This window comes from Tenrec ecaudatus, chromosome 3 (genome assembly GCF_050624435.1).
Source record: "Tenrec ecaudatus isolate mTenEca1 chromosome 3, mTenEca1.hap1, whole genome shotgun sequence".
NCBI classification, from domain to species: Eukaryota; Metazoa; Chordata; class Mammalia; order Afrosoricida; family Tenrecidae; genus Tenrec; species Tenrec ecaudatus.
This window is the reverse complement of record NC_134532.1, coordinates 173,922,255-175,075,687: the sequence shown is the minus strand read 5'-3', so window position 1 is coordinate 175,075,687 and position 1,153,433 is coordinate 173,922,255. Positions and strand designations below refer to the sequence as shown.

Sequence of the window (1,153,433 nt, the reverse complement as noted above, 5' to 3'; positions counted from 1 at the left end):
TTAATTGACCATTAATAAAAAATCAATAGTCATTTTACAAATGTAAATAGAAATGGATCCTCATTGATATAAGAAATGTTTGAAAAGCTCTGATAGAAACTGATGCCTACAATTCTCTAATGCATGCCTAAAGTTATACTAAAACGTATTACCTTGCATGCCTCACAGAGCTCTGGTGGTACAGTGGGTTACATGCTGGGGTGCTGACCTCAAGGTCACCAACTATAAACCTCCAGCCACTCTGAGGGAAGAGGATGAAGCTTTCAGCTTCCATAAAGACTTACCGTCTAAGAAATCCAGAGAGACAGTGCTACTCTGTGCTCTAGGATTGATATGCGTCATAACTGACTCAATGGCACTGAGTTTGATTTTTAGCTTGAGTATGCATTTCATAGCATCTGGGTAAAAGTCCGGATTTTCATTTCTGTCCAGTGCTTACTTTTCCAGAAAATATTTTATTTCCAAATTGATATATTTAAAACTGCATCATAATAGATACAAGTTAGCTCAAACCAACAAATTACAGGTCTATCCCAAAATTCACTTCTCAGGAATATTACAGAAGATATATAATTTGCCATTAAGTATTTTTTTGGTCTGGCGAGCTTCTATACTATATAGCTCCATTAACTTGTCCATTTTCTTTATATTTATCAACTCTAATGCAGACATTATGCTAATGATGTTTGACTTGTAGATATTGATATTTTCCCATTAAAATATTAAGATAGGTGGTTATTAATATTTCATAATAAGAAAGGTGGCATAGGAATGATCTCTAATTTTAGTGCAGAATAAAATAATTTTAGAAGGGCTGTTCTACTTAGGAAATATATTAGAAAATGGAAGTAATATTATCAAAGGCTTTTTTAGATACATTAAAAATTAAGTTGATGATTTAAGAATAATCTTGAAACATAGTCTAAATCTATTCTCTATGACCTTTGTATCTCAACATCATGTTTCTAATTCTAGAGAGACTGAGAAATGCACTGTGGTGTGTCCAAACAAAAACAAAATGAATAAAATTTTGATCATCTGATTTGATTGAATTATCCCATTTTAAATGAAATAAATGTAACTAATTTTTAATTAAAATTTTGAAGTAATCTCTCACCATCTCTATTCCAAATAATTATTAACTCAACAAACGACAGTTTTTTTTTCTCTACTACTCTGCTGAAATTAATCACAACATCACCAAGACACCAGTAATCTTCCAATGGTGAGTGCAATTTTCAGTGCCGGGTTCATTAATATGATTTCATCGGTTGTATAATAATTGGAACTGTACTTCACAGGTCTTATGTGCAAAATCATTTGCTAACACTTTGTAATGGTAATTCCTTCTTTTTGTCAATATGATAGATAAAACAAAATTGAATTCCTTGTAAATGTGCATAATGTTTTTAGGTTGACCAACCACACTAAATTTTCATCCTGGGAGATGCTTACTGATTTACATTACTTAAAGAGATGTGAACTCTCTGTCTTATTAATAAAATCATTGAATATTTTACAAGGCTTTTTCAATTATGTTGGAAGATTATATATTTTCTATCCATATGTATACGGATAGAAGAAATATTTATGTATATTCCATTGCTATCAAGATGATTCCAGCTCACAGCAATCATAGAGGGCAGAATGAAACTACTCACTAGGGTTCTGCGAAGCTGTACATCGACATGAAGGCAGGCTGCTACATCGTTCTTCTGCACAGGGATTGGGTGATTGGTGGCTTACAACCACTGACCTTGTGGTAAGCAGCTACGTGTTTTAGCCACTATGCCCCCAGGGTTTTTGTTTTGTTTGCATTTTTACAGAGAAATGTTAGGCAAGTGTTCACTACACAAGCAAAACCAGGACATCTTTGATTATATATGAGGGGATACCCCCCCCCCAAAAAAAACAAAACAAAATCTCCACTAGGCAGAGCTTTCAGAGTAAGCATTTTTCCTGCTAGGTAAGCATCATCCAACAGTTGCCTCTGAGATAGTGCACCCAGTGGCATCACCTGGGATGGTTCTCTCTGGTCATAGTGAATGTTTTCATAAAAGCAGCTTCACTTGAACCTCCTTTTTGAAAAATCATTTTATTGGGGGCTCATATAATTCTTATCACAATGCATACATCCATCCATTGGGTCAAGAACATTTGTACATTTGTTGCCATCATCATTCTCAAAACATTTTCTTTCTACTTGAGCCCTTGATATCAGCTCCTCATTTTCCTCCCTCCCTCCCCACTCCCCTCGCTCATGAACCCTTCATAATTCATAAATTATTATTTTGTCATATCTTACACTGTCTGACAGCTTCCCTCACCCACTTTTCTGTTGTTCATTGTCCAGGGAGGAGGTTATATGTAGATCCTTGTAATCTATTCCCTCTTTCTACCCAGCCTTCCCTCCACCCTTGAACCTCATTTATTTGTGATGGCCAATTTAACAGAACAGCATGCGATTGAGAAATTTTGTTTTCTGCTCTGGAAAAAATGCCACTGAAACTGTTGTGATGTTGAACACAACTTACAAGGACAGCACTATGGGACTCAAGTGTACAAGTGGTTTTCTCATTTCAAAAACTATGAAATGTCAGTTGATGACAAACCTTCTGGATATCCATCAACTTCCCAAATGAACAAATATGTTGACAAAATTCATCCACTTGTGCTCAAAGACCAATGATGGACCATTGAAGAGATGGGGACGTTTTCTGGATTATTTTGGAGCTCGGTTCAGCAGATGTTAACAGAAGATTTGGGAATGAGAAGGGCCACTGTGAAATGGGTGCTTTGAGTTCTGACTGATCAGGTAAAGAACCTCGAGTGGAAACATGCTGTGCTTTGACAGGACAGCTCCGAAGCTCGGAAAGACTTTTCCCCCAAGGTCACTGCTGGTGATGAGACTTGGTGGTATTCTTACAACCCTGAAAGCAAATATCAAGCCAGTAGCAGATGTTTTTGTTGCTTCATCCCCAAAAAACTTGTCAAGTAAAATCAAAGATGGAGACGATGCTCATTTTTTAAAATAATTAATTCATTTTATTGGGGGCTTGTACAACTCATCACAATTCACAAATACATCCGTTGTGTCAAGCACTTTGTATATTTGTTTCCCTCATCATTCTCAAAGCTTTCCTACTTGAGCCCTTGGTATCAGCTCCTCACTTTTCCCCATCTCTCCCCGCTCCCCCCTCCCCCATGAACCCTTGATCATTTATAAATTATTATTATTTTGTCATATCTTGCACCGTCTGACGTCTCCCATCACCCACTTCTCTGCTGTCCATCCCCAGAGAGAAGGTTATGTGTAGATCCTTGTCATCTCGCATTTGTTTTGTTTTTTATGCGAGTGGGGATAGTGCATTTGGAGTTTGTTCTACCAGGTCAGACAAGCTTTCTATTTAGACACTCTGAAAAGATTGCATAACAGTGTATAACCAAAAAAGCCTGATTTGTGGCAAACAGGGGACTGGTTTGCCACCATGACAATGCACCTGCTCATGCAGACATCTCAGTGCACCAGTTTCTGGCAAAAAACAGCCTGCTTTACTCACCTGACCTTTCTTCATGTGACTTATTTTTATTTCTGAGACTGCAGAGGGGCATGAAAGCTCAGCGATTTGATGATGGAGACGAGGTGAAGAAAAACATGTGGGAGCTGTGTCAGCCATCCAAACAGATGAGTTTGGAAATGGCTTCCAAGAATGGCAGTGCAGATTTGACAAGTTTATTAAGTGCAATGGAGAATGGAGAATTCTTCGAAGGTGATACGGTTTTTTGTTTTAAAAAATTACGTAGCTGTGAAAAAAATTACATTTTTAGTACTTTTGGTTACCCTCATATATACAAAAAGATAGGGTTTCATAGTGAGAAGGAATAAAGCAGCTGGTTAGTCTGCACAGCAGCACAGAGGGCTCAGTTCAATTCAGTTTGGTGGAACAGTCAATATGCTGAGGGTTCTTCAACTCACTAGGACTGTTAGACCAAGGTCAAGGAAGCAGACACAGAGTTGACCTCAGGCAAGTACAAGCAGGGTCGGGCAGCAATCAACCGCCGGAAACGAGAAGATGAGGCAGAGTGGAGAGCAGTAGTGGGAGCGTAGTGAGCAACTGATAGATCCTCAGGAAGCCTAGTGCAGCTGGTCTCCATGGAAACTCAAGCTAAGGTGATGCACACATGGCAAGGCAACAAGACCCAGGGGTGGACTCCACTCATAGATGAGGCAAAGGACTAGCTCAGGCAGAGTTCTGGTCCAATCAACAGGGTGAAGGAGGGAAGGGCGTGGCCTTGACAAGCCATTTATCTCCTCATTCTCCAATCAAGCTTTGACCTAATTAAACTCCACCCACAGGTTCCTTTGAAGGCCACATTGGCACATTGAACAATTATCCACCCCTTTTAAGTACAGTAGAACCCCGGTACTCGACCGCATCAGTACTCGACATAATCAGATGTTGATGGGAAATGTCGGGAATATTTTGCATTGGAGCTCAAACAAAACATCAGAATCTGACCTGACGCATGTGATTTTGGTAAACAAAAGCAGTTCGTGTTTCAGTCACTTGGTGCTAGTTGGCGTTGCTAGTACGTGGTATTTAAACTCGTTGCAGCTGTGTTCCAAGTGTTTTGCTATGGTTTTCTTAGTTTGTGTGGCTTTTTGGCTTTTTTTAGGTTAAAAAAACATGGGTCCTAAGTACTAGTTCTTTTTAAAAAAGAACAATCATGATAAGGAGCTGGTTAACTGTTATCAATATTGTTGATGATAATTTGGTAAACCCTTTTAGAAAACAGTTAAGAAACGCCAACAGCAGACCACATTAGACAGATGTTGTTTTTTTTTTTTTTAAAGAGAGAGCCAGCCAGGTCCTAGTGAAGAAATGCAAAGAAGGGAAAAAATCTCCTGAAAAGCAGCACATTGGGGGCCACAGATCCAGATCCTCATCTGTCTCAAGGTATGGACCACATTGTAGTTGTTAAAAAACTTTTTAGCCGTGTTTCTTATTTCAATTATATTATTTAAGGGTGGATGATACCTTCAGGACCAGGGGTGTGAGGGGCGATACTGGGAGAGTGGAGGGTGAGTGGGTTGGAAAGGGGGAACTGATTACAAGGATCCACATGTGACCTCCTCCCTGGGAGACAGATGGCAGAGAAGTGGGGAAAGGGAGACTCCGGATAGGGCAAGATATGACAAAATAGCAATCTATAAATTATTCAAGGACTCATGAGGGAGGGGGGGAATGGGGAGGGAGGGGAAACAAAAAGAGGACCTGATGCAAAGGGCTTAAGTGGAGAGCAAATGCTTTGAAAATGATTAGGGCAAAGAATGTACGGATGTGCTTTAGACAATTGATGTATGTATATGTATGGATTGTGATAAGAGTTGCATGAGTCCCTAATAAAATGTTAAAAAACAAAAATAAAAAATAAATTATATTATTTAACTCAACTTATTTACTTCAAAATTTCTGTGTAATGTTTTTTATTAAAAAGCAAGATTTTTTTTTTAAAAAAGCAAGATTAGGGTAAAAACTTGGTGGTCGAGAATGGATTAATCCATTTTCAGTTATTTCTTATGGGAAAAATTGATTCAGAACTCAACTGGATCGAATCTCGACACTCCTTCAAGAACAGATTAGCATTGAGGTCTGGGCTTCTATCATATATGGGAACATGCCTTAAACATTCTGAAGTATTTGCATATATCATGTACTATAGTTTTTAAAGACATTTACTTTATTATCAATAAACATCTAACCCATTATTATCATAGTATAGATATGTTTTATTTGGTAAAAATCTTTAATTCCTTGTTTGTTGCTTTTGCTGCTTTGATATTACAAATCATGCAGCATATTATTCTTAAAATGTGTGCATATATAGGAAATGGTAGTATATATGGATTAAATTACTGGGTCAAGGAATATATGCAAATTTAATTTTGATAGTTCTTAAAAAGTAGCTAATCAAAACAGAAGGTCGAATTTGTATTACATGAGCAGCACTGGACTTCTATGGTTTAATCAAGCATGTTAACTTTTGCTAACATGATAGACAAAAAAAATGTAATGCCATTGGAATTTTAATTTGCATACCTTTGATTCTGAGAGAAGTAGTCCATCTGTCATTTTTTTAAAAAAATTTTATTGGGGCTCATAAGGCTCTTATCACAATCTGTACATACAGCAATTGAGCAAAGCACCCTTATACATTTGTTGCACTAATCATTCTCATAATTCACCTTCCACTTGGGTTCCTGGAATCAGCTCGGTTTCCCTTTTTTTCCCCCGTCCCCCTCCCTCCCCATCTGTCATTGTTTAAAAACTAAAAGAGACCCATTTTATTGGGTCTCTTACAGCTCTTATGACAATCCATGCATCAATTGTATCAAGCATATTTATACTTGTTTACCATTATTTTCTAAACATCTACTTTCTATTTGAGCCCTTGGTATCAGCAACTCTTTTTTCCCTCCCTGGCCCCCTCCCATCCTCGTGACCCCTTGATAAATTATAAATGATTATTTTCTGTTGTTCATCACCCATGGTGGGGGGGGGTGTTGTTCTATGTCATTACTGTGATTGGTTGCCCCTTCTTCCCCTCCTCTTCCCACCTTCCCACTCCCCTCCTGGTATTACTACTCCCATTCCTGTTCCTGGATTCCACGTGTCATAAAGTGTGTGCACATCACCTCTGTTGGATTTATATGTATTTCTGCACATTTTCAGTTGTATCAACTTATGCACATTATCTTTCATGATTTTTACCCATTTGATCTTTATTGGTGTTATAAAAGTAAACAGATCAAGGGAAGAAAACAAAGAGACCAGAAATCAAATGAATTGCATATGAGATTTAGCAATTAGTTAAATGTAACATTGCACATCAGTGGGGAAGAGTTGGGATTTTTTTTCCTGGAAGTGGTTTCAAATAAATAAAGCTGGATGCCATCATCATTCTTTTTGTCACATTGTTTTAAACATATCAAAGAAGCAAAACATGTTTTTTTAGGGAATTAAAAAATTATAATTAAATTTAATAATTTTCTTGGGATTTTCTTGGTGAACTTTCTTCACCAGGCAGAGACCCCCAGAAACTCTAGAAACAATATGGTTAAAGTTGCCTGCTCATAAATTATTAAATGTTAATACAGAAAAAGAAACTATAAAATATAAAAGGCAATTTATTAGGTGAGAATAGGTTATGTTTCCTAAGATAGAAAGCAATTTTACATGAAAACAATAAGCCAACCACCCAATTTACCTTGAATAAATGCTATAGAGACATATTACCAATTTATAAATCTTTTATAATCAACTGAATAAGATTTAAGACAACAATTAGATCTTTTAACTTCTGGGGTGAAGAAGATGAAAATATTTATTCAGTGCAGTCAGACATTCTCATTCACTGGTGAGGGAAGCATAAATTGGTGCAATCTCTCTGGAGAATATTTTGGTAATACTAAAATTTTAAAAGGCACCTATTCCCTTGTTTAGAAATTTTAGTTCTTAGAATATATTCTGTGGACATACAAGTGCACACATATATATGCAGTAATATTAATATACAGAGTTGTCCTCTAGCTTATTGCTGAGTGAAGTAAAAGCATTGAAGTAAGGATCTGCCCCTGTGATAATATTTTTAACTCAGGACCCATACTGGGAGGGAGACTTCCTCACTGGGCATATGTAAAAAATGTTACCATTTAAATTTGATATCCTGTTAGTAGTGAAACAATAGTAAGAGTTTACCATCCTATATCACAGTGTTGAATATTTCCATGAAGTTTCACAAATGAATGGACTTTCTAGAAACACGAAACACCTAAATGTTAACTGGAAATTCTTCACCATTCTCATGGATTTATATATGATATTTAAAAAGTGATACTTTTCCATGAACAATCTTTGTCCCTAAACCTCAAAGTACATAAACCTTATAAGCTGAGATCTTTGAAAAGTGGCCTAACACCTTATCTGTTTTACTAAAACTCTCTTCTCCCAATGGATCTCTTCAAACAACATCAATTTTTCAATATTCCACCTTCTGGTTGCAAGGCAGGAAGAAGTAGAAGACAGGTAAAGAATGACGAAAAAAGGAGAGTGCAGGGGCGCTGAGACAAGCAAGTTACTGGACTGCAACAGTAGACAAAAGGTAAAAGAGGAACTACATTTTATTAAAAGATAATTTTACATCTTACAACTCCCCACCCACTCTTGTGACCCCTTGATAATTATAGATTAGTATTATTTTCATATCTTACATAGACCACGGTCCCTTCCCCCATGGTTTCTGTTGTCTGTTGTTTGTCCCCTGGAGGGGGGTGGGGTGGGGTGTGTGTGTGTGTGTGTGTGTGTGTGTGTGTGTGTGTGTGTGTTGATGTGTCGATCATTGTGGTGATTGGTTCCCCCTTTCTCCCTTCCTTTCCTTGCCTTCCCCCACCCTTCTGGTATTCCTACTCCCATTCCTGTTCCTGGATTCCGGGTGTCATGAGCTCTTAATTTTAGCTACTTAACCTCCAGATTAACTTCTCTCACAGGGCTGTTCAGTATCTGAGATTTGATCAAGCAGATTAGTTCTCTGTCTTTTAGGTGTGGGGACACAATTTAAATTCTTCCTTACCCTGTAGTTTTGCACCTTTGAGTTATAGTGACCGCATATGACAGATTACCACGGTCGGATTTAGTGGCTATGAGTTGAGCTGCTAACAGCAAGGTCAGCAGTTTGAAACCACCGGCCATTCTTAGGGAGCAAGACAAGACTCTACTTCCATATAGTGACAGGGTCAGAATGCCACTGGGGGGTTCTCGCCTCTGTCCTCCACAGGTGCCACGAGTCAGAATTGATTTGACTGCAGTGAACGAGGACTCTGGGTGAAGAGCCTGAAGGGACAGTGAGTTAAGTGTTGAGTCACTAACACAAAGTCAGTGTTCACAAAGGTCAGGTTCACCAACCACTCTGTCTGCATCAAGATTTAGGCTCAGAAAACTCTATGGAATATTTATACTGTGTCCAATAAAGTCCCCATGAGTCAGAATTGATTCTACAGCAGCTGGTAATTTCATGGGAGCAGATTGCCAGGGATTTTTCCTCCCATGGAGCCATTGGGCTGATTCAAACCACTAAACTTTCCTAAAATTTAGACAGCTGAGATTTCTCCTTCTATATTGTGAACTCAGGCCTAAATTTTGAGACTCAAACTTTGTTTCTATGAACCAAATCTCTAATTTTGAATACCCCACCATTATCTCAAAATTACTGTGCCCCCCAAACTGAATCTATAATTTTCTCCTCATCATGTTCTTGTTCCTCTTACAATCACTTTCTGATAACTGACTAGACCCTTTAGTTAAAAATGCTTGCGTCTTATGGAATAGTACTCTTGAACTTAGGCAAGAAGAACCAGTATACTGAGCCACACACTTTAAAGGACACACACTGAAGGAACGTGTGGACACTTCTGTCACTCTGGATCTAGAACTCAGCATTGACACAGAGTGAACCATGCTCCTGATAGCTTTACTCTATACTGGCGTCCATATAGTTTCATGAAAATGTTTCTCATATTTCTTGCCCTAGAGCCTTCACAAAAAGAGGAATTTTGAAGGATAGAATGGTGTAGAGATTGTCTCTACTGATTTTATAGACAACCCTTTAGAATATCATGAGGATTAAAACGTGGAAGTGCTCAGGTCAATGACAAGATACATTCATGAACATGCCGAATCCTTCTTATAGAATTAATACAATGGGTTCTTGCAGTAAGTATTTCCCTTGAGTACCAACCTTCCAGTTTTTTGTTCCAATTTGCCATTCTAGAGGTACTCAGGAATTCATATTGTATTCCCAATTGCTGCTCATAGAGACTGCAAACAGCAACAATAACAATTTATGTTACTCTTAAACTTTTATATATAAAGGCCAAGAGGAAACATGCATGGATTGGAATTACCAATTCTTTACCTTAAAATAAGCACTTTGAATACTTGCATAAAATTTAAAGTTCAGATTAAAAGCTCAGCTCTGCCATCAAGCTGATTCCCACTCATAGTAACACTCCAGGACAGGGTGGAACGGCCCCTGTGGGGTTCTGAGACTGTAATTCTTTATCATTCTTTATGGTTTCTGTTGGGTTTCCAAGTTTGCGAAGCACAGAAGGTGCAGATGCACAGAGACAATAACTGATGTCATGGTTTATGGGGAAGTGTAGTGGGGACTGAGGGACTTGGGGAGCAAGCAATGCATGGAGAATGGGAGGGAGCACTAGAACTGATTGTGATGGGGTATCTACAACTCATTTTAAAAGCAATTTAGCCATGGAAGTATATGCTATGGGAATACTATATTGAGACTGTAACTCTTTACAGGAGTGGAAAGCCTCATTTTTGTCTTCTCCTAAAGAGGGCTGGTAGTTTCAAACTGTTAACCTTACAGTTAGCAGCCCAACAGATACCTACTATGCCACCAAGGCTCCGCTTTAACTACAATAGATTGCATGGGTTGTTTATTGAGGAAAACTATAAAATTAGAAAGAAATGTTTTTCTAAATTACATGGTTGCCTTTTTGTTGTAAATATATTATACTATTTATACTTTGAATATAATCGTATTTCGGTTGTTAAACCTGTAAACTACTATTGTTAACAAACAGTGCTGCCATGAATACCCAAATATGTACAATCATCCAATTTAGTTGTTTTTTTTCTTTTGCCAACATTAAAACATTCGTCACCATCGTCATTTTCAAAACATTTTCTTTCTATTTGAGCCCTTGGTATCAGCTCCACAGTTTTTTCCCTCCCTCCCACCCGAACTCCTGATAATTTATAAATTTTTATTCTTTTTCATGTCTTACATTGACTGATGTCTCCCTTCACCCACCCCAAGGAGGGGCTTATATGTAGATCATTGTGATCGGTTCTCCCTTTCTCTCCCCACCTTCCCCTTCCCCTCTGGGTATCGGTACTCTCATTATCGGTCATGAGGGGTTTATCTGTCCTGGATTGTCTGTGTTTCTAGCTCTTGTCTGTACCCATGAGATAAGAGCTGTATGAGTCCCCAACGAAATGATTTTTTAAAATTTGTCATATGAAAACATGTTGTTGTTAAGTGCAATGAGTTGGATGTGACGGCTAGCTACCTTATGTGTAACAGAAGGAAGGACTGTCAGTCTTGCGACATTCTCACGATTGTTGTGTTTGAGTCAATTGCTGCAACCACTGGGTCAATCCATCCATTTAGAGGGGAGTTTTCTTTTTCACTGCTTGTCTTTACCAAGCATAGAGTTCTTCTTCATGGATTGTCTCCTTCCAATAGCATGTCCAAAGTAAAAGTAAGCCAGACGCATCCTCACCACACACACACACACACACACACACACACACACACACACTTCCTCTGGCAGACTGCACAGAACCATAATCCAAATGGGTTATTTTTCCTTTGGCCATAATTCCTTCTCTTCACATATGCATATTAACCTCCTGAAGAGATTAAGGAACCCATGAAATTCCAGCAATAAATGCCCTTCTTATAGGCAGCTAGGATTCTCTCCTTGTAGCCAGGAATCTCACATCTCTGAGATCCCTCTATCCACCACTGAGGGATGGAGGAGGTTGTTTACTGCATACAATGCATTGGAGAGACGAGCATAAATGACTATCTGACTTTAACAGTGAAAACTTTGTCAGTTGATCAACCCTCTGATGCATGCTTGAACTGATCAGGTTTTAAACATGTTCTGTATTTTTGTGTTCATTCATAGAAGGATGTATATCAGAGGTGTAATGTCATTGGAGGTAACTCACTAGAAGCCATGTTATATGTTTTTCTGGATATTAAACCCAGGATTGATGATGAACCTATGGGTACAGCAAGTAGAATAAGGGCTTTGAGGGAGGGGTAGGCAGTGATGGGGTGGGTGTATAAAAGAGAGACGTTGTCAAGGAGTCCAGGTAGAAAAAGAATGTTTGGAAACTGATTGAGGTAGCAATTATACAACTCTGCTTGATGCGATTGAATTATGGAGTCATATATGTATTAATTCTCAATTAATAATCTATTTTTAAGAAATATACAATTTTTTAAAAAAAGACAAAAAAGGAACTTTCCCAAACGAGGGAATACAAATGAGATAAAAAGTCATAGATAAACTCAATGCTATGGAACCTAATGTTCTTGTTGTGAGGTGCCACGGAGTCAATTTAGAGTCACAGTGAAAGACCCCCTATGGCCAAGAGGGGTACTGTCCCAGGGGGATACTAGGCAGCAGTAGCTCACCAGGTGTTTCTCCCACAGAACCACAGCCTAAGTTCAACCATCCACCTTTTAGTGCTCACTGTTGGGTCTCAAAAAATGTTTGTTTTCTTTCAGTTTTTCCTCATTCATAGCCTGCTATATAATAACTACATTATAACAAAATAATATTTAAATAGGTAGTTCAAACGAATTGCTCCTAACTTAATCCCCCCCCCTACTTTCTTTTGTGCCATTGGCTCAAATTCACTGGTAATTGACTTAGTCTCCTACCTAGTTTTGGCTGCCCACAATCGCCTCTCTCTCCATTAACAGTTGAGGAAACGTAATGTTAATTAACAGCAGCTGTGCCTTGCAACAAGCTGGTCTCCTTTTCTCTTCCCAAATTACCTTTAATGCGCTTCTTACATTGTTTTCACAATGAAAACTTGGAGAAGCAGAGAATTCTTTTCAAAGAGAGTAATTTTAAAACACTTTCAAGATATTGCTATAGAAACAACCAAACCCATCTGCTATTTAAAGAAACACTAATTTTTGCAATTGTATCTGTCTTGAATGTGAATTTAATAACCTTTCCACCATGTGTGATAACTTGATAAGAACTGCTTGTATTTGTCCTATTTTGAAGAGCTTAGGCCATTTTTGACAGTATCAACTAATTAATCCTGACAGCATCACCGTGAAGGAGTGTGGTAGATATGATTATTCTCCAAGATTCAGAAAAGAAAAAAAAAAAAGCAACAACCCGACAACAAAGGAAGAATTCCTGATCTGTCTTATTTACTTATCAGATCACAATACCGCCTGGAAGAAAGGCTGCATCTCATTTCCAGCACACTTTGCACTCCTCTGCTTGCTCATAGTTCTGCGACTCGTTCATGCACCAAATCATTATGGAGTGACAGCCCTGGGTCAAGTGCTGTGCTGGGCTCTGTGTCTCTTTGCCATTTTTGTTACTTTCCTTCCATCAGTTCTCTCCTAGGTTAAGAAGATAACCATGACAACAGCTGCCGCATTTCTCTTGTCTGGGCTGTTAGTGTGTCACTGTGAATGATGGCAGCAGGCCTACAGGAAACTCACAGGTGACTGGATGTCTCTTAGGTTATTTCCAATACAAAACTATTAGCGATTACACACATCTTCAGTCAAGAACAAATTCTGATATGTTACAAAGTCTTGAAATGTAGCCTTTAAGTATCATGCTCTCCCCAAATCAGCAAAGGATCCAAGCAGAAAATTCACAGAAGAAACCACAGCCAGTTGAAAATTGGCTGGAATCTCACTGATTATTAAAAAAAATTAATATATAAGTTTAACATTATAGAATTGGCAATTAAACAAAATTAATAGTACCACCTGCATTCTTTAGACAGTGTAGTCTTCTTACAGACTGTTGATTCTTTCCTAAGGCAATTTGATATATGACTCATGAGCTTTTAATATTTTTAGAGGCTTTGATACAGGCTTTGATAAAAGTTTTAAAAATAATAATCAGATAGGTGGTTGAAGATTTATGTAGATTAACCTCACTGTGGAATTGTTTATAATAGCAATAAAGAATGAAATAATTTTAAATTATAAAATGGAACCATGGTTCCTTTAAAGTTTATTTAATTCATTATTATTCACAGCTTCATGAGTTGGAACCTACTGGACAGTAATGGGTTTATTACTCATGTGAAAAATTTTCACCATACAATGTTCTGATCCAATCAGGACTCAAAATTCTACAAATATAACAAAATAAAAAGAGAGAGAGATCTCTCTGAAAGAAAATGAAGTAAAATTCCATTATTATCGATGATGAGACTGTATTTGATGGTTACTTTCTTCTCTTTAAATGAATTCTTCATTGTACATTAGGCTAGGAGTTTACATTTAGTTTGTATATTTCTCAATATTGCATTTTTTATGATCATAGACTTGATTTTAAAATGAGATAAAATCTTAAAGAAACATGTGCCACCTGGTTCATGGTAGCACACTGGATACAAGCATTGTTTTCTTCTTTTCTTACTTCAAAATAGCTTTGCAGGCACAATAATATAAGTATATATATATATATATATACACTTATATATATTATATATATAATAAGTGTGTATATATACACTTATATATATTATATATATAGATATATATATGGTAGAAATGATTACAGTAACCAGAGAGTGGAACTGCATGTTGAGGCAGAGCGAGCTTGATGCCAGAGGGTAAACAGTGGCGGAAAGCCCGTTCTTGAGTTTACTGAGGGGGCTGCAGACATGGTGGGGCTGGCTGTCCAGACACAAGCCTTGAGTTGATAAAGAAAAAGCGTCGTAAACAGTCTCTATCTGCTTCTATTCCTATGCAATGCAAGCCACAAAGATGGGGAGTGGATGAATTTATTTGTAATTAATTGTTGGCTGACATTAGGGAAAAAAGGGCCAGTTGGTATTTGCCCCCAAATTGAAATCTGGAAAATTCTATTTTATGAAAATGAAAAAAAGTCTTTGCTTACTTATTCTGAGTATAATCTGTCAGTTAGCAATTCTCATCCAGACACCTGACAAAACCCTCCATTCTCAATAGGAAAGTATAATCAAGGATTGCTAAAAGCCAAAGAAAAACATGTGCCATGAGAAAGCTCGAGATAAACACACTTGAAAAAGTTAGCACATTAACAATGCAATTATCTGGGAATTTAAAGAACTTTACAACAACGAAAAAGAATTTTGACTCAATATCACAGACCTTTAAAAAGATTTACATACCTAATGTCAGAACCAGGTGTACTGGAGAAAGAAGTGGTTGACTATCCATCTGGCATCAATACACATAACATTCATAGACATGGCTAAAATGGATCAATCAAGGTACTCTCTTTTAAGTTTGTGATGCAAATATGCAATCCATAAAAATAGGTAAACAACAAGCAGAGTGTAAAGTGATTCCAGGTAATGAGAGACTGAAGCTAGATGGAGGTAGAATGGGATACCACTGTTTTCATGTTAAGCCTTTCAACACTGTTGGGGCTTTCAAAATCTTGTCCTTGTATTACGTTATTATAAATCTAAAAGTGTTAAAAATAGCAGGAATAATGTGATTCAAACTGTTCCTTTTCAAAATAACAAGATTTCTAGACAAAAGTCAGATTTCTAAATTCTCCTTTGCTTTGACCTCATTCTCATTCTGAGCAGCGAGGGCAGAAATGGATGAAGTATTACCTGAAATGATTTGCCTTGTAGTTATGAAAATTTTGCAGTGAAATAAGTACTCCAGGTGAAGTGAAGATTGAGGAGAAACATGGTGATTTCAGTGGATTAGATAAACTCGTCTGTAAATGGAATTCTCCAAGTGGTGTGCTAAATATCTTCTATGTCACCATTCAGTTACCTAGTGCTGCTATGATATAAATACCACACAGAGATGACTTTAATAAACGTTTAGTTAGTCTCTCACAGTTAAGTAATCAATTAGTTAATACTCAGGGTCTTCTAGTTTCCTAAACTGTGAGAGAATACATTCTCTGGGGAAAGGTTTGCTCTCTCTTTCTGTTGGCTCTGGAGGAGACTCTTGGCTCCTTTCAACATCTTTGGAGCTGGCATTCCTTGAAGCTTCCCAGGTGTCTTGGAATCATTCTTCCCCTGGGAGGAAATGGGTCTCAGATCCCAAGGATGCTGTACTCTGCTCCCGGCCATTCTTCATTGGTGGTAGCTGAAGCTACCTTGGCTGTCACTCTGTTTTAAAATGAATCTTCCACTGGGTCTAGAAGGTCCAAGGGATATGTTCTGCTCCTGTTTCTTGTTTCTTGGTTAGCACTGAAGTCCCTCTGTTTCTGCTTCTTTCTCCTTCCCTGAATCTCTTACGAGGGGATAGGATTTGAACAGCTGTGGGGAGGTGAAAGGGAATATGCCCACAGTCGTATCTAGATTTGACAGAGAATATTTTGACTTATGTACGTGTTTGTGCTGGGACTATATCCACCTCAGACTGCGGAACACGTCTGCACTTGTCCAGCTTTGAACAGCCTTGCAAACAATCACCTACAGCCTGTTCACAGTGCCAGCTGGCAATGATCTTGGTAGGCAAGCAAAATGAAAGGAAATTAGCTGACTAGAACATTATGGATAAAGTTAGAAAGCAATGTCTCAAGATCGTATTGATGAAATGCACTACCCCAGCAAAAGAACAACAACAAAAACCTCCCTGGAAAAGGTCAAAGGAAATGAAGCCACTAAAAAGGAAAGCTACCTGTCAGAAACATCATGAACATATTTTAAAAGCAAGTAATAAAGTAAGAAAATATTGGCAGCATATGTGACAGGTAGAATTGGTTGAGTATATGAAGAAATCTCCCAATTTAAGATAAAAATGTCAGACAAGAGGACATTAAACAGAAACAATGGACATCACATACATATGTTCACATACACACACAATCTCCCATGCAATTAAGAATCAGAGAAATGAAAATCAGCATGCAAACATGGCTATTTTCACCACTCAAATCTCCATCTTTTGAAGAGTAACAACAGTATACTGAATCCATGGAATGCTGAAATTCTGACGGATAACTGATAAAAACTGGACGATTATTTTTTTAAAGTAGGTAGTTTATATCAAAAGTTTAAAAATGGTTATACTGAGCAATTTTTCTTATGGGACTGTACTTAGAAGTATCAAAATCACACATGCAAGATTTACGCAAAGGCTACTCATTTCTAACAGTAATTCTTATACTATTAATTGGATTAGGAATTAGTATATTTAGAATCGCTTATCGTCATCAAGTCTCCTGTGAGCCTGGAATGGCCTGTTTCCGGAGGTTGTACATCTTTACCGGAACCGATAGCCTTGTCTGTGTCCGGCGGAGCTGCCGTGGGTGTCAAGTGCGGACTTGGAGTTTGGAGTGCGATACGCATGCACTAGCACCACCAGAGGAACTCCGTTAGAATCCTAACAAGTGCAGTAAACAAGCGACATCCGCAAAGCAGGGGTGTCAACTAGTTCTACTTTTATTGTGGAAACTAAAAAATATGAGTTCGAACTTCAAAATATATTTCTAACGTGAAATATAAATGAACTGTACTCAGTACAAAATTTCAATACATTTCAATAATTTTTTTCATTCATGCCTTGTCTTCTCACACTGAATAGTTTTGAAGCATGTTATTTATGTGACTCAGTATGGATCACCAAGACAGAAATACTCTTTTTATTTTTAACCAAAGGATCATTACATCTAAAGAAAAATTAGAATCATAAAAATCATTTAATAGAGTCCCACTTGCAGTCAATATTCAAATTCCCTGTTAACTCATTTATCTTTTGTTTTCCTTTAGGATCCTAGGACAGTTCAAGTATAAAACGTCCTTTTCTTTGGTGTTTATGCGTGGGGAAACAAACAAACTGCGTATTTGTCCAAAATCATTTCCCACAGCCTGAATTTTGCTTGTTGAAACCACATGGTATTATCTAATAGGCTCCTACATCCTCCTTTCCTGTTCGGTAGTCAGATATAAATTCAATGTTGATTTCTTCTCAAGAATAGTGTACAGATGGCGCGTATCCTTCCATATGGTTGGTTGTGGTCCCCAAGAGCTGTGTCCTACTCATGGCGAAGCCGTGGGTCCAGGGCACAACTGCTCCCCGTGGCTTTCAAGGCGTGACTTTGTCGAAGCAGATTCCCAAGAGGTCTTCTGCGGAGCCTCTGGATGGGGTTGAACTACACCAGGAAGGCTAGCAGTTGAGCACAGGCAGTTGGTGCCACCCAGCGCCAGTTGGTAGTATCAGTAGTCACTAATTATTATTGCCTAGATTCATTCTATAATGTTTTTATTAACTACAATAGCTTACATTTTATCCACCATTTATTTATGTCCGCAAGAAGAGGGGGCAGAACAAATGCTTATTTTCTTTAGATTCCAATTTTCAACATAATGGGATGGTTTTTTAGTATTCTCCAAATAGAGTAGTTGATGCCACTTTGAAGGTTTTGTTTGTTTGAATTCTCCCAGCTGGGTCCTCCTCCTCCTGCTGCTTCTTTTTTGCTCCTGCAGCAAAAGCCAGCTTCATGCCCTTTCTTGGGGATGCGAATCCCAACTCTGCAGGACCCTCCTCCAAGCTCAGAGATGCTAGTACTGGCCAACCCCTTTCCTCGGAAGTTGGGTGCCCAACTCTGTGGACTTTTTTCATGTTCCCCACCTGTAACGATGCCATCTTCTCCTTTGTATTCGTGCACGCAGGGTACTTACTGTTTGCTGTAGCTACTACCTGTGTCACACATTGTTATTAAGTGCCATCAAGCCTGTTCCAACCCACAGTCACTCTATAGAAAATAGACTGAGACACTGCCTTGACCTGGACCTTCCTCACAATTGTTCCTATGCTGGAATCCACCTCGAGGGTCTTTGGGGCAGTTACAGAAGCTCCTGTTAACTTGAGAAAAGGGGTGGAGTCTAGCCTATCAATCAGGGCTAAGCTTGATGACTACATTTGATAACTACGGAGATTGTTCACTAGAGGCCAGACCCAGTCTCTCTGCCATCCCTTTCCTGCTATTAAGACACTCAGAAAACCGAAGGAGCCACGTGGAGACCCGCATCAGCGTTGAGATGTTTCCACTGCCACTTGAACCACTGGCCTGTGATCTTCCTGCATTCTGCATCACTGCATGTGTTGCGTGGACTAGTTGGACATATAGATTAATATCAGACGTAAAGCCTTGGTCTGGACTGGGATGTTTTCTATTGCTCTTTTATGTAAAGCTCTTCTTTTTTTAAAAATCATTTTATTAGGGGCTCATACAACTCTTATCACAATCCATACATACATCAATTGTGTAAAGCACATTTGTACATTCGTTGCCCTCATCATTCTCAAAGCATTTTCTCTTCAACTAAGCCCTTGGCATCAGCTCATTTTTCCCCTCTCCCACCACCCTCATGAACCCTTGATAATTTATAAATTATTATTTTGTCATGTCTTGCCCTGTCCAACATCTCCCTTCACCCACTTTCTGTTGTCCGTCCCCCAGCGAGGAGGTCACATGTAGATCCTTTTAATCGGTTCCTCCTTTCCAACCCACCCTCCCTCCACCCTCCCATTATCGCCACTGTCACCCCTGGTCCTGAAGGGATCATCCACCCTTTATTCCCTGTGTTTCCAGTTCCTATCTGTACCAGTGTACATCCTCTGGTCTAGCCAGACTTGCAAGGCAGAATTGGGATCATGATAGTGGAGGGGGGTGGGCAGGAAGCAAGCATTCAGGAACTAGAGGAAAGTTGTATTTTGCATCCTTGCTACACTGCATTCTGACTGTCTCGCCTCCTCCCCATGTAAAGCTCTTCCCATCCACATATCAGTGTCTATGAATCTGTTTCTCTATTCAACCTGGACAAACAGGCTCTTCCTCTTTTTACTGCCCTTTTACTTTATTATACTTTTGCCATGTTTTTGTCTTCCAGTTTTCCTTTTGTTGTATGATTTCAGATTTTAATATTCAAATCTCAGAACATTTGGAATTAATCCACCAATGGGATTAAATCTTACTAAAATTTTTCTACAGGATATCAGTTAGTCCAATAGTTTTCTCATTTAAAAGTCTAATTTTTTCCTGGATTTTGTTCTTCCCCCACAATTGTGCCTATATCATGATAAAGCATTTCGTGTACAACAGAGGCGTTTGATGAGAAATGGAGAATAAATGACTGATGCTCGGCTACAGGAGGGCTACTGCTTCGACACTCACATAGGCAGAAACACAGGAAGGACAGCATCTATTCTCTTCTTGAGAGGAGCATTTTCACTGCCCTGCCTCTTTTGACAGAGATGGAGAGGAGTCAGCTTGCAAAGAGATGTGCCATTTGCAGCCTGATCCCTGGTCAATTATAGAAGGGTAGGTTTTAAAGCTGAGAAACAGTTTCACACGTGGTTGTTTCCTCTGTAGCTATGACAAAAAAATGCTGCCGTGAACAGTATTTGGAATGTATTTTTCCATGCATTTGCCAGGAATTTTTGACACATTCCTAGAAATGAGATTGCTGAGTCAAAGGACAGATGTACATTGTCGCTTAATTCTCCTACCAAGAGAATTCATCGCATTCCCAACAGCAGAGTATGCTAGTGATTTTCTCTCAACATATGTTGTAAAACTGGGGCCTTTGCCAATCTGAATGGTGAAAAATTGTTTCATTTTAGTTCAATTAGTATTTCTCATATTATGAAAGGGCTGTGAATATTCCCATCTATTTAAATGTTGCTTGCTGTTTTTTCCCCGTGAGTTCATCTCTTTGGCAATTTCTATTGGCCATCTTTTAATTCTTTATTTTCAGAGGGTTTCTACATATAAGGGATGCTGACAACATAAATTTTCAAAAACTTTCCCAATTAGTCATTACTTTGAATTTTTCCTATTGCATTATTGTGCAATCCTGATTGTGGTGCGTGTGTGTGTTTACTATGGGTATATCGATCAATCTTTTTCCTTTTGGGATCTGAACTTTGAGCCATAATTAGAATACCCCCCTCACTCATAGAATTAAAAAGAACCATCCATATTTTCTTCTATTTTAGGACTTCATTCTTTGTATTTCTAACTTTTGAATAAAAATTTATCCTATGTACAGCATCACAATTGGAGACTATTTTCCATGTTGTTGTTGACCAACTCAATGTCAAATTATAGTGACCCCCATGTACAAAACACTGCCCAGTTATGCACCGATGCCAATCCATCTTGTCAAGAGTCTGTTTGCTGCTCTTCAACTTCTCCAAGCATGCGATGTCCTTTCCCAGGCACGCATTTCTCTTAATAATGTGGCCAAGTACAGGAGACAAATTCTCCCCATCCTCCCTTTGAAAGAGAATTCGAACTGTACTTCTGAGACAGATTTGTTTGTTTCCTGGTAACCTATGGCATTTTAAATATTTTTCACCCACACTCTTAGATATTTTATTCTGCTGTCTTCCTTATTTCTTGTCCAAAAATCACAAGGATTACAGATGACGAAAAACACCTTGGCGTGGATCCAACACACCTTAGTCTTTGTAGTGACATCCGGAATCTTCAACACCTTACAGAGTTCTTGTGCTACACATTTGCCCAATGCAGGCTGCTGTGTGACTTCTTGATGACTTCTTCCCTGAGTGTTGACTGTGGACCGTAATGGGATGAAATTCTGGACAATGTCTATCTTTTCTCCATTTACCATAATGTTGCTATTGTTCTGGGAGGGGTTTGGCTTTCTTTATACTGAGTTGTAATACACTGGGAAGGCTGCAGACACAGATCTTCATTGGCAAGTGCTTCGTGTCCCCACGGTGTTCAGAAACAAAGGGTGCCCTGCATATCGCCCGTTGTTAATAAGTCTTTCTTCAATCCGATGCTGTCTTCTCTTTCCTAGAGTCCAGGTTCTTGGATTATTTGCTCAGCATACAGATTGATTAGGTATACTGAAAGGATAAAACCTTGAGGGCCACACCTTTCCTGATTTGAAGCTATATCTTATTGTTCTGTTTTAATGGTTGCCTTTTAGTCTATGTACATGAGCACAAGAGTTTTGGAATTTCCTTTCTTCTCAAGGTTATCTATAGTTTGTTATGAGCCACACCGTTGAATGCCTTTGCATAGTCAACAAAACACAAGTAAACAACTTCCTGGTGTTCTCTGCTGTCAGCCAAACTCCATCTGACATCAACAGTGATATGTGTCATGCCACATACTCTCTGAAGCCAGCTTGAATTTCTGGTAATTCTATGTTGGTATACTGTCGAATCCATTGTTGGATTATCCTCACCAAAATTTTACTTTCATGATATTCATTATATTGTTCACTAATTCCTACACTCTGTTGGATCACCTTTCTCTGGACTGGTACAAATATGAACTTTTTCTAATTGGATGGCCAGGTAGCTATCATTCAAGTTTCTTGCTAAACTCTAGAGAAAATAGCTTGTATTTTTCTTGGATAAGCTTTAATGCTGTCAGCTCATGAAAGATGTAATTATCTACAACACTGATTCCATCCCAAGGATATGGTATGCAGTTCCTATATATATGCAACATCCTGTGTGTGTGTGTATACACATATTATGTGTGTGTATTAGAGGGCTTCAAAGTTTATTAGGAAAGTATAAGTGAAAAAATCATGGAAATTTCCATGATCTTTTTGAAGCCCCTTGTATATTTGCTGGAAATAAGTTTACATATAAGACATTTTCTCTTTTTCTACTTTTTTTCTTCGAAATGGAATTGGGTAATCCACAACTTGCTATTGAATCTTGGTTTCGTGATTTTATAATCTGATATAAGTAATTCTCTTTTTTGTGTTACATAAATGTAATATACAAATATTGTTTAGTTTTTCCTTTCTACTTCTGATGCCTGTGATTAGCTCTATCATAAGGTAACTTTACCAAGTGGTCATTTCTATGCATATAAAATTTGGTTAGTTTCATTTGAAATTAACCAATTCAAATTTTAGTATTTCTACTCTTTAACCCTCTTATATCCCTAGTCAGGAGATTGTTGCCAGGAGAGATCGGTGTCTGGAGAAGGGCATCACGCTTGGTAAAGTAGACTGTCAGGTAAAAAGAGGAAGACCTCATGCAAGATGAATTGACACAGTTCATATCTTGCTCACCCACAGGCTCAAGAATAAGAACAATTGTGAGGGAGGTACAGGTCTGCACAGTGTCTCATTGTTTTGTAAATAGGGTCACTATGAGTCAGAATGGATTTTATGGCATCTGACAACTCTCTTCAATATCCAAAATCTTGTTCTCCAACTTTTCACATTTATGACAACAGTAAAAGTGTACCGTCTGACCATTTTGTGCAGAACAACATATATATGGCAACAAGAACGCCTAGGTGCAAAGTGAGAGTACTGATAACTGTGATGGTTAAGGGTATGTGTCAACTGGCCTGGTCCAAGACACTCAATAGTTTGGCAATTATGTAGTAATCTAATTCGGCAGTTATATAATGCTAGATTTTTTATCTGTGTATATTGTGTTCTGATCTGTTCACATTTCATTTTTTTCATAATACCAATTTGCAATAACAAGTTCATCACTGAAACTTAAAATCTTGGTAAGTGAGGAGCCAGTTAATAATCTTGTACTCTGAATGGATTCCTACAACTCATATAATATTAATCTATGAAAAATAAAAAAACAAGACATCATATTCGATTTATAACTGTATAAATATGTAATCTATTTGAAAATAGATCAGGAGAAAATCTTGCTTTAAATGTTATAATTTCATCAAAAAAGGTGCTTCTAAATTTTATATATACACACATACACAATTGTGCTAGAAACTTCCTGTAAGATATTGCTAAGTCTAATTTTGTTTCTAGTTTAGTCTAGGGTTTCTAAATTTACTCATTCCTGGTGAAATAACTCAAGAATTGACTTTTGACAAGAGTTGCCTAACTTTGGATAAATAAAATTATTTTTGAAATTGGGTATATTCTCTCATTTTTGGTTTAATTAAAATGTTACTGTAATTTGTTCTACCAAGATCAAGTAAAATGCTTATTATTTACTCCTTTTACAGTCTGATTTTCATTTTCATCAAATATATACGTTTCCATAATAGAATACCACAACTATAGTTCAAAATGTCATTTTCTTTTCAGATATACTTTGAAATATAAAGACAAATAGAACTTTCATTCACACATGAGGAATGTGAGCTGTTTATACAAGCAATTAACTTATGAGTAACTTTTTAACAAAAAATGGATGTGAAGCCAGGATTCATCTCATTCCATTGGTATAGCAGACTTTAAAATTTACTCAGAACATTTGTGAGTAATTTATAAAGTCATTAGAGCTTCAAAATTATCTTGGTGCTAAATATCAGAAAACTTGCAATATAAGCATTTAGGCAAGGTAGTCTATAATCTTAAACACCATTGCCATATCAAATAGTTCACTTATTGAGAGTAGGCTATGACTTGCAGTAACAAAAGCCTACAAATATTGTCTTTGTAGCTAGAGAAGGTAAACAGATTGAGGGCGGTTACACTGAATGCAAGGCTCTTCCTTTGGACCTTAGATACTGCCTTTTGAATGTACTTCATTAAAGGGAAGTACAATGTGTGGGGCCCAATAAAATTTGCTATTTTCATGTGCCAGAACCACAAGCCATTTTACCTATATGCAATCACGTTTGAGGTAACTTTCTTAGTTATTTAAACATTAAGAATTATCTGGGAAATTCTATTCTCAGTGTGGTTATATATACAAAGAGGTTTCACAAAAGATCATGAAGTTTCTACAATGTTTTAAATATCAAGCTAAATATCCCTTGATGCATACTTAGGACTTTTTCTTCTGCAAATAAAATGTGTTCCTATTACTTTACTTTAAAATTCTGAATGCTGAGAATTTTGTTTTACTTACAAAAATAAGGGGAAATAGATCGATGTGCCTATATGTATAGGTTTAGTATTAAGGTGGCGGAAGGACCTTGGGCCTCTACTCAAGCACTCCCTCAATGCATGAATACTTTCTTCTACTAAATTGGCATTCTATGATGCCCACGCTCCTGACACAACCGCTGAAGCCAAAGTGGGTGAACAAGAAAATGTGAAGAAAGTTTATGGTGCCCAGCTATCAAAAGATATAGCATCTGGTGTCTTAAAGGCTTGAAGGTAAACAAGCAGCCATCTAGCTCAGAAGCAACAAAGCCCACATGGAAGAACACACCAGCCTGTGCGATCACGAGGTGTCAAAGGGATCAGGTATAAGGCATCATCAGAAAAAAAAAAATCTTACCATAGTGAATGAAGGGGGAAGTGCAGAGTGGAGACCCAAGGTTCATTTGTCAGCCACTGGAGATCCCCTTGCAGAGGGGTCTAAAGGAGATGAGTCAGTCAGGGTGCGATATAGCACTGATGAATAAAGCTTTCCTCCAGTTCCTAAATGCTTCCTCCCCACGCCACGCCCCCGCCTATCATGATCCGAATTCTACTTTGCAAGTCTGGATAGAGCAGAGGTTGTACACTGGTGCAGATAGGAGCTGGAGGCACAGGGAATCCAGGGCAGATGATACCTCCAGGACCAGAGGTATGAGGGGCTATACTGGGAGGGTAGAGGGTGAGTGGGTTAAAAAGAGGAAGGAGGGAACCAATTACAAGGATCTACATGTGACCTCCTCCCTGGAGGATGGACAACAGAAAAGGGGGTGAATGGAGACATCGGACAGCGAAAGATATGGCAAAATAATAATTTATAAATTATCAAGGGTTCATGAGGGAGGGGGGAAAAGAGGACCTGATGCAAAGGGCTTAAGTGGAGAGCAAATGCTTTGAAATTGATAAGGGCAAAGAATGTAAAAAAAGAGAGGGAGAAAAAAATATTTTAAAAATCATAATAGAGTAGGTAACGTTTGTGCAAACCCTTTCCTCTTCTAGGACGTCATACCTACAATCTGTTTGGTGGAGATCCCATGCTCTTCTGAGGTAGTTTTTCTTTATCCTGAACTCCTGTCCCTTACCTTTGTATCCTTGTGCTTAATGTCATCACTGTGAAGTATATTTTTTGTATATTAAGTTTAAAGTATATATTACATTCTCAAAAAATTGTGAATACATCCAAAAAAATGTCATATATTCATCTGTATTGCAGCACAAAAGGTTGTAAAGCTGTTTATTTTTAATATCATCCTTGGGAAAATAAGAGAAATTACATCATGTAAGCATTTAACGTAATCAAAAACAATTATATGAGTTTGGAGCCAGAGATACAGAAAGGAATAAGAAAAGCCAGAGAGAGGGATTGAAAGAGCTGAGCTATCAGACGTAAGTATAGAATGAAAGAGAAAAAAACCAAAACAGAAACAGGAAAAATGCACACAGTGCAAACAACTCCCATCACTCTCCTCAGTGAGTCTATAGGCTCCTGAATGTTATCTCATATTTGTTTCCTCTCGTGATACAAATATACCCTCCTATTCCACTCAAATCTGTTGTGCAATTATATTGGGTTTGGGCATGTCTTGGCAAATATATATTATGCATTCATTTTCCAGAAAGCTACATTAAAATACTGAATCATATGCATAATTTCAGTAATTTTGAAAATATTCTGTTACAGGCTTAGCGTCCAATCCTGTAGTATAAAACAGCTGTTTCCTAGACTATTCATATAAGCCTAGCTCCAAACAACAATCCTTAAAAATGAATTTATAGAGATTACCTGATTTTTTAGATTAGGATTGGCCTTTGCATTATCAAAGTTAAATCTGGTCAGCTTTCATATTGGAGAATGTGGTATTTGTATTTACTCTATATCATCTTAAATGGTATTAGCCCTTACCAACCATTCATTAAAAGGCTGGAGTAATTTTAATCATTCTCATCATCATTTATTCACTTTACATGATTAAAACTTTTGAATTGCTTCTTAGACATTTATCTTAATCCATTTAATCTTCAACCAAATTCTATAAATCAGGTAAAATTTCCCATAATTTCATAATAAGAAGACTTCAGAGTAAAATGGCTAAGAGGCAGAACTATGTATTTGTGAATCCTCAGTTTGTACTATTTTAGGAAGCTATATTTATTATCAAAAGCTAGAAAGAACAATAGTTAAAAGATTAACTGACAACTTTGATCTTAAAACTTACTTGCTGAAGTTCGTACATTTATCATGATAAATGTCCCCATATTTTATTAGTTTCAAAAATCTCCTGTATATACAAGTATTATCTAATAAAATACCCGTATAGTTCTTTCTTGTTGTTGTTATATTTGTCCGACACCCATCAGTTATGGTTGTGTGTCTGATTGGAAGATCTTTCATTTCAGGAAAATGTGAAATGTTTCCATGGAGATCAGCTTGAGATAGCCCTGTGACGAACTTCTTAGCTATAATTTTACATTGGTTTCTATGGTTTCCAGATAGGGGAAGAGAATGAAGTTGCAGATATTTTTATACAGATAATGTAATAACTTATTGAAAAATAAGATACAGTTCAAATTAATGTCATACTCCCACCCCCACCTACCGCCAGAATGACAAATGCTGTTACTAACACTAATATAACAAGATTTTACAATATGTGTTCTACAGCTATATAGTTTCTGTACTTCTTTCAAATGAGGCACTATCATATTTAAATAATTTCCAAAATTAGCATAAATATCTCACAAGGCATTTCATTGTGCAAATCTCTTTAAGCCAGGGTTACCGATGACTGGTGTACATTTTTCTTACATCACATCGTTAAAGCTGTCACAAAACAAAGCCTATTAAATCTGTTAATGACACTGGGGAAAACTCCATGATGCAGAAATATTTACTTTTCAGTCATGACTTGGATTTGAGATCAATATTTTGAATAGGTTGATAGAGGTACACTTGGTCCTTCTAATTGTTATGAACCTATTTTTAATAGTTCAACCCCAATCTCCAGGTGGAGCATGAAAGGAATTGCCTCCTGTGGGGAGATAGGCTAGAATAAGGAGGACGTGGATAATGAGCCTAACCCATCAAAAAAGAGCACTTCCTGGGCCCCCAAAGTTTCTGCCACTCATCTTATATCTCCTCACAGGACACAATGCCCCTGGTTACCTTCTGCTCTCCTAAAGCACCCTCACCCACCAGATCTTTGCCTCCAAAATCCTGGAGCCTCATCCACTTTGCCAAAGGTAGCAGGCTCAGCCCGACTTGAGACACGCCAGGAAAGGTTCAACTAGCCCACCTTCCACAATCCCTGTAATCTCAGAGGCCACTAGTGACAGCCCATGCCGTCCCAGGAGAGCTCCCCTCCCCACCCCACCACCCTGTCTGAGCCTCCCGGTCTACTCATTGCTTCCTAGGCCCCCAAGCAAAGGTGTAGGGTCTTGGGGTCATGATGTGGGACTGTCATTTTCCAGTAAGATGTGCAACTTGAGGAACTAGCTCAACAATCCAACAGCAGTGCTGCAGACTGCCCTTGGTCCAAGAGTTATTCTAAAGTACCTCAGACAGTGGCTCTAAGGAAGACAGAAACCATCATCTCTTTGTAGTCAAACGGCTCACCTGAAATCTTTCAAACAGTCCCAGATGGCAGAGTTGCTACTGTGTGAAAAGCCATCCTTCACAGGTCTCATCTGACGCAGGTCTCCAACCTGTCTGATGCAGACCAGCCCACAGGCCCCACCTTGTACGTACGTTAGAAGCTTCCCTGAAATGTGCCATTTCTAACCGTGTGAATCAATTGGATTGTACCATTTTTTCCAACTTGATTGCCACTTAAGCAGAAATTAAAAGGTTAAAAAAAGGAAAAACTTATAATATTGGAATTGGTGTTAAAATCCTTACAGTGGCTGCACATGAACTTTCTGTCTTCTTATTCTCCAGCCTGATTCTTTCACTTACCAATGAGACCAGTAAGTGGCAAGCAGCCCAATCTAACCACTTACCATCATCACTCGGGGTCAGATCAGCCATGCCTCTGCTCAGGCCGCATGTTAACACCCTGATAGAATGACAGGCCCTACTTGAAGACACATGATTCTAGGCCTTTCTGCAGCTTTAAGCGCTGTCATGTCATAACCAACTCATGGTAAATCTTAGAATAGCTTACCATTACAAAATTACACTATTTTTTAATCACATAATTCTTAACAACGCTAAGCATATATACTATTGTGTGCCAGTGAGTCAATGCTGACTCATGGCAACCCTATAGGATAGGGTAGAATTGCCTTATATGGTACCAATGATGAAAGTTTTACAGGACTAGATGTCCCTCAGAGAAGCTGGGGAGTTCTGAACCTCTGACGTTTTGGTTAGAGAAGTGCTTAACCATTGAGTCACCAGAGCTCATGACTCTATAAAGATTAATGATCTATTTTCCAGTTATTATGCAAATTTACCCTCAGTTAACTGACAAGTTAGTCACCATTTGTTTCCAATGAAGGGAAGAGCAATTTTTAAAAATGAAGCTCTATTCTAACAAATGTGCTCAATAACAAATACGAGGGGGTGTCCCCCAAGAGAATGTTTTTTCCAATGATATGTATATAAAGTGTTTTACAAAACCACCTTTCCACCATCAAAGTACCCTCCACTAAATGCATTTATCAAACCTGGGATTCCATCCTTGGATACATTTTCAAACTTCTGCTTGGATGTATGACAGCATCCCCCTTGTTTTTTTTCTTCACTTCCAGGTCAACAAATTGTTGTCCTTTTATGTCCCTCTTCATTCGCAGAAACAAAAAGTAGCACAGAACAAGACCAGGTGAGCAAGGTGCATAGCGCAAAGAGGCATGCCGTCTTTTGGCAAAACCTGGCTCGCTGAGATGGCTGCATGAGCAGGTGCACTCTCAGGGCGGCAAAACCAGTCCCTTCTGCCATAAATCAAGCCTTTTTTGTCACATTGTTACACAATCCTTTCAGAATGTCTAAATGGAAAGCTTGATGAACAGATCTGGAGAAGAAACTCCAAATGCTCTACCAGTTGACATTTTTGTCCATTTGGGAGGTTGACGGACACCCACAAGGTTTGTCATCAATTGCTACTACTTCACCTTTTGGAAACAAAAAACCCACTCGTACACTTTTCCCCACAATGCTGTCCTTCTCAGCTGTGTTCAACATCAGAGTAGCCGCTGCGGCATGTTTCCTGAGCAGGAAACAAAACTTTAAAGCTGCATGCTGGTCTCTTAAATCGGCCATCACATAAAACAAGGTTCAACTGAAATGACTTTTATAAAAAAATTCACCATGACCAGAGAGAACCTTCCCAGGCGACACCACTGGGGGCGCTCACTCAGCATTGCTCAATGCATATGATGAAAGCTCCGCCCAGTGGAGCATTTTTCTGTTTCCTTTTGGGTACCCATGTGAGATTTTTCTTATAATAATGTCGCTTTCCTGACTAGTGTTGTGATAAACTTATTCAAAAGTTAATTTTAAGATAGGTGTAGAAAAATGAACAATTTGCATTGATGTTTTATGTAGTTTGGATATAATTATCAGTGAGAAAGGTTGTTAGAAACAGTAAAATTTGATTACAAGAAAACAGTGATTAACAATTTTAATATCATAGTATTAAATAATTATTGTAAGCAGGAAAACAAATACAGATATCTTCCTTAGAACAATGGAGCAATTAAAATAAAAATTAAAGTATTAGTTCAAGAATTGCAACAAATATATCATACTAATGAAAAATATTAAAAGGGGAAATTGTGTGCAGATGGAGGCATATGGAAGAATCCCTGTAATTCCCATATAATTTTAATGCAAAGATGAAATTGTTTCAATAGCCTATTTTTTAAATTAAGAAAAATATATGTTTCTGTATAATCTCTATCCGTATATGCACAGGTATGCCAGCTGGTATTAGATAGGACTGCCTTAAGTTTTCTAGAACTTGAGTTTTCTGCCTTTGACAGGGTATAGCTTTAGCACTTTTTCTTCTCATTTATGTGGAAAATATTGAGTTTTCCATCTCTGATAAGTTTCTGTCTGGCAGCAGTTTCAGCTTTCACAGATCGTACAGTCGACACACATACACATGCATAAATACCAGAAACAAATCTTTTGTGACCAATTTTGGTTTATGGAGACCCCCATGTATTTTTTGGCTAATGCAAGTTTTCTTGGCTATAATCTTAATAGAAGTAGACCAGTACAACTTTCTAATGTGGATTGTTCTGTGGATTTGAACCTCCAACCTTTAGGTTAGAAGGGACCTCAGAAAGGAACCCGGATGGTTTAGTACATTATGAACTGGACAGCAATTCTAAACCACTTGCCACTGGAACGGAAAAAGATGAGGCTTTCTACTCCTGTAAAAAGTTCCGGAAGGGCGTTCCACCCTGACCTGTAGGGTTTCCGGGAATCACAGTCGACTGGACGACAGTGAGGGAGACCCCAGAATCCCTGCTAGTGCGGTGCTGCAGCAGTCTGGAGGGGTGTGAATTCACCAGTCGTTCCAAAGGAAAACAACGTGGCAGCCTGATGTGGAAAGGACAGTTCTATTCTCCCCCTATAGGATCAGAGTCAGAATTAACCTAAGAGCAGTGGATCTTCTTTCTTTCTTTTTACAAACCTCACAGAATACACACACACACACACACACATATTATATCTCTATATATACATGAATATACACATACATGCATAGATTCAACCTCTCATTTCAAAACTGAAACTATTCAGAATGATCAGGATGAAAGAATCACTTATACTCAGTACCTGTCACATGCACTGCCCTCTTTGATAGACTATTATATACCCCCACTCGCTCATTGATTAGCTCTCTCAGTGACCTGCTTTCATGCCCTTGAATTTTGCCAGCAGTTTATATTCCCTCTAGGTCTGGATTGGATCACTTGGCAGAACTGCTGACTTGTATAAATGGAAGTTATAGTTGCTACCAGTCTGTACACAGTGGGCTTTGGGAGGCAATACCGATCTCAAGTGACTCTCCAGTTTCATTGAGTTCTCTGAAAGGTTACCAGGCTTGAGAGGGGTCCAGGATGGCTCCCCAAAAGATCCAGCTGCCATACACGCTGCTCTGCTGAACAGGCCGTGCAACCCCAGAGACTCAGTGGTGTTTGAAGCATCTTTGTTACCTGGTACCTGCATCTCCGCTGACATGACACGCGGTCTCTGAGGCCACTGTGAAACCACAGGGTACATGAGCCAAGAGACTGACAGAAACTGTCATCCTGTTCGCTGGATCATTCAAACCCTCCACTTAAGTGCTCCTTTTTATTGTGAGCATTCATTTAGGGCAGGCATCTCGTGTCTGTACACAGACAGCAGTGAAAGTCACACTAGTAGAGCACATAGCACGTGTTCCATTATACAGAGTGGGGAATGTCACACTACAGTGGGAAAAAGAGACTGTGTGTCTTCGGGAAAGGGTTTTCTTTTCTGGGGTTTCCCCCCCCCTCCAGTATTCTGAAGGAATTTACACGATGTTACATATTATCACTACTGCTTTTATTTTCATTCACGGGAGAAAGATGAGGCTATCTGTCCCCATAATGATTTTCAGTCTTGGAAATGCTGTGTAGGCTATGAGCCAGTGTTAACTCAATGGAAATGGATCCTTTCGTTGCATTTGAAGTAGACCTGGTTCAATACTTGCTTGTTAAAACTCTGGGGGAGAACGATGTGGTGATCTTCTTCTGCGAACACTAGCCTTGAAACCCCCTGGAGTTTTATGGCTCTGTGAGCTGGAAGTCCCTTGACATCAATGGAGGATGGGCTCTTTTAAAACATAGGCAAAGTTACAGAGATGCTCAGTGATATCAAACTGACAAAGATTTATGGTGAATTTCTCTTGCACCAACATAATAAAGTGTGAGAGTTAGGCTTTGTGTCAACTTGGCTGGGCCAGAATTTTCAGTGGCTTGGCAGTTAACACCTAGTACCTCCCCAAGATGTGACCTAACCCAGTGAAATCATAGCCATAATAAGATGTTATTTATAAGCAGCCAGTCAGTTGAAAGCAGCTTAGAGTGGTAATGTAACACCCATACACAGATCCAAGCCCTGATGCAATCAGAAGAAAGAAAATTTCCTGTGGGGTGTGGCCAGCTTTCCATCTAAGTGAGCACTGTGGAAAAGCTCATTTGCTTTTTGCTGATGCTGGGTCCTGCATTGGGAACCCCGATAGCAGAATGTGTGAGTTGGGTGCTACCGGCACAGTCAGCAGTTCAACCTCCCCAGCATCTCGGCGGGAGAAAGAGGCCACATTCTGCCCTAGTGATGACTTGTGGCAGACACGCTCAGGTAGACACTACTCTGTCCTATCGGGTTGCTGAGTCTGCGTCAATTCAAAAGCAGTGAGGTTTTTTTTATTGGTTGAAATCCTTATCTGGCTCAGGAAACTCTGGTTTCTTGGACTCGAGCAAATGATCTGCCAGATTACCTGCTGATCCTGCATGTTGTCAGCAATCTGCTCTCTAACCTGCCAACCTTGCTCTCATTCACCTCTGCAATTACACGTCTGTCGTCTACCTGCAGGTCTGACAGTCCCTGCAGCTAGGCGAGTCAGGAAAAGCCTCCAACCTGAACATTTGACCCACGGACTTGGACCTTGCTCACTTCAACCATCATGTGAGCCATTGTATTTATATAAGCTCATCTCTCTCTATACATATATAACCTTCACTGGTTACTTTCCAGAGAATGCAGCATAAAGCAGTAAAAGTCAAATAATTTGTTCCCAGAAATCCCTTCCTTTTCTGGTTTCACCTTATCACGAGAAAAAAATGCATGCGACAGAAAAGGTGTGCATGAGGCAGAAACTACCATACACTTGGAAGGCTGGCATTGCTGCAGCACCAGACACTGTGACAACGTGTGTATATCCCAGCCTATCTTCTGGGTGTCACGTTGGCGTAGAATAGCACCTGGGTCTAACCCTACACAAACGCTCACCAGATGTTTTCCTTCAGCCTTTCTTGGTCCTGTGCCAGGTGAATATGCACTCTACAGAGGAAGGATCAACCTCTGCTACTGTCCGGGCACTTAGTCCTGTGCCAGGTGAATATGCACCCTACAGAGGAAGGATCAACCTCTGCTACTGTCCGGGCACTTAGTCCTGTGCCAGGTGAATATGCACTCTACAGAGGAAGGATCAACCTCTGCTACTGTCCGGGCATGCCATCTAAGCTAGACACCAGGAGAAATAGGCACAGGTCCCAGGGTGTCTTCATGACTCTATTTGGAACCCTAGATTCTGGTGTGTCTGTGCTCTTTCCTGTTTTAAACCCCATCGATTTCCGTTGTTGAGGAGCTCTGGATCACCAGGTGCAGGCCCACACCCTTTCAGAGCCTTCACCAACTCCTGCCACTGTTCTAAGGCCCTGCAATTAATCTCCAATTTTATGCTACTTATATTGGCTCTGCGTTATGATTAAGGCCTTATTGACACAATTAGCATGCAAAGTATACAAGAATTTATACAAATGAGTAAGCTAATAACTCAACAGGAAAATGGCTAAAGACACAAAGGGGAAGGGGAGAAAAAGTTAATACAGAATGTTCAACCTCATTAGTAATTAAGTAAGTACAAATTGAAATGTGAGCTACTATTTCATAATTATTGTTAGCAAATTTTAGAATACAGAACACTAAGTGTTAACCTGTATATGAGACAAGAGTAAATTTGTACCCATCCCTGATAAGACTGGAAACTATCTAATCATTTGAAGGAAATTTTAATAATAGTGAAGCTAGAAATGTGGACCTACAGGCAGATCAACACCTAGGAGGCAGCCTCGAGCAAATCTCAACACAGTAAGTAAGAGAGAAATGCCTACAATATCCTTTGTTGAAAGAACTGTGATATTAATGCTAAATGTTTAAGCATGATACACAGGACACTTACCTTAAGGTTGGTCATCTAAAGATGGATCAGGCTGTCCTCACTGCCAACCGTGATTGATATTTCTTGTGATTCCCCCAACACCACCCTCCATGTGACTGCCCGTGTTTGCTTGATTTAGCCATGTCGCTCGTGATAGAAGGAATAGGTAGTAAGCCACTTGTGAGATTAGTTAACAAAAATATGGTCTCTGTTACGTACCGTCACACTCTGAGGGACCTCAGCCATTGCTTGGGGGTTTTAAAACGCTCCTGGACAAATTCACCACCTCTTAATTCTAATTTCCCACACACGTGTTGACACATCCTGTGTACTGTGAGCAGTCCTGTGAGGACCCCAAGACGACAAGGAACTGCTAACCACGGAGAGCTTGAGTGCAGCTGATACTCAAGGGAGTGAGCTTGAAAATGGTCCTCTCCACTTGTCCTGTGACATCAATGTGGCTCTGGCCTACACTTTGCTTGTAGAACTGTGAGCTGCTAAGTAAGAGGCATACAGCTCAGACATACTTAGATTCTTTACCCAAAGAAACTTTAAGACAGACAGTGTCCGTGGGTTGTCTAAAGGCACTGAGCTTCCATGTGATCTGTGAAACAGCAATATATACACTAATAAACGATCCAGTAACTATTGCCGGCAAACAATGGTAAAAGGATCAATTGTTTTCAGATTAATAGGGACTCTGAATTACTTAGTCACCCATTCATTCATTAATTCGACAAGTAATCACTGAAGTTTGAATGTATTAGGAATTGTTCAGGGGTAAAGTAAATATAAACATAACAGTTAAAAAAATAAAAACACACAAAAAAAGAAAATAAACAAATAAAAACCCATGCTTCTATGAAATTTTGCATACAGCTCAGAATCAAGTTAGAGAGTAAGATTGTATTTTGTTATATTTAAATACTATGAATGAAATTTAGGCAAAGTAGTTGGCCAATGAAACCAGAGGAGTATAGGACTAGCAATTTTAAAAAGACCAGGTCAGAGACAGTCCTATTGACAATGTGGGGTGTGAACAAAACCTTAAAGCTTGCAGAAAGGAGCCCTGTGAATGTGGATCAAAGGAATGTCAAGGATAGACAGGAACAAAAGGACAAAAAAACTTGATGTGAGCATGAAACTGACCACTGTGACATCTAGGGAGCCTGCGTAGTGTCCTAAGGACTTTGTTTTTATCCCGAAGTGGTTACTTAAAAACATTTTTAAAAATATGTATAAAGTATCATTCTTACTATTGTGGTGAAGAAAGATCATGTATGTTTATTTCTGTGTTCAAGGAGCAGTCAAGGGCTGGAAGGACAAGTGTAAAAGCGGAGACATCAGCTGAATGTTTTAAAACAATCCCCGTGATCCTAGATGATTCAGAGCAGAAGAAAAAGACAAAGGGTATGAGAAATGGCCAGATTTTGACTTTTCTCTCCATAGGCTTAGTTGGATTTGCCCGTCAATTAAAGTGAATTCTTAGGAACATACGTGTGTATTATCTCCTGGACGATACTTAGGGCAAAATCATTAAACCAGAATAATATATGTTCTATTAATCCTACTTTCACACAGTCATTATTTACAATCCCCTGGTATAGATACTTGCTGCTGTTGCCTTGCTTCTACGTGCTACAGTTATGATTTGAAACGACCATTTTAAGGTTTTAACTATATTTTATTTCTTTAACAATGCCATATTTTAATAAGCAACATAGTGGTTAGAAAACAAGTTGTGAAACAATTTGTAATTACAACAGATATGAGAGCTAATCCTCTCTCCATTTCTTTGGAGTGACTCTGCCCACAGGGGACAGGTTCCATTCTATTCCAGTCTGTGTGCAAACAAACACCCATGAGACAAAACAGAAAGCCGCTCCACTGACTAAAATGCTATTACCATATTTATCATGAAAATCTGGTGAGTGTTTCCAGTGACGCTGTCTTGCGGTTATTTGCTGAATTCTCCTAATCTTGAGACCACGGAGTACATTTGTGCTCAGAGAAAACATCATGAAGGCTTGATGGATTGCAGTTGATTGTAGCTACTGGTCTAGTTTGGTGCAAAAACACCTATAAAAGAGAAGTGGGACAGTAGTATCTGGTCTACATTAAGGGCATGCGATATCACGGCATATACATTTTAATTAAGCTTTATTAAACCCTTTTTGGTTAAATTAAACACTAGGGACTAAAAACCAGATGACTTATGGAATGACATTGTGGACATTACTCAGTAAGAAAGAAAAAGGTCATTAAACCAGCAGGAAATAATCAAAAACCAAAATGGATTTCAAAAGAGATTCTGAAACTTTCTCTTGGGTATGAAATAGCAAAATAAATAAATAAAGTGATGAAGCCCAAAGCTGGGAGATTTCAAAAGGCAGATCAAGAAACTAAAGTAGGTTCCAGTTCAAGGTGGCCAACGGATCATATGGAGAGTGAATCCAAGAACCAGGAGAGACACATCAAGACAAAGAAAATGGGATGCAAGCAGCCATAGAGATAAACTATATATATATATGAGAATTCAGCAAATAATGGCAAGACAGAATCAGATTATATATATATAATACATAATATATATATTATATATTATATATAATATATCCAGAGTGTGTGTGTATCTATATATATAGCGCTTCAGAATGAATGTAAGAAAAAAATGGAACATAATCATAAGCATATAAGTCCCCAATGAAAGATCCCTGAAATAGATTAATCAAATACTCAATTGAAGAAAGCCCAGTTGAACAAAGTAGAAAACTCTGAAGGAAATACATCTAGCTACAGGCAACTTATCTTCAACAAAAGACCCAAAACTATCAAATGAGGATAGGGATAACCTCTTCAACAAATGGTGCTGGAAAAATTGGATCTCCATATGCAGAAGAATGAAATAGGATGCATAACCCTCCCCACGCACAAAAACAAATTCAAAATTGATTGAAGATACAAATGGAAACTCCAGAGCTCTAAGGATCATGAAGGAGAAAATTGGGATAAACTTAAGGGTTCTACTGCAGGGCCTAACTGGCTACCAAATATAACAAAGGAAGAAGCCACACAGAGAAAGACAAAATAGGTGGATGACATCAATGAAAACCAAAACATTGCGAAGAAAGCTGATGGTGCCTGACTGTCAAAAGATATAACGTCTGGGTTTTAAAGGCTTGAAGGTAAACAAGCGGCCATCTAGCTCAGAAGCAACAAAGCCCACATGGAAGAAGCACACCCGCCTGTGCGATCACAAGGTGTCGGAGGGATGAGATATCAGGCATCATGAGAACAAAAATCTTACCATAGTGAATCAGGGGGGGAGTGCAGAGTGGAGACCCAAAGCCCATTTGTAGGCCACTGGAGATCCCCTTGCAGAGGGGTCTCGGGGAGGAGACGAGCCAGTCAGGGTGCGGTGTAGCAACCATGAAATATACAGCTTTCCTTCAGTTCCTAAATGCTTTCTCCCGCCGCCGCCCTCCCCCCCCCCCACCTCCATCATGACCCAAATTCTACTTTTCAAGTCTGGATAGAGCAGAGGATGTACACTGGTGCAGATAGTAGCTGGAAGCACCGTGAATTCAGGGCGGATGATCCCTTCAGGACCAGGGGTGTGAGTTGCCATACTGGGAGGGTAGAGCGGGAGTGGTTTGGAAAGAGGGAAGGTTTACAAGGATCTACATGTGACCTCCTCCCTGGGGCACGGACAACAGAAAAGTGGGTGAATGGAGACTTCAGACAGCGCAAGATATGACAAAATAGTAATTTATAGATTATCAAGGGTTCATGAGGGAGGAGGGAACAGGGAAGGAGGGGAAAAACGAGGACCTGATGCCAGGAGCTTAAGTGGAGAGCAAATGTTTTGAGAATGATGAGAGCAACGAATGTTCGAATGTACTTTACACAATTGATGTATGTATGGATTGTGATAAGAGTTGTATGAGCCCCTAAGAAAATGATTTAAAAAATCCAAAACACTTAAGCACATCAAAAGAATCCATAAAGAGAATAGAATGAGAGCCCATCAAAACCAAAGCAAACATCAATTAAGACAAAGTAGCAACTCCAGACTACCACGTATGTGTTACTTTCATGCACTCTTTGCCTCTTGTGACATGAATATCCCAGTTATGTCTTTGTAAAAAAAATTATTGAAAGTTTTGCCCTATCTCCAAACCTCATTGTTAATGTAAATAATGTCAGCCATATAAATTGTTAATCTGTATAAATCAATAATATATGTGTTTTGATCTAAAACACTGTCCTATACATGTATACTTTCTCTTGACAGTGTTTTAAATTTTATACAATTGGCTAAATTAATGACAACATCAATAAAACTACGATATGTCCTATGGGGACAATTTATAATGTCCTTCAACAAAAATAATGATGGCTATAAGTGAACCAGGGGCATATATAAGCCATAGATACATTCATGGATTTTGAGTTCCCATTAAATCACAGCCCTAACCTAGGAACAATTACTTCTTATGACATGGTCCTGCTCAATACCCAAATCCATGAAGATGTGGGGGCCACAGAAAAATATGGTGAAGTAAATTATGTCCAACTCTCAGATAGAACAGTATCTGGGGTCTTAAAGGCTTGTCTTAAAACAAGCAGCTATCTAAGTGAGACACCAGCTAATCCCTCACAGAAGAAACACACCAACCTGTATGCTCCACAAAAGGTAAATAATACAATCCAAACCTGGAGAAGTGAATAATTATTAGAGTTTATATTCTGAACCACCAGTTTTCCAAAGGCTACAGATGACAGGGAAAGCCCCAAATCCATTTGCAAGGACTTCTACATTCAGATGACACCTTTGATAAATCCCCTCTGATTTAGCAGTTAGAGATGGGAAAGACCTTGCTATAGACAGAGTACTTTGTAGGCTAGGTTACCTCAGGTGCAGTTAGGTCAAAATGTGACACCCTGTCATGATCTCCCTTTTAATCCAATGCAATTTCAACATTTTGAATTATTTTCTGGTTTGGCTCTTACTGATTCATTCTGTCATTGTTGTTGAACTGTTTGTAGTTTGTCCCATTTGAAAAATGTTTTTCCACATATAAAACCCAGATCGGGTGAACCTATCGACACAGTAACTGAATGAGTAGATCCAAGGGACATGGTGGGGGAGAGTGGTGGGAAATGGGCAGCTAATAGTGTGCACACAGAAGAAGGAAATTCCTGGAACTGATGGCTGTGCTGGCTTCACAACTTGCTGAAAGTGATCTAAGTGTGGAAATGTACGACATGTACATTTTATGTCAGTGAAACTGTTAAAAAGAAACATACTGATTTTTTCAAATGGAAATTTAAAATGTCATAGAATCAACTAAGAATGGAAACACCACCGAATGAAACTGTTTGGACTCTGTAAAGCAGTAGTCAAGAGGTCATTTTATAGCAATAAAACCCTGTATCTAAAAGGAAGAAAAGTAAACCAAGCAAAGTATTATAATGAACCAAAAGCGAAGAGCACACTGGAACTTTTCAAGCAGCATTGAAATATTCTGGGAGAAAATACTGTATAACACAAAACAAGAAAAGAATAAATAAAATCATCATCAAAAATTGATTGATAAGCAATCATTTTAAGAAGTACCGTATAATCAAGAACACATGGTATTCATATGATCTAGCAATACCTCTACGGGACATACCAACCCCGACAGAATTAAGAAAAAAGATACAAAGCACTAACAGTCATGTGCACTCAATACAATTCACAGTTCACAATAGCAAGAAATCAGAAACAGCTCAAATGCCCATAAGTTGAAGCCTGGAAAAGAAACTCTGGAATATAGCCATAATAGAAAACAAAGATGAAACCATGAAACAACTCATGGCATGGATGTACCTGGAAACCATTACACTGAGCAGAGCTAGTCAATCACAAGAGGACAAATAATATCTGAGTCCACTACTGTCAGCACAAGAAACAAGACAAAGGTAGGTTTTCCCAGGCTACGTGTAGTCTTCTAATCCGGTCCCCCAAGCAATGAGAGGTAGTTAGTACCTGCCTGGTTCCCGTAAACTACATATATATTCATGACCATCAAACTAGATGATGACTCACAGTGACCCTGCAGGACAGTTTCTGAGAAAGCAATTATTTATGGGGCTACAAAACCCTGTCTTTCTCATGAGGAGCACCAGGTGGTTTCAAACTGCTTACCTCTTGGATTGTGGTCCAACATGTAATCCCTACGCTACCGGGCCTTCTCTCCTAACTGTGTAGCACAAACTGGGGTATCACTCCCTCGTTTGAACATCTTAAAAGCCACCTCAAGAAAGGTGGCCTCACTCCGCATGGCTTCGGTTTCCCAGGTTGTGGGCAGAGGGAGATCAGCTGCTGCGATTTCCGAGGGTTCTGTGGTCATCTCCAAAACAAAAACGCCTGCCAGAGCAATATCCGAACCTTACTAGGAAACTCAGATTTAGAGGACGGGGAGAGAAGATGAAGATGGCGTCAATTACACTTCTGATGGTGGGGGAACTGGGTGGGCGGGGGCCAACATTACTTATATATAAGCCAAGGGGAAAAGATCTCTAGTACCTGAGCATGTAGTTTCTAATCAGCCCCTGGTGATCCAGGCATCGTGGAACAAATAGATTCTACCTTTCCTTCATAGACCACAGTAAAAGAATCCAGATTGGCTGCGCCACTAAATGAACTGGACTGAACCTTACACTTGTACAAGATCTAAGTAACTGCAACATTCCTTTGAACTTAAAGCTGAAATGCCCTATTAGAGGAAGCAGCAGATGATCACTATATCAAGGAGAGGTAACTGATAATCTAGGACTTTGATTCAGTACACACCTACTGGTTTGAGGGCATCTGACGAATGACAACTCAGAACCAACATATATTTGCTATGTTCACGCACTCTATGCTTTATTTTGACACTCATTAGTCTAACAAGCAGAGTTCTGCCTTTGTAAAGAAGTGGTACTGAAAATATTGGCATTTCTCCAATCCTCACGGCTTCTGTAACCAGTGTCGAATCATCTAAGCTTCAGTGGTATACACATTAACAATTCATGTATTGTTGTCTAACCTACATACGAATAAATCTTTTTTCATAGCAGTTTTTTAAGTCCGATGAGGGGGTACCCCAAGAAAATCAGAATTTTTTTTAAGTTGTGTACTTAATTTTTTTTTAACAAAACAACCTCAAAGTATTCTCCATTGCACTTAATACACTTGCTAAATCTGCAATTCTATTCTTGGATACATATTTTTCAAACTCATCTGTATGGATGGCTGACAGCACCTTGTTTTTTTCTTCACCTCTTTTACATTGTCAAAGTGCTGTCCTTTCAGGACCCTCTTCATTCACAGAAACAAAAATAAGTCGCACAGAGCAAGGTCAGGTGAGTAAGGTGAATGGGGTAAGTGGGACATGCTGTTTTTACTAAAAATTGGTACACTGAGATGGCTGCATAAGCAGGTGCATTGTGATGGCAAAACCAGTCCCGCATCTGCCACAAATCAGGTGCCTTTCTTTTTGGTCTCACATTGTTAAGCAATTTTTTCAGAACCTCTACATAGAAAGCTTAACAGTCTGACCTGATGGAATGAAGTCCAAATGCACTGTCCCTGTTCACATCAAAAACCCAAATGAGCATTGTCTCAATCTGATTTCACTTGACGAGTTCTGGGGGGATGAGGTGATGATTCCATCTGTCCACTGGCTGGAGTGGCGTTTACTTTCAGGGTTGTAACAATAGCACCATGTCTTGATACCAGCAATGACCTTGGGGAACAAGAAGTCTGGGTAGCTTTGGAGCTGTTCTTTCAAAGCACACTATACTCTTATTTCCTGGTCAGTCAGAACACGAGGCACACCTTTCTCAGTGACCTTTCTCATTCCCAAATCTTCCATTGAAATTTGCTGCACCCAGCTCCAAGATAGTCCAGATAACTTCCCTATGTCTTCAATGATCCTTCTTCAGTCTTCAAGCCTAAGTGCATGAATTTTGTCAACATTTCATCTGTTTGGGAAGTTGACAGACATCCAGGATGAGGTTTGTCATTGATCGACAGTTTACCTCTTTTGAAATGAGAAAACCACTCATATACTTGAGTTTTTTCCATAGTGCTGTCCTTGTAAGCTGTGTTCAACATCAAAACAGTTTCTGCAGTATTTTTCCTGAGCAGGAAACAAAATTTCACAGCCACATGCTATTCTATTAAATTGGCCATCACAAAAAACAAGGTCCAAGTGAAACTGCTATTAAGAAAAAATTCACTGTGACCAGCGAGAACCTTGCCAGGGAACGCCACTGGGTGCACTAACTCAGAGCCAGTTGCTGGATGCTCCCCTAGCAGAAAAAATGTGTACTATGAGAGCTCCAGCCAACAGAGCTTTATTTCCCTGGTTTGGGGGGGTGGGGATACCCCTTTATATATCATTGACTAAAATAATGTTACTATAAAGAGAATTACCAGTATGCCCCATTGGGTGATTTATGATATAATCTCCCAAAATGTTAATGATGTCTTTAAAGTGAATCAGAAACATATGTAAACCATAGATACATGAACAGATTTGTGCTGTCACTTGATCGTGTCCCTAATATAAGAAACATTGGTTCCTGCGGCATGGCTCTGTTTAGCACTCATGCTCTTACAGTGATTACTGAAGACATAGGTGTTATAGCAAAATGTAAGGAAATCAGATGGTACCTGGCTATCAGAAAAAATAGCATCTAGGATCTTAAAGACTTGTCTCAAAACAAGCAACCATCTAAGGGAGGTGTCAGCTAAGGCCACACAGAAGCCTGCAAGCCTGTGTGTTCCAAGGATCATAAACATAAAATCCAAATCTGAAGGGCAGAACACCAGAGTCTCCATTCTAAACATCCACTTTGCAGCGTGCTATGAAGGATTGTGGGAGACCACATTTATTTTGCAGGTTCCCTCCATGAGTCTCCAGTGAATGATCACTGACTAGAGGCTGAGAATCTGAGTCTTGGTATCAAACAAAGCAAGATAGAGGAGATTTTTGCAACTGTAGTTGGCCTAGAATGTAACACCTTGTCATTAGATCTCCCTTTTGAACCCTTTTGAATTTATTTTTGTTTTTTTCTTTAATGTTCTGTTTTCTTTCTGACTTTGTTTTTTATGTTTTATTTAATAGTATATTTTTTCATTTTGTTTTTCTGCATAGAGAAGTCAAGATAGTGCACCTTTGAAGGCAGTAAGTGGATTAATAATTACCTGGAGGTGTAGAACAAAAGGTGGGAGGATCAGGGAATCCACAGCAATGGGCTCATCCCTCTTAAGAAACTTTTATGGCACCGTGGCTATTCATTGAGCTGCTCACCTCGTCTCCTAAGGAGGAAGATGCGACTATGCTCCAGTTGAGATTTGATGTCTTAGAAACCCAAAGGGGCAGTTGTCCTCTGTCCCATTACAGACAGAATTTGGGGGCCCCAAAGGAGTAGTTCAACTTTACCTTATAAATTGAAATCAAGTGCTTATGAATTAGAATTAATTGGAATTACTCCTCCTCTATTCCCTTTCTCTCCTCTATTATTCCTATCTTACTGCTTTCTACAGACAAATGTCTGCTTACCTTTTAAATTTCAGTTCAAAAGTCATGTATTTTGAAATCTTCACCAAAACTCCCTCCTCTCTGAGCTATCATATTTCTTAAAAATCAGTTTATTTGGGGCTCTTACAGATAATAACAATCCATAAATCAATTTTATCAAGTGAACTTGTACATATGTTGCCATCATTTTCAAAGCATTCTCTCTGCTTGAGCCTTTTGATATCAGCTCCTCTTTCCCTCCCCCCCCAAGAACCCTTAATAAATTAGATATACATATCTTACGCTATATGCTGTATGCCTTCAACCACATTTCCGTTATTTGTTCCCCTGCGGGTGGTTTATATATCCATAATTGCTATCAGTTTCCCCTTTCTTTCCTTCCCCCAGTACCCCTATACCTGTGCCCTCATGGTATCGCTACTCTCGTTACTGTTTCCGAGGGGTTTATCTGTCCTGGAATCCGTGTGTCAAAAGCACTTATCTGTAACAATGCCACGTTATTAGGACAAAGCGCTCTTATGTTGAGGGAAGACTTAAGTAGAGGTCCAGAGTACTTCTGCTATCTTAATACTTTTAACATATAAATATATGTACATAGACCAATACTCCTATCTTTATATATTAATATACTTACATATATAGATATCTATATATTTATACCTCTGTGTATAGCTTTTGCCTCCTACATCTTTCCTCTATTTCCTTTTACTTCTTATAGTCCTACTTTCATAGCAGTTACCATGGTGAATTATTACTATATTTTATAGGACTCCTCCACTGTACTTCAAGGTCTTCAAGAGCCAAGGTTGTAACTTGGAAAACAGTTGACACAAAAGCATAGAAAGAACACTGGAAGCAACCAGAAACATAACTGTCCTTAGAGGATGTTGAGCACCAAAAGAACACATAAAAAATTATGAAAACTGGCATGCATTTCAAAACAGCTCTAATTTTTTAATATTTTGAACACATAGCTATACTGTATAAGAAAATCTAGACACTGTGAATTGTTGAATTTTGCCAATTTCACTTAATTTTTGAAAACTAATAGTATTCAGTCTGTCAAAACACCAAATCCAGTTTTGCTGAACCAGTTCTAATAATACATAGCAATGCTATAGAGTAGAAGCACCCTTATGTTGAATTTCCAAGGCCGTAAATTTCCACAGAAGCAGAACACCACCTCTTTCTCTATCATTGAGTGGCTGGTGGTTTAAAACCACTGACCTTTGTAGTAACACAGAAGCACTCATGACAAATGGTATGTACTAATCATGGCCCATACACTGGTAACAGGAAAACAAAAGGGTCTGAGGTCAGTCTTGGTGAACTTATAACTCTTAACCAAAATTTGCCTAATCAAATTATTTTGATTTCTAACTTAAAAAACAATAGGATTATTTTATCAACTATTAATATCATGTTATCAGTTATTAATATCATGTGATTATTTTATTTGCTATTATAATATATAGTATCCCATATGTATGGATTGTGATAACAGTTGTTGGAGCCCCCAATAAAATGATTTTAAACAAGTATCTAGTATCCATCATTACTGTGATAAACAGGGTAACTTGAGACGTAATGTGCTTGTGCTTTGCGTTCCAAATATTTAGTCTTGCGTCCTGGTCATCATTAATCTCTCCATCCTAAGGTAGTACCAACGTGTCACCCTGAATTGAATTCAGAGCAGGCAAATGTGAAATAGGTCAGGGAGTGCCAGGTGCTGCCTTCGTCAAATACTGAAGCACTGCCCCACACATGCTTTCAATCTTTAGGAGGTGCAGAACCAGAAAATAATTTGTGTTGATAGGCTCTCCAGTGGGTCATTGGCTTTGCCTGCTGCTTTATGACAAATTGATTTCATTATTTCTATCCTCACCATGTTAAGCTAAAACGCAAATACTTTGTCTCTAGTGACGTTGATAGCATTCCCTGGCGGTTTATTTAATTCTTTAGCTAACGAAGCTATTCCCTGAGCTGTGAAACTTTTTACCTCCCCCAACTAACCTGGATTTTCTGGTACCAGTGAGTAAATGTTAATGGCTATGAATTGTCCTATAGGAATTCCTTCTGTATGTCGTGGTTGGCTTTTGCCTGACAACATACAAGGTGCAGTTCTTCCCTTCCCCTTTATCCTTGTCAGCATCACCTATGTTTGTGTCAGTTGCCTTCAGATCTACCTCCTATCTACTTCTACTTATAGAACAGTCCAAGCCCACAGACTGGAGGATGTTTCCATATTACTGAACTCCACAATACGCTTCTATGATGTGTTTGTTACCAGTGAATCTTTAGGTGTATTATCTCAAGAATCAAAGCTATAGTCTAATATGCTTACAAAAGTCTAATATCCTTCCAAAAGGAGGAAGGGAAATGTGACAATATAATGCACGCAAAGAAAATACTTTTCAAAGTAGATGCTTTCTGCTAACTACAGACTACAAAGAGACGAAATAAGACAGGCTTCTCGTGATAAGAACAAAGGAACTGTTGCTGCAAGGCTCTGGCAACAAAATGGAAGAAATACATTCTAAATAAACAGAAATCACTACAAGAAGGGGGCGGTTCCCTGACGATACAAAGGACACACTGATTATGTCACTTATTTTAGGGAATAATGTTAAAGACCAATTCAGGGAAAGGTCGTTAGTGCTGGATCTGAATCTAACCATGAGGAAGTATATCAATTTGAAGTTTCACTAATATTAACAATAATTTGAAATCACCAAAGGTCATAAAACGCTGTTCTGGGGCTGCAACAGTTAAGCACTATCTACTTATCAGCAGGTTCAAACTAACCAGTGATGATCTGATAGGAAGGCCTGGTGTTGAGCTTCAGTTATTATTATAGCCAAGAAAACCCCAAGGACAGTTCTGCTCTGACAGCATCTATTAACAACAACAACAGTCCATAAAAAGAAGTAAAATATGAACATAGGAAGAACGTGGGTCACCAAATCCTCTGATGAGAATATTTCCAGTATATTTTCAGTTACACCATGTTTTCTTCAAATACATTCAGCTGAATATTGTGGGTGGGAAGTGGGAGAGGGAGTAATTGTGAGAGATGAACCTTTACTTGACCATGGTTCACTTCAGCTTAGGGAATATATACTGAGTGCCTTCTGTGTGCCAGGGTTTGTGCTAGGCCTTGCGGAACCTCGTAGAACAATATAACGATACTGTTATTATTCCATTGGGTATGTTATTACACAATTCTTCTATCTTGTACATCCTGTTAATCACAATTCCATCACTAAACCCTTCCGCAAATAATAACCACAAGGCCCTTCCAGCTCAAACCAGGAGCAAGAGCCTGCTGTGTCTTCCAACTGACAGAAGACTCCAAAGTCCCTGAAAAGAAGTTCATTGTCTGACACATCTTCCTCCCTGGGCATATTTTGGATGAAAGGGATGCATCTAACGAACCTATAGGAGAGTATGGCTCAACAATGATATTTCCATTTCTGGACAGAAGTGGGTTAGAGGGCAGGGAAGGGGAAAAACAGGCAGAATTTCAAGAGAATAAAGGACCAAGGCTCTCCCAATTCAGGGAGCTCACAACAAAATACCATTCTGTCTCCATCCGCTTTGTTTCAGTTGACTAATAGAGCCAAACATATACCCAAAGGTTGTAAAGACAACACCAAAGGATAATGTCGAGTCTCAAGAAGTTTATGGTATAATCAGGAAATTAATGAAGTCATTATTCCAAAATAATGAAGTCATTATTCAAGGAAATTAGCTAGATAGGAGCAAAATATGGATGTAATGCAAGATAAGAGAAACACGTTAATTTGGGTTTCTAAAAATTGGTTTGGAAGAGATCATTCTTGATCTGTGTTATGAAGATTGATAAGAAATAGATGGGTGGGTATGTAAAAGAGAATTCTCGCATCGACAAAGTACCGAAAGCATAAGCATAAACCGAAACAACACAAACCTGTTGCTGTGCAAAGGATTTCAGCTCATAGCAATTCTCCAGGACAGAGTAGAAGCGCACCACAGGGTTTCAATGGCTGCACACATTTGTACTTTTCTCCTGCAGAGCAATCTGGTGGGTTCAATCCACCAACTTTTCAGTTAGGAACCAAGCTTACTGAAGGCGCATCAGGCCTGAAAGAATGCGTCAGCAAAAGCTGGTGACCTCGATAACACAAGGTCATACACATTCGTCATGGATTCAATTGTTCCCTCCAAAAATATGTATGAATTTGGCAGGGCAATGATTCGCGGTGCTCTTGCAGTTATGATTGTCCATGATATGAGCTGATGTAATAAACCAATAAAAGAATTATGGGTGGGATGTAAATCCCATCACAGAACTGATACAGATTATGGGGAGTTTTCCCTAGAGTATGGCCAGCAGCCCCTTTTCTCGCATAAGAGATAAAAGGAGAAAGAGAGAGAGAGAGAAAGAGAGAGAGAGAGAGAGAGAGAGAAGAAAGAAAAAAAAGGCAGAGATCAGAGGGATCTACTAGCATCAAGAAGGACGAGTTGGGAGTGGAGTGTGTCCTTTCGACATGGAGCACCTGTCCTGTTTAGTTTTGCATTTTGGATCCATTGGTGGATAGCATTTCTTCATCTTAGACTAATCTGAAAGAATTAGAGCAACTTTCATATCCAAATATGTTCAAGCCATGAGCAACACACAGAAGAATAATTAAGCCATGTCACAGCTAGTAGCAGCGAGAGCATGGACATATGAAATTAAAAGAACAATCTATCCTCACTTCAAGCAGTGGCATATCGTCATGACAGTTATTAACTTTATTGAGTAATAATTCATACTAATTTTAAGATTACTGCTATGAATATTAGTTATCTTCGGTGTATAGTTTTGATCATTTTTAATTTGAAAGCATGTCTTTATTTTACAATTTTGCTCTGCTTTCAACATAAATAGGGTAAACTTGGTTTAATCTTTCACAAAAAGGTGATTTTGTAATAAAACAATCAAATAATAATAATAACATGACATAATTTGTTTCCTTTTTTAAAAACTGTAATATGTCCGTGTTTGATAAACATCCCTATAGGTGAGAACAACTGAAAACATTAATTGGAAAAAGCAGGGTGGAGCAAAATCAGGGGGAAAACATAATAAGAAAGATAATTATCAGAGAAATGTAAGTGGAAAGATTATGAAATCTGAAATAAGAGGATGGTTGTTTACCACAGTGGTTCATGAAAGAGATGGTGAGGATCTCTTTCTGGATCAAGAACTAGGAGCAGGGATGTCACTAAGCAGCCCCGTGGTGGTGTTGGGAAAGCGTCACACTGCAATGTTGGTGGTTCAAATTCACAAGCTGCTCCACAGAGAAAGATGAGGCTGCCTGCTCCCGATTAGACTTACAAAGCCTAAGAAACCAGGCAAGGTTTGCTGTTAGAAACCATCAGGTACTGATATAATAACTTCAATTTGATTCCAGATGTGAGAGTTCAGGTGATCAGGCAGTTAGACAAAGCCAAAATATTATATATAAACATGCACTGAGGTAGGGTCAGCTCCTGAATAGAGGAGTAGAAGATTCTGAAGGGATTTTTATTGTATAACCCTGGGGTGGGGTGGGGGGAACGACAAAAAAACCCTCAACTGCATCTAGTCTAGATTTAGATTAACATTGATCAACAACTGGCCTGCTGAGCTTAGATATATGGCTCTCTCTCGAATACCAGGAAGAAAATAAGAATCAGTGTCTTCTTTTGCAAATGTTCCCAGATATTACTATTAAGTATCTCAAATAAATAAATAAATAAATAGATAGATAGATAGATAAATGCATGAGTGAGTAAATAAATAAATAAAACAGACAATGCTCAAGAAGCAACAAAGTATACACTATAGTTTCCCAATCTTGGTATTCCAGAAACTTTGATTCAAGTAATTCTTGGCTGTTGAGGGCATGTGGTCTTGCACCTTGTAGACTGATCAGCAGCACGCTTCCCTCTACCCACTATGCACTTGCAACTCCCCCTTCCCATCAGTGTGACAACAAAAGTATCTCCAAACATTGCTAAACATCACTTGGGACTAGGAGTGAGGACAGGGTGTCTTTCTCCCATTGTTCCTCACAATCTTCTAGATAATTCTGTCCTCGATACAGTGGGAAATCCATCGTCTAAGAAAATACATTTCCCTACTTCCTACCAAGGGATGAATAAATGTCTCCCATAAACATAATTTCCCCCCCCAAAATTAGTAATATTAAAATTGTACATGATTTAGCTACAGCACAGACATGTCACTTAATCTAGTTGAGCAAATATTTCTTCATCTATACAATAAAATATTTGAACTAATCGGATGCTTCCCAACCTTGTGAGACGAATAGCCATCTAGAATCCATGTTTAAAATGTAGATTCCATGTCAAACTTAACTGTAACAGTTTGTAGGAAATAAGTCTAAGAATCTGTATTTTTAAAATGAACTTTCAGAAGTCTAAGCATCAAATATGTTATGGAATACTGAATCAGATCATCTCTGGGGTTCTATCCAGCAATAACACTCTAGGCCTTTTCAAGGAGAAAAACATTTTAGGAAGGCCATTTATTCTTTTAGTCCACCAAAAGAGTACAGTGGTAATTGAATTCACCACATGGTCATTTAGCAAGCAGTACCTGAGTGAGCTAAAGGAGTTATAGGAACCCCCTGGGAATAAGTTAGTCAACAGAAACACTTGGCAGCGCTTAGAGTATTAAAAGTACTAGAATACTGGTGGTTTGCTGTATAATGATGTACTTTCAAACTAAGCCTCTGGACAGCATTTTTTTATTGTAATACCTTCAGTTCTACCTGTTTTTATTTCTACTTTTCTTTGTACACCTTCAAAATAATGACACAAAATGAGAAACAATAAAAAGGCAATTTTCTTGAAGTGAAAATGCACACGCCATACGGTGTCATCAGTTCATTTCTGTCCTTTTCATGAGAATGCTGCTCAGGAAGGGACTGAGTGTCTACAGTGGGAAGTGTTTCTGATCACGATCACTCAAATTTCAATGTTTTCATAACAAGAAATATGGCAAAGCTCAAAGACTACTGGTGGAAATGCTAAATGGCAGTTCTATTTGATATGCAAGGACATCATCTCGTGAGTCACAGAGTGATACATGTTCCATCCATTTTCTTAAGGCTATGTATTTAAGGTACAAAAATGGATGAGATCTAAGCAAATAGAAAGGCAGATCATGGCAATGAATTGTGGCAGGAGGAAGATATAAAAGATTGGACAAAGAATTTGTGAACTGACATCCCCCACTATCAAATATGACCCGAAGAATGAAGGGATACAAAGGATGTAACTCCGTCACCTTTTCCTCACAGAGTCTAAGTGAATAGACTGCTCCCTATCCCACACGGCTGGCTAAAACTATTCCATAAAGTCCACTCTGGGACGAATCCCAGTGTTCAGGAAAAAATCTTATTTTATAGACTTGATCAACTTAATATAACTCATTTGTTAAGTACTCATGTACTTTTGAAATCATAAAGTGCGTTAAACTGGATTCATTGTATTTTGTGGTGGTTGTGAGACGTCTGTGTGAGGAGCAGAGAGGTTAAAGGTATGCACAAGGTCACAAAGCAGGCCAGTGTTTTACTGTGCGATGGGTACGGTTTTGCTTCCTATTAAACTCAAAAAGCTCAACACATTTCCCACAAGTGACTGAGCACACTGGTTTTACACTACAATCCACAATCCCTTTCAGACAGCAGGGAAATGGGTCATCATGTTATTTCAGCCAATGTATTGATGTTATGGAATGGGTGCTACTGTTACTTTTAAAAGGCTTTCTATTAACTGCATTCCATGGCTAACGGATTACTGTAGACCTAGCTCTGCTTATTGTTGTTAGGTGTCATAGAGGAGGTTCCAACTCTTAGTGACTCTATGTACAAATGAAGATAAACCACATTCCAGTCCTGTACCATCCTCACAATTGTTCTTACAGTCAAGCCCACTGCTGCAGCCACTGTGTCAATGTATCTTGCTCTTTTATCTTACAAAGCACGATGTCCTTTTCCAGGGACTGGTCTTCCCTGGTAACATGTCCAAAGTGAGTTGAAGTCTGGTCATACTTGACTCTCAGGGAGCTTTGTGGTTATACTTTTTTCCAAAACAGATTTGTTTTTTTCTTTTGGAAGCCAAATGCACTTTTGATATTCTTTGTGAACACCACCATTCATATGCACTGATTCTTCTTTGGTCTTCCTTATTCAGTGTCCAACTTTCAAATGCTTGCAAGGCAATGGAAAATATGATGGCTTGGAGCAAGTACACCCTAGTCCTCCAAGTGACACCCTTCCTTTCAACAGCTGAAAAAGGGCTTGTGCAGGAGCCGTAATTTTTTGTTTGATCTCTTGACTGCTGCTTCCATAAGCATTGACTATAGATCCAAGCAAGAGACAAATCCTTGACAACTTCAAATTTTTCTCCATTTATCATGATGGTACAGTTTTGAAGGCTGCAATTCTTGATGTTTATCAGCAACTGCTTCAAGTCTACCTCACTTTTAGCAAGCTAGGTTTTGTCATTATCACAGGTTGTTAATAAGACTTCCTCCAGTCTTGACGCCACGTTTTTCTTCATATAATCCATTTTCTTTGCTTATGTGCTCGGCATACAGATTGAAAAGATACAACCCTGACACATACTTTTCCTGATTCTAAGCCATGCCGTATATTCCCTTGTTCCGTTTGCAGACCTGCCTCTCAATCCATGAACAGGTTCCACATGGTTCAGGGTTCTGACATTCCCATTCATCTCAAGGTTATCTATAGTTTGTTATGATCCACACAAATGCCATTGCATAATCCACGAAACGCAAGTCAACAGTTTTCTTGTATTCTCTGCTTTGAGATCCAAGGTCTGTATGACATCAGCAATGATATCTTGTTCAATATCCTCTCCTGAACCTGGCTTGCACATCTGCAAGCTCCCTGTGAATGGACTGCTGCAATCATTGTGAGATGATCGTCAGGAAAATTTACTTTCATGTGATTTTAATGATATTGTTCTACAATTTGAGCATTCTCCTGGGTCATCTTCCTTTGGTACAAATACGAATCTCATCGTGTAATTTAGCAAGGTTATCTGTCTTCCGCATTTCTTGCCATAGACGAGTAAGTGCTTCCAGTGTTTCACCAGCTTGTGGAAACATTACAATTGGTATTCCAACAATTCCTAGAGCCTTGATTTTTGGCTAAGCCCTTCAGGGCAGCTTAGATTTCTTTCAGCACGTTTGGTTCTTGCTTATATGTTACTTCTTGAAATGGCTGGATGTTTACTACTTTTTTTTGATACATTGACTGTGTTTTCTTTATACCTTATTTTGATGCTTCCTATATCACCTAATATTTTTCTCAGAGAATCATTCAATATTGCAATTAAAGACATTAATTTTTAAAAGTCCTTTTAGTTTAAAAATATATTGAGCATATTATTCCTTTTTGATTTTTTAACTATAGGTCTTTGCATTTTTTCTTTGTAATATTTTACTTTGTTTTTTCAAGTTTCTCTTGGAAATTTTCTATCACTTCTTTGACTTCATCATTTCTCCCATTTGCTTAGCTATACTAGTAGCTTAAAAACAAGCTTCCAAGACTCTTCTGACCTCCACTTAAGTCTTTTTTTCTTTCATATCTTTTAAATGCCCTTTTGCTTTCTTCGTGTTTGATGCTTTCGATATTATCCCACAGCTCCTCAGGTTGTTTTGTCATTCATGTTCAATGCAGCAAATCTGTTCAGAGGTTCATGAAATTCAGGTGTGATATACTCAAAGGTTGTATTTTGGCTTTCATAGACTTGTTTTAATTTTCTTCAACATCAACCTGAACTTACATAAGAACAACTGATGTTTTGCTCTACACTCAGCCCCTGGCCTAATTTTAGCTGTTAAAACTGAATGCCTCCATTTTCTTTTCCCACAGATGTAGTCAATTTTAATTGTGTTTATTCCATTTGGAGAAGGTCAACCTGTTCACCTTTTGTGTTATTGGAAAAACTAGTCATGGATATGGAGTCTTTGGTTCGACATCATGCTTTCTCCAACTGTGTTTCTACCACCAGGACCTTATGTTCCAACTATAGTTTTTTCCTCTGTTTCCAGCTTTTGTATTGCAGTTGCCAATAGCCATCAATACATGTTAACTGCATGTTTGATCCATTTTGGACTGAAGTGCTGGTAAAATTTTTCAGTTTCTGCATCACTACCTTAAGTGGTTGGGAGAAAGAGGAGGCTTTCTACTCCCTTAAAAAGTTAGTCTCAGAAACCCACAAGACAGTTCTACCCTACCGCATAGGGTCATTGAGCGGGACTTTGGTGAACTTTGGTGGCTGGTTCATACATTTGAGAAACAGTTGTGTTGACTTGACTTCGTGTGGGCATAGATATTATCCTATCATAGACAGCATTGCACTTTTTAAGATAAATCATGTAATACCCTTTTTAAAGACGAGCACAATGCCATTTCTCTTGAATCTGTCATTCTTAGCAGAGTAATGTATGATTTTTTTCGGATTCAAAATGGCCACTACCAGTCCATTTCAGGCTCACATGTCTAGAACAGCAGTTCTCAACCTGTGGGGGTCAAACGACCCTTTTACAGGGTTCACCTGATTCATAACAGTTGCAAAATGAGTGAAGTAGCACTGAAAATAATTTCATGGTTGGGAGTCACCACAACATGAACTGTATTAAAGGGCCATGGCATTGGGAAGATTGAGCACCACTGTATTAGAAGCATACATGTCACAGGAGTGGGGATGAGATAGGGTATCCATGCAATAGCTAGGGGAGGTGCTAGAGGCATACTTGTGAAAGGCAGATATATATTTGCGATGAGACGGGTGGGTTCTAGAGTCAGGATGTCAGCCTAACCTTGGTTGTTTCTGAGCTGGCTTGACCTTAGATGTCTTTGAGCTCCTCCAGGGGAATAATCTATTATCCTTGTCAGAAGAAGGAAGTGGTCCATACTTAGGGTTATTTGGCGTGATTGCTCTTGGAGGCAGATAACCTTAGGCAGATATCCTTCCAACGGTTGCCCTTCAACCATATAGGGAGAAACCATGTGTTTGTAAACAGCACCTTAAATTTGGCATTATTATGGGGGCATATTGAGGGGAATCACTTTGCATCTCCAACTTACAAAAGTGAAGATTCCCTTCCACGGGAGCCCTTTCCTCCCAGACTCCTTAACCAATGGTGCTGAGAGTTTGTCTACATACGTTCTCTTTCCAGTTTTGTTTCCTACATTGTAAGGAAGCACAGGCACCAGTGTCGTGGGGAGTGATGAAGTCAAGACTACAGACGAAGATGAAGAGCTGTGGTAATGCAGAGGTTAGTGGTGCCTTTCAGTAGTAGCTATTAGACACATCGCTATTGAAGGAATTCTTTGATGACCAGCATTGCATTCCAAAAGATCACTTACAGAACAAGAAGAAAATTACAATACAACTAGGTTGTCCTACAATAAGAACCTATTCCTTCTTCATAGTCTGTTCTTAGTCTGAAACTTTTGCTGAAATCTGTTCATTTGGGGTATTCTAGTTGAATTATCAGTTACCTAGCTTCCAGCATCACAGAAACATAAAGCCACCAGAGGACGACAAGACTGACAGAGAGGTAGTGGCGGCTCTGCTGGAAGAGTCCATTTCAATGGAATCAGTATCCATATATAAACTTGAATAATTGCATAAGATGTTTTCAATCTAATCTGAGAAAGACAATAGTTATGATAAATTCCAGAAACCTTAAAAGATTTTTATCCTGAAAACCTTGTCATTTAAAGGCATTACATATGGAAATTACATGTATTTACAGTGGAGAGAGGGAATTATGGAGGAATAAGACTGGAAGTTTATAGGAACTGGTTATAGGACTATTGCATAAATTTCAATAAGAAATGATAAGGACTTGAACTGTTCATCAATTTTAGCTCTCAAAGTGTACTATGCATTTTATATGGACATTATACGGCATGTCATCTTCAGTTTTGCAGGGACAGATCCCAATTCTGTATATACACCTAGAAACGACAACATCTGATGATATAGTGCGTGCTGAAATTCTTAGCTATTGGAGTACATAGACATTTCTTTTATTCACTTTAAGTGCAAGCTCTTCTAGTCTGATGACTGGAATGCATAATTCATCTCTTCTTTTTACTAGCTTGTCTCTGGTTCCAGTCAGAAAGTGGCCTTGTGATAACATTGCCCACAGGATGTGCCTATTTCACGGGGTGTGTTTGATGTTTGTGGGTGTTGCTTGAAAAGGGGTTACAAGGTCACTTGGGTTAAAGAAATACATATGCAGCTAGCAAATTTGATTTCTTTACTGAAGTATGTTTTCAACCTCTATTGTGCTAACGTACACAGTGATCCTCTAAGAGCGAGGCCATGTCATCACTCCCAGACTTACTTGAGTACAGCATACTTTATTCCCCTTGAAGTGTATCTCAATATATCTCAAAACACTTTGGGGAACATAAAAGAATGTTTCTGTGTTCTCAGCAATGTCATGTTATTGTCATTCACTTTCAATGGCTTAATGGTTCTGCAAGGTTCTTTTACAAACAAAATAAGTTCCTGCTGGGGACTTTTAACACATAATCCAAGGAGTGTAAGGGGTGTGCTAAACCTTGGGCACCATAACAACACTCAGACTCGCAATTAACTCTGGCCCCTTCACTATAGCAGTCTATCTGCTACACTTTTAGTATTTGTGCACGTGTCTCTCTACTCTCCCAATCCACGTTTACAAGCAGTTCCTGGGTTACCAACGTCTGACTTAAGGGCAACGGACTTAAGGACAATTCCTTCTTGCCATCCATTATATATTATGCAGATGTTACCTCGCTTAGAAACAAATGAACCAGTTCCTACTCAAAGTAAATTCTTCAATACAATTACCTTCAGGGCTACGCATAATGATTTTAAGTGGTTGAAAGGCTTCCAGGGTTTTATTCCATGAATCTAAGGCCTAATAAGAACCAAGTGCTATCTCTTGTGACTTACCTACCGATTTGGCTGAGAACCACACTCAGGACCAGCTGCTGTTTGTAACCTAGGGACCGTTTTCATTAAATGCTCTAAGAATAGAGAAATGCCAGAGTCCACATTACAGTCTCCATTATCTCCAGAGCAGCCACTATGGCTGTATCGATGGCCCTTAATTGTATCATCTGAAACTTTATTTAAATCTTGCGATAAAAATGCACATAGCACTATTAGCCGTAATCTAAGTAAATCATGGTTATTTTTGGTAAAGGTAAAGCAAACATTCAAATGTTTATTTTTTTTTTAGTTATTGAAGATATTTAGCTATAAAAACGTATCTACCAAGAATGTGCATTTCTTGTAAACCATGCTTTTAGTCTCTGGCTAGAACGTAGGCCGGGATGCATCTATTCCACATTATCATCAGGATCATATTCCAAATTCAGATGGTGCAAAGGAACCTTTGCCTCCACGTTTCTAAATTCTCCAGATTTAAAAACAAATTTCCAACCTGGACTATCTTTGTCCTCTACCCTCTGCTCAAAACTAACTTCTAAATTAAACCTTTGTGAATAAGGGTGTTGTTATTGTCATCACCTGAGCACCTTATCATTTGCAGAGAAATTCCACTCGATGACAAGAGCACTTCCCGGCCCCGCAGGAGTGACCGTGATCAGGGAACAGTTGCTGTACCAGGCTAGTCTTGGTCTTTAACTGGGATGTTTGTTCCCGTTTCTCCCCCCTCAAACTTCTGAAAACTTAAAAAAAAAAACTTTTAACAAGATGATGGCCTTTTACTTGTTTTCCATTTAGGATTCATTATTTGAAAGTGAGAAAGACTTTAGCCAGAGGGATTGACTTTGGTACACTGGTTTTTGGTGTGTGTTTTTTCCCCACTGGTTTTTGTTATTTTTCCCCCTTGAACATTCCTCAGAAAAACTGAGACGGATACAGTTTGCAAACCTTAGGGCCAGCATGCTTGATTTAATGAACTAGTATTTCATTTCAGCTTTTCAAGTTCCCGAGGGAAGGAACGAAGGAAGAAAGCAAGGCTGAAAGAGGGCATCCACGTAAAGCATAAAATAGCAACTCTGAATGCAGACTGATTCTTGGTTTTGAAATCCCAAATTTTCTAATTAGAATTATACTTTCAAATAGGTTGCTGGTTTGCACTTTCCTTTCATTAAACCTAACAGAGACTAAAACTTCACAGGCCAAAAGGGGCACCGTGAGTACTAACTGAGCATAATTTCACTATTTGAACATTTGTTCATTAGAAAAGTAAGATTTAGATACAAATAGGCAACAATTTATTTTTGTGAAGTATATACAAATTACACAGTTAAGTTACATTGCTAAAGATGGAATGTGAGTTTTTTAATATAGATAATGCACTGCATCACATTCATCACATCCAAGTCACCAGATCTGAAAACCCAGAGAGCACTTTAAATTGTCCTAAATGCTCATCTGAAAATTTTGGTCATTAGATTAGGAACAAAAAACTGTATCGATACGAACAAGGGTCCTTGCCGTGGGGACCCAGAGCCCATCTATAGACAACTGGGTATCCCCAAAGAAGCGTTAAAAGAAAGGGATCATTCAAACAAGGTGCAGTATAGCACTGACGAAACATACATCATTCCTCTAGTTCCTGACCACTTCCTTCCCCGACTACCAGGACCCACTTCTACCTTATAACTCTGGCTAGACTAGAGAACTAAGAACTCTCCACACATGGAATTCTGGGCAGACAAACTCTCAGGAACAGTAGTGGGACTAACGATATCATGAGAGTAGGGGGATGATCAGGGAGGAGAAAGGGAGAAAAGGGGGGAAGCCATCACAAGGTTGAATATATAGCCTCCCCCCCAAAGGGGATGAACAAAAAAAGGTGGGTAAAGGGAGAACAATGCAAAGTATGAGATGTAAAATAATAACAATATATTATTGATCAGGATTCATAAGGGTTGGAGGGTGGGGGAAGGAAAGGAAAAAGGAGCTTATAGTAAGGGCTCAAGTGGAAAATGCTTTGGAAATGATGATGGCAATGTATGTAAAACTATACTTGATAAAATTGATGTATGGAATGTGGTAAGAGCCCCAATAAAATTATTTTTTAAATATTGTCATTATCCATTCATGACTTAGTATGATAAGTGTATGTTCAAGAACAACGGTGGGAGGTTCAGAGGGTGAGTAAGAACCACTCTCATCCAGTTCATGTCAACTCACAACGACCCCCCAGGGGCAAGGAAATAAGTACAGCCCCACGGCCTCTCCCTGTGCACACATTCTAATTGAGGAGGTGCTGGAGCACCAAACTCGGACAGTTTTCTAATGCAACCCATAAAAAGGCACCACGATTTTTGTACGGCAAGTGATGAAAACAGGAGTTGCTGCTGCTTAGTCAGAAGGCAGCTTTGGGAAGAGAAGGCATGTGAGTAAAGGCCATTTCTTGGTAGGCCCTTCACTTTGGGAATGAATTTTAGAAACCCGCAGATTACACCTTACCCAATAGAAATACCAGTATGCCAGCGAGAGGTTTTCTCCCATGATTCTGAACAAATGTTTCTGAGGCTCTACATGGCCTGGCTTAGATCAGTTGGTGATGGTGGTGGCAGGTGCATTAACTGCTGCTTCATTGTTAAATCCTATCCCAACAGAAGGAAACACTGTCCAGTCCTGGGTCATCCTTACAATTATGCTTGTTTGAGCTCACTGTTGCAGCCAGTTTGTCACTCCATGTCCCCGAGGGCCTTCTTCTTTCTCCTCTACTTTACCAAGCCTGATGTCCTTCTCCAGGGCCTGGTCTCTCCTGACCACATGCACAAAATAAGTCTTGCCATTCTGGCCTCTGAGAAGCACTCTGGCCATATTTCATTTGAGAGAGTTTAGTTTGTCATTTTAGCCGACCGTGGAACTCTCAATCTTCTTTGGCGCCACAATTCAAATGCATACATTCCTCTTCAATCTTCTCTATTTAACGGCCAGCTTTCACATGCATTTGAGGCAATAGAAAAATAGTAAGGCTTGGGTAATGCACACCTTAGTTCTCAAAGTGCCATTCCTGCTTTTCAGTAGTCTAAAGTTGTCTTGTGCAACAGACTTACCCAAATGCAACTCACCCTTTGGTCTCCTGACTGCTGCTTCCATGAGCATTTACTGTGGATCAAAGCAAGACGAAATCCATAACAACTTCATCCTTTTCATCACTCATCATGATGTTACTCACTGCACCAGTTTTGAGGTAACTGGTCTTCTTTACATCCATACTAAAAGCTCCAATCTGACCTTCCTCCGCTAATGCTTCACAAAGCCCTCCTCACATTCAGCAAGCAAGGTCATCTGCATAGTGCAGGTTGCATAGTGCAGGTTGCATAGTGCAGGTTGTTAATAAGCCTGATTCCCATCCTGATGTTTCATTCTTTCTTATATAATCCATCTTCTCTGGTTATTTGCTCAGCAACCATTAAGGAAGTATCTGTGAGAATCATACCAGCCAGGTCTGAATCCTTGACCTCTCTCGTTAAATGTAACACTGACTGAGAATAGAAGAGGAGTGGATTTCTAGAGTAGCAAAGGGCTGTTAACAGAAGAAGGAGTGGATGCTGAAAGGTGTGTCCTCAAAGGAGATGCCTACCATACCAGAAGACAAATTGGTTCCAGCATAAATCGTTGATGGAATATAAACATCCATTAAGCAACAGGAAACTCATGAACTAGTTCTCTCTCTTAGTATTTTTCCTCCTATTTCTAACAAAAGTTAAAGTTTCAAACAGATGTCTTACACTGACCCTAAATATGTCAATGGAAAGGGAAATCAGGGTGTCGAAGGACAGGCCCTAGGCGCACACTTCTTTGTGTGTGCAGCGTAGTTCCCTGGTCCTTTCATGGTTGACACCATTAAAATATCCTCTAATAAAACACCAAGTACCAGTGGGATTTATTTTGTTGCATAAACATGAAACAATGAAGATCCTAGTATTACTCACTCCATGACTAACATATGAGTTAAACAAGTGGGTAAGAATGGCTCATTCTTACTAAGAAACTCAGTAAGTAGGAGAAACAGGTAAAGAAAATATTTCAGCCAATGAAAAAGGAGTTATAAAGGCCATGATCAGGATGTTATGCCCCCCAAAACAAGAACTACCTTTCCCATCCAAAGACGGTACCAGAAGTTTACTGGAGTAATTGAAGCATGAGATAAGTGCTCAAAGAGGCTCAGTCACATGAAAAGAAAATTGGGTGGAAGGTTTAGTGAGGGCTGTTCTCTATCTCTTTGAAATTTAGTTTTCAGACACTTCCCCTTTCAAAGTGTCCTTTAAACCCCAACAAACATAAATCAAGAGAGTACCCTTCAGTGTCAAATGCATGGCATATGTAATAGGGTACAGAAACATATGAGAATACTACTCCTGGCTTTTTGCCAAGGCTATTATACATTTTCATCTTGATTGAGCCTCGTATTATAAACACCGTAATATTTTGTTTTTAATGGTTTTATGAAATAATATCAGATAAGCCTCAGAGACTTCTCTGAGAACAAATGAAGGCAATTTGTGAGATTGGAGTAAGCACAAAATAATCAGTTAGCATAGTTAGGATCTAATTGTGTTCAGAATTGCTAATCTCTAAGTTGGGCTGGTTTCTTCATTTCTTTCAGAGTTTATGATATTGCCTAATGTAGTTTGCAGAGTTTACGATGTTGTCTCACCACATAAGACTTTATAGTTTACATTGGTGAGCTAGAAAGGATCAAACTAGAATAATCAATAGTAGTCTTTCTTAATAAGTACATCCTTCATAAAGATTTGTCTATAACTGAGTGAAAATGTGTCACATACATTGCAGAAGTTCAGCGCAGGGACCTCATGGTCCAAAGAGTATGGTCTGCTCTGTCTCTTCTTTATGGTCTGCAAATCCTTTTTAGTTTCCGAGATGGCTCATTTCAAATGCAGTGGAAAGGGAAAACTGATGATTTCCTGCATAAGAGGCCCATACACACGGTCACACTGAATCATTTGGTGGGAGTTAAAAAGACCATGTGTAGAAGAGTCAAAATTCACCATATTATTTAATGTCTTTTTGTAGTAAATTAAACCAAGTAATCATCTAACTGGTAATCTCTGCTTTCTGCCAAGATCCACCTGGCATCGATGATATTTCTTATTCCAAATCTTCTTCTGAATCTGGCTTGAATTTTTGGCAGTTCACTGTTGTTGTACAACTGCAACAGTTTTCTAATTATCTGCAGTAAAATTTTAGTTGCATATAATATTAATGGTGCTGTTCTAGAATTTCCAAGCCTAATAGGACATCTGTCTTTCAAAATGTGCACATGTATTGATCCCTTGCAGTCGGTTGCCCAGATCATTGTCTCCAAAAATTTCTGACACCGACAGTGAGTACCTGCAGTCTTGTGTTCATTTGTGGGAGAATTTCCTTTGATTTTCCCTTAATTTCTGCGCATCATGGTCTACACTCATGCCTCCCGTGCAACCAGCAATTCGCCCTTAAGTACCGCTGCTTTCTGATCATTTGCTATCTTTTGCAGTACTTGAATACTGACCGATTCTTTGGGGGAAAGTAACTAAGTGTATTTCTTTCATATTCTTTTGATGCTTCTTGAATAGTTCCATGTGTTGCCCACATGCTGTTATTAGGAGCGAGCCATTGGGTCCTAACATATCAACTTTCCTGTCCAATAGAACAGACTGCAACCCAGTCCTTTCTTACATTGTCGGCAAGACAACTGAGCTTCAAAATACTTGGGTATTAATAGTATAATACATATACTTGAGGATAAACTGACTTCTATCGACAGATGATGAATTGACAGTGTTTGTAGCATACCATTCAACAATTATGTTCTCCTGATCCCAGCCATGTGACAACATTTTGTGTCAACTTAACTGGACCCAGATTCTCAGTAGGTTGTCACTAACACCCTATAACCCACCATGATCTGACCTAACACAATGTAATCAAAGCCAATCAGTTGTAAGCTTCCATAATAGGATACAATTCGGGTAGTATGCAACACTCTTATTGAGAAAAACCCCTGATACAATTAAGATGAAACTTCCTCAGGGTTGTGGCATAATTCCTATATAAGATCATTGTAGAAAATCTTGCTTTCATTTTTGCCCATTCTGGATCCTGCATCTGGCTCACCAACGTCTGGTTCTTTGGACTTGAGTCAATGACATGCCATACTTCCAGCTGCTCCTGGATGTCATCAAAGGCCTACCCTCTCGCTTGCCAACCTTGGATTCATGTGAGTGAATGACCTTGGATTCATGTGGCTGAATGACCTTGGATTTATGCAACTCTACAGTTCCCCATCTCTTGTTTACCTTCTGATCTTGTCTGCCATCAGGCCCAGTGCCTCAAGAGTCAGGAGGTGTCTTCAGCTTAACATCTAACCCACAGACCTACCAAGACTTGGATTCACCTGCTTCGAAACTATGTGAGCTATTATATTCAACTTTTTATTTCCATATACGCATATATTAGGGGTCACAGGTTTTGCTTCTGGGAAGAATTCAGACTAAAGACATCATGATATTTTTAATGAATTAGGAAGACTACAGAAGAATTGGCACTGGTGAAGAATAGTGCATGCATTGTGGACTCTCAAGGACAAACATGTCTGTCTTGGGCGAAGGAAAGCCAGAATGCTCCTTAAGAAGGGAAGAAAGCGCTTGTGGGTAAACAAGCGGCCATCTAGCTCAGAAGCAACAAAGCCCACATGGAAGAACACACCAGCCTGTGTGATCACATGGTCCCGAAGGGGTCAGTTATCAGGCATCAAAGAACAAAAAAATCATATCACTGGCTGCACGCCTCCATGATACGATCGCTGAAGACAAACGGGTACATAAGCAAATGTGGCAAAGAAAGCTGATGGTGCCCGGCTATCAAAAGAGATATTGTCTGGGGTATTAAAGGCTTGAAGGTGAACAAGCATCCATCTAGCTCAGAAGCAACAAAGCCCACATGGAAGAAGCACAGCAGCCTGTGCGATCACGAGTTGCCAAAGGGACCAGCTATAAGGCATCATCCAAATATATTATATATATATATACCATAGTGAATGAAGGGGGAAGTACATTTGTCAGCCCATTTGTTGGCCAGTGGAGATCCCCATTTGTTGGCCACTGGAGATCCCCTCACAGAGGGGTTTAGGGGAGGAGATGGGTCAGTCAGGGTGCAAGGTAGTACCGATGAAGAATACAGCTTTCCCCCAGATCCTGGATGCTTCCTCCCCCCAACTACCATCATCCGAATTTTACCTTGCAAGACTGGATAGGGCAGAGATTGTACACTGGTGCATATGGGAGCTGGAGGCACAGGGAATCCAGGGTGGATAACTTCAGGACCAGAGGTGTGAGGGGTGATACTGGGAGAGTAGAGCATGAGTGGGTTGGAAAGGGGGAACCGTTTACAAGGATCCGCATGTGACCTCCTCCCTGGGAGACGGACGGCAGAGAAGGGGGGGAAGGGAGACTCCGGATAGGCCAAGATATGACAAAATAACAATCTATAAATTATCAAGGGCTCATGAGGGAGGGGGAGCAGGGAGGGAGGGGAAAAAATGAGGACCTGATGCAAAAGGCTTAAGTGGAGAGCAAATGCTTTGAAAATGATTAGGGCAAAGAATGTACGGATGTGCTTTATACAATTGATGTATGTATATGTATGGATTGTGATAAGAGTTGTATGAGCCCCTAATAAAATGTAAAGAAAAAGGGGGAAGAAAGCAAGACTTTGATACATTTTGGACATTTTATCAGAAGAGACTGGCCTCTGGAAAAGGACACCATGCTTCGTAGAGTAGAGGGTCAAGGAGATGAAAAATGGAAGCCCTTCAATGAGACTGATGGATGTAATAGCTTCCAACAATGGATTCAAGCGCAACAATAATTGTGAATTAGGCCAAATCCTGTTTTGTTCTGTTCTTTATAGGGTCGCTATCAGTCCCAACTAACTTGATGGCACTGAGTGCACACATATGATCAGTAAGTCACACTCAAATCATTTGTATGCACCTAACATATAATTAGAGAAATATAAGCCAGAAGGTTTCTTCATTCGTTTAAGATATGTTAGAAATAAATATATTTTTTCATTGTGAGATGATAGGTATTCACGCTATGTAGTGAATGTAATATAGAAAAATGACACACCAAGCAGCCTAATGGAGCCCTGGTAGCATAATGGGCTATGCAATGAGGTACACACTACAAGGTCAGTGGTTTGAACTCACCGGCCACTTTCCAGGAGAAAAGTGAGGCTTTCTCTTCTTGTGGAGATTGAAAGTCTCAGAAACCCAAAGGGGCAGTTCTATTTTGGCCTATCAAATCATTCTAAATTGGAATTAACTCTACGACAATGAAATTTTTTTTGTTTGCTTACTTTCTTGTTGTTTGAGCAGCCTAATGAACTTTGTACGTATGTAACATCCCATTAAACCCAAGTTTCTCTGTTATGCAAACAAATCTGTTATCTGAGCAACAAATCGATTGGATCTATTGAGAAGCCATTAGAAGCAGTATTATTGGTTTGTTTTATCAAAAAGAGTTTGTCTAAACACCTAGGCATGGAGAAAGGGAATTCCCTGAGCTTAAGTTATTTGATGACTTTCTGTTGAAGTTCACGATTTCAGACAAGAAACTTAGTAGCTCCTTTCATGTTAACAGCATCTGAGAGCAGAGTACATGTTCCACACCTATTGCCATCCAGCTAACTCAAACACACAGCAATTCTAGAAACTCCCCCCAAAGCTAGAAACTCCCCCCAGCCCAGGGTATTGACATTTATATGAGGTTCTGAAATATGCAAATACCGGACATTAATTCAGAATACAGAAATCTACAATGATTCCTAAAAATATGTAAGACAAAGTTCAAAATAAAATTCAAGCGAGCACTTTTCTCAGGTGATATGATTTAGGAGGAGCGCAGAATTAAGGTACCAGTTTCCCACTGGTGCGTTCCCGTCTTGTGCATTTTAAGCTTGAGTCGCAGCACTTACACATGGACTTTTTAAATACCGTGGATTATTTTTGTAATATCACACAATTATTTTCAAAGGGAGCCCGGCATGCAGCTCCAGGTGTTCTGTGCCTGCTGCACAGGTGCCAAGAGAGAGTGTGTCCAGCCCTCTAGCGAGGATGAGGACATACTTGATCTTAGGGATTGCTGAAGCAGGGAGAGCTGATACCCTGGTAATTAAAAATAAATATATGCTCTGACTTGAATTCCAACAGGAGGATGAAAGATGAGTCAGATCATTTGGATATGATTAAATTATGCTTAAATATTGGAATATTATGGACCAAATATAATAATAAAAGTAATAGTAATATTTTTAAAGTTTTATTGCTATATAACTCACATGCAATATAATTCACTGGTATAAATATGGTTTTTAAAGTTATGCATTTATCACCACAATCAATTTTAAAACTATCTTCATTCTTGCACTCAATATTGTTAGCTAACAATTCCACAATTCCCCTATCCTGAGCCTCCCCTACTATAAACCTCCAAAACTCATCGAGTTCCTGTCTCTATAGCTGTACCTATCATGAATCTTTCTGCGAGAGGAGAGCCTCACCTTTCTTCCATGGAGCAGCCAGTGTGTTTGGACTCCTTACGTTGAGGTTAGCAGTACAAGAGACAGAGGGTATGAATAGTTATCAAAAACCACATTAACTTCAGTCAGAGAACAGCATCATTTCATAGTGCCTCTTTCATTTAAGATAAAGACTTGCCTCATCTCTTGGGTGGCTTACATGGTTTCTTACTACTTCCTCGGAACCAAACCCCCCTTCCCCCCCAAAAAAAAGCCCAAACTCACTGCCATTGAGTTGATGCTTATTCAGAGCAACCCTATAGGACAGGGTAGAACTGCCCCTCTAGGTCTGTTACTATTTACAGAAGGAGAAAGCAGCTGGTGGCTTCCAACTGCTGCCCTTGCTGATCACAGACCCATTGATAACTGCACCACAAGGCCTCGGAGCGTCTTACTCACATGTCCTACTCACGCGCTGCATTTCATTTACATGTGACGTTCTTTCAGGTTCTGGAATGCCTATCTTTTTCCCCAAGGAGATTGGTTTCTTTCTGCTCTCATTTTATATAGTTTATTCCAAGTCATCTCTCTTTTTTAAACTCAATTTGTTTTCAAGGAGCTATTTATATTTTTCATGTATTGTTTCAATTTCTTAAAACCATCATTGGTAATTTGTATGAGGCATACAATATGAGTCTGTTCACTGCTGTTGGTGTTGTGCTAGTGCAAGTTATTTAAGTAAACGTTTTCATTCCACTTTAGGGTTATCTCTCACATCATCATTTAAAATTATTAATTTACATTAACATGGAAGTTAATCATTACATTTATTTATGACAGAGAAATGAGAAAACTTTATGTTGTTATTTGTTAATTTCATATTTATTGAAATAGGTGATAACAATAGGCACATCTCTGTCCTATGAAGCTTGGAGCTTAGTAGGGCAGCAAAGTGTTAAAAAACAGCAAATGTGTGTGAATATTATCACAGACTATCATACATTCTGAAAAGAAAAAGAAAAATAAGAGGAAAGGAATACTGTTATGAATGGTGTGGACTTGGATGAGCTCTCTGCAGAAAGGACACGTAAGGCGAGAGCAGGCAATGACTAGAAATGTTCAAATAGAAAGAGAGAACGTTCTAGCAACAAAGCTACGTATGAATGAAAGCCCTGAGGAACTGCACAAGCCCAGTTGAAGCAAAACCGGTATATGCACACCCATGCTTATAGCAGCAACTTCTATGATAGCAAAAATAGAGAAACCGTCAGAAACCAGCCGGGGAGAAACAGATAAACAGACTGGTCCATGCACACAGTGGGATATGCCGCCTCCCTGAAAACACGACGTCTAACACCTCATGGCACGCGCAAAGCTGGAGGACACGATGCTCATCAACGTTAGTCAGTCTCATCAATACTCCATGGCTTTGTTATACAGGGGGGTGGCTTTCACAGCAAAGGAAAAGACTTTTAAGACTTTAAGGGATCTGGTATCATATCATTGTAAACGTGGGGGAGTATACAGTGGAGACTCGAAGGCCATCTGCAGTCAACTGGACTCCCCCTTACTGAAGGGTTGTGGGGAGGAGAAGAGCCAGTCAGGGGGCAGGGTAGCAACGATAAAACATATAACTTTCCTCTAGTTCTTAAATGCTTCCTCTCCCCACTATCACGATCACAAATCTACCTTACAAATCTGGCTAAACCAGAGAATGTACATTGGTACAGATAGCAACTGGAAACACAGGGAATCCAGGACAGATGATCCCTTCAAGACCAGTGCTGAGAATGGCAATACCGGGAGGGTAGAGTGAGGGTGGGGTGGAAAGGGGGAATCGATGACAAGAATCTACATATAACCTCCTCCCTGGGGGAGGAACAGAAGAGAGGAGGGCATGGGGAGACATCGGACAGTGTAACTTATGACAAAATAATAATAATTTATGAATGATGAAGGGTTCATGAGGTAGGGGGTAGTAGGGAGGGAGGAGGAAAATGAGCAGCAGAAATTAAGGGCTCAGGTAGAAGGCAAATGTTTTGAGAATGATGATGGCGACAAATGTACATATGTGCTTGACACAATGGATGTGTGTACGGATTATGATAAGAATTGTATGAGCTCACAATAAAATTATTTTTTAAAGACTTTAAGTAGGCCAGGGGTGGTGGGGAAAGTGGAAAGAGGAGGGACAGGGAGGGTGGGTGGGAAAAGACAAAGGAGAAGCCACACACACATACACACATGCGCGCACGCGGGAAGGGGGCAGAGTTTATGGAATACTGTTTGGATGTGATGGGCTGTGCAGCACAAACAAAAGGGAATCATGAATGGAATAAAAATAAATTAAAACTGGGAGGGTTTGCAGGCTTAAAATTCCTCCAGATTCCTACCTGAACACTGGTATGGCACGTTATAAAATGAGGAAAAGTTGAACGGAAATTTATTTAAGTTCTTGGGTGACAAAAACAAACAAAATGGAGAGAGAGAGAGAGAGAGAGAGAGAGAGAGAGAGAGAGAGAGAGAGACCGACCAACTGTGCAGAAAACAAGTAAAAGCCTCAAACCTTGCGCGTGCCCCAAGTGTACTGGTTAAATAAAAGGGCTGAGATTGTGGAGGCACAGCTGGCCGTCACAGAGGTTAACTAGCTAACGTAGTAAAGTCTATAAAGTGAAAATATACAGAGATCCTAAACTGACAGAGAATAAACTACTTTCTCAGAGCTCAGAGGGGCCCATAATTAAAAATCTACGAGATTTTTTCTTTTCTTACTTTTGGCACAGTACTCAAATGCACAGTTAAAAAAGGCAACATGAGCCAGAGCCAGAGGAAACACCATGGAAATAAACTGACAAGACGTTACCTAATGCAATGATCAGAAATAGGTATAAAATAAATACTCCATCAGTATTTTTTAATTTTAAAATATGTTGTTAGTAAGACATTATAATGACTAAGCAGACCTGAAAAGGAGTCAAATAAAGTTCCCAAACATACAGTTTAAAACGTAGTGAAGAGGTTTCATAGATTAGTCGTTGCTAATGAGAGACTGGGTGGGTAAAAACATAATCCAAGGAAGCAAATCAAATGTCTGCATAAAGAATAAAAAATGTATCTAAATAATTTTTTGATGTGTTCCTGTACCCCGACTAGAGATCACTACCATATTGACGGGTGTACGTGCCTTCCGACAGTCTCCTTAAGATTCCCTTCTTTTAAGAAACAAACACCCTGGATTTTTTTAACTGCTCAGTCCCTTGATCTGGTCGCAAGTCAGACATAAAAAACCTTCTTGGAAGGCAGATGAGTTCCTCACATTGGACACTAACTGTTCTTGAGCAGGCCCTCCGTTCTTCTCTGATTAGAGCATTTTAATGGAGGGGAAGGAGCTTTCCAACAGAGGCTAGGCCATCATAAGCCAGCGCTCCGTGAAAAATCGTCCCTGCGTCTGTAGGTATAACCGGCTTGTCAGCAGAACCAGTGGCAGGGGGCCCCGAAGTGGTAGCATCTGGAGTGCAGTATTGTTTCCCGCTGTTTTCCTGGGGCCAAGGTATCCATTAAAGAGCTGGCACCGCTTCTAGAAGCACATTAGAAATGGTCTTTAATAAATACAGTCTCTTCTTCCGTCCACATATGGATTATGTTGCTGTAATTGGTCAATCATGCCTACTGTGTTCTCCGGGTCCCAAAGCTTGCAGAGAGCAAGTCTGTTCTTGCCTTTGCTGTAGTGAGGTTTTTCTTTGCTGAGATAGGATGGGGTAGAATTCAGACTGAGAATGCACTTCCAGAGGCTATTACTTCCCTTTGAGTTTTATGTTTGGAATCTGAATGTTTGGACTCAATATCCAAGCTGTTTGAAACTCAAGGGTTCATTGCTTGGCTCCAGGGAAATACGGGTCTCCGCTGGCCAGCAGGATGGATTACTTTTGCTCATGCCCTTCTCAGGCCTTTGGAAGTATTCGGGATTAAAAATCAAGAGCGCCCAGGAGAAAGCAGACATTCTAACTATAGGTTTGCAGTAGGTGAGAAGAATGAAGAAAGCAGAATAAAAGATTAAAACAAATCATCGTTCAGTAAGGCAGCTTCCTGATCTCTTTAATCATAGCTGTCATCTGACGGCCTATTGTCTATATATTTAACCCCCTGGGTAAAGCTGCAAACAATCCTGTGAACTTTATGATTCTGAGTATAGGATCGTACGTGTAATGTTTGTATGAATTCTGTGACCTTGGACAAGTTACAACTCCTCCTTGCTTCATTTTCTTCATGATAAATACAGATAATAATGCTGACAGTTTATGGAGCAAGCCTTGGTGGCATAGTGGTTACCCACTGGGCTGCAAACTGCATGTTCAGGAGTTCAAAACTACCAGATTAGCTTCTCCACGGTAGTTCAAAACTACCAGATTAGCTTCTCCATTTTCTACTTCCATAAAGAGTTTGTTTCAGAAACTCATGGGGCCGGGGTGGGGGCGGGGGGCAGGCAGTTCTAACCTGTTCTCTAGCATCACGATGAGTTGGCATCAACTCGATGGTAGTTTCTTTGCTACTTGTGGTAGCTCAAAGGGGAAAGACTTTAAAAGGTATCATGAGAGCAGGAGTGGGTGGTATGAAGTAAAAGGCACAACTGAGTGGATCAAGGGAACTGGGTCACCGCGTACACCGATCTGTAATTAAACATATATCCTGCTAAGTCTATTTTATTATAAACCTACTGAGAAAGAGGACTCTCTTTTTTATTTATAAATTCCCAGCATCTTTTAGTATTATCTGACATACAATAGGCCTTGTAGGCACGTGGTAAGAAGTCACGGAAATGAGAGATTAAGATGAGAACGTGAGCACCAATGTGTCCTTAGGTCTCTCGTTCAAAGGGGAAAGGCATGGCACTGTCTCATGCTCCACTGGATTCTGACAGAGTACACATCCTCTCACGTCTCCATCTTGTGTGCGTGTTTGTGATGTTCACTGGTCATAGAAGAGCGGCGTTTAGGACGCTGTGCCCATCCCTGATGCTTCCACTGGTTCAGATGGGCTCGAAACTTCGTTAGAAACAGTTCACAGCGAGTATGCACTTCAGTCAGCGTGCAAAGACGGGTTCCATTCCTGCACTTCCTCGTTTAGGTCACAGTCCACGAGTATGTGCACTGTGAAAAGACCTTTAGTCCTTATTCCACCAGCTGGCATGTGCTTACATAACTGCCTCCCACTCTTGTCAAATGAATTACATTAGTTGACATGTTTGAAAGACAAGATCAAGAGTATGACTACCATTTCAGCTATATGGATTAAAGATGAAACCACCAAAGAACCCAAGTTCTAATTATACTGAAGTTGCGCCCACATAAGCATGTATATAAATATAAATATATACACATGTTTAAACAAATATATTATGATTTTATCAACAAATTTATTTCCTACACAAGTTTTACTTAAGCTAACAATCTGTTCATGTACTCTGACTATAATTCAACGACACAGGAGGTGATTCAACTCATGCAGGAGGACACTGTTGGTGTTAGGTGCCATTGAGTTGGCTCTGCCTGGTCCTGAGTGGTCCTCACCATCGACCCCCGCCTGAGCCCATTGTAGCCACTGTGTCAATCCATCTCCTACAAGCTCTTCCTGTCCTTTGCTGTCCCCTTATTTATTCAACATGCTGCCTTTCTCCTGGGTTTGGTTTCGAATCCAGGACATTGGGCCAGATAAAAAAACAATTTGGATTAAAACTGTGGCCAAGGTTGAGCTCAGTCTTGCTTAGGGCATAGGCATCTATGTACATGTGTAATTTGAAGTGTCCTGAAAGATCAACTTTCTAAAAGTGCTTGCCCTCTAGAACTCACACTATGTCAGAATTCTTCAGCAAATTTGCTTCACCATTTAGGACCCTTAAATGTATATAGTATGGCTATGAATAATACCAAATTTTTTTCTGTGTTAAGAAACTATTCATTTAATAACAATTACAGATTTCTTAAAGACTTCACAATAAATGTAAGCATTAATTCTTGGGAAAATCTTGAAATGTTAACAATGCAAGAAGCTCAAAGCAACAAAGTACTTAATATTATTATTATTAAATGTTATTTAAAGAACTGTCCGGGAGCAGAGTGGCCAGTTACTGTGGAACGACAATCCTTAAGTGGAATGATGACAATCTAGCACTTGCTCCTCATCCTCACCCTCACAGAAAGTCACCTCACCCTAAACTGAGGCAGGACTGCTTAGGATTCCGATGATTAAACAGTATTAATCATATCCATAGTGTTCTACACCAGATTGATTTGTGCTCATGCCTATTAGGGCAACATAATTAATTATGGATTGTTGACTTCACAGAGTATAAACTTAAATGTTCACACCAGCAAGATATAGATAGATAGATAGATAGACAGACAGACAGACAGATACTCGTGTATAAGCTGAGTTTTTCAGCACATTTTTAATGCAGTTTTCTGGTAAAATTAGGTGCCTCGGCTGATATCCGTGTATATTCAGTGTGTGTGTGTCCGTGTGTGTGTGTGTCCGTGTGTGTGTGTGTGTGTGTGTGTCGCAAATGGGCAGGAGACTTTCATATAAGTGTGGTCGAATTTTTTGGTAAACAAAAATTAAGGGTAGAGCTAAAAGTCTATCTACAAAATCACAGAAACCTTTATTACGTTAAACTGTCCTTATGTGAAGCTATTGCTTCTTAACACACCCGCCATCTAATTCTAGACGTTCCTGAAGGTGCTGTTTCCAGGCTTCTCACCCTTCTCCCAAGAGTTCCACACTTTTTGATTCTTACCAGGTCAAAATGGAAGTTTAAGCATCTTCAAAAGTCTGAACAAAAGCCTGTTCCTTTAAAATGTTCTTTGAGTTTTAGGAACAAAGGGCAGCCTGAGCGGGCAGAGTCAGGGTTACGGTGTGGACAGAGGAAGGTTTCCTCTGAAGGTACAATCGGGCAGCCCCTGCTACCCGTGAGGAATGTGCAGGCACCTTGTTACGATGGAAAACAATTCATTGGTGCGACTTTCCAGCAGTTTTCCAGTTTTCTAAAATTTCTTCCTAATAGGTGCTCATGATCGTGTTGGATTTTTCCAGAAATTCTATCAAGATTGTCCCTTTGAGAGCTCATAAAAAAGATCTACGTAACTGAACTGATCTCTCTGCCTTGAGTTTAACTGGCCCAGCAGATCTCCTCAGCAGCCACTGTTTGAGCAGATTTACTTTATTACTTTTTTTTATTGATGCTCCTTAAGGAGTCTAAGTACATTACAGAGAAAATTTGTCTGCAGCCATCTACTGGCCAGAGAGACAGGCTGACATAATTTTTAAAAATAAACTGATGCATGTGAACTAGAATCCTATGAGCGAGAACCCTACTATTTTACTAATTCCATATATTTTTTCTTTCAGCTTCTGAAACACTGTATCATATAACATTTTTATAAACTTATTTCTCTATTATTAAAAAAAACATGGTACAAGCATGACAGAAATGAGAACTGAAACTGATTGCTTTCTTAGTGAATTTGAACCAGTTACCAGATCTAATTTTTCAAGAGAAGCTGGACAGTTGGACTTTTAATATTCTGATTTTTAAGTAGAGATATATTATTTTAAAATGCAGTATAGGGCAATCAAAGTAGATCTGGGACTATCATCAATCCATGAACTGCCTCTTTTAAGCTCTGATCTAGAGGGATGTTTTAGATCATTTGGACAAAGACTAAATCTAATTTCATGGCTCAGAGACAACTCTCCACCTCAACAGTGACTGGAAGAATGCACCCTTCTAATTCTCTCGTCCCGCGCTTCTCTTTAGGCTGACCTGGATTTCTGCTCTCTTTTTCGGGTTTTCCAGAATCCTGCAGAGTCCATTAACAATCTCCTTTAACACCGACAAGTACAAGAAAATTAGGTTACATTTTCCACGGTAACTTTTCCATCAAAAGGTTCCCCTTTATCATTTTGATACCTTTAATATATGTTATGCCATCTTAGAAGGTGTTCCAAATGTTTGCAAGTGATTATCCTTGAATATAGCACCCTTCTTACTTGCCTTGGTTGACTTCAAAAAGAAAACAACTTAAATGTATCAGAAATTGGACTATATGTGATGTTTACATTTCAGTATTTTAATTTATAACAAAAGTAATGCATTCACAAATCTAAGGTACTTGATAAGAACTGGGCCTATATATTCACTGACATAGAACACAAGTGTAGCATTTAGTTTTCAAGTCAATCATTGAAATTTCCATACAAGAAGGAACCCCAGTAGAGCGGTGGTTGAGCACCGTGTAACTGAAGGTCAGCATTTCAAAGCCAGCAGCATCTCCAAGGTAGAAAACACGACAGTCTGCTTCCTTAAGAATTACAGCGCAGAAAACCTACAGAGAGCAGTTCTGTCGGCATAGAAGACCACTATGAGTCAGAAGCGAGTAGGACAATGGATTTGACTTCCGTCTATCTTCATGAATTAACACTTTATTGCTGTGGCTTAACTGCCTTTGAGTTGGCTCCTAAATCATGGACACCCTGTGTACATGGGACTGAACCATAGTTATATGCAGGGTTTTAGTTGGCTGTCTTTCAAGAAGTAGGTCTTTCTTCATAGCCTTAGTCTAGACAGTCTACTGAAACCTGCTGAGCACCATTGCCCACCCCCCTACATACGTCTCCCCTAGTATGTGAGTGATGGCGACATATAAGGTGCAAGGATTAAACCGAGGTCATTAACCTAGGTTGACACATTAAACCAGGCTTCCTCAACCTACGGCCCGCTGAGGACATTTATCCAGCCCGCCAGGTGTTTTTGCCCTGTTTTGTTTTTTTAACTTCAAAAGAAGATATGTGCAGTGCGCATAGGAATTTGTTCATGGTTGTTGTTGTTTTTTTAACTATAGTCCGGTCCTCCCATCGGTCTGAGGGACAGTGAACTGGCCCCCCGTTTACAAAGTTTGAGGAGCCCTGAATTAAACCTTTCAAAGCGACCAGCAGCTCTAAGAAAGAAAACTCTAATAGTCTGCTTCTACAAAGATTACAGGGCTAGAAATCCTCTGGGTTAACGTGGATCTACCACTGAGTCAGCACTGCCTCAAGATACATTGCTGCTTTGTGCTGCCAAGTCAAACCCTACCTAGCCAGAACCTCCGCGGAGGGCAGACTAGGAAGCTCGGGGTTCCTAGCTAGAACTATGTGGGGGCAGACCACTAGGTCTTCTCTCCCCTGGAGTCCCTGGTGGGTTTGAACTGTAGACTTTCAGGTGAGCAGTCAGTCAATCACTTCCATCAAGGCTCTGCGAAATAACACCAGTTTTATAAATTTTACTGTTCTGATTTGTGGCCTCAACTATAAAACTACCTCTAATGTAGTCATTTGACATAATAATCCTTGATATTTGAAAATAGCATTCAACTGTACAAAGGTTGCTAGCCAAATATTTATCATTACTTAAGATAAAACACAGAAAAAAAGAAAAAGGTTATATTTTCTCTGGGAAAAAACAACACGACTTCCAAAATACTAGGAAAAACATGGAACTTTTGTAAAGCACAATATCAGGATCTAGGGAGCTAAAGCTTAGCATGATAGTCATATAGTGTTAAAAGAATCATCTCAATTCAATTTGTGTTCAAATAAAATTGCCCAATCCATGCAGAGATGACCACTGGGCCCGCCCCACCATGAGAGAGATGCCCCCTCACTGACTGTCCCACGGCACTGGAGACACAATGCGGAACTTGTGCCTGGTCTGACCCCCTCACACCAGCGCAAAACCCGAAGGGAGTGCAGCAGAGCAGCAAGGGGAGCAAAGAAATGAAGTTCCTGAGGAATCCCCAAAATAGACGTCACACTCTAGTCGCAGGGCTTGGCACCTCATCAGACCCGTGCGGAAAATACTCAAAGGGGTCAGCAGTAAGTCCTGGAACGATTTCCCCCCCATTTTCTTCTTCTTTTTATTATTATTGGGGTTTTTTTTTTTTTTTTGGTCTATGTCTATCCATATAAGTCAGGCAGGATAAATAATCCTGAGGAGAAAACAATGGGACCATCGGTTCCAGGGGACATAGGAGAGGAGGTGGTGGGGAAAGGGAGGGGATCCAAAAACTCAGGGACAATGGAACAACAAGAGATCTAAAATCAATGACAAGGAAGACATAGAATGCCTGGCTGGGTTGGAAAAGTGCAATGTAGCCAGGAGGAAGAACAGAGAGCTGAACGAAGGTTGAACATGACAGTGGGACAGGAGTAAAGAAAAAGGAAATAGAGGAAAGAATTAGGAGGCAAAAGATATTTATAGAGGTGTAAACATAGACATGTAAATATATTAATATATAATGATAGGGATATAGATCTATGCACGTGTACATGCTAAATATTAAGTCAGCAGATGGATAGTGGGCCTCTCCTCCAGCGAGAGCCGCGTGTTCTAATAACCTGGCATTCTGTGATGGTCACCTTCCTGACATGATTGCTGAAGACAAAGTGGGTGCATAAGGAAATGTGGTGAGGACAGCTGACGGTGCCAGCCATTACACGATATAGTGTCTGGGGTCTTAAAGTCTTGGAAGTTAAACAAGAAGCCACCTGGCAGGAAAGCAACAGAGCCCACATGGAAGAAGCACACTAGCCTTGTGATCATGAAGTGTCGATGGGATCAAAAAGCAGGCATCAGTAGACCAAAAATAAACTACCATATATTCTCATGGACAACCCGAGTTTTTCTGCACAAAAAATGTGCTGAAAAACTGGGGTTCGGCTTATACACGAGTCAGTGGTACCCCAGCAAGGTGTAACATCTCACTGCCCCCCCTCCTAGGTAACGGGATGAGCGCCCAGTATCTCGCAGGTGATTGCCATTTCTCTGCTGTTCATTCAAAGTCCCACTGACACTGCAGGGCTTTGAATGTTTGTTTACTTACATCTAACCAATCGGAGCCATCCTATGACGTGTATCTTTGAATAAGCCTTTTACAGACCATGTGCAAAGAATGTGGCATGAATGGATGTCATCTGGTCAAGCCCGACTAACAAAAGGAGGAAATCTCATGAAGCCTGACATAGAGTTAATAGCAAAGTGGGTTCGAGATGCATGGGAAGACATTCCAGAAGACATGGTGTGACGTGCCTTCCAGAAATGTAGTATTAGTCATGCTATGGATGGCAGTGAAAACTGCGCTTTGTATGAAAATGACAGCAGTGATGGTGATGATGGAGATATCTGGGAGGACAGCGTCTATGATGACCTCACACCAGCTGAAGTTCTGCATTGGGATACGGATGATGATGAGGAAGCCAGTTTTGAGGGATTTTAACTCTTTACATTTTAGCTTGGTTGCGGATTGAGCTCAGGGAATAGTACACTTAAGATATCATTGTTGATACCTTGTTTTTGTTGAACCAATTTTCCACTTACTTTGCTGGTTTACTAATGTTAAATGACTTGTTCTTTTATTTATGTTTTTTATTTAAAATAAATATTTAAATACATTATCCCACTGATGTCTCAATTTTTAGTAATTTTATTTTCATTTGTTTTGATTATTGAAACTCACCAATAGCTTCTACAGTTTCCACCCTAGGCTTATACTCGAGTCAATTGGTTTTTCTGGTTTCCCAGGTAATAATTAGGTACCTCGACTTATAATCGGTTTGGCTTATATTTGAGTATATACGGTATCATATCGATGTGAACAAGGATGGTTTAAGGGGAAAAAAGCACATCTGTAGATATTAGGACATTCCTTCACAGAAGGGTCACAAGGAAGGAACAAGTCAGCTAGGGTGCTGAAGTATAGCACTGATAAAACACACAATATTCCTCTAATGCTTTCTCCCATCCCCACCCCTCACCACTATCATGACCCATTCTACATTACAAATTTGGCTAGACCAGAGTATGTACAGTGGTACAGATAAGAGCTCTAGACACAGAATCCAGGACAGATAAATCCCTCAGGAACAATATGGAATAGCAATAACATGAATGTAGGGAGAAGGGGGGGGGGATGGAGAAGGAGAAAGGGGGAACTGATGGCAATGATCAACGAATCACCACCAGCCCACCACCCCACCAAGGGGGATGAATAATAGAAACGTGGGTAAAGTGGATAGAAGAAGGTTCTAGAAGTGAAAATAACAATGATTTATAATTTATCAAGCGTTCACACAGGTGGGAGGGTGGGAAAGGTAGGAAAAAAAGAGGAGCTGATACCAAGAGCTCAAGTAGAAAGAAAATGCTTTGGAAATGATGATGGTAACATATGCATGACTGTGATTGATACAATTTGTGTATGGATTGTTATGAGCTGTAAGAGTCCCCAATAAAATGATAAAAAAAGTAACCACCACCCCCAAAACAGTCAATCTTCATAATTACTTAAAAACCTTTCATCATGGAAAGCATGTCTACTTTTTAAAATATTACATTTCCCCAAAGTATATTACACATCGCCATGTACTAATTTCATTAACATGATTTTTCTCTATTCAGTGATAAATATGTTCTTTAAATGTTTTTGTCTAACTGGGTCATACTGCAATTAATGTAAATAATAATACATTATGTAAGGATATATAATGGGAATCTTCTGAAAAATGTCTTTTTCCCATGATTAAAACCTCTTATAGAAGCAAGAAACACAGACAGCCCAAAGCATTCATTATTTATGATGCTTGCAAGAACAGTACTTGGGGTTCAGTGGGGCAACCATATGACAAATTAGGACAGAACTTTAGTGGTAGATGTGGCTCAACATGAAGAAAATTATAAATATTAGAGTTAGCTAATAAGGAAACAGGCTTCCTTGGAAGGTAGTACGATCCCAGTCATGGAAGGCATTTGGAGACGTCTAGTGCTGACTTAAATACAAAATAGGAAATCAATCAAAAGAATTCCCAAGTCCCCATCTAAAACAAGATGTTAATATTGGGCAATTTTAGAAACGTTAATACAAGATTTACTTAACCTGCAGAAAAATTATATATATACATGTGTGTATATTAAGAGCTTTTGTATGCCCTGTAGGGAGCACTATTGACAGAGTGGATCTGAAATAGGGCTGCTAACCACAAGATCAGCAGTTCAAAAGCACCAGTTGCTCCACAGGAGAAAGGGAGGCTTTCTACTCCCATAAAGATTTACTGTCTCAGAAACCCACAGGAATGGTTCTCCTGTCCTACAGGCTCGCTGCAAGTCAGGACCCTCTCAATGGCATTGAGCTTGGTCATTAGTTTTGGAGGAGGGACAGAACACAAAGCTTACTTCCTGACCTCAAGGAGCTGCCTGGCCATTGGAGACGGCTGGCAAGTAACAATAGACAGATGGGAAACCCTGTGCGCTGGTTCCACAAGAAGGCTTCAACACGGTCTTGGAAAATTTTCATTACCTTTTTTAAAACATAACCTTTTAATTGCATTTAATTTTTAAGTCCCCTCATATAAGAGCGTGAGGCATGGCAGGATTGCTGCAGCCCCATATCCGCAGCATCAGGAGAGTGCAGAATGTCCTCCCGTCCATTTCCACCCCACATACAAAGGTGCAAGCTTCAAAGAAATTTGCACTGTGATATTTCTTAAGAGTATATAGTCATGTTGACAAAACCATAATTTTTTGCATTTATTTTACCGTTCCCAGTTGATTAACTCATAACAACTCTGTATAGATTAATAAGAACAGAAAATCCCAACTTTCTCTCACAGGGTGGCGGGCAGATTTAACTGATGACCTTGCAGTTAGCAGTCCAGTGGTTGCTGGATAAAACCATCTGAACTCCTCAGAAACAGAAATGGAAAAATTAATGTCCCTGAAAACCCCGCTTACTTTTTGTCATTCACTGTGATGGTTAAGTTTGTGTATCAATTTAACTAGGTTCTCATGCCCAAAAGGTGAGTCTGTTAGCACAGTGCCTAAGTATTAGGCTGCTGAGCAAAAGGTTAGCGGTTCGTTCAAATCTATCAGTGTTCCACAGGAGGAAGAAGTGACAGTGCGCTTCTGTAAGGATCACAGCCTTGGAAACACTGTGGGCCACTTCCACTCTGAGCAGGAATCCTCTCGGCTACAAGGCCAACGTTTTCTGAGGGTTTATGGTGTCCAAACAGTAGGTTTTAGTGTGAAGATATTTTAATAAACATAATCTATATAATAAATTAACTTTAAGTGAAGATTACACCCTAGATAATTTAAGTGGGCCTTATCCAATCCATTTTACAATGTTAAGGGCAAAACCAAAGGTGTCCCAGAGGAGAAATAACTTTGCCTCACTGTGATCAAGTGGAAAGGCTATTTAGAGTTTCTAGACTGCTTTCTGCACTACGGATTTCAGAGTTTCTAGTCCCCACACTCCTACGAGACAATTCCTTAAAGTAAATGTTTTTCTAAAAAACTCTGACTGGTACAGCGATTTTATTTCCAGCGCTGGACATAGGGCCATGAAATAAATTGAGTTTTGCCATAATCAAGAGGGACTCAGTAATGATAGTGAACCACACCCTAATTTAGCTCCTAAAATGGCAAGGTAGAATCTCCAAGAATCCTATCCATGTTTCTTTGAATTTTCTTCTGAAAACTACTCCGCAGTTAAGTGCCGCAGAATGTCTCCCACTTTTAAGCTACATGACGAAGCATGTAATCTGTCACTGCTAGCAATAAAGTCGCCTGGTCAACCATATTTCTCAGTCAACGTCCTAATTTCCTATTACCATTTGTTCTTTTCCATTGGATGCACAATCATATTCAACACTATGGAGCCAAATCGAGCTCACTGGCTGTACACCTGTATTGCAGCAGGCTGATGCATCTTTCCGAATCCAGGCAGTAGCTGCGGCTTCATATCACCGACCTTTTCCGTTAGCAGACTAGTGCTCAACTACTTCACCACCAGGAATCCTGTCTGCATTCGCATAATGAATAAACATGAAGATGGAGGCGATACTGTTAAATCTTTAAGAAACTATCTGCATAAAAGGTCTTTTTAAAGTTCATGGAAAATTATGGAAAAATTATACATGAATTAAAAAAATGTTTTGCACCAAAATAAACTAATATGAACTTAATATAGGAACCCTGGTGGCGCAGTGGGTTAAGTGCTGTGCTACCAAACACACCCACAGTCGGCTTCACTGAAGAAAGAGGAGCTTGATTTACACTCTCAGAAACCACAGGGGGCAGTTCTACTCTGTTCTTACACACGGAGAGTCTCAATGCACTCTATGGCAATGCATTTGGGGAACGGAGGGGATGGTACCAAACAGCATGTCTCAACAGGACCCATTTTGAGGCATAAAGAAAGAAGACACAAGCTTGCAAATATCCACTACCAGAGCAACATGAATTACCCTTCAATTGTAACAAGAACAAATACCAAACTTAAGGTGGAGCTTTAGTGGTTGTCAGAACTGAGACACATTTATAGGGGCAGCGCCCCAAAGGAACCAGCAGTTTACAAATGTGTGATCTATTTTTTTAAGAAAGGACAAAGTGACATTTACAATGAAGTTCTCCGTGGAAGTTCATTCACATCCATTTTCAAAGAAACATTCATCTTGATCATTCCCCAATTGGTGAAAACAATGATTAATAACAAAAATAAGAGCCAATACTAGGCATATGTCAGTTGGTTCAACTGGTGCAATTCTGACTGAAAAATATATGTTCAGTAAATAGCTGCTTTCTGGGGACCCATATGGTTGCAGCCAACTCGGCTGCAGATATGAGGGGAGATTTTCAACAATTTCCTAGAAAAATTGTAGAAGATGAAACATGGATTTATCAGTATAATACTGAAGACAAACCACAGTCAAAGCAAGGGCTACTATCACAGCTCAAGAGGACCGTCAAGAACAAAGGCCACAGCAAGCAATCAAGAGCAAAGTTTTGTGTGGGGATTCTCAATTTGGGAGGCCCAAATAAGGGTAACAACTGCTTTTTATGAGCATGTTTTGAGAAAATAAGCCAAAGCTTTAGTTGAAAAACATCCAGGAAACCTTTTTTATCATGACACTGTTCCTCCTTATTCCTCTCATCAAACAGGGTCAATTTTGCAGGGTTTTCATGGAAATCATTACACATCCTCTGATTTGGCTCCTGCGAACGTCTTTTTCTTTATGTGAAATAAACAAATAAGTATGTGGGGGGGGGGTGTAAAGGGCACTCATTTTCCTTTGTTAAAAATGTTTAAAAGATAAGGCTAAATTTTCAAAACTCCCAGTTCTTCAGAAATAGACTAAATGATCAGTTACCACTCTTTTTTGCTTTTAACATTTTATTAGGGGCTCATACAACTCTTATCACAATCCATACATATACATACATCAATTGTATAAAGCACATCCGTGCATTCTTTGCCCTAATCATTTTCAAAGCATTTGCTCTCCACTTAAGCCCTTTCCATCAGGTCCTCTTTTTTTCTCCTCCCTCCCCATTCACCCTCCCTCATGAGTCCTTCATATTTTATAGATTGTTATTTTGTCATATCTTGCCCTATCCGGAGTCTCCCTCCCCCCCTTCTCTGCCGTCCACTCCCCAGGGAGGAGATCACATGGTTACCACTCTTTACAGGAGTAGAACGCTCGGTCTTTCCCCTGAGGAGCAGCTGGTGGTTTCAAACGGCTAACTTTGTCACCAGGTGTCCGGGCTGACTTTGATGGATATTATATCGAGATATAATTTTATAATATTTAGTTTTATCCTTTTACTTCCATTTTTCAATGAACATTTTGAAGTCCCTCATATGTATATATCATAGAAAGATTCCCATATGGAATTTAGGATACTAACCTGTAGAATTCTTCATTTGAGGGGCAGGGTGCAAAGAGGCTTAAAGAATTATAGTTTGTATGCACTACAAGGACTCCATGGGAAGAAACTGTGAATCTTTAACCCAGTTTTCCTGTTATGATATGCTTAAAAATAGTCACAAGGTCTACCATCTGCTAGGCTAAAAGGCAAGGTTATGTAGTAATTTGCTTAATGTTTATGTGGTTGAAAAGAATTTCCAGAAACAGTTCATCTTGACAAAATTAATTAATTTATATATGATTGTTGAATGAGATTCGTCCTCAGGCCCTGGTCATAACAAAGTCTGGGAATGTACTCTGGCCATTTAGGAGAGCACAATTTCACTAGACTGTTTTAAATCTATATGAAGAAGCAACCTCAGATGACAGAGTATAGCTGCTCAGTGCAATCCTCTGTGCCATCTTTGGGAACACAAATTGCTACATATTTTTCCTGCAGAGTTACTAGATGGATTTGAATCACCAATTTTTCTGATATCAGCAGAACACTCAATAATACATAGTCAACCAACAAGAGATTCATATTAAAGCCCAAAGGAAAGGTGACCAATCGTAGCATTGAAAGAACTGAACAACATCGTTACTGTCACCCACAAATATAATTTTGATGAAGATAATTCAAAATTTATTACAGAAAAACATTGCCAGAAGCACTCGTTGGATTTAAAAGGGGATGTGAAATGAAGGCTCTCATTGATGACACCATATGGATCTGAACTGAGAGCAGAGAAGGCATCTAAGACAGAGACTTGTATTTTGTTGACTCTGCAAAAGCATTCAACTGTGTGGACTGTAACAAGTGCAAGGAATGGAAATTCCAGAAGGCGGAATTGCCCTCATAGAGAATCTAGGTTGAGAGGCTCAAAGAGAACAAAGGTATACTGCGTGGTTTAAAGAGTTCATCAGGGTTGTATTTTCTCTCCATACTTATGTTAATGTACATACTGAAAATAATACATGAAACTACACTACAGAACAAAAACGTGGCATCCAGATTAGATGAAGTATCATTAGCAACTGTCAACATTCAGATGATTTAGAGCACTTACTAGTGAAGATCAAAGACTACAGATTCAATATAAATGACTCAACATGAAGAAAACAAAAATTCTCACAACTGGGTCAATAAGGAATATCATGATTAACAGAAAAATAATTAATGTCAAGAATTTCATTTTACTTGGACACACAATCAAACCCATGTCTGCTGCATAAAGCTCATTAAAGTGTTAAAATACAAGGGTATCACTTGGAAGAATAAGGATCCAAGCCACAGTATTTTCAATTGCCTCATGTGCAAGTGAAAGCTAGATAGTGAATAAGGAAGGCTGAAGAATGGGTGTATTTGAATTGTGATGTTGGTGAAGGGCAGTAGATATACCATTGACTGGCAGAGAAATGAACAGATCTGATAGAAGTAGTCAGACGTGAGACTGGAGAGATTTGTTTCCCACACATGGAACACACTATCAGGAAGGCTCTGTTCATATCAAGTGCATCAAGCTTGATAACACGGAGGGTCAGCAAATATGAGGAAAACTCCAAATGGATGGACTCAAACAGCAATGTCTATGAGGATGTCCCAGACCAAGAAGGGCTTCCCCTCTGCGGTGGACAGGTCTGCTATGAGTCAGAATGGGCTTGCTGGCATCTAACAAAGATAGAGGGGCAATGCCTTGTTGAAGCAGCTTTAAAGAATGGAAGAAGGCAATGGACTACAGCCCATACAGATAATGCCTAAAGGATTCAGCTTTATTAAAGAATAAATAAATGGGCCAACTGGACTTGAAAGTGAGGAAAGAGCACGTATATGGCCGCATGCTGTAAATAACAGACAACTAACAGTATGCATTCCTACTGACCAGAGGAAGAAAAGGGGCCTATAGCTTCTCGGGCTCTTGGCCAAGCTCAAGTGTAGAAAAAGGGTCATTATCAAGGCAGGAAACAAAGAAAAGATCAAAGTAGGTATCAGAGGTGACTCTGAAATTTACATTCAATCATAGAGTAGCTAAGGCAAATATGAAGAAATGATGAAGTCCAAGAGCTGACCAAAACATTTCAAAGGGCAGCTGAAAAACACAAAATTAAGTATTATCGTGAAATGTGCAGAGACCTAAACATAGAAAAGCAGAAAGGAAGAACTTGCTCAGCAAATCTTAGACTGAAATAAATCCAAGCGGCAAAATCAAAAGATTCTATGTATAAAATATGGACTGATGCATAACGCATCAAAAATTATCTTGAAAGAATACACACTCATTGAACCCATTTCAAGAGGTAGTATACCATCAAGAACCAATGGTACTGAAGGAAGGCGTCCAAACTACACTGAAAGCATTAGCCAAAATCAAGGCTCTAGCAAATAATGGAATGACCAATCAAAATGTTGCAGCAATATACTAAAGCACTGGGAGCACCCCTTCCGGTTGGTGAAGAAATTTAGAAGTAGTTACTTGGCGAACAGCCTGGAAGAGATCAATATCTGTATCCTTTCCAAAGAAAGAAGACACCATAGATATTCAAAATATAGGAAAATATCATTAATAGCACATGCATGTAAAATTTTTCTGAAGATCATCAACCATGATTGCAGCAGTACACTGACAAAGAGCTGCCAGAGGGCCCAGCCGGATTCAGAAGACGGCTTGGAATAAGAGCTATCATGGCTCATATCAGACGGATCTCAGCTGAAAGCAGACAATACCAGGAAATGTTTTCTTATGTTTCAATGAGTATGCAAAGACCTGTTCAACTATTTCGCCTACATGGACCATAACGAACTGGATAGCCTGGGGGCTGGGCCCCGATCGTCTTAAGATGTCCCTTGGTCTGAAGGAATTCCTGGGCTTCTGAGTAACAGGATGCGTTCTTGGACAGGTTGAGCCCCACTTCCCTCTCCAAGTATTACAGGCCACCACCATAGTCCACAGTTCCAGTGGGGCCCATGGGAAAGAGCTAACCGTTCAGAACAGGTAGCTGAGTCACTGAAGGGCTGACTTTCAACTAGGACAAGGTGAACACTGTCCCCTGCTCTCTGGGAACGGGCAGAGCCACGGCACTCTGCAGGTGTTCCATTGTACCCTCTCCAGACCAGACCAATTGTCCAACGGTGCCCTTGCTTCTTTGCTTGCCTTCCAAAGAAATGGTCAACAAAGCCTTTGTGTGAGAACTTGTCCTGGAATGCTGGATACCTGACAAGAACTGTATACAAACCTGCCTTGAATAAAGATTTGGCGTGTCTATGCTTTTTGAGCTCCCTTAGCTCCAGTTGTATCTTATCTTTTGTCTTATCTATCTTCCTGGATCTCCACCGCGCCCCTCTTGATCCCCTGTTCCATTTGTGAGGAAGACTGGTCATCTCACACTTGGACAGAATGAAAATTCCGTAACACTACACTCGGGTGGCTCCTGTGCACGCACCAAGAGGTGGTTGTGTGAACAGAACTCAAGAATGCAGCAAAATTTATCATCAAGAATGGCATCTGTATCTCAGGGTTGCATTCTCCTACCAGACTTACACAATCTGTCTGCTGAACAAATAATAAGGATTAGAGGAAGAATTATTAACAACCTGAGATATGCAGACGACACAACCTTGCTTGCTGAAAGTGAGGAAGGCTTGGAGCACTTAATGATTTACTTTGGGTGAATCTTCTGCACCAGACTTATTTAAAGTATTGGAACGCAAGAATGTTATCTTAAGGACTAAGATGCACCTAACCCAAGCCGTGATATGTCAAATGTCTCATATGCATGTGAATGTTGTACACTGAATAAGGAAGGCCAGAGAAAAATTGAGGAACTTTGGAATTATGGTGCTGAATTAAATTGAATTAAAGTATCTGTTAAGTACTATGGATTGTCAAAATAATGAACAAATCAGTCTTGAAAGAAGTACAGCGAGAACGAGCCTTCCAGGTAAGGAGGAGTGGACTTCATCTCACTTACTTGGGACATGTCAGGAGAGACCAGTCCCTGAAAAAGGACATCGTGCTTGGTAAAACAGAAATGGCAATGCAAAAGAGGAAGGCCCTTAACCAGATGGATTAATAAGGTGGCTGCAACAATGGGCTCAAACATAAGAACAATCATGAGGATGACATGGGATTGGGCAGTGTTTCATTCGGTGATACATAGTGTAACTATGGGTCAAAATTGATGTGAGACTCCTAACAAAAACATCAACAACAGCCACAAGAACCACCATATTTGGCGGAAGGACCTTGGGCCTCTACTCAAGCACTCCCTCAATGCATGAATAATACTTTCTTCTATTAAATTGGCACTCTACGATGCTCACCCTCAAAACACAACTGCTGAAGCCAAAGCGGGTGAACAAGTAAATGTGATGAAGAAAGCTGATGGTTTCTGGCCATCAAAAGAGATAGTGTCTGGGGTCTTAAAGGCTTGAAGATAAACAAGCGGCCCTCTAGCTTAGAAGCAACAAAGCCCACATGGAAGGACACACCAGCCTGTGTGATCACGTGGTCCCAAAGGGATCAGTTATCAGGCATCAAAGAACAAAAAATCCTATCATTGGCCGCACACCTCCATGATACAATCGCCCAGGACAAACGGGTGCATAAGCAAATGTGGCGAAGAAAGCTGATGGTGACCGGCTATCAAAAGATAGTGTCTGGGGTCTTAAAGGCTTGAAGATGAACAAGCAGCCATCTAGCTCAGAAGCAACAAAGCCCACATGGAAGCACACCAGCCTGTGCGATCATGAGGTGCCAAAGGGATCAGGTATAAGGCATCATCAAAAAAAATCTTACCAAAGTGAATGAAGGGGGAAGTGCAGAATGGAGACCCAAAGCCCATTTGTCGGCCACTGGAGATCCCCTCACAGAGGGGTCTTAGGGAGGAGATGAGTCCGTCAGGGTGCGACGTAACAACGATGAAGAATACAGCTTTCCTTCAGTTCCTAAATGCTTCCTCCCCCGCCCCACCCCCGCCACTACCATGATCCGAATTCTACCTTGCAAGCCTGGATAGAGCAGAGGTTGTACACTGGTGCAGACAGAAGCTGGAGGCACAGGGAATCCAGGGTGGATGATCCCTTCAGAACCAGGGATGTGAGGGGCGATACTGGGAGAGTAGAGGATGAGTGGGTTGGAAAGGGGGAACTGATTACAAGGATCTGCATGTGACCTCCTCCCTGGGGGACGGACAACAGAAAAGGGGGTGAAGGGAGACGCCAGATAGGGCAAGATATGACAAACTAATAATTGATAAATTTATCAAGAGCTCATGAATGAGGGGGGAGCGGGGAGGGAGGGAGAAAAAAGAGGATTTGATGCAAACAGCTTTGAAAATGATTAGGGCAAAGAATGTACAGATGTGCTTTATACAATTGATGTATGTATATGTATGGATTGTGATAAGAGTTGTATGAGCCCCTAATAAAATGTTAAAAATTTTAAAAAAAGAATGAAGAAAATATTCTATATTGTGGTGACGATTGCACCGCTCTTTTTAATATGCCTACACTATTGAAATGTACACTATTGAAATGTATGGCATGTGAATTACTTGTCAATAAAACTGTAAAACAAAAATCGGGAAAAAAATTAAAAAGAACAACCATATTCCAGATAGATAATTCTGGGCAAACAAGTCCTTGACGCAAATCAAAATTAAGCTTCTTGATTTGGGTTTTGGAAGTTACAATGTATTTTTTGATATTATGAAATTACATATGATATTGTAAGTAACTTTCTATTACAGTCTCTGGTGTAACATTTTAAAATGAATTGGGAGCTAGTAATATTGGTTATTCAATAAATATTTGTTGAATTACTAATGATTTCTAAGGTACACCAGGTAAAAATCATACTTGGGGTCAAAATGATTTTATCAATGAATGCAAACATTTCTAATAACTGCATTGTATGAATAACATCTGATGTGTGCTTGCTGTTATATAATTTTGGAGGTATTAATTATAAAAACTGTTTTCTATTTTATTAGAATACATGATTACCTCATAAACCATTTGCAATGTTTAAAGAATAGGGACCTCAAATTGAATACACACATAAACAAAAAACCTTACTGCCATTGAGTCAATACCGAGTAATAGGGACTCTACAGGTCAGCATAGAACTTCCTCCGAGTGTAACTCTTTCTCAGCGTTAGAAAGCCTTGTCTCGCCTTCAGAGCAGGGGGTGGTTTCAAACATCTGACTTTGCTATCAGCAGCCCAATGAAGAACCACCACACCATCAAGGTTCCCTCCCATTGAATAAAGTGGACAAAGGGGTTTCTGACTTTATGTAGCCAAGTTGATGAGACATTAGCTGAATTATCAGATCCTACAAATACTACCAAATATTTTACTGCTCATGGAGCTAATTGATACAACTAATTATTCTGTGAATCATCAACTGATATGATCAAATATTCAAGATATAAGCTATATTTAAAAATGTCTACCAATGCAATATGCTTCATCTCATGCATTATCATCAGCTTATATATATTTGTAATTTGAGTGTAGCACTAGGAAACTGTTTAAGTAGGTCACTTATAATTGAATTTGATATACAGTGTTTATTTTTAATTTTTAGCTAGTCAACAAATAGCTTAGCTGAGTGGTCATAAAAATAATGAAACTTGAGTTTTGCACGAATCTACAGTTTTACTAGGAGAAAAACTAGATAATATAGGTAATTCAGAAAATAATCAGTTTGTCAGATAACCATTATTTTTATGATTATTTTGTATTAAGACAGGGAATTCGAGGGTAATGTATGTGTTCATAATATGAATTAGGTTAAATCCCTTGAGGAGAAATATAGACAGAATAAATACAGACATAGATGATAATGTTTTTGCTGGTTTGGGTTGCTGTCAGGGCCAATGTCTGTGAGACAAAATCTCTCCTTGACTGCTTCTGGAGAGCATTCTGGCCGTTTGTCAGGCTTGTTTGTTCTTCTGGCAGTCCTTGGGACTGTCAGTATTCCTCACTTGCACTAGAATCCAATCCCATTGATTCTTCTTTGGTTTTCTTAATCATGGTCCACATTTTGTATGCATATGAGACAACTGAAAATATCCTGGGTTTGATCAGGTGCATCTTAGTTCTCACCTAACGCACTTGCTTTCCAACGCTTTAAAGAGGCCTTGTGCAGATGACCTGCCAGTGCAGTACATGCTTCAATCTCCTAATGGCTGCTTCCAAGAACATTGATTATGGATCCAAGCAAAAAGAAATGTCTGGCAATTTCAATCTTTTGTTCATTTATCATGATGCTACCTATTGGTTCAGTTGTGAGGATCTTGGTTTTCTTGGTATTGAGTTGTAATCCCTATTGAAGGCTGTAATCCTTGATCTTCATCATCAAGTGCTTCAGGTTCTCTAAGTGACATCTTTGCTTTGCCATACTTTTAAGAGGTCTTGTGCAGCCAATTTACCCAATGGACATTTTCTTGGAACTCTTGACTGCTGCTTCCGTGAGCACGAATGTTGGATCCAAGCCAGATTAATTTCTTGACAACTTCCATCTCTTCTCCATTTATCTTGGTGTGACTTCGTAGTTCAGTTGTGAGGATTTGGGTTTTCTTTTCAATGAGTTGTAATCCATAGTGAAAGTGGTAATCCGTGACCTTCATCAGCCAGTACTTCAAGTCCTCCTCACTTTCAGCAAGCAAGGTTGTGTCATCTGCATACATCAGTTTGTTACCAAGCCTTTCTTCAATCCGACAGTCATGTTCCTGTTCATATACTAAAGCTTCTGATTACTTTCTCAGCATACAGACTGAGTAAGTATAGGAGAGGATTCAACCCTGACACATTACCTTCTTGATTTTAAGCCTTACAACATTCCCTCATTAATTTGACACAAATGCCCCTTAATCCATGCACAGCATCCTCATGAGCACAATTAAGTGTTCTGGAATTCCCGTTCTTCCACATGATAGATCTCATAATCAAGTTCAGGTATGACTTCTTCTACAGCCAGCCTTCTTTCTCTAACCACTGTGCTATCATGCTCCCTCTAGAGTAGAGGTAATAGGACACAGAAATACTGGATATACTTGAGTGTATCTGCCAAGGCACCCAATTCTACCACAAAAACTAAATGTGCTGAAAAACTTGGCTTATACGCAAATATATATTGTAAATGACAAAGCTCTTGCACATTTGATTGGAGAATATACACTAAAAATAAATTTTTTAATATATGATTTAAGAAGCATAGCATGATAATGACATCAGCATGCTAAATAAACATTTGGTTTCCAGTGAATTTCATACAAGAGTTCATGGAACATTCCACTATCTTTTAACTTTTTGAAGCCCACTTGTATATCAGATCTATGATTACCTACACGTAAAATATCAGATCTATGATTACCTACACGTGAATCTAATACTCCTGTGGCCTTTTAAATTTGCTTTTAGTTCCAAAAACACACATAAAGAATCACTGCCATAGAGTTGAGACTCATAGTAACCCTGTACTTCTATACCTCACACAAAGACTCTATTCCCATTTTCTTCATTTAAAAGTGACAAAATCTTTGTTACACATTATGATATAAGTAATAGCCACCCCTTGCTCTATACTCATAATCTTGTTAAAACTATGAAAGTTAGATCATGCACTACTGAGCACTGTCATTTTATGATACAGATGTCCCTATATATAATTTTCCAAAACTTTACATTTATTTTAAAGTACGGAAAGAACCTTCATTACAAATATCTTAGCAGAGGAATAGTTATAGTGGGTGAGGTTTTCATTGTGACCAAGAAAGAATGGCTGTTGTTATTTTGACGTTAGAAAAAGTCATTTAACTAGTGGCCACATGTGTACTAATCTTTGATCATATGTTCACTCATGTAGCTAATGGAAAATATTTAGTATCAGAAGGTGGTCAGTATGAGTGTGAGCAAGTAAAAGTACCGTATATACTCGAGTACTAGCCGAGATTTTTCAGCACATTTTTAATGCCGTTTTTGTGGTAAAATTGGGTGCCTTGGCGGATATTTGGGTTGGCTTATGCTTGAGATAGATGGTAGTATATACTATAGTCCATACTTTGCTATGCCTGACATTTCTATTTCATGTCATGTTCTTAATGGGCCCAACAGCCCATTACAGAAGTGGGCAACTGACAAACTAATTCAGTAATATTTTCTCTTCCATCGTTCTCAGTCTTGAGCACTTGTGACCAGAAACAAGGAGCAATGATCCACCTGACAGCAGGTGCCTTAGAGATTTCATCAGCACCACCCCATAGTACACACTGAGCTTCCCGGGTTCCTGTCCTTCTCAAGACTTCCCTTTCGATCCTTCTCTGTTTCTATTCTCTATTCGCTTTAGTTATGCTCTTACTACTAAAGTGGTCCAAAGTGGAAGTTGGTACATATGTATATGAATAGGCTAGGGAAATCATAGGCAGTGCTATAGTGTGTTGTTTTTTCTCCTGTGCAGTGAGTTAGGAGATGGAGAGACTGTTCATGTCAAATACTGTGACAGTGTTTACAGTATTCGGTAAATCCATAAAGATTGGCTCTGACAGAGGCATTATAGGCAAGAAAATAAAACCCATTCAAATATAGAATTCGGTCTAGTTGGCCTGACTAGGGGCACTGGCGGTCTTTGGACACGACTATTTCTCATCAGAAAAGCATTTCTTACTGGTGATTTCGGGAAATCAGGCACAATGTAGTATAGTAAGGTCAGGAATATTCAGAGAAATCCATATATTTGAAAACACGCATCACTTCCAAGATTTCTCGATTTTGCCACGTTGTTAAAAGCCTACTGGGTGAATGCTGGGAGGACTTAAGAAAAAGAATGCGTACATCTAAACAGTGAGCCAATCAAGCTCTCCATTTACTGAAAGCTTTTTGCAGCAGTATTGATCATGAAAACCCACATGAACTGGACCCATTTCATGGAGTCACTTTTATAGTTTAAGCAAACTCAAATTAGCTTAAACAAAACATTTAAATTGTAAAGTTAGAGGGTGTACCTTCATCAAAAACGAATAAATCAGACACCATTTTCAATACTGAACATTTAGCTTTACTTCTCCTTGTGGCTTCTTCAGTCTCTTTGTCATAAATTTCTGGCTTGTCTTAGGATGTGCTGGAGTTAGTTTATTGTGCCAACCTGGCCGATGAACACATGTGGGGTTAGTTGAAGGGCTGAGGGATAAATGGATCGGTGAGTCTAGCCTTTCTAGTTTTGGGGTCTCTCGCTTTGTGGTGGTCGCACCAGGATGCAGCTGCCTTAGCAATTCACTGCTTCAGCTTGCAAGGCTGACTTCCTGCAAGATATCCCCAAGGAGAAGCTACATGGACCTACCCCATGGCAGCCCAGGGTGCTGGAGCACCCATGTGGAGACCCCTGCCAGCGCTGAGATGTTTACACATTCACGGATTCAGCTTTCTTCCTGCAGTCAGTATCATTATGTCTGTTTTGTGAGATGGGGAGGACTTTGTGGATTGGTGTTGGACGTATGGGTTAATGTTGGACTTGTGGGCTTGGGCAGCACTGGGTTGGGATGTTTTCTTGATGCACACTTAACCTTTATATAAAACTCTCTCTTATACATGAGCTTCTGTAACCCTTGCCAAATCTTGGTTCGTAATAACACTGTTGCTTTTTCAAATAGCAATGAGAATTCTGTGGAATATGTTAGGGACACAGTACAAGGAAGAGGGTGATAGTAATGAGGGAGAAGGTCCGTGATAGACAAAATCATGAGCCACTGATTATAATAAAATTATTTTGTAAAATATGAAATACCATACAAATATTAGTCTTTGATATCAAGTGAATTACTTTTATCAAAGGCAAATAAACTTAAGTAGAATAATCAGGCCCCAGAATTATAATGATTATAAAAGGGTCAGTTCTACCATAGCAAGTTCTAACTCTAACTCTCAGGACTCGGTGAGGTCCTACCACTTCTGCTAACCATAGGAAGGGCTGCTTATACACAATGTGGTGTCTGTACAATACTTAATTATCATCAAATGTTTATCATCAAATGTTAGCTCCTTGATTCTGATAGAATTATCTCTTTTTTCACTACAAGATAATTTCTTTTGAAAAAAGATCATTTCTTTTAGCTTAAAGGATAATAAATAGTGAATAATTACATAACAATTACATCATAATATATTTAGGGTTAACTAAAAATAAATAAATAAGTAGATATATATATAAATAAGTCAGGCAATCTTTACAAATATAAAAAATTATAAAAATTTGTACAGTATCCCAATAAATTTTCAGTACTATTTTATTAATCTGAAGAATTAAAAATATATAAAACTCCATAATTCAGTAGCACTAAAAGTTAATATCAGTTAAGGCACATACTTTATTAGTTTATGTTATACCATCACTGATAAAGGACCAATCTTCAAAAGTTTAGACCTAATATAATGTTGCTATTTAAGAGATCTCTACTCTTTTTGAGAAATAACATATAGAAATTGATTCAGTGATTTGATGTCAGTGTGGAAATTCCTGAATAAATACCTTTTTAAAAAATCAGATCTACTCCTATCATCCCAAAACCCTTTAATGCTTTCCAAATACCTCCCTTCAAATGTTTATGCTTAGTTGATTCATTCACAATGTTATTTTTTTAAGCATCACTCTGACTACACCATTACATCACTAAGTTCCAAAAATGTTTCATACATTTTTAAACACACCAGTGACTCCCAACAAGTTAGCTTGAATTGGATTGTTCTCGGATGACCTTTCTCAAGGGCTCTTGCTGTCACAATCAATCTACCTTTCCAAAGCCAACTTACAGAACCTTATCAACCTCTCCAAGGGCTGGCTATGTTCTCACACGCCTCCCAGAACGCCCAGTGCCCAATTTCTACCTTGGTTTAGTGGGTCTCTGCGTTTTCTTTTGTTTATTAAAGACAGTCCATGTTTACTACAAATAGGTGTCCTCATAGTAAATATACTCACAATGTGTTCACTGATTATATTGGGGTTGGTTACTACTAAGTTGACGCGACTCATGACAACCCAGTGTGCACAGAGCAGAACTGCTTCACAGAGTCTTCAAGGCCTTTCAGGAGCAGATGAACAGCCTCAATTCAGAAACTATTCTGGATGGGTTTGAACCTCAATCTTTTGGTCAAGAGTCCAGCACTTAACCATTTATCCACATAATGAGGAGCCTTGGTGCCACAATGGTTACACATTGAGCCGCTCGAAGCCACAGGAGAAAGATGAGGCTTTCTACTCCCCTCAGGAGTTACAAACTCACAAACACACAGGGCCAGGCAGTGCGACCCTGTCCTATAAGTGGGAAATGACTCGACAATATGAAGTGTGTTTGGTTTTTTTGTTGTTTTTAATGACTCCTAGCTAGATGCATATTCAATGTCAGATAAAGTTGGTCCTGTCTCAGATATTACTTGGAAACCAAGCACTGATTTAGCAATTTCTCTCCACTAGTGTAACGGGGAGAGAGAGCGATGATACCACTTGTACACTGAAGTCAAAATTCAGAAGGAAAAGAATCAGAAGATAAAAAGGCCACATAGAGATGATCAAGAAGCATTTTTAAAATTAACATCATTAATCATCAGGGGAAAGCAGATCAAAACCACTAGGTAAAACCATTTCACATCCACTAGAATGAGACTTTAAAAACACAGAGCAATGTGGGCAAGGATGTGAAGAAAATAAATCGCTGGTGTACTAATGGCAGGAACTATATAATGGTAAAACTGCTATGGAAAATACTTTGCTGTTACACGAAAGTTAACATAGAATAACACATAGGTGCGCACTTCCATTCCTGCATCCATACCCCCGAGAACTGAAAGCAGAGACTCGAACATCGTAGACCACTGTTCACTGTTGCATCATTCACAATGACCAGAAACTGGCAACAGCCCAAGCGTTTGACAAGTGAATGAAAAACAAAATATGGTATAGAGATACAGAGGTTTTACTCGGCTAGTAAGAGAAGTGAAGCTATGAAACATGCTACTACATGGATGAACCTTGAGAATATTGTATTAAGTAAATCAGCTAAACACAAGCCTTGTGTGGTCTTACGTAAATAAAATATCTAGCATAGGTAATCCACTGAGACAGAAAGATTAAGAGTTACCATGGGATGGGAAAAGGGGAAATAAGAAGTTATAAAAGTTCATTGAAAATGGTGATCTCATACTATGGATATAACACTTCATTAAATGTTTAAAGAAATAACATATCAGTGGGGGTATTGCCCATCATAGTAACCTCATGGAAAGTGTGAGAAACATTTGCGCCAAAAAGGCTTCTCAAAGGAGATAAAAGGTCGGTTCCCTCCATATTAGACCATTTTTCCTCGGCATAATTGTCAGCTTGTTAGTCTAGGGGTGCTATTAGCACCTGTGTGAGAGCCTTTTTTAAAAGCTAAAGTAATCAGATAGCAATTATGCTTCTGGTTTTTCTATGAATTTTTTTCCTGGTATTTCTGATAAATGTCAGCCAAATATTGAATAAATCTTATGGCATTAAAAGATAAGCAGAAGCACTTAGAGCTTCTTTGAGACATTTATTTGGTCTAATTAAAGCTCCTAGATTGGGGGTGGGGGGTTGTGTAACAAAGTATTAGTAGTTCACTGTGGCAGAGAAAAAGGAGGAAGGAGTAGCTATCTATTTTTTTAATCTATTCATAGTTTATTGAATTTTAATCATTTCATATAAAAGTCATTCGTATTAGGAAAAGAGAGACTGAGAACACCCACAATGGGATGGGCTCTGGACTTTTTTCTAACGCCTGACCAAAGGCTGGACCCCAAAGGAGCTCGGGGATGACAGGAGGAGGAGGAGCCCGGATGCCCTAGTAGCTGCAATGTCAGCAATTGGAAAGCAAGGTCTCCCCCACAAGACAAAGACGGGACTTTCTATTTCCAGGCAGAAAAGAGTGATGGTCTCAAGGATTCCCAGGAGCAGTCCTACCCTAGGCTGGAGGTCACTATACATGGAGGGAGTTTATGAGAGAGGAGGAACTTCCTACCTCACAGCAATTCTGCCAGGAGGAAAACCAGGCCTTTCTACCTGCCCATCTGATTAGCATTCCTTCCTCTAGAAAACAGAGTTGGGAACAAAGACAATAGGAAAAAAAACTTGATCTTTCTATACTTATTTCTCAGGATCCATAAAAAATTAGTATCTGTAAAGTACCTACCTACACCAAAGTGACTGCGTACAAAAATACAATACAGAAGGAAGTTATTAAGAGCTTTGTTGGCCAGTTTTCTTTTCTTTTTTTTATTTAATCATTTTATTGGGGACTTGTACAACTCCATCACAATCGATACATACATCAATTGTATAAAGCGCATTTGTACCTTCGTTGCCATCATCATTCTCCAAACATTTCCTTTCTGCCTGAGCCCTTGGTATCAGCTCCTCTCAGTTTTATTTTCATGGGATAAAGAAATGCATGTCCTTTGGGAGGGCGAGGGCAGAGGGATACAATTGAACCAGGAAAGGAAGTCTGACAAACCTCGGGCTCGCATCAGCCAGAGTACTTAGTAAGGCCCGCCACGAAAATCTTGATTGTCTTGCTATAGGTTCCACATGACAGTGCTCATCTTGTGTTTTATTCACTTTTGTGCCTAAAAATCTATTAGGAATAGCTTCTCATGCCATAATCAGTATTTTAAGGTGCAAGCACCTAATGGTACTTCTTGATCATACAGGTGCACCAGACTTTATTTACCTACTACACGATTGTTGATTCCAAATTTTGCTTTAATAAGTGATGCTGTGATAAGTGTCAATGAAGCGAAATACTTATACACTGTTTGAGTTTGAGAAATTATGTTTCTAAGTTTAATTGGTGGCTATAATTGCAATTATTCTTCCCACATACAATAATCACTTGTGCAGTACCTGTTTTGACTGTCAAGTAAATATTTGAGAGATTAAGATAAATTTTCTCTGTTTCTCACTTACTAAGATGGTCCAGCTTTGTAATTCTTCCCCTCGGGGGTGTACAAAGTCTGGTAGGATGTGAAAATAGGCTGAGGATGATCATCCTTAATAAAAAACCTAAAGCTGAAAAATTACGTTAGATGTCTTAGAGTGGAAAGCATCAAAGTTGGAATACCTGCTTGCAGGAAGAGATGCCTGTCGATTCCTTCGGTATTACAGAGCACAGTTGATCCCCAAGGAGGTGACTGGACCTGACAAAGGTGGGTAGCACTTTTAAGAAACTTGAACTCCAGCAAAATACAGCTTGCACGTGACACAGACAAGAGAACTCCTGGACATCAAGGATGTCCGTGGGGCTCAAAAAAGATGACGACATCACTACCCATGAGAAACTGAACAAATGGGCCCTTCCATCAGAGCCCTGCAAAATCCCCTTGCATGATCTTACGAGGTAATGGAAGACCAATGACGACGGGGAGCTAATTGCCTAGCACTCCGTGGGCAGAGATGTGAAATACTATTTGGATTGATTTAAGAAATATTATAATTCACAATTCTTTCGCAACTTCTTTGGAAAAGTTAAGAGTCATAAGCTACAGCAGCTGTACGTAATACAAGTAAATGGAAATGTCTGTCTAGCTTTTAACAATTTTCAAGCCCCTAAGAGAATGACTGGAACATTTCCAGCACTCAATATTTATTGAACTGGATAAGAAAGTAAAAATAGAATAGCAATATTGACCAAGCATTAGAGCGCGTGTTAATTCTGGCTGGGGGTAATGAAAGGAGGGGAGTGTGAGGTAGCACCACCTGCCAGAGCCTGACTACACAGGACTCAGCGGCTGGCTAGCAGGGTTTCCCTGAGCTACTTAGGAAGGCTGGAAATGAACTCAGACCTTATCCTCATGCCCACTTTTGGCTGACGTACTGTGTTCTCCTTACTTCCTCTCCCAGCACTTCAGTTCCCTTTAGTTTTAGCTAGTGGGTTCCACTTCTCCAGGCCCTGATCACCTGTTAACCCACCATTTGAACTCTGCCTTTCCCTCCCTCAACTTGCTTCTCTTGGGTGACTTGCAGTTCAGATTTTTACGGCCTTTGATTCCCATGTCTCTCCATTTTCACATGTAGATGAGGACTTCAAGGGCCAAGGCTATCAACAAATTAATCTGGCTGCGTGGAACTGTAAATAGTATTTGTATACTGAGAAAATGGCATGAGCAAAAGTCCAGTCAGGGAAAGGACAATGATGTTTAATGGTCCTACACAACAGAGAAGGAGAAAGGAGAAAAATAAGCTGCTGTTGGGTCCATTCTACCATCTGGCAAGCTCATGTGTCAGAGCAGAGCTGTGCTCCACGGTGTTTTCAACGACTGGCTCTTCTGGACTACGGAGCAGTTCCACTGTCTCCTACGGAGTCTTCTGAATCAGAGTCGACAGAATGGGAGGGGATATAAATGGTCAGGCCTTTCCTCAAAAGCATCAGGCCCATTAACCATTTATACTAACCTAAACAATACTGGATATTAAACACCTTAAAATTTTAATTGAGGATGCATGTTTATTTCTATCACAGAAAATAAACATATAGCACATAACTAGAATCATGCAAAGCAAATGGTGCTTTTAAAAGTTTTCATGACAATAATTTATCATTCAAAGAGCTAGCTTGTTAATCATATGCTTTGGAGGTGTGGAGGAACCTAAAAAAAAAACACTAGAGTTTTTTAAATTGCAGTAAATATATAGTAACCAAAATATTTGATATTTCTATATAATCATCTTATATTTCACTCATCAGCATTCAACAGCTCCTCATTTTTTTCCATTATACTTAACAGAAGACTCTGTATCCTCTAATATGCTATATTTAACAGGTAGGTCATTTCTCAGTTAAGAAATCTATGCCCACACAAATGCTTGTAAAGATTTAGAAATTTATAGTAGGAAATTAGAAATTTAAATGAATTTATATTATGCATATTTTAATACAATTGGTGATTTTTAGAATCCTAAGAATCATAAATATAAATATTTTATTCTTACAATTTAAATTTTTTAAATATAAAGACACTTTCTTTACAAATGTGAAAAGACAAGCTACTGGGCAGGAAAATTTCTCCAGAAGTCATATCTCTGCTAAGAATTGAGTAACTGAAAATTATGTAAAAGTTAACTTAGTCCAAAATATAAATAACCCAATCATTAAATGGGCAAAAAATTGACTAGCTGTTTCACCAAACAGGGCACTCAAATTTCCACATGGAACACCATTCATGGGATGTTCAATATCATTAGCCATTAAAGAAAGATGCATATGTCAACACCACAATGAGAAATAACTTCACTCTTATTAGGATGACTAAGATTTGAATAAGAAAAAAAATCATAAATAATAAGTCATCAGGAAATCGAAACTATGATCTCTTGTGGTGGAAATGCAAACGGTGGAACAATTGTGGCAAACCTCACGGCAGTTCCTCAACTGAAACTAGAACTCCCGTGTTAGCCGGCAATTCCCCTCCTAGGTTTGTACCCCAAGACTTCAAAGGAGAGGTCAAACTCATACATCAATGCTGACTGGAGAGACTTGTTAACCAATGTTCATTGAATCACAATCACCAAAAACCAAAAATGACCTGAATGCCCATCAATGCATGAATGGATAGAAAAGAATGTGTGGTAAACTACAGATCAGGAAGCTTCAAAAAATTTGTAGAAATATTTCATTATATTTTAATTCTATTACTTTTTTAAACATTTTATTAGGGGCTCATACAACTCTTATCACAATCCACACATATACATACATCAATTGTATAAAGCACATCCGTACATTCTTTGCCCTAATCACTCTCAAAGCATTTGCTCTCCACTTAAGCCCTCTGCATCAGGTCCTCATTTTTCCCCTCCCTCCCCGCTCTCCCCTCCCTCAATTCTATTACTTTTACTAATGTTTTGAAGCCCCATTGTACCAGGGAATATTACATGGCCAACAGGGAAGACGGGAGTCTTGGGATATGTTACAATAGAGATGAAGCTTGAAGATAACGTTGAGTGAAATGAGTCAATCACAATTCGCAAAGAAACATTCTATGACCTAACATAAAAAACGATACGAACAGGAAAATGCCTAGAAATCAAAGTTTATTACTTGTGACCAGAAGTGCGAGGTAAAAGGAAAATGGTGGCTGCCACGTTTAGCAATCACCGTGCTGACTCAGCTAGTGTCCCCAATACCTACTGGCCCCATTTTGGAGTCTGGGGTCTAAGTCACCTCTGGTGTGTTCTAACTTAGTATTTGGTTTCCAAAGTTTATAAAGTTGGGCAAGGTTTTTACAAAGAAGCAAAATTAAGTTGAGGTGTAGTCAGGAAAACTTTACCAGATTCCATTTCACGGCCTGTGAATCCAATCAACACTCAGAAATTAGGAGGTTGCTCAGCTAGTGTATGGATTATCGAGGTCATTTACTTCTCTTCCTCCGGTTGCCTCTCCTTTGACGATTCAATTGTCTACAAGCATTTCTACTAGGCAATATACAAGTAAAGGAAAGTCCAAAATAAGCAAGTAAATAAGGCTGCGGAATCACTGTTAGGGGTCATTGAATTGGTTCCGACTCATAGCAACCCCATATACAACATAATTAAACACTGCCTGATCCTGTGCCAACCTCACAATTGTTTTTATGGAATCAAAGAATATACAACATCAATATTATTATTCCCTAACTTACTGTTTATTAGTGCAAGTTAAAAAGCCATCATACATACAAATGATATACAATAAAACAGAATATAAGTAGACAATAAGGTGTTGTCTGGAAATGCTGAGGAGAACACTGTGGTGGCACAGGATTCCAGCTGCCCACCCCCGGTCATGAGCCAAACCCTCCAGCAGCCATTCGAGAGAATGAAGATGGGTCGTCTGCTTTTGCAAAGACTTGAAAGCCTTGGAAATCCCGAGACAAGTTTCCTCTGTCCTACAGGATCCCTAAGAATCTGAGTTAATTCAACAACGAATTTCACTTTAATGAACTAGGAAATGTGGAAATTATTTATTGGGTAAAATATCTTTTCTGTTATTTGTTAATATCCTAGTGATTTATCATGATGATGCTTGAAAGCGCTATTTCTCATAAGCATATTTCTGTTTTGGGCATTAATAATGTAATGATGCTATACTAATGGACAAGTCTAGTTTAAATGAAAAAGACTACATACTTGATTCAAACTAAGAATTATCGATATACATCATCACCTAAAGAGTCCAGTCCAGCTTTATTAGTAAATTTACCCCCTAAATATTAAGTCGACTAAGAGAAGACTCATAGATTTTCAGCCTTTCTCTTTTTCCCTCTCTGTAAACTCTGATTGGGTTTCTATCAGCTGGTCAGAGGAACACTCTTTAGGGAGTTACTTCAATAGACCCAATTAAAGAGAATCCTACTAGTATTCTGAAAGTTAAATTTAGCCAAAGGTTCCAAGGTAGGTGTCACTTCCTGGAATATTAAAAACAAGATGAAAGTGAGCTCCTCTCTGGAATGTGCCCCGTAGGAACTAAAGAAAATCAAGGTCACTATACATCTTCTATCAAAACAACTATTTTGTGGGTTTGTGTAAGGAGGGTTAAGACAGAAAAAAATATTGGCTTTTATACAGTGAGACATCATAAAATCAACTGCATTTTCTGTTAAAAAGTATCGGGACTTAATTATGTGCCACTTATCATATAAGCACTTCCTTACAAGAAAGAACATAGCCACTTAAAAACAAGAAAATATGTAAATTTGAGAAAGGAATAGAGTGAGCAAATTATTTGTCTTAGGTAGGTTACTTACAAATCTATTAAGTTACTCAACAAATCGTTATTATGTTCCAGCCTACCAGTAGGCTGTACAGATGATTCCCTTGTGCAAGGACTTGAATTTAGAAAACTAAGAAGGAAGAACGTGCTCTGCATATCTGAAAGTGAAAGAATTCAAGAAAAATTAATGCCTGAAGTTGCAATACTGAAAGATTCTGTATGCAAAATACTGAATGATCTGAGCACCAAGAGAAGATGGAAATAATGCGCAGTCATTGTAGGAAAAGTCGACAGTCCACCATTTTCAAGAGGCAACATACGAGCAAGCACCAATTGTGCTCCAGGAGGAAGTCCAAGCAGTACTGAACGCATTAGGCAAAGCAGAGGCTCCAGGAATTGATGAAATACCCATCGCAATGTTTCGGAAAGCTGAAAAAGCACTCATTCATCTATGCCAGAAAATTTGGAAGAAAGCTACTTGGGTCAGCTGACTGGAAGGGATACCTATTTGTGCCCATTCCAAATAAAGGTGACCCAACAGAATGCTCAAACTATAGAACCATATCATTGATATCACACACTGAACATCATCCAACTGTTTAAGCAGTACCCTGATAGAAAACTGCCAGAAAGTCAGGCCACATTCGGAAGAGGATGTGGAACAAGGGCTATCATTGCTGATGTCCGATGGACCCCTCAAAGCATAGAACACCAGAAAGATGTTTACCTGTGTTTCATTGACTACGCAAATCCCAGAACACTCACAGTGCTCATAGGGCTTTTGTACAGAGATCAAGAAGCAATTGATCAAACAGAACAAAGGAATACTGCATGGTTTAAAGTCAGGAAAGGTGTGGTGTCATGATTATATCCTCTCCATACTTTTTCAATCTATATGCTGAGCTGCATTCTGAATCAGAGAAGCTGGATTATATGAAAAAGAATGTGGCTATCATAAGGATAGGAGGAAGCCTTATTAACAACCTGTGATGTACAGATGACACAACCTTGCTTGCTGAAAGTGAGGAGGAGTTGAAGCACCTGCTGCTGAGGCTAAAGAGTTGTAGCCTTTAGTATGGATGACAACTCAATATAAAGAAGACCAAAAATCCTCACAAGGGGACCCACAGGTGACATCGTGATAAACGGAGAAAGGGTTGAGGTTTCAAGGATTTTGTCTTGCTTGGATCCACAATCAATGGTCGTGGAAGGAGCAGTCAGGACACCCAAAGACAAGGCATTAAGTAAATCTGCAAAAGACCTCTTCAGAGTATTGAAGATTAAGACTGTTACTTTCAGTATTAAGGTTCACCTGACCCAAGCTATGGTATGGTATTCTCCCTTGCATCATATGCATGTGAAAACTGTATACTGAATAAGGAAGACCTTAGAAAAATGGATGATTTGAATTGTGGTGCTGGAGAATATTCAAAGTATTATGGACGGTTAAAAGGGCAAACCAATCTGTATTGGAATAAGTTAAGGTCAGAGCGCTCCTTAGAAGCAAGGATGGCAAGACCTCGTCTTACATACTTCGGATATGTTTGTCAGGAGCGACTAGTCCCTAGATACATCATGTTTGTAAAGTGGAAGGGCAGTGAAACAGAAGAAGACCCTTGAAGAAATTGATTGCTGCAGTGGCGGCGGCATCAATGAGCTTGGGCAGAGAAACAATCGTGAGGATGGCACAGGATGGTGCAGGTCTGTTCCATTGTGCAAAGGGTCACTGTGGGTTGGAGCTCACTCCATGGCACCTAACACTAACAACACTGAGGAGTCCCATTTTAACCACTAAAGTTGGTTATTTTTTAAATATCTAGGGGAGATAAATATATTGCCCATGAAGAGTCAAACTCTCTCTATAGAGTTTTTCATTCAAGCCCAAAAAGTACACAATGATACTCTCATATACAAATGATATTGGCAACATTTTGGACTAAAGTTTTGATCAGAAGATTTAGTCATTTCATTGTTAAAACTCAAATTTACTTACACAGGTAAAGTATTACTTTCTTATTAGGTTTGTCTTAGTATTGCTTTCTTCTTATCCTGTCACTGTGCCTGTTGAAGACATTGCTACCCAGACAATTCGCATTAGACAAGTAGAGTTGCTCCCCAAATTTTACTCCATAACTGTAGATAAATTCAACGTTACCCAGATTTGTAGAAAAGGTATGTGCTAATCTCCTCCAAAACCTTCCCCAATTCTCCTTTGAACAAGGAGATATGTTTTAAATAGATTTGTAGGTGATCTTGAGATGTCTACTTGTATTATTTCATTTTGCACAGACTGTGTGGTCATTGACCTTCTGGACTGCCTAGCTGTTAGTTAGCTGGATAAATTTCTCTCAGTCTGCCTAAAGGTAACTAGAAAGCCTCAAAATGTCGAACAACTAGTTTGCTGCTACTCAACTGAAGAGCTATGACCAACCGTCAGCTTAATCATTTATTTATTCCCCAGTGAAGCTACGCTCATACTTTCCTCCTTGTGAAAGATCAACAGGAGCTGGTTCCCCATTCCTGGAATTTAAGCCCAGGAAGCACACACTGTGCTCTCATTCAAGCATTTCTTCTTATGAACACTAAAAGAATGAGAAGGCTGGGTGAAGGCAGTAATGGGTTGTGAGTTCCGCCTGGCACCCAGTTATGTGTACCTGGTGTTCATCTAAGGCAGGGGTACTCAAACTACGGCCCGCGGGCCACATGCGGCCCGCTGAGGACACTTATCTGGCCTGCTGGGTGCTTTTGCTCCGTTTTGTTTTTAACTTCAAAATAAGGTATGTGCAATGTGCATAGGAATTTGTTCATAGTTGGTTTTTTTTTAATTACAGTCCGGCCCTCCAACAGGTCTGAGGGACAGTGAACTGGCCCCCTGTTTAAAAAGTTTGAGGACACTTAATAAGGTTTTGCTTCACACTGGAAGAGTAGATAACATTACAATTAAGACTTATTGTGAATCAGTCTTAGTATGTAGAGGTAAAGACTGAGATAAGTGTGTCCAAATAGATATAAAGCCAAAGAATATCTTGAAAACCCTTATTTTGTTTTTAATTTTATTGGGGGCTCTTATAGCTCTTATCATAATCCACACATATATCCCTTGTGTCAAACATCTCTGTACATAAGTTGTCATCATCTTTTTCAAACGTTTTCCTTCTACTTGAGCCCCTGGCATCAGCTCCTAATTTTTATGTCCCCTTAATAATTTACAAATTATTTTTTCATGTCTTACACCTACCTCAGTCTCATTTTACCCACTTTCCTACTGTCTAGTCCCTCTGGGAGGGGCGCCATACATCAGTCATTGGTTCCCCCTTATCCTCCTAGAATCAATGCTCCTCGTATTGGTCCTGAGGAGTTTATCTGCTCTGGATTCCCTGTGTTACAAGCTCTTGTCTGGACCAGCATACATGTCCTGCTCTAGCCAGATTTGTAAGATAGAATTGGGATCATGGTAGTGCGTGGGGAGGAAACATTAAAGAACTAGAGGAAGGTTGTGTTTTGTCGATGCTATACTGCATCCTGGCTGGTTCTTCTCTTCCTTGCGGCCTTTCTGACAAAGGCGTGTCCAATGGGATCAAGTATCAGGCATCGAAGACCCAAATCAAAACAAACAAAAAACCCTTATTATTATTAGTCATCATCAAAGCTCAGATTTAAATATCCTCATTAACTTGAAGAAGTGAGTGTCAACAAGTGTGAGCGCCATCTCCATGTGTCTTTTATAGATTGGGGGTTTACAAGATGGCAGGTGTTCTGCCTACAATCTTCCATACTGCATGAGATTTGGCATTCATACTGACACAAAGGAATACATGAGAACTTAGTGAAATAACGGCTCATTTGAGACAGGCATCCTTATAAGGTATTTTTAGGCCAATTATCCAAATTCCAAGGCCATTATGACTCATTGTCACTATTGCTATTAGATACAGTGGAGTTGGTCCTGACTCACAGCCACCCTATGATTAACAGACCCAAAAACTTCCCAGCCCTATGCCATCCTCACAGTGGTTCTTAAGTCTGAGAGCATAGAGGCGGCCACCGTGTCCGACCACCTTGTGGAAGGCCGTCCTTCTGTTATTGTCCTGCTACTTTGGCAAGCAAGATGTCCTTCTCCGTGACCTGATCTTTCCTAACAACATGTCCACAGGGTGTGAGACCAAGGCCATCCTTGCCTCTGCGGAACATCCTGGCTGTGCTTCCTCAAAGGCAGAACTCCTTCTTCTTCTGATACTCCACGGTACAGTCAATAGTCTTTGCTGGTACCCTAATTCAAATGAAACGGACTCTTCTGTCTTCCCTCTTCCATATACAATGTTCATGTTCATATGAGGCACCATTCACTTTCATATGAGGAAAATACTATGGCTTGGGTCTGGTACACCTTAGTCTTCAGAGTAACTTCCTTGCTTTTCAACATTTATAAAAAGTCTTGTGAAGCCAATTCACTCAATGTCATGTGCCATCTTAATGCAATACATTTTTAGATTGACTCTCAAATGTTTCTTCCATGAGCATTAACTGTGGATCCAAACAAGATGAATTCCTTCACAACTCCAATCTTTTCTCTGTTTACTGTGATGCTACCTACTATAAGGAGGTGTGAGTGTTGTGGTTTTCTCATCAGTGAGGTGTAATCCATACTGGAGCTTCAGTCCTTGAGCTTCATTAACAAGTGCTTCATTGGGTGCCGGCAATCGTCAGTCATGTCACAGAACTAAATTTGACATTGAGATTACCAATCCTGGTGTGAAATGTCTTCTAATATTAACTGTTCTGCATCATTTCTATGAGTTAGATTCACCTTCAATGGTTTGTTTAGTGAATTTACCAACCCTTGGCATTCAGCTACCATAGCAAAAGGAGACTCACTATGAGAAGGTGTAGGGACAATGCAGGCTTCAAATGACATACTGAGTACTCTTGATGCTCTGAATGCCGTCTACGTACTTGTTATGCCAAAGTACTAGAGTCAATATGGGTGGAAGGCGAGGCTTTCTACCCCTGCAGATTTAGTCTTGGAAACATAAAGGTTTCTACTTGGTTATTGGCTGCTATGGGTTAATATCAGCTCAATGATCATGAGTTTGGTTTGGTTATTAAGGCCAGTGAGAAAGAGACTAAAAAGGCTGGTAGACTCACTCTGGTAAACTGGGGTGCATGTAAGCACCACTTCTATTTTCTGCCTCTGGGGCTTCTTTTGCTGATGTATAGTTAAGTACACACTGGCATCCAGGCGGGGACTTATGTAACTGAAACGGAAGAAATATGATAGTTAACATATTGGTGTGCGGAGAGGTTACTGCATTACATAGTGCATGCTACAGGAGTGACAGCACGAGGCCTTTGTGTTTTGAGGCTTCTGTACAGAGAGAGAGAGGCTTCTGTACAGAGAGAGAGAGAGTTCTAAGTATATGCACTGTTCCTTGTGTGTTACTTAGGAAAGTTCAGTGTTTGGAATTAGATAATATTCAAGTGAATAGTTAATGTTTTTTCATGCATCAATCCACCTATGCTGACACCAGAGTCCATTGGGGCACAGGTACACCACCTACTATCCATACCTGACAAACTCTATCATGCCTGACAAAATTTTAAAGCACCCAAGGGCTTGCATGCATTTAATTAGCAAAAAAATGCATTACATCCATAAAATCTTATGAACAACAAACAATTCAATAATGAAAGGGTTTTACGTATCCTTTGCATGCATGACTTTAGGTCTTACAGAATATGTACTCACTCAGTAAAGTGAGCTCAAGACACTATGTCAATAGAATAAAAGTTACTTTGAGAAGATTCCTTGCTAGAGGACTTCTGGTGGCATAGTGGTTACATGTTGGGTTGTGACCCTCAAGGTCAGCAATTTGAAACCACCAGCCACCCAAAGGTAGAAAGATGAAGCTTTCTACTCCCATAAACAGTTAAGGTTTCTGAAACCCACAGGGAGCCTACCATGAGTTGGCATCAAGTGAATGGTGTTTAATAAACCAAAACCAAACCGAAACCTTAGTAGAAGGTTATCCCTGTAATCTGTGGTTTTTCCCCATTGTGATGAGAACAATTTAGATAAAGGGCTAAATATGAGCCCAATGGTTCTTAGGGCTTCCATAGGTAGTTTTTCTGCATTATTTCAAGTTCAGGTCTACTAATCTAAAGAGGTTATATGCAAGTGGAGTCAAGAAATTGATAGAATATGCTCAAAACACCAAAGGACTCTTCTCAAAATAACTGGACTTTGCTTAGGTAGCTAAGTTTTTCTTTTTGTTGTGGTTGATTTTATTAAAAAATCATTTTATTGGAGGGCTCGTAAACTCTTATCACAATGCATACATACATACATTGTATCCAGCACATATGTACATTTGTTGGCCTCATCATTCCCAAAACATTTGCTTTCTATTTGAGCCCTTGGTATCAGCTCATTTTCCCCTCCCACCCCAATCCCCCATCTCATGAACCCTTGATAATTTATAAATTATTGTTATTTTGTCATGTCTTACATTAACATCTCCCTTCACTCATTTTTCTGATGTCCATCCCCCAGGGAGGGGGTTCTATGTATATCCCTGTAATGGTTCCCCCTTTCTAGCCCACCTGCCCTCCAGTATGGCCACCTGCCCTCCTGGTATGGCCACTCCTACCACTGGTCCTGAAAGGATCATCTGTCCTGGATTCCCTGTGTTTTCGGTTCTTATCTGTACTAGTGTACATCCTCTGGTCTACCCAGATTTGTAAGGTAGAATTGGGATCATGATAGCAGGGGGCAAGGGAAAGCATTTAAAAACTAGAGGAAAGCTGTATGTTTCATCGTTGCTACACTGCACTCTGACGGGTTCATCTCCTCCCAGTGACCCTTCCGTAAGGAATGTCCAGTTGTCTACAGATGGGGTTTGCGTCCCAAATCTGTACTCGCCCTCATTCACAATGATATGTTTTTTTGTTCTTTAATGCCTGATACCTGCTCTCTTAGACACCTGGTGATCACAAAGGCTGGTGTGCTCCTTCCATGTGGGATTTGTTGCTTCTGAGCTAGATGGCCGCTGTTTACCTTCAAGCCCCCAGATGCTGTATCTTTTGATACCTGGGCACCATCAGCTTTCTTCACCACTTTTGCTTATTCACCTGCTTTGTCTTCAGCCATTGTGTCAGGAAGGTGAGCATCATAGAATGCCAATTTAATAGAAGAAAGTATTCATGCATTGAGGGATTACTTGAGTAGAGGCCCAATGTCCTTCCGCCACCTTAATACTAAACCTATAAATATATGCACATAGATCTATTTCCCCATCCTCACATATAAATATACTTACATGTGTACATGCCTGCATTTAGACCGCTATAAATGCCATTCACCTCCTGCTCTTTCCTCTATTTCCTTTGACTTTCCTCTTGTCCAACCATCATGCTCAGCCTTCATTTGGGTTTCAGTAATTTCAAGGAGTGTCAATGTTGGTTTCATCAAATGCTCATGTTGAGGAACTAGTGTTTGTGGTTTTAGAACAATACTTGCCCTCCTGCTCCACTTTTGCTTTGTTTCGTTCACAGCTCTAATTAGGTCACCACCTCTCAGGCAACATTACGATCATTCCATATAAGTTACTTAAACAAGGAATGAATGGCAGTACTGCCCTCTCTGTGAGGGATTCTGCTTCCAGTTGGTTCTCTAAAGGTTAACCACAGTTTCCAACCACAGGAGAGGCGGAAAAGGAGGTTGTCGCATTTGCAAAGTGTCCTATGCTTGAGTTCTTTTGTAAGGGAAGTAGTGGGAAGGGAGATTGGAGAGATGTGGGACTTGCTTAAATTATCCCCACAACCATCTGTAGTAAAGTTACTGGGGCTTCAGGGATTGATGAGCTGGGGGTGGGGGGGGAAACCACCCTCAATCCTATAAAACTGGAAAGGGAGCATATCTGAGAGCATTTCTGGAAGACTTTCTGAACTACACACAGGTACCTGGATAAGTGAAAGAATTCACTTTTAGATGGCATCAGTAGAGGTCCTAGATGATCTATGAAAATAGTAGGAGGTTCCATAAACCTTTTTAGCAATTAATATGTGACAAACAACTTTTATTCTGTTAAGTTCTTTCAAAAAGACCAAACCCCAGTCACTGCAATGAAGTGCATTCGACACACAGCACCCTGACAGGTCAGGGTAGAACTACTGTTGGGGGCTCTGAAACTAATTTACTAAAGTAGAAAGCCTCATCTGTCTCCTGATGATCTGTTTAGAGAAGCTAAATTCTGCATCTTGCTTTAAAACAGTGATGCCCAGGTTCCTTCTATCCACATTATTTTTTTATTCTAGCATTTGACAGTATTGGCAAAGGCTTTAAAGCCAGGTCTCTGTGGTGCTAGGTCCTGAGGGTTGCCTGTCTCTATCCTCTGTTCCTAGTACAGTCATCCCTCATCCTTTCCCCACCCTACACACACACACACACACACACACACACACAAACTCACCAGGCCCCCTGTGGAAAAAAGAAGTGGCCATCTGCCTCCTTAAAGATTAAACCCACAGTTATCAAGTCGATTCCGACTCACTGACTCTGCCCTTGTACATTTTTATAGGAGCAGACAACCTCATCTTTATCCCACATATCAGCTGGTGGGAGTGAACCTCAGACCTGGGAAGTTAGTGGCCCAAAGCTTGCCAGACAATGTAAACCTCTGAATATTGCGTTCCTATGAGTTGGAATCCTTTAAGCAAACAAATGAGCTTTTTAATCACTGTTAACAAATGTAGTCCCAAGTAGAGTGTGAGTCAAAGACATAGGAGACGTATCTCGTTTGACTGACAGCAGTAGGCAGGTGAACACTGTCAATAAGATTGTCTCCTTTAGGCAAGATTGAGCGTCAGTTTCAGGCTGCTGCAAGAGGCCCTAGGCCAGAAGGCACATGCCTGAGAAATGTCAACTCATGGTCAGCCTTGTAAGTGGCAGCATCACTCTGACATCACTCCCACTTCTTAGAACTGGGACCCTGGTGGAGCGGTCAGGGAAGCAACTGCAAGGTTGGTGGTTCATACCCACCGCACACTCTGACAGAGCAAGATTTACAAGGCCTCAGGCCCCCTACACAGAGTCACTAAGATTCAGAATTGACTCCATGGGTGGTAGGTTTGGTTTTTCCACTAAGTCACTTAACTGTGCCTCTTTCTAAAAAAGCTTGGAAACTTATTTATGTAACCACAAGATAAGAACATAAAGTTTAATAAGCAATCAGTAGTCTTTTAACAATATTGTTAGATGGATCAGGATTTTTATATCAATTTAATATTCTCTTTGATATATGACACATACATTTTTTAAAACCTATTAGTTTCATTATGTCATTGGATACCAAACTTAAAGCATTTGCAGATTTGAGGACTAGGTGTTCATGTCATCTCCAATTCAGTGGAGAAGCCATCTTATACTAGTGACATGATTCTTTCTTTTATAGATGTCCATAATCCACATCACTGTGTAAACCCATGTGGGTCTTCTTAATTAAGTATATCTTTCCTGGATGCAATCATCTCCTACCGAAATTACTAAATGTATAGTTGACCTGAGTACTGACTGGAAAAGACTAATAAAATAAAATGTTACCTTAGGAAATGAACTGTATCTATAGTGTAAAGACCCCTAAGAAAGCTTCCTTCTGTGATGATGTGCACACTCATCATAGACTCATGTCTACTGTAAAGTTATATGTGGCTTGACAACAAATAGTCTAACAGTCTATACTGCACAGAATTAGCACTTTTTATGTCAGTTTATTACTGAAGTCATGACTCTCATAGGTTATTTTTGTCAGAGATATATATGAACACTAGTAAGATCTCTTATAATAATTAGCTAATGTGTTAGAAACTAAAGAAACTGCATGTGTTTATGTGTGTATGTGTGTGTGTGTATATATATATATATATATATATATAACTTCCCATATGGTTTTAGCACACTCTAAAAATTAGATTTGGTTTAAGAAAAGTCACTCAGTAAACATGCAAAATACTCAGATGCAAATAAAAAGTATATCCAATTGAAGGTCAAGTTAGGTTATTCGTTTAAATAGTGAAGTTAGTATCAACTCCTCTTAGTAAGTATGAACAAACATGGCTCTATTCAATTCACATTCCATGGACTAGAGTTAGAACTACTTAGTCATCTATATCACTACTACATACTTTGTGATAATTAACAATTCTACATGAGTGAGAATTGAATTGATGGTAGTGAGACATAATAATAATTCTAATGGCGTCTTTCCATTCTGTTATTTTGAGCACCTTGTATCTGCCTTCCCCACTTCTAACAATGCTCACCCACTGCCATGGATTAAGATCTGACTCATGGTGACCATGTAGGACAGGGTGCCACTGTCTCTGTGGGTTTCTCATGCTGTGACTGTTCATACAAATAGAAAGCCTCATCTTTGCAGCTGGCGGATTTGAACTGCCGACCTTAAGGATGGCAGCCTGACACATAACCACTGCTCTGCCGGAGTTTGCCAGTACAATTCTAGCCGGTGACATTTCAGAGCTTCCCCCAATTACTGATGACTAATTGAGAAGAACATGATCCGCCTTCCCCTGCGGGTGTGGGTGCCATCCAGTCGAGTCCAACTCATCGCAACCTCTGCTGCGTAATAATGAAGCCAACAAAAAGGCGAAGGGGAGTCCTATGGAGCAGAATGTTGCATAGCTTAGTAGTTCATTTTCCCTGCAATCGTTGCTGCGTGGAAACTACAACTATACCTCAAGATAGAGAACAGTTGCTAGGTCATAAGAACTCATTAAGATCCTACTCTGAATGTCTTTGTAGCTTATTTGTGGAGAGTGAGGTCCCAGAGAGGTGAGGTGGGAGAAAGAACTAAATTCCCAAAGAACATTTTAGAGTGGGGATTAACGTCACACTGTTAGGTTTAGTGTATGAAGAAAGGGTGATTCCACTTCAGCTGTGTTTGAGGCAGCAGCTCTAGCTACACATCAAGGAGTTAAAAAAAGACAAGGAAGGGGATATAAGGAGATGATGGAGGAGAGTAAGTGAATCTGAATTATTCAATTATTATGCGTATTAAGTGGTTAACCGATGGCACATTACTGCTCTGTGCTGAAGTCTATTTCTTTTGACTTATGGTAGAGAATTCAAAAGGAACTAGCACATATTAAACACTTACCAAGAGCCAAGCACTTTGCTGAGTGATTTGCATAAATTATTTTGTGCTTTTAAAATAACACGTTGTGGCATAGGTAGAAGCAAGAAGTCCTTTCTACTGATGAGGAAATCGAGGTCTAGGGACTGAAGCACAGCCGCAAGATAAACAGCCAAGGAAAGGCCTACACATCAGTCCATCAGTCCCCCAAGTGTATGGCTTCTCGGCTATCTGGAAATCAACATTTTCACTGTATCTTTTTTTTTAATTCCCTCTGTCATTCTGTATTCAGGCAGACTTAATTCGTCATCTAACTATATGCTCCCAGCATTCTGAAAACTTACATCATTAAGCCGTAATCTTATGACACTGAGTAAACAGTACTTTCTACAGCTAAAGGATGGATAAGTATTAGGAAGTTAAAGTAGGAAGAGGTTTATCCTCTGGTTCCAGAGCTCGGCTGAAAGAAATTTAAAGAAAACCGGAGCTGGAGAGAGAGCCCCAAACGGAGGCAGTTGTAAGAAGCCCAGATTCTCTAATCATCTCAGCAGTGTAGAACTTGGCTATTGAAAAGTGTAGGAGGGGTACCCTATAGAGACCCTCTTCAAACACACTCTATTTGCCCCGTTTCAAAATGTGCTTTGTATAAGACATGTTTCAGTAACTCTTTGTACCTACGCATTGCTCAGCAGAACACAGAAAAAGGAACTTAAGAGAAATTTAAATTCCAGGAGCATTCAACATCATAAAGGATTTCTTCCCAAGACACAATGCAGAGGCTTCCAGTGGATTTTATCACATTTATTTTATATTTTTATTATATTTTATTATACAAAGCATCCACATGAGGATGAATCTCTTGTTTTTAACCATTCAAAAGGTTGGACAACTGAGAATGAAGAAGGAAAACTGGAAAACCACAAGTCAAGTCTCAATTATTCAATGTCCCCGCACGCAGCCAATGGCCTTCATTGAATAAGTCGTCTTATTAACCTTTTGCACACTCAGGAGAGCTAGAAAGGGCCACTTTGCCAGAGGCTTTCACTGGATAGTCACTATGTTCCGAGTACTGGCGTGAACTCTGTGAAGAATGCAAACGCCAGCATCGTTCAAGGTGACGGTAAAACACATAACTGCGCAGAGATGTGGCATTATGGTCAGTGTTCTGTGACAGGACACACCTGAGTTGTCATCTGCGTGGAAGGTACTGCAGATGACACATCAACCTTGCCCGTTCCCAAACACAGAGCTGTGTTCCATGCTATCCACTCCAGAAGGGCAAATGTTACTTACAGTGCGTGCTGCTTTAATTACTCATTTACGTGACCTTCTTCCCCAACACTGTAACCTTCCAGAGTGAGGGGCCGTTCTTTCTACTGATTACGGTGTATCTGGTGCTGTCCTCAATAAAAACACCCCACAACTATTTTGTAATTCGTGCATTAAAATGTTTTCATATTCGTTATGGGTTATTCACAATTTATCATGGGTTGATGTGTGCTACTTCAAAAGGATGTGTTCAAGTCCTAACTCCTGGTACTTGCAATTTGGCCTTATTTTAAAAGAGCAACAAATCCACATGGAAGAAGCACAGCGCTGGTGCCATCAGGAGGAGTCATAGGTACCGGATAATAGGCATCAGCAGACACATAACAAACAAAAACAGATTGTTGAGAACAAGGGCGGAGGGAGCAGAGATCCAAAGCCCATCTGTAGACAATGGAACAATCCCCCACAGAGGGGCCACAGGGAGGGGATGAGTCACCAGGGCACAGTAAAGCATCTATGAAAGACACTATATTCCTCTGGTTCCTTGAAGCCCCACTACCTTGACCCCAGTGCTGCTTCTCAATTCAGACTAGACCGGAACATGTACACACATAGATAAGAGATGGGAGTTCACAACACGCGGATTCCAGGAACAGGAGTGGGAATAGTGATCCCAGAAGGGTAGGGGAAGAGGGGGAGAAGAAGGGAGAAAGGGGAACCGACCACAATGATCGACACATAACCCTACACCCCTCTCCAGGGGGAAGAACAACAGAAACATGGAGACAGCAGTCGGCGTGAGAGATGAAAATAATAACAATGTACAATCAATCTATCAGGGTTATGGGTGGAGGATGGGGAGAGCTGATACCAAGGGCTCAGGAAATACAAAGTAAATGTCTAGAAAAAGAATGAAGGCAACATATGTACAAACATGCTTGATTCACTTGATATATGGATTGTGATAGGAGTTGTACGAGTCCCCAATAAAATGATTTTTTTAAAGTACCTTTGGCATCAGATGCCAAGGGCTCAAGTAGAAAGAAAGTGTTTTTCAAAAGACGATGACAACATATGTACAGATGTGTTTTACAAAATGGATGTAAGTATGGATTGTGATAAGAGCTGTAAGAGCTCCCCAATAAAATGATTTAAAAATCAAAAAGAGCATCTTTGCAGATATAGTTAGTTACCATGAGCTCATACTGGAGTGGGAAGGCCCCTGTGCCAGGCTGTAATAAGAGCAGATACTCACAGGTGCACAGAAGGAAAGTAGCTACTTAAAGACAGTTAAAAGATGGAGCTACAAGGCTACAAACCAAGGAAAGCCTGAAACCAACAGAAGCTACAAGATGTAAGGGAGGATTCATCCCTAGAAGACTTTAGAAAGAGGATGGTCTTGCCAATACCATGATGGTGGACTTCCAGCCTGCAAACCAGAAATTAATTTAAGCCAACCAAGTTTCTGGTAATTTGTTATAGCAATCCAAAGACATTAGTACAGCCATCATCCCAAATTGTATCTCTCTTAAAACTAAAAGCGTTATCTTTGAAATCTAAAGACTGACAAAAGGAATATAGAGAGTCACTTTCCCTAGGTCATCATGGATTAGCCTTCAACATAGATTAAAAACTTGCCATGTGGAAGCGGCACAGCATAGCTTACAGAAAGCCAGAAGGACCTGCAGCACTTGCTGATGAAAATCAGAGGCTAACAGCCTTCAGTGTGGATCACAACTCAATATAGACAAAACGAAAATCCTCACAACTTGACCAACACAACGTTACGATGGATTTCATTTTGCTTTAATCCACCACCAATGCTCTAGGAAGCAGCAGTCAAGAAACCAAACTACTCATTCCATTGGGCTAATCTGCTGCATAAGACTTTTTAAAATGTTGAAGTACAAAAATGTTTTGAAGGCAAAGGAATGCCTGATCCACACCATGGTAGTTCCAATGACCTTATATGTCACAGATGGGCAAAGAATGGGAAGAATAAAGAAGAATTGATACATTTGAATTCTCGTATTGGAAAAAAAAATATTCAAAGTGCCATGGCCTGCGAGAACAAAAAAACTCATCTTTCTTGAAATGCTCCTTAGAAATAAGGATGCTGAGTTCATCTTACAAACGGACAGTACGTAATCCGGAGAGACGAGTTCCTATTAGAGAATACCTCTGTGAAAACAGGGAGCCATAGCAGACATCCTCTGGCTTTTGCTATTGCTATGAAGGGTCACAGGCAGGCATGTCTTCATCCTCTATCCTTCTTGTTTCTTATTTCTACTCTGACACCAACCATTCATCCCACAGCACTCTACATCTGTGCTGGGTGCCCTAATCGCTTGCGATGGCCTCACAGAACTTGCAGCAATGATCACAGTTATGGGGGTTTATTAGGGAAATTAATAGATGACTACAAGACCCCTAAAGAGTAAGGCTAAAATGCCTCTCCCTCAGCCAGCAGCCAAGTCTTTCCCCAGTCTTCTGACTCTGCCACATTGTTTCTGGTGCTCTGCGGCCATGAACCAGGAAGCCCACTCAACACTTTTAACAGTCAAAAGTCTCAGCTCTGCTGCTCTGTTCAGTTTCATTGGTAATTAAACTAAAATCTTATTCACAGCAATATCTTCCCTTACAAAAATATCAAATAAAAAAATTTAAAGCAGATTTTTAACTGGGACTCACAGTCCATACATGCATCAATTGTGTAAAGCACACTTATACATCCGTTGCCCTCATCACTCTCAAAATTCGCTTTCCGCTTGGGTTCCTGGAATCAGCTCGTTTTCCTTTTTCCCTCCCCTCCCTCCCCGCTCCCCACTCCCTCATGAACCCTTAATAATTTCTAAATTATTGTTTTTTTATCTTATCTTATGCTGCCCGGCGTCCCTTCACCTACTTTTCTGTTGCCCACCCCCCAGAGAGGAGGTTATATGTAGATCCTTGTGATTGGATCCCCCTTTCCACCACCCCCCCTTCCCTCTCAGTATCGCCATTCTCACCACTGGTCCTGAGGGGTTCATCTGTCCTAGATTCCCTGTGTTTCCAGATCCCATCTGTACCGCTGTGCATCCTCTGGTCTAACCAGGTTTGCAAGGTAGAATTGGGATCTTGATAGTTGAGGGGAGGAAGCATTTAAGAACTAGAGGAAGGCTGTGAGTTTCAATGTTGCTACACTGAACCCTGAGTGACTCATCTCCTCCCCACGATGCCTCTGCAAGGGATGTCCAGTTGTCTACAGATGGGCATTGGGTCACCTCATTCACAATGATATGATTCCCCTTTCCCCCCCGCCTTTGGTGTTTGAAACCTGGTCCCCTCGGCCCTTTCTGATCACACAAGTTGGTGTGCTGCTTCCATGTCGGCTTTGTTGCTTCTGGGCTAGTTGGCCGCTTATTTACTTTCAAGCCTTTAAGACCCCAGACACTATACCTCTCCATAGCCAGGCACCATCAACCTTCTTGACCACACTTACTTATGCACGCATTCATCCTCAGTGTTTATGTGGGGAAAGTGATCACACAATGATGATTTTTGTTCTTTGGTGTCTGCTACCTGATCCCTTCAACACCTCATGTTCACACGGGCTTGTGTGCTTCTTCTCTGTGGGCTTTGTTGCTTCTGAGCTAGATGACTGCTTGTTTCCCTTCAAGACCCCAGACGCTATATCTTTTGATAGCCGGGCACCATCAGCTTTCTTTATCACATTTCCTATGCACACATCTGTCCTCAGCTATCATGTCAGGAAGGTGGGTATCATGAAATAGCCGTTTAGCTGAGCAAGGTGCTCTTGTATTAAGGGAGTGCACATGAGGAGGCCCAATGTCCACCTGCCACCCTACTACTAAACCTATAAATATATGCACATAGGTCTATTTCCTCCATAATGATAAATGTATTCACATATGTACATGTTTGTATTTAGGCTTCTATATATGCCCTTTGCCTCCTACTCCTTTCCTCTATTTTCTTACGTTAAAGCAGATTTTTTACAGTTTTATTAAACTTATAAAAAAAGAGTTAACATCTAATATAAATTCTTACATTAAAAAAATGATACTACCCAACTTATTTCATGAACCTTGTAAAACCCACATTCTAAAACATGATAAGGGCAGTGCTCATAAATACAGACATATTATTAGATAACAAAATACTCATATATTAAAAAATAATAATAGTATGAGGATGTGAAGGGCTGGAAAGAGCCTCATTCCTTACCTGATTTTTATTTTTAAATAATCTATTTCTTTATTAGAAAAGTACTGGGGGAGTGCAAATGCTTTGAGAATGATTGGGGCAGGGAATGTATGGATGTGCTTTATAAAATTGATGTATGTATATGTATGGATTGTGATAAGAGTTGTATGAGTTCCTAATAAAATGTAAAAAAAAGAAAAGAGGAGAAAAAAATGATTAGGGCAAAGAATGCACAGATGTGCTTTATACAATTGATGTATGTATATGTATGGACTGTGATGGGAGTTGTATGAGCCCCTAATAAATTGTTTAAAAAATAAATAAAAATAAACTAATGGCTCTCAAAAAAAAAGAGAAAAGTACTGGGATCTCATATATCAAAAGATCAAAACCATTATTTATTAAGAAATAAAAGACAGAGATACAATGATCTAAGGACACTTGGCTCCTTTCAACTTTAATGACAAAACAAGGATGATTTTTCTGGCCATGCACACACTATTTTAAGCAATGGCATTCTGGGGGTGCCTGAGACCAGACACACTGGCCTTCAACAATTCTTCAGATCATTTCATCGTCTCACCTTGAGCACATCATTTCCTGTATCATGAAGCCAGGCTCAGGTGTGCATTATTCTCCCAATTCCTTATCTCATGTCCATTAAAGATGCAGTTTTAGGTAGGTCCTCGGGATCTACTATGTCTGTATCAAAGGGTTGGGCTCACCCATTTACTTATCAGAAATATGGCTTGGTATGGGCTGAAGATCAAGTCTACCAGCCAGCCTCCAGGCATAACATTTTGAAGTCCCACATTTCATCCATAGACGACAACCTTGGAAGGATGCAAATTTATGGTAAAGAAATCCATAATATAAGCAGGTTGCTCTGAGGATGCATTTCACCTCTTTTCCCACCAAGACTTCAACAGCATTCAAACTTCCAACCATTTTGAGAACACAGTAAGGCAGCAGAGAAGCAGTGCGTATCTAAACAGACAAATAGCAAATTGGTAATATTCTGGAATCCGTTAGGGAACTGGGATCTCAATAGAAACAAATACTCTCATACCGGAAGGGGAGCAAAAGAAATAGACAGTAGTCAACCATCCTGTTTTCAGGGTCCACACCCCACCATGTGCTAGGTAAACTGCTGAGACGAAGCAGCTAGAAGTATTTAATAAATTCCTAAAGGCTGAGGGTACGCTGGTGTGAATTTATAAACTCTTGGACGTTTATAAATAGAGGGAATTTCATACACTTACAAAATTGTTTGTTTGTTTGTTTTTCTCTAGAAAACTCATTAGGAGGATCAAATGAATCTTAAGAGAAATTCCTCTATAGTGATCCCCAGGGAAAGTAAAAGTATTCATTTCAAAATTTTCCAAGCATATCACCACTATCTCCCTGACAAAAGACCCCTTAATCTACAGGAAGGACAGCAAACTAAAGCCTCAGTCACTGTTGGGAGAGACCATGAAAAGTTATGGAAGAAAAACAGAGAAAATATACAGGTTGACCTGTGGGATAGAGCAATAATATATATTATGCCCGGAATTATATCTGGAGGAGGGTCAGGAAGAATTGTGAAGGCCACACATGGAGAACTGGGCTCACATTTCATCCTAAACTCTTGAGATGTAATAAGGTCAATATCTTGAGCCTTAATCCAAAGCATTAGAAAATGACCTATGTCTCTAACCTCCAGTAAAATGCTAGCAAGCAGCGTACAGTAAAACAGGACAATCCCTGAGAGAGTCTCCCAGTTTCTCCTGGAGAAGCATGAAGGGAAGCAAATAAACCACGCAGCGAGCAGCTCCAATCCAGTGCCAACTCGGACTAAACTGAAACCAACACCACGCGACTAGAAGAACTAAAGGCGTGTAGTAATCTCTGGGCATAGAAATATTTGCTTTAATATACTAATGTCCTATATAGCAATAAATGACAAAGCAAATGAATAGGTGAAAAAGGGGGGGGCCCAAAGGGGAGTAATCAAATAGAAAAATAATCAGAACCAGAATGAAATATGAGAAACTATAATACAGGGAATTTATAATATGACTTAAATGTTAGACTATTCTGGAAAAGATAAAAAGCATAATAGGTAGGCTGTTTCCATTGAAAGAGAAAAAATATATAAAACAATCTAATGGAAATAGAGTCATACACTTAGTAAAGTGTTTGACTGCCTCATCCAAATAGACACAGGCAAAGGATGCATCAATGAGCTTGAAGATATGTTGATGTAAATTATCTAAACTAAACAAACAAACAAACCCAGGGCCATTTAGTTGATTCCATCTCAGCGATTCTATAGGACAGAGTATAACTGTCCTAGTCAGTTGTCAAAGTTTTGTATCTTTACAGTAGCAGGAAGTTTCACCTTTCCTCCAGAGATCAACACTCAACTTCACTGCCATCAAGTAATTCCAGCTCACAGCAACCCTCCAGGATAAAGCAGCCTTGCCCCTGTGGGTTTCTAAGGTTCTAATCTTTCCAGAACCAGAAAGTCTCTGCATTCTCCTGTGGAGCTGCCAGCAGTTTGGGAATGCTGATTTCGTGGCCAAGGGCCCAACACCACGAGCCCAGCACACCCCCAGTGCTCGCAACTTGAAGTAAAAGGCAGAAGCAGAAAAGAAAAATGAGGGGTACAACACAGACTATTTTAAGAGCTGTGACAAAAATATCAAATAAATGAGCACATATGTAATTGGAATCCTAGGACAAGAAAGTGAAAACGAGGGAGAAGAAATACTGGAAGAAATAATTACTTAAAATATTTCAAAATAATGAAATACACTAAAGTACAGTTCCCCAAATCTCAGAATCCAACCAAGATAAATAGCAACAATTAAAATGTTACATATGTATAGGGGGTACCAAAAATATCCCAAAAAAATTTACAAAGCTATGCATATAAATTTTTTTACAAAACAACCTTATCACCTTTCAAAATACTCTCCATTACACTTACTACATTTCTCAAATCTGTGATTCCATTTTTGGAAACACTTTCAAACTCATCTGCACTATCCCCCTCACATCAAAAAACAAATGAGCATCATCTCCATCTTCGATTTCACTTAACTAGCTCTTTGGGGCAAGGTGAAGATGGTGTCTTCCACTGCTTGATTGATGTTTGCTTTCAGGGTTGTAAGAATAGCACCATGTCTTGTCAGTAGTAATGACCTTGAAGGAAAAGTCTGTGTTGCTTAAGCGCTGTTCTTTCAAAGCCCAGCATGTTTCCACTCAACACACTTGTCAGTCAGAACCTGAGGCATAAATTTCACATCAACCCTTCTCATTCCCAAATCTTTCATTAAAATTTCTTAACATAGTTCCAAGATAGTCCAGGTAACTTCTCCATCTCTTCAATGGTCTGTCGTCAGTCTTTGAAAACAAGCACATGAATTCGTTGACATTTTCATCCATTAGGGAAGTTGAAGGACGTTCACAATGAGGTTTGTCATCAATAGACATTTTGAATCCAGCAAACCACTCATACACTTGAGCGTTTTCCCAGAGCACTGTCCTTGTAAGCTGTGCTCAACATCACAACCATTTCTGCAGCATTTTTCCTGAGCAGGAAACAAAATTTCACAGCCACACGCTGTTCTCTTAAATTGGCCATCACAAAAAACGAGGTTTGAGCAAAACTGCTTTTACAAAAAAAATCACTGTGACCAGAGAGAACCTTTCCAGGTGATGCCACAGAGTGCACTAACTCAGAGTGGCTCCATGCTTGCCTAAGGGGGAAAATGCTTCCTTCGGAGCTCTGCCCGGCACAGCTTTTATCCATTTCGTTTGTTTGTTTGGGGGAGGGGGTACCCCCTCATATAGTATGTTCAAAGTACTGACTTGTTTTTTAGGAAAAAGAAATCTAGGTAGCATCCAGAGAAATAAGATATTTACAGAATATCGTGGATAAGAATTACAGCGGGTTTCTTATCAGAAATGACGCCAACCAGAAGATCATGGAGTGAGATCTTGAAAATATTAAGTAAAAAAAAAAAACAGTTAACTCAGAATTTTATACCAAAGGGAAAACCAAAACCAACACAAACACACTCCCTGACATTGAGTTGATCCAGACTCCTAAGAACCTTATAGGACCCGGGAGAACTACCCTTGTGGGTTTCTAAGACTGTAACTGAGTAGAAAGCCTCATTTTTCTCCCTCACAGTGGCTGGTGGTTATGAACTGCTAACCTTGCATATCTGTATAACCAGTGCAGAACCACTCCGCCACTAGTGCTGGAAGCCCTCAAGAGTGAGAGTGGGGAGAGCAAAGAAGGTTGAGTGGAGGGGAGCAGAAGGGAAGAAAGGGATCTTTTTTAGGCAAAACCCAACAAACAAAATAGAATCAAGCAAACATTAAAAGATGTTCTGAAAGTCAAAGAATATAGTAAGACTGAAGAAGTTTTAAAAGAAAAACAATGGAGACATACAGACAAAACATTATATTTTGTAATGTTGTTTTAAATAAATATTTAAACAATAAAATTATCAATGTTATATGTTTCTAACGTATCCATAAGTAAAATATCTGATAACAATGACAGAAGGAATGAGGGAAGGAGCTAAGAGTTTCTTTTATTAGGTTCTTACAAAGCAGTACGTTTTATTTGAAGACATACATAAAAAGCATTATTTTAAACACTAGGTCAATTCCTAAAATGTGAAAAGGGGGGAAATGGGGTAATATGAAAAAAAGACAAATGTAAATAGAAAAGTGTCTATCAAATTGTGAGGTTTTAATCTAATTGTCAGAAGAACAAACATCTGTCTTGGAAGAAGTACAGTTAGAATATTCCTTAGAAGTGAGCTGGGTGAATTATGTTGCTGGCAAAGACACTAAATGGATCAGGCCAGAGTCATCACTGCCAGAAAACCAAAAAATAATCTATCTTGAAGAAAGAACTGCCAGAATATTCCCTAGGGCCAAGGATGGTGAAATATCTCATACACTCTGGATATACTGTCAGGAGAGAACAGTCCTTGGAGAAGGGCATCATGCTTTAAAGTAGAACTAGTGGAGGACCAGCAAGGAAACAGACTGACACAGTGACTGCAACAACGTGCTCAAACTTACCAAGTATTGGGGGCTGTTACAGGCACTGTTTTGTTCTAGTTGTGCAGAGTTGTGATGAGTTGAAACTGACGTGACAGTTGTAACACTATATTAAGAATGCAATCACTTTTGAAGGTTATTTCTACACGCTAAGAAGAGCTGACGCATCTGAACTTTGGCGAAGCCAGAACGTCCCTTAGAGGGAGGAGAATGGTGAGACTGCCATGCATACTCCGGACATACCATCAGTGGAATCCAGTAACGTAGAGGGTGCTTCCTTTTTTTTACTTGACCCTCTACTTTGCCAAGCATGATGTTCTATGATTATTATTATTATTTTTCAACATTTTATTAGGGACTCATACAACTCTTATCACAATCCATACATACATCAATTGTATAAAGCGCATTTGTACATTCTTTACCCTCATCATTTTCAAAGCATTTGCTCTCCACTTAAGCCCTTTGCATCAAGTCCTCTTTTTTCCCCTCCCGCCCCACTCGCCCCTCCCTCATGAGCCCTTGATAATTTATATCATACCTTTCACTGTCCGCCATCTCCCTTTACCCCTTTTCTATTGTCCGCCCCCCAGGGAGGAGGTCACATATAGATCCAGTAATCGGTTCCCTCTTTCCATCCCACTCACCCTCTGCATGATGTCCTTTACAAAACAATTTAAGAAAAGGTTTGACACATTCAGCAGTAATAACTGAAGACACGGAGAGTTGTAGAATAATCTCAAATGCATCATGAAGAAAATAAAAGGAAAATATCAAAACGGACTTGAGATGACTCTGAAACTTGCTCTTAAACACGTTTTCTAAAGAAAACGGAATGATAAGTAAATCTGCTAAAAATATTTCAGAGGGCACCTTAAGAAGATAAAGTACAATGATGAGATGTGCAACTAACTGGCATTAGAAAACCAATGGGGATAAAGAATGTCAGCACGTCTCAAAAAGAAAGAATTGAAAATTCAAGCCTCAAGTTACATCCTTGAAGGACTCTGTAAGCAAAATCCCAAATAACATAGGAAGCATAAAAAATAATAATAGAGTACCAAGTCACTATACAAAAAATAATTGACTTTTGAGGATGAGAGCAATGAATGTACAAATATGCTTTACACAATTGATGTATGTATGGATTGTAATAAGAGTTGTATGAGCCCCTAATAAAACAATTAATTTAAAAATTTTTAATTGATAAGTGCTCAATCACTTCAGGTGGCAGCATGAATTTCAAACGTTTCAGGTGGTGGCAAAGGATCAAGAATCTCTGATATTCAAGGAAGATTGCCAAGCTCTACTGAAGGCATTTTTGAAAACAAGCCTTGTGGAATTGAAGGCATACTAATTAAAATGATTCAACAAAGAAATGCAAAGCTCAAAGCTTTTACTTGCCTCTGCCTAGAAACCTGGTTGGCCAACCAACTGTCAAAGGTCCATATTTTTCCCATTCCAGAGAAATGTGATCAAATGAAAGGTGGGCATTATTGAAATATATCACTAGTATCACATGCTAGCCAAATCTTCCTAAAGATACTTAAATAATTACAGCGAACAGGCTATGGAACATCCTGCTGATGTCAGATGCATCGACAGTGCCTCTTATTTCATAACTGCGTGATGGCCATTGTTTTGGCCAATATTAGACTGCTTGTTCACCTGTAACTGAACATAATGTAGTACAACCTCCATGCTATGATTTCATATGTTCAGCCAACGAGTTGAAAGGGGAGTTTCCTTGGAGGCACAATGTGAGGGGCAGATTTTATGTCAACTTGATGGCACCTGTGTGGAGGTAGAGGTAGAATCCAATCTATCAATCCAGTTATAGCCTGGTGACGCCGTCGTGGAAAGATGGCTTTGTTACTAAGACCTGGGAAGTTCTCTGTCTCTTGCCCTCCCCTCCCTTTGAGCTTCCTGCTTGCATAGATTACAGGTCTGTCAATCCTGGGAGCTGTGGCACCCTGCCTTGTGCCTTAGGACCTTGGATCCCCCAGACTCTACAACCACTAGTTTGTGACCTCCAAGGGTCTGCTTGCCTTCCTGCTTCATTTACTGGCAGATGTATGAATCTGAAAAGGGACCCGGCTGGCATGGACTTGAGTTGGGATTGGCTTGGGCCATTTTTATACATCAAATCATTTCTTGATATAAAATCCGTTCTTATACATATATAAGTGTCACCGTTTGAGTTTCTCTAGAAAATGCAGGTTAACACAATTTGGGATGGAGAGAGAGGGAGTCTAGAAAACAAATCCTAAGGATGGAGCGTAGAGGCATATATGACTTCAGACGTAGGACCATCGGGTGGAAGTGGATTTGCCTTTTCCTTTGGATAGCTCAGTCAGCTATGTGGTTTTTGTTGGTAGGCACCAGGGAGTCGGTTCCAGCTCATGGTGACCCTATGTACAAGAGAATACGACACTGCCCGCCCAGTCCTGTGCCAGCCTCACAATTACTCTTCTATTTGAGCCCACTGTGACAGTCAAGTGACCTTATTGAGGGTCTTCCCCTTTCCAACTACCCTCTACCAAGTTCATGTCCTTCTCCAGGGACTGGTCTCTCCTGACAACATGCCCACCGTACACAAGGCAAAGCCTTGCCCTGGCCTTTAAGGAGCATTCTGGCTGCGTTCAAGAGATATGAAAACTTTTCTACAACTTTCTTTTTCAAAGCATTTTCACTCTACTTTTTAGTGCACCTGTTTTTATTCACATTTTCTGTGACTTTGCAACATCAAGCCTACAAGTTAAACTCTTAGTAAGTTACTAAAAGAAACTATAGAAAGCATTTAAAATAATGTCACTTATAAAGTCATTCATTTTACCAAAACCAGATTTAAACACACTCTCACACACACACCAATAAATAACAGTAGCCAACTCCACGTTAACAATATTAACAAACAAACTGAGAAAAATACTGGCATCTAATATCATAGACAATCAGCAAACCTCAAAATCATTCAAAAATATTTCCCTCAAAAGAAAAATAAAGTATATGGGCTGATAATATTTAATAATGGAACTGTGAAAAGTTCCTAAGTATGATGAGTCTAAGGACAACGCCAAGGAAATCCTTTCCAGTTCTATGCCAGCCTCACAACTGTTAGTTTTAAGCCCACTGTTGCAGCCACTGTGTCAATTCATCTGGTCAAGTGTCTTCTAATTGGCTGACCTTCTACTTTACCAAGTGTGAGGTCCTTTCACAGAGATTGGTCTCTCCTGATAACACATCCAAAGTATGTGAGGAAAAGTCTTGCCGTTCTCACTTCTAAGGATCATTCTGGTTGTACTTCTTCCGAGACCAATTTGTTTGTTCCTTTGGCAGTCCATGGTACTTTCAACATTCTTGAACAGAATCCTAATTCAATTGGATCCATTCTTCTTTGGTCTTATTTAGTCATTGCCCAACTATGAGATGACTAGGAAGCCAGTGAAAATACTATGGTTTGGGTCAAGAGCACCTTGGTTCTCAAAGTGACATCTTAGCTCTTTAAAGAGATTTTGTGCAGATTTGCCCAATGCAATTTGCTGGCAGAATCAAGCAAAAATCCTTGATGACTTCTTTTATCATGATGTTGTCTGTTGATCCAATTGTGAAGGTTTTGGTTTGCTTTGAGCTGTAATCTGTACTGAAGAGTGGATTCTTTGATTTTCATCAGCAAATAAATACTTGTCTTCCTCACTTTCAGCAAATAAGATTGTATCGTCTGTATATCACAAGTTGTTAATAATCCTTCCTCCTATCCTGATTCTGTGTTCCTCTTCATAATCTAGCTTCTTGGATTATTTACAGATTGAATAAATATGAAAAAGGATAAAACCCAAACATACACCTTATCTTATTTTAAAACCAAGCAGTATTCTTATTCTGTTCGTGTGATTGCGTCTTGGTATAGAACTCCTAGTCTTCCCAATGTTAACCCATAGTTTTTTATTAGTCACACAGTGAAATGTCATTTCACAGTCAATGAAACACAAGTATGCATCTTTTTAGCACTTCTAGAAAAATATTAAAATTAAAATGGAAGATGTGGTAACCTTCCAAAGAGAGAGGCCAGTTCAATCCTTATAAACAGCAGTGTAGCACTATCTATTGAGTGCTGAAATATGAGGCCCTCATATTAGAGAGCACTAAAAACGTAACTGGGGAAGAGTGGCCTGCTTAAAATAGAGTCAAATGTAATGACATGGATAGATAAAAGTGTTCGGGACCATCATTTGCGGTGTAGCAAAATCAAAAGGAAGGGAAACACACAAAACAAAAACATTTGCACTCATCATCAGAAAGAATAACACTTGGAGTCTTGAAGTTTGAATCAACCATTTAAATGAGGCATCAACTAAATCAACACAGAAGAAACACACCAGCCAGTATGTTCCAAGGATTATAAATACATAATTTTTCGTCAACTTGGAAGATATAAACTTGTTGAGGTAGAGTTTAGCCTGTCGATCAGGTCACAGACTGATGGTACATCATTGTGAGTGTGGCCTTCTCATAGGAGAATCCTGAGAACCTCCCCTCTCTCTCTCTGCCTTCACCTTCATGCAGGTGACCTGTGCCAGCCCTGTGATGCTTCCACCGCCATTGGATTCACAAGACTTTTCACCCACCAGCCTGTGATCTTCCTACATTTTGCATCACTGCATGTGGCTACCTGAGTGTGAAGAGGGATTGATGGACTAGTATTGGACTTATGGACTTGATCTAGCTCGGGTGGGATGTTTTCCTGGTATACAATTACTTCTTGATATAAAACTCTTTCTTATACATATATGCCTGTCTCTGGCCTCACAAAGGTAAGGAGGAAAATTGAAGTCCAAATGCATTTGCAGAGCCCCACATGGCTTAAGCTTCTGATCACAGTCCAGAGATGTTAACAGCTTTACTATCAGGAAGAAAGCAAACATAGATTAAGGCAGATGTAGTTAAAATTTAACATCGTATCACTTAATCTCCCTTTTGACCCATTTAAAATTTTATATCTTTTAGTACTTTATGCTTTCTTTTCAATTGAGGTTTTTCTGTTTTATTATTGTTGGTGGTTTTTAAATATGTTTCTCAATATATGAAATCCAAGGTAGGTGACTCTATGGAGTCAGTAACTGGACTAATTACCCAGGGGCATCACAGGGGAGGTTGAGGAAAATAGGGTAATAACACGAGGAGTACAAATAAAATGTTCTAAAACTGTCACGGAGATGATTGCACAGCTCTCTTAGTATAGCTGGATTATTAAGTTATATCATATGTGACTCATATGCCAATTGTGACAGGTAGGTTTATTGTTCCAACCTGTTCAAAAGGAACAAGTGGAATTAACTGGGGTGCAGTCTGATTGAAGGACAAATATATAATGGCTCTGGAAGGCCTGCCTCTCTCTCTCTTGCTCTTTGGTGATTGGATCAACAGACCCAGCTTGCAGCTGCTTAGCTAGTTCTCTGCCTCAACTTGTGAGCTACACTACCTGTGGGACAGCCAACCCATAGAACGTGTCTCTAGAGATTGAGGGTCCTTTGAGACCTGCTTCACCATGTTGCTGGTGTATACATTGCTTGAGCTTGAGGATGGAGAATCCTGTTTTCTTGCATTGCTTGAGTTCTATATGCCATCCAGGCCTGCTTTGCTAAGCTTCTGAGTTGAAGACTGTTGGTGATCCACTCTGCTGTTTGCTGCCTGTGGCCAGACTGCCTGCATTTCCCAGAGGAATATTCAGCTGCCTTGGATCCAGCAACCCTTGTGAGTTGAAGGGCTTCCAGCATATTAACTGTTCCATGGAAATGAGTTGAACTGAGCCCTCTGTACTATAGTGTGGAAAATCAGCTATTATTTTCCTTCATTTATCTATCTATCTACTATCTAGAAACAGAAGTGTCCTGGCTTTGTTTCTCTAGAGAACCCCTGTATAGCACACCAATAAAATTTAGATTTTAATTTTTCAAAATGAAAACAAAATAATTTGAATGGAACTTCTAGAACAAACAAATTGGTCTTGAAAGATGGATAGCCAGAATGCTCCTGGGAAGCGAAAATGCTGAGACTTCATCTTACTTACTTTACATGGGCTATGAAGACAGACCTGTCACTGCTAAAAAAAAAAAAAAATCATCCTTTGCAGAGTAGAGACCAGAACGCAGAACATCCTGCAGGATACAATGGTTGTAATAGTGGCTCCAGCATGACAACAATTGAGAGGATGGCACAGGCCTGGGCAGTGTGTTGTTCCATTGTGCAAAGGGTTACTATGAGTTGTAACAGACTCAATGGAATCTAACAGCAACAAAAGCAAAAGGGGCAAAATACTGAATTTCAAAGAAAGGATCAAAAGAAGATGGAAGAGACACACCGATCTACTGTACCAAGGAGAAGTCCAATACCATCAAGATACAATGTGTGGGAGGAAGTTCAAGTTTCACTGACGGCACTAATGAAAAACAAGGCTCCAGGAAGTGATGAACTATTAATTGAGATGCTTCAACAAATAAATGAAGCCCTGGAAATATTAAATTCTCTATGTCAAGAAATTTGAAAGAGAACAATCTGACTAGCCTACTGCAAAAAAAAAAAAAAAACAGGTTTATGTCTCTTACTAGCAAAGGTGACCCAACTACCAAATAATATTCCTATCATATGTAAAATTTTGCTAAGATTATCCAAGAATGGCTGCAGCAGTACATTAAAAGAGAACTGCCAGATATTCAGAATGGATTTGAAGATGACGTTGGAACCAGGTATATCATTGATGATGTCTGTAGGATCTTGGCTGGAAATACAGAATATCAGTGTGGCAGTTACACAATTTTATTTTAAAAGAATAAAGGGGTGGAGTCTAGCCTGTCAATCAGTTCACAGTCTGATTGATCCCTCGTGGGTGTGGCCTTCCCATGAGGATTCTGGGAACTTCTTCATCCTCCCTGGAGTTGGGGCACACTCTCATATTCATCTTCCTTCTAACAAACCACATGGAGCCACACTGATGGCAGCCAGAGCCCTGGGGCTGCTTCCACCACCAGTGGATCAACAAGACTTTCCACCCACTGGCCTGTGAGCTTCCTGCATTCGGCATCATTGCATGTGCTGCATGAATCTGAGGAGGAACTTTTTAAAATCATTTTATTAGGGGCTCATACAACTCATCACAATCAATACATCAATTGTGTAAAGCGCATTTGTACATTCTTTGCCCTCATCATTCGCAAAAACATTTGTTTTCCACGTAAGATCTGGCATCAGGTCCTCATTTTTCCCCTCCCTCCCTGCTCCCCTCTTCCTCATGAACCCTTGATAATTTATAAATTATTATTTTGTCATATCTTTCCCTGTCCAACGTTTCCCTTCACCCACTTTTCTGTTGCCCATCCCCCAGGGAGGAGGTCACATGTTTATCCTTGTAATTAGTTCTCCCTTTCCAACCCACCCTCCCTCTACCCTCCCAGTATTGCCACTCATACCAATGGTCCTGAAGGGATCATCCACCCTGGATTCCCTGTGTTTCCAGTTCCTATCTGTACCAATGTATACCCTGAAGAGGAATTTACAGACTAGTATTGGATATGTGGGTAATATCGGATTTATGGACTTGATCTGGACTGGGCTGATCTTTAATTTCACTTGACAAGCTTTTGGGGGGCAAGATGAGGATGGTGTCTTCCACTAGCTTGATTTTCAGAGCCTCTAAATAGAAAGCTTGATTAATGGTCTGACCTGGTAGAGTTAACTCCAAATACACTATCCTTCTCACATCAAAATAACACATCAAAATAACAAATGAGCATCATTTCCATCTTTGATTTCACTTGACTAGCTCTTTTTTGGCAAGGCCAAGATGGTGTCTTCCACTGGCCTGATTAATGTTTGCTTTCAGGGTTGTAAGAATAGCACCATGTCTTGTCACTAGTAATGACCTTGGACGAAAAAGTCTGTGTCGCTTTAGAGCTGTTCTTTCAAAGCCCAGCATGTTTCCACTAGAAGATCTTTATCCTGGCCAGTCAGAACTCAGGCACCAATTTCTCAGCGACCCTGCCCATTTTCAAATCTTCCATTAAAATTTGCTAAACTAAGCTCCAAGATAGTCCAGATATCCTCCCCATCTCTTCAATCAATGGTCTCTTTTCAGTCTTTGAGCACAAGTGCATGAATGTCATTGACATCTTCTTCCATTCAGAAAGTTGACATCCAGAAGGAAGTTCAGAAATTGACGTTTCACCTTCTTGAAACAAGAAAACCACCCATGCACTTGAGTTTCTCCTGTAGCGCTGTCCTTGTAAATTGTGTTCAACATCACAACAGCTTCAGTGGCATTTTTCCTGAGCAGAAAACAAAATTTCACAGCAGCACGCAGTTCTCTTAAATCAACCATCAAGAAAAATGAGGCTTAAATGAAACTGGTTTTACAAAAAATTTCACTGTGACCAGAGGGAACCTTCCCTGGTGATGCCACAGGGTGCACTAACTCAGAAAAAGTTGCTAGATGCTGGTCTAGTGGGAAAAATGCATACTAAGAGCTCCACCCAGTGGAATTTTTTCTAGTTTTGTGGGGTACCCCATTATACTATAAAATGAATTAATTACCAAGGAAAAGTTTTAAAAATTCAAAGGAAGATTCTATGGCAATTTTCATTGAGAAAGAAGATGATAGTATTAATGTAAAGTTATCAACAGTAGCTGAAGCACATAAGATTGCTTTAATAAACTTTTTATCAAAGTTTCAGTGAACTATTCTTTTGGTATTGAGCTTCCCAATTTTACCCCTATTAAATTATAGAAAATTTCTTCAATGTCATTTTCAAAACATTCTATTTTGTCACATAATTTTCATATATGCCCACTTATGGTTACCATTTTGAAAGACACATTCCTAGCAATCATCTCATTATAGCAATTGTCATTTTTTATCATTTACTGAGCAATTTAGAATGTTCTCAAATATTAGCATATATCAAACTCACCTGGGCAAGAGAGAGGAAAAAAATAGCTGAAACCCAACACAAAGCTACAAGTATATTTAGAGACAGATGTATTTTTAAAACATCTCTACCATTGAGTCAGTGTGTTGTGACTCTATTGGGCAGAGAAGAACTACCTCTTTGGGTTTCCAAAATTGTAACTTTACAGGAGCAGAAAGACCCATCTTCCTCCCATGGAGCAGCTGGCAGGTTCAAACTGTTTGCCTTTAAATTAGCACTCCAAGGTACAATCCACTACACCACCACGACTCTTAGAGCTATAAAGACAGAGCTATATCCATGAATGCTGAAAATATACCGCATATACTCGAATATAAGCCCACCCAAGTACAAGCCGAGGTACCTAACTATTGCCTGGGAAAGAAGAAAAACTGATTGACTCAAGTGTAAGCCTAAGGTGGAAAATGCAGAAGCTACTGGTGAGTTTCAATAATCAAAACAAATGAAAATAAAATTGAGACATCAGTGGGGTAATATATTTAAATATTTTTGAAAAAGACTTTGAAAAAGAACTTTCATGATAATACCCCTCCCCCATGTTTAGCTGGGAGGAGTGGGGGAGTCCGTGTGGGCGGGGGAAACAGGATGTGAATTAACACAGAGACCAGAGGGGAGAGACGGAGCACAGCCACAGACACATCCTAACCAGTTCAGCTGTAGACGTAAGTGAATCACTACAGGTGCTTCTGTGAATTGGAGCCGTCCACGTCATAGGACGGCTCTGATTGGTTAGGTGTGAGTAAACAAACATCCAAAGCCCTGCAGTGTCAGCTGGGCTTTGAATGAACGGCGGAGAAACAGTCATCACCCGTGAGATAACGGGTGCTCATCCTGTTACCTCAGGGGGTCCCCAGCAAGATGTTACACCTCGCTGGGGTACCACTAACCGGTGTATAAGCCAAACCTCAGCTTTTCAGCACATTTTTTGTGCTGAAAAACTCGGCTTATACACGAGTATATACGGTAAGTTGTTTTTCTAGAACAAAAGATATTATTTAAACAAACTTCCCTATTTAAATAGTATATAAGCCATGGGAATATTTATGTATTAACTTTTTTTAATTTTCATCACAAATTCTTGATTGTTATATGCTGCGCTATTGAATATCAAATTCAATCTTTTTCATCAATAGTAATGGTTTACTCTCATTCTAATCACTTAACTTGTTTATAGAAGTCAGGTATTGATTTTGGAATAGGATTCATCATTAAGATAAGGTGATACTCTATGGAAATTAAATACTCATGAATGGTGTGTTATGCAATTGATGTATATATGGATTGTGAGAAGAGTTGTACGAGTCCCCAATAAGGTGATGATAAAAAGGTGTGTTATAATATTCCAATTGTGTGTTCCCTTAATTCTCCATATTATTAATTGCCATAATTCTAAATTAACACAAAACAAAGTATGATGCAGAAAGGGAAATAATAATAATAATGAACCATCATAGGGTTTTCTTAGTAAAGAATTCCTTAATCTGAAATACTAAAGTTAAAATAACTGAAGCTATTGAAAAAGTAGAAAACATAGTTAAGGAGAGCATGGGTGATTTCCTGAATCCTGGGTTCTGGACAATGAACAGGGGCAAAGGGATAGTTTTGATAAAGAATATTGAATGCACCATGGACTACCAGAGAATGAACAAGACTGTCTTGGAGAAAACACAGAGTTCCTAGAAGTGAGAATGATACGATTTCATCTCATACTTTTGGCATGTTATCAGCAGGGACCATTCACAAAAGACATCATGGGTGAGAAGGCAGAAGGAAGGTCAATGAATCAAGGGGCAACTCAGGATGATAAGGACCAGCACAACAGCGAAAGAAATGGCCCTGAACTGTAGAGGCAACTGTGAGGATGGGGCAGGACTGGACAGTGTTAATCACTGTGTTTGCCATAAGATTGTTACGAGTCAGAACTGAATTGATGGAACCTCGCAACAGCAGATTCCTAGAACGTAAATCTCAAAAAGAATACATTACTATGTTCCCAGATGGAGCAACGTTGATCCCCCAACTGATCTGAGGTCCACCAACAAAAGTGTTTCAAGAAAAATATAAATGAATTATACATTATTGATCAGCATCAAGTTATGATGGAAACCTATAAGGTTATTTAGATTATATCTCTATAATTTGGTGTTTTAAAAAATCATGAGTAAACTAGCAATGTTAGAAATGTTTTACATTAGAAGTAAAATAAGTTATAATAATATATAACATTTCAAATATGAAAATGCAAATGTCTATACACAGGAATATTCAAAACCACTCTCATAAAACTCATTAACCGAGATACTGGCATTCTTAACTGAATGATGAGTGCAGGCACATGAACACAGAAGTTAGGATACTTCTTCTTTCTGTGTGTTAGTTGTTTTCTTATTCACACACACACACCCCGCTGCCCGGCCTGCCCCCTGCTCCCCAAAATGAGTTTATGCTAAAGAAGCATTTCTATAATGTTCTACCAACCCTGGAGCTCACACATTAAAGCATAACTTGGCCCATTACTCTTGGGTAGAGTAAAACTATGGAGCATTTTGTGATGAGACAAACATATTTCGATGCTTTACTGGCATTCATAGCTTCTCTCGAGGGTGTGATTTTAAGAAAGACTGGAGAGATGGTCAGTCCCTCTTGTTCAAACGTGGTTCCTTGGCAGCTTTCCTCTCATTTGTCTTCTGGGAAAACCCGATGTGTCAGTTAGAAGAAATGGTAATGTGCTCAAATTGCTTTCTGTAGCTTCTCCCAATACCTGAGAATTCTACATGGCATTTATAGCCCCTGGAATCTCCTTTCACATTGACTTTGCCTCTTCTAGCTGTCCTCCTTTAGAGTCGGGTTCTTTGAGCACTTAATGCCTTTTCAAAACATGGACAGAGTGATAATTTGTTGTGTTTTATTTTGAGATCCTTTTTTCATTTTAACTCCTTAGAGTTTCCCTGATTTTATAGTATCCTTATGGACAGCCTCTGGCTTTCCTGACAGATACTTTGCTGAGCGTCCTGAAACAGAGCAGCCTATTTTTGTGCTCTCTTGTGGAGCCTGCACCCTAGCCCTCCCTCCTGGTGTTTGTTCCAGGCTGTCGGCTGCCTGAGGGGTTGATGTCTCTCTCCATTAACTAACTCCTGCCTCTCAACCACTGAGCTCCAGTTTCTTGTTTACTGCCTTCCTTGTTACAAGTTCTTGGCTTATTGCTTCACTCTGCGTGTCAACAGGCTCCTTGGCAACTTCCTGTGTCTTCTAGTGCCCCTCCTTCTGCACACAATTCTTGTCACCAATTTGACTTTCCAAGGACTGATTGTCAGCAGCTCTCAATGCAGCTGGAAACTTGGATTTTACTTCTTGTCTTAGGGCTCATTTTAATTATTAAGAGTCAGCAAGGTTGACATAAGTAGGTGACCCCACTACACACAAAAAATACACAAAGCAGAAGTCTGTCCAGGGTACCAGAAATCCCAGATGAGATATTCATTTATCTGTATTACAAAGTTTTCATGTATTTTGGGCTCTCCTATATGTTCCCTTAACCCTTTCTGCATATGCCTACACTGGTGCAATCTGCATGGGATGGTGTTTCAATTGTTATACCTTCAAGTCTAGGTGGTGCTTAATGCATAATCACTGAAGTAACAAATAAAATATAGGTGGAGAGATAATAGACTTATCCTGGTAACATCTAAGGCATTCACCTGTAACACTAATTAACATGTTAGAAAATTTAGTTCACTTGATGTAAGAGAACACCAAAGTAAAAATAACTTAAATATGAGTTGTTCTCATGTAATGAAAGGTGCAGAGCAAGACAATTATGAATATCAAATTTGCACATTTAGGATGTCTGGGCTGAGGTCTCAATAACATGTTAGCATTTCTCTCCAGGTTTCCAGGTAGCAGTTCCAGTTCTAGTCATATACACATTCCAGAAATGAGAAATAAGAAGGGACCAGAAAGAAGAGAGGAGAAATCTGTATTAGGAAATCAGAGCTCTTCCAGAAATTCCACATTTGTTTATATCCACTGGCCAAACTTATAGCAGACCGTCTCCCATAGTAACAAGGAGACGGAAAAATGGGAGGGGGTGTGGAAAATCGGGAGGGGGTGTGGTGGTGGTATTTTTTCCTATGCAATAATCTTGGATCTAGGCTAGTAAAAAAGAGAGGAAACAAATATTGAGTAAGCCAAAAAATTTTCTGCCCCAGAGGGGAAGTGGGTGCATTGAGGGGAATAGCAGTGCAGGAAGCTCAGCAGCAATGAAGAAGACTGACAGCTGTCCACTATCCTGCTCAGGAATGGCTGATAGGAACTAGCTGTTTTGATTGATGTGTTTTGGGGTTATTAACCCAACATCTTTCCATTTTGCATTCATCTCTGTATGGACTTAATACAATTTCCCTGAACACCTGGTACTGGGATGCAGTGAGCAATACAACGGCAGTACCCCAGTTGCCTGCAATAGAGTGAACTTAGCAGTAGCGTAAGTAAGCTGAAGGAGTGTTTAACTCCAACTAGGAGTGCACCTGCTTGAGCTTTTCGTCGGGGAAGGGTGTGTCAGCAGGTGACAATGGAGTTGAGTTTTTAAAAAGAAGAACCAAAACAAGTACCACCTAGTCAATTTCAGATCAGTACCACCCTACAGAGAGATCTCGAGGCTCTGAATCGATCTGGGGGCAGAGTCATCCTGCTCCTGAGTAATGACTAACCAACCTTGAAGTTAGCAATAGTAATCTAGCAGTGAGCATTTGTCATTTTCGAGTTAGCCTTTAAACTCCAACCAAAATGGGTTTGGATGAGAGAAGGTGGGGAAAGATACTGACAGGATTCAGTTGTGCTTGTCAACAAAATGTATTGTGCTATAACCACTGGGTATAAAATGCTGGGTCAGCTCAGAAGCAGAGAGGGTACTTCTCACTACTAGCAAGAGACTAGGATAAGGTACATGTTCTGGACCCTAAGGTCTTTGCTCAGTGAGCTCCCTTGGTCCAGAAAGACATCTTTGATGCTGACGAAATAACAGGAACAGTAGCAGCAGAAGCAGGAATCAGAGCATGGGACAGAACAGTGGACTCTTCATAGCCCAGAGCAAGTATGCTGAGTGCTTTGGGGAAGGAGGATGGTTTGTGCAGTGGGGTGCATCGGGACACTTAATTTGGGGAAGTGGGCCCCCTGACCCATCCATAGGACTGAAGCTGGGTACCTTCAGATTAAGGCATACTAGGGTAGGATGCCTCTGGGCCTTTAATTCAGGGAGACCCGTTCTGACTCACAGAGCTGGAGCTAAGTGCCTCCTAATTGAGGTTTACAGCAGAGTGGCATGCTCTTTGGGCAATTATGAGAAGCTCTGAAAGAACTTTGTAATAGGTCCTAACTGAACAACTATATCCTGAGCATTTATCACCTAAATTCTAACCTATTAACTTTCATGAAAAACAACCACCACCACCACAATTGTGAGCATTGTCTGTGAGCTGTGTGTGGCCAATGCAATGGAGTAGAGAAGCTAGCTGCAAAGTAGAGAGCACTGTGAGAGACAGAGCTGGGAAAGCAGAGAGTGTTGTGTCAGGACAGGTCAAGCAGCAGCCAAGCCAATGCTATCCAAGAGGACGACCAGGATGAAAGTCTGTCAACCAACCCCATTTCCAGGGACTATATTCCAATACATCTGGACCCTATAGGATAGAATGGAACTTCCCCCTTTGGATTTCAGAGCTGTAAATCTTTCAACGAGTTCATGGGGAGAAAGCTTCATCTTTCCTTCTGAGAGCAGACTGGTACAGCTGAACACTGACCTTGCATTTCTATGCACAAAGAGCCACCAAATGAAGAACTCTGGAATAGTTTTCCTTGAATATTTAGTGAGTACAGGAACCAGAGGCGCAGGAAAAAAAGCAAAAATAACACTTTGATGTGCAATCTTTTTTAGTGGAGGAAAGCACAGAATTCAAGGGGTAAAGACATTGTTGTCACCATTGTTAGGTGCCAGTGAGTGGACTCCGGCTCACAGTGAACCTGTGAACCACATAAGGGAGCCCTGCCCGGTCCTGTCCCATGCTCACAATCGCTGCTATGCATGAGCCTGCTGGTGCAGTCACTGTATTGGGTTGCGGCTCTTCCTTTTCTGCTGACCCATTCTTTTGCCAAATATGACATCCTTAAACAATAATTAGTCTCTCAGCATGTCCAAAGCATGTAAGATGAAGTTTTGCCGTCCTCAGTCTAAGAGGTATCCTGGCTGTCTTTCCTCCAGGATATTTGTTCTTCTGCCATCCCATGGTACTTTCAGATCTTCGTCAGCAACATCATAATTCAAATGCAATCCTAATGTCTTCCTTAGTCAATGTCCAACTTTCACATGGGCGATGAGGCACTGAAAATAGCATGCCTTAGTTCAGGCACACCCTAGTCCTCGATGCGACCTCACCGTTCTTTCATGTTTTGTACAGCTCTCTTACAGCAGATCTGCCCAGTATAATACACTGTTTGATTTCCTGGCTGTTGCTTCCTTGAGTGTGGACTGTGGATCCAAATAAAATGAAACCCTTGGCAACTTCCAGCTTTTCTCCTTTCACCATGAAGTTGTCTCAATCCAGTTATGAGGACTTCTGTCTTCTTTACCTTGAGTTGTAATCCCTATTGAAGGCTGCATTGTTTAATCTTCATCCGTAAGTGCTTCACGTCCCTTGGCTGTCAGCAAGGTTGTGACATCTGTGTATCAGAGGATGTTAATGTGCCTTCCGCCAATCTTGATGCTGAATATGAACCGCTTGTGATGCAAGGCACTCAAAATACAACTAAGGAAGAGTTTACCTCTTCAAAGTACAGTCACCCTTAATGATGTGGATGAAGCACAGCTTTGAGGACGGTCACCTGCTGGTGGGACAGGACTCAAAATAAGCCACAGCTGCAAACAGGATGCATATTAAGTATGAACCTAGGAATATGGAAGTTGTCAAAAATGAATGAAAAGCATAAAGATCAATATACTAGGAATGCAAACCAAATTCATTCAGCGAGTCATTTTTGACTACAGGACACAGAAGAACTTCTCCCTGTAGGTTTCCAAATATTTACAGAAGCAGAAAGTCTCATCTTTCTCCCAAGGAGCAGCTGTGTTTTCTGAACTTCTGACCTGTGGGTCACCAGTGCAACATGTAACGAGAAGGCCACCAACACTCCTGCTAGGCATGTGTGCGTTAACAAAGCCTGGCAGTGGCCATTGATGATTCAGGCAGATGGTTTCCTTGAAGGGCACAAGTGAGACCCCAACTTAAGGATCGTTTAAGGACAGCCTTTAGGAAGTCTTAAATGGAACAAAGACCAATGCATCACTCAGATTGGAGGGACCATTAGCAAGAGGCCAAAATGGCATCTAAGGATCTATAAATAGGAAATTAGTGAAATAAGGCATAGAGCAAAGGAAACTGTCACAAATTCATGACTGGTGGCAGATCAATTACACTGAGTTACAGAAGTGGGAACAGAACCATGACGGGAAACATTCATGCCAAACAGCAGCGCTCACTAGACGGGTCAGCGCCTGCCACCCAAGGCAGCCAGAGCACAACGGATGAGGCATGCCGTGTGACTCTGCGACCCTCACTGCCCGGCGCAGACACACCCTAACAGGTCCCTCGGCCGCACTGCCAGTCACTGGGCTCACGGGAGAGCGTGCAGGTAACCCATATTTCTCAACAAGATTGTCCTCATCCCTGGTTAGTGCTCAGAAAAGATAGAGGTTTAGTCTATGGGAGAACTCTGAAAACTGATTTGGGGGTTTCACTGTCATCCATAGCCTTCTGCAATCGGGGTACACAGATTGAAGTTTTAATATACCTGGAATGACAAATTCTAGAGAAATGATGCCTCACTCATTGTCAAAAAAGTTTGAAGATGTATCCTAAAGCACAATGCTGTGTATGATAGGATAATATCTAGACGCCAACAAGTAAGAGCAGTTGATACAATTATTATACAAATCGACACATCAACCGCCAAACAGTGATGAAAAAATTAAATTCTACCAGCTTCTTCCGACTGAAGTTGATCAAATGGCAACTAATAGTTTATTGATAATTATTCCTTGGTAATTAGAATTCAAAAATTGGGAACAAAGTGGAAGGATGAGTGGTTGAAAAATACTTCCTTGGTCACAGAAATGAAGCTGGACATTTCAAGACAACTTTCTATGACACACATCTTCCTCATTGCAAAAGCCATTTTCAACAACATATATAGGGACTATACAAAGGGACCTCACCAGATGTAATTTTCAGGAATCAAATAGACTACATCTGTGAGGACAGATTATTGGAGATCTTAAAGGTGTGGATAAAATATATCAGGTTATGGGAATATTCAATTGGTCAAGTGAAAAATGAGAGCAAACATCAAAAAATTATCAAGATACTAACTCCCCAGATATTATCAAGTCAAATTTAAAAGATACACCACAAAATGCAGTACCCCTGTGTTTTATGTGATGAACAAGCAAGGGGGAATGGCTACGAAATAAGTCTAGAAAACAAAGAGAACTCCCATTCTTTATTCATATATTGATTATCATGGGTAAGCTAATTTTTCTAAAGGTTATGGATGTTTGGGTTGATGTACTACCTCACTCAGATATTGTAAGATGCACATCTGGTCTAATATCAGTACATCTGAACCAAGCATAGTATGAGGCAACCTAGGTAAGAAAACAATGACTACGTATGAAAATGATTGCTCCTCCATTGATAAACTTAACTAATGTGCTTGAATCCTGGTTGAACATCCTACTGCCTGAAACAAATCTCAAGGGCCAAGAGAATAATATAAAACACCAAACTGTACTCAACAAAAAATAGACCTGAATGGACCATGTTCCCATGGTAAACTACTTAGTGATATTCAATCCACTTACCAAAAAAATGATAACTTATTACACTGGCCTTGTAGCGATTAATAACAGTCCATTCTCCAAAATAAGAGCATAAAATTCTTAAAATAACAAGAAAATATTAGAAGGCTGCACAAAGCCAATCTAAGTACATGGTTACTTAGAGGGATGGTACAGCATAACAGTTATGGTCCCAAGTCCAAAAACACGTACAGAAGTGGCATTAAAAGTAAACAACAGTTTCTCAAATGAGCATTCTGTTAGCCTACTTTTATAGTATACATGCATAAAGGTGCCCTAAGGCTCGCTCATCCAATACTAGGAGTCCTGGTCTAAACCTCTGTTACTAGCGAGGCCATGTTAATAATACACTGTGTGGGTGAAAAGAATCATATACTAAAAACCCATGGACTCCTGGTCTGAGCCCAATAAAGACTTAGTCCTTCAAAAAAAAAAAAAGAAAGAAAAGAATCATATAAAAGAATACATGTCTACAATAACTATCAACTCCAGACAGGAGAATAACTATATTAAAAGTAGGATCCTATGCTTCCACCCACCCCCATTTTTAAGAGATTGGGTGGGGTTTTTTTGTTTTTGTTTTGATAATTTAAAAAAACCCAAAACAAAATCTACTACCATCGATGTCCTTCTGACTCACAGATGGCCTCTGCAGGGTTTCCAAGGCTGTGAGTCTTTACAGAAGCAGAGCATTTTCTGTCTCCTGAAAAGTGGCTGATGGGCTTGAACCACCAATCTTGAACTTACTCAAGTGCCACTAGGACTCACTGTTTTGCCCTCAGGGAAATGAAAGCAACTGACTGGCATAAACCAATGCATATGACTCCAACAAATACCTGCCATTATAGTTATGAACTCAGTCTAGCTGCAGAAAGGGTTTCCTTAGACGCTTGTCTTTACCACTTATTAGACTTCTAAGTTTCAGTTCCCTCCAGAGTGATAGCCATAGAGACGGGACTCACTCAGAAGGGTGTCGGGAGGAGTATGGCTTGTAAAGCCCTCCATGCAGAATCTAGCACATGTTCTTGTTGGGTGCCCTGGAGTCTCTTTGGGCTCACATCATCCTGTGAGTCACAGAACAAAACACTGCCTGGTCCCACACTGTCCTAGTATGGTAGTTATGTGCGAGCTCATTACTGCAGCCATTCATCTGGTTGAAGGCTTTCCTTTGTCCTTTTAGCAATGAATTTTTCCCTCTAGATAACCTGTCTAAAGTGTATGGGTCACACCATCCTCACGTCTAAGGACCTTGCTGGCTATGTTTCATATGTTTGAGTCTATTCCTGTAACTATCATGTGACACCAGGATCCCTGGTACTGTAGTGATCTGCAATATATGTGTGTACTTTCACACACACAGATATATATGTGTGTGTGTTCTCCTGCAGTTCCTGATATATCTAATATCCTTTGCCAATACCATAGCTCGATGTATCAGTTCTTCACCTATCTTCCATATTCTTTGTCCTGCTTTCTCAAACAAACGAAAATTGAAAATCCCATGACCTGGGTCAGGCACACCTCAATTCTAAAATGACATCTTGGTTTCTTAAAACTTTAAAGTATCACCACCACCATCACCACCACCACCAACCCCCCCACACCTCCACCACCACCACCACCACCCCCCAAAAAAAACAACAACTTTAAAGTGTTGAGTGGTGTTTTGCAGCAGATTTGCCCAATGTTATATAGCATTTGGTTTCTAGATTTCTGCTTGACACTATTAGTATTTAGGTGGATCGCATTTTTACCGCAGTCTATGAAGTAGTGATTTCTATGCCTTTTTTTGTTTGTTTACAGAAGAGAGTAAGACTCTTAAAAAGGTCAGTGAATGTGAAAGGTAGCTAGATTAGGGATAATATCCACCGAATGTCTACCTTAAATGAAAATTCGGTGTCTCTGTCACAATAAAAGGGGTTGGAAGGAAATCAGGCACGCGAGAATTAGACACCTGTGGGAAAACCCAAACAGGGCATGCACAGACCATGCCACCTAGGTCCAGACAGGAGGTCCACCTGGGCCCACAGACCAGCACCAGCTACATAACATCACACAGGTGCCCCTGAACTCAGCCAATAAGGTTGGTCAGTGCCCTCGGCCACGCCTCCACAGCCAGTGGGGGTAGGATGGGGATAAAAGCAGCCTGGGAAGGGCAAGCAGCCCTCTCTTGGACTGCTCTCTTGGAGGCCAGCGCACACATTCCCCCTGGGGGCTCAGCTTTCAGGTCTCAGCTACCGCTATCTCAGGCAACTAGCTCCCTTAAGTTTTCCTGCTCTTGGCTCCAGACTCTGGATTCTGTTCCAGTTCTGGTCTTCCTTCCACGTGTTGTTCTGTGCTCCCCTGACGGGGCTGCAGTGGCCACTTTCAGTTGTAAACTTTCCCACGGCCCCCGCTGTGCAGCCGTGCACACTTTCCAGGGATGGCATGTACTTTATGAGACTGTAGGACCTGAAACTTCCCTGTCCCTCATAAAAGTGACTTGGATTCACAGAAGTGCTTTTTCCACGTGAATTCTTTCAGCATTGAGCAGCAATGACCGAGGTAAACCACGACAGAAACCCAGCAAATTGTCCCAGGTTGTGAAGCTAACGGTGCCCTGGTGTGTCGTGGTTAGGCATTGGGCTATGATCCCAATTTTAAGCAGTTCCTGTGGGTCTATGAGACTGTAACTCCACAGCCCTGTTTTCCTTCCACAGCGGACAGGGGGTTTTGAACAGCTGACCTTTCAGATCACACCACCACCAGGGATCCTGGACTCACATTAATAGTTACAGCAACAGTCAAACATACCAATGATCATAAGATGACTCTGTGCGAGGGAACATTTCATTCAGAGCTGATTCAACGGCAACTAACAACAATTTCAAAAACAGCCTATTAATAAGCCAGGAAATAATGTAAATATTGTGTGAAATTTGGGTCTTCAAAATTCAATGACAGTATATAGAGAAAATGAAAACAAAAGCAGTCTATTGCCCACACCTCAATATTGCAATCCCGGAAATTATTGAGTTTAAAACACAGAGCCTATGAGAAACAGTTGAAATAATCAAGTTAGTTTAGTGTGGAGGAGAATAAAGGGAAATGTAATTGCAATCATCTAATTTACAGAAATGTGATTTAGACTATTATGAACATATTCCCTTTGAAAGTAAAGTTTAATTATTCCCAAAGGACTAACATTTAATGGAAGTAAAAAAAATAAGCTACAAAAAAGTTATGTCGCTGCCAATGTAAATTGAGAATTGATAGAGGTGGGTGTTTTCAGAGCATTTTTCCTGGGCTGGTGGCGGGTGGATGGGTGAGAGCCCTATTTTGGAGTCATTGCTATCCTGTATGCAAATACAGACTATTTGCAAATTCTGTAGCTAAAGGGGCAACTGGATTGCAAGAAAGTCTCAAAACTTGGATAGTTTTTCTATACTATGAATATTTCTAAAGCAGCCTGATTGTCCCTATTTAATTATTTTAATATTCATGAGTTTGCCACATAAACTATCCACAAAATTTTGCCAAATGACAAAGGGTTAACCGAAGATTTTAAGATTACCTTGGAAAATGCCATCTCATCATATGAATATACCCTTCCTAAGTGATACACTACTGGTCATTAGCTCAAACTGGGAAAGATCAGATATCAGATATTCCAAAATTCTACTTTTAAGCCGACCATTGACTCCAGATGTAACTGTGGGCCAGGGCAAGAAAAAAATTAAGTGTGTATTTCTTGAGAAATAATTGCACCCCATATCACCACGCTAGCCTAGCATTAAAAGGAAGCTCGTCTCCAGCGAATGACTGAACATTTCTTTTAAAAAATCGTTACACATAAATCCATAATTATGTAATCACACCAGGGGGCGCTCTAACACTGAAATGATGGGTGGCATATTTGAAAACACGTGGTGGTCCCCAACTGGCAACTGCAAGATTTTTCTAACGAGATAGTCCTTGCAGAAAGTACTTATCTTTTGAAAATGTTTGCTGGCAATGCACACATCTTATTTTGCATCCAACTGTGTGCTGTTGAGACTATCGAGTTAGTCTGTCAAGTAAAACATTTTCTGCTGATAGGGAAGATTTTATTTTGGAAACATTTGTCTATTTAGACTGGCATCTGTCTCCTACACGTTCCTGAAGTTGGGCTGATTCCCAATAGTAAGCAGAGTGTTAAAAGAGCACACAGGCAGGACGTGAGGTGCAGGGTTTCTCAGCTATTTAGAATTGACACTAATATTTAAACCCTAAGAGAGATAGAGTATGAGCCTTTTCCATATTATTTCCTTACCTGATGAAAAACTCTGAATGCAAACACTCTCTTCAGAAAGTTCAGGATTCGGCTTCCTAAAAATGTAATTAGAAAATCAGTGTGAGGTCTCAAAGGAAAAAGGGAAAGGTAAATAAATGTCTTGAAATTCACAACATACTAGTGTTCACTCGTAAATAATTTTACACCAATGACTCGGGTGAAAGTAAACTCGAAGAAACAAAGTTGGAATGAAAATCTCACAACCTGTATGGAAATGATGGGGGAATCGCTAGCTATTTGTAATCTCTTGAGGGCTTCAGAGACATTTGTCAAGCCATCTCACCGAGATCACTTCCCTTTCTCTCTCAGCTGCCTCCGTGGTCTCTGCCCAGATATGCACCCCAGCTCAAGTACGGAGAGACCTGGCCAAGGCTATTTAAATCCCTCTGGAGGGGAATCCGCTACCTCTCTGATGGGAGTTCAAGGAAAAAAGGTTTATGGACTTCTCTATTGTTTGTGCCCTAAGTCAAGTTCACCAGTATTTGAATACCTCAAATTTTGTTATTGGGAACTATTTGTCCATTCTACACCAAGAGGAAGAGATTGAAATGAAAATACGTATTTCTGGAGAAAATTAGGCAATTATTTCCTAGATACAGAGCAGAATGTACACGACAGTGAGGCCCTCCGTCCTGTAGCATGAGGAAGGAAGGGCTTGCCCACACGGCCACCTTATCAGTGACTCTCCTGTGTCTATTTCGAGTCTTCGGATAAAAGCCATTTCAGCTCACATATTGACTGCAACCCAAGTAAACTATGCCTCGATTCTGACCCATGGAACCAATGAGACATTAAATGCGCATGGCTTAAAGCCACAACGTTTGCGGTAAAATATCACATAGCAACAGACAACTAAGACTTTCTAAATGGCTCCAGAATTTAGAAGTCAGGAAGATGAAGCACTCATAGCAAACATTGCTGGCGGGATGAAAGGAGGGGGAAAAAATCAAAGCAAACATTATGAGGTGAAAAGGCCAAATGGGTAGTAGGAAAACAAAGCATTTATCAGCAAAGAGTATCACGAGCTTCCTCAGAAGATGGTACGTGGCTAGATTTAGGGACAGGGAGGTTGGTCCTCTCATGCCTTACAAAGGTCCTTGTGGAGGTTGGAGAGACATCAGGCAGCCATCAGACACCTATGGGAAGACCCCAAACGGAGCATGCACAGACATGAGCCCCCTAGGCCCGGGGAAAACCAGTAGCCTGGACACACCCACCACAGGTACATGCACAGGTGGGCCTAACTCAGCCAATGGGGTCAATCAACCAACACCATCAACCAGGCTCCCCAGCCAGAGGTTTGAACTCTCCTCGCTGTGGGAAGGCCATGCGCTCTCTCCTGCTCCTGGTCAGCAGCAGGTGGGGGGTGAGGGTCACCCTCCCTCACACGGGCACACATGTGCCCACTCGGGGCAACTCGGGGTCTACAGCCTCTTGGCCCACATGCTCTTAGCCTCTCTGGTTCTTGGGCTTCTGGCTTCCGAGGATACCCCCATACCCACACGTGGGTGCTCTTTTCCACATGGTTGTCCGTGTCCAGTTGTGAACCCCGTCGCAGCTCCACGCGGCTTGGCACACTTTCCAGAAATAGCTCGGAGGCTGTAAAGCCTGAAACTCATATGGTCCTTCATAAAACCCCCCTAGGATCACACTGGGTGCTTGGGCGTGAATGCTTTCAGCGCGCAAAGCCAAGAGCCAGGCTATAGCTCACTCCAGAAACCTAACACAAACCTCAAGAAGAAAGAAGAAGAAGGCGAGGAGGAGGAGGAGGAAGAAAAAAATTGAGTATGTTGACATACAAGAGGTTGATTGGTAGAGACTATTAAAAGCAGACTGGAGAGGTGAGGGCCAACCGCCTCCGCTTCAGGCTCAGGGTCCTCTACTCTGCTCCATTGGAGAAGGTGGTTAAGATAAGGTGACCAGATGTCCCGTCCTGCTTTCCAACAATGGGTCCCTCATCCTGTGGCGTTATTAAAAAGTCCTGATTTTTGGAAAGAATGCACAAGCTAGGGAACAGCGGGTGAAGAGGAAGGTGATAGATGGTTTTCGGCTGCCATCTTGGCAGGATATGAGTTTTATATTATTTTTGTTAATTCTATAATGTTAAACTTTAATAACATCAAATAATTGTTGAGAACTGATGATCGAAAACTGCTTATCAAAGTTCGCATTGCTAATCAATTGTTAGGATTCAACCACCATTGTTTGGACTTAATGAACATGGGCATCTTTTGGCATTGGCAATGACGAAAACGTTTTGCAACTGTCTCTCAGACGACACACATGGTACTGCGTGCTAGTGCTAGTTAAACAAATCAGCTATTCTGCTAATTTCTTTTCTTCATCTCCATAAGTTGTTTTCCGAAAAAATTCCTGTATTTTGGAGGAAGATGCAGCAGTATTGAATTATCTTTTATGTTTCTGTGTCTCCAAGTGCTCTGAAATACCACTCTTCCCACAGTGCAAAAATCATTTGATCATATTACTCAAAATTTCCCATATAGTAATATTTCCAAAAATGATATTTTAATGAAGTATTATTATTAAAAAACATATTGATAAGGAAAAGGTTAAATCTTGAGCATCAGCAAAAATCACAATAGTTAAAAAACAAATGGTTAGAAATATTTCATCATTTTGAAACAAACCATGTTCCATACAATAATGCACTAACATTGTGGAATACACGCTGTCCTTACCGGGAACTAATGCTGCGACTGAACATGGTTTTCCTACGGTAAATAAAGTGTGGAGAGCAGAAAAATCACAATTAAGTGTTGAGACTTTGAAAGTCATTTTATGTGTGAAATATAATGTAACAAATTCTTGTGAAAAGTTTCATGCCCTCTTAAACGACAGCAATCTACTAAAAAAGTTCACTCAAATGAGAAATATGCCAAAGAATAAAATAATACTATACATAATTTTAATGTATTATATTTGTATTGTACTTATGTTGAATTTTTTTAATACAATACTATTTTTGCGGTCTATGAACATTTTTGTTGCTCCATATAGACCACATTTTTAATCAAGAACATCCCCCCAGGTCCCCTAACCCCCACCCCACCATCAATAGTGCCCCGCTTTACCAATACCAAATTTTTAAGCAAAAACATCCCCCCAACCCCCTAACCCTTACTCTACCCCACCCCCATCAATGGTGTCCTGCTTTACCAATACCAAAATTTTCATCAAAAACATCCCAACCCCCCTAACCCCTACTCTACCCCACCCCCGTCAATGGTGCCCCGCTTTACCAATACCAAATTTTTAATCAAAAACATCCCCCCAACCCCCCTAACCCCCACCCCACCCCACCCCTGTCAATGGTGTCCCGCTTTACCAATGTTAAAATCTGGTCACCTTAGGTTAAGAGTCAAGAATCCCGCATAAAATTTGGTAGAGGCAGAAAGTTGAAGCATTTTCGGCTTTCACTTATTTCGGCATTCACTTATTACTTGTTTTTGCATTAAAAGGTTACAGTGGTTTTTCAGCATTAATACATTACTTTGCATATTTTGTTTTGGGTTAGGGGGTAGGAGGGTTCGGGTAATCTAGTTGCTGTTCACTTCTGGGTAAATGCCATTCAGTGTCATTAGGCTCCCAGCAGACCCAATTAGTACCAGAACTGTGCTACTTTACTGTCTATCAGGCTTTGAAAGTTGGTATTTCAAAATGGCTAGCACTTAGTACTAATCAAAGTCAGCTCATTTTAATTGCTAAATAGCTAACATAACCTATTTTAAACTTCTTATTATTATAAGACATGCTTAGATTGTCCCTTAATTTATTTTTCAAAAAAAATCAATATGACCAAATCTAATGAACATGTATTACTTACAAGGCCCGGAGTTAAGTGAGTGTAGTGGGGAGAGAGCCGTGGCCCTGCTGGTTTTTGTACTTCTGTAATTGTTACGCAAACTTATTCTGTTTACCAAGCACTGTCACACAAAGATTGTGTTGTGTCTTTATATGACTAGTACACAACTTTTACCTAGATTTATCAAGGGTGAGTATCCCCAATTTCCTATAATGCCTTGAAAGCCATTTTTCTGGGGTTTTTTTTGCACATGTGTTTAGTTGCATAGAGGAGCAATTAAATAAAAAAGACAAACATGCAAAAATGTCTATCCTATAACAATGATCTATCATAAATGTATTATTTTCCTGTTATGTCCTCAAAAGGTTTTATCAGGGACTTGAACCTCTGATTATCCTAACAATACAATTCTGCCCCTTGCACAGGGTTCCAGGCCTTTAGCATATGGACATTAAATCTAGTGAGTGAAATGGGAGGCATTATTAGGTAATTATAATATTGGTATGCTTAAACTGTGAAAGATGATTTGAGAGGAGTGGCTGGTGGTGACCCCCTTCCAGACTCACAGTGAAGGGCAGGCTTTCCCAGAGCACCCAAACTATGCTCTGAGGTCTGAAGGAAACGGAATTAGTCACGGGCAGGGACACAAAGGAATCAACCTGCAGTCCTGTGGAAGAAGTGGAATGATTACTTCAGCGGTGGGAAGAAACGAGATTGCAAACTGCTTCTGACAATAGAGATGGCCCTTACCAACTTTTTTTTTTTACTGCAATTGTCCCTCATTGTCTACCCAAGAAAGTACTATTGTATCACTGATATTTTGAGATATTGTAACATACTAACTCAATAAAATAGCATGTCAATTCCAGGACATTTTTCACTCATGAAAAAATGGGTTCTTTATTAAATAAAATTTAAACCAATAAAAACAATAAAGATGTGGAGATTGATTTAGAGCTTTTAAACTGCATCTTCAAGCTAAATGTGATTAAAATTACTTGGTTTGATGCAGGACTATTTAAGAATTCCCAGGTAGCAGAAGCTATTTCAAATAATGCACCTCATCGTCCCCCAATTCCTGAGATTCTGATAGGAGTATGTTTGTATCAGTGTCACGGAGTTATAAAGATGGAAAATCACAGCCTTAGCATTTGTAATTGATGTGCAAACACTTTACCCTTCAGGAATATGTGGAAATAAAACGGTTAAAAAGGCAATTAGTAATAGCAAGTGCTCACTAGTCCATGCCAAGAAATTTGGAAGACAGCTACCTGGTCAACCAAATGTAAGGGTTCTTTATTTGTGCCCATTCTAAATAAAGATGACCCAATAGAATTCAAACATTATCAAACATTATCATTAATATCATAAGCAAATAAAATTTTGCTCTACAGTGGTTACAGAGGTCAAAGGAGTTGCCAGAAATCCAAGCCCGATGCAGAAGATGTGTGACATAGGGATACCATTGCGGAGATCGGATGGGTATTCGCTAAAAACAGATAATACCAAAAAGGAGTTCATGTTTTATTGATGAGTTTTACTGATTCTGCGAAGTCCTTTGACTGTGCGGATCATAGCACACTATGGAGAGAAAAATGAGCAAAAATGAGAATTCTTAAAGATTTGACTGTGCTCACGTAGAACCAGTACAGACGTAGAGACAGTCAGTAATTAGAACAGAGAAATTAGATATTTCATGATTTAAAATCAGGAAAGGTGTGTGCCAGTTTTGTCTTTTCACCATCCTTATTCAGTCCCTGTTCTAAGCAAATAGGCCAATGAGCTGGACCATGTGAAAAGGACACAGCATCAAGGCTGAAGGAAGGTCCATTAACTACCTGCCATATGCAGAAGTCACAACCTGGACTGCTGAACGCAAGGAGGAGATGAAGCACTTGCTGGCAGAACTCAAAGAGTGTAGGCTTTAGGATGGGTGGGAACGCAATGTAAAGAAAACCCAAATGTTCACAAGTGGACCAAAAGACAACATTATGAAAAACAGGAAAGATTTAAGTTGTAAAGGATTTCGTTTTGCTTGGATTTACAATAAATGCTCACAAAAAGCAGCAGTCAAGAAGTCAAATGCTGCACCACTGCACTGGGTAACCCTGCTGCCCAGGAACCTGTTAAAGTATTCAAGAACAAAGACGCCACTTTGAGGAGTAAACGACACCTGACCCCAGCCATGGCATTTCTGATCTCCTCATAGGCGTGTGAAAGTTAGAAGACGACTACAGAAGAGCACAGAAGAACAGATGCATTTGATTCATGCTGCTGACGAGGAAGACTGAAAGTACCATGGAGTGCAGAAGAATAAAGATCTGTCTTAACCTTGGATGCAAGGATGACAACACGCCCGCCCTCCCCCACTGTGGGCATGCGCTCAGCAGAAACCAGTCCCAACCCAAGGGCGTCATGCTTGGTAAAGCACAAGGTCAAAAGGTGAGGAAGACCTTCAACTAGATGGATTGACACCGTGGTTGTCAACACCGGACTTACACACAGCAACACCTGCGGTGGTGGTTCAGGACGGGTCGATAATTTGTTCTGTTGTACAGCGTGTTGGAACTCATCAGAAGGCGCGTTACAAGAACAGGCTTCACTTAGAGGCCTGAAGCTTACCCTGTGTTAAATGATGACACTGTGGTGTTTTTATAATCTGTTATGCAGAACCACAAGAGTATAGACAGAGATCTTTAGTAATTATGGTTTTCTAACTCTTTATGACTTATTGTCCCTTTTAATTTTTTCATTTTTGCTTTATCTAGAGGGAATTTTGCAGTGTCCAGAGATTCCAAGCAACAATCGCTATAATTACAAGCAACAAAACTTGAAAGCATTTTAAACTTCATAGCAGGCTCCACATATTAGATTTTATCTGTTTCTTTCAACCAGAGGTAGGGCTGCTGAGTCATTTTGCCCAAGATCTTCTGGAGGCACCTCTGCCAGTTTACTTGTGTCCCCATCTCAGTGTGTCTTCAGCTACCCTGGGAAACGACTGATAAATAGCCCATCTTTCCAATACTCAAGAATATACTGCAATTCTAGACCCTCGACACTCTCAACTCGTTTTAGCTGCCTAAATGACGGCTATTTTGCCGCCTCTGATCCACAGACTCCACATTAAATTTCCTACAACAGCACTTGTATCATGCTACAATAATACTCAAACTTATATTGAAGTTCTAGGTCTGGGCTCCCATTGGGCTGCTAACCACAAGGTCAGTTTGAAACCCACAGCCCCTCCTAGGATGAAAGACCAGGCTTTCTACACCCATCCAAAAAAAGGAAAAAGAATGAAATGGGAGGCTTTGAGCAGGAGTGAGATATGCAAGAAAAGCAGTACTGTAAAATGAGTGAAAGTGGGAAAATAAGTAAGTAAGAGTTACAGTCTGGGGAACCCAGGGGGCAGTTCTACTGTCTCCTAAAGGGTCGCTCTGAGTCAGAATCAACTCTATGGCAATGAGTTTGAGTTAAGCATACAAAGGACGATGGAAGAGCCTTCGTTGCACAACCTCAGAGAGGAAGTTAGTGAGATATTAACTGGAAATTAAAATCAGCCTGGAGACTTCAATTCACTAGAAAAACTCAAAAGATAAACCATATACTCAAGAAGGTCGTTGCTAAATTGCATCAGGAAATTCATTTAACCTGGATTGATTTGACCTATTGCCCTCATCCAGGTCCACAGAGTCTCAGTGAAATGGCATATGGAAGTTTGCCTTCAAGCCTACTTTTACTTCCTCGGGGCTCACCAAGCAGAAAAAGTGGGTTCAATCACTACATCAGATAATCCAAAACATTAACCAATAGGCTTCTTTCTGAATGTCTTTCCCTACTAATACACCTTTCATAATAGGCGCTGCTCAGGAGACTAGGTACTTGTTGAGACCTGAAGAAAACAGCCCCTGGAGAGCGGTGTGCACGTAAGTGGACCAGTCCCTTTGAGGTTCTCCTTACCACTTACTCCTCAGTCAGGTGACCAGGAGTCACCCCCCCCCCCCACAAAGCACACCTGCCTGAAGAGCCACCCAGAAGAAGGATTTAGCACCCATCATTTTGACAACTGAGGCCCCAACCTATTTCTGTACCTTCATACAGGATCTCAAGTGTTAGTTTAGGAGGAATCAATGATAAGTGTAGGGAAAAAATGCCTGGTTTTATCTTTCTTTTCTCTTCTGATGGATTCCAACAAGTCCCCTCAATTTTACAAGCAATGGAGAGCCTCACTCTGAAGGTTGGAGACACCCTGGCATAGTGTCCAACACCGAACCAGCCGAGCTCATCATTTAGATTCTGCAGAGACCTGCTGGCCTCTAGAAGGTCGCTTATCATTTCAAGAGTACAGAACTCCCTCAGAGAATCACCACTATGGCTGATAATACTTGACCTGGGAACTGTGACATTTTAATCAGTGGATGACATTCTCTGATACAGAAACATACTTTAAAAAAAAATTAATTAAACAGCTTGAAAAAAGTTCATGGAATAGTGGAAATAAAAGATACCGGGATTTTTCCAAGAACTCTTGAAGCCTCTTGGTAATATTAACAACAAAAGCCAAAAGAGCCCAACCAATTGTTATTAAGTCAAATTCAACTCAAAGTAACCCTATACTTTTTAAAAATTTATTTCCGGGGAGAGCACGAACGCAGTCCCTATAGTTAAAAAAATGAAGATTTTAATATATAGACAATCATTTTCAAAAAGTACAAAAAAGTATTTGGTATTAGGAGTTCTTCCTTGGAAACCTTATGACCTTCTTAGAATATATCAATTGATTATTTAAAAGCCTCTCAAACTTTGAAAAAAAATTTACTTCTCTTTAAGTTCAATGTAGAAATAACATTAAAGCATCTAAGTCAAACTTAGGAATGTTTCCACAGTAAAAGGAAGCCTTGCTTCAGAAGTTTACATGAACCATTCTCCATCTGAATGACAGACCTCACCAACACCATCTAAAGCTGAAACGCAGATATGTCTCTCCAAGCAAAGAACAATCAGAGAACAAATGGCCTATCACAGAAAGGGGGATTGCTCCAGAAACTCATCTCCCCTAAGCCTTGTCTACAATGCAGCCCTTAACGTGCAGGTTTTGATGGGCAAGGTTCACTCTGTCTTCTTTGGGTACCTGTTGCTGTTAGGTGCTATTGAGCCTGCGCATAACAGAAGGAAACGCTGCTCAGTGCTGGGCCATCCCTCACCATGGTTCTTTGCTTAGGAGTCCATTGTTTCAGCCACCGAAGTGTCCTTGGGCCCTAGTATTCGATGACACCCCTGCTCTCCCTCGCAACCTGTCCCATGAATTGAGTTACTCTCAACAGGCCTCCTGAGTCACCTGAGGTGCATGAACATTTATGTAATGTTCCACCCATGGAACTATTGATACTTAGATCATAAGTTTCTTGATGGCAAAGTGTAAACCCTATGGTATTTTTTCTATTATGCATGCTTTGTTTAATCCAGGTGCTTTGTTTAATACAGGTATCCCATGCTTTTCAAATACTTACTTCATACCTGCTGGTGTTTAAGTAAGACTTGCTTGCCGTCCCCTCCATGAACCAAAAGAAATCTGGGAAGGATTTTTACGATCACAAAAGGGGGAACAGTGAAGCTACCACTCAGCGTCTGCTTCACAGCAAACTGTTAAAGAGAAAAGAGTGGCATTGCCGAGCGCCTTCCAGGGGCTCCACCCTGCATCTCTGCATCAAACCTCCACAGTTCTCAATGGCGCCTGTGAACACCGGGTGCTAGTGGCATTTGTGTGTGTGTGATTTGGTCTGATTTGGTGGGTTATTTGGTGGGTCTGAGAATGCTAAATATTTTTCCATATAAAATGCTGGCAATTGCTTCTTCACTTTATGTCATTTCAGCTTATGCTAAGATTCATAGTCACATTCTTCTTTTGGATAGTGGAGGAAACCTGTACAGGAACCACTAGATGTTTGTTCACATAAAGTAGATTTGATAAGATAATATATATTTTAAAATTTTACAATACACTATCTACTATTACCTAAGATACATATTAATGATTATCTCTATGTCCACCTATTTGTCCTACTGTGGTAGCTTGCATACTGCTCGCTGCTAGAAGCTATGTCAAGGTAAGTGAAGGCAAACAGTCTTAGCTGCGCCTCTAGACTAAAAACAGACAACAAAGAAGGAACAGACTCTCTAATTCTGAGGAATTAGCCACTGAAAACCTTAAGTGTAACAGGAGACTGTTTCAGATATAGTAAAATGTTATGATCAGCAGCACCACAGTGTCAGATACAGCGCATCAAGGTGAACCTCGCAGTCTGAGAGGTACTCAACATACAAAATGCAAATGGAAGCCTTCTCAAAAGAAAGTTGACCATAACGATTTGGATGAAGTAAAGCTTTAGAGATCTTCAATTCCTGATGGGGCACCATAGAGAACGTGAAGAAACAGCTATAACATCTACTAATAATCAGAACGTGGAATATACAAAATATAAACTAGGAAATTTGAAGTCATCAGAAGTGAAATGGTACAAAAACATGAAGTGGAATGAGTAAATATTTATGGCCTAGTCATTAGTGAGCTGTAGCAGTAGTCATCCTGATGGTTGACGCTACCAGGAATGGCAAATTCAAGCAGAATGTCATTGACAGGTGGACGGATCAGGGATAAAGGGGTTAGCGGGTGTTGTCTCCCCAAACACCTGCCTGAGCGGAAATCAATCGGCAGGGCCACAGTGAAGGGGTTGGGGAAAAAAATCAGACTCCCTAATTAAACACCTATGGGAAAATCCTACCTGGGCCCACACACAATGCTAGGCACCAGCAACATGACATCACTCAAGCCTGCGTAAACGCAGCCAATACCTTCAACAACGCCGCCCCAGGCAGGGGGGGATAAAAGCCAGCCTTGGCCAGGCCAAAAGCCCCTTTTCTCTCTTCTCTTGTTCAGGTGCACGCTGCCAGTGTCACCCTGTGGTGCCGGCCTGCTTGCCCTCTTGGCCTCTGGGGATTTCCCGCTCCTGGTTCTGCACTCCTGTTTCTGCACTCCGCGTCCTTGGTTCCATGTTCCTGTTGGGAATATTCTTTTCACGTGGTGTCTCACGCTTCTCCTGTGAAGTGGCCATCTTCAGTCGCCAGCTCACTGCCGTCCCCATGCGGCCTTGCACAGTTTCCAAAGAGCATGTACTTTTTGAGCCTGTAATACCTGGAACTTTCCTTTCCTCCCTCATAAAAGTCACATGGATTATAAGTGTTTGTGCCTCATGAATTCTTTCAGTGTGGAGAAGCAAGCACCTAGGTAAACCCTACAGAAACCTGACAGCATCAAATTCATAGTTAAAAAGAACATTTCAAGATCTTATCTACAGGCACAGTTCTATCTGTTTGGGATTTTTAAATACTTTTATTGGTGGCTCTTACATCACAGTGCATACATTCAACCAGTGTATCGAGCACATTTGCACATATGCCGCCATCAGTATTTTCAAAGCATTTTTGCCCAACTTGAGCCCTGATATCAGCTCCCCATTTCTTCCTCCTCCCTCCCCCGTCTACCCTTTCTCACAAACCCTAGATAAATTATAGATTATTTCCATATCTTATATCATCCTCTGTTGTCCAACACCCACTTTTTGGTTATTTGTCCCCCTGGGAGGGGGGTTTAGATTCATCCTTGTGATCAATTCCTCCTTTCTCCCTAATCCTACTGCTATCTCTACTCCCATTATTGGCCCTGAGGGGTTTATCTCTCCTGGATTCCCTGTTTGCAGGCTCTTATCTGTAGCAGTGTGAATGCTTTGGTCAAATCCGATTTGTTAAGGAAGTACTGAGGTCATGATAGTGGGGTAAAAGAAGCACCAAAGAACTAGAGGAAAGTTGTGTGTTTCATCGGTGCTATACTGCACCCTGACTGGCTCATCTCTTCCCTGTGACCCCTCTGTGAGGGGATGTACAAATGTCTGCCTATGGGTCTTGGGTCTCTACTCTATGCCCCTCCCTCACCCCATATGATTTTGTTCTGTCTCTTAGATGCCTGATACCTGATCCCTTTGACACCTCATGATCGCACAGGCTGGTGTGCTTCTTCCATGTGGGCTTTGTTGCTTCTGAGCTAGATGGCCGCTTGTTTAACTTCAAGTCTTTAAGACCCCAGACGCTATATCTTTTGATAGCCGGGCACCATCAGCTTTCTTCACATTTGCTTATGCACCCATTTTGTCTTCCGCAATCATGTCAGGAAGCTGAGCATCAGCGAATTCTGGATTGTTAGAACAAAGTGTTCTTGTGTTAATGGAGTACTTGAGTCCAGGCCCAATATCCATCTGCAACCTTAATTCTTAACATATAAACATGAGTATACAGTTCTATTCCCCTTTCATTATGCATGTATAGATATATATGCATGTGCCTGTATTTAGAGCTCTATAAATGCCCTTTGCCTCCTGGTTCTTTTCTAGATTTCATTTTACTTTCCTCTTGTCCCACAATCATGTTCGGCCTTCATAGGGGTTTAGTAATTCCTCGCTGCTACATTGCCCTTGATTGAGTCTCACTAGACATTATACGACCTTCCTTCCATTGATTATAGTTCACTTGTTGGTCCCTTGTCCCTCGGTTGGTTAATACACGCCCCCCCACCTTCCTTCTCCCACCTTCCCTTTTCCCCTGTGCTCCTGGAAACATTGGTCCCATTCTTTTCATCTCTGAATTATTTATCCCCCCCTATCTTATCTAGATAGACATGCAGATACATTAATAAGTGCCAAAACCTGGCAAAGCCAAATAAACAAAAATGGAAGTCAAAACCAACAAAACAAAAACAACCAAAAACCAAATAACAAAAAGAAATCCAGTGACAAAAATAGAAATGCCTATAAATAGGTCAACATGCGTGTTGGCCTTTACGGAGTGTTTTCCGGTCACGTCTGATGGGATTCCACACTTCTGTCCCCAAAGTCTGTTTTTGGTATCTGTGTAAGTACATATTATCTTAAGTATATAAAGAAAAATAGTAATACAACTATCACTATGATTTATGCAGCAGCTACTAAAGCGCTAGTGAATTCTACCAATTTCCTTAGTTTGAAATAAAATGCAGAGGCACTGTTAATTATTGGCTATGAAAATGCAAATGTTGGAAATGAAAGGAAGGAACAGTAGTAGAAAGATATGTCCTTGGTGATAGAAACAAAGCTGGAAAATCACATGATAGAATGTTCAAGACCATTATCTTCTTTATTGGAAATCATTTTATAACAACATAAATGATTATACATGTGGACTTTACCCAGAGGAATACACAAGAATCAAATCAACTACAGAAGAGAAGAGAGGAGAGACAATGGAAACGTTTAATACCAATAGCCAAAACAAGGCAAGAGGCTGACTGCAGAACAACCCCTCAGCTGCTCATATAAAGTAAAACAAGTCCAAGAGAGCCCAAATGTCACCCAGAGCACACTCCACTTGTATTCTGAGTGGCTCTCAAGAACAGATTGTGGCCATTGAAACCAATGACAAAAAACCTGAAGAGCTGTGGGATGACATCATAGACATCATACATGAGAAAGTAAGAAGCCATTAAAAAAACATGAAAGTAAGGAAAGATCAAAGAAGGCAATGATCCTGAAGAAAGCAGTCTAAGCTGCGCTGAAGGCATTAGTGAAATAGAGGGCACTTAGAATTGACACAGTTCCAACTGAAATGTCTCAATAAGCTGATGAAGCACAGGGCGCATTCACTGTCTACATCACGGAGTTTGGAAGGCAGCTACCTGGTCAAATGACTAGAAGAGATCCATTGTACCCACTCCAGAGCAAGGCTACCCAACAGAATACAAGAAGAATCAAATAATACCCTTAGGAGTGCACGCAAGTAAAATGTTGCCAAAGATGGTTTAATAATGGTTGCAGCGGTGCATTGATAGGATTGTTGTTGTTGTTAGGTGCCATCTAAGCAGTTCCAGTAATAGCGAGCCAATACCAAGGGATAACAAACAAAGCACTGTCTAGTCCTGCTCCATCCTCACAATTCTTCTTACATTTGCACCCCTTGTTGCAGCTACTGTGCTAATCCATCTCGAGGGACTCCCTTTTATTGACCCTCAACCAAACAAGATAGCCTTCTCCAAGGACACATCTCTCCTGATAACATGTCCAAAGAACCTGAGACAAAATATTGCCATCCTTGCCTCTAAGGAGCATTCGGACTCTAGTTCTCCCACAACCGATTTGTTTACCCTGTGGCATCTATAGTACCATAATTCAAGCTCGTGCATTCTTGTTGTCCTACTTTAAAGGCCGACTTTCATGTGCATAGGAGATATTTAAAATGACATTAACTTGGGGCAGGCTCACCTGAGTCCTCACAACATCATCCTTGTTTGAAGAGGCCTCGGCAGCAGATTCACCCAATGCACTGTGTGTCCTTTACTCTCTTGCCTGCTGCTTGCATGAGCATTGATTGTGGACCCTAGAGAGACAAAATCCTTGACAGCTTCCAACCTTTTCGCCACTTACCATGTTACCTATTGGTCCCATTGTGAGGATTTGTCTTTTCTTTACATTGAGTTGTAATCCACCCTGAAGGCCGTAATTCTTGACCGTCACCACAAGTGCTCCAAGCCCTCCTCACTTTCAGGAAGCAAGGTTCTGTCCTCTGCGTGTTTCAGGTTATTAATAAGCGCTCCTCCAATTCTGATGGTGAATTATTTTTCATGTAATAAAGTTCCTATAATCAAGTTATTTTATCACCATACGGATGGAATAAGCATGATGAGAAGATACAATCCTGGCGCACGCCTTTCCTGATTTTAAACCATGAGGTAGTCCCTAGTTCTGCTCCCGCAACTGCCTCTTGACCCATGTGTAAGTTTGGCATAAGCACAATAAACAAAGTGTTCTGGAATTCTCATTCTTCGCCAGGCTATCATAGTATGGTGGCTACATAATCTGGTGTCAGCGTTTGGGACTTGAGAAGATTAAGAGTTAAGGGATGGAATCTAGTCCGTCAATCACTGTATTGCCAATGAGGCCTCTGTGTAGGTATGGCCTTCTCCTGTGGAATCGGGAAATTCCTGTATTTTTCCTCCCTGGAGGCTGGAGACACACACTCCCTCTCTGTTCACTCCATGAGAGATGCCCAACTGACAAGACACATGGGACTACGCTGATAGACCCCGTTCCCTGGGAATTGGAGGAGCCATGTGGAGCCCCTGCTAGTGCTGATATGCTTCTAACATCACTGGATCCACAAGACTTCCCATCCACTGGCCTGTGATTTTCCTGCATTTGGCATCACGTGTTTTGTGAGTCTAAAGAGGACTTTAAAGACTGGTATTGGACATATGGGCTAATATCGGGCTTATGGACTTGATCTGGACTGGGCTGGGAGGTTTTCTTAATGTTCAATTGCTCTTGTATATGAAACTCTTTTCTTAGACACATATGAGCGTCTATGAATTTGTTTCTGTAGTCTACCCTGACTAACACGCATAGTTTTGTTATGATTCACAAAGCTGAATGCATTTGTATAGTCAACAAAATTGACAGAGAGCTGCCAGAAATTCAAGCAGGATGCAGAAGAGGGACATGAAACAAAAGAGTACCATTGCTTGTGTCAGATGGCTAATGGCTGAAAGCAGAGAACACCAGAAAGATGTATATTTGTGTTACAATGACTGTGCAAATGTATTTGTCTAAGAATCATAACAAACTATTAATAACCTTGAGAAGAACGAAAATTCCAGCACACTTTACTGTGCTCATATAAAACGTGTACAAGGACCTAGAGGCCGTCTTCCAACAATGTAAGGGAATACTGTGGGGCTTAAAATCAACAAGGGTGTGTGCAGAGTTGCATCCTTTCACCAAACTCATTCAGTCTGTACACGGAACAAGTAATCAGTTAAACTGGACTACATAAAGAAAAGCATAACATCAGGATTGGAGGTAGGCTTATTAACTACCCGTGATATGCAAATGATACACCTTGCTTACTGAAAGTGAAGAGGATTTAAAGCACTTGCTGAGGAAGATCAAAGACCACACCCTTCGGTATGGATCGCAACCCCAGAAAATCCTCACAACTGGACCAGTAGGTAACAATAGAAGCAGAGAAAATATTGACGTTGCCACAGATTTCAACATGGTTGGATCCACAATCAGTATTTATGGAAGCAACAGTTGAGAGTTAAGAGGGTGTACTGTCTTTGGGCGAATTTGCTCAACTAAACCTCTTTAAAGTGTTCAAGAGCAAGTATGTCACTCTGAGGACTACAGTGCTTGGCCCAAGTCATGGTACTTTCAGTGGCCTAATATGCATGGTAGTCAATGCGTGAGCACTGAATAAGGAAGATCTAAAAAGTGTTAGGGCCAGCTAGAGATTTGGTTGACCTGTACCAAATTGCTCCACGTGATCTATTCCACAGGTTATATGTCTGGATGACTAATCTTAACACAGAGAAGAATAGGGGCTGAGATAAACCAATGGGTCCCAGCACCCCACCACCATGAAATCCAATGTTGTACCCCTAAATGTCATGGGCTTCCTCAAATTATGAGGTGATCTTCTTCATCATTGAAGCATGCTTTGCTCAATGGATCTTTGCTTTGCTTATTGTCATGCAGTCTTGCCGCATGGTCTGGCTTTGAGCCCCTCTTTTGTAGTGGCAAACCATTCAGGAGGAACTTGCTCGCTTTCTCACAGGAAGAAAAGTCAGCCAACATAGGCGTTCGGCACTTAACAAAAAGAAATCATGCTTTCAAATTATGATGTTGGCAAAGAATATGGAAAATGTCACGGAAGAATAAGCACAACTGTCGTGGAAGAAGTATAGCCAGAATGATCCTTAGAAGTGATGAAGGTGGGTGCCGAGAGCTGCCTGTGTGCTCGCTTACTGCGGACCTGGTACCTCTTTTGTGAAGCGGGGCTGGGGAGACTTTGGCGCTCACCATGGCCAACAAGAAACCTAAGGCAGGAGTCAAGACTGGGAACAATGATCATGAATTTGAAGGTGGGGCAGGATGGTTCTGCAATGCAACTTAAGATTAAGAGTTCTACGCCACGTAATAAACGGATGAAAGCCTATTGCGAACGACAGGGTTTGTCAATGAGGCAAATCAGATTTGATGGACAGCCAATCAATGAAACAGACACACCTGCACAGTTGGACATGAAGGATGAAGATACAATGGATGTGTTCCAGCAGCAGACAGGAGGCATCTTCTAAAGGGAGCCTGCTCCTTTCCTCCAGAACTCTCTTCCTACCGACTGAGAAACCGTTCTCTATTAGAAAGCCACAATTTGGTTCCACCACCTCCTGACGACGACAGTATAGTTTTCTCTTTCTTTCATTTCCCCTTCCCCACACCTTTACTGTACATCAAGTAACTGGTGCGTGTGCACAAGCATACTGCACTTTTTCCTTTGTTTATTTTGTTTTGGGGTTTTTGTTTTTTTTTTACTATTGGCCAGTAGTATGTTTTGATCGACATCAAAACACGTCGATGGGATGGGGAAATGGAGATGGGAGGGGGAAACACTGGTTCTGTGAATGCACCCCCTTCTACATTAGGGGCATGATCACTCAGCAACTCTCTCCGTACTTCAGTAAAGTTATTTTTCTCTCAGATTAACAAAAACAAAACAACAACATTAAAAAAAACCTTGCCTACCTTGCTCAATTGGAGAACTGTCATGTTTTTCATCGTAAAGCTAGGGACAATTTTATGACTTTCTTGTACATAGCTCTTACATGTAGGGCAATCTGTCTTTAAGTAGGGGTAAATTACTCTCAAAGAAATGAAGTCTAGATAGTTTTCCCTTCAAGTCGAGCATCTTGTGGTTTAATAAAGTGACCAGACGTACCACTTTTGAACAATTTTTCCTGTGTCCCACGGTGTATTTAAAAAGTCCCAATTTTTTGAAAGAATCCACAACAAGCTAGGGTATATGGTTGTTGGCTGCCATGTGGCTATTTCGCCAGGATATGAGTTTTATCAATGGTGTCCCACTGGTATCCCACTTTACCAATGTTAAAATCTGATCACCTTAGGTTTAAATAAACTTTGAGGGAGCAGGCAGTCTTTCTTCTGTCACAGACAGGGTAGCTGTGAGCCTGAAACAATCCGAAGGCACCCAGCAAACACAACAGCTGTAAATGGGATATATTTATGGGCCGCGACAAAAGGGGACTATAGATAAAGTTTTCATGAACTAATAGGCTACATAACCATGTGCTGTTCAAAGGATTCTTTGAGACTTCTCTTAATAAAGGGATGAAGACATCCTGGTTTTCAATTTCTAACAGTGGTGTATGCTCTGTTTAAAAAAAACAGGGTATTTTTTCTAAAATAGGAATTGAAACACAGGGACGTCTGATCTATGACAAAACAAGAGAGTTAAGATGTAAGTCTGAGTGTCAAAATGTCCTCGAGTATTTCCTATTACACTGAAATCCTGTGAAACCTCATGAAGCACGAGCTTTTGCAAAGGGCTAGAATGACATGATATTTTCCTGTCAACAGCTCCTGCTGTAGTTTCCCCTCACCCATCCTCACCACCCACCAGCAAGAAAAGAAAAAACAAAATACCAATCTTTCCACTAATAAATCCCTCAATGAGTGTAGAAAAGAAACCTTGATATCCTTTTATCCTTACAATTTAAAATTGGGGGGCTACAATTTCAAAATTCTGCCTTAGTTTCAATAGGACAGATGGCAAAATGATCAGCAAACTCTTAAAAACAAGACAAATGCACTAAAATGGCAAGATGAATGTAGTGCATAATAGGGTGTTGGGTAGAGGACAAGGGTTGGAAAATGACTTAGAAGAAACACAGTCAAAGAAAAAAATACCATTTATATTTGTGAACTACTATACTAATAAGTAATAAATTAGTATTTTTACAGACTTTCTCAAAATCTTTAATATGCTAAGATTTTCTTTGGTGTGCAAATCTATAAAAGCCTGATACTATGCACAATATTTCCACATTTTTTCCAAAAGCAAAATCAATACATGTAATTAATATCTTAGAATTGGGAAACTACAGTAAGCCATTGTGTTGTAGTTGGATGGTTTTTTAAAAACATTTTATTAGGGACTCATACAACTCTTATCACAATCCATACATATATTCCTGACTAGGGGTAAAGTCAAATCTGTCAATCACCCTCCGTGGGTGTGTGGCCTTTTGTAGGAGAATGAGTGACTCTAGAACCTTCTCCTCTCTCTGCCACTTCACCTTCGTTCCCCCTGAGACTTATTGGGACTCTGCCCCCTGAGGGAAAGCCCCAGGTGGCCCTCCAACTTTGAGAGCTGTTGCTGCGCGGCCATGCCTTCCCCCATGGACCCACGTGACGCTGCACCCACTGACCTGTCAACTTCCTGCTCTTGTTTCACCTTCGACATCAACAGCCTGCAGCTACATGAGTCTGAAGACAGCCCTGCCCTAGCATCAGACTTATGGACTTAAGCTGGACTGGGATAGAAGCCTTCTTTATATATAATTATTTCTTGATATACTCTTTCTTATAAATATATAAGTATCACTGGATTTGTTTCTCTAGATGACTCAGCCTAACATACATTAATATTGAATACAACTTGACTGTAAGAGATGAGTAAGTGAAAGTGTATCACCCTCTTAAATACTTACATTTCTGCCTAAAGGTCTGCTATTCCTTAGAGATTTTAATTTCCATTATTAGTAACTATCGCTAATCACTCCCTTTTCCAAGCCATTTCACAAACAAGTGTTTTCACCTCCTCACTAACGCGCTCAATGAGTAACGATGAGGGAAGGAGAAAAAGGAACGACACAGAGAACCTTAGGCCCAGTTGCTGTGCAGTTGGAGGGCAGACAACCACGGGCTTCTCCTTGTCCACACAAACGAGAATTCATTGCTGGAATTCAAATTAGTGGCTCAGTAATACTAGAGTTAAAAAGCACTGGTTTTAATAACAAAGACAAAAGAGATCTATTGTGTGACTACCTAAAGATTCAGGATAACAACTGAACCGTGCATTTTAAAAAGAGATGGAATGATAGAAACATCAAGCATGGGGAAGCCTTCTCCCAATCATTCTAGCTCCTCTTCAGCCATCTACCTAAAGCAAGCAATCACACACACACACACACACACACACACACACACACACATCCTCCAAGCCAAACTAACCATCACCAGCAAGTTGGCTCTGCTTCGGAAGGACCGTTTAGGAAAGCGTGGAAAGGAAAATCTTCCCTGAAGCTTGCACACTGGCCCTCTGTGGCCCATGGGTGGATGGTAGTTTCCTCCGGTTAGAGGGCCCATGCTTAACCAGGGGGCCCACACAGCTCCTTGACGAGCTGACCCACCGAGGCTGGCCTCACTGCCACAGACGACTTAGCCAGTAATTTGGATTTTTCATGGAGCATACATTGAGGTACTATTCTAGATTATTCTTAGAATTTCGGACAAGAAATCCTACCATCTCTTAAACACTAAGTGTCTAAATGGCAGCCGTTTCGGAAAAGTTTTTAAAGTGTTGAGAGCTACAAAAAGCACAAATTTCAGAATGAAATAAAATATTTACCATAAGTACATGCTATTTACATATATTTCTTCACAAAAGCATCTATTAAACGTATATGAGATAAGAAATTCACTATTACTAATGAGGAAACTTGGTGTTACTTTTGTAAGCAACTGACCTGAGGTTGGATAGCCAAATTCAAAACCACCTGGCTCCAAAACTTATGCTTTCTTAATTATCAAGACATCTTGCAACAAAACATATTTTTCTGTTCTTCAGATTCTTTAACAATTCCCACTTTTCCTTGGGCAGCCAAAACCAGGACTGAGCCCGTGGTTGCTTCCAAAGGCTGGGGCAAGACAACAGTTGGGGGCTGAGCGGCACTGGGCAGTGTTTGGTTCTGCTGCCCAGTAGGTTGTAATGAGGTGGAACCGACTCGGAAACATCTGACAGCAATAACTTGCTAGTACAGGAAATAGAGCATTCCCTCATACACATGGCTGTCATGAGTCAGAGCCTGATGCTCGCGCAGCCGGCAACATTTATTGCATAGGGACCAAGGTGGCTGTAACAAAAAGACCCAGAAATACAGTTCATTTACCAGAACAAAAATATATTTCTCTGTCACATAACATAAAACAGCCCAGGGCTAATCCAGTGGATAAGTAGTGTCAAGAATTCAGCTTCGTACTACTGTAGTGTTTTTCCTTCCCCAATACAAGCTTTTACCTCGCGTCACGTGAGCATCCCTCCAAATGCGCTATCAACCCGGCATGCCAACACGTGGGTAAGGGAGGAGGGCAAAGAAGGGGGTGAGCTACTAGTGGCCCACGTCGCGTCTACTCATATTCTGCTAGCCAGAAGTGAAAGAGAGGAAATGTAGTCCAAATTGTGTTCAGGTAGACTGAAGACTCTATTAGTAAACAAGTCCAAGGCTAAACACAGCCATAAACACACTTCACAAAAGAGGGGGTAACACACACACACACACCACGGAAAAAGCAGCTCCACGGGAGGAGCTTTCATATACGGATTCCCTCCCACCCCACCCTGCTAGGCGAGCATCCAGCAATTTACTGTGAGATAGTGTACCTCCAGTGGCCTTGACTGGAAAGGTTCTCTCTGGTCACTGTGAATTTTTTCATAAAAGTAGTTTCACTCAAAGCTCATTTTTGTGATGGTCAAACCCAGCATGTGGTTGTGAAATTTTTTTTGGGGGGTGCCCCCTCATACACATCACCTGACCACTTTTCTCTGATTGGTTCTCAACTTCCTTTTAAGCTACAAGTATATTTAGAGTTTCTGAGTATAATGAATTAAAATGCCAATCACCCTCTCTCTGCTTGATCTTTCTAAATTGTGACCTGTTAGATTATGTTGCCATAAACATGATTTTTTTAGACATGCAAGTTTCCTTTTTATGAGTTTGCCAAAGAAAAAAGAAACAAAGGCAATTAGGAGATCTCATTTTGTATCACTGATGTCAGAGCGCTGTTCCTCTATTGCAGGATCTTATAATGACAGTAAGCCAGTGTAATTTTTTAAAGTGCCATTAATTAACTGCATCAATTGTCAGTGACTCTAAGGAAGGCAATTTACCAATAACATCTGAATTCATTGTAGAAATTAATGACACTTAACAATAGACTTTGGCCCTTCCTCTTTCAAGACACTTCAATCCTCAAACAAATAGGAATAGAGAGCAAACTAGACACCCCTGCCAACAGTGGTAAGGGTGCCATAGTAACTCGGAAAGGATGGACTATCTCCCCCAATACAAAATGCCAGAGAGCAAGGTCAGGGTCCTGACAAAGGGCAACATGCAATGAGATATGTGAGTGTGCCAGGGTTAAGGAGCGCATCTAAGCAGAAGGGCAGAGGGCAGCACATGACCACAAAACTAAGCAGGATAAGAAGATCCCTGTGAAAGGGCAGCCTGCAGGGGGCGTCAGCACTTGAGCAGGAGGAGCAAAGTATCCATGTATTGGAATGGCCTGGTGTGAGCACAGAGGGGAGGGGGTCCTTCGTGCATGAAGAGGGTGTTCTAACAGGGGGACATGAAGAACCCGGAGTGACAAGCCATGTGTAGATGATGGCAGCATGCACAGTGCGGGGTATCGCTGTCTAAACACAGTGGCCTCTGACAAGGAACAGTGGCAGTGGAGCAGACACCCCTGTAAGAGGCAGCAGAGCCAAAGCAGGGCTAGAAGTTGATCTGTGCAGGGAATAAAAGAAAATGAAGATGGCAAGATGGTATGGGAGAGTAACTAAAAAAGTAAATATATTAAGATAATGGGAGACAGGTTTCTTGGAATCAGAAATAAGTTAAAAACAAGAATAAAGGAGAATAAACCTAGTGGTCTGAGACCCTTATTAAGCACATTGATGAGCATGAATACTTAATATTTGTAAAAACCACTTCCAAAACTAATGGGAAAAGTTCCACTGACTTGTAATTCCATTTCCCTTGAGCTTTCTGAAGGCCATCACGCAGATCGTCACGGGTGGGAGGAAAGCCAGTTGCCATATGGTAAGCCCTGACTCATGACAACCCCAGTGTGTCAGAGTAAAGCAGGCTTCCTCGGGGTTTTCAGTGACTGATTTTTCAGAAGAGAATCACCACGCCTTTCCAGGCCTCTAGGTGGACTCACACCTCCAATCTTTTGGTTAGAACCTTGGGTACATTATCTGTTTATATCACCCAGGGACTCGGTCATATTTTCATAGATTCCCTAGGCATACCCACTGTGAAGCCTGGAGACAGTGCCAGTCCAAAAGGGACTGGCATGCCTAACTCTTGGATCTTAGCTTCGACCATTTTCCAGTAAAAGGAACTCAGTCTCTTCGGTGTCGGAATTGACCGGTTGCTTCTAAGTGGGTTCAAAGTGGGAAAGAACAGAAAAGCTACTTTAAACTGGCTACGAACAATTTAACCTTAAGAACAGCACAAAATTTTAGTTTCTGTAATTAATGACTTAGTTGAGAGACTGATGAAGAGCAAACTATGTACACGGTTTCAAGTATTTTCTCATAAACATACTAATTTCAATGTTATTGATCGTGGAGAAACCTACTAAACGCAATCTCAGTAAGGTAATCAGAGTGAATATTGCCAGTCCTAAGGCAAGCTGAAGCTGTGCACCGCCCCACCTAAAAGGATCAATTGACAAGACGAAAGCATGACTTCAATGGCTTCCTTCCAAAGATACCACCGTCTGAAGCACTCATGAGAAAATACCAGACAAGCCCAAACTGAAGGAATAGACTGCAAAATAACTGGACTGTCATCTTCAAAGGTTCCAAGAAAAGTCAAAGAAAACTTGTGGAGATGTCCCAGACTGAAGAAGTCATGAGACAAAGCAACTAATGGCAATACATAATTTTGAGTTGGATTCTTTTGCTGTAAAGAGCATTTTTGAGACAATTGGCTAAACTTAAAAGGAATCTGAGAATTACCTGCATGTATCAAAGTTAATTTATTAGCTTTGATGGTGCAATCATGGTCTTTTGGAAAATGTTCTTGTGTGGAGAGGATATAGACTAAAGTGTTTGGGATTGACAGGAGATAAAATAAGCAACTACATAATAGTTCAAAAAACAAAAGAATATTTTTTTTCACGGCTTCCAATTTTTTTTAGTAAATTTGGGATTGTTTCAAAAGTTTTAAGAGCAATAGTTTAGAAACCATTAAAAAGTGTTAAAATATTCCCTAGGACCAGTGGGAGATAGTCATAAAGGACAGCAGACAGACCCAGAATTATGTGTTTTTTCTCTTCTTTTTTCAATCTTTTGTTGGTTTGACTACTAATATAAGATAGGCATGGGAAGCAACCTCAAGGAGAAAGCAACTGACCAGCGGTCCCTGAGGGACTTGCAGGGAGAAGGTGGCGGGGAAAGGATTCGGTGAGCAAACAATGCCACAGACAGGGGAACAACTAGAGAAATAAAACCAACAAGGAGGACATTGAGATACTGGAAAGGAGGGGGGGGGTTGGAACAACAGCGACCTAGCTGAGAGCAATTACTAAAAGGCAGAAGTAGGGCGGCCATGAGGGTGGGGCAGGAGGAAGGTAAAGGAAACAGAGGAAAGCCATAGGAAGCAAAGCTAAGGACAGAGGTGTAAAAACAGGTGTGTACTCATGTAAATATATTAAATCATAAAAATAGAGGTATTGGTCTATGTACATATGTGGTAGTTACATAATCTAGTGCCAATTTGAGACTACTAAGAGTGAAAGGGTGGAGTTTAGGCCATCAATCAGGAAAGATCTAGGAAGCAAAGCTAGATAGAGGTATAAGCATAGGTGTGTATATATGTAAATACATTAATCCATAAATATAGAGGTACTGGCCTATATTTATGTACATATATTTATATGGCAACACACTGAGGCAGTGGACGGACTTCGCGCCTCTGCTCATACCCTCCTTTCAATGTAAGAACACTTTGTGCTAACAAACTGGCATTCTGGGATGCTCACCTTTCCGGCACAATCACTGAAGACAAAATGGGTATATAAATGTAGTGAAGAAAGCGGATGATGTCCAGCTATCAAAAGATATAGCTTCTTGTATCTTAAAGGCTTGAAGTTAAACACACGGCCATCTAACAGAGAAGCAACAAGCCCACAAGGAAGAAGCACACCAGCCTGTGCAATCATGAGGTGTCATCGGGACCAATAACAGGCATCAGTAAACCCACAACAAACAAAAACATATTGTCGAGAATGAGGGGGGTTGGAGCAGACTCAAAGCCCATATGTAGACAATGGGACATCCCCCCACAGAGGGGTCACAGGGAAGAGACGATTCAACCAGGGTGCAGTAAAGCATCGGTGAAACATAATATTCCTCTGGTTCCTTGAGGCTTCCTCACCCTCCACTATCTTGACCCCAGTGCTTCCCGTTACTCTGGACTATACCGGAGCATGTGCACAGGTACAGATAGAAACGAGAGCCCACAACACATGGAATTGAGGAACAGGACTGGGAATAGCTATACCAGAAGAGTACAGGGAAGGTGGGGAAAGGAAGTGGGGGAGGGGGAACCAATCACAATGATCAACACACAACCACACACACCCCTGCAAAAAGCATGAGGGCAGGGAGACAACAGTTGGTGTGAGATATGAAAATAATAATTTATAATCCATCATGAGGGTGGGGGGTGGCGAAGAGGAGCTGATACCAAGGGTTCAACAGAAAGTAAATGTCTAGAAAAGAATGAGGGCAACATATGTACAAAACCCTGATACAACTGATATATGGATAAGAGCCCCCAATAAAATTATCTTTTTTTTTAAAAAGTATTAAAATGTTCATGCAAGTAACATGAGCCAGAGTTGGCCAAAAAATACAAATACCAAAAAGTAGTGTGCTGCATTGTTTATGCAGAAAATATACCAGTTTATACAGTGTTCAATAAAGCTGAATTATTATTAGAATTTCAATCACCACCAAGCCAGTTTACCCAAGATCACCCTAGATAGGTGAAGTTCAAATATGTGGACTTATTATGTCCTTGATAACCAGAAAGGCCATGGTAATGTTCAAATAAAGGAAAACCTCACCATGAAATACACATCCTTGATCAAGCTCCAGCTCACTGGAGAAAGTTTCTCTGCTCTCATTCTAATCTCTTGGCCACTACTGATAGAAACCCAAACAAACTGAAGCACTCAAAGAAGGTGATAGATGCCATGGACTGAAACCAGAGAGGATATTTTGAATGCTCACATTAGAAAAGAAAAACTATTTGACAGTTCAAATATCCCACTTTCTAAACTCTGACACATAAATATCACCTAAGTACACAACTATCACTGAGACTTTCATCCAAAGTCTCTCTACAAAGATAGAAATTAGCTTACTGGGTTTTTATTCATCACGGTATTTAGAGACAAAAGAAACTACAGAATGACAAAGATTGATTTCTTTCTCAACTTCACCTGCATGTGGCCTATATGACACTATAAATGGTGCCAATAGATATATAAATCTGATAAATCACCCTGAACTGTAAACCATTTTAATGAGTCCAACAGAACTTAGGCTATAATTCAACTTTTGGTATTGGCCAACTTTTACATTAATATCTCAAGAGGAGTCCTGACAAAGATTGAGAGCCTGGGGCTTCTACTTTCTCAGCTTTTACAGTACAGCTTGAAAGAAACATTTTGAAAACTGTGGCCTTTCAGTGTAGTATGCATACCTACAAAAGCCCCCAAAATATAAAGAGCTTAAAACAAAGCTATGTTATTTAAAATAGCAGCAGTGATCTAACAACCATACAATAGACCCCTTGTCATTTACTGGAGATGTGCCTGACCCAAAGCAATTCTGATATAGCTGTGGTTCTTAGCCATTTTTCTACCTGAAATAGTGTCATCACTACTGCTTCCCTGTTCTAATCTCTCATTCCATTCTATGAATTTTACAGCAGTAATAAGACTTAATTTCTTATGTAATTTTGAAAATTTTTAAATTTATATACAAAAAATTGTAGTCAGTTCCCTAATGTTTGATAGAATGCTGTTGTTAGTTGCCAGCGAGTCAGCTCAAACTCAGTGGCGACCTTATATAGAAACAGAACAAAACATTTCCCAGCTCTGGGCCAATTTCATAATAAAACCTCTATGTTACCTTTTAGATGAAAAAAAGTACATCTTATTTTTATATTCGATACTTAATCCTGGGAAAGATTAGTACTGTCCTAAAAGGAGTTTCTTGGAAAAATGAAATTATGAAATAATGTGTTTTTTCCATGAAATTTTTGAAGTCCTCTAAGTACAATTAAATTGACATAATCAGGTTTCATTTTTTTAGCTATAAAAGGTAAAATATGACGATGTAATGACATTATAGATTATACTTCAATTGTTTTAACAATTCTGAATGTTTATTTTCCTCATGTTTTCAACAAATTAATTCATAAATTTGGCATGTTGATGTATGTCTTGCTCATTTGATGTAACTTCCATGCGCCACAACCTCTAATTTGACCCTTTCAGAGCCCCCTATTTTTCTGTATTTGTTGAATTTTTTTAACAAAAATTTCCCAAGACTATTTCTTATCTACTAATGAATCTGATATCAAGTATTCAATTACATTGCTTAAACATTAATCTCAAGTCCTGTATCGGACATACATTGCCTCAAGTATTAAATAATTCATTGTCAGAAAAAAAGTAACATTAGCTTTCTACCTTTCCCTCTATCATCTTAGGGTAAGAGAATAGAACTAATAGATAGTCTATTTCCTAGTCCTTAACATGCGATTTTTCAGTACATGAAATACAGAATGACAATTAATTTCAGTGTTATATAGTAGATTCAATAAGATCTGGGTTTTAACCTTCATATTCTATGCCATAAAATTGAAGAAGTTATATAGTATTTTGTCTTTAACTATTTTTTTCATTTTTTTTATTGGGGGCTCATACAACTCTTATCACAATCCATACATTCATCCATTGTGCCAAGCACATTTGTACATTTGTTGTCATCATCATTCTCAAAACATTTTCTTTCTACTTTCATTCTGAAAACATTTTCTATTTGAGCCCTTGGATCTTTAACTATTTCTAAGTATTGCTATTCTCTCTTTTGTTGTTAATGAAAATTTAAAAACTTCAACATGTTCAATAATTTGCCCAAGCTAAGCAATAAAAGACTCATGGCTCCAATTAATTTCTGCAAGTCCTAAAAAAATATGTAATATTCTTTTTTTAATTTTCTGGTGTTCTTAAATATTCTGCTTAATATAAACTTCCAACATGTCACCTCGAAATACAATCTTAAGTCTATTCCACCTGAATTTAAAGACTCTCTCAAGAACAGATTGACACACTAATGCCAGGAAGTCCTGATGAGCTTTGAGATGACATTAAGAACTTCAGACATGAACAGCACAAAAGGTCACTACAAAAGAGAGTAAGATCAAAATGGATGTTGGAAGAAAAAACTCGGAGCCTGGCTCTAACTCACAGAGTAGCTAAAGCAAATGGTAGAATTGACTAAGTAAAAGAGCTCAAAGAAAATATCGAAGGGCAGCTCCAGAAGACAAAGTAACATAATGAAATGTGCAAAGAGCTAGAGTTAGAAAACCAAAAAGGAAAGAACGTGTCCAGCACATCTTAAACGAAAAGAACCGGAGGGAAAGATGGTTAAAACTTTGACTGACAATATTGAAAGAAGTCACAGGCAAAAATTTACCAGAGCAGGAAGCGTCAAAAGACGATGGAAAGACCACAGACTCGCTGTGCCAAAAGAAGTAGTTGTACCTTTGACCATTCCAAGAGGTATCGATCATACGATCAAGAACCAATGACAGTAAAGAGAGAAAGCCAAGGTGCACTGAAGGCATTAGTGAAAAACGGGGCTCCAGGAATTGATGGATACCAACTAAAATGTTTGAACAAGTTGATGAAGCACCAAAAGTACTCATTCATCTATACCAAGAAACTTGGATGGCAGCTAGTTAGAAGAGATTCATACTTATACCCATTCCAAAGTAACTTGATTCTATAGAATGCTGAAGTTATATGACATCATCATTAATATCACATGCAAGCAATATTTGCTGTAGAGCAACAACGATTGCAGCCGTATATTGACAAGGAGCGGGAACAAATTCAAGCTGGACTCCAAGGAGGTCAGAGGACAAGGGATATTGCTGCTGGCATCACCTGGAAGTGGGTTCAAGGAGTGTATGCCAGAAAGATGTTACTTGTATTTTATTGATTATGCAAAAATATTAAGTGAATCAATTAATAAATAATGCAATTGAGTTGATTCCTTGGAGGTGAGGATGTTCATCAGCAGTGTTCAATGATCCAAAATACGGTGAAGATGGTCTGGGAATTCAGGTGGAATGTACTGAAGGTCTCATTTGAGCAAATGGACGCAGCCCTGGGGGCACTCATTAGTCTATACCAAGAAATCCGGAAGACAGGCCCCTGAAGAACGGGCTGTCGGAGATCTCTATTTCTGTACCAGTTCCAACAGTGTGTGAAAACTATCAAACATTATCATTAATAACAATGCAAGTAAAACTTTGCTAAAGATAATTCAAAAAGTAGTTCCAGGAATATAGCCACAGGTTACTGCCAAAAATTCAAGCTGGGCCCAGAAAGGATGTGGGAAATGGAATATTATTGCTGAACTCAGATCTTGGGCAGAAAGCACAGAATATAAAAAATATGTTTATGTGTGTTTTATTTACTAGGCACAGGTATTCAACTGCGTGGATCATAATAAACTATGGTTGACATCACTAAGAATGGAAAATCTAAGACATTTGATTATGCTCATGTGGAATATAGACATAGACCATGGGATGCGGCATAGTTTAGACGCAGGAAAGCTATGGGGCAGGGTGGTTTTCTTTCACCATATTTATTCAATCTGCAGGTTAAGGAAATAAATTGAGAAGCTGGACTATCTGGAGAAGAAAGCCTCAGGTTGGAGAATGACTCATTAACAACCTGTGAGACTCAGATGATACGATCTTTCTTGCTGAGAGCCAAGAGGACTTCAAGCACTTACTGATGAAGATGAAAGAATACAATCTTTAATATCAGCTACAACTCAATGTAAAGAAAACAAATCTCACAACTGGACCAACAATGTGAAAAAGGTGCACAGGCCGCCGCTGACCTCCTGACTACGTAAGGGAAAGGAAGACTCCATCTCGACATCTGCCCAAGGCAGAGGTCAGGCATGTCTCCATCCTTTCTTTACCTATTCTGACAACAATCATTCCTGCCATAATACCGAATTGTACTGCTGGTTTAAATAATGAATGCCAAGTAGAACTCACAGAAAAAAAATATGGGGTTTCTTAGGGAAGTTAATAGATGACTACAAGTCAGGATCAGTAAGTAGACAGTAAAACTACAGTCCTTAGGCCAGAGCAGTACCCAGAGTATGCACCAGCAGTCAGACCTCCATCTAGTCCTCACCCTCTCAGGCACATGGTCACTTGGCTCTGGCCTCTGTGTACCAGGAAGTCAGTCCATTGCTCTGTCTCAGAATCCCATAGTCTCAGAACTAGTCCTCTGTTCTGTCTCATGGTCTCCTTGCCTTGGCCTCTCGTTGCAGCCTGATTGCTTTGGTGTTTCATGGCCTCCATGCTGAAGTCTCTGGTGATTCTGATCTCGACCTCCTAGGGCTTCATACAACATGCTCTGTGGTAGACATACCTTCCCTGATCAGATGACTCAGTTTATAGCTTCTAACCAGGAGAGTGGCAACTAAAATTGACCCATCCCCTCTATTAAAGTGTTATACCCTGTTTGCCTAATCCCATACAATCAATTAGTGGGAATTACATAAGCCTGGCCAGAAGAGCCATATTCAAAAAGTTCACTTCACTGTGGGCATTATCATAATGAACAGGTAAAAGATTGACATTTTAAAGAATTTCTTTGTGCTTGGATCGATAAGCAATGCTCGTGGAAGTCAAGAGATCAAAGAATATACTGCATTGAGCAAATCTGCCCAAGGCTTCTGTAAAGTGTGGAAGAGCAAGTCCGTCACTCTGAGGACTGAGCTGCCTCTGACACAACCACAGTCTTTTCAGTCACCTCATATTCATGTAAAAGCCGGACAGCAAATAAGAAAGCCCGGAGAAGAATCGGTGCATTGGAATTCTCGTGTCAGCAATGACTAGCGAAAGGATCATGGACCGCCAGAACAAACCTGTCTGTCAAGGAAGAAGCCAAGCTGCGTGTCCCTTGAAGGCAAGAATGGCAAGGCTTCATCTCATGGATTGTGCATGCCAAGAGGAGAGACCTCTGCCAGGAAAAGGACATCATGCTAGGCAAAATCGAGGGGCGGCAAAATGGGTGGGTGATGAAAATACACAAAATGAAAAAGAAATGCTGATCTCCTTTTCCAGGGAAAATAGGTTTTACATAAAAAAAGAAAAAATATATATATAGTGAAGCACACAGGTAAGAATATTGAAAATTCTAAGCAAAATATACTTATCTATTCAATGATTTGATAGTTGTATTCTGGAAGTGAACTCTGTCTACTTATATCTCTTCAATGCCTCAAGGTTTCATATTTTCTGAATAGATCAACATATTCAGTTCTATCAAAGATGCCTTTGCTGTGCAACATTTATATGTAATTCAGGAGTCTGTTTAAGATATTAGGACATCTATCAGGATGAATAACAAATAAGCCTTTCCTTCAACCAGTGTCATGTGTGAACTAAAAGCATAAAAACTGGAGATGATCATAAGGGATATATTTATCTTCATTTTTTTTTATTTTAACAATTTATTGGGGCTCATACAACTCTTATCACAGTTCATACATATACATACATCAATTGTATAAAGCACAGCTGTACAGTCTTTGCCCTAATCATTTTTTTCTCTTTTCTTCTTTTACATTTTCTTAGGGACTCATACAACTCTTACCACAATCCATACATATACATACATCAATTGTATAAAGCACATCCATACATTCCCTGCCCCAATCATTCTCAAGGCATTTGCTCTCCACTTAAGCCCCTTGCATCAGGTCCTCTTTTTTTTTCCCCCCTCCCTCCCCATTTCCCCCTCCCTCATATGCCCTTGGTAATTTATACATCGTTATTTTGTCATATCTTGCCCTATCCGGAGTCTCCCTTCCCCACTTCTCTGCTGTCCCTCTCCCAGGGAAGAGGTCACATGTGGATCCTTGTAATCAGTTCCCCCTTTCCAACCCACTCACCCTCCACTCTCCCAGCATCGTCCCTCACACCCTTGGTCCTGAAGGTATCATCCACCCTGGATTCCCTATGCCTCCAACCCTCATATGCACCAGTGTACAGCCTCTGTCCTATCCAGCCCTGCAAGGTAGAATTCGGATCATGGTAGTTGGGGGGAGGAAGCATCCAGGATCTGGGGGAAAGCTGTGTTCTTCATCGATACTACCTCACACCCTAATTAACCCATCTCCTCTCCTAAACCCCTCTATGAGGGGATCTCCATTGGTCGACACTTGGGCCTTGGGTCTCCACTCTGCACTTCCCCCTTCATTTAATATGATATATATACATACATATATACACATACATATATACATATATACATACATACACACACATATATTTTTTTTTGCATGATGCCTTATACCTGGTCCCTTGGGCACGTCGTGATCGCACTGGCCGGTGTGCTTCTTCCATGTGGGCTTATTTGCTTCTGAGCTTGATGGCCGCTTGTTCACCTTCAAGCCTTTAAGACCCCAGACACTATCTCTTTTGATAGCCGGGCACCATCAGCTTTCTTCACCACATTTGCTTATGCACCCATTTGTCTTCAGCGATCCTATCATGGAGGTGTGCAGTCAATGATATGATTTTTTGTTCTTTGATGCCTGGTAACTGATCCCTTTGGGACCACTCGATCACACAGGCTGGTGTGTTCTTCCATGTGGACTTTGTTGCTTCTGAGGTAGATGGCCGCTTGTTTATCTTCAAGCCTTTAAGACCCCAGTCACTATCTCTTTTGATAGCCGGGCACCATCAGCTTTCTTCACCACATTTACTTGTTCACCCACGTCTTCCAGTGAAAATAGTACCTGCTACATGCTAAAAAATTTCACTAACATCAAATCCCTTCTGACTCATAATGATCCTAAAAGAGAGGGTTGAACTGCCACTCTGGGTTTCTGAGACTGTAATTCTTTACGAGAGTAGAAAACCTTGTCTTTCTCCCAGAGTGTCTGGTGGTTTCAAGCTGTTGATTGCAATGAGCAGCCCCACATTCAACTACTATGCCCCAGGACTCATCTGTAACATAAGGCAAGTAACGTGAGGAGCTTAGTTTTGGGTCGCAGGCTATCATCAGTCCATAAACAAGGAGATAGTCTGCAAAAGATTTTCTGTGATTGATTTGTGCTTCCAGTAAAACAGCCTTTTGTAAATGTTGGAATAAAACATGCAAAGGTCAACAGTTGGAATTTGCACCATGTAGACATGGTCATAGTGCCCCTGAGCCCATATGAGAAGATTTTCAATGGTTAGGGTTGAAGGACAGCCAAGGACCACAAGAATAAACAAATGTTTTGGAGGAAGTACAGCCAAAATTCTTCCTAGAAGGGAGGTTGGCAAAACCTGTCATACATACCATGAAGAGGAACATCATGCTTTCAAAAAAACAAAGTCAAGGAAAATGAGGAAGCCCATCAACAAAATGTGCAGACAGAGTGGTGCCAAAAAAGGTTAGAATAAAATGGCTGTGGGCATGGAGTAGGACCAGGCAGCATTTCAATGTGTTGTATACAGGGTCACTCGGAGTGATAACCAACTCGTTGGAATCTAGAATAGCAAAGAAAAGTAAGGGTTCAGAGAAAGAGAAACTGGTAAGACTCCCCCAATTGCCACAGAAAAGGGTAAAATAATTTGCCTGGGGAGGCTTCACATGAAACTGTAGTTATTAACTACTACAAATCACAGGTATAGGCTTGATAATGATTCCAAAATCCTTGTTAGATTTTTTAAAATCATTTTATTGGGGGATCGTACAACTAATCACAGTTGAACATGATAGTGGAACAAGAGGAAAGTAAAAGGAAAGAGGAAAAAACTAGGAGGCAAAGGGTACTGATGAAGCCTAAATCCAGGCATGTATATATGTAATTATATTTATCTATGAGGATGGGGAAAGAGATGTATGTGCATATATTTACAGGTTTAGTATTAAGGTAGCAGAGGGACATTGGACCTCCACTCAAGTACTTCCTCAATACAAGAGCAATTTGTTCTATTAAACTGACATGATGCTCACCTTCCCTACACGATAGCTGGAGGCAAATGTGTGCATAAGCAAATGTGGTGAAGAAAGCTGATGGTGCCCAGCTATCAAAAGATATAGTGCCTGGGGTCTTAAAGGCTTGAAGTTAAACAAGCAGCCATCTAGCTCAGAAGCAACAAAACCCACATGGAAGAAGCACACCAGCCTGTGCAATCACAAGACATCGAGGGATCAGGTATAAGAAATCAAAGAACAAAATATCCTATCATTGTGTGCTCACCTTCCCCATAGGAACACTTAAGAAAAATGTGTGCATAAGCAAATGTGGTGAAGAAGGCTGATGGTGCCCAGCTATCAAAAGACATAGCGTCAGGGGTCTTAAAGGCTTGAAGGGAAAAAAGCAGCCATCTAGCCTAGAAACAACAAAGCCCACATGGAAGAAGCACACCTACCTGCGTGATCACGAGGTGTCAAAGGGATCGGGTATCAGGCATTGAAGAACAAAACTCATCTAATTGTAAATAAGGGGGAGTGCAGACTGGTGACCCAAGGCTCTGTAGGCAACTGGACATCCTTTTGCAGTGGGGTCGTGGGGAGGAGACAAGCCAGTTAGGGTGCAGTGTAACATCGATGAAACTCACAACTTTCCTCTAGTTCCTAAATGCTTCCCGCCGTCCCCACTATCATGATTCCAATTCTAACTTACAAATCTGTCTATACCAGAGGATATGCACTGGTAGATAATAACTGGAAACATAGAGAATCCAAGACAGATGATCCCTTCAGGACCAGAGGTGAGAGTGGCAATACCGGGAGGGTGGAGGGAAGGTGGGTAAAAAGGGGGAACCGATTACAAGGATCTACATATAATCTCCTCCCTGGGGGATGGACAACAGAAAAGTGGGTGAAGGGAAATGTGAGGCAGTGCAAGCTATGATAAAATAATAATTCATAAATTATCTAGGGTTCATGAGGGAGGGGGAACGTGGAGGGAGGAGAAAAATGAGGAGCTGACACCAAGGTCTCAAGAAGAAAGTGAGTGGTAGCTTGCCAGTGTGCCTGCTGGTGGTGCCATGGCTGTTTCCGCTGCCCCGGGCTCAGCGGCTCCTGCTGCCGGCTCAGCCCCAGCTGCAGAGGAGAAGAAAGACAAGAAGAAGGAGGAATCTGAGGAGTCAGATGACGACATGGGCTTTGGCTTGTTTGACTAACCCTGCCTTGCAAATAAAGCCTTTTTATGTATCAAAAAAAAAAATGAGTGGTTTTGAGAATGATTAAGGCAACAAATGTGCAAATGTGCTTGACGCAATCGACGTATGTATGGATTGTGATAAGTGTTGTACGAGAGCCCCAGTAAAATGATTTAAATTCAAAAAATGAAGTTCACTGTGAGGGAATGGCTTTTCACATATTTAGAAAATGCTTGATTTAAAGAAAATCTCAATATGTGATTACAGAGTCCACCTGCTGGACAAAAATGTTCATTGGTGGAGTAAAATAACCAATAAATGCCAAATATTCTAGGGAAAGTCTTATTAACATGAAAATAAACTACTTAACAATTACCACTGCAAGTCTAACAGAAGCATGATGGGTTGTCTCACATCAGGCAGGCCGTGACAGAAGTCAAGGAACAGGGAAAATGGTGAGAATACAGTGAGAGGGGGAAGGAGAAAGGAGGAAGAGGAGGGAGGAGGAGAGAAGGTACGAATCAACTACAACGCTTCATAATCTTCTTCCATCAGAGGGGGCGTGTCTTCATGCAGTTTCCACTGGGGTGGGGAAGGCGGGGGAACCTATCCTCCCAGCTTAAGGATATGGGTAGAAAAGGCAAACATGCTGCTCTTTTAAAAAGCAAAATTCTAGTCAGCTGATTGGCCACGAGTGAGAAAGGGAGTGGGGGTCCCTCACTTCCCACATGTGCATACTACAAACCACCCAGACCTCAGTGGTTTCCTCTAAGATCATATGCATAAAATTACTTCAAAAATAAACATCCCACATACATACAAGATAATCAAGTCTTATTTGGAATTCACTCCAGTAGGCAAGCAGTGCTAAACTACCTGATTCTTTTCCAATTTCCACATCCCAGCAGTTTGTTTGGCTCAGCAGCCTGCAGGCAGCCTAGAGCAGGAAAAGCAGGAAAGGGCTTGTTCTGGTCCAGGGATCCCTTTCCCCCCTCCAGGACATCTCCCTCCTCTTTGGAGCTATTAATCAGACCAGGACCAACAGGGGGCCAACCCTGCTAGAGGCGCAGAAGCCCCAAACAGAGGCTGCTTGCTGCGCTGACACCACTGTTACGGACTCAAACATCTGGAAAACCACATTTCTCAGTGCCGATTAGGACTTGACTGATAAGCAGCAGCTCGCCTTCTTGTGCTATGCATTAGGAGCACAAAAGGACCAACCGAGTGGAGTCCTGTACCAAAAGCAGTGCTTTCCTTGAACGTAGCTTCATATCTCACCAGGGTGCTGTGGGGCAATAAATTTATCTAGTGTGGCTTTTCTTTTTTTATTATCATTTTATTAGGGCCTCATACAACTCTTATCACAATCCATACATACATCCATTGTGTCAAGCACACCTGTACACGTTGCCGTCATCATTCTCAAAACATCTGCTTTCCACTTGAGCCCTTGGTATCAGATCATTTTCCCCTCCTTCCTCACTCCCCCTGAACCCTTGATAATAAATAAAGTATTATTTTGTCATATCTTACACCAACCGATGTCTCCCCTCACCCACTTCTCCATTGTCCATCCGCCAGCGAGGTTATATGTAGACCTTGTAATCTGTTCCCCCTTTCTCCCTCGCCTTCCCTCCACCCTCCCGATATTGCCACTCTTACCATTGGTCCTGAGGGATTCATCTGTCCTGGATTCCCTGTATTTCCAGTTCCTATCTGTGCCAGTGTACATCTTCTGGTCCAGCTGGATATGTAAGGTAGAATTGGGATCATGATAGTTGGGGGGAGAAGCATTCAAGACCTAGAGGAAAATTGTGTATTTCATCGTTCTATACTGCACCCTAACTGGCTCATCTCCTCCCTGCAGCCCTTCTGCAAACGGATGCCCAATTTCCCAGATGGGCCCTGGGTCTTCCATCCACACTCCCCCTCATTCACAATGCTATTAATTTTTTTTTTTTTTTGGTCTTTGATGCCTGATAACTGATCCCTTTGACGCTTTGTGATCTCAGGCTGTTGTGCTTCTTCCATGTGGGCTTTGTTGTTTCTCAGTTAGATGGCCCCTTTTCTTCCAACTTATAGGACCCCAGATTCTATATCTTTTGACAGACAGGCACCGTCAACTTTTTTCACCACGTTTGCCTATGCACCCCGCCTTGTCTCTAGCATTCCTGTTGGGGTAGGCTGGTGTACTTCTTCCATGTGGGCTTTGTTTTTTCTTAGCTAGATGGCCACCTGATTGTATTCAAGCCTTTAAGATCCCAGACACTATGTCATTTGATTTGGTAGGCAGGCACCATCAGCTTTCTTCACCACTTTTGTTTATGCATCCACTTTGTCCTCAGCGATCGAGTAGGGACAGGCAGGTTTGCTTCTTCCATGTGGGTTTTGTTGTTTCTCAGCTAGATGGCTGCTTGTTTATCTTTGGGTCTTTAAGACTTTAGATGGTATATCTTTGCTAGCTGGGAACCATCAGCTTTCTTCACCACAGTTGCTTGTGCACCCATTGTCTTCAGTGATTGTGCCAGGAAGCTGAGCATCTCAGACTGCCAATTGTTAGAACAAAATGTTCTTGTGTTGAGGGAGTACTTGAGCAGGGGCCCACTGTCTGTTTTCTTAATACTCAACTATAAATATATGTACATATATTTATTTCCCTCTCATCATGTATAAATATAGTTACATCTTTATATGCCTGTATTTAAATCTCTATGAATACCCTTTGCCTCCTAATTCTTTCCTCTATTTCTTTGTACTTTCTTCTTGTCCCACTACCATGTTCAGCCTTCGTCTCAGTTTTAGGAGTTCCTCTGGGTTACATTTCCCTTGATACAGCCCTGCCAGACCTCTTACACCCTCCTTGCCACTGATTTTGGATCACTTGTTGCTTCCTTGTTCCTGGGTTTGTTAACACCCTCTTCCTTTCTCCCATCTCCCCTACTCCCATGTTCCTGAACTGTCATCCCATTGTTCTCTCTTCTGGCTTGAAGGGATGACTGAATACAATGAAATTAACAATAGATAGTAAAACCATAGCTACAACAACAACCAGAGAGAGAGCGAGAGCGAGAGAGAGAGAGAGAGAGAGAGAGAGAGAGAGAGAGAGAGACCGTATAAGTAGTTTGGGGTGTCTTTATTGTCCTTCACGAGTGCTTTCCAGTCGAGTCTGATGGGTGCCATGCCCTGGCACCGCCGCTATCCCTGGGGACTTCATTTCCCTGCTCCCCACCCCCCCTGTTGCTGCATACCCCCAGCGGCTGGCTTTACCATAGTGAGCTCATTGTGGGCACAATTCCCGCCATGTGTCTCTCTGGCGTTGTCCCAATGGTGCTATGGGTCAATGAGGAACGCTGTCCCCTGGTGAGGCTGGCCCTGTGGTTATCTCTGCATTGCTGTTCTGAGCAGAAAGATTGTCCTCAGGGCTTGGTGAGCCAGGATGTGCTTCACATTCTCCCCCCGCCCTTTTCCCCCTCATTGACTCCGGTGTGCTCTGACCATACCAGTCCCTCTTCTTGAGCTGTAGCTTCAGTGCCTTCCTCTGAAGTGAATTCTTCTGGGGGGCAGGGCAGTGTGGCTTTTCTTTATAGCTTCCATCAAATGGCTGGATGGAAGCCAGAAATAGGTATAAAAGACTCTACCTCAAGATTGATCGGTTTTGTCATTCTGCTGGGAATCGGGCCATTTAGAAGGGTGGAATTAGAAATTACACAACTGTCAGAAAAGAAGAGTCACTAGCAGAATTTTCAGGATCCCTGCCTGAAGCGGTGGAGGCAACCCCAACACTAGAAGCTGCATCACAGAGACCATGAGATAAAGCAGAGGGGCAGCACTGAGCCTGTGTGGTAGTATGGGTAGGCTTCCTGGCTCATGGGATGAGAACTAAGTGTCTCTGGGCAGGAAGCTAGCTTGAAAAGCAAGAGACCCTTTGAGTATCTATCAGCACTAGGAGTTCTGATGGTGTAATGGCTTCACACTGAGTCACAGTCCTCAAGGTTAGTAGCTCAAAACCACCAGCCACTCGCAGGAGAAAGATGGGAGTTTTTGTCTCCAGTAAAGACCCACAGTCCTGGAAACTCAAGAGGCAATTCTTCCCTGTCCTATAGACTCACTGGAAGTCAGCATCAACTCATTATTAGTGCTTTGAGTCCATGAGAAAGCAATATTCGCCCAGACAAAGCAGAAGTCGGAGACCACAGGGCTGAGAAGCCAGGGACCAGAGAGAGAAACATGCCTGCTAGCGTGACTGAAAAGAGGTGAAGTAGACAAAAGAACTATTTCCCTAATAAACCCTGTCAATGTGAGTTAAGTTCTATGTAGTCATTGCAAAGAATTATCAAATGGAGTCAAGAAGTAGTAGAATACAATGGTTGGTGAGAGAATACAATAAAGAAATGTGGAGGATAGAGACTGTCCAACCTCTGCCTCACAGGAATTATCTTTGGGCAGATGTGGAATTATTTTCTCCTCCTCCCTTGTATAGCTGGAAGATATCTGACATGGTCCAAAAGCCATTTCCTAAGGTGCCTTCAGATAAGACACTGCGTTCCATCAAAACGCCAATGGATTCAGTTAGGATTATAGGAAGTAAATCCAGTTTTAACCCTAGCCCTTCACACTTTCTATTTTTAACCTGTTAACGCCAATTTAACAACCTAAGCTTACTATTTAAAAAATTAGACGTGTTTACAAATCATAACAGGATAACAAATCAAATAATTTCTATGATTAGGGATATATTTCTGTACTTTGTCTTGAATGGTTTCTAGCACATTAATATTTTTCCTTTATTATTTTGTTAATATGCCCTCCGATTCCTAGCTCTATCTGTGCTCACCAATCAAAAAAATTCACTGCCATCGAGTCAATGCTGACTCACAGCAGCTCCCCCCTACATCCTTGTGGGTTTTTGTGATTGTAAGGGTTTATGAGAGTAGAAAGCCCAACATGTAACCACTATGCCACCAGCACTGTTTTTTTTAATTTCACTACTATCTGAATTCTGACTCATAGCAACTCTATATAGCTAGTGACAAAGATATGATTAAGGTAAGGGGGGTAGCCACTTACTTGCATTTGCTACTGTTCTATAGGACAACAGGCCTGATCAGGGGGCATAAAAAAAGAGGAAGGCCCTTGATGAGATGGATAGGACTTGGCTCAAGCGTGGTGACAGTTGTAAGAATGGTGCAGGACCTGGCAGTTTCCTTCTGCTGTGCATAGGGTCTCTATGGGCTGCGACCAACTGGACGGCACCCAACAACAATGTTCTATAATTGTTTTATTTGCATTAATTCATTAAACAGTCACAAGTACAAAGACCAATTTTAAACAGTGTGTTAAGCTAACAACGTAAATCTGACACATCAATCTCCCACTAAACTTATTTAGCTGCATTCTCTTTGGTCTGTGACTGGATAAACTCTGGGTATTTTTCTTCATATATTTGGCCTTGAATTTGAAAATGTGGTCTTATTTGAGATGTACCCTGCGTATTTCAGGTTGTTAATAAGTCTTCCTCCAAACTTGCCTGATGCCAAATTCTTCTTCATTTAAGAAAGTGCTCTGATTATTTGATCACCATAATGATTAAGTGTAATGAAATTGTATGGCCCTGATGCATACATTTCATGATTTTAAACCATGCAGTATCCTTGTTCTGTTCCCACGACTTTCTCTTGATCCATGTACAAGTTCCATATGAGCACAAGGAAATATTCGGAATTTCCATTATTCTCAGAGTATTCCATAGTTTAATATATGCCTAGACCAAGAAGCAATCTGAAGCCTTGGTTTTAGCTACTAATGTTATTGCAGCTTTGAATTTTTCCTTCACTGCCATTTGTTCTTGATCATAGGCTATTTCATGAAATGATTGAACGTCAACTACCGTATATACTCAAGTTCAACCGATCTCACTATCAGCTCAGGCACCTAATTTTACCACAAAAAAACATTTAAATCTGTGCAGAAAAATCTCGGCTTATCCATGCATACATACGGTAGCTCTTTTGGGCGCAGTGACTCTGTGGGTTCTTTCCATCTTCTTTTGATGCTTCCCATACCATTCAATATTTTTTCCGCAGAAGCGTACAGTCTTACAACTCAAGCCTTCAGTTTTCTTCAGTCCTTTCAGTTTAAAATATACTGAGCCTGCTTTTCCTTTTTTGGCCTTCTAGCCCGATTTCTCTGCATATTTGATTGTAATACAGTAATACCTGTTGTCTACCTCAGTTTATTCCTAATGCATGTTCACGCACTGAAAAGTTAGAAAACTACACATATTTCCCCTATAGAAACTAATGGAAAACCAAATGATTGGTTCTGACGCTCAAAAACTATACCAGGTATAAATTCATTGAAGAGACGCTTAGCCTTCTCGCCCATCACTGTCTTGGATCCTCTATCACCATAGAGCTGTTTTTGATTTATCCAAATTGAAAGAAATATTTCAACCTCTCTGAGGGTCTGGGTTATTTGTTTCATGATTAACGATTTCACACCTGTGGTTACATTAGCACATTTTTTGTTTTCAAAAATGTTGACAGTCAGCTATGTTGCATTCAGCCACCAAATTAGACAGTGATCTGATTCAAATTCTCTTTAATTATCATGGTTCTCAGAGTTTTCCTCTTACCTTTACTGCTGGCATCTGCAACGTACTTTGGAGCGACGGTTACAATATTTTACAAAAATAATGTGCAAAAAAAAAAGCACAATGGCTAGGGTGTTTTGGTTTGGTTTTGGTTTTTCACATTTTTATTGGAACCTAATCCACATATCACATAATTCACTAGTTCGATCATTCAGTCAATTATCAAGAACTGTGCAATCATTATCACAATAATTTTAGAATATTTTCCTATCCATGGTTAAATTGCCTTTAAAATGAGTTAAGTAGACCTGATGCAAAGGGCTTAAGTGGAGAGCAAATGCTTTGAGAATGATAGGGGCAGGGAATGTATGGATGTGCTTTATACAATTGATGTATGTATATGTATGGATTGTGATAAGAGTTGTATGAGCCCCTGATAAAATGTAAAAAAAGAAAAAAATTTAAACATAATAAAAAATGAGTTATGTAAGCACAATCAGTTCTAGTGCTCCATCTCTCCCCTCCTGCCTTAATTGTTTACTCCTGAAACTGACTCACCCTATCTTCTACCCGCCCACCCCTTCTTTGCCTATAATCCCTTGCACTGGTTATTACCTCTATGCATCCACTCCTCCTATGCTTCACAAACCGGGAAACCCAATGGAAACAATAAAATACAAAAACAAGGTAAGAATAAAATAATAATAATTTAAAGATAAAAATACAAATAATGGGTAAGAAAAGAAAAGACCACTCTCAGTATTGCAAAAGCCAGGGGAAAACATCTTGCCTTGGTACACACAAGAGAAACTTGCATCCAGAATAAACTCAGCGTGTGTCAATAGGGAGATCAACTGAGCAAGTATCAAGTTCAATCCAGCATAAACAAGATTACAAGGATCTCTGTCTTCAAGACCCTTGTGTGTATGACTGAAGTTTTAACTCACCAACACGTTATCTGCATGTTATCTCAGTGAGAGCAGTACTTAGACTGAAGCGTCACTTCTTTGTGTCTGCAGAGAGACTGGTGGAATGACACACTCTCAGCACGTACAAGCTTTCTCAAGTCAGATTTTCGGTTTGACTATTGAGGAAAGTTGGGAACACTGTGAAGAGTTTCGTTTTGAACTCTGATGTTCAAATAGTGGGAAGTTTTGAGTTTAGGGCCTGTGTTAGTCCAGTTTGACTAGAGAAACAAATCCAGACACACTCATGTATGTGTCAAGAGAGCTCTCTATCAAAGATTAATTGAAGATTGAGAAAACATCCCAGCCCCGTCCAGGTAAGTCCTTAAGTCTGATTTTAGCCCATATGTCCAATACTAGTCCATAACATCCTCTTTAGACTCACACAGCATGCACAATGATACTGGATGCAGGAAGATTACCGGCCAGTGGGTAGGTCTTGGGGATCCAGTTGGCAGTAGAAGCATCTCAGGTCTGGCGTGGGTGTCTCTACATGGCTCCTCCAGCACCAGGGCTCTGGCTCCATCAGTGTAGCTCCATGTGGCTTCTCAACAGGAATGTCAAGCAGGGAGTGTGTGTGTCCAGCCTCTAGGGAGGTAGACAGGAATTTCCAGAATCCTCAGGAGAGGATGGCCATTCCCACACAGAGACCTCATTGGCTATGACCTGACTGACAGGCTAAACCCCACCCCTTTGCTCAAGTAACTGCCATAGAGACATTCAACAAGTGAGGTATCTCTGTATTTTGTCTTCTTGAGCTACTTTTGAAATTTTCTGTTCAGCTCTTTGACTTTGTTTCTTCCTTTTGCCTAGCTACTCTATAATTAAGAGCAAGTTTCAGAATATCTTCTGACATCCATTTTGATCTTTTCTTTCTTTCCCATCTTCTTAATGTCCTTTTGCTTTCTTCTTGTATAATGTTCTTAACGTCATCCCATGGCTCATCAGGTCTTTTGACATTAGTGTTCAATACATCAAATCATTCTTGTGCTGCTCTTGAAATTCATGTGAGCTATAATCAAGGTTATATTTTGGTTCTCGTGGACTTCTTTTAATTTTATTTAGCTTCCAACTTAACATACACATAAGCAATTGATGGTCTGTTCCTCAGTCAGCATGGCCTGGTTTTACCTGCTCATATTGAACTTCTTCATTGTCTCTTTCCAGAAATATAGCCGATTTGATTTCTGTGTATTCCATCTAGAGAAGTCCATCTTTGTGTTGTAGAAAAGCATTGACATTGAAGAAGCCATTCATATCGCAAAATTCTATCCTGCAAATTCCATTTTTTGCTTGTCGCTTTGGCAGTCCGTATTACATTCATCTCTTAGTTTGTCGTACTCTGGTGGTTTGTGTGTTACTGCGATGCTGGAAGCTATTTCACTGGTATTGCAAATACCAGCAGGGTTCTCCAAAGTGGACAGGTTTTAGCAGGGCTTTTAGACTAAGAACAGAGTATGAAGCAGGAAGTCTGTCCACTTCAGAGAATTTGACATTGAAAATCATATGGACATCACCTAAATATTGTCAGAAACTGATGATCTAGTGAAACTCCTAAACCACTGATACTGACTTATGTATCCATTCCCCAAATAATCAAGGGCTGCCTACACTCTATTCCACATTTCAGGTATTCAAAGGAAAATTAAGCAGACAATATCTCATTCTTCACAGACCTTACAGAATATAGCACTTTAGTACTTACACTCTGCTGGTGAACATAGGCAATAAAGATAAAATCAGGTATCTTAGGTTATGTTCTCAAGAATCAAAACCAAATACGTGTATAGATAGTTGTATAGAGAGACATAAATTTATATTAGAAATGGATCACATAATGTTAGAAGCAGGCAAGTCCTTGTCTGCGCAGGTTGCAATTTTGTGGGTTAAGTACTAGTCGAGAGGCTTCTCCTGAGTTGCATAGCTGAGGGGGATGATGCACCTGACATCAGCAGGAAGATGAGAGGCTTCTGGAAATACAGGCAAATGAACCCAGCGTCAGCAGGTCAGGCTTGTGATTGCAGAGGCTAATTAATGGAATATCAACAGATGAGTTCAGATGTCAAGCAGATGATGATGGCTCTCAGATGAAGCACGCCACCAGCTCAAGCCCAGATAACCTGAGGTCAGTGAGTCAGATACAGGATCCAGACCCAGTAAAAAGCAAGCCAACTTTTCCATAGCTTCCACTTCTATTGGAAGCAGACCACAATTGCAAGGAAATGCCCTTTCTGTTAATTGCATCATGACTCCGCTCCAAAAAAGGATGTTGCATCCCACCCTAACCTTACCATTGTCCATAGCAGAACCTAAGTCAGGTGGTGATTACATTTTGTTAGAGAATTGCTAGATCTTAACTGCCAAACGACTGAGACTCCTGACTCATTCAGGCTAGCACAAACCCTAAATATCATGTAAGCTATGGGAACTACTTTCAGTAGGTGAGTTAGTAAAGATTTCTCTGACAAACTGACACTTAAACAGAAACTAGATGACATAAAGGAACAAATCACGTGGACATCCAGAGGAAGCACATTCCTGGCAGAGAAAACAGCAAGTGCAAAGACCTGCAGTGATATGGTTCTGGTGTTGCATAGACTGGCTGGAGAATAGGGTTGCTTTGAACAGAAACTGACTCAAGGGCCGAGTTTGAGATTTTTATTTACCTCCAGAGTAGCACTATGGGAGGCACTGATTTCATAGAGAAAAATCAAGATTTCAAAATAGGACATATTAGAATTAAATCTATAAGTGAAGAAGAACTTTAAGTTTAGGGAAAAGATCCATAGCAGAAATAGAATCTGAGGATCTTTACGATAGAAATTATCCACTGTGAATGAGTCAATTACAACTCATAATTAAACCAGCTAGTGTTTTTGAGGATTTAACTTTTTTAAGGAAGCCAATATCCTCATTGTTTCCCTGCAGAGTATCTGGTGGGTTTAAACAGCGAGGCCCTTGCAGTGAGCAGTGTAACACTTACCTGACAGCCACTGGGCTCTTGTTAAAAGTGCTTATTTTTATAATTTACTTGGGGAGCATGTAGCTAGCTACAAAAGAGAGTACACTCAGGGACATGGGGCTGACTACCTCTACTACAGAGGCTGCAATAAGGTAAGAGTTCCAGTAGAGGACAGGGAGCAGCCATGTGATAAGGAAGATTCAGTAGAGAGCTGTCCCCAAACCCAATGAACAAGGATTTGATAGAATGCAGTTTGAATAACACAGCAGTCAAAGGCTCCTTCTCATCTCTGACCTCAGTCCTGGGAGAAAGACACGGGACAGATCTAATCTATATTTTCCATATTGTTGGGAAAGAGAAGTATCAGGTAATGCTAACATAATTTCTTTAGAAAAATGAATATAAGACGTCCCAATGAGGTGGAGATTAGAGATTTACCAAGTATGTAACTTTTCCAAAAGACTATTCTGTTCCATTGTTGGGAATATAAACCACCGTGCCCCGCCCCCCCGCCCCCGTTAGCATATCCCATACATTCCCAGGGTTGTGCAATTCACCACAAGGTGCCATGGAACTCGTGACTCCTTACAGAAATGGCTCCTGTGGTTGTGGAGCCTGGTAAGCCCCAAATCCAAAGTTCAGACTTTTGTTTGGAGGATCTTGTCATTCACACCAAATTGAGTTGTTGACTCAACAAGTCTGCAGAAATCATTCAGGCAACTAGGTCGTTAGTTTTACTCCCAACAACTAGAAGCCAAGCCAGATGTAGGAGTCCAAGCAAGATAGTGAACTTTGCCAAAACTGCTCAGCAATGCCGCAGATGTATGTCACACCAGAAAATGAAAACAGTCTGACTCCTAAAGCCGGGCAAAGGAACACTCGGAGATTCACATCAAAAGGGCTACTGAAGTCCTGGGCCAAGTCTTTTTGTGCAGCACCTGGTGTCTGATTGGTGCTTATCATCAGAGACTCAGTGTCAATCTTCTGAACATGCTCAGTGGGAAGAAGTCACTAATACCGGAATTTACCAACAGCCAGGGTTTTGATGAATTTGTGATTTTTGCCTTCTGACCTCAAAAGTTTAGGTACAGGACACGCTGAACAATTTTATACATCGTGAATGGGCCAAGTCTAGGCTTAAGCAGTTCTATGACCCCACTCCCCTGCTTTTCTGTAGGCAGCTGGTGGTTAGCTTGTGAAGGGAATAGCTTAATATTAGGAGTTAGTTTTTATTTTAACAAAGATACAACCTCAGGTGCAGAAGGTAGGATTGACAATACATCATAGAATGGAGTACTGTGGTTGGAAGGACCATATTAGCATGACTATGTCACGGATGATAAATACCATGCCTTCACGTCATGGGTTAGCTTGCCGTGCCCCAACAAACTAACTTTGTCAAGCCCACTCTCTCGTCCTCCTCCTCCCCTCTATAGGTGGCATCTCTAAGGGAAATCAGTGGATTCAGTACAAGCTGAAGTGCCCAACAATTACGCAGAGTAAGCTATCCTGAGCTGAGCTTGGTTGTGAACATTGTAAATGCCAAATTAAATTGTAGGCATTGGACTATTCTGATGCAATGAAGAGGAAATGAGCCTCAGATCTAGGTAGGGTTCTTTTGTTCCAGCTCTGTGGAAAGAACATCTTAAGTAATCATTTATTTCTTTACTCTTTCACCCTATTCAGTAAAATTTATTCTTAGCTAATGTTGGTCATCCTTCAAGAGAGGAAAATACTAAGGACTATAATCAAGTAAAATTCCGTTTCCATAGAGCAACCTACTTAACACATCAATGTCAAAGCCAGGAGGTCACCTTTCTTCAGAGGAAATCCAGGACTCTTGTGTTACTGACGGCAACAGCCTGTGAGTCATCTGGACTTTGGCATTAACTGCAAGGATTACAGGTGTCACTGTCATAGTCCATAATATTGGTTAAAAAAGAAGAAAAACTTTATTACACTCGCTGTTTCTCTGGCCTCTGCTATTTTTAATAAAGTTGGCAGGACAAGTCATCAGCAATATCACGAGTTAACTCAGGTAGACACAGAGATGTATATCATCTTTTAAATCATCGGTATGTTTAATTATTTGCTCTCTCTAATGGTATTCATGAGACATTTGACAAGAAGTGTCTATTACCAGATCAAGATAAAGAGACAAAAGCACACAGACATGCATTTTTTGCATACATGTTACTCTGGGGTCACATCATCAGCTTAAATGTTGGGTACACTTAAAACATGTACTTCATCTGAAGTAATTGCTACCCACTACTTGTCTGTTCAGTTCTTGTATTTTGTTGGCTTACATATATATCATTGAAAGCCTGGAAATTATATCAGCAATGTTTCAAATCGGAGAAGGATCACTCATGGCGACCAGGTTTCAATAGAGCTTCCAGACAAAGAACAGACTAGGAACTAGAAGGAACAGACTATTCTTGAGGAAAACACAATAGAAACTTAATGAAAATTGTCAGATATAGTGCCACAAGATGCACCACTCAAGTTGGAAAACATTCAAAATACATCTATCAGAGAGTGACCTTGATGATGTAGGTGGAATAAAACTTTTAAGACCTTCGTGTAACAGTAGAACTTGGCTCACAAAGAAAGCTTCAAACATCCATTCATAAGCAGAACGTGGAAGGTACAAAGTATGTACTCGGGAAAACCGGAAGTCCTTCAAGAGGGTGGGAGGAGGGGGAGGGAGGGAGAAAAGAGGAGCTGATACCAAGGGCTCAAATAGAAAATATTTAGAAAATGATGATGGCAACTTATGTACAAATATGCTTGATACAATTAATGTATGGAATGTTATAAGAGCTGTAAAAGCCCCCAATAAAATGACTTTTTTTTAATTGGAAGTCCTTAAAAATTAAATGGAATGGATCTCACAAATATTGATATGCTAGGCATTAGACCTGAAATTGACAGCTATTAGTGATTTGAATAAGACCATTACGGTTTACCGTACCATAAATGAAAAGTTCAAGAGGAATGACATAGCAGTGATTGTCAAAAGGTGTATTTCAAAATCAATCTTGGAGTAAAATATTGGGTGTAATAGGATACTGTATGCCAACAAAGAAGTTCAGTTAATAAAACTATTATTCAAATACGCACAAGTAATCACTAAACCTAGTGTCAAAGAAATTAAAAATTCTACCTACTTCCTTAGCTTGAAATCAAGCAAAAATGCAATCAAGATACATTGATAATTATTGGCATTTGGAATGTAAAACTGATAAGCAAAAGAAAGGATCAGTAGTTTGAAAACAGAAGTTGTAAGGGAAACTTCTTCATTGCAACATCTTTTCCAACAACATCAAACAGTGACTACCAGATAGGAATCCCACCACGTATCTGTCAGGGTGTTGTACCGAGATAGCTTGCCTGTCACTGTGGTGCCGCAAGCTGTGCCAAGCGCTATTTCAAAGACCAGCAGGGCCGACCAAAGTGAACCAGTTGTGGCGGAGCTTCCAGACGAGAAGTCGATTACAAAGAAGGAATAGACTGTCCACTTCTGAGGAATTAATGCCTGAAAAACTTACAGATAGCAATAGAACACTAACGTACACCGAAAACCTCATGAATAGAAGCAGAAAACTGGCAGGTTCAGTGCCCAAAGTCCAGCCTCCGACGGAGGAAGAACCGCCTTCCCGACACAGGCAGCCACCATGACTTGGACAGTATAAAGCCCTCGGGGATAACGCCCACAGGATCTTCAACTGCTGGTGGAGCACAACCCAAAATGAGGAGAAACAGCTGCCAAAAGCTATTACTAATGGGAGCATGGAAGGTATGACGCTAGGAAAATTTGAAGTTGTCAACAATTAAGGAATGCATGAAGATGGATAGTTGAGGGACGAGCGAGCATGAATGGACTAAAGCAAGTCAGCAAATCATAAGGCTTACTCCGCCAGGAGCGGCACCCTCATGAGGAATGGAGTCACACTCATCTTCAAAAGGGACATGTCAAGATCACTCGTCAAGTGCAATGCTGTCTGTGATAGGAAAATGTGTGTCTCCTATGAATTTAACTGTTATTCAAATTGGTTCACCAACCCCTGAAACTGGTGATGTAGAAACTGAAGATTTTGCAGTCTTCCGTCTGAAATTGATCAACGTGCAGTCAAGATGCATTGATTATTACTGCCAATTAAAATACAAAAAGGTGCAAAGAAAAAGGAACCGTAGTTGGAAAATGAATTTTTTTAAGAGCAACATCTTGTTCATACCATATATTTTTTTTGTTTTTGTTTTTTAATGTTACCAGTTGTGTTGACATATAATTCACATACACAATGTAAGGGCTTACACATACTAAAATTAGTTATGCAAACATCACCACAATCAATTTTATTTTATTGGATTCATGCTTATTAGCTTCAGCATAGTTTTTCAGATACATCATTTTAATCTATTATTATAGTCTCTCAATACTCTAAAACACAGGCTGTTCCAATTTCTCACAGAGGATGAGAGGGGAAGCACCATGGGGGGCTTACCCCCTCTATAGATACTCTGATTGTAATTTGGGCTCCCACTGTCATCCACAGCCTTCTGAAAACCAGAATTTCACAATTTAACCTCTGATAGCTTCAGATCTGGGTTATATCTTATTTTTTTCAACAGTTTTATTGGCATATAATTCATGTACAGTTCAATTCAATGGCTCAATTCCATCAAGGAAAGTTGTACAATCATCACTACACTCAGTTTTAAAACATTTCCTTCATTCTTGTTATTCATTCTTATTAGCTTCCCAAACTTCCCCTGCCACACTTCCAAGGAACCATTAACTCAGTTACTATCTCTACAGATCTACCTACCTTGGATTTAAAATATAGAACATATTTAAAAACTAACTAAACTAACAGAATAACAAAGTAGAACAGATAAAACCTCATTCGAAAAAAAAGCAGAAAATATTAAAAACTAGAACAGATTTTAAAAGATCATAAGGGAGATCAATTAACAGGGTGTTAATTCTCACCTAACTGCATCTGCAACAATCCATCTTCCAAAGCATTCTGCATATAAAGAAGGTCATTCACATCCCTGACCTGTGGTGAGAGGGGCTCCAGAGGATATCTTTTCCATCCGGGGATCACAGATTTTGGTGTGTGCTTTTCTTCCATATGGGTTTAGTAGGTATCTCAGTTGGATGACTGCTTGTTTGAAAACAAACTTTTAATGCCCCAGTCACTATTCTTTCTGATAGTTGGGCACCATCCAATTTCTTCCACACACTTTGTTATAACACCTTCATAAAGGAGTGCATGGAGCAAGGATATGTCATAAGAACTCATTATTCTTACATTTGAGGTATGATTAAGTACAAGTCCAAAATCCATTCCTAAATCTGTTTTCTATCTGCCTCTGGATCACCTTAGAGACATCTTTGTTAGTTAGGGTAGAGAATCTATGGATCATCTCCCTAGAGATTAAGGTCCTTCTGTTTACAATTTCATCTCTTTAACCCATGGGAATGTATTGAAGACACAATTGAGAAAGGGAGATCAAACGAGTTTAGGCTAACTAGAAATCGTAATACATGTTGATTGCACAGATTAAGCACTTCCATAACTGGCCACTAGTTACACAAAGCTTATGCCAATATCCACTGACAATTTCAGACACAGGTCAGCCTTAATAATCCATATCCTAATAAATCAAGTAGGGCACTGAAGTAGTGAGTAAATGTTAGTCCACCAGCCAACACATCTATAGGCTTGGTATAGACAGCCTCTACTTCTTCCCACTCATTGTAATTTTGGCCTTAAATTTTCAGATTTCAGGTGTGTTTAAGATAGAGCCTAGTTCATACAATGGGGTTTCCACATCACAGACCCTCTGACTTTTGCACCTATGTGTGCAGATCAAAGATCAAGGGTTCAATGTTCCAGTATTCTACGGCTCGTAGCCTGGTTCCCCAGGGGGTGTACAGACACTCATACCAATGAGCCAAGTATCAGGCATACCTTCCCATTGGGGTCCATAAAGGAACTGTTAGTCATTTTTCCCCTCTAGGAGGTTGGTCCTCCCTTTTCTCCATCAATAGAAAGGCCCTGTCTTCTCCAAGATGTGTATGCTCCCGTTACCCTTCTTGACTTGATTTTGCAATCCATATCACTTATCACTCAATGGAATACTATGCATCCATAAAAAACAGTGATGAACCCATGGAACACCTCATGACAGGGAAGGATCTGGAAAGCAATTTTCGGAGTGAAGTTAGACAATCACGAAAAGACAAATATATGAGCTCACTGTGGTAAGGATAAGCACCCAGATGGAGGCAAATTCATGCTTTCAGGTCATGCAATCTGCTTACCAAGACTGCCAAGCAACACAGTAGAAAGCTGGACTGGTGCCCACGCACTACACACCATCCTCTCTATGTCTAAGTCCTCACTTCAGCTTGGATTAGGTTTCCAAAAGTGGGGGTGGGGAGGGGGGAGATGATAATTTAGTGGTTGTCATACAAAAATGTCACGAGGTTCCCCCAAACAGCGAATCTGTATTTTTTAAAAAACACGAAGTACACAGAAATCAAACTGACAACATCTCGGAGAAGAACTTACGGAGGAGCTCAATAGTAGCAGCTGCTACCAGATCTGGGTCTGGCTATGGAACACCCCGCCAACTGCTCATCTGTCAGTCCAGGTTGAACCTGAAGAAAATGAAAACAAGGCCATGAGAGCCAACATACAATCCTGAGTGTATCCGACCCAAATAACTTCAAGAACAGATTTGCTGCACTAATGTCAGAAGACCCGACAAGCTGAGATGACTTCAAGAACATCGCACAAGAAGAAAGCATGGTCAGGAAAGAAAGGATAGTTCAAAGTGATGTCCGAAGAGACTCTAAAACAGCTCAGTCACAAAGTATCGAAGGCAAATGGAATAAATGATGAAGTCAAAAAATGAACACAAAATTTCAAATGAAAACTCTAAGAAGCAAAGTAAAATATCATGATGAAATGTGAAAAGACCGAGTTAGGAAACCAAAAATGATGAACATGCTTAACACATTTAAATTGAAAGAAGTGAAGAAAAAAATTCAAGCCTCTAGTTTTAATATTGAAATATTCTATGAGCAATGTGTTAAATGATTCAGAAAGCATCAAAAGAATGTGAAAATATATTCACTGTGACCAAAACTAGTTGACATAGGACCATTTCAAGAGGTAGCATATATTCAAGAATCAATGGTACCAAAGGAATGTCCAAGCTTCTCTGAATGCATTAGCTGCTGAAAACAATTGATACCTATTGAAATGCTTCAACAACTTAAAAGTCTATAGCAACAAATGTGAAAGACAACTAGCTGCCCTGAAACTGACTGGAAGAGATCTATGTGTACCCATTTCAGTTAAAGGTGACCCAGCACAATAAGCAAATCACAGAACAACATTAAAATCCCATGAAAGTAAAACGTTACTGAAGATCATCCACCAATAGTCCCAGCAAATATTTTCACAGGGAACGGCCAAAGGGTCAGGCCAGATTCAAAAGAGGGTGTGGAACAAGGGCTATCACTGGTGACATGAAATAGCTCTTTGCTGACAGCAGAGAATACCAGAAAGATGTTCCCTTATGTTTTATCGACTTTGCCAAGGCATTCAACTATGTGGATCATAACAAACTATAGACAGCCTTGGGAAGAATGGGAATCCCCGAAAACTTCTTTGTATTCACTTGGAACTTGTACATGGATCAAAAGACAGTTGTGTGAACAGGAAAAGGGAATACTGACACAACCTTGCTTGCTGAGGTCTTGAAGCACACCTGAGAACTTATACCACTTGTTGATGAAGAGCTAGGGCGGCAGTCTTCAATATGGATTGCAAGTCAATGTGAAGACCAAAATCCTCCTAACTAGACCAATAGGTCGCATCATAATAAATGGAGAAAAGAATCAGCTTGTCAGGGTTTTATCCTGGGTGTATCCACAACAGATCTTCAAGGAAGCAACAATCAAGAGTTCAAAGGATACTTTGCCTTGGGTAAATAGGCTGTACAAGATCTAGAAGCAAATCTGTCATTTTGAGGACTAAAGTACACCTGCCCCAACTCGTGGTAGTTTCATTTGCCTCCTAAGAATGTGTAGGCTGGATTTTGAATAAGGAAGACCAAAATATAATGGATACATTTGAATTTTATAAGTGAAGAAGAATATTGAAAGTAGCAAGGGCTAACAAAAGAACCAACAAATCTATCTAGGTATAGTCACACTTCTCCTTAGAAGCAAGGATGGTGACACTTAATCACACTCATGTTAGACATGTTTATCAAGAGCCACCAGATGCTGGGAAAGAACATCCTATTTGGTACAGTAGGACAACAAAAAAGAGGAAAACCCAACTAGATGGACTGGCACAATGGCTCCAACAGTAGGGCAAACTAAACAACAATTTCAAGGATGGCATAGGACTGGTTCATATTTCAGTCTGTTGTATGTACACAGGTTTATGAATTGGAACCGGTTTGAAGGCACCCAACAACAAAGCTACCAGTTTTCTGTCCGTTTTTCATACTTTGCTAGCTTGTGTGGTGCTAGGATGCTGGAAGTAACACGTGGACTTCTCCAAAGAGAATACACAGAAATCAAATTGATTACATTGGAGAAGCTCAATAGCAACAGCAAACTAGGCTAAGGGGTGAATGTGGCACGGCACAGCTTATCAATTGCTCCTATGTTAAGTTCAGAATAAAGCTGAAGAAAATAAAAGCAAGTCCATGGGAGGCACAATAAGACCTTCAGTCTATCCCACCTAAATTTTGAGAACATCTCAAGAACATACATGATGCACTGAACCCTAATGAGGAGAGACCCGATGAGGTATGGGTGGGCATCAAGAACACCGCAGGAAGAAAACGAAGGTCATTAAAAGCCAGGAAAGAAATAAAATATCAAAGTGGATCTCAGAAGAGTGTCTGAAACTTGCCTGTAATAGTAGATTAGCTAAAGCAAATAGAAATGAAGTAAAAAAAAAAAAAACAGAAAAATCTTAAAGGGCACCTCCAGACGACAAAGCCAAATATGACACTGAAATGTACAAAGACCTCAACCTGGAGTACTAAAAGGGACGAGCATTTTCAGCACATCTGAAATGGAAAGAACTAAAGTACAGCAAATATTCAAGCCTCGAGTTGCAATCTTTTTTTGTCTTTTTATTTATTTAAAAAATTTTTTCAAGTTGCAATCTTTAAAGAATCTCTGGGGAAAATATTGAACGATACAGGAAGCATCAAGAAAAAATGTAAAGAGATCCTTGAACTAACCACACACAAAAAAAGAAAAAAATGTAAAGACTACACAGACTCATTGTACCAGAAAGAATTGGCCTACATTCCACCATTTCAAGAGGTAGCATATGAGCAATAACCAATGGTGCTGAAGGAAGAAGTTCAAGCTGCACTGAAAGTATTACTCCATAACAAGAATCCAGGACTTGATGCCATATCAACTGACAAGTATTGACATCTGATAATGTACAGTAAATGCTCATTCATCTATGCAAAGAAATTTGGAAGGCAGCCACTTGGTCAACTGACCCAAAGAGACCCTTATTTTTCCCATTCCACAGAAAGGTGATCCAGCAGATGCTCAAACTATAGAAGGACATCATTGATAATACACACAAGTAAAATTTTGCTTAAGGTGATGCAACAAGGTTTGCAGGTGTGAAATGGCAGGGAATTGCCATGACTTCTGGCCTGACTCAGAAGAGCATGTGGAGGAGCAAAGGATATTATTGCTGATGTCGTCAGGATCTTTGCTCAAAGCAGAGAATACCAAAAATATGTTTACTAGCATTTTATTGCCTATGTCAAGACATTCAACTGTGTAGATCATAACAAATTACAGATAACCTTGAAGTGAATAAGAATCCCAGAACACTTCATTGTACTACTGAGGAACTTGCACGTGGATCAAGAGGCAACTGTGCAAACAGAACAAGAGAATACCACATGGTTTAAAATCAGGAGCGATGCATGTCAGCGTTGCATCCTCTCACCATACTTATTCAATCTGTATGCTGAGAAAATAGTCAAAAAACTGAACTAAATGAAGCTAAACCTCGGTATCAGGATTGGAGGAAGGCTTATCAACCTGAGCTATGCTTGCTCAGAGTGAAGAGGACGTGAAGCACTTGCTGTAACCCTCAGTGTGGATTACAACTTAATGTAAAGAAGACCATTTTCCTCACAACTGGACCAATAGGTAACATCATGATAAATGGAGTAAAGACTGCAGTTGTCAAGGATCTTGCCTTGCCTGTATCCATAATTAATGCTCATGGAAGCATCAGTCAAGAGATCAAAAAACATATTTCATTGGGTAAATCTGCTGCCCAAGACCAACTTTAGAATGTTGAAAAGCAAGGAGGTTACTTGGAGGACTAAGGTGCGCCTGAGCCAAGCCATGGTGTTCTCCATTGCCACATATGCATGTGAAAGTTGCACTACTGAGGAAGGATTGATGCATTTAAATGACAGGGCTAGAGAAGAATATTGAAAATACCATGAACTACTGAAAGGACAAACTGATCTCTCTTGGAAGAAACAAAGGCAACAATGCTTCTTAGAGGCAGGGATGCTGAGATTTCATCTGACATACTTTGGTTATATTGTCAGGAGAAACCTGTCCCTGAAAAGGAACATCATGTTTGGTAAGTTCGAGAGACAGAGAAAAAGCAGCAGGCCCTCAAGAAGATTTGGATTAACCCAGTGGCTGCACCACTGGGCTCCAGCATAGGATCAAGTGGGAGGACAGTGTAGTAGGACCATGCAGTATTTCGTTCCACTACGCACAGGGGCACCATGGGTTAGGACTAACTTGTTTACACATAACAAAAACAACATAAACATTCACAAGCATCAAAGTGACTACATCTATGAGAGGAGATGACGAAGAAACTCAGTAACATCCACCAATTCCCAACAGTGAAACAAACCATCAGTTGCTCATCATTGTTCAGGCTCAAAATGCAGAAAATTAAAAAAGTTAACTTAATCATAGTTTGTTTAGAAAACAATTAAGAATGGATTTTTTTTCTAGCTAGGGTATCTGGTTTCAGAGTTTGTTCCATCGTCCCCTAACCACCTGCCTCAACAGCTGAATTTCAGTTCCTCTTGATAATAAACTTGAAGAAAATCAATGACATTTCCTAAGAGGATCCTATAAGGCACAAAAGAATAGTTGAGGATATTCTGACTTCACCATTTTAGCGAGGCTTGTGTAATCAGCCTCTTAATAAAGTACTGGCAATCAAGAATTATTTGCTGAGTATACTTGAGTCAAAAATTTTATTTTATCCTAACCTTCTAAATTCTAAAAACGTTAACTGTATTATTACAATCTACATGTCCATTGCACTATCTGACCTGAAATGCAAACTCTGCAGTATACCCTTTCCTTATGGAAACTCGACCTCAGAGGCCGAGGTGCCACCCTATTTTATTTCAGGATATCTGCTATGATTACGGTGCTTGCGCTATAGATAAGCAGTCCCTCTGAAAATTTTATGATATACCCAATAAAGACAATAAATAATATTTCAGTAAGCATGCTAATTTGGCTCTAAGAGTTTAATCTAAAACAATTATGTCAGTAATTAACAAAAAAAGGAGTTAAAACTGGCAAATAAGCAAACCAATCACACCTAATATTTGATCATTTTTCTAGATGCTACCTGGCTACTCTGCTTTAAGAGAAGGGAAAATAATTATCTGGGTTCACTTGGTCCCATTCTAGAATTAAATTTGTAAGGCTGTGCACGGCAGGAATAAATCTCAACACGTGTGATAGGGGGGCAATTAAAAATTGTTTTTGCCAATAGCAAGCAACAGGCAACCTTTGCTTTTATTAATGCAGTTTAGCTGATATGAGCAGACAGGATAGAAATAGAAGGGGAATATGCTTTATCATCTGTAGCCAAATTTCAATTTTTCTCTTTCAAATGCAGTTGAATGAATTTTCTTTGCAACCTAAAGACAGAAGATCTTGATTACTGTTGCAAGGGTAACCTGGCTTTGTGTGAAGAAGGTACAGAAAATAAATAGTGTCTCTGGATGATATGTCAGCTTGTGAATTTACGAAACAAGATATATTCTTGGAGGTTGGGAATTAAATTAAGGTGAAATGGTGGACCCAGTAAATTGACAATTGAAGGCTCATTTTGTGAGGGCATCGCTGGCTTCCCAATTGTCCTCTGTTCACAGCCTCGTCTCAGGGGTACAGACAACAGAAGCAGCAACAAACAGGGTCAGGACAGGGGCAACTGTCTGGGAATAGGGGTCACTTGGCTGTGGACCCTGTCATGAACTGCTAGCTCTTTTGTAAAATTAAGGTTCCAACTTCCTTTCCTCTGATCTTTTGACCCTCACTACCCCTTATTTCAGGTCTTAAAATCAAAAACGAGCTGGTATCTCTTCTGATTTCTTCTCTGTATCCATCAATCCACACACATCAATCCAACACCAGCTCAACCTAATTCTTTCTATTACAGGTTAATGCTAAACATGTGCCTTCCCAGAGACTGGAAAACACTGTATTTCTTTGTATCCTGTTTACTTTATTCCCATCTAATGGACAACAAAATTTGAGCTTCTGCTGAGAAACAGAGCAACCATCACTGCCTGTAAGACCAGAAGACACCACTGCAGAACACGGCAGGGACTTTCAGGCCACTGATGTGCACTCCTAGGGGTTCTACCTTCCACACGTAATGAGGGTAAATGTAACGGCTACTGGCTCTGCACTGCCCTCCCAACTCCGCTTCCTTCTCCAGCACATTCCAGTTTAGAAAGCCCATCCATAAGTCCTCTCACACATTGATCTGCCATAATGGATGGGAATAATGGATAACAGTGATTTAAAGTATATACTTACATGGAAACAGAATAGGACTGCTGCATTGCAAATGCCACTCCTATCCTGTTATTACTTTAAAGCAGAAAATTAGCATGAATTTCTCAGACCTCAACCGCATTAACTTAGTCTTGCCATTCCTTCAGCTTTCCAACGCGCTATCAGGGCCACGTTCTCTGAACTCAACTCACTGTTGTCAGCCTATTTCCTCCTGTTCCCTACTTGCAAATGAATTGATCACGGCGTACTGTAAACTTGCTAGAAACTCTTGAAAGCAGGGGCTATTCATCACTTGTTGCTCATCATTGTATCCCATTGATACTTGAAGCATTTAAGAAACAGGTGTTCAAGAAATGTAAGATGATCATGGGGGAAGCAGGGAGGGAGGGGGAAAAGAATGAGGAGCTGATGCCAAGGGCTCAAGTAGAAAGTGAATGTTTTGAGAAGGATGATGGCAACATATTGTACAAACGTGCTTGACACAATGGATGGATTGTGATGGGAGTTGTGCAAGCCCCCTTTAAAATGATTAAATGATTTATTTTAAAAAAGAAATGTAAGATGGTGTCAAAATTTTTATGTTTTCACCCCAAAACAAGGCACTCTACTCACAAGGGGGCTTCAAAAGTTAGTAGAAAATGGAATTAAAATATTATGGAGTTTTTCACAAACTTTTTTCAACAGATTTATGATGTGAAATTCACATATCATCCAACAGTTCAATCATATTAAATAGAGTTGTACAAGCATCACTAGATTCAGCTGTAGAACGTTTTCTTCATTCGTGTCCTCACCATTATTACCTCCCCATTTCCCCTAACCTCCCCTGCCATACCGCAAGGAACCATGATTCCAGTTAGTCTCTATAGATTTACCTATTCTGGATTTCATACACAGAAAAATATTGCAAAACAAGCAACATCAAAGAACAAGAATAACAAAGTAAAACAGATCCTCGACTGAAAAGCAGAAAAGATAAAAAACGAGAATATAAATGGATGAAAAAGAGCAAATGATAATTGTTCACAGGCTTTTTGAAGCTCCCTCATACATTATTTCTTCCACTGCATATCTCTAATTACCCCAACTTGCACTGATACTTTCTCTCTTTCTACTACTGTACTATAGCTTACATATCCAGTAGAGTATTCTGCAATAATAATTTCAATTCAGTTCAATTTTTTTAAGTCAGCTTATCTTTCCAGTTAGATTTTATAGTAGTACTATGTCTATTTGAATATATATATGGCATTGGGGGGGATAAAACTATCTAAAATGTAAAGATGGGTAAGAAAGGCAAGGTGAAAAGGTACACTGAGTTTACTAGAGAAAAGAAAGTCTCAAAACCTTGGTCAATCTAAAATCTACACTGGCAAAGCTCTCAAGAGAATGCAAACCTTCAAGGACACTTCAAGGAAGCATGTGCAAAAATTTGGTCAGATTTTCATGTGTGACAGTGTCTCATGTGCTTCTGTGCCTGTTTGTATGTGTGTGTGGAGGGGTGCCACCTGTGTATAAATAGGCATAGTATTTTCCTGCCTAGGTAGGAAAGAGAGTGAGTGTTATGCTAAAGAATAGTTATATATCAGAAGATGTAGACTGTTCTCGGTAGCCGTCAGGCTCATTACGGACATTTCGACCTAAATTTCAGAAACTACAAAGGGTAGAACCCAAATGTGTTATCCCAATGGGTCTTCCACAATAAAAATAAAAGCACTAGAAGTAGGAAGGAAACATTCCACAATTATTCACAAACACCAATAAACCCCAGCATTTTGTTCTCCAAAATCACCGAGCTTAGTCATTGAATACCTACTTAGCTAGTGGAGTAGCTCTGATTCAGAAACCTACACAGACATCCTGGATCCTACCTCTAGCTGCCTCTAGCCTTTGACTTGGGGTAGTTCTGGAACCACTATTGGCAGTTTACATTTTTGAAAACAGATTTCCTTCAAAATCAACACACCAAAATAATTAAATATATGATTATTCTATAGCCAATTCTGAAATTTTATTCTCAATCCTATTTCTAGTCCCAAATTATGACTAGCACATGGTCTAGCATAATCTGTAGAGATACTACAATATGATCAAGTAACAGTTTACGAAATAGTTATATAATTCTGTTATTTAAAACCCCTCAACTTTCATGATTAAACTTCCAAGAAGAAAATACAAAGATTAAATCACCCTGCAAATTCACAGGGGAAAGCAAACAAATATTAACATTCAAAGGAATTAAAGTCTATAATTTAATTGCCATGTACTTGCGAGTTACAGCTCAAAGATATTCAAATGAGAGTTCTAGGTAAAAGTACAGAAATCATCCTGGGAATTGCCTTCTGCTTGCTCTCAGTGGCACTCTGGATGCCTAGAACGGGTATAGTTCCTTCAGGTGTTCAGAAATTGTGTAAAGTAAAAGACACATTTTTACTAGCCACCTTTTAAAGAATCTAAAGAGAAGAAGTCTGGGGGGAAAATGGAATGGAAACTATATAATATTCTGTGACCCCAATACACATAATGCAGATCAAAGACTTAAATGTGAAAATTTTAAAAAATCATGATCATACTGAAAAAATCCAAAGTCTTTTATATTCCTAGAATGTGCAAGATATTCGTAATATGATACCAAATCTGGAATCCATAAAAGAAAAGAAATTCAACATTAGGATACTTTTTTAAAACGTCAAAAGACAATTAACATTCTCTTTTCCAGTTAATACAGCCACCTACCCAGAGATATCGCACAATCCCTCTACAACAAATATGGACAGAATCAACACCAAAGCAAACTCAGGTGCCCAGAATCTTCAAAGAAAAATATAAAAGCTAAGAGAACTGAAATAAGCAATCTGCAAATCCCACAGAAAACGAGACAGAACCAGCGGGCCCCACCCAGGAGGAGGTTCTAATGGGCGCAGAAGCGACCCTATCTCTGTAGGAGAGCAGGTACAGGTTCATACACTCAATGTGGGTTAGGGCTACAGAGATCACTGGGGCATTTTCTTCTTATGTTCTCCTTTGGCCCCTTTTAGTCCTCATTGACTCAGCGAGGCTACCCACCAGATCACTCCCTTCTTTGTCCATAACTGCTGTCTATGGCTACAGGCTAACAGAACTGCCATGAGATTTTTTAAAAATCTTTTTCTGTTTTTCAAACCTGCAGAGCTGTTTATTAGGGACACTGGCTACAAAATTTCCTGAAGTTCTCTGTGGCTGAGGAAAGAGTCCACTCCAATCCTGCACAAGAGACACCACTCACATATGCCCTGCTGTTATTCAGAGGCCCCCTAAACAGTGCTGTGTGAGAGGGGGTGGGACGATTCTTCTACAACTCTTTGCCCACATCCCTTGATGAAGTCTACTGTCCCCGCACAATTCAGTTGTTTTCTCACGCTTAACTGTTGCATCCTGATGTCATGGTGACGACATTTGACTTAAGTCCACACAAAGCAGCAGAAAGGCAGGCACGAATGACCAGTAAGGGGAGCCAAGGGAACGTCCGAGGAAGGAAATACACTGCAACGACCCATAAAAGAAAATTCAGAAGAACGATGTTCACATACTTTCAATGGCTAGAGAAAAAGACTGCGAGAGCATTAGGGGAAAAACAATTCTTACAATAACAACGAAACAATCCAATAGAAATCCAGAAAATTAATACGAAGATAACAGAATTAGAAAACACATTAAAAAGGCAAAAGAGTTGAATTGATAATAGAAAGCCAAAGATTAATCTCTTAAATCTAGTCTATGTGAAGAACAATCAGTAAAAAAGCCTAAAAAAAACTTAAAGAAATGTGTGGAACAACATTGAGAGAGCAATGGAGTAAAGGGGAAGACTTTCAGATCATGTGCTAAGTCGTCATAATTTCTTGGGACTACATTTCCCAGAACTCCTTCTGACCTCCATTGGAAATTCTCTAGCCAGTAGAGGTTACTGATAATCCTGTCATGCATAAACCCTTAAAAATTCCTAGTTTGTATGTAGGGGGCAAGAAATACCAAGGCATTCCTCTTAAGGGTGTCCCTATGTCTTCCCCCAAACAAATCTTTTTCTTGGTAAGACAGGACCTGAATTCCCATAAAAGATCTAGTGAGTCAGCCAGAAGAAATTGGGGTGCTAGATTAAAGAGGCACATTCTTCACCATGATGGGACTAAACCAGGGTTTTACTCAAACAAGATGTGTTGGGCTGGGTTGTCAAGAGAAATAAACCAGTGACACTCATCTGTGTACAAGAAAGAACTTTATCTTGAGAAGCAACTTTACAAATCAAGTCCATAGGGCCCTCTTCAGACTAACACAACTGCAGGCTGATGACATCAGAGTGAAGCAGAAGCTGGGAGATCACAAGCCAATGGTGTAGTCACAAGGATCCCAGATTGGTGTAAACATAGGAGGTAAGTGACGCTCATGGGGCCACACCTGGAGGCAAGCACATTGTCCGGACAAGCAAGCTGGCCAAGGGGCAGAGAGAAGTCGTTTCCACTGTCTCTCACTATTGGACAAAAGATTACCCCTCAAGGAGGTGTCATCAGGCTATCCCTTAATTGATAGGTTGGGCTCCCTCCTACAAGTTGACAAAATCTAACTGCCACAGACAATCAACAGAATCCCCTGCAATTCTAAATCTTCTCAGCCTCTGCCTAAGATTCCAGACAGGTCCCAGAGGTAATTAACCTGTCACTACAGAATTTTAAATTTCCTTAGGTTGGCATATTTGGGGCATTCTTAAAGTACTTTCTGTATGTTAGTAACTACTTAGAAAAGTTAAAGTGTGATCTATATTCAGGTCCGGTGCAAAGTTGTTCTCCCCAGAACACAGCAGAAATCTATCCATAGGACACTTGTCTCCTTAACATCTGCCATGAGTTACACTTTAGCCTGCTAACCACAAGGCCAGTAGTTCAGGACTACCAGTGGCTCCATGGGAGAAAGATGAGGCTTTCTTTCTGCCACCGTGGAGGATTTGCAGGTCTGCCTTGCTTTATGGTGTTGCCCGAAGTCAGAGAAGACTTGGTAGCACAACCCTGATGGCATTATGAAGGAGATGTGGGATTATACGTCAGGTCACTGACCTGTACCAGCTTTGGGACAGAGAGAGACAAAGTGTAGTTTTACTTGAGGGTCTTTTACAATCCTCAAATGATCACCTCTTCATGGCTGGGACTTTTTATAAATCCCAAAAGGCATGCAAGAAGCACAGGACGTCTTTTGATCCTACCATCTACCTTCACTGATTCCCAAACCTTCAAGGAATTTAGCAATATTCTAGAATTGGAAGAGGGAGGAAAAGTTACCCGGAGTTGGGGGGGAGGGAGGAATATACTGGTGAGGTTGGCTGGAAGTAGGGATGGTTAGGTCTCATCAGAAAGGGGTGACTTAAGGGAAGTTATCTAATAAGGATCAGTTAATTCTGGAAACCCAGGTTTGGAGAGAGATACCCTCTCTTCAAGCAGGTTTATAACGTGGTAGAGGAAAAGAGGGCCTCTAAGGGCACTGATGTGTAGCCATGCCCTCCTCTGCTCTTTCAGCTGGAGAACCAAGGTTTACTATGTCCAGACACAATCGTGGGATGCATCCGCAAAATCTGGGACAGGTTGAATCCTTGTGCCCTAAAGAAAAACTCATGTTCTTTATAATAAGTTAGGCAGTGGGGAAATTTATCTACATTATGATAGCAGACTAGCTTCTTCTATTAACTAAAGCTGTCAAACCAACCTTTACCTTTCTTTAAAGTCTTTCTCTTAAAAGTTACAAACAACTCTAAAAAAACCTAGTGATCTCAATCTAATGATCCCACAGGAAAAAAGTGTTGAGATAAATTTATAACTCCACTGCAGATTATAGACCTGCCCCCAGATATCAAAAAGAGATCACAAGAGTGGCAGATGTGTCCAGTAGCCCTATGCATCTCTAACACAGCCTTAAGAATCAGGGGGAATTGCCCACAAGAAAGAAGTTCATTAGAAGTTTGCCGGTTTGCCATGAAGCCAGGCCCTCCTAGATCAGGGTCCACTAACGGCAGCTCACACGTAGCGCTTTTGGTACATGCATATGGCTGCAAGTAAAAATGAAAATGAAATGATAAGTTTCACTTAAAAGATGCTATTCAGATAATGGTGATTTCATTTGCTTGTAAAATATATTTAGGCTTTTAAATAATTTTTAAATTACAGTGAGGGACAGGATTGGCTCTTCAGTCTCAAAAGTTTGCCCACCTGTTCTAGATTAAATGAGCTAAAATACTTCTTTATATTTTTTAAGCTGATATGCCAACTGCAGACAAAAACAAGAGTATTCCAAAATTTTCTCAATCTACACTCTGTAAATTTAGGTCTCACATACATTTGCTACCGATTATAATCCTTGTTTATCACTCTTTACCCTAGTGTTGGTGGTTATGTTTGGTTTCATGACTAAGTGGAAAAATTTAAATGCTGCAAAAATTAGCAGGCATAACATCTCTGGTACATCTTTATCAACTGAAGGCCAAGTTCCGAGCGCATGACCAAACTGGCCAGAGGACTAAACCTAGAATTCACATGCCCTCCTGAGCTAAACACCCAACAAGTCCCCTTTCTGTAGGGTGACTTACCTGCAAGTGCCATCTGATTACCCCCACATGTGCTACGTGTTATATCTTTTCATCTAAATTATGTTATTTACTTGTCTAGTTACCTTTTGTTTCTTCGGGGGCTAGACACTTGGATTAAGAATGCTTCTGTTGCACTGTCACAGTCCAGAGACAGTGGAGGGTCGGATCTGCCACCAGAACCTCTGTTTTAAACCATCATTTAATTCTGCCTCCTGCAAGCTTTGTATGCAAGGTTGTTCCTCATGCAATTAAGGTTAAATTATAGACTCCCCCTTCAGTTACCAGCTACCTCTAGTATCTCGTTTTCATCTCACTTGGAGTCTAGTTAAATAATTAGGTATGTGACACCCAGTTACTAAAACAATACCCTTGCTTGCTTTTCAGAGAAAATAGATGGTTTGTAGCTATGTACCAAGGCGTTCCTTGAGATTTAGGTGGGCGGTACAGAGAAAATCATGACGAATTATTTGGAATGGCAGCATGAGATGCTGCAAAATGAAGGAAAGAAGGCAAACCTCAGATCCGGTAGTCATTTCAAAAGCTTTAATTCCTAGCTATGTTATTGTAGTTGAATTAGAACAGCCTTTGAGGAATTTATCAATTACCATGGGGCAAATAGCAGACAAAGCTACTAAAGCTGAAAATCTTTGGCCAAAGTATCCCCAAACAGAAGCAGCTTTGGAATTTATTTTAAGAGCCCAACAAAGTAAAATTTGTGTGGAAGTCAATACTTCTTATGACAGACAGATAAATAGCGCAGGAAGGTAGAACAGGACACAATCAGACAATGTAGCACATAGCTATACACTGTAACAGTCCTACAGGTGCCAAACCTACTTGAGTGGCAACCATCAGGTACAGGCAGATGGGCTACGTCAGTTTTACAAGTGATCGTCATAATTTTTATCCGCAGTCCACTCATTTTCTTTCACTGCTGCCTCATATGTAGTAGAGGAAAATGAATGACTTGGGCTCAGGTGATGAACGTAGCCCCTGAAAGACATGGCAAGGTCTCCTGGTGAAGGCAGGTGCCCCGGGGAAAACCAGCACTGTGAGTTGAGAGAGCCTGCTGTGGTCACCACCTTAAGCCCAGCTAAAACCCAGGTTAATTATCAGTGCTACCTTCCCAATCTAATCAAGAGCAGGCAGTGTATCTGTGCCAGAAGCAGAGGAATGTGTTCTGCAAAAAGCCACCACCTGCACACAGAGCCCTGTTCTCCATCCTATCCTTTCAATCAGTCCGAAAGCCATCTTCAGTACTCTATCTACGCACATAATTCTAATCACTAAACTACAAAGGTGACCAGGAAAAGTCCCATAAAAAAATTAAAAACGAACAGGAAGAGGCACTTTCAGAGAGAGATGCAGAGAGACACACACACCCGTACACATACATACACAAGAAAACGGCCTAAGAGTATCAGCAGAGCCACAGCATGGAGGAGAAAAAAGGAATTCTCTTTCCTTGTCCTTTCATTTCAGACTGTTAGACCAACCAACCCTTCCCTGTTTCATAGCAAAATGTACATGGTGGTAGTTATATAATCTGATGTCAACCTGAGACTCTTACGAAGGGGTCACAGCTTGATGACCTACATCATTTAGAGGTGCTATGGAGATAAATAGCTCACTAGGTGTCAGACCCACTCTCTCTGTTGCACCTTCCTTTTGACAAGTCACACGAAGCTACATTGCTGAAGCCAGAGCCCTGGAACTGGAGGAGCCACATAGAGACCCACACCAGCATTGAGATGCCTCCACCACCACTGGATCCACAAGACTGTCCACCCACTGGCCTATGAGCTTTTCCTGCATTCAGCATTGTTGCATGGCTGCTGAGTCTAAAGAGGAATTTATGGACTAGTATTGATATATGAGGTAATATCAGACTTATGGACTTGATCTGGACTAGGCTGGAATTTTTTAATGTTCAATTGCTCTTTGATATACAATTATCTCTCACACACATGAGTGTCTCTGGATTTCTGTCTCTAGTCCACCCGGACTAACACATACATTAAGAATCTTGGAGAATAAAGTAGGGGAGGGACAAACATATATAGTACTGTGTGCTTTATTGTTCTTGAGTAAACATAGCACTGATGGGAAGTCAGTTTGCACCCCACCACTCTTTTCCTTTGCCCCATTATGACAGTGAGAATTTCCCCAGAGGCAACTTTTGTGTGTTGGTAGAAATATCTGAAACAACAGACCCACGTGATCCTGAGGAAGCCTAGACTGCAGACCCCAAACAGGCTATTTCTATGAGCCTCTTCATCTGAAAACAAGCTCAACATACCGCAAGCTGAAAGAACTAAAGAACAAATTCAAACCTGGAGTTGAAATAGTGAAGGATTCCACTGGCAAAATATTGAAAATACAGGATGTAACAAAAGCAGATGGAAGGAATATGCAGAGTCACTGTACCATAATGAACTGATCAGCATGCAACCATTTCAAGAGGTAGCATGTGATCAAACACCAGCGATAATGGAGAAGTCCCAGCTTCACTCACGTCACCAGGAAAAACAAAGCTCCAAGAGTCAACAGAATCCCAACTGAAGTGTTTCAAGAAGCTGGTGAAGCACTGGAAGCACCCCCTCATCGATGTCAAGAAATTCAGAAGAGACTTCCAAAACAAGGTAACACAACCTAATATGGGAATCATCAAAGAGTATCATTAATATCTACTGCGTGAATTTTGGCAAAATAATAATTTTTAAATGGTTTTGTAGACCAAAATTCATGTCTAATTCAAAAGAGGCCATCATATGAAGTATCATTATTCATGTCAGATGGATCTTGGTTGAAAACAGACAATGCCAGAAAGATATACTTGTGTTTAATTGACTATGCAAATGCATTCACCTGTGTGGATTAAATAAACTGTGATAACATTGCAACAAATACAAATTCCCAAACACATCATGGTGTTCCTACATAACCACTATATAATCCAAGAGGCAGTCATTTGAACAGAACAAGGGAACATTGCATTTTTAAATCATAATGGTTATACATCAAGACTGTATCTTTTAACCATATTTATTCAATCTGTATACTGAGCAAATAATCTTGAGAAGCTGAACTTTTCAAAGAAAGAAGCATCAGAATTGGAGACAGAATTACTTGCAACCTGTAATGCAGATGACACAGCCTTGATTTCTAAGAGCAAAGAGGGTTCGAAGCACTAGCTAATGTCAATCAAAGACCTTCAGAATGGGTTACACATTAAGGTGGGAAAAAGGCAAAAATCCACCGGACCATATAATGACGAACAGAGAAAAGATTGAAGTTCTCAAGGTTATTATGGTAATAATTTCTTAAAGAATAACAGACTAGTCACAAGAAGTTCAAAATTAAGATGTCCTAAATGTGCGTTTCTTCCAAGACGCTGTTCTGCTCCATTTTCCACCCTCTCCCCTTGAGTATGTTCATGTTCCTGGGTCCTAAGATGTCTCACTTTGTGGTGAATGCTGTTCATTCCCAAATCTGAAACTCATGCACAGGCAAGCCAAATGCAGGGTCCAGAGCCAGAAGCCTCAAATACCCAAAAGTCACAGGAAGTCTCCCTGCTTCTACCAAATCTTGGTCTAAGAACTGTACAGTGGTAGAAGTACATATACTCCATCTAACAAAATCTAATGATGATGTCTTAAATCACATCCTCTAGCAAGGTAACTTTAAAGTATTGCCAATGAAACAAAGGGTGTGATTTTCCCACCTCTGCTCAAGCAGAGCCTAAAGATGTCCCTAAGGAACAGGGTGTGATTTGGTTTACACTCTCGCCTAAAGTTAGGTCTTAATCCCACCCTAATCCCTAATCATTAGTAGATACTGCTCTCCAAAATGGAATTATAGCCTCATTCATAGAATCCAGAATTATAATACATCACAGAGGGAATTATGGCTAGAAGGATCATATTAAATGACTACCACTCAAAGGATTTCATTTCACTTGATATCATAATCAATGTTATGGAAGTAGCAGTCAAACAACCAACTATGAGGGGAATACAAGAATGAAGTAGGAGGCAAAAGCTAGTTACAGAGGTATGGCTGTAAGCATGCATATATGCAAATGTGGCTCCTTTATAATGGGGCCAATGTACTTATATAGTAAGATAGAAATCGGACTTTGGACCTCTACTCAAGGTCTCCCTCAGCACAAGAACCCTTTGTTCTAATAACTCTTTGACACTCAATTTCCAAACACGATCGCTGAAGACAATGGAGTGAAGAAAGCTAATGGTGCCTGGCTATCAAAGGATATAGCATCTGAGGTCGTAAAGGCTTAAAACAAGCAGCCATCTAGCTCAGAAGCAACAAAGCCCACATGGATGAGCACACCGGCCTGTGTGATGATGAGTGCCAAGAGGATCAGGTATCAGGCATTAGAAGACCCCAAACAAACAATCTTATCGATGTGAATGAGTGGGGCTGAGTGGAGACCCAAAGCCCATCTGTAGACAAATGGACATCCCCCACAAGTTACAAGGAAGGGATTATTCAATCAGGGTGCAGTTTAGCACCAACCAAACACATTATTCCTCTAGTTCCTGAATGTCTCCTCCCCTACCCACTACAGTGACCCAGTTCTACCTTACAAATCCAGCTAGACCAGATTATACATCGGAACAGATAAGAGTTCTAGACACATGGAATTCAGGACAAATAAAATCCTCAGAACAGTAGTGGGAGTAGCAATATCATGAGGATGGGGAGATGGTGGGGATAGTGGGAGGGGGGTGTAAAGAGGGAGAAAGGGAGAACCCATCACAGAGGGAGGAGTAACAGAAATGTGGGTGAAGGGAAAACAATGGACAGTTTAAGAAATAACAATAATATATATTTGATCAAGGATTCATGAAAATGGGTGAGTGGGGGAAGGAGGGAAGGTAGGGTAAAAAAGAGGAGCTGATATCAAGGCCTCAAGTAAAAAGAAAATGTTTTGGAAAAGTTGATGGTTTCATATGTACAAGTGTGCTTAATACAAGTGAATGGTAGATTGTTATAAGATTGATGAGAACCCCCCCAATAAAATAATTAATTAAAAAAAAGAAAAGAAACCAAACTTTGTATTGCACTGGGCAATTCTACTACACTCAGGCTAAAGTAGTAGCCTGCTAACCACAAGGTCAGCAGTTCAAATCCATCAGTCTCTCCGAGGAGATGAGGAGGCATTTTGCTCCTGTAAAGATTTACAGCCTAGGACAGACACAGGGACAATTTTGACCTGCACTGTAGGGTCTTGCTGAGTCAAAATCTGCTCAATTGCAGTGAGCTTTGAGTGTTGCCGGGCAAAGATGTCACGTTAGTACACCTGACACAGGGCATGTTTTCAATCACCTCGTATGCAGGTTAAAGCTGGACGGTGAATAAAGCTCACAGAAGAAAGGGCTCATTGGAATGACAGTGTTAGTAAGTGAAATTGAAATACGATGGACTGACAGAAAAGGAAACCAACCTGTCTTAAAGGAAGTACAGCAAGAATAAAAATACGGATGGTAAGATTTCCTCTCATATTTTATTATCAGGAGCTATCAGTCCCTGGAAAAGTACATCATGTTTAGTGAAGTAGCAGAGGGACCAAAGGGAGGAAGCCCCTTGACATGGTGGATGGACACACTGGCTGCAGCAGGGAACCCAAACATAGCAATGGTGTTACTGGTCCAGGACCAGGCAGTACTTTGTGCTGCTGTCCATACGTTCAGTAAGAGTAGGAACCTAGTTCTGGCCATTGGGCACTCCTGGAAGAGGAGTGGCAGATACCTAACAACAAAATTAGTTTGTGGATATATAAACAAGGGGCTAAATAAGTAAAACCCGTGGACAGACGCATGAACAGAAGAAGTAAGGTCTGTCAGTGTATGCCTTTATACTACCATATACACTCGAGTATAAGCCGACCCGAGTATCAGCCGAGGCACCTAATTTTACCACAAAAACTGCATGTAAAATGTGCTGAAAAACTCGGCTTATACGTGAGTGTATACGGTACTTCAGTTTTTGAACCATGTAGATGAGTGGTTCAAAAATAAGAAAAATTCATAAACAGCAATTTCCCCCAAATACATGGAATTTAATTATAAGCTACTTATATTTCAGCAGCAGCTAAAGAAGGGTTCATGAAAATATTCTTGGTTTCAATCTTTATAGATTAATTCTGATGCCATGGTTTGATTCTACCGAGGACAAAAAAGCTCTTATGCCACTGTTTCCTCACTCAGAGGATGACACCTGAAATATTCCTGCCTCACAGAAAAGGTGAAAATTTTACAACCAAGATGACCAGGTTTAGGGGGCTTTTTTCCCCCCCAGCAATACAATATGTTTTTGAAACCTCTTGATTCCCCTTCAATCCTGAGCTCCTGGTTTCTGGCCATTTGGTACTACTGGAAGCGGAGTCTGGCTTACAGAAAACCATTTACTATCTTCACTGAGCAGACATGTTCAATCCAATACCACAGAGACTCTCCGCTGCCTCTTGTTGTGGAATTGCCAAACTGGAGAAACCTGCCTCAAAGCCAGGGTTTCTCTCTTATCCCATTTGTTTCGGCTGGAAACTCACTCTGTTGCAATGGATGCTTGTGAAGCCTGTGCCTGCCTCTCGGCGCCTAAGGAGAACTCAGACCTCTTCCATGTGTCCTTTAGGCACTGTCTTTCATCACTGAACTGTTCAGACCTTGAATAGCATTCCCCCTCCCCCACCAGTCACAACTTTTTCTGCAGCAGGAAAAGATACATCTAGTTTTATATTCCTCTGTTCTTCCCTACACCATTCAGAAAATATTAGCTCCGTATTCAACTGTTGAATCTGCATAAGAAATTGAGTTTCTAACTGCTTATTAAACTTGGTATCTTTTTAAAAAATATGTAAAAATATGTTTTAGCAATGAATATTTTCTTCCTTCTTAATGCTTCTAGGCAATACTGTGTAGGTGTTGTCCTTTTCTAAATTTTGTCCTACCATACCCTAGAGTTTCCTCAAACAGTAGCAGTAAAATCACCAAACTCCCAAATTTACTAAGAGGATCGCTCCATGGCTAGCAGTAATCTTTCCCCTCCACCTCTCTAGGCTGGATAATTTCCATTTAGGAAGTATTCTGCCAGCCAACCAACATCTAATCCATCCAAGCTTGGATTTAATTTATCATCTTTCTGACCAGCTCTTTTAAACATGTCTCCTCTTTATTGCAGTTTGCTTTCTAAATCCCAATTCTCAGCTTCTCCCTTCAAGAAACAAAGGGGGAAAAAATTGGCTAAAGCTGAAGGAAAAGAAACTTTTTGGGATAAAATTGGAGAATTCAAGGGGCAAACTTGGTAAATAGCACATTAGCTGCAAATGTGAAATAAGGCCAATCCCGTAAATCAACCTATTTAAACATCTTGTCTCCTTCCCCCTTTGAACCTCTTTGTTCTTTGAAATGTCCCTGAGTCATACAGAATGCAGACGACTAAACCACATGCTGTCTGGAGCCCATTCTGATGCCAGCACGTGAAACTCCACACAAATGACTCTGCAACAAAGGATTCAGCCACTCCCCTTATTTCTGTTATTCTTTTACTCTGGACAAGGGCCCTGTGGAGGCCCCATTCGCTAACAACTCTCTTCCCGCCCTTTTATGTGATGCAACTGAGATGTAAAACAAAAAGTGCAAAGCAGCCGAAAATCCAAACTATTTCTTACTCCCCAGCTGGAGACAGGAAGGCCCTGGTGGCACAGCGGTTACACCTTGGGCTGAGACTTCAAGGTCAGCAGTTTGAAACCACCGGCCATTGGGCCAGAGAAAGACCCGACTTTCTACTCCCATAACGGTTCCTTCTCAGAAAGTCACAGGGGCGGTTGGACCCTGCGCTCCAGGGGCTCAGCGAGTGGGTGACCTCGAGTTGACATTGAAGATACAGACTTACAAAGACACCACGGGCTGGGTCCAACCGAAGGCAGCGGAGACGTCCACACCCAACCTTGGAGCGAGGAGGAAAGGACTGAGACGGTACTTCCGTTACCAGCTCCTCCCCAAGGTGCGCGCGCAACTCTTTCCGAACCGACCAATCACAGGACGGCTCCCCCTCCCCCCAAAGCCGTTAGAAATGCTCTTGTGGTGGACGTGCCTGCACGTGCCTGCACGTGCCTGCACAGCGAAGGACCGCTGCTCTGGGCTAACTGTTCCGGTGGTAAAATACTGCGCTCATGCCCAGTGAGGCAAAGGAGGGTTTTTCCCACACGCTTCTTAAATATGTGTTTCAATTCATGACTGATAGAAGTGAAAAAATGGACATAGTCACCCTACACTATAATTTTATAATATTTTCAAAAAGGAAAATTAACCTGGGAAATTTGGTAACACAAGATTTCTCATTTGTTTGTTTTTTCTTTTATTTTATGAGATATCTTTACATCTATATATTTTTCTAAACAACATGTATAAATTTCAGCCCAAATTTTTTTAGGACTGCCTCTATTGAAACTGCACGACTTAAAAAATCGATGAGACAATCTCAAGAATTATTTTTTTAATATTTTGGATTATCTTTTGAATGTCAAATTTAGTGGCTCCAAAGTAACGTCTTTCCAATTTTATTTTATTCCCCAAAAAACGTGCGTTTAAGTACGTTTTTAAAACTAAGTACTAAATAGGAGCTCCACCTAAAAATTGTTCACATTAGTTTAAATATTCCAAAGAATTGAAGTTGAATTTCATAAATTATTAAAGATTAATTGTCTTCTGTTTATGCCTTCGGTTTGCAGTTTTGATGTGTCACAAACTGTTTTTAATAATCAGAGTTTAAAGTCTTCAAAACATAGATGTTGTCACACCATTTGTTGAAATACTCAGTATAAGATATTCAAATTAAAACATTTTATAGGTGATGGATCTTATTTATGAGAGTAGATCAAACCAAAAACCCAAACCCACAGCCATCAAATTTGCACATTTATAGGACAAAGTATAACTGTCCCATAGGTTTCCAAGGTAGTAAACATTTAGGGAAGCAGATTGCTATATCTTTCCAAATACTGGTTCTCATTTTAAACATAGTAAAAGCAGGGCTCCTAAAAATAGGCCACTTAAATTTGTTTACAAAGTTGTGATCAAATATTTTTAAATTTATGTTTGGGAGCCAGAAATGGGAGCTTGGTCGATTATTTTTAAATCCTCTTCTTTGGGTTCTCTATTCTAATTTTACTGCAGTAAATTTTATAATTTGATTTATCTAATGGTTACAATTATAATTACAGCTTATGTTTCAATGGAAGCTTGTCTGTACACATTTAGAAATTATATCCAGATCACTGTCTATTCCAAAGATATCCCTGTTTTCTACAGATTCAATCAACAATCTAAGCTAATAATCAGAGAAATTTGGATTGTATGTGCCTTGACAGATGAAAGACCGCTGTAATACCATGAAGTCTAATTAGGAGTCTCATTAAGCTGGCAGTTGCCAGAGGAGCAGTGTCACAGGAAACCCAGAAACCTCAGATAGCAGTCAGGCAGGGTATATAAAGGCAAAAACCCTATCCTGTTTTTTCAAGCTGAAAAATACAAGGCTCCTGCTGCATCCTGTTTTTGTACTCAGATTAGCCTCGTTGATTACAGAAACTAAAAGAAGTGTTACTCTACAATAACGCCTGGAAACAGGGTGAGGATACATTTTAGTGCCTGGAACAGGGTAAAGAGTTATCTGAGGGCTACAAACATAAGCTGGAGAACTACCAGGACAGTCTGACATAGCAAACTACCTACAGGGCAGTGGGCTACAGGGGGCATGACCTAAAGGCAAGATGGTATTACCTATACTTCTTCTGGGGTAAGGGGTGGAGAGTGGGGGGCATTGGTCAGAATATTTGGGTAGTTTCAAACAGGATTATATAAAGATGGTGATAACAGGATTGGAGGATGGCTTATTATTGCGAGTTCAAATAAATAGCAGCCACTATAATGTCTTCGTAATTTAGAAGATTCTTTATTCGGTTATAACCAGAGTGCTAGAATCTAAAAACAATTCTTTGATTGCAGTACCAAGTGGACATTTCAGACCATCCTTAGAGGCAACAATTAACATTTGTCTAGGACTTAAGCAAGGGTGGACAGAAGCAGAGTGCAAAGTTAATGTTATTATTCTTTAGAGTTAGTGAGAGTGTTGCAGGGTAGCGCATTGATTATAACATCCCAGTTAATAAAACAAATACTAATACAACATCAAATGGAATAATATTATTCATTATTATGTTCTGATCTTGAGAACATGAGTACAGGAGCACTTGAAGCACTTGCTGATGAATGTCAAGGATGGCAGCCTTCTGTATGGATTACAACTCAATGTAAAGACAACCAAAATCCTCACAACAAGACCAATGGGTAATTGTGGGTGTCCAGTCTCCACAAAGAACTGGATCCAAGAGGTGGTTGTGTAATTGAAGAGTAAATTAAAGAAACACCAGAGAATACACGCAAGTGCTCCTAATTCCATGGCAGCAATAACCAGAGTGAGGAGGGAATGTATTGTCTCACAAATTTAATCTCAGGCATGCAAGCCATGTCACACACACATGGAACAGGAAGGAGTTGTATTCCAGATATACATGTAACAGTAAGAGGACATACTTGGGGCATAACACAACAGGAAACGAAGGTACTGTGGGCATACCATGACAAGAAGGCACATATGTAACAAGATGGGTGGTACTAGAGTTAAGACAGCAGCTTAACCTTGGTTGTCTCTGAGCTGGTTGACCGCAAGTGTCCCTGAGCTCTCCTCCAGGCGAACACTCTATGATCCTTGTCAGAAGAAAGTGGGCAGTACTTAGGGTGGGATAGACAATATAGTCCCATTGCTTTTGATGTCAGAAAACCTCCAGGCAGGTAACCTTCAAGCAGTTCGCCTTCAATAGTAAATGACCATGTGCTTGCAAGGAGCACCTTAAAATTGGCATTACTATGGGGGACATTGTGGAGAATATAGGAGAATGTGTCTGGGATCCATCCCCAACTAACGAAAATGAAGATCTCCCTCCACGAGTCTTGAGTCTCCCAGACTCCTTAAAATATGAGCACAGAGAGGTTGTCCGTATATGCTCTCTTCCCAGTTCTGTTCCCCACAGGTAACATTATGATAAAGAAAAAATATTGAAATCGTCAATGATTTCTACTTGCTTGGATTCACATCAACATGATGTCTCATCATACATGTGCTAGAATACTTGGGATTAAAAATGAGAAAAGAATAATTGATAAATAGTAATTTCATGTAAATAAAATTTTATTTTTCAGTGTTGTATATACTGTACCTTCTGCAGCCATGTGTTGTCTTCTAATACAAAACTGCATACTGCCACTGAATCATAATAACTCATAGAGCCTATATGGAATCTCCCAGACAGTAAATCTTCATCTACAGACTGCCTCATCTTTGTCCTAGAAGAGCTTGGTGGGTTCGAACCACCAACCTAGCAATTAGCAAGCCTGCATTTAACCCACTGAGCCAATAAGTCGCATTCTTTTCTAATACTTGTACAGTAATCTTTTCATTTTTTCTTGGGTTTTAGGCCTGATCCTAGCCTTATTTGTGAAAGTTCCATTGGATAGATAGCAACAGCTTATTTCTTATATGTGGTGTTCCACTATATTTTCGGTTATTAAGTTATACTAATACATTAACTTATCATCCTAGTTTTAAATTAGGGAGGGCTGGTGACATCATGAGTCACATGTTGGGATGCTAATTGCAAAGTCAGCAGTCAAAACCGCCAGCCACTCAGAGCACGAAAGACTGGGCTTCTACTTCTGTAAAGAGTTAAACAGTTCTGGAATCTCACAGGGACAGTTCAGCCTTGACTCTGGCAGTGAAAGTTCATTTTAATTACAAGAAGAATTTAGAGCCACAAATTACAAGATTAGAAAAAAAAAGGTAAGAAATGTTTGAAAAAGAATTAGGTATTAAGGAAAGCTGTATTTAGACCCATGGTGGCTAATTGGTTAAGCACGGAACTGAGAACCATAAGGTCAGTAATTTAAACCCGCTAGTCACTCTGCAGCCTTTACAAGATGAAAAGAGTTGTAAATTCAAAGTGTGGAGTTCTCCTCTGTCCTATCGAGCCACTGTGACTTAGAATCTATTAGACGGCACTGGGTTTTCCATTTTAGCGTGGGAGGCTGTGCAAGATATACAGAGACCACAACTTGTATACTGCAAAGGTAGAACACAGCTTGAGGAGAGTGGGAAATAAACAAGAAAAGGCACATATATGGAATGTGAGGGCAATGCAGTGTTGAAATGGAAGACTTCATAGCAATTTTCACAAATTTTTGATGATCTAAATTTTTCTTCTTCAGAGTATGCAGTAAACATTTTAGGGCATATTTTAATGTCCTAGAAATCATTGAATAAATCATGGTAAATGTTTCAGGGGTGAGGCTGATTCTAAGTGTTTTTGTAAGAAAAATTTTAACTTTTAAGAGTGTCTTTTCATAGGTAAATAAGTTGTACCATTTTGGAACAAGGCAAGAACATTGTAATTTTAATAAAGGAGTTTGCATTCTGACAGACAAATTTGGGGTTGCAGAATATTTGAATCTATTGTACCAAACTCACTACCAGTCATCTCTTATGATTCATAATGACCCTCCTTTTTCCTGTGGGATTCTGAGGCTGTATGTCTGGAAGAAAAAGACCCATTTTGATCTTACAGAGCAGCTGGTGGGCTCCAACAGCTGAACTTGTGGCTAGCAATTAAACATGCAACTCATTATGGCATCAGGGATCCTTATTTATTGTACAGTCCCCTATTAAGATAACAACTTGGAACTGCCTGATATTCAGTTTGGGTGTTTTTTTCATATATTTTTATTATTATTTGATATTCAGTTACTAATAATGGTGAAGTGATATTTGGGGAAAAATCCAAGTTTGTGTAATTGTCTTTGTTCCAATATATCTTTACATTTAGAGATACCATGTGAGGTGTAACTTGACCTAAATAATTAAAACAATTCAAATTAAATAAAGCCAGAATATACTTCCTATATCTCAGGTTAGTTAACATTACATTAAAATATCCTGATCTTTTTAAATCATTCTATTAGGGACTCAAAAAACTTTTCAAAATCCCTACGTACATCATTTGTGTCCAGCACATTCATACATATGTTGCCATCATCATTCTCAAAGCACCTGCTTTCTACTTGAGCCCTTGGTATCAGCTCCTCATTTTTCCCCTCCCTCCCTGCTCACCATTCCCCCTGTACCCTTGATAACTTATAAATCATTATTATTTTATCATATCTTACACCCTCTGTTGTCTCCCTCACCTAGTTCTCTGCTGTCTGTCCTCCAGGGAGGAGGTTATATGTAGACCTTGTAATCTGTTCCCCCTTTCACCACCCCCTGCCCCCACCATCCTGATATCACCACTCTCATCACTGATACTGAGGTGTTCACCTGTCCTGGATTCCCTGTATTCCCAGTTCCTATCTGTGCCAGTGTACATCCTCTGGTCCAGCCAGATATATAAGGTAGAATTGGGATCAAGATAGTGGGGGAGGAAGCATTTAAGAACTACAGGAAATTGTATGTTTCATCGTTGCTACACTGCACTCTGACTGGCTCGTCACCTCCCCATAGCCTTCTGTAAGGGGATGTCCAATTCCCCCCAGATAGGCCCTGGGTCCCCACTCTGCACTCCCCCTCATTCACAATGATATGATTTAAAAAAAAATTTTTTTAGTCTTTGATGCCTGATAGCTGATCTCTTCAACGACTTGTCATCTCACAGGCTGCTGTGCATTTTCCATGGGCTTTGTTGTTTCTCAGTTAGATGGCCCCTTATTTATCTTCCAGCCTATGGGACCCCAGATTCTATATATTTTGACAACTGGGCACCATCAGCTTTCTTCACCACGTTTGCCTATGCACCTGCTTTGTCTTCAGCGTTCATGTTGGGGTAGGCTGGTGTGCTTCTTCCATGTGGGCTTTGTCGTTTCTTAGCAAGATGGCCACCTGATTGTCTTCAAGTCTTTAAGACCCCAGGTGCTGTATCATTTGATAGCCAGGCACCATCAGCTTTCTTCACAACTTTTGCTTATGCACCCACTTTATCCTCAATGATCGAGTAGGGACAGGCCAGTGTGCTTCTTCCATGTGGGTTTTGTTGTCTCTCAGCTAGATGGCTGCTTGTTTATCTTTAGGTCTTTAAGACTTCAGGTGCTATATCTTTTGGTAGCTGGGCACTATCAGCTTTCTTCACCACATTTGCTTGTGCATCCATTGTCTTCAGCGAATTCAGGTGCTATATATTTTGGTAGCCGGGCACCATCAGTTTTCTTCACATTTGCTTGTGCACCCATTGTCATCAGCGATCTTGCCAGGCAGGTGAGCATCTCAGACTGCCAAATTGTTAGAACAAAGTGTTCTTGTGTTGAGGGAGTACTTGAGCAGGGGCCCACTGTCCATCTGTTTCCTTAATACTACATCTATAAATATATGTACATAGATCTATTTCCCCCTCATCGTATGTAAATATATTTACATCTTTATATGCCTGTATTGAAATCTCTATGACTACCCTTTGCCTTCTAGTTCTCGTTTCTGTTTCTTTGTACTTTCCTCTTGTCCCACTATCATGTTCAGCCTTCATTTGGGTTTTGGGACTTCCTCTCGGTTACATTGCCCTTGATCCAGCCCTGCCAGACCTCCCATGCTCTCCTTGAGACTGATTTTGGATCACTTGTTATTCCCTTGTCCCTGGGCTTATTAACACCCTCTTCCTTTCCCCTGCCTCCTCTACCCTCATGTCCCCCCCGCCCCCGGAACTGTCATCCTATTGTTCTCTCTTCTGGCTTGTTTATTCCGCCTATCCCTTCCAGGTTGACATGCTATGTACTATTACAAGGCTGAGTACCACGAAGCAACAACAGAAAGGGAAACAATAACTACAACAACAACAACACACATGCAAACACACATAAACGTATGAATAGTTCAGGGTCTGTTTGTTTTCCTTCATGGGTGCTTTCCAGTCAAGTCTGATGGAGTGTCATGCCCTGGCACTGCCTCTATCCTGGGACTTCATTGCTCTGCTTCCCCCGCTGATCTGCTGCATGCCCCCAGAGCCTGGCTTCGGCGTGGTGAGCTCATGGCAGGCATAATTCCTGCTGTATGTCTCTACTGTTGTCCCCAACGGTGCTATGGGTCAATGAGGAACGCTGTGTCCCATGGTGGGGCCCGTCCTGTGGTCATCTCTGGCATTGCTTTTCTAAGCACAAACATTGTCCTCAGGACTCGGTGAGCCAGGATGTGCTTCATTCTTTTCTTTTATTTTCCCCTATGCCCCCTCATTGGCTCCTGAGTGCTCTGACCAGAGCAGTCCCTCTTCCCCTCTTCTTGAGCTGTAGTGTCAGTGCTGTCCTCTGAAGTGAATTCTTCTTGTGGGGTGGGTGGTGCTGTCCACTTAGTTGGTAATGGGGCCAGCCCCTCAGGCCTCTCTATCGGTTCCCTGCTTCATGTCAGTGTGTTGTGTTCTTGTCTTGGAGCTCCGGGTTGAAGTCTGGTCTGTCCTTCCCTGTGAAAACACAATCAACACCCTCTCCCTGTGTGGCTTAGTGCCTTGTTCCCCTGGCTACACATACCTTTTTCCATCCTCCCTTTTAATGGGCTAGCATATGTTTCCGATATGTATCCCTGAGTTTAGTATGGCCCCTGCCATATTACCTGGACCTCACCCTAGGGACATATGTATACAGCATCTTCTTCCCAATGCCCCTTTTGAATTTTTATTTTTTGAACTTACCTCAGAGGTCTCATGTAGTACTTGTCTTTTGTACTTGACTTACTTCACTTAGCATAATTTTCTCAAGTTCTTCCAATGCGGCGATGTACTTCGTGCACTCATCATTGCTTTTTAATGATGTGTAATACTCCATTGTATGTATGTACCAGAGTTTTTTAATCCATTTGTCTGTTGATGGGAATTTGGGCTATTTCCAACTCCTTGCAATTGTGAACAGTGCCGCAATGAACATTGGGGCACAGATGTCTGGCCGTGGTTTCTTTTTTGTCTCTTCTGGGTGTATGCCCAGTAGGGGGATTGCTAGATCATAAAGTAGCTCAATTTCTGTTTTAGATATCGCCAAATTGATTTCTATAATGGTTGTACATACCTACAGGTCCACCAGCAGTGGACAAGAGTTCCTATCTCTCTGCATCCCCTCCAACACTTGTTACTTTCTGATTTCTTGAATTGGGCTATCTTTGAGGATGTTAGGTGGCATCTCATTGTTGTTTTAATTTGCATTTCTCTTATGGCTAGAGATCTGGAACATTTTTTCATATATTTATTGGCCATTTGGATTTCTGCCCTTGAGAAACTCCTGCTCAGGTCCTTTGACCACCTCCTGAGTAGACAATTGGTTTTCTCTTGTTGTAGTTTAGCAGTGTGTTGTAGATTTTAGTAATAAGGCCTTTGTCGGATGTGTCATTGCTAAAGATGTTTTCCCATTCTGTAGTCTCTCTTATTACTCTCTTGGTGAATTCTTTCGATGTACATAAGTGTTTTATGTTTTAGTATGTTCCATTGTTCAATTAGTGTCTCCTCTGTGTTGGTGTCCTTCCCGATTTCCGATCGCCTCTGTAATCCCTGTGCCAAGGTTCTCAGGTTTGTCCCAATTCCCTCATTGATGGCCCTAATAGTTTGGGGTTTTACCTCAAGGTCTGTGATCCACCTCGAGTTTATTCTTGTGGGTGGAGTGAGGTAAAGGTCTTGCTTCATTTTTCTGCAGCTACATATCTTTTTTTTTCCAGCAACATGAATTGAAGAAGGCATCCGCTTCCCATTTGATACTTTTGGGCCCCTTATCAAAAATCAGTTGTCTGTATGCTGATGATTTTATTTCTGAGTTTTCAATCCTTTTCCATTGGTCTAAGTATCTATCGTTATACCAGTACCACGTTGTTTTGACCAATGTGGCTGTCTAGTAGGTGCTAAAGTCGGGTAAAGCAAGTTTTCCGACTTTGTCCTTCTTCTTGAGGAGTTCTCTGCTAATTCTTGGTTTCTTTCCTCTCCATATGAAGTTGGTATTTTATTTTTCCAACTCTTTGAAGAAAGTTGCTGCAACTTGGATCGGGATAGCATTGAATTTATATACTGCCTTGGGTAGAATTGACAGCTTTATAATATTGAGTCTGCCAATCCACGAGCATGGGATCTCCTTCCATTTGTTGAGGTCATCCTTGGTTTCTTTTAATAGTGTTTTGTAGTTTTCCTCATAAAGAGCTTTTGTTTTTTGAGTCATGTATATCCCTAGATATTTCAATTTGTGTTTGTTATTGTGAGGGGTACCCCCTTTTTGATCCCCTCTTCTGTGTCCTTGTCTGATGTGTATAGTAGTGCAATACACTTCTGTTTGTTAATCTTGTATCCTGCTACTCTGCCATATTCCTCTATTGCTTCCAGTACTCCTCTTGTGGAACTTTTAGCATTTTCCATATATAAAATCATGTCATCTGCGAATAACGATAGTTTCACACTACTTTCCCCAGACGAATACCTTTGATATCCTTTCTTTGCCTTATATTGTTAACTAGGACCTCCAGCACGATGTTAAATAGGAGCAGGGAGAAGGGACATCCTTGTCTAATCCCCTTTTTCAGAAGAATTGATCTCGTCTTTTCTCCATTGACTACCACATTGGCTGTTGATTTTTCATATATAGCTTGTATTGTATTGAGGAATTTTCCTTCCATTCCTATCTTCTTGATTGTCTTACACATGAGTTGGTGATGGATTTTGTCAAATGCTTTTTCTGCATCTATTGATATGTTCATGTGGTTCTTATATTTCTTCGTTTCAATGTGACGAATAATACTAATGGTCTTTCATATGATGAACCATCCCTGCATCTCTAGTATAAATCCACTTGGTCATAGTGAATCATTTGTTTTATATATTTTTGTATTCTCTTGGCTAGTATTTTGTTAAGGAGTTTTGCATTGATATTCATTAGGGAAATTGGTCTAGAGTTCTCAATTCTTGTGGGATCCTTACCCGGTTTAGGTATCAGAGTTATACTAGCTTCATAGAAGGAATTTGGGAGTTTGCCATCTTTTTCTATGGTCTGGAAGAGTTTGTATAGGAATTATGTCAGTTCTTCCCTGAATGCTTGATAGAATTCAGCTGTGAATCCATCTGGTCCCAGTGTCTTCTTGGTTGGTAATTCTTTGATAGCCTTGTCTATTTCTTCTATTGATATGAGTCTGTTGAGGTTCTTGATGGCCATTGGGGATAATCTAGGGAGGGATTGTTTTTACAAGAATTCATCCATGTCATCCAAGTTTTTTAATTCATTGGAGTACAGTCCTTCATAGTACTGTGTAATTATCCTTTTGATTTCACTATGGTCTGTTGTAATATTCCCTCTTTCAATCTCATCCTTGCTATTAAAATGTGTTCCTTCCTTTCTTTGGTCAAATTCACGAGAGATTTGTCGACTCGATTTATCTGTTCGAAGAAACAACTTTTAGCAACATTGATTTTTTTTCCCACAATTTTCCTATTTTCTCTCTCCTGAATCTCAGATCTTATTCTTATTATTATCTTTTCTTTTTCTGGTAGTTTGATTTTCTTGCTGACTCTGCTCTAGTTGCTGTAAATTTTGTGCCAGTGTATCTCTCATAAGCCTCTCCTCCTTCTTTATGTGTGCATGTAATGCTGTGAGACTTCCTCTGATGACTGCCTTTGCTGTGTCCCATAAGCTGTGGTATGTCGTGTTTTCATTCTCATTGGTTTCTAGAAATTTCCTAATTTAATCTGTGATCTGAGCCAGTACGCTCTCCTTTGGCAATAGAGAGTTATTCATTCTCCAATGGTTTGCCCTTGATTTCTTTATCTTCCTTTTGTTTATTTCCAATCTTGTGGCACAGTGGTCTGAGAGAAAGAGGTCTGTATGATATCAATGTGCTTGAATTTATGTAGATTTGACTTATGCCCCAGCATGTGGTCTATTTTCATAAATGTACCATGTGCACTTGAATAGAATGAGAATTCTTTTTTGTTTGGGTGGAGAGTTCTGTAGATATCTATCAGGTCAAGTTGTCTAATTGTAGTGTTTAGATCTTTAGTCTCCTTGTTGAGTTTCTTTCTGAGTGATCTATCTTTCTCAGAGAGAGGTGTATTGAAGTCACCTACTATAATTGTTGAAGCTGTGATTTCATTTTTCATCCTTTGCAGTGTTTGTTTGACATATTCTGCTGGATGCTCATTCGGCGAGTAAATGTTTAGAATGCTTATTGGTTCTTTATATAATGCTCCCTTGAGCATTATATAGTGTCCATCCTTATCTCTTTTTATGGGTTGCACTTTGAGGTCAATTTTATCTGAGATTATGATTGCAGCACCCGCTCTTTTTGAATTTGAGTTTTCCTGGTATGATTGTCTCCAACCTTTGATTCTCAGCCTGTTTTTTTATCTGTAATGTTGAGATGGGTCTCCCGTAGGCAGCAGATTGAGGTTTTGTGTTTTCCAAGCCAGTTTATTAGCCTGTTTCCTAAGGCCAGAGGTCAAGACATTAATATTCAGGGTTATTACATCTATCCATGGGCCCTGTGATGTCATTTTATCTCGCTTGTGTTGGGTGTTTTCTTACTTCCCTTTCTTTTCTGTGGGTTGTGCATATGTTTGTTTGTGGTTAATTCTTGCCTTCTTTCCATCGTTGAGCCAGTTCTATCTTGGGGGATGTTTTCCCTTTGATGGTCTCTGTGTAGAGCTGTTCTGTGTGGGAGTCACTTGTATGTTCTTGGTGAGTGTTGTTCTTCTGCTCATACTGGGTCAGTGAGGATCTTTTGTGGTGCTGGGTTCCTTTTAGCATATTCTTTAAGACTTTCCTTGTCCGGGAAGAATCTTACTTCTCCATAAATTTTGATAGATAATTTGGCTAGATAGAGTATTCTTGGGTTTGCATTATTTTCCTTCAGTTTTCAGAATATGCTGCTTCCCTGTCTTCTCTTCTTCATAATGTCTGCTGACAGGTCTGAGCATATTCTTATCTGCTTGCCTTTATATGTGATTGCACGTTTTTCCCTGACTGCTCTCATAATTTTCTCCTATCAAAGTTGGATAGTTTAACTATATGTCTTGGTGACTTCTTTGGGGGATTCAGTCTGTCTGGTATTCTTTCGGCCTCCTGGATAGTTGCCTGGTTTTCATTCATTAAGTTAGGGAAGTTTTCCTCTAAGCATTCCATCACTATTTTGGATGCTGGTTTCCTAGATATTAATTCCTTTGGTGGGCCAATAATTCTGATGTTGTTCCTTCTCATATGTCAGACATAGCTCTGAGGTTTTCTTCAGCTTCTCTGATGGACTTGTTAAACTTTTTCTCACGTTTATTAATTTCTGCTTGCGAATCCTATAGGTCACTTGTGCGATTCTCTGCCTCCTCCATTCTTTGGGCAAAGTCCGTGAGTTTGATATTAGTTTTTGTTATCTCACCCTTTAATTCCTGTATTTCCCTTTGGTGCAGGGCCTTTATTTCTTCTATCATTTCATCGTTTTTCTGTAATCCTTCCCTCATGTCCTGTATGGCTCCAAGTAGTGTTCTGAAGATTTATTTCTGTAGGAGGTCAACCTCTGCCTTTTCTATGACTGCTGTTAGGTCCAGGTGGTCCTCTGGCATTGGATTTTGTTTCTCTTTTCTTGTTGATACTGTGGAAGCAGCTTGCTGTTTTTTGGTCGATTTGTTGGAAATTGGTGCCATTTTCCCTGGTGTCTCAGAGCCCTGGGCTCTCTTTTTGGGAGTTTAGTGTTGGTGTTTCAGCTGGTTGTCTTTAGCCAACTATCACATGGGGTTATGTTTCATACTTGTCTTGCTGGGAATTTCCTCTTGCCTAGGCCTATGGTTTGTTCTTCAGTCACCTTTAGGTCCCCTTAGGGGCTGTTTGCAGCTGTGCATGCCACGGTCTGATAGAAAGTATTGGCCCCAGTGCAGGGGAGCATATTTAAGGGATGGGTTGGGGATTGGGTGATCTGTTTCTGGCTAGGGGTACGTCCCTCAGGTAGGCAGGTTGGGGGAGGCTGCGACTGTTGTGAAGATGCAGTGCTTGGAACCCAAAGGATGGACAGAGGCAGCAGGGAAAAGGGAGAATGCACTGAGCAAGCCCCAATGGCTTGGGTTCCTTGCCTCAGCTGCAGAAAGTTCTGCCTGCCTGGCAGGCCTGAAGCGGTGTGGCATGATAGGAACTTCTGCGTACGTGCGTGTGTGTGTCCCCACGTAATCATGGGCATGCGCATGTATAGGGGGACGCGGGGCGGGGGGGCGGTGGTTAGGGAGAGGTCCAGGGAGGGGGCTGGCTGGCGGATCTGCAGGGAGCACAGTGATGGGGTGGGCACCTCTGGGCTGAGACCTCTGAGCGTGTGCCAGGTCTGATTGGCGGTTTGCGAGCAGCACTAAGACAGGACTGTAGCCTCTGCCTTCCACCTGGCTGTGGTGCGGGGCACGCCTCCTGGGATTAGGTGGGAGGGTATGGCCCACTGGACCGTGAGGGGTGCCTGGGTGGGGCTGAATCTGCAGGGGGTGGGGATTATGCTGGCTGGAGCCCATACGCGGACCCCAGACACCGTGGGAGTAGAAAGTTCCATCCTTCTCAGAGGAGCAACGGTGGTTTGGAACTGCCCACTTTGCAGTTAGCAGCCAAACAGGTGACCAAAGCATGCCAGTAGGACTCCCTTAAAACCAAACTGCCTGCCAGTGATTCAATGCCAACTCATAGTTGGGATTTGATCCACAAGATCCACAGTTCAAAACCCCCAGCTGCTCCTTGGAAGAAACATGGGCTTTCTACTCCCCTAAATAGTTATGCTCTCAGAAACTCACAGGTGCATTTCCATCCTACCCCATAAAGTCGTTGTGAGTCTACATCAACTCAATGTCAATGCACTCTTTTGAGAAACTATAGCTGGCCATTCACATAATTTTATTAGACATTTTACTTCATCCTCCCAGCCAAGTTTTTTCAACTAAGAATTTTCTAGTGGACATATCTGACATCTGACTTGTTTATATAGACCAGTGGCTCTCAACCTTCCTAATGCCATGACCCTTTACTACAGTTGATGTTGTGGTGACCCCCAAAACCATAAAATTTTTGTTGCTACGTCATAACTGTCATTTTGCTACTGTTGTGAATCAGGCCACCCCTTTGAAAGGGTCATTCAACACTCAAAGGGGTCCCGACCCACAGGTTGAGAATCACTGATATAGACTCTAAAATTGTGAAATTCCAACTCAAGACTAATTTCAAAGTTCAATTTACCCTCATTGACCCATAACTCTACAGAGGACAAAACCGGAGACACAGTACTGGAATTTCACCCTATCTGATCCCACCACACCGAGGCAAAACACTAACGGGGTGCAACAGAACAGCAAGGGAATGGAGTGGCAAAGTCCACAAGATGTGCTGAAGGTGGACTTTGGGGCCAGGACGTGGTACCCCAACAGACTGGACTGGAAAACACTCCTAAAGGTCAAAAAACAATCCTTGAATTAACTACAAGCTTTTCTTTCTTGTGTTTTATTTTGTGTTGTTTTGTTGTCATTGGTTTGTTTTTGTTGTTTTGTTGTGTATTGATGCATGGTTTTGCGCTCTCTTGTTTTTGTGTATGTTATTCTCTCCGCAGGTCAGTCGAAATAATATAGGGTGCATAAACAATCTGGAGGAGAAAACAACAGGATCGACAGTTCAGGGGGGAAATGGGAGAGGGGGAGATGGGGGGGGAAAGAAGTGGTGTTAACAAACCCAGGGACAAGGGAACAACAAGTGATCCAAATTGGTGATGAGGAGAGTGTGGGAGGCCTGGTAGGGCATGATCAAGGGTAATGTAAGCAAGAGGAATAACTCAAACCCTGGTGGGGACTGAGCATGATAAAGGGACAGGAGGGAAGTCAAGGAAAATAGAGGAAAGAGCTGAGAGGCAAAGGGCATTTATAGAGGTCTAAATAAAGACATGTATATATGCAAATATATTTATGTATGATGATGGGGAAATAGATCTATGTGCATATATTTATAGGTTTAGTATTAAGGTAGCAGAAGGACATTGGGCCGCGACTCAAGTACTCCCTCAATGCAAGAATACTTTTTTTCTATTAAATTGGCATTCTATGATGCTCACCTTCCCGACACAACCGCTGAAGACAAAGCGGGTGCATAAGCAAATATGGTGAAGAAAGCTGATGGTGCCTGGCTATCAAAAGATATAGCCTCTGGGGTCTTAACGACTTGAAGGTAAACAAGTGGCCATCTAGCTCAGAAGCAAAAAGCCCACATGGAAGAAGCACACCAGGCTGTGTGATCACGAGGTGCCAAAGGGATCAGTTATCAGGCATCAAAGAACAAAAAATCATATCATTGTGTGCTCACCTCCATGATCTGATCTCTGAAGACAAATGGGTGCATAAGCAAATGTGGCGAAGAAAGCTGATGGTGCCCAGCTATCAAAATATATAGCATCTGGGGTCTTAAAGGCTGTCTAGCTCAGAAGCAACAAAGCCCACATAGAAGTGGCACACCAGCCTGTGTGGTCACGAGGTTTCAAAGGGATGAGGTATCAGGCATCATTAGAACAAAAAAATCTTTCCATAGTGAATGGGGGGGAGGAAGTGCGGAGTAGAGACCCAAAGTCCATTTGTAGATTACTGGAGATCCCCTTGCAGAGGGGTCTCAGGGAGGAGATGAGCCAGACAGGGTGCGATGGAGCAATGATGAAAGACATAACTTTCCTCTAGTTCCTAAATGCTTCCTCCCTCCCCACCCCACCCTGCCCACTATCATAATCCCAATTCTACCTTGCAAGTCTGGCTAGACAAGAGGATGTACACTGGTACAGATAGGAACTGCAATCACAGGGAATCCAGGGCGGACGATCCTTTCAGGACCAATGGTGTGACTGGCAATACTGGGAACATAGAGGAAGGGTAGGTTGGAAAGGGGGAACCAATTACAAGAATCTACATGTGGTCTCCTCCCTGGGGGCTGAACAACAGAAAAGGGGGTGAAGGGAGACATCAGACAGTGAAAGATATGAAAAAATAATAATTTATATATTATCAAGGGTTCATGAGGGAGGGGGCATTGAGGAGGGAGGGGAAAAAATGAGGACCTGATGCCAGGGGCTTAAGTGGAGAGCAAATGTTTTGAGAATGATGAGGGCAATTAATGTACAAATGTGCTTTACATAATTGATGTATGCATAGATTTATGATAAGAGTTGCATGAGCCCCTAATAAAATGATTGAAAAATAAAATGATCTTTTTAAAAGTTCAACTTAATTGGCTCAGTCACCAGCCCTCCTAAGACTGGAATCAACTAGCTAATTAACGGACTGTAAGAGAATTGTATCAGCAATATCAGTGGGAAAATATAATATGTTCAGCTGTCACCATACCAAAGCTCACTCCCCATTATTTGTTTGCTTTTATTTTCAGTTAAGGTCTAGGAGGAAGCTCCTTTCTACCTTGGTAATTCTTTTCTTTTTTTGTTAGTTCTAGGAGCATTTTTGGGCCTTTAGGAGTGTTTTCCAGTGGCAATTCTTTTCATGGAACTGCAAATGACCTCTACTTTCATCACCCTGCTGAGAGAAACATATGTGACCCAATTCCCTCACAAACCTGTTGCACATTTTATAAATGTAAAGAAATGTAGCCTCTATAGTTTTTACAGAAGGAGAAAATACTTAATCTTCTCCTCTGGGTTTCTACGTGACTATTATCTAGTGGCAAGGATCCCTGGTGGTCACTGTGAACCAGAATAGACTTGACTGCACTCAACCACATGATGCAGTGGTGGTGTAAACAATAATGCGCCAAATGATACAAGCCCAAAGGGAAGAAAGGCGACCCAAGAAAATGCTGACACTCTAGAACAATATCATTGATATTACATGTAAGTAAAATTTTGCTTAGAATTATCCAACAGTTGTAGCAGAGCATTAATGGTGATCTATCAGAAGTTTAGGCCAGATTCAGAAAAGCATATGGAACAAGGAATATCATTGTTGTGTTAGTCTGGGTAGACTAGAGAAACAAATCCATGGACACACATATATGTATAAGAAAGAGATTTATATACAAGAGCAATTTAACATTGAGAAACATCCCAGTCCAATCCAGATAAAGTCTATAAGTCCAATATTAGCCCATGTGTCTGATACCAATCTATAATGACCTCTTCTGATTCACAAAACACACACAATGACACCAAATGTAGGCAATCACAGGCCAGGGTGTAGAAAGACTTTGGATCCAGTGGCATTGAAACATCTCAGAGCTGGCAGAGGTCTCTGCATTGGAAACATCTCAGCACCTGCAGGGGTCTCTGAATCTGGGTGGGTCCATATATCTTATCAGCTGCTATATCTCCCAGAGAGTGTCAGAGAGAGAAGTGTCTCCCATCTCCAAGGAGGAAATATTGGATTTCCCAGAATTCTCGGAAGGCCATTCCCACACAGAAGTCTCATTGGCTATCTCCAGATTGACAGGCTAGACTCCACCCCTACTTTTTTCATCCTCAAATTAACACCAGATTAGGTGACTACCACAGACCACCCCTTGTCAATTTGAGACTTTCCCAAAGCTCTTGTCATATATAATTTTCAAACAAACAATAATAAAATCATATCTGTACCTAACAGGATAAAACTAAAGCGCATACAAAAACAAAAAAACTAAAGTGCATACAATTCAATATATGCCACCCTCATTTAAACATAACATTTTATAAGTGAACAAAACAAAAATATCCCATGCCTAACAATTGCAGTTAAGTAACACCAACATCTTAATCCTATAATCCTATGAATATATTCCCCTACCTTTGAAAGTTTATAAGCCAACCACTTCATGCCTTTATCCCCCCAGTTTTGAGTATCCAATTTATATACTGTCCACTTACATCATCCCAGTGCTCTGAGGAAGAATCTTAAGACCCCAGACGCTACATTTTTTGATATCCTGGCACCATCAGCTTTCTTCACCACATTTGCTTGTGCACCCACTTTGTCTTCAGTGATTGTGTCAGGAAGGTAAGCATCATGGATTGCCAGTTTAATAGAACAAAGTATTCTTGCATTGAGGGAGTATTTGAATGGAGGCCCAATGTCCATCTACTACCTTAATACTAAATCTATACATATATGCACATAGATCTATTTCCACATCCTCATATATAAATATATTTACATATGTACATGCCTGTATTTAGACCTCTATAAATGCCCTTTAGCACTTTTCTCTATTTCCTTTTGTCCCACTATCATGTTCAGCCTTCATTAGAGTTTCAGCAATTCATTTTGGTTACATTACCCTTGATCATGCCCTACCAGGCCTCCTACATCCTCTTCACCATTGATTTGGATCACTTGTTGCTCCCTTGTCCCTGGGTTTGTTAACACCACTTCCTTTCCCCCCACCCCTCCTCTCACATTTCCCCCCAGAACTGTTGGTCCCGTTGTTTTCTCCTCCAGATTGTTCATCCAGCCTATCTTATTTAGACAGACCTGCGGAGATAATAACATGTACAAAAAAATAAGACAGAGCAAAACCAAGCAACAAAATAAAACAAAACAACAACAAGCCAATGACAAAAACACAACACAACAACAAGAAAGAAAAGCTTGTAGTTAGTTCAAGAACTGTTTGTTGGTCTTTAGGAGTGTTTTCTGATCAAATCTGATGGGGCACCAAGCCCTGGCCCCAAAGTCTATTTTTGTTTTTCTCTGGGGACTTCGTTGTTCTGTTCCCATTGCTGTTCTGTTCCACGCCCTTAGTGTTTTGCCTCAGTGTGGTGGGATCAGAACAGGCGGAATACCCACACTGTGTCTCCGGTTTTGTCTCCTGTAGAGCTATGGGTCAGTGAGGGATATTGTGTCTCATAGTGGGGCCAGCCATGTGGTCTTCTCTGTGAATTGGTTGCTCTGAGCAGGAATATCATCCTCAAGGCTTGGTGGACCAGGATGTGCTCCACTCTCTACTCCTTCCTCATCATTTGCTCCCATGTGCTCTGATCAGACATGTCCCTCTCCTGGAGCTGTAGATTCAGTGCTGTTCTCTGAAATAAATTCTTTTGTGGGGAGGGGAAGTGTCCACATATTTGGGATTGGGGTCGGCCCTTCAGACCTCTCCACTGGTCCCCTACTCCATGCTGGCATGTTGCATTCACAGCTTGGAGCACTTGGGTGAAGTCTGGTCGCTCTTTCCCTGTGGAGATATAAACAAGACCATCCCCTTGGTTAACATAAGCATTTGAAAATTTTTGAAAATAGAACCTAAGGAAAGAACCTTGGGCTTTGACCTTGTTGAAGTCAGTTGTCCCTCATTCCAATCAGCTCAATCTATCATTTAAGTTATCCAATCAACTAAATAAGTTACCAAACACTGTGCTAGTATCTTCAGCCTCCTTTCAAACAAATGAGAATTTAGATAGTTATTTTGTTAAACTTACAAGATAAAGCTATAAACACCCTGTGATCCAGTTGTGTATGCTAGCATTCTTTATCCAATTTCATAGCAGATGATCTTCAACACAGCAGCTAGGAACAGAGAAAAATGCCATGAATTAGTTCTACCATGGGGGAACAGAGGCAGCCTTGGCGATGGGGACATTTTTGGTATACAGTACAGAAATATTTCCAGCAAGACAAGAGCAGAGGAGAAGCAATCAGGAGAAAGGATTTAATTCGATGGAAGTAACAATGTATTCATAAAGTAGATGGAAGAAGAAAATGGGGGCTTCTTTAGGATTAACTAGCTTTGGGCCCTGTGAGCTCCAGTCAGGAATCCATAGAAGTGATAGAAAACCAACAGGAACTCTGTGCCAAGTGGAAAGTGATCAGAGGCATGCCTCACATGGACTGTGACATCAGCTGTCAGTGCAGACTGGATGGGGCTAAGGAGGGTAGAGATAAAAAAAATTGGTTCTAAGGCTGCCACGTGATCACAAATACATGGAATGGTTGTGTAATGGGAAATGGATTACAAAGCACTCAACCTTTGTAATGAATGCCAGCATTCTGGTTTTGCTCTTTGAGGGGCATATTTGAATAATTCATTTAGCACAGTCTCTAAAGGGCATTTTCAATCTTATGTATGGTTTATTCTTGGAGTGGCCAGAAGGTATTATTCAACTCACAATGCAATTTTTTCCAAAGTGAAAAAAAGAAGCAATAGCTTTCCTTTTTCTTTTTCTTTCATATTTGATTTTCTGCTAGAGGAAACATTAGACCTAGTCTTGCTTATGACAGAAGAACATACTGTTTCTATTTTATTCCATATTAGATGATGTATTCATTTGTTGAAAATATTGGCCTTGAAAATAGAAAAAAATGAAAAATATCTCTATTCTTTCATTATGCACACTAGATAGAAAGCAGCTTTGTTCTTTCCTCTCTTTAGTGTGGGAAACGAAAGTTACTCCCTACGATATCCCCCATAATATATGCTAAACCTAAGAGATTGACTATACACTTGGAGGTCAGCGGCTTAAAGGTTATCAGCCATCTAGAGCAATCAGTCTGTCCCACCCTAGTAGAGCCCACTCCCTTCTGATAAGGATAATAGATTGTTCCCCTAAAGGATAGCCCAAAAACACTAAGGTCAAGCCAATGCAGGAAGGACCAAAGTTAGGCTGCCATCTTGACTGTAGAGTCCACCCATCCATCTTGTCACATGTATGCCCCTACTGCCTCCGGTTCCTACTGCATGTATACCCTTAGCTTGTCCCCCTCCTGCTACACTTATGCCTATTGTGTGACCCCTTCCTGTTATGCATGTAGTTACCTGTAATTAAGGGCATTTGCTTGCCCCCTGAGAGGATATAAGCCTTGGTTGGAAAGATATTCTCTTTCTCGGCACAGACCTGGCTGCTGAAATCATGTCTGTCCTGGAGGTGAGCAATTGCATGCTTTACCTTGTTAAAGTTTCTTTCATTTTACTCCTCAATTACACAACAGCTCCCTTGGACCAGTTGAGTTGTAGAGGCTAGTACCCCACACGTTGGCATTAGTAGGACTACCATAAAGTACAAGGGCAGGAATTTGGGCACTATATTCCAATATGTTCATGCTCACAGGGTAGTAGACAAAAGGCTGAATAACAAAAGCAAAGAAAAATGGAAATGAATCCAACTATTTGACTAACAAGCCAATTGAGACATATCCCTTTGTTGAGAGTACCTACATCTCAGTCTGTATTTTGAATTGATAATGCCCATGTAGGGCATCTTGACAATATTATTATACAATGTGGTTAGATTTTATGTCAACTTGTTATGCCCTTCTGAAGGTAGCTGACACATTAACTCCGTTATCCTTGAATTTTCTCCAGCATCTCTCAACCTCCCAAAGTCAGTACACCCTGCAGACGCAGTGTTAATTAAATCTTTAATACCCAAACCTTTGGCACCCCGGTGGAAAGGTCCATACATTGTCATTCTTACCACTCCCTCGGCCATCATGGTAGTGGGCCTACACTCTTGGATACACCTGTCCAGAGTCAACCGGCAACCAAAACGAACCATGATCCCCAGTGGTCTGTTCAGTCTACTAGTCCTATGTCTCTCCACCTCACTTGCCTCACCAAACCAGCCAGCTAAGCCTAGCATAACTTCCCCTTTCGCCTGGATATTCTTTCTCACTGAAAATGTAACTAACTGCCAATATCGCCAGCATCACCTACTCACAGGAGAAAGTTATCTCCTAGCCACAGCCGATTGCCCGGTCACTGGTTATTCCAGTCCAGCCTACCTTAATTTCACCTTGTTCAAACACAGTTCCAATTCCCCGAATGCACACGTTCTCCCAAAACCAACTTCCCCCATCGTTTGTTTTTTTATATGACCAAACCTCTCACCCCACTTGTGAACAAAAATGGGTAGAAGAAAACATAGGGTGCCCTTGGAAGTCCTGCAATATTCACCATGCTCACCCATACCCTATAACCAAATCCCACCTGTTTTATTGGTCAGGAACACAGTTCACCTGAACCATCCCTGACCGGTGGAACAACAGGTAGACCAAACCAGTCAAGGGAAACTGGTATTTTAACTCCCACAGCACATACCCTAAAGCTAGACTGTTCATATGGAGGTCGATAGCCCAGGTCCAATCCACCATCCACCGTAATTTTCAGATCCCAAAACATGAACTCATTAACCAAATTTCTGAACCTTCTGAGTCTCCCTTCTCCTGGCTCACCCTGCTACAGCAAGAACTGGCCATCACCAACCTTGCTGGATTAGGCAACCTTTCCACTTGCCTCATGCGTGCAGCCCTGGAATGCCCTCCTCTAGCAGCAGTCCCAGTTCCCAGCTGGTCATCTGCACTTAAGGTCTCCACCATGCAACTCGTAACTATCCCCAATGTCGCTTTTTACTTCACACCAGGGTATGCACAGTGCCATTTTGTTACTCCAATGCATCCACTCAAATGTGCAACACCACAATGCCACCCTCCCAGCCAATAACAGCACCAGCAGTATTTTTCTTCTGATGTAATCATACACACCAAACATCTTAACATCAGTAGCATGTCTACCTTCTAGTGCCTACCTGTCGACTCTAGTTCCGCAGCTCACTGTCTACACCCCAGCTAATTCCAGACCAAATACACCCAGACGCATGGTCACCGCAGTAAAAGAGCAGTTTTTCTCCGGGTTGTTGTAGGCCTTTCCCTAGCTTTGTCAGCAGTCGCTGTGGGACTGAGTGGTGGCGCCCTGGGACACTCCATTACCACAACCAATCAGTTAGCCGAACGCTTCTAAATGGCACTCGATACCTCCGCAGAATCCTTAGCGTCCTTGCAAAGACAAATAACCTCTATTGCTCAAGTTACCTTACAGAACCGCCGCGCTCTAGACCTCATCACAGCGGAAAAGGGAGGAACCTGCCTCTTCCTCCAGGAGGAATGCTGTTATTACATCAATGAGTCAGGAGTTATGGAAACCAATATCCAGACCCTTAATAAACTAAGCTGTGACTTACAGAGCACCAGACCAAACACAGATGGGACTTCTTCTTGGTGGAACATTTCTCTGTACTCCTTTTTAGCCCCCATAATAAGACCCATAATTTAGTATAATTTTGCTTTTAATCGCTCCTTGTCTTATCCAGCTCCTCCAAGGCCAGCTCCGCGACATCACCCGAGCTGCAGTTCACCAAATGATGTTACAGCCATATGAACCCCAATATGAATCTCTCCGGGAACCTCTATATGAATTCCCCAGTCACATGCCGATCCCAGAATCCCAGTACTCTGCCTTACAATCCCCACCACACCCAACTCCTCTCCCTAATCATCATCCATGGCCTGTAGGAAGCAGTTACGGAAAAGATGACGTCGTCCATTTTCCTTGTAAGGTGGAGTCTGGGATGTATGGCCTTGGCAAAAGAAACTCCATTTTGAATTAGGCGCTTCCATATTAGTTCTTGAAACTCACCCCTCACCGATCTCCCCCTCCCTTTGGTAAGTCACAAATGTCCAAAAGTGCATGTTCTTACTAACAGGATGCTTGCTCAGCTAGTTTGCCCAACTCCACCCAATTCCCGGAAAATTTAACGACTGCTTCCCTTTTTTACAATCCTTTGTGTAGGCACATTCCTCCCTCCACCCACCCCCCACCCCCTGCCTGCCAGCAAGCGGGGTATAAAAACACAGCTAAAGTTTCCCTCTGCGCGGCTTCAATAACTCAATGCCCTGAGTCACTCATCACGCCCACCCGCAAACTTCTCAATAAAGCCTGCTTCTAAAACTTTGTTAATTAGACCTCTGGTTCTGTTTTGTGCCCCAATAAACCTTACATATCAATCAGCTCACAGCCTGATGATACCACCTTGGGGGTATGGACTGTCTATGAGAAGCTCTGTGGAGAATTTCTCTTTTTCTTGCCCCTCTTCACTTTCCTGTTTGTTTGGATTCAGCGTCTGGCTCTAGGGGTGGCCCATGTGGCCTGCTGTCACTGCTACTTGTTGGCACCCTGCCATGTTCCTACTGAACTTGAATCCATGAGACTGAATCCATTGGCCTGTGAGCTCCTTGCTTCCTATTTCCCTTCTTGATTCATTGGCCAGCAGCTCTGTGAGTCTGGATGGGGCTCCAGCCAGCATCTGTCCTACAAACTTCACTTCGACTACGGAGCTCCTTGATACAAATTTCTTTCTTGATATAAAGTTACTTTTTATACATACATGATTATACCTGGTTTAGTTTCTCTAGAAAACACAACCTAACATATATAAGTAGACATATGAGCCTTACTTAATAAATGATGTCACTGATTAGCATTTATCATAATGTGAAGGATACAGATTCAAGGACCTATTTTCCTTGAATGCTGAGTTGATGAATGATATTACTCTGAAGAATTCACAAATGAAAATATAATCCAAATCAATGTTAAATGGATGACACTTGAGAGGTTGGAGACAGAGATGCTGATCAGATAGAATTTAGCCAGGAATGTGAAGTTGAGAAAGATTTTATTGAGGCAGGGAAAGAACTCCCAGGAAGGAAGGGAGAGCAGAGAAAGGGACGGGGGCATCTTGAGACCCTGGGCAGGTTCCAAGACCCAAGGAGTTAGGTCAGGGAAATCGCACCTGGCAGTGAGGCAGTGGGACACATGTAGGACTTGAGCTAAGGACGTATGTACTGATGAGGGGAAGGAAAGCCTTCTGGTGCTGCAGTTGCAGGGTCTGAGTCAGGATGTGGTCTGTGAGTAAGGCATCCCGGAACACTGAGGGAAGGGGGCTGTACAGACCCGACTGGAGAGATAAGTTCCTTGGAATGCTAGAGGCAGGGACTGCACAGTCCAGCTCTGGCCTTGAGAGGTGGGGGAAGGGGCCTCACAGTCCAGCAGGCTATCTTTCAGGAGAGCTGGGGGAAGTGGCTGCATGGTCCAGACCTGACCCAAACAACACTATTTTACTTCTCTCGAGTGAAATGAATCAAATAAGATTTAAGAATTGACAGGATAGTTGCTCTTTAACATGAGCAAACCACACCAGAAATAATCTCAACAGTTTTATGTAATTTGTATGAGATTAATTCTCAGAAAACACAAAGACACACAGGCCAATACTACAAATTAGGTACCACTGTAACCAAGTTCACAATTACCAAACCACTGCAGGGTTTATTTTCATCACCAAGTGACCACCATGGAGCTTCTGCTTCCAATAGGCCAAAAAGAAAATGAAGCGGTTCAAGAAAATAAGTAAATGGGGTGAAACACAGCAGCAAGGGGAGCAAAGCAATGAAGTCCCCGGGAATACCAAAAATAGACTGTGTGGCACCCCATCAGACTTGACTGGAAAACACTCCTAAAAGTCAACAAACAGACCTGGACACTATTTTCAGGCTTTTCTTTTTTGGGTCATTGGCTCTGTTGTTTTTATTTTCTTTTGTTCTTACGTTTTGCCTGTCTCATTATTATTGTTTCTGCATGTCTGTCTATCTAGATAAGATAGGCAGGATCAACAATCCGGAGGAGAAAACAATGGGACCTACAGTTCTGGTTCTTGGGGGACACAGGAGAGGGGGCAGTGGGGGAAAATAAAAAGGAGTGTCAACAATTCCAGGGACAGTAATCTAAAATGAATGGCAAGGAGGGCATAGAATGCCTGGTGGGACTTTCTCAAAGGCAATATAGCCCAGAGGAATTACTGTAACCCAAATGAAGGCTGAACATAATAGTGGGACAAGAGGAAAGTAAAAGGAAATAGAGGAAAGAAGTGGGAGGCTAAGGACATTTATAGAGGTCTAAACACAGGCATTTACATATGTAAATATATTTATATATAATTATTGGGAAATAGATCCATGTACATATATTTATATATTAAGTATTAAAGTAGCAGATGGACATTGGGCCTCTACTCAAGTACTCCCTCAACACAAGAAAATTTTTTTCTAATAACCTGGCATTCTGTGATGCTCAGCTTCCTGACATGATCACTGAAGACAAAATGGGTGCATGAGCAAATGTGGTGAAGAAAGCTGATGGTGCCTGACTATCAAAAGATACAGTGTCTGGGGTCTTAAAGTCTTGAAAATAAACAAGCCGCCATCTAGATGACAAACAACAAAGCCCACATGGAAGAAGCACACCAGCCTGTGTATCATGGTATGTCAATGGGATCAGGTATCAGGTATCAAAGACTCAGAACAAAATATCATATGTGAAGGAGAGGGAGGGTGGAGTGGAAACCCAAAGCCCATCCATAGATAATTTGACATCCCCTTACAGAAAGATCACAAGGAATCAACAATCTAGTCAGGGTACAGTGTAGCACCGATGAAACATGCAACTTTCCTCTAGTTCTTTAATGCTTCCTCTCCCTACCCCCACCCCCACCGCCCACTATCATAGCTCCAATGCTACCTTACAAATCCAGCTAGACCAGAGCATGTACAGATCAGAGCTGTAAACACAGGGAATTCAGGACAGATAAACCCCTCAGGACCAATCATGAGAGTAGCAATACCAGGAGGGTAAGGGTAAGGTCGGAGAGAAATGGGGAACTGGTCACAATGATCTATATATAACCCCTTCCCAAGGGGATAGACAACAGAAAAGTGGGTGAAGGGAGACATCGATCAGTGTAAGCTAAAAAATAGAAAAATTACCAAGTGTTCATGAGGTAAGGTGGGGGAGGGGGTAAAATGACCTCATACCAAGGGCTCAAGTAGAAATAAAATGTTTTGAAAATGATGATGACAACATATGTACAAATATGCTTGACACAATGGGTGGATGTATGAATTGTGATAAGAGCTGGAAGAGCCCCCAATAAAATGATTTTTTAAAGGAAAGAAATGAAGTAACTCTGTAGAACTTATTTATAAAAGTTGAAACAAATGAAACTAGTACAGTTTAAACTAGTTCAAGGAATCTAGTTTGAAAAGTCACTAAACTTCCAAATCCTGCATTAACTTATTTTGGTTTTCCTCCCCGCATCTCTATTTATGTTTGTGCTTATGAATAGTCTCAGGGATTTGTTTGGATGATTTTGACTTTCACCATCTTCTAAATTTACTGTGATTCAGTGTGGCCAATATTGCAAATAAATAAGCAGGCATTTTCTTAAACTAGTTTTCAATGGCAAACAGGATCTGATAACCATAGATCTTCCAAAATAAAAAACAAACAAATCACTAGACAATAAGGATATGTACTTTAAATATTAAAATGTTAGCACATATGTTCTCCAAGCACAGAAAAGCATATTTAACTGAAAAATGCAATGGAATATAGAGGGGACTTAATATGGTATACAAGAAGTCAATAAAAGAATATTATATTTAATCAGTATTTACTCCTATAGGAGTGTGATTGTGTATTTATGTGTATGTGTTCCAAGTGTGCTGCAGTCATTTTTCCCCCAGGCACTTTGTCTTTTGTAGAAGATATACTAAAAGGCCTGATTTTTCTTCAAGAAGTAGTTGTCTAGTTGTCTCAGAAACAGGGGAGTTGCATACAGAATAATTCATGGAACTTTCTAAAATGTAAAGAACACAGCCCATTCAAAAACAAACCTTTCATGGAAGATTGTCATATTGCTCAAGGTGCAATGTCAAAAGAATTAATGAGCTACATTATGAACTACATATTAAAAAGAATAACCTCATACTTTACAAGCACCTTTGGTTTCTAAGAAATTTCCTTTGTGAGATATAATGAAATATCTCAATATGGCTCTTTTACCCAAGTCTCTCTGTAATTTGCACCAATAATAGGATGGGGCAATAACAGGGTGTGTGTAACCCTAAGAAAGGGGAGTGGTCTATTTTCACGACTATCCCGCTGGCTGTAAAGATGACCTAGCTTTGAAGCTGCAGTAGAGAGAGAGAAATCCCTGAGGACCTTGGGAGAGTACGTGTGAGATCTCTGTTTGAAGTGGTGGAGGCCCAGGAGACTAGAGACATCAGACACTGTGGGACGGAGACTCATAGGAGCAACGGTGAGACTATCAGATAGTTTCTTCTCCCCTGGCCTGACATTATAGAACTTTTTGCCTCAGAGTGACAAGCAAGCTGGTTTTCTGGCCCAAGGAGGCAAAGGTTAAGGAACCAAGTGATTGAAAGATTGAGGACCAGAGAGGGATTTCGCTGCCAGCGAAGGAGACCAAGGACTCTAGGCTTACTTTTTGCTGATCCTGACTTGTGGCAACCTATTGACTTCTCTAATAAGTCTTCTTAATTTTGAGTATTGTGTGTGAGTTTTTGTGGTCAAACCCAGCACTGACGTAGAGAAACAACTGGTGTCGGGATAGGTAAAGGAGGATGGAACATGGAGGCCTGTCTAACTGTGCCTCATGGCACCAGGGAAGCCAGAGGTGATCACATTCATGCCTCAGGTGTCATTTACTGCACTTTGATCTTCCCAGTTAGGATTCACGCCTAGTTTACTGTGTCCATTTTGGCTCTTTCCCTTGGGTTAACCCCATTAGAATGAAAAATGCACACATTTGATAGCCTGTTCGTTTTTATGAGTTTTTAATGAAAATTTGTTTTATTTGAAAAATTGTTGGGTTATTAGCTTACAACTGTCACCAAACCTGTAACTTTTTCTTCATCCATGTCACCAACAAATAATTTTCCCAGCAATGAAAAATTGACGAGAGAAAAAAAAAGAAAGATGGATGAATCTGAAATCTCAGTAGCTATATAGTGCAAAAATAAAACTATGAGCAATTTGTAAGCAGAGAAATAAAATGCTTAAGCCAAAGAATATTTCAAAGATATTTTTTATTGTTTTAAGTTTAAATATAAAATGTATTAGATATTTTGCATTTTGATGATTTCAGAGGTTAGTTCCAAAAATTTAACTTAAAATATAAGAACTTTGGATTACATTTTATGGAAAGACATAAAATTTTAAATTCTCATTCTCTAGTGGGCAATTGAGACTTGAATTGACCTATCATGCTCTGCTCATTTGCCAACAGGTATAAACTTTTTAAAAGCAAACAGGAAAATGTATTACAGTTGAGTATGGAGAAGCAATGGAAGTTCATTCAAGACATTAAAAAAACATTGCATTTCTTAGCAAATTAATTTAAGTTGGTAAATTCATCTTTGATAATGACCCCCTCTTCATAATAAATTTGCAAAAACAAAATCTTAATTATCATGTGCTCCTCATTCTTACATAGCATGGCGATGCTCTTATGTAGAATAAAAACAGCAGCTACCAGAGGATTGTAACTGTAACAAAAGTGTATTTTGTAGGAAGAGTTGAGTCTACACATAAAGTATTTTACCAAACTTTGAATTGTTTTAAATATGACATTTAATATTTACTATTCTTATAAAGCAAAAACTTAAAAAGAAATGATCATATTATACCAAAATTATTTTTATAATATACATTATTATTTTGCTTGACTTCCATAGTAAGGAGCATTTTCACTTGTAATCCTAAATAACCAACTTAAAATTATTTAGCGAATGGGGATGAACTTCATTTATATTTCTCCATTTTGTGCAATACTCGTTGAAACAAAGACAAGACTTTACTTCTTTTACGTGCTCAACATTTTCAATATGAAGTGAATTATGAGAGAACTTTCATCAACCAGAATAAAATAGTAGAAAATGTAGCCTTACATTTCAAACTATGTCTATTCAATGTCTTAGCACACAGATGGGTATGACTTTGTTCAAGGACTGAGTTTTCATTTATTTTTACAGTGAAACACCTTTAAAATCATAAAACCTTACTTTGTCAATCAACAGTAACTTAACTATCTCTGGAAAAATGAAATTTTTATTTTATTACATATTTGAAGTAGATACTACACATAATCAGTAAAATGACCAGCCATCCTGCTATGTCAGCACCATCTGTAAAGATGGAATTTCTACCATAATTCGCCAATACAAGAGACTGAAAAAAGGCATTCAATCAAAGGTTAACTGCAATAAAAGGTGTGTTTGGTTTTTTTTTTTTGGTCATGGGAGGATTTCTTTTCTTTTCCTCATAGAAAAAGGTTTTCATCCTACTCTGCAGTGATTTGTATGGATGGACACCAGGAAAAATCTAAAGTTGGCTTTTTCAACTGTCCTTTAAATAACTATTAAGTAATTGCTAAGATGGTTAGCTCTTGTGTTACCATAACCTTGGTAATATAATTTGGTGACATCACTTTTTTCCATATGCTGGCCAAGTTCTTTTAATTAACACTATAGCAAGAATAAAAAGGATGTATTTTTGAGAAGGCCATAAACAAATAGGTCTAGCAAGGTAATGTATTAAATAATGTGAATTTTGAAAATAATGAAAATTTTTGTATTTAACATTATTTGATATCACATAAAGTTTTGGGAGTAAATTTTTTAAATCAATACAAATTCATTTTATCCATCTATTTTATGTATTTTGCTGACACTAACCTTACACACACATACACACACAATATAGTGTGTTGCGGGGAGATATTTAAGTTATAGATTACAGCAACTATATTTACATAAAATACAAAGAAGTGATGAGCATTTTGATGAACTTTTTACAGCAAGAAAATTGAAGGTAATGAATCATTTTAAATACCAGAATTCAATGTTCAACAATTGTGTCACACAACTGGTACGAATTGAATTGTGTGACCTAAAAATATACGTTGGAATCCTAAATACTCTACTTGTGACTGTAATTCCATCTGGAAATAGTGTTTTCTTCACTTTGTATGTTGTGTTTTAAACATCCTCACTTTAGATATGTCAAAGAAGCAGACTGGGTACCTGAGAGGCAAGCAAAAGGAAAGGGGAAGATACAGGATCTATGGAGATGCCAAGGAATCAGGGAATGTCAAGTCTTTAGAAACTAAAGATGTCTCCGCCAAGAAACAATGGAGAAAGATTTGCTTTTCTCTAGAGCCAGTACCCTGAATTTGGACTTCTAACCTCCTCTCCAACTCTGTCAGGCGGAGGAGAGCTGCTCATGTGGTTGTCGGGGACTGCAGATCTTTACAGGACAGTCTCCTGCAGAACAGCTGGTGGATTCAAACTGCTAACCTTGCAGTTAGCAGCCCAACTTGTAACTCACCATGCACCACTGGAACTTCCACGTGGTGAGAGAATACATTTCTGTTACTGAAAGCCTCCCATCAGGAGGTTAGGCAACTCACACACGGAGGAACTTCAATATCTGGAGCAATTGGTGACATTTCCAGAAGACATGTGATTCTTCTCACTGAGGTAATATTTTCAATGAAATGAAAGGATTCATTAGGAAAATAGTACTTTGAATTTTTCATCAATTTCCTTTGGCCTATTTCTATCTCAAATGGAAATGGTTGACATCAGGCAGAGCATAAGGCATCATTTAAATTCAAACATTTTATTTCATAAAAGGTACTCCATAGTATTTTTTAAGGAGTCTTGCTGGCATAGTGATTATGCAGTTGGGCTGCTTACAGCAAGGTCAGCAGCTTGAAACTATCAGTTAGTTGTTTCTCAGGAAAACAAACAAACAAAAAAACTGGGCTTTCTAAGCCTGTAAACAGTTACAGTCTTGGCAACTCACAGGGGCAGCTCTACCCTGTCCTACAGGTGACTATGAGTGGGCATCACAACTTGATGGCACAGTATATGATTTTGAACAGAAAGTAAGTGGTAGAGAGTAAAGGTATCTAAAAAATGCATCAGTATTGTTTTAAAGTCCCATCAAATTGATTATTACTAAAACAAAGCACAAACACATTTATCCTTAAAATGAAAGTCGTATTCCACTAAATTGCTGATAAATTGAATGAGCATAAAAGTATAAGCAGTGCTTAGAAAATGAACACAGATAGAAAACTACCCGGCTAAGAAATAAATTCTGAAAATGAAAACACGAGGTGAAAAAAAGAAAGAGACGCAACCTCACAGGAATACACTGGAAAACTAAAAGAGGTGGGTGGGTGGGGGTGGATGGGAAGGGGTAGGTGGGTAGGTGGGTGGGGCTTAGGAGTTTTCTTGTGGGTAGGAGTTCTATCAATGCTCTAGTCCTTGCCAGTATGCTGCTGTGTCACATGACTGGTTTAATAGAGATGCCAGCCTCCAGTGGCACTAGATAAAGAGGGTAAAAACCGCTTACCTGGCAGAGCCATGGGACACTGACTGGTAAGTGGTGGGCTGTAATTTCAGGATCAGCTGTTGAAATCTGCCTGCCACTCGGAGGGAGGAAGACAAGGCTATCTGCGTCCCTAAAGGTTTACAGGCTCAGAAACCCTTTACAGGGTTATAATGAATCCATCAGAAGCACTGGTGGAGTAGTGAGTTGAGAGGAGAACTGGTAGCCATAGAGTTGGCAGTTCAAAACCACTAGTTGCTCCACGAGAGAAAGAGAAAACTTTCTGTTCTCATCGACATTTTCACTCTCAGGAACCCCTAGGGAAAGTTCTATCCTGTCATACTGGGTCACGAGGAGTCCAAATTTACTTGATGGCATTGAGTTTAATATTTTATCAGTTAGTCATTTCTGGTTTCCCTATCAGATTATCTGGTGACCACAAGCTCAAGGAAGTGCAAATGATAAATGGTGATAAGACCAAGTTAGAGATGGTGAACTGAAAACATTTACAGTTCAACCCTCTCCAATGAAATACCCCTAAAAGTCACAGAAATAGTGAACAAAATAGAATATAAAAAAACACAATCCTGTCAATAATTAGCAAACAATCAAACACAACTATGATAAAAAGCCTTAAAATTGGTGGGCGTTTGTTCTCCTAGGAGAAAGGAAAGTGACTGGCGCTGTCTTGGATATGACAGGGATTTCAGGAGAAGTAAGCGTGGCGGCCAGGCGCAGACCTCTGAAGACTACGCTCCATGGATGGATTGGATACTTCTAAGCAACACTGACAACTTTCACACAACTCCATTGGTACAAGGCTAAAAACTCCTGCTATTAATGTCACAGTTGAGAAATGTGTGGGTTTATTCCGTAGAAAGTGTGTTTGGGCGTGTCTGTGATGGGTGGATGAAGGTAGAGGTTATTTCAGTAAGACACTTATTTTAGTCTAGTTGGTGCCTTTGAATAAAGGCCCCCTGAAAACAATGGCTTGAGAGGGGATTTTTTTTTTTGGCTGGGCCAGTTAAATCCAAGGCAATGAGGTCAGTTCAGAAAATTCTGGAAACTGTTTTGGGGATTTCAAAAGAGTAATCTTGAGAAATTTTCTCAAAGGATACAAGATGACGCAGTGTGTTTATTAGGAAGAAGTTTAAGAACATGGTAAGAAAAAGGCCAGCAGCGTTGAGTCAAGGGATTTTTTATCCATCGCAACAATGCACTTGCTCCCTCTTCAAGTGGAGCAAGGGCTGTCTGGGAATTCCAGTGAAGAACCTTACCCTATCCACCCTACAGCCTGATCTTCAAAGAACAGAAAAGAAACACAATTTGAAAACTGTGAGGATGCCTAAACTACCATTTGATTGTGGTATAAATCAAAGAGAATATAATTCTTAGGGGAATGGGTAGAGAAATGGAAACAGTGCTTTCAGCATGTACAGACCTAAAGGGAGGATATGTCAAGAAGCATTAGCTTCACATTTTGTTTATATTTGTTTATACGACTTATGTCTCACCACTTTATTACTTATCCTCATATATTCCAAAATGACATGATAGGGAGACAGTGTGGGGACTGGACTGTTGATAGGCTATGTTTGAAGTTGTGGAACAGCCTTCTAAATAGCACAGAAAATGAAAGCTAAAATAAGGAAGAAGGTGGGAGCAATAATCACTATAGGAATAAACACAAACACTGAAAGAGTTTTATACCATGAACTATAAGGACCACCAGGATGTGAAAAATAGAGACAAATATGGCCTCAGAGAAGAAGATATAGCAACTTTGGGGAGGTGGTCTTAAAACATGAGACTCAAATAGCTTCTGTGGGCTGAGTTGACTCACCCTCCCACCACGCCCCACAGTACAGTTCTGAGTAGGTGGCTTTGTTCAATGATTAATAGAAATAAACCAACCTAGAACACAGGCAGTGGAAGCAAAAACACAACAAAAAAGCAGATAAAGGTCATAGCAGAAGAAAGAGAAATATGTCTCCATAGATATAGATATAGAGATGTGAGAATCATAAGGCCTTGGACACTGGTAAAGATGAACAGTCTTGGGAACCCACAGGGGCAGCTTTGCTTTATAGGATCATACAGGCAGTCTTGTCCTATAGGTTCTCTGGGTTGGAATTACCTTGATGGCAATCAGTATATATGTCTATGTGTATGCACACATATGCACACACAGACATATACCTATATACACATATAAAAGTATATATACATACATATGAAGAAAAGGTAATAGCAATAACTCTATAGTCTCACTAACACATTATAGATATGACCTCATTAACAAGCATGCCAATGCCTAGTGGCATAGATTTTAAGTGGGGCTGCTAACTTCAGAGTCAGTAGTTCAAAATCACCAGCTGCTGCAAGAGAGCAAGAGGAGGCTTTTCTGATCCCATAAGGATTCACAGCCTCGGAAATCCACTGGGACAGTTCCACTCTGTCTTTCAGGGTTGCCGTGACTCCGAATCAACTGGATGGCAGTGAGTGAGTGAGTGAGTGAGTGAGTGAGTGAGTGAGTGATCTCATTAATAGAGAGAGATGCTCAACAAAGATGTACCATTCATAAATAAAGAGATGAAAAGAAAAAGCAAACAAAGCTGAGATGAAAACTGAAATGGTAGAGACCAAAAAAGCAACATAAAAATGATATAAAACTATAATGGAGTTGAAAGTTGCAGCAAAGCCTCATCTTTCTCCCTTGGAGTGAGCAATTGGTGGATTTGAACTTATTTAAACATAAGAACTTGCTGTTCTTATGGTTAGCAGTCCCAAAGGTAACCTCCATCACCAGGATTCCTTGAAAATTACACTAGAAGTTGCAAAAGAATTAATAATAACACAACTGAAAACCCATTTGGATTATGGTTGACATAACTGAGTAAATCATACCAAAAAACTCTAAAGATACAAAAATTATTATAGGGAATGTTACAATATATAGAGTAAAAATAAATTGAACATAATTATCATTCTAGAAAAATTTATACACTTAGTCCAAGAAAAATCTCCTAAAATAAAGGTGGAAATCTCAGGAGGAAAAGGCAGAATCTCTTACATTTTTTTTGTCTTGAAAAAGCAGTATGTAAATTTCCACAATTTCTTCAGCTTAATTTTATATCTTTAATTCAGTTAAAAGTAAATTGAATGCTTTTTTTCTTTAACTTGGTAACAGTATATATGGTTCATATATTGTAAATGTCTGTATTAACTTATCAATTTACTCTTCCATATAAAAATATATACTAAGACATAGGGTACGTTATTAATTGAATATTAATTTATGCATGGTAGGGCTTAATTCTTTTTAGTTTTCATTATGCCTGTTTTTAACACTCACATATCACCTTTAGATACAAAGATAAAGTTGTCAATGTTAAAGAAAAGAAATGGAAGGCAAAATTCGACTATATTTATGGACCTTAAGTCAAGTGAGTGCTCTAAAACAGAAACCTGAGCGTGCTACTTCTCGAAACAGACACTACTCTAGAATTAAATCAAGTGCTTTGTTAATTTACCAAAAACTTTTCCCTAATGCAGCATTAGCTGGGATTTTTTTCCCCAACATTAGCTCTCTTTTCTCCAAACTCAACTTTCTTCCAAGTTACCTGAAATAGCCATAGTAAGTCCAGTTGATCATTCAAACTCTATCTCTATGCTTCTGGTGATGATGAAAATGCTCTTTAGTGTGATGAGGCAATCAGATGATGCCCAGCTATCAGAAAGAATAGGGTTTTGGATCTTAAAAGCTTGGAGTATAACAAGCAGTCATCTAAATGTTGTGTCAGCTAAGTCCACATGGAAAAGCCCGTGATCCAAGAATTATAAATAATAAAATCCAAGATTGAAAGTGAGAGCTGTATTAGAGCTTAAATTCTGAGTACCAGATTTGCAGAAGGCTAGGGAGCAATAAAAACCGAAAATGCATCTGTAGCATCCTCCAAGGGAATACACCTCTGATGAATCCTCCCTGACCATTGATTAAGGATGTGGATAACCTTGCCCCAAACAGAGTGCATCAGAAAGTAGATTCATGCAGATTTAATTAAATTAAAATTTAACATCTTGTCATCGGTTTTCCCTTTTGACCCACTTTAATTTTATTCTAGGTTTCATTACTTTCTGCGTTCTTTTGGATTGAGATTTTTCTGTGTTTTTATTGTGGTGGTAATTTTTGCTGTTCTGCGGGTTTTCTTCATATGACATCCAAGATAGGTAAATCTACAGAGACAGTAATTAGGTGAATAGTTTCTTAGGGTTGGGGCAGGGGAGTTTGGGGGGAATGAGGAGCCAATAATAATGAGCACAAGAATTAGGAAAATGTTCCAGCATTGATTGTGATTGCACATTCTTTTGAACACATTGAAGCCATTGTACTATATGTAAATTAGATGTTAAAAAATTAAAGCTCTTTAGTTTAGTTCTCTTGTTTTTATATTTTATTGGAGGAGAGCTAGACTACCACCAGTTGACCTGCCAAATGCAGTTCAGCGTTCTCCCTTCCGTAAAGTCTCCCTGCTGTTGGTTTCCTTCCACCTCCAGAGCCACATGGATGCCTGAAGCACAGGTCAGACCATTAAGATCCACCTCGCCTTGGTGCAGTCGTGGATGACACACTGCTGCTTGCCTTAAAGTCAGCAAGCAGCTCAGAATCCTCAGGAGACAGGTGAGGATTTCCACCACCCCCGCCACCAACCACCACCATGAAGATCTGCAGTTTCAGAAACCCCTGGGGGCAGCGACTCTGTCTTACAGGGTCGCTATGAGACAGAAATTGACCTGATGGCAGTCAGTTTACGTCACTATGGAAAACTGAAATACTTTATTCATCATGAATTTAAAAAAATTTTTTAAATACAGCATTAAAATATCATTTATCTTGATTGTTGAGTTTTTCAGCACTCGCTCATATTTTGTATCTCAGGCAAGTGACTACTCATATCATCCTAGTCCTGCTTTATATTATTGTGTCATTTGTTTACACCTCTTACATTGCTACCAGACTGTGATTGCCCCTGAGGAATGGAACGAATGGCATTTATCTTCGTGTATCTAGCAATCAGCACAATACTTGGCACTGGGTAGGTATTCAATTCATAGAAACGATTTGAATGCTAGAAGACAGAGACCTAACCAAAAGTCTTTAATTATTTGAGACTGAAATCTTCATGAGAAAGGAACTGTCTGATCTAAATGAAAAGACGCTCAAATAAAGGGGGAGGATAAATACCCTTAGTTAGGAGTCTCCGTAGTTGACACAGTTGGCAGCTAACTAAAAGGTTGAAAGTTCGAGCCCACCTTGGAAAAAGACCTAGTTATCTTCTCCCCAAACACCAGCTACTGAAATCTCTGTGGAGCATAGTTATACTCAGACACTATGGGGTTGCCAGGGTTCGGAATCAGCTTAACAATGATGTTAGCTGTTTTGTTTTATTACATTTTAACTATAGTTTCAAGTCAAAGTCTAAATGAATAAATAATGAAATATTATTGTTTTTTCATAGCATTTATATTTTGTGGCATAAAATTCCTGAGTGCAAGAATATGCTTGGAATTTGGTCTACCTTGAGAATCAGTGAGTATTAAAATTGAATTGAATCCTTAAGAGATTTTTAAATTCATTCCCTCTTTGTATAGACCGGTAAAGTGACTTCAAGAGTGTTAGACCTTGAAGCCAGATGGTGAGGTTCTCAACTCAAGTGCTTCCCTTTGCAGATTGGATCTAAGGAGGGGACCGTGGAAAACACTGGCTAGAGGAACAAGGAAGAGTTATCTCTCATAGGCGAGGCGGCAGAAGGACAAATCCATGAGCAGAATAAGCCACAAAACTTTCTCTTTGTCTTTTTGGTATATTGCCTGCAATAAGGTCACTGCTAAGGTAAGGTGACTGAAAAATGACCTTTCAAAAGCCATCCCAGCTTTATTCTTTATCTTTGTCACTAACCTCCCTGTGACTCATTTTCATCTCTGAGAGGGGGGTTACTCTGCTCTCTGCCTCCTCTAATTCAAGACTCATGAAGTCCAATTTAAAAGATACATTGTTCAAAGTACTATGTTAATGCACAAATGCAAGCCATTTTAACTATGAATTAATCATGTAAACATATTATTATACCTAGCAATGCCTGGAGGAAATTGAAAATAATTACATAGCGGGCAATGGACAGCTTGGACTAAAAGTTAGCATGTAGTCACTAGTCCAGAATTCCTTTTTTAAAAGAGAGAGACATATAATAGATCTAGTTAATATATTACCAAGACTTTGGACTGACTATTCTTGTGAGATCCTCTAAAGAAAAAAACTTGCTCTTCACAAAATTTATTTCATACAACGTACCTCTGTATTATCGGGAAGATGCAAATGATGGCCAGAATTAAGAATTTATCCTTGAAAGGCTTTGATTACCTTCATTTGGGGAAAACAAAGTAGACTTTAATATTACTAACACTGTATAAAGCAAATTTATTTTTCTCTTATTGATTAGACTTTCTGATCTGTTTTGTCTTCAAATTAACAATTAAGAATGGACAGTTAATCTTTTGAGTTTCATATGTATTTATTTTAATTTTTTTATTAATATACATACGAAACTCTCTTTTAACTGGCACTGAGTGAATGCTGACTCATACTGACCCTATAGGACAGGGTAGATCGTCCCTGTGAGAGTCTGAGATGGTAACTCTTCATGTGTGTAGAAAAGTATATATATAAAGGCCAGGAAAAAAGCATTCACCTGGACATCTGTTCTAAAAATCTAAATTCATTTAATTTTTGTAATAATTTATTTTTAATTGGGAGTTAATACAGACATCATATCATTCCATAGTTCAATCACATCAAGCAGTATTGTATAATTGCTACCACAATGAGACGCCTTGACATTGTCTCCCTTTAACCCACCCCCACCACCCTAAATACAGTTCTTTTTTTAACCCTTTAAAATCTATAACATGAAATTTAAAAAAAAGTAACCCCAAACCCAAACCACCGCTATAGTCACCCAAAACTCAACCAGCTGATTCACTGGCGTCTACAAATCAGAGGGGCCCTGCTCCTTCGTATTTCCGAGGCATGTGTTTTTAAGGATGTAGGTCACATCATCTTTCTCCCACTTAAAAATGAAGTTGATGAACTATCTCTCAGGAGCACATCAAGGGATAAGCAAGGTGTGAGGTTCTTCACCAAAGGAGTAACACCATTTCATCACTATCTGCTTCTGAAAGTGAGTCTAATGGGCGATGTGCTTATTGTTGTTCACTAAAACGAAGTTTGTAAAAACGAACCCGGCTTCTAGCCATTGTCCCCATGGTCAGAAATCTAGTCACATTAATGCAATAACTGATTACGATCATTTTTGTACAAGTACTCTTTATTAAATACATAAATATATGTAAATTCTTCTCTGCCTCAATTTGTAAATGAGAGATTTAACCTGGTGATTGTTCTAAAGTCACTTTTAGCCTTTAAAATGTGTTGATTCTATGAAATACTTAGAGATTGACAAGAAGGAATTCTCAGGTATGACCCACAATTAATACTTGAAATTCTCACGTTTTGCAAGTCTCATACACAACCATTCTGAAATAAGGTAACAATGGGAAATCAAAGTCTATAGTTAACACTATTTTTCTAGCAAAAATTATGAAATCTTCTTTGCAAGATAGTCATTCACTGAGAAAACATTCACTCACACCCCCCCAGGCCAGGTAGAAGGAAAAATAGATGAAAAATATAGAAACAGCCACAACATCAGACATGGATTGCACTTCATAAGACAGCTGCATGAAATGCAATTAAGTTGCTCAGCCTGCCTCAGGAAAAAGAAACGTCCCTACATGAAAACCCTTAGCAACTGTCTAACAGTCAGAGACCCCCTTGGCTGTGAAGTTTTCTTTACAGCATTTCTTTGCTACCCTTTTAATTTTACAATACTCTGCTTAATTATAAAATCTCACAACCCTCCCCCCAGAAAAAGAAATGCAACAACTGCCAGAGACACAACACAATGAAAACACCGGAAGATTAGCCTTTCACCGGCTTCTGCAGCTCTATGATGGGTTTGCTTCTAAAAGGTCTTGTCTCAGGTCCTGCTTTTGGTGCTTGCGAGTCAGTTCAGATTGGGAACAGGTCATCCAGGAAGATATACAGTAGCCGGATTTTTATGTTCGTGCACATGTTGCTAATCGTGTCCGTAACAACCTACAGTAGCACATTAGGTTCTGAAAGCCAGATACGGAAGTTGTAGGCGTGTTTTCAGTATGTGTTGAAAGCCAGTTTCAGACATTGTATGAATGTTTACTTACATCAGAGACGCCTATGGGATCAAGCACATTGGTTATCCTCCATCAGTACAGGAGACACAAAGATGTTGTCAGCAAAGAAAAGTTCGTTAAAAATACGATGTCCTCTCCTCGTTGGGGTCCTTAGCATGCATTAAGCGCTCGGATCTAAGGAACAGAGTAGGTGTAGGTGGAAGAATGACACCTAGAACATCATCAAGAACAGAACTTCCCCGTATGGTTGTCCTGTTTTTTTTTTTTTGGTTGTTTTTTGTTTACAGGATCGAATCACAAGCTCTTTCTGCCCTGGAGAAGCTGCTGGATTCTAAACACCAACCTTTCAGTCAGCGTCTGCGTACCTCATCATCAAGCCACCAGGGCTCCTGGGGTATTGAGTAAATACATAACCGAGTGAACTACTATCAAATATCATTCATACAATGAGTTAAACTGTGGTTCAGAACACACATTTTTGAGACAATTGTTCAGGACTATCTGACCAACGGCTGAGAGAAAGCACGCCTCCCCAGGGCCATAGGTTTGCTTTTTCTGACCCATCAGAACACTCAGCTTATCTTCAAGTGTTTGGATTTATTCCATTTTCTTTATATTCAAGATTTTACTGAACAAAAAAATATCCATTTCTTGTTGCTACCAAGAGGATCTCCAAAAATCACTGCATGTACAATCAGATAAGTGGCCCTTGTTAAGGACAGTGCCCCCGGAGATGTTAGGGCGGCTGGTGATCATTAATTTTGTGTACAGTGTACTTTTTAAAAAAACGACAAGTCTGTTTTCTCATTACAACACACAAATATGCACCACAGGTCTTTAATCGCCCTATTTCCCGTGCCCCTCCTTTCGAAGACGGGTATCCCTTCTGATTAGAATGCTGCATTGACTCCACTTTCTGAGAAGAAAGATGCTTTACTTGTGCTTCACTGTAGAATTGGATACTTCTCCCCATAGGTGGCTTGTATTTTTTAAATGGAAAAATTACATAGAGCTTTTATTTTAGAAAAGAATAAGTTTATCTTAAAAACAGTTAAAAAGACACCTGTGTTAAATGTATCATCTTTTAAGAAATTACTGTAACCATAAAACTACATTAGACTTTCTGATTTCTCCATAGTGTCCTTTGATAAATAAACAACCCAATAAACCATGTTAAACGCCCCAAAGGTGACCGGAAAGAGAATGCGGGCGTATTTGTCTATTTTACTCGTGCCAGACCCAGAAGGTGGTGGAGCAGAGGGTGGAGTGGTGGCTGACAGCTTTCCAGGAGCTCCCACTGCATTCACCGTGGTCTGAATCCTCTCCAGTCTGGATCCAAATACACGGTGGGTAGAAGCAGACCCAATGGATGCTCGCTGGGGCGCACGCCCAGTTCCAGCAGGAGTGGAGGGAGAGACGGGTGGACGTGCTCTCGCAGCAGAGATCGTTTCAGCTGCGTTTGCACTGCTGAATGGATTTGGACTGGAAGCTAGGTACGACTGTGATGTGCTTCCGGATGATCCCTGAACGACTGTGGACGACCTGCTCGAATGGTTTCCCACCTCAGTTCTGTTACCAACACCAGTTTCAGAGTGAACCAAGGCATTTGTCCTTTTCCGCATGTTCAAATTGGCATCCGTGCTCTGAAAAGTAATATTAAAATTATATTAATTATAGAGGCATTGTGTAGATTTGTACTATTTCAAATAAGAGAAATACCTAAGATTAGACAGTCACATAGCATATACCTTTATCAATATGCTAAAAATTCTCAGTGTGGCATAAACGTTTAAATTGTATTACTGACCTGAGAGATGTTGTGCATGCATTAGATATTGCGAGTCAAAAATCTTCTATTTCAAAACATCATCCATTCTCATAAATAATTAGAAAGAAGACTCTAGAGCTATGCCCTAAGGTTATACTTGATTTCATTTTGGCATTTCTTCATTATGACTCTAAAAGTTTTTGGTGAAATTTTATTATAACATATGTTCCTTAATATGTTACATAGAGTTCAATGATTTTTGACATGTTTGTGATCAGGAAGAACTGTGATTACTCTTTTCACAGAACTTCCAAAAATCCCTGGATTTTATTGTCATGAAAGAATCTTAGATGCATTCTTCAAAACCCTAAAAATCCTGAAAAAAATTCAATTTTCAACACAATAGTTATTATAAAGAAATATTAATTTGAAGTAGTTTATTAGACATAAATGGCATTACTACAACAATCCTACAGATAGCTGAATTCAAACCATTATCAAAGACAAATGCTTAAATTAAAATATAATTAACTATTTTCCATCAAATTCTTATATGTCTAGAACAAGATGATATTTGAGCAAAGCTGCATATTACACTGTGAAGATAAATTCCTACTAGAGTTTATGGGCATGGCAATGAAACAGTCAACTCTAATTACCCATACTCAATGAAGGAAAGCAACTGCTCAATGATTTCTAATAGTCTCACATGATTTTTGTAATAGATTTTCCTCCATTATCTTTATTCTATATTATGTAAAAGTTATGCTGTAATTATTTCTCTCGCCCTCTACTATTTTTTGAAAGGAATGGTAGAGTGGAGAAATGAAGCAGTGGACGGGAAGAGAAGAGAAGTTAAAAAATGGATGATTGGAAGGGACAATTCACATATAATACACCAGGTAGATAAATTACATACAATTAATTGACTTTACAAAGAAAAGTTTTTCCTATGCTTATGAACCTTTTCTAGGACTACATGAAATTTACACACTTATCAAGCATGCTGAAAAGTCTCCAATCCACATCTCACATTCTAGAAATATTACCTGGTGGCCACTACTAGAGATAGAAAAAGGCCTCACAAAATCCAGAAGCAAAGAAGCTTCTCAGAAGTTTAGGAACTATTCTTCATGTCAGCATAGAATATTTGACTAAGCACATTGAGGTTGAATTAAGGAGAAAGCATAGCCCAACATGTGGCATCTAATTCTGGTGGAAACAATGGAAACCAATAGTAATAATATAAACACTCAACACCCAAAACATAAACAAAACACAGCCCCATTGTTTGTCCTGATATTTTCCTATATAAAGCAATTGCAAGAAGCCACAGTGCTTTCTCCACTGGACCTGAAGTCAATTCCAGCTCCAGGTGACCCTGTGCGTTTTCCAGTAGAACTTCCAGTGCTGGCTTTTCCAAGTATGTCATGAGGTCTTTCTTCGAAGGTACTTCTGGGTGGATTCCAACCTCTGACCTTTTGGCTAGCTCCTGAACACATGAACTGTTTGCCATTGGTGATGAATTTTCAGGTTTTAACTCCACCCACCCCTGCTAGTTTTTAACCAAAACATGGATATAATTAATTGTCATTGATTTGAAATCAGAATCCAGTGGCTTTGATATATAATGAGGGAGATAGTAAAAGATAACGAGAAACATTTTTTGCAATGCCATATCTGATAAAAGACTAACTTCTAACACATATGAAAAACTTGAACATCTCACCCCTCAAAAGGTAAGTAATCCGATTAAAAAGTGGGCAGAGGAGATGAAAGAATACATTTAGACAGCCAACAATGAAGAAATGCTTGATATCATTAACCGTAAGAGATGCGCATTTAAAAAATGAAATATTATCTGACTCTATTATTAATGGCAAAGTTAAAAAAAGAAGAAGAAAACAGCATGCTTGAGATGGCGTAGGGAGACTGGAATGTTCGTATAACCTCATCCATTGAAGGCGCCGCACTACACTACAAAGAGCGCGACACAGAAGTGCCTAGTACAGCACTTCCTGGAAAAACAAGCTGGCAACAAAATGGCAGTATGATCCAGCAACCGCACTCACTCTCAAAACTCCCTGCCATGGAGTCGATTCTGACTCACAGCTCTCCTCTAGGACAGGGTCGAATTCCCTCGTGGGGGTTTCTGGGACTCTAACTGCTATGTGGGTAGAAAGCCTCGAGAGAAAGCTGAGGCACAACAGTCCACAAAGACTGTGATCTAGCCGCTCCTTTTATGACTAGCAACTGGGGTCTCCGGGTCTGTGATCAGCCATCGAAGACTCAGCTATTGGGTTCTATCCTCCTAGACCAGTGGTTCTTGACCTTCCTCACGCCACGACCCTTGAATGCAGCTCCTCATGTGGTGGTGACCCCAACCATAAATTATTTCATAGCTAGTTCATAACTGCAATTTTACTACTGTTATGAATGTAACATCTGGAATGTAAATATCTGATATGCAGGATGTATTTTCATTGTTACAAATTGAACATAGCTAAACATAATTAATGCATAGTGATTAGCCACAAAATAAAATGCAATTATATATTGTGAAATATTTATGTTTTCCGGTGGTCTTAGCCGACCCCTGCAAAAGGGTGTTTTGACTCCCAAATGGGTCACGACATACAGGTTGAGAATCGCTGTATTAGAGCAAAAATAGTTCAACCACAGCAACAAACAACCTCCAGGAAACAAATTTTTATAAAGGGCTAATGGGCCATCACATCCTTAGCCAGCCTAAAACCAGAACTAGATGCTAGTATCTGCCTGTCACTACTGATGGACTCACAGTAGGTAATCCAGGGCGAGAGGGAGAAAAACATTGTAGAACAAAATTCAGGATCATCCAAATGGACCAGATTTACTAGCCTGATAGGAACTGGGGGAACCCCCAAGAGTACGGTTCTTCCCACTCTTCAAACCTAGAATGGAACCTATTCCTGGTGATCATCTTGCAGCCAAACACTAAGTGAATGATCACCCTGTGAGAAAGGTACTCCCCAGAATAACAAATCACACAATACCAAAAGGGCAACATTTGTCCCAGACAAAGTCCAGAAAGCCACAAGGAGCAGGAAGGAAGGATGAATGAAAATGGAGAACCCAGGGCGGAAGTGGGAAGAGTGCTGTTACATGGAAGCATCCAATGATAGGGAAAGAACCACTTGGAGGGGTCAGGTGGAACAAACACCCCATGACCCAGTAACTGATTGCTCTCACACATCCGGGAAGAATGCTTGTCCCACGCACTAGACAGAAGACGCCTCATTATTCATCTCGCACTGGGTAGGAAGGATCCTCCTCAGTGCTCTGCCTCCAGAACCTAAAACAATCAGCCACTGCTGTAGTGCTGTCTAATGCATTATCAAAGCAAGATCCCAAAGGACCAATTCCAAGTTACTTAACTGTATCTCGACCCCAAACCCAACATTTACAGGAGTCTGTCTTTTTTCACTCTTCCTTCTAGATTAGTATCCTTCTTGAACTTAGCCTTCTTCTTGAGCATTCTGAAATCCCAGCTCTGAATCATATCATAGTTGGTACAGCTATTACACTGATGGTATCAGTTGACCATCCCTCTCTGGATCCATATCTTTTAAAATGATTTTGCAACTTCCCCCAACAAGAGGTAGAATCTATGTCCCGAACCTAAAGAAATCTGAGCCACAGTTTGTCTTTCCCAGGACAACCATGTGTGTTGGAAGTGACAGTGAATCAGTTTTAGGCCTCAGCTGCCACCACCACCACCACCACCACCACCACCACCACCACCACCACCACCACCACCACCAGTATGGACTAATGTGTTGAAAGATGCTAAGCCACTTGGAGTACTGCCAATAAGACCAGTGAACCCCTCCTAGATCACTACCAATAGCCATCCAATCGCCAGACTTGCGAGTCAGTCCAACCTAAGAAGAGTACATGAGCTCCATAGTCAAACTTGGCCAAGGTCATCAGCACTGTTCAGTTGACTCCTAGATTTGAGAGGAAGTGTGTTTATTTTATGTCATAAAGGATAAAGAAAGTTGCTGGCTTAACGAGCATACGAATAATATGCACACTGCCCTCAAATTTTCACCTAACTACTGTAGCAGATTGCTTTTCTGACCATGACGGCCTTGGTAGCAGCTCTATGCTATCCTATAGGGGTCACTATGAGTCTGAATCAACTCCAATGCAATGATCTTGCTCCTTGTCATGTGCCAAACTCTGGAGAGGTGTTTTTGTTTTGTTTTGTTTTTTTGTTTTTAGTTTTGTTATGACAGTAGGTAATTTATACAGACTAATTAAATAAAGGTTCCTAGAGAATTGCCAATCCTCTTAGGCGGGAAAAGTACCTTGGAGAACCTCTAGGGGACACTGTTTCCTAACCACAGATTAAAATGCCAAGGTTGGTTTCCTTTTATCATCCCAGTGTTTAAAAATCTCACTATTTTAAAATTGGGAAGAGTTTTGGTGATCAACATCTCAGTTCCTCACTCTACGGTAAGGAAAAGTGAGCGCAAAATGGTTGGGATTGGTTGGTAGTGATTACTAAATATACGAGTACATAAATCACACATACACAACCTTAGAGTCAATGTGGACTCCTAACTGCCCGATCACACAGGGTGTCCAGGGCTGTGAGTCTTCCTGGGTTGCAGAAAGCCCTCTCTTTCTCCAGAGGAGCGGCTGGTGGTTTCAAACTGCCGACCTTGTCCTCTCGGTCTCATTTTCCAGCTAGCATCTCTACTCACAAATGTGGAGGAAGCGTTTCTAAAAGTGCACTTATGTATTTGAACCAGTCACATATTTATGATAGTCTAGTGTATTTCTCAGGAATAATTATTCAAGAATTGGAAATCAAAAAAGAGTACAGGTCACTTTCATTTCATAATGAAGCATTGTTTAACAAATGCATCCAGAGAATATTTGATTCTGTATAAGATTTTCTTTTAGTTTGATTTTGCTATTTGATTGCTTTGTCACCCAAATATTGTGAAGGTTCATGTGACTTCTCAAGGAGAAAATTTATCCGTTAAATGATACGGTTATTAACCAACACTCTAGTGATTATGTTTTAGCTTTCTTCTTCCTCTTCTTTTTCTTTAAAAAACCTGTAAATAGTCATTCATCAAGAAGTATTTTTGAACTATCTTTATCATCTTAGTGGTCCTGACTTTAATTAAGAATTTGAATCAATCTTCCACGTGGTCCATTCCATTTTATATGAATCATATGTTTAGCATTTTAAGGATTATATCTTGACATGTACTATATGACAAGTTACAAATATCAGAGAAATATATACCTGAGAATTGAAGAATGTTTGGGACAAAAACGAAGAACCTAAGCAAAAGTGATTGAGAAAAGTAATCAATGGAAACAAGAGAAATAAGAAACCAACAAGTCAAAGTATGTACAGTGTCACTAGAATTACGTGCTGAAATTGAAGATCAAATTTTTTATGAATTTCTAGAGTACAAATTGTTACTAACCATTATACCCTAATGCATACAGCGGGTGCCCAATTTTCACTGACTAATTACATACAAATAGATTTAGTAAACAAGATTATTTTCACATTAAGAAAATATGCAAAACTTTCTCTCCAGGTAACTATTTCTTTGTATATGCAAATTAACAGAATATCGCAGGCAATGCCTGAGGCCTATAAACTATCTTGCCTCAATCTCCAAACTGTTTGAGATTGCTGAAGAAATCTCAAGTCTTTAAATCCTAATCTAAAATGTAAAGAAAAATTAGTGTGATTTCAGGCTGACAGCTTTTCTCTCTTCAAAGCAACCAAATCAATGCTCAAGTGATCTGGTACCGATGTCCTAAGGTCTACCATGAAAAGTCGGTGTTATTGTCCATGATGCTAAGCCACAAATGATAAAAGAAGATTCTGACTTACAGAGCACAGGAATAATACACACACAGACTTTACGTTCTGTAGCAACTACCAGGCGGTGTGCTATGGAAAGATTACGGTAGTGCTATGGGGCAGCTCTACTCTGTCCTGCAGGGCCTTGAGGAGTCAGCAGCATCAGCTCCAAAGCAATGAGCTTGCTGTTGGCAATGTGTCATAATTGCGCTAGGTTTTATATGAATATAAAACCATCAGTAGTTCCCTGAGTATTCGTCAGACACAGTGGTATCAAGCAGGAAAAGCACCTAAGCGTCATTTGAATTCTAAGAAATGATTTAGTTTGAAGTCATTTGTCATTAGTCACAATAGCCCGAGGCAAGGAAACTGGTGAGGAAAAGATATGAGATGGCAGATTCAAACATCACCAACAAATTAAAGCAACAACAGGCAAACAGGAGCAGATCCAAGCAATTCGTCAATCATGGCTGTGATCGGACATAATTTCTGCAGAAGTATTAGCAACTGCAAATATATACGTGTATATGCATCTCCATTTATTATTCTACCAACAAGCAGTGAGATAAAATGACTAAGACTAGGTTTGCAGAATGCACACAATTCTTGGAGTTATTAAAATCAAACAAGGCTGAAAATGAACAGGCTTATCTTATAGACTATCAATGAGTCACATTCTCAAAAAAAAAAATCCAATAACATAAAGGTATTTATTCACAGCCATTCTTACAGGGCTCCAGGGGTGAGCCACATGTCTTATTTAATAAGGGAATGAGGAAATAAGATAGAGCAGCTGAAACTAAACTCCAAGGTAATTGTTTATCGAGGACTATTAATAGTGTTTTCAAAAAGTGCTACCCCACAGAAATGGGAAAACATCACTTCCAAATAAACATGCTAAATATTTCATAAAGAGTCACCCGGGGACTTTATCATGCATGGAGCCGCAAACGGCAGAAATGAGAATGTGCAGTTCCCTGTTAATTATATTTCATTTTCCCTAAAGTTGGCATTTAATTCAAGGTCTATATTCATTCAAGTTATAGAAATATTGCTTGCAATATCAATCCCTGGGATGAGAAATTTCTATCTTTAGTTTGGAGTCCCTCGAAAATAACAAGATCTTTAATTCACTCATTTGGCCTTTATATATTTGCCAGTTGAGGCCTTTAAACATCAGGATGTCTCTACCTCTTCTAAATCTTTATAAAATGGCTTAGAAACGACTTACAAACATAAAGGCAGAAACCCCATTTACAGAAAGTGCTAATCGGTAATGATACTTGGGTGGTGGTCCATGGAGCAGAAGTTGAAACTATTGGCTAAGTATTAAAAGAGTAAGGATTGAGGGCTTGAAAATCAGACCTGAATTCAAATTCTGAGTTTGCCACTTACTAGGGGCAAGGTATTCATCAGGACATTTAACCTCCTGAGACCTCGAAGTTCCTCTTGCTAAACCAAGGTTAATCATGGTACCTTCTTCATAATGAATAAACAGAACCATGTATCTAAAGCACTTAGCACACTGCCTACTAAGTAGAAAGCATCAAATGGATTGTGTACAAAAAGCACAGCAGCTACTGTATATAATTCTGATCTCCCCCAAAATGGTGTCTCACTCTTGTAAATTTGGAACACATTTTCCATATGTCTATGAAATATGGTTAAGGTTTCGAAGCTTCAGGATGGCAGAGGATCCCTGGAATGAAGGATCATTTTAGAGAGAAGTCAGCAAAGCGGATTGCTGCCTAAAATGACGCTGAAGTGCTGGATATAGTAAAGGTGAGAATTAACAGTAGAGTAAACCCAGGAATTTATGTGAAAGACATATACTTTCTAAACTTCTGGTTAAAAAAAAAGATTTGCAATGTAACACTTTATTACGTGGTGCTTCTGTACCTATTTTTATACGAATGCACTTTTAAATAACTGCTGAAATCATATGCCATGTTCCATGTAGAAGGGGAAAAAAACCATTAGCTGCAAGTATCTCAGTGTCTGTGTGGAATGAATTCTTCCCTCAGAAAAATGGGTTGAAATTGTAAAACTTGACACCCATGAACTTGGAAGTAGCATTGGATAGGGTCTTTGAAGATATCTGCTGAGTTAACATGAGGTCATTCTGAAGTAGATCCACAGATCCATACATGAGAAGGGACAAGGGGAGGAAGGCAGAGGAAGGAATGCCGTGCGAAGATGTATCTACCAGACAAGAAAGGCGCTTTCTCTAGACTTTGAAGCAATGGCAACCAGCCGAGCCACTAATTTGACTTCAATTCTTCATAACTGTGGGGCATCGCATTTTTGTTTCTACAAGCTACTCAGTTGATGGTATTTTGTGATGGAAGCTCTAGGAGAGTAATAAAATATTTAAAAAGGATAGTGGGTTATTAGAGAGGGCCACCTCGGGCATTAATATACCAGATTACTCACATTTCTCTGAGTCTTTTCCAACCATCAATAAAGTCTAGAAACAGGATCATAGACAAACAGCACAAACTGGAGGCACTGTTTGAATCTCACTCTACTCACACACACGGATGCACACACACACACACACACACACACACCATGGAGACCCTTTGGGCTCATAGAGGACCTGGGGGGCAGCGCAGAATTGCTCCCTAAATTTTCTGAGGCCATAAATCTTTACAGAAGCAGACAGCCTTGTCTTTCTCCTGCAGAGGAGCTGGTAGATTTGAACCACCAAACTGGGATTAGTGTCTAACACCTACAAGGTGATAGAAACCTTCATTATTCTACGCAAAAACAGCCAGATCACAATTCCAACCTTGTCAACCCAGTTTGGCTGGCCCACTTTCTGAATATGAGTATAAAGGGTTATTAAAACATTTGTATCTGTAAATATATTGGTCTGGCACTATGGGGAGGGCTCCACTTTTTTCTTTACCGCTTATATATGGCAAACAGACAGACTTTCTTCATACAAACTGGGAATAGGACATGAGGCAGCGAAGGGCCAAGATGGAGAAAGGGAGCGAACAACAATTGTCACAGGAGTTAAAAGTTCAAATATTGAGAGGTTTTAACTTCCATAAAGTTCAATTCAATACACACACACATTTTAAATGTTTTTAAATAGTGAATGTTACACTAAGCTTTTCCTAAGAGAAAACATGAAAACCTAAACAACCTTGCAGTACTTTATTCTTTCAGATTTTTTCTTTGTTTCTCACCTCTTCTTTCCGTTCTTCTCTGAAGAATGCATACACCTTTCTGGTAACCCTACATCCTAGGTAGAGTCAAGACATAAGACACAAGGAGAAGCTGACATCGTGCTTTCAAGGATAAGCATTCATTTCTTTTTAATATTCTTAGCTGTGCTTGATAAAAAAAAAACTTTCATACCCACCAGGAAGGGTCTGTATCCTGACCCTAACATGTCGAAGTTGCTTACATGTAAGGTCCCTTGAGCATACATCTTGGAGTAGTTTTAGCACCCTTTCACCCAATTGAGAGGAATTCAGTTCCCTGGAATTTCTATTAATCATCTAGTTTGGATTTAGACCCAACTCTTCCTTCAACTATATAGTCTTTCCTTCTAAATATCATTTTCACATCTGCCTCCATTTAAACTTTTACATTTATGACTTTGCATATAGTTCATAGCGTGTGAGTGTGTGTGTGTGTGTGTGTGTGTGTGTGTGTGTGTGTGGTAGATCTCAGAGCATATGTTGGTTTCAATTTTGAGAAAATGTCATTGAGAATATCATTCATTGACTTTTTTCTTCATGATTTATATTACAAATATCCGTAAATGCTTTCAAAGTGGAGTTATTTTAACTTGTGGCTGTCGAGTTGATTCTGGCTCATGGTGAGCTCATGTGTTTGTCAGCTTTACGGAAACATATTACCCAGCCTTTCTTCTGTGATACTGGCTGGTTCAGTCAATCTTCAGGTCATAGAAGTAGTGTAAAGGCCTTTTGTGTCAACCATACACTTCCAAGTTAATAGGCACTGAACACCGAAAAAGAATCTTGGTAAGCTTTTCAAATCTTACCAGGCGGCCAGATGCGTTCACTTTTTATGCAGCAACATGATCCTATGATAGGATCAAAGTAGTCAGAAAATCACATGGAAAATAGAAAATATTTTGGATAATGCTTTATTCCTATTATAGACTTCATATGGTTTGATCATAATGAAATTTTGCTATGATTGCCACCCATAAAGAGTTAGGTCCATGCCATGCCCACAGGAGGCTGGCATACCACCTAGTTTGAGTAACAATTTTATTTGCACCAGCAAAGGCAGTAGGGGGTATTATTGAAAAATCAAGCATCTATCAAAACCAGATCCTCAGTATACTTCTGCTGGGTGAGGGGTGGGGTGAGGCAGGTGGAGTTAGCTCAAACATGACTCTACAGGTACCTTTGTTATATCAGAACAAAAAAGTCTATGATTATTGAAAACTTCCTCTATAGAAAGTTAAATTTCTATGGCGTATTAATGTTTGCCTACTAACTCTAGACATTTTTAACAACTTTAATATATATATTTAGAAAAACAAAACAAATGAGAGTTTCATGTCTCCTCTCTTGTTGAAAGTGCTATATGATTCACAATTAGGCCTATAAGCAATACATAATTTATATATATATATATATTAATTTATCAGTTTTTGAAAAGACATTAATTCCGTCTTTTTTTCCTCCCTCCCTCCCCCCCTTCCTCTAACAAATGTGTACTGAATGCCTAATCTTCTGATTAGAGTAAGAAATAAAAATTACAGTTCTCTCAGGAATGTTACATATAACCCTCTGCCATCAAGTCAATTTCAATTCATAGTTTCCCTATAGGACAGCGGTTGGGGGGTCAAACAATCCTTTCACAGGGGTCACCCGATTCATCACAGTAGCAAAATGACAGTGATGAAGTAGCAGTGAAAACAATTTTGATGGTTGGGGCAGGGGGGTGTGTCATCACCACATGAGGAACTGTCTGAAAGTATCGCAGCAGAGGAACGTTGAGAACCACTGCTCTCGGACAGGTAGAACTGCTCCTTATGATTTCCAAGACTAAATAGTACTGGAAGCTGACTGCCTCATCCTTCTCCTGTGGGGTAACTGCTGGGTTCTTGTGGTTATTCACCAATCTTGTTAGAAGCTCACTGCTTAGCCCAGTGTGCCATTGAGGGCCTTTTGTATAGAAAGATTATATTTTAGATATAATATTGTTTGATGCCATTGAGTCATTCCTGAATAATACTGACCCTATGTCCAGCAGAACAAGACTTCCCTATCTGTGCCATCCTCACAATCTTTGTGATAGCCGCGCATATTATTGCAGTTACTCTCAAGCCAGGATGAAGAGGGTCTTCTTGTTTGTTGATCCTGCACCATAGCAAGCACGATGGATGTTATTCTCCAGAGACTGACTGCTCTTGGTCAACATGTCCAAAGAACTAGAGACAAAGTCTTCAATACTCACTTTTAAGTTCATGGTATATCCAATATTGTTTGTAAACACCGTAATTCAAAATCCTCAAATTCTCTACAGTATCACTGACTCATGGTCCAGATTTCCCAAGCATAGGAGGCAATTGAAAAGTCCATCGCTTGGGACAGGCACACTGTAATCCTGAAAGGGGCATCTTTGATTTTGAACACTTTAAGGATATTTTGGGGCAGAGCGGCAATAAGTCATTTGTTTTCTCCAGTGCTACTTCCATAAACATCCATTGTAGATACAAATAAAAGGAAATCTGTGGCAATCCCAATATTTTCTCTAGCATGATGTTGCTTATTGGTCTAATTGTAAAAGTTTTGTTAACTCTATGTTGAGGTATAATCTATACTGACGGCGATAGTCTGTATTCTTTTTTTATTAGAAGATCATTTTATTCACGGTTCTTGCAACTCTTAAATCAATCCATATATCAATTGTATCAAGCATGTTTGTACATATGTTGTACATGTTTCACCATCATTCTTTTCTAGACATTTACTTTCCATTGAGCCCTTGGTATCAGGTCTTCTTTCCCTCCTCCCCCTACTCTTGTGACCCCTTGATAAATTATAAATTATTATTATTTTCATATCTTACACTGACTGGTCTCCCTTCTCCCATGGTTTCTGTTGTTCATCCCCCTGGAAGGGGGTGTGGTATGGCTATGTGTCCATCATTGCAATTGGCTCTCCTTCCTCCACTCCCCTTCCCTTCCTATTTTCTCCCAACACTTCTGGTATTGCCATTCCCATTCCTATTCCTGGATTCAGTGTGTTGTGAGCTCTTATCTGTATCTGTGCATATGCTCTGGTCTAGCCCACAGTGAAAGGCAGGACAAGGGTCATGATAGTGTGGGGTGAGGAAGCCTCAAGGAACCAGAGGAATATTGTGTGTTTCATCGGTGCTTTATCGCTCCCTGGTTGACTCATCCCTTCCCTGTGGCCCCTAGGGATGTACCATTGTCTATGCTTTGACCCTCCTTGTTCTCAAGAATGTTTTTTTGTTGTTTGTTTGTTTGTTATGGATCTTCTGATGCCTGTTACCCGGTCCCAATGACACCTCATGATCACACAAGCAGGTGTGCTTCTTCCATATGGGCTTGTTGCTTCTCTGCTAGATGGTCACTTGTTCAACTTCAAGTCTTTAAGACCCTAGACACTAAATCTTTTGATAGCCAGACACCATCCATTTTCTTCACCACATTTGCTTATGCACCTATTTTGTCTTCAGCGATTGTGCTGGGGGGTGGGTGAGCATCACAGAATGCCAGTTTGTTAGAACAAAGTATTCTTGCATTAAGGGAGGGTATAAGCAGAGGCCCAAAGTCCATCCACTACCTCATATAAATATATGTATATGGGCCAATACCTCTATTTTTATGAATTAATGTTTTACATATGTACACACCTATGTTTATACCTTCATCCATAGCTTTGCTTCCTAAATCGTTCCTGTTTCCTTTTACCTTCCTGCTGCCCGACCATCATGCTTGCCCTTCTTCTGCCTCTTGGTAATTCCTCTCAGCTAGATTGCTGTTGCTCCCCCACCCCAGGATCTCTACATCCTCCTTGTTGTTGATTTTAATTTCCTAGTTGTTACTCTGTCTATTGGGTTGTTTGCTCACCGCTCCCTTCCCCTGCCTCCTTCTCTCCCAAGTCCCTCTGGACTGTCGGTCCTGTTCCTTTCTCCTCCAGCTTGCTTCCCATGCCTATCTTATGTAAGCAGGCAACCCAACATGCTGCTTGGCCTTTTCACTTTCAGCACATCACGGCTTAGCAACACGTTTGTGGCAGCATTCTTCATGTAGGCCATTTCCTTGGGTTATTTGCTCAGCAAACTGATTAAATAAATGTGATGAATGATTAAAGACCTGGTGTGTAGTTCTTTTTAAACTTTAAACCATGCATCAAGGATTCGATTTTATTTGGATCCACAATCCTTGCTCATGAAAGTAATATTTAAGAAGTCAAAGACATATTGCATTGGGCAAAGTTGCAGCCAAATAGATCTTTAAAATGCTAAACAAAGACATTATGTTGAGGACTAAGATGTATCCTGACCCAAGCTATGGTATTTTGAATCACCTCTTATGCATGTGAAAAGTAGTCAATGAATGAGAAAGACTTGGAAAGAATCCATGTATTTGAATGATGGTGCCGGCAAAGAATTTTGAAGGCACCCTGGACTTCCTGAACAAATAAATCCATCTTGGAAGAAGTACAGCCAGAATGCTCCACAGAAGCTAAGATGTCAAACCTTTGTCTTAATTTGGACATGTTAGCAGGAAAGACCAGTCCCTGGGAAGGACATCATTCTTGGTAGAGGATCAGCAAACCCCACCCCCCTAAAAAACAAAGACCCTCATTGAGATGGACTGAAACAGTGGCTAAAATAGTGGGCTCAAAATGAAACTAGTGCAGTACAGAACAGTGTTACATTCTGTCATACATGCTGCTATCCGGTACTGGTCAGTCATTCAGACTCATAGTGACCCTATGACCAACAGCAGGAAACACCACCCTCACAGCTGTGGCTATCGTTCTGTCCACTGCTGTAGCCACTTTGCCACTCCATCTCTTCCAGGCTCTGTTGCTTCTTCAGTGCCCCTGCATATCAAGCATGGTGTCCTTCTCCAGGAACTTGTCTGGCCTGATAACAGGTCTAAAGTCCTGGAGGCTAATCTCACCATGCTTGCAGCTGTTTTGGGCTTTTCCCGCCTTTTTCTTTTGGCTGTCCTTGGTTCTTTCACAATTCTTCACCAACACCCTAGTTCAAATGCATCAACATTTCTTCAGTCTTCCTTATTCAATGTTCAACTTTCACATGCAGATGAGACTACTGAAAATACCATGGCTTGGGTCAGACATACATTTGTCCTCAAAACAATATCCTTGCTTTTTAACACCTTAAAGAGGTTTTGTGCAATAGATTTACCTAATAAAATGTTCCTTTTGCTCTCTTGACTGCTGCTTCCTTGAGCATTGATTGTGGATACAAACAAGATCAAAGCCTTGACAACTTTATATTTTTCTCCATTTATCATGATGTTACCAGTTTTGAGAATTTTTGTTTTCCTTACATTGAGTTTTAATCCATAAAGAAGATTGAAACATTTGATGTTCATCAGCAAGTGCTTCATGGCCTCTTTACTTTCATCAAGCAAAATTGTTTCATCTGCATATCACATGTGGTTAAGAAGCCTTCCTCCAATCCCGCTGTTGTATTCCTCTTCATATAATCCAGCATCTGTGATGACTGACTCAGCATACAGACTGAATAGATATGTCATAGGATACAACCTTCATGCACACCTTTCCTTATTTGAAACCATGAAGGATTCCCCTGTTCAGTTTACACAAATGCCTCTTGATCTCTGTATATGTTCCGCATGAGTACAATGAAATGTTCTGAAATTCACATTCTTCTCAAGTCCATCCATAGTTTGTTATGATCCACACAGTTGAATGTCTTGGAATAGTCAATGAAACACAAGCAGACATCTTTCTGGTAGTCTCCGCTTTTAATGATTTGTTGTACTTTATGGTCACTACAAGTTGGAGCTGTCTGGAAGGCACATACCAACAACAACAGCAACAAGATACATACATACACATATATGTGTATATGATGTACACATGATTAGAACAATAAATAAATACTATAAACTTAAATTATGATGAACTAGGAAATTCATGATCTACTATGAGAACTTGGAACCCCCTTTGTGAAAATGACAGATAAGCTGGGGCATGAGAATGATTAAGGCTTAACAAAGTGCAAGAGATTAGGAGAATAAGGAAAAGAAAAACAAGTACCAGAGAGCAATGGAAACAATTGTCACCAATTTCCCTCAGTGATTTCACTATAAAGAAAGCTGATAAACAACCTAATAAATTAACATTTGGGATCACTTGAGAATATTCTCAAATCTTCATGTTCTCTTCTTACTGGTATTTTCCTTCCAATTCAGGTATTGGTCCACAGTAATTAGTGTCTGGTAAAGACACCGTGAAGCTGAAGCCTTGAATCATTATCAGTATCTCTACAATCCAGTACATTTATGATGGAAGAAGCACTACACTAAGTGGTTTCACAAGGGATATTATGTATTTCCAGGATGTGATAGAGCCATGATTTGAATTTCAAGCCCACATTGTAACCACTTCAGAAAGAGTACTTCTGTGGTATTTATATAATTGTCAATTTGAGGATAAAGTGTGTAGGGGTGGAGTCTAGCCTGTCAATCAGGTCACAGTCAATGAGACTTCTGTGTGGGCATAGCTTTCCCCTAAGGATTCTGGGAATTCCAGTATTTTCTCCTTGGAGGTGGGAGACTCTCTGCACACATCCTAGGAGACATAGCAGCTGACAAGACACATGGACCCACCCTGATGCAGCCCTGGGTGCTGGAGAAGCCATGCAGAGACCCCCTGCCAGTGCTGAGATGTTTCCAATGCCATTGGATCCAAAGACTTTCTACCGACTGGCCTGTGATCTTCTACATTCAGCATCATTGCATGTTTTTTTGTTAATCTGAAGAGGACTTTATAGACTGGTATCAGACATATGGGAAAATATTAGACTTATGGACTTGATCTGGACTTGGCTGGGATGTTTTCTCAATGTTCAATTGCTCTTGTATACAAATCTCGTCCTTATACACATATGAATGTCCATGGATTTGTTTCTATATTCTACCCAGACTAACAAAACTTCTTATAATATACAATATATACCTATATTATGGGATTAAAAGAAAGTTGAAAAGAGTTTACATGAAATATTTCCACCATAAAGCAACACAGGTATATGGCATTTCAGAATGGATTAATTGACATTTAGTTCTGTGTTAGTCTGGGCAGACCAGAGAAACAAATTCAGGGAGACTCATATGTATGTAGGAAAGAATTTTATATAAAGAGTAATTGTACATTAAGAAAACATCCCAGCCAAGTCCAGATCAAGTCCATAAGTCTAATATTAGCCTTTATGCCCAGTACCCGTCTATAAATTCCTCTTCAGACTCATGCCACATATGCAATGATTCCAAGTGCAGAAAGATCACAGGTCAGTGCATGCAAAGTCTTGTGGATCCAGTGGTTATGGAAGCATCTTAGCGCTGGCGTGCGTCTCCATGTGGCTCCTCCAGCTCCAAAGCTTTGGCTGCCATCAGCATAGCTACATATGTCTTGTCAACAGGAATGTCCCAAAAGGAGTAAGGGAGTGTTCCACCTCCAGCAAGCTATTAATCTCCTTAGCAGCTCCTAATGAGGTCATCAAGATGTGACCTGACTGACAGGCTAAACTCCATCCCTTCACTCTTAAGTATCAAATTGACAACAGATTATGTAAGAACCACAAGTTCCTTTGACTCACCTTAAACCCCAAATCAAACCAGTTGCATCTCATGGATTTAGCTCATAGCAACCCCATGTTTGGAGAGTAAGGATTCAAGACAGTGACCTTTCTGATAGAGATCATTAAGCCATGTTTTTTTCTGGATGGGGTTGAACTGCCAATGTTTTGATTCATAGTGTAGAGTTTAACATTGTATGCTATCTAGTGACTCCTTGATTGTTATCCTACCAAAAAAATACTTTCCTGTTTAGAAAATCCTTCCTTTACAGTAGATATCATGCTGGTTCTCAGTTCTTGCTCCCATCAATAAGGGTCCTACTTAATGAGGGCTCTGTTGTCTTAAAGTGTTAATTGACATTACTTTGTATCAGAAATATTTTCAATATTTTAGCATCCATAATAATTCTGAGTAGGCCCTCATGGCTTAGCATGTTGTATATTGGACTGCCAACCACAAGGACATTAGTTCAAAATCCCCAGCTGTTCTGCAAGAGCAAGATGAAGCTTTTTTGCTCATGTAAAGATTTACAGTCTCCGAAACCCAAAGGTCCAGTTCGTTTTTGTCATATAGGATCTCTATGAGTTGGAATATACTTGACAGAAATGAGTTTTTGGTTTGGGGAGCTCATCTTAGATGATTAATTCTATCAAAAATTTATGTTAGCAGTCAAGGTAATATAGATTAGCAAAGTAGCTATTTTTTAATAAAAGAAACATTCTCTTTGATTTGTTTTAAAGTGAATTTAAAGACCATCAAAATCTATATCTTTGGTGTGATCAAAAATATTTTACCATGTTCTTCTAATAGAAGGAAGATAATCTTCGAATTTGTTCCACCACTACTCCCTTTAATATGAATATAACACTTTAAATAGCTGTTAGCTATTTAAGACACAGGATAAATCTAATAGAAAAATATTTCCTAGTGCACAGAACAGTGAAATTTCAACTCTAAATTTAGTCATGCCCCAAAGGGCACTAACTCTAGTTTCTGATTTGAGAATGATTCTTCAAACATGATTTTAAAAAACCAAATCAACATTAATGAAGCTCAGAAATGTATGTGTCAATTTATCTATAAAGCAGGTGAATGTATATATGTTTACGTAAGAGAAGACTACTCATTAAGCAACATATTATGTAAGCTCTTATATTTTTAGATCAACACCTCCCACCACCACCACCCTGGTCTTTGCAAATGGAAGCACAGTCAATTGATCAAGAAGCATTTGTGGAATTATGGTGTTAACACAATCCATTACAAATCTATTTCATCTACAGTAAAACAGAACATTACGTCAGCAGAACAAATTCAAATTTCAACACCATACCAGTTGGTAGTGCTTAAATTGTCAAACAAATAGATAACATCCTCTCCTGCACCCCCTGAGCTGAATCTATTTGGGTGTTTTCCAGGAAATAATTTGACTTGTCCTGAAGAGAAGCTCCATCTATCAGCTACAGTTTCCAATGGGACATTGTCAAAAACACTCAACATTTAATAAGGCTCTCGTGCTGAAGCAGCTGCTCATCCAAAATAAAAAGTTTTAGAACTTTCTCTGAGCCCAGCTAATCTTACTTGAGTTAGAAAATAAGGTATTAGACTATTTTGCATGTTCTCCCACTTTATGACAAGAAAGCCAATTTTGCACTTCAGTAAAGGCAGATTGCAAATTTAGCATGAATTGAACCAATAGCTGAGTTGCAATTTATGGCAAATGGCTCATCAGCACATTAATGTATATTGCCAATATAACCACCTCAACCAGGAAACAGGAAGCACAAGATTCGAATATATGTTAGTCAGTTACAGAAATGAGTCTTCCATAAACATCTGTGTAAACAAATCATAAAGCTAAAGTTACCTGGTCATTTTCTTCATGATATTGGAAATTCTTACATGACAGCATACATAATTAAAAATAGTTCCACCGATTCTATTTTAATTCCAAGAGACACTGTGTGTATCTGAATAAAACTGCACCCACAAGACTTCCAATGACCAATTTTTCCGAAGTGGATCCCCATGCCTTTCTTCTGAGGTCCTCAGGGGAGAATCAACTTTCAACCTCGTGTTTAACCGTGTAGTGCATCAATCATTTAAATAAAAACCCAAATCTGAGACCCAACTTCTGGAGTCAGGTAGATTCAAGTTTTAAACTCCTCAAAATAATACCAAGTAAAGTTATTTAAACTCCTTGTGCCTCATATTTATCCTGGAAAATATTGGGGCCTGGTTGTGTTGTGGGTTATGCATTCAGCTGTTAATCATGAACTTAGCACCAAAACCAGACCAAATTCATAGCCATTGAGATGATTTTGACTCCCTGTGACCCTGTATAATAGAGTAGAGCTGCCCCCTTTGAGTTTCTGAGGCTATAAATATTTATGGGAATAAAAAGTCTTATTTTTTCTGCCCTGGAGCAGCTGGTAGTTTTGAACTGATGCCCTAGCAGTTGGTAACCAAGTGCATAACCCACTATGCCATCAGGGCTCCTCAAGGTCAGCACAGGATCACTTATTTTCCCTAAGCCACAAACCTACAGCTATTCTTGCCTGCCCTTTCCTTATTCCCTATAAGTAGTCAGTTTTAGTCACCTAGTGCTGCTCCAACAGAAATACCATACATGGGAGGCTTTAAGAAGAAACGTGTTGTCTCACAATTCTGAATGCTCAAAGTCTGAACCATGTTAATTTCTTCTGTGAGCCTCTTTCCTGGTTCCTAGCTTCTTCTTGGGAGCCTTGGTCTGTACAATCTTCATATAACCTCTACCCTCCCCCATGCCACCCATGTTTATCTCTATGTCTATTCTGTCCTTACAACTCTAAACTTTAGTATCCACCCAACATTGGTAGGACCTCAACTGATTGATAGGATTATAGCTATGCACCTACTAAAAAAAACAACAAAACAATCCCAAACCAGATAGTAAGGCTACTGTTCAAACTTACGCAAGACCTTATGCCAAAGATGAAGAAATCGAAGATTTCTACCAACATGTGTGGTATGAAATTGATTACACATGCAATCAGGAAGAATTGATAATTACTGATCATTGGAATCCAAAAGTTGGAAACAAGGGTGATCAGTAGTTGGAAAATACAGCCCAGAAGATACAAGAGACCCTAAAAATCCCAAGATGGACTATTTCAAGATGAACGACTACTTCATTACAAAAATCTTACTTCAGCAGCATCAACTGCAGCTATACATGTAGATGGATCTCACTAAATGTACTTCTCAGAAATCAACCTGATTATATCTGGGGATAAGCTCAATATCAATAGTAAGGACAAGGGTTGATTGAGGAACATACCATCAGTTGTTCATCAGCAAATTCAACTTGAAACTTAAGAAAATAAAAGCAAGTCCACTGGAGCCAACATACAACGTTGCTTAGATTCCACCTCAATGTAGAGACCATCTCAAGAATAGGGTTGATTCACTGAACACTAATGATCAAAGTTCATGTTGGCTTATGCCAAAGACATCATACATAAAGAAACCAAAAAGTCATTAAAAAGGCAAAAATGACAACAACCACAACAAAAACCTTAAACGAATGACAGAAAAGTCTGTGAAACTTGTCCTTGAACATAGAGTAACTAAAGGAAAGGGAAGGAATAATGGTATAAAATAACTAAACAGGGAATTTCAAAAAGTGGTTTGTGAAAATAAGAGTGTGATAATGAAATGCGCAAAAACCAGGAATAAGAAAACCAAAAGGGAAGAGAATAGTATGCACTTCTCAAGTTGAAAGAATTGAAGGACAAAAGTCAAGCATAGAGTTACAATATTAAAATTATTTTTTTCAAATAATTTATTGGGGGCTCTTACAGCTCTTATAACAATCCATACATCCATTTATATATATAACACATTTATATATATATATTGCCATCATCCTTCTTAAAACATTTCTTTCTACTTGAGCCCTTGGTATCAGCTCCTCACCCCTTCCCCACCCTCATGAATCCTTCATAAATTATCAATCATTTTTATTTTCATATCTTACACCATCTGCTGTCTCCCTTCACCCATGTTTCTGTTGTTTGTCTCTCTGGGGTTGGGGGAGGGCATTATACATCTATCATTACAATCGGTTCCCCTTTTCTCCCCTCACCTTTCACTTACCCTCATGGTACTGCAATTGCCATTACTGTTCCTGAAGGGTTTATCTGTCCTAGATTCCGTGTGTCTAGAGCTCTTATTTATACTAGTGTAATTTTCTGGTCTAGCCAGATTTGTAAGGTAGAATTGGGGTCATGATAGTGGTGGGGAGGAAGCATTAAAAAACTAGAGGAAAGCTGCATGTTTCATCGGTGCTACACTGCACCCTGGCTGGCTCATCTCTTCCTTTAGACCCTTCTATGAGGGGATGTCCTGTTGTTTAGAAATGGGCTTTGGGTCTTCACTTTGTCCCCCTTGTTTGCATCGGTATGATTGTTGGTGTCTTCTGATGCCTGATACCTGGTCCTGTTGACACCTCATGATCACACAGGCTGGTGTGCTTCTTCCATGTGGGTATTTTTTGCTTCCCAGCTAGATGACTGCTTATTTATCTTCAAGCCTTTAAGACCCCAGAGGCTATATCATTTTTTAAAATCATTTTATTGGGGGCTTGTACAATTATCATCACAGTCCATACATACATCCACTGTGTCAAGCACATTTGTACATTTGTTGCCATCATCATTCTCAAAACATTTGCTTTTTACTTGAGCTTTTAATATCAACTCCTCATTTCCCCCACCCTCTCTGCTCCCCCCTCCCTCATGAATCCTTGATAATTTATAAATCATTATTATTATTTTGTCATATCTTACACTGTCTGACGTCTCCCTTCGCCCATTTTTCTGTTGTCCATCCCCCAGGGATGAGTTTATATGCAGACCCTTGTAATTGGTTCCCCCTTTCTAACCCACCTTCCCTCCACCCTCCAGGTATTGCCACACTCACCACTGGTCCTGAAGGGATCATCTGTTCTGGATTCCCTGTGTTTTCAGTTCCTATCTGTACCAATGTACATCCTCTGGTCTAAGCAGGTTTGTAAGGTAGAATTGGGATCATGATAGTGGGGGGAGGAAGCATTTAAGAACTAGAGGAAAGTTGTAGGCTTCATCGTTGCTACCCTGCACCCTGACTGGCTTGTCTTGGCACCATCAGCTTTCTTTACCACATTTGCTTATGCATCCGTTTTGTCTTCAGTGATGGTGTCAGGAAAGTTAGCAACACAGAATGCCAGGTTATTATAACAAAGTGTTCTTGCATTGAGGGAGGACTTGAGCAGAAGCCCAATGTCCATCTGCTACCTTAATACTAACTTATAAATATATGTACATAGATCTATTTCCCCATCTTCATATACAAATCTATTTTCATATGTATATGCTTGTGTTTAGACCTCTATAAATGTCCGTTGTCTCCTAGTTCTTTCCTCTATTTCCTTTTACTTTCCTTCTGTTCCATTATCACATTCAACCTTTATTTGGCTTTCAGCAATTCCTCTCAGCTACACTGCACTTGATTAAACCCCACCAGGCATTCTATACCGTCCTCGCCATTGATTTAAAATCACTTTTTGTTCCCTTGTCCCTGAGATTGTTGGCTCTCCCACTTTCTTTCCCCCACTTTCACCTCTCCCATGTCCCCCTGGAACCATCAGTCCCATTATTTTCTCCTCTGGTTGTTGGATTGTTTGTCCTGCTTATCTTATATAGACTGACATGAAAAAGAAAAAAAATCTTATAAATATTTCCAGGTCTGTCTGTTGATATTTATGAATACTTTCTGATAGAGTCTGATGAGGTGCCAAGGCCTGCCCCCAAAGTCTATTTTTGGTATTTCTCAGGGACTTCATTGCTTTGATCCCCTTGCTGTTCTGCCACACTTCCTTCATGTTATTCCCCGGTATGAGGGGGATCAGATCGGGCACAATTCCTGCACTGTGTCTCCAGTGCTATCCCCCATAGTGCTATAGGTCAGTGAGGAGATGCCATGCCTCGTGGTGGGGCTGGCCCTATGGTCCTGTGTGTGCATTGGTTGCTCTGTGCAGGGATACATTCCTCAGTCTTTGGTGGTCCAGGGTGTGGTTCTCTCTCTCTCTCTCTCTCTCTCTCTCTCTCTCTCTTTCCTTCCATCTTAGTTTGCTCCCATGTGCTCTGAGTAGACCTGCCCCTCTCCTCAAGCTGTATCTTCAATGCTCTTCTCTGTAGTTCATTCTGGGAAGGTAATATTAAAATTATATGGACAAGAAAGGAAGATGGAAGGAATTCAGAGGGTCACTGTACCCAAAAGAATTGACTGATGTTGAAACATTTCAGGAGGTACCATATGATCAAGAGCCAATGGAACTGAACAAAACCCAAGCTACACTGAGGTACTGGCTAAGAACCAAGGTTTCAGTGATCACAAATATACCTATTTAGAAGTTTCAGAATTGGATACAGTGTTGGAAGGGCTCACAGATGTCATCCAAGAGATTTAGAAGACATTTACCTGGTCGATTGACTGTAAGAGATACACATTTGTGTTGATTCCAACAGGTGAAAATTACTAAACAATATCATTAATATCACATAGAAGTAAGATTTTGCTGAAGATAATTTGACACTAGTAGCAGCAGATAATCAGCAAGGCATCTGCAGAAATTCTCGTTGGATTCAGAAGGCAGTATGTACTGTGGGCTATCACTGCTGATACACAATGGATCTTGGTTAGGAGTAAAGAATATCTGACAGATGTTTGCATATACATAATCTGTTGACCATGCAAATGCATTCAACTGAGTGGATTATAACAAATTTGACAATATTGCAAAGAATGAATATTCTAGAACACTTAAGTGTGCTTATGTGTTTCATATTTATAGAACAAGAGGCAATCATTTGAACAAAACAAGCGGATTCTAAAAGGTGCATGCCAGGGTTGTATTCTTTTCCTATACTTTCTCAATCTGAATACTAAGAAAATAATCTGAGAAGCTGAGTATATGAGGAATAATGCAGCATCAGGATTGGGGACTTATAACCACCTGTGATAAACAGATGACACTATCTTGCTGATGGAAGCAAAGAGAATTTGAGGCATTTACTGATGAAGACCAAACAGTATAGCTTTCAGTATGAAACATGCTTCCACATAAAGAAAGTAGAATCACTCACAACTGGACCGATAAGTAACCTCATGACAAATGGAGAAAGGATTGAAGCTGTCAGGACTTTATTTTACTTGGTTCCACAATTCACACCTATGGAAGCATCAGCCAGGAAATAAAACTGTGTAAGATGTGGAGGTGTCAAAAACCACTTTAATGTGTTAAAAGGTGATGATGTAACGTTGAGCACTAAGATGCACTAGACTCAAGCTATGGTATTTCCAATCACCTCATGTGCATATGCAAGCTAGTCAATGCAAAGGGAAGACCTCAAAAGATTTTGTGCAGGTGAATGATGGTGTTGGTGAAGAATATTGACTGGAACAGGGAATGTCAGAGGAGTGAAAAAGTCTGTCTTGGGAGAAGTAATGTCAGAATGTTTCTTAGAAGTGAGGATGGCAAAACTTGGTGTCACATACTTTGAACATATTATCAGAGAGGTCAGGCCCCTGGAAACATGGGAAAGGATATCATGCTTACTAAAGCAGACAGCAAACACCTGACCCTCAATTAGATGTATTGATAGATCCTGTGTCTGCCACCGTGGGTTCAAATGTAACAATAATGGTGAGGATGGTACAGAACTGGCAGTATGCCTATCTGTTGTACAATAAGTGGCTATGAAAATCAACTGAAGGCACCTAACAAGGAAGACATCCAACTAGGATAGTTACAAGTATCAAAATGTAGCTGATAAAAATAAGCTGAGTGAATAAATAGGATATAAATTATCAGTGAACTGAATTGAAATAAATCAACAACAACAACAAAACATTCTCTCCTGTACTTGCGACTCAGGAAAGTGAGTTTCCCACAACGCGTGTCTCCTGAGATAAATAGTTGGCGAAGCTATACAGCCAAAAGCATCACATTTAAATCCACTAGAAAACCAGACGACAGTCATTTGTCCTATGCAGAGTAGACTTCCGGGGCCACCACAGGAGCTAATGGACTGTTTAATGAGTCAATCCTGGGATAGTAAGTGATAACCAGAAGGAGATGCTTTTTCCGCCCCGTTTCATGCATCTATTTAAAAGTATGACTGAATGATCACTGTCTCGCAGAAGAGACTCAACTCCAGAATCAGATTCTATTTTCTTCTTGCCCTGAGAAATCATGTGGGGAAGGCATGAGACTCTTGGGCACCACTTTTTTGGGGGAGGGGGATATGTAAAAATTTATTAAAAATATGTTGAAATGATAAACATAAATTCAAGATGCTGAATGATTCTGAAGAGCAGGGAGATACAGGCAGATAGGGGTATACAGAAGATCAAAAATGTTATTGATAATATTATTTATTTATTTTTAATAAATCATTGTATTGGGGCTCACACAACTCTTATTGCAATCCATACAGACATCAATTGAGCAAAGCACCCTTATATATTTGTTGCCCTTATTCTCAAAATTTGCCTTCTACTTGGGTTCCTGGAATCAGCTCATTTTCCTTTTTTGCCTCCCCCTCCCTCCCCACCCCACCCACCCTTATGAACCCTTAATAATTTATAAATTATGATTTTATCTTATCTCACACTGCCCGGCTTCTCCCTTCACCCACTTTTTTGTGGCCCACCCCCCAGAGAGAAGGTTATATGTAGATCCCCAAGATTGGTTCCCCCTTTCTACAGTCCCTTCCCTCCCGGTGTTGCCACTCTCACCATTGGTCCTGAGGGGTTCATCCATCCTAGATTCCCTGCATTTCCAGATCTCTACTGCACCGCTGTGCATCCTCTGGTCTAACTAGGTTTGCAAGGTAGAATTGGGATCATGATAATTGGGGCGGGGGAGAGAAAGCGTTCAAGAACTAGAGGAAGGTTTTGAGGTTCATTGTTGCTATACTGAACCCTGAGTGACTCATCTCCTCCCCACTACCCCTCTGCAAGGGATGTCCAGTTGTCTACAGATGGGCATTGGGTCCCGATCACGTGCTCCCCTCATTCATGATGATATGATTTCCCACCCACCCTCGCCTTTGTTGCTTGAAACCTGGTTCCCTCGGCCCTTCATGGTCACACACGTTGGTGTGCTGCTTCCATGTGGGCTTTGTTGCTTCTGGACTAGATGGACACTTGTTTACTTTCAAGCCTTTAAGTCCCCAGACGCTATATCTCTCAATAGCCGGGCACCATCAGCCTTCTTCACCACACTTATTTATGCACACATTCGTCTTCAGTGTTTATGTGGGGAAGGTGATCACACAATGATGGTTTTTGTTCTTTGGTGTCTGCTACCTGATCCCTTCAACACCTCGTGATCACACAGGCTTGTGCACTAAGCAACGTGATGAGAAATTGAGCCTCTCGTTCCCAGTCTACTTGGAATATACAGCCATGGTTGAAATAGCTTGTTTAACAAGATCTGGATTTTTCCTCTCAATCATAGTTCTTCTAAAGCTATCAGTTATTGAAAAGCTGATTTTCAAAGCACAACTAGAGCAGCTTTTCTGTACAGCTGCAATGCTATTTAAGTCTTCCCTGAATATCACCACAAACCCAAGAAAATCCTAAGCTGAATTATTGCTCTTAGAGAGGACATAATCAAATGAGACCTTATGGGGAAAGAACCCAGGAAGTTAAACTCCGTTTCTAATTTTAATACCAAAATTATAATATCAGGCACATGGCATCTCCTACGACTCAGAGCTAGAAGAACACCTGAAATCACGATTTGGATGCTCAACCCAGAAGGCTCTTTGGTGAGACCCTTAAATAGACTTTTGTAGTCTGTCTCACATTGGTCCTTAATAGGCTTCCAAAATGTTAGCAAAAGCCTCAAGTTCTTCTATGATGAGGATGAAAGTAGATGAAGAGTGGGCAGCAAGACCAATGTTAGGACACACAAAGGTCAAGGTAAATCAATATTATCCTTGGGAGAAGCTGACTACAGGCATACCTTGGTGATATTGCGGATTCAGCTCCAGACCATTGCCACAAAATAAAGCTTGCAATAAAGCAATTCATATGAATTTTTGGTTTCAAAAACAAAACAAAACCTCCATTCAAACGGACTACCATAGAATGTGTTCAACAAACAGAGAAAAAGTAGAACTGCCTCTGGGTTTCCTCAGCTCTAAATCTTACGGGAGCAGAAAGCTTCCTCTGCTGCTCAGCTTTAGCTAACAGTCCTACAGGCAACCCACAACCCCTCCGGGGCTCCCCAGTGCATATGCATTAGGAGAAACACGAGGCTGTCTGCTCTTAGAAAAAGTCACAGCCTCAGAATCTCCAGGGAGAAGTTCGACTTTATCCTATGGGGTTGCTATGAGTTGAAATCAACTCAGTGGCAGATGGTTGTATAGTCTGTAACAATGCATTAGTTTATGGTAGTCTCTCATGGAGTCCCGATGGTGCGGTGAGTGGTTCAAACCCACCAGCTGCTCTGGAAGGAGGCGGAGGCTGTCTGCTCCTGCAGAAATGTACAGTCTCAAACCCCCCCCCCGCCCCGGGAGCAGTTCTACTCCATCCTTTAGGGTTGCTATGGTTTGGACCAACTTAATAACAGTTGGTTGGGTATTCAATTACAGAATTCTACTGGGCTGATAACTACAAAGTGGGTGGTTCCAGTCCACCAGCTGCTCTGGGAGAAGATGAAGCTGTCTGTTCCTAAATTGATTTACTATCTCAGAAACCCTCAGAACCAATTCACCTCTGTCCTACAGATTAGAGATGAGTCAGAATCAACTGGATGTCAGTGGTGGGTACACTATTGTGTGCAACAGCATTATAAAACAGTTTGGAATAATGTGAGAATTACCCAAAGGTGACACAGAGACACAAATTAAGTACATACAATTGGAAAAATGATGCCAATAGAATTGCTTGTCAAAGGGTTGCCACAAACCCTCAATTTGTTTTTAAAAAAGGGCAACCTCTGTGAAGCGCAGTAAAGTGAAGTACAATGAAACAAGGTATGCCTGTCTTGATTCCACATTTCTGCTCCACAGTAAACCTCAAATCCTGATCTCCAGCAGTATTCTGGGGGGAAAACCCTCCCTCGTGGGTGTTCCCAGCAACACTGATGCGATACTTTAATCTCATGTAACCAACTACATCACCCTCCAGCTGTGACCAAGCAATCCCAATGCAACCCTTTGGACTGCTTCTGCAGCATTTTATAAAGTTGATATTCCTTTGAATCTTACCAGAGCGGAAACTTTTAGACTTCAACCAGCTGTATTATAGCCTGAATTTCTCCCATTTAAGAGATCCAATTTCAGTCAAATGACCTACCACATGAAATTATATCAAAGGAAAATCACTATTATAAATATTATGAACTCTTTCACTTCGAAGTTGTTGATGAAAACACACTGACCATGAGTCTGATATCACTGACTGAAGTAAACTCATGATGAGCATGGTTTTGTGCCCCCTTGAATAGTGTGCCATGTTGCTATTCATTTCTGTCAACTCATAGCATCCATGTAAGAAACTCTGGGGGTTGGATTTAAAGAAATGCTTTTAAAATTATTGATTCACATCAGTAAAGGAAGGCCAACATAACCCTCAAGCCCCTGCCATTGAGTCGATGTTGACTTAGAGCAACCCTATCGGATGGAGCTGGACTGTGCCTCTGAGTTTCCAAGACTGTCACTCGTTATGGGGTAAAAAGCCCTGTCTTTTTTCCAGAGGAGCAGCTGGTGGTTTTGAACTGCTAACCTTGCAGTTAGTAGTCCAATGATTAACCATAAATATGAAAAACACACCGCCATCGCATTGATTCTGATTCATAGTGGCCCTATAAAGGGTCTTCGGGACGGAAAACCTTTATTGGACTAGATGACCTCATCTTTCTCCCTCTAAGCCACAGGTCAGTTTGAACCGCTGACCTCATGGTTAGCAACCCAACACTTAGGTGACAGCAAGCACCACAAGATCTCCTTTCGGTATGACAGAGCAATGATAAAACATAAGGCAGAGGGGTTGATCTACAAAGCCTCAGCATATTAGGCATTCAACTATGTGCTGAATGAATGTATACACGCATATCCTGAGACTCTGAGGTAAGTGGAAGACGTATAAAGCTTCTGTGCATGGAAGATTTCATACAAATGTATTGAGTCATTTTTTTAACCAGGAACCATGAATAAAAGCCTCCACAGGACCAAAGGAATAATCATTTAAAAACTGGAATTGGATCCATATTCTAAAGTGCTGTAGAATTAATAAAGGAAAATATAATGCTATTTTGAGTTCTAGACCTGCTGTACAAACCTGCTGGTGCCTCGATTTTAAAATACTTCCCCAGCATACTAAGATGAGAACCCTTCTCTCATGATGTTCTTTCCTTTGTTTCCGTAGGAAACAGTGACTTCCAGGCACCCAAGATGACACACCGTAGACTGCCAAATTGCACGCCACGCTGCCGTTGCCAAGGAGATAATGTATGTCATTCCTACAAATAACATGTTGCTCATGCCTTCATTTCCGTTATCTAGTTTTCAAGAGATTCTTTGCCTGAACTGAATTCAGATAATGCTTACCGTAAACGGAGAGAAATATTCTTTAAAAAAAATTGGGGGGGGGGTTGTTTGTTTACCCCATTTCCCCAAGGCACTTGATTGCATCACCCACACTGTGAAAGGTCTGAGCACATTTTCTGCTGATTTGGGTACTAGTGATTCAGCAGCTTTCACTGAAAAAAAAAATTATCCTGAATTCTCTCTGCCTGTGTTCTAAGTAAAGGTCCAATTAAATCCACACCTGGCACTAATACCAGTTTAAAAGGGCCTGCCACACAAGCAGCTGCATTCTGTTATATTTCCAAGGGAAGAAAGGTGGGGGAGAGCAAGCACACAAAAGGAAGGGAAGGAGGGTGGGTGCGAAGACGGAAAGTTAGCAAGGACACAGGGCGGGATAGAAGGGAAAGGAAGGTGGTGGATGCTGCTGTTGCCAGGGAGTGCATTCTGACTCACTTTGGCACCCTGATTAGTGCCGAACCGAACTGCTCTCGGGGTTTGCAGACTATGCCTTTTCGGAAGCAGCTTGTCTAGCCTGTCTTCCAAGGGTCCTCTAATTGCCAAACTCTGGCTAGTAGTTAAGGGTTAACCATTTGTGCCGCCAAGGGAATGGAAGAAGGGATGAGGAGACGAAGTAGAAAATAGGCAAGGATGGAGGGAAGAGAAAATTCAGGTAGGGAAACCTCCTATTTACTGAGTACCTGCAGCATTCCAGACAAACTCCCTAAAGATGAGCACCCTGAAACTCAGAACATTTGCATATCTTGGTTGTCATCATCCTCAAAGTAGGAGGCAGCACTTTGGTCCATTTGACTTGCAAGCATGGCTCTTTCCAAATATCTCCAACCAAACCAAATCATTGCCCTGAGTCAATTCTGACTCCCAGTCACCTCTAAGGCAGAGTAGAGCTGACCCCCTGTGGGTAATTGAGGTTGCAAATCCTCATGGGAGCAGAAAGCCGCCTCTTTCCCCGAGCAAGGGACTGGCAGGTTTGAACTGCTAACATTACGTTTAGTAGGCAATATGCAACCCATTATACCAACAGGGCTGCTTTCCAGGTATCTAGTGGTGCATAATAAGTGACTCCAAAATGAAGTGGTACCCCAAAATACAGCAATTATTTGAAGAGTCTCTTTCATAAAGTTGAGGGTTGTCTTAGTTCAGCTCCAGGTATTTCACGTGGTTATAGCTGGAAAGTGTCTAGGCCTGGAGTGACCTTGCAGCGTTTCTCACTCCCACGTCTGGCTGTTAGTTAAAGAGACCCATGCGTGACTTCTCTGGTGCCTGGGTTTCCTCTTAGCAAAAGGGAAAAGCTGGATCCCTTTGTATGAAGTCAAACATCAGGAGCATCACTTTCCCCATGGTCTCGGGCCCACCTGTTTGAAGTGGCGAAAATAGACCCCACTTCTCCACAGTAAGAGTGTTAGTGCCTCTATGTAAGAAGAGCACATGGGATATTGGGGGGGCGGGGGTTTGAGGATCTTGTTCAAGCTAGCTTGAAAAGTATAATGTGCCATACTGTGGTAGTTACATAATCTGTTGCCAATTTGAGACTTACGAGTGATGGGGCGGAGTTTAGCCTGTCAATCGGGTCGCAGCTTGATAACCTAATTCGGAGGCGCTAAGGAGATAAATAGCTCACAGGAGGCAGGACACATGCTCACTCCCTGGGAGACATTGCAGCCGACAAGACACATGGAGCAACACTAGCGTCCTAAGCTGGAGGAGCCATGTGGAGAGCCCTGCTAGTGCTGACATGCTTACAACCCACTGGAGCCACAAGATTTTCAACCCACTGGCCTGTGATCTTCCTGCATTCAGAGTCATTGCATGTGTTTCATGAGTCTGAAGAGGACTTTATAGATTGGTATTGGATATATGGGCTAATATCAGAATTATGGACTTGGTCTGTACTAGGCTGGGATGTTTTCTTACTGTACAATTACTCTTTATATTAAGTTCTTTCTTTTTCACATATGAGTGTCCCTGGATTTGTTTCTCTCGTCTACCCAGGCTAACACACACACACACACAAATTTTGCAAAATGATTTATTATATTTCCAAGGGTCTGAGGCCCAGACATCTCAGGCACTTTTCTACCGTGTTTCCCTGAAAGTAAGATATCTCCTGAAAATAAGATCTACTTACTCTTGCCTCTCGCTGAAATAGAAGGCACCCCTGAAAATAAGACCTCCCTTAAAATAAGGCCTCCCCAATAACAAGGTCCCCAAAGCTACCGTAACTCTGACCATAGTGGCAGGTGCCGCCGCACGGCTCACCGTTGCCGAAGCGCAGCCGGAGCAGACAGGAAGTGAAGGCCTCTTTTCATCAGAGAGCCTGCGCCAAGCTGCTCGCTCTGCCCTGACGGGGTCTGGCTGACTCATCATTAGACAGTGAGTCACGCGGGGCAGGAGTAACAAGAAATTCTTGATACTGTAGAATTCACAATTTGTCTGGTGATGCTGGTTTGTGGTGACAACTACTACCGTACCATATACAGGGAATAAATGACCTTTTTTTGTTGTTGTTCAACAATAAATGTGTACTGTATTCTTCTTCATGGAAAAATAAGGCATTCCCTGAAAATAAGACCCAGTGCATCTTTGGGAGCAAAAATTAATATAAGACACGGTCTTATTTTCGGGGAAACAGGGTAGTTGGCAGAGTAACTGAGGAGACAACAGCTCCGTAATCGGTGTGAAAAGAGGAATGGAGCAACCTTTAAAGCCAGCACGATACATTAAAAAAAAGCTGAACTTGAAATGGAACTTTGCAATGAATTTCTGGTGTGTGTGTGTGTGTGTGTGTGTGTGTGTGTGTGTATGCACGGGTGTGCTTAGGAGAATCTATTTCTAGTCATACGTTGTCAATTTCCAAAATATTGCGATAAACCATAAAAATGAACTTGGCAGTAAACATATATTATGGCAGAAGGAACAAAGAAAACAAGCCCACGGCCATCCAGTGGGGTCCAAGTCACAGTGATCCTGTGCATAGCGTTTCTGAGGCTGTAAACCTTTATGGAAACAGGCAGCCTCGTCTTTCTCCCTTGGAACAGCGGGCGGGCTTAAACTCCTGATCTATGCTTGCTTGCCCATCAGTGTGATGAGGGCTTCCTTTACTATGGCAAAGTCATATGAAAACTAGCCAGTGGCAGTCAATTCGGACTTCTAGCAGCCCCACGGGGGTCAGAGTAGAACTGTGTCCCAAAGGGAGCCCACTGACCGAGTTCACAGAAGAAGTGGTTTGCCAGGCCTTTCTTTCATCTCAGTGGACCTCAACTGTCCATTTGAAAATAAAATTATTTTCCTCCAATTTACCTTTTCCCCTTTGTCTATATAAGTGGGAATTGCTTATCAGGAATGGCTAATGGATAAGGCCGGCTACATCATCACCACCACCTAACATCATATGCCTCACCCAAAAGACGCAGTCCCAGCCATCACATTATGGGCGACTTAACTAAATGTTTGACCTGAGTGACCCATGAATGATGATATAAATATCCAAAGGCCTTGTACAGAAAAATAGTTCCCTACCCCTGCCTTAGATGAAGTATAGGCAGACTGGTACTGGGCTCACACAGATGAAAATGGTAGCAGCAAATGAGTCATTACTGGGCTTGCTTTTGGAAAACCTGTACGGTTCTACTCTATTCTACAGGGTCCCTATACATTGGAATGGACTCAATGGCGATGGGTTTTTGTTTAGGTTTTGCACCACTCACTTGGACCTGTGTTCTTATAATCCTAATAATAATCAGCCTATCATCAATGCATGAGATTTCTGACTAATGTCTTTATCTTCTCCGAATTCTTTTAAGGCATTCTAGTAATGGACTAAACTGGGCTTAGACCATAACCCCCCAACCATCAGGCCTCCATTATAACATCCAATTGATGCTCTAATCCTTAAAACAATCACACTTATTGATCTTTTGGGAAACTTCCATACTATTGGAGAACCAAAAATCAATCAGACAGAAAGTAGGATATCCGTGACAGAAAGAAATACCACTATGGAGTAGACACCATAATCAAATTACTATGAGCACTCAAACTCTGGAAGAACATTATGTTGGGCTAGAGCTGCCTATTGAAAAGGAAGAAACGAATTATGTTTTGAAACCCACCTTGTTGAGAGCATATGACTGCACTCCCTCTATTTTGCTGACATGTTGTCCTGGAATAAATATATGAAGTTGATATTGAATGCACCTTAGATTAGGTTGCATTGCTTAGCGAAAGATGAGCGCTGGTGGAACAGTGGGTTAAGTGGTAGGCTGCTACCCGCCAGATTGCATTTGTGATCTAGCACGGAATCATAACAAGGAAATAGCATTTTGTCGGTGTTAGGCTGTTAACTGCACAGGTGGCCATTTAGACTTCCCTGCCACCCCAAGGGAGAAATTGAGGCAGCTGACTTTTGTAAAGATTTACTGTCTCAAAAGTCCAAAGGAGCAGTTCTCCTAAGGCCTTTAGAGTGACGATGAGCTAAAATTGATCAGATGGCAGCGGGCTGGTTTTTGCGTGTATGTGTGTTTTCTTTTTTCACTCAGTGCCATGGATTATGCATTGCATTGGATAAATCTGCACAAAACTAACAAACAAACCAACTCAAAAAACAAACGGACTCACATTGATCATAGAGGATTGGGTGTAACTGTGACCATGAGTTTCTGAGGCTGTAAGTCTTCTACGGAGTAGAAAACCCCATCTTTCTCCTGAGCAGCAGCTTATGGTTTTGAACTGCTGACCTTGCTGTTAGCAGCCCAATGTGTAACCACTATGGCACCACTCTAAAGTGCTGAAAAGCAAGGATGTTACTTTGAGGACTAAGGTGCACTTGACCCATGCCATGATATTTCCCATTCGCCTCATCTGCAGGTGAGAGCTGGACCCTCAATGAGGAGGACTGAAGACAAATGGAAGCATTTGAATTATGGTGTCGACATCAAATATTGAAAGTACCATGGCTTTCTAAGGAACTAGCAAATCGGTCTTGGAAACGGTAGAAACAGAATGGTCTCTAGAAGCAATGATGGCAAGACTTCGCCTCATAGAATTTGGACGTGTTATCAGGAAAGATCAACCCCTGGAAAAGGACATCATCTTGGGTAAAGCACAAAGGCTGTGTCAAAGGAGAAGATCCTCGACAAGATTGATGGACACATTGGCTGAACAATTGCTCACACATTAGAGGCATTGTGAGGAGGGCGCAGGACCAGACAGTGGTTTGTTCTGATGTTCACAGGGTTGCTATGAGCCAGAACTCACTTGACGGCACCTAGCAACAACAAAGAGCCCTGGTGATGCAACAGTTAAGCACTTGACCACTAACTAAAAGATGAGCCATAAGAACCCATATCACCTCTGCAGGAGAACAGACCTGGTAATCTTAATTTTTATTGTAAAGATTGTAGCCTAGAATCTTGATGCCATTGATCCTAGGTTCAAAGGTGCCATTGAACTTTGTCATATAAGATCACTATGAACTAGAATCAACTCAATAGCACGTTATAACAACCGAAAAATAAAACCAAACTCACTGCCATTGAGTCAGTTATGACTCGTAGTGACCTGACAGTACAAACCAACACTGCTCCTTCAGGCTTTTGTGATGGTTCATCTTTATAGGCACACAATGCCTCATCTTTCTCTCAAGGAAACCTCTTGGTGGTTAGCACCCAACAAGGAACCACGCCAGCAGGGCTCCAATGACAACAAAGACGCACAGTGTGAGTGGAGGTCAGTCCAGCAGATGATCATCAAGCCAAGCACCACTCATGTCCCACCCAGAATGTTGCATTTGCATATGTACAGCAAGAGATTTGATGGCCCATGGTGGGCTAGGTTGAGAAGCACAACATTGGCTAGGGAAACACATTAACTACTTCTAGGAAGAAAGATGAAGCCGCTGCTCCCATCAAGATTCAGTCTTGGAGACACTATATCATGTTGTTGAATTGGAATCAGCTTGATGGAAGTGGGTTTGTTTTCCTTCCCAATAAAAGTCCATTTATTCTCCTGTGCACAGCCACACTCAGTCCAACATATATGTGCATAATGAGACCTGAGGCTGTCCACTATTGCCGTTTCACAAAATAGAACTGAAAAATGGAAGCACTCAGGCAATACACTAGGAAGCTTCAAAAGTTTGTAGGGAAAAAAATGCCATTATTTTTCATTCTATTTTTTTCCATGAACTTTTTGAAGCTTCCTTTTATGTGATATATCCCAGCAAGTGACATGGAAAAAATAGACAGCTTGCTCAGTATTTTTCTTCTCACTTCCACAATTCTAATTTTACTTTCATATTTTCAACATCTAAATTTATATATTTCCATTTTGTTTCCTCCTTAAATATTAAGGGAGTTGGATAACATTCATAGGAGTAAAGCAGTAGCATCTGTGTTGCCTTACCTTATAGCATGATTAATTATACTTCACTGAAGAAATGGCCCGGGGGGGGTCACATCTGAGCTTGCAAGGATGTCTACCAAAAAGTTGAGGTCAGACATGCCTCCATCCTCCATCCCTTTATCACTCTCTCTGACACCAGTCATCCTTTTCACAGCACTGGGTTTGATAATTCGTTGCAATGGACAGAGATAATTCACAGATGATACTCACAATTGTAGAGTTTATTAGGAAGTTATACAGTTTATTAGGAAGTTAACAAGTTACAATTCAGGCGAGAAACACCAAGAAAACAATCATATCATCAAGACAGCTTCTGCTGTGCCCACAGGCAGGCCTATCTCTGGCTCTAAGTCACTAGCCTGGTGTTTGCCTTGCTCAGGCAATGCCACAAAGGTCTTTTATAGATGCCAAAAAATGCACAAAGGGCATACCACTCTACCAAAAGCCTCAACTCAAAGGTACTCCAGCTTTGTAGGTCAGCAAACTAGTTTCTCAAATAAATGTCCAGAGTCACCCTACCCTACATAGCAGCCTCTTACCCCAAAGTGCCTAGCTTTATATCCTTTGTGGGCTGTGAAATCAACTGCTCTGTGTCATGCCCTGGCGCCTGGTTCTTCAGTAATGCTAATCATGCTGAAGCTTTTCCTCCCCGGATTGAGGAAGTTCAGTGTAGGACGATATTGGGGTCTAAAGGATGTGATCCATGCCTGGCTCCTTGTTCTGGCTGGTAGAAAGGGTCTCTTCTTTCTGATTCTAAATTAGCTGATTTTATACCCAGCAGGATGGCAATCCAATCACTTGTCACTCTGTCTGTCACACTGTGATGGCTTATGTGTTGTAGTGATGCTAGAAGGTTGTCACAAATATTTCAAATACCAGCAAGTTCACCTAAAATGAACAGGTTTAAGCAGAGCTTACCAACTAAGAACAGGCTAACAATAAGGGATAGGCTGTCCTCTTCAGAGAAAAGAGCCACTGAAACCTTAAGGGTAGTACTGAAACATTGCCAGACACTGAAAACCTCGTGAAAAGAAGCACAACATTGTCAACGATAGAGTTTCTCTAGTCAAAAGACATTCAAAATATGACTGAGGAAGTGCTGCTTTCTAAAAGTAGATTCAACCATAATGACACAGCTAAATTAAAACCTGTGGGAATACAGCCTTTAGGACCTTGATCTGATCAAGAAGGACTCAAAATTAGAAGAAACAGCTGCACATATTCAATAATAATTGGAACTTGGAATGTAAGAATCTAGGAAAATTGGAAGTGTGAAAAATGAAATGGAATGCATAAAGATCAACGTTCTAGGCATTAGTGACCTGAACTGGACTGCTATTGGCCATTTTGAATCAGAAAGTCATATGGTTTCCTATGTCAGGAAAGATAGATTCAAGAGGAATGGCGTCATCATTCATCCTCACAAAAGGACATTTCAAGCTGTATCTTGAAGGATATCTATTCACTTACAAGAAAATACAGTCAATGAAATATTATTCAAATCTGTGCACAACCACTAAAGCTAGTAGTGCAGAAATTGAAGAGGTCAGTCAGAAACTGATTAAACATGCAATCAAGATGCAATGATAATTTTTGGTGATTGAAAATTAAAAGTTGGAAACAAAAACTGAAGAGCAGTATTTGGAAAATATGGTCTTGGTGATAGAAATGAAGCTGGAGAGTGTTTGATAGAGTTTTGCAAAACTTGTTCATTGCAAATAACTTTTGCATGTGTACCTCTCCAGATGGAATACACAGAAGTAACATTAACTGTATCTATGGGAAGAGAAGATAGAGCAGCTCAATATCAGCAGCTAAATGCAGGCCAGGGTCCAACTGTGTAAAAGATTACCAATTATTCATTTATAATTTCAGGTTGAAGCTAAGGAAATTAAAATGATTCACCAAGAGCCAATATACAACATTGAATATATCCCATTTGAATTTCAATAAGACGTCAAGAACATATTTGATGCATTGAACACTAATGACAAAAGACCCGATGAACTGTGGAATGACATCAGTAACATCATACATGAAGAAAACAAAGGTCATTAAAAAGCCAGGAAAGTTGTATGGCCCTAATCCCAGGGGTATGGACACCAGAAAAGTGGATGAAATGAGACAGCGATTGGTATAAGACATGAAAAAAAAGGAATAATTTGTAAATTATGCAGGGGACATGGGGAAGGGAGGGGAGGGAAAGAGCAGGAAAATGGGGAGCTGATACCAGGGGCTCAAGTAGAAAAAAATGTTTTGAAAAAGATGATGACAACTTATGTACAGATGTGTTTGAACATTGGATATATGTTTGGATTGTGATAAGAGGTGTAAGAACCCCCAATAAAATTAAAACAATAAAAATACAGGAAAGAAAGAAGATATTAAAGTAGATGTCAGAAGAGACTCAAACTTTCTATTAATCTTAGAGTATCTAAGGAAAATGGAAGGACTGATGAAGTAAAAGAGCTGAACAGAAAATTGCAATGGGCAACTGACAAGACAAAGTAAAATATTATAATGAAATGTGCCAAGACTTAAAGTCAGAAAACCAAAAAGGAAGAAGACGCTCAGCATACCTTAAGCTAAAGAACTCAAGAAAAATTCAAGCCTGAAATTTAAAGATTGAAAGATTCTATGAACAAAATATTGAAAGATGCAGAAAGCAGCTAAAGATGGAAAGAATGCATAGAGTCACTGTACCTAAAAATACTAGTCAACATTCCACCATTTCAAGAAGCAGAATATGAGCAAGAATCAATGTTCCTAAAGGAAGAATTTCAAGGTGCATTGAGATCATTAGCCCAAAACAAGGCTCCAGGAAATCATGGAATAAGAATTGAAATGTTTCGACAAACTGATGGAGCCCTGGAAGCACTCACTTCTCTGTGCCAGGAAATTCAGGAGACAGTTTCTTGGCCAACTGACTGAAAGACATCCATGTTTGTATTCGTTCCAAAGAAGGTGACCTAACCGAATGCTCAAATTATAAAATAGTACCATTAATGTCACATGAAAATAAATCTTTTTGAGGATCAGCCAACAATGGTTGCAGTAGTAGTACGTGGACAGGGTCCAGAACCTCAGGCCAGATTCAGAAGAGGATGTGGAATAAGACATGTAATTGCTGATCTTAGATGGATCCTAGATGAAAGCAGAGAACACCAGAGAGATGATTACTTGTATTTTATTGATTATGACAAGGCATTCCACTCTGTGAATCATAACAAATTATGGAAAACTTTGAGAAGAATGAGGTTTCCAGAATGCTTCATTGTACTCGTGAATCTTGTACCTGTACAAGATCTTATGCATGGAACTTGTATATGAATCAAGAGGCAATTGTACAAACAGGCCAGGAGAACACTGCCTGGTTTAAAATAAGGACAGGTGTGTGACAGGGTTATGTCATCTCGCCATACTTGTTGAATCTGTATTTTGAGTACATCATTAGAAAAGTTGGATTTTTGAAGTTGAATGTGGCATCAGGATTGGAGGGAGGGGTATGAGCAACCTTCGATATGCAGATGACACAACCTTGCTTGCTGGAAGAGAAGAGGACTTGAACATTGGCTGATGAAGATCAATGTGGACGCCAACTCAATGTAAAGAAACCCCAAACCCTCACAACTGGACCAATAGGTAACATCATGATAAGTGGAGAAAAGATTGAAGTTGTCAGGATTTCATCTGATTTGGATCCACAATCAATGCCATGAAGTTATTCAAGAGATGAAACTATACACTACATTAGGTAAATCTGCTGCACAAGATCTCTTTAAAGTGTCGAAACCAAAGGAGGTTATTTTGAGCACTAAGATGTTCCTGAGCAAATCCATGGTATTTCCAGTCTCTTCCTATGAGCGTGAAAGTTGGACATGGAATAAGGAAGACCAAAGCAAAATGACTGCATTTGAATAACGGTGCTAGTGAAGAACATGGGATGTCCATGGACTGCCCAAAGCAAACAAATCTGTCTGGGAAAAAGAAGAGCTATATACAGTTATTTAGAGCTATGGAGTCTCTGCATTCTTTAGTTGCAAGTAGGGAGAGACCTTGGGCATGCACTAAGAAGAGGCCAGTCCTGGAAAAGGACACGCTGCTTGGTAACGTCGAGGGGCAGTGACAGGGGAAGAACCGTACAACAGGAATTGATACAATGGCTGCAGTAATGGGCTCAACCATAAGAACCATTGTGAGGCTGGTACCGGATGGGGTGGTGTTCGTTCTGTTCTGCATTGGGTCTCTACAAGTCAGGATGCACTCGAAGTCTCAAGCAAGAGAATGGCGACCGAGATGAACCCTGTTAACTGTTCCTGACTGCTGAATCATATAATCCATTCCATGTCCCCCTCACCTTCTTACCCGGACTGATCAGGAAAGCCAAGGCCATTTGGTGGGAGTCCAAAGGGCGATGGTTAGAAGAGCCGTCTTAAATCATTCCCGGCATGGCACTTGCTCAGACCATGCAGCACAATGAAGACAAACGATCCTGTGTCCTTCTGTGCTTTCTTCAATTTACTATCTTGGAACTGAGAAACTTCCTAATGTTATGATTTCTAATAACCTGGATAGCTAGTCCAATTTCGTGGCAACAAGATTACTCTTCAGTAATGAGGAAGTTAATTGTAACAAATAATCATCTCCCAAAGTCCCAGGAGATTTTGAAATCCCCTCCTGATTGTAATTTTAACCTTCAACCCTATTACAGCATGGCCATTATAGACACACACACACACACACACACACACACACACAGCTATTTGGAAACATTTAATTTAAACACTTTAGCAAATTTTCAGCATTAGGAGATTGCTTTAGACATTTGGTTCACCATTAGTGTGACTATTTATTGTTCATGTCCAAACAAATGCTAAACTGGTGAGGCCACATGGACAGAGGGACACATGCAGGTAGCTGCAGGCACATGAGGACACAGTCCACTTAGCCATTTTGCACTGAGAGAGGGGGAAATGGGTATTTCCAATTTGCTAGGAATCTGAAGATCATAGAAAAAATATTCATGTTTTAGCAAAAAGAGTTTAAAAATCTGATATGTTTTATCTCAAGGATGCAGCAAAATAGATCTGCAAAAAATGTTAATCATGAATTTGATAAAATTCATTTGGCACTTGGACAAGGAGCATTGCCCATTGCAGTGCAAAAATGAATAATTTGTTGAAAGATGATGGATGCCATTCATAAAAAAACACTGTGGGAAAGCACATATAAGAGCAAAATAAATTAAATATTGAAAGTTGCTAAAGGAGGGAGTCATTTTTTTAATTAACACAAAACAAGCAGGATTCACCATCTAAAACTCTCATTCTATTTTTATGAATTGCTAGGGGATACTAAAATAACTTTGTCGGCAGATCAGGTCCCTATCGACTGCAATCTATTTCAGTCCTGAAATATATTCTTGGCCTGTGGATAATAGGTAACCTCCTTGGTGCCATTTTTAGATTAGCCCGTTGGCAAACATTACGCAGAAGCCATGTTAACATTTTTCAGGATCAGCTAAGGCTTTAGCAAAGGCGGTGTCTCGCTTGCAGGAGCAGCGATCGTGAGACGCAAGCGAGGCAGAGTGTCTGTTGGAGCTCTGCATTCTACACAGGCCTCAACTGCTTCAAGTGAAGAAAGAAAATATAGTAAAGCAACGAACAAAACAACCCTGCTGAGAACATCAAGATGCCCACAGAGAATGAGCAGCCTGGTTGCCCCAAGCATTCACAGCATAGCTCTGAGATTCTGACATGGTCAGCGAAAATCTAAATAATCCCTTGGAGGACAAATAAATAAAATAATGAATTAAAATGTGGCCATCACGGGGATAATCTCTTGCCAATGAATTATTTTCTGTCAAAGAGAGGCAGCTGACAAAGGCAAAATATTCAGATCTAGGTCTCACCTTCAGTTCAGAAAGATCACCTTCAACTTTTTGAAAGTTGAAAATTGGCCCGCAAAGGTTGACTGATGCTTCGCACGCATCACTCCTGGACCGCGTTTCCAAGCTCTGCTCTATGGAAACAGCTATGGAGACACGGTGCAGGGTCTGTGCTCTGTCTCACTCGCCAGGGAAGCACATTTCAACCCCAAGACTAACTAGTTGCCCTTGGAGTCGACTCTGACTCATGGTGACCCTGCAAGTACGTCCAAGTAGAACTTTGCTCCATGGAGTTTTCAATGACTAATGGTTCATAAGTAGATTATCCGGTCTTTTTATGAGATACCTGAGCATATTAATCCTTTGGACCCAGGGACTGGTAGGCCCCAGAGAGAGCTGCTTCCCGCATCTTCCAATCAGGATGCGCTTAATAGAACTACCCCCATCCAAACCTATTCTTAATTGAAAATCAATTACACCTATTGCTTTGCACATATTAAAGAACACTTACTTGGATTCTAGGTAATCAGAGTTGAGCATAGTTTGCATCTCCCATTTAGCAGCCCGTCTAAATTGGGAGACTAGCACAGCCAATGACAGTATACAGAGAGTACTCTCTCCATATGGAAAGATTCCAATAATTTTAAGCCAAGAGAAGAGTTACATAGATTTCCTTCCATTATCCCAGAGCACTACGTGATCCTCAAAAAGCAAAATACAGTGCAGGGATGGGCTTATGAAGAGGTTTTCCAGGCCATTAATGTCATGTAAGACCTCACATTTCTCTGACTGTCATTATTTTCAGAAAATATATTAGATATAATCCATAGAAACAGTTAATAAATTTTAAATGACATTGAACAAATATCAGGTCTTGTATATGGCATTTTCTCAAAATTTGTATCATTCAAATAAAGACTTTTGTTGTTTTATCTTGACAACTAAAGTAATACCAAAAGTTCATCCTTTGCTCACAATTTATTAATCCAAAGATGACAATATGCTTATTTTGCTTATGAAAAGCTGATTTCCTGCATGTTAGATACAGAATCCTCACCAACCTTTGCTAAGCTCTCTTTGAAAATGCCAATCTTTAGCAGCCACAAACTTGGCCAAGGCAATTTTGTCAACTGGCCAATGATTATTATTGTTGTTAGATGATTGCATATTAGTCATGACTCAGAGTGACAATGGGATCACTATATCCACAGAACACAACAGTTCCAAGTCTTGTATCATCCTTACAATTTTTCGTGTTTGAGCCACTGCTGTAGCTACTGTGTCCATCTACCTCCTCCACGGTCTTCCTGTTTTTTCACTCATCCTCTAATTTACTAAGCATGATGTTCTTCTCTGAAATCTCTCTAACTGCCACCAAAACGATCTTTTGCTGCATGTGTCTGGGTAAGAAGGTGGGATATGATACTAATAAAATTCACCTGTGGGTAACTGACCAGGATTGATTGTGATTGCCATCCCGCTGGGTATAACATCTCACTGCCAGCAAGAGCCAGGAGTAGGGTTCATGCTCTGGACCCTGAGATCCCTGTGCAGTGAATCTCTGATCCAGAAGACAGTTGTGACGTCAGAGGAGCAGCAACAAAATCAGGAGTGAAAGACAGAAGAGTGGACTTTCTGGCCCTCTGACTTGCTGACCCTAGGAGGTGAAGTTGAATGCCTTCCGCTTGAGACTTCCACTTTCACTTCCTGGGTATTTATTAGCATTTCTCAAAGAATTTGGTAATAGGTCCTGACTGAACAATTCTATCCTGAGCATTTCTCACCTACATTACAACCTGTTAACTTTGTTAATATACCCTTCAATCAAGAATATTATGGGAAAGGGAACAGTCAAGTTTGGGGGGAACATAGGGTGCGAGTCTGTGGAGGGGAGGGGACAGAAGACTAACCTCCAGATCAGGGGAGGAGAGACTGAGGATGCTCTAGGGATCATTACGTGGGGAGAGTTTTGTGTGGCATGCCATGGGTGGGCAGAGCTGACCTAGGACATCGGGGGGTATCTGGGAACCCAGAGTGGGTGCCAGAAAGCACTAGGACACTGAACACTGCCCCTTTAGGGCACATGACATGCCACAGAAGCTGAATCAGTGAGACCCCATATGGAACCCATGAACTAACTGGATGCTAACACACACACACACACACACACACACTCTTGTAACCTGAGGACGGAAGCCAGGAAACACATGGGGTCTGTGTAAACAGAAGCCAGCTGTACCAAGAGTGCCGCACCCTTGGTTGGTGAACAAACAAGATCTTGCTACATCAACACCTTACATGCCCTATTAAGAGATGTTTTACTCCGGCAATCCTGTGAGAGCTATGCTGTTACTTTTTTTTTTATGGTTTTGTACATTAGGTGTATCTCACAGGTGCCCTGACATTGGGGTCACCCTCTGGAAGCTGGGTTGTTCCTCTGTTTTTCGGTAAATAAAACCCAGGGACATTGAGTCTCCAGGGAGAGAAAATATAATAAGGGCTTGGAGGCAGGGGTGATAAAGAGGGGTGGGGTAGACAAGAAAAAGATGATGTCAAGAAACCCAGGAAGGAAAAGTATGTCTGCAGATTTATCATGGAAGCAATTGTACAATTATGTTTGATGATTGAACTATGGAATGATATGACATGTATTAATTCCCAAGTTCCAGAAAATTAAAAAACAAAACAAGCATAGATCTAGCAATGAATTCTGGGGTCACACTGAATCCTAGCACTAACTTAAGAGCAATTAGTTCTTACATCATGACCAAGCTCAATACTCAAGAAATCATCACTGAAGATGAGGGTGAAGAAAGATGGTGCCCGGCTATCAATCAGAATAGTGTCTGCGGTCTTAAAGGCTTGTATTCAAATGAGCAGCCATCTAGTGAGGCGTCAGCTAAGTCCACACAGAAGAAGCACGTTCGCTTGTGTGATCCAACGATGACAATTACAAAATTCAAACATGGTGGAGAGAAAAGTAGCAGAGCTAAAGTTACGAGCACACAATTTGTACAAGACTATGGAGGAGAAGTGGGAACCCAAAACCCATCTGCAGAGTATCTAGTCAGGCCAAAATGCCAGAAAATCCACTCTAGTCACAGGCAAGAGTCTCTCTGTGCTCTTGATCATGCTGGATCAAACATGATGCACTGCCAGTTGACCTCTCTATAGACCTAAATATGTTCTGGGTGCAAGTATCTCTTAGATATTCCATGACAGAAATTTCTTCCTTGGCTTCATGCATGTTGATGGGGGTCTTTGCCCTCTCACGAATTATTTGTATTATTAGCTTTATACTAATGCGATTTTGTCCTACCACCTTCATGCAATTTGTTTTTCATTGTCTTCTGTTGGGTTTTTCAGCCGTGAAGCACAGGGAAAGCGGATGTACAATGGTAATAACTGTTACAAGGTGTTCGAGGCAATGTAGGGTGGGGATGGGTGGTAGGGAGGGAAAGGGGACTGTGTGTAAACAATGAAAGCCGGAGGCGGAAGAAGCACTAGAACTGATCGTGATGCGCGGGTCATTTTCAAGGTGGTTTAGCCATGGGGAGTGGGAGTGGAGCTGGGGAATGCTCTAAGATAGATGTGGTCATGATTGCACAATTCCCCTCGATATGATTGAATGATTGAACTATTTAATTGGAAGAAATGCAAATTGTGTGACAATAAATACTGTTGGGGCAAAAAGAATATTATGTCTGCATTTTGTATGGGCATAGCAATTAATTATAAAATCTAGATAGAAAAGTAAAGAGAACACAATGTTCAAAGTTCAGCAGAGCAGACAACATCTGGCCACCATGCTGCTCAGGAGCATTCTGGCTGTACTTTAGGTGGGGCCACTCTGCTGGCAGAGCACGTTATTTTCCATGTTCTTCACCAACACCATAAGCCATCCATTCTTGCTTGCTCTTCCTTCTCATGGGCCCACTTTCAAATGCACATGACTCCACTGAAGATGCCATATTCTCCAGGTGACATCTTTACTCATCAAACATTGGAAAGATCTTTGGAAGCAGATTTAGCCATTGCAATCTGACATGATTTATTGATTGCAACTCCCGTGGGGAAAATGAAAGGGCCCTTTGCCCCCATATTCCTCCTTTCTTTGCCTAATGTAATTTTACTTTTGAGGGGGCTTTTGATAACCTCCTTAATCTGACAAAGCCGAGAAAACCTCTTAGGAAGGCAAAACACAGAAAGTGCTCACCAATAAGTTATTTACCGCTCCTGTCCCCACATCTCTTCCTTGCCTTTGAATTCCCTACTAATTGTCCTGGTATGGGTTCAGGCTCATGGCAAACCTACAGTTTTCCCAAGGAGAATTGTGCTCCATAAGGTTTTCGGTGGCTGATTTGTCAGCAATTTCCAGGCATGTCTTCATAGGTACTCAGATATGCAGCCTTTCAGTTAAGCAGTGTGTTAGCTGTTCGTACCACTTGAAGATTTCCTGTGTCTCTGAAGGCCATCGTTGTCCATGATTATGGAGACTATAGCTATTTTTAATAAACAATTGCTTCAGCCAGTCAGCAAAGGAGAGAGATAGAGAGACAACACATGAGACCAGAGAGAAGAGAGAAGTTCCTATAACCCTCATCCATATGAAAACAAAACAATATGGGTTATAAAAATTGAAGTCGAATTTCAAGAAAGAAGATGTGAGAAAACACAGAGTGCTACAATATTACTATGCAGGAGGAAGGTCAAAATATAAGATCCCCAATTTTAAAAAAACACTCAAAAAGATATCGGCAAAACATGTGGTATGGGAGTCCAGGAACGAAGGTAGGTAGGGTGGAAACTGCAAATTACAAAAACCAGAAACTTGTAAGAAAAGTATTTTATTCCATCCACCCCTACCCCACCCTCACCCCATTATAATCTGAGTGAAAAGTACCCTTGTCTTAAAACTGTTAGGTAATTGACCAAAATATACAATAATTCTATTTCCGTAAAATGAAATGAAATAAGTCATTCCCAAACTGATGTTTCTCGAAACGTCTGCATCATCTGAGGCTGAATGAAAAGCTGGGATTTTAATGATGTATGTAATACTGTGTGAAAATTAGCCCCTCAAAATAGCAAAAGAGAAATCTGGCAGCTTAGCCAAATAAACCAGAAGGAATGAATAATCTTGTTCAGTAGCTCAAAGAACTTGCTGGAAAATGTAGCTAAATATTGGAGGAATTTATTTTAGTTGGCTGTGCATTTTTGAAGCTGGATATTTGTTTCTCTGTATAAAGAAGCCAGGGCACACTTGCGTAATGAACAAAAAGGGGCAAAGATCACTACATTAAAAAATGAAACACCACTAACCATGCATCATGATAAAATCTCCCCCATGCAAATGTACGGTACAGCCATATCAGTGATCTCTGGCAAGTGTGCTGAGATCTTTACTTGTATTTGGAATGAAATCAATCAGTACATTGATCTTAAGCAACTGTTATGTCCTTAGAAAATGTTTGTCAAATGCGCCAGAAAGGAGAATAAAATGTTTAATCATAAGGCACTAGTTTATTAATTATACGAAAATTCTTGGATGACCTGTAAGCTAGTCTATAAATCTCATAAGTCAACTGGTGCCATTTACTCTATCCTTCATTTGATAACAGCTATTGAAATATAGCTCCACTATCAGGATGGATACTTGTCCCCCCTAAAACTGAACATCCTTCTTTGCTTGTACACCCTAAAACTGAACATCCTTCTTTAAAAGGTCCTTTGCTCCCAGAAGAATTGTTACTCTTAATTATCTTACATTATTAAGTTATGACTCCTGGAAATATTATGAATTCAATTAGCAAAAAAACTCTCTTAAACTTCTTTAAAGTTTCCCCCATTATCTTCAAAATAGAATTCTCCTGAACATATATAGTAAATAACTACTCTTAATGGACAACATTGATGCATCCGTAGATTACTTTCAACTAAACATTCTTTTAATATTTAAATGACTTTTAAAAGGAATAATTATGGCTAGGTCATCTGTGGCTTGTTGCAAAGACTACATTAAATCCATTGGAAATGATCAGTCTTGACAAAATTCACAAATATTACATTCAAGGATAGAAATTTAAGAGAGCATTATTAAATTTCCATTACTTTGAAGTCTATGTAAATTAATCTACTAAGGTTTGTTTATGCACACTTAAAAGTATGTCTTACATTTTCAACAAGCTGAATATTAAAAGAACATTCAGGAAAATGGGGACTGACTGGCATCAGGAGAGCGTATGTGACAGTGGCCATCAAGGAAAGTCAGTAGTGATGATGATAGGCTGTACGTGAGAGACAAATCTGCGTCTGTTGACAGCATAGCCCGGACCCACACTCCCTGGTTCTGTTACTACCAACTGTGCGACTTTGGGTAAATCACTTTTACTTCATTGTTCCTCAGTTTCCTCATCTGTAAAACAGGATGACGACAGAGTAGGATTGCTATGCAAAACAGAATATCTACTAGGTGTGAAAGCCTTGAAATCGTCCCTGGGATGTGCTAAGTAAGCAATAAAGAACATGATGTCCTCATTGCTGTGGCAGTGTATGAGCTTTGCTATACAAGTACACTGCTGCCATTGACTCATCATGATTACACTGGACAGACTACCATCTGCCTCTCAGTTTCTGAGACTTAACAGGAGCAGACAACCTCACCTTCCTCCCACAGTGTGGCTGATGGGTTAAAATTGCTGACCCCGTGGTTAAAGGTCCAATGCATATTCACCATGTACCATTAGAAGGGCATATAAAACGATGTGATTCCTTAAAAGTCATCTTACTTACTAAGCACAGGACGAACCCTTCTCGGGCTCAGCAGCTTTGGATATGCCACGCGTGCTGAAGTGAGCACGTGGTCCAGAGTGTAACTAACGTGAATCCACGTGAGAGTGAGCAGAGAGTGCATGGGTTTATATTAATGCAGAATTTAAATTTGAAGAGTATTTAGAATTATCTTTCCTAACGTTGTCATCTAATAGGTGGAGATATGAAAACCTCAATATTAGGCTGTGTGATCAAAATTCCAGACTAGAACTGAGACTAGGGAGAAATCTTTTAATGTCCATCTTCAACCACTTTTGGTGAAATGGAGCCAAACAGGACTCAAAATCCAAGTTCTAGCATTTCCCCGACATGAGATATAGGCAACCAACTGAGCACCTCACTAAGCTTCTCAAGTATAAGATCATGTGTATGATAACAACTCATCGTGGAGATTAGGGACAGCACATGCAAAGCACATGGAGAGCACGCGGCAGATAGCTCTATAATCATGTCTATCTATGATGATGTAGCCTGCGACTTCTCCCAATTCGATTTTCTATTGAATTCTATTTGTACTTTTCACATGCTCTGCATTAAAATAGAAGAATACATTTATGACGGATGTATATATGTTATCACTGCTCATATAGGCCACCTCCCCACATCACATACTGATTTATACTAGGTTGGCAGGATGCCGGCTTCCTCCCTTGGTCACTCGCTTACCTGGGCAGCGTCTTGGTGCAGCGTCACAACTGTGGTCTGACCCTTCTGGCGGGAGAAAACGCCTGTCTAAGTGTTCAGTCTGATCCTACTGTTGACATTGTTCTCTCAACGTGATGGTGTCCCTATGATTTGCCAAAATGCATGCTTTATGGTTTGAATAAACTAATAAAATGGGCTTCCTCTCTTTTTTTCTGTAGCGTGATATTCATTAACTTGAAGTCTCAGTCTAACTCTCTGTTATAATTTATATACCTTCTATACTTATCCTTGACGGCACTTTGCACACCTACCGTTATTTAATTGTTCCCACTATCTTCATGACCACAGCAGTGGACTCAAACCTGATACAAATTGTGAGGCTGGCTCAGGAACAGTCATTGCGTCTTTCTGTTGCGCAAGTTGGCACTGGTGACAGTGTCTAACAGCAACACCTTCCTGTCTATGAAACCAGTGAGCGTAATATCTCTGGTCCTCTCCCACTGAATAGGCACGCCATAAAAATCACTGTGTCCATACATTTAACAGATAAAGAGTCATGTTGTACAACCGAGTATTAGATCTGTGTTTAAATAGAAAAGCTAGAGTGGTAGTAGAGATTTGAGACTACGTTTGTATGGCTAAATGTATACTTGAATTATTCCAAATCCAATAGTCAGACCACATTATTGTTAGGTTCTGTCACATCAGTTCCAACTCACAGCAACCCCATGTGCAACAGAACGAAACACATCCAACTGAACCAAATGCCTTCTTTTTGTCTTCTTCAGGCCCTTGCATGTTACCTGGTCTGTGGTAAGTACTAGCTGACTGACTAGCTGTGATTTGCTCTCATGTCTTAGCAATGTGAATCAGTGCATGAAGAGATACCGAAATGATCAGATAAACACATGGCTGAAGATGAAACATAATGTTGATGTTCTTGACACTTAAATCATACAGTTTAATAAGTGTGCAATTAAACACTCACTCGTTACCTAAAGAGCATGGCTAACTATGGAACATTCTGTGCTGAGAAAGGTAAGACTGTGGGGAAGTACTTATTTATGTAAGATGGGAAATATGCCATTAAACTTCTGTCAACAACATCCTGATAGGAAGTCAAATGAGAGCACGACTGCATGTCTTTTTTTCAATCTACCAGGGGAATAAATTTTCAACTAAGAAATGGAAAAAATAGGAACTTGTACAAAAATAAGGTTTTTGTATGTTAGCTTAAACTATTTAAAGAACAACAATTCTCTAAGAGGAGTTTTCACGATGATTGAAATGAACATCTGAACCTGACCTAGTTTTGTATACCCAGTAGGTACAGAATGCAACTTGATGTTACCAAGACCCGGGAAAGCATTGTGTTTAACACCAGAACCACTCACAGTCACTGATACCTTTGTTTGTAAAACATAGGGCTAAGATCTGCAAAGGACAACAAGCTACCAATTCCTCCCAAGGCACGAGTTGCACTTGCAGATTTGCTGTGGGCTTTGTACCACTTTGTTCTTTACAGAGTGCTCTGCTACTGCCCACTAGCTAATTCCAACCACTGACAAGCCTGTTTCAGGTTGAGAAAAACAAATGTCCGCTGTCCTTGTCTGTCCACAGGATAGCTCAATACTGAACAATTGAACTCAATACCGCCTGGTGCACACATTTACTTCTGGTAGGAAAGCATTCTCCATAAAAGAAAACTGGTTTTGAAAAATTATGATAAATATGTTGCTTTTCAGAGGCCCCAGATTCCCTATGTCTGAATCTTAGGGTTGGTACATTTTAATCCATCGATAAACAATTGCAGCAATTCAGCGCTGTGCTATATGGTATACGGGAACATAAAACGAAGCTGTGATTAATTGCATTGAGCTCAGTACAAATCATCTGAGTAAGTAAATATAGCAATCATAGAAACCAATTCAAACACATTGTCAGATATTATCAAGTGACAAATTAGGTGATGCAAAATTTTACATGTTGACTATACTTAAAGGTTTGGTGGTGGTGGTGGAGGAGGTACCCTTGAGTGGTATGACTCACAGGGCGCTGTGCACAGAATAGAGCACTGCCTGATCTTATGCAATCCTCACAATTGGTGACTATCTGAGTCCATGATAACTGCTGGGTCAATCCAACTAATTGGGGGCCTTCTTCGTTTCCTGTTGCCCCTCCATCTGATGCCCATCTAATATTTAATCACTATCCATTGGCTGCCAGGTTATTGTTAGTTCCGGTCAGGTCGATTCTGATTCAAAGCAATCATGATGAGATCGAGTCAACCTGCTCTTGAGGGCCCCCCAGGCTGAGACATTTCAGACGCAGGTCACTAGACCTGTCTTAGGCACCTCTGTGTGGGTCTGAACCACTCACCTTCTGATTAGTAGTTGAGAGCGTGACCATTGCCCTACCCATGAACCACTCCCTGGCTATAATAACTACACAGTTTTACTATAAATAAGCTATTGTTATTTATTGAACACAAAAATACAGAACTATAAATCCAAAAAGGAAAAGCACACTCAACACATTTTAAACTGAAAGAACTGGAGAAAAAAATCGAAGCCTCCAATTGCAATATTGAAATATTCTATGGGGAAAATATTGAATGATGCAGGAAGCATCAACAGAAGGTGGAAAGAATAGACAGAGTCACTGTCCCAAAATGAACTTGTAGACATTATAGGATTTCTAAAGAAGCGTATAAAGAAGAATGAATGGTACTGAAGGCAGAAGTTCAAGGTGTACTGAAAGCATTAACTCCCCCCCACCAAAAAAAGGCTCCGGGAATTGATGGAATACCAATTGAAAAGTTTCAACAGCTTGTGAACCACTGGAAGCACTCACCCGTCCATGTCAAGAAATGTGGAAGATAGCTATGTGGCCAACTGACTGGAAGTGATCCATATTGGCACCCACTCCTAAGAAAGGTGACCCCACAAACTGCTCAAATTATGAAACAATATCATTGGTAACACATGCAAGTGAAACGTTGCTGAAGATCACCCAACGATATGTGCAAGAGGACATTGGCATGAAGAGGTCATGGAAAAAGGGACATCATTGTTGATGTCAGATGGACCTTGGCTGGAAGCAGAGAATACCAGAAAGAGGCTAGCTTGCATTTTCTTGACTCTGCCAAGACATTTAACTGTGTGGATCATAACAAACTATGGATAACCTTGAGAGCACTTCATTGTGCACCTTTGGAATGTGTACTTGGATCAAGGGGATTTTGTGCAAACAGGACTGCTGCATGGTTTGAAATCAGGAATGGTATGCTATCCTCTCACTGTACTTGTTCCATCTGTATGCAGAGCAAATCCTCAGAGAAGCGGGATTACATGAAGAAGAATGCGTCACGAAGGTGGGAGGGAGGCTTTCAAACAACCTGCGATATGCTGGTGACACAAACTTGCTTGCTGAAAGAGCAAAGGACCTGACTACTTGCTGATGAAGATCAAGGACTGCAGTCTTCAGTGTGGATGGCCACTGCATGAAAAGAAGATCAAACTCCTCATAGCTGGACCAAGAGCGTCAGGATAAAAGGAAGTTGTGAAGTTGTCGAGGATTTTGTCTTGCTTGGATCCACAGTAAATGCTCATGAAAGTTACAGTCAAAAGATTAGAAGACAAGGTGCACAGGTAGGTGCACAGGTAACTGGTGCACAAGGCCTCTTCAGAGTCCTGAAAAGCAAGGATATTATTTTGAGGACCAAGGTGTGCCTGTCCCAAACCATAATATTTTTATGCCCTCCTATGCCTCAACTGTGAAAGATGGACATTGAATAAGGAAGGCTGGAAAAGAACAGATGGATTTGAATTGTGATGATGGGGAAGAATATTGAAAGTACTGTGCACTGCTGAAAGGACAAACACATCTATCTTGAAAGAAATATGGCCAGAATGTACCTTAGAAGCTAAAATAATGAGACTTTGGGCATATTGTCAGGAAAGACCAGCCCCTGGAGAAGGACATCATGTTTGGTAAAGTAGAGGAGCAGCGTAAAGAGGAAGGCCTTCAAGGAGATGGATTGACTCTGTGGCTGCAACCCTTGACTCACTGGTAAGAACAACTGTGAGGATGGCACAGGAGTGGGCAGAGTTTTGTTCTGTTGTTCCATCCGTCGCTATGAGATGGAACTGATTTGATGGCAGTTGGCACTAACATCCAAACATCTTCCCATCCCCAGACACATGCACACATGTGCACAAAGACACACATTCTAACGTCTAGGTTTTAGATGTTGTTATTGTGAGGTGTTATTGAGATGGTTCCCACCTATAATGACACTATGTACAATGGAAAGAAATTGCCTGGTCCTGTGACAGCCTCACAATTGTTCTTAAGTTTGAACCCATTTTTTTTTGCAGCGACTATATCAATCCATCTCATTGAGAGCCTTTCTATTTTTCATTGTTCCTCCATTTTGCCAAACACGTTGTCCTTCTTGAGAGACCAGTCTTTACTGATACCCAAGTTCAAATTCAAACTGCAAGAGTGTACATCTCCACTGCATGAGACGTCTCACCATGCTTGCTTCTAAGGAGCACTCTGGCTGTGCTTTTTCAAAGACAGATAGGTTTTATTCTTTTTGCAGTCCATGGTACCCTCAATATTCTTTGCTAGCACCTCAATTCAACGTCATCAGTTCTTCTTCACACTCTCTTATTCAACGTCCAACTCTCACAGGCATATGTGTCTACTGAAAACACCCTGGCTTTGAGTCAGGTGCTCCTTGGTCCTCAGTGATAGCCTTGTCCTTCAACACTTTTAAAGGGATCGTGTGCAGCAGATTTACCAATACAACAAGTCATTTGATCTCGTAACTTCTGCTTCCATGAGAATTTAATTGTGGATCGAAGCAAGATAAAATCCTTGGCAATTTACCCAGTATAGGACGGAGTTTCCAAGAACAAGCTCTCGACTGCGAAACTTCTGGATTGAGGACTAGACATGGGATTTTCTAGTTGTACTCTTGAACGTATTTATCCACTGAGAATCTCAATTTCTTCATCTATAAAGTAGTCATTATATTCTGAGATTGAAGTAATTCATGTAAAGTATATTGCACAGGACTGGATAGAAGAGTTCAATAAGTGTTAGTGATTACCCTTACACGGCATTGAGTTTGCTTTTGCTTACTTTTTGTTCTCACAAGATACAGCTCGCTTCCATCCAGTCAGTTCAGACTCACTGTGATCCTATACCACAGGGTAGACCGTACCTGGTGGTTTTCTGAGGTTGTAACTCTTTACATGAACAGAGAGCCTCATCTGTCACCCAAAGAGCACCTGGTGGATTTAAACTACTGACTTGTGGTTTTTGCCCCACACATAATCTACTATGCCACCAGAACTTCTTGCAAACACTGGAGCATATATTTCTAAGTGACATAAAAAATCATTATATTAGTCGACCTTTCCCTTTTATTCATTTTTATTCTATAATTATTTGTTTTCTTAGACCACTCTTCTAAATCTCCTTGCTCTGTGAATCTCGGAGTAAGGAAGGGAGTTCACCTAATATACTGGAAGGACAAAATCCGAGGCAGTATCAAGGCAATGAAGGAACGGGATGAGACAGCTGCGTTCCCTTCTACAATGCCCAAAGAGATACCACACTGGCGATAGCTGCTCTGAGAGTCTGCCAAGCAGCCTTTCTCCTGGCCTCTTGAATATTATATAAACTATAAGCTTTCTAATTCCCAAAGAATAACCATGGTCCCTACAAGACCGCCAGCTATTAGCAGTCCATATGTCACCTGTGGTGAAAATTAATCAAGCCATTAGTGAGCTTACCCAAAAGGCTATTACGCTACCAAACATCCTGTCATCTTTGAAGGCATTTCCAAATGAAGACTTCCAGACACATTTTAAGCGGAGCCCTTATTACGGGAAATGGTAAATAAATAGCCACACAAGATGTGAACAAACAAATTTAATCTTTCTGATTATAATCTCTCCTATAATTCCAAGCCTTATATGAATCAAAGAATATGTCTTTGAAGTAATATCTATATTTTAAATACTGCCCATAAGTGCTCTTCCTTCTTCTTTCACTTCTTCTGTTTCTGTCTCTCTCAATCTTCATTTGTTCTCAATGCTGAGCTTACACTGAAGCCATCCAATGACAACTGCCACTCTGCAGCCAGCTGCACTCTGGCGAGGGTCTGAAGTCAAGAAGGATGGGTGGACCAACCCGGTAATCACTGTCTTTGGAACACAGCTCTCTTTCAACGGCTGGGGCTCTAACTCATCACATATGCCTACACACATATGCTAGAGGACATGAAGCGTATGATGCGTATTCTGACTAGATTTACCTGAAAGTCCTTTCAACCCTAAATGCTATGATTTTATGCACTGTACAAGCACACTTCATCTTTCTAACTGTGGTTATGCTATTTGCACACGGCATGTGGCCTTTGCTGACAAGCGGAATTACTGAATCAGAGTGGGTTTAGCCAATTGGATGTGTTCAACCAAATGACAGCAATTGCTGTAGTCAAGAGCCCTGTTTCTGGAAGCAAATGAAAGATTATCCATTTGATTTCCACCTTTGGAGTCTACAAAATGGTGTGTTCTGATTAACTGGTAGTTTCAAGTGTTGGTAATATTCCATTACAACACTAGTTCAAAGTGACAGGAGATAGATCATTTTGCAAAAAGGAAAAGAGTTAAATCAAACTGTTACACACACAAGAGAATGTCTGTCTCCAAATCTGAACTCTGTGGGCTAAGATATCCTTGGGATGTACATATATATATTTGGTTAGAAAAACAAAATTAACCACTCGCAAAAGCATACAAACATGATCCACAGCTTCCAATGGATATGAGGAAAGAAAGGGTGAGGAAAACATTAGCAATACAAGATATGCTGGGAGAATTAGTACTAAAGAATTAAAATCAGACCAAATAGAATTCAAGAGAAAAATTATGTTTAAAAAATTATTTGTATAATGAAATATATAACCCAATGTGAAAATGCAACAGCTGCATCTTTAGAAGTACTAAGTAGTTAAAATGCAACCAAACAAAACAACAAATTTGTGGGGAAATTTTCAGGTCATTTTTGGATTTCTGAAAATCAAGGAGGTAAGAGGTGACTTATGAAAACACTGAGCTATTATTATACATAAAATTGACTTAAATCAAATTTAACTCATTTCAAATGATCACCAAACATTTACAAGCCTTTAACAACGCTCCGGGCAAAGTATGGCTATCAGTGTCAAGTAGAATTTTACAAGGAACATTTTTCTGACCCCAACACAGCTGAATGCTAAACACTAAGGAAGTAAAAACTAATAATACAAAGCTAACTTGAGAATTTTAATATGTGCCACATAATTCATAGAACACAGAGAAGAGGGTAACATAGTTATAAAAGATTTAGCAAATAATCATGGTTATGTTGTTACAGATAAAAGTTATGAGTTCTGGCCAAAACTTTAGGCAACAGACATCTCTTTGCAATAAAGTGCTTTATTATTAAGTTTTAAAAAGTTAAAACCAACCAATAGCAATTACACTTAGGAAGCTAAAAAAAAGGATAATAAAATGTATTCCCAGGAAACATATAAGCCAAAAGTCAAATACTGAAAACTAGAAACAGTAAATTTACTCAATCACTCACCGCAAGATGCAATTCTTAGTGGACCAGTGAAATAAACCACTTTTACCAAGACTTCAGCAGACACTAAATCAAACCAAACTCTCGGTGATTCCAACTCTTAGTGACCTAACAGAACAGGGTAGAACTGTCCCTGTGGATTCCTGAGACTATCACTCTTTACAGAGGCAGAAAGCCCCGTGGTTCTCCCGCTGAGTGGCCTGTGGTTTTGAACTGCTGACCGTGCACTCAGCACCTCACTTCATAAGCGCATGGCCACCATGGCTCTTTCTGCACACCAAGCAAAGAAAATAGACTGAAAGGCATAGGGGACAATAATTCACCCATGGAAATGCTAAAGGGTAACCTCTGTATATTTTATCAAACAGAAGAAAGTCTGTTCTAATAATTTCAACATCTTGTGAAATGGATGCTCTTATAGAAAAATATAAGCTATTCAAATATACTTGGTGAAAAACAATCATTTTCTACCAACTCACAAGCTTTTCTTAGACAGCCTGCCTCCAGAGGACTGTGGGAGAAGGTTTGTGAGCATCCATTATAACTCGGACCAGGACCACAACCCAGAGCCGGGGACTCTGCTGACAAGGCTAACGCGAATCCCATCCCTGTCACCCGTCCGGAAGCGCCTGTCCCCTTTTAGTTCCTTCCCACTGCCATCACACTATCTCGATCAACAAAACATATATCTTGACACTTATTTTATTGCCCACCTCTTACACATATGTATACACACACACACACACAATTAAATGCAAGTTCCGCTCAGCAGAGATATTTGTCTTTGGGGGGGGGGGGCGGGGGGCAGCGATGAAGTTAGAGGGTTAGGAGTGGGAGGAGGGGAGGACATACTATTTATTATATTTTTCATTCCCAGCCATTAAACAAGGTCCGGAATAGAGTTAGCATTAACTCCCTGTTTGTTAAATCAATGAATATGGGAGGAAATCAGGGTTCATGTACAGAGAGGTTGATTATTTCTTACGCCTGTTTCTGGACATAGACACCAGGGGTCTGAGTTTGTCATTTATGGCAGCAGCAATTGGTTTTGTATAAGTGACCGCAGATCCCTCTGCTGACTCAAGAAAGAAGTGTAATGGATTGAGACTGAGAAAGAGATGGAGAGGGTGGAGGGGAAAACGATAAGGAGACAGGGAGAAAAACTAGAAACCCAGAGTGAGATGGAGAGAGACTCCCTGTTTACATTTCCCTTCCTGATATTTTTCCTACAGTTGGCATCTATGAAGAAAGAGGCAACGTTAACATTTTGTTCTTGTGTTTAAATCACAATATGCAAATGTACCACTGACGTGGTGAATGTAAAAGACCAAAGGAAAACTCCTCAGACATCTAGTCAATTCTAATCATAACAACCCCATAGGACAGGGTAGAAATGCCCCTGTGTGTGTCTGCCGGGATGGTGCAGTGGCTATGAGTTGAGCCGTGAGCTGAAAGGCGGGCAGTTCAAAACCACCAGTGACTATGTGGGAGAATGAGGAGGCTCCTGTAAACATTTAGTCTCTGAAATGCTACAACTTTGTTCTATAGGGTCACTAGGAGTCAGCACGGATTTGATAGCAGTGAGTTTGATATTTTTTAGTTTAACACTTTCTGGGAGTAGGGCTTTCCCCTGCAGAGAGGCTGGCGGTTTCCAACAGCGAAGGTCACAGCCAGCAGCCCAGCACGTAACCCACGCCACCACCAGGACTCCTGATGTCAACAACAGTTGCTCTGATCTAGCTTTCTGCTTCTTCATGGCTCTGTCTCTTTTTGCTGAGGATTTTCAGTCCCTGCATATCTTCTATGGGCCTTCCTGTTCATTTATTTAGTTAGTAATATAAGGACAGAGGCCTCACTTGATCCACAGGATAGGTTAAAATCAACATTTCCTTTGTCCAATGAATACTACTAACATGTCTTTCCAACTACTCAAAGGCTCCTATCATCTCCTTTTAAAACTAAACAGAATATTTTGCCCATTTGGGGTAAACACTTTTAATTCTGAAAGGCACTTTCAGAGCGCTAGCTCCATTTACACTTATCTCATTCAGTGCTATTTAATTGTTAAGCCATTAATTACACCTGAAGACACCAGGAATCTGAATGGACCCAACAACAATCAGGAACAGAAATAATTACAATTTTGAGGTTTAGATACATAATTTTAAAAATATTTTCTCAGAATCTGAAATGACTTATTCCCTTGAAAAAGAAGCTGAACTATTAAACTGATAGAGATTTAATCAAATACCTGCAGAGGGGCTTCTGGATGCTTTCCTCTCAGTGCTGGAAGAGCTGCAATTTCCTGGAGAGGTTTCGATGTCTTCCTTTTGGCCTTCTCCATTTGAATGTTGGTAAAATAGTTGACAGCAGCAAACTCAATGAGGGCCGAAAATACAAAAGCAAAGCAAACAGCTATGAACCAATCCATGGCAGTAGCATAGGACACTTTGGGCAAAGAATGTCTTGCACTGATGCTCAGTGTTGTCATGGTGAGGACAGTGGTTATTCCTTCAAAGCAAAGAGACAAAACATTCTATCATTATTTCTACATAAAAACCAACCAAAGAAACACAAGTTTACATGTTAGGAGTCAACACAGTTTGCAATGGTTCCAAAAGTAAAGAGGAAATCTTGGATGGGAGGATGCACATCCTCCTGGTTCAGAGACATTAGCACATGCTTTAGAGTGACAAACAGATGTGGTTTCAGAGACAAGATCTTCAAATGATTGGCTCTATGTGACTAGGACTAACCAGGGAAAACTCCTTGGATAGATATTCATTTGGAGTCTACTATTGGACATGCTGCAGAAAGTGTGCCAGGAACCTGTTACATGGTGGGTGGATATTAGTATCTGAGCCAACACACCAGAGGAACTCATTATATGCAGCAAGCAGAAGTGACTTCATTGAAGCCACGATTCTCCACGAGGAGTGGAAGGGTGGGAGCGTGGGATCTCTGGACTAAGCCTAGCCTATCTGCTACTGAGAAGGATTGCCTGAAGAAGAGCACTTATAGACCGTTATAATTCTTTAATTGAACATATATGTTTCTACCCAGAAGGATTTTGCTTTATATTAAACAGCAAATGTGTATTCCCAGAGAAACTGATGTCTAGAATGATTTGTCTTTAAAAGGACTGTAGATCTATCATCCATCAGTTTATGACTGGCAGGAAACTATTAGCAGTAAGGACAGCTATTCCTCTTCCATCAATAGGCTTCTGAAGCATAGTCTTCTCCGTCTAGAAGATTAGTCTTTATTGTTAGTAGGAAAATTCTACTGCCACTGGAACTACAGAGAAAGGAACTGCTTGAAAATGCTAATATTTGTTGTCCCTGCCTATCTAATTAGTATTCTCTCATTAAGTTTGGGTGTTCAATGGGGATTCACAGCATTCATTTGAACACCTTTAACATAATGTCTAGTAAGGTTCCTAAAACTGACACACCCAGGTGCTTAGGGAAGATGACGGTGATGGTGGCGATGATGGCAATATCGATGACAACATCTAAATTGTGATTCCAATCCAAGTCAGTCCCCAGCTGAAAAGCAAATAACATATTTTCAACGGTAGCAATGACTCCCATGCAATAATGAAGGAGGAAAAAACATTGCATTCCTCAAGCCCACGTCATGAACCATTGATTGAAAAGAGCCTCCTCAGGGGCAGGTATGGGCATTGTATTCCTCTTCAGGGTTTACCATAAGATTTCATATCGTTCTGGGCACATGGAAAATACACTGGAAAGATAATTATATATTTGTATATTTTTTTCCTTTCAGTTCCTCACAAACTCATTTTCTCTGAAATCTAGTCCCCTTTTGAAATTTCAGTGTTTTAGAACATGAAACTTTGGGGCAATTGGACAGTCCCTGAACTATAGATTTTAAAAAATCATTTAATCATTAAACATGAACTATAGAGTATAAGGAAGTAGAGGATTTGATTATATTCATTTAAAAATTCACTTAAAATGTGATTTACTATTTTTTTAAACTATAGTTCAAAATGTGCTTATCCAGTTAAGTATTATCCTAGTTCTCTAGTGGTGCTATGACAGACCTGCCACCAATGGATGAATTTCACAAACAATTTATCCTCTCAGTTCAGGAAACTAAAGTCCAAATTCAAACGCTGGCCCCAGGGTAAGGCTATCTTTCTGCCTGTTCTGGGAAATTGGCCTGTCTCTAACCAGCATCTGTAGGCCCAGTGTCTCTTACACATCTTCATGTGTCTTGGCTTCAATCTTCTCCTTGTTCTAGGAATTTAACGATGATCCCCCAGGTCAAAAGAAGGTCCCCTTTCTTGGTACCAGTAGGCCCCTCTCTCTTGATTTACTTCTCTCTCCTTTTATGTAGTGTTTTCTCTAGGTAAATCTGCTGCACAAGATCGCTTCAGAGCATTGGAAAGCAAGGATGTCTCTTTGAAGACTAAGGTGCGCCTGACCCAAGCCATGGGATTTTCAATTGCCTCATTGGCATTTGAAAGTTGGACATGACATAAAGAAAACTGAACAGGAATCAAAGCATTTGCATTGTGATGCTGCAGAAGGACATTGAAAGTGCCGTGGACTGCTCTAAAGTCACACATCTTTCTTGGGAGAAGTAAGGCCTGGGTGCTCCTTGGAGGCAAGACTTCACCATCCACACTTTGGACACGTCTTCAGGAGAGGCTAGTCCCTGGAGAAGGACATCATACTTGTTAAAGTGGAGAGACAGCAGAAAAGAGGAAGGTCCTGGAGAGATAGATTGACACAGTGCTTAACAATGGGCTCGGGGGCGGGAATGATTGAGAGGACGGCACAGCACTGTGTGGTGGGTGGTTCTATTCTGCTGTGCTTAGGGTCCCTAAGGATCGGAATGGACTCAAGGACACTGAACAACAACAACAAAAACAACCTATTGTATCTTGTAAAATAAAAGAAATTGTGGGCCACACCTTAAGAAAACTACCATTACTCGGGATTAGGGCGGCATTGAGATTAGGGATTTTGCATCTATTCCTTAATCCTATTATTGGTCTCTCAAACAGATCCCATCATTTGACGACATCACCACTGATACAGTTAAAGTTTATTGGCCAATAAACACATGCGGGGTTAATTGAAGGGCAGAGGGATAAATGACTCAGTGAACTTTGCCTTTCGAATTCTTGGATCTCGTGCTTTCTGATGGTTGGACCAGGGTGAAGCTGCCTTAGCAGTTCCCTTCTGTAGCTTGCAAGGCTCACTTCCTGCAAGACATCATCTAGGAGAAGCCATATGGACCTACCCCGATGCAGCTCTGGGTGCTGGAGCAGCTATGTGGAAACCTCTGCCAGCGCGGCGATGCTTACACATTCACTGATTCGGCTTTCCTTTTGCAGTCTGCATCATTGTGTCTGTTTTGTGAGATGGAGGAGGGCTTTGTGGATTGGTGTCAGACAGTGATGAAACTGTGTTCTTGGACTGTAAATTTTTATGAGAGTAGGAAGCCTCATCTTTCTCCCTATGAGTGGCTGGTGGTTTTGAACTGCTGGCTTTGTGGTTAACAACCCAACAATTAACCCACTGTGCCACTAGAAAGATGAGGCAGTCTATGCTCATAAACATTCACAATCTTAGAGACCCAAAAGGGCAGTTCTACTCTGCTCTGTGAATGGGAATTGACTCGGTGGCAGTGAGTTGAGGCTGATTAAAGATTATTAAGACCTATAAAATTTTGCAACAATGTTCTTAGATCTAGAAGAAATGCAATTTTTCTAATATTATAGAAATCATTTTAAAGCATTTGAAAATAAAATATGGATCACTGCCACTAGTTTTGACCGAGTAGATTCCGATTCACAATTACAGAGTAGAACTACATGTTCTACAGTATTTTCAACAGGTATGCCCTTTCAGAAAAGGCTTGCTTAGCCTTCAGTAAAGTTGGGCATTTTATATTCTCTTTAGTAGAGAAGGGAATGTAAAACTTGAACAGAACAACCTCTGGAGTACTCATTGAGTGCTTGACTGTTTGTGCCATCCAGAGGATTCCAAGTGTGAAAAGCACCATTTAAATGGGAATGCTAAGCCTCTAGGAAGCAGCTTTGTCAGAGGGATGAGGCTTACTGCTGGGAGGGGCAGGGCAGGAAAAGGAAGAGCTAGGGGGATTAGTCAAGTTTAGGGGAGCACAGGTGCAGGTCTGTTGGTGGATGGGAGGGAGGGCTGACCTCCAGGTGTGGGGAGAGGGGACTGAGGATGCTTTGGAGGACACTAGGTGGGGAGTGTTGTTGGTGGTATCTCAGAGGTGCAATGACACTGGGGGTCACCCTCTTGAAGTGGGGTTATTTACTTTTCTGTTTTGGGTAAATGAAACCCAGGCTTGATGGGCCTCTAGGGGCAGCAAATAGAACAAGGGTTTCTTGAGGAAGGAAGCAGAGGGGAGGGGGGATAAAAGGGAGACATTGTCAAGCAATCCAGGAAGAAAAAGTATGATTGGAGACTAACTTTGGAAGCAACCATACAATTCTGCTTGATGTGATTAAGCTATGGAATGATAGTCCATATGTATTAACTTCCAAGTAACAGCAATTTTTTTTAAAAAAGCTAAAAAAAAAAAAATCATAGATCCAGAAATGGATTTGGGGCTTATACTAAATGCTAGCTCCAACTTAGGAACAATTCGTTCTTACAATATCAACCTGCCTGATACTGACCTGGAAGGGAACACAAAAGATACAGGTGCTTTAACAAAAGGTGGTGAAGCATTTAGAGGGTGCCCGGCTTTCAGATAAAATAACACCTTGGGTTAAAGGCTTGTCTCCAAATAAGCAGCCATCTAAGTGAGATGTCGACTAAGATGTCAACATGGAAGAAGCACACCACCATCATTCACCAAAAGACCGAAATCAATATAATCCGAAGTCAAAGGAGGGATTAGTATCAAAGTTTATGTGAGAATCTGAAGTGCAGTTTGTGATGGATGACAGCGGGAGCCCAAGATTTATTTGTGGAACTAAGTTGGAAATAAGAACCCCCTTCCCCACTATCTAAAATTGAGGCATGGGAGGAAAGTGACTGCTAAACAGAGTGCTTGGGAGAGAGGCGTGTAGAAGACTAAAGGCACACATCAGACATGAACGGTTAAAACATTGTCAGTAGATGCCCCCTAGGTTGCAGGCTGGACCTGATCTCGTTTACAAATGTTCTGTGTTTTGGGTTTGTATTGTTTGGTTTTTGTTTTTGTTTGTTCGTATATAGGGTACATCTCAGAGGTGTTCATCCTCCTGGTGTCGTGTCCTATCTATGCTTTTCTGTTTCTCGGTATATGAAACCCAGGATTGATGAACTCTTAGGGACAGCAAGTAGCATAGAGGTTTCGAGGAAGGGGTGCAGTGGTGGTGGGGAGGAAACGGGAGAGGATAACAAGGAGCCCATGTAGAAAAAGAATGTGTGCAAACTGATTGCGGTGACAATTGTACAATTCTACTTTATGTGAATGATATATGTGTATTAAATCCAATTAATAAAAAAGACTCAGAAAAGTCTAAAAAAGCCATAATATGATCCTTGAAAAGGAAACCAAAACACAGGTACAAACAACTTAGCGCACCTCGTGTTGGTTTGACATGGACTGTTTTCATAATAGAAAGCTTAACCTGAGCACCAGACGCCCTGACCTTCATCGTTTATTACACTAGGAAAACATTTCCTTAGTAACTCCATGTAAGCAGAAAAGCATTGTCATCATCGAGTCCAGAATCCAAAAATTATGTTCCGATGAAAACAGTGCAGGATATAAAGAGGAGTAAGAGACCAGGTTCACCGAGCCATCACCCACGTTCCAGGAAGTCCCTGGATATGGGCTACTCTCCATGCGTCCTTCATTGCTTTGCACCAGCTCGAATTTAAAGTCTGTAGAAAAGCCTTCCAGATATTATGGCTCCAGACAGCATGATGATGGTTGGAAAAACAGGAAAGTAGCTGGCATAAACAGCTGAGTGTGTGAACTCTGCCATCTTTTCTAAATATTGGAAAGCTCTCCTTGCTTTCTATTTAAACTTGAAGAAAATCACTAGCCTGATGGGGTAGGATCTTCATACATGGATTTCGGTAGAGTAGTCTGATGAGATGTACACCAACGGAACACCAAGTAGATGCCAAAAACTTGAGGCTAAGTAAGAATTCAGGCTTTCTCTATTTCTAGGAAGGCAGGACATCTGTTACAAATTCATAAATAGCTCTACTCTAAAACATTTCAATAACCATGAATCTTTTCCTTGTTTAAATATTAATCACAGTCGCTACATTTAGAAAGCTGAATATGTAGTCCACTGGCTGGCCAGGATCTGAAGAGAATGTGTAAGAATAGGCTAAGACTGTACACAAGAGTGAAATGTTGGCTGACCTATCGCGGAAAATGAAATAGCAATGACTTAGATCTGCCAGCTGGCATTTACTCACACTTAATGTTTTGCTTACTATAGTAATTAGGAGGCTTAAAGGCATATAGCTTCGGAAACAGAGGCCTTGAGAGAGCATTTAACCTACTCTTCGCTTTTCCTATGTTGTACATTAGTGATAACTCTTACCTAGCAAAATTCTCTCCTTAGAAGTGAAGAACTGAAAGCTAATGAGTGACGGGGAAAAAAAACCGACCAGAATTTAGTTTCATTTAAATTCCCTATGAAATAGATTGCTAGTACCCCCAATATATTAAAATTAAGGCAGCTCCTTCCTAGAGCTTCGAGTGTTTTCCAAGTACAGATGACCTCAAAAATTTCGTTACGACGAGGCCGACTTTCCTTGGTCAATCAAAGCCAATATTCTGGCTAAAGAGCATAAGACCAGGGAAGATGCCGTATCCAAATAGCAAAAGGTGTCCATCAAGTATCTTCCGCTCACATCCATACACTTGTACTTAGCAACTCTCAAATAGCCCACACGCCCCCATCCTCACGACCCCTGTGGGCACAGACGGGCAGAGTAGAGACGGTGCAGACCTCAAAGTCGGAGGTTGTCTCAGATCCATCACTAATAAGCATGAGACCGCTTACAAGTTTCTTTAGGATTTTGAGTCATTTTCTTTATCTATAGGAATGAAGAATGTCTAACTCAATGTGTTACCGCGGAAAGTAAGAGCGGGCCTAGTAAATTATGGCAAGTCTGTTTATTTTTGTATTGTATTACAAGTATTGCTAGTAGAGGGTACCAGAAAGATGTTTAGGAAGTCATTTGAACAAAACTAGGGAACAGCGAGTGACTTAAAATCAAGGGTGGACGCCGGCCTGCAGAACGCAGCGGCTCCAGCCCCAGGCAAACCTAAGAGTGACTGTGAGGCTGGTGCGGGAGCAGGCAGTGCTTCGTAGTGTTGTGCACAGTGTCACTGTGAGTTGGAACCAACTCGTCGGTCCCAAGCAGCAATGCACCAGTATTAGTACTACCTGCTGCCATCTTGGGGACCCCGGCTCGCGGTGACTCCGTGTGTGTCAAAGTAGGTCTCTGCTCCACAAGGCTTTCAATAATGGAGTTTTCAGAACTAGATGCTCCGTTCTTTCTTCTGAGAAGCCTCTGAAGGGACTGGAGCCTCCACCCTATTGGTTAGCAGCGGAGTGCATTAACCACTCACACTTCCCAGTCCTACTCCTTCATTACTCAATGCTACTGAATTTATTTTATTTTACTTGGATATGAAATGGAGGGGGCCAGGGCAGTTGTGATTAGAGCTACGACTCACCATACCATTAGAATTCATTACGTGAGGGACAATCATTCCTATTATTTGGATAGTGGCGGCCATTTGGGAAAGCAATCAGGAATACATTTTGAAGTTGCTAATAAAAACCATAAAACACACGAGACATTCACATTATAAGACCAAGCAGTGATTCTCAAATGGGATCATCTTTGTGGAATGCCGTGATAGCAAATAACACTTAAGTAGTATTTATTATGTGAGAGGCATTGCCTTAAGTGTCTAATCCAAATTAACCAATTTAATCCTCATAACCACGAGATAGTAGTACCACTATTCATTCTGTTTTCACAAATGAAAAAACGGAAGCAGAAGTAGCTCATTGTAGGTCAAACCTTGTAAGAGGTGATCCCTGGAAGGGGGGGAGTGAGGGGGGCAGGGTTAGAACCTGAGCTAGCTGGCTCCAGAATTGGCACTTAATCAGAGATGGGTTACAATTTGCTATCCTGGACAGTGTTCAGGACTATATCTATCAGAAGGATGATAATAGGAATACAAGAGAACTTTTTAAAGTATAAGCCTAATAGAAGAAATTAATAATAATTTATGAATTATGAAGAGTTCATGAGGGAGGGGGAAATGAGGAGTTGATATTAAAGGTTCAAGTAGAAAGCAAATGTTTTGAGAATGATGATGGCAACAAATGTACAAATGTGCTTGACACAATGGATGGATGGATGGATTGTGATGAGTTGTACGAGCCCCCAATAAAACGATTTAGAAAATAAAAAAAAGCCTAATAGAAACATAAATGGTTTTCTATGGTTCATGATAATGTTTTCTAAAACACTGCTATTATTTGTTGTACGGATAGTTAAGGAACCTTGATTTGATGTCGGTCCTCCACGCCCCCCTCCCCACTGACCCCAGTCAACTCACACTTAATATGTAGGAAAGACCTAAGGAATAGTGTAATCATTAAATTAGGTACCTGCGAAGCGAGGTTTCAGGGCTGTGTCTGGTAGTCAACATTAAAAAGACATATATGTCTGTTCTTAAAAATAAGAAACAAAGCATTAGCATAAATCTCCCTCTTGTGTGAGAAGTATGGGAGAAGGTAAGCCATGCCTAGAAAGTGCCCCATGGACCTTTTCACAAGTACTGATATGTAGGACACTCAGCATCTCTTCAAATTCTCTCTAGTCTCTGAAGCAGGGGCCCTGCTGCCACAGCGGTCCAGCACTCACTCGACTGCTAACACAAGGTCAGTCCTTTAACCTCACCAGCGGGTTCCTGAAAGAAGCAGCCTGCCATCTGCTCCTATAAAGAGTACAGCGTCACACTCAACTCCAAACTCACTGCCACCAAGTTGATTCCAACTCCAAGTGACCCCATAGCATGTAGTAGCACTGTCCCCAGGGGTCTTCAAGGTCACACAGAAAAAGGTGAGGCAATCTGCTTCTGTGAAGGTTACAGCCTCCGAAGCATTCGGAAAACAGTTCTACTCTGTCCTCTGGGGTCACTTTGAATTGCATTTTACTCAATAGCACACCAAGTCTATGATGCAGAGATTGAGCATCACAGTTTTATCAATGGAACAAAATAGACTGAGGTTTTAATACAAGCTTAGATTTGTTATACCTGATTCAGTATTTTTGATAGCTAAACTTTCCTAAACATTAGCAATGTACAGTTGTTCTTTGATTTCATCTTCACAAAGCAATACAATGGATGGTACTATTATAGTTTCTTACCACTTTACTAAGAATGACATCCTGCTTCCAACACTGAGCCTTCTTTGAGAGTTTTCACAGTGTGATTTGCATACCTTCTTGGGGCAGAGAGGGCTTCATGGAAGAAGTAGCCCCATACCCAGCTCTATTATGGGCACTAAGACACCACTGCATATGATTCGTTACTAACAGAGTGGGGAAGTAGGATTAGAAACACCAGAATTTGGGGAAAGTGTCCACTACCCCTTGTCCCTTCTCATCAGCATCACTTCAGTGGTGGTGTGGTAAGAAGCAGCATCGTAAGTCTTTGATCCAACTAAATAAAGAAACCAAGCCAGCAGTTCCCACCATTAGCCTTCTTAATCCACCACTGAACACTTTTGCCCCCATGATGACCTGAGGAGAGAATTCTGATATTAAATATGGTAACTCATTGCCCTATTGAAAAGTGCAATTGACATGGAAGATTTATAACCATTTAAAAAGTTTAGAACTCATGCGTTCCAGACTTCATATGGTTTAAAACACAATATGCAGGATGCCACTAAAAATAAAAAAGTATCTAGCATGTAGCACAAATAAACTAAGTCTACAATGCCATCCAATTCAATGCATTAAATCATTTGCATAAGTTCCTCTTTATTAAAAGCCAAATTATTCTGAGGCTTTCAGATTCATCCAGCCATGACTTTTATTTGTTTTATTTTAAGCTCCCAGTGCATTCCATTTTAACACCTAGCTATAATTTTAATTCAATTACACAGTATTAAGATAGGAGAACAAGAATATCACAAAAAGTGAAATTATCTCCAGAGTCACACCTTGTCCTCCTATGTCTGCTTGTCAACAGATTTGAAGGGGCCTCAAGAGAACGGGATGAACTCCCCATTTACTCTCAGACCTCATTACTTTGCAGCCACTAGACCAAAATGAAAGCTTCCATGATTCTGCGTGCAGGGTAGCCTGATAGATGACGACTTGAGGCTTTCTTAGAAACAAATTCTAAGAACAGTTGCCATGAATCATGATCAACATGGAATGTGGATGAAAACACCCCAGAAATGAATTGCAATTACCAAATACAGTCCTCGCTGGAACTGATTCCTTGTTTATCCAGAAGGAAACTTGAGAAAGAATCACTGTCATAATGCATGGAATGTACGTCTGAATCATAAAATAACCCATCTTCCGTCTGAGGTGGAAATATACCGTCATAACAATATATTCACCTACAAATAAAACACGAGGAAAATGTGTTATGGGCTCTGCAGGCAAACTTTCAAGAGCATCGTAATCATATATTACAGACTGAAAATCAGTATTCAGGGCAAGGAAATTATCTTTGGTACATAACAACTCAACACTGAGGAATGTGTAGTTTCCTAACTAGGAGGGAATGATATTGAACATCATTTGACCAAAAAACACTTTCTATGTAGTAACTTAGGCATTTAATAAACTGGGCTATCACTTAAAGAAATTCTTGTAATATTTTTTGTTTTCAAGTTCCATATTGCTGAAGCAATTAGCCTTCATTTATTTTTAACCATTTCTTGAGAGTAGATTTTAACCTTGAACCCAAGGAAGGATGTTATATATTTCTTTATGTGATACATGTCTGCTTATATTTTCCTCATCTATATAGACATTTAGAAATGTAACTCTTCTCCAAAGCCAACTCTCTCCTTAAGTCAGTGTGCACGTCAGTAGAACACATGCACACTAGCTTAAGGAGAGACTTGGCTTCAAAGATTTTTATTAGCATTTGAGCCAGATACATAAAATAAACTAAGGTGTGAAACAAACTATTAGAATTCTGGTTGAGAATAAATGTTTAAAGTTACATCCAAAGAGGACATATCAAGAAAGTTATTTAAGAAGGCATGATCATGTTCATGAGGAGCCGTAGAGGCATGGTGGTTATGCATTGGGCAGTACTATCCTGTGACTCGATAGCACTGAGAATGGTTTAGTTTGGGGTTAAACTTAATATGAGTACCAGGAGAGAAGAATAAACTACTATTATCAGTTTGCTCGATAGTAGTGAGTTTGGTTTGGGGAATTGAATCTTATTCAGACTGAAAGCAAGAATAGGTGATTTCAATCCTCCCAGGTCTGTTTTAAATCCATTTGAAATTTAAAGCATGAATGTCATTAATTAAAAAAATAGTTTTTCCCAGTTATATGTGCATATAATGGCTATACTGAGAACAAGCAATGCTTAACATTAATTAGCATTAACCATGATATAAAACTGTTTCTTTCCATTCACATCTCATTTACAAAAACAGAACAAGAAATCTCAAAAATAATTATCCATCACTCTGTGACAATTTTAAGGCATATCTTGATATATTTTATAATTAGCCTTTAGATTTTTTGCCTTTGCTCTTAAAAAATCCAGACAAGAACTATGAAATTAGGCAAGATTAAAAAAAAACTCTGAGGAAGCACACACACACACACACACACACAATTCAAAGATTAAAAAATAAACAACAAAAAACCAGTAGTGGAACTTCCTCCATCTTCATTTTTTTTTGTTCAAACTGTTTTAATATATTTGATTACTGACTTTTGTTCCTGCATAAGAAGAACAACTCACATTTCATTTTGAACTAAAATAAGATTATAATTATAAATAAATCTTGAATTGCGATGTATGCATCAACTCTATTTCTGAACATTTCTTGCGATTTCCCTGAAAACACTGGATATTTCAATGACAAAGTAGGATGAAGCTCTGTCAATAACATCAAGTAGGGGTTAAGCATCTCACCCGTAATTGATTTGATAGTTTCACTGGATACTGTTTGTCCTATCAAGTCATACTGAACCAAGCTGGAAGACTCCTTTGGAACTTCGACTGACTTCTCAGGCCCTTTTGTCCAGGTGTAGATCATCTCACTCTTTGGATATGCATCTGCAAGAGAGCACACAATAAGGTAATGTAGCCGCTCCCTTTTCATCAACATTTGAGAGTAGTCAACATGCTCACGAGAAGATGGGGTCCATGAAAACAATGATCATTGTGGTTTATGCAAACATGTTTTAGAAAATTCTGCCATGAAATAAATAGTCTCGCAGCTTGGAAATGTTCCTTTTTTATACCCAAGGATGGAAGGAGGGAAGACTACCAGCAAAGCAGCTAAAAGACTATCTATGTCTGCCTCCACCTGGAATCACCTTCAAACTAGTAGGGCATGGTGTTGAGAACCAGAACTACAACCCTTCCAAAAATACAGTCCAACTGCTACTTTTTTCCCATTCTAACGCAGTTCCAGGATCTGACCAATGATTTCTTCCATCCTAACGCAGCTCCACCATTTGGAACGCTACCAGATGCCGCCTGTGATAATCCAACAAACACGAAAACAAATCCTAGTGTTGGGAGAGCTCTCCAGAGGCCACCTCTCCCAGACGGTGCCTCTGGGCAGTGCCATGCTGTTTGGGAACCATTCAGCAGTGACAACTGGCTCTATGGTGTGTAAAGCCCTCCAGGGAATATAATCACGCAACCAGTTCCACTACCTTTAAACTCTTACAATCTTACAATCGGGACATTTCCCTTCCATCTTCAACAAATCCCTCCCGGCGGCAATTTAAGCCCATTTTCTATTATTCGCTCTTCAGTGGAAATGGAGACCAGCTGCTTGCCTCCCAAGTCTACCCAGAATAGATAGCTTGGCTCACACACAAATCAGTTCGAAATAACCAAAATGAACTGTGTGCCACCTCCTGCAAACTTTCCTAAAATGACTTAAGCACAGGGGGTCCTAGCGGACTTGTTTTATTCTACAAAAAGAGTCGACAGCTAGGAAGGCTTTCTTTTCAAGTGATCTTGCAGAAAAAATGAAAGAAACAAAAACCGTGAAGCTAGTGTTATTCAGCGATCCACAGTCCTGCGCAGTGTTTACCTGCAGAACTACACGAGGCAACTTCAGCATGCATTTCAAGTCACCACATGCCTGATCTTTTAAATCAGGTATCTCTCTCTTGACTAGAGTAGCCCTTTGCTTCTCCTGTTTGTTTGCTTATTTGTCTGGTTTTTTGTTTATTCCTCATTGCTCTGAATTGTAAACATAGCTAAATGGTGGGTTTCTCTTTCCAGAATAATTGGAATCCTTATATGCTGAGTACTATGTCCCCCTTTAAAGATTCCCAGTCCCCAAACATCAGCTTCCAAGGTGTGCTTTCTTTATTTCCTACGAATCCCCATTAAGCAACTACTGCGCTCTCACCCCACGATGAAGAACACAACATGGGAACATTGGATGGGGATGGGTGTGGGGCCAAATTCCTCTAGAGGAGGCTGCCTGGGGTAAAGCTAACTTTATTACACCAGAAATGGATTTTAATGAATTCCTAATGAACATCCTTTTGTCTGTGGGTCTTTCTGTTTTTAACTGCTCTCATAAATCACTTGTCATCAAGCAATGAATCATAGCTTCTAGTAAGCCCACTGACTAGAGGGCTAGAAGGGTTCGGAAAAGAACGATGACTGCCGATTCTCATGAAGTTAAGCAATGAGCAACAACGACAGCAGGCCGCAGTTTCAAAATCAGTGCAACTGGGAGTCTGAAGCAATAGTAAAAGCCACACTCTGTTCTCGGTAAAGTCTGATTGCAGTGCATTGAACGTCTGAGGCAGACATCAGAAGAGGCAATCACATTTTGCTGCCCTTTCAGAGGAAGGACCTGGGGTGGGGATGGGGGCTGGGGAGGTGTGCTGGTACCATGTTGTACCATCCATCCATTTCATCTTTTTGCCTTCCTCTCCAAAAAATATCCTAAATCCATCTATTTCATGTCATTTCCTCCACTATCATCCGCTTCTAAGTTACCATCTTCTCTTCCTAAAATAGTGCAACAGTCTCCACACTCGTCTCTGTATAATCCACTCTCCATTGAAAAGGCTGGAGTGATTCTGAAACATGCCAATCAAAGTACGCCACACGCCCCTTGTAAGCCTTCCAATGGCTTCCTATAGCACGAGAATAAAGCCCCAACCCCCTGACACACTCTCTAAGGCACCATATGATCTGGCCTGGCCCACAACTCCGCGATTTCCATGCTCCAGACCTTGTATACTAAAATGCTGCTTATGTTATTTATACCAATCTAGGTCATGTCAGCAAACCCTCAGCCTCCTTTGGCCTTTTTCAAGCCTATCATAGGTGTCTCTGCTTACAAGAGAAACAGTCATAAAACACAAAAAAAATCCATAATGTATGTTACAGCAAGCACTAGCACATCGTTTAGAGGTCCCTAAATTTTACTGCTGACCACCAATCTATTCATTACTGTGAATCCATCGATATAATAGGCGTAAAGAGGATTCACTTTGGGGGAGAAAGGCTCTGTTCTTACATCCATATCTTAAAATATTAGTCAACAATCAATCTTCTAACATTCAAACCATGGATAGTAGTTGTCAATTGATAATGATAAATTACTGACATATATGAATATAAGTGCGTATGAACTGGTCATAAATTCTGAAAGTATTTTTATTTTAACTCACAACTCCCAAATTTCAAAGGACATGCATGGCCATCCATGGGGAAATCCACCAGCTTCATTGGACACTCTGCGCTGATGGTGAGTCTACGACGAAAGAAGTCAGTAACACAAAATTAGTCTTCTTTCTTTCTTTCTACACATTTGAAATGAACTTGTATATCACTGAAGACAATCACTAAAGACTCCAAGTCCAATTCAGTGTTATTTTCTTCTTTTTTTAGCCACTTAGACCAATATTTAGGTCCCAGGTGGTAAGGAATCTGGAGGGCTGTTTCTTTCTTTCTTTCTTTCTGTCTGTCTGTCTTCCTTTCTTTTAAGGCTGTGAGCTTTCCATGTTTTTAAAGAAGCATGTTCTATGTAGTTACACAGCCCATTTCAACAAATAAAACAATAATATCCTACTTAAACCTCCTAAATGTGGTTCTCTTTCTTTTCTTCCCTGCCCCCCCTCCTTTGTCCTCCCTCTATAATTTCCTGCCCCCCCCCCCTTCCCACACTGCTGTTCCACTCCTGGCCTGGCCTCCTCCTCAGAGGCTTCAAAGTCTTATCTTTTCATGCAGCCTTTTGTAAAAAAGAGTTCTATAGATCCTTTAAAATGGAAAGAAAAGAAGAAAATGATTACCTCATTGTGTATAAAATAGTGCCATTCCTCATAATTCTGAAAAGCTTATTGGGAGCTGTCATATTATGTGAGACAGATTTCTTTCCATTCCTGAAGAAAGTATCAGGGGTCCATACTTTTGTTACCATCATATTGTTCAATCTCAAAATCTCAATGGGACCGTCATATTTCAGTCTTTTGTCAATCCATGTCTGTCTGAAGAAGACATCCATCGTGTATTCCTAGGAAGAGAGTTGGGAGTGGACTCAAAACACAGGTGACGTCACATCAATGTGCACAGAAAACCCATTACACTTTGCCTTCCTCTCCAGTCATTAATAGACTCCCTCAAATAAAAATAAAATTAATAGGGCATGAATTATTTTAAATCAATAGAGAAGCAAGATTCTCAGCAATTAAAGCATATTATGTCCGTCTTGATACCATAATCTACTACATTTTCCAGATAAATAAATTATCTTACATATCAGTCATTCAAGAATAATTACTATGATTTAATAAAATCACCAACAGCCAGTAATTATAGTTGTACTTTAATTTAGATTAGGTAGCGAGTTATAGCAAAATGAGTTAATGTGCAACAAGTATTATTGCATAATTAATCATAAAAGAGAAGGCATTTCTTTAAGACAAAATATAATCTATAAAAGACCAAAGGTTGTTGTTCACAAACTTCTCATATTAAATTTAGTCAAATAACCCAAGGATTTAAGTCACTAGAAGTTTAGAGTCAAAGGAAAATAAAACTGCCTATTTGTCATTTAAACTAAATATATTTAGAATAAGAAGGCAGAATTGAGTGAATAAATTCATGCTGACCTATTGGTTGGTATTCTAAGCTCAGTGAGCATCAAAAAAATGGAAGGCGCAAGAGACAGCGAAAGAGAGGGAGTCTGAAACTGGGTGAACATGCAGTGTTCACACACAAGTCTCCTGATGTTCGTTGGGCACTGTGGAGTTAGCTCTGACTCGGGCCGACCCTGTGTACAGCACAACAACACGTCGTGTGGTCCTAAGCCCTCCTCACAACGATTCTTGTCTGGGAAGAAGGACTGGATGGTCCACTTGAGAAGAACCCGCTCCTGAAAACTCTACGTGTAGCATCGGAACAAGTCTCCTAGAATTTAACGTCACACCCAAACCAATTAAAGTCTCTCATTTCCTCTACCGCATGGATTTCTCAAGAAAAACGAAAACAAACAAACAAAACCCATACTCACAATTGTGCCTTGGGGAATTAGTAATAAGAACATTCTTTTAATTATCGGGAGTGACACCAAACCAAGAAACATGCCAACACTGGAGCTGAAGCATAAATACAGGGTCTTACATTTTAGAAATCTTCTGAATTTAATTAGGCTATTTCCTGACTCCTTAGCTTTGTGGGAATGAAAACAAATAAATATGAATTGTTTTCTTTTCTGCATGTTTTCATCAAGCCTCGCAACTTGGGTTACATTTCCCAAATACCTACCATTTCAACATCAGAAACAGGTCCAAAGCTGGTAACGTATATGTCAGTTTTGACTTCTGTAACAGGACCTAGTAGGTGTGAAGTAAATAAGTGTGAAAAAATAATTACCAATTTTACAGGCTAGGTGGGTGAGATAATTAAAGAGTAAATACAGATGCGATATATTATGTTTTTATAAGCATCCTATCCTTCAGTGATATAACGCATCTCTACAAAAATAATGTAAACAAATAACAGCAAAACTAGGAAACATTGTTTACTTATAATCAAAAAGAAAGTCCAATTACTTACCAGGAACCTGGTTTCTTCAAATACAAATCATTCCTGGACACTGTTACCACAGACAGTGCCAAGGCACAAAAACTTTCCGCCTTTGAGGATTTGTATAGTTCATCATCAGATGGAATTGTAGTAAAGAGAGCTAATACAAGGAGGGAAGGTGAGCGGACTGCAAGGTCAGGTGGGGAAACATAATTCACAGAGATAATGTTCTACAGCCTACTTTGATAAGTAGCAACTTACCAAAAAAGTAAGTCTTCTGAATTATTTATCTAAGGTACAACTAACTACTGGCCTCTCCCAGTATGGAGGGAAGAAGAGTGTAGGAACCCAATAACACATGGGAATAATTAGTCCAATAGACTCATGGACAATAGGAACGTCAATCTCCATGACCCTGCGACCAGAAAAACTAGGTGTCCCTTAGAAGAACTCAGTCTCTTTTAGAAGAACTTGGAAAGAAATTGTATTAGAAGGTCCTGGACTGAGTGGGAGAAAAATGGGGAACAAAATTCAAAATCAGATAAAAGAACCAGACGGATTTGTCTCATAGAGACCTCTTGAGACAGTCCTTTTGAGTCTTCAGGTTGGGAAATGAATTATCGCAGGGTTCAATTTTCAGCCAAACAATTAATAAAAAAAAAACACACCAAACAACTCACTGTCACTGAGTGGTTGCTGACTCATCCTGACCCTGCAGTACAGGGTGGAATAAGCCCTGTGAGTTTTCAAGACTGCAACTGTTGGAGAGAGTGGAGAACTCTCCTCCTGGAGGCTTCAAGGCTTGCAGACCTCCTCCCAACTGCTAACCACTGTGCCACCAGGCCCCCTGCCAAACAATAACCCATATCTTAGAATACGCCACAATTTAGGGTACAACCTACTGTTTACTCAAGGACAGCGCTGAAGGGTCTAGGATAGAAAAACCTAGACATAGGGAGTAAGTGGAATTAGTTAAATTATATTGTGGGATTGTAATCAGCAGCATGAAACAAAATACGTATAAATTCCTAAATGGATAATTGATCTGCTCTGTACACTATCATCCAATATATATATATTTTAAGTTTAAAAAGAAGGAATGTGGCCAGAGGAATGGGAAGAAGAGAAAACACAATAGCTGTAAGGAATGCAGTTGAGGATGCAGGTAAATAATTTAAGCACAAAAATTATTCCTATCACCTTTATTATCTATTAATGATTGGGATAAAAAGCAAGCCCTTTTAAAATCAGATCAATCCATATTGTTCCAACTTATTAGTTGTACGATCCTGGGCAAGTTAACCTCTCAATAGAAGCAACAATACCTATTAGCAAGATAGTTGGTAGTATAATACCAAATCCTGAACACACATATGAATGATTCATTAAATGCTTGTTTTCTTCTGCTTCCAAAAACAGCCACTACTGAGATTCTCTCCATTGTCTAAATAAATCTGATTCATCCATAAACGCATGGCTATGTTTGGCAGAAGAAAAGGTAAGTGCATCACAGCAATGTCTGCTAGCATAAATGTCAGAAAAATGGAAATTTTATTTATTTATAAAAATAAATCAGAACATTTCTCACCGTTAAAGATAAAGGTTGAGCCACTCAAAGAAAGTTAAGGAAGAATGAGAATATGACTTCTTAAAATGTCTTTTGACCCGCCCCCCAGAAGAATTTATTTCAGAGGACAGCACTGACTCTGCAGCTCTGGGAGAGGACCATGTCTGATCAGAGCCACATAGGAGCAAATGAAAGGGGAGGAGGAGAGAGTGGAGCACATCCTGGCCCACCAAGCCTTGATGAGGATATTCCGGCTCAGAGCAGCCAATCCACAGAGAAGACCATATGGCCGGCCCCACTATGAGACATGACATCCCTCACTGACCTGTAGCCCTACAGGGGACAACACTGGAGACACAGTGTGGGTATTCCACCTGATCTGATCCCACCACACCCAGGCAAAACACTAAGGGTATGCAATGGAACAGCAAGGGAACAGAGCAACGAAGTCGCCAGGGAATACCAAAAACAGGCTTTGGGGCCAGGGCTTGGTGCCCTAACAGACTGGACTGGACAATACTCCTAAAGGGCAATAAACAGTCCTTGAATCAAAAAAAAAAAAAAGTCTTTAGGAAGAAGATCAAGATAAAAAGTATAGGTCAGATTACTAATGATGATTACTCTTTGGAAAAGAAAATAATTATAAGCAGTTTACTGAAATTTCATTTGCAAGAGAAATGAGAAGCAACAACAAAAAGTGATGGCTTTAATCTCTTAGAGTCTAATTGTTCCAGAAGTGATTAGGCAATCCAGGAATCAGATAGTGTGAGTTCCACCTAAGAAGATAGAGTTTTCCCCCAAATACTTAAAGATTGTTAAAGAACCTTGTGAAAGCATGGAAAGAAAACCTTATCAGATTAGAGGTCAGAACCAGGAAGAGAAGTTCCTCAGAGCAACTAGGGCTGGCATTTCCCGGTCACTGGAGCATTTCTGATCCTGACTTGTAAACCGAAAACTTTCCTAATAAGCCACATGATTGTGAGTGTATTTTGTGAGGCCTGTGAGATTATTGCAATGAATGATCAAAACCAGCTGAGAAGTAGGGGGGGACAAGTGGTGTCAGAATTGTTAAAGGAAATTGGAGGTTGGAGGGGTTTCTGAGCTTGGCTGATCCTGAGTTTATTTTTTCCCTTGTGAAGTCGGAGGGGGTTGGAGATCACCTCTGGGCTGTTTTTCACCCTGGGCTGTTTGAAAAGACGGTTCGATATTAAGATGTACTTTGAAGATCAACTTAGGGCAGTGGCTCACAAACTTAAGTTGCCTGCAAATCTTGAGGAGGACTTGTCAAAGGAGAGACACAGCACGTGCCCTGCCCCAGATTTGATGACTCAGAAGTCTGAAGTCTGAGTAGGAATAACCTCATGGTTGATAAGGTGGACAACTAATTTGCATTTCTAACAAAATCCTAATTTTGTTTATTTTTCTGTACCTAATAGGCAATATGTCTTATTCTACAAGTGTTTCTCAGAGTCCTACAAAATATTAATATCACAGATATGCTATTGTGGTGAAGAGAGTGTAGGGGAGGAAGGGCCTGGGCTAATAATGCTTTTCCTACAAATTTATTTTAAGGCATATGTACATGTATATCTAAATCATTATGTTATAAGATTCCATGATAATGAGCATTTTCCAGTTCTTTTATTAAAATTTTTTGTTTAAAAAAGACATTTTATTGGGAGTTAATACAAATATATCATTCCATCATTCAATTTCATCAAGCAGTATTATACCGTTGCTGCCACAATCAGTTTCAAAACATTTTCTCCTTCTTGGACATAACACCTTTACCAACAACCCCCCCACCGCCATCGCCATCATCACTGTACCCCCTAGAAATCATTATTCTACTTGCTGTCCCTAAAGGTTCATAAATCCTGGGTTTCATACTGTGGCAGTTACATAATCTCCTGTCAACTTGCGAAGGGATGGAGTCTAGCCTGTCAATCAGGTCAGAGCTAATTATGCCTCTGTGCGGGCATGGTCTTCCCCTGAGGATGCTGAGGACGCCTGTCTTCCTTCCTGGAGGCAGGACATACCTTCTCTCTGTGAGACATTCCTGTTGACAAGCCACAAGGAGCTACACTGATGGAGCCAAAGACCTGGAGCTGGAGGAGCCACGTGGAAACCCACATCAGTGCTATGATGCTTCCACCACCACAAGACTTTCCACCCACTGGCCTGTGGTCTTCCTGCATTCAGCGTCATTGCATGTATTGAGTGAGTCTGAAGAGGCATTTACAGACTGGCATTGAGTATATGGGCTAATATCGGACAACTTATGGACTTGATCTGGACTGGGCTGGGATGTTTTCTTAATAAATGATTGCTCTTCATATACAGCTCTTTCTTGTACACATACGAGTGTCTATGAATTTGTGTCTCTAGTCAACCCAGACTAACACACATATGCTGAGAAACATGTAACAAAAATTCAAGAGGGTGATACTATCTAACATGTTTTTCAATGATTATTGGAAATATTAATTTTTCAGAATGTCAATATTTGAGGTAGTCAATTAATAGGATTAGTAAATTAAATTGCTTAATCTCATTTAAAGAATGTAATCTTAAAAAAGTCATCCCTGTTGCTCAAATATCCATCACATTATTATAAGATGTACTAATTTTAAAACAGAAAATATTATGAAAACAAAAGACAATTTGAAGGTCAAGACCTAAAAGCAGGAATTGGAAACTGCAAATTTTCAAGAAAGGATAGGACTGACTCATGGGGCAAAGATCTGTGGACATTTGTGGATTTCCATAGAGCTTGTTCATGTGGAAGAGAAGGCTAAAGTTGCCTAGAGCTTCTGAAGAGCTGTGGATGTAACTTCTTGGTGGGCTTGCTGTGTGCTGCTGCTTCTGACTCATAGGACAGAGTAGAGCTACACCACACGGCTTGCATGGCTGTCATCTCTATGGGAGCAGATGCCCAGTGCTTTTCTCCTGTGGAGCCACTAGTGGGTCCCTAGTCCCTACTGCAGCCCTTTAGTTTAACTATTAAATATGTAATGACTGAGATATCAAGATTCCTTCAAAACCTCTCTACTGACCAGAAAACATGTACAGGTCATTCATAGAGTCTCCAAATAGAGCTAGTGTCAATATAGGAACCTATTCTTCCAATTATTATGTATACCTCAATTAATTGTCATACTAATTCATTGCCATTGAGTCAAGGCTGACTCACTGTGACTCTGTAGGGCAGCCTGTGGGTTTCTGAGACAGTAACTCTTCACAGGAATAGAAAGGCTTGTCTTTATTCCAAAGGGCGGGTGGTTTCAAGCTGCTAACCTTGTGGCCACACAGTTAGCAGCCCAACACGCAGCTACAGCCTGACCAGGGCTCCACTTTTCCATTACCTAGGAAGGAGAACTATCAGAAGAGTCACACAACAAAAATTCTCTATGTGAACTATGAGCCAGTATAGAAGTATCAGCCACGAGAATAACTAACCAACAGGATGTTTTGTGTCCATTTTTGGATGATGCTATTTTGATCTCAAGATAAAAATGAAGAGAAAAGAAGCAGCTGTGACAAATCAAAAGATCAGACATAAAAAACCCACATTTTTTTCATTAAGCATTTTATGCTTTATGCATCATACATGTAAGCTTTCAATATCACTTTGTCGTCTGTGCTCTTTGAGTAGGCTCTGCAGTCTGATCTACACTTTTTTCTCTTAGGCTTTTCAAAAGAAACTTCTTCAAAAAAATGCTCATCCAAATCTCCATTTGAGATTGAACTCCAGACAAAGGCAAACAGGATTTTCCAAAGCTGCTTCCATAATTATGGAGAAAGAAGACCAGGAAAATAAAGTATCATCTAGCTGGCTGAGAACTAAGCAGATATTCTACACAGACTGTATCCTATGAAGACAGAAATGATCAGTTGATAACCATGGAACGCTGAGCTTTGAAGGAGAGCCAACAGCAGCAAACAGACCTGTCAGACTTGTGCTCCCTGCAGCCTCACCAGCTGTGCCAAGAATTATCAACATACCATCATCCATTTTATATATAGACAAACACACATCATTTAACTTCACACAAAGAAACACAACCTAATGGCTTAACCAGGTGAACAAAACACAGAATCAGGAAATGTTTCTGAGAAAGAAATATTAAGGTAAAAACTAATAATGATTCAGAAGAACAGTATTTAGACATCAACAGATTTATACAGAGATTGATGAAACTTTGGAAAACACAGGAAAACACTAGAAGAGCTTGAGGGAACTACTACAAAAGCAAAATTAATATAAAATAGAAACAACAACAGCAAGAGAAATCCAGAAGATTACTACAATTCAGAAACACATAGTGCCTTGGCAGGACAAAGGAGTAGAATTCAGCCAATGGAAGACTGAATTGGTGAGCTTAAAGAAGACAAACATCTCATTACTGATCCGCCAGAGGAGCGATCGGGAAAAAGGACCAAAAAATTCTGAAGAAAGCCTGAGAATGATGTGGGAGACCATCAAGAGAAATACCTGACATGTGATCAGAATTCCAGAAGAGGAGGAGGGTCTGGTTTTTTGTTTTTTAATTTTAAATGGGGGAAAACAGAGAAAAAGTGTGTGGTCTTGTTTTAATGGAGAAAATTGTAGGAGCAATATTAAAAGAAAACGTCCATATCATGAAAAATGAGAATATATTATTCAAGAGGCTTAATGAACACTAAACAGGATAGAACACTGCTGGCCACACTGCTGTCATGGGGCTCTTTTAGTTAGTGTCTCTGTCACTCTCCCCAAGCAGCCATTTCCTAGGAGATATGAGAAAGAAAAGCGAGGGGCAAATACTGTTAGGAATCAGCTGTGAGTGCTTGTTACCAGGCTTCATCTTGATTTCCCACCTGCTGTGTATGAAATGAGCCCTCCTGGAAGCCACCAGAGGATCTTACTACAGCAAGAGCCAGGAGTGGAGCATGTCCTGCACAAAGACCCTCCTTGATCTAGAAGACACTGGGACACCAGGGGAATGGTGAAGGAGCATCAGCAGCAACAGGACCAGGAGCTAGAGCAAGAGACAGTCAGTAATAGACTTCTCGGACCACAGAGCAGGTCCAGCTGAGTGCCTCTGGCACTGAGATGCAGGAGATGCATTTGCTGACCTGTGGAGCTGGACCTTTTGCTGAAGCTGCAATTGAGCGCCTTCGGATTGAAGTGTTCGGCAGAGGGGAGTGGCTCCTGGACACTTAATCGAGGGAGCTAGCTTTGAGGCTCCCTGGGGTTGGAATTGTATACCATGTTTCGAATAAACAACTATGTTCTTGGCAGTTCTTACCTGCATTGTAACCTGTTAACTTCCCTCATAAACCCATAATTGTGACTATTCAAAGAAGAAAGAGAAAATTAAGTACACTGTATGTCCCTCTTAAAAATTATACACAATATTCATGTTTAAAGTTTTGTAATAAAGAAATCTTCATGTTGAACCTGAACTCGTAGTTGATTTCAGAAGCTTATTTTGGCATACCCCCCTTAACCTCTCGCAGAACTAGACTTGTGGAAACGTCCTTTGGAAGCATGATTAGCATAAAGGACACGCGTGTCAAGGGTCTTAGCATCACTGAGTGTGATCTTGGGTGGGGGAACAAGATGGGACTGATCCTCAAGTTCATCCCATTTCTAATTTTCTCTATGACTTCAGGACTTGACTAAAATACTTTTCAGCTTCTAAAGCACATGTTTGATATTTGAAGAGTTCTGTTCAGACTCCTAGCTAGGATCAACACATAAAAATGAATAAAAAGGCAATGTGTGTGTTTGTGTAGTCAGGGACCATGCCAGCACAACTGGCAGCAAATGGTATTAAACTAGTCAAGGAAAGTGCAGGTCACCCTAGTGTTCTCGGAGAACCCTAGGTGGTGGGTCACAAAACCCCACTCCACGCGCCAGCGGCTTTGTCGGGAGATCTCAGCATCCCATCTCTGTTTTGTTTAGACCTCAGCTGCTCTCATACTCCCTCTGGTCCCCAGCCACTTGGGACTGGGAGACGGAGTACCCGCCATACGTTCAGGGGTATTTGCCTCTCTACTTATGACCAGCTGAATCCTCTGAATCCTTCTCGTTCACTGGGTGCTGGGTTTGCAGACAACAGCTTCAAGCTTGGGAGTCAGCATGACTCCTGAGTCAGACTAGGCTGATAACCCAACTGTGTGGGGTTCAATAATTCAGCGTTCAAGGAAGCCCCCATTCTTGCAATCACAACTTTAATAGAGTAAAAAACAAATGAAGAGACCCTGTGATGGCTAGGGACTGTGCCAACTAGATATTCCTGGGGGAGCGTAGGAGTAGAGCCCAACTTCTCAATTGGTATCATAGACATCCTCTTTGTATAAGAGTGAGAGGACCCGAGAACTCTCTCTCTGCCCTTTCACCTTCAGGCTTCCTGGGATTCTGCCTGCCTCCAGAAGCAGCCCCAAATGGGTCACCGAGACCCTGAGAGCTGTCAGTGAGCACCACGTTTCCACCGACGTTGGATCCATTTGAATCTGCACTCAGCCCCTGTGACCTTCCTGCTCCTTGCTTCACCTGTCTGTGTCATCTCCCGATGGCTACAGGAGTCTGAAGAAGACCTAGGCTTATATTGGACTTATGGGCTTGAGTTGGACTGGGCTGGGATGCCTTTTGATATAAGATTACTTCTTGATATAAAACTCCTTCTTATACATACGGTGTTGCTGGATCTTTTTCTCCAGACAACCTGGCCTAACGCAAGCACAGAGGAGCCCGAGTTAGAAGGTCCCTGTCATTGGGGCATGTATTCTGTCTCCCAAGAGCAAATAGATGCTTTCTCTAACCCAGCAGCCCCACTAAGCTCCCCACCTTCTTATCTATCTACCGATCTAAAAAATCATTTTATTGGGGCCCTTACGACAGCCCATACCTCAACTGCATCAAGCATATTTGTCCGTATGTTGCCTCATCATGCGGTCCTGATCAATTACAGCAAGGCTCATGAATCTTACTGTTGGAGCCCATGCCATCATCTTTCAGGAGAGCCCAGAACAAAAGGCCAAAGGGTTTTCTGGACCTAACAAAACTGGTCTTGCATTTGGATCGGTGCAAATTTAATTTTGCCTTGAAAATGAATTGTAATCAATAAGTCTTTGTTCCCTATGGTCTTCATCTTCATTCTGTGACCAAAGGGGTTTATACTTATAACTTTCCATTGACTCAGACTTTACTAAAAACTAGCCAGAATGAGGCTTGCATACAGCTGATTGGAACTAGCTTACTCCCTGGTATGAGATATCTATTTCTCTGAGCCCCAGTGCTACAGTGCTTACCCGTTGGGTTGCTAACCGCAAGGTCAGCAGTTCCAAACTTCCAGCTGCTCCATGCAGCAAAACGGGGCTTTCTACTCCAGTCAAGAGTTACGGCCTCGGCAACTCACAGGGCAGGTCTACTCTGTCCTACAGGGTCGCTATGAGTTGCTATCAACTCAATGGCAATGAGTTTCAGGGGGGTTTTGGTTTGGTTTTACAAAAGTAGCTGGATCTGAAACAGCTTGACATTGCAAAAAAACAAACAAATAAAAAGCAAGTTATTCTTTTCTAACTAGGCAGTTAAAATAGAAAATATAAGGTATGTCTATGATAAGATAACTTTATTTCTGTATAAATGCTTGTGCTTTTCCAATTTCAAAGTGCCTTTATATAAACTCTTCATTTCAATCATTGTGATGACCCCCAAACTAAGCAGTGCTGTCCTGGTATTGCAAATTAGGAAATGGAGGTGCGGAGAACTTTCAGGGTAGCCTAGAAGTCACAAGGATAGCAAATAACAACTAAAGCTTTTCCCCACCTGTAAACTGAAACTAAAACCCATCTCCATGAAGTCATTTCTGGCACATATGACTAGAACAGCGCCATACCCTTTCCAAGACTAAATCATCATGGAAACAGACGGCCATGTCTTTCTCCCTGGTGGGTATGAACTGCTGACCAAGCACTTTACCCACTACGCTGCCAGGACTTCCTCTCCTATATATAAGTGGCTAAGGAGCCCTGGTGGCATAGTGGGCTATATATTAAACTGCTAAGCGAACGGTCAGCATTTGAATCCACCAGCTAGTTCATGGGAGCAAGCTGAGGCTTGCTGCTTCTGTAATGAAGTGCAGCCTCTGACCCCTTTGTCCTCAGGGTCACCGTTGACTTGAGGGCAGCGAGTTGGGTTTCTGAGTCCCCGTAAAGTTCTAAACAGCCAGTAGAGAAGATTTCTGTAAGCACTTTCCATTCCTCAGACAAAATTTTAAGTTACTCCCTTTCCTTTAGAACATGTTCATGGCTGGAAATTATGAAAGCAGACTCTCATTCATAGGTCTTCATCGACAATTAGGCAGAGGCTTATGCCTAGAGCCTTTGTGATAACTTTGTTCGTGTACACGAAACATTTATCCTCATCAAATATCATGTCTTGCACATGAACTAGTGATGTGAATCAGGCTGCTTATAATGGCTAAAATGATAGTCTTATAATGCCTTGCTTCACTGTTTTCTTTGTACAGTTTATATTTACCAGCAATTGCTTTTTCCTAAGCACAGGGTCAAATATATTCACCCCTACGTGTAGTTTTTGTTGCTGTCATCGTTGTTGCTATTGACAACTAGTTGATGAATTGGAGGGCTTTCTTGGTATTGGGCTTTGGACACATAAATAAATAATGATGGCCCTTGCACTTTAATTCTAATTCATAATTTTAGCCTAATTTTAGCTGGGCATAGATACAAAATGATTAACTTCCAAGTGATTTCTTATCACCAGAAATATCTAATTTGGATTACCTAACACGCAAGTTCTCAAAATCCCTAATTGACCAAAAGATTTTTCCCTCACTTTTTGCTATTATTAGTATTTTAACTGAAGCTTTTAATTAACACCTGAACTGTATTCTCCTTCACCCACTCCAAAAAGAGGTGAAAAAATGCCATTTTCCTGTAGCTTTAATAACCAATGTTTATTTTCTAATATCTACTGAGAATATTTGCTCATTAAATTCTGAATGGCACTTCTCACTCACTGACATACAGTCAACACCGACTCACAGCGACCCTCTAGGACAGGGAAGAACTGCCACTATATTTACACGAAAGGAAGAAGGAACCAGAAGGATGATACAGACTCCTCTTCAACTGCCCCTGGCAAGCTTCTGTGGTATTTGCAATGGCCATGTCAGCTGGATCAGAATTCATTTGATAGTAGTGAGTGGGGTAATTTTCTGTAATTAGTTGAGCATGAACTCAAGGCCACAAAGATGCCTTGTTGACATAGGGGAGCAGGGCACTAACCCACCCAAGGGGAGAGTATTGGTTATGTCTCCACAGAAATGGGAGTATGCATGCAGACCCCCATCACAGTGCACCAAACCTTAAGGACAATGTAACCATATGGAGCAACGCATGAGCAGAGTGGCCCCACCCAATCAGAGCCAAACTGACGCCCTCCCTCAAAGTGTGTGCTACAGAGAGCAACACAAACCTACAGGTTGGGGAGAGGGGTTGGCCTGCCACACCCACACAGAAGCAAACCAAGAAAGACCAAGAGAGAGGGATGGTCTATACCTGATATGAGCACACCAAGCCTGGAGGCCGATGTCCCTACATGGAGCCGCTAAGGCACAGAGAGGACTGTCGGGCTGACAACAGCTCAAGACAGGATGTCCCCTCACTGGAGCAATATGGGGACAGAGGACAATATGGGGACACACGGCGGGGAGTTATCCTGGTCTGAACACCCCACAAAGGGCGAACCAAGAAGAGAACATAACATATCAGCAATGGAAACAAAGCAAAGTCATAAAGTCTGGGGGGAGCCCCCAAAATAAACTTAGGGCTAGGAGGGGAAGCTCCTGGAAAGTCAGCAGACAGACCTGGAATTAAGTATGCTTTATTGTTTGTTTGTTGCTAGTTATTATCTTTTTTCCTTTTCTTTTCTCTTTTTATTCAATCTTTTCTTTTTGTTTGGTCTCTGTTATTGTTGGTTTGCCTACTTACATAAGATAGGCATAGGAAGCAAGCTCAAGGAGAAAGCAACAACCGACCCAATGTTTCCGGAGGGAATTCGGTGGAGGGGGGAAATGAAGAGGTGGGGGAAGGGAGTGGTGAGCAAACAACACCATAAACAGCAGAAAACTAGGGAATGAAAATCAACAACAAGGAGGATGTAGAGCTCCTGGGGGTGTTGGAGCAATAGCAATCTTGCTGAGAGGAATTACTGTGAGGTGGGAGAAGGGCAAGTGTGATGGTGGGGCAGGAGGAAGGTAAAAGGAAACCAGAAAGATCTAGGAAGCAAAGCTATGGATAGAGGTATAAGCATAGGTGTGTACATATGTAAATACATTAACTCATAATAATAGAGGTATTGGCCTAGGTACATATATTTATATGGCAATATACTGAGGTAGCAGACAGACTTTGGGCCTCTGCTCATGCCTTCCCTCAATGCAAGAACACTTTGTTCTAATAAACTGGCATTCTGTGATGCTCACCCTCCCAGCACAATTGTTGAAGACAAAATGGGTGCATAAGCAAATGTGATGAAGAAAGCTGATGGTGTCCTGCTATCAAAAGATATAGTGTCTGGGGCCTTAACAGCTTGAAGTTAAACAAGCAGTCATCTAGCAGAGAAGCAACAGCCCACATGGAAGAAAGTACACAAGTCTGTGTGATCATGAGGTATCAACGGGATCAGGTATCAGACATCAGAAGACCCAAAGCAAACAAAGAAACAAACAAAACCATATTGCTGAGAACTGGGTGGGGGTTGGGGGTGGGGGTCATAGCAGAGACCCGAAATCCCTCTGTAGACAATGGTACATCCCCTCACAGAAGGGTCACAAGAAACGGATGAGGCAACAAGGGCTCAGTATGAAACACACAAACTCCTCTGGTTCCTTGAGGCGTCCTCACCCCCCACTATCAGGACTCTAGTCCTGCCTTTCACTGTGGGTTAGGCCAGAGCATGTGCACAGATACATTTAGAAGTAGGGAATCCAGGAACAGGAGTGGGAGTCGCAATACCAGGAGGGTAGGGGGAAGGGGAGTCAAGGAGGGGAGGAAGAGGATTGTAATGATCCACTCATAACCACCCCCACCCTCCATCCACCTGGGGGATGAACAATAGAAGCCATGGGGGAAGGGAGACAGCAGTCAATGTAAGATATGAAAATAATAATTTATAATTTATCAAGTGGTCACGAGGGTAGTGGGGGAGGATGGGGGAAAAAAAGGAGCTGATACCCAGGGCTTCATAGAAAGTAAAGGTTTAGAAAATAGTGATGGCAACATAGGTATAAATATACTTGATAAAACTGATGTATGGATTGTTATAGGAGCTATAAGAGCCCACAATAAAATGCTCTTTTAATTAAAAAAAAAAGATGCCCGAGTTAAGCCCATCATCTGGTTAATCCCTGCCTGGTGTTCTCAGGTTTACTCAGGGTGGGGGTGGGAGTAGGGAGGAATAAAAAATTTGCAGATGTTTACATTGTCTTTTTCCCCCCACTAATTTAAATCATTTTATTGGGGACTCTTAAAGATATTATAGCAATCCATAAATCAAACTTGTACATATGTTGCCATCATCATTTTCAAAACATTATCTTTGTGCTTGAGCCCTTGGTATCAGCTCCTCTTTTTTCCCTCCCTCCCCAACTCTCCCTCCATTGGGAAACTTTGAGAAATTATATATATAATTTTATTCATCATTGCTATTGGTTCCCCCTTTTTCCTCCCTTCCCCCCTGTGGTAGTTATATATTCTGTTGTCAATTTGAGACTGAAGAGTGGATGGGGTGGAGTTTATCCTATCAATCAGTTCTCAGCTTGATGACTTCATTTGGAGGTGCTAAGGAAATAAACAGCTTGCTGGAGGGGGAACACAGGCTCATTCCCTGGGAAATACGCTTTCTGTCAAGACATAGGTAGCTATGGTAGAGCCCTGGAGCTGAAGGAACCACGTGGAGACCGCTGCCAGTGTTGAGATGCCTCCACCACCACTGGATCCACAAGACTTTCCACCCACTACGATTTTCCTGCATTTGGTGCCATTGCATGCATTTCATGAGTCTGAAGAGGAAATTATAGACTGGTATTAGACATATGGGCTAATATTGGATTCATGGACTTGATCTGGACTGGGCTAGGATGTTTTCTCAATATTCAATTGCTCTTGTTTATAAAACTCTTTCTCATACACATGAGTGTCTATGAATTTGTTTCTCTAGTCGACCCAGACAAACACAGCCCATTCCCCTGCCTCATGGTGTCACTGTTCCCATTACTGTTGCTGAGGGGTTATAGGTCCTGGCTTCTGTGGGGCCGAAGCTCTTATGCATACCAATGTACATGCTTTGTTCTAGCAGAATTTGTGAGGTAGAACTAGGGTCATGGTAGTGAGTTGCTGGGAGGAAACATTACAGAACCAAAGGAATGTTGTGTGTTTTGTCACTGCTACACTGCACCCTGGCTGATTGTCCCTTCACTGTGACTCTTCTGTCTTTTAACTCAATCTTTCCATGAACTTAAAAAAAAAACCCTTTATCCCTTGGAAACAAAATGCATAGTGTAATCCAAATCAAAGTTCAAGCCTCATATTTTATTGTTCTTTAAGGTTCCAACTCTACAGCCTGTGAATATATGAAGTTCCAATCTTTGGAAATACAATAATCAGCAATTTATTTCAGAAGAAACAACCTTGCCCCCTACACATCAGACTCTCCACAATGCTCATTACACTTTAAGCCGCAACAGTAGGACCTGACTAGATCACCATACCTTCCAACTACGAAGTCCCTAACCAAGAAATGATCCATCTGCAGTCTCCTCTTTCAGGTACCTTTAAACTGCAGAACAATTACCTTGAAATGAAAATGAGCTTCAGGGAAGAGAGCAGTGGTGTGATTTCCTTTACTCTCAGAGGGAAAAAGGAGAAGACAATGTCCCCTTAGGAAGATCCATGCAACCCAAAGGGAGATCAATTATGTACTTATCACTTTCTTTCTTCTAACTCTGCTTGATAAGACCATCCAGACAGTTTGGGAATGTCCAGCACTTAAAAACAGAGTATTCTGATTCTCTTGTCCTCCTCACCCTCTTCTAGAAAATTTACTTTGTTCCTTGGGTTTCCTAGTTACATTCAAAATTTCCAATGGTGGGAAAATATTTCTGTCATTTTATATCAGCAGTTTTTAATTAACAGGGAAATCTTACATTGACACTAAGTCAATCAGGATTTATTTACAAGAAATCAAATGCAAGTTTCTCAGAAAAAAATACTATCTAGAAGTTATATAAAGGAAACCATCAAGACATTGCATATAAAATATTGACTTGCACCATGCAAAAGCAAAGTAATCCTCTATTGTTCCGGGGCAGAAAGACTAGGCTTTCTACTCCCCTAAGAGTTACAGTCTTAGAAACACACAGGGACAGTGCTACCCTATCCCATCGGGTTGCTACAGGAAAGAACCAACTCGGTGAGGGTGAGTTTTTCATTATTCCATCTGCCACAAATATTTATAAAGTTGACGAAAAACAAATGCAGGTAGAATTAGCAATGCTAAGAATGACACTTAAAATGTGTAATGCCTTGAGAAATTGCTGTGGACAAATGTTCATTACTGAAAATGTTAAGTGCAATAAATTACTGTATATGGATATTGGATGTTCAGAGCAAACGGAAATAGTCAATTCCAAACTTATATAAGCTGTAGTAAACAAGGTTTTGTGTATAAATAAGTAAATATTTAATGGAAATATTCCAGTAAGTGAATGGACAGATGTGTTTCAAAGTTAAGTGCCAATTTCCAGTTTAGGTCAACTTCCATAATGTTTAATCCTCACCAAATTATTATGGAAAATTTTTCTCAACATTGAAAAGTACCCCCAGGAATAATATGCAGCTTGTTTTATTATGAGGCCTCTACCTAATCTCAAAATATGGTCTATTACAATTTTAATCCAAATGAACCAGAAAAGAAAGGAACACATTTTGTTGGGTATTTGGAACAATTGGACATTCATAGGTGAGAAGTCATATAAAATATTCTTTGAGATTGAATGAGATTCTAAAAACATGATTGGTAAAGACGTTATTTATTCATTCAACACACATTGACTGAGTGGCAGGTTCCCCACAAGCTTTGGCACAAGAATGGTAAATAAGACTCACAAGTTCCCTGCCTTTACGTGTTGGCACTCTCTCGGGGAATCAGACCACAAGTAGTGAAGAAAGGCAAAAAATGGCAGAGGGCTATCATTCCTAAGGAGGACAGGAACAGACTGGTAAGAGAATGAATACCTGGGAAGGCCACTCCTGGTGTGTGGTCAGAGCACTGAGACTATGATTTTTTTCATTGATTTTTGTTTTATTACGGTAAGTCTGTTTTGCGCATTTATTTCTATCGTGTTAACTAACTTCATCCTGTTGTACAATCATCATGGCCATCCATTCCCAAACGTCTGTTGGAGCAGTGACTTTTAAATGAAAACCAGGAGGAGGAGCAGGAGACATTAGAAAAGCCGGGATCACTGCAGTGCACCCAGGGAGACAGGCCAGCAGAAAGCCCCCAAAGCAGAAAAGAGCTCCGTGTGTTGAGCGCCTAGTACAGTGGGAAAGACATGGAAGTCCAGGGAAGGAGAGGGAAAAAATGAGGAGCTGATGCCAGGGGCTTACGTGGAGAGCAAATGTTCCAGAATGACGAGGGCAATGAAGGTACAAATGTGCTTTATACAATTGATGTGTGTGTGGACTGTAATACGAGTTGTATGAGTCCCCAATAAAATGATTTTAAAAAGAAAGAAAGAAATGAAAGTCACGAGTTAGAAAGAAAACCAAATTGGAGGATATAAAACACCCACCCCCTGAACTCATATTCTGAGAAGTGCCATCTTTCAGCAACACATTCAAAATATAAAGCAAGGTGACAGTTGTTAAAATGATGTGGAGAGTGTCTTGTGGAAATCGTGATGAAATAAAGGGCTTCATCAACTTCCCTGTGTTTCCATCCTCTGTATTTCGGCTAGCTCTCCCGCCGTTTACAGGTTATGCTGAGAAGACTGGCTTTTATGCCATGATCAAAGGGATATCATTGAGGGTTGAACTAAATGTTGGTTTTGATTTTTAATCACTCTGGTAGTTTTGTGGAGATAGAGTATCTGAGGCAAAAGTAGAAAAGGTGTTCCTATAAGAGGCTGTTGAATTAGTCTACAAGGAGCCGGGTGGCCCGGGGGAGTAAGTATGCCAACTGGAAGATCTGGGGTTTGAACCCACCCACAGTGGCGTGCACTTAACTAGGACTGACTGAGAGCCATATGCACTGATTCCGTCTGGCCTACAAATCCTTCGAGGCACAGTTAGGGATTGGTTTTCTTGATAACCTCAGGACTGCCTGCCTTCCAGAACCAGTATTCGAATCTTTTCATACTTCTTGCACTATTTTCTTTGGATGCATCATTATGAAAAACTGACGGCTAGAAAGGGATGCCATGTCGATGAAGCAGAAGGTCAATGCCACCAAGGAAGGGAAATTCTCAATGAAACGCATCGACGCAACAGCCACACAGTGGACTCAAAGTTATCAAGGATCATGACGCCGGCTCAGGCTGGGGCCATGTGTGGCGCTGTTATACAGGGCGCCCTAAGATGACGCCTACTCAGTGTCAACTAATAATTGCCCTTCAATCGTGTTCTAATTTTACTACCATTCTTTCTATCAAAATAATAAAGGACTAATCGCTTAATCAGATATGGGCTGTTAACTGTATAGAGTGTGCTATCGCTACATGTCCTATTTTGGCCATGATTACTTTCTAAACTAAGCTCTTTTCCTGCTTTTTCTCTGTGACAGCCTGTCTGGATCTGTCTTTCACCCCTTAACAACAAAGGTGAGATATTTATCCTCTTTGAAGAGGGTCGCTAAGAGTCAGCATAGGCTAAATGCCAATAGATTTGTTGGGTTGCTAACCACAGGTCAGCAGTTTGAAACCACCAGCTGCTCCAGGGCAGAAAGATGAGGCTTTCTATTCCCAGAGAGAATTACAGTGTTGGAAACTCACAGGGAACAGTTCTACTCTGTCCTCCATGGCTGTTCTGAGTCAGAATGGACTCAACAGCAGTGAGGGTTTGGTTTGTGCAAGAAAGAATAACTCTTAGAGATATTTCCTCTATTACTACTGTTAAAGATGTTCAAATCAACCTTCCTAAGAATTTCACTCCTCTTGAGAGGAACTGTCATGGAAATAATAATAAGTAACAGCATGGTTGAGGAGCCCGAGTTACACCGTGGTTACTTGTGCTGCCAAGTCCAAGGCAGCATCTTGTTCTCATCAGCTGCTGCAAGGGAGACAGATGAGACGTCCTGCTTCCATTTAGAGTGACAGGCTCAGAAACCCCCGGGGGCAGGACGACCCTGGCCTCGAAGGTCTGTATGATTTGGAGGCGACTTCATGGCAGTGAGCGAGTGAATGAAGAATAAGGTCAGCAGTTTGAATCCGCCAGCCACTCCTCAGGAGAAAGAGACAGCTTTCTACTCCTGGACACATTTATGCCTTGGAAACTCACCCTCGGCTACAGGGCCACCAGGAGTTAGAATCATCACAGCGGCAGTGTGTGAGGCTTTGAGGGCGTGTAATTACATAGAGACCAGGTACTGTTGAGCTTGGAGAGACTTCTTCTCACAATTTTTATATGCATTTTAATGATGCCAGAGCCAGCTTTAACTGTTTTTTTATTCCTCTGGTAACAAAAGAAATTTCTTGATCCCTGAAATAAGGTCAGACTCATTAAAGCAACCAAGGTGGTCTTCAGCAGTCTTTCAGAGAGAGCCCAGACCACCAAGAACGAATTCAAGGTAATTGCACTCTGCTAATTAATGAATCTAACTTGCTCAGAAAGTGGGAAGGCAATTAACAATGTATCAGATAACTCACCACGGTGTGCTTTACATTAGCAGTACAGAACTAATCAAAGGGCATCACTTTAAAGTGACTTCTGGAAGCACGATGTCTAATTTGCTGTCACACCAGGAGGAAGGCCTAAGTGAGTTTTGCTGATGCCACTTCTCGTTCTCTACATTAGCTCCTCAGCGCTGCACTTGAAACATTTCCAATTGCTCAGCCACCTGGATCTGTGCGTCCAGCTCTATCTTACGAAACATTGCTGCAGTGTCTTCAACAAGTCTTCAGTAACATATTTAAAGAAATCCCTAATCCTGTATGTCTCTATATTTACAGAATGGAGCAATCCCAGTCTTCCTCATATGAAACAGGACAGCAAATACCCACGGATATTTCTAAGGGAGCAGGAAACTCTAGAGAGCTCTACATCTTTCATTTGCTTAGATGACACGAGGCAAGTACTGTTTTCTGTTACACTTTACCAATCCAGGTCTACTTTGTAAACAATTTAAACCGCTGAATCCATAAGACAAGCATAACCAATCTAGTGAAAGATGGGCAAAAGCTGAAAACAGGCAATTCTAGAAGGAAAATTATCGTGGCTAAAGAAGATTTGAATAGAGAGTCAAACATTAACTATCAGAACACTCAAGTCATTTCACAGTGAAATACCATTGTCAGTATTTTAATGGTAGCATATAAAAATAATAACAATGTACCTATGCACAAGCGGGCTTCAAGACATTAATAGAAAAATGGGATTAAAAGATCATGGAATTTTTCCACATACTTTTGAAGACTACCCCCAGTCCTAAGTCTGGTGTGTGTGAGTGTGTCTGTGTGTGTGTGTGTGTGCGCGTGTGTATGTTGTAATAAAATATGTAATGGTATAAAGATCTCGGAATGTATATTCATTGTGGATGGCAATTTGTAAAACCACCATGCAAAGCAGCTTGGCATTCTCTCATCAAACTGAACGCCCACTTACAATAAACCCAGAGATCCATTTTAGGTTATATATGCAAAAGAAACTTTTGCACATTTCCAGCAGGAAATTTGAGCCAGGATATTCTCAGGAACACAGTCTTAGAAAAAAAGTAGAAAACTGCCTAGTGCCAACAGAGCAGATGAATAAACTGATTCCTATGCATATGGAAGCAATAATGAATGATCTGCAATATGTAAAATAAGAATGAATAGTAATAATATAAAATGAAGTGACAATATCAGAAGATTATACAGATAGCACGTAGAAGACAATTTAAAAATGTTAAGTGTACTTGAAAATGTCAGCAAATGCCGAAAGAAAATCAAGACAAGCACTTTTAAAGGATTCAGCATGGTAACTCTATTGTGGGTGTGGAAGAATGGAAACGGGATGGGGAGGAACCCTGTGTAACATAAGAGTTGCCAAAGTGCTAGGCATTGTGCTGGCTGATGGTCTAAATGATTTTTATTATAGGACATGAATAAACAGATTGGTGGATACATGGATAAAAAGCAGGCTTTGAATGGGCCAATAATGAGAGTGTGTTAGGAGCAATGGATTACTAGAATCCAGTTCTGTCACCTGAGGCTTATTAGAAAATAAATATATAAATAAGGCCTGGAGAATAAAGGAGCTCTTTGTTGAATTACCCACAAATGTCACTGGATGGATATTTTCATCCAAAAGAAATCTAATGAGCCAGTGATGAATTATCTAAGGATCCACAAAGTTACTCAGACCCTATATCTATTGTGGACCAGAGTCACTGTCTCGGAAGCCCAGAAGGGTGGCTCTGAGTTAGAATGGACCCAGTGAGTGTGAGTTTGGATTGTTTGCTTTCAAAAATGCCACATTGATTTTTGTAGATCTTGGCAAAAAAAATAAACAGATGATAACGCAAGTCTATCTTTTTTAGTTGTCAAATCAAGAGTGTAAAAATCAATGCATGTTCTGAATTCTATTCTCTCGTTTCCTCAAGGACTTCTCTTTTTCCTTTGCCTTTTCCTTCCACTCCTGTGTTTATTTAGCCTCTGTGCCCATCAGTACACAATCGAGTAATGGTATTTTTACCATCGATAAATAAACCAATCTTTCTCTTTGTGATCCTTAGAATAAAACTCCGAGGGGGAAACAACCTATAGCAGAGTCTGACAATTATTTTCCTTCCTGTTCACTCTGTCAAGGAGCCTAGCGCTGGGAGGGTTAAGCACTGCGGTGCTAACTGAGCGCCTGGCGATTCAGACCTTCTCTGGAGCTCTTCAGCAAACAGTCCTGGCAATCTGCTTCCATAAAACTTGTAGTCAATGAACCCTTATGGGCAATCCATGCTCTGTCACATGGGGTGTACTTGAAGACACCTCTCACTACAGCTCTCCCTTTTATCCAATATAATGTGGATTTTGTGCTGAGGGTTGAACAGAATTTCCATTGACTAATATGATCAGTTTTCTCTCTCCACAGCATTATTCTCTTCAGCTTAAAAATATGCTTAATGCCCTCATTTAAAGCAAACAAAAAAGCCTCTTGGTTTACTTATCTCTGCCTCTCCCACCTCATTTCTCTGTGCCTCTTTACATATGCCCAGAAAGAAACCCCTCCCATTCCCTCTTCAATTGGGGCCAAGCAGGTTTTCACCATCCCAATGAACAGAGTTGCTCTGTAAAAATCATGGTGCTGTTGTGAGATGCCACTGTCAGTTCTCATTCACAGAGACTCTGCGTAGAAAAGACCAGGACACTGCCTGTCCCAACACTCCTGAGCACTGCTGTGTTTGAGCCCTTTGCTGTTGTCATGGTCTGAATGCATCTCCTTGAAAATAGTCCTCTTCTTCACTGCGCCTCTTCCTTACCAAATGTGAAGTACTTCTCTAGAGTTGTCCCTCCGGATAACGTGTCCAACGTACATGAAACAAAGTCTAGCCAACTTCACACAAGTAAGGACCCTTCTGACTGTACTTCTGAGACTCGTGTATTTATTTTCTGACAGACCATGGTACAGGCTCTAATTTTCCCCAACACCATAATTCAAATGCATCAATTGTCCTTTAGTCCTCCCTATTCATTGTCCAGTGTTCCCACCCCAAACCCAAGCCCACTTTCACCAAGTCAGTTCTGACTCCCAGTGACCCTGTTAAGATAAAGTAGAACTGCCCGTTTGTGTTGCCAACACCTCACAGGCGCAGTCTCCTCTTTTTCCTAGGGGATTTGATCGTCTGACAATTGGTCAGCAGCCGTACGAGTAACTCATGACGACAGCAGTGAGGAGACGATGGAAACACCGTGTCATGGGTCACTTTTGTATTTTACACTTTAAAAGATCTTTTGAAGCCGATTAAGACAGACTAGGAAGAAGGATCTTCTAATCCACTTCAGAAAAAATTGGCCAGTCCAAACCCTATGGATAGCAGCAGAACGTCACCTCAGATAGGGCAGGAAGCTTAGCCCCTCAGATGGAAGGCATTCAAAGTACAGGGCAGAAGTAAAGTCAACCTTGATGATAAAGATGGAGTGCCATTGTAGGGACTTCCATTTGCTAGTGAGGCATGAATCAAAAGGAGAATAAACAAATTCAAGTTCCTATGAACAATCAGAACAGGAAACATATGTAATATGAATCAAGTGAAACTAGAAGTTGTCAGAAATTAAATAGAATACTTAAAGATTAATATTATAAACATTTGTGAAAGGAAGTAGACTGGTATTGGCCATTTTCAATTGAACCATGATAATGGTCTACAAGCCAGGAAGGATGAATTCAAGAGGAATGATCTCCTCTTCATAATCTAAAACAAAACATTATAAGGTATATTCTGATGTCAGTGATGGCATAATAGCCATATACTTATAAGGAAGACAAGATAATATAAGTAATATTACTCAAGCTAATACAACCTAATATTACTCAAATTTACGTACCAGCCACTAATGCCAAAATGAAAATAATTAAGATTTTTGCACCAACTTCTGTCATATGAAATTGATCAAACATGTGATTAAGATGCACTGATAATCACGACTGATTAGAATGTAAAAGTTAGAAGCACAGAGGAAGGATCAGCAATTGGAAAATACAGCCTTGGCGACAGAAATGACACCAGAAGTTGCAGATAAAATTCTCAAATTCAGTGACTCATTCATTGAAAATAACTTTTCCAACAAGGTACATTGCAAGAGTACATGTGGATCTCAAAGGATGCAATGCACAGGGACAAACTGACTCCATATGTGACTGCCATCCATCAGACCATCAAATAAATGTTCACATTAAAATCTAAGTTTAAGATAAGTTTAACGCATCAACAAGAGCCAAAGTATGGCTTCAATGGTATACCACCGAATTGAGAGACCATCTTAAAAATAGTTTCACTTAGCAAACCCTAGTGACCTGGGATTTTACACTGATATCATGTTGAAAAAGGCATTATATTGAAAATGTTGATAATACTAAATATAACGGTAGAATTTTAAATTTCTTATATAAGTTCATCTGTCAGCAGGGTGTGAAATGATCAAACTCAGCCTTGCTTTACAGAGGCTGTTCACAGTGCTTGCTTAGGGAACACAGTCTCTTGGTTTTCCTCCTCCATCTCGGCTCCTTCTCAGTCACCCTGGAACTGAGAACTCTCTTCCTCTCCCCTAACTCCTAACAATTGGGCCTTCCAGAGTACAAACATTGTACCTTTTCTCTGTCACTGTCAATACAATGCTGATCACTTTAAATTCCTTAGTTTTCGTAGTTTTTATGCAACTTTCCTTTCTGACTTCCAGACTCATCTCCACTTGATATCTAATAGTTGTTTTAAATTTAACAGGTGTATATACAATGATTTTTCTATGCACACGAGTCTGCTTCTGCCTGAATTTCAGTGTTGGTAATTTTATTCTTCTAGATGAGCAGGTAAACAAAACAAAAACCAACCACCTCTGTCACTGTGTTGGACACGCTCCTGTCAGCATTATCGCTATCTTCAGTCGACTCCGAATGCAAAGTACAGCCAGAAGCCAACCATTGCTCACATTTCTCTGTTATCGGTGTGGTTAAAGTGCCTATTATGTCTGTCTGGTTTCAGATGAACACCTGTCTCCATCTGCCTTGCCCCTGGCATAGCAGCCAGGTGATCATTTTAAAATAAGTCACCGTCGGTGCTGGTTTGATGACAGTCCTCCAAAGACGCAAGACTTCACTCAGTGGAAGCAAAATCTTTCCTCGTCTACAAATTTCTATTTAAAAGTCCTTTTTATCCTACTCACCATTTCACACTCCTTTGTTCCATTAAAATTCACGTGGTTCAGCGGGTTCGCGGTTGGACAGCTTTCCCGAATACACTGACCTACAGGAGTCAGTATGCTTCTTGGAAACCCGATGGACCAGATGAGCCCGCTCTACTGTGCTCTACAGCAGCGGCTCTCAACCTCTGGGTCGCGACCCCTTTGGAGGTCGACGGATCCTTTCACAGGGGTTTCCTGATTAATAACAGTAACAAAATTACCGTTTCTTGGGGTCACCACAACATGAGGAACTGTATGAAAGTGTCACGGCATTAGGAAGGTTGAGAACCACTGTTCTACAAGGTCATTATGAGTCAGAATCGACTCAAATTTAGGGGGGTTGCTTTGGTTTGGGGTAGCCACACTGACTTCTTCAATCAGTATGTTGGCACTTGCAATGCCTCCACACCAGCCTCCAAACACCTCCTTGGATCATTCCAGTGCTCCCCAGGGCATGGTATCATTGCTTTGGCAAACCCTCCCTTTTAAAAAAAATTAGCTGTTTCTGATAGTCTGTATGTTACTTGTTTCTCTTGATTATTTTCCACTTACTCCACTACCACTATACGCTCAAGAAAGCAGACATTTCTGTCACTATTATTCACATCTTCAGTGCCACCCTAGAACAATGTCTGGAACACAATAAATTACTGATGAGATTTTGATGAAGAGTAACTGGAATTAATCTATCTCCATTTCTTAATATCAAAGGAGTATTTGGCAGAGGCACCCGAGTCTTCTTTCCCAACACACTCTGTTTTCTTCACTTCTGTAACTTGGTACCCTCTTCGTTGCCCCACTAAAAGAAGAGGCAGACCTTCAATAGGATGGAAGACGCAGTGATGGGCCCAAACATAGCCACAATTGTAAGGAAGGTGCGGGGCGGCGCAGCGTTTGGTTCCGGGGCCCTGAGCGTCACTACGAGTTGGAACTGAGGCCATGAGTTCATAAAAACAACAGTTGCCCTACTTCATCACCGCCTCTTCTTTCTTGCTACCCTTTCATACTTCTGACTTGTCTGCCTTTCTTCAAATGTTGACATTCCGGGGGCTTTGTCTGGAGGGTTCTTGTCTCCACTCTACTCTCTCCATTCCTGCTCACAGCTTCCTACACTGCTGACTCTCTTGTGTACTACAAGATAAACTTTCGTCTGAGCAGTAAATAAACAACTACTGCTAGAAGGCAACAAATGCAGCATCCTGCGCCCAACATGTCCGTATAGGACCTGGTGACTCCCCTCACCCCTCCTTTGGTGCTCCTCAACTTTCACTGCCAACATTTTCTTTCCAGTTTCTCTTAAGTACCCATCTGTTATTTTTATTTCTCCCTTTGCTTTTCTACCCATATCCAACCCATTGCTAGTTCCTTGTTGAATTGTCACTCCAAAATATATCTCACTGTATGCAATTGTACCATCTTCACCATCCCTGCTGCCTAGTCAACCATGTCATCACTTAGGAGTTTCACTCAAAATTCACTGTCAGCAAGTCAATTTTGACCCATAGTGACCCTGTAGAACAAGGCAGAAGTACCCTGTTGGGTTTACAACAGTTTAAATCTCTATAGGAGCAGAAAATCTTGACTTTCTTCCACAGAGAAATTGATGGGTTCGAACTGCTGATCTTGCAATCAATGCATAGCCCACTTTGCTACCAGCATTCCCATAACTTCTAAATATCACCAATGAATTAAATGTCTTCCTTGCTTCCAATATGGCTTCACCTCATTTTCTAAGACTTTCTTCATGTAGCAGAGGAACTATATTGTAATTTATGTAGTAATGCTATCACTACTTAACATTCAATAGTTTCCAGTTTCACTAAGAGAATAAGCTAAGCTCCCTTACAGAATCTTCAAAAGCCTTCTTGTTCTGATCTCTGCCTACCTCCTCACCTTGTCCTATGAGATGCTTGCTCTTGCTTCCTGTAAGTCACACTAGATACTTTAATGTCTAAATATACTCATCCATTTTTTCGCCTTAAGATCTTTGCACTTCTTTCTGAGAATTATTCTACTTTTTCCTTGACTGGTACCTTTATGTTATTTGAAAATTCTTCCTGGAAAAAACTGGAATAGATCCCTCTTCCAACTTATTCTCTCTCTTAGTATCCTATTTGATTTCTCATTAAAGTTTTAATGTAATTAATCTGTTGTTTGAGATTGTTATGTCTCTACTACTAAATAAAAAGGCCCAAGAGACCTGACTCAGATTTACACATTCACAACCTAACATTACTCAATACTCATTAGTTCAACAAATCAGAAAAGAATAAAGCTGGAGTTTTCTGTTGCATTGCATATTTGAAACCTTCCTATTTGTCTGCTTAAAAACACATATTTTCTATTAACATTCAATAGTTAGCACCAAACCCAAAAAACCCCAAAACCATCCCAAACCTACTGCCATCAAGTCAATTCTGACCCAGATCAACCCTATAGAACAGAGTATAGCTGCTTCTCAGGGTTTGGAGACTGTGAATCTTTAGAGAAGCAGACAGCCTCCTCTTTCTTCTGAAGGGTTACTGATGGGTTTGAACTGCTAACCTTTCAGTTAGCAGTCTAATGCTTATTCCTTAATGTTAGTGTATGACACATTGAATTTTTAAAAAATCATTTTATTGGGGGATCGTACAACTCTTAGCACAATCCATCCATCCATCCATTGTGTCAAGCCCATTTGTACATTTGTTGCCATCATCATTCTCAAAACATTTCCTTTCTACTTGAGCTCTTAGTATCAGCTCTCCATTTTACCCTCCCTCCCCGCCCCCTCTCTCTCATGAACCCTTGATACTTTATAAATTATTTTTATGTTGTCATGTCTTACACTGTCCGATGTCTCCCTTCACCTACTTTTCTATAGTCCATCCCCTAGGGAGGGGTTCTATGTAGATCCTTGTAACCAGTGCCCCCTTTCTACCCCACCTTCCCTCATTGGTCCTGAGGGGTTCATCTGTCCTGGATTCCCTGTGTTTGACACATTGAACTTAAATGGGGATATAGACAGTTTGAAAACATTAAGAGGGTATTTAAATTTTGGAATGATATTCCAAGTATAATTAAATATATAACATTTCCCATATGTTCTTTTTAATTTACAGTGATAGTAGGGGTTTAAAATAAAAGTTCTCATTTCATTCCCTGATGGGAAATAGAGTGCGGTTGGGATAACATTGGACTTCTATCCACAGGGTTGGTGGTTCAAATACACCAGCTGCTCAACAGGAGAGAAACAAGGCCGTCTGTGCCCACAGAGAATCACAGAGCCTCGGAGAACCTATGTAGGGTGGTTATTAGTTGGGATTTAAATGATACATTCTGCTTTGCAATAGTAAGGAATACTGAAGAAAGTTGGGTGCTTGCTGATGCAAGAAAGACTTGTAAGTGGATGTAGTGATAACCAGTTGTCTCAGTAAGAGTTTGAAGGTTGGGATGTGAACGGCAGCTTTCCCCATAATTAGCTGTAGCAATCTTGGTCCATTCACTGCCTTTCTCAGTCCCTTCTCAGAGGAATGCTCACACCCTGCGTCTCTTGTGTTCTTGTGATAAATGTATTAGATCTTGCACATGAAACTGTCATCCAAATGAAGTGTTCATTCATGAGCACTGGGGCTGTGTTCATTCAGAGAGGTTGTGACAGGGGATCCAAGGCAAGCAACCATCAGTCCAGGTCCTGCAGCCTCAAAAGATGACTATGCATCCAAAAAGGCTGAGCAGATCTTCCTGACATAGAAAGTGGGTAAGGGCAAGCTTCCTGAGGCATCTCCTGGTGGGGCACACACCAGCTCTGCATTCTTAAAGTGGCAAGAATTGTGCAGGAAGTGGGTAAGGACACAGTGGGATGATTTTCTAGCTTCTTTGTGGAAGCGTTCACATAGGTGTCACTTCTAAGCAGGTGCAGCCTATTTCAGAACGATAGCAAGCTGATTGTCAGAGCCTGAAAGACCTTGTCCCTCCCACACCCTGTAGGAACCTCAATTCCACTCCTCTCATCTTGCCCCCTTCCTTCTCTTTCCTCCTCAAGAGGATAATATGGGAGACAAGGGAGAGGAGATCCTGAAGGGATGAAAGAAGCAAGCCATCTCAGTTGCTTTTATGTCCCCATTGCAGGCTGTACTGAGGAGTTTAAAAAGATGTTCTTTCGTTTCCAAAATCTATTTCAGCCCCTTCCTGGCCTACTGAGCGATCACAAGGTACCCAATTTCAGTTCAAATCTTTGCTTTTAGTTTTATTTTAAGTGGAATAGAGCAAAGTTGTATAAACAGATATGAAGGCAATGCTCCACAAAGACCATAAGTAGGATTAAAGGAACCAGGAAGTCGGTGTATATTTATTGCCTAATGGCCAGAATCAGAACCGTTCTCATTTTACTTCTCAAATGTCAAACTTTCCCCAAGTATAAATGCCAAAGACGAGATCACACACGTGGCATCTAAGAGTCTATGCTAATAAGGGTTCGGTGATGCACATTTGTAACATGGAAACAGATTGCACATTTTCTTTCTTTTTCAGGTGAGAATTACTATTCTCTTGTCACATTTGGAATACTACACCTTTACAGAGAATGACCCACTTCAAAAAATGAATCACACTTACCACAAATATTGATGAGAGAATAAAAACAAAACCAAACGCAATGTTATGTAGTACATTCTCAATGACTAATCCACTGCTAACACTTCAAGTCAGGTGAATTCCACTCCTTTCCATAATGCTAGAAAAGTATCTCTATGCACGCACTATCGATTGCTTGTCAATGACAAGCAAAATGACTAATAATGTCCTTGAGACATTTCGGCAATGTTGAAGTGAACCCAAATCTAGGAATTGCCTTTGGTATCTTCTTGTACTCATTGGACGAGCCATGCAACGGGATGGGAGAGGGTATTATTGCTGCTATCCAACTCACAGCCACTCGGTGGACAACACAATGAAACACTGCCTGGTCCTGCACCGGCCTCACAGTCATTGTTATACTGGAGCCGTGTGATAGCCACTGTGCCAGTCCATCTCACTGATGGTGTTTCTCTTTTTTGTTGACCCCCCTGCTTGACCAGACACGATGAAGTTTTCCTGACACCTTGCTTAAAGTCCACGAGATGAGATGGGAGAGGATGGATGGTAAAAAGCACCCATCTACAGTGAATCTCCCTTTGCTTCTGTATTGTTGCTTTTTTTAAATGAACTGGGAATTATACTATTTTCATCAGTTAATAATATAGTGACATTGTTTTAGTTACAACTCCATGTTCATTTATTCTCAGGTAAATCAACTCTCTAATGCATCTTTAAATTATAATTTGTTACTTCTGTCAATTCCTGTTCTTTCCTTGAAAGGTCAGGCTTAAAATCTTCCTAGGCAGATAAATCCTCTTTTATTGAGATAGCTTAGACTTACATGGTATCAAATCATCTGAAATATTTGCCATAAAACTATTTTTGATCTAATATGATAGTTTCCCACTCACTTCTGAAAGATCATGCACTGACAAATGATTCATTTCTCTGATGAAGTCTCTTTTCAGGTTTGCATGAATGCAAATGCAGTGCACAGCACCCGAACTCTGGGAAGGCAACAAAAAAAGAACCCAAATCTTTCCTCCTTCTCATCCCTCCTGACCACTGTCAGTGCATAAAGAAAGACTCAAGTAATAGACTCTATGGTGTCCCGTGCCCTTCCAGTCTAGAAACCAGAATTTGCTGTGTGTTCTTGCACATACCATTTTCCCCTTTTGGCCCTCAGTACCACCATCTATTACAGGAAAAGGAGACGAGATGGTCTCCAAAGTAGTATGGGACCTATTCTACATGACGTCCAAGGATGCTTTCTTTGAGACCCTACTGAAGGCCATTCCCTTCAGCCTATAGGGTCAGGTGTCTTTCACATTGTATCTAATGAGGTCCCCTGGTTGGAGAATGCTCTGCTCTCACTCTTATACTTCCTCCACTCTCCCATCTTTACGTGCCCTAAATAAAACCAAACCCATTACCTTTGAGTCAATTCTAGCACATGCCCTATTCGGGATTTACAACTCTAAATATTTAGGAGAACACCTAGCCATTAGCTTTGTCGCATGGAGCAGCTGGTGAGTTTGAACCACTCACCTTGCGATTATCAGCCCACTGCCAAACCCAAACCATCAACAGGGCTCCTACAAAACAAACAAAGAACAACTGACTGCCATTGAGTCCATTCTGACTCAGAGAGAGGGACCCTTCCAGCAGAGGAGACGTGAACTCAGGGGTTCCTTCTAAATCCACTGCTGTTGAGACAAGCCCAACTCCCAGCACCTCTGAAAAAGGCAGTCGGGCTGCCCCTGTGAGTTTCTGAGACTATACAAATGTACAGGATCAGAAAACTTCATCTTTCTCCCAAAGAGCGGGCTCCTTACACAACTAAAAAGACATTTAAAATTCCTCAGTGTCGAAACTTGGTGAAAGTCCTCAGTGTGACCCTCATCACCGAGGGTCTGATATCATACCCATTGTCAATGTATGGCTTTTCAATACACAGCCTGATCTTAATTCACACCCTGCCTCTTTGACCTTGGACTAATTATGTTGTTTTTGAGCCTCAATTTCTTCATCTGTGAAAGGGAAATTGAATAGTATTCTCTCAGGTTTGTTATGGGGATTAAACACACCTGTAAAATGACTGATGCACATGAAAATTAAAATACATAAATGCCTTTTAAATACTAGGGGTCATTGTTGTTGCTACTATTATGTAGAATAGAATAGACGCTCCCTTAATCTAGGGCCCGTGTTCCTGAATCTATTCTGACTCACAGTGACCACATGGGACACCACAGTTATCCCATGGAGTTTTCTAGGCTGTGTCAATTTGTCAGGTTTTTTCCTTCCTCAGAGGAGCTGGTGGTCTTAATTGCTGGGAGTGTATTCAAACTAGCAACCTTTCCATTAGCAGACAAGGACTCAACTACTGTGGCACCAGCAGGGGCATTCTGAGGGCAGGAAGGGTTACAGACCAGGTCAGGTCACACTTAGAGGAGGGGACACCATCATTACTGCCTCTACATTTCTGTGCAGTCTTTCAGCAGTTATGCATCCTTTTTACAAAAGCATTCCTGGTTTTAGTTGTAAATAACAAATACCTTTTTCACAAACCCAGCTTACATAGATCATTATACCCTACAAGGCTAAAATTTACTTTTTGAACCCTCTAATAAGCCCCTATCATCACTGTTATTACCATCCAATTAGACTGATGCTTCAAATCATGTGATTTTTGCCTAAACAATTTTTCATTGCTACCCATTACTTTTATAGTTACTGGCTCTGTCAAATTTTCTTGTGCTTTACCTATAATATTGTAATACTCCAATAACCCTTTTTTTAAAGAATAAAGCGCTGATTAAAGGAAGGGAAAAATCAAAGCAGGCTTCCACTGAAAACCAAAACCGTTCACTGCCATGAGTGGATGCCGCCTCATGGTGCCCCTTTAGGACAGGGTACAACTGCCCCTGTGAGTTTCCAAGACTCTCCTTACTGGAGGAGAAACCCCTCGGGTCTTTCTCCCGAGGACCAGTGGGTAGTTCCAAACTGCTGACCTTGAAGTTAGCAGCCAAACTCACAACCTCTAGGCCACCAGGGCTCCTTACAGTCAATTACTAATAATGTGGCAATTCATTGTAGAAAGATGAAAAACAAACAAAGATTGTTGGGAGTATTCAAAATATCTAAGAACTATTACATGGAAGCAATGTTCAAGCATAGCATATATTATTCTGTGCTTAATATTGACAATCAACATTACTAAAGATTCTTGGTGGTCTGTTATGAGGAGGCCCATGGGGGAGGAAAGGGTGACACTGATTCTAGAGATGTGACTGGTCCCCAGGGATCCGGTGTAACTAGTTCCCTGTAGTGCCAAGTACAGGGAGTTCATAGTCAGGAGGCCAGAGAGCACCTAGAGGGTTATCCTGGGTGTGTCTGTCCCCTCTCTGAACTGGACGGAGAGGGCATTCTAGGCCAAGAGTTAGCACTTAAGACTCTAGGAACTTGGTGCCTTGACGATAAGGTTGCCCCCTGGGTGGCCGTTACATAAGGGAAAGAAATATGACTACGGTAAAGAGCAATGGTACTGTTAGGGGATCATCTGATCATAACTCTTCATTGAAGGAGGGATACATCTTCATAGCTCTGACTCTGAAGTCTTCGGAGAGACTTCAAATGCCACCCCGCCAGAGAAAGTAAAGATCCATCTCTCTGTAGAAGAGCACAGGCAGGCACTAGGTTCTCTCTAGCAGAGCAGATAGCTTCGTGCCCCAGATTCATGTCCTAGGTAGAACACCAGGTCGACATTTTGGCAGAGGGACAGACACGTGGCAGGGCAAGGGACTTAGGATCAGCTGCCTCAGGTGCCAACTGCTGTGAGCCAAGTAGCCTAGGCCAGGCAAACTCCTCTCTCCATGAGCAGAACAGCTCCGCAGCTGAGCCCAGAGATCCTATTTTTGACTCTACCCCTCCAGCCTCCCCCACCCAGAAGCCAGGTCCCAGGAGGTAATTAGTGTGGGGGAGAGGCAAAGCCTCTGAGGGGGCAGGGAGATGAGAAAGTACGGTGGGGGCGGCCCTCCTTGTCATAGGTCTCACGAAGAGAGGAGAGGAGAGAAGAGCAAGTGAGTGAGAAAAAGGGAGATTTTTATTGATTTATATATATTTTTTAATTTTGCTTGTGAGGCATACCTAATGATATTCCCACAGACAGACAGACAGGCAAACGAAGAGAAGGACAGACAGGACACAACTTGCGCGTTTGGAATCGTTCATACCCCCAAATCCAGGACGCAGCCTGTTGTCATAACCATCCAGTAAACCGTCCAGGATGCGGGTAAAATTTTCCGGGCATAATTTCTCTTCCTTTTGGTTCTGTCCTGGGGATTCGTTTAAACTGAAAGTGGGAATAAATAAATAAATAAATAAATAAATAAATAAATAAATAAGTAAGTAAATAAGTAAATAAATAAATAAATAAATAGACACCATGGAGAACCAAAACAAAACAAAACAGAAACGGGGGCGGGCGGCATTATTTTAAGAATCTGCGCCAGAGAACAGGTGGTGACAGAAGGTTAATCTAGGGAAAGAGTCCCTGGCTTTGCCCCCAGCGATCCGGGCAGGGCTGCCGGAAGGAGGGGGCACGCAGCCAGGACCAGGGACAGCGCACCCCGCACGCACGCACTCGGGGAACCCACTCGCTCTCCGTCTCTACGTGGTCCCACGGCTGCCTGGTTGCCGATCCGGACCTGGCAGGGACGGCTGGAGGGTCGAGCTCGCCCCGCAAGCGTGGCGGCTGGCCGAAGGGGACCAGGGACGGGCCCCCCTCTCCCGCCTCCCACTGCCCCCGCAACCCGAGAACTCACTCACCAATCCGCCAGGCACAGGGAGTGCAGGAGGGCGAAACTGGCCACGGCGGACAACGCGATTGCGGGCACCTTCTTGGCAGAAACCATCTTTGCCACATGCCATACTTCAAGCCTGTTCCCGTTTCCAGGCTCCGGAGATGCCCCGCGCGGGCGGCGAGCGCAGAGGGCAGCGCGGCTCCTGGCGGCGTGCGCACCCTCGCGCTCCCTCTCCCTCTCCCTCTCCCCGTCGCCGGCGCCCGGCGCCCGGCGCCCGGTGCCCGCAGCCCGCGCCGCGGTGGGCGTGTGTGCGCACGCGGGCCGGGGAGGCGGACCCTGCCCGTCCTCGCCCCGCGCCGCGCGCCCAGCTGCCCGCGTGTCCCTGGAGCGCTGCCACCGCGCAACGCCCTGGCCCGAGCGCACCTGCCGATTCCGGGCGGCACTCGGGGCGCGCACGCCGGCTAGGCACCCCAGGGCGTCCAGACCGCTACCGCCCCGGAGGAAGGCGGGGGTCCCAGGCCCCTCCGCCGCAGCCGCCACCCCCCATGCCCAAGCTATATCCCCGCCCTCACGGAGGCACAGCCTCCTCTTCTCCCGCCCAGAGCCCTCCTGAGCGAAGGGATGGGGAGCGAACCAATCAAACGCGTCTCTCCTTAGGTTGGGTGAGCACCTGTTTGTGTGCTGTACCCATTTTCACGTCCTGAGGTGGAGAAAGAAAGGGCAGGGGGAAGGGATGACCGGCCGAGGGAGGGAGGTGGAAAGGGGAGGGGATCCAGTCTGGGCAAAAACAATCCAGGAGCGCCTCCTCTTTCGGAGTAGGAGGAGGGAAAAAAGAGTTGAAAAAGCTTCTCCTTGGTAGAAAGAGTGACGCTCTCTGGGCGGACTCTCGCCCAACTGTTAGGAAGTGGACTTGAACCTCCACGCGTTTGCCTTGCAACTACCGAGAAGACACCAAATCGCTTTACTTTGCCTGTCCCCACAGGGCACTGGGGGCTCCTTCATATTCTCTAGGTGAGGGAGCAGGTGAGACTGGCGACCGCTGGTCAAAATCACTTTCAATTCTTGTGACACTCATTCAAAAGACCTGACTTCCTTCCAGAGGTTGACCATTTCAGGAAAGGGCGGAGCTAAGGGTCTTCTTGGAGGGCAAACATAACAATTGTGCAGGTGGCCCAGGATCCTGGAGCAGTGTTTCCTTCTGTTGGATACGTGGGTGGCTATGGGTCGGAACCAACTGGAAGGCACCCACTACCACCACCACCACCACCAAACTCCAGGAGGGCAGAGATGGTGTGATTTTTGTTACCTACCTGTAGTATTATTATTTATTCACAGACTACAGCTTGAAAGAGGAGGCATAAGGAAAGAGAAATATATGGCATGATGTATGTGTGTGTATGTATGAGAGAAAGACCATAAATTAAAGCAGAAAAATGATTTTAGTTCGCTGATGTCTTGAAATACTAAGTATGGTGCCATCAATATTTTATTGAATAAAGATACAAATTTTCAATAGACATTTTAAAAACAGATATTATTTTCAAAGGGGGAGGTATCTCGCATATTAATAATAATGCGTGTAGGAATTTTCATAATAATGGAAAATTGCATAAATTTCCATTATGCTAACTAAACTCCTGCAACCTGTCATCCAATTATTATGTTCTACTGAGAAGGCTACGGTTTGTCCAAATTTTGGTGACTAGTGGGCTGGCTTGATATGCAAACACACTGGATCAGAGAGGACTTGCACTCTTTGATTATATGTTTTATTTTATTTCAATATCCTGCTTCAACTTTTCCGTGGAAGGGGAAGCCAGTCCTGGTTCTCAAAACTGCGTTCGGAGCTGTGTTGGTGTGGTTAGGTGCCATTAAGTTGACTCAGACCCTTAGAGACCCTAACCACGACCGAACAATATCCTGCCCAGCCCAGCACCATCCTCACAATCGTTCCTATGCTGGAGCCCATTGGGGCAGCCACAGCCACAGTGTAGATCCATCTCCTTGAGGACTTCCCGCTTTTGCACTGATCCTCTACTTTATAGGGTCGCGGGGAGATGAACCAGTCAGGGTGCAGTATAGCGCCAATGAAGCATACAACTTTCCTCTAGTTCTTGAATGCTTCCTTCCGCCCCCCCCCCCACTATCATGAGCCCAATTCTACCTTCCAAATCTTGTAGACTTGAGCATGTACACTGGTACAGATACGAGCTGGAAACACAGGGAATCCAGGACAGATGAACCCCTCAGGACCAGTGGTGAGAGTAGCAATACCAGGAGGGGAAGGGGCAGGTGGGGGAGAAAGGGGAAACCGATCACAAGAATCTAAATATAGGCCCCTCTCAGGGGAATGGACAGCAGAATATTGTGTGAAGGGAGACATCGGACAGTGTAAGACAGAAAAATTAATAATTTGTAAATTATCAAGGGCGAAGGAGGGAGGGAAGAGGGGAGAGAGGGGGGGAAAGTGAGGAGCTGATACCAAGGGCTCGAGTAGAAAGCAAATGTCTTGAGAATGATGATGGCAACAAATGTACAAATGTGCTTGACACAATGGATAGATGGATGGATAGTGATAAGAGCTGTACAGCCCCCAATAAAATTATTTTTAAAAGAACATGATGTCCTTCTCCAGAGATGGGTCTCTCCTGACAACATGTCCAAAGTCTCATCCTTCTTCTTTCTAGAGGGTATTCTGGCCATACTTCTTCCAAGACAGATCAGGTTGTCCTTATAGTAGATAGAGAGGTAGGGAGACCGATGATTCATTGTCTTGCTTCATTCATGGCTCTTATTAAAAGTGATCTTAATTCCATCTGTATCTTTCTCATTTTGTAGACAATACTCTCATGAGGTCTTCGCGTAGCTCAAGCAATTGTGAGCATGGCACAAGACCTCGAAGTGTTTCCTTCTGTGGTCTGTGTGGCGGCTGTGAGGAGGCACCGAACAACTGAAACAGCCCCCTGAGGGCAGGGATTGTGCCATTTTTGTTACCTCTATGTATTTTTTGTTGTGGTTCACAATCGCTATGTGTGGCACATAGCAGGAACACTACGTAATAATTATTTATTGAACTAACCAGTAAAAAATCAATTAATTGCTTACTCCTAAAGCCTCATTAAGTAATTTGGAAGAAATGAAGATGTTCGGTGAAACTCTGAAGTATTTTTGTAACTCTCGATTATTTAAAAACTAGTCTCTACTATCGCATATGTGACAACTAATAAAACTTATATATAATTCTATTGTTACACTTATTTTGATTGCTTCACTTATTTTGATTTCTAAAACCTAAATTCATTTCCATTGTCCTGCTTTGCTTGCTTCTTTTTAGTGTAAAAAGGTGCTGTTTTTGTTGTTGGTCGCCATCTCGTTGGTTTCGTTTGTTGCAACCCTTTGGAGAACAGAGCAAGACACTGCCAATCCTGTGCCAGGTTCCCAAGTGTTTTTAGGTTGGAGCCTCTGTTGTCGTCACTCTACCAACCCTCTCTTTGAGAGCCCTCCTCTTTTCTGTTAACCCTCCACTTTACCTCCCCCTCTTTAACACTTGTCCAAAGTAAGAGATGACGTCTCCCCACTGACACCTTTAAGAAGCATTTGGCTATACCTCTTCCAAGACAGATTGTTTGTTCTCCTGATAGCCCTTGGCCCTTTCAATATTCTTTGTCCACACCGTTATCCAATTGCATAAATTCTCTTCTCTTCCTTATTCATTTTCCAGCTTTCACATGCATGTGAGGCAATTAAAAATACCATGACTTGAGTTATACATATTTTAGTCCTCAAAGTGACGTCAGAGCTCTTTAACATCTTAAGGAGGTTTTATACAGTAGATTTGCCCAATGCAATACCCTAGATTCCTTCACTGCTGCTTCTAAGAATGCTTCTAAAAATGTAGATATAGGTTAAATGAAACCCTTGACAACTTCAATTTTTTTCTCCATTTTTTATGCTATTGTTTATTGTTCAGTTGTGAAGATTTTGGCTTCCTTACACCGAGTTTTAAAATCTGCACTGAGAGATGTATTCGTTGATCTCCATCAGTAAGTGTCTCAAGTTCTTTCTCTTTGCAGTAGCAGGAGCGCGTCATGGGCATATTGCAGACATATTAATAAGCTTTCCTCTGATTCTGATGCGATGTTCATCTTCATCTAGTCACGTGTCTTAGATTATGTGCTCACCATACAGATTGAATAAGTATGCTAAAATGATACAACCCTGATGCACTCCTTTTCTTATTTGAAAACAGTCAGCGCCCCCTTGTTTTATACTGAAGACTGCCTCTTGGGTTGTATACAGACTCTAGCTGGGCAAAATGAAGTGTTCTGGAATTCTGATTCTTCTCAATGTGATCTACAGTTTGTTATAATCCACCCAGTTGAATGTCTTTGCATGGTCATTAAAACACACGTAGATGTTTTCTGTTGTTCTCTGTCTTCAGCCAAGATGTCACCAATGCTCTTTGGTGCCATTGAGATGGCTCTCACTCAGAGTGACCCTATGCACAACAGACCAAACTCTACATGGTCCTGTGCCTTCCTCACCAATGTTCCTATGCCTGAACCAGTCGATGCAGCCTCGGTGTCAGTCCATCTTGTCTAGGGCCTTCCTCTTTTTCTCTGCCCCTACATTTTACCAAACATAATGTCCTTCTCTAAGGACCAGTTTCTCCTGGCAACATGTCCAAAGCATATAAGACGGAGTCTTGCCATCCTGGTCTCCAAGGAGCACTCTGGTCTTACTTCTTCCAAGACTATGGGTTTGTCCTTTCAGAAGTCCATGTACATTCACTATTCTCCTCCAGCACTCCACTTCAAATGCATCAATTCTCCTATGGTTTTTCTTAGTAAACCGATAGTATACCTTCACCAATACTATACTTTGTTCTATATAGTCTTCTGACTTTAGCTTGAATGTCCAGCAACTTTCTGCTTATGTACTGCTGCAACTGTTCTGAAAATTATGCTTGGTGTGATAATAATGATATTGTTCAATAATTCCTCTCTTTTGTTGTGTGTTACTCTGGGTATACTAGAGAAACAGATCCACAAAAACTCATATGTATAAGAGCGTTTTATATAAAGTGTAAGTGTGCATTAAAAAAGGATCAAAACCCAGTGCTGCCCAAGCCCATAAGTCCCACATTAGCCAATATGTCTGACACCAATCCACAAAGTCCTCCTCCCTCTCACAAAACACACGCAATGACACCGGCTGTAGGAGGAAAGCCGAATCAGTAAGCACATCTCCTTTGTCATCAGTATATATCACAATGCTTATGAAGCACCAGTCAAGAGATCAAAAAATGGGTTGCATTGGGTAAATATACTGCACAAGATCTCTTGAGAGTATTGGAAAGCAAGGATGTTTTTTTATAATGAATCTGATATTACTCCCCTTGAATTTGTCATTCCAAGCATAATAAACCATACTTTTAACTATTCAAAATGACCAGTACCAGTTTAGTTCAGCCCACCAATGCTTAGGATATAGATACTTATGCTTTATATTTTATTTCTGACCACTGATAATTTTCCTGCATTCGTGCTTTGTGCATTCCATGTTCAGATGATGAACGAATGTTTTCAGCTGTTTTGCATCATTTGAAGTCATGCCCCATAAGCAAATAAAGGTCCTGAAATCTTTGCTTCATGCACAACAGTGAGGTTGCCTCTACTCTGGGAAGGCAACTCTTCCCCAATCACATCTTTCTATTTTGAGATCCCCAATGGCAGGGAAGGCCTGGTGGTGCAGTAGTTATACATTGGGCTGCTTCTGCAAGAGCAGCAGCTCAAATCCACCAGCCAGCTCCATGGTAGAAAGAGGAGGCCGTCTACTCCCTGAAAGAGTGACCGTCTCAGAAACTCTCCGACTCAGGTCCACCCTGTCCCACAGGGTCGCCACGAGCCGTGCTTGACTCAATGGCCGTTGAGTTTGGAGTGCTGGATGGCATGGTGGGTTGCAAATTGGGCTACTAACGCCAAGGTCAACAATTTGAACTAGCCAACTGCTCCACGGGAGAAAGAGGAGGCTTTCTGCTTCTGAGAAAGATTCACAGCCTTGGACACTCACAAGAGCAGTTCTACTTGGTCCTATAGGGTCACTATGAGTCAAAATTCACTCTGTGGCAGTGAGTTGTGTTCCCCCCTCCACCACCTGAGGGGCTTTACATAATCTGAACATGTTTCATTGCTATCCATGATATTTCAAGTGGTTAAGTTTTCATAAGTGGACCACATAATCCTAGTCCTAGTCTATTCTTAGTCTGGGAACTCTACAGAAACCTGTTTATCTTATGTGAGAGCACTGGTATGCAATGTATCAGTGGCATAACTTTTAGCATCACAACAACAGGCAAACCACTACTGCATGACAAACTGACAGTTGAGTGGTAGATATATAAATAAGCATACTAACATCAAGTCAATTAACAACAATGGCTTTGGAAGAAGTTTCCTTTATAAAGATAAACCTAACATGTCATATAGTTTTAAATATGTTAAACTCATTCAATCAAAGAGATAAGAATATTTCTTTGTTCAGTTTATCTGCTTTTGCTCTTTATGGAGTCGATGGTCAGCTGAACACAATGGTAGGAGTCTGGGTGAATTATGTTTAAGGGCCTAACTACTTACATAAGGCAGTGACTTGAATTTATCAATGCCCCATAAGAGCAAGACGGGGAAATCTGCATCTTTCAAGAGTTCCTTCTAGCAAGTTGATGTCTGATACTATCAATCATTATAGGGCCAGACAGTCTCCTCTCTCTCCCATAAAGCCAGAGGTTGATTTGAACCTCTGATCTTGTGATTAAAGCCCAACACCAAACCTCCAGCAGCATCAAGACTCCTTTCCCTGGCGTGTCTAGGGAGTCTTTCTGTTCAGTCGTGCAGAGTCACTGTAAGTTGGAATAAACTAGATGGCAATGGGTTTGCTTTGGGGGTTTGAAGGCAATAATAAAGGCATTTATATTTAATTTCATTTTATTGTCTTTCATTTAGGCTGCACTTATTTAAAGAAACTGTGGTCTTGATATGATGGTCATGACTGCTAAAACCTTAATAAAACATATTTATTGTCAACTAGAGTTTTAAAACAAATTCAACATTCCAAGAAATTACAGTGTACCTTATCTACAAATATCATTAAATATGTAAGATGTTAAGTTGAAGTTTAATGTATCATTTGATACACTTTTCTTTTCTCTATAAGGACCTCCTCATTATGGCCCAGGTTTTATTGTCAGTGGATTCTTTACTGATTGCCAATTGTAACCATGCATAAATATGAGGGAGTTAAAACTATATAAATTCCTTCTTCAAAGTTTCATATCTGATATAGCTAAATGTGAATAACCATATCTCCCTAATGTGAAAGCCTAAATGGATTGAGAGGCCATAATGTTCATGTAGCACTCGGAGAACGGAAAACAAATTCTTGTCTTTTTGTTAGTATGTGCATTTTCTTGGGAAACTCTTCATAACGTTTCTCAGATTTTCATTACAGTATGGATCAATGTTTTAATGTGAAAGATTACACATTTAATAGAAAACTCAACCAAGTAGATGACCAATTTGTAATTAATACGTGAAAGAACATTTCTCTCCCATTATATAAGTTTATCCATCACCGGTATTTATAGACTATTATGAAGAACTGATCTCCATTGAGGATACTTAGTTTCATTCATTGTTAATTTACCAAATGTCCAGTTAGTTTGGAAAGCAAAAGATTGATTGAAAATGAACTGAATAATTTCAAAGGATTAAACGTCCTCCTCTATCTTTCCATTGTTTCTTTCTAATAATACAGGAAGGTATTGGTACGAGTGCTCCAGTTCGTACACACACAGGTTGATTCCAAACAAGACATTTTTAAACATAGTTGACAAGAGCTCTTAGTAATGCACTTGTGTTAAGACTTGTTAGACTGTTTTCCAAAGAGACCTAATCATCAAAAGATACAGCGTCTGGGGTCTTAAAGGCTTGAAGATAAACAAGCGGCCATCTAGCTAAGAATAAAAGCCCACATGGAAGAAGCACATCAGCCTGTCTCACCAAGAGGTGTAGGAGGGACCAGTTATCAGTTATCACCCAGTTATCAGTGGGTGCCCACCTTCCTGATACGATCAATGAAGACAAACTTGTGCATAAGCAAAGGTGGTGAAGAAAGCTGATGGTTCCCGGATATCAAAAGGTATAGTGTCTGGGGTCTTGGAGGCTAGAAGATAAACAAGTGGCTGTCTAGTTTAGAAGCAACAAAGCCCACATGGAAGAAACACACCAGCCTCTGTGACCACGAGGTGTAGAAGGGATCATGTATCAAGCATCAAGGAACAAAAAATCATATTATTGTAAATGTGTGAGTTCAGAGTGGAGACTCAAAGCCCATCTGCAGTCAACTGGACACCCCTTACTGAAGGGTTGTGGGGAGGAGATGAGCCCGGCAGGTTGCTGGGTAGCAATGAAAAAACATATAACTTCCCTCTAGTTCTTAAATACTTCCTCCCCCACCCCACTATCATCATCCCAATTCTACCTTACAAATTTGGCTAGACCAGAGGATGCACATTGGTACAGATAGCAACTGGAAACACAGGGAATCCAGGACAGATGACTCCTCCAGGACCAGTGGTGAGAGTGGCGATGCCTGGAGGGTAGAGAGAATGTGGGGTAGAAATCAAGAACTGATTACAGGAATGTACATATAGCCTCCTCCCTGGGGGATGGACAGCAGAGAAGAGGGCAGGGGGAGACGTTGGACAGTGTAACATATGACAAAATAATAACAATTTATGAATGATGAAGGGTTCATGAGGTAGGAGAGTGGGGAGGGAGGGGGAAAACGATCAGCAGATATTAAGGGCTCAAGTGGAAGGCAAATGTTTTGAGAATGATGATGGCAACAAATCTACATATGCACTTGACACAATGGATGTATGTATGGATAGTGATAAGAATTGTATGAGCCCCCAATAAAATGATTAAAAAAGAGAGGCCTAATTAAAAAAATGGCTTCCAAAGAGATCTGCTGGACCAGTTAAATTCAAGGTACAGAAGTTCCTTCAAAAAAGTATGGATTCAATGTAAGGCACACCTGCTGCCATCTCCTCATCCAGAGGAAATAGGAGTGGAAAAAGTAGAAAACACACGGAAACAATGCAAAGGACCAATGGCCCATACGAACAGCAGTCTCCACAATTTTCAACCAAACAATTGACACATCTCTTAGGGGAAACAAAAACACTAGGGAGGTATGCTTACAATAATCAATGATTTGAGATTTTCAAAAGGCAGCATTTTTAATCCAAGGGCAATATTCAGAAGGGTTAAGGAAGAATGCAAAATGGAAACAGGAAACTCAGGGAGAAAATGAGATACGTGGTGTTACATTGTCAGGACGGCAACCCATGACCAGAAACAAAAATGTGTATAGATTGTTGAATGTAAAAGTGCTCATAAATCTTCATCCGATGCACACTAAATAGTTTTAAAAAGTAAAATGAAAAAAGTTTATGGGCACTGTTTTGGGATTACCAAGGGGTAATCTTGATATTCTTCTCAAAGGCACATGATGATTCACTGACATGTTAGTGATATGTTGGCCTGTTTCCATTGTCTAGTGTTTAATTTTCATTCCATCCTATAGACAGCTTGAACAACGATGTGCCTATTGTGCCAATGGCTTCTATGTTATGAATATGCTCTGGAGTTTCTTTCCACTGCCATTGAATCAATTCAAATTCATAGTGAGCCTATAGGACAGGGTGAAAATGTCCATTTGAGTTTTTAAGACTGTATTTCTTTAAGGGAGTAGAAAGCCTTGTCTATCCCCTTGTGAGTGGCCAGTGATTCAGAACTTCTGATCTTACAGATTGCAATCCAACTGGTAACCAAGAGAACATTTTATTTGAATGAGCATTTCATAATATTAACTATCCTGTTCTGTAATGAGTCTTATTTTGCCAGATTGATCATGCAAATGTGGTGGTTTTTGATGGTTTTTTAAAAGAAAAAATAAAATCTTGGCAATATCTGTATTGTTTTCAGAATAATTCCTGTATCTGAAATTGGAAAATTGATTATTATAATCGTTGTTGTCCATTGTCATCAAGTTGATCTGACTCGTAACAAGTCCACGTGTGCAGAGCAGATCTGCTCTGTGGCCTTTCAAATAGATCGTCACGCCTGTTTCCTGAGGTGCCATCAGTGAGTCCTGTCAACCTTTTGACTAGTAGCTGAGTGCTTAAACATTTGTGCTCCCCAGGGACTCCTGACTATTTTACTAAGTATTTTAAAATGATTAGTCAAATGGTTTTTATAATTTCCTGTGATCTGGTTGAACATTGAATAAAGTATTATTCATATATAATCATCACCAAGATTTTGCATTAATATAAATTTAATAGGAAATTCTAATTCTCTGATACCGAGTTTTATTTTACTTGAAAGTCAAATGTGCTATAAAATGTAGAAAGAATGCCTCTAAAAGGTCTGCAGTCCAAGTAATGAATTTAATAAATACTTTGTAGGTTCATTTGCAATGAACTAATAATGCATGAAACATTGTTTTATTTGTTAGACCTTGAATTCTGGAATGAGTTCTTAGAGTAAATTTAGAAGTATTCTTTATAGCATACTCCAAAGAGCCATAATTGCTTTTGTGTGTGTGTGAATGTTCTATAATCTTTATAAAGAGTACTAATTATTAGAAGGAACTTTCCTTTTATTGTGTGAATGTGCATGTGTATTTTAAACAATACTGGGAAAAAATGCAATTTCCAAGTGATGCTTGCCCCCCTCCCCCAACTGATGGTGCTTTGTCTGAATCCCCTCTCCCCTCCAGAATCAAAACTATTACTCATTTCCCCTTAATACTTAATAAAATTGCTTGCAAGGACAATTTATACATTGCAAACAGTGCCCCAAATGAAACATATTTTTAAATCTGATGCTAAGTGTTCATTTAATACAATGTCATATCTTGTTTCAATAAAAAGTTTGGAAAATAGTTTAGCGATATGCTCTCATCAAATAGGTTCACACCCTGTGAGCAAACGAGTGCATGCCTTATTTTGCAGCCCACAGAAATGCTCATATATGAAGTGTGATACATGGGTTAGTGCAGTGGAAATTCTGAAATACGTGAACATCCCACTAACCGGGACATGAACATATTATACTCTGATAGAAATAGGAGTGTTGTTGCTAGGAGCTGTGTCGGAATAAGGGTTACACATTGGGCTGCTAACGTCAAGGTTAACAGTTCAAAATCACCTCCCTGCTCCCAAAAATGAAAAGAAAGATTATGCTTTCTACTCTCATAAGGATTTACAATCTTGGAAATCCACAGGAACAGTTCTGCCCTGTCCTATAGGGTTTCTACAAATCAGAGTTGGTCCCATGGCAGTGGGTCTGGCTTTTGGTGTGGTGGTTGTTGCTTATTGCTGGGGCTCTTTTACAGTCACAGTCACCCCACTTGTGGAGAGCAAAGTGTTCCGTAGAGTTTTCAAGAGTGTGACCGTTTAAAAGCAGATCACTAGGCCTGACACCCGAAGCACCTCTCAAAAATAATTCACTGCCCTTGAGTTGACCCCAACTCATACTGATCCTTTAGGACACAGTAGAATTCTACCTTTGAGTTTCCTAGGCGAATGGGTTACATGTTGCATTGTGTGTTAGTCTGGGTACTTTAGAGAAACAAATCCACAGAAACTCATATGTATAAGAGAGAGTTTTATATAAAGGGTAAGTGCACATCAAGAAAACATCCCAACCCAGTGCTGCCCAAGCCCATAAGTCCAATATTAACCCATATGTCTGACACCAACCCACAAAGTCCTCCTCCATCTCATAAAACATAAGTAATGATGCCGCCTGCACGAGGAAAGCCGAATCAGTGAATGTGCAAGCATCTCAGCACTGGCAGGGGTCTCCCCACGGCTGCTCCAGCACCCAGGGCTGAATCAGGGTAGGTCCATGTGGCTTTTCCTCAGGGATGTCTTTCAGGAAGTCAGCCTTGCCAGCTGAAGCAGGGAACTGTCTAAGGCAGCTGTACCCTGGTCTGACCATCAGAAAGCAAGAGACCTGAGAACAAGAAAGGAGAGTCTCACTGAGGACAGTTTGGCACAATTAACTACCTCACATTGCTAGCACAAGATCAGTAGTTCAAATGCACCAGACTCTCAGAGAAAAACATTAAGTTTTCTACTCTAGTAAAGATGTATAGTCTCAGAAAACCCACTGGCTCAGTTCTCCACTCTTCTATAGTGTTGGTATAAGTCAGAATTGACTTGTTGGGAGTGAGTTTGTTTGTTTTATTTTTTATTAGACGTCCTTATGGTAGCAGAAAGCCTCCTCTTTGTCCCATGGAGTGAATAATAGATTTGAACAGTTGACCTTATGGTTAGCAGCCTAAAGTGTAACCCAGTATGCCACAAGAACTCCTTAAATGGCCTCTAACTGGGTAAAAGCAGCCTGCTTTTAATTAGTAATTGAGTGATTTAATAGTATGTGCTGCCAGGGGTGATATGAATGAACTATATGTGTAAGAGTGTGGATATTTACTAAGCCATTTTGTCAGGTTGTATCCTCTCACTAAACTTACTCAATCTTTCTGCTGAGCAAATAATTAGAGAAGCTGGATGAAATGAAGAAGAGTGCAATTTAAGGATTAAAAAGAGGCTTATTAATAACTTGAGAAACGCAGATGACCCAAGCTTACTTGCTAAGACTGAACAGGACTTGAAGCACTTGCTGATGAAGATCAAGGATTGCAGCCTTCAGTGTGGATTACAACTCAATGTAAGAAAAACAAAATCCTCACAACTGGAGTAATAGGTGATAACATGATAAATGGAGAAAGGGTTGAAATTGTTTGTCTTACATGGATCAACGAAGCAACAGTCAAGAAATAAAATGGCACATTTCATTGGTTAACAAGCGGCATAAGATCTCTTTAAAGTGTTGAAAAGCAAAGATGTTACTTGGAGGACTAAGGTGCCTGACTCAAGTCATGGTATTTCCCTGTGAACTCATGCATGTGAAAGGTGGACATGGAATATGTAAGACCAAAGAAAAACCTATGCAGTTGAATTATGGTGCTGGCAAAGAATACTGAAATTACAATGAACTACAAAAAGAATAAACAAACCTGGCTTGGAAGAAGTATGCCAGAATGCTCCTTAGAGGCAAAGATGGTCCTATTCCATCTCACTTACTTTGGCCATGCTGTCAGGAGAGATCAGTCCCCGGAGAAGGACCTTGCACTTAGTAAAGAAGAGGGGCAGGGACAAAAGAGGAGGCATTCAACACGATGGACTGACTCAGTGGCTGCAACAATGGGCTCACACATAAGAACAATTGTGAGTGTGGCCTTGACCAGGTTCGGTTCTGTTATGCACTGAGTCACTATGAGTCAGAACCAATTCAACAGCACCAGCAAACCATTGCATGGCACTTTGCTATGGCAGCCACTGAAATCTAAGATATAAATATATTTATAAATCTGGGTAACTGCTAAGTACATAATAAAAATAAAATGCAAAATTTGGTACCTTTAAACAATTGACGATGATCTCTCATGTTTACCATGGTTCAACACACCTCGTCCAGCGTGTCTTGCTGGAAGTCTCTCATCTCTTCGTGACAGTTAGATGTTTGATGGGGCTGGAATGGTCCGGATATTTAAAGAGCGGGTCATCCCAGATGATGTATTGTCTTACATGACTGGAATTTCAGAAATGGAACGGCTGGAATCGGGCCGAATATATGTGTCTCAAATGTCTTCATAGCAGGGTAGCCACAGTCTAGATGTACTTATTAATTGTAATTAGTTTATCTCAGAACAAGTAGTTCATAAGTCAGGCTGGTGCCTTCTGCTTCCTCAAACCACGCCTTGTAAGTCACAGAACATGACCACTGCTGTATTCTATTGGTTAACTTGAGCTTTTACGTGGGTCTGAACCCAGCTCTGTGCCCAGAGGTGACCAAATGATGTTAAATCTTGATAGCATGTAACATTGAATGGTCATCTTTGATTACTAACTGTCTCATCTTTTTCTGTTCAGGTCTTTGGGTCTCAGGTTTCTCTGAGTTGCTTATTGAATAACATTTTATTAGAGTGATATGATGTTTTAAAGCTAAATATTTACTGAACCTTTTTTTTTTAATTTCAAGTAAAACAATGGCTGTTGCCATGCAACAACTTAATTTTTTTGACCTGGCAAGTGCCATTATATTGCTAAAAGCAACAACAACAACAACAACAAAAAACCCCGTTGTGAAATTCTAATAAAATGCCAAACTTTATCCCATAGCAAGTATTATTCCTCTTAGGATGGGCAGTTTTTGATGACAGTTAAGGACTCACGAGATATGAACATTTACAACTAAGTCCACATGGAAGAAGCACACGAATATCAGTGACAAGGCTTGTAAATCACATAATCCTAATTGTGAGAATCTGGTTTGCAGAAGGCGATGGATGACATGGAACCCAAGATGCATACATTTGTGGGATCTACATAGGAAGCAAGCCTCCAGTGATTTCCTTCTCTCTACAATGGAGGGGGAGGAGGAAAGTGGTTACCAACTAGAGGGCATTGCAGAGATGACTGTAGAGCATCAACATGATAAACCTGACTTGAATGGTTGCAACTTCATCGATGGATCCTCTCTCTGATGCATATTAGACCAGATCTGTTTTTCAACGTTTTCCGTGCTTTTGTTTTGTTTGTTCACATTGGGGTTTAAAGCATATGCAATATGTCTTTGAGGGTCTCTGTCTTGCATTTTTGTTATTCTATTTTTAGTATCTGAGACTCAGTATTGGCAGACCTATAGAGGCAGCAAGTACAATGAGGGTTTGGGGGGGAGGGGGTGCAAGGGGGGTGGGAAGGGAGTTGATGCCAGGAGTTTACAAAGAAGAAGAATGCTTTGAAAAGGGCTGGGGAGGCAGTTGTGCATGAGTGCTTGATGTGATTGAACTATGGAGTGATATGATATCTGTATTAATGCCCAATACAATGGCTTAGAAAAAACAAACAAACAAATAAATAAAAGTAGCTAACATTGCTTGACAGAATGAAAACAGAATCATATGAGCATTTATATTCTGCACGCAAAACATAGAAACCCTGGTGGTGTAGTGGTTACACATTAGTTGTTAACCTCGAGATCACAGTTCAAAATTCCCAGGCCCACATATGTGGTCCACAACTAAGATTCCAAGTGATTCATTGTATTTAAATTCTGTGTTTTGAATTTTTTACCAAATGAATAATGCTTGCTCACTAAATAAAATTTGGAGAATGGAAAGCATTAGTAAATGATAAACCACGTAAACTGCAAATATAAATGAAACACTTTGTTTTTGTTTCTGGCTAAAAGGTCTCAGTCTGTAGAAATTTCATTATTTACTTAATAAGCTTCTGGAAAAACAATAGCAACTATAATTGACAATTACATAACTAAAAAATTTAATTTATTTTATGCAATTTAATTGTGCATATTTAAATTTTATTTTTTATTTTTTTAATGCTTTGTACAGGTTATATAAAGAGATTACTAGTTGAAATGATTTCATAATAAAAAAAATAAATTAGCCTTAAAAAGAAGGAATATCACAGGGGATTTGACCTGTTGGGATTATGGTGCTGGTGAAGAATATTGAAAGTAGCAGTTGGTATGATTGTGAGGTGTCATTGAGACAAGGCAACAGGCATCAGAAGATTCACAACAAACAGTAAACAAACAAAAGTGCATTGGTGAGAATGGAGGTGGGGTTGGAGTGAAGCCCATCTGTGGACAATGGAACATCTCCCCACACAGGGATCGCAAGAGGGGGTGAATCAATCAGGGTGCAGTAGAGCACTAATGGATCATGCAATATACCTCTGATCCCTTGAGGCCTCTCACTGCCCACTCTCATGAACCCAGTGCCACTTCCCACTCTGGACTAGACCAGAGCATGTACACAGGTATAGGCAAGAGATAAAACTCACAACACATGGAACTCAACAACAGGAATGGGACTAGAGATACCAAAAGGGTAGGGGGAAGGGGGCTAGAGGTGGGGAGGGAGGAGGGCATCGATCACAATGAATGGCATATAATCATACACCCACATCCAGGGGGAAGAACAACATAAACCAGAGGATAAGGGAGACAGTGGTCAGTGTGAGATTTGACAATAATTTACAATCTATCAAGAGGCCATGAGGGTTGGGGGGGGGGGGGGGAGCGGATCCCAAGGGCTCAAAGGAAAGTAAATGTGTAGAAAAGAATGATGGAATATATGTACTCCCATATCAGATACAATTGATGTATGGGTTGTAACATGAGTTGTAAGAAGATAGATAGATAGATAGATAGATAGATAGATAGATAGATAGATAGATAGATAGATAGATAGATAGATAACCATGGACTGCCAGAAGAACAAACAAGTCTATCTTGGAAGGAATGCTGCCAGAATACTCCTTGGAAGCAAGGATGGCAAGGCGTTAGCTCATGTACTTTGGACAGGTTTGGGGAGGGATCAGTCCCTAGTAAAGGCCGGTGGGAAAGAGGAAGCTCCCCAGAGAGATGGACTGACATGATGATTGCTACAATGGGCTGAAGCATAACTAGTAGTGTTATGTCCTGTCGTACATAGGTTCGCTAGGAGTCAGAATCGACCCCACTGCACTTAACAATAACAATAAAATAGGTATTATGTTAAATAATAATTCTACATGCACATATGAGAGTAAGTATAGATGCATTGCTACTACAGTTTCAGTTCATATATGCCTGGATTTATTCCAAGGCATGTTTCTATGATCAGTGGATGGCTGCAGACAAATGTTCTCCTTTATAGTCATGTTGCTATGTTGCCTTTAAAATAAAAGGATACTTCTTTGTCTATTTTGAGTTCAATGCTATTATCAAAATTATACAAACCCAACTGGACATCTTGCCAAATCACTGAGACTTTGCAAAGCGTTTGTGGTAATACTGCTCTAAATGACACACTGTATTTTAGAGCAGCGGATCTCAAGCTGTGGATTGCAACCCCGTTGGGGGTTGAACGACCCTTTCACAGGGGTTGCCCAATTTGTAGCAGTAGCAAAATTATAGTTGTGAAGTAGCAACAAAAATAATTTTATGGTTGGGGGGTCACGACAACATGAGGAACTGTATTAAAGGGTCACGCATTAGGAAGATTGAGAACCACTGTTTTAGTTGATCAAGCATTATAAGGAAGGTCAAACTCAAACCAAATTCACTAACATCTAGTTGATCACAACTCATAGCAACCTTACAGGACTGGGTGGAATTACCCCAGTGGGTTTCCAAGACTGTAACTCTTCATAGGAGTAGAAAGCCACATCTTTCTCTCATTGAGTGGCTAGTGGGTTTGAACTTCTGACCTTGTGGTTAGAAGCCCAAAGAAAGTCAGGAAGACCTCAAAAATCATCCAAGTGTGTACAGACCATCAGCCTTGACCAATAAAGAAACGGAGTGAAGTTCCTAAACTGGCAGAAAAAGACTGCAAAATTATAATCGATGCAATATGTACTGAAGTTAGGATATTGCAGAGTTCAACAGTCTCAGCTGTAAGTGATTACCTTTGGTTTCAGCAAGAGTTTGATTTGATTGGTGCCCAACGTGCTGAGTAAGGATTACCTGACTCAAAGGGCTAATCTTTCCATTGGTCTTTTAATCAAGATCAAAGCTAATAGAGATGATGTTATGAAATGAATCATTACTTGGATGAACCCTAGGTTTACCAATTGATCCATAATTAGTACTGTTTAATCAGTTTAGGCTAATATCAATAGATCCTATGCATTCTAGAATGCTCACAATTGTTCAGTCGTATGCCATCTTAACAGTTATTTGAGCTCATTGTTGCAGCCACTGTGGCAATCTATCTTCTTCTTTTTAAAATCATTTTATTGGGGGCTTGTACAACTCTTTTGAGAAGCCATCCATCCATCCATTCTATCAGCACATTTGTACAATCATCATTCCCAAAACATTTATTTTCTACCTGAGTCCTTGGGTATCAGCTCCTCATTTTTCTCCTCCCTCCACGCTCCCCCCTCATTCAGGAACCCTTGATAATTTATTATTATTTTGTCATATCATACACTGTTTTACGTCTCCCTACACCCACTTTCCTGTTATCCATCCCCCAGGGAAGAGGTTATATGTATATCCTTGTAATCGGTTCCCCCTTCTAACCCACCTTCCCTCCACCCTCTTGGTATCTCCACTCTCACCACTGGTCCTGAAGGGATCATCTGTCCTGGATTCCCTGTGTTTCCAGTTCCTATCCGTAACAATGTACATCCACTGGTCTAGCCTGATTTGTAAGGTAGATTTGGGATCATGATGGTGGTGGTGGGGAGTAAGCATTTAAGAACTAGAGAAATATTGTATGATTCATCGTTGCTACACTGCACCCTGACTGGCTCGTCTCCTCCCCGAGACCCTTCTGAAAGGGATGCCTAGTTGCCTACGGATGGACTTTGGTTCCCAAATCTGCACTTCCCCTCATTCACAATTATATGATTTTTTTGTTCTTTGATGCCTGATACTTGATCTCAGGATCGCACAGACTGGTATATTTCTTCCATGTGGGCTTGGTTGCTTCTGAGCTAGATGGCCACTTGTTTATCTTCAAGCCTTTAAGACCCCAGATGCTATATCTTTTGATAGCCGAGCACCAACAGCTTTCTTCACCACATTTGCTTATTCACACATTTGTCTTCAGCAATCGTGTCAGGAAGGTGAGCATCATGGAATGCCAGTTTAATAGGACAAAGTGTTCTTGCATTGAGGAAGTACTTAAGTGGAGGCCCAATATCCATATGCTACCTTAATACTAAGCCTATAAATATGTGCACATAGATCTATTTCCCTATCCTAATATATAAATATATTTACATATGTACATGCCTGTATTTAGACCTCTATAAATGCCCTTTGCCTCCTAGCTATTTCATCTATTTCTTTTGACTTTCCTCTTGTCCCACTATCATGCTCAACCTTCATTTGGGTTTCAGTATTTCCTCTCTGTTACATTACCTTTGATCAAGCCCTACCAGGCCTCTTACACTCTCCTCACTACCGATTTTGGATCACTTGTTGTTCCCTTGTCCCTGGGTTTGTTAACACCACTTCCTTTCCCCCACCTCCCCTTCTCCCATGTCTCCCCGAGAACTGATGGTCCTATTGTTTTCTTCTCTAGAGTATTTATCTATCCAGCAATCAATCATCTTGAGAATTTTATTATTTTTTGCTGATCCTCTATTTCACCAGGTCTGATGTCCTTTTCCAGGGACTGGTTTCTTTTGACAATGTATCTAAAGCATTGAGACTAAGGTTTTCTGCCTTCTCTTCTATGGAGCATTCTGGCTGTCCTTCCAAGTCAGAGTTTTCTGTTGTCTTAATATTTTCAATATCCTTTGCCAACACCATGATTAAATTGCTTTGGTTCTCTTTAATCTTCCTTGTTAATAGTCCAATATGCACATGTATGTGAGATAGATATTTGAAATTATCATGGCTTAGACTATGGACCCTTTACTCCTCAAACTGGTGTATTTGCTCTTCAACACTTTCAAGGAGGGCTTGTGTGGAAGGTTCATCCAGCATCATATGGACTTTTATTTCTTGACTGTGCTTCTCTGAGTGCTGATTGTGGATCCAAGTAAAATAAAATCCTTGAAAAATCCATTCTTTTCTCTGTTTACTTTCATAGTGTGCATTGGACCAAGGTCCAATGGAAACAGTGCTGGACCATTTAAGTTCAAGGTCGAGAGGTCTGCACAGAAGCTTATAGTGGCTGCTTGGAGGCACTTCAAAGGGTGATCTTAATACATTACCTTGAAGGACAGAGAATGGCCAGGGGGTTTATGATGAAGTTCTTAAAAAGACTGAAACATGTGTTGGTAAGAAAAAGGCCAGAAAAATTGTGCCCAGAATTATTTGTTTTTCTCCATTAGGACAATTCACTTGCTCATTCAGTGAGACTATCAAAGGCTGTCCTATAGGAATTTTGTTCAGAAACCTTACTCCACCCACCCTACAGGCCCATCTCTGTCCCTTCAGACTCGTTTTTTGTTCTCAAAACTCAAAGAACACTTCAAAGTAATAACACTTGAGTCCCTTGAGGGCACCCAAACCACTGTTTTCATGTGGTGTAGATCAAAGAGTGCGGGTTCTCCTTCACTCTATCACTGCCAGCCAGGCAATTCCAAACAATCAGAGGCCCTGGAAGACAGAGTAGAATGCTGACACAGTCACTCTTCACAGGTGTAGAAAGCCTCATCTTTCTCCTGCAGTGGCCCCCGTTTTCAAACTGCTGCTGTTGCACTTAGCAGTCCACCTGGTCACCACCAAGCCACCAGGGGGCTCCTTCAAGGAAGGGCTAGAGAGAAAACAATACCTTCAACAAGGCATGACCTACATGGAAAATATATCAACAACATTCGTTTCACATTTTGATTTTTTTCTTTAATAAAGCTTTCTATGATTTTTTTATCAATACTTTTTATTTACCTTGGTATTCTCACTTTTCAGATCTTTAAATAACAAAAGCTTTTTAATAAAGTTACAATAAGACCCCCCCAAAAAAGCCCACTTCCATTGAGTGGATTCTCACTCACAGAGACCATCATGTGGTGATTGAGAGACTGTAGGTCTTGATAGGGGCTGACAGCCTCATCTTTCTCCCTTGTTCTGACTCCTGGGTTCGTATCACTGACTTGCAATTAGCATCCCAATACCGTCCCCACAATGTCACCCAGACTCCTAATGTTAGAGAAGACACTTCATAGTATTTTAAGAAGACTTTTCATAGTATTTTAAAGCCCTCAAGACAGAATGAATCATGAAAACTTAATGTGCACAAACTAAGTGATTAAATATTAAAGGTGTTCCCTAGCCTACCATCAAACCGATCCTGTTTGAGGAACTCTACAATTGAATCAAGAGCTGGTCCTCAAAGGCTCGGAAGCCAGGCTGCTCTTCATTACCATCTGGTGGCTATTGCATGGAGTGACATTAACTATGATTTCCACAGAGACTTCCAGGGACTGGATGCCAGACTGAGGAATGAGAGATGAACTGCAGCTTCACGAATCAGCATGAAAAATGCATAACGATAAGAAGCAAAAAGGATGGGGAACTTTTTTATCATAGAATATATATTATCAAAAGTTATTTATTGAAAGCAATTTCCATGGGCAGAAATTGAATGTCTGATGAGTAAGATTTACGAATAACAAAAGACTCCCAAACCAATTTGACTTGTAACACAGTTGAAAAGGGCAAGGATTTTATTGTATTTTGTAGTGATATTTTGTTTTTTCTAGGTTCATAAATATTTTTAGTCTCCTGTGTTTCTGCACCTGCCTTTTGCTTCAGAAATACTGTATTAGCTACCTAGAACATCTTTACATATCTTTTAAAATGTGGCTTTAATACCCCTCGTTTGAAATGCTTACCTGCTCCTCTCAACTAAAGGTTCTAAGTACCCTCAGTTAGAGAATGCTGCTGCATATTTATGGATTACTTAGGGAATTTTTCATAACTAGCCATGATTTTTATGAGTGAGAATGATGCCTTTTGTTTTAAAAAAAAAAGTGTTCCAAGACTTAAGTTCTAAGCATCTAATACTTGTTTACTTTAAGGAATGAATTCAGCAAATTTTAGGAAACTTAAATCAAAGAAAACGCATAGCATTTCACACTGGACAAATATAGAGACAAAGACAGAGAAAATAATAAAGGCTGACTTCTGATTATAAATGAGTTCTGCTTTCAAGTTGAATTTGTACAATTGTTCTTAAGTCACAAGGGCAGGTAGGTATGTTTAATATCTAATGTTAGTCAAATGTATGACTTAATATATAGTGTACCTTTATTTGCATAAAAAGCTAAAAACACTCAATATACTCAACATCTTTAACAAAATAATAAAGTAATAATAAGAGCATTTTAATCTTTAAAAATGACTTCATTTTATAATATTTTATAATGTTTTAATGAATGTGCATCTCAAAATAGCAAGTTTGTTAATATGAATTTTGAACACAATGCAATAAACGTTTAACTACAAGTTGTAAGTAAGTTGGACATTTAAGTAGATCTGCCAGTGTCCCTTGTGGGACCCCTGGTGGTGCGTGGTTAATAGTGTGGCTGCTCACCAGGTGCTTGGCAGTTAGAATCCTTCAGCCAGCTTCATAGGGGAAAGTTGTGGCGTCAGATTCTGTAACTATTTACAGCCTTAGAAATGCTATGAGCAGTTCCACTCTGTCCTTTAGGGTCACCATGAGTAGGAATTGATTTGACGACAATGAGTTTATTGACCTTTCAAATTTCTCCCTTCCACCTTAGAATCACAATGCTGAGGTGGAACCATAGAAATCATATAGTTCAGTCTCTTCCCTATTAAAAATAGGACTGATGCTTAGGAGACTACTTGGCTTCTCCAAATCCCCATAACTACTAGCTCATTGTGGTTAAATACTGCAGAGTTCATTCTGACTCATGGTGATTTCACATGTCACACGGAAGGGCATAAGGTGTTCTAGGCTGTAATGTGAATAAAACAGGTTGCCAGGACTTTTCTTCCACACTACCACATCATGGGATCCAAGCCCAAGCTTTAGATTAGCAGTCACGTGCAAAACATTTGCACCACCCAAGAACTGCAACTTTGTTGTTGCTCTTAAGTGTCGGCAAGCCAATTGAGATTCCCAGTAGCTCCACATGGCAGAGTAGCACTGTCGTGGAAGAGGTCCCAGCTGCGGTGATGCAGGCAATGGCCAAGTGCTTGGGTGCTAACCTACCAACGGCTTTGGGGGAGAAAAGACTTGACCATAAGTTCCCATAAGGATTTCAGCTGAGTAACTCTTTGTGGGCAGTTCTTGGTCCCGTTAAGTTTCCTTATAGGATCAGACTCTACTCAAGGATCTAAAGCCTCCATGGAGCAGATAAACTGTTTGTTTTTTCCTTCCCAGGAGCTGCTGGGTGAGTTCACTGACACACAAATCTTTCCATTAATTTTACTATGGTGCCACCAGAGTCCCAGATCCTCATTTGAATCCCTGTCTCTGACTTCATCTTGTGAGATTTTTATTCCGCTGGTTTAATCCCTGTCTTCCTTTAGATGAAACCTAATTCTAGGAAATTAACCTTGAGCTTCAAAATGAAATACTCTCTTAATAGTTTGAAATCTGTACTTGATCCATAGCTCTGCACACATCAGTTTACAGGCCATATTGTGGAAAAATTAATGATGTCAAAGGATGATATACTCACAAATTTCAACTTTTTAAAAGTGCTTGTATGTGGTACCAGTAGTTCCACTTAGAAAAATTGGTTTAAAAATATAAAAGAAAACATAACAATATTGGGAGTACAGTAAGCAACTCCCGATTCCATCAAATATTCCATATTGCTTGAATCCACAATCCATGCTCACTGAAGTAGCAGTCAAGAGATCAAATGATGCATTGCTTTGGGAAAATTCTGCTACACTGGACCTCTTTAAAGTGTTTAAAAGCAAGGATATTACTTTGAGGACTGATGTGCACTTGACCCAAGCCACGGTAGTCTCAATCACCTCATGTGCACATCCATCACTTCTTTGTCAGTTTAGGCACTGTGGTAGCTTATGTGTCCTCTGACACTGCAAGCTATGCCATTCATAGTATGAATACCGGACTCCCAGGAGGGTTATCCAAAGCGACCAAGTATCAGCAAAGCTTCTAGACGAAGAACAAACTGTGAAGAAGGAAATTACCACTGAAAACCTTTCGGATATAGCATTGAAATATTGTCAGAGACTGCAGGCCAACTGAATAGAAGTAGATCATTGTCGGAGATAGTGCCTGAGGATGAGCCCTTGACGTCAGAAGGTACTCAATATGGCTAAAAATGAGCTGCTTTCTCAAAGCAGAGTTGACCGCAGTGACATGTCATAGATGAGTAAAGCCTGTGTCAGTAAAGCCTTTGAGACCTTCATTTACTGATAGGCACAGCTCAAAGTGTCACAAAAGAACTGCAAAAATCTATTCATAATTGCAACTTGGAATGTATGAAATGTGAATCTAAGAAAATTGGAAGTTATTAAAAATGAATTAGAATGCTCAGAGATAGATTTGGTGGGCCCTAGGTAGCTAAAATAGAATAGTATTGGGAATTTTGAATCAGAAAATCTTGTGATTTACTGTGATGGGAACAACACAATCACAAAGAATGGTATTGCCTTCATAATCAAAAAGGACATTTCAAGATCTCTCTATAAGTACAATATAGTTTGTGATAGGATTATATCTCTGCCTAGGCAAGGAAATTCAATCAATACAACTATTAATCAAATTTATGCACCAACCTTTAAAGCAAATGCTAAAGGAATTGAATTCTATCGACTTCTTCAGCCTGAAATTGATCAAACATGTAATCAAAATGCATTGATAATTATCAGTGACGGGAATGTAAAAGTTGAAATGAAAAGGAATGCGCAGTAGTTGGAAAATACAGATGGGATGGAAATGAAGATGGAGATTGCCTGCTAAATTTTGGCAAGAGAAACAACTTGTTCATAACAAATACCTTTTCAACAATACAAATGGTGACCCTATGCATGGACTTCACATGGAGTACACATTAACTAAATTGACCGCATCTGTGGGATGAGACGGTGGAGAAGCTTAATAGGAGTAACTAAAACCAGCTCAGGGGCCAGCTCTGGATTAGATCATCAATTGCTCATATAGAAGTTCCGATTTATGCTGAAGAAAATTAAAACAAGTGCAAGAGTACCAAAATATGACCTGTGTTTACTCCACCTGAATTTAGAGAACAACTCATGAACATATTTGATGCATTGCACACTAATGACAGAAGACCCGAGGAGCATCATTCATGAAGAAAGAAAAGGTCATTAAAAAGAAACAAAAGAAAGCAAAGATCAAAGTGGATGTCAGAAGAGACTCTAAAACGTGCTCTTAATTGTAGTCACTAAAGCAAATGGAAGACATGATAAACTGAAAGAGCCGAAGAGAAAATTTTCAAAGGCAGTTCAAGAAGACAAAACCAAATAATGTAATGAAATGTGCAAAGGCCTACGATTAGAAAGCTGAAAGGTAAGAACACACTCAACATATCTTAAACCGAAAAAACCAAGAAAAACTCAAACCCTGAGTTGCAACATTGAAAGATTCTATGGGCAAATAACAACAAGAACACTAAAAATAATCCCATCACTATTAATATGTTATACATTTGAGAAGGATAACTCTCTGATACAATTTCAAGAACCTTTGCCTAGACAGGGTTATATTTTACAAGTGAGTGGAGCTTGGGAAATAGCCCTAGCGTTCTACTTCAAAGAAGTTTCAATCTTAAAAACTCAATGGAGGGTGCTTTGAGTTGGAGATGACTCAGGGCCATGATAACAATCAGTAGGCATATGAGATACTCAAAATCAACTGTGCTTTTTAATTGTCTGCTCCGCCTATACGTGACAGCACCGGTTAAGGCATTAGCATTATCTCTCTGCATCTGTTCTTATATAAGGTATATTGGTTAGATTCCAAAACATAGTTTTTTGTGTGTGTGAATGTATTTTATGATATATTATCTAGTTCTTTCAAATTTAGAAATTAAGCTCCTAAAAATTAAAAAAATAATTTTGGCATTTAACTTTTGTGGTTTTAATCATTGTGAAATTCCACCATAATGTCGTGGTACGTATTAATTTATTATATTGCCTAAGGATAAATATCAATAGTAAGTGCTGCGAGGAGCAGGCCCAGCTAGTCATTCTGTGGATACAGTCTAAGCCTGGACGAGGACCAGCCGAGAGTCCAGACACAGACTAACTTTGTGGATTTCAGGATGAATCTTCCATGTGCAGAAACTCTCCTGAAGTGACGGGTGGACTGACCAACTGACAGATGGTTTGGAGACAATAGAGGGGGAATACCCCCAGAAATGTGCTTCTTGGTGAAGAAGTGACCAGACAGAAGGCTGTTGTTGTTGTGGTCAGGTGCCATCCAGTCAGCTCTGACCCATGGTGAGCCGTGCACAGCAGAAGGAAGCACTGCCCGGTCCTGCTCCGTGCTCACCACTGTGCCTGAGCCTGAGCCCATTGGTGCAGCCACTGTGTCAGTCCATCTCATCGATGGCCTTCCTCTTTTCCTCTGTCCTCCACTTTACCAAACAGGATGTCCTTCTCCAAGGACTAGTCTCTCCTGACGATAGGTTCAAAGTATGTCAGATGCAGTCTTTCCATCTTTGCCTTTAAGGAGCAGTCTGGCCTTAATTCTTCTCATGTAAATTGAGTTGTCCTTTCCGAAGGCCATGGTATTTTCAACGTTCTTCTCCTGCATTGCTTATCTGTCAGATTGTCACAGATAGCACGGTGGCTTGTGGGTTGCTGTGAATCTGGAAGCTGATGTCCCTGGCATTTCGAAGGCCAGCAGGGTCACCCAAAGGGAGCAGGTTTCAGGGCAGCTTCCAGTCTAACAACAGCCATTGAAGATAATTGCATGAGCATAACAGACAAAGCAAGAGAGGAGTTTGAGTGAATGCTGAAAACTTAGCTAACATCTCTCCCCCACACATGTCTCTGTGTCAATTCCGGTTGTTTAATGACTCAGACATTATTAAGTTAAGACCCATCCTACTCTGGTATGTCTTCATTAACATAATGAAGGATTCCCCCAAACAGGGTCATATACGTAGACAGAGTTTAGGATTTCAACACATAATTTAGGGGGAGGGATATAAATCAATCTACAACAGAAGGCAAACTCAAATATGTAGAGTTTAGTCAAATAATGTCTTCCTCTTCAAAGTCCTCAACCCCAGTTTATTTACAACCAACGATCAGCATTTTAACCCTTTTCTATGATTATGGAGGTTTTCTGCTTTCCTCCATTCTTCCCGTTCATCCCATTTTTCTTTATTTACTTGAAAATTTGAAGAATATGCTTTGTAGAAACTTTTGTGTTTATGTTTTTCCCTAACCAATAAAGAGGCAATCACTTTGCTTTTCTCTTGTTGGATATCCTTTCTTTCTGACACTATTTTTTGAATGTTTTTTTTTTCTTCTCCAGCACTTGTCCGTCAGTTTGTCACACTGTGGTGCTTGAGTGTTGTGGTGATGCTGGAAACGACGTATTTCAGACACGAGCAGGGTCACCCAATGTGAACAGGTTTGGGGGAGGAAAGGGGCAGGGAAAGAGGAAGGCCCTCAGAGAGGTGAATTGACACCGTGGCTGCACAACGGGATCAGGAATGGGCACTACTGTGAGCATGGTGCAGGACCAGCCTTTGTCTCGTTGTGCATAAGGTAGCTATGGGTCAGAAATGACTCGATGGGACCTAACAACCACAACACATTTTTTTTTCCTGATTCATTTTGTTGTCCTTTAAGAATGGAATCCTATCCATTGGATTGTTTACAAAACAATTACGATGGAAAATGTGTTTTCCCTTGTCCGTCTCCTATCCAATTATTATCATTGATTTGGATTTGGGGTTGGGATTGGCTTTCAGAAATTTCCTAAGGATACCAAACTCTTAGAGACAGACTCCTCATTATATCACGCCAAGGTTCTGGCTCTTGACAAGCTATTTAACATATTATAATATTATTTCATTATTCTTGAATACATATTCCTGAGAGGTATCAGTGATCAAAGAAAAAAATGAAAAGAAAATGAAATAACAACAGGTTTAAAAATTGGTCTGTAAAGATCAGGAGGTACAACTAACTATTTTATGTGTTCTGGGGCTTCTATTACATTTGTATTGTGTTTTACATCATGAATACAAAATTGCTTTAAAACCAAATTATTTCACTTGTTTTTATTGCAATGGCTTGATTATGATAAAGTGTATATCCTGTAGGCAAACTATTTCTAAAACAGAGTATTATAGCACAATGCTTTGAAAAGCATTAGATCTGGTTTTATACATAAGGTTTCTTTTCTAACATATTGTTTTCAACATGTTTGTCTTTGCTTGTAACCTCAAAGAGGAACACAGGACGAGTTTCTATATAAATAAAAAGTGAAGTGAAATGATAGACAACAGAAATACTTCAAAAACTGCATTAAATATAAAAATAAATATTACAGTTAAAATTAGACTACAGATCTAGATGAATAATAAAACAGATCTAAAGTAGATGTCACTCACACAGCTTAAGTAAGGAAACTAATTTATATATGTTGTTACTAGCTACCATTAAGGCAATAACAACCCACAGCACCCTGTGTACAACCTGCCAGTTTCTTTTTTTTTAATCGTTTTATTGGGGCCTCATACAACTCTTATCACAATCCATACATACATCAATTGTGTAAAGCACATCTGTATATTGATTGCCCTCATCATTCTCAAAACAGTTGCTCTCCACTTAAACCCTTGGCATCAGGTCCTCATTTTCCCCCTCCCTTCCCACTCCCCAATCCCTCATGAACCCTTGATAATTTGTAAATTATTATTTTGTCATATCTTACCCTGTCTGACATCTCCCTTCACCCACTTTTCTGTTGTCCATCCCCCAGAGAGAAGGTCACATGTAGATCCTTGTAATCAGTTCCCTCTTTCCAACCCACTCTCCCTCTACCCTCCCAGTATCACCACTCACACCGCTGGTCCTGAAGGTGTCATCTGCCGTGGACTCTTTGTGTTTCCAGCTCCTATCTGTACGAGTGTACATCCTCTGGTCTAGCCAGACTTGCAAGGTAGAATTCAGATCATGATTGGGGGGGGGGGGGGGGGAGGAAGTATTTAGGACCTAGGGGAAAGTAGTATTTTTCATCATTGCTACATCACACGCTAACTGACTCATCTCCTCCCCTAGGCCCCTCTGCAAGGGGATCTCCAGTGGCCGACAAATGGGCTTTGAGTCTCCACTCTGCACTCCCCCCCTCATTCACTATGGTAAGATTTTTTTGTTCTGATGATGCCTGATACCTGATCCCTTACACCTCATGATTGCACTGGCTGGTGTGCTTCTTCCATGTGGGCTTTGTTGCTTCTGAGCTAGATGGCCACTTGTTTACCCTCAAGATTTTAAGACCCCAGACACTATTATCTTTTGATAGCCGGGCACCATCAGCTTTCTTCACCACATATGCTTATTCACTCGCCTTGCCTTTAGCTCTTGTTTAGGGAAAGTGAGCATCATAGAATGCTAATTTAATAGAAGAAAGTATTCTTGCATTGAGAGAGTACTTGAGTTGAGGCCCAATGTCCTTCTGTTATCTTAATACTAAATCTATAAATATAGGCATATAGATCTATTTCCCTATCCCAATATATAAGTATATTTGCATATAAACATGTCTTTATCTAGACCTCTATAAATGCCCTTTGCCTCCCAGCTCTTTCCTCTATTTCCCTTGACTTTCCTCCTGTCCCACTATCATGCTCAGTCCCCACCAGGGTATCAGAAATACCTCTTCATTACATTACCCTTGATCATGCCCTACTGGGCCTCCTACCCCGCCCCTCCCCCCACCACCAATTTGGATCCCTTGTTGTTCCCTTGTCCCTGGGTTTGTTAACACCACTTCCTTTCCCCCACTTCCCCCTATTCCCTGTCCTCCTGGAACTGTCGGTCCTGTTGTTTTCTCCTCCAGCTTGTTCATCCAGCCTATCTTCAACCTGCCAGTTTCAAGGCATCCTCACATAGGCTGTTATAGTGGAACCCACTTCTGCAGCTACAATGTCAATCGGTCTTTGAAGATCAAGTGTACCCACGATGTCACTATATTATTATGACATGATGTAAGCTTTCTCTGTAAGAAGCATTATTAGTGACATAAAGAGGAGCAGTTCCTATTCACAAAGAGGTAAATCATCAGAAGAATATAATTTGGAACTTGTTTTCACCTCAAGTTAGAACTCACAAGAAATGAAAAGAGAAGGTAACAAACATCATGCCAAAATTAAGATCTCAATCATAAAGGGACATTTTTAGAACGCTTCTTAGTAACTAATGGTGAAAATAGACCCAACATGTCAGTAAATGTGCCCTTAATTGTAACAGAACCATTCCCAAACATATTGTCTGTTGACAGAGAGGGAATTTTGCACCCAACACTTACTAAGTTCATATTCTTCTCCAATGAGATGAAACATGTACTTTGCATAATAAAGCACATTTCAAGGAATTGCAATCATGCCAAGTCTGTTCTCTAGCCATCGTCAAATTAAGCTACAAATCAATAAGAACAATGTATCCAGAAACTCTTTCTCGAGAATAAAGATGAGTTGGGAGATGGTCAGGAAGGGGAGGAGAAAAGATCGTAGAGGTAAATAGGATCTAGGTTATGGAGAGCTTTTACTGTGAACAGAGAAATTGTATCCTGTATCCTGTATCCTAGGACCACTGGAAACCATTGAAAGGACTTTATTGTTTAAAGATCATTTTATTGGGGTCTCTTACAGCTCTTATCCATACATCAATTGTATCAAGCATATTTGAACATATGCTGCCACCATTAATTTCTAAACATGTACTTTTTATTTGAGCCCTTGGTATCACATCCTCTTTTTACCCTCCTCCCCCTCATGACCCCTTGGTACATTATAAATTATTATTTTCTTATCTTACATTGACTGCTGTCTCTCTTCCCCCATGGGTTTGATCAGTGGTAAATGGTGGCCTGGTTGCCTCATCCCTTGCTTGAGCCCCTTCTGTGAGGGGATGTCCCATTGCCTACAGAAGGGTTTTGGGTCTCTGCTCCAACAATATGCTTTTTTTCCTTGTTTGTTTTGGGTCTTCTGATTACTGTTACCTGATCCCGTCAACACCTCCTGATCCTGATCACACAGGCTGGTGTGCTTCTTCCATGTGGGCTTGCTGCCTCTCTGCTAGATAGCCGCTTGTTTAACCTGACGCCTTTAAGATGGAAAGGACTTCCGTATGGAGATTGATATAATCATGGTTGCATTCTAGAAAGCTCACACTGGCTGTGGTGCCAGTGGTGGTTGAAACGGAAGGAAGAATGATTTATAGTGAGAAAAAAGCCTAGAAATAGGAACTCTAGTTAGGAGACACTGATAATTTCATAGGGGAGGGTGGCAATGGGAAGAGAAAAAAATTGGAAATATAAGAGAAATATTTAGTTGGCATATTAGTTATCTAGTACTAACATGACAGAAACACCACAGATGGACAGCTTAAACAGGAACTTGTTCTCTCACAATTTAAGACTCTGGAGTCCAAATTCCATGTGCCAGTTGTAGGGGAAGGCATCACCTCCTTGGCCTTGGTACCTGGCATGCCTCGGGGAGCTCCATGGGTCTGCAGAGCTTCCCCTGGGGCTAGCAGGGTTGCAGCACAGAGACCCTGGGTCCAGAGGATGAGTTCCACTCTTGACTGTGCTTTCTTGGTGGTGCTGAAGCCCTTTTGCTCTGCTCTCTTCTCTTCCCTTGTGTTACCCGGGGTTTTCTAGAGAAATAAATCAGTGACATACATATTAAGTATAGAAAGAATTTTAGATCAAGAAAGAAATTTATATTGAAGAAGCAGCACAGCTCAGTCCAACTCAAGCCCATGGGGCAGATGCTAGTAAAAGCATATTCCAGACTCACACAGCTGTCAGCCAGGGAAACAGGAAGGTAAAACGGGAAACTGGAGAGTCACGGGCTGGTGGGTACAGCCACATGGACTCAAGGCAGGGAAATGTGGCAGGACACGGACAGCTTCCAGGGTCAGCAGTCCACCTGACGGCTGCTATCCAGAGGCAGCAAGCAGGAAGGAGCAAAGGGTCAGAGGGGCTAAAGAAGACAGTCCCTACCAGGTTTCATATAAATTGGCTACATCCCCAAGAAAACATAATTAGATTGTGATTTGATTAATAAGTTGTACTCTACCCATATATTCTTAAAAATGCTACAAGTTAAAAAAAATCTAATCATCATGGCATGAAAAAGGAGGCAATCTGTCTCTGGAAAGATTTATGGACTTGAAACCTTATGAGGCAGTTCTACTCTGTCCGATAAGATCGTGATGAATTGGAATCTACTGAGTGACAGTGGTTTAGCTTGATTTTCATTTTAAGATAAAATAAGGGTAGTGCCCTGCGTCATGCTCTCCTGACTCTCTGTGACGTATGTAACCCACTGCAATCCTGCCCCAGAATCAAATCTTAATAGCTGTTAAGATTAAAACACAGCATTAAAAAAAGATTAAAACACGTATCACAAAATCAGTAATAGCATCAGTCATAAAATGGAGGATAATCACACAGGTTTTATAATTCAATTCACAACAAGTGGCAAAATGGGCAGAGCTGTTGTTTGTTGACAAGGAATGATTTCCAAACTTGCCTTTGTTACGTGCTGGTAGTTGTTGCCCTTCACTGAAATGGAACACAGGAAATTAGGGATGAGGAGCACTAGATAAAGAATTGAAGACTTCACGGGGTCTGTAGTCACTTTAATTTTTTAAAACAATGTTCTGAACTCATAATGTGTATTTGAAACTATAATCATCAAAGGCAAATAAAGAACTTAAGGGAAAATAGAGGCTGCAAATCTCAAATATAAATTATTAGCATGAGGTCCAAGGATTTATAGAAACTTGGTCCGAAACATGACATAGGAGAGCAAAGAAAACTGTCCCCAATGTATGATTGGCAGCAGATCAATAGTTAGAGTTGCAGGTTGAACTTCCGTAGAGACCCATGCATGGATATAGGGTTTCTATTATAAAATCTAGGCGCCTAGACACAAAGTGCTTAGAAATTTAAACTCTACTACAAAAGTCATGTAAGTGGGCAAGCTTCTACAAAGAAATAGAAACATTTTAACATCTGATATTACTTGATTTGAGGGGAAAAATTACCTTTGTAACAGGACTTTTAAGAATAGCTTTAATATAAAGTATTTACCCTGTAAGTTCATTCATAAGCATATTCAAAACTTAAAACTAATATATTCGACCTTATTAGTCAACATTATTTCAAAACAGCATTAATGTGATTTTAATGGACAAAAATAAGTAGAACATGAGAGCCAATGAGTACAATTATAAGAACATGGTTAAAATAGTGACAAAAGGCAGGTAAAATGGCTGGCCTTGAGTGTTGAGATTCTCCCACATACCAAATAGCAATAAACACCCGGAGCACCACAGGCACTTTTTAGTTAATTCTAGTGAATGAATTTTCAATGGCTGCTTATTTGGCAACACAACACTAAGCGCTTCTTTGCAAGTGTCTCTCAGTGAAGTTACCTTTTGGTTAAACTTTTGGTTAACCACTGGATGCCTAAACATTTGGATCACCCGGGGATTCTAATAGTAAGTATGTCAATCAATAGAATTATGTATTGTCTCCAGAAGAATGCTGGAATTTCCCCATCATTGTTGTTGGGTGCCATGGCATCAGTTTCAATGTGCAGCAATTCTGTACGCACATAATGAAGAACTTCCCAGTCCCGCACCAGCCTCACAATTTCTCCCTATTGTCAGCCCTTTTTGCAGCCATCGTGGCCTTCCTTGCTCCCACTGCCTCTACTCTTCCAAGCATGGCGTCCTGCTCCAGAGACTGGTCTCCTGCAACGAGCCCAATGTACTTCGGACAAAGTCTTTCCAACTTTGCCTGGAAGGAGCATTCTGGCCATACTTCTTCCAAGACAGAATTGCTGATCCTCTTGGCACACCTCTTGGTACTTTCCATTCACGTGCATCAATTGTGGAGTGGAGATTTGGCTGAGGCGATCTAAGTTGAAGGCTTTGAGGGTTAGCACATTGGCTAAACCATCACTTCTCTGTTATTTGACATACTGTTGTAGCATGTGTGTTGCTGTGACACTGGAAGCTTCGTTGATACTATTTTAACTACTAGCAGAGTAACCAAGGTGAATAGGTTTCAGCAGAGCTGCCAGCCTAAGGACAGACTATAAAGAAGGAACAGGCTGTCCATTTCATAGAAAATAGCCATAATAAGCAGTGAAATATTATCTCAGACTGAAAACCTGATGAATGAAAAGCAGGTGAGTATTGTCAAATCTAGTGCCAGAAGATGAGTCCCTGAGATCAGGAAGGCACTCAAAATATGAGAGAAGAAGAACTGCCTTCTCAAAGGAGAGCGAACCACATGGGGGTAAAGCTTGTGGGAGAAAAGCTTCAGGATCTCCTTTATTTACTGCTGAGGCAAAACTCAAAAGGAGCATAAATAACTATAAACATCTATTAGGAACTGGAACTTGGAATGTGTGAAATATGAATCTAAGAAAATTGGAAGTGGTCAGAAACAAAATGGAATCCATGAAGATCGATATCTTAGGCATTTGTGAGCTGAACTTGACTGGTATTGGCCATTTTGAAACAAATAGTCATATTTTACTATACCAAGAATGACAAACAAGAGGAAGTGTATTGAGTACATTTTCAAAAGGGACATTTCATTATCAATCTTGAAGCACATTTCTTCAATATATCCCCATACAATGAAATTCAGTCAATTATTCATTTATGTACCAACTGTAAATGAAGAATTTAAAGAATTTTACCAGTCTCCATTCTAAAATTGATCAAATGTGCATTAATAGTTATTACCAGTCTGAGCAAAAGTTGGAAACAAAGAAGAAGGAAAAATAGTTGGAAAATGAGACCTTGGTGATTGAAAGAAGCTGGAAATTGCATGATAAAATTTTGTAAGGTCAATGACTTCTTCATTGCAAACACCTTTTTTAACCACTCAAAACTTCATCTGTAGGAAGAGCTGGTGGAGAAGCTCAATGATGGCAGCTTAAATGAGGCCAGGGGCTGACCTTGGAACAGACCATCAATTGCTCATATGTAAGTTCAGGTTGAAGCTGAAAAGCAAATTCAAACCTATACACAAGAGCCAAACTTTTTCTATGCTTTGTTAATTTTTTTCTATGGGTTGTCCAATGATTGCTGTGTTTTATTTGTTCATTTGCTTCCTATTTTGTTTTGAATGATTTTCTGCATAGGAAATCCAATATGCGTATCTACAGAGACAGTGACTGGATTGGTGATCACCTAGGGGAATGGCAGGGAAGGATGGGGGAAATAGGGAGCGAACAACAGTAAGTACAAGAAGAAAATCTTCTGAAACTTATGGTGGTGATGGTTGCTCAATTGAGCATGGATGATTGCTCATCCATCCATCAATATGGATGAATCCTCAACAGAATTGAAAGAATAAAGTGTATGATATGTGAAGTGTATGCCAATAAAACTATTCAAAATTAAAAGAAACAAAATATGACCTTGAGCATATCACCTGAATTTCAATAACACACAATAATAGATTTGATGAATTGAACACTAATGACAAGATCTTATGAACTGTGGAATGACATCAAGAACATCATACATGAATAAACATCATTAAAAATTTAGATAAGAAAGAAAAGATCAAAATTTGATGCCGGAAGAGACTCTGAAACTTGCTTTTGGTCATAGAGTAGCTAAGGCAAATGGAAGATGATGAAATCAAAGGGCAGCTCAGGGAGACAATGTATTATAACTAAATGTTCAAAGACCTAGAGTTAGAAACCAAAGAGAAAGAACATATTCAGCATATCTTAAACTGAATGAACTAAAGAAAAGTTAAAGCTTGAGGTTGTTATATTGAAATATTCTATGGCCAAATTTTGAATGAAGCAGAACATATTAATAGAAGATGGGAAGAATACAAAATTTCACTGTACCAAACATAAGCAGCCCACGTCCAATCATTTCAAGAGGTAGCATATGATTAACAACCAATGGTACAGAGTAAAGATGCCCAAGGTGCACTGAAGATATAAGCCAAAAACAAAGTTCTAGGTATTGATGGAATGCCAATTGATGTTTCCACATGCTGATGCAAAAAATTTGGAAGACAGCTATCTGATCCATTGTCTTAGAAGAAGTACAGCCAGAATACTCCATAGAAGCAAGGATGTTAAGACTTCTCTCACATATTTTGGATATTTTATCTGGAGAGACGAGTCCCTCGAAAATGATAGCATGTGTGGTAGAGGGACAGTGGAGTAGAAGATCCACAATAAGATGGATTGACATAGTGGTTGCAGCACTGGGCTCAAACATAACAACAATTGTGAGAATGGTGCACGAACAGGCAGTCATTTGTTCCATTATACATAAGGTCACTAGACATCTGAGCCAACTGGATGGCAGCTCATAACAACAAAACATCAGAAAGCAAGTGCCTTGTTGGTGAATTGTTAATCCCTCAGGTGCTACACAAAATATTGGCAGTGAAGAGCTGATCCTATATAGATTATAACTAGATTCCCTGTAGAATACTTCTGTAATAAAGAGACTCTATAAGTTAAAAGGAGTTTGGGTGGCCAGTGCTAAGGGCTTGGCTGCTAACAATAATGTTGACAGTCTAAGCCCACCAGCAGCTTCAAGTGAGAAAGATAATGGCAGTCTGCTTCCAGAAAGATGTGTAGCCATAGGAACCCTGTGTGCCAGTGGTACTCTTTCCTGTAGAGTAACCCACCATCAACCACTACTATGAAGTCTATCACAACTCATAGCACCCTGTTGGGTTTTCTGAGCCCTTGTAAGTCTTTATGAGAGCAGAGGGCCTCATTCCCTCCTCCTCTGACTGAATGACTGGTAGGTTTGAACCTCCAACTTAGCAGTGACCATCCCAAAAGTCCTCCTGTAAGATAGCAATGGTTCATTGGGTTTAGTTCTTTTTGTTTTGCTTTTAGTTAGAATTAACTCCATAACAAAGGGCTTTGTTTTTGTTTATTAGCTACAATAAACTCCAAGGCGTAGAACAACAACATTGGATAAGGACAAAGGAGCCAAGAACACGTTGTAATGGCCAAAGAGTCATTGATCTCCCATGGGTTGTCAATAGGTGGAAATGGAAAGATTGCAAAACCAAGAAGATCAGAATAGCTCCCATTCAATAAACAACTGAAGATGTAGAACTATGGAATAATCTATCATTCATTCAGATTCAATATATTAAAGAAAAAATTAAAAAGGATATATATAGCTGGAAAATTAAGCAAAAAAACCCGAACAGGATTTGATAAGCTGTTCATACAACAGTGCATGTAGCCAAACTCACCAAACCCTTGGGCAAAATATAGGCATTTACTCAATTCAGGGAACATTTGGCTTCTTTGACCCAGATTCCCAGCAAATCTTAGTGTCAATTCACACTAAATGAAGCTTTCTGAATGATAGCTAACGTCATGACAATGCTTTGATGAGAAACAAGGCAATGTAACAAGACCGAATGAGGAAGCTCTGTTCTTTACATCCCATAAGCCATAGGTTCACATCTCTACATCTGTCTCTACGACTGAAATAAAACAACAACAACAACACAACTGTTTGTTTGTTTGTTATTATCTGTCACATTATGACATAGAAGAAAATGAACAGTTCGAGTCTGTAGGCCTTGAAGAGGTCACAAAGGCTCTAATTTCTAAAGACTACTTGAGGAAGAAGTCTTTGAAAGAGATCATAGGAACACTCTGAACCTACACTTCAACTTAATCTTGCATTGCCGTGATTCGGGACTTGCTCCCAATTCTATCTTCTATTGACTGAACGTCTCATTTGTAAATCAGATTCAAATTTGGGTCCTGTTCTTGTGCTACATACCTATTTTACACCCACATCATATCCTTGATAACCAACTCATTGCCCAGGGAATGGAATCCTCATCAGCCTAGCTTTCTGGGCTGTGGGTTAGACTTTCCTATCTATAGATTTCCCTGACACCATCTCTCCTTTTGTCCTTGACCACTTTGACTTTTGATTACTGCTTCCTCTTCAATTCACAATCATGTATCCTGAGCATCTGCCTAGACACATCACTTTGCTGAGACAAATTTGTTGCTTCCACTTTCTGGTGTTCATGCCCTCTTCTTATGAGCGTAACCGGGCGTTTTCTTTCCACGTCTGCCACAAAGTCCACTTTCACTCCCCAGTGTCTTCTGGTCTTTGTTATTTCATGATTACCAACTAAGCTATTATTAGTGTTTTCTTCTTCCCTCCAGCTGCCTCACATCCGAATAGCATAGCATTGTTTCAAGAACAGAATCTTCAATGAAGCCACAGCTAAAGGGGAGTGACTGGTCAACTGATACCAGGCCTCTTGAATCAGCTCACAGTCAGCTAAATAACTGTGGTCAAAATGATGGTGCTGAACATCAGACTTTGGGACCAAAGTTTTCCTTTCCATTCGCTCCTTTCTTTCTTTTTTGCTTTCTTTCTTTTAATTTAGGTGGGTTCAGATGATCATAAGCAATAAAAAAATAAAATGAAAAGTATCTTAAAATAGGGACAACAATGGTTCAAATCCTTTCCCAGACTAGCAGAGCAGAAAGAATCTTTGAGATTATGTACCTCAATTTCCAGACCCCAGCCCCATTTTATAGATTAGGAAATCAAAGACCTGTGTAGTGAAGTAATAAAGCGAAGAACACACCCACCATCAGTTACTGGAAGGAAAGAGACCTTATCTCTCTGACTCCCATGTTCTCTTAAGGATTGCCTAGAGTTGAGTGTGCTGACTATTAATACACTGATAAATATGATCATCACCCTCATCAGTGCCAAGCAAGTAGGTCCAATTAAAATGCTGGTACATGTTCCTGATACCATATTTTGTTGTGAAATTATTTTTCCATCAATATATGCACTTATTACGTTACACAGTTGCTGGGTCTTTTTCCTTAAAGCCGAATGGTTTTGTCTCTGATCTAGTCATACTTCCCCTTTTCCTTAGCTGCGTAATCTTGGGCACAGTGTCTGATCTCCCCAGGATTCACATTTCATTTGCAAAATGAAGACAATAATAGTGCCATTTCATAGGATTTTTACAAGGAGTAAATGTGTTAATACATGTTAAAACACTTTGGAGAGTGCTTGGGACATGGCAAGTACTAACAAAGTGTTAGTTATATTAATAACTAACACAATAGATTTTTTAAAACTCTGGCACTTTTTAAAAAAAATCATTGCCACTGATGGAGAGAAAAATTTTTGTCAGCTGGAGGTAAAAACTTAAAAGTGCTAAAAGAGTGAGGAGTCAACACATTGATGTGAATAAGTTTTAGTCAAAGTGAAAATGAAGGCATTAAACAGTTTGCAGTTGTAAGGGTGAAAGGAGTTCAAAGACCAGGTGTCTAAATATATGTCAAGAAAAGTAACTGGGTAACAGCAAAAAAGGGTGTAGGAGACCCAGCCATAATCTTCAAAGAATCTACACTTTTGTCTGAGGCCACACTTGATGTTGGTGCTCCAGGAATGAACCCAGAGCCATGAAGACACTTACCCAGCCTGGCCCTGTGATTCTGCCGTAGGGATAGATGGCGCTGAGATAGACATTAAGCCCAGCCGTAAGCTGACTTTCTACTGCCATAAACAGTTTTGTGTTGGTAAGCCACAGGGGTCGCTATGAGTCAGCATGGAGTAGATGGCAGTGAATGGGAGCTGCAAACTGACTAGGAGCCCTGGTGGCATAGTGATTGTTGTTAGGCTGCTGAGTACAAGGTCAGCAGTTTGAGACCACCAGCCATCTCTCAGAGGGAGAAAGACTGCACACTCTACTGTGAACAGTTAGTTTAGAAAATTCACAGGGTCAGTTTTACCCTGCCCTCTAGGGTAGCCATGAGTTAGAATTGACTCGATGGCAGTGAGTTTGGTGTATAAGTGGACTGGGCAGCAACCACTAAGAACTGGCAGCAAGCTGGCTTTGGGACTTAGCTAAGACCTCTGTGTTACTTGCTTGGGGCTAAAAACAAGATCTCGGAATGAGTGTGTGGGTGAAGGTCTTAGCAGGCCAAAAAGACATGCCGATTTTCAAGCAGAAGCATACCAGGCACATGGACAGAACACTATTCAAGGGAGATTAATTGCAGAAAGGCATATCTGCTCTCTATGGTGAGTAGGTTCTTTACCAAATTCATTTGGCCTACTGAACTCTTTACAGAAAAACTAAAATTCTCAGCGCCTAATGATACTCCCCAACTACGTCCGCTTCACACACAACCCCTGATGCCCCACAATTAAAAACTTGCTCCAGAGCTCATAATCCAGGATAAAGTGAGGCTATCTGCTTGTCTGGTTTCCCCGGATCATTCCAGCGACCTTCCCCCAGCCCCCATGAAGTGCTAATGCCTCTAGGAGAAATATATAACTAACTTTTAAGTACAATGCTTTTTTATTGTAAAAGGGAAAATACTTCCCTTTATCAAGTTCTAAGTTTTGCATCAAATCTAATAGCACAAGTTTGATATCTAAGTTTCATTTTTCTGCTAACTAGTCAAGATTTTATAGATTCAGTACAAACTTAAAACTTGAAAGTTAATTTTAAAATATTTCCAATACTGACAAAAATAACAGAGAAGTATATTAAAAACATCGACATTGGACTACATTTACTTCGAACATGTTTTTCAATATTAAGTCCACATTGAAAAACAAAACCAAACAACCACCAAACCATGAAACGTAATGGGGCACGTTAGAAAAGAGGCTGGATGATTCTTCCACCCCCACATTCCAAGTTCAGGTGATTGGGAGTACTTTACTCAGGTTTACATCTAGGGGCCCATTGTGCCCCACAGTCAGTTAACATTGAAGCGTGTGGCATATTAAACATAGTTTACCACATTTTCAATGTCATCCCCCTTGCAAGAATGATGTGCTATTTAGTTCCACTCCCTTGCTGTGCAGCATTCAGCATTTGGCCAGCTACTTGGCACAGTAGCAAGAGTAACCCCCGACACACCTGCGAACTGGAGTTGAACCCAAGACCAAAGAATATCTAGGCAGAGGAATCAGACCTGAGCTACTAAGTGCCAGTCCAGGCCCATAAGTACCATCACATAAAAAGTGCTAACCCAGAGACCTTTGCTACAGTCTCCTGTTTGAACATTTATTGCATGTGCACCAATTAGTTATGTAGACTTAATTCCCCCAAATTCTCCAGTTCTTTTACTGAATCAATAGAATGCACTGTTGCCTAAACTCCCGTTCAAACACCTCTCCTTTTCCCTTGTTCAGTGAGATGTGTCATTTGCCTTAGGGTCCTTCTTGTCTCCCTTTGTAAGATGCTTCTCCAAAAAAATCTTTTTCACATCTCCTCCTGTAAGGTACAATAAATCTCTCTCTATTAAATCATTTTGCTTGTATGGTAAGCCTGTCTCCCTACCTTGTTACTCTTAACTGGGTGAGGGAAAGAACCTCAACTATGGGGGATGCCTGCAACAGTAACAATCAAACTTTCCTAAGCACTCTGCCACACCCCTTTCCCATCTCTCAAACCAGTCATCATGTTGAATTTTGTAGCTATCTTTTCATGCCTATCTTACATATGTTCATGCATATTATTACAGAATAGTTATATGTATATGTGTGTGTGTGTGTGTGTGTGTAGTTGTCATCACAGGCTGCATATTAAGCTACTAAATTCAAACCCACCAGTCAGTGTATTGGGAAATCATGAGACTATAAAAAAATATATTTAAAAAAACCAACAAAACATGAGACTATTGCCCCTATAAAGATTTAAAGTCTTAGAAATCCAAAGGGACAATTCTATCTTGTCCTATACAGTTGCTATGGTTCAGAAATGAATCAATGGAAGTGAGTGATTTTGCACTTTCTCTCAGAGTAAGAGTGGATGTGTGTGTATACATATATGTGTATATACATGAAACATGAATATATGTACATACATATTCATAGCTCAAGAATGTCTAGAAAAATGGAATTAAATAGATTTTTCCATGAACTTTTAAATATATTTCAGCAGAGCTTCCAGACTAAGAACTAAGACGACGGAACAGGCAATCCAATCCTGAGATATCAACCATGGAAAAGCTTATGAATCGCCGTGGGACACGGCCAGAGATGGTGCCAGCAGATGAGGCCCTCAGGCTGGAAGGCACCAGACTATGACTGAGGAAGAGCTGCCTCCTCAAAGTAACCTAGACCATAATGATGTGGACGGAGCACACTTCCGGGGTTTTTCTTTGCTGATGGGGCATGGCCAAAATGAGAGGAAAGAGCTGCAAACATCCATTAATATTTGGGATGTGAAATGTACCAAGCATGAATCTAAGAAAATCGGAAGTTGTCAAAAATGAAGTGAAATGGAACACATAAAACCCATTTCCTTTTCTTAGTCTGTTCTTAGTTTAGCAGCTCTGATGAAATCTGTTCTCCAGGGCCACCTGCTGGTATCAAACAGAACAGTGGCATAGACTCCACCATCATGGCAACATGCATGTCGCCACAATATGACAAACATGCAGATTATTAGTGGCTAGCTGTTCCAAGAAACAACAAACAGTACAGTGAAATAAAAGCTGAGTGTTCTCCGGCTAATCTTTCTGACGTTGTTAGTTCAGATTTCCTCTGGGATGACTTGGCTATCTGAGTCTCCTCTGCCTTATGGGTAGACTATTTTAAAATTCTTTTCTTTTAACCTTCTGAATGAGGGAGAGGAAGGAAAAGAGACACACACTAAGCATTTAAGTGTCTTGGCCAAGAAGTAATCCAGATAACATTTATATTTACCTTCCATTGATTTGAACTTTGTATATGGTCAGCCTGATCGCAAGGTGATCAAAAATGTCAACAAGGCCATGGATATTGATCATGTAAAACACTGGGTATATGTGCCATTCATTCACTCGGTCATTCATTTTCTCCAGTATATTCATTCTCCTGCTCATGATCACATTGGAAAACCAATAAATGAAACCTGTTGTCATTGAGCCAATTTTAACTCACAGAAGTTCGAAGGGAAAAGTAGAATTCTCCATTAGTTTCCAACTTGTATTTCTTAGGAGAGCAGCCAGCCTCTATGGTTCTGACCCACAGCAGCGAGCCGATGTGGCACAGAACAAAACACCATGCTGCCCAGCACGTCCTCACAATGGTTGCTTCCTTTGCTTGAGTCCATTGTTGCAGCTACGTTATGAATCCATCTCATTGAGGGCCTTCCTCTTTTTCACTGCCTCTCTACTTTACCGAGCCTGATGTCCTGCTCCAGAGACTGGTCTCTCCTGACAACATGCTTAAAGTACGTACGGAGTGACTGACAACATGCCTAATGTACATAAATATGTATAGAGTGGCCGGTGGGCCTGAACCTTTGTTTTTCCAGGTTGCCAATCACCCTGGTTTGCTGGAGAAAAGCAACAGACATTCTAGGGTTAAAAACTAGGGCAAAAGTGAATTCCAGAGGGTTTAGAGGGAAAATCTCTTAAATTGTTTTGAAAGAAACAAGCCATAAGGCCACATAAAGGGCCACATTGCAAATATTCCATGAACTTTTAAAAAACCCTTGTCTACGTGGTCAACCCCACAGCAGTTTTCAGACAGAAGAAGGGAGAAAGAAGCAGAAAATAAAGGAAGTTCAGAGAGGCAAGAAGAAAGAAACTAGCAGAAGCACCAAGAAGAACGAGGTAAGGAAACTCTTCAAAGAGCTGTAGCCAGTCAACAAGCGCAACGCTGATGCCACCAGAGGTCTTGAAGGAGTCCTGAAGCAGAGCCCTAATCCACAGGCCTGGGAGAGGCTTGCTGTATGTAGCATTGATGGTATCTCAGTGAAACCTGCCGCTAGGAATTCAACTAAGGGAGTTGAACAAAATACACCTGGCTTGGGCCAGGTCCCCATTAGTCCTTGCATTCACATCCTTGCTTTTCAATATTCTAGAAAGGTCTAGTGCAGCAGATATACCTAATGCAACACATTTGTTTTGTCTTTGTTTTATCTCTTGGCTGCTGCTTCCATGAACATTGATTGTGGACCTAAGCAAGAAAAAAACCTTTGATAACTTCAACCTTTTCTTCATTTATCATGATGGTCCACTCGTGAAGATTTTGGTGTTCAGTTGCAATCCATACTGAAGGCTACAATCTTGCTCTTCATCAGCAAGTGCTTCAAGTCCTCCTCACTTTTAGCCAGTCAGGCTGTGTCATCTGAATATTTCAGAATATTAATAAGCCTCTTTTCAATCCTGATGCTGAATTATTCTTCACATAATCCAGCTCCTCCGATGATTTTCTCAGAATACAGAGTGATTTGATATGACAAAAGGATACAGTCCTGCCACACACCTTTACTGATTTTAAACCATGCAGTATGTCCTTGCTCAATTCTCACAACTGCCTCTTCATTCATGTATAAATTCCACATGAGCACAAAGGAGTGTTCTGGAATTCCCATTCTTCTCAAAGTTATCATTATTTGTTATGATCTACACAGTCAAATGCTTTTGCATAGTGAATAAAACATAAGCAACATCTTTCTGGTTTTCTCTGTTTTCAGCTAAGATCCATCTACTCTCACCTAAGATCCCTGTCAATGTTCCGCGGAATGATCTCCACTTATAACCTCCTTTTCATATGTATATATCGTATCATGTATCCACCTATACTATTTAGTTTTTGTTCTATCTCTATGCCAATGATGTCCAATTATGCTCTTTTTTAATCATCATTGTTTTATAAGTCTTCAAAACTAATAGGATAAAATTTTTATTTTTCCTCCAGCAAACATCTTTTGGCTATCATTTTTATGAGATTTTTTCATATTAATTTTCTATATGCCTTGTTCTGAAGAACCTGTTAGAATTTTGATAACATTTCATTGATATTTTGTATTTGGAATAGAATTAATATTTTTATTATGCTGATTTTTCCTATCCATTAACATGGGGCATCTATTTAAATCTTTAAAATATATCTTTCCAGTTTGTTTTATAATTTCTCTTCAAAACTATTTTACAGACATTTATTAGTTTGTAAAATTCTTTATAATAAGTGCCCCTTTTAGCATAGACATCATCTGCAAACAAAAGACAAATTTATTCTTACTGTTTATACAAGTTACCTCTTTTTTCCTTTTTGGTGTGACTGCATTGACAAGATCTAGTAATATAAGGCATAGCAGTAGTGAGGCAAGGACTACTTGCTTGATTCCCAACTCTAATGAGAATACTTTTATAGTGTATTTATTTAATATGCTGGAGATTTTGTATAGATTACTAAAATGTCCTTCTAGATTCAATTTTTAGAATTTTTAAAATGACTACCATGATTATGCTTTTTAATTAAAAAGTATCCATTTTGATGGATATAATAGTATATATCAGTATAAAATTTTCTTCTTCATATTTTGCATAATGTGCTATTTCTGACATTCATTATCTTTTACTTTTACAACAAAACTAATTATTTTTATATACTAATTTCTCTTATTTGAAAAATAAAAATTCAATTTTTTACTATTGAATAAATAGTCCATACTTCAATAGTACTTTGATAACCCTATAAATCATTTCCAACTTATCCCGCCTGTGTTTATAACTTGATCTTACTTATAAAGAGTGGGGTACTTTTGTCCTGCCTTAAAGTCTTCATGAATGGTAAATCTGAGTTAGCAATTGACCACATTCTAAAGCCAAAGACGACTTTAAGATTTGTAGGTTTAGATTTGGTCAAATTTGGCATACAAGTGGTATTTGAAACTGAGATATTGATAAGATAATCTATGGGGATACCTGCTGAGTATAGAAGAGGGCATAGGTCTAAAGTTGGGGCTCTAATAGCAAATGATAGCCAGATATAGAGCTTAGTGACAACGAGCATATTCACAGGAAAATAAATAAATGGCCAGAGTTGAGAGAACTTAGAAGAATGAGGGTAACAAAGAGTATGTTTCAAGGAAAGTTAGGTTAATAAAGTTAATAATGTTGAATGCAACTGAATGATAAAATGTGAGGAAAAATACAAAATGTCTATTACATTTGAAGGAATACCCATTATACTTGCATATATGCTTAATTCCTCGTATAGAACCCAAGTTAAGAGACTATTCCTAAACTGTGGTAGCCTTGTATGTAAAATAAAATAGAATTGCACCATCCATGTAGTAATAAATTAGTTCAAATAGATCCTTTTGCAATAGTGATTCTTCCACCTTTTGAAGCAAAACCCTGAGGCTTGGGGCTGTCATGGTTCCTGGGTTTTATCTACGCTAGAGTAAACTTTCGGCATAAACACTTTTGTCACTGAGAAAACAACCAAGAGTCTCAAAGAACTGTTGATAAAAAGGTTGCCATTAATTATTTGCTTTGTTTTTGTAAAGATTTCTCTGTTGTTTCGTCATAGAATGTATAAACAACAGACAGGTATGGACTAGTTTTCTTACATTTTTACTCCCTGTGATTAATGACCGAATGCATGGATGCTTTCTGATTTATCTCACAGTGCTTTTACATCTATGTTCATTCATGCCATCTTCATGCGTGGGATACACATTTGGAGCTCACACCCCATGCCATGTCTCTGGAGGCAATCAGAAGCATTCTCTGGGGAGGTAACATCCTAACAGAAAGAAAGCGTATCTCACTTATAATAGAAAAATGGGACAGGTATTTAAGGAAAGCTTTTAACCAAATGCTGGAGCCATACCTTAATATTTACAAAAGAGAAGAACCTTAGATAAACCATGCAGCATGTAAAAAACTCATCCCTGCTTTATTACAGGAAATGGACATAGCTTCATAGGAATTAGATATCGGACACTGGGAATGGAGGAGAGGAGCAGTCAAGGAGAAAAGAAGCAGGACTAACGTAAGGACATTATTAGACTCAAAGGGTTCCCAATGTGCTAAGGGAAAGGCTGTTATCTTCAAACAGGAGCTTGGCTGTCACAGCAAATAGACTAAAAAATACTACTTCCATACTTGCTCAGCGAAAATTCACATTTCTCTATACTGAGTGAAGAACTATTATTTCTAAAAAAAGTTTCTTTCTCATTTAATTTTCTCATTTTAATAATTACTTAATAGAAAATTTTGGAAAGCCATAATCAGTTGAATTGATTGCTAAAGTGACAGAGTGACACTTTAGTGCATTACAGAACTGCTTAATAATTTTGTGAAAGAAATGAAAATCCAATCTGGAAATGCTCTTTAGCTTCCTCGTGGCGGAAACATTTCTATTATACAGGCAACTAATGAACAAAATGATTTTTCCTGACTTAAAAGAGAGAAGAATCCGTTTTTGAGCTGGGTGATAAAATGTTCAACTGCCATTATAAAAACTCTAACTTTTAATAACTTGGACTACTTTTAAAGCATTTGTTGAGACTACCGAGTTCCACACTCTTTTAAGATTAGAGGTGGGATAATTATGGATTTGTAAAGTCTGATGGTATGGAGTAAGCAACTATAATTAATTTTCATATGGTTTCTATGCATCTCAGGTTAAGATATGAATGTAGGAACAGATTGTTAACTTTCATGCCAGTGACAATATTCAAAAATATAAAGAACTGGTTCATAATTAGACATCTGATTTACTGTCAAGGAAAATTATTAAGGCTGGTGACTATATGTATAAGGTCTCTTATTTGTTGTGAGCTCTGAAGGAGGCACATGACTCATGCATGCTATCTCTGGCACAAAGGGATTTTCAGAATTTAATCACCTACTGTCTCTTCATCTGGACACTCTGGTGAAACCTGCTCATAGCAACACACCGGCCTCCGCTGACCCAACAGGTGCTGGCTTTGCCTGACTTTCAATGGCCAGGATTGAATCGTCCCCAGACTCCCTATGGAAGGTGAGGAAAATATGAGGTAGAATTTCAGAATTGTATCGTGATGACCACTGTAGGAAGCCATATAAAGATTAAATCCAAAGCAAGAAATAAGAAAGAAGCTGGAAACCAACAAACCAGCAAATATGAGGAGATAGAGCGAAATAAATATATAAGAAACAAATAGAAGAACAGGAAAGATTGGTGACATATATAATTTATTTTATATATATTACTTAGATAGAGACTTCCTGGTAACGAATAATAATAAACTTTATACAGATAGTCACCAGTCGCGATACTTTTCATATATGTAAGTAAGGATTTACACAATTTGGCTTCTAATTTGGTTATTAATGTTCTGTGGAATATTGGCAAATACCTAACTCCTTTGTGACTTAACATGGTCCCTTCGATTATTTCATGAACAGCATTCAAACTCTCAGCCAGCATTTTGCACACTGCCTTGTTAAAACTGGTTGATCCACAGATTGTAAGGGAGGAGTATAACAGTATATCAAAGTAACCAGGTACTCTTCTATATCTCAGGTAATTAATTGCTGTTAAATTCCAATTCAAATTTTGACTTTTTTCTTCAAATTAGTATCTCTTACTTCTTTCCTTTTGCTGTCAAATACGTAAGTAAAAGATAGTCCTAGACTCTTGGCCCCTGCCTGTTTACTTCTCCTGAGTAAGCAGAGGTCCATCAGCTCAAAATGCCCCCTGTGGCAAACTCAAAGGTTTACAGGGCTAGTTATTTTAAGAAGAGGCTGAAGAAGCATATGTTTAACCACTTAGAACCTGCTTTCTATGCCTGCAAAACTGAGCTCAATATCTGTTAGTCATAGATAAAGTCCTCCAGTTATGAAGGTCCTGAGCCCCTGTGGTCCTTTGGAATTCTCTGCTTCACCCTGCTCACCTTACTGCTAAGGAATATTGCCTAGTCACGTTAAGACACATCTTCTCCCCTTTCCTGGTTTCCAGGAGTTGCTTTGTCCTCTATACCCCTGTACCACTTCTCTCTGTCACTTCCTCCTATATAAAAGTTATCAATTCATTAGCCCCAATAAATCGTTTTGCAACACTGCTATTTCACCATCATATCATTTTCCTTCATTCTCCCCAAACTCTCTTGAAGTTAGTCTACTTATGTTACTATTCTCCTCTGCTTTAAAATATCGCGTGCTTCCATTTAAATAAAGGATAATCTTTATTCTCATTTGTTTTAAAATGTTTAATCTAATTCCACCACAAAATAATATGACAGTAATATGACTAATGATGTAAACATTCAGATTAGATTCTTTCTTTTTCTTTTGGATCTTATCTTTACTGGTGGCTTATAAAATACATATAAAAGAGGGCGTCAAAAAGTTCATGGGGAAGGGAATGAAAAGAGAATCGATTCTTTCATGATGTTTTGAAACATCCTCATTCATATATCACTGATTCTTTTTTTGTATCTTTTTAAAAGCATTCTATTAGGGTCTCATACAACTCTTATCACAATCCATACATATACATACATCAATTGCATAAAGTACATCTTTACTTTCTTTGCCCTAATCATTTTCAAAACTTTGCATCAAGTCCTCTTTTTTCCCCTCCCTCCCTGCTACCCCCTCCCTCATGAGCCCTTGATAATTTATAGCTTATTATTTTGTCATATCTTGCCCTATCCGGCGTCTCCCTTCACCTCCTTCTCTGTTGTCATATCACTGATTCTTAAGGAGGAGCATTTATTTTCTCTGGAAATAAGTTTCACTTCTAACATAATCCATCCTGATATTTGGTGTTAAAATTTAGAATATCTTGGTGACATTGAATAAAAATAATGGGAAACTGATGCTCTGAGAAATACTGAGAGAAAAGAGGGTCCAAGAAATACCTATGCTTTTGTGACTAATAGAAGCTAATTGTGCCCTCATCTTTTAAAATTTATGAGGAGTAATTAATATAGTTGGTTCTTCTTTTTTCTTTGGAAACTTTATTCATTTGATTATCAGGACCCCATCATCTCCTGATTTTATTTCTACTTGGTTAGCTGTTTCTTCTGTGTTTCTTTTTCTTGTTCCTCTGTCTTAATCCCAATGGCACCTTGGACTAACTTTTATCTCATACTTACAGTGTTGGTGATGATGCACAATTCATGGCATTCAATGCTTTGTCCTTAGCAATGACTTGAAAATCATTTCTTCATCTGGAAATATGTCTTTTTGTGCAAGAAAATCTTTTAAATATTTATTTATTTTTAAATTGGGAGTTAATGCATATATCAAATCATGCCATAGTTCAATTGCATCAAGCAGTATTCTACAATTGCTATCACAATCAGTTTCCAAACAATCCTTTTCTTTAATAAGAGTTATCTGCCAGATTACTCAGCATCTATCCTTGACTTTCTAATATATCAAATTTAGGATGTCCAAAACGGATGGAACACTCAAATTTCCTTCTTCAAACTATTGCTCAGCATCCCCCCCTCCCCCCACTGCAGAGAATGGCAGTTCTACTCTGCCATTGCTGCAGTTCAAAGACTTAGAAGTCATGCTGCACTTCCCTCGGTGCTCACACACCACACCGGATCCGTGATAGAAGCCTGTGAACTTGGTGGTTCATTGCTGTCCAACAGAAAATACTAAGGCATGCAGGAGGAATGCCATCATCTGCGAAGTAACACCTTCACTTTTCTTTAACACTTTCAAGGAGTCCCTTACAGCAGATTTTCCCAATGCAATATATCATGTGTTGCTTTGACTGTTCTTTCCAAGGGCAGTGATTGGGGATCCACGTAAAATAAAATCCTTGACAACTTTATATTTATAATCTTGGTTTCTGAGATTTGACTGTGTGAGTCTCAATCCAGGCTTCATAATTTCTGAACTAAGAGACCAAAGGCTACTTGTTTTTCTATTCCTAATTATAAGAGATCTGGAAAGATTAGAGTTGTAAGACATAAATGGCCTTATATGCCAATTAATATGCTAAATGTCCTAAGTAAATAAATAATAGGCCCCAATGTACAGCAGAATAAAACACTGCCCAACCGTGCGCCATCCTCACAATTGATATATGTCAGAACCTGTTGTCATTCAGTCTCCTGGAGGGTGTTCTTTGTTTTTCCTGCTTACCAATTATGATATCCTTTTCCAGGGACTGGTCTTTCTTGACATATGTTCAACAGACTTTTTTACTAAATAATTTTGTCATTTAAAGTACCCTTTCACTTCTATTTCATTCCTTACCTGCTTTATGACACCCAATGTTAAACTTATAAACGTTCAACTTCTGTATCTCTTTCCTACCACGTCAAAATAATTGCATAACAAATGCTTTAAAATTCACTGAATTTGACTGAAAAACAAAGAATTATGTGATTTTCTGGCTTATATACTTATGACTTCATGTTGTGTCTCAATTTCCTCTTTCTGATGCTCATAATTTATATGGAGTAATTCTCATTTATCTGGAAAAATATCTTTCTCAGTATTTTCTGGTCTAAACTCATTTGTGTCACCAGTTCTTTTGCATGCTAGTTAGAGTAAGAATTCACTCTTTAAAATGTTATCACTCAGAACTTTAAAATACATTGCTCTATTTATTTCTGGTACTAAATTTGCTGGTACACAGTAGAAAGCCAAATTATTCTTATTTTTGTGTACCCATGATGTTTTTCTGCTAAATAATTTTCAACTTTCATTTGAATCTTAGTGTTCTGAAATTTTACCAGAATGTGACATTAATCCTGCATAACATTCCAGAGACTGTTTAATCGTAAAACGAATAGATTTCTTATTAGTTATTGGTTACGGCTTGACCATTTTCATATATATAATTGGGGGTACACATATATGGTTGTTGGGACACACTGCAGAGTTGGCACCCACTCATAGTGGCCCTCGGACAAAAGTATGAATCATGGCTTGAGCCTGGGCTCAATCAATCCTCACAATTGATTGAGCCCATCACTGTAACCACCATGGCAATCCATTCCCTTTAGGCTCTTCCGGTTTTGCTTTTTGTTTTTGTCCTTTGTGATATTCTTTGCCCGATAACTTGCCTAAAAAACTCGAGATGGAGTTTTGCAATTCACGCTTGTCAGCAGAATCTTGGCTGTATTTTCTTCTCCAAGACGATCTGGTTGTTCTGCTCATAGTCCATGGGTATGTTTCAAATTTCCTTTCCTTCTTTTTCAGCTTCTTTCCTTATGAAATATTTCTGGATCACTTTAATCTTTCTTTATTGTGTGAATTTTAGCATGCAATACTGATTGCAAACACTCTATTGTTTGGTATAGATAAAATATTCAATGGATTCTCTGTCATTCAAACTTTCTGTGTAGTTTTTTTTAATTGGCAATTATATTTCATTTTCTTAGAACCACAGTTATTTTGCATGTTTGATTTTTTGAAGAATAACTTATTCTGTTCAGTTGTTATTATTATGTCGTTAGTATCATTTTGTTTCAGAGTAACTGTATTAGTCTGGGTACTTTAGAGAAACATAGCCACAGAAACTCATGAATAAGAGAGTTTTATATAAAGATTAAGTGCACAGCAAGAACACATCCCAACCCAGTGCTGTCCAGGCCCACAAGCCCAACATTAACCCATATGTCCAGCACCAATCCACAAAGTCCTCCTCCCTCTCACAAAACACATGCAATGATGCCAACTGCAGGTGGAGAGCTGAGTCAGTGAACAGGTAAGCATCTCAGTGCTGGCAGGGCTCTCCACACAGCTGCTCCAGCACCCAGGGCTACATCAGGGTAAGTCCATGTGACTTCTCCTCGGGGATGTCTCGCAGGAAGTGAGCCTTGCCTGGCTGAAGCAGGGCACTGGCTAAGGCAGCTGCAACCTGGTCCGACCACCAGAAAGCAATAAACCTGAGAACTCCAAAGGTCAGGCTCACCAAGCCATTTATCTCTCTGCCCTTCAATTAACTCCACATATGGTTATCAGCCAGGTTAGCACAATAAACTAACTACCTCAGTGACTCCATGTAATAGATTGGAACTACACCCTGGAGGTGTTAGAGTTTCATCCTTTGGGGAGATCACCGGTCCTTTTTCACATGGAGTGGCTTCATGAGCTTGAACCACCAACATTTTGGTTAGCAAATGCTTAACTGTTGAGATAACAGAATGTCTTCATTTAATTCAAGTCTCTCAGAGTCCATTATAATTTTCTTAAAGTCCTGTGATTTCTCTATTAATAATTTTCACGGATTTGGTTTTGTGTTTGTGAAATCTATTATTTCCTTTCCTTCATGATGTTGCTTTTATAAATTTGCTGTATTTTACACTCTCTTTTTTTTTTTTTTTGGTCATCTACACCCTCCCCAAGAAGCATTTTCTTCATAGGAAAATATTTTGAGGGGACCATGTGGTGAGCAGAAACATACAATGCCATGTTATTTGCATACAAAAATAACCTATTAGTATTTTCAGAAGAGTAACATGGACTGACACCTTGCCTGCAACAATGAGGTCAAGCATGGGAAAAATTGTGAGCCTGGCACAGGGCTGGGCAGCATTTCACGTGTGTTTGCATAAGAGCTCTATGGGATGGAACTGACTTGATGGTACCAAACAGCAATGACAAGAATAGAGTTGACTGTCTAAGTTAAAATAATATTGCACTGTTTAGAACCAAATTAGAAAAGATCCATGCCTGTGGCTAACATATTTCTAATTATAAGCAGGGGGAATTGTAACCGCTAAATCCATCATCCAATGTTTATTCAGCGTTTGTAAGAGTGATTCATGGCTGAAGAAAATATTTTATTTAAAATTTTTCATGAGTGAAGCTTTATTGCCTAGAAAAAAGATGGTTTTATGAACTTCGTTTCTTTCCTTGGATAGAATTAGATGAATTCGGTAATTAATTAATTCCTTGCCAATATTTAATTTCAGCAATCAGTGCAAATGCCTAATTTTCAAAATTTTCTTCTGTAACACAAAGTACTTAAAGAATTTTAATGACAATGAAGAAGTGATATTTTAGCATATTCTTGATCTCTTTTGAGTAATGGAGTATGAACATTTCCTAATTGGCCCAGAGACAAAGGATTTCATTTCTCAACCTAATGACCTACTTTCCCTTTGTAGTCTGATTCTTCCTTAGTCTAAGTGGAGCTCTAAGTAGATTCTTTTCATCATTTTACTCTCTCCCTGTCCTTCTCCCATCATTATAAATATAATGTATGTTCAGTTCTCTGTGAGCTCCATTCTCTTTAATATCATTGTCTTTACAAGTCTCAGCCTTTACTTGTGCTTTCTTCCTACCCTAACTCCTCCCAAGTTCTCAAATACATAGTTTCAAGGTATAGCTGAAAATTGTAGCTAATTTGAAGTGATTTCCCTATTCTCTAAGACAATATAAAATGTCCTTAATTCATTTCTACCCTGATAAATTTTTTCATTTATTAAGCAGATATTTTTAGAATTATAGAATAACATATTTACTCTGCTAGATTGTTTTCTTTCTTTTAGATTAAAAAAATAAATATTTTATTCTATTACCCTAAAAATTGCTTAATAAATGAATGAATGAACCTGAAATCTTTATTTGGAAAGAAAAGTACCTACTTGGGTAATTATCTATTAGTAGCACTTTCAGTCTTCAATTAATTTTATTCTTCAGTTATAATGATCTGTTTATCTATTTGTAACAATTTTATTTTCATGAATTAATATAAACCTATAAAAATAAATAGTTTTAAAAATTAATAAAGTTTAATAAAAAATAATTGTCATTTACTCTGGACACTTTGTCCAGGAAGCACCAGTCCGTGTCAAGGGTTTCATCCTTGGTGGAGAGTCAGTGAGGAAGAGGAAGACCCTCCCCAGGAAGCAATGACACAGTGGCCAAAATAAAGAGCTCACACAGGGCACCAACTGTGATGACGGTGGGCTGTGGAGCCACCATGAATCACAACCCATTGAAGACACCTACCACCAATAGTAATCTTTCCTACAATTTAACAACATTATGGATGACAATCATTTTCATTTGATACTCTATAGCAATGTCCTAACTATAATAGCCTTGATAGGCAATCATATCTGGTTTTTTCCCCCTATGCTGAGGCTGAACCACATGTTGTCTGTAGGTTTGTCCTTGAATACTAGTAACAAAAGACCTGACAATTTATGGGATGACATCAAGAACATAGGCCATAAGGAAAACCAAAGATAATTAAAAAGACAGTAATTTTTAAAAAGTCAAAGTGAATATAAGAAGAGAGAACAGCTAGAGGAAATGGAGAAAATGATGAAGTAAAAGAGCTGAATAGAACCGTCTGAGGGCCGCTCCGGAAGACAAAGAACAGATTTATAACAACATGTGCAAAGACCTGGAGATAAAATGCAAAAAGTAAGAACACATTTAGCAGAAATCCAGCTGAAAGATATGAACAAAAAAATTCAAGCTTTGACACAGTGAATTATAATATTGAATTATAATATTGAATTATAATATTGAATTATAATATTGAATTATAATATTGAAAGCTGCCAGGTGCCAAACATCGAATGGAGAAGGAAGCATCAAAAGAAGATGGAAGAAATACACAGAAAAATCAGTGAACCAAAAAGAACTAGTTGACATTCAGGGATTTCCAACGGGGAAATGTGCTGAAGAACCAGTGGCAGCTCAAGTTGCACTGACGGCCTTGGAGAAAACCAATGTCCCACTCACTGCCACAGAGTCCATACTCACAGCAACCCCTTGTGGGCTTCTGAGAAGATGCCTGTTTTCAGGAATAGATCGCCCAGTTTCAAACCGCCAACTATGCAGATCACAGCCCAATGCATAACCACTACACCCACCGGGGTTTCTACCAGTAAAAAAATAAGGACCCATGCGTAAATTGACTTTATACCAATTGAAAAGTCTCAACACCCTTTAGAAACACTAGAGCATTCACCTGTCTAGGTCCAGAAAATGCCAGATAATTCACCTGTCTCGGTCCATCAACTGTCTTGTGAAAATCCATATTTATACCCTTTGCAAAAAAAGGAGACACAACAGAATGCATAAATTATCTCACAACGTAATTAAGATCACAAGCAAGTAAAAATTTTTTGAAGATCATCCAGCAAGGATTGCAGCAACACACGGAGAGTGAGTTACATGTACCCAGAAATTCAAACTGGATTCAGAAGAGGATGTAGCATAATTAATGTTATTACTGGCCATTGACTGATCTTGGTTAGAAGCATAAAATATCAGAAAGATATTTACTGAGTCTTATTATTTATGCAAAGCATAAGATACTTGTGTGGGTCATTAAAAGAAAAAGATGGTGGAAAACATTAAAGGAATGGGAATTCCACAACCATTTGTCAGCCATTTGAGAGGAACAAGGGAAAACTGCAGGATTTAAAACCGGGAAATGTGTGTATTAAAGCAGTATCTATACAGAGCAAATAATCAGAGAAGCTGGGTTATATGAAAAAGAAAGAGGTAGGGCAAATTTTAAAACAATAGTGACTTACAATTGTATTTATGTTTGACCCCATAGTTGCAGCTAGTGTGTCAATTCTGTTAGGTAGCTTAGCCTAGGGAATTGGGAAGTCCATTTACGCATGCCCAGGATAGCCAGCAAAGGACAAAGCTGGATTTTCCCGCGGGTGGGCCCAGATGGGCGTTACACCTGGAGCAGCCCACCTGGGCCGGGTAATTGCAATTCAGCCAATGGGATCGATCTGGGGTCGTTCACCACACCTCCCCCGGGAACCCTTAAAAGGCAGGGACCTGAAGGGAGAGGGGCTCTTGGGCTCTTGGTCTTTTGGCATTTATTTCTTGTGACATGTTAAAAAGTAAAGTAAAATCTTTATTGCAATCTTTGAATACTAGGATATTTTTGAGATAACATTGCAAAAAACTTCTAAGAATTAAAAGACTTAAATAAATATTTTACTTGTTTTAAAATTCATATACATGCACAAGTATATCTACACACTTGTTAATCATCTTATTGCAGTATCATATCTCTAGTGTGACATTAGATGCCTTGGTGGCTAGTATTAGACTGCTAACTGCAAGGTCGGTTTGAAACCACCAGCAGTTCTGTGGGAGAAAGACAGAGTTGTCAACAGTTCAAATCCATCAAAACCCCTTGGGGGAGAAAGACGAGGCTGTCTGCTCCTGTAAATATTTATGACGTCAGAAGCCCTCTACTGGATCACTGTGCGTTAGAATAACTCGATGACGGTGAGTTAGTGAGCTAGTACGGTATTACTTTTATTTTAATGGAAGTGTTTTGTAAGTATCTTTCTTAATTATTTTGAAAACTATCTTGAACTCTTAATATTTTCCTTTAAGTTTGATGCTTTTGCCGAAATGCATCATAGATAGAAGTTGCTCAATATTCATGTGTTAAATGATGAATTTTTATATTAGATGTATCATCTATTAGATGCCCCGCTAATAAAATATTTTCCAAAGACACAATTGTCTTATCTATGTGAAAAAGCTATTGTTTTCAGATTAATTTGAAATATTAATTATTTTATACTTAATTTTTATACCGAGGTCCATTTTGGGGAACAAGAGAGTTAGATATGGTTAAATATGGTTAAACTGACAATGTAGCACAGTGTCTGACACATCCAATATGTTCAATAAATATGTGTGGACTAAATGAATTAACAAATGAAGCAGGTCAACCTCACCACCTATAATTTTCCACGGCCTGGCTTTTGCTAAAAGCGGTGCCATAGACAAGTGTTCCATTCTCTAGTGTAGACCTGCTCTCTTTCAGGTGAGGAGCATATGCATGGGAATTAAGAAGATACCTTTATAAAAATTTAATAATTTCATTGGAGGCTTACAGCTCTTATAGTAATCCATGTACCAATTGTATCAAGCACATTTGTACATGTGTTGCCACCATCATTTCCAGAACATCTTCTTTCTTGAACCCTTGGGATCAGCTTCTCTTTTTCCCCCATCGGACCCTCATGAATACTTGATCATTTATAAGTTGTTTTTATTTTCATAGTTTACACTGTCTGCTGTCTTCCTTCACCCACATTTCCCCGTTGTTTGTTCCCCTGGGGGTGGGGTGGGGCTGTAAGTCAATCATTGTGATTGGTTCCCCCTTTCCCTCCCTAAGGGATAGCTTCAAAAAAAGATAGCCCTTTCAAAGAATGCAAAGCAATGTAATTAAGCCATAGCACTCTAGCCAAGAAATGTCTCCAGTGCTTGTTTAAGCTTCCTTAGCATGACTTAAACTGTTCACAAGTTTATTGTGATGTTAAAGTCAGAACATAAAATTAGCCTTTGTAGAAAGTTAAGTGCACCTTTGTGTAAATGATGAAATTCTTAAGAATCTTTCTGACAGTTTCCACCTCTTGATGGCGCCAATAAAACTTTAAAACCTTGCATCAGCTCCACTCAGCTCCACTCAATTTGCCATCCCAATTGACTGGGCTACCTTAATAGAGGCTCTTTCTCAACCCTGCCCCCACTTGGCATCAATGCAAGCACGAACTAACTCACTCACTCACTCACTCCCCCCCTCCCTCACTGCCATCAAGTCAGTTTAGACTGATAGCATCACAATAGGACAGAGTAGAACTGTTTTGCAGGGACTGTAACCTTGATAGGAGTAAAAAGTCTCTTCTTTCTCCCAGTAAGTGGTTGGTTGTTTCAAACTGTTCATTTTGGGGTTAGCAGTGCAATTTATAACCCACTCTGCCACCAGGGCTCTCTAGAGGAGAGGTTAGGACCATAGAATCTCTTGAAATGTTGATTCCACCATTTCTCAGTATGATCTAATGCTAATTACATTACGCTGATTCAATCTATAGAATGGGGATAGTAACAATAAAGAGATAACCTAGGTAAAGTATCAAATACCTGGCACATACTCATCCGATAGAAATGTTGCTCATTTTTTATTACTTTGCAACTCAAACACCAGTTTGTATGGTTAGGCTGGGCTCAAACACACAATAATTGTGAGAGTGTAGGACCAGGCAATGTTAGATAAAGCCCCCAGGATTTGAAGTCCATTCATTGGCAACTAACATTTTTAGCATAGTACATGTGATAGTCCCTCTTTGTGAAATGCCCTGCCTTCTCTCCTCTACACACACACACACACACACACACACACACACACACACACACACACACATTTCTGCCCCTTTAAATTTTACCTCCTCTGAAAACCACCTGTGCCTCTTCCTGGTGGAAATGCTGCCCTATAAACTATCCAGAGTAAGGATAAATGTTGTCGTATTTCTTTCTGCTCCTCTATGAATCTGCAAATTTCTCCAGCTCAAGAACTCTAAATCTTTCCTTGTCTAGAACACTGTAAAGACGATTAAATCATTAATTTATTCAATATGAAATTACTTGATTATTACTATGCTGTCCAACAAACGAACAAACTTCTAGACCAGGAAGCTTAGCGTATGGATGCTCAGTAATAATAGTAAGATTGAAAAGATTGAGCAAAAGTGGAACTTGCACTGGGGAGCCCAAGAAAAAGGAGGGAATGTCCTTTGGCTTTCTGCTCCCCTCCTCTGGATGGGGCAGAGAGCAGGGGAGAGGAAAAGGAGAGCAAAGCTGGGGAGTGAGTGGACATGATGCTGGCTGGCTGCTCCTCCACATTCTCCTTCCACCTCCTCCTCCCCGGGAAAACAGTAAGCCAGATGTCCTAGACACCTCCCACGTGGACCTGACTCTTGGAGTTCTCCTGGGTTTCCTCTGCCCCTTCCCTTTTATTCCCACTGGTTTCCACCAGTCAGGGTTGGGGGGAGAACAGCCCGCCTCCTGACTTCCCTATTCTAGGACCACCGTGACTGTCAACCAAAGATGCCAATAGCAGGCAGCCTCTGGCAGATCCCTGGAAACAGAGTTAAAAAAAACAGGTTGAGGGCAGAAAGGAAATGAACATAGCAACGAAGCACCAACACCCAGAGGAAGCTCAGGCTACACAGGCATGTAGGGTCCCGTGCTCAGAAACAGCAGGCTGGGAGGACCCGGAGCACAGCAAACAGGAACTTTAAAGGGATTGAAATCTGTTGCCTGTTCCACACTAGGAATATTGTTTGCAAGGCACAAGGTGTCTTTTGGTAGCGATCACTCTGTGCGCATGCGCAGGTCCATTCGGGAATTACTGCCCTGCCGCGGACTAAGTTGCCTTTCTTGAATCTTCGCAGAAAAGAGAATTCTTCCATCAGAGTTAGTAATGTGGACAGTACAATACCGAGAGAGTCTGGGGCTTCTCTCGCTCCCTGTGATGGTTGCCATGGTCTGCTGTGCACACAGGTGAGCCGGTGGTGTTGAATGCCTTTTCTTCTTCTTTTAACCCGTCTTTCCTTTGCCGTTAACCCGTGGCGTTTTCCTGTTTCACTTGCCTGCTGTCTCCCGCCGCTTGCTATTTGGGAGTAGGTGTGCCTGGCGGGTTTCAGGTCTTCTGGCAGTTTGGGCTGATGCTGAATCCAGTTCTTACTTCTTCCTTTCAGCGCCAATGAGCCGAGCAACATGTCATACGTGAAAGAGACGGTGGACAGATTGCTCAAAGGATATGACATTCGCTTGCGGCCAGACTTTGGAGGTAATGCTTCATCTTTTTTTTTTCAACCTGTAACCCATCTCTAGTTCTCCTTTTCTGTCAAAGATACATGTCACCCACACACAAGCCCCAAACGTGTCATTTTCTTACACAGGCACTTCACTCTGCACACACACACACACACACACACACACACACACACACACACACACACACACGTTCACCCTGGCCCCCCCACCGGCAGGTGGCTGGAGCCCCAGCGGCGCCGACCTTCCCCGGGCCGACACACCCTCTGCACAGTCACCGCATCACGCGTGTGCTTTTATACCTGCTTGTCCCCTGTAGGGATGGGGGTGGGGGGGGGCTTCAGAATGGCGAGGGCGCGGGGCAGCCCCCGGCCTCTCCCCAGGCCCCCCGGCACTCGGAGAATATGTCCCAAACGTGCTCCAACCTCCCCGCAGGGCCCCCCGTGGACGTCGGGATGCGGATCGACGTTGCCAGCATAGACATGGTCTCCGAAGTGAACATGGTGAGTGGCCGCGCGATGGGCCCGGCGGCTCGGCTTACGCAGATGCGAAATGGACCCGTCCCCGGGCATGCCCTCTGCGCCCCCTTGGCGGTCCCCTGGGCCCCTGCCCCGGGTCCCACTCCGGAGCACCCGGCCGTGGCCCCCCGGGCTCCGTGTTTTCGACACCCACGCCGGCCACTGCGGCGTTCCGGAGCAAACGTGCCCCGCACTATTTTGGGAAGCGCCGTGACTGTGGCGCTGGTCGCCCGAGTGGGGCGGAGACTGAGCGTGCCCGTCGCCGGGCTTCCTCCGGGGGTGCCGAGGCCGAGGGCACCATCTGCCGGCGGCCCGGCGGCCTGCACGGGGTCCCCGGACGGGGGTCTCGGGGCAGCCCGCGCCCCGGCCGAGCCCGGCGCCCGCCGCCAAGCACGCCGTCGTGGTTGCAGCTCTGAGCTCGGTGCGGTGGCTGCAGGAACGGCGGAACCGGCCCCTGGGCCAAGGGCGCCAGCCGGCTTCTGGGGAGACTTGTATTGTCCCCGCGGGGGCCCGGGGATTTGTCTCCCGGCGTTTGCAAGTTTGACTTCAGACAGCAAGGGAGGTCTCACTGCCTTTCTCCGCTCTCCAAACCTACGCTGGCCCCAGACCTTGAACCTGAAAGAGCCTCTGCAGGGGAGGGGGCGTGAGGAATCCTGTCCTTTCAAAGCGGTCAATAGTCTCTTAGTTGTTTTCCTGTTTACCTCCCTCTTTTCTGAAGCGGGTGCAAAATGGGGTGAGGCTGTGTTTTTTAGTTGTTTCTAACCAGTGTGGGTAGCAGTTTTCCAGTTGTTAGAGTTTCTAACTGTTGCTTCTTGTAAGACAGAGGGGAAAAGCCTGTTGCTTTTCTGGAAACACCCACCCAGGGAAAGGCGAGATCCAGTGCGCAAAAAAAAAAAAAAAAAAAAAAAAGCCATTTTTATTCCACTTGAGAGAGAGAGAGAATTGTGGCAGAGGAAATTCAGACACCCTGAATATTTAAAGATGAAAATCTTTGGGAATTTTATCACTCCTCAGTTACAAGGCTATCACATTGCTTTTCATCTCCCCATTAGGGTATTGTTTTGTTGTGTTTTTTAGAAAGCAACGGTGTAAGACAATTGATTTTCATATTATGCCAGGGGAAAATATGCTTCTATACTACTGACTAATAGAATACAATTTTTGACAATTAAATTTATGTATGTTGTGTTTCTAAATACCCCCTGTTTTAATTAGTTTATATAAATTTCTATTTTAACATAAAATCTTTGGTCATTCTACCTAAGAAAGAAAGATTTTTAAACAACGCAAGAGGAGTATTTTCTCATCTGGCAAGGATTTTTGAGGCTGACTTCATATATTCTATTCACAAAGCAAACCCAAACACACTATTTACAGGTAATCCCTTATGCATATGTAAAAATCATGCTCAACCCATGATATTACAAGTATACAAATTAGACAATGGGTTTGTTTAACCAGCTGTTTGTTTCATGCAGATAAGTGGTACTGTTTTCCATTACAATAATGTATGTAGCCACTATATAAGTACCCATATAGATAATTAAAAACAAAAGAGGGACACCCAGAAAGCGCAAAGGGCAATGAGTCCCTTTGCCAGTGCTGTACTCTGCTGTATAGGTGCCATGTTATCCAGAATTTTTATGGATATATTATGCTCAGGGTTATATTTACATATACCTGTTCCATTTTTAAAAGTTGGATAGAGAACTCGCTGATAATCACGACAACAGCAAACTCTCTCTAATCTGTTTATTCAACTGAATTCCTACTTAACCTGAAGAAAATGATTGGATTAATTGCAGGACCTGTGGAGACAGCTAACACTGATTGAACAATACGTTTACCCATTGCACCATGGTCATCTGCACTTAATTAAAACCAATACCCATTCAGCCACATCCTCCAAACGTTAAAAAAATGCATTTTAACAGAACATCCACTAGATTTTTCATAATGATGTTAAGGACAGGATGGAAAAATGGAAGCTATTGAAAATTGGAAAATAATTAACCGGATTTACTTATTGTTGTTTTTCCTCTAAGTGAGAACTACCAAGATAGATTATCTTCCATCCATGACAAAGCATTGAAATAAATAGACTGGAAATAAACTTAAGAAAAATGGAAACAAACAAGAAATTAATATTCAGGGGTCTGATGATTAGTTCTGGGAAAGTGAAAATTGGCTGTAGTTTGCTTTTGTTTCTGGATAACGTAAGGAGGGCTGAATCAATCCGCATGAAATGAAACCTGTTGCGGTTTTTATTAATCAGGTTTCAGCATGCTATTAGAAATTTTGGAGATAACTTACAAGCCAAAAACTAATAAAAAATAAGAATGCACTTTAAGAATAGATTTTAAGAAAATTCAGAATAAGAGAATAAAGTAGTGCTTATATGTACTTATAACAAATAGCATCATGATCACTAATTCCCCAGCTGGGAAATTGAAATGGTGATATGGAGCATTAAATTAATAGGCTTGATACTAGGTTCTATTGCAGTGCTTCCTTCCCTATGCTATCATAAGGAAAATATGATTCCAGACTTGTGTGTAGCATTGCCTGTCAGGAGGTTTAGCAGGACGTTGAGACTGTCTTCTGATGCAGGCCCTCCAGGACATCACATAGTCTCTCAATTAAGAGGATTAAAAAAAGAAAAAGGAATCTATAGTAGAGAATCACTACAGTCACAAATGCTCGATTCTGAGTCTTGATTGAAAAAACTCCGAGGCAAAATTCTTACTCCCTAACATATTATATATGTTTGGGAGCAAGACTTTTCAGGCAGTAATATCATGTACAAATATACAGTGTCTTAGTTCTGTTGTTCTGTTGCTATGAGTTGGAACCGACTGATGCACCCAACAGCAACAGCAACAACAACAGCAACAGCAACAACAACATCATTATTCTTAAAATCAGGAAGGGGCTTTCTTCGGGTATGAAATAGGTTATGCATATGCTTGCTGGTTCCCATGCTTATTTTCTTAGCAGTCAGCTCAAACAAACTACTGTGATTTAAACATTTTTGCATACTTGATCTTTTAACTTTTATTTTGCCAAGTCATATACTTATACACACAACCAAGCATTCTTCCAAAATAAAAACCAAATAAACTAACCAAGGATTAATAGGGAGCGAATGGGGTCAAGGGCGATTAAAAACATACACGCAACAATACAAACCCCAAATCGAATAAACCAAGAGCCAAACCCTGTGCTGGGTAGTCAATTCCAACTCACCTGTCCCGCAGAGCAGTGTGGGACTCCCTGCCGCGGTTCCAAGGTTGCACACGTGTCCTGAAGCTGACTGCCACATCTACCTTTCTCGGGGGATGGGCTAGTGGTTTGAATGTTCAGTTGACAGCAGAGCTATTGGACGTGTGGTTTACAAGCACTCCGCGCACAACATGGCCTTAACGTGACCACTAACACCTGCTACTGGCAATTCAGTAGAAGGCAGATTGTAGTCAGCAAGTGCAATCTTGGCGTCACCGACTGGGGAAACACGGTAACTACCTGCAAGCGAGCAATTGAAGGCTTTGGATTAATATCTCAATGGCAGGTTCCTCTTAGGATGTAAGTGGTTGGATTTGATCATCACGAAGAGTTGATTTTTGTTGACTGGTTGGCTCTGAACACCGAGACCACAGTTCTCTCTGTTTCAAAGACACCATGGACCTAGTGGTCACTTCCAGAAGAAGTTACATTCTTCAAGTCCTGAGTCAACGTAGGACTAAATCCAAACCGCGCCCAATAATAGAGCGCGCTCGCTCATTAATTCACTTGTTTCTCCATTAAGAGGAGAGTGCTTGCTACAGTGAATGCCCTCTTAAGCATTGTAACGAACAGCAAAAAGACCCCTGCAAAGTCCTAAAGCGTGAAGATATTATAAAACGCCCAAAAGGAAAAAAATTAACCAAATATCTACTTAAGTGAGACTGTTACTTTTTGTTTAAATACTTGATTCAGGAGATTTCAGCCACACACTTCAGTTAGGGCCACTTGTCATCACCTGGATAACTTAGAGTAGTCACTCCCCCCTGCTCCTCGCCCCCCGCCCCCTCCCTCTTCTCTAGATCAGTGCTCCAGAGAGTGTACTTGCACCTGAATTGCCTTGGGTTCTTGTTACGATGCAGCTCCAGAATCACAGGTGTGCAGTGGGGCTGGCGTACTGCGTTTCTAACAAGCTCCTGCTATGATGGGTGTCTGGTGCCATGGAGTTGATGTTGACCCACAGTGACTGTGTGACAGAGCACCACTGCCCTCGATAGTTTGCCAGCCTGTCTTCTCTGCAAAAGGAACAGATCCCCAGGGTGGGGCTAGCTGGGTAGCAGCTAGCTGAGTGCTTAGAAACTGCGCAGTCAGGGCTGGTGCTTTGACTGTACTCTGAGCAATAAGACCTAAGGGTATATTATTCTAAGGTGTAGCTTGATAAAGAAATAGACCCCCCCTCGCTTACTTTGCTGTAGGGTTGGTATTATTTCAAGAGTTAAAATGAACTTTCAAGTTAATTGCCAGTTCATTCAACAGGTAGCTGTGCTCAGAAGAGAAAATTAGTTCAGTAATTGATGAGAAGCAACTAAACACTAGCTCCTGAATGAAGGGACTTGACTTAAAATACTCAGCAATCTTCCTTAACTGGATACTTGCGAAGCAGCTGACCTTCATTGGTGCCTATGGAAATACTGCCAAGCTTAGCAACTCCTACAATACTATCCTGCTGCTTTACAGGACACCCAATGACTTTTCTTCCTCAGAATAGAAGACACTACACAGGTTTCCCCCATGGAGGAGCTGGCAATAGCATTGTAAACCGGCCTCAACACACCACTGCTGCTGTCAGGAACGTCTCTGAAGTTATCATAGAATTTCCTTTGCAAACGGAGCAAATAGGTCAGCAGCATTTAAAGGCAGGGACGGATATCAGCTGTTAAATAAAGATATAAATACATTCTCCTATATAAGTAAGCACACAGTCTTTTTGTTGGAAGCACTTATAATATTATAACATCTGGTGTGGCCTAGGGAGGAAAATCTTTCCTATGCTTTTTGTTTGGAAATAACATGTATATCTCTCTATGTATTTCTAAATCTATCATCTCTCTATCTATCATCTATCTATCTATATATTCATCTCTATATATCTATAATGTCTTCAAGCCACAATGAAAGAAGCCTATCCAGATTTAAAAAAATTAATTTACATTTGAAGGACCACTTTTTAGGCTTACAGGTCCTGAAGATGTATTAAAGCATATAAAAAAGAAAGAAATAACAATGTTTGTTGAATACTTCTTACATGTAAGGTGGGGCTACGGAATGTTTATGTTAGTAATTCATTGAGGCCTTGCTGGAAGACTATGCAGTAACCACTAACCACGCCCTTTCTATTCCAGCCGGATCAATAGAGGGAGAAAACAATGTTCAAAAAGGTACAATAACCTGCTCAGAAGTAATACAATTAGAAACAGCATTGTCAGGATTTGAAATCATGGAGATTGACTCCAGGGCCTGGTCTCAACAAGTAGATTCATTAAAAAAGAAAATTCTAGTATTTAGATTTGAGAACTTGAGCAAGTTATTTAACTTCTATGAGCCTCAGGTTTCTCCTGTAAAGTGAAGGTAATTACGTTCTTGCTAACACCATTCCAGCTCATATATACTATGACTTAAGTTTTGATCTTTAAAGATTGTAGAGCATGGGTCAAAATAAAGATTCTTTCTCTCCTCATTTTACTCTTCCTAGTTTACATGTCCATCAAGAAACATTTATTGAGTTCCCACTGACTGCAAAACAGGGCAATCTCTTAGGAACACGGAACATCATTGTAATAACGATCATGTACAATCTGGATGAAAGTTTACAGAGGACACCCGCATTCCATGGAACAATTTACGTACGTTGGTTTCATCTCATCTCACCGATGGCAAGCCGAACATTTTAACATCACGTATCCTCTTGCTTCTTGTTTCTTTCCTGTTAGCATTCCTTTCTCTCTGAATCCTTCGGAATGTTGTCATTGGGTATTTGCTGCGCATTTGATCTTAAAGAGTTGATTCCTAAAGGCTTACATACCTCACCCGTTTTCTTGTTCTCCTTATTCCCCTATTATTTGGCTGCTAATTGAACGTGGGGGTCTTTTCCAACCCGGAGCGTTCTTGAATAATTATTTTAATTGTTCATGGTGTTGTCGTCCAACTTGTTCTTTCCTACACATTCCCAGAGACGACAATAAGAAACATGAGTTGGATCATGAGTGGTTTTCCAAATCACCTTTGTCCTATAAGGATTGCATTTTGGAGCCAAGACCAAATTGAAAACATTTGATCCTTTCCATTGTATTCAAACTGGGACCATTGCTTCACCGTTCCTAAACTAAGAGATTACTCAGCACTGGAAGTTAAAGAGAGAGCCTGTGTGTTTTCAACAGCGGGGACCTTTAAAGGAGCCATGGGGTGTAGTAGAGTACGCATTCTTACCCTTGTGGGCTTCTAACCTCAAAGCTGGCAGTCCAAACCATCAGCTCCTCCATGGGACAAATATGAAACTGCTCCTGTAAAGATGTATGGTCTTGGAAACCCTAGGGAACAGTTCCACTCTCTTCTATACAAGTGCTATCCATTGAAATCAAGTCGATTGCAGTTGCTGGAGTCCCATCGGAGCAGGAGTTAAGCATGTTAATGCAGTGATTTGAACTCATCTGCCCCTGTCTGGTAGGAAGATGTGGCATGTTGCTTGTAAAAGACTGTAATCCTATAGTGTTGTTATAAGTTGGAATCAATTATGCAACAATCAATTTCGGTTTTCTCTTTTGGTTTTGGGAGTCCCAAAGAGTTTACCCAACCTACCTTGCATCCTTCCATTAAGTGGTCTGGGAACAAAGAAGAAAAGTAAGATATTTATCGCAGTGTGGACTATCAGTATTAATTCTCTAAGTTATTTAAAATCTATTTTTCTTGATATTCTCCAAAGTGTGGCTTTTTGAAATAATTGCATTAGTATGGAAGTAAATTATTTCATAAGACAAATTAATGTTATTGAATGTTTCCAAGTGATTTGAATTTCCTTAATGGGGTTTTAATGACATCCTTATACTAGAGGATAATAGGAAGATAAGCAGGGATATACTTCTAGCTGATGAAAGATGAATACGTAGATTTTCCCATAAACTATGAGAACATTTTAGTTACTTTAAGGAATCATATTATTCATAGTACCAGGACTGAGTTTCTTTCTCTTAGAATACTTTTGTTTTCGGCTTATCATACATTCTGTGAAGTCTTTTGACTGCCATTGAAAGGGATAGCAGTTAATAATCAGTAGAACTAAACAATCTACTGCTCAGCACTAGGCAAAATGTTTAAGAAAGGATTTATAATGAGCTCATATTAGCGGTGATCATTTAAAGAAGAGGTCACAGTGAACCAAATGATCCATTTTTATTTTTTTTGTATTTAAAAGTTTTTATTATTTTTAGACATAAATAATAAAACTTCATTTTTCATTGTGCAATCATCATCAAAATTCATTTTAGAACATTTTCTTTATTCTTGATCGCACGATTATTAGCGCTCCGTTTCCCCTACCTCCAGTGCCATAGGCCTAAAGAACTAGCAATCTTGTTACTGTCTTTATAGATTGACCTGTCCTCAATTTCACATAAAGAAAATCATGTAAAACAAACAAAACCAAGCCCATGAATAGTGACAATATAAAACACAGAAAAACCTCAATTAAAAATAAATCAGAAAATAATACAAAAAAAACAAATAAAAATGGATCAAAAGGGAAAAAATATAAAATGATAAAATTTCACCTAACTACATCTGCAGTAGGAGCCTGGTGTCTCAGTGGACCACATCCTAGTCTTCCCACCCCAAGGTCAGCACCTCAAACACACAAGCTGTTCTGCAGGAGAAAGAGGAAGAGGGCATCTACTCCCCCAAAGGTTAGAAACACAAAGGGACAACTCAACCTCCACCTACAGGGTCACTGTGAGTCAGAATGGATGGGATGGCAATGAAGGTGAGTTTGATGGCTTCAGTAATCCATTTTTCCAGCACACTCTGTGTGAGGGCAAGACCGTTCTCAGCTCTGGTCAATGGTCTGAGGGAATGAAATCAAGGTTTTATCCCCATTGGGACTCAGCAAATGAATTTTGGCCTTAGACTGTCATCTTTTGCCTTCTTTCTGCAAGCCATAATTACCCCTTTTGAGAATCCACACAGTCCTCACTTTTGTTTCTCCTCCCTAAAGGCTGCCTGTTCTGCATCTGTTCCTACAATACAACCTGTTAATTTGAAGTTAATATTCTGAATTTTAAGTGAAAGGACATTTACAAAGAAGTTTCATCTAAATATTCGAGTAAATATCACAAAAGTGGTTTCTGCCTTTCTGGAGCTTACAGTTCTTTTAAAATTATTTTACTTTGGTCTCTAATATTGAGTAGGAACAAATCTGTAGGACTATTTTGAAACACTCATACATAACTCAGTTTGGGGAGGCTGCAGTTAATCACACACAAATTGAATTCTTAATATTTGCCATGTCTCCCTAGACTGAGCAACAGGGAAATACAACTGAAATATGTACCATACCTCCAAAGACTTTATAGTGTAGAGATATAATGCAAACCTAAGCATCTACGTTAAAACAATGTGGTAGATACTCTGAGAGAGACACGCAGACACGCATCAATAGGGTCCTACGGGAGCAAAGCAGAGTGGTGAAAAAGTAATGCCTGAAATGAGGCTTCATGCAGAATGGCTGTTAGCCTGCCAGTAGGATTCAAAGGAGAAGAAAGAACTTCCAAGTGAAGGGAAAGGCATAAGCGTAGGTAGTTGCTGCTTGAACACAGAAAGGAATCTTCTGGGAGCAGGAGTATTGCCCTATTGTGAGAATTTAAGGACACAGGAGTCTTGTTATCAAGAACTCTGATGCTAAAAGCAGGTTTGCAAAACCAGTGTAAATGAATATTTTAAGTTATGTCAAAAGCGCCTCATCCATAGGAAGATAAGTCAAAAGTTTTGTTACAAAATAATAGAACTTTTTTATCAAACAAGATGATCAAAATATGAAGCTACAGTTTCTCAACATTTTTGCCATTGAGAACGGTACAATCTTGAAAATGGTGTTTCATCCCTGAAGAATTACATGATCTACAATTTGTTGTGAGGTGTGCTTGTGCTTGAGTTTGCTCCCAAACACTGCCTGGTCCTGCACCATTCTCACAATTGCTTCTATATTTGAACACATTGTTGCAGACAGATAGGTCTTATCAAGGATCTAGCTCACTTGGTTGATCCTCGACTTTACTGAGCATGATGTCCTTCTCCTGGGACTGAGCTCTCTTGTCAATATGCCCAAAATATGTAACTCAAAGTCTCAACACCCTTGCCTCTAAGGAGCACTAGGGCCATATTTCTTCTGAGACACATTTGTTTGTCCTTTGACAGACCATGGCCCTTTCAGTCTTCTTCCCCAGCACCACGATCCAAATGCACAGATTCTTCTTCAGTGTTCCTGATTCAGTGTCCAACTTTCACATGCATATGAGGCAGTGGGCAGGGCCATGGCTTGCGTATGGCACATCGTAGCCCTCACAGTAACTCCCCTGATTTTCAGCACGCAAAAGAGGTCTTGTACAAGCAGATTTATGTAATGCAATGATTCTTTGATCTCTTGATTCCTGCTTTGTGAGCATTGATTAAGGATCGAAGCAAGACAAAATCCTTGGCAAATTCAATCTTTCCTTCTTTTATCATGATGTTAACTGTTGGTTTAGTTGTGAGAATTTTGTTCTTCTTGACATTGAGTTGTAATCCGCACTGAAGGCTGTAGTCCTTGATCGTCAGCAAGTGTTTCAATCCTGCTCATTTTCAGGCAACAAGGTTGTGTCATCGCAGGTTGTTAATAAACCTTCCTCCAATCCTGATGCCACACACTTCCTTGTTTAAGTCAGCTTCTCTATTTGCTCAGCATACAGATGGAATAAGTATGAAGAGAGAATACAACCCTGACACGCTCCTTTCTGGATTTTAATACTTACAGTATGTCTTTATTTTGTTTGCACAATTGTCTCTTAATTCATGTACAAATTCTGCATGAGCATAATAAAATGCTCTGGATTCCAATTTTTCTCAAGGCTATCTATAGTTTCTCATGATCCGCACAGTAAGGTGTTGGCATAGTCAATAACACACAAGTCAGCATTTTTCTGGTAGTCTCTGTTTTGAGCCCCAATCCATCTGACATCAATAATGATATCCCTTGTTCCATCTCCTCTTGTAAAAGCAGCCTTAACCTTTGGCAGCTCCTTGTCAATGAGTTGCTTTGACTATTTTTGGGTAATCTTAAACAAAATTTTATTTGTAAAAAAAAAAAAAAAGTAAAAAAGCTCCACTGGCCAGAGCTTTCTTAGTGCACATTTTTTCTGCTGTGTGAGCATCAAGCAACTCGCTCTGAGTTAGTGCACCCAGTGGTGTTGCCAGGGAAGGTTCTCTTTGGTCACAGCCAATTTGTTGTAAAAGCAGTTTTGCTCAAACCTTGTTTTTTAATTCTTTTTTTAAAACAAATTAATATAAAATTTTATTAGACAAAGTATCAAAATGCTAAACTAATGTTTCTCAACATATCCTCCATCAAGATTTACTTTTCTTTTTAAAATTTTTATTAAAGATAATTTTATTGAGGGCTCTTACAGCTCTTATAATAATCCATACATTAATTGTATCAAGCATGTTTGTGCATATGTTGCTATCATTATTTTCTAAACATTTTTACAATGGCTGATTTAAGAGAACAGTGAGTGACTGTGAACTGTTGTTTCCTGCTCGGGAAAAAATGCTGCAGAAACTGTTGTGTGTTGAACACAGTTTACAAGGACAGCACTATGGGAAAAACTCAAGTGTACAAGTAATATCCTCATTTCAAAAATAGGTGAAATGTTGATTGATGACAAATCTCATTCTGGCTGTCCGTCAACTTCCCCAATAGACGAAAGTGTTGACAAAATTCATGCACTTGTGCTCAAAGACTGATGACGGACTCTTGGAGATGGGGAAGTTAACTGAATTGCGTGGAACTCGGTTCAGCAAATTTTTATGGAAGATTTGGGAATGAGAAGGGCTGCTGAGAAATTTGTGCCTCGGGTTCTGACTGACCAGGAAAAGGAGTTTCGAATGGGAGGAACATGCCCTGCTTTGAACCAACAGCTCCAAAGCGACCTAGAGTTTTTTCTAAGGTCATTACAGGTGATGAGACACGGTGCTATTCTTATGACCTTGAAAGCAAACACCAGTCAAGCCAGTGGAAGACGCCATTGTCACCTTGGCCCCCTGAAACTCATCAAGTAAAATCAAATATCAAGACAATGCTCATTTGGGGTTTTTTTTATGTGAGTGGGGATAGTGCACTTGGGGTTTGTTCCACCCAGTCAGATTGTTCATCAAGATTTTTATTTAGAGGTTCTGAAAAGATTGTGTTACAGGGTGTGATGAAACAGGTCTGATTTGTGGCACATGGGTAACTGATTTTGCCACCATGACAATGCACCTGCTCATGCAGCCATCTCAGTGTACCAGTTTTTGGTAAAAATCATCATGCCTCATTTGCCCCCCACACACCTTCCTCAGGAGACCTCACTCTGTGTGACTTCTTTTTGTTTCCATGAATGAGGAAGGACATGAAATGACAGTGATTTGATGACACAGAACAGGTAGAGAAAAAAATAAGGGAGATGCTGTCAACCATCCAAACAGATGAGTTTGAAAAATGTTTCCAAGAATGGATTCGCAGATTTGAAAATGTATTAAGTGTAATGGAGAGTACTTTGAGGGTGATAAGGTTTGTTTTGTAAAACGATTTGAAATCACAGTTTTGGGGGGGATTTCTGTTTTTTTGTGTGTGATATCAATGATACTATTCTATGACTTTAGCATTATTTTGGGTCACCTTTTTTTGGAATTGGCACAAATATGGATCTCTTTCAGTCAGTTGGCATTGTACCTATCTTCTAAATTTCCTAGCATAGACCAAGTGCTTCCAGTGCGTCATCAGCTTGTTGAAACACTTGAATTCATGTTCCTTCAATTCCTAGACCCTTGTGTGTTTTGCTACTGCTTTCCAAGTAACGCGAACATTTCTCCCCAGTGTCATTTTTCCTTGCTTATCTGCTACCTCCCGAAATCGTGGAATGTCGCCTGTTTTTGGCACAGCAACTCTGTGTTCTTTCCTTTCCTTCCGATGTTTCTCACACTGTTCAATATTTTTTTAACCTAGAATCTTCCAGTGCTGCTTCTTGAACCTTGACTTTTTTCTCACGTTCTGTCAGTTTCACATATGCTGGGTGTGTTCTTCCATTTTGGTTTTCTAACTCTGGGTTTTTGCCCAAAATGATCTTTATCGTTCTCAATGAATGATGGTTTCGAGTCTTCCCTGAGCTCATCGGGTCTTCTGTAATTAGTGTTCAATGGGTCAAATCTGCTTTTGTGATGTTTTTGAATTCAGGTGAGACAGACTTAAGGTCATATTTTTGCCTTTGTAGACTTGCTTATTTTACTTCCGCTTCAAATTGAGCTTACCTTTGAGCAGCAATTACCCCTTGCCTGGTTTTAGTTGTTAATATTGGGTTTATCCATTGTGTCTTCCCCCAGATGATGTCAGTTTGATTACTATGTCTTTCATATGGAGAGGTCCACGTGGGTAGTTGCCTTTTGTGTTGAAAAAAGACATTTGTTGTGAACAAGTCCTTGGTCTTACAAATTGTGTCATGTGACCCTCAACTTCGTTCTATCACCAAGGCCATATTTCCCAATCACTATTCCTTCCTCTTTGTTTTCTGTTTACCAGTAATTATCAATGCACCTTGATTGCATGTTTGATCAATTTCCCACTGAAGTCAGTGGTAGAATTCTTCAAATTCTTGATCACTAGCTTTGATGATTGTGCATAATTTGAATAAAAGTTGTATTGATTGGATTTCCTTGAAGGTGAATAGATATAATCTGATCACAGGCAACATTGTACTTCAAAATATCTTGTAATGTCCTTTTTGATGACGAATGCAATGTGATTTCCTTGATTCCATAGTAAACCATGTGATACTCTGATTAAAAATCAGCATTACCAGTCCATTTCAGTTCACGAAAGACGAAGATATTGACCTTTATGCCTTCCACTTCATTTTTAACGACTTCCAACTTTCCTAGATTCATATGTCATACATCCCTAGCCTCAATCATGAGTATAGTTTGGCAGCTATTTCTTCTCACCTTGCGTTGTACCTCATCATCACACGAAGGTCTAGAATGCTTTACCCCCACAGAGAGACTTTACTCTGTTGCTAGTAGATTCAGCTTGTAGAAAGCAGCTACTTTTGAGTCATATTGTGAATGCCTTCTGACCTGAGGGCCCCATTCTCTGGCACCTTTCCTGACCATTTTCTGCTTCTCTTCATTGGGCTGTCTCTATCTGACAATGTTTCCATACTATGCTAAGGTTTTCAGTGGCTGCTTCCTCCAAAGTGGGCAGCCAATTCCTTTGGTAGTCCGTTTTGAGTCCAAAAGTTCTCCTGAAATATGTTCACATTAGAGGACCCTGCTGGCATTTTAAATACCGGTGACATAGCTTCCAGCATCATAGCAACATACAAACCACCCCAGCATCACAGCAACACACAAGCCACTGCAGTACAACAAACTGGCAGACAAGTGGTGCAGTATAGCAACATGTTCTTACTTACCATTGTATGTAGAGTAGAATGATGCTGGGATAGGCAAGGGAATTGATTTTAATTTTAAAATGCAGAAAACTTTTTAAAAATTTAAAAAGATTTAAATAAGTGCATTTCAGATAGCTCATTTTGGTAGCTACATAGAGGAGTAAGCAGAGAAGGCTGAAAGTGAGAGCTCTTTTCCCAATTAGGGGGTTAGGAGCATGTTTCCAGGTCTAGATGAGAGAAGATAAATGGCTAAAGTAGGACAGTGGCAGTAGGAAAATAAGTAGGGAAAAGAAAACATAAGGAAGAAAGGAAAACACATTGAAGCAGAGGAACCTTAGTGGTAACTTGGTGACTTGTTGGGTGATAGAGGTGAGAGAAAAGAAGCCTAAGATGACCTCCAAGGTCACTGCTGAAATGAATGGAGAATCAGAACTAGTTGTAATAATAAACCTGTGGGAATTCCTTAGGAAATTTCCTAATTCTTATCACAATTAAGGACATTCTACAAGAAGAAAGCCTAGAGTGCATGCATAAGGAGCCTGGAACGCATCCATCAGAGATATGGGAGAAGGGCGTTTGCCAAAAGTGAAGGGTAGAATGAAATCAACTTTGATTACCCCCAAATATCTTGCTTTATCTAGGAAAAGTCTAGACATAATGGGATTCAGAACACAGGATTCCTCAAAGAAGGGCTCTTTGTATTCGGCTTTTGTTGCTTTTAAAATCCATATGGCGGTGGGGGTGAGGGGGAGGAAGATGGGGGGGAACCCATTTGCGCAGCAGTGGCTCGCTCCTCCGCTGCATTCCCGATGTGGTTCAGAACCCTTCTGGAACGTTACGTTCCCTGTGTAATCGCATGAAAGCAGTGTGAGTTCTTGTAGAAAGTGTGATTTGTGCTGAAATGAGACCAGGGATAACAGACAGTGCCAGTGAGACTAGCGGCAAACCCTGAGAAAGGAAGCGTGCTTGCCAGGAAGTTAAAAAGTGACTCCTGGGAGCTGTGTAGAGCACCGAACCATTTGACGGTCTACCCGGGAAGGATTTTAAATAACAACTCCACAGAGCCCCTTCCCTATAAGATGACATCCAGAAAATAGGGCATCTGCTCAATCAAAAGTTAATGCATAGTGGGGTACATCTTTGGTACACCCCGAAGCGGCGTTAGATTGATTATTTAGTTAAGAGAAAGAGGGCAGAGCAGTAGCTATAGAAATCTATTCAAAGAGAAGAGGACTCTTAGGCAGCTGTTGGCAATCAGCTACACCATCTCCAGTTTTCCTGGAACAGAGTGTGGGTGAAGGCCTCTCAAGTACGACAGTTTTGTTGGAGGTTCGATACCTTGCTGTTGCTGTTAAATGGATTACTCAGAGAAGCTGCTAGGAGGGAATTCTTGAATAAGGTTTTATTAGGGATCCTTCTTGAAGGAGGGGGAACTGATTTGAATAGAGCTCAGGGTCCCTGCCTACTCTAATTCTCTATGACTCATTTTCTTTTACTTTAGGCTTATTATTTTCAAGGAAAGACTGCCTACTTCTCTCGTTAACAAAAACAGCTCTGCAGTTTTCATGGAGACAGTTCAATGCCATTCAACTAAATCCTACCTGTGCCCAGACCATTTTTTCATGTCAGGGTCTACTTAAAAACACACAGGAAATCACATTTTGGCTACAGAGACCTTTCTGTAGTCTCATCAGAGAGAAGTTCTGCTGGTTGAAGACTGGATGAGGCATATATTAAAATCAAAAACTCCTTTAAAGGCAAAAAACTTCAATATAATGTAATAATCAGTCCATAAAAGGTTCTAACTAACTTTATCTATCCCCTTACACAGGTATACACTAAATGAGTTCTAAGAAGTTTTGGATTATGTTCTTTATATTCTCTCTGTGACTTCTAGCTTATTATAGGGGTTTAATAATGATAACATTTATTAAGATTATAAAATAATTCATAGCGTCATAAAGGCATGTTAGTAATAATGGTATTTAATTTTTTAAATTCAGAAATTAATAGTTTCTCTATCAGGTCTACCTTACACCTTCATCTGTAATTTTCTTTTATGTGGATTGTGAATCATGAACTGTTTCCATGGAAACAGCTTCATCACATGGCACAGGCAGTTTCACAGACACAGAGTCACTTCCTGACAAATATCAAAGCACATACATATGCACCTACAAAGGGGCTTCAAAAACTCACGGGAAAATGTAATTGAAAAATAATGAGACTTTCCCGTGAGTCTACGGAGATGCTTTATATGGATACATATGGATAGTACCTATATGTATCTCTAAAAACAGAACTCTTCAGCTGCTTTAAAATGAATCGCTGCTTTCAATCTTAACCAATGATATGTTTGCATTCAATTACACGTTTCCATAATCTTTACTGGACTCATCAATATTTTGATCACCGTTTAAGAAATTACTGTGGGATAATGTGACTGGTGACTACCAGGTTAATGGCATTTTGAGAGAAGGCATTTTGAGAGATTGCGTTTCATTCAGGGTGAGGAAAGCCTGGCAGAGGACACAGGAATGGTATACAGCACGACTGAGGTAATGGGTGTCACTGAGTTGTACCTGTGGGAAAATGTTCATTTGGCAACTATTTGGTTATCTATATATTTTAAAAATAATTAAACATTGTTAGAAAAAAGAAAAATCAAACATATGAAGCAGTGGTTATTCAGTCTCACTGGAGAGGTTTTTTTTTTGAGACAGATTGGATTTTAAATAAAAGTAATTTATGAAATGTGAAAACATAAAGTTAGAAAAAAACCTTTCTGGCCTATAACTATTTATGTCTTTAATGTCTACGTGTTAGGAATCCTCCTTGAGTGGTGCTAATAGTTATGTGTGAACTACTATACTAGCTGAAGGACTCGGGAGATGGACACGCCCAGGGGTGCCTAGGGAGATGGGCCTTGTGAGCTACTTCTCAAAGGTTAATCTTGGAAGCACTTTGGGGCCTTTCTGCTCTGCACCCAAGGCTCCCAGGAATTGGAATCAGCAATTAATTTAATGGAAACTAACAAAAACAATTTGTATGTATCTGATTATATATGTATGCATCTATCTATCCATCTATCAACTAATAGAGAGCCTTTTTTTTGCTGTAATTTTATGCTTGCAGCCACATGGTAGGTTTGCTTTCCAATGTCAACTTTTCTCTAAAACCGCTACTTTCCATGTGGAAATTTATCATAAATATAGTAAACCGGCTATATCACTAAATGATGGTTAAAAAACAATTCTTCCTACACATTCTACCAGCTCCTTTCTTCCTCCATGCAAGGGGACATCAAAAAGTTAGTGGAAAATTTCCATTATCTTTCTATTCTATTCTTTCACAAACTATTGAACCAAACTCCAAGCTCACTGCCAATGCTGACTCCTAGCGAAAAACCCCTATGGGTCTCCAAGATTGTAACTGTTCACGGGAGTAGACAGCCCAGCCTGTCACCCGCGGAGCTGCAGGTGATTTTGAACTGCCGACCATGCTGATTGCAGTCCAGCCTCTAAGAACTAAGCCACAGGGCTCCTCAAACTATTTAAAACCATCTCTTACTCTGACCTTCAGCACATTCACAAAACAAAACAGACACAACAATAAAACAATTTGGAAAACAACCCACCCTAATTCAAACAGACTACTGAGTTAAAGCTGATGAGAAGAAAGAATATTCACTGCAAAGGTTATTGTTGGTCAATTGAAAATGTCTGGCTTAATGTAGCGAGAGCTGAATTTCAGACATTTGAAGTAGGGAATGGAAGGGAGACGACAGGATGACAAATGTGGAGAGTGGATGGACTCACAGAGCTGGAACACAGAGTCAGGCTTCAGTAAGGATGATCCAGGCTATGTAAATACCCCGTTGGGAAACACTCCTACACATTACTTTATCCGGAAGTTTGAAGAGGATTTCATAACTTAGTTCCTGAAATTCTGGAAGGGACTGACTTGGAGGGTAGTTCAAGATGATACTTGCCCTGCTGGGTTCAAAATCTCTGGTACAGAACAAAGATGTCTTGGGACATTGTCTGCTCCAGTAGTCACTGTCAGTTTTTCTATATTTTAAAGAATTTGTACCTTTGTTTCTGCAAAACTAACTTGTAAAACTTAATTCACTTTTCTCTTCTTCAATACAATCTTGATGTCATAGTAGGTTAGGCATTGGTCCTCTAACTGAGGTTAGCAGTACAAACCTACCAGACTCTCCTCAGAGCAGGGCATGCGGGTATCTGCTTTCTAAAGATTTACAGTCTGGGAAATCTTATATAAGGTCACTGCGAGTCGGAATTAACTCATTGGCAGTGGATTGTTTTGACTTAAAAACAATTCTTATATAGTCTCACTGAGAGGAGCTTCATTTGTAATCAAATGAGCAACTCTTAGGTCAGTGGTTCTCAACCTTCCTAATGCTGCAACCTTTTAATGCAGTTCCTCATGTTGTGGTGACCCCAATCATAAAATTATTTTCATTGCTACTTCATAACTGTAAATTTGCTACTGTTATGAATCGGGCAACCCCTGTGAAAGGGTCATTCAACTCCCAAAGGGGTCGCGACCCGCAAGTTGAAAACCGCTGTCTTAGGTGGTGCAGTGCTTAAGGTGTTTGACTGTTAATTGAAAGTTTGAACCTATTTAGGAGCACCTCAGAAAAATAGACCTGGCAGTCTCCTTCTAAAGAACCAACCATTAACAATGTTGAGGACTGCAGTTCTGTCCAGCCATATATGGGATTACCATGAGTTGGTGTTGGCTTGGTGGCAAATGACTTTTGGGTGATGTATAAAAAAGGCAAGGCACATCTACGAAGACAATTTCAAATGAACTGGGAAGCACTGGTGGTGTTTTGGGTTAAGTTTGGAGTCCTAACCACAAGATTGGTGGTTCAAATCTACTGGCCACTCCAAGGGAGAAAGTTAAGATCATGATCTTCTATAACAATTCACAGCTTCAGAACCCCAAAGAGAGTTTTCCTCTGTCCTATGGGGTTACTGCGAGTTAAAATTGATTCAATGACTGCGAGTTTTCCTGGGAGATGCCACCATGGAAATATCATTTTATAATTTATCATCTTTAGCTTGAATTCCTGTTAAAGTGAAAAGAACCCCAGGGAAGCAAGACACTAGTTGTCAGATTTGTTTTTACACCAAAAATGTGAATGAATTTCTACATAAGAGGACAGGTTTGCTTAAGGGACAGCGATTAGGAACGGGCATGAGGAAAAGAGCGGGCATCGGAATTCTTTCATACTTTTCCTAGGATCAGCAGATTTTTCCATGTAAGAGCTGAGATCAAATAGCTAGAAAAATTGGTTAAGGTGTGCTGAGACAGCATTCATGTGGCACCCACTGATCCTCTGCACTTGAAAAGCTTTGTGCTTGATCTGACAAGGATGCCCAATATTTTATAGTTCCAGATGTGAAATCAACGATCTCAACTCTGTTTTCTGGAGCTGGAGTATCTATGCTGACTCTCTGCTGTCATTTGGGTAAGGTGATGGGAATAATTTTTTCAGTTTTAATGACTTGATGATCTCAGAGATAAAGTCAGCATCTAGTGGGCAATATTTTAAGTCCAGTTTCTCCCGCACTTGAAGTTCTAATTTTCTCCTCAAGTACACATTCCTGAAGATATATTTGAATGAGTTTAAATTCCTTCAAAATGTCAGGATGATGTCTCCAATTTATACTCAAGTAGAAATGATTTACATAATTTCTCTGATTGTCTATTACATGTAGAATCGAAAGAATCCTTGTACCTATTTCAGTGAGCTGTGAAAATCAAAGATAAAAATCATATACAAATATATACTTAAGTGGATGGGATATATGCATACTATAAAATACTACCCACATCTTAATTGCTAGGATTTTTATTATTTTTGCTATGATCTCCTATATTAGGAGCCCTGAAGGCACAGGGGGTTATGGTAGTTGGACAACCCAACATGAGTCAGCAGTTTGAAACCACCAGCTGTGCCTTCGAATTAGGTGGAGTGTCTGAAATAAGCCACTGTGTGTTTGCGCCTAAGTTTATCGACATTCCAACAGACAGATGATCTGCTAGCTCACTTCCATTTATAAAGAGCTCTCTCTATAAGAACAAAGAAAGTTGCTAGGAACTGTGAAGGGTTATGAAAAATTCTAAGTTTTATTTCATTTCTCCAAGGAATAACCAAAATCCCTAGTTGAAAGGTAAATTATGGGCGATAAACTAGGAGATTATAGTTGATCACAAATGGCAATCTGCCCCCCAAAAATGACCTAAAATGAAACCACAGCTGATGACCTGAAGACACAAGAAGAGAAAGTATAACCAAGCCACTTAATCCAGAAGATAATAATCTAAGAAGGTGGACTAGGAGTTGATGTATATTCTAGGTGGGGGGAAATAGTATGAAAAACATCTGTAAAAGGGAGATTACCAAGTGTATTCAAAAAGATGAATGGAGTCATTGCTAGTACATGATCTCTTAGGTTGGAAAATTATCTTGCAGTACTCAAAATATTGAATTTACTGAGAATACCTATAAAGTACCATTCTAAGTATCTTACAAACAGTAACTCACTTAATCAATAAAGCAGCTGTATAATGTGCAGATTATTGTCATCCTTATCTTAAAGATGAGCAAATTGAGTCATAGAAAAGTGAAGTCACTTAACCAAGACTGTCCAATCTGTGAATTGCACTCACGTAGACTCTCTTCCTGGATCTCTGGTGGCACAATTGGTTGGATAGCCAACTGAAAGTTTGATGGTTCGACCCCAGCAGCCACTCCATGGGAGAAAGATGGAGTTGTCCGTTCCAGTAAAGACGGATAGCAGTGGATAACCTGAGGTCAGCTCTCCTGGGCCCGCCAGGGCAGTGGTGAGTCGACATTGACGTGAGAGCAATGGGTTTCAGTAAACAGACAGACTTCAGCTCCTGTGTGCGTTACTTCAATCACTAAATGAATTAGATTACAAAGTACCATTATTTCTAATAATATTTCAACAGAGAGGTTTCAAAGACTATGAAATATGGCTAATGTTTAGCCAAGTGGAACCTGGGAGGAAATGCATTAGGAACTGATATCATTTAGCCTGGAGTCAAATTTTATAATAGTTAAACAGTGGCTTGATTAATGTCTACAGTTTATGAAAACGTTTGATTTTTTTCACTAAGATTTATGTTACAATAGACTTATTAAGCACGCTCTATTGCTTAAGGCATTGTGCTTATGGCTTCCACAAGATAGTGAAGCAGGGTAGACTCGACCTCTATCCTGAGACATATCTTTCTAGCTGATTGGAGGAAATTTAATTTGGAAAAGGAAGCAAGGTTGAGATTGGCCATAAGGAAGAACATCTTGACTGTCCTGAGTGAGAAATTACTGAAAGGAACTACAAAGGAGAGTTGTGAAGTGTCTATTCTTAGAAAGCGTATGAACAAGGAGAGTTAATTTCATCCATCCCAGTTGGTTTAGTCGGAATCAACTTGATGACAGTTGTTTTTGTTTTGTTTTTAATTAAGGTGGCTTAAATGACTCTGCTGGCCAAAAACAAGAGGGTGGGACTACAAAGATTTCTCTAAGACTCTTCCCAATTTAGGTATCTGAATTTCTACGATACATGTAATTGTTATTTATAAAGTATTAGAAAGTATTCACTGCAAGAGCACACACACACACACACACACACACACACACACACACACACACACACACTATAGGAGCCCTGATTGCATCGTGGACCCACTTCAGGCTGACAGTAGCAAGGTCAGCAGTTAGAAACCATCAGGTGCTCAAGGGAAAGGGGTAAAGTGTTACCATCTTGGAAACCCACATGAAGAGTGCTACCCTCCCCTATAGGTCAAGTCAGAAGTCAGAATTGACTCTCTCTCGAGGGCAGTGAGTTTGTTTTTACATGCACACACACGCATGTATGCGTATATACCCACAGCCATGCAGTCCATCCCAATTCATTCAACATGGTCAGCAGAGTCCAACTGTCCACGGGCATTCCAAGGCTATCAACCGTTAGAGGCAGACTGCTACGTCTTTCGCTGGTGTTTTTGAAGCACTGATCTTTAGATTAGCTACCAAGTAGTTAACTTCTGAAATACCACGGCTGCTTGTGTGTGTGTGTTTGTGTGTTTGTGTGTGTGTCTGTGTGTTTCAACAGGGTTACTATCTTTATTGACAACGTACTTGGAGGCAGTGAAAGATGTTGGCTGGATGCAGACATTAATCCAATGGCTCCGTCTGGGACAATTAATGTGCATTTAATTGTACATCAACTGAATTGTAATTAACTGTTAATGTACATTAATACATGCATTAATGCAGATATTAATTCAACTGCTGTTTCTGGCACCGTTAACCTTAGTGATACACAATACTCAGACTTAACCTTAGAAATCAAACTTAATCATAGAAAAAGTTCCATGTTACCAACCTTCAGAGCCTCAGCAAGTTTAACCTCTTGATAACCAAGAGTCTCCTGTAATGAGAACTTGTTGACAGCAAAGTCCACTACATTGATTATGCCTGTTAAGGTCTTATTGATCGGGTGTGCTCTGAAAAAGTGTGTTGCCTTTAAACTCATTACATTCAAGCCTCTAAATACCTCAGTATTTAGACATGGCAACAACAGCAACAACAACCCTTAAAATTAAGAATGGAATTAGTTGTTTAGTCTTTCATAACTCTTAGCACATCTGAGTCTCATTTAAGTTTTCCACCTCTGGGGTTTCTTGGAAGGCTTTCCCCAAGGAGCCTCACCAGCACATGCTGACATTGGGATGGGTCTTATGTAATTGCCCGAAACAGGAGAACACTCATACATAACAGAAAGCAAGCTGAGAGTTTGTAGGATGAGCTGGTGTGTCCTGGAGAAGTGATTATGTAAAACTTTTGGCTTCTATCTAATGAGATAAGCATTGTAAGTATATTTGCTGGTTTCAGTCTTGTTGGGAAGGCTTGGTACTTGGAATTCATAATCTTCAAGTTAAAAAAAATTTTTCATGATATAATCTGCCTACATTGCCACCGGGATCCATTGGGACACATGAATCCCAGAATATATTTATCAAATTTCATCATGCCTAGAAAAAATGGAAAATCTTTCAATGATTCTACATGCACTCCATCAGGGAATATATTACATCTATCAAATATTAGGAAAAATAATTTGGTAGTGAAATTAAGATATGATGAATACGTAGAGTGTATTATGCACCAGGAAGGCTTACATACTTTAGACATGTTGTCAGGAGAGCCCATTCCCTGGGGAAGGCCATCCTGCTTGGGGACATGGAGGGGCAGCAAAAGGAGAGGAAGGCCCTGGACAAGCTGGATGAACACAGTGGCTACAACCATGGGCTCAGGCATAGGAATAATTGTGAGGGTGGCGCAGGACTGGATAGTGTTTCCTTCTGTCGTGCGGCGGATTGCTATGGGTCGGAACCAACTGTGCGGCACTAAGCAACAACAATGCCCCAGGATAGTCCCTTTTCAGCAGTTTTTCAACAGTTACTTGTGACAGGAACATCAATCGTCCTGTTTTACAGGTAGAGGGCTGCGTCCAGAAAGGCGGCTTTGTAATGGAGCTGGCTCTGACCATCCGAACTCTCCGACTTCAGAGACAAACCTCCAACATGCCTGCTAACTTGATCCAATCATCATTCCGGAGATATTAGTCTAGGACAAGGGTTAGGCAAAATATATTGCTAGTCGAGTTCCAGTTCATGCAAATGTCTATTCCACACATGTTTAGACATGTGTCTGTGATTGGTGGGTGGCTGTACACAAGTTTCTTCTTCTTCTTCAATACTTCATTTGTTAAAACAGAACAAAACAAGTCTACTGCCATTAAGTAGATCCTAACAAATCTAGAGCCTAGTAGGCTTTCTGAGGCTATCAATCTTCATAGGAGCAGCTGTCCTCATCTTTCTCCCAAGGAGTGGCTGGTGGGTTTAAGCTGCTGACCTTGCAGTTAGTAGCTCGGCACTTAAGAGTGACTTCCAAAACTAAGTTCCTCTATAAAACAGTGGCTTCCAGGGGAGGATCTGCTAAACTAGTTAAAATTCACCAGACTGAACTTACCCACTTCAACCACAGTTGGAGCCACTTCTAAGTCTATGCGGAAGAAACACACCAGCTTGTGTGATCCAAAGATGACAATTACAAATCTCAAATATGGCGAGGAGAAAATCATCAGAGCAAAAAGTATGAACACCCAATTCGTGGAGGGCTATGGGGGAGAGCGAGAGCCCAAAACCTATCTGCAGAGAATCTGGTCAGAGGCACGAGTCGCAATCAGCCTTACTATCAGACACGGACCATTATAACTTTGATTATGCTGGATCAAACTCTATGTTTGGCCAGTTGACCACCCTATAGGCACTACCTGAATTTGTTCTGGGTGCAAATATTGCAGGCTAGTTCCATGACAAATTTCTTCCCTGGCTTTTTGATGGTTGTTGGGGGTCTTTTCCTTCTTATGCATTATTAGTAATGTTGTCTGTATATGGTTATATTCTTATCCCTGCCACCTTGGTGCGATTTTGTCTGTTATTGTTTTCTGTTGGGTCTCCAGCTGTGAAGCACGGGAGGCATGGGCGTGTAGCGATAATAACGGATATCAGGGGATACAGGGAATACGAGGGTTAGGTGGGGCAGATAGTGAGGGAAAGGGGATTTGGGGAGTAACTAAGAAAGATGGGAGGAGGGAGGGAGCACTAGGATGGATTATGATTCTGTGAATCATCTTAAAGATGAATTGACCATGGGGAAGGAGGGATGGTCTAAAATTGATGTGGGGTGATTGTACAATTCTCCGTGATATGATTGAATGATTGAACTATTGAATTACATGATGTGCAAATTACTTGCTTATAAAACTGCTGGAAAAATATCATAATAAAAAATGGGAACTTTGTACTTAAAAAAGAAAGAATGTTATGTTACTTATATATTTATCCCAATTTAGAAAACTAGGCGGATCTTTTGTTTTTCTAAATCAGTGTCTCCCAAAGTGGGTGAGACTGCCGGGGTCACTGGAATAATAAGGGGCTGCAAGAGCAGATCCGACGCTTTGCCCTGGGTGGTGGGCTTTCATTCCAAGGATTTCCATTGCCTAGGGGAACGCTACTGGGTTTTTGTTTGTTGATTTGGGATAGCCCAAATCATCTTGGGAATGCACGTTCCAAATCTAAATGAAGGGTGAGGCCATATCCCACCACCAATATCAAGTTCTAAATTTCAGGCCTCCAAGTGAACCTATTGAGCAGGGGCCAAGTTGGTGTGCTTGCGGTGGTTCAGAAGGCTTGCTTCCTGGGCAAAGCCCTGCTTCTTAATCTGTTTACGATCGAAGCCTTACAAACTAACTCTCCCCTGAGGAGAGACAGGGGTGCTTTGGTGGGAATCTGGGTTCTTGTGTTTTCCCTCCACGGCATCCATGTCACGGTCCATAAAACAGAGGACACAACGTTTTTCTTGTCAGGTTTACTAGCAAGGGTGATTTGTTTGAGTCCAAGATGAACACCAGAAAATCAAAAATCTGTTACTATGTTTCAATTCACAAGATTTCTGCCCGTGGAAAGAAAGCCCTGCGCTCTACCAGTATTCTCTGATGGGCCCGCTCATGAAGGGCAAGAGCAGGGAAGCAGGGAAGCAGCGAGCCACATGTTTCTGGGGGTGGGGAGAGCGCGAAGGCTAAAGAGAAAAGAGAGGGGAGAGTGGGGAGGCTCATTGGAGGACCCATTGCTGGGTAGAGAAAGACTGAGAAGGCTCAGGTATATTTAGCGCTTCTTATTTTCCCAGCGAACACTGAGCGAGAAATCCAACTGTACTATATGTAAAGGTCAGATCATTTCATCTCTGTCCTTTCAGAGCTGGGAAATTACATTATGAAATGCAGATGACATCTCGAGGTTAAAATAGCAAGTTATTATTACCACATAACTTGCAGCAGATATTTTTCAGTTTTCTTTCTCATGGAGGACTATTTGTTCTGTTAAAAACTCAGGTTCTTGTGGTTGTGTCTAAATGGTGATCATGCAAAGACAGCAATTGCTTAGCTTACTTCTATAGCAGTAAAACCCCAAAGTATTTACTATAGTTGAAGATAGTCATAGAACACAGTTTAGGGAAAGAGTTACAGTCCTGGAAACCCACACGGGCAGTTCTACCCTGTCCTACAGGGTCGCTAGGAGTCACTTCATTTCTGTCTATTAAAAATGCCGAGTTGAGCTTTGTATTCAAGAGATCACTAAATTCTGCTGTGGCCGTGTGGTCAGTGTTCAAGCTTACTTTTGATGCTACCTAATAAGGCCTGCCCCTGAAGGTCACAAACGCAGACTTTCCTGTATTTGCTCGTCTTTCACAGCCAATGAAGAATACGCTCTCTTCTGTGTCAGTTGGGAGCTCAGCAAGGACACACTCAACTATGCTGGGATCTCCCAGCAAAGGACAGTCCCACACTGATTTGGGTGCATGCAGGTCAGGCCAAGTTATCACCCTTGGCTCAGGAATAGGATTAAATCCCTGGCTGGGGTGCATCTTAACACTGGTTTCAGGAAAAGTTACAGGCTTAGGGATAATATATTGTCGGTTTTACTGAGGTATGAAAATATGCAATATTAGAATAACTTTTATAATTAAAATCATCAGACCAGTATATTATTTTATAACTTCTGAAGTCATTGAACTTACGATGTTATTAATAGAAAAGAAGTGCATTCAGCCAGTAAATATATCTGTAAACATATATTTATGTTTGTGTATATAGGAATATAGATGCATATATAGAATCCATGAGAATTATTTTGGAAAGCCCATGTACAAATGGGGAAAACAATTATAAGTGCAAACAGTCTGCTCCTTCAGGGAAGGCTGATTTTGATAAATAAGAGTTTATAGATATTGGCTGCAGAGTTGCTTTGCAAATGGCTTACTACCGCACTGCCAGACTGAATGTTCCAGGTTTCCCTGTATTCCGCCATACCTCCTTTGCATCGGGGAGCGAGTTGATAAAAAGCATTCAAGTCCACTTGCTTTCTCTTCCCATTGCCTTCCTCTGACACCTTAAGAGTAAGATGCATCTCCCCAAGGCCTATATCTTTTCAATAGCCTGGTGTGTATGCACGAATGAAAAAGGTAGGCAAAAGAAAAATGGATTCAATCAAATTGTGATATTGGCAGAGACTATTAGATAAACCATGGACTTAATAGGAGAACAAACAAAGCAATCTCAGAAGAGATACAACCGGAAAGCGTCTGAGAAGTGAAGAAGATAATCAGAGGATCGCTTCATTACCTTGGACGTACCATCAGGAGAAACCAATTGGCAGAAAGCGCCATCATCTTTCGAGGTGTAGACACATGGCAACTTCAAGGAAATGATTGACACACTAGTTACAACAGTGGGTTCCAACACGCCCATGATCAGGCAGATAGTACAAGAGACAACAACATTTTGTTCTATTGTACATGAAGTTACTATGAGCTGGCACACATAACAACAACAGCAACTTGACATAAATGAAAGGAACATTTCAACCACAAATTCAATTTCAGTATTATCAGTTTCCTCATCTGCATTATTACTTATTTCCCACTATTTTTTTTTGTTTCCTCAACATAGCCGTAAATAGAGCCTTAATTGTTCATCATTGTTCTGGGCAAACAGAATGGGAGAAAGGATAGGGTTCCTTATTTGGCCCACCTGGTTTATGTTAGCTTTGTGCATGCCATCTTTATCAATTTCCTTATCTCTGAATTTAGGTGCAAGAAAAAAAATACCATGGAAGCTTAATTCGTCTATTTTTTTCTTTCATATGAGTGGTTTAGTGGAATAGTAGTTTGTTTTAGTGAGAAATAGCAGTTTAAAACAATAGTTTATTTTAATGGGCTGCCCCTTTGACTTCCTGAGACGTGTAGAGAGGTAGAATCAGCGCAGCAGGGTTCCAAAGGCTCTGAGATTGCACTGAGGCGCTAAAGCCCAAGGCCTGGACTAACTGTCCCTGGGCTAGCAAATACACTAACAGGCCTTCAGGAATGCAAAGCAATCCCTAGAGCTCAGAGGGAGAGGAGAGAGGAGAAACTAGAAGACCAGGAGTTCTGAGACCAAAAAAAAAGTGAGACATTTGATGAGAGGTTGAAAAATTTGGCACAAAGCTGCAAGTTTTAGAATGTTTAAAGACTTTGAACTCAGCATTTTTGCTTGATTTTATGCTACTTTTGTGGCTATTATGTAAAATGGCGTTGCATCTCTGCTTCATCTACGAGGTCTGCAATCAGTCTAAAAGCCTTGCAGCCACGTTTGTGCCAGCGTGGGGAAAGGGCAAAGGCCACCGTGCAATCACAGCCGAAATGATGACAAGAGCATTAGGAACAGAAGTAGGGGTGGCCTTGAGAACATATCTAAATAATTACCAAACACGTAAGGAAAAAATTAGACCTCTAATAAAACATGATACAGGGCTCAGGCCAATTTATTTCAGTCTCAAAAGATCTCAAGTGGCATGTGATTACATGTAAAATGTGGTGAAAATAACCATATGGCAAATAGGAGACTTGGCATCTAGTGAGTTCTGCATGTAACGAGGTTCCTTTCTTTTCTCAGAAACACCACGGGGGCGTGTCACAATAGGAAAGAAACACAGGAAAGACTTGCCCCGGGGTCCTGGGGACAGAGCAGCCAGTGAACGTGATCATGGTTTCATTCCTTGCTTTTCTACCCGATCTTAATGACGCTGTCAACTCATTGGGGAATATCACCAGGATATATATTCAGGTAGGAAACTGTGTGAGGAGAGGAGCAATTCAATTCTTGTGGCACATGTTCAATTAAAAGGCACATGGATCGCCGACTTAAAAGAATTTTAAAGAGAGAAGTATATAGCTACTACAGTTACAGAGCTAGCTGCTCATGCCCAGTTCACGCTGCATTTTAAATACCACAGTATGAAATGGAACCGGTGGGGCAGGGAGTGTCCTTACTTGTCAATATGCTGGTTTGAATTCATGATGTCCTCATGTAGAATAGAACAAACTGTCGCCCCATCCTGTGCCATCCACGTAATCCATGCTTGAGTACGTAGTGACCACTGGATCTCTCATTTTTGTTGCCCTTCTCCTTTACCAAACAGCATTTGGCCTTTCCTGACGCCTTGCTTAGAGGAAGTGAGCTGATGTCTCAGCATCCATAGTTCTTAGGAGCATTCTGGTTGTGTTTCTAAGGCTGGTACTTTGCTTTGTTTTATTTTCTACTAATCTCTGGCATGTTGGATATTCCTCACCAGGGCTACAATGAAAAAAATCATTGAGCTATAATGGTCATAGCATATAATTCAATTGCTCCATCATTTCGACAAGGGTTGTGCAATGCCACAATGTGAAGGCATCGAATGTTTTTCTTTCTTTTCTATTATCTAGATTTGCATGCATGTGAGGCTATGCAAAAGTTCATGGTTTGGGTCAGATCCACCTTAATCACAATAGGGATAACTGTTTTTTGGAAACCTTAGAGAGATCTTTTTGTAGCAGATTTTTTTCCATTGCAATAGGTAACGTGATTTCTTGACGACTGCTCTTCTCTGGGCCTCGATTGCTGAACCAGAGGTGGCGGAGCCCAAGAATCCTGGACTAATATTTTGAACTCATCAGCAGAACATGCCTTGTTCCTGTCCTTTGGCTGCCCCGCTGCCCTTTCTATTCGTATTTGGTGCTTTTCCACTTTCTCTCTGGTTTTCACATCCGCCTCCCTGACTTCGATGCAACATTATGAATCTTCCTGTCAATTTCACTCTCTCCTTGTGGACCATCTTTCATAGCATTCAGTGGCCTTCAATACTGCGATTTAACCCAAGCATCCACGTGGAGACAGGTAGCAGCTGCGTTGTGCCACCTTTGTTCACGAGCGTGGAAGCCCTTGCCCAGCTTCGTGGACTCTGCGTGGGTAATGGGATGAGGTCAAACCACCCTTTAGTCCACAAGGAAAAGGCATGTTGACACAAAAACTCCTATAAGACAAAACCAGGGAGATAAATGAGAGAGCCAGAGGAACAATTCCCTATTTGAATTAAATTGAGACATCAAGAGAAGGAAAAACAACAACAACAAACACAAGAACAAACAACAACAACACAAAACAAAGGAAAAACAGCGCAGGAGCTAGGATGAATGTAGTAGGTGAAGCGAATTGTAGTGAAACTGGAGGAGAAATTGAAATGTGAGCAGGAGAAAGTAGGGTGGGATTTTGTGGCACGGTGACTCCCTGAGCTCTGGAGAGGAATTCTTGTTGCAGGACGTGTACTGTGTAGTGTCCTCAAGGACAACCTCTGAAGGGGAAGGGGGAAAACGCTCTTGGTGAAGTAGTATCACATTGCACATCCATTTTTCCTATCCCTTAGTAATTTTACTAGGAGCCCTAGTGGCATAGTGGTTACATGTTGGGCTGCCAACCACTAAGTCAGGAGTGATAACTACTGATAACACCAGAACTTCTTCATAACTGCCTCCTAATCCATGTACACGTTCATGAGCACAAGGAAGTGTTCTGGAGTTCCCATCCTTCCCAAGGTTATCCATAGTTTTTTATGATCCACACCATCGAAGCCTTAGCATAATCAATAAGACATAGTAAATACCTTCCTGGTATTCCCTGCTTTTGGCCATGACCTATCTGTAACCATAATAAAAAGTTGCATTCCATTTGTGATGATAGAAACAGACTTGCTATATTAACTTCTAATTCCTTCATTTTTGAAGTGCAGAGTATAAGATGGTCTCTCATATGCAGTTAGGTTCTAAAATTCCATGAGCATACATATTTCAAATCAGCAGTCCTATCAGCCAGGGTAAATGAAACTTCTATAATTCTTGTGCCTGTTTAAGTGATTTCATTGTTTGTCGAAAGAGAGGTAATATAGATGCATGTGTAGTGAAGAATCTAGAAGAGGTGGCTTGGAAGGATTTCAAAATGTTCAGGGAAGCAAGGTTAATCTGAAAGAAAAAAAAACAACGAATAATTTCAGACTGCCAACCTTAATTATGGGTTGGAATTAAATGCTCTCCATGAATGCAGTTATCCATTGAGTTGAGATGGAAGGAGCTCAGTCGTGGGCATTTTAATTACCTGCTTTGGTAGAAGGTACTCAAGTGGTAAGCGAGCAGACACCATTTACATGGGCATATACCTTGTCAAAATATTATTCGAAATGTTAATTACATTTTCAAAATGAAATAACTTACTTTTTTGCTGATCCTAACCTGGTCCCACCCTAGCAGAGACAGAAATGCTGTATGGAAGGTGAAATGACTAACGAAGACAGAACGGGGTATTGTTATTAGCACCTGACCTATTAGACCTATGTCACAAATTGGGAATTTTTTTAGCTGGAGACCATGAGAACCTTGAGAAAAAATGTATTTTTACCCTTACTGTCTCCCATCCCTGCTTTGTACTCCTGATCCTTCTTTGAATACTTAGGGCTTTTATTTGTTTTGTTTTTTATACATATTCTTCTATTAAAGAAAATAAATGAAATGCCTGCATTCAAGATTGGGAATGAAAACCATTTATAATCATTTGCATCCCATTGAAAAGGCTTGCTCAAAGTCTAGTGTGGAGCATTGGACTCTTAAAAAATGCAAATGCTTATGTCTAAAAATTGAATTTTTAATAGGGAAATTGCTAGCCTGGGTGAGCCCAAGGTCAAGATATTTGAATAACCCATGAACATATCCTGGGCATCTACCATGTCATATCTATTATTTTTTGCTGCTAAATCTAAATGCCCAGTCTTACATCATTTGTGACTCAGTCTGGGCAAATGAGAACTTTTTAAGAAAAAAGGCCAGAGAAATACATTAAGAATCAGTCTCATGGAATTATTAAAGCTACCCCTTTTGCCTTTGGTGAAGAAAATATAAAATTAATAATTCTCATTGTGTTCTTTCTGGAAAACACCATCTCCCTCCAAGGTTAAAAAGCCTTTCTATGATTAATGTTTCTGCTTTACTTATGTTCGCTTAGACTAACAGATTATGTATTTTGAATCTTTCATACCTGAGTTTTGTTAGGACTTCGCAGGTCCTGATATGAGAGGACTGAGTGATGTACAGCAACCTCTATAAAAGTAGACCTGCTGGCCTTTCTCTATCCTCTCTATGCCTTTACCAACCAAAGTAGACAGAAGTGAGGAGGGCAACCAGAAGAACACACATATGCAAAGTTCATAATGATTGTCATTGGGACACATCACCTCAGCAGACTCCTCCAGTGTGGGCATATATTGGTGGAACAGGAGGTTGCTGTTCAAATTAATTTAGAGAAGGGCAGAAAGGAAAGGATGTGAAGCAACCTACTCATGGGATCTTCTCCAGCTCCAAAGCAGCCGCCATCCAGTGACACCCACACCCCACCCCCGTGGGTCAGATCAGAGCTGTGCTCTAGAACAAGGGGTGCAATGGTTGATTTGGGGCAAGTAGATTGCCAGGCCTCTCTTCTGAGGGGCACTCTGGGTTCATTCACAGCTCCCGTTTTTGGTTTAGCAAGTGGACATACTGCTAGCGCTACCCAACTCTGCACTGGGTGAAATGGAGAGGTTGGAGGAAGATAAAAAAGACGGGGAGAAATGGAGAAGAGTTGAAAGTATTAAGAAGAGAAAGTTTTAGCAGGCATGGCTGAAATTGTCACTCTCTAAGTTCTCACTGTCAGTTACAGTTAGGAGAGACAGAGTGGAGAAACCCCAGCCTCCTGGATCGTGTCTCTACTGAAGCCCTCAAAGTGGTAGTAAGAAAAGACACACAACCTTTCCATTACATAGCAGATATTTTTAGTTTTTAAAACAATATCTTGCAACCCATTGAATTATGAATATTATTATTTTCTTCCAAAATAATTTCCTTAGGGTGTGGAAGTTTGATGTAAGACAAAGAATTAAATGTGAAAAGTATATACAAAATGAGAAACTCACAGAAAAGTCAAGAGTCTCGGTAGGACAATTCTAGCACATTTATTTTGATTAAGGATCAGGTTCTTTAAACAGTGAAACATAGGACACATAGGATCCACCCCCCTTTCCCCCACCAGTCGTTAACAATGTAGCATATACAGTGAGCATCTAATACAATTCAAAACCAGTGAACAAGAAGCTTACATTTGTGTCATGATCTCCTACTCCCACCCTGACAAACGACATCATCATGACCTTTAAGAAATCAATTCCCATCCTCTCCTTATCTCCTAAGCATCAGCCGCAAGTGTGCCTTGGGCCAGACTCCTGGAGCGTGGGTACTCTGTGCGAATACAGACAGCTATCTGGAAAATGGTCTCAACCAACCCCGTCTGATTGCTACCATGGCATCGTCAGTAGCCTCAAACTACGCTGGGCTTCCTTTTTCTCAGAGATCCCCTCAAATGGGGAGGTTATACAGAATATCAAGGATAGAATGTGTTTAATAGGTGTGTCCAGAAAAGAGTATTCCAGCTCTATGTCGCAGTAGCAAAATAGGGGTGGAAGGCAACGCTTAGAACAAGAAACCAGTTTAGAGAGCACACAGTGCACAACCCAAATGCTTCCTGAGAATGTATAAACAGGAAGAGAAACAGACCACCTGGGGAAGTTGCCCTTACCTGTGGTCTTGAGAGGCAGGTGATTCATCAGGAACGCTGTGTTATGTAGCCTGTGAGGTCAAAGAAGGCTAAGCATTCATGAGCTCTGATCGCACCCAAGTTTCTATTTCGAGAACAAAGCATGTGTTTCTGTGAAAAGGGGACCATCATCATTCAAGTCAACTGTATTAATTAATCAATGGTTCATTGAACAAATAAGCAAATAGAATCTATGGGTGAAACGTCTCTCTGGTCTCCATAATTAGCAATGATGCGTGATTTGACCACCAGAATTCACTAACATGGAAACATATATATTTAAAGGAATACATAAATACCTGATGGACAAGGAGCTACCTGCAGAAGGAATTTATGTAGACATGAAGCACACTTTTGAGGAGGTAGAGCCTATGACTGCACTAGATGACATTTCAAAGTCCTGGATCACCATGTAGACAGAGTGTTGGGAAATGTGACTCGCAGTTAAAGTCGGGGATTGGATTCTTCCAGGACCGTTCAAGCCACGTTCTTTGACCCCAAGGATTCCACAAATGTGCCCCAAGGCCCATGTAGGGCTGAGGGGAGCTGATGGTAGACCTTGCTTCAACCAGACTGATTCATATCTATTTTTTCATAAAGAAAAGTTTTCAGTCAAAGGGCTTGAAAGCAACCCTGTTAGATTAGCACTCAGATTTCTTATACTTTCCAAAAAGAATCTGTAATTGTAATTATTTTCTGCCCCAATAGATACAAAGTTTTAATCACTGGAGTAATGTATAAAAACAGAGAAATGGACCCCAAGCAAGAAACAAAGCGTGGTGATAAATGGCACGGTTTCTAGTTAGAAAATAAGTAAGTGGCGGTGCCTCCTATAGATCGATGTCAAGGTCCATCTTATTAATTGATTAATTAATTAACTTATATTCAGTGAGAAGATTGCAATATCCAATATTGCCGCTGAGTGTAATTTATCTTGGAGAAAAATGTCAATTCAGTTGATACAAATATTTTTTTAATCATTCTGCTAAGCAAAATTGAGGGGGAGTGCTTTGGGCTAATTCAATTTCCGAGGCTTTCCCTTCATGCCAGGAGGTTTAGGACTGCTCCAAATAAGACACATTGCCTCATCTTCCCAGTTTGCATGGACTCACCTGTGACTCACTGGAGAGGGAGCCCTCATAAGGGTTGGGCTGCTAATCTCAAGGTAAGCAGTTCAAAACCACCAGGTGCTTCACTGGAGAAAGATGAGGTTTTCTACTCCTGTAAACAATTACAGTAGAACCTTGGTACTCAACCGCATCAGTACTGGACACATTGGATTTTGACATGAAATGCAGAGCAATTTTGCTCGAACAAAACATAGGAATCTGACAGATATATGTGATTTTTGTAAATGAAAGAAGTTCGTGTTTGGTCACTCGGTGTTAGTTGGTGTTGTTGGTACATGTTGTTTAAACCTTTGGCAGCTGTGTTCCAAGTGTTTTGCTACAATTTTCTTAGTTTTTGTGGATCTTTATAGTTTTAAGATATAAAACATGGGTCCTGAGAAAGAATTTTCTGAAAAGAATCATCATGATAAGGGACTGGTTAACCATGTTATCGATATTATTGATAATTTAGTAAACCCTTTTAGAAAACAGGGAAATACCAACAGCAGACCACATTAGACAGATTTTTTTTTTTAAGAGAAAACCAACCAGGTCCTAGTGAATGAAGGCAAAGAAGGGGAAAAACAAAACAAAACAAAACAACTCCTGAAAAACAGATACCTGTTGATTTTTATGGAAGGGGATTCCCCTTCCAAACAATCAATCTCTCTCTCTCTCTTTCTCCCCATACCTCCTTTTCTCATATCCTTGCCCACAGATCCAGATTCTCATCAATCTCAAGACATGGGGCATACAGTAGTTGTTAAAAACCTTTTAAATATTGTGTTTCTTAATTAAATTATATTATTTAACTCTGAGCTTATTTACTTTGATATCTATGTGTAATGTTTTGTATACAAAGGCAAGCTAAGGGTAAAAACTTGGTGGTCTAGAATGGATTAATCCATTTTCCGTTATTTCTTAAGGGAAAAATTAATTCAGAACTCGACAGCATCCCAGCCTGACGCTCCTTCTAGAATGGATTGGCGTTGAGGTCCGGGGTTCTACTGTATGTATTGAAAACACACAGTGCCCTTTCTCCTCTGTTCTGTAGGGTCACTTTGAATCAGAACAGACTTGATGGTAGTGAGTGAGAACTAACTGGGGTGAGGGGGGCCCCCCACCATACTGTTAACTCTTTAGTTTGCTTCGTGGGATGTGATATACTATTGTAATAGTATTTGATGTCTCCATTTCACATGGCAAATTCAGAGATTATTATTTTATTAATATAGCTTCCTGGTGTCTGAAGTCGTGGATATCTTAGAGAGAAAACTTTTTAGTAGCAGTTTTTTGTACAATTATCAACAGATTTTCTTAGTGTAATATAAAATATTAAGCAAAGTACAAGAAATCCTATGCTAAATGAAATCTTTAGTGTATCCAGCCCAGTATATTTTCTCTCATAGTCCAAGCCAAATTGTGAAAACCCACGGGACCCATTGCAACATCCATTTAATAGATCTTTACACTTAACCCCTGTGCTCCTCACTTCGAAATCCGTAGCTCTCACCTCACCTTAAGGAGTTTCCAGTTGTGCACATGGCTGAGCACTGGACCGCTCCCTGAAAACTGGGTGGTTCAAACCTATACAGAAGTGTGTCTGCAAGAAGACCATGTGATTTTGCTTCCAAGTGATCACAGCCTTGCGAAGACAATGGCGAAGTTCTGGTCTGCACACCTGGGATTCCCACCAGGTAGAATTAGCCTGATGGTACCTAATAGCAATGGCGTCAACAGGCCTGACACGTTCTCCAAGTAGTTACCGTATATACTCATGCATATGCCGAGTTTTCCTAGCATATTTTTAAGGCAGTTTTTGTGGTAAAATGGAATGCCTCAGTTGATATTCGGATCGGCTTATACTCAAGTATATACGGGTAGTTCCTTTTTCAACTGTTAATTAGTCTATTTCAATTGTGAAAATGACCAATTCTTTAACTCAGTCTTCCAAAACTGACTGACAAATTTTGTTTTTAATGAGCATTTCCAATATATGCCATTTCTGGTAATGGCAACATATTCAACCCAATCACCAAAATACATGATTGTCCTCCTCACTTGTATTTTAATATTGCTTCCAAATACATGTGACCAGCAACTTTCTGGGGTCAGTCTCTTAGGAAATAGTTCACACGCTCCTTGCTAAACTCTATAAATAATGGATTGAACATGAAAGCACAGACCCCTCGGAATAATTGTCATCTCCAGTGGTGAACCTGTAATGCCTGTTGCTCTCAGGTGACAATCGGAACATAATACACAGCCTCCCAAACGAAGTAAGGAGTCTGGAATCATTAGCAGGTCTGTCTGACTTGGAATTTTAGGCCAGTCTTAAGGTCACCATCAATGCTGAGTCTTACAGAAAGCAAACAGTTTGGTCCTCCATAAATTTGTAGAAATATAAACAAACAAAAATACACACTCAGCAGGATCTCAGCTTTTCAGGAGTTTATCCCATAATTGCAGAATGAAGTCAGCCCTTTGAACATGCCTGCATTTTCTTTGTTAAATATGGTTTGGTTTTCTCTCCGTGGAATTTATTTCCATTTATCATGCTCAATTCTAGTAGCCTGAAGCAAAATATCCTATAAGGGCAGGTTGCAGTGGGACTGAAAGCGCATAGGGAGGTTGTAGCTCGTGACTTGCAATCAGCTTAAGAAACTGATAGAGTCTCTTCTGAAGTGCCCAGGCTTTGTGGTCCTGGCTCTACTTGGGCAGATTGGAAGGTTGATCTTAATACATTAATGGATTTAGAAGCTCCAATGAACGTCTAGCATGACAATAGCCTTAGAATGAGTCATGTAAGCCACACAGAAAGATGGAACTTTAAGATGGATGTACACTGTTGACCCTCTCCACTTCCCCATTTATTCTCCATTACATTATTGGCAGTTGATTGGATAAATTATACTATTATTCATCCTAAGAATTTTGCAGTTACAAGTAAGTGTCCCATACGCGGATTTCATGATTTCAATTGAGGAATTAATGTTCCAGGGTAAATCTACAATACGCACATTTCATCTTTTTACCTATCACGATAAAGCACAAGCTTATGAAGAAATAGCTAGCAAATCCATTTGCTTGAAACGATTTTGCTAAGACTATAGTAATAATTGATGACTACCCAAGGTTTCAAAAGGCGCTGGCATGTGGTCTGAACTCCCCTTTGCTTGGGAATCGTGCACCTGCAAGGGAACCGTCCACTCTCCGTGGGTATGACTCGATCTGAAAACCCTTCTAAAGGCCTTTCGCTGATGCTTCCCTACCCTTCAGTCTCACAAAGGTGAACTGCATCTTTCATGCTTGATAAACTAGATGGTTGGTCTGTGCTATGAACAGAATTCCGTCAAAGCTTTGAGGAATCTCGTGGGTAAAACAGAGTTGACTAACATCATCCTTGTGTTTACTAGGCTCAGGCATTGAGGGCAAAGCAGCGGGGTGGGATTCTGAAGTATCTGGGCTTCCTGAGCACACCATACTCAGAAAACAGCTTGCTTCTCTGCTACTAACTGGGTGGTTTGTCTGCAGCTCCCCCAAACAATGCTTTGTGGAATCAACAGAACTAGCGAAAAGAAATGAGTCTTGTCGGTGAGCAAAGCAAACTACAAAACGCCTTTGGCTTCATGCAGAAGTTACGTGGAAAGCTTTTAAGTAGATGCAGGCGAATGTCTCATCTTCAGAGTAATTCCTCTGGGGAGGTGGTCTCCTTAGAATCTAATTTATCAACCCATAGCGTCTCCACTGAGGTGCTTGTCGCAGTGTGACTACCCTGTAAATAACTTTCCCTTGGTTCTTCTTGCAGCGTGTGGGGTTGTTCCCCAGGCACATTTGTCAAATGAGGCTCATTCTGCGTTCACCCTCCTCAACATTCCCGTGACAATGCCCATTCTTAGTTCTTATCCCCACGTGGAAATCTGTGCTCTGTAATCAAGACAGATATGATGCTGCCAGGATGGATCAGAGTCAGATTTATCCTCCCCTCAGAGACCTGATTGCGTTATTTAGTGGGATGTGGCCTTTTTGTCCAGGCTGCGTGGCATCTTGTGTTGGGGTCGGAAGTCATGGCGAGCCCACTTCCAATCTGATGCGACACATCTGATAGCATTTGAACTACATCATATTAAGAGGCACTTGTAAGCCATTTATACCAAATTCCACTAAGAACAGAGCTGAAACCAGATGGGGTTATTTTCTCAAAAGGGTTTTTCCAAACCTGAGCTATTCCCATCAGATTTTCAGTGGCTCTGGTAGGTCAGGCTTAAAGCAATGTCTATTTCTGACAAGCCAGAGTTTAATTTATTGCTGGGTTCTTTTGCTGACACTCTAAAAACCTGTCTCCACACACACAAAATAATAATACTGTACATTTCTCTAGATAATCTAATTTACCTAGCGTGTTCTTTGTTATTTCTTTTAATGCCCACTTAGGAAAATTCAGTAAAATAGGTTAGGGAAATGGCTTCATTTACTCTGTGATAGGGTGTGGAGTGACTATTGAAGTATAATCTAGGAAGACATGATATTTTACTGTACTTCCTCAAAAGCAGTCTTTTCATAATATTTTGATTTTATTATTAGTCATGTAATTCTCAAAGAAATCTTGTGGTTGAAAAGGAACTGTGAGGGTGTTTCGAAAAGTTTGTGGAAATTTTTATTATCCTTTAATATGATTTTCCATAAGCATGCTCCTATTCTTGAACTGCAGATACGTGATGCTTTCATAGTAAGCAATGTCTCCTTAAGCATCGCTTTGAACTTCTTCTTATCTCGGCTTTCTCATTGACATGTGGTCTTATCCAGTCCTTTGCCTTTAAATAGCAAATGACAGAAATTTATATAACTAACATATTGAAGTGGATGTGTGATAAACATACCATACTTTATACATACAGAAATAACCTAAAATTTACTCTAACCCTCTTCCTCCCTCAGTATTTTCCACTTAAAAACACAGAACTTTCATTGGCCCAATTAGGTAGGTCAAATACCTTGGCATCATCTTTGAACTCTCATATTTCACATTTGATAAAACTAACAAAATATATCAGGTAGTATTTCAAATACGAAGGGGCTTCAAAAAGTTGGTGGGAAAATTCCATTATCCTTTAATTCTGTGTTAGGCCAGGTCGAGTAGAGAAATACATTTGGTGACACACTCACATCTGCGTAAGAAAGAGCTGCAGATCAAGAAGTAAGCATGTATCGAGAAGACAGCCCATCCCATCCCAACTCTAGTCCTTCAGACCAGTACTAGTCCATAAGTCTCTCCTCAGACTCACGCAGTCATAAGCAACGATGCAGAATGCAGGACGATCACGGGCTGGTGGTTGCCAAGTGGACACATCCCATGACTCTGGCAACCAGGGCCAGCCAGCAGAGAGAGAGAAGGGGCGGGGCCCAGGGCCCTCCTGAGAAGGCCACGCCCACAAGGAGTCACCATCAGGCTGTGACCTGATTGGCAGGTTAAATACCACCCCATACACTAGTATATATCATCAAGTTGTCATGGAACGTTGTAACTACCACACTTCCATTTTTCCACGAACCATCTGAAACCCCCTCTTGTATGCCACATTTGCTTGCACTCCATCATCCAGCTCCAAGTTAAATCATTTCCATTGTCTCCCCGCTGGCTTCCTACCTTCCATTCTTTCCAGCTTAAATCCATTCTCCTAAAAAGAATGACACATCATTCAGATTATATCACAGTTCTATCTAAAATATTCTAAAGGCATTTGCTCTTACTGAAAATGAAATCCAGAAACTTTACTATAACTTCTAAGACCCCACATAGTCACTCCTTGCTGACTTCTCAACCATAGCTTGTGTCTTTATCAGTCATCTCACTTTGCTTAAGTCCTACTGATCTCTACCCATGTAGGTCCTGAACTCACAAGCACACTCCTCCAGTGAGGGCCTACCAACCAGGTGCTATGAGTCTAAGGCTCCTACAATTTTGAAGATTCTTAAGTGGGAGACTACAAAGTTAAAAATAAAAGTTAATATTTATATATAGTCAGAAAAATCACAACAGATTATAGCTTTAAACAAGATGGCAAATGCCATAGGCATGGCAAAACACAGAAAAATAACAAAATATTTGTAATAAGCAAATAAATGCCTGATGCATCTTAACACAGTGGATGGCCAGGGTGTTTTTGGGTTCCTATACTGAGAAGTCAGCAACAGCTGAAGTAAAGAAGTGAGTGCAGACCACACAAATACACTAAAACTCAAATATACAAATGTATCCACACTATCCTAACATTGCCATCAACGACGCCAGTGCTACTGACTGAAAGTAGGAAGGGTGATGGAGGTGGGAATCAGTGGAAAATGGCAGAAAACAATGAATTTGGGTTAAAATTCCTTATTGTACCCCCTCCTCCCCCAGAAATCGTGTGAACACAAAGTTTGGGCCCTGCTAGCATCTTAGCAGGAGCCTGATAGACTGAAGGGCCCTGGCACTTGAACTTCATTACCTTCTTGGTGAATCTCCTTCTGGCCTGTGCTTTTGCTGTTCTCCTGCCTGGAGTGTTTTGTTCCCATTCAAGTCTCTAGTTACATGTCACTTCTCCAAGGAGGTCTCTGGTTAACTAAAACGGCACCCCGTGTCTCAATCTCCTCCCTTTCCTTACCTAATGCATGAATTATTTTCATAGCCCTCCTCAATCAAAATCATATATTACCTACATTTTTAATTTACTTATTGTTTGCTTTCCCTGATACAGTGGAAGTACCAAGAGTCCAAAGGCAGCGTTCAATTCACGGATGCATCCCAGGAAGCAGAACAATTCTGGGTATACAGTAGGCATCTAATAAACATCACTCGAGGCAATGAGTGGATGCATTATCGCTCCACATGTTTGGCAAAACCAATGGGATGCAGGTATTTGAAAATGGTTTGAGAGCAGAGAGGATTCATTGTTATAAAGACATTAATGATTCACTTTTGGCATCTGTAGAAGGCTGTTCCTCTGCAGAAGGAACATTTCATTGGGAAGTACACAGGAAGGACTTTGGCAGTGCAGGGAGAGATTTGGCTGACTGTTAATTATGAATTTGTTAAAATTGGCTTGCCCTCCGTGAAGTGGCTTGCATGCCGTTCCCATGGTTTTAGCCCACACTGGGGAAATAACAAAACTGGTGGCATTTTAAATGGCAGTAGACGTTGAAAAGACAAATGGCCTATTAAAACCCGTGTACCACTGTGCAATGCTGTTTCAAACCAGTACCAACCCTTCTTAATAGAAACAATGTTTCATCTTTCGCATACTATAAGGTTTTTTTTGAACCCAAATGAGCCTTGTCTGTTTCATGCAGGGATGTGATTTTTTTCCCCTTTAGCAAGAGTTGGAAAACTGCCATCTTGTTGATGCTCCGCCATTTCTCAGCTCTCCCAGCATAACGAGGCAGCTCGTCACTCACAATGATAGCTCCATTCACAAAAGGACCTAATAAAAACACAAAGGAAGATACGGAAAGTCTGGTGCAAAGACCTTTATGACAAGAGAAAAACAAATCCTTTGGATACCTCAGAATAACACCCCAGCGAGTAGAGAGAATGGCAGTCTCTTGAAATTTCCTTATTTTAAATTCCTTTTGATATGAGAACTCCAAATCATGAGAAGCCATCAAAGCTTTCCAATCTGCAGCCTCGTCCGGCACAGTAAGAACCTTCTGAAGCTCGAGCGATTGAAGATTGTTCTACTTCGGCATTCTCGGGCTAGTAAACGAGGGACGAAAGGAGGGGTCCCATCTGAAACACACAAAATAACAGAGCCTTTACTCAATGCACCGCAAACAACAGGGTCGGTAGTTTGAATCTACCAACCACGCTGGTGGGGAAAAGATAGGCTTTCTACTCCCATGAAAAGTTATAGTCTTGAAAATCCACAGGAGCGTTATATCCTGCCCTCTAGGGTCACTAAATTGGAATTGAGATGATGGCAGCGAGTTTGGGTTAATAAACTGAGGGTTAGAGTTTTGTAATCCTTAAAAACAAACGGAATTAACCTTAATAAAACTTGATACTGGAAACAGGGTAGCATTTATTTATTTAACCTTTTAAAACAATTGGAAGGCAATATGTTCTAAGCAGCCTTTTAATCTTGTATCTCTACCAAGTGTTGGGTAACTATTTTAAAGTAACAACTTAACGCTGTATCTTACCCATGTATCTTCTCTTTTGAGGCAACCAATACTTGATATGTCAACTGTAAGATATGTGGATCCGGGCTGCCAAGGCCCTAAGGACAACAGCTTGTGTTATGTGTGAGATGCCATCCAGTCAGTGCCTCCCCATGACGACTGCACCACAGAGAGAAGCATGGCCCATCCTGCGCCACCTTCATAATTGTCCCCGTGCTTCAACCCATTGTTGCAGCCACTGTGTCAATCCACCTCTTTGGCAGCTTCCTTCTATTCTTTTAAGCATGATGTCTTTCTCCAGGGACTGGTCTCTTGACATCATGTCCAAAGTATAGAAGATGAAGTCTTTCCATCATTGCCTAGAAGGAGCTCTTGGCTCTTGGCTCCTTCCAAGATAGATGGTTTGTCCTTTGGACAGATCATGGTACTTCAAGTATTCTTCACCAGCACCATAATTCCAAGGCCTTGATTCTTCTTCAGTCCCAGAATGTAGGAAAGTGAAATGATTAACAACAGGGAGCTCTGTTAAGCCAGACTTCCTGCAAAATCTGAGAACTTCACCAAGGTTGCCTGAATATCACTCTGGATATTTATTCCTATCTAATCTTTTCTGTAAAATTGGTGTTCTTTCTTCCTATTCACATTTTTTGAAAATCTGTAGACTCTCCATATTTAGAATTCATTTAGATCAATATTGAGTCAGGAATTGTGGCAGTAGGAATCCATTCCCCCTACACCCGTGGTTGCCTCTTCTGTTATCCAGGTATGTTAAAATATTATCAATCTTCTTGATTTCCCATTCAGAGTTCTCTCTGTAGGCATAGAGGAATCTAACTGATTTCTGCTTATTAATCTTGTATCCTGCCATATCACAGATTTACACGTTATTGTTTCCAACTATCTTTTTGTCTAGTCTTTGGGATTTTTTTATATACAATATTAAATCATCTGCGAATAGTGAGAATTTCACACTTATGTTTTTAACATGATAGATTTATTTTTATTATCTAAGGCTCTGCCTAAGATGTCCAGCACTACGTTGAATACAAATGGCCATTGGGGCACCTTTGTCTGGTTCCCCTGGGGAAATGCTTTCATTTTTCTCTACATTGAGTGAGATGTTGGCTATTGACTATATATATATATATATATATATATTGTTGGCTATTGACTATATATATATATGGCCTTCATTGTGTTGAGAAAGTTCCCTCCTATTTTTATTTTGTTGAATTTTTTTAAAAAAATCAAGAATTGGTGTTAGAATCAATGTTAAACCACCTGGAAGCCTTTGTATCGTCATCAAACGTGTCTTTCTGTCAATTACTCTCTCTAATGAATTATTTAATTTTGAACTGTCTCTCAAATCTTTTCTTTCCTTCTCCTAAATTGAGGCCTCTATTCCTTCCGTCGCAAGTGAAATTATTTTCTAATAATCTCCTCCTTCATTCAGTTTCATTCATTCACCAAATGTGTCTTCCAATCCAAATGTGTTTCTAGATATTGCTGACTCCAGCTATAGCACTTAAAGTCTGAACACTTGTGTCTATTTCCAGTACTTTCCATAATTTGACCTTCCTCTGCTTTTCTGGTTGTAATTTCTTTTTCACGTTCGTCTTTACCCTGAGGCACCACACACTCGTCAGCCCCATTTCCCAGTGCTATCAGGAAGGCGCTTCTGTACTTCAAACAAACCCTCTGCTCATCAAACCCCTTTTATTGCCACTTATTCAATACCTATACTTCCCTTATTAGAAAAACAGCCCATTTCCTATATATGCGTTATCGTCTCTAATGAAGTCTTTCTTTCTTGTTCCCGCTACAGAAAAAATATTTAAAAGTGATGACTACACCAACTCTTTCCAATTTCTCTCTACGGATGTTTTCAGCCAATTGAAATTAAGTTCCAAGCCACACACTGAGCTCTGAGAGGGACAACAAAGGCTTCCATGTTGCTAAACCTCCTGTTTCCCTCTGGCCCCCTTCCTTAAGGAGGACATTGATTTACACTCTTGCCATCTCTAACTGGGTGCCCTGGTGGCTCAGTGGGTGCTTCGTTGTGCTGCTCCTTGCAGGGTTAGCAGATCGGAACTGGCGCCTGTTCCATTGGATGAAAATGGGGCTTCCTACTTTTGTAAAGAGTTTCAGTCTCAGAAATACGCAGGGTTGAATCTATCCTCTCCTACTGGGTCTCTATGAGTCAGGATAGACTAGATTACAGTGAGTTTTTGGTTTGCAATACATAGCCTCTCTCCCCAAGTTGGTTGCCTCAACCTTGTTGTCCGCTCTGCTGAATTTCTTTTACTAATTATGATCTCCCTACCACTAAACTTCAGAATAGCCCAGAGTCCAGTCTTTGGATGTTTGCTCTGTAGTCCACAGGTGACTTTGACCCGTCCACTTTAAATGTGGCCTTCCCTCGTTCTATCTTCATCCAGCCCATAGGTGACTTTGCCACTGAAGAGTCTCAATATTACAGTTTTAGAGCACAAAGTTCACAATCCTTACCCAATCATTTATTTGACATCTCCATTTAGAAGTCTAAAGTTATTCTCAAAATTAGCATAGAAGAAAAAGCAAAATCCTGATTCATAACCTCTACGGTGACCGAGCATTCTTCATTTCCTTATCTCAGCAAAAGGCGACTCAATCCCTCTAGTTTAGTAGGGTCAATCCTGAGGCTTCTTTCTCTCACACCCAATTCTAGACTCATCAGGATGTCCTGAATGCGGTGCTCCGAGTCTATTCTGTTCTCACATCCACTGCTATTGTCTGAGTCTTGGAGTATGGCTAAGGCTTCAAAACGGATTTTTTTTTCTGTTTCTCTACTAAATTCACATGATCTAAACCCAAAAGAGCAGCCAGAGTGATCCTTTGAAATTTCAGGTCCGATCATGCTCCTCCTTCGCGCTCGTATTTCTAAGGCTTGCCTTCTCACTCAGAACGAAGTTTCAAACCCTAACTTGGGCTATAACATCATTCTGGTCCTGCCTACTTGTCTGGTTCCACCACTTCACACTCTCACCTACTTTCCCATGACTCCTGCCATGCCTGCCCCCTTGCTGCTGAGTATTCTCCCAAGTCTTTAGGACTTTGAGCTTGTAGCTAGATATCTCTGGACTGTGTTTCCCCAGATTGCTGAATGGTGTTCTCTGTGTCCTTGAGGTCTCTGCTCAAGAGCATCTTCTCAGGGAGATTGCACGTGAGTGTTCTATACAGTAATACTCGTTTTCCAAGAAGACCCTCACCCAACACTCCCTCTCATCATTACCTTACTTTCACTTTCTCAATCAAGCTCAGTCTACACCTGAAATAGTGGGTATTTTCTAATTTATTTGTTTCTTTCCCCATCTGTCCTCGATATATGTGTTAATTTTAATCATGAAAGGATTTTTATTTATCTGGTTCTATGATGCATTTTTGGTACATAGAACATTGCCAGACACATGGAAGGAACTCAATAGACATTTGTTGAATAAATGAATGAATGAGTGGTAGATGGATGCATGCATGCGTATACTATTTTTCATTTAAAAATCCTTAATTCTCAAACCACCAAATGGAACTATAATAAATATATAGTTTTCTATAACATATGAATGCTGTTTTTGCCTTATTTTTTTTAAAAAGGATGACGAAGGGAGTGATAATGGGAGTGGTGGAGGTGAGATTAGAACAGTTTGAGAAAAAAAGAACAGTTTGAGAATCATTATGTGACTGTAATTAACTTTAAAATTTTGTGACTTATGGGGGAAATGAGCTCATTGTATTCTCTTAGTCATCAGTAAAAAACAGTTCTACATGATACAGTGCAAAAAGTCATCTTCACTGGGGGAAAAAGGCATATTTTTCAGCTTTATAAAAGCTTAAACTTTGTTGTTTAGTTGTACTCACTCAAGTAACGTTTGACTCTCAGCCTTACTTATTCAATAATGATTATTATTACACTGAGGTGTTAGGAGTCGTGGCTTCCTATGGCTTTACCATTTTAAGAGACTGGTGGCATTACCATAGAGTGTACATGTAAATTCCAGAAAAATTCTGAAAAATGCATTGTCGAAAGTTTCTTTGAGTGTTACCGTCTGGGTGGGGAGTTAGCAGTTTAATATTTTATGTTCCATAGCAGGTTACTTTTTCATGGTTACATGTTTTAGAAGCAATTGTTCAGGCTACTACAGGCCATTGTTACCACAGGCAGCATAAACGTTAGTTTACTACTATGACTCACAGCCAAGTGTATACTTTATGAGTGGAATTTTAAAGGGATCAGATTTTTTTCCTTACAATGTTTTGCTAAAGTCCACTTTCACTGTAAGAGAATATAAACAAAGGTGTCAGAACAACGTTTTCGATGATCTCTCTCAAATATCTATCTGGAAAGGTATGTTTACATAATGCTAAGCTAAGGCTGCAGATTTTAATCCATGTTTACATGCTAAGAATGATATTTCTGCTGTGCTTGATTATATGTGGAGTATCATGTGAGACACTACACGTGGCTTATCTTTTCAGTTATGATAGTAGGTATTTTATTTATATGTTGTCACTAATTTAATTAAATTAACATTCAGATATTCCACAGCCAATTTGGCAGTGTTTTGAGTTGTTGTAACAATTTATTTAGCATTGTTGATACAAGTTTAAGTGATGGCAGTGCCACCATGACTGTTTCCTGGTGTTTCTGTTGCTCAGTACCCTTACCATGCGGTCCCTGTTATGCATGTATTACTTACTATAAATCTGTAGACCATCACTTCTCAGAGAGACGATGTTATCCCTAGACTCTCTGGTTGACATCCAGGTTTACTCCAAATTAAATAAAAGTGATGGTGGCGGCTGCTTCTCTAGCTCTTACCACCTTTGAAAATGATGGCTGTGTAAGGAGAGTAACCATATTCATTCCCTAGGGATATTATAAGAAGGCACAATAATCTGGGTGGCTTAAAACAAACAAATTGTTCTCTTAGAACTCTGAAGACTAAGGGTTCAACTGCAAGGTGTGGTCATGACTATGAGGAGACTCTGCTTACACATCACAAGACATCAGATGACACGCTCCCTGTGCCTTTTTGTCTTCTTTTCCTACAATGACCCAAGATATACGGGATTAGAGTCCACGCTAAGCCATTTACATCTGCAACGATCCTGTTTCCAAATAAGGTCCCTTTCATAGGAGCTGGTGGTTAGGACTTCAGCATATCTTTTGCAGGGACACATTCCAACCCATCACAGTGAGCTCACTCGTGACACAGAAAGGGAGGGGAATGGCAGAGCCCTTCTGCTACCGCTCAGATGTCTGAAGTACTTCAAGCTTCTCTATAAAATATGGATGTGGGTGGGTGGGGGGAGAGGTAAAAAAAAGATGGATATATCTGTAGAACAAGCACATCCAGACAAAATTCCTCTTATTCCTTGATTTAAGATATTTCTTCCTGGGATCTCCCATTTAATGGGAAAATATTTAAATTTAATGGTTGTGAATGGGGCCTGCTAGCCACTTCCAATTGTTATATTGGATCTTCAAAGTTAAGTCAGATTATTCTCAGTCTTTTAAGTGGACATGAAACTCAAGTATGCATTGGAAGTGAGTTGTTAGATCGAGAATATACGCCCCATAAAAGAAGATCAAACAAGAATTGTGGAGATTTCAAGATGAAAGTTTATGGAAAGTTGGTAATAGGTCTTTAAATTCCATATGAAGCAAGTTTTGGTTTCGAGTATTTAATTTTTACTGAGCCATGTTTTACTGCCTATACATCAACAATAAGTATAAATCTTGAAGTTCAGTGTTCATCAACAGTTTACATTTAGAATCTAATTCTTGCTACAGTTAAGTGATATCATGAGTAGAGTGTTTGGCAAAGTGCTTTAAAATACTCAGTAAGTGTTAACTAGTTTTTATTCTATTTTATTCTATTTATTACTAGGCATGCGTGACATGCTAGTGGGCTTCAGAAACAGGACTGACTCTACAGGGACAAGAAGACTTTGTAGAAAAGGCGACATTTTGGAGCCTTATCTACAATAAGAATTGTCATGTAATATGAATGGCCATGTAAAGATGTGCAAAGGAGTTGGGGCTCAATGCATCATCCTTACCAAATGAGGTTGCAATTGATTTCATCTTCACTCTGCACAGTACCAAGAGTAACTAAATGACAGATGTGGTGATAGAAATTTCTCAGTTTTAACCTCTGTGTTTAGGAAAATCACATAAAAATATCTTTGTTACTAAAAGGGAGGGAGAGCGTTGGGTTGCTAACCGCCAGGTCAGAAGTTCAAAGTGACGGGCCCCTCTATAGGAGCAAGATGAGATTTCTACTCCCTGGAAGATGCGTAGTTCCACAAATACACAGGGGACGGTCCACCGTGTCCTATCGGGTCACCAGGAGTTTGACTTGGCTCCATGGCTGTGAGTTTTCAGAGTTTGAGCATGCAGACACCACTCAGAGGGCTTTAGGGGTGAATTTGAGGCTCATTGTCACAGAAAAGGGATGACTGTCAGTTAATTAGATAAAAATTAGTGAGTTTCCTGAGTGGAGCGGCTGGTCCACGGAGAGAACAACATGGCTGGCCCTACTATGAGACATGATGCCCCTCGGTGACTGAGGGCGATACGGGGGACAGCGCCGGAGACACAGTGTGGGAATTGCGCCTGACCTGATCCCACCACACCGAGGCGGATCACTGGGGGAGTGCAGCGGAACTGCAGGGGAGTGGAGTGGCAAGGTCCCCAGGAAATGCTGAGGGTGGACTTTGGGGCCGGGTGCGTGGTGCCCCAACAGACTGGACTGGAGGGCGCTCCTAGGGGCCAGCAAACGATCCCTGAACTGGCTACAGGCTTTTCTCTTGTGAACTGTTTTGTTCTGTTCTTTGTCGGTGGTTTGTTTTTGTTGTTTTGTTGTCTGGTTGTATACTGTTGCTTTGTTTTCCTCTGTCTTGTTTTCGTGCATGTTAGTGACTCCACAGGTCTGTCTGAATAGGACAGGCTGGATGAACTATCTGGAGGAAAAACAACGGGACCGACAGTTCTGGGGGGACTTGGGGTGGGGGGTAGGGGGGGTAAGGAAGTGGTGTTAACAAACCCAGGGACAAGGGAAAAACATGGGACCCCAAATGGTAGAGAAAGGGTAGTGGCAGGCATGGTGGGAAATGATCAAGGGTAAGGTTGCTTAGAGAAGAGGTATACTCTAGCCCAGGTGGCGATGAAGCAGGGTAGTAGGGCAGGAGGAAAGTCAAGGGAGATGGAGGAAAGAGCTAGGAGTCAAAGGGCATTCATGGAGGTCTAGACAAAGACATGTACATGCAAATATATATAGGAGGATGGGGAAATAGATCTATGTGTCTATATTTATAGCTGAAGTATTAAGGTGGCGGAAGGACCTTGGGCCTCTACTCAAACACTCCCTCAATGCATGAATACCTTCTTTTATTAAATTGGAACTCTATGATGCTCACTCTCCCGACACAACGGCTGGAGCCAAAGTGGGTGAACAAGTAAATGTGGTGAAGAAAGCTGATGGTGCCCGGCTATCAAAAGAGATAGTGACTGGGGTCTTAAAGGCTTGAAGATAAACAAGCGGCCATCTAGCTCAGAAGCAACAAAGTCCACATGGAAGTGATCAAGTGGTCCCAGGGGGATCAGTTACCAGGCATCAAAGAACAAAAAATCATATCATTGACTGCACACCTCCATGATAGGATCGCTGAAGACAAATGGGTGCATAAGCAAATGTGGTGAAGAAAGCTGATGGTGCCCGGCTATCAAAAGAGATAGTGTCTGGGGTCTTAAAGGCTTGAAGGTGAACAAGCGGCCATCTAGCTCAGAAGCAAAAAAGCCCACATGGAAGAAGCACACCGGCCAGTGCGATCACGAGGTGCCAAGAGACCAGGTATAAGGCATCATGCAAAAAAAAAAAAAACAACGATATAAGTGTGTGTATATATGTGTATATGTATATGTATATATATACCATATTAAATGAAGGGGGAAGTGCAGAGTGGAGACCCAAGGCCCAAGTGTCGGCCAATGGAGAGCCCCTCATAGAGGCGTTTAGGAGAGGAGATGGGTTAATTAGGGTGCGAAGTAGTACCGATGGGGAACACAGCTTTCCCCCAGATCCTGGATGCTTCCTCCCCCCAACTACCATGATCCGAATTCTACCTTGCAGGCCTGGATAGGACAGAGGCTGTACACTGGTGCATATGAGGGCTGGAGGTACAGGGAATCTAGGGTGGATGATACCTTCAGGACCAAGGGTGTGAGGGACGATGCTGGGAGAGTGGAGGGTGAGTGGGTTGGAAGGGGGGAACTGATTGCAAGGATCCACATGTGACCTCTTCCCTGGGAGATGGACAGCAGAGAAGGGGGGAAGGGAGACTCCGGATAGGGCAAGATATGACAAAATAACAAGGTATAAATTACCAAGGGCACATGAGGGAGTGGGGAAAGGGGAGGGAGGGGAAAAAAATAGAGGACCTGATGCAAGGGGCTTAAGTGGAGAGCAAATGCTTTGAGAATGATTGGGGCAGGGAATGTATGGATGTGCTTTATACAATTGATGTATGTATATGTATGGATGGTGATAAGAGTTGTATGGGTCCCTAATAAAATGTAAAAAAAGAAAAGAGGAGAAAAAAATGATTAGGGCAGGGACTGTACAGATGTGCTTTATACAATTGATGTATGTATATGTATGAACTGTGATAAGAATTGTATGAGCCCCTAATAAATTGTTAAAATTAAAAAAAATAAAAATAAATAAAAAAATATTAGTGAGTTAAGTAGGCTATTTAGCTGATATGAGAGAATAAGAAGTTATTTAGGATTGATGAATAAGCTACAAGCTAACAGGTACATTGACCCTAATTTTCTGCTTTGGAGCTATTATTACTAGTCACTGGATAATCTAGAAATTACACTAAAAGAAGTGCAATTTTCTCCAGATACAATTTTATAAGCAAGTATAAATATTTGCAAATTTACAAACAGATATCAAGATTTATCTTGCCAAATATTTTTAATGGTATTTTGACATTAGTGCCCTTGGCAAAATGGAACAAGAATCTATTCCTATATAGGAATACATCCTTAGAAGTAAATATGCCAGAAGATATTATGTAAAAATAGAAACAAGCAACAGATGCAAAGTACTCTAAATGTATTATTCACTCTTGTGTCTAAAAATTTCAATAATATATTTAGAGCACTTTGAATACCTTCAATAACTTGGTTCTCATTTATTTATTGTTTACTTAGCTATAATTTTTTGGAAAGTGCTTAATTGCATCATTGAAACACACCTATAAATGGTGTAAAATTCAAGAATTTAAAGTATGTCATAACTGTTTGAAATGAAATTCTCCACTGGCTAATATTTGACTTCCTCCGATTTAACCCTATAGTATAGTTACACTAAGTAAGGGGTAGAGATGTGGGAGATATGATATTTTAATCTGGGAAATAGGAATATTAGATTTTTCATAGAATTATTGTTATGATTAAGTGACATCATGGATATGGTGTTTAGCATAATACTTTGAAATACGCAGTAAGCGTTAGCTGGTGTTACAGTTTTATTCTATGTCTTACTAGGTATGCACGGCATGCTAATGGGTTTCAGAATAGGAATGACTCTTCAGGGACAACAAGGCTGTAGAAAAGGTGACATTTTTAAAGCCTTATCTCTACAATATGATTTGTCGTGTAGTATGAATGGCCATGTAAAGATGTGCAAAGGAGTTGGAGCTCAATGCATCATCCTTGCCAAAGGAGGTTGCAATTGATAGTTGAATTGCAATCATTTAATCTTCACTCTGCACCACAGGTGCTTTACTCTGTACCAAAGGTAACTAAATGACATGTGTGGTGCCTGGCATTCTCGCGATTAACCTCAGTGTTTAAGGAAAATCGCGTAAAATATCTTTGTTACTGAAAGGGAGGGAAGTTCTTTCTCTTTCACCAAAGTATGTTGAGAAAGAGCTGTTTTTAGAGCAACTTTCTTCCAAAATGGAAAAAAAAATGACTACCGTGAGGATTTTCACTGACAGTGTGAGGCTGTCTATGGGGGGCTTCCCTTTCTCCGAGGCGCTGTAGCATCGAGAGAAGGAATTTAGTTGGAGTCAGGGAGCCAGAGAAAGTGCTGGGGATGCTCTTGTCATGGCAGCAAAATAGCAGCAGCCCGTGACTGTTCCAGTAGTTTCTGGGCCAAGAACGCAGCACATGGACCATCCCATCCCACAGGTACAAGCACATGGACCATCCCACAGGTACGAGCACATGGACCATCCCATCCCACAGGTACAAGCACATGGGCCATCCCACAGGTACAAGCACATGGACCATCCCATCCCACAGGTACAAGCACATGGACCATCTCACAGGTACAAGCTGAACTTGCTTTTGCAAATGTTATGAGATTTTTAAATAACTCTGAAATATGTACAAATCAGGAGACGCTGCTAGGATGCTTTCGGCAGTCATTACTTTAAAGGTACATTCATAAATAAAACCTGCAGTCCACTTTGTACAGAGCTGCTCTTGTGAGCAATGTTGTGGTGTAACAGGCAGAGCCTATGCCTGGCATTTCTGTCACGACAGGGGCTGGAGCAGGTGAGTTGCCTGTGCACTCTGCAGGATAAGAAAGCAAAGGAGTCTGGATGCCTCCTTCCAGTCAGCATGTTTATAGTAGATAAAGACTTTTTCCTATCAGCTGTTAGGTTTTTAATACTTATTTTGATAACAGCTTATTCTTTCAAGGGTTTTTGTATACCACAGAAATTTTTATTTGCCTACAACAATATGAAGTTACATGAAATAGTAGGACACAATAGAAACAGTGTAGGAGGAAAAGGGGAAATGGATTTATGGGAGACCATTGTGCTAATAGATACTTAATGATATGCAGCTTAGAGCTTCCAAGGACTTGACATCTCCTTTTTCCAAATATACAAGCATCACACAAATCCGAAAACAGATCCACTCTAGAAATGGGTTTAAAAAAGTATACTCATAGATGAAAATTGGCATGGGGGTGCTGATTTTAAGTTGGGCATCCGGTTCAATATTGGGCTATAATCATGGCATCAGTGACTTGACCTCAGCAGCCACCCTGCAGGAGAAAGATGAGACCGCTTGCTTCTGTCTAAGCTGCAGTTTCAGCAAGCCTGGGAAGCAGTTCTCTTCCACCCCCTTAAGGGGTAGCTTAGCTTTGAGACAGAAACAGAAGGCCTTTGACCAGAAGGATGGACACAATGGCTGTAACAATGATTTCAAACATAAGAACAATTGTGAATATGGTGCAGGATGAAGCGGTGTTAATTTCAGTCACACATAGGGTCACTGTGAATTGGAACCGACTGGACAGCACCTAACAAGCATGAGTCAGAATGGACTTGGCAGTGAATAGAAGTGGCCTAGCACTGGTTTTACCTCTGTAATCCTGTGTGAATGAGGAGATCCCATATTCGGAGTGCTCACCAAGCTATAAATGCGTCCCAGTCTCCGCTTTGTTTTCCAAGTCAGATGCAACCTGTGCATTGTTTCTTGCTTTACACTCCATTTTACCAGACGAGGTTCCCCTCTATGGTTCCAACATTTTTGGCTAGGCTCCTGACCACCTGTCTAGATCTGGTCAGGCCCTTCCATTTCAAAGGCTGATCCCTGTCCCTGTTCTTTCATTCCCTGCTTTGACGTCTTTTTACTATGAAACTCCTCCCTGCCTGGAAGTACTCACTGTTTTGTCTTCCAGCTACACCAGCTACATCCCCTAGAAGACACATCAGTTTAGACCAGCGGTTCTCAACCTGTAGGTTGCGACCCCATTTGGGGTCAAATGACCCTTTCACAGGGGTCACCTAAGACCATGGGAAAATGCACATTTCCAATGCTCTTAGGAACTGAGACACCGCTCTTCTATCCGTCTCCAGGCGGGTCGCCCACATGCAGATACGCCCACATATGAGTACCTGGAGTAAAGACTGTTACCCATGCTACACCATGCTTCAAGACAAAATTCCATTTATTTGTCATTAGGAATAAATATTTCACAATATATAATTACATATTGTTTTTGTGATTAATCACTATGCTTTAATTATGTCCAAATTGGAACAATGAAAAAACATCCTGCATATCAGATGTTATATTACGATTCATAACTAACAAAATTGCAGTTATAAAGTAGCCACAAAAATAATTTTATGGTTGGAGGGCACCACAACATGAGGAACTGTATTAACTGTATCGTGGCATTAAGAAGGTTGAAAACCACTGGATAGACAAAGTCAAAGTTCCGTTTAGTCTGACATGTTGTATGTTGTATTTGTGAGCCACTCCTAGGTTGGACTAGCTCATTAGCCCAGTCTGACATGTTGTCATGGATGTTGTCGATGGTCAGCCCTTTCACAGGACTGGTCAATTCATGCCCCAGAGGCTATGAATGTTGTTGCTAAGACTCCCAGTGGATTCCTTTTCTGCAGAATTGCCCTTGGCCCAATGGAAATCATGGCATGCCATCCACTCCTCCTCCAGTCGCCAGGAAAGGCACGTTCCTGGAAAACAATTTGCCATCAGATGCTATATCCGCAATTATTGTTCTATCAGAACTTTCCTTCTTTTGCTTCCCTTCTGAGGGCATTCCTTCATAACGCCCTTGGATAAGAAGCGTTGTTTCAGCTTCGTTTCCCAGGATCCCATCTGAAGACAGTGCTCCTTCTCCCCATCCGTGTGCTGAGATCTCCCATCAGAGAGCACCCCTTGGGTCAACACTTCTTGTAAGGCACCGCATCACATCACCACCATGTGCTAAAGCCAGCCAGGCCTGGACCTGTCCTGTAGCTCTTTCTCTGTCGCTCTCCCTCATGGCCGCTCTCTGTTCCGGCCCCCGCCACACCGCGCAGGCCTCGACGCTTGTTCCAAAGCTCTGGAAGTGCAGTGGGAGTCTTTCAGAAACGGAAATGTCTCCAAGCCTTGGGAATCGGGATGCCTTACTGTGGTCATTACCTTTTATGCCAACTTGACGGTACCTGATGAAGGAGAGGGTGGAGACCAACGTGTCAATCAAAGGGTAGCCTCCTTGGGGTGAGACCTTTTTGTAAGGTTGAAACTGGGAAGGTCTTCTCTCTGCCCCTTTGCCTTCCTGCTTTCTGGAAGGCTGTGCCTGCCTCCAGGGGTGACCCCGTGTGGGTTGCCTGGCTCTAAGAGCCACCAGCACCCTGGCATGTTCCCCTGAACTTGGATCCATGTGCCTCTGCATCCACCTGCTTGTAATCTTCCTGCGTCCTGCTTCACCTTTCAGCGTTACCTGCCTGTAGCTGTGTGAGTCTGAAGAAGGCTCAGGCTTCTCGAACCCATGGGCTTAAGTTTACTTGACTAGGATGTGCTGTTGTGTATATAACCTTAATACTTGATAGACAGTTCCTATCTGAGTCCATAAGTCCAATATTATTAGCCCATGTATCCAATAACAGTCTATAAACTCCTCTTCAGACTCATGCAACACATGCAATGCCACCGAATGCAGGAAGATCCCAGACCAATGGGTGGAAAGTCTTGTGGCTCCAGTGGTGGTGGAAGCATCTCAGTGCTGGCGTGGGTCTCCGCGTGGCTCTTCCAGCTCCAGACTCTAGTGGGGCTACTCCATGTGTCTTGTCAGCAGAAAGATGAAGCACAGCGTGTGTTTCCCACCTCCACGGATGAAGACAGGAGTTCCCAGAATCCCCAGGAGAAGGCCATGTCCACACAGAGGTCTCATTGTCTATTACCTGATTGACAGGCTAGACTCCACCCTTTTGCACTTTGACAGATTATGTAACTGCCATACTGCATTTGTTTCTCTAGACAACCCAGCCTAACACATTTCCTATTGATGTAAAGAACCAAGTTTGTGTAGAAGGTTCCAGTATCCTCCCTTACCCTTGAGCTTGTTTGGATGTAGATTTCTTTTTGGAAAGAGTGGCCCTCTAAGTCCTTAGGTCACAGATGATTCTAAAAAGATTTTATATATAATATAAATTAGTCACCCACATTTGCCAATGACCTCCTTACCATTGACCTGAAGCACGGAGCAAAATATATCATAAACTAATATAAAAGCATGGAGTAGCCACAGATTAGTTGTTTCTTATTCCATGCCATTTGTTCCTTAAAAATGTCTTTGAGATAAATATATTTTGAGTAGCATGTACAATCAGCAAGTTTCCTATTATTTACAAATTGCTAAGTACATCCTGTCAAAACACTCACTAAAAATACTTCACATTCTCTCAATCATGCTAAGAAAAACACAATCACTCAATGAAGAGTTTGCCTACAGAATATCACACCCTTCTAAATAAAGTTTTAGAGAAGCCACATGAGATAATTTGCTCCATTTGCTCCTCTACTTAAAAAAATAGCTTATTAAAGACCTGCAAAATACTTTTTAAAAAATGCTCATTAGTTCACAAACTCATATTTTTATTAATGATTATATCTAGTACTGTGTCTTCAGTCACTGGGAATCTGCAGCAGGTCTTGAGTGATTGCAGGTGTAGGTTGCTCTTCCCGTTTTGATTTTTCCTTTGTACTTTTCACTTATCTCTGCTTAGTAATCCTTTCTATCCAAACTGTCACCTCCAGACTGCAACCTGTTAACTATTGACATAGAAAGTAATCACATTTAAAATCTTTTAAAATACAGGAAGATCCAGGAGACCTGGAATTGGACAGGAATGCCTTGTTTTCTTTTTTCCTTTTTCCTGTCTCTGACATGGTGCGGTCTTACAACTTTTCCATCCTCTGTGTTAGTGGAAAATATTTGAGTTTTCCTTGTCCTAGGTCCACACCTGACCCTGGTTCCAGCTTTCACAGGTTTTACTGTAGCGTTCTTTGATTGGCACCATTGGTCACAACAGGACCAAAGAAACAGCAAAGGTGGAGAGGATGGCGCAGGGGTAGGCAGTGTTTGGTCCAGTTATATAGAAGGCTACTCTGCATTGGAGGAGACAGGGACCCAGCCTATGCTGACAGGAACAACAACAACCAATGCCATCCCGACTCAAATTGTAAAATGAGTGAAAGAGCACAGACACCTGCCTTTCCATTTCACTGTTTGCCCTTTCCTTCTGTGTTCGAACTGTACCGTCCTCTTCCTTACACGCTTTACTTTGAGCATCTGTAAAATGAGAGCGTGGGGCCAGTCAACTTAACGATGCCTTTCAGCTCTATCATCACCTGATGCTGTAATTTTAACTTCTTGCACCTCATCTTTACTATCCAGAATTCAGCCTATTTTATAGCAATGACTTACAGTGCTTCTGCCACGAGTGAATTCCATATTCCCTGGATTTTAAAAAATCCACATAATTATTTCCACCCTGGATTTCCAGAGCCCTTAATCTTTGCTGCTTGAAATCAGCCTAGGAATTGTCGGGGATGCTCAACAAAGAACCAGGGTTCTGGCTTGACCGCCACTAATTGACTCTACGTACATGGCGGCTGGCGTACGCTTCCTGTTCCTCATGTGTGAAATGGAACTAATTATATTATTCCATCAGTTCTGAAGCATAGAAGTCAGGAGGATTAGAGCAAAGAGTGAGTTTGAAGTACTAAATGTCATCAAAATGTAGTGTATTGTGATAAATGAACACATTAGCATGGACTGCTGTGTAATCTTCTCATAGGTAACTCATGTTCTTTGTAATAAGGCCTTCAAGAGACAAATTCCTTAATCAAAAGCAATGACCTGTTGGTCTCAGAAACATTCGACCAGCCTGCTGAGGTAATGTTTTAGGTTATAGAAGGCACGCTAATGGCACTTCTCAAGTTGTACTCCAATTTACAGCTTTGCAGGTAAGCACAGATGGAATTTGCTTTTCTTTACAACTTTACAGATCAAGCTATGCTAGCCACACTTAACAATATTGTAAAAACTACTTAATGTGCAAGACCAGTGCACCAGGCGGATATATCTTTGTAGTTTGAACAGTATCCAGAAGCTGTGATGGAAAGGAAAGGGATTTAGTACTAATCCTGTAATATTACGTTTTACAATGAATGTTGATCCTGAGGAGTAGAATATTGTGAATTTTAAAATAATCCCGGCTTAAGATGACATAATGCATCCTTTGATACCTCTGAAAACCTGTCCAAAACTAAGATCCAACGTATTTAATGGATCAGTGATAACCACATTGCACAGTCCCAAATCTTAATGTGGATGTAGCCTTAGAGAACAAGCTTATATAAACATTGAGTACTACACAGAGACTCCAGCCTGTCCTTCACCTTCTCAGAGACTCTCTTTTTAATTTGACAATTTGGAGGTTTTGAGGTTGAAAGAGATCATACATATTAAAATACAAACTAACACAAATTCATACGGTTAGTATTTTCCAAGTTGCCAAAACAGCAAATGTTTAATGCACAAGTTAGTTATTTTATTGAGGTAGTTAAAGTGCATTATGCCAACCTGGTTGATAAATACATGTGGGGTTAATTGAAGGGCAGAGACATAAATGGTTCGGGTAAGGCTTGCCTTTTGAGTTTCCAGGGCTCTTGCTTTGTGGTGATTGGACCAGGGTGAAGCTGCCTTAGCCAGCTCCCTGTTTCAGCTGGCAAGGCTCACTTCCTGCAAGACATCCCCAAGGAGAAACCACATGGACCTACCCAGATGCAGCCCTGGGTGCTGGAGCAGCCGTGTGGAGACCCCTGCCAGCACTGAGATGCTTGCATACTTACGGATTTGGCTTTCCTTCTGCAGTCGAAATCACTGCGTGTGTTTTGTGAGATGGAGGAGGACTTTGTGGATTGATGTTGGACATATGGGTTAATGTTGGACTTGTGGGCTTGGGCAGCACTGGGTTGGGATGTTTTCTTGATGTGCACTTACCCTTTATCTAAAACTCTCTCGTATACATATGAGTTTCTGTGGATTTGTTTCTCTAATGTACCTAGACTAACACATTTATTCATCCTTTTCTTTTTATTGTCTAAAATGCTGTGTAATCTGATCTTGCTTTCTAGGCCTAAAAACATTCAAATGAAATATGAGTCTTATACTTCCTTCTTCACCTTTCTTACACTCTATTGTTAATGTGTATCAACATACATTTTTGTATCCAGTATGCTTTCAGCAGAAGATGTAATAATGGTTTCACACTAAGATTAGATATTATAACTTATGAAAAACAAAGTTAATTCCTACCGAGTATTTTGTCATGAGACTTGGTGGCTTTATTGGATAAGTGCTGGACTGCTAACTATAAAGTTGGTGGTTCAAATCCACCATCCACTCTGTGGGAGAAATATGAGGCTGTCTGCTCCTATAGAGACCGACAGTCTTGGAGATCTCATCTATGGCAATTATGGGTTGAATGGTCTCAATGGCAATGAGTTTGACTTGGCTTTCTTCGATCTACAATATACTTTTTCCTTGGCTGGTCTGCCAGGAATCCTTGCTAAAAGAGGATGTATGTAACAACCTCTGGAGAAAATGAATTCAGAGGTTCTCAGGGCTCTATCATTTGTTTATTCTATGATCAACAAGAACAAGTTGTTTTATCTTTCTGAGCTTCATTTTTCTTCATCTAAACTCCCTTATATTTCTTTAACTTGGTTCTACTTTGTATACTTCACTCTGCTTTGTTCACAGTGTTATTAAATAGCACCAAATATTTTAAAATAAGGTGTGGTTATACAACTTGAGCGTATATAAACCTAAAATTGCTGGTATCGATGATCTTGCTATAATACATATTGCATATACTCATGTATAAGCCAAGTTTTTCAGCACAAAAATGTGCCGAAAAACTGGGGTTTGGATTATACACGGGTCAGTGGTACCCCAGCGAGGTGTAACATCTCGCTGCCCCCCACCCCCACACCCAGTAATGGGATGAGCGCCACTGACACTGCAGGGCTTTGAATGTTTGTTTACTCACATTTAACCAATCAGAGCCGTCCTATGACGTGGACAGCTCCAATTCACAGAAGCACCGTAGTGATTCACTTATGCCAGCAGCTGAACTGGTCAGGATGTGTCTGTGGCTGTGCTCCGTCTCTCCCCTCTGGTCTCTGTGTTAATTCACATCCTGCATTTCCCACCCTAGGCTTATACTCGAGTCAATCAGTTTTTCTAGTTTCCTAGGTAATAATTAGGTACTTCGGCTTCTACTCGGGTCGGCTTATATTCGAGTATATACGGTACTTTCATTCAGCGTTGGTTGTCTACCACCTCCATGACTTTTTGATAGCTGAGGATCACCTGACCTATTATTTATTTAACATTTTAAACACGCTCTATCACCAAAGTGAACGTATCCTTTAAAAGTAACTTTATGTTACAGTAAATACAAAACAATATCACTTGTTAAATAGAAGATAACTTTAAAAATTGATCCATCAAACAACTCAGCAGTTTGATCATATTTGAAAAGGTTATGTGATCATCACCAGGATCCGCTTTGGAACATTTCCTTCCTCGTAGTCATTGAGGTTGACTTCCCATTTCCCATCCTTCCCTTTTGTGCCCCATTCAATTATTAGAAGATAACTTTTGTCATGAATTCAGTAAAAGCAAAATCGATGGGTGCTTCAAATTTTCCTAGGAAACTCCCATTATCTTTTAATTCCATTTCTCCAAGAGAGAATATCTAAGTCCTCCTGTAATTCCAACAATGCTACTCTTAAGTACATATACTCTAAGGATTGAAATCAATGATGCAAAACAACATCTATACTTTAGTATTCATTACAGCACTATTGACAATAGCCTAAAAGTGGAAATGACCAGATAGCCATCAGTAGATACAGAAAATGTGGTCTCTATATAAAAGAACCCTAATTCTGCCATTAAAAAGAAATGAAATCTTCATGTACACCATAGCATGCATGAACCTTGAATGTTGTATGAAATATGTCAATCACAAAAAGACAATTATTGTGGGATGTCACCTCCATGACATACCTAAAAGAGACACATGTGTAGAGATGAGAGCTTAAGCACGGTTAACAGAGGCAGGAAGGGAGCACAGAGGGAAGAGAGTGTCATTGTTTAGGTAATGTTATACTTTTAGTTTCTGTGGATGGAAAATTTGACCAGGAATATTGGTGATGGTTGTGCAACACAATCATTATAATTCATTTTATTGACTTGTACATTTGAAAAATATTGGATTGGCACATGCTGTGTTATCTATATTTTACACCACCAAAAATAAAGATAAAATTTACAACCAACTCCACTCCTTGAAATTCTAGTTTGCTGCTGCTACCTATTGCTTCAGACTTGCTCTGTGCATTAAAATCAGGGACTAATTGATGTTACCTAATTCACTGTCATCTTGTCCGTTCTGTGGCATACAGAGCCCTGGTGGCACGATAGGGTTTACATGAGGGGCCGCTAAACAAATCATCAGCAGTTCCAAATCACCACTATTTCTGCAGGAAAAATACTAGGTTTCCTGCTTCCATTAAGATTTCAGGTGGACATTACAGAGACATTAAAAATTATACTGTTTCCAATAAAACTAGATGTAAATCAAATGGACTAAAATATTTTATAAGAAAATAATGTTCTCTTTTGTTAGTCTATCCAATTTATTAAATTACTTTAAATTACCTTACTACTCTTAGGGGACATGTCCCCTACTTGGGGGAAATTGGTATAAGAGGAGTGTGGTCAGCTAGGAGGCATGATCTATATTTTGGCATGCCACTTAATGTCTCTGAGCATTAGTTTGTTTTTTATTCCCTTCAATTAAATAGTTTGAATATATTAAGACAGGTGTGCATTCATCATCTCAATCAATTTAAACATATTTTTTCACGCTTAAAAGTTATTATTTAGGAGTTAATACATATATCATTCCACAGTTGAATCACATCAAGCTGTACTGTACAAGTGCTACCACAATCAGCTTCCATTCTCTTCCTTCCTAAGTTCCTTGATATCATCTCCCTTTTAACCCCTAGCACCACCACCACTGTACTCCCCCCACCTCCCCCACTCCAAAACCCTTATTCTACTTGCTATACCTATAGGTTTATCAATTCAATTCTGGGTTTCATATACTGAAAAACAGTTGGGTTAGCGTGGATTGACAGAGAAACAAATCCAGAGACACATATGTGTGTAAGAGAGAGCTTTATATTAAAGGGTGATTGTATATTAAGAAAACATGCCAGCCCAGTATAGATCAAGTACATAAGTCTGATATTAGCCCATATGTCCTATATCAGTCTATAAATTCCTCTTCAGACTCATGCAATCCATGCAATGATCCCGAATGCAGGAAGACCACAGGCCTGTGGGTGGAAAGTCCTATGTATCCAATGGCAGTGGACACATCTCCAGGGCTCTGGCTGCCATCAGCGTGGCTCTATGTGTCTTGTAAGTAGGAAAATGAAGCACAGAGATAGTATGTCCTGCCTCCAGGGAGGAAAAAGAAGTTCCCAGAATCCTCATGAGAAGGTCACGCACACTAGGAGGGATCAACCAGGCTGTGACCTGATTGACAGGCTAGACTCCATCCTCTTGCTCAAATTGACAGGAGATTATGGAACTGCCACAACAGAAAAGCATAGAACGCAAGTTTAAGAGGGTGACACCCCTCCCCCCCAATGACACGACACCTCTGAGAAACTAATACGAACAAACAAAAAATGAAACAAAAATACAGAAAAGGTTGGAAACCAGATCAGGTCCAGCATGCATCAGAGGGGGATCAACGGACACCATCTTAAGTGTTCAAGGCAGGTTTATCCCTTTAATCTTCTGTACTCACCCTCCAAGCCACTTGGTGTAGTAACCACTTCCCACCGAACCCTGGAGAGCACTGGAGGTTTATTTCTATGTAGTTTCCACAATTGTATTTTGGGCTCCCACTGTCATCCATAGAATTCTTCTATGTACCTATTAGTATTATCTGCTAATTTCCCTCAATTGCCCCATCACAACCTTTAAAAATATAAATCTAGTTACTGTCTCTATAGGTTTCCTTGACCTGAATTCCATATAAAGAAAATCATACCCCCTACAGAAAGAAAGAAACAATGAAACACAGGAAAATCTCAGTCCAAAGAAAACAGAAAGTCAAAATTCTAGCACTAGTTAGCAATGGTTTGAAAGGGAAAAGAAAGGGTGAGGTATTAAATTTTAACTTACTATATTTGCAATAATCTTGTTTTCAGTGCACTCCGTCTGGGGATAAGATTATTCACATCCTTGGTCAATGGATCAAGTAAATCCTGTGTAGGCTTAATCCATGCAAGGGATCTTGGGCTTTCACTGTCACCCATAGCCTTCTGCAAACCAGGAGCTCATCATTTAAGCACTAATACAGTCGTCTTCACGAATGTTGGATTTTACTGTTGATAATCCTTTGATCACACTGACTTGTTCTCATGCAAACTTAGCTGACACCTCACTTAGATAGCTGATTGTTTTAAGACAATAGAATCTTAGATTTTTCATTTCAGTCAAGGGTGTTGATATATCAGTTTTCTAAAACCCATTTTCCCCTAAAACACACTGCAGTAGATTTCATTTAAGCATGCACTCTAGAAAGCACTCTGTTAAAAAGCTATCTGAGAATATCCATCTCCCCTTTTGTTGAAGAAGTGTCTTGCTCATCACTGTGTCCTGTCTTTATAAATATGGTCATTTTGAACTTCTATTGACATTACTAATTCAAGAGATAGCTGTGCGTATGTGAAAATTAAAGAAATCACTTTAATAGTGCCTATAATAGAAGATTATATAGAGTGTGTGGAATTATCAGATATTCATGAACAAGAGACTACTCTCACCTCTCTTGCTAAAGTGTCACAGAAATGTCTTGATTTATAGTATGCATTTTCAAAGGAAAGAAAAAATGGGAAGATTGCTCCCAGGAAGAGTTTTTGCAAGCACACCAGCATAAATACAGCATTCGGTGAATTTAGGGAATTATTTGTCTTGTAACAGATGGGTCCTTGATGATTTAATGATGACAAAACTCAGGCATTGATAACGGCTTCTGTTCTGTTAAGGAGATCATTTATATTGTCTTATACTCTTATTGCATATTTAATATCAATAGTGATCATCAATACTGACTTTTGCCGACCATTACATATTTTAGACTTTAGCTTTCTTGAGAGTATCTTTAAACATATCTGTGGATGTGCACAAACTCACATATTATGTATTTATTATATGTGAGGACAAGATAGGCAGAGCTTATTTAAATAGGCTCTCTCTTTGTGGTACTTTTTATCAATGTCTTGTAACTTTTATTGATATCCGAAGTATATGTTCTAATACAGTCAGCCAACACTGTCAATGATTTTCATTGTAAAGTAAAAGATGTTCATCTCAAATGTTACATTTATGTCCTCAGTTTAATGGCTCGCTTAGATGTCCCCATCAGAATTAAAGTGGAACTTCAGTGCAGACACCGCCACCATTGCTGGTCCAGCCCTATCACACTGCAGACCACTCAGACCCAGGCTAGCACTCTTATCTCTGCTTCACAGGGATACACTTGCTGATACTTATTTCTTCTCTGGAATTGTGGGTTCTACACTTAGAATCTTGGATTCGTTTATTGACATCACTCTGGGTTTTCTCTTCTACTCAATAAATGTCTCTGAGCGTTCACTTAGGTCTTCAGGAATGTCTTCTCATTTTCTAACCAAAGATCCAATTCATTAAGGGTCTACACAGTCATCTACCTCCTTTAGGTCTCCAGCCAGCTCATTCCATTCCTCCGAGCCTGCTAAGCCACCTCACAGGAAAAAGGATCCGTTTTAAATGAATAATAATAATTATTTGACTCGTTTCCTTTAAATTAGAACTGACCACTTTTCAATGAAAAGGAATTCTTAGAGTGAGTCATCTATATGAATGTGAAGTAGTTACAGTTTCTTTCATGGAGGGTAAATTGAAAGTCTCAAGGACAAACATCAATAACAGCTTAAGTAGACAGAATGTGTTGGGCTAAAATGTTGCTCCATTTCTATCAGCCTTCTGTGGGAATGCTGCTGCCAACATGTGGCTTTACTTTTGAAAAGCAAACACCAGGGAAATTGTTTGCTGTCTCCTCTATCTTCCACTGGGAATTGGTCTAACCTATCACCACTAGATTGGTTAAACCTGATTATTGTCTACTCTCACATTCAAAATCAGCACTCAATAAAAGTACCAAATCATCTTTCCTGCCAGATCTATTGGATTCCTTTTCTCTGTAGGTTTACATCTCTGGATGCTGTGAACAACCAACTTTGACACCTGTGATCCTCTCTGGGAGTCAGTTTATACATTGTCTACAACTACTGAGTTTAGGATTTGGTACAAAATAGAATCTTTTAATGGTAGGTACCTGGTCTTCAGTTTACCATCCCTCAGGTTCAACTCTACATCGGGCCCTGAGGAATGTCAAATGAGTCATAAATCAAATATCTCAGGGCCCAAACTGTTCTCTGGCGACACCAGGAAGAAGCCTTCCAAAAACATAGGGAAAAACACCTCCGTTACCACTTCCAAATGTACCTTTGAACTGTGAATGAATATGAAGAAAACATATTTTCAGTGCTCTCTTAATTTAAAATATATCTCATTATTTTTTCTTAGCTTTAGCTTTACTAAGTCCTTGGGGATTATTGAGATGAAGTTGAAAGAAAGGAACAGTTTGAATTGCCTTGTGGGACCATGGGTAAATTATTTGACCTTGGGATTTCTGTTTGCCTCATGTTGAAGGGCTATCATTAACGAAATGCATGGGCGAAGACACATAACTCACGTCTCCTCAATTTTTTCATTTCAAAAATGAATGAGTCATATTATCATTACTAGATAATCTAAAAAGTTCCATTGAGAGCTAACATTTTTATTTTTCACTGGGTTTTAAAAAAAATTACTTGTGCTAAAATTTTCCAGCCAAATACATAACATACATATTTATTTTTTAATAACATGGGAGGTTTAATGAAAATAATTTATAGTATATATTCTATTTAACATTAGATTGTGCAACTGTTGACTTTATTTTAATCTTTCAAACACCTTTTTCCTCTAAAAGGTAAAAAGAAAATTCACAAGTAACCATAATCCACTCCATAGTGATAAAGCTGTTTCATCAACTCATAGGTTGCCAATGACAATAAACGTACTTTTCACATTGACGTTTGACACAGAATTGAAATAACATATTTGATTCAAATCACAAGTTTGGACTTAAAGGTTCTTTGTAAAGAAAAGGAAAATCTTATTTCTAGAGAGATCTTGTTTTTCAGGAGAAGGGGAGATTATTATCGAAGTAATTTAATTATCATTCCTGGGTAGCAACCCCCCCCCCCCCCAAGCCAAGTGACTTAAAACAACACTGCCTTTTTAAAAATAGTGCCTAATAATCTGGGCAACAATTATGCTTTTCTCACCTAGAGTCTCTCACATGGTTGTGGTCACCTGACAGCTTGCGTGGGGAATAGCTTCGTTTACTTCTGGTAAATAATGATAGCCAGTCATAGTTCGTTGGCATCTCTAGGAACCCCTTTACAATCTGGTAGGTGAGGCTTGCCCTCTGCATAGCACAGTAGTCCATGACTCATAGGGCAAGAGAAGGTGCAGGGACTGTTAAGGTCTAGCCCTAGAATTTGCAGTTGATTAAATTCTGTCACAGACTATTATTCAAAGCCAGCCATTAAACTGGTTCTAGTACAAAGCATTGTGCAGAATTAGAACCTACCTTTTGATGGGAAGAGTGACAACGTTACATACAAAAAGGTATAAACACAGGAGTGATTTATTATAGCAACCTGTCTAACAATGTACTTTTAAACAAAAGTGATTTAGAGAAAAGTGTCTTATTCCAATGGTGTTAACATCTTGAATTTTAAATACTATCTTAAAAGAAGGTGAGGTCTCTTGATTCTGCAAACTCAAAATATTTAGGGAATGATATGGTGAAAGTTTGAGAGAAAAACTACTCTCCAGATGTTTGAAATTCCTTAATAATACAGCTCTTTAAAGATAAATCATAAACTATGGGAATTGGCTCTTTTGTATTTAAAATGAAACTTCCTTACCTACAAAATTTTTGTTTCCTTTCAAGACAATAATTGACTATGTGATTTTTAAGATATCGTAGCTAAAACATCCACCTTTAAAAAGAAAACTTTGCTTTTGATATATTCTTTGTTTTAGAAGTTTGTTATTAAATCTGAAAAGGCCTAAGATAAAGGACATAAATGTTGAAAATTAACTCATAGCCACATCAACGAGGAGTCTCTCAGGTATTATCATATCCACAGTGGGCATGCTAAACCAAGTGGAACACTAGAGCAGTAATTCGTAATGTTGGTTTATGGAGTACCTAAATTAAAACACTTCTGTAGCTGTCAGATTTCACCACTTTCACGGTATTGACTCATTAACCCCAGATGTGTCACGAAGTCAGAATCCACAATGGACTCTCTGTGTGAGCTCTCAAGGCATGTCCTACATTTGTTCTTACCTCTCCTCATTGCTTAGAAGGCACTGCTTCTTACACTTCAATGGAAGCAGTCACTCAGTCTCCAAATCCTGCCAAATCCAATGTGTCCGGATGGTACCATATTTTTCTTTGTCCTCATAGCACTGTTCTCATGTAAACATGGGAATACTGATTCCTCCTAGCTCCTAAACTGCCATGCTTATATGCCCACATGTCTCACAGCACTTCACAGATTTAGTCCTTCCAACCTCTGATTGCATTTTTATTAACTCACCCTGAAGGGTTTATCCCAAATCCATGGAATTGCATAAAGTTATCCAATCAGGATGTGGTTTCCATTGACCTGTTCTCACTCAATCAGCTACAACAACAAAAAAATCACCTCTCACATTAAGACTTTCTTTGAGAGAAATTAGCAGGTTCAACTCAAAAGAATAGACAGTGGGGAAATGTGATGAGCTGATTATTTTACCAGTTCACGAGATAAGTCAAAACATCCCAAGTTCACGTTAACCTCAACTAGCAATTCCTGCATGTGACGCAGTAAGATATGTTATTTTAACACTCGATTTTCAGGGTTTCCCCACAGCAATGTCAAAACCTGGAACATCTTACTTAGATGACGTAAATGCCAATGTTTCAGACACGATGATGGCAACATCTGTACAAATATGCTTGATGCAATTGATGTGTGGAATGTCACAGGAGCTGAAAGAGCTCCTGTATTAAAATGATCAAAAACAAGAAAAAACAATGATGGTGTAGAATAGCTAATATCGTTACCATGGCCACACAAAGGGCTCCTGAGCAGGTACAGTCAGTGCTTCATTCTGTTGTGTGTCCGCTCCCGGGGTCACACCAGACTTCGTGGCACTCTGTGGCACTAACAGCAGCCCCACGTCGTTCTATAACACTGTGACATGGATCTTGCAATACACTTTTTAAAAGTACTTTGGGAAATCAGCAGATTATGGGGGAAATAAGTTGAAGTGAGATAAACCCAAGTTTACATTTTAGCACTGTTTTGAAATTAGCATCATGTTTTAAGGCTTGTTTTTCTCTTTAAAAATGGGATAATAATACTTAATTGTCAGATTATTTAATGATTGAAGAAGATAATACAGATGAAAACTTAAGCATACTCAGAGGATGTTGGAGGTCCTCAATACAAAGCTGTGTTTAGTTTCTGTCGAGCCTGGTCATGGACTGATTTTCAGAAGGTATATCTTTGGTTCTTTGTTCCCAAGCTCACATTTTCTGGAAGCTTCCCTCAAATCTATTTAACATTTGGGCAACATGTTTAATTCTGTTTCTTTGCCCATGCACAATCATTGAACTGCGTGGATCACAGCAAATTATAAATAACATTGAGAAGAATGGTCACTTTGGAAGAATTAAAATTCTGCTCACAAGGAACCTGTGTATTGACCAAAAGACAGTCATTGGAAGTGAACTAGGGGATTCTGATTTGTTTAAAATCAGGAAAGGTGATATTACATACCGCAGTTTAAAACAGGAGAGGTGTGTGCCTGGATTGTGTCTCTCCACCATACTTACTCAATCTGTCTGCTTAGCAAGTAGTCTGAGAATCTGGGCGAGGTGAAGAAGAACACAGAACAGAAATGGCGGCCTCACGTGATGAAAGAGAAGAGCCCTTATTCATGAGGATGACAGCCTTCAGTACAAATTACACCTCAACAGAAGTCCTCACAATTGGACCCAATTGACAGTATCATGGTTGATGGAGCAAATATTGAAGTTATCAAGCATGTCTTTTGACTTGGATCCAGAATCAATGCTTAAGGAATCAGCTGCAATAAATCAAATGATGTATTGCCGCAAGCAAGTGTACAGCAAGAGGCATCTTTAAAGTGTTATAACACAAAGATCTCACTCTGACCACTAGGCTACACTTGACCCAAGTCATAGTATTTTCAATCATTTCTTATCCATGTAAAAGCTGAACAATTAATAAAGAAACTAAAGAATTAAAGCCTTTAAATCCGGGTGCTAAGAGCATCGAATGTACTTGAACTGCCTCGCGATGTTTTGATGCTATAGGTTTTCAATGGCTAGTTCCTCGGAAGCGAAGCGGACAGCCCCTTCCTTCTTCCTAGATGGGCAGTGAAAAAAAGGACCTTGACAAGAGGCGCTGACAGAGGCTGCGCCAGTGGGCTCACACCTAGAACAAATGTGAGGTCCCACCGCGTCTTCCTCTGGTGCAGCATTCATCGCATCACTGTGCATCAGAGGGAGCTCAATGGCATCTAACAGCAACAACATGAATTCCAGCAGAAAGCAGAAACTTGTCTTGGGAGATGTACGAGCAGCACGCTCCTTATGAGGTCGAATGGTGAGGTTCTGCGCTTTGGACACATTATCAGGAGGAGCTCATCTCAAGAAAGACAACATTGCGCTTCCTGGTGTAGAGTGTAAAAGTTCTTGTGGCATAATAGTTACACATTGGTTTGCTACCGGCAAGATCCCCAGTTCAAAACCACCAGCCGATCCAAGGGAGAAAGACTGGGCTCTACTCTCACTGAGATGTACTGTCTCGGAAACCCAGAGGGGCAGTTCCACCCTGTCTTAGAGGGTTGCCAGGAGTTGGCATCAACTCTACGGCGGCGAGTTTGGCTTTGCAGTGTAGATGGTTGTGCAGAAGAAGATCCTCAACGAGGTGGATCGAAACAACTGCAACAATGGCCTCAATGATAACAACGCCTATGAAGATGGTTCTGGGTCAGGCAGGGCCTTATTCTGTTGTGCATGAGATCTACAACACCTCACAACAAGGGCATTACTATTGTCATCATGTTAGTGGGAGTCATTTTTATTAGTAGGAGGTCAAGAGACATGAAGTGTCCTTTCCAGGAAAGTGTTTTAAAAGTGGAAAATGATAGTAACACTGGTATTACAACGGATTCCTCAATCAGGCACTGAACAGTAAGTAGGGACCATCCGCAGTGGTGGGTGCTGCGGATAGATGGGAGGAGATATACGGAACACCTGCCCTAACAGAAGGGACAGAAGCAATAAACAAAGGCGGCGCTTCTCACAGGAGCAGAGGTTGGAATATCTGGTTCAAGGAACATTACTGTAAATGGGGAAATGGTAAAGTCTTTCTAAAATGGTGGGGCTTACACTTAGTCTTCTAGCACAATAAAGACCATCATCCCATGCCAGAGAAAGTTTCAGGGCAGAGCCTCAGAAACAGGGAAAAGCCTGGCCCGTCCGTCCGTGTGGCAAGGCTGACAGGGCTTGTAGAGAATTAGTCTAACCGGGGTTGGATGAGGTAGGCAGAAGCTGGGTGCAAGTGGACTGGTGTCAATCTCTCTGTTCAATACCAATATCATTGAGAAAATGGATCACTATTAAAAGGACTCAGACTACATAATCTTTACTGCATTGAGTACTTGGCGAGTGGTGTATTATCAACTTCTCTAACAACGGCCATTCCTCATCAAAAGATCATAATGTTCATTGTCACACCAGCCTGCCTCATTTGCCAAAGGACCAATTAAGTGCAATTTCAACTAGATTTTGTCTGTACTTCCAGAGTCTAACTTCTCTTGAAAAAAATAGCATATGTTTTGATAACGAGGAAGCAATTTCATTGTCTCTTCAAAACACACAGAGCGTTCTTACTATTCAACCTGAGGGCATCTTCTCTGACCTGAGCTGACAGACTTGCCTGGTGTGACAACTGGGGACTCCATCTGGGTTTTGTTTGTTTGTTTCTTTTTCCTCCCTGTGGTGTGCTAGCTGCCAATGTCCAACTCACATGAAGGGTATACTCGGGGCAGTCTACTCTCTCCTTTTGAAGCACCAAGAACATTTGTGTGATTCACGGATAATTGCAATGATTGATAAATCATAAGGGAAGAGAGAGAAGAGCAACCTTACCAAACTGAGACATTTTTGCCTCTGGTGATAGCTGGTCTCTGGTCCCCTTTGCCTTTCTGAGGTGCTGAGTTGATAACGTAGACTGACAGCCTTAGATATTTAATGGCGGTGTCAGTTGTCACCCAGTCAGCCGTGACTCATGGCGCACCTATTTACAAGGGAATGCAATACCGCTGGTCACTCATCCTGCTCACAGTGGTTGTGCTTGAGCCCGGTGTTGCTGCGACTGTGTCGGTCCACCATGGGGGGCATCTTCTTCTTTTACCTCGTTTACCAAGCAGTTCCTCCGGGAATTGAGCTTTTCTGATAACTTGTCCAAATGACTTCTTATTACCCAAAGTAAATACCCGGAATCTGCCCTTACATGATTTGACCAGTCCCATTCTGAGAGCCTGCACTTGAGAACCAGAGACACCGTGTTCAAAATCCAACCTCACCGTAAAGCATCTGTTTGAAGTGGAACACGTGCCAACGCCTTTAAGGACAAGCTCTCGTTTGGAAAGTAAGGGTACCGACCTCTACTGTGTGTGCTTCCCAGTTTTCGGTGACGATTTGAAAGCTTATGTGGTTATGCAGATCCCTTGTTTGGGAGAAATGGTTAAAGCACTTGACTGTTAACAGAAGGTTGGAAGCTTTCATTCACACAGAGATGCCTCGGAAGAAAGGCCTGGAGCTCGACTTCCCAAAGAGCCGTGTATTCTACCACATATGGGGTCACCAGCAGTTGGAATTAACTCAGAGGCAACTGATGAGCTTGTCAAGAAGACATGTCAAGAGAATTTAAATAGCAAGTCTAAAGTATACCCTATTTCATCAGTGAAAGAGAGCTATGGAAAAGGTTTAAGGATCAAATACTAGGCTGCATTAATATCTATATTTAAATAAAATAAACCAGGCTGGTTCAACCAGAATATGGACAATTGAACATACCCAGTTCTTACCACATTCTTTGCAAGTAGCAGATTTGATACAGAAATCATCCCTCTCCCTTTGATAACCCCAGAAGATAATTTCTACCTAATGTCACTTTAGTGTTTCATCCCTGGGACACTTCTTCCTCCAGGAGTTGTTGTCACCAGAAACCTTTTCATGCTTTCAGGTTCTTTTTTCTTTCTCTGAAAGCAATTATTGCTATGACTGGGAAAGTTATGAATGCCATACATAACCTGCCCGAGGGATAGGAAATTGAAAATAAGTTGTTTACTTTTAAATCCTGTTAGCAAAAGAATCTGAATGACATGCTATTAATTTCCTGAAATAGAAAATGTCTAATACAATCAGTTGTGATCGGCTGCCTTTAAAAAAAAAAAACAGACTTAGCTCCCATCTCAGTTTATTTCAAATTATAGAATTACACAGAAAAAAATGTTACACAAAATTACTCTAAAATATTTCTTTTTAGTTAGTATATGAAGTGTGCAAATCCAAGAATCGTTCAAAACCAGAATCCAATCAGAGGAACAAAGGGGAAAGGGGGGAATTTGGGTGAAAATCAGGCAAACTCTGGGAAGGGACTTCCTGGGTGATAGACACAGCGCTGGAATTGTCATTTAGGAGTTATCAATTATGTGCCGAAATATTTCTGAGAACAGGAAGACATATTTTTATTCTAAGGGAAGGGACTCTCAATTATGCTAAATCTCCCTGTCGATTTCAAGGCAGTATGAAAATAAATAAACCAATCTGCACATTGATTGTTGATTAGAGGACTACTAAAATAGAAGGGGGCTTACTAAAGTTCATTAAAAAATCCCATTCTCTTTAATTCACTTTTTTCTAATAACTCTGAAATTCCCACTTATAGATGTGAGGAGTTCTGGATGCTCTTTGGGATAAGTTCTTGGTTGATAACCACAACGTTGGCCTTCAATCCACCTATGACTTCACAACGTTGGCCTTCAATCCACCTATGACTCCTCCTGAGAAACCTCGGTGGCCCTCTCCCACAAAGATTTGCAGTCTCAGAATCCCACAACAGGTTCGCAATGAGTGAGAACGGACTCGATGGTAGTGGGCTCTTTCTGGCTTGTACTTATGTAAACATAAGAAAACTCTACCAATGATGCTGGAAAAACAACTGTGGATGGACTACAGACTATGGAATTAAGTATGAGCTCACACGAGCTGCAATGACCTTCTAGCACGCAACCTGCCATGCATTTTGTCACAGCGCCGTCCTGGTGTGCGAGAGCCTTTTTCCTACCTGCGACGTTCCTCCATTTTCTTTTTGGGCCGATCTTCTATGAACTTTTCCCAATCCATGCCTCCCATCAAAGAGTACAGGCATTTTGTATTCTGATCAAAGGCATGTAATCAGCTCGTGTTATTCCACAGATGGTTTTGGGGTCCCCCAGGGGATACTGGCCAATCCGGAGACGTTTGCGTTGTCACATTTGGAGTGAGGGCTGCGTCTGACATCTGTAGCTGTTAGCAGCCATTGCGTTGACTCCAGGCTCATCATGACGTCACGTGCTGCGCAGGGGGCATTTTCCATAGGACTTTCTTCCCATCTCTATGGAAGCACACCACCGAGCCTTTCCTATCTGGAGCCGCTGGGTGTGGTTGATCCCCAGCCTTTGGGTTAGCACTTTGTTACAAACCACAGGCTCCTTTTGGGGGTGTCTATGGGTAATGATTAAAGATGCCTCTCAATATCCTAGAGTGCAAAATTTGCATGATCCAAAGGTGCTTTATGGTAACTCACTGCTGATCTCTCAGGCTTGCCCTCCAGCCAGCAGCTTGACTTGATGAATTATGCTCTTCAGCCTGAAAGTCATGGCAGTTTCCTCTTTTCCCTTCACTCCCCATTTCTACTTAAATAGCAAATTCTGAAAATCTCAACTTGCCTTTGTCCTGTTCTATCCCAGCTTGTAGAAACAGATTAAAGTTCTTCTCTTTTAGCTGTTGTTTTGTTTTAATAAAACCTATATTTCAGAAGGCCCTTCATGTTCTTCTTCTACTCTGTCAGCCTGAGGCACATTGTGCCCTCCCATCTTCCTCTTCCCCCATTACTTTTAGCCTTCTGCCCTCCAGCCCCTTTCAGAACCTCCCACAAATGGACCATATGTAGCCTCTTTTTTTTTTTTTTTTGTCTGAGTTGCATTTTTTTCTCCCACAACACCTTTTTTTTCCCTTCTGGTTAAATTCTACTCAGCTTCCCTATCAGAAGTATTTTCTAAGTCCTAGAGAACACAATACCATAGGTTGCCTAATAAGTACAGAAATTTATTGTTGCCCATTTCTGGACCCAAGGAGTCCATATCAGGGGTCACCTGTGTTGATTTCTTCAGGAAGCTCTGAGCGAGAATCTGCCCCTTGTTCCTCTTCTAGCTTTTGGTGATGGCCAGTGAGCCTTGGTATCCTTTAGCCTGTAGGTCATTCCGTTCTTTGCCTCTGGCTTCAAATACCTGTCTTTCCTTTGTGTGTCTGTTTATGTGTTTGTTTGTTTTTTGATGAAGCAACTCTCATATTAGATGAGGCGCCACCCTACTCCACCATTACCCCCTGCTAGCTGATAACCTCTGATAACATCTCAAAGGTCCAAACAAGGCTGAATTTACAGACACCATGGTTAGGACAGCATGCTATCTTTTTGAGTGGCATGAGTCAGTGCACAACGCCGCTTCTGTCCAAATACTCCTTCCGTAGAGACACATCCTCTGATCACAAATTGAGTTAGTATCGCCCCTGTTTTGCCATCATATGCCTATTCCCCATAGAATTTTTCCATGCCATTATGCATTAGCTTGCATGATTACATTTGCTTATGTTTACCATGAGTACTCGAAATGTCTTAATTATTTAGTATGCATTTGCTGAATGAAAAAAATAAGAAATTTGTTCATCTGAGGTCCCATTTTAGAGCTATCAGGTGGCAATTTATTTCTGGAGTTGCTTAGGCCAAGACCAACCTCACTGCCATCGAGTCAACTCCAATGATGTAATTGTAGCTTTAAAAATTTTTTAATCATTTTATTGGGGGCTCTTACAGCTCTTATAATATTCCATACATCAATTGTATCAAGCAAATTTGTACATATATTGCCATTATCATTTTTTACTTTTTATTTGAGGTCTTGTTATCAGCTCCTCTCTTTTCTCTCCCTCCCTCCTCCGATCCTCATGACTCCCTGATAAATTATCTATTATTATTGTTTTCATATCTTACACCAACTGCTGTCTCCCTCCTCCCATGTTTCTGTTGTTTGTCCCCCTTGGGATGGGGTTTATGAGTCAATCATTGTGATCGGTTCCCCCTTCCTTCCCTCGTCTCCTCACCTTCCCTCTACTTTCCTGGTCTCGTGACTCCTATTGCTGTTCCCGAGCTGTTTATCTGACCTAGATTCTCAGTGCCATGAGTTCTTATCTGTACCAGTCTACATGCTCCGGTCTAGCCAGAACTGCAAGGTGGGACTGAGGGCATGATAGTGTGGGCGGGGGGGGGGGGGTGAGAAAGCCTCAAAGAACCAGAAGGATATTATATGTTTGATCAACACTATCCTGTGCCCTGGTTGACTCATCCCTTCCTTGTGACCCTGTGTCACAAGGGATGTCCTATTGTCTACAGATGAGTTTGGGTCTCTACGCCAAATATGTTTTTTGTGTGTTTTGGGTCTTGTGGTGCCTGTTACTTGATTCTGTCGACAGCTCATAATCACACAGGCAGGTGTGCTTCTTCTGTGTGGGCTTGTTGCTTCTCTGCTAAATGACTGTTTGTTAGAAATACAAAAGATTAGTGGTACGTGTAGATCATAGTGTTGTTTAGCTTCTTTAAAAACTTTTCTTTGGAGGAAATTGTTCTTTTTCGTATTTTCATGATTCACACGGAGAAACTTCTGGAGATTTTTTTCTTAAGAGGCTACATGTTTGGGCTCCTCTCTGAGAAGCAGAATTATTTCTGGTTTTAAGGAAATGTGTTATAATTTCCCTGTGTTACTTTTAGATGTTTATTAGGAAATACTTCTGAAATAGACTCTACAAAGTTACCAACTCCTTAATCAAAATATCCGTTGAGTAGGAGTCTTCCTACCAAGTCTCCTCCATGAGGTAGGAGAAATAAATCATTTTTATTTATTGCAATTTTCTGTGGTTGCCCATTATCCTCATTGTCATTTTCCAGGTCCCGAACAATCCATCTCTGGGAAACCATGCTGTATCAGGATTATGTTTTTCATTTTTTCCCTGAGTCAGGCTCTTCTGCTTGACTACATTTTACTGCACAGAAGCAGCAGCAACTTAGGGAAATTCTGTTTGAAACAAACAAAAACACGTGGCCCTGAAGTCCACTTCTACTCAGAGAAGCCCTGTGGGACACTGTGGCCCTACCCATAGCCTTGTCCTTGGTAATGAATGGAATGGCTAATCACATCAAGCCGAAAGATCATTCTCGGTAACCTAATAAAACAGAGGAAACAATGCTTTCAGGTCCCTGTAGGAGAGTGCATGTGAGAGGGCAGGACTCCCCGGGTATGCTGGCGCATCACCAATAGGTCAGTGATGCAAGCCTCCCACGTGCTCTGTGGAAGACAGATGTGGCAGCCTGGTTTGATAAAAATTAATAGCCTTGGCTTTAACTCATGACACTTTAGGCCTAATGGAATGATTCAGTGGCTATTCTTGCACCATCTTCACACCCTTTTGTATGTTGGAATCCATTGTTTTGGTTATTGTGTGGTGCCCTCCAACTTAAGAAGCACCATCTCTCACCAATATAGCATATAACACTTTGTTGTAACCCATAAGCGTTTCATTTGGTCATTTTCAGAGGCAGATGGCCAGGCCTTTTTTCTAGTCGGCTGGGTTCTGGAATCTCCACGGCAGCCTGGTCATCCTGGGCATCCCTGATGATGTTTCAGAAGTAGTGTCGAGGTCATGAAGGACGATCCTCCTTTGAGGAAGCAGCTCTTCCCTTGTTAGATTGGAGTGTCTTTCCCCTCGGGGACTTATCATTTGCACTGTATTAAACAATGCTGTTTTGCTATTTATAAGGTTTGCAGTGGTCTTTTTTTTTTTTTTTTGAGAAGTGTTCTACCACATACTTCTTCCTACTTTGTCTTAGCCTGGAAATTCCCCTGAAACCTGCCCACCATGGGCGAACCTGATGGCATTTGAAATGCTCTGGCACAGCTTGGAGCAGCATAGCTACCCACAAACCACGGCGCTGAACACACTGAACGATGGCTAGTGGATTTGCATCCGAGAGGGAAGTAAATGCAATAACTCCTTTTGATAGAATGCCAAATGGTTCTGGTAGCTTGAAAGTCCCAAAGTAATTGTGGTGCTACACAGGTGCTAGTGACCATGGCAGGCCAAACAGAAGGAGCACTATGTGGTAGTTATGTAATCTGCTGTCCATCTGAGAGTATTAGAGTGCGTGGGTGGAGTTTGGCCTGACACTCAGGTGGCAGCTTGATGATCTCCTTTGGAGGCACTAAGAAGATGAATAGCTCACTGGAGGGGAGACACATGCTCACTCCCTGGGAGACTCCCTACTGATCAGGCAGGCTCCCTGGGAGACATTCCAGCTGAGAGGACACATGCTAGTGCTCAGCTAGTGTCCTGAGCTGGAGGAGCCACATGAGACCCCTACCAGCGCTGAGAGGTTTACGACGCCACTGCATCCACAAGACTTCCTACCCACTGGCCTATGATCTTCCAGCATTGACACCCTTGCATGTGTTTCGTGAGTCTGAAGAGGACTTTATAGATTGGTATCAGACATATGGACTTCATCTGGGATGTTCTCTCAATATTAAATTGCTCTCGTATATAAACCTCTTTCTTAGACACATATGAATCTCCCTGGATTTGTGTCTCTAGTCTCCTCGGAATAACACACACTAGCACCTTGCGGAAGTAGTACTACCTGGTTGAAGCCATGGGAATGCAGTCCTTCAATTCTAAGAAGTGAAAAACCAAGATTTAAATAAATAGAAAGGTTATAATTGATAAACAATGACTGATTCATATTCATGTGTACAAGTTTAATAGAAGCTTGTGCCCTGAACATGCAGATGGGAGCAAGAACAGTTGGAACATGATGCTTACTCAGAATGCTGTGTACCATGTGTCCCCCCTACAGACTGGGGAGGCCTGGGGAAAACACTTATGACTCATGAAATTCATAAATTGACTCTTGATTCATACTGATCTTTTAATCTGCACATTCTTCAGTCACTTTCATTAGCTGTCACTGCTGAGTTACTCTATCTTGAAATATACCAAATATCTTAATGTATTCTTTACAAATTGTGCATATTCATCCTTGGAAATGACTATTATCTTTGATAACTTAATAAGGACTTTTATTCCAAAGATCAATCACACATTAGATTCCATAAGCCAGGAGTACACCTTGCTGGAATTTAGATGAGGATCCTTATTTTATATTATCTTAAATTTTATCTTGACAAAAGAACATCTGATAGACTAACCATATGTTTGAATAATAATGTAAGGTATTTTTCCAAATATAAAATGCTTAATGAGGAACAATGATAAGTATTTCACTTTGCTTTTATTGAGGCGACTTTCTTTCTACTTGCATGTTTCCTGTTACAGACTCATAGAATTGGAACCATGCTTCCATCTGACTTATGGTCTTCCTCTGCCTTCTTACAGCTGGTGGACTAGTCAACCTTAATAGATCTCCATTGATCTCTGTTGTCTGTGCTGACGAATATAAAACTCCGTACAGAGTGGGAGAACATACAGCCTTCTCTATTAGTCTTCCTATAAGAGCCTTGGTAGCTTAGTGGGTTATAAGTTGGGCTGTTAATCACAAGGTAAATGGTTCTAACACACCAGTCACTCCATGGGGAAAAGATGAGACTTTATGCCTTCATAAATATTTATAGTATTGGAAACCCAAAGGGGCAGTTCTATTGTATCTTATAAGGTTGTTAGGAGTCAGAATCCACTCAACAGCAGTGGGAAGGTGAAGCAGGCAACAGTGAGCTGACATGGAATAACAGTGACCATTGTGAATCAGACAATCATAGAATCTGCCATGCGAGGAATAACGAGAGGAAGTGCACCATCTTCATTGTCTAAAAGAACGGAAGTACCACACTTTCTGTGATCGTTTACATTTGCCTCCAAGGAAGCTGATCCATGCAACGATTAGTCAAACACATGCACAAACCACTGCAACTGATGAATAACTTGGTGCTTTTTACATATTTCTGTAGCCAAAAAATGGATCAAATATGGAATCAAGGTGCATTGATGATTCCCTGGTGATTGGAGTGGAAAAGCTTGAAGCAGAGAGGAAGGACTGGTAGTTGGAAAATAAGGTCTTGGTGATAAATATGATGCTGAAGATTGTCTGATAGAATTTTATAAGACCAACGACTTCTTCATTGCAAATAACTTTTTTTTAATGAGATAAATGGTGGCTATGCACCTGGACTTTTCCAGATGTAGCACGCATGAAGCAAATTGACTACCTTTCTCGTAACAGACAATGTCATCAGATGCCAAAGTAAGGCCAGGGGCCCAAATGTGGGTGAAGCCATCAAGTGTTCATATGCATTCCTGCTGACCCCTTAATTTTAGTCCCTTGAATCTCTTGTCAGACATCTAGTCGAAGATTAGACAATGTACGATAAGACGTGTGTTCTGCTTTAAGCCACTCAGTTTGTAGCAATTTGTTACAGCAGCAATAGAAGATTAGTGCCATGTCACCCACCTCTTGTTGGCCCTTGTCTTCCTGTGTACTCGACTCAACATAGTACCGAGAGATCATATCAAACCGAAAGTCATACTGTGTCTATTTCTGTTCAAAAATCCTCCCGTTACTTCCTGTGTAACCCAGAATAAAAACAAAAATCGTCATTTTAACTTCTCAAATTCTATGCCAAGTGTCCCTTCGTTTTCTTTGATACTATTTTTTATTCTTCTCCCCTAACTTACACTATTCAAACCACATTAATCTTCCTTCTGTTCCTAAAAGCCAGTAGGCCTTTGCATTAAGACTGTGAAGTTGACATCTCTACCCTGAAATTCTTCTTTCCCAGAGAGCTGCATGATGAAATTCTGTTCCTTTTTTAGGTCTTTGTTCCAATCCTACCAAGTCAATCTTATATGACTGCAACTAAATTGGACCTGAAACATCCTCCACCAACCTCAGTACTATTTATCCTATTTTCTTCCTTGATTTTTTTTCTTTAAAAAATTCACAATTATATTTTATATTTCATATATATATAATTTTATGTTATTATGTTGGTTGTTGCTCTTTAGTTGCTCTCTAATTAATGGAAATCTTCTAGAAAAATATATAAAGTCCTGCCTGGTTTCACATTATCCTAAGATGAGTTTCAAATAGAGCTATTGTGATCAATAGAAATTTCATCCACTGACTTTCCAAAGTAGATCAAGATTTACTATTTCATTTTAGTCTAGAAGCTTCACCGAAACCTGCCTAGCATCATAGCAATGTGCGAATTTCCATTTCCTGACAGGTAGCAGCTATGCATGAGTGCATTAACTGGAAGCTAATCTTCTCCTTTATGAAAAGCAAATGTTTTTATACTTCTGAAGGCAGTTTCTATCTCCCTATTTCTTCTCGGAAAATTCTGTCTCCTTAGTTTACACCACATCAGAGCAGCTGCACTGACATACTCCAAGGACTCCAAGACTCTTCCTTCTAGGTGATCTTTCAGTTCGTGGGACATGAAGGAGGTGGAGGGGCAAGACCAGGTCTGTGGCCAGATCGGTAAGTCTTCCAAATGGCACTCTCATAGGACAGTTCTTCTCATCCCTGGTGAATAAGCAAGAACATCATCATGATATAAAGTGTTAATAAAGAAATAAAAACATAAAAATTTTCTTAGTGTAACTTTCCCGGCAGTTTTCAATTTTCTTAACACTTCTTGATAACTTTCATTAATCATCTTGCTTGATATTTGTGAAAAGCTATCAAGATGATTTCTTTGAAATCCCCCAAACCAGTAACCATGTAACCCCCGTAACCAGTAACTTTCTCATGATCTTTTCTATCTTGAATTTAACGAGCCTAGTAGGCAAACTTGGGGTCACTATTTTGATTGGACCTTTTTTGAAGGCGTCCTAAGGAGACTAATACAAGTGTATTACGTAAAGAACATTTCTGACTTATCTAAAATCATTCACTGTTTGCAGGGATATTTAAAAATATATTTTCAATAGAATAAATCACACACATATGGATTAGAATCCATGTGTGTGTGCATGTATTCCTCATTTATAATGTCTTAATTATCTGTATTCCTTCATGGGTCCCTTGGGTCAGAGGGCTTCAAAATGTGACTGAGAAGAAGCTGACTTCTTGCAGTGGAATTGACTATGGTGACGTGAGTTGGTTAAAGTCTGTGGGGCTAGACCTTTCAGCATCTTTGTTTGCAAATGGCACAAGACACAAAGGAAATAGAAATAGCTTCAAAAATCTGCTAGTGATCAAAGGATTAAATGTGCAAAGTATGCATCTAGGAAAATTGGAATTTGTCAAAATGACAATGGAATGCATAAAGATTGATGTTCTAGGCATTGGTATACTGAAATAGACTGGTATTAGCCATTTAAATAAGAAAATGATCTATTTATTATGCATGGAAATTTACAATCAAGAGGAATGATGTGGCATCCATTGTTAAACAGGACACAGCAGAATTAATCATGAAGTCCAATGCTGCCTGTGACAGGATGATATCTATCCACCTTCAAGGAAATCCAATCAATACAACTATTATTCAAGTTTATGCACAAACCACAAAAACTAGTGATGAAGAAATTAAAGACTATTACCAGCCACTTCAGTAAGAAACTGACCAAACACGCATCAAAATGTATTGATTATTATTGACAATTGGAATGCAAACATTAGAAACAAAAAGGAAGGAACAATAATTGGAAAACACGGACTTGGTGATCAGAAAGAAGCTGGAGATTGCATGATTAATTTTGCAAGACCAACAACGGCTTCATAACAAATACTTTTTTTAACAACACAAAAGATAACTGTACACATGGACTTCCCAGATGGAAGGACTCAAATTCCCATCTGTGGGAAGGTCAGTATCAGAACCTAAAATCAGACCAGGGGCTGACTGTGGGACAGACCATCAATTACTAATTTGTAAGTTCAGGATAAAGCTGAAGAAAATGAAAACAAATCTATGAGAGCCAACACACGAGCTTGAGTCAATCCCACTTGAATTTTGAGAATATCTCAAGAACATATTTAATGCATTGAACACTAATGAGAGAAGACCTGATCAACTGTGGGAGAACATCAAGAATATCATTCATGGATTTGAGGGCTATCTGGCTGCGGCATCTGTCACCCCATTGATCGCCAGGATTGATTTGGTTGATCTGGCTGGCTAGGTGAGTGTCCCCTTCCTCCCTCACCCCTCCATGTACATCCCTCCCAAAGCTGTGTGTTTGGTTGAAGAGGACGACCTTTCCAGATAGAAGGAGGACTGTCCTTTGGTCAAGGGTATATGAGTAGCTGCACTCCCCTGCTAGAACCTCCAAACAAGTCTCAAGAATATCATTTATGAAGAAAATGAAAGGTCATTAAAGACAGGAAAGAAGAAAAGGTCAAAGTGGAGGTCAGAAGAGTGTCTGAAACTTGCTCATAATTGTAGAGTAGCTAAAGCAAATAGAAAGGATGAAGTCAAAGAACTGAACAATAAGTTAAAGGACACCTCAGGAAGGCAAAGCCAAATGTTATAATGAAACATGCAAAGACCTAGAATTAGAAACCTAAAAGGGAAGAACATTCCTAGCATACCTGAAACTGAAAGAACTCAAGAAAAATTCAAGACTCAAAAAGATTCTATGGGCAAGATATTGAATGATACACGAAGCATCAAAAGAAGAGGGAAAGAATACAGAGTCACTACCAAAAGGAACTCGTCCATATTCCACTGTTCCAGGAGGTAGCATATGATCCAGAACCAATGATGCTAAAAGAAGAAGGTCAAGCTGTACTGAAAGCACCAACCAAAAACAGGGGTCCAGGAATTGAAGGGATACCAATTAAAGCACCACTGGAAGCACTTCCCCGTATCTGTATCAGGAAATTTGGAAAACAACGCTTGGCAAACTGACTGGAAGAATGATCTAACAAAATGCTTCAATTATACCGTTAATGATATCACATGTTAAATTTTGCTGAAGGTCACCCAACAAGAGTTCCAGGAGAACATTGAAAGAGAGATGCCATAGGTTCAGGACTTGGAACAAGAAGAACAAGCGTATCATAGCTAATGTCAGATGGATTGGGGCTGAATGTAGAAGACACCAGAAAGATGTTTACTTGTATTTCATTGATTCTGCAAAGACATTTCACTGTGTGGATTATAACAAACTGTAGATAACCTTGAGAAGAATGATAATTTAAGAACACTTCATTGTGTTCATCAGGAACTTGTCCATGGATCAAGAGGAGTTTAGGGAAGAGAACAAAGGTATATTTCAGGGCTTAATTCATAATAAGTGTGGGACAGGAGCGTACCTTCTCACCACATTTATTCATTCTGCATGCTGAGCAAATAATCAGAGAAGCTGATTTATGAGAAGAAGAACCTGACTTCAGGCTTGTAGCAATGCTTATTAAAATCCCTTGATATACAGATGACACAAACTTGTTGCTGAAAGCAAAGAAGACTTCAAGCACTTGTTAATGAAGATCAAGGATTGAGCTTTCAATATGGACTACCATTCAGTGTAAAGAAGACCAAAATCTCACAAGTGGACCAATAAGAAAATCAAGGAAAATGGAGAGAAAGTTGAAGCTGTCAAGGATTTTATCTCATGTGAACCCACAAGCAATGCTCTTAGAAGTAGCAGTCAACAAATCAAAAGTTGAGTTGTATTAGGTAAATCTTGCACAAGACCCCTTCAGAGTATTGAAAATTAAGAATGTTATTTGAGGACTAAAGTATGCCTGGCCCAATTGCCTCATCTGCATGTGAATGTTGGAGGTTAAAAAAGAAGACTGAAGAAGAATTGATGCATTTGAAGTGTGATGCTGGAGAAGAATATTTGAAAGTGCCATTGATTGTGCAAAGGAAAAACTTCTCTGTCTTGGAAGTAAGGCCAGAGTGCTCCTTAGAGGCAAGGATCTTACATACTTTGGACATATGAGGACAGATGACTTTCTAGATAAGGATATGATGTTTTGTAGAGGGACAGGGAAGAAGTGGAAGGCCTTCAAAGACGTGGATTGACACACTGGGCTCAAATACACAGTCCATCATGACTATGCTTCATACAGGGCAATATTCTGTTGTGCATAAGATTACTATGGTTGGAATTGACTCCATGGCACCTGACCACAGTGTCTGTCTTCCTTCGTTAGACTCTAAGTCTCACAAGGCTATGGGAGTTATATTTTTGTTTTGTTTCCATTCATTGCTGGTTACAAATCCCTAGAACACCTCCTGCCATGACTGCTATGGAGTCTATTATGACTCACAGTGACTCTACCACATATTTCTTGTCATATATTTGGTGCTAACACATTATTTATTGACTAAACATGAAAGAACCTCAATTTTTATTCTTTTCTTGATGCCACATTAAAATTTAGATTCAGTGCAATTGAGACACATTTCTTAAAAAAGACAACACATATATCTTAAACCAATCCAATCATTTTATACCTTATACTGAGCTACGTAGGTTCATAGGTAACCTTTCTCTAATCCTCGATATATTAGTCCTCAAGTTTATTATTAAACGAAATTATCAGTGCAATGTACACCTTTGCTAGGTCGTGAAATTTTCCTTGGCACACTATGTTATTACTCGTTTGCACTTCTTGGATTGGGGTCCACTTAGCGATGCGCCTGCCTTCCCACAGCGTCTTCTGAAGTTGAAGTACAGTTGGCCATAAGGGTTGTATATCATTTCTCTCTCAATCATGAATCATCGGTATGGTTCTCTAGAATGTGGTTGTGTAGCTTGTCAGCCCCCACAAACATGTTTGTTTCTTTTTTTCAATGGAGTTCCTTTCTTCCTTCTCCCCTATTTCAATTTCAACTTCCTTAGAGTTTTGCGAGTCTTCCCTGGAGGTAGCCATCCTTGATTCACCCCAAATCAATATATGTATCACTTACTTCAGGGGGATATTGATTCACTGTGCCTACTTTTAAAAACTCATTATGGAGTTGGCATTTTATCATGAAACCTTGTAAGTGAATGTTGTCATTCTCAGAGTAATGACTACAAACCTTTTTGCTATCTGCCATTTGTAACTATTTCTTTACCAAATTAGGGTTTCTAGCAGGTGGTATTTTTATTATAAAAGTGGTATAAGCAAGTGGTATTATTAATATATAATTAATTATTATATATTAGTTGTGCAACTAATAGTTCTGATAGGGTGGGTAGGTTATTGAGATTAATTTATAATACAGGACTGTGGATGTTTTCTATTTCCCTGCATCAAATTGGGTGAGACTTGAGCATTACCGGCCATTATTTCATATGGATCTTAAAAATATAGAGAAAGAGGCATATGTTAAAAATTATCTGACTCATTATGCTCAAGATCAAATAAACTGTATGTAGTTAAAAATGGTCGATCGTCAGTTACATGTTGGGCTGACATCTGCAAGTGTAGCAATTCCACACTACCTGCCTCTCCAAGTGAGAAAAACAGGGCTTTCTAGTCCCATACATAGTAACATTCTGGAAAACTCAAAGGGGGGCATTCCTACCCTGTCCCACAAGGTTGCAAAATGCTGTATTTTCTCTTTAACATTTTGAAGAGGCCTTGTGCAGTGCATTTGACCCGTGCATTATGTCTTTTGATTTCTTGACTGTGCTACTTCCATAAGTTTTGATTGTGTATCCAAGTACATTGTAACCCCGACAATTTCAATATCTTATGCATGTCATGAAGTCTAATGTCTAGTTGTGAGGATTGTATTTTCTTTCCATTGAGTTGTAATCAATAATGAAGGTGATAGCCTTTGATATTCATCAGTAAGTGCTTCAAGTCCTCAAGATAGTGCAGCTGTCTATCAGAGGTGGAAATGAGCCTGCCTTCAGTCCTGATGTTTCACGCTTCTTTCTATAGTCCTCATGTTGTAGTGGTTATGAACTAGGCTGCTCAGGGCAAGGTCAGCAGTTCAAAACCACGGGCTGCTCCATGGAAGAAGGGCAAGGCTTTCTACTCCTGTGAAGAGTTAATTTCAGAAATCCACGGGGGCAGTTCTATCCTGTCCTGTAGGGTAGCTGTGAGTCGGAATTGACTTGGTGTCAGTGAGTTTCGTTTCTTTGTTTTTATATGGTCCAGCTTCCCTGACTATTTGTTCAATATTTGAATTAAGTTAATATGGACAATGTTCCATAATATGGAATGCCGACAAAGGCCTTTCCTGATTTAAAGAAGACAATATGCCCTTGCACTGTTTGAATGAGTGCCTCTTCATTTACACGTAAGTTACATACATATTACATACAATCCCAAGTTCTGGAACTCCCGTTCTCCTAAGTATTATCCAGCGTTTTGCATGATCCACACAGTTGAATGGTTTTGCATAATCAACGGAACAGAAGTAAATGTCTTTCTGGTCCCCTCAGCTTTCAGTGAAGGTGCGCATGGCATCAGCAATGCTATCTCTTATTCAGTGTCCTCTTCTGAACTTAGCCTGACTCCCTGGCAGCATCCGTTGGGTGGACGGCAAAACTGTTTTAAAACCATCTTTCATAATGTTTCACTTACATGCGGTGCTACTGCTACTGCTAAATAAAGTCTGCATCCGTTACCTTTCATTGAAATGGGCGCACGTATGGATCTCTTCAATTCAATTGGCCAGGTAGCTGTCTTCCAAATTCCTTGACTGTGAGTAGTGAGTGCTTCCGTGGGTGCACCAGTCTGCTGAAGCACTCCATTTGGTATTCCCTCAATTCCTGGAGCCTACTTTTGTACTAATGTCTTTTGTCTGGCTTGGATTTTTTCTTTCAGTATTTTGGCTTTTGATCGTATACTATTTGAAGTGGTTGGATGTTGACCAATTCATTTTGGTACAGTGACTGCTTATTTCTTCCATTTTTGTTTGATGTTTGTAGCATCGTTTAATATTTTTCCCATTGATTCCTTCAATATTGGAACTTGGAGCTTTGCTTTTTCTTCAGTTATTTCAACTTGAAATATGCTGAGTGTGTTTCTCCCTTTTGGTTTTATATCTCCAGCTCTTTGTACATTTCCATGTAATACTTTACTTTGTCTAATCAACCTGACCTTGGAAATTTTATGTTCAGTTCTTTTATTTCAACATTTCTTCCATTCACTTCATACGGTTCAGAATCTCTTCTGACATCTGTTTGGTTTTTGATTTCTTTCCTGTGTTTATAATGACCGTTTGCTGTCTTTATGTATGATGTTTTCGATGTTATCCCACAACTGGTCTACTCCTTGGTCGTCAGTTTTCAATGCATCAAATTTGTTCTTGAGCTGTTATCTAAATTAAGTTTGTATAAAAAATTAGGTCTGTTTGGATATGCTCAAGGTCCTATTTTGGCTCTAGTGGACTTCTTTAAATCTTTTAATTTTCTTCTGCTTCAATGTGAACAAGCAGTTGATGATTGTTCCATTGTTTTGGCTGGTGATGCTAAGTTTATCCATCATTACCCCCCCTCCCCAGATGTAGTCAATTTAATTCTCGTGCATTCCATCTGGTGATGTCCACCTGCCAGGTCACCATTAATGCAGTGAAGAAGTGGTAGGTCTTGTAAAATTCTATCACCCAATGTCCAACTTAGAGTTGTCGAGACTAGAAGCCAAAGCGCAGGGTTCAGCTCCAGAGGGTAGCTTTCTCTGTTTGTGGCTTCTAGGGTCAGGTCATTATTTTTCTGTCGTTTTTTCCTTTCAATATCTGAAGGCCCGACTTTCCTTGCAGCCTCATGTGTCCGTGTGTCCAGGGTCTCGTGGGTGTGGAGCAGGAGCTCTGGGGCAAAGGTGCTCCACTTCTGGTTCTGCTTTTCAGTCACCCTGGTCTCTGCCAGCTGGTTTCTTTTATTTTTCTTTTTTTAATACCTCTAAAGGATTAAATTAAAATATAACCTAATCCTGTAGATTGTATTCTGCCTCGTTAGCATAATTGCTTCGAATCCTGCTTCATTAACCTCCTAGAGGTTAGGATTTATAAATTACAGGCTTATAAAATGTAGGAAATTCACAGAATAGAGTAATTACATAAAATGGAAGATAATTGCATAATGGGAGAATCAGTTCCAGGTTAACAAAAATTTGGGGGGTGACGAAATTCTTTCCATAACAGTCTATGACCATCAAAATGCTAACTCTCCTTATAAATATAAACAAAAACTCATGTTAATAACATACTTAAAATCTTTTTTTAAAGTAAATATTATTTGAGCTAATTATGTTCTGTCCTCAGAATCATGTTTGTTTGTTACATGCTACAGAAGCAAGCAGTATTTTGGAGCTAGAATTAAAACTAAATAATTTCTACTCCCCAGACCTACAGAGAAAACCCTCCGGGACTCTGGGTGAGGGTAGAGTGCAGATTAGGGAGAATTGCCTACAGGATGAAGTAGGAGACACAAGTAGTCTGTGAGAGCAGGCAAAACTCAGATATCAACACACACTCATGAGTATTAAATTCAGTTTATGAAAGCCAACCAAACACTTTCCTTTAAACAAACTTCTTACTTAAAGCCTTATTTAGTGATTACAGATATGCACTTAGTTGTGAATTCTACATAATTTGGCTGACAAAAATTGCATTCGGTTTTTTAGTCTAGAAATGATGTTCAGAGATGATAAAAGAAGAATATAGCAGAGATTATATGAACATGTAGTTACTTAAGTTTTAATAGCAAAGTTATATTCAGAGTTGCCAAGCTTAGGAACATCTAAAAAAGAAGGATAGATTGTTTTATATTTGCAGAGAATGGGGAACCTCTATTTCTAATGAAACATCAAATAACTAGAATATTTTTTCAAGAAGAAATTTTAGAAATGAAATTGTTAGTTCAATAGTATTTTAAGAATAATAGCTCACATAGGATCATGTTTATTGTATATTACTTACATATAAAATTGTAGCCAGAAAACACTAATGCAGTTTTCAAAATTATTTTTATGTCAGGAGGCCATTTAGAATAAAGAGGCTATGGTAGGAATGGGAAAAAATGTGGTTGGACTTTTCTGAGGAAAGAATCAATGTCATTTCTTTTGGGGGAAGTGTATTGAATAGTATAATTGAGTTCAAAATGATTTTTATTGTTTCTCTCCCCAACTAATTGTGAACATATTTTTACAGTTTCAGTAGTGGGTATCTTTTCTGATTCTTCACTTAGAATCCATTATTTTTTATCTGCTCACAGGACATACTAAATAACTCATTAATTTGAATAATATTTGAGTAATCTCTCTTCTGTGGTATATATTGGGATGGGTAGGATAAAGTAATCACTTTTTTAAAAAGTGATTTTAGTATAGGAAAAAAACTAATGAAAGTACATGTTTTTGCAGGTGAACCTTTCAACTAAGAGAGGACAACTCTAATAAAAAGTCAGAATAAAAGAAAGAACCATAACAGAGTTGACACTACTAACCCAGGTCCATTGTGTAATGGAGGAGGTATACAGAGAGTTCTGGAAGAGAGGTCAGCTTGGGTAAAGTCAGGAATATGTGTAAGAATCTGAGCAAGATCTAAAAATAGGACAGACAGCATGTCTATGACAGAGGACATGCAAGAGGGCTTCAAAATGTTTGTGGAAAAAGGAATTAAACATTAAGGGAACTTTTCCATAATTTCTTTCAAGTGCTCCATATTAGGGGGTGGAGTTCACCTATAGATTGGTTATCTTGTGCATGTGAAGGAATTTGTGTCTCATATTTAGAAATTGGATTTAGTGTTCCACCTAGAGGTATTTATCACACGGATATAGATATTATCTACATTGACATGTAGCTGAATAAATGAAGACCACATAGCAAATTCTCTGTCAGTATTTGTTGAATAATGGATCCAACATGAATCATGTGTGAAACACCATCCCTGGAAATGCATCACTAGCTAAGATGCAAGAGAGGAAGATGTCAGGCAGTTGCCTCAGAAAACGAGGAGAAAGGCAGTTAAAATCCGCTTTGCCATGTAAGTCATATTGTATATGAAAAGATGCTGGATGTTCAGAGAGAACTGGACGATCAAAAAGAAAAATGTTATTCATAAATTAGCATTACTTTGTTTGATTTTAGTAGACTATCTATGATATAGGACTTATATATTCCACACTTCACTGACATTCAGAGACCTTTATTTTAACTTCTTTCCTTTAGGCCAAATTCCCTACTGCAAAACCCCTTTGAAGAGTCGAACTAAAGAAAGGCGAAATAATAGCTTTTGATACGTGATTCCCATCATGCTCAGCAACTATTGTTTATGTTAGCTTTAAGCATTTGTATGGGAAAATGCATAAAGATACCATAGCAACAAACATTACAGCAAAATGAAGCTATGCTGCTATTTTAAGAGTCAAGCAATCTACCAAGTGATAGGGCAATGTACAGGTTTAGCGTGTTTTACGTTCTCGCTCAGAAACTTGGTCCTTAGATGTGGAATGCTTGCTCAGAAAGAGTGAAATGGCAGATGGGTATCCGTTTTTCTTTGAGGTAAGGATCTCGGATTTACAAAAGCATCCCCTTTCATCTCTGATATATGAATTTTGAGATAGGAATAGAGATAGTACTACTTTTTGTAGGAGCTGCAAATATATTTCCTTTGCCAATTTAATTAGCGGAGAACTTTGTTTCTATTATAGAAGATGAAAATTGACATGATTAGGATCCAAAGAGCCTTTGACAATTTGTCTTAAGGACTTGACTGAAGTTACGGGACAAGAGGAACTGCACAGGTTCTTAGGGCTTGCTAATCTGGATTTCCAACGCTTGCCTTCCAGTTTGTCATAGTGGGTGGCTTAACACGTAAGCTCCAAGCTATACTGTGATGCTGGAAGCTAGGTCACTGGTATTTCAAACACCAGCAGGCTCACTCAAAGTGAACAGGTTTCAGCAGTTTCCAGACTAAGAACAGACTATAAAGTAGGAATAAGCTATCCATATCTGAAGAATTAGTCACTGAAAACCCTATGGATAGCTTCAAATCACTGAAAACCTAACCAACAGAAGTAGAACATTGTCAGAGGTAGGGTCCAGCAGATGAGTCCCTCAGGTCAGAAAGACTCAAAGTATGACTGAGGATTCATTGCCTTTTCACAGTAGAGTCAGTCATAATGATACGATAGAGTAAAACTTAGCCATTAGGTCCTTCATTTGCAGATGAGACATGACTCAAAATGAGAAGAAATAGCTATAAACATCTATTATAGTCGGGCCTTGCTTGGACTGTATCTAAGAAAATTGGAACACATGACATAAAATGGAACATGTAAAGATTGATATCCTAAGTAGTAGTGAGCTGAAATGGACTGAAATTGGCCTTTTTGGATCAGAAAAATCACATGATTTGTTATGCTGGGAATGACCACAAGCAAGAGAAATATCATCGAGTTAATCATCAAAAAGGACATATTAAGATTTATCTTGAGGTACAATGCTGTCTGTGGTAGGATAATGCCTATTCAAATAAAAGTAAATCCAGTCAATACAACTATTATTCAAATTTATGCATCAACCACTACGGCTAGTGGTAAAGAACTTGAAGAATTCTACCAAAGTCTTCCGTCTGAAATTGATCAAACTGGCAATCAGGATGCTTTCAAAGTTATTGGTGATTGGAATACAAAAGTTGGAAACAAAAAGGAAGGAAAGTGCTTGGAAAACATGGTCTTGGTGATAAAAAAGAAGCTAGAAATCAACACGGTCTTGGTGATTAAAAAAAGCTAGAAATCAAATGACAGAATTTTGTAAGATCAGCAACAGATTCATAGCAAATATATGTTTCAACAACACAAATAGTGACTATGCTGTGGACTTCTCCAGATGCAAGGCACAGACATCAGCTGCCTGTGTGGAAAAAGATGAGGCTTTCTACTCCCATAAAGAGTCTTGGAAACCCACAGGAGCAGCTCTATCCTATGCTACAGGGCCACTATGAGTCAGAAGCAACTTGACAGCAATGAGTTTGATTTTTCTGTTTTTTTGGGGGAAAAGACAATGGAGAAACTCAATATCCAGTCCAAGAGCTGACTTTGGAACAGATCATTAATTGCTCATATGTAAATTCAGGTTGAAATTGAAGAAAATGAAAAAAGTTCATGAGAGCCCAATTACAATCTTAAGGGTATACTACGAGAATTTCTGAAACACCTCAATAATATAATTGATGCAGTAGATACTAATGTGGGACCATCTGATAAATTATGTAATGACATAAGATATATAAAAATCAAAAGGTCATTTAAAAGAAAAGAAAGAAAAGATCAAAAAGGATGTTGAAAGAGACTCTGAAACTTGCTCTTACTCATTGAGTCACTAAGGCAAATGGAAGAAATGATGAACTCACAGGGCTGAACAGAAATTTTCAGAAGGCAGTTGAGAAGACAAAGTTAAATATTATAATGAAACGTGCAAAGATCTAGTCAGGAGACCACAAAAAGAAAGTGCTCAGCATGTCTTAAACTGATCTAATACAGAAAAAAGTTAAGCCTCCAGTTTCAATATTGAAAGATTCTGTGGGGAAAAGTATTGACTTATGCAGGAAGCGTCAAAAGAAGACGGGAAGAATGCCTAAATGACTGGATCAAAGAGAACAGGTCAGTGTTCAAGCATTTCAGGAGGTAGCATAGGATAAAGACCCGATGTCCCTAAGGAAGAAGTTCAAGCTGCATTGAAAGCATTAGCTGAAAACACGGCTCCAGTGATTGATGGAATCCTAACAGAGATAACTCAACAAACTGATGAAGCATTGGAAGCACTCATTCATCTATGCCAGGAATTTGGAAGACAGCTATTTGCCCAACAGGCTTGAAGAGATCCGTATTTGTCCCCATTCCAAAGAAAAGTAACCCAACAGAGTTTGCAAATTATTCAACCATCACATGCAAGCAAAATTGTGCTGGAGATCATCTGACAATGTTCATCCTGGATTCAGAAGAAGATATGGAACATAGGATCTCATTGTTGAAGTCAGATGGATCTTGACTGAAAGCAGAGAATACCAGAAACATGTGTAATTATATTTCATTGATTATGCAAAAACATTCGACTATGTGGATCATAACAATGGACAAACTTGAGAAGAGTGAGCATCCCAGAGCACTACATTGTGTCCATGTGGAACCTGTACATGCACCAAGAGGCAGTTGTGCAATAACTTCATAAACAAGGGTAGACAAATGGTGGAGGGATTAAGAGGTTCCTCGATGGTCCAGTTGGTATGTGCAACATTAGCAGAAAGCTTGGAGGCTTAAGTACATTTAGAGGCATCTCGACCATTACTAAAAAATTATCCTTTTACAACCCTATGGATTTAGTTTCTGAAAGGCCGAAAAGTTATCTAGTTGGAGGAAAGTTATAACAAATACAAAGAATCAGAGAGGTGAGAGAAAATGGCATCTCTGAAAAGTTCAAATTGTACAATGTAGGTAAAACATAAAGGATCCCAAACTGTGGATAGATGAGAACACCTCATGTGTAAAGCACATCCTAGACTGTATATGGAAGACAATGAAATTAAAGTAGCAGAGTAGAATCACCTTTGGATGTATCTGTAAGTCTGGGTTGGAAGAGATAAAACTGGAATCAAGGAAAATAATAAGGTTATTGGAATAGCCTGTATAAACAACGATAGACCAGTGGTGGAGAGATTAAGATCAAGGTGTTCCTGGGGGGTCTAATTGGTTAGTATGTTCAACTGCTAACAAAAATGTTCAAGGTCTAACGATATCCAGAGGCATCTTGAAAGTTTCTGAAAAGTCAACCATTTGAAACCTTATGGAGCACAGTTGAAATGGACTCAACAGCAACTAGTACCGCTAGAGCACTAACAAGACTTAGTGATTACCTTGTACAGGGAAGTGAATTATTTAATATGGTTCCTCTAGCCACAGAGGTCAGATTCCCAGCCTACCAAACAAGTAAACCTGAGTGCCTTTAGGGAGGAAGCTGCTTTATGGAATGTGGAACCTCCAGACACTTAATTGAGAGAGCTAGGTTCATTGACCGAGAGAGCTAGAGCTGAGCACCTTTGGGCTGAGCCATGTGGTGGAGTAGCATACCCTTTGGGCATTTACAGGTAGTTCTAAAAAGGCTTTGTAACATTTCCCTCGCAGGGGAAGAAGCCAGGCCAAGAGGCAGAGGGGCTAGAGACCGTTCTGCCTATAGACACAGCAGAGAAGAAAATGTAGTGACCGAATGATAGTGTCTTGAGTAAATTTTACCTGAATTGGAACCTGCCAACTTCTCTAATAAACCTTATAATTGTGAGCATCATCTATGAGTTCTGTGTGGTCATGGAAATGAATTAGTGAACCCGGTTGAGAAGTAGAGAATTCTATAGGGGGCTGGGGGTGGTTCGTGGTAGCATCGATGGGAAGGTTGTAGGGTATTGCGTGCTTGATCTTAGAAACTGGACTTGAGGTGCTACGCTAATGATGATGCTTCTTTAGAGGATGTCAGAGGCCACCTCCATGGCATTTTAAAAATATCTAGAGAACAGGAAGAGAAGAAAATAGACGGTGATCCTGACTGCAGTCTTGTACGGTTGAGTAGTAATTGTATATTCTATGAGATTTGGGACATGGAAAATTTGTATGATTTGCTGAGGCAGATGTATATGTGGGTTGAGATAAAGAGTGAAGGGATAAATTGAGTATGAGTCATCCGTGGACACCCAATAATGAAATTCAAAGACATTGAATTGAAAGTAAGTACGTAGTTTACAGGAGAGCTCTGAATATTTAGACATGAAGTAAAAAAAACCCTACTGTTTTTTCATATACCAGAGTCATTATTATTAGTAACTCTCACATTCAAGTGTGAACAGACCCAATGGCTCCTTTAACACTTAAGAGATTTTTTTATAGTCTTTGACTCGAACACTTTAAAAAGAATCATAACCTCTTTACATCCACTGATAAACTATATGGTACATTCTGTTGCAAACACGCTTTATCTAATTGCTATTTTATTGTGTTACAACTGTTGTGAATTATTTGAGGTACTTACTTAGACTTGGGAATATTTTTATTATGCGATTTTATCATTTTATTTTACTTAACAGGAGAATGGTACGTGTGGTTGAAGGAATTGTATGTCTACATTACCATTTTGCTCACTGCAACAAAATTTAGAGTAGTTCAACTATCCAGAGCAATTTAGATGATATTTTATGCTTTTATGTAGAGCCTCTAGTAGATAGCTGCTCACTTCTCTGTGAGTTTTCATACTATGGTGGGTCCCGTGTTGCTGTGATGCTACGAGTAAGCAAGTACTTCAAAGAGAAGCAGGGTCACCGATGTGGCTCTGTTTCAGTGGCGCTCGAGACAGAGACACAGGAAGAAAAGCTAGATCACCTACTTCTGAGGGATGAGCTACTCGAAGCCCGATGAATTGCACAGAAAATTGTCTGAGGAGAGTACCAGAAGAGTCTCTCAGACTGGAAGGCGTAACTCCTAGGGAAGAACAGCTTCCTCACAATCACTGTCATTGCCAGGTGCTGTCCAGTGGACCCTGACTCGCAGCGCCCCTACGCACAATGATAAAAACACTGCCTGGTCCCGTGGCATCCCCATGAGTGTTATGCGGGAGTCCATGGTTACAGCCACTATGCCAATCCATCACATGGAAGAGCTTCCTCTTTTTATTTCTATCTTCTAGCTTTACCAAGCATTATGTCTTAACCAGGCACTGGTCTTTCCTCATAACCTGTTTAACATCTGTGAGGAGAAATGTCAGGAGATGGAGAAGGAGCCTTCCAGCTGTGCTTCCACCAATACGGGTGTGCTCGCACTTCTGGCAGTCTCAGCACTGTACTCCCCAGTCAGCTTGACTTTCTTACAGCTTCCTATTGTGTACAGCTGCAACCTTTTTAAAATTACCTTCAGCAAAATTTTACTGGCATATGGTATTGTTCAATAATTTCTGTGTTCGGATCGTGTGTTACCTCTTGAAATGTTTGAACATACACCGATTCTTTTTGTGACAGGGACTCTGTGTTTTTTCCATTTTATTCACATTTTTCCCACCGTTCACTATTTTGCCCATAAACTCACTGCCCTGAGTCAGTTCTGACGCAGAGCGATTAGGGTAGGATAGACCTGCCCCTGCGGTTTACTGAGACAAACTGTAAGTCTCCTTTTTCTCCTGAGACCAGCTGCTGGTTTCAAACTGACCTTCCAGAGAGCCCTAAGCTTGACCACTGTACCACAGTGCTCCATTTCAATGTTGCAACACGCTTGAATTTATCTTCTCTTCTTTTAGCTTATTTCACATTCTTTCTGTTTCTTCTTTCCATCTCTCCTTCTTTCTATCACTCTGTCTTTGGGTACATGCTCCCTTTAAAATTAAAAAAAAATCTTAAATAGCCAATTATTCTTACTTGGGGATGAGTTGAGTTCTAGACTTGAAAAATTGCTAGAGAGCTCAGTCCCAGTGATTTCACTAGTCTCTACCTGACCAGTAAGCCTCGTCTCTTTTACGATTTTGCTTTCTGTTTCACATTTTCACCCACTTTATCCAGGACTCTCTATTGTGATCCTTTTCAGTTTTGATTTGCCAATCTCAAGTATCTAGTGAGTGTGAACATTTCCTTAGGTTTGTCAGCCAATAGAATGCCTACTTTGGTGAAGTGCCTATTCATGACATCTGTCTATTTAAAAACTTGGGTTATTTAATTTTTCTTGTTAAGGTATTAAAGTTCCTATACATTTTAGAGACGGGTCCTTTTTGTGAGATGCTAAATTCGACTTCCCAGTTTATGGGTTTCATTTTAACCCTTTTATTAAAATCTTTGTTTTATGTATTCAATGAATTACATTGTTTTTCTAATGTTGAATCATCCTTGGATAGTTGGTGTGACTCCCCCTTGGTCCTGTTGTAGTATCTTTTTAATATATTGTCAGATTCTGCTGGCTAGGATTTTGTTGATAATTTTTGTTTCTGTGTTTCTGAGAGACCTTAGTCTAATTTTCTTTTATAGTGATTTCTGGCTTGAGATCAGCATTATGCTCATTTTATAAAATGAGTTGGGAGTTTTCTGTCCTTTCGTATACTCTGAAATAGTTGGGGTAGAATTAATGACGGCTTTTTATTGCCTGTCTGGTAGACTTTACCAGTGAATCCATGCTGTCCTGGACAATTTTTGGTTGAGATATATAAAAGACTTGATCAGTTTCTTTTGTTATGTATCTATGTTTTTTATTTCAGTCCACCTTAGTTTAAATAAGACAGTATGCTTCTATAAATCTGCATATTTCTTTTTTATTTTAAAATTTATTGGTGTATAGTTTTGTTATTATCCTTTTTAATTCAACTGCTTCTTTTGCAATGTTGCCTGTTTCATTTCTTATTTTTGCTATTTGCATCTTCGCTTGCTTTTTCTTTGTCAGATTTACCAGTGGTTGTCAGATTTGTTAATCCTTAAAAACAAAACAAAACTTCATGTTGATTCTTTCTATTGTTTTCCCCATTTTTCTGTTATATCTATTTCTGCTCTAATCTTTAAGTTTTCTTCTGTGGCTGTAGTTTTATTGTAGTTTCCTTATTCTAATAGCTGGAGATGTTAGGTTAAAGTGTTGGTTTGGGTTCTTTTTTATATGTATGTTAATTGCTGTAAATTTTTTTTCTGAGCATTACTTTTGCTGTGTCACAAATTATGTTATGTTTTCACTTTCAGTTGATATAAAGAATTTAAAATTTTCATGTATTTCTTCTATTCCCCAGGATATTTTAAGCAGAGTGTTTTCCCAATTTCCCTTCTAAAACAATCTTCTCTTGTTTTCTAAATATATAGCACTGTGACATCAGAGATGATTTACACTATCTTGATGTTTTAAAATTGATTGAAGCTAGTTTTGTGGCCCAGCACATAGTTTATTCTGAAGGATGCTCCATGTACACTAGCAATATCTATTGTGTTATATATGCTGTGCTGCTGTTTGCAGCTCTCTTCATTGGTCCATTTTTCATTGAAGCTGGTTTCTTAAATAATCCCACTATTATTATAGAATTATCTGTTTCTCTCCTACATTCTATCAGAGTTTGATTAATGTATTTTGATATTCCTTCATGAGTCATAGATATTTATTATCATTATTTCCTCTTTTCAGCTTATCCTTCAATCATCCTGTAATACCCTTCTGATGGATTTTGCCTTAAAGTTCTGTTTCATCAGAAATTAATATTAGTTATTCCTGTTCTGTTTTCTTGCCACTGACTTGAGATATATCTAACTGTATATAATTTCCATCTTTGTTGTCTTAAGTAAGGCTCTCTATTTTACCTCTCTTTCCTTCAATATCCATTGCAATGGCTACACAGAATTCACAGACTATATCCATGATTTAAGGTTAACAGGTTCTAATGCAAATGAAAAATACAGTTGTTTATCAGGATATATTATAAAGTTCTTTCAGATCAGCTAATAAATGCCTGAAGCTTCAACCTGAAGGCGGGCAGCTCAAGTTCCATTGGTCAGCTTCCTGAGAGAAGTGCCCAGCTGCACCCCACTCCAGCAAGCCTCAGCCCAAAGGCACAACTTCTAAGGACCAATAAGCCCAGCTTTCCCAAATATATGATTCATGGTGGCAGGATATTTGTTTGTTTATTTGTCTTTTTTCTTTTAGATTTTATACAGGAGCCCTGGTTATAAAGTGTTACATGCTTACTTTCTAACTGCAAAGTCAGTAATTTGAAATCACCACCAGCTCCAAAGGAGAAATATGTTATTTTCCATTCTTATAAAGAGTTAGTCAACGGAACCTGTAAGGTCAGTTCTACCCTGTCCTATAGAGTAGCCGTGTGTTGGAGTGGACTAGATATCAGTGAGGTAGCCCATGGCCTCCTTGACTGAATGGTTTCTGCTAAAAACAATCAGTCACTCATATAAATTCTTCTTAGTATGTACCTCCTTCCTGAGTTGCTATGAGTATTCTTTCCTTGTCTTTCATTTTGGAAAGCTCGTTTATGAGACGCTGTGATGATTTTCATTTTGGATCTATCCAGTTGGGTTTAGTTCAGCATCTTGAATTAATGTCATCTTGCTTTTCCTGATGTTAAGGAAGTTTTCTTGCAAAAACTCTTTGGTCGCGTTCACTGTAATTGTTGCCTCTTGCAGTCCGAGAATTCCCGTCATACATAAAGCATTCCTTTGGGTGGTGGTCACCGACATTCTTATGCTTTCATCATATTTTTAAAAAAGTTCCTCTCGCGAATTAGTAAGGAGAGCTAAGTCCTCAAGCTCACGCATTCAGCCTTTATTTATTTCAGTTTTACTCCCTAGGTCTTTCAATGTATAATCCATTTCTGAAATATTAGTATTAATCTTATGGATTTCTTTTTATTGCTTATATATGGTTTCTAATTTTATTTTGTCAGTTTGTTCTTCTTGTGTTTTCCTGAATGATTCTAAAGTTTTCCTTTCTTCCTGTATTTTTCTTGCTTTTGGAGATTTCTTTCAATACATTTTAGAATCTTAAATATCAATATTTTGACCCCCTTATCAGGTAATTCCAGTACATTTTTTTCTATGGAAATGTCTTCTGACTCTGGTTATTGGTCACTCATTTGAGCCACTCTACTGTTTTTCTTCATGTGAACTGAAAAGATCTGTTTTCTTTGAGACATTGTAGTGTTGTTATTTTGCATTTAATTGATGATTGTATGTCAGTAAGACCATAACTACTTACCCCTGATCTCCTTAGCTGTCTCACGGTACATAGGGAATGTAAATAACTGTTAGTCAGATAGCACAACATGTTGAGGATATGTTTGGCTGGTGTTTGGGCGTATCAGTCATCAGTTGGTTCAGGAGAGGATAGTGGTCTTTAGTCATTGCTTTACAGTTAACAGTGATTCATTTTAACCCTACAGGTGAGGATAGATTACCCTATCCTATCTGTCCTCCTCCATAGGATAGAGTAGAACTATCCCACAGTGTCCTTAAGACTGTAATCTTCCATTTATTTGAGAAAACAACATATAAGTGGATCAACTCATCTAAGAAGCTGAACTATAAGAAGAACACAACATTATCATTGGAGGAAGGCTCATTAAAAGCCTGCAATATGCAGATGCCATAACTGTTCTTGCTGAAAGCGAAGAAGACTTGAAGCATTTACTGACGAACATCAAAGACTACAACCTTCGCTATGGATTACAGTTCACTGTAATGAAAACCAAATTCCTCACAACTGAAACAATAGACAACATTATGATAAACAAAGAAAATATTGACATTGTCAGGAATTTTATTTTATTTCGATCCACAATCAACATTCATGGAAGTAGCTGTTAAGAAATCAAATGACATATCCCACTGAGCGAATCAAGGCAATTCTGCTGCAATGTGTGCTGCGTGGCATTGTGAACTGTGAGGTCAATTATTTGAAGCTACCAGCCGCTCCATGGGTGGAAGATTAAGCTTTCTGCTCATTGTGTATATTTGCAGCCTTTGAACTCACATAGAAAGTTATATTCTGTCCTGTAGGGTTGCTATAAATCTAATGAACAGACCTACAAATTGGATTAGCCAAGAACATCTACACTGCTACAGATAAGAGCCCTTAACACAGGGAATCCAGGATAGATAAACCCCTCACGGCCAACAAGAGAGTAGAGATACCAGAAAGATTAGGGGAAGGGCAGAGAGATGGGGGACTGATCACAAGGATCAAACTAGAACCCCCTCCCCAGGGTACGAATAACGGGAAAGTGGGTGAAGGGCGCCAGAGAATGATGTAAGATATGGAAAAAATAATCTATAACTTATCAAGGGTTCGTGGGGGAGGGCGGGTAGGGGAGGAAGGGGGAAGAAATGAGGAGCGGATATCAGGGGGTCAAGTGGGGAGAGAATACTTTGAAAATGATGATGGCGGCATATGTGCAAATGTGCTTGACACACTGGAGGAATGTATGCATTGTGATAAGAGATGTAAGAGCCCCCAAATAAAAGTATTTAAAAAAAAGAATGAGATGAATTAGTTCAGGAGCTGATGGAGACCTAAGAGGTCAGCAGGTTGAGGTTAATGACCCTTGATGATTTCGGGGGAACAGAAATATCAAGAAATCCTATTTTAAAATAATTGGACAAATCTGGAGAAGGAAATATTTACTCAAACCACTGGGTATTGTCCCATCACCTCTATGCTTGGTTTCAGGGTCTTCCTTGTAGAGTTGTTAATTCAGTACAAATCTAGACACATTGTTCGCTTTACCTACTTTATCAACTGACTACAACCGTCTCCCCTTAGGGTAGCGCCTTCATTTTCCGGACATATTGTGCTTTATTCCCTTTTAGTTAAATGACTTGTAACACAATAGAAATATACACAATTGTAAGTGTACAGCTTTGTGAATAATGTTATTTTGAATAATATTTTAAATTAAAATATCTTTGTCAAATATGTTTTTAATCAAAAATCATTTAGTGTTAATTAAGGAAGCTTATTATCATCAGTTGTCATAACCCATAGGCTATTTTGTTCCCAAAGGAATTGACTGAAGTCTGTTTTCTAAGGGAGACACATTTTTTTTCATGGTAAATGAGATTGGATTATATTTTCATTCAATTAAAATATTTTAACATGCTAAAGTAAAGCCAAATTTGAGAAGTCCTATCTGCTTCAATACTGGTAGAATAATGACTTCCTGATCGCCGTCAGTGGTGTTCACTGGAATCTAAAAGATAGGAAACATTAAGCCCCTTTTAAAGCAATCAATTGCCAACATACGGAAGAGTTTGAGTTTAATTCATTCAACAATTGTGTATTGACTACTCACTTCAAATATGAGGCAAGTAATTCAGAGTGCAGTTGCAAATATGGTTATAAGAAAAATACCATCTAATTCAAGGTACTCATGAGTCACACCTGACTTGATGGCACCTGAAAGAGTGTCTGCGGCACTGTCAGTAAGCCGTGGGCTGCTAACCACAAGTCAGCAGTTTAAACTCACAAACTGCTCTGAGGAGGCAGATTAGACTGTCTGCTCCCATAAATATTGCCCAAATCTCGGACATCCTATATAAGGCCTCCTCTGTGAGTCAAAACTGAGTTGATGGCAGTGGGTTAGGTCTGATTTTAAATCTGGAATAGTGAATGATGAATTTGCTCCTGCTCTCCCTAGTGAATAACAAAATGACATTCTACTATTTGTTATTGTACAGCACAAAGTACATGACCTTTGGAGAAAGTGAGGCAGCTGTACTATTTTTAACATAGATATTTAGCCTCTTAATGCTTACGTTAGGGACAATTGACCAGGGAAACAAATTCAGTGACACATATACGTAAGAGAGAGCTTTATATGTAGTAGTTTTCTATTCAGAAAAACAGTCCAGCCCAATCCAACTCAAGTCCGTAAGTCTGATACCAGCCCATAATTTCCTCTTCAGACTTACACAGCCCCATGCAATGATGCAGAATACAGGAAATTCACAGGTCGGCGGGCGGGATGTCCTGTGGATCCAATGGCACAGTTCATCACAGGACTCTAGCAGGTCTCCGAGTGTCTCACTGGCATGAAGTGAAGGCAGAGAGAGGGGAGGCTCCCAGAACCCTCCTTGTGAGGAGGCCACACCCACAAGGAGTCACATGGTGCTGTGACCTGATTGACTTTTATATATCTTCCACTTGACATGAAATTGGGCAACTACCACAATGTTTCCTTTGGGGGACGGACAACAGAAAAGGGGGTGAAGGGAGACGTGGGACAGGGCGAGATATGACAAAATAATAATTTATAAATTCTCAAGGGTTCGTGAGGGAGAGGGAAGTGGGGAGGGAGGTGATAAAATGAGGAGCTGATGCCAGGGGTTTAAGTGGAGAGCAAATGTTTTGAGAAGGATGAGGGCAATGAATGAACAAATGTGCTTTACACAATTGATGTATGTATGGATTGTGATAAGAGTTGTATGAGCCCCTAATAAAATGATTAAAAACATAGATATGAAGACAGAAAGAAAACAACACATATTAAATACAGAATGTCTTATTTCATGTAATCATTTATGAATTCAACTAATGTTTATTCAGCATTAGGGATATAGTGCTGAGTTAGGTGCCATTGAGACATTTCCAACCCACTGTGACTCAATGCAGAACAAAACGAAACGCTGCCCAGTCCTGTGCATTCTCACAATTGTCGCTATGCCTGAGCCTGTTGTTCCAGCTACTGTATCAGTCCTTTCAATGAAGCCTTCATCTTTTTCATTGCCTCTCTACCACACATTATATTCTCCAGGGACTGGTCTCTCCTGACAAAATTTCTTTTTTAAAAATCATTCTATTGGGGGCTCTTACAACTCTTATTATAATCCATCCATCCATCCATCCATCCATCCATCCATCCATCCATCCATCCATCCATCCATTGTGTCAAGCACATTTGTACATTTGTTGCCATCATCATTCTCAAAATATTTGCTTTCTGGTTGAGCCCTTGGCATCAGCTCCTCATTTTCCCCTTCCCTCCCCACTCCCCCTTCCCTCATGAATCCATGATCATTTATAAATTATTATTATTTTGTCAACCTTACTCTGTCCTGACAATATTTCTGAAGTATCTAAAATGAAGTCTTGCTATCCTTGCCTCTAAGGCGCACTCTGGCAGTACTTCTTTGAAGATAGATCAGTTTGTCCTATTGGCAGTCCATGATACTTCCTTCGACTATCCTTCTCTAGCACCGCAATTCAAATGCAGCAGTTCTTCTTTAATCTTCCTTCTTCAGTGTCCACCTTTCACATAAACACGAGGAGACTGAAAATACCATGGCTTGAGTCAGGAACACCTTCATCCTCAAAGTAAGATCCTTGCTTTCCAATTCTGTAAAAAGGTCTTGTGCAGCAGGTTTACCCAGTGCAAAGTTTTGTTTAAAATCAAAGTAAGATCCTTGCTTTCCAATTCTGTAACAAGGTCTTGTGCAGCAGGTTTACTCAGTGCAAAGATCTGTTTAAAATAGTGACTGTCGCTTCACGGAACATTGATTATGGATCCAAGCAAGGCAGACTGAGATTTTCAGTCTTTTTCCCATTATCACGATGTCACCTATGTTCAGTTGGGAGGAATTTGCTCTTCTTGAAATGGAGTTACAATCCATACTGGAGGCTGCAGTACATCAGCATTGCCAGCAAGTGCTTCCAGTTCCTCTCACTTTCGGCAGGCAAGCTTGTGTCACCTGCATATCACAGGTGTTAACAAGCCCTCCTCTCATAATCCTGATACCCAGTTCTGCTTGATCTAAGCCAGCTTCTCTGATGATTTGCTCAGTACACAGGCTGAATAAGTGTGGTGAGAGGACACAACCCTGACATACACTTTTTCTGATGCTAAATTCTGCAGTGCTCCCCCGTTCTGTTTGCACCACTGCCTCTTGATCCATGTACAAGTTCTTCATGAGCATAACAAATTGTTCGGCAAATCCCATTCTTCTCAAGCTTACCCATAGTTTCTTATGATCCACACAGTCAAATGCTGTGGCATAATCAATAAGACACAAGTAAACCTCTTTCTGGTATTCTCTGCATTCATGACTGCAGTAGAAGAAGGAAAAACAGAAACCAAAAAGCCTCCTGTTATAGAGCGGTACTGTGTCGGGGCCCGGTAGCTAAATATGCAGGTGCTAACAAAATGTTGGATGTCGGGATTATGAGCTTCCCAGCAGGAGAAAGAGGGGCCTTGCTTTCATAAAACCTCAGAGACCTGGTGAGGCAATTCTATTAGATATATATTTTTGTGTGACCAAAATTAGATCCTGCTAGATTTTATTTTGGTCACAAAGAAAAATAAGACTTCAATTTGAAAAGATCCCCTATCAGAGCAGCTTGAATCCTCAAATCAAAATCAAATTTATAGTGAAGTTTGGGTGTAAGAAAGGTAAAATCATTGGTGTTTTAAAAAACCATATGGGGACCATGCCCAAAGAAATCTGTTTACAAATGTATAACTCATTTTTAAAGGGGACAAGATACTGTTGAAGATGAACCTGCAGTGTCACACCATCCATATGCACTGAGAGAGAGAAGAAATCTTTGTGTTGACATTGATGAGGACTGACAATCACAGCAGAAACAATTGCAAACATCACAGCCATCTCAGTTGGTGCCGTTTACACAATTCTGACGGATAAATTAAAATTTAGAAAACTTTCTGTTCCATGGGTGTCGAAACTGTTGTGCCCAGATCAATTGCCACAAGAACAGAGCTTTGATGGAAACGTGTTAATAAGTAGGATCAATGTCCTGAAGCATTTTGGGGAAGATGTGTAACAGGAGATAAAATATGGTTTTACCAATATGATCCTCAAGACAAAGCACAAGTCTGAACAATAGCTACCAATAGTTTGGAATCATTTAAAGCAAAATCAAGATGAGCCAAGAGCAAAAGTCAGGGAAACCATTTTTATTAGGGGGGTTGGGGGTGTGGAATGCTCCAGGTATTTTGTAGGTTGACTTTCTGTTGGCCAAAGAATGCATATTACTAGGGTGTTTTGAAAAGTTTATCAGAACTTTAGCAGAAAAAATACCTGGAAAACCTTAACAAGGGAGGTCTTCTCCACCATGATAAGGTTCCTTGCTCACTCTTTTCAACAACCAAAGGCATTTTCCTAAGACTTTCTACAGAAAATATCAAGCATTCACCTTGAAGCCTGGATCTGACTGCTTAGGACTTCTTTCGTATTCAGAAAGATGTCAGGGTTTTCGACTCCCATGAGGACACACAATCTCAGAAACCCACAGGACATTTCTACTTGCTTCTATATGATCTGAATCTCCTTAAGGGCAGTGAGTTTGCTTTCGGCGTTTTGATTTCTTTTTGGCCACTTATTTTTCTTCAGTTGTTATTAGGTGCCATTGACTCGGTTCTGACAAAGTATGTACCTTATGTAAAACAGAATGAAATACTGCCTAATCTGGTACCATCTTCACTATTATTACTTTTTAGCGCCTTGTTGCAGCTACTGTACAATCCCTCTCATCCAGAGCTGACCTTCATGATAACCTCCCCCAGGGGCTTGTCTCTTTGGACAACGTGTCTGAAGTAGGAGACAAAGTTTCACCATCTTTGCTTTCTGGGGTCATTTTGGCTGCACTTCCACTAAGACAGATTTGTTTGTTCTTCTGGCAGTCCGTGGTATTCTCCATATTCTTTTCTACCATCGTAATTCAAATGCATAAATTCTTTTTCAGTCTTCCGCAATCATTGTACAGTTTTGCATGTATATAAGGTGATTGAAAAGACCATGACTAGTATCATGTACCCCTTAGTTCCCAGAGTATTATCTTAGCTATGTGATACTTTAAATAAAGATTTGTTGATGATCCTTCTGTTAAAAATTACTTGAAGCTCCAAGTAAAATGAAATCCTTGATAACTTCAGTATTATCATGACTCATTCACTTCCATCGAGTCAATTGTGACTTGTACTGACACTGTAGGTGAGTGTAGAAGCCCGGTAGGCTTCTGAAATTGTAACTCTTTGCAAAAGCAGAGAGCCCCATCGCCTTTCTCCCTCCAAAAGAGTGGTTGGTGGTTTTGAACTGTTGACCTTGCCGTTAGCAGCCAGCCTGCATCACGAGATGCTCATTTTCCCCAAGATTCAAATTCTATGTATTCTATTCTCCATTTATTAATTTTTATTAATTTATTAATTTATTTTTCTTAATAGTCATCAGTAAATTAAGGTCCTGAGAACAGTCAATGCACATCATTAAGATTGATTCTACCTTGGGGTGGCAGCTCTTCCCCAGGTGTATTTTGCGTGCTTTTCCAACCTGATGGGCTTATCTTCTGATACCATATCAGACAATAGTTTACTGCACGTTATCATTTTGACAGTGGCTAATTCCTCAGAAATGTGACTCTGAAGCTTTCTCCCCAGGGTGTTCTTAGTTTGTGAGCTCTGCTGAAACATGTTCACCATGGTCGACACTGCTGGTGCTTACATACCAGTGGCCTAGTGTCCAACATCAGCTCAATAGGCAAGTCCCCGCAGTGTGACAGAGCGAGAGATGAGCGGTGGTTTCCTTTAATTAATAATGTGAACATGGCTGTACTGATGCTTACGTCTAATAATATGAACATGACTGTACTGATGCTTACGTCTAATAATATGAACATGACTGTACTGATGCTTACGTCTAATAATATGAACATGACTGTACTGATGCTTACGTCTAATAATATGAACATGGCTGTACTGATGCTTACGTCTAGCCATCATGCTTTTGCAATGCACTAAATGGATGATATAAGTGCTTATGAAAGTCTTTTGACCTTAATGGAATTTATGCTAAGAAATTTAGTCCATTTTTATTTTTTATCTTTTAATTGTTTTATTCCACAAATGTCTTGAAATTTCATAGTATACTTACCACTTTTAAAAATACGACAGAATTTGGAAAGACTTTTTCTGACATCAGCATTTTTAATCAAACACATATATTCTATAATAAGATATCTTAAAATAGAATTATAGTTTTCAAAAAATTCTCTAATTATTTTTACATTGGGTAATTAAATTTTACATTGGGTAATTTTCTACATCCTAAAAATTTGGTCTAAATTCACAGCAATCCAAAATAAGTCAAATGACACTATGCTTTTATTTGTATTTCAAATTCTAACTTTCCATTTTATTTATCTCATCTTTGTGTTGCTGTGAGTAATCATTTTCACTCGGCTGTGTCATTTTGCCAAGGACAATCTTAGAACACTTTTTACATTTAATCAGAATGAGCCTTGATAATACCAGTTTTTTATTTTGCAAATTTAAGGAAAGCATGTTCCAACCTTTAAAATATGACAATACACTTACAAATAACCTGAGATTTTATCTGTGGGTGTATCTCAGCATTTGATGACAAGTAAGTTGCCAGAGTTGCTGTATTCTGTAGCTAATTACTTAATACAGAATTTATGGAAATCCACAAAGAGAAAGGTTTGCTTTGCTTTGTTTCCTTAAGAATTATTTTTCTGATCTCTTGGTGAAGTATTTGGAAGTTCATTCCTCTCTGAAGATACTCCATCTCAATTATTTGAACTGGCTCCCTGCAGATTGCCCTTAATATGGAATATCACTAAGTTACAAAATAGTTGCCACAGACATCTGCCAGTGCTCAACCTGGCAGCAAAGATGTGAAAAACCATTTCAAATGATGTCTTTGGCCATGCAAAGAATATCACTATATTTAGTGCTATGATTTGTCTGCAGTCACTTCTACTTATCTGTTCTCCTAAGTCAGCAGAATTGTCACTGCTAATTATTTTGGAACGTGTAATAGCGAATTAGTTTGACTATTTAGCTAGGCAATCGGGTAAAAAGTATACCCTTACTCATTTTCTCTTGGCATGACTAATTAATTCATATGGCTTATTATTCCTATATGTTTAATGTTGCAATCATGATGTTCTGTAACTTTTCTTGGAAGGAGGAGAATAAAGCACAAGCTGTTGGGATGTTCAGAAAAAAAATCACTTTTGTTTATAAGGGTCACTAAAGATGTTTTTTATATTTATGTTATAAGAGCAATATAGCCTCTGAATATTTAGAGAGTTATTTGAAATGTCTGGACAATAAGGTATGAACATTAGATGTGAGATTTAGTCATACTAAAGTAGACATGACATGCATTCTCATTCTGTTAAACTTGTACATGTGTAGGTCTCTCTGTTCTGGGTGATTTCAGTCAGTCTTTCTGGTTGTTGGGCAGGGTGGTGGTTTTCAAAGACAAATCATTAGACAAGAACAGCACCTCTGTGAAACTCTTCCTCCATAGTGTCTTCTACGACGTCACTACGTTTCCACTCTCAAACTTCTACCCAGCCTTCCATTTAGGAGATTTTGTGAAATCCAGAGAAAGGCAATATTGAGATATCTGTGGATTTTCTATATAGCAGCACTACCACTTGATTGCTTGAGAGCTGTATTTTCCATCTTAAAGCCTAAGAATCTGGCTACCAAAAGAGATAACATCTGGAAGCTTAAAGGCTTGAAGATAGACAAGAGGCCATCTAGCTGAGTAGCATAAAAGCCCACATGGAAGAAGCACATCAGCTTGGCTGACCACGAGGTGTAGAAGAGACCAGTTGTCAGACATCAAAGAGCTAAAAAAACATATCAGTGGGTGCTCACCTTCCTGACACAACCACTGAAGACAAACATGTGCATAAGCAAATGTGGTGAAGAAAGCTAATGGTGCCCAGCTGTTAAAAGACATAGCATCTAGGGTCTTAAAAGCTTGAAGATAAACAAGTGGCCATCTAGCTGAGAAGCATCAAAACTGACATGGAAGAAGCAAACGAGCCTGTCTGACCACAAGGTGCAGAAGGGACCAGTTATCAGACAGCAAAGAGCTAAAAACCATATCAGTGAGTGCCCACCTCCCTGATACGATCAATGAAGCCAAATGTGTGCATAAGCAAATGTGATGAAGAAAGCAGATGGTGCCCAGCTATCAAAAGATATAGCGTCTGGGGTCTTAAAGGCTCAAAGATAGACAAGTGGCCCTACAGCTCAGAAGCAACAAAGCCCACAGGGAAGAAACACACCAGCCTGTGTGACCACGAGCTGTCGAAGGGATCAGGTATTAAGCATCAAGGAACATAAAATCATATCATTGAAAAGGTGGATGAGTGCAGCGTGGAGACTCAAAGCCCATTGGTAACCAACCGGACACCCCTTGCTGAGGGCCTGTGGGGAGGAGATGAACCAGGCAGGGTGCAGAGTAATAACGATGAAACATATAACTTTCCTCTTGTTCTTAAATACTGCCCCCTCCCCACTATCATGATCCCAATACAACCTTGCAAATCTGGCTAGACCAGAGGATGTACATTGGTACAGATAGCAACTGGAAACACAGGGAATCCAGGACAGATGACTCCTCCAGAACCAGTGATGAGAGCGGCGATGCCTGGAGGGTGGAGAAAATGTGGGGTAGAAAGGGGGAATTGATTACAGGAATCTACACATAGCCTCATTCCTGGGGGAGGGACAGCAGAGACGAAGGCAGGGGGAGATGTCAGACTGTGTAATATATGACAAAATAATAATAATATATGAATGACGAGGTGAGGGGAGTGGGGAGGGAGGGGGAAAATGAGCAGCAGATATTAAGGGCTCAAGTAGAAGGCAAATGTTTTGAGAATGATGATGGCAACAAATGTACATATGTTTTTGACACAATGGATGTATGTATAGATTGTGATAAGAATTATATGAGCCCCCAATAAAATGATTAAAAAACAAAGAAACAAACAAAAAATCCTAAGAATCATTACCACTTAAGAGAAAATTATTAAAACACATTTTTTACATTAAAAATATCATGAAGTTTCATGACGTTCATTTTTCTAAGAGTCACACTTTATGCATCCCATGTTCATTTATTAATGGTTGTTTGTAGCTGTTGCTTCTTATGGCGAACAGTACGCCATCAGTCAAGGACTGTCCTGAAAGCAGTGTTGGATCCAATACAAATCATTAAGATTGATTCTACTTTGGGGCAATAGCTCTTCTCCAGCTGTGTTTTAAATGCTTGACTGTAAAGGTTTTTTGGATTATGAAATGCTAAGGTAAAATTATTGGGACTGCATCCATTCCACCTTCCTCATTTACATGATCAGGTGTTTGGGAGTGAACTGTGGTCAGGATTGTTGTAATTATAGACGTTCTAAGTAAAGTAAGTACCTGCACTTGGACCACCTGTCCTGATTATTATCATTTGCCAAGTTGTGTTTCCGAAGAAGTATTCACTCCCCTTTCTTGTGTCATTCTTGACTTGATCAACTCTATTCGCCCAGTACCAAGAACAGAACTGAGTCTCCAAGGGCTGCTTACTAAACATTTATTAAAATGAAACATTAGACATACAACGTTGGAATATAAATAAGTACACTCATCATTCACAGGACAGAATGAAGCCATTGATTAGAAGCATATAACCTTAGCTAATAAAAAGTCAGAATTCTTGCTGCTGTACGGATGATCTCAAAATCTTTCATCTTACAAAACCCATGGGGCCAATAAAAATATTCTGTTTCTTTCTCATAGTAGGGTCTAGACTATAAAATAAATGACACTCTAAATAAATGCCAAATATATATTATATATGATTCATCCTCAGACTACTTAATAACCTCAAGCTTTTCTTTTTAATAATTAAACAGCATGAACTTGTTAAACACTGTCTCCTTTTAAGTGAAAGGAAATAGGTATTTCTATTTTTAGGTTTTGTAATCCGTTTCCAGAATGTCTATATATTTCACTCCTCTGCAGATTACTCTTTGGGATTTTAGACTCTACAAACAGCCTACGGCAGAGCTTTGGGGGAAGCCTTGTTAGCATTTAATATGTGATCAGTCTACTCTGTAATCTTGCTCCGAACACATACCCTCAAAAATCACTTAACTGGATTTATGCTTAAAATTTGGACTCATCAGTTACTTAGGAAATATGATTCTACAGAGAGCTTTAAAAATTTAGTTGGCAATATTGAATCCCAATTTTTGAACTTCATTCTTGTTGGAATGGCTTTCAGATTATTTGCCTTTCCTTTTTTTTTAAGAGAGAAACATTTTTTTCTTTTTTTGCATTTGATAACCTTCCTGTGATTATTAAAGTCCAACCACCACACAGAAACCACACTGGTTATTGAACAAAAAGAATATAATAGAATCATTCTCTGCATATAAAGTTGATTTTAAAAAGTAAGGGAAATAGTAAAAGAGAATTCTAAGGTGCAAGTATAAACTTCAAAAATCAGTTACTATCCCTATGGCTAGAAAAATCAAAGCAGAAATATTTGTATTATTAAAATTTAGACATTATGAAGAGGAGGCCCATAGACCATGAACTCAGGGACTGAAGAAGTAGATTTGCTAAGCTTCATCTGGTGTTTCTGAGGGAAAGCAGGGTAGAGCTGGTGATACAAATATGGAGGAAACTGCAACAGATGCCATCCCTGAACAAAGTCACCACTGCTACCGTTGACAAAGCCTTTCTAAGGCGGGGCTCACGCAAAGCGGAAGTGGATAGGAGGTGGACAGAAAACCCACAGGGAAGAGAAAGTTCCTATTTCATTCTTCAGACTGGAAACCTTTCTCTAAGGAGACCTGTTGGCACATGGGAAATGTGTTCCTGTGGTGTTCCATCTCCAGGTGCTTAGAGTGGAGAGATAGAACTTTAATAGATTTTATATTATCTATTAAACCAAAAATCACTGCCATCAAGTCAGTGCTGACTCATAGTGACCCTGTAGGACAGGGTAGAACTGCCCCTGCGAGTTTCCAAGACAGTAACTCTTTATGGGAAGTAAGAGTAACGATAAAATGGGAGATCATTGTTCAACAATAAATTTCTTGAAAATTAATAGATGTGCAACATCAAATTGTCAACTCTTTCCAATTCTCTACCCTTCTGATGTCATGAACAATCCTTGGGAAATTGTGTTCAGTCAGTCCAATATCTACTTATTTGTTCTAAGAAATGTATTCATCAACCACTAACATTGTGTGCTAAAGATGAGATAAAGTCTGCTCCAGCTGAGATAAAGCCGGCTCCAGTTTTCAATGAATTTAACACCTGAAAATGAGACAACAATATAAACCATTGTTTGAGAATTCAAAGCATCTGAAAGATGGCAGCTTGGGCTAAAAGGCTTTCAGGAAAGGCAGTAAGTGGAAGACCATAACTGAACTCCGCTGGCTTCCCTACGGGCACAGACGTCGGCCAGACATTCCCCGCACTCCGATCCGTCTTTCCTAGAGTGCCCCAGCGGTGCTTCCGCAGTACTCCACATCTGTGCGGGCTGCAGTGATTCCCTGTAATGGGCACACGGAACTGGCAGACAATGCTGACCATTAAAGGAGCCTATTCAGGGAGTTTCCGAGTTCCAACAAGGCAGGATCAGTAAACATTAAGGATATAGTCAATGTTTACAACAGCAACTTTCTTCAGCCATCAGCCAAGTCTTTCTCTCTGATTCTCAACTTCGGTCCCTTGGCCTGCCTCTCACTCTGCCTCACAGTCCCAGAGTTTCAACCCTGTCCCTCTGTTCTGTCTCAGGGTTCCTCGACAGCTCTGGTCTTGACCTGCTTCTTGGCTTTGGCCCATAGTATATGTACCACAGTCCTTGAATGACTCTTCTCCATAGAGAACGGGTTTTGATGGAGGCCATGCTTTTGCCTTTCAGCAGATCAAGCACCTAAGGAAACAAAATGTGAGACTGGATTCACACCTACTACTAAGGTAACCACCAAACCCTACCTCAATCTTGTCTGTCAGCGTGGCAGAGAACTCCTCGAAATAGGGTCATCGCCACAGGCGTAGAGGCCCGGATTATAATACTCCGCCAAGGAATTATAGCGGAAGAATCCTATTATTTGACTACATCTCACATTGGACTATTTAGAGAAGCTCAAAAAGACCAAAAAAGATCAATTGAAAAAGACTGCGTGGGAGACACTTCTGGGTTTCGTAGAAGGGGCAGGATTTTAGATTTTGATATGGCAGTGGAGGAAGAGAGAAGAAATGGCATGCTAAAACTGGGCTTTTAGTAAAGCATTTACGAAATATATTTTAAAAGGTAGAAGTCTGTCAATTTTGATTGATTCTGATGTTCATGTAAGAAAATGGTGAGCAGAGCAGAGAAAGGAGACTGAGCATCAGCCTGAAGAGTTTCTGGATGCTAGGCTATGTTACTTATTGAGTTGGTAAGCTGTGGGAAATTTTTAAACGGTTAAAAAGTTTCACTGGGTTAAGTTAATGACTATGCACTGGTTGAGTCAGAGAGAGAGAACATACTGGCGACAGTATTCCAGGAAGACCAGTAGTGAATCTGAACCAGTAGCAAAGAGGTCATACGGGGCCAGAAAAATAGTCCTGTTCATTTATTTTCAGTTTGCGGTGTGAATCTTATTTGTTCATAAGCTAGACAGAGTCTCACAGTGTTTTCTGTGTAGGTGGTTGGCCTCTGTCATTATGTTCATAATAGAGTCATCCTTTGGTATATTAGTTTAAGAATTGTTTTTTAAAAAGGGTTTTTAAAATAAGATTCAGCTTAAATAGGCGAAACAACAACATATGGGTACTTCTTATGTGCTTCCTCCTGAAACCCACATCCTGAGTATATTATGGTGCATGCATTAAATATTATAATCATTGTCAGGCGCCTTCCCGTTTGTTCTGTCTCGTGGTAACTCTGTGCACTGCATCACGCAACACTGTTCGGGTCTGCTCTATCGCGACCATCGCTGGGTTTGAGCCCCTTGCTTCAATCCTTGTGCCAGTCTTGCTTGCTCAGGTCCTCCTCTTTTCCCATGACACTCTACTTTATCAAGCATGACGTTCCCTCCCCAGGGCCTAGTCCTTCCTGATGAGGTTGTTAGGTGCCACTGGGCTAGTTCCAAATCACAGTGGCCCCGTGAAAAACAGAACCGAACAGGACTCGCTCCTGCACCGTCCTCAAAATTGTTCTCAGGTGTGTAAATTCATCTTGGCAAGGGTCTTCCTCCTCTCTACTGCTCCTCCACTTTACCAAACATGATGGCCTTCTCCAGGGACTGGTCTCCACTGATAAGTATGGGGACAAAGTCTCCCCATCCTTGTCTCTAAGGAGCATTTTGGTTGTACTTTTTCAAGGGAGATCTGTTTGTTCTTTTGGCAGTCCCTGGTACTTTCAATTTTTCCTTGAAAGCATCATAATTCCAATGCATAGGTCCTTCCTTGGTTGGCCTTCCTTATTTAGTGTCTTTTAACTGCAAGTGAGGCAATTGAAAGTACCCTGGCTTGAGTCAGGAATACTTTAGTCCTCAAAGTACCTCGTTGCTCTTCAAATCCTTCAAGACAGCTGTGTAGCTGATTGACCCAGTGCAATGTGTCCTTTGATCTTTGGACTGGTATTTCATAAGCAATGATTGTGGATCTAAGCAAGACAAAATCTTTGACAACTTTAATCTTTTTCCATTTATCATGATGTTACATATTGGTCCAAATTGTGAGGATTTTGGTTCCCCCCCCCCCCAGTGAGTTGTAATATATCCTGAAGGCTGCAATCTTTGATCTTCATCAGCAAGTGTTTCAAGTCCTCTTCCATTTCAGCAAGGAAGGTTATGCCATCTGAATATCGTAGGTTGTTAATAAGCCTTTCTTCAATCCTGATGCCCCATTCTTCAAGTACCCCAACTTCTCTGATTATTTACTCAGCATACAGATTGAGTAAGCATGTGAGAGGCAATCACTAGCCATCCAGGAGATGCAAATGAAAACCACAATGAGATATCACTTTACACCTACAATGCCAGTCCAAATAAAACAAAACAGTAAACAACAAATACTGCAGAGTATAGGGAGAGATTAGAAGTTGTATGGTGCACTTGTAAATATATACAATCACTATGAAAAATGATACAGTGATATTTAAAGTACCTGGGAATCGAAATCCCATATGACCCAGTGATACCACTATTAGTCATATAGGCCCAAGAAATAAGAGATGTAACTGAGTGGATGTATGCTCCCCCATGTTTATAACAGCAGTTTACAATAGCAAGAAACTGGAAGCACTTAAATGCTCAACAGTGGAATAATGGATAAAGAAACTATGGTACACACACACAATTGAATGCCATGCATCCTTTAACAAAGCATGAAACACCACATGACATGGGATGACCTGGAAACCAGGTGGTGTAGCCAATAACCTAAAGACAAATATTGTATGAGTCCATGAGCATAAGGAGAAAAATCAAGTAAACAAATCTTAGGGACCAAATCCCAAACAAAGGGGCAGAATCTGCCCACTGGCCATGAATACGCATCACCTGCTTTATGTGTCCTTCATAAGAATCACCTCGAAGGAGGAGGCCTCACCTCAGCTGGGGCCACTGCTTCAAGCAGAGAGAAAAGGAAGGAAGCCATCCACCAACACTGAGACAAAGCTGTGACAGATCAACAGGCCCTCCACTGGAAGGAGAGGAGAACCTCATTGGAAAATCAAGTTCATATCATTGAGGGGAGCAGCTAACATTTCAGATGAGACACTGATTTTTCTGTTGGTGGACATGGTGGGTAAACGGGGAGGAACAACCTCACCTCAGGAAGGTATGCTAAACAGAACTGCAGGGAACCTAGGAGGAGAATAAAACCAGTTTCATGTCTCTGGGTAGACACTTTGAATATGTTGCTCCCTAGTCCTTCGCAAACCACGCCATGGACTAAGCATACGGATGACCATAAACGCTGGCCTTTCATCCTCCAAGAGCCACACCAGAAGGCCTGGATGTGAAAGCCTGAATGAACAAACAAGGGCTCTACCTCAAAACTACCTGTAGCCCTTGGAGTTAGGACTGACACTTCCTGATGGGAAAGGCAGCAGAAAATGGCCACCCTCAGGCTGTAGAAAGGACCGTCATTGGACCTTGGGAGGAAACCCTGGTTTAATGAGTATCCAATGAAAGGGGACCCAGAGCCACCTTGCATTAATATGAAAAGTACTACCCTGATAGGCAAAGATCTGCCTTTGTAAGAGCTGTTATAGAAAAATTTCCCCTGGCATTCACCCACATGCTCAATGTAAACAGAACTCAATCATTAAGAAATAAATTTGTACAAAGCAACATCTCATGGTTTGCAGCTCATAGTTGAATTATGCTCACATAAGCTCCTTATATCAATAGTACCTTAAACCCTATGGCATTAGATAAATTATCGATGTTATCAATGCCATTGTCCTGTATCACAGGGGAATGATTGACAATGTTTTTCCTTTTTTGTTTGTTTTGTTTTGGTTTTCATCAAAATATGACTGACAAAGTGAAGCAGAGTTGTTCACATCCCTTGGACAAGGAGATGGATTCTGGAGTCCCACTTGATTGCAGCTGCCATCGAAGAACAGTTACCTCTTACAACCTGGCTCAGCTTGTGACTTGCCTTTTTGAAGGAATCACTGAAGATAAGGACGTGACAGTAAAGTCTGGTGAAGAAAGCAGATGGTGCATAGCTATCAGTTGGAATTGTGTCTGGGGTCTTAAAGGCTTGTCTTCAAAAGAGGAGCCATCTACGTGAGGTGTCAATTAAGTTCACGTGGAAGAATACTAGCCTGTCAGATCCAAAGATGACAATAACAAAATCCAAATATGACCAAGGGCAAAGTGTCAGAGCTTAAATTGTGAACACGTAGTTTTTTATGGGGGACAGTGGGCGCCTCAAATCCATCTGCAGAGTGTCTAATCAGATGAAGCCTCTGGCAGAGCCCCTCTGGCCATAAGGGAGGGATTTAAACAGTTTTACTATCAGACAGAAATGATTGTAAGCTTGATTATAGTGGATCCAACTACAGTATAATTTGATACTTGGGCAGTTGATTTTCCTCTTGACCCAACCTAAATTTGCTCTAGGCTTTTAATGTTTCTCATTTGTTCCACAACTGAAATTTCTTCTCTGGCTTTTGAAATGTTGTTGATGGTTTTTTCTTTCTTACTCTTTATTTTTATCTTTTATTATTATTAGTTTTTCTTTGTTTCATTTTTGTTTTTTATTGCTTATATTAGGTTTCCCAGTATAAAAACACAGAAGGAATTGATGAATTGAGAAAATAGCTGATGCAATGGTTTATAAGGGCTGGGGGGCGAGGAGGATGAGGGGAGTGGGGGAGGGAGCACCAGGATTGATTCTGAGGATGCATGTACAGCAGTTTTTAAGTGACTTAACAATGAAAGTATAGGTATATGAATTTTCTATCAAGAAACCATCTAAAAAATTAAAAAGAGAGAAACTAAAATTGACCAATGGCCTCCCTGGGTAAAGGAAGAAGAGTTTTGCTTAGGGGGCATTGAGTTTATGTTAATTGCGGTGGGATAATTTGGAAAAGAATATCAATAATGGCTGCATAACAGTATAATCAAGGGCACTGTAGTATGCATGTAGAAGATGTTGAATCAGAGAAGGTTTTGTTATGCACATTTTTGCTATAGTTAAAAATAATAATAATCCCATTAATAATGCGGACCAGGAAGAAGTGTGCTAAAATTCATCGATAATGACTGTGCAGCTCTTCTTGATATGATCGAACTCTTGTATGATATGTGGACGAAGTGCCAGTAAAACTGTATAAAAACAAACAAATAAGCAAAAAGTATTGTGAGAGGGTACAACTTGCCTCATTTTAAACCATGCAGTATTCCCTGCTCTCTTTGCCCAACTGCAACTGCTACATGCGTTCTGCACGAGCATCATTAAGTGCGCATGATGCCTTTGCTTAGTAATTGAAGCACAAATAAACATCTTCAGGTATTCTCTGCTTTCAGTCAAGATCCATTTGATAGCAGTAGTGATACCCCTTGTTCCACATCCTCTGCTGAATCAGAGTGAATTTCCAGCCACTCCTTGTCAAAGTACTGCTGCAACCACTGTTGTGAGAGATTCAGTAAAGTTGTACTGGCACGTGATATCTGTGATGTTGTATAGTTTGAACGGTTTCTAAGATTGCCTTTCTTTGGCATTATGCAAATATGGGTCTCTTCCACTCAGTCGCCGCGACCTGTCTTCCACATGTCCTTGAATAGACAAGTGGGTGCTCCCAGCGCTTCAGCAGCTTGTTGAAACACTGCAGTTGCGATTCCATCAGTTCCTGGGGTCTTGTCTTTGGCTACTGCCTCCACGGTGTCTGAACTTCTGTCCTCCTTCCACCCTGATGCAAAGTCCGAAATATGTGGCACGAAGTCTCATCGTCCTTGCTTCCAAGATGTCTTTCAGCTGTACTGCTCTCAACAGATGCGTTCATTCCTCCGGGCGTCCATGGTACATCCAGTATTCTTCGCCAATACCACAATTCAAAAGTATCGAGTATTTTTTAGGCTCCATTAGTCATTGTTCAGTTTTCACAGTCATATTACTCTTCAAAATGACAGTTTTTGCTCTTCAAATCTCTAAATGGGTCTTATGCATCTGAAAATACCTGATGTAATACATCATTTGATTTATTTTATTTTGGCTTCCAAGAACATTGATCTGTATCCAAAAAATCTTGGACTTCAATCTTTTTGCAATTTACCATAATGATGTTTATGGACCCACTTGTGAGAATTTGCATGTCTTTACATTGAGACATAGTCTTTGATTTTCATCAGTAAGTGATCAATTTTCTTGACTTCAGCAAGCAAGATTGTGTCATCTTCATATCATACATTGCTAACGAATCTTGTTTCTATAATCTTGATGCTGTATTCTTCATATAGCATAGCTTCTTGAATTATTTGTTTAGTATATAGATTGAATAAATATGGTGAAAAAGTACAACCCTCACACACACGTTTTCTGATATTAATTCACTCATTATTTCCTTATTCTGTTCAAATGAACTCCTCTCAGTCTATGTACACATTGTGCGTGTGCACAATTTTAAGTGTTCTGGCATTCCTACTCTTCATGATGTTACCTACCATTTGTTATGATCCACATAGTTGAATTACTTTGCATAATCACTAAAACATTTGACTATGTTCCAGCTAGTGTCTGCTTTCTGACAAGATCCATTTGACATCAGCAATAAACTCGCTTCACATCTTCTGAAACCGACTTGAATTTCTGGAATTTCTCTGTTGATGTAATGCTGTAAATAATTTTAAATTATCTTCAGCAAAATTTAAATGCCTATTTATCAATTTTGAGAACAGTGGATTAGGAAGTTTATTATGGGTAAGCATATGTGGATGATAACAATATGCTCAAAGTTGATAAGATAGCAATTGTTGAATGTGATATCTGTTTCCACAAAAAGAACATTAATATTAAAAATGTGGGTTTAAGTTTGTCAAAGAATCTGAATTTTCACAATTTAAGTAGCAATTTCATTTGAGTTTCAATATTGTGTCAGACATGGTAGGTACTGAATATATGTAAAATGGTGACATAATAGATACAGTTCTGCCTTTAAGGCTCTTAAAATTGGTGGTAGGAATATAAAATTGCAAGTACCATTATGGAGAGTTAACTAAGGGTCCTGGGCTACCATGTTCACTGGTAACCACCGTCAAGGGACTCAGGTATGGCATTTATGAAATGGGCTTAAGCTAAAGCCAAAGAGTTATTAGGACAGGCCAGGTGAAAGGATGGGCAGGGAAGAAGCTTCCCTGTAAAAGGATGCAGCTTAATGAACTCATTCGGGGGGGAAAGAATCAACATTCCAAGAATGGGAAATAAGTACTTGTTGATTTCAGGTGCCATTGAGTTGATTTTTAACTCACAGAGAGAGCGCTCCACACAGTGCTGTTCACTATCCTTGTTGGGGAAGCAGACCGCCAGGTCTGTCTGTGGAGGCCTTCCTGCCGCAGGGTTTATCTGCCCAGCTTTGGGATAGTAGCCAAGTGCATAACCATATCACCCAAATCCAAGGAGATAAATATGTAGACAGACACAGACAGACAGACAGACAGATAGAATGGCCTTTTGAGATGATAGACAATTTTTCACAGTTTGTAATAATTCAATCTTTGAGAAGGACTTTGAAAAGTTTGCTAAAATTTCCCAGGAAATCACATGCCCTCTATTTCTTGCTCAAACTACTTTTCTTTACAATAATCTCCTAACTGATCGACCAGAGTCCTTTCTTCCCACCAATCTCGCCCACGTGAAGGTAAGCGTTTGCTTTCCAAATTGCTAATAGGATCGTATCACTCTCTTGCTGACACCCTTCGACACCTTTCCACCGCCCTCAGGTTGATGATTCCAAAATCCATCCTGTCCTTGGTAAGAAGATTGCTGCTTTCCTCTGTATTCCCCTGCACAGCCACAGTCTCTGGGCACCAGCCATTATCGCTTTTTTTTAATTTCTGGAAAGTAGAATGTTCTTTGCACCCTTGTCTTCTCAGCTTGAAGCCCACGCTGTCCCTCTTTGCTTGATTTATTCAGTTCTTCTCACAAATCTCTTGTTTGTGAGAGATTCCAGCCCCCCAAACCAGGAATTTTAAACCAAACAAAAGAAAAGCCTATTACACATTTTTCCAAAGCTATAAAATTTCTCCTTCGTGGCATTTATTACCCAAGTATTTACATATTTAATTGTGCAATATTCAGTCAGTATCTGTCTCATACTGGGCTGCGGGTACCCTGGGGACAGGGACTGTCATAAAGACAAGAACTACTTTGTGCACTACTTAGTATTCTTGCCACAGTTCAAACACCATGCCCTGCACATAGTAGGGTTTCCATAAATATTTTTTAATTGAAGGAATCGATCTTATATTTAAGAAAGATTGTGGAAAGCCCAGCTGTCGCTGTCTCTGTGGAGGATATGAAAGGAACAGATCTATTAGAGGTTGACCTGTAGTCAGACGGACGAGTAACCCAAAACAGAAGTGAGAGTAAAACAACAGCGTCTGAAAATATGTCTATGCTTTTGCAAAAACGATTTCCTCTTTTCACACACTGCTTTGGTTTAAAGACTCTGTGTTCTCACATTCTCTCAAAGATTAGGTTGTCCCTGGTCCTTGAAGAAAACTGAAGAGGCCGTTTTCTGAATGCTGAAGTCCAGCGTTCCTTTTGGAGAGTCTCCTCATTTCCGAGTGCAAGCCAGTTTTACATAATGTACCCTTCTCCGTAGATTGCGTCCTGGCCTGTCCCTGCGAGCCTGGGAAGGCTGTCAACAGATCTGCCGGATTTGGGTTGTAGGGAATCGTCAGTACTTCTAAGTGAGACATGCACTGTTACGGCACAATGGAAGAACCAGTACCTGGAGCCAGGTGGCCTAGTTTTTACTTCACCTTCATGGCTGACTCGGTGTGAATTTGTTCAAACTATTGAACCCTCAAATAAGGTGGACTATCCGAAGGGATTTAAATACTCTGAGTAGCTTCTAGCTGACAAATACAATTCCTTGACTTCTCTGGGAGGGCAAAACATGTTTATATAGGGCCTAAATCAGAATTCCATATTTAAATGCAATCGTTTCTCTTCCCTTTGATCCTCTGATCTACAATGTAGTTTGACACTCTGTCTCCTGACTGCTGTCTCAGAAAGAGAAGTAATTTAGTAATGCTTTACTTTTAGAATTTAGGGATTTTTAAAACAGTTTTGATTTATTAAGCTATGAATTTATTTGATATTTAATTACAGTGATTTTATAGAAGAATAACACCCCATTTGCAAAGCACCGCACTCTGCTATTCTATTGAGAAACTGGCATTTGAATGAAGGTCGCTCTTCTTCTCCAGCTTCAGGTTGTTTTGTTTACGTTACGGTAGCATGGACCGCTGTTTGCGTGCCCTGGGTTAGCTTGCGCTCTTACTATTTTCCTGTTTGTGTGTGAGAGAATATAATACTAGGTACTCATCTTGCCATTACTATTAAAATTCTCCAGTGTGCTTGGACTAGTTGAGAAACCTCCACGTACAAGTTTTCTCTTAAAAAAAAAAAGTATTGTAGTGCCCTTGTGCCCGTCCCAGGGGGATAGACAACAGAAAAGTGGGTGAAGGGAGACATCGGTCAGTGTAAGACATGGAATAATAATAATAATAATTTATAAATTATCAAGGTGTCATGAGGGAGGGGGCGGAATACGAAGATACCAAGGGCTCAAGTAGAAAGAAAATGTTTTGAGAATGATGATAGCAATAAATGTACAAATGTGCTTGACACAATGGATGTATCTATGGATTGTGATAAGAGTTGTAAGAGCCCCTAATAAGATTATTTTTAAAAATTAAGCGATTTAAGGGTACAACCTAGCTATCACACAGTGAATGTTATAGAATGATTTTAGTAGACTGGAAATATACATCTGATTTGAATGGTTCAAACCTTATGATTTAATCTCCTCTTTGACACATTTTAAGTTTGCTCTAGTTTTTTAATATTTTCTGTGTCTTTGAAATTGGAAGTCTTCTAGACTGTTCTGTATTTTTCTATGTTTTTCAGTGTAACACCTCTAGCATGGGTGGATCTATATAGACAATAGCTAGTTGAAGGGGGCTGAGAGGTATGGTAGGGTGGGGGGAGGGTAATAGGGACTTAACAAGGAATAAGAAAGAAGAAAACTTTTAAAACTGATTGTAGTAGTGATTGTGTACTTCTTGGCATGACTGAACTTTTTAATTGTATGATGTCTGGATTATATCCTAATGAAATGGTTTTTAAAAACCAACAGTAATGAAACCCACTGACGATGCGTCCTTACGAAATGTTTACAGGAGCACAGTCTCTTCCTTCGTTTATGGAATGGCTTCTGAGAGCATTATTATTTAATTCAAGAAGAAAAACTGGGCACATCCACTTACACTCTCTCTAAAAATTCATGACAAAGAATATTTATAGCACATATTTTCTTAATTAAAATTTTCAAATGAGAAACTAATATTCATAACATAAAATTGTTAAACAAAGAGTGAAGACATTAATGTACTAGACAGCTTAGCAAATTTCTGGAAGGGGGGTGGCATATGAGTAAGAGAGATTTGAAAACAAAATTGCCTGAAAACATCCAACATTTAGAATCCAGCCAGGATGCTCCTTAGGAGGGAGATGGCGACACTCATCTTACTTACTCTGGAGTGTTATCCGGAGAGTCCAGTCCTCAGGAGAGGAGATAATGGTAGGGAAAGTAGAGAGCCAGCGAAAAGGAGGAAGAACCTCAAGGAGGTGGCTTGATACACGGGTTACAATGGGCTCAAGTGTAGTCGTTAGGACGGCACTGGAGCAGACCGTGGTTGGCTCTGCTGTACTCAGGGCTACTCTGAGCCAGATCTAACTCAGGCCGGAGACTTGAACAATGTCACAAGAAAGTGTTCAGAAAGGTTTGCCACTGAGGATCAGGTGAAGGTGCCTGGAAACTCCAGAAAGTCAAGGCAGAAGTGGAAAGTGCTAACAATCCCTACATGGCAACTCTCCCTTTGTTTTACATTGCTGGTTGCTCTGCTTGCAGCACACTTCCCCCTGAGTAGTGTTGTGTCTCTCATTTCTTTCAAGTCTCTGAGAGCTCCTTCTACCCTTTCATCTCAAATCATCACTCTTTAGCCATTCTACCCAGTTTTAATTTAATTCATAGCATTTTATGCCTTTAGGTGTTAATTTGTTCAAAACAATAATTTATAAAAGAGTGATCTTCATAAGAGCATTGGACTTGTTTGTTATATTTCCCCAGCACCTTAAGCAGTAGTGGGAGCCCTCATAAACATCTGTAGACATTCAACATATGTTGGTTGATTGAATGATTTAATGATTGAAATGTGACCATGACCTTCTCTATGTGAACTTGTCCCACATGCACACTCCCCGTCTACAATATTCAGAATGTCTTTTAGTCAGAGGGAGCCCTGGTGTGCAGTAGTTACAGAATTTCCTGTCAACTTGAAGATATATTAAAGTGTAGGAGTGGAGTCTTGCCTCTCAGTCAGGTCACAGCCTGATGGTGACTCTGTGGACATGCCCTTCTCATCAGGAGGCTTCTGGGCACTTCCCCCCACTCTCTCTCTGCCTTCACCTTCCTGCTGGCAAGCCAGTCTTGGACCTGCCAGAGCTCTGAGGATGTGTCCATTGCCATCGCATCCACCGGACTCTGTGCCGGTGATCGTCTTGCATTCTGCATCATTGCATGTGGCTGCATCAGTTTGAAGAGGGACTTATGGGCTTGGTTGGACTGGCCTGGGATGTTTTCCTGGTACACAATCATGTCTTGATATAAAGCTCTTTCTTACGCATAGAGGAGTGTCACTGGAGTTGCTTCTGCCAGCCTAACCCATAGCGGGTGCACTTTGGGCTGCTCACCCAATGTCAAAGTCAGCAATTTGAAAACACCAGCTGTTCCAAGGAAGAAAGACAGACATTGCATTCCCTTGAAGATTATAATTCTTCCATCTTTTCGAGGGATATAACAGCCTTCAGAGGCCGCATGAGCACGATTCAATTTCCAAACCCCACTAAGTGACCTGGGCATTACTTCAAACTCACCTGTTGCTGATGACTGGAACTGCCATCCTCCCTGGGACTACATTGCTATATGAGGAAATACACGACCGCTATCCCACATTTATGGGGCTGTTGGCTTCGGTTCTGATCTCTTACTTTGAGGGTACCCAGTGAATGGTGGCCAAGGACTACAGTATATTTGCCACCCTCATGTTCTCCTTGCTTTCTTATGACATATATTATTCCAGTTTATAGGTTCTGCCATTGTGAATGAGTGTTATGGAATGTTTTGCTCTATTGCTCGCCTCCATTATTCCTGCCAAGTGTCCAGTCTCTTAAGTGTATAATATGTACAACTTTAAAATTTATGTAATGCAATCTGAAAAGCTGACTCATACAAGTATAATTTCCTTTGCCTGTACATTTATAATTGCCTTTTCTCAACTGTGTATTCAAGTCAATCCCATTGGTTAACCTCTTGACGCTACCAATAGAATTACCTTATGCTCCAGGGAAATACTTTATAATATTCTTTACTTTAAACTAATAATTATGCTTCTAAAGGGAATCAGAAACATATATAAACCATAGATATGTAAATGGATTTTTTTGATCCCACTTAATTCTAATCCCTAAGAGCAGTAAGTTCTTATACCATGACTCTACTCCATACTCACCCTCATGAAGAAATCACTGAAGGTGTGGGTGCTATGGTGAACAAACCACATGGTGCTTGGCTATCAGAACAAAAGAGCATCTGGGGTCTTAAAGATTTGTCTTAAAGCAAGCAGTCATATAAGTGAGGTGTCAACTAAGTCCACAAGGAAGAAACGTACTAGCCTGTGTGACCCAAGGATTGTAAAGGATTCGATCTAAATCCAGAGAAGAGAATGGTGTCAGAGCTTAAATTGTGAACACCAGTTGGCAGGAAACTATGGATGACAGTGGAAGTTCATATTCCATTTGAAGTGTCCACACCTGGGATAAATCTCCAGTGAATCTCCTAGGAGCATAGTCCAAGATGTGAACAACTGTGTTATTAGACAGAGAGCATCTTAAAGTTGATTATGGCAGATGTAGCTAGATTTAAATGTAATATCTCATTTATTTGATCTCCCATTTAACCTATTTTAAAATGGTTTCTGCTTCTGTGCTGGATGGCCTCTTATTTACCTTCAAGCCTTTAAGGCCCCAGACACTATATCTTTTGATAGCCAGGCACCATCAGCTTTCTTCACCACATTTGCTTATGCCCCTATTTGTCCTCAGCAATCATATCGGGAAGGGGAGCAAACAATGATATGATTTTTTACTTCTTTGATGCCTGAAACCTGATCCCTTCGACACCTTGTGATCACACAGGCTGGTGTGCTTCTTCCATGTGGACTTGGATGCTTCTCAGCCAGATGGCCGCTTCTTTACCTTCAAGCGTTTAAGACCCCAGACACTATATCTTTTAATAGCCGGGCACCATCAGCTTTCTTCACCACATTTGCTTATGCACCCATTTGTCATTAGAGATCGTTTGGGAAGGTGAGCATCATGGAATGGAAGTTTAATAGAGAAAGTATTCTTGCATTGAGGGAGTACTTGAGTGGAGGCCCAATGTCCATCTGCTAACTTAGTACTAAATCTATAAATATATGCACATAGATTTATTTCATCATCATAAATAATTTACATATGTTCATGCCTGTATTTAGACCTCTATAAATGCCCTTTGCTTCCTAGATCTTTCCTCTATTTCCTTTTACTTTCCTCTTATCCCACTCTCATGCTCAGCTTTCATTTGGGTTTCAGCATTTCCGTTCGGGTACATTACCCTTTCTCAAGCCCTACCAGGCCTCCTACACCCTCCTCACTGCCAATTTTGGACCATTTGTTGTTCCCTTGTCCCTGAGTTTGTTAACACCACTTTCTCCCGTCCTCTTCCCTTGTCCCCCCCCCCCCCCCAGAACAGTCAGCCCGGTTGTTTTCTCCTCCAGATTGTTCATCCAGGTATGCTCCCTTCTTGATTTACTCCATCTGGGGGTTCTGCGTTCCTTTTGATCGAGATTTTTCTGTTTTGTTTTGTCATTGTGTTGTTGCTGTTTATGTCCTATTTATGTTTTGTATGATTTTTCTATATATGAAATCCAGGATAGATGAATCTATTGAGACAGTAACTGTATTAATATTTACTTAGGGGCATGGGTAAGGAGGTTGTAGGGAAATGGGCACCTAGCAACAAATATGAAATTGTCAAGTATGATAAAGTTTGAAATTGTGGTAGTGATTGCACAACTTGTCTCAATAGGATGGAAGTATTAAATTGTATGACATGAATTATATGATAATACAACTACTGAAAAAAGAATTACAGTCTTGAAACAAACAGGGCAATTCTACTCTGTCCTACAGCATCTGTATTACTGTTCATTGAATTAATGACAATGAGTTTGTTTTTTTTGTTTTTTAATTAGTCAGACGGTTGCTCCTAATATGGTAATGTGGATGGAGAAAGCTATGTAAATAAATTATCTAAAGAAGTCAAAAGCAAACTGGAACAACTACATATATTTAAAAATATTTTTATTGGGGTTCTTATAGCTCTTCTCATAATCCATACATTCATCCATTGTGTCAAGCACATTTGTTCACATACACCTACCATATTTTAATGCAAATAATGTCTCAGAAGCTCTCACAATATTTTTATAAGTTTACTATACAGATATGTGTTTTTAAATGATGATTACTTCAATTTCCATGTATTTATTTCTCTTGTTCAATAGATTTAATATTGATTCTTTTTCTAGAACTTGTTAACACAGCTTTGGTTCCCAATAGCAGACCCTCACCAATCTACCCTGAGTTTTTAACAGCACCTCTCCCGGCAGGATTCCTTTCCTGATCTAAAAAACCCTTTCTCCAACACAAGTAGAAATCCCTTTTTCTGTCCTGGAAACAGTCTTCACTAGGGAGGTGTGTGGGTCTGTGGACCCCAGGTGTGCACATTTTACTGCATCTTCCAGCTGGCTGGCTACCCTACTCAGGCTATTACAATCTCTTGCCATGTTGATGCCACAGGTGGACATGAATAATGTGTGCTCACAGAGAAAGTGCGTTCCCCTTGCTCAGAGAAGATGGGTCTGACTCTCTGCTGAGGGGCTCTGTAGTTCAAGGCATTGCACAGTAACATCCTCATTCTCCTACCACCTGGACACTAGTGGACAGTGGCCTAGCCCATTCAGAGTCCAGCTTGGGCTCAGGCTGTGAAAATCCCACCCTCAGCCCTCCCTACAGTGTCTCTCCATTTCCACATAAATACACAGCTCAGATCACATGGAACTTCACCTCTTTCTGGTCTGGTCATGAATTGCAGCAGAGGAAACACATATTCTCAATAGTTTATTCTATTTTGACTGGGGCACTAAACACCTGATCCATGACTTCTTGATTATGGCTAATTCCTTCATTACATAAGAAAATGTTATATTTGTGGATCATTGAATAGTGGTTGAATGGTGATTATAGAAATGTTTGTGTGCACGATGCATTTCATTATTTTTCTCAGTACATGTGTGGGTGTGATTTACACGAGCACACGTGGGGGTGGTAGTTCATACAGTGGAGCTTTGAGCACGTCAGAATCCTCTCATAGAATGCTTCCAATCAGTTTACTTATGTATATAAAGCTTTTAATTCATATATTTCTCAACCTTAAACATGATGCTCAATTAAGAATTTCCATATAACTGAAAAAAATGTAGCTGACAGATCAAGAGTAACCAACTAAAATTCTACTTCTAGAAGAACCAAATAAAATGAAAACAAGGAAAGTCCACATAAAAGATAATGTATATACTTACTGAATTTTGATCAAATATTGCATATTCAAAACTAGAAAATATGCTATGAAAAAAGAATAAGAATACTAAAGAGCTCGTGGTCATTAAAATATGCTAGATGACATTAAAAAAAGAGAGAGAGAATATAAAGCCAGGAGGCGTTTCCCACAACATGCAGGAGGCAGGCAAGGTGAAAGAAAATAAGAATGAGATGCTAAAGGACCGGCGGCACCTGGTCAAGTGCTCAGCTGCTAACTGAAAAGTCCGCACGTGGTAGCCATAAACTGCTCCTATGGAGACAGATGCGTCGTCCACTCAGTAAAGACCATGCCCTTCAAGCCTGGGGCCTCTCCAAGTCCATCTGAGAGGAGCTCTCTGAGCTGGAATCGCTCTATGGCAACACATTTTTTGGGTAGCTCTCAACTAACTAATAGGGCTTCCGGGAAGAGAATATTAAGTGGAGGGGGATTCTCAATAAATAAGATAAAGAACATTTCCTGTAAATAAGAGAAGTATGAAGTTTTAAATGGAGAAATGTATTAAGTATAAAGATGAATAAACAACACAAGTACCAAATATGGGAACATCATTGTGAAACTCTGGAACAGCTAGATAAAGAAATGATCTGCAAGCTTTAATGAGTTGTAAAAACCAGACAGAACAACAACAACAAAGCGCAACAAAAAGTGCAGGTTATCCCCAAAGACTGTCACATATTTCTCTTTTTCAACACTAGATGCTAGCATACAGAGATAATTGAGTCTTGTGACAAAATGGTTTCAAATCTAAAATTTGGTGGGCAGATTCAGGGAGTGAAACCTTTCAAGACTTACATTGGCTCAGAAGATTTACCTCTCAAAGGCATTTACTTAGAAAGTCAATTGATGTTGTTTATTAGAGAATTAAGGAAGGAAATTATTTATAAATAGAAAGGTTTGGGATCCGTGGAATAGTAAAAGTAGGAAAGGGAAATCATCAATAATAAAGAACTCTTGGCAATTAAAATATGCACACACACAAGCACGCACTGCCATCTTGTCGATCTGATTCATAGGGCCCCTATAGACAGGGTAGAAAAACCAAATCTACTCAATGACAATATACAAGAGAGTGTCCCACATGGAGGGGGGAAAACAGTGAGAATAAGAGGCAAAAGGGGGGAGTGGCGCAATGGTTAAGTGCTCAGCTACTGACTGAGAGGTCAGTGGTTTGATGGCAGACAGACATAAAGGCATCTTTGTAATAGCTGAACGGGAACCAATCCGCAGAGGATAGAATTAATGGAATTTCCCGAGACCAATGTTTGGGTGGGGGGTGTGTGTGTGGGGGTGGCGGTGGGGGGTTTGTGTGCAGTTTTATAAAAAGAATATGATTGAAAAAGGATCTAATATTAAAAGGAAAGGATATCCATAAAAACAAAGGTAGCTATAAATCTCATTTTAAAAGGAAGATCAAATAATGAGCTATTACAATTGGACCTCGTTACATCTGTCATAATCGAATTTGCAATGCTTCCTCTCTGGTAGCAGGGCTGTTCAGCTCCATCTGCGGTCAGCATATCTTCAACACTTTAAAGAACTCTGTGTAGCAGATTTACCCAATGCCATTTGAATTCTCAACTGCTACCTCGATAATTATTAACTGTTGATCCAAGTAAGATGAAGTACTTAAGAATTTCAACCTTTTCTCTGTTTATCACGATATTACCTATTGATCCAATTCTGAGTATTTGGGTTTTCTTTACCTTAAGTTGTAAACCATAATGGCTACAATCCTTGATCTTCATCAGCCAGTGCTTCAAGTCCTCACTCTCAGCAAGCAACGTTGTGTCATCTGCATATCACTGATTGTTAATAAGTCTTACCTTAATCCTGATTCTATAAGCTTCTTTATATAATCGAGCTTCTGTGATGATTTGTTCAGATACAGATTGCATAAGAATGGTGAGAGGCTGCACATAACTTTCCTGACTGCATATGCTGCCGAGAGGGAGAAAAAGAAAGAGAATTCATAGAAACAAAGAATAAACAGTAACAACAAAAAAGACTATTGGAGGACTTCTATAACAGGTCAAGGAAGATCAAAAGCATAGTTTCACGGAAATAAAACGGTTTGCCTATTATAGAGAAATAACAACAAGGTCACCAAAACTCACACCATTGAATTGATGCTGACTCATAGTGACTCCATATGACGGGGTAGAACTGCCCTTGTGAGTTTCTGAGACTTTTTAATGGGATTAGAAAGTGTGGGGCAAATATATTCTAGTGACAGGACCCTATCATAAAATCTTGCTGTTTTCCCCTGAGATTTCTATTCCATTATATTCCCAGCAGTATCATGACATCTAAGTATGCATAGAAAGGAGACCTGGGCTCTTTTCCCTCAGCGTGCCACCTTGATCCTGGTGTCGCCATGGCCGCCGCCCTGCCCCATGTTACCCGTATTGTAAGAACAAGCCCTACCCAAAGTCTGCTTCTGTCGAGGTGTCCCTGATGCCAAGCGTCGCAACTTTAACCTGGGCTAGAAGAAGACAAAGGTGGATGAACTCCCACTGTGTGGTCACATGGTGTCTCATGAGTACGAGCCACTCTCCTCTGAATTCCTGGAGGCGCCCGCATCTGTGCTAACAAGTGCGTGGTGAAAAATTGTGGCAAACATGGCTTCCATGTCCGAGTGCGGCTCCACCCCTGCCACGTCATCCGCAGCCACAAGATGTCGTCATGCGCTGGGGCGGACAGGCTTCAAACTGGGATGCGAAGTGCTTTTGGGAAACCTCAAGGCACCGTGGATAGAGTCCACATTGGCCAGGTCATCGTGTCCATCCGCACCAAACTTCAAAACAAGGAGCATGTGATTGAGGCCTTACGCAGGGCCAAGTTCAAGTTCCCTGGGCAGCAGAAGATCCACATCTCTAAGAAGTGGGGCTTCACCAAGTTTAATGCCGATGAGTCTGAAGATATGGTGGCTGAGAAGCGCCTCATCCCGGATGGCTATGGAGTCAAATACATCCCTAACCATGGCCCCTTGGGCAAGTGGCGGGCCCTGCATTCATGAAGGCCTTGGTAGACCTGCGCTGCCTCTCTTGTACCCACCAAATAAAAATCGAATTTCCTGATTAAAAAAAAAAAAGAAAGAAAGTAGACCTGGTGGAATAGTGGGTTAAATGTTGGGTTGCTAACTACTAGTCATCAGTTTGAAATCAGAGATGAAGCTGTTTCCTTCTATAAATAGTTACAGCCTCAGAAACTCTAGAGTCTAGTTCTACTCCATTTTATAGGGTTGCTATGAGTCAGAGTCTTCAGGATGCAGTGTTTTGTTTTGTTGTTCTAAGTACACATATGAGTGTTATCACCTCCTCGTTTGCATCTCGACAGCCCCATGTGTGTCAACGTAGACTTGCACACCATTGGCTTGTCACTGGCTGGTTTTCCGTAAGTAGGCACCAAGCCTGTCTTCTGAGGTGGTTCGGGGCGAAGTTAAGCTACAGTAATTGTTTGCACCAGCAAGGGACTCCTAGTCAGATAATAGCCATTTGGATATCTATAGACACAGATATACATCATCCACCTTTCCAAACTAAAAGTCCCGACTTCCGTACAGCTGTACCTGTATTTTATAATCCACATGTTGCCAATGCCAGTTGCCTTCGAGTCAGTTCTGACTCCCAGCAACCCGATGGACAACAGAATGAAAGTGGGCCCCACCCCGCGCCAACCCTACAATTATTGTTGTGTTTGAGTCTTTTGTTGTGCCCACTATGTCACTTCATCTCATCAAGGGTCTTCTGTTTTCAGTTACCCTTCTGTTTTCCCAAGCACGATGTCCTTTCCAAAGACCGGTCTCTCCAGACAACACATCCACAGGGCAGGAGACAGTCTCGCCATCCTTCACCTCTAAGGAGCATTCTGGTCGTACTTCTTCCAAGGCGGATCTGATGGCTCTTTTTATGGTTTGTGATACTGCCAGAATTTAGCTCTAACACGCAATTCAAATGCACCGATTCTTCTTTGGTCTTTCTTATTCAATGTACAACTTTCACCTGCATCCGAGGCAGTTGGAAATTCTATGGCTTGGATAAGACACACCTTAGTCCTCAAAGTGATCTCCTTCCTTGTCAACTCTTTGAATAGATCTTGTGCAACAGATTTATGCAATACAGTGCATTATTTGATCTCTTGACTGCTAATTCCCTAAACCATGATTGTAGATCCAAACACCACAATATCCTTGTTGACTTCAAACTTTTCTCTGTTAATCATACTGTTACCTATTGCTCCATTTGTGAGGATTTTTGTTTTCTTTACCCTTAGTTATGATCCATATTGAAGGTTGCAATTCTTGATCTTTACCAGCAATAGAAATGAATAAAAATGACTATTGTCCACTTATGCTTACTAAGAACAGCAAACACTACAGTGCAGAGTGTGAATAACTACTCCCCCAAGTTGAGTATTTTCAGAGAGGTAATAAGAGAGACAGAAAGGTAGGTAAGACTGACAGCTAATGTGAGAATAGAGGAAAGAGTACAGGATTCTAACTTACCCTAACCTTGCATTTATAGCTAAATCTAGCATTTGCAATACCTTTGAGAGTCAAACTTTGAGAACAGGATTCCAAAATGACCTTTTGGGGTAGGTCTCAGGATGGTTCATAGGGTGGTGGCCCTAAAGTTCGCACTGGTTTACAAACCTAAAGTTTGTAGTTCCAACTTCAGATGCGTTGCACCAATCTTGGAATAATGTTTTGCCCATCTACTTTTGCAAAGATTACAGCCAAGAAAACCCTAAGAGGCAGTTTTGCTTTTTAAGTCAGGGGTCACCCGAGTTGGCAATAGGTTTGTCTTTTGCTCATCAGGAAGAGAAGGGGGTCATGTGGAGCAGGCAAGGATCAAAGATTTGGGGAGGAATAGGAACAATAAGCAAGTTGTAAGAGGTGGTCTGATGAGCACCAGTGAGCATCACGTTAGGCTTCTTGCCAGTTTCTATCATGATGGTGTGTGGGCTGATGGCGCCATTTAAATGACTGAGGACAGAATGGACAGGTGGTGAGCCATCTTAAATAAGCAAAACTGTAAAAATATGTTTTTCAAATGGAATGGAATTCTATCTTTATTACTTTTCACCAATCTGTCCACATTATACAGATGTCCATTTCATGTTGTGATGCATAATGGTGGTGCCATCCACTGGAAGTAGCCATGAAAATGATTCTCTTTCTAGTTTCAAACATTTCTTGCTGTTTTTCAAGTTACTCAAAATTCTGTGTTGGCAATGAGCAATCATGACATTTATATCCCAATTCCAGAAATGTAGGGTAATATAGACTATGACGTACACCACATGCTTATTAAATCTTTATACCAAATGGCAAGGATTTAAGGCATTTACTTACTAACTGGTTTTCTTCCCAATCAAATTCTCCTAAAAGTAGGATCATGTAATAATAAGTGAAAATTTACAATTAGATTAGATTTAAGGAAACTGTAATCCCTAGGCATCTATTTGCAGTGCACATGCAGCAGGATACGCCTCAAACTTTCAGGCAGCCATCAGACTGCTGGGAATGAGGCAACTATACCACTGCTACCAACAGTTCTCTGGAGGCTAAATTGATCTGTGATTCAATTAGACACATGAGACAATTACAGGGCTTGTTATTTATAGAAAACAAACAAATAGTAAATGATAACAGATTTTCAAAGAAGAAATGCTTTTTCTCCTCCAAATTATTCTTTTTGCATCATTGTTTTGCTAGACCGGTGCACTGTGGGACAGGTTAAATGGTCTGTTTATATTTCTGCTGCTGCTGGCTACGTCCACACTGCCTGGGGTGGGGTAGTGGGGGCATGGGGGACTAGGAGCTTCTTCTCTGATTCTAGGCTGTACTGGGCCTGGCCTTACCTGTGAAAAGACTCCTGTCCAGGATCACACCAGCCTCTGGAGCAGGGTCATTCTAGACCTCTGATGTTAGCTCCCAACCCACTACCCAGGGGAGCAAGTCCATTACATGAAGCACACCCAGGTCTCTGTCCTGAGGCAAATGGCACAGCTCTTGGGATGCAGACAGACCTCCTGTGCAGAGGGGCACCCAGCTCTCTCTCTTCAAGTTGGCCAACCCATCTTCTTTTACCATTAGTGTCCTCACTCTCTTTTCTGTGTCTAGGAGGTTCTGAGTCTGCTCAGTGTAGGGGGATCCCAGGTCCCAAAGATACTCTGTGCCATTCCTTTGTGTATGAACTATTCCAGATGGAATACACAGAAATCATATTGACAATATCTGTGGGAATATGTGATGGAAAAGGTCAATGTCAGCACCTAAGGCGAGGCCAAGGGTCTATTATGCAATAGACCATGAATTGTTTATATGTAAATTTAGGTTGAAGTTGACGAAAATTAAAACAAATCTCTGAGAGCCAATAGATGGCCTTCAGTCTATCCCACTTGAATTTTGAGAACATCTCAAGAACAGATTTGATGTCTTCAACACTAATGTGAGAAGACCTGATGAGATGTGGAAGAGCATCGAGATCATCATTTGTGAAGAAAACAAAAGGTCATTAAAAAGACAGGAAAGAAAGTGGATGTCAGAAGAGTCTCTGAAACTTGCTATTCATCATAGAGTAGCTAAGGCAAATAGAAGAAATGATGAAGTCAAAGCACTGAGCAAAAAAAATTAAGGGCAGCTTGAGAAGATAAAGTAAAATATTATGAGGAAATATGTACAACCCGAGAGTTAAGAAAACCAGAAGGAAAAAGCACATTGAGCAGATCTTAAACTGAGTGGTCTCAAGAAAAATGCAAGCCTTGAGATGAAATGTTGAAAGATCCTGTGGGAAAAATTTTGAACGATGCTGAAAGCACCAAAAGAAGATGGAAGGACACACGGAGTCACCCGACGGAAAGAACCAGTCAGCACCACTTTTGCAGGAGGTTACATAGGAGCCAGAATCAATGGTGCAGAAGGAAGAAATTTAAGCTGCACTGAAAGCATCAGTTAAAAACAAGGATCTAGGAATGAATAAATACCAATTAAAATGTTTCAAGAAAGTAAAGAGGCATGGAAGCACTCACTTATCGATGTCAGAGAACTTGGACTACAGCTACTTGACCAAACTGACTGGAAGAGATCCATTTTTGTACCCATTTCAAAGCAGGCCGACCAACAGAATACTAAAATTTTGTAAAAATATCATTAATACTACGTGCAAATAAAATGTTTTTGAAGATCATCCAGCAGGGGTTGCAGCAGTCCAGTCACTGGGAGCTGCCAGAGGGTCAGGCTGGATTCAGGCGAGGGTGTGGAACTAGGGATGTCATTACTGATGTCAGGTGGATCTTGGCTGAAAGCAGAGAAGACCAGAAAGTGTTTAATTGTGCTTCATTAACTAAGCAAAGGCATTGCACTGTGTGGAGCATAACAAACTAGAGGTAGACTTGAGAAAACGGAGAATTGCCGAGCAGTTCATTGTGCTGATGCAGAACCTGTCCATGGATAAAGGAGCGGCTGTGTGAGCAGAGCAAGAGAACGGTGCCTGGTTTAAAATCAGAAAAAAGGTGTGTGTCAGAGCTGGATCCTCTTAGTACATTTATTACATCTGTATGCTGAGCTAATAATCAGAGAACCTGGATTATGTGGAGAAGAATAAGGCATCAGGAATGGAGGAAGTTTTGTTAACCACCTGTGATATGCCGATGACACAATCTTGCTTACTGAAAGTGAGGAGGACTGGAGGAGGCACTTGCTGAAGAGATTAACGATCGCAACACAAATCCTCACAATGAGACCGATAGGTAACATCATCATAAAAGACAAAAGATTGAAATTGTCAAGGATTTCGTCTTGCTTGCATCTGCTGTCGATGGTCGTGGTGGATGGAATCAGCAGTCAAGAGATAAGAGGATGCATTGCATCGGGTAAACCTGCTTCACATGACCTCTTTAAAATATTGAAAAGCAAGGATGTTACTTTGAAGACTGTGTTAGGACAGGTTGGCCAGAGAAACAACTTCATGTATGTACAAGACAGAGCTTTATATCCAGGAGTAATTATGTATCAAACAATCGTCCCAGCTCAGTCCAGATCAAGTCCATGAATCTGATACAAGTCCACATACCCCTCTTCAGACTCAGGAAGCCACACACAATGATGCAGAATGCAGGAGCATCACTGACCCGTAGCTGCAAGCCCCATGGACCCAATGGTATTGGGGCTGGCATCACACATCTCACAGGTCTCCATATTTGAACTGTTGTGTTGAAGAATGATAAAGAGTGCTCTAAGGAGCCCTAAAAGAGCAAACAGATCTGTGGTGGAATGAGGAAAACCGGAATGCTCTTGAAAGGCAGGGATCACTTGGTCTCGCGTACTTTGCACATTTCATCAGGAAGGATCACTCTCTGGAGAAGGACATCATGCTTAGGAAAGGGAGGGGCAGTGAACCAGAGGAAGCCCCTGATGGATGACTTGACACGGTGGCTTCAACAGTGGGCTGGAACTTAGAAAAGGTTGTTAAGGTAGTACAGATTGGGGCTGTGTCTCGTCTTGCTGTGCATAGGGTCACTAAGAGCCAGCAAGGACGCAAAGACACCTAACAATGACGACAACAGGGGGAAGATGCTTAAAGTAGGAAAAGGTCTATTATTTATTAAACCAATTTTGCCCTAGAATTATCCTCTCTAGCATCTATTGATTAGCAGCCTAAGATCTGAGCCAATTCAAATGGATAACTTTATATGACATTCTTGTATTTGTCCAGAAACCCTTGCTTTGGGGCTCGTTCAGCCCTCTTTCCTCAGTAATCCTGCCCAGGTACTTTGGATGGACTTGACTTTATTCCTCCACCCACATAGTTGGCATATCCTAGCCCTGACTAATCAAAATTACTCTTCTACTTGGCCTGAGTGATGCTTTTAGACAGAAGTATATAACTAAAGCTGACTCTCTGGTAGTCCTCCTGGGGACTCTACGAAAGCTATCAAGAAAAATAATATTTTGTTGGCAATCACAAGCTGTAACGTTTTATATGCATGGTAGTTCCAGAAACCATTCTCCAGCCATATGTAGCTCGGTTGTCTGAGAATGAGGATTAATGGAGATGAGCTGAGCTGAGTGATTCAAGGGGGCAGAGTTCTGACATCCTTTGACACTTGGATCTAATTGAGTCTGAAATCAGGAAGATGCTCCTCTTGGCCCACCCAGCTGTGAGAGTGGGTGGATTTTCTTGTAAGACTTAAATTAGTTTTTGTTGGATTTCTGCCAATGAAGTTAAGAAATTCTGACATAAGCCATAAGTGGCTTAAATCATTGGGTCCCAAATATTTTGTAGGAAAGAGCAACAATTCTAAGATCAACCAACCTCTTTACACTGCACTTATTACACATTACAACCATTTCCACTGCTTTTTCATTCTCTTGTCCAGCTGATGTTTCTAATAAGGAAGATGACTTAATTTTTTTAAATTGTGTTGTAATTATTCCTATAACCCTGCTTTCAGATCCTTTGAATCCTTCAGGAAAGTCTGAACGTTCATCACTAAGAAAGAACAGGCTGTGAGACAGGGATTTTCCTGAAACAGTTCCTACAGTGAATACATATTCTATAAGCACACATGGACAAGCTCTTCTAGAATAATAGTTCTTATGATTGTAGGATACATATAATCTCAGTCATTTTGCTTTTAACTCACTACCAATTTACAAACTTACATTATTTGTACCCCTGTATGGTCTGAGGCCTGTGCATGGGACTAATGGTTTACTTAAAGGGTAGCAATTCAAACCTACTGAGTGGAACAAGGGAGAAAAGCCTGGATATCTGCTTTTATAAGGATAGACCCCCAAATCCTTGGGAGCAATTATAATCTGGACTACATGGAGTCATCATGAGTTGAGGTCAAGTCATTGGCAAGGGTTTGTTATGGGGCTTGTGATTATGGTGTGTGGAAGATAAGCAACTCTTTTTTTTACATTTTATTAGGGGCTCATACAACTCTTATCACAATCCATACATATACATACATCAATAGTATAAAGCACATCTGTACATTCTTTGCCCTAATCATTTTTTAACATTTTATTAGGGGCTCATACAACTCTTATCACAATCCATACATATACATACATCAATTGTATAAAGCACATCCATACATTCTTTGCCCTAATCATTTTCAAAGCATTTACTCTCCACTTAAGCCCTTTGCATCAGGTCCTCTTTTTTTCCCCTCCCTCCCTGCTCCCCCCTCCCTCATGAGCCCTTGATAATTTATAGATTGTTATTTTGTCATATCTTGCCCTATCCGAAGTCTCCCTTCCCCCACTTTTCTGCCGTCCATCTCCCAGGGAGGAGGTCACATGTGGATCCTTGTAATCAGTTCCCCCTTTCCAACCCACTCAACCTCCACCCTCCCAGCATCACCCCTCACACCCCTGATCCTGAAGGTATCATCTACCCTGGATTCCCTGTGCCTCCAGCTCCCATATGCACCAGTGTACAACCTCTGCCCTATCCAGTCCTGCAAGGTAGAATTCGGATCATGGTAGTTGGGGGGAGGAAGCATCCAGGATCTGGGGGAAAGCTGTGTTCTTCATCGGTACTACCTCGCACCCTGGTTGACCCATCTCCTCTCCTAAAACCCTCTATGAGGGGATCTCCAGTGGCTGAGAAATGGGCCCTGGGTCTCCACTCTGCACTTCCCCCTTCATTCACTATGGTATATAATGATGGTATATGGTATATATGGTATATATTATGATGCCTTATACCTGGTCCCTTTGGCACCTTGTGATTGCACAGGCTGGTGTGCTTCTTCCATGTGGCCTTTGTTGCTTCTGAGCTAGATGGCCGCTTGTTTATCTTCAAGCCTTTAAGACCCCAGACATTATCTCTTTTGATAGCCGGGCACCATCAGCTTTCTTCACCACATTTACTTGTTCACCCGCTTTGGCTTCAGCTGTTGTGTTGGGAGGGTGAGCATCGTAGAGTGCCAATTTAATAAAAGAAAGTATCTTACAGACTGACCTCATAACACCCAAGGAAACTTTGCATTGGGTGACATTCAAACAAAACCAACCAACCATTGTCTTCAAGATGACTCTGACTCATAGCCACCCTATAGGAAACAGGAGAACTGCCCCCAGAAGGTTTCTGAAGCTGTAAATCTTTACAGTTTGTCCCATCTTTCTTCCTGGGAGTGACTGGAATTAGCAGCATATCAGTTACCCGTTGCACCATGTCATTGGTTCACAGTAGGTACTGCTCTTTTGAGGTCATATGTTTGAGAAAGTAATTATCTTTAAGCTGCACATGTGCCATTTGAAGTTTTATAACTTAGGGAATTTGACACCATACAGACCTCAAAGTCCTTTCTGACCCTCCTGAACCCAAACCAAAGCTCACTGCCATCAATTTAAATCTGACTGACAGCAACCTCTGAGGCAGAGTAGAACTGCCCAGGCTTGGATTTCCAAGACTGTAAGTCTGACGGCAGTAGAGAGTCTCATCTTTTTCCTGTGGGGTGGCTGGTGCTTTCAAACTGCTACCTTCGACACCCCCTTAACAGCCTAACCCACTACTCCAGCAGGGGCCCTCTGACCTTAAGGGATCAAAATGTCTGAGGATGAAGACGAGGGATTATCATTTTAAAACAACTTTTCATGTGATTCTTACGCTACCTGAGAACAAGTGCTTTAAGTTTATACTTTGGAATTACCTGAGTTAAAGATCATATGTAATTTTTAATCATTAGCTTAGATAAATTTATATTAGTTTGTTTCTTAATGCTCAGCTTCACTACTTCTTGACCTTTGTGTGTGCTTGACTTCCTAAGGATGGTTTTCAAAGTGTAGATTGTGATGCAGTGAATCTGTAGTGGAGCTCCAGATCCTGAATTAGGAAGGTCCCAGGAATGCCAATGATGCTGGTCCAGACGACATTTCGATTGAGGAATTTCTAGGATATCCTACAAAGAATATATACGAATCTGTGAACACACCAGATGATTTAATAAATTAAGTAAATAGTACATTTTGCCTTTGGGGAAATAAAGGACCACCGGGGACAACCAGGATAAAGGCACCAGCCACAGAGAGAGAAGCGCAGGTCATATGAGGGCGCACAGTGGTAGTTCACTGTCATTTCATTCCCCTGGCAATTAAATCCAAAAGCAAAAAACACTCTGAAAAGATTCTTAGGGTACACAAAAGCAAAACAAGTCTTAGGAGAAGCACAAATCCTCTGAACACTAAGAGAAGTAATGGTTAATGTCTTAAAATACTATCTTACTATATGCATTTTGTTTGGCTTTAAAAAGTTATTTCTTTATCAGGTTTGATGGCATAATAAGGCAATGAAATGAGAAAGATTAGTTTTATTGGAACCAAAATTTTCTAATCAATGTATACCATTCCCTAGTGGCCTTGCCTGGTAAAAATATAAAATTTGTAATCACTAGAGAAATGGATGGCATGCATTCCTAGCAGTGTAGGTACCTGGGACATTTTTTACAATCTCGAAGGAGCTTTAATTTGCTGACTTTCTAGTATTGGGGCGGGAGGGTGGTTGGTGGGTGTTTGGGGTGGGCTGGAAATGTAGGATTATCTTAATAATGCTCTCATTTGTCTAGTATGATGGAAATACAATATTAATGGTGAAATATAACTCTAAATGGAGAATCAGATCAGACAAAATATTACTTAACTGATAGTCCATGTATTTCATTATTACTTCTCTTAACTCCGACCAAATAAAAGAACCATATCCATCTTTCCTTTGCTTATGAATGTGCCTCAGGGCACTAATGCTTTGATCTGCCATGATGATGAAAGAAGTTAAAGGTTCTAAAATTCAGGACCCACTTAAACCTGTTAATCCCAAAAGAGGGCATTTCTTTGTAAATATAGGAGGCACTATATTAAAAATATTTAAGAACTGCCAATTCTTGGAAAAACTTAAATACATGTCAGTGATTCTTTATCATATAAAAGATTCATCTTCAGTCCCTTCAGAGTATTTTTTAAAGAAGAGCACATGATGTTTATTAACTAATACTCTGTAACAGTAACAAGACTATTAATGTTCCTTTCCCAATTTAGTTACAAGACTATTAATGTTCCATATTCAACCTCTTCCTTTTTACTCTTCTTTCTTTTTTTGATGACTACACAACTCTTTTTAATATATTTAAACCACTGAATTGTAGGTACATGAATTAAACCATTGGATTGTATGGTACATGAACTAAATGCCAATAAAACTTAATAGATAAATAAAGTTGGTTTTATTTTGGGTTTTTCTTTTTCTTATTGTTTTTTCACTTAAATAATTTTACTTATATAATGTATTTAATAGAAAGCAGGATTTGCTTTAAAATTAGGTATCCTGGAAGATAGAAAATATTTAATAATCGGTATAGTATAGATGCCAACTAATTTGAATGAACTGATCTGGTTAAAAAGAGGGGGCTATGATTGCATGGATGTATTCAGCCAAGTTTTAGTCCTCCCTGTACAAAAATACAAAGTGCTAAAGTCAGCCTACCACCAACGGACATTATGTGATGAACTAGGCAACAGTGGTAGCACTCACTAAACTTTGACAAGAAATTTGGAAGAAAGTTACTTGGTCAACTGACTGGAAGAGATTCTTATTTGTGACAATACCAAAGAAAGGTGATAGAACAGGAGGTTTAATATATTAAACATATCATTCATATTATATTCAGGGAAAACTTTGCTGAAGATCTGGTGAAGCAGCACATCAATGAGCAGCTGCTAGCAATTCTACAAGGCTGTGGATAGCTTTGAGAAGAATGGGAATCCCAGATACTTCATTGTGCCTATGTGAAACCTGTAGGTTGATCAATAACAGTTTTGCGAACAAAGCAAGGGAATACTGTGTGGTATAAAATTAAGAAGGTTGTGTGGGAGGGGTGTACTCATCATGCTTACTCAATCTGTTCACTGAGCAAATAATCAGAGAATTTAAGATTATATGAAGAAAAACGCACCATTAGGATACCAGGAAGACTTGTTAACAACCTGCAAAATGCAGATGACCCAACCTTGTTTGCTGAAAATGAAGAGGACTTGAAGCACTTGCTGATGAAGACCAAGGAGTGCAGCCTTCAGTGTGGATTACACTGCAGTGGTGAAAAAAACCTAAATCCTCACAACCAAACCCATGGGTGGCATCATGGGAAACAAAAATATGATTGAAGATGTGAAGGATTTTGCCTTGCTTGGATCTATAATAAATGTTCATGGAAGCGGCAAAGGAACATCACTTTTAGTAAATCTGCTGCACAAGACTATAGAGATATTATATTTAGGACTAAGGTGCCCCTGACCTAAGTATTTTCAATCATTTACTATACCTGTGAAAGTTGCACATTGACTAGGGAAGACAGAAGAATAATTGATGTATTTGAATTATGGTACTGGAGAAGAATCGTGAAAGTACCATGGACTTCCAAAATAGCAAACAGATCTGTCTTGGAAGAAGTTCAGCCAGAATGCTCCTTAGAAGCGAAGATGGTGGGACTTCATCTCATGTACTTTGGGAATGTTATGAGGAGAGAACAGTCCCCGGAAAAGGACACCATGCTTCGTGTAGTAGAGGGACAGCAAATAAGATGAAGATCCTGGAGAAGATGAATTAGCACAGTGGCTGAAACAATGGGCCCAAACATAATCATTGCGAGCATGGCACCGAACCTGGCAATGCTGTAATTGTGGCTGCTATTGGATCAGGGGCCTTCGAATCAGAACCGACTCAATGGCACCTAATGACAGCAGGAAAGCACATGGCAAGAATGATATAATTGCTGACGTTAGGTTGATCTGGGCTGAAAGTAACAGAATACTTAAAAGATGTTGCCTGGTATTACATTTATTATTCAAAGGCATTCAACTGTGTGCATTATAACAAACTGTGGATCACATTGTGAAGAACTGGAATACCAGGCCACTTAATTTCACTCATGCAAAGTCTGGCCATAGACCAAGAGGCAGTGGTTTGAACAGAACAAGGGGATATTGCATGGTTTTCAATCAAGCCTGGTGTGCACTGGGGCTCTATCCTTCCACCATACTTACCCAGTTTGCATGCAAACTGTCCAAGAAACTTTTGTGTATGAGGAAGATGATAGCTTAAGGATTAGAAGAAGGTTTCATAAACCCTAATGTAGGCAGATGACACAACCTTGCTGTGCTAGGCCACTTTGACTGAGAAACAAATCCTAGTGACACTCATATAGGTATAAGAGAGAGCATTATCTCCAGCAGTAATTATCTTCCACACAAACATCCCACCCCATTCTAAGTCAATGCCATGAATACTATACTAGACCACGAGTCCCTCTTCAGAATAAGACAGCCACATGCAATGACGCAGAATGCGGGAAGAGGACAGGCCGGTGGGTGCAAAGCTGTGTGGATCCAGTGGCGGAGGCTACATCACAGGATGTGCTGTGACCAGCAGCAAGGTGAAGACAGAGAGAGGGGGAGGTTCCAGGAAACCCTTCTGAGAAGGCCTGCTCACAAGGGGCACCACCATCCTGTGACCCGATTGATAAGCTAAACTCTACTCACAGTTTTATCTATCTTAAAGTTGACATAAATTTATGTTTCCACCACAGACTGCCCCTTGTCAACTTGACACCTTCACACAGCTCTGTAGGCGTACATAATTTATAAACTGTACAATAATGTAATCATGTTTGTGCCTAACATAATAAAACTTAAATGTGTACAACTGAAAATATGCCAACCCCACTTAAATATAATAGTCTGAGTGAACAAAACAAAAATATTCTGTGCCTGACAATTACATTTATGTGCATGCCTAAATGATAATCCTATTAACCATTCCCCACCCATGAAAGTTTGTAAACCAGACACTTCATGCCTTTATCCCCCTCATTTTGGGCATCTAATTTCTATATGACCCATTTATATCAACTCAGTACTGTCAGGAGGCAAGCATGCTCTTTGATGTGAAGAATTTATCCCAGTTGGAACCATGCGCGTCTGTATCCAAAAGCAAAGTCAAACCTCTACAGGATATGTACAAAGTCAGCAGCAGTATGCACCAATTCACAGGCTCAAAAATCTTATCTGGTTGGGTTCTGGTCCATTCAATGTGGGTGGCCTCACTTAGCCTCACTAGGGTGCCCACTGGCCACCGCAGTTTTTGACCACAAGCCCCATCACAAATCTCAACAACTGTAGCCCCCTTGTGCTAGGCCATGCCATCGGTTCAGGTTCCACCTAACTCTTTATCCTTCGTACAAGCCAATCTTCTCTAGGCCTTGGGAACCCAGTTCACAGGTGTCAGCGGCCAGACTCAACCTGTCTCTCCATTGCTACTTTTCTCCCACTTCTACTCAATAGGTGGATCCAGGTGGTCACCTAGCAAGCACTTCAGGCTTCCCACAATGCTCTCTTTAAAAGTTCAGTCCTAGAGAAGAAAGTTCTTTCATGGCTCCAAATTTTTCCAGCTTCAGGAGCAAACCTCCAGCTCAAAATTCAAAAGAACAAATGGCTCCTTTTTTTTTTTAATCTTCAGTCTAAACAGTAAGTCTTTTCAAATGCAAATGTCCAGTGCACTCAAGGCACTGGCTGGAGCTTAGCTTTTCAGAACCTTCTTGGCAGGGATTTCCTACTAACCCCTTAACAGATCTAATTTAATAGTTAAAGGTACTGGGCCTACAAACTCTCTATTCATACTTCCCATTGATTGTTTCTACCACAGGTTTATCAATAATAATGGGTAGAAAAGCTCAATATAATCCTAGTACAAACAGATCTTAAACACATTCTTAAAACTGCCAAATTTAATCCTTATCTAAACTATCCCATTCATATGCACTATGGAGTTAGGCCTCTGGCTACATCAAGTCAGGACAGGCCTTCTGTCAGCCATTGTGACTAAGCAGCATGGCCTCAGAGAAGTTCAAGGGGGTGATTTCCCACAAGTCAACATCCAAAGACCATGCTTTAAATAAGTGACTCACCTTTTAAAGATGATTCTGACGTATCACACAAAAGAGGGTCTATAACCAGATTCCTCTTGAAATGGATGTTTTTTTTTTCTTGTTCAATTAATTCAGAAGGTACTTTTTAAACAGCAGCTATCAGTTAGGCTTTGCTTAGATGCTAGGCAGCCAGACAGTATAGGTCCCTAAAATAGAATTCTATGCCTAAGTCCAAAGGGAACACATCAAAAAGAAAAGTAATTTGAAAGAACATTCTGACATTAAGGTAAGTACAGGATGCTGTAAGAGCATCACTTGTCATGAGAAATACAATAAATATCTCCAGACAAAGGGACATCTGTGTTGAGGATTATGTGACGGCAGATGAATAACTAGAGCTGGAGCATAATCCAAGCTGGGATCAAAACGAGAGTAGGCTAAATGCCAAAAGGGATATTCTCAAAGGTAGTGTGTGAGAACACGAGACACAACGCCTTAGAGCAGGGTCTGGTCAATGCACAGCAACAGGTTTGTCACTGGAGCGTGGAGGTCAACATGGGGAGAGAATGAGAGTTGAGGCTAAGGGTACAACAAATGGCAAATTACAGACTATGAGAAATCATTGTTAATAACTTTGTGCTTAATCTTGAGAGCAACTAGTGAGGGGCATTTAAGCAATAAAGACATGATCAGATTTTCATATTATAACACGAGTACTGTGCTCACAAGGAAAAAATGGTTTGAGAGAGTGAATAAATTAGGGCAGGAGAGCCAATTAAAGTTGTGCACCTTTTCAAAAGAGTAGATTGTGTCCTGTAAGACCATAGCAATCAATAAGAGAGACATAGGTGAATGTGCACTGTACGTAGAAATTAAAAATGGAGGAAGTTGGTAATTGAGTGGATGTAGTGGGAAAGGGTAGCGGAAGGAAAAACAAAGTTACGGATAATCCTCAAGTAACTGGTTCACCAAGATGGTGCCTGAATAACTGGTATGATTGAGTCATTTTCACCCCTTTTTAATCATGCGTTCTGATAGGATAGGATAAGCACTTTTCTTCTTGATCCATTTCCTTCCATGGAAATCATCTCTGCATCATACTCATCTGGTCCGTGTGGAACATCTGACTTCTCTGATCTTTCTGCTGGGAGCCAGAACTACAGATGGAGCTTGCATTATAAATGAACTCACTCACTCACTCACTCACTCACTCACTCACTCACTCACTCACTCACTCACTCATTCTCTCACTCACTGACTGACTCACTCACTCACTCACTCTCTCACTATCTCACTTACTCACTCACTCTCTCACTGATTCACTCACTCACTCACTCACTCTCTCACTCACTGACTCACTCACTGACTCACTGACTCACTCTCTCACTCACTCACTCACTCTCTCACTCACTCACTCACTCACTCACTCATTCACTTACTCACTCACTCACTAATTCACTAACTAAATAACTAACATCCTTTGAAAAGCATTCAGAAAATGTGTGCCAATATTGCTAACAGCAGTACTTTGGTAAGACTTTTTCGATGCGATAATCACATAAGAGCAGCAAGCTAAAATGCTTCCCCCACCTAACGGCTGGCAGGCCAAAGCAGAGGGCTGGGCGAATGCCACCCAAGGCAGGACTGTGTGCTTTTGTTCTCCTTTAGCATCTCCGTGGAGTAGGCAGTGTCCTTCTGGTGGCGCCGACACATCCTGGAGTGTAGGAAAGGTGTCCTCAGTGGTGAACCCTTGTTTCCTTTGTCTGTATTGTTTTTCTTCCCTTTCAGGAGATGCTGTTCTAAAATGTCAAGTGGTTCCTACCGATGGTTCTGTCTTGTCAAAAAATCTATACACATGGACACAAATACCCACGCATTTGACAGTAAAGCTTAAGGAAAAACATAGTCGTGTGTGTGTGTCTGTGTGTGTGTATGAAATCCCCCCCTATAATTTTAGGCACTTAGTGGATCCTGAATGCAAATGTATGAGGATGACATCTGAGCAGTGGTCATCACATCAAATTCCACAAGCACGCGTATCATTCACTGCTGCATCAAACTAACCCTGAGACTCAAATCAACCCTGACTCTCAGTGCTTGTAGTTTTCTATTTGAAAGTAAAACAGAACAAAACATTGTGTTTTGGTCAGCAAGCTTTAAACATATTGTTTAGATGCTTTTGGGTGATGTAATATGATGGGCCATGTTAATGTTAAGACTAAGGCCTAGTGATTTACCTTAAAAAAAATCAGCTCGTGAAAACCACACGCATCATGATATTCAGATCTTGATATATGGATTCACATTCAGTATGGTGTGTGTGGTGGGGCTGATGTGTGTGGCGCGGGGGAGGGATATGCTGGCAGGGAAGAATGTGCAATGCAGTGAATTATTTACAATGACTTTTCTAGCCTTTCTTATTCCCATCGAGTGACCTTTGTTTTCGTACTGAGCCTTGGTAAGAATATAGGGGAAGAGGTTGATAGGATATGAACCAGCTATGAGTGGGTGTCTATAGGTTAATTGTGATTCGTATTCTATTGTTGTTGCCCAGTGCCATCAAGTCTGTTCCATCCCATAGTAAGCCTAAGTACAACAGAAGGAAACCATGCTCACTCCTGTGCCACACGTCCAGTTGTTCTTCTGTCGAAGGTCATTGTTGTAGCCACTCTGTTCAATCTATCTTACCGGAGGCCTTCTCTTTGTCACCACCCCTCTGCTTCTTCAAGAAGAATGTGCTTCTCCAGGGACTCGTCTCTCCGGACAACATATTCAAAGTACATCAGAGAAAGTCTCACCAACCTTGCTGCCAAGGAGCATTCTGGCTGCACTTTTTCTAAGACAGATATGCTTGTTCTCATGGAAGTCTATGCTATTTTCAATATTCTTCGCAAATGCCATAATTAATGTGCATTCACTTTTTTCGTTCTTCCTTATTCAATGTCCAACTTTCATGTGCATATGAGGAAAAGGTCATGGTCAATGCTTCCATGAAAATTGATTGTGGATCCAATAGGATGAAATCCTAGGCAATTCAATCTTTACTTGTTTACTATGGTATTGCCTATTGAAATCCTGCTGGGTGTAAAATGAGCTATCTCTGAAGTAGAAAGGGGAGATTTTAATACTAGCAAGAGAGAAGAGGCAGAAATGGAGCATGCCCTTGAACCCAAGATCTTGTACATTAGACTTCCTTGAACCAGGAGACAACTTTGACACCGGAGGAAAGGCAAAAGAGCAGTCACAGCAGAACCAGGAGCCAGAGCAGTGGACTTCCCCGCCCATGCAGCAAGTGCAGCTGAGTGCTTCCCCACCCATACAGCAAGTGAAGTTTTGAGGAAGAAGGCTGGTTTGTGGAGTGAGGTGTTTTTGAGCACTTAATTGGGGGAGCTAGGTTTGCTGACTCACAGAGCTGAAGGTGAATGCGAGTTGTAATAGTGAAGTAGCATACCTTTCGGACATGTATTGGCAGCCCTAAAAGGCTTTATAATATTGTCTGAACAGGGCAGAGGCCAGGCCTAGTGACTGAAGGTCAGAGAGAGGTCTGTCTCAGAGCATAGCAGAGAAGAAACTATCCTGACCGAACAAGTGTATTCTGAGTCTTTCTCTTCTGAATCATAACATGTTAACTTTAACAAACACAATAATAGTGACTATCATTTGGAAGTTCTGTGTGGTCATTGCAATGATTTATAGAATCCAGCTGAAAAAATGGGAGAGCTATAGGAGGTACAGTTGGTGTTAGACTTAGTCAGAACATGTGACCTCTCCCTTGGGGCAATCAACCGTGGGAGCCAGAAGGGGTCAATTGCGGCTCCCTTGGAGTTTCCTAAGATGGCGATTCCACAGCAGCGAAGAGCAACCATCCCAATCTGCTGATTTGCTCTCATGCTTGAAAGACATTATCAGATTTAATTCTCACAAAAACTATAAGAAAAGGCTTCTGAGTTTTCCCCATTTTCCAGATGAGAAAGCTGAATCCTAGAGAAGCAAATAACATGAACGTGGGTAAACCTCAGAGCCAGAGTTCAAACTGCCCTAGTTAGCCTGCAACACCTTCTCAACGGAATCTGTGCTTTAAGAACACTTGCATGAGAAAACTAAACAAAGCGAGACTTACTCTGACGAGAAATTACAACTGCATTTTGTTCCTAATGGAAAAGGTCTCTGAGGAGTGACTAAACACTGAACTCGTCTTCTTAAGCTGATCTCCATTTCCCCGAGTGCTCTTGCTATAGCAATCTGCTCAGTTCCTCTTTCTTCCAAGAATGCTGCCCCGGGTTCCTAGCCTTCGTAATGTACTTATTTTCTGAACTCGTATAGCTTGTAAAATTTGTACTATATTATAGCAAATGCAAACTCACTGCCATCAATCCAATCAGTTCCGGCTCATAGTGACTCTCTCGGATGGGGGAGAAACTTTCACTTCCTGAGCCTGTAGCGCATCTCTTTCCTACAGACCAGCTAATAGTTCCAAACTGGTTAGTACTTCTATGTGCAGCCCACTATTCTACCAGGACTCCTACTGAGTTTTAATATCCATTCTCTGGCACAGTTGATATTTCTCACACTGGAAATTGGGGACTTGTGACGTGGCAGTCATTCTAAATTATTTTTGTTTCTAGAACTCACGAAACTTGTGTCTATCATCAGGTCTGCAACCAGTGGCTATTTTTACCTGGAATGTCATTGCAAATGAAGCTTAGTATCTTGTTAATTGTTGTATTCTCAGCACCTAAGAGAGTCTTGTCTGTATAATATGCGTTGGATGAGGGATTTTTAGCATACGGATGAAGACTGTTTATGAATTATTTTAGATGCATTTGTACTTTCTGCCTGACAATATCATAGACAGAGATTATAATACATTATATATCTCACATATAAATCAAAGCTTTAACTAGCAAAATGTTATAGAGAATGCCTACTGAATATCCAAAAGTTATCCCCAATTCAAGAAGAACTCGGAAAATATGTTAACTTTCAATGGCTAGGACAACAAAGTGGTACCAATAAGAGGGTTTAAACAGTAAGTCTTTGTTACCTCAGAGTTGTGGAGAAAAGTCTGAGATCAAGGTGACAGTGGGGCCACACTCCATCCAAGCCACTCAGAGAAATCCTGCCTGGGTTTTTCCAGCTTCTCATCGCTCGAGGCTTTCTTTGACTTATGACTGCGTAACTAAGGTCCACCTCTGTCTTTCTGGGTTTCTCTTCTTCCAGGGGCCTGCCTGCCTGTCCTCTGTGTGTGGGCAGTTTATTTATTTATTTTTACATTGTAATTGTGATAATATACATGAGAAAGATATACTATCTCCATCATTTCTACATGATCAATTCAGTGACTTTGCTATTTAAACCGGGTAACCCTTTTTATGATGCCTTTTCAAATCATTCCAGTATCATTAACATTGCATGTCTCTTGTGAGGGTATTTAACATTTAGTGCCTACCCTTTTCATTCAGCATGATCTTATGCTGAGATTCTTAACTCAATTATACCTATGAAGCTCCTTTTTCAAAAAGAAGGGCATGTGCAGATGTTGCAAGGTTCAGGATGTGGACATAACTTTCAGTTCACTATAGGAAATCTGGTAGAGTAGAAAGTGTAAGACTCTGGATTTGCAAAGGTCTAGATTCACGACTGAGGAGACCTGGTGGCACAGTGGGCTCTATGCAGGCCTACTAATGGCAAAGTCAACCATTTGAATCTTCCAGGTACTCCAAGGGAGAAAGGCTTTCTGTCTCTGTGAAGACTTATTTCCTCGGAAATCCCAAAGGGCAGTTCTACTCCATCCTACAGGGTCACGATGGGTTCAAATTGACTTGATGGCAGTGAGTTTTGTGGCAGTTTGGTATTCAAGACCCAACTCAGACATTTACCACTGGTCTTCTTATTCACTCCAGACTTTGGTCTTAATATCATTCTATGGTTTTTCTCATGGATTGCTCTGAGCACATGTGTGATAACGGACAGAGAGGGCAGAGTGACACGCCTGAACCATTGCAAGTGAAAAGATTGTTACTTTCATGTCTGCTCATTTTATCCTGAACAATACAGTTTATTTCAGTGTATTCGGTATAATTCTTACAAGCATTGTTGAAATTTTCTCAGGTATCTTCTCTCTATTGAATCTCATCATCAAACTCATCAAGAAACATATTCTTGCAACTAAACACGATAAAGGCTCTTTAGAAACGAAAACCAGGCTTTTCTAAGAATGACCTCACATATTGTTTTTGGATATAGAGAAGGAATTATAAGAGAAGGGTATGGGCCATAGTTCCTTCATATCACTAGTCAACCAAAGCTAAATGTATTTTAAGTATATTATTGGGTCTTCTATGACACTGTACCAAAAAAAGAGGAATGTTTCCTTGCAATATTAGAGATACTTCCTTCAAGTTCTCCCTCTCACTCTTAAAATCATTCTAAGACTCTTCTTAGAGAGACTATACTTTAAACTTAAAGAAACTTCACTGTCCTCTGACTCATTTTGGACTTATATGGAAGACTAAAACTGTTTCATAGGTTTCTGCGGCTGTAATCTTTATGAGACCAGAAAAATCTCATCTTTCTCTCATGGAGCTGCTAATGGGTTTGAACTGCTGAATTTGAAGTTAGCAGTCCAGTACACCTGGGTTTTGCAAATAGTGATTATATTTGGCTGTTAACCAAGGGATTGGAGGTTCAAGTCCACCCAGAATCACTTCAAAAGAAAAACCTGTCAATCTAAAAACTCAGCTATTAAAAAGCCAAGGAGCACAGTTCTACTCTGACAAACGCTAGGCTGTCTTGAGAATGGACACCAACTAATTTTTTGAAATAGTATGAGTATTAATAGTATTAAAGGCAAACACATGCATGATATCAATCTTTCAGATGCACTTAGCTTGCCAAAATGCATACTTATGTGCCAAGTCAATTGACATAAGCTTCGGGTATTCATAACTTCATAACTGGAACTAGCATATGATTGATCTCTGTCTTAGTTATCTAGTTCTGCTGTAAGAGAAATGCTGTAATTGGGCAGCTGAAACAAACATTGATGTAGTCTTTCGAAGCCTGGAAAGTTAGAAGTCCAAATTCTGCCCTCCAGTTCTAGGGAAAAGCTTTCATTCTCTGCTGGTCTGGGGAAGGGGCTTATCTCCTTTGACAGCTGTGGGCCCAGCATTGCCTGGAGATCTACATGTAGCTTACATTCCACTTTCCTGGGTCCAGGAAGTTCATCACAGAGACTCTGTGTCAAAATGATGTGCCTTGCACCCAGCTCTTCTTTCTTGTTGGTGGTCGGGTCCCTCTGATTCCTGTTCCTTTATTTAATGCCCTTTATATCTCAAAAGAGATTGATTCAAGATGCCACCCAACCCTTTACATTGTATTTTGGCTTATTAACATAAAAAATAAAAAGCAAACACACCACTAGGGGTTTAAGCTCTTAACCACCCTCTTTAGGGTTTCCAGTGCTTTGGAATTTATGGGAGCAGACAGCTTCAACTTTCTTCTTTGGAGACACTGGTGAGTTTGAACCTCGGACCTTACATTTACCAGACAGCAACAACAGAGTTCCTTCCTCATTAACATACCTGCATCATTACTGTAACTGCATCTACTTCTGCCTCATTAATGTCATAAACATTAGCACTCACAGCAAATAGGATAGTTACATCAAGTCACACTTGGGGAGACACAATTCAATGAATTAGAACCTCTTTCTATTTTACATATTACTCTTAAAGAAACTATATCAGGGTTGCAAAGGAGCAGTTTTTAATCAGCGTATCCATTCAGAATATTGTTAAGTATCCTTATTATGTTCTCTACATTGAAGATAATATGGTAATAAAAACAAAACAAAAAACAAACTTGCATTCTGGGAATCAGAGTCCAGGAAGGTAGTCCAGATCAGTGGTTCTCAACCTTCCTAATGCCATGGCCCTTTAATATAGTTCCTCATGTTGTGGTGACCCCAACCATAAAATTATTTTCGTGGCTATTTCATAAGTGTAATTTTGCTGTTATGAATCATGATGTAAATATCTGATATGCAGAATGTATTTTCATTGTTCCAAACTGACCATAATTAAAGCATAATGATGAATCACAAAAGCAATATGTAATTGCATATTGTGAAATATTTATTTCTAATTACAAATAAATGAAGTTTTGTCTTGAAGCATGGTGTACAATGGGTAACAGTGTTCTTGCCGAGTACTCATATGTGGGTGTATCTGCATGTGGGCAGATCCTCCTGGAGACAGATAGAGGAGCAGTGTCTTGGCTCCTAAGACCATCAGAAATATGTGTTTTCCCATGGTCTTAGGCAACCCCTGTGAAAGCGTCATTAGACCCCCAAAGGGGGCATGCCCCCTGGTTTAGAACTGCTGGTCTAGATGAATGCAGAAGTATTCACTAATTATATTAGTATTAAGCATTGAGGAGAGAGGAAGTAACTTCCTGGAATTTCATCGCCTAGATGACTTCTTGGCAGATAGTACCAGACCAAACCAAACTATTTTCAATTGGGTTGATGTTGACTCACAGCCAACCTACTGGAGTGAGTAGAATAGTCTACAAGCTTCCCAAAGCCTTGCTCTTTGAAGGAAGCAGACTACCACGTCTTCATTTGGCAGAGTAGCTGGTGGGTTAGAACTACCAGAATCTGTTTGCAGCAAGCACTTTCATCACTAAGCCACCGGAAACCTTTAGGCAGATAATATAACTACTGAATAATTAGTTGAGTGGTAAATAACTTATTCTTAGGAGAAAGTTTCTAGCAGAAGCATGTATAATCAGAAATACTGTGATCATAGGGTATGTATTTTTAAGATTTAAAGAGCATAAACAGATTTGTGCTATTTTAGTTAATGATGTAGTCTTAGCACCAACAGGGCTGGGTTCCCTGAAAATTAAGACCCATCCATAAAGATTCTCAGAAAACAAAATAATTCCAATGTTTTTACTTTCTCTTGGCCTATCATTCAGGTGACTTGGCTACTCTTTACAGTTTGCTTAGTATGTAATCATTTTTGAGTCTTTTGCCTTTTTTAGATTTTCTAGGTCATCTCTTTTTATTTATATATTTTCCTACTGATTTTCTTGGTTTTCATCTTATGCCACTAATTGTGTCTCTTTCTGTGTGTCATACATTCAAAATAGAGAATCAGACTCTAACTAGTACAGACTATGGAATAAACACAATGTACTCTCTAGTCTAATTTATACCATCCATCAAATATCTGTCTGCTTTTTGTATAGTGGTGCATTGCTGTACACTAGGCTACCAGTATTACAAATATTAGCAGAGCCACTCATGGTGGATGGGGTTCAGTCATACTTCCAGACTTAAGAGAGACTAGGAAGAACACATGGTCTACTAATGAAAAGTCAGTGAATGGAACCCTTATAAACAGTGGATTATTACCTCATGTTAGAAGATGAGCCTCTTGCGTTTCAAGACATAAAAACCCAGCTGAGAAGTTGCTGTTGCTTCCAAAGTAGAGTGAGACTCCATGACACTGGTGGAGTCAAGCTTGGGGACCTTCATTTTCTTACTAGGTACTACTAAAAATGAGAAGAAGGGCTGTAAACATTCCCTGATAATCAGAACATGGAAAGTATCAAGTACAAATCTAGGACAATTCAAAGTTGTCAGAAATGAAATGGAATAAAAATTAATATCCTAGATATTAGTGCACTGAAATGAACTGGTGTGGGCCATGTCTAATTGCAAAGATATATGGTCTACTCTGCCAGGAGAAATGAAGAGGAATGCGATGTATCATCATATAGGACATTTTAAGACAGACCTTGAAGTATAATGCTGTTATATGTGATAAGATAATATCCATATTTTTACAATTAAGACCAGTTAACTATTATTGAAATATGTCCACCAATCACTGAGGCCAAAGGTGAAGAAATTGGATATCTTTTATTAACTTCTGCAGCCTGAAAGAGATCAAAATGCCAATGAAGATGCACAGATACTGATTGGAGATCGGAATTTAAATGTAGGAAACCAAAAACAAAGATCAGTAGCTGGGACATATGGTGTTGGTGAGAGAAACGATGCTGAAGATGTCATGATAAAATGTTCCAAGATCAACAACGTATTCATTATAAATACCTTTGTTCAAGATTGAAATGCAAGAACCCCATGGCATGGAATACATGGGAATCAAATAAACTGCAGATGTAGAAAGAGATCATAGAGAAGCATGATACCATCAGTCAGAACAAGACCAGCAAGTGACTGTGGAACAGACTATCAAATGCTCACATGTAAGTTCAAGTTGAAGCTGGAGAATATTAAAACAAGTCCAGGACAGCTAAAATATAGCATTGAATATATCTCATATGAATTTCAAGACCATCTTCAAAAGAGATTTGGTGCACTGAAATCGAATGGTCAAATACTAGTTCAGACAGGGGATGACATTAATGACTTCGTACAAGAATCAAGCGAAAGGTCATCATGAGAAAAGATAAAGCTCAATGTCAGAAGAGACCCTGTAGCTTTCTCTTGAAGATAGAATAGCTAATGGGAAAAGAAGAAACGATTAAGTGAAAGAGTTTGAAATGGTGTGGAGGACACATCTGACCCCCTTTGGCTGCACAAAGGAAAATGGGAATACAGCTGTCCAGTAGCCTGAGGCCAACTGCCACAAGGAGAGGTCAGCATGCCTCTATCCATGCCTTTCTTCCCCTACTTTGACACCCGTCATCTTTCCCACAGTATTTGACTCTGTACTGGATTTGATAATTCATTGAAATGTCACACAGAACTCAGGTAACACTCATGATTTGTGTTCATCAGGGAAGGTTACAAAATGTTAAGGATACAGTTCTGTTGCTGTCAATGGCTGTTTTCGGCCAGTCTGGCCAGCATGTCCTCAGCCCCTCAGCCACATGCTCCCTTGGCCGATACCTTGTTATTTGGACCAGGGATTCCCCAGCTCTCCCTGATAAATTTGGGGCCGGTACTCCTCTGCTCCACCTCATGGTCTCAGCATGGCTCCCTTGCTCTGTTTCACAATCTTAGGGCTGCAGCCTCTATCCTTTCAGACATACCGAATCTCACAGGCACTCTGAGTGTGACTTTTTCTCTCTCTCGATGGTTGTGAGGGTCCTCTTCCTACTTTTGAATTGGCTTACTCATACACGGTAATTGAAAAACGAAACAGTCCCTGAGTTAGATTCTTTCACACCTGAGTTGCATGCCCCTGCCTAGTCACTGTATGGGAGTTACTGAGAATATGACTAGATGAGGCATATTAAACAATTTTACTTTATCACAGAGCTGAAGAGACAATTTCAAAATGTAGTTAGATAAGACAAAGCAAAGCATTCTAATGAAGTAACTTGGAGTCAGAAACCCAAAGGGAAGCAAGCACTCAGCACTTTCTCAACCTTAGAGGATTGAAGAAAGGATTCCGGCTGAATAATTGCAGTAGTAAAAGAAGATGGAAGAGATACACACATCTCTGTGGGCAACACACTTTGTCATAACCAAAGTTACTTCAGGAGGGGCGTGCGGTCAAGAACTGATGGGCTGAAAGGAAGAAGTCCAGCCGCACTGAGGGCACTAGTGACAAAAACATCCCCAGGAAGTGACAGCACCCCGACCGGAATGTCCAACAAAAGCAGCGCAGCTCAAGGCGCTCATTTATTTAGTGCTTTTTCAAAGACCGCTACTAGCCAGAACTGTAAACCCACAAAATCAAGCCCACTACCAATGAGATACTTCTTACTCATAGCAACAATATATATGGTTTCTGAGACTGTGTAGACATTTATACGAACAGACAGTCTTGTCTTTCTTTCATGGAGCATTGGTGGGTTTGAACCCCCAACCTCATGAACAACCCAATGCCCAGCACACAGTGCCACTAGGGCTCCTTGCCATGCCTGTTAGAAATCCATTTTTCCCACTCCAAAGAAAGGAAATCCATCAGAATATGAAACAATATCAGTATCTCACTCAAGTAGTGTTGCTAAAGGTATTTCAAAAACAATTGTAATAGTTATCAACAAGTTGCTGCAGGAATTTCAGCTGGATTTAGAAGAAAGTAGATACAACCAGAAATGTGTTTATTTAAGTTTTCATTGCTTTTTATATGCAACTATATAGATTATGATAAATAATATATAATATTTCAAAGAATAGGAATTCTAGAACATTTCATTATCTATTTCAGAACCTATACATACAATAAGAGGCAGTTATGCAAACAGAATAAGGAGATATTGCATCGTTTAAAAATCAGGAAAGGTGTCTTTCTGCATAGTATCCTTTTTCATATTATTCAATCTGTATGCTGAGCAAATCATCTGAGAATGCAGAGTTTATGAAGAAGAGCTGACACAAGGCTGGAGGAAGACTTTCTTAAGAAGCTGCAATATGCAGACAGTACAACCGTGCTTGCTGAAAGAGAAGACCACCACATCTCCACACATACACACAGACACACATAGACACTCTTTAAATTAAACCAATACGCACCCTTACGGTACACAGAGAAAATAATTGAAGTTGTCAAAGGTTACATTTTACTTGGATTCATAATTACCGCCCATGAAATCAGTAGTCAAATTGAAGGACATATTGCATTGAGTCAATTTCCTGCAAAAGATCTCTTAAAAGACATATAATTTTATCAGATAAATATTAATATCACCAATAATTTTGAACATTTGGAATATTTGTCTTATATTAAACTATTTCACAAGTTAATGTTATATTAAATGTATGCTAAATTGAATATATATGACAAACATATTTTAAACTTGAATTTCTAAATATTGTATACAAAACATAGGACATAACTCTATAAGTAAATACTATATAGCACATAAAGGTATTATAATGCAAAGATGTCACTGATGTTCACCTTATCCAAGGCATGGTATTTTTAATGTTTTAATGGATTTTATATGCATTTGGAAGCTGGACAATGACTAAGAAAGACAGAATAATAATTGATGCTTTTAAATTAGAGTGTAGGCAAGGAATATGGCATATGCATTGGTTGACAGAAGAATGAACAAAGTTATCTTGGAAAAGTATAGTCCAAATGCTCCTTAGAAACAAGGATGTTGATATCTCCCATATTTTGAACATGTCATCAGAAGGAACATGCGGTGTAGGGAGTTACAAGTCAGGCTGCTAAGCAAAAAGGTCAGAAGTTAGAAAACACCTTCCCCTCCACAGGAAAAAGATGAGATGTCTACTCCCTTCCAGGGTTAATTTCAGAAACCCACAGGGGTAGTCTTATTGGGGGGCTATGAGTCAGATCAGCTCAATGACAAGGAGTTTATTTCTTTTGAGTTTACCAGGAGGAACCAGTACTTGGAGAAGGACACCATGTTTAAAAGCAGAGGGTCGATTAAAAAGAGAAAGACCCGCTGAAGACAAATGGGTGCATAAGCAAATGTAACAAAGAAAGCTGATGGTGACCAGCTATCAAAAGATATAGCGTCTGGGGTCTTAAAGGCCTAAAGGTAAACAAGTGGCCATCTAGCTCAAAAGCAACAAAGCCCACATGGAAGAAGCACACCAGCCTGTGCTATCACGAGGTGTCGAAGGGCTCAGATATCAGGCATCATCAGAACCAAAAATCTTATCATAGTGAATGAGGTGGGGAGTGTGGAGTGGAGACCCAAAGCCCATTGTAGGCCACTGGACATTCTCTTACAGAAGGGTCTCAGGGAGGAGACGAGCCAGTCAGGGTGCGCGATGTAGCAATGATGAAACATACAGCTTCCCTCTAGTTCCTAAGTGCCCCTCCCCCCCCCTGCTCCCACTATCATGATCCCAATTCTACCCTACAAATCTGGCTAGACCAGAGGATGGACACTGGTACAGATAGGAACTGTAAATGCAGGGAATCCAGGGCAGATGATCCCTTCAGGACCAGTGGTGAGAGTGATGATACTGGGAGGGCAGAGGGAGGGTGGGTTGGAAAGGGGGAACTGGTTACAAGGATCTACATGTGACCTCCTTCCTGGGGGATGGAAAACAGAAAAGTGGGGGAAGGGAGACATTGGACAGGGCAAGATATGACAAAATAACAATTTATAAATTATCAAGGATTCATGAGGGAGGGAGAAGTTGGGAGGGAGGGGAAAAAGTGAGGACCTGATGCCAGGGTCTTAAGTGGAGAGCAAATGTTTTGAGAATGATGAGGGCAATGAATGTACAAATGTGCTTTACACAATAGATGTATGTATGGATTGTGGTAAGAGTTGTATGATCCCCTAATAAAATGATTTGAAAAAAAAGAGAGAGAGAAAGACCCTTGATGAGATGTGGAGACATGTTGTCTGCAACAGGCTCAGGGGACTCGTTCCATACAGTGGTGCATGGGGTCACTATAAATTGGACCTTACATGATGGCGCCAACAACGACCAAAAAAGAAAAGCCTGTCCAACTCTTTTCTAAGACAGCTGAACCTATGAAGACACTCCTGGGTCAGGTAGCATTTTGTCCTGTGGGGCAGGACAATAGCTAACAATAACAGGAAATAGACTCCCAAAACCTCTTCTCAAATGTCTCCTGAGTATTTAAAAGCTTTTATCACTCTTCAGGAAGAGTACTTAGGAGTCTTTCTAATTCCTCTTTTAAGCTGTGATCTCTATTAGGGTATATCTCCCTTATTGCATACTTAGTAATGAAGACAGAACCTGCTATCTACTCTGTGCCCACCACTGGGTTTTTGTTGTTGTTGTTTGTTTGTTTTTAAGAATCCAAAGATGAACTGGAGAGGAGCAGTTCCAGAGGCAGGCAGCTTAGCGAAGAAAAAAATTTTGAATCATTAATTCAATTCTTCTTTACAGATTTTCATTGTTTTTATTGAGTTGTTTGCCCCTGGATTTGCCCCATCTCAGTCCACTTATTGAATCATTAAAAATATATAGATGCCAAAAGAAAAGTGTAGATGCATAACTAAGTGTAAGTGGGCATAAACAAAATTCACTGTCATTAAGTCATTTTTGGTTCATAGTGACCCTTTAAGACAGTGTTGAACTGCAGGTTTGCAAAACTGTAAACTCTCTAGTAGAAGCCTCATTTTTCTTCTGGTGGCTTTGAACTACTGACCTTGCAGTTAGCAGCCCAATGCATAATCACGATGCCACCAGGGTCCCAGAGTAAATGAGCACAGCAAGAGGAATATGAAGGTAGGAGTATCCATAGGTACAGCATTGAAAGGAAATAGAGGAAACTCACACAAGAATTAGTTGCTATGTATATGGGAGGTGAAGAAACAAATGCAAGTACTTCAAGAGGGCCAGCGGTGTTTGAAAAGTTGATACAGTCAGGTTGGCTATTAGATTCAAAGAATTTGAGGTAGAGATATGATGCAGTTGACAAAATGAAGTAAAGAGAGATCAGGGGCACGGAAAAAGATGACTAAATCTTAAATTTGTAAAAAAGTAATCGAAAAACCATTAAATAATTTAAAAAATAAGATTATTTAAATAAGCTCTGGTATTAAATAAAGTTATCAAGCTGAATTTAAAGATTCTGGTGACATAAGAGGCTAGGATAGAAGCTTAGTCTTTTTCTAGTGGCTGAGAAGTAAAATATTATATCAGTTTATTAATGTAGGACATTTTTTATCACTCGTGGAAGGGAGGAGGAATTAATGACTCTGGCTGGCCTATGCATTACAATCAGTAGATAAATCTTCAAAGTCATGTAACATTAATTTTAATCTTGAACAGAGAAAAATGTCATGTAAAGGACAATCCATAAATAATCGACAGCACTCACAATTTTGATGTGAAGATATCACCCTAAGTTATTTACCAATCAAATTCCTACATAACCCATGTGTTGTATACAACCATATTCCTTTTGTTGCTGATAGTTGCTGTTCAGTTGGCTTTGACTCAAACTACCCCTAAGAGCGACATATTCACACTTGTTCAGGTCTTCTTGGATGGCTAAACATGATTCTAAGGATTGCATTGTAAATTCATGTTTGGGTCACTGCTTCCATGGAGAGTCGTATGTGCTATTCCTTCTCAGATCATAGTTTGAGAAATAATGTCCGGGTATTCCCAAGAGTTCTTAAAATTCTAAGTGAGCAGTGGCTGGGCTCCGTCAGGCATATGCGGCACCTTTGTCCCTGTTTCCGTTTATAATGTCATCCGGAACTTTTCCATTGCACTCTCTTCTGGCATTTTTCCCATATGGTCTCCGTGGCCATAAGTGGCATCAGTGGTCTCAGTGGCATAAGCTAGCATACTTCCCAGTTTCTCTCAAGACACATTTTCAGGAATATCATAAAGAAGTAAAGAAAGATACATGTAGAAAGATCTCTATTACCTTTAATTTCTACTATTGTGTGCTTTCTTCCAACTTAAACTTCTGGGTTTATACATTTAAAAAAATGTGCTTATAGGGCCACAAATGTGGCATCTGTGACTGTAGTGCACGGCTTTGTTTTTAAACAGTGGTTGTAGTTCCCTTCCGTCTTCCACATCTTGTTTTGGCCAGGTCCCTGCCCTGAAGACGGGGAAGATTGCAGAACAAGGGTGGTCTTGTGCAGAGGAAGCATTGAGAGCCTCAGAGAGTTACAAAGGCTGTGCTGATGTATTTTTCATCTGCATGGAGCCATGTATATTTTGGTACAGTGTTAAAAATCCTCAAGCAATTTCTCTCATGTCACAAGTTTAAGGAGTTATCTATGAATGAGTCAGGCTGGAAGTTGCCATGGTAACGATTCTCATCCCTTAGGAGTTCGTCAGTCCCCTTCTGATGTCACCACTAAAATCCCTCAGTTTCAGGAGGATCTGAATCTCCATTTAAATATTCATTAAGTTACATATGCATTCCCTGATTTGCAAGAATACCTGACTTGAAATCATGTTTTAGAAGAGATCTATAAATAGGCATGCTACGTCAGACTTGCTCCTTCTATAAGATGAGATGTAAGATAAATCCACAAAAATCCTTCCTGTGCTCACAACCAATCTCTCTCCCTCCCCCATCCCCTCTCTCTCCCGGTCACCTTTCCTGGATATAACTATGTGTTAGCGTGTGTGTAATCAGCATCCTTTATACTTGAAATCCTTGGAGAGGACACTCTGGACAGCTATCAATTTTCAGGAGAGTGGCTGAAGGCACTTGCAGCCTTGCCACTCTGCAAGTGCACATGAATGCAAATGATGCTGTAGTTTCCTTGGACACCGCTACGGGCAGCACTTCTATTGTCTCCTAATTCATATTCCAGGAAAGATCTGTTTGGCAGAATAGAATTGCTTGTAGCTGCCATATTTCCCCAAGGAAAAGTCTAGTCTTCTCTTTGACTACCCACTCATTCGTGCTCACCCTACTGCAGACATAAAAGGAAATTCATTATTTTCTTAATTTTTTAGAATTTTCCTTATCAGTGTCTTTGTTACATTGTTGGTTTATTTTTTCCTTTGGGAAAGTTAAAATTCTACTTATAATCAAGCCACACATTGATTTCAATTGCCTCAAATATTTTTCTAATTTCCAGTCTAAGACAAATTATTCTCCCTATTATTCTCCTCCTTGGTATGGTACTTATGTCTCTGTAGGGGAGTAGTAGTACATTCTAGATGGTTTGTTCATGACTTAGATAGTCATTGATCTGTCCGCTCTGTAAGGATGGTCTATGTTTTGTTGTTCCATACCCAGACTACTTAGCTAATATTCTTGTTGTTAACTACCATAGAGTTGACTTTCAATTCCCAGTGACACCATGCACAAAATAAGGAAGTAGTAGTCCTAGACTGTTCCAATGACCACAATAATCCACAGAGTTTGCATGGGCGAGTGTTCAGAAGAAGATGGCCAGGCAGAGCACAAGCTTCCATGGACGGATGGGTAGTGGCTGTGCATACGGTGCATTGCGTGCAAATCAAATCTGGGACTTTGACATGAAAAGTGCATATTCTAGCACTGAACCACTACTGTTCCTCTAGTTAGAGCATTAAATAAAGACACGACTTAGAGTCACATTAATTCTGATTCAAGGTGACCTAGAAAACAAGAAATGGTCACTAGGTTTAAATATTACCACTGGTCTGTCAGTTTAGCAAAATTGGAAGTGGCCCAAAATGAAATGGAACACACGAAGATCAATATCCTAGGGATAAGTGAGCTGAAATTGACTGGCATTGACCATTTTTATGACCATTCATATGATTTTTCTTGCCTGGAATAATGCAATAAAGAGAAATGGCATGACATCCATTGCCAGGAAGGAACTTTCTAACTCCATGATGACGTACAATTCTCTCTGTGCTCCGGGCATATCTATCCACCTTCAAGGGAAACCGTCACAAACATTCAAAGTTTTGCACCTACCATAAGAACTAATGATGAAGAAATTGAAAATATCTTCCAAGGACTTCATTTGGAATTGATGAAAAATGCAATCGATATTCATTGATAGTTATTGGCGATTGGAATGCAAAAGTTGGAACCAAAGAGGAAGGAAAACAGGGACCTTGTGACAGAAATGAAGCTGAAGAACACCTGATTGACATTTGCATGAACAAAGACTTGTTCCTAGGAAATACCATTCTCAACAACACAAAATGTGCCTATACACATGGACTACCCCAGATGAAATACACAGGCATCAAATTGACAGCATTTATGGAAAGACATGATGGAGAAGCATAATATCAGCAGCTAAAACCAGACCAGGGCCTGATTCGGGAACAGACCATCAATTGCTCATATCTAAATTCAAGATAAAGCTGAAGAAAAATGGAAACAAATCCACAATAGCCAAAATATGACCTTGAGTTGCTCCCACCTGTTTAGCTGGCCTGAGATGCAGAAAGTGTACAATTCCCTAGTTTGCGTTGTTCTAAATATTTAGGTCAAGTTATACTTCCCATGGTGTCCTTTGATCCAAAGATATATTTGAACAATGCAAGTTACCTGAACTAGGAATTTCCCCCAAGTCTCACTTCATCTTTATTAGGAACTGAGTAGCTGAGCGTTCTCATCTGTTATCTTAAAGGGGGGCCAAAACTTAAGTAAGATGTCAACTAACCCACACAGAAGAAACACACCAACATTTGTGTAACAAGAAATGTAAATTATTTAATCCAAAGCCCAAGGTGGAGTGGTCTCCGAGCTTCGATTGTGAAGCTCTGATTTGCAGAAAGCTGTGGCTGATAGTGGATGCTCAACATACATTTAGAGGATCAACACAGGAAAAGCCTCTGATGGTTCCTCTCTGACCCTAAGTGACGTGAGCGCCAATAACCAGGTCATTCCCTTTGTCCTCTTAGAATCAAAGGCACCCCCTATGTGATTATGGTAATGATCAACAAATAACTCTCTAAAGTGTCAGTGACCATTGTTATATTTTTATACATATTTTCCTATACTTTGGTTATATGACCTTGACAAGCTGGCCAAAACTCTATAATTAAAAAAAAAAGACATCTAAGCTGAGAAGTAGCTCTACATTCTTGTTGTTCTCCTCAGTTGTCATCGAGTAGGTTCTGACTCGTGGCAACCTCGTGTACAGTGGAATGGAGCTTTGCCAGGGGCTGCAATCATTGCTGTTTGAATCTAATGTTCCAGCCAGAGTGGCAATCTATCTCAGTGAAGCTATTGCCCTTGTTCACTGATCCTATACTTTAAAGGCATGGTGTCCTTCTCCAGTGAAAGGTCCCTTGGATCTCTCTAAGGATCATGCACACTGTCCTTTCTCCAAGACAGGTTTGTTCGTTTTTTGGCAACTCATGCCATATTCTATATCATTTGGCAACACCCGAATTCAAGGGTATCAATTCTTTGTTCTATCTTATTGTTCCAGTGCTTGCGTGCCTATAAGATGAATGGAACTTCCATGACTTGGTTAAGCACACCTTAGTCCTCAGAGTGGTAGCTTTGAGATGATTGGCAGCGGTTACCCAAAGCATTACGTCATTTGAGTTCTTGGCTGCTGCTTCCATGGTCATTTGTGGATCCAAGTAAAATGAAATCCTTTATAAGTTAAATATCAACCCTCTTTATTATAATATTGTTTATTGATCCAGTTGTGAGGACTTTGGTTTTCTTTATGTTGAGATGTAACCCATATGGAAGTCCATAGTCTTTCATCTTCATCAGTAAAGTACTTCAAGTCCTTTCTACTTTTAATGAGCAAGGTTGTGTCACCTATATATCATATGCTGCTAATGAGTCTTCCTCCAATCCTGGTGCCATGCTCTTCTTCACGTAGTCCAGTTTTTTAGAATTTTTATTCCCATGCCGATTTAATAAGTATGGTGAAAGCAAGCCACCTTGGTGCATGCCTTTCCTGATTCTTAACCATGCAGTGTCCCTATTTTCTGTTTTGAGCGACAGCTTCATGGTCTATATGCAGGTTCCACTTGAGCACAATTAAAAATTGTGAAATTCTCATTCTTTGCAGTGTTATCTATAGTTTGATATGATCCATCTTGTTGATTCCCTTTGCATAGCCAACAAACATAAATAAACACCTTTCTAGGATTCTCTCTCTCTGTCACGATCCATCTGAGATCAGCAAATGATATTCCTAGTCCCAAATCATCTTCTGAATTTGGTTTGCATTTCTAGAAATTTCCTGTCAAAATACATTTATCGTCATTTAAAATTATCTTCGGCAAAATTTTATTTGCATGTGATTTCAGTGATATTGTTCTATTATTTCTTCATTTTGTCTGATCACCCTTCTTTGGAGTGGGCACAAATAGGGATCTTTTCAAATTGGTTGCCTCGGGACTTGTCTTCCAAATTTGGGGGTAGAGTCAAAAATTTGCCTTCAACTCTGCAACAGATTGTTGAAACATAGCAATTGGTATTCTGCCACTTCCTGGTGCTTTGTGTTTTTCCAGTGCCCTCAACCATTTCAGGTGGTAGCATATGTTCAAAATAAAGGACAGTCCAGCTTAGTCTGGAAGCTTCATTGAAAAATGCTTACTATGTTAGCAACACTCAATTTACCGCTGACAGAGCGATGGTGACTTTGCAGGAGGTGCAGCAATAGACAATCCAGCCCACATGTTCTATACTCTGACACAAACTATGAATAGCATGTACTAGGAATATTCAAGTATAGAAGGCCAGTTTCCTGTGGAGTAGAATTTAACTTAAGGAGAACCGTACGTCAAAGTAAAACATCCTCTGCAGATTTTCAATGGCAAGTTATAATTTTGAGGATCTTTTAGGCAGACACGAACCCCCAGATTTTTGTTAGTGACTGAGCATCGTAATCATCTACATCACCCGAGAACTTCATGTAGCACACGGAAAAGAACAAACCTAAAGGCTTGCCACTGAGGACGGCTTCAGAAAGGATTGTTCCTCCCGATTTGTAGCCGGAGACCTAGCTCCTGCTAGTGGAAGATGATGCCTTCGCCAAAAGGAAGAACAACAAATACGTCTCTGGGTCCAGGAACACGTCAGAGCAAAAGAAAGCAGTGTGTCGGAGACCTAACAGAACGGGAGGGTGGCGGAATGATAACACGCAAGAAGTAACACCCACCTTGTAAGGACCGCTCCTGGAGAAAGGAATTCGTAGTACAGGGAAGGTATTATTTGGCCTTTAAAATGCGTGGTTCTTTCGCAATGAAGAATTATTGAAGATTTAAGTAGCATGCCCATATTAAAAAAAAATCCAATACTACATTGCTTGACGTACAACTAATGGGTTAGAGAAGCATATGATCAGAAGCAGAAGATTCCTTAGGAACCTGTGGAGACACATGCTAATAGCCGAGAGAGAGCGAGAGAGAGAGAGAGAGAGAGAGAGAGAGAGAGAGAGAGAGAGAGAGAGAGAGAGCGAGAGAGAGAGAGAGAGAGAGAGAGAGAGAGACAGAGAGAGACAGAGAGACAGAGAGAGACAGAGAGATTTAGGAAAGAGAATCGCTATGTCTGCTGGGCTGTGAGAAAGGGAACATTCCAGAAGGTCTCTAGTTTCTCCTGTGGTAAATTGGGTGGATGATTACACCATTCAGGGAGAATGAAATGGATGTGTAAGGCCTGATTAAGAATGGAACTGGTTGGAATAGGAGCTTGCTCTGTCCACTCCACGCATCGACCTGGTATTGCAGTACCTCCGGGAACGGTGCACCCCCTCAGGGGATTCCTAAAAAAAAGAATGGAACTGGTTCTTTTTGGGGGTGTGGATTGCTCCTTCTTTCAGGATTCCATAAACTTACTCCAAACACTTGCTCCAAACTCCTCTCCTCAGCTAGTTGACGATGCTCATTCATTATCTGAGGGGCACCATGCGCATGCCATGTCTATTGAGAGATGCTAAGCTTCTACATACGGTATTTGCCTCTCATCTTGCTGTCACTTAGGAATAATTTCTCGCAAGGGAAACATAGTTGCCATCATAATGAATGATTAATGACGTTTTACATGGAATCAGTACAATACTTTGGCAGACCTTTGAATGTGAAAACCATTCAACCTTGAGAAAATTACTCTGTTCCCTGTTCTCCTTAAGAGTTATAATGGAACAAAACTGTTTGATTTCCCTCAACTAACATCTAAAGAATATTTCTGGGTAGTGATGGTACCTCGTTATACTTAGCATTTCATGGAGAAATCAATGAAATAAGAGGGATCAGAGCTTTCTCTGGGAACATGGCAGTGACATTCATTTCCATAACTGGCTGTAAAGGGAAACTCAAGGATAAAACACCATAGTGGACTGAAAAGCCTACAATGGAGCAGAATGTTAATGATTAATCGACATCGATTTAAAAAAGCAAAGAAGAAGTTAGCCTTAGGCAAGAGATAAAAGCCATGTCCTAGGAGAAAAAGCTTTGTATTGCTAGTGGTACATACTTCAGCTATTGTTTGTGATGGAATACCTTTCTTAGAAAGAACTAGGACTTTCAAGTCAGGGAATCCCAGATTTTAATCCCAGTCCTGATTATTTGCACGCAAAACCATCTTGAATATCAACATCATACTCGGATTCTTATTTACAAAATAAGAACGGAATTGCAATAGCCACCACTGCTCTCCTAGAGCCGGCAATTACCTGAAACATGGCCAGTTTGGACCAATCGCAGCTTGGCGAGTGAAAGCATCAGGGATCTGCTACCGGCAAGCGTTTAGTCTAGAGAGGCCATGGGCCAATCAGTGCTGTCGCATGGGGTCCTTCTGAATTGAAATGGACTTGATGGCAATTAAGAGTCAGTCTTGGAAACAGACGGGGGCAGTATAAATTGACTCAATGAGGGTGTGTTTAGGGTTTTTGTCTCTTGTTTGGGGAATCACCGTAATAACTATTGCTGTGAGATAACACATGGAAAGCTCAGAGGAAAGTATTGGGCATTGTTAGGTTCAGTCCACTCTGTTCTGACTCACAGTAACTCCATGAAGAACACAAGGAAACACTGCCCAACCCTGCACGAGCCTCACAGCCGTTCTTATAGTTGAGCCCACTGTGGCATTCCCTGCGTCAGTCCATATTGAGAAGGACCTTCCTCTCTTCCACTATGTCTCTACCAGGGATGATTACCAAGCGAGGGATTGGTCTCTCCTGACATGTCCAAATATGTGGAAGGGCATCTCATTACCCTTACCTCCAAGGAGAATGTTCACTGTACTTCTTTCTAGACAGACGTGTGTGTTCTTTGGCAGTTCATGGTACTTTCAATATCATTCACCAGCACCATCATTCAAAAAGCATCAATTCGTCTTTGGTCTTCTTTATCCAATATCCAACTTTCACTTGCATATGAGGCAAATGAAAATACCATGGCTTGGGTCAGGTGTATATCAGTCCTCCAAGTAACATCCTTGCTTTTCAATATTTTACAGAGGTCCTTAGCGGCAGACTTCCCCAAAGCAATGTGACATTTGGTCTATTAAGTGAAGTGCAGCTTCCATGAGCATAGATTGTGTATCTAAGCAAGAAGTAGTCTAGGCTTTTCTCTTCTCATCATGAGGTTAACTGCTGGTCTAGTGGTAAGGATTTTTGTTTTCCTTGACACTGAGTTTTAATCCATATTGAAGTCTGCAGTCCTTGATCTTTGTCAACAAGTGTTTCAAGTTTTGTTTACTTTCAGCAAGCAAGGTTATATCATCTGCATATCGCAGGTTGTTGATAAACCTTCCTCTAGTCCTGATGCCACATTCTTATTCAGATAAACAAGCTTCTCTGATTGTTTGCTAAGAATACAGATTAGAGGGGGAACTGATTACAGGGATCCAAATGTGACCTCTTCCCTGGGAGAGGGACAGCAGAGAAGGGGGGAAGGGAGACTCCGGATAGGGCAAGATATGACAAAATAACGATGTATAAATTACCAAGGGCACATGAGGGAGGGGGGAAAGGGGAGGGAGGGGGAAAATAAAAAGAGGACCTGATGCAATGGGCTTAAGTGGAGAGCAAATGCCTTGAGAATGATTGGGGCAGGGAATGTATGGATGTGCTTTATACAATTGATGTATGTATATGTATGGATGGTGATAAGAGTTGTATGAGTCCCTAATAAAATGTAAAAAAAGAAAAGAGGGGAAAAAATGATTAGGGCAAAGACTGTACAGATGTGCTTTATACAATTGATGTATGTATATGTATGAACTGTGATAAGAATTGTATGAGCCCCAATAAATTGTTAAAAAAAAAAAGAATTTAAAGCAATTTAAGTATGTGGTAGGGGAGGTCTTTCTCTGAAAATATCAATTGTATATAGAGTTAGAACTTTCTAATAGGTAATTATAATTCCTTTATGGCTTAGTAAATTGAAAGTGAATTAAAATAAATCCCCTACAAAAAAAATAAAAATACAGATTAGATAAGTATTGTGAGAGGTTATAACACTGATGAACACATTTCCTGATTTTAACCCATGGAATAGCCCCTTGTTCGGTTCATACAACTGCCTATTGATCCATGGATAAGTTCTCCGTGAGCACAATGAATTGTTCTCAAATTCTTGTTTTCTCAATGTTATCCTTAGTGTGTTACACTCCAAGGAGTTGAATGACTTACTACAGGCAATGAAACACAGGTACACATCTTTGTGGTATTCCTTGCATTCAGCAAGATCCACCCTACACAAGCAATAATATCCCTTTGTCTGTGTTTTGTTTTGAATATGACCTGAATCTCTGGCAGCTCTCAGTCAATATATTGCTGCAACAGTTTTTGGATGGTTTTTTAGCAAAATTTTACCTGGCTGTGCTATCAGTGCTACTTTCCTATAATTTGAACATTCTTGCCTTTCTTTGTAATCGATACAAATATGACTTTTTTGCTTTTCCAGTCAGTTGACCAAACAGCTTTTCCCCAAAATTCCTGGCAGAAAGTGAGTGCTTCCAGTGCTTCATCACCTTGTTGAGTCATTTCCATTGCTATTCCATCAATTCCTGGAGCCGCGTTTCTGACTAATGCTTTCAGAGCACCTTGCATTTCTTCCTTAAGTATTATTTGTTCTAGCTCATATAATACCTCCTGAAATGATGGAATATCAATTAGTTCTTTTTGATACAGTGGCTCTGTGTATTATTAGTCTTTTCATCTTCTTTTGATCAATCCTGCATTATTCAATGTTTTGCCCATCGAGTCTTTCAATATTGCCACTCGAGGCTTTGACGTTTTTCTTCTTTCAGTTTACGGACTTTGATTTTTTTTTTCTTTTGTCTTCTTAATGACCTTTTGCTTTCTTCAAGAATGGTGATCTTGATGTCTTCCCACATGTCATGAGGAATTCCGTTGTTAGTATTCAATTCAACATGTCTGTTCTTGAGGTATTCCTGAAATGGAGATGGAACAGACACAAGGCCATGTTTGGGCTCTCATGGACTTGTTTTAATTTTCTTCAACTTAAATCTGAACTTACATCAGAGCAATTGGTGATCACAGTCAGCTGATGACCTCATTTGTTTTACCTCATTAATCCTGTTAGATTTGCATATGTTCATTTGTATATTTAACATCACTGAGCACATTACAGCCAAGATAGTTAAACCTTCAGAAGTAGTAACAGGAGTAATGGTTCCCTGAGGGCACAGGAAGAGAAGAGAGGGAAGAGGGGAATAGGGAGCTGATAATATTGATGACCGTATAACCCTATTTGATGAAATCGAACAACAGAATTATTTGTGAGTGGATATATTGGATTGTGTAAAATATGGCAAAATGCATATGTATATATATATATATATATATATATATATCACAGGGAAAAATAAATAAATAAATAAGGATTCCAGGGAAGTAGGGTGAGGGAGGTGGTAATGGGTAGTTGATATCAAAAAGTTCATGAAGAAAGAAAATACTTTGAAACTGATTGCAGGAGCAGTTGTACAACATTCTTGATGGGATTGAAATATGGAGTATTATGATATCTGTAAGAGCCCCCAATAAAATTATTAAAATATTTTTAAATGTAGTGCCTCTTTAATGTTTTTTTAATTTGTGAGAGATAAAAGATGGAAATTGCCTTAGATAGTAAATTAAATGGCAAAATAGAAGATGATATAGAGGAAAGAAGAGGGTGAACATAAAAATGTAGACATTTGGGCATTATCACTTGGGTACTTGTGTTTTTTTTGAAAGTTCTGCAGGGAATCTGCAGGAGCTTTACGCATAGCCTCTCCCAATGAGAATTGAATGGATAATTTGATGGAAATCTACCTTCCTGTGGGAAGGTCTGAAAAAAAGTTTCCTGATATAGTTGAAAGGGTTCCACTGCTGGGACATGCTGGGAAGAGGATGGAGATTTTTGAAAGATGACAGAAATACTTGATTTTGAGTTGGATATTACTGCATCCCATAACAATCTCTCCTTTTCCACCCTATGGATGACAGTGATTCTTTTTAACCTTTACACGGATTACAAGAGCTCAAATAGCAAGAGAAAACTGTTCCTCTTGTGTAAGAAAACTGTGTTAGAAAATAACGCATGGGTTTCTTTTATCTCTTCTAAATAGTGTTTTGATAGCATCCTGTTTTATTTCTGATTCTTATGCCCTTTCACAGCTGGGCTCCTTTCTTAGCTAGCTTGGCTTTCTCAGGTTGCCATGCACACTACAGACTTGTTACCATTCTGGTCATGTAGACAAAGCTGAAACCAATATAATATGAATGTCCCATTTGTTCTTCTCCTCATCGATTTTATTTCTGAAATTATTTTGATACTGAGGAAAATAAAAACACTAAATTCCTTTGAATGGCTGGATGCAAAGTACTTAAAAGAAGCAAAGACACAAAAATAATTGTCAAGTCATATACAATTATTTATGTGATTTTAAATGCCAGTGGAGTTTATGTGCCATTTCCTTGATAAATGATCTGTAAACATAGTATTTGATTGATAATTTTGAATATTGAATAGCTTGAAGATGAGCTACAAAGTTTCAGTAAAACTTTTCTTTTAGAGATCCCATTTTTATAGCATTTGTAGAAATAGCCATCAGGATTCAATGATAGAATTCTTGCATTTGATGTGGAAGACCAGAATTTGTATCCTGGCCAGTGAAACCTATGAGCAGTCACCACTAATTTGTCAATGAATATGTGTGTGTTTCTGTGGTAGCACAGTAGATAAAGCTTTAGACTGCTAACTCCAAGGTTGGTGGTTCAAAACTACCAGCTGCTCCCAGAGAGAAAGATGAGGTTTTCTGCTCCTGTAAAGATTTATAGCCATGGAAGCTCACAAAATTGTCACTTTGAGTTAGAATTGACTTGATCATGGGTTTAGTATGTTTTGTTTTGTTGATCCTTAAAATGTATTGATGGAGCTTTAAGACTAAAATGGAACTAAGAAGAAAATTTTGATGAATTACTTTCTAAAAAGAAGCCAATGAAAGATAACACTGTGGATCATAACAATCTAATGCATGCATCCAGGCGTGGGGTCACAGGACCAGGTGTGTTTGGATCAGTCGCGCACCTGGTGATCCTGAGTTGGAAGCTGACTTGATGGCCATGAGTAATATTAGCATCGTGGCTGCTGTTGGTACTTCCTCTTCAGGTGGTCCTGATTCAAAATGGCCCTAAGAAGATATGGTCTGCTGTACACAGGGTGGCTGAGAGTTGTAAACAACTCATCAGCAGTTAACAAAACACACGCTTAACCATGATAAAACTGGCTTCATACCAGTCTCGTGGTAGTTGTGTTGCTTGAATCCATTATTACAGTGAGTGTCTCAGCTTATCTCATTCAGCGTCTTCTTCTTCACTGATCCTCTTTTTTACCAAGCACGATGTCCTTCTCCAGAGACTAGTCTTTCCTGGTCACGTTTTCAGAATCTGCGAGATGAAGTCTCTCTGACCTACTTCTGAGATACATTCTGGCTGTACCTCTTTTGAATAATGAGCATGAGGAAGCTTTTATTTCCAAGGGGACTAGAATTATTATTTTAGCTATGATATTCCATCTGATATAATTCAAAATGCCTATTAATATTTTGTATGAAATACTATTATTATTACTTAATTCCTGAAGAGTAAGCTTAGTTTAAACTCTGTATACCTTGATCATATCATAGGAATTTATCAAGGAGTTATGGGGGTGCAGTGGTCAATGCACATGGCTGCAAGTTACAAGGCCCACAACTGGTATAAGGAAGAAAAATGTAGCGGTTTGTTCCTTGGAGATCACAGCCTTGGAAACCCCATGGGCGGGGGGGGGGGGGGCCTCTATGATGGCCTCGTAGGGTTGCTAGGAGTCTGAGTCAGCTTGGCAGCAGTGGGGTATTTTGTTTTTTCTTTTTATATTTAGAACTTCATCAGTTCACAAAGTTAGGCGAAATTATATATCGTTCTATTTAGGGAATGGAAATTCTGGACTATTAATTATTCAGTTGATTAAAATTTCCAGTGCATGATCTAATTTCTATGTATTATAATACAGTGGATGATTTAGTCCCAGCGCACTTAGCTTTGATGCCAAGTGCTCCTTGGTATCATATAGCACCACTTGCTTTTTTTCAATTTCTTTTTTTTTTTTAGTAAATCATTTTATTGGGGCTCATACAACTCTTATGACAATCCATACATACATCCATTGAGGAAGGCACCCTTATCCATTTGTTGCCCTCTTCATTCTCAAAATTCGCCTTCAACTTGGGTTCCTGGAATCAGCTCATTTTCCTTTTCTTCCCTCCCCCTCCCTTCTCGCTCCCCCCTCCCTCATGAACCCTTAATAGTTTATCAATTATTATGTGATCTTATCTTAAACTGTGCAGTATCTCCCCTCACCCACCTTCCCGTTGCCCATCCCCCAGAGAGGAGGTTACACGTAGATCCACGAGATCGGTTCTCCCTTTCTACACACCCTTCCCTCCTGGTGTCACCACTCCCGCTGCTGGTGTTGAGGGGTTCAGTCGTCCTAGATTCCCTGTGTTTCCAGATCCCTACTGCACCGCTGTGCATCCTCTGGTCTAACCAGGTCCGCAAGGCAAAATTGGGATCATAGTACTTGCGGGGGGAGGGGGAGAAGCTTCAAGAACTAGAGGAAGGTTTTGAGTTTCATTGTTGCTACACTGAACCCTGAGTGACTCATCTCCTCCCCACATCTGCAAAGGGTGTCCAGCTGTTTACAGATGGGCATTGGTCCCGATCACGCACTCCCCTCATTCACGGTGATGTGTTTTTTCCCCCTGCCTTTGTTGTTTGAAACCTGGTCCCCTCGGCCCTTCATGATCACACATGTTGGTGTGCTGCTTCCATGTGGGCTTTGCTGCTTCTGGGCTACATAGTTGCTTATTTACTTTCAAGCCTTTAAGTCCCAAGATGCTATATCTCTCAGTAGCCGGGCACCATCAGCCTTGTTCACCACACTTACTTATGCACACATTCGTCTTCAGTGTTTATGTGGGGAAGGTGATCACACAATGATGGTTTTTGTTCCTTGGTGTCTGCTACCTGGTCCGTTCAACACCTTGTATTAACTTAGGCTGTGTGCTTCTTCTCTGTGGGCTTTGTTGCTTCTGAGCCTAATGGCCGCTTATTTGCCTCTAAGCCTTTAAGACCCCAGATGCTATATCTTTTTGATAGCCGGGCACCATCAGCTTTCTTCACCACGTTTGCTTATACACATGCCTGTCTTCAGTGATCATGTCGGGAAGGTGGGTATCATGGAATGACTGTTTAGCTGGGTGAGGTGCTATTGTACTGAAGGAGTTGACACCACTTTATAACATTATAAAGTAGTGTTATAACATATAACACTATATGTGTTCCAATCACATGTTTGATCACCTGCTGAACACCGGACTCAATACTGTCCACATCTGAGACCACCAACTCTATTCCAACTCCTAGTGATCAATCGGACAGAAAAACACTGCTCCATGGGCTTTCCTAAGCTGTCATCTTATTCACTCTGTGTGGTGAGCAAATAATCAGAGAAACGGCTTCTGTGAAGAAGCATGTGGCATCAGGATGGGAGGAATGCTTATGAACAGCTTTCCATATGCAGATGACACAACCTTGGTAGCTTAAAGTGAGAAAAATTGAAGCACTGCTCATGAAAAACAAAGAATGAAACTTTTAGTATGGATTACAACTCCATGTAAAGAAGACCAAGTCTCACAACTCAATCACAATCAGATGGAAGTTGTCAAGCATTTTATCTTGCTTGGATCTAAAACCAACTGCCCTGGAAGCAGCAGTCAAGAGATTAAAACAAAAATGAGTTGCTTTGGGCAAATCTGCTGGACAAGATCTCTTTCAAGTGCTGAAAGGCAAGGGTGTTACGTTGAGGCCTAAGGTGAGCCTGACCAAGACTATAGTACTTTTCAGTGGCCTCAAATGCATGTGAAACTCAGACATAGAATAAGGGAGACTGAAGAAGAATTGGTGCATTTGAATCGCAGTGCTGGCAAAGCATATTGAAAAGAACCAAGGACTAGTCAAAGAGCAAAGCAATTTGTCTTGCACAAAGTACAGCCATAATGCTCCCTAGAAGCAAGGATAGAAGAACTTTGTTTCATGTACTTTGGGCATGTTCTGAGGAGAGACCAGTCCCTGGGAAGAGCTTCGTGCTTGGTGAACCAGAGGGGCAGTAAAAAAGAGGAAGGCTCTTGATCAGATGAATTGACACAGTGCCTTTCGCTTAAACGTAAGACCAATTATGATGACGCCACCCGACCTGGGCTGGTTCATACACAGGGTGGCTGTGAGTCAGAAGTGATTTGATGGCACCTAACAACAGCCACAATCTTTATGGAAAAAGATGTCCCTTCCTATTCCTATGGAGTGGACGGTGGGTTTCAACCACACACATTTGCTTTAGCAGTTGAGAGATTAACCCCTGTGCGACCAGGGGTATAAACTCTTGCCCTTGGGAAGCTCAGAATCTCATGGGACTGAGAGAGAATTGCAAAACACTATGATAAACGCCTCTATCAAAGTAGAAGAAGAGCGTTGTCGGAGCGCAAAGGAAATGAATGACTAATTCATAGTCGCATTTCCCAGAGGTTCTATCCTCCTCTCACCCGATGCTGTCTCCATGGTGAACGGATAGAGTTACAGGGCTTCATCTATCACTCGTGATTCATATTTCTCACTGAGCCCTCTCTGTCTGTAGCCTGACATAACTATTTAGACACATCTTTACACTCATGTCCAGTGACATCTACAGCACAAACCCTGCCTAAACTACATTCATCTTCTTCAGGGTCCAACCTTTCATTTCTATTATTATCTATAATGAGAAATGGCACTTACATTCATCCAATCACATGATAAACTTGGGGGTCATTCATGATGCTTCTTTCTTTCTAGCCTCAAAATAATCAAAGGTTACAATATTTACAGACATTTCTCTTTGTCTCTAGCTGCCCTTCAGTGCTGGGTTAAGCCAGCCCTGACTTATTTGCTCTCAAGGTTAATTCCAGAACTTATCAAACCGATATCCTCCTCCTACTCAACAATCTCGTTTCTTTTATCTGGAAGCTATACGTGAAGAAATGGGAAAGCGTTCGGAGTTATCTGCGTATTGGAGATGGAGGGAATTTCATGCAGGGGAGTTGATGGCCCAGGTGATGAAGAACTGAGACGCTTACGAAGAAGAGCGGGATGCCCTGGAAATGAGCTATGCTGTCTCACTCACTAGTCTATACGTTCTCTTAGGCAGGAACAGAGTCTTATTCCACTTTTTGCTTCTCAGCATTTAGCAACATTGTTCTCAATTTCCCTTGAGAGGGTGAACTCCAACATGCAGTGGCCTCATGACTTCATACTCATTCATTGACAGCACTGCCCATTCCTGTGGCATCTTCACAATCATTGCAAGTTCAAGTCCATTATTGGAGCCACTACAAATCTTGATTGCCTTCCAATCTAGGGTTGTCATCTTCCAAAGCCATATAGGACAATATTCTATTGTAACCTATCTGACTTTCATTGGCTGATTTTGTGAAGTAGCTCGCCAGACCTTCCTATTCTCTCTATCTGGAAGTTCCCTATAACAGGTGACTAGTTGGCATTTGAATCAGTGTGGAATTGCTTCCAGTATTATAGCCATGTATGAGATACTTGCAGACAAATGGAGTATGTAGCATTAGGGATATATTTTCATAATATAATATCTTCAGTATAATGCACAATCATTAAAATGTGGGCAAAATGAAATGACCATCCTAATAATTTATGACCTTCAGAAGGTTCTTGTAAAACTTCCCTGCTTCTAGCTTAACACTTCATTATATATTACCATGGAAACAATTCTAATTAGTTCAACATGATTATTTAGATTCTAGAATATAAAGTACTTAAACTGTCACCTTGTGGAATATGAATTTCACCACTTTCATTTTAAGAATTCAGTTTAATCCATTAGGTAGAAAAATGCTTTGAAAAAATTGTTAATCATTTTATTGAGGGCTCGTACAACACTTCTCACAATCCATACATCCATCCATTGTGTCCAGCACATTTGCACATTTGTTGCCCTCATCATTCTCAAAACATTTGCTTTCTACTTGAGCCCCCGGCATCAGCTCCTCATCTTCACCTCCCTCCCAGCTCCCCGCTCCCTCATGAACCCTCGATAATTTATAAATTATTATTATTATATCATGTCTCACACTGCCTGGCGTCTCCCTTCACCCACTTCTCTGTTGTCCATCCCCCAGAGAGGAGGCCATATGTAGATCCTTGTACTCGGTTCCCCCTTTCTACCCCACCTTCGCTCCACTTTCCTGGTATCGCCACTCTCACCACTGGCCGTGAGGGGTCTAATCTGTCCTGGATTCCCTGTGTTTCAAATCCTATCTATACCAGTAAATGGCATTAAAAATACTAAAATTCTGATAGTAGTGCTGTCTTAGTCTCATAGAGTTCATTGCACTGAAACAAAGTGCACACTCCCCTTACCAGGTCGGAATCACACACGGCACATTTGTTACAATGCTCTTCATAGAACTTCCTTAGATGACTCTCATTTTGAATAAGCCCATAACTCTAAAATGCTTTTGTTAACTCACTGTGTTTGATTAATACCAAGTTTTTTTCCAGAACACAAAAGTGACAAAAAAGTCTGACTGCACAGATGGGTAGACCAAATGGGGCTATTTAGGATTCTACAAGGTAAAAGAAGAGTTTGTTCCCTGAGGCACTGCAACTCCAGTTGGTGAGAAAGAAAAAAAATGAAGAAGAAGGATATGGCCTTTGGAAGCAGTGGTAAAGAATTCATGCATCTTAAAGGAATTGTAGTATAAGATGGAAAAGATACATATACAATAAACACATAGGTCACATAATTTTAAGTTATATAAAAGGGAGATTATAAACTAACAGCAAAACTGGAGGGTACCAGGATGAATCCTGCTGCAGAATGACACTGATGCAGGAAACATCCATTTAAACCGAGGTTCCATTGGAAACAGATGTTGTGTGGTTCATTTCAATTACAGCTTAAATTGGTTTATTTATCAGGCCATTTTTCACTAAACCTTGTTTTCATGGAAGGCAAGTTGTGTTGGCTTAATTTTTTTCACTGTCCTTGTAAGAAGTACTAATTTATGTATATACATTTGGATACAGTAACCTTTCTTTCTTTTTCAATTGGGGTTTTGGTGAAAGTTTATTGAACAACTGAGTTTTCCAGTAGACAGTTTGTATAGATTTTGTTTCATATGATTAGTTCCAGTACCTTAACTGTAGATGCCCTCTTCTTTCCTTCGTGGGTGCCTTTCCACTTGTCCTTCTTTCCTCCCGAGCCTGGTTTTAAGGCAAATGACCTCACGTGGTTAATGTGTCATAAGAGATTTCTCACCCACTGTTGTTGCTCACTTTATCAGCCTGTCTAGTGCTAAGCCACAGGTAATTCCCAAGTGAGTTCAGTTCCAGGACTGAAGGGTGTCTCAGGACCACAGTACCAGAGGTTCCATCGTCTTTGTCAGATCAGGAAATGAACTGCCCCGAGTCAATTCTGACTCACATAGAATAGAGCTGCCCCTGCAGGCGTTCAGTGGCTAATTCCTCAGATGTATACCGGTTGTGCCTTCTTCATGGTCTGTGTAGTCTGTTCTAGTCTGGAAGCGCTGCTGAAACCAACTGGCGGCCCTTCTAGTATTTGAACTAGCAGTCATATATCTCCAGCATCATAGCAACATGCTAGCCCCCACAGTACAACAGACTCACAAGTCGAGATGACTTGTAATATCCCCCCTTTAAAATCAGTGACCCACCCGATAATTAACGTTTCTTTGAGCATAAATGTCTATGATTATTATAAGATTTTGGTCATGGCATTAACATTACAGTTTCTTCTCATTGGAGGAAATGAACATGACATCAACCTAACTCCAGGAAAGTGGGATTTGTTGTAATGATACAAAAAGGACAAATCCGAAACTGAAGTATTGAACATGCTTAGCTCTCACATAAACTAAAAATAGAAACTCTTCAGGAACATGATTATTCTCTTTCTATTAATATATAACTTAGCCTCTAATAGTTGTTTTCTGCATTTTCCCCCAAGGTCTTTCTTCTGCTCTGAATCGGCTTCCTCATTTTATTCATACTCTCCTTTCTTTTTTTAAATTAACAAATCTTTTTATTGGGGTTCATACAACTCTTATCACAATCTATACATACATCAATTGAGCAAAGCACCCTTATACATTCGTTGCACTTGTCATTCTCAAAATTCGCCTTCCACTTGGGTTCCTGGAATCAGCTCGGTTTCCTTTTTTTCCCCTCCGTCCCTCCCCACTCCTCCCTTCCCCTTGGTCCCTTAATATTTTATAAATAATTATTTTATCTTATCTTACACTGCCCGGCATCTCCCCTCACCCACCTTCCCATTGCCCATCTCCCAGACAGGAGGTTACACATAGATCTCCAAGATCGGTTCTCCCTTTCTACACCCCCTTCCATCCTGGTGTCGCCACTCCCACCGCTGGTGTTGAGGGGTTCGTCCGTCCTAGATTCTCTGTGCCTCCAGATCCCCACTGCACCGCTGTACATGCTCTGGTATAACCAGGTCCGCAAGGTAGAATTGGGGTCATGATAATTGGGAGGGAGGAGGCGTTCAGGAACTAGAGGAAGGTTTTGAGTTTCACTGTTGCTACACTGAACACTGAGTGATTCATCTCCTCCCCACTACCCTTCTGCAAGGGATGTCCAGCTGTCTACAGAAGGGCATTGGGTCCCCATCATGCACTCCCCCTCATTCATGGTGATGTGATTCCCACCCCCCACCCCCACCTTTGTTGTTTGAGACCTGGTATCCTCTGCCCTTCACGATCACCCATGTTGGTGTGCTGCGTCCGTGTGGGCTTTGTTGCTTCTGGGCTAGATGGTTGCTTGTTTGCTTTCAAGCCTTTAAGTCCACAGACGCTGTATCTCTCAGTAGCCGGGCACCATCAACCTTCTTCACCACACTTGCTTATGCACACCTTCGCCTTCAGCGTTTATATGAGGATGGTGATCACACAATGATGGTTTTTGTTCCTTGGTGTCTGCTACATGGTCCACTCAACACCTTGTATTCGCTTAGACTATGTGCTTCTTCTCTGTGGGCTTTGTTTCTTCTGAGCTAGATAGCTAATTGTTTGCCTTCAATTGCATACAGAGAAGCCTAAATACAGACATGTACATATGTAAATATATTTATGATTATGGGGGAAATAGACTTCTGTGCATATATTTATAGGTTCAGTAGTAGGGTAGCAGATAGACATTGGGCCTCCTCACGCATACTCCCCCAATACAATAGCACCTCGCCCTGCTAAATCGTCATTGCATGATACCCACCTTCCCGACATGATCACTGAAGACAGATGTGTGTGTAAGCAAACGTGGTGAAGAAAGCTTATGGTGCCCGGCTATCAAAAAGATCTAGCGTCTGGGGTCTTAAAGACTTGAAGGCAAACACACTCTCCTTTCTCAGAGCCTCACCAGAGCCATGCAGCCCCAGTTGGTCATAACCTTGCTCTCTTGATCCCATAATTGTCTCATTCTTCTTTGTCCAATAGCAGATTTCTGCAGGAGGATTGTGATGGGTTCTTCTCATATTTTCCACCATGGGCACAGGTTTATTTCTTGCCTGTGAATCAGCTACTCGCCAACCAGATATTTCACTAGTTCCCAACAGCCCTGGCCAACACAAAAAGGGTAGGATCATGCAAATACGACTGTGCTCCATCAGTAGGGGTTGTTGGCAGAGCAATTAGGCTGTAGGCACTCTCTATAGAAGGGAACCAGTGAGGTTTTGTGAAAAGTAGCTTTAGCTTTGGATAGAGCAGATAAGAGATCAACTAAATTGCCGACAATATTTCACAAGAGAGAGTTGTGCTTGAGACCTCTTACAATGCATATTGAAATCTGTGAAAAGCAAAATCCAAATGTGTACGACGCCCTTAGATTTTCCTAAAGCAACAATAAAGCCACTCTCGAGGTCAGTTTGAAAAGGAGGAGTTGCATACCTAATCACTTTGAGTGGATGCAGCTTTCTGAGCGGAGGAAGTAATGTTTGGGCTCTTCACATGCATAGTTGATCTGAGCTGCGTGCTGATCGCGGAGGTGGGTAACACATAAGGGCTCTCATTCTTCCAGTCACTGTGGTCTCCCTGCAGCTCCTCCTGCTAAACTCAACACCGCAGTATATTTGCCTAAAACAGGACTTTCCCCCAACCCAGCGGTAACTACTTAAGGAACTTCCTAATCAAATGTTTTCTTATGGTAAAACTACAACCCATCTCTGTCAACATTCCCTAGTGCAATGTGATAAACTGGAATAATAGACACTGTAATATGGTTATTTATAGGAGTGAAAGGTTTGAAATGCTTACTGGCAATAAAGAGAAGTATATTTTAATCTAAGACATGATTCCCAACCTCAGCACTATTGATATTTTTGAGTCAGATAATAATACTTCATTGTTGGGGTTCTGATCGATGGTAGGATGCTGTGGATGGTAGGATGCTGTGGATGGTAAGATGCTGTGCATGCTAGGATACTGTGGGTGGTAGGATGCGGTGGGTGGTAGGATGCGGTGGGTGGTAGGATGCTGTGGTGGTAGGATGCTGTGGGTGGTAGGATGCTGTGGTGGTAGGATGCTGTGGGTGGTAGGATGCTGTGGTGGTAGGATGCTGCGATGGTAGGATGCTGTGTATGGTAGGATATTGTGTTTGTTAGGATGCTGTGGATGGTAGCATTCCTAGACTATGTCTGCAAAATACTAGTCCATATCCTTCTCCGTTGTGAGAATCAAAACTGCCCCAAGACATTACGAAAGGTTCCCTGGAAGACAAAATAACCATAGTTTGAAACAACTACTAATACAAAGAAGCCATTTTTCTTTCACTGATTACTTTTACTTAAATAAATATGTTCATGTTCATGCAGGTTTACAAATGTTTACACTTCAAAAGTAAGTTCTCTTGCAGTTATATGGGACACTACTGATTTAGTATCTTCTCTATTGCCTTCCACAATGACGGAAATTGTCTCATGTCCGAAGTAGCCTGACCAATCCATTAGTGACATCACACCCTAAAGAACCTTCTATGGCACAGTTTCTAAAGATGTCACAATTCCCTCGTCTTGCGCCTTTAAGAAAGGTGATTGAGCACTTAAGCTACTGAAAACATTGTTGTTGATGCTTTTAGATTCACCAAATTGCTTCTGACTAAGAGTGACCTGGTTACAAATAACAAAATATTGCCTGGTTTTTGCAGTTTTTAAATGAGTCTTCCTCCAGTTCTGATGTGCCTTTCTTCTTCATATAATCGAGTTCCCAAACTATTTGTCCAGTATCTAGATTGAATAAGTATGGAGAAAGGATATAATCCTGCTCCATAACTTTTCTGACTTTTATATGGAAAAAGTTTGATCCCACACCTGCCTCTTCGTCTATGTACAGACTCTACATTAGCACAATAAAGTCTTCTGGAAATCCCAAGCTTCTCAATACGATTCATAATTTGCTATGGTTCCCACAGTCTACTGTCTTGGCATAGTCAACAACTCATAGGTAAGCACGATCATCGTAGTCTGTGTTCTCAGTGAAGATGCATCTGACGTGAGCAGGGATGTTTGTTTCATAGCTTCTTTTACATCTGGTTTTAATGCCTGCAAGCCTCCTCTCTCTCTACTGCTGTAGCATCTTTTTTTGGGGGGGGTATTATCTTCAGCAAAATTTTTCATGCCTCTTGGATTAGTAATATTGTTCGATATTTCTGCATTCTGTTGGGTAATTTTTCTGGGGTCTAGGCAAGCATGTGGACCTTGTCCGGTTGGTCAGCCGGGTGACTGTCTTGCAGTATTTTTGGTAAGGAACAGCTGGGTGAGCATTCACCAGGTGCTCAGGAACTGCAGCGGGTTGTGGAAACATGTCAATTGGCATTCTGTCAACGTCTGGAGCCTTGCTTATGACCTATTGATAGATGGCTTCTTAATAGAAAGAGTTTAAATTATACTACTTTAATTGAGAACTGTGATAAGATTTTTATTCAATATATATATAGTAAATAGTGAGATATGTGGAGCAAATCTCTGACCACATGCCTACAGTTCTCTCTACAGGAAACCATCTTCAGAGTGGGATGGAAAGAGCACTACACACAGGTGCTCATACATGTGCTTAAATCAATCCAGGGATCACTCATGTTTACCTCATTTTCTCCTTTTAACTCTCTATTGTTTACTCACCATACTTGCATTTTAATTGTTAGCATTTACCATTAAAGTCGTATTTTGCCTTCTTAGTTTCTTAGACATTGCGGTCATAAAATGTTCCTCCATTACTGACTGTTTGAAGGCACATCAATGAGGAAAATTATGGAATGAAGATTTCGTCACAAGATTTCACTGTGAGGAAACTTTCTGTAGCGCTGCTGAGATCTGGAAAGTAATGAGAATTTGCTGTGCGTTCCGAAATGCAGACTGCGTCGCTGATTGTGCTGACCACCGCGACAAAATGGACACCATGCTTTTAGATAGCTGTCAATGTTCTTACACTGCACCTGACACCATGTCTGAGTAGTGATCACCGACAATTGTTTGTTTCCAGTAGCCAACGGGGATTTTCTACCTGTAAAATGTTTCACAAATGTCTCTTTGGTATATTTAGCATGATCCAATTTATAGAGGACCTTCACCTTAATTTTCTCAATTCATGCTCATAATAACATCAATAAGTGTTATTAACTTCTGTATGAGCCCCTAATAAAATGTTTAAAAAATAAATAAGAAAATTAAAATCATCCTCTGAGGGGGACAAACAATAAATTTAAAAAATGTTATTAACTTCTATTTTAGAAAGGATTGCCTGAGGTATAAGGGGTTAAGTTAGTTGCTCATGGTTGTATATCTAACATGTGGTAGAGCTTGGAATCAAGATGTTTTGAAATCTAAAATTCAGAATCTGTTCAATTCATTTTCATTCCAAATTACATGTGCTTAAGAACTTCAAGAGGGGACAAATGAGAATGACAGCAGTGGAGATTTGGAAATTGTTGTCTCAGGGTTCGTGTCCAAAGGACAACTCATACATGTCTATTGTTACGTAAATTGGCCCTCGATTTGAGAGAATTGAATGAACCCTAATGGCAACACGTTCTTTACCACAGTCACCTTCACTTGGTGCATGTGTGACATTTGAATCCATGGAAGGTCTTCAAGCCCTTTCTAAATAAAGGCGAAATAAGAACCTGATGCACCTGTTTCAACTCCTCTCCAAATGGCACTAACAACAAAGGAATGGATATTTTTCATAACCCACCGATTGTCTAGTGAACCCTCTAACTTCTTTTATTTTTAAATCAAGGTACGGTATTAAAAAATGGCTTCATATTTTTAAAAATTAAATATTGTATGAGTAATGCTAAATGTGCTCATAATCATTGACAAGGAAAGAATAGTTATTATGAATTATTGGAGATGGTTTCTAAGTAAATAGAATAAGCATTCTTGACTACAATGATTTAAGGTCATTAGTATTTAATATCCAGAATGCATATGGTCTTATCTTTTAAAATTCGTCAGAAAGATGTTATGCATTTCAGGATCTAGCTGAAGTAAAGTTTGCCCAGATGTAAATCATGATCTCAGTTTACGTTTCTCAGCTAATGAGATACATAATAATGCAAAAGTATAGAAGTTGTGCAGGAGTTATGCTGTGTTTTCCTTTGTGGGTTTGTTTTAATTATTCAAATCAGTGGTTAAGGCGCTCTGTTGTTAACCTAAAGGTAAAAAATTGGAACTGACCAGTCTGTCCTCTGTGGGAGAATGATGTGGCGGTCTACTTCTGTACAGACCATCATTGCAAACCTTCTGGGGCGTTCTACAATGTCCAAGAAGGTCTCTCTGAGTCAAAATCTCCTTGGTAACAATGAGTTTGGATTTCAGTTATTCAAAAAGTCATTGTTTTTTGTTTTAGATGCCATCTATTTGGTGACGATACATAGCAGCCTTTGTACAACAGAAAGAAACACTGCCTAATCCTGTGCCGTCCCCACAGGAGGCTTGAACTCATTTGCAGAGATTCAGCCATGCCATCTTATTGAAGGTCTTTTCCACTTCCCCTCTATTTTACCAAGCCTGATGTCCCGCATGGATGGCTTTCTCCTGACAACGTGTCCAGAGATGAAGCATCTCCATCCTTGCCTCTAATGAACATTCTGACTACTTCTTTCAAGACAGATGTGTTTGTTCTATTGGTAGTTTCTGGTATTTTCAACATTCTTTGCCAACACCAAAATTTAAATGCACCCCTTCTTCTTTGATCTTCCTTATTCAATGTCTAACTTTTGTATGCAATCGAGGCAATTGAATATACTATGGCTTGGTATGGGGCTCCATAGTCCTCAAAGTAACATCCTTCCTTTTCAATACTGTTAAGAGGTCTTGTGCAGCAGATTGACCTGATGCAATGTATTGTTTAATATCTTGACCGCTGGTTCCACGAGCATGGATTGTGGACCCAAGCAAAACAAAATCCTTGACCACCTCAATCTTTTCTCCATTGATCATGATGTGACCTATTGGTCCAGTAGGAGGATATTGGTCTTCCTTTCATTGAGTTGTAATCCATATCGAAGGCTGCAATTCTCGATCTTCATCAAGCACAAGTGTTTCCAGGCCTGCTCACGTTTAGCAAGTGAGATTGTGTTATCTACACATTATAGATCTTGTGTTATCTACACATTATAGATCAAAGTTAAGTCTTCCTCAAATCCTGACGCCACATTCTCCTTCATCTACTGCAGCTTGTCAGATTATTTGTTCAGCATACAGATTGAGAAAGTATTGTGAAAGGATGCAACGCTGGCACACACCTTTCCTGATTGTAAACCATATAGTGTGCCTTGCTCGGTTCCCAAAGCTTCCTCTTGATGCGTGTACAAGTTCCCCTGAGCACAAAGTAGTGTTCGAAGGTCCCCTTCTATTGATGCCTGGCCATATGTTGTTATGTTCCACTCAGTCAAATAACTTAGCACAGTCAATACAACACCTTAGTTTGTATTTTTCTGTTTGGCTTTTGCTTGTCCATATTAGGAGGTGTCATGTCATTGGAGGTCACCCTCTTGCAGTTGTGTTATGTTTTTCCATTTTTTTTTTTTTGGTATATGAAACCCAGGATTGATGAACCCATAGAGACAGCAAGTAGAATAAGGGTTTCAGAGGGAAGGGGTTTAGTGGTGGAGGGGGGTTGCGGGGAGATGATGTCAAAGAGTCCATGTGGAAAAAGTCCATGTGGGAACTGAATGGTAGCAATTATACATTTCTGCTTGACGTGATTGAACTATGGAGTGATATGTTATATATTGATCGGAAGAAACAAACAAGTAAACATCCTTCAGTATTGTCTCCTTTCACCCAAGATCTATGTGACATCAGCAATGATACCCCTAGGGCCAAGTCATCTTCTGCAATCCAGCCTGAACCTCTGGCAGCTCCCTGTCAATGTGCTGCCACCACTGCTATGGAATGATTTTCAACAACATTTTACATTGTGATATTTTCTATAATTTGAGCATTCTGATGGGTCACTTTGCGGGGGGGGGGGGAATGGGTACAAGTAGGAATCTCTTCCAGGCAGTTGGCTAACTTACTGTCTTCCAAATTTCCTGGCATAGATAAGTAAGTACTTCCAGTCCTCCATCAGCTTTTAAAACATTTGAATTGGCATTCCACTAATTCCGGGAGCCTTGTTTTTAGCTAATGCTTTCAGTAGAGCTCAGACGTCTTCCTTCAGTACTATTGGTTTTTGCTCATATTCTACCTCCTGAAATGGTTGAATATCTGCTAGTTCTTTTTGGTACAGGAACTCTATGTATTATTTCCATCTTCATTTAATGCATTCTGCATTGTTCAATATTTGTGAACTATTGCAATATTTCAATATTTTACCCATTTTTCAATCTTTCAATAATGCAACTTGAGGCTTGGATTTTTTTCCCATGTGCCTTACTCTACAATCAAGAGCAAATTTCAGTTTTTTTCTGGCATGTAGACTTTCTTTCTTGTTTTATGACCATTTTCTTTCTTCATGTCTGATGCTCTTTGATGCTATTACACAGCTCATCAGCTGTTCTGTCCTTAGTGTTCAATGAGTCTAATTCTCGAGCTGTCTAGGATTTCAGGTGGGATATATTCAAGCTCCTGTTGGGTCTCCTGTGGACTTGTTTTCATTTTCTTTAGTTTCAACCCGAATCTACACGTGAGTAATTGATGTTCTGTTTCACAATTAGCCCTTGGCCTGGTTCTGGCTGATGACATTGAGCTTCTCCATCATCTCTTTCCACTGATGTCATCAATTTGATTTTTGTGTATTCCATATAGCAAATTTCATGCCTCCGTTTGCATTGTTGAAAACACATATTTTCAATGAAGAAGTTCTTGGTCTTGCAAAACTCTAGCATGCAGTCCCCAGCTTCGTTTCTATCACCAAGACCATATTTTCCAACTACTGCACCTTCCTTTCTGTTTCCAACTTTTGCATTGTAATTAGAATAATTATTAATGCATCTTTCTTACATATTTGCTTAATTTCAGATTGAAGGAATTGGTAGAATTCTTCAACTTCTGCTTTGGCTTTAGTGGTTGGTACATAAATTTGAATAAGTGTATTGATTGGATTTTCTAGAAGGTGGATATATATTAGATCACAAATAGTGCACTTCAAGATAGATCTTGAAATGTCCTTTTTGACGAAGAATGCAACATCATTCTAGACTTTTCTGATTCAAAATGGCCAACAACAGCCCATTTCAACACAATAATACTCAGACTGCTGATATTTTATGCATTCCATTATATTGTTTACAACTTCAAATGTTTGTAGATTCATACTTTGCACATTCCAAGTTCAGATTATTCATCAATGACTTCATCTGCTTCTTCTCCTTTTGAGTCAGCCACCTCCACAAAGGACGATCATGAAGGCTTTACTCCAGCAAGCTTTCCTTCATCCATGTTACTTATGGTCCACGGCTTTGAGAAGGCATCTCTTCCTCAGCCATATTTTGAGTCCTTTTCCAATCTAAGGAGTTTATCTGAGATTGTAACCAGTCATGTTCTAGTACTTTTCGTGATACTTGTTTTTTTTTTTTCAGTATCTGACAATGTTTCAGTTCTGTCCATAAGGTTTTCAGTGGCTAATTCCTCAGAAGGGACAGACTATTTCTTCTTTGTAGCCTGTAAACTCTACTGAAAACTGTTCACTTTGGGGGACACCATCAACTTTTGAAATACTGGTGAAATAGCTCCCCGCATCACAGCAAACTGCAAGCCACCACAGTCTGGCAACTTGATAGGCAGGTGGCAGAAAGTCTCTATTGGTATACAGATGCCTTTTAAAAGAAAAAGTAATCCTTCTGTTTGTATAATCCTAGAGCTAATATCTTAAAGACTTTATACTGCTACCATTTCTTTTCTCTTAATGGGAAATAATACTCTAAATTAATAGATATTTTTTATTTAATAGCAGATAGCAACTATAGCTATCAGTTTATCATCACCAACCCTCTTCAGTATCTAATGCATTTGCTGCCCCTAAATTCTCCTTTTCTATTACCACCAGAGGAAGTCTGAGCAAAACGGAAAGTGTTTGGGAATATCATTAATGTAACCTTTCATAGAGATCAAGAAATAATTCTGTGGTACAAACTAAATCCTGCATTCCAAACAAATTTTAAGAAAAATATAGAAAGTAAGTCAGAGAGGAATTGCAATTCTATAATTGATGTTAAGTTCTCAGGTCACCTAAATATTTCCATCTGCACGCACTTTAAACTCAGGAAACACAGTTGTAATTCTCTAGCAAGAATAAGATAAAGGCAATTGATACCCTTTGCTAATCCCAGGAAGAACTCTTCACTGGAAAGGCATTTGCCATTTGAAAAACACACCCTTCTCTTGAGAGCTACCGCTGCTGGTATTATTTAGCACGCACTCTTCTTATTCATGCTGGAAATGCTGTATCAGCAACAGCCTGTGGAACAGGGCTCTTTCAGCACAGTATCCCCTGATGTGTCACTTTCCCCATCTTTACTCTCAAACCTTAAATTTGATTAAATGTATTTACACCCTGTATCGGTTGAAACACATGTCACCTAAGTTCAAGCATTGCTCTAGGGCAGTGGTTCTCAACCTTCCTGATACTGCGGCCCTTTCATAAAGTTCCTCTTGTTATGGTGACCCCCCCCAACCATAAAATTATTTTTGTTGATACTTCATCACTGTAATTTTGCTACTGTTATGAATTGGGTGACCTCTGTGGAAGGATCATCCAACCCCCAAAGGGGTCATGACCCACAGGTTGAGAACCACTGCCCTAGTACTTTAAGCTTATTGATGGCCCTGAAGTGGAGGTGCAGATTCCAATGTATCAAAATATAATTTCGTTGGAAAAAGGAAGGCTGTGGGTCTCTGAGTAGCTACAACACCACGTAGTATCAAGCTGGTAGCAAACAGCTGTGGATAATGGTAGCAGTAACATTCTTTTTTGTGTTCTTTTACTTCACAGGATTATACGCTCACCATGTACTTCCAGCAGTCTTGGAAAGACAAGAGGCTCTCTTATTCTGGAATCCCACTAAACCTCACGCTAGACAACAGGGTAGCTGACCAACTCTGGGTACCAGACACCTACTTTCTGAATGACAAGAAGTCATTTGTGCATGGGGTGACGGTGAAAAATCGAATGATCCGACTGCATCCTGACGGAACAGTTCTCTATGGGCTCAGGTAAGTGGGGCTGCGCTGCACGTTTTACTGTTGTATTTACGTGTAACTCCAGGAAGGGAGAGAGGTGCAAGTTCAAGACTACATAGACATTCTCCAACACACAGTACAATTAGACGAAAGACCAGAAAATGGTCTTATAGAACCATTTGAGATCAAGGTAGGCATCAAAGGTAATTGAACTCCTTGCCTTGAACTTCAAATAATAAATATCAACAGAAAATATCTTTAGCAACCAGATTTCATATCTAGTTTGTTTTAGAAATTACATATTATCCTGTTCAATTGCTTGATTATCACAGACATAACAGAAAGATGTTCCAAGTACTGATTTTTTATGAATGGGGATTGGGAAGTACTGGATGAAGTAGGAGACTATATTGTGTTGACTTTGATAAAATCTTGTGTTTTTATTTTTTCTTTTAAAGATAAATTTTTAGTTTATATATTTAAGTTAACGATGTGTGTTTTAATTAATATCGATATTTGTGTGAAGTAAAGTTTGAGAGTCAATTACTTACTATGTATTCAGTTGTTCAAATCCCATTGGATAAAATGACGACCCTTGTCCAATTGGATTTTTTATGCCTTTAAATATTTATTTCTCAATTATTATAAGATTATGTTTTGCATTTTTTACAATAATTTATTTCTACTATCCAACTATTTTGTATGCTAATGCTGTATGTCTGACAGTAAGCAACTCCAAAGTATGAGGTGAGAGCAACACTGGCCATGATGGTTACTATGCGTCAACTTGTCGGAGCCGTGGTTCTCTGGGGTTTGGCAGTTATGTAATGACATTATATAATTTGGCAGTGATGTAATGATGTAGTCATTTTACATTTTATGACCCGATGTGATCATTCTTCATTCTCACATAAATTCGATTTTGTGAATCATGTCATCCATTAGTCTTGGCAAAAGGATCTTCGGAATTTGTTAGCAAAACTGGTGCCAGTTTACAAACAAACTCTTTGAGCTAAAAGTCTCTCAAAGGAATAATGAAATACACAAACAATTCCCTTGAGTCTATGAGTAATTCCTTGAGAAAACGGCTTGGAGAGTATGGATGAGTTCCTCTGGCTTCAGAAGGGAGGCAGAAAGTCTAACTCCTCTTATTGCTCCAAAGCAGAGGTCAACGATGTCTCTGCATTCCATCCTTTTTCTTTGTTTTGATACCACCAGTTCCTCCCCCCACACTCTACCTTTCTGTTGGGTTGGTAATCCATTGCAATAGCCACGCAGAACTCACAGACTATATCCACGGTGAAGGGGTTTTATTAGAGAAGTTAAGTTACTATGAGCCAGGATCAGTAAACATTAAGGATACATCACTGATCCACAGCAGTAGTTCTCTTCAGCCAGAGTCAAGTCTTTTAGCCCTCACATGGACCCCTGACTCCTGCCTCTGTGGGCCAGGAAGCCGATCCACAGACTTGGTGCTGCGCCTCTGCACTGTCTCGTTTTCTCTGCACAGCCTCCTCTGGTGCCTCTACTCTGGGTCTTATGCCAATTCAAATAGACTTACGGAACCTGCTCCACTAGTGGTTCTTCTTTTTTCGTCCCGGGAATTCTCTCTGCTCCCGTTTCTGAAATGGCTCGTTCTTCTATTCAAAGGGGGCAGGGATTGAAACTGACTACCTCTTAGTGTTTCACATTCGCTATTTGCATAATAACCCCCTGCCCCCACCCCCAATCATTTGGTTGGAGTTGCAGCAACATGGATAGAAGAGCCATACTAAGAAATTTCACTCCACCACACGACTACAGACAAAATCTACTAATATGAAATTATTAGTGATTGTGCATTTATCGAAAGCTTGATTGTAATATTTCTGCCCCCTGTGTGGCTGTTCTAGCAACTCTACCCAAGGTGCAGAGGGATGAATTATCCTTTTAAAGTATTCTGGAAACATAATTCTATGACAACTCAATACGTGGGGTAGTTACATAATCTGTTGTCAATTTGAAAGTAGTAAAGTGAAAGGGCGGAGTTTAGCCTGTCAATTAGGACACAGCTTCAAGACCTCAATTGGTGGCGTGAAGGCAATAAATAACTTGCTGAAGGCATGACTCAGGCTCCCTCCCTGGGAGACATTCCTGCTGACAAGAGCCCTGGAGCTGGAGCAGCCACTTGGAGACCCCAGCCAGCATTGAGATTTTCCACTGCCACTGGATCCACAAGACTTTGCACCCACTGACCTGTGATTTCCCCCCCACCCCCTGCATTCAGTGTCATTGCATGTGCTGCTTGAGTCTGGAGAGGAATTTTTAGACTGGTAATGGGCATATATATGGGTTAAAGTCGAATTTATGAATTTGACCTGGACTGGGCTCGGTTGTTCTCTTGATGTATAATTGCTCTTTGATAGAAAGTTTTCTCTTACAAACATATGAGGCTCCCTGGATTTGTTTTTCTAGTCTAGCTGGACTAACACAATAAGCTACTCAATCTGTGTGAGGGTACTGATGAGTCAAGAATATATATTTGTTTTTAAAAGCAATTAGATTTTGTGCCAGCAAGAATGTAGGTAACATTCTCAGTTTATAGTCTTACTTTGGAAATTTCCAAGTTATCAGTGGGCTCTACCAATGGGAATTACATGAAATAAGAAACATATTTCAGAACCAGGACGTTCAATATATCTAGTTTTTGACTGGGAACATGGACACCCAAAGAAGGCCTGAGCTAAGTGAACACAATAAAATCATAAATCTTTGAGCAAAGATCCAGGTCTACTGATTCCCAGACCTCTACTTTCACCATCCCACTGACTTTAAACAAACTTAGAAGGCAGCCGTGCGTAGGGAGCTGTACAACATCACTTTGTCATATTCAAGATCAACACAGGAAGTTGTAGCTTATAGACTGAACAGGCAGACTTTTCCATTATTGCCAGTCCTCTGATCTGCTCACGATTCCAATGCTTCATAGAAGATTCTCACGCCAGCTTTCACACCTTTCGCTTTTTCGCCCCCGGTTTCCTCCGAATTGCTTTCTACACGGGTTTGTTGTTCGATTTCTGGATGACATGTTATACCCTCTTGATAATAGTCTAGGGGCCCTGTTAGAGGATAGGTTACACATCAGGCTGCTAGCCACAAGGTCAACAATTCGACACTGCCAGCCGCTTTGCGGGAGAAAGATGAGTTAACTCAGAAATCCACAGGGGCCATTGTACCCTGTGTTATAGAGTTGCTATGAGTCGGAATCATTCAATGGCACTTGGTTTGGTTTTGAGTTTTCCCAAATAATAAGGGATTTTTAGCTCCATATTGTGATGGATAAAACCGCGTTTCTTTAAATTTACATGACTTGTTCAAGCCCATGCTGTGAGAAAAAGTTGGGGTTGGAGCCCAACTTTGATCCTCTGACTTCAGACATCATATTTGCTCGACTCTGCTATGTCCTCGCTGGGATATATTTATAACCTCTAGGAAAAAGAAACGCAAGCTTGTGAGGGATGCACTGCTAATGAAGGGGAGGGAGGAGGAAGAGGCGGGCTCATTTTAATTTATCCGATGCAATGTTTCCTAGTCTTAAAGATGACAATTAGCATTTTTCCTCTCAGTATGTTTTGGAAGGCTAACTGCCATACATCATTTCCTAAGCATCTACACTAGAAAATATTTATTATGTAACATCTTTCTTGGCATAAAAATAGTGGTACATGCTTCGCCACGGGTAAACAGAAGGGTGAAATTTCTTTCTTTCTTTCCTTCTTTCTGTAAATCCACCTAATATTAATAATGAAGTGAGGCCATGCCATAATGGTTTGTTTTTCACAGGGATTGGGCCAGTGGTATTTCTCAATGCATCTGAAAGGCCCAGTGGCCAGGCATTTCATAATTACACTAAACTAAAATTGTGCCATAATAAAGCATAGCGCAAGGCACTATGCCTTTTTATATTAAACCACAAGAATAAAATCGATCATTTAATGTGAACTATATTATCATAAATCAGATTTTACATAAATACTCTAAGATAATAGATGCATTAGTCTGGGTAGACTAGAGAAATAAAATTCATAGATACTCATATTTTATAAGAGAGTTTCATATAAAGGGTGTGTACATTAAGAAAGCATCCCAACCCAGTGTTGCCCAAGCCCATAAGTCCAACATTAGCCCATATGTCCGACACTGATCCACAAAGTCCTCCTCCATCTCACAAAACACACACTATGACACCGACTGCAGGAGGAAAGCTAAGTCAGTGAATGTGTAAGCATCTCAGCACTGGCAGGGGTCTCCACACGACTGCTCCAGCACCTGGGCTACATCGGGTAGGTCCGCGTGGCTTCTTCTCAGGAATGTCTTGTAGGAAGTGAGCCTTGCCAGGTGAGGCAGAGAACTGGCCACACCCTGGTCCGACCATCAGAGAACAAGAGACGAGAAAGACGAGGCTCGCTGAGCTATTTACCTTGTTGCCCTTCAATTAATCCCACATGTGTTCATTAGGCAGGTTAGCACAGTAAACCTTAACTATCACACCAGAGTACTATCTGATGGAGACGTGACTTCATGGTAGTTTATAATCCTACTTAACTGCCCTTCTTTCTCTGCCCCCCAATACTTTTCCCTCACCCCACCACTTTCTTTTATCATACTGCTTTTTCTTAAAAGTGTATCTCACATCACACTTACTCCATGAAGACTTCTACAGTCTTCCAAACCAGATAAACATCTTCTCTCATTGGATATTTCATCACAGTTTAATCTCTTGTAGACTCATGGGGTTTATAACTCTTTTATATTGTTTTACCTTTCTATGTTTTAGAGTTCATGCAATGCAAACCAAATTATTTCTCTACCGTGTTTCCTTCATCGTTGGCCCCTTTCTCAAACCAAATAGATACCATTAAAGGTTTGCAAAATCGGAATTAAAAGATTTGGACACAGTCACCTACCCTCTGCAGTTCTCAGCGGCAATATTCCTTACATCTAAATCATGGCTTTTAACCAAAAGTCAATGATCACTAATAATGACCAGATGGGTTCCTCCTCTTGTCCAAATCTGCTCCAGCTGGTTGCACACACTGCTTCTCTCCACGGCCCGGCCACGTGGGTAGGGAAGACTGTGTTGATTGTTCCCTGGGAATGGCAGGCAGAGAATGACTTAATTCTCACAAGGCCTTTATTAGAGTATGCAACCTCCCGGAAACGCTACCTTTTCTTTTGCCTGGCCTCTCTGCTCTTGCCATTGACTTCTCTTCAGAGGTCCTCAGTGCCTCTTTTCTTCACCAACGGGCTCAGAGCCAGGTGCTTTTGAGGGGTCATCTAAGAATTGATAGTGCAAAACCTTCCAGCCCAATACTGGGTCACATTGGAACTTGATGTGTATTTTACAGTGTGTGTGACCTGTGTACACCGACTTGTAAACATAGACATATTAAGATGTACATAAAGCATCCTTTCAATTAGTATTCTCAATTAAATAGTAACTACATATGAAATATACTCAATATATTGTATTGAGTATATGCAATGTACAATGTATATACCATATACAGTATATGCAATGCTGTATATAAATAGTTTAGTGTGTATATTTTCCAGTATCATATATTAACCTTCAGTGAGGTAGAGACGCCTCATTATTCTCAGATACACGATGCCTATCCTAAAGCAACTAAGACTGAGGAGTTTGGATGAACTTTTCCTACCTCATCCTTTTTTATTATTTGTTTACTTTTTAAAGATAGATTTGAACAAGAACACACATTATATTTGGCTGAGAAATTATCTATTTTGTGACACAGGTTCCCTGGTTTACCTCTTCCTATCCCTTGTGATTTATATTTCTTCAAGAAACGTGTCCTTTCTCTGATTACATCCACTTGGGATAAATATATCCTTTCCATTTGAAGATTGATCAGACTTGGGTTCGTTATTTTGTTATGATTGTGGCGGGCCCACTTCATGAGAGGAATGTGCACTCTGTCAGGAGACACAAAATGTGTGTCTCTGTTTTTGTGATGTTAAGACTGTTAAGATTTATCAGCACCTTCAGGGATTGGCAGGCTGGTCTGTTTATTACAATAATCTCATTAATTTCCACCAAATGGTCCTAGAACCCACTGATAACCACTAACCAAAACCAAACTCACACGTATCAAGTTGATGCTGACTCATCGTGACAGGATAGCTATGTCCTTCTGAGTTACCTAGACTGTAACTCCTTACTGGAATAGTAAGTCCATAGCATAAAATTACTTACAAACAAACAAACAAAAAGCCCAACCCCTTGCCCTCAAGTTGAGTATGACTCACAGCAACTCTGTCAGGACAGAGTAGCGTCTACAAGGTTACTGAGACTGGACCTCTGTGGAGCAGACCACTTCCTCTTTCTTCCACAGAGCAGCTGGTGCGTTTCAACAACAGTCCGTCAGCAGTACGACACAACCCACAACATCACCAGGGGTCCTTTAAATCGAATTAGAGATTACAAAATGATGATGCTGTAGTCTCCTTTCTCAGTATTTTTTGTAATCTCTAATTATTCTATAAAGAAGGACTTGCATCATCATTTACTTGTTATCCTGAGGTAGAGTGTGCACCATTAAAGCAAGATTAATGCCTGATTGTTTCCTTTTATTTAGCAGTTTTTAAAATAACAGGTTGTTTACCGAGTATCGTCCAAATGTGCCCATTGAGACTCCGCACTTAGTGGTTTGCTTTGTGGATCATTATGAAAACCTAGGTTTTAGCAATTAAACTGGCTTCAATTCATTGCCAGTATTGTTATTTCAAATACTCACTTTGTCTTATTTTTAGGCGGTGTCAGATCTTTTAAGTAGGTTCCTAAGTTCTTTCAATGTGATCTCTGTAATTGTCAGTAACTTTCTTGTTTTCTGGTGCATCAGGATATTCTAGATATGTCTCTAGACATGCATCACGGTTCATACTAATACTTCTGAGTGACCTTTAGATTAAAGAGCTCTTGCTCCATATCTCATATCTGATGTTATATGTTATCTTGCATGTTCTTCCATTGGCGGTATTAATTTCTAATGCTATCAGAAAAGGAGTCCTGGGCTTGCTAACACACACTTCTTTCCCCGCCTCCCCTTCTCCCATGTCCCCCCAAACTGTCATCCCATTGGTCTCTCTTCCGGCTTGTTTATCCTGCCTATCCTTTCCAAGTAGACATGCAGCGCCAACAATATGCACCAACACAAGACTGAGCACAATGAAGCAACAATAGAAAATAAAACAATAGCTGCAGCAACAACATCAAAAGGCAACAACAACAACAAATCCTATAAATAGTTCAAGGTCTATTTGGAGTCCTTTATGAGTGCTTTCCAGTCTCATCTGATGGGGTGCCATGTCCTAACCCCACATCTATCCCTGGCATTCCCCGGAGACTTCATTGCTCTGCTCCCCCTGCTGCTCTGCTATATGCCCCCAGTGTCTGGCTTTGGCTTAGTGGGCTCAGGGCAAGCCCCCAATAAAACGATTTAATTTAAAAATAAAATTAACAAGAAAAGGTGCCCTGATGGTGGTGGCCAGTATGCTTTGGACTATTAGCAGTTCAAACCCACCAGCTGCTTTGAAGGAGAACGGTAAAGCTATATGCTCTCATAAAGATCTACAGCCTCTTCAAGAATAGAAAGGACCACTATACATTGGAACTGAGTCAGTGGAAGTGGTTTTAATTGTATTAACAAGATTCTTTGGTGACAGGAGTAAGGATTGACCAGTGGGCATCAGGTTGTTGATTTTTTAAAATAACATTAATATGATTCTTTATTTACTTCATGCTATTAAATACATATATATATTATAGTTTCTAAATAAAGGTACATTATTCCTCATAGGACTTTTAGCTATATCCTACCTAGCCTGTAGAGTTAGTTCATGTTAAGTTACATTTTGAGTTGAAGTTTGGATGCATTTCACACTGTACTGATAAGCCCTATATTTGCAGTAATTTGCTGCCAGGACTTTTTATTTGGTCTAAGGATGCTTCATAATCGTGTAAAATATGCACACCATTGTGCTTGTCTTTAGCTCTTTTATTGTGAAGTAGGTGACGTTTTGCAGAGCGTGTTGTCAGGTTTACGGTCGGCAACTCTTACACAGTTTCTTTCACCTCACTCACCGAAGTTTCCGCAATGTGCCATCACCTATCCCGCCTTCTCCCTTAGTCCCTGCTGCTTTCCTCTGTCTTTTCTAACCCTTCAGAACTTTGCTCCTGGGTAAATGCTGTGCTTCTGATTTCAAATGACTGTGTGATGTGCATCCCTCACTAGGGTTAGCTATTGTTCCTTATGGATCTGTTGTTTCACTGAGGATTGAACCACCGTTCTGCGGGTGCTGCGAGAATCCTGAAGGGCCATGGTATTGGAGGAAACCACCAATGTCTAGCTAATCAGAAGGCCTGGTCTCTTTTATGATTTTGAATTTTGTTCTACATTTTCCTCCCACTCTATATTTAAAAAAATATAACCCAACAACTCATGGCTATCAAGTCCATTCTGAATCACAAGGACCCTATAAACAAGCTAAAACTGTCCCCTAGTTCAGAAATGATAATTCAATGGGAGTAGAAAGTCACATCTTTCTCCCACGGAGTAACTGGTGGGTTTGAACTTCCCACCTTGTGGTAAGCAGCCGAACATGTTACTACTACACCACCGCAGCCCTTCCCAATCTACATAAGACATCCTGATGTGATCACTTTGTGAGCAGTTGGTGGTGGTATCTGGGCCTCATCTGATATAACGATAATGAAGACTGATGATTGTGTGGTCTATTAGTCTATTGCACTATTTTTTTTCATGAGTCTTTAATTTTCTTCAGTCTTAATTGTTCTGGACAAAGAGAAACCAGTATTTTCAAAGCCCATGAACTTTTATGATCCCAGTTGCTACTCACCAAAGTGGACTAGAACACTGTCTTTATAGACTGTGTTATGCCAATTGCCCTGAATGTACACTAAGACCATGGCCCTATGCCCTGAACTGAGATATTTGTGTTAGTCCAGGGAGACACTCATATTTCTGAAGGAGGGAAATTTATATCAAAGAACAATCATATATTAAGAAAACATTCCAGCCCAGTCCAGATCAAGTCCATAATCTGATATCAACCCATATGTTGACATTAGTCCATAAATTCCTCTTTAGACTAAGGTGACCAGACATCCCGTTTTTGGTGGGACAGTCCCGATTTTTAACAATTTTTCCCGCATTCCACAGCATTTTTAAAAAGTCCTGATTTTTGGAAAGAATGCACAACAAGCTAGGGTATATGGTTTTTTGGCTGCCATGTGGTTATTTTGCCAGGACATGAGTTTTATCAATGGTGGACTCATGCAGCCATACAATGATGCTGAATGCAGGAAGATCACAGGCCAGTGGGTGGAGATTCTTGTGGATCCAGTGGTGGTGGTGGAAACATCTCAGCACTGGCATGGGTCTCCATGAGGCTTCTCCAGTTCTAGGGCTCTGGCTCCATCAGCATAGCTGCATCTGGCTTGTCAACAGGAATGTCTCAAAGCAAATGTATGTCCTACCTCCAGGGATGAAGACCAGAGTTCTCAGAATCCGTCAGGAGAAGAGCATGCCCACACAGAGGCCTCACTGGCTATGGTCTGATTGACAGCCTAGATTCCACCCCTTCACAAGTTGACAGATTCTGTAACTGCCACAGTACTCATTCCTTCAAGATGCTTGGTTACATTTAAGATGCTTTCTTACCCTGTCTCCCTTTATGCCCAACATGATCATGAATTTAATTTAGTAAAGGTAACTAATTACTAGGTTGAGGGGCTCAGGATTATTTTCTTAGGGGACTGTTCTGTCAAACAACCCTTTATTTTTATATCTAGGTTTCATAACTCATTGGAATGGCCACACAGAACTCCCAGATACATTCAGGATTAAAAGGTTAATTAAGAATGTTACAGAGGGGGAAAAAAAAAAGAGGACCTGATGCAAGGGGCTTAAGTGGAGAGCAAATGCCTTGAGAATGATTGGGGCAGGGAATGTATGGATGTGCTTTATACAATTGATGTATGTATATGTATGGATTGTGGTAAGAGTTGTATGAGTCCCTAATAAAATGTAAAAAAAAGAATGTTACAGAAAGAGGGACCAGAGCTCAACCTGGTATACCAAGACCTGAATGCAACATACCAGTAGGAAGCAGCAAACCAATAGAGAGGTCTGCGTGGCGAGCCCCAATCCCAGCTACCAAACTAATCATTTCAGGACTCAACTGTTTTACTTCACCTGCCTTTTTGGTTCTTTCTCTTTAAAAAACCCCCATCTTTCCATGATTCTCGTGTCATTGCAACAAATTCCACTTGGCCTACTAAATATTTAGAGTTGTGTGGATACTAAGTCTATGGGATCACCTTAGTCTCGGGGAGCTGGAATTGGCGAAAAGGAGAAGGGGACACCTCGTCTGACGTGAAAGGAGGGATGAGCTCGCATCGAGAACCGAGGCTCAGATGAGAAGAGCACGTCCAAATGCAAAGATATTTGACAGTGTGAGCAGGGGCAACTAGGGATATTTAATGATGTCTTCTGGACTGACTTACATACTCGTAATTACTTTAGACACATGTCTCATACAGAACATATTAATGACTCCTGTTTTATTACACATTCTACACTATTTCTCTTGTTCTGTGTATTTAATCTACTTGCATTCAGTGTAATTATTGATTGGCATGAATTATTTACTTGGTTGTAAATTCAGATTATAAGCAAAAAGAGGTATTCCTTCTATTGCTACCCCTTTCTTCCTGTTTCTTTATATATAGGTAATTGTTTTCACTAAAATAATTTCCTTCAACTGCAAATAAGATGGATCCATTTTCATATTCCCTACTTTTGCTAGAAAAAATAGTAACATACTCTATCCATTGTTCCGTATCTTATAAAATGATTTTACAAAGCCACCACAAATATTGAAAGAGGAGTTTTAATCAGCCTTACCACTGCATGGACTACACTCTCAGCCCCTGTCCAGGGCATCTCAATTCTGTCGTCTGAATAGTTTTTCCCATGAAGATTCTTTCTATGAGGGTAGTTTTCTATGTATGAAAATTTCATCATACACCAGTTCAGAAATGAAACAGTGATGTTTGAATAACTCTTCTTACTATGATTGAACTATTCAATTATATTATTTTTACCATTAAAACTTTTTTAAGTAAAATAACAACATCAAAAGGAACAGCGCTGCCAGATGTGTGAGCTTTTAAAAATGGAAATGATCTTGCTGTGTTCTCCGACAGACATTATTGGCTCCCGTTTCCAAAGGGAAGCTTCATAGCTTCAGGTTTTATACAGCAGAGTCTAATGTCAGCCCAAGGCCCTGTGGGGTGAGGTCTATTTCGAGAACTCCCCATTGCTCTATTTGTTTACCTAGCTTTATTTTCGTTTCTTATAAAATGTTTTTGACAGTGCCTGACCATGGGTTCTTGATGAGAATAAAATACATGACTACACTGTATGAATATCGAAGAGTTTCTCACTATACCTTTGAGGACCAGCTCACCTTGTCTTGATTCTCAGGATAAAGCACAATCAAAATCAGAGGCCATTATCTTGATAATGCAGATCCAAAAAAATAACCCTACTATTGATTTTAAAAGACTTAGAGGACCCTACAGGTTTCATATTAGCTCTCTACAGTGATTGTACATCCAGGGTGGGAAAAGGTCTCTCTCTCTCTGAATTGACTTCCCCTATATCTAATTGGTTATGACTGCATTTTAGATCTCACAGCCCTTTTTGTAAAATACGCTGGGCAAAAAATATTTTTGAGTCAATTGCAGCGAATAAATATTCAGGCTAATATTGTATTTACAAAAGAAGGCTGGGTGAGCTTGAGAAACATGGTCAGTTAAGAGAAAGAAATGTACTGGCTTGAATAAAAGAGAGAAAACCAGGTCTTGCATACAGAATAGGTCACTGACTTTATTAGAATGAACGCCTGGAGACATTCTTTAGAGTTCCCACCAAAGAGCACAATATTGCTCTTTTCTCCAGTATAATTGACTTACATTTCGAAGTTCCATCACAGGACCACAGCGAAAGCAATTGCAAAAGTTCTCTTGCAAAAAGGCTCTTTGCCCTCCTCTGAGCATTTTCCTTTTTTAATAATTATTTTTAATGATCTTGTGTTAGTCTGGGTACATTAGAGAAACAAATCCACAGAAACTCATATGTATAAGAGAGAGTTTTATATAAAGGGTAAGTGCACATCAAGAAAGCATCCCAACCCAATGCTGTCCAAGCCCACAGGTCCAACATTAACCCATATGTCCGACACCTATCCACAAAGTCCTCCTCCATCTCACAAAACACACACAATGATGCCAATTGCAGGAGGAAAGCAGAGTCAGTGAATAAGTAAACAGTTCAGCGCTGGCAAGGATCTCCACATGGCTGCTCCAGCACCCAGGGCAACATCAGGGTAGGTCCATGTGGTTTTTTCCTTGGGGATATCTTACAGGAAGTGAGCCTTGCCAGCTGAAGCAGGGAACTGGGTAAGGTACCCTGGTCCAAGCATCATAAAGCAAGAAACCTGAGAACTAGAAAGGCGAGGCTGACGGAGCCATTTATCTCTCCACCCTTCAATTATCCCCACATGTGTTTATCAGCCAGGTTGGCACAATAAACTTTAACTATCTCACTCTTTATTAATGTATTCATATCTGAAAAGGTTTATGACAAAATATTCTTTCTTATTGTATCTTTTTTGACAATTCTAGTACCATGACTAATTAAAGCATTAAATATGCAACTTAATTGGTAATTCTATGAAATTACAATTGGTAATTCTGTGGCCATGTGGTTTTGTTGATTTTTATTATATACATTTTATTAAAACAGGTAGAATATTAAATAAAAAGAATGATAGTACATAAGGTAGAAACAATGATATCTCCTGAAATTCTTTACCTGCATTGAGACTTTTTGTGGAGGAACATTCAATATCAACTCAGGACAAAGGAAGGAATGTAAGAAGGAAGGTACATGGGAAGGAGGGAAGAAGGGGAAGGGGGAGAGAAAAGAGGGTGGGAGGGAGGGAGAAAGGAGGGAAAGAGAACAGAAACAAAAATTAAAACTGAAATCCTAGCACTGTGTTATAAACTGCACATCCTAATTACAGTGTTACAATGGAACTTGCTAAGGCAACATACAACCATTTTGGAAAATTTGGAAGAAATCTATCCAGTGCCCTCAACTTGTTGAGCTTTTAAGATGAGAGGCCCACATGTCTGACTTATAAGAAGGAAAAAAAAGAACTATTTAATCTATGTATCTGACAGAACTGGAAAACCCAAAATTAATTCAAAATGAGGAGTCTAAAAGTGTCAAATATGATGTCACTGAACTCGGGTGGCACTATCAGGACAGTGTTGGAATGCTAACCGCAAGGTTGGTGGTTCAAATCCACCAGTCATTCCTTGAGAGGAAGATGATGCTATGTGCTCCCAAAGTTACAGCCTTGGAAACCTACACAGCATCACTGAGTTGGAATCAACTCGCTGGAAGGGGGTTTGGCTAGATAGGTCCGTGTTGCTTCTGGTAACTAAGCTATGGGATTGTCAAAGAAGGCAGCAGTTTCATTTGCTGACTGTAATAATCCAAAGGTGACACAGTTCGCGATCATTTTTTCCGCAAACCAATTCAAACATGGAAATAATGTTTTGTTATGCCTGTCTCTCTCTGAGTGTGGGGCTAATCAAGTACAAAGAACTGGAGATCTGACATCTGAAAACCAGTCCCACCGTTTAGTGTTTGAATGTCTTCTTGCAAGTTACTCATTCTGAGCCCCAGTGTCCTCATTTATAAAATGACCAGAACTAAACCTACCGTTCTGTTTCTTATGGATCCCTAGTGACATGATGGTTTTCTTGTATGCATGCTAACTCTAAGGCAGTTGGTTCGAATTTGCCAGCTTATTATGGGAGAAATGTGGGATTTTTTCTGCTCCTGTGAAGATTCTCGGTCTCAGAAACCCTATATAGAGTTGCTGTGAGGTGAGAGTAACTCATGCAGCAGGTTTGGTTTCTTTGGGGTTGGGCCTCTTTTTTGTAAGGGTCTCTGGTGGGATCGTGAGATAGTGTTGTCTGCGAACCCCCAGCAGCTCCTTAGAGTAAAGACGAGGCTGTCTGCTACTGCAAAGATTTACAGTCTCAGAAACCCAAATGAACAGTTCTTTGGTTTACAGGGACTCCAGGAGTTTTCTCTCATATGGGTGTGCAACAAGAATGATGGTTTTGTTTATTTTCCTTGCTTTGGTTTTTCTCTTGCTCTTCTCTACTATGAGCCCCGTCATCACTAAAATAATGTTTCGACAGAACCTGGGTAAGCTAGTACACCTAGTCTATGGTGTAAAAAGAATACTAGCCATGAGTCAAGCTGAGGATATGGACTATAAAGTACATTATAACTACATATTGCTGTAAAGCTAAGGGATGCATTATTCATAGAAACTCAAAGTATAGATTTTAAAAGATTTCCCTTTTCAGTTGGGTTTACAATTTTATGTAAAGAAAACAATCTTTACAACTTGATCAATAGATTGAAGTTGTCAAGGACTTCATCTTGCTTGGCTCCTTAATCAATGCTCACGGAACCAGCAGTCAAGAGATCAAAGGACACATTGCATTGCACACGACCTCTTTGAGGATTAAGGTGCGCCGGACCCAAGCCATGGTGTTTTCAATCACTTCATATGCATGTGAAAGTTGGACATTGCATGGATGAATTTAGATTACAGCACTAAAGAAAAACATTGAACGTACCATGGACTGCCAAAAGAACAAACTTCTGTGTTATAAGATGTACAGACTAGGTTCTCCTTGGAGGCAACCATGTCAAGGACCCATCTCAGTGACTTTGGACATGTTATCAGGAGGGACCAGTCCTCAGAAAAGGACATCATGCTTGGTAAATGGAGGGACGGCAAATAAAGAAGATCGTTGAAGAGATGGATTGACACGGGGGTTGCAACAAGGTCTCAAAGATAAACACTGTGAGGCTCGCATAGGCCTGATTGGTGTCTAGTTTTGTTGTGTGTTGGTTCAGTAAGAGTCAGAAGTGACTTGATGAGACCTAACAACAACAGTATGTCCATTTGATGGAGCCCTGGTGGTGGATTGGGTTAAATATTGAACTGCTAAGTGCAAGGTTGGTGGTTCAGCCCATCAGCTTCTCACCAGAGAAAGACGAAACTCTCTGCGCCTATAAAGATTTACAGCCGCAGAAGTCTAAGGAGCAGTTCATCACTGTGGAGTACTTCTACTCATAGCGTCACGAGAGTTGGGATCTATTAGATGGCAGTAGTTTGCTGTGGCTTTCAGTTATCCTTCTTGGAAGTCCTGGTTGGCACACATAGTCATAGGCCTGCCTCCTAACCAAAGGGCTGGTGTTCCAGACCACCCAGAGTCACTTCAGAATAAAGGTCAGGTAATCTACTTTTGAAGAATAATATACTAAAGACTCCATGGAGCACCGCTTTTATTGTGACATTCATGGGTAAACCACAGGGACTGGTGCTGCTGCTCTGGTTCTTAATAGCGTTAAGAAGCGCCTCTGCCATGTGCTGCTCCACTTTCTGGGGAGGGGTGACTACTTCCAAGATTAAATGGAAGGCTTTTTCGTGACTCTTACAGAATTGTCTGAATTACCTTTGATGATATCTGCCCCTGCTCTCTATAATACCTCCAGGTTTGGTCATACATGACAATGAAGGAAAATTTTATTCTTTCTATGTTCTGAGTTTTTTGAGTCGTTGGATTAGTGGGGACCTGGAAGAATGAATGAAGCCATTATCTCGGTGCAAGAAACTGTTATTGCTCATTATTTTCAAGTATTATGGGCTTTTAGTCTTTTGTGTCACAGGATAATTCTGTACCAAAGAAACTGTATGTGCAGAAAATATAAGAGTCATTTTCATTCACTCCATATAAAAAGGGCAACGAGAAATGCCATTTTTAGTAAAAGATAAAAAAGTCTTTGAAGATCAACCTCCTTTTTCTCTTTTATCTAGAAATAACACATGCCAAATGAGATGCCAAGAGATTTGGATTCCTGCTAAGAAGCTTAAGAAAATTAGAAATGACGGTTCAGGGTAGCGTTTTACAACGAGGGAAAGGAGGGCAAGGACCGCTTTAGTCTAGATTCCACTCTGTGTTCTGCTTTTATCTCCTTCTTTATTGTCAAGAAATGTCCGAGGTTCCAGCTTCACAGCTCAGAGAATGGCAGATTGTATGCTTAAGTCATTTCCTTTCCCCAAAGGAGTGGTTTCACTTATTTTTAATTTTATGAAATAATAGCAAAAATAACTAACGTACTTGATATATCCTGTAGAAAGTACACAAATAGGATCTTGCCAAAGAGACGCGGTGCCGTCAGACTGCAATGGAACACACTAGAGTCTGACATGGCGCTGGAAAACTGTTTCCCCCTGATATTTAGCAACTGCAAGGTCATAAGGTGGGAAGCACAGTCCTACTATTCATTTGTCTGAGTCCTGACTATTTCCTTGTGGCTTTTCTCCTTTTATCTCTATTGGGATGTTCAAGAACTGATATTATGATCAAACATGGCTAGACTCCAAATCGCTCGATATACACCACACATGTGGTGCTCATGCATTAAGGTGAGGTCATGAATTTGCGCTGAATGTTAACATTTAATGAGATGTCAATCCCATGTGGCAAGCTAGAGCATTCTTGAACACAGTGAGGCTGCGCACAGCCCCTGGGACCGTCTGAGTATGTTCCCGACCTCGCCAAAGATAGAAGCCGAGTGGAAGCTCCTCTAAGAACAAAATTGCATGAACTCTAAGAACAAAATTGCATGAACCGCAAGACTTTAAGGCTGGCAGTGTTAATGCACCCTGCACTAGTGCACTTGGTAGAGGTCAAGTAAATATAAGAGGCCATTCTAGTTAATTCATCTGTGGCTTTGAGGTATTTGTGGTCCTGATTATTGTAGTATTGCCTGGGCTAGAAGGCAGCATCAAGCAGTGCTTACTAACATAGCTTTTGTAATAAATAAGACAGAGCAAGCTTTGATTTGACTATACCACGAATCAACTAGAGTCCCCTGAGAAATATTCTCAAAAACACTTTAAAGCTCCTAAAAGCAGTACCTATTTCATAGAGTTCTTCTGAGAAATCTGTAGTACAGAGATAGGCATATGAGTGCACATTAAATGTCTAAGTGTGACTACTACTATTAGCTGAGTTATCATTTCTATTATAAGCTCCTCTACTGGAAATCAGACATACGAACTTCAATTGGCTTACCTATTGATTCCATCCTGCACTTTATGGAGATGGCTGAGAGACCAGCACATGCAAGTACTATGCTGAATGCTGCCCTAACAAAAACGTTTAAAATGACAGATTTAAAAAAAAGGAAACTGTTACTGTTTGGGAAACTTAAAAGTAAGCTTCTATTTTGAGTGGCTGTGTTCCACCCATGAACAAACAGCATAGCAGACTTGTGTCTGGTGATAGAATCATCTCTTCTCCAGGCAGAAAAGAAATATCAATCCAAAGACTAGCGCTATCCTATCAGCTTCCCTGAGAAGACACTCCAACCAAGGCAATGGAGAGAAGGAGTCTTGTGGTCGCTACATAATTTCTTGTCAACTTGAGGATATACAAGTGTAGGTGTGGAGACTAGCCTGCCAATCAGGTCACAGCCTGGTGGTGCCTCCGCCTCCTTGGGGGCATGCCCTTCTCATAAGGAGGATCCTGGGAACCTCCATCTTTCTCTGCATTCACCTTCCTGCTGGCTAACCCTGATGGTGGCCAGAGCCCTGGAGATGTGGCTACTGCCATTGGATCCACAAGACTTTGCATCTACTGGCCTGTGATATTCCTGCATTCTGCATCATTGCTTGTGGCTTCGTTTGAGTCTGAAGAGAGACTTAAAACTACTATCAGACCTATGGCTTGATCAGGAGTGGGCTGGGCTATTTGCTTTGCTTGATATATAATTACTTCTTACACATATAAGTGTCACTGGATTTGTTTCTTTGTCATCCCGCCGTAACATAAGCCTTGAAGTATTTGCTCCTCCTGCCCCTCCTCCTTCTTGAGTTCAGGTGTTGGCAAATAATATCGAGCATACATTTGTGTGTGCGCTCGCTATACAGATAGATGCATACATATATACATACAGACACAAGACCCAACAACACAGGTGAAAATCGTAGTTGCTTTCTCTTTACAACTTGTTGATGAAAAGAAAGAGAATTCAGAGAGTGCTCAGATGCTGTTCTAATCACAGGTGCTGCTCCTCCAGGGAAGAACTACATTACAGCAAATTCCACTCCAAACTGCATTCGTATTGTGCAGCCTCTATGCCCCCATTGACTTACTTAGCTAGAATGCTTGTTCTTTGTTCTTTGAGTGCCATAAGAGCCCCATTAAGATTGTAACAAAACATGAGAATGATTTATGTTTTAATGGGTATGAAAAGATTTATGAAAAAATAACAGTAATGGTAACAGTATAAATGTTATAGGACACTCCCATCAAAAGATGAAAAAGGTATCAAATTCTCTATGTAAATCAATGAATCATTTGCCTTGTATTGATTTCATGTTGTTGCCCAATCTAAAGAAGGCAGGTCCACTAACTCTTTAAATGTTTGACTGTATTTTAAAACTAAATATTAAATATCTTAGCATTCAAAAATTTATAATCAAATTTATCCTTGTTCCTTTTGAAACTGTATCTTCCCTTGACCTTTCTGATCTCCTTCTAATTACCTTTACTGAATAGGCCTTGGATCATTTTGGATAGAAGTTAATAACTATTGCAATAATAACTACTAGTATTCATCACAAGCTATTAGCTTCCAAGCACAATGTAATTGAATTTTATATATGCATGTGTTTAGGAGGTAATTTATATGTTCTCTTATAATGTATGAGGAAATTGGAGCTCAGAGAAATTAAACAACATACCCAGCATCCATGAACTATTTAGAGGTAGTGATTGGATTGAGCCCAAGAACACTGTGCTGGAAAGCCCATGAACCTAACCAAAACAGAATCTAGTTATGTGCTAGAGTTACTTTAGATTGTCGACATTGGTGGGTCATTAGTTAATATCTGCCTGAAGGAATATAGCCAAATACTTAATTTTTTTGTTATCTGTTGTTTGCCTAAGTTAATAAATTATTAAAGTATTGGCTAGTATTTTCAATATTGGTTATTAGGAAATCATAAATTATTTATTAATCTTGGCAAAACTCTTTTCATTGCAAGACATTGGCCCCCAGGTATAATTTTCCCACAGTTAATCACACCAATTGATTCAAGCCATCTAGTTGTGTGGTACTGTTTGTAAGGTAATTCCTTTGATTTATTATGCTGAACTAGACAATTTTGAAATAAGCATTGTATATTAACAGAGGCAATATATAGCTAAAACTATTTATAATACTCTAAAAAGAAAAAAAAATCTTCTTGGTTTTGAAAATCACATAGAAAGAATAGCCTCCTGTACTTCATAAATATACTGAAATGAAATACTGGCTGTGGAATCTATCCTGATCTAAAAGAATAGTGTATGTTTTTTACCATTATTGGCATCTGCTTCATTTGTGCACAAAGTTGGATAAAATTATGCACGAGAATTGTCAGTAACTCAGAGAAAATATATCTTTTATTTAAGAAATGTGTATCCACTAAGGTTGGATAGATTTCAGTTAAATTTATGGCATCCCATCCAGAACCTCCAACAGCATTCAGATAAACCAATTAAATTCACTTGTCCACCTGTTCCACAATGATCTGCCAACAGTGTTCATTGTACAGGAACTGCTGTGTAAACCCTCCAAACAATGAAAGCAAAAAACGCAATCCATCAGATTAAAGGATAGGCAAACCTCTCTCTCTCTCTCTCTCTCTCTCTCTTTCTCTCTCTCTCTCTCTCTCTCTCTCTCCCCCCACCCCCCAGTCAGTCAGCTAGCTATCAATCAGGAGTCCTGGTGGTGACGTGGTTCTGCTAATCTCCAGGAATTCAGTTTGAAACCATAAGTCACTCCTCAGGAGAAAGGTTATGCTTTCTACTACCTTAAAGAGATACAGTCTCAGAAATTGATGTTATTTTTCTGCGATATAAAATAGTTTCAAAAAGATCTTGGATAGTTCCATTATTTTAGATTCCATTCCCCACACACCATTTAAATCATGTGTGCATGTGTGCTCATGCAATGCTTGCATGTGCCATTAATTATATTGTTCTAGAATTTGAGAATTCTGTTGGGTCACTTTTCTTTGGGATGGGTAGAATTATGGATTTCTTTGGGTCAGTTGGCCAAGTAGCTGTCTTCCAAGTATCCTGGCAGAGATGAGTGAGTGCTTCCGGTGCTTCTTCAGCTTGTTGAAACATTTCCATTGGGGCTGCACCATCCTGGAGCCCTGTTGTCGTCTAATGCTTTCGATGCATTTTCAGTTGGTTCCTTCTTTCCTCGGTACCGTGGGTTCTTGCTCGTATGCGATCTCCTGAGATGACTGAACGTCAATTAGTTGATGTTCTTGTGCAATGAATATGTCGTCTTTTTATCTTCTCTTGATGCTTGCTGCGTCATTCAAGATTTTCCCCATTGAAACCTCCAATATTGCCACTTGAGGCTTGAAACTTGTCTTTTGTTCTTTCAGTTTAAAGTATACTGAGCATATTCTTCCTCTTATTTTTCTAATTCAAGACTTTGGCATTTGCACATTTCATTATAATAGTTTACTTTGTCTTCTGAAGCTGCCCATTGGAAATTTCTGTTCAGCTATCTGACTTTGTCCTTTAACAGAGACTAACAGCCACTTGGGTCTTCTCCTTTTTTCTTATCTTTTTATTTTTTAAACCATTTTATTGGAAGCTAATACAGATAGGCTATCGCAGTTCAGTCACATCCAACATTATTGTACAATTGGTACCAGTCAGTTTCAAAAAGGTTCTTTTCTTTCTTGGACTCCTTGACAACAGCTCCCTTGAACCACCTAACTTTCCCCCCCTCCCCCCGCCCCGCCGCCCGAGACACACACACATCACCATGACTCCTCTACCTCCCAGAAACCCTTATTCTACTTGCTCTCCCCATAGGTTACTCAATCATGGGTTTCATATACTGAAGAGCATATAACACATTCCAGAGGGTCACACCCAATGACAAAACACATCTGAGATAAACCTCGATATGAGCTAACAAAACATTTTTCTAAATACAGAAAACCTTGAAAAACCTATCAGGCCTAAGGTGGGTCATAGTGGGTACCAACTGACATGTGTTGAACCATTCGAGCCAGGTCTATCATTTTGGTCTTCTATTGTCATATCTCCAATGCCCTCTACTTGATAGTCTCTTCCCAGTCTATCCATAACAGAGGGAAATCACTGGAGGCTTAGGTCCTATGTAGATCCAACAAACGTATCTTGGGCTCCCACTGTCCTCTGTAGCCTCCTGCAAACCAGATTTTCACAATGTAGGCTGTGACACTCTTCTCTCCTTCGGCTTCAAATTCTATGAGTTACAGTCCTCTAGTCACTGATGCTGGTGTGCTTCTTCCATGTGCACTTAGTTGGCATCTCTCTTAGAAGGCTGCTTGCTTAGGAACAGTCCTTTAAGGCTCCAGATGCTGTTTTCTCTGGTAGTTGGGCAACATCGAATTTCTTCACCACACTTGGCTGTAGCACCCCTATCTTCTGTGTTTCCTTCCTGAAGATGAGTAGCAAGGAGACCATGATGTAAGAACTAATTTTTCTGACATTGGAGCTAGGGATTACTGTGAGATCAAAACCCATTCTTAGATCTATGTTTTTTTTTATCTGCCATTTGCTACCTTTCAAAATCTCTTTGTTAATTTGTGGTAGAGTCTTATCCATCATCCCCCCGAAGTATAAAGATCTTCCATTAATATCGTCTTTGATTGGTCCCTGGGGCTAAATTTTTAAACCCTGTTGAGAGAGGGATTATGATCTAATATAGGCTAATACCGATTCACAGTACCTGAGTTATCCACGTGTACAGAATCCATCTTTTCATGGCTAGATGCTATTTACACAAACAATGGGAGTTGGTGGACAGATTAATTTTACAATAATATTTACTGAGAACATCTGTCACGACCTTTTGCTTTCTGCATGATGTCCTTGATGGTGTGCCCAGACTCATCAGGTCTTCTGCCTTACATCTGTTCTTGAGATGTTTTCAACATTTAAGTGGGTCAGACTCAAGGTTATATTTTGGCTCTTGTGGTCTGATTTTAATTTTGTTTAGCTTCAACCTGAACTTACATAAGAGTGATTGATGGTTTAGCTGCTGATATCAAGCTTGTCCATTGTTCCCACAAATGCAGTCCTTTTCATTACTACACATGAAGAAGTTTGAGTATCGTCGCTGTTTGTGTTGATGTAAAAGGGATATTTATGATGAAGACATCATTGGTACTGCAAAATTCAATCACGCAACCTGTAGCTTATTGTATTTTCCAAGTTCTGTTCCTTCTTCTTTGTTTCCCACTTTTGCATTCCAATTGCCAATAATTATTGATGTATCTTGATTCATGTTTACTTAATTTCATACTGAAGATATTGGTAGGATTCTTCAATTCCTATACTACTAGCGTTAGTGGTTGTATAGAATAATTGTAGAGCCTGGATTTCCAGGTTGGTAGATATTATCCTACCGGTACTAGTAGTGAGCTTAATTGTCAGAGCTCTGGATACAACTAGATTGGAGTTCAGAGGGATGCTTGATACAGGTAAAGGTACTAAGGAAATGAGAGAGCATCAATTGCATCCTTCTGTGACATCTCTATGTTCCTGAAGTACTTCATGAGAATCTGGATTGGTGTGAGAAATTTTAAGAGTAAAGCAATTTTATTCCCCCACCCTAATGCATATAACTCTTTAGCATATTTATTTTAAAGCTCAGTTTGTCTTCGATTTACAAATGAAAATTTTAGGTAGTGTAAGCCTTCCATTTCTCTGTCCTCTGAACCTGTAATCTACTATTCCCTAAAAACATAAACTGTCATTTCACTTGGTTTGTGGATTCTCCATTTCCTCTCACTCTTGAAACTCAGAAAATGGAGTAGCAAATGAATACTTTATTTTGTTGTTTTTTTCTGCCCAGCTGTTAACTATGGACTATTAAATAATTCTCTTCTTTATTATCTTATCTGAACTCTGCCCTCTTGCCTGCCTATATCACCCTCTTTCAATCTCTATAACCCAGCATTCAATCCCCAAGAAGTTATACACACCTTCCTATATAATTTACATTTGTTTTGTTATATAATGCACATTTTTATTTTTGTTTTTATCCCATTCTCCCTTAAACCCAGTGAAGTCTACATCCAAGCAGATGGCGCTATGGATGTCTCTTTGAACTCCAGCCCCAAACTTGACAGTGACTTCACAGTCCTGTACAAGCCTTCACATGGAAGTTCTGCCCTAAATAGTTCCTCTAGTTCCCATTACTCTTAGAAATAACTCATGTTAAAATCTTCCCCAGCCAGAATGCTGCTGTTATCCTCTATAATTTGGTTCTCACCAGACCTTTATTTCATATCTAGAAGGCTTCTGCCTATATTTCCTTGTCAGATACCAAAATAGCATTGGTAAAGCCTTTTTTTGGTCACATACTCTTTCTATAACTTCAGTTCTGTAACCTCACCACACTATCAAATCAGCCATCCTTTCAGTCATTTGTCATTTCAAAGCTGACATGACCAATTTGCTGTCAAGTTCTTGTGGCTATCTATGTATTAAATCTCCAATGTAACTAAAGTCGATTAATATATTTATAGATTTGTCTAGCCATATAGGAATTAGTCCATCATACACATTTGAATATTGATTTTTGAATAAATTAATAGTTTGATGGCGGGATGATTGATTTTAGGTGTGGTATAGTGGTTCCCAGCACATAGAGAGCTTATGTGCAACAGAAGAGAACACTGCCCACTCTTGTGTCAACCTCACAATTATTGCATTTGCGCCCCCTCTTCAACCCACTATGTCAAACATCTCCTCTTCTTTTACCTTCCACTTTCCCAAGCATGATATCCGTTTCCAGAATCTGATCTCTCTTGATAACATGTCCAAAGTAAGAACAAATCTTGCCATTCTCACTCCTAAGAAGAATTCTAGCAATGCTTCTAAGATATATTTGTTTTTTTCTTTTAGCAGCTCCTGGTACTTTCAATAGTCACTATCAGCCCCATTCAAATGCATCGCTTGTTCTTTGGTCTTCCTTATTCAATGGCTGACTTTCACATGCAAGTGCGGCCACTGAAAATACTATGGCTTGGGTCTGGCACAACTTAGTCCTCAAAGTAACATCCATGCTCTTCAACTTTTCAAAGATGTCTTGTGCAGATTAACCCAATGCAATGAATTGTTCAATTTGTTGACTGCTGCCTTCATGAGCATTGATTGTGGATCCAAGCAAGATGGAATCCTTGGCCACTTCAATCTTGTCTCTTTATCTCCTGCACAAGAGCTCTGTAGAGGACTGAAAAGCAACATGGTTACTTTGACGACTAAGGTGCAGCTGACCCAAGCCATGGTATTTTCAGTTGCCTCATATACATGTGGAAGTTGGACACTGAATAAGGAAGATTGAAGGAAAAAAGATGCATTGAATTGTGGTTCTGAAAAAAATAGTGTAAGTACCAAGAATTGCTAAAAGTTCTTCCTTGGAGAAATACGGTCAGAGTGCTCCTTAGAGGCAAAAGTGGGTGGACTTCATCTTTTGCACATGTCAGGAGAGAACACGGCCTGGAAGGGGATATAGTGCTTGGGAAAGCAGAGGGACAATGAAAGAAAAGGAAGCCCCCACGGAGCTTGATTGACAGTCTTGCTGCATCAATGGCTCCAGCAGGAACAATTGCGAGATGGTGCAGGCACTGGTCAATGTTTCCTCCTATTGTCCCCCAGGTCAGTCAGTATGGGTTGCAACCCACTTGATGGCACTTAGCATTTTACATTGAGTTATAATCTATATTGAAGGTAGAAATACTTAGTCGTCATTAGCAACTGCTTCCAGTCATCCACACTTTCCAAAATATCTGCTTCTTGAAGGTTGTTAACAAGCTTTCTTCCAATCCTGATACCATAATCTTCTTCATATAATCCAGCTTCTGTATTTGCTCAGCATACATTTTGAATAAGTATAATGAGAGGATACAACTCTTTCCTGATTTTTAAGTATTCCCTTGTCCTGTTCTCACAGCTGCCTCTTGGTCAATGTATTGGAATGCCTAGTCTTTTCAAAGTTATCCATAGTTTTTGTTTGTTTGTTTTTTATGAGCCAAACATTTTTTCCTTTTCATTTTTTACATTTTATTAGGGGCTCATACAACTCTTATCACAATCCATACATATACATACATCAATTGTATAAAACACATCCACACATTCCCTGCCCCAATCATTCTCAAAGCATTTGCTCTCCACTTAAGCCCTTTGCATCAGGTCCTCTTTTTTTTTCCCCTCCCTCCCCGCTCCCTCATGTGCCCTTGGTAATTTATACATCGTTATTTTGTCATATCTTGCCCTATCCGGAGTCTCCCTTCCCCCCTTCTCTGCTGTCCATCTCCCAGGGAGGAGGTCACATGTGGATCCCCGTATTCAGTTCCCCCTTTCCAACCCACTCACCCTCCACTCTCTCAGCATCGCCCCTCACACTCCTGGTCCTGAAGGTATCATCCACCCTGGATTCCCTGTGCCTCCAGCTCCCATATGCACCAGTGTACAACCTCTGCCCTATCCAGCCCTGCAAGGTAGAATTCGGATCATGGTAGTTGGGGGGAGGAAGCATCCAGGATCTGGGGGAAAGCTGTGTTCTTCATCGGTACTACCTCGCACCCTGACTGACCCATCTCCTCTCCTAAACCCCTCTATGAGGGGATCTCCATTGGCCGACACTTGGGCCTTGGGTCTCCACTCTGCTCTTCCCCCTTCATTCAATATATATTTATATTTACACATATACATACACACACACATATATACATATATACATCTTTCTTTTTTTTTTTGCATGCAGATCCAAACATTTTAATGACTTTGTGTTGTCAATAAAACACAAGTAAACCTCTTTCTGGTATTCTCTGCTTTCAGCAAACACCATCAGACAACAGAAATGATATCCCTCATTCCGTCTGCTCTTCTGAATCCACCTGAACTTCTGGCAACTCCCTGCCAATATATTGCTCCAACTATTGTTGGTCTTCAGCAAATCTATGCTTGCACGTGATATCGAAGATAGTTCTATAACTCTGTGGGGTCACCATTCTTTGGAATAGATACAAATATGGATCTATTCCAGTTAGTTGGCCAGGTAGCTGGCTTCCAAATATCTTGCCATAGGCCAGCACGTTCCGTGCTGCATGAGCTCGTTGAAGTTTTTCACTTGGACTCTGGTCAATGTGTGGAGCCTCTTTTACACCAAGACCACGGCTGGGCCTTCTTCCTTCAGTCCCATTGGTTCTTGTTCCTGTACTGCCGCTTGAAATGGTGGAATGTCAACTCGTTATTTTTGGTGCAGTGACTCCATGCTTTTGTTCTGTCATCTTTTGATGTTTCCTACTTTGTTCAATATTCTACCTAGAGATTAATCTTTTACTATTTTCTATTTCTTTACTTCTTTCAGTTTAAGACATGATGAGCATGTTCTCCCTATTTGGTTTTCTACATCCAAGTCTTTCCACATTTGATTATAGTGGATGCATGATTGGACACTCCAAAGTTATTAAGGACCCAATTGGACCTCACTCCAAATCATGCACGATAGTGGTAGCACAGCTCCAGTATACTGAAGCTCTGTTCAACCCTGCGCAACTCAATCCTCCCCGTAATTTAAATGGCTCATTGTTAATAAGTTTGGTGTGCCCTTAGGAACTATGGCAGAATACACAAGCTTATCTACACTTGAAGATAAAATAAAATATGATTTATATTCAACTGAAGTTACTTCCACTGGATTTTGTTCCTCCCCATGCAAAATTTATGGATAGATGATGGGAGAAGTGACCATGGCTCCCAGGTGCCTCTTTTGATTTTCACGGCGATATATCTGAAGTGTGAAAAAGATGCATGACATTAGAGAACCTAAACATGCACATTTGCATGTCACATCTTTTGTACAGAATCACCAGCAGTGAAGTCCTTGGAAGTTCACCTTGGTGTTGCAAACCGACTGCCTTGCTGCATCACATGTGTGTGTTGACTTTTGTTGTTTTGTTATTTTTTTTATAAATCATTTTATTGGGGGCTCTGACAGCTCTTTATATTTGTTTGTTTGAGTTGTTTTCCTAGATTGATGCTTTTATTTAGTTTTCTTTTTAAAATAATTTTATTTGGGGCTCGTACAACTCTTATCACAATGCATCCATCCATCCATCCATCCATTGTGTCAAACGCATTTGTTTATTTGTTGCCATCATCAGTCACAAAACATTTTCTTTCTACTTGAGCTCTTGGTACCAGCTCCTCATTTTTCATTTCTCCCTATCTCTGCCTTGGGTCAGAGTGTAGCAGACCTTTCCCTAAACTAACATACCAGCTGTCTCTTCTCTGAGAGAACGATTGTGTTTATATTTGGTTTCATTTATATGCTCCTTTAAAGGGTATTCTGCTTCTATTTGATCTTCTAAAAATATTATTTTAATACTCCTTTTTCATGGGATCATTTTATCAGTGCCTAGCCCCATGCTTTATAAACTTGATTCTTAGAACATAAATGTTAGCTGGAATTATCCAGTTTTGTCCTGATATACCTCTTCACAACCCAGTCACAGGCAGAAGTGCTCCTCTGGCCCACTCAAAGAGAGAAGATTCCCCTGCTCGTAGTCCTTTTCTTTGAAAATAAATTCCCAGAAGAAAGGAAGACTACTGCTTTTTGGAAAATTGTACCATTTCCCTACCATGGAAAATTGTTGGTACCATTTTCCTACCATGGTTTCATAATTTGTGTGAAACCATTCATATGAAGGAGTAAGTTAAATTTCAGCCTCTAATAAAAAGGTCAGTATTCAAACTTTCTATAATAAATATATGGAACCACTTACAGCTTTCTATTCATATAAACAATTCCAATTCCAGTTGCTCTCTAGTCAGTTCCAATTCATTGAGACCTCTAGCTATCAGAGTAGAGCAGCGGCCCACAGAGTTTCCAATGCCTGATTTGTCAGCAGTGGATCGCTGGACCTTTCTTCTAAGGTACATCTGGATGCACGCAAATCTCCAACCTTTGAGTTGGCAGCCAAGTGCTTACCTATTGGCATCATCCAGGGTTTCAATTATAGAAGATCATGTACCATATTATTAAGCAGGAGAATGAGGCTATCTAGAGCTGGATTCAAACTCTAGTTCTTTCTATACCTTATGAAACTTCGGAATATTCAATGCCCTTCAGATTCCTTACCTGAAAATACTATTCTATGCTTAATTTGTTTTAAAGCAACTTGTCAATAGGAAAAGTCTAAATGAATGTTTTTATTATTATTATTTAAAAACTTTAATCTGAAGGATTGGAAACAATGATCACAAGTTGACCTCCAAATGTAGCTTTCAAGTACTAGGACAGAAACTTTTAAAACTCATAGCAACAGGTGTCTGCTCTCCTTGAAATATAGTCCTCTGTTTAGACGTCTCACAGAGAAGTACCATGCAAGGCTCTGTATCTATGACCAATGGGAACATCAAACTGATGTTCAAAACTGGTCCTGACTGACCTATTTATAGGCATTTCCAGGCCTCTAAAGTGTGTAATTGAATGTCTTCTCAACTAATGCATGCCTGAGTGAAAGTGCACTGAAAGAGAACATGTCTCTCAATATGTTTTAACAAATACAATTTTTGATGGACATTCCCTAAATGTGCCTTCAATTTTGTAAAATTCAAGGCATCGAGAAAGGAAGGGGAAGGTGTTTCAAAGCAAGTATCACTAAAGTCCACTTGGAGAGCCTGGACATCTCGCAATCACTCTGCTTCAGTGAGCTGTTGGTGGTCTATCAGAAAGTGAGTCCCAGACCACACCTGATATCCAAATATGGGTACCAAGTCATACATGTCTCCACTGTAATCTTTCCCTATTCGTGACAGATGTGTAATTTTTCACATACTGAAAATGAGAAAGGCCGGCGTAAACCCTGATTTGGTGAGGAAATTTTTTTTGAAATGTGAGCAGTCTCAAATGTGTTTGTTGAATTTCCTTCACAATTTCAGAAATATAAGTAACAAGAGAGATCTTTGAAAATGGTTCATGATTTTTCAAGGTCTCAGAAAGCTATTCATGTTTTAAACCAATTTCTATAATCTTTCATAAACTCATAGGAACCTTTATTAAACATATTATATTAAATATGCAGCTATTTATATTAAATATCCTTTATGTATAAACATATACATTTTTAGTTGAATCAGACTTTTTATTTTATTTATTTAAATTTCCTTTATTGAGCTACAGTTAGCATATCAAACAGCTCAACAGTTTAATCATATTTTAAAAGATTGTGCAGTCATCACTGCATTCAGTTCTGCAGCATTTTTTACTCTTTGTACCCACTGGACTTGACTCCCCATGTTCTCCACCCTCCCCTTTCATGACCCCACGTGATCCTTCATTCAATTGCTGTCCCCATAAATCCTGGCTTCTCTATAAAGAATAATGTATGAAATAAGGACAAAGAACAACAACAAAAGAACCCCGTAACAATGAGTCTATAAAACAGTGAAAGACCCCAATCTAAGAAAAAGCAAACAATATTTAACATTTAGGATAAACTGAAAATAGGTCCCAAGGGAGATATATTGGCAAGGTGCAACATTGCAACGTAAGTACAGTTGCTAAGAGCTTCTTGACAATGTTCTTTATCTGATATTAGGGCCGATGAACCAATATTTTTGAATCTTTAAGCAGTTCCTCTATCCAAAATTGACAGTTATGTTTAGATAATAAGTCGAGTAATAATTAACGAACTTGAGCCAATTATGCCAAAGGACTCTTCTACAAAGAGTCCAAGCATCTTCCTCTGAAAGAAGTTCTATGTCTGTGAAAGAGTTTATAAACTCCTCATCCCAGAGACTCCCTGACACTGTGGTCCACTAAATCTTAGAGCTGTTTTTCTAAACCACAACATCACAGTAGCTCAAAATTGTATAACATTTCTGATTTTACTGAGAGCTTACTATATGCCAAGCACAATACAAGCAATTTGCATGGATCATTTAACTCTCCTGAAAGAACTCTGAAGTAAATTAATATCTCTACTTCACACGAAATATTTTTCCTGTTGTGCATTACAAATCAATGTAAAGAACTTACAACTGGCCAAATTGGTGCGTCATGACAAATGGAGATAAAGTTTAAGCTGCTAAGGGTTTTGTCTACTCGGATTCACAATCAGTGTTTATGGAAGTGGCAGCCAAGAGATCACGAACACATTGCATTGGATAAATCTGCGACACAAGAGTGTTTTAGAGTACTGAAATCCAAGGATGGTACTTGGAGGACTCATTTGCACCTGGCCTGAGACATGGTATTTTCCATGGCCTCGGGTGCATGTGGAAGTTGGACGCTGAACAAGGAAGACCGAGCAAGAATGGATGTGTCTGAACTGGGGTGCGAGAGAAGAGTATTCAAAGTACCACGGACTGCTCGGAGGACAAACAAGTCTGGCTTTGAAGGAAGGCCAGAGTGCTCCACAGAGGCAAGGCAGCGGAGACGTCCTCTCGCTTGTGATTTGGACGCGAGACACTAATCCACGGGGAAGGGCGTCGTGGTGGGTAAAGTGGCCGGACAGTAAAAGAGGAGAAGGGTTGTCAGAGTGGCGGCAGCAATGGGTTCAAGTAGAGGAACGATGGTGAGGGCGGGCAGGACGGGGAAGCATTTTCTCCTATTTTACATTGGATCATTCTGGGTCTGAGCCAATTCACAGGCACCTCCCAAGAACAACACAGAACTGACAGGTTGGCACCTAACAACTGCAAGAGGGAGAACAACAAAAACAATTTAACTGAGGGAATGAGGCCTAGAGTCCTCGTTTCACTTTCAAAGGCTTACATACTTACTAAGTATCAGAACCAATTGTATGGCTAACTAGGGTCTGCAGCTCCTGTTCTCTTGCATTCATGGACCATGTTAAACAATATCTCTAATTGACCAGTTGCCACGGAGTCCATTGGAATTCGAGTAAACCTTATGTGAAAAATTGCGCATCATGGGATTTTCAATGAAGGCCTTTCTTCTGAAATGCTTCTTACCTCCTGGTTTCCAGGTCAGTGCACCGTTCTTTGGCCTCACCAAAGAATGTCCTCGCAAACTCCCAAGCATTCTCATCTGCAGGTGATTCATGAGTCTCTTGGCAACCTACTTGGTAGATAAGGGAGAGTATGACAGAAGATGTCTCGTAGCTTGCTCATCGAAAAAGGGGGACACGAGTCCAAATTTTGTACAAGTCACTCAAAATTATTAAAAAATTGAACCACTTAAAAATCATTCTATTGGGGGCTCGTACAGCTCTTATCACAATCCATACATGCATCCATTGTGTCAAGCATATTTGTACATTTGTTGCCATCATCATTTTTAAAACATTATCTTTCTACTTGAGCCCTTGGTATCAGCTCCTCATTGTTTCACCTCCCTCTACACCCTCCCTCCCTCATGGACCCTTGATAATTTATAAGTTATTATTATTATTTCATGTCTTACACTGACCGATATCTTCCTTCATCCACTTTTCTGTGGTCCAGCCCCCTGGGAGGGGGTTATAAATAGATCGCTTCTAACCCACTGCTCCACAAAGAATATGAATATTGTCTGATCCATAATAGGAAGAAAGCAAAGCAATAAAGCCTCTAAGGAGCCCCCCAGATAGACTTCAGGCTAGGAAGGGCAGTTTCCAGAACCCACTAGAAGCAGTAGGGAGATAGTCATAAAGGTCAGCGGATAGACCTGGAAATATGTAAGCATTTCACATTTTCATTTTTTTGCTATTTTTTCTCTTTTTATTCAATCTTTTGTTTTCTTTTTGTCTGTTCACTTTCTTGTTGGTTTCCTTACCTATATGAGATAGGTATGGGAAGCAATCCCAAGGATAAAGCAATGAGACCAACTGTTCCAGAAGGAATTGGAGGAGGAGAAGGTGGGGGAAGGGAGTGGTGAGCGAGCAAATAACACCATAAAGAGGGGAACAGCTAGGGGATTAAAATCAACAATGAGGAGGACATTGAGACCCTGGGGGTGTTGGAGCAACAGCAATCTAGCTGAGAAGAATTACTGAAAGGCAGAAGAAGGTTGAGTGTGAAGGTGGGGCAGGAGGAAGGTAAAAGGAAGCAGAGGAAAAATCTAAGAAAGAAAGCTATGAATAGAACTATAAACATAGGTATGCACTTATGTGAATATATTAATTCATAAAAATAGAGATATTGGCCTGTGTTCATTGCAAAACATTGAGAAAGTGGATGGACTTTGGGCCTCTGCTCAAACCCTTCCTCAACACAAGAACACTTTGCTTTAGCAACCTGGCATTCTGCGATGCTCACCTCAGGAACACTGCAGACAAAATGGGTGCATAAGCAAATGTATTGAAGAAAGCTGATGGTGCCTGACTATTGAAAGATGTAGCATCTGGGGTCTTAAAGGCTTGTACTGGGGTCTTATAGGCTTGAAGATAAACAAGTTGCCATCTAGCAGAGAAGCAACGAGCCCACATGGAAGAAGCACACCAACTTGTACGATCATGAGGTGTCAGTGGGATCAGGTAACAGGCATCCGAAAGCCCCAACAAAACAAAAAAAGCAAGCAAAATCATATTGTTGGGAACAAGGAAGGTCAGAGCAGAGACCCAAAACCCATCTGTGGACAATGGGACATCCCCTCAGAGAAGGGTCACAAGGAAGGGCTGAGTCAACCAGAGTGTAGTATAGCACCAATGAAACAGACAATACTCCTCTGGTTCTTTGAGGCTTCCTCACCCCCCCACTATCATGACCCAAGCCCTGTCCTTCACTGTGGGCTAGACTGGAGCATGTGCGCTGGTGCAGATAAGAGCTCATGACACAGAATCCTGGTCAGATAAACCCATCAGGAACAGGGAGTAGTGATACCAGGAGGGTAGGGGAAAGGTGGGGAGAGAAAGGAAGGAAAGGGGAAAAATGGACACGGATTACAATGATCGACACATAACCGCTATCACCACCACCACCACCCACGGCTCCCAGCAACCCTGTAGAGGACAGAACGGAGCACTGCTGGTCCTGCACGCTTCTCACAGTGGTTGTGCTGGAGTCTGTTGCGGCCGCTGTATCCAACCATCTTGTCAAGGCCTGTCCTTCATTTCCATGCCCCTCTACGTAACCAGGCATGATGTTCTCCAGGGACTGGTCTCTCTTGATAAATCCTGTGAGACAAGGTCTCATCACCCTTGCTTCTAAGGTGCCTTCTGCCTGTACTTAATCCAAGATAGATTTGGTGTTTTCTTGGCAGTGACCATAGCGATGTTTAAACAGGAGCCAGGTCATCTCACTCCTTTAATTAGGACCTTTTGGTGACTCACTTCACTGAGACTAGAATTCAAGATGAGAACCCCCTCTATTTGATGACCACACTCACTACTACTTCTTTTCAGCCACTCTGGTCACAAAGACCTTCTTGGTCTTCTAGCTGGAGCTGACTCCCACCTAAGAGCATCGTTCGTACTATCCGTTCTGCCTGAAAGACTCTTCCTACAAGTGTTCATCAAGCTTCTCTCACCTCACCGACATTCCAATGTGCCAACTGATCAGCGAGACCCCACTCGTGGACCTTTTCTCTAATTCATTTTGCATCTTATAAACCATCACCACTTTTCACAGCATGTATTTATTTGTACATTGGTGTCGAAACACCAGATTATCAGCTTCGTGATGGTGTTCACTGTGAGTAGACCAAGATTGGCATTGACACATTGCGAGCACTCCCTTGGCATCCATTAAGTAAAGGAGTGAACTAGAGAGAGGACTATCAATAAGTATGGCACAAATCAAAATGAGTATCTTTCTGGTCAGATTAATTATAGTTTTTAAAAGGCACTGGCATTTATTTGTCCCCAGAACTCATTTAGAGTTAGGTTTCAAACCACTCCCTAAGTTATTTTCATTACTCTATAGTCACATTTTTTAAATACAAGATGGCATTGTTTAAATTGAGAAACCATTTTTCTCATCCAGTGTATTTCTGGTTGATTTTTCACCCCCAAAACTATCTGACCTTAGAGAGGGAAGATTGCATTTCAGGTGCCAACGTAAATGATGTTGTTGTGCTTGTTGGACTGCGATCAATAGTCCTATCTGAAAATACTTATATATCAAAAAATATTGTTGCTCTTGGAGCTTGTTGGCTTGTCAGAAATCCAATACACTTTGAAGGAAAATCAAGAAATCATTCCCTCCGTTCCTTCTTCTATGATGTATGACATTGAAGACTGGTTTTCAAAAGTCTAAACAGAAGATGAGAGGAGCGCACTATTAAGCCAAGGTAGACATGATTAAATAATCTAATTTTATCAATTAGCAGGTGTCAAAGTCACTGGTAATACCCCCCAAGATACCCCCCAAAATGTTGTATTCAAACATTTTTTGTGTATAAATTCTTATGTGATTTGCTTACTTATAGAAACTCATTCTGCATTGTGCTTGAGGATGACAACAGGTCATCAGCAAAACCAATGATTAGAAAAATACTTTATGTTTCGTAAAGTAGGGGACCATCGAAAATGTAAAATTGACAAAAGTCAAAACAATGGGCTCAGACAGACCAATAGTCAAGAAGATGGTGCAGGTCTAGGCAACATTTTATTCTGTTATAGATCATGTCTCCATGAGTTGTGCAGTGAACAACATCGTCGAGCTCTGCTTGTCCCCTGAGCCCAGGTTTATGGAAGGTCAGCAGTGTGAAAGCAGCATTACCACTTGTTGGAGGTTGTGTTCATCTGGGGAGAAAAGAGAAACAAATCCATGGACACACATGTGTGTATCAGAAAGAGATTTATATCTAAGAGCAATTGAATATTGCGAAAACATCCCAGCCCAGTCCAGATCAATCCTGATATTAGCCAATATGTCTGATACCAAACTATAAAGTCCTATTCACACTCATGAATTCATGAAACATATTCAATTATGCCGAATGTAGAAGATCACAGACCAGAAAGTCTTTGGATCCGGTGACATTGGAAACATCTCAGCACTGGCAGGGGTCTCTGGATGGCTTCTCAAGCACCCAGGGCTGCTTCAGAGTGGGCCTTTGTGTCTTGTCAGCTGCTCTGTCTCCCAGGGTGTGAGTAGAGAGTCTCTCACCTCCAAGGAGGAAATACCGGATTTCCCAGAATTCTCAGGAGAAGGCCAAGCTCACACAGAGGCCTCATTGGCTATTATCTGATTGATAAACTAGACTCCACTCCTACACTCTTAATCCTCAAGTTGACAAACAATTCTCTATCTACCACAGAGGTGTACAGTTGAATGAAACATATCACTGTTAACAAGGAGCAGTAGTATAAAAAGCAGACCCTGCAGAGGGATATGCAATGTATTCTTGGAGCAGAAATGTACACAGAAGTAGAGAGGCACAACAACAGTACAGGAGTCTAAGTCTTCCCAGAGAAATTGTGAACAGTAGAGATATTTTGGAAAAGGTGACATTTGAGCTGAATTGCAAGGGATGCTTCAAAGGTTATCATGAAAGGAAAAGATCAGGGGAAAGAAAAGGCTATGAAGGAAGGCGAGGAGATTCCTTGGGAAACCTTGATCTGGATAGTGACTACCCTGCATGTGTGATGTGAGAGAGTCAAATCTGGAAGGAGAAGTAAAGTCCTTACCCACAATGCTGGGGTCTCTGGTGGTCCCCTTACATTGCTTGGCTACTGTGCAAAGGCTGAAGGTTTGAATCTGTTCACACAGATGCCTTGGAAGAAAGGCCTGTGGCCCTCTTCTAAATATTCACTCAATGAAAACTGTAGAGTATAGGTCCACTCTGACCCGCCTGGGGTGGAGGGCTCCTGGTGTAGCAGGAGGCTTTGTTGTCATTGGTCTTATCTGCAATGTTACTATCATGATGAACAACCTAAGTTTAGAAAACAGGCATGCAGCTGCTCCGGAACTGGTTTTGAACAAGTCCTTTCTGAGAGTAAAGTGGAAGACGGAGTAGAGGAAAGGTGCTCTTCTGTTGGATCCTAGTCACTGACTTGAATTTCTATACAGGCGGTTTGTTAAGGAGTTAGGCATTTTTACCCACAGATTCACTGTAAATATCAAATACGGTGCTTCTTCCCACCCTGCACAAGACTTTACATTCCTCAAGGTAAAGTACTGAGTCTGATTCATCTTTCTTTCCTCGGGGCTCAGCAGAATTCCAAGAACTGTCGCTGCTCAATAAATAATTTGTGGATTGAATCAGGCTGTTTTGTTGCATTTTTAGTGCAGCAAGCTCCCAAGTTCTGTTGTGTAACCAGAGAGGGAGAGAGGCTAGAAGGGTAGCATTGGTCTTCAGTAACCCATTTTGATAAGGTGCCTGGCTCGTGTGACTCAAGACAGCTTTTGGAAAGTGCAAATAACATACATGCATACATACATACAGCACTTCATATCACCTTGGTCTGCGCACCCGCCTCAGCAGAAGAAAACCACGACAAATAGAACAATAAGCAGCAACTTTGAATTTCTGCTGGATCTGACTCCCTTAATCTTCTCACTCTCCTATGCTCAGTGAATAGAACAGTGGGAAGATATCTGGCAAGATTTTCCTGAAAAGGTAGCTGGAGCCGTTGTTGGGAAGATGAGTTCAGAAAATAATTGGATGTGTCACACTGTACATCTTCCAGTAGCTTACTCAACAGTGGCAGAGAAAAGTCCTGCCCACCCATTCACTGCTAATGCCACAGCATTATCTACGGTAGTTAATTTGCTGGTTACTATGTGATTGGTGTAGTGCACATGAGGGAAGTATAACCACGATTGTGCCCACACTGTAAACCAAAATATGGTAGGTGCTATCCGCTCTATTATCTCTCTGAGTCTTTCTCACAAACTTAACTGTCACACCTGCACTGACAATCACCTCACACACACCGCACCCCCAAGGGGGCTTTCGATGGCCACCCGAACTACTCCCCAAAACTTTTAAATCCCTACATTCTCAAAGCCCAGTAAATGTATTCTTTTGAGAACAAGGACCTGAAATTCTCTTGGTAAGGCCTCAAAGGAGAGAAGATGTGAGACTAGGCTTCAAACATCAGTCAATCTGACCCAAATCACTCTGGCTTCCAGACTTGAATAGGCATTCCATTGGAATCGTTGGCAATCTTATTAAAAAGCATATTATGATTCAATGCATATAGGGTGGGCTTGAAGTTGCCGGAACTACACTTTAGATACAGAGCCTCCGTTTTCAATACTTGGTTTCTAAAGGACAGCTACCACCATTGGCCAGTTTGTCATACTGAGGAGGCTTGTGTGCTGTGAACTATGCCCCGAGTATGTCAGATATCAGCAGGGTCCCCCAAGATGGACGGGTGTCAGTGGAACTTCCAGATTCAGAGTGGGAAAATGAACCTGGCAATCTACTTCAGAAAATTAGCCAATGAGAACCTTCTGGATCCTGACAGAATATTATCTGACACCATGTTGGAAGATGGCCCAGGACCAGGCAATGCTACACTGTTATTAATAAAGTCTCCATGATGAGATGCTGATTTGACCACAACTAAAGCCACAAACTGTTCCCCTGAGCCGTGAGCATGAATTGCCAATGGGCCAGTGACTGAGATAGATGTTGAACACGGCACAGAGAGTACTGGTCTCAGGTCTAAATTTCCCATGGGATTCTTTTTTTTTTTTTTTCAGTGCCTGATGTCCAATTGTTTTTCTTGAATTTTTAAAAAACTCTTTCAGCAATGAATTTATACTCCACTTCTTATCCCTACATTGACCAGGAAAGAAAATGCCTGTGCCAAAGGCAAGCTCTGAACTTCGAGCAAAGCTGCCCAGAGTGTCAAAGGAACAGCCGAGAATCACATCATTAAACCAATATTCACCAGCTTGAAGAAGGACCTCCAACATTTTCTCCCTGCAGTTCCTACAGGTTCCTAGCTGTGGCACACCTCGAGGCTCTTCCCTTTTCAGGGATAATGTGTGTTCATGTAACCAACATACCACAAATGGGACCTGGAAAGGACAGGAATCGAGTTTCTCCCAGTTCCAGACTGGAAGCGGCAGACATCAGCAGCAGGAGCTCCTGGTTGACCTCTCTGCATCTCATAGCCACCAGTGCTTCAGAGGTCTTGGCCTGTGGAAATGGCTGCTGCCCCTTGGGTCTGCTTGCTTGTTCCTGTGTCTGGGCTGCTCTTGGTGTCCCTCAGCAGTGGTTGGTGTAGGACCTATATGGCCTGGTTGACATAAGAAATAAAATCCTTTGTATCAGCAATAAACTGATGTCCACAGGCAGAGGGGTCAAGAGTCCGACATGTATTTTGATAGGAGATACAATTCAATCCAAAATGGATACATTTCCCCTCAAAGGAGATGACACCGCTTCCCATCTTTCTGCTCAAAAATGTTAGCCTTTGAAAATGATAGTTTTACCTAAAAGAGATCCACTTACATTTGTCACCTCCCCCAAATGCTCCTGTTATAAAGACAGGCACCCACTGCTAGTGTGCCCACCAATTACAGTCACCCTGAGTGATACGTGAAATGCATGTTTTATGGTATTAAATTTACAAATATTTAATACATAAATGAAAGCGAAGGCTAAGGAAAAGGCCGAGGGAAATGATGCTGAGTATTTTCTGGAGGGTGATAGAAGTGAAAGAATCCCAGGAAGGAGATTAATTGAGGCTATGTTTGTAAATTTGCATTGGGTCAGTATGCTGCGCTGGATCTCTTTGGCGTGTTGGAGAGCCAGCATGTCATTGTGGAGGTGAAGGTGTGGCTGACCCAAGCCATAGTCCGTGTCATCTGCCTCGGATGCATGTGAAAGTTGGATGATGAGTAAGGAAGTCGGAAAAATAATCCATGCATTTGAATTATAATGCTGGCGAAGAATATATTGAAACTACCATGGACTGCCTGAACTGAAAACAAATTGTAAAGGAAGTACAGCCAGAAAGCTTCTTAGAATTGAGGATGGCAAATTTTCATCTCTTGTAATTTAGGCATATAATCAGGAGGCACCAGTGCCTGGAAAAAGATATCATGCTCGGTAAAATAGAGGCGCAGCAAAGGAAACAAAGGCTCCCTAGAGATGAATTTAGACAGGGGCGGCAACAGTGGCCTCATACATAACAAGAATTGTGAGGGTGGGTCGGCACCACACCGTTCGGTTGTGCTGTGCGTTGGGTTGCTGTGAGTTAGACCAGACTAGGTAGGGCCGACCACCACTCTTTCAAAAAGGTTGACAGTGACAGGCGAGGACTTATGGGAACATGCTCAAGAATCAGAGGAATGAAGTATTTAGTCTGTTATATTTAAATAAGGAGCCCTGATGGCTCTGTGGATAAAGTATTGTGCTGCTAATCTCAAGGTTGGCAGTTCAAATCCTTTAGCTGCTCGGTGTTAGAAAAGTAATATTGGGTGCTCTCCTACAGATGAAAACCTTTGAAGCCCTAGGGAGCAAGTCCACTCTGCCCTCTGGGGTTACTATAGGTAGCAACATCTCTATGGCAGTGGGTTATATATTTAAAGAAGGAAACCCTAGGAGCACAATGACTAAGTGTTTCACTACTAACCAAAAGGTTAACAGTTCAAACCCACCAACAACTGCATGGAAGAAAACACCTGGCAATCTGCTCCCATAAGGATTATGGCTTAGAAATGCCCCGTGGAGCAGTTCTACTTTGCCTCATAGAGAGAATCAATTTACAGCTGGCAAAACAATATCTGTTTAGTTGTTTCCATGAAGGAAAACAGAAGGTCACTGCTTTCAGTGGCAGTAAAATGGCAATAGATTAAATCATTGAAATGCCAAATAAGAAACAAAACTAAACTCCACTCACCATGCTTTAATGTCCTTCCAGAATCTAGCTCTGTCAGGCAACGAAACCCTTCCCGTCATCAAGTCACAATTCACCTTCTCTTTCGGTTGTTGCTGTTGACTTTTAAAAAGAAAAAGGCTTAAGTGTTACCACACCAGAATTAGGACGTGCCATCATATTTCCAGGCGAGAATGTGGAAAGAGGCACCGAATGCCGTGTGTTTCTGAGGTTGACGTCACCACCAGCCTGCTGGGAAGTGGGATGAAAACCATACCTTGTCTGCACGAACTAAGCAGGATCAGCAACTGTCCTGGCAAGGACCCCTCTGGGTGAGATTTGGAAAGCCACTGCGACCATTTGTATAGGGTATTGAATCACTTGACTACAAAACCTAGTGAATATATTATTTTATGCCCTTACACATTTGAACAGAATAAAAAAACAAAAATAAAAAGAATATTCTCAAAATAAATCCTGGTCTGACATTTAATTGCAAGTCACCCTCATGCTGCTTTATTGTTTTATCAGTTAATATGCACACCCTACCTGAGGAGTCCTCATGGTGCAGTAGACTTCTAAACAAAAGGGCCGCCAGCCACGCCTTGTCCAAAAGATGTGGCAAGCTGCTTCCAGAGGGATTTACAGCCTGGGAACACTATGGCCAGCCTTATTCCATCCTTCAGGATTGCTATGCGTTGGAATCTGCTTGATGTCAGTGGGTGGGCATACAACCTAATCCCCCCAAGGATTTAAAATCCAGTTTGAGTTTAAAGTACAGTTTGAAACAGTTACAAGAAGTCAAGCAGAGCAGATTTTATCTTATGATAACAGCTTGCTTTGAAATATATATAGCAGTGTTGAGTTGGTCATTTGTCATTAAATATATTGGTCCATTTCTCCCTGCTCATAAATCAGAGAAACCTTGGCATGGAAGGTTGTACGTTCTTACTATGTACCGCAGTCCCACATACATAATACATCTGCAAGATGTTGTCGGCTAGACCAGAGGATGTACATTGGTACAGATAGCAGGGAATCCAGGACACAGGGAATCCAGGACAGATGACTCCTTTGGGACCAGTGGTGAGAGTGGCAATGCCTGGAGGGTGGAGGGAATGTGGGGTAGAAAGGGGGAACTGATTACAAGAATCTACGTATAGCCTCCTCCCTGGGGGATGGACAACAGAAAAGAGGGCGGGGGTGACGTCAGACAGTGCAACATATGACAAAATAATAATAATTTATGAATTATGAAGGGTTCATAAGGGAGGGGGTAATGGGGAGGGAGGGGGAAAATGAGCAGCCGATATTAAGGGCTCAAGTAAAAGGCAAATGTTTTGAGAATGAGGATGGCAACAAATGTACATATGCGCTTGACCCAATGGATGTATATATGGATAGTGATAAGAATTGTATGGGCCCCCAATAAAATGATTTTTTAAAAATTTAAACTGAGGAATGTAGAATTAATTATGGGTTCAATGGTCACGAGGTTATATCTAGAATCCCATTGCTAAACTAAGTTGTTAAACGTTATGAAAGACTTCTAAAAGCACGGTGAAGGATTTACGTGGTAGCTTAATCGCTGTCACAGTGGTGCTGGGAGTACTAGTGTCCGCTCTGCTTTGCAGATGAGGACACCGGCCGCTGTCAAGTTGACTGCACTATGGCAGCACCACGTGTGTCAGAGCAGGACTGAGCCCCTGCCTTCAGGTTTTCAAGGACTGTTTCTCCAGAAGTGGCTCACCAGGCCTTTCTTTCAAGATGCCTCTAGGATAATTCAACCCTCCAATATTTTGGTTAGCAACTAAGTGCATTCGTCATTTGCACACCCGGGAACTCCACATCTGAGGATGCTGGACGCTGATGAGGTTGAATAGCTTTGAATTCATGGAGCTAAAATGGAGAGACAATACACATTCAAATAGGCCTTCACACAACAGAGCCTGTATGCCTATCTTCTTGATATGAAAGTGATTTAATTCACACAGAATCGGCAATACATGAATAAACGTGAGCTTTTGGTTTTCCGTACAGCCCAGTGAATGTATGGTACTTTCTCACTTTATGAATAAAGACATTGAAACTTAAAAGCAGGCCCAATATCATTTGTGGGCATTGACAATGTAATCTCTGTTTGTCTAAATTTCCTCACTTATACAACTGGATAACACCATGTATCTCAAAGTATTTGGAGTAGAAATATATGCAAACATAAGTGAAGTGATTTGCAAATAATAGATTCCCCCATAAATAGCCTTTTATTGAAAGTGCTCTTGAAATCTGTGTCTTTTTATATTGTCATAGCAATCTGCATTGAAAACACTTAGGCTAAACCTTCTTTATCAGTGTCTTGTGCAAGGAGGATGCAGTAGAAGGGGATATGTACATACACACATATTCCTAGACTCTTCACTCTTTGACAATGATGAGGCAAAATTATGATTATTGATAGCTGAATGTAATTTTTATGACCAAGAAAAAGTCAGCAACTCCTCAGATGATGAGGAGGATGTTTGGGACTTTTGAGTTTTTTCCAGCCGAGTGACCCATGCATTCAGGAGGCTGGTTCAGAGCCGTCCTCACCATTGCTCTATTTGAGCCCATGGTTGCAGCCATTGTGATAATCCTTCTCCTTGGGAAGTCTTCCTCTTTTTCACCGACCTTCTACTTTAACAAGTGTGGTAGGTACATAATGTCATGAATCAACTTGAAGAGATATAAAAGTGTAGGAGTGGAGTTTAGTCTGACAATCAGGTCACAGCCTGATGGTGACTCCTTGTGGCCATGGCCTTCTTGTAAGGAGGGCCCTGGTAACCTCTCCTCTCTCTATGCCTTCACCTTCCTGTTGGCTGACTCTGGTTGTAGCCAGAGCTCTGGAAATGCATCCATGGCCATTGGATAGACAAGACATTGCACCTACCAAACTGTTATTTTCCAGCATTTTATATCTTTGCATGTGAATATGTGAGTCTGAAGAGGGACTTCTAGACTAGGACTTCTGGACTTGAATTGGACTGGGCTGGAACATGTACTTTTACTTCTTGGTATAAAGCTTTTTCTTACACATATATGTGTTTCTCCAGATTTGTTTTTCTGGTCAACCAAGCCTAACACAATAAACATGATGTCTTTTTCCAGGGACTGGCCTCTCCTGATAACATGCCAAGAGTACACGGGATGAAGCCTTAGCATTCTTGCTTCGAAGGAGCATCCGGGCTGTACTGCATCCAAGAACAAGTTGTTTGTTCTTTTGGCAGTCCACAGTGCTCTCCATATTCTTGACAGCACCCCAATTCGAATGCATGGCTTCATCTGTGGCCTTCCTTAGTCATTGTCCCATGTTTACGTGTCTGGGAGGTCACTGAAACTACTATGGTTTGGCTCAGAGTCAGCGAGTTTAAATGATGCCATTGATCTTTGACATTCTGAAGAAGTCTTGTAGCACAGGTTTGGCCAAACCTTAGCAACGAGGGAGGATGGTTTTGTAAATGACCAAGTTAAACTACACTCTGCTTCCCTTAAAGTTATTGACAATGAAATCATAAACTACAAAATAGCAAAATAGCTTGTGTTTTGATTCCAGCACCCACTTCTTAAGCTCATTAATATACCACTTTTCGTTCTTACAAAACTCATGTCAATCTGATTAAAGCAGGACATAAGTTCAATAGTGTGGAAGTGCATTGATGTCACTCTGTCAGATGGTCCCTTTGCCTGGAATCAGAAAACATCCTGAGTCATGTAGTCCAAATTTGGAATGTTTCTTTAACCAGCGCAAGGATCAGACAATATTATACATTATCTTTTTTAAAAAAACTCCATATTTTCACCAGCAAAATTTTATTTAGAATAAGTAGTTGTTTCTGCCAGTCTCCTTGTTTTGCCTTTCTCAATCTGTAATTTCTGCTCTAAAAATGCTTTATATATTTTATGAAAATGTATAAAGCGATCGTTTGGGGTTGCTTTATCTCTTCCCCTCATTTCAGAAAGAGATTTTATTAATCTTCTAATCTTCCTTTGAGTTGCTTATTTTAATGATATGGCGAGTGTTCCTTGTTCTTTTTGCAAAGACTGCTTTTCACAAGATGAATCATACAGCACGTATTGTTCAAACAAGTACACCAATACACAAAAGTTACCAAGTCAGAGTGTATTGGTGAACCTTTACTAAGATATTACAGTGAAGGCCACCTCAATGAAGGCCACCTCAGTAAAGAGTCAGGAGTCTATGGATATATTTCATTGGAAAGAGCTTAGATGGTGATGAGACTAGTACCATGTTGCTTGTGCGCGCGCGCACACACACGCACACTCGACTGGTAGGAACCCCATGTAGAATTTCCAAGGCTATAAAACTTTACAAGTGAAGATAGTCTTATCTTTCTCCTGAGGAGGGGCTAGTGGATTTGAACTGCCAACCTTGTGAGTAGCAGTCCAGGGATTACTGGACCATCAACAGGGCTTGAAGACATACTGTGGTGAAAAGTATGTAGACCTCCCTAAGTAGTTATAATCGTGTACTAAGTGACATGGAAGCATGGCAGAGAGATATCTAGGTTTTAAGTAGAGTATACATAATATATACCGGTAATTGCTAGACCTTACTTCCATTCCCAGGACCTTACAAGAGTCCAGTATAAATGAGAATCCCTTAAGCTCTAATTTCATTACTTCATGATGAATCTGCCTTTTGATTTTAGGTGGGCAGAATGGGGTGAACTTTTATTTTGTGGCAAAGTCTAGAGCAGTGGCTCTCTACCTTCCTAATGCTGTGACCCTTTCGCACAGTTCCTCATGTTGTGGTGACCCCAATCCATAAAATCATTTTTGTGGCTACTTCATAACTGTAATTTTGCTACTGTTATGAATCATAATGTAAATATCTGATATGCAGGATATGTTTTCATTGTTCCAAATTGAACATAATTAAAGCATTGTGTTTAATCACAAAAACAATATATAATTATATATTGTGAAATATTTATTTCTAATGACAAATAAGTGAAATTTTGTCTTGAAGCATGGGGTAGCCTGGGCCACAGTCTTCACACTGGGTGCTCGTCTGTGGGCGTGTCCGCATGTGGGCGAACCCACCTAGAGACCGACAGAGGAACGGTGTCTCGGTTCCTAAGACCATCAGAAATGTGTGTTTTGTGATGGTCTGAGGCAACTCCTGGGAAAGGGAAAGTCAACCTCCAAAGGGGTTGCGACCCACAGGTTGAAAATCGCTGGTCTAGTGCTTTCTGTATGTATACCTACTTTATCGTTAGTTTCAGGTCATTTCATTGAATTTGTCTTCGTTTACACTCTAATTGATTGGATTGTATATCCCAAAACAAAAAGAACCGTGGGACTTCTGATCCCTGTACTTAATAATAGGGATTTTCGTTTTTATGCTAATAAAGTGATACGAAATAAAATGCGTCATGAACCTCATAAGCTCTGAGTAGTGTCCTGATTGGGACTTTCAGCCTCCAGGAAAATAAGCCACTCTACAGCCACTCCGTTGTAGCACTTGTTTGTTACGGCAACACCAGGGGACTAAGGCATACGCTTCTTTAATCACAGTGCTTGCGGGTTCTGAGCCTTCCGTCTCCACCCCAATTCAAAATGGCAGAGTGGCACAATAAATGAGACCCATTGGCTGGCCCATTTCTATTGATCTAATACGGTGGCTTTTTATAGCTGTTGACGTTCCCTTCATATTAGCAACTGAATCCGAAAGTGGAAAATGATCCTGAATCTTCCAATTTCACCAGGCTAAATCAATGATGATGCTGTATTGTACTCGGTCTCTAGGCTCTGTCATATTGATTTTCAAGTCATAATATCTATATAGGATATATACATACATACATATACACACACATACTATTTTGGTCATTCATGCTTTCTCATTCAAGACATGAGCCTTTTGTAACTTTTTGAAAAATTTTACTCAAAGAACTGCCTGATATGTTACCATCTTAGTGTGCCAATCTGTGTGCTTGTTTGCATGCTCAACCCTCATTTTGTGTTGAATTGTGGTGCTGGAGAAGAATACTGACAGTACTATAGACTGCTAAAAGGAAAAACCGATCTGTATTGGAAGAAGTAAGGCCAGAGTGTTCCTTAGAGGAAAGGGTGGTAAGACGTTTTCTGACAGTCTTTGGATATATTTTCAGGATAGACCAGACCCTGGAGAAGGGCATCATGTTTGGTACAGTGAAGGGGCAGTGAAAACGGGGAATGCCTTTGATGAAATGGATTGGCACAGTGGCTGATCAATGGGCACAGGTAGGGACTCATTTTAGGATGGCACACGGCTGTGCAGGGTTTTCTTCTGCTTTGCATAGGGTTGCTTTGGGTTGGAGCAAACTCAGAGGCACTTTACAAGAACAATCTTCCATCTAGGGGTGAATCTGAGCGTGAGTGTGCAATAGGGGAGAAGTTTCCTTGTGCTCAGGAATATTATCAGTCATTAGCAAGTATGAGAGATTGTTCCATACATTGATGTATCTTTTAGTCAATAAGCTTGGTCTTCAGAGCCCTAAACAAGAACCTCACTCTCCGCAAACCTGGGTCTTCTACAGAGGCATAATATGAATTCCTAAAAGGAAAGTATCCTAGTTGATGAGGTAGGTATGAAATTTGTGAAGCACAGAATAAGGCAGAAGAAATGTACCTTTGGAAACAGGCAGAAAACAAGTAGAGTAATGTGGTTAAGATGTCAATACCTGGAAATAAGGTGCTGTGCACCACCTACAAATATAGAAGTGGCGTTGGAATTGGGTTTTAGGTAGATGCCAAAATAATTGTTGGATCTCATTTTAGGAAAAGCCTAAATTTCCTCGAACATGCATGTGGTAGAAATATGGATGTTAAGGCAATACCAATATTGGCTATAGGTGTATTAGAAGCATGTCAGAGAAACCTACAGAATCTTAGAGAATACAAATTGTCACAATTTATATGACATTAAAATTACTGTTGGTAAGGGCTTTAGCTGAAGAGATTTTTAAGATGTTGCCTAATTTCTTCTTGCTGCTTATAGTAAAGAGAGTGTGTGTGTGTGTGTGTGTGTTTGGGGAGGGGAGTCAAATTGAGGGAAAAAGTAGTGCTTTTAATTCGGAAAAGTAGCAGCCTATCAGGATTACAAAAGACATTATTAACCTTGAAGACTGAAAGTGTGACTCTCAGTCGTTTGCTAATTCCTCTGAGAATCAAATTGTCCAATGATGAGGTCACACAGACCTTTAAAAACAATTTTTAAATTGTGAATTAGGTATGAGTTTATGTTTCAGATCATCAATATTCTATTCAACAGTATAAACAACGAATAAAACCCCCAATATTTTACTTTGCCTTCTTTTCTCCCTCTTGTGGACTGCTGTCTCCCCCCAATTCAGTTTCAGTCAACACTCTAGCCGATTGCCTTGTCTTCCCCCCTTGTCGTCCCCCACCTCATGAACTTCCAATGTCTGTTTCTTGTGCAAAGACAGAGTAGTCTCATGCAGTAATTGTCCCTTTGTAATTCATTCAGTTTATGTTCCTCTAAGCCTATCCATGCCAGGAGGTGCTCTGTGGTCTCACCATTGTTTTCTAATGATGCACAGTATTCTGTTGTGTGTACATACCAAAGTTTCTCTGTACATTCTTACACTGATCGACATTTAGGTTGTTTCCATCTTCTTGCTGTTGTGAACAGTGCTGAGATGAACATGGGTGTGCGTATGTCTGCTCATGCTATGCCTGTGAGTTCTTTAAGAGCAGAGGGACTGGTGTATCCCAGGGGATTTCTATTGCCAGTTGTTTCAGGAAGTGTCATTATCCAGTGGTTCCACATAGTTACACTCACATCACACCGTCATTTTTTAGGTTAAGAACACAATGAATGGATTCTCTCAGTCATTCTAGAAACTTGTTACCTAATAGAGTAAATTCCCATGACATAAACAGATAACCTACAAAGGTTTTAAGAATTTATTATCAGCAGAAACATTGCCAAGTTGAGCTAAATAGGACAGAGAAATTATAAATGAATGGAAACTAACCAAGCCCCCCATTCATAATCTTGCTGCGTGAGAAGCCTTGAAACCAGAGGGAGGAGCCTGGGTCTAGAATTAGTCCTAGGCCCTCAATCCATCTGGAATTATGTATATCTAACTTTCTTTGGATTAATAACATCTTAGTTCCTTCTATTTTCCCTCTTTTTGAGTAGGAATGTCTATAACTGTTATCCAATGCCTGTCCCATAGTGCATTTTCAGAGCAGCTAACTTGGCCTCTAATTTCACAGGTTCATAGATGTATAAGGATGTTTCCTAGGGATAGTTTATACCGAGAACCTCACTTACAAGAGTAAGTAAAAAAGTATTGCCATTAGTGTTCCAGTTCATATACGCACCGGTTCCAAACCAAAGGTGTTCCAATGTGCGTCTGTGATCAGTGGGTGCTGCAGACAAGTTCTCTCTGTGCTGGACTTATCTTGAGCTCACTGGGATGTTGAGAAGAACCAGTGCCCTAGGGCGTGAATCGTTCAGATAAAGGCATCAATACCAAGCATTTGACAAAGCTCAGGATATCTTGTGAAATCCCTGAAATTGCAATAAGCTTTTAGGAAAGGTGCTTCCCCATAAAATAGCGGGGGGGTTTTGTTGTTGTTAGTGGGATCAAAAATTTTCAGAAAGATTGGGAACATCTCAAATATAAATGTAAAGGGAAGACATCAGCTTACACGGTTATGATAACTGGCTTAGGGGACTACACATAGGTAATTTTAATATGTTTTCTTAAAGAACTGAGGATGATCATGGATACTTATGGTAGAGAGTTATGAGTTTTGTTGTTTATTTTTAGTTTGGTGGGAAAAGGGCTAAGGAAGTTCGGTCATAACAATAACCCTGCTCATTCTTTGGGGACAGCAAAGATTGTCTTATGTAAATTTCATTAAGAAACCTTACCTCATCCCCTTTAGAGTCCTGTTCTTGCCCCTTCAGATTTCTTTTTGTGCCCCAAACTCCAAAAACATTTTCAAAGAATTTGAGTCCCTCCGGATGCCCAGACTGCTATTTGACCTGGGATAAATCGGAACACCCAGAGTTGTCCGGGGGAAGTGATTAGAAGATGGAAACACTGCCTTCAGAAATACATAGACCTAGATGCAGTAAATGTGAAGAAAATGTACTTTCACATTTTGATGTTTTGTTTCGTTTCTATGATTTTGCATCCAGACTTTTTTACTTGTCCTTGTAAAATTAATTTATAGGCTTATGAGCTTTGAGGCTTTGAGCCTGAAGAGATCCAAAAGAGCTCTCTGGACTGGAATCTATGCTGCAGTGGGCTGGGACTTTTGGAGTCCTTGGAATGGATGAGTATTTTCTGCATCTTGGAGGAATATGACACTTTGAGGATCAGAGATTTGAGGTCGTGAGGGCTCGGCCTGCGATAGGCTGAATGAAGCGTTCTTCCAATGATAGCCGTGTCCTAATTCCCAGAATCTGGGAATACCGCCTGTTTGGCAAAACAGATTTTGCAGATGCGGTTTAAGCTAGCGATCTTAATTGTTGGTGTTATTGTTAGATGCCATCTAGCGACCTATGCCATGGTTACCCTATGCACAACAGAAGGAAACACTGGTACGTGCCATCCGGACACTGTCCCTCTGCCTGAGCCCCTGGTTGCAGCCACTGTGTCAATCCATCGCCTCGAGGTTCTTCCTCTCCTTCGCTGCCCCTCCAATTAAGAAATGTCCTTCTCCAGGGACTGGTCTCTCCTCAAAATATGTTCAAAGTTTGTAAGCCAAAGCCTTACGATCCTTGCCTCTAAGGAGCACTCTGATCTTATTTCTCCAAGGCAGATGGAGCCGTGCTCTCCATAGTCTTGACAGGAATGAGAATGCATGGCTTCCCCAATGGGCTCCCAATAATCATATTCCAAAGCCCAGGAAAGCTCGCGCCCATACGTCACTGCTGATTCATAGAAACCCTGGAGGACAGGGTAGGACTGCCCTAGATGGTTTCCAAGGCTGTCATCTTCCACAAGCGCCTGCCGCTTCTTCCTCCTACAGAGCTCGGGAGTCCAAACTGCCGGCGTGGCCCTTATACAGGGATGCTGAGGGTGGAGATGAACTCTATGGCAGTGTGTTTGGGCTTGTGTGTTGTTTGGGGTTGCAACTGGAAGATAGGAGCACCAGAGAGTCACACAGAAAGAGAAGGTCTTAACCCAAACCCATTCCCACTGGGTCAATTCTGACTCACGGCAGTCCCCTAGGACAGAGTAGAGCTGCTTCTTTGGGTTTCTGAAGCTGCAGCTCCTTATGGAAGCAGAAGCTTTCGTCTTCTCCTGATGAATTGCGAGTGAGTGCGCACTGCGGATCTTGCTGTCACGCGCTAACGAATCATCTACTACCCTGCCAGCTCTCCTTGAAGGTCTCGGGGTGTGCCTCGAGCAATTTCTTTGTTGAAAGTAAGATAGTCATGTCAATATCCATACGGAATATGGGACATTACCTGAACTTAAATAGTGAAAGGGTGTGGGCTTTGAAGTTAGACGGTGCTCAATGTGGATTCCAACTTTACCACACGCTTGGAAAAAGTCGATTAGCTTTCTTTCTGGAGCCTCATTTTACCCATTTATAAAATGATAAGGGGAACCCCTTCCTGTAAAATCAACTTATGCATTGTCGAAGAATATGCTGCAAGTCTGTACGCACGCACTTGGATTATAGAGAGCACGAGTGGATTCAAACTTGCAGTGCATTTATGGGACAAGTTGATTCGGTGCGATTGCGCTTCAGGTCTGTGTTAGCCACTGAGAATAATCCATGTTCAAAAGACATAACATTCTCTCCCTTAATAGAACGCAGAATCTGTAAAGTGTAAAAGACGATTTATCGGCACTCCTTTGTATATAAGCTGGGAATAAGTGCTCAGAAGAAACAGAGAGAAAGCACATGGATGGTGACTGAATATTGAAGTGGGCACAAGAGGACAGATTTCCTTAAGAAAGACGATGTCCCTGCATGTTTATTTGCTGATGGCAAGAATTCAGCTCAGAGAAAAAGCAGGTGTGCCTGAGAGAGAAAGGAATGATATCCTTGCGGAGTGAGAGGGACCGGGTTTCTCCACGCAAGTACAGGGATGATCTCGGGGATCTAGCACAGCTGGAAGCGAAGGCTAAGGACATGGGACAGGAGCAGATCGGGGCGGTGTACGGCCAGTGGCGCAGGTCCACTTTTGATGACTTTCCTTTTCTAGACAGGTAGGGAGGTCATCCGCTAACGTGAAAGAGAGGGGTGGGTGTTCAGTATGGGGAGAATGAGAATCAAGAAATAAAAAGGGGAGTCGGGCAGCAGAGCTGGGCCTCCTTTATAATCATGTGTTTGAAGTGAGGTAAGTTAGCATGGTTGGGACTTTCTCCAGCCATTTGTAACTGCACAAGTGAATGCATGCAGTAGGTACATATTTAGATTTAGCCAGGAGTGTGTTTCAGCTAAAGTAATCAACAAAGAATGACATTGATCAAGGAAAAGGGAGATGCTTAAAAAGGTTGACTAAAATAATCAACCATGAAATTAAACAGGAAATAAGGGGAGTGAAGACTTATGGAGGGAACAACGGACAGGGGGTAAGACACAAAGAAAATATGAAGGGATGCTCCCCCAAAAAACAGGTTTTTTTTGTTCAAAGCTATGTATTCAATTCTTTTTTTTACAAAACAACCTTATCACCTTCAAAGCACTCTCCAGTACACTTAATACATTGTCAAATCTGCCATTCCATTTTTGGAAACATTTTTCAAACTCATCTGCTTAGATAGCTGACAGCACCTCCCTCATTTTTTCTCCACCCCCTCTCTGTTGTCAAATCACTATCTTTTCATGTCTTTCTACATTCTCTGAAAAAAAAAGTCGCATGGAGCGTGGTCAGATGAGTAAGGTGCGTGGGGCAAGAGAGTCATGCTGTTTTTGCCCAAAACTGGAGCACTGAGATGGCTGCGTGAACAGGTGCATTGTCATGGTAGCAAAACCATTTCCCCGTCTGCCACAAATCAGACCTTTTTTTTTTGTCACACACTGTTATGCAATCTTTTCAGAACCTCCAAATAAAATGCTTGATTAACAGTCTGACCTGGTGGAACAAACCCCAAATGCACCACGAGTTGATATTTTCTTCCATTTGGGAAGTCGATGAGGTTTGTCATCAATCAACAGTTCACCTTTTTGGAAATGGGAAAACCACTTGTACATTTGAGTTTTTCCCCATAGCACTGTCCTTGTAAGTTGTGTTCAACATCACAACAGTTCTGAGGCATTTTTTTTTCTTTCACAGCTACGCGCTGTTCTCTTAAATCAACAATCAATAAAAACTAGATTTGAATGAAACTACTTTTATAAAAAAATTCACTGTGACCAGAAAGAACCTTCTCAGGCATTGCCACTGGGTGGACTAACTCAGAGAAAGTCACTGGATGCTCACCCAGCAGGAAAAATGTTTGCAACTAAAGTTCCACTCTGCCCAGCACAATTCTGGTTTTTGGGGGGTGGGGGTGGGTGGGTACCCCCTTATACAGTAGGATCAATGGGAATATTTGGTCATCCTCGTTATGTCATGTCACGGTTAAATTGAAATCCTAGGAGGATAAACATAGGTCGAGGTAAATGGGGAGTGAGGTGGTTGCATTTAACATGTAGTGACTGACAATGAAAGTCAAGTGTATAGACCTGGTAATGAATATCTGATATAGGGTAGACGATAAGATCATCAGAGTATGCAAGAAATCTGAGAGTCTAAAACATTAGCAGGCCATTTGCATGGATAGTTTCAAAAGATTAAATTTGGTGTCTGACTTGAGAAGTAGATGCCAAGGAAGACATTATATGTTTTATTTTTAAAATAAAAACATTCAATATCCTATAACAAAATGATTGGCTTTTGACGCAGTTCATTTACAATTACCACAGGCAAAACAGAGAGAGGGGGAGAGAGAGTGGGCTGTATATACTGTAGCGTAAATGGGTAAGCATTTACCTACTAACTGAAAAGTTAGAGGTTCATGCCCACCCAGAAGCACCTTGGAATTTTCTTCCAAAAGAGCACATCCTTAAAAGCCCTGTGAAATGCAGCTCTATTTTGCACGGCACCACCGTGTATTAGAATGGACTTGGTAGCACTAACAATAACTCTCTGTAGTGGGAATCCTGGCTGAACGAATGCTAGTAATAATAAAGGTAAAATACTGAATACAAAAACTATTTCTAGATATTTGAATTCCCACAGATTTTTCCGATGCCAAGAAATAAATAATTGTTCGATAAATGCTTTCTTTCTTTTAGCAGATTGAGAAAGCTATACATGTGTGTAGCACACATAGCCCATTTCACTTGGCTTCGCAACCAACCATCACAGAATAGCAGTCAACAAAGCAAATGATATAATTTGTTGATTTAAATTTAAATTAAGATCTCTTTAAAACATTGAGAGAGATCACATTTTAGATAAGGTGCACCTGACCCAGGCACACTGAGGTATATTCATCACCTCAGATGCATCTTAAAGAGTGGTGGTAAATAAGGAAAACCAAAGAAGTACTGATGTCTTTGAATTATAATATTAGTGAAAAATATTAAATATACCATGGACTTCCAGAAGAACGAAAAACCAATCTTGGAAGGACAACCACTATGCTCCATAGACTCTAGTATGATAACGCTACATTTCATGTACTTTGCATTTGTCATTAGTAGAGACCGTCCCTGAAGAAGACATCACTTGTTACGGTAGAGCATCAGTGTAAAAGACCAAGAACTATAATTGCATGGTGTGCTACTCTCGGTTGACTAGTGAAACAAATTCATAGACACTCATATGTGTATAAGAAAGAGCTTTATATAAAAGAGTAATTGTGTGTTAAAAAAATCCCAGCCCACTCCAGATCAAGTCCATAAATCCAATATTAGCCCATATGTCTGGTACCAGTCTATAAATTCCTCTTCAGACTCACATAACACACACAACGATGCTAAATGCAAGAAGATTGCAGGACAGTGGGTGCAAAGTCTTGTGGATCCAGTGGCGGTGGAAGCATCTCAGTGCTAGCATGTGTCTCCACATGGCTGCTCCAGCTCCAGGGCTCTAGCTCCATCAGTGTAGCTCTGCTTTTCCAGAATTAAAAATGAATCATTTTTATTGTGGAGTTGGTAAGATATCATTTATTTTTATTCCTTTTTTCTAGAGAATGAAGTGATGAGAACATAATCTGGTCACACCTTGGGAAAATGGCAATGGGAACCCCAATGCTCCCCCATTGAATCCTCACAGGGGGATTCAAGCAGCATTGGAAATGTCAGGTTTATTAAATTATTAGGTAAACATCTATTTTATTATCATGCTTTCATTTTATTATCATGCTCAAATGCTAACATATTTGTTACAAATGATTTTAAATATCTGAAATATTTCAAAATAGAAGCATTATCAAAATAATCTGTCTACCTATAAAACCAAAAAGGGAAAATGTCAGTCCCAAATAGCATGTGCATTTATTTTTAGTGGCATGTCCTTGTCTTTTTTAATCATTAAAAACAATACGAGCATCTGGTGCCTCATCCTACTTTATAAATGAACTGATGGAGAAGAGTATTCCTGGACCCTTGAGAGAAGTGATGTGGTAGTTCCACTCTGCGTCAACGAGGAATGCCTTCACTCCACAAGCAATGCTTTACTCGCACTTATCGTTTCTGAACACTCACACCTCAGCTTCAAACTAGGTGGTAAAGATGTTGGCACAGACTTCATAGATTTAATAAATATTTGCTGAACATTTTCAACACGTTCAACAACAAAACAGTAACAAACTGTATTTCTGAGGTCCTTTCTATTTTAAATGAATATTCTACTTTGGGTTTTACAGTGATATAAATTAAAGGCTTCACCACAGTGAAATAAATGACTACTTGATAGTAGTTCAGGGCCAGCTTCCTGGCAATCTCCCTCACTCTCCACTTTCTCAAGCATATTCTCTCTCTCTCTCTCTCTCTCTCTCTCTCTCTCTCTCTCTCTCTCTCTCTCTCACACACACACACACACACACACACACACACACACACAGACAAATAAGCAGTCTCGCTAAATTGCTGGCACACTGAATCTCTGTAGCAATAGACTTTACTTTTAATTTCAAGGGCTAATCTCCAAATACTGAGGAGTGATGTAATACAAATTCACACAGACTGATACCATATTCTTTCATAAGAATAGTTTTCATAGAGGAGGCACTAGAGTGATGACTGGCTAGAGTAAAAATGTGGTAGAAAAGATAGAGGTGATCTATTTTCCCGTTCCCTAGGAGGTTCACAGCTCAAAGGAACCACGATTCAGTCACACGGTTAGATTTGGTTTATGTCATTTTCATAAAATACATTCATTTGTGGAAATTGTGAGATATCTTGATGTCTAAGTATACATTTTCCCCTTGATTTTAGCACTCTATATTAAAAGTAATTTTGTCTGAAACAAATATCTGAACATATTTTTCTTTCACTTCAAATGTTAAGAAGCAATCTTTATAAAAGTTTTATGTGAACATAAATTCTGAAATAGCTTCTAAAATTCTATAAAATTCCTTGCATGGGTAGAACTAGAGGTCACGCTCTTATGTTTGGTCCTTTATTAAGTATTTGTCATTCTAGTGAGCGTCTGGAGCAGCAGGAATGGCTCCGCCGTTGTCATTCCCCTACTGTCTTGGAGCTTCGGCAATCACTAACTCAAGGGAGAGGAATGAAAGGGACTGAAATGTCTTCGGTGTGATTCCCAATAAATCCGCTTTTAAGAATCTCTTCAAGGAAAGTTTGCTAAATGCAAAGCATTTGGAGACGTCAATCATTTCGCTAGGTTTTGTAAAAGCTAACTTTGCTACTCTCACCTTCTGCTTCGCTTATCTGTAAATGCTTAAGAAGACTAGCCGAGTTAGCTACAATCTTACAGGTTTAAATGCAAAGGGCCCGTGGAGGTTTTCTTAATGAACCACTTCACATGTGAAGCATAGAGTCACAGAATTAAAACAAAAATGGAAGCACTGAATGTATTAAAGTATGGATTGACCTGGAGTCAGTGGGCCTTTGTTTACCGAGCCTGGACCTGTTCATCTCCTTGCGTCTAACTCTGCTGGGAAAACACAAGAAAAGGAGAACCAGCTAACCTAGTAGGGGTGAAAGACGTAGATAAAATTTCTTAGTTTTCATTTATTGTTGCTGTTAGGGTTTTGTGGCTTTTTGGGTGCTTGTTTGTTTACTTTTAAGTTTTTATATGCTTAAAGACTATACTATAAATCATCCTAGTACACAGTGCAAAGGGAAAAAATGGATATCTCCACATGACAGCTTGATGGCATTTGATCTCCTTAAATGCACTTCTTTTAAATGTGTACCTTGCTCATCTTTTGCAATTCTATCTCAAAGCAATTGCTAATAAAATGTTTAGAGATGCACATGATGAATATTATCACTTATAATAAGCATAATGTTTTACTGTACACTATGTATAAACTATGTGTTACATTAGTGCATTGATCCCTATCTTTATGACACCACTTAAAAGCTAGGCTGCATTATTTTCCCATTTTAATGAAGGATGGAAGAGTCCAAGGAGGCTTCAAAAGTTTCATGGAAAATTTAATTGAAAGATTATGGAGCATTTCCATGAATTTTTAAGCCCCTTATAGATCCATTATCCATACTTATAGAGCTAGTGCAGGACAGTGGAGTATATGGCATACTCAGTCTGACTCATTACTGAACCACTGTCCAAAATATCTACACATAGGTAGATTGTAAAAAAGTGTTCTAATTGTGTTAGTTGATGTTCGGTGCTGTCAGGTTGGTTCCAACTCACAGCAATACTAAGTACAACAGAGAAAAACACTGCCTGGTCCTAACTCATCCTCACAATTCTTTCTATATTGGAGTCTGTTTTTGCAGCCCTGTGTCAATACATCTCATTTAGGGTCTTCTTATTTTTGATTCTTCTCTGCTTTGCCAAGCATGATGTCTGTGTTAGCCTGAGCTGTCTAGAGAAACAAATACAGTGACACTCATATATGTCGAATAAAGAGCTTTATATTAAGAAGTATTTATATATCGAGAAGGCATCCTTGCCCAGTCCAAAGCAAGTCCATAAGTCCCTCTTAAGACTCAAATAGCCACATGCCAATGACACAAAAAAGTGAGCCACGAAGGAGGAAGGTCATTGGCCAGTGGGTGCATGGTTTTGTGGTTTCAAGGTCAATGGAAACAAGGCAGCGTGCCAACAGCCCTCATGTTCACAGCAAGCAGGCAAGTGAAGGAGCAGATAAGAGGCAGTTCTGAGAGTCACTCATTCTCATACACAAGACCACAGCCCAAAGAGGCACCATCAAACTACCACCTGATTGATATGTTTGGATCCAGGCCCATGAAGAGTGTCTAATTAACATAAAAATCATCCAACTACCACATTGTCCTTTTCTAGGGATCAATCATCTTGATGATATGTCTAAGATATGTGAAATGAAGTCTTGCCATTCTCGTTTCTAAGGAGCATTGTGTTGTACTTCCAACACTGCTTGGTTCATTCTTCTGGAAGACCACGGTATATTCAATATTCTTTGCCAGCACCATAAATCACAGGTATCATCTCTTCTTTCATCTTCCTTAGTCATCATCTGGCTTTCACATGTATAAGCTACTAAAAATACCATAACTTGGGTCAAACATATGTAAGTCCTCAAAATGACTTCTTTCTTTTTTAATTCTTTAAAGAGGAATTTTGAAGCAAAGTTGTTCAATGCAATATATTTGTAATTTCTTGATTGCTGCTTAGATGGGTCTAAAATGTGGATCCAAGTAAAATAAATCTTATACAACTTCAATCTTTTCTCCATTTTTTTTTCCTGATGTTTGTTGGTTCAGTGGGGAATATTTCTGTTTCCTTTACATTGAGGTGTAAACCATACTGAGGCGTGTACTCTTTGATCTTCACCAGTAAGTAATGTTTAAAGAATAAATGATTAATTATTTCACCAATATATGTATTAACATGTTACACCAGATAAAGTTTTCTATAATTAAAATCTGTATCAGAAACCTGAAATATATCAAGTTAGCATGACAATGTCTTGGTGAAGTGATTTCCCGTCTTTTCAACAATCTACTTTGATATGAACTCAAAGCTAATAAGGAGAGCAAAAAACAAGTAACAATACTTTTATAGCGAGACTATTAGAATTCAATAGTGTATTCCAATGACTTTGGAAAGACATTTAACTTATAGCATCATAACACAACTCACAAACCCCATATAATGATGGCTCATTTATCTCCCTAGTCAATCCATTAACTCGATGCTAATGTGCCATTGCATTTAACTTGAGCATCTCAGTTTCTCATTTCTTTGATATAAGAACCTCTAACTTTGTTCACTTATTAGTATGTGAATTCTGATTAGGTGATAGGATTAGAAAACTACGCTAATGTAATGATACTCGCAAAGCTCGTCTCAGTAATTCACTTTTGCCATCTTATTTCGCAATGTAGACCAGTGAGAAAAGTAGATCATTGGGAATAGACTATTGAAAATTGAGTCTCAAAAAAGAATCATAAAAAGGAGCTTAAAAAAGTTCATAGAAAAATGGAATTAAGAAGTAGTAGCATTTTCCACTAATGTTTTGAAGCTTGCTTGTACAGCTGGGGGAAGCTCCCACAAATGTCATCTCTATTACCTTTTAGATCTTTGTGAAATTCATTAGATCTACGCTAGTAGTCAGTGTTTGTTTTATAAAATTGGATAGGATATTGGAGACACTGACAGTGATTTGATTCAGAGGTAAAATCAAAATAAAACAAAACCCCTCACTGCTGTTGAGTGGAATCTGACTCATAGTGACTGTCGGACAGGGTAGAACTGCCCTTGTGGTTTTCAAAACTGGCTGAGCAGAAAGTCCCATCTTCTTCCCTCTGAACAGCTGGTGGTTTTGAAATCCTGACCATGTCGTTTGCAGCCCAGAGTGAAACCGCTATACAACCAGAGCTCCTGGGGCAGGATCCAGTGACTGAAAATACACAGCCTTTTTACACAACCTAGTGAAAGCGTTCACCAGATCGCCGTTAGAGCCAATCGGCAGTGCCTTTTGCTCACCTCTATGGTCAGCTGCTCAGCTATTGTTTATGCAAATTTCCATCTGGTGTCACTCCTCTGTAATACCCGAAACTAACTCAAGCCTGAAGGCACCTTAGTGAAGTTGTAGTTCTACGTCTCATCTAGAAAGGCCTGCCAGTCTTAGAAAATAGATTGCAGCAGGGATGCAATCTTTAGGTACTGTTCCTGCCTACTGTTCCTTTAGGCTTCACCAGTGACCTTGGGGAAATCACAACTAATGCGGTAAATTCATAAATTTATCTTAAATTAAAAACCTAAAATATGGGTTTTTTTCTACCCATTTATCTGCTACCCCCATATACATTCACTAAGCCATAAAACAAACCACAGATATACAAGAAAAAAGATGAGTTTTTTCCCTAAGTTCAAAGGGATGTTAATAAGTGATGTGAAAAATACTCAAGGTCCTCCTAAGGAGACAGATTTGATACACAGTGATCGCTGGCACTGTCATAATTGCATTCATTACTGAGACCTATGGCTGAAACTTTTCCTGCTTGCATTCTTGTGGAAGTTCATTTCCTCCCTATACATGGACCCATTCTAAGAAGCGGAACATGGTTCAAGGGCCTGAAATCAGTCCTTTTGTGAAACTGTTGGCACCATCAGTGTTACATGACATTAAGAAGTGAGGAACTGACTTTCATGTCTCTCCGGTTGTGACTATGTTGTGGGTAGAATTGCTCAGTTTTGCTTGCTTTCCCTTCGGTTATTCATGCATCATTTCAGCTCCCAGACAGGGCTGACCACCACAGCTGAACCTTGACAGCATTAATTATTACATTGTTTTCACAGATTTCTATCCCCTCCTTCCTCATTGAAATGTCACAGGGATTTTATAACCTAATAGTTCCAGCTGTTTGCACTAAAAAAAAGAAAATCCTAGAGCTATTGAATCTGATTCCACATTTTATAAGTTTGGACTAAAATATAATTTTGAGTACCAAATTCTTCAGCAGCTCATTGCTATTTCTAAATAACCCAATCGCTTGGAACTCCATGTTGCTATTCTAATTCCAAAATGTAGAACAACCATATTACTACTAAAATATATGTGACACAGCATGATTTTGTGTATATTACATCCATGGGTTTATCAGTACCATCTCCTTTCCCCATGGTCGGCTGTTCCCCTGTACTTCTGTAGACTTCCATTCTATGCTTTGCCTCTGTTGCGTCTATGTTAGTCTCTTAGTAGACCATGAATCCATAATGGCAAGAGTCATGTGTTACATTCTTCAACCGGAATGGCAAGTGCACATGAAATGCACAGAGATGTTTGAATGAATCAGTGAATTAGAACATCAACCACAAATGAATCCACGAGTAAAATAAGTTCTTAAACTCTTGAAAAGAGTGGTGGGGGCGGGGGGGAGGGGGAGAAATGTTCAATGTCTGAGGAGGAAGATCAGCAATCATATGTGGGGAAGATAGACACATGGGTTCTCTTGGTAAACCCTACAGCCACTACCTGCAAACACACTTTCCTTACTGGTTGTGTTATCACTTCACAAAATTTCAATCTTCTTAAAGGAAAACAAGGCAATGTCTTAAAAAAATCTAGTTTCCTGCCAGAAGTCAACCAGAAACCAAAGACCTGCCTTGCAGATTTTTACATCCTATTCCAAAGTGCTTTCCGCTTCTCTAAATCGCTAGAATTATCATTCGTTCACTTGCTGTGAAATATGTATCAGGAAGGGATGAAAGAAGAACTCATAGTTCCTAGTAATGGTGTACTTCTTTATCTTTCTTCTAAGAAAAATGTGCATTAAATAATATGCGCCCCAGATTCCTGACCCACTCAATTCAAATAGGAAATCTATGGGCATTATTAAACCCGAGTTTAGACGCTCACGAAAGCCAACAGCTGAATTGCACAGACTCTCTAAAGCTTATGAATGAATTGTAGCTAGAATGTATTCATAGAACAATACATTATCCACATTAAATTAAACCAGCAGAAGGGAAATCTCTCCGGGATCTAGAGATTTTCCATTTCATAGGAGCATTTGTGTTTGACTCTGACGTCTGGCTGTTCCATTTACAGTAACTATTTTTACATTGTGGCATTTCCCTTGCTTTATTTTTGTTCTGAAATCTTGAAAAGGACTACTGGGCACTAATGAAAGCTGTTAATTTCAACTCCTGAACAGATACAGTTTTGTATCGGATAGTGATTTTTTATAAAATAGTTTAATAGATTTGACTTTGTTTTGGGCATCTGATTTCTCTTTTCCTTTACCCATTCATTCAGTCACTGTTATCCATATGTGTATACTCCCTATTGGTTTGTAAACCCACAGAGACCAGTGAAAAATATTTAATTAAAAGTTACTTGTGTCTTGTGTTTGTGTGTATTCTGCAATTTTTTAATTTGAAAATACTTCCTAACAAAAAATTCTACTTGTTCTGTATATGAGAGAGAGAGAGAGGACTTTTTTTTTTTTTTTTGCTGGATTATATATGTCGTCAGACGTCAGGAAACCTAACCCCTTAATGCTTCAGCATATACTGGCCTGTTTTAAAACCAAGTACATTCTCTGACATAATTCCAAGACCATTGTGCCATTTAATAAATACATCACTGATGCAATAAAGTTATACAATATTTCCTTGATAGTTTTCATTAATGTCCTTTGTGGCTCTTTTGAAGTTATATTTCATTTTCTTTTGTTTGTTTTCCTTTTTGTTTACATGCAGCATCCAAACAAGGACTACATTTGGCATTTGACAGTCACATCTCCTTTTAAAAAAAAATGTTCTTGTTGTTTGTTGACATCCAATTGGCTCAAACTCATGTCAGTTCCATGGAAAACAGAACAAAACATTACCTGGTCCTTCCTGAGTAGTCCATATGCTTACACCCATGGCTGAAGCCACTTTATTTAGAGTTCCTTCCAACTTATGTCAATGGATTGTCCAGCACCGTTTCCCAATATACATAAGGCGCACTGTTCTACTGCCAGTCCTAGGGTTTTCATTGGGTAATTTTCAGAAGTGCATCTCCAGGCCCTTCTGTCTAGTCCATCTTATTCTTGAAGTGCTGCTAAATCTGGCTCACCACTGGCAACCTTGTTGGCATTTGAAATACAGCTGGCCTAGCTCGCAGGATCGCAGCACCATGCAGACACCACAGTACAACACACTGAAGGGCAGAGGCTGCTGTTGTTAGGTGCTCCACCGAGCGGGTCCTGACCCGTGGTGATCCTGTGCTCAGTGCAATGAAACACTGTTGGTCCTGCATCATCTTCACAATTGCTCCTGCAGCAACGATGTCAGTCCGTCTCCTAAAGACCCTTCTTCTGCACTGCCCCTCTACTTTACCAAGCATGATGTCCTTCTCCAGGGGCTGGTTTCCCCAGACACGTCCAAATACGCAATACAAATTCTCTTCATCTTTGCCTGTAAGTAGCACTGCGGCCTTCTTCCTTGCAAATAGATTTGGTTGCCCTTTTAATAAGCCATAATACTTTCCATATTCTTCTCCAGCACCACAATTTAAATTCATTGATCCTTTTCCCCCCAACAGTTTTACTGGCACATAATTTACATTATATACAATTGAATAATTCAATCATTCAATCATATCAAGGAGAACTGTACAGTCATCACCATATCTATCTTAGAGCATCCCCTCCCCTCTAAGGTGAAATCACCTTTAAAATGCGATGTGCAACGTGATCAGTTCTAGTGCTTCCCCCCACCCCACTCCCATTTTCATTATTTACTCCCTAAATACCCTTTCCCTCCCTATTACCTATTCCCCACTCCTGCATTCCCTGTAACACCTGTGTCAGTTATAATAATTATACCTCCACTCCTCCTGCGCTTCATAGCTGGGAAACCTAGCAGAAAACAATGAAAAACAAATTGCACTAAGGTGGAAAGAAAAAGATCATATTAGTATAAAGACAAAAATACATATAACGCATGAAAGGGCGAAGATCTCCATCAGCATTCTACTAGCCAGGGAAGAAATTTCTGTCGTGGAATAACTAAGAGAAACGTATATCCAGAAGAAATCTTGTTTATTCAATGTCCAACTTTCACATGCATGTGAAGCCATTGAAGATGCCACAGCTTAGATAGTTACCTAAGGCACACCTTAGTCCTCAAAGTAATATTCTTGTGTTTTAATAACAACCAAGATCCATCATCCTCAGAAATGATATCACTTGTTTTACACTCTCTTCTGAATCCCACTTGAACTTCTGGCTATAATCATGGAATGATCTTTAGAAAAAATGTTACTGGCCTGTCATATAAGTTATATTGTACTATAATCTCAGGATTTTATTGGCTCCTCTTTCTTTGAATGGTCACGCATATGGATCTCATCCTGTCAGATGGCAAAGCAGCGTCCTTCAGACTTCCTGGTAGAGATGAATGAGTGCCTCCAGAGCATCACCAGCTTGTTTAAACATTAATTCCTGGAGCTTTGTTTTTGATGATGCTTTCAGTGCAGCTTGAACTTCTTCCTTCAGCACCATTGGTCCTTGCAAACGCAACGACTTGATCTTGGGAAATACCTCTTTTCAACCACACAAAAAAAGTGACTATTCACCTAGACTTCTCCAGATGGAACAGACAGAAATTAAACTGACTACATCTGCGGGAAGAGATGGTGGTAAAGCTCGGTATCAGCAGCCAAATCGAGGGCGGGGGCTGACTGTGGAACAACAGACAGGTAGTCTTGTGAATCTCCTTTCATCTAAAATAGTATTTCCACTTTTGTTTGTCTTTCATCACATGGACATTTTTGAGGCACTAAGACCAGTCATCCTGCAGAATGTCCAGCACTCCTGATTTGTCTGAAGGTTTTGTCTGAATACTTGCTCATGATTTGGTAACATTTGAAATGTTCACTAAGCATACTCATAAGTAAGGCTGGTAGCTCCTACTGAATCACATCAGGAGGCACATAGAGTTTGTCTCATTATTGGTGATGTTAACTGCGGTTCCTTGGTTACCCTGATACTTGCCAAATCCACCATTGTGCAGGGATATTTTTCTTTTGTAAATAAAAAGTAATCTCTGGTACAGTCTTTGACACTATTGTGTTTCCCAACAAATTTTTTACTCATTGCTTTTGCCATCCATTGATCAGTTTCCCCTTGGATCTGTTATTACACTGGGAGTGTGAAATGTTGATTTCTACATTTATTTATTGGAATTCATAAAGAAAAGTTTTTTCTTTCTTACTCTAAATGATTGATGTTTAAAATTTTCTGCAATAATAAGGGCTACCCCCCCCAACCCCACCCACCTCCCCACAAATCGGAATTGTGCTGGTAGAGCTTTCAGAGCACACATTGTTCCCTCTAGTGGAGCATCAAGCAACTCACTTGCGTTAGTGCGCCCCTTGGCTTCATCTAGGAAGGTTCTCTCTGGTCACAGTACATTTTTTTGCAAAAACACTTTCACCAGAACCTCTTTTTTTGTGTGTGATGGCCAATTTAAGAGAACAGTGTGTGGCTGTGAAATTTTGTTTTCTGCTCGAGAAAAATGCCACAGAAACTGTTGTGATAACAACATATTATATTGCCATTATTATTCTTTTGACCATCAAATTGCCTTAGATTTGTTTAGTGGATATTTCCCCAAACCAGTTTGGTGGTCTTTTGATGTGTCCCTCGTATTCTTTGAGCAGACTCACTTCATAATGTTCCTTGTCCCAGATCTAAATCGGTCAACACCTAGGAGCTGGGTCTGCTCTTTGATAATTGAGAAAACTCTTTTTCTTGAGAAAACAGTTTTTAGCTACAGAGTGGACAAAATGATGAAGGACATATTAATTGTGAATTCACTCTGTCTCCTCTAATCTCTCCCCACAGAATTTCCTCCCCTCCATGTCTACATTTCTCTCACAGTAATAACTTTTCTTCTTAACATCAATATTCATTTGCTTTATCTTATAGTAACAATACTCATTTTCAGATCTTCTGCACCAATACTACTAATAATGACCAGCTTACAAACATTTCAAAATATTTGCAGGCTATCCTTGGAATCTATCCCATTATCACAACGCATCGATGTATCATATATGAGGTAATATGCACTAAGTGTTTTGATATGTGGGCTTATTTTCATTTGCAATGCAATATCTTTGCTGTTTCTATTTGTAGTCACCTTCAAGATGCACTTTTTTATCTTGTTTAACCTTATTTTTTGAAGATGAAGCATATATGAATTAATTATATGAAAAGGTACAGAAAGAGGAAGGGCCTCAAGAAGATGGATTGACACGGTGGCTCTAGCAATGGGTTCAGGCATGGGAACCGTTGTGAGGATGGAGCAGGACCGGGCAGCGCTTTGCTCTGTTGTGCATGGGGTCACTATGGGTTGGAACTGACTGGATGACACCTAACAACAGCGACGCCTAAGTAAATCCTATTACCCATTTCCACACACACTTATGGACATCCACTTATATTACTTTGTCCTTCCATCTTCTATATTTCCTCTATCAAAGTTTTCTTTTTTGCCTACCTAAGTTTTAATTTCAGTTTCAAACTTTGTTTTGTGATATACAAAAGATGTTTAACAATATTGAACTGTTCTGTTTTATCTTTCCGCTATTTCCTTCAGAGGTTTTTTGGGGAAATGTGTACCAGCAGAGATCCTTTGATTCTTATTTCTATTTCCATCCTTTATTACCCCTGGATGTCATCTTCTGTTCATTGTGTAATGTCATGTATTTTTCCGGGCCAGCAATCGCAGGCATATGTAATAATTTGTATGATTTAGAAAGTTCTCTTAGCTGAAAATTGCTGATTTTTTTTTCTGTTAGCATCAGGAAATACAATTTCCAAAACCAACAGTCCCCTCTGCCTTTTTGTTGTTGTTGCTGTACGATAGAGAAGGTGTCTGTATAGCTAATTATTTTATGATTACTTTTTATTTGGGTAACACCAGTCATTTTCACCGCTTATTTTCCCCTTTCTTTTCTATGTCCTCCTTGAACCCTGGCGAATGCCTCCTTCCTCCTGGCTGGTTTACGCCCACAGACATTGTGTCCCTAGAACCAAAGTCTCTGTACTTTCAGCACCTCTCCCTGCGCTGTTCCTTCAATCAAGCCTGCTTTATTGCCTCCGTCTCCATCAGACTCCTTTTCTGTAGGATTGCTTTTCGCCTCCTTGGCCAAGAATCCCTCCCACTAACTGTGAGGTCAGCTGTTCAAACCCACGGTTTGCTCCACAGAGAAGACATGTCTCTCCCTGTTCCTCGAAAGTCTGTGAAGGCCCATCATAGGATCGCTCTGAGTCACATTTGACTAGATGGCAGTAAGTTTTTTGTGTTGCATATCACTCAAAGGAGCTCTGGTGATGTTGAATGGCTAACCACAAGTAAGATAGTTCAATCCCACCAGCTGCTACTTGGAAGAAAGATGAGGCTGTCTGCTTCCATAAACTTTACAAAGCCATGTAAAACCCTAAGTAGTGTCACTATGAGTCAGAATTGATGTCAGTGAGTATCACTGGCCCCAGCCGCCCTCTAATTTCCCTGCTCTCTCCACCTCCCTTTCCGGAACTGGCGCTGCTCCTTTTTAAGTGTTTGCTCTGGGCTCACTTGTAAACTGAAGTTGGGGGAGAGGGGCTGTTTGCCAGCCTTGTTACAGGCAGGTGTTATATGTGGTTTTAGCTCTTCTTGTCAAAGGACCAAAAAATTCCCTGGAGGGACTTTTGGAGAAAATATGAGTAAATTTATTTTTTTTAATTTATTGATGTAGAAGCACATCACTATTTTGCAGAAAATGAGAAACTTAAATGTTCCTCAGTATCGGACAGTGATCCACTGCGATCAGTAAGGAGGAATTCACTGAATTCCTCAGACCTGGGCAGCTTATTCCTTCATCATTTGTTCTTAGTCCGAAAACTCTGCTAAAACCTCTTCACATTGGAAGACTCTGCTAGTGTTTGAAATATCAGTGGCATGCAAACAACCAAAGTACAACACAAACAACCAAATACCAAAACAACATTGAAAGACAACTTTCCTGACAAAAACATCATTGTTGGTAAAGTGAAAAGGCAGCAAAAAATTGTGAGACCCTCAATAAGATGGCTTGACACAGCGTGAGACCCTCAATAAGATGGCTTGACACATGATTGACACAATAGTGAGCTCAAATGAAACAATTATGAGAATTCCTCAGGACCAGGGTGCGTTTACTTCTATTGTACCTCGGTGCATCAGTATCAGTTGGCACTGACTTAAAGGCATACAGCAACAAATGCTTTGAAATCATATAAATATACTATCTTATGTAAAATATGGCTAAGTGCATGTCTAGGTAGCCTATATTGAACTCAATAATCTCATATTTTAGTATTAAACATAGTCATTATCTCAAAATTGCCCTAACTTATTCCCAGCAATACCAACAGTAGTACTCTTCCTAATCTTAATTCTGGTTTCTAAGGACATCAGCCAACAAAATGCTATCCACAGGGAGGGATGCTACTGAATGATATGGCAGACACCGTACTGCGGCTGTTAGGTGACATTGTGTTGATTTTGACTAAAAGCAACCCTGTGAACACAAGAAGAAAGCACTGACTGATCCTGTGCCATCTTCACAACTGTCCTCATGTTTAAGCTTATGTATCAATGTGGCCACTGTGTCAATCTAGCTTGTCTAACGTCTTTTTTATTTTAATGCCTTCTTTTTTGCTAATCTGCTACTTTACCTAGAATGATGTCCTTCTCTGGTGATCTGTCTCTCCTGACAACATGTCCAAAGTACATGAGACACTGTCTTGCCATCTTTGCCCCTAAGGACCACACTAATTATACTTCTTCCAAGGCAGATTTACTTTTGTTTTGGACACTTCCAAATAATTTCAATATTCTTTGCCAGCACCACAATTCAAATGCATTGACTCATCAGTCTTCTTTAATCGATGTCCAAATTTCACATGCATTGAAAGTGCTATAACTTGGATCAAGTATTGATTGAAAATACCATAACTTGGAGCAAGCATACCTTAGTCCTCAAAGTAACTGTGGTAGTTACATAACCTGTTGTCAATTTGAGAGGATTAAGAGTGAAGGGTTGGAGTTTAGCCTGTCAATCAGGTCACAGCTTGATGACCTCATTTCGAGATGCTAAGGAGATAAATAGCTTACTGGGGGAAGGATACAGGCTCAGTCCCTGTGAGGTATTCTTGTTGGCAAGCCACATGGAGCCACGCTGAGGTCAACCAGAGCCTTGGAGCTGGAGAAGTCACGTGGAGACCCCTCCCAGCACTGAGATGCTTATACTGTCAATGGATCCATAAGACTTTCCACCCATTGGCCTATGGTCATCCTGTATTTGGCATCATTACATGTGTTTGTTTTGTGAGTCTGAAGAGGAATGTATAGATTGGTATCAGACATATGGGCTAATACCGGACTTATGGACTTGATCTGCACTGGGCTGGAATTTTTTTTCTCAATATTCAATTGCTCTTGTATATAAAGCTCTTTCTTATACACATTTGAGTTTCTATGAATTTGTTTCTCTAGTCTACGTGGACGTATACAGTAACCTCTTGTTTTTAAATACTTTAAAGAGGTCTTATGCCATATATTTATCCAATGCAATATAGTCTTGATCTCTTGACTTCTCCTTTCCTGTTCATTACTTGTGATCCCAAAAGACAAAATATGTCACAATCCAAATATTTTAGTCCATTTATCTTGATGTTATCTATTGTCAAGTTATGAGGATTTTGGTTTTATTTACTTAGAGTTGTAATCCATGCTGAAGGCGGCAATCGTAGATCTTCATCAGCAAGTCCTTCAAGCTCTTCTCACTTTCAGCAAGTAATTGTGTCATCTGCCTGTCAAAGGTTGTTACTAAGCCTTCTTCCAATCCTGATGCCCCATTCTTCTTCATATTTCCCAGCTTCCCTGATTATTTGATGGGCATACAGATTGAATAAATGTGGGGAGAGGATGCAAGCCTTACGCACAAAGACTGGCAATAGTTCCCAAAGAGCTGTTCTTCACTTCCTCCTCAGGAGTGAAACTGTAAGCTATACAGAACCATACGACTGCCTCAACACAGACTACATTTCTTATGTTCCCATGACTATGCAACACATATTTCTCAAAGACTACTAGACAGTGTAATTTGGTTGACTTTTACAATATCCTTTCGATAGGTTTTAGATCAACTTGGCTCACTCTTCTTGCTTCTTTAGAGAACCCAATGTAACCCAGTCCCCTAAACTGAGTAGGTCTGCCATTCCATGCTCGCCCCCCTTCCTGCTAGCAAGCATATCCACACAATTTCTAGAGACCAAGCAACCAACCTTAGACCAGTAGGTGGAACTTTCACACTTTTAAGATAATAAGATGTACAGTTTGTTCCTGAGGGTTTGGGAACTCTCACACCATTCCACAAATGTTAGAATCCAAATTATATTTCAGTAAGAGAGCAATAGCACCCATCTCCAAGGCACTGCTATTTGGGGTTTTCTGGCACACTCTGCCAAACTAATTCTAAAAGCAGGCTGTGAATTGGGAGATAACCTCAGAGATCAACAACCATCTCTGCCGCAGATGTGTTGCTAAGCATAGTATTAAAATCACCACTGACTCATAAAAGTCTATCTCCATTTAGAATAATCAGGCATAACATAGCTTTTCAATGCATGGACTTGCCTCTTTTCCTGGTTGTTGTTGTTGTTGTTGTTGTTAGGGCTCATTGATTCTGTTCCAGACTCATAGCGACCATATGTACAACAGAATGAAGTTCTACCAGGTCCTGCCCCGTCCTCATATTGTTTGTTATATTTGGATTCCTAATTGCAGCCACTGTGGCAGGCTATCTCCTTGAAGGTCTCAAGGAGATTCCTGCAATATATAAAAATTTGTTTCATCGTCTTCTTTAGGTAATTGATCCTATAGTATAAATTGTTTAACTTCTACTCTGACTTGTAATTACCACAATTTCTTCCAAAACTGTTTCTTTAGAAAGGTCATGTGTATGTTTTGCAAGACTGAGTATTAAGTACATGAGAGAGTATATTACAATTTAAAACAAAGTCATTTCCACCCTTCTATTATATATTCAAATGATTATCTTCAGGATTGCCACTGATTTTTGTGATCAATGGGATATCAGCAACTTTGCTAGAGTTTCATATTCTAAAACTGTGCCCATACGTTAACCCATTCTGTGCTTTAAAAGCTTCGGAAAATAAATACATGTATTTACCGATCAACAGTTAGTTTAAAATCACTATTCTAGTTGATGGTGGCGGGTGAGATAAAATGAAAAGATGATTACCTGGCCAAAGTACATCCCGAGTCAATAATAGTGAACATATTTTGATGTACTATAAAGTGTTGAGTTTCTCTGCCATTTTAAATTAGAATAATAAGTCTTGAATATCTCTTTAGGGGCCTCAGACAGAAGAAAATTTCATTCTGATATGCCCAGTGAATGAAAATGAACCGATACTTGTAATTATTTAAACTCTTTGGGGTCAAAACAACAACCCATTGAAAGGATAAAAAGCCCACTGCAGATTTGTTCGACTGTGTAGATTCTCAGGCACCAAGAATGGTCTTGGAGCAGGAACGAACATGACCCCTTCCAACGCCAGCTCTGTCGAGTGCCTCATTCATGTTGGATGGCACCGCTCCTCCCCAATCATAACCGAGGAACCGCATACATTATTTCAAGTGGCTGATATCACATTCTATGAAGTCTTTTACCTTAAATTAATGGCTAGGTGCCTGCCTGTTATTGACAGATGGGAGCAGAATATATTAGTCATAAAGAAGAATAGGCTCTCCAAGTTAGAAAATGGAAATAAATAGGAACAACAGACCATGAATAAATATCACCCTTTCAGAAGGGAGCTGGAAAAATATGCCAGGTTTCATGAGAAGCTTTTCTCTCTTTCACAGTCAGCCTCTTCAGAGAGAGTTCGTCGTTCTTCACCCTTGACTCATTGAAAGTTTATGATAATAGCAACAGAATATTGATGGCACATTTTTTGTTATACTTGATGTTTTGCGGATGCTCTAGATAAGAGGAAAGAAGGCCCTGTGTCCCGGATCTGAAACCAATTATGAAAGGACGACTTTTCCCCGGGGAGCTAAGAACTTGCCGTGGGGAGTGTAGACAACATGCTGGGACCCAGTTCCCACTGGCTTTCTTGAGCACTTGATGGCAGAATGCACCTCCCTGATCTTGTTGGGTTACAGCAGAATCCCTGCTTAGCATCGGCACTTTGCCACCATTTTGACTCACAGAAGGTGTTCGGTATATAACCCAAGGTATGTTCAGATTAATATCTAACCCATAGACTCTGAAATTACTCATGAATTTTTAATGAGAAACAGAGGAATAACCACACTCTAATGCCCTAGTGGCAAACTTACATGCGAGAGAACCACTTTTCTGATAATTGAGGACCTCTCCTTTTCACACCATCAGATGGACAAAGTGTTTTCAATGTCTGGCAATAATGTGTCTGTAGTTAGAATCGCCATGCCTTTCTAGAAGGAACATAGGTTTGGCACACCCGTGTTAGTAATCACTGTAGCCATGTGTAGTGAACAGAATGTATGCATGCTTCAACCAAGTGATCCCAGCTTTATTCTCTGACGAGTGTTTAAGAAGACTTACATAAAGCCGTAGAACCACTTTATTGTGATAGTGAAAAGACATTGGGACTATGTAAATCTCTCCCAATGGGAAAATCAAATGTGGTAGGCATACGACAAGATTCTACCCTTCATAAAAAAATTTGTTAAGCCAAATTTCTATGTGTTGATAGAGAAAAATCATATTGTCAATGTGGGAAAAAATTACGGAAGCCTGGGTAAAAATATGTTTTAAAGGTACAGTAGGATGCAATTCATGCCAATGTTAAAACATGGATGGCAGTACCTTTTTTAGAGACTATATACTTGAAAGATTAAAATATATTTGAGAATGATAACCATCAATTCCAGAGATACAGGAAGAATGGCAGTGAGAGGGAGGATACAGGGATTTCAACTATAATTGCAGTTTGACTTTTCCAGTATGAAAGGTAATAACATGCTTGTTTTTATCCTCTATAGTTTGTACATCTGATATATATATATCTGTGTGTATATGCATATAGGTAAAATGAATTATATTTTCAAACCTAATATAGTAAAACAGGGACCCTTTTGGCACCGAGCTTTTAAGTAACTGAAATGTGCGCACAGTGACCCACCTGCAGTTCCACAGGAGGAAAACGTAGCAGTTGGTTTCTGTAAAGATTACAGCCTTGGAAACCCCACAGGGGAGTTCTCCCCTGTCCTGTAGGGTCACTAGGCATTGGAAGAGACTCAACAGCAATTGGTGACATAAGTAAACAAAGCACTTTTATCCCAGCCCTGTGCCCTATTCTGGCCCCAGTTTCTAACAGTGGGCATCCCCTGAGAGATGGAAATGCCAAGAGGAGATGCTACCCATAGGCACTTTCAAACAACTCATACACCTGTCTTGTACTCATCCCGAATTCCATCTTTGGACCCCATCATCAAATCATTGGAATGTTTTGCAGTTCTCTGATTTCCTCATTTTCTTTCTTGGTTCGATTTGTTTGTTTGTTCTTAGGCTTGCTTTCCGTGCTTTGGGGGAAAGGCCTGCGTATGTCTTGCTTGTTTTCGATCTTTCTTTTATATCCAAAGCTAGCAATATATTATATGAGCACTCAACCCAAAGCTTGGGTCTGATACGCAGCCCAATTGGCAGTCAGAACCAGCCCCTAGACATGTGCGTGAGACCATGTAGCCATAATGAAGTCACACAATGAGTGTAGCACCCTGAGTTACCTCAAGCAAGTCAACTGGAAAACAGCCAGCTGAGTTTAATCTCAATTGCTAAAGCACAGACCGTGAGCTAATGAAATGCCGGGGCTTGAGGCCACTAAGCGTTGAGGTAATGGGGGGCCATGCCAGCGATAACGGCTACAGCCTTAATATTCCTCAAGGCTATACGTTTTAAAGTTTGTGTATTTTTTCATCTGAAGTTTATTTGCAAGCAGACACCCCCCAATCTTTAAGTCATTTCTCTGCTATATTTCACATTAGAATCAATTCTTCTACTTTCTTAGTAGCATGGGTCCTCAAAATGGGAATTAAAGGGCATCTTGCCAGCCAGGCTTATTTTAAGCAAGGTAATTTTCCAAGTCCCCTATAGTCCGTAGCAGGGAGGAGCAATATCCCAAGGCCATGGCTTATTCCTCTGGTACTCCCACTGGGAGCGCTTCTGCAGCAGAGAGAGCACCTCTTCTTCCCCTTCCCCTGCTTGGTTCTGGTTTTCTTAGGCATGGAGAATATTCCGAGTCACTCTAATTTACAAAACATGTTGTATTTTTCGTCCAGTGCTGCCATGTTGGAGCGCCACTAAGTGGATACTTTTAAAAACTGAAATTTATTATCTCACAGTTCAGAGGTTCATAGTCTTCCTTTGGAGAGTCAGCAGGACAGCGCTTTCTCCACATTGTGAGGGGAAGATTCTTTTTTTTTTCTGTCTCTTTCAGCTACTCTTAGCCCCCCAGCACTCCTCCATGTGTGGATGCAGCTTAGTTCCATGTGTAGATGCATGTGTAGAGCACGGCTTCGTTCCCCGTCTGCCTCTCTGTGTTTCTGCTCCTTTACTGGGACACCACCCCGATACTATTCTGACCGTTTTGCTCCAGTGTGACCTGATGTTAGCTTAACCAATAACATCTTCAAAGCTCCTGTTTCAAAATATAGTCACATTATTCGTCACCAGGTTCGGATTTCAGTATAAATTCAAACAGTGTATAATTCAATAATATAATTTAAAAAACAAAATAAATGAAGTCTAATTAGATTGTGAATCACGAGGACTGGAACTCTCTACGTTTCCTAGGATATTTTATTTTAATTTTTTTAGAAGATTTAAAAAATGGTTTTATTGTCATAAATTTCACATCTTATGCAGACGCTAGTACTTTTGATTTGCTAAGGTTCTGTGTAGGTGCCCTGGCACCTCAATGGGCTCAGGACTTTGAAATCACTAGTTGCTCCCCCAGAGAAACATAAGTCTTTCTGCTCCCGTAAAGAGTGACGGTCTCAGAAAGCACAGGGCAGTTCTACTCTGCCCCACAGCATTGCTGTCCATCGGAATTGACTCCGTGGCAGGGGTTTGGCCTTTGGAAGATTCTATGTGCCTGCATGCACACTCGTGGGTATATGCCAGAAGAACTGAGGTGGGGAAAGACATAGTATTGCCTTCTAAAAAAACATGGAACGTAGGCAGGTAAATATGTGAGCACCAAATTCACAGTCACCGAATAGTTTCCAACACATAGTTGCAATGAAATTAATTCTGAATGCAAATATAGATGTGACTTGATATTTTTGAGATCTTTAAATAATTCACGTATTTTAAATTCTTTTATTCTGGCCTATGAGATACCTCTTTCTTATAGTAAGTCTAGCCATTTTATAACTCATACCAAAGGTGGTTGTACTTTTGCATTTATTTTCTTCTTCATGACTAGCATGACGGGAACTAAGGCAAAGGAAGACATGGTTTTGTAACATTTGGAAAGAGCCGTTTGGACTTTTGGAATTATCTATGAGAAAATGTACACCATCTGGAGTGCTGGAGATTCTGTCCTCACATAATTATACACTCCTTTCAAAAATAGATTTCCTTATGCTTAGAAAGTCATATTATAAAGTCAGCTTATACAAAGTGCAGGTGTGGGTGCAGAGTGGTGGCCTTCCCAATGCACGGAGTGAGAAAAGCTGAATGCTTTTGTGCGAGAGGCTGGTTTGAGAAGTGGGGTCCCTCTGAGCACTTAATTAAGGAAGTTGGGCTGGCTGAGCCATACAAGTGAAGCTGAGTACCTTCGGCCTGAGGTGTCCTGAAGTGGGGTCCCTCTGGCACTTAATGCAGAGAGCTAGGCTTGCCAATCAACAGAGTGTGAGCCTAATGCCTTTGGATTGATGCTTATAACGGAGTATGTCCCTCTGCTTTATTTGTCTTCAGCTGTATCCTGAACTTACATATGAGCAATTGATGGTCTGCTCCACTGTCCGCCCCTGGTCTGTTGTTTTTAACTGCTGCTATGGCTTCTCCTTCATATCTTCCCACAGATGTAGTCAATTTGATTTTTGTGTGCTTTATTTGGGATATCCATCTATGTCGTCACCTTTTGTGTTGTTGGGGGGGAAAAAGGTATTTTCTTTGAACAAGTCCTTGGTTTTGCAAAATTCTTTCATGTGATCCACAGTTTCATTTCTATCACCAAGTACGTATTTTCCAGCTACTGTTCCTTTGTCTTTGTTTCCAACTTTTGCATTCCAATCACCAATAACTATCAATGCATCTTGAATGCATGTTTGATCAATTTATAACTGAAGTCCTTGGTAGAATCAATTTCTTCATCACCAGCTCTTGTGGTTGGTGCATAACTTTGAAGAATATTTGCAATGATTGGATGTCTCTGTACTTCATCATGAATTTAGCAAGATCCTGTCTAATACAGACTGCTATGCCATTTCTCTTGATTGTGTTATTCCTGGCATAGTAAATCATATGATTTTCTGATTCAGACTGGCCAATGCCAGTTCATTTCATCTCACTAATGCCTGGGATATCATGCATTCCATTTCATTTTTGACTACTTCCAATTTTTCTAACATCACAATCAGCACATTTCAAGTCCCGATCATTAGAAGATTCGTGCCGCTGTTTCTCTTTGTCCCCATCAGTAAATGGAGACCCCACAGGCTCCACTCCCACAGATGCTACCCTATTCATGTCTCCATGGTCCACTCCGCTTCGGGAAATCAGCTCCTCTCCATTCACATTCCAGAGGCCTCTGGCTTGCAAGGTCCATCTGCCAGCAGTATCTCCAACAATCTCTGCTTCCTTTGTTTAGCTTTTCAGTATTTGAAGGTGCTTTAAAAGCATGCATAAAATTTATAGTGCCTTCACCTTCCAAAGCGGAGAGCCACGTCCTTCTTCATTATCTGTTTTCAATCTGGAAGTTCTGCTGAAACCTCTTTACTATGGGTGACCCTGATGGCATTTGAAATACCAGTGATATCGCTTGCAGTATCAGAGCAACATACAAGAGACCGCAGTGCGACAAATTGGCACACAATATCAGCAGCTAAAACTAGGCCAGGTGCTGACTGTGGAACTGACCATCAATTGCTCATATGTAAGTTCAGGATAAAGCTGAAGAAAAGAAAAGCAAGTCCACAACAACCAAAATATGACCTTGAGTCTATCCCACCTGATTTCTAGAACATCTCAGGAACAGATTTGATGCACTGACTATTAATGACAGAGACCTGATGGCCTGCAGGAGGACCTCAAGTCCATCATTCATGAAAAAAAAACAATGGCTCATTAGAAAGACAAAAGAGAAGAAGAAGATCAAAGTGGATGTCTTAAGAAACTCCGAGACTCGCTATTAATCATAGAGTAGCTGAACAAAATGGAAGAAGGATGAAGTCAAGAACTGAATAGAAATTTTCAAACTGCAACTCAAGAAGACAAAGCCAAATATTATAACAAAATGTGCAAGGCCGAGAATTAGAACAACAAAAGGGAAGAACATGCTCAGCATATCTTAAACTGAAAGGACTCAAGAAAGTGTCAAGCTTCAAATGGCAACTTTGAGAGCTCCTCTGGGTAAAATATCGAATGTTGCAGGAAACATCAAGAGAAGGTGGAAAGAATACACAGAGCCACTGCACCAAAATGAATTAGTTCACAGTCCATCATTTCCGGAGGAAATACACGAGCAAGAACTAATGGTGCTGAAGGAAGAAGTGCAAAGGCTCCGGGAATCGATGGGGTACCCATTGAACTGTTTCAGAGAGTTGAAAAACAAAGGAAGCACTCACTCATGTATGCCAAAAATTTGGGAGACAGCTACTTGGCCAATGGACTGGAAGAGGTCCATATTTGTGTCCATTCCAACAAAAAGTGGTCCAAACAAATGCTCAAACTACAGAAAGACAGCAAAGTAAAATTTTGATTAAGATCATCAAACAGTGGTTACAGCAAGACATTGACAGGAAACTGCCAGAAGTTCAGACTGTATGCAGAGGAGGACATGGAACAAGGGATATCATGGCTGATGTCAGAGGGATATTGTCTCAAAGGAACAAATATCAGAAAGTTGCTGACTTCTGTTTCACTGACTATGAAAAGGCATTTGACTGTGTGGACCATAATACACTGTGGATGACCTTGAGAAGAATAGGGATTCTGGAGGACTTCATTGTGCTCATTCTGCACTTGTACATGGATTAAGATGCAGTTATATAAACAGAATAAGGGAATTCTGCATGGTTGAAAATCAGGAAAGGTGTGCATCAAGGTTGTATTTCTCACCATACTTATTCAGTCTATCTGCTAAGCACATCATCTGAGAAGCTGGATTATGTGAAGAAGAGGGTGCCACTAGGACTGCAGTATGCACATGTCATGGCCATGCTTGCTGGAAGAAAGGAGGAATTCGAAGCTCTTGCTGATGAAGATCAAGGATTGTACCTTTCAATGCAAGGAAGACCAAAATCCTCACAACTTGACCAATAAATGGAGCAAAAGTTGAAGTTGTCAAAGGTTTTGTCTTATTTGAATAGAATAGATTTCTTGGGTGGGAAATACCTTGGTTCTTGGCTTTGCATGAGAAATAATTAATGCCTAAGCCTGGCTTGTGAACCAAGTGGGTCTTTATAAAGGATGGAAGAAATTTCAGGTTTTACAGTCACTGAACATGGGCAACCTTGTGGGACTGCACCCACACATGGTAGCCTGAGGTCAGAGAGACCTCACACAGCCAAGCAGAAGGGTGAGGAAGAAGTAGAAGAAGAAGGAAAGAGAAAGGTGGGGTGCTGGAGGGGTCTTGCGGTCCAGGTATTTGAGGCCTTTGGCTGGGAGGCATGGTCAAAGGTATTGGGTGACCCCACTGACTGAATTAAGCCCACCTGGGCCTAGTTTGGGCCACCCAAGTGTACTGCCCACCTGGCTTGGGCTTGAACTGGTGCATGCCCAGTAGTCTTTATGGCTGGCTAAGGGCTTGCCTGATTCTTTTCCAACCTCCTACAGGGGGCGGCCCTTCAGGCAAGGAGAGGGACAACCCCCCATCCCTGTTTCTCGCTACCTAACAGATCTACAATCAAGGCTCATGGAAGCAGCAGTCAAGTCATCAATGTTGTACATTAGGTGAATCTGCTTCATGAAATCTCTTATTTAGAGTCTGCAGGAGCACAGATGTTACTTTGAGGACTAAGCTGTGCCTGCTCCAGGCATGGTGTTCTCTATTGCATCATACATAAACATGTGAAAGTCGGACATTGAAGAAGGAAGACAGAAGAACCAATGCATTTTAATTGTGGTGCTGGAGAAGATTGCTGAAAGTACCATGGGCTGCTAAAACCAATCTGTATGAGGGAGCATCCCCCCAAAAAACAGCATTACATTGGGTGGGGCTGAGCTTTTGTAAGTACACATTTTTCTCACTAGGAGAGCCTCCAGCAAGTCACCCTGAATTAATGCACCCAGGACATCGCCTGGGATGGTTCTCTCTGGTCACAGTGAATTTTTTTTGTAAAAGCAGTGTTTCTCAAACCTAGTTTTATATGATGGCCGATTTATGAGAACAGTGTTTAGCTGTGAAATTTTGTTACCTGCTTGGGAAAAATGCCGTGGAAACTGTTGTGATGTTAAACACAGTCTACAAGGATAGCACTATGAGTGGTTTTCTCATTTCCAAAAAGGTAAAACGTCCATTGATGCCAAATCTCATTCTGGATATCTGTCAACTTCCTGAACAGACAAAAAATGTTGTCACCTAGTGTATTCAGAATTCGTTCCACCAGGTCAGACTGTTAGTCAAGCTTTCGATTTAGATGTTCTGAAAAGATTGTGTAACAGTGTGAGACAAAAAGAAAAGGCCTGATTCATGGCAGATGGGGGACTGGTTTTGCCATCATGACAATGCATCTGCTCACACAGCCTTCTCAGTGCACCCGTTTTTGGCAAAAACCGGCATGCTTCCTCTTGCTCCACATACTTTACTCACCTGAACTTGTTCCACTTGACTTCTTTTTGTTTCTGTGAATGCAAAAAGACATCAAAGGACAGTGATTTGACAACGTAGAAGAGGTAAAGAAAAGAAAAAAACCCAAAACAAGGGAGGTGCTGTTAGCCATCCCAACAGATGCTTGAAAAATGTTTCCAAGAATGGATTCTCAGATTTGACAAATGTTTTAAGTGTAAGGAGAGTACTTTGAAGGTTATAATGTGGTTTTATAAAAATAAATTTAAATACATAGCATTGAAAACAATTCCGGTTTGGGGGTGTACCCCCTCATGCCGGAAGAAGTAAGGTCAGAGTGCTCCTTAGAGGCAAAGATGGCAAAGACATCATCTTACATCTTTTGGACTTGTTGTCAGGCAGATCAGTCCCTGCAGGACATCATGCTGGTAAAGTGGAGCGGTGGCGGTGAAAACAAGGCGGGCCCTTGAGGAGATGGACGGACACAGTGGCTGCAGTGGTGGGCTCAGGCTTGGCAACAATTGTGAGCATGGTGCAGGGCCGTGCAGGGTTTACCTCGGTTGGGCGTAGGGTCGCTGTGAGTTGGAGCAGGTTTGATGACACCTAGAATCCCAACAACATGCTCCTCGGGCATTTATTAGAAGACCTGAACCAACTTGTGGCATATCCTGATAGACACCTCAACTTTCACATCTCTCACTGGAATTGCAACTTTTAATTTCCTTAATAAACCCGTTAATCATGAAAATGTTCTGCTTTGAGTTCATTTTAGCCATTGTAGAGGATATTAGGACACAGAAAAGTAAAATAGAAAACATTCATTAAGACCGAACACAAAGAAGGCAGAAGGAAAAATGAAATGTGGACAACAAAATCTGGACAATGAAATCCGTAGGTCTGTCTCTAATTTAGACGTGTCCCGTCCGTGAGCGTCAGAAACATGTGTGACATCCTGCTGGTGTTAGGTGTCACCAAGTTAGTCCCAACTCACCGTGGCCGTGTGCGTAGCAATTGTGTTGGAGCCCGTTGTTGCAGCCAGTGTCAAGCCACCTCAGTGGGGGGGGGGGTTCCTCTTTTTCGCTGCTCTTCTAATTTACCAAGCATGACGTCCTTCTTCAGGACGTCTCCCCTACTAGCATGTCCAGAGGACGTGAGATGAAGTCTTGCCACCCTCACTTCTCAGGGTCCTACTGGTTATACTTCTTCCAAAACAGACTGGCTTGTTCTGTTGGTACCTTCAACGGTCTTAGCCAGCACCATGATTCAATTGCATCAATCTTTCTTTGGTGGTCAGTGTTCCATTGTTAATCTTGAGATTTTTCAACATCTCACCATGCGCCATTCCTATTCATAGGATTTTGGTGGGTAATTTCTCAGAATTGGACAGCTTGTTCCTTCTTTGTAATCTATTCTTAGTATGGATGGTCTGCTGAAGCCTGTTTGCCTTGTTCAAATGCCAGCTTCACAGCAACACACAATGAAGTAAGTCAAACTGACAGACGAGCGGTAGAGGAGGATAAATAAACTCCAGATATTCTAGCCTTCTCAAGAACAGAATGAGTAACTCCATGCAAATTTTAGGAAGTTAAGCAATGTTAACAAAACAGTTTAATTGAAGGGAAAGGGCAAGTATGTCTCTTTGGGATGGTAGATAACAGACACTTAGTCCATTTACATGGTTCGTCTTGTCTTTTAAATTCTTATCCATTCTGTTAATCGCCATGAACACATCCAGAACAAATGAATAGTTCCTGCGATCTGTATTTGTTTCATCCTTCCACAGAAGTTTTCTTAAATAGTCTCATATAGTGAACCTGAGTTTACAACCACAAAAATTGGACATCAAAAAGAGCAAGTATTTTCTTTCCATTGTACTGTTGTTGTTGTGTGCCTTTGAGTAATGTTACATAGGGTGGTTAGGAGTCAGAAGGGGCTCAATGACAATGAGTTGAGTTTGGTTTGGAAACTAAGCACAAAAGGACCCCTTGTCGCTGCTGACTGCGAGTTCAACAGTTCAAACTCACCAACTGTACCACAGGGGAACGATGAGGCCACCGGATCCTAGAAAGACATACCGCCTCAGAAACCTTACACAGGGCAGCTCTGAGTCAGCAGCAACTCAATGCCGGTGGGTCCGGCTTGGTTCGTTTATCAAGCACTGGTGGCCCAGTGGCAGAATGCTTGCCTCCATATATGTTTCAGTCACCAGGCAGTGCACCCATGGGCAACTTCCACTCGGGTGTCAAGGGAGCCTTGCATGTTGCCACGAGGCTGAATAGGGTTCAGGGAAGATTCTAAGAAGGCAGACTTCAGTCAGTGACCATCCTAGCAGTCTCCGTGACTTGATCCCTCACAGTTTAAGGGGAGGGTGTGAGGCCGAGCAGCCTGTGTTGTGCATGGGACCCTGCATTTGGGGGACTCCCTGAGGGCACTTAGAAATAGCACTATGAAGCATAGGACACGCTACTGTGGATATTCTGAGGAGCAGAGCCAGCCAAACTCTCTGCCCTGGTAGGCTTAAATTTCAAAAGTGGGGAAACATGATTAACAAATATGTGAACTATATGATATTGTCAGATTGAAATAAATGCTATGGAGAAAAGTTCAACAGGAAGTAGGGACTGCTGGAGAATGGGAACTTTCATTTCAAGGAGAGGGTTAAAAATGTGGAAGAAGGCAACAATTGGACAAAGACTTACTAGAAATAAAGGCCCAGTCAACAAAGATTTTTGGTGAGTGTTCCAGGTAAAGGCACAGATTTGCAAAGACACTGGGGTAGGAAATACAAGCATTTCCACGTAGCCAGAGCACAACTTCTCATTAATCAGAGGATATTTAAAACTCTATCTTTTTCCTACTCTCAAGACCTCTTCAATCACATTTCCTTTTATCTCTTCTTCCTACCACTTTCTTAGGAAAATGTCCTCGCTAATCTTGGTATGTAAAAGAATGTCCGTCTAAGCACCCCTGAGGTTGATCTGTCTTTTTGGAGGTGCTTGGCGTGTGCTTGCTTGTGGAGTGGGGCAGGGAGGTAACAGACGGTTATCCTTAGGTGCCAGTGAGATGCTTCAAGACATTTTTTTCCTGTATTTTATTTTCAGTTGAAGATATGCAGAGTCTGTTCTCCCTCGTTGGTTATGTAACTTGACGTCGTTGCACATTGCACTATAATATTTGACTTTGCTTTTCTGGCTGCCCTTTGAAAATTTCTGTTCAACTCTTTGCCTCATTTCTAGCATTTTCTTTAGCCACTGTACAATGAAGAGTACGTTTCAAAGTCTCTTGTGACATCCACTTTAATCTTTTCTTTCTTTCCTCTCTTTTAATGATATTTGTTTCTTCATGAAAAAATTTCTTCTTGATGCCCTCCCTCCACTCATCAGATCTTCTGCCATTAGCGGTCAATGAGTCAAATCTGCTCTTGTGATGTTCTCACAATCCAGGGGCATAGACTCAAGGTCGTATTTCGTTGCTAGTGGACTTGGTTCAATATTTTCTTTGGTGTTGACTTGTATGTACATACGACCGATTGATGATCTTCTCCACAATTGACTCCTGGCCCAGTTTTAGTTGCTGACATTGAGCTTCTTCATTGTCTTCCCACAGAAACAGTCAATTTGGTTTCTGTGTATTCCATCTGGAGAAGTCCATGTGTATAGTTGCTTTCTGTGTTGTTTAAAACAGGTATGTGCTGTGAACAAATTTTAGACGTTGCAAAATTTTTTTCATGTATCTCAAGCTTCATTTCTATCCCTAAGTCCATATTTTTCAACTACTGTTCTTTCCTCTTTGTTTCCAACTTTGGATTCCAATGGCCAACCATTAGCAATGCATCTTGATTGTATGCTTGATCAATTTCTGACAGAAGATGCTGGTAGAATTATTCAATTTCTTCATCACTAGCTTTTGTGGTTGGTGTATACAGTTGAATAATAGTTGAATTAATTGGATTTATCTGAAGGCAAATAGATATAATCCTATCACCAACAACATTTTCCTTCACGATTGATTTTGTAATGTCCTTTTTTTGATAGTGCCATGTCTTTTGATTGTATTATTTTCAGCATAATAAAACATATGATTTCCTGACTCAAAATGGCCCAATCCATTCCAATTCAGTTCACTAAAGCCCAGGATATTGCTCTTTCGCTTTGTGTTCCACTTCATTTTTGACAACTTCCAATTTTCTTAGTTTCATACTTCGCATAGTTCAACTTCCGGTCACTAGCAGATTTGGGCGGTTGTTTCTCCTCACTTTGTGTTGTCCCCATCAGCCAATGAAGATAGTGAAGGCTTCACTCCCACACTCAACCCACCATGTTCCTCGCCCCTCCCAGAGAGCAGGGCCTCTTCCTCAGTCACATTGTGAGTGTGCTCTTACCAGAGCAGCCCATCCTGCTTCATCATCTCTGACAATGTTCGGCTTCCATTCGCTTCTGACAGTTTTCCAAATGGCTACCTCCTTTGAAGTACGGCTAAAGAAAATAAAGGTCACCACTGAAAATATCTCAATTTAAGGAGGCTTCAAAATGTTCGTGGAAAACCCCCACTAGCCTTTCAGTCCGTTTTTTTTATTAGTTTTCTGAAGCCTCCTCGGCAGTCTTACCACATTTATTTTTTCCATTGACTGAATGCTCTTGACATGAACTAAATAAAATTTTGTGAAAATTGTAACTGTAACATAGTTTATACTTCTTTGAATCTGTTTAGTATCATTCTATGGGTTATGGTTAATATTGGTAGCTAAATGATATGACTAGAAGGAAGTAGAGCAGTGGAAAGAAGTGTAGTTATATTCTTTTTTTTGTCTTTTTTTGTTTTTTTTTGTGTAGTTATATTCTATGAATAATGATCAACTGTCACAAAACTATGAGTCTATTGCTTTCAGATCCAATCAATTTATTGCATCTTGAAATGTAAGTGATGATAAGGTAAAGGGACTGTGGTAGTTACATAATCTGATGTCAATTTGAGAGGATTATAAGTAAAGGGGTGGAGTCTGGCCTGTCCATCAACATATAACCAATGAGGCCTCTGTGCAGGCATGGCCTTCTCCTGAGAATTCTGGGACTTCCTGGATTTCCCTGTAGAGGCAGGAGAGATCTCTCTCATGACTCACTCCCAGAGACACAGTGTACTGACAAGACACATGGCACTACGCCTTGGGAGCTGGAGAAGCCACATGGACCTACTCTGATGCAGCCAGCTCTCTGGAGCTAGAGAAGGCACATAGAGACCCCTGCCAGCACTGAGATGCTTTCAACATCACTGGATCCACAAGACTTCCAACCCACTGACCTGTGATCTTCCTACATTTTCATCATTGCATGTGTTTCATGAGTCTGAAGAAGACTTTATAGATTGGTATTGGACATATGGGCTAATATTGACTTATGGACTTGATCTGGACAGGACTGGGATGTTTTCTCAATATTCAATTGCTCTTGTATATAAACCTCTTTCTTATTCACATATGAGTCTCTATGAATCTGTTTCTCTAGTCTACCCGGACTAACAAAGGGGCATTTATGAAAAGGATTGCAGCATTGTACTTTTTATACATAACAACAGGCTGGCACTATCTTATTGCAGGTAACATATTCCCTTTTTGTTCTTTGTTATAAAGTTTTCAGTGAAGTAAATTAATCAAACTTTACTCATAGTAAATCCAGTGGAAAAGAGGCATCACAATAGTAGTTCATTCATAAATGCGATGACATATTTCCTAAGTAAATAAATAAAAAATAAATAAACATATCGTATATGTTGCAGCCTGGACTGGCAGTGATACAAATAATGTTAATGGAAATTATTGACACTTTAAATGTTTGCCATATTTGTTTCATGCACGTTTATATATTTTATGTGTCTGAGTCCAGTCTTCAGAAAATCAAGTATGAAATGGTGGTTTGCCTACAGGTGGTTTACTAGGAGTGGCCGAGGGTGTTACCAAAAGTAACACTAATGACAAAGGATGCAGGGAGGGATAGAGTAAGAAGCCGATTTCCGGATGGTGTCAAATATGAAAATAAAATAATTTATAAATTATCAAGGGTTCACAAGGGTGTGGGAAAGAAGAGCTGATACCAAGGGCTCAAGTAGAAAGAAAATGTTTCAGAAATGATAATGGCAACACATGTACAAATTTGCTAGCTAGATTCAATTGATGTATGGATTGTAATAACATCTGTAAGAACCCCCAATAAAATGATTTGTTTTGCAAACCCTGAGTTACAATGCTTACAAATGGAGGAATTGGTTGATTTTCAAAAAGCCCTGGATCTGAGATGGCTCTTCAGAGATATTCTGAATCAAAGATTTGGGTATTTGTGCTCCCACATTAACCAGCAAGTGGATGGATACTAGGTAAGAGAGTTACCTAGTCATAACACTAGGCAAGAGAGTTCCCTTTGACTGAGGGAATGCTCAGGGAGAAATTAAACTGTGTACCATCCTGACAGGATGAATACTTCTATACTGAAGGGGGATCTTGTAGCACACAATGGGCACTCTTGAATCCCACCTCCCACCTTCTGTTGTTGTCCTACCTCTAATATCCAGCTACTGGTAACCATTGGCCAAATTCAAAAGGAATACGAAAAGTATGGGAGACTTTATCTGGGGGCATGAGTGGGGGTGAAAAAAAGGGTGGCGAGTGAGCCTGGAGAGATACAGAGGGAAGATGGGGCACTTTCTGACTCTCTTGGATTATGTGGTAGGTGTTGTCAGTTCAAGCGTAATTAATAGCCTGTGTGGGGTGTACAGGTATATGTATCTGTCATGTGTCTTTTGTTGCTGTTGTTTTGTTGTTGTTTTAATCAGTTTTTTCAATCATGTGTATGGTCAAAAAGGAAAAAATTACCAAGTCAATTAGACTTAAGGTTTCGTAGGGAGAAGTGCTCACCAGACTGGAAGTGCAAAGGATTTCAAGTTTACCCAGTTAGAGTGACCTTGTACATATTCGTTGGATACATTTGATGCATTTGGTTTTGATAGGTTAATCGTATTTAATTTTTCTATTATCTTGAGAAACTTGGTCACAATGCTAAGCTAGTGTCTTGACTGGAGGAGCATTGCTAAGTCATGTTGGGAAAGTCCCTATAGTTCCATCAGATTGTTTCTTGTAAATTGCCTTATGACTAATTTTTGTTTGGCTTTTGGCCCAGTAGAGCTATTTAACTCTTGCCTTTATAAAAGATTTTCAATAACATTCAAAGGGGATGAAGAAATAAAGAGGTAAATTAGAATATAAGGAACTTAAAAAGGCATTATGTTGTACATAAGGATATAATTGGGGTTAATTATATATGCTTAACTTATTAATAAGAATCTAAAATTTTTTGTTTGTTTCAAAATGGGAACTATCTTTGGCCAGCTAAATTTATGTAAATAATATAGTCCCTTTCTGCCCTTGGATTCATTTCACAAACTCTGTATCAGAATTATAGTGAGATTCTTTTAAAATGAAGATGGGTCCAGCACAAAGGTTTTAAAACAATCTCATCTGTGTGAGAGTAGGAAAATTACTTCCCCTCTCAGGGAAGCCCAGTAGTCCATATAGAGTCCTATTATATGCCCCACACTGTCTGTCAGTGTGTTTGTATTCTGGAGGCTCGGTGGAGACCCACTCGTGGCGAGCTGGATGCAGTGGAGCCTCCAGACTGAGACAGGACAGGAACAACAGCCTGGAGAGCTGCTTCCAAATGTGAGCCCTTGGAAACCTTATGGATCACAAGCAAACATCACGATGCGCCACATCCTGGAAGATGACTCCATACGTTGGAAGACACTGAACTAGTCACAATGGACTCAAACATAGAAAGGTCCTGAAGATGTCTCTGGACCAAGTGATGCCATCCATAAAGTCACCAGGAGCCAGAGGCAATTCCACAGCAACCACTCTCTGCAGGCTGTGGATCAGTACAACGTGTCCATTTTACAGAGGAGGAGCCTGGCACTTGCAGAGGTGAACGAGTTTTCCCTGGCTACAAAATGACAGAAGCCTGGTCTGAACCAATCTGTCTGTCTTTCAGGCTGCTAATCTTAATCACCATACGAAGTTTTCCATTAAATGACTTTTTGGAGACTTAAGCGAGCTAGAGTGTTTGAAATAATTAGTTTAAAGCTGGCATCCCTTGATGTTCGATACATATTTGCTAAGAAAAGTTGAATGAATACATGAAACACACTTAATACAGTCCTAAAATAAACTGCATATATCTAATGCTTGTGATAAAACATGCACACCCAACCCACTGCCATCAAGTTGATATCAGCTCATAGTGACTCCATACAGGGTTTTTGAGATTGTAAATCTTTATGGGAGCCTAAAGCCTCATTTTTCTCCTGAGAAGTGGCTCATAGGTTTGACCTGCCAATCTTGCAATCAGTCATCCAACATCTAGGGCACAGCACCACAGTCTCCTTGATATGATCAAAAACCAAACCAAACAAAAAAAAACGCACGCAAACGAACTCACTGCCATTGGATCAGTGCCAACTTATTGTGACCCTACAGGACAGGGTAGAACTGCCCTGTGAGTTTCTGAGACTGTAACTCTTTTCTGGAGTAGAAAGCCTCCTCTTTCTCCCTCAGAGGGGCTGCTGGCTTTGAACCACTGGCCTTGAAAATCACAGCCCACCACACAGTCACTATGCCACCAGAGTTCCCCTCTGCATGCGATAGGCACTACCAATTGAACATCAGATTTCTCTTTATTTTGTCCATTGCCATACATCAGGCCATTCCTATTAAATAAACCATAAAAATTCTGAGTGATTTGTGTGGTGTCCTAGTAGGATAATTTAACATTGCTTTTGGGCCGAAAGTGATTATGTTCAAGGGAAAACGGACTTTTGGTGTCTGTAATGTTTGAAAAGGTTGGGGGGTGGAGGAGGAAGCATTACCATCAAGATATATTCACTTCATGATTTCTGGTAACTGAGAATATGACCTTATATGGCAAAATAAGTGACTATCACTGTATATGGCAAAAGAGGTAAGATTAAATAAAGGCTTGTGACAGAATATGCTTATCCTACATTATCAGATCTAAAACACAATTACATGTATGCTCGTAAGAGAGGAAGGCAGACACTAGGAATGAAATTCCCCAGAAGTCCTCTGCAGGGAGTATGGCTGGCCAGGCAGCAGCTTCCTCGGCCATGAGATAAAACATCTCTATTGTTTTAAGGCACCAAGTTTGTGGTAATTTGTTACAGCCCTGGGAAACTACCATAATGTCTTTACAAGTGCTATTTTATTGGCTTGTGCTTGCTTTCCAAGCTAACATTTGACAAAATAAACTGTTACTACAATAAAGGCAACACTGTGGGCAACACACTATTTATTGCTATAAAAATAAGGAAATCCTAACATTTTGTTGAAGAAATGTTTTTCATTTCTATAACATGTTAAGACTAGCTATTGAATGTGCAGTTTGGAAAGGTTAAATAAGGGGAAAGAAGTGAAAGAGGGAGGAAGACAACTGTCTTAAGGGAGACAATTCCTGGGGAACATCTTCCTATATACCACCACATCTTCCCATACACGGCTGCCCAGAGTCCAGTGTCGTGATTAGCTCTAGGCGGTTATAAAGACAACCTAAATACACGCAGAGAGGGAAAACAGCCTGTCTGCTTACAGTGACCGGGGTACCATGGGAGCTATAGTAAGGAGGAGAGAAAGGGTATACAATGACATGTCTGGGAAGAGTTAAAAGTCCAGGGAATGTGATTAATAGAATAGTTACCCCCAAACAGAGAGACATCGTTTGGAAGAAGATGACCAGCAACACAGCTAGGCATATCAAGTCAAAGAATCCATGAACACCAATGACTGACACGTAGCTGGAGATGTATTTCTTCTTGTGGGAATCTATCAAGTCACACCAATGTAAAGACATGCTTCCGTTTCATTGGTAGGAATTGTCAGTGTCTAGAACAGTGCCTGGATTGTTATAATTATTCCCTTTTTTGATTGGAAAGAATCAGTTCTCAGTTGAGTTTAGACACCCACGCCATGCTATGAGCAGAGTGTCTGATAAGACCCTCAGATGAGAACCTATTTGAAGGAATTCGTCCTACGTTGGCTGGAAAACACTTTCTCAATACTGAATGGAGTGCAGCTAAATCATGGGCTCTCTTGGGGGTTCTGAATGACTAAGACTCTGATTCTGATTATATTTACAAGGCAAAAAATTGTTACAGCCTTTCCTTCTGTGGGAGAAAGAATTTAAGTTTTTATTTTTGCCTTTGTTTCCTGAAAGATAACTCTAAATCCCTAAAATGTCCTAAGTAACTGGGGTTTCTTTATTAGGTAAAACTTGTGGGCAACATCTTAGGATTTACTTAAACGAGCAGAGGGCTAGCCTGACCAGAATATCCCCACCTGGAGCGCTGGCACAACATTCAGTCAAAGATTTAACAAATAAGCAATGAGATGGCTAATCATGACCGTGATGTGAGGCCCCATGAAAGGATCTAGACCCCAAACTCCCTTAACTTCCTGGGGGAGGAAAGACATCCATGCACAGGGGTGGTAGCATGCCCTTTGGGGGAACATAGAAACTCCACATTTGGACTCACCCGAGATCTCATTCTATCCATCTCATCTTCTGTATCCTTAAAATAAAGGTATAATTATTACAGTACTTTGTGTGAGCTCTGTGAGTCATTGCAATTAGTGCTAAAACCCAAGGAGTAGAGGAAGCCGGGAGGTCAGAAGTGAGGTGTGCCTAGCGAATCCCAGAGCTGGGGCTTGAATCTTGAAATTGTATAGCGAACAGTTCAGAAGGTACTGGGCCCTGTGGCCTTCCAAATTTTCAGCTAGCATTGGCCTATTTTTAGTCTGAAGGATGATGCTCTTGTCACTTGTGAGATAGGACCTAATTATAGGTTGCTAGGGTCAAAGAGGTTCTCCAGGGGCAGCTCACCTGAAGGAAGGTATCCTTTTAACTTGCGAGATATGCTCTATCCCTGAATACCTACGATCAGAAAAAGAAGTGCCACGTGGTGACTGATATTAGAGCTGATCGAATCTCCAAACAGGGCTCTTACGTAGAACTTCATACATACCTGTTCGGACTGTCATAGGAAATGAAGCAGAAACTCTTTGGCCAGGAATAAGAATCCAAATCATGGACCAGAAAGAAAACTTTCTAAGTTTCAATCCTGTATTCCTTCTTATCCCTGCACTGGCATGAGTGAGGACTTAATTGCTATTGGAATAGTATTATCAACTTATTAATGAAGACCTTTTGTATGAAAACAACAATGCATAATGTTTAGCAAAATGAATTTTTCCATAAGGAAGTTTAAAGTAAGTTTGCTGGTTGGAGAAAATTATAGCTGTCAGTAAACAGAAATGCCATTTTCTTAAATTAAATCACAGCATTACTCTGAGTTAGTCATTTGAGTTCTTTGAGCCTTGGTTCCTTCATCTGGAAAATGAGGAAATGGAAAAAGATAATCATCAGCCGTGTTAAAGTCACCACTGTTTTACCACTCATTGACTCCGTCAGTAAAGTCTGGGCATGTCCTCCTTCTATGAAGAGAAATCACTAGCTTATTTCTATAAATACACTTAAAATGAAAACACATTTATTTTATGGCAATAGAAATTAGTCCATTATGTTGTGCTTTTTTTATTAACACATATAATAATGTAACAATTTTCTGTTTAATGCAAACCACGGAGACAGAGCAGTCAATGATTCTAGGAGCCAAATTAACTTCTCATATTGACCAAAGAAATATTGTGATCTCTTCGAGTTCATGAACTGTGCTTACACAGTGCCTAGACCATAATAGTCCATACTCGTGCCCACTGGAAAACCTATTATTAGGTCTTTATTTCCAGACACAAGCATGATGACGAAAATTACAATTACTTATAAAATATTGGCATTCTATTCATGTGCAACTCTGGGTTCCAGTAAAAGTTTTCCATAAAAAAAAAAGAGGACCTGATGCAAGGGGCTTAAGTGGAGAGCAAATGCCTTGAGAATGATTGGGGCAGGGAATGTATGGATGTGCTTTATACAATTGATGTATGTATATGTATGGATTGTGGTAAGAGTTGTATGAGTCCCTAATAAAATGTAAAAGAAGAAAAGAGAAAAAAATGATTAGGGCAAAGACTGTACAGATGTGCTTTATACAATTGATGTATGTATATATATGAACTGTGAAAAGAATTGTATGAGCCCCAATAAATTGTTAAAATTAAAAAACAAAAAACAAAAACAAAACATCACAGTAATCATAATTGCAGTTAGCATGTCCCTTTTTAAAAGATGGCCTCCAAATGTCCAGGTGTCTTCAAGCCCTCTGTGTGCCGCATATTATTCTTTCCAGCAATTGGCTTTTGAGCGGGAGACACAATTCTCCTATTCCACAAAGAAGAGTGCAAGCCAGAAGCATGCAATCTTATCTAGAGTTTGCCCAATGTTGACTCTTCTTAGGAGCCCTGGTGACACAGTGGGGTACACATTGGGCTGCTTACCAGGCCATCAGCCTGAAACCACCAGCCTCCTTGCAGGGGGTGGGGGAGAGCAAGGCTTTCTACTCCCATAAAGGTTTACAGGCTTCAAAGCCCACAAGGGCAGGTCTCCTCTGTCCTGTAGGTTTGTTATGAGTCAGCATTGACTCCATGGCTGGGAGTTAGCTTTCTTCTTTTGTCTACTACAACAGCTTCAGGGCTAACATTTATTTTATTGCTTTTTACCAAGCGTGCAGCTCTGTAACCCCATTATCTAAGCCATCCTGTTCCCCCGTCAGAGCCCCATGGTCCTAAGCTTGTGGTTCAAAGAAAAAGACTGCCTTCTTAAAGTTCTTTCACTGACATCACCAGGAATTCTTATTCTTGTTGGAAAATCATTTTATTGGGAGCTCATACAACTCTTATCACAATTCACACATCCATCCGTTGTGTCAGCACATTTGTACGTTTGTTGTCATCACCATTCTCAAAACATTTGCTTTCTACTTGAGTCCTTGGTATCAGCTCCTCATTTCCCCCTCCCTCCCCACTCCCTACTCCTTCATGAACCCTTGATAATTTATAAACTATTATATTGTTATATCTTACACTGTCCGACATCTCTCTTCACCCACTTTTCTGTTGTCTGTCTCCCAGGGAGGAGGTTTTATGTAGATCCCTGTAATCGGTTGCCCCTTTCCACCCCACCTTCCCTCCACCCTCCCAGTATCACTACTCTCACCACTGCTCCTGCAGGGGTCATCTGTCCTGTATTCCCTGTATTTCTAGTTCCTATCTGTACCAGTGTACATCCTTTTGTCTACCCGGTTTTGTAAGGTAGAATTGGGCTCATGACAGTACAGGGAGGAAGCATTTAAGAACTAGAGGAAAGTTGTATGTTTCATTGTTGTTACACTACACCCTGACTGGCTCGTCTCCTCCCTGTGACCCTTCTGTAAGGGAATGTCCAGTTGCCTATAGATGGGCTTTGGGTCCCCAATCTGCACTCCCCCTCACTCACAATGATATTTCTTTTTTGTTCTTTGATGCCTAATACCTGATCATCACCAGCAATTCTTATATGCCCAATGTATTGGTTAGAATTTATGTCAGTTCATGATAGGTGAATCCTAATCTAAACGTCAACTTAATGACACCTCCTTAGGTGTATGGCATTTTTTATAAGACAGAGATCCTACGCAGAGCCGAGCTCTCATTTATCCTTTCACCTTTGGCTGGAGTTAGACCATGTGTCTTGCTCATGGAAATCTCAGGAGCTAGGTACTGTCAACTTTGGATTCATTCATCCAAATTTAGATTCATTTACCTCTGCATCCGCCAACCAGTGGCCTCCTGCTTTATTGTTCTGATTATTGTTCATCAGCTTCCACAGCCATATGAGTAAGAGATGGCATCTGACCAATTGATTTGAAATAGACTGAAGTTACTTTACTTAATTCTACAACTGTGTAAGCCATTTATTGATAAAAATCTCTTTCCATATGTACAAACTGGTTTGACTTCTCTAGAGAGCTCAACCTCACATACCCAATTCAAATATTTGTTTTTAATCCTTTTTCTGCTAGTTTACTTTAGCACTTACTCTTCATCCATTTTCAGAGATGGTTGGCTTTCCGAAAGAGAGCATTCCCATTTCCCCCACTTAATTTAATTTGCTTGTTACTCATTTTCTAACAATCCACCAAATATTAGTCTTTCCTAGGCTTGTATATCACTCATTTTCTTATTTGGTAGATGCAGGATCACCCAGCTCTGTGACTTCAGTGATCACCTTAATTCTAAGAAGAATTGTCTCCCATCGAATCTGCACAGTTGATTATATACACCTTTCCCTAAATGCTTGGCAGGCATTTCAGATTTAGTACTTCGCATATATTATAGGGGAAGTACTCCAAACCTGTTCCTTCTGCAACATCTTTACTTCTATTTTTAACATCCACATCATTCCTGCCTGTGAGACATCATCTTAGTCAGGCAAAGTCAGGTTTTCATTCTGTTGCACATAGTATATTCAACGGGTCATCAGATTATTCAACTTCTTCCTCTGAAATGTTTCTCAATTGATTCATTATCTCTGTTTCTTATGCTTTAGCTCAAATGATCGTTTTCTTTCTTGTGTGTTTCTATACTGCTGAACTTCCTCCATTGTCTCTCTCTACTCTTGGCCATCACTCTGGGACCAGCAGACTTCCTTACACAATGTACTGAACCCTCTCACTCCAAAACCTTATTGAAAAAAGTGTCTGACTTTGTAGTTCATATGTAAGTGGTTTTATAATCTGGCCCCCAGATTGTACTTTTCTGACTTTGTCCTTTGCCATTTCTCGTCAAGCAAGTAGTACTATTGACACATTTAACTTAAAAACTTGAATCAAACCCTTTCTGCATCACCCTAACTCCATCTGGCTTCTTGTCAGTAATGTCTCATTGGTAGTGAGCATGTGTCTCTCCTCCAGCAAGCTATTTATCGCCTTAGTGCTTCCAAATGAGGTCATCAAGCTGAGACCTGATTTACAGGCTAGACTCCACCCCTTCACTCTTAAGTGTCACATTGACAACAGATTGGTAACTACCACAACTATCCAGTGCTATGCCAGCTCACAATTGTCTGAGCCCGTTGTGGCAGTCACTGTGTCAGTCCATCTTGCCGAGGAACCTTCCTTTTTTGCTGTCCCTCTACTTCACCAAGCATGATCTTTCTCCAGGGACTGGTGAAGTTATTTAGGGGCCATTCCTGAAAAATAAAAATTTGCCAGAAAACGATATTAATAGTTAAATTTCCGAACACCTAGGCTCAAACTGCCAACCTTTTGGTTAGTAATTCAGTACAAACGGTTCCACCCAGGATATGTGGTTACCATTTTTAAACATAGAATGCCCAACATTGGACAACCTATACTAGGTGTTGTCTGACTTGTGTAGTATACTTCTTAGCCCCCTTGTTTTAAAACACTGTATTTTAACAAAACACATAGGTTTCACCTTCCAAGTTACAATGTGTAGATTTAAGCCCTTCATTTTGATCTCTGGGAAACCTTGTTCATTTAAGGCATATCATGATGTCTTCTTTCAGCAAAGTTATTTTAAATGTCTACTGTGAGAGGTGGCATGAAGAATGGCTTGGTAAACCAATGAGCCACAGTCTTGGCCATTGAGAAACTGTGCAACTGGAAGGGAGGGTGTCATTTTTAACAAAATTTTACAATTCCAACATATAATCTTTTGACTTAGTTACATGAAACTGCTGTAACAGAAATATGTAATACAAGTGGATGCCTTTCAAAGACAGTCATTTATTTTTTCCTTATTCAGGGAAATACAAGTTAACATTCACATTGTGGCTTTAGAGGGAGGTCCTTCTTGTCTGTTTTAACTTCTCGAAGTGGTCAACAACCTTTGTAGATGGGCGTGTCTCTGTGTCTGTCTGCTGCTACTTCCTTCGTGTGTCCGTGTGTCATTTGGCTTTTTTTTAGAACTTGGAAATGATTAAATTTAGAACTCACCTTACTTGAGTGTGACCTAATTAAGTAATAGAGAAAACCCTTTCTCCAAACTCTATAATATTTACAGGTATTCCAAACAAACAAACAAAACAAAAATAGTCTTTGAGCTCATGATGATAACCATGTATGTTTCAGAGCAGAACGGTTCCATGGGGTTTGCTTCACTCTAATCTTTACAGAAGAAGAATAATAGACGTTTTCTTCTACAGCGCTGCTAGGTGGGTTAGTGTTAAATGCAAAGTGACACCGAGATTTAGACACATAATTTGGAGGGACACGGTTCCATCCGAAACATTTGTGGGATTTCATTTTTAGATTGTGTAATTTATGTTTTAGGACTGCTGTCTTCTTGGCCATGAGGCCTGCAACTGATTTCAATTCATGGTGAAGATTAGACATCTTGGTAGGAACCAACAAACACATCTTTCTGTAGCAGTGCAGCTAGTGGGTTTGAACCTCTAACCTTACAGTTCAAAGCACAATGCCTAACCCCTAGCATTAGAAAGTTCCTTCACAGTAACACCACTGAAATATTGGAACGGGCAGGGGCAAGAAGTTCGTGTTAATGAGTGAGGGACAACTCAGACACAGAGACGGAGGATGATTGTATCAACACAACATCACTAAATACATGCAGACCATGTTGATTTAGTGCATGCTTTGCTATGTAGATTTCCACCAACAGCAAATTTAAATATTTAAAAGAGAATACTATTTTATATTAAAAATCAGAGACAGCCTGCATCAATGTCTCTCAGTTTACTAAGGAAGAAAACAAAGTTCACGTTTATCTAGCAATAAGTAACCCTTAGTTGATTCCCATGAGGGAGGTATCTTTTTTCCCTTGTTTGTTCTCCAGCAGGGACACTAAAACCTAACAAATTTAAGTCAGTTTGTCCACGTTTATGTAATAGTGAATCAGAAGTTGAACATCCTTCTCTCTGATCTATTTGTCTAGATAGATATGCACTAAAACCAGATAAAGCCTGAACCCGGGTAAGGTGGAAATCTGTAAGAAAAAGACACTCAAATAATTTCCACGAATAGAAAGTGATAAAGAAGTAGTAAGACTGTCCCCTGTCAAAGGCAGAAACTTACAAGGCCTGGCAAAAACAGGTAGTCTTTTTTTTAAAAAAGATCATTTTTTAGGGAGCACTTAACAGCTCTTATAACAATCCAAACACCAATTGTATCAACTGTATCAAGCAGGGTGTTGCCATCATTATTTTCTAAACATTTGCCTTCTATCTGAGCCCTTGGTATCAGCTCCTCCCCCACCCTCGTGACCCTTGATAAGTTATAAATTGTCATGGTGTGTGGTCTCTTTGAGTGCTGCCTCCTATAGGACTCCCTGTACTATGAGAGTGTGTCCCTGCCATCTCCTGCTGTGCCACAGGGGTCAAGTGAAGGTGAGAGGAGAGTGGGTCTGTGTTGATGGTGCTCCAGCACAGTGAGCCCCGAGTGAAGCCAAGTGAATCCTGCTTCCTGAATGTCAGTGCTGGCCTGTTCGACAGTCAATTTTCCTATCCCAATTATATCCCAAACTATACTGAAATAATTCCGAACAGAAGCAGAACAAAATGTAAGTCTCTCCTTTGTAAACATCTGATAGTAATGTTACGGTATAAAGGTTGATATAAGTGATTCAGGAAGTATATGATATAAAATCTAATGGTGTCAGACTGGAAGAAATAATATTTTATGCTGAGGAGATCATAGCATATTAAAATTTTACGAAATCAATTAAGATTTCTACAAAGCCATAATTTCCAAAGTAGTAAATGGCAGAGAAATTATTTAGATATCTATTTAGCAGTGTCACATAGCCAGGAAATATGAAATGGTGTTATAATTTTATAATGTTATATATACATATTAACCTTTGGTAGTTAAGTTGAACCAAAAAATTTTAGTGGAAATATAACGCCCTACTGAAAAAGATAAAGGAGTATAGCAATAAGTCTAACAAATTACTCACCAATATTGCAGATATAATTCATATAAAAGATTATCTAAGAAGTTAAGGAATATCAGAGGAATAAACTGTGGCTTATACGCTCTAGAATACAGCCATATATTGTACCCTTTAGGGTTCAACTGTTTACTGATAGAGAGAGAAATGCAAAATTACAATGTACAGTGAAAAATGAAATAAATACCATAGCAGAACAAGTTACGTATGCAACATGTAGTAAGAATCATTCTGACTGAGGAAAATGAAAATACAAAATATTCTAATTGGAAATACTTAACATAATTAAGCTTCACTGTTGTAAATAAATGCAATAAAATTACAGATTTTATATGGATATTTTATAAAACTTTAAAGGTAAATGTTAAAATTCCAATATATAAACACATAAGCAGGTTGAGAGAAGAAGGAGAGAAAATGATTATAGATGGTTGAAGGAAAGGACAGACAATTCCAAGATGTTGGAATTCAAAAAAATTGGGATGAGGGATGACGATGTTATATGATTTTAAATCATATTTATGATTTTACAAGCACTTTGAAAAAAATAACATAATAGGTAATATTATTTCATAGTTATTTTGGAATGATTGCATATTTGTAGAAAATTAATTGGATATATGTTTCATACTTTAACTTGTAATGAGTAAGAGCTGATTAAAGAACACTACTTTTATTTTTAAAACTAAAAGATATTAAAATAGCGTAGGCTACAATGGGCTCCAGCCTAAAAGAACTGCAAGGATGGCTCCGGACCAGCAGGACTCTGTTCTGTGGCTTTGTTGTTCTGTCGTCCAGAGGGTACTATGAGCCAGAACCAATTTGATGCCACCTCCTGACAGCATATTTAAATAATTCAGAAGAGGAAGGAAAAAGGGTATGCAAGAAATAACAGATAATAGAGACAACATGGATATAGGCCTAACCAAAAAAGAACAATAATATTTTGTAAGATAAAGTGCATTAAAATAGAAATAGCACAATGGGGGAAATATAAAAGATAAATATACTAATAAAACTAAAGTGAATCTAATACATTCGTGTAGTTTACATCCATGCTATTGTCATTATACACTTCAATTTCATAAGTGATCAAAAGGCTGCATCCATGGAGAAGTAAAGAAGGTAAGATTTCCGATGAAGTACAGTCAGAATGCTCCTGAGAAATGAGGATGAGGAGGGTGAGATAGCTCTTCATGTGTTCCGGGCACAGTCTCAGGTCCCCTGGCCCTCGAGAAGGCCATCCATCATTCTCGCAAGACTAGAAGGTCTGTGAGAACAAGGGAGACGGATTGACACAGTGGTTGTAACAAGGGGCTCAAGTCCAGCAATGATTGTGACACTGGTGCAAGACCCGCCAGAGTTTGGTCCATTGCACCTAGATCACTATGATTTATTTAGAACCGATTTGATAGCATCTAGGAACCAAAGGCAGTGTTTGTGAAAACAGCTTCCATCCGAATAGGAAAACAAAGTTATTTTTAAAAATATCTTCATAAACTATCTGCTCTTGGCTTTTTAAATAAGCAAACTAAATGTTGGTAAAAAATGTCATAAATAAGAAGTCATATACATTGCGTATGACAACCTAAATAATAGAATCAGCCTTCCAGATGTAATCTGGCATTAAAAAAGGCATTGAAAAATCAACTCATACCCTTTGTCTCAAGAGAGACAAAGACTTTGGGGAATATACTTCAAGAAAATCTCTGACTACAACAGGAAAAACAAAAGTATTCTGAATGAAAAATGGGAAACATGATAAATGCTCAAAAATAAATGTTAATTAATAGCATATAACTAAATGAAATGACAAATATGCAAAGTATGTCAATGCTGGAAATATTTACAGAAAATTATATTTGGAATAAAATGTTAAATATATATGTATATATTCCCATCTCGTTTGCTGCCTTCATTCCTTCTCCCACAGGGAAAACATAAACTGAGAGATGAGATATTAAGACTTCAAATGGCGTAGAATACATTTAGTCAGATTTATAACTCAAAAATATTGTATTTCTCTAAGGCCACTTGTGTTTCATTGTTTCTGGTGTGGTTTTGTTGTGATTGAATTTTTTTACCTTTTCACTGGACTGTAAAATGCTTACAATGCTTTTCTTAGTAAATGGCATCGTCTCGTTGATATTAAGGCCTCATCTCTCTCCTGTGGAGCAACATGTGGTTTTGAATTGTGGACCGCGTGTAGTAGACTATCCCTTAACCAGGCGTCCTCAAACTAAGGCCCTCGGGCCACATGTGGCCCGCCAAAGACGTTTATTCAGCCCACCAGGTGTTTTTGCCCCATTTTTTTACTTCAAAATAAGAAATGTGCAGTGTGCACAGGAATTTGTTCATAGTTTCTTTTTAAACTATAGTCCAGTCCTCCAACGGGTCTGAGGGACAGTGAACTGGCCCCCTGGTTAAATCGTTTGAAGACCCCTGCTCGGGTTCCTTAAATGGTGGAAAGGTCAAATAAAATATATCAACATTGAATGGTCAGCTGGATGCACTTTTTCCTGCGTGTTCAGCAATCTGTTTCCCAGGAGATTTCCAATGTCTCTTCTCAGAAACTACACTCTTGAGAAGTAATCACTCTTGAGATTTCTATTTACCATTAATTGGTATTTCTTGTCCTGGAACTTTATATAAATAGATCCATGCCCTCTCTCTTCTTTTGTGCCTCTTTTCATTAGAATCAACACTATCTGTGAGATCCATCCAGATTGCCGAGCACATCAATAGTTGGTTGTTTTATTTACTATGTAGCAATGGCCTGAATATACCACATCTTAGTCACTCGGTTTCCTACTGGTGGATGTTTTTGAAGTAATTTTCAGGGTTAGGTGAATATCAGCAAATTTTCTCATAAAGATCTTTTGGTGAAAATGCACACTCATATCTCTTGGTTCACTTGAGGATTTCCTTTGAGTAGAGTCGCCGGGACGCCGTGTAGGTGTTTGTTGATAGCTTTAGTGGATACTGACAAATTGTTTTAGGAACCCATGTCAACACCAATGAGTCCTATCAGTCTGCTGCCCTGTGCCTATTGCTCTGTCCAGAAAGGTTCCCGTGCGCCCTCCTAACAGAAAAGGAACTTCCCAAACTGATTCATGTGCAATTGTAAGCGCTACTTTCTTAGTTTAATAACAAGAACACTTCTGCTCAATTTTCCCATGTAAAATCAGCCCCTCTATTCAAGAGCAAGGTCACCTCAAAGTCAACAGCAATACTTGTTTATCACTTTCCCGGTGATGTGCCCAGAGGATGTAGGCTTCTGCACACGGAGGCTTCTGCAGCAGCCTGGCACCCATCCGTGAGCTCGCTGCTCGGGCCTGGCCTGATGAGTAGCCTGATTGGCCTTGCTCACTCTGTACTTCCACAGGGCTCAGCGCTCTAAGGCCAAGGCAATCATCCTGGTGTTCCTTTCTACTGCAGGGACCTTTCCTTTTCTTGTATCCCACTTAATAAAATTAGTCACCACACACGGTGGATCAGCAGCAGCAGCTCTGCTTCCTTGGAAGTGCATGAATTTTTTCTCAGCGGAGAGATCAAGAGGCAATTTATTCGGTTGCTGGCCTTGTTAGGGACTCCCATCATCTGAACCTGCAGGTCTCTCGAAAGCACGTGTGTGATTATTTATTATTTAGGATGATTACTCCCACTTTTGCAGGAAGCTGCTAGTAGATCAATTTAAGAATTTAAAAGTTTTAGGAGCTAGTTCCATCAGAGCAACAGGGAGCAAGGAAATACAACGTAATCGTGTTGGTTTTTTTTTCATGAGTAGAGAAGTGGAGAATTTGTCTGATCATGAAACATCTCCCAAAGTCAGGCTCCTTAGGCATCATAAATTCAAGAGCTTTGTTTTCAGATAGGCTGTACAATATGCACCCATGCTTAATAAATGTCAAATTTAGATTTTTGGACAATGGGAGATGTCAACATTTTATTGATCTATGGCTAAACTAGAGAAGGGACAACTACACTGGAAAGCTATTACAAAGGTGATGTGGGAGTCCTGATAGTACGCAACGAGTTATTTTCTTCCCTAGTGGTATAGTGGTTACACATTGAGCTGCTAACCACAGGATCAGCAGTTCAAAACCAGCATCCACTCTATGGGAGAAAGACAGGTTTTCTATTCCTGTAAAGAATCACCGTGTTAGTCTGGGTATTTTAGAGAAACAAATCCACAGAAACTCATATGTATAAGAGAGAGTTTTATATAAAGGGTAAGTACACATCAAGAAAACATCCCAACCCAGTGCTTCCCAAGCCCAGAAGTCCAACATTAGCCCATATGTCCAACACCAATCCACACAGTCCTCCTACATCTCACAAAACACATGCAATGAGGCCAACTGCAGGAGGAAAGCTGAACCAGTGAGCGTGTAAGCATCTCAGTGCTGGCAGGGGTCTCCACACGGCTGCTCTAGCACCCAGGGCTGCATCGTGTGGCTTCTCCTTAGGGATGTCTTGCAAGAAGTGAGCCTTGCCAGCTGAAGCTGGGAACTGGCTAAAGCAGCTGCACCCTGGTCCGACCATCAGAAAGCAATAGACCAGAGAACTAGAAAGGCGAGGCTCACCAAGCCATTTATCTCTCCGCCCTTCAATTAACCCCACATATGTTTATCGGTCAGGTTGGCACAATAAACATTAACTATCTCAATCACAGTCTCAGAAACCCACAGGGGCAGATTGCTGTGATTTGGCATCCACTCTATGGCTGTGAGTTTGGTTTGGGTTTGAATTCACCTTAAAGAGACAGCTGTTCAAAAACAGAGTTGAATCCACAACCAGGAAGCACTAGAAAGTAAGTTGACTGTTCAGTGCCATGTCCTTCTAACATTTAAAATGGACACATAGAAATGATAACTACTCCATAGGTTTTTGATGAGGATAGAAGGAATCAGGCCTCTCAGGTGGACTGTGCAGGACCTAACACTTAGTGGTGCTCAATAAACTCAGCAATCTTTATTATGGTTTCTGTTATTGTACTTGATTTTTTTTTTGCTGCTACTCTTACCCTTACTCCTGTTCCTCAAATCCCTACATAATAGAACCTCTAATTGTACATAGACAGTAAAATGCCCTGTGTGATTATGAAACCAGAAAAACCAAATTCACTACCAAGTCGATGCCAGCTCATAGTAACCCTACATGACAGGAGCTGGGGACCAGTCTCTCCACAACCGAATGGGTCAAGTGGTGATTGTGTAATTGAGGAGTAAATTAGACATCAGGACACATAAAGCATGCAAGCGCCCACCTCCACAGTCTGGACTTCATGAGGCAGGTCTGCGCAGAGAGAGAAGCATAGTATAATGTCACAGCTCATATAATCTCGGTCACAGGCCATGGGAAGCATATATATAACAGGAAGGGGCTGTACAAGAGGCACACATGCAGCAGGACGGGGATGAGCTAGAGGCACACATGCACTAGGAAGGGAGGCACTAGGGGCACACGTGTGACAGGAAGGCACATGCGTAACAAGATGGGCAGACTAGAGTCAAGATGGCCACCTCACCTTGGTTGTCTGAGTTGGGTGTTTTGGGCTGTCCTTCAGGGGAACAATCCATTATCCTTCTCAGGAGCGAGTGGGCTCTACTCAGGGTCTGGTTGCCTTAGATGGCTGTCAACCTTCAGGGAGATCACCTTCAAGCAGTTGACCTCCAAGTGTATAGTCAGTGACCAGGTGTCTGTAAACAGCACCTTGGATCTGGCGTTATTATGGGGGACATTGTGGGGAATAAGTTTTATGTAGGAGAGGGTGAGTGGGAGGCATCTCCAATCCATGAACGTGACGGTTTCCTGCTTGGGAGCCTTGGTCTCTCAGACTCCTTAGCATGCAGATGTTGAGAGTTTGTCCACGTACCCTCTCTTCCCGGTTCTGTTTGCCACACACAGGGTGGAAATCCCATCTTTCTCCTGTGGAAAGGAGCGACTGGTTGCTACAAGCAGCTGACCTTGTGGTTAGTGGACCCATATGTACACCCACGGCACCGGGATCCTCTGTGATTACAGAGAACCTGGGCAAATCCAGACACATAGCATGCAGCCTCGTTCAAAATGAATCAGTGTGTCGCATTTCCCTTGCAGATCAGCTTCAGAATCTTGCAGTTCAGAAAGCTATTGTTATTTTTCTTCCTATTTTATAGCACTGCAGCATCAGTTTGTGGTATTATAAGTTATTTTTGAAAAAGATAAACTAAAAAATCTATGCACAGTGAGTTCTTATAGTGTGTTGCCTCAGTATAACTTTCATAGGAAAATGAGGTTTAGAGGAGAGGTGCTAAGCCACTGTGGGGTCAGATTGGTATTTTTATTCTTTTAAATTGTTTTCTCCTTAGAGCCTGTCAGTGCCTTTCAGTAAACCGCCTGTAGTTATTGACTCACGATGACTCCATGTGCAGCCAAAGGAAACGTTACTCAGTTCGAAGACATCCCATGAGAAGTGAGGGATTGGACCACAGTCAGACATAGTTTTCACTGGCTGATTTTCAGATTAGTTAGTTATTAATGTGGCCCTGCTCTCTGAAACTTAATCTATAGCTATAGTGTAGAATAAAGAAAACCGCCTACATAGTCTAAAATATAATCACATTATATTTCTAAATAGTTAGACCATTTTTACCATAGTACTATATCCAGTTTTAACCAACATAATTTTACAAGAGTTGGGAGTATGATAAGCAATGTGTGTGCTAATATCTTGTGCAATATAAAATGCAGAGACACTCTCTGGAAGACTACCTGAGAAACAGGTATTGGCTTTTGTTTATAATTTTACATATTCCTTTATTGCTCAAATTCCTTACTATGTCTATGCTTTAATGTAAAATAAGAAATGAGAGGTTTGTTTTTCTGTAAAATGGCCAAAGACATTCAAAGCTAATTTATATTACAATGATAAAAATAAAAACTAGCTATAACAATTATAATATAAAACACTTTGGGACTGATTATTTTTTGCCAGGAATTATTCCAAACATTTTATATACAGTAATGGGTAATCTTCATTATAATCTTATGAGTGGAAACCATTTTTATAGATGAGCAAAGTATGACATGCACACAAACACACATAAAAGCTAAATAACCTGCCAAGGTCATATAACTAGGAAGTGGAAAGCCATGTTTTAAGACCCAGCAGTGTAAGTTCCGCTTCTGAGTTCTTAGATAAATACACTAAAGTAAGTGAGATAAAGCAGGAAAGGTTAATGGGTTCTATGATTCTTCTTTCATTCATATGAGGAATTGTAGCAGGACGGGATGTTCGTTGCTTATTCATGTCAGAGAACCATTCAGGAATCCATAGGTTCTCAGAAAAGCAGGAAGAAGTGAAATTATTACAAGAAAGAATTCAACAATTAGTTGAAGAAACCCTGGGCTAGTAAACTGTGAAGGTGACTTTAAAAACATTATGGGGTTTTTAAATCATTACTTTTTTTAATTACTCTGAAGAGTAAGTTTATATAAATTTTCTACCTTTGCTATTACCACTTTGTTTGTGATGCACCATCTCTTATCCTCGAATTCCATTTCATCAATCTTATTTACAAAGTATTCCTCTCCTATGATCAAGAATACTCAAGTGCCTCAAGGAAGAATATGCTGAACACTACCCACTCCTTCTTTATCACAGTAACAATTTCATTCGATTGGCACCATTACCTCTGCTTTTTGTCCAAGGATGAAATTAAGGTGATGAAATAAAACATATAAAAGTGAATCATTATGGTAGTCTGTGTGAAGTGTGTACAGAAAAACTAATGAGAAAGATATTTTGGGGAGCTTGCTTTTAGTATACAATTTTCGAGTACATAAGAAAGAGGTCATGCTAGGCATGTTTTCTAAAGAAATGTCATAATGCAATTTCTTTAGTAAAATGCTAATGGACTTGTAATTGTGTATTTTATCGAATTTGCTGGTACTTATCATTAATGTGTTCCCATAAAATGAATAACATCTCTTACATTTTTTAGATTAAAGTAGCAAATGGGCTAACAATGCTTAAAAATAAAAATATAGGTAACTGGACTGACAACGGGTGGCACCTTGTTTTTAAAAGAGTGAATTCAAACTTTCATGTAATTAGTTTGTTGAGTGACAGATCACTTTTTCCCCTGCTAATCGTATATAGGGCCCGTGATGCAGAATGTTGGTTTCCAGTGTGATGGCATCACTGTGTACTAGCAGTATATTTCCTGTGTTTACTAAGAAAGAACATTGGCAGAGGCCTTTCTACGAACCCTAATGTCTTCTACCCGATTGCATTTATTCTCTCCAGTTCTACAAAGTTGTACAATGTGCCATTTTCTCATGTTGTTTCTGTCCCTGCAAAATAAGAGCTTACTTATATATAATTTATTGACCAACAGTTATATGTTAGCCTGTCCCTGCTTTACAAAAGTATATTAAAATGCAAGTATCGTAGAGACATTTTATTGCACAGACAGGTAGCTTTGAAGTTTTATCAGTGTATACAACAATAAATGATACATAAGATCCACTTTGGATAATGGTGGTAGATGCCATTGAGTTGGTTCTGATTCAGAGAGGCCCTGGGTACAACAGAATAAACTGTTGCTTGGCGCTGTGCCATCTTCCGAGTCATGGCTAGCTATCCTTTGGGCCCACCTGTGCCCCATTGTATCAACCTATTTTATTGAGGCTCTTCCTTTTATTTACTAACCCTGCTCTACGCCTAGTACTTGTTCTTCTCAGGGGACTGATCATGATAACGTTGTTGTTAGGTACCATGGAGTCAGTTCTAACTTCTAGTGACCATCTGCACAGCAGAACAAACACTGCAGTATCCTCACTGTTCTTTTAATGTCTGAGGCCATTGTTGTGGCTACTATGTCCATTCACCTCCTTTGGGGCCTTCTTCTTTTTCGACATTCCTATACTTAACTGAGCATAGCACCCTTCTCTGGCGATTGGGCTCTCCTGACATGTTCAAAATACGTGTTAGTCTGGGTAGACTAATGAAACTATTTCATAGACATATGTGTATTAGAAAGAGCTTTATATAAAAGAGTAATTGTATATTAAGAAAACATCCCACCCAGTCCAGAGCAAGTCTATAAGTCCGATTTTATCCTATATGCCCAATACCAGTCTATAAATTCCTCTTCTGACTCATGCAACACATGCAATGATGCTCAATGCCAGAAGATCACAGGCCAGTGAGTGTAAAGTCTTGTGGATCCAGTGGCTGTGGAAGCCTTGCAGCACTGGTGAGGGTGTCCACATGGCTCCTACTGCTCCAGGGCTCTGGCTCCATCAGCATAGCTCCATCTAGCTTGCCATCAGGAATGTCCTGCCTCCAGGGAAGAAGACCAGAGTTCCCAGAATCCTCTGGAGAAGGCCATGCCCACACAGAGGCCTCATTGGCTATGACATGCTTGACAGGCTAGACTCCACCCCTTCACAAATTGACAGATTATGTAACTTCCATGGTATATAAGCTGAAGTCTCATCATCCTTGACTCTAAGGAGCGTCCTGGAAGCATTTCTTCCAAGACAGATTTGTTTGTCCTTTGGCAACCCAGGGTGCTTTCAATATTCTTCTCCAGCCAGCACTGCCATGCAAACACATGGATTCTTCTTCAGGCTTCTTTATTCAACGTCCAACTTTCACACTTATCATTTAGATAAGGTAATTGAAAATACCATGGCTTGGGTCAGGTACACCCTAGTCCTCAAAGTAACATCTTTGCCTTTCAATATTCTAAAGTAGTCTTGTGCAGCATATTTACCAAAGCAACTTGTCTTTTGAGCTCTTGGTTGCTGCTTCCATGAGCATTGATTGTGGATCTGAGTAAGACAAAATCCTTAACAACTTCAATCTTTTCTCCATCGACCAGGATGTTACCTGTTGGTCCAGTTATGAGGATTTTGGTCCTTGTTACATTGATTGTAATCCAGACCGAAGGTTACGATCTTTGGTCTTCATCAGTTAAGTGTTTCACATCCTCCTCACTTTCAGCAAGCAAGGTGTGTCATCTCTGATAACATACGTATCCAAAATAAGTAAGGCAACGTCTCTTCACTCTTGCTTCCCAGCAGAGTTAAGACTGCATCTCTGCCAAGGCAGGCTGTCTCATTTTTCTGGCCATCTGCAGTGTCTTCCATATTCTTAACCAACACTTCATGCAAAGGCACCATGTCTCCAGTTTTTCTCGTTCCGTGTCCAGCTTTAAGTTCCATTTGAGGCTATTACATGTACCCTGGCTTGGGTCAGGTACACTTTAGTCCTCAAGGGGACATCTTTGCTTTGCTTTTTAACCCTATAAGGAGGACTTTCTCAGATACCCTGCCCACTGGAATAGATCAATTCCATGGATGTTGATTGTGGAGCAAATAACTGAAATCTTTGACAACTTCTATGTTTTCTCTATTGATTATGATGTTGCTTATAATTCCACAAGTGACGGTTTCTGTTTTCATTATGTTCAGGTGCAATCCACACTGAAAGTGCTGTTCTCTGATTACTAGTAACATATCTCACACCTAGTCAGTTTGAATGAATTAATTTGTCAAGAGAATGCCATCGAAACTCTGCCATTTGCTCAGTGCCCCATTAGTCTAGATTTTACTGCCTGCAAATAATTGAATTTAAAGGGACGCGAGATAAAAATATAGAGAATACTCTATATTTTAAATATAATATAATAGTTCATGTCAAAAAAAGATCTATGTTCCATTACTTAAGCTGCTTTCTACTTGCATCATAATCATAACTTCCCAGAGCTTTGGTTTCTTCATCTATAAAATGGAGCCCATTAATAGAATTTAGACTACTAACCCTTATTGGTAGGAGGAGAGTGATTTTTCGTCACTGCCTGGTTCATTTTCAGGAAAAAGAAAACTGATTACCTAAATGTTTCTCACCTTCTTACAAACACATCAACTCTTCAGAATTAATAGCCAGGCAATAATAGTATTCAAAGAAATGTATCGGAAGAGTTAGGCCTGTTCTTTCTAAAGATAAGAGCCACCTGAAAAACAAAGAATTATTTAGATTTGAGGAAACTAGAGTTTATGACCAGTTCTTGTGAGGTCAATTTAGCTAATAGTAGCTCCACGTGCTAGAGCAGACGTGTGCTCCATCAGATTTTCTGTGGCTGGTTATTTTTAGCAGGGCTTTCTTTTACAAGACTCTTCTGGTTGGATTTGAAGCCCCGTCCTTTCGGTTAGCACCACTGCACACTAACACTACTTAGGAACTCCAAATACTCACCTAGTATCTCTTGTTATACCCTCTTTTTTGGAAGAAGAATAAGGAATCTGGTACTGGACTATTCTCTCCTGATAATGTGCCCAAAGTACCTGAAGCCAAGTGTCTCCTTTCTTGCTTCTGGGAAACGTTCTGCACATACTTCTTCTAAGAGAGGTTTGTTTGTTCTGGCAGCTCATGGTACTTTCATGGCAACCACAGTAGTTCTGAAGACAATCACTCTGGTTTATTTCAAGTTCTTGTTAAAAGACAACCAGTTTTGCAGAGTTGTTGTTAGATGCCATGATGTCCGTTCTGACTCATATGTGCAACAGAACAAAATGCTGTTGGAGCCAATTGTGTCTATCATTGTGTCAATCCAGCTCATTGAGAACCTCCTCTTTTTCCATGACACTCTATTTCCCAACATGATGTCCTTCTCCAGGGACTAGTCCCTCTTGATCATTTTGCTGGTATGTACTATGGAGTCAGTTCTGCCTCATGGTGACCTTCGGTACAGCAGAAGGAAACACTGCCTGGCCCTGTACTTTCCTCACAATTGTTCTTATGTTTGAGCTCATTGTTGCCACCACTGTGAAAATAATCTTGTCAAATATCTTCCTCTTTTTTGCTGCCTTTCTGCTTTACCAAGCACGATAGCCTTCTTTAGAGACTGGTCTCTCCTGATAGCATGTCCAAAGTACACGAGGTGAATTCTCACCAACCTTGCTTCTAAGGAACATTCTAAGGAGTTGTAGCAAAATCCAACTTAACTCCTGACCACTTCAACAATATGTATCGAATTGGTAAAGAATTGCTCATGTGTGTAGGAAAGAGTCATTGTTAATGTGCATTCAATGCTTGCTTTGAGCCAGTAATTGTTCTGCATGCTCTACGGCTGGTATTTCACTTAAAATGCTCAGCCTACTTTATGAACTCTAGTTACCTCCACTTTACAGGCTACAATCCTATTTTCATTCCCACATCTTTGTAGCTCAAGTCCCATCACAATTCATCCATGAATCATAGGTTAAAGCATTTGCTCACAGGTTAAATCACATCATCCATTTGCCTAAACAAATCCAACCTTCCCTTGCTTTCATTTTGCTTTCTACCCGAGGAAGTTGACCTGTAGAAACTGTTTTCCAGCTACTTTGGACCAATAGGAAAACCCCACTGGAGACCACAGAGCCAAAGGAAAGGAGAATATTTACATTCCTCCTGCTCTCTCCCGACATGTTGTCTCACATTGGTGATGTCCCTCAAAAAAACTTCAGAGAACCTTGAAAAGTGACTGTCAACACAGCTTTCTTCATCCTGTCTCTTAGAGGACAATGATTTTTTTTTTTTTTGGTCAGAGTCAGTAGGGATAATAACTCTACTGTTAGAAGACATGAGATAATGAACTATCCCTTGTAGAATTTTTTTCTCACAAACTGCTTAGCCTTTTTAATTAATCATTTTTTGGAAACCCTTCTCATAATATCTCTTTCCCACTGGCACCCCGATTTATGTCATTGCTTAAGGAAATACAGCCCCAAAGTTGAGAAGGCTGGATTTGAACACCCTGAGTCTGAATCTGAGCACCTAGAACTTGCTGTACATGGCAAGATCCAGGGTAATAGAATTGATGAGAGGTGTCTTTCTCCCTTGTGTTGGAACTGAGTGAAGAAAGGGGCAAAGAATGAACCATCTACTTAAATAGATTTCTATCCACTATGAAATGTTAGGAGTCGCGGGAAAAAGAGTGAAAATCCATTCTTAAGCCTCTTGGCCAACAGGACTGAACCACTACCTGGTTCTCAACACCTTCCTAGGACACAACAAAATGTTTTTAAACAGATAAGGTCTAGATAGCATCATTATAAAGATGGTAAATGATGACACCTGGTTTTCTCCATCTCACACCTCCTTCCACAGCCTGTCCCAATAGCAAGGCGAGCAATGAAAATTGCGTGGTGAGAAGATGAGCAGGAAGGGTATGTAAAAGCTTGTGTGGACTCTCTAGGGAGGATGGCAGTCTAACCACCATCCGAATGATGTAGACATGTTTGAATGAGTGGAAATGCAGCCAGAGAGTGAGGAGCACCATTTTTAGAGTGGTTCTTCTCATTTTCGTATGTTCATATTCTTTTCGGCGAAAAGAACCCAGGGTTTTACCATGTGGCGTGTCATACTTCTGATTATAGAGTGCAATATACAGTTATATGTGGCAAAAGTTAACATGCATAAAATCATCAGAAAACAGATGGATGTTCAACTCTCCAGAACTGATTTGAATTGCTCATCAGGGTTCAGAGCTTAGGGTAATTGCAGTCACGAGACCAGTGCGACAGGTTGGTGGTTTTCTTAATGAAGTACAAGCTGCAGATCCCTGAATTTACCATTTCTAAGTTAAAGTTATCCCTCTACAGCTTTAAATCAACCAACAGCCTAGAAGGTGTTGCTATAAAGTGGTTGGACATTAAAAAACAAGCATGGCAGTGTAATACCCATGGACAAAGTAATCAAGATTTGAGAAAATAAGAACAAATGAATGGTACTAGATCTAGGAGACCTACTTTGGGCATGCTAAATTGTAAGGTGTCTATAAATATATATGCGATACAAAAGAAGCTTAAAATTGAGAATTCATAAGAATGACAATTTAGTAATCAAGACCCGATGTTCTACTGAATTATAATATTCAGCATATTTCGTTTGTGTGCACAAAATAATGTGCAATTTTCTACTGTGGTAATCACATTCAAAATCACTTCAATTTCTTTTTTCCAGAAAGTTTCTTGTTAAACTGGAAATGAGTGATACCCAGGTGTATTGTAAAATGCACGTCTCTAGCCTCTAAGCCCCAGGTTATTTTCACTCCAGTAAATTTCTATTCTACCAAATTACACAGAAACTATTAATAAAATGTCTGTAGTTCACAAATCCCTACCCAACTTTCTGCCTTCCCCTTAGCTTTAATCAAGCGAATCTATTCCAAGTCACACCATGAGCAGCGGAGTAAGTGGACTGTGGCCTTGGATGGGACTTTCATTGCTGCCACCAGTATAATCAATCCCAGTCCCCACAGCCAAATTGATCATGCAGCAACAGACATCCATCTTGGAGACAGCCACTTTGAACAATCCCAGCATGCCGCTGTCGATGCACTTTCAGCCTCAGACATATCGGCCTCTTGCATTGGGCTGGAGGTTTTCCCAGACAAGAAAGAATTTGCACTGCGATCCTGGAATTCTAAGTTTCATCATTTGGTGCATCATGGGTCTACTTTTTATCATGGCAGAAAAAATGGATGAGAATGGTGGTTAAACTTAAGTTTGAGAAGTAAACTTGTCCCTCAGATTTGTAAGACGTGGGTGTGTGTTAGAAGTGGGCCATGTTTACCATCCCCTTTTACAGGCAAGGCGATCCTCTCAAGTATATTTTCACTGATCATTTTATTCAATCCTTTCAACATCTTGCCAAGTAGCCATTAGTAACACTCATTTACAATAAAACGACAGAATGTTAAGTAAATTACCCAAGGTCATTGCAGGGACCGTTCCAGATGACATTGGACTACTACTATCCCCTGGAACAGTGAATGGTTCGCAACCTTCCCGATGCCGCGACCCTTTCATGCAGTTCCTCATGTCGTGGTGACCCCCAACCATTACATTGTTTTCATTGCTACTTCATCACTGTCATTTTGCTCCTGTTGTAAATCGGGAACGCACAACGTGAGAACCACTGCCCTAGGGCATTTACCATCACAAACGCACCCTTCTTGGCTCAGCTCACCACCACGCTCTCTCTTAGCTGCGGGTGCACTGCATTTTACTGCCCGCGTTCAAAATCCCCCAATCCCTACACAAGTTTACAAACAGGCTGAAATTTATTCCAAATTGTCTACAACGGGATGCAATGTGAAGGCTAAACTTCAACATGAACCAAAATGTTATGGTTAAATATTAAATATGCTGCAAAACGCTGACTGGAAGTAATGAGACTTTCCTTTGGCTTTTGAAATGACTCCACAGATGGCTGGTCTCTGTAGTGATGCAAACATCAGTCCCTGTGAGCAGGAGGACAAGGCCACATTCCTGTGAAGTGCAAGTGATCTTGACGAGGCCGAGACAAGACACTGAATTTCCAACTCTGGCCTCCACCTGGGAGGCTTTCTAAATTTTGAATGATTAGATGACCTGAGAATGTTCATTTACTTTGAGTTATGCCTAGAGGGCTGCAGTGGCCTTGCGAGAGAAGCACTGGGCCACAAGGTCAGCAGTTCAACCCCCCTTGGAGGGACAAAGGTGAGGATGGCAGTTCCATGAAGTAGTGTCCCGTAAGAGGGGGTCTCTGAGTTGGATCACCTCAATGGCGGTAGCTGTGGCTTGTTTGGGGCATTGGGCCGGCTTGTTTGTTTAACGCAATTGCCCTGGGAGTTATTCCCTGTGGCTCTTCTAGCTGCAAGCTCTCACGCCCACCGACTGATCGTTCTGCCTCAGTCTGGGGGTTGTTGCTGCACTTGTCGGGTGCGGTGAGTGGGCTCCAGACCAGAGTGACCCTGAACACAACTGAGAGACACACTGCCCGTCCTGTGCCACCCTCCCGATTGTTCTCAGGCCTGAGCTCATTGAAGCAGGAACTGTGTCAGTCCATCTCGTTGAGGGCCTTTTTGACGCCTCCTCTCTCCTTGGACAAACATGCGGCCTTCCACAGGGACTGGTCTCTTCTGAGATGTCCAAAGTGTGTAAGGCCAACTATTGCCACTCCCGTCTCTCAGGGGCGCTCTAGCCTTACTTCTTCCAAGACGAATTAGTTGATCCTTTTAGCGGTCCATGGGACTTTCAATCTTCGTCTCCAGCACCACAATTCAAATGCATCGATTCTTCTAGAGCCTTCCCGATTCAGTGTCCAACATTCACAGGATATGATGGATTTGGGCAGTATTTCAAAAGAGGTAGGGATAAACATCATAGACTATTATAGGTTGGGGGCAGGCTCATCCTTGTCCACAAAGTAACAACCCGGCTCTTCAATGCTCTAAAGAGGTCTTGTGCAGCAGATTGACCTAATGCAAGTTTGTCTTTTGATCTCTTGGTGGCTGCTTCCATAAACTTTGCGGATCCAAGTAAGACAAAATCCTTGACAACTTCGATCTTTTCTCCATTTATCGTCATGTTACCTATTGGTCCAGTTGTGAGGATTTTGGTCTTCTTTACATTGAATTGTAATCCAGACTGAAGGCTACCGTCCATGGTCTTCATCCAGCAAGTGCTTCAGTTCCTCCTCACTTTCAGCAAGCAAGGTTGTGTCATCTGCACACTGCAGGTTGTTATTAAGCCTCCCTCCAAACTGATGGTATACCCTTCTTCATCTGAGACAGCTTCTCTGAAGATTTGCTCAGCGTTCAGGTTGGACAAGTATGGTGAGAAGATACAACCCTTACTCATACCTAATTAGGTGGAGAAGGATAGTGATATAATTTACCTGTAAGTAATTGCAGACAGGATTCCCTGAGATGCCATGCTACTGTGTGTAAGCAGGAGGAGGGATAGCATTACCAGTAAAAACCAGGAGTGAAGCATGTCCTCTGGATCCAAGATCCCTGTGCAGTGAATCTCCTGGATCCAGAAAACAGCTCTACCATCAGAAGAGCAGCAGCAGAACTGAGAGTGAGAACATGGCACAGTGTGATGGACTTCCCAAACCAGGGTACAAGTAAAGCAGACTGCTTTTGTACAGGAGGCTAGCATGTCGGCTGAATGCCTCCGGGCCCTTGAATAGGGACGTTGGGTTTGCGGACCCATGGAAGTGGGGCTGAGTGTCTTTGGCTGAAGCTTACTGGAGTAGGATGCTCTGTGCACTTGAGTCAGGAAGTTGTGCTTACTCATCCACAGAGCTGAGCTACATGAGCTAGATGGAGGTTTACAGTGGAGTGGCATGCCCCGTTAGGGATTTACTAGCAGGACTGAAAAACATTTGTGACATGTCCTAATAAACAAGACAGCCCTGAGCAAGCCTTTTTGGCATTACAACTTGGTAACTTCCTTCATTAACCCTTTAATCATGAATTTTGTCTGTGAGTTGTATTGCCGTTGCGATAGTGTGTTCGTCTGGGTTGATTAGAGAAACAAATTCATAGACACTCAAATGTGTATAAGAAAAAGCTGTATATACAAGAGCAATTGAATATTGAGAAATCACCCAATCCAGTCCAGACCAAGTCCATAAGTCCAATATTAGCCATATGTCCAATATCCCTCTTCAGACTCATGAAACACGTGTAATGATGCTGAATGCAGGAAGTAGAAGTCGTGTGGATTCAGTGGCGGTAGAAGCATCTCAGAAGTGGCATAGGTCTCCACTCCACTCCACTCCTCCAGCTCCAGGACTTTGACTGCACAAGTGTGGCTCCATCAGGCTCATCACCGGGGGCTGTCTCCCAGGGAGTGAGCCCATTTCCCCCCTCTAGCAAGCTATTTGTCTCCTTGGCACCTTCAAATGAAGTCCTCAAGCTCTGACCTAATTAACTAGCTAAACTCCAGCCCTTCACTCTTAAATCTCAAATTGACAACACATTATGTAACCATCACAGATGAATACTAGAAAACAGGGAAATAAAAGAGGAAAGTAAGCCAACACAGAAGTGAATATATGAGTTTATCCCGACTTCTTTTGAAACACTACCAAAATGATAGAAGAGAATAAAAGTTATACAGTCTCACAATGGTCAAGCAAGCACACAGATGGAAGGGAGACAACAGCAGAGAGGTGGCCGCAACAAATACTTTACAGGACAGCAGTTAATAAGGGAGAGGTGCCTGACGTCGCCATGCTTCGAAGTGTAAGCTGAAGTAGGTAAGGCTGACACAATCACCTGAAGAAAAGGGGTCAAAGGGGTCATCAGACTGTCTTAGACCGAGGGTTTTTTTCTGACGTATTTTTCAATCAGGCAATTTTTGCTCCCGGGCTTTCAAAGGCTAGTAGGGTTTTATTCTCTTGAGAAAATTAACCAGAGAATTTATATTCATGATCCCACAGAATGGGACCATGATGAGATTTCATTGCCTTTAATCTGTCCACGGGCCCCTGGCACCTTGGGGCGTAGCCACTGCATAGGAATTTGTCTCTGAACAAATTGAGAGGCTTCAGAGTAAAGCCTACAATTAATAACATGTGGGATGAGTTCTGAGCCCAAAAGACTTAAGCACAGCCCACCAACGAAGAAGCTCGGCCTAAATTTTGAATTCTTCACTCTTGAAATGGACAAAGAGAAAATGTAGGAAATCTTGCAGCATGAGAGATGAAGGGAAATAATCATTGCTTTGAGAAGACACAGCCTTAGCACCAAGGACAGAAAACAATTTCCAGGGAAAGTGCCAATATCGGCAGAGAGAAAAAGGAGACAGCATGTATAAAACACAACCTGGAGGCGGTTTGTTTTAAAGAACATGGTCTCTAAAGAAGATACTAAAAAATTCAAGTAATAACTCAGGAGATTTAACATCCAAACAATAAGAGTCTTACTGAGAATGGAAGGGAGGGAAATAGGAAATTTAATGCAGAAAACTTGAAATAAATGGGAAAAAAAAGGTCTCCAGGTTCAAGTCCCAGTCAATAAATACAACTCCAAAGCTCATGACCATAAAATTTCAGCTTCCTGTAGATAAATGGAATTCCTAAGGGAACTTAAGTCATATCCAAAGAACAGGCATGGCCCCTGTCCCCTGGTCAGCCGAGCCGGATTCTAAAGAGAGTGGGAGAGTGTCTTACAATTCTTACACATGCAATGCATTTTCATGTCTCATAGTTGTTCTGGTCTAAAATATCACCACATACACTGAATTAGCAAATGATGAAATACTGCTCTAAAAAAAATTCTGGTTTAGGTCCCTGAATGACTGTGGTAGCAACGTCAACACCAGTTAATCAATACATACCGTTGTTTTACGCAGGTTTCAGAGAACACAGCCTAACGCAGACACTTTATTTAATATCCATTGTTACAGATTCTTTAACAATGAATTCAAGGCCAGCAGCCATGTAATTCATGCTTCTAATAAAGCTTAGCTGACACGTGTATTTCTCCATAAGACACAACAGCCTTTTTGCACATATGTACACGAAACAGCACTTCAGCATTACGGGCTTGGGACCTTTTTAAACAGTGACATTGTCAACAAGAAGCACAAAAATGCAATAAAAGTGACACTAAACTGACTTTGAAATGGACACTTGTGTATAGGATAAGAGCCGAAGCCAAAGACAAGAGTATTGCCTAATCCTCCCTCCCCTGGAAATTCCATGTTTGTTGATTCAGAGTGTTCGGCACAGAGTGGGTGAAAGGAGACGTCGGCCAGTGTAAGCTATGACAACATAATAATTTCTAAATTAGCAAGGGTTCATGAGGGAAGGGGGAGCGGGGAGGGAGAGGGAAAATTAGGAGCTGATGCCAGAGGCTTACATGGAGAGCACATTTTTGAGATTGATGAGGGTAACGAATGTACAAATGTGCTTTATACAATTGATGTATGTGTGGATTGTGATAAGAGTTGTATGAGCCCCAATAAAATGATTTTTTTAAATGTACAAATGTGCTTCACACACACACAAAAGAAAAAAAGAAAGAGATTTATATACAAGAGCAACTGAATATTGAGAAAACATCCCAGCCCAGTCCAGATTAAGTCCATAAGTCCAATAATTAGCCTACAGGTCTGATACCTATCTACAAAGTCCTCTTTAGGCTCACAAAACACATGCAATGACACCAAATGCAGAAAGATCACAGGCTAGTGGTTTCGAAGTCTTGTGGATCCAGTGGCGTTGTTAGCATCTCAGCACTGGCAGGGGTCTCTATGCGGCTTCTCTGTCTCCAGAAGTCGGGTTTCATCAGGGTAGGTCCATGTGGCTTCTCCAACTCCCAAGGAATAGCATCATGTGCCTTGTCAAGAGAGCGTCTCTAAGGGAGTGAGCAGAGAGAGGTGTTTCCTGCTTCCAAGGAGGAAATCCAGGAGTTCCCAGATTTCTCAGGAAAAGGCCATGCCCACACAGAGGGAGGCCTCATTGGTTATATCTTGATTGACAGGCCACACTCCCCCCTTCACTCATAATCCTTTCAATTGACACCAGATTATTTAACTACCATAGACACCCAAGAAGATTGCAAAGATTGAGAGCAACTTTATCCTTTATATAGTCAAAGACATGCAGTCCATGGCATACTTGTTCTAACGATCACAAGGTCAACAGTTCAAACACACTGGTTGCCCCATGGACGAAAGATGAGGATGTTTATGCTCAAAAGACATAATGGCTTGGAAACTCAGAGGAGCAGTTTTACTCTGGCCTGTAGGGTTACTATGAGTCAAAATTGACTCCATGATGGTGAGCTAATCTTTGGGGAGCAATAAGGGGGCTGACAACACCATTTTTCCGATATAACTAATTTCTCTTCAATCAACCCTGACTCACAGTGACCCCCATGTATACCACACCAGAACTTTGTTCCATAGACTTTTCACTGGATGACTTCTTAGAAATATATTGTCGGACTTTTCTTCTGAGGTCCACAGGAGTACATTCAAACCTCCAAACTTCTAGTTAGCTACTTAGCATGTTAACTGTTTGAACCAATCTGGGACTCTGCCCATTGCTTAATCAGTAATTCACTGATATGTCTCATATTTATCCAATATCTGATACCCTCTGCTAAGTGGGAAATTTTACAAAAGCTTTTGGGAATGTGTGGTTTGAGGAAAGCCACATGAAAAAGCAAAAGAATAAATGTGGAACATGTAGCCCATCACATTGTAAAATGCATTGTTTTTATTATTCTCAAGTTACCAAGATAGACATTTTTCTAATAGCCAAGTATCCATAACGTGGATTTGACATACAGTAAGATAATTGATTAAATAGAAGATACAATGTATATATTATAGATATATACATGTATAGATGATCATTTCTTTCACAAGGGTATACAAAACCACCACTGCGTGTATATGAAAAATTGTTTTGTGAGTATAGGACAATCTATGTTCCATACAAAAGAGGAACCCAAGCTGTTTTATTTTCATGTCTGAATTCTGTTGGTTTTTGCTTTTTAATATTGGTGTTGTGAGAAATACTGATTTTTTTATGGTATCCAAAATGTTTAATTCTGGTCTGGTCTTTTGCACTGAAAATTTCATTAATGATATTTAGGTTGGCTTTAGTTATCATTCATTTGCATAAATAGTATTTGCTTGCAAGAAGAATAAATAAAATGTCTTTTTGCTTTACTGCCTAAATTCCCAGGGGTTGGGCGATATTTTACGTATAGCTTTGCTTGGGCAAAGCTGAATCCCTAACACCAAATCATCTTGTTCCATTCCATCAATGGATTCCCTCATCTACATCTTTATTGGCATGAGGCTTCAAAGGAAATCATTATTGATTATTGTACAACAGACAATGAGACATTTAAACACAGAACATGGAGGAGTTCCCGGGGACATACAAACCACTGGGGTTGCCAACTGAATTGTGTAAAATGATTTTGGGTAGTTCCATCCAGTGGCCACGGGCAATGTCTGCCTCCTGAAACAATTGGAAATGACACTATCCTACAGCAGATGTGGGGACCTTGGGTGGCGCAGACTGTGAACAGGACCCCTGCTAACTGAAAGTCAGAGGTTTGAGTCCACCCCCGGGACGCTTCCAAAGACAGGCTTAGTGATCCACTTCCCCAAACGTGGCTACTGAAGTCTCTGTGGATCATGTAGACACTGCAGAACTGCTGTGTGCGGTGATGTACGTGTTCTCCCCACGATAAAGGAGTGAGGGGAAATAGCCGCCCACGGAGCGCCATGGAGCACAGTTCTCTTCCGGTCCACAGGGCGTCCTCATGACTCAGAACCACTGGATAGCAAGGAATGTCCATGTGTTAGGGATGAGAAGTAGTCTCCGTGTGTTCACTCATTAATCCTGACCCCAAATGTATGAGACGGGCCGCACTGAGATGCGTTTCTATGATACTGATAAAGAAACTAAGGCACAGAAGGATGTCCCCCAGGTCACAAGCTGCCAAAGCCCCTATCCTTAGGTGTTAACATTATGCTTAATTGTCGCCGTTATTGCAGCTTCCAAAGCACCTTTGGTGACGCCCTAACCCTTGCGGGCGCAGGAAGCTTTGGGCATCTGCTGGCTCTGAAACAAGCCCTTCTGATTCCAGCGTCGCCCACCGCGCCGGAACTGGACCGCTCTTTGCCTGCAATGCGGTTGTTGGTTTCCAGATTCCTTCTGGCTTATGAGACCGTTTCTACTTTCCCAAGCAATGGGGAGAATTGCTTCAGGCCAATAAAAGGAACAGAGCCGGCTTTGCTGGATCTGATTTTACTAGCGTGCCCTGACTGTTTCGGCTTTAGCTTCTCCCTAACATCTATCAGTGCTTCATAACCCGGTAGGGGCAGATCGTTGCTCCAACAGGAGGAATAATTCCTGCCTATTAGCAAGTGCGTTTACCTCCAGGAACCCATTGAAAGTCAGCACAAGTCAAAAGAGTTTCGGCAGGAGCCTAAATTAACCTGCAGGAGCCGGTCAGGCCAGCAAGCAGTATCACTCCCAAGCGCAACAGGGTCAGCCAGTCACAATGCTGGCTCTGCTTCTAAAGTGTGGATGATTTTGAAAGAAAACTTGCCTGTTGCTTTTATGTTGTGAAGCAGGAGGGGTGGGCAGGGGTTGGGGGGAGCGTTAAGAAAATGTGACTAATCAAGTGCTAGGAGACTTGCAAACACAAGTTCTCTGATTAGTAATGCAAAGCTGGGATCATGTCTTCCCATATTTGTCAAAGTGGGGAACATAAAATCCTGCTAACCTATTCAGCTAGCTGAAAGGTTTCCATGACAACAGCGGGAACTTGGAACATTTGGTACTCTTGCCTTCAAAAATAACCTTTCAGTTATAGGCAAGAGATTGTTAAAAGCACTAACCTACCTCACCTTTCCAGTTGAAGGCAACTACCTGACCATCATCTTGGCCTCCAACTACCTTGGAAGCACTTGAAATGGTCTGTTTATCCTGCGGCACAGGAATAATAAGCAAGATAGCTAGGCCAGGCTGAACGGTGTTTCAGCTCAGCAGGTTACAGTCTCCTTAGTCAGGCTTCCCTTGTTTGTTCTTGGCCCACCTCACCCCCTTGGCGGAGAGCCCACTGACATCCAGTTGATTCCAACTCTTAGTGACCTTTTGTAGAGCTTCTGGGACGTTCGATTTCTGCAAGTGTGGGCGGTCTCCTCTTTGTCTCTCAGGTTGCTGGTGGGCGGTCTGGAGACTCTTTGTCTCTCAGGCCGCTGGTGGACTTGAGCTGCTGACCTTGCAGTGAGTAACCCAACCCGTAACTCATGATACCGCCAGAGGAAAGGCATTCTAGATAACCAGGTGACCGCTTCTGTTTTTAAATCTAATTGAAAATATAATTAATTATTTGAACATTCCCTCCTGAATTAATAGCCACACATGTTCATGATAGATTATATATGCAAAAATAGATACTTAAAAATATGATGCATGAATTAAAATATAAATACATATAAATGTATACCATTGAACTACAAACCTCTAGCTAGCAGTTCATTGGAGGAAAGATGAAGCTGTCTGCTCGCATAAAGATGTCCAGACTCAGACACTCTGAGGAGTGGTTCTACTCTGTCCTCAGGCCAGCTATGCATCATAATGGATGTAGCGACAGTGGGTTTGATGTTTGGGTTTTTCTAAATATACACAAAAGGGAGGCCTCAATGAGTCCATGAAAAAATTGAGTAAAAATATCACAGAATTTTTTCTACGAGCTCTTTTAAGTCCTCTCACGTAGGTGTTTGGGTCTGGGTATATATTTTCCACAACCCAGAGAACATAAATTCTTAAAATTTTATATATGCATATTCCCTGTTAGTATTTGTTATCTATATATGTGCTTATTTTGCAAAAACCAATCAATTGTTGAAATTGTATCCACAAAGATAATGAGCTTGCCTAATGGAGGAGCTATAACTCACCCTCCCCCCCAAAATCCCAACATAATTACTTGAATGATGATGATCACTTTATGATCAATCAAATCATTGGCTTAATAAACACCCGAAAGTAAATGGCCTGCCTTCTCTGGGCATTTGGCATTCAGCAAGAGACTCTGACTGGCTCTCTCGGACATCATTCAGTGTGAAGCATGTCTTTCCCTGCTTAATCAAAATTTGCCAAGTGTCCAGTTTCAAATCAGACATTACCAATGGCGCAACAAGCTCTCGGTTCCATTTCAACTTTGTGCAGAAGCCAGCTTCGAGCTTCTTCCAAGTGCACCTTGCATATCATTTTCTCCCAGTGGAATTTCAAACATGGACCAGTGGGAGTGGTTCACCCTGGAGGCAAACAACAAAGGGGTTTATCTGTCCTGGATTCTGTGTATTAAAAGTTTTAAACTGAACCAGTGGACATGTTCTGGTCTAGCCAGATTTGTAAGATGGAACTGGGGTCATGAGAGTGGCGGGGAGGAAACATTAAAAAATTAGAGGAATGTTGTGTGTTGTACTACCAACATCCAAAACCCAAACTCACTGCCATCGAGTCTACTTTGACTCAGAGTGACCCAATAAGGCAAATTAGAAGGGATTCTTGGGGTTTCTCAGACCATAAATCTTTACAGGAGCAGAAAACCTTCACTTCTCCAGAGAAGTTCCTGGTGGTTTCAAACTGCTGACCATGTGGTTAACAGTCCAAGGTTCCTGTACAGAACCCCCAGGGCTTCTCCGTGTTTCACAAGATGCTAGTAATTCTAAATATCAGGGATAAAGTCTTCCTCAAATATCGTTTTTCTTATTTAAGTTCTAAGAATGAGTGAAGACATGATTGAATTTTACTACTTAGTAAAAAGCTCTATAATTAAGTTTCAGTGAACACATTTTAGCCGCTGTTGTTTGTTACAATTGACTTGGTTTTAAGGCCCGAAACCCTCTCTCTATAAAATGGAACAGACATTGCCTGGACCCGCTTCAGCCTTATCCTTGTTGTGATGCTGAGGCCATGCTTGCAGCCACCGGGCCAGTCCATCTCTCTGAGTGGCCTCCTCCTTTTCACCGGCCTTCTGCCATACCAAAGGGACACACGAATCTATCACAGAAGAGGGACAGCCAGAATGCTCCTGGCAGGGCTTTGTCCTCCCATCTACTTTGGACATGCTGTCAGGAAAGGCCACTCCTTGGAGAAGACGTCATGCTTGATAAAATGGAGGGGCAGCAAAGAAGAGGAGTGCTCTCAACAAGAAGGATTTGCAAAGTGACTGTAACAATGGGCTCAGTCATAAGATCAATGGTGAGGATGGCGCAGGACAGGGCAGTGTGTCCTTCTGTTGTGCTCAGGGTCACCATGAGTCAGAATGGACTGGACAGGACCTAACCACAGTAACAGCTTTACCTAAAGAGCCCTGGTGACGCTGTCAGTTAGACATTGGGCTGCTTATAGCAAGATCAGTGGTTCAAACCCCACCATAGCTATGCAGAAGAAAGATGAGGCTGTCTGTTCTCTTAGAGCAGTGGTTCTCAACCTGTCAGTTGAAACCCCTTTGGGGGTCAAAAGACCCTTTCACAGGGTCCCCCAATTCATAACAGTAGCAAAATTACAGTTATATAAAGTAGCAATGAAAATATTTTCTAATCATTTTTTGGGGGGCTCGTACAACTCTCATCACAATCCATACATATATCCATTGTGTCAAGCACATTTGTACATATGTTGCCATCATTGTTTTCAAAACATTTTCTTTCTACTTGAGCCCTTGGTATCAGCTCCTTATTTTCCCCTCCCTCCCCCTCCTGTCTTCCCTCCTTCATGAACCCTTGATAATTTATAAATTATTATTATTTTTTCATGTCTTGCAATGTCTGATGTCTCCCTTTACCCACTTGTCTGTTGTCCATCTCCCTGAGAGGGGATTATAGGTTGGTTATTGTGATCAGTTCCTCCTTTCTCCCTCCACCTTCCCCTTCCCCTCTTGGTATGGCTACTCTCAATATTGGTCCAGAGGAGTTTATCTGTCCTGGATTTCCTGTGTTTCCATCTCTTATCTGTAACCACATACATGCTCTGGTCTAGCCAGATTTGTAAGGTAGAATTAGCGTCATGATAGTGCGGGGTAGGGAGCATTAAAGAACCAAAGGAAAGCTGTATGTTTCATTGTTGCTATACTGCACATTGATTGAAAATAATTTTATGGCTGGGGGTCACCACAACATGAGGAACTGTATTAAAGGGCCGTGGCGTTAGGAAGGCTGAGAACCACTGCTCTGGAGAAACTCTATATAGAGTAGCTGTGAGTTGGAAAGGACTCAAATGGCAGTGAGATTGGCTTTTATGTTGGTGATAAACTTTTGATTTTAATTCAAAGGACTCTCAGTTGTCCTGTTGTTCCCTGACACACACAGAATCAGGTACACACATTCCTGCTGTCTTAAAATGAAGCTGGAGAACGCTCACCACCATTGCAGCTCATCTGGTTTGCAGTCGCTGCGTCCAACATCTGCATCTTCCATCTCCTTGTTGTAAACAGTGCTCTCTAAAAGCCCAGTGATGGCACTGAGTCTGCGAAGACGGAGGAGCCAAGCTTGAGTTATTTCCGTGCTGCAGTTCTGTGTGCAGATCACTCTCAGAAATGTGTGCAGTTCAGTCTCTCAGGAGCATTTCTCCATGTGTTTTGCCTGTCCATTCTGAAAAGGTCATTTAAGATATCAACCTATTTTTTCCCATTTTGTATCATAGTCTTTGGTTTAAATTTTATTTTATTGTATTCGAAGAGAATAATTAAATATTAAACGTTCACAAGGAGACACGTTTTGCGATGTTTCTTTACTCCCCATCATTGCTGCTGTCGTGTCACTGCTGTGAGTGAAAACAACCCACCGTGGAGAGGACAGTTGTCAAGGACAGGCATATGCCACTGTGCAGCATTGTATTTGGGGATCAACTGATAGTACATTTCCAACATAAGCACAATACTACTATAGGTTACATCATATTTCTTTATTTGCAAATGCCAAGCTTGTTCGGGCTATCGTTGGGTGATTAGTTTGCTTCTGGACTGTGCTGACATCATAGGGCTTTGCTGAATATCTCTGCATTTGATTCCCTCTCCTGGAGATCGCCTTCGTCTAATTTTATGCAGCTGCTGATCGGCAATAAGCAGGGCCAAAAAGCAGGGCCAGAGCCTGGCAGACTAAATGATGTGAATCGTCAGTCGTGACTGCCGTGAACGTACTCAAGAGTTAATTATCCACAAACCACGAATGTATGATTTAGATGACCTACTTACAGCATCCTAAACACCAACAACAAATCTCCTAATACGACGGTTTAGTAAAGAGCCTTAAAAATCCTTTTCTTCCACACGTATATATTATTTATGTGCAGCATTCTCGAACATTTCCATCTATCAAGTTATGCAGAAGCTCTGCAGAATAAGATCCTCCAGGCAGCTCCTAGTCATCTGGGACATCCTAATCTGCTATATTTATTCATGTTTCGATGCACACGCTAAATAAGAAATTGGCAAGATGATGCAGGGGCTGTGGATACCCAGCTTTGTTCTGAAACTGAGAGTCAGGCAGCATTTCTCCCTCGCTCTTTTTTTCCTATCAAACTTCTGTGCAGAATATAATGAGCATCAGAGTTACGCCCACACTGCAGAAGCTGCCGTGCCCTCCTCTAAGACACAGTGCGGTGGGTGATGGAGAGGAAGGTGCGGTGAGAGGCCGGGGCAAAGCAGACTTTAAGGGGTGAATGACTCTGTGCCACGCTGCCTGCGTCTGAATCTCACTTGCTAATTGAGCCAAATGGAGCCATTTAACTTCTTTTGTAACTTCTCGAGGGCTCCTGTTTCCCATCTGTAAACCAGGCGAAATAGATGGACCTGTCTGGTTACCTTGTTCTCCGTGGGCTTTGGGGGAAACTCATCAGCTGCTTAGGACAGAAACTGGCAAGGAAGTGATCAAGTATGACTGCCACTTGTTTTCGCCTCACATTCAGCTGGGTGGTGGAAAGGCCACTGCTCTCAGCTGCTCCCCATGAGCCAGAGCTCAGAGTGTGCACAAAGGCAGCTGGGAGAAAAGGCCGCGTGGTCTGCTTTTGAAAGATCCAACCTTGAAAAATCCTATGCAGCAGCGTTCTACCCCCCGACATGCAGGGGTCCCCGTGCACTGGAATGGACTTAGTAGGAACGAATTTTTCCTAGTGTTTAGGATCATGCCGTCAGTGGCTGCACACCTACACGTTCCCCCAGAGGGCCTTCCACTGCCCACTGACTTGACGCCCCCTTGGAAAGGCTCTTACCCGCATTTCACCTTGTGAGCGCTCCCTGTCGGACACCCGAGGCACAAGGTCACAGAATCTTTCCACATGTCGGACCACACTCACTGCCATGCAGTCGATGCCAACTCAGGGTGGCCATGGAGAACAGGGTAGAACAGCCCTTCCGGCTTTCCTAGACTGAAACTGAGGACAGCCGTACAAAGCCTCATCTTCTCCCACAGAGTGGCTGGTGGTTTCCAACTGCTGACTTTGCAGTGAGCCACCCATCGAGTGACACTCTGCCACCGGGGCTCCTTTCCTGAGCTCTTGAGGTCCCAGTGAGTTCTCTCTTCCTGGCCGAGACAACATTCTCTTATCTAATTCATTCACTTAATTTGTTTGTTCTCTAAATATCAAAACACTTATTGTGAGTCAGAGGCTGTTCTACACTATAGGATGAAGAAGCAAGTGTTTTGTTTTTGTCCCTACCCAGCTGTGGAGTTACAGATTAGAGAGAGTCAGACACGTATAAAATTGATGTTAAGAGAACAAAAGTTAGGATATCCTACCCAGCCTTAGGTTATCAACCAGTTCTTAATATAGTATAATTTCTCATGAGATTAAACCACCTTGAAGGTAGTGCACCCCCCACCCCATTCTCACACACATTTTGAAGGTAGCTTCTCTATGTGTATGTATGTGTATGCGTCAGGCGCCTGGTGGAATGAGCACTTATGTACCTGGCTGCTTACGGAAAGGCTAGTGGTTCCAAGGGAGAAAGGCTTGGAAATGGGATCCCATAAAGATTACAGGCAAGAAAATCCTAGGGGGAACTTCTATTCTTTCATCTGGGGTTGACTCAGCTGCACCTAACAACAGTAATCTCCCTGGGTTAAGAGGTATTCTATGTAAACATGTCATACATACACACATACATTGAAGGTACAGACTACGTGTACACATACTCAACTACAATAACTATATATTTCCCTCCAGACAAAAATGAATGGGGTATCTCCCCCGCTCATTCCCCTTTACTAGTTGGCTCTTTAAAAAATTCTCAGATCCCTCCCTCCACCTTGCTCAAAGAACAATATCTGGTTCACATGCAAATGCTCCCTATAGCCAGTTTTCTGATCACAAGCAAATTTATTTAACCTCTCTGAGCCTCAGTTTCTTCATGTATAAAAGTAATATTAAGAATGATATCACCTCATAGGGTTTTTAATGCAGATAATTAGATATAATGTATGTAAAATGCTTCACATGGTGCCTGGCACACAGTTAAGGATTTAATTACTGCTAGCTGCTTTTACCGTTATTACTGAAATTACCTCAGTCAATGTAAGACTCGGCTACAGACTTGGAGCTCGTGATTATCACCTCCCTTGGGCATCTAATGATTATTAGAAAACATTTATTGAGCACTTATGAGAAGTATAAAACTATCTATGCATGGAAGATGAGGCATGATGATTCAGTTGTAGAGTTCTCCCCCTTCCATGGGGGAGATTCGGGTGTACTTGCATCTCAGACCCAGTCATTGAAGATTTGCACGTCGCTGTGATGTTGGACAGGTTTCAGCAGAGCTTCCAAAGGAAGTGAACCAAGAAGAAAGACTTGACCATCTATTTCTGAAAACCAGTCAATGAAACCCCGCTGGATCACAATGATGTAATCTGTGACCAATTATATGCATGCGGCCCAGAAAGTTTCCTTTCTTTACATAAGGTCACCACGACTGGACACCAGCTAACAATCAGAGCACCTAATCCAGTGCTGTGAAGTGAATTCCCACTGGTAGGGAACATAATATACGTAGAAGGAGTCGTGTCCTATCGTTGACTTTGAAGTGTTAGAAAGATGGCGCTATGGTCTCCACTTTCCCCCTCACCTCTATGAGTGACCCATTCCTCAATTCTAGGACGAGGAAATAAGGATGGAGCGATGGCTTATGCACACAAGTAGACATGGCTGCTGCAGGGCTTTCAGAAGAAAACACCTTGCCCGCTCTTGATGGGGAGTTCCTCACCGGTGCGCCAGAAGAAGAGCCGGGACTGGAGCTATGCCCCTGCTCACAACAAGAAGCAGCCTCCCCATGAGGAGCCGCCTGCAGCCTAACTACGGATATACTGCTTGCCGATTGCACTTGCTATGGAGGCTCCTGAGCCCCTGCGTTTCTTTCCTTTGGGATTTCGCTCCTTTCCAAATGCCCCTGCCTCATTCAGTGAAAGGATTTTGCCTTAGTCTGGGAGAGGAGATCAACTGAATTAAATCTGCTTTCAAATTGTGTTTACACTACACATTTGAACCCCAGAGAGCTGAAATCCCCACAGCTTGCCTCTCTACATCTGCTCAACACCCTGGTCTTCGGACAGGAGAATGAAGGGAGGTCTTCAGGATACAACCAGAGAAGCACCTGAGAGGGAAAATGCAAAGGTTACAACTTAAAATGAGTTCCTTTCGATGCTCGGGTCAAGTTAGGAGGTTCCCAGAGTAGCGGAATAAGCCACAGCAGTGGCTAAGTCCATGCACTTCGAAATCAGGAAGGCCCTAGTTCCCACACTTTTTCAATTAAGTATTGGCTAAATGGCCTTGCACAAAGGACGCAGCTTGCCTGGGCAGTGGTTTCCTCAATTGCTAAAGTAGATGATGATGCTGATAATTCACAGAGCCCTTTGGAAGACTAAATCATAGAGTCTCGGCATAAGGAAGCTGTCGACTGATGTTGGCTTCTGCTACTGCTCAGGAAGTTTGACGGGAGAAGGTGTCAAGCAGTAAGGTATGTCTTATCTACGTTCTGCTGTGCCAAGCACGTGCTACTAGGATTACATGACTGGAAAATCACAGAAGCCTTATCTGATGGCAGCAATTCATTTTTGTTGTGCAAAATTCACATTTGCTGCCCTTCCAGAAAGTGTTACTGAATGAAGCGCATAAAAGATTCATGCACATCCGGCAGTTACCTCCCGGATAACTCTTCTCAGGGGATTGATTAAGGAATTTAATTTAAACCAACAGAACCACTAGTGTTTCTGCTGATCCCTCGTGTACCCATGTTAGTGAACATAAATATACATGGACAGGCTTTGGGGAGTCTGTGATTCTTACAATTATCTAGTTCAAAGGCAAGCAAACTGATTACCATATGCATGAAAGAAGAGAAAGAGGAAGTTCTGCTCGGTGTCAGCAGTGGGGAGACAGGTGACATTTCGAATATGAATGTCTCCCTGCTTTCATTTGATATGGTGTCTGTGCTTGGCTTGCACCGGTAAAATGATCACCAAGGTGCAGCACAGAGAAGGAAATTACGTATCCTTGTTTTTCAAGGTGTTGCTTTCAAACATCGACCAAAGCCATGCTAACTAGTCCCTGTATTATGGTGCCCACCCAAGGGGTTAAACACCAACAAGTCAAGGGGTCAGAATCCTATTCTTACCCTTGGGTCTACTGAAATATTTAAAATGAGTATGCCTAGGGTTTTGGTGAGGATGCCTTCAGGGCATGGTGGTTACATTTTGGCTTGCTGTCAGCAGTTTTAAACCCCCGATTGTCCCTTGGGAGATGGATGGGGCTTTCTACTCTCAGAGGAATGGCAGTCTCAGAAACGCACAGGAGCAGTTCTACCCTGTCCTATGGGGTCACCATGAGTTGGCATCGACTGGATGGCAGGGAGTTGACGAGTGTTCTTTTGAGCACGGGGTTTCAAGCGTCCCCTTGCGATCTTAGAAGTAAGAGCTTTCCTAGAATCTCAATATGTAAAATAGATGCAAAGCAGAGATGTTCTGGTTAAAATGAAAGTCAAGAGGGAAACAAAACATTGAGTGTCATCAACTGTATATTTCCACGGACGGCCATCCCGTGTGTCCGAGTGTTCAATGGCTATGACCTGGAAGCGGATTCCCAGGCCTACCCTCTAAGGTGCCTCTGGGTGAGTTAAATCAACAACCCTTCTGCTGAGTGCTTACCCATTTGTGCCTTGCCAGGATTCCTGAAGTGGGGATCAGATGCCTGAAATCCCGACCTTGAAGCCTCTCCATCCGTTTCCATAAATAGTGCCTGTGATCACCCCGTGGAGTCGAAGGACTCAACGGAATAGAGTTTAAAGAGAGCCTGTGAGGCACATGGCTTTTTATTAGGCACCTTTAGGCTATTTCATTTCATCCTCTGTCAACCATGTGTTGTAGATCTTATTCCCTTCATTCTACAGATCAAAATACAAGAGTCATAAAGTGAGCTAGTTTTCACTATCATTCCCCTTATGAGTACCAGTATTGACACTCAAAACCAAATCTTCTTGCTTTAAAGCTGGGTTTTGGTCATTAACAGTAGTGTTACTTCAGACTACATTATTTTGTTGTGGTGGTGGGGATTGTCCTCTGTATTGTAAGCTATTGAGCGGCATCTTCGGCCCCTGCCTCCAAGAAGTCAGAAACATTCCACTCCAGTCATGATAATTCATCATGTCATTCAGATATTACTGAATCTTCTGGGGACACAAGATCACCCTGGTTGAGAACCAAGGCTTGAAAGTCAGAGATTTTTACCTGATATCCATGGAGTTCCAAAAGAGTGCTTGGATGGAAATCTGGGAATCCTTAAATTTGGATAAGAAAAGTTTACTTATTTATTTATTTAATAAATAAATAAAGACCTTTGTTTATTTTCTATTTATTTTCACTAACCTCTACGAGGAAATTTAGCATTTTAATCTGTGATAAATGTAGGCAACAGGCCTTATCGGTACCTGTGATTTGTAACCAATAGAAAGCTCAGATACACCAAATGTCTATCTAATTACTTAAGCATAATGACATACTTCGGATGTGTTGTCAGCACAGACTAGTCCCTGGAGAAGGCTATCCTGATAGGTAAAGTCGAAGGACAGCAAAGCAAAGGAAGGCCCTCAAGGCGATAGACTGACACTGTGGGGCAGCAATGGGCTCTGGGCGATAGACTGACACTGTGGGGCAGCAATGGGCCCCAGCACAGGAACCACGATGAAGAAGCTGCAGGCCCTGCACTGTTTCCAACTGCTGGGCACAGGGTGACTGTGGGTCAGAACTGACTTGATAGCACCTAGCAACAACAATGCTTCTTACAAGTATTTCAGAATAGAATTTACCCTAGTCCCCCAAATATGCTAGGTATTTACTTGAGCTTATATAATCAGATTAATAAAGAGCATATACCTATGTTTTTCAATTTTCATGAGCTATATTTTGATATAATAGGTTTCCTATGTCAATTTTGGAGGGAAATTACTTCTATCTTAACCTTTTAACTGCCACAGGGGTCCATGACAGAGAAAGTTGTTTTAACACTCCTGTGTCTTCCCACGTTCTGTGTTGAGTGTCAAGCGGTAGCAGTGGAGGGTGGCTCAAAGCCAAGGTTCTCTTCCATCTGATTTCAAATGACTGCTTCTTTCCCTGGATGAAGTGATGAGTTAAGTCTCGGTTTTTTCAACTAAATAATAAGGTGATGATAATAGCACAGACTTCTTTTTTATCATTTTATTGGGGGCTCATACAACTCTTATCACAACCCATACATGCATCAATTGTGTAAAGCACATTTTGTACATTCATTCCCCTCACCATTCCCAAAACATTTGCTCTCCACTTAAGTCCTTGGTATCAGCTCCTCATTTTCCCCCTCCCTCCCCACTCCACGCTCGCTCAGGAACCCCTGATAATTTATAAATTATTATTATTTTGTCATGACTTACACTGTCCGATGTCTCCCTCCATTCACCCACTTTTCTGTTGTCCATCCCCCAGGGCGGAGATTATATGTACATCCTTGTAATCAGTTCCCCCTTTCTACCCCACATTCCCTCCGTTATCGCCACTCTCACCACTAGTCCTGAAGGGGTCATCTGTTCTGGATTCTCTGTGTTTCCAGCTCTGATCCATACCAGTGTACATCCTCTGGTCTAGCCGGATTTGTAAGGTAGAATTGGGATCATGAAAGTGGGGGGAAGAGGGGCAGAAGCATTTGGGAACTAGAGGAAAGTTGTATGTTTCATCAGTGCTACACTACACGCTGAATGGCACATCTCCTCCCCATTACCCTTCTGTAAAGGGGGTGTCCCGTTTAGCACATATTTCTTATCTGGTACTCATATTAAATATTTAACACCAAACCAGATAAAGTTCACTACCATCCAGTCAATTCTGACTTACAGGGACCTTATTAGTGTACAGAATAGAATTGCCCCTGTGAGTTTCCAAGTCACACTATTTAGGGGAGTGGACAGCCTCATCCTTCTCCGACAGAGCAGCTGGTGGTTTCAAAGTGCTGACCTTGCAGGTAGCAACCCAAAGCGTAACCACTACCTGACCAGGGCTCCTCAATGCTGAGCGCAGTGTCTGAAAAAAAGAGCATGCACTGAATACAAAGACGTTATAATCACTAGGGCTTTGTTGTCTTGTAAATGGCCTTTGTTCTTGTCTGGTAAGTATTTTGCCAATAGTATGGGTTTTGACCAAGCACAGCAATATCCACAATACACACCAAAAACTCAAACTCACTACGCTCCAGTTGGTTCTGACTCATAGCAACCCTATGGGACAGGCAGAACTGCCCTTATGGGTTTCCAAGACCAACTCAGGATTAGACAGCCTCATCTTTCTCCCATGGAGCAGCTGGCGGTTTCAAATGTCTGTCCTTGAGGTTAGCAGCCCAGCGTGTAATGTCTGCCCAACAAGGCTCCTTGCAATACATACCAGGAAATAGAAACTTCTTGCATTCGTTCTTTGCTGCCTAGTGTTGATGGTGGTTGTGTTCGTTGCTGATAAATGGATGGCGCCCCCTGTATGCAGAGGCTATGATTTTTCTGAAAGCAGCTTGCCCGGCCTGTATTCTGAGGCCCAGGGAAGTTCAGTTTGTCTTCGCTGGCTCGTTAGCAAGTGCTTTGCAGTCTGTGTCCCCAAAGACTCCTGAGCCTCAGTGTCAGTTAACCTTTTCCATTTGCAGGGAATACATAAAAAAGGTTTTTTTTGAAGAGGGACTTGAAAGTCATCACAATTTCAGTTGGTTCTTATAGCCGGGCTGGGTGGATGGGAACCGCCTGTCTTTCCCAGGCCTGTGCTCAGTGAGAAAGGAGGCTGAATGAGGGCAAGAGAACTGAACTGGGACTTGTTGCTTTGGGTGGCGCTCCATGCCCCAGGTGTCTGCTTTTCGCCTGCCCCTCAGCGCCAGTTAACCGCCCTGACAGCTGATCTGACTTTTGCATCCCCACTCTCTTCGCCCTCGAAAGAATGCGTTCTCTTGTGTGATTCTAATCCATGATAAATGCTCACAAAGGTATGACCATTTCAGGTGCCAGGCCATCTGGCTACTAGATAATTTACTGTGTGAGTTTGGGAGCGAGGCTCCTTGCCAGTTGCCTTGTTTCTACGGAAACCGAAGCTGTGGCAACAATTTGTGGCTTAGATGAACCGGCTCACTGCTCTTTAAAGATGACATCTGGGGTCAACAAGCGCAAGCTGTCCTTGTGTTTCTGCAGCCAGTGTGGTGGGTGCTAGATGGCTCATTTTCATAGATTGTTTACATCCTCCTCTCTGAGGTGCCTGAGGGACCCAACCAAAGCGTGAGCCGAGCAGGCGTGCGTTTTTATTCTATGCTTTCTCCTGGGTGGATGTGATCGATGCACGATGGCTTTAATTATTCAGTCAGCCCATCGAGAAACACTTATTGAACATTTAATCATGAGGTTATTTCCTAGGAGGAGCTTCTCCACGGAAGTGTCCCCCTTCTTGTAGCAAAACAACACAAAACCAAACAAAACCAAGAAATCCTCATGCTTGTTTCAAGCTGCATATCGTGGATCGGTGGAGCGTGAAATCAATTTGATTGGAGGTGACAAGAATTTTTACAAATAGGATAGCACAAAACAGAGTAAAACAAAGTGTACTGCAAGTACTCGTGGTAAGTTTTGTGTCGCGAGGAAGGCTGGTGGCACTGTGGGTGAAGTACTGGGCCACTCACAGAGGTTCAAAGTCACCAGCTGCTCCGCAGAACGAGGCAGGCTGCTTCCTACTGACCGGCCGTCTCAGAAACGCTAGGGAGCGGCTCTAGCCTGGACAGCTGCTGGAGTTGGAGTCAACGTGACTGCAGTGAGAAGAGGTAGATTACGGATGCCTGAAACCTCCGTTTCAGTTTCGTTTGTCTTAGACTGAGACACAACACAAAACCTATTTCTCACTGGACCAAAGAGTTAAGAAAAAGTTGGAGCCTTTTGAAGAAAAGGCTCTTTTACTTCCTCTCAATACCCACTCTCCATTAAAATTTATTTCCTAGGCATGCTGTGCCTATTCCAGTTTTATAATAGTACATGCTCCCCTATCCCTCCAGACCCTTGCACAATATTATCAGCGTTTCCCTCACAACACATTCACCAACGCCTGCGTCACTGCTCTAGGATTCAGCTATGGGTCATCGTAGATCCTTTGGCAGACAGCACCCTCACCAATATCGTCTCCTCCAGGAAGTCTTCCCTGCTCTCATCAGCCTGGACTGAGATCCCCCTTCTAGGGATTTAGAAGTTATCACTCATGTGCTCTAGCACATATGAAGGAGCATCAAAATATTGTGGAAAAAAATAATTTGAAAAGTAAAGAAAGATCTATTTCATGTTATTGCCACATGAAAATATGTAGCCCAGTGAGTTCAAAATCCCCCAGTTAGGTAACAGCAAGAATGCATAGTAGAAAGAAAGTATGTTTTTGAGTCAAAACACACACTAAGAACTGATTGATTGGCTACATTCTAAGAGATTACATTGTGGAGTATCATTATAACATATTACATTACAGCAACTAGTTCGTGTTGAGTCAAAACACTAGGAAAGATAACTTAGCCAAGTTGACACATGAATCCCAGATGATGGGGGTGGAGTTGGGATTTGGAATCAGAGATGATGGACCACAGGGTTCACGCTCTCTTGGGATCACTCACTGGACTAACGACATCCCTGTTGGACCTGTCCTGAAAGCCTCAGTTATGCACAATTATTCTGTATTTTCCAACTTCTCTGAACCAAACTGATGAAAATAGGATAATTGTGTACTGACTGAGTTCTCTAAAGCACATTTCAACTTCCTATTTCTGTGTCCTTCACCATTGGAAGATAAAAAATTTCCACGTAAGATTACATTTATGGGATGATGGAACAAAGCCAAAATTGCAATTCTGCCATTTAAAAGTCACATGACTTTAAAAAGGTTTGGTTTATTCATCTGTGAATGCAGATAATGATATTTACCTCATAGGTTTGGGGAGATATTGATACAATTAATTCAAATTTATTGCATTGGATAAATCTGCTGCACAAGATCTCAAAGTATTAAAAACCAAGAACATCACGTTGAGAACTAAGATGTGCCTGACCCAACCCATGTTATTTTCAAGAATATCGAGAATACCACATACTGCCAGAAGAACAAATAAATCTGTCTCGGAGGAAGTATAGCCAGAATGGTCCTTAGAAGCGAGGATGCGAGACTTTGTCCCATGTGCTTTGGAGATCATGCGAGACCTGTCCCTGGAAATGCGGGGTAAAGTGGAAGGCCAACATAAACAAGGAAGGAGACTCAGGACAAGATGGTACCTGTAAATGTGGATTCAAACATAACGATTGTGAAGAGGGAGCTGGACCACGCAATTCATTCTGCTATCTCAAGTGACAGCAAAAACAGTACTATTAATAAAAAATAGTAATTACTAAGAATTAGACTGTTTGCTATATAATGAGCATTGAATCTTAATAAAATTTAACTCTTTTATTTTCCTTTTTTATTTCTCTCATCAATGGCACAAACTTGAACAATCCAACCATGACTATTTGTTTTTTGTAGCCTCAGTTTTTAGACTCAAGTGACTATGAAGAGCAGTCAAGCCTGAAACTCAATGATCTAGTACAGTAACATCAAAGTTTGAAACACTTATTAATGGCAGTGGTGTTATATCAGATGATGTAAGGCTGAAACATGAACGCTAAGTAATATCAAATGATATTAAAACATTAAATAATATTGTATCTCCCAATGATGTAATGATTCCCTTTGTGAATCTTTCCCCATTCTTCTGATTACAAAAGGGGAAAACATTTCAGTGTAGTAAAGAATATATTTTAAAAAATAAAATCATGACTATCATACCAATATAAAATGAACATTTGTGAAATACTTTAATTAATTAATAAGAAAATCTTTAAGGTAAGGCAAAAGAAATATAAACAGACCCCAACACATACAGGCAAATAAGGAAAGCTAAAATAAAATTATAAATAGATGCAAAATGGATTTCTCTACAGCACATCAATCATTTTTTATTCACCATATTCAACTAATTTGTATAATTCTGGACAAGAATGTACAGTGTTATTATTCTTTTGCTACAACTTCCTGAATTGTAAAATGTCTCAAAGACAATGAAAGATTGAGATAACCAAGAAGATTTCTCTTTTTGTTCCTTATCAAACTCTAATATTTGTTCCAGAGACTGCATGTCTTTACTGTCCCCCCAACAATGTACCAGACAGAGGCTGGCCTCTGTCACAGAGCTTCTGGTATGTAGCACTGAATAGTTGGAATTCCATAACAGCATTTTATTTTAATTGCATGATGTTACACTTACCTTTTATTGTTTACAACCAAAATGTTATATATGGTAGTGATGTGAAATTTTCCCTTTAAAAAGAATCTTTACTGAAGCAAATATTGAATGAATCATAACATAGAAAATACATCAATTAAAAGACCATATGCACATGATTTTAACAGATATTTGGAACCAGACTCATTTGTCTGAGTGACTTTAGATAAATTACTAAAGTTTTCTGTGTCTGAGTTAGATGTATATTATTATCAATCTCATAGTATTGCAAATTAGTAACATACATAAACCTCATAGGATAACATCTGCATATCATGAATACTCAATACTGATGAGGTTGATGGCAAAATTGATCAATGATGGTGTGCATACAGTCAACTTTGGGGAAATGCTGACGTGTGTAACAACAGTCAAGTTATAGGACTTTGATTTTCAATGACCATGCCTCACAGTGTCCCTGGAGATAGCAAACATTTTACAGATTCTACTAACTCACAAAATCCTTTAGTTTATCTCTCTATATACCCTCCTAGGTTCCCAACAATACTGCCTCAATAATTTATCAGCTCCATCAAAATTCTAACCTTGACCATCCACTAACTAATAAATGGAGTATCAGTCCCCAGTAATGTGGTAAACTCTCTTCTTACTGAGCATTTATTGTCCATTACTCTGATATTAAATTAACTATATATTCAAATCCCTATCCCTGCCCCATAATATTTACCTGATTGGAGCTAATTCCTTCTTGCCTGAAATGAATAGAATAACATGGTGGGAAGGGGGGGAGATAACATGACAATTAATCAAAAAATAAACTTATCAGCAATTTGTAAGGCATACTCAGCACTGTCCCATAATCCTACTTCACTTTCTGACAAAACTGACACCCCAATGCTCAGAAACTGTTTCCCCCCCTCTTCCTTTATTCTAGAGTCATCAATACACTAATCGCCATCAAGTTATTCCAACATATGCAGATCTTATTAGACAGAGTAGAACTGCTCCTGCGGGCTTCCTTGGGGGAGTAGAAGGCCTCAACTTTCTCCCACAGGTGGATTTTGAACAGCTGACCTCAGGCTCACAGCCCAACATGTAACCACCAAGTCACCAATACACACCCTCCAGTTTGGCTGCAGCAGTTGATCTTGCCCCAATTTCACTGAACAATAAGGAACAATCAGAAGATAACTACCATTTTTTCCCACCAACAAGGCTACGGAACACCCCCTTCCCCGGACCCAACCCCCCTCCCACTTTATCCTACTACCGCTAGTTGAATGAACTTCTTATGCTTCAGGCACCTAAGGACTTTTCGTTGCCAGCACTTAAGAATTCTAGCGATGCACTGGCTCCCAAGCTCTCTAGATAGCCTTTAACCAATTACCAACTATCACCCCATGCTGTGGAGGAAATTCTTGAGACGACTTGCCTTTATTTTCTTCCCAACACTTATCAAAGTACTCTTTAGCCCCTATCCTGCTCATTTCAGTGGGCATTTCACTATAGCTTTCTTTCTTGGACCATTATTGTAGCTTGCTCCAAGAACATCACACCCCTAACTTCTAACTAACCTTTCTAATGACCTTTCCACCTACACCTCCTTTATCCTGTGACAGCTTGGACTTCCCTGTCACTCCAGACAATCTTCTTGATAGACAACCATGTCCTAAGTTTTCCATCCAGTCTATAAATTACTGTCTATAATTCTTCTCTCTCCCCAAGATCCAAATTCAATAAAAAATAAACCAATAGCCTTGGGTCGATTGTGACTTTCCATGACCCATGTGTATCAGAGTAGAGCAAGGTTTACAGGGCTTTCTAGAGCTAATTTTCACAATTAAATTTCCAGGACTTTCCTGTGGCTAACACCCCAGTGTTTGAGTTGTAGTCCAGTGTGTTAGCCATTTGAACCACCTGTTGATGTTGTTGTTGTTTGTTGTTGTTAGGTGACATCAATTCTCTGGTTACTTTCCATAGTCTTCTCTAGGACCACAATTCAAATGCATCAGTTCTGACTTGTGGTCTTCTTAATTCAAAGTTCAACTTTCACATAGAGATGAGGCCATTGAAAACACAACATGCCTTGGATCAGGACCTTAGTCTTCAAAGTTACATCCTTGATTTTCAAAACGCAAAAGAGGTCTTGTGCAGTGGAGTTACTCAGTGCAACATACCTTTGACCCCTTAATGATAGCGAGTTTGGGGTTTATGGGACTGGTACCACACACATTTTCAGGATAACCTGGACACGTGATGTGTCCAGAAGGTGATCCCGGAGGAGCAGCGAGAACTCGCTGATGGTGTCTCCTGTGGCACTGCTGTGAGTGGACAAGTCAGAACGAAGAAGGAAAGCTGGAAGCCAGTGGGGCCAAAACAGAGAGTAGGTGGTAAGTTGTGTGGAGAGATGTTTCCTGTGCAGCACGACCACCTCTGGAGGTCCAGAGCCGCGCATCCAGTAGAAGGGCTACGACCACTACTAGTCAGCATGGCTAGCCGTTACGAAGACACAGAGCAACAAGGAGTAAGTAGAACATCAGGACTTAGAGAAGATGCATGCATCGGAAGGTCAGTGGACTAAGAGGACATTAAGGCCAATGAGATCACATTGAGTGATTTCTGACATTTCTCAGCCCACAAGACTTATACGAACTCTCATGTATAATCGAAATTCTACCATTGTTGCTGCTGAGTACCTTCAAGTAGAGCCCAATTTTTAGTTGGCGTCCTGGTGGTGTGATCCAAAAGGTCTGAAGTTCAAAACCACCAACCACTCTGTGGGAGATAAACAGAGCTTTCTTCTCCCGTAAACAGCTACAATCTCAGAAACTCACACAAGAACTTCTACCCTGTCCTACAGGTTCACTGTGAGTCAGCATGGACTGGGTGGCAGAAATCACCAGCTCTACAATCCTTGCTGTGTTGGGGCTCATTGTGCAGCCACTGTGTCTATCCATGTCTCTGAGGGCCCTCCTCCTCTGGGGGAGCCTCTACTTTGCCAAGCTTGGTGTCTTTCTCCAGGAACCGCTTCTTCCTGATACCCTGTCCATAGTACGTGTTACAGAGTCTCACCATGCTTACTTCTAGTCATACTGCTTTCCAGGTAGATTACTTTATTCTTTTGGGACTCCATGAAATATTCAATATGCTTCCCCAAAACCATAGTTTAGAGGATCTGATTTTTGGGGGTGCTGATTTTTATTGTGCAGTTTTCATGTGCATATGTATGGGGTCCCTATGCATAGGAATTGACCTAATGATGATTTGTTTTTAAAAAGTACTAGGGTTTGGATCAGGCACCTTAATCCTCAAAGTGAAAGCTTGGCTTTAAACACTTCAAAGAGGTCTTGGCAGTAGATTTTCCTGGCACAAGTCATTTGTTTGCTTTCTTGGCTGCTCTTTGGGTAGGTATAGATTAGGAATCTGAGGGAATGAATGGTGTGAATGTCACATCAAACCTCCTCTGGCCCTCAAGGATGATTGCGACAAGGCAGAGGTCAGCTACACCTCCACCATCCATGCTTTGTTCCCTTATTCTGAAGCCAACTGTCCTGTCCACCACCCATGTCACTCTACTCTTTCTCGGCTTGATAACCCATTTCAATGGCCACACAGAAATCAGACATGGTGGTCATAATCATGGGATTTAAGAAACCCCAAATAGGTTAATGGATTATTGTTCATGTGAAAATATTAAGGATACAGTTTTTCAGTCAAGGCAGTTTCTTCTCTGCCATATCTGCAGGCAGTCTCTTCTCTGGCCCTCAGCCAAACGGCCTCTGCCCCACTGAGGCTATGTTACAAAGCTCAGAGCTACCAACAAACGCCTAAAGGGTATGCCACTTTGCTATAAGCCTCAACCCAAAGGCATTCTGCTTCAGCTCTTTGGGTAGGTATAGATTATGAATCTGAGGCAATGGTATGCAAATCCAGCTGGTCCTACTAAGTGCCCGTAGGTTCCCCACTCCACAAGCCAGCCTCCTGCCCAAAGGCATTCAGTTTAACTTGCTCTGTGGCTGAAAAGTCCACTGATCCAGTTCTTGATCTGATTCGGGGTTGTGCTATTGCTTCTCTCTTGCCCCTACTCTGGTGTTAGAGCTGTCTTCTGGAACAAGGGCTTTCAATGGACAAGGATATAGGGGTCCTAAAGGATACTCCACTCCTGGCTCTTCTCTTTCATGCAGTGAGATTTCCCCTGTGCCTGCTTGGGAGATAGCTGATTTTATACTTGGTAGGATGGCCATCACAATTAACCCAATTAACAGTAACAGACTGCTGAATCAGATAATGCAATTAGTACCTTCCCCTACTTTCTTACCAAGATCCTTCAGGCCAGGGAAGCTCCTTCAGTGGGAGTAACAAATGCTGTCATTCAAAAAGCCATATTAAATTATCCACTAACTTCATATTTTCTTTGTTTATCATGATGTTACATATGGATCCAGTTCAGAGGATTTATACTGACTTTCTCTTGAGTTGTCATCCATACTGCAAGTTCTATTCTGTGCTCTTCATCAGTAAGTGCTTCAAGTCTTCTTCATAGTCAGCAAGCAATGTTGCATTGTCCGCATTGCACCTGTCCTCCGATCCTAATCCACATTCGCTTTCCTTTAATACAGCAGCTCAGATTATTTGCACAGCGTACAGATTGACAAACCAAACCTAATCCACTGTAGTTGTAATGACCACAACTCTGTGCTTTTGAGAGCATGTAAAAGTTTTAATTCCTAAAAATATTATAGTTTGATTGATATAAAATTCCTATATAAGGCACTTCCACAGTTAAGTCATCCTTAAAAGGGTTGTATATACACCATCACAATCCATTCTAGTCCTCCTGCATTCATTATTTTCTCTCCTGTTCTGCTCACGCGAACACTCCCCACTTCCCACCCCTGATAGGCCATTGCACCAATTATTGTCTCTATACACCCACTTCTGTGTTTCATACACTGGGAGGAAACATAACAGAAACAATATAAAACAAAACAAAGAGAAATAATAATACAGAGGAAGACCTCCAGCAATATTAAAAATAAGCCAGAGAAGAAATTTCTGTCATGGAACAAGTAAGAAATATTTGAACCTAGAGCAAATTCTGGTTGGGTCAAGAGAGAGGTCAACTGAACACGTCTTATCTTATACTGTAACTCCATCCACCATCATCAACTGTACAAATATCTATGCATGATAGTAAAGTTGATTGAGTCCCTCAATGGGACCAGAGGGGATCTGTCAGAGGCTTAATCTGAAGATGGAGTTTAGGCTCCCACAGTCCTCCATAGCCTTCTACAGATTTAGTGTTCACAGTACAAACTCTGATACTTTTCCCTGTATTATACTTGGATTTTTATTGTCATCCTTGGATCACACAGGAATAGTGTTCTTTTTCCAGTGGACTTAGTTGATGCTTCACTTTGATGGCTCCTTGTTTAAATACAAGGCTTGAAGATCCCAGACTCTACCCAATTGATAGCCAAGCACCAGTTGCTTTCTGCACCACACTTTGCTGTAGCACCCATATCTTCAGTGATCACTTCATGAAGGCAAGTATCAAGCAGGGTCACGTTATAAGAATGAACTGATCTTGGATTGGGGCTAGAATTAGGTGGGAGCCCAGAATCCCTGGAGGAAAGAGTAAAACTGTCCCATGTGGTCTCCAAGCTGGTAATGTAGAAAAACTGACCACTGGTTAGCATCCAATTGCTTTAACCATCATGCCATCATGCCTCCTACATATTGAATAAGTATGCTCACAAGATATAAATCAAGTGTTCATCTTTCCTGATTTTAAACCATACACACTCACTGCCATCAAGTCGATTCTGACTCACAGGGATCCTGTAGAACAGAACAGAACTGCCCCTGTAGGTTTGAGGCGCAGAAAGCCTCATCTCTCTTCCATGGAGAGGAAAATGCATTAAATTGCTAACATTGGGGTTAGCAACGCAAACCCTAGCTCCCTAAACCATGAGGGCTTCTCCATTAACCCACCCTTATTTGACTCAAATGACTTCTTTGGGGTCTATTTACCAGATCTGCAGGCACACAAATGTTCTGTACTTCCCATATTTTCAATGTTACTTATAATTTATTATGATCCACACATTTGCAAGCTAAGTTTATAAAACACAGGTAAACATCTCTCTGGTATTCTATGCTTTCAGCCAAAATTCACCTGATACCAACAGTGCTCTCTCTCATTCCACATCCTTGTCTAAATACAGCTTATATTACTCACAGTTTGCTGTTGATATGCAGCTGCCACTTTATATCATTATCTTCAGCACAATTTTACTTTCATGCGACATTAATAGTATTATTAAATAATTTCTTCATTGTGTCAAATCAATGTTCATTGGAATAGGCCCAAATATGGATCTCTTCCAGTGGTTGACCAAGTAAGGGTCTTCTAAATTTTGGAGCACAGATGGGTAATCACTCCCAATATTGCTTTCATTTGTTAAAACATTTCAATTCATATTGCCCAGTCCCGGGGTTTTGTTCTTGCCAGTGCCCTCCATGCTGTTTACCTTCCTTCGGGACTTTTTTTCTTGATTAAATGCAACCCTCGGAAATGGTTTACCAACAACCAAGTCTTTTTGTACAATGACTGTGTACTCTTTTCCTCTTTTTTGATTAATTCTGCATAGTTTAATATTTTCCCTTAAAGAATCCTTCAATATTTCAACTCAAGGCTTGAATATTTGTCCTCAGTTTCTTCAATGTGAGAAATACAGTATGTCCTTCAATTTTTTTAACTAACTCCAGATCTTGACTCAGTTCATTAGAACACTTTATTTTGTCTTGTCTAGCTACTCTCTGAATTTTCCTGTTCAGCTCTTTTACTTCATCATTTCGTCCAGTCACTATAGCGTCTCTCTGCACTCAACATCAAGTTTCAGGGTCTCTTCTGACATCTATTTTGGTCTTTTTTTTATTTCCTGTTTAATGGTATTTTGCTTTGGTCATGTATGTTGTTCTTGATGTCATCCTCACCGCCTCTGCTCTTTGGTCATTAGTGCCGTAATGCATCAAATCGAATCTTGAGATGGTCTTGAAGGTCTAGGAAATCACTTCCAGAGGATCAAATATAACAAAAGTGGTGCTATGTCACTTCTGGATGGATCACAAAAAGGAGTTTGGCTTCCATCTTTCTCATCCTTCTTACCATCTCGAATGAGAGACAGCTACCCTGCCATGCGTTTCCCTGTAGAAAGCCCCATATTACAATGAGCTTGGCAAGCCCTCTAGAGAACACCCAGCCATTGAGAGCCCCGGGGCCATCAGTATGCAGGCACTGAACCCTGTTATAACCATGCAAATAAGTCTGAAAGTAAGATTCACTTTCAGCTGAATCTTCACAGAAACTGAGATTTGAATATTTGTTCATGGGGAGTATTTTAGGATTTTCAGAGATTTAGGAGCTTCGTGTGGGAAGTAATATAATCTAAATAGCCAGCATTTATCAAGGCTTTGCCCTTACAGGCAATTTGGTAAATGCTTTACAGGTGTTATTTTATCTCACCCTTATATTAGACCATTTTACAAAGAAGGAAACTGAGCAACAGGGAATTCTTGTAACTTGCCCAACATTAACACCAGTTGTGACAGAGCCAGATGCCTGTAGTACAATGATCAAGCTCTGGGCTTCTAACTCCAAGATTGGTGATTCTACTCTGTCAGCAGCTCCAATGGGAGATCTGCTTCTATAAAAATGACAGCCTAAGAAACCCAATGGGACAATTCTACTATGTCCCACTGGGTAACGGCATGTTGGAATTAGCTCAATGGCACCCAACAGCAACAATGGTACCTGGCTGTAAACAGAGGCTGTTTACCCGGAGCTCCTGGTAGGAGCCCCAAAAGGTTCGTCCATGTCTTCTACTTCTAGTGTGAGCGCTACTTTCCTTGCATCTTCCATGCTTTTGTCCCCTTACATAGAGATGATCGGTAAATAGGAGTGAATGAAGTAATCGGCTTGGGGAACACTTTTTTTCTTGGCGGAGTTTTTATCTTCTGAGCCGCGGAGGCTCAGCAGCAGAGGAATTCTTAAACTCTTCCCCGAGGAGCCGTTATCATCTGTGATGATGTGAAACCGAGACCTGAGGACCACAGAGACCCTTTCAATTCCCTATGCTGTCTGAGCAAAAGCCAGTGATTTGCCACATTTTCAGCAGACCTTTATTTCTGCCAATTTTTCCGTATATTTTGAAATCATTATTTTAAATTAGCTCACTCAGGGGAAAAATGTATTAACTCTTTGAAATAAGAACCAGAAAGCTCATTAGATCACAGTTATAGTCAAATAGAAGATAGTCATCGCTTTTCAATGACAAGTGGAAGATTTTTATCTTTCTATTGTTATTGGGGATGAGGAAGGTTACTCCAGTGTTATTATAACAGATCCAATGAGAAGAAGCCATACCTTTCTCGAGAATTCTGGGAAAAATTAAGCTTCACCATGTGAACTCCTTTCACCATTTTAGAATGTGACCTTTGTTAACTGTGGTGAACCGGCCACTCCCTAAAATACTGTAGACTTTATGTTTAAGAATTTAGTCTACAGATTAGTGGCTTCAGCATTCAAAATAATAGGAGAATCTGGAGTGGGCAATGAAGTCCAGGGGTGAGAGGACACTTTACCAGTCCCCCTGCTTTTCTGTATATAGACTGAGAGATTAGTTAAATCAGAACAAAAGATAAACTACGTGAAAATCTAGACCCATTTACAGTGTGATATGGCATCCCATCACTCAGTAGAAATGAGTTGGCAGCGAGCACTGGGAGCCTTCAGGGAATGTGACTCCTGTCACTTCTGAAGTGCTGTGAGTAGAACCTGTAGAGCATGAGTTTTATGGCTCTCAAATAGAGCAAAGAATGAGGGAAAAAATAGCCTCCTACTTTGCCATTTTAACTAGAATTGACCCTCTAGAGTCAATGAGGCCAGTTTTACTTCCAGTCTAGAAGATGCTACATTCAAATTTTTTTTGCTACATTCAAATTAATGAAACACTTTCTTTCCAAATAAGCCTTTGAGGTAATAAATTATGACTAATAAATTATACTACTGTTCTTTAATAAGTTAAGATATCTGATAAATATAGAGAAAAAAATAGAACCATTTTGAAGAAATTTGAAAACCCCAGTGTTGTTTCTGAAGTTAAAATAATATGAAAAGCAAAGGTGGTGACAAATTACCAAAGACTTCCTATAAAGTTTATAAGGCCTGAAATATTTATATCGATCACATTTTAGAACTTTCCAATATAACTTTGGGTTGACTGAGTATGTATTCTAATTTGAAAACTCTACAGTTGTGTTTATCTGTTTTTCAGTATATGAAACCCAAGATGGTGAACCTATAGGGACAGCAAGTAGAATAAGGGTTTTGGGGTGGTGGGTGAGGGTCAGTGGCGGGAGGCGTAAAAGGGAGACAATGTCAAGGAGTCCAAGAGTTCAGGAAGGAAAAGAGAGTTTGGAAATTGATTGGGGTAGCAACGGTGTAATACTGCTTGACGTCATTGAACTATGGAATCATATGATGCATTAGTAACTCCCAATTATTTATATAGAGATTTTATAGAGATATATATACACACATATAGATAACAAAGCTAATTAATTATAGCATCCCTCTTGCTATAAGATGAAAGAAAAAATACTTTGTAATATTATAGACGCCCTCTAGGAGAACTGAAAAATTTTGGATACCCGATTCACTTAGTTAAGATGGGGTTATGGGTACCAGCTTTGTTGTTGTTTTGTCCTAAATAATTAAGGACTTAACAAAGTCAACATAAGGCACAGAAAAGAATCCTGGTAAGACACAGACACTTGTTATCTAAATAGGCTACAGAGAGGGTAAAGTATAATTTTTAATTTTGTAGGGAGCATCATTAATCAGTAAGTTAAATAGACAAATGCATCAAGTTTAATGAAACTGCTAAAATATTACATATTTCAGAGCTTATTTTCAGATTCATTTAGGCATAATAAATGATGGCAAATAAAATGAAAATTTAAGTTTTATCCTTTATTATTTTCTTTAATAATGTGGAATGAGCATGCATTTTATATTAGGACAGTGCATTCCCACAAGTCTTTCCTTATACAGTGTTAATATCCAATGCATTTGTTATTGTTCTTATCAAATAAATCAATAAAGATAGCAATTTGCAATATGGTAAATATTGATAAGATTAAGAGTATAAATTGCTCTGACAGCCAATAATCTCACATATACAGTTAGATTTCTCTGTTATTATTTTTCCAAGGATAGTCTCAGCCATTCATCAATTATAACTTCACAAAAATAAGAAATATGTGTTTTACAAATAAAAAAAGAAGCTAGAAAATTTAGAATGGTCTCATTTACAATCATTTAGCATACAAACAAAACTCATACATAACCCATAACAAGTTCTTACATATATATACCTTGAACATATTTTAAGTGATAAAAATAAACATGTTCATTAACATGTCCCAAAGCTGTAGCCAACCTATGAAATATAAAATAAAAAGCAAAGTTAGATCAAAATAAAACTTTGTTGAATCATCAGTGTTTAAGTATTCTACTTTATGTAGAAATTGTCTAGGTAGCCAATGATTAACCATTTATTAAATCAATTTAATCTTAGTCCAAGATTTCAGAATAATATTGTGAAAATTAGATTTAAGCTGATATATTTTAAAATATAATTACTGCTGATGTAAAGTTTTTCAGAATAATGATCTTATTTATTTTAAAACAAGTTTGCATTTTTTCATCTTAGCAGGTGATATTAAGGATAGCATATTTGATCAGTAAATCTGTACATACCTTTCAGGAGAGAAAATCATGTAGTATCAAATGAATGTTTGCCTTGTGCTTAACATTGATTAATCAGAAAAATATAGTTATTGTTTTTAATTTACCAGAATTATTTAACTAGGCTAATTTATCATTTATCTTAATTAGATTAATTTGGGTCCTTAAGTGTATGAATTAGCCAACTGTAAGAAAATATGTTGTTTACATCTAGCAGACTAAAAATATTAGAAGTACAGTGTACTTATTTTCTGAAAATGTGGGAACATTTGATTTATTTAGATAAATAAATGTTTAACACTTAATGCTCTAAATGAAACAATGAGAATAGAGCTCCTTTATATTGAGATACCCCGTAATTTACTTTTTGAATATCCAACAGCAAAAGGAAAGGGACCCTAATGGCACAGTGGGTTAAGCATTAACAATATGACGTGTTTAAACCCAGCAGCTGCTCTGGGGAGAAGCGTGTGAGGTTAGCAGGTCTTCTCTGCCCCAGAGAGTGGATAGGAGTGAAAATCAGCCAGGCAGTGGGTAAGAGACCAGAATATGTTTTATGTTCACACACTAAGTACATAAGGACGTCTCTGAACGACATATACATAGATACGTACAGTGCTTACCGATTCAGAGCTACAATTTTTGCCACAGGTCAAGATTAAACATAGAAATCAGAAACTCATGACCCAGGTATCAAGCAGTTGTTTTCCCTTCCAGTAGACACTGCATTCTTAATGGTTTGAACTCAAAATGGGTAACTAGGCGATGCAAACAGAAACAGAACCTAATGGATCAGATTATCTGGCATCCACCCAAAGCAACATAATCCATTAGCCTGTTGAAGACATAATGAAATGGTGAGATCATAAAACCAAATGCCCGATCACTGCCGCCACCAACATTGCTGCCGATGACTGCCCTCTAGTCAGTTCTGACTCAGTCACGGGCCATCCTCTCAACTGTTCTTATGTTTCAGCAGCCACTGCGTAAACACATCTTGTCAAAAACCTTCCTTTGTTTCCCTGCTCCTCTGCTTCACCAGCATGATAGCCTTCTCCAGGGACAGATCTCTCCTGACAAGATGATCAAAGGACTTAAGGTCAAGTCTCACCATCATTGCCTCTAAAAAGCACTCTGGCCGTACTTCTTCCAAGCTAGATTTGTTTGTTTCTTTGGAAGTACATGGTACTTTCAAGATTCTTCTCCAGCACCATAATTCAAATGCATCAATTCTTCTAAGATCTTCCTTATTCAATGTCCAACTTTCACATGCATGCAAGACGATTGAAAATACCTCTATGAAAATACCTCTATGAAAATCCTCTATGTCCAGGGGGTATTGAGTTTATGTCAATCGTGGTAGGGTAATTTAGAAAAGAATATCATATTGATTGTACAACATGAACAGTATAAACAGTGACACTGAATTATACAAGTAGGAATTCAAGAATTAGAGAATATTTTGTTTCGTATATTTTTGCCACAATTAGGGAAAAATTACATGAATAACAATAACTACAAGGAAGAAGAAAATGTTCTAGACTTGAAGATGAGATCAATTGTACAACTCTTCATGATATGGTTGCTTTAACAAATTGTATGGCATGCAGGTGAAGTGCCTATACAGCTGTTTTAAAGAAAGGAAAACACCATGCTGGGCCAGGGGCACCTTAGTCTTCAAAGCAACATTCTTGCTTTTCAACACTCAGCAAACTTACCTGATGCAGCACATCTCTTGATCTCTTGGCTGCAGCTTCCATGAGCAGTGATTGTGGATTCGAGCAAAGCAAAATCCTCGACAACTTTAACTTTTCACCCTTTATCATGTTACCTATTGGTTCAGTTGTTGGGATTTGGGTCATCTTTACATTGAATTGTAATCCATACTGAGGCCTGTGATCTTTGACCTTCATCAGCAAGTACTTCAAATCCTCCTCCCCTTCATCAAGCAAGGTCGTATCATTTGCATACATTAATAAGCCTCCCTCCTCTCCCGATACCACATTTATCTTTATGTAATCCACTTTCTTTGATGATTTGCTCAGCCTACAGATTGAATAGATGTGGTGAGAGGATACAGCTCTGACACACACTTTTCCTGATTTTAAACCACGTAGTACTCTCTTGTTCGGTTCACACAACTGCCTCTTGATTGTGTACAAGTTCTTCGGGGGCACAATGAAGTGCTCTGGAATTCCCCTTTTTCTTAAAGATATCTATAGTTCTGGGAGTCAATGAAACACTGCAGTCCTTGGGTCCTCCAAATTATTCATACACGAAGCTACTAACAGAAAAGTCAGACTTTGTAGCCCAACTAGAAGAGAAGCACCTTAAAAAAAAAAGGTCTAATGTTCTACTTCGAAGAACCATCCATTGAAAATAGAACAGAACATAGTTTCACTGTAACACACATGGCGTCATCATTAGTTGGAATTCACTTGGTGACTACTGGTTTGGGGGTTTATGCCACTTATGTGCTTTTCTGACCACACGTCTTACTGGTTTTATTAGTTTACCTACAGGGCATCTTGATAGATGATTCCCTAACTGTTAAAGGATAAATTACTTAAAAACATAAAATCATGAACTTTATAAAAATATAAAATGTCAGTGTTTATCTCATTAATTAATAAGAGAACTAATAAGATGTTAACAAATGATTCAAAGGAGAATTCAAGGAGCAGAAACTGCAAAGCACACTGAAAATAATTTACAAATAGGTGCAAACCTGAAATTTTAGTCATTGAGCATAGGGCAATAGTAATTATAGGCCACTGATATTTGCAATGATATGGATAAGAATCATTTACATTACTGTCATTTTTTTCTACTACATGCAGAATCATAAATTAGCTCAAAGACAATGAAAGATGACATACCACTGACCATTAGACAAAATATCTAGTCATAGATTCAGCTATTTCACTCTTTCAGAATTTTTCCTATAAAATATAATATGGTTCCCTCACCTGGTATAACAGATCTTGCTTCTGACCCCCGGCCCAAACTTCACTGTGTTCAGGGATACTGAGAAGATTTGGTAGAATAATAATATATGCACGATAACTAATACCATTACTTCAATTCCTGGATTTCTCTTTGTAGAAGCAAATGCAACATAAAGTCAATCTGTCTCTCCTTTGTAGAGCTATTTCACCTCAGTATCTATGTTATCTCTTGTATCTCTTTTCTTCGATGCGGCCGCTCCTGTCGTATTCAGATTATCTACTCCAGTTTGACTTCATGTAATTAATAGCATTTTCAAAGACCCCATTGCCAAAGATGGTCACACTCCCAGGTCCTGGAGGTGAGAACTTCACACCTAGCATTTGGGGACACAATTCCAAGCCACGATGTTCCATCCAAGGTAAACATTTTACTTGGTTTAAATTTCGACATTTTACTTCAAATTTGGGGGGACTTCCTATCATTTAAAGCCTTTCTTTTGCACCCCATACATGTACACCCACTCCTCACTATTGGCATGGGTAGGTTACAAAGCCCTAGTTGTTTGTGTGAAAAATCAGTTTTGTGTGAGAATGATGAATGACCACATCAGAGCACAAAATGACCGTATCATCGTATAACTGCCAAAATAAATTATTACATAGCAGCCAAATGATATCATGATATGACTGCCAAACCACTGAGAATCATAATCCAAACTACTGGACCCAGCATTAAACATAACAACCAGCGTGACTTTCATCTCTCACCTCTGCATTTGTTATTGTCAGACACGCACCGTTCATGGACAAAACAGGTGCACAGTCGATTTTTCACTATGGTTGTAAATGTGAACTTTTCAGATAACAAGATGGTGGATCAGTGAGGAATCGGTATATGAATAACTGAGAAGATGTTGGGGAACAGCTATTTGAACTCAGTCAGACACTCATGCCAGTAAATGACTGAGACTGGTGCTGGTTCATTGACAAAAGTCTGTTAACTGTTATTGTCTAGTTATTACTTTGAGATTTTTCTCTTTTTGTACTCTGATTTATGAACTGCTTTTCATAATCACAAAGTGGTTCATGAATCATCCTGGCCCAACATAAATGAAAATAATGTACCCATTTACACAACATTTGGTGTGCAGCAAATTACCTGGAGATCACTGGCTTGGTTTGGACTGAGAACCAGGTCATCAGAATTCAGCTTTAGGTTTGTAAAACAGAGGGAAAGAAGAAAGAAAGTTGGAATCAAGAAAAGAAAATTAAATGTAAGCAGTGAAAATACAATTTATTCAGTGTATATATTTAAATAGCATCATCAGAAAGTCCCTAATGGTGTCCTCACGAAAAGCACAGGTTAACTAAAGCTGAGGTATACAAACAGAGCGATGGTGAGTAATCCTGAGCGCCCCTTATAGTGAGTACAATGTCAGCAACTTACATTTCTACTATCAGATTAAGCAGAAAAGAAAACTGAATTATTACAATTAATATGATTTTAATATTCTTAAGCAGTAAACCTAGAAGAAAAGAAAGTAACACAGAAATTATGGTCTTGAGGTTATGAGTCACCTTTATTGCCTGACATAGATTTTTGTCTTTTCCTGATCTTTCTGTTGAGGGTCATGTATTATTTTTACAATAATAATATACATTTATTTATTTAGTATATATAATAATAATGGCTTAAGCTAATAATAATGGCTACAATTATTGGAATAGAGTACATAAAGATTGAGCTACCAACCACAAGGTCACTAGTTCAAAACCACCAGCTGCTCCTCAGGAAGATGATAGGGCTTTTTATTTTTAAATCATTTTATTGAGAGCTCGTACAACTCTTATCACTATCCATGCATTGTGTCAAGCACATTTGTACATTTGTTGTCATCATCAGTCTCAAAACATTTGCTTTCTACTTGAGCCCTTGGTATCAGCTCCTCATTTTCCCCTCCTTCACTGCTCCCCTCCTTCATGAAACCTTGATGATTTATAAATTACTATTTTGTCATGTCTTACACTATCCAACATCTCCCTTCACCCACATTTATGTTGCCCATCCCCCAGGGAGAGGGTTATATATAGATCTTTGTGATCAGTTTCCCCTTTTACCCCACCTTCCTCTTCCCCTCCTGGTATCACTACTCTCATTATTGGTCCTGAGGGGTTTATCTGTCAAGGATTCCCTGTGTTTCCAGTTCTTCTCTGTGCCATTGTACATCCTCTGGTCTTTCTGGATTTGGAAGGTAGATCTGGGATCATGATAGTGGAGAGTGGGGGGAAGCATTAAAGAACTAGAGGAAGATTGTATGTTTCATTGTTACATACTGCACACTGACTGGCTCATCTCCTCACCACGACCCTTCTGTAAGGTTATGTCCAGTTGTCTACAGATGGGCATTTGGGTCTTCACTCCGCACTCCCCCTCATTCACAATGATATGGTTTTTTGTTCTTTGATGACTGATATCTGATTCCATCGACACCTCATGATCACACAGGCTGATCTGCTTCTTCCTTGTGGGCTTTGTTGTTCTCAGCTAGATGGCTGCTTGTTTATCTTCAAGACGTTGAGACCCCAGACGCTATATCTTTTGATAGCCGGGCACCATCAGCTTTCTTCACCACATTTGCTTACACACTTATTTTGTCTTCAGTGATCATGTTGGGAAGGTGAGCATCATGGAATGGATATGGCTTTTTAAGCGCTCGGCATTGTAGGGTTATTCATGCAAACAGTTACAGTCTCAGATAGCCACAGAGACATGTCTGTCCTACAGGATGGATCATGTGAGTCATAATTGGGTCAATGGCAGTGAGTTTGAGTTAGCTGAAATGAAGTAGTATTGGCCAATTCGAATCAGACAGTCAAATGGTGTACTATGCCGGAAATGAAAAATTCAAGAAGAATGGAGCCACGTTTATATTCAGAAAGGACATTTCAAAATCTAGAAGTGCTGTCTATGAGAGGATAATATCTATCCACACACAAGTAAATCCAGCCAATGCAATTATTATTGAAATGTGTGCAACAACCACCAAGGCTAGTGATAAAGCAATTAAAGTTTGTCAACAATGCCTGCAGTCTGAAATTGACCAGAAATGCAGTCAAGATGAACTGATAATTATGAGTGATAGAAATGCAAAATTTGGAAACAAAGAGAAAGAAAGAGTAATTAGAAAATATGGCCTCGGTGATAGAAAAGACACTGGCGATCTCTTGATCGAATTTTGCAAGAACAACAACTTTCTTCACCTTAAATACCCTTCTTCAGCAACACCAAGGTCTATACATGTGGACTTTTCCAGCTGGAGCATCCATAAATAAAATGAATTCAACACGTATGCTGAGTACATAGAGAAGCTGGGTCTTATGAAGAAGAGCGCACCATCAGGATTGGAGAAGGCTTATTAACAACCCGCAATATGCACATGATACAACCTTGTGTGCTGAAAATCATGAGGATTTGAAGCACTTACTGATGAATATGAAGGATTTTGACCCTCAGTATAGGTTAAATAAAAAGAAATACCCAAATTGAATAAAAAGAAAACCCAAATCCTTATAACTGAACCAGTGGGTAACATCGTGATAAATGGGGAAAAGATTGAAGTTGTCAAACATTTTGTCTTGCTTGAAGCCACATTCATTGCTCAAGGAAGCAGCAGTGAAGAGATCAAAAGATGTGTTGCTCTGGGTAATTCTGTCATACAAGGCTCCTTTAGATTAGTTAAAAGCAAGAACGTTGCTTTGAGGACTGGAGGGTGCCTGACTTCAGTTATTGTATTTTCAATTGCCTCATGTGCTTATGAAAGTTAGACATTGAATAAGGAAGAAGAAAGAAGACTCTATAGGTTTGAATTGTGGTGCTGGTGAAGGGTACTGAAAATATTGTGGTCTACCAAAAGTACAAATAAATATGCCTTTGAAGGAGTACAGTGTTCTCCTTAGAGGCAAGGTTAGCAAGATTTTGTATTAAATACTTTGGCCTTGTTATCAGGAGAGACCAGGCCTAGAGAAAGACATCATGCTTGGCAAAGTAAAGGGGAAGGGCAAAAGAGGAAGGCTCTCATGGATACTGACACAGTGGCAGCAACAAGGGACTTGAGCGCAGGGAGAGTTGTGTGGATGACACAGGACTGTGCAGGGTTTCTTTTTAGTGTGCACTGGAGCTCTATGAGTTTGAACCGACTTGGTGACAAGGAACACAACAACATCTGTGGGAAGGAGACGCTTAATATCAGTAGCTAAACCCAGGCCAAGGTCATATTTTGGAACAGACCATCAGGATGAAGCTTGTGGCCATTACATAATCTCCTGTAAATATGTGAAGTGGTGGAGTCTAGCCTGTCAATCAGGTCACAGACACTGAGGCCTCTGTGTGGGCATGGCCTTCTTCTGAGGATTCTGGGAACTCCTTTCTTCTTCCATAGAGGCCAGACACACATTCTCTCTCTGCTTCATCTCCCGCGAGACATTTCTTTTGACAAGCCAAGTGGAGACACACTGATGGAGCCAGAGCACTGAATCTGGAGGAGCCACATGGAGACCCATGCCAGCACTGAGATGCTTCTACCACTGCTGGATCGACAAGACTTTGCACCCACTGGCCTGCGATCTTCCTGAATTTCGCATTATTGCATGGCTGCATCTAAAGAGGTATTTAAGGACTAGTATTGGACATATGGGCTAATGTTGGATTTATGGACTTGATCTGGACTGTGTTGGGATGTTTCTCAATATACAATTAATCTTTGATATAAAGTTCTCTATTACACACCTATGAGTGTCTCTGGATTTGTTTCTCTAGTCAACCCAGCCTAACACAAAGCTGAAGAGAATTAAAACATACTCGTAAGAGCCCAAATATGACCATGAGTATATCTCATGTGAATTTCCATAACATCTCCCAAACAAATGGGAGACATTGAACCCTAATGAAAGAAGATCGGATGAGCTGTGGAATTAAATCAAGAACCTCATACATGAAGAAAGTAAAAAGTCACTAGAAAAATCCAAATGAAAGTCAGATGAGACTCAGAAACTTGCTCTTAATCATCAAGTCAGTTCGGGCTCAGAGCCACCCTACGTTCAAGATCGAAAACCACTACTCGGTCCTATGTCTCCCTCACAATAGTTCCTAAGGTCAAGCTCTTTCTTGCTTCCCCTATGCTTTGCCAAGCAGGACAGCCTTTCCCAGCGACTGATCTCTCTCCTGAAAACATGCCCAAAGTACATGAGCTATTTTAACCTCTAAGGAGCATCTGGTTGTAGCTCTTATAAGACAGATTTGTTTGTTTGTTTTGGCAGTCCATGATACTTTAATGATTCTTCATCAGCACCGTAATGCAAACCCATCAATTCTTCTTCAGTCTTCCTTATTCAGTGTCCAACTTTCACATCCATATGAGCCAATTGAAACAGCATGACCGGTCAGATGCACCTTAGCTCGCAAAGTAATGAGAGAATATAGGATCAATAATTAGCAGCGGAAACAATTGGGAAAGCCGCAGTCCTAACAGGAAACTAAGAGAACAATGAAAGTGCTTAGTCCAGTGCCCATCAAATAGAATTCCAACAATGCTAGCGGAGGTCACTTTGTCCCTGAATATCTAGATGACAGTAACTTTCCCTATGACTTGTGGGGACGTTAATACCACTCCCATGACTGCTCAGCTTTCCCGAAGGGCCTGTGTCACTTTGGTGTTCTCTATCTTTAACAATCAGCTTTGCTGAATTGGTTCGATTTATAGAACGCTGTTTCATGAATGCTATCAGGATGTGGAATTCAGCTTATTGACACGATCCCTCAGTAGTAAAATAAAGCATATTCACAAGATTTGTGTGTGTGTTTACACCAGACTTGGCTAAGAGAAAAATGTACTCGCAGAGCAAAAATTTGAAATTGAATAATACATAAGATTTTTTTTATATTCCACCATTTTACTCCCCATACCTAAACGCTTCTTACCTTCTTACAAAACAGAACAGCTCCTTTTGTTTTCTTGCTACAGAGATCTCATGCTTTCAGATTTTTACCTTCAAAATCCCAGGTATTTTCCTAAACATAGAAGCTTGCCTGTGGCATATTTTGGTCCCAACCATAAAGATAATGTGAGGGGACTTCAAAAAAAATTATAGACACATTAAATTAAAAGATAAAATTTTGATAAGTTTCTCAAAGTAGTCACCTTCAAGGTCAAGATAGTTTGTTAGCAATGACACTAGACATTCAGTCCATCTCTACAGAACTGAAGATCCTGTGAATTTATCCATGTCAATACAATTTGTTTCACATTATTACCTGAAAAGAAATGGATTCCCTTTAACTAATTTTTGAGATCAGGTAACCAATCACATTAGGTGTCCAGGTGAATACTTGACAACTGCCCTAAGAGCGCACCAAACTGCCTTTGTTTGATGAGAGGAGTGCGCAGGAGCAATGCTGTGTGTGGTTGAACGCTATGGTTGGTGAAGCTTTCCAAGGTATTATTCCCCTAAAACGGTGGCTGTTTCTTAAAACACTAACAAAATAAGCATGTGTTATCATTCTCTGGTCCTCCAGACAGCCAGCAAAGAAAAATGTCTTAAACCGTACCGTGTCCCTGGCTCTCAACCAGCCCACTTTTACCTTGATGGAACCCCTTTCACTTCTGGATGGCCATTGCTTTGATGGTGCTTTGTCTTCAGGGAGATTCCAGTAAATCCACCTTTCATCTCCTGTTACAATTATTCCCAGAAATGCGGCATATTTTTGTTCCACTGAAAGTTCTTCTCTTACCTGCAGCTGATCTGAGCCCAAGTGGAAAGTTTGCTGGACTTTGATTTTTTGGTTAGAATTACATAAGCTGGACCAGTGGAGATGTCTTGGCGTTGGCTGTTGTTTCTGCTGTTAATTGTTGATCCTTTTAAATTAGAGCCCAGGCAAGATTCTTTCCTTGCAAATTGATGTGGATGGGCGGCCACTGCAGGCTTCATCTGTCTTGTCTCTTGTTTAAACAAGTTCTCCATTATTACCCTGCTGGTTCTTTGACATATTGTCCCCATGAACTTTTTGTAAAGCGCCAATGATTTTACCATTCTTCCACCTAAGCTTCACCGTAAATGTGATGTTTGTTCTCGCTTCAATTTAGCGAAATCATGTACCTCTGATTAGAGCTCTTTTCAGACTGATGACTTACCTTCCTTAGGGCCTCCAATTAAACCCTGCTCAGATATTTTGTAAGAAGTTAGTATGAATTTATCCCAGTGCAAAAAAAATGTGTAATCTGCATAGTTTTTTCATAGTACCCATTACCATGAACTTTTATAAGACACGCATAGGACTTGAAGTAAATAATCACTAAATCAATATGAGCTAGTGATGTTCATGTGTCCTGTGTTGGACTCCACCATCCATCTTCTCTCATCAGTTTCATGGGGTGGCCTACATAATTAAAGGTGGAGTCAAGAGGCCAAACATGCCAAAGATCTATTCTTAACAATCAAATGGAAAGTTATAAGAAAACCTCAACTATATACCCATAATTTGATCATATATTTAAATACTCATTCTTAGTTTAGCACCAAATCTGTAGGTGGGCCGACTTGTGTATATATGTGTGTGCATGCCTATGGGCACACGTGCATATGCTCACCTAAATTCCAAACCACCTATGGATCAGGACCATCTGAATTGCTAACAATGAGAATCATGCTGTGCTCTGACATCAAATATATATGATTTGTGATATTAATGCCCCTTAAGGTCAACAGCCATGCAGCATAAATCCTATTACATTAATGCCACAGCACCATGCTTTCTATCTATTCCAAAGTATGGTGGGGCTACACTTTCTATCTAACCGCCTGCGATTGTACTCTGGCCTAACCTTCAAAATGCCAATATATTGGAAAATAATGCAAGACATTCTAGATGATTTTGAAAGAAGACATATGAATGGTATGCTGTCATGAATCTGTTCCTCAGATAAACGTGTTTACAGAAGAACCATCAGCTCATGCTTATTCTTGTATCTGTATCTACCTCGTTGTACACCCATTTACCACCAGGCCCATGGTAATCGTTTCACACACTGTGAAACTGTGTCCTAAGTGTGGAGAGTCTAAAACAAATTGCATAAGACAATTTAATCTGGAAGCCGTCAAGCCGACCAGGATCGTGACGTTTTGAACCTGGGATGCCCTAGATGTAGGCTATCAGTCCCTGTGTGAGTAAATTTCCATGTGGATGTGTTAGCTAATTGTAGGCGCGACTACCCAGTGCTGAGAATTACCTTTGGCAAGGAGACTGTGGAAACACAGGAGCTTTCTTAGAGTTTCCGGTGTGGTTTCTCACCAGGAAGAGAGAAGAGATGAGCAGAACAGTACACAGGGACACCCCTCTTTCTGTCAACGATCCTCAGAATCCCTGCTGAGCAAAATTTCCTCTGAAAGAGCTCTGTGCATTCGGCTCACTAAGCCACAATCATTAGGAAGTGGAGAAATGCCAAACTCAAATTATAAAAGGGCCCATTACTGCTTTGCATACATTGCTATAGTGCACAGAAGTGTTCCTGAGTGCCCACATCACTCGGGGTCTCGTATGGGTCTCAACAAGGATCCATCCACCTCAGGTCATGTACCACTATGTCTCCCTACTAACTGACCATATCTATGCATGTGTGGTGGCCTTTCTCCAAGCCCTTCCTAAGTAAGTTCGGGGAATTGGTATCTTGAGCCAATTAAATTCTCTTGAGAGTTTGACTTTAGGAACAGATAGTACAGGTAATGTCAACACCCTCTGGAGAAAGCCAGTTGACTCCCACAGTGAAGTACGTGGAGCTGCCCTGGTTTCTGCCCTACTTCCATTGTGATGACTCCACTCTTTGATTCCTACGGGGGATTTCACACAAGAAGAGAGAATTATTCCAGGCAATCCCAATTGGGGGAGGGGGAGATATTGGGTCGTAATCTGAAACTTTGATCTATCAGCTCCCAAGGTGATATATTAATCATATTATTTTATTTTGCTTGGAGCCCTGGTGGCGAAGTAAGTTACTGCATTGGGCTGCAATCTGCAAGGTCAGCAGTTCGAAACCACCAACCACTTCTCCAGAAAAAGATGGAGCTTTCTACTCCCATAAACAGTTAGAGCCTCAGGATCTCATAAGGGCAGTTCTACCCTATCCTACAGAGTCACTATGAGTCGTGATTCTGTCTGTTTATTTTTATTGTTTGCTTAAATACATAAGAACAGGTATTGTGCATCAGTGCCTTTAGGCATGCTTCCCAAAATGGAGAGGTAGGCTCGTACAGAACACCAGAACCCCACACCCTGTGAATCAGTAATGGTGGCACCGTGTTAAGAGTCCCGTGCTGATGTCACGTGCATGTGGTGCGGTTTAATGACGGTGTTCGAAAGTGAGATGACGAAGTGAACAGGCGTGTGCTGGCCAGTGGAATCAGGACGTTCTGCAGCATCCTTAGAGCACTTAATGCAGTTTCACAATTCTTAACATTCTAACTTCACTCTGAATGTCTTAACTATTTGAAAGTATAATAAGGAGCATTATTCTGCAATGGGTTCCATGGTACATGTTAATGCATTCAATAATCATATTAACTGTGCTGCCAGGCGAATGTAATGCACAGCACACTGCAGCTATTTTTAGCCCACTCTCAAACACCTACTGGAGCATGGTCACCTCTGAAGGTGTTGGAACCATTTGTAGAGGTGTCACTGATTACAGAGGGACTACTTGGCTGAAGGATTTTCCTCCCTGCTTCAGTAGAGCTCCTGCCTAATTATGTAAGAACATAGAAGCAAGAACGTCATCATTTATTAGGAGTCCTGGTGTCATGCTTACACATTAGGCTGCTAACCAGCACGTCAGCAGTTCTGAAACCACCAGCCACTCTGTAGGAGAGCAATGAGACTTTCTACTTCTGCAAAGAGTGACAGTCTGGGAACCCCACGGCGGCAGTTGTACCCTGTGCTATTACCACTATGAGCCAAAATTGACTCAATGGCAGGAAGTTCTGAGTTTACTCCAGTAATATAAATATTGAATACCACACACTCGCACATACAAATTGATGTTAAGAAAATGTGTAACTTGTATCCTAGTGACTCCTTTCAACTTTGTATGCTCATTAAAGTAGACATCAAGATTTTAATTTACAAAGTCATTTCATATTAACAAAGCATGGCTTTTATTTATTTCATGTGCACTTTATATATGGAGGTTCACTATAAGATTTCATTCGTTAAAGATTTCCACAATCAGGGATCGAGGGGCCTGGTTACAATACTGAAAACTGCAACAGTAGCGGGATTTCTCCGCTTTAGCACTACTGATAGCCTGAACCAGATAATCCCTTATTATCCGATGCTGTTCTTGGGTCCCTATTATTGGAGGCATTGTAGAATGCTTAGCAGCATCCATAGCCTCCGCGTACTGAACGCTAGCAGCAAGCTCTAGCCTCAGCTTGACATTCAAGAATGCCTCCAGACATGGCCAACTGTCTGCTCTAGGGCCTTACCACTCCCATCTCGGAGGCACGGCTTGACTGATAAGATATAGGCCCATAGTTCTGGCCTGCTCCAGGAATCTTCCCAAAATGTTCACCATTTCACAATTAAAAAAAAAATTTTGAATAGCAGGTCAATAAAGGATGTATTAGAGAGGTGAGTTTTTAGAAGCAAAATTTAACTATTTATTGTTTTGTTTCATTTAGGATGTTTGAAACACCATGTTGGCCATAAAAATAATATAGCAAATGTGTGCTTTCAAATAACAAAATGTATTTATGGTGCCTTGTCCAGTGAGTAAAGATGGATTATGCACTAATAAGGATGGTATAACCTCACTTTAAAAAAAAAGCACGTGTGTGTGTGTGTTTACAGAGAGAGAAGATTTGGAAGTGTGTACACCAAGACATTGACCATGATTGCTTTGATCATGGGGATATTCGGGTGGCTTTCATTTACTTTTTCTCTTTTTAGTTTTGTAATGAGCACACGTTGATAACCAGAAAAACAAATATGCTTAGGAAATAATATACCATTCACGGAACTGCTACCCATAAGGTAGACAGTTCAAGTTCATGTTTCTCCAAGAGAGAAAGCTGTGGCCGTCTGCTCCTGTAGATCTGGAATCAGAGTAGGGTCCCTATGAGTCAGAACTGGCTCAATGGTCATGTGTTTGACTGGAATTTTGCTTCTGAGTGAAGTATAACATTGCTAAATACACACCAATTCAGAGTAAATCCAGGCACTATTAAATATTTCGAATGACAGAGCCATCTACGTAGTCCTTTCATTTCACAAATGTGAAATCCTGATCTAGGAAGAATAAGTAGGATAGTTTCATAGGGTCCCAAACTCTCCTAAGGCGACCTCAAAGGAGAAGCCAGTCCCTGCCGGTAGATCACACCGCTGTGAGTTCCAGTCCATTGCGGACCAGATCGGTGCATAAAAGAGAGGCTTTTGGTTGGATAAAAGGTCTGAGGAGGGGAGGAAAGAGAAGTGGTGCAAGGGGATCATTTTCCTACCATATCTGAAAAATAAAACACTACCATCCAGTCAATGCCAGCTCATAGTGCCCCTCCGGGGAAGGATCGAAGTACTCCTGTGGGTTTCTGACACTAACCCTTTGTGGGAGTAGAGATCTTCCTGTTCCTCCCTCGCTATCATATACTGAAATCTGATTATATTAGCCCTTTCTTCCGAGTGTGAGTGCTCTGCTGTCCGTCACAGGACGGAAAGTGCCCACGCCTCCACCGAGACAGAAGTTGCTAGAAGCAGGAGCCAAGTGCGGTCAAGGAGAGTCTGACTCCTGGTGACTTCGTCAGTGTACGAGTAGAACTGGGCTTCAGGGGTTTTCCATCTGTGATGTTTCAGGAATGTATTGCCAGGCCTTTCTTGTGAAGTACCTCTGGGGTGCAAACCTCCCCTGCATGTTAGCAGCTGAGGACAGTACCTGTTTACATCATCCAAGAACTTCCTAAGTTGCAACCACAATGCCTACATGCGCTTTGCTTTAAGCCATTGATGGGAGCCTCAGCCTTTTGCCCTAAACTAGGAAAAGCCCAACTGTATCGCCAGCAGAATGCAGATGATTTGGAAATAGTTTTATAGCATTTTTGATAGGACAGCCTTTCATAATTCTTGGCAGTTTTTTATTACAAAGTACCGTGTTGCTTACCGTTGCCAGAGAAAAGAAAGATAATAAAGGACACCCCGTTAAACATTCCAAATAAATGGTGTTTGCCATTTAATTATACCTTAGGCAATAGTTAGGTATAAGGATTTTAGGATAAATGCTGAAAGATGAAAGCACTAGAACTTTTATACTTAAACATTATCCCTTGGTACCTGCTCCCTGCAGTGTGGAGGTGGGCAAGGGTCTTGGAGATGGATCTGACATGTCTGTCTGGGAGTGCAGAATGGGAGGCCCCTGTGTCATAGAGAAGACGTTTTGGTTTTGGTTAGAGATTGTGGGAGGAGGAGAAAGTAGGCTCTGATCTATAATATGGATATCCTCCTACTCGTAGACTGGCTGGAGACACAGACCTTCCTGGTATGTCAGCAAATACAAGCAGGGCCATGGGGTGAAGGTTGCTCTGGTAATGACCATCATCACTGTGGGCTGCATACTAAGCATGGGACTCTGGGCTGGGACACCTGCGCACGTGACCTCTTTCACTCCTCACAGCAGACCTAGGCCGGGGTTTGGGGAGTGGAGGAAATAAATGTATTAGCCGGAAGCTCCCATAGCCGGTGACCTCCCAAGTAAGATTCAAATCTTTAAACCATTTTTAAACCAGCTCTAAAACTGATGTCCCATTTCTATCGGCCGGTGAACATCCATGGGCACAGGAATGCCTGAAAATGAAATACCCTGCCCTTTTCACACGGTCTCTTCTCTCTCGCCCTGGCAGGATCACGACCACGGCTGCGTGCATGATGGATCTCCGACGGTATCCCCTGGATGAGCAAAACTGCACCCTGGAGATTGAAAGTTGTGAGTTCCTTGGGCCGGGGGGAAGAAAGAGGGATGCTTAGCTTCATGTGCTGACCTGACTCGGCAGTGAGTTACCTGGTACTAGGATATTTTTAGCGACACCACTCGCCCGCTTTGCAAGGCTATTACAGCCTATTGACATTTCCCCCAATGCTGGTGCCTGAAGGGTAATTCATTGCATCTATCTTGGTGAATTATGAGGGAAGCTCTACTCATTTTAGCTCAGCAGTGTATGAGCTCATGCTTTCTCCGTCAAGGAGGGGAATTTCTCCCGGCTTCCCAGCACCCATGCTCCCTTCATAAGGGAGAAAAGGCATGCCACAAGAGAAGAGTGTTTGAGCGTGCTGTTGCTTCAGTAATCTGTCTACCCAGAGTATGGCCCGGTATAGTAATGTAGAAAAACAGCATGATGGAGTATTGTGTGTGTGTGTGTGTGTGTGTATGTCTTTCCTCATTGGAAGAAACAAGACAATAAATGGTACTTCTGCTTTGCTTCCAAAACACTGTCTGATCTCTACTGATGGATTTTGGTAAGACCTCCGGGGCTAGGTTCCATTGATTGCCCTCTTAACAAATAAAATAGTTGAGTTATGAAAAGTTAATTGGATTAGAGGTCTTTGTGTTTGGTGTCCTGGTAGTGTAGTGGTTAAGTGTTGGGCTGCCAAGCGCATGGTCCTCAGTTCAAAACCACCAGTTTCTCCAAAGGAGAAAGAGGAGGCTTTCTACTGCTGTGAAGAGTTACCATCTCAAAAGCCACAGGGGCAGTTTATCAAGTCCCATAGGGTCACCACGAGTCAGTATTGATGCCATGACAGTGAGTGAGTGAGTGAAGGATCCTTGTGTTATTGTTTCTCAGTCATCAACTTGCAGGCATCTGAGCTCCTTGATTGCAAATAGCAGCCTAATATCTCGGTTTTCAGGGGTAAGGAGAAGTATGTGGCTAATTCTGAGCAGTGTTGTCATTGTCGGTTGGCATCAAGGAGATTCGATGTAGGGCAGTTCGTGTGGGCGAGGTAGCACTGCTGCATGCGATTGCCAAGGTGGCCGGGGTTCAGAGGATTGGCAGTCTTCGGAATGCCTGTCTTCTGAGGCACTACTGGGCGAATTTGAACTGCCAATCTTTCCAGTGTCACCCAGAGCTTAACAACTTGTGTCCCCTAGCAAGTGCTATTCAGAGCATTGCCACTTACTGTAATAAAGTGAATTGACATATATTTCTTTATGCAAATATTTACTGTAGCTGGCTGCTATATCTTTCTCTCACAGGGTAGCTGATAGGTTTGAACTTTTTGATAGGAAGCCAACTAACTTAACCAACCTGCCATCAGGGCTCTGGACTCTGATAAAGAACATGGCCTAAGAAACCCTATGGGCCGTTCTTTCTCAAATAGCATTTCTATGAGTTTGAACGTCATTATCGAACATTTATTTGAGAGATGGTACAGTGGAGCCTCAGAGAAGTGAAATAAGTTACCCGGAGACACAGAGCCATCTAAGCCGTGGGATGAAGACTCAGTCCCAGATGATCCATTTCCCAGCATGCTATCTTGCCATCCACAGTTACCTAAGGGAACAGTACATCACTTCTCAGCTAGGTTAAGTCACCCCTGAGATGGTTTGTATTCTAAAGTTGGCCCTGGTAAATGTCAAGATTGGCCACAGCACCTAACGTCAGCTTTTACTTCAGGGTCAAGCGGTTGCAGCTATGGCAACAAAGGTGAGCTGTGGATACAGGAAACCAACGAGACGCATCATCGACTGTACCCTAAAGAAAAATCCTCAATGACAAAATTATTTGGTGCTAATATTTGTCCCCTTTTAAAAACTAAATACACCAATGTAAAGGGGTCTAAAATTTCCAGAACAATAATTTAAGCAATAGAAAAAGTAACACATGACAATAATCTGAAGTGTAAATGAGCTTTGCTTGTTTCTATATAACCAGTATTTCACTAAGTGTTAATCAATGCTGAAATAAGTACTCATCAATTTTTTAACTCTTCATGAAGAAATATGTGTTTCACTCTTTGCTGAACAGCTTTCTCTGAATTGACAATTTATCAAGACTACAACTGAGCTGTAAAGTGATTACAAATGGGAGGCTCGGGGGTCAGCCGGGGAATAAGAAGGATGCAGCAGTCATTTCACTGATGTCAGATTGAGCTAATCACACTTTTATGACCAACCAAGTGGAAATTTTGCCTACCTTGTAGATTTTACTAGTTTGTATGCCCTTCCATAACCATCCCAAGAGTGGGGAAATATGTCCCTTGGTTGGGTCTTCAGGGACAAATTAAAGATGTTTGTTTTTCTTTAATGTCATCTAATCAAGTAAAATTGGAAAGCCCATCAAGGCTTGTTAAATTGAACATTTTCTTGAACTTGGAACAGATTCATAGCTTCATAGCCCTGGGATGCTATAAAATGAGTTAATGGCAGATAGAAAAAATTCAATCAAGGAACTTAGGGTAAAGAAGCTTTTGATTTTGAAATCAATAAAGCTATCATGTGAAGGTTTGATAGCCACAGCTTAATGAAAAAATGGAAAGTGCTTGGCATAACAATCATGGAGGAGTTGGCCCCTTCTCCAGTTTTCTACAGCAGCAATTGAAGACTAGCTACACCTATCTCCTCTCTCTCTCTCTCTCTCTCTCTCCCCCCCCTAATTACAGGGCTTATATCTTCATGTTCTTCTCCATCTTCTTGTTAACTTCCTTACAGCCGTATCATTGTAACCTTCGTGAATTTCTGAGAATGAGGTGCTCCAGCCATTTCTTTGGTTCATCCTGCCCCTCGTCTCGGAATTCCACCTCCTCCTTCCTTGTTGGGGGCACTGGTTATCTCAAAGTCACATACACAACTGCTCTTAGTCTATCATATCCTCAATCACACACACTCTAATAGTTCACTTTTGATAACCTAAAGAGGCTGAAATTGTCTCTCAGCATAAAACCGCACCCCCACAAGTTCAAGAAGCTCTTCTTTAATATCTTTACCTTTGCCTTCTCCACAGCTTTGGAAAACTGGTCTATTGTCTATTAGTTGAACTTCTCAGCCGATTGTGATCTGAAACCTACCCACCCTCCTCTTATCGCCACTGAAACGGTTCTTAGAAAAGCCCCAGACCACAGGTTCAAGTAATTCCCCAAAGTATATCTCTAGCTCACGTCTCTCTTCTGATATCCAAATCGAAATGTGTAACACTCTTCTTGTCATATAAACTTTTAGATTTCAAACTTAATTTGCCCAAAAGTTACCTATTGATTTTCCCTCCCAAGTCAGTTTCTTTTCCAATCTCTGTACTCTCAGTATTCAACCCCAATCCTAGGAATAATGATAGACACATTCTTCTCCAGCCAACCTCCTGTCAAGTACTGTTCATTCTACCTGCAAAATATTACTTAAATGGTTCTACTTCTCTCCATGTCTTCTGTCACCAGTCATCTTACCTGAACTGCTGTAGTCGGTTTTTTTAACTTTCACTCTTGACTATCTCCCACGCATTCTCTGCTCAGTATCCAGAGTGACCTTTGCAATATATAAATTGAGTTCATTATTTCTCTGCTTGAAAAATTTTTAAAGATTCCCTTTCTACTTAGACAACTGACTGTCCAAACTTCCTAACTTGACTTTCAAGCTCTGGTGTAACCTGTCTTCCCTCTACAGAGCCAATATCACCTATTGCCATCTTTTCCTTACTTATTACACTAAATTCCAACACTAAGGATTTCTTTCCTTTGACGTCAGGCCAAACTTTTTATCCATTGACCTTCACCCTGAGATGGATTAACAAGCAAAGTAACCATGGTGACTTATGCTTACTTACCAATCTCTAGTGCATAATTTCCCATGGGGTTCTCTGCAGACTAGTAAGGAAGGAAGCACAACTGAACCCGTGCCTGCTTTGCTTACCGAGTATGCTCTCCAGCAGGGATGGTGCACTTGAAAACGGCCTTTGAGTCTACAGGAAGGTGCTGTGGGGTTGGAAGAGAAACAGATGCCAACCCTCCCTACCTAGAAGCAGAATCCTTTATGTACTAAAAAAGTGTGAAATTATTCCCCTCAGAATAGTGATAAGCACAAAGATGCCCGTGCTTATCTTGCTTGTTGAGTAACTGGATACCGTTCTCCATTTGTACCTTTTGAGTGAAATGCTTTCTGACACAATGGCTTTCTGCTTCTCCTTGGGTTCCAGCCGAAGCTGCCACCTCTCATAAAGACCTTGCTGAGGAGCGCATCTAAATTTGGAATATCTAGTGATCCTCTTTGAAAAGCTTGCTTGTTTCACACATGAGAAGGTTGCAAAAAATATATGGAAAAAGGGAATTAGAATAGAAGAGACTTTTCTAGGAGCTTCTAAAGGCCCCTCAGGTAGCATCTAATAGTATTTGTTTCTTTGTTTATGGTTGCTCTCCCTTTTGTGTACTCTAAGTCCCACAAGGAAAGGGTTCACTGTCTTGTTCACCATATAATAAAATATACATTGCTTTATACCTTTCAATAAATATTTGTGAGTAAATGTATGTTAAATTTCTTTATTTTTAACTCTCCAGTCTTTGGAATTTTGGAAGTTAAGTCTAGTTTTTAATTTTTTTTCAAATAGGATTTGGGGAAAAAAGTTTCATCTTGTAATCAAGCATTATTTAGCTCATATAATTTTAGGTTCATGCTTTAAGACCATCTCAAAAGTTGAAATTGTAAATGTATTGACCAAGAACCAGACTGTAAAACACCTAACATTTTAATTACATTAGGAATCTTAATAAGCTGGAAATATAATTACTGTTTGGCCTCACCTTGAGTCATTGTTCATACACCTCTTTCCTGAATTATAACCAAGTTATCAAGCAAAGTTCACTTTTACTGTTACCTGGTTACTTTTTTAAAACGTGATTTAGCACTTCTCAACCTGGTATTACCTTAACATATTCAGTTTAATGAGCTTAAGACGCAATCTTTCTGTTAGACTCGGACTAGTCTCCTAGCCTCTTCATGTTCACTTAAGTGTCTCGATGGCAACGAAGATGTATACAGCATGTCGAGCAATAGTGATATTTGAGCATTTCCAAAAGGTAAATATCTTGTCTATGAAATGAATGAATGATAACAAAAATGTATTCTCCCAATAAGATGGCCTCACTTATCTGTGAAAAGTTAAATTTTGCTGAATATAATTTTTAAAATGGTTGCAGTAGTACATCCATAGCAAGCTGGCAGAAAATTAAGCCAGATTTATAAGAGGATGTAGAATGAGTCAGTGTTGTTGAGGCCAATTGGATCTTGGTTGAAATAATACCAGACAGACTACAAAAAGGAATGCAACTGGGAAGCTCATTGCAGATTATGCGTAAGATTGCAGAGAACGGAGGCCCCAGAACATCTCATTATGCTCATGCAGGACCTGTACATAGACCAACAGGTACTTCAAACACAGCCAAGGATCTTTACTGTGTGGCTTAAAATAAGGAAAGGGGTGTGTTGGGCTGTATCCCTTCACATCATGTGAAGCATTCGATGTAGAGATTGAGCAAAATATCTGAATTCTACGAAGAACGTCATATCAGGATTGGGGAAACACTAACCACCTGTGACATGCAAATGACAAAAAATCCTTGCTTGCTGAAAATACAGAGGGTTAAAGCATTTATGATGAAGATCAGAGACTGTAGCCTCCCGTACACATTGTACTTTGACATAAAGAAAACAAAAATATTAGAAACTGGATTCATAAGCAACATTCTGATGAACAGAAAATGCTGAAGTTGCTGAGAATTTCATTACTTGACCTTCACAATTGACCTCCATAGAGACATCAGTCAAGAAATCAAACGACCTATATTGCACTGAGCAAATTTAGTAAAAAATGATAGATGTCACCCTGAAGAATAATAACTGCCTGACCCAAGCCACGGTAGCCTCAATTTCCTAATAAAAATATGAAAGCTGGACAAAGATAAAATGCTCTTGAATTAAGATGTTGATGAATAACATTGACTCTACCATGAACTACTAAAGAATGAGCAAATCTGTTTTAGAAGAATTATGGTCGTAATGCACCTTAAAAGTAAAGACGGTGAGACTTCATCTCACTTCCGTTGGGCATGTCGTCAGGAGGGACCAGTCCTTAGACAAGGGCATCATGTTTGCTAGTGGGCCGGGTAAAAATGGATAGAATGGTTACACCAATGGACTCACACGTAGCAGCCATGGTGAGGATGACCCAGGATCAGGCCGTGCTCCATCCTGTTATGCACGGGCTCACGATAAGTTGGAACTGACCTAACAGCTCCAGACAATAACAATGAAGAGTTCTTAATGTGAGTAATCTTTGGAAATTTCAAGTGCTATATTTTATATTTATGTAATATGTTAGATTATTAGCAAATTATTATCGAAATAAGTATAGTGTCCAGACGTCGTACATAAACGCTTCCACAAAGTATTGCGCTTTTATGACCCCCATCTGGAGAACTGTATCCAGCTCTTGGTACCCTATTAAGATCATTTTATTTAGAAGGAGGAGATTAAGTTCTATGAATAGAAGATTTTGAGGAGGTGTGATGTCAATTTCTGAATATTTGCAAAACTATTATATTAAAGAGAAATCTTATATTTGGTATTGCCTGGTGTCTTAGTTCTCTAGTGCTGCTGTAACAGAAATTCTACAAGGCACAGCTTTGAAGAACCACCAAACAAATGCACTGCCATCGCATTGATGGCAACTCATAGTGCCACTACAGGAAAGGGTAGGACTGTCCCTCGGGGTTTGGGAGATTACAACTGCTTGTGGTCACCAGAGGAGCTGCCGAGGTCTCCAAGAGCCGACTCTGGGGATTGCAGATCAACATGTAGCAACGAGGCCACCAGGGTTCCTCAGTTTTAAAGAACCGAATATGTTTTCTCCCAGTTCACGAGGCCAGAAGTCTAATTTCAGAACTCTGGTTTAGAGACAGGCTCTCTCTGTGTCAGCTCACTGAGAAGGTCTTTCCCCCTTTCACTAGCTGTCTTCCTGGAAGTCCTCAGTCCCTGCGTGATCTTCATGTGACACCTACCTTCTCTCATTTGTGCGTCAACTCCTCTATTTAATCTACTCTTTTATAACTCAGAAGTGATTAGGTTTAGAACACATCCTACCTACCTATAGGCTGATTAAGATATAAAAAAAAAACGTATTCCCAACTATGATTATATGCACAGATCAGGATTCTGACCCTTATTGGAGTCGGGTGTGTGATTCAATCTACAACACCCAGAGTGCTAGATCTGAACCGGTTCAACTCAATTCAACCAGGTTTTCTTCTTTTTTAAAAGTGTAGTTATTTTGCTGAAAATATGCACAGCGAACCACACACCCACACCAATGCAGCGGTTTCTAGGTGTCCAAGTCAGTGAAACTGATTATATCCAGAGTGCCACAACCCTCTCGCTTCCTTGTTCTGAGTTCTCCATCATCTATTCACATAAGATCACAGTTCCCTTAGATTCCTGTCTCATCTTCGGAGTTGCTCTTGTCAGCTTGCCCCCATGTAAATAGGTCTGAAAATAGAATAAAGCTCGATACAGACATTATTTGATAATTAAGTCAAACTGCTGTTTGTATTTCTTAAGCCAAGACCATGTGTTCCGTGGAAGCCCTGGTAATACAGCAGCAACTAAGTAAACAGGTGGGCAAAAGCTGCAGGCAGATAGAATTGGGATTTAAGTAGAGGTGCTTAATCATGAAATACATCCTGCCTTAAGAAGCATTTCCTCGCCAAGGGAGACACATAAACTAAAATGAAATAGTCACCCACAGTAAAAATATCGAAGCTATTACTCATGGAGAGGCCAGTGGATTATATGGCCTTAAGGATGTCTTTTAACCCTGAAATCTAGGACTCTGGGAATATTCCGTTTCGTTACATCACCCATAAATTATTTTACATGCTTTCCCACAATATTGACTTTAAAGGAATCTGATTTATCAAGGAAATTAGAATATAGAAAAAAGGGATCATGAACACTTGGACATAAAAGTACTCACAAGATAAATATGAAATATAGGATAATTACAAGCAAAAGCTTTTGAACTATTCTTACTTTATTGCTGCCTGCCAAATCATTATTTCTGATCTGGAATAATTTAAAAATAGCATCTACAACACGCGGAACACTTTCTATTCACGAATGCTAAACACCCAAAATAACAGAAGTAAATTGAACTTCATGAATGATTCATGACTTCCCTTGCTTTGTGTCCCCATTGTCAAGGAAATTAGCAGCACTGGATATCTCCTTAGATAAATTTGATTTTGCCATATTCAGTAGACTACTTAATGAAAATGAATATTTCACATTTATGTTCATAGAAATGTTAATGAATTTTAGTGCCTGTAGCTTTTTTGATGAACAGAGGGGTGGGAGTAGGGAGGAAGGAAATATTTTCTGAATTAATTTATTCCTTTTTTCCCCCCAGACTGCTGCTTTGAAATGGGAAAAATCAGTCTTTGAAAAGTCTCTGATCTCTTAAAGTTATGAAATCCTACTTGGTGAGGAAATAATGTAATAGCTTTTTATGAAAATTTAGTTTTACAGTCAATTTGAGATAGATAAATAGATTGCTGCCCATCAAGTTGACTCGGAGTCTTGGGGACCCTGTGTACAACAGATCAAAATGTTGGGTTGTCTATACACTTGCAAATCTGTTGGGGTTCACTGTTGTAACCACTGTGCCAATTCATCGACGAAGGGTCTCCCCAACCCTCACTGACTTTATCCTTCTTCGGCTCTAAATTCCTCCTGATCACGTGTCCAAAGCAAGTCAGTAGAACAAAGTTCTCTTAGGATGTGTAGAGGTGTGTTGGCTAATTTTTCAAAGCAGATTTCCAGGCCATTCTCTATAGTCGGCTTTTGTGTGGATCTCTATGGCATCTCTCCACCATGGGTGACCTTGCTCAAATACCAGCAGCATAGCTTTCAGCCGGTCTGATACGGCAAATTGACAGATGACTGCTGAAATATGACTATAACGTTCACCTTAGAGATGTTCACTTCTACCCTACAAGCAGCTCAAGTTCTTGTTTTTGTTTTATTTTGTGCCATATATGAGAATGATTGTATAACTTGATTTGGATACCCCTGGGCCACCGATGCTATTTGAGGAAAGGTTTTGCTCACCCTGGTCCTCTGTTGAGTGACCATTGTGTTAGCAGGTTCCTGGTTTCTTCAGACCCATATGAACTCTATGCACAACAGTATGAAACACTGGTTCTGCACCATCCTCACAATTGTTCCTGTGTGAGTCCATTGCCTCAAAGGTGCATTCTGGCTGTACATCTTCCAAGACATATGTGTTGTTGCTTTGGCAGCCCATTGTACTTTCAAGATTTCTTTGCCAGTACCATTTTTCAAAGGCATTCATTTTTCTCCACTTCTTTACACAAGATCCAATTGCTGAGATCTGCACTAACAGAAATTAAAGCTATGCATTTTATATAGGCTTCATTATTATGAATATAATAATAGTGGAAAAAGTGCTAATTTTTCAATATCTGAGATTAATAACTCCTGGATAGTACTTTACATTGACAACCATGTGGATTAGCATGGGTGCCTTTCAAAAGGGCTATCTTGGAGAGGAACTTTCACAAGCTTTGGGGGAACTAACGTGATTTTGATGAAGAGCAAATGAAAAACATACAAAATTCCATAAGTAAAATTTAAAATGTATTAATATTAAGTGAAATAAAAATTTACACACTGTAGAAAGTGTGTGTGTGTGTGTGTGTGTGTGTGTGTATAAGTTTTTCCATCCTTGCCTCTAAGGAGCACTCTTGCCATACTTCTTCCAAGGCAGATTTGTTTCTCCTTTTGGCAGGCCACAGTGTTTTGAATATTCTTCACCAACAGCACAATTCAAGTCCATTGAGTCATTTTTGGTCTTCATAGTTCAATGCCCGACTTTGACATGCATATGAGGCAATTGAAGATACCATGGTTAGGACCAGGCACACCCTAGTCCTCAAAGTAACATCTTTGCTTTTCAACACTCTAAAGGGTCTTATTCAGCATATTTACCCAACACGATTGCTCCTTCCATTACTCACAATCGAGACCTAAACCACTAGGATTGGGTGTATTTTCTTGAGAGAGATTTACTTGGTTATTCATGACTCTCATCCATTTATAGACAGAGACCTATATGAAAAACTATATAATGCATTTAATTGCTTTGTACTTATTTCTAAGACCAAAGAACTTAAAAGGGAACTTCTAAAATATATTGATTCCATGGCTCTACATTAGATATTATACCATTACATGATAGCCTGATTTATGCAAAGTAGCTCCTGCCAGAAACTTTTTCTTAAGCTCGCTAGGTGAGTTTAATATGCATCCAAGTTTGAGACCTCTAGCACTGTCCTGCTTTGCTTTTCTCCTCCTCTTTTTCGTTAACCTGCTCTTCTAATACACCATGTTCTCTCTATGAGAAGCAGAATCAGACACAGAAGTGAGAGAATTATAAAAAAGAACAGAATAGCATGATTTTCAAAGAAAGACATCATTGAAACGAGCAAAGGAAATATATTAAGGTTCTTTTTCCTTTATGTTCTCTGCAGAGCTCCCCAACGAAAGTATATGCCTTGAAATCAATAAGTGGTTAAAGCAATGGCCTGTGCTATTCAGACCCATGTAATAAGTCAAGTAGTTAGAGGATGCTATTCTCTTCAAAAGACCCCTCTATACAATCACATGTAGTAATTAATATGGAAGTGAGGAAGTGGTATAAGGACCATATATGATCTCCTCCAGCTACACAAGGGGGAAGGAGAATCCAACACCGCATTCTCCTGGGAATGATACCTATGAGGCAGGGGTCAGACATACCCCCATCCGTCTTTGTCTTATCCTGACAATAACCATCCCTCCCACAGTATTTTACCTCTCTACTGGGTTTGATAATCCATTGCAATAGACACACAGAAGGCACAGAAAATACTCACAATTATGGGAATTTATTAGGGAAATTAACAGTTTACCACAGTCAGAATCAGAAAACATTGAGGACTTAATGTATGGTTCACAACCATCTCTCTCTGACCCTCTGTTACCAATCATGTATCCACCTAGCCATTGCCCCACTTGGACTACTGTTACAAAACTCCTCTAGAAAGTTAAAGTACTGCAGAGTACCCCATGGACAGAGCAATCTGCAGCTCCATCTCATGATCTCAGAACTGCAAACTCTGTTGCTGCTGTTGCAGTGACCACTTCACACTGGGCCACCACCTCTTCAAGCACGAATCTGGAACACACTTAACTGGTAGCTTATCATTCTTGAAGGTCATGGAATTCTCTGTTCTTTACTTCTGTGATGGCTCAATTTTATACCCAGCAGAATGACAAAACTGACCAATCCCTGTGGTTGAGTCTTCCACAGCTATTTGCATACTCCCACTCAGTTACAAAGACTATGGATAGAAAAGCCACCACAGGAAACAGTGAGACATTAATTTGTATAATGACATTGTGAGAAATGTAATGATCTACTGGGGCAAGAGAGGCATGCTCATCGGCTGCTTTCATAACTGTGCTAGTCAGATATTACGTCAACTTGAAGTTGCATGAGAGTGTAGGTGTGGGTTTCAATCTGCCCATCAGGTCATAGCCTGATGATGCCTCCTGGGAGGTATTGCCTTTTCATAAGAGAAATGCTAGAATCCCTTCTCTCTCTGCCCCATTCATTTTCCAGCTTGCTGGAACTCCATGTCTGCCTCCAAGAGTGGCCCCATGTGGGCCACCTGACTGAAAACTGTCACCACCCTTCCATGTGTCCACTGACCTTGGATTCACGTGACTCTTCACTCACTGATGTGTGATCTTCCTGCATCTTGTTTCAGCTTTCTGTGTCATCATCCTGCAGAAACATGAGTCTTAACGGGGGCTCCAGCCAGCACTGGACCCATGGACTTAAGATGGGCTAGGCTAGGATACTTCCCTGATATAAGATTACTTCTTGATAAAAAGCTTTTTCTTATTCATATATGAATGTCACTGGTTTTATTTCTGCAGACAACACAGTCTAACACAAAAACATACTCTTTCTTGTGTCAAAAATAAAATATGGTTGAAATTTAATCCATGGTATTATACTGAATACTCAGTAACTGACATTACAGCAATAGTCTGTTAAACCAAAATATAGCACAACCTACCCTTGCGACCATAAAAAGTACGTAATAATAATTTCTATGTTGCTCTTTACTCCCTACAGACCCTGTCCCATGAGCACTGACTGTGCTCATTTTGCTTTCTCACAGACTTCCACTAGATGGACCATGTTGATTGCAAATGTATTGCCTTCTCAATGCCTAGGTTATGGAAGCAGAAGTTTAGCAGTACACGTCTTGCGTTGTATAATGAACACCCAAGAGTAATTTCCAGCCAATGTACCTTATGTCTCATGTCAATGGAGGCTTGCAACTTGCTATGATGTTCAATTTGTCCCAGCAGAATTTATGGGCAATTATGAATTAGGAAGAAAAATGTGATGACATACTTCCAAAACTGAACAATAAAACCCTATAAATCACAACCAGTCCTGGGGATGAATGGTGCAGGCCTAAACAGCGTGTACTTGCTCATGGGTTTTCGTGAGTTTGGGGCTGTCTCAGTGGCTACCTGACAGCAGCTAACAGCACCTCCAACAAACAATATGTTCACTATGATACCATGAATGTGGTATCACTTACATAATCTGTTGTCAGTTTGAGACTTAAGAGTGAAGGCGTGGACTTTAACTTGTCAATCAGGATGCAGCTTGATGACCTCATTTGGAGGCGCGAAGGAGATAAATAGCTCACTGGAGGTGGGGCACGTGCTCACTTTCTGGAGACATGCTTACTGGCAAGACACATGGAGATACGCTAAAGCCCCGGAGTTGGAGAAGCCACATGGAGACCCCTGCCAGCATTGAGATGTTTCCACTGCCAATGGATCCACAAGACTTTCCACCCACTGGCTTGTGATCTTCCTGCATTTGGCATCATTGCCTGCATTGCATGAGTCTGAAGGGGAATTTATAGATTGGTATTGGCTATATGGGCTAATATCAGACTTATGGATTTAAACTGGACTGGGCTGGGATGCTTTCTCAATATTCAATTGCTCTTGTGTATAAAGCTCTTTCTTAAACACAGATGAGTCCAGCTGGGTTTGTTTCTCTAGTCCACCCATCCTTACACAATATGGTGCCTTGGGAGTGGGGCACTAGAGACACAAATCATGGAGATGGAGAGTGAGTGCGTGTTTGACCTCTGCCTCGTGGTAGTTTTCTTCATAGTCTAGCCAGAGGTCAGATATTTCCATGCAGCTTACTGGGTTGTTTTCTGAAAAGAACAAGGGAAGTTAAAGTTGGATTATTTTGTTTGGTTGTTGCCATTGGTTATTCCTGTTTGAAAGGGAGAAAATTCGGGTGATTAATGTATATTTTGAGCTCAAGGGGCAATAATGCCTTTTGAATTTCTTAGAGCTGTTTAGATAAAATGGCTGGCAGAAAGGCTGACTTGATATTGTGAGAGGTCTACTCCAAAATTTTGTATCAATAAAAGAGTTTAGATAAGGATTTAAATAAGCTAAATAAGGATTGAGCTTGACTATTTTAAGAACTGAGTTTTAAGAATCTGATTCTACTTTGTTTATACTGATTTCTTCGCTTGTTATTGTTGATATAATGATTGATAGAAATGATTATTGGGAAGTATGACAATAGAAAGCTTATAAACTCACTTGCCTTAGCCATTAAAATTTGAATCTTTAAATGGGTTAGGACATACCTGCAAAGAAATGTTGAATAGATAGGCTCCACCTGTGCTTTGGATTACTCAGTACATTTGCATTCCAAAAGACTTGGCTAGAGGACTGTTGACAGATTGAAAAAAAAGGAACTCTTTGGAGTTTTGAATTTTGAACTAGTGGTTTTTTATCAGAAGCTGGAAAAAATCTGGAACCATGAAGAAAACTGTCCACTCCACAGTTGAACAGTTAAAGAGAGCCTGTGGGAAGGCTGATACGTTTGCTAGGTGACTACCTGGATCCACCTGTTGAGTGGGAGTGAAATGTAGCAAAGTGAGTGAAATGTATAAACTCAAACAGTTGAGTCTGGCCACTGACACCCATGGACCTGTTTTACAGGAACTAGAGGAGAAGATAGAGTGGTTGACTGGTCTGAAGTTCATTCCCTAGTCCAAGGGTTCTAGGGTTGATGAGAATTTGTTATGGGAACCATGATATAAAGACAAGGCAGCCAATGGATACCCTGGTGAGGCTAAGTGAGGAATCCCACACTGAGTTGACCAGAACCCGACCAGATGAAGAGAAGGTTTTTGAGCCTGTGAACTGGTGCATATTGCAGCTGACTTTATGGATGGCCTGTCCTGATTTGACTTTGCTTATGGATGTGGACTTTATAAGGTTCCTACTGGAATGAAGATTCTTCATGTCAAAGAATATGATTGTCTCCTCAGAGCACTGGCTTGATATAAGTGGGCAGTATAGAAATTGAATACCCAAAATTAGGTGGATAGAGCCATGAAGTGGCTGGCTTACAAATGTTCATAGGTGGGGGCATATTCATAGGAATATGTTCATAGATTAGGATGTAGGCGCTCACATAAGTACAGTATCTTTTTTGTTTCCTTGTAGAATGTTATGTTTAAATAAGGGTGGCACATATTGACTTATATGCATTTTAGTTTTATCCTGTTAGGTACAGATATGATTTGAATATTGCTCGAAAATTATATATGGCTAAAGAGTTGTGTGAAAGTGTCAAATTGACTAGGGAGGGGTGGCCTGTGGTACATACAGTTTGAGACTTAAAAGTGAAGGATAGAGTTTGGACTGTCAATCAGGTTGCAGCTTGATGACCTCATTTGGAGGTGCTAAGGAGATAAATAGCTCCCTGGAAGCGGGACACATGCTCATCCTTGGAGACATGCTTTTTGACAAGACATATGGAGCTATGCTGAAGCCCTGAAGTTCCACCGCCACTGGATCCACAAGACTTCCCATCCACTGGCCTGTGATCTTCCTGCATTTAGCATCATTGCATGTGTTGTGTGAGTCTAAAGATGAATTTTTAGACTGGTGTCAGACATATTGGCTAATATCATACTCATGGACTGGAACTGAACTGGGTTGGGATACTTTCACAATATTCAATTGCTCTTGTATAGAAAGTTTTTCTTACACAAATATGAGTTTCCCTGGTTTTGTTTCTCTAGTCAACCCAGACTAACATAATAAGGTTTGCCTGCTCTCACCTTGTTGTTGTCAGGTGCAATAGAAATGGCCCCAACCCAGAGCAACCCAATGTACACAGAGTGAAACACTGTATATTCCTGTGCCATCTTCCTAATTGTTCCTATGCCTAAGCCCATTGAGGCAACTACTGTGCCAGTCCATCTTGTTGAGGGCCTCCCTCTTTTTTTGCTGCCCTTCTACTTTACCAAGCATGACCTACTTCTCCAGTGACTGGTCTCTCCTGACAGTTTGTCCAAAGTCTGTATGACCAAGTCTTGTCATATGTGTTAGGCCAGGTTGACTAGAACCACAAACTCAGTGACACTCATATATGTGTAAGAAAGAGCCTTATATCAAGAAGTAATTCTGCATCAATACAACATCCCAGCCCCATTCAACTCAAGTCTGTAAGTCCGATACTTGTTCTTAAATCCCTCTTGTGATTCACACAGTGAGATGCAATGATGCAGAATGCTGGAAGATCACAGGCCGATGGGTGCAAAGTCTTCTGGATCCAATGGCAGTTAATGCATCACCAGGGCTCTGGCAGGTCTCAAGTGGCTCGCCAGCATGAACATGAAGGCAGTGAGAAAGAGAGAGGTTTTCAGGACCCTCTTTATGAGAAGGTCATGACCACAGAAATCACTAACAGGCTGAGACAGGATTCACAGGCTAAACTGTACCTCTACACTGTTATATATCTTCAAGTTGACATGAAATTGCATAATACCGCACCATCCTTGCCTCTAAAAAACACTCTGGCCTTACTTCTTCCAATACAGATCAGTTTGTCCTTTTGGGGGCCCATGGCACTTTCACTATTCTTCTCCAGCACCACAATTCAAATGGATCAATCCTTCTACAGTCTTCCTTATTCAGTGTCCAACTTTCACATGTATCTGTTGAAATGGAGAATACCATGGCTTGGGCCAGACGCACCTTGGTCTTCAAAGTAACATCCGTGTTCTTATCTATGCCAGGAGATTAGAAAGACAGCTGCTAGGCCCACGGAATTGAAAAGAACCATATTTTCCCCCATTCCAAAGAAAGGTGACCCAAAAGAATGCACAAACCACAGAACGATATCAATGATATCGTAAGGAAAATTTTGCTTAAGGTCATCCCACAACAGTGGCAGGGATACATTGATCGGGAACTACCGGAAATTCAGACTGGATTCAGGAGAGGAGGTGGAACAAGGGACATCATTGCTGATGTCAGATGAATCTTGACTCAAAGCAGAGAAGACCAGAAAGATGGTTACTTGTGCTTCACTGATTCTGCAAAGGCGTTTGAATGTGTGGACGGTAATAAACTGTGAATAACCTTGACAAGCATGGGGATTCCAGAACACTCCATTGTGCTTATTCGGAACTTGTACCTGACTCAAGAGGCAGTTGGTCAGAACAAAAGGATACTGGATGATATAAAATCAGGAAAGGTGCGTGTCAGAGTTGTATCCTGCTCTCCCTTAGAAGCTGTCAAAGCAGAAACTCGCTTTTCAAGCATTAATAAGCTTCTGGGGATTTGCTACAATGCAGATATTGGTTCAGTGGGGACGTAAGGGCTGCATTTCAACCAAGTCCTCAAGTGATGCCCATGCTGCGGGGACAGGGCTCACATTTTGAACAGTAAGATGCTACAGGGGAAACAAACAAAAGACAGGGCTCACCTGTGCTCCTCAATCTACTTCCTATGCTGGATTGCTTCCTGCCGAGATTTAGATAATTAGCTAAAAGCATTTGTCACACTGGTTGCTCAGCACTTGATTCAAGAGTTTCAGTTTTAAATTAATTGAGGCAGAAAAGTCATTTTCAGATGAGTTGAATAACTCCCAAACACTTAGATATGGGCAGTTCAGATTTTGTTAAATACCCTAAGTGTGTGTGTGCCCTTCCTAGCTAATTTTATGTGTCTATTAGAACATAAGGGAATTATTCCACAAACATTTCAAAGCACTTTCTATGTGTTTTCCAAGATAGTTATCATTTAATATAGCATATGTGTTTTATCATTTGAAATCAGATATCATTTAATATATAATTGATATATATACATGCATAAAACTCACTATATAAATATGAAATATGTAAATATAAAATAAAATATCAATATCTAACCCATCCTCATCAGTTGAAGTTCAGAAAATGTGGGAGAGATGCTGCCCAGAAATGCACTATGTGATTAGCACTAAAAATGTCGCATTAAAAGAGCCTGGAAGTGATGTAGATTAGTCCTTTGGCCACTGTGATGGTGATGGATGACCAGTACGTTAACTACACATTCCTGGGTGTGGGGAGGGCCAGAGCCCAAACTATCAATGGCTCACAGTCTCGTGACACCTCCTCAGGGTTGTTAGCTGGTTTTGTATGAGAGAGAGGAACCAAGCAGAGTGGAATCCTCTTTGGCACTTCACCTTCTACCAGAATTGGATTGTGTGTCTAGTTCTTCAATCTCCTGTTTCAGTACCAGGTCCCAGAAGCCATCGGCAGATTACTAATGGTGTATTCATTCAGCTGAATTTGGACTGCTGCATCTTCCCCCTCCCCCCTAAACACAGACACAGACACACACACACACACACACACACACACACACACACATACACACACACACACACACACACACCGTGCGCACTCCTCCCTTCTATGCTTCATCTTCCTGTTTACCAACTTCTTCAAGTCAGGAGAAGCCTGATAGTTAGGTTTACTGTGCCAACCTGGCCAATAGGAACATGGAAAATTAATCAGGTCGCAGTTTGGTTGAAGGGCAAAGAGATAAATGGCTCTGCAAGGCCCACCTCCATCTCTTGCTCTCTAGTGATCTGACCAGTGTGCTGCTACTCTACCTAGCTCTCTACCTCAACCTGTGTGCTACACTGCCTGTGTATAGTGTGGCTAGAGCTCAAGGCTCCTCGCTTGGCCATGCTGCTGGTGCGCAAATTGCTGAGCTTAAGGCTGGTGGATCCTGTTGCCTTGCATTGCTTGAGTTATATATCCCATCTGCGCGTGCTTTGCTAATATCGGGCTCTGCAGACTGTTGCTGACCCACCCTGCTGTTTGCTTCCTGGGGCAGACTCTGCCTGCCTTGCCCCAGGGAGGACTCCGCTGTCTGCTTCCTTGACCTTGGACCTTGCAGCCCATGTTAATTGAAGGACTTTTAGTATATTAACTGTTCTAGGAAAGTGAGTTGAACTGAGCCCTCTTTACTGCTGTATGGACTAATTAGCTGTTATTTTCTTTCTCACTGTATCAACCTATCCAGATAGATAGATAGATAGATAGATAGATAGATAGACAGAATCATAAATGTCTGATTTTGTTTCTCTAGAGAACCTGACTTAAACCAGACTAGACATAGATCTATTTCTGTAACTGTATAGGCCATTTCTTAATATAAATCTCTTTCTGTATACAAACACATAAGTGTCACTGATATTGCTTCTCTAGAGGTCTCATCCTAACATAGCTACTCACCACAAGTTTGGTGGTTCAAATCTGCTAACCACTTTGAGGGAGAATGATGTAGTTGTCTGTTTCTGTAAATATGTATAGTCTCAGATTCCTAAGAAGTAATTCTGCTCTGTCTTTGGGTGGATATGACTCAGAATTGGTTAATAACAGTGGCCAACAACCAAGCTCTCTGTCACAGGGTCCATTCTGAGCTGTGCATCCCTGCCTCGACGGTGGAGTAGCAAGGCCCTGCAGTAGTAGGCTTTTATTTTGGTTAAGTCCACATTTTTTTTAAAAAGGAGGGGGATGATTTTTGTGTATTTGGCTATCATTTTATTTAAGCAATGATTGTGGGAAAATGGAATTGAAAGATGATGAGATTTTTCCATGAATTTTTTAAAGCGCTCCCTCACCCCCTTGCATAGTGTTCCTAATGTAGTTGTCCTTTTATTGAAACTGGTCTCCTCACTAAAAGTAACAGGAAACAAACCTGTGCCTTCAAGCTCACTGACTCCTGGTGACTCCGTGAGTTTCAGAGTAGAAATGCAGCATGGGCTTATGGAAGCAGATTTCCTAGATTTTCTTCTGTGACCACACCGAGGAGAAAAGGGAGTTCGAACTGCCGATCTATAGGCTGACAGCTGATCGTAAACAGCTGACACAACCCAGAAACCTTGTCTCCTCACTAGAGATCAATCTTCTCTCTATCAAGAATTTATACCTTCAATCGCATCCATGGTTCCTCTTCTCTGATTCTGCCTCCATTTTACCTTCCTGCATTCTGACTGCAGGGGGGACTGGGTTCTCAGTAGTCACCCAGAGTCACTGGTTGCTAAATGGCTGGTTTATAAGGGTTTTCTACACAGACTGCCCTGTGTTCGCTGCTGCCACCATCATTCTCCTGTACCTCGTCTGCATTGACTTTGTACAGGTCCTATATGACAAAACATCCCCTTCCTATGGAGAGGAGGGCATCTCGCATCATTGTCAGGTGATTTGAGATTGGACATATTTGAAGGTGTCTTCCGCCAGGAAATGGCAAAGGGCACTGCCCACATATTCTTCTTCATTCTTTGCCTCAAACCTTTCTACAATAGCCTGATAAAAGACGGAGCCTGTCAGTGCTATAATTTCACAATGTTCTGTGCAACAGTTACAATGAAACCAAGTATTCTGCCTAAGATGCATGACGTTTGAGGAGGGTATTTATTCTTCTGCTACTGTGATATCAGGTTATCATGCTAATTTTCTTAAACTTTTACCTTGCATCCACAGACAATATAAAATATTTCTCTTTTGTACCATTCTGAACCGAATAAGACAAAGTCACCCAGGGATCAGAAGTGTTCAGATATATGTACAAATAGCTCATCAAAGACAATCTGGGATAGGTTGTCTCAGCACCTCATGCTCGAGATGCCAATATTTAGACTATGAATAACAACAAAGCCAAGTAAAATGAACTCCTTGACAACATCAGTCTCTTCTCCCTTTATCATGATATTGTCTATTTGTTCAGTTATGAGGATTTTTGTTTTATTTTTATTGAATTATAATCCATACTGAACAGTGTATTCGATGATCTTTATCAGCAAGTGCCTCAAGTCTTTTTCACTTTTATCAAACAGGTTGTATCATCTCCATAATTGAAAGTATTTATCAACCTTCCTCCAATCCTTGTGTCACACACTTCTTTATATTGTCCAGTTTCTCACAGTAGTTCATTGGCATACAGACTAAAGCAGTCTGCTGAAAGGATACAACTCTGACATGTCTTTCCTGATTTTGAGCCACGCAGTGTCCCCTAGTGCTGTTCATATGATCACAATGAACTGTTCTGGAATTCCAATTTTTACAATGTTATCTATTTTTCATCATGATCCAAACAGAACTTCTTTGCCTGGTCACTCAAACACAAGTACCTCTCATTCTGATATTCTATGATCTCAGCCTCCATATATCTGAGGTCACTAATATTATCCCTCATTCTGTATCTTCTTCTGAATGTAGCTTGGGTTTCTGGCAGCTCTCTGTCTGATGTATTGCTATGACCAGTATTTAATTATTTTAGCAAAATATAACCTACATATGATATTAATGATAGGAGTCTATAATCTCAGCATTCTTTGGAATTTATACAAATAGAATCTTTTACAGCAGTGGTTCTCAACCTATGGGTCATGACCCCTTTGGGGGTCGAACGACCCTTTCACAGGGGCTGCCCATTTCATAACAGTAGCAAAATTACAGTTGTGAAGTAGTAAGGAAAATAGCTTTATGGCCGGGGTATCACCATGGCATTAGGGAGGTTGAGAACCACTGTTTTATGGTCAGTGGACCATCATCTTCTTCTGATGCTTCTTAAGTCATTCAGTATATTGTCCATAGAATCCTTCAGTATTTTAACTTGAGGGTTGAATTTTTTCTTTCGTTCTTTCAGTTTAAGACATGCTGAGTGTGTTCTGTTTTTGGTTTCTACGTCCTTATATATTTCAATATAGTATTTTCCTTTGTCTCTTGAACTGTCCCTTGAAATCTTCTCTTCATGTTTTTTATTTCATTACTTCTTCCATTTGTCTTAGCTACTCTATGATTTTCTGTCTTCCAAATTTCCTAGCACTGATGGCTAAGTGCTTCCAGTGCTACATCAGCTCACTGAAACATTTTAATTGGTGTTCCATCAATTCCTGGACCCTTGTGTTTGGCTAATGTTTTCAGAGAAACTTGAACTTCTTCATTCAATAACATTGGTTCTTACTCATATGCTACCTGTTGAGATGGTGGAATGCCGACAAGAGTTTGGTACAGTGACTCTGTGTATTCTTTCCATCTTCTTTTGATACTTGAGTCATTCAGTATTTTCCCCATCAGATCCTTCACTATTTCACCTTGAGGCTTGAATTTTTCCTTCATTTCTTTGAGTTTAAGTCATGCTGACTGTGTTCTGTTTTTGGCTTCTAACTCTAAGTCTTTATGTATTTCATTATGATATTGTACTCTTTGCTTCTTGAGTTTTCCTTTGAAATATTCTGTTCCACTTGTCTTAGCTACTCTATGACTATGAGCAATTCTTAGAGTCGCTTCTGATATCCACTTTGTTCTTTTATTTCTGCATTATCTCTTTATCGTTTTAATTTTTGCTTTCTTCATCAATGAGTATCTTGATGCACCTCCCACAACTCATCAGATCTCCTGCAATTAGTGCTCAGTGCTTGCGATCTGTTCTTGAGATGTTCTCAAATTCAGGTGGGATCGACCCCGAGTCATATTCTGATTCTCATGGACTTGTTTTAGTTTTCCTCAGCATCAATGTGAACTTACTTATGAACAACGGATGGTCTGTTCCACAGTCAGCTCCTGGCCTGGTCTTAGCTGCTGATATCAAGCTTCTCCGCTGACTCTTCCCACAGATGTAATCATTTTGATTTTCGTGTGTTTCGTCTGGAGAGGTCCATGTGTATAGTCACTGTCTGTTTTGTTGAGAAAGGTATTTGATTGTGCAAGAGAAGTGATGTTCAACAGAGGTAAATGCACTTGAATAAGTGAGAACTGACCATTTGATTTTGATTTATACATAAGAGAAAATAAGAGCCAACAAGCTGAATAGTGCAAGTACAATTTTCTGCTAATTTTATTGTGAATGGACAAACATAATTGGATAATAGAAGAGAATGTGGTACCAAGAGAAGTTTTTGTTTGCTTCTTTGTTTTATATGCTGCTGACTTATAGTCAATCAGCATGGCCCTTCTAGCCATAATTTCTTTTGTGATATATTATAATTCTGAACACTTTACATCTGTATCGAAAGTTCCATTTTAGAAGTCATTCTCAACTATACCAATGGACAGGATTGGGGTGGGATTAAGACCTGACCATAGTAGAAGGTGTGAACATAGTCATACTCTTTGTTTCTGTCTTTAACTCTGCTTTAGTGGAGGGTTTGACTTAAGACACCATCCATCCTTTGTTTTCCTTGAGTGAGATGTATATAGGAATACCAACACACACTTCTAGCTTACATCACCTCACCTGGAAAGCCATACTTCTATGTCCTGACTGAGCTTTGGTTGAAGAAAGAACGGCTGTGACTTTTTAGATGTGTTGGGGTTCTGGTTCTGGACCCTGTATTTGATTTTCCTCTTACTGATGTTCCATGCTGGCACTGACTTGTACCCATCACTATGGGAGACATTTCCTAAAAGTTTATGTGGGGCATTGCAGTGAATCACAGAAGCAAAAGATGTGAGTAAATATACTCAAGGGAGAAGTGAAGAAAAATGGAGCAGAATATATCTTAAAAGTATTGGACATCTGGGACATATTTAATCTCCAACTCCTTGGGCTGAGTCTGGTATTGACACTAGTATAAACTATAATATTACACAGTTGATGCGTTAGACTGCAGTGTCTAGAGAAATACACCCATACACTGATCTATGTACAGAAATGACTTTACATCAAGAAGCAACTTTAGATCAAGAAGGAGTACCAGCTCAGTTTAACTCAAGTCCACGGATCCAAAGTTACCGAGGTCCCTCTTCAGTGTCATATAACTGAAGGTCAATGACACTGAAAGGTGAAGCGGGAAACAGGGAGATCACAGGGCCAGGGAGTGCAGAATCACGTGGATCCAAGTTCACTTGAATGTATGGCAGGGTGATAGGAGCTCTCAGAGCTCTCAGAGGCCCAGTGAAGCCCCAAAGAAAAGGGAAGGGACGTGACACAGAAGAATCTTCTCTGTTCAGTCATGCTCTCATACAAAGACCACGCCCCATGGAGGTTTCACCCAGCTACCAATTGATTGGCAGGTTGATCTCTGCCCTACCAAGAGTGTCTAGTTGCTATAGCTAACTACCACAGCTGATAGCAATATTAATAATCTGGTAGAGAGGAAAATTTTGTGATAAAGTGATGCTATTGATTTGGTCAGAAGAAATGATTATAGATAAAAAGTGGAGAGAAATACTACAGGTGCTTATGGGATGTAAAAGAAAACCCACTGCCTAGATCGATGTCCAACCCAACTCACGATGATGACCCAACAGAGTAAAACCGCTCCCTGGGACAGCAGTTCTCAACCTGTGGGTCACGACCCCTTTGGAGGTTCAACAACCCTTTCACAGGAGTCGCCTAAGACCATTAGAAAATACATATATATTTCACAATATAAAATTACATATTGTTTTGTGATTAATCACTATGATTTAATTATGTTTACTTATGCTCAATTTATAACAATGAAAGTACATCCTGCATATATGATGTTTACATTATGATTCATAACAGTAGCAAAATTACAGTTATGAAGTAGCAACGAAAATAGTATTGTGGTTGGGGGTCACCACAACATTAGGAACTGTATTAAAGGGTCGTGGCATTAGGAAGGTCGAGAACCACTGATATAGAACAAGGAGAAGTAAGAATTTAAAGGGAATGAGGGACAGTTAGAAAGTGGATGAACTGCAAGTTCCGATGAAGTGCTAGAGAAAACCAGATGAAAAGGTCAGAGGTAGTGATCAGGGAAAGAGATATATGAAATTGGTGTTCAGAAGGAGCTAAAGTTATTGATAATAAAGTCACATGATAATATCATAATAAAAAGTAAATTATAAGAAAAAGTGGAAGAAATGGTCATTGCAGGAAGTGAAATCAGGGAATGTAGAGTCTAAGATGTAGAAAAATAATCTGCATTATATTGAAATAGCAAAACAGTAGTATGAAATCGAGTCAGAGCCAAGAGGGTAGGAGATGGAGCGGTTATCTGAGCTCTGGGTTGGTGGACAGGAACGGCCTCTCAAGGCTTCCCGGAGCCGCTTGCTCCCTGAGTATTGTGAGCAGCCCCAGGTTCTGTATACGTTGTAAGTGCTCCTTCTCTTTAGTTTTATCACACCTGCCATCACTCTGATTGCTGCTGCTGCTTCTCCGGTCACTGTCGTCACCCCTCTCCCTCCTCATTCCTTACTTGGGTTTTTTTTCCCTCCCATCCTGGATTTCTTCTAAAGAGCTGCTCTTTCTGGGCATCACCACCCAATCAAAGCCAGCTCCTCCACTGCCCTTGAGCTGGCTGACGACTGCTTACCGCACACTCTTGGCTACTTTTGTCAATTTCTAAGGTCCCCGAAGCTTCTGATTCTTTCATCCTAGAAGTGATTACTGTGCACGTCCCTCTCCTGACACTGCGAGTGCTTCCCGGGATGACAAGATGACTGTGTCGCAGTGCCCAGGGCTGCACTCCTGAAGAAGGGTTTACTCAGCTATAGGAATACGGTTTTCAAGAATTGTTAAGTATTCGAAATTAGGCCGGGGATCAACAACTAGGGAAGTATTCTGTTGATATTATAGCATAACACTAAAATCCAAGGTGCTTTTTTTTCAGGCAACAAGGAGTTTGCCCCACCAGTCCTCTCTCTAATCTGTAAGAAAGCATTCTCCATCAGGTGTTACATTTGAATCATCGTGGTCCCTCTACAACTCTAGATAAGCCCCCCATTTCTTTAAGGAAGGAAAGAGGTGGGTTGATGGAAGGGTATGCATCTTTTGGTGGCTTCAACAATGGGCTCAAATGGTGCAACAATTATGAGTGAGGATGACAGTGTTTGGTGACGATGTTCATAGGGTCACTAAGTCAGAACCGACTCAATGGCACCTAACAGTCCCTGTTGGTATATTTCTAGAAAGTTTTCTTTTGTGGATTTAAAAGTCCATTGCCTCACGCATAATTTGGAAAATCAAGTAGAACATCAAAACATCTGTCTGCTCATGATCTCCTACATTCACCCACAATTTTCTATCATCTTTACCATGTGACTATTCTAGATATGAGATGCATAGCAGTAAACAAGGTAATATTTACCATTATGTTCCTTATGATCCATTATTAAAATAGACACAATATTCGAAAGAAAGCTACTGGTACACAATATAATTCTTGACCATGACCTGTGACAAGTGTGATGAAGGGAAAAAGTTATAAGGATGCAGATATTTGTGTGACATGGATGGGTGGAAATCAGGAACAGCCAGTCATTTCAGCACTACTCAAGGAAATATAAGCCAGGAGATTGCTATATTTCAGAAACACTAGCATTGGACATTGAGATACTGAAAAATTGGCTTAGTGCTACCCAAGTCACTCCCCTAAACAAAAATCACTAGCTCTTTTCTTTCCTTATTCAGCCAATAACTCTGTATTGCCTCTTTTCAATGAATAAACCACATATATGAAATCATAACCATGTTTACTCAATTTCCGGATACCATCATTGCTAGTGAATATGTAGACTTAGAGGTTATCACAGTAGTTTGGGGAAGCTTATTGGACATATCCTGCTCCAATTTCCTCACGATAACATGTGATTGCAACAGTGACTTTCTGAGTGAAGGGCATTTTACTCTTGACTTGTGTGACTTGAGCTATGTCTCAGTTTGAGAACTGTGCAATCCTACAACAATATTTCCCATTACTGCCCTATGGAGTCTCAGCCTGGTCACAGTCTCTGTAACGTGATCTTCTCTCTCAGTCATTGCCCTTTATATTTTCAGGCTGCTCTGGGCTATGTCTCATGTCTCAGCCACCACAATGCTTACCATTAGGGCTAATGGAAATCCTACAATGCTCTGGAAGTTACTTTTATTCAGTCTTTATCAGATACAAGTTGTAAGCATGCGTTTGAATTGTGGGGTTGGTGAAGGGTATTGTGAGCACCATGGACTGCAAAATGGGCAATTGATCTGCCTTGGAAGTCCAGCCCGGTTGCTCCTTAGAGCCAGGGATGGTGAGACTTACATATTGCGGACATGTTTTCAGGAGAAAGCAGTCCCTGGAGAAAGACATCATGTTTGGTAAAGTAGAGGGGCAGTGAAAGAGAGGAAGGCCCACAGGGAAATGGATTGACATCCTGTGTGCAACAAGGGGCTGAAGCATGGGACTGATTGTGAGATGGCACAGGATCAGACAGTGTTTCATTGTGTCGTGCCCAAGGTTGCTATGGGTTGTAACTGTCTAGATGATACCCAACAACAACAATGTGTTTTGTCATTCACAAGTTTGGGACATCTGACCAACTTGGCAAAATATCCAATTCAGCCATGAAAATCTAGAATACTGGCAGTCATTTAAAGTCCTTCATTAATTCACTCTTTCGGTACTGTACAAATGACTTTGCTGCCAGGAAATTATCAGAATAATTCAGAACATCAGTATAACCCATTGTATTTATTGAAAGATTTTCTCTTCCATTATCTTGTTGGATCCTCATAAAATACCTATTAGTTATGAGCAGTTCATTATCTTCTTTTTATTAGTGGAAAAATTTGAGACACCAAAAAGGGCAATAAATTGTCTAGTTAATGATTAATGTTGAACTAGAAACTAGGCCTGTAACTTTCAGCAAGGGCTCCATCCACATTACACCACTGCATCTTTTTTTTAATCAAAAGAACTAGAATCAGCACTTGCTATATGTGAAGTCATGGAATTGAAATAGCTCCCCTTTTAAATCATTTTTATTATCCACTTATAATGGTTCACCCAACTTGAATTTGAAATCAAAGTATCTTGAAGAGTCCTCCTCTGTGTTTATGGGAAAAATGAACAATTTTCTGTTAGAACTTTCTCTTTCATTAATGATCCTTGAAATATAGGGGTCACCTAGTCAAATCCATCTCTACTTTATTATATGAGCATTTTATTGAGCAAAAGCTGTCCAAAAATGTCTAAAGATGGTAAAACTTCTTGTAGAAAATACAAGTGCTTTTATGAAAACATCAGAACCAGAGCAATCACAGCCGATGACTTAGTCCCACTCCCTTACATAGAGGTGAGAAGAAATAAATCCTTCAAAGAAAGGGCTATGACTTTAAGGTCAAAGTCACACGTTCTGTTAGTAAGAAGCAGGCTTGTGTGCAGGAGTCTTGTTTAAATACTCAGTCATGGAACTGCCAACACCAAGACAGAAGGCTTGGAGAGAAACACATCCTTTTGTCTCTTGGTTCCTTGCACTCAGAACCTCCTAGAATCAAGAAAAAAAGAAAAAGTAATTCTTTTTCTAGAGCAGGTACTCAGAATGCAAGCTTCTAGCACCCTAAACTATTCTATGACAAGGTAAATGGACTTACAGAAAGATGGCAGCCTAAGCAAACATGCTGTGCAAACTTGATAATGAAGGCTGTTAGGCTGGTTCTCTGGAGAAACAACATTGGTGATGCTTGTATATTGGTGATGCTTGCATACAGAAAGAGAATTATATAAAGAAATGGTTTACACATTTTTAGAGGTAGGTAAATCCTACCTCTTGTTTAAGTCAGGCATCTCCTGATCCAAGGAAGCTAAAGAACAGGAAGTTGGGTGATGAGGCAGAGGCATCGGGGGCACGAGATGGCAGATATGAAGGTAAATGAATCTGAAATTGGCCAAATGAATTCCCTACTGGTAGTCTGCTAATGACTTCTGAGATAGACGGATGATACAACTGGAGACAGAGGAATCAGACGCAAGATCTAGCTCCTGCAGAAGGCGAAGGGCCAAGGAGGATTTGACTGTGTTGGTCTCCGTCTTATACATAAGGCGACACACTTAAGGAGGTGTCATCAGACTGCAACCCAATTGGTAGTATGGCCTCTACCGCTATCCTTCCCCAGGAGTCTCTCCAGTTGGCACAACTACTAACCATCCCACAAAGATATGAGAGACCAAAATTAACAGATAGGTATGATTGGCCTTAAACCTACAGCTTAGAGGAAAGAAAGGATAGAAAAGTAGATTGAATACTGATTAGGAGAAGAGGTTGAATAAAAGTAGCCAGAGAGGAAACAAAAGAATAAATTGTCAGCTGGCTTGGCATGATGCAGCCATGATCAGCTCTGCTTTCTCCAGACCAGTACAAATGTTCACACTGGTGACTGATCATAGGAAAGGGTGCAGTTGGTGAGTGGCTACGATCTCACCAACGTACAATCATCAAGTAAATACAAACACAACAACAAAATATCTTGGAGACAACTGACACATCTGGTTCACACTAAGAAATAAATGAAGCCTCTCAAACAGGCAACCAATAAAGCCAAAAGACTTATCGTGAAGAAAATGCATCAGAACTATCTGATGCAGAATTCAAAAAATGGTATGTGGGCATCTTCAATAAATTGAGAGAAAAATCAACAAAAGCAAGAAAAACACTGGGGAAAAAAACACTTTAAAATACTATAAGAACAAAATGACAAAATAAGTGAAGATTTTGAAACCATACAAAAACAGTAAATCAAATATAGGAGAAAAATACTAAGATTTCAGAAATAAATAACACATCAAAATAGAAGAGAAAAAAGGAATCAAGGAAAGGTCAAATTAGTGAACTTGACAAAGTGGGCTACACATTGGGCTTCTAGGTACAAGGCCAATAGTTAGAAACTGCCAACCACTCTACAGAAGAAAAATGAGATTTTCTACTCCTGTAAAGATTTACGGCCTTACAAACCCATGGGGACAGGTTTTCCCTGTCGTGTAGTCACTGAATCAGAATTAACTCAATGACAGTGAGTTTGGTTGTGGTTTGGAATCTGAGAGAAACTTTTTTTTTTCATCTAAAGAAAGCTTAAGAAATAGGTGAGATACCATCATGAGGAATAAAAGCTTAAGAAATAGGTGAGATACCATCATGAGGAATAATGTATGTGTGATTGGAATTCCAGAACAGGTAAAAAAAAATGGCAAAGAGAAAATTGTCTGTAGTAGTTAGGTTTTGTGTCAACTTGGCTAGGCCACGCTTCTCTTTTTCCTAGCTGGTCTGTATCCCGCACCAGACTCATAGACCTGCCATATGCCTGCAGACCCTGGGAGCTGTCCGCATCATACAGTATTCCTTACTGATCCCTACAGCCACAAGTCTGGTTTGCTGCTTGTTTGTCTGCTTGCTTCCAGCTGTATCAGTCCTAGCATCTACTCAGACTTTCTAACCTTGGATTCACCCACACTGTCCTCCACAAGGCAGAGGTCTTCCTTCTTGGTACATCTTTCTTCTTCCTGGTTTGTCAGTCCTAGCAGGTACCTGGGTCAGGAAAAGCCTCCAGCTTAGCAGCTAACCCGTGGGCTTGAAACAGACTGCACTGAACTACTTCTGCAATTGTATGAGCCAATTTAGATATAAAATTCTCAATACACACATATATATAATCACTCATTTTGCTTCTCTAGAGAGCCCAGTCTCACATATTTGAAATGAGGAGTAGATTTATAGAAGCTAAATTGTATTGATAAGTTTTCTAAATGGTTTATCAAGTCTAATTTTGCTTCAAGGTACTGAGAACTCTGCTTCTGCTCCTGTCAGTACAGGTAACTCTTCCATGGTTAGTAAAAGGGTGCTGTTAATCTGTGGCATGACAGGGCAATGTTAATACCCAACGTGTATCAAATAATAGATGGAATATTGGTGAGAGTGAGGTTCAGGTTTAACACATGTTTGATGATTTTTCCAACAATTTGTTAGATTGAGAAATATATGGAAGCTGGTTGGTTGATATTGCTTACAAAAGACAAAGTGGTAAGGGATCAGGTATAAGGCATCATCCAAAAAAATCTTACCATAGTGAGTGAAAGGGGAAGTGCAGAGTGGAGACCAAAAGCCCATTTGTCGGCCACTGGAGATCCCCTCACAGAGGGGTCTAGAGGAGGAGATGAGTCAGTCAGGGTGCGACGTAGCACCGATGAAGAATACAGCTTTCCTCCAGTTCCTAAATGCTTCCTCATTCCCCCTCCCCATCATGATCCGAATTCTACCTTGCAAGCCTGGATAGAGCAGAGGTTATACACTGGTGCAGATAGGAGCTGGAAGCACCGGGAATCCAGGGTGGATGATACCTTCAGGACCAGGGGTGTGAGGGGCGATACTGGGAGTGTAGAGGGTGGTGAGTGGGTTGGAAAGGGGGAACCGATTACAAGGATCTACATGTGACCTCCTCCCTAGGGGACAGACAACAGAAAAGGGGGTGAAGAGAGACGCTGGATAGGGCAAGATATGACAAAATCATAATTTATAAATTATCAAGGGCTCATGAGAGAGGGGGGAGCGGGGAGGGAGAGGAAAAAGAGGACTTGATGCAAAGGGCTTAAGTGGAGAGTAAATGCTTTGAAAATGATGAGGGCAAAGAATGTACAGATGTGCTTTATACGATTGATGTATGGATATGTATGGATTGTGATAAGAGTTGTATGAGTCCCTAATAAAATGTTAAAAAAATTTTTTTAAAGAAATCAAAAGACAAAGTGGTAAAGAAATGAGTGCAGCGCTTGGATGGCACAGCTCAAGTGCCACTTAAAAGACCTCCAAGTTTCCATTTGTGCCATGAAAACAGCATTATCTCTTTTATTTACACATAAAATATTGCTGAAAACCAAACTCAGAGTTTTATCTTAAGATTAGCTGAATTTCAAAGCCACCTGAATTTTCAACTTAGAATTGTGTCTGATGTGAAAATGAGGGTACTGAATGGTAAGAAATGGAACCTTGGAACTTTGAATAGGAATATATGGACAGATAACCAGGAAGATATGGACATGAATTTCTAAACTCCTTTTAGCCACTTGGCCAACAGCACCAGACTTCCTATCTGAAGAGATTAATCCACTATCATTAAAACCAGTGTACATGCTATAAACAAGTGGTCACTATATGGTGCTATTTATCTAATAGCCAGGATTCATGGATACAGGAATCAAGGGGTGAAAACGGGAGTGGCACCATTCACCATTATTCACTACTGACTGAATCACAGCACTTTCACTTCCTGTCTCTGTAACAATCATGTTCTCTTCAAGTCTGTAACTCTTAGTTTCAAAGGGAGGATTATTCCCAACTGCAAATACAGCACTGATTACATTGACCTGTAAATTAAAAATGCCTCCTGACCTTTGGGGGCTCCCAATGCCTCTAGATGAAGAGGCAAAGAAGTATGTTGCTGAATTGAGCGGTGTGAGTGATCCTGATTACCAAAGTATAATTCGTTTGGTATATAATGAAGGCAAAAAGAACATGTCTGGATTGCAGAAGATTTCTTAGGTCAACTGTTAGTACTACCATGCCTTGTGTTAAAAGTAAATGGCAAACTATAGCAACCCAATTCTGACATGACTACTGGTGACCATGATTTTTCAGGAATGAAGATTTGAGTCACCCCTCAAAGCAGGGAACCATGAGCAGCTGAGGTCTTTGCTGATGGCAAAGCAAATGCTAATGAGCAATGGAAGCAGGGGGTTCTAAATATTAGTCACAGCCACATGATCAATTGTAAAACTTAGGACTATAATTGTTATGAGTATTTTCCCTTTTTTATATGCATCACATATTTGGGGGGGTTTTTTCCTAGCATAAAATGTCAGATATGGCAACAAATGTACAAATATGCTTGATACAATTAATAGTTATAAGAGCTGGAAGAGTTCCCAATAAAATAATATATTTAAAAAATCAATATAAGATGTAAATCAGGTTAGTACACTTTCAGCTGTGCACATTTTACTTTTATCGTGTTAAATGTAAATATGATTTTATTATTGTTTTTGTTTGAAGACTTTGAAGGATTTTTAGATATGTCTCCTCTCTCATGTCACTTCCCTGCTGCAGTTGATGTTTTCATGGAGGTATGGCCTCCTTCTACTAAAGCAAGCTCTTCAGGAAGGCTTAAATCTCTCTTACTGATACAGATCTTGCCTCTGGTTCCTAGACTTTCAGTATTGCCTGCCAACCCTGGTAGCTATTAATGGCCCGCCATATTGCCTACTAACCTTGGAGTCATTCAATTCTACAGACAAAAACTTGACTTTCTGCCATGTTCATTTTCCTCCTTCCTATGTATTCAGTCCTGGCAGTTACACAACTTAAGGTTCTAAACAGTGGAGGCACTAAGGCGAAGAAAAATTATAAATATGGAAAATAATAAAGCCATATCTGTTACTAGGGGTGAGACTTATAGTTCAAATAAATGGATCCTAGATTTATGACTAAACTTCAATGGCAAAATCAAAGAAAGAACCATTTGTAAGATAAAAATTTTCCGTAAACTGCAAGCCTAATTTACTATTCAAAAGATATGCAGCTTTTCTTGATAAGGTTTGAGAACCAGTTCCTCAGTGGGTATTCAGAAAGGGAAGCCTGCACATTCTCAGACTGTCATCCGGTTCTTTCTTAGACAGTCCATCAATGCAATCTCTTGGCACGACTCCAAAGTACAGTTCAGTAAAGCAGTGAGATCCAAAGTGATGTCATTGAAGGAGTCACCAGTCTTGTGGTCTGGCTTGATTTCAAGGCATTATTCAGAGTGGGTAGAGAAATATATCAAATATCTGACTCTTCAGCTTTCCTTCCAAAATGCTAATTCTAGCAACCATAGATTGAAAAGGCTTGGACAGAAAGGAGTTCAACCGCTGGCAAGGTCTTGTGATCAGGACAGTCTGCTAGTCTGCATAATGACTGTTTCAAACTTTTGCTAATGATCCCGAACCAAGAGGCTCTGAGTGTACTGATGCACATATGTGAAATGGTAGGAGTCGGATGGAGTCATGTGTGTCATAGGGTTCCATTTTGGTGCCCTACACAGTACTGTGATGACGGGAGGTATGTCAATGGCTTTACAATTACCAGCAGGGTCACATTTGGGGCCAGGTCTCAGTGGCGCTTACAGACTTCAATTAGGAGGAAAAAAAGACCTAGTCATCATTTTCCAAAAAGTAGCCAATGAAATTGCTAGGGATCACATCAGAATACTGCCCAAATGTGTGCTGGAAGTCGAGTTCCCTAGGTTGGAAGTCGATCGGAATTCACTGTGGCTGCCCCAGCAGAACTGGACATGTGAACGGTTGTACAGAAAGTGCAGAATGGGCAGCATTTCCTTCAGATGCCAAAAGAGTTGCTGTAAATCTGAATCAATTGCTAAGGCAACTAACAATGCTATCATGCCAGAACTTCCTTGTACAAGACTGAACAGTCCGATGCAAGCCACCATCCCTCCTACTTAATTGAAAAATAAAAAGCAAAATAGAACTCAGAAAAACTGGAGAAAATCTGGCTTGAATATTGACAAAGAAGAGACGGTGAGAAATTCTAGTTTATAGAAATTCTCATAACCACACAGAGCGGGGATGTAGATAGAAGACAAGTTGGTTTAGGAACGATTTTTGTAGCTTTAAAATGCAGCAACAGTGGATCAATTCTAACCCTGATTAATTTGACCCTTTTATAGAAATCTTGCCAGTAGAAAGTTTTTTAATTTAATATGACAGTGCTGGTTTTGGTAGAATTTTGAGCCTATAAATTTAGTAAGTGGATTTGTTTGGATGCCCTTTGCTAAATTATTGAATGCCGTGAAAATCCCCTGCAGATTTTCTAACAGCTCCAAGCTAAAAATAATGACCTCACCGAAAATTCTGTCAGCTGTTCTGATTCCAAAAATGGCATGATGGGCTCTGGTACCAAATGCAATGTCTTAGAGATGATGTCCGAGGTTAACTAGAAAAAATACAGAGGGATCTGAAGGAATAGGAAGAAGATCGCTATCTCATAATTAATAAAAAATTATCATTACTCTAATACTTAATTGTAGACCAGCTGTTTGCTAGGTGTTGTGCTTCACGTAGTTCATATTATTAGTTCATATTATTCTTACAGCCTCCTATGAAGTGAGACATATGATTAGTTCCTGGATGTGGCTCCAGAACTTTGAGTAGCCTGCTCCAAGGTCACACAGCTAATAAGTGCCAAAGGTAGGATTTGGTCTTAGTCTTTGTAACTCAAATGTACAGGGTTCTGAACATTCTATATCATATAGATTCTTAGTCATTTAGGAGCTGGTTTTTAGACCTGGTTCCTAATTACGATAGTAATTACAATATAAAATCCAATTAAAAATAATTCTTATCAGTAAAAGGATCAGATTTAGGGCTAACTGAAGAGCCCTGGTAGCAAGTAGTCACACATTGGGCTGCTAACTGCAAGGTCAGCAGTTCAAAACCACCAGCTGCTCCACAGGAGAAAGGTAGGGCTTTCTACTCCTGCAAAGAATGACAGTCTTAGAAACCCATAGGATCAATTTCACTCCATCCTATAGGGTCACCATAAGTTGAAATAGACTTGATAGTAGTGAGTTGTTTTTTGGGGTTTTTTTTCATAAGGACATTACATCATTAACTCAATCCTCTAGCTCAAGACATGAGATACCAAAGAGTGATACAAGAGGTGAGCAATACAGAGTCTGGAAGCAGGTGAATAAAGCATGACTATCATATTCTTCATGAATTGTGCCCTGTAGCAGGTCAACAATATCTTGTAGAGCAGTGGTTCTCAACCTTCCTCATGCCACGACCCTTCACTACAGTTCCTCATGTTGTGGTGACTCCCAAAACCATAAAATTATTTTCATTGCCACTTCATAACTGTCATTTTGCTATCTTTATGAATTTGGGTGACCCTTGTGAAAGGGCCGTTTGACCGCCAAAGGGGTCGTGACCTACAGGTTGCGAACGGCTGTTGTAGAGGGTGGAAAGAACTCTGCGTGGTGGTCACTAGTGTCTATTGAGCACATTTTGACTACTGGGCATTGCAAAGTTGTTTGCACCGTGGGGCTTTCAATGGCTGATTATTCAGAAATTGAGCACAAAGCCTTTCTTCCAAGGCACATCTAGGTGGACTCAACTGCCAAATTTTTGGTTAGTAACTATGTGCATTAACCATTTGCACGACCTTTGAAGAAAGAAAGACTGAGTGTTCTACTCCTGTAAACAGTTAGAGCTTCAGAAACCCACGGAGGTGCTGGGAGTCAGCACTGACTCACTCAATGGCGTGGTTTGGTTTGGTTTGGGAATCTTTTGGGGAGAAATTTCCTGGTTGGTTTTTTTTTTTCACCTGCAAAGCTGCTTATGGGTTCGAACCACCAACATTTTAGTTAGCTCTAGAGCACTTAACCATTAAGCCACCAGGACTTCTTACTATGTCCTTGGGTTGAACGAAGAAATACAACACCTATTACTGTGCAGTCTGTTTGGACTCTTGAAACATATGGGTTCACCCTGAATCCATGTGCATGGGTGTTACCCAAGTCCCTTTCGATTCAGGACCCTGGTGCTAGAGTGGAACTGGGTCCCATAGGGTTTCCATAATATACTCTTTGTGGAAGTAAATCACCAGATATTTCTTTCATGGCATTGCTGGGTAGATTGAAACCTCTAATCTTTCGATTCATAGCTGAACACTAACAGTGGGCACCACCTAGGAACCTTTGTTTGAGTGTAAAAGTTGCTTAAAACAGAGAATTAATTTTTTGTTTTCATTGTTGTTGTTTTGTTTTCTTTTGTTGTTATGTTTCCCTTTGCTTTATTTTTGCACGTGTTATTGTCTCTGTACACCTATGTGACAAGATAGGCGGGATAAACTATCCTGGGGAGAGAACAATGGGACCTACGATTCTGGGGGGACATGGGAGAGGGGGAGGGGGAGGAAAGGAAGGGTGGTGCCAACAAACCCAGGGACAAGGGAAGAGCAAGTGATCTAAAAATGATGGCGAGGAGGGCATAGGATGCTGGGCGGGGTTGGGGGTGGGGGGGATTGATCAAGGATGATGTAGCCGAGAGGAATTACCAAAACCCGAACAAAGGTCAAACATTATAATGAGACAAGAGGAAAGCAAAAGGAAATAGAGGAAAGAACTGGGAGGCAAAGGACACTCTAGAAGTCTAAATACAGACATATATGTAAATAAATTTATTTATAATGATAGAGGAATCAAACTATTTACATATATTTATTTATAAAGTATTATGGCAGCAGATGGACATTGGGCCTCCACCCAAGTACTCCTTCAATGCAAGAACACTTTGTTCTACTAACTCTACAATCGGTGATGACCACCTTCCCGGACACAATCGCTGAAGACAAAATGGATGCATAAGCAAATGCGGTGAAGAAAGCTAATGATTCCCAGCTATCAAGAGATAGAGTGCCCGGGGTCTTAAAAGCTTGAAGATAAACACGTGGCCATCTAGCTGAAAAGCAACAAAGTCCACATGAAAGAAGCACACCAGCCTGTGTGATCATGAGGTGTCAATGGGATCAGGTATCAGACACCTAAGACCCAAAACAAAACAAAAATCATATCGATGTGAATGAGGTGGAGGGCAGAGTAGAGACCCAAAGTCCATCAGTAATCATGTGGACATCCCCTGTCAGAAGGGCCACAAGAAAGAGATGAGCCAGCCAGGGTGCAGTATAGCACCCATGAAACACATAACCTTAACTCTAGTTCTTTAATGTTTCCTCCCTCTCCCCCCGCCCCGGCCCTGCGCCCCACTATCATGATCCCAATTCTACTTTACAAATCTGACTAGACCAGAGGATGTACACAAGTACGGATAAGAGTTGGGAACACAGGGAATCAGATAAACCCCTCAGGACAAGTAAGGAGGGTAGCGATACTAGGAGGGGAAGGCAAGGGCGGAGCGGGTAGAACTAAGGGGGAACTGATCACAGTGATGGACATACAGTCCCCTCCCAGGGGAACAGACAACAGAAAAGTGGGTTAAGGGAGACAGTGGTAGGTATAAGACATGAAAAAAATGATAAATTATCAAGGGTTCAGGGGAGGGAGAAAAAAAAAAGAAGAGCTGATATCAAGGGCTCAAGTAGAAAGAAAACGTTTTGAAAAAGATAATGGCAACATATGTTCTTGACACAGTAGATATATGTATGGATTGTGATAAGAGCCCCCAATAAAATAAAATTTTAAAAAACAACAACAGCAGAGAATGTTGTATTTAATCAGTTAAAACCATGTTATATAATTCAAGTTTGGGTACTAGGAACTGAATTTCTGTTTGTTTGTTTTTTTAATGGAAGTAACAAAACCCAGATACTTGTACAGGGTGATTGTTTATAATTAGAGAGGCAGGGGCAGACAGTGATGAGCATAGGTGCTAATTTTTATATTGGGATTATACATTTCTGAACTAGTCCAATATATCTCTAATCTGTAACTATGTAAATGAAATTAACAGTAAGCAAGTCCTATTTTCAGTGTCTGGTAAAATATTTAATACATTAGTAAAACTTACATCTTACCATGAATATATGTGACTTCTTTTCTCAATAGAGGAATGTCCACTCTTAAAAATATGTTTTAATTCTAAAAACAAATTATCAGAAATAATTGGCCACATAGCTCATTAATTCAATCATAGCTCATTAATACTCATTCCAGTTGGGTGGAGCCTGTCACTGTATGAGATGATGCCAGGGAGCAAAACTAGGCAGTCTTTGTCGTAACTGTCCTGCCAGCCGTGTCCCCCACTGATAAAGGTCAGCAATATGATGGAATGGTAGGACTTTATGTTTTGAAAGGGTAAATCCGGCAGATCAGGGCAATATCCTTAAGGCTGTGACTATAAAGAGATTCTAAGGATAAACATGAGTTAACAAAGCAAAGGGGAAAGAAAGCACATACTGGAAAGAAAGAATATCAAGTTCAAGACCTTGCTGAAAGGCAGGCAGGATATTGACAAGCATGAGAGACAGAAGCAAATCTGAAGTGGTTGCAGCAGTAAAAGATCACGACGATGGTGTAAGTTTATTCTGTAAAGATAGGTAGAGGACACACCAGAATCATATAGGACTTTTGTCTTTATCCTAAGAAAATAGAAAGCCAATGGAGATCGTTTTCGCTGGAGGGAGCAGGGCTGATATGTTGCTTGCATTTGAAAACCCAGACTAGTTGTAGTCTGTAGAATGGATGGAAGTAGGCCCAGAGTGAAACCGTATAGACCATTTTGAAGACCATCAGGAGTGATGAGATAAATTATGCTAGCTTGTATCAAAATGAAAAGAAACAGGGAACACCAAGAGAGAGTTAAGAGCTAAAACAGACAGGACTTGATGAAGGATTCAGTATAAATGAGATGAGTGAAAAAGAGGGAGAAATAAATAACTTCTGTGATTTCTAATTTTCTAATTGTGTTAATAATGGATGTGTGAGGATACTATAAGAAAGAGTCAGAGATCACAAGTTTAATTTTGGACTTCTTGACTTTAAAGTCTTTGCACTTTATCCAAAAGGAAATGGCACATAGGCATTTAGACACCGATCTGGAGCATAGAACAGGCTTCCCAGAAAGTATATGTTTGTGACTCATCAGAATGTTTGGATGTTAATTGGAGTGATAGGCACGGATGAGTTTTCACTGAAGGAGTCCTAGAGTGAGGCCTGGAGAAGGCTTAGGAAATTCACGTACCTAATGACTATGTTGAGCACGTATGACATGATAGGGATGGAAAGAAAACAAGGAAGGAACAGCAGGAAGTAGGAAAAAAACAATACAGGGTAGCATCATATATACATGTGTATATATTCCAAATTAGAGTCTCATGCACCCAAGAGTTATTTGGCTCTCTTTCCTTGTCTTCCATGATGCTACCCTGTATTATTTTCTAATGTAAAGTAATAAATGAAATATAAATATATATATTTATACATATATAAATCATATCTCATTAGAAAGATTGCACTTCCTATTTGTCACAGTCAAATGGAGTTGAAGAAGGAAATTGGGTTTTAAATTTTTGCTCTAATATTAATTTCAAAGCCTTAGACAAATCAGCCTTTGTGATCTATTTCTCTTATCAAAATATGAAAGTTATATCAGAATATATTTGCATCCATACATACAAGCACACACCTCATTGCCTCTCAACATCTAATGATCCTTACTTCTGTTAGTTGTTTAGCTTCTTTAGAATCTTCTGACCTTGTGTCCACTTAAGTGTTAAAAAATAAAGATAAGACACCATCATTGTCATTTGTACTCTAGGTTGGGCATTGAGCAGCTAACCACAAGGTTTGAAGTACAAGCCCACCAGCAGCTCTGCAGAAGAGAGATAAAACTGTCTGCTTCCATAAAGATTTAGTCTCAAAAACCCTTTATAGAGTCACTATTCATTGACTCCAGGGCAGTAGAATATTTTTCAGACTATAAGAAACCTTTTTAAAAATTATTGCAATATACTTTATTGGTCTCAACTAAATTAATGCTTGAAGAAAAATATATTTCATTTATCACCTTACATTAGTTCAAATGTTCTCATTATTTAAAAAAAAAATTCTTCCCGGGCTAAGATTATAGATACATAAATTGAGGTTTTAAGGAATTTTCTAATGAATATATATCTATATCTATTAAAGACTTTAAATAAATTTTCAATATATTTCCCCAAGTACTTTAAGTTATGTGTATATATGGCCTTACTTTATTACAAAGATAACATCCTGCTGGCTAAGTCCACAGTGTTGTAGTAGACAAGGCATGTTATAAGAATTATACATCTCTGGGTTTGATCCAGATGGAATTAATTCTTACATTTTTCAATTTCTTAATAGTCTTTTCTTAACTATCGGACAGGTCATTATACTACCATATTGCCTCAACTGCTTCACCTATGAAACAGGGACAATGGTAATTCCTTCCTGACAGATAGTATTATGATGCCAGACTGACCACCTCTAGGAAGAACATTTGACCGGGTGGCTAATTGTGACGGAAATCAGGCTGTTGAGCGCTTAGTTAGAAGCAGGCAAAATAAAGATAATCAGATCTAGACAAATAAGTATATTTTCTTCACTATATTCAGAATTCTATGAGACATAATGACATATTGACTTTAGGTTGTGGTCATCCGTAGTCAGTGAACTCAGTCAAGATGGACAGTTGACTTCCATATGACTTGTAAAATTGATTCTTATTTGATTCTTAAAAGTGATTGTTTCATATGGACTACATTTTAGTAAAAGATGCCCACTGAAAGGTTTTCACAGATACCAAATCTCCGAACCAAGTCCACAGCCACCAAGCCGATTCTGACTCCCAGTGCCCCTGAAGAAGAGAGTAGGGCTAACCCCATGGGTCTCTGTGCCTATAAATCTTTACAGAGCAGGCAGCCTTGTCTTTTTCCCTTGGAGAGCTTGGTGGTTTCGAATGGCTAACCTTGAGATTAGCAGCCTGACACATAACTCACGAAACCCTCAGCACTCCTGTTCCACAGAGAACGTCCTCAATAATAATTTGTGGAATGGATAGATAAAGAAAGGAAAAAGACAGGAGATGTAAGTTCCTTCTGCATTTGGGGGAAATGTGTAAAAATTCAAGGCTGTGTTGATCTTTGAAACTCAACACCTCGACATCGGTGTTATGCTGGTGCATGTAGCCCTTCATTTGCTCAACATTAACGGGTGATCAGGATCACAAAGAAGAATCACATCTAAAGGGCCCCACCCTCGAACCGTATTGGAAAATCATGAACCCGATAGTGACAAGATTATTCCAGAAGCTAAGCAAATATGAGAGGGTTTCAAAAGGTCAGAAAAAAATCCATTATCTTTTCATTCCATTTCTCTATATGAATTTTTGAAGCCACTTCATAATATTGTGCCCCCTCTGTTAACCCATATTTACTATTTCCATTTTAAAACAAGGGCATCTTTATGATATTTCCTAATATATCAGTGTTTACTCCTTCCGAACTAAAAGCTAAGACAACTTGCTCATTCTGGGATTTTTTTATTATTATTTACTTTGCTATATAATGTTATTCTTTTCTTTAGGATAATGTTTTCTACTTGCTTCTGAGCACCCTTTCGTCTACCCTTTCCTGACTGACATTTTGAAAGAGTCACCGATTTGGGGTTTACTTCTTTTATGAACTGTCAGATGGGAGTCCTGTTGGCACAGAGTTCAGCATCCCTGCACTGCCCACGACATTGGGAATCACAGTCAGTGATTTGATCCCACCAGTTGCTCTCTGAGAGAAAGAAGCGTCAGTCTGCTTCCATAAAGACGTGCACTGCTTTGCAAGTAGATGTGTGCTCTCCCGTGTTTAATGCAGCACCGTTAACAATACCAAGAAACTAGATGCACCCCAAATGGCCAACGGTAAGAGGATGGATAAAGAAATGATGGTGCGTACACACAGTGTACTACTGTGGGTCCCTAAAACCAGTGATGCAAACGCAACACACCACAGGACATGGGAAGACCTGGAAACCATTATGCTGAGGGAAATAAGCCAATCACAAAAGAACAATTGTGGTATGAACCCACTACTATAAAGAGAAACACCAACTAAGAAGTCTTAGAAGCCAATTCCCAAACAAAGGGGTAGAAAGCCTGCCTGCCCTTAAATGCACTTCATAAGAGTCACCTTGTAAAAGGAGACCTCATATTGTCACCTTCAAAGGTGGCGGGGGTAAAGGGAGAAGACCACTCACTTAATGCCATACCACACTGAGACAGAGTTGAGACAAATCAACACACACATCATGGGAATGAGAAGAGAACCTTACTGGAAAGTCCAATTCAGACCAGGGGAGAAGAGTGTCGATATTTCAGAGGAGATATGTATATACTTTGGCTGATGAGTAAATGGGAAGGAACTACCTCACCTTGGGAAAGGATGCTCAACAATAATTATAGAAAACCCAAGGGGAGAATGAACCCACTACTAGGCTCCTGGTTAGGCACTACCTACCCTCAGTGAACTGCCCCATGGACTATGCACTACTATGACATTAGACTCTAGCCTTACAGGGAACATGGCGGCACTCATAGGTCACACCAGAAGCATTCAACATGGAAACCCAATTGAAGGAAGTGAGGCCTATCTCAAAATCACCAGACTTAAGACTGAAATTGGACCTTGGACTTAAGACGGAAATTCACTGATGTGAGAAGAAACAAATGACACCCACCCCACGACTATGCAATTGGTGGTCATTGGACCTTGGATAGGACCCCTGGCTTAGCAGGTGTCCAGTGAAAGGGGATCCAGAACTACCATATATTTACTAGTTGAATGCTCGCCTTGCATTATATGACATGAGTTGCTGTTTTGTACAGGTTGTAAGCAGAGCTCACTCATTGAAGAAGTCAATCTGTACAAAACAATAACTCATGGATTGTGGTCTACAGCAGGACTATACTGGTATAGTCTCTTTCTCAACAGTATCTAAAATTATATTCCATTGGCTAACTTATCCATGATATAGATGGAATCACCTTATACCCCAAGGGGATGATTGATAATAATGTTTACCATAAAATAATAAAACCAAATTAAAGTAAACCTAAGTCATATGTAACCTGTGGACAAACAGATGAATTGTGGGACCTCACTTAATTCTAGCATTTGCCTTCATAAAATGATCAATGAAGATAGAGGTTCTACAGCGTGGGTGAAGAAAACAGATGGTGCCTTGCTATCAATTGGAAGTTTGTCTGGGGTCTTAAAGGCTTATATTCAAGCAAGTGGCCATCTAAGTGAGATGCCAACTAAGTCCACATGGAAGAAGCACACCAGACTGTGTGACTCAAAGATGACAAAGAGTAAAATCTACATTTGATGAAGGGAAAGGTGTCCGAACTCAAATTGTGACTACTAAATTTGTAGAAACCAATGGAGGCTGGTGGGAGACCAAAATCCATCTGCAGAGGACCTATTTGGATTAAGTCTTTGCCGGGTCCCCCCTGATCACAGTCCAGGGATATAATTGGCCTTGTTATCAGACAGAGACTGTGTTAAACTTGATTATGGTGGATGGAACGCTGGTAAAATATGAAACCTGGTCAGTTGACCTCCCTCTTGACCCATCCTGAATTCCCTCTAGGTTTAAATGTTTCTCACTTGTGCCATGACAGACATTTTTCTCTCTGGCTTATTTTAATATTGCTGGCGATGTTTTATACACAGCAGGATGACACAGCAGAGAATCCTTTTCCCAAGTCCTCAAAGGAGAAACCTGGAAGTATTTTCCCCACTGAAGACCCACCACATTAAACAATCCGTTGACCCAGCAGACATATCACAGTTTGGTTATGCATTTCCCTATGACTACATACCTACCAACCAGTTTCAAAGGCGCCATTTGTTTCCAATTGCTGAAACTTGCTGTGCCTCTGTAATAAAAATTCGATGCTTCTCAGTTTCCCCCTATACCCACCTTAAGCTTTGGGATCCTTGAATATGCTGTTAGTTCCCATTGGTCTATCTGCTTCTCACTTCCATAATTTCTTCTTTTTAATATAGACAAACTCAGGAGCTACTTCCCTGAATGTCTAAAGGTCTATGAATAGGTTCCTATTCCCCTGATATCCTGCTCCTTTTTTATTCAGACGTTGATCCAAACCTTCCAAAAGGAAGACTCAGTTTCCACAGAAGAAATGATTAAAGGGTAGAGGGTAGGATTGTTTCATTTTGCAGAGACTAAAACTGGGAAGCAGTATGGTTCAAAGATTTCCTGAGGCCATTCAGCAAGGCAATAAAGTACTTTCTCTGGGTTTCGCCTCCCTATCTGTGACTGTAACTATTACAGTACCATTTCTCTCCCTGGTTTGCAAATCTGTAGGCCTAATTACTGTTTTCCTAATTTATAGAAATTGTTAGCACCCTTAGTGTAGATATATCAAGAACCCTGAGGGAGCAGTAATTCTCCTGCTGTACACTTAAATTGATCCAGTCATTTGGTTCATCAACTGTATGAGTCACAAGGTAGACTTCTCCTAAGAGGCCATAGAGCAGTAGTTGAGTTTGAGAGTGGGAGTCTCCACCACGTTTTACATATGCCACTTAACCCTCCTAAACCTCTCTTTCTCTTGTCCACAGTGTAATATGCATCCCACAGGCTTGTTGTAAAGTTTAAAAGCAAGCAAAGGACAGAACCTGGTACATCATAAGTGTGCAATGAATGTATTATAATTAACCAGTACATGATATCTCGCTTGTCACCTGGTAGGCATCGAACAAATAGTTGTTGAATGAATGACCTGATTAATGGATAAAGGAACACTTAATGCTAAAAAAGAAACTGAATTTGATTATGTTCTGATACATAAAGTCCATAAACCAAAAAAAATTAATTAAGTATAATTTTAAAAGAAACAAATGCCATAAATAAAGAAAATATGTCATTGTTCCTTTATTTGTTCACTGGTACTATGCATAGTGCCTGACATTTGGCACAAATTGACATATTTTTAAAATTTAATGCAGCAATAAATGGTTGAACAAATACACATGTCCTGTGCCCAGTACTTTTCAGGAAGTATAAAGCAAACATAGTGAGTACATATATTAGGACGGTCTGCTTGCTATTAGGAGAATATCCTCTGCTTCTCAAAATTTGCTCTGCACACAGGCTCCTCTGAGAGACAAAATGTAGGCAAAGACTCCTGGTCTGACAGTGGACATAGCCACTCAGTATTGTGTGTGGTGCCGCCTTCTCCTGCATTTGCACGAGGGACAAAGGGAAAGCAAGAAGACTTCCGTGTTGAACAGTACATGCCCCAAGTAAGATGGCCTTTGTGTTCTCTGTGTGGTGAGGGTGCTCATTTGGTCTGTGGGTGTAGGGAGTGTGTCCTGGCCATTGTGGCAATGGCTCCGAAGATGTTAACTTAGTTGTTTTGTTTTTATCTAGACAATTTTCATGTCAAGTTCATTTAGAATGTCACTCAAACAAATTCAAAATATAATTTTAAAATTTCCCCTAGAGATAAAAATATGGTAACGTTACAATTTTCATATTGCTTCATTTGTCTTTTTGATGTCCCTGAAGGTTGAAGTGTCTCCATAATTGGTCCAAGTTTGTCTCTTATGCTATCTGGTATGTAGCTGTGGTTAGGTTGTGTTGAGTTCATTCTGACTGATAGTAACTCTACGTACAACAGACTGAACCCCTCCTGGTCCTGAGTCATCATCACACTTGTTCTTATGTCTGAGCCTATTGTTGCCACCACTGTGTCAAGCCATCTGGTCAAGGATCTTCCTCCTGTTTGCCTTATCTCTGCTTGACCAAACACGAGATCTCCTTCCAAAGACTGGTCTCTCCTGACAACATCTTCAAAGTATGTGAGACAAAGTCTCACCAAGAACCTTCTGGCTGTACTTCTTCCAAGAGCGGTATCTTTGTTCCTTTGGCAGTTCATGGGACTTTCGATGTTCTTCACAAGTACAATAATTTAAATGCACCAATTCTGCTTCAGTGTTCCTTATTCAATGTTCAACTTTGACATGCATAGGAGGAGCTGATTCCAGGAACCCAAGTGGAAGGCGAATTTTGAGAATGACGAGGGCAATGAATTTATAAGGGTGCTTTACTCAATTGAAGTATTATGGATTGTGATAACAGTTGTATGAGCACCAATAAAAAGATTTATTAAATTTTAAAAAAGAAGAATTCTGGTGGTCAGTGGTTGACTCATCCTAAACATGTATTCATATATGTGGTCAACGCTGGCTGCATTTTGTTTTTAACATCCAGCATTTTGATGCCACCAGTATCCTCCATCTTAAAAGGGAGAGATTATCTCCTGCTATCAATCTTCAAAATAGTAGCTACTCACTTAAATAGCTCCCTGGGAATGTAGGACATGGGACAAGTGTAGGTCCTAACAGTCGTTCACACTAGACTCTCTAGACTCTGTCTGCTATTGGTGAAGTGAACAAGAGCAAAGCACAGAGGAGCTACCATGACAGACGGTCCCAGGCAGCAGCCTCTGCAGGTTTTCTAGCAGCTTCATCCGCTCTGCAGTCAGCCCTGTGCAAGGTGCCCGTGATGCGCTAGCCAATGGGAGTGGGGGTTCCACAGAATTAGTTCTGTGACATCTTTTGATCAATGGTTCCTGGATTTGTGTCCTCAGAACCTGGTCTCTGACCTTTTCTGAATTCTGTGACACCTCAACATCATCTATTAATGTCAGCAATTCAAAGTCACCGGCCACCAGAAGGATGAGACTATGGCTGTTATAAGATTTACGGCCTCAGAAACCCCTAGTGGCAGCTCTGCGTTGGCTTTTAAGGTCACAATAAGTTGGAATTGAACTGATGGCAGTGATTTGGGTGGAAAATTTTTGTTTGGTTTTTCATTATGCTTTATCTTTCCTACCTACATCAACCAGAACCAGCTCCTCCGATGCACAACTAAGAATCATGACTAAAGCCATATATAAATAGCAACAAGAGTGATTGTAAAAACTTGCATAGAGAGAGAACTTATGATATGGCTAGGCACTGTACTAAGTTTGAAAAGGCATTTTATTCTTTATTCCTCACCACAACCCACCTATTCCTATTGTCCACATGAGGAAACTGAGTCACTGAAAGACTGACTAACTGAATCAAAGATGCAGAGCCAGCAAATGAGAGAGCCAGCACTTGAAACCAGTCATACCAGTCTCCCAGTGCTTTTACTCAGCTCCTGAACTTGAACTTGAAAGACACCTGGCATTCATTTATTGGAGCACATACGTGGGTGTAGGTCATCATTTCGGCACGGCACGCCACCCTTGCGGCAGACAGCCTAGTGTAAATGTAGCCCCAGCAATTTCCTGGGAGCTGATGGTAGCTGCGGTTTCTTCAGAATGCTGCCAGACTTCTAAAGACCACCACTACCAAAGAGGCAGCCAGAGAACCACTGTGAAAGTAAGATCTTCTGGATCCTAAATCAAATAGCTTCAGGTCAACGTCTACTGCACAGCAGCTTTAGGCTGTCTTCGCCACAAGCAGCAGGACAGCACCAAGTCGCCCTGTGTTCTCCAGTGGACTGTGTTCGTGGCACAGAAAGTGAAATGGCTACCCAGCTATCCTTCGCCTGTGAGGACTGGCGGCTTTGGGCTGTCATCTTGCGGCTCTCATAAAGGTTTCAAACCTCCAGAGCGCCAGTGCGTAGTATGAGGTCTGAAGCACACCCCTTGAGCAGGGAACATCGGGACGGGACCATTTGTCATGTTTCATCGGGGGATTTGCTGTTCAGTGGCGGCGACCGAAGGTGGGTGTTTGGAAAAGTCGCCTTCACTCTCCATCATGTACTTACAGCAGCGAGACCGCCTTGCACTCGTGGACCACTGTGCACTGAATGAAGCGCGTGCACACGCATTCGCTCGTTTAATCTAAATGCCTTGATGGGCCTAAAAGTTAAAATAGCTCCCCAGCGTGCCTGACTAGCTCAGAGAGCACTTTGCGAGCTGAAAAACACAACCCACGTGAGGAACTGAAAGCATTTCTGAAAAATCAATTTCTGTAAACTCGTTATTATACAAATTCGTAAATAGAATGGCAACGGCATTGAATCCTTAAGGGAATTGTACAAAGATTTTTGTATCTCTTACTATTTACTTTGTTTCGGACACCATTTTGGGAGGAGTGGCTCTACAGTTCCATTTCAGACGAAAAGCAACCGACAGACAAAACCATCTCTGTAGACTGACTCAAAGAGCTGCTCTCTCCTTTTTGCCTGTTATTTTTTTCTGTGAATCTTTTGAAACTGCGCATTCCCTTTCAAGAAAAATCAAGCGTGATTTCTGGTCAGGGATCCTGAAACTGCTTGTCACAATCAGACTGAATACTTCTTGCTGGTAGAAACAGGTGGTGATTTCTTTTTTAAACAAAATAATGATCTGTATCGCTGCTTCGGTTCCTTCTGCCGCAGACATGAAGTAAAAACGCATCTCTTTCTGCCTTCTTTTCTTTTCGCTGGCAGTCTATTACACTGACCAACATGGGGGTGTGGGGTGCGGGTGAGAATCACCTAATTTTTCCAAATATAATTATACGATGTACAACAAAACCATTGACTGATTTTATTCTCTGCAAGGAAGCTTTAAAAAAAATTAAAAAGAAGAAAACTAGACCCAGCATCATCTTGGAAATCATTTGTTATTCTCGTGGAGATGGTAGCTACAGAGACATCTATGAAGTGGAATAAGGAAGTTTTTATTGTAGTTTTTTTCTTTCTGAAATACAGAGAGTAGTAACAAGAGCGTGTTTACGGCTTTAACCAAAAAACTAACAGGAACCTCTTCCTTTGCCAGGGTTTTGTACATCATTGATCGCTGCGGTGCTGCCATTCAAAGTTGATATTTTCTCTTCCATTTATTTGATATCAGAAATGAAAATGGAACCCATGTAGGGCGTGTGGAAGGCCTTTCTCGTGCGGATAATCCGGCGGCATGCCTCTAATCCTAGGTCCAAGCGGCGGTGTGCAGCCATGTATCTGTTGAGGTGGGACTGCAGAAAAAACCTCGTTCCAAAGGCACTTTCTGTTATGGATGTGATTATACAGTTTGGGGGAGCAAATCATAATGACGTTACAGTTAGTCCTACAAATCACATCTCCCCTATTTTAATATTAAACTGGCAGTCACTACAAAGGGTAGTCTACTGTGCTTCTTTCGAATCTGAAATAGAATATTCCACCATTCTTAAAGTCTGTGTGCAAAATTCGAAGGAAGGGAAAATGGGACCTTAGGGATCCAGATAATTAAGGGCAAATGTTTTTACATGGAGCACCCTGGCAATTCAATCCGGACCAGATAAAAAGTAGTATCACCTTCTGTCGAGTGCTCAGTACGCGCGGACGTTATTCTAAGTGCTGTGTATATGGTAGCTCATTAATTACTGACCGTAACCCTTGAGAATAAACACTACTGTTGCTTTCATTCTATAAATGAGGAAACAAAGTCCCGAAAGGGGTATGCAACTTGACAAAGATCTAACAGCCCGTCTATCCTGCGGCCAGGATTTCAATGTGGCGAAGTGGCCTTCAGAGTCCTGGCAGGTAACCGCTACGCAACACAGACTCTCAAGGTTTTCTGAAGGCAGCGGCAACTCGGCATTACAAGAACCATGGGTCTATCCAATGGAAACAAAGAAGCAAGATGAAAAATAGATCAAGAGAAGTCCACAATTCTCTGGCCGTAATAAGAAAGAAATTTATATGGACTTAAACGTCAGCACAAATATCTGTGGCTGATGTGGTGGTTGCTGGGCGCCATCAAGTAAGTTCCGACGCACAGCGACCCTACGTATAGCAGAAGGAAGCACTGCGCAGGCGTGACCAGCCTCACCGCCGTGCTCACGTTTGAGGCCATTGTTGCAGCCACTGTGTCAATTCAGCTGGCTGAAGGTCTTTCTCTCTTGTGCTGTTCCTACTTTACCAAGCGTGGTGTCCTTTTCCAGGGACTAGTCTCTCCTGGCAATGTGCCCACAGAACATGAGATGAAGTCTCGTCGTCTTTGCTTCTAAAGGGTTCTGGCTGTAATTCTCCAAAGGCAGATTTGATTGTTCTTTTGGAAGTCCATGGAACTTTCAATCGTCTTGCCCAGCCCTATCTGGGGGCTGACAATAAACTAGCCAAAGGGATAAGGATGAAAACACACACTCTGGTTCCAGTAGAAATGGCCGTGGAAACAAAGGGCGGTGGCAAGATGAAATGTGGAATGTTTGAGCAGTTGACAAAACCAGAGTGGTTGCAGGGGAAGGGTGGAGCGAGCTTCAGGAGGTGAGGTTCCACATAAAGAAAGGACCTTGCGGGGACCATATTTAATTTTTATCTGTACAGAAAGGGGAAACCACACCTAGGGGTTTCAGCAGGAGGGTAAGATTAACAAATGTGCACGTGGAAATCAATCCCTCTGACTGCACCATGAGCAAGACTGGAAGAGTGCACAGCAGAGGTGACTAGACAAGTTTAGTCGCAAAGATGAAAAAGTATTCAACAGTGATAGCAGCAGAGCTAGAGAATAAGTAACTAACGATGGGGCTGCTAAGGTGTCAAAAATGATCACAAAGCAGAGACTGAATCTGAGGGAGATGTTGAAGATGTCCCTCATGCCTCTGACTAGGGTAACTATCTGAACATTGCACTTAAATGGGGAGCCTTTGGAGATACTGAGCTGGAGTTGTCTGTGAAACATCAACTGGAGTTGTCAACCTGCCTGTGAGATTAGGGGCCTGGAGCATATTCAGTTTGGTCCAGAGTGGAGAGACTTGTGAAAGCCAGTGGCATTAGCAAGGTACATAGAGAAGAAAGGCTACAACCCAAGCTTTGAGGGAGAGGATATGCCCAAGAACAAAACGAGCTGCCAGATCAGTGAGGGGTGAACAGTAGAAAGTAGTACTGAGAGAGGCAAGAGGGGAACGGCAAAGTAGTGCCTGGAATGTCAACGCTTACAACTGCCATCCAAACCATAGTGGGTTTCAATTCACCTGGAGTAGCAGAGGGTAAAGAGAGCCTGGAACCAGAGGAAGACGTGTCACCACCATGAATATTTGCCTCCTGTGTTGAGAACTGAATTGTGGTGCTGGTGAAGAATGTGTGAATTTGAAGCACCGTGGACTTTAAAGCACCATTGCCAAACGAATGAACAAATCTGCCTTAGATGAGGCATAGTGCGAGTGTGCGTAGCAGCAAGGATGGCATGCCTTTGCCTTACACACTGTGGGCATGTTGTCACGGGGGACTAGCCTTGCAGAAGGACATCCTGCTGGGGAAAGTGGAAGAGTGGCAACATGAGGAAGGCTCTTAAAGAGATGGACGGACACAGTGGCTGCGACAATGGGCTCAGGCACAGGAACCATTGTGAGGATGGCGCAGGACCGGGCGATGTTCCCTTCTCTTAAGCATAGAGTCGCTATAGGTCAGAACCAATAAGGTGGCACCTAACAACAACCACAACTATATATATATATATATATACACTTGACCTAAGTCATGGCTTTTACAATGGCCTCCTTTGCATGCTAAAGCTGGACAAAGACTAAGACAGACCAAAGAACAACTGACACATTTGAAGCATAGTGTTGGCAAGGAATATTGGATATATCATAGTCTGACAGTGGAATAAATTTGTGTTGGAAGAAATACAACCACAATCCCCTTTAGTATCATGAGATTGTGCCATATGCATTTTGGGCATGTTATCAAGACCAGTTCCTGGAGAAGAACATCGTGTTTGGTAGTTGGAGGGTGGGTGAAAAAGATGAAGGCCCTCCATGAGACAGACGGCCATAGTAGGTGAGATAATGGCCGCATAACGAGTAGAACTGGGCGGTGTTTCTTTCTGTTGCACAGAGGGTCGCTATGAGTCAGAAGTGACTTGACGGCCCCAACAACAGCGATGCTATGAGCCTAGAACATCTTGATCTATGGTTTATAAAATAAATCAGATCAAAAGAGAGGAGATAAAGCAATTGCAACTTTTCACCATAAAGTATGTACTTGTGTATAAGCTGACTTTTTCAGGACTTTTTTTTTACTTTTAAAAATTTGTATTTAATTATTCAATTTAATTAGAATGCCAACTTGGCAAGATAATATTCACGTTTTTTATAACTTCTTTTATCGTTTTATTAGGGGCTCATACAACTCATCACATTCCATGCAAACATCAATTGTGTCAAGCACATTTGTACATTTGTTGCCATCATCATTCTTAAAGCACCTGCTTTCTACTTGAGCCTTGGTATCAGCTCCTCGTTTTTCCCCTCCCTCCCCACTCCCCCCTCCTCCTGAACACTTGATAATTTATTATTATTTTGTCATATCTTAAAACAGTCCGACATCTCCCTCACCCACTTCTCTGCTGTCCGTCCCCCAGAGAGGAGGTTATATGTAAACCTAATAATCTATTCCCCCTTTCTCCCTCACCTCCCTCCACCCTCCCGGTATCACCACTCTCACCACTGGTCCTGAGGGATTCATCTGTCCTGGATTCCCTGTATTTCCAGTTCCTATCTGTCAACACATTTTTGAAATGTAGTTTTTGTGGTAAAATTAGGTGCCTCGGCTGTTTGGGTCAGCTTATACTTGAGCATATACGGTAATATAGAGCTTCCCATACTATTGAAGCAAAATAAACACTTGAAACATTTGCCCTGAAATAATCTTTAAACTTTAAACCTCAAACTAAAATTCTCCCTGGAACTCTGCTTTGAGCCAATGCTCCAAGACCAAATTCACTGACATCAAGTCCGTTGGAACTGACAGAAAGTTTGTAAGGATTGGGCAGACCGGCACCTGTGAGTTTCCAGATTGTAACTCTTAAAGGGGTGGAAAGCTTTGTCTCTCTTTCTGTCACAGAGTGGCTGGTTGTTTTGAACACCTGACCTTGTGGTAAGCAGCCCACCATGTAACCTGTATGCCACCAGGGTCTTTGAAATAAAACGAGTGTTGGCTCGTTATTGGCTAAACCAATACTAGTTTTACTTAATTAGTAAAGAATATTTGCATTGAATATTTGCTTTTTCCATGATTTATCTGTATGGGATCAAATGGACAACAACTTCTTTGAAGGCTAGATGAGAACCTTAAGGAGAGGGAAATTTATGTCAAAAAATGATCTAACAAGTTAGAAAGAATAGCAAGAGTAGTTAAACAATGTGAAGAATGTAAGCAACGTCACTGAATTGTGTACATGGAATGTGTTGAAATGGTGTGCACCTTCTGTGTCTGTTTCCACCAAAAATATAAAATTTGATAACTTGAGAATAAATATTTTAAAATGTAAAGTGGCAGCAAAGACAACAAGGTTAAATGCTGCTTAGAGGTCAAGTAAAATGTACTGAAAATTGTGTTTATCACAATGAAGTTCATAACCACATTAGCATCCCGTAGAGTGTTTGGCGCCAGCATTCATGCTGGAGTGGGATGAATGGGGATGAAGAACTGGACAAAGGAATTATGAATAACTCTTGTTTTAAAAAATGATTTTGAAAGGAGGAAAAGGATTAGGGTACCAGCCAGAGGTACAAAGGAATAAAGATGGCCTAACCCATCCAATACAAACCTCTAATGACAGCATTTCAAAAATCTGTCCACATTTCTAGACTACTGATGTGACTCTTACATGAAATTGTACTATTTGGGTATTTTTAAAATGAATGAGTAATTATTAACAGACTGTAATTGTATAGGATCCCAGAAGATTGTTATTATTTTGGGTATAATTATCCATTAAGTTGGTCATGATTTTGATAGCAGAAACTCTCTGCTCGTTCATGGTGTACATATAGGGGTTTATGTATTATCCATATGTTGTGTAGGGAATAAAACATCATTATTTCCCTTAAGGCACATTTGACATGGTTATTTAAAAGCCCTCAAAATCAATAGTCATCATCATATTTTATTGAATATTTCTCAGCACACACTGCATACCAGCTATTGCGTTAGATGCTCAGAATACAAAAGGGAATAAGAAACTGTCCCTGCATCCCCTTATGGAAAGCTCACAGGGAGGAGATGAGCCGGTCAGGGGGCAGCGTAGCAACGAGGAAACATACAACTTTCCTCTAGTTCCTAAATGCTTCCTCCCCACCCCACCATCCCCATCATGATCCCAATTCCACCTTACAAATCCGGCTAGACCAGAGGCTGTACACTGGTACAGAGAGGAACTGGAAACACAGGGAATCCAGGAGAGATGATCCCTTCAGGACCAGTGGTGAGAGTGGTGATACTGGGAGGGTAGAAGGAGGGTGGGGTGGAAAGGTGGAACCAATTACAGGGATCTACATATAACCTCCTCCCTGGGGGACAGACAACAGAAAAGTGGGTGAAGGGAGACATTGGACGGTGTAAGATATGACAAAATAATAATTTATAAATTATCAAAGATTCATGAGGGAGGAAGGAGGAGGAAGGGAGGGGAAAGTGAGGAGCTGATGCCAAGGGCTTCAGTGGAGAGCAAATGTTTTGAGAATGATGAAGGCAATAAATGTATAAATGTGCTTTATACAATTGATGTATATGGATTGTGATGAGCGTTCTATGAGCCCCCAATGAAATGATTTTTTAAAAAGAAATAGACTGCCCCTGACTCCAGCTCCTCAGAGAATCACGAGGGAAAAGGCACATCAGTGGGTCCCTCTGGTACTTCGTGAAAGGAACCCTGCTGGCACAGTGGTGATGTTCAGCAGCAACCCTTCCCTGCTGCTCTTTTACTCTTTGTCCCCTAGCACACCAGCCACAATGTAAAACAAAGAAAAGAATCGGGTGATTGGCTTCTGTAAAGACACGAGCCAAAGAAACCCAGTGAGGTACTGCTACTCCTGTCTGGAGGACGGAAGGCACGACACAAGTTGGTGTTGTTAGTGCCGTTGACTTGGTTCCCACTCTAGAAACACCGCGGAGCCCCACACCCTCCTGGCCCTTTTTCAGCCTATTGTTGCAGCCACTGTGTCAGTCTCACTCAGAGGCTACCTCTTTGGTTCCCAAAACTCCACTTTAGCAAGCACGCGGTCCTGTTTCCAGGGACTAGTGTCTCTTGATAACATGTATGAGACAAAGTCTTGTCATCCTCACTTCTAAGGAACATTCTGACTGTATGGTATTCCTCCCTGGCTGTATAGTATTTCTCCCTAGCTGTATGGTATTCCTCCCTGGCTGTATAGTATTTCTCCCTAGCTGTATGGTATTCCTCCCTGGCTGTATGGTATTTCTCCCTGGCTGTATGGTATTTCTCCCTGGCTGTATAGTATTGCTCCCTGGCTGTATGGTATTTCTCCCTGGCTATATGGTATTTCTCCCTGGCTGTATGGTATTTCTCCCTGGCTGTATAGTTTTCTTCTTCTAAAAGTCCATAGTATGTTCAATATTGTTCACTGACACCACAATTGAAATGCGGATTCTGAAAGTACCATGGCTTGATAGCTTAGTCTTCAAAGTAACAACTTTTCATATTCGTACTTTAAAGAGGCCTTTGGCAGCATATTTTCCCAACACAATGTCATTTGATTCATTGCTGCTTCCATTGACATTGATCGTGATTCCATAATAGGCATACATTGTGAAAACTCCAGGTGCAATACGCTACATAGAAAGGATACAAAACACAACAAATATGTGTGCAAATGTGTGCATGTGTGTGTGTTCATAGAGCTTATTCAGGGAATATTTTGTAGATTTGGAAACCCCTAAACTGAGTTTCAAATAATATTAATTGTATACATTTACTGAGAAATGACAGTAGGCCAGTTAGGAGAGTAAGCATTTTCATCTTGAACACTTTGTTATCCTCTTTTACATTTGAGTTGATGCTAATGAGCTGGTACCAGCTCATGGAAACCCCATTTGTGTGAGAGTAGAACTCCACCACAGAGTTCACCATGACTAATTTTCCAGAGGTAGATGGCTCAGCCTTTCTTCAAGATAGCACCAAGTGAACTCCAACCTTCAACCTTTGAGTTACCAGGAACATTTCCCTCATTGCTACAGACAGAGGCAGCTAGTATGCATTACCGTACTGGACAAGTTAGTTAACAAGTGTTAGAATTATATTTGAACCGAGTCTTCATCCACAGTCTGTCTTCTGTACCTCAATTCTATAGTATTTCATAGTCTTTTTATATTAATATTCTGTCCCATTGTACAATAGAATTTTTGACATTTGAGTCACAATATTACAGTGTTAAATAGTATAGTATCCTCTCTCTGCTTATCTAAATATCACTAAATGTGTGATGAGCGATTAGCCATATTTACTCTTTTCAACTTTCTTACTACTTTCTGATTTCAGAATGCTGAAACTGCTATAGTAGGGCAAAAAGAAGGAGGCATGGCTCCGTTCTGCCAAGTCCAAATACTTAAGTGTATCAAGCAGAGAGCAGCTTATTAAGAAATTGTCTATGACACTAGTCCCCACATTGGAGCTATGGACTAGAAACAGAATGAGCAGCTTCTGCTGATTGTGAAGTAAAGTCCGATAAGGAGAGACTTGAAGATAATTTTCTATTTGGGTTGGTAGGTGCATCCTGAGAACCACAGCGCACCAGGAAGCAATTCTGCTACTTCACGAATAACTCCAGTTTAGGCTCCATCAGAACCCCTATCAATGATGGCACTTAAAGACCTACAGGTGACTAACACCAATAAATAATTTTTAAAACAGAAGATTCTAAAAGAGAAACCATGTTCACCTTGACAGGGGAAAAGTAGAAATTCCCAGAAAAATGAATCAGGATAGAAGAAGCCCTGTTTTCTGCACCAGAAACATCAATAAAAGTACTGAAGTCAAGAGAGGCAGAGGGGTCCTATATCCCTCATCTAGTGACACCCGTTCATGTGACCCCTGTAGAGAGAGATGGTCTGTAATCACACAGTGCAAACTGCATGTAGCAGGAAAGCAACGCCACGGACTCCCCGTCCTCAGGACCTGGCCGAAAGAGCAGGGGGTGGGAGAGACAGGTGTTGCTGTGGGTGTTCTGAGACTTTTGCAGTTAGGATTTTGGAGCAATTGTCTTTATGGTTACATGCTGGGCTGCTACAAAACTGCTACAGCAAGGTCAGAAGTTCAAAACTAATTACTCTGCGGGGGCTAGATGGGGCTTTCTACTTCCATAGAGTCACAGTCTCAGAGACCCACAGGGGCAGTCGTACCTGTCCCAGAGGGTCACTAGGAGATGCAGTCAACTTGATGGCATTGAGTTTTTAGGTAGATCAGAGAAAGTGGTTGCAGGTTCAATTGGGAGGTGAAATGCCTTCCAGCCATCCAACTCATATTTTGTGAGTTTTTGTCACACTGCCAATCTTCTTGTCTTCTTGCCATGAAGAGTGTAAATCACAAAATGAAGAAGGAGGTAGAGAAGAGAAAGGTGAGAAAAAGAATAGGAGGAGGAGAAGGAAGAAATAAGATAATTATAGTACAATGATAAAGGCAGAAAATAAGGTAAGGATGTAATTCTAAGCCTAATTAATACTAAAAAAGAGTAAAATTCAAGGGAAAAAATTTAAACTGGAAATATACAAAGTCAATAAAATTAACACCTAAGAAACAGAAGGGAAAAAATAACAAAACCCTGTCAGGTTTTCACATATCAAAAAATGAAAGCAAAATTGATCAACACTAAAGGTAAAACTCACATAATAAAAGGGATGGACGAATGAGACACAATGAGATGAAAATCTGAAAGAATGAAAATTAGAAAGAGGCAAAAAAACACTAAAACACGGAAATGCAAATTAAAAAGAACATTCTAGTAAAGAGAATTTTAAAAGGCATCTTATCCTTAAAAGGGGGTCCAAAAATTTCCGTAGACAATGAAGACAAGGGTAGAACAAGAATCCTAAAGAATAAAAGCAGAACAAACTAAAATAGAAATAGGAGAGGGGAAGCAGTAATTCAGTAACTAACATATACCATGGCAACAGGAATTCTAAAATAATATCCGGAGACAGATTTGTACCACAGGAGTGTGGTGTGTGCTTGACATGATACGGACTCCACAGCCGTGGGCCGAAGACGAGAACTCCCGGCAAAGCTCACTCTGAAAGGGTGTCCTTGGTTTGGGTCCATCTTTTCCTTATTTAGCTGTTTATTCTATTTTGTTTAACAGTTCTTTATATAATTCTCAAATACATATATTTGAGAATATATTTATATATATAAATATATTTGAGAATATATATATAATTGTAAATTTGGAGCAGAGGAAAACCTTCAAATATTTTTTAAATGGCTATGTTTTGGGATTTTAGAAGTTTAGTAATTATTTGACTAAAATCATTATCCTCTAATTATAAAGGGGTCTTTTGAATGATATTTAAACATTGATATAAATAAACTATCTGCAAAGTTTGTAAGTATCACCTGGTAAGACACTTCATAATTTCCACAGGAAAATCTATGCCCATTGTTTTATCACCGTATATATAGAGACACCAGTATTCCATCTGCGTAGCATGAATCTCCATGAAAGAACGTCTTTTATCTTAAACCTTTTATAAATCTGTCTGTTCTCGGGAAAGAATTTATTTTCAAGTTGAAAAGTCTTGAGTAAATTACCTTAACCATTTCCTGCCTAGGCTTGAATGAGCTCCAGCAAATATGGATGTTTGAAAGCTTAATCTTTTTTTAAACATTTTATTGTGAATTAGGTGACAGTTTACAGCGATCACTGGTTTTATCTTCAACAAGGCATCAAACCTCCCATTGTCTTGCTCTGTTTCCATCTTTTTCCCTCATCTCTCTCTTATTTTCCACTTACCTAAAATAGCACCTGTAGCCTCTTTCCTCCCATTCTCTCTCACCCTGGCAAACATCAAAGTCTGTACTTTTTAGTGTGAAAAGGTTTTCTTGAATTTTTTATATGATAATGTTCTCATAAAATAAAATATTGGTCCTTCTGTATTTTACTACTTTCACTCAGCACATCCTTGAGGTTCATCCATGTCATATTTCGCCCATTCATTGTTATTATGTGCATGGACCAAAGTTTATCCATTCTTCAATAGGTGGGCATGAAGGTTGTTTCCATCTTTTTGCTATTGTAAACAGTGCTGTAAGAAACATGGAGGTCCACATATCTGTTCATGTTAGGGCTCTTGCTTCTTTAAGCTATGTGTTAGGTTGGTTGTCTAGAGAAACAAACCAGTGGTATTCATCTATGTACACGAAAGAACTTTCTAAAAAGAAAGTTTTGTATCAAGAAGGTGCCCTACCCCAGTCCGACTCATTCCATGGGTCTAATGTTATCCAGGGCTGTCTTCAGATTCACATAGCTGCAGGCTGTTGATGCTGAAAGGTTAAGTGGAAAACAGGGAGATCACAGACCAGCGAGTGCAGTCACGTGGGTCAGTGGAAGCATTTCACGGAACTGACAGCTCTCAGGATTGGGCTGCCCACACAGTGTCGCTCCCAGACGTAGACTGAGTTCCGGTGCCATTCCAACAAGGACTAAGGCGAAATGGCAGAGAGGGATGTCTCTGTTACATCTTGCTCTTATGCACAAGGACACGCCCCCTAAGAGGTATCACCATGCCGCCACTTGATTGACAGGTTGAATTCTGCCCCGTTAGGAGTGTCTAGTTGGCATAATATCTAACTACCACAGGATATATATCAAATAGAGGGAATGCTGGGTAACAAGGTATTTCTGTTCTCGTATGTTGGAGGAAGCAACATACGACTTGGTTGTAGAGAGTTTGTGTATTGCATCTATCAAGGCTGCCATCTTACCGGAAGTCCACAGTTCCCGTGCACCTTACCCACCTTTATGGTTCCCAGTGGTATTCCAGACCCCTGTGACTCTTTAGAGCTGGAAGGGAAAAAAAGCTTTCTCTTACCCTGAGTTCAGCCTCTATAATTGTTTACATGGAGGGAACATACAGATGCCTCAGTAATTCATCTATGGTAAGACTTAAGCAAAATGTCTTTATATAATTTATTTTTCTATTTATTTCACTTTTTCAGTACTTCCCTACTCTTCATCCTATCATGAGTTCATTAGTTAATTGCCACTTGGTATGAATTAATTTGAATAATCCTGGTGGCACTTGGCTGCCAACCAGGAGGTCGGTAATTGGAATTAATGACCGAAAAGGTCTGGCAAACTGCTCTTGGAAAGATGGCAGACTAAGAAAGTCAACGGGGCACTTCTACTCTATCATACAGGTCTGCTATGATTTGGAATTATCTTAATGGCAAGCAAGCATGGAAAAATTTGACCATTTCCACAATAAATTTTCTTTGAAAAATTATGTACACTAGAGAGATGGTCATCCTGACCAACACTGATTCAGGGTTGTAACTCCTTTTAGTAACTCCCCTCAATTTCTTACATCGCATGTGCCATCTGTTCCATGCTGGGGCCCTGATTGACACAGTAGGTGAAAGTGTGTCATAGACAAATCTAACCCTGGCATGGTCTGCCTAACATTCAGTGCCCTCATACTACCCCTAGTCCATTGAACTACTTCCATTTTCACACACCTCTAGGGCCAAGAAAGCCACTACAATGTGGCATAATTAGAAACTCAATGAACATCTATGCTGGATGTCTTCTCCTTCTTCCCTCTTTCTCTTATACGTTCTACCCTTCCCCACTCTGCTCTGTGTCCTGAGGGGCTGACCTACATCCTCTCTCTCCTGTAGGACTAGCTACAAGCTCACTTGCCCTTGGCCTTCTAGTTTGTTCTGCCAATGGGAGACATCAGCAGGAGATTAGAAAATGAGAAGATGCAGACTAAGATCCGGGCATTATTCCAGGAGCCTCTTCATTGCCCTGGACTGACCACATCGCCTCTCTCAGGCCACAGCCCCTACCTCATGGCTTTCTGCAGCCACGCGTCCTATACCTCAGTGTAGGCAATCTGCTCTCTCCTCTTGTCCCTTCATAGCCTAGGTGTGCTTGGTACTGGCATCCTAGCAGTTAGCCCTGGGAGGTGTCACCATCTGTTTTTCATTTCCTTTAACACTGATTCAGGGTTGTAAGTGCCCTTTTAGTAACTGCCCTCAATTTCTTACATCGCATGTGCCATCTGTTTCATGCTGGGGCCCTGATTGACACAGTAGGTGAAAGTGTGTCATAGACAAATCTAACCCTGGCATGGTCTGCCTAACATTCAGTGCCCTCATACTACCCCTAGTCCATTTAACTACTTCCATTTTGACACACCTCTAGGGCCAAGAAAGCCACTACAATGTGTCTGCATCAAATCTTACCTGTGTTGACCCAGTTTTCCAGGACCCAGACCACTTCAGGTTGCAGGCCTAAATGGACCACACTGAGGTAGCATAAAGCCTCCTGAGGGTCTTCAACTTACAATAAGGGCTTGAATTCTTGTGAAAGCAAAACCACCAAAAAGAGTAAGTAGCTCCCTTTCTTCAAGTCTTATCCTCCACACGATCAATTACTCTATAAAGACATTTTCATTATGCTACCTACTAATTTTAAAAGACTTAGTTGTTTCTCATCGTCTACATGCTAACTTCAACCATTTAAGATCCATGGTACTATTTAAGATCCATGGTACTATCCATGGTACTGAGTACTATTGACATATGTTATATGCCAAATGATTACCTCATCAGGGTTTTCTTTCACCATTCCTTTTCGATCTGTGTGCTAGACAAATGACCTGAAGTGGGCTATTTGAAGAGGCAGATGGCAGCAGGATTGAAGGAGGTCTCAGTACAAACTGACAATAAGTAGATTATACATGGATGCCAGTGGACATTGAGGAAGAATGGAAGCACCTACTGATGGAGATCAAAATTGACAATCTGTGATCGAAACTTGAAGAACACAATGTCCTTACAACTGGAACAGGAAGCAACATCGTGATAAAGAGAGAAAAGATTGAAGTTGTCATTTTACTTGGGTCTATAATCAAAATACATGAAAGGGGCACTTGGGAAATCAAACGATGGATTGTATTAGGAAGATCTGCAAAAGATCTCTTTAAAATATTTGTGAGAAACGATGATCTCACTTTGGCAACTGAGTGCACCTGACCCAAGCCTTGATATTTTCAATGGCTTTATATGTGTGTGAAAGCTGAATAAGTGAAGAAATGCCTTGGGGGCCTGGCTGCACAGGATGAAGGAGAATCCAACTCTCTGTCAGCCCAAGACATGATGCCCCTACTTCCATCCTTCATTACCCTTTTAGAACACCGACTGCCCCTCTCCCTGCACTCTGCTTCTCTACTGGGCTCAATTACCCAGTACAGTGGCCACACAGAACTCATAGGTGGTAGCCATGATTTTGGGGGTTATTGAAGAAGTTAAAGTCAATATCAAAAAAATTAAAGATACCATCCTATTATCCGCATGCCTCTTCACCCTCATGTTGGTATGCACCTCTCTCTGGCCTTTAGCCTCTCAGTCACTTGGCCCCTTGTCCTGGGCCCCACCTTGGTAAGCATACAAGGCTCCTACAAAGCTCCTTTTGTGCCGATGAATGCCCAAGCACCACCCCATTCTGTAAGCCAATATCCGGCCTATTGGTGTTGGCTTGTCTTGTTCCGTGAGTGGAAGCCTGCCGCTCTACCTCGCAGTTCAGCCCTACAATCCCTGCGCTGCTCTTCTGCTACCTCTCCACACAGGGATACTGGATGGACTTCTTTCTTGGCTCTTCATTCTAGTTGGGCATAGGATTCTCTTTCTGCTTCTGAAGTGATTCTCTTTATACACAAAGGAATAACAAAACTAATCAATCCCCAACTTGGTGTTTCTACTTCTTTGGTGGGAGTGACAAATATTATGGACAGAAGGGCCATGCCCAGCAATTTTGCTATGCCCAAGAGGAATTGCTGCTTTGAAATACGGTATTCTGGTATTAGTGAAGACAGTCACTTAGGTGTCCGGGTTTCAAAAAAGAGTGAGGTAGACTAGGATGAAAGGGCTGTCAATCTACTTTTAAAAGTTATCCAATAAAAATCCTAAGAATCACAATTATGACACTGGAAGATGACCCCGACGCTGGAAGGTACAGCGCAGTGGCTGTCTGCATGAATTCCAACATCCCAACCAGGTTAAAGATGGCACACTATCAGAAAGCATTGCATTTTGTTTCATGTCAGGTTGCTATGAGGAAACAAACATAGCAACAGCAAGATTCCTTCCAAGCTCTACCATTTTTAGGGAACATACTATCAGCGTATAACCAACCACACACTACTTAATATGTCTTCTATCCCACATCATCATACTATCCCAGGATTTGGTGGAGAACAGTAGCTCAATAAGTAATTTACATGTAAATTCAATGCTTGCCCTGTCTACTGAAGTTGGTTGTAAGGACCCAGGCCCTCTTCACCTGTGCACCTTACAGTCTCTCTCCTTCAGTCTTGAAGTGTGCTCAAAAGAAAAGTGTTGACCTCTAACCTAAACAGAGTTCCTTTAACCTAAACAGAATTAAAAATTCAGGAAAAGCCCAGTGAACTTCTGTCATGTTTTCCTTAGACTTTCTTCCTTCTTCTTGACAAATCATCCCTCTGCTGTAGCTCTTCGTGCCCTCGCTCTCTCTCCATTGTCATCTCAGTGTTCTTCCCTGCACTCCACTGGCTCAAACAAAATCACTGTTTCTCCCGTATCCAAGGAGAAGTTAAAAAGTTTGCCTGCAAAATCACAGAAACATTCACTAAACAGAAATATGAATGGGTGAAACTGTTGCTTCTTGACATGTCCTTCAACTTCAAAGGCCGTTTCTCCAGCTCTCTTCCCTTCCCCGAAGAATTCTGTGCTGCTTTGCACCACGTCAAAGGAACAGTTTGGGCCTCTTCCAAGGACTCAAATCATGTTCCCTTTCAGTGTTCTTTGAGCTTTGAGAACAAAAAGATATCCGTAGGGGCGAAATTGGAGTTCTAGCGTGGGTTGCTTTTCTTGTTAGGTGTTATAAAATCAGTTCCCACGCATGATGCCCTTATACACACGAGAATGAAACACAGCCGGTCCTGCGTCGTCCTCCCAACTGTTGCTGTCTGAGGCCATTGTTGCAGCCACTGTGCCAGTCCATCTCACTAAAGGTGATGGGGCAAGGTTTTTCGATAGAATTCTCAGTAAAGAAAAAAAAGATCTCTATTGAAATGGATTGCCCTTTTTCTCACCAATGCTGTTTTCCATTTTCTGAAAGCACATTTCTAATAAGCTCCCATGATCCTCCATCCTTTGTGAAAATCCAGTTCCCCTTGGGAGAAATGGCAATCTCTGAAACCTTGTGAGCCTACCTCGCTGCTTGGGATTTCACTGGCCCAGCAGATCCCATCAAAAGCCACTGCTTTGACGGAACCTTGTTTGGGTTTTGTTGTTGTTGTTGTTTTTAGCTTTTTTGTTACTTTTTGTTGTGAATCGGGTGATGATTTGCAGATCATATTATCGCTTTCACATCCAAGTATTCATACATACTCTGTTTCATCTCGTGCATTGCAACCCTTTCAATATTATATTGATCACCCATCCCACCTCCTCCCTTTGATTGCTTCATCTTTCCATTCTCCCATTTTTCCTAAGCTTTTGAACACTGTCCCTTGATAATTGTTGCCTGCATTGATCCAAATGGTCAATTATTCTAAAGTACAAACAAATCAATAGTATTATTATTTGTCTTATAGACTTGCCTCTTGTTTGGCCCTCGGGGTGATTGCAGTTTCAGAACTGAGGGGTAACCAGGGACCATATTCTTGGGAACTTTACTAATTGATCTTCATCTTGAATTTGAGGAGTTTTGTTAATAGTTTTATTGGCGTTTATTTCACTTATAATTTAATCATTCTATCCTATTAAGAATATTTGTGCAATTGTCACCACAATTTCAGAATCTTTTCTTCTCAGTCTCATTGTTATTAGCTCCACAGTCCCCATCCTACCCTGCCATGCCCCTACACAGTTAATGTTTCTAAAGAGTTACCTGTCCTGGATTTCTTACACAGAAAAGCCAACAAAATACCACCACGCAAAATGACAAACCAACAAATGGCTGCACAAAACCCAAAAACCCTCAGTTGAAAAGAAAGCATAATCTCTTAAAAACTGAGACAACTTTCCAACGGGTCACGAAAGAGATCAAATGATAGGGTATCTATCATACTGTAACCCAACCACATTGGCCACGATTGACTTTCAAATGCAGTCTGAGGGCAGAGCTTTGTTTTAAGGCACTGGAATGAAAAATAAGAGTCCTCATGGCATAGTAGGTTATGCATTGGGCTGCTAACTACAGGTTCAGTAGTTTGAAACCAACAGCCCGTCTGTGGGAGAAAGATGAGGTTTCTGCTCCCGTAAAGAGTTACAGTTTTAGAAACCCACAGTTCTACTCTGTCCTATAGGATCACAATGAATCAGAATTGACTCAATGACAGTGTGTCTGGTTTTTGGAAAATGAGATTTAAGAGTGTAACTGATAGAACTTATCCACAATCATCCACTGATTTCAGAGATATGTTTAAACATGCTTGCTTGGAAGACACCCATGCATGTATTACCTAGAACCCCAGTGCCCCTACTCTTTCCTTATTCTAGTGTAACAGCACGATGGTAGAGGAATGACACTCCTCAGATATGTGGTTCTGTTCCAGAAACATGTCCAGAGACTAGGCTTCATCTATCTTTTTGCCTTATCTATGGGGTCCAGGTTGACAGGCCATACGTACAGTCTAGCTCACACAATGTGGGAAAAAGAGACAACTGTGTCTTTATAATTGAATGACACAGCACATGACTGCTGTTCACATTTCATGGGTAAGAACATTTTTCCTTAACACTCTTAGCTGCAAGGAACTCAAAAATTAATGTCTAAATGACCTGGCCTACCGCTTAGTAAAACTTGGAGGCATCGATTCTTAAATTGAACAGGGAGATAATGAACCCTAGCAAATGGGCAGTGATTACCAATCTCTACCACTCCAGCTAAGGTTCTTTAAATAGCCAGAAATGTATGGAATCCTATGGGTGAATCAAGGGGAAGTGGTGGTTAACAGTAGAATTCGCATCTTTCAGGTAAGAGACTTGTGTTCATTTCCTACACAATGTAGCCCAGGCACAGCCATCACGGACTGGTCTGTGGAAACCTGCATGCTGCTCATGATATTTCCAGGCTGGAACAGACAAAGACAGACTAGGAGGAAGGACTGTGATCTACATCTGAAAAATCATCCAATGAAAACCCTATGATCCTAATGGTGTCATCCCATTTTATAAGGGTTGATTTCACGCTAACTCACAATACCAACAAAGGGAAAATCTGGAGTTCCTGGGTGATACAAATGGTTAACAGACTCACAGACAACCGAATGAAACCTTACCTAACCCAGCACTATCCCCTCGATTGCTGTGTTTGGAGCCTATCATTGCAACCACTGTGTCAATCCATCACCTTAAGGGTCTTCGTTTTTTGCTTATTTCTATTTGAATAAGCATGATGTCCTTTACCAGGGACTGGTCTCTCCTGATTACAGGTATACTGTATATGAGAATTCCTGCCCATCCTGGCTTCTGGTTGTACTTCTTCCAATACGATCTGTTTGTTCTTTTGGCAATTCAATGTACTTTCATGCATATGAGGTGACTGAAAATACCAGGAATCAGATACACCTTAGTCTTCAAAGTGATATCCTTCTGCAACACTTTAAAGAAGTCTTGTGCAGCAGAAAGTCTTTCGATTTCCAAGGCTGCAGTCCTTGATCTTCATTAGCAAGTGCTCCAAGTCTTCCTTGCTTTCACAGATTGATAATAAGAAAGCCTTCCTCCAATGCTGACCCCGAGTTCTTCAGAGCCGAGCCTCTCAGATTCGTTGTTTAGCATACAGATTGAATTAGTTTGGTGGGAGGATCCAACCCTGACACATACCTTCCCTAATTTAAAATCATACAGTAGTTCCATGTTCTACATGAATTCCAACCCTTAGCCCTTAGAATTCCCATTCTTTTCAATGTTATCCATAGTTTTTAATACCCACACAATCAAATACCATTGCATAGTCTGGCATTATCTGCTTTTGGTGTGATCTCCCTGACATCAGCAATAATACTCCTTGGTTCATTTCCTTGTCTCAATCCGATTTGCATTTCTGGCAGCTTCCTGTCAATGTCTTACCACGATCATTGTTGAATAATCTTGAGCAAAATTTTACTTGCATGTGATATTAATGTGGTTTAATAATTTTCAAAATGTTTGGGTACTTCCTTTAGAATGGGCACAAATATGGATCTCTTAAAGCCAGTTGGCCAGGTAGCTGTCTTCCAAATTTCTTGGCATAGATGAGTGAGTGCTTCCATTGAATTGACTTTGACATTTCAATTGAACAGTTCCATCCCTTCTTGGAGCCTTGTTTTATGTGAATACCTTCAGGGCAGTTTGGAAGTCTTCCTTCCAGACTATGAGTTTTTGATGATGTGCCACCTCTTGAAATACCTGCATGCTGGTCCTTGATTTGCAAGGTGCTGATTCTGCCCCTCGTCTCTTGTTCCTTCCTGTTCTGTTCAATATTTTCACATAGAATTCTTCAATATTAAAACTCAAGGCTTGATTTTTTTTTTCTTCACTTCTCTCACCTTGAGATATCCTAGACATGAGCTTCCTTTTTGGCTTTCTAATTCTGCTTTTCGTTGTAATACTTTACTCTGTTTTCTCAAGTTGTTCTTTGAAAAAAAATGTTTCATCTATTATTTCTTGCATTTGCTTCAGCTACTCTACATTAAAGAGCAAGTTTCTTTCCCTGACATCCAGCCTTATCATTTTTTTCTTTCCCATCTTTTAAAGACCTTTATATTTTCTTCATGCATGATGTTCTTCATGTCATCCTACAACTCATCAGGTTTTCTGTCATTGTGTACGATATGAAAAATCTGTTCATGGAAAGTTTGCAAAACTCAGGTGGGATAGACTCAAGCTCATAGTTTAGCCTAGTTTTGATTTTCTTCTGCTTCACCCTGAGCTTACAGGTGAGCAACTTTTTTGGTCTGATCAACAGTCAGCCCCTAGGTTCCTTTAGTTGGCTAACATGCCTAGTGCAGTAGTAATGAATTATTTAAAGTGGCTCTTCCAGACAAAATCTCAAACTCCTACCAAATGACCTTTTCCTGCATGGGTCTGGTAATATGGTAGAGAAATATACTAATAGAATTCACCTATGAATAATCTCGAACAGGATTCCCTAACATGCCATCCTGCTGTGTATAAAATGAACCACTCTGAGAATCAGGAGGAGGGATCTCATTACCAGCAGGAGGCAGGCAGGAGTGGAGGGCTTCCTCTGGACCTGCAATCCCTGGACAGTGACGCTCCTGAATCCAGAAGACAGCTACACTACCACAGAAGCAGCAGCGAAACCAGGACCCGAGCATGGGACAGAGTGATGGGCTTTCCAACCACAGAACAAGAAGAGCGGAGTGCTTTTGTGCAGTATGCCAGCTTGCACAGTAGGTTGCCTCAGGGCACTTGAGTGGGGAGGTTGCACATGCTGACCCATAGAAGCACAATGGAGTTCCTTTGGGCTGGGGCTTAGTGGAGTAGGGTACCTCTGGGCATTTCATTTAGGTAGCTGGGTTTGGTTACCAACAAAGCTTAAGCTGAATCATAATATCCCTTTGAGGCTTAGAGCAGAGTGGTATGTCTTTTGGGCATTTGTTAGCAGACTTGACAGAACGTTGTAACATGACCAGATAAACAGCTCAACCCTGAGCATTTCTCAGTGACATTATAACTTGTTAACTTCCTTCATAAGAGTCTTTAATCATGAATTCTGTCTGTGAGTTTGTGTAGCTATTGCAATAGATATTAGAAATTAGAGCTCTAAAATAGCGGACATTAATTAAAACTATACAGATAGGTAATTATAATTATCTATTCTCATCTCTTTTATGCACAAACACACACATGCCTTCATTTTCATAAAATAATTTTACTCAGTTCAGTTTATATTTCCTAAAATTAAAATGATATACCAGCTTTCAAAAAAATAGTATTAAGCCAACCAGCAAATCTATTCATATCCTCATCTACACTGTTGTTCCAATTTCAAATTCACGATCCCTCGGTGTAATTGTATGAGCTCAGCCAGGTCTTTTCATCTCTCTGGGTCTTTGTTTCCACTTGGAATAATGAGAGCGTTGATTCCTGGATTCTCGGCCAGTTCTGATATACCTTGTCTGATATCCCCAGAGCTCCTCCAGCCTCACCTTGCACACCCCACGCCCACCCCCACCACCAAGCTCGAGATGATGGTGCCGACAAAACAAAATCACACTCACAAATGAAGACATCAGCATTCCAGAGAGTGCAGCAATAACAATGATTATTTGTCCGAATTCCAAGAATAGTAACTAAGCACAAACCTGCAACCAGCTAGCATTTTCTGCTTTTTGTTTCTGCAATTTTGTTTTCCCCTTTCCTTCTATATTTGCTATCCCAAACTCAAAGAAGGAGGAGAAACCAACTTTACATATAGAAACCTCATAGAGATGCTTCTCTTCAATTTCCTTACCACATTCCCAATCTGAAATCCTGGAGTATTATATACATATTAGTTTATGGTATATTTATTAGTATACATATATTCATTTTCAAGTTTTTCAAAAGTCACGCTTTAAAATTTGGTCTAGCCTGGTGATCCACTATGACAATAATGAAATCCAAATATAGGAAAGGAAAAGTGTCAGAGCTTCAATTGTGAACACCCAATTTGTAGATGGCTTTAGAGGACAGTGGGAGCCCAAAATTCTCTGCAGAGTATCTCGCCAGAGAAAGCCTCTGACAGAGCCCCTCTCACTGCAAGCAAGGAACTCAAATAGCTTTACTACAGACAGATTACTGTAAACTTGGTTCTGGTGGACCTAACCATGGTATAATATGATACTAGGCCAGTTGGCTTCTCTCCCTCGAACCATCCTGAATTTCCTCTAGACTCAAATATTTCTTGCTTGTCCATGACAGAAATTTCTTCTCTGACTTTTTTTTGCTTTATTTTTTTTCAAGTGCATATCTGTATAATAATGAAAATATAATGTAAATCAATGCAGGAAATTGGTGGTTTTAGTTTTCACAAAGAGGCTCTAAATCCTTTTGAGCTTGTTTTCTTTGTTTTTTTTATAATCATTTTATTAGAGGCTCATACAACTCTTTTCACAATCCGTACATACAGCACATTTGTATGTATGTTGCCATCATCATTCTCAAAACACCTGCTTTCTACTTGAGCCCTTGGTATCAGCTCCTCATTTTTCCCCTCCTCCCCACTTCCCCCTCCCCCTTGATAATTTATAAATAATTGTTATTTTATCATATCTTATACCAGTTCTCTGCTGTGCGTCCTCCAGGGAGGAGGTTATATGTAGACCTTGTCATCTGTTCCCCGTTTCTCCCTCACCTTCCCCCTACCATCCCAATATCCTACTCTCACCACTGATCCTGAGGGGTTCATCTGTCCTGGATTCCCTGTATTTCCAGTTCCTATCTGTGCCAGTGTATATCCTCCAGTCCAGCTGGATATGTAAGCTAGAATTGGGATCATGATGGGGGGGGGGGGGCATTTAAGAACTAGAGGAAAATTGTATGTTTCACCATTGCTATACTGCGCTCTGACTGGCTCATCACCTCCCCACAGCCTTTCTGCAAGGGAATGTCCAATTTCACCCAGAATGAGCCCTGGGTCCCCACTCCACACTCCCCCTCATTCACAATGCTTTTTTTTCCTGGGGGGGGGGGAGCGGTCTTTGACGCCTGATACCTGATCCCTTCGATGCCTAGTCATCTCACAGGCTGGTGTGCATTTTCCATGTGGGCTTCGTTGTTTCACAGTTAGATGGGCCCTTGTTTATCTTCCAGCCTATGGGATCCCAGATTCTTCTATATATTTTGACAACTGACTTTTTAAATATTGTCGGTGGTCTTTTCTGTCTTACTCTTTATCTTATTATTATTTTCTTGTTTGTTTCATTTTATGTTTTTTCTTGTTTTTGTTAGGTTTCCAGGTTTATGACGCACAGGAGTAGATGAACACAGCCAATAATGACACAGTGGTTTACTGGGAGCAGGGAGGAGGGTGGGAGCATTAGAACTGATTGTGGTGATGTACGTACAACACTTTTTTAAAGCAATTTTACTATGGAAGTGTATGGTGTGTGAATATTATATAACATAAACTGAAAAAGGAAAAAAGAAATAAAAATTGACCAATGGTTCCCATGGATGAAAGAGGAAGAGTTTATGCTTAGGAGATAGTGAATTTATGTTAATTTTGCTGGAATAATTTGGAAAAGGATATCAATAATGGTTGTACATAAGCAAATGTAGTGAAGAAAGCTGATGGTGCCTGGATATTGGAAGATCTAGCATCTGGGATCTTAAAGGCTTGAAGATAAACAAGCAGCCATCTAGCAGGGAAGCAACAAAGCCCACACGGAAGAAGCACACCAGCCTGTGTGATCATGAGGTATCAATGGGATCAGGTAACAGGCATCAGAAGACCCAAAGCAAGCAATCATATCCATGAAAATGAGGGGGGTCAAAGTGGAGACCCAAAGACCATCTGTAGATATTTTGACATCCCTTCACAGAAGGGTCACAAGGAAGGGACGAGGCAGCCAGGGTGCAGTACAGCACCAGTGAAACACACACTCTTCTAGTTCTTCAATGATTCTTGCTCCGGATTATCATGACCCCAGTTATACTTTACAAATCCAGGTTAACCAGAGCATGACTTCTGGTACAGATAAGAGCTCTCAACACACAGACTCCAGGACAGATAAACCCCTCAGGAACAATAATGGGAGTAGTTGTACCATGAGGGTGCAGGGTAGATTGCGGGAGAAGGGAGAGAAAGGTAGAACCAATCGAAATGATCAATGTATAACCTACCAAATCCCCCATCTCAGAGGGGGACAAACAGCAGAAATGTGTGTGAAGGGAGACAGCAGTTAATGTAAGATATGAAAATAATAATAATTTATAATTTATCAAGAGTTCATGAGCATGGGAGTGTGGGAGAGGGAGAGAAAAAAGGAGAAACTGATACCAAGGGCTCAAGTAGAAAGAAAATATTTTGAAAATGATGTTGGCAACATATGTGCAAATGTGATCGATACAATTGATGTATGGATTGTTATGAGAGCTATAAGAACCCCCAATAAGGTGATTTATATTGAAATACTATATAATAATAATCCTTGCAGATCAATAGAAGGAACTTAGACTCGGCTCTGATATCCTGATGCTCACAGACATTCTTTCTTCTATAAACAGTTAAAGGGATCCAAGACTAGAGAGAGAGAGAGAGAGAGAGAGAAAACACCTCACTGACATCAATTTCAATCTTAATGACCTTTTCTGGGCTGAGGCTGTAAATCTTTAATGGAGGAGGTAGCTTCAACTTTGTCCCTTAGACAGCAGGGAAGTTTGAACTCTCAATCTTGCCATTAGCTGTCCAGCATTTACTTAATAGAGCCACTAGAACTGCTGGTAAAAAAACATTTTAAGACAGGTTATGCCCATTTATTTACAACAGGATAATTTAATATCCTACTGATGTGTCTCTGTAAATCTCCAAGATAGTTTTCCATGTTCCCCAATCTCCTTGGACCTAGAAACACTAGTCTTTTAGGTTTTCTGTTTGTTTTTCAAATACCAATTTACTGTTCCAGGGGACAAACTTCATAAATTACTGTTGTGGGTTAAGAGAAGTCATTAAAACATTTCAAGCTGAGAATGTCATTGTCATATTTGTAATTTAATTAAAACACTAGTAGATGTAGAGATGAAGCATTTAAAAATTCCAAGGTGGAAATAGCCTGTGAACAGAGACTGTAGAAGCAATCTAGGAAAGCAATTGTAAATAGAATTAAGATATAGAAACAATTCAATTACAGACTGCAGAAGTTGATAACAGTCTTCAAGTTCTTCATCTTTGCATTAGTGGTTGGTGTGCAAATTGGAATAATATTTTATCAACTGGTCTTCTTTGTGGGGGTGTGCATATTATCTTGTTACTCACACTGTACTTCAGGAAGGACATTGAAAATGGTCCCTTTGAAAATAAATGCACCACCACTTCTCTTCAATTTTGAATCCTCAGCATAGTTGACAGTGTGCTAGTTTTCATCCAAAATGGCCAGGCGGATATTCATCTGAGTTGTATCCTCTCACCACAGTTATTCAACTTGCGTGCGAAACAAATAATCTGATAAGAAGAACGCAGCATCGGGACTGAAGGAAGACTCAGTGACAATTTGGGTATGAAAATCACTCTGCTTGCTGAAGGTCATTTGGATTGTTTCCTGAGAAAACTCAGTCTGCAATCTTCAGTATGGATGACACCTCAACCTTAGGAAAATAGAAATCCTCACATGTGAAACCATCAAGAACATCATGATAAGGGGAGAAATGTTGAAAGTGTCAAGGAGTTCACTTTAGCTGGATGCACAATGAACACCCATGGAAGGAGCAGTCAAAAAATCAAGGTGCACAAGCAAATGTGGTGAAGAAAGCTGATGATGCCTGGCTATCAAAAGATAGAGCATCTGGGGTCTTAAAGGCTTGAAGAAAAACAAGCAGCCATCTAGCTGAAAAGCAACAAGCCCACATAGAAGTACACCAGCCAGTGTGATCACACAGTGTGGAAGGGATCAGGTATCAGGCATCATCAGAACAAAAAATCATCTAACTGTGAATGAGGGGCAATGCAGAATGGAGACCCAAAGCCCATCTTTAGGCAATTGGACATCCACTTATGGAAGGGTTGTGGGGAGAAGACAATGTAGCAACGATGGAGGAACAATGTAGCAATGATGAAACACAGAACTTTCCTCTAGTTCCTAAATGCTTCCTCCCCACCCACTATCATGATCCCAATTCTACCTTACAAATCTGGCTAGACAATAGGATGTATATTGGTACAAATAGGAACTAGAAACACAGGGAATCCAGATGATCCCTTCAGGGCCAGTGGTGTGAGTGGCGGTACTGAGAGGGTGGAGGGAAGGTGGGGTAGAAAGGGGGAACCAATTACAGGGATCTACATATAACCTCCTCCCTGGGGGACAGATTACAGAAAAATGGGTAAACGGAGATGTCGTACAGTGCAAGATATGGCAAAACAATAAATTATAAATTACCTAGGGTTCATGAGGGTAGGAGGAGCAGGGAGGGAGGGGAAAATGAGGATCTGATGCCAGGGGCTTAAGTGGAGAGCAAATGTCTTGGGAATGATGATGGCAACGAATTTACAAATGTGCTTGACACAATTGACGTATGTATGGATTGCGATAAGAGTTGTATGAGCCCCTAATAAAATGATTTTTTAAAAAGAAATCAAATAACATGTTGCATTCGACAGATCTGCAGCCAATAAAAGACCTCTTTGGAGTGTTACAAAGCAAAGATGGCACTTTCAAGACTAAAGTACCCCTGACCCAAGCCGTGGTACTTTCAAATGTCTCCTCTGTATACAAAAGCTGGACACTGAATAAGGAAGATCGCAGAATCGCAGCCTTTGATTCATGGTGTTCGTGGAGCATATTCATGGACTGACAAAAGAACAACTATTTCTCAGAAAGGATACAGCCAGAATGCTCTTGAGAAGCAGGGATGGCAACACAGGATCTTACATGCTTTGTGCATGTGAACAGGAGGGATCGGCCGTGGATGCTCTGTCTCCTGCAACAGTGCTTTACTCGGTCTCCCGCAGTGCTGTGTACTTGTCGTGTGCACTGCATTGCAATGACTACACAGAACTCAAAGACAGTGCTCATGACTATAAGCATTATTAAGGAGTTTTTTAAAAAAGGAAGAAATGCTCAGAATATAGTTAACCAGGCAGGTTAATTATATTCTGCCATACCCCTCAGGCAGGCCTCACTCAGGCCCTTAGCCTCCAGGCCGGGTCTTTGTCCTGGTCAGGCAATATTACAACACCCATTTAGCCAATATGAATGCCCCAATGGAATGCCAATTCCCTGTAAGCCTCAACCAGGAGGCACTCAGCGCCAGCTCTGTGGTTCAGTAAAACCCAGCTCCCCCGTGGTAGTTATATAATTGTCGATTTGAGAGGTTTATGAGTGAAGGGGTGGAGTCTAGTCTGTCAATAGGATCATAGTCAATGCAGTTTCTGGGTGGGCTTGGCTTTCTCCTGGGAATTCTGGGAAATCTGGTATTTCCTCCTTGGAAGTGGGAGACTCTCTACTCACACCCTAGGAAGCATAGCGTCTGACAAGACACATGGACCCACCCTGATGCAGCCCTGGGTGCTGGAGAAGCCATGCAGAGACCCCTGCCAGTGCTGAGAAGTTTTCAATGCCACTGGATCCAAAGACTTTCTACCCACTGGCCTGTGATCTTCTGCATTCGATGTCATTGCATGTGTTTCGTGAGTCTGAAGAGGACTTTATAGATTGGTATCAGACATATATGATACCCATATAGATGGGTATCAGACTTGACCTGGACTGGGCTGGGATGTTTTCTCAGTGTTCAATTGCTCTTGTATATAAACCTCTTTCTTATACACATATGTGTGTCCGTAGATTTGTTTCTCTAATCTACCCAGACTCACACATTTCCCAATTAAATGTCTAGGGGCACCTCACCTCACAAGTCAGCCTCCTGCCCCAAAGCACTCCATTTAACTTGTTCTGTGGGCTTATAAGTCCACCACTCCTTCTTATGCTCTGGCTCCTGGCTCTGCTTCGACTCCTCTGCCACTCTTTCTCCTTCGTGGCTGTGTTCTGGCTTGAGGAGGTCCAGTGCACAGGTATCTCAGGGCCCAAAGAACACACACCACTCCTGGCTCTCCACCCTTGTTGGTAGTGAGAACCCCACCTCCTGATTCCGAAATAATTCCTTTTATGGACAGCAGGGATGGCAATCACAATTAATTCTGTTAACAATCACTAATGACTGAGTCCTATCAGTATCTTCCCTCTCCTTCTCTTACCAGACCCACTGGATGGAAGTTGCAGAGACGATTACTGGAAGAGTCACGTTAAATAATTCACTGCATGGCACTAGAGAAGATCATGCATGGTAGAGGGCCATCAAAAAAGTGGAAGGCCCTCAATGAGATGGGTTGACACAGTGGCTGCAAGCTCAGTGGCTCAAGCTTAGCAGTGATTGGGAAGATAGTGTAGGCCTGGCCAATGTTGGGTCAGTTGTACACAGGGCCACAATGAGTCAGAGATGACACAATGCCACCAAAACAACAGCCACCTCATTCTCCTATGGGGTGGCTAGTGGGTTAGAAACCAGGAGCCTAACCATAGCACCACCAGAGTCCTGAGCTGAGAATGGAGTAGCCATAAAAGGGGAAAATAGCCGAACTATCTCCTTTTGCTTAAAGAAGTCCGAGTATGTGGGCTATCGCCCCAGCTAGCAGTCTAACCTAAAACAACATTAGTACATCAACAAACTGGGATATCGGTTTGTCCGGATAATGGGATAGCTCCCCCTTTCTGACCTAAGTATATCTTAGAAGAAAAACTATTTCGACCATTAGATAAGTTGTTGCCTAATTTCAGAGCCTGGGATTAGTTTGATTCACGAGCTAATAAACTGCATCTCCTCAGGAAAGGTAAAGCATTTTGTGCAAGATCTTCAGACCTTTGAGTTTTAAACTTTGAGAATATGCCTGCTCTCTACAACCAATTTTCTCATGTGCAATGTGTGAAGATAACCAAGTTCTAATTCTAGTACCAGTTGGTAATCAACCCAGAGAGAGAAGATAAACAATATGAGGAATTTTAGATATTCTGCATAGTCCCACACCTGCACTGGAAAAAAATTACAGAGGCCATCAACTTAAATGGTCAAACATTTTAGATCCTTTATTCTTAACAATCCAGTGTCATCCCAAATGCTATTTTCCCACTCTTTCTGATAGGGAAATAGTAATTGAGTCACTTCCAGATAAACCCAAAGTGAGTGATTCTGAATCATTTCAGGGTTACATTCATTCTTCTTGTACTTACTTCCATAAATTTAAAAAATGTGTATTGTAAAGTGAGTGGTGACTTAGAGGGCGAATCACCTTTCCATTCAGTAATTCACGTACATTTCATTTGATGTTGCTGATTTTAATCCTCACACTGTGACATCCCTTATCCCACCTCTGTGTTTCCTGTTTCTATTCCCCCTTTCCTGATTCTTTCTGCCTTCTGAAATTTGTCCTTGGGCCAAAGCTGACCTTTTGATCTCAAATGATTCGTTAGCCCAGGGAGCATTTGCTTTCCTAGGGTTATTGTTCACCTTCTTATAGACTTGTCTATGGGTTTGGCAGAAAAATAAACCACAGGAGAAAGTATAATCTCGGGCCTGAAGAATCACTAAGGGCCTTGTCTTACAGGTTTCACCAGTCTCTACCTAGCCAGTAAGCCTGACCATTTTTATTATTATTTTGAATTTTGTTCCACATTTTTCTCCCACACCATCCAGGTCCTTTTAATATAATCACTTTCAGAGCATGGGTTGGTGTTCGCTGGGCACCATCTAGTTCTTCTAGCCTCAGTGCATGGAGGTTGAGGTTCTCATAGTCTCTTAAGCTAATTTTTGCATGCATCTTGAATTTTCTGTACTCTTCTTGCTCCAAGTGGAGAGAGATCAAACATGTACCTTAGCCGGCTCTTCCCAAGCTTTTAAGATCCCAGTTGCTACTCACTGAAGTAATTCCTGTAAAACACTGTAGCGCTGTCTTTGTGGATCATGTTGTCCCAATTGATCTTGGTGTTCCCAAGGACTATGGTCTTGAACCTTGAGCCCAGCAAATTATTTGCTCCAGGTATTTGGTGATGGCTAAGATGTTTACATAACTTTGTCCTCGATATGCTCTAGTGTACTCATGGATATATTTGCAACACTGATAAGTAACTATGAAGAAATATCCTCTGTCAAGCATATATTCATTGAGGAAGTTCTATGCTTCTCATACCTGTTTAGTTCGCTTGTCTATCTATGCATGCACTTATAGATTGCATAACAGCATTTCCTCTGTTGCCTTTAACTCTTGTCCTCTTCCAGTGTCTTCCTGCCTTCATCACTCTGCTGACATCCTTTTATTAGATAGTGCTTTATACTCCCCTCCAACCCACTAGTAACCATCAATTCACGTTTCTTTTTGCATGTAAACTTCTAAGCTTTGTATGGTAGGAGCCTCATAGACTAGTTGTCCTTTTGAAGCTGACATATTTTACTCACCATGATTTCCTCCAGGCCCATCCATATGGTGAGGTGACTTGCCGATTCTGAAACGGTGAATAGTATTCCATTGTGTGTAGGTAGCACAGTTTGTTTACCCAGCACTGAGGTGGCTTCCATTGTTTAGCTGTGGTCCACAGTGCTGGGATGCACACTGCTGGGCCCTCCTTCCATACTGCAGGACTGGATAGGGGTTAGCGAATGAGAAGCAGGACGATGATACCGGTTATTACCTAGAGATTGGGTCAAGCCTGAGCACAGGACATGTGTGCATCTTCTCTTCCCAAACATTAGAAAGAGATCTGAGTACCCTCATATACCATTTCTCACACCATCAACACGGCATTAACATGAACAACTCTACCACTCCCTAATATTGTCATATGCTAACATGGGCTGGGGTTTCTGAACATCAGTACTATTGACATGTTGGGCCAGATGGCCATTTCTTGTGGAGGGATTGTATTGTCCATGTTTCGTTGCATCCTCAAATACAAACATCTAGATCCTAGTACCACCTTCCCCCCTCCGTGTTTTGAACCCCAAAAGTATCTCCCCAGGCATTGCTAACTATCCCCTGAGGGTGGGGCGTAGAAGTTCTGCTGTCGGTCTCCCCTCGAGCAATGTACAGAGTCTATGTGATGGTGCTGTATATTTCTGTGATAGATTGCCTCGAGGAGGCATTCTGTAGCTGTAACTTTGCAAAACGACCTTTTTTATCTTCACTCCGAGTCAGGTAGCAGCGATTATTGGCCCCATTTCCACAGATAGAAACTTGGAAGCATTCAGCCTTCCCAATCAGGTCATATAGCTCTGTACTTTCATTTCCCTATCGGAAAAGTGGAACTTATAATCACAGCTTTTCTTCCCTGACCTGAGCTGGGGCAGCAGGAACGATAAAGCAATGGCCTTCCCTAATAGCTAGTCCCCAAGGATTCCAGCCACCACGGAACCACTCAAGATAAGTGTACGTATGTCTGCCTTCCTATGTCACGGATATCAGAAAGAAAGCCCTCGACATACATAATACGGCAGCAAGCCACGTGTTTCATCAATAGAGCGGCCAAATTACACTGAGTGAAAAATCAATTCCAGTAGAACCAGTCATAATCGGATAGTGTGTTGCGGTGGATGTTTGGTTTTTTTCTCATCATACCCAGACACAATGCAATTTTAAAAACACAGCTATTAATGTGTCTAACATGCCAACCACAATAACCTCCGTGACACCAATCTAGTGCTTGGGCGTGAGTGCAGAGAAGCTGAAGATTCAAACAGCTCTGGACTGAGGCTTCGACAGCATTCTCTGCACAGGATTTCAAAAGTCGACAAATTACAAGCCCACATAAGAGCTCACACACCAGAAAAGTGCATGGCCTCGTAGCTGCAGAGACCATCCCAGCGGATCCTAGAGGGAATCCAAAAATCATGGGAGAGTGAAAGGCGGCTCCAAATGGCTAGGGAAGAGCTTTCTTGTTCGAAAACAAAAGGTCACCTTTCACAGATAAGGACTGACTCACCATCCCTGACTAGTGTAGGCTGCGGGACACACGCAGGTGAAGCCCCGGGGCAGGCAGCACACACTGTGTATTCTCAAAGGGTGGGGCCTGGGATTTGGAAACTGATTGGAGGAGGTCTCAATTAATAGTGTGGAAATATGAGTGAATAAAGGCTATGAGACTGGAAGAAAAAAAATGCATAAAGTATACCTAAAAGAAATCTGGGATTAGATGAGCGAAGTAATAAAAACAGAAAATAGACTGGCCTGATAAAAAGGTAGTTTTTAATTTCATATGTTTTGTGGCTGTACATTTATATTTATATAAATATGTATATTTATAACATGTGCATATTTATATACTTATAAATTTCATGTGTTTCTGTGTATTTATAACTGGAAGTTGTGGAGAATGGCGCTGTATCATTTGCTGTGCTTTTATTTCTCTTAAATCAAACGCAAAACTAAAATAGCTTTGGCATTCCTTTTTAAGAAATAGCAAAAAGATTACAATTTAAGCATTAAATATACCAAAACAGGTAATTTGTTTTAGTTACTTTAGTTAATCAATTACAATTTAAATATAAACATTTCTAGCTGAGAATCTGAATGTGTGACAAGGTATATTAATCACAATTGTTCTAGTGTCATTAAACATAAGTGAATTTTAAAACAGAGCCTTGTGAGAATCAATGATCCAAAGCTAAAGTCATCAGGAAAAATCTAAAAACCTTGTAGCTAAAAGGAATCAAATTTATAGACAACCTACCATTACTTCCCTGCCTATCAATCTGGAAGATCTTGGGTGCCCCCTACAGGTTATTTCTAAAATTTTCACAGCTTTGATGTTTATTTTCATAAAATACATGTAGGCAACTTCTAAAGCCGTAAAAGCAAAAAAAAGAAAAGCAGATTCCTTTACATTAAATACATGTAAGCAGGTTCTAAAGCATGAAAAAAAACCCTGCTTGACACAGATAGTTAAGTGCTCAACTATTAACTGTAAGGTCGGTGGTTCAAGCCCACCAAGAGCGGTGCTGGCTGTGAGCTCTGTGGATCAGCCTCTGCAGGGTCACAAACTTGAGAAGCCTTTGGGGCGGTTCGGCTCTGCACCTGTGGGAGTGTAAAGAGAGGTTCGACTTGATGGCCACCAAGAGCACAGCACAAGGATAACTGGGGTGGGTTGGTTGGTTTAAATATGCTTAGAATATGTTCCTTCACATGAGTGTTCAACTTTTAAAGACTCATAGAGAATCCTAATCCCCAGAGATAATTGCTGTGGTGGTTAGCTTCTGCCCCGTTAGTACCAGCTCCTGGAACGCCCAGTCGTGAACAACAGAACAAAACACTTCCTGGTCCTGTGCCAACCCTGGTCGCCACTGTGTTTGAGTCGTTCGTCCACCTATTGTGTCAATCGTCTCATTCAGGGGCTTCTTCTGTTTCCTCACCCACTGCTTTTAGCAAGATATTCCAGAAAGAAACACCATTATTTCCATATGTTTCCTTGGCTATTCAAAACATTTTATAATCGATTTGTTTTCCCTTAACAACATACTGTGAACAGTGAGCAAGGAATAATTGTATTTTGTTTATTTAGTTTTTCATGGTGCCTAGTAATTAACAGCCCGATGCCTACAACACGGCACCGCCAGGCCCCCCAGAAATGGAAAGAAGAACTTGAATAAAACCAACAGAAATTTAGGAACCACTCAGCTGTCAGGCCTGAAGCAACAAGCATAGGATGCACATGAATCATCGAAACAAAATACCATCCAGCTCTTCAGAATAATTTTCACCCTTTTAAAAGGTATACAATAGACATAAAAATTAAATAACTGAATTTATTACCTATACGTTAATTTAGGGCTTCCAGGCAACAATAGAAGAGCCAGAGCAGTGAGGTGAAGTAGAATTCTATTTGGCTTAGCTGGATAATGGCCTTGATCTTTTGCAGGTCAGGGTTGAACTATGCTGGTGGATTTCCAAGACTGTAACTGTTCGCCAGGGTAGAAGGCCCATCTTTCTCCCATAGAGCGACTAACTGGTGGTTTCCAGCGGCAAACCTTGCGGATCTTCCCACCTCGTAAGCAGTAGTTATTAGGGCTCCTCTCTGTTCCTCATACGAATTTAAACAGAACGCCATTCCAACATTGGAAGGAAGATTTCTCCCAGGAGTTTGTAAGGATCGCATGTTATATTCGGTGGCAGTCCTATCAAATTCCTGGTTTCGCCGCATACTGGAAGAAATTAAGAACCATCTTTGCCCAACTGAGTTTCTTAAGGATGGAAAGTGAAGGAATCAGGGTGTTCATTAAATACATATTGTTAATTCCAATTCATGGTGACCGCGTGTGTTACAGAGTAAACCTGCTTTATACGTGTGTTGGGGCTACAATCTCCATGGAAACGGATCCCTAAGGCTTTCTTCTATGATGCCTCTGGGTGAGTTAGCAGTCAAATGAAAACCACTTCAGCCACGTAGGACCCCTGATGTTGTAATGGTTACATGTTGGGCTGCAGTCTCCGTGGTTGGTAGGTCTGCTGGAGGAAACTCACAGGAGAGTCCACTACAAGTCAGTAGTGACTCAGTGGCTGTGAGTTTTTGTTTGAGATACCAGCATTAAAAGCAGAGAGCACAAAAGGGTCTCAGGACTATGATAGAGATTCTGCCCATAGATTTCTCAGAAAACTCCGCTCTGTGATTGTTAGTGTACATTGAAAACAGGTAAGAGCTTGTGTTTGCTTTTTGTCTTGATTTTTGAAACTTACTAAAAGTCACTTTTGCTGATGAAGACTAATTTGATGTAGATGGCTGGGGGCTGGTTTGGGAATGTTTGTTTGATTGGTAACAAACACATTAAGACAAGCATTTTAAAATAAGAGTTTTGCATCTTCAGCCTTGATTATCTTTTACTCCAGCACTGATTCTGCTCATGGAGTAACCTGGATACTGACCATTGGCCATTAAGTTCCCTAAACCATATATACTTGGGTGCATTGACATGATGTGCCATCATGAGCATGTATTAAAGGAGGCTGGACATTGTGAGGTAAAGGGTTCTATCAAGAGTCTATAGACATGCATAAGGTACCCGGGTGGTATGATGGGTTACGAGTTGGGTTATTAGCCACAAGCTCAGCAGTTTGAAACAACCAGATGATCCTAGTCTTGGAAACCCATAGCGCCTACTTTGCTTTATAGGGTTGCTATGAGTCAGGATTGACTCGAAGGCAGTGAGTTGGGTTTAGTATAGATGTACATTAATACGCCGTGAGGTTGTTGGCATTGATAGAACAGAATACAGAATTCCATTGTTCCAAAATATAAGAAAGGAAAATTCTGCTGACACTGGCATTGATGAGACTTGATTCAGTCTAGACAAAATGCTGTCCCTGAACTCCCATGGAATGGGAATTGGTAATCTGTGACGGCAACTTGATTTCTCGAAGCATGAGTGCAAACATCTCACTTTCTTATTTGCTACGCCTGCAAAAATAGTGTATCAGGAAATTGAGAATGCAGAATGGGGGCTAAAACACATCAGTAAATATTAAATGGGTAAATGATGGTACCTCCCACTAAGTGCTAATTAAAGACCTATGATATCAGCCTGGAGAGAGACTGCAGGAGAATTTTCGAGGGTCCTATCCTTGCCTCCGCCATGCCACAGTCTCAATTGAGGGAATGATGCTAAAAATATATGTGCCAAACTTGCAGATAATATAAAATTAAAAGGTGGGCAAACGATCTCAACAAGCTAGAAGAGTCTGTCAAATTGAATGGGATAAAACTGAATAGGGGTCAATAATCGATCCTATAATTGAGACTCTAAAAACTCATGTAACTTATGAAAAAAGTTCATTTGAACTATGCATCTTGAACAGAAGCATCCCTGGTGGTATAGTGGTTATGCGTTGGACTGGGTTCCACAGGGTCAGCAGTTTGAAGCCACAGCAGTTCTGCGGGAGAAAGACTGGGCTGTCTACCACTGGAAACAGTTACAGCCTCAGAAACCCACAGAGGGTCCCAATGAGTCAGCCTTGACCCAATGGCTGTGAGTTCTCAGTCTAACACAATAGACATAAGAAAGTCAAGTCCTGTCCTTCACCAAGAACAGCGTACACTGAACAGGCAGGCATGGTGTAACACATGTGGAGATCAGCATGGGATCAGATAAAGGATAGTATTTTAATCAGAATTGGGCCAGGCAGAGGCACTGCCTCAGAGCGGACAGCCGGGCAGCCTAAGTCCAGCCTGGCGGGCAGATTCATCTTCAGAAATGGCAGGTAGCTAGCCAATATAAAGTCAGGGCCAGGCCATCACTAGTGTCGGCGCTCTGCTGATGGCAGCAGAAGTCCCACCAGTGGGAAATTAAGGAGCTGGACTTGGTCCAAGGAAGAAGAACTTGGCAGAAAAGCTTGGGCAGAGCACTAGCTTTTGGTGGGCGGAGGACAGCCAAGACATTTTAGCCACAAAGCACTATAGACAAAGTGTCTAAATACTATAAACTTCTTAAGTACCAAAGGGGAGGGGCCTAAATACATAAATAAAATGAGGATACTAAAAACAAAACAATACTATGTCGAGCCAGCTGTGGTTGAATTACTTACTCCCGTTGCCATTGAGTGGATTCCAATGCATAGCACGCCCTAGCTAAGGTTTCTGAACTGCAAATCTTTATGGGAGAAGACAGCTCCAACTTGCTCCTTCAGAGCAACTGGGACCAACAAATGTGTGGTTACCAGCTCCTTCAGAACCAACAAATGTGTGGTTACCAGTCCAACTTTACCAAATTACCATGGGGTGTGGCTGCATTTTAATATATTCAGTGGAATCTAGGATTCCAAGCCCAGAGTCTTTAGACGGCATTTATGTTCCAGATGTCATGTGAGTGAGGATGAACAGAGAAGGCAGTGCAAGCAATCAGCCACAAAGGGGCAAGGCTCTAGGAAAGTCACCCCGGGAATTTGTGTATCTGTCAAATATAGAAGGTGACAAACCTTGACCGAAGTGAGGGGAACCTGAGTCTGGTAGATAATGGGTTGGGGGGAAAGAAAAACTCTAGAACAGTCTTTGGATAGATGTAACTGCTTATCTGGAGGCTGTGGAAAGGTTAGATCTATTTGGTTATTTTATCTGCTGCTGAGATACACAATTACACATACCCCAAAACCCTGCTTCAGTCTACACAAATGCATGAAAGGACCAGAAGTCCAAACCAAACCCATTGTTACTAGGTCCATTTCTACTACTTGCAAGTCCATGAGCTAGAGAGTGGAATGCCCCATGGGAGAGTTCTTGGTAATCTTTCATAAACAGAATAGGCATCTCTTCCCTGGCACAACTGAGTGAGTTTGAACCCCCAACCTTCAGGGTAATAGTCAATTGGAAACCATTTGTACTACCCATTGACTTACGTGAGTACAGATATTGATAAATTACTAATACTTCTCTCTTAATGGGAGAGATACTGAAGGAACTGGGGAAGAGTATCTTGCAACATTTATTTCAACGGGTCATTTTCTAACAACGTTTGAGATCCTCACGATGCATGTGACTTTTGACACATTCAGTAGTTGCAAGTAATAAAGGATGCAAACTCCAAGTGAGCATATTGGCTCCTGTCACTGGACCAGCTGTCTCCACTCACCTTTTGTGTTTGCCAACAGCAGCTGTCCTCCAGTGATCGAAGGAAAGTCCCTGGTGTCTCGAGGACTAGAGTAGCTTGGGTCCTATGCCCATTCCTGAATGATTATTTTGGTCAGGGAATTGTTTCAAGGTAATGTCTTTGCCCCGGTTTAATGCCTACAGTTGAGTCCATGAGCAGACAAAGAGAATGATATTGTAATGCCAGCAGTCAATCAAGCCCCCACCCCTGATATTGAGATGGGTGTGTTTGGTCTGTGAAGGGAAATATGCTCCCTAATGTATTTGAAGTTTAAGTCTGTACATTATTGAAATCACATTTAAGTGTGATTTTAAAACATCACCCTATCTCTGACAAACCCAAGAGGTTGGGGGTAGGGTAGTACATTTTATTCCCTGGTTTAAAAAAAACCAAAAAACATCTAAAATAGAATGCCCCAAATAGCAAACAGGAACACTAACAACCGGCTACTTCTACATTTGTACTAGCTCCACGTATCTTTATCCATTGACATCAACTTAATTTTATCTGTACTTTCTGTACCACTAAGATGTCCCCAGGGGCTGAGAGGAAATTTTGAGAGCTTCCGTGTAGTTATTGTTGCTAGGAAACAGCATCCTTGGTATCCAAGTGTTCAGGCTCTGTGCCGCTGTGTGAAGTCACTGGTTCATAAAGGAAAACCTTTGGTAAATAGGTTGTTTAGGTGTGAGTAAATTGATGTTCACGCTCTGTGGCAAAATGTTCTTGTGTAACCTTTGAATAATAGTGTCTTTCTGGGCCTCTATTCTTCCCTTTGGATCCAGCTGCCATTTATTGCTCTCATAAGAACTCCAGCTTCTACCTAATATGGAGTGAGCATTCTTTTTCTCCCAAATCATCCATAATTATCTCAGTGCCTTGAAAACTGTGCCTAGCAGGTTTTAGTTAAACAAAGTGCAAGTGAGCTTGGAAATAAAGACCTAGCCCCCTGACCGTATACATAGTTGAGTACTATTAAAATCTGCATGGATCAGAAGCCATTGTCCAGCTCATTTGTCATGTGTGACATTGTTCTGCTGCTTTTTAGATGCAGGAAACAACGAGAGGTACTGTTTATTCACTTCCTTCTCCTCTCTCAACCCCAAACAGGAACCATCTCTGACTCTCAACTCTAACTGTTGCTTATCTGTTTTGCCTCTGTTATTATATGCCATCAAGTCGACTCTAACTCATCATCATTCTGTAGACTAGAGTATAACTTCCCCCATAAAGATCACTAGGTTATAATCTATGGAAGCAGACCGTCTAGAGCAGCTGCTGGTTTGAACCTATACCTTTTGAGTTAAACGTCAGGAGCTTATCCCTTGTATCTCCAGGGTTTCTTGTTCCCCCTTGGGTTGGACAGGGTTCTCTAGAGGGACAAAACCAGATTGCTAATAATTTTATAGATAGATATATAACACAGATAGATAGATATATAACACAAGAAATGGACAGTTAAATTATAAAGCAGTACAAATGACTCAGTGCAACTCACTCCCGTGAGAGAGTTGTGTGTCACTGGCAGTCCTTCAAGTCTTGAGGGCCGCCAGGTAGTCCTCTGTAGAGAGAGCTAGGCTATCCTGGCACAGGCAGCAAACAGCAAGGCCGGTCACCAATAGTCAGTCCCCAGCTCAAGAGATGTAAATCCCAATTGTGTGGCAAAGCAGGTCTTGAAGGAACCTCAAATTACAGTGACACAGTTCACAGGTTAGGTGTTCCACAGGTAGTGTAGCTTGCAAATTGAGGCACAGAACAAGAAAGGCAACCGCACACTGGTCCGATGATCAAAGAGCAAGAGACAAGAAAGGCGAGGCTCGCTGAGCCATTCATCTCTCTGCCCTTCAATTAATCCCACATGTTTATCAGCCAGGCTGGCACAATAAACTAACTACCTCACCCCTTGTGTCTTAAAATTCAAAGGGCAATTTGAATTCTTTATTTGCCACTTAATTACTCAATAAGCCAAAAATTAACAAGCAGATTTCTTTTTTTCCCCTGTTTCATTGGTGCATAGACCACTATAGATGAAGAAACTCAAACCCCACTATGAGAACCCTGTGAGCAAAATCATCTTGATCAGGAAATAATTGAGGAGCAAAAATGCTACTAAACAAGTTACCTATTTGGAGTTGCCATTTTGTAACTTAGGAAATCTCAGACACAAAAAGTAATAATAATAAAATACTAATATATCTATTCAGAAGTATGTTGAATACTAATTACAGGCAGAATGTGTTCTAAGCACTAGAATATAAAAAGAAGAAGGAAGAGAAGGGGAAAGAGGTGAAGACAGAGAAGCAGACAGAGAAGATGGCTCACTTTCAAAAAAGTATTTGATACAATGAAGGGTGGAAGAGACAAAAGAGAGACACACAAACCTATGTAAAGAGATAAACTATTTGCATGATAGTATGTTCTTTATATCTGACAGAACCCTGCCAGGAAAACAAACAACTCTAGGTTTGTCACCAAGAGAATTTAATAGAGAGAATGTGTTAAAAAGGTTGGAAGTAAAAGGGAAGAGAACTGGTTATCTAAGGAGCAGAACCGAGAAGATGCTTCCACCCTGAGCTGCAGCTCAGGGGTCACAAACTGCTGCTCTCCTGCTGGAGACGCCTCCGTCCTTGCTTGACTCACTGCCGGGGGTGGTGGCCACATCACAGAGACCTTGTAGAACAGGTGGGACTGCCCCTCTGAATTTCTGAGCCTGTAATTCTTTCCCTAAGTAGAAAGTTCCATCTTTCTCCTGCAGAGCAGCTGGTGGTTTTGAACTTCAGACCTTGTGGTTAGTAGCCACTATGCCCACCACGGGTGCTACCTTCTCCTAAGATGAGCTCATGTCAAGAATTAGCCCACCTGCCCATGCAGAATTCACCAAGAACAAGCATACTGCCAAACCAGAAACTAGAACCTGCCCACTCTCTGACCTCCAGCCAGTCAGTGCCTCCTAGTAACAAAATCCAGAGAGAGAGGATGCCCAGCCCCAGGAGTACAAAATAAACCTGTTAACATCAAATGGATTCTGATTCACAGCGAGCCGGTAGGGCAGAGTAGACCTGCCTTCCCAGGATTTCCAAAACCGTTCACCTTGATGATGCAGATCACCACCACTGTTTTTCCTATGTGCGCCCTGTGTTCGTATTGCCAGTCTTTCATTTAGCAGCCAAGCACTTCACCATGATGCTGCTAGGGCTCCTGTGTATACAGCGTGCTGATGTTTGTTGGGAGGTGCCATCTCGTCAGATGAGAGACTCACAGTGGTGCTGTGCACAACAGACTGAAATCATGCCGCTCCTGCACCAGCCTCACAATTGTGATCATTACACCGTTGCGACAGCCTGTTGTGTCAGTCCACCTGGTCGAGGGGCTTCCTCCTTTTGATGACCTTCACTTTCCCAAGCATGATGTCTTTTTCCAGAGAATATAAGAGAAAGCCTTGCCATCTTCACTTCTAAGGAGCATTCTGGTTGTACTGCTTCCAAGTCAGATCTGCTTTCCTTTTTGCACTGCATGGTACTCAGTATTCTTTACCAAAACCATAATTGAAATGCGTTCATTCTTCCTCAGTCTTCCTTATTCAGTGTCCAACTGTCACACACACCTGTGAGACTTTGGAAAATACCATGGTTCGGGCAAGCTTCCCTGGCAGAATCGTAGTTACCATTGGACGGCTCACCTCAAGAGCAACTGTGTGAAACCACCAGTCAATCCACAGGAGAAAGATGAAGCTTTCTTATCAAGAGTTACAGTCCTGGAACCCCACAGGGGCAGTTCTGTCCCGTCCTGTGGGGTCACTGTGGGTTGGAGCTGACTCTTTGACAGTGAAAAAGGTCAGTTTGAGGTCGGGAGCAGCTTGGTCCTTAAGGTGACATTCTTACTCCTTAACACTGTAAGGAGGGCTTGTGCAGCAGCTTGCCCTGGCGCACTGCGGACATCGTTTGATCTCGAGATTACTGCTTCCAAAAGCATTGATTGTGAATCGAGACCCAATGAAATTCTTAACTGCAATCTTTTGGTGACGGCATCGACTGGTCAAGTTGAGAGGATTCTGGTTTCCTTTAGGTTGAATTGTAACCCATAATGAAGGTTGCAGTCCCTGATCTTAATCAGCAAGTGCTTCGAATCCTCTTCATTTTCAGCAAGCAAGGTTGGGTCATCTCATATCATTGGTTGTTAATAAACTTTCCTCCAATACCGATGCCTCATTCTTGTTCATTCGCGGCAGCTTCATGTATCACCTACTCATTGCCATTGTGTCAATTTCAACTCATGGAGGCCCTATAGGAGAATATACAATGTCCCCTGTGTGTTTCTGAGATGGTAACTCTCTGTGGGAGTATAGAAGCTTATATTTCTCCCATGGAGAATTGATTTCGAATTGCTGACCTTGTGGTTAGCAGCCCATGGCATAACCACTATGCCACCAGGGATCGTGCTACTGAGCATACAGATTGAAAAAGTATAATGAATGAATGCTATCCTGATGCATACCTGATTTTAAAATATGTGGTATGTTCTGCTAACTGCCTCTCAGTCTGGGTGCAGGTTCTATGCGAGCACAGCCTCAGCGTCAGGGCTTCTGGAAACCTAGTGTTTCGTGGTACTGAAGGAGGTGAGGGTAGGTGCAGAGGGATACAGAACTTGGCTCAGAAGGAGTCACAGAGGAATTTTGGGGTGAAAAGTGTGTCATTTTAGATGACGTTTGTCAGAAATCATGTCCGTTTTTCCCACTGTATCCAAAGTACTTTCCCTCCACCTGTTGCCTTGTCAACACTTCATAAACATCAGCTTCAAGTAAAAATATGTTGACCCCCCACTTATTGCACCCCCCAAAATATATCTGAGATTAACTTTGTTCCATGAGGTTTGGGGTGACATTTTGTGGAATATAACCGTACCTTTCTTCCTGAACACCTCTGGGAAGATCCAAACCTCCAGCCTTTCCATTAACCGCAGAGCACAATTACCATTTAGACATCTCCCCCACCACCCCCGGCCAGAAACTGTTAAATAGACAGTGAGACTTGTGGTAAGTAGCTATTTGTCAAGTTCAGGTCCGTAGAATAATGCCCGGTGTCCGACTGACGAGAAGCAAGAATGTAATAGTCTACAGCCTTCTATTGAACAGTGCCTATGTGCTAGGAATCCTTGTAGACATTGAAGTACAAATGAGACATAGCGGTCTCAAGGAGCTCAGAGCCTTGGGAGAGAGAGACGAGTAAGTCAATGTGATTCCGTACTTTGTTCAAGGCCAGCACATAGTCAGGTGGATAGAAGTAAATTAGGAGCATTTAGCAGCAGAAAAGCATTTTCTGGCTACAGCTTCTGCTAGACTGAATTGTGGTTATCTAATCACTCGACTCTTATGGGCTAAGTTTTACCACAAAGTGAAGTCCTTGAGGGTTTTATAGTCTTCATACATATTCAATTTTACCCTTTCTTGCTAAATATGGGCTTCTTATTATCCTCTTTGACTGTTACCCCTTCTGAGTCCATGTGTTTGATGAAAATAGCATTTTTCATCTCATCTTCCTAAATGGATGTGGCTGAGGCGTTTTTCATCATTCACAATAAAAAGGTCCACAAGAGAAATTCCTGCCAGGCCTAGGATTCAGCAGCGCTCCTTCTAAACCAAGTGGTGCGGGTGTGTCCCTTTGGGCACTGTGCAAGTTTAAACTGATCGGATTTTGTGGGCCTTGATCAAGTCCGTTGTATGGCTCTGAGGAGAGACTGGAGCAGATGATTCTGGAAGCTCCTCCTCCCTGGCAGAAAGCAGGCGCAGCAGATAGATCTGAGTTCACTGACAGACAGACGCTGGGCTGGTCCCAACTGCTGATCTCTCAAGGTTATGCTTCCACATACTTTCATGAGGTTTAGGACCGTGTCTATTTTCAGAAGCTCTTTATACATTTGAAAAAAAGCCATAGTCCTTTTTTGGCAAGATCCTATACAGTTACTCTCTTCCGGTTTCTTATTTGCTTTTGACTTTATGGTCTTTATGCCAGGCTTTTTTAATATAGTCAAATATGTCCATTTTTTATGGCTGCTGAACTTTGTATCATTGTTTCAAAGGCCTCCTTCTTGACAGTTTTTTTTAATTATCCCTAGATTTCCTCTTATACCAAACCAAACCCACTATCATCTAGCTCCGTCCAGCTCAGAAAATGGACAGGTCATGTAGAACTGCTCCTGGTGTTCCGTTATGGGAGCAGACACTGCCTCTGGAACCACAGGTGGGCTTGCTCATCTTGGGGTGAGCAGCCCAGGCCCAATGCATCACACCACCAGAGATACCATCTTCTTTGCAGAAGAGGCTTCAAAAAGTTCATGGAAACTTACCATTATCTTAAAATTCCCTTTTTTCCATGAATTTTTGAAGTACTTTCCTATAATCCACTTGAAGTATATCCAGATGCCACAGAATAAAATACAGTTCCAAGGGAGTCATATTTCTAATAGTTCCTCAGTTTCCTATTGAGGGTTATTGAAGTGTCCACCTTTCTCCCAATGATTTAGGGGACCACTCGTATGATTTACAATTGCTCCTACGTATAACATGTTTCGGCATCAAGGGATTCGGCCAACCATGTACTTAAAACAATCGTGGGCAGGGGAAGAGATGTCGTGCTCAAAGAAAACAATCTCTCAAAGACTAAGAGGGAGAGGAAACTGCTATTTACATCATGCTTACATTGTATTAGATATTATAAGTAATCTAGAGATGATTTAAAGGATATGGGGTGATGTATATAGGTTCTATGTAAGGATTTTGAAAGTTTGTGGAAAAGATACATTCTTTTGCTATTCAATTTTTCCACAAACTTTTTGAAGCTCCCTGTATTAAGCAGGGTTCTCTAGAGAAACAAAACCAGGACATTTATGATGATAGATAGATAGATAGATAGATAGATAGATAGATAGATAGATAGATAGATAGATTTCTACAGTGAGAAGGAATGTAACAGCTAATTAGTCCACAGAGCAGTACGGAGGGCTCAGTTCAACTCACTTTCAAGGAATAGTTATAAACTGAAGGTCCTTCACCTCAAGTGGGCTGCCAGTCCAAGGTCAAAGAAGCAGAAAGAGTCTGCCCTCAGGCAAGGCAGGCCAAGTCACCCTGCAGGAAGCAGATAGCAGGGTGGAGCAGCAACAGTCAGTAGCTCAGTAGCAGGAGCAAAGGAGGCCCCATGGGGTCTTGAGATGTAAGCACAGCAAAGTGGTATACACTTGGGGAAGTAGGTCTCGATGGAACCTCAGCGATCAAGGCAAGACTCCATGATCCATGGGTCGGCTCAGCCCACAGTAGCAGAGCACATGGTTGAGGCAAAGGACTAGCTCAAGCAACAGAGCACTGGTTTGGTCACCTGGGAGAAAGAGAGAATAGGGTGGGTCTTGGAAAGCTATTTATCTCCTCAACCTCCAATCAAGCTACAACCTGATTAAACACCACCCATATGTTCCTATGGGTGGCCTGGCTGGCACAATAAACCAAACTATGACATTTTTATTTAAGATATTGAACATCCATCTATTCTACTGAATAGAAGTAAGACACTGTTGGAGACAGTGCCAGAAAACAAGCCCCTTAGATCAGAAGGCACTCAAATGATGACCGAGGCAGAGCTGCCTTCTCAAAGTAGACCTCAAGACCTTCATTGAAGAATGAAGGATAATTCAAAAAGAGCAGAAGCAGCTGCAAACCTCAGTTAATATTTAGAATGGAAAAAGTATGAGTCTATGAAATTTTAAAGTCATTAATAATGAAATGCATAAGGATCCATATTGGTCACTTAAAATTAAAAAATCGTGTTTCCTACACCAGGAATGACCCATTAAGAGGAATGGCATTGCATTCAGGATCAAACATGACATTTCAGTATTGATCTCCAAGTACAATGAGAGTGTAATGTCTTTCCCCATACAAATAAAACTATTATGCAAATGTATGAACCAATCATTAATGGTAGTTATGAAGAAATTGAAGACTTGTACCAACATATTCAGGCTGAAATTAACATGCACTCCAACATGCAATCAGGATATATTGATGATTATTGGTGGGTGGAAGGCATAAGTTGGAAACAAAGAGGAAGGAACAGTAGTTGAAAAGTATGGTCTTGGTGATAGAAATTATGCTGGAGATCATGTGATAGAATTTCGCAATACTACTGACCTCTTCATCTCAAAGAACGTTTTCAATAACACAAAATGTGACCAAACATTTTCAGATGGAATACACAGAAAGCAAATTGATTATATCTGTTGGAAGAGACAACAGAGAAGCTCAATATCAGCAGCTATAACAAGACCGGGGTCAACTGTGGGATCGATCACTAATTGCTCATATGTAAGCTTAGGTTGAAGCTGAAGAAAACTACAAGTCCACAAGAGTCAAAGTACAACCTTGAGTATACTCCACCTGAATTTTGAGAACACCGCAAGAACAGATTTGATGGATTAAACACTAGTGACCAAAGATTTGATGAGCCATGGGATGATATCAAGAATATCATACATAAAGAAAGGACTGATCACTTAAAAGGGAGGAAAGAAAAGATCCTTGTGAGTGTTAGAAGAGACCCTGAAACATACCCTTAATTGAGAGTAGCTAAGGCAATGAAGTAAAAGTACTGAACAGAAAATTTCAAAGGGTAGCTTGAGAAGACAAAGTCAAATATTATTGTGAAATATGTAAAGAGTTAGAGTTAGAAAGTAAAATGAAAGAATATGCTCATCATATCTTAAACAAAAAATAAGTTACACATCAGGTTGCAATATTGAAGGAGCAAAATATTAAATGATGCAGAAAGCATCGAAACAAAATAGAAAGAATACACAGAGCCACTACACTTACAAGAACTGGCTGGCATTCTATCATTTCAAGAGGCAGCATATGAGCAAGAGGTAATGGTGCTGAAGGTAGAAGCTCAAGCTGCTCTGAAAGCGTTAGCCAAAAACAATGTTCCAGGAATTAATGGAATACTACTGAAATATTTCAGCAAGCTGATTAAGTACTGGACATGCTCATTCACCTATGCCAAGAAATTTGGAAGACAGCTACTTAGCCAACTGGTGCAAAGAGATCCACATTTGTTCCCATTCCAAATAAAGTGATGAAGCAGAATGCTCAGATTACAGAACAAATTAATTGATATCAGATGCCAGTTAAATTGTGCTCAAGATATCTGACAACAGTTGCAGCAGTATATTGACAGGGAGCTACCAGGGCTCAGGCCAAATTAAGAAGAGGATATGGAATAAGGGATATCATTGCCGGTGTCAGACGGTTCTTGGCTAAAAGCAGATGATACCAGAAAAGTATTCACTGGTATTTCATTCACTGTGCAAAACGGTTCAACTGTGGATCATAGCAAACTATGAGTAGCCTTGAGAAGAAGGGGAATTCCAGAGCACTTTGTTGTGCTCATTCATAACTCACGTATGGATCTGGTTTAAAAATATTTCCTATGTGTGTTTTTTAATACTGGGATTTATCTGTTATTTTTGGTAGGCTTCTTGACTCTTTGTTATGTGTTTTTGTTTTGTTTTGCTTTCCTTTTGGTATATGAAACCCAGGATAGGTGAATCTATGGAGGCAACAATTAGCATAAGGATCCCTGGAGATATAGTAGGGGAGATGGGTAGGGATGGAGAGCTGAGAGGAAGCAGTTCAAAGGAAGAAAACGGTTTGAAACTGATTTGGGTAGTAAATGTACAACACTGCATGATATTATTGAATCATCATATGGGATGCTATCTGGATGAGCTCCTAAAATAATGAATTGAGGGGAGTAGGGGATCTGTCTTGGCAGAAGTACATCCAGAATGCTCTTTGGAGGCAAGGATGGGGAGACTCCATCTCACATACTTTGGCTCTGTTTTCAGGAAATACCAGTTCCTGGAGAAGGACATCATGCTTGATAAAGTACAGGGGCAGAGAAAAGGAAAGAGACCCTCAATGAGATGGACTGACCCTGTGACTGCCACAGTGGGCTCAGGCATACAAACAATTGTTGACCCAAGACAGGGCAGTGTTTTGTTCTGTTGGACATAGGGCTCCTATGAATTAGAACTGACTGGATAACACCTCACAACAACAACAACATCGAAACACCCAAGGATTTAAGTAGCAGGGAGCCTGGAATCAATCGCTGCAGATACTGAAGCATAACTGTGCTAAATAGCCTCATGATTTGGGCTCTAAGTCTTAATGTTCTACTGTGTCCATTCATCTATTTGACCATCCATGCACTGAAATCACACTGTTGTACTTAATGGCACTTTCAACATATTTTACTCCCTACTCGGGCTACTGGAAGGAGCCCAGATGATGTAGTGGGCCACACATTGGACTATAAACCTCAAGGACGACAGTTGAAACTCCCCAGCTGCTCCTTAGGAGAAAAAGCTCTCTGCTCCATAAAGATTTATAGCCTTGGAAATTCACGGGCAGTTTCCACTCTGTCCTACAAGGTCAATATGCATGGAAATTGACTCAAGGGGAGTGGGCTTGATTTTCAGGATAGGACTAATTGTCCCTTGTTTCTATTTGTTTTAGAATGTTCTTGGATTTTCTGATCTGTTGCTTTCTTGTGGGGGGGGTTGTTTGTTTTTCTCTATTAGCTTTAGAATTACTTTGGTTCTAAAACCAAAAAACTCGCTGGTATGATTATGAAATTTGATGAAATGGTAAATTATATTGTTAAGTTAAATGTTCCAACTCATAAATACAGTATGCCTTTTTAATTTTTTTCAATGAGTTGTGTATGTGTGTACCTTTAAAAAGTGTTTTAAAGATTACTGTATGTGTGCCTTGCATATTTTTAAATACAGTGCTAGATATTGTGTGTGTTGAAGCTATAGAAAATTAGAACAAGTCCACAGGAGCCAAAATACAACTTTGAATATATTCCATCTGAATTTCAAAAGCACCTCTAAAATAGATTTGACTCACTGAACTGAAGACCTGACGAGCTGGGAGAGGACATCAAGAACATGATACATGAAAAAAGCAAAAAATCATTAAAAAGATAGGAAAGACAGAAACTATCAAAGTGGATGTCAGAAGAGACTCAGAAACTTGCGTTTGATCATAAAGTAGCTAAGGCAATTGGATGAAATGATGAAGAAAGAGAACTGAACAGAAATTTTCAAAGGGTAGCTCTGAAAGACAAAGTAATGTAACATATTATAATTAATTGTGAAAAGACCTGGAGTTATAAAACCAAAAATACAGGAAAACTAAACATAACTGGAAAAAATGAAGCCTCAAGTTGCAATATTAAAAGAGTTTGTGGGAAAAATATGAAATAATGCAGGAAGTATCAAAACAAGGTGCTGTTGTTTGGTGTTTTCCTGTCTATCTGCCTCATAGCGACCCTGTATGTAACAGGACAAAATACTGCACCCAGAACATAATAGTGGGGTAGGAGGAAAAAATTTTAAGCTGAAAAATTATTTATAAAAATGTGTGTATTTGTTTATATATGCCACAAGGAAGCAGATGGACTGTGGGCTTCTATTTAAAATGCTACCTCAGTACAAAAGCGATTTGTGCTAATAATTTGGCACTGTATTGGTACTCACCTGACTGGCACGATTGCTTAAGACAAAATGGGTGCATAAGTAAATGTGATGAAGAAAGCACATGGTGTTCGGCTATCAAAAGATATAGTATCTGGGGTCTTAAATGCAGCCATCTAACAGGGGACAAACAAATCCCACATGAAAGAGACGCCCCAGCCTTTAAGATCATGAGGTGTTGATGGGAAGAGGTTTCAGAAGTTCAAAATCAAGTAACCAAATCGATGTGAAGGGGCGTGGATGTAGTGGAGACCTAAAACATACCTGTAAGATAACTGGACAGTCCCTCTCAGAAGGTCCACAAGGAATGGATGATAAATCCAGGGTGTGGTATGACACTGCTGAACTGTATAACTGTCCTCTAGTTCTTTAATACTTCCTCCCCTTACTATTATGAGTTTTATTTGCTTTACCTCATTAATTATGTTATATTTGCCTATCTTCATTTGCATAGTTAAGATCGCTTGATACGTGAAAGTCTAGATAGATAACCCTTCAGAAACAGTAACAGGAATAATGGCTCCCTGAGAGTACGGGAGGGGAGAAGGGGGAGCTGACAGCATAGATGAGTGTACAACTCCACTCGATGGAATTGAATAACAGAACTGTATGTGAGTGGGTATATATTGGATTGTATAAACTATGGCCAAAAACAACAAGAAGAAGAAGAATTCCTGAAAGTATGGTGGGGGAGGGAGAGGACAAAGCATTGCTGATATCAAGGAGTTCCAGAAAAAAAGAAAATGGTTGGAAACTGACTGTGGTAGCAATTGTTCAATACTGCTTGATGTGATTACACTCTGGAAAGTCATAACTGTAAGAGCTTCCAATAACGTATTCAAAAATTAAACCCAGTCCTGCACTATCCTCAAAATTGCTCTTCTATTTGAACTTATTATTGCAGCCACTGTGCCATCTCATTGAGTGTCTTCCTCTTTTTCGCTGCCCCTGTACTAGGTAGGATGTCCTTCTCCAGGGACTGTTGTTTTTTGACAACATGACCTAAGTATGTGAAACACAATCTCCCCATCCTTGCCTCTAAGGGGCATTCTGGTTGTACTTCTAAGACAGGTCTATTTGTTTGTTGTTTTTCAGTAGTACATGGCACTCTCCATATTCTTCACCAACACAGTTTAAATGCATTGATTTTCCTTCGATCTTTCATTGGTCCAACCTTCACATGATTGTGAGGCAACTGAAGATGCCATAGTTAGGTCCAGGCATGTCTTAGTCTTCACAGTAACATCCTTGCTTTTCAACACTTTAAAGATATCATGTGTTGCAGATAAACCCAATCCAATGTGTGATTTGACCCCTTAACTGCTGTTCTCACAAGCATTGATTGTGGATCCAAGCAAGACAAAATTCTTGGCAACTTCAATTATCTTCTCCATTTAACACGATGTCACCTAAAGGTCCAGTTGCGATGATTTGGGCTTCCTTCACATTGTGTTGTAATCCATACTGAAAGCTACAATCCTTGATCTTCATTAGTAAGTGCTACAAGACCTCATCATTTTCAACAAGCAAGATCATATCATCTGCATAAGGCATGTTCTTAATAAGCCTTCATCCAATCCTACATATATTCCAGTTTCTCTGGTTATTTTTTCACTATACAGATTGAATAAGTATGGTGAGGGCATGCAACACTGGTACACACTTTTTCTGGTTTGTTTTTTTTAAGCTATAATGAAACTTTTATTATGATATTTATTATTCTACAAATTAATAATTACATAATGTTTCACCATTTGCATGTATCAAAATTATCTTTTATTGTTGCATAACTATAATATAATGTTTTAATGTAATAAATAGTTCTGAAGAAATCCCTCTAAATGAATTCATTAGTGCATTTATTGTTAAGATAAATTTCTACAAGTAGCATCATTGGGGCAAAGAATACATACATCTTCAACTTCTGATATGCCCGACCAAATTGTCTCCAGAAAGAATTAAAATAAACTTAAATAATCTACATGTTTTCTTTTTTTTTTTCTTAAATTGTTTTATTGGGGGCTCATGCAACTCTTATCACAATCCATACATACATCAATTGCTTTTTCTGGTTTTAAACCATGCAATATTCCCTTGTTCTGTTCATAAATTCCTCTTAATTCATAAAGGCTCCACATGAACACAATGAAAGTCTGCTTAGATGACCCTAAATCCAATCGGTAAAGAATATTGCAAAGCCTCTGAGACATAAAAGATCCTGTTTGCAAGTAAAAATCTTCTGTTTTTATGCCTACAATTGTGTCTTTAATAACGACTTTCTGGATATACATATTCATCTATTGTAGAGATGGTCGAAGAAGCAAGAAATGTTATATATGTTATAATAAAAAATAACCTCAGTATGGGTAATAGTAGCCCCTGATGGTCCTGCCAGTTAAGCCTTGGGCTGCTTACTGTAAGGTTAGGTTCTCAAACCCACCAATTTCTCTATGAGTGAAAGCTGAAATGATATGCTCCATAAAGTTTAATCATCTCAGAACACTAGATAAGGTTGCAATGAATAGGAATCGAATCTGTGGCAGTGGGTTTGGCTTTTGTTTGGGCATTTAAAATGTTGAAACCGTAGCAAATATAAAAGAGTTCTAAGTTTAAAACTCCTCAATGAGTTCCTGGGTAAGAAGAACTCAAATAAGAGCTTTTTGAAGAGACGTTAGAAACATTTGAAGCTGTTATATTAAGACAACTTTGCTACCCCTCAAAAAAAAGAAAGAAAAATTTCTTAAACTCTTGCAGTGAAATATCAATGCTATCATGTTAGCCCTTGGTATTCCACTTCTAAGATTTAAATATATATGGATATATTTATGTATATATATTAAATATTTATGTATTAAAGCTAGTAGCATCTTTTTAAGTTATATATATCTTGAAAAGGCTCTTCTGGCTTTCATCAAAACTGGGTCAGCATAATGTCTACTACAAAGAATTTTTTGGTTTCTTTTGAAACACAAAACCAAGTAACCCTAATAAAAAAAATATTTGGTTTTTTGAGGTGAATATAAATAGAAAATGAATTTAGAAAGGTTTTCTTTGTCTCCAGCAGGTAGAAAGAGTTAAATATGTTATTGATTTTATTTAAATAGTTATACATTTTTTCTCCACAAGTAACTTTATTATATGTTCATAACTAAGCCAGACTCCCGTCGAGTGGGAACAGAAATGGAACAAGGACGCAAACACACTTTCTCCACAGGGCATGCCATGCTAAAGACCTCAGGTGGACTCGTAGTGGCTGGTAGGAGATACGGAGTCTACCCTGCAGGCAAGATGAGCAGAATTGGCCCGCAGGCAGAACACATGGCAAGCTGGGGTGGCAATATCAGGAAAATGAGATGTCCAGGTGTAACAGAAGTCAGTAGTACAGCAGCAGTGCTGCGAAGCAAATTGCACTAGAGCCTCAAGACCTAGCGATGCTCAAAATAGCTATGGGATCTACCAAGATCAACAGGTTGGCTCAATCCACAGGTAGCGCAGCACAGAATTGAAGCGGAGCAGCTAATTTGGCAGCATACTGGTCTGATCGCCAGGGAGAAGGAGGAAGAGACAAGTCTCAGAGAGCCATTTATCTCCGTAGACCTCCAATCAAGTTTCAATATGATTGACAGGCTACACTTCACCCACATGTCCCTATGGAGGCCATGACACACAAAAACCCATCACATCCTTCTAACATATATATGTTTATCACTGTGGTTTGTGGCTATTATTATTGTTATTAAATAATACAGAGTCAAAAATCTGTGCTAGGCTCTTAGAATCCACCCCATCTCTCAATCTAGCCAAAAAGTATCTATTAGTAAGAGATTAGAGTTCTTAAATATATAGTCATGAAATCTCAGAGCCTATATTCCCTAATGTCAATTGGATCGATCTTCTGCATCCAAGTGCTCAAAGAAACATTCCAAATTCATTACAAATAGCACTCGACCTGAAGTCTATCTGCCATTCTGATTTAAAGCAATGCTTCTGTTTTCTAGTGCTACTATAACAGAAATACCACAAGTAGGTAGCTTTATGGAACAGAAATTTATCTTCTTACAGTTTAGGTGTCTAGAAGCCCACATTCAGGCCACCAGCTATATAGAAAGACTCTTTGTATGTTAGTTTTCGAGAAAGATCTTTGCCTCAGCTTTTGCATATCCCTACATTCAGGGGTCCCTTGATCATCTTCATATGTAAATTTTTACACACACACCCCTCCCCCATTTACTCACTTCTGTATCAAATCTGCTCTTTTTCTATCTCAGAAGTGATTTGTTTTAGGACACACCCTATACTGATATATTCGCATTAACAACAGTGAAAAAGGAAAGCTTATGCCTAGAGGCAGTCGCATCCATAGAGATCTTGCTGCTGTGTGCCCTGGAGTCAATCCCTGCTCATAACTACCCTCTACAGGTACAGAGGTTAGGATTCCAACACAATTCTGGGAGACACACTTCAACCCATGCCAGTCACCTTACTGTCCCTTGCTTGCAAGTCTTTCCAGCTTCTAGAATCTCTTCAAATGAATCTCAAGTGGAATCTGAATTCTACTTAACGTGCCTGTGTTTCTGGGTTTTAGATGGCTATACCACTGATGACATTGAGTTTTACTGGAACGGAGGAGAAGGAGCCGTCACAGGAGTTAACAAAATTGAGCTTCCCCAGTTTTCCATTGTTGACTACAAGATGGTGTCCAAGAAGGTGGAGTTCACAACAGGTGAGGATGTTCTCCCACAAAACGAGCTTGGGTTGTTGTTAAAGGAAGAAGGTGGTTCTGACTAAGTGACGCTATGATTCTTTTCTCTTGTTTCAACCCAGGGGCATACCCACGACTGTCACTAAGTTTTCGCCTAAAAAGGAACATTGGTTACTTCATTCTGCAAACCTACATGCCTTCCACACTGATTACAATTCTGTCCTGGGTGTCTTTCTGGATCAACTATGATGCATCTGCAGCCAGAGTTGCACTAGGTAAAAAATTCCTGTCATTGCATAGGGTTAGCCAATTTGCCAACATTAAAAATTATAAGCAAGGCTTTCTCTTATAACAAACCAAAGAAACAGATCATCATAAAAGTACTTGATTTTAAAACAGCTACACATTACAGAGTGAATGTTTTACATTTGGTGTTTTTAGCATTTTTTACAAGTATGTCCAAGCACTTGAAAAATGTTCTTAGTGTATATGTTCAAATTCTTATCATACCAACTTTTACTAATTTTATTAAAATTACCTCTTTGGTTGCTCATCTGTGGACTCTGCCATCAAGCCAATTCCACTCATCTCAATTCTATAGCAAAGAGTAATACTGCACCATGGGGTTTCTTTATGGAAGCAAACTGTCACATCATTCTCCCTTAAAGCGATATGATGGGTTCCAAAGGAGACCATTGTGTTAGCAGCCACATATTCAATTGCTGCAGCACCAGGGCTCCTTTCAGATTTGTATGGCATTGTCCTCAAACATATTTGGAGAATGCTGAGCTTTCCAATTATTAATAACTTATGCCACTTTTGGGGAAATACTATCTATTGAATGTTAACTAAAGTTAAATTTTATCTGAGTCTCCTTTAAATGGAATTGATTATATTTGAATAAGACATAGGCAATTCATCTGCTATATTAATGATCAGTGATTAGAATAGAATAAAAATTACTTTCATCCTGGGGGAAGAAAATTCAGAATTAATCTTGCCATGGTTGAGTAATTGCTGAAAGCTTTAAAGGTATATTTGAGACCCTAAGGGTACCTTGGAAAGTTAGGAAATGCAGAGCCTGTTAGATGAGTCTGTCTTGTATATGTATATGTATATGTCTATATACATGTATATGTCTGCCTCATTATTTGATCCTAGAGTCATTTCAGTTATCACTCTCTTGAGTTTATTTATACACAGAGAGAGATACAAATACCATTTCTGGCAAAGTAACATATTATATCACTTTTTTATTATAAATTTTAGTCCTTGTATTTTCCCCCTCCCTTCACAACTGAAATAATTATTAAATAATATTTCTTTTGGTGTGATACTCTTTCTTGACTTTTCACATTAGTGATTGCATACAATATCTGTCCCCTTGCAATTGACTTATTTAATTCAATATAATGTTATCCAGTTTCATTCGTGTTATGGGATGTTTAGAAGATTAATCATTGTTCTTTAACATTGTGTATTCTTCCTTTGTACATATTACTTTGTTTATCTGTTCTTCCATTGATGTGCTTTTGATTGTTTCCATCTTTTTGCTATTTTGAGTAGTGCTATGATGAATATGGGTGTGCATTTATCTATTAATGCCTCATGTGCCTTTTATTTTTCTAGGATATACATCATGTAGAGGGATTTCTGGGTTGAATGGTATTTCTATTTCCAACTTTTTGAAGAACATATCGTACTGTTTTCCACAGTGGTTGTACCATTTCACGGTGCCACCAGCAATATATGGAGGTTCTAGTGTCTTCACCCTCACACGGGGTTGTTATTTTCTGGGTTTTAAAAAAACTATGCTATTAATGTTTTTCCTCAGTGTATGGGTTCTCTTTTTACTCTTTTGGTGAAATCTTTAATGATCATAAGTGTTTAAATTTTAGGATGTTCAGGGATCTATTTTGTCCTTTGTTATAGGTGTGTGTTTTCATGGTGCTTGATAGTGTACTTCTGTATGCCATGTCTTATGCTCCTAACTTTGTTCCTGTTTTTAAATTGCTGATCTATAGCTGTGTAAATTACATATTTTACCTATGTAAAATATAGCATATTGGATTTATCTTGAGTTAATTTTTTATATGATGTGTGAAGAAATGGTGTGGGAGCAATGGTCTGACCTTCTCTAACTACACATCAGGGGAGGGTAATCCAACTCTACATCTTCCCAAGGATGATTCCAATAAGGGCAAAAGGCAGATATGTCTCCACCTTCTACCCTTCTCATTTATATTCTGTCACCAACCATCCCTCGCACAACATTCTACTTGCTGGTGTGTTAGTCTGAGTAGACTAGAGAAACAAATCCATGGACTCACATATGTGTATAAGAAAGAAATTTATATACAAAAGCAATTGACCTTTGAGAAAACATCCCAGCCCGGTCCAGATCAAGTCCGTAATTCCGATATTAGTCCTGTGTTAGGCTGGGTACTTTAGAGAAATAGATCCACAGAAACTCATGTATAAGAGGGAGTTTTATATAAAGGTTAAGTGTGCATCAAGAAAACATCTCAACCCAGTGCTGCCCAAGCCCACAAGTCCAACATTAATCTATTAACCCATATGTCCAACACCAATCCACAAAGTCCTCCTCATCTCACAAAACACACGCAATGATACCAACTGTAAGAGGAAAGCCCAGTCAGTGAGTGTGTAAGCATCTCAGCGCTGGCAGGGGTCTCTAAACAACTGCTCCAGCATGCAGGGCTGCATCAGGGTAGGTCCATGTGACGTCTCCTCAGGGATGTCTTGCAGGAAGTCAGTCTTGCAACCTGAAGCAGGGAACTGCTAAGTCAGCTGCACCCTGTTGCAACTATCAGAGAGCAAGATACCCAGAACTCGAAAGGTGAGGCTCACCGAGCCATTTATCCCTCCATCCTTCAATTAAACCCACATGTGTTTATCAGCCAGGTTGGCACAATAAACTATCTACCTCATGAAACTTATGCAATGATGCCAAATGTAGAATGATCATAAGCCAGTGGGTAGAAAGTCTCTGGATCCAGTGGCATTGTAAGCATCTCAGTGCTGACAGGGGTCTCTCTGTGGCTTCTCTGGCTTCTGAGGTCTGGTTGCTTCCTTGTCTGCTTCAATGTCTCCCAGGGAGAGAGACAGTGCCTCCTGCCTCCAAGGAGAAAGTCCCAGATTTCCCAGAATTCTCAGGAGAAGGCCATGCCCACACAGAAGTTTCATTGGCTATCTCCAGATTGACAGCCTAGACTCCACCCCTACACTCTTAATCCTTAAATTGACACCAGATTAGATGACTACTACAGCCAGGCTCAATAATCCATTCCAGTGACCACCTAGATCTCAGACAATACTTACAACTCTTGGGATTTATTAATGACGTTAACAGGATCATAACAACGTTAAGGATATGGTTGTTTTATTCACAGCAATATCTCTTCCCAGCCATGTCAGCAGACACATCTCTCTGACTCTTGGCTGTCCAGGCATTCAGTTTCTTGGCCTCTGGATAGTAGTCCATTTCCCTGTTTTAATGTATTTATTTATTTGCTTGATCTTCTTATTGATGTTTTCTATTTTGTTGTGTTTTTAATCTGAAAAGATGGATTATAATATTTCAGTGTTTTCAAATGTATTGCCGATTGCTTTACGCCTATGACAAGATATGATGCATTCTGGAGAATGTTCTCGGTGCATTGGTTAAGAATGTATATTTTATTGGGTTGAGTGTTCTGTAAATGTCTATGAGATCAAGTTGGTTGATTGTGTGGTTTAGCACTTCCATATCATTTTTAGTTTCTTGCTAGTTTTTCTGTCTCTCATAAAAAGTGGCATATTTAAATCTCCTACTATTACTATAGAGTTGCCAATGCCTTTCTTTTATTCTGTTACAGATTGATTTATGCATTTTGAAGCTCTTACATTAAGTACATTAATATCTCTTATAGATTTGTCCTCTTGCTTAATTGACCCTTTATGTGTTATCTAAAGTCTTTCCTTGTATCTTTTTTTTTATTTCCTTGTATCTTATGCTAGTTTTACCTTTTGCTACTTTTTAGTGTATTTTGTCTTAGTATCTAAGGTATATCGCTTGTAAACAGCATATTGATTAATACTATTGGCGTTTTTAAAGCATTTTATTGGGGGCTCATACAACTCTTAGCACAATCCGTACATACATTCATTGTGTCAAGCACATTTGTACATTTGTTGCCTTCATCATTCTCAAAGCATTTGCTTCCTACTTGAGCCCTTGGTATCAGCTCTTCATTTTTTTCCCCTCCCTCTCTGCTCCCCTTTCCCACATGAACCCTTGATAATTTATAAATTATTATTTTTTTGTCATGCCCTACACTGGCCAGTGTCTTGATCCTGTTTTTGTATCCATTCTTCTACTCTCTCTTTGCGGTGCTCTGTTGTTCGTTGCTAGAGAGCCTGCTAGAGAGCCTATTCTGTCTCATAGCAATCCAAAATATAACAGAAAAAAGGGCTGCCTAGCCCCATGCCATCTTCATGATATTTGATATATTCAATATATCCATGGATGTGGCTATTGTGTCGGTCCATCTCATTGAGAATTTCACTTGTTTTTGTTGATCTGTTATCCTACCAAACAAAATGTTCTCTCCTAGCAAGTAGTCTTTCCTAATGACATGCTAAAAACAAGCAAGTCAAATTCTTGCCATCTAAGGAGTAATCTGTTTCTATTTCATCGAAGACTTATTTGTTAATTCTCCTGATACCCCGTGGTATATTCAAGATTCATCATCAGCACTATAATTCAAATACATATTATTTGAATATTAATCTTAATATGTGTAAATGTTATGACTGAGGAAAAAAATACGGTATAATATCCACAGCAGGGATTAACAAGTAACAAATTAATGACTGGTAGTTCTCATTTCTCTTTATTATTCTCTCTCAAGGGTCTACATTTTTCTCCCCCAAATCCTCTTTTTGGGGGGAGGGGGGAGCTAATACAGATATCATATAATTCCATAGCTCAATCACATCCAGCAGTATTGTACAATTGTTACCAAACATTTTCTTCCTTCTTGAATGCCTTGATAGGATTTTCCCTTTACCCTCAAGAACCCTTATTCTACTTGCTGTCTCACAGTGTTAAGGACTCCTAACCACAAGTTCAGCAATTCAAACCCACAAGCTGCTTCATGGGAGCAAGAAGAGGCTACCTGCTTGCATCAGCATTTGTCACCTCAGAAACCTTAGAAAGGGTCGCGACATTGTAGCACAAGTTATCTACATGACACTCCAACTTCTTTTTATATCTTGCTTTTTGAAATTATCACTTCATTACCATCACCAACAAGGTATTTATTATGTAATCACAGAAGCATTATACGGTGAGCATCATCCTAATTTTCCCCTGAATCATAATACATGTTCTAGTCACTGCCATTGAGTCCATTCTGACTCATGGAAACCAGAGAGGCCACAGCAGAATGGCTCCTGTGGGTTTCTGAAACTGTCATCTTCCTGGGGCAGAAAGCCTCCTCCTTCTCTCACAAAGCAGCTCGTCGGTTCTCACCGCTAAGCTTGTGATTAGCAGCCTGGTGTATTACCCAGGATGCTGCCAAGGCTCCTGTACATTAAAATAATATGAAAAGTGGTGTTAGTGAGAATATGTCATCGACCTAGAAAAGAACTGAATCTACCTTTTAAGAGCTTAAACTCTTCTTTAAGAGTCCAAGTGAATTGGTTTTAGAAGGCAGAGACATAGTCTGCTTTAAAATCTGAAATGAAGAAACTAGAGGTGATATTTGGAAAGCTAAGTAACAAGATTATATTATATAAGAAAGTATATAAATCAATTACTTGATACAAATATTAAGCTTTCTTATACATTTTGCTTTTTTTGGTGTTTTCTTACTGTGAATAAAACATTATTACTGTAAAATGCAATACTGACTCAGTGCCCCAGGGGATACTAAAATGAAGTAAACCTCCTCAAACTGGTTACCGTTTAGTAGTGTGTATTCGGGGATTAATGCCAGCAGGAAAGATTAGAAGGAAGATGAATGGGGTGTGGGAAAAGGGGGAGAGATAGGACATCTAACAGAGTAAAGGACGTTGACAGGAAGCTTCCAGTAGGAATTTAATCTGCCTTTGCATCTCCTTTCTGTGTGAGTGTGGGTGACAAAAATTAATCAATAAAATCATGTTGAACCCTCCACTAGCCAAGCAACCCATTTTACAATTCACGAAAGGACTCTGGAGGCGATCTGCGGTTTGGTGGCTCAAAATGTCTGGTCGGCTTGCCAAAGGGTTTGTCACACGACCCCATCATATTGAGGCTCTCAGGAGAGTGGTGCCTTTAGCTAAGCCTTGTCTTTCCCTTTCACAGGAATCACCACTGTGCTGACCATGACAACCATCAGCACTCACCTCAGGGAGACCTTGCCAAAGATCCCGTATGTCAAAGCGATTGATATCTATCTCATGGGTTGCTTCGTGTTTGTGTTCCTGGCTCTGCTGGAATATGCCTTTGTAAATTACATCTTCTTTGGGAAAGGCCCTCAGAAAAAAGGAGCTGGCAAACAAGACCAGAATGCCAACGAGAAGAACAAACTGGAGATGAATAAAGTCCAGGTAATAGATGGCACCTCATCTTAAAGGTATCTTAGGTTCTCCTAGGGAAAGTTCAATGTTAGCGCTTTCAAAGAGTATAATTTGGCCATGAATCTTCCTAAAGATGTGCCAACTGTTCTGCTCAGAGATCACTGTTCACTATGTAGCTGATATGCTATAGTCCGACCTTCATTTTATAGTTTCCAAACAAAGAATTGAAGAAGTTAGTTTGAAGGTTGCATTGATTAAAAACGGGTGTGACTGAAATCCAACCCCAAGTCCATTATTCTTTATTCTAAACTCTTTGTAAAACTCTATGTAAAAGAAAAATGTTAGATCTGCTTTCTGGGGGAAAATAAAGTAAAATCAGAGTGTATATCCAGGGTTTTCTAAGTGGAGATGGGGCAATGTAGTAGTAGAGTAGCCCAGCCCACCCACTGAAACCACACTGTGGGAGTCTGATCCCAGCTCCAGACTTTGTAACTCCAGGCAACTCAACCTAAGCAAAGCTTTCCCTGATCTCTGATATCAGTGTGCTTATCAGTTAAAAAACAAAACGGAAAAAGATTCCTTGGTGGCATACTGGGTTCCATGGTGGGCTGCTGATCATAAGGTCAGCAGTTTGAAACCACCAGCCACTCCATGGGAAAAGGAAACTTTGCTGTTCTGCCCTCTACGTCTGCTGTGAGCTGGAACTGACTTGAAAGCAGGGAGTTTGGGTTTGTTGTTATTTGGGGTTGTCTTGTTGCTGCTGTTGTTGTTGTTTTTGGTTTAACCAAAAAATTGGATATTAGTGATACTACATCTCATTCAGAGGATTGTGATGACAAATGAGTTAAACTGTCTAGTACTTAAGACATTGTCTGGAACATTGTAAAACCAGATATTTACTGTCATTCATTTGGTTGAGACTCATAACAGCTCTATAGGCCAAAGTAGAACTGCTTCTGTGGGTTTCCAAGACAGTAAATCTTTACAGGAGTTGAAAGCGTCATCTTTATCCTAGAACATTGCACTCATTCATTGTTAACAGGTGCTCAGAACTGCTGGCGATGAGGTCAGTAGCTCAAGTCCACCAACCATTCCTTGGAAGAAAGGTGAAGCTGTCCGCTCTAGAAAAGGGTTACCGTCTCAGAAACCTCATGGAGCTGGTCTGCTCTGGCTGTAGGGTCATTAGGAGTCATGATGAGTCCACTGGCTGGCAGTGGGTCTCGATGTTGGTCATCATCATTAGACACATTATTGTGTGCATTACATATCATAATTATATGTACTGTTTATTTCCTTATCACTGGTTGATCCTATGATGTATGGTCTCACATGGTAAAATCAAAACAGGATCTGCTAATTATTTTTTTATAATTACTTTATTAATGATTGGGAATTAATACATATATCATATCCTTCCATAATTCAATCATGTCCAGCAGAATTTTGCATTTGCTACCACAATCAGTTCCTTTACTATATGGACTTCTTGACATTATCTCTCCTCCTCCCCCTCACCACCACTGTACTCCCCACCCCCTGAGACCCTGATTCTACTTGCTATCTCTTTACATTCATCAATCCTGGGTTCCATATACCAAGAAATGAAAAAGCATATAACAAAACCTAACGCTTTGGGATACACCCTAGTATGTACAAACAAATGAAACAATTCAAATGAAATATAATGAAAATTTTGGAAACCCGATCAGGTCCAGCATTCATTATAGAGGGAAACTGCTGACAAAGTTTCAACTGTTCGATCCAACTTTATGCCTTTGATTGTCTATATTCAACTCTCTAATGCACTGCTTAGTCATCACTTTGCTCTATAGAGGAAGTTTAGAGGGAGGCCTATTCCTATGAGTTCTACAAATGGATCTTGGGCTCCTACTGTCATCTGCAGCCTTCTGTAACCAGATTCTTACACTTTAGGCTCTGATACGAATCCTTCCTTTGACTTCTGGTTATATGCTTCACAATCCTGTGGTGGCTGACGATGGTGTGCTTCTCCACATGGACTTAGTTGACATCTCACTTGGATGGCTGCATGTTTGGAAACAAGCCTTTAAGACCCCCAGACCTTATTTTATCTAATAGCCAGGCACCATCTAATTTCTTCACCACATTTTGCTACAGCACCCATGTCTTCTGTGTTCCTTTCCTGAGGACGAGTATCAAGCGGGGTCAAAATGTAAGCACTAACTGTTCTTAAGTTGGGTCTAGGCTTTGGTATAAACCCAAACCCACTCCAGGATCTATGCTGGGCTTATTTGGGTGCTAGCACAATTGTCATGTCATTGCTTCATTCAGTCACATCAAGCAGAGTCTTGTTTAAAATCTCTGGCTTCTCTACTGTCTGCAGTCAGTACCATTTTTTACTGAAATGAACTTTAAATTATCTGCATTGAAATACCATATCCAACACAAGTGATTTCAATATGGCCCATGGGGTAGCAGCTCCAACAAGCATCCGTCTAGGCCCTTCTCTGGGCGTTGAGAATACCACTGTGCATCCAACAGAGGCATTCCTTGCCTTCGTGGAGTTTATATTCTAACACTGGGGAGACTGTCAAAAACCGCATAAACAAATACTATGAGGATAACACAAGAGAATGACTTAAGGGACCTAAGGGAATCAGGTGAGCAGGAGATCAGAAAGGCTTCTTTGAGAAATTATCATTTGTTCTGAGTGATGAGAAGCAGCCGATCATGCCACGCCTAGCCTGTGCTGAGAAAATACCTGTACAGTTGACCTTTGAACGCTGAGGGTTTGAACTGTGCAGGTCCATGTATGCGTGGATTTTTCCCCCGGATGCTTCGCAGTGAGCTGACGTGTTACATGTATTGGCTGCGCAGTGCTATTCATCTCTGCGTGAGCGGTCTGTATCTTAACTGTTCACTTGGAAATCATTAGTATCACATGGTGTTTAAGCAGATACATCTCACTGGATTACAGCAAGAAGCTCATACCAGTGCACTTCAAGGGTCACCTATAAATATTTCCCACTGATCAGGAGCTTGGACCCTCTCGCCACCTTCCCACAAACCAGCTATGCAAATGCAAAGGCAGGTAATGCGCAAAGTGCAGGACAACTAGGAGAAGAGCAAGCTAGCAAGATAGAAATGAGTGAAGGAGTAAGTAGGAGAGTGATAAGAGGTAGCATTGGCAGGCTAGGAACAAGTCAGGTTATGAATCGTTGTGTTCTTTGTAGAGTTGTGGTGCCACTACATGTGAGGCATGGTGCTGCCAAGTACCAGGCCAGCGATTAGGTACTTGACCTGGAAAGATGGGCAGTCGCAGGGACCGGGTATGCACACGGTCCCTACAAGGCAGAATCAACTCAATGGCAATTGGTGTTTTTTTGTTTGTTTGTTTTCTTTAGTAAGGTATCGAATTTGGGCAAACACTTCAAATGATTAGAAAGTTATAAGGGGGAAAAAATCAAGTGGATACGGTTCAAAGCAGAGGCTAATTATGGTTGTAAGATTATGAAATGATTGCTTATTCTTGTATGGAACATTATAGCTTCTTTAAGTAATCCACCGGCACCGTGGTTAGACGCTCAGCTGCTAACAGAAGGATGTGGCAGTCTGCTTCGGGAGAGACTGCAGTCTGGGCCACCCTCTGCGGCAGTTCTAACTCTGTGCTCGAGGCTTCTGATGAGTCACATGGGACCAGGCAGCACGCAGTGACCGCATGCTTGCTGCTATGGGAGAGGGCGAAGGCATGGCCCCTGCACTCAGAGATTTTCTAATTTTATTGGCAAAGGAAATTATGCTGAGATGAGGGGATTGAATTTTAATGGAGTAGAATAGTTAGCTTGAGGATCATGCCTGTAAAGGAGAAGCTTTCTATCATCTGAATGTAACCATACCAATTTTCAAATTACTTTCAAACTCAAAAATTCACTGCCATCCAGTCAGTTCTGATGCTGAGCGACCCTATAAGACAGGGTAGAACCACCCGAGGGGGTTTCCAAGATCGGAACTCTTTATGGGCATGGAAAGTCTCATCCGTCTCCATGGAGTGACTAGCAGGGTCAAGCTGTTAACACCCTGACATGTAGCCACGACACCACCAGGGATCTTCTTTCCGTCCCGCTCCCTGATGCTTTCAAAGCCTAGTGACTGGCTTGAATGAATTGCTAACTCATAAAGGAGAAGCCTTGCAGAAGGGAAGTGGTACAGGCTCACGGCGAGGAAAAATCAGAAAACAGAAAGTGGATGGAAAGTCAAAGATAGGTAGAACTTTGAAAGATAAAAAAAAGAGATAGAGAGAGAAAACAGGCTTTTCCATCTATTAGAACATCAGTATTCTCTAGGGAGAGTAATTAAATGGAAAAGCCAAGCATACTGGAATCAATTTATTCAGGTAAATTGAAAACATTACAACAGCTCAATCAACCCAGACAGTTTGGGCCTTGACTCCATACCAGAATATCAGAGAACTCTTCTAAGGAAAGGAGTTCTAATAAAGGCAAGAGAAAAGCCCCATGTGTCTGAATTTGGAATATATATTTCTCTGAAGAGGACTGAGTGATTGCCTACTAAATAGTAAGATGCTTCCATTAAACCAAACTTTATTTAACTTGTCTTCATTTTATAGATAGGCTCTTTGAGTACACTGGGCTTTTAAACATGGTAATATTTAATAAGGCCTCAAATCAGGAACGTTTTAAGTTTGATTTCAAGGGAAAAAAAGTATAAGTAATCTCTAAATTGTCAGCAGACTAAATGCTTAAGATAAATATTTTTAGCTGCGAGGAGCTAGACAAGGAATACCACAAATGCTTTTCACAGAAACATATGTGGCCAAAATTATGCTAATCCTAAAACCAAATCATGCCAAGTGATGTGAGAGTATCATGTACTAAGCTAACCCTCTTAAAGCTAGCAACTCTAGACTCTGAACCAAAAAAATAGATTTTAAATCTCAGAAGGTAAGAAAACATGCAAAAGCAAGGAGAACATCAGCCCCCTAAAGAATAAGCAATTTGGTGCTAAATCAATATTTTTACTGCTTTTCCCATGAGTGAAGCTCAAATTTGGGGCACGTGGGAAAGTAGAACTTCAGAATAAAGGAGCATTGTTGCTGGTCTGGGGATTCAGCTCCTCGAGTTTGATACTTCCAGAGTGCCTGGAAATTGCAGGAGGAATTTTCCGAAAAGGGGGCCCATAGAGCAAACCCAAGCTAAATTAATATTCCATGAATCCTTGATCCCTGAATGTGTGCACAGGGTCAGTGAAAAAGAGAATGGCTCCTGATGAAATGGACGGACGCCGTGGCTTTCACAATGGACTCAAACAAAGGAACATGTGTGAGGACCGAGCAGGACCTGCCATGTTACAGTGTATAGTGCCTTGGGCTTCTGCGAGTCCAAATCAACTCGACAGCACCGACCAACAAGTTCACATGTGAAAGGCCGAGAATCCCAGAGGGTGAAAAACACCTCAAAGACAGAAAATAAAAACGAACAAAGATTTCAGCTACTATCCACCATGGCTGTGGTCAGGTGCTGTCGAAGCCATTCCAACACCTTATGACCCAATGTTCAACAGAACAAAATACTGCCAAGTTCTGCATCAACCTCACCAATGTTATGATAGGTAAGCCCATGGTTACAGCCATGAGGTCCATTTATCTTGTTGAGGGCCAACAGGGAAAGAGAGTCTTCTCCCAGAGCTACCACCTTCTGGCCTCCTAAACGCTTGAGAAAACTCAGTATCTGCTGGTTAAGGCCAACCAGGGTGGTATTTCTGTTACAGCAGCATGAGAAAACCAAGACCAGTATTAGGACAAATGGTTTTCAAATCTCTTCCTATGTATATGGAATAATAACAAGGAGCTATCATTTCCTGTACCGTATCATCATTCTTGTAGCAACCTAGAATCTCTAGCTTCCCTCTTCCTGACGCTCTCCTAAAAACCAAGGTTCAGACCAGCAATATACCAATCAGAAGCAAACACAGGACTTGATCTGTTCAGTTGCCTCAACTGCACTAGTTAAGTTTGGCATGCAAACGGTGTGGCATTTAAAGACAGCAACTCCTGGTAAAATTCAATAAAAGAGCAGACATTCGATTCCTCTTTTAATATAATGGTTCAGTGAACTTCCCCTTTCCTCTTAGAGGCTTGCAAACAGTTGCACTTAGATGACATATGTGCTCTGGCCCCAGCCAATTTGCATTCGGGAATCCCTAGCGCTTGCATCAGTGCCCTGGAGCATGAAGTAGAGCTGTTCATTTATTACTCATTAATTTTAATAGTCTTGGCTGGTCAGTCAAGTCCAGGGGCATCTGTACTGGAGCTGCAAGCATAGTTGCTTTATCTTGATTTATTTTTTCACCAGCTGCACTGAAACATCTTTTTATGTAAGTACCGGTGCTGAATCTAGACGCTAGGAGAGTTTCAGCCTCCCAGGTGATAAAGACTATAGATTCATGAACCCCTCGGGCATCATTTGAAACTAGAGATAGTGTTTACAGTGATGAAAACTAGATTTCACAGTACAACCAGCCTGTCAGGAGATGCTACCTCTGAGCCACTTCCATAAGAACCTGCATCGCTTATGGTTGTAGCTACTGACTCACAATGCCTACCCATTTGCAAACAGATCTACTTAAGAGGGAATGGTTACATGGACTGCTTATGATCAGGTATTGGCTCAACGTCATGAAAGACACTGGAGGAATTTACCAGAGATTCACACCAAGTGGGCAGCTGATGAAAAGTCTCTCTTCGGTGTCCGCTCTCGGTTCTGTAAGCTCACCGTTTCCCTAGACAATTCCATTAGATGCATATTTACTGAGTGGACTGAAATGTGCAGCAGGGGCCCCTGTGGAAAGGCACTGCCACACAAGGAGTAGTTAGTCCCCTCCAGGAACATACACTGTCTGATGAAAATAGCTGCCTTCCCCTGTAGAGGGTCAGACAACATAAAAGGGACACGTCCTCTTTCTTCCCACCCTCTCATGTGGCACACCTCACCGGAGCGGCTCAACTGCTCTCTTGGTCTAGAATTCCTGAGGCCTTTTGTGTATGTGAGTGAGTGAGTGAGTGTGTGTGTGTGTGTGTGTGTGTGTGTGTCCGGTTGGTTGTGGCAGTTGGGTGGGGCTGGCTCTCTTGGTCTAGAATTCCTGAGGCCTTTTGTGTACGTGAGTGAGTGAGTGAGTGTGTGTGTGTGTGTGTGTGTGTGTGTGTGTGTGTGCCCAGTTAGTTGTGGCAGGGGGGTGGGGCTGGAAGGGATGGAAGGGAGGAAAAAATGGTGAAAAACTCAGGGAGCTATTTGTATTTGGCAAGTCCTGACAACACGGCAATAAAAGGTTACACATAAACCACCTAAGTCTAAATGCATATTATTTAGGTAGTCGAGAGAGAAAAATGATGAGGATAAAGTGAAACAACTGGCAGTTTTCCCGAACATGATCCAGGTTGACATCAATAGATGGGTCCTCTTCCTTATAGCTGTCATTTGAGAGACAGTAGGGCGAATGGCTTTGCGGTGCCACGAGCATGCACCCGGAGCCTGGCTCCCCCACGTCACCTTCTCGGTGCCCCCTCCTTCCCTATATCCCAGCCGACTGCGAGCCTTTTAAAATGAAGAGCAGGTCCATCATTTCTTCTCCGTGTAAGTCTTCCAAGTCGCTTCCAAGACATGGAGCAAAATCCCACATCCCTTATCCGAACCCAGCAAAGCTGTGTGAATTGGACACTTTTCAAAATACAAAACCTACTTATGCATTCCATATTTCCGAATGAAGGGCATTATTGTGATGAGCCAGGGGTGATGTGATGCAATATTAATAAGTTGCTTTCAGCCGGTGTTGGCACTTTGTCTTGTGGAGTGTCAGCACACCGACTGTCACTCCTGGCGGCCCCACAGGAAGGAGTGGCATGGTCCCATAGGGTTTTCTGGGCTGTCATCTGTTTGGGAGCAGATTGCTAGGGGTTTCTTTTGCAGGGCGGCTCAAACCCCAAACCCACAGGGCAGAATCGAACGGCCCTGGCGGTCTTGTGAGACCAGAAGGCTCCATGGGAGCATCTATCACATACCCAACCCATTGCAGTGCCAGGTATTCTAGAGAGGTTTCAATGGCCAGGATGCGGGTTCTTAGTGGTCGTGCTGGCAGGGAAGCCTTATACTGCTAATGACAAGGTTGGTGGTTAAAAACAATCAGCCACACTGCACAGGAGAGAGATGAGGCTATCCATGGAAGGTCACTAGGAGCTGGACTGAGTCCCTGGCAGCAGATCATTCCCGTTAGCAGCCAACGGCTTGACAATTGTACCACCAGGGCTCATGTTGGCACTTGAAGGAAACATGAAGTCTGTTTTTCCCAGCAAATCTATTCCCCTGAAATCTCGTGTTAGAACCTAAACTGGCCGACAAATCATCCCTGCCTGTGGTGTCTACCTTCCAGTCGAGAGGAATCAAGTGGAGAGGCGCTGTGTTGATTGTCTAGGAACACCCAGGGAATGCAGCCAGCTGGAAGGTTCTTCCTGCTGAGCTACAGTAATGGGCTCTTATCCACTTAGGTGCAGTATCCTGTCAGCCCCAAGATATTCACACACGTATATATTAAAGCTCTCCCATTCAAACTACACGAAAAGCGATCCATACATTGACTTCCATCACTCTATTCTATACCCGAAGAGCAAAAAAAATTCCTGATGGGATTTTGGATAAACATGGGAATTCACTGATTCTGAACAGGAAAAATGACCCTTGTTTGCTTCATTCAGAATGGAATGTATTTGCTGTTTATAATGCATTTTATATTTCACTGTGAAAAGCAATCATCTCAAATATTGGGACTCCCTAAGCAATCAGTGGGTATTTTGACCACACTATCCACTATATACAGAATAATCTTCCTGTTCCCTTTTCTCCGTCATTCTCACCTCAAAGCTCAGTAAATTCCCACTAGCATTAACTTGAAAATTGCTCTCCAATCTTCATGTCATACACTTCAAAACTTGAGCATATTTGTAATTACCTCTTGGTTGTCTAGAGATAAAGTAACTTCTTTGTGAATGTTTTAAATCTGCCATGGGCTCAGGGAAGAACCGGCTGTACTCAAATTAACTAGAACACTTGGACTCCTTCTGTTAGCAACAGATGGTTGCAGGTGTGATCGGGGCTGCCGCGTCAGGTCAGCCTTACTGCGACCCCATGGGTGTCAGAGTAGACCTGGCCTCCACTGCATCCTGATGGCTGTGACCTTCTGGAAACAGGGCACCAGGTCTCTCTGCCAAAGTGCCTCTGGGGTGTTTTGAACTGCCGATCTCTTAAAGTAGCAGTCTAGCACTTACCTAGGGGCTGCTCAGAAAGAGACTGCAGATTGGGTGGACTTTCATCTAGAACAAAATGAGCTCACATCTGTTTGTTTTTTTAAACAGTCTGTCGACTGATTAAAGATGCACCTTAACGTTTAAAGGTACTTTCCTAGATTTTTCAGTCACCCAAGAAGGCCTGTAGCCACTGAGATTCAAATAGAACTCAGAGAAATATCTCAAAGTCTCAGTTTCAGAGTGTAGTTTGAGAGTAAGTCCAAATCTTTTTTTTTAAAAGAGAATCATAGAAATCTGCACTAAACAAAAATGTTAAGTATGCAGTTACTGCTTCTCAATACACCCTCCATCTATGTCTACAAACTCTGAAATGAATGCTTCCATCTCTGACCCTCCCTTCAAGAATTCTGCACTCTTGATTATTTAGACCACATCACAACATCCATTTTGGCATCCTCGGGGGATCCAAATTATGTTCTCCTTATTCTTTCTTTCAGTTTGGGGAGCAAAATAATGCCGTTGAATGGGCTAGGTCATGATTGTAGTGTGGGTAAGGTTTTGCCAAAGAAATTCTCTTAGGACAGCCCTTAATACCATCAACAAATTAGCAGGTCCATTGTTATGATGAAAAGAAAACTTGGTGAAATTTCCTGGCCATTTTCTCCCCAGCGATGTAGTTCTTCATTTTCTGAAAAGATCTCTCTAATAATTGCTTTCATTTGTTTACTCACTCTGCAAACATTTGCTCAGCCCTGCCTTAGGAGAACTTTGGGCTCTGTTGTGGGAAAGAGGTGGGGAATAGGCATTGATCCCCTACACCTCTACCGCGCAAGGTCCATGCCAGTGAGGACACTCGGAGTTCCATCAGGCCCGGCTATCAAAAACCCGGAAGACTGCGATGCTACTCCAACTCACACGAGGCTCCAACGAGATGAAATCAGCTCCATGACAATGGGTTGGGTTGGGTTTTTAAATCCCACCCTTCAGGACTATATCAAGAATTTCTTTATATATTTGTGGACGGCTTCCCTGATGAGAGGTCAGCTAGGAAGTAATGTGGGCAAGAGCAGTCAGGAAGAAAAAACAAGAATTAAAGATGCCCAGACAACTCAAGAGAATCAATGCATACCCTCAACGACCAAGCAGACTAGAGCAGAATGCTCAACGGGCAGTGGAAGGAAATGAGGACAGAGCTGCTGGCAGGTGCCAAATCGCTGAGAGCTCTGTAGGCCAGGCTAAGAAGTTTGAATCTTTTTTTAAAAGAATATAGACAGCAAAACACCTACTGAGTAGTCATACCGACATACAATTCAATAACGTTGATTACATTCTTTTGAGTTGGGTGCCATCCATCCTCATCCTTTCGGAGCTGCTTTTCCTCCATTTCTAGAAATTTACTGCTTCCTACCATTTTATTGAATTTTCCGAGTGGCTGTTGTCACGTTGATCCCATAGTGTTGTGTTGTTAGGTGGGTTCTCTCATAGTGTCCCTATCTGTGTACAATGAAACAAAACAACACCTGGACCCTCGCCATCCTCACGATGGCTAGGCTTGAGTTCATTACTGCAGCCACAGTGTCCAATCCATTTCTTTCCTCCTCGATTTTGCTGACCCTCCCAAGTAGCATGTCCTTTTCCAGGGACAGGTCTCTCCCGATAACATGCCCAAAGCACATGAGACAAAGTCTCCAAATCTTTGCTTCTAAGGAGCATTCTGGCTGTACTTCTTCCAAAACAGACTTGTTTGTTCTTCTGGCAGCCCATGGCACATTCGAGGTTCCTTGCCAGAATCGCAATTCAAATGCATTCGTTCTTCTTCAGGGCTCCTCAGTCACTGTCCAACTTCCATTTGCATTTGCAGATATTGAAAATATCACGGCTTGCATCAGGTGCACTAGAATCCTCAAAGTAACATCTTTGCTCTTGATACTTTAAGGAAGTCTTATACAGCAGATTGCCCAATGCAATATGTTGTTTGATTTCTGCTTTCATGAGCATTGATTGTGGATCCAAGCAAGATGAAATCCTTGATAACTTGAATCTTTTCTCCATGTATCATAATGGGACCAATTGGTCTAATGGTGAGAATTTTTGCTTTCTTTATATTGAGTTGCTAGCCACTCTGAAGGCTGTAGTTCTTGATCTTCATCAATAAGTGCTTCAAATTATCTTTGCTCTTAGCATGCAAGGTTGTGTCATCTGCACATCATAAGTTATTAATAAGCCTTTCCATCTGTGTGGGATCCTTATAAGACAAAGAAAAGCATTATAATGGTCCCATATAGATAATTATTATAAGAGCATAACACTAATGAAACTAAATGATTGGGTGGATTTAAGAAGATTTCAGGGGATGCTTTTGATTTAAAGGTCAGAGATTATCTCAGGACACAAAGCTCATGAGTTCATCCACAAAGCTCCCTGGCTGCAGAAAGAATGGAGTCCGTGAGAATTTGAAATTGTGCTCTACATTTTCTGCCTCTTGAACGGGATTCTACAGAATCATTGATCAAGATGTTCAGTCTTGGTAACTAAGCATCAGGCAGTTCTTCTGTAAGGAATTTGGATTTTATTCTGTCTTGGAAACCACCTAGATGACTTGTAGAGAGAATACGTGATAGATTTTATATTTTAAAAACATCTTTTCAGCTACTATGTAGAAAAAATGTAAAAGCTGCATCTCTAAAAAGAGAAAGATCAATTATGAAGCCAGACATGATGGTGCAAAGAAGTGCTCAGAATCAAGGTATTGAAAGATCAGGTCATCAGAATGCTAACACAATCATTAAGAGGAGTAAGAGAAAAGGCAGAACCCAAGATAAATATAACTATCTGGAAATTTTTCTGGAAAATTGCCCGTTATTCCACTTTGTCTTTATCTTTTCCCATGATTGCCTGGGGAAAAAATCATTTTCCTGCCTAATTACAAGTAATGGACATAATTATATCTATATTATAACTACACAGAAACATAGCATAAATATATTACTTGAGTACTATAATGTCTACTTCTTTAGATTTATATAGGTTTTTACTTCACCTTCTATTACCTGGCCATCATCTACGTTTTCACTTTAGTCACTAGTTGTCAAAAGAAACATGCAACAGAGCTTGCCATCATTCTTCTTCCCGCAAAATACTGCAGGAATCCCAGGCCAAAGGAGCAGTGTTGGGCAGCCCTCATGACAGCAGTAACTGACAGCAGCAAGACGACTATGACACCTCTCATGAGGAGGTGGGAGGGTGGAGGATGTGACTGTGGAAGCTGTCTGATCCCACCAGGGGCAGGCAGCCGTCCCCATTGCACAGCGTCCTTATGTGGACTGTAGGCTCCCAGAGGGCAGTAACTCAGCACCCTCTGAAGCCAGCACTACTCCACTTGGCCTCTTGCTGCGCCTATCAGTCCACTCAGTAAATACGAATCTAATTGAATTGACTAGCAAGAAGGAAATAATGTTTGCAAAGTAGATTGAGCCCAGAGGCATTTCTCAACAGGGCTTTAAAACTGCCATGGAAAATAAGCTTATATTTTATTCCAATCATACTGAAATGAGTTCGGCTGCATTTATATATTGAAAATACCCAGAACAGTTCAATTCAGCGAGTGGCAACGTTTTTCACAGCCCTAAGGCACGCTTTGTCACACTGCAGCAGCGTGCAGGTTGCTATGTTCCTTGAAGCTGTGTCACTGGTATTTCAAAAATCAGCAGTCACTCGCTCACGGTAGACAAGTTTCAGCGGAGCTTTTAGAACAGACTGACTATGGAGAAAAGCCGGTGACCTCCTTCTAAAAACTAGCCAGTGAAAACCTCTGGATAGCAATGGGGCAAGTGGGCAGTAGTTCTGTGTACACAGGAAGCTATGAGCCAGAGTCAACAGACAGCAATGAGAGACTGTGCTAAAGCTGGGCTGCTCATCAAAAACATGGAAGATTCTGGTCCGCCCATCTTACCTCAGAAGAAAACCTTGATAATATACTGATTCATGTCTTTCCCTATTTGTAGAGCACCAGCTTCGAAAGGTCTAGTAAAGTGTGCTATGAATTAAAAATGATTGTAACCGGAAACGCTATGCAGCAGTTCTACTCTACCATGCATGGGGTTGCCATGAGTCTGATCACCTCAACGCGGCCGGTTTGGTCCGTTGGGAAGCATCTGGGCGGAGGGTCACAGGAGAGGAGTGCCTGAGTGAGGAAGAAAAGAAGGGGGAAACGCAAGCCAGAGAGTGGACGTGCGCATTCGCTTAGGGTTCCCTTGGAGTGAGAAGCAAGGCCATCGAATCTGCGTCTGCTCGCCTTCAGTCATCTGAGAACCACACTCGTGGTTTCTGCCACACCATTTTACTGCTTGTACAAGTGGTCATTCGTTCATTCAACAAATCTTCTTTGCATGCGATTATATACCGAACTCTTTTCCCAGTTCTGGGGAAACATCGAGAACAAAGACAAAGTTTCCGCTCTCCGGGAGCACTAAGGGAGCGCTCCGAGAAGGGAGTGCACATTGAAGGGGAAGAGAATGACTTAAGTGTTCTCCAGCAGACGTGTCAAGACTGAGGTGCCGTGGCACACCCACGCAGACCTTTGCAGTCTCATGTGTAGTAAAGTCCAGGCAAGCTTATTGATGTACTTACAATTTTCATATATTAATAAAATATGCAGATGAGGGCAGACTTAGGAGAACACATACAAAATAAAGGGTTAACGTGCTGCTTGGCTTCTTCTAAGCACATTAAACTATAGGTATAAAAATGTTTGGCTTTCTTCATAAGGCTACCTGCTTTTCCCCCCCTCCATTTTTAATCATTTCAGGAGGGAGTGAAATTATTGCGTTTTCCTCCATGAGAAAATAAGCATCAATAGTCCAAAACCCTTGTCTGGTTTGTTTACTACCACCTCCCCAGTGCTGTTGTGGAAATATTTGCTCAGACTCTGGATTGAAAACCAAGATCTTATGGTTTGCAATCACTGCACTGCAGGAAGAAGGAGAATGCTCGCCAGTCAGAAACGAACCTCTCCTTTGTCTTAGAGCCTCTCCAAGATGTGCTGGTGGGCAGCACCCAGAGGGTGCCATGGGCTTAGGGGGGGAGGGGGAGGCAGAGAGAAGCACAGCAGAGGAAAAGGGAAGGACAGAAGGGAGCAAACTCCAGAAGGGTGATTTAAAAGCTAAGGCCCTGCTGTTCTTTTGGCATTGATTCAGTAAAACATTTATAATCTGTGGGGCCTGGAGGGTGCTATGAGTTAATTCGTACAACACCTCCAGTATTTATTTTGGAATTATCTCCCCTAAAGCTGGGGTCCTCAACCTACGGCCCACGGGCCATATGCGGCCCACCAAGGACATTTATCTGGCCTGCCGGGTGTTTTTGCCCCATTTGTTTGTTTACTTCAAAATAAGATATGTGCACTGTGCACAGGAATTTGCTCATAGTTGTTGTTTTTTTAAACCGTAGTCCAGTCCTCCAATGGGTCTGAGGGACAGTGAACTGGCCCCCTGTTTAAAAAGTTTGAGGACCTCTGCCCTAAAGCAGTAGATGAAATCCCACTAGAAATGAGGTCCTCTTTGTTATATGAATCAGACTGTATCAGAGTTGATTTTGCCCCAAACCTAATCACTTCCAAGATCTAATGAAGGACCATAGGTGCCATGCGAGGATTCCTCAGGAACCAAGGCCCATTGGAACTACAGAAACTGAAAGAGACAAAGATATTCCTCTGGGGGAGGGGGAGAGAAAATCAGAGAAAGAGATTTTCCATAACCCAATACCTTGAGTTTGGACTTCTAACCTTATGAACTGTGAGAAAATAAATTCTTCAAAGTCACCTACTTGAGATGTTTTTGTTGCCACCAAGTAGAGAACAATGGCAGGGGGGGTTACAACATATCTCTGTTCAATAGAGTAAGACATTATTGGTATCACTTGTCGATATCTTCAGTTTTCTGAACTATGGTACTTGATGCAGTATTGTTGATCTGATTGCTGGAGCTGATTGCTCCCCTAGGGTCCACAGTACCTGGTATATAGAATGCACTCAATAAACTTTGTGCATAAAGGAATGAGTGGATGAGTGAGCTATTCGTATTTTGATCTTTGATTCTTGTTCCATCTCTTATAATATAGGTACACCTATCTAGTCAGTGGGGTGAGAGGAGAGGTTGAAGGTAGGATTAGCAAGTCCTTGGGAATTCCACATTCTCTGGTCTCTCTCATGTCTTCTAAAACTGACACTGTGATTATCCATCTGATGGGGAAGTACTAGTTGCTATGGAGTTGACTCCAACCCACAGCACCACTATCTGTGTTAGAAGAGAAATATGTTCTACAGAGACTTCAATGGCTGATTTTCAAGAAGTAGATCACTACATTTTTCTTCTCAGGAACCTCTGGGTGGACCTGATCTGCCAATCTTTTCATTTGAAACATCCAAATGTGTTAACAAGCTGCACAGACAAGAGACTCTAGAGGGGAAGACAAAGGGCTTGATTACTGACCTTCCTGACACCTCAGTGATTACTATATTCATTTTCTCCAAATTTAGATTCGTTAATATTCCAAACTTAAAAAACCACCCACAAAAACACAGTGATGTTGGCTGGAAGAATATGTTATATAATTCTTGTATAAGAATATGTTGCATAACAATACAATAAATATTATCCAAACTCAGTCTTCAGACACTGGTACCACAGAACGATTGCAGATTTCCCCTATTACTACTAGTCCAGGTGCATTATGCCAATCGGTACCTGGATCATAAGTGCCCCATATCAGAGGGAGAGACAAATCCAAGGAGCCACAGAAGGAAGCATACCTACTTCCTCCATTCATATGCACCCTTCTGGGCAGTCAATGGGGAGAAGTAAGAGAAGAGAAAGGGACAAGACACTCGTTAGACGTGTTCCACCCATAGCTTCCCTCTTGGGGATTGGAGCAGAGCGTCTCTCTCTTCACGGCTACATCTTTGTTCTGGTGGCACTCCCTGCCAATAGACTGCTGCCACCAGCCACTCCACTGGAGAAAGATGAAACTGTCTGTTCTCTTAAAGCTGTGAGTCAGGATTGACTTTATGACAGTGGTTTGGTTTGTGGCAACATGGGAAATCCCTGGTGGTGCAAAGGGGTAAGCACCTGACCACTAAACAAAATGTTGGTGTGAGAACCCACTAAGAAGTGTCCTGAAAGACAGTGCTTCCTGGATGTGCTTCCAGGAAGTCAGACCCTGAAATCTCTAGGGGGCGCTTCCACATTGCACACAGAGGATCACTATGTGTGTTAGTCTGGGAAGACTAGAGAAACAAATTCATAAACATGCAGATGTATATAAGGGAGAGGTTTATATATAAGAATTGAATACTGAGAAAACATCCCAACCCAGTCCAATCCAAGGCCATAAGTCTGATATTAGCCCCTATCTCCAATACCAATCTATAAAGTCCTCTTAAGACTCACAAAACACATGCAATGAAGCCAAATGCAGGACGATCACAAGCCAGTGGGTAGAAAATCTTTGGTCCAGTGGTGTTGTAAGCATCCCAGTGCTGGCAGGGCTCTCTCTGGCGCTTCTCTGGCTTCCGAGGTCTGGTTGCATACATGTGGCTTGTCGTCTGCATTGTCTCCCAGGGCGTCAACCGAGAGAGATAGTGTCTCCTGCCTCCAAGAAGGAAGTCCCAGAGTTCCCAGAATTCTCAGGAGAAGGCCACGCCCACAGAAATCTCATTGGCTATCTCCACATTGACAGCCTAGACGCCACCCCTACACTCTTAATCCTTAAATTGACACCAGATTGGGTGACTGCCACACTATGAGTTGAAGTCAGTTTCAACAGCAACAAATTGGACAGATGGGGAGCCGATCATTAGACCACTGCACAGTCACTTGGACGTTAGCAGTACTTTAGGAAATCGATTCCTCCATGATGTTCTTAGATGCCATAGATTTGGCCTCCCTCTCATCGCCACCCCATTTGGTACAGAGTAGGGTGACACCATAGGGGTCCCCATCGTAATCGAGATCAAAGTGGTTCACCAAGCCTTTCTCCTCTGAGGTCACTTGCGGTTATGTCGTTGGGGGCTGCCGAGTCCAGTTCGAAGCGCAGTGACCCTGTGTCCCGCAGAAGGAGATCCTGCTAGACTGTGCTGTCCTCACAGTTATGCTTGAGTCCATTGTGGCAGCCACTGTTTCAAGCCGTCTCCGTGAGAGTCTTCCTGTTTTCCATTTCAGTTTTCTGCTTGTAAAGTGATTGAGTGTACCATGACTCATTTCAGGGGTACTTTAGTCCTCAAAGTGACAGCCGTGCACTTCAGCACTTCAAAGAGGTTTTGTGCAGCAGACTTGCTCAACAGAATGCATCGTTTTATTCTTGACTGCTGCTTCCATGAGAATTGATTGTGGATCCAAGCAAATTGAAATCCTTCATAATTTCGATCTTTTCTCCATCGATCATGATATCATGAGTTGGCTTTCTTTGCACTGAGTTGCAATCCAGATTGCAGGCTCCAATCCTAATTTTCATTGACAGGTGCTTGAAGTCCTCCACACTTTCCGCAAGCAAGGCTGTGTCATCTGCATATTGCAGATGGTTAATGAGCCTTCTTCCAGTCCAGTGACACATTCTACTTCACAGAGGCAAACTCCGCAACTTACTCATCCAGCATGTGTATTAAATAAGTATGGTGGAATGATCGCCTTGTTCACAGGACTGCTTCTTGGCCTAACTACAGAATCCACACAGTACCACAAAGTGTTCCTTAACTCTCTTTCTTTCCAAAGTTACATTGTACTATGATCCACACAGTCAAATGTCTGTATAGTCAATGAAACACAAGGAAAAATCTAAGGAGCCCTTGTGGCATAGTTGTTACGTGCTGGTGATCAGTCTTGCAGTTAGGAGAAAGACATGGCTTTCTACTCCCATAAAAAGTGACTGTCTCAGGAACCCTTATTATCCTACCCTGTAGGGTTACCCTATAGAGTCGGTGTTGACTCAATAATAGTGAGTTTTGGAGCTTTAAGCATTTTTCTGGTCTTCTCTGCTTTCTGCAGGATCTATCTGACATTGGCAATGTTATCTCTTCTTCCAGATTGAATTTCAGGCAGCTCTTTGTCAATATACTGCTGCGACTGTTTTGAAATTAGCCTCCGTTAAATTGTACCTGCATGTTTCATCAATGGTCTTGTTCAACAATTTCTACTTCTTTTAGGTCATCTTTATTTGGTTCGGGCACAGATGTGGATCTCTTCTAGTGGGTTGTCCAGGGTCCAGCTGGTTGGCCGAGTTGTTCTGTGACTATTCTTGCGAATGTCTTGGCATATACTAGAGTGAGTCCAGTGCTTCACCTACTTGTTAAAATATTTCTGTTGGTTTTATGTTGATTCCTAGAACCTTATTTTTTTCTAACGCCTTCAGTGAACTGTAGGAAGCATCCGCTGATCAAGGTGTTTAGTAATAGGTGACCAATTAGTCCCCAGTGCCTCTGTGTCTTTGCAGACAAAAGCATTGCAAAATGACTGTTATTTGTTACCTTCCTGCTAAAAACATTGAGAGATAACTCAGTTATTTAAGATCTCTTTTTAAGATTTTCTTAAATCTTGCATAGCATGTGATTGTCTTTGAACTTAGTGCTTTTATTATTCTAAGGTTAAGAAACTGTGACTAGTTAAGTAACATTTGCATAGATAAGAGTTTAGGAAATTTTTTAAGTTCTTTGATGTTTGTTTTGTAACCAATCCCTTGTAAGAAGAGTATAAAAACCAAACTTCGAATATACTTGGGATTTTAGTCCATCAGACTGTCGTCCTCCCGATCCCATGCTTTGTACATATCTCTTTCTTTTCCTTTCATCCGCATGCCTCATTTAGAAGCCAGCTTGATGCGTGATGGCTGGTCTGATCCCCCGCAGTGAACATTGGTCCTCTTCTCTCAGCAACATTACTTCTTGACCAAATGCTACCTCTTGAAATGGTTCAATGTTGACCAATTTCCTCGGCACAGTGGCTCTGGTTACCTACCAATCTTCTTTTGAAACTTTCTGTGTTATTCAATATTTTCCTCACAGGTTGGCTTTTTCTTCAGTTATTTCATCTTGAGATGTGTTTAGTGTATTCTTCCTTTTTGATTTTCTAACTCTAGACCCTGGCATATTTCATTGAAATGGTTTACTTTTTCTTCTTGAACTGCCCTTTGAAATTTACTGTTCGGTTCTTTTACTTTACCATTTCTTCAAGCATGGGGTACTGTGTTTAAGAGCAAGTTCCTGGTGACATCCGCTCTGGTCTTTTCTTTATATCCTCTGGTTTTGATTACCTTTTGCTTTCTTTGTGTATGATGTTTTTTTTTTTGTCTTCCCACAACTCACCAGGTCTTCTGTCATTAGCGATCTGTGTGTCCAATCTCTTCCTGAGGTGGTCTCTAAACTCGGGTAGGACATGCTCAAGATTGTATTTAGGGGCTCGTGGACTTGTTTTAATTTTCTTCAACTTCAATCTGAACTTACATAGGAGCAATTGATGGCCCGTCCCACGGTCAGCGCCTGCCTTATTTTGACTGTTCGTATTGAGCTCTTCCATAGCTCTTCCCACAGATACAGTTAGCTTGATCCCTATATATGCCGTATAGAAAAGTGCACATTGATTTTAGGTTATTGGAAAAATGTATTTGTAATAAAGAAACCATTGGTCTTGCAAACTTCTATTGGGTGATCTCTAGCCTCATTTCTATCACAAAGGCCATATTTCCAACTCCTGGTCCTTCCATTGTGCTCCCCATTTTTGCATTTAAATGCCAGTAATTATTAACATATCTCAATTGCATGTTTGACCAATTTTACAGTAAAGAAATTGGTAGGATTCTCCAATCTCTTGAATTTGATTAGTAGCTGTATTATTTGGTCTTCCTTGCAAACATATATCACAAAGAATGGCATACTTCAAGATAGATTTTGAAAAGTACTATTTGAGGATGAATGCAATCCCATTCCTCTGAATGTGTCATTCCCGGCATAGGAAACCATGTGACTGTCTGGCTCACAATGGCCAATCTAGTCCATTTCAGCTCATTAGTGGCTAAGATATCAATATTTATGAATTCCAGTTTCACTTTTGATGATTGCCAATATCCCTAGCTTGATACTTTGTATATTCCACGTTCCAGGTATTAACGGTGTTTGCAACTGTTCCTTCTCATTTTGAGTCTCTCCCCATCAGAAAATAAAGGTTTTGAGAACTTTACGCAGTCTCCATTGTTAAGGTCAGCGCTACAGTAAAGGGACAGCTTTCCCCTGTCATATCTTGAGTCCGTTCCAACACGGGGGAGTCACCTTCTGACACTAACGCTGACAGTGTTCTGTTGCTGCGCAGAAGGCTTTCGGGGATGATCCCTCAGAGGTGGACAGCCCATTCTTCCTTCACAGTCCATTCTTAGTCTTGATGCTTCACTGAGACCTTGTCACCACAGGTGACCCTGATGGCGTTGAAATACTGGTGGCACCGCTTCTGGCATCACAGCTATGTGCAGGCCACCTTATTATGACAAACTGACAGACAAGTGGCACGTGGTGCTGCAAGGTGGGTTCAAAGCTCCAACCTTTAGCTTAGCAGCTGACCTGCAACCACCAGGAGCCTGCCTTAAAATCCAAGGCGTCGGCCTTTTTATTTACCACCACCCCCACCCCCCACTCACCCTCTTTTGCCACAAGGTTTCAACGCTTGCATGTCTGGATCTCTCCCAGCGTGGGTGTTGTTATTCTCCCAATCATTAAGCGGCATTTGATTATGGCAGATGCTGAAGCAATGCATAATATGGCTTCTTGTTGTTTCTGAAGATGTATACAAATAATGAGCACTGCCTTCCCTGTTGAAATTCTTTTGGATCATTCCATCAAAAACATATGGGTATTGGGCTATTTTCCATATCTTTATGTAGTTGATGAGAAGGGAAACCACCCTTTTACATGGAGCAGAAAGAGATTAAGACAAAACGAACTGGAGACTGCCTCCAGTTCAGGAGTTATGTGACCAAAACACATTCCCTTTATTAGGAAGCAAAATACTCAGAAAATAAGGGCATGAGATTTCACATCTCAGAGGAAATGGATGAGGAGAGAGAGAGAGAGAGAGAGAGAGAGAGAGAGAGAGAGAGAGAGAGAGAGAGGCACTGTCACTCTAGTTTTTAGCATAACTCCTAGACAATGTAAGAGAGAGCCCGGAGGTGGGCAAGAATTGTTTTGTGACACTTTCTTAATTAGTTTTCTAATAAATAGCATGGTGGTGTTAATTTAACTATAAAGTAATGAAATGAGCTTTCATGGATAGTTACAGACTGGATTCATTGATTTCTATGTCAAATCATTTCCTGCCATAATTTATAGCTCAACAACAGAGAGCATTATGAGGTATCTGCACCAACTAATAAACCTCAGACAATTTTAAAATGCATCTGCATCTGTGTCGAGGTTATCTCAAAAAGATGTACCTTGTTTCCTATGAGTTCAGTTTAATGAGGAGCATCTGCATGCGTCACTGGCTGATTCTAAATTCTAGCAACTTATTTACTTAGAGAGATTTTATAATAATATAGCTTAATGATGCATGTAGTACAGATCAAGTGATGATTCAGTCTTACAAGTATTTTTCAGCATGCTGTGCACTCTGCCTGGAATGCTCTTCATAATCAAAGACTGTCAAAGACTGAAAACAAACCCTTGAGATTGCCTGCTGTAAACCTTTCATTTATAGTCAAGGTAACTGATACGCAAGTCTATCCAAGGTTATTCCCAAGTGGTTAATAGCAAAGCCAGGATTAGAATGGAATTGTCAACTCCCAATCCATTGTTCTGATTTCTCTCCACCCTTTAAGACCCAGTGAAAACTCCATCTCCTTAGCAAAGGCTTCCATGCAACCCCCATCCCCCAATGATTTTTCACTTGTAAGAGAATGGTACAAAAACTGGTCATCTTTCTTTCTGTGACATGAGGGGCTTCAAAAAGTTCATGGGAAAACTGAATTAAAAGATAAATGTATTTTTCCACAAGTTTTTTGAAATCCCCTCCTATGTAAGGCCAGGCTGAATCTGAATTGACTCCGCAGCACCTAACAGCAACAAACACTGAACCATTTAGCATTTGGTTAAAAATGTTTGCTTTTCACTCCCAATATTGGGCTTTGACTCTGAGGTAAGCAGGATGCTACCATTCCTCCTCCTACACGTGGTAAACACTCCATAGGTCTTCATGTCCTTGTCTGTCTAGGGTGCCACCATCTCTTTCTGTGTTGGGCCGGGTTGTCTAGAGAACCTGTGGTACTCATCGATGTACAAGAAAGAATGTCTACTAAGAAATGACTTTATATCAAGAAGGCATCCCAGCCCAGTCCAAGTCATGTCCACAGACCTGACGCTAGCCAGCACCTCTTCAGATGCTCGGAGCTGTAGGCTGATAACACAGACAGGGGAAGCAGTACGCAGGGAGATCACAGGCTAGGTGGGCTTGGGTCTCAGGGGCCCAAGGTCAGTGGAAGTAGGGCAGGCTTCAGACAGCTCTCGGGATCAGGTGGCCCACATGGGGCCATCCCCAGAGACAGACACAGAGTTCTAGTGCAAGCTCAGCAAGGAGGAAGGCAGAGCGAGAGAGAGAGAGAGAGAGAGAGAGAGAGAGAGGCAGTTTTCAGAGTCCCTCACTCTCCTGCAAAAGGCCACCCCCCCAAGGGGGTCATTAACTTATTGCTTGATTGACAGGTTTGACTCCACTCCCTAGCCAGGAGTGTCTACTTAACATAAAGTCATCCAACTACTAACACTTTCCATTCTCTGACCCTTTCTTTTCTTCCTCCAAATCTGTCTTTGTCTCTTCCAATGCTTGTCTCTATCTCTGTTTTACCAAGCTGGCCTCCTTAGCCATATCTTAAGGAGCTGGGGTGATGCCGCAGTAAGGGCAGGTCTGGTGCTTCTGTGAAGATTGCAGCCTAGAAAACCCCGTGGAGCACTGTTACCTGTCGGATGGAGTGGTTAGAGTATGAAATCCACTTGACAGCACCTAACCAAACAGCATCCAAATCTTGGGCTTTAAATAAATATTTACTGAGAACAATATCAATCAAAGAGCATCTAGAGAGCACGGGGTAGCTGTGGAATCAGCATTGGGCTGCAAAATGCAAGCTGAAACCTACCAGAAGCTTCATGGGTCAACAAAAAGGGTGTCTGTTCCCATGAAGATCGACAGTCTCAGACGGGCCAGTCAGGGTGCAGTACAGCACCGACGAAACATACGGCTTTCTCTAGTTCTTTAATGCTTCACCTCCCTGCCCCACTATCATGACCCTAATTCTACCTTACAAATCCAGTTAGACCAGAGCATGTACAGGGTACAGATAAGAGCTGGAAACACAGGGAATCCAAGACAGATAAACCCCTCAGGACCAATATTGAGAGTAGCCATACCAGGAGGGGAAGGGGAAGATGGGGAGGGGGGCGGGACTAATCACAATAACCTATCTTTAACCCTGTGCCAGGGGACGGACAACAGAAAAGTTGGTAAAGGAAGACATCAGACAGTGAAAGACATGAAAAAAAATTTATAAGTTATCAAGAGTTCATGAGAGAGGGAAGGAGGGAGGGAGGGAGGGAGGGAGGGAGGGAGGGAGGGAGGAAGGGGGAAAATGAGGAGTTGATACCAAAGGCTCAAGTAGAAAGAAAATGTTTTGAAAATGATGATGGCAACAAATGTACAAATATGCTTGACACAATGGATGGATTGTGATAAGAGTTGTATAAGCCCTCAATAAAATGATTTATTTTTAAAAAAAGATTTACAGTCTCAGAAACTCAATTTAAGGTCACTGTGAGTCAGAATGGATGCCAAGAGAGTGGGTTCCTTTGTCTGTGATTTGATATTTGGTTTTACTGTGAACCCAGTACTGTTCTAGTAATATTAGGCCTAAACCCAACTGACTGGAGTCATCTGTTGTTGTTGTTGTTGTTGTTGTTGTTGTTGTGTGCCATAGAGTTTAGTCTGACTCACAGTGACCCCATGTGTAACAGAAGGAAACACTGCCCAGTCCTGTGCCATCCTCACAATTGTCCTTATTCTTGAGCCCACTGTTGCAGCCACTATGTCATCCAACTCATTGAAGGCCTTCCTCTTCCTTGCTGCCCTTCCACTCTACCGAGCATGATGTCCTTTTCCCAGGACTTGTCTCTCCTAACAATATGTCTAAAGTATGGAAGACAAAATCTGGCCATCCTTCCTCACAGGAGCATTCTGGTTGTACTTCTTCCAAGACATTGTTTGATATCTTGACTGCTGCTTCCTTGAACATTGATTGTGAATGCAAGCAAGACAAAATCCTTGACAACCTCACTCAGTTTTCTGTTTATCATGATGTTGCCTATTGGTCCAGTTGAGTTGGGTGGTTTTGGGTTTTCTCTACACTGCGTGGTAATCCACACTGAACACTGCGATCCTTGCTCTTCATCAGCAAGTGCTTCAAGTCTTCCTCACCTTCAGCAAGCAAACGTGTGTCATCTGCAGATTGCAGATTGCTAGCCTTCTTCCAATCTTGATACCCCATCCTTATTCCTTTAATCCAGCTTCTCTGATTAGTGACTCAGCAGACAGATTGGATAAATTGATGAGGATGCAACCCTGATGCACCTCTCCTGATTTTAAACTGTGTAGTTATTTCCTGTTCCGTTTGCACAGCTGTTTCTTGAGCCACGTACAGGTTCCGCATGCGCACAATGAAGTGCTCTGGAATGCCCATTCTCACGGCTCTCGATAGTTGTTTATGGTCCACGTCATAGAATATGATCTAGAAAGCTCCTCAAGCTCGTTCACAGGTCCGAGTTCTTCCCAGGCAAATTTTTTTGCAAAGTTCTTCCACTTGAATTTGTTGTTGTTAGATGCCATTGAGCCAATTTCAAAGCAACCAAATGTGACGAAGTGGACCTGCCTCGTAGGGTTCGTCTTTACCAAAGGGATTCCCTAGACCTTTCTCCTACAGAGCCACCGGGTTAGCAGCAAGTGCTGGCTCATCTGGTCCACTAGGGCCACTTTATTTGGAGTCACGCAAGGCCATATGGTCAGCCAAATTATCTTCCCATCCTGGAAGACCGCAGGGAAGAGCCAGGCTTCATGGAACAGCAATCCCTCAATGTCAGGACACGATACTGAGCAAGGGTGGCGGGAGAAAAGCCAAGTATAATCATTGATTGGAGTCATTGATTTAATGTTGAACAGTTAACCCGATGAAATAATCATGGCTGTGGACACAGATATAGCCTAAAGATGCTCCTTGCAGTCCTGGTTTGTCACAGGAAGAGATGGAATAGCCTTAGCACCTAACAAAACACTCCGTCATGACTTACCCATGTCAGCTTTAATAAGCCATGTCTCAGAGGAATATTCATCGAAGCACAAAGAAGACCGGGTTGTATTATTTATCGGCAAAATATCCTGGGGAAGCTTGTGTCCATAAATAAAAGCCCCCTTGGAACTTCTCCAAGGGAAGAAAAGTGGGGGGGGGGGTAGCTACGAAGGTAATGATGATGAGTAATACTCTACTCTGAAGGTGAGGTTCTGAATTTTTAAGTTCATGTTGTCTGTTTCTTTCATTTTAAATGTTTCATGTACCACTCTTTTAGCAAGTGCCTGTTGATGAGAGAGACTGATCTACTCCTATGTCGAGGAAAACACACACACACACACACACACACACACACACACTTGTGCTTTGAACTTGTGTGAGTACAGATAATTGACCTATCAAATATCTACAGGTAATTGATCGAGGGATGGAGGGAGGAAGAGAGTGGGAGAGACAAAGAGGAGGTTATCTCTATGTTCACGATGCACCATGTGGAAAGAACAGGGAGCGACATGACCTGGCTGTCGTCTGTGAGCCTCTCCTTTCTGCCGTCAGGTCGACACCCACGGCAACATTCTCCTGAGCACCCTGGAAATCAGGAACGAGACGACCGGCTCGGAAGTGCTCACGAGTGTGAGTGACCCCAAGGCCACCATGTACTCGTACGACAGCGCCAGCATCCACTACCGCAAGCCCATGAGCAGCCGCGAGGCATACGGTCGCGGCCTGGACCGGCACGGCGTGCACAGCAAGGGCCGCATCCGCAGGCGCGCCTCGCAGCTCAAAGTCAAAATCCCCGACTTGACTGATGTGAACTCCATAGACAAGTGGTCCCGGATGTTTTTCCCCATCACCTTCTCTCTTTTTAACGTCGTGTATTGGCTTTACTATGTGCACTAAGGTCCGTCCTGGGGGCGCAGTGGTAGTAGACGCCTTGCTCTTCTCTTGTTTTTTAACCGCCCCCCCCAGGCCCCCAGCAGCGCAGCACTGTGCGCTCTTTGAGGTAGGAGAGTCAGCCATCCAATTGGTTTTAGGTTTTGCATATCAATTTTATTACTACACCATGTTTACTTCAAAAAAAAGAAAAAATACTCTATTATTATTATTAATTTTTTTAGTCTACTGTGGTCCAGGTTTTGGGCTCTTTCAGAGCTCTCTGAAATGCCGTGTTTACAAACACAAACCAACACACATGGAGGGAAGTGGAGGCAAGTAGATCTCCTAGGAGATTAGGAGATCTCCTTGTCTAGCAGTCGCCTAATCTCCCGGGAACTATTGAGGGATTTCCTAAAACAGTGGTTCTCAACCTGTGGGTCGCGACCCCTTTGAGTGTTGACCAACCCTTTCACCGGGGTCGCCCGATTCATAATAGTAGCAACATGACAGGGATGAAGTAGCAACGGAAATGCTTTTCTGGTCGGGGGTCACCACCACATGAGGAACTGACAGGGCGGCATTAGGGAGGTTGAGAACCACCGGATCTGAAAAGAGGACATCCCCTCCGCTTGTACTTCTTCCTGGCAAACTGTAACGATCTCATGCTGCCAAAAACAAAGACACACTAGCAACACAATTTTCAGGATCTCAGAAGAACAACAAAGCCATTGACAAGTTACAGATTTCCAGGAAGAGGCAAAAACATAAGGGAGCCTAAAAAAGAGGGGGGAAAGACCCCTCCTCACCCTTCACACTCAGCTCCCACAAAGCAGAGGAAGGAGGACTTGGCAGGTGCTGTCAGTAAGCCCCAGACTGCTCACCGGTCCTCTGACAGGTGTGCTGCCTCAGGAATGCTACACCGGGTCGCTGTGAGTCAGAAACGACTCCGTGACAGTGGTGAGGAATCCAGGTTAGGCCGTCTTCACCTCACCTTGTAGCTGGATAGTCTGCAACATACTTCCCTCTCAAACAATGAGTAAAACTTTAAACGAACTTAAGAATCCAACCCACCCAGTAGCCCTGGAGAACGGTTTCTTTTTTCTTCTTCTTGGGAATGAACAGTTTGAGGGGCAATGGGCATTTGTCTAACTAACTGTTTCAAATGAACAGCCTAAATTCATCTCATGACTCTGGATGCTGAGTGATGAGGTCATGTCACCACACTCACTTCCCATTCCTGCCCAACTATTCCATTCTCCCAGTGGTACAGTGGGTTACACCATGGGCTGCTAACTAAAAGGTCAGCAGTTCAAACCCACCAGGAGGAAGGTGAGGCTTTCTGCTTATGTTGAGAGTTATAGTCTCAAAACTCATAGGGGCAGTTCTACCCTGTCCTATGGGATCACTATGAGTCATATTCCATGACAATGAGTTTGGCTTTCCGTTTACCCTGTAAGATTTGGCAGTTCAGGTAACATCCGCAGGCATTCTTTCACAGCACATAAAAAATGCCTTCCTCATTGTGATGGTTTTCTCACACAGAAATTCCCCACCATTGCCTTCATCTCCCCCCAGTTACCCGAACTGCCAAACCTTGGATCAAGTTGCACCTATCTCTTAGCTTTATCAAATGATGACAGGCTATACAGACAGACCTTAATGCCTCTCCTCTCTCTCTTTGGCATTCTAATGGGCAGCAGAAATGCAGGCTTCAGGACAGGCGTGGACATTCATTTGGGGCATCATTCTCTTCCGTGCCAGATTTCCATCTTAATGAAGACATTAAAAGTTGTAGGTACCAAAAACAAAGACAAAAGCACTGGGCCTTCAAACAATGACAGCCTCTCCCCTTCCCCCCCCCCACTGTGCCCCCTCCCACACACATATAACATGGTAAAATGTAAGCCTTGTCTGTATCTTTCTTTAATCATTCTAATTATTGATCTGGTCTGCCTTCTCTCATCTCCTGTAGTACAATTGGGCCAGGTTCTCATAGAAAAGGCAGCCCTCAGTTGCTCAGCAACACAATTCTAAACAAGTCCAATCAACAACAGCCAGGATGTGTCCCATTGTATGTTTTTGCAACTTTACAATTATTTTGACTCAACAGCAGCCAGCAACAAACCCAAGAACTGTATGTTCGTTTTCAAGGCTGAGCAAACACCTAAGGAGACTAAGCAGGGATGGAGGCGGTTTGGCACCTGGTTCAGGGATGTGGAACAAGGACTGAGGTAACAATGAAGGCGATTGTCTCATCTGATGAGCTGGCTTTGTCCTGAAGGCTGCGATGAGGTTTGTCTTTACAACAGAATCCACTGCTGCTGGAAATTCTGGTTTATCTGGAAAGATGAAATCCCTGCCGATGAACCCAAGGGAAGGTAGTTATGATATGTTCTTCAGATAGCCAGAGGAAACAAGAGCCTCATCCCATTTAAATGAATAGTGATGTTTGAAGACAGCATACATTTACAATGAATATCAGACCTCTGCTTTCTTTAAGAAAAAAATGCTCTCATAAAATAATAGTAGGAAAAAAAGACTAAAATTTCATTTAAGCTTTCATTTGGATTAGCTGAGTTCACTGGACAAGGAAATGCCCAGCTTTTAGGGCCAAGTGATCCATCTAGAAACCATCTGGTCCTCCCTCTATAAATGCCCAACTAGAAGGGAAAGCGGCCATCCTGGTGATTGGAAGGTGCATGTTCTAAGTGACTGACCAGGAACCACTGTGCTGCCCTTGATTTTAAGTGGTGCAAGGGAGACTTCAGACTGATTCCTAACCCACATGAGTCATTCTGATGTCAAAGGCTATCCAGGAGCTTTTAAGGGTAAACAGCTGAATCAAAGGTAGTTGTCTATAATCTGTGTGTTCCCTAAAAAACAATTTCCCTTGATTTCTTGGTTTGGATCATTCTTCTTGGAAATGATGAAAGCAATTCATATTTGTATTGCATTCCCATCTTGCCTTTAAAAGTCTGTAGAATGTGATGCCCATGCTTTGAGAGGGAAAGCGTCTTTGAGGGGGGAGGGGACATAGAATGTAGAATCTTTTTTCCACCTTAGTCGTTATGAGAAGGAAAATTCATGCTTCTGAATCTGCTCATCAGGCACAAGACAGTGTCACCCTGTAGCCTCCTAGAAATGGAGGGGTGAGTGCCACTGATTTTAAAAAAATCCTCTTACGTGGTTGTGATTTTAGAAGGAAAGGCAGCCAAAGAAAAAGAGCCTGCCAGCTCTCCCGTTAACGGCCTCCATCCCCACCTCCTTTTGGATACCTCCCAGCTAAACCCACTCCCCTTCCGTGGCCCTCAGGATAAACCTTGCGTGGCAAAGAAAGTCTTCCTGCACCCGTGCCATCCTCTTCTCCGCTCCACTTGCTCCAAATGAGCTCCCCCAACCGGAAAGTTGTTAGGCATTCCAAAGTGCCCTCAAACTGGTCCCCATTCCTGGAAGGAAGATTTCAATCATTACATACACTATAGAGGTGTTGCTATTTAATTATTTCCAGATTATCAGTGTCCCCCCAAAGTACGTTTTTGGCACTTGTTGTTGTTGGGGTGGGGGGAGGGGCTGCCATGAGAAAAACCACAATCTGCTGCCTTCCCCAGGCTCCAGGCGAGGCTGACCCTGCCAGGACTCACTCTCTTGCACCACAGTCGGGCGCAAGGAACCAACCACGTGTTCCCATTCCGACATTTCCTCTACACCCTGCGTGCAGCCAGCCAGAAATCCCATCTTTCCCTTGGCGATGGTGAATACGCACTCACCCTTCCAGTCACCTTCCTTAGCTTAAACTACCAGGTGTGCCCTGTGCATTCCACTTACCAGCTTGGGGAGGCAGCAATCCAGGCACAGACATTGTCTTTGGCTTGAATTACCTAGGATCGTTGCCTCCCACCCTCCACATTGCCAAATAGAAACAGCAGATTGATTGGTAATTCTGCTGACCAAATGATACGTGTTCTCCTACATGCCACCTTTATTGTGAATTGTAATTTATGAAAGTCCTGAAATTTCGAACGTGAAAAATGTGGTACAGGGGATAAATTTCGGTTCATTGGTCTAATGATATAGTTTCCTTAAACCAATGTTAGGTGTAATATATAAAAATGTTGGCCAAATCCCATCTTTCCAGAAAAGAAAAAAAAAACCTCAATGACTGTGTTATAAGTCTTCGTTTATGAGAGAACTGAATTAAAGTTGGCCAAGTTAAAAGAAAGATAAGATATATTTATAATCCTAGAAGGAACCTGTCTCCACGATTTCTTCTATGAACTATTTTCTGATTAGTAATCCTACCAAAAGTGATACCATTTTCCCCCTAAAGAGAATGTCATCGTGGATACAGGAGGGAGGGAAATGAAACGGGCAGACCTTTGCTTACATGAATCTAGTTGACACTTACTGGGATGAGGAGAACAGAAAAACCAACCAAAAAAATCCAAGTTTCCTAAAAGCAAACAGTAGAAACACCAAGGAAAACGTATCCATCCATGGAATGTAGATTACTGTAAACTTCCCTGTAAATTCTGTACATAGCTCATTGAGCCGCTCCCTGTTGCGTGGTGGCCCTCGCCTTTGGGTGGATGTTTGACAAAAAAAAAAAAAAAACACAATCCGAGCACTGTAAATAATGTAAGCTACTGAGGTACTTGCTTTTTCTCCATGAAGTGAATTGACTAGTGACTTGGGCCCAAACCAGAATCCTTGTAGCTCTTGCTCTTTTTCTGCCATTGTGTGTGTGCAGTTGTGTAGCTCTGCTGCAAGCCATAACCAGGGGTCTGTGATCACTGCCTCATGTCCCTGCCACACCGAGAGAGACAGCAGCTGCCAACAATGCTGCAAGCCCGTGGGGCGAGGGAACAGTGCACCAGCAGAAACAGGACTGGAACCTGCTGCTCCCTGAACTGTGTCTTCAAAAGTCGATGTGTTTCCTAGCAGTCATTAGTGGCTCTTCACAAACTCAGAGACTGGTTTATCCACGGTGTCGAGGGGGATCAGGAATGGAAGCGATGAACAAAACCCACAGGTAATCCAAAGCTGCATGTGTGTCGAAAGCTTTAGCTTCTAACTTTGTTCCCTTCTGAAATGTTTCCCAGACTGCTAATAAGAATACATGTGGATAAATGGGTTTGACCGGGGTAAGCAGACAGGCAAAGGCCCAGAGGATGGAAAGGAAAGAGAAAGAAGAGAAAGAGCAGCTGACCTTGATAAACCACCAACTGGATGACTTGTCCCTGAAAGATCGAGAGGGAGCCATGCTGTATGTGCAAAAACAATGAAGAAATAAAGGTAAAGACAAATACTAGTATCAACTGGGAATAAAAACAATTCTATGTTCATTGGAAGCCAGGGATCTTTTGATGTGTTCTATTAAACTTATAAGAGAGTCTGGTAATTAAATGTTCCCAAATATCTTTCTCAGAAGTCCTGATATTCTTGTAAAAGGCTTTGGATTGATGAGGTATGAGGCCACAAGATGTGTTTCCATGCAAACTGGCAGTCCTGCAATGGGTGACGGTATCTCCAGGAACTCAGAATATCTAAGAACGAGGAATATAGATTGGTTTTTAGCAGTATTTCAGAGTAGACCTTATCTTTTGTAGCGGTAAAGACTGAATGTGATAAAGTGTTTTAAGACCCAAGAGAGGAGATGGGGGTATTATTTCAGATGTTTTGGCTCCATTACTGTCCTAACTAGTGCCCCCATCAACCGAGTAATGCCAAGGCCAGTCCAACAAATCAGGTCAGTTTAGAGCCTCAGAAGAATGTTTCACATTAACCATGCTTTTTCTAGATGACTGAAATCAGCTCAGCTGACAGGCACACTTAATTGTTGGAAGCTATAAGTTCACACATGTGAACTTGAAAGAACAGGATTGCAGACCAGAAAATACAAGGGTAACGATTTGCATTTACATTTTCCCGTAGAAAGATGTCATTTCTTCATATAGAAGTTCTGTAACGATTTTGGATTCCCCCGCCCCCCGCATTAATCAAAATTGTTGGGGTACATGGAAGAACTGGCAACCATTAGGTTGCCGGACACCTTTTCTATCCTGAAAGAACATACATGGATCCCAAAGGCTTCAGGTGGTGTTCACATGGAGGAAAAGTAGGTGTTTTTTCTGACTCAGCAATTGAGGAAGAAACCCATTCTCGTGGGAGCCCTCTGCCTGCACTTCCCATTATGCAGGCCATCCAAAAGTAAATCAAGGAAAGTAGACCAGTCAAGAAAGGCCAAATAATATTATGCATTTGCCTTAGGAATACAGGGTTATAGATTCACTCGCTCAAAACAGCCTCATTTGGAAGCCAAAGAATGAACAAGAGCAATCAGTATTGCTACCTGGTCCCTGCTTCCTTCAGGGTTCCCTGTAGAAAAGAGATAGGAATGGGGAAATGTTCCCAGCATGATTTTCATAGGTGAAAATTTTTAGCGTATGCTCCGTGTGTGCATTTTGCAACTTTAGCTTGTGTAAAATAGATTCCATTTCTGTGTTCCTTTCTTTTCAGGACTTTATTCTGTCCTGGCTCGTGTGAACCCAATGAACTATGTATGTGTGTCTTTCTTTCAACCCTCTTGACAATCTTGCCATTGAAAAGCCAGTAGCTTTCCGTTCTTTGGATTTGTACATCTTCAATACCAAAACCAAAAGCAAACCCACTGCCACTGAAGCAATTCCTTCTCCTAGGGACAGAGTCCTCAAAATCAGCTATTTTTACAGCTTTGTCTAAATCTTTGCTCTTACTGCCTTGAAAAACAAACAAAGCACCACTTCAGAGAAAGCTTGTGGAGTCACAGTATCCTCCTCTCAACTGCCACGGGTGGCTTTTCTTTCTGGAGGATTTCTTCCCTAGTCCAAACCCAGCCTGGTCCTGGGTTTCCCCCACCACTGGCTTGCGTTCTGCAAATTGAGTAGCTGGTACGACAGAGCTCTCAGACAAGAAGCAGCCTTCCATCCAACTGAGAAAAGGACTCCAGGTCTCCCTGCAGTTGCTGTCAAGTTGGTTCCAACCGTTGTGTCAGAGTAAGACTGTGCTCCACAAGGTCGTCAATGCTGATTTTTCAGAAGCAGGCTTCTAGGTCTTCCTTCTAAGTAGCCTCTGGGTAGACCAGTCTTTTAGTCAGCAGCCAAGTACACCAATCATTTGTACCACCTTGTGACTCCTTCTGGGCCTCCAGCCCCTCTGCTATGCCTTCTCTCTAGTAATTTCAGACCTACCTTCCCTACCTTTCCACTCCAACAACCACACATCACCCCTATAACACTTCAGTGCAAGGCGGTTACTGTCACTGCTCAGATGTCTCTTCCCAGCCCCATCCCAAGCACAGATTCTGGCTCAGGTCAGCATCTCTCAAGAAGTCATCCAAGATCAACCTTCCCTCTTTCTGTTCACTTTCCTGTAAGCACCCCCTAAAGTCTAGTGGCCGCATATTTGGGCAACATTAACTTCTTCACTGTGTGGTTTCCATTGGTTTTGTAAATAGCCATTTGGTCTCCCTAAAAAGTGCAGGAGCCTTGGTGGTGCAGTGGTTCAAGTGCTTGGCTGTTAACTGAAAGGTTAGTGGTCAGAACCCACCAGCCACACTGCTCCATAGAAGAAAGATATGGTAGGTAGCTTCCATAAAGCTATACAGCCTTGGAAATGCGGTGGGCAATTTTACGCTGCCCTGTAAGGTCACTGTGAGTTGGGATTGACTCACTAGCAATAGGTCACAGAAACTGTAAGGTCTTCAAATGTAAGCACTCCATTTCCAAATTATTTTGTATTTCCCAAAACTTTTGGTAGAGTCCATAGGTGTTCATTAATGACCTGCAATGGTCGTTGTAGCAAGAGACACATTCCCATATTGGCTCAGGACTCCTGTGTGAGGCAAGGCATTTTACACACTCCCATCATTTTCATCCCCGAAAGCCTATGCTTGCAATCTCCAGAAGGATGAAAAATGTGTCCTTACAGCTGCGCTTAGATTGGGGTCTGTGATCAGTGTCCACTGTTATTAGTAAACGGACTGACTCTTGACAATACTGCCATTCTGGGTCCTACCAGTTCTAGCAGAATTGAACTCCCCATGCTTTTCCTTTATGGGAAATATTTTAAAATTTTATCTCCCCCTGCCCCATTGCATATAGTTGTCTTATTAAAATCCTTTTGAATCTAGCTTTTCATATATATATATATATATATATATATATATATATATATATATATATATATATATATATATATATATCTCCAATGTGGATTATAGGAGAACACTCTTAAAGAGTATTACACAGGAAATTACATTTCTGATTAAGAATTTTTAAAATGATGGTTCCAGAATCACGTATGAAGTTTGGACAGTTCTTACCATGCACTCCTATCCCTCAAGAATGCAAAAGTAGGTTTAAAGGAAATGTCTTTTATGATGCCTCCCTTCAATTGTGAACCTGCCGGTTCTCCTGCTCTGTACCTTATTTTATTACCAGCATATAAAACAAATGTTATTTCCAAGTTTTATCCCATAATGGCAGCCAGTCATCTAGTTTTACTAGATAACATATTCTTTTCACTACTTGATAATCCACCCACACTTGAGTTGTAATGCATCTGGTTTGAGCTTTGCTTTTTTCCCTTTCTTTAAGCTAATTAATTCATTTTTATGTTTCCTACATTAAAAAAAATACTCTCCGGGCAAAGCTTCAGTTATCTTATATGTTACAATAGTGTCCCTAAAACATCTGTGGGGAAAGCCCCCTTGTTTATTCTAAATCACTGGAATACTTTGGAAAATAGAATTGCATCCCCAAGTAATCTTCCATATTCAGGAAGTGCTCTATTCATCTAAGTAGGGAATGTTCATGATGATAGTTACTTATATTTAGTGGCTGTCCTTATTAGAGGGAGGGTCAGTCACCCATTTAATAAGAACTACCATGAAGTAGTTTGTCATGCGACATTTAAAAGTCAGGGTTGTAGGAGGGTTTTATTATATTTTAGAAATTTCAAATGATATAAATAATCACAAAGACCCAAAGGGCTTTTTGTTTGTTTGTTTGTTTGTTTGAGGGATCTTTGGACATATTGAAATAAGCTTTTCATTTTTGACCCCCAAGGAGCATTTCATATGAGAGAAGCTTAATAGCTAATGTGAAATAATGTGGTTGTGTTTATTCAAAGATTAATGCAAATGGAACTTGAAAAGTTAAATAATGTCTAAAAATAAAGCAAACTGAGTTTTTCCTGTGTGTGAGAGAGAAAAGCACCTAGGTCGAAGGGCGGGTCACTTGGACATTCTCTGGGGCTCCATCAAGGCCGTGTCATGGTTTGTTCCTGTAGGCTTTACCTGAGGACAGGAGCGCCCTCGTCTCCTAAGGCAAAGAGGAACTCAGGGAGCCCATAGGTTTACGAAAGGTGAATCGCCAGGCAGAAAAACAGGGAAACTATCCTGCTGCCAGCAAAGGAGCACCTCTTTGGCTACCACCTCACCTTTGGGTTTAACATTTGAACGTTATTGAATCTGAAAACAAATAGCTAACTTCTCTCAGAAGACTCCTGCTACAAAGATCCATAACATCCTGCACTAAATAAGTGAGCCTTCCAAAGTATATGAGTCCTGGTGGTGTAATGGGTTTCACATGAGGCTGCAAACCACAAAGGCAGCAGTTCAAAACTACCAGCTACTCTATGAGTAGAAAGATGAGGCTTCCGACTCCCACAAAGATATACATTCTTGGAAATGCACAGGGCAATTCTAATCTGTCCTATAGGGACACTATGAGTCAGAATTGACTCGATGGCAGTGAGTTTGAATTTGTGTGTGTGTGTATATATATAAAGAAGTGCATAACTTCAGTTGCCTTTCAAAATCCGTTATGCTAAACTCACCAAATATGTTAAGGGTATGTTCAATGTTTTATTCCTTGTGTTTTTAAATCTCCAGTAATCAGTTTGCTGAACCGTCTCTCTACTGCCCTTTCAAACCTGTGTTAGCTACTTCATTCTGATTGGGATTACACAGTTCTTATAAATAAAAAATAATCCCTTTCTCCCTCTTTATTTTTCAGCAGACAGGACTTCTTTAATTGCAAAGAAACATACATTTCCGTACCCAATGCTCTTTTGCTGTAAGCTTTTGTTTTCTTACACAAGCAGGTAATGCTCTTGTATTCCTGTCAGACCACTAATGAGGCTCAGTGGCAAGGATGCGTGTTTCTGGAAACCTGTAGAATCGTTCACGAAAAGATGGGACAGGTTGAACAAAGGCCAAGAAAGGAAAGGTGGACTACTCACTTTTATATTTCAAGTTTTCTATTTTGTATCAATATATGCTGCATTTTTCTGATTGAAACTGCTTTTCTGTCCGATGAAACTTGTGAATTTCTGGAGTTGCTTTATACATTTGAGATCCAACTTTCATAGAGTGTGTGCTTGATTGTGCCCTTCCAGTCGGGGGGTTGATTAAAATTTTCTGTTTCCTGAATTTCCTTCGACGTGCATAAATTATGTGAAATGATACCTTCATTTTTCTCACAAGTTAGCTGTGGACAATATCCATGAAACCTAGAGACTGTGACTTCTAGCCGTGAGAGAAGAAATCGATTTCCCTCAAAGCCGTGACGTAGTGACTAAGAATCCATGCCGTGGCCTCTGATTCCTGACCCTTGGATCCCTCCATGGCCTTTGTTCCTATCCGGAATCATTCGTGGAGTAAAAACCATGTGTTCTTGAAAAACGCCACATCAACTTACATGCAACCAGGGACGGACACAGGCATGCGTGTGCTCTCTGCACTTCAGGACTCACAGAGCCCCGGCAGTCCTGAGACTGCCCTTCACACCCGCATTGTCGTAAATAGGTAGCTTTGCTGTTAACGCGGTTTCGGGGCTTTCTGTCCCGTTTTGCTTTGCTTGGATGCTGCAAGACTTTAAATGCTGCAGCAAATGAAGGGAAGACAAGGCATACAAAGGCTGGTGTGGAAAACCAGCAGCTCTCCTTACAAAAGTTGCTGTGCAGCTTTGAATGTGTAGTTTGGGTTGCTGGATTTTTTTCTTCCTTCTGTTTGCTGTAAATACGTATCATTTCTGTTCGCTTGTTTATTCCTAAAACACGAATAAAAACCTTTTTAAAAAAATTCTTAAATGCCTACACGTAAAAAGTGTACTTTGTATTTGGAAAGCGTGCAAGATTCCAGGCATAACTTTTTTCTAATCCTTACAAATCTGAAACTGTCATCTGAGAGCTTTTACTGTGAAATTTCTACAAAGGGAGATCCCTTTATTGAGAAGAAATTCTGCACAGGATTATCCAACTTGGGCAGCTGGGTGCTTGGGTGGTGGTGGCAGGGGGGTGGGGGGCATGGAGGGCAGGGAAGGTACCAATATTTTGCCAAGAGCTTATTTCTGTACTACAATTTGTTCCTTTTTCCCTTCTTCTTCTTCCTTTTTAAAAAAAATATTTAAGACAACACACCTTCCCTTTAAACATGTAGAATATTTATGTATAGGGGTGGGAAGAACAATTCTCCCTGTATTCAATTATGATGCAGAACATGGATTTAAGAACATCCCTTATGAGGTGTTCTTATGTAAACATTTTTTAAGTCTCCATTGTGTGTATAAATATTCCAATTGGCTTATTTGTCAGTTTTTCCTGGTTTGAAGACCTCCAACTTTCAATCCCATTTTATCCCTTCAGAAAGAACCTGTTATAATAAAATAATGAACAGGCTAGAGGTGTGAGGCTTACTTATCATGAAATTGACAGTTAGTGGACTCATCTTCCAAAAAGAGTCTAAATTCTTATGTTAGAAAACCCTTGTAACCATCCATCCAGCGGAATAGTAAATCACGAGTTTAGCTTGTATTCAGACAAGCAGCCACTTAAGTGACACGGCAATGAAATCCACACAGAAGGATCTCACGAGTCTGTGTGATCCAAAAATAATAGTAACAAAATCCAAATATGATGAAGGGAAAAGTATCAGAGTTTAAAATGAGAACACCTGATTTGTAGAAGGCCGTGGAGGTCAATGGGAGCTCCAAACCCATCTGCAGAGCATCTAGTCAGATGAAGCCTCCGGCAGACGCCCTCTGACCACAGGTGAGCGACTCAAACAGCTTTACTATCAGACCGTGACTATTGCAAATTTGATTCCATGGTGCATGGAATTTTGGTATAATATGATACTTGGACAGTCGACCTCCCTCTTGACCCAACCTGAATTTGATCTAGACTTAAATCATCTTGCTTGTTCCATGACTGAAATTTCTTCTCTGTTTTTTTTTAAATATTGTTGGTGGTCTTATTTCTTTACTCTTTTTAAAAATCTTTATATCGTTATGATTAATACTATTTTCTTCGTTGTACTTCATTTTGTTTTGTTTTCTTTTGTTTATGTTGTTTCCAAGTTAATGAAACACAGAAGGAATGGATGTATAGAGACAATAACTAAGGCAAGGGGCAAGAGTTTAAGGGTGGGGTGGGGTGGGGGTGGTGAAGCAAACAATGAATTTTGGACAGGGGGGTAGCGCTGGAATTGATTGTTATAATCAAAAGATCTAGCATCTGGGGTCTTAAAGGCTTGAAGATAAACAAGCAGCCATCTAGGTCAGAAACAACAAAGCTCACATGGAAGAAGCACACCAGCCTGTGGGACCACAAGATGTGTCCAAGGGATCAGGTATCAGGCATCAAAGAACAAAAAAATCATATCATTATGAATGAGGGGGAGTGCAGAGTGGAGACCCAAAGCCCATCTGTGGACAACTGGACACCCCCTTACGGAAGGGTTGTGGGGAGGAGATGAGCCAGTCATGGTGCAGGGTATCAATGATGAAACATATAACTTTCCTCTAGTTCTGAAATGTTTCCTTCCCACCCACCCCCACTCCCCCACAATCATGATCCCAGTTCTACCTTACAAATCTGGCTAGACCAGAGGATGTACATTGGTACAGATTGGAACTGGAAACACAGGGAATCCAGAACAGATGATCCCTTCAGGATCAATGGTGAGAGTAGCAATACCTGGAGGGTAGAGGGAAGGTGGGGTAGAAAAGGGGAACTGATTACAAAGATCTACATATAATCCCCTCCATGGACAACAGAAAAGTGGGTGAAGGGAGATGGACAGTGTAAGATATGACAAAATGGTAATTTATAAATGATCAAGGTTTTATAAGGGAGGAGGGACCGGGGAGGGAGGGGCAAAAATGAGGAGCTGATACCAAGGGCTCAAGTAGAAAGCAAATGTTTGGGGAATGGTGATGGCAACAAACGTACAAATGTGCTTGACACAATGGATGGATGGATGGATTGTAATAAGAATTATACAAGCCCCCCCAATAAAATGATTTTAAAAATAACTTCAGAATGGGAGTATATATTATGTGAGTTTTATATCAAGGAAACTGTGGGAAATAAAGAAAAGAAGCCAAAGTTAACAACCTGGGTGAAGGAGGAAGGGTTTTTCTTAGGGGCCAATGAGTTCACCTTAATGGTGTTGGAATAATTTGGGAAAGGTTATCAGTAATGGTTACATAGCCAAGTATAATCAATGGCACTGAAATATACACATGGAATGTATTGAATTGGAGAATGCTTTGCTCTGTGTACTTTTCCACAGGTAAAAAATAATTCCACTAATAATAAGTATAAGAAAGAAGAAAATGTGCAAAAATTGACTGTGATAATGACTGGACAACTCTTGGAGCAAGAGAGACATGCTACTTTTTTGCCCAAAACTGGCGCACTGAGATGGCTGCTTGAGCAGGTGCATCGTTGTGGTGGCGAAACCAGTCCCGTCTCAAGCTTTTGCTGCACTTACTTCACGTAATCCATTCTTTTGTTGTTGCTTTTATTTTTCCTGAAATGTTTTTTTAGCAAATTCCACACCTCATGTCAGTTCATGCCTATATTTGGGTCTTTGAATATTTCATGGAGATGTGTATGGTGAAAAAAAATTGGCATGAATTCCTTTTTTTAAACACCAAAATAAACATGTACTAATCTGTCTGAAAAGAATCTCGTTTGAGTCACTACAAGGGCGAAGACTTCCGTTTGAAAAGAGCTCCTACAATGAATGTGTAACTGTGCTTGACACAATTGATGTGTGTGTGGGTTGTGATAAGAGTTGTGTGAACCCCAATAAAGTGATTGAAAGAAAGAAAAGAGCCCCTATCCAAGCTACCTGAGTTCTGCTCGAATTAAAGCAAACGTGAATCAAACAAACATGACATTTATTGTGACGTTTGCATGGGAGAATGGTGAAACCACTGATGGCTTAGGAAAAGCCCCAAGGAGATCAGCAGTGTACAAACGGGTAACTGGTGTTAAGAAAGGGGGACGCAATGTTGACCAATCACATCAGTGTAGGAGGGAATAATTAATCCCATTCATGCTTCAATCTCATAGGACGGCTCATTCCCAACCAAAACAATAGCCAACCCCATAGACATCTTCATTGATTTCAGGATTCTGACTGAAAACATTAAAGTTGCACAAATGTTCCATTCAATATAGATAACAACACGGATGCACCCAGACCAACTGCAGATAAGGCCAGAGCTTTCAACTTGATGTCCTTCTCCAGGGACCAGTTTCTCCACACATGTCCAAAGTATGTAAGACAAAGTCTTGCCATCTTTGTCTCTAAAGAGTACTCTGGCCATATTCCAACGCAGCTCAGTTTGTCCTTTCAGCAGTCTGTGTTACTTTCACTACTCTTCGTCAGCACCACAATTCAAACGTATCAATTCTTCTCCTGTCTTGTTTATTCAAGGCTGAACGTTCATATACATGTGAGGCGATGGAAAAGACCATGACTTGGGGAAGACACATCGTAGTCCTCAAAATACGATCCTGGCTTTTCAACATGCTGAAGAGGTTTTGTTTGTGCAGCCGATTTACCGAATGCGATACATCTTTTGATCTCTCGACTGCTGCTTCCATGAGCATTGATTCTGAATCCAAGTAAGACAACTTGACAACTTCAACTTTTTCTACATGTGTCATGATGTTGCCTCTGGTCCACTATTGGTCCGATTGTGAGGATTTTAGTGGTCTTTAATTGAATTGTAATCCATACTGAGGGCTGCAATCCTTGATCTTCACCAGCAAGTGCTTCAAGTCCTCCTCACTTTCAGCAAGCAAGGTTGTGTCATTTGCATATCACTGGTTTTTAATAAGTCATCCTTCAATCCTGATGCCACATTCTTCCTCATTAAGCCAGCTTCTCTGATGACTTGCTCAGCATATAATTTGATGTATAAGTATGATGAGAAAATACAACCTGTAATACACCTTTCATGAGTTTAAACTATGCAATATTACCCTGTACTGAGGCACACCTACCTCGTGATCCGTGTACAAGTTCCCCATGAGCACAGTGGAGTGTTCTGGAATTCCTGTTCTTCTCAAGGTCATCCACAGTTTGTTGTGATCCACAGAGTCAAATGCCTCGGCAGAGTCAATAAAATACAAGTAAACATCCTTATGGTGTTCTCTGCTTTCAGCCAAGATCCATCTGACATCAGCAATGACATCTCTTGTCCCATGTCCTCTTCTGAATCCGGTCTGGGCATCTGGAAGCTCCCTGTCAACATAAGCTGGAACTTTGTTAGATTATCTTAAGCAACATTTTACTGGCTTAAATGATATCAGTGATATTGTTCTATAGTTTGATCATTCTGTTGGGTCCCCTTTCTTTGGAATGGGAATATAGATGTCTTCCAGGCGGTTGACCAGGTAGCTGTCTTCCGACTTTCCTGGCAGAGACGAGGGAGTGCTTCCGGTGCTTGGTCGGCTTGCTGAAGCATTTCAATTGATATTTCATCAATTCCTGGAGCCTTGCTATTGGCCAATGCCTTCAGTGCAGTTTAAACTTCTTCCTTCAACACCACTGGTTCTTGTTCGTGTGCTACCTCCTGAAATAGTGGGCTGTCAACTACTTCTTCTTGGTCCACTGAATCTGTCCATTCTTTCCATATTTTCTTGCTGCTTCCTACATCATTCGACATTTTGCCCATATAGGCTTTCAAGATTGCCACTCAAGACTTGATTTTTTTTTTCTAGACGTATTTCAGTTTCAGACGTGCTAAATGTGCTCTTTCCTTTTGGCTTTCTAATTTGGGGCTTTGCACATTTCATTATAATGGTTGGCTTTGGCTTCTCCAGATCTTGGCTCCTTGACTTCTTCCTTTCTTCTATTTGCTTTAGCTACTCTACGATTAAGAAAAAATGTCAGTCTATTCTTCATCGGTTGGTTGATTGATTTTTACAGATCATTTTATTGGTGGCTCTTACAGCTCTTATAGCAATTGAGGTAGTTAGTTTATTGTGCCAACCTGGCCAATAAACACAGCTGGGGTTAGTTGAAGGCCAGAGAGATAAATGGCTCCGTGAGCCTCGCCTTTTGAGTTCTCGGGTCTCTTGTTTTGTGATGGTTGGACCAGGGTGCAGCTGCCTTAGCCAGTTCCCTTCAGCTGGCAAGGCTCACTTCCTGCAAGACATCCTTGAGGAGAAGCAACATGGACCTACCCTGACGCAGCCCTGGGTGCTGGAGCAGCCATGTGGAGACCCCCTGCCAGCGCTGAGATGCTTACCTGTTCACTGATTCAGCTTTCCTCCTGCAGTTGGCATCATTGTGTGTGTTTTGTGAGATGGAGGAGAACTTTGTAGATTGGTGTCGGACATATGAGCCAATGTTGGACTTGTGGGTTTGGGCAGCACTGGGTTGGGATGCTTTCTTGATGTGCACTTAACCTTTATATAAAACTCTCCTTGTACATGAGTTTCTGTGGATTTGTTTCTCTAAAGAACCCAGACTAATACATCAATTGTATCAGACATATTTTTACATATGCTGTCATCATTATTTTATAAACATTTACTTTCTATTTGAGCCCTTGGTATTAGCTACTCTTTGTTCCCTCCTCCCCCATTACCCCCCTCATGACCCCTTGATAAATTTTAAATTATTATTTTCATATCTTACACCGACCGCTGTCTCCCTTCACCCATGGTTTCTAATGTTCATCCCCCTGGTGTGTGTGTGTGTGTGTGTGTGTGTGTGTGTGTTATGCATTGAACATTGTGATTGGTTCCCCTTCCTCCCCTCATACCCCACATTCTCCCTACCCTCCTGGTATTGCTACTTTCATTTCTGTTCCTGAGGGGTTTTTCCATGTGTAGTGAGCTCTTATCTGTACCAGTGTACATGCTCACATGCTCCAGTCTAGCCAGAACTGAAAGGCAGGGCTGGAATCATGATGGTGGGGATGAGCAAGCCTCAAAGAACTAGAGGAATGCGTGTTTCATCCGTTCTATACTGCACCCAGGTTGACTCATTGCTTCCTGTGAACCTTCTGTGATTGGATATTCCATTGTCTGCAGATGGGTTTGGGTCTCTGCTCTGGCTCCCCGCTCATTCTTAGCAATATGGAGTTGTTTGTTTGTTTGTTTGTTTTGAGTCTTCTGATGCCTGTTACCTGATACCATCAATATCTCATGATTACACAGGCTGGTGTGCTTCCTCCATATAGGCTTGTTGCTTCTCTGCTAGATAGCCTCAAGCCTTTAAGACCCAAGATGCTATATCTTTTGATATCTGGGTATCATCAGCTTTATTCACCACATTTGCTTGTGCATCTAATTTGTCTTCAGAGATCCTGCTGGAAGGGTAAGCATCACAGAATGCCAGGTTGAGAGAACAAAGTGTTCTTGTGTTAAGGGAGGGCTTGCGCAGAGGCCCAAAGTCCATGCATGACCTCAATGTAATGTCACATAAATATATGTACCTATGCCAATTCCTCTATTTTTATGAATTAATGTATTTATATATGCATCCATCTTTGTTTATAACTCTGTCCATAGCTTTGCTTCCTAGTTCTTTCCTCTGTTTCCTTTAACCTTCCTCCTGTCCCACCATTGCACACACCCTTCTTCTGCCATTTAGCAATTCCCCTCAGGTAGATTGCTATTGCTGCAACACCCCCAGGATCTCTACATACTCCTTGTTGTTGATTTTAATTCCCTAGCTGTTCCCCTATCGCATTGTTTGATCACTGCTCCATTCCCTTGCCTCCTCCTCCCCCCAGTTCCCTCCAGGAGAGTCAGTCCTGCTGCTTTCTCCTTGTGCTTGCTTCCCATGCCTATCTTATATAGGTAGGCAAACTAACAATAACGGAGACAAAACAAAAAGAAAACAAAAGATTGAATAAAAGGATTAAAATAAATAATAGCAAAAAAAAAGCATATACAATTCCAGGTCTGTCCATTTATTTTTATGACTGGAGACTCCAAGAACCACCCTCCTAGCTTGAAGTCTATTTGGGGGGCTCCTCAGGGGCATTGTAGCTTGACTTTGCTCCCGTTGTTGAACTACTATGTTTCCTTCTTGATTTGCCCCACTGTGGGGGGTTCAGATTGGACTCATGCCCCACTGTGAGTCCCCAGTATTGTCTTCTCTCGTGGTGTGTTCCAGGGAGGAGACATTATGTCTCCATCTGAGGTCAACCCTACATTCCTCTCTGTGCCTTAGCAGCCCCATGCAGGGATGTCGTCCTCAGGACTTGGTGTGCTTCCAATGTGGGCACGGCAGGCCAGGCCCTCACCCCAATGTATAGGCTTAGTATTTTCCTCTGTCTCACATACTTCTAGGGAGGGGTCAGCTTGGCGCTGATTGGGGCCAGCCCTGTAGCCCACTGTGTTCATGAGTTGTTCCATGTGGTTACGTTGCCCTGAAGGTTTGGTGCACCATGGTGGGGTCTGCACTCACACTCCTATTTCTGTGGAGACATAAACAATACCTCCCCCTGGGTGGGCTAGCGCCCTGCTTCCCCAGTGCCAGCATCGCCCTCTGGTTCTTTTCTTTTGCCATTTTTTTCCCCTTCCAGAATCTCGTCTGATGTCCACTTTGATCTTTTCTTTCTTTCCTGTCTTTTTAATGACTTTTTGCTTTCTTCACGAGTGATGGCCATGCTGCCCACCACAGCTCATCATGTCTCTGTCTTTAGTGTTCAATGCATCAAATCTGTTCTTGAGATGTTCTCAAAATTTAGGTGGGGTACACTCAAGTCGTATTTTAGCTCTTGTAGATTTGGTTTAATTTTCTTCAACTTATCCTGAACTTTTATGTGAGCAATAATGGTCTTTCCAACAGTCAGCCCCGAGTCTGGTTTTCGCTGCTAATAATGAGCTTCTCCATCATGTCTTTCCACAGATGTAGTCAATTTGATTTCTGTTTATTGTATCTGGGGAAAATCCATGCGTAGTCACTTTTTGTGTTGTTGGGAAAAGGTACTTGCTTTGAACAAGTTGTTAGTTTTGCAAAATTCTATCTCAAAATCTCCAGCTACATTTCTATCACGAAGTCCATATTTTCCAACTACTGTTCCTTCCTCCTACTTTCCAACTTTTGCATTCCAATAACTATCTATGTCATTTGATTGCATGTTTGATCAATTTCCAAATGAAGTCATTGGTAAACTTCAAACTGGCTTTTGTGAGTGGTACTTAAATTTGAATAATGGTCGGATTGATTGGATTTCCTTGAAGGTGGCGAGATATAATCCTGTCACAGATAACGTTGTACTTCATCATTGATTTTGCAATGTTCTTTCTGATAATGGATGACACACCGTTCCTCTTGATTGTGTTATTCCCTCCATAGAAAATCATTCTGATTCCAAATGGCAACTATCAGTTCACTTCAGCTCACTGGTGCCTACTATGTCAATCTTCATGCATACCATTTCAATGTTGAAAACTTCCCGTTGTCCTAGATTCACACTTTACACAGTTTTCAGCAGCAGATTTTTGTGACTGTTTCTCCTGACCTTAAGTCGATTCCCGTCAGCAACTGTAGATCCTGAAGGCTCCGTTCCCACAGACTTTATCTACCTCATGGTACCATAATCGACTCCACTCTGAGAAATCAGCTCTTCTTCAGTCACTTTCGGAGTGCTCTTTGAGACCAGGGGCCCATCCTCTGGCACCAACTCCAAAACGTTCTTTCTCCGCTCCTTAGGCCGCCAGTCTCTGACAATACTGCTAAGATATGCAGAAGGTTTTCAGCAATTACTTTCACCGATGTGGAGAGCCAAGTCCTTCTTCATTGTCTGTTCCTAGTCTAGAAGCTCTGATAAGACCTGTTCACATGGGGTGAGCCTGCTGGCCTTTAAATACCAGTGACAACGCTTGCAGCCACCACAGTAAGACAAACGGACAGACAAGTGATGGAAAGAATAAGAACATCTGCTTATTATGAGATTGTGTTTGTTCAGAAATTTAGCCTAAGATTTAGTGGAAAAATACCTGGGAAAGCTTCACCTGCCATGACAATGCTCCTGCTCATTCCTCTCACCAAGCCTGTTCTGATGAATTGTGATGGGAAATCATGAATCACTCACCTTACACCCCGGATTTGTTTCCTTGTGCCTTCTTATTTCTTAATATTAAAACAAATACATTTAAAGAACACCTACTTTTTTCAGTTAATTATGTAAAAAGGATTACATTGACATGGTTAAATTCTTAAGATGCTCAGTTCTTGAGGGATAGATGAAATGTTTGATACCATCTCTTCCACAGTTTTGCTGGCCTTGATGGACTTTATGTTTATAAATAAAATTTTAATTTTGTATTTATATATTTCAAGTCTATTTTTCATGAATTTTTTTAAATCTCCTCATATATCTCTATTACGTATGGCAGTTTACATAGCTATAACATCGTTATCATTGCACACACCAAAACTAGTAATTCATGAGTCAGAATTAACTCCAGCACACCTCATGTAATACCTAATCCTTACTTATATTTCCCCAATTGTCTCAAAAATTTCCTCTTTTCAATTTTATATTCAAATCTGAATCCAACTGAAGTTACACGTTGCATCTGAGGTAGTTCTCTTACCTACTTTCCCAATCCATTGAGTTGAAGAAACAGTCAGCCTGTCCACTTTGCTCTATAGTATAATATTAGAATTTACTTTGCAAATGTTTGGTGAGAATTAATTTAATCCACAAATGATGAAATTCCCCTGTTTATCCATTTTGTACATAGGGACATGGAAGCTCAGCAAGTTTCTCAAGTAAGTGACACAGCCAAATGTCTAAGTTTGGCTCACATGATGACCTAAGCTTAGAAATGGCAGTCCTTCACAAATAATTACACTTTGAATGAAATTGATCTAAAATGGCTTTATTTCATTTCAACATGTATGAGAGGAGTTACCATTTCATTCCAGTTTTCCACCACTTTTCAAAGCATATATATATATATATATATATATATATATATATATAGTCATTAATCAATGAAAAACTCTGAGTATTGAAATAAATAAATAAAAATAGTTTATCCAGCTAGAGAGATGACACTGGGACTTTATGGGGCAGTGAATGTATGTTAATAAGAGAGAAGCAACTTAGAGAGGGAGGGTGAAGAATGTAACCAACATCATTAACTTGTAACTGTAGAAAATGTTGAATTAGTGGATGTTTTGTCAAGTTTATTCTCATCATCAACAACAAAATAAAACTAGACACACACACAAAGTGTACAGCCAAGAAAACAGTGAAGCTCAGTTCAACTTTGCAACACACTGGGTAGCCACGAGGCGAAATTGACTCGCAGTGGGTATGGGTTGTTACTATTTCCACCCATTAAACAGTGTCACCTCAAAAAGAATAAGGATCCTAAAATATCACGATAAATTAAGATAACAGAAGACAACTCCTAAGATTTGTTGCTGTTAGATGCTTTCACGTTCGTTCCGAATCGTAGTAATTCAATGGACAGCAGGACAGGATCGCTCCCATGTTATGAGCTCTTATGTGGGTTGCTGGAAGCCTAGGGACAAATGGCGGTAAACCTTTGTCTAACTAAACTCAAGAATATCTTAGATGAAAAGTAAGCCATTTATCACATACAAAAAAAAATGTTTAATCCCATTGCTATCACATCAATTTCAACACTGATAATGAACGTAAAGGACAAAGAAGAGCTTCCCTCTAAGGCTCCCAAGGTTGTGAATCTTCATGGGAGCAGATTCCCATATATTTTTCCCAAAGACTCCTGGGGGCTTAAACTGCTAACCTTTTAGTAGCAGTTGAGTGCTAAACCATCACAACAGCGGGGCTCCTTTGATCACAAATAAACCAAACTCGGTGCAATCAAGTCAATGCTGACTCAAAGTGACCCTCTGTCGTTTCTGACACTGTAACTATCTCCTGGAGTATAAAGCCCCGGTCATTCACCTGTAGAGCTGCTAGTGATTTTGAACTGCTGACCAGGCAGAAATCAGTTCAGTGTGTAACCACTACACCACAAGGGTTCCTTTTATCACATGTACTAAAGAGAAAAGCTTGCTATCAGATGTCTATTTTTGCTGGACATTAAGCTCTATTTAATATGGTATCGCATTCTCAACATAGCTATCAGCTAGAGAAGTTAACATCGTTTTCAAGAAAACAATAGCATTCGTATCAGAAACTTTAGTTTCATTAAAATCTTAGATAGAAACTTGCTTATTGCAATGACCATATGGATATGGAACATTGTGATCACTGAGCAATGGAGGCTTTAATTAGAAAAACCAAGGATCACGGTACCCTAGCTAGGTATACAGATATGCTCACTGCAACTGCAAAGGGAGATTGTCCGCTGAAAGAAAGAAGTTTCCTTTGAACCTGTTTTCTTCAAAAATGTCTTAAATATTTTAAATGGTTTTCCTAAAATAACACTAGACAAGGAAAAGTATGTTTTTACAACTAACTATAATATCCAATCTTACCTGAATATAGTTGTCGGTATAGCATGCTGCTGTTGTTGTTGGGTGCTGTGGAGTCAGTTCCAACCCAGAGAGACCCTATACACACAAAACAGAACACCCTAGAGACCCTACACACAACAGAATGGAACACCATAGAGACCCTATACACACAGAACGGAACACCATAGAGACCATTACACAACGGAACACCCTAGAGACCCTATACACAACAGAATGGAACACCATAGAGACCATTACACAACAGAACACCATAGATACCCTATACACAACAGAACAGAACACTACTCAGTCCTGACAGATAAGTGGTGGAGGGAAAGTATAGACATTTTTTCTATGTTCCCATTTTCTCTAGTGACTTAGGAATTGACATATTCCACAACTTTATAATTCAATGCCTACAGCATCCTCACATATTCAGTTGACATAAAAGTAAAAGGAAGAAATGCACAACAATTTAGTAGGCTTCCATTTCTACTTAGGATGGAGTAAAAGATTAGTATTTATCCTGTAATAAAAAACAACTGTGGGGGGGGGTGGGGAAGCTAACTATCACTACCTTTTCCCTCCCACAAAAAATGGCATTTTAGTCACTGCACAGAAAACAAAAACACAGGAAAAAATCACTGTCATAGAGTCTACTTCAACTCGAATTGACCCCATAGAACTTTACAGGCACAGAAAGCCTTGTCTTTCTCCCATGGAGCATCTCCCATGGTTAGCATTGCACAGCAGGGAACAAAGGATAGTGACTCTCGAGTGGCAGGACACAAACAAGGTGAGGTCTAGAACTTTCTTTATCTTTGGCCTTGCAAGTTTTCAGGTCACAGTACAGGAATGAGGAACCAAAGGAAAGACTGTCAGACTCATGTGTTGAGGTGATAATACTTGATAGACCAGAAAGACCACGACTAGAAGCCACCCAAAAAGAGGAGCCAGAATCTCTTCAAATGGTTCTTTTTCCAGCCTTGTGCTATTTCCTCACATAGGTATGCAGATCATTCTCTGCTGAAGACGCAAAAGCTATACAGAGGACAACTCCAGAGATGTGTCAACAATTGCAACTGGTTGAGTCGTTAGCAGATACTGATCTGCATATGCATGTGGGGAAGCAACACAATGATGGAAAAAGAACCATATGAAGAGATTACAGTCCACAGCACATGGTGATTACGGATTATAAATAAGTGTCTGTATCTACCAGCCATATTAGAAAACTTTTTAATTCAGTGGGCATTAAGCAAAGTACTAAGGAAGGTTTAGCTTCAGCGGTGTGAATAATTAGCCCGGTAAAGATCATTGCTCTGGAACCATCTAACAATTTATGAAAGCATAACCTGTTTCCACTAATAGAACAGAATAAATCTGTTTCCATTAATATAACTGCATCTCAAAACAAAAGCAAGGAATACTTATAGGAATATAAGCATATTGATCATCCAACAAGGTTAAATTCTCTATGTCTGCCACCCAATACAAGATAAATAGCCATGCAAATGAATATGGCACCAAGTCCATAAGGATATGCATAATTAATCAATCAAAATAAGCACAGATGTTAGAATGAACAGATTGGAAAGCTACTATAACTATATCCCATATGTTCCACAAGTTAATTAGAAAATGGGAATAAATTTTTAAAATATAGACCCAAAGCAAACTGCTAGGGATAGAATATTCAGTGGTTGATAGAGAAACATATTGATTTTAATGATATATGAAAAGAAAAAAATCCACTGCCATCAAATGAATTCCAACTAATAGTGACCTTATATAGGTTTCCAAGGCTGTAAATCTTTATGGGAGCAGACAGTCTCATTTTTCTCTCTCAGAGTGCCTGGTAAGTTTGAACCACCAACCTCACAGGTAGCAGCTCTAACCTACTTACCTGACAATACCTCAGGGGTCCTAATGAATATTAAAACTCCCACTGCCTTCAAGTCAATGCCACCTTATAGTGGCCCCTTATAGGTTTCCTAGCCTGTAACTGTTTATAGGAGTAGAAATCCCACTCTTTCTCCTGTGGAGCTGCTGGTGGTTTCAAACTGCTGATCATGAGGATCATAGGCCAACATATAACCACTACACCATCAGGCCTACTGTATATTAGACAATGCAAAACAAATTATAACTGATGTTGAAGACAAGGAAATAAATATTACCCAAAATAAAATCCAGAGAAGTAAAAATAATAAAGAATAGAAAGTGTTCCATTGAGCTACAAGGAAATCTAAAATAACTAAGATATGCATAATTAGTCTCTGATACAGACAGGGAGGGAAATAAAAGAATATTTCAAGACATAACAGGTGATTTTTTTCCAAAGTTGATAAAAAACATAAACCACAGATCCAAGAGGTTCAATAAGCTGCAAAAACAAGAAGCATGAAGAAAACTGCATCAATGCATTTCTTAAAACTTCTTCCTAATAAGCCCCCATGATTGCCTTGAATCCTTCAAGAAAATATATCAAGATTACTCCTTTGATATCCTCCTCCCCAAGTTTTCAAAACATTCTAATCCAACGTCTCTGCTTTGAATATAACTCACCTAGTAGATCCCTTCAGAAGATACTGTTTTGATGGGATCTCTTGCTCTCTCTCAATTTTTAAGGCTAATGAATTAAGACACGTGTATTATTCTGAGAACTTGTCTGCATCTGTCCATTGATCACAGAGCCACATAATGTGGTTTCTTTGGAATAAAGATATGTATGAACTAGAGCCCTGCGAGCTGGGCTTGTTAAAGTTCCTCTTATATTTATGATGACAAGAAGAGGGGGAGGGAGAGAGAGAGAAGCTATTGAGGCTCTTTTCAATTTTAAAAACTCATGAAATTTGTTCTGCCTTGGATATTTAGGGTTATAATTTCATGAGACATGTGAGTTGTGTTATGCTTTGTTCTCTAGAAAAGCTAAAGCAGTGATGCATAGGTAGATAAAGAGATGATAGATATAGAGATAAATTTAAATCAAGAAAGTGGTTCACACACTTGTTGAATTGAGCACATCCAGTCTTTTAAGTCCTGTGGGTCAGATTTTAAACTGGACGCTTTTTCTGAATCATATACCGTTAGGAGCTAATGAACCAAAATTGGTGTAAGCACTAGTGATATTAGGCTGCAGAGGAAACCCAGTTCAGCAGACCAGGCTTTTGGCTGGAGGAGTGAATGAGCCCAAGGTGGCAGGTCGGATGGCAGGCTGCTGATGGCTCCTGGGGTGGTAGCCACTATGGAGGTCATTGGCTTATAGTAAGTACAAAAAAAAAAAAAAATCAGGGGTTGATGAGCCAGATGCAAGTCCAGATTAAGCGAAAAAGCAAGCAAGTTTTCCATAGGGTCCACTTTTATAGGAAGCACCACATTCCCAAGGACTTCCTTTCAATTGGATCCAAGTTGGAACCTGAGTGCGGGTGTTGCATCTCACCCTAATCGTCTGCACACAGCAGATCCCATAATGGAGTTGATTACATTATGTTTGGCTACATCATGGGGGATTACTAGGCCTCAACAGTGAAATGATGGAAAATCCTGGCCTAGCTATGTTGACACAAAATCTAATTATCACACCAATCCATCTGCCTAATAATGTGATTAGTACCTCTGTTTTACAGCATCATTTTTGTGTAATGCCTGGAATCTTAAAGCTTGCAAAGGTATATCCAAGGCAGAACATGGTCTCAATTATCCTAGAGCAACAGAAAGGGGAGTCAGGAATCAGAGGAGGATACAGAATGTGCTGAATTTCAAATAATCAGACTCCAGATTTCCTGGTCATGATGGTGAGATGAATTCCTGAAACTATTTTCCCTGAGATAAACTCTAAACCTTCAACAAAAAATATCATTGTCAAACTAAACAATAATATAGAGGTTATGCAACTAATGACCATCAGGTCAGCAGTTCGAAAACACAAGCCACTCCAGGGGAGAAAGATGAGGCTTTCTACGCCCAGAGAGAGTTACAGTCTTGAAAACCCACAGCAGTTCTACTCTGACCTATAGGGTCACTAGGAGTTGGTATTGACTCAATGACAGTGAGTGAAAATAATGTGTGCATGGAGAATTATGTGCTTTTAAAAATAGTCTATATGAAATCAAATCAACAGCAATTTGAAAGATTAGATAGGAACCTTTGAGGACAGTGAATTTAGGGGGAGGAGCAACTCAGAAAAGGAAGGGGAGAAAGGTTACATGACTCAAAGCATGTGCTAAATGTCACTAAGTTATACGTGTAGAAATGTTGAATGGGTGTGTGTTTTCTTGTGTATATTCTCAAAACACAAATTACAAAACAACACACACATTTCAGCTCTTCCAGACAAATCAGAGATTAAAAGAAAATGTCTGCAAAATACCTGGTTAAGAACTTGTGTTCAAGATAGAGAACTCCTAAAACTCAACATAATAAACAACCCAATGACAAAATGCGCAAAAGTTTTGAAAAAAATACTTCATCAAATAGCATCTATAGATGGAAAATTTACATGTAAAATATTCTCAACATCATTTCCAACTACCGAATTATGAATTAAAACATGAACTACATCGGCACATTTACTAGAATGGCAAAAAAGCAAAAATGAAACTAATAATACCAAATGTTGTCAAGGATGTCGTGCAATGGTAAATTTCCTTCATTGCTATAAGGAAAAGCCTATCTTAGAAAGATAAAGATAAATAAATATGAATCTACTTGGAATGCAGTGAACTATCTACATGGCTCTTGTAGCCATAGCCTTCACTTCTCCCACCAAATGACCTTCGTTTTCCCCATGGGCCTGGGTTAGAGGGTGAGAGATGATATTTACTGGATTAGGATTCAGTTGGTAATGATTGCTACACTGCTCAGTACAAAATGAGCCATCCCAGAAGCAAGAAGGGTTCTACGATCCTCAAAGGGGAAAATCCAGGAGCAGAGTGTATCCCTTGGACCCCGAGATCCTTTGGTATTTTACTTCCTGGATCCAGGAGGCAGCCGAGACGCCAGAGGAGTGGCAAAGGAGCAGCAGCAGCAGCAGAAGCAGAAGAACCAGGTGCTGAAGCAGAAGGCAGAGCAGTGGAATTCCCAGCCCCGAAGCAAAGCTCAGTGCTTTGGGCAGGCGGCTGGTTTGTGGAGTTGGGTGCCTTTAGGCACTTAACTGGAGGAGCTAGTCTTGCTGACGCATGGAGCTGGAGCTGAGTGTCTTTAGGCTCAGTCTTACGGTGGAGCGGCATGCTCTTTGGGTATTTATTAGCAGCTTTAAGAGCTTTAAAACATTGTCTGAGCCGGGCAGAGGCTATGTAAATTGGGTGAGAGCCAGAAAGAGGCCAGTCTGTGCACCTGGAAGGGGAAAAAACTGTCTTGACTGAAAAAGTGTATCCTGAGCATTTCTCACCTGTATTATAAGCTGTTAACTTCCCTAATAAACCACTTAGTCATGAGTATTGTCTGTGAGTGTGTGTGGTGAATGAACTATAGAACCTAGCCGAAATGTAGAGTGCATGGAAAATAATGCCACAAGAGAATGATTGATTTCAGAATAAAGTAGAAAGGGATAAAGGGTGGGGGCATGTCTGACCTCTGCCTGGTGGCAGTCCACCTTGGGAATCAGAGATGGTCAGATGTGGCCTTCAGGCCACTTCTACACTGTCATATGATTCAGCCATTCCACTAGGAAGGACTTCCTTTTGAAGGGACAAGAAAGCTTGTAGCAACTGTATAGAAGAATGCTCGTAGCATTTTATATATGGCCACACTTGAAACAAACTAACATCCACCAAAAGGCAAACAGATTAAACCAAAAAAATTTACAAATCTGTAATAGTTCTCAATAAATTGTGGATATAGTCAACATGGGTGAAGCTCAGTGACTGTGCTAAAAAATAATTTTTAAAAAGTATCTTCTATGTGTCATTTAAAAAACAAAATCCTATCTGTTTACGTCTCAGGAGCCCTGGTGCCTAGTGGTTACTGTTCGGAGTAACAGTTCGAAACCTCTAGCAGCTCTGCAGAACAATGTGGCTATCAGTCTCTGAAACTCCCGGAGCAGTCTACCCTGTCCTATGCAGATTCTGTTTGCCAAAATGCCCTTAATTGGTTGAAGCAGCCAACAAATTCCAGGTATGATTCGTATGTCAAAAGAACAGAAAATGATCGGTCTTCCAATGAACTTTATAAGGTTCAATTGCACACAGGGAATATGACCTATGCGAAAAACAAAAACAATCTTACAGGTATCAAATACTGAAAAAAGTTACCAGTTTATCATAATGTATTTAGAATCTAAGCATTCACAATCATCAGCAGGTCCAGTGTAATTTCAGGTGCAGTTGGGAATTCAGGAATCTTGGTGCAGTGAGCTTTGTAGGTAAAAGACATGCACACCTTTGTTGCTCATGGGATGGTTCTAAAATCGATGTCATTGGTCTCACTCTTGGCACTGACCTGGGTCACTCACTACGGCTGCTATTGTTTCTGATGTGAGTGCAAGTTCCTCTGACAAGAAATTCATGACTGTTAAAAAATGTCAACTTGACATACACGGTCCCTGGGACTTCATAGCCACCATGTTTTCTGCTCAACATCAATTACACACTTAGGGGATTGTATCGCTTCCCCAGAAACTTTAGTAGCTCTCATCACTCCTGTAGTTAACCACAGCCACCGTATCCCCTACTCCAGGGTCGCCTCTTCACCTCCTGTACTCCGGGATTCTATTTATTTATGCCCTCCCTTCTCCCAAGCTAGTATGACTATGTCATTTAAGCATAAGGCTGCTAACCAGGAGACAGGCTGTTCAACCCATCCAACCACCCTGTGGAAGAGGTTGCCTGCTCCCATAGAGATTTAGTTTCAGAAACCCCCAGGAGCAGTTGTAGCGTCCTATGGAGCAGCTACAAGTCGAAACTGACTCAATATCAGCGCTTTTGTTATGTTCTTAATGTCGTTTGTATCACTCTTGCAGATGCTGTGTTAGTCGGAGTTGACTAGAGAAACAAATTCATAGACACTCATATGTGTGTAAGAAAGAGCTTTATATAAATGAGCAATTTTATATGGAGAAAACATCAAGTCCGTAATTCCGATATTAGCCCATGTGTCCAATACTAGTCTATAAATTCCTCTTCAGACTCAGGCAACACATGCAATGACGCCGAATGCAAGATCACAAGCCAATGGGTGGAAAGTCTTGTGGATCCAGTGGCAGTGGAAACATCTCAGTGTTGGCGTGGGTCTTCACATGGTTCCTCCACCTCCAGGGCGCTGGCTGCATCAGTGCATCTACATGTGGCTTATCAACAGGAATATCTCTCAGAGATGAAGCAGATGGTCTGGGCTCCAGTGAGCGATGTAGCTCCATCTTGCCTCCAAATGAGGTCAAGCTGCGACCTGGTTGACAGGCTAGACTCTACCCCTTCCTCAAGGTGGCAGTACGTCACTGCCACAGATGCTAACTATAGCTTTAGGACAACAGAGGTGTGATTGCCTAGTGGGGGAGTTACAGAATTAGGACTCTCAAGAGTGACTGACAAAGCTTTCTATCTTGGTTTTGGTTTTTGTTTTGGTGTTCTAACAAAACTAAACAATATACACAGTAACTGTAAAGTTGACAGTATGCCAATTATCTTTCGACAAAGTTTTAAAAGACCAGTGGAGTGCTGCTACCTGGTGAAAGAGGGCCTGGTGAGGTTTTTGCTTGTCTTCCTTATCGAAGTAGCCACTGCATGGGAAATGCAGAGCAGAGTTCACGTCCCGGGCAGTGTGACTCAGCGTGCTGGTCTAGAAACTCACTTGCCTGTGGTGAATTCCATGAAATATGACAGGCGACAGATGACCTGTCAGAGAATCGAAACCCAAATATGTTGCACTAAGATGAGTAATATGAACGTGGTCAGTGGTACCATCAGTCAGTAAACATCTGAGACATGAAAAATAAAGCACTTTTGCCATGTTCCGGGTTATGCAGGCTTCGGTGTAAGGAATTCGTACCAGAAGAGTAATTAAGTACTTCATGGGCACAATGATGCAGAAGAGGATTCCTGGTGGTGGTGTGGTTATGGCTGGGCTGCTAACTGCAAGGTCAGTAGCTGCAAACCATCAACCACTCCAAGGAAGAAAGACAGGTCTTTCTACTCCTGCAAAGTCAGTCTTAGAAACTCACAGGGCAGCTCTACCTAGCTTACAGGGTCGCTGCGAGTTGGCATCGACACAATGGAGTGGGTCTGGCTGACTCAGTCTCCATCACACTCAGATAATGATTAACCTCCGTTGGTCCTCATCTGTAATGATGACAAGTAGTAACAGCTCTGGTCACCCCCAAGACTACTCTGAACCCTCGAAAGAGCTACACGGAGCACTGTGTGGTGCAAATGATTAACCGTGTGTATTAATAGGACAGGGTTCTCTAGAGAGAGACAAACCAGTTTGCCAGTAATTATATATAAATATATTTATAAAGATAGATATATAATTCAAGAAATAAACCGTTAAATAATATACAGATAGATAATACAAGAAATTAACAGTTAAGTTATAAAGCAGTGAGACACTAGCAGTCCTTCAAGTTTTTGAGCGCTGCCAGTTACTAGTCCCCTTCTGTAGAGAGAGCTGGGCTATATATACCCAGGCAGCAAACTGCAGGGCAGGTCCCCAACTGTCATCAACTGTCGGTCCCCAGCTCCAGAGATGAACATTCCAATCGTGTGGGCTTAAAGGGACCTCACCTTACAGCGACACAGTCCACAGGCTAGGCATCCCACAGGTAGTGTACCCCTTTAAACTGAGGCACAGAACAAGCAAGGCGAGGCTCACCGAGCCATTTATCCCTCTGCCCTTCAGTTAATCCTACTTGTGTTTATCGGCCAGGCTGGCACAATAAACTATAGCACCGTGTCATAACTCAAATCTAGTCCGCAGCCCTACAAAAGAAAGGCCTAGAAATTTTGTGCCCATGAAATTATTGGAGCATAATTTGACTCTAGAACCATATAGGGATTCCTTGAGGTGTAATCAATTTGTCAGCACAGTAATAAGCTACACAACTTGCAGATAACAGACACCAGATAATGTATTTTTATGAAAACCACTTGAAAGAATATAACATACAAAATAAAGTATGGCATTCTTTATTCACTCAAAATAATTGGAATGTTAAATGAAGGTAAAATGGTCTGTTTTCCACAAAGTTGTTAATATCCAAAACTGCTAGCCTATAACGAAAATGAAGCTAGGGTTTCTTTCTGACATTTTAGAATGATATATACACTCGACAATAGCATGGCCTCGTTTATCAGAACACATTCTTCTGGCCAGACACAGAAACGCAGAAGGAATTGCTCCTTTCACTTTTTACTAATGTTCTCATCAAAATTTTATTTCTAGAATTTATACACAAAATTGTTACACAAATTTAGAGGATTTTTCCTCACTCATATCTGAAGGGTTTCTCTCTCACATTTGCTATTGTATCATCTTTCCTTTGAAATATGAGAAAAATATGGAATCTCCTGAGTTAAATGTATACAGTCTAAGCCTTCTTTTAAAGTTATTTTTAAAAGTACCACAAACAATTACATAATACATGTCATCCTTACAATTTACAGACTTCTTTTAAGCATTATTCAAGTAAATCTGTGCTTTGTATGTTTACATTACATTCAAATTTGCCTTTTGCTTTTCACACTAAACTGTTTATCAATAAACTTTCCTCAATTATTAAACAAATGAAGCAAAATAGTCACTATGAAAATATAAACAGCTTCGAGTTTTCTCATTTTCGTTTTTTATGCATTCTCTGCCAACCAAGTCCTTTCCTGTTCTTCGGGGAAGTTAACAACCTTTTATCTTTGCAATCTCATCTTTCTGCGTGTGGCATCGGACACTGCAGGTTTTCTGAGCGCACGGCATTCGTTCCGCCAGATCAGTTGGCGCAGGGAAAATTAACAGCTCTGTTCGTCATCACTTCAACTTATTTCAACTGCATGACCACCTTAAAATAGAAATGGGGGGCGGGGGAGGGCGACAAAAATCAGTGATGTCAGCTGCAGTGCGGATATACTCGTATGCAAACAGAAAGGCTTTGGAATCGTGGGGAGAAGGGCGCGGAGGACTGGGGCGCAGACTCATGCACAGAAAGTGATGGCGGGTGCCTGCTGGGATCTGCAAGGCGGCATCATTGCATGTTTATGACATGCCAGGTGCTATGACATCCTGGGCTCCCGGGCATGTGGACCTGACCACCGGGGGAAGCTAAAGAACACTGAAGTCTACAGAGCACATGCTTCTAGGGATTAGTTCATGGCAAGCGAGCTTACTATGAACAGCTGACTACGGCACTGTGGGCCCTATGGGCAGAAGTCCATCCTCGGAGGGCAGGGGCTCAAACAGCACCTGTGGTGACGGCACAGGCCCCGCCAGGGCTCTGTCCAATTGTGCGCAGGACGGTTATGAGTCAGAGCCAACTCGATGGCACCACAGCGACAACAGAAAACAGCAGCCTTGGTAGAGTTATGGATTAGGCACTGGGCTGCTAACTACCAAGTCAGCTGTTCTAATCTACCAGCCGCTCCATGGGAGAAAAGTGAGGTTGTCTGGCTGCATACAGATTTAGTCTCAGAAGCCCAAGGCAGGGTTGCTGTGAGTCGGAATCGGGTCCATTGCAGTGGGTAATGACAGAAAGTCACATATCAAGATACGTTTTAAAACAACTCCTTCTCACAGTAGCAGCTGTACGTCACACTGATGAGCCCTGGTGACATCCAGGCTCATGCACTGGGCTGCTAATTGCAAGGTCAGCAGTTCAAAAACACCAGCATCTCTGGGAGAAAGATACGGCTCTGTTTCTGTGGAGAGTGGTCACCTCAGCAGTCCCCAGAGGGCAGTGCTCCTCTGCCGGACAGGGGTCACCCTAAGCTGAAAGCAACTCCATGGTAGTGAGGGTGACACGTGGTTACTGTCAACGTAGCTTTCTCTCTCTTTTTTTATTTACGTTTCCTGATTTTATTTATTTTCCAAAGCCATTTTATTGGGAGTTAATACAGATAACACATTATTCCATAGTTCAATCACATCAAGCAGTATTTGATACCACAATCAGTTTCAAAACAGTCTCTTCTTCTTGAGTTCCTTGGTATCAGCTAGCCTGGGCTTTTTCAATGTAACATTTTAAAAGTCATTGATTAGTTCTATCTTGTCTCACCCCGAGTTTGTCACAATAACTACAAGGTCTACTTTGTCTTCTGTAATTACAGGATTATACAAGAGCTGTTCTTATTATTTGTCCAGTAAAAATGTCTCTTCAGGATTGCAAACATTTTTTTTAACCACAAAAATTCTTGAGAATAGTTTCACAGCTTCAAGATAGAAATATTTTTACCACAAATTAGCACTAAAGCAAAATGAATCCAGATGTTAGCAGTTATTTTGCCTCAAAGAGCTGATGGATAAGCTATGTTCAAAACTAACAAATGGAAAGCTCTAAGTTATCATTAACTTAATATCTGAAAGTATATACAAAATGTATCAATAAGATACTTCTTGGCAGTTAACATTTTAGGAAAAAAATATTAGAAATTAAAATGTGGGTTTTTCTTTATTGCTCTAAGGGCATCAAAAGCATAAACCTGTAAACCAGATGACAAAATGAAATCAAATACCTTATTAGCCGCTTCCAAGGACTCGATCAGACTCTGCAGCTCTTCTTTACTCATCTCAACAGAATAGGGTTTAACTGCCCCCTTCTCCTTCACGTCCAGGTGAAGGGTTAACAGTGGCATTTGTAAGGTAGCAATCTTGTCACTAGAAAGAGCAAGCTGTTTAAAACAAAGAAAATGGCAAGTAGTAATTAAAAAGGACGATATTCAATATACACCAGAACTTAGTGACTGCACATTTAGGAAACCACAACAGCAAAAGCAAACAAACAAACAAACAAAACAACCTCCAAACAAGCACTCCTCATACTCAGGTCTAGGAACAGTTGTAAGGAGGGTGCAGGAGCGAGCAAGGCAGTGTTTCCCTTTGTTGTGCTTGAGGTTCCTTTGGGCCGCATCCACTCGATGTACCTAACAACAGCTCCTGCGTGGGGTTGTTGTTCACTGTGAGCTGGAATCAAGCCGAAGGCAAAGGAGTCTGGGGATTGCTGCCAAGTACAGGCAGAGTGGGAGAAATGCATCAAGCCCACACCCAAACTACTTATATTTGAACCCTAGAAACAGAAAGTGGAGAGAGTAGCTTAGGACAAAAGACAATTCCACAGCTTCCGGTGGGGCAGGGCTGTGCCTGGGAAACAGTGACTGTGACAAAGGCAGCAGGAGACAGGGTCCTAAAGCATGGGGGAAGTGCCCAGGGGATGACCATCCACAGAGAGACAAATGACAGGAACCTGGGAACGAATGCTTCCATTAAAACACTTAATTCATGACCAGCTGTCAACTAAACGGTGGAGAAAGGTTATCAAGACGACACCTTCAGTGACAGCCACTCATCAAAAACACTTGGGACCCCTACCTCACTTCTTACATTGTCCCACAGAGTATCTGTGTTAGACAGGGTTCTCTAGAGAGACAAAACCAGACTGCTAATAATTTTATATATATTTATACAGATCGATAGATATATAACACAAATAATAAACAGTTAAATTATAAAGCAGTACAAATGGCTCAGTGTAACTCACTCCCGTGAGAGAGTTGTGAGACACTGGCAGTCCTTCAAGTCGTGAGGGCCGCCAGGTCGGCAGTCCTCTGTAGAGCAATTCAGACTATCCAGGCACAGGCAGCAAACAGCAAGGCAGGTCACCAACAGTCAGCCAGATGACAGGGTCCGAGAGTCCCCAGCTCAAGAGATGTATAGTCCAATGGTGGGCAAAGCAGGTCTTAAAGGGACCTCAAATTACAGCAACACAGTTCACAGGTTAGGTGTCCCACAGGTAGTGCAGCTTGCAAATGGAGGCACAGAACAAGCAAGGCAACCACACACTGGTCCGATGATCAAAAAGCGAAAGACAAGAAAGGCGAGGTTCGCTGAGCCATTTATCACTCCACCCTTCAACTAATCCCACATGTGTTTATCAGCCAGGCTGGCACAATAAACTAACTACCTCAGTATCTCAGGAAAAGTGGAGGAGTCAAGTATGTATGTGACTACCGCTGTTTGAAACAAGCTCTGTAGCTTCACAAGCAGATTTTAAAAGGACACTTTTCCCCTGGAATTTGGCTCTGAAAACACCACAACAATTGAATCCTTATCTGTAGTACTACCTACTTGTCAAAAGATGACTTGAGGGTTGACAAGGGATTGCTGCCCTAAGGACCACCTTCAATGGCTCTTCCTAATCTTACATGTACAGTGAATCCAATCTTCACCTAGTTAGTGTCCCCGTGCTCTCTGCAACGCAAGGGTTCATAGCATCTGGGAAGAGAAAGCATCACCTCCAGACGTCTCCAGCAGGCCTCATTCTCAACATCGCCGTGACAAAGAGACGCATGGGTTATTCTCCGCCTACACTTGAATCTCACCAACGGTGAGCAACATGAGCCCTCCAGAGGAGAAAATCATTTCCAGATACTCAGAGAGGTTAATTTTTTCCCTATATGGAATTCAAATCTTTCTTATTGCAAATTATTCTACCTGAGCCCTTTCCCCAGCCTCTGCAGCCAGAAAATACCTTCATTCCCCACATCCCTGACTGAGTCTGCTAAAGCTAGCTGTCACTGACGAAAAGGTAACTACCAGAGTTGTACTAGGTTTTCTCATGTAAAATAGTCTTAAATCTTTCAAAAATTAACCTCATATATCACGAACTGAAGATCCTGATCATTCTTTTTTAGTTGAATTCTAATTTATTAAAATATGTATTAGGTTAGGCAGCCATAAAAAAAAAAAAACCAAAAAAAACCCACACCAAACTAAGTAAAAAGGATTCCTGGTCTAGAAGGAATTTACTAAATCTCCCCTCTGCTGACACCGCTGCATTTCCATCAAAAACGACAGCAGGAGGTATTGCCTTACATATATTGAAGTTACAGGAACTACACTTGTGATTGGCAGTGTGAGGGGGTCCCCCTCGCTCCAGAAAAAAACAAAAGCAGGAAAAAGCTCCGCTGGGTGGAGCTTTCGTAGTCTGCATTTTTCCCTGCTGGGCAAGCATCAAGCAACTCACCGAGTTCATGCACCCAGTGGCTGCCTGGGAAGGTTCTCTCTGGTCACAAAGAATTTTTTCATAAAAGCAGTTTCTCATGAATCTCTTTTTTTTTTTTGATGGCCAATTTAAGAGAACAGCATGCAGCTGTGAAATTTTGTTTCCTGCTTGGGAAAAATGGCACAGAGACTGTTGTAATGTTGAACACAGGTTACAAGGACAGCGCTCTGAGAAAAATCAAGTGGTGTTCTGGATCAAAAAAGGTGAAATGTTGATGAAAAACCTTGTTCTGAATGTCAGTCAACTTCCGAAACAGAGGAGAATGTTGACTTGTAGTGCGTTTAGAGTTATTCCAGCAGGTCAGACTGTTAATCTATTTAGAGGTTCTGAAAAGATTACATTAATAAAAGTCTGATTTGTGGCAGATGGGGGAATGGTTTTGCCACCACAACAATGCTCCTGTTTACGCAGCCATCTCAGTGTGCCAGTTTGGGGCAAAAAACAGCATGCCTCTCTTAACCCATGCACCTAATCTTGTTGCATGGGACTTCTTTTTATTTCCAAGAATGAAAAGTGACATGAAAGGACAGTGATTTGACGACTTAGAAGAGAAAAAAGGTTAAGTCTAAAAAATGTTTTGAAGAATGGAATTGTAGATTTGACAAATATACTCAATGTAATGAGAGTTCTTTGTAGGTTATAAGGTTGTTATGCCAAAAAATTAATAAAACATAGCTTTGAAAAAAAATTCTGGGTTTTTTGGGGTACCCCTTATCTCTGGAACAGTATAGCTTCCTTGGGGGAAGTTAAAGGAAAATACAATGCAAGAGATGTAGAGGAGACAAACAAACAAACAAGCTGAGTTATGTGAACACACCCAACCATTTGATCAGGACAATATGATCGAAGAGAGATGGCAAGAATGCTGAATGTAGAATTTGGTATCACCAATGTGGCAGCTCATAGATCATAAAGGAGAACTGACAATGAGAATTCAATGGATTTTCAAGAAGAAATAAATGGTGAAGCAATAATGACAAAGAAGGAGAGAAGTGGTTAAAAATAATTACAGAAGATTAGCTGGGGTTTTTCTAAATGAAATCAGAGATTTCAGTTGCTGGCAAACATTGACCCAAATGCTCATGGCCTTCCTAAAGTTAACAGGCAGCTTTGAGAATTACGAAATGTTACTGCAAAACATACGAAGGAGAAAAAGCAAAGGAGCATAGAGACACCCACACTAATTTTACTAGGTATGCCACACCTCTATTCCAAAGATCAATCTAGATCGGGGTCCTCAAACTTTTCAAACAAGGGGCCAATTCACTGTCCCTCAGACCTGTTGGAGGGCCAGACTTTAGTTTAAAAAAAAACCAAACTATGAACAAATTCCTATGCACAGTGCACATATCTTATTTTAAAGTTAAAAAAAAAAAACAAGGAAATGGGGCAAAAACACCCAGCGGGCAGGATAAATGCCCTCAGCGGGCCACATGGGGCCTGCGGGGCCGTTGTTTGAGGACCCCTGATGTAGATAATCCAGAGCCTTCTGCAACTGACAGAAGGAGGATCCCTTAGAATACACCATCTTAAAATACAGGAATGACTTGTGATCAACAAACGGCTGACCCAAGTTGCACTGTGGTAAAGCAAGCATTTCTCATACCTGCTACTAACAGTTCTCCTTCCTCTTTTCAATTTATAGTTGGCTAAACTTACATGAAGAGTCTCTCTTTAGGTGATTTCTGCTTAGGTTATTTTGCTTCATCACTGTGATTGACTGTAAAAGAACTGTAAACTTTGCACCATATTTCGTGTTCAATATGCCTCGAGTTTTTTATCACCTGCAGATCCAATAAGCACAATGCTCATGAAGATCTGGAAGAGCAGTGGTTCTCAGCCTTGCCAATGCTGCGAACCTCCAGTAGGTCCTCAGCTGTGGTGGCCCCAACCATACAATTATTTTCATTGCTCCTTCATAAACTCAGTTTGCTGTTAGGAATCGGGCGACTGCCATGAAAGGCTCATTCGACCCTCAAAGGGGTCACGACCCACAGGTTGAGAACGGCTGTTGAAGAGCATTGGGCCAAGGCCAAAACCAAAGAGACCTTTGAAGATGACACAAATTCAACTTTCTTTAGGTGGTTAGTTATGAACCCATTTATGGTGGAGTGAAATCTAATAATGACTCCGCTATCTCTGTACCTCCTACCAAGGACTGGGGGTGGGAAGGGGGGTCGTATGTAACAGGGTATGTGCAACATTAATATAAGGGACTGGTCGGTTTTAGTTCCCATTCCCTTGACTATAAAAGAGCTCCTTGAGAAGCAGGGGAAAAAAAAGAGTATTTCTGGGACCATCAGGAAAAAAGAGACATTAGTGGGGCATGTTTGAGATCCCTCCCTGCCTGAAGTGGCAGAGGCAGCCGATGCCATGCCAGAGGCAAGGAGACCATGACAAAGAGCTGAAGAGCAACACCAAGACTGTGAGACTGTGAGGCAGAGCAGCGGGAACAGGACCAGAGGGCGACTTGGCTGCTGGTTGAGAGGTGTTACTGTAGCCCATTGACTATATCCTTAACATTTTATGATCCTGACTTGGGGTCACCTGTTAACTTTCCTAAAAAAACCCTTAATTACAAGAATGGTCTTTGAGTTGTGTGTGACCATTGCTACGGATCGTGGGACCCAGCAGAGAAACAGTGATGGGAGGGCCAGTTCATGTCACAATGGGATAAAGGAGGACGGTACAGTGGAGACATGTCTGCCCTCTGCGTTGTGGCACCTGGCCTTGAGTTGGTGTGGCGCTGACTTCTCTCTTGAGAGAACCCACAAGCTCCTTCTCCCTGTGTAGCCAGAGGAGGCTAGATATAGCCTGATCCTTTCCACATCACCTACCTGTTATTTTCTTACATCTTAACCACAAGACAGGCGCACTCTAAAGTCAAGAAACACAGAGCATCTTCATCTTCATCTTCTGTTCTTATTGCTGTGTTTCCAAAAAGGATGAACACTGACCTAAATTTTTCTTTATGAGTTCTACTGATCATGACTCATCAAAATGTTTATAAAATGTGTCGACTAACATATAGTCTCCCCTGTTTGACACTTCTCATATTGCGCTATGATTTATGACATTTAATCATTTGTAACTCTAGTTGACTAAATTACTACCTATGTAATATTTAAAGCTACTCTGATAAGATTCGGATGCGTGCAGTACACTCATGTCCAAGTTGATGAAAAAGATAAAATGTAAATTACCTTTGATACTCCTTTGAGACAATATACTTTCAAAGTAAAAGAAAATTTAAGACATGATACTATGAAAATATTACGTATTTCTCTCAATTCAAAAAATAAATGTAAGCATACTCCTAATCTCACCTTTAGCTGCCAATCAAAGTCCTGCAGCTGGGCAGAGGAAATATCCACGATTTCCCCCAACAGAGCCTGCTTGATTTCATCCTTTCTGCTTCGCAAGCATTTCATGACGGCTTCCTGATGAAAAGAATTCAACTGACTCAACTGCTGAGATATCTATGAAAACAGAAACAGAGGGTCAGAAAGTCAGCAAAATGGCACTTTCTGTTTAAATGCACATACTCTTGTCTCATCTTGAACGTGACAATAAAAGAATTTAAAAAGATACTTCGATTAACACAAAACACAGGCCGCTCTGAAGAAGAAAGATGAAGATTTCTGCTCCTGTAAAGACTTACAGTGCAGGAAACCCATAGGGGCAGCTGCAGGCCGTCTTGAGTCACAAATGCATTGGAATTCACTCAATGCCCTCTAGCAAGACATACTTCCTGATGACGCCCTTTGCACAGGGTCTCAAAGACAAACTTCTTTCCGGACATGTGTTTACTATCAAGGACAGAAATTTAGAGTGCAGTTACCTCTTCATCAGATAAACTTTTGCCCACGACATCTTTGAAAAATGTGGTAATGTCTTCTCGAACGTGAATCCATTCTGCTGAATCCCAAACACTCTGATAATCTTGGTAGAGAGGATAAGCCCGGCCACAAATGCCATCAATCATTTTGTGAAGAAGCTAGAGGCAGGGGAAAAAAAGGAAGTCCATGTAATCCTAAAGTTGACTATAAAACAGATGTATCTTCAGCGAAGCAAACCTGTCAAGAGTTCATGTCATTTGCAACTGCAGTCCGGGTGAGTAAGTAATTAATTTTCTGATTATTTATACTAACTCAAAACTAGAGCTCTATCAAAAATCTCAGGTTTCGTATTATTATGTCCATTTACAAGAAGCTAAAATCTTGAGTAGAAACCCTACTTTTTACTCCTGCAAGGTCAGCAGTTTGAAACCACCCTCAGAGAAAAACGAGGCAGTCTGTTTCCATAAAGATTTACAGCCTGGGAACCCAGGAGGACACTCCCAATGGGATCCTATGAGTGAGAACCAACTGGATGGCACTGAGTTTGTAAAGCGCGTGCCAGTGAGGGCAGAGGTGGGTCAGTGGGTTTTCTAGGCAGGAGACCTAGGTTAGGTTCCCAGCAATGCATTGCTCAGTGGTGGCTTGCATGTAGCACTGATGCTGAATAGGTTTCATGGGAGCATCCACACAGTCTAGGAATAAAGATCTGGCCATCTGCTTCCACATCAGCAGCACATAGGACCACGTTGTACTTCTGGTTGCCGTGACTCAGCAACTAATCTCCACCACCAATTAGCAAGGGGGCTTTGGAAAATTTGTAGAAAACTTCTACTATCGTTTTAATGCCATCTGCCCAACTTTTTGAGGCCTCATCGTGCCTACGTTAAATGCAAAAACAAAATCCCTGCCATCGAGTCAATTCTGATTTTTAGCATCCCCATAAGACGGAGCAGAATTGCCACAGTAGGTTTCTGAGTCTTTAAATCTTTCCTCCTCCTCAACAGTTTTATTGGCAAATAATTGACAAATCAGACTTGAATAGTTTAATAGTTCAACCACATCAAGGGGGAATTGTACATTTATCAACACACCCATCCCAGAGCATTCCCTGATCCCATGGTTGATTTGCCACCAAAGTGAGCCGTGCAGTCAACGATAAGTGAAACACAGGGGCATAGAAGCTACAGGGAAAGATAACATAATGGGGGGGGGGCAACATAGAGGGGTGGGGGAGATAAGTTGGAGAGGACATCAAGGAGGCCAGGAAGGAAAAATGCTTGGAGACTGATTATGGAAGCAATGGTACAATTATGTTTGGCATGAGTGAACTATGAAATGATATGACATATGTATTAAGGCCCAAGCTACAGCAAATAAAAAAAAATTTTTTAAGCATAGATCTAGGAAGGAGGTCTGGGCTAGCACTAAATCCTAACCCCAACTTAAGAACAATCAGTTGTTACATCATGGCCGTGTTCGATACTCACCTTCATGAAATGATCACTGAAGGTCAGGGTGCTACAACAAAGTGTGGTGAAGAAAGTAGACGGTGCTCGAATAGCGACTGGGGTCTTACAGGCTTGTAGTCAAACAAGAAGCTATCTAAGCAAGGAATCAACTAAGTCCACCCCGAAGCACACCAGCTAGTGTGATCCACAGATGACAATTATAAAATTCAAATATGGTGAAAAGTATCGGAGCAAAAATTATGAACACCAATTTGCAGAAAGCTCTTGAGGACAGTGGGAGCCCCAAGCCCCTCTGCAAAGTATACAGTCAATCCAAGTCACTGGCAGTGCCACAGTAGACAAAGACAAGAGTCCGGAACAGCCCTCCTAGCAGGCAGAGACCACTGTAACCTGGATTATACCAGATAGGACTTACAGGAATTTGTTCTGGGGGCAGGCATCTCTTAGATGTTCCATTACAGAAACTTCTTCCCTGGCTTCTCTTCTCCCTCTCACCTATTATTTATATGTTTGCCTTTATTCTTATGTGGTCTTATTTTTACCACCTCAGTGGGATTTGTTTTTCATTGTTTTCTGTGGGGTTTCCCAGCTGTGATGGTTAGGAGGATGTATGATAATAACTGATACAGGTGTGAGAGGTAGGGGGTGAGTGATCACGAAGGGGAGGGGACACCATGTCTGTAAATCTTTACGGGAGCCTCATCTTTCTTCCTCGGAGTGGCTGGTTAATTTTGAACTGCTGACCTGTGGCTATCGGGCCAAAGTGTTATCTACCTAACCAGTAGAGATCTCATATATAATATTTCCATATTTCTCTCATGTTTCAAACCCACTATTGTGGCTGCCAAACAATACTTGGAATCCAGTGCTTTTGCTCTGGAAAGACTTCTTTGGACCCTTACCTGCTGCGTTGCTCTTCCTCTCACAGAACTGCCAGGTAACCTGGTGTGCTTGCTTGCCTCCAAGGGCTCTGGCTGGGCCTCCCTCAACAATCTACCTTCTCCCATTATGGCACTTGGCATGCTGTCACTTCGGTGAAAATGCTAGCTGAATGAATGAAAGAAGCTGCTTCCACCACCCCACTTCTTGGACAGTGCATACATATTTAAGAAAATATTTCAGCGACCCAGGCTCACTGCCGTCGAGTCAATTATGACCTGTGGTGACCCTCTAAGACAGCATAATACTGTCCCTATGGGATGTGTTAAATCGGCACTGTTTGGGGATCGTGCTGGTGTGTAATCATAATGAAACTGTCCTCGAGAGAACTGGTCCTAGTTTTGTTGTTGCTGTTCGTGTGATCTTGGGAGTAGGTGTCGGTTTCTGGGTCTCCTCCAGTACCCTGGTAACCATGGTGTGGTTGCAGTCAGTACTGCACTGCAAGCAGCAGATGGAAACGTTCAGTTCTATACACTCTGGTTTTGAGAGGGGCAGCGGGTGACAACCTCATCAACACTGGCTTTAGGAGTCCTGTTTGTGGCTGGGTTGGATGGGAAATGATCCAAGAAGGGAGGAAATACAGAGGGTGGGCAAAGGGACAAAGGTGAATGTTCTGGCTTCTTCTTTTCTCCCTTCTCTTGGGATGGTCCAAAGAAAAGGAGTCCAGAGTGAGGTCATTTGGTCACAGCTACGTGGCCAGGAGGGGAAGGCTGTGTTTGCCAGGCTCTCACAAGCCTTTTTAACCACCAGTGACTTCCTGAGGACACGGCTCCACTCCCCGTCCGCACTAATGTGAATGTCGCGGTCATTTCACTTCCTTGGTCGCTCTCCCCCAGCTCCTGGTCGCCGTCAAGGGCACTGGCGGGCCTCCGGGGCGTTCACATTCAATGAAAGGGACGTGCAGGCGGGACTGAGCGCTCCGGACTGCGCGTCAGCGAACGGGCAGCAGCGAATCCGCGTCCCTAACCAGCCTCCCGTGGTCCTGGGTCTCGCAGGGGAGCGGGCGGCCGGTCCCCAAGTGGGTGCAGGGCGTCCCGGCAGGTCGCAGAGCCTCGCCTCGCCGGCGACACCCCCGGCCTCCGCCACCTCCGTTCCACCAACGCGGAAGGGGGCAGGCCACCCGAAATCACGCCCCTTCCGCCTCCCAGTCCCCGGATCCCAGCGAGCCCCGCCGCGGGGCCACCGGCTAGACCTGCACGCCAGGCCGCCCTACACTCGGGCGCCGCGCCGGCGACCGCGCCCCTCACCTGCGGGCCCAGCTCCGCCGGCACCTTCTGCAGCCGCCACAAGGGCGTCCCCTCTTCCGGCTCCATCCTGGGTTTGAGAACTGGCCCGGGTCACGTGGGAAGAAGGCCCTGCTCTCCAGCGGAGCAGCCCGCTCGCCCATGTGACTCTCCGCGGTTAAGGCGGGGCCGGGGAGGCGGGGAGGCGGGGCCGCGGGGAGGCGGGGCCGGGGAGGCGGGGCCGCGGGGAGGCGGGGCCGCGGGGAGGGCGGAGAAGCCACCGAAACTCTAATGCGCGTGCGCAGGGCCACAGTATCCATTCTGGGCAATCAAGGCAAATAATTTTGTGTAGCTTTGCCGAAATACCCTCAGATTATAACATTGTAGGCCTTTTCGCAAATGTCAACACAGAATGCAAATTTCTGTAGAATTGGATTGAATTTATACAGCGCTCTTTATTAGAAAACAGCCTATTTTGGGATCACTCAAACCTGTGAGCTGGGAACTTCAGGTATAACTTGTCCTAATATGCCTTCTTGGGGAAAGTAAGCAATGATTTTTTACCAGCTAAACCAAAATAAATAAAGCACATACCCACCCACATGAGGCCCTTAGTATTCTAAGAAAAAGAGGTAATTGTATCCTCTTTTTATGAGTAACAAATATGATTGAGAAGGTACTAGGGTTGTCAGTTTCAGCCAATAAAAATATGTTTTTATTTATTGTATTTTAAATGTTAAGTTAAATATGAAATTTCAAATTCTGAGAGAATGATTTGGTAGAAGTATGCGCTAAATATTGCATAGTGTATAATTCAAGCAAAAAAGTATTGGTTGTTCATGTGAAAGTCACATTTAACTAGGTGTCTCCTGTATTTAGCTCTAGTAGCACACTGGGGAACGCTGGGCTGCTAACCAAAATCAAGGCCAAATGCTTTGGACCCACTTAACTGCTCAGCGCCAGTAGGGGAGAAGGGAGGGGAAGGGAATGAGGCTGTCTTGCCCCAACAAAATGTTCAGTCTTGGGAAATCTATGGAAGAGTTCAACTCTGCCCCATAGGGTTGCCACAACTTGCAGTGGGCTGGTTAGTAGTGGGCCTTGGGTTGAGTCCTGATGCCCAGACTAGAGGAATGACAGGCACCTAAAGCAGTGGAACAAAGGCAGGCTGTAGAGTGACATTCTTAACATTGGACTTGAGGCAGACTAGCCAAAGAAACTTCATTTTCGTTAGCTGCTGAATGACCTGCCTCCTTCCTGCTCCAAAGTCGCACTAGTGGTTGATTTTAGAATAAACTCTCATGTTCTAGAGGTCATAACATTGTAATGAATAATAGTGTTCCTTTTTATGTTGTAACCAGGAACCAGGTTGTTATCATCAATGCTGTGACCTGTTACACTCACTCACATTACTTTTGCTTTCTGTTTCTGTCCACGCTTGCTTATATCCTAGATAATGATGAATGGGGTTTTGCCTTTAAAGATGGACTGAAATGTGTACTTGGGACTGCAATCAAAGACTTGCTTTTAGATTCCAGCAGTCCAGTTGTAACCAAATAAAGACTCTTCTAAATTATCAAGACATTATAGTGACTGTCACTTATTTAAACCCATAACATTCTAATCTAAAATGCAAAGAGCCTTCTTATGACTTCTCATCTGTTAAACAATGCTGACTTTAATCAGGTGCTGGTGAACTAGGTAAAAAGACAGTCCCTGCCATCCAGCAAGGAGCCCTGGTGGCAAAAGGTGTCAAATCCCTTGTTGGGCTGCAAACCATTGTTTGAAAGCATCAGAGGCTCCCAGGGAGAAAGATGAGGCTTTTCACTGCGGTCAAGGGTTACAATCTCAGAGACTCTCAGGGATCGTCTTCCTCTGTCCTCTAGGCTCTCCATGAGTTGGAACAGAGTCAATGGCAGTAAGTTGGGCTTTGGAGCTTGCCGTAGAGCAGTGCACAATAACTGGGAGACAGAAACAAAAATTATAATCTACCATGTAGACTCGAGTATAAGCCAACCCGAATATCAGCTGAGGCACCTAATTTTACCACAGAAACTGCATGAAAAATATGCTGAAAAACTTGGCTTACACACGAGTATATATGGTAATTTCAGAACCCTGGTGGCCTAGTGGGTTATGTCAGGCCGCTAACCCCAAAGTAAGTAGTTCACACCTACCAGGTGCTGCAAGGGAGAAAGATGAGACTCTTTTCCCATAAAGAATGACACACCCAGCAACCTTAAGGAGCAGTGAGTTATACTCTGTTCTTTGGAGTCAAAGTGGACTTTCTGACAGTAGGTTTTGTTGTTGGTTCCTCCTGCGCCCCTCTTGGAAGTGAAAATAAAGAGAAATTTATGGACTAGTATTGGACATATGGGGTAATAATATTGGACGTGAGGACTTGGGCTGGGCTGAGATGTTTTCTTAATGTACAATTACTCTTTATATAAAGCTCTTTCCCATACACACGAGTGTCTATGAATTTGTTTCCCTAGTCCAGCGTTTCTCAACCTGTGGGTTGTGACCCCTTTTGGGGTCAAATGACCCTTTCACTGGGGTCGCTTGATTCCTAACAGTAGCAAAATGACAGTGATGAAATAGCAACGAAAATAATTTTATGGTTGGGGGGTCACCACAACATGAGGAAATGTATTAAAGGGTCACGGCATGAGGAAGGTTGAGAACCATTGATCTTGTCTACCCAGACTGACAGACACGATAGCACAGAAGTGCATGCTTCACAGGGTTTCCAAAATCATCATCTTTATGGAAGCTACCTGCCACATGTTTTTGTCTTGAGGAGGGGCTGCTGTGTTCAAATGGCAGCCTTGGGTCAGCAATGCAGTGCTTCATCACTGTGCCGCCACTCACTCACTCACTCACTCACTCACTCACTCACTCACTCACTGCCACGAACTTGATTCTGACTCGTGGCAATACCATCGGATAGAGTAGAACTGCCCCTGTGGGTTTCCAAGATTCCAAATCTCTATGGGAGCAGAAAACTTCCTTTTTCTCCTGGGGAGTGGCTGGTGGTTTCAAACTGCTGACCTTGCTGCTCATCTGTTCTCCAACTCCGCTCCCTCCATTGGCCTGAGGTGTGGCTCCTGCGTGGTTGTAGGCAATGCATCACGGGAAATCCTAGCTTTCAACCTGCTGCCAACTACAAGCCAGTGCCCGATAGTTTACATTATGCTACAGACCCAAACTCTGGGTCAGGTTTTGGGCTATTACCCTCCAGGAAGTTGTTTCAATCCTAACAGCTCTTTCTCCCGAGAAAGAAGACGGCTCTGTGTTCCCATAAAGACTTACTTTCTCAGAAATTATTGAACCACTATGAGTCAGATTTGACTCCCAACGTCAGTGAGTTTTGCGGAGCCTCACATTCCTACTACTAGTTTCCTGGTGAGAAAATATTAATAACCACCAAATTTTAGTACAGCAACATGACATTTATTTGTTGCTTATATAACTGTCTGATGCTAGTGAAGATGGATGAGAGGCTGGCCCTTCTAGTCTCTTCGACTTCCAAGTTCTATGCAATCAGTGCATGAGAGGAGAACGGGTGTAGTAGATTAAATAGAAGCGGTTTTTTTTGTTTTGATTTGTTTTAATCATTGTATTGAGGGCTCATACAACTCTTATCACAACCCATATGTACATCAATTGTTTAAAAACACATTTGTACATTCATTACCCTCATCATTCTCAAAACATTTGCTCTCCACTTAAGCCCCTAACATCAGCTCCTCATTTCCTCCTCCCTCTCCCTTATGAACTCTTGATATTTATAAGTTATTATTTTGTCATATCTTACACTGCCCGGCATCTCCCTTCACCCACTTTTCTATTGTCTGTCCCTGAGGGAGGAGGTTATATATATAGATCGGTTGTAATCGCTTCCCCCTCTCTACCCCACCCTCCAGTTTGTTTGCTTGTTTTTAATGTGCTAGACCTAGAAATAGTGTGCTTACTTTCATCCACATTCCATCATCACTCAGAGCCTTAGTACATTACAATCAAAACTTGAAAATATAGGTTAGTTGTGTGCACAAGACACAAGCCATGGTATTTTCAGATGCCTCATATGCATGTGAAAGTTGGATATTGACTAAGGACGACTGAAGAATCAGGGCACTTTAAATATGGTACTGATGAAGAATATTGAAAGCACCATGGTCTGCCAAGAGAACAAACAAACCTGTCTTGGAAGAAGTACAACCAGAATGCTCCTGAGAGGCAAGGATGGTAAGACTTTGTCTCATATACTCTGGAGATGTGCTTGGGAGAGAACCATCCCTGGAGAAGGACATTATGCTAAATGATGCAGAGGGGCCGTGAAAAAGAGGAAGGCCTTGCATAGGATGGATTGACACAGTAGCTGCAAAAGTGGGCTGAAACAAGAATAGTTGGGAGGATGGCACAGGACCAGGAGGTGTTTCCTTCTGTTGTACATGGGCGTGCTGTGAGTGGAACCAACCTGCCAGCACTTGGCAACAGTGGGCTAAGAAGAAAAGCAATAGAATTTGATAAACCCATAGTTGTCTATATTGCAATCATGCTTTTAAAAAGACAACAGGGAACTTTTAATACAAGACATAACTGTGTTAAGCCCGGTTGTATAGAGAAACAAATTCAGTGACACTAACATGTGCAAAAGAGAGCTTTATACGAAGTAGTTATATATCAGGTAAACATCCCAACCCAGTACAGAACAAGCCCTTAAGTCCGACAATAGTCCATAAATCCCTCTTCAGACCCACATAGCCACATGCAATGATGCAGAATGCAGGGAGATCACAGGCTGGTGGGTGCAAAGTTGTGTGAATCCAATGGAGGTGTCTCTGAGCAGGAAGGTGAAGCAGAGAGAAAGGAGGGAAGTTCCTATGACCCACCTTTTCTTTTTCCTTATGACTAGGAGAAGACTACACCACCAGGAGGTAACATCAGTCTGTGGCCTGATTGACAGGCTAGACTCCACCCTTACGCTTTTGTATCTTCAAGTTGACACAAACATCATGTAACTACTACACATGTCAACCTTTTTACCAGTCATTTTGTTTTCACATGTTCATGAGCCGCAATCATGCTTGTTGGTGGTTGTCTCCAAAGAGCATTCTGGTCAAACTTCTTCCACGACAGATTTGTTGGTTCTTTTGGTAATCCATGGTGCATGCAATATTTTTGCCAATACCAGACATCAAGTACATCTATTTTTATTCAGTATGATAGGTAGGTTTACTGTACCAATATGGCCAATGAACACATGTGGGATTAATTGAAGGGCGGAGAGAGAAATGGCTTCACAAGCCTTGCCTTTCTTGTCTCTTGCTCTTTGATCATTGGACAGTGTGCGGCTGCCTTGCTTGTTATTTGCCTAAATTTGCAAGCTACACTACCTGTGGGACACCTAACCCATGGACTACGTCGCTGTAATTTGAGGTTCCTTCAAGACCTACTTCACCACACTGTTGGAATCTATATCTCTTGAGCTGGATACTGTCAGACCCTGTTATCTGGCTGACTGTTGGTGACCTGCCTTGCTGTTTGCAGCCTGTGCCCAGATAGCCTGAATTACTCTACAGAGGACTACCCGGTGACCCTCAAGACTTGAAGGACTGCCAGCGTATTAGCTGTCTTATGGAAGTGAGTTGCACTGAGCCATTTGTACTGCTTTATAGATTGATTAATTAATTGTTTATTTCTTATGTTATATATCTATCTATATAAATATATATATATATTTTAATAGCGTCCTGGTTTTGTTTCTCTAGAGATCCCTGTCTAACATATTCAACCTTCTTTATTCAGTGTTCAACTTTCACATGCATATGGGGCAACTGAAAAATACCATAACTTGGAACAGGTACACCTCAGTCCACAAAGTATCATCCTTGTTGTTCAACTTTCTAAAGAGGTTTGAAGCAGCAGATTTACTCAGTGCAACACGTTTCCTCTTGACTGCAGCTTTGCTAGGCATTAATTGTGGGTTCAAGTAAGACAAATTTCTTGACAACTTCAACCTTCTCTCCTTTGATCATGATGTTACTTATTGGTTCAGCTGTGAGGATTTTGGTCATTTGCATGGAGGTATAATCCATACTGAAGGCTGCAATCCTTCATCTTCATCAGCAATTGTTTCAAGTCCTCCTCACTTTCAGCAAGCGAGGCTGGGTCATCTACATATTGCAGCTTGTTAATAAGCCTTCTTCCAATCCTGAAGCCACATTCTTCTTCAAATAATTCAGCTTCTCTGATGATTTGCCCAGCATACAGATTGAGTAAGTATGGTGCAAGGATACAACCCTGACGTACACCTTCCCTGGTTTGAAACCAGGCAGTGTTCCATGGTTCTGGTCCCACAACTGCTTCTTGATACATGTATAGGTTCTGCTTGAACACAATGAAGTGTTCTGGAATTCCCATTCTCTCAAGGATAACCAGAGTTTGTTATGATCCACACCACCGAATGTCTTGTCATAGTCAATAAAACACAAGTAAATATCTTTCTGTTATTCTCTGCTTTCAGCCATGGTCTGTCTAACATCAGCAAAGATCTACCTTGTTCCACACCCTCTTCTGAATCCATTCTGAATCTCTGTTTCCTGTCGATGTACTACTATACACTGTTAACAGGCTCAGAAACCCAGAGGGGGTTGTTATGCATCCCATTGACTGGCTGGCAGTGAGTTTTTAATTTTTTATTAATCTTTTAGTGCCTTTGTGGTTGGTACAAAAAGTTGAATAATAGTTGTATCGATTAGATTTCTCTGAAGGTGGATAGATATAATCTGAACTCAGATAGCATTGTACTTCTTGATGGAGTTAGTGAGCTCCTTTCTGACAATAAATGCTACACCATTCTTCTTGATTATGTTTTTCCCAGCATAGTAATGCATATGAGTTTCCCTTACAAAAAGGCCAATATCAGTCCATTTCAACCTACTAATGCCTAGGATATCAATCTTCATGTATTGCATTTCATGTTTTACTACTACCAGTTTTCCTAAAGTCATACTTGGCACATTCCAAGTTATAATCATTCGAACATTTTTGCAGCTGTTTGTCTTTACATCAAGTCATGCCCTACCAGCAAATGACTCCGAAGGCTCCACTCCCACAGGCTTTACTGGATTCATGTCGCCATGGTTGACTCCCCTCCAAGAATTCAGCTTCTTCAGTCCCATTTCCAGTGCCCTTGGTCTTGGACCTGAAGGCAGATTCCCCAACAATGTTCTGTTCCATGATTAGACTTCAGTATTTGAAAATGCTTCAAAGCTAGGCATAAGGTTTTCAGCGGTTGCTTCCTTGTCTGTTCTCAGTCTAGAAGCACTGATGAAAATGGTTCACTTTGGGTGACCCTGCTGGCATTTGAAATATGGTGACAAAGCTTCCTGCATCACGGCAACACACAAACCACCACAAGATGAGAAACTCATAGAGACCTCTATGAAATTTCTGAGACTGTAGTCTTTAAAGGAGCAAACAACCTCATCTTTCTTCCACAGAGCAGTTGCTGGGTTTGAACTCTCCATGTTTTGGGTTTGGGCTAGCCATCCAACCCTCAACAACATGAGCGAGGTTTTCAGTTTCTCTCGCTCTTCAAGTATTGTATTTCTTTATGTAACAATGTTATTTTTCAAAAGGATGATTAATGAAAATAACTTCAAATGAAAGAAAATGGAATAGATAAAAATTCCTCTCACATGGTTGATCTATTGACTCAGGTCAAATTCATTCAAGAGATAGTTCTGGATAAAGAAAGAGCAGAGCATGCTTTCCTTTTGACTGTCAAGATAAATCCTGGCAATCTCTTTCTTTTAGACTCCTTTTTAACTAGCTCTCGCCCTCTTAACACTATCTCGTTGGACTCTTAATCAAGATTTAAGAAATACTAGAAATCTCTGTTTCAGAGGGTAATTCTGCAAATTGCATTCTCTATCATTATGGCTACGTCTGTCGCAACAGTTCAGGCCAGATTCAGAAGAGGATGTGGAATAAGGGATATCCTTGCCAGTGACACATGAATGAAATTTGAATTTTTGAATTAAAGCAGAAGATATCAGAAAGATGTTCACTTGTGTTTTATTGACTATACAAAGATATTCAACCGTGTGACTCATAAGCAACTATGGACAGCCTTGAGAAGAATTAGAACTCCAGAACACTTCATTGTGCTCATGGAGAACCTGTACATAGATGAGGCAATTGTGTGAACAGAACAGGGAATGCTGCAAGGTTTCAGATCAGGAAAGGTGTGTGTCCGGGTTGTATCCTTTCACTATACTTGTTCAATCTGTATGCTGAGCAAATCAAATCATCAGAGAACTGGATTATATGAAGAAGAATGTGGCATCAGAATTGGAAGAAGGCTTATTAAAAACTTGCAATAATAACCCCCCCCCTCCCGTGGGTGAGTATGAGTTATGTCTCCACAGAATTGGGAGTGTGCACATAGACCCACCAACGCGCAGCAAACCTTGAGGGCAACGTAACCACGTGGAGAAATGCATGAACAGATTGGCTACAGGGTCGGCCCAATCAGAGCCAAACTGACCCCTCCCTAGAAGCATGTGCTACAGAGGACAACACTAAACCTACAGGCTGGGAAGAGGGGCCACCATACCACGCCCACACAGAAACAAACCAAGAAGGACAAAGAGAGAGGGATGGTCTACACACCATATTGGCACACCAAGCCTGGTGGACGACTTCCCTGCGTGGAGCTGCTAAGACACAGAGGATTGATTGTAGGGCCGACAACAGCTCAAGACATCTCTTCCCCTTACTGGAGCATACCACGACAGAGGACAATAATGGGGACATGCGGCGGGGAGTTAGTCCAGTCTGAACCCCCTGCAGTGGACTGAACCAAGAAGGGCACATAACAGATCAGCAATTGGAGCCAAGTCAAGCCACAAAGCCCCTAAAGAGCTCCCCAAATAGACTTTAGGCTAGGAAGGGCAGTTCGCGGAATTCCCCAGGGACCAGGGGGAAGATAGTGATAAAGGTCAGCGACAGACCTGGAGTTACGTATGTTTTTCCTTTTTAAAAAAAATATCTTTAGTTTCTTTTTGTTTGGTCTATGTTATTGTTCATGTGCTTACTTATACGATAGGCATGGGAAGCAGGCTTGAGGAGAAAGCAACAGGACTGACAGTCCCAGAGGGATTTGGGGGAGAAGGAGGTGGAGGAAGGGAGCGGTGAGCAAACAATGCCATAGACGGAGGAACAAGTAGGGAATTAAAATCAATAACAAGGAGGACATAGAGATCCTGGGGGTTTGGAGCAATAGCAATCTAGCAGAGAAGAATTACTGAGAGGTGGAAGTAGAATGAGCATGGAGGAGGGACAAGAGTAAGGTAAAAGGAAACAGAGAAAAGATCTAGGAAGCAAAGTTATGGATAGAGGTATAAGCATAGTTTTATACATATATAAATGTTAATTCATAAAAATAGAAGTATTGGCCTATGTACATATATTTATATGGAAGTACACTGAGGTAGTGGATGGACTTCAGGCCTCTGCTCATACCATCCCTCAATACAAGAACACTTTGTTCTGACAAACTGGCATTCTGTGATGCTCACCCTTCCAGCACAATTGCTAAAGACAAAATGGGTGCATAGGCAAAAGTGAAGAAATCAGATGGTGCCCAGTTATCAAAAGATATAGCATCTGGGCTTGAAGGCATGAAGTTAAACAAGTGGATATCTAGCACAGAAGTAACAAGCCCACATGGAAGAAGCACATAAGCCTGTGTGATCATTAGGTGTCATTGGGACCAGGTAACAGGCATCAAAAGACCCATAAGAAACCAACAAACAAAAAGCCATATTGTTGAGAATGAGAAGGGGCAGAGCAGAGACCCAAAGCCCATCTGTAGACAAGGGGACATTCCCTCACAGAGGGGTCACAGGGAAGAGATGAGTCAACCACTGATGAAACACGTGATTTTCCTCTGGTTCCTTGAGACTTTCTCACCCCCCACTATCGTGACCCCAGTACAGCCTTTCACTGCGGGTTAGACCAGAGCATGTGCACAGGTACAGAGAAGAGATAAGAGCTCACAACACTTAGAATCCAGGAACAGGAATGGGAATAGCAATACCAGAAGCGTAAAGAGAATGTGGGGGGAGGAAGGGAGGAAGGTGGAACTGATCTCAATGATCAGTATATAACCACACTCCCCACTCCCACCCCCATCCTCTCCAGGGGGATGAACAGCAGAAACCAACCTTGAGGTCGGTGGCCGCAGTTAGTGTAAGATAGAAAAATAATAATAATTTTTCAAGGGGTCATGAGGGTTGTGGGGGAGGGAGGGAAAAAAGACAAGCTGATACCAAGGACTCAAATAAAAAGTAAATGTCTAGAAAAGATGATGACAACTGTGGAGGTTACATAATCTGTCAACTTGTGAAGTTGGTGAAGTTTAGCCTGTCAATCATGTTGCAGCTTGATGACCTCATTTGGAGGCACCTCAGAGATAAATAGCTTTCTGGAGGCGGGACACACAGACACTCTCTGAGACATTCCTATTGACAAGCCACATGGAACTACACTGCTAGAAGCAGACACCTGGAGCTGGAGGAGCCATGTGGAGACCCATACCAGGGCTGAGATGCTTCCACCATGAGACTTTCCACCCACTGGCCTATGATCTTCCTGCATTCCTGCATAGCTGCATGAGTCTAAAGAGGAATTTATGGACTATGGGGGTAATATCAGACTTATGGACTTGATCTGGGCTGGACTATTTTCTTAATATATGATTGTTTTGTGATTTAAAGTTCTTTCTTACACACATGAGTGTCTATGAATTTGTTTCTCTAGTGTACCTGGACTAACACAGCAACATATGTACAAATATACTTGATACAACTGATGTACGGATTGTTATAAGAGTTGTAAGAGCCCCCAGTAAAATGATCTTTTAATTTAAAAAAAGAAACTTAAAAAAAACTTGCAATATGCAAATGACCAACCTTACTTACTGAAAGCAAAGAGGATTTGAAGCAGTTGCTGAGGAAGACGAAGGATTGAAGCCTTCACTATAGATTACAATACAATGTAAAGAAGGTCAATATCTTCTCAACTGGACCATTATGATGAATGGAGAAAAGGGTGAAGTTGTCAAGGATTTAATCTTATTTGGATCCACAAACAATGCTCACCGAAGCAGCAGATGGAGTGAAGTATCACATTGGTTAAATCTGCTGCTCCAGAGGCCTTTCCAGTGTTTCAAAGCAAGGCTGTTACTTTCAGGACTAAGATGTCCCTGATCCAAACCAGGATGTTTTCCACTTTTTTCATATTTATGTGAAAGTTGGACATTGAATAAGGAAGACTGAAGAAAACTTGATGCATACGAACTCTGGTGTTGACAAAAAATATTGTAAGTACCATGGACTGCAAAAAGAACACCTGGATCAGTCCTGGAAAAAGTACATCCAGAATGCTTGGTACACCATGCTTGGTAAAGTGGAAGGGCAGCAAAAGAGAGGAAGGCCCTCGGCTAGCTGGATTGACACTGGGTAGTATTCTGTTCTGTTGGACATGGGGTACCTATGAGTGGGAACAGACTGGACGGGACCTAACAGCAGCAACACCATCGTTATGGATAAAGAAGCTCTATCAGGTTCCATGCGGGGCTGCGAACAGAAAGGTCAGCAGTTTGAAACCCCTGGTTGTATGGCAGGAATAGAAGCTTTCTACTCTTTAAAGTCTTGGAAATCCAAAGCGTTGCTACTTGAATTGCAATGAGTTGGAATTGACCTGTATGGCAGTGAGATCATTAAGCCTAAGGAGCCTGGGTGGGATAATGGGCTATGTAGTGAGCTGGTAACCACAAGGTTAGCAGTACCAACTCACCAGCTACTCTGTGCTCTGTGGGAGAAAGAAAAGGCTGTCTACTTCCACAAAGATTTAATGTCTCAGAAATCCCAAGGGCCAGTTCTACTTTGTCCTAGAGTTGCTTTAAGTTGGAATTGACTCGATAGCTGTGAAATCATCATAACTTGAGTTTCACTAGTTAATTTCAGATGATAACTTTTCTTAACTATGTCCCTAAATTTTGAGGTTATCTGCTTTTAGTACCTATAAACTCCTATTTGGCTAAATGAGTAAAATATCTGACAAATGTTCTAGGAATTAACTTACTAGGGATTTGTGGCAGTGAGGGTTGGGCACTGGGCTGCACACCACACACTAACCACATGGTCCTTGGTGCCAACCTACCATCTGTGCTGTGGGAGAATGATAAGGCTTTCTGGTCCTATGAAGTGCTACATCTCAGAAACCCTAAGTTGGATAGCTATGAGCCAGAATTGACTAGATGGAGGTGTATTTGGGGCTTGGGGGTTAGTTAAAGGAAGTTGCCTGTAACTTTCCTCTCCACATTTATTTTCTGGGTTCAAGTTTTTCAGGTTGTTCAATGCCTAGAAGTTGACTCACTTGTTTCCCTTAAATGTGTGGCAACAGAAATATGCTTACTTGCCCTGCAACCTATGCAAAATGATTCATGCTCATAAATTGTGGAGAGGAAAGAGAATTAAACTTCAAATCATTTAACTCTACTTATTTAATTGTTGCACTCTAATTGTTTAGGAAATATTTAAATGCTACCTCTGCATTACTTCCATTACCTTGAAGTAAATTCTGAATGGGTCGTTTGGGTCATTTGGAAAGACTTAGAACAGTTTGGGTGTACCTTTCTGTATAACCCTAGACAGAATTGGCTGCCCACAAAAACTAAACTCCCTGCATTTGAGTCAATTCAGACTTATGGCAACCCTATAGGACAAGATAGAACTACATTACAAAAAAGCATCATAGAGCTGAGGAAAAAGCAGGTACATAAGCAAATGTGAAGAGGGTGGACGGTGCCCGGCTATTAAAAGATATAGCATCTGGGGTCTTAAAGGCTTGAAGTTACACAAGCCACCATTCAACAGTGAAGCAACAAGTCCACACGGAAGAAGCACACCACTGGTGTGATCATGAGGAGTCATAGGGACCAGGTAATAGGCATCATCAGACACATAACAAACAAAACCATATTGTTGAGAACAAGAGGGGCTGGAGCAGAGATCCAAAGCCCATCTGTAGATAGTGGAACAATCCTCCCACAAAGGGGCCACAGGGAGGGGATGAGTCACCAGGGTGCAGTAAAACATCAATGAAACTATATTCCTCTGGTTCCTTGAAGCTCCCTCACCCACCACTACCATGACCCCAGGGTTGCATCCCAGTTCAGACTAGACCAGAACATGTACCCAGGTATAGACAGGGAAGGGAGCTCATAACACACAGAATCCAGGAGTGGGAGTGGTGATGGCGAAAGGGTAGGGGGAAGTGGGGGAGAGGAAGGGAGAGAGGGGGAACTGATTGCAATGATCGACACATAACCATACACCCCTCTACAGGGGGAAGATCAACAGAAAACATGGGGGAAGGGAGACAGTGGTTGGTGTGAGAAATGAAAATAATAACAATGTACAATATATATTAGGGGGCTACAGAGGGAAAGGGGGACAGGAAAGAAAGCTGGTACCGAGGGCTCAATAGAAAGTAAAAGTCTAGAAGGGAATGAGGGCAACATATGTACAAACATGCCCGATTCAATTGATGTGTGGGTGGTGATAAGAGTTGTACGAGCCCCCAATAAAATGATTTAAAGAGAAAAAATCAGCATAATATCTCATTTTATTTTGGTGAGCGGATTTAATAAAGTTCTTCATCTAACTTTCAGACATTCATATGTTATGGATAAATGATGTGCAACACTTCCTCATTGCATGATTTTACTCTATCAAAAAGTGTTCTTGTAGCTTCTGCCATCTGAAAGCTCCACCAAAGGGAACTTGGCAAGTTAGTTCCTTGTGGAACTGAAGAATACAAAAGCAGAACGCTCAGAAGCGGCTTTGTTAAAATGAGACGCGTGCAGGAACGGCAATTTTGGATCCTCGTGTCAAGATCCACACTATTTCCTTGAGCCTTGGGAGGTTGGAGAATGGCATGTCAAGCGTTCAGTTGGTTCTTCTGCTGCAGGTTCTGCACCTGCAAGACCTCTCTCTTCTCGGTCGAGCCTGTCGTAATCCCTGCTCCGAAAACATCCGCCTCTGGGAGCTGCTAGCATGTCTGTCAGAGCACCTCAACCAAGGTGACACCTTAGAGTCGTCCCGGGGGAGTTTGCACGATCGATGGGTTGCTTTTACTTTCTATGGGTTATACTTTGTTTTGTTTAGGAAATTGCTGGCTCGAAACACATAGAGCGAGTAACAAAAGTCAGCCGCTTTAAAGTGCACACTTCCAAGGGATTTGGTAAATTGATAAGAGTTGTGCACCACCACTACCTTTGGGTTTGGATCGCCTGCTGTCATTCCCAAATAATCTTGTGTGTCCATCTGCTGTCAAACACTTGGGAACCTTTCAAAATAATATTTTTTTAAAAAGCATGTCAACACTCGGACCAATCATATCATAGTATCTTTGAGAGCAAAAGGTGAAAAGTAATTTTTGTTGCGGAAACAAAACATCCCAAATGATTCTACGTTGCACTAGGGATGAGCCACCCTGGTTTGGACAAACCTTTATGGGGATGATAAGATGTGAATGCCCATGTGACCACTGACTAACCAAGTGGTTTGGCCAACTACCGCTGTCCCAAGCAGCACAGAACAAAGGTCATTGGAGGGTGGGAGAATGGTTGTTTTCTGAACACTCTGCTTTTATTCCTATTGTTTCCTTTGTCTAGAATCTTCTCGCCAGCCTTCAATCCACCCCAGCTGCCTGCATATTTTCCTCGCTGCCCAATGACTTCATACATATTCTTGGTTATTTTAATTGCTGCCTCACCTTTGTTTACACAATTCTGAATAATTGTTTGTTATAGTCTTTATTACACTGCGTTGACCCTACCCATACATCCACCTCTCCCATGGTTCTGTGAACTCCTGGAAAGCAGAAGGTCTGCCCCATTCAACTACTGTTTTAGACAATTTCTACCACTAAGCAGACTCTCAGTCCCTATTCACTGAATTCAAGTGTTCAGGAGGTGATGAAAACACTGTGGACATTAGGCGGCAGTTCTCAACCTAGGCTGCCGTTTAGGATAAGCTGAGGAGCTAGGTAAATCCTTGTGGTCTGTTAGGATCAACCCTGCCAGTGGCTCTCAGAATGTACAGCCCCAGGAGCCCGACAGAGCAGCTCTGCCCTGCCCTATGGGGTTGGGATGAGTTAAAATTGAGAGCAGTGAGGATGGCCAGTTAACATCTGGGCCAAGTGAAGCAGCTCTCTAGGGGTGGGAACCAGTAGCACCTCCCAGGTTGATTGTCAAGTGTAGGCCAAATTGAGACTAGCTTTGAAACCTTAAAGTTGTTGTTTTTTTTTTATGGGAAATATTACCTGCCCTGTTTATTAGAAATGTTTCCATTATTTCCTACTATAATATCAAAGAACAGCTCAGACATGCCTGTGAATTAACAAGAATCTCTTGAAAAACAAAATAAATAGTTTTATAAGCCCTTAGAAGGAGGAGCGTATTGATGATGCAAGTAGTGTAATCCACTGACATCTGAGTGCTTTCCTTTTCCTGTCTGCTTTGAGAAAGGGTGAGTCCATGCCTGTTCCTGCAGCCGCTGAAGTCACAGGTCAGCTTGCCTGGGACTGTTTTGCCACGCAGGTTAAGTTACAACCAGTTGCATACAACACTTGATGTTGTCTCACCTTTAATTACCTTGCTCAGCAATCTTCCAGCTCAGGTCTATGTCTTCAGATATATATTGTCTGCCAATTTACCTTTCTTTTCTTCTTAGTTGTTACGTTCTTGCATTTCTCTTGAGAAAATATATCGATTAAATGTCTTTAGAACTCAAGGGATTTACTAACATGGGAGATTTTTAATGAGCCAATCATTACAATGAAAGGACATCCATGTTGTAAAGTTCTTTTGACAGAAGTTACAAAAAACAGGTCTGGTCATCTAGGGGAGGAGCTCGATTGGCACAGTGGTTAGGTGCCCATCTAAAAGGTCTGAAGTTGGAACCCCCAAAGCACTTGGCCGCTCCAGAGAAAGATGTGCCCGGCAGCTTCTGCTATCCTTTACGACCTTGGACATTGTTGAGAGAGGTGCTGCACACTATCCTATGGGCTTACCATGAGTTAGAGTCAACTAGATGGCAACGGGTTGAGTTGGTACAGTCACATAATGGAGTGATGTACGCTCTTGAAAAGAAGGAACTTGAACACTATATGAATGAGAATAGATCTGAAGAATGTAAAGTAAAAAGAAAAATAAGATAGGGAACCATACATATTGGTATGTCCTGTACCAGTTATATACATTAGGTTATGAACCAAAACCATACATAAACCCGACAGGGCAACATGTGTACACACACACGCACACGCACTATCTGTAAAAATGACATGAGAGGTTATACAATGTACATGTAGCTTCTAGAAATGAGATTTTAGCAATATCTGCAATGCTTCATTAAAGGAGAGATGGGTAACACATACTTCTAATGGTAATTTGAACTTAGTCCTGAATGGCAAAATTATAGAAATTTGTTTTATGACTCATTGTACTTTTCCATATTCTTCAAATTTCCCAAAGGAAAACAAATGTCACGTGCAAAACAATTGGTGGATGCAAGCCAGGAGTTTAGAAGAAGGGGGACACATTAGCAGAATAATCAGAGACATTTTACTAAAGAAGTAGCAAGATTTGGAAGTTGAATATTCGTAGCCAAAAACAAACGAGCAGAGCAATTTAGTGGGAATGAATCTTACACACTTAAAAGATAGGCAACACAGATCAATATCACACAATGCCTTCAAATGAGTTCCTTTTTAAATAAAATCTGATGTCCCATAGGAAGATATTCTATGTGTAATACAAAGAGAATTCACATCCAGGGTGAAACATGTGGGATTTTCTTAGACAGGCTTTCTGTTGACATTGTTGCTAAATAATAGAACACAGCAAGAGCAGATAAGAACTCCTTTGGCTAATCCCAGCGTTAGAACCCAAACCAACCTTTGAAGGCCTCTAATCCAGCTTTCTCTTACAGATAAAAGTAAGAGCGGCTTTCAAAAGCTCATGCCACACAGTGGCTCAACTCTAAGCCAGCATCAAGCACTGACTACAAACAGCATCACCACCACGCAAACACAATTACATCAGTGGAATCCCATCTTGACCGTCTTCAATAATAAAATGCTGCCGTTGTTAGGTGTCATCCTGTCAGTTCTGACTCAGAGTGACCCTGTGTACAACAAAACGACACGTCACCCTGGCTTGAGTTATCCTCACAACTGATGTCCTGTTTGAACCTACTGCTGCAGCCACTGTGTCAATAATAAAATAAGTTTCAAAAAAACCTCAGCGAACATGCTGTGTATCGAGAGAGCCAACAATAACAATGGTGATAAAGAACACAGTCAAATTTTTCATCTCTGTTTAATTTTTTTTATCTTTTAATTTATTCTAATCTATTAATGCAAAGAAATAACAATCACAGGAATTATGAACAATTTATGTAACTTTAGAGGACATAATAGGAAGTATAAATCTTCATCATCAGCATCATCATCATCTACATCATCATCATCTACAAAAACTGCTTTAATAGAATGTGCCTAAAGAAAATGTTTGTAAGAACTCTTAGAAAGGCTGTAGGCTGATTGATTAAATTCCTTGCTTTTATGTAAGTAGTAATAACCTAGCAAGGGGCTGAGTCAAGTACCACACAGACTAGTTTGACTCCACCGCATTCTATACGCCTGACCTTAGTCATGATATTTTTAATTGCCTCATATGCGTGTGAAAACTGGCCATTGAATAAGAAAGGCCGAAGAAGAATTGATACATTTAAATGATGGTGCTGACAAAGAACATTGAATGTATTGTGGACTGCCAAAGGACCAAACCAATCTGTCCTGAGAGAAATACAGCAAATACTCCTTAGAAGTGAGGATGATGATATGTCATCTCATATTTGGACAAGTCATCAGACAAGACCATTACTTGGAAAAAGACATCATGGTTGGTATATATATTAGTCAGGGTTCTCTAGAGACACATATATTTATATAGATAGATATATATAATGTAAGAAATAAACGGCTAGTCTATAGAGCAGTACAAATGGCCCAGTGCAACTCACTTCTGTGAGATAGCTAATACACTGGCAGTCCTTCAAGTCTTGAGGGCCACCGGGTGCAAGTCAAAGAAGCAGACACCCGAGTCCTCTGTAGAGCAATTCAAGCAATCTAGCTACAGGCAGCAAACAGCAAGACAGGTCACCAACAATCAGCCAGATGACAGGGTCCAACAGTCCCCAGCTCAAGTGATGTATACTCCAGTAGTGTGGGGAAGCATGTCTTGAAGGAACCTCAAGCTACAGTGACACAGTCCATGGTTGGGTGTCTCAGAGGTAGTTTAGCTTGCAAATTAAGGCAGAGAACCAGCTAAGGCAGCCTCACGCTGGTCCGATCATCAAAGAGCAAGAGACAAGAAAGGAAGAAAGATGAGGCTCACCAAGCTATTTATCTCTCTGCCCTTCAATTAATCCCACATGTGTTCATTGGCCAGGTTTGGCACAATAAACCTACTTATCACAGTAAAGTAGAAAGCCAGCAAAGGAAAGAGAGGCCTTTGAGATGATGAATTAACACAGTGGCTGCAAACATCGGGACAATTGTGTGGATGGTGTAGCACGGGCGGTGTTCTATTGTGTGGCCTAGAGGGCTGCTCTGAGTTGGAACCGAGTTGACAGCACCTGAGGACAGAAACTGAGCCCACCATCACTTGCCATTGCCTTCTTTTAAGACAAGGAACATACCAAAGTTTGATACTGTGAAAGGATCTATTACTTGACTCCTGTGAAAATGAACTTCTCTTAGGAAGTAATTTTTATACCATATATACTTGAGTATAAGCTGACCCAAATATCAACCGCGGTACCTAATTTTACCACAAAAACTGCATTAAAAATGTGCTGAAAAACTCAGTTTATACACAAGTATATACAGTAATTTATGGAACGTTAGTAAACACATATTTTTGAAAGAAGCATCCTTTTGGTGAACAGAGAAATAAGTATTTGCTTTGCCCTGTATTCATGGTGGACTCAGTAAGTATGTCTCCTAGATGATAGATGGACCAAATTAGTCGGTACATTAGACACTATACCCCAGGAGAGTTTACGCAATAGCAATTTGCAGAGGAATATCAAGCCAAGGTGAGACTGCAGAAGCAGTTTCTAGCATAGCAAAAGAGGCAGGATCCTTGAAGGTCCAGCCAGCCTTCTTTGCTGTCTCTCAACTCTGATAGTTTCTAGATTCTTAACTGGCACTCCTGCAAATGCTTTCTACTCCCAACTAGGAGCTTTTGAACAACCATCTGAACACATGTAAGACTGATAATGTGAAAACAGGAAAGCCCTGCCTATACCACAACCCCAGTTTCACAATACTCTGGTGGTATGATGAGTTCTACATTGACCTCCCAATGTTTGACAGTTTAAACCCACCCACTGCTCTGAGGGTGGAAGATGGAGCTGTCTGCTCCCATAGAGATTTGAAGTCTTGAAATCTCAAAGGAGCAATTATACTGTATCAGGGACTCTTTGAGTTGGAATTGACTCGGTGACAGTGAGTTTGGTTTGGGGATTTGGTCTGCACATTGATTCCCTTAGCATTCCAAGAACTTTTTCTTTATGTGATGGTTAAGTTCTCAGCTGCTAACCAAGAGGTCAGTGGTTTGAAGCCAATAGCTCTTCCTCAATTACTCTGTTTTATCTTCCATCAAGATTACAGCCTAAGAAATCCTCTGCTTTGAGTCCTGCTCTGTCCTACAGGGCCTCTATGAATCAGAACTGACTGGATAACAAGGAGTTTTGTTTGGGTATTTTCCAATAAGCCCCTACTTGCCCACGCCTGAGGGTCAGTCATACCTAGGTAGGTGTTGTAGACTGAATTTTGTTTCCTGCAAATACATATGTGTGTTTGAATTCGAATCCTTGTACCTGTTTATGTATGTGGTAATGTAGTGTAATGTAATCACTCTCCCTAATGCAGCCTAAAGTTCTGTGAATAAATTTGTAGAATGTGTCCTTAAGCAATTCTCTAAGTACAAAAAGAACACATTAGACACTGAGGCTGACCCAAGGGGGAGAAGACAGGTGCATGAGAAGGTCGAGTGCCAAGGAACAGAGGAGTGCCAGGGCCTCATAAGCTGAAGGGGAACAGGCCCTTCCTGCAGAGTTGAAAGAGACAGAGGCAGAGACAGACAGAGACAGAGATCTCCCCCCATTGTCGGTATCCTGGATTTGGACTTTAGTCTCCTAAACTGTGAGAAATTACATTTCTGTCCTCTCAATCTACCGATTTGTGGCAAATCTGTTACAACAGTTCGAGGTAACTAAGACAGGAGGGCTCCCGAGCTGGTGAGGCGGCAAGCCAGAGGTGATTCACATGGGAGACCCAGGAGCTGCAAGGGAACTATTCATCCAAAATGAAAATTCCATGCAGACTTGTTTGGCCTAGCAAATCCTTTAATCCATGTGAGGGTAGAATGATTTTCAGTGGTTTGTCATTTTGAGTCTCTTCCACCCACTCTGTTAATACACTGCCACCGAGCCCTAATGCCAGCTAGTGAAGTGTAACTGTAACAGATGTTTATAATGGAGCAATGAAGCAGATGTTACGGGCGTGCAGAAAATGGAGGGTTAATTCTGCTCAAGGGACAGTGGGGAGGAGATAACAAAATCGTATAGAGGGTGTGACATGTGAGGGGGCCTTAAAATATGAGAGTGGGGGACTCTGGCAAAAAAACAAAAACACAAAGACAGGCCCTCTAGCTAAATACAAAACAAGAACAACAGAGAAGAAAAGTACAGCAATGGTGGAATAGATTGTTCACTTGGGAAGTGATTCGTGTGGCTGGAGCATGATAGAAGAGCCGTGAAAAAAAACTACGGCTTGGCTCCTCTAGACAGTTTCCAAGGAGAAAAGGAATTGCCACCCACTCTGTAAACAAATTGAAACATAGAACAGGTTGGAGAGAGACAGCCCTGTGGGAGCAATAGATGAGGGCCAGAAAGGAGGAACAGATACTGCCTGCCAGTGGAGGGAAGGGGGGAGACTCTCTGCAAGGTCAAATGGCCCCTATTAGATAAGAAAATATGAAAATCAGCAGAGTCCCCCCCAACAACTGAGATGGTGTGGCCGGCAAGAATGTTAGTGCTTGGCAGTCAGAGAACCCCCCAGGGAACTGGGACCTGGGCGGGCTGCACTAGCCAGATGCTAGCTGATGTCTTTCTGGCCTGTCATATGAGAGATGATTTGAATGATGAGTGGGAGTGACATCGCATCATTCACTTATGAACTTCATTAAGCCTAGTGCGAGCTTTAGCACTGAATGTAGTAACCTTTCTGCCATTCACTAGTGGAGTGTGAGATTCCTTCCTCGGGTGATTTTGCTGATCAAACATGCCCATTATCATGATATTCACCCATGGAAATGCCACAATGGGAACTCAGAATGGCCAGAAGGGGGCACTGTGGACTTCAGAGTTACTAGTGATGTTCTGTTACTGCTTAAGAAGAATAGTGGACCTACGGGTCTTCCTTTTATCATTGCTTTTAAACTATAAATTTAATACAACACCTAAACCCAAAGTCATTATCTTCCTTTCTCTTGAAGGCTAAGATTACAATTTAGAATACAAGATACCCAGGTGGCATTACCATCTAGTAGGAGGCAACTGGCAGACAATTGGTAATAGATTCTGGAAGCTCGATAAAAGGTAAGCTAAAGAAAATGTCTCAGAAGACCTTAACCGAGAGGCTGTAACTCCAACCGCTATATTGAGTTGATCCTGACTCATACTAACCTTTTAGGACAGAGTGGAACTGACTCTTTGTGTTTCTGAGACTGTAAATCTTTATGGGAACAGACAGTCTCATCTTTCTCCCTCAGAGAGGCTTGGTGAGTTCGAACTGCTGGACTTGCTGTTAGCAGCCCACCATGATATCACAACTCCTAAAACTCTTCAAGGGAGGCATGCCATTGACTGGAAGTGGTAATCAGTGTCAGTTGTGTCAAAGGGCATGAGATGAAAACAATTGGACTTGACAACTCGAATTGTGAGCTCTAACAAGGCAATTTCAAGAGAAGAATGAGTATTAGACCAAATTGCAGGACCCAAGGGAGTTCGCATGTGTTTAAAACATGTTCCAGTACCTTATAGTTCTGTGGTAGCAAAAGAAAGAATACCAGAGTACAGTAAGATCAAGAGAAATAGTTTTATCTCTCTCGTCTCTCTTTTTTAAAAGACAGAGAGCATACGTATTCATCATCACCTGAGAGAGTCCCAGCCTGTGGAGGAGTAATTCAATCAAAAAGAACAAAGTAAGGATTAGAAAGAGGTGATAACTTATGATACAAAGACCTGGAAAAGGCACAGGCTGGCGATTAAGACAATTCCCTTCCAAGAGAAGTGAAATTTCTTTTCCTAACAAAAGAATGGACGTGGAAAGCTTACCAAAAATGTGAAAAGGGAGTGTATGGGTTTCACACACCATTGGACCTTGGCTCCAACTCTCTGTATTTTTAAGTCACCGGTGCAGAAGGAAGGTGGCAGTACTGGAACTTAGGGGAGCATGAGGCCAGGCACTTGGGGGCCCAGCAAATGTTTGTTAGAAGGATACTTTGCTGCAATGTGCTAAGAAGTCATTTAGAGATAAACCAATAGATTTGATCGTCAGGATGACAGACTCCAGTTGAGTTCATTATGGATTAGTGAAATTAATAGGGTTCACACATCACGATGACATCTGACCATATCGGCTCAGGTTAAACCCCACTCAACAGGTGAAACCTATAAAGTGAAGGTGATAAGATGGAAGCTGAAGCTTCCTGGTGCCTAACACTTGGTGAGTGCTCAGTAAATGCGTGTTAGAGAGGAAGGCATGACTGAGAACGTTGCTAAGGAGCCACACAGATAAACAGAAACATTGTTAATCAGGGGTATAGGCTCAGTTGAGCTTTAGAGCAGTGTAGAAGAACCAATAGGCCCCTTTTATGACATTAGCTCACAACACTCCCATAACTTAGAAATATACTGATAGGAGGAAAAAGCAGTTGCTAGAATGTTCCTATAGTTGGCGATAAACACGACATATTTGTCAAAATAAAAGAAGCAAAGGAACTTAGAGTGTTGTTGTCACTGAGTCAGTTCCAATTCGTAGTCCAGTCACGCCGGTTCTGTGCCATTTTCACAGTTGTTGCCATTTTTGAACCTCTTATTGTAACCACCGTGCCAAGTCATCTGAGTGAAGATCTTTGTTTTCTTTACTGAGCATGATGTTTTTCTCTAGGGACTAATCCCTTCAGGTAACCTCCCAAGTATGTGAGATGAAATTCCCCATCCTTGCTTCCAAGGAACTTCCTGGCTCTACGTCTTCCAAGACAGATTTGTTCCTTAGGCTGGCAGTCCATACTATATTTGATATTCTTTTCAATACTGTGATTGGAAGGCATCAATTCTTCCCTAGTTTTCTTTAATCACCACCAGCTTTGACATCCTATGAGGTAGGTGGATCTTTGTCTTCAAAGTGACATCTTTGCTTTGAACATTTTAAAGAAACCTTTTTGCAGAAGAGTTGCCCAATGCAATCCTGTGTTTAATTTATTGACTGCTGCTTTCATGGGCATTGTGATAGTTAGATTTTTAAAAATTATTATTATCAAATACTTTTATTGGGGGCTCGTACATCTCTTATCAAAATCCATACATTCATCTGTTGTATCAAGCACATTTGGAAATATGCTGCCTTCATCCTTTTTAAAGCATTCTCTTTGTACAGTTCCCTATTTCTTGCCCCTCCCTCCCCTGCCCACCCTACCTCATGAACCCTTGATAAGTTATAGATTATTATTTTCATATCTTCCATCATCCTCCATCTCCCCTTACCCACTTTTCCATTGTTCATACCCCTGGGAGGGGGGTTATAGATTGATCCGTGTGATTGATTCCCTCTTTCTCCCCATATTCTCCCCTATTCCTCCTGGTATCGCTACTCTCATTGTTGTCCCTGAGGGGTTTATCCATCCTGGATTCCCTGTGTTGCAGGCTCTTATCTGTAGCAGTGTTCATGTTCTGGTCTAATCTGATTTGTAAGATAGAATTAAGGTCATGATTGGTGGGGAAGGAAGCAAGAAAGAACTAGGGTAAAGTTGAGTGCTTCATTGGTGCTATACTGCACCCTGCCTGGCTCATCTCTTCCCTGTAACCAGCAAATGTGGTGAAGAAAGCTGATGGTGCCCGGCTATGAAAAGATATAGCATCTGGGGGGTCTTAAAAGCTTAAAGATAAAAAAGCAGCCATCTAGCTGAGAAGCAACAAAGTCCACATGGAAGAAGCACCCCAGCCTATGTGATCATGAGGTGTCAATGCAATCAGCTATCAAGCATCTAAGACCCAGAACAAAACCATACCCAATGTGAAGGGGTGGGGGCATAGAGTGGAGACCCAATGCCCATCTATAGAGCATTGGACATCCCCTCACAGAAAGGTCACAGGGGAGAGATAGTTCGATTTGTTGTTGTTGTTGTTGTCAAAACTGCTGGGCCAGAATTCTCAGTAGTTTGGCCATACTTTTCCATGAAATGATCACACACAACATAATGAATTGCACGGTGGAATCTGACCTAAAGTAATCATCTCTGAAGGTGGCCAGACATTGTGGTTGAGGGCCGTCTCCTTCTTAAGGTCACAGCTTGGGTGCAATTGGAAGAAAGTTGCCTCAGGAGTGTGACCAGCACATTTTTAAGGAGACTGTGTGGGAAAGCTGGTTACATCTGCTGGATTTGGATCCTTTATCTAGTTTATCCACACCCTTCCCCCTGATCCCAGGAGACATCATTAGAATTGCCAACCTTGGATTCACTTGACTTTTCAACTGCTACATTGTGTTCTATTTCCTTCTGGGTTTGTCAGCCCCCAGAGCTGCACAAGTTGGGAGAAGTGTCTAGCTTAAAGTCTGGCTCGTGGACTTGAACTGGATGGGACTCACTAGCTTCTACAATTGCGTGAGCGAACTGGTTTTGCTACTTTAGGGCAAGGTTTCTTAAACTGTGCTTTACAACCTCAGGGAACCATGTTATTGTTGCTGTTTGGGGCAGTCGAGCTGGCTCCCACTCATAGCAAACTTACGTGCACAGAAATAAATACCTCCCAAACCTACACCGCCCTCAACATTGATCTTATGTCTGAGCCTGTTGTTGCAATCACCCTGTCAATCAATCTGTTAAGAGCCTTCTTGTTTGCTGCCCCTTGATGATACCAAGCATGCTGTCCTTTTCCAGGAATTGGTCTTTACTGATAACATGTCCAAAGCATGTGAGAAAAAGTCACACTATCCTTGCCTCTAAGGGGCATTCTGACTGTACTTCTTACAAGACAGGTCAGATTGTTCTTTCTGCATTCCATGGTACTTTCAATATTTTTGCCCACACCATAGTTAAATGAATCAACTTTCCATATTTCTTATTCTGTGTCCAATTTTCACATATATATGAAGAAATTGAAAACACCATGCTTTGGGGCAGGCCCATTTTAGTTCTTAAAGTACCGTCCTTGCTTTTCAATCTAAAGAGATTTGGTGCAGCAGATTTACCCATTGAAACATGTCTTTGGATCTCTTGTCTGCTGCTTTCATGATCATTGATTATTGAGCAACGCCAGACGAAATTCTTGATAACGTCAAACTTTTTTCCATTTATCATGTTTCCCATTGGTTCAGTTGTGAGGATTTTGGTCTCATTTATATTGAGTTGTAATCCACAATGAAGGCTACAATCCTTGATCTTCATTATCAAGTCCTTCAAGTCCTCCTCACTTTCAGCAAGCAAGGTTGTGCCATCTGTATATCACAGGTTATTAATATTCCTTCCTCCAATCCTGATGCCATATTCTTCTTCATATAATCCAGCTTTTCTGCTGATTTGCTCAGTACACATATTGATTAAGTAGGGTGAGACATACACCTTTCCTGATTCAACCTATGCAGTATGCCCTTCTTCTGTCTCCACATCTGCCTTTTGATGCCTGCACAGGGTCCACAGGAGCGCAGCTAGGTGAACTTCTCAAGGCTCTCCATAGAGTGTTATGATTCCCCAGTCAAATACCTTTGCATAGTCAATGGAACACAATAAACATTTTTCCTGATTTTCTCTGCTTTCATCCAAGTTTCATCAGACACCAACAAAGACATCCCTTGTTCCATGTCCTCCTCTGAATTCAGCCACAGTTCAGCTCCCTGTTCATGTGCTGTTCTATAATTTGAAGATTCTGTTGGGCTTCCTTCCCTTTATGGGTACAAATATAGATTGCTTCAAGTCAATTGGCCAAGTAATTCTCTTTCAAATTTTCTGCCATAGACAAGTAAGTACTTCCAATGCTTCATCAGTCTGCTGAAAATTTTCAATTGGTATTCCATCAAATTCCTGGAGCTTTGTTTATGGCTAATGCTTTCAGTACAGTTTGGACTTCTTCCTTCAGTACCATTGGCTCCTACTCATGTGCTATCTCCTGAAGTGGGGAATGTCACTAGTTCTTTTGGTACACTGACTGTGTATTATTTCATTTCCCTTTTATGCTCCTTGAATCAATTTTTGCCCATAGAATATTTCAAAATTTCAACTCGAGACTTACATGTTGTCTTTAGTTCTTTCAGGTTAAGATGTGCAGAGCCTGTTCTTCCTTTTTGGTTTTCTAACTCCAAGTTTTTGCACATTCCATTTTAATATTTTACCTTGTCTTCTCACATTGCTCTTTGAAATTTTCTGTTCAGATCTTTGACTTCAACAATTCTCCCATTTGCTTTAGCTATTCTACAATTAAGAGCAAGTTTCAGAGTCTCTTCTGACATTCACTTTTATCTTTTCTTTTTTTCCCCTGATTTTTTGAACAACCTTTTGCTTTCTTCCTGAATGATGTTCTTGATGTCATCCCATAACATCGGGGCTTTTTGCATTACCGTTCAATGCATCAAATCTGTTCTTGAGATGTTCTTGGAATTCATCTGGGATATACACAAGGTTGTACTTAGGCTCTTCTGGGCTAGTTTTCATTTTCTTCACCTTGAACCTGACCTGTGAGGACGTGATGGTGTGTCCCACAGTCATCCCCTGGCCTGGTTTTAGCTGCAGATATGGAGCTCGACCATCATTTCTTTCCACTGAGGTCGTCAATTTGATTTCTGTTTTCCATCACAAGAAGTGCATTTGCATAGCTACATTTTGTTTTGCTGGAAAAAGGTATTTGTAATGGAGAAGTAGGTGGTCTTGCAAAATTCTATCATGTGGTCATTTGTATCACTAAAACCACTTTCCAGTTACTGCTTTTTCTCTTGTTTTCCAACTTTTGTATTCCGGTCGCCAATTATTATCAATGAATCTCATTACATGTTTGATCAATTTCAGACTGAAGACTTGGGTAGAAATCATCCATTTCTGCATCACTAGTTTTGGTGGCTGGTGAATAATATTTGTATTGATTAGATTTCCTTGTATAGAAATACATCTTATCCTCTCACAGACATCGAAGATGAATGTAATGCCATCTCTCTAGATTGTGACAGTCCTGGAGCAGTGAACCATATCGTTTTTTATTCAAAATGGCCAATACCAATCCATGTCAGGTCAATGATGCCCAGAATATCACTCTGCATTCCATTTCATTTTTAATGGCTTCTCATTTTCCTAGATCACACTTCATCCATTCCAATTATTAATGTGTTCATTAATTCATGCTTGCAGCTGTTTTGCCTCATTTTGAGTTGTGCGCTGACAACAACTCAAGATCCCACTGAGTTTTCTCCATCAAGTTTACTCCATCTGCCCCATTGTCATCTTTGGAGTGTCTTCCTATCTGAGGAGCTCATCTTGTGGTGCTTTCTGACAATACTCTGCTTCCATTCATGAGGTTTTCAATAACTGACCATGTTTCAATGCTATCTGTAGGGTTTTCTGTGTCTATGTCCTCTGAAGCGCACAGTCTATTTCTTCACAGTCTGATCTTAGCGCAGACGCTCTGCGACAACCTCTTCACTGTGGAGGATGCGACAGGTGTTTGAGTTACCAGTGACAAAGCTTCTAACATCACAGGAACACCAGTCTCCCACCATATGACAAACTGACAAACAAATGGTGACCATATGGTCATATGGGTTCACACAAGTGAAGGTGAGTTTCTAAAAAATAATGGCAACAGTTCCAGAAAGAATACACAACAACCAAAAACGAATTCAAAATAAAATGCGTAATGAGTCCTTCGCATTTATGATAGCGCCTGCCTGAGTTGCAAATGCCTTGGTCCAAAAGGGGTCATAAGTGGAAAAAGTTTAAGTAGCTCTGTCCTAGGGAACCTAGTCTAACACAGATATTGGTTATGGATCCAGGTAAAATGAAATTCTTGTGAATCTCAGTATTTTATCCATTTATCTTGATGTTGCTTATTGGTCCAGGGAGATTATAAACTGTGAATAGACCATGATTATATGGGAGGGCTTTGGGATAAGGAACCAAAAGTAGTAATGCATCATTGAAAGGAGGTGAAATGATTAGACATCTCACACGAAAGCCTCCATACCCACAAAAGACTGTAATATGAACATACCACATAAATTCCCAAATATGAGAACTATATCCCTCATGGAATTTTTTCTCTAATTGAAACCCTCATACGCTTTGATCATTTTATTTGGGGGTTCTTACAGCTCTTATAACAATCATATATCAATTGTATCAAGCATATTTATACATAAGTTGCCATCATTATTTTCTAAACATTGGCTTTCTATTGAGCCCTTGGTATCAGCTCCTCTTTTTTCCCTCCCTTCCCGCTCCCCCCACATGTCCCCTTGATAAATGATAAATTATTCTTATTTTCATATCTTACACCAACTGCCTTCTCCTCCCCCGCTCCCCCATGGTTTCTCTTGTTCATCCCCCTGGAGGGTGTGGTGTGGTTATATGTTAATGAAATTCCTTCCCCCTTCCTCCTCCTTTCCGCACCTTCCCCCTACCTTTCTGAGATCACTCTTCCCATTCCTGTTCTTACCTCTTATCTGTACCTGTGTACATGCTCCAGTCTAGCCCGCAGTGAAATGCAGGACTGGGTAATGATAGTGCAGCGTGAGGAAGCCTCAAGGAACCAGAGGAATATTGTGTGTGCCATCGTTGCTACACTGTGCCCTGGTTGACTCATCCCTTCCTTGTGACCCCTCTGTGATGGGATATCCCATTGTCTGCAATGGGTTTGGGTCTCTACTCCGACCACCCTCATTCTCAACAATATGGTTTTTGTTTGTTTGTTTTGGGTCTTCTGATGCCTGTTACTTGATACCCTTGACACCTCATGATCACACAGGCTAATGTGCTTCTTCCAAGTGAGAACCCTCAAAACCTCGTGCTCTCTTTAATTTTTCATCATTGTGCCAAGGAAGCCTTCTTATCTATTTATATTTAGTTTGTGGGGCTCGGTGGTGCAAGAAATTAATGATCCCCCACTAACCTACCTGAAGTTCAAACCAGTAACTCCACGGAAGAAAACCTGGACTAGTTCCTGACACCACAAAAGGAGCCCTCAGCCCAGGCAACAGACTCCAAACTAGAATTGAAGGCCATTTTCCACCAACAGAATGGCCTTTTTGCAATTTGCTTGTGTTAGAGGAACAGAAAACCCCGTGAGCCTCTCCAAGCTTCAGTCTTGTCAGAGGGAAAGGACCTTGCTGACATGTAGCCATTTTATTCTCCAGAATGGGACTGTGGAGTCCCTGGGTGGTGCAGCTCATTAAATACACATGGCTGCAACCTGAGAGGCTGCAGGTTCAAATTCACCTAAAAGTGCCTGAAAGAAAGGCCTGGCATATACTTGTGAGAAAACAGCCATGGGAGACCCTGCGGGACGCAGTTCAACTCGGACACTCCCATGGTTGCCAGGAGTTGGAATTTCTTGATAACAACTGATTAAAGTAGGGGTACTTAGTGTACTGCATTTGTGTGTGTGTGTGTGTATTCTTTTTTCTAGTATCAAGATGTAGGAGCCCTGGTGGCATAGTGATTACTTAATGGGCTTCTTATTACAAGGTCAGCAGTTCTAAATCACCAGCTGCTCTATGAGAGAAAGATGAGGCTTTTGACTCCTATTAAGATGCGTCTTAGGCAACTGGACATCCTTTGCAGATGGTTAGTGGGGAGGAGATGAGTCACTCAGGGTGCAGTGTAGCAATAATGAAACTCAAAACCTTCCTCTAGTTCTTAAATGCTTCCTCCCCCCAACTATCATAATCCCAATTCTACTTTGCAAGCCTGATTAGACCGGAGGATGCACACCGGTACAGATGGGAGCTGGAAACACAGGGCATCTAGGACAGATGAAACCTTCAGGACCAATGGTGAGAGTGGCGATACCGGGAGGGAAGGTTGGCTAGAAAGGGGGAACCGATCATGGGGATCTACATATAACCTCCTCTCTGAGGGATGGACAACAGAAAAGTGGGTGAAGGGAGATGCTGGGCAGTATAAGATAAGCTAAAACAAAAATTTATAAATTGTTGACGGTTCATGAGGGAGGGGGGAGGGGGGAGAGAAGGGAGGGAAAAAGGAAAATGAGGAGCTGATTCCAGGAACCCAAATGGAAGGCAAATTTTGAGAATGATTAGGACAACGAATGTATAATGTGCTTTACACAATTGATGTACGTATGGATTGTGATAATAGTTGTATGAGCCCCAATAAAATGATGTTTTTTTAAAGATGCATCTTGGGAACCCACAGAGGAATGTCTTCCCCATCTTCTAGGTCACCATGTGTCAGAATCAGCCTCATGGCAGTGCGTTTTTTTTTATTTGCTTGTTTTTATTAATATGTATACACAGGAGTCAGCTACTCTGGTCCCCTGTTCACTTTTGAGCATCTAGTAGAGTCCCTGGCTTGTGTAATTGACTGCTAGACCAAAGGTTGACCGTTTGAATCCACACAGTGGCACCTGGGAAGACAGACCTAGTGATCTGTTTCTCAAAGGTCACAGCCTGTGCTGTCAGGTCGCTGTGCATCAGCACCAACTCAATGGCAGTGGAAGTGATGCCCCAGAGGATGATCGGTAATGTGAGCTAACATAAAATGACATGATGTCTCTAAGGTGAACCAGAGACATAGATAACCCATAGATACATGGATGGATTTGGGGCTCACACTTCATTCTAGCCCCAATCTAAAAACAATTACTTTTTCTTTTGTTTTAACTCTATTAAAATACTGAGTTTTATTTCACATGTATATTTTTTGTCTCCCCACCATTTCCATTTTTCTGACTACTGTTATTTGAACAATTACTTCTTATGACATAGCCCTGCCTGATTCTCACCCTCATGAAAAGATCATTGAAGATATATGGTAAGTACTCTAGTAAAGTGTGGTGAACATACTAGATGGTGCCCAGTTATCAGAAAAAATTGTCTTGGTTCTTAAAGGCTTGTCTTCAAACAAGCAGCCATCTAAGTGAGACATCAACTAAGACTACATGGAAGAAGTACATCAGCCTGTGCGATCCAAGGATTGTAAATAATAAAATCCAAATCCAAAGGAAAGAATTGTATCAGAACTTAAATTGTGACCATCTGGTTTGCAGAAGGTTGTGGATAACAGTGGAATCCCACAATGCATTTGTAAGGCTCACATATGCATAAAACCTCTGGTGAATCCTCTCTGATTTAGGGATGTGAATAACTTGGTATCAGACAGCGAACACTATAAAGTCAACTATAGCACACAGTTTAAAGTGTAATATCTTACTATTTGATCTCCCTTTTCACCCATGTAAAAGTCATTTCAGTTAAAAAAAAAAGTGAAGGGGAAAAACACTCATATTAAACCTCCGGTGCATTAGCTTTGATCATAGACCTGGGATGTGAATAATCTTGCTATCATGCAGAGTGCATTGGAAAGTGTTTTATTGCAGATATGGTTAGGTTAAAATTTAACAATTATCATTTGATCTCTCTTATGATCCATTTTAAACTTATTGTAGTTTTTAATATTTTCTGCTTTTTGATTGAGATTTTATAAGTTTTACTTTGTCATTGGTTTTTTTTTTCTTTTTCTGTAGATGAAATCCAAGCTAGGTAAATCTATACAGACTGGATGAATGGTTCCTTGAGTGTATGGCAGGGGAGCTGTGGGGAAATGAAGAACTATGAACGATGAGGACAAGAATGAAGAAAATATTCTAAAATTGATTGTGGTGAGGATTATACCACTCTTCCAGATATGAATGAACTATTAAAGTGTTTGATATATGAATTATGTCAATAAAACTGTAAAGTAAATGAAAAACAAAAAATACAATAAAAGGTCACAGCCGTGAAAATCTAAGGGAACAATTCTACTCTGCACACAAGGGTTTCCATGACTTAGCATCAGCCTTGCTGCAACTAAGAACACCACAAGGAAAGCAGTCTGGGGATGTCTGAAATCCACACTGTATTGCCCTCATTGAGCTGCATGACAAAGGGGCCTAGCCTAGACTTGGTGGCAGGGAGACTTTCAAAGGGTTCATGATTGGGTCCTTACCTAAAGATCTGTGGGAGTGGTCGCCCGGGGTAATTTTTAGGGTTCTAGAAGTTGGACCTTTCCCCTTCCAAGATCAACTGGTTGACCTTGAGGCATACAGTTAGGTGTTCACTACTTTAAATGTCTGAAGTGATGAGGATGGCAGCTCTGTGCCTTGACTTCACTTTGATCATTGAAATTCTTTTTTTGTGTTTTGCCTTTTTTTGTTTTTCAAGTCAGTTAAAGATACAGCAATTGTTAGGTAGCGTGGCACAGGGACTAGGGCTTCCATTGCGCATGCTTAGAGGTTCCAGCCAGGAAGGGGTGGTACACTTAGGTGGGGGTTACCCCTGGATTGGCCCATCTAAGCCAGGTGAATTTGATTCAGCCAATGGGGTCGACTAGTATTGTCGACCATGCCTCCCCATGGGGCCCTGAAAAGGCCAGAGGTTTTATCCTGGGCCCGCTCTTTGCCAGGGACTGCGATATAAGTAGCAGTAGATCTCTCCCACGAGAGATCTAACACAATCTCTAGATTAAAACATCTGATTCACCGATCATTCCTACTTGCCCTTCAATGCCATATAAATTTGAAATGGTGCTTTCACTTTGAGATGACACAATGTCTCACGGAAAATCTTCATCATAATCACATTCATTTGTTGCACTTACAGCTCTTAAATCATGGAAAAGGCTCTGAGCCTACTAACTGCAAAACCCAGTGCCATTCTGACTCACAGCGACGCTGGACAGGGTTTCTGAGGTTGTGACTCTTCATGGCAGAGGAATAGAGGGCGGATTTGAACTGCTGACCTTGTGGTTAACTACTCCATGCTTTTGGGCCAGCAGGGCTTCTTGAGAGATACGAAAGTGAAGCTAAATGAAAACGGAATTGACCTTTTCGATTTACCTACACATTTTTAAAGGTACGCTCGGGTATGGAGCTTGCTTGTTACCTGGGAACTGTATATTCAATTGAATTATTTTTTTTGAAACACTGTCATTAAAGTATGCACATGAGAGATATATAAGCTAAGAAAATTGAGTAGCTATCTAATAGACTTTTAACAGCAATACTCTTAGGGGCTGTTTGTTAAAAGAATGTCTTGGTTAATAATTGCCGATTCCAAGCAATCACCTACCAGGTATGAAAATAAATGCAGATTTTACTACCCAGACATATAGATATTCTTTCCCTTCCCTATAAGGGCCTGATCTAGCCACTGATACCAACAGATCACCCTTAGATGAACACGACCCAGAATGATGAAGCAGCTTTGTCCGTCTAGTTGCTCAGGCCCAAACCTTGAAATCATTCTCAATCTTCCTCCTTCTCATATCCTCACACAAACCTCAAAAACGTGTGAGCCAGTGCAAGCCAGTTCCAGGACACTCCAAGATTTATCATCCTGGTCCCTTTGTTCCCAAATTGTGATGTGAATCACTGTCATTATTATTAAAAGGTCGATTCCGAATCATTCCAAGAACAATGTGTCCAGATGCTGACCAGCACCTTCACAGTTTCCATTCTGATCTTGGTCAAAATCATCTCTCAATTGGATTCCGCAAAACACATCTTGGCCAGCTTTCCAGCACCACACCTGCTAGCCAGGTGACCCTATAGACAAACAGGGATAGTTCGGTTGACAAACAGCTCCAAGCTCAGACTTTCCACTAGCCGAACAACCAAGTTCACAAAAAGTCTTCTCCCTGTTTTTCATTTTGCTCTAGTTCAACCCAAAATCCGACTTCATAAAACCTGAACTGATGGGGCATGAGCCAAGCATCCTGTCTTGCCAAGAACACAAAGCGGAGGCGACGCTTCAACCTAAGCTCCCGCTCTCACACCGCAGATGGCATATAGGCTGTGTTAGTGCACTAAAACATTTCTCAGTCTGCTTCTTGTTGTTGTTCTTTATTTGCATAAACTACCAAAGAAAGTTAGTGATACCAGTGGTAAAGCTAAGAGGAAAACTGTGAGAACCACGATAGAGGGCAAGAAAGAAATCATTTCGAAATTTGAGTCAGACCGCCGCTTGTCTGATTTGGCAGCTGAATACAACATGGCAAAGTTGACATTATCAACCTTTTTGGACCAAAAAAAAAAAAAGTAATTAAGTTGGCTCATGTAGTGAAAGACGTGAAACTGCTAACCATGAAACAAAGAACCAGGATCGTAGAGGAGGTTGAAAAGTTACTGTTGCATGTAGCAACATGTCTTCATTAAATCGCTTGGGAGACTCCCGGCCTTCTTGCGTCTCACTGTCTTTGATAAGCTAGTGTCATCAAGGTACTTTGGTGACGAGCAATTGGGGTCTTAAAAGCTCATCAGCGGCCATCTCACATGCAGTTATTGCTCTCTTCCTGTTCAGAGTAAAGAAGAATGGTAAAAATTGAAGTCCCATGACAACCACCAGTCTCCCTGGGACTAAAAGAACCAGATGGTCCTCACTTACTGCTACCAACTGCTCGAAGGCGATCACATTAGAAGATGTTGGATAGAGCGGAAGAAAATGTGAAGAAAAACAGAACTCATAAAAGATACCAGGCTTGCTGGTTGAATAGGAACCAGTGGATCCTGTGAGACTACATCTTGATCCTCCTTCCAGGCTGGAACTGAACTCACTTCTGTGGCCCAATTTCAGCCAAACACTAGGCAAGTCGAGAAGGTGGGCAATCACTTTTTTTTAACAATAACACTTTTGAGATATACATACTGCAAAATAATGTGGGATAAAATCAGTAGCATTTACCCAAGAACCATGCTGAGAGGTGCCAGGAATGAAGGAGGAATGGGAACGGAAAACCCAGGGTGGAGGTGGGATGGGGGACCTTCATTGAGAAGATTTCAATAAATGAGATGGAACAGAATATATATAAAGTGCTCAATGTAAAAGTGATTATCTGCTCTGTAAATCTTCACCCATCTAACAATGAAAAAGTTTTAAATATAAAAAAGAGAGAGAAAGACAGACAGACAGAGAACAGGCATGCCGGGTGTTGTGAGGCATGGGAGAGGGGTGAGTCCAAGTAAAGAGGAAGCCAATACATAAGTGGCTGACAGTTCTGAATCCATGGAGCCTGAGGGTTTCATTCTCCAGCAAGCGTTCAACTGCAATGAAACCAGGCTTTTACGGGGGAACAGCCCAATTACTACACAGGAAAAGGCATTGTCAGGCCACAGCCAATGAAAGATAGGCTCACTCTGTTACTGTGTGGGATGCTCGTGGGGACTTTAAAGTGAAGCACATGTTCGTGTACCATTCTGAAAACCCATGGGCTTTTAAACAACAAAAAATAAGTTAAATGAAAAATAAGTTAATTTTATTTACTATATTGTGTTCTCATATTTAATGTACTGCATTTATTGGATTTAGCTGTTTAAGGGGGGTATGTTCACAACCTAGAGCTGTTAACTTTGTGTTAAAATTCTGGAAAAATGTTTTTATAAGTGTAATTTTGGGGCCTCAGAACCAATTATTTGGTTTTCCATTATTTCTTATGGGAAAAATACATTCGGTTCTCAAAGTTTTGGGCATTCAAACATGAATTTGGATCGAATCGACTTCAACAACCAAGGGATCATTGCATTTTGCTCTATTGTGCTTCTCAGATACTGCTTTTGTTGTTGTTGTTGCTATTCAAGCTAGTTTGGGACCCCGCTTTACAAAGGGGATGCTTGTTGCAACCCTGCATCCTGCAAGTCCTTCAGCACCATTTTCTCAACAGCTTCTGACTTTATACCACATTTGGTAATTCTCATAATACTCAAACACTTCTCCTAATACTTTCCCATTATTATCATTATGTCTGTCACAGTGGTCTGTGATCCGTAATCTTTTATGTCAAACAGCACCTGAATAAGGTGGCAAACTTCATTGATAAATGTGTGTGCTCTGACAGCGCCACCTACTGGTAGTCTTCTAAGTCTCTGTCCTAAACTTGGGTCTCAGACCCTGAGAGGACAACATTGAGATTAAAACAATGCATAACCCCACAATATCCTCTCAGGGTTCCAGTAAAAGGAAGAGACAGTCAATGTTGCACACTTCGTTGTTCATTGTTTCATTTTAAGCAATTGCCAGTCACCCTAACCTTCAGCAATCACCAAGCTAGTCAGTCATCTGCATTGAGGCAAGATCTTCTACCAGCAAAAGGATTACTATTCGTGGAAGGCTTAGATGAGGGTTAGCATGTTTAGCAATAAAATAGTTTTTAATTAAGGTGTGCACATTGATATCTTTTTAGACCCTTAATAGGGTCTAAAAATATATCAATGTAGTGTAAACATAACTTTTATATGCACTGGGAAATCAGAAATCACTTTATTGTGATACCCTCTGTATTGTGGTGTTCTGGAACAGAATCTGCAATATCTCCTGTCACCCCTGCACTCAGAAGCCACTTACATCTTCCCAAATTATTTAGGAAAGATACATACAAAATTATTTAGGAAAGATTACATACAAAATGAATGAACAAATTAGTCTGAGAAGAAATACAATAAAAATATTCCTGATAATCAAGGATGATAAGACTTTAACTTGTTTACTTTGGACATATGAGGTGGTACACCCTCCCCCCCACCCCCCACTCCCCCCACCCCGCCAAATGGGAAAAGCTTCACTGGGCAGAACTTTTAAAGTACGCATTTTTCCCACTAGTCAACCATCAAGCAACTCAGTCTGAATTAGTGCACCCAGTGGTGTTGCCTGGGAAGATTCTCTGTGGTCACAATGAATTTTTTTGTGTGTGTGTGAAAGCAGTTTCCATTGAACCTCGTTTTTGTGATGGGTGTTTTAAGAGAACAGCATGGGGCTGTGAAAATCTGTTTGCTGCTCAGGAAAAATGCCCCCAGAAACTGTTGTGATGTTGAACACAGCTTACAAGGACAGTGCTATGGGAAAACCTCAAGTATACAAGTGTTTTTCTCATTTCAAAAAGGTGAAATGCCCATTGATCACAAACATCATTCTGGATGTCTGTCAACTTCCAAAACGGACAAAAATGTTGACTTATAGTGCATTTGGAGTTCATTCCACTAAGTCTGACTGTTAATCAAGCTTTCTATTTAGAGGTTCTGAACAGATTGTGTAACAGTGTGTGACAAAAAAAGGCATGATTTGTGTTAGACTGAGTACTGGTTTTGCCACCATGACAATGTACCTGCTCATGCAGCCATCTCAGTGCACCAGTTTTTGGCAAAAAACAGCATGCCTCTCTTGCCCCATGCACCTTACTCACCTGACCTTGCTCCCTGTGACTTTTTTTTGTTTCCCGAAATGAAGGGAGACATGAAACGAGAGCAATTTGAAGATGTAGAAGAGGTGAAGAAAAATACGAGGGAGATGCTGTCAGCCATCCAAACAGAGGAGATTGAAAAATGTTTCCAAGAATGGAATCACAGATTTGACAAATGTATTAAGTGTGATGGAGAGTACTTTGAAAGTGATAAAGTTGCTTGGTAAAAATATTTAAATACCTAGGTTTTTGGGGATGGTGAATTCCAGAGTTTGGGGGTGGGTACCTGCTCATATATCTTTAAGAAAGTCCAAGCGCTAAAAAACACCTTGTTGGTAGAGTGTCATTGAAAACAAAGAAAACTCTCCCTGAGATAGAGTCCCACATACCTGCAACATTTGGATGCAAATACACCAGTGATCATGAGGACAGTGCAGAAATGCCTGGACAGTATGTCCCTGTTATACGTAATGTCATCACATGTCTGAGTAGATTCAATAGCAAATATCAGCAACAGGGACAACCAGTGCATTCACAAAGGACTGTTAGATCACCCAGAATTTTAACATGACACATTTTTGAATCCCAATCTCATCTCTGTCTCACCTCTGCTGTCCTCTTCTACTATTTCCCAGAACCACTGGCGCGACGTTCCTAACCCAATCATGTGCTCCAGCCAATAGGTGGAGCCCTGCTGTCCCTGCAAGGCACCCAGTGCACTTCCATTGCAGATCCTTTGCTCCAGATGGTCTCTTTGCCTGACATGCTCAGTTCTCAGATATGCTCCTGGCTTGTTCCATCACCTTCCTCAAATCTTTAGCTCAAATGTCTTTTTCTTGATCGTCTTCCAAAACTTAAAATCCTCCACTCTGGCATTCCTCTCCGGTGTCTTGCTACATTCCCCATAGCACTTAGTAGCATCTGATATATTAAGTAATTCATATCCATGCACTGAGGGTTCAGATTTTGTTTCTCATTATTTACCACTCTGGTCCCTGTACTTGAAATGATGAAAACTAAACTCACTGCCCTAAACTCAAGTCAATGCTAACTCACAACATCCCTTCAGGACAGGGTTAGCACTGCCCCCCCCCCCCTGCGAGTTTCCAAGACTGCAGCTGTTAACAGGAGTAGAAAGCTCCAACTGCTTCCTGTGGAATGGCTGGTCACCGCCGCTAACTTTGCAGATTATAGGCCAACACAAAACCACTATGCCAACAGGGCTCCTGTACCACATGAAAGCCAAGGAACCTTGGTGGTGTAGTGCTTATGAGCTGAGCTACGATCTGCATGGTCACCATTTTGAAACCACCAGCAGCTCCTCTGGACAAAGACTAGGCTTTCTACTCCCATCAACAGTTGCAGTCTCAGAAACTCACAGGGATCGCTGTTAGTTGGCTTTGGCTTGGTAACAGTGTTTAGGGACTTTTAAAAAGCTAACTTCTAAGGAGTCTATCCCGACGCATAGTGACCCTACAGGACAGGGTAGAATAGCTCTGTGGGTTTCGAAGGCAGTCACTCTTTATGGGAAGAGAAAGCCCTGTCTTCCTCCCACGTCCACGTGACAGAGGCTCAATGTTTCTTTCACGAGTTTCTTAAATGAGTAAGCCAACATGTCAAGGGGTCTGGGCACATAGGACTTGCAACTGAAGATTTGCTTTGTTTCGTTCTGACTTTTTCTAGAGATTGTAGAACTAACTTGTAATGGAAGGGCCCAAGGGCTTTCTGCCCACCGAGAGCACTTTATCGCTTGTGTTCAAATAAAACAGCAAGAAGTCCATCTTGCTGCCTATTTCCCAAGGCAATAGGGCTGTCACCTTTCCCCCCGAATCTGTGCTCCTCCTGAATTTTGTACCCCAACCTCCTGGTGACATTGCCTCCTGAGGTTGCCATATCTTGCTGGCTACTTCCCCTCAGGCATCTACACCGATCCCGTTACCCAAAACCTATTGATTGAGGCCGGGGAACTTTTATCAAATGTGGGCAGTCACACAACACGGAGCTCACCAGCATTCTTCACGTGTTCAGACTTAGAGAAAATGATATAATTTGTACAATGGAAATTGACCTATATGGAGTTGGGTCCAAAAATTGACTGCTTCCTTATGTAAAATCATTATCATACCTTTAAAAATGAAAAGCATTAGGAAAACACATTCAACTGAGAATTTGGACAAAAACTCAGTCTAAAACTTTTAACATTTTACTGGGAATTATGGTTGCTTCTGTGAGTTTTTTTTCTCTCTGTCATGCTTTTAAAAAAAATCGAATATAATTCAAATACCATAAAATTCACACATTTAAAGGGTACAATTTAATCGTTTGGCCAAGATCATGTGTGAAGTGTGAATTTCAGTGGTTTTGAGTCTATTCACAGAATTGTGCAACAATTGTTATCTAATTTTAGAATACTTTTAGCAGCCAAATAGAAACCCAAAACCCATTTCCACTCCAAACCCATCCCCTAGCCCAGCTTCTGGCAAACAATATTTTATTTCTGGTATGTGTGCATTTGCTTATTCTGGACATTTTATATGAATACAGTCCTACAGTGTGAGGTCATCTGTGTCTGACTCTTTCTGTGAGCATTTTTATATTAGGGTATATTCTTGAAAGGCTACATATATTTTCAAACAAAGACATATTGATTTCCCCCCATCATTCTGCATCATCAACCATCAAAAAGCAACTGTATTCACAAATATTTGTGGAAAAACTTGTCAATGGTTTTTACAACCTTACTACCGTTTACAACCATTACCATGATGTTTAACAAGGCTAACAATTCTCTTTATGAATTAAACCATATTAAATTTCTATTTCCATAGGTTCAAAAGTGGTTGAATATTAGCATTTCCAGATGGTTCTATTTCACTTGGCTCCTCACCATTTCACAGAGGGATGTATTATTGAAGTTTCATAAAATAATATGAATGAATTTTGAATTCAGTGCAGTTTTTTCATGTCAAGCTCTGGTTTGCAGAACATATTAGCTGGTGAAAATACTGACAGGCTCCTTGGATTCTACTCAAAGGTCATATTAGCTGCAAAGGGACATATTAAACATGTGGAGTCCTTATGCAGGCTGCTAACTGGATGGTGGGACATTTGAATTCAATCAGAGGGACCTTGGAAGAAAGAGTGGGTGATGTACTTCTGAAAAACCAGCCATGGAAGAGGAACATGATAGAGAACATTGGTATTTTGGCACAGACAAGGCTGTCACTGATCAGAATCAACTCAATGGCAACTGGTTAAAACCTAAGCCCAACCCCAAACCAAACTTAGTACCTTCAAGTCGATTCCATTCATAGAGATCCCATATAATCTCTGAAGCTGTAAATCTTTATAAGAACAGAAAACATCATCTTTCTCTCCAAGAGTGGTTGGTGAGTTTGGACTGCTGACCTTGCATCTAGTAGCCCAATGAGTAAGTAACACGTGAGGCCATCAAGGTTCCATGGTTACTAGTTATATGCTGTTAGTGTTGGTACCATCAAGTTGGTTCAGACCCCTAGCAACACTATGCACAACCAAACAAACACCTCCCGGTCTTGCCCCATCCTCATAGCTTTTCCTACCGCTGAGCCCATTGTTGCAACCATGGCGTCACCCATCTCCTTGAGGACTTTCCTTACCTTTGCTGCCCCTCTAGTTATATGAGGGGGCTTCAAAAAGCTCATGGAAAAATCCACTATCTCTTCACTCAATTTGCCTATGACCTTTTGGAAGCCCCTTTGTAGATGAGGGGTACCCCCACCAAAAAAAAAAACACCGGAATTTTGTTTTCAAAGTTACTTATTTAAATTTTTTATAAAACAAACTTATCATCTTCAAAGTACTCTCCATTACACTTAATACATTGGTCAAATCTGTTATACTGTTTTTGGAAGCACCTTGGAAACATTTTTCAAACTCATCTGTTTTGATGGTTGACAACACCTCCCTCATTTTTCTCCTCACCTCTTCTACATCATCAAATCACTGTCCTTTCATGTCCATCTTCATTCTTGGAAAGAAAAAGCTTCACAGAACGAATGAGATCAGGTGAGTAAAGTGCATGGAGCAAGAGAGGCATACTGTTTATTTGCCAAAAACTGGTGCACTGAGCTGGTTGTATGAGCAGGTTCATTGTCGTGGTGGCAAAACCCCATCTGCCACAAATCAGGCGTTTTTTGCTACACACTGTTACAAAATCTTTACAGAATCTCTAAATAGAAAACTTGATTAACAGTCAGACCTGGTGGAATGAACATTTTCTACATTTTCGTCTGTTTAAGAAGTTGACGGACATCCAGAATGAGGTCTGTCGGAATTGACCTTTTTTGAAATGAGAAAATCACTAAGTTTTCCCCCAAACGCTCCTCTTGTAACCTGTGTTCAATGTCACAACAGTTTCTGTGGCATTTTTCCTGAGCAGAAAACAAAATTTCATAGCTGCATGCTGTTCTCGTCAATTGGGATTGGGCATCACAAAAAAATGAAGTTGGAGCCAGTTTACTGTGACCAGATAGAACCTTCCAAGGTGACACCACTGGGTGCACTAACTCAGAGCAAGTTGCTAGATGCTCACCTGGCAGAAAAATGCAAACTATGAAAGTTCTGCCCAGTGGAAGTTTAATGTGGTATTTTTTGAGGGGGGGCAGGGTACCCCCCTCACATATGAAGAAGGTGAATTGGGACAGGCTTGCAGCTATGTTAGCTAACAGTGCATGACAGAGTCCCCAACAGCCCCAACAAAATATTCCCTTGGCTGCTCGCTGGCTCCTTTAGCTGGAAGCACAGGCTCCTTCATATGCTCTTTGGGTACCTTTTCATGATGAACTCTATTTACCTCATCCTCTTGCCACAATTCCATCTTTGCAAAATGAGTTGTCTTCACCAAGGTCCCATGTAGCTGCGCTGGAGGCTGAGAGACCATTGTCTTACAATAGGTACACGATCTGATATTTAGGATCACTGATTTGTAAGTAATAATATATTATATCCTCAAAGTGAAAATAGCTTAAAAAGGAGTCTTAGATCTCACTTTCTTAAAGGCATCCGGTCTTATTTACTTAGGGCATTTGTCACTGTCATTGCATTTGTCACTGTCAGGGCATTGCATTTGCTGTTATCATAGTAATTCAAATGCATTCATTCTTCCTCAATCTTCCTAATGTCCAATTTCACATGCATATGAGGCCATTGAAAATCCTAAGACTTATGTCAAGTACACCTTAGTCATCCCTATTTTCGACACTCTCAAGAGGCCTTGTGCGGCAGGCTGACCCAGTACAATACCTCCTTTGACCTCATGACTGCTGCTTCCATGAGCACTGACTGTGCTCTTTGAAAACTTCATTCTTCTCTCCATTTATCGTGATGTCACCTATTGGTCCAGTTGCGAGGATTTGGGTTTTCTTTACATTTTTCACTCTAATGGGCCCAGCTGAGTGTAAAAGTGAGCCTGGCCATCCCAAGTGTTTCCTTCCCATGGTTCTTGCTCATCGACTCTCTCCAACCCCACCCTTCCCTCGGGCATAAAAAGCTCCTGTGTCATAGACCTCATCACCGCTTCTGTTCAAACTTGCCAATAAGGAGGACACATGATGCTCTCCCAACCCCAGTCACCAGTCTCCACCTGAGGGTGCATCTGCGAAGGGCCTTCTTTATGTAGGTGCTGTCCTTCCCATCCTCAGAACAGTCAGGCAGGCTGCGCTTCCCAATAAAGCCTGTCACTTCATACCTGAGTTTTGGCTTGGTTGTTTTTCTATCCCACGTGTCCAGTAAACATTAAAATCAAGAGAGAGAGAGAAACCCGTGATGATGTGACCAAGACTAGCGCCTCATCTACAGGTGACAAGTTTCGTTGCCTGAGGGGTCTGCGCCGCCTTTTTTTCAGAATTCAGTAAAACATTTGACAGTGAGGAATGCCCTTTCCTGCGCTGGGAGTCACACTGTTAAGATAATAAAAACTGAAAATGAAAAACCACTTGGTGCACCGCTGTAGGAAACAGTAGATGTTGTTTTGGTGTACAAAAGAGTTCCCATTTCAAATATAATTTGAAGGGGAAATTCAGGAAATCTTAAAAGATAACCCAAAGGCAGGGGCACACTATCTTCATGCAGGAAACCACCAAGCCAGGGTGGAAATGGTGCCCAGCGTCCAAGGGTTCACAGTTGAGATGGGAGCTAAGTAGGGTATGGCGTGGGAGGGAGTGTGCAAAACTGTCATGAAAGCATGATTGGTGGCAGATCAATACATCACAGCAACATGTGTGACAACTGAAGTAAGAACAGGAACATGATTGGGACATGTATTGTTAGAAACATGGGCTTCAGTGTTTGGTTCTGAGTCTTCCAACCAAGACAGTCAGGACCCAACTGATCGGACATGACACATGACTATGTGATGTCCCTGTACTGACCCAAAAAGGTGAGTTCCACCAAAGACACACCTAGCTAATGCTAAGGACACACCAGACACCAGACACACCACACCAGTCTCTGCTCAGACAGAGACCACCCCTCCCTGGGCTAGCCAGAGGGTGGAGACAATCCACAGGTCCAGACATTCTCCCTGAGGGCAAGGTTATCTACATCCTTGGACAATCATCAGAAAGCCTTCAGTGGAGGCTAAAGGTATGTGGGGAAACTGCAAATGAACTTTGGGTTGCCACTGCCATCCACACCATTGTGCAAACCAGGGCGCTCAGCATTTAAGCTTTAATACAATGTACAATATTCTTGGGGCCAAGCATACTGTGTTGTTTTATGTGCTGCGGATTAAAGCAGAGGGCTGAAAGAATGACAGTGTTTCATTTCCACATACATCCGGCTGAGAAGTTATTACTTTATACAGATTTGTCTCAGAACTTCTTAGGCTGTTGCTACTAATGATAATCCTTGAATCGGTTTAAGAAAAAACAAACCAAATTTACTACCACCGGTTCAGTTCCCACTCATACCAACCCTGTAGGACAGAGTAGAACTGCCCATAAGGTTTCTAAGGCTGTACATCTTGACAAGAGCAGAGTGGCTCGTCTTTCTCCTTTGGAGAAACTTACCCACCTTGTGGTTAGGAGGCCAATGCTTAACCCAATCTGCCAGGCAGGCTTCTTGTTTAAGAAAAGCAAGGGTCAGGGAGATAGATCTCAGTGGGTTGATAAGAAGCCAAACCCTGCTGTTGAATTGATTCTGACTCATGGGGACCCTATGTGGTACACAGGAGATCTACTTCACAGGGCTTTCCTGGCTGTGTTTTACAGGTTGGGCTGCTAAGCACAAGGTCAGCAAAACCACCAGCTGCTTCATGGAAGAAAGACAAGGCTTTCTTGTCCTGTAAATATTTCCTGTCTTAAACCAAGCAGTGCAGTTCTACCTGTCCTATAGGGTCACTGTGTTAGGCTGGTTGACTAGAGAAACAATCCCAGAGACATTCGTATATGTGTAAGAGATAGTTTTACAGCAAAGAGCAATTGTGCACTGAGAAAACATCCCAGCCCAGTCCAGATCAAGTCCATAAGTCCGATATTAGCCCATATGTCTGATACTAGTCCATAAATTCCTCTTCAGACTCATGTTGCCACTCACAATGATGCTGAATGCAGGAAGATCACAGGCTGATGGGTAAAAACTCTTGTGGATCCAATGGTTGTGGAAGCATCACAGGGCTGTCTCCGCCTCATGATTCACTCAAGTCTCAGCATAGAGCCACATGGTTTGTCCACCAGAAGACAAAGGCAGGGGAGCAGGTATAAGGGGAATGGCCCCCTCTATTGATAGCACAATCAAGAGAGAGTAAGTTCCCAGAATCCTCCTGAGAAGACCACACCCACAAGAAGGCATCATCAGGCCTGATTGACAGGCCAGATTCCACCCCTAGACTAATTTATCAAGTTGACCTGAAATTATGTAACTACCACAGTCATTATGAGTCAAAATCAACTTGATGGCAGTGAGTTGAGTGTTTTGGATCCTTAAGAAAGTAGATCAGCAGACCTTTCTTCTGTGGCGCTGCTGCTGGATAGTTTGACCTGCCAGTACAGGTACCTCATCGTAGGTTGCTAACTATCACTTACTAAACACGTAGTATGTTCTTTAAGGAGCCTCAGGTTCACTTAGAGTTAGCTGCTCCTCAGGGAAAGACGGGACTATCTGCTCCTGTCAGGCATGACACTCTTGGCCACCTAATACGGGGTCACCATGAGTCAGAATGGATTCCATGGCAGGGATTTTGTTACTGCTGATTTTACGTAGGAGCCCTGGCAGCCTGGTGGAGTATGTGTTAGGCTGTTAATTGTGAAGTCGGCAGTTTGAAACTACCAGGTGCTTCAAGGGAGGAAGATGCGCTTTCTAACTCTCATACAGATTTGCAGCCTTGGAAACCCACAGGGCCGGTTCTACTCTGTCATCTGGGTTTGCTAGACATCAGTCAACTTGAGGGTCGTGAGTTTGTTTGTTCTGGTGTTTTTGTTATCCTGTGCTGTACAGGCATCAGGGTGGTGCAAATGGTCATGTGGTTAGCTGCTAACTGAAGGGTTGACAGTCTGAGCCCGCCTGGTGATCTATGTTTGAAAACATAGCCATTGAAAACCCTAGTAAGCACAGCTTGATCTGACATACATGAGGTCACTGTGATGGCAATTGGTAGCAGTGTGTGCTACACAGTGATAAACATTTCTGCCACATAGTTCTCCATTGGATCCACTTTACATATGGGGTTTAGAGATGTAACTCAAGGTCAAGTACCTAACAATTTTCCCTTGTAACTAACAAGCTATGTGTCCCAATTGGCAGAGCTGAGATTTAATGACAGGTCAGACCTAAACATTGGAGTAATCTACCATATGTTTCTCCCTGATAATTAATTACAAGCTCATTACTTTTGAAAGCCAACGTAATTTTCCAGATGGTAAACATGAAGGTCCCTTATATTGATTTTATATTCTGCCCCTTCATGGAAGAAAAGGCCTGAAGTGTTACTTCCATATATATTCCATATATATTCTATATACTTAGAATATTGTTTAGACTCCATGAGACTCTAACTCCAAAGGCAAACCCACTGACACAGAATTGATTCCAATGCATAACAATTCTGAAGCACAAAGTAGAACTGTCCTTTTAGGTTTCTGAGACTATAATTCTTTATGGGAATAGATAGCCTCATCTTTATTCCTATAAGTGGCTGGTGGGTTTGAACTACTGACCTTTCAATTGGCAGCCCAATGCATAACCCATCCTAATACCAGGCTTCCTTTCAGGAGACTATAAGTAAATAAAAGTTTAATATATTTCTGAGATTACATGAAAGAATATATATTTTGAGTCTAGAAATGACTGTGTGTGGATGAATATATGCATATAGCTCAGTAGGTAATGGCTTAATGACTAAAACAAACAAACCAAATTAATTGCCTTCAAGTCAAAACTGACTCATAGCACCCCCATAGGACAGGGTAGAATTACCCATTTGGGTTTCTGAAGCTGTAACTCTTATTTTTTAAAATCATTTTATTGGGGGCTCATACAACTCTTACCTCAATCCATATATACATCCATTGTGTCAAGCACATTTGTACATTAGTTGCCATCATCATTTTCAAAACATGTGCTTTCTGCTTGAGCCCTTGGTATCAGCTCCTCGTGCGTTCTCCTCCCTCCCCACTCCCTCCTTCTTCATGAACCCTTGATAATTTATACATTATTATTATTTTCTCATCTCTTACACTGTCCAACACCTCCCTTCAACCACTTTTCTGCTGTCCATCCCGGGAAGGAGGTTATGTGTAAATCCTGGTAATCGGTTCCCCCTCTCTACCCCACCCTCCCTCCACCCTCCCGGTGTCGCCACTCTCAACGTTGTAACTCTTGACAGTCATAGAAAAGCTCATCTTTTTCCTGATGAAACTGTGAATGGTTGTTTTGAACTGCTGACTTTATGGTTCGCAGTTCAAGGCATAACCACTATGTCAGATTATTTTATTTTTCACAGAATGGAACTAACTCTCAAGAGAGAAATTGGATATTAAGGGAACGTTTTCAAAAACAAATAAGCAAACCTCTTTTAATAGTGGTCATTTGCAATGGCATTTACAAGTATGAATTGGAAAAACTTGATTAAACATTTAAATGATAGAAGCAATACAAGTTCCTTTGATTCAATAAATGACGCCAGTGCAAATAGAAAGCTAGCTTTCTTGATACACTCTCCCACCTTCCTCCCACAGAGTGAACCGTTTTGAGGCGTATCTGTGTTAGTCTGGGCTGACTAGAGAAACAAATTCATAGACACTCATATTTGTATAAGAAAGAGCTTTACATCAAAGAGTAATTGTATATTAAGAAAATATCCCAGCCCAGTCCAGATCAAGTCCATAAGTCTAATATTAGCCTGTAAATCTGATACCAGTCTATAAATTCTTCTTCAGACTCACACAACACATTCAAGGATGCCGAGTGCAGGAGGATCACAGGTCAGTGGGTGGAAAGTCTGTGGATCCAGTGGCAGTGCTGGTGTGGGTGTCTCCATGTGGCTCCTCCAGCTCCAGGGCTCTGGCTCCATCAGAAAGGGAGAGTGTGTGTCCTGCCTCCAGGGAGGAAGACTGGAGTTCCCAGAATCCTCAGAGGAAGGCCATGACCACCCAGAGGCCTCATTGGCTATGACCTGATTGATAGGCTAGATTCTACCCTTTCCCTCAAGTTGACAGGAGATTATGTTACTGCCACAGTATCCTACTATATATTTACACAAATAGCCAGTTCCCTGCTTTAGCTGGCAAGGCTCATTTCCTGCAAGACATCCCCAAGGAGAAGCCACATGGACTTACCCCCATGCAGCCCTGGGTGCTGGAGCAGCCATGTGGAGACCACTGCCAGCGCTGAGATGTTTACACATTCACTGATTCGGCTTTCCTTCTGCAGTCGGCATCACTGGGTGTGTTTTGTGAGATGGAGGCCTTTGTGGATTGGTGTCAGGCCTATGGGTCAACGTTGGACTTGTGGGCTTGGGCAGCACTGGGTTGGGATGTTTTCTTGATGTGCATTTATCCTTTATATAAAACAATCTCTTATACATATGAGTTTCCATGGATGTGTTTCTCTAAAGTACCCAGACTAACACAGCACTGTAATTCAGAAGCTTAAATATGGATTGTTATAATACAAACAATGTTTCCTGTTATTCTGTCACTGTATTATTACTTTTTTCACTTTTATGTTGTTAGGTGCCATTGGGTCTGTTCTAATAGAGCCCAGCATGAAGCACTGCCAAGTCCTGCACCCTCCTCTCAGTTTTAAACTACAACATGGAGATTTTCGGCTAGGACACCGATGTTTTTGTTTTTCATCTTTTTTTAATGAAAATGCTTTCCATTATTCTGACACCATTGCACTTTCTTTCCCTTAGATATAATTTGTATTTTCTTGCAAGACAAATATCTGAATCCCAGCCAGTGATTTTCAACCCTTGTTGCACATTAAAATTACCCTGAGAGCTAAAAAAAAAGCAAGTGAGAGAGAACAAAGGCTGCCAGAAGCTCACTCCCCAGAGATTCAGGTTTAATTGGTCTGGGTGGGGCCTTGGCATCCAGCTCCCCTGGTGACTGGGATGTGTAGAGTTAGAACTACCAGTTGGAGCAATCAAAGGGGCTGAGCAGAGGATGTCCTGAAGTGCCTGGTATGTCTTCCTGGTCAGGTTGTCTGCTGAGGTTACAACAGGCTCGCTGTTCTTCCCACATCTTTGGTCTCCTCAAGAAATCTGGTGTTCTGGTAAAGTTGTTTCACTGGAGTCAGAGACACTGGCACGACTGCCAAGACACTTGCTCTGCCAGGAATCCCCAGGCCATAGCTGACTGTCTGCTCTGCTGGCTGGGTCTATTCCCAGAGTTGGCTACACTCGAGAGATCTGCCTTTGCCTGCAGAGGGGATTCCGTAATAGGGCATGGGGGAAGCCACACCCAGAACTTGTTTCTGCCCACGTGGGAGAGCCCGGAATGGATGCCCGAACCTGCCCGGCCTCTCCTGCATGGTCTCCCCGGGTCAAACTCGGACCCCCTGTCCCAGCTCTTCACGTGCAGGGAAGCATTTGCCACACTGCCCAGTGTTCCTCTCTTCCGAATGAGGGATAAGACACCCTGCCCCTAATTCAGTGGGATAAAATTACACGGCACAGCCAGTAAGTTACAGGTTTGCTGTGCGTTATTGCGGCAGTGACTTCTGCCTTCTCTCAATACTCCTCCTGTTCTCAACGTTTGGTCAGACGTTTTTGAAAGACCGGACAGGTTGTTGGGTTTTATTTTGGAGTAAAAGAGGAGTCTCTCTCTCTCTCTCTCTCTCTCTCTCCTCTCCTCTCCTCTCCTCTCCTCTCCTCTCCCCTCCCCTCCCCTCCCCTCCCCTCCCTCCCCCTCCCCTCCCCTCCCCTCCCCTCCCCTCCCCTCCCCTCCCCCTCCCCTCCCCCTCCCTCCCCTCCCCTCCCCTCCCCTCCCCTCCCCTCCCCTCCCCTCCCCTCCCTCCCCTCCCCTCCCCCTCCCCTCCCTTCCCCCTCCCCTCCCCTCCCCTCCCCTCCCCTCCCCTCCCCTCCCCTCCCCTTCTCTCTCTCTCTCTCTCTCTCTCTCTCTCTCTCTCTCTCTCTCTCTCCTCTCTCTCTCTCTCTCTCTCTCTCTCTCTCTCTCCTCTCTCTCTCTCTCTCCTCTCTCTCTCTCTCTCTCTCTCTCTCTCTCTCTCTCTCTCTCTCTCTCTCTCTCTCTCTCTCATAAAGTTACATTATCCTGAGTGAGTGGTGAGTGAATAGAGAGACAAGCAATAAGAGAAAGTGTGTGCCCTCCCCGCCTTGAACCCCACTTTACTTTCTCGTTACAAAGCAGTAACATTACATTTTAGACGTTTAGCTGTGACCATTTGCCTACCTTTCAATAAATAATTGCCACATGGTTTCCGTCTGAGATGCGTGAATGGTGAAGCAACATTACAGCCAGCGAGGGCGAATGAAAGCAGCCCCCCACTGCAGGCAGGCAGGCAGGCAGGCAGGCAGGCAGGCGCGCTGTCACGAGTTAGAGGGGGAAGCGGGGGCTTCGGCCCCGCGGCGTGGGCACTGACCGGAGGGGCAGCGGCGTCCACAGCTGCAGCTGGGCGCTCGGCCCCGCCCCGCCCACGTCACGGGGGGCGGGGCGGGCGGGCGGTGGTTGGCGGAAGGCGGAGCTGCGGGGGAGCTGGGCCCCAGCGCCCGAGCCGCGGGGAGCCGCGGGGAGCCGGGGTGACTGCTCTGCGGAAGCTCGGCTCCTGTGCTCGGGGCGCCGAGGTTGGGAGCGGAGCGCGGCCGGGCCAAGATCGCCCCTCTCCCCGGCAACCAGCGATGGCTGGCCGGGGAGCGTAGCCTGCCTCCGCCCTTCGGATTTACAGTCGGATTTACAGTTCCTGCCGCGGGGCACCAGATCACCATGCGGGCATGAGCTCCGAGGGAGGCGTTGGTAAGAGTGGATGAGTGCAGCCGGCGCTGTTTCTCTGCGCTTTGCTGGTCTCCAGCCCCGCCTTCTCTCCCCGTGCTTCTTCATGCTCGGGTCCCCACTCCTGACGACTTGCGACGGGCCCACTCCGTCAGGGATGTCATTGAACTTGGGGCCCCCGTGCCTCTTCTTGCTCGGGTCCCCACTCCTGACGACTTGCGACGGGCCCACTCCGTCAGGGATGTCATTGAACTTGGGGCCCCCGTGCCTCTTCTTGCTCGGGTCCCCACTCCTGACGACTTGCGACGGGCCCACTCCGTCAGGGATGTCATTGAACTTGGGGCCGGGGGTGGGGAGAGGGGGACGAGAGAGCTGCCTCCAAACTCACCCAGTTTGCAGTCACTTTGAAGGGAGTCATAAAAAGGCAAATTTCACACACACACACACACACACACACACACACACACACACACACACGGACACACACACACACACCCCTTTGCCCTCCGTTGTGAACTTGTGCAGTGTAAACCACTTTGGGCCCCAAAGGTGAGGAAGTAGGAGGGTGATGGAACTCAAACCCCGTGAATGAAACACGCGATGACTGCCTGCCTAGGGAGGAAGAGACGTTTGTGTTGGAGCTTATTCAGAAATACTTTTCCTAGGAGGGCTGCGTTGAAGTTCGCGTGCTTCCCGGAAAACACTGAACTTTGAAGAATGTACTGACTCCCATCATGTTACGTTATCAGACTTGTGCTTCACCGTGCTGGGCAGACACATGGGTGGGTTCCGGGAGCGCTGCTGTCTGCTGGGAGGGCCTTTTAGACAGGATTTAGCTAGGCTCCTCTTACTCACAAAGGCAGGGCTGGCTCTGTGTTCAGAATGCGACCAGAAATAAAACCAGAGTTTCTTCTTGCTTTTAAAAAAAATGTTTTCCCCCAAGCAAAGTCTTTGCAAAGAGAACTACTTATAGTTTTTGACAAGGTGCTTTTGTTGTCTCTATGATTGATTGTATTCTAAAAGCAACTCCAAAGGAGTAATTACATTTTAAATTGAGTTGCAGCACATTTCTGTGAAGAGTACTATCATTACAAAAATAAAAGTTGACTTTAAAAAATCATTTTATTTGAAGCTCTTACGGATATTATAACAATCAATAATTCAATTAGATCAAGCGTAATTGTACAATTGTTGCCCCATCAGTTTTAAAACATTATCTTTCTTCTTAAACTTTTATATCAGCTCCCCTTTATCTCCTCCCTCACCCACTCAGCGGAACCCTTATTGTCTATATATCCTTTCACCTAAAATTCTGTCACTCATTCCCCTGGAGAGGGTTTATACTGTCATCATTGCTTCCAGTTCCCTCTCTCCCTGCTCTCTGCCCGTACCTTCAGGGAATCACCACTCCCATTACTGTTCCTGAAGGGCTTATCTACCTTGGATTTCATGCATCGAATGATCTTAATTATACAAAGGAACATGTACAAAGGTCTAACAAGATTAATGATGTAAAATTAAGACCATAATAGGAAGGGGAGGAAATAGTAAAGAACTAGAGGATAGTTAGGTGTTTCATCAGTGCTATACTGCACCCTGGCAAGATCATCCCTTCCACGTGGCCCTTCTGTGAGGAACTGTCCAGTTATCTTACAGGTGGGTTTGGGTTTCCACGTTGTCTACGCTCCTTCATGTCAACTTGATTGCTTGGTTTTGAACTCCTTACACCTGTTCCAGTCAGCATGTCATGATCGCACAGGCTGGTGTGTGCCTCTTCCATGTGGGCTTTGTTGCTCCCTGCTACATGACCGCTGTTTAACTGCAAACCTTTAAGACCCCAGAAACTATCTTTTAATAGCTGGACACTAGCAGCTTTGTTCACCACATTTGCCATTTTATCTTCAGCATTTGTGTTCTGAAGGTGACTATCATACATTTCCATATTATTAGAATAAATTATTCTTGTACTGAGATAAGAGTTAAATAGAGGCCCAAAGCGTATCTGCTTCCCTGTTGTATTTACACACACACAGACAATTAGACCTAACTATATATAGTTATATATTTATATATGCATATCTATATTTATACCTATATTATAATTTTTACTTTTTTGTTCTTTCCTCGTTTCCTTTCCTCTGTTGGCTTGTTAAGATCACAAATACAGCACATGGTTATTGTAACAGTGAAACCCATTGAGCATCCCAGGAGAACCATCCCTCTGACACACCCCAAGAACCAGTAACTACCCTTTCTTATTCACTCCAGTCCCAGAGAACTGCCTTGGGGTACTCTCTTTCTCTCTGAATGAGGTTGTGCTGTCCATACTGAAGAGGCACTGGGCACCATTCCAAAAGTTTCAGGGAGCTTCCCTTATAACATTGCTGCAGCTAATGTCACATTTGTTACATCGTGTGAGGAAGAGGGAGAATCCAACCTGTCACAGCATCCAGAGCCTCTGGCCGTGCAGTAGTGAGAACAGCATTTTTTCACTACACCTATTTAATGATTAATAAGAAATTGAATCATACTATTTTCAATGATGTTATCAATAAAATGAAGGAAAAGACACCATGTTCAATTATAATATGAAACAGAATACAAAAAGCTGTCGTCTGTTCGACAACTGTACTTCTTAGAATCAATTTTTGAAATTTAGCCTTAAAATTATCTCCACATTTAAGACTTGGTTGCTGTTTGACAGGTTTCCATTTACTGTTATATGTAGTTGGAAGTAGTCTTTTAAATGATGGGACATAAAAGAAATGCTACAATGATGTGGTGTAATAGGCTACGCGTTGGGCCCCTAACCAGGACGCATTAGAAGCAGGAGGCGTCCTGCTGCAGGAGAGACGTACAGTCTCCAGACCCAGCCGTGGTAGTTGTACTCTGCCTTCCGGGCTCACTCTGAGCTGGGATCAACTCCATAGCAGTGAGTTTGAGTTGAAGGAGTCGGACGGTGATTTTTGGGTTCTTAAACCAAATGGCGTAGTGGTTTACAACTTGGGCTGCTAGCCACAAGGTCAGAAGCTCGAACCCACCAGCCACGTCGGGTCAAAAACTCCTTCCATGAAGATTTACAATCTTGGGAACCGTGAGGAGCGGTTCTACTTTTGCTATGTGGGCTTGGTCTGAGTCAGAATGAACTCAATGGCAGTTGTTTGCTTTGATTTTTAAATAAATCACAATTAGTTAAGATATATTTAATAGGCTATCAGACCTTGAAAAGAATTGCTCAGCAGCTCTAAGAACTTATATGTTCTTGATGTATCATAACTTCACCTTTCTTGGTCAGTGGTTAGAAAGGCTGAGCCACTTTTCTTAGATTTTGAGTGTGCTCATAAGAACATATTCTCTCCGATATATTAAAAAGATTCTTATTTTATTTCAGATATCATCCTAGCTCTAAGCAAACAAACACACAACCACAAGCACATGGCTGCCAAGTGTTTTTTCCTGATCCATGATGACGCCATGTGTGGCAGGTTAGAAGCGGTCCGCAGGATGTTCTTGCTGTAATCTGTACAGAAGCAGTTCTGCAGGACTTTCTTCCGTGGTGCCACTAGCTCTGTACAAACCCCTGGTGCCACCAGAAGCCATCTGAGCCAGAGTGTTGTTGCTGGTCTTCCATCAAATTCATTCCGACTCAGGGAGACGTCATAAGTTTCAGAATAGGACTATTCTCCATGGGCTTCCCAAGTTGGTAGGCCTGTCCTTCAAAGTGCCCCTGGGTAGGTTTGACTTGCTATCTTAACCTTGTGGGGCTTAGTAGAGTACTTACCTGTTTGCACCGCTAATAAGTTTCATTTATTTTCAGCATAAGAAGGGATGGTGAAACTAATTTCCAAGAACATTCTGGCCTCAGTGGCATCTTCTTTTATGCTGTTTGATAAGGTGTTCATTAATATAACTATTCTAAACAATACTAAGCAGTAAATCATGGAACTATTTATACCCTTTGACCCAATAATCCTGAGCCTAGAAATATATTCCAAGGAAATTATGTTCACTCCATATGAAGCTTCATAAATGAATATGTTCATTTATACTGCAATGTGTTAAGTTGGAAGCATAATAATTGAGTAAATTAGTACCCTATGTATCTTTATTAGTAAAAGTCAGGCAGGAAAAATTAGTAAAATTGAGGTATCAAAGTTTTTTTTTTAATTTAATGAGACCCAAAGATACATGCAGTCTATAGAGAAAAGAGCACAACTTAATGCTTTATTATTATAAATGTATAAAATATATTTTGAAACAGACATATATAAAGCACGAATTTATTAAATAAATACTCATTAGGCTCTTACTATGTACCCAGCACTGTTCTAAACCGCATCAATGGACACGCATACCACGAATCCAGGGTTCCCTCACCATAGCATCCCTCTGAAATCTTTCACAATCTGAAATTACATAAAGAGACAAACGATTGTCATTAATTTATATAGGAAAAAATATTGTACATTCGGAAACCTAATTGTGCAGCCCATACCTAAAAGAGAACCTATCACATCATTAAGAAAACACATAAAATCTACACTAACACTAAAATGCAGCCCACTACTGTCTAGTCCAGTATTTCTCACAGTGGGTGTCCCGCCCCCTGAGGGGCAGTGGAGCAAACCAAGGGGCTGCAAAGGCAGATTATGGACGATTGCACAGCTCTTTGATTGCCTGGGGTGCCGAGTAGTTTTTTTGCCCTGGACAGAAGGCAGTTAGCAGTCAGTTTGGGAGCCCAGGAGTTAGTCCGTTCCCGCATATGATGACGCACACAGGGTCTCCAAGGCGGTAAATCTTTGTGCGGCCAGAGTCTCCTCTTCTCTCAAGGATCAGGGGGTGGGTTTGAACCACTGAACTTGCACTTAGCAGTCCAAAGCTTATCTGACAGCCCTGTGATTCAAAGCAAGGCAACTTGTTTTGGGAGGATGCTCAGCAAAGTTCCTGCAGAGCATGGCGATAGTACTTACGGCCAGCATGGGTGCTGCTGCTTTTTTTTTTTGGGGGGGGGTGGTTCTTTAAGGGCATTTTGAAAAATAATTACTAAAAGTCAAGTTGTTTTTCTGCCTTTTTTTTTTTGTAAAAATGACTGGGCTTTCAGGATTTTCCCCACATTAGCAAAACAGATACTAACGCAGGTCTTTTGTAAAAGTGAAATGGCATCAAGTTGAACTTTATTCGGAAGCAAACAGTGAAGGGGGGAGGGGGAGTGAGCTCTAGAACTGAAAGTGATGATACAACTCGTTTTAAAGGTGATTGAACCATGGGGGGGAAATGGAAAATGTTCTGAAATTGATTGTGGTAATGATTGTACAATTCTTCTTGATGTGATTGAACTATTGAATTGTGTGATGTATTGATTAAGTGCGGTTAAAACTGTTTTTTTTTAAAGAACTTTATTCAGTTATTTTTAGAGGAGAAAAAGAGTTGTACTTTCAATGACTGGATTTCTGAGAGCAGTTGTAGTGTGTTTTCAGTTCTGTGTGCTTTCTCCTTGATTTCCAAATGTTTTACAGCATGTATTTCTGTTATTACCAAATACCGTTTCAAAAGCATTTTGAAGAAAGACCATAAGCAAGATTAAAAAGAAAATTTAAAGCACTCTCTGTGTATAGATAGATAGATAGATAGATAGATAGATAGATAGATAGATAGATAGATAGGGAAAGAGAGGAACCCTTGCTGTATTGAGCTGGGTGGACTAGAGAAACAAATCCAGTGACACTCATGCATATACAAGAGAGAACTTTATACCAAGAAGTAATTATGCATCAATAAAACATCCTAGCCCTGTCCAACTCTGATACTAGTCTGTACTGACTCCCAGTCTGACACTAGTCCATAAGTTCCTCTTCAGTCTCACAAAGCCACATGCAATGATGCAGAATGCGGGGACATCACCAACTGATGGGCGCAAAGTCTTGTGGGTCCAGTGGTGATGGATGCATCTCCAGGGCTTGTGCAGGTCAGCGTGGCTCCTCAACTGGAAGGTGAAGGCGAGAGAGAGGGGAAGGTTCCTAGGACCCTTCTTATGAGGAGGTCATGCCATCCAGGAGGCACCCTCAGGCTGCGACCTGATTGACAAGCTACACCCTTGCACTCCAAGTTGACATAAAATTATGTAACTGCCACAGTTGCCATGAGTCGGCATTGACTTGCTGACAGTGAGTTTATTTTTGTTGTTTTGGGGGAGATATTTTATATGATAGTTTGCCTTTTTCAGTAGATAAAGCCATAAGAGATAGATGAACATACTAATGGAACATGATCGCAACTGGAAAAGAAAATGACGGGATATTCACGTCAGAAAAATATTTATAAACGACATAAGGATGGAGGGAAGTGTTAATGTCCTCAGTAAATAAAGAACAGCCAGCGTAATAATAAAGTACCATATTTTTACTCATCAAATTAACAAACATGGAAAACAAATCATATTCAAATGAAATTTCCATAGGCACTTGGTATGAAGCATTAAAAAAACAAACTACAAAGTGATATCCGTGTGTATGTATGTATGTATGTATATATATATATATATATATATATATATAAATTCAACCTATGAATAGGAAGTGTCTTACTAGTGGGGAATAAATCAAATGTCAATGATACCTTTATCTTTTGGAAATAGATTTATAGATGATTTTTCAGATTCTCTTGATGCAAATATGCATTGTCTAGATTTTCTACAGTGAAGGTATTTTGGTGGTCAGGAAGAAAGTGTCCACGCTGACACAGCAATGCATGGTGAGTGTATATAATTAGAGCTTCCCTTTCTTTTTCAAAGTCCCTGAAGCTTCCAGTAGTACGTGTAGTTCCAGCTTGTGTGTCACTGTTTCGGGATTATACCTAGTGAACCGAACATTTAGGTTGAAAGGGAACTCGCAGGTAGACCTCATTTTAGAGACGATCACTCTTCTGCCCCCTGGTGTTTTCTGAAGTACTAAATGCCATTGGGCTCCTGGAAGAATATTTTTGTTCCCCAAATACTTTTATTGGAGCTTCCCCACCAAAAAAAACATTTTATTAGAAACCAATCCAGACATCATACTATTATATAGTTCAATCATATCAAGCAGTATTGTACAATTGCTACCAAAATCAGTTTCAAAACATTTTTTCCTTTTGAACTCCTTGATATCAGCTCCCCTTATCCCTCCACCTTTCCCACGATGTCCCTAGGGATCTTTATTTTAGTTGTTGTTTCTATAGGTTAATCTATCCTTAGTTGCATATACCAAAAACATAGAAAAATATATAATGCAGATTCAAGAAAGCTACCCACAATGACAAAATACAACAGAGATAAACCCAAATATTAACACACACAGCGAAAATATTACAAACTAGATCAAGCCCAAAGTGTATTATAGGGGAGATGAAGTGACAAGTTCAAGTTAGATGTGTCATTTTAATCTAATCTACTATAATCATCTCTTCAATACACTGTCTGAGAACCAGCTTGTTCCCATTCCTCAGTTAGGTTAGAGGGAGGTCACAGGAGGCTGTGTAGATCTTGCAAATGTATTTTGACCTTTCCCTGTCATCGATAGCCTTCTGCACACCAGAATTTCACAATTTAAGCTCTGATATTTGCTTCTTTGGATTTGGGTTATATAATTTATAATCTTTGCATCATGGATGTTGGTGTGCTTCTTCCATGTGGACTTAGTTGATGTTTCACTTAAATGGCTGCTTGTTTGGAAACAAGCCTTAAGAGCCCAGCCACTCATCTATCTGATAGCTGGGCAGCATCTAATTTCTTCACCACACTTTGCTGTAGCACCCAAATCTTGTTTCTTCCGTGGGGGTGAGTGTCGAGCAAGGCCATGTCGTAAGAACTAATTTTCCTTAGATTGGAGCTAGGCTTAAGTTGGGGTCTAAAACCCATTCCCGAATCTCTGCTTTTTTCCTGCCTTTGGATCACCTTAGAGACATCGTTAATTTTTTTCTTTGAACAGTTTTATTGACACTTCTTCCACATATCATACAATTCAATAGTTCAATTGTATCAACAAAAGTTGTACAGTCATTACCACAATCAATTTTAGTACATTTTCATCCTTGTACTCATTATTAGTATAATTGTTATTTATTTACCTTTTGGAAAAGTATACACAAAAGAACATTCTCCAATGCAACATCTTCTATGTGTATATTTCACTATGATTGATTATACTCTGTTATGCAACCGTCATTGATAGAATTTTCCATATTATTCTACCACCATGAGCATAAATTCAATAGCCCCTAAGCAAAAACTCATCCGCCTTCATCCATGGTAGTCAACTTTGGTTTTTTTTTTTTAGTAGTTTTCTTGATATAAAATTCACATATCATATACTCCTATCATTAAGTCACATTTATAAAGAGTTGTATATACATCGTCACAATCAGTTCTAGTGCTCCTGTACCCCTCCTACATTCATTGTTTGCACCCACCCCCTCCCTTTCGCCACCCCCGTACTCATTGGAGTTTGACTAATCTTACTTTTTCTGTGGATCACAACTACTAGGGTTTGGAGTTGATAGGCCTTAGTTAATACACCTTACTTGACTTTTCCAAAATGTTCTTATTCCTTATAAGGCATTTTTGAATCAGGATGATGAATACAACCACATTTCTGTTGTGAAACAAACTTACTAGATTTCAAATTTAACTTAGGTCAAGTAACAAAAAGAACAATAAAAAAATCACTTTATTGGGGGCTATTACAACTCTTATAACAATCCATACACCAATTTATCGAACTTATACAATAAGTTGCCATCATCATTTTTAAAACATTTTCTTTTTTGTTGTTAATAAATTATTTTACTGGGGACTGGTACAACTCTTATCACAATCCACACATACATTCATTGGTCAAGCACATTTGTACATTTGTTGCCATCATCATTCTCAAAACATTTTCTTTCTAGTTGAGCCCTTGGTATCAGCTCCGCTTTTTTTCCTCCCTCCCCTCTCTCCCATCGCCATGAACCCCTGATAAATAATGAATTATTATTAGTTTTATATCTTACACTGTCTGCTGTCTCCATTCATCCATGTTTCTGTTGTTTGTCCCCCTAGGGTGGAGGTTATATGTCAATCATTACAATCGGTTCCCCATTTCTTCCCCTCCTCCCCCTCCATTCCCCCTACCCTCATGTTATCACTACTCCCATTACTGTTCTTGAGCGGTTTATCTGTCCTGGAGTCTGTGTGTCGAGAGCTCTTATCTGCTCCAGTGCACATGCTCTGGTCCAGCAGATTTGTAAGGTAGAACTACAGTCATGAAAGTGAAGGGGAGGAAGCATTAAAGAACTAGAGAAACGTAGTGTGTTTTGTTGGTGCTATGCTGCACCCTGGCTGACTCGTTCCTTCCTGTGACCCTTCTGTGAAGGAATGTCCAATTGTCTACAGATGGGCTTTGGGTCTCCATTCCACCCCCCACCCCCACCCCTCGTTCGCATCAATATGATTGTTTGTTTTCAGTCTTCTATACAGACTAGTGTGCTTCTTCCATGTGGGCTTTGTTGCTTCCCTGCTCAATGGGCACTTTTTTAACCTCAAGCTTTTAAGACCCCAGATGCTATATGTTTTAATAGCTGGGCACCATCAGTTTTCTTCACCACATTTGCTTATGCATTTTGACTACAGCAATCATGTGGGGAAGGTGGGTGGGCATCACAGAATGCCATATTATTACAACAAAGTATTCTTGCATTGACGGAGTACTTGAGTAGAAACCCAATGTCTGTCTGCCTCCTTAATACTTAACATTTAAATATATGTACGTAGACCTATATCCCTATCATTATATATTAATATATTTACATGTGTACATGCCTATACTTACACCTCTATAAATGTCTTTTGCGTCCTAGATTTTCTCTCTATTTCGTTTTATTTCCTCGTGTCCTACTTTCATGCTTGACCTTCTTCCTTCTCTCAGTAATTCCTCTCAGCTACGTTGCACCTGATCACACACCACCAGGTAGTCTATGGCCTCCTCACCAATGATTTTAGATTTCTTGGTGTTCCTTTGTCCCTGGGTGTGTTGGCCCCTCCCTCCCTTTCCCCCACCTCCTCCTCTTCCAAGTCCCCCTGGAGTTGTTGGCCCATTGTGTGCTCCTCGGGATAGCTTATCCTGCCTATCTTGTATGTTTAGACACGAGAAGAAGAAGGAAAAAAGCCTATTAATAGTTCTTTGTCTGTTAGCTAACCCTTATGAACGCTTTCTAATTGGGTCTGGTGAAGTGCCAAGCCCTGCCCACCGATTCCAAAGTCTATTTTCAGGATTGCTCAGGGGCCCAGTTACTTTGGTCCCTTTGCTGCTTTGTCACATTCCCTTTATGGTCCGCTCCACCTGTGGGCCAATTTTTCTTGATTTTAAGAAGCAAACCCAACCAGTTTATCTCAGGCCAATTTCCAATCCTAATAGCCCCACATATGCCAGAGAAAAGCTTTCATCGATAGTGTTGGTTTTTTGTTTTATTTTTGATTTTTTTAATGAGTTGATTTTTTCTGAAGTATGTTATCATTCATTCTTCCAAGGAGACTCTGAATAAACTATACCAGCCTCTAGTCTTTCTTTTAGAAACCAAGTGGATTAACCATTTCCATCACCCAGGGACTCCAGGTTATCAGAAGGAAGGTGAAATCACATTTGATCCGCCCCAAAATGTTAAAATAGATTAATTTAACATAAGTTCAGGTAGCACACATGTCGCTAACCAAAACCTTGGAGATTTGAACCCACTAGCCTCTCCAAGGTGGAAAGATGAGGCAGTCTGTTGCTTCCATAAAGGAAATTTGAAAACGCCAGGGAACAGTTCTGCTACATTTTTTTGGTTACCGTGAGAAGAAATGCACTTGACAATAGCATGGTTGAGAGGTTTTTTTTTTTGTAACTGTTATTGTTGGGTGCCATTGAGTCTGTTCTGACCCATAGCGACCCTGTGTGCAACAGAACCAAACACGGGTCCTGCACCATCCTCACAATTGTTTCTATGCTTGCGCTGACTGTGGTAGCCCCTATGTCGACCCACTTGGTGAAGACCTTCCTCTTTCTGACTACACCTCCACTTTATGAAACATGATCGCCTCCTCCAGGGACTGGTCTCTCCTGACAATATGTTCAAAGGATGTAAAATGAAGTGGTGCCATCCTTGCCTCTAAGGAGCATTCTGGCCATACTTCTTCCACAATTTGTTTGGTTTGCTATGTTTCCATGCAGCAGATATATTAATACAATGTGTTATTTGATTTCTTGACTGCTGCTGCCATGAATATTGATTGTAGATATAGGAATACAAAATCCTTGACAACTTCAACCTTTGTAACATTTTTCATGATGTTACTTACCTATGGTTCGGTTGTCGTGTGAGGTCTTGGTTTATCTTTACACTGGGTCATAATTCACACTGAATGGTGCGATCTCTGACCTTCATCAGCAAGTGCTTGATGTGCTCCTCACTTTCAGCAAGCAAAGTTGTGCCATCTGCGTATAGTGTTGGTATAAACCTTCCTCCAATCCTGATACCATATTCTTATTCATTTAATCCAGCCTTTCTGGAAAAGCAAGACTATTACTCTGAAGATTAAGATGTGTCTGACTCAAGACTTGGTATTTTCAGTTTCCTCGTATGCATGTGAAAGTTGGCCATTGCACAAGGAAGATCAAAGAAGAATCCATGCATTTGGATTGTGGTGAGGGGGAAGAATGTTGAACGTACCATGGTCAAGAGGATAAGCAAATCGGTCTTGGAAGAAGCATGGCTAGACTGCTTCTTAGGGACAGGAGAGACTTGCATACTTCATCTTACATACTTTAGACATATTGTCAGGAGAGATCAGACCTTGGAGAAGGACATCATGCTTGGTAAAATGGAGGTATATTGAAAAAGAGGAGGGCCCTCAACGCGATGGATTGACACAGTGGCTGCAACAAAGGGTTCAGGCATATACCATGAGGCTGTTGCAGGACTGGCTGTTGCAGTGCTTTGTTCTGTTGCGCATATGTCTCTGGGTTAGCCTGGGTAGAGAAACAAATCCAATTTTATATATATATATATATATATATATATATATATATATATATATATATATATATATATAATTAGCTATCAAGAAAGCACCCCAGCCCAGTACAGCTAAAGTCTATAAGTCCAATATGAATCCATAAGTCCCTTTGAAGATTCACGCAGCCACATACAATGATGTGGAAGGCAGGAAGATCACAGACTGGTGGGTGAGAGTTGTGTGGATCCAAGGTCAGTGGGAAAAAAGCAGGACACCAGCAGCTCTCAGGTTAAGTGGAAGAATCCCAGACAAGCAAGAAGATGAAGGCAGAGAGAGGAGGAGAGTCTCAAGTCCTCTTTAAAAGAAAGCCACTCTCCCAAAGTGACAGCATCAGGCTGTGACCTGATTGACACGTTGGATTCTACTCCTACACTTTCATACATCTGTAAGTGACATAGTTGTCATAAAAATATCATAAAAGATATAACAAGTACTAATTATCCTAGTTGATATGGTTCAGAACCAACTTGATGGTACCTAACAACACAATTCTGCATTGGTAAATTTCAGTTACTAAAATATATTTTTTTAGTATATTGGTGTGGAAGATTCATACAATATGTTGAGTGGTGGGGGGGAAGCAAGATTACATACCAAATTATAAGATATATACTTATATGTAAAATATATATGTAGTATACTCTTCCTATGTACCAGGCATTTTCCTACTTTCTTTCTCTGCAAAGTGTTGTTGTTGTTGTTGCTGCTTGCCCTTGGGTTTCAAGTCCTAGTGGCCCGGTATACAACCAAATGAAACGTTGCCTGGTTTGGACCGTCTTCAGAGTTGTTGACATGTGTGAGCCCATTGTTGTAGCCACAGTGTCCATCCATCTTATAGAGGGTCTTCCTCTCTCTTTCAGTAATCTTCTACTGTACCATGCATGATATCCTCAGGGACTGCCTATCCTGATATTCTGTTGAAAGTGTGAGACAAAGATTCACCAACCTTGCTTCTCAGGAGCCTTCTTTTTGACCTTATGACACAGATTTGTTTGTTGTTCTAGCATCCTATTAAAAATAATAATAATAACTTCACTGTCATCGAGTCTATTCCAACTCATCTGGACCCTATAAGATGAGGTAGAACTACCTCTGTGGGTTTCTGAGACTGAAACTCTTTCTTTCTTCCTCAAAGCGACTGGTGGTTCCAAACTGCCAACCTTGTGGTTAGCAGCCCAACGCATAACCACTATGCCACCAGGGCTTCTTGGTAGTCTATGGTATATTCAGTATTCTTGTTCAACAAAGTTGTTCAAATATATCAATTCTTCTTTATTATTCATTATCCAGATTTTACATATACAAGGGGTACCTCCAGCCCCCCAAATGGAATTGCACTGGGCAGAGTGGCACTTTGGTAGTATTCATGCTCCTGTTAAGCAAGCATTGAACAACTCACTCTGAGTTAGTGCAGAGTGGCATCGCCTGGGAAGGTTCTCTCAGGTTACAGTGAATTTTTTTCGTAAAAGCAGTTTCGCTCCAACCTCGTTTTTTAGTGATGGCCAATTTCAGAGAACAGCGTGCAGCTGTGGAATTTTGTTTCCGACTCGGGAAACATGTCGCAGCAACTGTTGTAATATTAAACACAGCTTACAGGGTTAGCGCTACGGGAAAAACTAAAACCTCAAGTGTGTGACTGCATTTCTCATGTCAAAAAGGTGACATGTCTATTGATGACAGACTTTGTTCTGGACGTTCATCAACTTCCTGGAGGGACAGCAGTGTTGTCTTGTAGTGCATTTGGAGTTTGTTCCTCTAGGTCAACCTGTGTAAACCAAGCTTTCTATTAAGAGGTTCTGAACCGATTGCATAACAGTGTGCAACCAAAAGGCCTCATTTGTGGCAGAGGAGGGGGTGGGGGGTGGGCGCATGGGGACTGATTTTGCCACCACGACAATGCATCTGCTCACGCAGCCAGCTCAGTGCACCAGTTTTTGCCAAAACCCAGCATGTTTCTCTTGCCACAAGCACCTTATTCACCTGACCTAGCCTCTATGTGACTTCTTCCTGTTTCTGTGAATGAAGAGGGGCATGCAAGGACAGCAATTTGACGACGTAGAAGAGGTGAATTAAAAAACAAGGGAGGTGCTATCACCCATACAAACATATGAGATTGAAAAATGCTAACAAAAGAAAAGAAAAATGTTTCCAAGAATGGAATTGCAGGTTTGACAAGTGTATTAAGTGGAATGGAGAGTACTTTGGAGGTGATAAAGCTGTTTTGTTAAAAAAAAAATTAAATGCATAGCTTTGAAAAAAATTCCATTTTGGGGGAAGGTATTCCCTCCTATATGAGATGATTAAAAATATCATTCCTTCGGTCAGAGATGCCTTACTACTCAAGGTGACATGTTTGCTTTCAACACTGAAAAGATGCCTTGTGGAACACATTTGCTCAATGCAATCTGTTGTTTCATTTATTGACTTCTGCTTCCAGGGGTGTTGGCTGTGTATGCAAATAAATTGAACTCCTAGACAACTTCAGTAAAACAGTGCTTTTTGAAAACTCCCTGAAACAATCTGTACAATAGGGTACAGAGAAGTGCTGCCAGAAACCACAAGGGATGGGTTGTGTCAGTTGTATAAGTGCATGGAGTTTAATTAGGGACTACATCGTGGTTACTGGAGACTCTAAATGGCATCTTAAGTAATAGGAATAGTTTATATTTATGAGATTGTTAGGGTAGAAAGCATTTTCATCTTAAGCAATTTATGATAGATCATTTGACCCATCCAGTCAATAAGCTCTAACTTATGGGTGCCCCATGCATGCCAGAGTGTAGAACTGTGTACCATAGGGTTCACAATAGCTCATTTCCCCATAGCTATCCATTCTGAGGTGGCTGGAGGGGAACTCAAACCACCAACCTTCTAGTTAGCACATATGCATGCTATTTGCATCACCAGGGACATCATTCACCTTTTAAAATTAAAGACTAAGGTAGAAAGTACTCATGGTGGCCCCAACTAATCAGTGTCAGAGTTGGATTTAAACCCGATCTTCTTCCAGAATCTGTGTTCTCTGCTATCATACGTTAGTCTGCTGTAGTATTTATAGTATTTATGCTATTCTGTATCACAGTGCTAGAGTGTTTTATCCTCGTGCATGCATATCAGAATGTACTGTAACAGTAGGTAGAGATGGGCCTGCCCGAGTCTTCTTGATTTTCGAATTGTACACCGATGTCAGGATGCTGAAACAGCTATCATAGGGTAAAAGAGAAGGGGACAGGATGGCTTTCTGTGAAATCCAAAGTATTTTCAGGAAATTGTTTTATTAAGATGTAATTTATGATACTGGTTCCTAGATGAGAACTATGGAATAGAAGTAGAATGAACAGAACCTGCTAATTTTGAAGTCAAGTTCGCTCAGGATGGACTGAGGATCAGTTCTCTATTTCGATGACTAGTCCCATCCTGAGAAAAGCAGCTCATCAAGATGCAATCCTGCCCCTTCTTCATTAATTCTAATTTACATACCACGAGATGTAATGGCATGTGGGACCCGGAAGTAACTAAAAGCAATGTGAGTTATAAAGAAGAAAATCAGAAGATTGTAACAAGAAAACAGTGTTTACCTTGACAGAGGCAGGCAGATAGGGCCAACTTCCCAGAAACTGAATCAGGACAGAAGAAAAAAAAATTATCTTATGAGCCAGAATCATCAATAACAGTCCTGGGATCGAGAGAGGACAGAGGTTCCTATATTGCCTCACCCAAAGACACCCTTTCATCTGACCCCTGCAGAGAGAGATGCTCTATAGTCCCACAGTACAAACTGCATGCATCAGAAAAGCAGCCCAGCGGATACCCTGTCTTTAAGATTCAGCCAACGGCAGCGAGTAGGAGAGATGGATGCTGCTCTGGATTTTCTGAGACTTTTGCAGTTGATGTTTGCCTGAGATTATCTTTAAATGAATTGAGAGGTCTTTAGGAAGATAATTGAAAGTTATTTCAGGTTCATTTGGGAGGAAAAAGGCCTCCAAGCCGTCCAAGTGGTATTTTATGGGTTTTCTTCATGTTGCCAAACTTCATGCCTTCTTGCCATAGAAAATGCAGATTAAAAAATAAAGGAGGAATTGGTAAAAAGAGGTGAAGAAGCAGAGAAAATAAGAGGTGGAGCTGAGGAAGAGGAGGTGTTGGAAGAAAGGAGAAAATTGTAGTAAAATGATAAAGGCAGAACAGAAAGCTAAGAAAGAAACCCAAAATTTAAATTAAGAAAAAGGAAAATAGATAAGAACGTAAAACAAAACTGTAAGCTGAAGCTATACGAAGTTCAGTAAAGATTATACTTAGAAACAGAAGGAGAAAAAGCAAAAGCAAAACTAAGCACAGCGAGGTTTTCAAATACCCAAAGAGGTGAAAGTAAAAGTGATTTTGAAAAGTCATGATAAAACTCATAAATAAAACTCATGGAAGGATGGGAAGCAGTGAGATGTAAAACATGTGGCAGTTACCAAGATGAAAAATAACAACCAAAACCAATAAATGAAAATACAGGTTAAAAGGAATACTTCGTTGTTGCACATAAAGTACTTTTAATGACTATTTGAAATCTGTTCTTTTAAATGTACTGGAAAAAAATTTTAGGTGGAAAATGAAGATAAGGCCAAAGACAGATGATAAGGAAGAAAAGTAAAATAGACTAAAATAGAAATAAGGGAGGGGGGCATTCAATAGCAGGCATTTACCATGGCAACGAGGAATTCCACAATACTCTCAGGAGGCAAACTTGTACCACAGACTTTGTTCTTGCTGTAACAGGAAACACGAACAATGGGCAAAGGAGGAGAGAGAGAGACGTGCCTGAGAAATCTCACTCTCAAAATATGTACATGGTTCCAGTGCTTCTGACCCACCATTCCAATCCCATTTGATAGTTCAAGGACAGCAGCCCCTCTGTGGGGGAAAGTTGAGGCTGTCTACTGTGAAGATTGGCAGCCTCAGTAAGCCTACCAAGGGTTGCTATGAGTCGGAACTGACTCCATGGCGCTGGACTGGGATAAGTTAGAGTTGAAAACATTAATACTATTTTTCTTTTATCCTTTGCTCAGTACAATGCTGCTTGATGCGCTTGAACTATGCAAGGCTATATATTAAAAAAGATGCTTATAACAATCCATACATCAGTTGTATCAAGCATATTTGTACATATGTTGCCATCATTATTTTCTAGACATTTGCTTTCTATGGAGCCCTTGGTATCAGTTTATAAGAGCTATAAGAACCCCCAATAAAATGATCTTTTAATTAAAAAATGAATAAAAATTGTTTTAAGAAGATGCTTATTCTAGCAGCTGGTTCATGGGACTTCCTCTGTGTGAGGCCACAGCCCCGAAACGATGGCCTACTCTGTAGCCACTCCCCCTGGAACTGTGCACAGGTCATGTGCTTTCTCTCTGCACCTCAGGCACAGGTGTGATTGGTGCCTGCCTGCAACCCCAGCTGTTGCTAGTCCCGGCGACTTCCCCGTCTGTTGTTGGCTTTGGTGTTGCCGTTGCCCTTTTAGACTTGCTGTTGTTAGAGGTTACTGAGTACACTCTGACTCATCTGGGCCCTTGTGCCCAACAGAATAAAACGATGCCTCAAAATTATGATGCTCGAGCCCATTGTTGGAGCCCCTGTGTCCTTTCATTGTGTGAAGGTTTGCTACTTAACCAACACGATGACCTTTTCCAGGGACTGGTGTCTGCTGATAACATGTTCAAAGTACATGAGACTCAGTCGCATTATCCTTGCTTTTAAGAACCGTTCTAGCTCTACTTCCTCCAAGCCTGATGCGTTTGCTGCTCCAGCGCTCCACGATACTTTCCCTCCTCTGTGCCACCAACGGAATTCAAGTGCACGGATCCTTCTCTGGCCTTCCTTGGTCATTGTCCAGCTTTCGCATGCGTTTGAGGAGATACCATGAAAATCCTGTGATTTGGATTAGGCCCCCTTTAGTCCTCAAAGTGAAAGCTTGGTTCTTTAACCCTTAAAGAGGTTTCATGCAACACATTTGTCTTTCACAATACTTCATTCAACATCTTTATGCTGGACTCTCATGTACCTCCCTAGGTGTGGCCTGCCCTCCCTCCAACTATCTATGCTTCCTCCCGTTTATTGTGGGATGGATGTTTATTCTTCTATTTCTGTCATGCTGATTGTACTTACCTCAGGGGACTCATGTTGTACCTGTCCCTTTGGGTCTGGCTTACCTCGCTTAACATAATTCCTTCCAGCTCTTCCCATGAAATAACATGTTTCATGTGCTCATCGGTGCTTTTCAGTGCTGCATAATACTCCATTGTGTGTATGTGCCAAAGTTTGCTAATCCACTTGTCTATCAATGGAAACTTAAGCTGTTTCCAAGTCTTTGCTATTGTGAATTGTGCCGCAATAAACATTGGAGCGCATATGACTGGTCGTGTTTTATTTGCTGGTTCAACCGGGTATATGCCCAGTAGAGGGATGGCTGGGTCATAAGGTAGATCAATTTCCATTTTCTTTAGGTATCGCCAGATTGCTTTCCACAGTGGCTGTACAAATCTGCACGACCACCAGCAGTGGAGGAGGGTTCCTACTTCACCACAGCCCCTCCAACACTTGTTGCTCTCTGATTTACTGATCTGGGCTAGCCTCAGGGGTGTTAGGTGGTATCTCATGGTTGTTTTGATTTGCATTTCTCTTATGGCACGGGACTTCGAACACTTTCTCATATGTTTATTGGCCATATTGATCTCCTCTCTAGTGAAAGTTCTTCTCATTTCTTTTGCCCACTTCCTTAGGGGGTTAACTGTTTTCCTCTTTTTGCAGGTCATGATGGTGTTATAGATTTTAGTGATGAGCCCTTTGTCTGATGTGTCATTACTAAAAATCTTCTCCCAGTCTGTGGGTTGCCTTGTCACCCTCTTGGCGAAGTCTTTCGAGGTGCACAGGTGTTTTATTCTTATTAGATCCCATTTGTCGATTTCCAGTTCACCTGTGTGTGTCCCCTTCCCTGTTGCAGTGAGCCTATGTGCTCCCTGGGCCAGTGCTCTGAGATTAGTCCTGATTCCCTCCTTAATGGTCCTGATAGTTTGGGGTTTGACTTCTAGATCTGTGATCCACCTTGAGTGTATTCTTGTGCATGAGGTGAGGTAGACGTCTTGTTTCAACTTTCTACATGTGGATATCCATTGTTTCCAGCACCACTTATTAAAGAGGGCATCTGCTTCCCACTTGACGTTTTTGGGACCCTTGTTGAAGATCAGTTGTCTATATGCTGATGATTTTACTCCTGGGCTTTCTATTCTTTCCCACTGGTCTGAGTGTCTATCATTGTGCCAGTACCATGCCGTTTTGACCACTGTAGTTGTGTGGTAGGCATTAAAATCAGGTAGGGCGAGTCCTCCAATTGTGTCCTTCTTCTTGAGGAGTTCTCTGCTAATTCTGGGTTTCTTCCCTCTCCATATGAAGTTGGTGGTCAGTTTTTCCAATTCTTTGAAGAAGGTTGATGGTAACTGGATTGGTATAGCATTGAACTTGTAGAGTGCTTTAGGAAGAACTGTCATCTTTACTATGTTCAGCCTACCTAACCATGAGCAGGGGAGGGTCATCCATTTGTGAAGGTCACTTTTGGTTTCCTGTAATAGGGTTTTATAATTATGCTTATAAAGGTCTTTAGTATTTTTTGTTAAATATATTCCTAGGTATTTCAGTTTGTTCTTGGCTGCTGTGAAGGGTACTTCCCTCTTAATCGCCTCTTCCATGGCCCTGACCGATGTGTATAGAAACCCTACCGACTTCTGTTTATTGATCTTGTATCCTGCTACTCTTCCGTATTCCTCTATTGCTGTAAGTATTCCAACTGTGGAGTTTTGGGGGTCTTCAATGTATAGGATCATGTCATCTGCAAATAACGATAGTTTCACCTCCTCCTCTCCCAACTGGATCCCTTTGATGTCCTTCCGCTGTCTTATGTTGTTAGCCAGAACCTCCAAAACGATATTGAATAGAAGAGGGGACAGGGGGCATCCTTGTCTTGTACCCTTTTTCAGTGGGATTGTTATTGTCTTTTCTCCATTGACTATGATGTTGGCTGTTGGTCTTTCATAGATAGCTTGTATGAGCTTGAGTAACTTACCTTCCAATCCTATCTTCATGAGTGTTTTGATTAGGAATGGGTGCTAGATGTTGTCAAATGCTTTTTCTGCATCTATGAATATTATCATATGGTTTTTATCATTCAACATCTTGACTGCTGCTTCCTTGCGTGTTGATTGTAAATACAAGCGAAATGAAATCCGCGACAGCTTTAAGCTCTCCTTCATTACAGTACGGTCCATTGGCCAGTTGTGAGGATTTTTTCTTCTTCTTGTAATGCATACTCAAGATGGTAGTCTTTGATTTTCATCAGAACGTGCTTCAAGTCCTCGTGGCTGTCAGCGGGTGAGATGGAGCCGTCTGCATATGACAGATGGTTGACGAGTCCTCCTCCGATTCTTGTGTATGTTCTTCCTCACGAAGTCCAGCTCCCAGCAGTGTTTGTGCAACATGCAGGTTGAATAAATATGGTGAAAGCATCCAACTCGATGCGCACCTGCCCTGATTTTAAACCAAGTGGGACATACTCCCTTGTACCGTTCCAATGACTGCCTCTCTGTCTATGTTCAGATTCCACATGAGCACAGTGAAGCCGTCTGCAATTCCCCTTCTTCACAACACTGCCCGGTGTTGGTTACGATCCACACAGTGGAATGCCTTTGCACAGTTGATGAAGCAGAAGTAAATATATGCGAGTCTTCTCTCCTGTCAGCAGGCTCAGGCTGACCTTAGCCAGGATGCCCTAGTCCATGCCCTCTTCTATGTCCAGCTCTCATTCCTTGCAGCTCCCTGTCTGACTGTTTTTGAATGGTGCTCAGCACAATTTTACTGCGTGATCGCAGTGGGCTTGGCTTTTGGTTTATCTTTACACATTCTAATTCCTTTTAAATAGAACACAGAGAAGGTTGTGTAAGTAATCAGGAAGTCCCGGGAGTGTAAACTGTGAACATACTTTCCCACTAACTGAAAGGTGAGACATTTGACTCCACCAGAGAAGAAAAACCAGAAATCTATCTATGATACAAATCAGCTATTGGAAACCCCAATGGAGTTCAACTATATTCTGTCAATCCAATGACAACTGCTGGTTAATAATCTTAATTGTAATTCTATTTCCTTTTCACTAGGCCTTTGTTAGAGATGTGTTCTCAGATATTTTCATCACAGAGATTCTGTCTACTCATCTGTGATGTCTTCAACTATGAGACAATATTTTTACCTTGCTAGGGCAGCAAAATGTCTGACTCGTCTGAAATTTGCATACTTACTATGTTTTGACATCTAAAACCCAGGATAGGAGAGCACAGAAAGGCTGTGAATGGGGACAAAGGGCCTTTGAAATATAATCCTTTCCCTGATTCCAGACTGATCCTTCTGCCCCACAAACTCTCACATGTTATCTGAGCAACATCACCTGCACAAGAGAGGAGATGGTGGTCTTATATACCCACCTTGCCACAAAGTTTAATAGCGGATGATGTGAATGTGTGGATCCTGTATGTGATGTAAACGGTGTAGTATTGTCAAGCAGGCAGAGGGGCAGGAGTGGAGCCAGGGCAAGGACCAAGTGGAGAACACACTGGGTTGGGGTTGCCCTTGCCTGTCCCTGGTGCTGCTGTGGTGGAAGAGGAGCCCTCAGAAACACCTGTGGCACTCTCCGGGAAGTCCAAGTCTCGGAGGTCGTCGATAAACTGTGTTCTCAAATATGTGGCTCAGTTTATCCTCGCTACTCTCCCTGCCTCTGTTCTTCCTCTTCCTCCCATCCCAGTGTACTTTACACACCACTTGCAAAGAAATCCTTTAAATGTACCAGGAAAATACAGTTGCTGTGGAGTCTGTCCCAACTTACGACCGCCCCATATGTGTCAGAGCAGAGCGGAGATCCGTGGGGCTCATAGCGGCTATGATATTTCTTACATACATCACAGGCCTTTTGTCCAGATGCCTCTGGGTGGAAGATGGAATTGAACTGCCAGTCTTTTCTTTTGTAGACACTTGCTTAACCATTTGTGCCTCCCTTGGAGAACCTTGAATGGAAACTCCTGTTAATGTCACAGCAGCCGTCTCAACTATTTTTTTGATTATTCTTCATCTCCTTCAAACCCACTATGAATTCTTTATGTGACCAGTTAAGACTGCAATGTGGTCTCAACCTAGTTCTCTTCTTAATTTCACCTTCTGCCTTAAAGTGAAAGTGAAACTCCAGTCAAATGAAACCCTTTTTTGTCATTCAAATGGACATAAGGTTTTCCATACTCCTTGCCTTTAGGCAAAACATGACTCTAAAATCAGCATCGGCCTCCTATCGTGACTGTAGACATATCCCAAGGCTCACCTCTCTCTTTAATGAAGGGTGTCTTGGACTGGCATACGCAACTAAAATTTAAATCTCCCCAGCGGAAGAAAGATTTCCTGATCCACTCCTGCGAGTTCTTCCCTGAGACCCCGTAGAGCTCAGTTCTATTCTGCATACGTGGGGTTGCCACTTTAAGACGTGGCAACTGGCTTTAGCTCCATGAAGGCTGCTCCTTTTCCTGCTTCTTTGTATATGATTCATATTCTTTTCATTTTTAAATCATTGTACTGGGGGCTCATACAACTCTTATCACAATGCGTATGTACAACGATTGTGTCAGGCACGTTTGTGCATTCGTTGCCCTCATCGTTCTCAAAATAATTGCTCTCCACTTAAGCCCTTAGTATCAGCTAATTTTCCCCTTCCCTCTCCACTCCCCCTGCCCCATGAACCCTTGATAATTTATAGACTATTGTTATTTTGTCATGTCTTACATTGTCTGATGATGTCCCCCATTCACCCACTTTTCTGTTGTTTGTCCCCTGGAGAGGAGGTTATATGTAGATCCTTATAATCGGTTCCCCCTTTCTACTCCCCCTTCCCTCCACCCTCCGGTATTGCCATTCTCACCACTGGCCCTGGAGGTATCATCTCTCCTGGATTCCCTGTGGTTCCAGTTCCTATCTGCATTAGTGTACATCTTCTGGTCTAGCCGGTAGAATTGAGATCATGATAGTGGGGGGAGGAGGGGAGGGGAGAAAGCATTGAAGAGTTAGAGGAAAGTTGTATGTTTAATTGTTGCTACACTGCACTCTGACTGGCTCGTCTCCTCCTCGTGACCCTTCTGTAAGGGGGTGTCCCGTTACCTACAGGTGGGCTTTGGGTCTCCACTCTATACTCCCCCTCATTTACAATGATACGATTTTTTTGTTCTTTGATGCCTGATACCTGATCCCTTTGACACCATGTGGTCACACAGGCTGGTGTGCTTCTTCCTTGTGGGCTTTGTTGCTTCTGAGCTAGATGGCCACTTGTTTACCTTCAAGCCTTTAAGACCCCAGATGCTATATCTTTTGATAGCCAGGCACTGTCAGCTCTCTTCACAATATTTGCTTATGCACCCATTTGTCTTCAGCAATCATGTTGGGAAATCATGCATTATGGAATGCCAATTTAATAGAACAAAGTTATAGAACATTTGATTCCCCTAAGGCATAGTCTTCTCTATTGGATTGTGAGCATTCTAATCTAGTCTATCAAACTAGAGTAGAACTGTACCTTTGGGTTTCCAAGACTGTAAATTTTCATGAAAGCAGAAAGTCTAATCTTTTTCCCTCAAAGATACTGATGGGTTCGAACTACTCACCTTGTTGTCAGCAGCTCAGTTGGAAAACCCACGATCCCTCCAATATTGTCAAATATGCTCCATTGTGCATCCGACAAGGTAAAATAAGTGGACACTTGTAAGCCCCAGGGAAGTAGGAATTTTTGTCTGTTTTGTTCCCTGGTTTATGCCCAATATTTAAAACAATGCTTGGCATATAGTAGGGGGAATCAATAAATATTAGTTGAAAAAGTAAAATAATGGAGCACTGTGCTGGGCATAGCACATCACTTGATAAACTTTACCAAGCTGTGTGAGGATGGTGGCAATATTTTACTTCCCAAATATGCTAGCCACACAGAGTGACGTTTGTGGTGGTTCATGCTGCCAATCAAAATTCGCTGGGTAGAGCTTAGATCCTTCCCACTAATTGCAGGTGCATTTGTGGCAACTTTGTGAGTCCTTGCTATATTACTAATACAAAAACCCAAAATTCACTGCCGATGAGTCAATTCTGACTCATAGCCACTCATTGGGCTGTTGACCACAGGTCGGCAGTTAGAAACCACCGGCCACTCTGTGGGAGAAAGATGAGGGTGTGTAATCCCTTAAATATTTACAGTCTTGGAAACCCATATGGGCAGTTCAACTCTGTCCTGTAGGGTGACCATGATATTAATAACTTAGTTATAAAAATGCATGTGTTTTGTTTAGTGGGTAACATTAAAAAGTATCAAGATTAAAAATTTCTCATGAATCAATTATATAATGCCAGTGAACAGCATCAACTTCTTTTTAATGTTTGCAGTTCTGCCCTATCTCTCATTGGTTTTTATAGACAATATCAGTAATAAGTAACTTACAGGATGCAGGACAATTTAAACACATTTACTTCTCACTTTATCTACTATCTGATTGACTGGCATTTCCCATTTCCAACAATCATTTAAAAATCTGCTACTCATCTATCTTGTGCATTAACCATATATGTCTGGACTAACAAATCAAGATGTGAGGTGCAGACAGTGCTGGCTCTGATGGTAATGGTTATGTGTCCACTTGGCTGGGCCATGCTTCTCAGTGGTGTGGCGACAGGTAAGTAATGATATAGCCATCCTTCATATCATTTGCTATGTGATCATCCTCATTTTTCATAATGCTGACTTTTCCATAATGACCTTTGGAACCTGCCCATGTCAATAGTAAGGGTTAGATGTGTGTATATTACAACAGTCTAGCTAATTAGTTTATAGTTTATACTTTTATCACCTTATATTATTTGATGAAGTGAATTTTAAATATCGTGAAATAAATATTTCTCTGTGTAATCCTCACAATACATTTTAAGTCATAGAAACTCTTCCAGGAGTGAATTATTAAATAGTTTTTAGAAATTAGGTAAAGTTCTCATTCATTATATTGAAATGTCACTTTTATGGATTAACCAAATAGCTGACTAAACAGAATGGTCAAACCATAGACCAATATCATTGATATTGAACCCAAGTAAAATTTTGCTTAAGATCATCTAACAATGGTTCCAGTAGTATATTGACAGGGAACTCCCACAGGTTCAGGCCTGATTCAGAAGAGGGTGTGCAACAAAGGACATCGCTGCTGATTTAGATGGATCTGCTCAAAGTAGAGAATACCAGAAAGTTGTTTACTTGTGTTTCATTGACTATGCAAAGGCATTCGACTGTGTGGACACAATAAACTGTGGATAACATTGTGAAGAATGGGGATTCTGGACCACTTCATTGTGCTCGTTCTGAACTTGGACATGGATCAAAAGGCAGTTGTACAAAGCGAACAATGGAATGCCGCATGATCTAACATCAGGAGAGAAGTGTGTCGGGGTCTGTCTTCTCAGTCTGCCTGCTCAATCGATATGCTGAGTGAATCATAATACGCTGGGTTCTGTGAAGATGAATGCAGCATCAGGACTGGAGGAAGGCTTATTACTAACCTATGGTACGCAGATGGTGCAATCTTGCTTGCTGGAAGTGAAGAAGAATTGAAGCACTTTCTGATGAAGATCAAGGATTGTAGCTTTTAGCATGGATAACAACTCACTGGAAGGAAGGCCAAAATCCTCACAACTAGCCAAATAGGTAACATCATGATAAATGTTGAAAAGGTTGAAGTTGTCAAGGTTTTTGTCTTGTTTGGATCCCAATCAATGGTCATGGAAGCAGCAGTCAAGAAATCAAAGAATGCATTACATCCGGTAGATCTGCTGCACGTGACCTCTTTATAGTATTGAAGAGCAAGGATGTCACTTTGAGGACTAAAGTGTGCCTGACCCAAGCCACGGTGTTCTCCATTGCCTGATATGCACGTGGAAGTTGGACCTTGAATAAGGAAGACCACAGATGAATAGATGCATTTGAATTGTGGTGCTGGAGGAGAATATTGAAAGCGGAGCGCAGTACTGAAAGGACAAACTGATCTGAACTGGAAGGACGGTCAGGGTGCTCCTTAAAGGCGAGGATGGGGAGACGTGGTCTTACATCCTTTGACCAGTTCCTGGAGAGGGCTGTCGCACTTGGTAAAGCAGAGGGCCAGTGAAGGAGAAGAAGGCTGTGAAGCAGCTGGAGAGACCCCGGGGCTTCATTAACTTGGGGAATGCTGGGATGCTCTTTGCTTTTCTAACCGCTAGTTGTTGCACATGTTCTGTTCTACTTTACCTTGTCTACTCAAACCACCCTGTGAAATCTTCTTTTTAGTTCCATTACTTCTTCATTCCTCCCTTCCGTTTTAGCTGCTCTATGTGTAAGAACAAGTTTCAGAAATCCATTATAGTCTTTTTTTTTCCCTGTTCTGCCTTTTTAATGATCTTTTTCTTCGTTATGATGTCCTTCCACATTGTTTGGTTGTTCGTTCATTAGTTCTCATTCTGTCAAAAGTATTCTTGATATGGTTTCTAGACTCTGGTGGCAGGCATATTTTCAATGTTGTACTTCGGTTCCGGTCAGTTTGTTATAGTTTGCATCAAGTTTAACTTGAATTTTTACACGAACAACGGAAAATTTCAGCAGTAGATCTCTCCCTGGCCTTCACCTTCTCCCATGCCTCTTTCCAAGTGTAGTCACTTTGATTCCTGTTTGTCCCAGCCAGTGAGGTTCATATGCATAGTTATCTTTGTCGCATGTTTTTTCTTTGTTTTCAACTTTTGCATTCCAACCAGCAATCATTTTCAATGCGTCTTGGTCAAAGGTTTAATCAACCGTGAAAATCTTCAATCTCTTCATCTTTGATAACAGTGGTTGGTGTATCAATTTGATTAAGAGACATGCTAACCCGTTTTTCTTGTAGTCACATGGAAGTGATCACGGACATGTTCGTTCTGCAGGATAGGTCTTGGAACGCTCATTTGAGGACGAGTGTCCAGCAGGTCTTCAACTGACCACTCCCAGCATACTAGACCATAAGATTGTCTCCTTCAAAATGACCAATACCGGCTCATCGTAGCCCTCTAATGGCTACAATAGTGACCTTACACCGTTCCATTTTATTGTTGATAACTTCAAATCTTCATACCTATTTTGTGCATTCTGTGTTCCAATGACTAATGGATGCTTGCCTTTCTTCCTTCTCCTTTGACTGTGTCACATCAGCACATGCAGGTTCCCACCCCTGTCTCATTCGTATCATTAAGGTGGACTGTGCTTTGAGGAGTCTGTCCACCCAATCTTTTAGTAGCTAACATTTTTCACTTGGGATACAAATGACTACACTTCTCCATTCACTATATTTTTCATTCAGAATTTCTCATTGCTTTTGTCTAGCTATTTTCTTCTTCCTTTTTTCTTCTAGGGGGTACTATAACAGAAAAACGTTGCCTTTTTGTAAATATAAAAGTAATTTCACTTTTGCTATTTAAATAATAATAAACCAATCATTTAAATGGGAAATGATTGGTTGGATAAAAGCAATATTTATTGTCAATGAATTCATAAGTAAAGTTAAAAATAAAATATTTCTAGAAAAATTAGAATTGGATAGTTCATTGATTCTCAAAATGCATCACCTGTGAACTTGTTAGGAAGACAAAACCTTAGGCCCGATTACAGACATAATGGACTAGAAACTGGAGTACCTGTCTGCCTTTGAACCAGCTATCCGGGTGACTCAGATATGCGACGAGGCTTGAGAACACAGAATAAGATCCTCAGATGACTGGTCTTACAGACTCATTGGATTTGGCAGAATGGGACCTGCATGACATTCCAAACACCTCTGTTTGCGCTGCTAATTGTAAAAGCCATTAATTCACAGCATAAAATGGTCCAAAATTACAATACTCAATACTGTCAGAATTGTCTGGTCTTATGTTATTATTTGACTCTTGATAACAGATTCATGTTAAAAACCAAATTGGATTCCAAGTGTTATCATAAAGGAAAGAGAGGGGGACAAGTCCCCTACCCATCCCCTCCTTTGAGATTTTGGAGGCTGCATTAAAGAAGCAAATGTGCATTCCTGTGAACATCAGAAGGGAAATTAGACTTTTCTCATCAGAGTGCTGACAGGTCTGTGAATAGCTTGGAGGAGAATTACTGGTTTACTATTGTGATCTTTATGCTGTGATTAAATCTCTTGCTGCTGAGTTTACTTTGACTTTGAATAGAACTGTGCTCCATATTAGAGTTCTCAGTGTCTTATTTTTTAGAAGTAGGCCTACAGGGCTAGAACCTTAAAATTTTCAGATAGCAGCTAAGCAGTATAACTATATACACTATCCTAGGACTCTAAGTTATAATGAAATTAGCCATATATCGAACTAATCAGGTTTATGAGAACCAAAATACAAACTTAAGTACATTTGTAAACTACCTCAAAAATAAATTTGACATATTAAACATCAGTGACCAAAGATCAGACATGTTAAGAACATCATACTTGAAGAAAGCAAAATGTTATTAAGAAGACAGTAAAAAAAACAAAGACCAAAGTCAGAAGAAACACTGACACTTGCTCTTGAACATAGAGTAGCTAATGTGAATGGAAGAAAACATGAGGGAAGAGAAAATTTCAAAGGGTAGCTTTAGAAGACGAGATATAATAATGAAATGCGCAAAAACTAGAGTTAGAAAACCAACAGGGAAAGACACACTCAGTAATTAAAGCCTATCTCAGTAATTAAAGAAAATGTTCAAACCTCAAGGTGTAAGACTGAAGAATTCTGAGGGGACTCTTGAATGATGCAGCAAGCATCAAAAGATGGAAGGAATCCCCAGTGGCACTGTAACAACAGAAATGGTTGATGTTAAACCATTTCAGAAAGTAGCTGATGGTTTTGAAAGAAGAAGTCAAGCTTCACTGAAAGCACGGGACAAAAACTAGATTCTAGGAACCACAATAGGCATTTGAGTTTTTTATCCACAAATGGACGTAATGCAGCAAGTGTTTTCTATGCCAAAGATCGCTGCTTGGCCAACATGTGATCTTGATGGAGGCTTGAGAAACAGAGGTGGTGGGGTGGGGAACAAAACAACCTGAAAAATACAGCTACTGTCAACCCTGGCCCGCGGCACTGTGGATCCCGATAAAAGCTGCTGTCGCTTGCCATGCGGTTGCCATCACTGGCTCCTACTTGTGGTCTCGAGGAAGGATTTCCAGGCCACTGTGACAATACATGGGAGGAAGATGGGAATTCTTTCACTCAGCAGTGATTAAACTAGGGAGGAACAGAGAGAGGATCGTATCCAAAGAAAAGAGGAAGCACAGAGAATAAAATTAGTTTTCACACACACACACACACACACACACACACACACACACACACACGGTTGTAATAGTACATCCACAGGGAACTATTAGAAGTTCAAATTGGATTCCGAGAGGTTATGGAACAAAGAATAGCACTGCTGATGTTGGATGGATCTCAGTTGAAAGCAGAGATTGCCAAAAGATGTTTCGCTGTGTTTCACTATGTAAAGGCATTCAAAAGTGTGGATTAGAGCAAATTATGGATAACATTGCAAAGAATGAGAACTTCAGTACACTTATTTGTGCTCATCCAGAATTTATCCATAGACCAAAGTATCTGCCAAACAGAACAAAGGGTGTGTGCAGCATAACTTAGAATCAGGAAAACAAGGTGAAACTTCAGGGAATAAAAATCATGAAAGGTATGGCTGGTATCCTTCAATCTGCTGTATGCAATTTGTATGCAGAACAAATAATCCAAGAAGCTTGATTCTATGAATGACAATGGGACATCTGGATTGGAGAAAGAATAATTAATAAGCTGTGATATGCAGATGATACAACCTTGCTTTACTGAGTGTGGAGAATATTTGAAACTTTTACTTATGAAGATCTAAGACTACAACTTTCAACATGAAGAAGGGGAAAAATTCCTCATAACCAGTCCAGAAAGCACATCATGGTAAATGCAGATAAACAGTCCAGTAATCACATGATAACCAGTCCAGTAAGCACATCATAAATGCAGAAAAGATTGAAGTTATTGTCTTAGGCTGAATTCTCTAGAGAAGCAAAATGCTGATATGTATGTGAGGTGGGGTGGTTTATATCAAAGAAGTGGCTCACCTAGTTGTAGAGATACATGAATTCCAAGTCCATGGCTCAAATGTCAGGTTGGAGGCTTCTCATGACTCATGACTCCTCCTGACAGCTGCAGGGGTGATGAGCCCAAGATTCTCAGATCAAATGTCAGGCTGCTGATGACTCCCAAGATCAGCAGACAATATGGCAGACTTGTGGTTCAAGTTCAAAGAACCAGAGTCAAATTATAAGCCTGATGCAGTCTCCAGACCCAGCAAAAAGCAAGCAAGCTTTTCCATAGGATCCACATACATTGAAGACAACCACATCCCAAGGAAATTTTCTTTAAATTGATTGGTGACTTTATAGCAATTCTCATAGATCTCATCACGAAGGTGAGTACGTTGTATAAGATATCAAGGAGGATTGCTACTTCTTAACTGTATAACCACTAAGTATTTTAGTCCAACCAAGTTGACACAAAACCGTAACTCCCAGGAGAAAGAGACTTTCTATACCTATAAAGTGTCACAATCTCAGAAACCCACTGGGATAGTTCTACCCTGCCCCATAGGATCATGATGAGTTGGAATTGCCTCGATGGCAGGGAGGATCACAGTTTTCAAGGATTTTATTTACTTGGATCCACAATCAGTGTACATGGAAGCAAGAGACAAGAAATCAACTGATGTCTTCATTTGGAAAATGATGAAAGCTTTCTGAGTCCAAAGATCTCTTTAAAGTGAAAATGATACAGGACCAGGTATGCTTTGATTTGTTGTGTGAAGGGTAGCTATGAGTCAGAATCAGCTCAATGGCACCTGACAACATCAGCAGGAGGAAAGAGTAAAGTTGTCACACCAGGAAGTTTGCATTCCTCTGACATTTGAACATACTTTGGTTCTGATTCTCAAAATGAGCACTTTACCAAAATGTTAGTATTATTTCAGAATTTCAAGTATTCTTCATTGATTCGTGTTTTAATGCTTCCAGTGCTTGGATAGCATGAATGATTCTAATGTTTGGAATATATGAAGAAGAATACAGTATCGGGGTTAGAGGAAGGTTTATTAACAACCTGCAATATGCAGCTGGCACAACCTTGCTTGCTGAACGTGAAGAGGACTCGAAATAGTTGCTGATGAAGACCAAGTATTGCAGCCTACAGTGTGAATTACAACTTAATGTTAAGAAAACCAAAATCTTTACAACTGGACAAATAGGTAGCATCATGATAAATGGAGAAAAGGTCGAAGTTATCAAGGATTTAGTCCTACTTGGATCTTCTCAATGCTCATGGGGGCAGCAGTCAAGAGATCAAAGGATACATTGCACTGGGTCAGTTTGCTGCAGAAGACCTCTTTAAAGTATTAAAAGACAAGAGTGTTCATTTGACACAACACCTGGTATTTTCATTGCATGTGAAAGTTGGACATTGAAGAAGGAAGATTGAAAAAGGATTCATGCATTTGAGTTATGGTGCTGGTGAAGAATATTGAAAGTACCATAGACTGCCAAAAGAACAAACACATGAAAAGAAGAAAAGAGAAAAAAATGATTAGGGCAAAGACTGTACAGATGTGCTTTATACAATTGATGTATGTATATGTATGAACTGTGAAAAGAATTGTATCAGCCCCAATAAATTGTTAAAATAAATAAATAAATTAATTTAAAAAAAGAACAAACACATGTCTTCAAAGAAGTACAGCCAGAATGCTCCTTAGAGGAAAGGATGGTGAGACTTTGTCTCACGTCCTATGGACACGTTACCAGGAGAGACCAGTCCCTGGAAAAAGACATCATGCTTGGTAAAGTAGAAGGCAGCCCCAAAGAGGAAGAATTTGAACAAGATGGACTGACACAGTGCCTGCAACGATGGACTCAAGCACGGCAATTGTTGGATGGTATAGAACCGTGCAGGGTTTCATTCTGTTCCAAATAAGGTTGCAATGAGTCGGAACTGACTCAGAGGCACCTAACAACAGTAGCAACAACCAGTGTTTGCTGCTCGGAAGCCTCGCCACATTAATGCCAAGCTTTCTCTCCTGGGTATGAATCTCTGAAGTCGTTCAGATACTCAGGAATCTCCTGAGATTCAACTGGACTGTGTTCCTCTAGGGGAAACGTGGGATTTCGACGGGACTTTTCATCATTTCTTGCAGCGCCTGGTAAAGAGCCTGGATACCGCACGGTAGCCGTTCAGTACCTATTCTATTACACATGTAGGAGGAAGGAAATAAGGTGCATCTGACCTAACCCATGGTACTTCCAACAGTTTCCTTTGCATCTGAAGGCTTGACAGTGGACCAAGAAGACACAGATGCATGGATGCCTTTGACTAGTGGTGTGGGTGATGAATATTGAATAGGCCATGCACTACCGACAGAGCGAACGAAGCTGCTTTAGAGGAAGTGTAGCCAGCACGCTTCTCAAGAGCATGAGACTTCATCTCCCTTACTTTGGGACCAGTTCCTGAAGAAGGTTTCATGCTTCGTAAAGTAGGAAGTGCACTGTGGTTGAATCAATTCTGACTCATGGTGACCTTGTAGGGCGGAATAGAGTTGTCCCATCGTGTGTCTAAGCCTAAAACCAGTGTTTACCAAAGTGGCTGATACTGGTCCCTGCAAGGAATCGGGGATGGAGGAGGTGGTGGTGATGCTGGGATGAAGCAGGGGTCCGCTTATAGGCTATAGTATAAACATTTTTGATTGCCAGGTGGGTGCTGAGTGGATGTGTGTGTATATATATATATATATATATATATATATATATATATATATATATATATATATATATATATATAATCATTTTATTGGGGCTCATACAACTCTAATTACAATCCATACATCCATCAATTGAGTAAAGCACCCTTATACATTCGTTGCCCTCATCATTCTCAAAATTCGCCTTCCATTTGGGTTCCTGGAATCAGCTCATTTTCCTTTTTTCCCTCCCTCTCTCTCCATGTTACCCCCTCCCTCATGAACCCTTAATAATTTATAAATAATTATTTTATCTTTTCTTACACTGCCCGGCGTCTCCCCTCACCCACTTTCCTGTTGTCCATCTCCCAGAGAGGAGGTTACATGTAGATCTCTGAGATCTGTTCCCCCTTTCTACACCCCCTTCCCTCCTGGTGTCGCCACTCTCACCGCTGGTCCTGAGGGGTTCATGCATCCTAGATTCCCTGTGTTTCCAGATCTCTACTGAACCACTGTGCATCCTCTGGTCTAACTAGGTCTGCAAGGTAGAATTGGGATCATGATAATTGGGGGGGAGGAAGCATTCAAGAACCAGAGGAGGGTTTTGAGTTTCATTGTTGCTACCCTGAACCCTGAGCGACTCATCTCCTCCCCACTATCCCTCTGCAAGGGATGTCCAGCTGTCTATAGATGGGCATTGGGTCCCCATCACGCACTCCCCTCATTCACGGTGATGTGATTTTTCCCCCCTGTCTTTGTTGTTTGAAACCTGGTCCCCTCGGCCCTTCATGATCACACATGTTGGTGTGCTGCTTCCATGTGGGCTTTGTTGCTTCTGGGATAGATGACCGCTTGTTTACTTTCAAGTTTACTATAAGTAAACTTGTTTACTTTAAGTCCCCAGACCCTATATCTCTCAATAGCCGGGCACCGTCAGCCTTCTTCACCGCACTTACTTATGCACACATTCGTCTTCAGTGTTTATGTGAGGAAGGTGAACACACAATGATGGTTTTTGTTCTTTGGTGTCTGCTACCTGGTCCGTTCAACACCTTGTATTCACTTAGGCTGTGTGCTTCTTCTCTGTGGGCTTTGTTGCTTCTGAGCTAGATGGCCGCTTGTTTGCCTTCAAGCCTTTAAGACCCCAGACACTATGTCTTTTGATAGCCGTGCACAAAGAAGTGAGTAGAGCAAGTAAGTTTAGGAGCCTCTGCGTAAATCTTTAAGGAAGCAATCTGTCACATGACTCTTCCTCCTAACCGCTGGAGAGTTTGAAGTGCTGACCTTTCTGTTAGCAGCGAGCCCTTTAACCATGGCCCCACCAGTGTTCCTCGTTAGAGTAGAGGGACCAATGAAAAAGAGGAAGACCGTAATGAGATGGATGGTCACAGTGACTGTAGCTGTGGGCTCCGGCACCGGAATGATTATGTGGCGTTCACAGCCCTGGGCGTTCCTGGTTTGGTTCTTTATCAGGTCACTGTGAGTTGGGACCCACTTGACACTACCTAGAGCAGCAACAACAAAAGGCAACGAGATCTCTGGAAATACATTTCACTAAAGAAGTGGGGTTGCGTTTTGGTATTCCCCTGGTTGGTCCTCCAGGGACTTAATGGAATTTGTTTATCTTTATTAACTATATTAAAACCTTCATAAGAGCAGAGATTTGGCTTTCATATGAAGAGAGAATTCTAAAACTTGCCAAATGAATTTAAAATGAGATCTCTTAATGACCTCATTACTGGAAGAAAACCTAATGAATATGCATGAAAAAGCCCTAAAGGCAAAATTTTATACAGTACTTTGCAGCTATTTGTGCTGAGAGCATTAGTGCCGAATTGAAGACCATTTATTTAAAATGCCAGGTCAGATGTAGAGAAAACGAGCACACATTATGTAACGATTTTCGTCCTGGATGAAATTATTTAAGTATTTCAAGGGATACACTTTTAAGTTGTCTAAACAACGTAGGTGACTCAGAAAATGTTCTTTATTAGAGCTTGGAACAAACATGCAATGGCGTCAGCTATTTTAAAAATAGTTTGTACTTTTATTTCCTTTTTAAAGAAAATGTTTTCCTTGCAGTTTCCTTGGTATCCTATTTTCGGTTGACACACTGCAGATTTGATGTGAATTAACATGATGTTAGCATGCAAAAGACAAGCTACCACAAAATGCCTAATCCTATCACTTCTAGAGTGATCACGTATCGGGTGTTACTGGTATACCGATTTTTACTGTCTGGAAGAGGGGTCCTGTTTTATTCATTGACTCACATGCTGATTCCACAAATACTCCTTGAATGTGCCCTCTGTTCCCAATACTATTTTGGGCTAGGCTGCATCGGTGAACGAAAAAGAGATAAATCCCAATGGAGCGACAAGAATGACAAGAGATGAGATCACAAGAGTAAATTTTATCTTGTTGGAAAGTGACATAAGCGTTCTAAGGAAAATAGGTAGGGACGGAGAGTAGACTTTGCTGGAACAAGCCTGTGTAGGAGGGCAAAGTCCTAGAAGGTCAGAGAGGACCTGGGAAAGCAGGTAATGTGAGGGCTGAAAGCTGTTGCTGTGATTATCATGGCAGCTGTAGGAGCCGAAGTTGAGAAGGTGTCATTGTCCATCTGCTGTTTTACCCCCACTAGAGAGAATTAGTGGTGCTGATGGAGGTGGGGAGATGCTGGTTATATTTTAAGGGCCAAGGCAGCAAGATGTTTTGACCATTTGGAGGTGGGTTATTGAGGAAAGACAAGGCAATTCCCAGGGTTGGGGCCCAATTGTCTTGAAGGAATGGAATCACCACCACCTGAAAGAGGGACGCAGGCTTAGAAATGACAAGATAAGGAGCTTTGTTTTGTAAGTGTTACATTTGAAGTGGCTATTTGTAGATGGACTGTCCCATTGGCAGTCAGAGGTGCACGCCTGGTGTTTTAAGAAGAGATCTGTGCTGAGGGTTGGTGGAGGGAACTTGTGGAAGTTCCCTTTGCACAGTTTTGCATTTCCCATAACACAGACCCAGGTCATCAGCTGAAAGAAAGGTGGGAGGGAGCGCTTGGCAATGAGAGGAGAGGGAAAGGTGTGGAACACGGTTCTGGGGAGGTGGGAGGGTGTGGACAGTTGATGTGGACGGTCGGCTCACGGCCAAGTGTGGCTCAGGATCAGGAATTGCAAGTGGCATTCATCGGTGGTCCTGTGTGCTTCTCTCCTGCCAAGTTCATGCCGCAGCTATTGGAGGAACACGCAGGGATTTCAGCATAACCACGGAAATGAAGGTTTTGCCAAGATAGAAGTGTGAGACTATATACAAGAGAGTGGTTACAATGTTGACCATGCAATTTAATCTGGATAAGCAGTGGGGCCATGCAGGACTGAGGACAATGAAAGGAGACATGGGCAGTGCTTACAAGACCTGCTAGAGCTACATAATAGTTGAGTCGGGTTATAAGTCAATTGCTTATCTGAAAGTAAATCATTTTTATATATGAAATCATATTTCAGATCTATATAAAGAGCTTTATGTTGAACACATGTAACAAATGCATGCAAATTAATGCAAATATTTGACTTTATTTGTTAACATTCTTGTTTCCTATGAAGTGTGCCTTTAGTATTTTTTTTTCCTTGTGGATAAAATAGACTAAAGTTAGGTTCATAGATTTTATCATACATTTCTTTTTCTTTTTTTTTTTTAACATACATCTCTTTCTGCTCTTCAGCCCTCACAGTCCCGAGTGGGCTGCCACAGGCTATGTGCCTCTTCCAGACGATTTCTCCAGGGTTCCCGCCCGTCACAGAGCCTGCAGTAGCTTCAAAAGCTCTCACCTCATTTGAGATATTTGGATGAGACACACTTACCAAGCTGTGTTACCTGGCTGGATTTTTCAAATGCTCTGAGCCTAACTTTCCTCATCATTAAGTAGGGATAATCATATGTATTTCATTGTAAGGATTAAAGTTAATGAATATCTGTTCCCAACACAGCAATTGACACATCTTTCAAAAGTGGTAGATGTTGCTGTGATCGTAGGTTTATGGCACTAATAATATCGTATTAGAGGCTAATAACCAAATTTCAAAAATGTGCTATCCTACTCTCAGGTAACATATTATTTTGGAATAGCTAGGAGCCCTCATTCTCTACTGGGTTATGTGTTGGGCTGCTAACCTCAAGGTCAGCATTTCAAAACCACCAACGACTCCATGGGAGAACGATGAGGCTTGGGTGCTAGTAAAGATTTACAGTCTTAGAAACCCACTGGGCTAGTTCCACTCTCTCTTGAGGGGTTGCTGTGTGTCGGAATCGAGTCAATGGCAGTGCATCTTTTGGGTATGCTTACCAAGGTCAAAACATAGTTTGCAAAACATGGCCCTGAGTTTAGCAACATCAGTAGCGCCCAGAAACATATTAGACATGCATATTCTCAAACCCTATCCAACACCTGTTGAATCAGAAACTGGGGGTCTAGTTGGGAAGGACAGGGAGGGTGGGAGGGTCGAGCGATTCCCATGCGGGTTGAAGTTTCATTGCTACAAGTTTAGAACAGATTGAAATAACTATATATGAGAATGTTTTTCTCTTGTAGACAAGTGAGCTCATGTGTATATTTCAAGTTGTTTGTTGTCTGGGGATGACTTCAGACAATTTTAAGTACTAACTAGGCCAAGGGGAATTCATTATTCTCTATTTACCATTGACGCTCTTCCCTGCTATAAACTTTTTGTGAATCACTCATTAAGGGCGGTTTTTGGAAATAACTCTGCTTTCAAGAGCATTTATGTAAAATAAAGAACCTAGGGTGATATATTACATTTCACGTGTACCATGGACCTTGAATGTTTTACCTTTTAATCTCTTCTAGAAATAATATACTATAATGATCATTCATCTATAAAATAGCATATTTATAAATAGTACTATCTGTTGAAAAAGCATGAGTTGGGAAGCAAAAGTTATTTGCTTGGAGGAAGTTATAAAACCTCTTTCATATTTTTCTTCTTCTTCTGAAAAGGAAATGAAATTTCACACCACGTTGTGAAGACTAATTTCAATAATATATGTGTGAAAACTTATGTAAATAATAATCCTTATAAAAATATTAGCAGTTGTATATCAGGCAGTGCTTGGCTTAAATTTCTTTAATTCTAAAATTGATAGCTTACAGATTTTAGAACTTTAATTATGGTTTTATCAGCTTATGTAAGCCATATATGGAATATTAGTTGCCAAAACAAATATTCAGCATTAGGGTAGCATGAAAATATTCCACAGCTATAAATTTATACCTTCCTTGAAAAACACTGAATTATTTTAAGCTATAAATCAATATACATTTATTGAAACTAGTAAAATGAAGGGAAATATAAACAATGTGTTTCTATCTCCTTTTTATTCCCACTTTAAGGTAGCCGATTTCATAACCTAGTGTGAATTACTCCATACCTTTCTTCATGTTCCTATGGAGTATGTATGAAAACATACACTCTTCCAGGCAGTTTGTTTTGGTAAGTGTTGGTGAAGCAGGCCAAGAGTCAGCCAGTGATATAGTACGAAAGAGTGCCTATAGCTATGTAACTCTGTACACTAAGAAATTCCTTGATTGGTAATAGGTAGACTGTGCTAAAGAGGCTTCCCTTTGAGCAAACGGGTTTGAAAAGACTTTAGTAAGACTTTCCTCAGCCCTGGTGGCATTGTGGATTAGGATTAGGCTGCTAACCACAAGGTTGGAAGTTCAAACCAACCAGCCACATCAGTCTCTGTGATCAGAGCTCATGCATTTTTAAAATGTTAGATCACCCTATTTACATCCCTACATTCTGTACTTGCAATACATAATAGCCACTATTATAAAAATGTAAGTAGTTTTAATAGATGCATCATATCCCCTAATTTGGATATGGTGCAGTATAATAAACTATTCTCCCATTAAAGGACTTTTGTAACACGATAGTGTTTTTTTGGTTTGGTTGTTACTACAAACAGAAAGAAAAGAATTGCACTGTATATTCCTGTATGAGGGGTACGCCCCCAAAACTAGAATTGCACTGGGTGGAGCAGAGCTTTCACACTAGGCATTTTTCCCATGAGATCATGGAACAACTTTCTCTGAGTTAGTGCACCCATGGCGTCACCTGGGAAGATTCTATCCATCCACAGTGTATTTTTTCATAAAAAGCAGTTTTGCTCGAACCTCCTTTTTTAAAAAATCATTCTATTGGGGCTCTTACAGTCTTATAGCATTCCACACATACTGACCTCTTCCTGTCTGTTGGCCAGGCAACTGTCTTCCAAATGTCTTAGCATAGCATATTAGTGGATGTTTCCAGTCTGTCATCAACTTATTACAACCGTTTCAACTGATTATGGGCAGCTAGGGAAAAAATTAAAACAAGCCAAATAGAGCCAAAATGTGATACTGAATATATGCAATCTGAATTTAGAGAACTTCTCAAGAACAAATGTTATGCATTGATCACTACTGACAGAATATCTGACATATGTGCAAGTGTGCTTAAGACAATTGAATGATGGATTGTTATAAGATTTGTAAGGGCCTCCCATCAAAATGTTTAATACAAAAAAGAAACGTCATCCGTGATGAAGCAAACGATCATTGGAAAGAAAGAAAGAAAAGACCAATGTGGAAAGATTATGAAACTTGCTTTTGAATGTAGTGTAGCTTAAGTGAATAAGAGAAATAATGAGGTAAAAGAGCTCAACAGAAAATTTCACAGTGTAGGTTAAGATGGCAAATATTATAATGAAATATACAAACACTTAGAGTTAGAAAGTCAGAAAGGAAGAATGAGCTCTACATTTCTGAAACTGAAAGAACTGAAGAAAAAAATCAAGCCTTGAGTTTTTATATTGAAGGACTATCTGCCAAAATGTAGCAACATTTGTGACGATGGTTGAGGACTTGCCAGTATTGTTCTGCATCATTGGGTTACTGTGTGTTAAAACCAACTCAACAGTACCTAGCAACAACAATTAAAGAGCAAAATATTGAACTGAGGGAGCATCAAAAGAATATAGAAACAATATAAAGAGTCACTATACCAAAAAGAATTGCTTGATTTTCACTCAATTCAAGAGATAGCATATGATGACAAATCAATGGAATTGAAAGTGCACTGAAGGCATAAACCAAGAAGCCAAAAAAGGTATTCCAATTGCAGTGTTTCATCACACTCCTGAAGCACTCACTCATTTATGCCAATGAATTTGGAATAAAGCTAGTCCTGGCCAACCAATGGGAAGAGAGCTAGTTGTGCCCATCCCAAAGAAAGTTGACCCAACAGAGTGGAGAAATTATTGCTGAAAGTGAAGAAGACTTTAATCACATACTGATGAAGATCAAGAATTGCAGCCTTTAGCGTGGATTACAATTCAATGTAAACAGAATGAAAATTCTCACAATGGCTTAACAGACTACCTTGTGATAAACAGAGAAAGGAGTCAAGATTTTTAGGATTTTATTTTACTTGGATCCACAATCAACATTCATTGAAACATTAGTAAATAAACCAAAAGAATTCTTGCATCGGGTAGATGCATTATTTCTTTAAGGATGTGACTTTGAGGGCTAAGGTGAGCCTGCCCCAAGCCATGGTGTTTTCAGTAATTTTGTACGCATGTGAAAGTTGGAAAATGAACGCGGAAGACTTCAGAAGAATCAATGCGCTTGGGTCTCGGTGTTGGTGAAGAATATTGAAAATGCCACGACTTGCCAGAAGAAATAACAAAAATAACTGAAGGAAAGTACAGCCAAAATGATCCTTAGAAGGGAGGATGACTTTGTCTCACACAGTTTGGACATGTGACCAGGAGAGACTAGTCCCAGGAAAAGGACATCCTGCGTGATAGACAGTCAGGCAAAAAGAGAAGCGCCCTCAACAACAAGTATTGACCCAGTGGCTGCAGCGATTAGCTCAAACAGAACGATTGAGAGGATGACGCCATACCAGTAGTGTTTAGTTTTGCTATGCAGAGACTTTCTCTGAGTCAGAACTCACTCCATAGCACCTAACAAACACAACAACATGTGTGTATATGTGTGTGTGGACGTATTTACCATATACATGTACTTATCTATACATTTATGTGTTTGTATATTTGATTATATGGTATGTTTAGGTGTGGTTGTAAATTTAGACGTATTGATGGTGCATGACTTTAAGTATTTTCCTTTAGGAACATGCTATGGCTCTATCTTAGACTTCAACAAGATATATGTCTTAATAAATAGATTCTGTGTGATTTTTACCTGAGATATTTCACAAACTTTTTTTTTCATGAATGGATATTTCTCCTGGCTCAGTAGGTTAAATGATAGACTGCTTAGGTTAGTGGTTCAAACCCACTACTGCTCTGCAAAGCAAAGACGAGGCTGTTTGTTCCCATAAAGATTTAGTGTTAGGGAAATCCCGAAGAGCAAATCTACTGCGTTCTATAATTTCACTATGAATAAGAGTCAACATTGGGGGTTTGGATTTGGTACTAGTACAAGACATCATGAAGAAGGACATCATGCTTGGTAGAGGGTCAGCAGACAGGAGGAAGGCTCAGAGATAGACTGACACAGTGGCTGTAACAGTGGGGTCAATAATAATGATTCTGAGGATGGAACAGGCTTGGCAGTGTTTCATTCTGTTGTACAGAGTGTCACTATGAATTAGAATTACTCGATGGCATCTCCCGAGGTACCCAGGTGGCATACTGGGGTATGACATGAGCTGCTACCCAGCTCAAAAGCCCTCGCTGCTCCATGGGAGAAGGATGAGACTCTACTCCCATAGAGAGTTACAGTTCTGGAATCCCACAGGGGCATCATTTGAAACACATTTTGTTATTGTGTTTAATAAATAGTCTTTATTTCAGTTTATAGAACCCTTTCCCTATTTATTTAATGTAAATTTGTATATCAGGAATATCTGCTCAATTCTATCACATGGTCTTTGGTACACAATTTTGTAGCATATGATTATCCTATCTAAATTTATTTATTCAATGAGTTATGAAATTTATTTATTCAATGTGTTATGTTAGCAGATTTCCTGATGCTTAGCTATTTGTGCATACCTAGAATAAACTGTTCGGTCATGGCTTATTAGTCTCTTGACATCAAATTGGACTAATTTGCTACATTGTATTCATAAATGGAATAGGTCTATTTTTCTCGTGATAATTATAAGCAAGTATATGTTTATGCATATCTGGTATATGTAAATATTAATAGGTTGGTGATAAATGATTACTTTGAAAAAACCTAAAAAAAATCACTAACTGCTGCCCATGAAATAGCGCTGTGTTAGGTGTATGGGGGGGGGGGCTTCCGAAATTTAATGGAAAATTTTATTGTCTTTTATTTCCATTTTTCCAATAACTTTTTGAAGTCCCCTCATAGAGCGTTTGGAATGAACTATTCTCAGACCTTATCTCCCCTGCTCAGTGTTAAGATGTTAAAGATTCTTGGTCTTCTAGGTCTATGTTCATGTTAACAAACACTTAAATTCTAAACAAAATGCTGATTTCAGTGAATTAAAATGTTGATTAAAAGGCCTTATATTTCTGGGTAACTTGTGCTTCAAGTTCCCAAACTCAATTAGTTCATCTTCAATGATCTTTTTCCAGCACTAACCAGCATCAAGCTCAAATTTTTATGTAATAATAATTCACCTTTAAGATAACAATGCCATTGGGAAGGAAGCCTTTCATAAAACCTAGAAACATTATTTGGAGAATTCCATGAATGAAATATTAAAAATTTCACTATTTTTCGAAACAATAGCTTCCTTAGAACAGTAGAATAACTCAACCTAAATTATAACATCCTGGTTCTAAATGATCATAACTGAAGTTTAAGCACCTGGTTCTTTGTGTTGTATTAAATATTCTGCAAGTCTCGGAGAAGGATGTCTTCCTGGAAGTGGCATAAAACTATCATGTCAAATAAAACGTGGGAACATTTGGTTTTATTCACATAAAATCATTATGATCATGTCTTTCTGGAGTGGGCTAAATTTTAGGACGACAATTGATGTTCGTGGTCATTCCTAAACATGCTTTATATTATGTTGTTCATCAGAGCTTTTGTCTTAACTAGATTTCCAGGCTTACTCCTGGGAGTAGGTGAGAGAGGTTATTGTTATCCTAAATTAGTTGGCTGCCTGGCAATCTATTTAAATAAAGGCCAAGGTTGCTAAAACTGAGTGCGGTCAGGTAGTGGGCATGAGTTAAAACCCTCCCAACTCAATACCATCAAGTTGATTCCCACTCCTAGTCACTCTATAGTGTACGGGTTCGGATTTAGGAAATTAAGCATAGATGAATAGCTTGTCACTCACTGCCATTGAATTGATGCTGGCTCATAGTGACCCCATAGGACAAGATAGAACTGCTCCTGTGAGTTTCTGAGGCTGTAACTCTTTCTGGGAGCCCCATCTTTCTCTCTCGGAGTGGCTGCTGGGTTCGAACTGCTAACCTTGTGGATCACAGCCCAGTATGTAACCACTACACCACCAGGGCTCCTTAGAATAAGTGGTAGCATTATTAGTATTAATAGTGTTGGTACAAAATCAGTATTTATGAATAAATATCCAAGATAAGAGGACATTTTAGAAAGAATAGTTATACCTTTAGTTGACATATATAAACTCACTTAATCCTCACCATCATTTTTGCACAAGGCTAACCGGTAGAGAGAAATAACAGAAATTGATGTCCATATCTGGCTCAAGACAGCTGTTCATGACAGATACTGATAATTGAGGCACTGGTTGTTCAATGGTAGACTTTTTCCTTCTCGTTTGGGGATACTAGAGCAAGATCCCTCAGCATATCTTACACGGAAAGAAATGAGGAAAACACATAATATTTGATTTGCAATATTAAAAAATTCTATGGACAAAATACCAAATGTGGCAGAAAGCATTAAAGAAGATGGAAAGAACAAAGAGAAACTCATTTTACCAAAAATAAATTACTCAGCATCAACCATTTTTTGTCCACAGCCCTTCTGTCCCCATTCCCATTCAACCATTTTAAGAGGAAACATGATTAAAAAAGAAAACAGTGGTATAAGTTCAAGCCATACTGAAAGCATTAGCCCAAAACAAGACTCTGGGAGTTGATGGAATAACAATTGAAATGTTTCAACAAGCTGAGGAAGCATGGGAAGCACTCATTCATCTATCCCAAGAAATCAGGAAGAGAGCTACCTGGCCAACTGACTGGAAAAGATTCGTATTTGTACTGATTCCAAAGAAAGGGTGACCCAACAGAATGCTCAAATTATAGAACAATATTTTTATATAACATACAAATGAAACTCTGCTGAAGATTATGCAACAAGCATTTCAGCGGTACATTGACAGACAGGGCCAAGACTTCAGGCCAGATTCATAAGAGAATAATGAGCAAGGAGCATCATTGTTGACTTCAGGTAGATCCTGGCTGAAAGCAGAGAATACCAGAAAGATGTTTACTTGTGTTTTATTAACCACGCAAAAGCTTTCAACTGAGTGGATCATAACAAACTATGCATATCCTTGAGAAGAATGGGAATTCCAGAACACTTAAGAAAAACAAGGGGATACAGCATGGCTTAAAATCAAACCTGTCTGCTGAGTAAATAGAGACACTGGGTCGTATGAAGAAGAATGTGTTTGGAGGAAAGCGTACACACACCCGTAATATGCGTGACACAACTTTCTTTGCTGAAAGTGAGGAGGACTTGAAGCCTTTGCTGATGAAGATCAAAGCTTGCAGCCTTCAATATGGATTACAACTTTATGTAAAGAAAACAAAAATTCTAAGAACTGGACCTCATAATGTACCAATAGGCTGCATCATGATAAACTGGAAAGATTGAAGTTGTCAAGGATCCCTTTTGCTTGGATCCACAATGATTCCTCATGGAAGCAGCGGTCAAAATCAAAGGCTGTATTACATTGGATGAATGCACGATATTTCATTAAAATACTGAAAAGCAAGAATGTTACTTAGAGGACTAAGGTGAGCCTGACCCCAGTCATGATATTTTCAACTGCTTCATATACATTAGGCGGTTGGGCACTGAATAAGGAAGACTGAGAAGGAATGGATATATTTAAATTTGGGTGCTAGCAAAGAATAGTGAAAGTCCCCAGAAAAGGACATCATGTTTGGTACGGTTGAGGGGCAGCTAAGAGGAAGTCCCTCGACGAGGTGGTTTGACACAGGGGCTGCAGAGATGGGCTCGAACATGGAAACAATGGTGAGGATAGAGCAGAGCCGGGTGATGTTGGGCTCTATTGCACACAGGCTCACTATGAGTCTGACCCGATCAGTGGCACCTAACAACAAATGATGGATGCTTGGGCTCGAATCCTGACAAATGCACCTCACGGTCACCAATTACCCATCTGTCCATTCCACTGTGGCGCTTTGCATATTGTCATGAGGCTGGGTACGTTTCAGCAGAACCCTAAGCAGTTTCATTTTGTTGCCCAGAGTCACTGTGAGTGAGTTGGAGTGATTCCACAGCAGCTAACGATTACTGATCTTGCTGACATTCATTCATGAGGAAAGCAATAGCTGTGAAGGCTTGGAGAAGCAAATTCCCATCATTAAGAGAATCAGAACGGTGTCATTTAAAACTGAAAATGATTCCTTCTGTCTTCTCCCCCTTAGAGCTTTCCTCTTGGTTCTGCTGAAAGGAGAGCCAGATTGAGCCATGAAAGAAGAATCAAGTATGTTCCTGCTCCTTGTTTCCACTCCCCCATACTTCTTATTTTCTATAAAATTAACGATCAACAGACATTTGTTGAGGAGCTGACTTTGGCTGAGTTCTAGAATACTAAATAGAAAGTAACTAGGAAAACATCCTGACTGAAGAACAAGACCACCTGCCTCACACAGAGCCGTGGACAGTCACTGACTCGTGGGTGAGACTATAATGGGAGCAGAGCAGGAAATGCCGTACAGTGTCTTCCAGGTGCATCCTTCCCAGTCTTCCCACTCCCAAGTCAGGCTTAACCAGTCAGGAGCATGAGCCGGGGCTGGTGTGCTGAATAGTTGGCAGCTATCCAGAAAGCTGCAGGGTGGAGGCTATGATTTACAACCTCTCTGATCAGGCTTCTGATGTGTTCATTAAAGCACACAGTCATGGACTTCAATCTCTAGCCTCTCAATCAGAATCTCCAAGGGAGGGGCCTGGGAGAGTATGATGGCCAAGGTCCCTCAGGTAACTCTTAGCAGAGAAACTTGGGAAACAGCGGATAGTGGCAAGATCACTTGTTCAGGAACGTAGCTGGAATGCATGTTGGGAAGAATAGTTTAGAATGATAGGTGGTGTGAAGGTTATTTTTGTATCATAACTGTTTTTGTGTGTGTTTGGCTTTTCTCGTTGTGTCCTATTTTCCTATTTAATACTGGTTTCTTCTACCAGTTCATTAAACTGAACATTTACTTAGACCAGCGTTTCTCAACCTGTGGGTCTCGACCCCTGAGGGTCGACCGATCCTTTCATGGGGGTCGCCTAAGACCATTGGAAAACATATTTACTGCGATGGAATGAGCCACTGCTGCTCTATTGGTCTCCAGGTGGGTCCACCCACATGCAGACATGCCCACATATGAGTACCCAGCATGAAGACTGTTACCCATGCTATACCATGCTTCAAGACAAAATTTCATTTATTTGTCATTAGAGATAAATATTTCACAATATATAATTACATATTGTTTTGTGATTCAACACTATGCTTTAATTAGGTTCAATTTGTAACAATGAAAATACATCCTGCATATCGGATATTTACATTATGATTCATAACAGTAGCAAAATGATAATTATGAAGTAGCAGCGAAAATAATTTCATGGTTGGGGATCACCACAACACGAGGAACTGTATTAAAGGGCCGTGGCATGAGGAAGGTTGGGGACCACTGCCTTAGACTGACATGCTTTTATTTGATTTGTACATAGACTACTGAAAGGCTTGGCCCTCGTGCAATGAACAGGATTCTCAATGTTGACTCACCGGTGACATGAATAATGGCCAGTGAGAAGAATGGAGAATGGACTATGGGACTAATATTGCTGGTCTGCAGCATGTCCCGTGACTCTTCATTTGTTTCCCTGCCATTGAGTCAATTCTGACTCTTAACGATCCTACAGGACAGGGTAGAACTGCCCTGTGAGTTTCTATAAATCTTTGAGGTAATAGAAGGCCTCATCTTTCTTCTCCCATGACTCTTAGTGGGGATCTCAATTTGCTGAATATCAGAGATTAATTATGTAGCTCCAATAGCCAATAAGCGGAAAGGCCATTCTTCGAGCTTCTTGACCTTAGAGGACTAGAGAGAGATTGTCATTGGCTAATGTAAGATGAGGAAGACAATGAGTCAGCCCCAATTCTATCCACATTAAATTTCCTTGAGAATTAAAAGGGGGAAGAAGGTCGCAATTTGTAAGTAAAATGTCACTTTTGGAGCCCCTTGAGTGGTGATGCAAATAGTCAATACACTTGGCTGCTAACTACGTTGGCTGATTAAGTCTACCCATAGGTGCCTTGGGAGAAAGGCCTGGCATCTACTTCCAAAAAAATAAGCCCGTGAAAACCCCGGGGAGGAGCATAGTCCCACGCTGACATACTTGGGGAACCATGAGTTGGGCTGAACTCAGTCATTGTTTTTTTTAAATATTAATGTAAGGGCATTTTAAGGGCATAAGAAAGCACAAATCTCAAGATTCTTGGGCAATAAAATGTCTTTCCGTCATTATGGAATTGTCTCTTTGGAACTGGGTGACTTGGGGACAGATACAGTGTCTAGCTGGGGCTGTCAGGGGAGAAGCTAGTTGTTTGTGACAACCAACTTTTTTGCTCGGGTAAGACTGTCAGTTCAACATGCCACTAGTAACTAGAAGTTAATGGTGCCACATTTACTTATTAATTCCTATGTTTGTATTCTTAAGGAATTGTATGCTGAAATAAACTTTAAAAAGCAAAGGAGAATTCCAGTCACTGTATTAAATTGTGGGCACTAGTGAAATACGCATCTATCTATGTCTTAGTAAGAGTTGGACTTTAAAGGAAAATTTCCATTATGGTTTCTAAAAGTAAGGTCAAATTATGATAATTTCACCTTTCTGAAGAAGAAAAAAGGGAGATATGAGATGGTAATAATGGTCACTTAATGTGTCGGGTGTGAAATGAGTAGAAAGTGCTTAGTATTTACGGTGAGTATTTCATGTTGAGGAGCCCTGGTGGTTGAGTGGTTATGCATTGGGCTGCCAACGTCAGCAGCTGGAAACCATTAGCCTCTCCTTTAGAGAAATATTAGACTTTCTACTCCCATGAGGTGTTACAGCCGTGGAAATGCACAGGGGCAATTTTTAAAAAATCATTTTATTGGGGCCTCGTACAACTCTTATCACAATCCATATATCCATCCATTGTGTCAAGCACATTTGTACATTGGTTGCCATCATCATTCTCAAAACATTTGCTTTCTACTTGAGACCTTGGTATCAGCTCTTCATTTTCCCCCTTCCTTCCCCCTCCTCCCTCCCTCATGAACCCTTGATAATTTATAAATTATTATTATTTAATCATGTCTTACACTGTCTAACATCTCCCTTCACCCACTTTTCTGTTGTTCATCGCCCAGGGAGGGGATTATATGTAGAACCTTGTAATTGGTTCCCCCTTTCCATCCCACCTTCCCTCTACCCTCCCAGTATCTCCTCTCTCACCACTGGTCCTACGGGGTTCATATGTCCTGGATTCCCTGTGTTTCCAGTTCCTATCGGTACCAGTGTATATCCTGTGGTCTAGCCAGATTTATAAGGCAGAATTGGCATCATGATAGTGGAAGGGTGATGAAAGGGGGGAGAGCATTAAAGAACTAGAGAAAAGTTGTATGTTTCATCTTTGCTACACTGCACCCTGACTGGTTCGTCTCCTCCTCGTGACCCTTCTGTAAGGGGTGTCCAGTTGCCTATAGATGGGCTTTGGATTTCCCACTCCCCCTCATTCCCAGTGATATGATTTTTTGTTCTTTTATGCCTGATACCTGATCCCTTCAACACCTTGTGATCACACAGGGTGGTTTGCTTCTTCCATGTGGGCGTGTTGCTTTTCAGCTAGATGGCTGCTTGTTTATCTTCAAGCCTTTTAGACCACAGACACCATATCTTTTGATAGCCGGGCACCATCAACTTTCTTCACCACATTTTCGTATGCACCCACTTTGTCTTCAGCGATCCACTTGGGAAGATGAGCATCATGGAATGCCAGTTTAATGGAACAAAGTGTTCTTGCATTGAGGGAGTGCTTAAATTAGGGCCAATGTCCATCTGCTACCTTAATACTAAACCTATAAATGTATGCACATAGATCTATTTCCCCATCATCATATATAAATAGATTTACATTTGTACATGCCTGTATTTAGACCTCTATAAATGTCCTTTGCTTCCTAGTTCTTTCCTCTATTTCCTTTGATTTTCCTCTTGTCCCACTATCATGTTCATCCTTCATTTGGTTTTCAGTAATTTCTCTCGGTTACATTGCCCTTGATCAAGCCCTTCCAGGCCGCTCACCACTGATTTTGGATCACTTGTTGTCCCCTTGTCCACTTCCTTTCCCCCATACACCCTCTCCCATGTTTCCCCGTAACCAGCCATCCCATTGTTTTCTATTCCAGATTGTTTATCCAGCCTCTTTTGTCTAAATAAGCCTGCAGAGATAATCATATGCACAAAAACAAGACAAAGTAAAGCAAAGCAACAAAAGAACAATGACAACAAAAAAAATCAACGACAAAAAAAAAAAAAGGCCTGTAAATAGTTCAAGGTCTGTTTGTTGACCTTTAGGAGTGTTTTCTAGTTGAGTCTGATGGGGTACCATGCTCTGTCCCCAAAGTCTATTTTTGGTGTTCTCTGGGGATTTTTTGTTCTATTCCCCTTGCTGTTCTGTTGCACACCCTTAGTGCTCTGCCTTGGTGTGGTGGGGTTAGATTGGGCGCATTCCCCACACTGTGTCTCCACTGTTGTCCTCTATAGGGCTATGGGTCAGAGAGGTATGTCGTGTCTCATAGTGGTGTTGGCCATATGGTCCTCTCTGTGCATTGGCTGCTCTGAGTGGGGATATGGTCCTCAAGGCTTGACGGGCCAGAATGTGCTCCACTCTCTCTCCCTCCCCCTTCATGTGCTCCTGTGTGCTCTGATCAGACATGTCACTCTCCCTGAGCTGTAACTTCAGTGCCATCCTGCGAAGTAAATTCTTCTGGGGGGGTGGAGGGCTGTCCATGTAGTTGGGATTGGGGCCGGCCCCTCAGACCTCTCTACTGGTTTCCTAGTGAGCTTGGTTTACTTCATATTATGTATTAGTCTATCCTGTAGGTTCCCTATTAGTCAGAATTGACTCAATGGCAGTGCGTTTGGGGATTGGTTACTTTATATAGCATTGTCATATGCCCTTATTCCTTGAGAGGATTCTGGATGTGTTGCTGATTATGCTAATAAATAAAGCTGTTATTAACAGGTCCAGGTTAACATACATACTTTGGACATGTTGTCAGGAGAGACCAGTGCCTGGAGAAGGATATTATGCTTTGTAAAATAGAGGGGCAATGAAATAGAGGAAACCCCTGCATGAGATGAATGGGCACGCTGGCTATAACAGTGGACTCAGGCTTAGGAACAATAGCGAAGATGACTCAGGACCAGGCAGTGTTTCATTCTGTTGTGCGCAGTACCCTTTGAAATGACTCAGTGGGACCTAACAGCAACAGCAGGCTAACAAGGATGCTCTCATCATTTTTATATGTAAAAGGGGAAACCCATTTTTTTTCCAATTTCTGAACTCACAATAAAATTTTTTTTAAAAAACCTCACTGCCATCAAGTTGATCCGACACAGTGATCCTGGAGGACAGGGGAGAACTGCTCCTGTGGGTTTCTGAACCGGAAACTGTTAGAGCAGTTGCAAGTCGCATATTACTCCTCCTAGCAACCGATGGCTCCTGACTGCTGCACACACACACACACACACACACACACAATATTAGGCATTAGTTTTTCCAGGTAGTATTTATTGTTCCCAAGGGCAACTGCGTGATAGGGCAATATAACCTGTTCTCTTCTTACTCTCCTCGTTAATATAAAACTGATAAGGTTGATGTTGCAGGAACTTCCTATCACTGATCATAAGGACAGCACGAGTTTGGAGGGTCCAATGTGCAGGTTTAAAAACATACATGGAGGTTGTTGTGTTCCTCACATTCAAACAGGCTTTTTTGTCTTGTTCTTTTTGTTTTTTACTTCTTCTGCAATAAGATTTTATTTTATTGTTTCCTGATTCACCTTTATGATTCAACTTATTTTCTGTAAATTCGGTGATAAAGTGGTGAGTAACTGTAATTTCTTGAGTTTCTTAAGGGTCTGTATATAGTAGATGAGCATGTTAACAAGAGTGGATTATTAAAAGCATTGAGTAGAACTACTGGAATTGAACCATTTCTTTCCGCGCTGCTAGGTAATAAACTCAGATGAGTACAATGTTTTAATAGAAATCATTGATGGACATGTCAGAAACATAATTTTCTGTTACCTTTTCAATTAAGATTTTTCAATGTTCTATTTTGTTATTGTTGGCTTTGGTTTTGGTATATTTTTCTTTATTTGAAATCTAGGATAAGTAAATGTATAGAGTTTCTTGGGGGGGGGGGTTGAGGGGGTGAGAAAGAGGAGCTGATACCAAGAGCTCAAATAGAAAATAAATGTTTAGAAAATGATGATGACAACGTACGTACAAATCTGTTTGATACAATTGATGTATGAATTGTTCTAAGAGCTGTAGAATCCCCAATAAAATGATCTTATGAAAAAAAACAACAACTTAGGTTCAGCCTACTTAAGCAACAGCAACAACAACAAAGAGAGTCTTGGGGTTATGGCAGTGGAGGTTAATGGGAGATAGAGACCTAATGAGTACAAAAAAGAAAATATTCTAAAATAATTGTGACAGTTGTTGCAGAATTCTTTTTAATATATTTTAAACTATAGGAATTGTATATGTATATGTATGGATTATATGTCAACAAAGCTGTTAATTTTTTATTCAAAATTACCATTTTAATAGCCTTCTCCAGGGGACTTCTAATCATCACTGAAGTTGAAGTCCTCCCCTCCCAGATAATAAGTCAATGACAGGACAATGATAATGTGTAGATAGAATCAAAATCCCCACAGAATTTGCCCTCGATACACATGCTGACGTGCCCACATACTCACTAAATGTTTGTTGGGCTAGTAAGTGCCACGCATTCTGAATACCAAGCTCAATAAGACAGTGGTGCAGTTCAAAGCAGAAACTGATGAATCAAAAAGATTTGCTTGAGCCCGGGCTCAGCTGCTTACTATGGGCTTGGCTTTCCTCGAATTTCTTTCTTTCTCTAAGCCGCAGCGTTCTCTTTTGTAAAGTAGAAAGACTACCCTCCTGATATGATTGACATAAATATTAAATAAGATAAGACATGTAAATCTCATTGCAAAGTCTTAGAATATAGTATACTGCCAATAAATGGCCATTGTTTATTGTTATTATTAGTAGTAATTATTATTATCATCAGTGAGCTTGCAATCCAGGCAGGGCTAGATTTCTTGAAAAAGAAGAACAATTCCACGAAGGAATGAGGAAAGGTATGCTTCTGTTGAATAACACTACTCCAGAGCTTTGAGGACTCAAGCAGAATTGGTTAGCTCCCTGCCCTGTGTTTCGGTAATCTGGGCGGAACTGAGATGGGCTCACTAATGTGGCTTCGACCACATGTTTCACAGGAACAGTGGTGGTGACAGGGCTATATGTGATCATTTTTCACCAGGTGGCTCAGGCACACAATCGTGGTCACTGGGTTCCCAAAACCAATAAAGACAGAGCAAACCCCAAGGAGCAAGCACTTTCCCAGTAAGAATGACCCTGCCAACCTGTGGCAGTTCGAACGCACCGGCTGCTCCATGGGAGAAAGATGGGCCATCTGTTCCCATGAACAAATGTATATGGAAACCTGGAAACCCTGTCGGGGCTCGCTGTGAGTTGAAATAGCCTCGACGGCAATGCGTTTGCTTTTTGTTCTTTTTGCATTACATTTGCTAATGTCACATTATCCCAAGGAAGACGTGTAGCCAAGCCCAGATTCTGTGGGTGGAGGCAAGGCCCCACCTCCTAATGGTTGTGCATGGAAGAAGGGAGAGAATTTGTGGCTCTTTTTGCCATCTATCCATCCTGGGTTTTATCGACTATTTTGGTTTATTGCTTTTTGTCTTCTTTTAGTTCGTAATTGCTGCTCTCTTTCAGACTTTCGGCTGGGTGTTCTATTTAGCCCTCACAGTAATGGCCTCGGGCGGGTGGCATTGTTCTCATTTTAAGAGGAGCAGACTGGTGAACCAAAGAACTAAGAGGCATGCCCACATTCACCCCAAATGTTTATTTCTATTGCAGAATGGCTTTTTAGGTGCTTCCCCATGTTGCTGAAATGGTCACCCACGAAACAGAAGGTTTTGCTTTATTTAATAACATTTTGGTTTAAATGAAGTTCTAAAGGCTAATTTTCTTTCCAAATGTATGCCTTGAACCATTGAGTCATGAATGTATTTGGTGTATGAAAAGTATATAGATATAAGGAATTAAAAAAAAAACACGTTACTATCCTTCAGGCTTTAATAGAGAGCACATTCACCAGTGAGCTCTCCTTGAAAGGAGAGAGCCCTTCTGTGCCTGCCATGGTTCAGTCTCAGAAACTCTACGGAGTAGTTCCGCTCAGCCCTGCCTGCGGGGCCGCTAGGAGCCCGATCCCTGGACGGCAGCGGGTTGGTTGGCATTTGGGTCAGGCTTTCAGGAAACTCACAGGAATGTTTTTTGTTTGCCCAGATCACGTGCACACCCTGGATCTCCGTCTAGATTAGACATGACGGAGCCTCTTCGGTGGGCCAGCTATCACTGGCGGCGGCTGATCGGCAGGGCGCACGCGGACAGCGATGAGAGACCGTACAGCTACTCCTCCCTGCTCATCTGCGGAGGCAAGACCCCCCAGAGCCCCAAACCGGCGGCGAAGCACCGCGTAGTTATTCCTCACCTCCAGCATTTCAAGGACGAATATGAGCAGTTCGCTGGCACCTACGTGAATAACCGAATACGAACAACGAAGTACACGCTTCTCAATTTTGTGCCAAGAAATTTATTTGAACAATTTCACAGGTAGTGCTTCATTTGTTCTTTTCTTTGTTAGAATTTTCTTTGTCGTGCCAATGGTTTTAGAAATGTTTCCACTGTTTATTGCATGCTACGTGAGCCCAGACTTGTCATATTATCCTTGATGATTGTGATAAGCATCCTGGGCGGAATGAGGAGGCTTTAAGGTGAGCAACTCAGGAAGAAAGGGCGTTGGTTGCTCCTCCCCAAAGTTGACCATCCACAGAATACGCTCGACTCCCCCAAACATAACGACTCTTGACCAGTGCCCTTACCAATCATATAATCATAGATACACATGATTCGTGTGCATTTTGTAGGCTGTGTGTTATGAAGCTGCACTTTCAATAGACAGTACAAAGATATTTTGCCAAAAGTACATTGTTTTCCAGCCAGCTGACATCTCTGCAGTGATGGTGTCTTGAATTTTCTTTCTTTCTTTCTTTCTTTCTTTCTTTCTTTCTTTCTTTCTTTCTTTCTTTCTTTCTTTCTTTCTTTCTTTCTTTCTTTTGTGTTCACAGTGGTCCATACGTGACTTCATGTATCTTGAGATGGCAGGCTGCAGCTCTCAATCTATAATACATACCAAGTATATATATATATATATATATATATATATATATATATATATATATATATATATATATATATATTACATACCAAGCCATTCAGACTTTTCTTGTGGTGGCAGGTCTCTTTGCTGCTTCTTGGGAGCACTACTAGCGTCACTAGTGGCACTTTGGGTGGGTTCCATGACATGACTCAGGATTTATGGTATTGCACTGAACATGATGAAAATTATGTGAGAAGCCAAGAGAGCTCACAGCATGGTGATCCCCAGTCTATTAGAGACAAGCTGCTCACACAGAGCTACTTCAGCTTTGGGTCTTCTGCCTTTCCCGTAAAACACAATTCACAAGGGAGCAAAAGTGAGCTGAATTGTCATTGCAGAACGTCCTTGCTCGGTGATATAAAGAAATAGACCTCTGAAGGAAGTGCAGGCATCCAAGGTGATAGACGACACAATGACATAATTTAGTTGAATATGTTATATCTATTTGTTGGAGCTTTCCTATTAATTTAGTCACTGAAGGGAATGCAAAAAATAGTGTATTTCCCTTCCCTTTGGAGTTTTACATTTACGCAGGAAATCCAACTGTGGGTACAAACAAACTAAAGACATAGTGGAGGGGGCGAGTGTTCTTAAGTGCTGGTAGATAACACTCAACAGGGGAAATAGAAATAGTGGCAGGAGCAATAGATCGCAAAGTGACCTTGGAACTTGGATGTGGGAAGTTGATAGATTTTTTTTTCAGTACAGGGGTGTGGGCAAACCTGAACAAAACATGTTCAGGTTCAAGTATGATCGTGAATAAGAGCAGAAGGGCAGGAGCATAGGAGGCTGGCTTCAGGTATAGGAAATAGCTCAACTTGACTAATCTTCAAAGGAGTCATGGAAAAATTCCATGATCTTTTACTTCATTTTTTCCTACAAACTTTTTAATCCCCCTCACGTGTATCCCCCTCATCCAGTCTATGTTGGAGATCAGTAGGAAACACAAGTTAGAACGATACCGTATATAATTGTGTCTAAGCTGAGTTTTTCAGCACATTTAATGCAGTTTTTGTGGTAAGATGAGGTGCCTTGGTTGATGTTCTGGTTGGCTTATACTCGAGCAGATACGGTCGGTTGTGACTAGCCACGAGGGGCTAGACCATCAGGATAAAGAACTGAGAGGTCAGTTTGTCGCCACTGGTTTTGAGTGCAGCAATGACAAATTTATAGTACACTGTAGGGAGGCCTGGTCCTTACAACCGTGACATGGGCTGTCCACTGAACGCTTGGCAGCTCGTGCTACACAGAGGCATTTCAGAAGTCAGGATTGATCATCTATTTCTGAAAAATCTTTGGGGCGTCGTTCGACTCTAATGCTCCTGGGATGTGTAGATTATGGAGAGGTGTGCAATCACCTTGTAGAAAGTGCTTTGGCCTTTGACCTTCATTCTCTCCAGCCATACCATTAATTCAGGCTCATGAATAGGAGTCTCCGAACAAAAGAGACCGGGGGGGGGGGGGTAGATGTTGACTCAGCCTCAGGAAGCATAATGTAATCTAGCAGGGTCATGTGGTGGTGGTGAGGCCAATAAGAGCCCTGTATTCTGAGGCTTACATGGGCTTCCAGGTTGGTGATCATGCAAGAGAAACCATAGCATTTCCTTCACAGAAGACTTGAATCAAGACCTGTGCCAGACCTTACCCAATGCATCTCTTTGTTTCTATCCTTTTGGGTTCTAAGCAAGTTAGAGTGTGAACATTGGATACGCTCAATGAATTAAGGACAGGGAGAGTCAGCAGGAGCCGCCCTACAGTAGGACCCCTGACCCAGCTCTGGGTGGCTAGGGTCAGAGAGGGTGTGTGTGTGTGTGTGCCACTGGCAACAAGAATGAAGACGTGGGAAGGTGAGGGCTGGATTCATGTCAACATTTGGGGAATTGGATGCATGCTAATCCCTACCACACTATTAGCAACAAAGGTGAGATTTGTGTCCTGTCCCCCTGGTGTAGTGCAATTATGCTTTTGAAAAGTATGATAATCATCACTTACTGTGGAGGAGGGTGGGCCGGAAGTAGTACACATCCATGGGGCCAATCAGGATGAAAGATTTTGCATTGGTTTTGTTTCAAGGAAAGAGGGCACTTGAATTTACATCATGGCCCCGAATGAGTAGTCAGGAGACAAGTACTCGTATTTGGAGATGTAAAACAGAGGGGGTGGAAGAAGGTCCCGCAGAAAGTGGCTCTAAATATCAGAAATGAAGACAGACAGCACCCTCGGGGATGGAGGGTGGACTAAGGAGTTTCAATAGTCAGCCTTGTTTGACTCTCACTTTCAGAGTACCAACTAACTCACAAAGACTAGAGGGCTTTGCTATCGTTGTTGATGTTTTAATCTCTATAACCCTAACTAAACTTTCTCTTAAGTTTTTTCCCCCCTCTTTCCCTTTGGATTGTTGAAAAAGAGATTGTACTTCTGATTACACTTGACACCGTGTCTTACACAAGTCATGACTGTCACACCCATATGAACCGTGGCTTACACAACTCATGACTGTCACACCCATATGTTTGCAAGAACTAAATAATTAGTATGTTATTATGAAGAGCCAGCTGTTTCGATGAATAGTAAATGGGTTGTTTCAGATGTTCTCAGAGCAGTAGATTTCGCTAGTTCTCTGTTTTGAGGAATGTGTGATATCCAAAACCATCTGTAAGACACATGTAGGCAAGCACGCCCAAGGTATTTGGCTTTTTTTGCTTCCCCCGTGTGGAGCGATGCGCTGAGCCTGACGCTGCCCTGTGTTTGTTTGCCTTGCAGAGCTGCCAATTTATATTTCCTGTTTCTAGTTGTCCTGAACTGGGTACCTCTGGTGGAAGCCTTCCAGAAGGAAATTACAATGCTGCCCCTGGTGGTGGTCCTTACCATCATCGCAATTAAAGATGGCTTGGAAGATTACCGGAAATATAAAATTGACAAGCAGATCAACAACTTAGTAACTAAAGTTTACAGCCGGTAAGTGTCTGGAGGTTTGCTGAGGAATCTGCGTGCATCCTTGAGAAACATGCTCTATCTGCAACCAACCCCCCTCGCCCCCCCACCCCTTATTAGGAGTCAGGACCAACTAACAACAACAAAATATATACTCCATTTTTCTGAGAAACCTCTGCTTTTCCTTTTTCTTTATAAAATACTAAAAGGAAAAAGGTATTTTGAGACTTGATGTAAATGTACTTTAATTTGCCTTTGTTACCATTAGCTTTCTAATGGGTATATTTTTTAGACTGAAGATCTTTTTCTTATAAAACAAGCAGAGTCACGATGTGGGATGCCCGTACTTTGAGCGGGATTGTCGTTGTTGTCTGGGGAGGAGGAGTCGCTTCGGACCCCTCGCAGCCCTTCCGCTGCGGAAGGAAACGCTGCTCTGCCCTGCGCCAGCTTTACAATTGTTGTTAGGTTAAAGCCTGCTGTTGCCGCCTCTGTGTCGCTCCACGTTGTCTCGGGTCTTCCTCGTTTTCAATTGCCCCTTACTTTAACAAGCATGATGGCTTTCTCCAGGGACGGTCTCTCCTTACAACATAGCACATCTATTTTGACTACATCCCAATTAATTGAAAGAATCCTCAGCTTTTTAGTTATAATGTAAACATATAATAATGTGTTTTAATACATATGCATGACTTATTGAGAAAGCCCAAAGAAGAAAAATACCAACAATATTAATTTCCAGAGGCAAATAGTTATGATATAGATTTCCTTCAAGTCTGTGTCTATATTTATGTGTGCTTTCCAAAATTGGGATTGTATGCCATATATGATTTTTAAATTTCTAATTGTTTAGCTTAATTTTAGCTATAAACACTTCCCATGTCTCTATCCTTCAAGAAAATGTTTTTTTTAATACTGCATTGTCTATTATTCTATATATCTTATGACTCAATGGTAATGTATTTGAATACTTTGCATATGTACATATATGAGAGATTCAAAAAGTTTGTGTAAAAATGGAACTAAAAGGTAATGAAATTTTCCCCAAACTTCCTCTTCCCCCACCTCATATATTTTTTTAAATGCATGCTTCAATGAGTATCCATATATTGAAAGCTTTTCTCGAGAGTTCATAAATCACAGAAGAGGAACAGGTGTAAGTCCTCATTTTGTGGCTCTGTATGAAAGTGAATCACAGACTGTATAGTTCACTTTGCAGCCTACCCTTTCATGAGAGCTGCTAGCTTGTTAAGAAGAGATGTAGAGAAAACAATAGCGTTCTCTTTTTGTGAGATACTTTTAAATATTCTTGGATTAGGAAAAAATAGTTCTAGTTTTTTTTTACACTCACATCTAAGCTAACAAACCAGAAAAACTTGTGTATTTTATATAAAAGTATGTCCATGTTTTCATTTTAAAGTTACACAGAATTCTAGAGATACAGAACTATGAAATAATAAATAAGGTTTGATTGCTTTTTATATGTCAGGCGCTGTATTGGGAATAATTAACTAAAATGGTAATGCAGTCTGTGTCATAAAAAATAATCATAGGAAATAGTATTTTTCAAAGATGAATGATTATCAAATGTATATATCGACCAATTTTGAAACTACATAGCTGTTGCCAAAGTTAGAAAATGGAAAGAATACTTCTTATATGTATTCCAGTACACAAATTAGAGGCTATAAATAAGTTTATTTGCTTTTCTGATTGTTACCCTCCTATTCTGCCACTGAGTAGCTGTCACCTTGGACTGTGTCATTGCATGGTGCCATCCCGCTGGCTCGGATGCCTCGTGATCGTGTGTACACCAAAAGAAAACGCTGCTCGGTCCTGCACCGTTCTCAGTGCTACGTGGGAGTCTCTGGGTGGTGTAAATGACAGTGTGCTTGCTTACTGATAGGAATATTCCCAATTCAGTTCCATTTCTGAAAAAGCCCTGGGGAATCTATTGCCAAAAATTCAGCCAGGGACAAACCTCCTGCGCACATGCTACTCTGACACAGATACAGTGGCGATGAGATGAAATCACCTTTCTAGAAACCGGTTACTGGCTAAGTGCTAAAGTAGCCATCATAAGTATTATTGTAGGTTAATAATGACTAGATAGAATTGTTTACCATATTGCCAAGCCATTTAATCAACATTTGTGAATTCCTTATATGCTATACTTTTACATAATAATAATGATAGATAATTTTTAATATTAACATTGCCTAATGGGAAACCTGAGTTTTTATCTCAGGTATCCTTTTAAGTGTCGGCCCACAGCCCATTTGATTTCATGCATAAAGACCATGTTAGATCATTTGCATATAATCTAAAAGATGAAATGCAACGTTCTAGACAGTTATTTAAGTAACTTCCCAGGATACCACGTTATTTTTGCATGTCCTAGCAAACTGTGATAACTCTTTATGTCTTTCCCTGTATTCTGTTTCATTTACTAATGACTGGTGTTATACAAGGAAAAAGGCTTCTATCCCACATGCACTCCTCTAGTTGTTTGGGAACAATTATTATAAGGCTATAAAGGGGGAAAAGTAAGCTATAAAACCATGCCTTATTGATGCCTTCTCAACTTAAATTCCAATGAAATACAAATAAAGTACTTTAAAGAACAAGTTATTTCTCAGCAAAATGAACGTGAAAGATAGGAACACTCAATTTAGCAAGCTTTTGGGAGAAGCATCTTTGGTTCTTATTTGTAATATATGATTTTACACAAGGTGCTTGATGTCTTTGTGAAAATATCATTAGGAAATAAACATTAGTCTACAGAGTCACCATTTAAAGCCCAATTACACCCTCAGGTTAGAATGAACTATTCTACAAACCCTAAGATTGCCTTTAAAATAGTAGCCATTTGTAAGGCTCTTTAGAGTTTGTTTCAATGAGGTTATGTTTCTTGAAAGTAAGACGAGTAACCATTCAACCATCTTTGAGTGCTTATTTGTTGGAAGTTTAAGGCAGAAAGAACTGGTGACATAGTGGTTTCTCTTGGGCTGCTAACCACAAGAGAGCAGTTCAAAACCACCACCCACTCCTTGAGAGAACGAGGAGGCTTTCTACTCCACAAAGAATTACAGTCTCAAAACCTGAAAGGGCAGCTGCACTGTGCCATATGGTCCCTATGAGTCCGAATTGACCGGAGGGCAGTGGTTTGGAGATTTTTGGTTTACTATGTGGAAAGCATTACGATATATAGAGGTTTAAACAAACCAAAAATCATGATACAATGTTTACCTTCAAGGAATGTACACTTTTCTGATCATTAAAATTTACCACTTTGTTGATGTTTTCTTCTTGTTGTTGTTGTTGCCTTTAATTGGGCTCCAACTCATGGCAACCTTATGATGTGGACAGAATGAAATGTTGCCCAGTCCTGTCCCATCTTCTCCTTGTGGGTTTCTAAGCCTATTGCCGCAGCGACTGTGTGGTGCCATCCAATGTAAGAGCTCATTTTCCACCTCGCTGCCACTGATCCCTTTCTGACCCACGGCAACCCTCTGGGGTGCGTTCAAACTGCCCCGTGGGTTCCCCAAACTATAACTCTTCACAGGCGTAGAAAGACTCAGCGTTCTCCCTTGGAGCAGATGGCGTTTTGAACTGCTGACCTTGTGGTTAGCAGCCAATGAGTAACCACTACACCAGCAAAGCTCATCTTCCGGCAGTGCATTGAACAGAAAAATTTTCTATTCTAATTTCTAGAATTTTCCTTAGCTAAATTTCAGAAGTAAATCACCAGACGTTTCTTCCTAATCCGTTTTATTTGGAAGGTCTCCCTGAAGCCCCTGTACCCTGGATGACTTTCTTGGTGTTTGAAATCCCGGGAGCTTCCAAAACCACAGAAACCGCAAACACCACATTACTGAAAACCGATAAATGTGTGCTGGTGGTTATTAGGGGTTTCCAAATAATTTCCAATGTACATATTGACCCAGCTTTTATATGGTGTTTACAGTAGGCAATCAAGGTTAGTACTGGAACAAGTGGACTCCAACCTCCATGTCTTGTTTCAAACCCCAGGATGACTTGGGAGCTTTATTACCTTGAGCAAGTTGCTTCACAAGACAAGTTTCCTCATTTGCAAAAGGCAGGCCATAGTGTGTTCATAAGATCAACAGCACTGACTTAGAAATGAAATGCCTTGCTCAATATTAAAGCACTCAATCAGTCTTAGCTATGTCAAATGATACTTCATTATTTCCTTATTATAAGTTGTCTCTAGTATTAGGAAAATACCAAACCATCAATCTTCAGCAGCCATCCAAAGACCCACCCATTCTCTCCTGAAATCCTGTGAAATACGAAGTGGCAGCCCACATCCCCCTCTCATTAGGATCACCTCGTTTCCTGAGTTCAACGTGCATATTCTTCCTAACTTTCCTCAAGGCTTACATAGTAGAGCTGTTTGATATTTAACATGGTTTTCAAAATATTAAGTTTTACTAGCATATAATTCACAAGTCATACAATTCAATCCTTCAATTGTATTAAGATGCGTATAATCATCACCCCAAACAATTTTAGAATATTTTCTTCATTCTTGTACTAATCACTACTAGCTCCACATTTTCCCCCAACCTCTCCTGCCATACCACCAAGGGACCATTTACATCGTATTGTCCCTATAATTTATTTATTCTAAATTGCATTTATAGGAAAACATTAAAAAAAACACCTAAACTAACAATAGCAAACTAAAACAGAGAAAAACACAACAAAAAAGAAAGCAGAAAATATGAAAGTCTAGAACAAACCTACAATGGATCAAAAGGGAAATCAAATGATAAGGTCTAAATTTTAACCTCAGCGCACCTGCAATAATGGACTTTACGATGCTCCCTGTCCGATAACAATGCTAGTCACATCCCTCAGCTGTGTCAGGGGGATTCACAGAAGGCTTCATCCATGTGTGGACTCTGCAAATGGATTTTAGGCTTCCACTGTCAGCCATAAACGTATGCAAACCAGGCGCTCACAATTCAACCTCTGATATCATTCCTTCCTTCAAATTTTGGTTTTACTGTTTATAGTCCTTGGATTGCACAGACTCGTGTGCTTCTTCTATGTGGACTTAGTTGACATCTCATGTGAATAGTTGCTTGTGTGAAGACAAACCTTTAAGAACCCATGCTCTATTCCTTCTTATAGACTGGCACCATCTAGTTTCTTCACTGCACTTTGCTATAGCACTCATCTCTTCATTGATCTCTTCATGAGTTGGAGCATCAAGTTGGGCCACATCATAAGAACTAACTGCTCATAGGTTAAGGCTAGAATTAAGTTTGAACCCCAAAATCTGTTCATATTTCTATGCTGTAGATATGTTTCTAGTTCAACTTAGGGAAATAATTGTCTGAGAACATTATCAAACATCCACCTGGGACATAAGATAATTCTACTGGTAGTGTCATTAATTTAGCCAATGGTATAGAATTAACATTATAAGTTTCATTTTTGGTGAAAATTTGCATATCAAATTAGGTTTTGATTTAACTATACACAAATAAAACTTACTGCTATCAAGTCAGATCTGACTAATAGAACTGCCTCTATAGGTTTCTGAAACTAACTGTTTAGAGGAGCAGACAGCCTCATCTTTCTCCTACCTAGAGGCTAGAGGTTTTGAACTGCTGGCCTTGTGGTTAACAACCCAATGCTTCTTCAACAGTGCCATCAGGGCTCCTATATATATATATGTATATGCACATATACCTTTATATCTATCTGTCATCTATCTGTATTAATCATACTAACTCACTCACTGTCATCAAGTTGATTCTGACTCATAGTTACCCAATAGGACAGAGAAGAACTACTTCTGTGGGCTTCCAAGACTGTAACTCTTTATGGGAGTAGAAAACCTCATCTTTTTTCTGGAGAAGTGGATGACAATGTCCCACTACTTTGTCAAGTTAGATGCAGTATAATCACGATTACAATGATCTCTTTCTGACACTAAAGCTGCTTGAAACCCTAGCCTGTGGCTGGAAGGGATTTGCCAGTGGCTTAATCTGACTAGATGCTGTGCAGGTGGGCTTTGAGCTCCCACTGTCCTCCATAGGCTTCTACAAATCGGGTGTTTGCAATTTGGGCTCTGACATTTCCCCTTTGTCATATTTGAATTTTGTTATTGTCATCTTTTGATCACACAAGCTGGTGTGTGTCTTCTGTATGAACTTAGTTGACTCCTCACTTAGATGGCTGATTGTTTGAATGCAAACCTTTAAGACCCCTTTAAACCCTTATCTGATATAGGTTTCCTTAAGATTAGTTACAGAAGCTGGACTGTGTGAAGAAGAGGATGGTATCAGGATTGGAGAAAGGCTCCTTAACCACCTGTGATGTGGAGATGACATTGCCTCGCTTGCTGAACGTGAGGCGGACTTGAAGCACTTGCTGATGAAGATCAAGGGTTGCAGACTTCAGTATAGTTTACAAGTCAATGTGCAAAAAGCCAAAGTCTTCACAACTGGACCAATAGGTAACATCACGACAAAGGAAGAACACTGATGTTGTCAAAGCTTTTTGTCTTGCGTGGAGCCACAGTCAGTGTTCATGGAAGCAGCAGTCCAGAGACTCAAAGATGCAGTGAGCAATCTGCTGCACAAGACCTCTTTAGATCTTGAAAAGCAAAGTCCTTTTAGGACTAAGGTGCACCTGACCCAAGCCATGGTTTTCCCATTGCATCATACGCATGTGAAAGTTAGACATTGAATAAGGAAGACTACAGAAGAATCAAAACATTTGAATTATGGTACTGGCAAAGATTGTTGAAAGCGTCATGAACTACCAGAAGAAAACAAATCTATCATGGAAGTAGTATAACCAGAATTATCCTTAAAGCAAGGATAGCAAGGCTTATTCTCACACACGTTGACCATGCTGTCAGGAGAGATTCGTCCCTGGAGAAGGACATCATGTTTTATAAAGTCGATGGGCAGAGAAAGAGAGAAAGGCCCTTGGAAAGATGGATGAATGCAGTGGGTGCAACAATGGGCTCAAACATAAGAACTGGGAGGATGGCTTGGGCCCGAGCAGTGTTTCCTCATGTTGTACATAAGATCACTTATGAGTCGGAACCTACTCACTGACACCTAACAACAACAACAAAATGTTCTCCCTGACTGTCAATCTTCTCTTCCCTGTGGTCATAAAATCGTTTTTATGAAATCTTACTTATCTTTTTCGTTCTTTGTAAGTCATGCTTTTGGTATTATATCTAAGAATCGTTTGTTTTTGTTTTAATCTATGTGTTTTTGGTTTGGTTTTCTTTTTTAAACATTCTGTCTTCTTCATTTTAGGAAAGAGAAAAAATATGTTGACAGATGCTGGAAAGATGTGACTGTGGGGGACTTCATTCGCCTCTCCTGTAACGAGATCATCCCTGCAGATATGGTCTTACTCTTTTCCACTGACCCAGATGGAATCTGCCACATCGAGACTTCTGGGCTTGATGGAGAGAGCAATTTAAAACAGAGGCAGGTGGTTCGGGGATACGCAGAGCAGGTAAATAATACGTTCTCAATAGGGAAATTACTAGCTTTTCCCCCCCGAAAGATGAAAAAGGTTTGGGAACTGATTATGTTAACAATTGTATAATTATGTTTGATCTGTTTGAATTATGAAGTGCTATTATACCTATAAGAGCTCCCAATATATTGATGCATTAAATAATTTTTAAATTAAAAAAAAGATGAATGATCAGTAGACCTTGATCATTGTTTCTAAAATCTGTAATGACTGTATGACTTTGGGAAAGTCATTTCAGGGGGTATATTCTTCAGTCTCTTTACCTTAAAGGTAAAAACTTCTATCTTTTCTGAAAACATTGTTGTGAGATCTAAATGAAGTAAGATCTTCAATTTAAAACCTCATACTTAGTGTCTGCATATAGCTTTGACTTCCTCCTCTTTGAAAGGACTTGAGATAAAAAATATTTTAACATTTAATTTTCTTTTTTAATGTGAACTATTACTAGGTCAGGTCTCTTTCATCTTCTGCTTGTAAAACAAAAGCTTCACACTGTCATCTCCAGTCAACTTCATCTAGTCACATAGGATAGCATCTTTGAATTTACAGATTTTAAGTAGATAATCTTGGGGTTGATATCCCTGCTAACTTATTGTCTTTGTCAATTGTAGAGGCAATCTTGTATCTAAGACATAGGTAAAAAAAATCTTGTACCATTTAATTGTTACATACCATGGCCTAATACTTTGGGGGATGGATGTCAGATGACTAATTAGAACATTTTGGATCCTGCTGGAGGTAGGGCTCTAGCATCTTATAAGCTGGGCTGGAATCCTGGCTCTAGTCTTTTTGTTTTGAGACCTTGGCAAATTCTTGCTTCTCTTTGTATTTCTATTTCTTCATCTATTGATTAGGCCTAAATGTGAGACCTACCGCATAGCGTAATATTGTTTTCCTATGAAGAAGAAATTAGTTAACACACATAGGGTGTACAACATAAATATTATATCAAAATAACTTAATAAATATTTATTATTAGCAAATATTATTTATTAGAAAACCAAGCCATTTATGTATACCTCACATTTCTCCTATATTTACTATGATATACATAATGATACTATAATAGATACAGTATCAACAACATTGCTTTCATTAGCACAGAAGTCATATAGAAAAGGAAATGAGAGAAGTCTGAAGTGGCTTAGTCTTCATGAGTCCAAACCTTTCATGTTTATTTGCTCATCAGCTTTATGAAGCATTTGAAAGGTCTCTATTTATTTGATCCATTAGGGAATTTTGTAAAATGATGTTAGCTTATTTTTCTGCTATATACATTATAAATATACTCATCAATATAAGCTTTACTGAGATCAAATATATATATATATATATATGCATGTTTAGGATGTTCAATTGAAGGAGTTTCAAGAAGTTCACAGAAAATAGGAAGAAAAGGAACTGTACTTTTTGGAGCCCTAGCACCTAAGTTCAGAAAATGCCAACAATAAATATAACTTCAGCCTTTCACTGCCTTCTACACACAGAGTGTCTGCTCTGTGAGTGACATCTGTACATCCCACGTGGATTTCAGCGAGGGAGTCAGCCATTCTCTTTACATGCAAATATGTGTTAATGGTCTAGGATCATTCTGGTCTCATTTATTTATTCTTCATTATATTATTTATTCTTCATTTTACTTACTTATTCTTAATTTATTCTTAATTGTATGTATACTTTTTTTTCATCTGGGAAATTTGATCTTAACTTTGTGATGAGGATTTCTTAGCATTGGGTGGAAGTGATAGAAGACTTGCATCTCAAGGGTTTAACCTTGAGTTCTTGTTTTGTGATTAAAAATGAATTACAGGACTCTGAAGTTGATCCTGAGAAGTTCTCCAGTCGAATCGAATGTGAGAGTCCCCACAACGACCTCAACAGATTCCGAGGCTTTCTGTGAGTGATACGGGTCCCTCTGCTAGTGATATGGGTATCTCTGCGAGTGATACGGGTCCCTCTGCGGGTGATGCGGGTCCCTCTGCAGGTGACACGGGTCCCTCTGCTAGTGATACGGGTACCTCTGTGGCTGCGAGGGGTGTGTCTTGCAATTATACCTAAATAAGCAAGAGTTTTGTATTATTATATCCAACTTAAATCAACAAATCCCATGAATTTAGCTATCAACTGGACTTTCCTTTATGTTTTGATAAATGTTTGCCAATACGCAGGTTTTAAAAAAATGGCAACAGCAAAAACAAAACAAACAAAAACCCACCTTTGTTTTAAAAAAATAAATATTTCAGTAGTGTAAGAATTCTTACGTGATCTCCATTCTAGACTCCAGTGGTTGTTTGGAGGAAGGTGTTTAGACAAGGGCTGCAGCTTTCAGTGTGGATTAAAACTCAGTGTAAGGAGGACCCACATCTTCACAACTGGACCGATGGGTGACATCATGATCAATGGAGAAAAGCTTGAAGTTGTCAAGGATTTCATCGTGCTTGGATCCACAATAAATACTCATGGAAGCAGCAGTCAAGAGATCAAAATGTGTGTTGCATTACATAAATCTGCTTTTCAAGATGCCATGGTATTTCTATTGCCTCATGCTTGTAAAGGTTGGACGTTGAATAAGGAAGATGGAAGAAGAATCAATGCATCTGAATTATGGTGCTGGAAAAATATATTGAATGTATCATAGACTGCTAAAAAGACAAACTGGTTTGTCTTGGAAGAAGTAAGGCCAGAGCCCTCTTTAGAGAGAAGGGTTGGAAGGCTTTGCCTCACATACTTTGGACAGATTGTCAGAAGAGACCAGACCCTGGAGAAGGACATCATGCTTGGGAAGGGGAGGGGCAGTGAAAACTCTGGCTACAGCAATGGGTTCAGGCACAGGACAATTGTCCGGATGGCGTAGGACCAGGCAGTGTTTCCTTCTGTGCGTAGGATCGCCTTGGTTCAGACGGAACCCACTTGTCAAACACAGAGTGAGAAACCATGGCAGACTCCATTCTTGGGGTTTCATGTAATCTCCACATCCTTTTTTCATAGATAGTTAGACTTTAGGGTCTTCCTTAGAGGAAGGCTTTGACCCAAACCAGGGTATTTCCAGTCCCCTCATAGGAATGTGTGTGAAAGTTGGACAATGAGTCAGGAAGGCTAGAGATAGAGGAACTAAACCATTCATACACTGCTGGTGGGAAGAAAAATGGCACCAACCACTTTGGAAACCAGTTTGACAGTTTCTTAAGTAGTTAAACGTGCACCCACAATATGACTCGGGTATTTTTTCACAGGTGTTTGCACAAGAGGAAAGAAGGAATTTCTCTAAAAAGTAATCTCTATGTTCATGCTCATCGCTGCTTTATCAGTAGTAGTCAATAACAATAAGCATCTCCATAAGTAGGTGAATTGATGAAAACCGTGTGGTCCAGCCACATGGTGAACTACCGCCAATGAAAAGAATTGACTGAGTGACACATGCAACCACAACGTAATTGTTAAGTGAAAGAAATCAGACCCCCTGGCCCCCAAAGTGAATACACAAATCTCTAGAAAAGGAGACCCAATGAATGGTAGCAGATTAGTAGATGGTGGACAAGAAGGAATAGAGAGGCTGGGCAGAAGGGAAGAGAAAAAGTTTGAGAACAATGGGCATTTATTATCATGATTACAGGGAGGGTTTCATAGGGGAAGTAGTCAAACATCCAATTGTATTCTTTTAAATATGATATTTAATTCATATTACTTATTGATCCATAAAGCTGTTGAAATTTCTAATGAGTCTGAGCTCTCAAGAAAGGACATCTGGTGTATACTGGGAACGTCTTGGAGCAGCGCGTGAGGAAGACAAGCGGACAGGCAGGGCACTGCGCCATCACAAGAGGGAAAGGGCTTAATCAGGGTAAAGAGATAAAGTTGGAATTAAAACCTTAAAAAAGAAGGAGATGACAGGATCAATTTGATTGAAGTTTATTGCTTAGGAAATTTCCATTTTAATGTTTAAGTTAAAAGGCCATTTAAAAAAAATTAGGAGCTGATACCAAGGGCTCAAGTAGAAAGAAATTATTTTGAGAATGATGATGATGGCAACAAGTGTACAAATGTGCTTGACACAATGGATGAATGTATGGATTGTGATAAGAGCTCTACAAGCCCCCAATAAAAATTTTAAAAACTGTATGAAAAAACATTACTTTTTGATTATTTGTATAAATAATTCCAAATATTGTGTAATTGTGGAATATTGTGTAAATATTCCAAAGCCTTTGCTCTTTATTAACTTGCCACGATAATAATGTAGTCAAGTAATTATTTTGATAATTTGAAGTTGTTTAATGGCATTATCAACTTTGTTTCAACTCGTGTTCCATTAAGGAGCCCCGGTGGTGGTGGTGCTGTTGGGTAACCATTGAATGGTTAACTTCAAGGCCAGTGGTTCAAACACACCAGCTGCTTTGCAGGAGCAAGAGGAAGCTATCTGGTCTTATAAGGATTTATAGTCTCAGAAACCCTCCATAGGTCTGTGTAAGTCAGAGGGACTTGATGGCAGTGGGTGGGTCTCCTCCCATGTTTCCAACACACTATCCCATCATTTCACTCTATGTACTTCTCTGTGGATATGCAGCAAAGGAGGGCTCACATTCACTGCCTCCTGGAGACCCAAGAGGAGAGGGTAGATCTGCTCTTGTAGGTTTCTGAGACCATAACTCTTTATAGGAGTAGAAAGCCTTAACTTCTGTCAAGCGGCTGGTGGCTTTAAACTACTAATCTTGCAGTTAGCAGCCCAACGCATAACCCACTACGTCAGGGGGATGACACGCACAAGCAAAAATGCTACAGCATCATGACAACACCTAACACAATCAGGAGCAGGTGATGTCATCTCCTGCCTATTCTCTGCTTGTAGTCTACAATTATCCCCCAGATATTTATTGTTTTCTTGTCATTTATTTTTAACCAGGATACAAACAAAGTCTACACATTGCATTTGGTTGATGTGTTTCTAAACATCCCTCCACCTCTCCAAAGGAATTTGCTCGTTGAGCTTGAAGAATCTATCTCATATCAGGACGCTCATGATGTCACTTGCCCTGTTGCTAGTGATGTTAAAATTGGTGTTGTGCTCTTTCTGGTCTGATTGAAATCTTTAATTGTATGACATGTGGATGAAGTGCCAAGAAAACCATTTTAAAAATTGGAGTTGTCATCCTTAGGCCTTCAGTATAGTGTGAGGTCCTTCACAAGTCCTCCATCTAATGACATTAGTACCCATGAACTATTGCCTAGGATCGCCGTGATTTCATCAGACTTGAAAACGGCAGCTTGCTAGTCCTACAAAGAACTGTTCCCAGAGATCTGAACATATCCTGAACTATCGTCTGTACTCCCCAAACGGAAGGAGTATCCTGGAATATCTGTGAACTTCTGTAGTACTAGAACTTAACACAGAATGCCAGAAAACCATGGCCTTTTGAAGCTCTTTTTTTTTTATGCCCAAATAGGCAGGTTGCTCCTAAATACCCAAATCAGATGGTCCAGAAAACTTGAAGTCATCCCTAGGAGCTGCTCAACTTTTCACTTGGCGTCAAGGAAACCCGAGAACCCTGATCAGCACTCTCATGGCCTCCCCTTGCTGTCTTCCTTACAGAGAGCATTCCAACAAAGACCGCGTGGGGCTCAGTAAGGAAAATGTGCTGCTCAGAGGATGCACCATTAGAAACACGGAGGCTGTAGTGGGCATTGTGGTTTACGCAGGTTGGTCCATCTTCTGATCTGTCACCCGCGTCTCGACTGGGCTTATTCGCTAAGTTAACATTTCTCATTTACCCACAATGTGATCTATGGAAGCGGAAAGGAGATGTTGCCCTGGTAACTTAATCATGGATGTCCGTTTTCCAAATCAATCTCAAAAGTAGACGAAACTTGACAAATATATTTTGGGAGCATGTCTTATGAAATTGCCTGCCAGAGAGATTTTTCAACATAGACATTTGCTCCCTGGCAGGTGTTTATACAGTGTCTAACCTTCTGCACTTCCGACTTAGGTCACGAAACCAAAGCAATGCTGAACAACAGCGGCCCGCGGTATAAGCGCAGTAAATTAGAGAGAAGAGCAAACACAGACGTCCTCTGGTGTGTCCTGCTTCTGATTACAATGTGTCTGACTGGTGCGCTGGGTAGGTAGAATAGAATGGCTTGCTGGCCTCTTTTCAGCAAGATATTGCTTTGAAAGTCATTTATTTTCAAAATGTAATTTTTGACGGCTTGACTTCTAGAAGGGAGCTACAGAACTCCAGCAGCCTTTAATTACAGTTTAAAATAAGCCCTTTGAAGCCCTCATATAAGAAAGCTTTCCTTTGCCAGTGTATATTTTTTCTCGCACGCTTCTTTCTCTCTCACATCTTTTGGTCAAAAAAAACAACAACATTAATGTTGACTCTAGTTCATTACATGTTGCTAAAGGGCCAAAGGGACCTGACCCAACAGCCCAAACGCACTTCCCTTCAGCCGTTTCTGGCTCACACAATCCTATAGGCCAGAACAGGACTGCTCCAGGGCATTCGTGAGACTGGTTCTTTAGGGGGTTCTTTAGTCTCATCTTTCTCTGACGAGGCAGCAGGAGGGCTTGCACCCTCGGCCTAGGGCTTAGCAGCCTTACACGTCCATAGTACACTAGGGCTCCCAAGGTACCTGGGAAGAGACTGAAAGAAATATTTGAGTCAGGAGAATATGTAGTCTTGTGAACTTGAATTTACTCATCAAAACAAACAGTTGGTGTTCATTCAGAAGAGACGCTCTGATCTCTCTCTCTGTCGGAATAAAGTTCTATATGTGTGAACCATGTTGAGTGTTGTTTTGATGTCTCTCCATTTTTTGAAAGGTCATGGGATCTGGTTGAGCCGGTATAAAGATATACCCTTCTTCAACATCCCTGAGCCGGATGGTCATGTCATCACTCCTGTGTTGGCAGGATTCTATATGTTTTGGACCATGATCATATTGTTGCAGGTAACATCTATCGGGCACCTCATAGAATGTGTGCTAACTTAACTAGCTATAATCCGTTCTTCACCTTTTGTTGTTTCTGAGACCCCTTTAATTTTCCTTTGCTTGGTTCTTCTTAGGTCCTGATTCCCATTTCCCTCTATGTTTCCATTGAAATTGTCAAGCTTGGCCAAATATATTTTATTCAGAGTGATGTGGATTTCTACAATGAGAAAACTGACTCTACTGTTCAGTGCCGGGCCCTGAACATCACGGAGGATCTTGGTCAGATTCAGTACCTCTTCTCTGATAAGACAGGGACTCTCACCGAGAATAAGATGGTTTTTCGGAGATGTAGTGTGGCAGGCTTTGATTATTGCCATGAAGAAAATGGTGAGTGTTACATTTTAGTACTTATACGCTATTGTATGGAGCCTGGAGGGCTCGCAGATCTGAGTTGGCTCTGCACCGCAAGGCCAGCATTTCAAAGCCAGCTGCTCCTGGGGAGAAAGATGGGGCTTGCTACTCCTGTAAACAGTTACCGTCTCAGGAACGCAAAGAGGCTGTTCAACCCTGTCTTACAGGGCCATTGGGAGTCGGCATCCACTAGATAGCAGTGAGTTCTTATATTCAGTTGTTAAGAATGTGCCCTAAGGGATGTAACTAATGTAACTCATCTTAGATGGTTGCCAATCTCATCCTGCTATAACAATGCGGCGGTGAGCATCCTTTTAGCTAAATCTTGGTGTGAGTTTTATGGTTAGTATTTTCTAAACTTTATTGACCATGGATCTCTGCTGTCAAAAATCATCTTGCAATCGCGATGTTTCATAAACTTCATGATACATTGATTTTTGTACTCAGATTATTTGTCACATTTACAGTTTGGTATTTGTAACATTTAAGAGGCTAATACAAAACCTTGGACTCTCTACCCACCTATTCCCCGAGAGTGCACCTGCCAAATAAGGAGTTCCTTGCTGTGACCTCTAGATGGAGAAAATACTAATTGACTAAGAATCAAATACACTAAGATGACTGCCCTGTAATTGATAAAGTCATTTTATGAACCATGGAATAGGGTGCTACTTCTGGACTCTTCTCTGACGTGCTTTCAAATAAGCACATACACACACACACACACACACACACACACTTTGAATAGGAAGGGAGGAAATAGTAGGAGCCAGTTCTCACTGGAGCTTAATTCTGACACATTTTCATCTCTGCAATGAGAATTATTTAACAGAGTCTCAAATTTTAATGGCCAGTCTTTTCAGGAATTCCTAGCAAAAGCGTCTAAGATATATTTCTATAAACATTGCTGCTGTGAAAGAACTCCATACACATTTGCAGCTGCACCGAACACATCTGGCAGCACCGTTCCCTATCTTGTGACCCAGAAGTGTGGTCCTCCATTGAAGAGCAGCCAAAGCAACATCTGGGAGGGATTTGAAATGCAGAATCCTACCCGTTTCCAAACCCGTTTCACTCTGCATAGTAACTAGATCCCCAGGGGGTTCACAATGAATGTCAACACTGCTTTTAAAGACTGTGAAAAGAGAATGACTTCTTTCAAATACCTTGTCCACTTTAGGATACTTTTAGACTTACAGAAAAGTTACAAAGATCATACGGAGGGTTCTGGTAGGCCCCCCAGATACAGTTTATTCCCCCCCCCACCCCCGTGGCAACATCTTACCTAATATAATGCTCAGTGATTCAAACTCACCATGAGCTCTGTGTGCTGGGGGAGGGGTGGGCCCAAAAACCTGGCAATCTGCTCTATCCCTATAATGCCGAGAGTGACGTTTTCTTAACATTTAATTAAATGTGTATTTTAATATATATATTGATAATTATGAAAGTAAAGAATAAAAACACAATTGGGCCGTGCCAGAGGAAGGCCTTTGACGAGAAGCCTGCCACCTCGACTGCCACCATGGGCTCCAGCGTGGGACCCACAGCGAGGAGGGTGCGGGTCCAGGCAGTGTTTCCTCCGGTTGTACATCGATCGGGTCACCGTGGGTCAGACCGACTTGATAGTACCCCACAACTACCACTGGTTTATTATTGTTGTTGCTAAGTGCCATCGAGTCAATTCCAATGATAACAACCCAATATGACAGAGTAGAACTGCCTCGCAGGGACTCCTAGCCTGTGATCTTAACTAGCCCTACAATGCCTGGATTTTTAATTTCAGGAGGAAATGTTTTTGTTTTTACTCTTTACTTTCACAATGATCAATATATATATATTGGACAACATGAGGAACTGTCTTAAAGGGTCGCGGCATTAGGAAGGTTGAGAACCACTGCCTTAAGGTGTCTTCAAAAAACGGTCCAATCAAAATAATGGATTCTGAGAGGCTCCGCTGGATCAGTTAAATTCACGGGAGGCCAGCTAGCTCAGAAGGTTTTGGGGATTCCAAAAAAGTCATCTGTATAGATTTTCCTCCATGGATGTAGGACAATCATGAGAGCTTCTTGTAAAGGCTTACGGACATTGAAAATGACATTGGTGAAGAAAAGTCAAGAAATGTTTTCAACCACAATGTACCTGTTCATTCTTCAAAGGTGGCAAGAGCTGCCCTAGGAGAATTTCACTGGGAAAGCTTCGCTCATCCATCCTGTAGCCTTGATCTTGCCCATTAAGACTTCTTTTTGCTCCCCAAACTCAAAGGACACTTCAAAGTAATACAGTTTAACCCCCTCAGGGATGCCCACAGGGCTGTTTTGGAATGGTGTAAGCTGAGGTGCTCAGAAAGGAAAGACAGAAGTCAAGTCTTTGGAAGTGCATAGACCTAGGTGGAGGTCATGCAGAGAGAAGCTTCACACGTGGATGATGTCGTTTAATCCGGGCGTCAGCAGTTTGACAGCAATACCTTCTGACTGTGTCCACACACACGGAGTGGACCGGCTGCTGAAGCCTAAAGGTCCTTCAAGAAGCACAGCGAGAAGGCTGGCAAAGGAGCTTAATGTCTCTCTAAGGCACATGGCAGAACATTTGCTGTATTGTTTAGGCAGAGAATGTAACGGAATTTACCAAACTAGGACGTATCTTAAAAAATTGACTTTTAATAATTCATTCTGCAAGTGAGAAAACAGATCAATAGCAAGTGATTTGCGGTGACCCACCTCACATTTATTTATTTAACAACTTAAAAGTGTACATTAAGTGGGAGTCTCCCTTTCAGATCCTCGAATGTTTAAGCTACTAATCAACCCCTCCCAACCCCTATCAATAGTTTATCCTTCCTCCACTTTTCTTTTTTTATCATTTTATTGGGGATCTTACAGTTCTTATCACAATTCATGCATACATTCATTGTGTACATATTTGTACATATGTTGCCGTCATCATTTTCAGAACATTCTCTTTCTACTTGATCCCTTGGTATCAGCTCCTCATATCCCCCCTCATACCCCCCACTCATGAACACTTGATAATTTATAAATTATTATTTTGTTCATGTCTTACACCAACTGATGTCTCCCTTCAACCACTTTTCTATTGTTTGTCCCCCTGGGAGGGGGTTTTATGTAGATCATTGTGATCAGCTCCCCTTTCCTCCCCCCACCTTCCCCTAACCCTCCTGGTTTTGCTACTCCCTTTTCTGCTCCTGAGGGGTTTATCTGTCCTGTATTCCTTATGTTGTGAGCTCTTACCTGTGCCAGTGTACATGTTCTGGTGTAACCGATGTGTAAGGTAGAATTGGGGTCATGATTTCCTCCGCTTCTTGATTTCTCTTTATTCCCCTGCGTGGGGTACTATCTTCTCCTTCATCCAAACTATTACAGGCAACCACCTAGTCTGTTGCTTTATCCTCCCTCCCATGTTCTTCCCACTTTGACGTACTCCAAAGTCGGTTCCCTCTGCTGCCGACATAATCTTTAGAAAAGACAGTGCTAGAACGTGGGCTCAAAGAATGGCCACTTAGCCAATCCTTGCCCTTAAAAACACAAGGAAAAACGATCAAGGTATGTAGAATATTTCCATTGTTTCCATTTTCTAAAGTAACTTGCCTGTTTACAAGTTGTAAGAAAAAGAAACCCTCTGCCATCAAGGCGAGTCTAACTCACAGCCATCCTGGAACGGCTGCAAAGCTGTCTGGAAACAGACCGCCGCATTTTCCCCAGTGGAATAGCTGAGGGCTTCCAACCATTTTGGGTTTTTCGAGCACTTAACTACTGTGCCCCTGGGGTTTCTAACTTGCCCATAACCTGCTGCCAACAAGCTTATGCCACGTCCTATCAACTACAGAGAGTGTCTGAGACTGTAAGTTCTACGGAAGCAGATAGCCTTGTGTTTCTTTGGTGGGGTTGAACCACCCACCTTGGGATTAGCAGTCCACCATTGAAAACACAGTAACACCAGAGCTCCTTAACGTGCCCATAAAGCAAACTCACTGCCATTGGGTGAATGCTGCCTCACAGTGACCCTAATGGACAGGGTAGAACTGCCCCTGTGAGTTTTCGAGACTGTAAATGTTTATGAGAGTAGAAAGCCCCATCGTTCTCCCATGGAGCTGTTGGGGATTTGGACCTGCTATTGGTTTCAAACTGCCGACCTGAGGATCTCAACCCAGCATGTTACACTTCACTCAGGAGTTAGATTTGGGCTGAATTGGAAGTGTCTTGTAATCCAGTACATACACGTTTACTGTCGACACTGTATTTCAGACACTGGATACAGTAATGAACAAGACAGACAAAAGTTCTATTCTCACAAAGCCTCTATTGCAAAACACATTAATCCACAAATTAATTTTTTAAGTCAGGAAAATTATCAGATCATGTTAAGTCCCTTTCAGGAAACTGAAATAAGCTTCTGTCATGCAGAATGAATGGGTGGCTCCTTCGGATGCTCAGCTAGGTCTATCGAGAACCAAGATCGGAATGACCTAATCTTGGTTCTCCAGTGGCCAGTAGAGCCTGCCAGGCAGAGGGAGCACTTTGTATCGAGGGCCTAAAACTAGGATGAGTGTGGCAATTTCCACAGAAAGAAGGCTAGCGGAGCTGGATTCCAGTGGTAACGCGGAAGAAAGACGAGCTCTGGTGGCAGAATGCGTTAGAACTGGGAAGCTCACGGAGAGGTCGCTGATTGGAACCCCGCAGCTCCTCTGCGGGAGAAAGATGGAGCAGTCCGCTTCTCATAAATGTTTGCAGCCTCAGAAACCCTGGGGGCAGTTCCAATCCATCCGAGAGGGTTCCTGTGAATCGAATTCAACAACTAGGTGGTGGGAATAGGTGGGTGGAAGAAGAGAAGCAAGAAAAGTGAGAGAGGTCAGATCAACATGAGCTTGGTAAGCCAGGATCGGAAGAGCCTACTCTCTGTGATTTGGGAGCCAAGAGAGTTTTATGCCAGGACTGTTCTTACCCACGTTATCTTTCAGGAAGATCACTCTAGCTACCATGTCACCAATGCATCACAGAGCGGCATGGAGGCCGGTTGGGGTGATTACACGATGATGATGGTGGGGACTATATGGAAATGCAATGGAGAGGAGTGAAGGCACTTGGGTCATGTGGGCGATATATAGTGGAGAGGTGTTTGCATCGGAGGAAGAAGAAAACTAAGGAGAATCCTAGATTTGTATATTAAGCCACTGGGGAGATGCAGCGCCATTTACAATGGGGAGGAAGCCCCGGGGAAGGAGGCATGTGGGGTTGGGACAGGGAGAAAGCTGTTGTTTTACCAGGATAAATTTGAAACACTTTTTTCTCAACAAAGATTTTTTAATATCTATCAGCCATTTTTGTCTTTCACGGTGCAAATATCACAACAACCGATCAGATCATTTGCTCGACCATGTCTGAGTTTACGTTCTATCAGAGGGTTTAACAACAACAAAAACGGTAAACTACACAGTGTGTAAATGGCAGCAAGTGTTATGGAGTGGAATAAAATAGGGAAAGGGGACTAGGGAGGCTGAGATACCAATTATAATCAATAAAGTGGTCAAAACTTGGAAGTCTGCGCTGACCAGAAAGCATGAGGCAGGAAGAAAAGAAAAACGTGAACCTTCCAGGTGCGATCTGGTGGGGAAACCTTCAGGCATCCAGGTGGAGGTATCCACTAGCGAGTGAGATGTGCGTCTGGGTTCTAAGAATGGGGCAGAGCTGAAGACAGAGATCAGGGAGTCACGTACATCATGAGATGGACCTATGAAAGATCTCCGAGAAAAGAGGGTGTAGGTCAGTGGTTCCCAACCTTCCTCATGCCACGGCCCTTTCATACAGTTCCTCATGTGGTGGTGACTCCCCCAACCGTAAAATTATTTTCGTTGCTACTTCATCACTGTCATTTTGCTACTGTGATGAATCAGGCGACCCCTGTGAAAGGGTCGTGCAACCCCAAAGGGGTCACGACCCATGGGTTGGGAACCGCTGGAGTAGGTGGAGGTGCCTGCAGCCTCTACTGCCCTCAACACTTTGGGTTGAGTAGAAGAGCGGACTGTAGCCAAAGAGGCAAAGGACAGCCTTTGAAGTAGGAGGTAAATGTGTTTTCAAAATATGCTGAACAAAAAGCACATCAGTAACAATCAACGTGGGTGGGGAGAAATCCCCCCATGAGGCATTTCAAAAACAGAATGGTCAGCCAGCTGTGTCAGATGTCGCTAAGCCCAGGACAGATGAGGTGGTTTGATTTGGCAATGTGACCCGGGCAAGATCGGGGTAGGAGGGGAGACGGGGACAGAGCAGTGGAATGAGCAGAAGGGGATCCCCGAATTCTAAGAACAAAGCCCTTGAGAAGAGCACGTCCGATCACAAGGGAAGGAGGCTGGTGTTTTGAAAGCAACAAGAAAACGCTAGCTAAAGTCGCAGGCGGGAAGGCAGCAGGGTGCAGGGGCAGGTAGGGTCGTAGATTTCATAAAGGGAAGTTTCTCTGTTTTCTTATATTCCCGCCTCCCACCACTGAGGTAAATTCCTGAACCGAAAGAGGTTGGGAGAAGGATGTCAGGTCCGAAGAGGGAAAATACTGTGTGAAATTGCTATTGAACTGCCTGACGTTGAGTTTGCAAATGGCCCTTCTCAGGTAATGACATCATGTTTTGTTGTGTCTTTTTAATCCCTCAGCCAGGAGATTAGAGTCTTATCAAGAAACTGCCTCTGAAGAGGAGGATTTTGGAGGCACCCCCAGTGGCTCACTAAGCAACCTGGGGAAACTGAGGACCCCCAGCTGCAGGACAGCTCACCACGGGTCTCTGGGAAGCAAACCTTCCGCTCATCTTTCTGGAAGCTGTTTTGCTCTGGGAAATGGAGAAGGAGCCGGGGAAGTGCCTCACTCCAGACAGGCTGCTTTCAGCAGCCCCATTGTAAGTGTGAATACATGCTGAATCGTGTACATCCACCATGTCTGATGCCAGAGCTGCCCCTGAGGAGCTACAGCCCAATGCTGTTGTCTTTTCTAGCTCAGAAGAGATGACAGAATTGAAGTTTAGTGGGACTGCCACACATAATTAGAAGTCCACACAAATAAAAGCACAGCTTCCAAATATTGGGACATAATTCAGGGTTGAGGTGTTGCGTGTAATTTCTGAATGAATATCTATATATAGCCAGGGCCAATCCTCTCTGAGCCTTAGGGAAGCTCATCAGGGTTCTCGTGTGGACAGGTAAACAGGTGTAGGTGATAAGAAGGGCAGAGGTCTTTTTGAGCTCTCCAGGGTTTTGATATTTCTGTCTAGCCTCCCTGCAAATCCCACCAAGCCTATGTCCTCCACCCCACTCGAGCACTCAGAGGGGCACTTTCATCTCTGAGACAGCATGCGTTTTAGAGGCCCAATGGGGCTTGTCTTGGGAACAACACACCTGGTCCCACCGCTTGACAAGGGCATCTTTGGCAGAATGAAAATAGGAGACCATCTGACAAATGGGAAGCAGAGGAAAGTCCTTGTGTGAATGGGTGATCAATGTCAAGTTCTGCCGTCCTTCAGACTACTTTTCTAGAATCTCTTCCCTTCATTTCCTTTCCCAATTCATGAATTGGTGTGGTTTACCAGCCGGGGCACTGGTTGGTGGCCTCTGACTATGACAAGCAGCTATGGCAAGAAGAAATCAGCCATGGGAAGCCCTTGAGCACCCCAATCAGATTGATGGTGTGATTTGTCCAGTGGAGACTTGCTCTGAGCAGACCCCAGACCTGTGATTGTTGGTCTGGAGGAGGTCCCCAGGGGGATCTCTGAACTCTTTTCCAAGTTGCCAACAAATGTGCAGGTTGCCAAAAAAAATAAATAATTTTTTTTTAAAATGTGCAGGTTGAAGCAATGTAATGGTCATTCCGGCCTAATTGCGTTCAATCCTGTGGCACACGAGACCTAAAACCTGTTACCCCAGCTCTCTGCCATGTCCATGCAGTCATTTAAACATGGAGATGGAATGCGTCTCTGACTTCGGAAGTAAGAGAGGAATGCGAGCAGACCAGCCGTGTTACTCACGCTGAGGCTCGGCCTCCAGTGTGAGAGTTTTCATCGGTTGCATCTGGCACCATTGATCTTCTGCTCACCTGACCTTAGCCTCCTGCTGACTCACTGGGGAGAGGCGTAGCCTGCCCGGTGCCGCCCTTTCCCTGCCAATGCCCTGGTCGGCTTTATCTTCTTCTTAAACGAGGCATCAAATGATGAGCCTCGTGGTTTCATGGGTCTGTGCCTTCGATGTGTCATTGCCCCTATCTAGGCTGTGTTCTCCCCTCACAGCCCACCTCTAATCACTGAATCCGAGGCTTTCTTTATATCTTTAAGAACTGCCTTAAATATCCCTGAGCTAGTATATTGTGCCAGCCTGGCCGATAAACACAAGTGGGATTAATTGAAGGGCAGAGAGATAAATGGCTCAGTGAGCCTCGCCTTTCTTGTCTGTCGCTCTTTGATCATCGGACCAGTGTGCGGCTGCCTTGCTTGTCCTGTGCCTAATTTTGCAGGCTACAATACCTGTGGGATGTCTAGCCTGTGGACTGTGTCGCTGTAAGGTGAGGTCCCCTTAAGACCATACAATTGGAATGTACATCTCTCGAGCTGGGAACTGATGATTGGTGATCTGCCTTGCTGTTTGCTGCCTGTGCTTAGATAGCCTAGTTCTCTCTCTACAGAGAACTAATCGGAGGCCCTCAAGACTTAAAGGACTGCCAGTGTCTCACACCTCTCTCAGGGGAGTGAGTTGCACTGAGCCATTTGTACTGCTTTATAATTTAACTGTTCATTTCTTGTGTTATATATCTATCTGTATATAATTTAACAGTTTATTTCTTGTTATATCTCTCTCTATATATGTATTATATACATATATATATATAATTACTAGCAATCTCAATCTGGTTTTGTCTCTCTAGAGAATCCTGTCTAACACAATCCCCTCTGCTGAAAGGACTTCCCTCAGACACTCCCTACTCCGGGGGTTCTTCTTGACACGTTCTTCCCTCCGGTGTCTTTGTTTCTGCCTCAGACCTGACACCGGTAGCTTCGTGACTACAAGGGTGTAGTCTGTGATACACAACCGCCAGCACACTGTCGGGCCCATCTACTCTCAATAACATATACTTTGAGGTTGTTGAATGAAGTTGCTTAAAGACCTCCTTGTCTCCATCCAACTTTTCTTTTGTCCTCTCCTGAAATGGCGTGTGTTCATTCTGGTTCTATGGATTCAATAGGGGCTTATGGTGATGTTCTATGTTTTCCAAAGCTACACCCATTTATAGAGGGTTGGGGGGCAGTGGGGCTGTTCAGTGGGGACACTCTAGCCTTCCATGTAGGAGACCTGGGTTCCATATCTGCTCCATGTAGCTTATATGCAGTCACCCCTCAGTGGAGGCTTGCATGTTGTTAGCATGTGGAATATATTTCGGCAGGACTTTCAGACTAAGTGAAAAACCAGCTTGGGAGACCCATCTGCCTGCCAGCAGCTTCAGTCTGAAGGAGCATGTAAACCCAAACCATGCAAAGCCAATTGCCACACGGCAGAGATCAGAGATGCCTCCACTCTCCATCTTCCTTTATTCTATACCAACTGTTCCTCCCACAGGACTTGGCTTCTCGGCTGGGTGTGATAATCTGCTGTAATGTGACCCTACGTACAACAAACCAAAACACTGCCCCTCCCTGTGCCACCCTCAGTATTGTCCCTATGCTTTGAGCCCACTGTGGCAGCTACTGGGTCAACCCATCTTGTCGATGGCCTTCCTCTTTGCTGCTTCCCCTCTCCTTTACCAAGCATGGTGTCCTTTGCCAGGGACTTGTCTCTCCGGACAGTGTGTCCAAAGTAGAGCAGACAGAGTCTTGCCATCCTTGTCTTGAAGGAACACTCTAGCTGTAGTTCTTCCAGACAAATTTGTTTGTCCTCTTGGTAGTCCATGGAACTTTCAATATTCTTGTCAGTACCACCATTCAAATTCATCAGTTCTTCTGTGGTCTTCCTTATTCAGTGCCCAACTTTCACATGCACATGAGGCAATGGAAAATATCATGGCTTGGGTCAGGCGCACCTTCATCCTCCCAGGAATGTTCTTGCTTTTCAATACTCTAAAGAGGTCTTGTGCAGCAAGACAAAGCTTCCAGCATCACAGCAACACACAAGCCACCACAGTACAACCCACTGGCAGACAAGTGGTGGGCCCTCAGATGAGTAGCTATGAAATCCATCCATTGAGACAAGATTCAAATGCTGCCAGGTCAAATATCATGAGGCAGCAGAAGAAATTGGTGTATTTCCATACAATTACCATAGATAATTGGAAGCTTTTAACCAGATGTTACCAATGTACAGCTGGTAGTATGCTTGAAGGTGAGATTGTTACTTGAGAAGTTATGGGGTCTGGAAAAGAAACATTAAGTTATTTGTGGAGCTGCTGCCCGATCTCATCTCTCTCAGCATCTTGTGTGTTTTCTACAGCCACCCTGCTGATGTTCCTTTGACCACTATATGGAGGGAGAAAGGGAAGTTCAGTCAATGGTCTGAGGTCGGTCACCAAGCGATCCACAGTGATGCTAGGACTTGACCCCAAGTCCACGTAAATTTTAGCACATGCTCTTTGCTTATTAAGCTTTTGTTTCCATTCACCAAACTCCTAAATGCAAAATACAAGGCCACCTGGCTACATATTTTATTTTTCCCTCCATAACTCCCCCAGCTTTCCTGAAACCAATGAATTTTGCAGGCCCCTCACATCCAGGAGTCCACTAAAATCAAGCAGTGCTGTTGTAGAAACCTGGTGCCGGGCTGCTGCTTACCCTTCTTTGACTGGGCTTGAAATTTTCTAAAGCCATTGTTGATTCTCGGTTGCTAGATTAAGAGCAGACTTGCACTATGAGGTTCTTTTGCCGAAACTGAAGAATCAACAAATCTCTGTCCTCATGTCAGTCTCAAATTATAGTGACGCTGGAGGACAGAGTGGAGCTGCTTCTGCGGGTTTCCAGGCTAACTGGAGGAGAAAGCTCCTCTTTCTAGTTTTCCCAAAAGAGTGTGGGAAGTTCGTGCTAAACAAAGTGGAGGAGTTTGGGTGTGTTTGTTTACATTTCATCACAGAACATTTTAGGGCTAAGAATCTTTAAGAGGCTAGTGCAGACCTCGTTGCCACATGTATTTGATGATCAGAAATCTCTTTTGAAAGAATGAGTATTGTAATGTCTTATAGGCCATTACTGGGAAATTGCTAATTAAATCTGTTACCCACTTTTTATTTGAGGGCATTGAGTTCTATAATAATGAAAAATTAAGACACAAACGATTTGGTTCAAATAATATGGGCTACAAAGAATGCTATCACACTAATGTGAGCTGGCATTCCTCAATTGCTGTTGACTCTTCCATGGGCAAGGTAGGCTGCTGGGCACAATCAGATAGTTCTCTGACATTGTATATCTCTGACGTTGACATTGACAAAAGGAAAAAGACCCATGTGCAACTAGACTTTAGTGTAAGGTACTGTTCCTAGCTCCTATTTAGTTTGAGGATAATAGTCGAGTTAGCCTTCATTAAGGTGGCTAATTATATTTCTGGGTTTCCCACTTTATATGATAGCTTTCTTATTTCTCTATTCTCACTTCCTCTGACACTATTCACCTGATTTTTTTTTTTACGAAACATGAGGTATACTGCTCATGTTTCATAGATTCTAATGATAAAAGCTACTTCTCAGAGTGATTTAAAATTCCGAATTTTAAATCCTGAGGCTAACACCATTTTATTGGATCTTCAGGAGACAGATGTGGTACCAGACACAAGGCTTTTAGACAAGTTTCGTCAGATCACGCCACACTTTCCCCACCAGTCAGATGGGCCTGCCCACAGTCCATCCTGGGAGACTTTGTGCATCATGGACTTCTTCATTGCATTGGCCCTTTGCAACACAGTGGTGGTCTCTGCGCCGAACCAACCGCGGCAAAAGGTAACATCTCTAATGGAAGCAAGGAATGACTTCCAGATGGAAACTTTGGGCTTTGCTATGGGTAATAATAATAAAATAATAGCAACAAATGTTTACTCATCATTTATTAGAACATTCGAAAGGCCTTACCTAAACTAGCATCTTTTATCCTCTGAACAATCCTGTGGGTTAAATTCTGAAGAAATGCCATGGAAGTCATGTCTGAGCTCCTCCAGCTACATGAGGAGAACCCAACCCCATAGCAGCCCCGAGCCGGCTGCCACTAGGGAAAGGTCAGACCTGCCTCTACCCTTCAACCTCTGTTTCCCCTCTATGACAGCAATCATCCTTCCCTTGGGACTCTCTTTCTTTGATTGGTTTGAGCATTCGGTTCATTGGCCACATAGAATTCACACACAATACTCATAATTATGGGGGTCTCTTAGGGAAGTTAGCAGGTTTTAAGCGAGGATCAGGAAACAATCTCAGTGCTTCTTTTCAGCCACATGGTCCTTGGCCTCTGTCCTGCAAGTGTTAGAAATCTCGTGTGGCGCCGATCAATGCCCCGAGGAAACTCTGCAAGCCAGTCTCCTACATAATGAGACTCAGGTTCACTCATTCCCTGCACTAGCTCCGTCCCAGGATGTTGCCACTGATGTTTCACCCTGTAGTAATTCACTCTCCAGGCTCTTTATTCGTGGCAGTCTTGCTTCTGAGATGGCTCATTTTATACCCAGCAGAGTGGGAAAACTGACCAGTCCCCTCAAGTTAGTCCCATACACCCTATTTGGACGCTCCCACCCCGTCATCTGGAGGGAGTTACGTAGACTATGGACAGCAGGGCTAACCAAGTAACTTTACATCAGCAAAGATGCTCTTGCCCTGCTGTCTCCAACACAGAGGAGGTTGTGCGTCTTGCCCATGGTCGCCTTACTAGTTTCTTGAACTTAAGCAAGTGCAACCTGAGCTCAGGAAGTCTGGTTCAGCGCTGTGATGCTATTTGCCTCGGTGAGGATAGTTGGTGAAAGGAGCCTTGTGGAGGGCAGCTTTGTTCATTTTACTTCCGTTTTCATACAAATTGGAGATTTCTTTGTGGCCTCTGAGTCCCGACAACATTGTACTCTCTATCAAGCAAAAGGTAATGCGTGGGTTTCTTTTAGATAATTCATTTATCAGATAGCCATTAGGTCTGTTTTCACCCAATCAATCTGGAGTGCGGTACACCTATAATAGTACCAAGGTTCTGCAGTTCCAACAAAGCTAGCTTTGCAAAGCATATTTGTACCTTTGCATTCACGGGAAGTTCGTTTCTAAATAAGAAGAAAAACTTGCTTTAGAGACTGCTGATTTACTACTCGCTGTGGTAGCTTCCTCGTGTATGAATATCTCGCCCTTTGACATATACACTCAAAATGCAGCTTGCAGCACAGCCCAATTAAGTTTTAATTTCCACGAGATCATTTTCTTTTGGCAACTTCAAAGGCGGTCAACGTTAGCACAAAAAATTCACTGCTTCCAATGAAGCTGCATTTAATGGGAAATTGTAATTGTAGAAGGATTTAACTATAAAGTTGCTCTTTGAAAAGTGATTAAAGTTGGTCCTCCATATCCATGACTTCTGCACCCATGGGTTCAGCCCACCATGAATTGAGAATATGTTGGCGGGGCTGGGGAGCCGGGAGGAGGGGGATGTGGAGGGGCTCCTAAAAAGCAATTAAAGGATCAATGCAGTCTTTCAAACACTAAGAAGAAGCTTAAAACATTATCTACACCACATTTACATTGTGTTCACCCGCTCACTCATTGCCATAATGTAGATTCTGACTCACAGTGACCCTGTAGGACAGAGTAGAACTGCCCTTGTGGGTTTCAGAGACTGTACATCTTGACAGGAGTAGAAAGCATCATCCTTCTGCCAAGGAGCAGCTAGCGGTTTTGAACTGCTGATCTTTTGGTTAGCAACCCAATGTGTAACCCATGACACCACAGGGCCCCTTGTGCATTGTATTAAACATTATAAATAGTCCAGAGCTGATGTAAAGTATAATAGGAGGATAGCAGTAATATTATAAATAGCCCAGAGCTGATGTGAAGTATATAGGAGGAGATGAGTAAGTTATGAAAATACAAAATCATTTCATCTGAGGAACTCGAGCAGTTTGAGAGTTTGGTGTTTGCAAGCGGTCCTGGAGCCGCACTTGAAGACCCCAAGGACAGATGGATATGTAAAGAATAAACTACTAGTCAATCTCCCCACCCCCACCCCAGCATTCATTCCCATACAGTCATCTCTTTTGTTTAAGGAATCCGTTTCCTTTCTTCAGTGCAATTTCTATTGTCTGAAAACAAAATCTGTGTAGGCATATGAAAGTCTAAGCTTTGTGACATCTCAAAATACTAACAGGAAGATAGCGAATTAGCAGCCAATCAGAATTCACCTGGAATGCAGAAAGCTCACCTGAGATTGCATCTCACCCATCTTTTCCAAGATGGAAATCAATTTGAAAATCAATCAGCATGAGTCCTTCAAAATAATACTCATTCTGAAATTACTATTAGGAGAAAACTATTTTATAACTCCTTGGACCATTTTGAGTGGGAATTTTTAGGATGAAGTCAATGATTCTTTGGCAATTAGTATTAAATCTTAAGTAAAATCACTAATAAAAGTTAACACTTAGAACAAATCAGGTTATGAACAAGAAAAAGTTTGATAAAGATAGAAATCCACTTTCACATTATGATACTCATAACTCTTCTCTGAACTACATTAGCTTATTGGTCTTCTTTAAAAAAAACACACAATCTTATGTAGAATGCAGGCAATGAGAAGGGAAATATATCTTGTTAGCCATTTCATTTACTTTCTACTCATGTTATCTCATAGAATCTTTCTACGTATTTGTTCTTTTTGCCTGTTTGAAATGTTTCCTTCAAGATTCAATTGCTGGACAACTAACACAATCTGTGGTGGTAAACTATAAATATATTTCCTACAAAATAGCATTCTATTTTGACACTTTAAGTTTCAAGAAACTGTAGAGTATGGAGATAAAGAAGCAGTAGGGAGAATACATATTCTTCATAAAGTATCATAAAAATTCATTTTAAGATTACTTTATTGATTTTTTGGTCTATTTATCCTTGTAAAATACATATTTCTCTCCTGTCCAGGGTTCATTTACACATAAGTGGAATAGATATTAGATGTAAAATCACAGAACTAATTTGATACAATAAGAGCAATAACTCTGACAGTGGACAATAGTTAGGTGTGAATGATACATACAAGATTGCATCATTGTTTTTGCCCTGATGAAGTTTCCTTAGTCTACATGGTATTTTTCCTGATGGGCCTCTTAGGATCTGTGTGCAGGTCGATTCCTATTCTCAGACGCAAAGTCACATAAATCTAGAGTGACAAACGGGCACCTGTTCACAGGATACTGCCTCCCAGCTGTGCACTCGAATTAGGCAAGGTCATTTACATACATTTTGTATGGGCCACCTAAAGCTCGACGTGCCATTTTGTGTGTTTATCAAATTACTACTCAATACTATTTTCATAGCCTTTTCAATATTGCCAATAGTCTTCTAAACTTTATTTTAAAATATATAATATTAGTAAATATCATGCACTATTCAAGAATTCACAAAACACATCATGATATGGATGAGATCAGCGGCCACTATGCTGAGTACAGCAAATCAATCACAGAGGACCAATATTATGAGTCTACATGATAAAGCACTAAGGAAGGGGTCACATAAATATGTATGTACATGCTTGATGGTCCTCGGAGATCGGCGGGAAAGGGAGGGAAAAATCTTTAGCTAGATAATAGACCTCTGTTAATATTACTTTGGGTGAAAGTAAGATCATAAGGAGGTGACCAAAAATGTCACTAAAGAACAAGAAGACTCGGAAGGTGGGCAAGAGTTACGGACAATAAAGATAAATACTATTACATACGAGGGGGTATCCAAAGAAAACCAGATTTTTTGTCAAAGCTATGTATCTAATTTTTTATTTACAAAACAACCTTATAACATTTCAAAGTACTCTCTGTTATGCTTAATACATTCGTCAAATCTGTGATTCCATTCTTGGAAACATTTTTCAAACCCACATGTTTGGATGGCTGCCAGTACCTCCCTCTTTTTAGTCTTCACCTCTTCTACGTCTCAAATCACTGTCCTTTCATGTCTCTCTTCAATTCTTGGAAACAAAAAGAAGTCACAGAGTGGGGTCAAGTGAGTAAGGTGTGTGAGGCAAGAGGGGCATGCTGTTTATTGTCGAAAACTGGCTCACTGAGATGGCTGTATGAACAGGTGCATTGTCCTGGTGGCAAAACAAGTCCCCCACCTGCCACAAATCAGGCCTTTTGAGTTGCACACTGTTGTGCAATCTTTTCAGAACCTCTAACTAGAAAGTTTGATTAACAGTCTGACCTGGTAGAATGAACATCAAATGCGCCATAAGTCGACATTTTCATCCATATTTGGGAAATTGATGGATGTCCAGAACGAGGTTTGCCATCAATCGACTTTTCACCTTTTTTGAAACAAGAAAGCCACTCATACACTTGAGTTTTTCCCATGATGCTGTCCTTTCAAGCTATGCTCACCATCACAAGAACTTCAGCATTTTTCCCAAGTAGGCAATAAAACTTGACAGCCATACACTGTTCTCTTTAATCAGCCATCCCAAAAAAATGAGGTTCGAGCAAAACTACTTTCACAAAAATATTCACCTGTGATCACAGAGAAACTTCCCAGACAATACCATTAGGTGCACTAACTCAGAGCAAGTTGTTTGATGCTCACCTAGTGGGAAAAATTCGTGCTTTGAAAGCCGCGTCCAGTGGAGCATTTTTCCTTTTTTTGGGGGGGGAGGGGACCCTCTCATACACAGTGCTGAAAAATATATGTGCATGAAGAAGAGGTTTCAATTTTGCTTCTGTTGCATACCTAATTTGCTCATGATTTCAAAATTATCCCTAGGAGATACACAATACGCATTATAGACTTTCCAAATTTTAAGATTATTTCCTGAGGTAGTTAAAGTTTATTGTGCCAGCCTGGCCAATAAACACATGTAGGATTAATTGAAGGGCGGGGAGATAAATGGCTCGGTTAGCCTTGCCTTTCTAGTTCTCAGGTCTCTTGCTTTCTGATGGTCAGACCAGGGTGCAGCTGCCTTAGCCAATTCCCTTCTTCACCTGGCAAGGCTCATTTCCTGCAAGATATCCCCAAGGAGAATCTGCATGGACCTACCCCAATGCAGCCCTGGGTGCTGGAGCAGCCATGTGGAGACCCCTACCAGTGCTGAGATGTTTACACATTCACTGATTCGGCTTTCCTCCTGCAGTCAGCATCATTGCATATGTTTTGTGAGATGGAGGAGGACACTGTGGATTGTTGTCGGACATATGGGCTAATGTTGGACTTGTGGGCTTGGGCAGCACTGGGTTGGGATGTTTTCTTGATGTGCATTTACCCTTTATATAAAACTCTCTCTTATACATATGAGTTTCTGTGGATTTGTTTCTCTAAAATACCCAGACCAGCATATTTCTTAAGGAAAAATTATTTTTCCCATTCCCTTTGGGTCAAATGGTCTTATTATTTTATATCCCATAGTTTTGAAAGTTCCTATCATTTCCTCCCTAAACATTTGATGAAAATTATAATACCACTGACATTAACAAATCTTTTTTTTCAAAATTTCTTTTATTTTTATAATTTTTATGTAACTATTGTAATTATTTTGTGATCGAACTTTTTCCCCCGTTTGACTTTAAAGTTGTTATAAGCTGCTTTGGGTTGTCTTTTTGAGACTTTCTGCATCCTCTTTCCTAGATAGGACTCTCATCCCTGAGTGGAATGCCCATCAAGTCCTTGGAAGAGATTAAAAACCTCTTCCAGCGATTGTCTGTCCGAAGATCAAGTTCGCCGTCTCTCGCCAGTGCGCGGGAACCATCTTCTGTCATCCCAAATGCCTTTGTGAACAGAGTCTCTTTCTTTGGGCGAATGAAACTGGCGTCGCCTGTGGAGGAAGAAGGCTCCCAGATGAGCGAGAGTCCCCCGGGTGCTAGTCACTCAGCTTCCCTGGAAGAAACGGAGAAACAAACCACCAGTGACGCGGGCGTCACCGAAGGCAAGGTGGACTCCCTCCCCGGACATCCCTTGGCCTTGGACCTGTGCTATGAAGCCGAGAGCCCAGACGAAGCGGCCTTAGTGTACGCGGCCCGAGCTTACCAGTGCACTTTACAGTCCAGGACTCCAGAGCAAGTCGTGGTGGACTTCGCTGCTTTGGGGCCATTGACATTTCAACTCCTCCATATCCTGCCCTTCGACTCAGTAAGGAAAAGGATGTCTGTCGTGGTCCGGCACCCCCTTTCCAACCAGGTTGTGGTCTATACGAAGGGTGCCGATTCGGTAATTATGGAGTTACTCTCTGGGGCCACCCCAGGTAGGTACACTCAGAGCGGAGATGGCAGGGATGGAAAGGGCTCTGAGAGGACAAGGCCAAGTGGTTTTATAAAGACAAAGCATTTGGGGACCAGTTCATGTTAGCTGCAGAAGTGCTTGGTGGCAAAGCATGTAAACTTTGGGGATGGCCAGAGTGCGGTTCAAATCTGGCCCCTGTCATTAGTTGAGTCTTAATGAAGCTGCCTAACTGTTCTGTGCCTGATTCCTTTTCTATACAGCGGAGGTTTTATGACCTCATTCATAGGTTCTTGGGCACTTTACATGAGAGATTTCAATGGAAGGTGTGTCGAGTCTTTGACCAATTGCCTAGCAAGTAGTAAGTGCTCAGTCGGTGACAGCAAACATTACTTTTGTTGTTTGTTACGGACGGTGTGCAAACTGTGTGTGCATTAAGTTCTGGATGATTTTCTCTTGACAAGAACACAGAAAGGAAAAGATTATTCTGAGGGGGTGGAGGGGAGCTGTCACTTTTACAGGGGCATATTCGTGGTACAAATCCAAATGCTCGTTTCCTTGTTGTGGTTTCAATGACTGTTTCTGTTGAAGTTAGGTCTGTAAGAGTACAGCTTGCTGGGGTACTGGTGTGCCATTCATTATTTCAGATGGGGCCAGTTTGGAAAAGGAACAGAGGACAGTACGAGAGAAAACCCAGAAACACTTGGATGACTATGCCAAACGAGGCCTGCGCACTTTATGTATAGCTAAGAAGGTGAGGACACTGATTCACCATCATTTTGCTTCTTTCACCTGCTTGGCCATGCTCCAATGTTCTACCAGGAAAGGGGGCTCTCTCCAACCCTCCTCTGGGCCCTGGGAACGTCCTTTGTTCGATACCTTACATATGTTGGGGGTGGGGGAAGCTTGTCTTCTTCAAAATGTGTGGGCCAGAGGGTGAAAAAAGATTCTAGTCTCCGAGTTCTTGTATGATTCGTATCTGCTAGTGCTTGCATATGTGAGCAGCAGTTTGGCTTTGAACAAAAATTCCTCCATCCTACTCTCTTAGATAGAGATAGAGGAATATCGGCCGCCTACTCATAACATTCAATGTACTCTGGAAATGTGAAATCAGAAACTGGTTTGGAAAAAGTCTTGATTTATTTTTGCTAGGTGCCCATGAGAGTCCTTGCCTGTGAATCCAGGTAAAAGTACTATAACAGTGTCTCAGCACTGTTTATGTCGCATTGTCTTTCCTAAGGACCAAGTGTTCTTTGTCCCATTTATGTCATAAAGGGGAGACAGTTTGTAATGGCATCATTGTTATTATTAGCATTTTGAAGGGATGATATTCTAGAAATTGCATATTAAAAATTTTAAGACCAAGGATCTATTCATTTGAAATCCCTCCCCCCCCCCGCAAATATAAACAACAACACAGTCCACATGGACCTCACCACATGGAATAGACAAGAATCAAATCCAATACATCAGTAGAAACAGACAATACAGTGTCACACTGTGTCACAGTGTTATCAAGGGTAGGGCGTGGCTGCAGTGTAGACAATCAATTGCTAATATTCAAGTCCAATTTGAAGTTGAAGAAAATTAAAAACAAGTCCATGAGAACCAAGATTCAGACTTGGGTAGATCCTACTTGGATCTAGAGAACATTTCAAGAATCGAATGGATTCATACATATCAGTAACCAGAGGTCAGCAGACTTGTAGTGTGATCTCAAGGACATCATAATGGAGACAGTAAGAAGGTCATTAAAAAGGAAAGAATCAAAGAAAAGACCAAAGTGAATGTCAGGTGAGACTGGGGACTTTCTCTAGGACATAGAGTAGCTGAGGGGAAAGGAATGATGGAGTCAACGAGCTCGACGGAAGATGCCAAGTGTCAGCCCCGGAAGACGAGCTAAGTATGGTAGTGTAATGTGCAAAGACCTGGACTTAGGGAACACAAAACAAATAGCGATCTTGGCATTTCTCCAAGAAATAAACAAGGGGGGGGGGAATCAAACCTCAAGTGGCAGTATTGAAGGAAACAATGGGAAAACTATTGAACAATGAATAAAGTATGAAAAGAAGATTGAATATTCAAAGTTAATGTGCCAAAAAGAACTGGTCATTGTGCAACCATTGTAAGAGAGAGCGTGTGATCAAGAGCTGATGGGAATGAGGAAAGAACGCCCTGCTGTCCTGAAGGGAGAACATACGCTCTGGGAATTGACAAAATACCAGTTGACATGTCTCGTGCAAGCAAGTTCTCACTCATCTATGTCAAGAAATTTGTAAATTGCTAAAACAATTATCTGAGCAACCAACTGGAAAGTCAAAAAGGCTCACTGACAGGGAGTCAATTCCAACTCATAGTGACCCTGTGGGACGGGGTAGACCTGTCCACGACTGTAACTCTTTATGGGAGTAAGGGCGCCTTTCTCCTGAGGTGCTGTATAACCCACTACACCACCAGGGCCCTCACTGACTGGAGGAGATACAGACTCACGCTCATTCCAAAGAAAGATGATCCCACAGGATGTAGAAATTATGGAACATTATCAATAATACCACATGCAAATCAGATTTTGCTGAAGATAATTATAAAACAGTTGTAGCGGTACACTGCATGGGAACTGCCAGAAATGCAGGCTGAGTTTGGAAGAGAGTATGGAACAAGGGGTATCATTGCTGATATCAGACAGATCTTGGCTGAAAGCAGAGAATACTACAAAGATATTTACCTGTATTTAGAGACACAAAGGCATTCAACTGTGTAGACTAAGATAATTTAGAGATGACATTGCAAAGAATGGGAATCCCAGAAGACTCAGGTGGAATCTGTACATACACCATAGGCAGTTGTTCACACAGAATAAGGGGATATTTAATGTAGAACGCCTGGTGGAATTTGATCAACAGTGTAGCCAAGAGGAATTACTGAGAGCCAAATAAAGGTCAAAAATGATAATGGGACAGGAGGAAAGTAAAAGGAAATAGAGGAAAGAACTAGGAGGCAAAAGACATTTATAGAGGTATAAATATAGGCATGTATACATGCAAATATATTAATGTAGAATCATTGAGATATAGGTCCATTTACATATATTTACATATTAACTATCAATGTAGCAGACAGACATTGGGCCTCTACTCAAGTCCTCCCTCAACACAAGAACACTTTGTTCTAATGACCTGGCATTCTGTGATGCTCACCTTACTGACCCGATGAAGACAAAATGGATGCATAAGCAAATGTGAAGAAAGCTGATGGTGCCCATCTATTGCAAGATATAGTGCCTGGGATATTAAAGACTTGAAATTTAAACAAGCAGTCATCTAGCAGGGAAGCAAAAAAGCCCACATGGAAGAAGCACACCCGCCTGTGTGAAAGGAGGTGTTGACACAATCAGGTATCAGGCATCAGAAGACGCAAGACAAACCAATCATATCCATGTACAGAGAGGAGATCCAAAGCCCATCTGTAGACAATGGGACATCCCTTCACAGAAGTGTCACAAGAACCAGCCAGGGTGCAGTATAGCACTGACAAAACACACAAAATTTCTCTAGTTCTTTAATGCTTCCTCCCCCCACTATCATGACCCCAATTCAACCTTACAAATCTGGCTAGACTGAAGCATGTACACTGGTTCAGATAGGAGCTCTCGACACATGGAGTCCAGGCCAGATAAATCCCTCAGGAACAATAATGGGAGTAGCGATACCATGAGGATAGGGGGAAAGTACAGGGACAAGGGGGAGAAAGGGGAAACTGGTCACAATGATAGACATATAACACCCCCCCAAGGGGATGAACAACAGAAACATGGGTGAAGGGAGACAGTGGATGGTGTAAGATATGAAAACAATACCAAGGACCCCATTAGAAAGAAAATATTTTGAAAATGATGATGGCAACATATGTACAAGTGCGCTTGACACAATGGATGGATGGATGGTTACAATAGCTGTAAGAGCCCCCATTAAATGATTTCTAAGAATAAAAAAAGGCAGGGTGTGTAAGGATCGTAACCTTTCCCAACCTTAATCTGTGTGCTGAGTAAATAACCCAAGAAGCTGGATTGTAAGAACCAAGCAAGGACAGGCTTTCACCATGTTCACTGCCCTGTCCATTTCCCAAGCTCCTGGGCTATAGGGTCCATCTGCCAACTTAATCAAATCTGATAAAGTTGTGCCCAGGTGGCATAAGGAGCTGAACCTAGCACGAGTGTTTCCAGAGAAATACCTAAGGAAAGTCGAGGACTTGCTAGACCGCCGTGGATCCGTTGTGGGAAGATCTCTAAACATGCAGCCTGCTTCCAAGGCCTTCCTTTCTCCCGTAGGTGATGAGTGACACCGACTATGCCGAGTGGCTGAAGAGCCACTTTCTAGCTGAGACCAGCATTGACAACAGGGAACAGTTACTGTTTGAATCTGCAGTGAGGTTGGAGAACAAACTCACGCTACTCGGTAAGTAGACCACGCCACATTCTTTAGATGGAGAATTGTGAAAAATCATTGTATGTCTCTTAAGTAAGTTATTCCCCAGAGCCTTAAAAAAAAAGTTCTCGTATGTGGTTCTGCCTCCCCTCCCTCCAGTCTAGTGTCTAGGCAGCGTCCAGTGCCACCCATCCTTGCGCCACTTCAGTGAGCTAGACTTTCTTGGTGGTGGTGTCAGGGTGAAGATCATTTAATTTGCCAAAAGTTAATATAGAGTCCAAAGCCAAATAAATATCCAGGGTCAAGAGAGGCTGCAGTTCTTGCCAGGCATTGGAGAAGGTACTTAGCATGCATAGCCCTTTCACTTTCACTCTTCACAGCAAGTCTCCATTTACTTACCAAGTTAGGGTACAGAATGGATGAATGACTTGTTCGGTTCAAACCTCCTGCTAATAACTGAGAGTCAGGTCTGTTGACTCCAACATCCATGCTCTTTATTCTGCACCTGGCACTGGACTAGGGAAATTCATTCCCCTCGCATCTCTTGCTGCTCGCGATGAAGGGGGTCCACACACGACACCTCTACCCTTGGTCGAGCACTGGAATCTTCTGGAGAATTTTAATCATCTGGTGCTCTCCTCAGAGATTTAATGTGCTTAGTGGAGGGTATTGCCTGGGCCCCAGACTTTTCTAGAGTTCCTCGTGTAATTCCACAGGCTTCACAAGGCAGAGAGCCATGGCCTTAGAGTCAGGAGAGCTAGGTTCTGCTGTAAGGACAATCACAGTTCATTCCTCTTTTGGAAGAAAAACAATTTGTTGTTGTCGCTAGAGGCCATTGGGTCGATTCTGACCTATAGTGACCCTATGCAGAGCAGAACAGAATGACACAGAGACCAGTCTTGCGCCATTCTCATGAGTGTTTTTGCAACGGTATACCAAACTCCATGTGTGCTCAAGTTGCTGCAAAATGACAAGAGTATTTGCCTATAACTTACTTACATCCTCCCTATACTTTCAATCACTTTTAGAATATTTATAATATCTGAATGCAGTGTCAATTCCTTACAAATAGCACTTTGCACTAACCTCTCAACCTCTGAAGAATCGGTTGACCATTTAATGACTTTTTATTGGGGGCATGAGATGCAAGGCTGGCTGCAGTGATGTGTACTGCAAGTTAACTTAGCTCTGACAGTGTAAGGATTAGGGCTCTACGCTTCCTCATCGTCAGTTCCAAAAGAAGAAAGGCTCGTGTGGGGTTAGTGCCAGGCTTGTCTGGCAGCAAAGTCAAGCCTGATAAAGACCCTTTACCCAGGAGGCAGTGTGGTTAATTGTTCAGCTACTAAGTAACTGAGAGCTTGGGGCTAGGACCCACTAGCTTCTCTACAAGGACAAGACATCATGGCAGGCTGCTTCTGTGAGGGCTAGATACGCATGCTCTGGTATCTATGGCACGTGGCAGTGGCTTAGAGACTCACAGGGACAGTTCTACCATGTCTTCTAGGAGTCGGAATCAATTGGAGGACAGTGAGTGGCAGAGTAGAGATCCTAAAAAACACTCAACACTCACTGCCACTGAGTCAGTGCTGACTCAACACAACCTATAGGGCAGGGCAGAACTGCCTTTGTGACCTTCTGAGACTGTCGCTTATGACAGGAGTAGATAGCCCTGTGTCTCTCCTCAGGATCCGCTGGTAGTTTCCAACCGCTGACTTTGTAGTTTGTGGCTGTGTTAGTCCAGGTTGACTAGAGAAACAAATTCATAGACCCTCAGATGTGTATAAGAAAGAGCTTTATATAAAGAGTAACTGTATATTTAAAAAACATCCCAGCCTAGTCTAGATCAAGTCCATAGTCGGGTAGCAGCCATTATGTCTGATACCAGTCTATAAAATCCTCTTCAGACTCACGTAACACATGCAATGACACCGAATTCAGGAAGATCACAGGCCAGTGGGTGGAGAGTCTTGTGGTACTGGAAGCATCTCAGTGCTGGCGTGGGTCTCCACGTGGCTCCTTCAGTTCCAGGGCTCTGGCTCCATTGGCATAGCTCCATGTGGCTTGTCAACAGGAATGTGAAGCAGAGAGTTGGGGTCCAACCTCCAGGAAGGAAGACACCACTCAGGCTCCTAGTTAGTATAAACATTTGTAAAATTTGCTACAGAAATGTTAATATACTTGATTTACAGGCTATATGAAATCTAGCATCTGTATCATTTATTTCTTTGAATCTGAAAAGTTGAATTCAGAAATTTATCTGGCACCTAGTGTTTGGAATCCGGAACTGTAGACCAATGTCATACAAGAGGGTTGTAAATAAACATTACATCTTAGTGGCAAGAGCTTTCTATAAAAGCCTCCTGACCCTTGGGGACAGCATTTAGTGCTTACAATTAATTATAAGCTATGTAACTAAGATCACATACATACATAACTTAATCAAACCCTTCCATTTAAGAAAAGCATGCTTGACAAATGCAAACCATTTTTAAACCACACCCTGCTTCCCGAGGTGCCTTTTCAGAACATCACTTTGTGTAAGACTTTGGGTCCTGGCACCTCTCTAGGATCTCTAGAGTGAGAATCGTTCACCATTCCCACTTGTGTTGTCTAAAACAGGTGTGATTCAGTTAGAACCAAATGGGGTTTGGTTTCCTTCTTACAAACCCTTTCGCATGTTGGTTGTATTGAAGGTGCCACTGGCATTGAGGACCGCCTCCAGGAGGGAGTCCCTGAATCTATAGAAGCCCTTCAAAGAGCCGGCATCCGGATCTGGATGTTGACGGGGGACAAGCAGGAGACAGCTGTCAACATCGCTTATGCATGCAAACTGCTGCAGCCAGATGACCAGCTCTTTATCCTCAACACTCAAAGCAAAGTAAGTGCGGTGAGGCGCAGCCGGCCTCTGTGTGTGCAAAGCAGTTGGGTCATTCGGGACTCGTTTGGTTTTGTAAAAAGGGACAACCCGGTAACCATTAGCTTCTTGCGGATTTCTTTATTGTAGCCAGTGACTTCGCTCAGGCTGGTGAAGGGACCATGCACAGTTACTCCGAAGCAGTAGCAGGAAATGGTAAAAATGATACACAGGAGTCAATGTTGGAAGAAAAATGGCATTTGATGTATATGTATTTTCTCCTTCGTATTTATTAAGATTAGCAAGGTCTTGCCAAGCAGAATCTTGGCCTATAATGACAAAATATGACAAATCCTGAGACAAAGATAGACCTCCCTTCAATCTGAGAGGATGTGACGATTTCTATTGAAATCAGATGAACAAATTAATAGTTTTATGGGAATTCTAAAAATAGGCTCTTGTGATAATAGTGCCCTCTAGTGGTAGCTCATAAGCAGTGCACCTTGAGAATATAAAAAATTTGAAGAAGCATGTTCAAAGGCTAGGGGGGGTGTGGATGGAGATATGTGGGCACTGACACACGTGTGTGTATTTAGTGAAGCAAGACTTTGGAAAGGACTGGATGCAGTCCATTTGTTTCCCAGAATTTCCTCTCACTAACCTTGAAAACAGATGCTGATCAATCAGACAGGCATCCCATTGTTCTCAGACCATACCTGGTAGTCCAGCGACACCGTCCCAATCTTTATGTGCACTGTTTGGTTATCGTCCTTCCTCAGTAGTCAAGTCTGACTAAGTTTCAGGAGCCAGTCCCATCAATTCCAGCATGGAATCTGTCTCTTCGAAATGCCTTTTCTTTTCTGGGAATTTGTCACAGACTTCGGTGTTCCTTAGCGATATTTTCCTGATTGGCCTCAGGGTCGCTGGGTGTTAGAAACCGCTCAACACCCCGCTGTGAACTGAACGCTTGGCGGCTTGGGACCCTCTGGAAGCACATAGAAGAAAGGCCTGAAGACCGGTCTCCGCCCTGACAGTCAGCGGAGAACTGGATGAAGCGTCCTTCTTCCCAGACATACGTGGGTTCCCCAGGGGTCAGAACTGACCTGATGGCAATGGTGTTGGTGGTTGTTGTTGATGCTGTTGTTTCTCCATTTTCAGTCTACATAAAATGGTTGTCCACTTTGAAGAGAGTTTTGCTTTTTCACCTAGAGTGAATTCCCAAAGGGACTGTCAGGAGCCCTGACCCTCAACTACAACTTCCAGCCAGCTCCAGCCCACACCAGTAAAGGGCTGAGGAGATGCTTAGCCACGCCCTTTACAGACGAGGACAAATGGATGATGAACACGGGAGTCAACCGTTTGTCAGACCACAGACCCGCCTGTGAATCTCCCCATTGCTGTGTTCAAATGACTGTCCTTTAGCCTATGCACAGACTGTTCATGAACATAATTAAGTATTCTGGAAATCCTATTTTATGCAATCATACATAATCTGTTACGATCCAAATATTCAAATGCATTTATATGCCGGTAACTGTCATCTTCCTGGTATTTTCTGCTTATAGCCAAAGTCCACCAGACGTCAACAATGCTACCCCCATCCCATGTCATCTTCGGAATCCAACAGGACTTTCTGACAGTCCCCTGGCAATGTGCTGTCACAGCTCACTTTGAATTATCTCCAGCAGAAATTTAATTTGTTAATGATATGTCAGGATCCTAATGATCGTGTTCAATAGTTTCCACGTTCTTTTGAGTCATCTTTCTTTGGAAAGGGCATATATATAGATTTCTTTCGATTAGTTGCCCAAGCAGCTGTCTTTCATGTTTCTTGGCGTTAGATTTATGAGCGGTCCCAGCACAGCCTCATATTGAGTTAGAGAAGCCCTGGTCAGGTGGTGGTTACGTATGGGGCTTCCATCCACAAGGTCACCCACTGCTCCAAGGGACAAAGGTGAGCCTTTTTAGTCCAGTAGCAAGTTACAGTCTCAGAAACCCAGAGGGGCAGTTCTGCCCTGTCCTGAAAGGTCACTGTGAGCCACTATCTACTCAATGGCAGTGGACTAGTCAGTCTTCTATTGGTATTGGTATTCTATCTGTTTCTTGATTCTTATTTTTTTTTCACACCAAGTCCTTCAGTGCAGCATGAACCTCTGTCTTCAATGTCTTTGGATCTTGATTACATGCCACCTCTTAAGATAGTTGAATATTGACCAATTCTTTTTGATACAGTGACTATATATTTTTCCCAACTTCTTTGATGCATCCTGTGCTATTCAGTATTTTACCCACAGGATATTGAAATATTGAAACTCTAGGCTGGAATCTTTTCTTTAGTTCTTTTTTGTTCATTTCTTTCAGCTTGAGAAAGGCTTTTCTGGTTCCGGCCATTCACACATTTCATTATCATCCTTCACTTTCCCTTCTCCATCCACCTTTGAAATCATCTGAGAAAACATCTGTAAACATAAAACCACAGATACTTTAGATGGTGTCTACTCAGCCTGTTTGCTGTACACTGTAAGCATATGAATACCCAAAAGACTATTGTTTTGTATTGTATAACAATGTAGAGCATTGCAGCAGTGTTCTGTCACTTACTAATACGCACTTAACCCTATTTCTTGTAACTGCTGTTGTTGATTACCCTCCGAGTGATGCCATATGACAGAGTAGAGAGCCCCACTGGGGTTTTCTAGGATGCAATCTTGATGGAAGCAGATCACTAGGAGCCATTTGGGGGGAAGGGGAATTGAACTACCTGCTTTATGGTTAGCTGCCAAGTGCTTGACCACTGCGTCTCTAAAGTCTTCTTGTAAAAACAGACGATTTGGTTGCATCTTAATTTTCAGTAAATTGCAGAGTACTTTAGTATATAAATATACCATCTTAATTTAACCAATCCCAATAGGTATTTATATCTATATAAAGTTGTATATATTTAAATATAAATACATTTTATTTTCTAGATTAAGCCCATAATGAGCAATTTGGTTCATTGTGCTCGCTTTGCCTTTGGGTTTTCAGGTGTGGAGAATCATTGGTTCCTAAAATAAAGATAATCTGAGCTCCATTTTCAAACTGAGAATCTCATTTCGAGTTAAGATGACTGTCTTAGTTATCAAGTGGTGCTAAGTTAGAAAAATCAGAAGGGAGTGCCTTTAACACGCAGAAATTTATTTTCTCAAGTGTCAGAGGCCAGACGCTTGGAATCAGGGCAGTGAACCCGGGAGAAGGCTTTCTCTTGGTGTCCGGTCTGGAGGAAGGTCCTGTCTCCTAAGCTTCGGCTCCAGGGTAACCTTCCTATGAGTTAGCATCGCTCTTCCTTCATTGCTGTTGCTCTCATTGCTTGTTGAATCTTTTGAATATTCAATAAGTCAAAAGGAGATTGACTTAAAACACTGCATGGATTCTGTCTCACGAACAACAAATAAAGCCGATTCTCAAATTGACCAATAAGCACATGTTTGGGGAGAACACAATTCATCCGTTCCAGGGGTTATTAAATCTCTGTGGTGCCGTGCCGAGACCAACGAATCCACTCTATCCTTATCCCTTTTATTTTGTGGTGGCCTGAGAAATACTACTTGACAAAGCCGAATATAAAATTGGACTAAATGGACTCTGATTAAGGGCTTCTTGCATGAATAAAATATTTCAGCTTCAGTGTGTAAAATTAAATGCATGCTCCTGGATATATTAGCTCTTCTTTAGTGATCATTTACAAGATAATTTCTGGATAAGTGTATGGTTAAGCCCCTCAACAAAGAGGCATTGGGCGCCCACTGTACCATGACCTCTGGATTAAGTCTTGGTGAATAAATTGGGAACATTATCTGCCTTCAAAGAATTTACTGATTAGCATGGTAAGAGGAAAGCATTGCTCAGAAAGCTATCTAAAATAGCCCGTAGGGCATTTAGTTCTAAATGGCTGAATGACCTCCCCCAGCTTCCAGGGAAAACTGGGCCATGAATAGAACCTGCTCGTGGATGCTCCTCAAGTAGTGCTTAGAGCTGGACTTGCCTTACCTTAGATAGACCTGGGCAAACACCCTGAAGAACCCAGATCAGCATGGATGCCCCATCGGGGTGGGACCTTATGAGTTTATTGACATATCCGTAGGACCTTGAGTGGTTCCCAATGTATGGAAACTTCTCCATAAAGCCTTAGTGATGAATGAATAATGTATTGCATCAAAAAGAAGATACACTCAATAAAGATTATTTTCCATGTCTGCTGTTGGCATGCCCTCCACGAAGAGCCTTGTAGATATCGGTTCACTTATTCCTCACAAGAACATGGTGCTGCCGATAATATTCCCATTTGTCAGATGACAGAAATAAAGGTCAGAGCGGTTATGGTTATATAATTTGCCTCAAGTCCAGCAGATTCTGCTAGTAAATGGCAGAACATTTTTGAGATTCACGGTTTGAAAAGGCAAAGTGCACACATCAGGAGTTGAGGTTGAGCTAGCCCCTCCGCCTTTTAACCCATCCCAACAGTCACACAGTGCCCCATGGGAAAGACCTGTGAGGTGTTTGAGAAGAACAGGTCGTTTTTCTCTGGGGATGCCATGATGCAGCAGTTGCTAAAGAATGGAAATGATACAGTTAGATGGAAGTGGTCACTTTGGACCCCCAAGGGTTGACTTTCTTTGTCTCTTGTTTCCAGGACACCTGTGAGACGCTGATGAGCACCATTCGGAAAGAACTTCAGAAGAACCTCGGTGCTTCTTCAGAGCAAGTACCATTGACGGCAGATTCCCGCCAACCTCCTGGCCCCCAGGACTTGAGGCTGCGGGCAGGACTTGTTATCACTGGAAAGACCCTAGAGTTTGCCCTGCAAGAGAGTCTTCAAAGGCAGTTCCTAGAGCTGACTGCTTGGTGTCAAGCTGTAGTCTGTTGCCGAGCCACGCCTTTGCAGAAAAGTGAGGTGGTGAAATTGGTTCGCAGCCAACTCCGAGTGATGACCTTGGCCATCGGTGAGTAGAGATGGGAGTAGACTTTGTGCTTCTCCCTCTCACATCCAACCATAGGCAGATCCTTCTATCTGTTATTTCATTGGCCCCTCTTTCCATCTGCCTTTCTCTCCCCCCTTCTGCCCTTGTGCTCTCTTCTCCTTTCCCCTCCATCACCCATCTGACCAGCTAGGAGCATTGGCCAGGCTCATAACAAGTCAAATAGGTGGTGGAGGGAAAAGGAGACGGGAACCAAAGAGGGGAAGAGAGCGCAAGGGCAGACAGTGAGCCCTGGTGCTATAGGTTACAGGTTGGGCTTGTAACTGGAAGGTCAGCAGTTCAAAATCACCAACCACTCTGAGGGATAAAGATGGGCCTTTCTATGCCCATAGAGAGTTACTGTATCAGAAACCCAGAGGGGCAGTTCTACCCAGTCCTAAGAGTCAGCATCATCGATTCGATAGCAATGAGTTTGAGTTTTTGAGGTTTTTCTTTGCTTTTGATGAGCTAGGTAGTAAGGCTGTGGCATGGAAAACAAAATCACAGGATTATTCGGTTAAAGGATTATTCAGGTTAGATATTGAAACTCAGCTGTTTTAAAGTAGGATAATATACTTACTCATAAAACTGAAGCAACTACTTCTCACTGTAGGATTGTATAATTTGGGACATGAAAAAAAATTGTCCATTCAATAAGTATTTGCGTGTTTTCTAGGTCCCAGATATTGTTCCAAGCAATGGAGATACAGGAGTATAAAAGAAATGATACATTGACTTTTCTTATGAAAACTTACATTCTAGTTGGGAGGAAGCATTCGGTAGAACAATTAAACAGGAAGGTCAATATATAGTTATCTGACAGGGACAAATGCTACAGAAAAAAGCACAGCAGGGTCATGGGAGTGTGGACGGAAAGAGAGCTGGAAGGATACTGCGAGCATAAACCTGGTTTCCAGAGAGTACGGCATGGATAAGGTTGTGTGTGAGCACAGATGAAGGCAACAGGGAGGAATCGATCCTGAGCAAATGATCTGTGGGGATAACATTCTGGGCAGAGTATAATGAAAGTGAAGTCTGGTGGGTGGCCCACACCTGGTAAGGCCCAGGCATTCCTGCAAGCTAATCAAAGTCAAAGAGGTGCCAAATGCCCAGATCACATAAGGTCCTAGAGCCCATTTTAGAATTCTGACTCTCACCTGAGAAAAATAGGGAAACACTAGAGGATTTTGAACATAGGAGAGACATGCTCAGCCTCACACTTAAGAAAATCACTTTGCTTCATCTTAACCCTACTCCCAAGGAGCTCTGGTGATGTAATGGGTTATGCATTGAGCTGCTAACTGTGAGGTTAGCAGTTTGAAACCACACTCCACTCTGCAGGAAAACAGATGAGTCTTTCTGCTCCCATAGAGAGTTACAGTCTTAGAAGCCCATAGTGGTCATTTGATTCTGAGTTATTGGGTTGATATGGATCAGAACAGACTCAAGGCAGTTAGTGAACCCTGTGTTAGTCTGGGCACTGTAGAGAAACAAATCCACAGAAACTCATGTATAAGAGAGAGTTTTATAAAAAGGGTAAGTGCACATCAAGAAGACACCCAGCCCAGTGCTGCCCAAGCCCACAAGTCCAACATTAACCCATATGTCCAATACCAATCCACACAGTCCTCCTCCATCTCACAAAATGCACACTTTGATGCCGACTGCAGGAAAAACATCAAATCAGTGAACTTATAAGCATCTCAGCGCTGGCAGGTGTCTCCAAACGGCTGCTCCAGCACCCAGGGCTGCATCGGGGTAGGTGCCTGCGGCTTTTCCTCAGGGATGTCTTGTAGGAAGTGAGCCTTGCCAGGTGAAGCAGGGAACTGGCTAAGGCAGCTGTACCCTGTCTGCCCATCACAAAGCAAGAGACCCGAGAACTAGAAAGGCGAGTCTCACCAAGCCATTTATCTCTCCACCCTTCAATTAACCCCACATGTTTATCCGCCAGGTAGGCACAATAAACTAACTCAAACCCCAAAGTTAACTCTAACCCCAACCACAACTGTTTCTTTAACCTCAGATTTAACTGGGCCCTGACAGCATTATGACCCCAACCCAGTCATAGTGCTAACCCTATACTTAACCTGACCTTAATCCTAACTCCAAACCTAACCATATTCCTCACATGGAACTGAGTCCCAGGAGGAAAACAAAACCCGGACCCTAACTGCATCTCTAAACATCACCAGAGCTCCGGTGCTGGCTCTAACTGGAGCAGAAACTGAAGGGGTCACTTTGACTGGACGTTGAGAGTCACTGTTGGGGTGCAGGGATGTAAACAAGGAAATCTATGGAGCGGCTATTAAAGTAATTAAGGCCAGAGAGATGTTGGGCTTAGATCAATGGTTCTCAAACTGTGGGTCGCCACCCCTTTGGAGGTCAAATGCCCCTTTCCTAGGGGTCACCCGATTCATAACAGTAACAAAATTACAGTGATGAAGTAGCAAGGAAAATAATTTTATGGTTTCGGGGTGGGGGTCACCACAACATGTGGAACTGTATTAAAGGGCCGCGGCATGAGGAAGTTGAGAACCACTGGCCTAGATGGTAGAAGTGGTTTCACATGGCCAGCTAACTAACATGTTTAGAAGGAGCAGCTAGTGAGTGACATATGGCAATGGATTAGTTATGCTATATGAGCGTTGTTAATATACAAGGAAGCCCACCAGTTGTTAATAGCCGAAGGGATCAGGAATCAGGCATCAAAGAACAAAAGCCCATCTGTAGGCAACTGGACATCCCCTTACCGAAGGGTTGCGGGGAGCAGACGAGCCAGTCAGGGTGCAGTATAGCAATGAAGAAACATACAACTTTCCTCTAGTTCTTTAATACTTCCTCCCCTCCCCCTCCCCCACTATTATGATCCTAATTCTACCTTACAAATCTGGCTAGACCAGAGGATGTACACTGGAACACATAGGAACTGGAAACGCAGGGAATCCAGGACAGATGATTCCTTCAGGACCAGTGGTGAGAGTGGCAATACTGGGAGGAGGGAAGGTGGGGTAGAAATGGGGAACCCATTACAAGGACCTACATACAGTCCCCTCCCTGGGGGATGGACAACAGAAAAGTGAGTGAAGGGAGACGTTGGACAGTGTAAGGCATGATAAAATAATAATAATTTATAAATTTTCAAGGGTTCGTGAGGAAGGGGTGGGGAGGAAGGGAGAAAAATGAGCTGATACCAAGGGCTCAAGTAGAAAAGCAAATGTTTTGAGAATGATGAGGACAACAAGTCTACAAATGTGCTTGACACACGGATGGATGTAAGGCTTGTGAAAAAAAAGTTGTATGAGCCCCCAATAAAAATATATATATATATATATATATATATATATAAACCGCCAAGGTCTGAAACAGAAAGGGTCAAGCTACCATGCATCATAATGGAGGTGGGGGAATCAGGAGCTGAGTGCTACACTTGTTCCATAGGAAAAGTCTAAATAATCATATCAGTAGGCAGCTGGGTATACAAACTATCCTTTAGAAAGGTGGAATTGACTCTCAATTCACGGCCATTCAAGTGACTTCCAAGTCATAGTGACTGGACCTTATGGACCCAGTCCAAGTAGGCACCATCATCATCTGAAGGACCTGAAAGCAGGATCATGGAATTTGGACCTCTTCCTGACGTCAGTGGGATTCCACATTCAACTTGTGCTTCTCCAGCTGCCAGATGATTTATGGAGACAGGCAGACTCCAGAGGGTTCCTATACCTGTTGTGGTGGCCATTGTGGATTCACAAAGCATGCTACCCTTTATTATATACTTCTCGCTGTTTTCTCTTGTCTCATACAGGTGATGGTGCCAACGATGTCAGTATGATTCAGGTGGCAGACGTTGGCATAGGGATCTCCGGTCAAGAAGGCATGCAGGTGAGTAAACATGGTGCACCCAAGGACTGCGGCCCTTGACCTGCCAATCCAAGGATAGCATTCCCTGTGATAAAATCTCAGTGGTACCATGAGGCAATCTGGAGAAAGCTGGGGTGGGGGGCGGGCAGGACGCTTATCAGTCCGTTCATTACTTATGATCGTGTACTATGTGCCTAATATTTCCCTGGCTCATTTGAGGTGTGTTGCTCATGTGTTAAGTTTTTGATTTTTTTTAAGTGCCTTGGCATGAATAGGTGGAAAGACTTATTGGTAGCCCTGCAGTAACTCTGTAAATTGTGACATTGAAGAAAGTTACTATGATTGGAGCATCTCTAAGACCTGAAGGTTTTGAGCGCTGGGAGGGGGAAGAGGGAGGAGGATCAGCGGAGAGAACTAAGGAATTAGGAGTGCCCTGTGTGCACGGATGGGTATAGGTTTGAGGCACAAAATTCAGACAAAAGCTTATCATCCACAAGACGGGCTTGCTTGTATAGGATGAATGCTGTCAGGTGAAGGGGGGTGAAGGGACTTAGGGGGTTCCTGAGGATTGTAAACCAGCCTTTCTCCGTGCAGTTTAAGGAGTGCACCTACCTCTCTGTCTGACGCATTCTACACAGTCACACAAAGGACTGACTGCCATACGTCAGACCGTTCTTGCGGAGAAGCTGAGTGTGTTTTGTGGGGAAAAGACCGAGCTCTTGCTACGAGCTGCTTTTATTTCTCTTTCTGAAAAGTTCACTTGCCGAAGCAACCTCGGGAGTGGTGATTGAGTAAGAATGCTCGCTTCCTGCGACTGTCTTAGAGGACTGAGCAGTGGCGCTGGGAAGCCCATCGAGGCTCTGGGTCCTGTTTGGAATGTGCGTAAGTTTCAAACAAGCAATTGGACTACTCTGAGCCAAGGGAGCACTGCTCAGCTTGCTCAGGCTGTGTCCCTGTGCAGAAGTGCTTGCTTACTCAGAGTGGCCTTCTCCCCACTTTTGCCTCTGCAGGCTGTGATGGCCAGTGACTTTGCCATTTCTCAGTTCCGACATCTCAGCAAGCTCCTTCTGGTCCATGGGCACTGGTGCTATACAAGACTTTCCAACATGATTCTCTATTTTTTCTACAAGAATGTGGTATGTGATTCCGGAGAACACGTCCCTCCCGCCCCCCCCCCCTTCTGTGGGACGTTGCACAAAGGATGGAGGGGAAGTGACCTGACGAAGCTGACTTTGCCGTGATATGTGGAAGCAGCCAGGAGCACGCCGGCTGTCTTCCCAGAAATAATTGGAGAATGTGCTATGTTTCAGCTGCTGACAGCAAATTGCTAGGCTTGTCCATCTGCTAGCGTTCCCTACTCCCTATGCATTTAAATTCAATTAAGTCCTGTCGGGTTCATTTAAAATCCAATTTTTGACCTTCCGTAAGAAGGTTGTGACAAGCAGAATGGAGGAATATTTAATACTGTCCCTCAGCAGGGAATGAAAAGGTTTGCTTCCGTTTTACAGGAGATAGCAAGACGTGTTTGCTGCCCTCAGATTGCGATTCGTGGTAGTTTATTGGATGCACAGGTACCGAGGGAAACCCCGTGGCTGAGCCTGTGGCTGCTAGTGCTCACAACATGTAGGAACTCTCGAGCAAGTCTAGACAGTGTATTGGTGCTCGATACTTATTTTGATCGTAAAGAACTTGGTTAGTTTATGTAATGGCTCGCAGGCAGAATTTCATTAAAACTCTGGCTCTGCCTGATGCCACCCTGGGAATATCATTTGAAGTGTTTTCTCTTTTATAGAAGCATGCTGACCTTAGCATGTTTCACGATGTTTCTTCCAGGCAGGGAGATGTCAAGATGTCATGACTTCCCAGATCCAATGTATTCTTAGGCTTTAAAGCCCATCAGTAACTCACCAAACTCACGCCATCAGCTAGTTTCTGACTCATAGCAACCCTATAGGATAGGATAGATCTGCCCAGGGTTGTCTGAAAGTAACTCTTTATGGGAGTAGAATGCCTCATCTTTCTCCCACTGAGCCTCTAGTGGTTTTGAACTGCTGACCTTTTAGTTAGGTGAGTGCTCGGTTGCTAACCCAATAGGTTGGTCCTTCGAATGCATGAGTGACTTCAAGGAGGGAAAGACCTTCTGCCTTGCCCTTGACGACAGCTCAGGATGCCCCATGGGACAATTCTATTCTGTCCTATAGGATCACTGGGAGTCAGAGTTAACCCAGTGGCATCCCACACCAACATTCAAATGTGACCATTGTAGGCTGCTACATAGGTGCAGTTTAGATCTGTGAGTATGTGTGTGCCTGTCAGCCCAGTGGAAGTTCTCCGTGGTCCAATGTGGTTGCACAATGGATAACAAGGACGTTTCCTACACTGAGCTGACAAAATACAAATCAGAACTGGTATATATTCAAAGTTTCAGGAAAGTCATAGGCACTTTAGGGTAAGGCAGTATTTTAAATTCTTAAATTCTCTACCTGGAGAAAGTGAGTTCAAAAGAACTGGGAGCTGATCAAGAGAAAATATATGACCACAGGGTGGGTGAAGGGGGATGTCAGGCAGTGTAAGACATGAAATAATAATAATAATTTATAAATTATCAAGGGTTCATAGGGGGTAGGGAGGGAGGGAGAAAATGAGGAGCTGATACCAAGGACTCTCAAGGAGAAAGCAAATGTTTGAGAATGATGATGGCAACAAATGTACAAATGTGCTTGACACGATGGATGGATTGTGATAAGAGCTGTAATAGCCCCAATAAAATAGTGATTAAAAAAAAAGATATGACCACAGGATAGCAAGATCATGTTTCCTGAGCTGTATATGGGGCGGAGGTGTTGACAGCCACATCAGGAATTCTCTCAGAGGCAGTACAAGTAGCCCCTTGGAGATGAGATAATGGGAAAAAAAACCCATGAAGAGGAGGAAGCCAGGGGAGGGTGGCGTACAAGGGCCTTGATGTACCCCCACTACAGCGATGTGGGGAGTCTCTGAACCAGAGAACCCTGAAGGACAGGTGCAGCTATGGGTCCTACAACTACTGGCTTGGATCTTATCTGGGGACAGCAGAGACTGGGCACAGTTTTGCTGGTGCATAAAGCAGGCAAGCTCTCCCTAATTTAAAATATGCTTATTGAGGGATATTTTTAGAACAGATATGTACAAATTTTTGTTTGGGGGAACTTTGAGTTTGGGGGTTTAAAGGGCTTCAGTTTACTATGAAATAATAAGCATCTTGAGGCTAACACACAGAGGCAATTTTGACCCACTTACATAAACTGAGGAAAGCTATGACATCATTTAAAATTGAAAGGCTTGATGGCCAATGACTTTTAGAGAGGACTCCCCCATCCAAGGTTTGTCATTGTTTTTTTAATACCTTAATGTCTTCCCACCTTCTTTCCACTCTGCTGCACCACCACCCCACCTCCACCAGCCCCAGATTAAACCCAAAGGTGAAACCCAACTGAGACCACTGCCTTGAGGTTCTTCAGACTCCTAGTGACTCTAGGATTTCCAGACTGCACATGCTCACAGGAGCGCAGCCTTCTCTTTCTCTCGAGGAGCAGCTGGTGGATTTGAACTTTGACTAGAGCAGTGGTTCTCCACCTTCCTAATGCTGTGACCCATTAATACAGTCCCTCATGATGTGGTGATCCCCAATCATAAAATTATTTTTGTTGCTACTTCATCACTGTCATTTTGCTATTGTTATGAATTGGGCGACCCCCTAATGGTTTCCATTCATAATCCTTGGCTGGCCATTCATACCGATATCCCTCAGCTTGATGTCCACCTCTTAGCTACGCAGCCAAACAAGCCATGCTGTACAGTGCGTAGAGAAAGGGTCAGTGCTGGGAGCCATTCAAGTGACTCATCTTACTAAGACCACGGTCCTTAGGCCGTGGACAGCTTGTGAGATACTGGTGAAGACTCTGGATTCACTCCCCAGAATCATGACCAAACCACATGTTCCTCAAAATAATGCATTTCCAGAAGCCTGGTGCATTTTAGTCTCAACACTTCTAATCTGAGGCTCGTAGCCTCTGTCCCAGAGGTGTGTGGTTTATCTACAACCCTAATGACACCATACATAAGGCCCTGTACACATCCTATCCGTTCATAGAAACCCAGTGCCGTGGAGTTGATTGGGACCCATGGTGACCCCATGTGTGCAAGGGTAACGCTCTGTAGGGTTTCCATGGTGGGATTATTTCCCCCCCAAGTTTTATTGGCATGTAATTCTAATGTTATACAATTCAATAGTTCAATCACATCAAAAGGAATTGTACAATCATCATCACAATACGTTTTAGAGCATTTCCATCACTCTTCTACTTACCATTACTAGCTCCTCATGTCCCCTTAGCTTCCCCTGCCCCCCCCCCCTCACCAAGGGGCCCTCTACACAGTTAGTATCTCTGGAGATTTGCATCTTCTGGATTTCATATAAAGAAAAACATTCAAAAACAAAACTAACAAGAATAACAAAGCAAAACCTCAATCACAAAGAAAGCGGAAAATATTAAGAACTAGAACAAGTGTGCGTAGACGAAAGGGAATCTTGAGTCCTTGTGATCTTGCTTCTACTGTGCCACCGAATGGTTTGATGTAGCCAGCTTTCTCATGATCACTGAACCCAGACTAATTGTGCCACCCGGGGACCTGTTGCAGGCTAGAGTCTCTCCCTAACTTGAGGACCACCCCTAAGTCTATAATTCTCATTATACAGGGCAATAAAATAAAATTTGGGGAAATTTTTAAACGGCCTAAAATCACAGTCACTAGCAAGTATGCCCAGGCCTTGGAAAAGACCCCCGAAAGCTGAGTCCTTGTCCTTTCCAGTGGCTGGCCTTGTGTGAGAGCACAGAGGTTCTGCTGTCATGGACTTACTTGTATAAGACAAAAAACTGTAGGCTGTTTTGGCCTGACATCTACAATGAGCTCTGCCTGAGCATGTCCTAGTTTGGGCAATGGTAGCCCCACATCCTGGGAATCTTGGAAAGTCCAGGCTCACTGGGACAGTTGTTACCCTGCTGGCCCCAATCTACTAGAAAGTAACTGTGGACCCAGAAGCAGAAGAATGAACATTTGTTCGGTGCTTGTACTTTCCAGGCACTGGGGTAGGTTTTCTTCATCTAGAGCTAAAATATCTCCATTTCAATATTGGCTCTGCCAGTTACAATCTGAGTCACTTAGGACAAGTTTCTTAGTATCTCTGTGCCTCAGGGTTTTTGTAACCTATAGAATAGGATCAATAATAATTCCCAAGGTGTTCCGATGCTCTTAGAATGATACCTGTTGTTGTCAGGTGCCAACAAGTCAGTTCTGATCCAATAGCAAGCCTATGAACAGCAGAAAGAAACATGTATGATTCTGCGCCATCCCTGCAATTGTCCTAACGGCTGAGACCGTCGGTACAGCCATGGTGTCAGTCCATCTCCTTGAGGGCCTTCCTCTTTTCACTGCCCCCCCCCCCCGACTTTACCAAGCATCATGTCCTTCTCCAGGGGCTGGTCTCTCCTGACAACATGTCCAAAGTATGTAGGATGAAGTCGTGCCATCTTTGCCTCTAAGGAACACTCTGGCTGTACTTCATCAAGACAGATTAGTTTATCCTCTTAGCAATATTGGACAATATTGGCAATGCGTCCAATGTTCTTCTCCAGCACCACAATTCAAATCATTGATCCTTCTTCAGTCTTCCTCCAGAAAGCAAACTCTCACATGCATAGGAGGCGATTAAAACTATCACGGCTTGGGTTAGGCACACCTTAGTCCTCAGAATACCAACTTTGCTTTTCAATACCCTAGAGCATGTTGAAGCAGCAGATGGACCTGACACAATGCATCCTTGGATGTCTTGACTGCTGCTTCCATGAGCATTGATTGTGGATCCACCAAGACAAAATCCTTGACAGCTTCAACCTTTTCTACATGTACATGATGGTTGTGAGGATTTGCATCTTCCTTCCATTGAGTTGTAATCTGTATTGAAGGCTACAATCCTTGGTCTTTATCAACAAGGGCTTCAATTCCTCCTTACCTCCAGTAAGCAAGGTTATAGCATCTCCATATCTCTGGTTGTTAAGCCTTCCTCCAAAATTGGTACTACATTTTTCTTCATATAATCCAGCTTCTCTGATGATTTATTCACCATTCAGATTGACACACACCTTTCCTTATTTTAAACCATGCAGGATTCCCTTGTTCTGTTCTCACAACTGTCTCTTCACCCATGTACAAGATGCATTTCTGAGAACAATAAATACCTACCATCACATAGTGAGAAATGTGTGTATGTGCATGTTTTAATTTTATGAAACGGTTTCCAAGAAGAGCTGCAAGGTAAGCTTTGGTCTCCCATTTAGTAAGAGAGAAAACAGAATTTCAGAGACGCCAAGGTGACACGGTTAGCAACAGCATATGTGGAATGTATAAAGAGCACACATTTCTCTAAGATCTAAATGTTCCTTTTTGTATCCTAGGCCTATGTGAACCTCCTTTTCTGGTACCAGTTCTTTTGTGGGTTTTCTGGGACATCCATGACTGACTACTGGGTTTTGATCTTCTTCAACCTGCTCTTCACCTCTGCCCCTCCCGTCATTTATGGTGTTTTGGAGAAAGACGTGTCTGCAGAGACACTCATGCGGCTGCCTGAACTTTACAAGAGTGGCCAGAAGTCAGAGGTAGGTGCTAGAACAAATCCTTAGAGGGATACAAATTCATTGTCAACACCAAATATTTCTCAGTCAACCCAACCCAACTAGGGACATATGTCAAAAACTATTGTTAAATTATTTGAAATGTCTTGTCATCTTAAAGTAGTTCTAATAACACTTGTCCCTGAGCTGAGTGCAGTTAAAATACCTTAAGTATGTTACCAGAAGAAAGCTGCTATCTGAGACCTTACAATAAATAATATCTAGCATTTACTAACCCCATTTTATCTGTTGTGCTAAGTTGTGTCTTACTCATCCTCACGAAAAATTCTTTGAGTAGAAGCTATGATTATCCCTATTCTGAGATGGTGAATCGGAGCCTCATGAGGTTCAATTGGGTTCCCAAAGATCTCACAGCTAAAGGTGGGGAGCCAGATTGTTGTCTCCCTGTGGTTCCACAGCCAAAGTTAAAATTTCCAGGTCTCTGGTCATTCAGGAGACCTGGTGGCATAGTGAGCTACATGCTGGGCTGCTAACCATAAGGTCAGCAGTTCAAATACACCAGCTGCTCCATGGGAGAAAGATGGAGTTTTCTACTCCCATAAAGTGCTACACTCACAGAAACCCACAGGGGAAGTTCGACCCTGTCCTTTAGGGTCATTGTGTCGAAATTGACTGGATGGCAGTGCGTTTAGTTTGGGGGATTGTCATTCAGTCAAGAAGGTGGGGTGATTCCATGGTAGCATTCTCCCCTTCAATGTGGGAGATCTGGGTTCGATTCCTAATCAAGGCACCACAAGCAGAGCTACCACCATCTGTCAGTGGAGGATAATGAGTTGCTCCAACATTGAACAAGTTTCATTATCCAAGCATAATGGTGACAGGACCCTGTTATTCATAAAGCAACTGTGTTTCTTGATTATGACTCATTGGCTTTTCTTAAGACACATGTTGGCCCCTGTGTTTATCATTACTAGAATGATAGTTTCCGGACTATCAGACCTGGGACATGTGTCTAGCTCTGAAGACAGAGTGAGCCATCCATCTCTGTCATTTGAATGACATGGATGGTACTGGGAAGAAGAGTTTCCTATAGGAATTCTGGACAAATGAAAAAAATAGGCACAGTTTAAAAAAATTTTTCATTATAATAAATTTGAGTGTTAAACTTCAATCGCTGCCCTGAAAATGTTGATCATGATCAGTTCAGCACATATTTCAAAAAGAGGATTATGTTTCATCTGAGTTCCAATCCAGCTCCTAGAGGTGTGCTGCTGGGAAGTTATTTAACCTGCCTGTGCCTCAGTTTCCTACTTTATGAAGATGATGGAAGGATTAAATAAGATAGTGCATGAAAACTTTCTAACCGTATTAAGTTCTCAGTATTGGTATTTCTACCCTCTAGAATTAAGCATAAAGTTAGAAGAAATCCCCCAATTTAAGATGATGCATTTATTTTAGTCCAACTTTCCTCCGACTTGAACAGCCTTTTCAGACTGGGAATTATTTAATGTCCTTAGGCGATCGAGAACAGCCTAATCAGAGGAGGAAACCATCATACATTCAGATTTCAGAGAAGAAATTCTTATAATCCTTTAATATCATTCAATCTATTCAGAGTGGGAAACACGAGCTTTTCCTAAAGGAGTCTGGTCTAACTTAGAGATCAAGCAAGGGCCAGAACGCAGGAACGTGTGGTTGATATCAATCAGGGTTGTCTCCTAACTCAGGGTTAGGTTAAATTCCTTGTCCTTTGGGGAAGGGGGAATAAAAACCTCAATCAATGTTTCTACAGGTAGGGTTTTTAAGAGCCCCTTTACACAGGCTGAAGCTTGTAATTGGTCCTTTCCCTGAGGAGAGTTGAGGTCATTGTTTCCTGTTGTTGAACCGTCTTATCAGTGCTTTGCATGCATTGCTCTGTTGAGCCGGCCAGTTTTATAAAGCATGGTGATTGGCAGATTCGCAGCATGCCACCATTGATGAAAGGTCACTGGTTTCATCGACTTTACCTTCCAGAAGCTGTCCTTTTTATGAACTTGCTCTCTCCAGACAAATGCCATGTCATGCCCGGGCCATTTGCTGCCTGCAGTGTCATGAAGTGTCCCTCCAGGGTGGATAGTCTCTCTCCTGTCAAGGAGCTGGGTCTGGAAGGCTGCAGGCAAAGGCTCTCCTTCCAAGAAGCGATCATCTGTGACCCAGCCCTCATCACCTTCACAGTCTTCTTTTCTCTCCTCGACTTCGTCTCCAGAGTTTCCCTTTCAGCTTCCCAGAAATCCCATGAGTTAATCCCGTCAGCCTCTCATTCATTTTATCCGTGTGACTCCCTCCTCTCCGCTCTGCTAAGTCAAGTTACTCATGTGACTGTAGGGGAAATAGTACTTTCCCCTGTTGACTGTAGGGCTTGGGAGCAATTGCTATTGCTGTGGAGTCATGGGATAGGTTGGCTCATCTCTCCCTGTTGTCTTGGTCTAGTGATTTGGGTGGCTCCTTTGACGCGGGCACAGTCTCTGACCCAGTTGATTGTGCTTCTTGGTTCGATTGTATGGACACTTGGATGAAGAGAGGCAGAGCCCTGTCACTCCAAACAGAAGATGGTAAAAGAAGGGACAGGGAGACCTGGGCTGTAAACAGCAAATCCTCATTGCTGATTGTCCAGTGAACAGAGATAAAAAGAAATTATAAATGTAAAAAACATAAGGCTCGTTTTTTGAAGAACAGAACGTTCTCATATGTGGATCGTGTGTGTGTGTGTGTGTGTGTGTGTGTGTGTGTGTGTGTGTGTGAAGGGAAGGGAAGACAGCTTGAGGAATCACTAATACCTTGTGAAGGACTTTTTGTGCATTTTTAAGACTAAAAAGAGCATGTTAAGGAAAGAAAGGACTCGCTCAGGCATGTGACGCATGGGCTTCCATTTTATCTATGGAGGGAATCACCGGGAAACCCCAGTGTTGTTTCCTTCTGGGTCCGGAAGCAACCTCAGAATCTCTGTCCACAGATATCCCAGGTGCCGTGGCCATTCAACCAGTGTTGCTCGAGTTTTCTAATCACTTGACTGGTGGTATCTCTAGTTGATCCTTCGCTTTCTTTGGAAAAACCCATTTAAGCACAGTTAAGTTATACAAGAACAATTTATTAGTTCACCGAGTATTTGTTGAGTGACTCCTGTGTATCAGACACAACTCTGGCCATGTGGATAAAAGAGTCTCTCTCCCAGGCCAAGAGCGTATGTTTTGATGAAAGAACCAGAAAACCGGTAGGAAAAAAATATCATTTCTGATGTGATGAGACTTCTGAGAGTACCAAGAGAGTAATGAGTGATTGGGTGGTGACACCTTTTATGCTTATCCCAGAATATCTTCATGACAGAGTTATTTTGAACTAGGCTTGAGGGAATGGCTGAGTGGAAGATTCAGGGCAAAGAAATCTCAGCAGAGTGAATGCCCTGCAGGTAAAATCCCAAGGGAACAATGAATTTTGCATTTATAAGGAATAGAATAAGGACTTTTGTGAGTGGAGCACAATGAGGGAGCATCCAGAAGGGAGGAGGTGATGCTACGCGGAGCATGAACAGGCATGCGGGACCTCGTAGGTCATAGGAAGGGATTGCAGCGGAATAGCAATTGTATTGGAAATGCAATGGGAATCCACCGAAAGAAATACCAATCACCAAGCCACACTTACTGCCATCAAGCAACCAACCCTTTAAAACAGAATAACTCCTTTGGGTTTCCAAGATTGTAAACCTTGACAGGACCAGAAAGTCCCATCTTTTTCCCAAGGGCAACTGGTCGATTTGAACTGCCAACCTTTCAATTAGTAGCCCAGTAAGTAACCCCCTCCTCTACTAAAGTAGGAAGAAACAAACCCATGGCTGTGATGGTAACTCATAGCAACCCTGTAAGACAGAGTAGACTGTCTGTGGGTTTCCAGGACTGTAACTTTTTACTAGAGGGGAAATCCCATCTTTCTCCCATGGAGAAGCGGGTGTTTCTGAACTCGGATCTCGTGGTTAGTAGCCCAACACACAGCCATGACTCCGCCAGGGCTCCCCCTGCTATGCCACTGGGGCTCATTTTCCCATCAGTGGGATCCAGTATTTTAGTAACACTCACACTTTTCCACGCAAAGTTAAAGTTCGTTCAGAAGAAATCATTCAGGGACATTTTCTTCAGCACAGTCACACCCCTCCTTCCTACCACTATTTGGAAATTCCACCTGTCTTTGAGTGAGAGGCAAGTACTTGGTTATATTGCCCCTGGACTTTGATTTGACCCTGTACATCTTACTCTCTCCCCTGTCTCTGTTTATTTCCCAGGCATACTTGCCCCTGACATTCTGGATCACCTTGTTGGACGCCTTTTATCAAAGTCTGGTCTGCTTCTTTGTGCCTTACTATGTGAGTTCATTTTCAGTCATTCTATTTGCTTTCAATGAATCATTGATGCTCACATGGCTTTTGCCACTCATATCAACATATCAATAGGTAGATTGTTCATATAATCGGATGAATTATTAACTGACTCAACTATAAAATCTGCCAAATTTAAATTAGTGAATTGATTAGCTTTGGAGATGAGTGCTTCATTCGCTCCTAGGTCTCTCTTTAGGCCTTCACCGCATGGTAACTTTATCAGTGCCTTGAATAAAATTGATGGTCTGGCCAATGTAATTAAGTCAGTTAAAAATGAGAGAAGCATCGAGAAGGGTGGAGGAGGGTACAGTCTGCTTTTAGAAAGCAGAGATTAATTTTTCTGACAGTGCATGTAGTCAGCACAAACAAAGTAAGAAGGAATGAGTGCCTACGGATGGACATAAGCATGCGTGTTATAAAGGTAGATTCTGACTTCAAGATCAGAATATTGAAAGCTGTGTATTAGGAGAAATAGTTGAAGACTTGAAGACAGGCACTTCATAGAGTAGGGTATATTCATTTATGAAAGGAAAAGAAGTCACCTCAAAGTAGTCATAATAGCTATTTTTAAAGACTGGAAGCTGTAATGAGTGGAAGAGATGTTATGTTTTTATATCCCTTAAACAGATAGATCTTTGAGTAAAAGTTTCCAAGAGACTAATTCAGAGTGCAAAGATTGGATGGCCTGTCTGCAAGACATTCATTCTGTTTGGTTGCTGTTGTTATTATTTATTTTCCAACCCTGAAATTTATCCTAAATGACCAGTTATTGGAAACAATGTCGATGAGGCTCAAGTGAATTGCAGGGTAGTGTGACCACTAAGGGACCTTCCAGCACCAGGTATGTGTGCATCCTTCTTAAGACCACTAACTAGTGTCCTCTCTTTGTAGACCTACCAGGGCTCAGACATCGACATCTTTACATTTGGAAACCCGCTGAACACAGCTGTTCTTTTCATCATTTTACTCCACCTGGTCATTGAAAGCAAGAGTTTGGTGAGTGCTTTTTGTGCCACTGAAGTAGCCTGCATCTCTTTGCACTTGAGGAAACGTCTTCTATTAGCAATGACCCTGATAAGACCTTCATGCCCAGAAGACAAGCGGTAACGAGAAGAGTAATGACTCTGTGGAAGAAAGGTGACACCCATAGCTCTTGTTGATCATTGAGTATCATTAAGCTGAGTTGGATGTGTGACTGGGGAAATCAGAAAACACCTGCTGGGACCCCTCGGGGATGGTTCATGGAGGTGTGAGTCAGGCTGGGAAAATAGTCATCCATCTATGGTCAGCATTCTTTGTGACCAAGCTAACACCTTGCCACTAAAATACAAAGAGTTGTTGTGCCATGGTCCTGTTCCACTGACTTTATTAAGCAATGCTTTTATGTCTTACTCTTTGCGTTAGTCTGGGTTGATTACAGAAACAAATCCAGCTACACTCATATGTTTATAAGAAAGAGCTTTACATCAAAGAGCAATTGTATATTAAAAAAAACATCCCAACCCAGTCCATAAGTCCAATATTAGCCCATATGTTCAATACCAGTCTATAAATTCCTCTTCAGACTCATGCAACACATGCAGTGACGCCGAATGCAGGAAGATCACAGGCCTGTGGGTGGAATATCTTGTGGATCCAGTGGCAGTGGAAGCATCTCAGCCTGGCGTGGGTGTCGCCACATGGCTCTTCCAGCTCCAGGGCTCTGGCTTCATCAGCATGGCTCCATGTAGCTTATCAACAGGAATGTGTAGCAGAGAGTGTGTGTCCCACCTCCAGGGAGGAAGACAGGAGTTCCCAAAATCCTCAGGAGAAGGCCATGCCACCACAGAGACCTCATTGGCTATGACCTGATTGGCAGGCTAGACTCCACCCACCTCGCAAGTTGACAGACTAGGTAACTGCCACATTCTTAATGCATAAAAAGTGATCTCTTTCACTCTAAAAAAAAAATCTTACCTTTCCTTTAAACATCGGTCTTTAAGAAGGAAAAATAAAAACTTAGATGTTGATTGAATGGTAAATATTAAGACTTTGGGTTAAAATGACCGCAAGCTATCTCATTGCAGCAAAGCTAGTGTTTAGGACTCAGATGGTAAGCTTGATTGTCAGTTTCCCTTTGCAGATGGTACAGCAGCCAACCAATGTCTGGAAAAGAAACTACGCCCTTGTGGCTCCTTATGACACGCCTTCCCATTGTCATTGCCTCTGCTATAGGCTAAGCCATGCTGTCACGTCCTGAACCATTGCTACAGCCTCCCGACTTTTGTCTTCCCACTTCTACTCTTGACCCCTTGCTCCACATCGTGCCCAGAGCCACCTTTTAAAAACTTTAAACCAGAGCCTATAACTCTCCCTTGGCTTGTTTCTTTTAAATGGTGTCCCGTCGCACGTTAGAAAAACCCTTAATATGACGTACAGGGCCTGATGCCATGAAGCCCTACTTCTGGCTCCGCACGCGAGTCACACTTCCCCGCTTTCTGTTGGACAAAGACACCAAGCTCATTGGCACATCAGGGTCAGGGCCTATCCATTTACCACACCTTCTGACGGGAATATGGGAATATTCTTAGTACCCCTATCCCTTGTACTTATGCTGTTAAAAAAAGATATATGTATATATATATGTGTGTGTGTGTGTGTGTGTGTATATGTATACATATGTATACCATATTGAATGAAGGGGGAAGAGCAGAGTGGAGACCCAGGGCTCAAATGTCGACCACTGGAGATCCCCTCATAGAGGGGCTTAGGAGAGGAGATGGGTCAGTCAGGGTGCGAGGTAGTACCGATGAAGAACACAGCTTTCCCCCAGATCCTGGATGCTTCCTCCCCACAACTACCATGATCCGAATTCTACCTTGCAGGACTGGATAGGGCAGAGGTTGTACACTGGTGCATATGGGGGCTGGAGGCACAGGGAATCCAGGGTGGATGATACCTTCAGGACCAGGGGTGTGAGGGACGATGCTGGGAGAGTGGAGGGTGAGTGGGTTGGAAATGGGGAACTGATTACAAGGATCCACATGTGACCTCCTCCCTGGGAGACGGATGGCAGAGAAGGGGGGGGAAGGGAGACTCCGGATAGGGCAAGATATGACAAAATAATGATGTATAAATTACCAAGGGCACATAAGGGAGAGGGGAGCGGGGAGGGAGGGGGGGAAAAAAAGGACCTGAAGCAAAGGGCTTAATTGGAGAGCAAATGCTTTGAGAATGATTGGGGCAGGGAATCTGCGGATGTGCTTTATACAATTGATGTATGTATATGTATGGATTGTGATAAGAGTTGTATGAGCCCCTAATAAAATGTAAAAAAAGAAAAGGAAAAAACAAACAAACAAAAACAAATCACTAGCTCTTGAGTTGAATCATGTTCCATGAGGTTTTCTGTTGCTGGTTTTTAGAAGTAGATCACACGCCTTCCTGCTGAGACACCTCTGGTGAGCACAAACCGTTTGGTTAATGACTAAGACATTTCATTGCCGGCACCACCCTTGCACTTCCTGAGCTCCATTTTTTTTAGGTCTCACCAAAATTATTACCTGCCAAAGAACTCGTCCCTAACTATTCTTTGTCTCAACTCTGCCTTTTGTTTTCACACACAGCTCTAATGGCCATTCACAATGTCCATTTGACATTGGTCATTCCATTTGAAGGCGCCCTTATTTGATCCCTGGATGCTGGCTCGTGGAGGCATGAGTCAGGCTGGGAGTCAGGCGTCTGTCTCCTCATCAATCACCATCATGTCTAGGAGAGCAGAGATCACGCCTGTTTTGTTCCCAGACTCTATGACAAGACGGGCGCCACAATGCTTGAAAGTATCTGGAGCTATAAATGAATAAGGACCACGAGGTTTGGGGAATATATTTACCATCCTGAAAATGAATGCATTTCAAATGATACACGACTGAATGAACCTTGACTCTAAATAATAGTCATTTCCAAAGGAGGACACAAAGTTTCTTTTTAACCACATATGATTCTCTCAGCTCATAACCTGCTTTACCCATCCTTTGAACCCCAAAGTTAGCAAAAGGTTAGTGTCTGCTTAGACCAACTGAGCTAAGTAAAGGAGATCCTAAAAAGTGCAGGGTGTGTATGTTTTTTAAAAAGATCTATTTAAATTGTAAGAGACCGTATTGGTGCTTGCCTGTGGCTCTGAAGTACAGGATATTATTCAGAGAATGGTAATTTCATTTGTTTGTAAAAATATATCTATGGCTCTCAAATAATTTTTAAATTATTGTGAGAGGCGGGATTGGCTCTTCCATCTTGCATGTTTGCCGCCCCCTGGTTGAGACGATCTAGCAAGTTATGAGCAACAGCTATCTAATCTGAATAAGCCACGCAAATAGGAAATACGTTTTAAAAGCTAGCTGAAGGAGATGTAGAGTTCCCATGGCTTAACAAATAAGAGAGGAGCCAGAGTGATTCTAGAGGTGCTGGGAGAGACACTAATGTGCAACCTTGTCAACATGAACCCCTGGGCTTCTCGCTCTCACTTCCTTGCCTTCAAAGTTCATTCCCTGGAGCCAGACTCCTGCTGCCATCGCGTCTGTCACTGGCTTTGTCCAGGAGAGAAACCCTCTGTCAAGACTACTGCAGTGCTTGGAACCATTGCCAAGGAGAAGGAGGACGAACGCCAGGCGCCCACAACAACAGTGACTGTTGTGTAAAAGCCACACCATTAAAGAACCCTTTCTAGGACCATGGGAGTGTTAGCTGGAGCCCACTGCTTCCATGGACCCTTGTCAATAAGCAGCATCCGACAGGGCAGCTGAATCGGTTTCCCTTCCGGCTTTTGTGCTCCAACCCATTCCCTTTCCTCGTGACTTCCCACCTTCCTGCTCGTTTCTGTTCAAGGCTTCCTACTCTTTCAGCACTTCATTCAACGGGTGACCTTCATAGAGCCACTGCCTCACTTTTCAAAAGCGCATCAGTCTTAGGTTGGGGGAGGGGGGGATAGGACATCGGTGCAGTGAGGCTCGAGGAGAAGAAAACATGAAAGGAGAGTAAGATGACAGGAGCAAGACGTGGTTTCGAGATGTGAGGATCTCAATCTAGGGTGCAGCCAGGATGTTTGAACAGTTTGTCTGTTTTATTCTATAAATGAGTATTCCTAGTTACCCTTATGAAGCTTATCCCATGGGGAAAGACTTTGAAAACCTCAGAGGAGAAAGCAAATGAGATGTTCTTTGAGAATGTAGCCCTAACACAATCAAAAGGGTGAAACAGAGGCAGGGTTTCCTCAACATGCCAGACACCCCCCACCCACCCACCCACCAATGGCAGGCAATAGTATGTTCGGCACTAATAAACAACATTGAGTATTACAAAATAAGGTGACTCCTTTCCATCCTTCTGACTATGCCAAAGAGGACGTCTGCTGGCTGCTCTTGTGCGTGACCACAATGTGGTTAATTGCAATCACACGGATTCTGACTCGTGGGAACCCCCATGTGCAGAGCTGCTCCACTGAGTTTGGGGGCTGTGACCTTTGAAGAGCAGAGCACTGGCTTGCCTTCTTGATGTCTTTGAACGTCAACCCTTTCATATAATTGTCAAGTATTGAACTGGTTTCATCACCCCAAGACTTTTCTCACAAGATCTCTTGCTAATTTCCTGTGAGAGCCAGGACAAATCGGACCCCAGCCTCAGAGACATGGTGGCAGGGGCTGCTGACATTACGACAAAGGTGCTGATAGCACTGTTCTTCTTCAAGAAAGTTATTTAACAAGTGAACCAGTTTAATGTCAATGAAAATATTTATAAAAATAAGATTACAGGAAGATGAAGGTACATCCAAAAAAATCAAGGGGAGATGATAAGTATGTGAGTTTAAACATTTATTGTGCAGCCTAAAAAACCACAACGGAACAACTCAGGAGACAACAAAGATTTATTTCTGGCACTTATACAGTCTCTGAAGGTCCAAAGAGTTCAAGGGCAATTGTCCTCTCGGGGTAGCTGTGCAATCAGGCTCTTGTCTCCTAGCTGTTACGTCTAGAATTGGACTTCTCGGCCATCATTGCAGGGCATGGGGGTGGGTGACATGGAAAACTGCACACCAGCCCTTCCGTGCTGACACTGGAGAATGTCACATGTTCCTTCCACTCACACTTTATTCTTCAAAGAAATGGCCGTGTTTAATTTCAGGCTGGGTGGGGCGTTTGGGGGGCAGGGTGATGAGAGTAGTGGTGACCAGCAGTGACGTCTACCAACCATGGGCATGGCTAACTTTTGAGGTTAAGGCATTACCTTAAGGAAGAAAAGTGACTCTAAAAAAGTGACTCTAAAAGAAAAAGAAGAGAAAGAGAGATCATCTGAACACGTTATGGACGATACAAAGTAAGCTCACCACTTCCTTTGAGTCAGTCCCTTCCCATAGTGGCCCCGGCTGTAATCTGTCAGGAAGCAGACTTGGACATCTTCCTCGGGCACTATGGCAGTGGGTTCAAACTGATGGCCTATTGGATATCATCTGAGTGTTTAACCCCAGCACCATCAGGACTCCTTTTACTTAAACTCATCAGTTAAACTTGCCAACAGGATGGCCTTTTGGCATTGGGTATCATTTTACAAAACTCAGCAGTGATCTGGGCTGTTGGTGGACCTTAGCTGCGTATCACATCCTCACGTTGCATACACACCACTCGGTCACGGGTTCCATGGGTTTCTTTAACAGCTTTTGCCAGGCTACAAAGCCCTGTCGGCGAAGGAGTCTTCCTATTCTCCTGTTTGTGTCTTACAGACTTGGATCCACGTGCTGGTCATCGTTGGTAGCTTCTTATCCTATTTTGTCTTCGCCTTGGCTTTTGGAGCCGTGTGTGTAACTTGCAACCCACCGTCCAACCCCTACTGGATTATGCAGCAGCACCTGCTGGATCCCGTCTTCTATCTCGTGTGCACCCTCGCAACCTGCATGGCTCTCCTACCCAGGTAGGCTGTTTGCTTGCTTTTGAGTCAAGAATGTCAATGATATCGCAGGCTCGGAATTCTGGGAGCAACTAGGAATGGAAGGCAGACTGCTCTGTTTAGGAGCGGGGAAACCAGTCTGTGTGATCATTCACATAGCGTTGTTCCCGATTTGAACAAAGAACAAATGTGACTCCAGTCACCTGGAAAGTTTCTTTCTCTGTCATAAAGCAAAACACCTCTAATTTAGTTGGAAAACTTTGCCTCACAGACTTATTTGGAGACCGAGATTCCTTCCTCCATCTCTCTGCTCTGTCTTCTCCTAAGGGTGTTCTCCTCCCCATGCAGGAAGATGGCTGGCTCGCCATCAGCATGCCAGGTCCCTGCCGACTAAAAGGGGCGAGAGTGAGAGAGGAGTACAGCAGCCTCCCTCGTGGAACGTTAGTGAGAGCACCTGGAAGCTGCACACAACAGCACTATCCGTGCCCCGTTAACCAGAACCTTAGTGGCCGAACTCCAAAGGAATGGCTAAAAGAAAAGATTGAAATTTGAGAGGGGGAAGATGGGACTTGGTGTGGAGGGACAAGTTTCTCTAGCCATCTAGGAACACAGAAAACCTCATGCCTCCCCACTCATCTCCAACGTCAGTTATCGTTCCCATTGCAACTTCATCTGATTTTGAATATGCCTGAGATGAGGAAGACTCAGAAGTACGCGTGAGCTCCCCATGTATAGACTCTTTGATGCTTATCATCACTCGACTCATTGCCATCAAGTCGATACGGACACAGAGTGACACTCTAGAGTAGGGTAGAACTGCCCTTATGAGTTTCTTAGACTGTAACTCTTAACAAGAAAAAAAAATCCAGTCTTTCTCTTATGGGACAGTTGGTGGCTTTGAACTGCTGACCTTGTGGTTAGTAGCCCAATGAGGAACCACTACGTCACAAGCACTCCTGTGATATTTATTATAGTTTTATAAAATCTGTTTCATGGAAAATGAGACAGCAGATAGTTACTCTGCCTTTTTAGCATGGCATGCTGATTCCATATTCCTCTATAACAGGGATGACAAACTGGTTGGCAAACCAAATCTGACCTGCCTCCTGACTTCACAAAGAAAGTTTTGTTGGATCATAGTCAGGCATGTTCCTTTGCCTGTTGTCCGCAGCTGCTTTCATGCTTAGACCAGCAGAGTTGAGTAGTTCATCAGAGTCCACCTGGCTCTCAAATGAACTAAGAAAGTACTCTCTTTACATGCTCCCAGCCCCACTCTGTGAATCCAGAGGTACAATGAACATAATCTCTTTGATGCTAATGGACATCTCTTCGACAGATACAAAATAAGATCCCCCAAGTTCTTCAGGTTTGGGTATACTTGTAGCAACCCTTCATAGGTTTTCTGATGCTGTTGATCTTTATGGGATCAGATGGCCTCCTTTTTCTCCCAAGGAACAACTGGTGGGTTTGAACTATAAGCCTTGTTGTTAGCAGCCAGCACCACCAGTGCTCCTTGTACTGAGCAGTATCCCTATTAAGCTGAAATGCTTCTGTAGTCTTCATGTTGCTATGTTTTCAGATTAAACACTGGTAAAATGAAATGGCAAAATTTCTATAGCCTTTTAAAAATTGCTTCAGATGTATTAATAGTACAATTCTATCTAATCCAGTTGTGGTAGGTTGAAAAAAAAAACAAAAGCAAAAAACAGCTCCTTAAAAGACACCAGAGATTTCCCACAGCCAGAAGGCAAAGTGAATACAGAAGTAGAGACTAAACTCACTGGGAATTGCTTGGAATACCAGATTCTCTTTCTTCCTCCCACATGAAGCTTTGAGAATGAAAACGTCTTGAATTATTGCCGCTGGGAGTCCTGCCCCTGTTTTGGGGTACAGGTAGCTTGTTTTTCAATCTTACAGATCCGGGGATGAAGAGGAATTTTATCCCAGGATGGGTCACACCCAGAGTCTCGGCCATACCTAATTTTAGATAATGAGATATGGGCCTTTTAAACGGATGGTATTTAGATAAGATTTTGGAAATTGAGTTGACACTGTAATTGTTGAGCCTTTGGGATGTGCTAAGATAGGGTGGATTTATTTTTGCCTGAGAAATGGGTATAAACCTTTGGGCCCAGATGGCAAACTCTAGTAGACTGAATAATGTTCCCCCAAAGACTTCATTTCTTAATCCCTAGAACCTATGTTATGTGAAAAAGGAGTCACTGCAGATATGATGGAAGTAAGGATTTTGAGATGAGGAGATTTACATGGATGTTTCGAGTGGGGACCTAAATGCAAATACACCTATCCCCTTACGAGAGAGGCAGGGGCAGACCTGCCACAGACAGAGGGAGAATGCTATGTGAACACAAAGGCAGCAATCAGAAGGATGCAGCTACAAGCCAAGGAATGGTGACAACCACCAGAAGCTGGAAGAAGCCAGTAATGCTTTTTTCTCTCCTTAGCATCTCCATAGGGAAGACAGCCCTGCTGACAACTGTAGTGCAGTCCATTGGTACGGATTTCAGCCAACTGACTTCCAGAATGATGAGAGAATAAGTTTGTTGGTTCAAACCACCACTATGTCCGTGGTAACGTGCCGCAGCACCCTGGCCATAGGACTCTAATCCAATTAATGGGCATTTTAAATGGGTCTTGTGTGGCACAGCTCTATCTGCTTTCCAAATATTACCTCATTCACCCTTAACATCAAGCCAGTGGTGTTTAGGGGCATCTCTACTTTCACCAATTAAAAAAAAATTTAACAAGTCCTTATAGAGCACTTCACATGTTCTAAATAGTTTGCAAAGACTAGTTTATTTAATTGTGTTGCTTCCCTTTAATATTTCCTTTTTTCCCTCTCTCTCCCCTCCTACAAATGGGCACGAGATCCCCTCACTTTTCCCGGCAGTGGATCTGAGGTGTGTGTAATTCTGTGCTTCTCTTTGTATGCTAGGTTTATATACAGAGTCCTTCAGGGATCCCTGTTTCCATCTCCCATTCTGAGAGCCAAGCACCTTGACAAACTGTCGCCAGAGGAAAGGACGGAAGCCTTCAAGAGGTGGAAAGAACCCGGAATGATGGATCAAGTGGCAGCTAAGGATGCTGATCATTCAGCTGCTCAGCCAAGGAAAAGACCCGCGTCAGGTCTTCCCACTGTCTCTGCAATGATGTCAGCAACTTCACGCGCTGCTGAGAAAGGAAATGGATCTGTATGTGAAACTGCTGTGGACTCCGAGATGCCTCGGACCTCAGGGTTGGCCACACCACCGAAGGATTGAGGATACAGGATGGCCTACTCTGAGTCACACATATTCCTTCAACTTTGGAAGAGGAACCTTGAGGCTGCAACATTATCAAGCCAGTTGAACTTGGACGCCACCTTTAAGACCGAGATTTTTTCAATGGGCTTGGGCCGTCATTATGACAGCTTTCCTCAGGCTTGCAGACACATTTGTAAAAGAAAAAGAGCTTATAGTTTGCGCGATGAAATATTTCATTCACAACCAAATTCTTTTATGAACTTTTTCAGATTTTGTAAGAGTATTTTAATCATCTTAGAAATCCAGATATTTTAAGCAGGGATTTATTTGACGTCAACTTATTTTGATGAGAGGTTATCTCAGATACTTGAGAAATGCTGAAGATGAGCAATCTCCAATCAGTTTGTTGGGTTTTTTTGTAAATGAAGAAACCAAATAGTTTTTAGAGCAATTGGTGAGAACACCTTTCCAATGAAAATGGTTATCTGTTCATTTCCAGATAAATTCTCAAGAGCCTTTTAATCAACAGTGCACCTAAAGTAGGGTAATAGTTGTACTATTGAAAATACAGGTAGTGGTCATTAATAGCATTTTATTTCCTTTGGGAAGATGTGCTTGGTCTTCTGACAGAAGGTATTAGTCATACCTCTGCTCATTTCAGTGCTCCGAGCCAGTCTTTCTCAGGAGGGAGCAGAGGGGATGCCCGGGCACCATGAATGTGTTCTTCTGCCTGGTCTAGTCCAGACAAGACAATTTATGTGGCCTAACTCTACCTAGTGGTTCTGAATTGGAAAACAGAGATCATAGGTCAGGTGGACAGAATCAGCGGAGCCTACAACCATGTGGAAATGCCCTGTACTGTAAAACTGACAATACCCACCGTACCATGTCCTCAGGTGCCTACAAGTCAGTTCTGAATCAGAGTGGCCCTACAAGGTGCTTGAGTTGTGAAAAAGATTTGTGCTCAATTATTAACCAAAGGGTTGGCAGTTCAAAGCGCCTAAGAGCATCATGAAAGGAAAACTTGGCGATCTATTTCCCTAAGATTACAGCCACTGAAAACGTTGTGGAGTTCTACTCTGAAACTCACGTGGCCACCATGAAACTGAGAACAGCCTGATCAAAATAAGACAATCAGTAGCCACCCACTCTTCACGAGACTATTCGAGGGATCATGGTCTTTACATGATGAGAAAATCTGCTACAAAAGACCATTCTAAAGTATTAAAAAGCAAAGATGTAGCTTTGAGGGCTTAGGTGCACCTGGCCTAAGCCGTGGTATTTTCAATGGAATATATATATATATATCCATTGTATTTAAGAATAGACCTGTAAAGCCGAGCCGTGGTATTTTCAATGGATTTGCATGCATATGAAAACTGGGCAGTGAAGTGTGGTGTGGGTAAAGACTGGTGACTATATCATGGACCCCAGCAAGAGGAACAAATCTGTCTTGGAAGTAGTATAGTCAGAGTGCTCCTTAGAGGTGAATATGGTGAGACTTCATTTCCCTTACTTTGGTCTTGTTATCAAATGAGACTTGTCCTTGGAGTAGGACATCATGCTTGGCAAAGTGTCAGCAAAAAAAGAAAGAAAGAGGAAGCTCTCTAATGGGACGGATTGGCCCCGTGGCTGCAATAATGGTTTCAAGCATAGCAGAGGTTTTGAATGGGGTGGGAGCAGGCAGTGTTTCAGTCTGCTGTGCCTAGAAGGTCACTGTGGGTCAAAGCTGACTTTCAGGCACCTATGAACAGCAAATTTTCACACTACTCTACAAGTTTTATGGTGGTGTATCTCCTTAAAATGAACTCTTATAAACCAAAACAAATGTAGGTTGTTCTCAGGACATTTCCATGGGTTGCCTAGAAAAAAAAACACTTTTAAAATACATTTTAGGACTATCAATGGATGTACTGTATACTGTAGCAAATAATGTATGCTGGCTTTCGATGGAACGAAGGGGTTATTAAAAAGCATGTCTTCTTAATGAATTTCCTTGTAGTTCTCTAGCCATCTGAAATGGACTCAATGGCAGTGAGTTTCGGTTTTATCTGTTTGAAAACTGTCGTCCAGCAATTATCCAAAATGTCCTTCGTGAATCTCCATGCTAATGTTCTATGTCTCCATCAAAATCTTCTTAAAATTATTATTCTCAGGGCTTATTCATGCTACTGCCGACTACTGTCTAGTCTGACATTTTTATTGCAAATAGCCTATGTAAGTAATCTCAATAACTTAGAAATCCCCGTGGTTAGTGGAAGTTGTCTTCTCCTTCCTTAGGATTTTTATTTTTAAATAAATGATTTCATAAATAACATGTACCAAAAAGTTGTCATCCCTCTGGTATATACTCACTGAATCCAACTGCAAGTGGTACCAGAACTTGAAAGAAAGTCCCCAAACTGATCCTTTCCCAGAATATTGTTTTGGCTTTTTCCTCCATGGAAACAGTGATGTCATATCAGCCGCTACCCTCGTAACTGCTGGCATTTATTCCCCAAGATTCTCGGCTTTTGATGAATAAAAACCGGGACATGTGTTCACTTGTAAGGAAGGGTTATAATCTACACATGATTGTGCCAAAAAAGACGAAGAAGGGCCAGGCTCCAAAGTGTGAATTATCTATACATATAAGTAGAGGAAGATTGTGGATCCTCATGTGACGGGACTAGCACCTCTTATAGCCCCAATTCCAAAAGGGTCACATCTCTGAAAAGAGAAAACTTTTCATAAATTAAACACCAGGGCCCTGGATAGACAGGAGGCTATTTATAATCTTCGGTTATTCCATTTAATATAATTTTTTCATTTCTTTGGCCTCAGAAATAAAATACAGTTTATTTCTGGGGGCTACTCCCGTCGTACATGGATACGCTGAGGCCCGAGGGCGTAGTGAGGATGGACGGCACAGGACAGGGCAGTGCTTAGCTCTGTTGTTTGCAGGGTTGCTATGCATTGGAACCAATTTGACAGCAACTAACAATAGCAAGCCCAGTCCTCAGTGGTGATATAATAGACAATATATGTTCTGTATTACCAGCTTAAAATTTGAATGTTCCTGGTTTCTGAAACACATCTGGCCCCCAGGAGAAAGGGATTTGGGGATTTGAATTAAGACTTTGAAAGGTCTCATTTACAAGTGAATAACTTACTTATCAACACCAAAGTACCCATCATATTTTGGTATTTAGCATATTTCACCTTCTCTTTTGAGTCAAAACGCCGTATCATTACACCTACTAACTAATAAAAACTGATTGATAATATGCATTTTAGGATGTATTTTAATGCAAAGGATTGATAAGTGATTTGGATCTCGGTACCAAAGAAACCTCAGTGCAATAAAGGCTCATGGGCTTTTACCAAGGCTTAAATTCTCCCTGAACACTCAGCAGATTATATGGAACTATTAGCAACCTCAAATTTCCAGCTAATCCAACAGCCCGCCTGTCATTGAAAGTATGCTCATGCTCCATGAGAGTGAGACATATGGTGGGCCAACTTTGATCTGTGGGAGATGGAATCAGCTCTAGGAAGCGATTAATGGGGGAAACAATATCCCTGGAAATGCCCCACGCCCCATACCCATCCGAGAAGAAGAGATGATGCTAGTCAATTAAGAATGAAGTACAATATGTACAATATGTACAATATGTACCTTTTACTGAACATTAGTTGAGCAAGACTAGCATTGTTACGTGAGCCAGGGTACCTTCATGTAATGGGGGTGGCCACCACTCAGTTGCTGAAGTCTCACACTTGCAACACGTTTCTATAAGCTCCAGGACAGGGGACAACAATTTGAACTTCAAAGATGTGTACGCATAGAAAAAGAGTACAAAAATCTGTGTACAGAATGGCAGGTAGTCTCTCTGTGGGGGGCTAAGGTGATCCAGGTTGCTGGTGGAGGGTGTGTGAAGTCCAGCTGGCCCACCAGGCATCTGGATGGCCCGAAGAAACCTCTGCAGAGTCAACTAGGACGATGTGAAGATTTGGGTTTTGCAGGCTTTGGGTGGAAAAAGACTTTAACCACCAAGTGCTATGTGTAAAGTGACCTAGTGCTTAAAAGCATTTTTAAAAATTATTTGTGTGATTACAATGAAGCGGCGACAGCAGATGTTAAACTCCTATTGAAGAAAATGATGAAATGTTTGGCTGTGGGCAAAGTTCAACAGGAGGTCCAGAGACATTTCTGTGACTTTGTTAGCAGAGCTGAACCCAGGCAACCTGGAAACTAAGCAATAGGGGTGTGCAGTGCAATTTCATTCTCGCTCTTTGAAAGTTTGCATCCGTTGGGTCTACAGCAAGCCTGGCTCCCTGTGCAGTCTACTCTCCACACCACGTCAAGGCGGCCATCGCTGTGGGCCGTTGATTTGATTCTGACTTACAGTCACCTTAAGGGACAGGGTAGAACTGCCCCATAGGGTCTGCGTGGCTGTCCAGGCATGCCTTGGGGATATTGCAAGATGGGTTCCAGACTCCAGCAATCAAGCCAATAGGACAATAAAGTGAGTCACACTACTGTGGGGGGTCTCCCAGTGCATACCAAAGTTAGGTTTACACTATATTATAGTCTATTGAATATGCAAAAGCATGATGGAAAAGGTTGAACTTCTGCAAGGATGGCCAAAATAAGACACAGAGATGTGGAGTGAGTGCATGGGGGTGGGGGTGGGGGGTGGGGGGTTGGGGAATGTTCACAGGGTTTCCACAAACCTTCAGTTTCTAAAAAGAACCACCACAAAATGCGGTTTCCGTGAAGCTCATGAAGACAGGATATGCCTGTAAAGCTTTATTGGGGGGGGGGGGGTGAGAGTGCAGATTACCCATTCTTCTCACCCTGGAGCCACTGGTGGATTCAAACCACCAACCTTGCCGCGAGCAGAAGAGTTGCATAGCTACCTCCAGCAGCTCTCCCTCCATCGCCTCGCAGGGAGCACATTTCCCCCAGGACGTTGACCCAGTAAAAATCTCCCATCCATCACCCGATGACCGCATCGAACCCCAGCTACAGGGCATGATCTGTGCACACATAGCTAGACAGGAATGGGTTGACCATGTGGACGCAGCTCCAAAATGGAAAAGTGCCCGGTGTTACTGAAGAGCTTTGGGCGCAGTTTCCGCGACCTAAATGGATGCTGCTGCTTTCTGACCTCCGACTGACTTTCGTGGCTTCTCAAAACTACAGAAAAGTTGGAAGACAACGAGGAAAGAAGCATGTATAAAGCCTGGCTCTTCAGAAGGCAAGCCTCCACTGTCCTATTGAAATGAGCCACTCTGCTATCCTAGTTGAGACACAAGCTGGCAGACGAGCCAGTGTGCATCTTGACGACCTTTTCGTGTGTGTGATGGGGTCTCAGGAAACTGTCCCTGGCCTGTGACACTCACTTCAAATCACCCTGAAGTCGATAATTCCTTGCTGCAGCCTGGCCAAGGGAAAAGAGCTGCTTTGTCTGTCTTTCAGAAAGCCTTTCCTTGAACTAAAATGAAAGTAAAGTGATGAATAAAGTTGGACTAGAGCCAACATGGACATTTCCAGTGCACTTGCAAGCACTCCCCATCGTGGGAAGGGCTGGTCCACGTTCCTGCAGGAAGCCCTCCTCCACTCCACCAAGGCCATTCGCTCAGAGGGTAGCTAGGCGGGAATCTTCGGTCATCTTGGGAATTAGTTGAGGAGAAAGGTGTGGATGTATATCTGTCTCTCAATCCATTCGACGAAGTATGACACGTTGCTGTAAACTCCGGGACCCAGGACTTTGGAAAAGCAGACTGAGCCCCATGAAGTTAAACCAAATAATGTCCACTGTCCTCCAGGCCGCTCGCAAACAAGGGGACCACCGCTGTCACCCTGTAAGGAATGGTAATTGGTGTTAGTCACTGGCATGCGGAGCTCCAAGGCTGTCTCCTGTTATTTTCAGGGTACCAAATGTAACCAACTTCTTGGACGTTTTGGACGAAGCCCTCATTGTAAGGAATGTGGGACAACCACGCAGCTTGCTACAGGAATGGAACTTTCAGGGGAACACTTTCGTCATTAAGAGGATGAGGGTTTGGAGAAAAAAATATATTCTTTCTATGCAGTCGTTTTTCAGTTATTCCCCACCCTCACCTGAAGGGATCGGCGTTGATGACTTGTTCACTGTACTCGTGTTGAGCCTCATTCATGAACACCAAAACATCCCAAGAGTTTTCTCCTCATTGAATAGCAAATAATCTAAATAAATAAATAGCAAAGAATCTTGGAGAAAGTCCAGACTGACTACCCCTTGGAAGAGAGAATGGTGAGACAGAGTCTCACGTCCTTTGGGCATGTTGTCCAGAGAGACCTAGCATGATGCCCTTGTCCAGGGACGAGTCAAGCTACTTATGATGTGAGGAAGGGGCTACGGCAGATGAAAGGAGCCGTTGGCCGACACTCGCAGATTAGAAAGAGAGTGGAGAATTCTTTATCATCGACTCTGCCACGTTGGGGGTCTGGACCAAGGGAGAAGAAACGTTTTGTCCAGGAGGAGCCGAACGCTTGCTTGGGCAACAAAAATACCCACAACAAGAGGGAAAGCTAAGGGCTGAGCAGAGGGCCTCAAAGACATCTGCGATTACTTCCGGAGGAAGGAAAAATGGCAAGGCCATCCTAAGATGCAGATTGTTTTGGCTTATCAGGTGGAAAACAAGGGAAGAGGAAGCAATTCACAATGAAAAGCAGCACACAGCT

The 1,153,433-nt window shown here is 40.9% G+C and overlaps 5 protein-coding genes and 1 pseudogene across 9 annotated transcripts; 3 read left to right on the top strand and 3 right to left on the bottom strand.

The window, feature by feature from the left end:
* Positions 1-36,366: 36,366 nt before the first annotated feature.
* On the bottom strand, positions 36,367-36,612 carry COX7B2 (cytochrome c oxidase subunit 7B2). Its single transcript, XM_075543586.1, has one exon. It carries the CDS (start codon positions 36,610-36,612, stop codon positions 36,367-36,369), a length of 246 nt encoding a protein of 81 aa, XP_075399701.1.
* A 225,338-nt stretch (positions 36,613-261,950) lies between these two features.
* Positions 261,951-371,854, bottom strand: GABRA4 (gamma-aminobutyric acid type A receptor subunit alpha4). 3 transcript variants are annotated; one of them, XM_075544980.1, is made up of 9 exons: positions 371,826-371,854; positions 371,163-371,281; positions 338,380-338,447; positions 336,906-337,126; positions 336,285-336,367; positions 333,541-333,684; positions 331,838-331,990; positions 321,617-321,876; positions 261,951-262,484 (listed from the first exon to the last, which is right to left on the bottom strand). In XM_075544980.1, the coding sequence occupies exons 1-9, from the start codon at positions 371,852-371,854 to the stop codon at positions 261,951-261,953; spliced, it is 1,611 nt and encodes a 536-aa protein (XP_075401095.1). The 3 variants fall into 3 exon arrangements, with proteins under 3 accessions (XP_075401095.1, XP_075401094.1, XP_075401096.1); XM_075544979.1 differs by having other exon boundaries at positions 371,758-371,843; XM_075544981.1 differs by lacking the exon at positions 331,838-331,990.
* A 59,694-nt stretch (positions 371,855-431,548) lies between these two features.
* On the top strand, positions 431,549-922,602 carry GABRB1 (gamma-aminobutyric acid type A receptor subunit beta1). 2 transcript variants are annotated; one of them, XM_075544978.1, is made up of 9 exons: positions 431,549-431,628; positions 431,826-431,917; positions 432,337-432,404; positions 624,694-624,914; positions 787,979-788,061; positions 889,374-889,511; positions 889,613-889,765; positions 895,843-896,081; positions 922,258-922,602. In XM_075544978.1, the coding sequence occupies exons 1-9, from the start codon at positions 431,549-431,551 to the stop codon at positions 922,600-922,602; spliced, it is 1,419 nt and encodes a 472-aa protein (XP_075401093.1). The 2 variants fall into 2 exon arrangements, with proteins under 2 accessions (XP_075401093.1, XP_075401091.1); XM_075544976.1 differs by having other exon boundaries at positions 895,843-896,087.
* On the top strand, positions 564,704-565,352 carry LOC142443096 (large ribosomal subunit protein uL16-like; annotated as a pseudogene).
* Positions 922,603-954,449: 31,847 nt separating the features above from the next.
* On the bottom strand, positions 954,450-1,017,945 carry COMMD8 (COMM domain containing 8). 2 transcript variants are annotated; one of them, XM_075544375.1, is made up of 5 exons: positions 1,017,765-1,017,945; positions 963,382-963,537; positions 962,867-963,019; positions 956,995-957,150; positions 954,450-955,328 (listed from the first exon to the last, which is right to left on the bottom strand). In XM_075544375.1, the coding sequence occupies exons 2-5, from the start codon at positions 963,523-963,525 to the stop codon at positions 955,308-955,310; spliced, it is 474 nt and encodes a 157-aa protein (XP_075400490.1). In that variant the 5' UTR covers positions 963,526-963,537; positions 1,017,765-1,017,945; the 3' UTR covers positions 954,450-955,307. The 2 variants fall into 2 exon arrangements, with proteins under 2 accessions (XP_075400490.1, XP_075400489.1); XM_075544374.1 differs by lacking the exon at positions 1,017,765-1,017,945 and adding an exon at positions 967,035-967,192.
* Positions 1,017,946-1,018,059: 114 nt separating this feature from the next.
* ATP10D (ATPase phospholipid transporting 10D (putative)) lies at positions 1,018,060-1,148,708 on the top strand. Its single transcript, XM_075544373.1, has 23 exons — positions 1,018,060-1,018,325; positions 1,072,188-1,072,514; positions 1,075,885-1,076,079; positions 1,083,366-1,083,570; positions 1,085,405-1,085,490; positions 1,089,182-1,089,288; positions 1,089,579-1,089,710; positions 1,090,415-1,090,542; positions 1,090,659-1,090,911; positions 1,097,598-1,097,836; positions 1,102,711-1,102,899; positions 1,108,741-1,109,353; positions 1,109,976-1,110,082; positions 1,113,656-1,113,782; positions 1,116,446-1,116,630; positions 1,121,279-1,121,588; positions 1,125,409-1,125,485; positions 1,126,475-1,126,600; positions 1,131,959-1,132,159; positions 1,136,448-1,136,528; positions 1,137,435-1,137,539; positions 1,143,295-1,143,482; positions 1,146,415-1,148,708. Exons 2-23 carry the CDS (start codon positions 1,072,225-1,072,227, stop codon positions 1,146,737-1,146,739), a joined length of 4,269 nt encoding a protein of 1,422 aa, XP_075400488.1. The 5' UTR covers positions 1,018,060-1,018,325; positions 1,072,188-1,072,224; the 3' UTR covers positions 1,146,740-1,148,708.
* The last annotated feature ends 4,725 nt before the right edge of the window (positions 1,148,709-1,153,433 follow it).

Bases quoted from the DNA above. Each gene is read 5' to 3' on its own strand.
- ATP10D (XM_075544373.1), top strand. From the start codon at position 1,072,225: ATGACGGAGCCTCTTCGGTGGGCCAGCTATCACTGGCGGCGGCTGATC. The intron at 1,085,491-1,089,181 runs GTGAGTGATACG...TCTTCCTTACAG, and splicing joins AACAGATTCCGAGGCTTTCT to AGAGCATTCCAACAAAGACC. The intron at 1,097,837-1,102,710 runs GTAAGTGTGAAT...TTGGATCTTCAG, and splicing joins CTGCTTTCAGCAGCCCCATT to GAGACAGATGTGGTACCAGA.
- COMMD8 (XM_075544374.1), bottom strand. From the start codon at position 967,100: ATGGAGCCGGAAGAGGGGACGCCCTTGTGGCGGCTGCAGAAGGTGCCG. The intron at 963,538-967,034 runs GTGAGGGGCGCG...CCCTGCCTCTAG, and splicing joins CGGCGGAGCTGGGCCCGCAG to CTTCTTCACAAAATGATTGA. The intron at 963,020-963,381 runs GTAACTGCACTC...CTGTTTTCATAG, and splicing joins AAAGTTTATCTGATGAAGAG to ATATCTCAGCAGTTGAGTCA.
- GABRB1 (XM_075544976.1), top strand. From the start codon at position 431,549: ATGTGGACAGTACAATACCGAGAGAGTCTGGGGCTTCTCTCGCTCCCT. The intron at 431,629-431,825 runs GTGAGCCGGTGG...TCTTCCTTTCAG, and splicing joins ATGGTCTGCTGTGCACACAG to CGCCAATGAGCCGAGCAACA. The intron at 896,088-922,257 runs GTAATAGATGGC...TTCTGCCGTCAG, and splicing joins TGGAGATGAATAAAGTCCAG to GTCGACACCCACGGCAACAT.
- COX7B2 (XM_075543586.1), bottom strand. From the start codon at position 36,612: ATGATGTTTTCTCTGAGCACAAATGTACTCCGTGGTCTCAAGATTAGG.
- GABRA4 (XM_075544979.1), bottom strand. From the start codon at position 371,843: ATGGTTTCTGCCAAGAAGGTGCCCGCAATCGCGTTGTCCGCCGTGGCC. The intron at 331,991-333,540 runs GTGAGATGCTTA...TTTTATTTGTAG, and splicing joins AACTATCAAATCAATTACGG to GTGAATATATTGTTATGACG. The intron at 321,877-331,837 runs GTAATTGCAATT...TTTGCTTTGAAG, and splicing joins TCCAGCGAGGACTGTATTTG to GAATAACCACTGTCCTCACC.